Genomic DNA, 1,040,608 nt, shown 5'->3' with positions numbered 1-1,040,608 from the left:
CTCTATCTATCCCCCTCATCATCTTATAAACCTCTATCAAGTCTCCTCTCAACCTCCTCCGCTCCAAAGAGAAAAGCCCAAGTTCCCTTAACCTTTCCTCATAAGACCTACCCTCCAAACCAGGCAGCATCCTGGTAAAACCCCTCTGCACTCTTTCCAGTTTCTCCACATCCTTCTTGTAGTGAGGTGACCAGAACTGCACACAATGTTCCAAATGTGGTCTCACCAAGGTCCTGTACAGTTGCAGCATAACCCCACGGCTCTTAAACTCAAACCCCCTGTTAATGAACGCCAACACACTATAGGCCTTCTTCACGGCTCTATCCACTTGAGTGGCAACCTTCAGAGATCTATGGATATGAACACCAAGATCTCTCTGTTCCTCCACATTCTTCAGAACCCTACCTTTGACCCTGTAATCCACATTTAAATTTGTCCTACCAAAATGAATCACCTCGCATTTGTCAGGGTTAAACTCCATTTGCCATTGTTCAGCCCAGCTCTGCATCCTATCTATATCTCTTTGCAGCCTACAACAGCCCTCCACCTCATCCACTACTCCACCAATCTTGGTGTCATCAGCAAATTTACTGATCCACCCTTCAGCCCCCTCCTCTAAGTCATTTATAAAAATTACAAATAGCAGAGGACCAAGCACTGATCCCTGTGGCACTCCACTGGTAACCGGTTTCCAGTCCGAAAATTTTCCATCCACCACCACCCTCTGTCTTCTGTTAGATAGCCAGTTACCTATCCAATCGGCCAAACTTCCCTCTATCCCACACATCCTTACTTTCTTCATAAACCGACCGTGGGGGACTTTATCAAACGCCTTACTAAAATCCATGTATATGACATCAACTGCACTACCTTCATCTACACACTTAGTTACCTCCTCAAAAAATTCTATCAAATTTGTGAGGCAAGACTTGCCCTTCACAAATCCGTGCTGACTATCCCGGATTAAGCTGCATCTTTCTAAATGGTCGTAAATCCTATCCCTAAGGACCTTTTCCATCAACTTACCGACCACCGAAGTAAGGCTAACTGGCCTATAATTACCAGGGTCATTTCTATTCACTTTCTTAAACAGAGGAACCACATTCGCCACTCTCTAGTCCTCTGGCACCACCCCCGTGGACAGTGAGGACGCAAAGATCAATGCCAAAGGCTCTGCAATCTCATCCCTTGCCTCCCAAAGAATCCTAGGATATATTTCATCAGGCCCAGGGGACTTACCAACATTCCCCTCTTCCACCCCCGCCCCCCACCCCGGTCCTAAGGCCAGGCATTGCCGCCTCCCACCCCAGTCCTAAGGCCAGGCATTGCCCTCTCTCCCCGTTGCTAAGGCCAAACATTCCCCTCTCCCCCCGTTGCTAAGGCCAGGCATTCCACTCTCCCACCCACCTACCCCATTGCCAAAGCCATACATTCTCCTTTCAACGCCCCCCGCCAATTGCTAAGGCCAAAGATTCCCTTCCCCTCCTGTTGTTAAGGGAAGACAATCCCCTCTCCCCCCGTTGCAAAGGCCAAACATTCCCCTCTCCCCCGTTGCTAAGGCCAGGCATTCCCCTCTCCCTCCCACCCACCCCATTGCCAAAGCCATACATCCTCCTTTCAACGCCCCCCGCCAATTGCTAAGGCCAAACATTCCCTTCTCCGCCTGTTGTTAAGGGAAGATAATCCCCTCTTCCCCCGTTGCTAAGGCCAAACATTCCCCTCTCCGCCTGTTGCTAAGGGCAGACAATCCCTCTCCCCCTGCTAAGGGCGGACATTCCCCTCTCGCCTCCCCGTTGCGAAGGGCAGACATTCCCCTCTTCCCTGTTGCTAAGGGCAGACATTCCCCTCTTCCCCGTTGCTAAGGGCAGACATTCCCCGCTCCCCCTCCCTGTTGCTCAGGCCAGACACTCCCCTCTCCCTCCCGTTGCTAGAGGCAGACATTCCCCTCTCCCCCCAACCCCCCTATTGCTAAGGCCAGAAATTCCACTCTTCCCCGTTGCTAAGGGCAGACATTCCCCTCTCCCCCCGTTGCTAAGGGCAGACATTCCCCTCTCCCCCCGTTGCTAAGGGCAGACATTCCCCTCTCCCTCCATTGCGAAGGGCAGAAATTCCCCTCTACCCCCGTTGCTAAGGGCAGACATTCCCCTCTCCCCCCGTTGCTAAGGGCAGACATTCCGCTCTCCGCCCATTGCTAAGGCCAAACATTACCCTCTCCCCCGTTGCTAAGGCCAAACATTCCCCTCTCCCCCCCGTTGCTAAGGCCAAACATTCCCTTCTCCACCCATTGCTAAGGCCAAACATTCCCCTCTCCCCCCGTTGCGAAGAGCAGACAATCCCCTCTCCCCCCGTTGCTAAGGACAGACATTCCCCCTCCCCCCGTTGCTAAGGGCAGACATTCCGCTCTCCGCCCATTGCTAAGGCCAAACATTCCCCTCTCCCCCCATTGCTAAGGCCAAACATTCCCCTCTCCCCCCATTGCTAAGGCCAAACATTCCCCTCTCCCCCCGTTGCGAAGAGCAGACATTCCCCTCTCCCCCCGTTGCTAAGGACAGACATTCCCCTCTCCCCCCCCCCCCCCCAATTGCTAAGGGCAGACATTCCCCTCTCCCCCCACCCCCATTGTTGCTAAGGCCAGAAATTCCCCTCGCCCCCTGTTGCTAAGGCCAGACAATCCCCTCTTCCCCCGTTGCTCAGGCCAAACATTCCCCTCTCCCCCCATTGCTAAGGCCAAAAATTCCCCTCTCCCCCCGTTGCTAAGGTCAAACATTCCCCTCTCCCCCCCGTTGCTAAGGGCAGACATTCCCCTCTCCCCCCACCCCCATTGTTGCTAAGGCCAGAAATTCCCCTCGCCCCCTGTTGCTAAGGCCAGACAATCCCCTCTCCCCTCGTTGCTCAGGCCAAACATTCCCCTCTCCCCCCATTGCTAAGGCCAAACATTCCCCTCTCCCCCCGTTGCTAAGGTCAAACATTCCCCTCTCCCCCCCCCGTTGCTAAGGCCAAACATTCCCCTCTCCCCCCTGTTGCTAAGGGCAGACATTCCCCTCTCCCCCCATTGCTAAGGCCAAACATTCCCCTCTCCCCCCGTTGCTAAGGCCAAACATTCCCCTCTCCCCCCGTTGCTAAGGTCAAACATTCCCCTCTCCCCCCCCATTGCTAAGGCCAAACATTCCCCTCTCCCCCCTGTTGCTAAGGCCAGACATTGCCCTCTCCCCCCGATGCTAAGGCCAGACATTCCCTTCTCCCCCCGTTGCTAAGGGCAGACATTCCCCTCTTCCCCTGTTGCTGAGAGCAGACATTCCCCTCTCCCCCCCATTGCTAAGAGCAGACATTCCCCTCTCCCCCCCGTTGCTAAGGTCAGACATTCCCCTCTCCCCCATTGCTAAGGGCAGACATTCCCTTCTCCAACTGTTGCTAAGAGCACACCTTCCCCTCTCCCTCCCGTTGCTAAGGGCAGACATTCCCCTCTCATCCCGTTGCTAAGGACAGACATTCCACTGTCCCCCCGCTGCAAAGGCCAGACATTCCCCTCTCCCCTCGTTGCACGGGCCTGACTTTCCCCTCTCCCCCCGTTGTTAAGGCCAAACATTCCCCTCTTCCCCCTTTGCTGAGGGCAGACATATCCCTCTCCCTCCATTGCTAAGGGCAGACATTCCCCTCCCTCCCCATTGCTAAGGCCAGACATTCCCCTCTCCCCCCGTTGCTAAGGCCAGACATTCCCCTCTCCCCCCGTTGCTAAGTGCAGACATTCCTCTCTCCCCCCGTTGCTAAGGGCAGACATTCCCCTCTCCCCCCGTTGCTAAGGGCAGACATTCCCCTCTCCCCCCGTTGCTAAGTGCAGACATTCCTCTCTCCCCCCGTTGCTAAGGGCAGACATTCCATCTCCCCCCGTTGCTAAGGCCAGACCTTTCCCTCTCCCCCCGTTGCTGAGGCCAGACATTCCCCTCTCCCCCCGTTGCTAAGGGCAGACGTTCCCCTCCCCCCCGTTGCTAAGGCCAGATGTTCCCCTCCCCCCATTGCTAAGTCCAGACATTCCTCTCTTGTCCGTTGCTAAGGTCAGACATTCTGCCTCCTCCCGTTGCTAAGGGCAGACATTCCCCTCTCCCCCGTTGCTAAGGGCAGACATTCCCCCCTTCCCCGTCGCTAAGGGCAGACATTCCCCTCTCCCACCGTTGCTAAGAGCAAACATTCCCCTCTCCCCCCTGTTGCTAAGGGCAGACATTCCCCTCTCCCCCCCCGTTGCTAAGGTCAGACATTCCCCTCTCCCCTGTTGCTAAGGGCAGACATTCCCCTCTCCAACTGTTGCTAAGAGCACACCTTCCCCTCTCCCTCCCGTTGCTAAGGGCAGACATTCCCCTCTCCCCCCGTTGGTAAGGGCAGACATTCCCCTCTCCCCCCCATTGCTAAGGGCAGACATTCCCCTCTCCCCCCGTTGCTAAGGGCAGACATTCCCCTCTCCCCCCGTTGGTAAGGGCAGACATTCCCCTCTCCCCCCCATTGCTAAGGGCAGACATTCCCCTCTCCCGCACCCGTTGCTAAGCGCACGTCCTCCCCTCCCCCCCCCCCCATCTCCCAAAACCCCCCCCCGCCGCCAGGGTGCTACGGTCGTACCTGGCTCCATCCCCCCCAGTTGCTCAGGGCAGTCATTCCCCTGTTGCCCGCAGTGGTGGAGACTCGTCACCCATGTGGCTGATGAACAGTTTTGCTGCAGTGTTTGGATGGTGTTTCACTGCTTTAAATCCAGCTGTGTTTGAGATGGAGGTTATTCAGGGAACAGTGTCCTTTGGTGTGAAGAGTTTTAATGATAACAATACTGCTGGACAGCATTACAGTGGAAACAGGAATAATGAGACTAATTCCACAGTCACACACGCGCGCACACGGACACCCACACACACGGACACGCACGTACACATGCACACGCGCACACATGCACAAGTGTACACATGCACACGCATATACACAGACACGCACATACAGACACCGACATGCGCACACATACGCGCACACACGGACACGCACACACAGCACTCTGAATATTTTAAAGAGGATGAATGTAATATATTTCTATTAATATAATAAAAGGAGTGAACAATCTGCTAGAACTCAGGTGTGATTATTTTCCTGTGCCCACAGCACAGAGGTGTTTCAGTGTGTCGGACCCAGTCAGATTGCTGTGTGTGAGACATTCACTATGTAGTGTTTAGCTGGATGCTGATGTATTTTGGATGCTGTATAATGCAGCCTCTAGCTGTGGTTTAATGTACTTTCCCCCACAGTGTGTGGTGTGGGCTGTTTGGGGCTGTTTCTATCGACAGGATTTCCTGACCCTCCCCGTGGCAGGTCTCCAGCGGCAGGGCTGGTGAGCTGCGCAAAATGCCGCACACTTCAGCGGGGCTGGAAGATTCTGCCAACAGCCAATCACAAGGTTCCTCCAACGTGGGAAAACTCACTGCAGGGGATCGGAAAATCCCGGCCTATGGGGATAATCTTGAGCCCACACTCGCCATCTCTGGGAATGACGGCGAAGGCTCCAGATCCGGATCTCACCGACATGATCAGGGTTTTGGATCTTACTCTCCCTTCGCTGGCCAGGTCAACAGGTTCACACCCAAAATGGAGACGATGGTTGAGGGAAGAGGGGGGTAAGGGGCTGCTGCTCGGGGGAAGATGGTCAGGGGAATGAGGAAGGGGCCGATAATTGGGAGAAGAGGGGAAGATGATCAGGGGAATGGGAGAAAGGACTGATGCTCGGCGGGAGGGGGCCGATGTTCGGGGGGAGAGGCTGATGTTCAGGGGGGAGGGACTGATGCTCGGGGGGGGGGGAAGGGAGGAGAAGCACTGACTCCGATCAAGGGTGTGGATGGGTTGCCCCTGAGACCCCCATGGTGGGCTGGGGTGTGGGGGGGGAGGTTTGCTCAGGTTCTGACTGGTGCATGCTTTAAAGATGGTGCCCCAATCACGAACAGCCGGAGGGAAACACTCCAGTTTTCTCGCCAGTAACAACACTGCCATTATTGGTAAGACTGGCCCCGATGTCTATTTCTATGCAGCGTTGACTGATCTTCAGAAGTAGCGCTGTTGTTCTGCTCTGCTCCGTTAACCTGCTGACACAGTAAGAGTCTTAACAACACCAGGTTAAAGTCCAACATTTGGTAGCAAATGCCATTAGCTTTCGGAGCGCTGCTCCTTTGTCAGGTGGATATCTAGATCTCTTATCCAGATCAGTAAACCCTTATTGTGTTTAACCCAGTCCAACACCGACATCTCCACAACCTGCTGACAGTCAGTTGGAGAAGGAGAAGAACAGGAATCAACCTTTTCTCAGTTTGAGGCTGGTCAGATATCCGGAGTTCGCTGGGACACATTTTCTTTAAATATCCCAGTGTCCCAAAAATATCCTCAAAATTGGATAACCTGTAACCTGGGAACAGGACTGTGGCAAAACAATAGTAATAATGCAGCCTCAGTGTAAACTGAGGATGGAGCAGGGCCCTCGGGGGGAGGGGTGGGGTGGGGGGGGACATCCTGGGAATGACTGGCAGCTGATCCCAGCTGTCTGAGCTTGTGTTCCAGGAGATCCCACAAGATCTATCTGGATCCACTCTCCTGCTCTGGTGTTGCAAGTGACTCCTACAGAGGAAGTGCAGCAGGTAAAAGCACTCTGAGAGGGAGCTGGAGAGAAGCAGTTTAGACCGCCCTGGAGTGAGACACAATGACCCCTCAATATGGAACTCGGGCACTGGGAGATGGCCCTCGTGTCCCAGATTTGACCTTTGAAAATCCCAATTTAATATTCAATTGATTTATAAAGTGAATCATTCCAAGTGTATATCTTCTACTCACTTACTCAACTGCCAGTGTCAATAAACGTCTTTTTATAACCTTAACCTTAGTTAATACAATTCACAATTCTCAGGCAGTAAATTTTATTTATTCAGCTGTTACAAAGCTCAGTCTGAACCTCTGTCATTTCCGAGCTTTTTCAGGGTGAGTTTCACAGCGGCCAGTGTGTGGGCGTGAGGCAGAATTAATTAAATCCAAACTACCGTCAACAAATTAAAACATTTTAAATCACTGCAGGGGGTTTTGTTCTGACTCACAGGAGAGGCGATTATGTAGGAAACTCACCTCGGGGAACATGACTGTCAGCTCATGTGATTAAACCTGTAACTGAGGAACAGCAAACAGGACGATCATTGTGTTCTTTCAATAGCCCTCCCTCCCACCAGGATCAGCCTTTGCTGCCAAGCTCGAAACTGCGCTCCACATGTCATCATTATTCATCTCCAGAATAAGGTGACCACACATCCTTGTTTTCAGGATGAGATACTGTGTACCTGACAAAAAATATCCACAGAGTAGTCCCAGTTCCAAAAGACTTAACTTTACATAGAAACTAGAAACAGGAGGAGGCCATTCGGCCCTTCATGCCTGCACCATTCATCTTGATCATGGCTGATCATCAAATTCAATATCCTGATTCTCCCCTTCCTCCCCTATTCCTTGATTCCTTTAGCCCCAGGAGCTATATCTAATTCCTTCTTGAAATCAGAAAACGTTTTTGTCTCAAATACTTTCTGTGGGAGTGAATTCCACACATTCACCTCCCTCTGGGTGAAGAAATTTCTCCTCACCTCAGTTCTAAAAGGTTTATTCCTTATCCTCGAACTATGACCCTTAGTTCTGGACTCCCCCACCATCGGGAACATTCTTTCTGAATCTACCCTGTCTAACCCTGTTAGAATTTTATAAGTTTCTATGAGATCCCCTCTCACTCTTCTAAACTCCACTGAATATAATCCTAACCAACTTAGTCTCTCCTCATATGATAGATCTGCCATTCCAGGAATCAGCCTGGTAAACCTTCGCTGTACTCCCTTTATAGCAAGGACATCCTTCCTCAGATAAGGACACCATTTTTCATGTTGGATGCATAAGTGATGATCATCACAGAGTATGAAGTGTGGGTCACCTTGATTAAGGCTAAATGTCTAAATAATAATTAAGCACATTATTATAACACGGATGGAACAGAATTATTGCTGTTGCCCATAGCCTCAATGATAACTGCCTTATGACATAGAAAACACACGTTTTGGTGAAAAGTGAAATTACGTGGTCAAAAAAAGCATAATTCCTGATTTAACAACCAGCTCCAAGAGAATGTTCCAGATTTGCGACCAATTTGTACGATTGTTCAATATTCCTGTCAGAATTTTCCATTTCTAACAGTCACATGATCTACAAAAGGACGGTACGACTAAACACCAGACTGTTGTCACAGAACAATTGTCAAAGTTCTGTTACTGATATTTTTCTCATAAAGTTGAACCGATGCAGATTAAGTTTTGTGGTGGTTCAGGAAAGCCGACATTCCTGAGCGATGATTCTAATGTGTTTGAATGTGTTCCAATATTGTGATGAAGCAACCGCAGTAAGATATACACATTCACTTTGTGTTTTTAGTGTATTGTAAATAGTGTATTTAGTGCAGCTGTTAAAAATATAAGCTGCAAAAAAATTATTCACACCCTATCCTGCACAATTTCCAATCTCTGTCCTCTCACTCTGTCTGTCAATGAGTTCAGGAAATATGGTCACCCTATCATTCAAATCACAAACCAGGATCCTTGAGAGACAGAATAAATTTAACATTGAACTAGTATGAGATGCCAGGGCTGTCTCAACTCAGACATCACTGCAACAAACTCTCCCCCTTATTACTCGCCTCAGGTTAAGGTCTGGGGCTGTAGGAGACACAGTAAGAAGTTTAACAACACCAGGTTAAAGTCCAACAGGTTTATTTGGTAGCAAAAGCCACTAGCTTTCGGAGCGCTGCTCCTTCGTCAGGTGAGTGGGAATTCTGTTCACAAACAGGGCACAAAGACACAAACTCAATTTACAGAATAATGGTTGGAATGCGAATACTTACAGCTAATCAAGTCTTAAAGGTACAAACAATGGGAGTGGAGAGAGCATCAAGACAGGTCATAAAGATGTGTATTGTCTCCAGACAGGACAGCCAGTGAAATTCTGCAAGTCCAGGCAAGCTGTGGGGATTACAGATAGTGTGACATGAACCCAATATCCCGGTTGAGGCCGTCCTCGTGTGTGCAGAACTTGGCTATCAGTCTCTGCTCAGCGACTCTGCGCTGTCGTGTGTCGTGAGTTGTGAAGGCCGCCTTGGAGAACGCTTACCCGAATATCAGAGGCCGAATGCCCGTGACCGCTGAAGTGCTCCCCAACAGGAAGAGAACAGTCTTGCCTGGCGATTGTCGAGCGGTGTTCATTCATCCGTTGTCGCAGCGTCTGCATGGTTTCCCCAATGTACCATGCCTCGGGACATCCTTTCCTGCAGCGTATCAGGTAGATAACGTTGGCCGAGAGACATCCTACGCTGTAGGAGACATGCAGAGAGTGTCAATCTTACCCACTAACAGTCAACCATGGATCAGTATTAGACACAACAATATGTGTGGTGAGGATGCTCCATATTCTCAGGCAGATCACCTGACCACAACTGGTGCTGGAAGCAGAATCTAGAATTATTTAGAGAGAGGGTGTGGGGAGTGTGGGACAATGGACTGAATTTCACACCTGGGACTGACTGGCGTGGCCTGTTTTACAAACATAAAAAGGCTCAATTCTGACCTCAGCAACATTCACAAACAGACAGAATGAGGGAGATTCTCCCATCCCGCGAGCCAGGAAATTCCCGTGTCGGCCGATTCACGGGATTCGCGCGTGTGTCCCCGCCCGATAGCGTCTCCCAACCCAAATGTTTTGGCGCCGACGGAACCACGCTGAAAATCAGCGTAATGAACATTTGCATGTGTTTACATACCTTAGCATCTGATTAGCGAGTCCGAGATAATACCCTCCACCCTTAACATAGAACATAGAACATAGAAAGCCACAGCACAAATAGGCCCTTCGGCCCACAAGTTGCGCTGATCATATCCCTACCTCTAGGCCTATCTATAGCCCTCAATCCCATTAAATCCCATGTACTCATCCAGAAGTCTCTTAAAAGACCCCAACGAGTTTGCCTCCACCACCACCGACGTCAGCCGATTCCACTCACCCACCACCCTCTGAGTGAAAAACTTACCCCTGACATCTCCTCTGTACCTACCCCCCAGCACCTTAAACCTGTGTCCTCTCGTAGCAACCATTTCAGCCCTTGGAAATAGCCTCCGAGAGTCTACCCTATCCAGACCTCTCAACATCTTGTAAACCTCTATCAGGTCACCTCTCATCCTTCGTCTCTCCAGGGAGAAGAGACCAAGCTCCCTCAACCTATCCTCATAAGGCATGCCCCCCAATCCAGGCAACATCCTTGTAAATCTCCTCTGCACCCTTTCAATGGCTTCAACATCTTTCCTGTAATGAGGTGACCAGAACTGCGCGCAGTACTCCAAGTGGGGTCTAACCAGGGTCCTATAAAGCTGCAGCATTATCTCCCGATTCCTAAACTCAATCCCTCGATTAATGAAGGCCAGTACGCCGTACGCCTTCTTGACCGCATCCTCCACCTGCGAGGCCGATTTAAGAGTCCTATGGACCCGGACCCCAAGGTCCTTCTGATCCTCTACACTGCTAAGAATGGTACCTTGTTAGCATCTCCCACCTCTCTGGTGTGATGTCCCTCTGGCGCAGTTTACACTCGGTATATAAAAGTCGGGAGTTGGTGTAGCAGCATTGAACAGGAGGAAGGAAGTAAGTTTGATGGAGCTGCAGCCCCTGGAGTGCTGGGGAGGTTGGAGGCAGAGACTTGAGTTTTGCTGCTGTCTGTGTGGAGTTCCTTGGAGATCTTCAGGTTCTGTGCCCTGGCCCTGTGGGGTGGGCTGGGGCCCTTAACGGAGTGCTGGCCAGACTGCTCTCTGCAGCCACTGGACTGTTCCTCTGGGGTGGGGTCCTTAACGGAGTGCTGGCCAGGCTGCTCTCTGCAACCACTGGACTGTTCCTCTGGGGTGGGGTCCTTAACGGAGTGCTGGCCAGGCTGCTCTCTGCAACCACTGGACTGTTCCTCTGGGGTGGGGTCCTTAACGGAGTGCTGGCCAGGCTGCTCTCTGCAACCACTGGACTGTTCCTCTGGGGTGGGGTCCTTAACGGAGTGCTGGCCAGGCTGCTCTCTGCAACCACTGGACTGTTCCTTTGTTCTGTCTGTAGGGTGTGGTGAGGGACTGGACTGAGTGCTGGAGTTTTAGGGAGGGGTGGGGGGGAGAGGAGTGCACCATGTGCTGCTTGACGGCTAATCAGTTCAAGCAGCTGGTGCTCCAAGCAGGGGTGCTCAAGTTAACATAGACACTCATACTGCATGTACTCTGCAGTGAATGGGAACCCCCCTGCTCCGTGTCCCTGACCTGCAACACATGTCTGCAAGGGAATGCTGTAGTTGCACTCCTGGCAATGGATCAAGTGGTTGTAATGGCCATGCCTGCATACCAACCTGCATACTCTCCCTGCCAGCCGTGTTCATGGTGCCAATGGCAGGCAACCTAATCAGGTGACGAAAGGCAACTCAGATTGTGTTATGTTGCCAGCATCCACACGAGGGGGTACTGGACCCAGTGAGGGATTGGGAGGGGAGGTGGTGCTGGGGTAGATTCAAGCAATGACAGGAATCAATCAATCTTTCTCTCTCTAACCCCCACTGTGCATTATGGATCTGGGACTGATTGATTTAGAGCTGGCATTCATGGTGGCGGCTGAGGAGGCGGAGGCGGCTCAGGAGGTGGAGGGCGTGGGGAGGCCAGTGACAGGCCCTCAGGAAGGAGAGGAGGGGACTGGCACTGGAGGCCAGGAGGTGGAGGGCTTGGGAAGGCCAGTGACAGGCCCTCAGGAAGGAGGGGAGGGGACTGACACTGGAGGCCAGGAGGTGGAGGGTGTGGGGAGGCCACCACAGGAGCAGCCAGTGACAGGCCCTCAGGAAGGAGGGGAGGGGACTGACACTGAAGGCCAGGAGGTGGGATTGGCACTTCGATTATTTTTGGGAGAATTCCAGCCAATGGGTGGGACTTTACAGCCTCACTTGTCCTAAAACCATAAAGTGCCACCCCGAGGTGAACGGACCCTCCCATGGTCCGCCCCTCACCCGCTCCGATTCCCATGGTGGGCGCGACGGTAAAATTTATCCCAATGACTGGAGGAAAGTTTTATCTTGATAATTATTTACAATTAGCTTATAGTTTTGTTATGATATTCGGCAACCCTCTATGGCTTAATGCTGAATTCTGGGACATTAGCTCATCACATGACTTGGCCTTAGCCTGACACTCTCAGTTGATACGGGAGATAAAAACCATGTAGCCCTTAAGCCAGTGAAGCAAGATGTCAAGATTGAACAATTTCTGGTGTGGGAACATCCATCTCTCTCGCAACTAAAACACAGCTCTGTTCCCGAAATTCAAAAACCTATTGTGCAAAGAAAAGCATTCAGCCGTGACAATCAACTATGCAGTTTAACTCACGATATTTAAAGGAAGTCATAGAATCCCTACAGTGCAGAAGGAGGCCATTTGGCCCATTGAGCCTGCAAGGGCAACAATCCCCCCAGGCTCTATTGCTGAAATCCCATGTATTTACCCTGCTAATCCCCCTGACACTAAGGGTTAATTTAGCGCAGCCCATCCACCTAACGCGCACATCTTTAGACCGTGGGAGGAAACCGGAGCACCCGGAGGAAACCCACACAGACACAGGGAGAATGTGCAAACTCCACACAGACAGTGACCCAAGCCGGGAAATGAACCCGGGACCCTGGCGCGGTGAGGCAGCAGTGCTAATCACTGTGCTACCGTGCCGACTCTTTATTTCATAGTGTGTACACAGTATGTACCCGTGTTAATATCTGTAAGTTGAATGTGTTGTGTTATATTCAGCATACCAATCACTTCCAAGCACTGGTTTTAGTTTGACTTCATGTAACTTTGTAAGCTTGGGAAACCATTCTGTATTTTTAATTGATTTCTACCAAACACTGACAGATACAGCAGAAACACATAGTGGCAGAGCAATTGTCTCAGTAAACAGCTGTTTTAATGAAATTTTACATCAGTTACACATCTGGACTAATGAACCCGTGTTCCCAGACATTTTCTCAAGTAAAAACTGACATCAACATCATTCTGATTTATATTCTAAACATTACACTATATTATTACTTTGAAAACTTCTTCATTCGTTTTAAAGTTATAAACAACTTTACCAATCTCTCCTTTGTTTTATGAGTAAAGTTTATTTATTAGTGTCACAAGTAAGCTTACATTAACACTGCAATGAAGTTACTGTGAAAACAGTACCTATACTAGGACCTACTCGCCACACTCCGGCGCCTGTTCGGGTACACTGAGGGAGAATTTAGCATGGCCAATGCACCCTAACCAGCACACCTTTCAGACGTGACTAAATTAACCCTTAGTGTCAGGGGGATTACGTCTTAAAGACAGTAAAGTTAAAGTTTATTTATTAGTCATAAGTAAGGTTTACATTAACACTGCAATGAAGTTACTGTGGAAATCCCCTAGTTGTCACACTCCAGTTCGGGTACACTGAGGGTTAATTTAGCATGGCCAATGCACCTAACCAACACATCTTTCAGACTGTGGGAAGAAACTGGAGCACCCGGAGGAAACCCACGCAGACATGGAGAGAACGCGTAGACTCCGCACAGACAGTGACCCGAGCCGGGATTCGAACCCGGGTCCCTGACGCTGTGAGGCAGCAGTGTTAACCACTGTGCCACCGTGCCACCCCTGGTGCTACACTGGGGGAATGGCACTGATTGGATTGCTCTACACAGGAACGGGCCAAATGGCCTCATTAAATGTGTTCTATGATTCTATAAGTTAAAATTTCATAGAATCATCGAATCCCTACAGTGCAGGGGAGGCCATTCAGCCCATTGAGTCGGCACCGACCGCAATCCCACCCAGGCCCTATTCCCGTAACCCCACATATTTACCTTAGCTAATCCTCCTGACACTAGGGTCAATTTAGCATGGCCAAGCCACCTAAGCCGCACATCTTTGGACTGTGGGAGGAAACTGAAGCACCCGGAGGAAACCCATGCAGACACGGGGAGAATGTGCAAACTCCACACAGCCAGGAATTGAACCCGGGATCCTGGCGCTGTGAGGCAGCAGTGTTAACCACTGTGCCACCATGCCGCCCATGGTTTAATTGAATGGAGGAAAAGGATTCGAGAGGATATTCCCAACTTTCTTTCTTTGTCGGAATTCCATATCCTCTGCTCTGGAAAAGCAAGGTAGAGAGTAAGCAGCATTCCCTGCTTGCGCTCCCTGCCCAGGGGAACTTGCATCTCAACAATGTCAGCATCAAGTCTGGCCATGAAGCCTCTCCACGCTGAATAGCTGGTCAATTCTTTCTTGCTTTATATGTGAAGGTCAGCAGCTTGTGCGGGGAACCGGAAGGCTGTTGCCACCAGGGGACCTGTGTCTCATAAACAGTCAGTCAGCCCCTTTGGTCAGAGAGAGGGGAAAGTTCCCCACATTGGCCAGAACTTGATGAGCCAAATGGCCACCTTCTGCACTGTCGGGACTCTATGATTCTATGAACTCCAGGCCTCCAGGGGAAGGTCACACAATGTCCTTTAAATGTCAGTTTGTGATGTGGCTGAGATTTTGCAATCTGACCGCAGGAAAATGGGAAGTGTTTCTCATTAAAGCAATGGTGTAAGCTGAGAGCACATTGGGTTGCAGAGAGTTTCACAAGAGGTCAGCACAATGCATTTGAGATTGAGATGGTATTTAACTGCTTGGTTCCCATAACCACATACCTCACTCGAGAGCCTTTTTGTTGATGTTCTGACTGGCATCATTCATCCCATTCAGAGTTAACCTCAACGCTTTGTTATTACATCCTTTACAGAAGTGAGTTAGAAAGATAGAAGAGCCATGATGCAGAGAGACCGCTCAGTCCATTGTGCCCCGACCAGCCCGTTCCACTGAGATTAGATTTATTATTGTCACAGGATACAGTGAAAAGTATTGTTTCTTGTGCGCTATACAGACAAAGCATACCGTTCATAGAGAAGGAAAGGAGAGAGTGCAGAATGTAGTGTTACAGTCATAGCTGGGGTGTAGAGAAAGATCAACTTAATGCAAGGAAGTCCATTCAAAAGTCTGATGTCAGCAGGGAAGAAGCTGTTCTTGAGTCGGTTGGTACATGACCTCAGACTTTTGTATCTTTTTCTCGAAGGAAGATGATGGAAGAGAGAATGTCTGGGGTGCGTGGGATCCTTAATTATGCTGGCTGCTTTTCCGAGGCAACGAGGCAACAGTGTAGACAGAGTCAATGGATGGGAGGCTGGTTTGCGTGATGGATTGGGCTACATTCTCGACCTTTTGTAGTTCCTTGCGGTCTTGGGCAGAGCAGGAGCCAAACCAAGCTGACTCCTGCTCTGATACAACCAGAAAGAATGCTTTGTATAGTGCATCTGTAAAAATTGGTGAGAGTTGTAGTGGACATGCCAAATTTCCTTAGCCTCCTGAGAAAGTCGGGGCAATTGGTGGGCTTTCTTAACTATAGCGTCGACATGGGGGGACCAGGACAGGTCGTTGGTGATCTGGATACCAAGAAACTTTAAGCTCACGCTCATTTCCACTTCGTCACCGTTGATGTAGACAGGGGCATGTTCTCCACTATGCTTCCTGAAGTCAATAAATATCTCCTTCATTTTACTGATATTGAGGGAGAGATTATTGTTGCCGCACCAGTTCACCAGATTCTCTATCTCTTTCCTGTACTCCGTCTCGTCATTGTTTGAGATCTGGCCCATTATGATGGTGTCATCAGCAAACTTGAAAATCGAATTGTAGGGGAATTTGGCCACACAGTCACAGGTGTATAAGGAGTATAGTAGGGGGCTGAGAACACAGCCTTGTGGGGCACCGGTGTTGAGGATGATCATGGAGGAGGTGTTGTTGCCGATCCTTACTGATTGCAGTCTATGGGTTAGGAAGTTCAGGATCCAGTTGCAGAGGGAGGTGCCGAGGTCCAGGACAGAGATTGACACATGAATGGGACCAAATGGCAGTGCATTCGCTGTCCTCATAGAATGTTACAGCGCAGAAGAGACCCCTCAGCCCATCGAGTCTGCACCGACACATTAGAAACACCTGAACTCCCACCTAATCCCATTTACCAGTACTTGGCCCATAGCCCTGAATGTTATGATGTGCCAAGTACTCATCCAGGTACTTTTTAAAGGATGTGAGGCATCCCGCCTCCACCACCCTCCCAGGCAGCGCATTCCAGACCGTCACCACCCTCTGGGTAAAAGGTTTTTCTCACATCTCCCAAACCTCCTGCCCCTCACCCTGAACCTATATCCCCTCGTAACTGACCCTTCAACTAAGGGGACACTTCCTGCTCAACTCATTTTTTAAGCATCTCTCTTGTTCTCTTATTGCAGTTAGCTGTCTCCCAATTTAGGTGTTTTACTTTAGATTGTACACTGCTTTTATTCCATTGCTAATCTAAACCTTATGACACAATGATCACTCTGAGTCAACTTTCCCCACACTCACTCGATTCACTCAGTCCACCTCAGCATCCGATCCGACAACGTCTCCTTCCTGGTTGGACTGTTAACCCTGAGTAACTTTGCATAACAAAATATATCAAATACTGTGGATGCTGGAAATCTGAAATAAAAACCTGAGAATGCTGGAAATACGCAGCAGGTCTGGCAGCATCTGTGGAGAGAGGAACAGAGTTAACGTTTCAAATTGTGACCTTCCATCAAATATATCAATGTCAGTTTTTGAAATTTTAACAGCTCTTTAGGGGTGAGACTTCCAGGTTTCCACCACACTTTGAGAGAAGACTTTTTCCCTGGCATCATCTTTGAACACTGTTGTTCTCATTTTAAGGTCATGCCCCTTGTTCTGGACACGCCCACAAGAAGGAGAGTGGCTTGTATCTGTTCGGTACACTCTATGGGGCCAGGACTTCTGGAAGAGCAATTGCCGCAATGTGGAGATCAGGAGGTCAGGAAGTTAGATCAGCTGAACCCACAGTGCCAGTCTGGTGAAGGGTCATGTTGCAATGAAGGGTGATTTGACTATGTCAGCATAGGAAATGTGGAAAGAACAGCGAGAACACAAGAACAAGGTCACGTGACACTAAAAATAGCAAGAAGATCAGAGGCCCCTTTGCAACAGCAGGGGAAATTACAATTTTAAACTAAATGGAGGGCACTCAGTCAACAACTATTTAAAAGAGAATTGCCTCATTTTAATCCGCAAATTGGGATCAAATCTTCCTCTTTCATCATTTTTAATATCACAAAACTCTTAGCTAACAGCTGGGTCCAGGTCAGGGGGTACGAAAGTAAAGCAAAGGGGTACCTGTTTACAAGTTTATTGTGTAGTGTTTATTGTGTAGTGGAGTGGCCCATTAAGGCGGTTGATACACAAGAGTCATGTGATCAGCGAGGACTCTGTGGAAGGTAGTCAAGAAGGCATACGGCATGCTTGCTTCATCGGGCGGGGCATTGAGTTTAAAAATTGGCAAGTCATGTTGCAGCTTTATAGAACCTTAGTTAGGCCGCTCTTGGAATATAGTGTTCAATTCTGGTCACCACACTACCAGAAGGATGTGGAGGCTTTGGAGAGGGTACAGAAAAGATTTACCAGGATGTTGCCTAATATGGAGGGCATTAGCTATGAGGAGAGGTTGGAGAAACTTGGTTTGTTCTCACTGGAATGACAGAGGTTGAGGGGCGACCTGATAGAAGTCTACAAGATTATGAGGGGCATGGACTGAGTGGATAGTCAGAAGCTTTTGCCCAGGGTGCAAGAGCCAATTACTAGGGGGCACAGGTTTAAGGTGTGAGGGGCAAGGTTTAAAGGAGATGTAACGAGGCAGATTTTTTATACAGAGGGTGGTGGGTGCCTGGAACTCTTTGCCGGGGGAGGTAGTGGAAGCGGATGCAATCGTGACTTTTAAGGGGCGTCTTGACAAATACATGAATGAGATGGGAATGGAGGGATATGGTCCCCGGAAGGGTAGGGGTTTTAGTTCAGATGGGCAGCATGGTCGGTGCAGGCTTGGAGGGCCGAAGGGCCTGTTCCTGTGCTGTAATTTTCTTTGTTCTTTGGATCATCCCGGTAGGAAGCAGAGCCAATGAGCAGGAGGCCGTGCACCACAGGTTGAGGGGGTGCAGGCAGTTGGAGGCAGGGAGTCGGACAGAGCAGTCGCACTGTATTCTAGTCTGACCTTGTTGTATAAATGTTATTCTTCTTTCGGCAATAAAACCTTTTCTTGTTTAAGGCCATATCAAGTCGCCCATGATTTATTACATTGGTGAAGAGGCAAAACGTCAAAGTCACTGGGCATCGCAGTGTCAGAGAGGGAGGAGACTGAGTGTCAGGAGTAATAAGAAGTAAGGTACATTCATTTAGCAATGCCTATGATAGGAAAGATCGAGCCTTTTGACCCCGAGGTAGATGACTGGGGGCAATACAGTAAACGGCAGAACCCTTAAGAGTATTGATAGGCAAAGGGACCTGGGTGTACAGGTATACAGGTCGCTGAAAGTGGCATTGCAATAGAGAAGGTAGTCAAGAAGGCATACGGCATACTTGCCTTCATCGGCCGGGGTATTGAGTTTAAAAATTGGCAAGTCATGTTGCAGCTTTATAAAACCTTAGTGAGACCACACTTGGAATATAGTGTTCAATTCTGGTCGCCACACTACCAGAAGGATATGGAGGCTTTGGAGAGGGTACAGAAAAGATTTACCAGGATGTTGCCTGGTATGGAGGGCATTAGCTATGAGGAGAGGTTGGAGAAACTCGGTTTGTTCTCACTGGAGCGACGGAGGTTGAGGGGCGACCTGATAGAAGTCTACAAGATTATGAGGGGCATGGACAGAGTGGATAGTCAGAAGCTTTTTCCCAGGGTGGAAGAGTCAATTACTAGGGGGCACAGGTTTAAGGTGCGAGGGGCAAGGTTTAAAGGAGATGTACGGAGCAGAGTTTTTACACAGAGAGTAGTGGGTGCCTGGAACTTGTTGCCGGGGGAGGTAGTGGAAGCGGATACGGTAGTGACTTTTAAGGGGCGTCTTGACAAGTACATGAATGAGATGGGAATAGAGGGATATGGTCCCCGGAAGGGTAGGGGGTTTTAAGTCAGGCAGCATGGTCAGTGCAGGCTTGGAGGGCCGAAGGGCCTGTTCCTGTGCTGTAATTTTCTTTGTCCTTTGTTCAATACGGAGTGAATATATATGTAGTGAATAAAGCAGCCACTGAAGGTTATCTTGTGAACACCCTGCGGCCCACAGGCTTTACAGTTTAGCATTGTCAGAGATTCCGGACATGAAGGGTGAATTTTCCCATTCGGCCCGCCACGGGAATCGGAGCGGGCGGGGGGGCGGATCATGGAAAGGTCCGTTGACCTCGGGCAGGATTTTCTGGTTTCGGGGTGACCGTGGCTGGAAAATCCCACCCTGTTGACCAGATTGTGGAAGTGGGGGGAATGTGGGACAGAGCAGCCGATAGTTGTGGTGACTGAGGAACCAGGAGCTGCCGGAGAGACACTCGATCCTGGATTAATCAGTCTGCCCTTTTCACCAGTCCAGCCTGTCCGTTTACATTCAGACCAGCCTGCTAGCAAACTGAGCCAGGGCCCAGAAGTCAAATTAAATCTTTGATGAGTTTTCCAGTGGTTCTTCCTGACACCCTATTTACAGAGGAACCAGTTGTTTATCTGGCTAACTCTTTCTTTCTCGTGAGGAGTATTTCCGATTGTAGGGGGAAGGAGTGCTTTCGTGTGGCCCATTAAAGGGGGCAGTTTCTAAGGGCCATGTGATCGGTGAGGACCCAATGGATCGTTCCTGCAGGAAGCAGAGCCAATGAGCAGGAGGGGGTGGCCCACATGTTGAGGAGGACTCGCAGTCAAAGCCAGGGAGTTGGACAGAGCAGTCACATCGTAATCGAGATTCATCTTGTTTTATATACATTATTCTTCTTTCGGTAATAAAGCCTTTTATTGTTTAAAGCCACATCAAGTTGCCCTCAATCTTTAACATAGAAATATAGACAATAGGAGCAGGAAGAGGCCATTTGGCCCTTCAAGCCTGCTCTGCCATTCATTATGATCACGGCTGATCATCCAACTCAGTAATCTGTTCCCACTTTCCCCCCTATATTTTGTTTATTCATTCATCGGACATGGGCATCGCTGGCTGCCCAGCATTTTGTTGCCCATCCCTAGTTGCCCTGGAGAAGGTGGTGGTGAGCTGCCTTCTTGAATCGCTGCAGTCCATGTGCTGTGGGTTGACCCACAATGCAGTTAGGGAGGGAATTCCAGGATTTTGATCCAGCGACTGTGAAGGAACGGTGATATATTTCCAAGTCAGGACGGTGAGTGGCTCGGAGGGGAACTTGCAGGTGATGCTGTTCCCAGGTATCTGCTGCTCTTGTCCTTCTAGATGGAAATGACCATGGGTTTGGAAGGTGCTGTCTAAGGATCTTTGGTGAATTGCTGCAGTGCATCTTGTAGATGGTACACACTGCTGCTACTGAGCGTCGGTGGTGGAGGGAGTGGAGATTTGTAGATGTGATACCAATATACGTTGATCCTGTTTGCCCCAAGCCTCCATCTGACTCCCTCTTGAAAACATACTGCGATCAGTGATTGGTCATGCTAAATTGACCCTGATTGTCAGAGGGATTAGCAGGGTAAATACATGGAGTTACGGCCATAGGGCCTGGATTGTTGGCTGTGCAGGTTCAAGGAGCTAAATGGCCTCCTTCTGCACTGGAATTTTATAAGAATGATTCTAAGTGCCCAGCTGGTGTGAAAATGGGAGCGTTGCAGATCCCTTATTTGGGTGAGTTTTTACACCCAATCTTGTGCACTTGGGGTGTGAAAAATGGGCGAGACCATTTCTAGCTGCTGCAGGCAGTGGGCGGGGCTTAATTCACCGGCCAGCAGCAGAGGGAGCTATTGCGCTTGTACAGACCCCTGATGCTGCACATGTGCAATAGCAACAGCAGAGGTTTGACACAGAGAGAGAGACAGAGAGCGAGCTGTCAGGCCCCTGCTGTGCAGCAAGCCTCACCAAACTCCCTCCCACTGCAATTGTGGGGCCCGCGGCTGATCGCGAGTCCACTGCATCCGGAAATGTAGCCCCCGCCACCTCCCCGCTGCCCAGACTGATTGTGCCCGTCTCCGCCACCCCCCGCCCCCCTCACCCCACCGATTGCAGGCAGAGTGGCAGCGGGCCCCCCCTCCCTTCCCAATCGGGCTGTCCCTTCAGGCCCCACCCTCCAGGCCACACCCCCATTGGCTCCACCTCTCCAGGCCGCGCTCCCACTGGCTCCACCCCAATAGGCCACGCCCCCACTGGCTCCACCCCAATAGGCCACGCCCCCACTGGCTCCACCCCAATAGGCCACGCCCCCACTGGCTCCACCCCAATAGGCCACGCCCCCACTGGCTCCACCCCAATAGGCCATGCCTCCACTGGCTCCACCCCAATAGGCCATGCCTCCACTGGCTCCACCCAAATAGGCCATGCCTCCACTGGCTCCACCCAAATAGGCCACGCCCCCACTGGCTCCACCCCAATAGGCCACACGCCCTGCTACCAGGCTGGCACTGACAGGCTGACAAACTGCCCAAAGTGCACCCCCCCTTGCCTTCACCCTCCCTGAGCGGGGGCCTCAATGGCCTCCGCTTCCAGCAGTAAGAGCGACCCGCCATTCCCCATTCATGGAGAGCAGGAGTTTTCCTCATTGGAGAGAACCTCTCCCGGTGAGGCCATAAAGGCAGGCTATTGAGCGCCGGGCTCAGTAAAGACATGGGAATGGTGATTTAAATACATTTAAATATATTATTCAGCCTCTCGCTGGAAATGGGTGAGAGACTGGTCGCGCCAGAAATCAGCTCCCGTAAGATCACCAGAGGTGAGAAATCGGGCGCAATCCTGCTTTCTCAGCTCTCGTTCGATTTTACCAGCTTGATGGGCGGGGCGAACCGGTAAAATTCCAACTACAATGTTTTGGCCTAAACTACATTCTGTGGTAGTGAATTCCACACATTCACCACCCTCTGGGTGAAGAAATTTCTCCTCACCTCAGTCCTAAATAAGTCGACCCTGTATTCTTAGACTGAACTCCCCACCATTGGGAATATCCTCCCTGCATCTACCCTGTCGAGTCCTGTTAGAATTTTATAAGTCTCTGAGATCCCCCCTCATTCGTCTGAACTCCAGTGAAAACAATCCTAACCTAGTCAATCACTCCTCGTACATCAGTCCCACCATCCCCGGAATCAGCCTGGCAAACCTTCGCTGCACTCCCTTGACAGCAAGAACGTCCTTCCTCAGAAAAGGAGACCAAAACTGCACACAATACTCTAGGTGTGGCCTCACCAAGGCCCTGTATAATTGCAACAACACATCCCTGCTCCTGTACTCGAAACGTCTCGCAATGAAGGCCAACTTACCTTCTATACCGCCTGCTGCACCTGTATGCTTACCTTCAGTGACTGATGCACAAGGACACCCAGGTCCCACTGCACACTCCCCTCTCCCAATTTACAGCCATTCAGATAATAATCTGCTTTCCCGTTCTTGCTTCCAAAGTGAATAACCTCACACTTCTCCAAGTTATCCTGCATCTGCCATTGATTAGCCCACTCACCCAACCTGTCCAGATCATTCTGAAGAATCTCTGCATCCTCGTCACAGTTCGCCCTCCCACGCAGCTTTATGTCATCTGCAAATTCATAGAAACCCTACAGTACAGAAAGAGGCCATTCAGCCCATCGAGTCTGCACCAACCACAATCCCACCCAGGCCCTACCCCCTATATCCCTACATATTTTACCTGCTAATCTACACATCCCAGCACACAAAGGGACAATTTTAGCATGGCCAAACAACCTAACCCGCACATCTTTGGAGATATTACATTTTGTTCCCTCATCCAAATCATTGTGAATAGCTGGGGTCCCAGCACCGATCCCTGTGGCACCCTATGAGTTACTGTCTGCCAATTTGAAAAGCACCCATTAATTCCTACTCTTTGTTCCTTGTCTGCCAACCAGTTTTCTATCATCTCAATACCCTTCCCCCAATTCCATGTGCTTTAATTTTACACACTAATCGCTTATGTGGGACTTTGTCAAAAGCCTTCGGAAAGTCCAAATAAACTATCACCACTGGTTCCCCCTCATCAACTCTACTAGTTACATCCTCAAAGAATTCCAGTAGATTTCTCAAGCATGATTTCCCTTTCTTAAATCCATGCTGACCCTGTCCAATTCTACCATTGTTTTCCAAATGCTCTGCTATGAAATATTTTATAATTGATTCCAGAATTTTCCCCACTACTTTTGTAAATCCATGCTGACTCTGTCTGATCCTGCCACTCTTTTCCAAGTGTTTTGAGATTAAATCTTTTATAATGGATTCTAGAATGTTCCCCACTACCGACATCAGGCTGACTGGTCTATAATTCCCTGTTTTTTCTCTACCTCCTTTTTTAAATAGTGGGGTTACATTAGCTACCCTCCAATCTGTAGGAACTGTTCCAGAGTCTATAGAATCTTGGAAGATGGCCACCAATGCATCCACTATTTCTCGGGCCACTTCCTTAAGTACTCTGGGATGTAGATTATCAGTCCCTGGAGATTTATCCGCCTTCAATCCCATCAGTTTCCCCAACACCATTTCTCTACAAATACTGATCTCCTTCAGTTCCTCCTTCTCACTAAACTCTGTGTTCCCCAACATTCCTGGTATTTTATTTGTGTCCTCCTTTGTGAAGACAAAACTAAAGTATGTATTCAGTTGGTCGGCCATTTCCTTGTTCCCCATTATAAATTTCTCTGTTTACCCTTGTTCTCTATTTCCTACCACCAGAAGGACGTGGAGGCTTTGGAGAGAGTACAGAGAAGGTTTACCAGGATGTTGCCTGGTATGGAAGGGCTTAGTTATGAGGAGAGATTGGGTAAACTGGGGTTGTTCTCCCTGGAAAGACGGAGGATGAGGGGTGACCTAATAGAGGTGTATGAAATTATGAAAGGCACAGATAGGGTGAACGGTGGGAAGCTTTTTCCCAGGTCGGTGGTGACGTTCACAAGGGGTCATAGGTTCAAGGTGAGGGGGGGAGGTTTAACACGGATATCAGAAGGACGTATTTTACACAGAGGGTGGTGGGGGCCTGGAATGCACTGCCAGGCAAGGTGATTGAGGCGGACACACTGGGAACGTTTAAGACTTATCTAGACAGCCATATGAACGGAGTGGGAATGGAGGGATACAAAAGAATGGTCTAGTTTGGACCAGGGAGCGGCGCAGGCTTGGAGGGCCGAAGAGCCTGTTCCTGTGCTGTATTGTTCTTTGTTGTTCTTTGTTCCTCTTCTTAATCAATCCTTTGCTGAATTCTAAACTGCTCCCAACCCTCAGGTCTGATGTTTTTTGCTGGCCCATTTGTATGCCTCTCCCTTGGAACGAGTCATTCCTGATTTCCTTGTAAGCCACAGTTTGGCCACCTTTCCCATTTTATTTTTGCACCAGATAGGAATAAATAATGTTGCGGTTCACCCAAGTGCATTGCCAAAACTGTGTGCATAAGAATAGTGACCCAGAATTTGCTGTGAAAGCGACTGCTACACAAATATCAAACATGCCGACCACTCTATCGCCCGCCCACACTCTGGCAAATCAGACCACAAGGCTGTGCTCCTACTCCCGGCTTACAACAAAAACTGAAGTGGGAGAATCCATCAAAAAGAGTCGTGCAATGTTGGTCTGAGGAATCGGATGATCTACGGGGATGCTTGGAGTCAGTGGACTGGTCAGTATTTAAAAACTCTGCGACCAGCCTGAACGAGTACGCCACCACTGTAACTGACTTCATTAGTAAGTGTGCAGAAGACTGTGTGCCAAAGAAGCAAATCCGTGTCCCTCTCAACCGGGAACCATGGATGAACAGGGATAGCCACTGCTTGCTGAAGTCCAGGTCTGAGGTGTTCAAGTCAGGTGACACTGACCTATACAAGAAAGCCAGATACGATCTAAGGAGATCCATCAAAGATGCCAAAAGACAGTATCAGACCAAGCGAGAGTCCCAGGCTGGCCACACCGACCCCCGCCGACTATGGCAAGGTCTGCAAGACATAACAGGCTACAAGATGAAGGCATGTAAAATCGCTGGCTCCAACGCACCCCTCCCTGATGAGCTCAATACATGCTATGCCCGTTTTGAGCAAGAGGTCAGCGAGAGCATGCCGGCCACCCTGGAAGCCCTGGATGAACCTGTATCTGGGGTCGCCATTGCAGGTGTCAGAGCAGCTTTCTTGAAGGTCAACCCATGGAAAGCGACTGGCCCGGATGGGGTACCCGGACGAGCACTCAGATCCTGCACGGATCAGCTGGTGGAGGTATTCACAGACATCTTCAATCTCTCTTTACAACAATCTGAAGTCCCTATCTGCTTCAAGAAGACGACCATCATCCCGGTACCTAAGAAAAACCCAGCAGCGTGCCTTAATGACTATCGGCCGGTGGCTCTGACATCCATCATTATGAAGTGCTTCGAAAGGCTGGTCATGGCACGAATCAATTCCAGCCTCCCAGACTTTTCACAAGGACAGGCAGGAAGTTTATACGAGATGGAATAAGTGTGATAGTAAGAAACGATCTCGGATTGGAAGATGTAGAATCCGTATGTGTGGAGGTAAGAAATAATAAGGGGAAGAAGGATCGGGGTGGGAGCAATATAGAGGCCCTCCAACAGTAGCTATACTACAGGATAGAGAGAGTGAGGGCTCTGTGAGTGAGGGATGGAGGGAGGGCTCTGTGAGTGAGGGATGGAGGGAGGGCTCTGTGAGTGAAGGATGGAGGGAGGGCTCTGTGAGTGAGGGATGGAGGGAGGGCTCTGTGAGTGAGGGATGAAGGGAGGGCTCTGTGAATGAGGATGGAGGGAGGGCTCTGAGTGAGGGATGGAGGGAGGGCTCCGTGAGTGAGGGATGGAGGGAGGGCTCTGTGAGTGAGGGATGGAGGGAGGGCTCTGTGAGTGAGGGATGGAGGGAGGGCTCTGTGAGTGAGGGAGGGACCGACAGAGGGAGGGAGGGAGGGCTCAATCTATGTGTGCTGACTGTCTCCCTGTGAGGCAGTGGGGATTACTCTGAGTGAGGGGGGGCTCTCTCTCTCTGTGTGAGGGGTGCTCTCTCTCTCTGAGTGAGGGGGGCTCTCTCTCTCTCTGAGTGAGGGGGGCTCTCTCTCTCTCTCTCTGTGTGAGGGGGGGCTCTCTCTCTCTCTCTCTGTGTGAGGTGGTGGGGATTACTCTCTGAGTGAGGGGGGCTCTCTCTCTCTCTCTGTGTGAGGCAGTGGGGATTACTTTCTGAGTGAGAGGGTGATGCACTATCAATCAAGCAAAGACTAGTTTGTATGCAAGAACAAATAGGCTTTTATTCGCAAAAGACTTGGAGCACACCCATGCTGATGAACTGGTCCGGCGACTGAGGCAGGGGGGTGGGGAGCAGTCACCTTTATACCTGGACCGGGGGGGGGAGGAGTCCCAGGCAGGGCCGGCAGGGGCATGCCCAGGCATGTCACACGCACACAGGCAATAAGCTTAACAGTGGTTTACCACATTCACGCTCTGCTTTTAAAAAAGAGTCCGGCGGGGGTGAGGTGGGTGGAACGATATTTACAGAATTACAAATTTAGTCTCTCTGGAGGCTTGATCTGCCGTAGTGCCGGTTGTGGTGTTGGTTCCGGTGGCCGCGGTGTTGGTTCAGGCACCAGGCCGTAGTCGCTTGAGTCGTCTGTAGTCCCTTCCGATTGTCGGGTGCGTGGTGGCGGCTCCTGGGGCTCAGGCGTGCTGTATACGGGGGTTGGGGGTGTGGGTTGTCGTGGTCCCTGGGGCACCTGCGGTTGCCAGGTCTCGAATGGAGACCATGTCTCCCGCCTGTTGGGGTACGGCACATAGGCGTATTGGGGGTTGGCATGGAGGAGCTGGACCCTTTCGACCAGGGGGTCCGACTTATGGGTCCTCACGTGCTTCCGGAGCAGGACAGGGCCTGGGGATGTCAGCCACGACGGTAGTGAGGTCCCCGAGGAGGACTTCCTGGGGAAAACAAACATCCTTTCATGAGGGGTAGCATTGGTAGCTGTGCAAAGAAGTGATCTAATCGAGTGTAGTGCATCAGGGAGGACCTCTTGCCAGCGAGTGACTGGAAGACCTTTAGACCTCACAGCTAGTAAAACGGCCTTCCAGACTGTTGCGTTCTCCCTCTCTACCTGTCCGTTCCCCCTGGGGTTGTAGTTGGTGCATTTTGGAAGAAATAATGTAGGGAGGAGTTATACAATAAATGGCAGAGTCATCAGGAGTATAGAAACACAGAGGGACCTAGGTGCGCAAGTCCACAAATCCTTGAAGGTGGCAACACAGGTGGAGAAGGTGGTAAAGAAGGCATATGGTATGCTTGCCTTTATAGGATGGGGTATAGAGTATAAAAGCTGGAGTCTGATGATGCAGCTGTATAGAACGCTGGTTCGACCACATTTGGAGTACTGCGTCCAGTTCTGGTCGCCGCACTACCAGAAGGACGTGGAGGCTTTAGAGAGAGTGCAGAGAAGGTTAACCAGGATGTTGCCTGGTATGGAGGGTCTTAGCTATGAGGAGAGATTGGGTAAATTGGGGTTGTTCTCCCTGGAAAGACGGAGAATGAGGGGAGATCTAATAGGGGTGTACAAGATTATGAAGGGGATAGATAGGGTGAACGGTGGGAAGCTTTTTCCCAGATCAGAAGTGACGTTCACGAGGAGTCACGGGCTCAAGGTGAGAGGGGCGAAGTATAACTCAGGTATTAGAGGGATGTTTTTTACACAGAGGGTGGTGGGGGCCTGGAATGCGCTGCCCAAGTAGGGTGGTGGAGGCAGGCACGCTGACATCGTTTAAGACTTACCTGGATAGTCACATGAGCAGCCTGGGAATGGAGGGATACAAACGATTGGTCTCGTTGGACCAAGGTGCGGCATAGGCTTGGAGGGCCGAAGGGCCTGTTTCCTGTGCTGTACTGTTCTTTGTTCTTTGTTTGTTTGTGGTCCTACTCGAGGCTATGCCTTTGGAGAGCAGGTACTGTCGCAGCTCATCACTCATAAAGGAGGATCCCCGGTCGCTATGGATATAGCTCGGGAAACCGAACAGGGTGAAGAGGCTGTGCAGGGCCCTGACGACCGTGGCCGAGGTCATATCCGGGCAGGGAATAGCGAAGGGGAAACGTGAATATTCGTCAATGACGTTGAGGAAGTATATGTTGCGGTCAGAAGAGGGGAGGGGGCCTTTGAAGTCGACGCTTAGGCGTTCGAAAGGGCGGGTGGCCTTTATGAGGTGTGCTCTGTCTGGCCGATAGGAGTGCGGCTTGCACTCTGCGCAGACCTGGCAGTATCTGCTTATAGACCTGACTTTTTCAATGGAGTAGGGCAGGTTACGGACTTTAATGAAGTGAAAAGTCCTGGTGACCCCCAGGTGGCAGAGGTCGTTGTGCAGAGTCTGCAATTGGTCTATTTGTGCGCTGGCACATATTCCCCGGGACAGGGCGTCTGGGGGCTCATTGAGCTTCCCGGGCCGGTATAAGATGTCGTAATTGTAGGTGGAAAGCTCGATTCTCCATCTCAATATTTTATCATTTTTGATCTTGCCCCGCTGCGTGTTGTTAAATATGAATGCAACTGACCGTTGGTCCGTGAGTAGGGTGAATCTTTTACCAGCTAAGTAGTGGCGCCAGTGCCATACAGCTTCCACTATGGCTTGGGCCTCCTTCTCAACAGAGGAGTGTCGAATTTCAGGGCCTTGGAGGGTTCGTGAGAAGAAGGCCACGGGTCTGCCCGCCTGGTTAAGGGTGGCGGCTAGGGCGAAGTCAGACGCATCGCTCTCCACCTGGAACGGGATGGATTCGTCTACAGCGTGCATCGTGGCCTTCGCGATGTCTGCTTTGATGTGGTTGAAGGCCAGGCGGGCCTCTGCCGTCAGGGGAAAAGAGGTGGATTTGATGAGCGGACGGGCTTTATCCGCATAATTGGGGACCCACTGTGCATAGTACGAGAAGAAGCCCAGGCATCTCCTCAGTGCTTTGAGGCTGGTGGGGAGGGGAAGTTCCAGGAGGGGACGCATGCGGTCGGGATCGGGACCGATGACCCCGTTTTCCACAACACAACCAAGGATGGCGAGGCGGCGTGTGCGGAATACGCACTTCTCATTATAGGTCAGATTTAGGAGTGTGGCGGTGTGGAGGAATTTCTGGAGGTTGGTGTCGTGGTCCTGCTGATCATGGCCGCAGATGGTGACGTTATCCAGATACGGGAAGGTGGCCCACAGCCCGTTCTGGTCCACCATTCGGTCCATCTCACGCTGGAAAACCGAGACCCTGTTGGTGACGCCGAAGGGGACCCTAAGGAAGTGATAGAGGCGGCCATCTGCCTCGAAGGCAGTATATTGGCGGTCTTCCGGGCGGATAGGGAGCTGGTGGTATGCAGATTTTAAGTCAATGGTGGAGAACATCCGATATTGCGCAATCTGATTAACCATGTCAGATATGCGGGGAAGGGGGTACGCGTCCAGCTGCGTGTAACGGTTAATGGTCTGACTGTAGTCAATGACCATGCGATGTTTCTCCCCAGTCTTAACAACTACTACTTGGGCTCTCCAGGGGCTGGTACTGGCCTCGATGATCCCCTCCCCTCGGAGCCTGGACCTGATAAAAGCTCTGTCTCCAGCACTGTACCGTCTGCTCTTGGTGGCGATGGGCTTGCAGTCAGGGGTGAGATTGTCAAACAGTGAGGGAGGGGCGACTTTAAGGGTCGAGAGGCTGCAGGTGGTGTGTGGTGGGCAATCTAAGAACTGCTGATTGCAAACAGAGAGCGGGGGGGAAAGGCCCATTATACTCCATGGTGATGCTCTTAAGGTGATGCAGGAAATCTAGCCCCAGGAGTACGGCAGCGCAGAGTTGTGGCAGCACGAGGAGCCTGAAGTTTTGTACACTGTGCCCCGTACAGTCAGGGTCGCCACGCAGTACCCGAGGACATCCACCGAGTGGGACTTTGAAGCCATGGAGATCGTTGGCTTCACTGGCAGTACTGAAAGGACGTAGCGACTCACTGTGTTAGGGTGAATAAAGCTCTCCGTACTCCCACAGTCAAATAAACAGTTTGTAGTGCGACCGTTTACCTCGGTGTCCATCATGGACCTGGCGAGTTGGTGAGGCCTCGATTGGTCCAGCGTAACTGAAGCCACCGTTGGATTTTGCGACGTGGCTGATGGCCTCCAAGATGGCGGCCCGCACGGCTGACACGCGGCTGAAGGCATCCAAGATGGCGGCCCGCACGCGGCTACCGGCGCCCAAGATGGCAGCCCCCCCCGGGTCGCATGCGGCGCTACTGGGCTTGGAGGTCGACTTCACCCTGCATACCTTCGCGTAATGGCCCTTCTTTCCACACCCGGAGCAGATCGCATCCTTCGCCGGGCAGCGTTGTCGGGGGTGCTTCCCCAGGCCGCAGAAGTAGCACTTCAGGCCTCCAGAGACTGCCGCAACGGTCGGGTCATTGGTGGGACGTGGTGTGGTGTAGGCCTGCGGCCCTCCCGAGTACAGAAGTGGCGGCGACCGCGGTGTCCACGATGCGCCCCCATGGTCGGGGGTGGAGGCCTCGAGATTACGGAAGGCCACCCCTCACGAATCGGCAAGTGCCACAGTCTTTTGTAGGTTGAGCCCACCCTGTTCCAGCAGTCATTGTCAGATATAGTTTGACCTGATACCCGTGACATAGGCATCTCCAATTAAGTCCTCAGTGTTTTGGGCGGCTGTTACAGCCTTGCAGTTGCAGGCCCTGCCAACTGCTCGCAACGCATGCAGGAATTGATCACCCGATTCTCCTGGCTGTTGTCAGCGAGTAGCCAGAAAATGTCTGGCGTAGATTACATTAGTCTGTTTGTTGTACTGGCCTTTTAAAAGTTCGATCGCATCCTCGTATGTTTCAGCATCTCTAATCATCGAGAATACTTGATCGCTTACCCGGGTGTGGAGCACGTGGAGCTTGTCGGTTTCGGTCTGGACGACGGAGGCGGAGGCGGTGAGGAAAGTTTTGAAACATCGCAGCCAGTGATCGAAGCTGTTAGAGGTTCCTACAGCTTGAGGATCCAATTCAAATCTATCGGGTTTTAGTATCTGCTCCATCCCAAAACTTTTTGCGAATAAAATTGATGCACTATCAATCAAGCAAAGAATAGTTTGTATGCAAGAACAAATAGGCTTTTATTCGCAAAAGACTTGGAGCACACCCATGCTGATGAACTGGTCCGGCGACTGAGGCAGGGGGGTGGGGAGCAGTCACCTTTATACCTGGGCCAAAGTGGGAGGAATCACAGGCAGGGCCGGCAGGGGTGTGTCCAGGCATGTCACACACACACACAGGCAATAAGCCGAACAGTGGTTTACCACAGGAGGAGGGCTCTCTCTCTCTCTGTGTGAGGCGGTGAGGATTACTCTCAGTGAGGGGGGGCTCTCTCTCTCTCTGTGTGAGGCGGTGAGGATTACTCTCAGTGAGGGGGGGCTCTCTCTCTCTCTGTGTGAGGCGGTGAGGATTACTCTCAGTGAGGGGGGTCTCTCTCTCTCTCTCTCTGTGTGAGGCGGTGGGGATTACTCTCTCAGTGAGGGAGGGCTCTCTCTCTCTCTCTCTCTGTGTGAGGCGGTGGGGATTACTCTCTCAGTGAGGGAGGGCTCTCTCTCTCTCTCTGTGAGGCGGTGGGGATTACTCTCTCAGTGAGGGGGGCTCTCTCTCTCTCTCTCTGTGTGAGGCGGTGAAGATTACTCTCTCAGTGAGGGGGGGCTCTCTCTCTCTCTCTCTCTGTGTGAGGCGGTGGGGATTACTCTCTCAGTGAGGGAGGGCTCTCTCTCTCTCTCTCTCTGTGAGGCGGTGGGGATTACTCTCTCAGTGAGGGGGGCTCTCTCTCTCTCTCTCTGTGTGAGGCGGTGAAGATTACTCTCTCAGTGAGGGGGGGGCTCTCTCTCTCTCTGTGTGAGGCGGTGAGGATTACTCTCAGTGAGGGGGGGCTCTCTCTCTCTCTGTGTGAGGCGGTGGGGATTACTCTCTCAGTGAGGGGGGGCTCTCTCTCTCTCTCTGTGAGGCAGTGGGGATTACTCTCTCAGTGAGGGAGGGCTCTCTCTCTCTCTCTGTGAGGCGGTGGGGATTACTCTCTCAGTGAGGGGGGCTCTCTCTCTCTCTCTCTGTGTGAGGCGGTGAGGATTACTCTCTCAGTGAGGGGGGGGCTCTCTCTCTGTGTGAGGCAGTGGGGATTACTCTCAGTGAGGGGGGGCTCTCTCTCTCTCTGTGTGAGGCAGTGAGGATTACTCTCTCAGTGAGGGGGGGGGCTCTCTCTCTGTGTGAGGCGGTGGGGATTACTCTCTCAGTGAGGGGGGGGCTCTCTCTCTCTCTGTGTGAGGCAGTGGGGATTACTCTCAGTGAGGGGGGGCTCTCTCTCTCTCTGTGTGAGGCAGTGAGGATTACTCTCTCAGTGAGGGGGGGGCTCTCTCTCTGTGTGAGGCGGTGGGGATTACTCTCTCAGTGAGGGGGGGGCTCTCTCTCTCTCTGTGTGAAGCAGTGGGGATTACTCTCTCAGTGAGGGGGGGGCTCCCTCTCTCTCTCTGTGTGAGGCGGTGGGGATTACTCTCTGAGTGAGGGGGGGGCTCTCCCTCTCTCTGTGTGAGGCAGTGGGGATTACTCTCTCAGTGAGGGGGTCTCTCTCTCTCTCTCTCTGTGTGAGGCAGGTGGGATTACTTTCTCAGTGAGGGGGGGCACTCACTCACTCTCTCTGTGTGAGGCAGTGGGGATTACTCTCTCAGTGAGGGGGGTCTCTCTCTCTCTCTCTCTCTGTGTGAGGCTGGTGGGATTACTTTCTCAGTGAGGGGGGTCTCTCTCTCTCTCTGTGTGAGGCAGTGGGGATTACTCTCAGTGAGGGGGGGCTCTCTCTCTCTCTCTGTGTGAGGCGGTGAGGATTACATCCTCAGTGAGGGGGGGGCTCCCTCTCTCTCTGTGTGAGGCAGTGGGGATTACTCTCTCAGTGAGGGGGGGGGCTCTTTCTCTCTCTCTCTGTGAGGCAGTGAGGGTTACTCTCAGTGAGGGAGGGGCTCTCTCTCTCTCTGTGAGGCAGTGGGGGTTACTCTCAGTTAGGGGGGGCTCTCTCTCTCTCTCTGTGAGGCAGTGGGGATTATTCTCAGTGAGGGGGGGCTCTCTCTGTGTGAGGCAGTGGGGATTACTCTCTCAGTGAGGGGGGGCTCTCTCTCTCTGTGTGAGGCAGTGGGGATTACTCTGTGTGAGGGGAGGCTCTCTCTCTCTCAGTGTGAGGCAGTGAGGGTTACTCTCAGTGAGGGGGGGCTCTCTCTCTCTCTCTGTGAGGCAGTGGGGATTACTCTCAGTGAGGGGGGCTCTCTCTGTGTGAGGCAGTGGGGATTACTCTCAGTGAGGGGGGGGCTCTCTCTCTCTGTGTGAGGCAGTGGGGATTACTCTCTCAGTGAGGGGGGGCTCTCTCTCTCTGTGTGAGGCAGTGGGGATTACTCTCTCAGTGAGGGGGGGCTCTCTCTCTCTCTCTGTGTGAGGCGGTGAGGATTACTCTCAGTGAGGGGGGGCTCTCTCTCACTCTCTCTGTGTGAGGCGGTGAGGATTACTCTCAGTGAGGGGGGGCTCTCTCTCTGTGTGAGGCGGTGGGGATTACTCTCTCAGTGAGGGGGGCTCTCTCTCTCTCTCTGTGCGAGGCAGTGGGGATTACTCTCAGTGAGGGGGGGCTCTCTCTCTGTGTGAGGCAGTGAGGATTACTCTCTCAGTGAGGGGGGGGCTCTCTCTCTCTCTGTGTGAGGCAGTGGGGATTACTCTCAGTGAGGGGGGGCTCTCTCTCTGTGTGAGGCAGTGGGGATTACTCTCTCAGTGAGGGGGGGCTCTCTCTCTGTGTGAGGCATTGGGCATTACTCTCTCAGTGAGGGGGGGCTCTCTCTCTGTGTGAGGCAGTGAGGATTACTCTCTCAGTGAGGGGGGCTCTCTCTCTCTCTGTGTGAGGCAGTGAGGATTACTCTCTCAGTGAGGGGGGCTCTCTCACTCTCTCTGAGTGAGGCAGTGAGGATTACTCTCTCAGTGAGGGGGGGCTCTCTCTCTCTGTGTGAGGCGGTGGGGATTACTCTGTGTGAGGGGGGGCTCTCTCTCTCTCTCTGTGTGAGCCAGTGAGGATTACTCTCAGTGAGGGGGGGCTCTCTCTCTCTCTCTGTGTGAGGCAGGTGGGACTACTTTCTCTGTGAGGGGGGGCTCTCTCTCACTCTCTCTGTGTGAGGCAGTGGGGATTACTCTCTCAGTGAGGGGGGGCTGTCTCTCTGTGTGAGGCATTGGGGATTACTCTCTCAGTGAGGGGGGCTCTCTCTCTCTCTGTGTGAGGCAGTGAGGATTACTCTCTCAGTGAGGGGGGGCTCTCTCTCTCTCTCTGTGTGAGGCAGTGGTGATTACTCTCTCAGTGAGGGGGGGCTCTCTCTCTCTGTGTGAGGCGGTGGGGATTACTCTGTGTGAGGGGGGGCTCTCTCTCTCTCTCTGTGTGAGGCAGTGAGGATTACTCTCAGTGAGGGGGGGCTCTCTCTCTCTCTCTGTGTGAGGCAGGTGGGACTACTTTCTCTGTGAGGGGGGGCTCTCTCTCACTCTCTCTGTGTGAGGCAGTGGGGATTACTCTCAGTGAGGGGGGGCTCTCTCTCTCTGTGTGAGGCAGTGGGGATTACTCTCTCAGTGAGGGGGGCTCTCTCTCTCTCTCTGTGTGAGGCGGTGAGGATTACTCTCAGTGAGGGGGGGCTCTCTCTCACTCTCTCTGTGTGAGGCGGTGAGGATTACTCTCAGTGAGGGGGGGCTCTCTCTCTGTGTGAGGCGGTGGGGATTACTCTCTCAGTGAGGGGGGCTCTCTCTCTCTCTCTGTGCGAGGCAGTGGGGATTACTCTCAGTGAGGGGGGGCTCTCTCTCTGTGTGAGGCAGTGAGGATTACTCTCTCAGTGAGGGGGGGGCTCTCTCTCTCTCTGTGTGAGGCAGTGAGGATTACTCTCTCAGTGAGGGGGGGCTCTCTCTCTGTGTGAGGCATTGGGGATTACTCTCTCAGTGAGGGGGGGCTCTCTCTCTGTGTGAGGCAGTGAGGATTACTCTCTCAGTGAGGGGGGCTCTCTCTCTCTGTGTGAGGCAGTGAGGATTACTCTCTCAGTGAGGGGGGGCTCTCTCTCTCTCTCTGTGTGAGGCAGTGGTGATTACTCTCTCAGTGAGGGGGGGCTCTCTCTCTCTGTGTGAGGCGGTGGGGATTACTCTGTGTGAGGGGGGGCTCTCTCTCTCTCTCTGTGTGAGGCGGTGAGGATTACTCTCAGTGAGGGGGGGCTCTCTCTCTCTCTCTGTGTGAGGCAGGTGGGACTACTTTCTCTGTGAGGGGGGGCTCTCTCTCTCTGTGTGAGGCAGTGAGGATTACTCTCTCAGTGAGGGGGGGCTCTCTCTCTCTCTCTGTGTGAGGCAGTGGTGATTACTCTCTCAGTGAGGGGGGGCTCTCTCTCTCTGTGTGAGGCGGTGGGGATTACTCTGTGTGAGGGGGGGCTCTCTCTCTCTCTCTGTGTGAGGCGGTGAGGATTACTCTCAGTGAGGGGGGGCTCTCTCTCTCTCTCTGTGTGAGGCAGGTGGGACTACTTTCTCTGTGAGGGGGGGCTCTCTCTCACTCTCTCTGTGTGAGGCAGTGGGGATTACTCTCTCAGTGAGGGGGGGCTCTCTCTCTCTGTGTGAGGCGGTGAGGATTACTCTCAGTGAGGGGGGTCTCTCTCTCTGTGTGAGGCAGTGGGGATTACTCTCTCAGTGAGGGGGGTCTCTCTCTCTCTCTGTGTGAGGCGGTGAGGATTACTCTCAGTGAGGGGGGGCTCTCTCTCTCTCTCTCTGTGTGAGGCGGTGAGGATTACTTCCTCAGTGAGGGGGGGCTCCCTCTCTCTCTGTGTGAGGCAGTGGGGATTACTCTCTCAGTGAGGGGGGGGCTCTCTCTCTCTCTCTCTGTGTGAGGCAGTGAGGGTTACTCTCAGTGAGGGAGGGGCTCTCTCTCTCTCTGTGAGGCAGTGGGGGTTACTCTCAGTTAGGGGGGGCTCTCTCTCTCTCTGTGTGAGGCAGTGGGGATTACTCTCAGTGAGGGGGGGCTCTCTCTCTCTGTGAGGCAGTGGGGATTACTCTCAGTGAGGGGGGGCTCTCTCTCTCTCTCTGTGAGGCAGTGGGGATTACTCTCTCAGTGAGGGGGGGCTCTCTCTCTCTCTGTGTGAGGCAGTGAGGGTTACTCTCAGTGAGGGAGGGCTCTCTCTCTGTGTGAGGCAGTGGGGATTACTTTCAGTGAGGGGGGGCTCTCTCTCTCTCTCTGTGAGGCTGTGGGGATTACTCTCAGTGAGGGGGGGCTCTCTCTGTCTCTGTGAGGCAGTGGGGATTACTCTCTCAGTGAGGGGGGCTCTCTCTCTCTCTCTCTGTGTGAGGCGGTGTGGATTACTCTCAGTGAGGGGGGGCTCTCTCTCACTCTCTCTGTGTGAGGCGGTGAGGATTACTCTCAGTGAGGGGGGGCTCTCTCTCTGTGTGAGGCGGTGGGGATTACTCTCTGTGGTGAACCATCGTTGGTTCACCACTGGGGTTTGTTACCATGTTACTGTTGGGCTAGGGTGTTATTACTGTGGGGGTTGTACTATGTTGTTGGGTTAGGGTGTTTACCTGTTATGAGAGTTATCGTGGCACATTCCAGTGGGGTCCCGCCTCCGGTGGCAGGGTATAAGACCCCCTGCTCCGGCAGGACCCCTTCTGTCTGAACTGGTGTATTCGTGTTAGTAGTTCCCTTGTTACTTTATTAAAGCCTTCAATACCGAAGCCTTGATTCCATGTGCTTATTGACGCGCATCAATTTAATAAAGTAAACAGAAAACTCACAACTGTGCAACAAGAAGAAAAAAAAAACAGAGAGTATGGAACAGATCCTAAAACCGGATCGTCTGACACTGGACCCACGTGCGGTCGGTGCAGCTAACACATTCGACCATTGGTGGAAGTGCTTTGAGGACTACCTGGCAGCCTCGGTAGCTATCACTACGGACAGTGATAGACTCCAGGTCCTCCACGCGAGGGTAAGCGACACGATTTACCTAGCCATTCGTGTAGCTCCCACTTACCAGGGTGCCGTCGAGCTCCTAAAGAATAGGTACATTATGCCACCCAACGAGATACATGCTCGTTACCTCCTCGCTACACGACGTCGGCAGTCGGGCGAAACCATAGAGGATTATGCCAATGAGCTCCTGCAGCTTGCCAGGGGTTGCGACTGTAAGGACGTCTCCGCCGAGCAGTATATGTACGACCTCGCCCGAGACGCGTTCGTAGCAGGGGTAGGGTCCTCGTACATCAGGCTTAAATTGCTAGAAAAGGGGAAACTCAACTTGACCCAGGCAATGGGGATGGCCGTGAGGTTGGAGGCGGCATCGAAGAGCTTGGCGCTGTACCCCGAGGACCACGTGCAGTCAACGTGGTTGGAGCAAGCTCTGCTCCCTCCTCGCCCCGCGAACCCGCGCTCCCAGACCGATTCGACGACGGCGGCAGCTCCAGGTGGCCAGCGATGCTATTTTTGTGGAGGGGCCAAGCATCCACGGCAACAGTGTCCAGCAAGAACGGCAATCTGCAGCCAGTGCGGTAAAAAAGGCCACTACGGCAAAGTCTGCAGGTCCAAACCTAAAAACGGCAGTGCAGCTTGTAACCCTCCAGAACGGAGACCATCTCTTTCGGCGTCGCAGTACCCACGAGGTCCGACCACGTGCGATCTCAGGACGGCGCCATCGTGGCAGACAGAGGAGGAGGAAGACCACCAGGAGTCGCTGCGCTTGGCGCCCTCGCCCACGTGCGATCCATGGGGGCGGCCATCATGGTCCACGACAACTAGGAGCGACCAGCAGGGGTCCTCAGCATCCACATCGGCAGCATGCAGCAGCGACCAGCAGGGGTCCTCAGCATCCACATCGGCAGCATGCAGTGACGCCCAGGGGCCAACGGTGGCGTCGATCTCTCTGGATCAGACCAGGCATTACAGAATGGAACATTCTATGATGGAGGTAAAGGTTAGTGGCAGAACTGTGAATTGTCTGTTTGACAGTGGGAGCACCGAAAGTTTCATACACCCTGAAACTGCTAAAAAGGTGTGGACTCCGGGTTCTCCCTGCCAAACAGACAATTTCCATGGCATCACAGTCCCGGTCTGTACCGATCCAAGGACGATGTATGGTAACTCTTGAGGTACAGGGCACAGTTTACGAGCAATACAGGCTCCTTGTGCTACCTCACCTTTGCGCGCCAATTCTCCTCGGACTAAACTTTATGGTCCACATGAAGAGTGTGATCCTACAGTACGGTGGGCCACTCCCTTCACTGGCAGTAGGGAATCAGTCGCAGCCTCCAAATTGCCCAAAGCGCCCCGCGTGCAATTTATCCACCCTGAAGATCACGACACCATCCCTTTTTAAAAATCTGGTACCTGGCTGCAAGCCCTTCGCTACTAAAAGTAGGCGTTACAGCGCTGAGGACCGGATCTTTATTAGATCTGAGGTTCAGCGGCTCCTCAAGGAAGGGATCATACAGGCCAGTGCTAGTCCGTGGAGAGCGCAGGTCGTGGTAGTCAAAAGCGGGAACAAACCTCGGATGGTCATCGACTATAGTCAGACCATTAATAGATACACGCAGCTGGATGCGTATCCTCTCCCGCGCATTTCTGATATGGTCAATCAGATTGCGCAGTACCGAGTGTTTTCTACCATAGACCTTAAGTCCGCCTACCATCAACTCCCCATCCGCCCAGAGGACCGACAATATACGGCTTTTGAGGCGGATGGTCGTCTATACCAATTCCTCAGGGTTCCATTTGGTGTCACCAATGGGGTCTCGGTCTTCCAGCGTGCTATGGACCGAATGGTGGACCAGAACGGGTTGCGGGCTACCTTCCCGTACCTGGATAACGTCACCATCTGCGGCCATGACCAGCAGGACCACGACACGAATCTCCAACACTTTCTGCGCACTGCATCTCGCCTGAATCTGACCTATAACAGGGAGAAGTGCGTATTCCGTACGCGTAGGTTAGCCATCCTCGGATACGTGGTGGAAAACGGGGTTATTGGCCCTGATCCAGACCGTATGCGCCCACTCACTGAACTTCCCTTGCCCGCTAGCACGAAGGCACTGAGGAGATGCCTCGGGTTCTTTTCATATTATGCACAGTGGGTCCCCAACTACGCGGACAAAGCTCGTCCGTTCATTAAGTCCACGACCTTCCCACTTACGCCGGAGGCCCAATTGGCCTTCAAGGTTTTGAAGAGCGACATCTCGAAAGCCACGATGCACGCGGTGGATGAATCCATCCCTTTCCAGGTGGAGAGTGATGCATCTGACTTCGCCCTAGCCGCCACACTAAACCAGACAGGCAGGCCCGTCGCGTTCTTTTCCCGCACCCTTCAAGGCCCAGAAATTCGGCACTCAGCGGTGGAAAAGGAGGCTCAGGCCATTGTGGAGGCAGTCAGACACTGGCGCCATTACCTGGCAGGTAAGCGGTTCACCCTGATCACGGATCAACGATCCGTGGCGTTTATGTTCAGTAACACGCAGAGGGGCAAGATCAAGAATGATAAGATCTTGCGGTGGAGAATTGAGCTCTCCACCTATAATTACGATATTATGTATCGTCCAGGGAAGCTCAATGAGCCCTCGGATGCCCTCTCGCGCGGAACATGCGCCATCATGCAGGAGGACCGCTTGAAGGCTCTCCACAATGATCTGTGTCATCCTGGAGTCACCAGACTCTACCACTTCATCAAAGCCCGCAACCTGCCCTACTCGGTGGAGGATGTCAGGTCAGTAACTAGAAGCTGTCGGATTTGCGCAGAATGCAAACCACACTTTTATCGACCAGACCGGGCACAATTGGTCAAGGCCACTCGCCCTTTTGAGAGGCTGAGTGTGGATTTTAAGGGCCCCCTTCCCTCAACGGACCGGAATGTCTATTTTCTCAATATAATAGACGAGTATTCCCGGTTTCCGTTTGTTTTCCCCTGTGCGGACACGTCAACTGCCACCGTCATCAAGGTTTTCAGTGAACTTTTTACCCTGTTCGGGTACCCCTGCTACATTCATAGTGACAGGGGCTCGTCGTTCATGAGCAACGACTTGAGGCAATTCCTGCTCTCATTCGGGATTGCCTCTAGTAGAACCACGAGCTACAACCCTAGGGGTAACGGACAGGTGGAAAGGGAGAATGCTACAGTCTGGAAGGCTGTCCTACTGGCACTGAAATCCAGGGGCCTTCCAGTCTCCCGTTGGCAGGAGGTCCTTCCAAATGCGCTCCATGCTATCCGCTCCCTCCTGTGTACGGCAACCAATGCTACTCCCCACGAGAGGATGTTCTCATTCCCTCGGAAGTCGTCCTCGGGGACCTCATTGCCAGCCTGGTTGACGTACCCAGGACCCGTCCTTCTGCGGCGCCATGTGAGGGCTCGCAAGTCCGACCCCTTGGTCGAACCGGTCCAACTCCTCCACGCCAACCCTCAGTATGCCTATGTGGCATATCCTGATGGGCGAGAGGACACTGTCTCCATTAGAGACCTGGCGCCCGCAGGGGACGTAGCAACTCCTGTCGCTCCTATTCCCCCAGTCACAAATCCACTACTCCTCATTACTTCCCCAGACGTGGCACGGTCAGCACCGGGACCAGTGCATAACACTTTTACTCCCATGTACAGCTTGCCTGAGACTCGGAGATCGGCGCCACCATCATCATCACCACCACCACTACCACCAAACGTTCCAGGATCCCCTGCACCACCGCCTCACCAGGGCCGGCCGGCCCGGGAGTCCTTGAGGGGACAGCCAGACGTTACTTTAAGAGCGCCACCACAAGCACCTGCTCCGTTTTCGCAACCGGTGTTGAAGAGATCGGCACCTGCTCCGGTTTCGCAACCGGTGTTGAGGAGATCGCAGCGTCGGTGCGGTCCTCCAGACCGTCTGGACTTGTGAATCCTGTGACTTTTCTGTTATTGTCTGTTATATGACCTGTTTTTCGTCCACCCCGCCACCTTTTGTTCTTAAAGGAGGGGTGAATGTGGTGAACCATCGTTGGTTCACCACTGGGGTTTGTTACCATGTTACTGTTGGGCTAGGGTGTTATTACTGTGGGGGTTGTACTATGTTGTTGGGTTAGGGTGTTTACCTGTTATGAGAGTTATCGTGGCACATTCCAGTGGGGTCCCGCCTCCGGTGGCAGGGTATAAGACCCCCTGCTCCGGCAGGACCCCTTCAGTCTGAACTGGTGTATTCGTGTTAGTAGTCCCCTTGTTACTTTATTAAAGCCTTCAATACCGAAGCCTTGATTCCATGTGCTTACTGACGCGCATCAATCTCTCAGTGAGGGGGGCTCTCTCTCTGTGTGAGGCGGTGGGAATTACTCTCTCAGTGAGGGGGGGCTCTCTCTCTCTCTGTGTGAGGCGGTGAGGATTACTCTCTCAGTGAGGGGGGCTCTCTCTCTCTGTGCGAGGCAGTGGGGATTACTCTCAGTGAGGGGGGGCTCTCTCTCTCTGTGTGAGGCAGTGGGGATTACTCTCAGTGAGGGGGGGCTCTCTCTCTGTGTGAGGCAGTGGGGATTACTCTCTCAGTGAGGGGGGCTCTCTCTCTCTCTCTCTGTGAGGCAGTGGGGATTACTCTCAGTGAGGGGGGGCTTTCTCTCTCTCTCTGTAAGGCAGTGGGGATTACTCTCTCAGTGAGGGGGGGCTCTCTCTGTGTGAGGCAGTGGAGATTACTCTCAGTGAGGGGGGGCTCTCTCTCTGTGTGAGGCAGTGGGGATTACTCTCTCAGTGAGGGGGGGCTCTCTCTCTCTCTCTCTGTGAGGCAGTGGGGATTACTCTCTCAGTGAGGGGGGGCTCTCTCTCTGTGTGAGGCAGTGAGGATTACTCCCTCAGTGAGGGGGGCTCTCTCTCTCTCTCTCTCTGTGAGGCAGTGGGGATTACTCTCTCAGTGAGGGGGGGCTCTCTCTCTGTGTGAGGCAGTGAGGATTACTCCCTCAGTGAGGGGGGCTCTCTCTCTCTCTCTGTGAGGCAGTGAGGATAACTCTCTCAGTGAGGGGGGCTCTCTCTCTCTGTGTGAGGCAGTGAGGATTACTCTCTCAGTGAGGGGGGGCTCTCTCTCTCTCTGTGTTAGGCATTGGGGATTACTCTCTCAGTGAGGGGGGGCTCCCTCTCTCTGTGAGGCAGTGAGGATTACTCTCAGTGAGGGGGGGCTCTCTCTCTCTCTCTGTGTGAGGCAGTGGGGATTACTCTCAGTGAGGGGGGGCTCTCTCTCTCTGTGTGAGGCGGTGGGGATTACTCTCTCAGTGAGGGGGGGCTCTCTCTCTCTCTCTCTCTGTGAGGCAGTCGGGATTACTCTCAGTGAGGGGGGGCTCTCTCTCACTCTCTCTGTGTGAGGCGGTGGGGATTACTCTGTGTGAGGGGGGGCTCTCTCTCTCTGTGTGAGGCGGTGGGGATTACTCTGTGTGAGGCGAGGCTCTCTCTCTCTGTGTGAGGCAGTAGGGATTACTCTGTGTGAGGGGGGCTCTCTCTCTCTCTCTCTGAGTGAGGCAGTGGGGATTACTCTCAGTGAGGGGGGGCTCTCTCTCTCTCTCTGTGTGAGGCAGGTGGGATTACTTTCTCTGTGAGGGGGGGCTCTCTCTCACTCTCTCTGTGTGAGGCAGTGGGGATTACTCTCTCAGTGAGGGGGGCCTCTCTCTCTCTCTGTGTGAGGCGGTGAGGATTACTCTCAGTGAGGGGGGGCTCTCTCTCTCTCTGTGTGAGGCGGTGAGGATTACTCTCAGTGAGGGGGGGCTCTCTCTCTCTCTCTGTGTGAGGCGGTGAGGATTACTTCATCAGTGAGGGGGGGCTCCCTCTCTCTCTGTGTGAGGCAGTGGGGATTACTCTCTCAGTGAGGGGGGGGGCTCTCTCTCTCTCTCTGTGAGGCAGTGGGGATTACTCTCTCAGTGAGGGGGGGGGCTCTCTCTCTCTCTCTGTGTGAGGCAGTGAGGGTTACTCTCAGTGAGGGAGGGGCTCTCTCTCTCTCTGTGAGGCAGTGGGGATTACTCTCAGTGAGGGGGGGCTCTCTCTCTCTCTCTGTGAGGCAGTGGGGATTACTCTCAGTGAGGGGGGGCTCTCTCTCTCTCTGTGTGAGGCAGTGAGGGTTACTCTCAGTGAGGGGGGGCTCTCTCTCTCTCTCTGTGAGGCTGTGGGGATTACTCTCAGTGAGGGGGGGCTCTCTCTCACTCTCTCTGTGTGAGGCGGTGAGGATTACTCTCAGTGAGGGGGGGCTCTCTCTCTGAGTGAGGCAGTGGGGATTACTCTCAGTGAGGGGGGGCTCTCTCTCTCTCTCTGTGTGAGGCAGGTGGGATTACTTTCTCTGTGAGGGGGGGCTCTCTCTCACTCTCTCTGTGTGAGGCAGTGGGGATTACTCTCTCAGTGAGGGGGGCCTCTCTCTCTCTCTGTGTGAGGCGGTGAGGATTACTCTCAGTGAGGGGGGGCTCTCTCTCTCTCTGTGTGAGGCGGTGAGGATTACTCTCAGTGAGGGGGGGCTCTCTCTCTCTCTCTGTGTGAGGCGGTGAGGATTACTTCATCAGTGAGGGGGGGCTCCCTCTCTCTCTGTGTGAGGCAGTGGGGATTACTCTCTCAGTGAGGGGGGGGGCTCTCTCTCTCTCTCTGTGAGGCAGTGGGGATTACTCTCTCAGTGAGGGGGGGGCTCTCTCTCTCTCTCTGTGTGAGGCAGTGAGGGTTACTCTCAGTGAGGGAGGGGCTCTCTCTCTCTCTGTGAGGCAGTGGGGATTACTCTCAGTGAGGGGGGGCTCTCTCTCTCTCTCTGTGAGGCAGTGGGGATTACTCTCAGTGAGGGGGGGCTCTCTCTCTCTCTGTGTGAGGCAGTGAGGGTTACTCTCAGTGAGGGGGGGCTCTCTCTCTCTCTCTGTGAGGCTGTGGGGATTACTCTCAGTGAGGGGGGGCTCTCTCTCTCTCTCTGTGAGGCAGTGGGGATTACTCTCAGTGAGGGGGGGCTCTCTCTGTCTCAGTGAGGCGGTGAGGATTACTCTCAGTGAGGGGGGGCTCTCTCTCACTCTCTCTGTGTGAGGCGGTGAGGATTACTCTCAGTGAGGGGGGGCTCTCTCTCTGTGTGAGGCGGTGGGGATTACTCTCTCAGTGAGGGGGGGCTCTCTCTCTCTCTCTGTGTGAGGCGGTGGGGATTACTCTCTCAGTGAGTGGGGCTCTCTCTCTGTGTGAGGCGGTGGGGATTACTCTCTCAGTGAGGGGGGGCTCTCTCTCTCTCTGTGCGAGGCAGTGGGGATTACTCTCAGTGAGGGGGGGCTCTCTCTCTCTGTGTGAGGCAGTGGGGATTACTCTCAGTGAGGGGGGGCTCTCTCTCTGTGTGAGGCAGTGGGGATTACTCTCTCAGTGAGGGGGGCTCTCTCTCTCTCTCTCTGTGAGGCAGTGGGTATTACTCTCAGTGAGGGGGGGTTTTCTCGCTCTCTCTGTAAGGCAGTGGGGATTACTCTCTCAGTGAGGGGGGGCTCTCTCTCTCTGTGTGAGGCAGTGGAGATTACTCTCAGTGAGGGGGGGCTCTCTCTCTGTGTGAGGCAGTGGGGATTACTCTCTCAGTGAGGGGGGCCTCTCTCTCTCTCTCTCTGTGAGGCAGTGGGGATTACTCTCTCAGTGAGGGGGGTCTCTCTCTCTCTCTCTCTCTGTGTGAGGCAGTGAGGATTACTCTCTCAGTGAGGGGGGTCTCTCTCTCTCTCTGTGTGAGGCAGTGAGGATTACTCTCTCAGTGAGGGGGGGCTCTCTCTCTGTGTGAGGCATTGGGGATTACTCTCTCAGTGAGGGGGGGCTCCCTCTCTCTCTGTGAGGCAGTGAGGATTACTCTCAGTGAGGGGGGGCTCTCTCTCTCTCTCTCTCTGTGTGAGGCAGTGGGGATTAGTCTCAGTGAGGGGGGGCTCTCTCTCTGTGTGAGGCAGTGGGGATTACTCTCAGTGAGGGGGGGCTCTCTCTCTCTCTGTGTGAGGCGGTGGGGATTACTCTCTCAGTGAGGGGGGGCTCTCTCTCTCTGTGTGAGGCAGTGGGGATTACTCTCTCAGTGAGGGGGGGCTCTCTCTCTCTCTGTGTGTGAGGCGGTGAGGATTACTCTCTCAGTGAGGGGGGGCTCTCTCTCTCTCTCTCTCTGTGAGGCAGTCGGGATTACTCTCAGTGAGGGGGGGCTCTCTCTCACTCTGTGTGAGGCGGTGGGGATTACTCTGTGTGAGGGGGGGCTCTCTCTCTCTCTCTCTCTGAGTGAGGCAGTGGGGATTACTCTGTGTGAGGGGGGGCTCTCTCTCTCTCTCTGAGTGAGGCAGTGGGGATTACTCTCTCAGTGAGGGGGCGCTCTCTCTCTCTCTCTGTGTGAGGCGGTGAGGATTACTCTCTCAGTGAGGGGGGGCTCTCTCTCTCTGTGTGAGGCGGTGAGGATTACTCTCTCAGTGAGGGGGGGGCTCTCTCTCACTCTCTCTGTGTGAGGCGGTGGGGATTACTCTGTGTGAGGGGGGGCTCTCTCTCTCTCCCTCTCTGTGAGGCGGTGGGGATTACTCTCTCAGTGAGGGTGGGCTCGCTCTCTCTCTCTGAGTGAGGCAGTGGGGATTACCCTGTGTGAGGGGGGCTCTCTCTCTCTGTGAGGCAGTGAGGATTACTCTCTCAGTGAGGGGGGGCTCTCTCTCTCTGTGTGCGAGGCAGTGGGCATTACTCTCTCAGTGAGGGGGCGCTCTCTCTCTCTCTGTGTGAGGCAGTGGGGATTACTCTCTCAGTGAGGGAGGGCTCTCTCTCTCTGTGTGAGGCAGTGGGGATTACTCTCTCAGTGAGGGAGGGCTCTCTCTCTCTGTGTGAGGCAGTGGGGATTACTCTCTCAGTGAGGGAGGGCTCTCTCTCTCTGTGTGAGGCAGTGAGGATTACTCTCTCAGTGAGGGGGGCTCTCTCTCTCTGTGTGAGGCAGTGGGGATTACTCTCTCAGTGAGGGGGGGCTCTCTCTCTCTGTGTGAGGCAGTGGGGATTACTCTCTCAGTGAGGGGGGGCTCTCTCTCTCTCTATGTGTGAGGCAGTGGGGATTACTGTCAGTGAGGGGGGGCTCTCTCTCACTCTCTCTGTGTGAGGCGGTGGGGATTACTCTGTGTGAGGGGGGGCTCTCTCTCTCTCTGTGAGGCGGTGGGGATTACTCTCTCAGTGAGGGTGGGCTCGCTCTCTCTGTGTGAGGCAGTGGGGATTACTCTGTGTGAAGGGGGGCTCTCTCTCTCTCTCTGTGAGGCAGTGGGGATTACTCTCTCAGTGAGGGGGGGCTCTCTCTCTGTGTGAGGCAGTGGGGATTACTCTGTGTGAGGGGGGCTCTCTCTCTCTCTATGTGAGGCAGTGGGGATTACTCTGTGTGAGGGGGGGCTCTCTCTCTGAGTGAGGCAGTGGGGATTACTCTGTGAGGGGGGGCTCTCTCTCTGAGTGAGGCAGTGGGGATTACTCTCTCAGTGAGGGGGGGCTCTCTCTCTCTGTGTGAGGCAGTGGGGATTACTCTCTCAGTGAGGGGGGGCTCTCTCTCTCTCTGTGTGAGACAGTGGGGATTACTCTGTGTGAGGGGCTCTCTCTCTCTCTGTGTGAGGCAGTGGGGATTACTCTGTGTGAGGGGGGGCTCTCTCTCTGTGTGAGGCAGTGGGGATTACTCTGTGTGAGGGGGGGCTCTCTCTCTGTGTGAGGCAGTGGGGATTACTCTGTGTGAGGGGGGGCTCTCTCTCTCTGTGTGAGGCAGTGGGGATTACTCTGTGTGAGGGGGGGCTCTCTCTCTGTCTGTCTGTGTGAGGCAGTGGGGATTACTCTGTGTGGGGGGGGCTCTCTCTCTCTCTGAGTGAGGCAGTGGGGATTACTCTGTGTGGGGGGGGGCTCTCTCTCTCTCTGAGTGAGGCAGTGGGGATTACTCTGTGTGAGGGGGGGCTCTCTCTCTCTCTCTCTGTGTGAGGCAGTGGGGATTACTCTGAGTGAGGGGGGGCTCTCTCTCTGTGTGAGGCAGTGGGGATTACTCTGTGTGAGGGGGGGCTCTCTCTCTCTGAGTGAGGCAGTGGGGATTACTCTGTGTGAGGGGGGGCTCTCTCTCTGTGTGAGGCAGTGGGGATTACTCTGTGTGAGGGGGGGCTCTCTCTCTCTCTGTGTGAGGCAGTGGGGATTACTCTGTGTGAGGGGGGGCTCTCTCTCTCTCTGAGTGAGGCAGTGGGGATTACTCTGTGTGAGGGGGGGCTCTCTCTCTCTCTGAGTGAGGCAGTGGGGATTACTCTGTGTGAGGGGGGGCTCTCTCTCTCTCTGTCTGAGTGAGGCAGTGGGGATTACTCTGTGTGAGGGCTCTCACTCCCTCTCTCTCTGAGTGAGGGGGGGCTCTCTCTCTCTCTGTGTGAGGCAGTGGGGATTACTCTGTGTGGGGGGGGGCTCTCTCTCTCTGTGTGAGGCAGTGGGGATTACTCTGTGTGAGGGGGGCTCTCTCTCTCTGAGTGAGGCAGTGGGGATTACTCTGTGTGAGGGGGGCTCTCTCTCTCTGTGTGAGGCAGTGGGGATTACTCTGTGTGAGGGGGGGCTCTCTCTCTCTCTCTGTCTGAGTGAGGCAGTGGGGATAACTCTGTGTGAGGGGGGGCTCTCTCCCTCTGAGTGAGGCAGTGGGGATTACTCTGTGTGAGGGGGCTCTCTCTCTCTGTCTGAGTGAGGCAGTGGGGATTACTCTGTGTGAGGGCTCTCACTCCCTCTCTGTCTGAGTGAGGCAGTGGGGATTCCTCTGTGTGAGGGGGCTCTCTCTCTCTGTCTGAGTGAGGCAGTGGGGATTACTCTGTGTGAGGGCTCTCACTCCCTCTCTGTCTGAGTGAGGCAGTGGGGATTACTCTGTGTGAGGGGGCTCTCTCTCTCTGTCTGAGTGAGGCAGTGGGGATTACTCTGTGTGAGGGCTCTCACTCCCTCTCTGTCTGAGTGAGGCAGTGGGGATTCCTCTGTGTGAGGGCTCTCACTCCCTCTCTGTCTGAGTGAGGCAGTGGGGATTACTCTGTGTGAGGGCTCTCACTCCCTCTTTGTCTGAGTGAGGCAGTGGGGATTACTCTGTGTGAGGGGGGGCTCTCTCTCTGTTTGAGGCAGTGGGGATTACTCTGTGTGAGGGGGGGCTCTCTCTCTCTCTGTCTGAGTGAGGCAGTGGGGATTACTCTGTGTGAGGGGGGGCTCTTTCTCTCTCTGAGTGAGCAGTGGGGATTACTCTGTGTGAGGGGGGGCTCTCTCTCTCTCTGTCTGAGTGAGGCAGTGGGGATTACTCTGTGTGAGGGGGGGCTCTCTCTCTCTCTGAGTGAGGCAGTGGGGATTACTCTGTGTGAGGGGGGGCTCTCTCTCTCTCTGTCTGTGTGAGGCAGTGGGGATTACTCTGTGTGAGGGGGGGCTCTCTCTCTGTGTGAGGCAGTGGGGATTACTCTGTGTGAGGGGGGGCTCTCTCTCTCTCTGAGTGAGGCAGTGGGGATTACTCTGTGTGAGGGGGGGCTCTCTCTCTCTCTGTCTGTGTGAGGCAGTGGGGATTACTCTGTGTGAGGGGGGGCTCTCTCTCTCTCTGTCTGTGTGAGGCAGTGGGGATTACTCTGTGTGAGGGGGGGCTCTCTCTCTGAGTGAGGCAGTGGGGATTACTCTGTGTGAGGGGGGGCTCTCTCTATCTCTCTCTGAGTGAGGCAGTGGGGATTACTCTGTGTGAGGGCTCTCACTCCCTCTCTCTCTGAGTGAGGGCGGGCTCCCTCTCTCGGGGTGATTTTATTCTCGGTGAAGGATCTATCGGGGAGTGACTCTCGGAGTTGTTTTAGTCTCGGCACTCGGACAGATTCAGGTCAGTAAATGTCTTGTTTTTATTTCAACTCTCCATGGTTTTCACTCTTTACAACTGTCCACTTTCCCGGATCTCGGTGCGGAATTCCCAGGAAACATTCCCCGGTCACGCCGCTCCAGACCCGGAGTCAATCCCGCTCCAGACCCGGAGTCAATCCCGCTCCAGACCCGGAATCAATCCCGCTCCAGACCCGGAGTCAATCCCGCGCCAGACCCGGAATCAATCCCGCTCCAGACCCGGAGTCAATCCCGCTCCAGACCCGGAGTCAATCCCGCTCCAGGCCCGGAGTCAATCCCGCTCCAGATCCGGAATCCATCCCGCTCCAGACCCGGAGTCAACCCCGCTCCAGACCCGGAGTCAATCCCGCTCCAGATCCGGAATCCATCCCGCTCCAGACCCGGAGTCAACCCCGCTCCAGACCCGGAGTCAACCCCGCTCCAGACCCGGAGTCAATTCCGCTCCAGACCCGGAGTCAACCCCGCTCCAGACCCGGAGTCAACCCCGCTCCAGACCCGGAGTCAATTCCGCTCCAGACCCGGAATCAATCCCGCTCCAGACCCGGAGCCAATACCGCTCCAGATCCGGAGTCAATCCCGCACACTCCCCCTTACACTGGGATTCACACCGATATCACACTCGCCCTTACACTGGGATTCACACCGATATCACACTCTCCCTTACACTGGGATTCACACCGATATCACACTCCCCCTTACACTGGGATTCACACCGATATCACACTCTCCCTTACACTGGGATTCACACCAATATCACACTCTCCCTTACACTGGGATTCACACCAATATCACACTCCCCCTTACACTGGGATTCACAGTGATATCACACTCTCCCTGACACTGGGATTCACACCGGTATCACACTCCCCCTTACACTGGGATTCACACCAATATCACACTCTCCCTTACACTGGGATTTACACCGATATCACACTCTCTCTTACACTGGAATTCACACCGATATCACACTCTCCCTTACACTGGGATTCACACCGATATCACGCTCCCACTTACACTGGGATTCACACCGATATCACACTCTTCCTTACACTGGGATTCACATCGATATCACGCTCCCCCTTACACTGGGATTCACACCGATATCACACTCTCCCTTACACTGGGATTCACACCGATATCACACTCCCCCTTACACTGGGATTCACAGTGATATCACACTCTCCCTGACACTGGGATTCACACCGGTATCACACTCCCCCTTACACTGGGATTCACACCAATATCACACTCTCCCTTACACTGGGATTTACACCGATATCACACTCTCTCTTACACTGGAATTCACACCGATATCACACTCTCCCTTACACTGGGATTCACACCGATATCACGCTCCCACTTACACTGGGATTCACACCGATATCACACTCTTCCTTACACTGGGATTCACACCGATATCACGCTCCCCCTTACACTGGGATTCACACCGATATCACACTCTCCCTTACACTGGGATTCACACCGATATCACACTCTCCCTGACACTGGGATTCACACCGATATCACACTCTCCCTTACACTGGGATTCACACCGATATCACACTCCCCCTTACACTGGGATTCCCACCGATATCACACTCTCCCTTACACTGGGATTCACACCGATATCACACTCTCCCTTACACTGGGATTCACACCGATATCACACTCTCCCTTACACTGGGATTCACACCAATATCACACTCCCCCTTACACTGGGATTCACAGTGATATCACACTCTCCCTTACACTGGGATTCACACCAATATCACACTCCCCCTTACACTGGGATTCACACCGATATCACGCTCCCCCTTACACTGGGATTCACACCGATATCACACTCTCCCTTACACTGGGATTCACACCGATATCACGCTCCCCCTTACACTGGGATTCACACCGATATCACACTCTCCCTTACACTGGGATTCACACCAATATCACACTCCCCCTTACACTGGGATTCACAGTGATATCACACTCTCCCTGACACTGGGATTCACACCGGTATCACACTCCCCCTTACACTGGGATTCACACCAATATCACACTCTCCCTTACACTGGGATTTACACCGATATCACACTCTCTCTTACACTGGAATTCACACCGATATCACACTCTCCCTTACACTGGGATTCACACCGATATCACGCTCCCACTTACACTGGGATTCACACCGATATCACACTCTTCCTTACACTGGGATTCACACCGATATCACGCTCCCCCTTACACTGGGATTCACACCGATATCACACTCTCCCTTACACTGGGATTCACACCGATATCACACTCTCCCTGACACTGGGATTCACACCGATATCACACTCTCCCTTACACTGGGATTCACACCGATATCACACTCCCCCTTACACTGGGATTCCCACCGATATCACACTCTCCCTTACACTGGGATTCACACCGATATCACACTCTCCCTTACACTGGGATTCACACCGATATCACACTCTCTCTTACACTGGGATTCACACCAATATCACACTCCCCCTTACACTGGGATTCACAGTGATATCACACTCTCCCTTACACTGGGATTCACACCAATATCACACTCCCCCTTACACTGGGATTCACACCGATATCACGCTCCCCCTTACACTGGGATTCACACCGATATCACACTCTCCCTTACACTGGGATTCACACCGATATCACGCTCCCCCTTACACTGGGATTCACACCGATATCACACTCTCCCTTACACTGGGATTCACACCGATATCACACTCTCCCTTACACTGGGATTCACACCAATATCACACTCTCCCTTACACTGGGATTCACACCGATATCACACTCCCCCTTACGCTGGGATTTACACCAATATCACACTCTCCCTTACACCGGTATTCACAACGATATCACACTCTCCCTTACACTGGGATTCACACCGATATCACACTCCCCCTTACGCTGGGATTCAGACCGATATCACACTCCCCCTTACACTGGGATTCACACCGATATCACACTCTCCCTTACACTGGGAGTCACACCGATATAACACCCTCCCTTACACTGGGATTCACACCGATATCACACTCTCCCTTACACTGGGATTCACACCGATATCACGCTCCCCCTTACACTGGGATTCACACCGATATCACGCTCTCCCTTACACTGGGATTCACACCAATATCACACTCTCCCTTACACTGGGATTCACACCGATATCACACTCTCCCTTACACTGATTCACACTGATATCACACTCTCCCTTACACTGGGATTCACACCGGTATCACACTCCCCCTTACACTGGGATTCACACCGATATCACACTCTCCCTTACACTGGAATTCACAGTGATATCACACTCTCCCTTACACTGGCATTCACAGTGATATCACACTCTCCCTTACACTGGGATTCACACCGGTATCACACTCCCCCTTACACTGGGATTCACACCAATATCACACTCTCCCTTAGACTGGGATTCACACCGATATCACGCTCCCCCTTACACTGGGATTCACACCGATATCACACTCTCCCTTACACTGGGATTCACACCGATAACACGCTCCCCCTGACACTGGGATTCACACCGATATCACACTCTCCCTTACACTGGGATTCACACCGATATCACACTCTCCCTTACACTGGGATTCACACCGATATCACACTCTCCCTTACACTGGGATTCACACCGATATCACACTCTCCCTTACACTGGGATTCACACCGATATCACACTCCCCCTTACGCTGGGATTTACACCAATATCACACTCTCCCTTACACCGGTATTCACAACGATATCACACTCTCCCTTACACTGGGATTCACACCGATATCACACTCCCCCTTACGCTGGGATTCACACCGATATCACACTCTCCCTTACGCTGGGATTCACACCGATATCACGCCCTCCCTCACACTGGGATTCACACCGATATCACGCTCTCCCTTACACTGGGATTCACACTGATATCACACTCTCCCTTACACTGGGATTCACACCGATATCGCACTCTCCCTTACACTGGGATTCACACCGATATCACACTCCCCCTTACACTGGGATTCACACTGATATCACACTCTCCCTTACCCTGGGATTCGCACCGATATCACGCTCCCCCTTACACTGGGATTCACACCGATATCACACTCTCCCTTACACTGGGATTCACACCGATATCACACTCTCCCTTACACTGGGATTCACACCGATATCACGCTCTCCCTTACACTGGGATTCACACCAATATCACACTCTCCCTTACACTGGGATTCACACCGATATCACGCTATCCCGTACACTGGGAGTCACACCGATATCACGCTCTCCCTTACACTGGGAGTCACACCGATATCACACTCCCCCTTACACTGGGATCCTCACCGATATCACACTCCCCCTTACACTGGGATTCACACCGATATCACACTCCCCCTTACACTGGGATTCACAGTGATATCACACTCTCCCTTACACTGGGATTCACACCGATATCACGCTCTCCCTTACACTGGGATTCACACCGATATCACACTCTCCCTTACACTGGGATTCACACCGATATCACACTCTCCCTTACACTGGGATTCACACCGATATCACATTCCCCCTTACACTGGGATTCACACCGATATCACACTCTCCCTTACACTGGGATTCACAGTGATATCACACTCCCCCTTACACTGGGATTCACACCGATATCACACTCTCCCTTACTCTGGGATTCACACCGATATCACACTCCCCCTTGCACTGGGATTCACACCGATATCACACTCTCCCTGACACTGGGATTCACACCGATATCACGCTCCCCCTTACACTGGGATTCACACCGATATCACGCTCTCCCTTACACTGGGATTCACACCAATATCACACTCTCCCTTACACTGGGATTCACACCGATATCACACTCTCCCTTACACTGGGATTCACACCGATATCACACTCTCCCTTACACTGGGATTCACACCGGTATCACACTCCCCCTTACACTGGAATTCACAGTGATATCACACTCTCCCTTACACTGGGATTCACAGTGATATCACACTCTCCCTTACACTGGGATTCACACCGGTATCACACTCCCCCTTACACTGGGATTCACACCAATATCACACTCTCCCTTACACTGGGATTCACACCGATATCACACTCTCCCTTACACTGGAATTCACACCGATATCACACTCTCCCTTACACTGGGATTCACACCGATGTCACGCTCCCCCTTACACTGGGATTCACACTGATATCACACTCTCCCTTACCCTGGGATTCACACCGATATCACGCTCCCCCTTACACTGGGATTCACACCGATATCACACTCTCCCTTACACTGGGATTCACACCGATATCACACTCTCCCTTACACTGGGATTCACACCGATATCACGCTCTCCCTTACACTGGGATTCACACCAATATCACACTCTCCCTTACACTGGGATTCACACCGATATCACGCTATCCCGTGCACTGGGAGTCACACCGATATCACGCTCTCCCTTACACTGGGAGTCACACCGATATCACACTCCCCCTTACACTGGGATCCTCACCGATATCACACTCCCCCTTACACTGGGATTCACACCGATATCACACTCCCCCTTACACTGGGATTCACAGTGATATCACACTCTCCCTTACACTGGGATTCACACCGATATCACGCTCTCCCTTACACTGGGATTCACACCGATATCACACTCTCCCTTACACTGGGATTCACACCGATATCACACTCTCCCTTACACTGGGATTCACACCGATATCACATTCCCCCTTACACTGGGATTCACACCGATATCACACTCTCCCTTACACTGGGATTCACAGTGATATCACACTCCCCCTTACACTGGGATTCACACCGGTATCACACTCCCCCTTACACTGGGATTCACACCAATATCACACTCTCCCTTACACTGGGATTCACACCGATATCACACTCTCCCTTACACTGGAATTCACACCGATATCACACTCTCCCTTACACTGGGATTCACACCGATATCACGCTCCCCCTTACACTGGGATTCACACCGATATCACACTCTCCCTTACACTGGGATTCACACCGATATCACGCTCCCCCTTACACTGAGATTCACACCGATATCACACTCTCCCTTACACCGGTATTCACACCGATATCACACTCTCCCTTACACTGGGATTCACACCGATATCACACTCCCCCTTACGTTGGGATTCACACCGATATCACACTCTCCCTTACACTGGGATTCACACCGATATCACGCCCTCCCTCACACTGGGATTCACACCGATATCACGCTCTCCCTTACACTGGGATTCACACCGATATCACACTCTCCCTTACACTGGGATTCACACCGATATCACACTCTCCCTTACACTGGGATTCACACCGATATCACACTCTCCCTTACACTGGAATTCACACCGATATCACACTCTCCCTTACACTGGGATTCACACCGATATCACGCTCCCCCTTACACTGGGATTCACACCGATATCACACTCTCCCTTACACTGGGATTCACACCGATATCACGCTCCCCCTTACACTGAGATTCACACCGATATCACACTCTCCCTTACACTGGAATTCACACCGATATCACACTCTCCCTTACACTGGGATTCACACCGATATCACACTCCCCCTTACGCTGGGAATCACACCAATATCACACTCTCCCTTACACCGGTATTCACACCGATATCACACTCTCCCTTACACTGGGATTCACACCGATATCACACTCCCCCTTATGTTGGGATTCACACCGATATCACACTCTCCCTTACACTGGGATTCACACCGATATCACGCCCTCCCTCACACTGGGATTCACACCGATATCACGCTCTCCCTTACACTGGGATTCACACCGATATCACACTCTCCCTTACACTGGGATTCACACCGATATCACACTCTCCCTTCCACTGGGATTCTCACCGATATCACACTCTCCCTTACCCTGGGATTCACACCGATATCACGCTCCCCCTTACACTGGGATTCACACCGATATCACACTCTCCCTTACACTGGGATTCACACCGATATCACACTCTCCCTTACACTGGGATTCACACCGATATCACGCTCTCCCTTACACTGGGATTCACACCGATATCACACTCTCCCTTACACTGGGATTCACACCGATATCACGCTCTCCCTTACACTGGGATTCACACCGATATCACGCTCTCCCTTACACTGGGAGTCACACCGATATCACACTCCCCCTTACACTGGGATTCACACCGGTATCACACTCCCCCTTACACTGGGATCCTCACCGATATCACACTCCCCCTTACACTGGGATTCACACCGATATCACACTCCCCCTTACGCTGGGATTCACACCGATATCACACTCTCCCTTACACTGGGATTCATAGTGATATCACACTCTCCCTTACACTGGGATTCACACCGATATCACACTCTCCCTGACACTGTGATTCACACCGATATCACACTCTCCCTTACGCTGGGATTCACACCGATATCACACTCTCCCTTACACTGGGATTCACACCGATATCACACTCCCCCTGATGTTGGGATTCACACCGATATCACACTCTCCCTTACACTGGGATTCACACCGATATCACGCCCTCCCTCACACTGGGATTCACACCGATATCACGCTCTCCCTTACACTGGGATTCACACTGATATCACACTCTCCCTTACACTGGGATTCACACCGATATCACACTCTCCCTTACACTGGGATTCACACCGATATCACACTCTCCCTTACCCTGGGATTCACACCGATATCACGCTCCCCCTTAAACTGGGATTCACACCGATATCACACTCTCCCTTACACTGGGATTCACACCGATATCACACTCTCCCTTACACTGGGATTCACACCGATATCACGCTCTCCCTTACACTGGGATTCACACCAATATCACACTCTCCCTTACACTGGGATTCACACCGATATCACGCTCTCCCTTACACAGGGATTCACACCGATATCACGTTCTCCCTTACACTGGGAGTCACACCGATATCACGCTCCCCCTTACACTGGGATTCACACCGGTATCACACTCCCCCTTACACTGGGATCCTCACCGATATCACACTCCCCCTTACACTGGGATTCACACCGATATCACACTCCCCCTTACGCTGGGATTCACACCGATATCGCACTCTCCCTTACACTGGGATTCATAGTGATATCACACTCTCCCTTACACTGGGATTCACACCGATATCACACTCTCCCTGACACTGTGATTCACACCGATATCACACTCTCCCTTACGCTGGGATTCACACCGATATCACACTCTCCCTTACACTGGGATTCACACCGATATCACACTCACCCTTACACTGAGATTCACACCGATATCACGCTCCCCCTTAATACTGGGATTCACACCGATATCACACTCTCCCTTACACTGGGATTCACACCGATATCACACTCCCCCTTACACTGGGATTCACACCGATACCACACTCTTCCTTACACTGGGTTTCACACCGATATCACACTCTCCCTTACACTGGGATTCACACCGATATCACACTCCCCCTTACGCTGGGATTCACACCAATATCACACTCTCCCTTACACCGGTATTCACACCGATATCACACTCTCCCTTACACTGGGATTCACACCGATATCACACTCCCCCTTACGTTGGGATTCACACCGATATCACACTCTCCCTTACGTTGGGATTCACACCGATATCACACTCTCCCTTACACTGGGATTCACACCGATATCACGCCCTCCCTCACACTGGGATTCACACCGATATCACGCTCTCCCTTACACTGGGATTCACACCGATATCACACTCTCCCTTACACTGGGTTTCACACCGATATCACACTCTCCCTTACACTGGGATTCACACCGATATCACACTCCCCCTTACACTGGGATCCACACCGATATCACACTCTCCCTTACCCTGGGATTCACACCGATATCACGCTCCCCCTTACACTGGGATTCACACCGATATCACACTCTCCCTTACACTGGGATTCACACCGATATCACACTCTCCCTTACACTGGGATTCACACCGATATCACGCTCTCCCTTACACTGGGATTCACACCAATATCACACTCTCCCTTACACTGGGATTCACACCGATATCACGCTCTCCCTTACACTGGGATTCACACCGATATCACGCTCTCCCTTACACTGGGAGTCACAACGATATCACACTCCCCCTTACACTGGGATTCACACCGGTATCACACTCCCCCTTACACTGGGATCCTCACCGATATCACACTCCCCCTTACACTGGGATTCACACCGATATCACACTCCCCCTTACGCTGGGATTCACACCGATATCACACTCTCCCTTACACTGGGATACATCGTGATATCACACTCTCCCTTACACTGGGATTCACACCGATATCACACTCTCCCTGACACTGTGATTCACACCGATATCACACTCTCCCTTACGCTGGGATTCACACCGATATCACACTCTCCCTTACACTGGGATTCACACCGATATCACACTCACCCTTACACTGAGATTCACACCGATATCACGCTCCCCCTTAATACTGGGATTCACACCGATATCACACTCTCCCTTACACTGGGATTCACAGTGATATCACACTCTCCCTTACACTGGGATTCACACCGATATCACACTCTCCCTTACACTGGGATTCACACCGATATCACACTCTCCCTTACACTGGGATTCACACCGATATCACGCTCCCCCTTACACTGGGATTCACACCGATATCACGCTCTCCCTTACACTGGGATTCACACCGATATCACGCTCCCCCTTACACTGAGATTCCCACCGATATCACACTCTCCCTTACACTGGGATTCACACCGATATCACACTCTCCCTTACGCTGGGATTCACACCAATATCACACTCTCCCTTACACCGGTATTCACACCGATATCACACTCTCCCTTACACTGGGATTCACACCGATATCACACTCTCCCTTACACTGGGATTCACACCGATATCACACTCTCCCTTACACTGGGATTCACACCGATATCACGCCCTCCCTCACACTGGGATTCACACCGATATCACGCTCTCCCTTACACTGGGATTCACACCGATATCACACTCTCCCTTACACTGGGATTCACACCGATATCACACTCTCCCTTACACTGGGATTCACACCGATATCACACTCTCCCTTACCCTGGGATTCACACCGATATCACGCTCCCCCTTACACTGGGATTCACACCGATATCACACTCTCCCTTACACTGGGATTCACACCGATATCACACTCTCCCTTACACTGGGATTCACACCGATATCACGCTCTCCCTTACACTGGGATTCACACCAATATCACACTCTCCCTTACACTGGGATTCACACCGATATCACGCTCTCCCTTACACTGGGATTCACACCGATATCACGCTCTCCCTTACACTGGGAGTCACACCGATATCACGCTCCCCCTTACACTGGGATTCACACCGGTATCACACTCCCCCTTACACTGGGATCCTCACCGATATCACACTCCCCCTTACACTGGGATTCACACCGATATCACACTCCCCCTTACGCTGGGATTCACACCGATATCACACTCTCCCTTACACTGGGATTCACACCGATATCACACTCTCCCTTACACTGGGATTCATAGTGATATCACACTCTCCCTTACACTGGGATTCACACTGATATCACACTCTCCCTGACACTGTGATTCACACCGATATCACACTCTCCCTTACACTGGGATTCACACCGATATCACACTCTCCCTTACACTGGGATTCACACCGATATCACACTCACCCTTACACTGAGATTCACACCGATATCACGCTCCCCCTTAATACTGGGATTCACACCGATATCACGCTCCCCCTTAATACTGGGATTCACACCGATATCACACTCTCCCTTACACTGGGATTCACACCGATATCACACTCCCCCTTACACTGGGATTCACACCGATACCACACTCTTCCTTACACTGGGTTTCACACCGATATCACACTCCCCCTTACGCTGGGATTCACACCGATATCACACTCCCCCTTACGCTGGGATTCACACCAATATCACACTCTCCCTTACACCGGTATTCACACCGATATCACACTCTCCCTTACACTGGGATTCACACCGATATCACACTCCCCCTTACGTTGGGATTCACACCGATATCACACTCTCCCTTACACTGGGATTCACACCGATATCACGCCCTCCCTCACACTGGGATTCACACCGATATCACGCTCTCCCTTACACTGGGATTCACACCGATATCACACTCTCCCTTACACTGGGTTTCACACCGATATCACACTCTCCCTTACACTGGGATTCACACCGATATCACACTCCCCCTTACACTGGGATCCACACCGATATCACACTCTCCCTTACCCTGGGATTCACACCGATATCACGCTCCCCCTTACACTGGGATTCACACCGATATCACACTCTCCCTTACACTGGGATTCACAACGATATCACACTCTCCCTTACACTGGGATTCACACCGATATCACGCTCTCCCTTACACTGGGATTCACACCAATATCACACTCTCCCTTACACTGGGATTCACACCGATATCACGCTCTCCCTTACACTGGGATTCACACCGATATCACGCTCTCCCTTACACTGGGAGTCACAACGATATCACACTCCCCCTTACACTGGGATTCACACCGGTATCACACTCCCCCTTACACTGGGATCCTCACCGATATCACACTCCCCCTTACACTGGGATTCACACCGATATCACACTCCCCCTTACGCTGGGATTCACACCGATATCACACTCTCCCTTACACTGGGATTCATAGTGATATCACACTCTCCCTTACACTGGGATTCACACCGATATCACACTCTCCCTGACACTGTGATTCACACCGATATCACACTCTCCCTTACGCTGGGATTCACACCGATATCACACTCTCCCTTACACTGGTATTCACACCGATATCACACTCACCCTTACACTGAGATTCACACCGATATCACGCTCCCCCTTAATACTGGGATTCACACCGATATCACACTCTCCCTTACACTGGGATTCACAGTGATATCACACTCTCCCTTACACTGGGATTCACACCGATATCACACTCTCCCTTACACTGGGATTCACACCGATATCACACTCTCCCTTACACTGGGATTCACACCGATATCACACTCGCCCTTACACTGGGATTCACACCGATATCACACTCTCCCTTACACTGGGATTCACACCGATATCACACTCTCCCTTACACTGGGATTCACACTGATATCACACTCCCCCTTACACTATGATTCACACCGATATCACGCTCCCCCTTACACTGGGATTCACAGTGATATCACACTCTCCCTTACACTGGGATTCACACCGATATCACGCTCTCCCTTACACTGGGATTCACACCGATATCACACTCTCCCTTACACTGGGATTCACACCGATATCGCACTCTCCCTTACACTGGGATTCACACTGATATCACACTCCCCCTTACACTGGGATTCACACCGATATCACACTCTCCCTCACACTGGGATTCACAGTGATATCACACTCTCCCTTACACTGGGATTCACACCGATATCACGCTCCCCCTTACACTGGGATTCACACCGATATCACGCTCCCCCTTACACTGGGATTCACACCGATATTACACTCTCCCTTACCCTGGGATTCACACCGATATCACGCTCCCCCTTACACTGGGATTCACACCGATATCACACTCTCCCTTACACTGGGATTCACACCGATATCACACTCTCCCTTACACTGGGATTCACACCGATATCACGCTCTCCCTTACAGTGGGATTCACACCAATATCACACTCTCCCTTACACTGGGATTCACACCGATATCACGCTCTCCCTTACACTGGGATTCACACCGATATCACGCTCTCCCTTACACTGGGAGTCACAACGATATCACACTCCCCCTTACACTGGGATTCACACCGGTACCACACTCCCCCTTACACTGGGATCCTCACCGATATCACACTCCCCCTTACACTGGGATTCACACCGATATCACACTCCCCCTTACGCTGGGATTCACACCGATATCACACTCTCCCTTACACTGGGATTCATAGTGATATCACACTCTCCCTTACACTGGGATTCACACCGATATCACACTCTCCCTGACACTGTGATTCACACCGATATCACACTCTCCCTTACGCTGGGATTCACACCGATATCACACTCTCCCTTACACTGGGATTCACACCGATATCACACTCACCCTTACACTGAGATTCACACCGATATCACGCTCCCCCTTAATACTGGGATTCACACCGATATCACACTCTCCCTTACACTGGGATTCACAGTGATATCACACTCTCCCTTACACTGGGATTCACACCGATATCACACTCTCCCTTACACTGGGATTCACACCGATATCACACTCTCCCTTACACTGGGATTAACACCGATATCACACTCGCCCTTACACTGGGATTCACACCGATATCACACTCTCCCTTACACTGGGATTCACACCGATATCACACTCTCCCTTACACTGGGATTCACACTGATATCACACTCCCCCTTACACTGTGATTCACACCGATATCACGCTCCCCCTCACACTGGGATTCACAGTGATATCACACTCTCCCTTACACTGGGATTCACACCGATATCACGCTCTCCCTTACACTGGGATTCACACCGATATCACACTCTCCCTTACACTGGGATTCACACCGATATCGCACTCTCCCTTACACTGGGATTCACACTGATATCACACTCCCCCTTACACTGGGATTCACACCGATATCACACTCTCCCTTACACTGGGATTCACAGTGATATCACACTCTCCCTTACACTGGGATTCACACCGATATCACGCTCCCCCTTACACTGGGATTCACACCGATATCACGCTCCCCCTTACACTGGGATTCACACCGATATCACACTCCCCCTTACACTGGGATTCACACGGATATCACACTCTCCCTTACACTGGGATTCACACCGCTATCACACTCCCCCTTACACTGGGATTCACACCGATATCACACTCTCCCTTACACTGGGATTCACACCGATATCACGCTCCCCCTTACACTGGGATTCACACCGATATCACGCACTCCCTTACACTGTTATTCACACCAAGATCACACTCTCCCTTACACTGGGATTCACACCGATATCACACTCTCCCTTACACTGTGATTCACACCGGTATCACACTCTCCCTTACACTGGGATTCACACCGATATCACACACCCCCTTACACTGGGATTCACACCGATATCACACTCTCCCTTACCCTGGGATTCACACCGATATCACGCTCCCCCTTACACTGGGATTCACACCGGTATCACACTCCCCCTTACACTGGGATTCACACCGATATCACACTCTCCCTTACACTGAAATTCACAGTGATATCACACTCTCCCTTACACTGGGATTCACAGTGATATCACACTCTCCCTTACACTGGGATTCACACCGTTATCACACTCCCCCTTACACTGGGGTTCACACCAATATCACACTCTCCCTTACACTGGGATTCACACCGATATCACACTCTCCCTTACACTGGGATTCACACCGATATCACACTCTCCCTTACACTGGGATTCACAGTGATATCACACTCTCCCTTACACTGGGATTCACACCGATATCACGCTCCCCCTTACACTGGGATTCACACCGATATCACGCTCCCCCTTACACTGGGATTCACACCGATATCACACTCCCCCTTACACTGGGATTCACACGGATATCACACTCTCCCTTACTCTGGGATTCACACTGATATCACACTCCCCCTTACACTGGGATTCACACCGATATCACACTCTCCCTTACACTGGGATTCACACCGATATCACGCTCCCCCTTACACTGGGATTCACACCGATATCACACTCTCCCTTACACTGGGATTCACACCGATATCACACTCTCCCTTACACTGGGATTCACACCGATATCACGCTCTCCCTTACACTGGGATTCACACCAATATCACACTCTCCCTTACACTGGGATTCACACCGATATCACGCTCTCCCTTACACTGGGATTCACACCGATATCACGCTCTCCCTTACACTGGGAGTCACAACGATATCACACTCCCCCTTACACTGGGATTCACACCGGTATCACACTCCCCCTTACACTGGGATCCTCACCGATATCACACTCCCCCTTACACTGGGATTCACACCGATATCACACTCCCCCTTACGCTGGGATTCACACCGATATCACACTCTCCCTTACACTGGGATACATCGTGATATCACACTCTCCCTTACACTGGGATTCACACCGATATCACACTCTCCCTGACACTGTGATTCACACCGATATCACACTCTCCCTTACGCTGGGATTCACACCGATATCACACTCTCCCTTACACTGGGATTCACACCGATATCACACTCACCCTTACACTGAGATTCACACCGATATCACGCTCCCCCTTAATACTGGGATTCACACCGATATCACACTCTCCCTTACACTGGGATTCACAGTGATATCACACTCTCCCTTACACTGGGATTCACACCGATATCACACTCTCCCTTACACTGGGATTCACACCGATATCACACTCTCCCTTACACTGGGATTCACACCGATATCACGCTCCCCCTTACACTGGGATTCACACCGATATCACGCTCTCCCTTACACTGGGATTCACACCGATATCACGCTCCCCCTTACACTGAGATTCCCACCGATATCACACTCTCCCTTACACTGGGATTCACACCGATATCACACTCTCCCTTACGCTGGGATTCACACCAATATCACACTCTCCCTTACACCGGTATTCACACCGATATCACACTCTCCCTTACACTGGGATTCACACCGATATCACACTCCCCCTGATGTTGGGATTCACACCGATATCACACTCTCCCTTACACTGGGATTCACACCGATATCACGCCCTCCCTCACACTGGGATTCACACCGATATCACGCTCTCCCTTACACTGGGATTCACACCGATATCACACTCTCCCTTACACTGGGATTCACACCGATATCACACTCTCCCTGACACTGGGATTCACACCGATATCACACTCTCCCTTACCCTGGGATTCACACCGATATCACGCTCCCCCTTACACTGGGATTCACACCGATATCACACTCTCCCTTACACTGGGATTCACACCGATATCACACTCGCCCTTACACTGGGATTCACACCGATATCACACTCTCCCTTACACTGGGATTCACACCGATATCACACTCTCCCTTACACTGGGATTCACACTGATATCACACTCCCCCTTACACTATGATTCACACCGATATCACGCTCCCCCTTACACTGGGATTCACAGTGATATCACACTCTCCCTTACACTGGGATTCACACCGATATCACGCTCTCCCTTACACTGGGATTCACACCGATATCACACTCTCCCTTACACTGGGATTCACACCGATATCGCACTCTCCCTTACACTGGGATTCACACTGATATCACACTCCCCCTTACACTGGGATTCACACCGATATCACACTCTCCCTCACACTGGGATTCACAGTGATATCACACTCTCCCTTACACTGGGATTCACACCGATATCACGCTCCCCCTTACACTGGGATTCACACCGATATCACGCTCCCCCTTACACTGGGATTCACACCGATATTACACTCTCCCTTACCCTGGGATTCACACCGATATCACGCTCCCCCTTACACTGGGATTCACACCGATATCACACTCTCCCTTACACTGGGATTCACACCGATATCACACTCTCCCTTACACTGGGATTCACACCGATATCACGCTCTCCCTTACAGTGGGATTCACACCAATATCACACTCTCCCTTACACTGGGATTCACACCGATATCACGCTCTCCCTTACACTGGGATTCACACCGATATCACGCTCTCCCTTACACTGGGAGTCACAACGATATCACACTCCCCCTTACACTGGGATTCACACCGGTATCACACTCCCCCTTACACTGGGATCCTCACCGATATCACACTCCCCCTTACACTGGGATTCACACCGATATCACACTCCCCCTTACGCTGGGATTCACACCGATATCACACTCTCCCTTACACTGGGATTCATAGTGATATCACACTCTCCCTTACACTGGGATTCACACCGATATCACACTCTCCCTGACACTGTGATTCACACCGATATCACACTCTCCCTTACGCTGGGATTCACACCGATATCACACTCTCCCTTACACTGGGATTCACACCGATATCACACTCACCCTTACACTGAGATTCACACCGATATCACGCTCCCCCTTAATACTGGGATTCACACCGATATCACACTCTCCCTTACACTGGGATTCACAGTGATATCACACTCTCCCTTACACTGGGATTCACACCGATATCACACTCTCCCTTACACTGGGATTCACACCGATATCACACTCTCCCTTACACTGGGATTAACACCGATATCACACTCGCCCTTACACTGGGATTCACACCGATATCACACTCTCCCTTACACTGGGATTCACACCGATATCACACTCTCCCTTACACTGGGATTCACACTGATATCACACTCCCCCTTACACTGTGATTCACACCGATATCACGCTCCCCCTCACACTGGGATTCACAGTGATATCACACTCTCCCTTACACTGGGATTCACACCGATATCACGCTCTCCCTTACACTGGGATTCACACCGATATCACACTCTCCCTTACACTGGGATTCACACCGATATCGCACTCTCCCTTACACTGGGATTCACACTGATATCACACTCCCCCTTACACTGGGATTCACACCGATATCACACTCTCCCTTACACTGGGATTCACAGTGATATCACACTCTCCCTTACACTGGGATTCACACCGATATCACGCTCCCCCTTACACTGGGATTCACACCGATATCACGCTCCCCCTTACACTGGGATTCACACCGATATCACACTCCCCCTTACACTGGGATTCACACGGATATCACACTCTCCCTTACACTGGGATTCACACCGCTATCACACTCCCCCTTACACTGGGATTCACACCGATATCACACTCTCCCTTACACTGGGATTCACACCGATATCACGCTCCCCCTTACACTGGGATTCACACCGATATCACGCACTCCCTTACACTGTTATTCACACCAAGATCACACTCTCCCTTACACTGGGATTCACACCGATATCACACTCTCCCTTACACTGTGATTCACACCGGTATCACACTCTCCCTTACACTGGGATTCACACCGATATCACACACCCCCTTACACTGGGATTCACACCGATATCACACTCTCCCTTACCCTGGGATTCACACCGATATCACGCTCCCCCTTACACTGGGATTCACACCGGTATCACACTCCCCCTTACACTGGGATTCACACCGATATCACACTCTCCCTTACACTGAAATTCACAGTGATATCACACTCTCCCTTACACTGGGATTCACAGTGATATCACACTCTCCCTTACACTGGGATTCACACCGTTATCACACTCCCCCTTACACTGGGGTTCACACCAATATCACACTCTCCCTTACACTGGGATTCACACCGATATCACACTCTCCCTTACACTGGGATTCACACCGATATCACACTCTCCCTTACACTGGGATTCACAGTGATATCACACTCTCCCTTACACTGGGATTCACACCGATATCACGCTCCCCCTTACACTGGGATTCACACCGATATCACGCTCCCCCTTACACTGGGATTCACACCGATATCACACTCCCCCTTACACTGGGATTCACACGGATATCACACTCTCCCTTACTCTGGGATTCACACTGATATCACACTCCCCCTTACACTGGGATTCACACCGATATCACACTCTCCCTTACACTGGGATTCACACCGATATCACGCTCCCCCTTACACTGGGATTCACACCGATATCACACTCTCCCTTACACTGGGATTCACACCGATATCACACTCTCCCTTACACTGGGATTCACACCGATATCACGCTCTCCCTTACACTGGGATTCACACCAATATCACACTCTCCCTTACACTGGGATTCACACCGATATCACGCTCTCCCTTACACTGGGATTCACACCGATATCACGCTCTCCCTTACACTGGGAGTCACAACGATATCACACTCCCCCTTACACTGGGATTCACACCGGTATCACACTCCCCCTTACACTGGGATCCTCACCGATATCACACTCCCCCTTACACTGGGATTCACACCGATATCACACTCCCCCTTACGCTGGGATTCACACCGATATCACACTCTCCCTTACACTGGGATACATCGTGATATCACACTCTCCCTTACACTGGGATTCACACCGATATCACACTCTCCCTGACACTGTGATTCACACCGATATCACACTCTCCCTTACGCTGGGATTCACACCGATATCACACTCTCCCTTACACTGGGATTCACACCGATATCACACTCACCCTTACACTGAGATTCACACCGATATCACGCTCCCCCTTAATACTGGGATTCACACCGATATCACACTCTCCCTTACACTGGGATTCACAGTGATATCACACTCTCCCTTACACTGGGATTCACACCGATATCACACTCTCCCTTACACTGGGATTCACACCGATATCACACTCTCCCTTACACTGGGATTCACACCGATATCACGCTCCCCCTTACACTGGGATTCACACCGATATCACGCTCTCCCTTACACTGGGATTCACACCGATATCACGCTCCCCCTTACACTGAGATTCCCACCGATATCACACTCTCCCTTACACTGGGATTCACACCGATATCACACTCTCCCTTACGCTGGGATTCACACCAATATCACACTCTCCCTTACACCGGTATTCACACCGATATCACACTCTCCCTTACACTGGGATTCACACCGATATCACACTCCCCCTGATGTTGGGATTCACACCGATATCACACTCTCCCTTACACTGGGATTCACACCGATATCACGCCCTCCCTCACACTGGGATTCACACCGATATCACGCTCTCCCTTACACTGGGATTCACACCGATATCACACTCTCCCTTACACTGGGATTCACACCGATATCACACTCTCCCTGACACTGGGATTCACACCGATATCACACTCTCCCTGACACTGGGATTCACACCGATATCACGCTCCCCCTTACACTGGGATTCACACCGATATCACACTCTCCCTTACACTGGGATTCACACCGATATCACACTCTCCCTTACACTGGGATTCACACCGATATCACGCTCTCCCTGACACTGGGATTCACACCAATATCACACTCTCCCTTACACTGGGATTCACACCGATATCACGCTCTCCCTTACACTGGGATTCACACCGATATCACGCTCTCCCTTACACTGGGAGTCACACCGATATCACGCTCCCCCTTACACTGGGATTCACACCGGTATCACACTCCCCCTTACACTGGGATCCTCACCGATATCACACTCCCCCTTACACTGGGATTCACACCGATATCACACTCCCCCTTACGCTGGGATTCACACCGATATCACACTCTCCCTTACACTGGGATTCACACCGATATCACACTCTCCCTTACACTGGGATTCATAGTGATATCACACTCTCCCTTACACTGGGATTCACACTGATATCACACTCTCCCTGACACTGTGATTCACACCGATATCACACTCTCCCTTACGCTGGGATTCACACCGATATCACACTCTCCCTTACACTGGGATTCACACCGATATCACACTCACCCTTACACTGAGATTCACACCGATATCACGCTCCCCCTTAATACTGGGATTCACACCGATATCACACTCTCCCTTACACTGGGATTCACACCGATATCACACTCCCCCTTACACTGGGATTCACACCGATACCACACTCTTCCTTACACTGGGTTTCACACCGATATCACACTCTCCCTTACACTGGGATTCACACCGATATCACACTCCCCCTTACGCTGGGATTCACACCAATATCACACTCTCCCTTACACCGCTATTCACACCGATATCACACTCTCCCTTACACTGGGATTCACACCGATATCACACTCCCCCTTACGTTGGGATTCACACCGATATCACACTCTCCCTTACACTGGGATTCACACCGATATCACGCCCTCCCTCACACTGGGATTCACACCGATATCACGCTCTCCCTTACACTGGGATTCACACCGATATCACACTCTCCCTTACACTGGGTTTCACACCGATATCACACTCTCCCTTACACTGGGATTCACACCGATATCACACTCCCCCTTACACTGGGATCCACACCGATATCACACTCTCCCTTACCCTGGGATTCACACCGATATCACGCTCCCCCTTACACTGGGATTCACACCGATATCACACTCTCCCTTACACTGGGATTCACAACGATATCACACTCTCCCTTACACTGGGATTCACACCGATATCACGCTCTCCCTTACACTGGGATTCACACCAATATCACACTCTCCCTTACACTGGGATTCACACCGATATCACGCTCTCCCTTACACTGGGATTCACACCGATATCACGCTCTCCCTTACACTGGGAGTCACAACGATATCACACTCCCCCTTACACTGGGATTCACACCGGTATCACACTCCCCCTTACACTGGGATCCTCACCGATATCACACTCCCCCTTACACTGGGATTCACACCGATATCACACTCCCCCTTACGCTGGGATTCACACCGATATCACACTCTCCCTTACACTGGGATTCATAGTGATATCACACTCTCCCTTACACTGGGATTCACACCGATATCACACTCTCCCTGACACTGTGATTCACACCGATATCACACTCTCCCTTACGCTGGGATTCACACCGATATCACACTCTCCCTTACACTGGTATTCACACCGATATCACACTCACCCTTACACTGAGATTCACACCGATATCACGCTCCCCCTTAATACTGGGATTCACACCGATATCACACTCTCCCTTACACTGGGATTCACAGTGATATCACACTCTCCCTTACACTGGGATTCACACCGATATCACACTCTCCCTTACACTGGGATTCACACCGATATCACACTCTCCCTTACACTGGGATTCACACCGATATCACACTCGCCCTTACACTGGGATTCACACCGATATCACACTCTCCCTTACACTGGGATTCACACCGATATCACACTCTCCCTTACACTGGGATTCACACTGATATCACACTCCCCCTTACACTATGATTCACACCGATATCACGCTCCCCCTTACACTGGGATTCACAGTGATATCACACTCTCCCTTACACTGGGATTCACACCGATATCACGCTCTCCCTTACACTGGGATTCACACCGATATCACACTCTCCCTTACACTGGGATTCACACCGATATCGCACTCTCCCTTACACTGGGATTCACACTGATATCACACTCCCCCTTACACTGGGATTCACACCGATATCACACTCTCCCTCACACTGGGATTCACAGTGATATCACACTCTCCCTTACACTGGGATTCACACCGATATCACGCTCCCCCTTACACTGGGATTCACACCGATATCACGCTCCCCCTTACACTGGGATTCACACCGATATTACACTCTCCCTTACCCTGGGATTCACACCGATATCACGCTCCCCCTTACACTGGGATTCACACCGATATCACACTCACCCTTACACTGGGATTCACACCGATATCACACTCTCCCTTACACTGGGATTCACACCGATATCACGCTCTCCCTTACAGTGGGATTCACACCAATATCACACTCTCCCTTACACTGGGATTCACACCGATATCACGCTCTCCCTTACACTGGGATTCACACCGATATCACGCTCTCCCTTACACTGGGAGTCACAACGATATCACACTCCCCCTTACACTGGGATTCACACCGGTATCACACTCCCCCTTACACTGGGATCCTCACCGATATCACACTCCCCCTTACACTGGGATTCACACCGATATCACACTCCCCCTTACGCTGGGATTCACACCGATATCACACTCTCCCTTACACTGGGATTCATAGTGATATCACACTCTCCCTTACACTGGGATTCACACCGATATCACACTCTCCCTGACACTGTGATTCACACCGATATCACACTCTCCCTTACGCTGGGATTCACACCGATATCACACTCTCCCTTACACTGGGATTCACACCGATATCACACTCACCCTTACACTGAGATTCACACCGATATCACGCTCCCCCTTAATACTGGGATTCACACCGATATCACACTCTCCCTTACACTGGGATTCACAGTGATATCACACTCTCCCTTACACTGGGATTCACACCGATATCACACTCTCCCTTACACTGGGATTCACACCGATATCACACTCTCCCTTACACTGGGATTAACACCGATATCACACTCGCCCTTACACTGGGATTCACACCGATATCACACTCTCCCTTACACTGGGATTCACACCGATATCACACTCTCCCTTACACTGGGATTCACACTGATATCACACTCCCCCTTACACTGTGATTCACACCGATATCACGCTCCCCCTCACACTGGGATTCACAGTGATATCACACTCTCCCTTACACTGGGATTCACACCGATATCACGCTCTCCCTTACACTGGGATTCACACCGATATCACACTCTCCCTTACACTGGGATTCACACCGATATCGCACTCTCCCTTACACTGGGATTCACACTGATATCACACTCCCCCTTACACTGGGATTCACACCGATATCACACTCTCCCTTACACTGGGATTCACAGTGATATCACACTCTCCCTTACACTGGGATTCACACCGATATCACGCTCCCCCTTACACTGGGATTCACACCGATATCACGCTCCCCCTTACACTGGGATTCACACCGATATCACACTCCCCCTTACACTGGGATTCACACGGATATCACACTCTCCCTTACACTGGGATTCACACCGCTATCACACTCCCCCTTACACTGGGATTCACACCGATATCACACTCTCCCTTACACTGGGATTCACACCGATATCACGCTCCCCCTTACACTGGGATTCACACCGATATCACGCACTCCCTTACACTGTTATTCACACCAAGATCACACTCTCCCTTACACTGGGATTCACACCGATATCACACTCTCCCTTACACTGTGATTCACACCGGTATCACACTCTCCCTTACACTGGGATTCACACCGATATCACACACCCCCTTACACTGGGATTCACACCGATATCACACTCTCCCTTACCCTGGGATTCACACCGATATCACGCTCCCCCTTACACTGGGATTCACACCGGTATCACACTCCCCCTTACACTGGGATTCACACCGATATCACACTCTCCCTTACACTGGGATTCACACCGATATCACGCTCCCCCTTACACTGGGATTCACAGTGATATCACACTCTCCCTTACACTGGGATTCACACCGTTATCACACTCCCCCTTACACTGGGGTTCACACCAATATCACACTCTCCCTTACACTGGGATTCACACCGATATCACACTCTCCCTTACACTGGGATTCACACCGATATCACACTCTCCCTTACACTGGGATTCACAGTGATATCACACTCTCCCTTACACTGGGATTCACACCGATATCACGCTCCCCCTTACACTGGGATTCACACCGATATCACGCTCCCCCTTACACTGGGATTCACACCGATATCACACTCCCCCTTACACTGGGATTCACACGGATATCACACTCTCCCTTACTCTGGGATTCACACTGATATCACACTCCCCCTTACACTGGGATTCACACCGATATCACACTCTCCCTTACACTGGGATTCACACCGATATCACGCTCCCCCTTACACTGGGATTCACACCGATATCACGCACTCCCTTACACTGTTATTCACACCAATATCACACTCTCCCTTACACTGGGATTCACACCGATATCACACTCTCCCTTACACTGTGATTCACAGTGATATCACACTCTCCCTTACACTGGGATTCACACCGGTATAACACTCTCCCTTACACTGGGATTCACACCGATATCACACTCCCCCTTACACTGGGATTCACACCGATATCACACTCTCCCTTACCCTGGGATTCACACCGATATCACGCTCCCCCTTACACTGGGATTCACACCGGTATCACACTCCCCCTTACACTGGGATTCACACCGATATCACACTCTCCCTTACACTGAAATTCACAGTGATATCACACTCTCCCTTACACTGGTATTCACAGTGATATCACACTCTCCCTTACACTGGGATTCACACCGTTATCACACTCCCCCTTACACTGGGATTCACACCAATATCACACTCTCCCTTACACTGGGATTCACACCGATATCACACTCTCCCTTACACTGGGATTCACACCGATATCACGCTCCCCCTTACACTGGGATTCACACCGATATCACACTCTCCCTTACACTGGGATTCACACCGATATCACGCTCCGCCTTACACTGGGATTCACACAGATATCACACTCTCCCTTACACTGGGATTCACACCGATATCACACTCTCCCTTACACTGGGATTCACACCGATATCACACTCTCCCTTACACTGGGATTCACACCGATATCACACTCCTCCTTACGCTGGGATTCACACCAATATCACGCTCCCCCTTACACTGGGATTCACACCGATATCACACTCTCCCTTACACTGGGATTCACACAGATATCACACTCTCCCTTACACCGGTATTCACACCGATATCACACTCTCCCTTACACTGGGATTCACACCGATATCACACTCCCCCTTACGTTGGGATTCACACCGATATCACACTCTCCCTTACACTGGGATTCACACCGATATCACGCCCTCCCTCACACTGGGATTCACACCGATATCACGCTCTCCCTTACACTGGGATTCACACTGATATCACACTCCCCTTACACTGGGATTCACACCGATATCACACTCTCCCTTACCCTGGGATTCACACCGATATCACACTCGCCCTTACACTGGGATTCACACCGATATCACACTCTCCCTTACCCTGGGATTCACATCGATATCACGCTCCCCCTTACACTGGGATTCACACCGATATCACACTCTCCCTTACACTGGGATTCACACCGATATCACGCTCCGCCTTACACTGGGAATCACACAGATATCACACTCTCCCTTACACTGGGATTCACACCGATATCACACTCTCCCTTACACTGGGATTCACACCGATATCACACTCTCCCTTACACTGGGATTCACACCGATATCACACTCCTCCTTACGCTGGGATTCACACCAATATCACACTCTCCCTTACACCGGTATTTACACCGATATCACACTCTCCCTTACACTGGGATTCACACCGATATCACACTCCCCCTTACGTTGGGATTCACACCGATATCACACTCTCCCTTACACTGGGATTCACACCGATATCACGCCCTCCCTCACACTGGGATTCACACCGATATCACGCTCTCCCTTACACTGGGATTCACACCGATATCACACTCTCCCTTACACTGGGTTTCACACCGATATCACACTCTCCCTTACACTGGGATTCACACCGATATCACACTCGCCCTTACACTGGGATTCACACCGATATCACACTCTCCCTTACCCTGGGATTCACACCGATATCACGCTCCCCCTTACACTGGGATTCACACCGATATCACACTCTCCCTTACACTGGGATTCACACCGATATCACACTCTCCCTTACACTGGGATTCACACCGATATCACGCTCTCCCTTACACTGGGATTCACACCAATATCACACTCTCCCTTACACTGGGATTCACACCGATATCACGCTCTCCCTTACACTGGGATTCACACCGATATCACGCTCTCCCTTACACTGGGAGTCACACCGATATCACACTCCCCCTTACACTGGGATTCACACCGGTATCACACTCCCCCTTACACTGGGGTCCTCACCGATATCACACTCCCCCTTACACTGGGATTCACACCGATATCACACTCCCCCTTACGCTGGGATTCACACCGATATCACACTCTCCCTTACACTGGGATTCACACTGATATCACACTCCCCCTTACACTGTGATTCACACCGATATCACGCACTCCCTTACACTGTTATTCACACCGATATCACACTCTCCCTTACACTGGGATTCACACCGATATCACACTCACCCTTACACTGAGATTCACACCGATATCACGCTCCCCCTTAATACTGGGATTCACACCGATATCACACTCTCCCTTACACTGGGATTCACACCGATATCACACTCTCCCTTACACTGGGATTCACACCGATATCACACTCTCCCTTACACTGGGATTCACACCGATATCACACTCGCCCTTACACTGGGATTCACACCGATATCACACTCTCCCTTACACTGGGATTCACACCGATATCACACTCTCCCTTACACTGGGATTCACACTGATATCACACTCCCCCTTACACTGTGATTCACACCGATATCACGCACTCCCTTACACTGTTATTCACACCAATATCACACTCTCCCTTACACTGGAATTCACACCGATATCACACTCTCCCTTACACTGGGATTCACACCGATATCACACTCCCCCTTACACTGGGATTCACACCGATATCACACTCTCCCTTACCCTGGGATTCACACCGATATCACGCTCCTCCTTACACTGGGATTCACACCGGTATCACGCTCCCCCTTACACTGGGATTCACACCGATATCACACTCTCCCTTACACTGAAATTCACAGTGATATCACACTCTCACTTACACTGGGATTCACAGTGATATCACACTCTCCCTTACACTGGGATTCACACCGGTATCACACTCCCCCTTACACTGGGATTCACACCAATATCACACTCTCCCTTACACTGGGATTCACACCGATATCACACTCTCCCTTACACTGGAATTCACACCGATATCACACTCTCCCTTACACTGGGATTCACACCGATATCACGCTCCCCCTTACACTGGGATTCACACCGATATCACACTCTCCCTTACACTGGGATTCACACCGATATCACGCTCCCCCTTACACTGGGATTCACACAGATATCACACTCTCCCTTACACTGGGATTCACACCAATATCACACTCTCCCTTACACTGGAATTCACACCGATATCACACTCTCCCTTACACTGGGATTCACACCGATATCACACTCTCCCTTACACTGGGATTCACACCGATATCACACTCTCCCTTACACTGGGATTCACACCGATATCACACTCTCCCTTACACTGGGATTCACACCGATATCACGCTCTCCCTTACACTGGGATTCACACCAATATCACACTCTCCCTTACACTGGGATTCACACCGATATCACGCTCTCCCTTACACTGTGATTCACACCGATATCACGCACTCCCTTACACTGTTATTCACACCAATATCACACTCTCCCTTACACTGGGATTCACACCGATATCACACTCACCCTTACACTGAGATTCACACCGATATCACGCTCCCCCTTAATACTGGGATTCACACCGATATCACACTCTCCCTCACACTGGGATTCACAGTGATATCACACTCTCCCTTACACTGTTATTCACACCGATATCACACTCTCCCTTACACTGTGATTCACACCGATATCACACTCTCCCTTACACTGTGATTCACAGTGATATCACACTCTCCCTTACACTGGGATTCACACCGATATCACACTCCCCCTTACACTGGGATTCACACCGATATCACACTCTCCCTTACACTGGGATTCACACTGATATCACACTCCCCCTTACACTGTGATTCACACCGATATCACGCTCCCCCTTACACTGGGATTCACAGTGATATCACACTCTCCCTTTCACTGGGATTCACACCGATATCACGCTCTCCCTTACACTGGGATTCACACCGATATCACGCTCCCCCTTACACTGGGATTCACACCGATATCACGCACTCCCTTACACTGTTATTCACACCGATATCACACTCTCCCTTACACTGTGATTCACACCGATATCACACTCTCCCTTACACTGTGATTCACAGTGATATCACACTCTCCCTTACACTGGGATTCTCACCGGTATCACACTCTCCCTTACACTGTGATTCACACCGATATCACACTCCCCCTTACACTGGGATTCACACCGATATCACACTCTACCTTACCCTGGGATTCACACCGATATCACACTCTCCCTTACACTGGGATTCACACCGATATCACCCTCCCCCTTACACTGGGATTCACACCGATATCACACTCCCCCTTACACTGGGATTCACACCGATATCACACTCTCCCTTACACTGGGATTCACACTGATATCACACTCCCCCTTACACTGTGATTCACACCGATATCACGCTCCCCCTTACACTGGGATTCACAGTGATATCACACTCTCCCTTTCACTGGGATTCACACCGATATCACGCTCCCCCTTACACTGGGATTCACACCGATATCACACTCTCCCTTACACTGGGATTCACACCGATATCACGCTCCCCCTTACACTGGGATTCACACCAATATCACGCACTCCCTTACACTGTTATTCACACCGATATCACACTCTCCCTTACACTGTGATTCACACCGATATCACACTCTCCCTTACACTGTGATTCACAGTGATATCACACTCTCCCTTACACTGGGATTCTCACCGGTATCACACTCTCCCTTACACTGTGATTCACACCGATATCACCCTCCCCCTTACACTGGGATTCACACCGATATCACACTCTACCTTACCCTGGGATTCACACCGATATCACGCTCCCCCTTACACTGGGATTCACACCGGTATCACACTCCCCGTAACACTGGGATTCACACCGATATCACACTCTCCCTTACACTGAAATTCAGAGTGATATCACACTCTCCATTACACTGGGATTCACAGTGATATCACACTCTCCCTTACACTGGGATTCACACCGGTATCACACTCCTCCTTACGCTGGGATTCACACCAATATCACACTCTCCCTTACACCGGTATTCACACCGATATCACACTCTCCCTTACACTGGTATTCACACCGATATCACACTCCCCCTTACGTTGGGATTCACAACGATATCACACTCTCCCTTACACTGGGATTCACACCGATATCACGCCCTCCCACACACTGGGATTCACACCGATATCACGCTCTCCCTTACACTGGGAGTCACACTGATATCACACTCCCCCTTACACTGGGATTCACACCGATATCACACTCTCCCTTACCCTGGGATTCACACCGATATCACGCTCCCCCTTACACTGGGATTCACACCGATATCACACTCTCCCTTACACTGGGATTCACACCGATATCACACTCTCCCTTACACTGGGATTCACACCGATATCACGCTCCCCCTTACACTGGGATTCACACCAATATCACACTCTTCCTTACACTGGGATTCACACCGATATCACGCTCTCCCTTACACTGGGATTCACACCGATATCACGCTCTCCCTTACACTGGGAGTCACACCGATATCACACTCCCCCTTACACTGGGATTCACACCGGTATCACACTCCCCCTTACACTGGGATCCTCACCGATATCACACTCCCCCTTACACTGGGATTCACACCGATATCACACTCCCCCTTACGCTGGGATTCACACCGATATCACACTCTCCCTTACACTGGGATTCATAGTGATATCACACTCTCCCTTACACTGGGATTCACACCGATATCACACTCTCCCTTACACTGGGATTCACACTGATATCACACTCCCCCTTACACTGTGATTCACACCGATATCACGCTCCCCCTTACACTGGGATTCACAGTGATATCACACTCTCCCTTTCACTGGGATTCACACCGATATCACGCTCTCCCTTACACTGGGATTCACACCGATATCACACTCTCCCTTACACTGGGATTCACACCGATATCACGCTCCCCCTTACACTGGGATTCACACCGATATCACGCACTCCCTTACACTGCTATTCACACCGGTATCACACTCTCCCTTACACTGTGATTCACACCGATATCACACTCCCCCTTACACTGGGATTCACACCGATATCACACTCTACCTTACCCTGGGATTCACACCGATATCACGCTCCCCCTTACACTGGGATTCACACCGGTATCACACTCCCCGTAACACTGGGATTCACACCGATATCACACTCTCCCTTACACTGAAATTCACAGTGATATCACACTCTCCATTACACTGGGATTCACAGTGATATCACACTCTCCCTTACACTGGGATTCACACCGATATCACGCTCCCCCTTACACTGGGATTCACACCGATATCACGCACTCCCTTACACTGTTATTCACACCAATATCACACTCTCCCTTACACTGGGATTCACACCGATATCACACTCTCCCTTACACTGTGATTCACAGTGATATCACACTCTCCCTTACACTGGGATTCACACCGGTATAACACTCTCCCTTACACTGGGATTCACACTGATATCACACTCCCCCTTACACTGGGATTCACACCGATATCACACTCTCCCTTACCCTGGGATTCACACCGATATCACGCTCCCCCTTACACTGGGATTCACACCGGTATCACACTCCCCCTTACACTGGGATTCACACCGATATCACACTCTCCCTTACACTGAAATTCACAGTGATATCACACTCTCCCTTACACTGGTATTCACAGTGATATCACACTCTCCCTTACACTGGGATTCACACCGTTATCACACTCCCCCTTACACTGGGATTCACACCAATATCACACTCTCCCTTACACTGGGATTCACACCGATATCACACTCTCCCTTACACTGGGATTCACACCGATATCACGCTCCCCCTTACACTGGGATTCACACCGATATCACACTCTCCCTTACACTGGGATTCACACCGATATCACGCTCCGCCTTACACTGGGATTCACACAGATATCACACTCTCCCTTACACTGGGATTCACACCGATATCACACTCTCCCTTACACTGGGATTCACACCGATATCACACTCTCCCTTACACTGGGATTCACACCGATATCACACTCCTCCTTACGCTGGGATTCACACCAATATCACGCTCCCCCTTACACTGGGATTCACACCGATATCACACTCTCCCTTACACTGGGATTCACACCGATATCACGCTCCGCCTTACACTGGGATTCACACAGATATCACACTCTCCCTTACACCGGTATTCACACCGATATCACACTCTCCCTTACACTGGGATTCACACCGATATCACACTCCCCCTTACGTTGGGATTCACACCGATATCACACTCTCCCTTACACTGGGATTCACACCGATATCACGCCCTCCCTCACACTGGGATTCACACCGATATCACGCTCTCCCTTACACTGGGATTCACACTGATATCACACTCCCCTTACACTGGGATTCACACCGATATCACACTCTCCCTTACCCTGGGATTCACACCGATATCACACTCGCCCTTACACTGGGATTCACACCGATATCACACTCTCCCTTACCCTGGGATTCACATCGATATCACGCTCCCCCTTACACTGGGATTCACACCGATATCACACTCTCCCTTACACTGGGATTCACACCGATATCACGCTCCGCCTTACACTGGGAATCACACAGATATCACACTCTCCCTTACACTGGGATTCACACCGATATCACACTCTCCCTTACACTGGGATTCACACCGATATCACACTCTCCCTTACACTGGGATTCACACCGATATCACACTCCTCCTTACGCTGGGATTCACACCAATATCACACTCTCCCTTACACCGGTATTTACACCGATATCACACTCTCCCTTACACTGGGATTCACACCGATATCACACTCCCCCTTACGTTGGGATTCACACCGATATCACACTCTCCCTTACACTGGGATTCACACCGATATCACGCCCTCCCTCACACTGGGATTCACACCGATATCACGCTCTCCCTTACACTGGGATTCACACCGATATCACACTCTCCCTTACACTGGGTTTCACACCGATATCACACTCTCCCTTACACTGGGATTCACACCGATATCACACTCGCCCTTACACTGGGATTCACACCGATATCACACTCTCCCTTACCCTGGGATTCACACCGATATCACGCTCCCCCTTACACTGGGATTCACACCGATATCACACTCTCCCTTACACTGGGATTCACACCGATATCACACTCTCCCTTACACTGGGATTCACACCGATATCACGCTCTCCCTTACACTGGGATTCACACCAATATCACACTCTCCCTTACACTGGGATTCACACCGATATCACGCTCTCGCTTACACTGGGATTCACACCGATATCACGCTCTCCCTTACACTGGGAGTCACACCGATATCACACTCCCCCTTACACTGGGATTCACACCGGTATCACACTCCCCCTTACACTGGGGTCCTCACCGATATCACACTCCCCCTTACACTGGGATTCACACCGATATCACACTCCCCCTTACGCTGGGATTCACACCGATATCACACTCTCCCTTACACTGGGATTCATAGTGATATCACACTCTCCCTTACACTGGGATTCACACCGATATCACACTCTCCCTGACACTGTGATTCACACCGATATCACACTCTCCCTTACGCTGGGATTCACACCGATATCACACTCTCCCTTACACTGGGATTCACACCGATATCACACTCACCCTTACACTGAGATTCACACCGATACCACGCTCCCCCTTAATACTGGGATTCACACCGATATCACACTCTCCCTCACACTGGGATTCACAGTGATATCACACTCTCCCTTACACTGGGATTCACACCGATATCACACTCTCCCTTACACTGGGATTCACACCGATATCACACTCTCCCTTACACTGGGATTCACACCGATATCACACTCTCCCTTACACTGGGATTCACACCGATATCACACTCGCCCTTACACTGGGATTCACACCGATATCACACTCTCCCTTACACTGGGATTCACACCGATATCACACTCTCCCTTACACTGGGATTCACACTGATATCACACTCCCCCTTACACTGTGATTCACACCGATATCACGCACTCCCTTACACTGTTATTCACACCAATATCACACTCTCCCTTACACTGGAATTCACACCGATATCACACTCTCCCTTACACTGGGATTCACACCGATATCACACTCCCCCTTACACTGGGATTCACACCGATATCACACTCTCCCTTACCCTGGGATTCACACCGATATCACGCTCCTCCTTACACTGGGATTCACACCGGTATCACGCTCCCCCTTACACTGGGATTCACACCGATATCACGCTCTCCCTTACACTGGGAGTCACACCGATATCACACTCCCCCTTACACTGGGATTCACACCGGTATCACACTCCCCCTTACACTGGGATCCTCACCGATATCACACTCCCCCTTACACTGGGATTCACACCGATATCACACTCCCCCTTACGCTGGGATTCACACCGATATCACACTCTCCCTTACACTGGGATTCACACCGATATCACACTCTCCCTTACACTGGGATTCACACCGATATCACCCTCCCCCTTACACTGGGATTCACACCGATATCACACTCCCCCTTACACTGGGATTCACACCGATATCACACTCTCCCTTACACTGGGATTCACACTGATATCACACTCCCCCTTACACTGTGATTCACACCGATATCACGCTCCCCCTTACACTGGGATTCACAGTGATATCACACTCTCCCTTTCACTGGGATTCACACCGATATCACGCTCTCCCTTACACTGGGATTCACACCGATATCACGCTCCCCCTTACACTGGGATTCACACCGATATCACGCACTCCCTTACACTGTTATTCACACCGATATCACACTCTCCCTTACACTGTGATTCACACCGATATCACACTCTCCCTTACACTGTGATTCACAGTGATATCACACTCTCCCTTACACTGGGATTCACACCGATATCACACTCCCCCTTACACTGGGATTCACACCGATATCACACTCTCCCTTACACTGGGATTCACACTGATATCACACTCCCCCTTACACTGTGATTCACACCGATATCACGCTCCCCCTTACACTGGGATTCACAGTGATATCACACTCTCCCTTTCACTGGGATTCACACCGATATCACGCTCTCCCTTACACTGGGATTCACACCGATATCACGCTCCCCCTTACACTGGGATTCACACCGATATCACGCACTCCCTTACACTGTTATTCACACCGATATCACACTCTCCCTTACACTGTGATTCACACCGATATCACACTCTCCCTTACACTGTGATTCACAGTGATATCACACTCTCCCTTACACTGGGATTCTCACCGGTATCACACTCTCCCTTACACTGTGATTCACACCGATATCACACTCCCCCTTACACTGGGATTCACACCGATATCACACTCTACCTTACCCTGGGATTCACACCGATATCACACTCTCCCTTACACTGGGATTCACACCGATATCACCCTCCCCCTTACACTGGGATTCACACCGATATCACACTCCCCCTTACACTGGGATTCACACCGATATCACACTCTCCCTTACACTGGGATTCACACTGATATCACACTCCCCCTTACACTGTGATTCACACCGATATCACGCTCCCCCTTACACTGGGATTCACAGTGATATCACACTCTCCCTTTCACTGGGATTCACACCGATATCACGCTCCCCCTTACACTGGGATTCACACCGATATCACACTCTCCCTTACACTGGGATTCACACCGATATCACGCTCCCCCTTACACTGGGATTCACACCGATATCACGCACTCCCTTACACTGTTATTCACACCGATATCACACTCTCCCTTACACTGTGATTCACACCGATATCACACTCTCCCTTACACTGTGATTCACAGTGATATCACACTCTCCCTTACACTGGGATTCTCACCGGTATCACACTCTCCCTTACACTGTGATTCACACCGATACCACCCTCCCCCTTACACTGGGATTCACACCGATATCACACTCTACCTTACCCTGGGATTCACACCGATATCACGCTCCCCCTTCCACTGGGATTCACACCGGTATCACACTCCCCGTAACACTGGGATTCACACCGATATCACACTCTCCCTTACACTGAATTTCAGAGTGATATCACACTCTCCATTACACTGGGATTCACAGTGATATCACACTCTCCCTTACACTGGGATTCACACCGGTATCACACTCCTCCTTACGCTGGGATTCACACCAATATCACACTCTCCCTTACACCGGTATTCACACCGATATCACACTCTCCCTTACACTGGTATTCACACCGATATCACACTCCCCCTTACGTTGGGATTCACAACGATATCACACTCTCCCTTACACTGGGATTCACACCGATATCACGCCCTCCCACACACTGGGATTCACACCGATATCACGCTCTCCCTTACACTGGGATTCACACTGATATCACACTCCCCCTTACACTGGGATTCACACCGATATCACACTCTCCCTTACCCTGGGATTCACACCGATATCACGCTCCCCCTTACACTGGGATTCACACCGATATCACACTCTCCCTTACACTGGGATTCACACCGATATCACACTCTCCCTTACACTGGGATTCACACCGATATCACGCTCCCCCTTACACTGGGATTCACACCAATATCACACTCTTCCTTACACTGGGATTCACACCGATATCACGCTCTCCCTTACACTGGGATTCACACCGATATCACGCTCTCCCTTACACTGGGAGTCACACCGATATCACACTCCCCCTTACACTGGGATTCACACCGGTATCACACTCCCCCTTACACTGGGATCCTCACCGATATCACACTCCCCCTTACACTGGGATTCACACCGATATCACACTCCCCCTTACGCTGGGATTCACACCGATATCACACTCTCCCTTACACTGGGATTCATAGTGATATCACACTCTCCCTTACACTGGGATTCACACCGATATCACACTCTCCCTTACACTGGGATTCACACTGATATCACACTCCCCCTTACACTGTGATTCACACCGATATCACGCTCCCCCTTACACTGGGATTCACAGTGATATCACACTCTCCCTTTCACTGGGATTCACACCGATATCACGCTCTCCTTTACACTGGGATTCACACCGATATCACACTCTCCCTTACACTGGGATTCACACCGATATCACGCTCCCCCTTACACTGGGATTCACACCCGATATCACGCACTCCCTTACACTGTTATTCACACCGGTATCACACTCTCCCTTACACTGTGATTCACACCGATATCACACTCCCCCTTACACTGGGATTCACACCGATATCACACTCTACCTTACCCTGGGATTCACACCGATATCACGCTCCCCCTTACACTGGGATTCACACCGGTATCACACTCCCCGTAACACTGGGATTCACACCGATATCACACTCTCCCTTACACTGAAATTCACAGTGATATCACACTCTCCATTACACTGGGATTCACAGTGATATCACACTCTCCCTTACACTGGGATTCACACCGGTATCACACTCCCCCTTACACTGGGATTCACACCAATATCACACTCTCCCTTACACTGGGATTCACACCGATATCACACTCTCCCTTACACTGGAATTCACACCGATATCACACTCTCCCTTACACTGGGATTCACACCGGTATCACACTCCCCCTTACACTGGGGTCCTCACCGATATCACACTCCCCCTTACACTGGGATTCACACCGATATCACACTCCCCCTTACGCTGGGATTCACACCGATATCACACTCTCCCTTACACTGGGATTCATAGTGATATCACACTCTCCCTTACACTGGGATTCACACCGATATCACACTCTCCCTGACACTGTGATTCACACCGATATCACACTCTCCCTTACGCTGGGATTCACACTGATATCACACTCTCCCTTACACTGGGATTCACACCGATACCACACTCACCCTTACACTGAGATTCACACCGATATCACGCTCCCCCTTAATACTGGGATTCACACCGATATCACACTCTCCCTTACACTGGGATTCACAGTGATATCACACTCTCCCTTACACTGGGATTCACACCGATATCACACTCTCCCTTACACTGGGATTCACAGTGATATCACACTCTCCCTTACACTGGGATTCACACCGATATCACACTCTCCCTTACACTGGGATTCACACCGATATCACACTCGCCCTTACACTGGGATTCACACCGATATCACACTCTCCCTTACACTGGGATTCACACCGATATCACACTCTCCCTTACACTGGGATTCACACTGATATCACACTCCCCCTTACACTGTGATTCACACCGATATCACGCTCCCCCTTACACTGGGATTCACAGTGATACCACACTCTCCCTTACACTGGGATTCACACCGATATCACGCTCTCCCTTACACTGGGATTCACACCGATATCACACTCTCCCTTACACTGGGATTCACACCGATATCGCACTCTCCCTTACACTGGGATTCACACTGATATCACACTCCCCCTTACACTGGGATTCACACCGATATCACACCCTCCCTTACACTGGGATTCACAGTGATATCACACTCTCCCTTACAGTGGGATTCACACCGATATCACGCTCCCCCTTACACTGGGATTCACACCGATATCACGCTCCCCCTTACACTGGGATTCACACCGATATCACGCACTCCCTTACACTGTTATTCACACCAATATCACACTCTCCCTTACACTGGGATTCACACCGATATCACACTCTCCCTTACACTGGGATTCACACCGATATCACGCTCCCCCTTACACTGGGATTCACACCGATATCACACTCTCCCTTACACTGGGATTCACACCGATATCACGCTCCCCCTTACACTGGGATTCACACAGATATCACACTCTCCCTTACACTGGGATTCACACCGATATCACACTCTTCCTTACACTGGGATTCACACCGATATCACACTCTCCCTTACACTGGGATTCACACCGATATCACACTCCTCCTTACGCTGGGATTCACACCAATATCACACTCTCCCTTACACCGGTATTCACACCGATATCACACTCTCCCTTACACTGGGATTCACACCGATATCACACTCCCCCTTATGTTGGGATTCACACCGATATCACACTCTCCCTTACACTGGGATTCACACCGATATCACGCCTTCCCTCACACTGGGATTCACACCGATATCACGCTCTCCCTTACACTGGAATTCACACTGATACCACGCTCTCCCTTACACTGGGATTCACACTGATATCACACTCCCCCTTACACTGGGATTCACACCGATATCACACTCTCCCTTACACTGGGATTCACACCGATATCACGCTCCCCCTTACACTGGGATTCACACCGATATCACACTCTCCCTTACACTGGGATTCACACCGATATCACGCTCTCCCTTACACTGGGATTCACACCAATATCACACTCTCCCTTACACTGGGATTCACACCGATATCACGCTCTCCCTTACACAGGGATTCACACCGATATCACGCTCTCCCTTACACTGGGAGTCACACCGATATCACACTCCCCCTTACACTGGGATTCACACCGGTATCACACTCCCCCTAACACTGGGATCCTCACCGATATCACACTCCCCCTTACACTGGGATTCACACCGATATCACACTCCCCCTTACGCTGGGATTCACACCGATATCACACTCTCCCTTACACTGGGATTCACACTGATATCACACTCCCCCTTACACTGTGATTCACACCGATATCACGCTCCCCCTTACACTGGGATTCACAGTGATATCACACTCTCCCTTACACTGGGATTCACACCGATATCACGCTCTCCCTTACACTGGGATTCACACCGATATCACACTCTCCCTTACACTGGGATTCACACCGATATCACGCTCCCCCTTACACTGGGATTCACACCGATATCACGCACTCCCTTACACTGTTATTCACACCGATATCACACTCTCCCTTACACTGGGATTCACACCGATATCACACTCTCCCTTACACTGTGATTCACAGTGATATCACACTCTCCCTTACACTGGGATTCACACCGGCATCACACTCTCCCTTACACTGTGATTCAGACCGATATCACACTCCCCCTTCCACTGGGATTCACACCGATATTACACTCTACCTTACCCTGGGATTCACACCGATATCACGCTCCCCCTTACACTGGGATTCACACCGGTATCACACTCCCCGTAACACTGGGATTCACACCGATATCACACTCTCCCTTTCACTGAAATTCACAGTGATATCACACTCTCCATTACACTGGGATTCACAGTGATATCACACTTTCCCTTACACTGGGATTCACACCGGTATCACACTCCCCCTTACACTGGGATTCACACCAATATCACACTCTCCCTGACACTGGGATTCACACCGATATCACACTCTCCCTTACACTGGAATTCACACCGATATCACACTCTCCCTTACACTGGGATTCACACCGATATCACACTCTCCCTTACACTGGGATTCACACCGATATCACACTCCTCCTTACGCTGGGATTCACACCAATATCACACTCTCCCTTACACCGGTATTCACACCGATATCACACTCTCCCTTACACTGGTATTCACACCGATATCACACTCCCCCTTACGTTGGGATTCACACCGATATCACACTCTCCCTTACACTGGGATTCACACCGATATCACACTCTCCCTTACACTGGGATTCACACCGATATCACGCCTTCCCTCACACTGGGATTCACACCGATATCACGCTCTCCCTTACACTGGGATTCACACTGATACCACGCTCTCCCTTACACTGGGATTCACACTGATATCACACTCCCCCTTACACTGGGATTCACACCGATATCACACTCTCCCTTACACTGGGATTCACACCGATATCACGCTCCCCCTTACACTGGGATTCACACCGATATCACACTCTCCCTTACACTGGGATTCACACCGATATCACGCTCTCCCTTACACTGGGATTCACACCGATATCACGCCTTCCCTCACACTGGGATTCACACCGATATCACGCTCTCCCTTACACTGGGATTCACACTGATACCACGCTCTCCCTTACACTGGGATTCACACAGATATCACACTCTCCCTTACACTGGGATTCACACCGATATCACACTCTCCCTTACACTGGGATTCACACCGATATCACACTCTCCCTTACACTGGGATTCACACCGATATCACACTCCTCCTAACGCTGGGATTCACACCAATATCACACTCTCCCTTACACCGGTATTCACACCGATATCACACTCTCCCTTACACTGGTATTCACACCGATGTCACACTCCCCCTTACGTTGGGATTCACACCGATATCACACTCTCCCTTACACTGGGATTCACACCGATATCACACTCTCCCTTACACTGGGATTCACACCGATATCACGCCTTCCCTCACACTGGGATTCACACCGATATCACGCTCTCCCTTACACTGGGATTCACACTGATACCACGCTCTCCCTTACACTGGGATTCACACTGATATCACACTCCCCCTTAAACTGGGATTCACACCGATATCACACTCTCCCTTACACTGGGATTCACACCGATATCACGCTCCCCCTTACACTGGGATTCAAACCGATATCACACTCTCCCTTACACTGGGATTCACACCGATATCACGCTCTCCCTTACACTGGGATTCACACCAATATCACACTCTCCCTTACACTGGTATTCACACCGATATCACGCTCTCCCTTACACTGGGATTCACACCGATATCACGCTCTCCCTTACACTGGGAGTCACACCGATATCACACTCCCCCTTACACTGGGATTCACACCGGTATCACACTCCCCCTTACACTGGGATCCTCACCGATATCACACTCCCCCTTACACTGGGATTCACACCGATATCACACTCCCCCTTACGCTGGGATTCACACCGATATCACACTCTCCCTTACACTGGGATTCACACCGATATCACACTCTCCCTTACACTGGGATTCACACTGATATCACACTCCCCCTTACACTGTGATTCACACCGATATCACGCTCCCCCTTACACTGGGATTCACAGTGATATCACACTCTCCCTTACACTGGGATTCACACCGATATCACGCTCTCCCTTACACTGGGATTCACACCGATATCACACTCTCCCTTACACTGGGATTCACACCGATATCACGCTCCCCCTTACACTGGGATTCACACCGATATCACGCACTCCCTTACACTGTTATTCACACCGATATCACACTCTCCCTTACACTGGGATTCACACCGATATCACACTCTCCCTTACACTGTGATTCACAGTGATATCACACTCTCCCTTACACTGGGATTCACACCGGTATCACACTCTCCCTTACACTGTGATTCACACCGATATCACACTCCCCCTTACACTGGGATTCACACCGATATCACACTCTACCTTACCCTGGGATTCACACCGATATCACGCTCTCCCTTACACCGGTATTCACACCGATATCACACTCTCCCTTACACCGGTATTCACACCGATATCACACTCTCCCTTACACTGGGATTCACACCGATATCACACTCCCCCTTATGTTGGGATTCACACCGATATCACACTCTCCCTTACACTGGGATTCACACCGATATCACGCCTTCCCTCACACTGGTATTCACACCGATATCACGCCCTCCCTTACACTGGAATTCACACTGATACCACGCTCTCCCTTACACTGGGATTCACACTGATATCACACTCCCCCTTACACTGGGATTCACACCGATATCACACTCTCCCTTACACTGGGATTCACACCGATATCACGCTCCCCCTTACACTGGGATTCACACCGATATCACACTCTCCCTTACACTGGGATTCACACCGATATCACGCTCTCCCTTACACTGGGATTCACACCAATATCACACTCTCCCTTACACTGGGATTCACACCGATATCACGCTCTCCCTTACACTGGGATTCACACCGATATCACGCTCTCCCTTACACTGGGAGTCACACCGATATCACACTCCCCCTTACACTGGGATTCACACCGGTATCACACTCCCCCTTACACTGGGATCCTCACCGATATCACACTCCCCCTTACACTGGGATTCACACCGATATCACACTCCCCCTTACGCTGGGATTCACACCGATATCACACTCTCCCTTACACTGGGATTCACACCGATATCACACTCTCCCTTACACTGGGATTCACACCGATATCACACTCCCCCTTACACTGTGATTCACACCGATATCACGCTCCCCCTTACACTGGGATTCACAGTGATATCACACTCTCCCTTACACTGGGATTCACATCGATATCACGCTCTCCCTTACACTGGGATTCACACCGATATCACACTCTCCCTTACACTGGGATTCACACCGATATCACGCTCCCCCTTACACTGGGATTCACACCGATATCACGCACTCCCTTACACTGTTATTCACACCGATATCACACTCTCCCTTACACTGGGATTCACACCGATATCACACTCTCCCTTACACTGTGATTCACAGTGATATCACACTCTCCCTTACACTGGGATTCACACCGGTATCACACTCTCCCTTACACTGTGATTCACACCGATATCACACTCCCCCTTACACTGGGATTCACACCGATATCACACTCTACCTTACCCTGGGATTCACACCGATATCACGCTCCCCCTTACACTGGGATTCACACCGGTATCACACTCCCCGTCACACTGGGATTCACACCGATATCACACTCTCCCTTTCACTGAAATTCACAGTGATATCACACTCTCCATTACACTGGGATTCACAGTGATATCACACTTTCCCTTACACTGGGATTCACACCGGTATCACACTCCCCCTTACACTGGGATTCACACCAATATCACACTCTCCCTTACACTGGGATTCACACCGATATCACACTCTCCCTTACACTGGAATTCACACCGATATCACACTCTCTCTTACACTGGGATTCACACCGATATCACGCTCCCCCTTACACTGGGATTCACACCGATATCACACTCTCCCTTACACTGGGATTCACACCGATATCACGCTCCCCCTTACACTGGGATTCACACAGATATCACACTCTCCCTTACACTGGGATTCACACCGATATCACACTCTCCCTTACACTGGGATTCACACCGATATCACACTCTCCCTTACACTGGGATTCACACCGATATCACACTCCTCCTTACGCTGGGATTCACACCAATATCACACTCTCCCTTACACCGGTATTCACACCGATATCACACTCTCCCTTACACTGGTATTCACACCGATATCACACTCCCCCTTATGTTGGGATTCACACCGATATCACACTCTCCCTTACACTGGGATTCACACCGATATCACACTCTCCCTTACACTGGGATTCACACCGATATCACGCCTTCCCTCACACTGGGATTCACACCGATATCACGCTCTCCCTTACACTGGGATTCACACTGATACCACGCTCTCCCTTACACTGGGATTCACACTGATATCACACTCCCCCTTACACTGGGATTCACACCGATATCACACTCTCCCTTACACTGGGATTCACACCGATATCACGCTCCCCCTTACACTGGGATTCACACCGATATCACACTCTCCCTTACACTGGGATTCACACCGATATCACGCTCTCCCTTACACTGGGATTCACACCGATATCACGCCTTCCCTCACACTGGGATTCACACCGATATCACGCTCTCCCTTACACTGGGATTCACACTGATACCACGCTCTCCCTTACACTGGGATTCACACAGATATCACACTCTCCCTTACACTGGGATTCACACCGATATCACACTGTCCCTTACACTGGGATTCACACCGATATCACACTCTCCCTTACACTGGGATTCACACCGATATCACACTCCTCCTTACGCTGGGTTTCACACCAATATCACACTCTCCCTTACACCGGTATTCACACCGATATCACACTCTCCCTTACACTGGGATTCACACCGATATCACGCTCTCCCTTACACTGGAATTCACACTGATACCACGCTCTCCCTTACACTGGGATTCACACTGATATCACACTCCCCCTTACACTGGGATTCACACCGATATCACACTCTCCCTTACACTGGGATTCACACCGATATCACGCTCCCCCTTACACTGGGATTCACACCGATATCACACCCTCCCTTACACTGTGATTCACAGCGATATCACGCTCTCCCTTACACTGGGATTCACACCAATATCACACTCTCCCTTACACTGGGATTCACACCGATATCACGCTCTCCCTTACACTGGGATTCACACCGATATCACGCTCTCCCTTACACTGGGAGTCACACCGATATCACACTCCCCCTTACACTGGGATTCACACCGGTATCACACTCCCCCTTACACTGGGATCCTCACCGATATCACACTCCCCCTTACACTGGGATTCACACCGATATCACACTCCCCCTTACGCTGGGATTCACACCGATATCACACTCTCCCTTACACTGGGATTCACACCGATATCACACTCTCCCTTACACTGGGATTCACACCGATATCACACTCCCCCTTACACTGTGATTCACACCGATATCACGCTCCCCCTTACACTGGGATTCACAGTGATATCACACTCTCCCTTACACTGGGATTCACACCGATATCACGCTCTCCCTTACACTGGGATTCACACCGATATCACACTCTCCCTTACACTGTGATTCACAGTGATATCACACTCTCGCTTACACTGGGATTCACACCGGTATCACACTCTCCCTTACACTGTGATTCACACCGATATCACACTCCCCCTTACACTGGGATTCACACCGATATCACACTCTACCTTACCCTGGGATTCACACCGATATCACGCTCCCCCTTACACTGGGATTCACACCGGTATCACACTCCCCGTAACACTGGGATTCACACCGATATCACACTCTCCCTTTCACTGAAATTCACAGTGATATCACACTCTCCATTACACTGGGATTCACAGTGATATCACACTTTCCCTTACACTGGGATTCACACCGGTATCACACTCCCCCTTACACTGGGATTCACACCAATATCACACTCTCCCTTACACTGGGATTCACACCGATATCACACTCTCCCTTACACTGGAATTCACACCGATATCACACTCTCTCTTACACTGGGATTCACACCGATATCACGCTCCCCCTTACACTGGGATTCACACCGATATCACACTCTCCCTTACACTGGGATTCACACCGATATCACGCTCCCCCTTACACTGGGATTCACACAGATATCACACTCTCCCTTACACTGGGATTCACACCGATATCACACTCTCCCTTACACTGGGATTCACACCGATATCACACTCTCCCTTACACTGGGATTCACACCGATATCACACTCCTCCTTACGCTGGGATTCACACCAATATCACACTCTCCCTTACACCGGTATTCACACCGATATCACACTCTCCCTTACACTGGTATTCACACCGATATCACACTCCCCCTTATGTTGGGATTCACACCGATATCACACTCTCCCTTACACTGGGATTCACACCGATATCACACTCTCCCTTACACTGGGATTCACACCGATATCACGCCTTCCCTCACACTGGGATTCACACCGATATCACGCTCTCCCTTACACTGGGATTCACACTGATACCACGCTCTCCCTTACACTGGGATTCACACTGATATCACACTCCCCCTTACACTGGGATTCACACCGATATCACACTCTCCCTTACACTGGGATTCACACCGATATCACGCTCCCCCTTACACTGGGATTCACACCGATATCACACTCTCCCTTACACTGGGATTCACACCGATATCACGCTCTCCCTTACACTGGGATTCACACCGATATCACGCCTTCCCTCACACTGGGATTCACACCGATATCACGCTCTCCCTTACACTGGGATTCACACTGATACCACGCTCTCCCTTACACTGGGATTCACACAGATATCACACTCTCCCTTACACTGGGATTCACACCGATATCACACTCTCCCTTACACTGGGATTCACACCGATATCACACTCTCCCTTACACTGGGATTCACACCGATATCACACTCCTCCTTACGCTGGGATTCACACCAATATCACACTCTCCCTTACACCGGTATTCACACCGATATCACACTCTCCCTTACACTGGGATTCACACCGATATCACACTCTCCCTTACACTGGGATTCACACCGATATCACGCCTTCCCTCACACTGGGATTCACACCGATATCACGCTCTCCCTTACACTGGGATTCACACTGATACCACGCTCTCCCTTACACTGGGATTCACACTGATATCACACTCCCCCTTAAACTGGGATTCACACCGATATCACACTCTCCCTTACACTGGGATTCACACCGATATCACGCTCCCCCTTACACTGGGATTCACACCGATATCACACTCTCCCTTACACTGGGATTCACACCGATATCACGCTCTCCCTTACACTGGGATTCACACCAATATCACACTCTCCCTTACACTGGGATTCACACCGATATCACGCTCTCCCTTACACTGGGATTCACACCGATATCACGCTCTCCCTTACACTGGGAGTCACACCGATATCACACTCCCCCTTACACTGGGATTCACACCGGTATCACACTCCCCCTTACACTGGGATCCTCACCGATATCACACTCCCCCTTACACTGGGATTCACACCGATATCACACTCTCCCTTACACTGTGATTCACACCGATATCACACTCCCCCTTACACTGGGATTCACACCGATATCACACTCTACCTTACCCTGGGATTCACACCGATATCACGCTCCCCCTTACACTGGGATTCACACCGGTATCACACTCCCCGTAACACTGGGATTCACACCGATATCACACTCTCCCTTTCACTGAAATTCACAGTGATATCACACTCTCCATTACACTGGGATTCACAGTGATATCACACTTTCCCTTACACTGGGATTCACACCGGTATCACACTCCCCCTTACACTGGGATTCACACCAATATCACACTCTCCCTTACACTGGGATTCACACCGATATCACACTCTCCCTTACACTGGAATTCACACCGATATCACACTCTCTCTTACACTGGGATTCACACCGATATCACGCTCCCCCTTACACTGGGATTCACACCGATATCACACTCTCCCTTACACTGGGATTCACACCGATATCACGCTCCCCCTTACACTGGGATTCACACAGATATCACACTCTCCCTTACACTGGGATTCACACCGATATCACACTCTCCCTTACACTGGGATTCACACCGATATCACACTCTCCCTTACACTGGGATTCACACCGATATCACACTCCTCCTTACGCTGGGATTCACACCAATATCACACTCTCCCTTACACCGGTATTCACACCGATATCACACTCTCCCTTACACTGGTATTCACACCGATATCACACTCCCCCTTATGTTGGGATTCACACCGATATCACACTCTCCCTTACACTGGGATTCACACCGATATCACACTCTCCCTTACACTGGGATTCACACCGATATCACGCCTTCCCTCACACTGGGATTCACACCGATATCACGCTCTCCCTTACACTGGGATTCACACTGATACCACGCTCTCCCTTACACTGGGATTCACACTGATATCACACTCCCCCTTACACTGGGATTCACACCGATATCACACTCTCCCTTACACTGGGATTCACACCGATATCACGCTCCCCCTTACACTGGGATTCACACCGATATCACACTCTCCCTTACACTGGGATTCACACCGATATCACGCTCTCCCTTACACTGGGATTCACACCGATATCACGCCTTCCCTCACACTGGGATTCACACCGATATCACGCTCTCCCTTACACTGGGATTCACACTGATACCACGCTCTCCCTTACACTGGGATTCACACAGATATCACACTCTCCCTTACACTGGGATTCACACCGATATCACACTCTCCCTTACACTGGGATTCACACCGATATCACACTCTCCCTTACACTGGGATTCACACCGATATCACACTCCTCCTTACGCTGGGATTCACACCAATATCACACTCTCCCTTACACCGGTATTCACACCGATATCACACTCTCCCTTACACTGGGATTCACACCGATATCACACTCTCCCTTACACTGGGATTCACACCGATATCACGCCTTCCCTCACACTGGGATTCACACCGATATCACGCTCTCCCTTACACTGGGATTCACACTGATACCACGCTCTCCCTTACACTGGGATTCACACTGATATCACACTCCCCCTTAAACTGGGATTCACACCGATATCACACTCTCCCTTACACTGGGATTCACACCGATATCACGCTCCCCCTTACACTGGGATTCACACCGATATCACACTCTCCCTTACATTGGGATTCACACCGATATCACGCTCTCCCTTACACTGGGATTCACACCAATATCACACTCTCCCTTACACTGGGATTCACACCGATATCACGCTCTCCCTTACACTGGGATTCACACCGATATCACGCTCTCCCTTACACTGGGAGTCACACCGATATCACACTCCCCCTTACACTGGGATTCACACCGGTATCACACTCCCCCTTACACTGGGATCCTCACCGATATCACACTCCCCCTTACACTGGGATTCACACCGATATCACACTCCCCCTTACGCTGGGATTCACACCGATATCACACTCTCCCTTACACTGGGATTCACACCGATATCACACTCTCCCTTACACTGGGATTCACACTGATATCACACTCCCCCTTACACTGTGATTCACACCGATATCACGCTCCCCCTTACACTGGGATTCACAGTGATATCACACTCTCCCTTACACTGGGATTCACACCGATATCACGCTCTCCCTTACACTGGGATTCACACCGATATCACACTCTCCCTTACACTGGGATTCACACCGATATCACGCTCCCCCTTACACTGGGATTCACACCGATATCACGCACTCCCTTACACTGTTATTCACACCGATATCACACTCTCCCTTACACTGGGATTCACACCGATATCACACTCTCCCTTACACTGTGATTCACAGTGATATCACACTCTCCCTTACACTGGGATTCACACCGGTATCACACTCTCCCTTACACTGTCATTCACACCGATATCACACTCCCCCTTACACTGGGATTCACACCGATATCACACTCTACCTTACCCTGGGATTCACACCGATATCACGCTCTCCCTTACACCGGTATTCACACCGATATCACACTCTCCCTTACACCGGTATTCACACCGATATCACACTCTCCCTTACACTGGGATTCACACCGATATCACACTCCCCCTTATGTTGGGATTCACACCGATATCACACTCTCCCTTACACTGGGATTCACACCGATATCACGCCTTCCCTCACACTGGGATTCACACCGATATCACGCTCTCCCTTACACTGGAATTCACACTGATACCACGCTCTCCCTTACACTGGGATTCACACTGATATCACACTCCCCCTTACACTGGGATTCACACCGATATCACACTCTCCCTTACACTGGGATTCACACCGATATCACGCTCCCCCTTACACTGGGATTCACACCGATATCACACTCTCCCTTACACTGGGATTCACACCGATATCACGCTCTCCCTTACACTGGGATTCACACCAATATCACACTCTCCCTTACACTGGGATTCACACCGATATCACGCTCTCCCTTACACTGGGATTCACACCGATATCACGCTCTCCCTTACACTGGGAGTCACACCGATATCACACTCCCCCTTACACTGGGATTCACACCGGTATCACACTCCCCCTTACACTGGGATCCTCACCGATATCACACTCCCCCTTACACTGGGATTCACACCGATATCACACTCCCCCTTACGCTGGGATTCACACCGATATCACACTCTCCCTTACACTGGGATTCACACCGATATCACACTCTCCCTTACACTGGGATTCACACCGATATCACACTCCCCCTTACACTGTGATTCACACCGATATCACGCTCCCCCTTACACTGGGATTCACAGTGATATCACACTCTCCCTTACACTGGGATTCACACCGATATCACGCTCTCCCTTACACTGGGATTCACACCGATATCACACTCTCCATTACACTGGGATTCACACCGATATCACGCTCCCCCTTACACTGGGATTCACACCGATATCACGCACTCCCTTACACTGTTATTCACACCGATATCACACTCTCCCTTACACTGGGATTCACACCGATATCACACTCTCCCTTACACTGTGATTCACAGTGATATCACACTCTCCCTTACACTGGAATTCACACCGGTATCACACTCTCCCTTACACTGTGATTCACACCGATATCACACTCCCCCTTCCACTGGGATTCACACCGATATCACACTCTACCTTACCCTGGGATTCACACCGATATCACGCTCCCCCTTACACTGGGATTCACACCGGTATCACACTCTCCCTTACACTGGGATTCACACCGATATCACACTCTCCCTTACACTGGGATTCACACCGATATCACACTCCCCCTTACACTGGGATTCACACCGGTATCACACTCCCCGTAACACTGGGATTCACACCGATATCACACTCTCCCTTACACTGGTACTCACACCGATATCACGCTCCCCCTTACACTGGGATTCACACCGGTATCACACTCCCCGTAACACTGGGATTCACACCGATATCACACTCTCCCTTTCACTGAAATTCACAGTGATATCACACTCTCCATTACACTGGGATTCACAGTGATATCACACTTTCCCTTACACTGGGATTCACACCGGTATCACACTCCCCCTTACACTGGGATTCACACCAATATCACACTCTCCCTTGCACTGGGATTCACACCGATATCACACTCTCCCTTACACTGGAATTCACACCGATATCACACTCTCTCTTACACTGGGATTCACACCGATATCACGCTCCCCCTTACACTGGGATTCACACCGATATCACACTCTCCCTTACACTGGGATTCACACCGATATCACTCTCCCCCTTACACTGGGATTCACACAGATATCACACTCTCCCTTACACTGGGATTCACACCGATATCACACTCTCCCTTCCACTGGGATTCACACCGATATCACACTCTCCCTTACACTGGGATTCACACCGATATCACACTCCTCCTTACGCTGGGATTCACACCAATATCACACTCTCCCTTACACCGGTATTCACACCGATATCACACTCTCCCTTACACTGGTATTCACACCGATATCACACTCCCCCTTACGTTGGGATTCACACCGATATCACACTCTCCCTTACACTGGGATTCACACCGATATCACACTCTCCCTTACACTGGGATTCACACCGATATCACGCCTTCCCTCACACTGGGATTCACACCGATATCACGCTCTCCCTTACACTGGGATTCACACTGATACCACGCTCTCCCTTACACTGGGATTCACACTGATATCACACTCCCCCTTACACTGGGATTCACACCGATATCACACTCTCCCTTACACTGGGATTCACACCGATATCACGCTCCCCCTTACACTGGGATTCACACCGATATCACACTCTCCCTTACACTGGGATTCACACCGATATCACGCTCTCCCTTACACTGGGATTCACACCGATATCACGCCTTCCCTCACACTGGGATTCACACCGATATCACGCTCTCCCTTACACTGGGATTCACACTGATACCACGCTCTCCCTTACACTGGGATTCACACAGATATCACACTCTCCCTTACACTGGGATTCACACCGATATCACACTCTCCCTTACACTGGGATTCACACCGATATCACACTCTCCCTTACACTGGGATTCACACCGATATCACACTCCTCCTTACGCTGGGATTCACACCAATATCACACTCTCCCTTACACCGGTATTCACACCGATATCACACTCTCCCTTACACTGGTATTCACACCGATATCACACTCCCCCTTACGTTGGGATTCACACCGATATCACACTCTCCCTTACACTGGGATTCACACCGATATCACACTCTCCCTTACACTGGGATTCACACCGATATCACGCCTTCCCTCACACTGGGATTCACACCGATATCACGCTCCCCCTTACACTGGGATTCACACTGATACCACGCTCTCCCTTACACTGGGATTCACACTGATATCACACTCCCCCTTAAACTGGGATTCACACTGATATCACACTCTCCCTTACACTGGGATTCACACCGATATCACGCTCCCCCTTACACTGGGATTCACACCGATATCACACTCTCCCTTACACTGGGATTCACACCGATATCACGCTCTCCCTTACACTGGGATTCACACCGATATCACACTCTCCCTTACACTGGGATTCACACCGATATCACGCTCTCCCTTACACTGGGATTCACACCGATATCACGCTCTCCCTTACACTGGGAGTCACACCGATATCACACTCCCCCTTACACTGGGATTCACACCGGTATCACACTCCCCCTTACGCTGGGATCCTCACCGATATCACACTCCCCCTTACACTGGGATTCACACCGATATCACACTCCCCCTTACGCTGGGATTCACACCGATATCACACTCTCCCTTACACTGGGATTCACACCGATATCACACTCTCCCTTACACTGGGATTCACACTGATATCACACTCCCCCTTACACTGTGATTCACACCGATATCACGCTCCCCCTTACACTGGGATTCACAGTGATATCACACTCTCCCTTACACTGGGATTCACACCGATATCACGCTCTCCCTTACACTGGGATTCACACCGATATCACACTCTCCCTTACACTGGGATTCACACCGATATCACGCTCCCCCTTACACTGGGATTCACAACGATATCACGCACTCCCTTACACTGTTATTCACACCGATATCACACTCTCCCTTACACTGGGATTCACACCGATATCACACTCTCCCTTACACTGTGATTCACAGTGATATCACACTCTCCCTTACACTGGGATTCACACCGGTATCCCACTCTCCCTTACACTGTGATTCACACCGATATCACACTCCCCCTTACACTGGGATTCACACCGATATCACACTCTACCTTACCCTGGGATTCACACCGATATCACGCTCCCCCTTACACTGGGATTCACACCGGTATCACACTCCCCGTAACACTGGGATTCACACCGATATCACACTCTCCCTTACACTGAAATTCACAGTGATATCACACTCTCCATTACACTGGGATTCACAGTGATATCACACTTTCCCTTACACTGGGATTCACACCGGTATCACACTCCCCCTTACACTGGGATTCACACCAATATCACACTCTCCCTTACACTGGGATTCACACCGATATCACACTCTCCCTTACACTGGAATTCACACCGATATCACACTCTCCCTTACACTGGGATTCACACCGATATCACGCTCCCCCTTACACTGGGATTCACACCGATATCACACTCTCCCTTACACTGGGATTCACACCGATATCACGCTCCCCCTTACACTGGGATTCACACAGATATCACACTCTCCCTTACACTGGGATTCACACCGATATCACACTCTCCCTTACACTGGGATTCACACCGATATCACACTCTCCCTTACACTGGGATTCACACCGATATCACACTCCTCCTTACGCTGGGATTCACACCAATATCACACTCTCCCTTACACCGGTATTCACACCGATATCACACTCTCCCTTACACTGGTATTCACACCGATATCACACTCCCCCTTACGTTGGGATTCACACCGATATCACACTCTCCCTTACACTGGGATTCACACCGATATCACGCCCTCCCTCACACTGGGATTCACACCGATATCACGCTCTCCCTTACACTGGAATTCACACCGATATCACGCTCTCCCTTACACTGGAATTCACACTGATATCACACTCCCCCTTACACTGGGATTCACACCGATATCACACTCTCCCTTACCCTGGGATTCACACCGATATCACGCTCCCCCTTACACTGGGATTCACACCGATATCACACTCTCCCTTACACTGGGATTCACACCGATATCACACTCTCCCTTACACTGGGATTCACACCGATATCACGCTCCCCCTTACATTGGGATTCACACCAATATCACACTCTTCCTTACACTGGGATTCACACCGATATCACGCTCTCCCTTACACTGGGATTCACACCGATATCACGCTCTCCCTTACACTGGGAGTCACACCGATATCACACTCCCCCTTACACTGGGATTCACACCGGTATCACACTCCCCCTTACACTGGGATCCTCACCGATATCACACTCCCCCTTACACTGGGATTCACACCGATATCACACTCCCCCTTACGCTGGGATTCACACCGATATCACACTCTCCCTTACACTGGGATTCATAGTGATATCACACTCTCCCTTACACTGGGATTCACACCGATATCACACTCTCCCTGACACTGTGATTCACACCGATATCACACTCTCCCTTACGCTGGGATTCACACCAATATCACACTCTCCCTTACACTGATATTCACACCGATATCACGCTCCCCCTTAATACTGTGATTCACACCGATATCACACTCGCCCTTACACTGGGATTCACACCGATATCACACTCTCCCTTACACTGGGATTCACACCGATATCACACTCTCCCTTACACTGGGATTCACATCGATATCACGCTCCCCCTTACACTGGGATTCACACCGATATCACGCTCCCCCTTACACTGGGATTCACAGTGATATCACACTCTCCCTTACACTGGGATTCACACCGATATCACACTCCCCCTTACACTGGGATTCACACCGATATCACACTCTCCCTTACACTGGGATTCACAGTGATATCACACTCTCCCTTACACTGGGATTCACACCGATATCACCCTCCCCCTTACACTGGGATTCACACCGATATCACATTCCCCCTTACACTGGGATTCACACCGATATCACACTCTCCCTTACACTGGGATTCACACTGATATCACACTCCCCCTTACACTGTGATTCACACCGATATCACGCTCCCCCTTACACTGGGATTCACAGTGATATCACACTCTCCCTTACACTGGGATTCACACCGATATCACGCTCTCCCTTACACTGGGATTCACACCGATATCACACTCTCCCTTACACTGGGATTCACACCGATATCACGCTCCCCCTTACACTGGGATTCACACCGATATCACGCACTCCCTTACACTGTTATTCACACCGATATCACACTCTCCCTTACACTGGGATTCACACCGATATCACACTCTCCCTTACACTGTGATTCACAGTGATATCACACTCTCCCTTACACTGGGATTCACACCGGTATCACACTCTCCCTTACACTGTGATTCACACCGATATCACACTCCCCCTTACACCGGTATTCACACCGATATCACACTCTCCCTTACACTGGTATTCACACCGATATCACACTCCCCCTTACGTTGGGATTCACACCGATATCACACTCTCCCTTACACTGGGATTCACACCGATATCACGCTCCCCCTTACACTGGGATTCACACCGGTATCACACTCCCCGTAACACTGGTATTCACACCGATATCACACTCTCCCTTACACTGAAATTCACAGTGATATCACACTCTCCATTACACTGGGATTCACAGTGATATCACACTCTCCCTTACACTGGGATTCACACCGGTATCACACTCCCCCTTACACTGGGATTCACACCAATATCACACTCTCCCTTAAACTGGGATTCACACCGATATCACACTCTCCCTTACACTGGAATTCACACCGATATCACACTCTCCCTTACACTGGGATTCACACCGATATCACGCTCCCCCTTACACTGGGATTCACACCGATATCACACTCTCCCTTACACTGGGATTCACACCGATATCACGCTCCCCCTTACACTGGGATTCACACCGATATCACGCTCCCCCTTACACTGGGATTCACACCGATATCACACTCTCCCTTACACTGGGATTCACACCGATATCACGCTCCCCCTTACACTGGGATTCACACAGATATCACACTCTCCCTTACACTGGGATTCACACCGATATCACACTCTCCCTTACACTGGGATTCACACCGATATCACACTCTCCCTTACACTGGGATTCACACCGATATCACACTCCTCCTTACGCTGGGATTCACACCAATATCACACTCTCCCTTACACCGGTATTCACACCGATATCACACTCTCCCTTACACTGGTATTCACACCGATATCACACTCCCCCTTACGTTGGGATTCACACCGATATCACACTCTCCCTTACACTGGGATTCACACCGATATCACACTCTCCCTTACACTGGGATTCACACCGATATCACGCCTTCCCTCACACTGGGATTCACACCGATATCACGCTCTCCCTTACACTGGGATTCACACTGATACCACGCTCTCCCTTACACTGGGATTCACACTGATATCACACTCCCCCTTACACTGGGATTCACACCGATATCACACTCTCCCTTACACTGGGATTCACACCGATATCACGCTCCCCCTTACACTGGGATTCACACCGATATCACACTCTCCCTTACACTGGGATTCACACCGATATCACGCTCTCCCTTACACTGGGATTCACACCGATATCACGCCTTCCCTCACACTGGGATTCACACCGATATCACGCTCTCCCTTACACTGGGATTCACACTGATACCACGCTCTCCCTTACACTGGGATTCACACAGATATCACACTCTCCCTTACACTGGGATTCACACCGATATCACACTCTCCCTTACACTGGGATTCACACCGATATCACACTCTCCCTTACACTGGGATTCACACCGATATCACACTCCTCCTTACGCTGGGATTCACACCAATATCACACTCTCCCTTACACCGGTATTCACACCGATATCACACTCTCCCTTACACTGGTATTCACACCGATATCACACTCCCCCTTACGTTGGGATTCACACCGATATCACACTCTCCCTTACACTGGGATTCACACCGATATCACACTCTCCCTTACACTGGGATTCACACCGATATCACGCCTTCCCCCACACTGGGATTCACACCGATATCACGCTCTCCCTTACACTGGGATTCACACTGATACCACGCTCTCCCTTACACTGGGATTCACACTGATATCACACTCCCCCTTAAACTGGGATTCACACCGATATCACACTCTCCCTTACACTGGGATTCACACCGATATCACGCTCCCCCTTACACTGGGATTCACACCGATATCACACTCTCCCTTACACTGGGATTCACACCGATATCACGCTCTCCCTTACACTGGGATTCACACCAATATCACACTCTCCCTTACACTGGGATTCACACCGATATCACGCTCTCCCTTACACTGGGATTCACACCGATATCACGCTCTCCCTTACACTGGGAGTCACACCGATATCACACTCCCCCTTACACTGGGATTCACACCGGTATCACACTCCCCCTTACACTGGGATCCACACCGATATCACACTCCCCCTTACACTGGGATTCACACCGATATCACACTCCCCCTTACGCTGGGATTCACACCGATATCACACTCTCCCTTACACTGGGATTCACAGCGATATCACACTCTCCCTTACACTGGGATTCACACTGATATCACACTCCCCCTTACACTGTGATTCACACCGATATCACGCTCCCCCTTACACTGGGATTCACAGTGATATCACACTCTCCCTTACACTGGGATTCACACCGATATCACGCTCTCCCTTACACTGGGATTCACACCGATATCACACTCTCCCTTACACTGGGATTCACACCGATATCACGCTACCCCTTACACTGGGATTCACACCGATATCACGCACTCCCTTACACTGTTATTCACACCGATATCACACTCTCCCTTACACTGGGATTCACACCGATATCACACTCTCCCTTACACTGTGATTCACAGTGATATCACACTCTCCCTTACACTGGGATTCACACCGGTATCACACTCTCCCTTACACTGTGATTCACACCGATATCACACTCCCCCTTACACTGGGATTCACACCGATATCACACTCTACCTTACCCTGGGATTCACACCGATATCACGCTCCCCCTTACACTGGGATTCACACCGGTATCACACTCCCCGTAACACTGGGATTCACACCGATATCACACTCTCCCTTACACTGAAATTCACAGTGATATCACACTCTCCATTACACTGGGATTCACAGTGATATCACACTTTCCCTTACACTGGGATTCACACCGGTATCACACTCCCCCTTACACTGGGATTCACACCAATATCACACTCTCCCTTACACTGGGATTCACACCGATATCACACTCTCCCTTACACTGGAATTCACACCGATATCACATTCCCCCTTACACTGGGATTCACACCGATATCACACTCTCCCTTACACTGGGATTCACACTGATATCACACTCCCCCTTACACTGTGATTCACACCGATATCACGCTCCCCCTTACACTGGGATTCACAGTGATATCACACTCTCCCTTACACTGGGATTCACACCGATATCACGCTCTCCCTTACACTGGGATTCACACCGATATCACACTCTCCCTTACACTGGGATTCACACCGATATCACGCTCCCCCTTACACTGGGATTCACACCGATATCACGCACTCCCTTACACTGTTATTCACACCGATATCACACTCTCCCTTACACTGGGATTCACACCGATATCACACTCTCCCTTACACTGTGATTCACAGTGATATCACACTCTCCCTTACACTGGGATTCACACCGGTATCACACTCTCCCTTACACTGTGATTCACACCGATATCACACTCCCCCTTACACCGGTATTCACACCGATATCACACTCTCCCTTACACTGGTATTCACACCGATATCACACTCCCCCTTACGTTGGGATTCACACCGATATCACACTCTACATTACCCTGGGATTCACACCGATATCACGCTCCCCCTTACACTGGGATTCACACCGGTATCACACTCCCCGTAACACTGGTATTCACACCGATATCACACTCTCCCTTACACTGAAATTCACAGTGATATCACACTCTCCATTACACTGGGATTCACAGTGATATCACACTCTCCCTTACACTGGGATTCACACCGGTATCACACTCCCCCTTACACTGGGATTCACACCAATATCACACTCTCCCTTAAACTGGGATTCACACCGATATCACACTCTCCCTTACACTGGAATTCACACCGATATCACACTCTCCCTTACACTGGGATTCACACCGATATCACGCTCCCCCTTACACTGGGATTCACACCGATATCACACTCTCCCTTACACTGGGATTCACACCGATATCACGCTCCCCCTTACACTGGGATTCACACCGATATCACGCTCCCCCTTACACTGGGATTCACACCGATATCACACTCTCCCTTACACTGGGATTCACACCGATATCACGCTCCCCCTTACACTGGGATTCACACAGATATCACGCTCTCCCTTACACTGGGATTCACACCGATATCACACTCTCCCTTACACTGGGATTCACACCGATATCACACTCTCCCTTACACTGGGATTCACACCGATATCACACTCCTCCTTACGCTGGGATTCACACCAATATCACACTCTCCCTTACACCGGTATTCACACCGATATCACACTCTCCCTTACACTGGTATTCACACTGATATCACACTCCCCCTTACGTTGGGATTCACACCGATATCACACTCTCCCTTACACTGGGATTCACACCGATATCACACTCTCCCTTACACTGGGATTCACACCGATATCACGCCTTCCCTCACACTGGGATTCACACCGATATCACGCTCTCCCTTACACTGGGATTCACACTGATACCACGCTCTCCCTTACACTGGGATTCACACTGATATCACACTCCCCCTTACACTGGGATTCACACCGATATCACACTCTCCCTTACACTGGGATTCACACCGATATCACGCTCCCCCTTACACTGGGATTCACACCGATATCACACTCTCCCTTACACTGGGATTCACACCGATATCACGCTCTCCCTTACACTGGGATTCACACCGATATCACGCCTTCCCTCACACTGGGATTCACACCGATATCACGCTCTCCCTTACACTGGGATTCACACTGATACCACGCTCTCCCTTACACTGGGATTCACACAGATATCACACTCTCCCTTACACTGGGATTCACACCGATATCACACTCTCCCTTACACTGGGATTCACACCGATATCACACTCTCCCTTACACTGGGATTCACACCGATATCACACTCCTCCTTACGCTGGGATTCACACCAATATCACACTCTCCCTTACACCGGTATTCACACCGATATCACACTCTCCCTTACACTGGTATTCACACCGATATCACACTCCCCCTTACGTTGGGATTCACACCGATATCACACTCTCCCTTACACTGGGATTCACACCGATATCACACTCTCCCTTACACTGGGATTCACACCGATATCACGCCTTCCCCCACACTGGGATTCACACCGATATCACGCTCTCCCTTACACTGGGATTCACACTGATACCACGCTCTCCCTTACACTGGGATTCACACTGATATCACACTCCCCCTTAAACTGGGATTCACACCGATATCACACTCTCCCTTACACTGGGATTCACACCGATATCACGCTCCCCCTTACACTGGGATTCACACCGATATCACACTCTCCCTTACACTGGGATTCACACCGATATCACGCTCTCCCTTACACTGGGATTCACACCAATATCACACTCTCCCTTACACTGGGATTCACACCGATATCACGCTCTCCCTTACACTGGGATTCACACCGATATCACGCTCTCCCTTACACTGGGAGTCACACCGATATCACACTCCCCCTTACACTGGGATTCACACCGGTATCACACTCCCCCTTACACTGGGATCCACACCGATATCACACTCCCCCTTACACTGGGATTCACACCGATATCACACTCCCCCTTACGCTGGGATTCACACCGATATCACACTCTCCCTTACACTGGGATTCACAGCGATATCACACTCTCCCTTACACTGGGATTCACACTGATATCACACTCCCCCTTACACTGTGATTCACACCGATATCACGCTCCCCCTTACACTGGGATTCACAGTGATATCACACTCTCCCTTACACTGGGATTCACACCGATATCACGCTCTCCCTTACACTGGGATTCACACCGATATCACACTCTCCCTTACACTGGGATTCACACCGATATCACGCTCCCCCTTACACTGGGATTCACACCGATATCACGCACTCCCTTACACTGTTATTCACACCGATATCACACTCTCCCTTACACTGGGATTCACACCGATATCACACTCTCCCTTACACTGTGATTCACAGTGATATCACACTCTCCCTTACACTGGGATTCACACCGGTATCACACTCTCCCTTACACTGTGATTCACACCGATATCACACTCCCCCTTACACTGGGATTCACACCGATATCACACTCTACCTTACCCTGGGATTCACACCGATATCACGCTCCCCCTTACACTGGGATTCACACCGGTATCACACTCCCCGTAACACTGGGATTCACACCGATATCACACTCTCCCTTACACTGAAATTCACAGTGATATCACACTCTCCATTACACTGGGATTCACAGTGATATCACACTTTCCCTTACACTGGGATTCACACCGGTATCACACTCCCCCTTACACTGGGATTCACACCAATATCACACTCTCCCTTACACTGGGATTCACACCGATATCACACTCTCCCTTACACTGGAATTCACACCGATATCACATTCCCCCTTACACTGGGATTCACACCGATATCACACTCTCCCTTACACTGGGATTCACACTGATATCACACTCCCCCTTACACTGTGATTCACACCGATATCACGCTCCCCCTTACACTGGGATTCACAGTGATATCACACTCTCCCTTACACTGGGATTCACACCGATATCACGCTCTCCCTTACACTGGGATTCACACCGATATCACACTCTCCCTTACACTGGGATTCACACCGATATCACGCTCCCCCTTACACTGGGATTCACACCAATATCACGCACTCCCTTACACTGTTATTCACACCGATATCACACTCTCCCTTACACTGGGATTCACACCGATATCACACTCTCCCTTACACTGTGATTCACAGTGATATCACACTCTCCCTTACACTGGGATTCACACCGGTATCACACTCTCCCTTACACTGTGATTCACACCGATATCACACTCCCCCTTACACCGGTATTCACACCGATATCACACTCTCCCTTACACTGGTATTCACACCGATATCACACTCCCCCTTACGTTGGGATTCACACCGATATCACACTCTACATTACCCTGGGATTCACACCGATATCACGCTCCCCCTTACACTGGGATTCACACCGGTATCACACTCCCCGTAACACTGGTATTCACACCGATATCACACTCTCCCTTACACTGAAATTCACAGTGATATCACACTCTCCATTACACTGGGATTCACAGTGATATCACACTCTCCCTTACACTGGGATTCACACCGGTATCACACTCCCCCTTACACTGGGATTCACACCAATATCACACTCTCCCTTAAACTGGGATTCACACCGATATCACACTCTCCCTTACACTGGAATTCACACCGATATCACACTCTCCCTTACACTGGGATTCACACCGATATCACGCTCCCCCTTACACTGGGATTCACACCGATATCACACTCTCCCTTACACTGGGATTCACACCGATATCACGCTCCCCCTTACACTGGGATTCACACCGATATCACGCTCCCCCTTACACTGGGATTCACACCGATATCACACTCTCCCTTACACTGGGATTCACACCGATATCACGCTCCCCCTTACACTGGGATTCACACAGATATCACACTCTCCCTTACACTGGGATTCACACCGATATCACACTCTCCCTTACACTGGGATTCACACCGATATCACACTCTCCCTTACACTGGTATTCACACCGATATCACACTCCCCCTTACGTTGGGATTCACACCGATATCACACTCTCCCTTACACTGGGATTCACACCGATATCACACTCTCCCTTACACTGGGATTCACACCGATATCACGCCTTCCCTCACACTGGGATTCACACCGATATCACGCTCTCCCTTACACTGGGATTCACACTGATACCACGCTCTCCCTTACACTGGGATTCACACTGATATCACACTCCCCCTTACACTGGGATTCACACCGATATCACACTCTCCCTTACACTGGGATTCACACCGATATCACGCTCCCCCTTACACTGGGATTCACACCGATATCACACTCTCCCTTACACTGGGATTCACACCGATATCACGCTCTCCCTTACACTGGGATTCACACCGATATCACGCCTTCCCTCACACTGGGATTCACACCGATATCACGCTCTCCCTTACACTGGGATTCACACTGATACCACGCTCTCCCTTACACTGGGATTCACACAGATATCACACTCTCCCTTACACTGGGATTCACACCGATATCACACTCTCCCTTACACTGGGATTCACACCGATATCACACTCTCCCTTACACTGGGATTCACACCGATATCACACTCCTCCTTACGCTGGGATTCACACCAATATCACACTCTCCCTTACACCGGTATTCACACCGATATCACACTCTCCCTTACACTGGTATTCACACCGATATCACACTCCCCCTTACGTTGGGATTCACACCGATATCACACTCTCCCTTACACTGGGATTCACACCGATATCACACTCTCCCTTACACTGGGATTCACACCGATATCACGCCTTCCCCCACACTGGGATTCACACCGATATCACGCTCTCCCTTACACTGGGATTCACACTGATACCACGCTCTCCCTTACACTGGGATTCACACTGATATCACACTCCCCCTTAAACTGGGATTCACACCGATATCACACTCTCCCTTACACTGGGATTCACACCGATATCACGCTCCCCCTTACACTGGGATTCACACCGATATCACACTCTCCCTTACACTGGGATTCACACCGATATCACGCTCTCCCTTACACTGGGATTCACACCAATATCACACTCTCCCTTACACTGGGATTCACACCGATATCACGCTCTCCCTTACACTGGGATTCACACCGATATCACGCTCTCCCTTACACTGGGAGTCACACCGATATCACACTCCCCCTTACACTGGGATTCACACCGGTATCACACTCCCCCTTACACTGGGATCCTCACCGATATCACACTCCCCCTTACACTGGGATTCACACCGATATCACGCTCCCCCTTACACTGGGATTCACACCGATATCACGCACTCCCTTACACTGTTATTCACACCGATATCACACTCTCCCTTACACTGGAATTCACACCGATATCACACTCTCCCTTACACTGTGATTCACAGTGATATCACACTCTCCCTTACACTGGGATTCACACCGGTATCACACTCTCCCTTACACTGTGATTCACACCGATATCACACTCCCCCTTACACTGGGATTCACACCGATATCACACTCTACCTTACCCTGGGATTCACACCGATATCACGCTCCCCCTTACACTGGGATTCACACCGGTATCACACTCCCCGTAACACTGGGATTCACACCGATATCACACTCTCCCTTACACTGAAATTCACAGTGATATCACACTCTCCATTACACTGGGATTCACAGTGATATCACACTTTCCCTTACACTGGGATTCACACCGGTATCACACTCCCCCTTACACTGGGATTCACACCAATATCACACTCTCCCTTACACTGGGATTCACACCGATATCACACTCTCCCTTACACTGGAATTCACACCGATATCACATTCCCCCTTACACTGGGATTCACACCGATATCACACTCTCCCTTACACTGGGATTCACACTGATATCACACTCCCCCTTACACTGTGATTCACACCGATATCACGCTCCCCCTTACACTGGGATTCACAGTGATATCACACTCTCCCTTACACTGGGATTCACACCGATATCACGCTCTCCCTTACACTGGGATTCACACCGATATCACACTCTCCCTTACACTGGGATTCACACCGATATCACGCTCCCCCTTACACTGGGATTCACACCAATATCACGCACTCCCTTACACTGTTATTCACACCGATATCACACTCTCCCTTACACTGGGATTCACACCGATATCACACTCTCCCTTACACTGTGATTCACAGTGATATCACACTCTCCCTTACACTGGGATTCACACCGGTATCACACTCTCCCTTACACTGTGATTCACACCGATATCACACTCCCCCTTACACCGGTATTCACACCGATATCACACTCTCCCTTACACTGGTATTCACACCGATATCACACTCCCCCTTACGTTGGGATTCACACCGATATCACACTCTACATTACCCTGGGATTCACACCGATATCACGCTCCCCCTTACACTGGGATTCACACCGGTATCACACTCCCCGTAACACTGGTATTCACACCGATATCACACTCTCCCTTACACTGAAATTCACAGTGATATCACACTCTCCATTACACTGGGATTCACAGTGATATCACACTCTCCCTTACACTGGGATTCACACCGGTATCACACTCCCCCTTACACTGGGATTCACACCAATATCACACTCTCCCTTAAACTGGGATTCACACCGATATCACACTCTCCCTTACACTGGAATTCACACCGATATCACACTCTCCCTTACACTGGGATTCACACCGATATCACGCTCCCCCTTACACTGGGATTCACACCGATATCACACTCTCCCTTACACTGGTATTCACACCGATATCACGCTCCCCCTTACACTGGGATTCACACCGATATCACACTCTCCCTTACACTGGGATTCACACCGATATCACACTCTCCCTTACACTGGGATTCACACCGATATCACGCCTTCCCTCACACTGGGATTCACACCGATATCACGCTCTCCCTTACACTGGGATTCACACTGATACCACGCTCTCCCTTACACTGGGATTCACACTGATATCACACTCCCCCTTACACTGGGATTCACACCGATATCACACTCTCCCTTACACTGGGATTCACACCGATATCACGCTCCCCCTTACACTGGGATTCACACCGATATCACACTCTCCCTTACACTGGGATTCACACCGATATCACGCTCTCCCTTACACTGGGATTCACACCGATATCACGCCTTCCCTCACACTGGGATTCACACCGATATCACGCTCTCCCTTACACTGGGATTCACACTGATACCACGCTCTCCCTTACACTGGGATTCACACAGATATCACACTCTCCCTTACACTGGGATTCACACCGATATCACACTCTCCCTTACACTGGGATTCACACCGATATCACACTCTCCCTTACACTGGGATTCACACCGATATCACACTCCTCCTTACGCTGGGATTCACACCAATATCACACTCTCCCTTACACCGGTATTCACACCGATATCACACTCTCCCTTACACTGGTATTCACACCGATATCACACTCCCCCTTACGTTGGGATTCACACCGATATCACACTCTCCCTTACACTGGGATTCACACCGATATCACACTCTCCCTTACACTGGGATTCACACCGATATCACGCCTTCCCCCACACTGGGATTCACACCGATATCACGCTCTCCCTTACACTGGGATTCACACTGATACCACGCTCTCCCTTACACTGGGATTCACACTGATATCACACTCCCCCTTAAACTGGGATTCACACCGATATCACACTCTCCCTTACACTGGGATTCACACCGATATCACGCTCCCCCTTACACTGGGATTCACACCGATATCACACTCTCCCTTACACTGGGATTCACACCGATATCACGCTCTCCCTTACACTGGGATTCACACCAATATCACACTCTCCCTTACACTGGGATTCACACCGATATCACGCTCTCCCTTACACTGGGATTCACACCGATATCACGCTCTCCCTTACACTGGGAGTCACACCGATATCACACTCCCCCTTACACTGGGATTCACACCGGTATCACACTCCCCCTTACACTGGGATCCTCACCGATATCACACTCCCCCTTACACTGGGATTCACACCGATATCACACTCCCCCTTACGCTGGGATTCACACCGATATCACACTCTCCCTTACACTGGGATTCACACCGATATCACACTCTCCCTTACACTGGGATTCACACTGATATCACACTCCCCCTTACACTGTGATTCACACCGATATCACGCTCCCCCTTACACTGGGATTCACAGTGATATCACACTCTCCCTTACACTGGGATTCACACCGATATCACGCTCTCCCTTACACTGGGATTCACACCGATATCACACTCTCCCTTACACTGGGATTCACACCGATATCACGCTCCCCCTTACACTGGGATTCACACCGATATCACGCACTCCCTTACACTGTTATTCACACCGATATCACACTCTCCCTTACACTGGGATTCACACCGATATCACACTCTCCCTTACACTGTGATTCACAGTGATATCACACTCTCCCTTACACTGGGATTCACACCGGTATCACACTCTCCCTTACACTGTGATTCACACCGATATCACACTCCCCCTTACACTGGGATTCACACCGATATCACACTCTACCTTACCCTGGGATTCACACCGATATCACGCTCCCCCTTACACTGGGATTCACACCGGTATCACACTCCCCGTAACACTGGGATTCACACCGATATCACACTCTCCCTTACACTGAAATTCACAGTGATATCACACTCTCCATTACACTGGGATTCACAGTGATATCACACTTTCCCTTACACTGGGATTCACACCGGTATCACACTCCCCCTTACACTGGGATTCACACCAATATCACACTCTCCCTTACACTGGGATTCACACCGCTATCACACTCTCCCTTACACTGGAATTCACACCGATATCACACTCTCCCTTACACTGGGATTCACACCGATATCACGCTCCCCCTTACACTGGGATTCACACCGATATCACACTCTCCCTTACACTGGGATTCACACCGATATCACGCTCCTCCTTACACTGGGATTCACACAGATATCACACTCTCCCTTACACTGGGATTCACACCGATATCACACTCTCCCTTACACTGGGATTCACACCGATATCACACTCTCCCTTACACTGGGATTCACACCGATATCACACTCCTCCTTACGCTGGGATTCACACCAATATCACACTCTCCCTTACACCGGTATTCACACCGATATCACACTCTCCCTTACACTGGTATTCACACCGATATCACACTCCCCCTTACGTTGGGATTCACACCGATATCACACTCTCCCTTACACTGGGATTCACACCGATATCACGCCCTCCCTCACACTGGGATTCACACCGATATCACGCTCTCCCTTACACTGGAATTCACACCGATATCACGCTCTCCCTTACACTGGAATTCACACTGATATCACACTCCCCCTTACACTGGGATTCACACCGATATCACACTCTCCCTTACCCTGGGATTCACACCGATATCACGCTCCCCCTTACACTGGGATTCACACCGATATCACACTCTCCCTTACACTGGGATTCACACCGATATCACACTCTCCCTTACACTGGGATTCACACCGATATCACGCTCCCCCTTACATTGGGATTCACACCAATATCACACTCTTCCTTACACTGGGATTCACACCGATATCACGCTCTCCCTTACACTGGGATTCACACCGATATCACGCTCTCCCTTACACTGGCAGTCACACCGATATCACACTCCCCCTTACACTGGGATTCACACCGGTATCACACTCCCCCTTACACTGGGATCCTCACCGATATCACACTCCCCCTTACACTGGGATTCACACCGATATCACACTCCCCCTTACGCTGGGATTCACACCGATATCACACTCTCCCTTACACTGGGATTCATAGTGATATCACACTCTCCCTTACACTGGGATTCACACCGATATCACACTCTCCCTGACACTGTGATTCACACCGATATCACACTCTCCCTTACGCTGGGATTCACACCAATATCACACTCTCCCTTACACTGAGATTCACACCGATATCACGCTCCCCCTTAATACTGTGATTCACACCGATATCACACTCGCCCTTCCACTGGGATTCACACCGATATCACACTCTCCCTTACACTGGGATTCACACCGATATCACACTCTCCCTTACACTGGGATTCACATCGATATCACGCTCCCCCTTACACTGGGATTCACACCGATATCACGCTCCCCCTTACACTGGGATTCACAGTGATATCACACTCTCCCTTACACTGGGATTCACACCGATATCACACTCCCCCTTACACTGGGATTCACACCGATATCACACTCTCCCTTACACTGGGATTCACAGTGATATCACACTCTCCCTTACACTGGGATTCACACCGATATCACGCTCCCCCTTACACTGGGATTCACACCGATATCACATTCCCCCTTACACTGGGATTCACACCGATATCACACTCTCCCTTACACTGGGATTCACACTGATATCACACTCCCCCTTACACTGTGATTCACACCGATATCACGCTCCCCCTTACACTGGGATTCACAGTGATATCACACTCTCCCTTACACTGGGATTCACACCGATATCACGCTCTCCCTTACACTGGGATTCACACCGATATCACACTCTCCCTTACACTGGGATTCACACCGATATCACGCTCCCCCTTACACTGGGATTCACACCGATATCACGCACTCCCTTACACTGTTATTCACACCGATATCACACTCTCCCTTACACTGGGATTCACACCGATATCACACTCTCCCTTACACTGTGATTCACAGTGATATCACACTCTCCCTTACACTGGGATTCACACCGGTATCACACTCTCCCTTACACTGTGATTCACACCGATATCACACTCCCCCTTACACCGGTATTCACACCGATATCACACTCTCCCTTACACTGGTATTCACACCGATATCACACTCCCCCTTACGTTGGGATTCACACCGATATCACACTCTACCTTACCCTGGGATTCACACCGATATCACGCTCCCCCTTACACTGGGATTCACACCGGTATCACACTCCCCGTAACACAGGTATTCACACCGATATCACACTCTCCCTTACACTGAAATTCACAGTGATATCACACTCTCCATTACACTGGGATTCACAGTGATATCACACTCTCCCTTACACTGGGATTCACACCGGTATCACACTCCCCCTTACACTGGGATTCACACCAATATCACACTCTCCCTTAAACTGGGATTCACACCGATATCACACTCTCCCTTACACTGGAATTCACACCGATATCACACTCTCCCTTACACTGGGATTCACACCGATATCACGCTCCCCCTTACACTGGGATTCACACCGATATCACACTCTCCCTTACACTGGGATTCACACCGATATCACGCTCCCCCTTACACTGGGATTCACACAGATATCACACTCTCCCTTACACTGGGATTCACACCGATATCACACTCTCCCTTACACTGGGATTCACACCGATATCACACTCTCCCTTACACTGGGATTCACACCGATATCACACTCCTCCTTACGCTGGGATTCACACCAATATCACACTCTCCCTTACACCGGTATTCACACCGATATCACACTCTCCCTTACACTGGTATTCACACCGATATCACACTCCCCCTTACGTTGGGATTCACACCGATATCACACTCTCCCTTACACTGGGATTCACACCGATATCACGCCCTCCCTCACACTGGGATTCACACCGATATCACGCTATCCCTTACACTGGGATTCACACTGATATCACACTCCCCCTTACACTGGGATTCACACCGATATCACACTCTCCCTTACCCTGGGATTCACACCGATATCACGCTCCCCCTTACACTGGGATTCACACCGATATCACACTCTCCCTTACACTGGGATTCACACCGATATCACACTCTCCCTTACACTGGGATTCACACCGATATCACGCTCCCCCTTACACTGGGATTCACACCAATATCACACTCTTCCTTACACTGGGATTCACACCGATATCACGCTCTCCCTTACACTGGGATTCACACCGATATCACGCTCTCCCTTACACTGGGAGTCACACTGATATCACACTCCCCCTTACACTGGGATTCACACCGGTATCACACTCCCCCTTACACTGGGATCCTCACCGATATCACACTCCCCCTTACACTGGGATTCACACCGATATCACACTCCCCCTTATGCTGGGATTCACACCGATATCACACTCTCCCTTACACTGGGATTCATAGTGATATCACACTCTCCCTTACACTGGGATTCACACCGATATCACACTCTCCCTGACACTGTCATTCACACCGATATCACACTCTCCCTTACGCTGGGATTCACACCGATATCACACTCTCCCTTACACTGAGATTCACACCGATATCACGCTCCCCCTTAATACTGTGATTCACACCGATATCACACTCGCCCTTACACTGGGATTCACACCGATATCACACTCTCCCTTACACTGGGATTCACACCGATATCACACTCTCCCTTACACTGGGATTCACATCGATATCACGCTCCCCCTTACACTGGGATTCACACCGATATCACGCTCCCCCTTACACTGGGATTCACAGTGATATCACACTCTCCCTTACACTGGGATTCACACCGATATCACACTCCCCCTTACACTGGGATTCACACCGATATCACACTCTCCCTTACACTGGGATTCACAGTGATATCACACTCTCCCTTACACTGGGATTCACACCGATATCACCCTCCCCCTTACACTGGGATTCACACCGATATCACACTCCCCCTTACACTGGGATTCACACCGATATCACACTCTCCCTTACTCTGGGATTCACACCGATATCACACTCCCCCTTACACTGGGATTCACACCGATATCACACTCCCCCTTACACTGGGATTCACACCAATATCACACTCTCCCTTACACTGGGATTCACACCGATATCACACTCTCCCTTACACTGGGATTCACACCGATATCACACTCGCCCTTACACTGGGATTCACACCGATATCACACTCGCCCTTACACTGGGATTCACACCGATATCACACTCTCCCTTACACTGGGATTCACACCGATATCACACTCTCCCTTACACTGGGATTCACACCGATATCACACTCTCCCTTACACTGGGATCCTCACCGATATCACACTCTCCCTTACACTGGGATTCACAGTGATATCACACTCTCCCTTACACTGGGATTCACAGTGATATCACACTCCCCCTTACGCTGGAATTCACACCGATATCACACTCTCCCTTACTCTGGCATTCACACCGATATCACACTCTCCCTTACTCTGGGATTCACACCGATATCACACTCTCCCTTACACTGGGATTCACACCGATATCACACTCTCCCTTACTCTGGGATTCACACCGATATCACACTCTCCCTTACACTGGGATCCTCACCGATATCACACTCTCCCTTACACTGGCATTCACACCGATATCACACTCTCCCTTACACTGGGATTCACACCGATATCACACTCTCCCTTACACTGGGATTCACAGTGATATCACACTCTCCCTTACACTGGGATTCACACCGGTATCCCACTCTCCCTTACACTGGGATTCACACCGATATCACACTCTCCCTTACACTGGGATTCACACCGATATCACACTCTCCCTTACACTGGGATTCACAGTGATATCACACTCTCCCTTACACTGGTATTCACAGTGATATCACACTCTCCCTTACACTGGGATTCACAGTGATATCACACTCCCCCTTACGCTGGAATTCACACCGATATCACACTCTCCCTTACTCTGGCATTCACACCGATATCACACTCTCCCTTACTCTGGGATTCACACCGATATCACACTCTCCCTTACACTGGGATTCACACTGATATCACACTCTCCCTTACTCTGGGATTCACACCGATATCACACTCTCCCTTACTCTGGGATTCACACCCGTATCCACACTCGGGTTCGTTCTATGTAAGACTGCCCTGTACTTCTTCCACTAATAATATATATTTCTTTAAGGGGCCAAATCTGTACTCAGTATTCTAACGGTTGCCTCTTTAGGGCCTTGTACAATTACAGCAACATCAATAAAGAGTTTATAAAAGTTAATTTATTAGTCACAAGGAGGCTTAAGACTGCAATGAAGTTACTGTGAAAATCCCCTAGTCGCCACCCTCCAGTGCCTGTTTGGGTACACCGAGGGAGAATTTAGCATGGCCAATGCACCTAACCAAGGTGCATTGTGGGAGCCTGTGGGAGGAAAGTGGAGCATCTGGAGGAAACCCACGCAGACACGGAGAGAACGTGCAGACGCCGCACAGGCAGTGACCCAAGCCGGGAATCGAACCCGCGTCCCTAATGCTGTGAGGCAGCAGTGCTAACCACTGTGCCACAATGATGATGCAATAATCCACAATAAGTTCAAGAATGGTAACAGCCTTGTTCACACATGAATGGAAATACTGGTGGGAGGTCTGGACTTCCAAAAGGCATTTGATGAAGTCCCTTGTACGAGATAATTAGCTAAGGTTGAAGTTCATAGAATTGTCCTGGTTTGGAGATGAACTGAGTGGCTGGAAACACCAAGTATGGATAATGGGGGCAGATATTCTAATTTGCAGGATCTGACTCATAGGGGCCTGTAAGGTTCTGTTTTTTCAACAATTTACTGCATTCATTATGATGTACATGAAACCAGCTGTCCAAATTTGCCAATGACATAAAATAGGCACAGTAAGAAGTCTCACAACACCAGGTTAAAGTCCAACAGGTTTGTTTGGAACCACGAGCTTTCGGAGCACTGCCCCTTCATCAGGTGAGCGCTCTGACCCGAGGAAGGAGCAGCGCTCTGAAAGCTCGTGATTCCAAATAAACCTGTTGGACTTTAACCTGATGTTGTGAGACTTCTTACTGTGTCCACCCCAGTCCAACGCCGGCATCTCCACATCATAAAATAGACAGTAAGCATAAAATAGACAGTAAGCATTGTAAAATTAGAGGGAATGTTGACAGATTGAGTGACTACACAACATTCTGACGAATGGACTTCCATTTCGGTAAGTGTGAAGTCAGCAACATGGGGAACCTGTAAAGGATTAAACAAAGGGAGTTTCTAAATCTGGAAAGCCATAAACAGTGGAGGCCTAACCAGACCTGTGGTCCCATTGTACAGATCATTAAACTGTCATGAACAAGTACAGGAAATAATTATAAATGGGGGCAGGAGTCGACCGATGGCCCTTTGAACCTGCTCCACCATTCAGTAAGATCTTGGCTTCAACACCTGCCAATCCCCATTGTCGTTCATTCCCTGAGAGATGGAAGTTGAATTTTCCCGTCCCGCCCATCATGGGAATTGTAGCAGGCAGGACAGAAAATTTGGCGGATCGTGCAAAGGTCTGTCGACCTCGGGCGGGGATTTGTGGTCTTGGGGCAAGCGCGACCGGAAAATCCTGCCCCAAAAATCTGTCTGAGCCCCAAATACATTCAACCATCAAACATCCCCAACCCTCTGGGTGGAGAATTTCAATCATTCACAACGTTTTGAGTGAAGTAATTTGTCCTCACTTCACTCCGCCTATCCTGAGAATGTGCTCCCGTGTTCTAGATTCTCCAACAAGCAGAGACAATCATTCAGGTCGACCCACTCAGACCCTTCAGAGTTTTGTATGTTTCACTGAGATCGCCTCTCGTTCTTCTGAACTCCAGAGAAACAGTTTTTATCCCCACAGTGAATTGTGATCTGGAATGCCTAAAAGGTTGGCAGACGCAGATTTAATAATAACTTCCAAAAGGGAATTGAATAAATACTTAAAAGGGAAAAAAATCAGAAGGTCGAGCACAGAGCAAAGCAATGGGACTGACTGGATAATTCAAAGAGTTGGACAGCTTATATCTATGTTGTACCATTCTATGACCTGGATAAGAAACATCACTAAGAGGACATTTTGAGTGGTCTGTCCTAAACTCAATCGGATACGAAGATGATTTCTTGAGCAGACACTAATTAATAATTCACTTTTTCTCTTTAATAGGACATCATGCTGTTATACCTGTCTCTGTGTCTTCTTGGAGCCTTCACTGCAGCTCAGGAACCTAATCCCAAAACATGCTCCAAGTATCAGAACTCCATGAGCTGCTATAACCTTGCTGAGATCCCACCGGTTCCCGTAGACATTGTCCACCTCAACTTAATTAGCAACAGCATCAAGGTCATTGAAGAGATGTCATTTTCTTGGCTGGATCAGCTACGAATCCTCTCAGTTGGGTTGCAGAGGGCACCACCAATGCGTGTTGGAGCAAGAGCATTTCGAAATTTACCGAATCTGACATCTCTGGACCTGGGAGGAAACAAAAAGTTAGAACTGGACCTGGAGGCATTTTCGGGGCTGGGGAAGCTGCAGGTCTTGTACCTGGATTATAATGGTCTGAATGACTCCATTCTACAACAGGGTTATTTCAGACATTTAGTCTCACTGCACACCCTCATGCTTGAAGGAAACAAGATAGAATATATCAGGCCAGATCCAACATTCTACAACCTCCGGGCGCTGGCAAATGTTAATTTTAAAGCAAATCGGATTCGCCAGATTTGTGAGGGGGATCTGTACAATGTTCGACAGAAGGTCTTCAAAACATTGGATATCTCCTCAAACAGATACTTGTACAATGACAAAAGCTTTGACTGGGAGCAATGTGGCAACCCTTTCCAGGGAATAATGCTGTACACCTTGGATATTTCAAGTTCTGACCTCGACGTTCAAAAACTGGAGAAGATGTTTTTAGCCATGAGAGGAACACTTATTATCCAACTAAAGATGCAGTTCCTGCCCATTGGCCGATCATTTGGTTTTAACAATATAATGGATCCTAACAATCGGACCTTTTCTGGTCTCAGTGACAGTTCTGTGCTGATTCTGGACATGAGCCATGGGTTCATCTTCACTCTTGAAGCTAATGTGTTTTCACACTTGGTTTCCTTGCACACTCTAATATTATCTTTGAACAAGATCAATCAGATTGAAAATAATGCATTCTTTGGCCTTCGATCCCTCCTGCAGTTAAATCTTTCATCCAATCTTTTAGGGGAGATCTACTCATCCACCTTTGAAGGTCTGAGGGACGTCTCATTAATTGATCTGCAGCATAACCATATTGGGGCAATTCAATCAAACTCATTCCATGGACTAAATCAACTGCAGACATTGAACCTTCGAGACAACTCGCTCTCCTTTATTCCTAGTTTCCACGACCTTCCACAATTGGTTTATTTCTTAATGGGTCACAACAGATTGAAGACAGTTTATGGCCTGGAGGCAGTTTCCATGAGCACCTTTCTCGATTTCTCAAACAATGCCTTTACCAACCTCAACGTTTTCTACAAGATCATGCAGCTCTCTCCTGTGAAGTACCTTTTGTTGAACGAGAACAGTGTGTCGATGTGCACTCCTGCTCTTACTGACACCATTCCCAAAGACAACCAGTTAATCCATCTGCAACTCTCAAGCAACTTCCTCCAGTTGATGTGGGCACAGAAACAGTGCTTGGAGGTGTTCCACAATCTGGCGAATCTAACTGTCCTTCTCCTTGATCAGAACTATCTCACTGAGCTGCCACAAGATGTTTTTAAAGGTTTGGATTCTCTCCAGCGACTCAACTTATCATCTAACTCTTTGTCCCAGCTCAGCCTCGGCCTGTTTCCCAGCACTCTCAAAATTCTCGACCTGTCTAAAAACCGTCTCCTGTCACCCGACCCGGTTGTCTTCAGTTTTGTGAGTCATCTGGACTTGAGGCAAAACCAGTACATCTGTGACTGTAGTTTCAGGGGCTTTTTGGAATGGCTCAATGGCACTGAGGTGAAGTTGGTGGAACCGTTATCAGAGATGTACTGCGTATTTCCAGAGAAGTTGCAAGGGATACCTCTTCTTTATCTGAATGCTGAAGGGTGTGAGGAAGATATGAATTTAGAACCAGTACAATTTGCTCTCTTTGTTGTCTTCACCACAGCCTTACTGATTTTTATCTCTTCTGTTCTTCTGTACAATAAAGGCAGGGGCTTGCTTTTCATCTGGTACAAAAGAACCAAAGACAACATTCTGAATGGGCGGAAAGTTGATGTGGAAGGAAAAGACTACAGGTTTGATGCGTACCTGTGCTTCAGCTGTGAGGACATCGAGTGGGTGAAGGATTCACTTCTGGAGAACCTGGACTCCCAGTTCAAGGAGACAAACAGGTTTCAGCTGTGCTTTGAAGGTCGTGATTTCCTTCCCGGAGAGGATCACATCACAAACATACGCGATGCCATCTGGTGCAGCAAGTTGACGGTGTGTGTTGTAACCAGGCACTTCCTGAAGGACGGCTGGTGCATCGAAGCTTTCAATATTGCCCAGAGTCGCCTCTTCCACGAAATGAAAGATGTGGTGGTGATGCTGGTTGTTGGCAGGATCCTGGAATTACAGCTGAAGAAGTACCAGCCCATCAGGGCGTACATCCAGAGCAGGCAGTATATTCGCTGGCCTGAGGATCCTCAGGACCACCAGTGGATCTTGGGTAAACTGGCAGACCGGATTTTAGAGAAACCCAAAGAGACAAATCCAAAGCGGGAGAAGGTGAGGCATTTCCCCCGACTCAGTCTCTTCAATCGGAAGAAAGCAAACAATGAGATTGGGTTGCAAAGGGTGGCGACAGTTGCAAGATAAGAATTCCAGGTCATTGTTTGCAGCAGATACAACATCCGCTCCAGGCCAACTGCAAGACTAAATTCTCCTTCCACAAGGTGCTTTGTATATCACCAATAGGTGGCCTGTTACATAACTACCTCAAAACTGACAATGTCGCTCACTGATCCTGTCGCTATTCCAAGGATTGCTTCCTGGATTGTGCAGCTTTGAACCTACTAACTCCCCCTTCCGGTTTTATTCCTCCAGGTTCCCTCCAGACCCTCCCCTCACTGAAAACCTCCCACCCTGTTCTCGTGTGTTGTGACTTCAGTGAGACACAGGTCAGGTAACCTCCTTTCAACATCTCTGAATTATTCAATTCTGAATCCCCACCCCCTACAGAGATGGGAGAAGAGCATGTTTCTGATTGACTCCTGTGTGTTTTTATCTTCACCCCCCCCCCCCCCCCCCCCCCCGCCTGGGAACGTTGTTCTCACTGGAAAGAAGGGGGATGAGGGGTCTCCCACTCCCACTGAGTGCAGTGCTAGCTGAGCTAGATTGGACTAGCTGATTCCATTGTTAGAAACACAGGCGGAATCCCTCAGAGCCCCGGCTCCATTCCACTTCATCAGTGGAGACTTTGAACAAAGAACAATACAGCACAGGAACAGGCCCTTCGGCCCTCCAAGCCCGCGCTGCTCCCTGGTCCAAACTAGACCATTCTTTTGTATCCCTCCATTCCCACTCCGTTCATGTGGCTATCTAGATAAGTCTTAAACGTTCCCAATGTGTCCGCCTCCGCCACCTTGCCTGGCAGCGCATTCCAGGCCCCCACCACCCTCTGTGTAAAATACGTCCTTCTAATATCCGTGTTAAACCTCCCCCCCTCTCACCTTGAACCTATGACCCCTCGTGAACGTCACCACCGATCTGGGAAAAAGCTTCCCACCATTCACCCTATCTATGCCTTTCATAATTTTATACACCTCTATTAGGTCACCCCTCATCCTCCGTCTTTCCAGTGAGAACAACCCCAGTTTACCCAATCTCTCCTCATAACTAAGCCCTCCTGGGGTTATGCTGCAACTGTACAGGACCTTGGTGAGACCACATTTGGAATATTGTGTACAGTTCTGGTCACCTCACTATAAGAAGGATGTGGAAGCGCTGGAAAGAGTGCAGAGGAGATTTACCAGGATGCTGCCTGGTTTGGAGGGTAGGTCTTATGAGGAAAGGTTGAGGGAGCTAGGGCTGTTCTCTCTGGAGCGGAGGAGGCTGAGGGGAAACTTAATAGAGGTTTATAAAATGATGAAGAGGATAGATAGAGTGAACGTTCAAAGACTATTTCCTCGGATGGATGGAGCTATTACAAGGGGGCATAACTATAGGGTTCATGGTGGGAGATATAGGAAGGATATCAGAGGTAGGTTCTTTACGCAGAGAATGGTTGGGGTGTGGAATGGACGGCCTGCAGTGATAGTGGAGTCGGACACTTTAGGAACATTTAAGCAGTTATTGGATAGGCACATGGAGCACACCAGGATGATAGGGAGTGGGATAGCTTGATCTTGGTTTCAGATAAAGCTCGGCACAACATCGTGGGCCGAAGGGCCTGTTCTGTGCTGTACTGTTCTATGTTCTATGTTTTTCCCTACCACTGACGTGAGACTCACTGGTCTATAGTTCCCTGGTTTATCTCTACAACCCTTCTTAAATAGCAGAACCACATGAGCTGTTCTCCAGTCCTCTGGCACCACCCCAGTGGCCAGAAAGGAATTGAAAATTTGGGTCAGAGCCCCCTGTAATCTCCTCCCTTGCCTCCCACTGTAACACTACATTCTGCACTCTCTTCTTTCCTGCTCTATGAATGGTATGCTTTGTCTGTATCGTACACAAGAAACAATACTTTTCACTGTATACCAACACGTGACAAAATTAAATCACAGCAACCTAGGGCACAATTCATCTGGACCTGGAGATTTATCCACTTTTAAACCTGCAAACTCCTCCAATACCTTGTCCTTCACTCTGTCAATTTGCTCAAGAACCTCTCAGTCTCCCTGAATTCCATACCATTGTCCTCATTCTCCCGGGTGAAGCATCCATTGAACACCCGACCAGTGTCCTCTGCCTCCACCCACAGATCTCCCCCCTTGGTCCTTAATGGACCCCACTTTTTACCCGGTTATCCTCTTCCCATTGATATACTTATAGAATATCTTAGGATTTTCCCTACTTTTATCAGCTAGAGCTTTCTCGTATCCCCTCTTTGCATTCCTAATTGTTTTCTTAAGCTCCACCCTGCACTTTTTATACCTCACTAATGTCTCCACTGATTTGCTCCCTTTGTACTTTTTAAAAGCCTTTCTTTTCCCTTTCATGGTATCCTTCGTTGCCCAGAATTAGGTCCAGCACAGCTCCTTCTCTTGTTGGACTGCCTGTAATTTCCTTTGCTCAAATGAAACCACCTCCTGTTTTTCAACTCCTTCTTTATATTGTCATCTCCTTATACCAAAGAACAAAGAACAATACAGCACAGGAACAGGCCCTTCGGCCCTCCAAGCCTGCGCCACTCATGTGCCCACGAGACCATTCTTTTGTATCCCTCTATTCCCAGTCTGTTCATGTGGCTATCTAGATAAGTCTTAAACGATCCCAGTGTGTCCGCCTCAATCACCTTGTCCGGCAGTGCATTCCAGGCCCCCACCACCCTCTGTGTAAAATACGTCCCCCTGACATCTGTGTTGAACCTTGCCCCCCTCACCTTGAACCCATGACCCCTTGTGTTCGTCACCTCCGACCTGAGAAAAAGCTTCCCACTGTTCACCCTATCTATGCCCTTCATAATTTTATACACCTCTATTAGGTCGCCCCTCATCCTCTGTCTTTCCAGGGAGAACAACCCCAGTTTACCCAATCTCTCCTCATAGCCAAGAACCTCCATACCAGGCAATATCCTGGTAAACCTTCTCTGTATTCTCTCCAAAGCCTCCACGTCCTTCTGGTAGTGTGGCGACCAGAACTGGACGCAGTATTCCAAATGTGGCCTAACCAACGTTCTATACAGCTGCAACATCATATGCCAACTTTTATATTCTATGCCCCGTCCAATACAGGCAAGCACGCCATATGCCTTCTTCACCACCCTCTCCACCTGTGCTGCCACCTTTAAGGATCTGTGGACTTGTACACCAGGTCCCTCTGTGTGTCTATACTCCTGATGGTTCTGCCATTTATTGTATAGCTCCCCCTTACATTAGATCTACCGAAATGCATCACTTCGCATTTCTCTGGATTAAATTCCAACTGCCATTTTTCCGCCCAATGTTCCAGCCTATTTATATCCTGCAGTATTCTCTGACAATGTTCATCACTATCCGCAACTCCAGCAATCTTCGTGTTGTCCGCAAACTTACTGATCACACCAGCTACATCTTCTCTAAATCATTTATATATATCACAAACAGCAGAGGTCCCAGTACAGAGCCCTGTGGAACACCACTAGTCACAGACCTCCAACCGGAAAAAGACCCCTCCACTGCTACCCTCTGTCTTCTATGGCTAAGCCAGTTCTCCACCCATCTAGCTAGCTCACCTTTTATCCCGTGAGATTTAACCTTTTGCACCAGCCTGCCATGAGGGACCTTGTCAAGCGCTTTACTAAAATCCATATAGACGACATCCACAGCCCTTCCCTCGTCAATCGTTTTTGTCACCCCCTCAAAAAACTCAACCAAATTTGTGAGGCATGACCTCCCTCGTACAAAACCATGCTGTCTATCGCTAATGAGATTATTCAGTTCTAAATGCGCATATATCCTATCTCTAAGAATCTTCTCCAACAACTTCCCTACCATGGACGTCAAGCTCACCGGCCTATAATTGTCCGGGTTATCCTTGCTACCCTTCTTAAATAACGGGACCACATTTGCTATCCTCCAATCCTCTGGGACCTCACCTGTGTCCAGTGAAGAGACAAAGATTTCTGTTAGAGGCTCAGCAATTGCATCTCTTGCCTCCCTGAGCAGTCTAGGATAGATGCCATCCGGCCCTGGGGATTTGTCTGACCTAATGTTTCCTAAAAAACCTAACACTTCCTCCCTTGTAATTGAGATTTTTTCTAATGGGTCAACACATCTCTCTGAGACAATACCAGTCAACATGTCCCTCTCCTTTGTAAATACTGATGCAAAGTATTCGTTTAGGATCTCACTTACTTCCTTTGGTTCTAAGCATAATTCCCCTCCTTTGTCCCTGAGAGGTCCGATTCTTTCCCTAACAACCCTCTTGTTCCTAACGTATGTATAAAATGCCTTGGGATTCTCCTTAATCCTGTCTGCCAAGGACATTTCGTGACCCCTTTTTGCCCCTCTACGTCCCTGTTTGAGTTCTTTTCTACTTTCTCTGTATTCCTCCACTGCTCCATCTGTTTTTAGCTGCCTGGACCTCATGTATGCCTCTTTTTTCTTTTTGATTAGACCCACAATTTCACTAGTTATCCACGGGTTCTCGAATCCTACCCTTCCTCTTTACGGGCACATGCCTGTCCTGCAGTCCTATCAACTGCTCCTTAAAAGACTCCCACATGCCAGATGTGGATTTACCCTTGAACAGCCTCTCCCAATCAACAGCCACCAAATCCTGCCTAATCCGGCTGTAGTTAGCCTTCCCCCAATTCAGCACCTTACCCATAGGACAACACTCATCTTTTTCCATCACTGTCCTAAAGTTTACAGAATTGTGGTCACTATTTGCCACATGTTCCCCTACTGCAACTTTGATGACCTGACCGGGCTCATTCCCCAGTACTAGGTTCAGTATAGCCCCCTCTCTAGCTGGACTGTCAACATATTGTTCCAAAGAACCTTCCTGTGCGCATTTTATAAATTCTTCCCCGTCCAGGCCCCCAGCCCTAAGCGATTTCCAGTCTATACAAGGGAAATTAAAGTCTCCCACTACAACAACCCTATTTTTCTGCACCTGTCCAGAATCTCCTTACATATCCGTTCCTCAACTTCCCGTGGGCTGTTGGGAGGCCTGTAGTATACCCCCAGCATAGTGACTGCGCCCTTCCTGTTTCTGAGCTCCACCCACAGTGACACGTTACCTGACCCTTCCATATTGTCCACCCTCTGTACCGCTGTAATATGCTCCCTAACCAGCATTGCTACTCCCCCACCTCTCCTTGCCCCTCCTCTGTCTCACCTAAAACACTTATACCCCGGAATATTCAGCTGCCAGTCCTGTCCTTTTAACCAAGTCTCCGTCACTGCAACCACATCCAAGTTCCGCGCAAGCATTAAGGCTCTAAGCTCGTCTGTCTTGCCCGTGACGCTCCTTGCATTGAAGCAGATGCACTCCAGACCTCCAGGCCCAGTGAGGTCATCCTCCCCCAGAATGCTCTTCCTGTTAGATAGCCTTGTCTTGGCCCCAACCTCATCCCCAGCCTCTATGCTTATTGACCTATTGTTCTGATCCCCACCCCCCTGCCACATTAGTTTAAACCCACCCGAACCACACTAGCAAAACTCCCAGCTAGGATATTCGTACCCCTCCAGTTTAGGTGCAACCCATCCTTCTTGTACAGGTGCCATCCTCTCTTGAAGACTTCGCAGTGATCGACGAATTTGAAACCCTCCCTCCTGCACCAGTCCTTTAGCCACCCGTTCAGCTGTGCAGTCTCCCTGTTCTTAGCCTCACTAGCTTGTGGTACTGGGAGTAGTCCAGAGATCGCTACCCTAGAGGCCCTGCTTTTTAGCCTACTACCCAACTCCCTGAATTGCTTTCACAGGACCTCCCTGCTCTTTCTGCCTACGTCATTTGCACCAATGTGGACAATGATGTCTGTCTGGTTGCCTGTCTTTTTTAGGATGCATCCTACCCGCTCAGAGACATCCAGGACCCCGGCACCAGGGAGGCAGACTACCATCCTGGAGTCTCGTTCACGCCCACAGAACCGCCTGCCTGTGCCTCTAACCATTTCATCCCCCACTACTATTGCTCTCCTGGTTCCCCTCTTTCCCTTCTGAGCCACAGAGCCCGATTCCATGCCAGTGACCTGGTCATCGTGGCTTACCCCTGGAGGGTCATCCCCCCCCCCCCCCCCACAGTATCCAAAATGGTATACTTATTTTGGAGGGGGACAACCACAGGGGATACCATCACGGACTGCTCTCTCCCCTCCTCTCTCCTGTCTGTCACCCATCCCTTACTGTTACGGAGGACAGCCATCGGGGTACTCTCTGGTACGTGACCTTTACCCTTCCTAACCATGACCCACGTGCCTTCCTCCCGTGGCCCTGGTGTGACGACCTGCCTGTAACTTCTATCTATTAACTTCTCATTTTCCCTGACTAGACTAAGGTCATCGAGCCGCAGTTCCAGTTCCCTAACGCGGTCTCTCAGGAGCTGCGGTTCGACGCACCTGGCGCAGAGATGGACTTCCGGGACTATGGACTACCAGATGGAATTCTCAAGAATCTTTGCATCTTATCTATTGCCTCAACATCTTCCATGTCATGTGAAGCCTAAAAGACTCCAACTATGTTCTTACTATGGTTCAATGCAGATTCTTTGCTCTGCATCAATTTTCTGTTTTATAAGTCTCGCTATAATGAGCCAAGTTAATTGTTCTCATTTGAAACTTGTTTCAACAGATGGTTATTGTATTGTTGTGTGTCGGAGCCAAGCTCCTGAGAGACTGAGGAGGATCCCGTTTCCCCGCCACTATCTCCCTTTGGCTGCTTTCCCCATTGCGCACATTCCATCCCTCTGGATGGACACAGCGAGGAGATAACTCTGAGGGATGATACCTCATCACTGCTTGTAGGGGTGTGCTTCCCCCAATCCCTGTCCCTCCATCGCTTTAACTTTCAATAGGATTTAAAACAGCTCTTACCATTGGCTAAAGTTTTAATGTAACCTATTCCAGAACTCTCAACTTGATGAAGCAGCCTTGTATGTGGTACCTTGTCTTCTTAATAGACATAAAGACAGCAACCACCACATACCCCTCGTCATCCTCCTCAGTTCTTTCCTCAAACACATTCAGTTAGATTAGTCGAGCTAAATCTGTCTTTTACAAATCCAGCTGGCTCTACTTAATGAACTCAAACCTCTCCAAGTGCCTGCAGATTATATTTTCCCAGATTATTGATTTCAAAACCTTACTCACCACTGATGTTAGACTAACTGGCCTGCAATTGCTCGGGCCGTCCCTATATCCTTTAATAAGGGTGTTATATTTGCCACTCTCCAATCCTCTGGCACAGGCTTGTCCACCATATGGTCCATTGTCCAAACCTCTCCTTCCAGTCTGCAGACCATCTTCACTGGGTCAAAATCCTGGAACTCCCCCCACCCACTCCAACAGCCCCGTGGGTGTATCTACATCACATGGACTGGAGTGTTTCAAGAAGACAACTCACCACCATCTTCTCAAAGGAAATTAGGGATGGGCAATAGAATCATAGAATCCCTACAGTGCAGAAAGAGGCCATTCGGCCCATCGAGTCTGCACCAACAACAATCCCACCCAGGCCCTATCCCTGTCACCCCACATATTTACCCTGCTAATCCCAATCAACCTATCCTGCACATCTTTGGACTGTGGGAGGAAACTGGAGCACCCGAAGGAAACCCATGCAGACACGGGGAGAATGTGCAAACTCCACACAGACAGTGACCCAAGCCAGGAATCGAACTTGGGTCCCTGGCGCTGTGAGGCAGCAGTGCTAACCACTGTGCCACCGTGCTGCCCAATAAATGATGGCCTGGCCAGCGACGCCCAGATCCCAGGAAAGGATAAACATGGCTGTTGATGAATACAACTCAAACTGAAATGATGAGTAGGAAGTGAGAAATTCCTACAGAACAGACACAGAGTTGAAATACTGAGAGATTACCGATCTGTAAATGCAGATGCTTGTAACTATGTGACGTTTATCTTTTTTGTATTGACTACTTAAAGTGAAATTTACTTTTTTATTTGTGATATCATTCACATGAGAATTAATGTCCAAATGATGCTGATTTTAGTTGTTTGTTAAAGTAACCGTTTTAATAAACATTGTCCAGCAGTTTCCCTTTCTTTGGAATTCCTTTATAAAGTTATCCGTCCCCATGGCGATTAGAGCAGATTTCAGAATGGACAGCAGAGTTTTGGCTGGCCTCACATTTCCAGAATGTGGGAAAGCAGCAGCCCAGAGGAACAGAAGCATGAATGAGGGTTTCAGCGACGGGGGTGAAGTTGACCGATGTTACGGAGCTGGAAATGGGTGGGCGTTGTGATGGCAGATACCGGGCTGGGAGCTCACCTCAGGATCAGATGTGACACCAAGATTGAAAACAGACTGGCTCAACCTCAGACCTTTGTCAAGGAGAGGGATGGAGTTGGCAGCTTGGAAATGGAGTTTGGAGTGTGGATTGAAAACAATGGCTTCAGTCTTCCCAATATACAACTGAAGAAATTAATCTACACATCTCGGGACACTAAGGGGAAATTTAGCATAACCAATCCACCAACCTCAGTGGTTGGTAAGTTGATGGAGAGGATCCTGAGAGACAGGATTTATGATCATCTAGAGAAGTTTAGTATGATCAAAAGTAGTCAGCACGGCTTTGTCAGGGGCAGGTCGTGCCTTACGAGCCTGGTTGAGTTCTTTGAAAATGTGACCAAGCACATTGACGAAGGAAGAGCGGTGGATGTGGTCTATATGGACTTCAGCAAAGCGTTCGATAAGGTCCCCCATGCAAGACTTCTTGAGAAAGTGAGAGGGCATGGGATCCAAGGGGCTGTTGCCTTGTGGATCCAGAACTGGCTTGCCTGCAGAAGGCAGAGAGTGGCTGTGGAGGGGTCTTTCTCTGCATGGAGGTCAGTGACCAGTGGAGTGCCCCAGGGATCTGTTCTGGGACCCTTGCTGTTTGTCATTTTCATAAATGACCTGGATGAGGAAGTGGAGGGATGGGTTGGTAAGTTTGCTGACGACACCAAGGTAGGTGGTGTTGTGGATAGTTTGGAGGGATGTCAGAAGTTGCAGCGAGACATAGATAGAATGCAAGACTGGGCGGAGAAGTGGCAGATGGACTTCAACCCGGATAAGTGTGTAGTGATCCATTTTGGCAGATCCAATGGGATGGAGCAGCAGTATAAAATGAAGGGTACCATTCTTAGCAGTGTAGAGGATCAGAAGGACCTTGGGGTCCGGGTCCATAGGACTCTTAAATCGGCCTCGCAGGTGGAGGATGCGGTCAAGAAGGCGTATGGCGTACTAGCCTTCATTAATCGAGGGATTGAGTTTAGGAGTCGGGAGATAATGCTGCAGCTTTATAGGACCCTGGTTAGACCCCACTTGGAGTACTGCGCGCAGTTCTGGTCACCTCATTACAGGAAAGATGTTGAAGCCATTGAAAGGGTGCAGAGGAGATTTACAAGGATGTTGCCTGGATTGGGGGGCATGCCTTATGAGGATAGGTTGAGGGAGCTTGGTCTCTTCTCCCTGGAGAGACGAAGGATGAGAGGTGACCTGATAGAGGTTTACAAGATGTTGAGGGGTCTGGATAGGGTGGACTCTCAGAGGCTATTTCCAAGGGCTGAAATGGTTGCTACGAGAGGACACAGGTTTAAGGTGCTGGGGGGTAGGTACAGGGGGGATGTCAGGGGTAAGTTTTTCACTCAGAGGGTGGTGGGTGAGTGGAATCGGCTGACGTCGGTGGTGGTGGAGGCAAACTCGTTGGGGTCTTTTAAGAGACTTCTGGATGAGTACATGGGATTTAATGGGATTGAGGGCTATAGATAGGCCTAGAGGTGGGGATGTGATCGGCGCAACTTGTGGGCCGAAGGGCCTGTTTGTGCTGTGGCTTTCTATGTTCTATAACCTGCATGTCTTTGGACACTGAGGGAGAATTTAGCATGGCCAATCCACCTAACCAGCATGTCTTTCGGACTCTGGGAGGAAACCGGAGCACCCGGAGGAAACCCACACAGACATGGGAAGAACGTGCAGACTCCGCACATTCACCTGAGACTGGAATCGAACCCGGATCCTTGGCGCTGTGAGGCAGCAATGCTAACCACCGTGTCATCTATTTGCGCGTGAAAAGTAATATTGTGTTTTTGGATGATGTTGTCATGGGGCAGGATTTGGAGGAGAAACATTTGGGGACCAAGGAGGAATCCCTGGGGAATCTCAGAGGTAATGGTACAGGAGCAGGAAGAGAAGCCATTGCGAGCATTTCTTTGACTATAACTCGATTAGAATGGAACAACGTGAGAGCAGAACAACTCAACTGGACAACAGTGGAGAAGAAATGGTTTTAAATTTCTTCATAGGATGTGGGCATCATCTTTCCCCCACCCCCAGGACAGGCTGTGGTGCTGCATCATCTTTCCCCCACCCCCAGGACAGGCTGTTGTGCTGCATCATCTTTCCCCCACCCCCAGGACAGGCTGTTGTGCTGCATCATCTTTCCCCCACCCCCAGGACAGGCTGTTGTGCTGCACCGTGATGGATTTGTGATAAAGCATGGAGGTCTGGACAGGGTAGAGCGGGACAAACTGTTCCCATTGGTGGGAGGATTGAGAATGGGGTTTAGGCTGAGTGCTAAATTCTCTGTTCCTGCTGGCAGTGTGAGTGGGATTGGAGAATTCTGGTCATTATGAAATTCCAGTTAGATGATGTCAAAGAACAAAGAACAGTACAGCACAGGAAACAGGCCCTTCGGCCCTCCAAGCCTGTGCCACTCCTTGGTCCAACTAGACCAATCGTTTGTATCCCTCCATTCCCAGGCTGCTCATGTGACTATCCAGGTAAGTCTTAAACGATGTCAGCGTGCCTGCCTCCACCACCCTACTTGGCAGCGCATTCCAGGCCCCCACCACCCTCTGTGTAAAAAACATCCCTCTAATATCTGAGTTATACTTCGCCCCTCTCACCTTGAGCCCGTGACCCCTCGTGATCGTCACCTCCGACCTGGGAAAAAGCTTCCCACTGTTCACCCTATCTATACCCTTCATAATCTTGTATACCTCTATTAGATCTCCCCTCATTCTCCGTCTTTCCAGGGAGAACAACTCCAGTTTACCCAATCTCTCCTCATAGCTAAGACCCTCCATACCAGGCAACATCCTGGTAAACCTTCTCTGCACTCTCTCTAACGCCTCCACGTCCTTCTGGTAGTGCGGCGACCAGAACTGGACGCAGTACTCCAAATGTGGCCTAACCAGCGTTCTATACAGCTGCATCATCAGACTCCAGCTTTTATACTCTATACCCCATCCTATAAAGGCAAGCATACCATATGCCTTCTTCACCACCTTCTCCACCTGTGTTGCCACCTTCAAGGATTTGTGGACTTGCACACCTAGGTCCCTCTGTGTTTCTATACTCCTGATGACTCTGCCATTTATTGTATAACTCCTCCCTACATTATTTCTTGCAAAATGCATCACTTCGCATTTATCCGGATTAAACTCCATCTGCCACCTCTCCGCCCAATTTTCCAGCCTATCTATATCCTGCTGTATTGCCCAACAATGTTCATCGCTATCCGCGAGTCCAGCCATCTTCGTGTCATCCGCAAACTTGCTGATTACACCAGTTACACCTTCTTCCAAATCATTTATATATATCACAAATAGCAGAGGCCCCAGCACAGAGCCCTGCGGAACACCACTGGTCACAGACCTCCAGCCGGAAAAAGACCCTTCGACCACTACCCTCTGTCTCCTATGGCCAAGCCAGTTCTCCACCCATCTAGCCACTTCTCCTTGTATCCCATGAGCCTTAACCTTCTTAACCAACCTGCCATGTGGGACTTTGTCAAATGCCTTACTGAAATCCATATAGACGACATCCACGGCCCTTTCTTCATCAACCGTTTTTGTCACTTCCTCAAAAAGGCACGACCTCCCTCTTACAAAACCATGCTGTCTGTCACTAATGAGATTGTTCCATTCTAAATGCACATACATCCTGTCTCTAAGAATCCTCTCCAACAACTTCCCTACCACGGACGTCAAGCACACCGACCTATAATTTCCTGGGTTATCCCTGCTACCCTTCTGAAACAATGGAACCACATTCGCTATCCTCCAATCCTCAGGGACCTCACCCGTGTCCAAAGAAGCGACAAAGATTTCCGTCAGAGGCCCAGCAATTTCATCTCTCGTCTCCCTGAGCAGTCGAGGATAGATGCCATCAGGCCCTGGGGCTTTGTCAGTTTTAATGTTCCCTAAAAAACCTAACACTTCCTCTCTTGTAATGGAGATTTTCTCTAACGGGTCAACACATCTCTCTGAGACAATACCAGTCAACATGTCCCTCTCCTTTGTGAATACCGATGCAAAGTATTCGTTTAGGATCTCACCTACTCCCTTTGGTTCTCAGCATAATTCCCCTCCTTTTTCCCGGAGAGGTCCGATTCTTTCTCTAACAACCCTCTTGTTCCTAATGTATGTATAAAATGCCTTAGGATTCTCCTTAATCCTGTCTGCCAAGGACATTTTGTGACCCTTTTTGCCCTTCTAACTCCCTGTTTGAGTTCTTTTCTACTTTCTCTGTATTCCTCCAATGCTCCATCTGTTTTAGCTGCCTGGACCGTATGTATGCCTCTTTTTTCTTTTTGATTAGACCCACAATTTCACTAGTTATCCACGGCTCTCGAATCCTACCTTTCCTATCCTTCCTCTTTACAGGCACATGCCTGTCCTGCAGTCCTATCAACTGCTCCTTAAAAGACTCCCACATGCCAGATGTGGATTTACCCTTGAACAGCCTCTCCCAATCAACAGCCACCAAATCCTGCCTAATCCGGCTGTAGTTAGCCTTCCCCCAATTCAGCACCTTACCCATAGGACAACACTCATCTTTTTCCATCACTGTCCTAAAGTTTACAGAATTGTGGTACTATTTGCCACATGTTCCCCCACTGAAACTTTGATGACCTGACCAGGCTCATTTCCCAGTACTAGGTCCAGTATAGCCCCCTCTCTAATTGGACTGTCAACATATTATTCCAAAGAACATAAGAACATAAGAAATAGGAGCAGGAGTAGGCCATCTAGCCCCTTGAGCCTGCCCGACCATTCAATAAGATCATGGCTGATCTGAAGTGAATCAGTTCCATTTACCCGCCTGCTCCCCATATCCCTTAATTCCCTTACCGATCAGGAATCCATCTATCCGTGACTTAACCATATTCAACGAGGAAGCCTCCACCACTTCAGTGGGCAGAGAATTCCAGAGATTCACCACCCTCTGAGAGAAGATGTTCCTCTTCAACTCTGTCCTAAACTGACCCCCCTTTATTTTGAGGCTGTGCCCTCTAGTTCTGGTTTCCTTTCTAAGTGGAAAGAACCTTCCTGTACGCATTTTATAAATTCTTCCCCGTCCAGGCCCCCAGCCCTAAGCGATTTCCAGTCTATACAAGGGAAATTAAAGTCTCCCACTACAACAACCCTACTTTTTCTGCACCTGTCCAGAATCTCCTTACATATCCGTTCCTCAACTTCCCGTGGGCTGTTGGGAGGCCTGTAGTATACCCCCAGCATAGTGACTGCGCCCTTCCTGTTTCTGAGCTGCACCCACAGTGACACGTTACCTGACCCTTCCATATTGTCCACCCTCTGTACCGCTGTAATATGCTCCCTAACCAGCATTGCTACTCCCCCACCTCTCCTCGCCCCTCCTCTGTCTCACCTAAAACACTTATACCCCGGAATATTCAGCTGCCAGTCCTGTCCTTCTTTCAACCAAGTCTCTGTCACTGCAACCACATCCAAGTTCCGCGCAAGCATTAAGGCTCTAAGCTCGTCTGTCTTGCCAGTGACGCTCCTTGCATTGAAGCAGATGCACTCCAGACCTCCAGGCCCACTGAGGTCATCCTCCCCCAGAATGCTCTTCCTCTTAGATATATCCATCAGTACCTTAAAGCTTACTGAATTGTGGTCACTGTTCCAGAACTGCTCCCCGACTGAAACATCGACCACCTGGCCGGGTTCATTCCCCAATAACAGGTACAGTACGGCCCCTTCCCTACTTGGACTATCTACATAATGTTTCAGGAAGCCCTCCTGGATGCTCCTTACAAACTCTATCCCATCCACGCCCCTAGCACTAAGTGAGTCCCAGTCAATATAGGGGAAATTAAAATCTCGCACCACAACAACCCTGTTACTTTTACACTTTGCCAAAATCTACCCACATATCTGTTCCTCTATCTCCTGCTGGCTGTTGGGTGGCCTATAGTAAACCCCCAACATTGTGACTACACCCTTCCTATTCCTGAGCTCTACCCATATTGCCTCGCTGTATGAGCCCTCCGAGGTGTCCTCCTGCAGTACAGCTGTGATATTCTCCTTATGATGTGGAGATGCCGGCGTTGGACTGGGGTAAACACAGTAAGGAGTTTAACAACACCAGGTTAAAGTCCAACAGGTTTATTTGGTAGCAAAAGCCACACAGGCTTTCCAACCATTATTCATTTACATGAATAATGGTTGGAATGCGAATACTTACAGCTAATCAAGTCTTTAAGAAACACGTTGTTTTGTGAAATTTGGTCAATGGGACGGTGTGGGAGGAGGTGCTTTTTCCCTTTTTGTTTTGTTTCTTCTTGCTTTGTAATTGTTAATCTGCAGGGAGAGATCCAGAGAGCATCCTGAGAAGGTAAGTGATATAAAGATCTATCTTGGGTATCTGCAGTGATGAGTGAAGGTAAGAGTTTAATAAATTTTTCTTAAATAATTTAATTTGTACATTATTCTGTAAATTGAGTCTGTGTCTTTATATGCCCTGTTTGTGAACAGAATTCCCACTCACCTGACGAAGGGGCTTGGAGCTCCGAAAGCTTGTGCGGCTTTTGCTACCAAATAAACTTGTTGGACTTTAACTTGGTGTTGTTAAACTTCTTACTATATTCTCCTTAACCAGTAGTGCAACTCCCCACCCCTTTTACATCCCCCTCTATCCCACCTGAAACATTGCATCCTGGAACATTAAGCTGCCAATCCTGTCCTTCCCTCAAACAAGTCTCTGCAATGGCGGCAACAACATAGTTCCTAGTTCTAATCCAAGCTCTAGGTTCGTCTGCCTTACCTGTTACACTTCTCGCATTGAAACAGATGCACTTCAGTCCACCAGACCCTCTCTGATTAGCAATCCCACCCTGCCTGCTGTTTCTCTGAGTCTTACTGGCCCTACTCTCTGGTTCCCCTTCAGTTGATTCACCTTTGCTTTGGTTCCCACCCCCCTGCCAAACTAGTTAAATCCTCCCGTGTGACACGAGCAAACCTCCCAGCCAGAATATTTATGCCCCTCCAGTTTATTTGCAACCCGTCCTTCTTGTACAGGTCCCATCTGCCCCAGAAGAGACCCCAATGGTCCAGATATCTGAAACCCTCCCTCCTACACCAGCTGTTTAGCCACGTGTTGAGCTGCACTATCTTCCTATTCCTAGCCTCACTGGCACGTGGCACAGGGAGTAATCCTGAGATTACAACCCTCGAGGTCCTGCTTTTTAACTTTCTGCCTAACTCCCTAAACTGCTGCTGCAGGATCTCATCACTCCTCCTGCCTATGTCGTTAGTACCAATATGTACCACGACCTCTGGCTGTTCACCCTCTCCCTTCAGAATGCTTTCTGTACGTCCAGAGACATCTTGGACCCTGGCGCCAGGGAGGCAACATACCATCCTGGAGTCTCTCTCACGTCCACAGAAACGTCTATCTGTACCCCTAACTATAGAGTCCCCTATAACTATTGCTCTAGTGCTCTTTGTCCCTCCCTGCTTAACAACAGAACCAGCCGTGGTGCCACTGCTCTGGCTGCTGCTGCTCTTATCCCTTGATAAGTCATCCCCCCCAACAGTATCCAAAATGGTATACTTGTTAAAGAGGGGGAACGACCACAGGGGATTCCTGCACCGACTGCCTGCCCTTTCTAGCAGTCACCCATCTATCTGCCTGCACCTTGGGTGTGGTCACATCTCTAAAACTCCTTTCTATGACGTTTTCCGCCATATTCATGTTCCTAAGTGCATCCAGCTGCTGCTCCAACCTATCCATGCGGTCTGTGAGGAGCTGCATTTGGCTCCATGTCCTGCAGATGTAGTCACCCGAGACGCTGGAAGCATCACAGATCTCCCAAGTGCAGCACTTAACCCCACTGACCAACATTTCTATCACCAATTAAATTATTTAAGAAAAATTTATTAAACTCTTACCTTCACTCATCACTGCAGATACCCAAGATAGATCTTTATATCACTTACCTTCTCAGGATGCTCTCTGGATCTCTCCCTGCAGATTAACAATTACAAAGCAAGAAGAAAGAAAACAAAACAAAAAGGGAAAAAGCACCTCCTCCCACTCTGTCCCATTGACCAAATTTCAATCCCACTCTGGCTGCCTCACTCACGCTCTCTCCTAGTTCAGGTGCATGAAACTCACTCAATCTGATTTCCCAATGATGTCCTCCTGGGTGGCCTCCCAGTCCCATCACCTTTGGGGAACTTTGATTCCCGCCAGACCAACACAGGCCCCCCTTTCCCCACTGCAGGAAATTTAAAATTCCTATCCACTAGCTCTGATGGCCAGAGAGCCCAGCACAACACTAATCCTTGGTGAATGAAGCCCAATCCATCACGCAAGCCAGCCTCCCATCCATTGACTCTGTCGACACTTCCCGCTGCCTCGGCAAAGCAGCCAGCATAACCAAGGACCTCAGGTACCCCGGACATTCTCTCTTCCACCTTCTTCCTTCGGGAAAAAGATACAAAAGTCTGAGGTCACATACCAACCGACTCAAGAACAGCTTCTTCCCTGCTGCTGTCAGACTTTTGAATGGACTTAACTTGCATTAAGTTGATCTTTCTCTACACCCTAGCTATGACTGTAACACTATATTCTGCACTCTCTCATTTCCTTCTCTATGAACGGTATGTTTTGTCTGTACAGCGCACAAGAAACAATACTTTTCACTGTATGTTCATACATGTGACAATAATAAATCAAATCAAAATCAAATCAAATCCCCCTCTTACCTGTGTCATGCTGCACCCTCCTCACCCCTCCCAATCCCAGCCCCACCTTTAGGTTCTGCTTTACTTCCCTGCTCCTCTCAGTGACTTAATCAACACTCGGGTAAAGTGCTGGCAACATGTTCATGTGATTATGTTGTATAAATGTTGTGCTGCAATGCTGCAGACTCCTTTGGGCTTGCTGTTCACTGTATTGAACATCCTGATCGATTCTGCCACCATCACTAAACAAGACCTGCAGACACTGCTGCTCCAATGCCATCTCGAGGGAGCTGCACTGTCATATTGTGACCACCAGATGGAGGCAACGGACCACGGTCACTTCCAGCTCCTGCTCCACAGGCACCAGAGAATCATTGAACTCAGAGGCCACTCAGCCCATCGAGCTGCTGCTGGCTCTTTGGAAGATCGATCCAATCAGTGCCACCCTCACCATCATTCCCGATAACCGTACCATTCCTTTCCCCAAGAGTATTTTTTGAATTTCTTCTGGAAGTTACGAGTGAATCAGTTTCCAGCAACATGTTTCCAGATCATTCCTTACCGACAATCTCATCATCTCCAAGCTCATTCATAGCCTTAAACCTGGTGCTAGTTATCGGCCCGACTGCCAGAGGAACGTTTCTCCTCAACAAATCCCTCATAATTTACTACATCTCTATTAAATACAGACTTGCGAATTAGGAGCAGGAGGAGGCCACTCGGTCCTTTCAACTTGCTGTACCGTTCAGTAAGATCACGGCTGATCTGATTGTAACCTCTTGCCCGCCCCCCGGTAACCTTTCACCCCCTTGTTTATCAAGAACTTACTGATCATACCACCCTCATTCACATCTAGATCATTAATGTACACTACAAACAGCAAGGGACCCAGCACTGATTCCTGCAGTACACCACTGGCTTCCAGTCACTAAAACAACATTCAACCATCACCCTCTGCCTCTTGCTATGAAACCAATTTAAGATCCAATTTGCCAAATTGCCTTGGATCCCACGGACTCTTACCTTCTAGTTCAGTCTCCCAGGTGGGTCCTTGTCAAAAGCCTTACTGAAGTCCATGCAGACGGCCTAGTGGAATTATCGCGCGATTATTAATCCAGAAACTCAGCTAATGTCCTGGGGGCCTGGGTTCGAATCCCGGCACGGCAACTGGTGGAATTTGAATTCAATAAAAAATATCTGGAATTAAGAATCTACTGATGACCATGATTGTCAGAAAAACCCATCTGATTCACTAATATCCCTTAGGGAAGGAAATCTGCCGTCCTTACCTGGTCTGGCCTACCTGTGACGCCAGAGCCACAGCAATGTGGTTGACTCTAAATACCCTCCAAGGGCAACTAGGGATGGGCAATAAATGCTGGCCAGCCAGAGACGCCCATGTCCCACAAATGAATTAAAAGAAATGCAGACTGCATCAACTACACTCCCCTCATCTACACACCGAGTCACCTCCTATTCCAAAGACTCACTACCCTCAGGGAAAACAATTCTCTGCACTAGTTTTAAAAGGGCGATCTCTGATTTTAAACAGTTCTAGATTCTCCCAAAAGAGGAAATACCCTCTCCGAATGCACCCTCTCAAGACCCCTCAGGATATAATGGTGGCGACTCTCCCAGCATGCTGTGCTGCTCTACAGGCACAACGGGCTGGGAGATGTCAGCAGAGGCCCTTTAACGGATTCCCTGCTGGGTGCCACGGTCTCCCCGCGTCTCTGGCACCTGGATTTCCAGCATTGTCAGCTCCGTGCTGATTTGAATATCGAAATTCTGATTTAAATATCAGTAGGAAGCTCGGGACTGAAGTCTCCTGGCTCGCTAGCCTCACCGCCCGCCCCCCCCCCCCCCCTCGCCAAGAGTGGTTCACTCCAGCGGGGTTTACAACAGCTCCCCACTAACAGGGAGGCCCCCCAGGAGGTCAGGGAGTATCAGCCTGGCCCCTTGACACTATGTGGAGATGCTGGCATTGGACTGGGGTAAACACAGTAAGAAGTCTCACAACACCAGGTTAAAGTCCAAAAGGTTTGTTTGGTAGCAAAAGCCACTCCCTTTCGGAGCTCTGCTCCTTCATCAGGTGAACGGGAGTTCTGTTCACAAACAGGGCATATAAAGACACAAACTCAATTTACAAAATAATGGTTGGAATGCGAGTCTTTACAGGTAATCAAGTCTTAAAGTACAGACAATGTGAGTGGAGAGAGGGTTAAGCACAGGTTAAAGAGATGTGTTTTGTCTCCAGCCAGGACAGTTAGTGAGATTTTGCAAGCCCAGGCAAGTCATGGGGGTTACAGATAGTGTGACAGGATGCTACGACAACGGATGAATGAACACCACTCGACAATCACCAGGCAAGAGTGTTCTCTTCCTATTGGGGAACACTTCAGCGGTCACGGGCATTCGGCCTCTGATATTCGGGTAAGCGTTCTCCAAGACGGCCTTCACGACACACGATAACACAGAGTCGCTGAGCAGAGACTGATAGCCAAGTTCCGCACACATGAGGACGGCCTCAACCGGGATCTTGGGTTCATGTCACACTATCTGTAACCCCCACGACTTGCCTGGGCTTGCAAAATCTCACTAACTGTCCTGTCTGGAGACAATGCACATCTCTTTAACCTGTGCTTAACCCTCTCTCCACTCACATTGTCTGTACCTTTAAGACTTGATTATCTGTAAAGACTCGCATTCCAACCATTATTTTGTAAATTGAGTTTGTGTCTTTATATGCCCTGTTTGTGAACAGAACTCCCACTTACCTGACGAAGGAGCAGCGCTCCGAAAGCTAGTGGCTTCCCCTTGACACTGCCCAAGGGGCAAAGTGGCAATGCCCAAGGTGCACCTTGACATTTCGCAATGGTCACAAGCCAGTGCCAATGGGGAGGGTCCAAAGGGGCCGGAGCATAAGAGGGGCCTCTGGGGGCAATTGGTGGAGGTGGGGTCCCGCACTTGGGATCGATGGCAGAGGGACGGAAGGGGCTGTTTGAGGCTGGCCACTGGGATGAGAAGGGTTGCTGGGATGGTCGGAGCTGCGGGGGACAGGGGGGAGATGCAGGTCAGACTGCCAGGGGAGGTTTGCGGTGAGGGTCGGAGTGGGTCCGGGGACATCCGGAGGCTAGTGATTGGGGACTGGGAGGGTCACGGGGCTGGCCAGCGATCGAGCAATGCGGGGCTACTGCTCTGACAGATTGGCACAGATCGCAATGGTCCACTCAGCGCTATGCTTCTGGCCTCTGGTGGGAATAGGTACCGGCCTGTGATTTTCAGGGTGAATCTGCAGTGCACAGAATGAGGGAGATTCATTTTCAATATTCCGCTAAAAAAAACAGTGGGAGTTACTCCAGTTTTTACACGAATTTGGCACTGAGAGTTTTCCTGGGAGAATCCCGGCCAGGGTGTGTCAATCAAGTCGCCTCTTATTCTTCTAAATACCAGCAGATAAAAGTCTAGCCTGTCAATCTTTCCTCTTCCGATAACATACCCATTCTTACTATTAATCTTGTAAACCTTCTCTGAGCTGCTTCCAACGCATTTACATCCCATCAAACCCCTGGGACCTCCTTCCTAACAGCACTGTGGGTGTACCTACACCATATGGACTGGTTCAAGAAGAAGGCTTACGACCACCTTCTCAAGGGAAATTGGTAAAGGGCACTAAATACTGGCTTAGTGATACCCACATAGTGTGAATAAATAACAAAATCTGACCAAACTATTAATCACCCCTCCTAATACCTCAGTCCCAGAATTGTTAGGGCATGGAAGGAGGCCATTCAGCCCATTATGTCTGCCCTGTCTCTCCAAATGAGCATTATGACTTGATACCATTCCCCTGTTTACAGCACAGAAGGAGGCTATTCAGCCCATCATGTCCACTCCAGTCAATAAAGATCTGACTGCGCTAATTCTATTTTCTTGGCCCATAGTCCTGAAGGTTATGGCGGTGCAAGTAAATATCTAAATATATCTTAAATGCTACGAGAGTTTCTGATTCAACCGCCCTTTCAGACAGTGAATTCCAGAATCCCACCGCCCTCTGGATGAAAAAGTTTCTCCTCAACTCCCCTCTTAGCCTCTTATCTTAAATCAATACCCCCTGGTTACTGATCCAGTCAGACCCAGCCTATCCCATCTTTCCTCACACTCAGACCCTCCAGTCCAGGCAACATCCTGGTAAACCTCCTCAACACTCTCTGCAATCACATCCTCCGTAATGTGGTGACCAGCTATGGCCTAACCAGTGTTTTATACACTTCCAGCATGACCTCGCTGCTCTTGTATTCTATGTCTCGACTAATAAAGGCAAGTATTCCATGTGCCTTCTTAACCTCCTCATCTACCTGACCTGCCCTTTCAGCAATGTGTGGATATTCGCTCCAAGGTCACTCTGATCTTCAGTACTACCCAGCGTCCTAACATTCATCGTGTAATTCTTCACCTTGTTTGTTCTCTCTAAGTGTATTATCCCACACTTCTCCTGACCAGTCCATTGGTATCTTCCTGCAGTCCATGGCTGTCCTCCTCACTATTTACCACCCTACCAATTTTTCTGCCATCTGGAAACTTGATCATACCCCTTACATTTAAGTCCAAATCATTAATGAACACCACAAATAGCAAGGGCCCCTGTACTGGGCCCTGTGAAACCCCACTGGAAACAGGTTTCCTGTCACAGAAACATCAATCTACCATCACCCTCTGCTTTCCGCCTCTCAACCAATTTTGGATCCAATGTGCCCCTTTGCCATGGATCCCATGGACCCTCACTTTCTTGAGGAGAAACCAGTTTGCTATGAGGGGTCTTATTAAAAGCCTTGTTCGTCCATATAAACCACATCAACTACATTACTCTCACCATTTTGGAGATAGTGGCCATAATTCAGTTAGATTTAGGATAGTTATGGAAAGGGATAAGGATGCACCAGGAATAAAAGTTCATAACTGAGGAAAGGCAAATTTTACTAAGATAAGATACGATTTGGCCCAAGTGGATTGGCAGCAGCTATTCGCTGATAAAACTGTGTCAGAGCAGCGGGAGGCCACCAAGGAGACAGTGAGAGTGCAGAACAGATATGTTCCCATAAAGACAAAGGGTCGGACAAAGACCACCGAACGAACCCTGGATGTCAAGGGACACAAAGGCTTGGAAGAAGGAAAAGTGAGAAGTTTAAGGCAGATACAGAAGGCTGAATCCAGCAGAGTCCCCAGAGGAGTATAAAAAGTGCAGGAGGGAACTGAAGGAACTGAGGAAAGCTAAGAGAGAGTGCTTGAAACCGCTTTGGTGGGTAGAATAATGGAAAACCCAAAGGGGTTTTTTTAAACATTTAAAGAGCAAGAGAATAATTAGGGAAAGGAAGGGCCAGTTGGGGACCATATAGGTAATATGGTGTATAAACCTGGGAGACATGGGTAAAATCCTCAATTAAGTGTGGGATAATACACTTAGAGAGAGCTAACAGAGGATACAGTAGTATATCAGAGGATACAGCAGGATATAGATCGGTTGGAGACTTGGGCAGAGAGATGGCAGATGGAGTTTAATCCGGACAAATGTGAGGTAATGCATTTTGGAAGGTCTAATACAAATAGGAAATATACAGTAAATGGCAGAACCCTTAAGAGCATTGATAGGCAAAGGGATCTGGGTGTACAGGTACACAGGTCACTGAAAGTAGCAATGCAGGTGGAGAAGGCATGCGGCATGCTTGCCTTCATCGACCGGAGCATTGAGTTCAAAAATTGGCAAGTCATGTTGCAGCTTTATAGAACCTTAGTTAGGCCGCACTTGGAATATAGTGTTCAATTCTGGGCGCCACACTACCAGAAGGATGTGGAGGCTTTGGAGAGGGTACAGAAAAGATTTACCAGGATGTTGCCTGGTATGGAGGGCATTAGCTATGAGGAGAGGTTGGAGAAACTTGGTTTGTTCTCACTGGAGCGACAGAGGTTGAGGGGTGACCTAATAGAAGTCTACAAGATTATGAGAGGCATGGACAGAGTGGATAGTCAGAAGCTTTTTCCCAGGGTGGAAGAGTCAATTACTTGGGGGCATAAGTTTAAGGTGCAAGGGGCAAGGTTTAAAGGGCAGCATGGGAACATAGTGGTTAGCACTGCTGCTTCACAGCTCCAGGGACCTGGGTTCGATTCCCGGCTTGGGTCACTGCCTGTGTGGAGTTTGCACATTCTCCTCGTGTCTGCGTGGGTTTCCTCCAGGTGCTCCGGTTTCCTCCCACAGTTCAAAGATGTGGGAGGAATATTGTGATTTTTATTAATGACTTAGAGGAGGGGGCTGAAGGGTGGATCAGTAAATTTGCTGATGACACCAAGATTGGTGGAGTAGTGGATGAGGTGGAGGGCTGTTGTAGGCTGCAAAGAGACATAGATAGGATGCAAAGCTGGGCTGAAAAATGGCAAATGGAGTTTAACCCTGATAAATGTGAGGTGATTCATTTTGGTAGGACTAATTTAAATGTGGATTACAGGGTCAAAGGTAGGGTTCTGAAGACTGTGGAGGAACAGAGAGATCTTGGGGTCCATATCCACAGATCTCTAAAGGTTGCCACTCAAGTGGATAGAGCTGTGAAGAAGGCCTATAGTATGTCAGCTTTTATTAACAGGGGGTTGGAGTTTAAGAGCCGTGGGGTTATGCTGCAACTGTACAGGACCTTGGTGAGACCACATTTGGAATATTGTGTGCAGTTCTGGTCACCTCACTATAAGAAGGATGTGGAAGCGCTGGAAAGAGTGCAGAGGAGATTTACCAGGATGCTGCCTGGTTTGGAGGGTAGGTCTTATGAGGAAAGGTTGAGGGAGCTAGGGCTGTTCTCTCTGGAGCGGAGGAGGCTGAGGGGAGACTTAATAGAGGTTTATAAAATGATGAAGGGGATAGATAGAGTGAACGTTCAAAGACTATTTCCTCGGGTGGATGGAGCTATTACAAGGGGGCATAACTATAGGGTTCGTGGTGGGAGATATAGGAAGGATATCAGAGGTAGGTTCTTTACGCAGAGAGTGGTTGGGGTGTGGAATGGACTGCCTGCAATGATAGTGGAGTCAGACACTTTAGGAACATTTAAGCGGTTATTGGATAGGCACATGGAGCGCACCAGGATGATGGGGAGTGGGATAGCTTGATCTTGGTTTCAGATAAAGCTCGGCACAACATCGTGGGCCGAAGGGCCTGTTCTGTGCTGTACTGTTCTATGTTCTATGTGCGGGTTAGGTTGATTGGCTATGCTAAAATTGCCCCTTAGTGTCCTGAGATGCGTAGGTTAGAGGGATTAGTGGGTAAATATGTAGGGATATGGGGGTAGGGCCTGGGTGGGATTGTGGTCAGTGCAGACTCGATGGGCCAGACGGCCTCTTTCTGCACTGTAGGGTTTCTATGGAGATGTACGAGGCAGATGTTTTACACAGAGTTGTGGGTGCCAGGAACTCGCTGCTGGGGGAGGTAGTGGAAGCAGATATGATAGTGACTTTTAAGGGGCGTCTTGACAAATACATGAATAGGGTGCGAATAGAGGGATATCGCCCCCGGAAGGGTAGGGGGTTTTAGTTAAGTCGGGCAGCATGGTCGGTGCAGGCTTGGAGGGCCAAAGGGCCTGTTCCTGTCCTGTAATGTTCTTTGTTCTTTTCTTTATTCTAATACTTGGTGTCAGTCTTCACAATGGAAAAGGACAACATATATCAGGGTGGAGGACTGTGACATATTAGAGGATATTAACATAGAGAGAGAGGAGGTACTAGCAAGCTTAACAGCCTTAAAAGTGGATAAATCTGTAGGCCTGGATGAGATGTACCCCAGGCTGTTGAGGGAGGAAAGGGAGGAGACAGGAAGACGGAGTTGGCAGAAAGCAGAGGGTGATGGTCGAGGGTGTTTTTCTGACTGGAGAACTGTGTCCAGTGGAGCTCCAATGGATCAGTGTTGGGGTCCTGTTGTTTGCGGTTTATATAAATGATTTATACTTGAACGTAGGAGGGCTGATCAGTAGGTTCATGGACGATACAAAAATTAGTAGGGAGGTAAATAGTGAGGGGGATAACCTTAGATTATAGGAGGCTGTAGACAGGCTGATCAGTGGCAAATGGAATTCAATCTGGATAAGTGTGTGGTGATGCACTTGGGCAGGACAAACAAGGTACGGGAATACATGATGAATGGCAGGATCCTGGGAAGCACTGAAGATCAGAGGGACCTTGGTGTGTATGTACACCTCAGTTATGGGCCTCAATTATTCAGATTAGTATCAGAGAGTAATAGAGCTATACAGCGCAGAAAAGGCCCTTCAGCCCATTGAGTCTGCACCAACAATATCTACTAGAGTCGCGCTAATCCCATTTTCCTGCGCTTGTCCCATATCCTTCAATGTTATCATGTTTCAAGTGCTCATCCAAATATTTTTTAAAGGTTGTAAGGTTTTCAGCATCCACAACCTTCCCATAAATATTATTTATTAATGACTTGGATAACAGCATAGAAAGCCATATATCCAAATTTGCTGATGACACAAAGTTAGGCGGCGTTATAGACAGTGTAGATGATAACATCAAATCACAAAGGGATATTGAGAGATGAGGTGAATGGGCAAAATTGTGGCGGATGGATTTCAATGTAATCTCGTGTGAGTTATCCATTTTGGAGAAAGAAAGGGCAGATCAGAGTACTTTCTGGATGGTATGAAGTTAAAATAGACTTGAGGTTTAGGTGCTAAGATCACGAATGTCACAAACTGGTAGGTGCAGAAAATAATCAAAAAGGCGACTGGAATTCTGGCCTTTATATCCAGAGGACTGGTGTATAAGGATGCAGATGTTATACTGCAGCTATACAAAGCCCTGGTTAGACGCCACTTGGGAGTCACTGTAAGCAGATCTGGGCACCACACCTTAGGAAATATATATTAGGGGCAGCACTGTGGCGCAGTGGTTAGCACTGCTGCCTCACAGCACCAGGGACCCGGGTTCGATTCCCGGCTCGAGTCACTGCCTCCCCGTGTGTTTCCTCCAGGTGCTCCGGTTTCCTCCCACAGTCCAAAGATGTGCTGGTTAGGTGCATTGGCTATGCTAAATTCTCCCTCAGTGTATCCGAACAGGCGCCGGAGTGTGGCGACTGGGGGATTTTCACAGTAACTTCATTGCAGTGTTAATTCGGGCGGGAATTTCTGGTCTCGCCCGAGTAAACCGTAAAATCCTGCCCATGGTGTTAAGCCACAGGTCAACCACGATCTCAATAAATGGTGGAACACACTCAAAGGGCTGAATGGCCTACTCCTGTTCCTTTGTTCCTTCACCGCTTCCTTAAGGTAGCAGTGATGTGGAGATGTCAGCGTTGGACTGGGGAGGTCACAGTAAGAAGTCTCACAACACCAGGTTAAAGTCCAACAGGTTTATTTGGTATCACGAGCTTTTGGAGTGCTGCTCCTTCATCAGGTGAGTGAAGAGTTGAGATCACAAACGGCGTAAAAAGAGTGACTCAATTACAAGACGATGGTTGGAATGCGAGTCTTTACACAGAATCTGCTCAGATGAGGAGGATCGCAACAGACACCCACAGACTCGGAAAGACGCCTTCGTAAGAACAGGATATGGCGCTCGACTCATCGATCGCCACAGCAAAAAACCGCACAGACCTCCTCAGAAAACAAAACATGGGACACGGCGGACAGAGTACCCTTCGTTGTCCAGTACTTCCCCGGAGCGGAGAAGCTACGACATCTTCTCTGGAGCCTTCAACATGTCATCGATGAAGATGAACATCTCGCCAAGGCCATCCCCACACCCCCACTTCTTGCCTTCAAACAACCGCGCAACCTCAAACAGACCATTGTAGGCAGCAAACTACCCAGCCTCCAGAACAGTGACCACGACACCACACAACCCTGCCACAGCAACCTCTGCAAGACGTGCCGGATCATCGACACGGATTCCGTCATCTCACGTGAGAACACCATCCACCAGGTAGACGGTACCTACTCTTGCGACTCGGCCAACGTTGTCTCCCTGATACGTTGCAGGAAAGGATGTCCCGAGGCATGGTACATTGGGGAAACCATGCAGACCCTGCGACAACGGATGAATGAACACCGCTCGACAATCACCAGGCAGGAGTGGTCCTTTCCTGTTGGGGGACACTTCAGCAGTTAAGGGCATTCGGCCTCTGATATTCGGGTAAGCGTTCTCCAAGATGGCCTTCACGACACACGACAGCGCAGAATCGCTGCGCAGAAACTGATAGCCAAGTTCCGCACACATGAGGATGGCCTCAACCGGGATCTTGGGTTCATGTCACACAATCTGTAACCCCCACAACTTGCCTGGGCTTGCAAAATCTCACTAACTGTCCCGGTTGGAGACAATACACATCTCTCTAACCTGTGCTTAACCCTCTCTCCACTCACACTGTCTGTACCTTTAAGACTTGATTACCTGTTAAGACTCGCATTCCAACCATTATCTGTCCTATCCAATAGAAACTGTTATCTGCTGTGACTCTCTGTAGCAGCCAACCAGTGCCGCTCAGAATGCAGATGAATACACTTCATCATTCCTCAACAAACATCTCCCACCTTCAGTCACCAAGTAGATCAGTCACAATAACTAGTGATAACAATGACAACGTCTAGTAAACACCATAAGCTTTCGGAGCGCTGCCCCTTCGTCAGATGGAGTGGATATCTGTTCTCCAACAGTGCACAGAGACACAGAAATCAAGTTACAGAATACTAATTAGAATGCAAATCTCTACAGCCAGCCAGGTCTTAAAGGTACACATAATGTGGGTGGAGGGAACATTAAACACAGGTTAAAGAGATGTGTATTGTCTCCAGACAGAACAGCTAGTAAGATTCTGCAAGATCAGGGGGAAAGCTGTGGGGGTTACTGTTCCCAGGAGCAGGCTGAGGTTAATTTTGGGTTTAAAATTGGAGGTTTTTTTCAAAACCGGAAGTCAGGCCAGCAGTGGCCAGGGGAAGTTTTTGGAGGGTTTAAAAGCGCACCAAAGTATACAGCGGGCAGCATCTTAGCGGGCAGCAGAGTGAGTGGGAAGTTGAGTGAGCTGTCAGGGCTTTGGCTCACAGGGCTTGGACGAGCAGGGGTGAGTTTTTGTTTCCTTACACTCTTATTAACTTTTCACTGTCTTACTTGACATAAAGTGTCCAGTATGAGTGTGAAACCAATGTGTTGTTCCCAGTGTAGGATGTGGGAGGTCCTGGAGGCATCTGGCCTCCCAGACATCCACATCTGTGAGGGGTGTGTCGAGCTGCGGTTCCTGAGAGACCGTGTTAGGGAGCTGGAACTGCAGCTCGAGGATCTTAGGCTGATGAGGGAGAATGAGGAGGTGATAGACAAGAGCTATCATCAGGTGGTCACACCAGGGCCACGGGAGGAGGCCAAGTGGGTGACGGCCAGGAAGGGTAAGGCTAGGGTGGTTAAGAGCACCCCGGTGGATTTGCCCCTGCACAACAAGTACTCCTGCTTGAGTACTGCTGGGGGGGGACAGCCCGCCTGGGGGAAGCAGCAGTGGCCGTGTCTCCGCAGTGGAGTCCAGCCCTGTAACTCAGAGGGCTAAGGAAAAGAGGAGGAAGGCGGTATTAATCGGGGACTCGATGGTGAAGGGGACAGACAGGCGTTTCTGCGGAGGTAGGCGGGATTCTCGCATGGTGGTCTGCCTCCCTGGGGCCGGGATCCAGGATGTCGCTAGTCGCGTCCCGGAAATCCTGAGGTGGGAGGGAGAGGAGCCTGAGGTAGCGGTACATATTGGTACCGCTGATGTGGAAGGGAGAAGGGGTCATGAAAAGGGAGTACAGGGAATTAGGGAGACAGCTGAGAAAGAGGAAAGCAAAGGTAGTAATAGAATAGACAGTATTACAGTTGATAAGGAGGATGTGCAGGATATTCTGGAGGGTCTGAAAATAGATAAATCCCCTGGTCCGGATGGGATTTATCCAAGGATTCTCTGGGAGGCAAGAGAAGTGATTGCAGAGCCTCTGGCTCTGATCTTCAGGTCGTCGTTGGCCTCTGGTATAGTACCAGAAGATTGGAGGTTAGCGAATGTTGTCCCATTGTTTAAGAAGGGGAACAGAGACTTCCCCGGGAATTATAGACCGGTGAGTCTCACTTCTGTTGTCGGCAAGATGTTGGAAAAAATTATAAGGGATAGGATTTATAGTTATTTGGAGAGTAATGAATTGATAGGTGATAGTCAGCATGGTTTTGTGGCAGGTAGGTCGTGCCTTACTAACCTTATTGAGTTTTTTGAGAAAGTGACCAAGGAGGTGGATGGGGGCAAGGCAGTGGACGTGGTATATATGGATTTTAGTAAGGCGTTTGATAAGGTTCACCATGGTAGGCTTCTGCAGAAAATGCAGATGTATGGGATTGGGGGTGATCTAGGAAATTGGATCAGGAATTGGCTAGCGGATAGGAAAAAGAGGGTGGTGGTTGATAGTAAATATTCATCATGGAGTGCGGTTACAAGTGGTGTACCTCAGGGATCTGTTTTGGGGCCACTGCTGTTTGTAATATTTATTAATGATCTGGATGAGGGTATAGTTGGGTGGATTAGCAAATTTGCTGATGACACCAAAGTCGGTGGTGTGGTAGACAGTGAGGAAGGGTGTCGTAGTTTGCAGGAAGACTTAGACAGGTTGCAAAGTTGGGCCGAGAGGTGGCGGATGGAGTTTAATGCGGAGAAGTGTGAGGTAATTCACTTTGGTAGGAATAACAGATGTGTTGAGTATAGGGCTAACAGGAGGACTTTGAATAGTGTGGAGGAGCAGAGGGATCTAGGTGTATGTGTGCATAGATCCCTGAAAGTTGGGAATCAAGTAGATAAGGTTGTTAAGAAGGCATATGGTGTCTTGGCGTTTATTGGTAGGGGGATTGAATTTAGGAGTCGTAGCGTTATGTTGCAACTGTACACAACTCTGGTGCGGCCGCACTTGGAGTACTGTGTGCAGTTCTGGTCCCCACATTACAGGAAGGATGTGGAGGCTTTGGAGAGGGTGCAGAGGAGGTTTACCAGGATGTTGCCTGGTATGGAGGGGAGATCCTATGAGGAGAGGCTGAGGGATTTGGGATTGTTTTCGCTGGAAAGGCGGCGGCTAAGAGGGGATCTTATTGAAACATATAAGATGATCAGAGGTTTAGATAGGGTGGATAGTGATAGCCTTTTTCCTCTGATGGAGAAATCCAGCACGAGGGGGCATGGCTTTAAATTGAGGGGGGGTAGTTATAGAACCGATGTCAGGGGTAGGTTCTTTACCCAGAGGGTGGTGAGGGATTGGAATGCCCTGCCAGCATCAGTAGTAAATGCGCCTAGTTTGGGGGCGTTTAAGAGATCCGTAGATAGGTTCATGGACGAAAAGAAATTGGTTTAGGTTGGAGGGTCACAGTTTTTTTTTTTGTTTTTTTATTTATTTATTTATTTATTTATTTTTTATTTTTTTTTAAACTGGTTGGTGCAACATCGTGGGCCGAAGGGCCTGTTCTGCGCTGTAATGTTCTATGTTCTATGTAATCTCAGGATTACTGCCTGTGCCACGGGAAGGTGAGGGCAGAAATGGAGTGAGGTGGAGGATGAATGTGTGGCTGAGGGACTGGTGCAGGGGGCAGGGATTCAGGTTCCTGGACCATTGGGACCTCTTTAGGGGCAGGGGTGATCTGTATACAAAAAACGGGTGGAACTTGAATCACACGGGGACCAATATCCTGGCCGGTAGGTTGGCTAAGGCTACTGGGGAGAATTTAAACTAGATAGGTTGGGGGGAGGGGAGCTAGAAGAGTTGACTAGGATCAAGGAACTAATTGATGGGGGGGAGGATGCAGGGGTAAGGGGAATTACAAAATTAATGGTAGAGGAGAGGGTGCAAGTGAATGAAGGCGGTAATTTAGATAAGCTCTTTGTGATTTTAGCTCTTTGTGATTTTTATTAATGACTTAGAGGAGGGGGCTGAAGGGTGGATCAGTAAATTTGCTGATGACACCAAGATTGGTGGAGTAGTGGATGAGGTGGAGGGCTGTTGTAGGCTGCAAAGAGACATAGATAGGATGCAAAGCTGGGCTGAAAAATGGCAAATGGAGTTTAACCCTGATAAATGTGAGGTGATTCATTTTGGTAGGACTAATTTAAATGTGGATTACAGGGTCAAAGGTAGGGTTCTGAAGACTGTGGAGGAACAGAGAGATCTTGGGGTCCATATCCACAGATCTCTAAAGGTTGCCACTCAAGTGGATAGAGCTGTGAAGAAGGCATATAGTGTGTTAGCCTTTATTAACAGGGGGTTGGAGTTTAAGAGCCGTGGGGTTATGCTGCAACTGTACAGGACCTTGGTGAGACCGCATTTGGAATATTGCGTGCAGTTCTGGTCACCTCACTATAAGAAGGATGTGGAAGCGCTGGAAAGAGTGCAGAGGAGATTTACCAGGATGCTGCCTGGTTTGGAGTGTCGGTCTTATGAGGAAAGGTTGAGGGAGCTGGGGCTGTTCTCTCTGGAGCGGAGGAGATTGAGGGGAGACTTAATAGAGGTTTATAAAATGATGAAGGGGATAGATCGAGTGAACGTTCAAAGACTATTTCCTCGGGTGGATGGAGCTATTACAAGGGGGCATAACTATAGGGTTCATGGTGGGAGATATAGGAAGGATATCAGAGGTAGGTTCTTCACGCAGAGAGTGGTTGGGGTGTGGAATGGACTGCCTGCAGTGATAGTGGAGTCAGACACTTTAGAAACATTTAAGCGGTTATTGGATAGGCACATGGAGCACACCAGGATGGTAGGGAGTGGGATAGCTTGATCTTGGTTTCAGATGAAGGTCGGCACAACATCGTGGGCCGAAGGGCCTGTTCTGTGCTGTAATGTTCTATGTTCTATGTTCTATAAGGGAGTAGAGGGAGACGGTGTTCGCGACTCATCAAAGCGGGTTCAGATAAAAGCTGGAATAAGGACACTTTGCCTGAATGCACGAAGCATTCGGAACAAGGTGAATGAGTTGATGGTGCAAATCAGCACAAGTGGGTACGATCTAGTGGCCATTACAGAAACGTGGCTGAAAGGTGACCAGGACTGGGAGATGAATATCCAGGGGTATCAGGCGTTTAGGAAGAATAGACAGGAAGGAAAAGGTGGTGGGGTCGCGCTATTAATAAGAGATAATATCAGGGTAGTACTGAGGGATGACATAGGCTCTGAGGAACAAAACGTGGAATCGTTATGGGTAGAGATGAGGAATAGTAGAGGGAGAAAGACACTAGTAGGTGTGGTATATAGGCCCCCGAATAATAATGTTGAGGTAGGGAGGGCTATAAACAAGCATAGAACATAGAACATAGAACATAGAACATTACAGCGCAGAACAGGCCCTTCGGCCCACGATGTTGCACCGACCAGTTAAAAAAAAAACTGTGACCCTCCAACCTAAACCAATTTCTTTTCGTCCATGAACCTATCTACGGATCTCTTAAACGCCCCCAAACTAGGCGCATTTACTACTGATGCTGGCAGGGCATTCCAATCCCTCACCACCCTCTGGGTAAAGAACCTACCCCTGACATCGGTTCTATAACTACCCCCCCTCAATTTAAAGCCATGCCCCCTCGTGCTGGATTTCTCCATCAGAGGAAAAAGGCTATCACTATCCACCCTATCTAAACCTCTAATCATCTTATATGTTTCAATAAGATCCCCTCTTAGCCGCCGCCTTTCCAGCGAAAACAATCCCAAATCCCTCAGCCTCTCCTCATAGGATCTCCCCTCCATACCAGGCAACATCCTGGTAAACCTCCTCTGCACCCTCTCCAAAGCCTCCACATCCTTCCTGTAATGTGGGGACCAGAACTGCACACAGTACTCCAAGTGCGGCCGCACCAGAGTTGTGTACAGTTGCAACATAACGCTACGACTCCTAAATTCAATCCCCCTACCAATAAACGCCAAGACACCATATGCCTTCTTAACAACCTTATCTACTTGATTCCCAACTTTCAGGGATCTATGCACACATACACCTAGATCCCTCTGCTCCTCCACACTATTCAAAGTCCTCCCGTTAGCCCTATACTCAACACATCTGTTATTCCTACCAAAGTGAATTACCTCACACTTCTCCGCATTAAACTCCATCCGCCACCTCTCGGCCCAACTTTGCAACCTGTCTAAGTCTTCCTGCAAACTACGACACTCTTCCTCACTGTCTACCACACCACCGACTTTGGTGTCATCAGCAAATTTGCTAATCCACCCAACTATACCCTCATCCAGATCATTAATAAATATTACAAACAGCAGTGGCCCCAAAACAGATCCCTGAGGTACACCACTTGTAACCGCACTCCATGATGAATATTTACTATCAACCACCACCCTCTGTTTCCTATCCGCTAGCCAATTCCTGATCCAATTTCCTAGATCACCCCCAATCCCATACATCTGCATTTTCTGCAGAAGCCTACCATGGTGAACCTTATCAAACGCCTTACTAAAATCCATATATACCACGTCCACTGCCTTGCCCCCATCCACCTCCTTGGTCACTTTCTCAAAAAACTCAATAAGGTTAGTAAGGCACGACCTACCTGCCACAAAACCATGCTGACTATCACCTATCAATTCATTACTCTCCAAATAACTATAAATCCTATCCCTTATAATTTTTTCCAACATCTTGCCGACAACAGAAGTGAGACTCACCGGTCTATAATTCCCGGGGAAGTCTCTGTTCCCCTTCTTAAACAATGGGACAACATTCGCTAACCTCCAATCTTCTGGTACTAAGCAGATAAGGGATGCGTGTAAAAACGGAACGGCAATAATCATGGGGGACTTCAACATGCACATTGACTGGCAGACTCAAGTCGGTAAGGGTGGAATGGAGGAAGAGTTCTTAGAATGCTGTCGGGATAGTTTCCTTGAACAGCATGTTACGGAACCGACGAGGGAACGAGCTATTTTGGATCTGGTATTGTGTAACGAGGTAGGTAGAATTAAGGATCTTATTGTGAAGGACCCTCTTGGGTCTAGTGACCACAATATGGTCGAATTTCTGATTCAGATGGAAGAGGAGAAAGTTTGGTCTCAAACCAGTGTCCTCTGTTTGAACAGAGGGAAATATGATAGGATGAGGGATGAATTGGCTAAGGTAGACTGGGAGAGCAGGCTGGCAGGTAGGATAGCTGAGGAACAGTGGAGGATTTTTAAGGAGATCCTTTTCAGTTCTCAGCAAAAATATATTCCAGCAAAAAACAAGGATTGTAAGAAAAGGGAGAACCAGCCGTGGATAACGAAGGAAATAAAGGAGAGTATTAAAATAAAAACAGCTGCGTACAGAGTGGCCAAAAATAGTGGAGAAACAAGTGATTGGGAAAAATTTAAGAAACAACAAAGAGAGACTAAGAAAGCGATAAAGAAAGGAAGGATAGACTATGAAGCTAGGCTAGCAATTAATATAAAAAATGATAGTAAAAGTTTTTATAAATATATAAAAAGGAATAGAGTGGCTAGAGTGAATGTTGGACCCTTGGAGGACGAGAGGGGGGAGTTAATAGTGGGAAATGAGGATATGGCTGAGTCTTTAAATAAGTTTTTTGTGTCGGTCTTCACGGTGGAGGACACAAATAGTTTGCCAAATATTAACGATAGAGGGTTGGCAGCAGGAGAAATACTTAATACAATTAATGTTAACAGAGAGGCAGTGCTGGGTAGACTAATGGGACTGAAGGTGGACAAGTCCCCGGGTCCGGATGGAATGCATCCCAGGGTATTGAAAGAAATGTCAGAGGTAATAGTGGATGCGTTAGTGATTATTTATCAAAACTCGTTGCATTCTGGGGTAGTGCCGGTTGATTGGAAAACGGCTAATGTTACGCCGCTGTTTAAAAAAGGAAGGAGACAAAAGGCGGGTAACTATAGGCCGGTCAGCTTAACGTCTGTAGTAGGGAAAATGCTGGAATCCATTATTAAGGAGGAGATAGCAGGGCATCTGGATAGAAATGGTTCGATCAATCAGACGCAGCATGGATTCATGAGGGGAAAGTCGTGCTTGACGAACATGTTGGATTTTTATGAAGATGTGACTATGGCGGTTGATGGAGGAGAACCGGTGGATGCGGTGTTTTTGGATTTCCAAAAGGCGTTTGATAAGGTGCCCCATAAAAGGCTGCTGAAGAAGATTAGGGCACACGGAGTTGGGGGTAGTGTGTTAAAGTGGATTGGGGACTGGCTATCCGACAGGAAGCAAAGAGTCGGAATAAATGGGTGTTTTTCCGGTTGGAGGAAGGTAACTAGTGGCGTGCCGCAGGGATCGGTACTCGGGCCGCAACTGTTTACCATTTATATAGATGATCTGGAGGAGGGGACGGAGTGTAGGGTAACGAAGTTTGCAGACGACACAAAGATAAGTGGAAAAGTGAATCGTGTGGAGGACGGAGAAGATCTGCAGAGAGATTTGGACAGGCTGAGTGAGTGGGCGAGGATATGGCAAATGGAGTATAACGTTGATAAATGCGAGGTTATACACTTTGGAGGAAATAATAACAAATGGGATTACTATCTCAATGGAAACAAATTAAAACATGCTACCGTGCAAAGGGACCTGGGGGTCCTTGTGCATGAGACGCAAAAGCCCAGTCTGCAGGTACAACAGGTGATCAAGAAGGCAAATGGGATGTTGGCCTATATTGCGAGGGGGATAGAATATAAAAGCAGGGATGTCTTGATGCACCTGTACAGGGCATTGGTGAGGCCGCAGCTGGAATACTGTGTGCAGTATTGGTCCCCTTATATGAGGAAGGATATATTGGCATTGGAGGGAGTGCAGAGAAGGTTCACCAGGTTGATACCGGAGATGAGGGGTTTGGATTATGAGGAGAGGCTGAGGAGATTGGGTTTGTACTCGTTGGAGTTTAGAAGGATGAGGGGGGATCTTATGGAGACTTATAAGATAATGCGGGGGCTGGATAGGGTGGAGGCGGAGAGATTCTTTCCACTTAGTAAGGAAGTTAAAACTAGAGGACACAGCCTCAAAATAAAGGGGGGTCGGTTTAAGACAGAGTTGAGGAGGAACGTCTTCTCCCAGAGGGTGGTGAATCTCTGGAATTCTCTGCCCACTGAGGTGGTGGAGGCTACCTCGCTGAATATGTTTAAAGCGCGGATGGATGGATTCCTGAGCGGTAAGGGAATTAAGGGTTATGGGGATCAGGCGGGTAAGTGGTACTGATCCACGTCAGATCAGCCATGATCTTATTGAATGGCGGGGCAGGCTCGAGGGGCTAGATGGCCTACTCCTGCTCCTATTTCTTATGTTCTTATGTACTTATGTTCTTAATGTGACATAAACCCAACATCCCGGTTTAGGCCGTCCTCATGTGTGCGGAACTTGGCTATCAGTTTCTGCTCAGCGACTCTGCGCTGTCGTGTGTCGTGAAGGCCGCCTTGGAGAACGCTTACCTGAAGATCCAAGGCTGAATGCCTGTGACTGCTGAAGTGCTCCCCCACAGGAAGAGAACAGTCTTGCCTGGCGATTGTCGAGCGGTGTTCATTCATCCGTTGTCGTAGCGTCTGCATGGTTTCCCCAATGTACCATGCCTCGGGACATCCTTTCCTGCAGCGTATCAGGTAGACAACGTTGGCCGAGTTGCAAGAGTATGTACCGTGTACCTGGTAGATGGTGTTCACACGTGAGATCATAGAAATCATAGATGATGGCATCCGTGTCAATGATCCGGCACGTCTTGCAGAGGTTGCTGTGGCAGGGTTGTGTGGTGTCATGGTCACTGTTCTCCTGAAGGCTGGGTAGTTTGCTGCGGACAATGGTCTGTTTGAGGTTGCGTGGTTGTTTGAAGGCAAGAAGTGGGGGTGTGGGGATGGCCTTGGCGAGATGTTCGTCTTCATCAATGACATGTTGAAGGCTCCGGAGGAGATGCCGTAGCTTCTCCGCTCCGGGGAAGTACTGGACGACGAAGGGGACTCTGTCCACCGTGTCCCGTGTTTGTCTTCTGAGGAGGTCGGTGCGGTTTTTCGCTGTGGCGCGTCAGAACTGTTGTTCTCCAACAGTGCACAGAGACACAGAAATCAAGTTACAGAATACTAATTAGAATGCAAATCTCTACAGCCAGCCAGGTCTTAAAGGTACAGATAATGTGGGTGCCATTGAGTCAGAGGTTTACAGCATAGAGACAGGCCCTTCGGCCCAACTTGTCCATGACACCCTTTTATTTAATAAACTAGTTCCAATTGCCCACATTTGGCCCATATCCCTCTAAACCCATCGTACCCATGTAACTGTCTAAATGCTTTTTAAAAGACAAAATTGTACCCACCTCTGCTACTACCTCTGGCAGCTTGTTCCAGACACTCACCACCCTCTGTGTGAAAAAATTGCACAGATACTTTTGTATCTCTCCCCTCTCACCTGAAACCTATGCCCTCTAGTTTTAAATTCACCTCCCTTTGGGAAAAGATATTGACTATCTAGCTAATCTATGCCCCTCATTATTTTATAGACCTCTATAAGATCACTCCTCAGCCTCCTACGCTCCAGAGAAAAAAGTCCCAGTCTATCCAGCCTCTCCTTATAACTCAAACCATCAAGTCCCGGTAGCATCCTAGTAAATCTTTTCTGCACTCTTTCTAGTTTAATAATATCCTTTCAATGATAGGGTGACCAGAACTGTACACAGTATCCCAAGTGTGGCCTTACCAATGTCTTGTACAACTTCAACGAGACGTCCCAACTCCTGTATTCAATGTTCTGACCAATGAAACCAAGCATGCTGAATGCCTTCTTCACCACTCTGTACACATGGGACTCCACTTTCAAGGAGATATGAACCTGTATCCCTAGATCTCTTTGCTCTGTAACTCTCCCAAACGCCCTACCATTAACTGAGTAAGTCCTGCCCTGGTTCAATCTACCAAAATGTATCACCTCGCATTTATCTAAATTAAACTCCATCTGCCATTCATCAGCCCACTGGCCCAATTGATCAAGTTCCCAATGCAATCCAAGATAACCTTCTTCACTGTCCACTATGCCAATACTCTTGGTGTCATAGAATAGATTTGCATAGAAACCCTACAGTACAGAAAGAGGCCATTCGGCCCATCGAGTCTGCACCGACCACAATCCCACCCAGGCCCTACCCCCATATCCCTACATATTTTACCCGCTAATCCCTCTAATCTATGCATCCCAGGACACTAAGGGGCAATTTTAGCATGGCCAATCAACCTAACCCGCACATCTTTGGACCGGAGCACCCGGAGGAAACCCACGTAGACACGAGGAGAATGTGCAAACTCCACACAGACAGTGACCCAAGCCGGGAATCGAACCCAGGTCCCTGGAGCTGTGAAGCAGCAGTGCTAACCACTGTGCTACCGTGCCGCCCTACCGTCATCTGCAAACTTACTAACCATGCCTCCTACGTTCCCATCTAAACGATTAATATAAATGAAAAATAACAGTGGACCCAGCACTGATCCCTGAGGCACATCGCTGGTCACAGGTCTCCAGTTTGAAAAACAATCCTCGACAACCACCCTCTGGCTTCTGTCATCAAGCCAATTTTGTATCCATTTAGCTACCTCATCCTGGATCCTGTGAGTTTTAAACTTATGCAACAACCTACCATGAGGCACCTTGTCAAAGGCCTTGCTAAAGTCCATGTAGACAACATCAACTGCACTGCCCTCATCTACCTTCTTGGTTACCCCTTCAAAAAACTCAAATTTGTGAGACATGATTTTCCACTCACAAAGCCATGCTGACTGTCCCTAATCGGTCCTGTGTCTCTAAATGCCTGTAGATCCTGTCTCTCAAAATACCTTCCAACAACTTACCCACCACAGATGTGAGGCTCACTGGCCTGTAGTTCCCAGGCTTTTCCCTGCAGCCCTTTTTAAACAAAGGCACAACATTTGCCACCCTCCAATCTTCAGGCACCTCACCTGTGACTATCGATGATTCAAATATCTCTGCGAGGGGACCAGCAATTTCCTCCCTAGCCTCCCACAATGTCCTGGGTGCATTTCATCAGGTCCCGGGGATTTATCTACTTTGATGAGCTTTAGATTTCCAGCATCTCCTTCTCTGTAATATGTACGCTCCTCAAGACATCACTATTTATTTCCCCAAGTTCCCTAACATCCATGCTTTTCTCAGCAGTAAATACTGATGAGAAATATTCATTTAGGATCTCACCCATCTCTTGTGGATCCGCACATAGGTGACCCTTGTTGATCCTTAAGAGGCCCTACTCTCTCCCGAGTTACTCTTTTGGCCTTTAGGTATTTGTAGAAGTTCTTTGGATTCTCCTTTGCCTTATCTGCCAGAACAATCTCATGTCCCCTTTTTGCCCTCCTGATTTCTCTCTTAACTCTACTCCTGCACCCCCTATAGTCTTCAAGATATTCACTTGATCCCAGCTGCCTATGCATGTCATGTGCCTCTTTCTTCTTCTTGACCAGGGACTCAGTATCCCGAGTCATCCAGGGTTCCCTACTTCTACCAGCCTTGCCTTTCACTCTAAGAGGAATGTGTTTACCCTGAACCCTACCAATGACACCCACACCCCCTGGAAAAAACAACCTGATCAATGACACCCACACCACCCAGGTGTGGGTGTCATTGGTAGGGTACTTTCCCCGGGGGTATAGGTGTCATTGATAGGGTATTTTGCCCAGGGGGTGTCATTGGTAGGGTTTTTCCCCGGGGGGGGGGGGCGGTGGGGTTTTTCCCGGGTGGGGGTATGGGTGTCATTGGTAGGGTTTTTCCTGGGGGTGTGTGTGGGTGTTAATGGGAGGGTTTTCCCCGGGGGGCGGGGGGGATTGTGGGAGTCATTGGCAGGTTTATCCCGGGGTGGTGTGGGTGCCATTGGTTAGGTTTATCCCGGGGTGGTGTGGGTGCCATTGGTTAGGTTTATCCCGGGGTGGTGTGGGTGCCATTGGCAGGTTTATCCCGGGGTGGTGTGGGTGCCATTGGCAGGTTTATCCCGGGGTGGTGTGGGTGCCATTGGCAGGTTTATCCCGGGGTGGTGTGGGTGCCATTGGCAGGTTTATCCCGGGGTGGTGTGGGTGCCATTGGCAGGTTTATCCCGCGGTGGTGTGGGTGCCATTGGCAGGTTTATCCCGGGGTGGTGTGGGTGCCATTGGCAGGTTTATCCCGGGGTGGTGTGGGTGCCATTGGCAGGTTTATCCCGCGGTGGTGTGGGTGCCATTGGCAGGTTTATCCCGGGGTGGTGTGGGTGCCATTGGTTAGGTTTATCCCGGGGTGGGGTGTCAGATCAGAATTCATTTCCCATTCCGAATCGCTCGTACTTTGAGCAGCTTGTTCGTTAAGAATCAACCATTTTGGGTCAATGTTTAGATGGAGACAGATTTCCTTCTATCGAGGACATTAAATGAGCTTTTACAAGAATCAACAATGGATTCTTGTTCAGTATTATTGAGAATAGTTTTTAATTCCAGATGTTATGAATTGATTTTAAATTCTACTTGCTGCTATGGTGGGATTTGAACCCGTGTCCCCAGATTACGAGCCTGGGCCTCTGAATTCCTGGACAATAGCAGCAGCCCCATCCCTGTCACACATTCACCTGGGGAGGGAGGGAGGGAGATGTTTGTTGAGGAATTTATCTGCATTCTGATTGGCTGCTACAGAGTCAGAGCAGCGAGGCTGGTTACCGGGTAACCGTTTCTATTGGACAGCTGAGAAAATAGACAGCGGTGAAGGCACCCCCCCCACCCCACACACCCACCCCCCCCCAACACACACCCCACTCCCCCACCCACCCCCCCACCCCACACCCACCCCCCCACACACCACCCCCCCCACACACACCCCACCCCCCCCCACCCCACACACCCACCCCCCCACACACACACACCACCCCCCCCCCCCCGAGAGAGATAGGGTGCGAGTGTCCACCCCCCCCCCCCCAACAGAGTGTGAGTGTGTCCGTACTTTATCATCTCAGTCAGACAGCAGACTGTCTGGTATACCAGCGGTGGGTCGATTCTGTCTGGTATACCAGTGATGGGTCGATTCTGTCCGGTATACCAGCGGTGGGTCGATTCTGTCCGGTATACCAGTGATGGGTCGATTCTGTCCGGTATACCAGCGGTGGGTCGATTCTGTCCGGTATACCAGCGGTGGGTCGATTCTGTCCGGTATACCAGCGGTGGGTCGATTCTGTCCGGTATACCAGTGATGGGTCGATTCTGTCCGGTATACCAGCGGTGGGTCGATTCTGTCCGGTACACCACCGGTGGGTCGATTCTGTCCGGTATACCAGTGATGGGTCGATTCTGTCCGGTATACCAGTGATGGGTCGATTCTGTCCGGTATACCAGTGATGGGTCGATTCTGTCCGGTATACCAGCGGTGGGTCGATTCTGTCTGGTATACCAGCGGTGGGTCGATTCTGTCCGGTATACCAGTGATGGGTCGATTCTGTCTGGTATACCAGCGGTGGGTCGATTCTGTCCGGTATACCAGCGGTGGGTCGATTCTGTCCCGTATACCAGTGATGGGTCGATTCTGTCCGGTATACCAGCGGTGGGTCGATTCTGTCCGGTACACCAGCGGTGGGTCGATTCTGTCCGGTATACCAGCGGTGGGTCGATTCTGTCCGGTATACCAGCGGTGGGTCGATTCTGTCCGGTATACCAGTGATGGGTCGATTCTGTCCGGTATACCAGCGGTGGGTCGATTCTGTCCGGTACACCACCGGTGGGTCGATTCTGTCCGGTATACCAGTGATGGGTCGATTCTGTCCGGTATACCAGTGATGGGTCGATTCTGTCCGGTATACCAGTGATGGGTCGATTCTGTCCGGTATACCAGCGGTGGGTCGATTCTGTCTGGTATACCAGCGGTGGGTCGATTCTGTCCGGTATACCAGTGATGGGTCGATTCTGTCTGGTATACCAGCGGTGGGTCGATTCTGTCCGGTATACCAGCGGTGGGTCGATTCTGTCCCGTATACCAGTGATGGGTCGATTCTGTCCGGTATACCAGCGGTGGGTCGATTCTGTCCGGTACACCAGCGGTGGGTCGATTCTGTCCGGTATACCAGCGGTGGGTCGATTCTGTCCGGTATACCAGCGGTGGGTCGATTCTGTCCGGTATACCAGCGGTGGGTCGATTCTGTCCGGTATACCAGTGATGGGTCGATTCTGTCCGGTATACCAGCGGTGGGTCGATTCTGTCCGGTATACCAGTGATGGGTCGATTCTGTCCGGTATACCAGCGGTGGGTCGATTCTGTCCGGTATACCAGCGGTGGGTCGATTCTGTCCGGTATACCAGCGGTGGGTCGATTCTGTCCGGTATACCAGCGGTGGGTCGATTCTGTCCGGTATACCAGCGGTGGGTCGATTCTGTCTGGTATACCAGTGGTGGGTCGATTCTGGGGGGTGTGTTTGTGGAGGGTGGTCATACACCTTTCCACATGGAATTTCAGAGCAGGAGTAGCACAGCCCTGGAACCACGTTCCTCCACACCTAGTGCAATACTGGAATGTGGGGGAAAAAGGATGGATGGACAGAGTATTTCATTGAAGCAAAGACTCCCAAGCTGGTGGGGACATATTCTAACCTTTACCAACTCCAGCAAAAATCCTAATTCCCACTCCAAATACTGATCCAAACTCTTACATCGCACAGACCGAGAGGTAGAATGAAAGCAGGACGTCGGTGTGACAAGGCAGGGTGGAGAAGAGAAAGGGGAGAGAACTTGAAGAGTGACAGTAAATTAATAAACAGGATACTGAAAGTTAGCAATTAAAAAGAGCTTTCCAGTTTTGTCGTATCAAACTGGTAATCACCTTCATTTTCATTGTGACAATAATTGTAAAACACCCAATGTGTTGGAATTAATACCTGGCTTCCCTTGATAACACATACACAACAGGTAGGAATATTTCGTTTAATAGCTGTAGTAACTTTTTTTAAATAGCAGAAAGCATACATTAAGAATGCAAGTATTAAATTATTCTCCCGGTACTTAACCCGGGTCAAAAAGAATAAAATAAAAAGGGAAAATAGACACGATCTGAACGGGCTCATCGACTGAAGGTTTCAAATTCACCATCGTCACTAATTGCTCCCAACACGAGTACAAAAACCTGTGTGTAAAAACATGATATGGTCACAGTTACATCTGATGCCGGAACTGATGGTCCAGAGTGGCGGGGAGAGGGTAGGGGAGCACGGGAGACATTGCTGACCCAATGGATAATGGCGCACAATATCCTGAAAGCTTGGATGGGAACTGACCCACCCGGGGGTCCAGAGATTCATGCCAGGGTCAAAAATTTCTAATGACATCCGAATCAATAAACTAGATTCAGTGAGCAGTAATTAAGTGAGAAGTGGTTAAGACAGGATGGAATTGGGCTAAAAGATGGTTGCATGGTTCTGAAAACCACTTGTCTTGGATGGTAGAGGTACCGTATTGTCATCACCGATGGCAGGAGGCGCTGGATTGCCAATACATTTAAACAGTAAATGTGGGTGCTGCCGAGAATGGGGTGCCCCTTGTTATTGCACTTTCCAACACGCTGTCAGCAACATTGTCCTGGGAGAGCGACCCCTCTTCAGGGCATCGCTTGGCCAGAAACCCTACCAAAGGAGAGTCGTCGACAACAGCTTCTATTCCAAACCAACAGGGCAGGAGAGGTCAGCATGGAGTGACAGACTAGACTGGAGCAGCAGAGTGTGCCTGGGCACAACTCTAATCCCCATTCTCTGCATCAGCATTATGGAAGACAAGTAATGGAGGCTGGGGCAAAGACTGAGTGTCTCATCCCTGCGTCTGCTCTTTGCAGCCAAATCAAGTGGCAATTGATAGGCTTTGAAAGCTCCTCCTTTGGGGCAGGGTTGGGCCCGGGCTGGTGTGGCTGAGGAAAGGAATTGGGAGATATCTTCTATTTTAGATTTAAGCTTTAGTCCACCATTGTATTTTTATGTCAGCAGAATCATGGAGCTGGGATAAAAAATAGGGCAAAGATTCCAACAGAACTTGCTTTAATACTGAGCTGTAAGAATAAAGATCAGCTTCTGTTCCAGCCTCGGTTGTTGCTGAATTAGCTGGATAAGGGAAGAGGAGGTGTTTGAGATGCTGCAGCTGATGTCAGCATCCTGAGGTCAGGGAGGAGGAACTTTAACTCGTATTTCTGCTGTCAGTGGCTATCCAGTAACTCCTGCGGCAAAGTGGGAAGGTGCGGAGCGGCTCGTGTGAAGACCTGATCAGATTCATTGTAACGTTTATCTCCCCACCTCATAGACTAACAGCCTGCTAACACTGGCACAATGCAGGGAGTAGCCTCACAGCCTGCAGAACGGTGCCCAAAGATAATGTGCTGGGGAAGATACGGGGAAACATAACTGGAGAAAGAAACAAAGAAATCCCTTTTAAAAGGGAATTACCATGGCACCATCTCTGACTTACACATTTCCTTAACTGCATCTTATTTCAGTTTTTATTGTTGGACATCGCTCCCCTCAGTTCTTGTCCCTCTCCCTTCCCACCCACCTCTTTGAAAAGGCATTGAAACATGTGCCTTCATCTTGAGTTAAAGCACCCTCGCAGTGTTCTCCCCGCTGCACACACAGGGCTCACTGATTAGTTCGGAATGCCTTGTCCAGACAGCAGGCACACTGGCTTCATTCAGCCTTTGGAAGAACGGAGTCGATACAATTGCACTTTGTTATCGCCGGGGTTCGGTCGCTGAGTCGTGACGTGAGGCAGCGAATGGAAGTGAGGGTGCACCATCCCTGAGTGCGGGAATCCTGTCCGCGTCAGTCCCAGTCGTGAGGGTCCCTTTACCAGGAGCACTGGGCCCCATTACAACTTGGCCCACTTTGAGAACGTTGATCTATGGCGAACTGTTGCTTGCGCTCTCTGTCCGTGACATCCATGTTGGCTCTTGTATTAAGACCCCTTTGGTTTTAGCATGTGCTGTCCTGAGGAGTTGCCATTATTAACACAGGGACAGAAAGGGAGAGTACAGGGTTGGTGCCTACAGCTGTCCAGAGAAGGTGCTGCTGTCTGAAGGGTCCTAGGTTGCTCCTACTTCCAAGCCCCTTGTCCCCACTGGACAGTGGGAGCTGTGAGATTTTTTGGCTTTTAAACCTCTGGTGGGGCTGAAAGATAGGTAGAAGTTTCCAGCTGGAGAACTTTTCAGTACCCGCTTCTCTGTATGAAGCATGGCGGCAGGAACGGTGATGGGGGAGGGGGTGTTGTGGTGGAGGTGGCACACGGCACTTGGGCATGTGCACAACATTCCGGGCAGTCCAGCGGTGGCATTAAGTTGCCCCTGAAGAGCTGGGTGCCAAGGAAATGGGATGATAAACCACGCACAGTCCGCTGACTACAGAGTCTCCGGGTCACCCCAGTTGGGAGCTTTAATGTGGGTTGGCATGAACCCGGGCGGTGACACTCTCCAGCGAGTGAGGGATGCTGTTCAGCCGTGTGCTGATCTGGACAAACCGGATCTGAGGCAGCGGTGGCTTGGCTTGCGTCGGTAGGTTGGTTGCTCCACGGCTGGGTCTGGTAGGGCGGTAGGCGGGTATGCGGGTTCCATTGAACAGCCGGGGATCAGTGCCCAGCACTTGGCCATCACCAGAGGCATCTGGCCTCTTCCCAGCAGCCTCGTCGCCCTGACTGGCAGCCAGAGGCTCCAGCTCGTAATGCTCATGCTCCATCTCCAGCCGCTCTCCCTCAGCAAGCGGATGCTGCTTGTGGACACGGCAAGCTCTCTTGCCCTCCTTCCGACCGTGGCCAGCATGGGGAGGGGGTGGCTGAGGCACGCCATGGCACTGCAACCTTTTGGGAAGGGGGATCTGGCCACAGGTGCCCTGCGGACCCAGGCAGCGACACATACACTGGAAGAAGAAAGTGGCAAAGCCCCAGCTGATACACATGATGAGCATCATGAAGGTCCCGAGCTGAGTGTAGGCCAAGACAGTGGAGGGCATCATCATGGCGCCAGCCACAAAGGTGGTTAGGGCAGCCATGGCAATGGCAGACCCCATCCTGCTTAGGGAGAAGACCACCTTGCCCTCGCGGTCCGTCTCTGGTGCCAGACGGTAGGCTACACCATAATGAACGGCAAAGTCAACGGCCAATCCCACAGCCACGGAGATGGTGACGGACTCCAGAACATTCAGCTCCCAGCCCAACAGGACCAGTGAGCCCACCGTGACAAAGATGGTGCCGGTGATGGAGACAATGGCGTACAGGCTAATCACCACATTGCGGGTGGTTAGTAACATGACACTAAAGGCCACGGCAACCGAGAGTCCCATGGCCACCAGGGTGCCATCGGAGAGGCTGTCCTGAAGGTCGAAGAACTCCAGGCCGCTGATGAACCAGCCATTGCTGAGGCCAGCCGGAGCAGCTTTCAGTTCTTCCATGATCCAGGCATCCACCTCTTTGTAGAAACGATTCATCTTCTCATAGGCCAGTGTGAAGAGGTAGGTACTCTGAAATTCCAGCACCACAGCCCGGATGGTATCATTGATGTCAAAGCGGGGCCCTGGGGTCTTGCTGTCTAAGTGGTAGCCTGTACTGCGCTCCAGCTCCATGATGGCACGCTTGATGCACAGCTCAAAAACTTCTTGCTTGTAGGGGAAAGTGGACTGGCTGCAGCACGGATACAGGGTGGCTTCCTCGCAGTCCTGATTCTCCATCCACTGCCGGAAAGTTTCCACAAAACAGCTGGTAAAGTCCTGCTCGTCTGTCTGGTGGAAGAAGGTCTGGTTCCTTAGCCTCTGGCAGAAGCGCAGGAGCCACAGCTGGGAGGTGGGGCTGGCCACGTCAAAGGAAGCGTCGAGCCGCAGCCGGCCCTTGTTATGGGGATTGAGTGGGTCACCAGCATCCACAGGTGCGACGCCCCACACCAGCGTGATGGGCATGTGCAGCTCCTCACCATGGTGTACCCGCTCAAAGACAAAAAGCCGGCGGAACTCCGCATCGTAACGCTCAAAGGGGTGTGAGGAGCGAAACACCTGGAACTCGGAGAGCTCCAGTGACGGCAACTTCATCTTGGGGTCAACGCAGACAATGTAAGCGCCACCAATGGTCAGGGCCAGGAACCAGCACAGCCAGATGTAGCGGAACTTGATAACAATGCAAGGTAGCACCTTCTCAAAGAATATCCGGGACGTCTCGGACGCAGCCAGCAGGAGGCTCTGTAACTTACGGCACAGCCGCGCTGGCCAGCTGTCGTGGTAGCTCGGCCGCCCAGGCTTCTCACCGCACTGGAAAAAATGCAGCAGGTATCGTTCATGCAAGACCACCACTGCCGGGAGCCAGGTCACCATTAAAATGTAGTTGACCAGGATGGCAGTGCCAGCATAAACACCAAAGCACCGGATAGCGGTGATGTTGCTGACATAGTTGGCATAGAAGGCAGCTGCGGTGGTAAAGCTGGTGACAAACATGGAGAGAGCCGCATGGTGCAGGGTGACACTCACTGTTTCGGCTAACTCAGCCTGGGGCTTGTCAAATTTAGTGTGGTTCCAGACATCACACAGCACAAAGGCATCATCGGCCCCGATCCCCACCAAAATAATTAGCGCCGTGAGGTTCATGAAGGGGAAAAACTTGAAGCCAAAAACAATCCTGTAGAGGAAGTAGGAGACGATCAAGGAGCTGATGATAGCGAACATGGTCATCAAGGTGATGAACATGGATCTAGTGTACATGCACATTATCAACAAAACAATTGCAATGGCAATGGCAGGATACACGGTATCCATCAGAAGATAGTCCTGGAACAAGTTGTGCTTGATCCCAAACTCTATTCCTGCAATGGTGGTCACACCATCTGAACAGTTCCAGTTCTCAAAGTTGTCCAAATAAATGTCCATCATGCTCTTCCCTTTCTCTGTGGGGATGAACAGCATGCTGTACTTTAATGCTGGAATCACGTAGTCCAAGGTCTGGGGACTCAAGAAGTCTTTGTCCACCAAGTAATGGAGGATTTGGTAGACGGCGTTATATTTCGTGCACTTGCGGGGCACGGAAGTGCACTTGAGCTGGTCTTTGCGACGGGTGGTCATGTCCCAGCAGTCGGGCCCCAGGGTCCCGTTGTGGTAATATTTAACACAGGAACGGAGAAGTTTTAGCGTGTGTGCCACATCTCGCTCAGTGATCTTCTGGCAGGAGGAGCGGTTGTTGAGGATGGCGATGTAGTTGCCCAGCGTCCAGCTGGGGCAACAGGAGGCAGCTGACGTTCTCTGGCAAAGATCCCCAAACTGAAAGTGTGAACGGATCTGCAAAGAAAAACAAATCATTCGCACCAGTTTTAAACATTTCCGTATATAAACTGGGTTTCAAAAGTTACAACAGATGTTTAATGAATTGAGTAATTACCAAACTCAAGATTTATTTTTAAGTCTGTAGTATTCCTCAAAGAGAGGGCGGAGGAGATTTTTATTGCCTGGAAGGATGGTGGAAACACATTTAAACAACTTTAAAAATGGAATTGGATAAGTGTTGAAAGGTTTGCAGATCCATCAGAAAGGAACAGATTTGGGGTGGTTAGTTGCTGGGGTTTCTAACTAATTGGAGCTCTTTCAAAGAGTTGGAATGATGGCCACGTAGCTTAATCTGTGCTGTATTCTCTCTATTGCCTCAACAACCTTCCTGTAGTGTAGTCACGGCATAATCTAAACTATGGGCTTGGAATGGTTTAGACTCCCAGTGTCATATTCTATACATCTTATCTTAAACCCTGTGTTCTACCAGCTTTTTCATGGCTTTGACCACTTGAGCTGCTGCTCTCCAAGTCTTGTGAACATAAACCCCCCAAATACTCAGCTTTTCCACTACAACCACCATTTAATGTCCAATTGGAGGGAGGAGGAAACTGGAGGGCGCAAGTCAAGAGGAATTTAAAAAAGGCAAACCTCTAAAAATCATTCCAGTTCTACCGTGAAGACTGTTAAAGCAGATGCTATAAATGGGTTCAAGAGTCCAGAGTAGGAAAGGGAATGAGGGATATGAGGAGAAGGTGGGTTGGTGAGGCTAAAAACAAAAGCTAACAACCGCCCATGCTGCTCACAAAAAACAGACATGCTTCTTTGTCCTTCCTCGATGCTAGAGTTTGAGGAAACAAAGTGGAAAATCAATACTTGTGATATAATGATGTCAGTCTGTACATACCCTGGTGTTGTCAAGATTGCACATTGATTTAATTGATTCTGTTTGCCACAAGTTCTCCCCATCCGCTGAGGCAAATACCACTCGAGAATAGCGATCACCTACAGGGCAAGAAGATAATCAGTTTGTGAAGACCTTCAGCACGCAATCCCCCCATTGTTTACCAAGTTAAGGGTGAGGGAATCACATTATTGAACTACAAACAGAGAGGCTGGGTGTGAGAAAAGGGTGAGGTAATGTCATGGTTACATTACTGGACTAGAAATCCAGAGGCCTGAACACAAATTCAAATCCCTTCTTGGTAAGTAAATGATATTAAATGATATGCACACGTTCTCCCCAAATTCGGTGAATGGGATTATTCTGTGCTTTTGAGAAAATAGCTAAACAGCTACAAGGCATTTGGACCCCACTCTTACTGACTAAACTTGTGGGTAGAGTTCGGGAAATCGATGCACCTTTGGCAGGGGAAAGATCTGGGGACTGTGAAATAGTAAAGGAAACTATTTTGGATGCTCAGGAGCTGGTACCAGAGGCTTACAGGCAAACATTTCGAGCTCACATTGAATTCAAAAGGGTTAAACAAAGTCATTTTGATAGGTCGGTGCAAGCATTAAAATAGAAGAAAGATCCGATGCCCTGAGAGCGATAATTCTGTTGGAAGCCAGCAAGAGAGAGAGTGAGATCGGAAACTCCAAGGAGGCTTCGCTTCAAAATAAAACAGAATCTACTGGAAGGGTGAACAAAATGAAAAAGGTTCGATATTTTCACTGCAATAAATTGGGTCACACAAGGTCACCGTGCTGGAGGTTAAATTATTGTCCAGTCGGGGTTGTCTATCTTAAACAAGGAAAGATGAATGTTGACCCTGGAGAAGAAGCCTGTCAGGTTGCTAGACAAAGAGAAAGAGCGGACACTTGTACAGGGGCCAGCAAATGGCCTAAGTGTTTAAACATTTTGTGTGCACAGATACAATATTTCAATGTGGACAGAACAGAATGGGAAAAGACATTAAAATCTTATGAGATACAGGCCTGAGTCAATCTCTGAGGTTGTGGGATGAAGATATTTGTTGTCCAGAAGGGATCATGAAGAAAAAGATTCAGCATTCACAGTGAAATCAGAGAAATCCCTTTAGTTAAAAATAAACTTAAAGAGTAGCTTGAAGACAGGGGATGTAATGGCGTGCGTTGTCAAAACCGTTCTCATTGCAGGCGTTCAATTCACTCCAGGGAATGATTTAACAGGATCACAGATGGTAGTGATGCCTATTGTAGTCAAACAGCTGATAGAGAATCCAGCCACAGAGAAATTGCAAACAGATCATCCTGGGGTATTTCCAGATTGCGTAGAGATACGATCACAGGATCCTCAGCTAAGACAAAGGAGGGAGGAGTTGCAAGTCCAGGAGGAGGCCAGTGAGAGCTGCTTATCTGATACCAGTTTTAGAAGCTAAATGAGACTGAGACAGATGCAGATATATATGAGAACCTATTCTCACTGATAAGTGGGAACATGTTGAACAAGCTGTAAAAGGTATAGTTGGTGATGCACAATGCGTGCCTGTAAATCAAAGCTTTAAGCTCCAGTTCTATCCTTCACTGTCTGGCTCTCTGAGTTGTGATGTGGAGATGCCGGCATTGGACTGGGGTGAGCGCAGTAAGAAGACTCACCACACCAGGTTTATTTATTTCATTTTTTAAATACTTTTCCAATTCAATCAAAGCAAATCCAATTCAGAGTCTCAACAAGTTGAGACATTTCCGATCCAGGCTGACAAGACAGGGCGAGCGACCATTTACCCTGTCCTGGGCCCGATCTACATGAGCCAAGCTGATTGGAGGAGGGGGAGGTTTCCTCCCCCAAAGCTTGATCTCATTTGCATCTTAGCCAAAAGGCCGAGATGCCGCTTTTAAAAAATTGCTACATTATTTGGTAGCACAAGCTTTCGGAATGTCGCTCCTTCTTCAGGTGAGTGAAGAATTGTGTTCACAAACATAGGTACAGACTCAATTTACAAGATAATGGTTGGAATGCAAGTCTTTACAGGTAATCAAGTCTTTACAGGTACAGATAATGTAAGTGGAGAGAGGGTTAAGCACAGGTTAAAGAGATGTATATTGTCTCCAGCCAGGACAGTTAGTGAGATTTTGCAAGCTCAGGCAAGTTGTGGGGATTACAGATTGTGTGACATGAACCCAAGATCCCAGTTGAGGCCGTCCTCGTGTGTGCGGAACTTGGCTATCAGTTTTGCTCGGTGATTCTGCGTTGTCATGTGTGAAGGCCGCCTTGGAGAACGCTTGCAAAATCTCACTAACTGTCCTGGCTGGAGACAATACACATCTCTTTAACCTGTGCTTAACCCTCTCTCCACTCACATTGTCTGTACCTTTAAGACTTGATTACCTGTAAAGACTTGCATTCCAACCATTATCTTGTAAATTGAGTCTGTACCTATGTTTGTGAACACAATTCTTCACTCACCTGATGAAGGAGTGACACTCCGAAAGCTTGTGCTACCAAATAAACCTGTTGGACTTGAACCTGGTGTTGTGAGACTTCTTTGCTTTGTAACATGTTGCTGACTCTCAACAGATTTCTGGTAACTCTAGGAATGGGAAAATGCTTTGAGGAGCTAAACCTTCGAGTAGAAGGGCTGAGTATATTGGAATTAATGATTGTGGGGAAAGAATCCTATTCCAGTTCAGTGTGTGAGATCTCTCATGAAATTGGCATGTACGTGGATGGTGAGAGAGGGAGCTTTCTGGGTCTGGTGTGGTAAAGTTCTCCACGGTAAAATAATCTGGCAATATCATCTCAGGATTAGCCACTTGGTGTTTTATGCCCTGGGTTGCCAAGGCCACTGGCACTTTACATTCTTTCATTTGTCACATATTGTGTGTGCAAGTAGCATAAGGAGACAAAACTGGAAGGATGAAGAATAGAGTACATAGCGAGTGATTACAAGATTGTAATATTTCCTTTCCTGTATACATTTTCATTGTAAGAAGTCTCACAACACCAGGTTAAAGTCCAACAGGTTTATTTGGTAGCAAATACCATAAGCTTTCGGAGCAGAGCTCCTTCGTCAGATGGAGTGGATATCTGTTCTCAAACAGGGCACAGACACAGAAATCAAATTACAGAATACTGATTAGAATGCAAATCTCTACAGCCAGCCAGGTCTTAAATGTACAGACAATGTGGGTGGAGGGAGCATTCAACACAGATTAAAGAGATGTGTATTGTCTCCAGACAGAACAGCTTGTGAAATTCTGCAAGTCTAGGAGGCAAGCTGTGGGGGTTACTGATAATGTGACATAAATCCAACATCCCGGTTTAGGCCGTCCTCATGTGTGCGGAACTTGGCTACATTTTCATTGTCAGAGCACATGTATGATTTCACCGCTTGATGGTCACCCCGACATTTCCTGCTGTTTTTTCTGACCTTGATCAGTTAGCTGTCCCAGGACAGGAGCCAGTGATTTAGAAATATTTGGCAATCTACTGAAAGGTCCCAATACTTAGTCTCCATTTGGCTTCAGGATGCGTCAATTCAGACAGAGCTCATCTCGGGAGCAGCAGAGTTAGAAAGGACAGGTCAAGTTAAACACAGCTGCCAATTTCAGCACTCAACAACACAACTAGGCTCCAGACCCCAAGACAGACATGAATAATGTTGCTGACAATTGCTCCGGCATTTAAACAAAGTTAAGTGATTCTTTAGAACACAACACTTACTTGGAACATCACAGAAGAAGCTGTCCTTGTGGAAATTCCATTCTGCTTGCCGCTTGTCTCTCTCGTAGGGATCATCTGACCACCTATCCTCTCGGTGACTTGTGTGAAATTAGAAAGCAGATATAAAATGAAGAACAATTGGTGCAGATAAACAAGAGGAGCTTGATATATATCTCTCCACTCTTTCATTTTATAACTGTACAAGAATGCACCTCTGTCAGAGCAGGCCAACATATCAGGTTTCGATCTTTATGCAAGTCCAGAAATTACTGCAGGTGATCTTAGAAGATGAATGCTCATCACACGCAAATGACATTAACCGACAGCCACTGGCGATGATAGCCCTGTTATGAGTGGATTAATGTCCCCATAAGTGTATTTGCTAATATCTCTAATGTCAATTTGTAGCTGAGCACATTATATCCATGTATAAGTAACTATTTAACCATAAATAGTAATAAAGGGCAGAGAAGGGCAAGAGTTCCGAGAGTGTGTTCAGGAGAATTGTCTACAGCAGTATGTTTCCAGTCCAATGAGGAGGAAGGCACTGGTAGACATGAACATGGACATCCAGGAGGCATTTGATAAAGAGGCACACAATACATTGTGGGCAAAATTCAAGCGGATGGAAGGGACAGTGGCAACATGGAAACAAAACTGATTGAGTGACAGGGAACAGTAGTGGTTAGTGGTTGTTTTTGGTAATGGAGGGAGATTTATAGTGGGGTTTCCCAGGAGTCAGTGCTGGGACCCCTGCTCTTCCTGAAATATATTCATGAGCTAGAGATTGGTGTACAGGGCACAATTTCAAAATTTGCAGATGATACAAAACTTGGAAATATAGTGAACTGTGCGGAACGTTAAAAGGAAATAGACAGGCTGGTGGAATGGGTGGACAATTTAATGCCGAGAAGTGTGAAGTAATTCATTTTGACAAAATGATTGCGGAGGCACAATATAAAGGGTATAAAGAGGGTGCAGGAGCAGAGGAACTGCTGTATGTGTGCTTAAATCATTGACGGTGACAGGACGGTGACAGGACAAATTGAGAGAATGGTTAATAAAGCGCAAAGTATCCTTTATCATTCACAGCATAAAGTATTAAAGCAAGGAAGTTACGTTAAACTTGTATAAAAGACTGGTGGGGCCTCAGCTGGAGTATTGTGTCCAGTTCAGGGCACCTCACCTTTGGAAAGATGTGAAGATGTCAGAGAGTGTAGAAAAGATTCACAAGAATGGTTCCAGGGGTGAGGAACTCAGTTAAATAGATAGATTGGGGAAACTGGAAACATTTTCCTTGGAGAAGGTTGAGAGGAAATTTGATCGGGGTATTCAAAATCATGAAGGGTGGGCACAGAGTATGTTCCCATTGGTGGAAGGATTGAGAACCAGAGGATACAGATTTAAGGTGATTAGAAAACAGAAGCAATGGCGATGAGAAAGCAATGAGGCAAAATATTTTCACCAAGCGAGTGGTGAGGATCTGGAGTGCAGTGCCTGAAATGAAAGACAGACTCAATCGCTGCATTCAAGAGGCAATTGGATTATAATCTGAAAAGGAAGAAGGTACAAGGCTCTGGGGAGAAAGCTGGGGAAGGACACAAATGAATTACTCCTTTAGAGGACAAGTACAGACATGACAGACAAAACGGTCTCCTCCTGTGTTGAAACCAAAGCGAAATTGGAGTTTTTCTGAGGAGATATCAGAGGGGGTGGATGAGGGTAATGCTGATAAATGTGGTGTACCCGGATTTCAGAAGGCATTCGATACAGTTCCACACGACAGACTAGTGAGAAAGGTTATAGCTCACAAAATAAAAGGGACAGTAACAATGTGGATACAAAATTGGCTGCATAACAGGAAGCAGAAAGTAAATGGATATGTTTTCAGGCTGGAGGAAGGTTTGTAGTAGTTATTCCCAGGGGTCTGTATTGGGACCCTTGCTTCTGGATCTAGATCTTGGTGTGCAGGGGACAATTTCAAAACTTAATAATGCATATAGTGTTCTTGGCTTTATTAATAAGAGCACAGAGTAGAAGTTAGATGCCAGTTAGTACATTAGTTAAACCTCAGCTGGAGTACTGAGTACAGTCTGAGTGCCACATTATAGGAAGGATGGGAATGCATTGAAGAGAGTGCAGAAGAGGTTTACAAGAATGGTTCCAGGAATGGGAAACTTCAGTTATGTGGATAGATTGGAGAGGCTGGGACTGTTCTCCCTGGAGAGAAGGCGGCTAAGAGAAGATTTGACAGATGATCAAAATCATGAGGGGGCTGACAGAGTAGACAGGGAGAAACTATTCTTGCTCGGAAAAGGATCAAGGAAAGGACACAGATTAAAGGTGATTTGCAAAAGAAGCAAATGTAATGAAGAAAAAACTTTTTCACACAGCGAGCGGTTGGGGTCTCTGATAAAGGCAAATTACTGTGGATGCTGGAATCTGCAACAGATTTTCCAGCATTTTCTGTTTTGGTTCGGGTCTGGAATGCACTGCCTGGAAGTGTGGTGGAGGCAGGTCCAATTGAGGCATTCAAGAGGGCGTTAGATGATGACTTGAATAGAAACAATGTGCAGGGATACAGGGAAAAGGCAGGGAATGGCTCTAAGTCACAATGCTTATTTGAAGAGCCAGTGCAGACAAGATGGGCCGAATGGCCTCCTTCTAAAACGTATTCTCTGATATCTCTATACCGTACTTACTGAGTGATATAACTCACCTCTTGGCTTGTTCCTCCGCATATTTGAAAGGATAGTTTGCAAGTGTTGCTTGATACCCTGTGTTTTTCACCATGTTATTCCAGGTGACTAGTCTCTGACCAATTGCTGTTCCTCTGGGTTCAAATCCCTGCAAAGATTTCATGCAGAAAGTCATCTTACTGACAGGAATCTTGCCACCCCTCTGGTAAACAGTACAAACCGCTGCGCCACTCTCACACCAACAACGTTTCATTTATTTCTTCAAACCTCCGCTTTGTACTTATTCCTGCCACTGGCAACACGCTGCCGGCAATGTGGGTCTCAGCCGCTGGGGACATGGTCCCGGCCGCCAGGAACGTGGTCCCGGCCGCCAGCAACATGGTTGCTGCTGCCGGGAACGTGTTTCCTGCTGCCGGGAACGTGGTTCCTGCTGCCGGGAACGTGGTTCCTGCTGCCGGGAACGTGGTTCCTGCTGCCGGGAACGTGGTTCCTGCTGCTGGGGGACCATGGTTCCGACTGGGAATATGTGGCCGCTGGGGCCCTCTGCTTGTTTTATCCATGTGATGGAGGAGGAACATGGGATTAGAAGTATAGCTTGGGAAAGGATGACACCAAGATGGATGGGCTGGATGGTTTAATTTGTATGACTGCGCGAGAGGCTTCAAAGAGGGCATGAGGCAGACTGGTCAACCACAAACAACACAACCAGCAAACCATATTCAGTTCTCAGTGTCCAGATACACATGGCACCTTTCAGCAGGGGCCATATGACTCTGCCAATCCCTCCTACACCCACCCCCATCACTGTCATCACTTCCTCCAGCTCTTCATCCAACTGAGGGACTCCTGCTGTCTAAGGTCAGCTGGCTGAGCAGAGACCTGGAATAAATCTGGGAAGTCGCTGCTTTGTGTGGCGAGTACTGCACTGAATCATCAAGGAAACCTCTTCACACAATAACCTTGTGCCAGATAAATAGCTGTACCATAGAGGTCTGAGGACATTCAGTTAGCTGTTTGCAATGCATAGGACTGACACAAGTCTAATTTCTATGGTATAAATGCAAAATAGTGTGGATGCTGGAATCTGAAACAGAAAATGCCGGAAAATCTCGGCAGGTCTGTTGTAGGTAAAAAGCCTCTGACACTATTAGTGGATAAAAGTGCAGGTTTATTTTCACAATTGTCGGAGACGTGAGGTTCCTAACATTGGACCCCCAATCGTCTCATCAAATATGAGTTAAGAACAGAGTTTTATACCTCTCGGTATACAGATTCCCACTGTATGAGCAATCTCCAAGGCCGCGATCGTTCATCATTGCCTTGAAACAATATCACAGGTTTTGCACAAACAAGTTAATCTGATATACATTCAGGAGTCAGCGGTTTTCCCTTATCTGGTCCGAATGTAAGAAACAATGAATTCTAACCAAAACAATGAATTCTACAGCACTTCTCATACAAGCTCTAAATATCACAGAGGTCACTTTGACACTGAGTTTTGAAGTTTATTAACCCATTCCCAACTTCAAGGTCTGACAGCACCTGTGGGGAGAGAATAGAGCCAACGTTTCGAGTTTAGATGACCCTTCGTCAGACCCTTCTTTGTGGGACCTTGTCAAACAAATCTAATTCTTCCTGTTGCATCCTTCCCAGTCTCCTGTAGGTGGCGAACTATCCCATCAACTAGAAAGAATGGGCTAACCAAATGTTCCAGTGAATTATCACCTGTCTCACAGGAACCTCATCAATGTCCCCAGCAAAACCCTTCTTACTGCTTGTTAGAGTCAACTGAACAGATAAGGACCCCATTACATATTTGAAACATCACAAGACTGTTCACATACATAATCTCCATTAGTCAGTTCTCAGCTCTTTAAAATTATAGAATCATTTAACACAGGTGGCCATTCACCCCATCATGCTGAACTGGCTCTCTGAAAGCTATCCAATTAATCCCATTCACTGCTTTTTCCCCAAAGTCCCACATGTATTTATCCAATTCCCTTTTGAATCCTATTGAATCCGTTTCCACCTTTCAGACAGAGGATTTCACGTCAGAACAACTCACTATCTATAAACAAAAACAGAACATGCTGGAAAATCTCAGCAGGTCTGACAGCGTCTGTGGAGAGAGAATAGAGCCAACTTTTTGAGTCTGGATGACCCCGAGTCAGAGCTAAGAGCTCACCTATCCATCCAGCCAGCCCACCCCGAATCCCATGTGATTTTAGTTTTTGTACAGTCTGCCATGTGGGACCTTGTCAAATGCCTTACTAAAGTCCATATAAACTACATCCACAGCCGTCTCCTCATCAATTATCTTTGTGCATGGGATGCCAATCAAGTGGGATGCTTTGTCCTGGGTGTTAAGCTTCTTCTGTTGGAGTCGCACCCATCCAGGCAACGAGAGGAAAATTCCATCACACTCTTGACTTGTGCCTGATAGATTGTGGATATTCACACACAGTAAGTTTGCATCCAGTGCAATGACATGCTATGCCTGCAAATAAATAAGGTGCCCACTCTGTGCACAGCAACCCGGGTTCAATTCCCGGCTTGGGTCACTGTCTGTGTGGAGTTTGCACATTCTCCTCGTATCTGCTGTGTTTCCTCCGGGTGCTCCGGTTTCCTCCCACAGTCCAAAGATGTGCGGGTTAGGTTGATTGGCCATGCTGAAATTGCCCCTTAGTGTCAGGGGTACTAGCTAGGATAAATGCATGGGGTTATGGGGATAGGGCCTGGGTGGGATTGTTGTTGGTGCAGTCTCGATGGACCAAATGGCCTCCTCCTGCACTGTAGGGATTCTATGATTCTAACCTCCCACAAAGCTGCGAAACTAGTTTGTGACAGTGTCAGACAAGGGGAATGCTAGGCAGGTCACTGTGAGAATGACCTGCTCTTCTGTAGGTTCTGCTGTGAAATGTTGAGTGTTCTCTGTTTTACCCACAGTTGAAAGTAGGAGTGTTGAAACACCCCTTCCAGTGAAGTGTCAGGAATGACGTGAACAAGGAGAACTGTGGACAGCAACTGGCACAGCAGAATATAAACTTCACTGTTTATCCAGCTGTGATCCTACTTGCCATTAGTGTCATTAGCTGTTGCTAAATACATCACAGTACAATCTAGCTACTGGAACTTGAGATGGAGTTTTAATGGTTGAATACTGAGCTGCAGGTCACCTCATTCATGTCCACTGGTGATTGTGATTTGATTCTGACTAATCTGCCTAACAACTATTTAGAAATTAAATTGTGTCTGCTCGTTCTATCACCTTTATTTCTTGCTTTCCCAACAACATACGCTTTCAGAAGCAGTCCATGGATAGTGGCAGCCATAGCTGATAATTTCCTCCCTGCTCCTGGGTTGCCGGGGACTCCCATGATCTCATGAATGAGCTTCCAATCACATATCTGCCATCACTGAGACCACTACCTCCACCTAGAGGTTACAAAGCTACACTACAGGGAACAAGGTCACACTGACTCCGTCAGAGAAAAGGGTAAATCACTCACCAGCAGTGGGTCAGAGAAGTCTGGAAGGTCTGGTACCAGGATCCCGACCAGTGCACATATTACTATTAGCACCGTGCATAGCCCCAGGACCACCACTGGCCAGTCAGCAATGAGAGCTGCGTAGCTGTGAGGAGGAGATAAAACTGTCACATCACACAAAATTTACAAGATGGCATCTTTATTTCTTGAACTAAAACAGCACACAAATCTAAATGTGTAGAGCGGACTTCTCGGCAGCTTTACTCCACGAGGGAACCCCCCCACACACATTTTTTTAAAAAAGCACCATCAACTGAGATTGAAGTACTAGTTTCAAAGACTTGTAGTCCTCCAGGATTTGATCAAGTGGTATTTCTCTACATGCAAATATTGTTATGAATATCTGGTTCATGTTCATATTTTAGGGATAATGTTTGGTCCTGGGAAGCTTAAAACGTAAATGTAGAAAATAGGATAAATAGAACTAAAACAGCTTGGAGTCTTTTGCACTTAAAAGGCTGGGGCCATGTTGACTTAAGGGTTAACAGAAAGTTAAGAGCCATAAAACAGCAAGTGGCTTTAGCTGGGGCATTGGAGATGTGATGCCCACATTGCTTGCAAAAATTTGCAGTCCAAAGAATTGTTTTGTTTTGGGAGTTAGAGCTAAATTAGTTTAAAAACGTTCTGTGAACCCTGAAAAACTGCATTATCATGGAGATGGCTGGTGCTTAAGAAGATTCTCTGGTTTCAATTTAGCAGAGTGCTCTGGAGTAGTAGAAATGGATGCTGCTGTTGGCAGGCTCCAAGCACTTGGGGTTCAAAGAAGCCCCGGGAACCAGTGGTTCAGCTGTTGTTGCATTTTGGACCTCGTGTGGTTTGCAGCTCAGAGAAGTCCTGGGGAGCTGAGAAGGTGGCAGAAGGTTGCTGGTTCTGCGCTGGAAGTAGTTAAGTCTCAGGAAAGTCTTCAGCTTCTATTTATAGCTTGGTGGAGGCGGGAGACTGGAGTTTGGAAAAACCCTGGGGCAGTACCAGCTTATTGAAGCTACTGGACTGTGAAAACGTTGGAAGTGTGCCAGTAATTAGAAGCAGAAGTGCAGTTTTGTGAATCCTGTGGAAAGCAGTCACAGGAAAAGAGATTGAAACATCAGGAGGTGAGCAGTCGTTGAGACAGACCAGGTCAACGTGACTTTTAAGATAATTCACAGGCTAAATGTTTGAAAGTGAGGAACTGAAATCCGTTGTGAGGGAGAGTTTTAAGGAGACTTTGTGATTCACAGGAGACACTGGGTGGGTTGCTGAGAAATCTGTGGGGTTGGTCTTGGTCACATTTGCATTTATTGTGCAGTGTGGTGTGTTTGCAGTTTGCCTGTTAATTCATATTTACCTCATGTTAATTCAGAATATTAGAGTATATGATATTGTAAATGGTTCAGACTTTGTAAAGTCTGTTTGTTCAAAACCATGGAATCTTGTGGCTTCATTTTTGCAATGGGTAACTGGTATTTCAAACACTGTCTAAAATTGCTGGTTCCTAACTGGATGGTAACAACTGCAGCAATGAAGTTAGAAAATGTCATTGAAGAGGAATAGAGAAATAATCTAGCTGTGAACAGGAATGGAACTGACTGAGATAGATGGGGATATGGGCATGATGACAGGTGCTACTGGGAGAAGCAGGGAGTTGAGGTGGGACAACACTTGATTTGTTATTGTCACATGCATTAGTATACAGTGAAAAGTATTGTTTCTTGCACGCTATACAAAGCATACCGTTCATAGAGGAGGAAATGAGAGAATACAGAATGTAGTGTTACAGTCATAGCTAGGGTGTAAAGAAAGATCAACCTAATGCAAGGCAAGTCCATTCAGAAGTCTGATGGCAGCAGGGAAGAAGCTGCTCTTGAGTCGGTTGGGACGTGACCTCAGACTTTTGTAGCTTTTTTCGGCGGAAGAGGGTGGAAGAGAGAATGTCCGGGGTACGTTGGGTCCTTGATTATGCTGGCTACTTTTCCGAGTCGATGGATGGGAGGCTGGTTTGAGTGATGGATTGGAATACATTCACCCTTTGTAGTTTCTTGCTGTCTTGGGCAGAGCAAGAGTCATACCAAGCTGTGATACAACCAGAAAGGATGGTTTCTATGGTGCATCTGTAAAAGTTGGAGAGAGTCGTAGTGGACATACTGCAGTTGAGTCTGCTCCAACATTCCATAAGATCACGGCGGATCTGACTGTAGCCTTAACTCCAGTTTCCCAATGCCCCCACCCCCCTCACCCATAACACTGACTCCCTTGTTGGTCAAAAATCTGGAGTTCTGAAATAAAAAGTGTTAGAAACACTCATGGTCTGCAGCAGTTTATAAAGGAGGCTCACCACCACCTTCTCAAGGGCAAATAGGTATGGGCAATAAATGCTGGCCTTGCCAGCGATGCCAACAGCCCGTGAAAGAATAAAAATAGACGGTGACATAGTGATAATGTTGATTGACTAGTAACCCCGAGGCCCAGGTGTCAGTAAGTAAGTAATCTATTTTTGTATTCCTGGGTATTAGAAAGAAGGTCTAGCTGTAAGTAAGTTTAATTTTGTACTCATGTGTAGTTAACTCATGATAAACAAGGGTTCCTGCATGTCTATGGATTTTAGTTTCATTTCAAACTGTGCCTGCATTAACAGGTTTACCACATGAAAACAAAAATGGATAAATGAAAGACTAAGCTGTTACTTAGCAACCAGGGGCCACCTTTTATTATAAAGAACATTTGAGTTAAGTTTTAAGCTGGATCTAGGAGGGGCTGGACAGGACCAGGAGCTGCAAAAAGCAGTCTTCCCAAAGGAACAGAAATCCAGAAACCAGGGAGTTGGGACAAAAAGTATGTCACGGGAAGACAGTTAAGTTGAAAGAAAAAGGAACAAGAAAAATTCAAGTAAAACACAGAGAAAGTTCGCTGAGCTAAAGAAATAGCTCAAGAAACAGGTTTAAAGTAAGCTAGATAAGAAGCCAAACACCTGAGGTAAATCAAAAGGTTGGTGATATCTTAATACAACCTGTGAAGCAGTGGTTGCGTTGCCGTGGCTGGGTCCCTGAGAGATTGTGTGGAAGCTGCAATGTATGTGGCAACCCAGGGCAGAGGAATACTAAAAGGAGAGGCTGAAATCCTGAAAGTGAATTCTTAGTGAAGGTATCCGAGAGAGAGCATTGTTTGGGAGAAGATTCTAAGGCATGATTTTCCAAGTGGAGTGAGACCAGTTTGTTCACTGTGTGACAAGCATCTAGGGGGATTTGATGATAAATCCACAGTTGGTTTCAGAGAGTGTTATGTCTGACCACAGTTGGCCTGTTGGTTTATAGGGACTGTGTACTTACCGAGAACAATAATGAGATATATTTTGTAACTTGTGTTATCCTTAAAAATCTGTAAACCTGTGAAGGTGTCGGTGAGGTGAAGGAGTATTTTATTATAGCCAATCTTTTCTGTTTTATTTTATTTTTTAAAAGCTGTGACTCTGTTCATCCCCGTACCTGAACACAATATCAAAGTTACCGTCATCTGGGGCCTGACTGTCCAGTTGTAAAATCAGCTGGGACACAGATTCTGGGGAGATGGATGCAAATCTCACTATGACAGCGAGTGGAATGTCAATTTAATGAATAAAAACCTGGAATGGAAAGTTGGTCTTTGATGGTGACCATGAAACTATCATCGATGTTGCAAAAATACATCTGATTCACTAATATTCTTCAGGGAAGGAAATCAGCAGTTCTTATCTGGTCTGTTCTACATGTGACTCCAGACCCACAGCAATGTGGCTGCCTCTTAAATGTTCTCTGGGAAGGTCCAGCAAACCACTCACTTGAGTAATCAGGGATGGGCAACAAATGCTGGACTTGCCAGCGATGCTCACATCCCTTGTAAGAATAATGTTTTTAAACACCTGGAACCTCTCCAGGGCCTGCCAACCTTAACCCAGCAAACTTCCTACTTACTTTGGTGCCTGGTTTCAATGACAATCGCCATTGGGGACTGCCAGTAGTCTCAACAGTGGCCGCTGCTCATGCTTGGCCCTGCTGGGACCATAGAGCTGCTGACCATCCAATTGGCCAACAGTTCTTTGAGGTGGGCTATCCTGTCTGAGGGGCAGAGAGCCCAATTCCACCCTATTAATGGCCAATCGATGTTAGAATGAGAGCAGGGAGCTCTTCTTCCTCTGGGTGGACTTTGCACTGACTTTATTGCTGGTGGGAGATTGGGGGGGTGACGAAGACACTTATAAAATCCAGCCCAAAAGCTCTACTTGCCAAAATAGACCGCCATAGACAATTAAAAAGGTAAGAAACAAAAAACATAGAAAAAGCATACAAATATACAAAAATTGGCACAGATCCTTCCTGCAAGATTACTGCACCATTTCCCACCCATTTGTTTTCAGAAGTTGAAACTCCTTTCTCTCCAGCTCGATCACTATTCCTGTCTTGCTCCTCAATCTTGCTGGGACTTGGTCTTTCAAGCAAGCTATGCAGAAGCTTGGCAGAGGTACAACTCTGAGCTCTAGATCCTGCTGAGGATGGAATTTCCTTTCAGAAAACACTTAGCTCTGTTCAGTGTCTGTGGCACCCACTCAAGGGAAAAAGAGAAGTTGACAGTCCTATATTTAGAGTTCTTCACAACGTGAACTTCCTACAATATGTTAGCAGACTGAACAAGCTCAGACCACTGACTTCAGCATCACAGCATTTCACACAAAGAAATGCAGGACAATCAAACCAAACAGCTCCTTCCAAATCAACTGTGAGGTCAATAAGTGTTGAGGGTTAAGGTATATGGAGAGGGGCAGGGAAGTGGGATATTAAAATATCAGTCTAATAGGCTTAACAGATCAAATGGCTTGTTGCTGATCCTATAACTCTCACTAGTCCATCTGGTGAAGGCAGCAAAAAGCTGAACTATACTGAACATACAGACTCAATTAACCCTGTCCTGTCTGTGCTGAATTAACCAATCGCACCCAAGGATGGTTTTTGGAGCTGGGGAATGAATTGGCTAGGGTGCCCACTGTGGTTACTGTTGGTGCAAGTGACGTCAGTACTGTTGGCAAGGTCACATTTATTGTCCATCTCTAATTGTCCTCAAGAAGGTGCTGGTGTTCAGTTGCCTTTTTCAATGTGGGTCTGGAACCATAAATAGGCTAGTGTAAGAAAGGATATCAGACTACCTTCCCTAAAAAACATGACTAAACCAGGTAGGTATTTATGATGATCTGGTAGTTTCATGGCCACCATCACTGAGACAAGTGTTTTAATTCCAGATTTGTTTCATTTAGACAGTCCTTGGACCTTACACACAACTGGTCCTAAATACCAGGTTATAAGTCAAAACATCATGGGGGTGATTCTCCCAGCCTGCTAATCCCCTGGCACTGCCCAAGGGGCAAAGTGGCAATGCCCAAAGGAAGAACCTTGGCACTGCCCACTAGGCATCGGGCAGTGCCAAGGGGGCAGGGCCCACTGCAACACTGCACTTGAGCTTGGTGACAAGGGGAGGGAGGTAAGCAATCAGCAATGGACATCCGTTTGGGGGAGGGGGGGCTGCAGGAGGGACATAGGGGAAGAGATCGGGACTGCCGGGGGGTGGGGGCATACACGTCCAGGAGGCCAGCGATCGGGTGGTGGAGGTGTGGTCACACGGCAAGTGATGCGGGGGTCAGGGGTCTGGCCGGCGATCGAGCGAGCCAGCAATCAGGAGGCCAGCAGTGCAGGGCCATTGCATATGCTCCAATCTCAGCGCATGCACAGTGGCCCGCTCAGTGCTATGCTGCCAACCTCTCCAGCGGGAATAGGCTCTGCCCACTGAATTTTATCGGGATTCAGGCTAGGCACTCTGTGGTGCGCTGAGTGATGCGCGATTGATTCACACGGGAGGCTAGAACGTACCCGGGAATAAAGGCTTTTATTCACTACAAATAGGAGCACATTACTCAACAATATTATCCCAGACTAAAGACTACTCGCAAGTAGCAGTGACCTTTATACTCCTGTAAGAAGGCGGAGTCCTGGGTGGAGCCGAACGGAGTGTACCACATAAACAGTAATAACAGGTGGAACACCCAACAACCCTAACCCCAACAGCAACAAGAGTAACATATATACAAGTACCCATAGTGGTAACCATCTATGGTTCACCACATTCACCCCTCCTTTAAAAAACAAAGACAGGTGGGGTAAAAAAACAATAAGAACTGTCCACATGTTCACAAGTTCAGCTGAACCGGAGGTCCGCACCGTCTCTGCGACCTCCGCAATACCGGCTCCAGTGCCGGTTCTGGTGACCGTGGTGACGACCCTCTCTCCGAGGTGGTGTCCACAGACTCCTCCAGTTCCTCTCCCGACCGCCGACCTCGAGATGGCGACAATCCCCTGGACTCAGGCAAGCTGCACACGGGAGTAAGAGGATCAAGTTGAGGTCTCAATGCTGCCCGCACCGTGTCAGGAGGGGAGAGAATGGGCAAAGGAATCCTAACCAGGGGTGCGGGAGTGACGGGGGTTTCCAGGTCCCCTGCAGGTGCCAGATCTCTGATAGAGACCGTGTCCTCTCGCCCGTCAGGATATGCCACATAGGCATATTGAAGGTTGGCGTGGAGGAGATGGACCTGTTCAACCAAAGGGTCGGACTTGCGGGCCCTGACATGCTGCCGCAGGAGAACAGGTCCTGAGTACGTCAACCAAGTCGGCAGTGAGGTCCCAGAGGAAGACTTCCTAGGGAAGACAAACATCCGCTCATGTGGGGTAGTGTTGGTTGCCATACACAGGAGGGACCGGATCGAATGGAGTGCATCAGGAAGTACCTCTTGCCAACGGGTGACTGGAAGACCCCTAGACCGTAGCGCTAGTAAAACAGCCTTCCAGACTGTAGCGTTTTCTCTTTCGACCTGTCCGTTTCCCCTGGGGTTGTAACTTGTAGTCCTACTTGAGGCAATTCGCTTAGAGAGCAGGTATTGCCTCAAGTCGTCGCTCATAAACGACGAACCCCTATCACTGTGAATATAACTGGGGTAGCCGAACAGGGTGAAAAGACTCCGCAGGGCCTTGATGACCGTGGCAGAGGACATGTCAGAACAGAGGATGGCAAAGGGGAATCGGGAGTATTCGTCAACAACGTTGAGGAAATACACATTCCGATCCGTTGAAGGGAGGGGCCCCTTGAAGTCGACACTCAGTCGTTCAAAAGGGCGAGTGGCTTTAATGAGATGTGCCCCGTCAGGCCGGTAGAAGTGTGGCTTGCACTCCGCACAGACCTGGCAGCTTCGAGTTATCGACCTGACATCCTCTATGGAATAGGGCAGATTCCGAGCCTTTACAAAATGGAAGAGCCGAGTGATCCCCGGATGGCAGAGATCATTGTGGAGGGCCTGTAGCCGGTCCTCCTGCACACTGGCACATGTTCCACGCGACAGGGCATCTGGGGACTCATTGAGCTTCCCCGGACGGTACATGATATCATAGTTGTAGGTGGAGAGTTCGATTCTCCACCTCAAGATTTTATCATTCTTAATTTTGCCCTTTAACGTGTTGTTGAACATAAAGGCCACGGACCTTTGGTCCGTGAGCAGGGTAAACCGTTTGCCAGCCAAATAATGGCGCCAATGCCGTACGGCCTCCACAATGGCCTGAGCCTCTTTCTCCACAGATGAGTGCCGAATTTCAGGGCCTTGGAGGGTGCGAGAGAAAAAGGCGACGGGCCTGCCCGCCTGGTTAAGTGTAACGGCCAGGGCGAAATCAGATGCATCACTCTCCACCTGAAAGGGGATGGACTCATCGACAGCGTGCATCGTGGCTTTCACGATGTCGGCTTTTATCCTTTCAAAGGCTAGGCGAGCCTCTGCTGTCAGGGGAAAAGAGGTAGATTTTATGAGCGGACGGGCTTTGTCCGCGTAATTGGGGATCCACTGTGCATAGTACGAGAAGAAGCCTAAGCATCTTCTCAGTGCTTTGATGCTAGTGGGTAGGGGAAGTTCAAGGAGGGGACGCATACGGTCTGGATCGGGGCCAATGACCCCGTTTTCCACCACGTATCCGAGGATTGCTAGGCGGTGCTTGCTGAATACGCACTTCTCCTTGTTATAGGTCAGGTTCAGGAGAGCCGCAGTGCGTAAAAACTTCTGGAGGTTGGCGTCGTGGTCCTGCTGGTCATGGCCGCAGATAGTGACGTTGTCCAGGTACGGGAAGGTAGCCCGTAGCCCGTTTTGGTCCACCATTCGGTCCATCTCACGCTGGAAGACTGAGACCCCATTAGTGACACCGAAAGGGACTCTTAAAAAGTGGTAGAGATGGCCATCCGCCTCAAAGGCCGTGTATTTGCGGTCCTCTGGGCGAATGGGGAGCTGGTGGTAGGCTGACTTCAAGTCGATGGTGGAGAACACCCGGTACTGCGCAATCTGGTTGACCATGTCAGATATGCGCGGGAGAGGATACGCGTCCAGCTGCATGTACCTATTAATGGTCCGACTGTAGTCTATGACCATCCAGGGCTTGTCTCCAGTGTTGACCACCATGACTTGTGCTCTCCATGGGCTAGTGCTAGGTTGAATGACCCCTTCCCTGAGGAGCCGCTGAACCTCAGATCTAATAAAGATCCGATCCTCAGCACTGTAACGCCTGCTTTTAGTCGCGATGGGCTTGCAGCCTGGCACGAGATTTTCGAATAGGGAAGGCAGGGTAATGTTGAGTGTTGAGAGGCTGCATGTGGAGCGCGCTGGACAATTTGGAGGCTGCTGTTCTCCCACTGAAAGTGGAGGGAGTGGCCCATCGTACTGCAGGGTCACACTCCTCAGGTGGACCATAAAGTCTAGCCCCAGGAGTACCGGAGCGCAAAGGTGCGGTAGCACGAGGAGCCTGAAGTTCTCGTAGACTGTGTCCCGCACCGTTAGAGTTACCACACAGCTCCCGAGAACGTGGACAGATCGGGACCTCGACACCATGGAGATTGTCTGCCCGACAGTTTGCACATGGAGAGCGCACCGTTTCACTGTATCCGGATGGATGAAACTCTCCGTGCTCCCGCTGTCAAACAGGCAATGCTCCAGGCGCCCGTTTACCTCTATGTCCATCATGGACTTGTCGAGTCTGTGAGGCTTGGCCTGGTCCAAGATGATTGACGCCACTGTTGGATCCCGAGCGTAACTGCAGGCAGTTGAAATAGCCGACGACGACGACCCCTGCTGGTCTCCTGCGACCGATGTCAACCAAAGTGGCTGTGCCCATGAATCGCACGGATGTTGAAAATGGCGGCACCCGCAGGTCGCACGTGGCTGGTGTCGTCGTCATAGGAAATGGCGGCGCCCGTGGATGGCATGCGGCTGAAGACATCGACGAGGCCAGAGACGAGGAGATGGATCCTGGAGAGTCGCTTGCAGCACTGCTGGGCCTGGAAGGGGTCTTCGCTCGGCACACCTTAGCATAGTGCCTTTTCTTTCCACAGGCGGAGCAAAACACCGCCCTGGCCGGACATCTTTGGCGAGGATGCTTCGCCAATCCGCAGAAGTAGCACTGTGGGCCTCCAGGAGCTGCCGCAGCCGTCAGGTCCGAAGTTGGAAGCATCATCGCGCAGTTCCGAGGAGTCGCCGAGTACAGCTGAGGCGGCGGCTGTGCTTGCCACGCTGTTCCCACGTGGTCGGTGGGTAGGCTTCGAGATTTCTGGAGACTGTCTCCAGTGCGTCGGCCAATTCTACCGTCTTAGCCAGGTCCAGGTTACCCTGCTCTAGCAGCCGCAGGCGGATATAGGAAGAGCCGATTCCAGTCACGAACGCGTCCCGAATGAGGTCGTTGGTGCATTGAGTAGCCGACACCGTCTTACAGTTGCAGGCTCTGGCTAGCTGTTGAAGTTCGCGCAGGTACTGTCCCGTAGTTTCGCCAGGCTGCCGCCTTCGAGTGGCTAATAGGTGACGAGCATGAATTTCGTTCGGCTGTTTATTATACAGCCCCTTGAGCAAGTCAATAGCGTCTTTATAATTTTGGGAATCGCGAATTGTTGCATACACAGTGTCGCTCACCCTGGCGTGGAGGACCCGCAATCTGTCGGCGTCGGACTGGACTGCTGCCGAGGCCTCTACGTAACCCTCGAAGCACTTTAACCAATGGTCGAAAGTGTTCGATGCCCCAGCGGCACGCGGATCCAAGGTTAGGTGATCGGGCTTTAGCATCTGCTCCATTTTCTTTGAACAAAATTTTCAGCAATTGTAGTGAATAAAATTGATGCGCGATTGATTCACACGGGAGGCTAGAACGTACCCGGGAATAAAGGCTTTTATTCACTACAAATAGGAGCACACTACTCAACAATATTATCCCAGACTAAAGACTACTAGGAAGTAGCAGTGACCTTTATACTCCTGTAAGAAGGCGGAGTCCTGGGCAGAGCCGAACGGAGTGTACCACATAAACAGTAATAACAGGTGGAACACCCAACAACCCTAACCCCAATAGCAACGAGAGTAACATATATACAAGTACCCATAGTGGTAACCATCTATGGTTCACCACACTGAGTGTGGGAGATTCATTTTGAAAATCCCACTGAAAAATCCAGCAGGATTTACTCTGGAGTCATAGAGGTTTACAGCATGGAAACAGGCCCTTCGGTCCAACTTGTCCATGCTTAGAATTATTTTTGGGAGAATGCTACCCCATAAGTCGGAACTGATTTTCCAACAGAACGAGTGGTATAAATGGGGGATTGGTTTCTGAACCAAGGCTGAGAATCACTCATGGGATACCCGCTGGTGTTAAATGCTCTCAACTCTTACCCTGTCGAGTCGCTAATGCCCCTGTTGGTGTCTGCACTCCTTTGCACAAGTTATTCGGTTAGTGTGAGGGAGATAATGAAACCGTCAATCGTTGTCAGTCATCTGTTTAACTTTGAACTTCTGCAAGTCTCAATCAATCAATCGAAAAGGTAGAGTCAAAATGGAGTGTCAATTTATAAACATTACAAGCTGCATTGGTCGTAACTCGATGTCAAAGTTCAGGACTGCCTGAAATTGTATTCAACTTCCCCTAGTATCTGTGGTGGGGTTTGAACTCACGTTTTGGGATTATTAATCCAGTAACACAAGCACTGCTAATTTACTCCTGTCCCTATCCAGCAACCTGGAGATATGGGCGCAGATATCAGGTAGAAACAGATGGGACTTGGCTGAAAATAAAGGCTTCTTTTGATTGGAGGCCTACAAAGTAAAAGTTGACCTCATGCTGTTTGAGAAACTCTTTCCCCTCACATTATACAAGTTCTCAAATGTACAAGAATGCTATTACACTTCAAGATCCAGCTATCTGTGCACAATCCAGATTCAAAAGCAGAGGAAAGGATAGTGTAATATGACAGTCCTGCTCTGGCTATCTTTCATATTCTTCCTATGGAATCACAGATCATTTACTGGAGGAGTATCTGCGGCATTGGGTAGCACACAAACCCCAAATTCTCCCAACACCCATTAAACCACGCACTCAACAAAAACAAAATACTACAACACTGGGAATCGGAAATAAAAACCGGGAATGCTCAAAATACTCAGCAAGTCAGACAGCAGCTGTGGAGAGAAATAAAGTTAACATTTCAGGTTGATGACCTTTCAACCTTCCAGTTCAGAAAAAAGGTAATTGGCTGAAATATTAACTATTTCTCTCTCTGCAGATGCTGCCTGACCTGCGGTATACTTTAAACGTTTCCTGGTTAAAGAGAATTTATATTTTGGGACTGCAGCTTTAAAGTTAAGGTACATTAAGGGGGTCATGTGACCTGCTCTGCAGTCTGCCTGACAGTAAGCTTGGGTGGCAGAGATCAAAGGAGAGCTAGATTGTCTCACTGAGAAGAAGGTGCAAGATATTCATGCCAACAGGAGCAGTCTCTGAGTTTACCATGAGTAGACCCTGAGTCTCAGAAAAGTGTTGTAGGTGTTGGGTTAGAAACAAGGAAAGTTGGCAAATTGGATCCAGAATTAGTTGAGTGGCAGGAAGCAGTGGGTGATGATCATGGTGTGTTTTTCTGACTGGAAGACTGTGTCCAGTGGGCTCCCTCAGGGATCAGTGTTGGGGCCCTTGCTATTTGTGGTTTATATAAATGATTTAGACTTTTTTGTAGGAGGGTTGATCAGGAAGTTCGCGGATGATATGAAAATTGGTGGTGTGGTAAGTAGTGAGGAGGAAAGCCTTACATTACAGGAGGATATTGATGGGCTGGTCAGATGGCCTGATCAGTAGCAAATGGAATTCAATCTGGATAAGTGTGTGGTGATGCACTTGGGCAGGACAAACAAGGCAAGGGAATACGTGATGCAGGACACTGGGGTGCAGCAAGGATCAGAGGGACCTTGGTGTGCATGTACACTGGTTCCTTAAGGTCGCAGGACAGATGGATAAATTGGTTAAGGAGGCTTATGGTGTACTTGCCATTATTAGCCGATGCATAGAGGTTATGCTGGCACTGTTGGTTAGGTCACAGGACAGAGGTGATGGCACTGGAAAGGGTGTAGAGGAGATTTACCAGGAAGTTGCCTGGGTTGTAAAGTTTTAATAATGAAGAGAAATTAGATAGACTGGGATTGATTCCTTGGGGCAGAAGGGACTGAAGGGGAGGAGAGACATGATTGAGATGTATAAAATTATGAGGGGCACAGATAGAATAGACAGGAAGAAACTTTTCCCTGTAGTGGAGGGATCAATGACTAGAGGGAATAGACTTATGGTAAGGGGCAGGAGGTTTAGAGGGGATATGAGGAAAAGCTTTTTCACCCAGAGGGTAGTGAGAGTCTGGAACTCTACCTGAAAGGGTGGTGGAGGCAGGAGCCTCACAACAATTAAGAAATATTTAGATGTACACTTGCGATGTCAAGACTTACAAGGCTAGGGGCCAAGTGTTGGAGAATGGGATTAGAATAGTTAGGTGGTTGATTTTGACTGGCGCAGATGCTATGGGCCAAAGGGTGTTTTCTGTGCCGTTGACCCCTATGATTAAAGGAGTTGGGATCAAAGATAGATAATCAGTATTTCTACCTAGATACAAGACTGATGTGTTTCACACTGCCATGGGGAAGAGGAAATCATATTTGAGATTAGGTTACGGGCTTCCCTATGAGCATCGCAGACAGAAAACAGTTGGGCTTGGGGTGGCCTGCAGCCATCTGAGAAGCAGAGAGAAAGACTCAGAGGCAGCCAGTTCTGCACCTGAAGCATAGAAAATACTCACTCCACTGTTCACCACACAGAGAGCTGATGAGAGCTTGCACTCAGACTGAGGTGACCACGTTCATGAGGATTTAAAGGGGGCTGGAAGATTCACCTAGCTTGAGCTAGTGTGAAGGAAGTTGCAGTCTAACCCTTGCAATAAAAGTCAGTCTCGGATTTGACATTACCCAGCTGGGAAAGTAATAAAGGAAGAAAATCCATTGGAGGCTGCAGGCAACTGTGGACTGTTTGCTATAAAGACAGTCATTCTGCAGAGAGTACAACATGTGGTAAGCATCAAGGAGAAATATATCTTTTTCTAATTTAAAATATAAATTGACTACAAAAAGAAAATACCAATTTTAGTCATTTATTACAATAAAAGTTTTCAAATGTAAATCTTGTCGATCATTCTTTCAGCTAATAACTGAGAGTTTGAATCTTTTTTTAAAGTTATCGGTCTCTGCTGAGTTCATAATAATACCACCAGTTAAGCAGACCCAAGACACTGCTCCACAATACGCTCGGGGTCTCAGATTGTAACTGGCTGGGAGCCCCGTTATGTTTGGGGTCTGGTACAAGGCACCTTTGGCAGAAATGCTAATTCTTTAAGTTACTCACCTTCGAGGAAATCGGAAGGGCCTTGGAGGTCTGAAAGAAAAGCACAGAAATAAGTAATGTTAAACCCAAATACTAAAATGTGCTCACTATTTAAAAAAAACACATCTCCCCACTTCTTTTCTCCATTCTTTCATGGGATGGTGGTTATTGGGGTCACAGCCAGTATTTGTTGTCCATCCCTAGTTGTCCTTGAGCTGAGTAGTTTGCCAGGGCAGTTAAGAGTGAAGCACATTGCTGTGGCTCTGGAGTCACATAGACCAGGTAAGGCTGACAGATTTCCTTTCCGAAAAGACATTAAAGCACCAGACAGGTTTTTACACAATCCATAATAGTTGTCATGGTCACCAACTTTATATTCAAGATTCATTTAAATTTAAATTCCATCAGATGCCGTGGTGGGATTACCAAAGCATTAGCCTGGGTCTCTGGATTACTAGTCCAGTGACATTACCACAAGATGACATCTCCCTTCAACTTCCCTGCCCTCCCCATGTTTTACCCAGGTAGAGAGGCTAGACCAACAATTTACACCCAGGCCCTCTGAAAGTTACCATTAGATGATGGTTGACAGTAATCCAATGGGAACTCTCTCTAATCTCCCTCCCTTCTTGTGGGAAGGTTCATGTGACATCTTCCCTTCTGTAATAGTACTTAACATTTGTGACTGCCAGATTGGCAATACAGTACTGGATAACCACAAATCAGATCTCTATTGCTCAAAACCAGTGTTCCAATATTACAACAACAACTTGCATTTATATAGCACATTTAACATAGTAACTGGTATCTTACCACCGCTCATGCCGGCAGCATTTTGCCATCCTGCCACAGTGAACGAAGATTTGGCTGGCCGCCAAATTCTCCGACCTCGTTGCAGTGGGAGCGTGGCATGAGAAGCAGGTTAGATCACGCCCAATGATCCTAAGGCAATTCCACAGAAGCAGTTATCAGACAGAAGTTGACACTGAGTCAAAGAGGTTGAAATTGAGGAGGTTTGTAAAGGAGGAGAGAGACTGATAGGTTCTGGGAGGGAGTTCCAGAACCAAATGGTAAAATGAAGGAAGCAAAGGTGAACAGGAAAGCATTATTGTCACACTGTCTGGTGGCTCTACGGACCAGGAGGCTCATCCCTGGTCTGTGTTGAATAGTTGCTCTGAGTTAGTTAGGGCTGAGAAAGGGGCTCCACATTGTTTGGATAAAGAGAGAAAGGGCAGATATAGATCTGATCAGGAGCATTGCGTCAAATAAGGAGAGGCTGGATAGACTGGGACTTTTTTCTCTGGAGCATAGGAGGCTGAGGGGTGACCTTATAGAGGTCTATAAAATAATGAAGGAAGATAGTCAATATCTTTTCCCAAAGGTAGGGGAGTCTAAAACTAGAGGGCATAGGTTTAAGGTGAGAGGGGAGAGATACAAAAGTGTCCAGAGGGGCAATTTCTTCACACACAGGGTGGTGAGGTAGTAGTAGAGGCGGGTACAATTTTGTCTTTTAAAAAGCATTTAGATAGTTACATGGATAAGATGGGTATAGAGGGAGATGGGCCAAATGCGGGCAATTGGGATTAGCTTAGGGGTTTAAAAAAAAAGGGCGGCATGGACAAGTTGGGCCGAAGGGCCTGTTTCCATGCTGTAAACCTCCATGACTCTAAATGAGAACAACGCACTGAAGGAAGCTCCTTGCCCTAAAATGTTAACTTTGTTTCTCTCTCCACAGATGCTGTTAGCCCTGCTGAGTGTTTCCAGCATTTTCCATTTTCATTTTGGATTGCAGGGATGTGCAGTTGGGGAAGTTAAAGTGTTCAGATTGAAGTTTCATAGTTTGGAAGTTAAATTGTGCGGAAGTTAAAGTGTTCAAATTAAAATGTCATGCTTTCTCTGTGCAGCAGTGGAAAATGTTTATCAGCTTACTGACCTTCAAAAGGAGCCAGTCTCTGCTATTTTGTGTAGGCCCATAACATTTTCCTTTTTCGGCCTTCACCAGAGGGTGAGCAAGACCAGATTTTTTCCATAACAAATACCAAAGGCAAGAAATGGGGATGTGCTATGCAAATAAAGGATTAGCAGAAGTCAATTTTTCATCGAATGAGAAAAGACGAAAAACGGGGATTTAATTGGCAAATGTGTGTGTGAATGAAAGATGTGAAAAATCTCTTGTTCCTGATTTGCTGTAATTGACTATAACGGCTGAGCTGTTTCTCTGTAATGTCAGAACTGCTCCAGCCATCCCAATTATTTGTGCGCAAGTAATTAAAGACCTTGCATTGGATGCATGGTGTCCAGCGCTGTTTGTGTTAAGTGTCGACCGAGTGTGCCTTAAGATTGCTGTTACCCAATGATCTCTGACACAGTATTTTGCTTGTATCGCAGTGGGAATGGGCTTGTTTTAGCAGAGAAACCTGGCAGTAACTGGAGAAAAAGTTTGGTATTTTTGGCCCCCCTCAGTAGGGTTACAGTTGCAGTTTGGGAATAGTGTAATTTACCATCTGTTTTTAGAAGCAGCAATAATTGTTAAATAAATTTCCAAGAGTCCCCAAATCCCCTGGTGTATGCTGTAACCTATGTTGAGACAATCTTTATCTCAGCTGTACAAACAGAGTGAATCAGCTGTTGATCGAGTCCCAGCTTGTCTAACAGGGAGACTGCTGCCTTTACCTTCCCAGTTTAAAAACCTGAGCGGCTGCAGATTTTACCCACTGCTGCTCACTACTGCAGCACTGAAACTTGAAGCAGACCTACTGGTGGCTGGCTGGCTCCACTGCCTTAAAGAGTGTGTGTGGACTGGCAGAAATATACTAAACCTGTAAACGTTTGCATATGAATGCTGCGTGATGTATTACAAGGGTGAGGCCAACTGGTACACTGCACTTGGAACTTGGAACTGAGCCCTATACTTGTGCAATGGAGATTAAAACAGACATTCCAATTTCCACTCTCATTTCCCACTTCCCACGAAACATAGAATCAGAGAATCCCTACAGTGCAGGAGGAGGCCATTTGGCCCATCGAGTCTGCACCGACCACAATCGCACCCAGCCCCTATCCCCGTAACCCCATGGAATTACCCTGCTAATCCCCTTAACCTACACATCTTGGGACACTAAGGGGCAATTTAGCATGGCCAATCAACCTAACCCTCACATCTTTGGAGCATGGGAGGAAACCAGAACACCTGGAGGAAACCTACGCAGGCAAGGGGAGAACATGTAAACTCTACATAGACAGTCACCCGAGGCCGGAATTGAACCAGGGTCCCTGGCGCTGTGGGGCAGCAGTGCTAACCACTGTGCCGCCCCATGTCCTCCTGCTACAGCTTCATACTGGATCCACAGGCAGCCCTCGAGGTATATTGTGTTCGTATGTAGCTATTCCACTATGTAAGGAGACCCCCAATTCTTATTCTCTCTCTCCATGGCCAGAGTCACTGAATAGCCGTCAGGGCCTGGAATTCAGGTTCCTTTTCGTTTACAGAATCCAGGAGTGTTGCAGCATCCAAAAGCAGCCAACTCTCAATCATACTAGTACTATTTTCCCCTGTTCTCTCTTTCCTCCACTCCACCTGCAGCCAGGAAGCTCACCCTTACAACCCTTTACAACAATTGAAGATGGTTTCATGGCCACCGTTATTGAGGCTAGCTTCATATTCCAGATTTATTAATGACATTTTTAAAATTCCACCAGCTGCTGTGGGATTTGAACTCATTTCCCCAGGGCACAGCCTGGGCCTCTGGATTACTAGTTCAGTGACATTACCGATATGCCATTGGCTCCCCATTTCTTCTCCATCTTCCTGTCTTTTCCCTTCTCTGCAGAATTGGAAGGGGTATACCTGCATTCTGGGTCAGACAGCAAGCTCTAGGAGCTGCCCAGACTGAAAGTGAAGACACAAGTACAGCACCCTCTGATCAGAGAACCCCTCTACACGGTGATAGTACTCACCAGAAACCCAGCCACAAAGACTTCAGGGGTTGTCGCTCCGATGCCTGTAACTTGTTCTCCCTCATTGTTGGCGTCTAGAGAACTCTGGCTGTGGGACACGCTGTTTGCCCTCGAGCACAACATTCCACTGGAAATGGGTACCAAATTCTACTACCTGGGGACCGTTCTGACAGATACACACACAGGGACAGCAACTACCACCTTTGGCTGACTCATGAAAAAACAGGCTTTGGACAAAGGTGCTGGCTTCTGAGGCCTGTTTTCTTGGCACCATGCTGCAGGGTTGCGAAACATGGATAACTTACAGCTACTAAGAAAGGAAATGCAACAATTTCCATCTTCACACCTTCTCATTGAAAAACAAAATCATGCGTACAAAAGTTCTTTCAAAAAGCAAATCTTCTGTGCCCGCTAGCACTCATTAAGCAGAGGCAACTTTGCTAGCTCAGGCATGTCTGCAGAATGGAGGACAGATGCATTCCTCAGCATATGTTGTATGGGGAGGTAGCTGGAGCGAGAAGACCAGTCAGATGCCTAAAGCTCTGGTTTAAGGGTGCTTGCAAGTGCGACACACAGGCCCTAAATATTGATTTCCACACAGGGGAGACACTAGCCAACACCGGGGAGACACTAGCCAACACCAGAGAGACATCGCGGCATTATCTGTGGCATGTGTCACCATGACAATCGCTGCCTACAGCAGCTTGGCAACACCCACAATACGTGATAAACATCTCATATTTTGCACTTGTGGCAGAACTTGCCTCTTACAAGTTAGATTCTTCAACCATCAGAAATGAACCGTGTGAAATGATCCCATCACCAGTGGATTTGCTGCATGTTTATCATCTTAAGGTGGCACAGTGGCACAGTGGTTAGCACTACTGCCTCACAGCGCCAGGGACATGGGTTCAATTCCAGCCTTGGGTACTGTCTGTGTGGAGTTTGCACGTTCTCCCCGTGTCTGCGTGGGTTTCCTCCGGGTGCTCCGGTTTCCTCCCATAGTCCAAAGATGTGCAGGTTAGGTGGATTGGCCATGTTAAATTGCCTCTTAGTGTCACAAGATGTGTAGGTTAGGGGGATTAACAGAGTAAATATGTGAGGTGATGGGGATAAGTCCTGAGTAAGATGCTCTGTTGAAGAGTCAGTGCAGACTTGATGGGCTGAATGGTCTCCTTCTACACTTCAGGGTTCCTACGATTGGTGTAGATGGAAGGATGCTGCCCAACAGTCCAGATATGATCTAACCAGGTCCAACAAAACGTCCTCTCTTTTATATTCTAGCTCTCGATTCCATTGTCTTTTGCATTACTTTTTGCACCATGACTATATTTTATTGGGTTGTGTGCAGGGATCTCTGAATCTCTGGACCTGTAAAGTTAGTAAGGTGCCCAGTCCAGGAGTTCAGAGAAACAATTGTGTAACAACTGTTATGAAAGCTGTACAGGGAGCTGACTCCCTCTCTGAGGCTAACTCCACATACGCCACTGCCTGCTATCCACAAGATTCTGCTTTAGGCATTACCTTAGAATTAGAGCTAGGCTATTCAGGAGTGTCGTCAGGAAGCATCATACAAAGGGTAGTGTAAATTGGAACTCACTCCCCACCTAAAGGCTGGAATCAACTGAAAACGCCAAAATAATATGAATCGATTTTTGTTAGGTCAGAGTACTAAGGGTTACAGCTGGAGTTAAGATACAGATCAGTGAGGGATTCTGTGTGTGTGTCACTGTTTGTTTCAGTCCATGCAAGACTTCATTTTAAGATATTTCTGCCGATGCACAGAGTTAAATGCCAGTGTGTAAGGGTTAACTAACTCTGCTAAGCTGACCAATTGCGGCTAGCTTGACTACATGTAGAATCAGAAGGCATGCTGGGTTAGCTAAAAATTGACTGCATTCCTGAAGGGTACACAATGCAGGTGAACAATGAATTTCTCATAACAACAGCTGCAAGGGTTGTTTTTCTAGACAGAGACAGCATGTGAAAAACACTTAAAATAACAAGGTAAGGGTTGAAATATATTTTGATTTTAGAGTGTTCAAGTTCAGCTTAGTTCTCAGATACCGTTCATCTCAGTACATGTTTTTTTTCCAGGGTCTGGATTAGAAGCCAGTCTCTAAGTTCGCTTTCTTTTTGCTTCTGTCATGTTAATTTTTTTAAGTTCTGTTCCATAAAAGAAAACCATTTTAAAACTCATACCAGTGCAGTCCCCTCGGTCTCTTCAAACAAATGAATGGACCCAACAATCAGCTATGATCTAACTGAATGGCAGAACAAGCTTGAGGAATTCTGAGTTAAGCAGGCAGTGACCATTAAGACAGAGCAGGGACTGGCACTCGGTTCCTGTGTCAAGGAAGTGGGCAAGTGGTGGTAGTTAACAAAGTGAACATGATCACAACAAGCTAGTCCTCACTGCTGACTATCTGGCTGGGAGTAAGTTGTGCGTCTCCACACTCAGCTGCAGAGTTATACAGTCAACAAGGACCAAAGGGATTCAAACAGAAAGGAGGAGGTGGAAGCTTCATCAAACAAAGATGCCATAAAACTACAAGCCACCCAGAAATAGGGGCTTCATTAAAATAGAAAAAATGCTGTAATTGAGAACAGATGGAGCTGTGAATAAAGAAAGATCGCAAAGGGACGAGACCACAATTGACACATCCATTTAAATCTTCAATATAACTTTTATTATTCCAATTATTCACACTGCCTGTGGGATCTTGCTGCACATAAATTGACTGCTGCATTTCCGACACTGCAATAATGTCTGCATTTCAAAGTATAATACTATACTGGCTGTACTGGCTCTATATAAATCCTTTCTTTTTGTATAACGACTATACCTAATGAGATGGAACACAGGCATAGACGAGGGATGGTGGAAGGTGTAAAGCTCTCAACTTCAGGCTTATTTCTGATACTTGCTATCTGATGCAGTAAGAAGTCTCACAACACCAGGTTAAAGTCCAACAGGTTTATTTGGTAGCACGAGCTTTCGGAGTGTTCCTCCTTCCTCAGGTGAGTCACCTGATGAAGGAGCAGCACTCCGAAAGCTCATGCTACCTGGTGTTGTGAGACTTCTGACTGTGTCCACTCCAGTCCAATGCCGGCATCTCCACATCATTGCTATCAGATGGTAGCAGTGGCTCACTTATAGCATCTTTATTACTGCTCAAGCAAGGTAGCGGTTGAATCTGGGGTCTTCCTCAGCAGAACAATTTGTGGATGTATTTATCATTGGTTTAATATACAGCAGCAATGCAATGGAGAAGCTAGTTAGAAAACTGGCTATGGGGCTTAGTAAATCTGGAGAGTTTGCTTGAAGGGTGCCTGAGACCACGTACCGAGGCTTGAGCATTAGACGGAACTCAAGATAGAAGCAACAGGAGAACCATAGAGGTTTATAGGACACAAGAACATTCAGCCCATCCTGTTTATGCTAACCCTTCAGAGGGAGTCAGGGCAATGGAGGCTGTGCTTAAGAGTTGTGCATTCAATACAAAAGGGGAAGTTGAGCCATCCTCTTTAGCCGGAGGCTGAAGATATTTCAAAGTGCCTTGCTGCCAATTTAAGTATTTTTGAAGTGTAATCACTGTTGTAATCTAGGAAATGTGCTTTCAATTTGTGTACAGGAAGATCCCACTATTGGCAATATGCTATATTTGAAAGGCAGACTCCGAATCTGGGCCTCCAGAACACACAGCAAGTCAGTAAATTATTTTTAAAAACAGAACAGGACGTTTTCGCCAGGGTACTCCCCATTAGCAGACCATAACTGGAGATTATAGGATTATGTTAAAGTTTTCTGCCTTGACCCCAGAAGCCTGTGCAAGTCACGCCAAGCCCTGCAGTCTGTGCAGATCTTAACATTAACCAAAAACAAGGACAGATTTATTTTCTGACAGACAAACACAGTTGTGTCCAGCACAATTAGTGCAATTTAAATGGTCTGAGAAGGAAGGTGGACTACATAAGTATAGCTATCAAATCTCCTCAGGCACTTTCACCCCGTCCTGGGGTTTATGTTTCAAAACATACCTTACGAATACTGTGAAATATGGCAGTGACTTCAAAGCGGCTGTTTAATTGATGGAGCTATCTGAGCTATGCAATAATGAGCAAGTGAATCACAGTGATTGATTGTTTCAGACAAGTGGGTGAATGCCGCCAGGAAGAGCAGGTACAGCTGCTGCCTCACTCGCACAGCTGTCTCAGCATGTGCCAGTTTTAACCACTGCGCCAAACACATCAAGGGATAGGCACATCCACTCTCCACCTCTCCGAGACAACGACATGGAGAGCAATGGACCTTAATAAGGCCATGGGATACTGCACTTTCTCCATGTCCCTCAGAAGACACATTGTTCTACTGAGGTGTGGATCTCAATTCTTATTGGGGAGGGGAGAGAAGAGGGCAGTGGGAGTGGCTGTAGGGAGGTAGAAAACAAACCTAACAAAGATATCAGAGTTGCTTCAAGGCATTGGTCTCAGTTTCGAGAAACTCCTGTACATTGTGAAACACGGGGTTCCAGAGAGTTCATGTTAAGACATGCCCAGATACACTCTGTAAACACTCACACATTCTCAGAGACCCCCTGTAAATAAATACAGGCACACGTCCAGGCGCCACTGTAAATCCTGACCCACTCCCAGATACGCACTGTAAATACTGACCCACTCCCGGACACCCACTGTAAATACTGACCCACTCCCGGATACCCACTGTAAATCCTGACCCACTCCCGGATACCCACTGTAAATACTGACCCACTCCCGGATACCCACTGTAAATACTGACCCACTCCCGGATACCCACTGTAAATCCTGACCCACTCCCGGATACCCACTGTAAATACTGACACACTCCCGGATACCCACTGTAAATCCTGACCCACTCCCGGACACCCACTGTAAATACTGACCCATTCCCAGATACACACTGTAAATACTGACCCACTCCCGGACACCCACTGTAAATACTGACCCACTCCCGGAGACCCACTGTAAATACTGACCCACTCCCAGAAACCCGCTGTAAATACTGACCCACTCTTGGACACCCACTGTAAATACTGACCCACTCCCGGACACCCACTGTAAATACTGACTCACTCCCGGAGACCCCCGGAAAAAAATACAGACACACGTCCAGGCGCCACTGTACATACTGACCCACTCCCGGACACCCACTGTAAATACTGACCCATTCCCAGATACGCACTGTAAATACTGACCCACTCCCGGACACCCACTGTAAATACTGACCCACTCCCGGACACCCACTGTAAATACTGACCCATTCCCAGATACGCACTGTAAATACTGACCCACTCCCGGACACCCACTGTAAATACTGACCCACTCCCGGACACCCACTGTAAATACTGACCCACTCCCAGATACCCACTGTAAATACTGACCCACTCCCAGATACCCACTGTAAATACTGACCCACTCCCGGACACCCACTGTAATTACTGACCCACTCCCAGATACCCACTGTAAATACTGACCCACTCCCGGACACCCACTGTAAATACTGACCCACTCCCAGATACCCACTGTAAATACTGACCCACTCCCAGATACCCACTGTAAATACTGACCCACTCCCAGATACCCACTGTAAATACTGACCCACTCCCGGACACCCACTGTAAATACTGACCCACTCCCAGATACCCGCTGTAAATACTGACCCACTCCCAGATACCCGCTGTAAATACTGACCCACTCCCGGATACCCGCTGTAAATACTGACCCACTGCCGGATACCCACTGTAAATACTGACCCACTCCCGGACACCCACTGTAAATACTGACCCACTCCCAGATACCCACTGTAAATACTGACCCACTCCCGGACACCCACTGTAAATACTGACCCACTCCCAGATACCCACTGTAAATACTGACCCACTCCCGGACACCCACTGTAAATACTGACCCACTCCCAGATACCCACTGTAAATACTGACCCACTCCCGGACACCCACTGTAAATACTGACCCACTCCCGGACACCCACTGTAAATACTGACCCACTCCCGGATACCCACTGTAAATACTGACCCACTCCCAGATACCCACTGTAAATACTGACCCACTCCCGGACACCCACTGTAAATACTGACCCACTCCCGGACACCCACTGTAAATACTGACCCACTCCCGGACACCCACTGTAAATACTGACCCACTCCCGGACACCCACTGTAAATACTGACCCACTCCCGGACACCCACTGTAAATACTGACCCACTCCCGGACACCCACTGTAAATACTGACCCACTCCCGGACACCCACTGTAAATACTGACCCACTCCCGGACACCCACTGTAAATACTGACCCATTCCCGGACACCCACTGTAAATACTGACCCACTCCCGGACACCCACTGTAAATCCTGACCCACTCCCGGATACCTACTGTAAATACTGACCCACTCCCGGACACCCACTGTAAATCCTGACCCACTCCCGGATACCTACTGTAAATACTGATCCACTCCCGGACACCCACTGTAAATACTGACCCATTCCTGGATACCCACTGTAAATACTGACCCACTCCCGGGATACCCACTGTAAATACTGACCCACTCCCGGACACCCACTGTAAATACTGACCCATTCCCGGATACCCACTGTAAATCCGGACCCATTCCTGGATACCCACTGTAAATACTGACCCACTCCCGGACACCCACTGTAAATACTGACCCGCTCCCGGACACCCACTGTAAATACTGACCCACTCCCGGTCACCCACTGTAAATCCTGACCCATTCCTGGATACCCACTGTAAATACTGACCCACTCCCGGACACCCACTGTAAATACTGACCCACTCCCGGACACCCACTGTAAATACTGACCCACTCCCGGACACCCACTGTAAATACTGACCCACTCCCGGATACACACTGTAAATACTGACCCACTCCCGGATACCCACTGTAAATCCTGACCCACTCCCGGACACCCACTGTAAATACTGACCCATTCCCGGATACCCACTGTAAATCCTGACCCATTCCCGGATACCCACTGTAAATGCTGACCCATTCCCGGATACCCACTGTAAATCCTGACCCATTCCCGGATACCCACTGTAAATCCTGACCCACTCCCGGATACCCACTGTAAATCCTGACCCACTCCCGGACACCCACTGTAAATACTGACCCATTCCCGGACACCCACTGTAAATCCTGACCCACTCCCGGAGACCCACTGTAAATACTGATCCAGTCCCGGATACCCACTGTAAATACTGACCCACTCCCGGATACCCACTGTAAATACTGACCCACTCCCGGATACCCACGGTAAATACTGACCCACTCCTGGAGTCTCTCAGGAAGTGGTCAGATGTCATGTTGGTCAAGAAATCGGTTTGTATAAAACACGAGCAAGAGAAACATTATCCGTACTTAACTTTGTGAATCCACTTCCTCTTCTATTCTGTCATGGTGAATGAGAAGACTAGCTTTTTCAATGCCTCTTGTGATTTCTTCCCAGAACACGGTGCAGAAGGAGGCCATTCAGCCTATCGGCCCCATGCTGGCTCTTTAAAGAGCTACTCTCTTAGCCTTAGGCACCTACTCTTTCCCCAAAGTTCAGAAATCTTCCCTTTTCAAGTATTTATCCACTACCTGTTTGAATCTTATTTTTAAATCTGCTTCTGTTGCCCTTTCAGGCAGTGCATTCCAGATCATAACTTGCTATGTTTTAAAACAAACTCCCTCACCTCCCATCTGTCATTTCTGACAATTATATTAATGGTAATAAGGCAACAACCTGAAATGGACTCATCACCGCTGCGATCATGACCAATCCTCTGTTGGACTCGGGACTTAAGTCACTGTTGGACAAAGGTGGAAGATCTGCCTCATCAGGCATCTCCTCCAGAGCCTTCAACATGTCATTGATGAAGACGAACATCTCGCCAAGGCCATCCCCACACCCCCACTTCTTGCCTTCAAACAACCGCACAACCTCAAACAGACCATTGTCCGCAGCAAACTACCCAGCCTTCAGGAGAACAGTGACCAAGACACCACACAACCCTGCCACAGCAACCTCTGCAAGACGTGCCGGATCATCGACACAGATGCCATCATCTCACGTGAGAACACCATCCACCAGGTACACGGTACATACTCTTGCAACTCTGCCAACGTTGTCTACCTGATACGCTGCAAGAAAGGATGTCCCGAGGCATGGTACATTGGGGAAACTATGCAGACGCTGCGACAACGGATGAATGAACACCGCTCGACAATCACCAGGCAAGACTGTTCTCTTCCTGTTGGGGAGCACTTCAGCGGTCACGGGCATTCGGCCTCTGATATTCGGGTAAGCGTTCTCCAAGGCGGCCTTCGCGACACACGACAGCGCAGAGTCGCTGAGCAGAAACTGATAGCCAAGTTCCGCACACACAAGGACGGCCTCAACCGGGATACTGGGTTTATGTCACACTATTTGTAACTCCCACAGTTGCGTGGACCTGCAGAGTTTCACTGGCTGTCTTGTCTGGAGACAATACACATCTTTTTAGCCTGTCTTGATGCTCTCTCCACTCCCATTGTTTTGTTTCTTAAAGACTGGATTAGTTGTAAGTATTCGCATTCCAACCATTATTCATGTAAATTGAGTCTGTGTCTTTATAAGTTCTGTTTGTGAACAGAATTCCCACTCACCTGAAGAAGGGGCTTAGAGCCTCGAAAGCTTGTGTGGCTTTTGCTACCAAATAAACCTGTTGGACTTTAACCTGGTGTTGTTAAACTTCTTACTGTGTTTACCCCAGTCCAACGCCGGCATCTCCACATCATCAGGGATCCCCAGCAATCCATGAATAATGCCTGTGAATGAGGTATGAGATAGCTGGTGGCCATGAAACTGCACCCCAGGGAACAAGGTTGGCAAGCACAAAAGAAGAACCTCTTGCAAGAGAAAAATGATGTGGGCAAAAATAAATAGTTCAGCATTACCCTGTCTAAAACTGATTGATTACAAATCTATAAAGCATAGGACAAGGTCTTTGTTTGAATTCCAATGTATAATGTTGTTATGCATGTGCACAATGTATAAAGTTTGAGGCCAGTTCCTACTCAATTTCTCAGAGCTGAGACCACCCTGGTCAATTTAAAATCATTGTGGAAGGTTCGATCAAAGCTGCAAAGTGGTAAAGGGAACAGCAGAAAATCAATGCTACCTTTAATATTCACATACCATAGATTGTGATGTATAAGTCAAACCTGGAAGTCTTGAGAAATCCTTCCAAAAACAGGACTTACACACCAAGTATAAAATGTTAATCACCGGTGTTGGAGTGGGTGATTGCCATTTTGAAGTGTGATTTTTAAAAAATCGGTAATTCAAATTACATCAACGTGACATGTTTTATTGAATGAAGTAATTCTACAAGAATATGTTTAACCACAAATCAAAATGCCTTAAAAACTGTCAAAATCATTGTCCTCGGCATCTGATGCGAAGAGTTAATCAAATTCATTCATAACAAAACCACACAAACCATCAAACAAGATATGCATATTTCCACAGAAGGTACACATCCAAAGGTTGAACGAGGGATGTTAGACCCCCTGATATAACTGCAATTTGGGTATTATTTCACAGAAGAAATCATAGAAATCATAGAAACCCTACAGTGCAGAAGGAGGCCATTCGGCCCATCGAGTCTGCACCGACCACAATCCCACCCAGGCCCTATCCCCAGATATTTACCCGCTAATCCCTCTAACCTACGCATCCCAGGACTCTAAGGGGCAATTTTTAACCTGGCCAATCAACCTAACCCGCACATCTTTGGACTGTGGGAGGAAACCAGAGCACCCGGAGGAAACCCACGCAGACATGAGGAGAATGTGCAAACTCCACACAGACAGTGACCCGAGCCGGGAATCGAACCCGGGACCCTGGAGCTGTGAAGCAGCAGCACTAACCACTGTGCTACCGTGCTTCTTGATCTGTATATGGGATCTGAACATGACTCACCCCAATAAGTCCTTTGCATAGGCACCTATTCTATATGTTATCAATCCACACCTTCACTCCATCCTCGTCCATCCAACCATGGGCATGTATAATGATTCCTGTAGGAACTTGATTTTTGCTATGGTTTTACATTAGAAAATTACCACAAGTTTTAATTGTGTTTTGTTAGCCATGCAGGCTAATACCAATGCAAATCCTGTCTTCTCAAGTCCTCTGGTTTTCATTAGAACTGCTTTTGAAACTTTTAACTCCGCAGTTTGGATGTTGGGCAGATTGGAATTTCTGTGTTGCCAATGTGACGATGTTTTTGCTGCTGTCTAAGGATGAATTATTGGGAACCGGTCATTTTGATGTTGACGGCTTTTGGTAATTTCTGAGTGATCTTGGCCTTCTGATCTAACAGTAAACATTTTCCTTCCATAAAGCAGCTACACGAGTGTTGCTCTGAAATCTTTACTGAGCTCGGGGTTTGATTTGGCCCATTTAAGTGCACGTGTATATACGCATTGTATTTCTGGTGACAATGTAGATATTCTGACTATTTTCAAGGGCCGGTTCCGAGACATGCTTTTCTACTTGCTGGTCCCTATTCTCATGGTCTTGGACATCTTCTCCAGGACGGATTTCTTATTCCTCTTCAGCTTTTCACTGAATTCCGTTGCAACAGCACGGAACCACAAAATCAGGATGGTGCAGAAAGAAGCCGATTATCTGACCCTGCACTGACTCTCTGAATGCAAACTCATCTTGTACCATTCCCCCCACCTACTGCCCGTAACCCTGCACATTCTTCTTTTTCAGATAACAGTTTAGTTCCCTTTTAAATGCTTCATTTGAACCTGTCGCCACCACAATCTCAGGCAGTGCATTCCAAATCCTTACCACCTGCTGTGTAAAAACGCTTCCCCCATATCATATTTGACAAGTTATCAAACTTTACAATCTTTAGCTTGAAACCAGCTTTCTACTTCACATGGTTTTAGACCCATTTTGGTTTGTCATTCGCCACATGCAGGCTGCGGGGTCAGCATCTTAAACTCCTGTACATCTTCTTGCCAATATGCACCATAGAAAGCATTCTTCCTGGTTGTATCACAGCTTGGTATGGCTCCTGCTCCATGGCTAATAGAGCTAACCCTACACATCTTAGGACCCTGGGAGGAAATCGGAGTATCTGGAGGAAATCCATGCAGACATGGGGAGAACGAGCCCCAAACTTAGCACAAATCAGGAGAATAGCTCATATTGATGCTACGTCACATTCACCGCTGCTTTCCTCTTCCACAGTGATATCGGGCAAGGATAGGATTGAGCCTGTTTGCAATGAGCTTTTTAATGCCTATTGTCTAACCTCACACGTGAACGATGGACACTTTATAGAATCATGCAGTACGGAATGAGACTATTTGGTCCATCATGCCTGTACTGGTACTTTGGAAAGATACAGGAGCCAAACTGAACAACAATTAACCAGTATTTTTAGAGAGGAGGGGAGAACAAAACCAAACGTGTACTTTGTGTCATTCTGTAGGAGCTTTGTTTCAATTCAACAATTATTCAAATCAAATGAATGGACTATTTTCAGCTTTATAAGAACTTTATCCACAGAGTCATTTAGAACTTAAGGGATGGTTGATACACAAATGGAAAACTTGTAAAAATGTACGGTGTACAAACTGCACAAAATGTTAATCTAATAAAAAGAGGTCACTGCTACACTAACACTAGATGTCAACACAACAAGGTGCTGGAGGAGCAGGAATACCTGACTTTAGTAACTACACTAAAAGGGAAAAAACCCAGGACTCCGACTGCAAAACGAACTTTTGGCCATACCCAGTGGTTACAGTGACTAGATTTTCTGGCATTAGAGCACCTTATACATTATTCATGACATGTTAAAAAGCATACTTGACCTCAGCGTTATAAACATATACAAAGCACAAAAACGAGGAAGCTATGCTGAATAATTATAAGTCACTGGTTAGGCTCCAGCTGCAGTAGTGTGTCCAATTCTGGGCACCACACTTTAGGGAGGAAAACCTTGTATGGGGTGCAAAGATTATTAATATGATACCAAGAATGAAGGACTCCAGTTATGCAGAGAGACTGGTGAAGCTGGAGTTGTTCTCCATTGAGAAGGAAAGGTTAAAGGGCGATTTAACAGAAGTGTCCAAAATCATGAGGGGTTTTAATAAAATAAATGGGGAGACGTTGTTTCTAGTGGCAGCAGAGTCAGCAAGCAGAGTCCACAGATTTATGTTAATTGGTAAAAGAGCCAGAGGGGGATAATGAAAATTTTGTGTATACACAGTAAGATGTTATCAGTAGCAGACGACTTTCAAAAGGGGGATAAATACTTGAAGGGGAAAATTGCCAAGCTCTGGGGAAAAAGCAGTTGGATAAAGAGCTGGCACAGAAATGATGGACTGAGTGACCTCGAGTGCTGCGTGGCTCTATGACGATACAATATAATATTCTATCCTTATAAAAGACCAAATCCTCTGATTAAACATGAGCAATGTAATGAAAATCTATTGAAACGTATAAAGTGTATTAAATGTGCTGTCCATCACTGCACTAACCTCTCCATCTGGACTTCTTCAACCCTGACAGTGGACTACAAATGATTAGATACAAGTAACCGAACGTTTGCCAGCTTCATAATCCTTGGATTGGCTAGAGTTGGAGATTAGGTGCAATCCCCCAGATTCCAAGCTCCTACACGGCATTCGGGTGTCCTGAGCTAACTGCAACTGGCAGATTAAAAACATCATCTCCTTCTTGACCCGATGACTCATCTTCTAATCACGAATACTAATCCTGATTTATTACATCTTCTGTGCTTTTCATCCTTTCTGGCATTTTGTTCTCAGGGCCTCTGCCTTTTCCCTAGGTTCCTTAAGAAAGAAAATCAGACATTGCTGACCAGTTTATCATCCGGAGCTCTCTCCAAGTTTTCAACAGTTGTGCTTAAGCCACTTTCAGTGCTGTATTAATGCTGGTTCAGCATTAAATTATGCCAGATTTCCTAGTAGGCCCCAGTTCAAAACTATCAAGGCCTTATATTTATGAAAACTAGCACAGTGGGGAAACTAACTCTGATTGCTGTTATTCCTGGAAGATGGTCACTCACTTCCAAGCATCCCATTTAGTCAATCAGATGTTTACAACTATTAAGCAAGTGGTCAAAGAAAGTGCATAATTTACAATATTTTTAATGCGAGGTGAATCTGACTGCCCGTGATGTAAAGATTTGACTGAGTGTGACATCAAGGAGCACAAGCAAAACTGAACTCAATGGGAACTGGGGGAAACTCTCCATTGGTTAGAGTCACACCACAGAAAGGAAGATGGTTGTGCTTGTGGGGGGAGGCCATGGGCTAGTGGTATTAACGCTAGACTATGAATCAGAAACTCAGCTAATGTTCTGGGGACTCGGGTTCGAATCCTGTCACGGAGATGGCGGAATTTGAATGCAGTAAAATAAATTTGGAATTAAGAATCTACTGATGACCATGAAACCATTGTCGTTTGTCAGAAAAATCCATCTGGTTCACTAATGTCCTATAGGAAGAAAATCTGCCGTCCTTACCTGGTCTGGCCTACATGCGACTCCAGAGCCACAGCAATGTGGTTGACTCCCAACTAGGGATGGGCAATAAATACTGACCAGCCGGGGATGCCCATATGCCACGAATGGATAAAAAAAGATATTGACTTTCATGATCAAGCATGATCATAATAATGACGGAGCAGGTTCGAAGGGCTGAATGGCCTACTCCTGTTTCTATTTTCTATGTATGTTTCTATTGTTGTTGACCCATCATCTCAGTCCCAGGACATCACTGCAGGACTTCCTCTGATTAGTTTCCTAGGCCCAACCACCTGCAAATGCTTCTTCAACAATGTTCCCTCCATCATAAGATCAGAATAGGGGTTGTCCACTGGTGATTAAACAACGTTCACTATCATTCACAACTCTAGACACTATAGTCATATGCAGCAAGTTCTGGACATGTTCAGGCTTGGGCTGATAAGTGGCCAGTATCACTGAAGCTATAAAATCTGAAGAGATTGAATTAAACTATGAATGTTCTCCCTGGAAAGACAGAAGCTGAGGGATGACCTGATAGAAGTTAATAAAATTATGAGAGGTATCGATAGGGTGAACAGTTGGAAGCTTTTTCCCAGGGCAGAAATGACTATTATAAGGGGGCACAATTTCAAGATAAGGGGGGAAAGGTTCAGTGAAGATGTGCGGGGGAAGCTTTTTTACAGAGAGTGGGGGTGGCCTGGAATGCACTGCCAAGTGAGATGGTTGAGGCAGTTATGTTAGCCACATTTAAGACTTATCTCAATAGGCATATGAACAAACAGGGAATAAAGGATATAAGCAGTTGGCTTAGATAGGTAAATGTGATCGGTGCAGGCTTGAAGGGCCAAAAGGCCTGTTCCTGTGCTGGACTGTTCTTTGTTTTGTAATGACATTACTATCACTGAATCATCATCTTTGCGGGTATGAATAATCAGAAAGGCCTGTGGCCTTTGCATTATCCAGTGCATTCACTTGTTTCTCGATATCACATGGAGTCAATCAGATTGGCTGAAGACTGGCATCTGTGATGTTGGAGAAGGCCTAGATGGGACACCCACTTGCCACTTTTGGCTGAATATGGCTTTGCGAATGCTTCAGCCTTATCATTTGCACTGATATGCTGGGCTCCTCCATCATTGAGGATATTTGTGGAGCCTCCTCCTGTTGTTGTTTAATTATCCACCACTATTCACGATTCGAAGTGACGGGACTACAGAGCTTAGATTATGGGATTGCTTAGCTCTGTCTATTACTTGCTGCTTATGTTATTTGACACACAAGTAATCGTGTGTTGTAGCTTCACCAGGTTGACATCTCATTTTTAGGTATGGCTGGTGGTGTTGCTCATGGCATACCCAATAAAACTCATCACTGAGACAGGGTTAATCCCCTGGCTCTGTGGTAATGGTAGAGTGGGGGATATGCCAGGCCATGAGGTTGCAGATTGTGGTCGAGTACAATGCTGCTGCTGCTGATGTGCCTCATGGATAGTTTAGAGTAGCTAGATCAGTTTGAAATCTATCCCATTCAGCATGGTGGCTGTGCCACATAACATACTGGAGGGTATTCTCAATGTGAAGATGGGGCTTTGTCACCACAAGTACTGTGCTGTGGTCACTCATATCAATAAAGTCATGAACAGATGCATCTGTGACAGGTAGATTGGAGAGGACACGATCAATTAGGTTTCTCCCCTCTTCTTGGTTCTTTCACCACTTGCCGCAGTCCCAGTCTAGCAGCTGTGTTCCTTAGGACCTGGCCAACTCGGTCAGTATTGGTGTTACCGAGTCACTCTCACAGAATCATACCTTACAGATAATGTCCCAAACACCACCATCACCATCACTGGATATATCCTGCCCCACAGACAGGACAAACTCAACAGAGCTGACAGCACAGTGGTATTCAATTGGGAGGGTAGTAATGTTTTTAGCGTGGAGAGCTGTAGCGGCTGGGTCGTTAAGTATGTTTGAGGCTGAGATAGAGAGATTTTTCATTAGAAAGGGAATCAAGGGTTATGGGGATATGACAAGAAAGTGGAGTTGAGGATTGTATCAGATTGGTCATGATCTCATTGAATGGCAGAGCAGACTCAATGGACACTGAAGTCCCCCATCGAGAGTACATTCTGTCCCTATGACAACCTCAGTGCTTCTTCCAAGTGATGTTCAGTATGGAGGAGTACTGATTCATCAGCTGAGAGGAGACAGTACAAGGTCACCAGCAAGAGGTTTCCTTTCCCTTGTTTGATCTGATGCCAGGAGACTTCATGGAACTCGAAATTGGTGTTGAGAACTCCTCGGGTATCTCCCTCCCTTAAGACCAGAAGACGCAAGAGCAGAAGTAGGCCATTCTTGGTTATGGCGTGCCAAGTACTCATTCAGGTACTTTTTAAAGGATGTGAGGCATCCCGCCTCCACCACCCTCCCAGGCAGTGTATTCCAGACCGTCACCACCGTCTGAGTAAAAACATTATTCCTCAAATCCCCCCAAACCTCCCACTCCTCACTTTTAACTCATGTCCCCTTATATCTGACCCAATTAAAGACAACAGCTGCTCCCTATCCACACCCCTCATAATCTTGAATATCTCAATCAGGTCGCCCCTCAGTCTTCTCTGCTCCAGAGGAAACAACCCAAGCCTATCTAACCTCTCTTCATAACTTAAATGTTCCATCCCAGGCAACATCCTGGTGAATCTCCTCTGCACCCCCTCCATTGCGTTCACCTCCTTCCTATAATGTGGTGACCAGAACTGCACACAGTACTCCAGCTGTGGCCTCACCAAAGTTCTATACAACTCCATCGTGACCTCTCTGTTTTTGTAATCTATATCCTGATTGATAAAGGTGAGTGTGCCATATGCCTGTTTCACCACCCTATTTACCTGCCTTTCTACCTTCAGAGATCTATGGACAAACATGCCAAGGTCCCTTTGTTCTTCGGAACTTCCCAGTGTCAGACCTGTCATCGTATACTTCCTTGTCAAATTATTCCTTCCAAAGTGCATCACCTCACACTTTTCAGGGTTAAATTCCATCTGCCACTTATCCGCCTGTTTGACCATCTTGTCTATATCTTCCTGTAACCCAAGAAAGTCAACCTCACTGTTAACCACCCGGCCAATCTTTGTGTCATCGGCAAACTTACTGATCCTACCCCCCACATAGTCATCTATGTCATTTATATAAATGACGAACAATAGGGGGCCCAGCACGGATCCCTGTGGTACGCCACTGGTCAATGGCCTCCACTCACTAAAGCAGCCATCTGTCATCGCCCTCTGTCTCCAACCACAAAGCCAATTGTGAATCCACCTCATCAGATCACCCTGTGTCCCATGTGCATTATCCTTCTTAATAAGTCTCCCATGTGGGACTTTGTCAAAGGCTTTGCTGAAATCGATGTAAACTACATCAATTGCACTACCCTCATCCACACACTTGGTTACATGCTCAAAAAATTCAATCAAATTTGTTAGGCATGACCTCCCTCTGACAAAACCATGCTGACAATCCCTGATCAAATATTGCCGCTCCAAATGGAGATAGATTCTCTCCTTCAGAATCTTCTCCAGTAGTTTCCCAACCACAGACCTGAGACTCACTGGTTTGTAGTTCCCTGGCTTGTCTCTACAACCTTCCTTAAATAGTGGGACCACGTTAGCTGTTTTCCAGTCCTGTGGCATCTCCCCAGTGACCAGGGAGTTAAAAACTTGGGTCAGAGCCCCTACAATTTCCTCCCTCGCCTCCCACAACAGCCTGGGACACAATTCATCCGGACCTGGAGATTTGTCCACTTTTAAGCTCACCAATACCTCCAACACCCTGTCACTCCCTATGATAATTTTCTCTAGAGCCTCACAGTCTCTCCCCCCGAGTTCCATAACTACCTCCTCATTCTCATGCACTAGCAAATCACTGAATTTGTTTTGAACTTGCTTGAGGGCGTTCAATTTAAAGGAGGAGGGGGGAATGTTATATATTTGTATTTATTCCTATTGGTTCACTGGAGTTCTGCCGCATGCACCGGAAATTATGTAATAGACCTAGTGTGAGAAACAGAGAGAGAAGCAGCAGCCATGAAGAGATTGCACACCATTAATAAAGCTCGGTTCATTTCTAACAAAAGTCTGGGTGGCACGGCGGCCCAGTGGTTCACACTGCTGCCTCACAGCACCAGGGACCCGAGTTCAATCCCTGGCTTGGATCACTGTCTGTGTGGTGTTTGCACGTTCTTCCCGTGTCTGCGTGGGTTTCCTCCGGCTGCTCCAGTTTCCTCCCACAGTCTGAGAGACGTGCTGGTTAGGTGCATTGACCCGAACAGGCGCCGGAATGTGGCGAATAGGGGAATTTCATTGCAGTATTAATGTAAGCCTTACTTGTGAATAATAAATGACTTTTTTTTACTTATCACAGCCCCAACACACAGCAGAAACCTCAGAATAAGGTTACCCAAGTGGCTTCCTAATGAGATTTTGCATTGCAGCTTAATTTTGGAAAATGCTCAAACAGTACAAACTGTTGCAGAAGCTTCCAGGGGAAGCATGAAAAGGAGAATGCTGGAAATGTACACCTTCAGTTTGCTTCTTGGTGTGCAATGATGCATAAATCAGAATTATTCTACTCAGAGGCAGGATATTCCAGCCTCCCAGCCCCATGTTTCTCAGCGGTGGGAGGTGGCACACTGTTCACTGGTGGCGGCATTTTCTGGTCCTGCGCTGTCAGTGGGTTTTCCCCATGCCGCTGCAAGACACACGGGAGGGGGCGATGCTGCCAGTGGGACCAGACCCGCCGGCATGCACGGCTAAATAATTCCCATCAGGGTTTCACCTTTTCCTTTAAGATACTGACTGTACATCTTCAAGAATTTTCTGTAGACCTTAACCAAACTGTTCAGTTGTATTTTTTTTCTTAAAATGTAAAACTTTCAAAGGTTTCAATTGCATTGATTCCTGGGGCCCTGCAGTGTGTGGATGGAAAGGGATATTGTAGAATAGTGGTTATGTCCCCAGAACACTAATATTGAGGCCTATACTAATGATGGAGACTGGAGGCATGTGCTCAAATCCCACCAGGGCACTATCAACATCCTGGGGGTTTACTAATGACCAGAACTGAACCAGCCATACAAATACTGTGCCACAAGAGCAGGTCAGAGGCTGGAAATTCTGCAGTGAGTAACTCATCTCTTGATTCCCCAAAGCCTGTAAGGCATAAATCAGGAGTGTGATGGAATACTCGCCACTTGTCTGAATGAGTGCAGCTCCAACAACTCTCAAGAAGCTTGACACCATCCAGAACAAAGCAGCCGCTTGATTAACACCCCGTCCATCACCTTAAACATTCACTCCCTCCGACACTGGCGCACAGTGGCAGCAGTGTGCATCATGCGCTGCACAACTCACCAAGGCGTCTTCGACAACACCTTCTAAATCCACAACCTCTACCACTTAGAAGGGTAAAGGCAGCAAATACATGGGAAAATAACCGCCTTCAAGTTCCAGTCCATTCACACAATGAATCACGAAATTCTTACAGCATAGAAGGAAGCTTTCAGGCCGAGTGTATCTGCATCGGCTCTGAGTGAATATTGACATTTTCCTGCCTTTTCCAGATAACCCAGCACATTGTTTCTTTTCAAATAAACACTACATTCTGCACTCTCTCGTTTCCTTCTCTATGAACGGTATGTTTTGTCGGTATAGTGCACAAGAAACAATACTTTTCACTGTATGTTAATACATGTGACAATAATAAATCAAATCAAATCAAAATCGGATTCCAATTCTGACTTGGAAATATATCGCTGTTCCTTCACCGTCACTGGGTCAATCCTGGAATTCCCTTCCTAACAGCGCTGTGGGTGTACCTGCATCTCATGGGCTGCAGCGTTTCAAGAAGGCAGCTCACCATCACCGGCTTATTACAATAAATCCAATAAAGGATTTGGGAAAGGTTTATTGATGCCGAGAGTAGAATGTGGAATTTGTTAGCATGTGAAGTGGTTGAGGTGAACAACATAACTGTATTAAATTGGACTGAATAAGTAGATGAAGGAGAAAGGACTAGAAGGATATTCTGATTGGGTTAGGTGAGAAGTGGTGAGAGGAAGCTCGGATGGAATATAGAGCAGCTGGGCTGAATGGCCTGTTCCAATAATATTACAGTTTCACCTTTAGTATCTTCTCTCTGCAAAGTGTCAATGATTTCTGCATCTGTAGCAAGGTATTTAGCCACTGGCAAGTGGGAAAGAGTGGAAGCTTGTCTCTATCTCCCTCCTTCCTTCTATTTGGACGTCTCAGCAAGGCTACATTTGGAAACACTTCAAAATCATTTCAAGGTTGAACAAAGTATTGAAAAACTGGGTTGATGTAGTTGTGGTGGGAGGGTTAAAAGGTCAGAGTATTTTCCTTTTACCTTGGAGTCGAGAATTTGTGGAATGTGGTAATTAGAGGTTGCTATGGGAGTCGGAGGCATAGATAACAAAAAGCCACAGGTTGGAATGTTCCACCACAGGGATGCCTTTTGGGGAGGCAGTTAAAGGCTCCTTTAGAAGTGGCAAAGGATGTGAGCACGACAAACAGATGTGGGATAAAGTGCAAAGGAAGAGTTGTTAGGGGCAAGGTTACTTCAATTACTGTCAACTTGTTTTAGTTTCTGGTAGAAATTCATCTTGATGTGTCATGGCTGGAATCATTAGAAAAGCAACTTCTCAGACTGAACCTCTTGTAAAATTCTGAAAAGTAATAGAAACATCTCTCTCCCAAAATACAGCTACTTGATTCAGTCATTACAATATAAATCATCATCAATCCACTGTTCCTGACAGGAAAAAGTATTTGCAAGTATGTGCCGAGTTTGCTGATTTGAACTGGGGCGGTAGTTGTGGCAGCGATAATTAGTATCAATGCCTCATTCGAGGCAGTGGAGGCAAAAACCATATGAACAGCAGAGATGCCGCTTCTGCCTGCCATCCAGTGACCTGGCTGTGATTATTCTATGATCTCTCAGTTTGCATGAGGTAAGGATAAGGTGCAAGATTTCTCTGGTCAGATAAGTCACTCACACACTGGTTTCACTCCTGTATGGACAATCACAGAGAGAGGTATCAGAGGAAGGCAGGCCAGTGTGCAGCCACCAACCAATTGGTCATCAGGAGAATATCAGAATAAAAAGACCAGTCAGACTAACCAGTCCTCTTCTCAATTCATTTAGGGGCAGCACTGGCTGGCCAGCATTTCTCGTCCAACCCTAACTTCCCTTGAGAAGTTGCTGGAGACCTGCCTTCCTGAACCTTTGCAGTCCATGTGATGAAGGTATACCCACCGTGCTGTTAGGGAGGGAGTTCCAATCCAATCCAATTAGGGTGGGTGGGTGGATGGAGTGGGGATAGAGTGGGGTGTGTGTGGGGATGGGGTCGGTGTGTATGGGTGGGGTGTGTGTGGATGGGGTATGGGGAGGGCGTGGGGGTGTATGGGTGGGGTGGGGTGTATGGGTGGGGTGGGGTGTATGGGTGGGGTGGAGTGTAGGGGTGGGGTGGAGTGTAGGGGTGGGGTGGAGTGTAGGGGTGGGGTGGAGTGTAGGGGTGGGGTGGAGTGTAGGGGTGGGGTGGAGTGTAGGGGTGGGGTGGAGTGTATGGGTGGGGTGGAGTGTAGGGGTGGGGTGGAGTGTAGGGGTGGGGTGGAGTGTAGGGGTGGGGTGGAGTGTAGGGGTGGGGTGGAGTGTAGGGGTGGGGTGGAGTGTAGGGGTGGGGTGGAGTGTAGGGGTGGGGTGGAGTGTAGGGGTGGGGTGGAGTGTAGGGGTGGGGTGGAGTGTAGGGGTGGGGTGGAGTGTAGGGGTGGGGTGGAGTGTAGGGGTGGGGTGGAGTGTAGGGGTGGGGTGGGTGTGTATGTGTGAGGTGTGGGGGTGGGTGGAGGATAGGGGTGGGTGTGTACGGATGGGGTGTGTGTGGGTGAGTTGAGTGGGGTGTGTGTGGGTGAGTGGAATGAGAATGGGGTGGGTGAGTATCGGTGGGTGTGTGTATGGATGGGTGTGGCCAAAAAAAGGCCAAAAAAAACCCCCAAAAGAGTCAACTGTGGCTAACAAGAAAATTAAAGGCAAATTACTGCGGCTGCTGGAATCTGAAACAAAAACAGAAAATGCTGGAAAATCTCAGCAGGTCTGACAGCATCTGTGGAGAGAGAATAGAGCCAACGTTTGAAATGTTGGTTCTATTCTCTCTCCACACATGCTGTCGGACCTGCTGAAAGAAAATTAAGGATTGTATAAGATTAAAGGAAAAGGCCTATAATGTTGGCAGAAATAGTGGCAAACCTGAGGATCGGGAACATTTTAGAATGTAGTAAAAGAGGACCAAATAACTGATAAAGAAGGGGGCAATAGAATATAAATGTTAACTAGCAAAGCATATAAAAACAGATTGTAAAAGCTTCTCTTACTGCATAAAAGAAAATGTTTGGCTATGAAAAATGTGATCCCATTCCAGGCAGAGTTAAGAGATTTTATAATGGGAAACAGAGAAATAGCAAAGAAGTTAAATGATTATTTCGTATTGGTCTTCACTAAGGAAGAGGCACAAAATCTCCCAAATTAGAGATCCAATGGACTAGGGAGAATGAGGAATTGAAGGAAATCAGCATTAGTAAGAAGGTTGTATTGGAGGAATTAATGAGACTGATAAGTCCCCAGGATCTGATATTCTACACCCAGAGTGCTGAAAGAGGTTGCTATAGAGAAAGTGGATGCATTGGTGATCATCTTCCCAAGTTCTATAGATTCTGGAATGGTTTCTGCAGATTGGAAAGTAGCAAATGTTACCCCACTATTTAAGAAAGGAAGGAGAAAGAAAAGGAACGACAGATCTGTTAGCCTGACATTGGTATGGAAAATGCTAACAATCTATTGTAAAGGATGTAACAAATAGACACTTGGGATAATAATGATCTGATTAGGTATAGTCAACACGGATTTAAGAATGGGAAATAATGTTTGACAAACCTGTTGAAGTTTGTTCTGAACAGAATTGATAATGGAGAGTTGGTGGATGTAGGTGGATTTTCAGAAGGCTTTTGATAAAGTCTCCCACAGTACGCTAGTTACCAGGCAGAAAACAAACGGGTCATTTTCACATTGGGGTATTGGAGGAATCAGTACTTGGGTCCCAGTTGTTCACAATATATATATCAATGATTTGGGTATGAAGATCACATGTAGTATTTCCAAGTTCATGGGTAACACAAAGCCTGGTGGGAATGTGTTGTGACGGCGATGCAAAGCTTCAGGAGGACTTGGACAGACAGTGAGTGAGTAAGAACATGGCAGCTGGAATATAGTGTGGAAAAATGTGAGTTTATCCGCTTTGGTAGAAGGAACTGGTGTGCAGAAAATTCCTTAAATGGTAAGAGATTAGAACGTGTAGATGTACAAAGGAACCTGGCTGTTCTCGCAATAAGTCACTGAAGGCTAACATGCAGTTGCAGCAAGCTATTAGGAAGGCCAATTAAATATTAGCCTTTATCACAAGAGGATTTGAGTACAGGAGTAGCAAAGCCTTGTTTCAATTGTATAGAACCTTGTTTGGACTGAAACTGGAGTCATGTGAGCAGTTTTTGTCCCCTACAGTGTAAAAAGGGGCCACCTGGCTCACCGTGTTTTGGTACACCCATAGTGCAGATAAGGAGGCACAGTTTTAACCCAGCGACAGTGAAGGAACGATATATTTCCAATTCAGCTGAGTGATTGGAGGGGAACTTGCAGGTGGTGGTGATGATGTTCTCCCCTGCTGCGCTTATCCTTCTAGATGGCAGCAGTCGTGGGTTTGGAAGGTGCTGTCTAAGGAGACTTGATGAATTGCTGCAGTGTATCTTGCAGATGGTGCATACAGCTGGACTGTTCATGGGTGGTGGAGGGAGTGGATGTTTGTGGACAGGGTACCAATCGAGTGGATTTCTTTGTCTGGATGATGTCAGTCTTCCTGAGTGTTGTTGAAGCTGCACTCATCCAGGCAAAGGGAGAATATTTCATCACACTCCTGACTTGTGCCTTGCAGAAGGTGGACAGGGTTTAGGGTGTTAGGAGATGAGTTACTCACCACAGGATTCCTAGCCTCTGTTCTGCTCTTATAGGCACAATATTTAGACGCTGGTCCAATTCAGTTCCTAGTCAATGCTAACCCCCAGGATGTTGATAGTGGGGGATTCAGCGATGATAATGCCATTGAATGCCAATGATCTCACAGGATCCAGGGTGAGGGATCTAAATGGATACAAAATTGGCTTCTTGACAGAAGCCAGAGGCCTGTGACCAGCGGTGTGCCTCAGGGATCAGTGCTGGGTCCACTGTTATTTGTCATTTATATTAATGATTTGGATGAGAATATAAGAGGCATCGTTAGTAAGTTTGCAGATGACACTAAGATTGGTGGCATAGTGGACAGTGAAGAAAGTTATCTCCAATTGCAACGGGATCTTGATCAATTGGGCCAGTGGGCTGATGAATGGCAGATGGAGTTTAATTTAGACAAATGCAAGGTGATGCATTTTGGTAGACTGAACCAGGGCAGGACTTACTCAGTTAATGGTAGGGCGTTGGGGAGAGTTGCAGAACAAAGAGATCTAGGGGTACATGTCCATAGCTCCTTGAAAGTGGAGTCACAGGTGGACAGATGGTGAAGAAGGCATTCGGCATACCTGGTTTCATCGGTCAGAACATTGAATACAGGAGTTGGAATGTCTTGTTGAAGTTGTACAAGACATTGGTAAGGCCACACTTGGAATACTGTGTACAGTTCTGGTCACCCTATCATTGAAAGGATATTATTAAACTAGAAAGATTGCAGAAAAGATTTACTAGGATGCTACCAGAACATGATGGATTGAGTTATAAGGAGAGGCTGGATAGACTGGGACTTTTTTCTCTGGAGCGTAGGAGGTTGAGGGGTGGACTTATAGAGGTCTATAAAATAATGAGGGGCACAGATCAGCGAGATAGTCAATATCTTTTCCCAAAGGTAGGGGAGTCTAAAACCAGAGGGTATAGGTTTAAGGTGAGAGGGGAGAGATACAAAAGTGTCCAGAGGGGCAATTTTTTCACACAGAGGGTGGTGAGTGTCTGGAACAAGCTGCCAGAGGTAGTAGTAGAGGTGGGTACAATTTTGTCTTTTAAAAAGCTTTTAGATAGTTACATGGGTAAGATGGATATAGAGGGATATGGGCCAAATGTGGGCAACTGGGATTAGAACATAGAAAAAATACACCACAAACAGGCCCTTCGGCCCACAAGTTGCGCCGGTCGTGTCCCTACCTACCTAGGCTTATATATAGGCTTACCTATAACCCTCAATCCTATTAAGTTCCATGTACTCATCCAGAAGTCTCTTAAAAGACCCTATCGAGTTTGCCTCCACCACCACTGACGACAGTAGATTCCACTCACCCACCACCCTCTGAGTGAAAAAACTTATCCCTGACACCTCCTCTGTACCTACTCCCCAGCACCTTAAACCTGTGTCCTCTCGAAGCAGCTATTTCAGCCCTGGGAAAAAGCCTCCGAGAGTCCACCCGATCTATACCTCTCAACATCTTGTACACCTCTATCAGGTCACCTCTCATCCTTCGTCTCTCCAAGGAGAAAAGACCGAGCTCCCTCAGCCTATCCTCATAAGGCATGCCAACCAATCCAGGCAACATCCTTGTAAATCTTCTCTGCACCCTTTTAATCATTTCCACATCCCTCCTGTAATGAGGCGACCAGAACTGAGCACAGATTAGCTTAGGGGTTTTTTAAAAAAAGGGCAGCATGGACAAGTTGGGCCGAAGGGCCTGTTTCCATGCTGTAAACCTCTATGACTCTGAGTGATGGTTAGATTCTCTCTTGTTGGAGATGGTCATTGCCTGGCACTTGTATGGTGCAAATATTACTTGCCACTTGTCAGCTGAAGCTTGAATATTGTCCAGGTCTTGTTGCTTTTGGACATGAACAGTTTCAGTTTCTGAAGAGTCGTGAATGGTGCTGAACATTGTGCAATCATCAGCGAACATCCCCACTTCTGACCTTATGATGGAACAAAGGTCTTGCTATCATGTGGGGTGAATCAAAAGGGCTGAAGACTCGCATCTGTGATGCTGGGGAACTCCGAAGGAGGCTGAGACGTATCATCCACTTGGCATTTCTGGCTGAAGATGATTGCAAATGCTTCAGCCTTATCTTTTACTGATGAGCTGGGCTCCTCCATCATTGAGAATGGGGATATTTGTGGCGGTTCCTCCTCCAGTGAGTTTTTAACTGCCCATCATCAAAGGATATACTTGTCATGACTCCTGAAATCTGTCCATGGTGGCTTCTGAATATTTTAGCAAGGGGGTGTAAGGAGAAAAGGTAGTGACTAGGTTGGTAGAGTTGGCATTTAATTGGCATGGAGTGATAGAGGCCATGGGGGTGAGTGAGGGGCACAGACGGGCATGGAAAGTGAGTATGAGGGGTAAGGGCCAGAGTGCCTGAAATTTAAGGCAAAAACGGGGCAAAGACCCAGAGAACCAAAGCATGCCTTTTAAACAGCTCACTTGGCACTCAGCATCGATTCCAAACACAGGCTGCAGCAGTTCACCATCACCTTCTCAAAGGCAACAAGGACTGGGCAATAAATTCTGGTCTTCGCAGTGAAGTCTACATCCCCTGAAAGAATAAAAACAAAAGGCCCTTGTGACAGCCTCTGATCAGTGTCAGGGGTGGTGGGCCTGACTCCATCCTGCATCCGCACCCTCTCCTCCCACAGCAAAAATTGCATCAAATGGGACACTTTATTCCGAGGCGGGTTTGTCAAGGATTGAAATTTCGGCAATTTACATCACCCGCCTTGGGAGTGAAAATGTGGCTCATTGTCTGTGCCAGCTAGCTGACCTCATGCCAATACATGTTGGAGATGAGAAAATATTTCCAGAGGGACTTCAACTGGCAACTAATGATACCTGCTGAAAAGTGTATGTGTACACAGCAAGGGGAAAAGCAGTGATCTGTATCGTCAGTTGATGGTCACAGGAAGAATGACCCATTTGCAAGGGGGTCAGAGACTGTGCACAGGCGGAAGCCATGGCTTGTGAAAGGCTGCTTTTGCTTCACTGACCGTAAAAACACCCAGAAAAGTCACTGCACAGAACTAAAAGGCAGAACTTACAAACAGTTTCATTTTAATTTCTGTTTTCCATCTGACTGAAATAAATGTCAGCGGGAAAAAAATTATCTCCTTGAAGGAGAAAGAGAGACAAAAATAGCTGATACTGTCATTTTCCCAATTTTATTTACTGTTATGCTGACAATTTCTTTTTATAAAACACAGGCAATATAAATTTAAGTAACTGCAGCAGTGAATACTGCAAGACAATACAGATGAATCTACCGCATTTACTAACCTGACATCACCATAATCTGAGATCACTGCAGCAGCACTCCAAGGTGCTGTATTGCTGCTTTAAAGGATGTATCTTGTGTTGTGGGTGTCGCTGGCAAGGCCAGCATGTATTCTCCATCCATAATTGCCCTTGAATAGATGATGGTGAGCTGCCTTCTCGAACAATTGCAGTCCATGGTGGTGTAACTATACCCACAGTGCTGTTAGGGAGGGAACACCAGGGTTTTTATTTTTTCAGGGGATGTAGACTTCACTGTGAAGACCTGAATTTATTGCCCACCCCTAGTTGCCTTTGAATAGGTGATAGTGAACCACCTTCTTGAACCGCGGTGAAGGAATGGCGATATAGTCTAAGTCAGGATGGTGTGTGACTAAAATGATCGAAAGCATAAGTTTCGAGGTGTCCAGATCACCAACAACCTGTCCTGGCCCCTCCATGCCGACGCTATAGTTAAGAAAGCCTACCAATGCCACTAATTTCTGAGGACTAAGGAAATTTGGCATGTCAGCTACAACTCTCACCAACTTCTACAGATGCACCATAGAAAGCATTCTTTCTGGTTATATCACAGCTTGATATGACTCCTGCTCTGCCCAAGGCCGCAATAAGCTACAAAGGGTTGTGAACGAAGCCCAGTCCATCACTCAAACCAGCCTCTCGTCCATTTACTCTGTCTACACTTCCCACTGCCTCGACAAAACAGCCAGCATAATTAAGGACCCCACGCAACCTGGACATATTCTCTTCCGCTTTCTTCCATCGGGAAAAAAGTACAAAAGTCTGAGGATACATACCTTTGTTCCCAGGAGCAGGCTGAGGGTAAGAGAGTGGGTTTTCTGACTCTAATTAATTATTTATTTTTTCAGTTAATTTTGGGTTTAAAATCGGAGGTTTTTTTCAAAACCGGAAGTCAGGCCAGGAGTGGCCAGGGGAAGTTTTTGGAGGGTTTAAAAGTGCACCAAAGTATACAGCGGGCAGCATCGTAGCGGGCAGCATAGTGAGTGGGAAGTTGAGTGAGCTGTCAGGGCTTTGGCTCACAGGGCTTGGACGAGCAGGGGTGAGTTTTTGTTTCCTTACACTCTTATTAACTTTTCACTGTCTTACTTGACATAAAGTGTCCAGTATGAGTGTGAAACCAATGTGTTGTTCCCAGTGTAGGATGTGGGAGGTCCTGGAGGCATCTGGCCTCCCGGACATCCACATCTGTGAGGGGTGTGTCGAGCTGCGGTTCCTGAGAGACCGTGTTAGGGAGCTGGAACTACAACTCGAGGATCTTAGGCTGATGAGGGAGAATGAGGAGGTGATAGACAAGAGCTATCATCAGGTGGTCACACCAGGGCCACGGGAAGAGGCCAAGTGGGTGACGGCCAGGAAGGGTAAGGCTAGGATGGTTGAGAGCACCCCGGTGGATCTGCCCCTGCACAACAAGTACTCCTGCTTGAGTACTGCTGGGGGGGACAGCCCGCCTGGGGGAAGCAGCAGTGGCCGTGTCTCCGCAGTGGAGTCCAGCCCTGTAACTCAGAGGGCTAAGGAAAAGAGGAGGAAGGCGGTATTAATCGGGGACTCGATGGTGAAGGGGACAGACAGGCGTTTCTGCGGAGGTAGGCGGGATTCTCGCATGGTGGTCTGCCTCCCTGGGGCCGGGATCCAGGATGTCGCTAGTCGCGTCCCGGAAATCCTGAGGTGGGAGGGAGAGGAGCCTGAGGTAGCGGTACATATTGGTACCGCTGATGTGGGTAGGAAGGGAGAAGGGGTCATGAAAAGGGAGTACAGGGAATTAGGGAGACAGCTGAGAAAGAGGAAAGCAAAGGTAGTAATCTCAGGATTACTGCCTGTGCCACGGGAAGGTGAGGGCAGGAATGGAGTGAGGTGGAGGATGAATGTGTGGCTGAGGGACTGGTGCAGGGGGCAGGGATTCAGGTTCCTGGACCATTGGGACCTCTTTAGGGGCAGGGGTGATCTGTATACAAAAAACGGGTGAAACTTGAATCACACGGGGACCAATATCCTGGCCGTTAGGTTGGCTAAGGCTACTGGGGAGAATTTAAACTAGATAGGTTGGGGGGAGGGGAGCTAGAAGAGTTGACTAGGATCAAGGAACTAATTGATGGGGGGGAGGATGCAGGGGTAAGGGGAATTACAAAATTAATGGTAGAGGAGAGGGTGCAAGTGAATGAAGGCGGTAATTTAGATAAGGGAGTAGAGGGAGACGGTGTTCGCGACTCATCAAAGCGGGTCCAGATAAAAGCTGGAATAAGGACACTTTGCCTGAATGCACGAAGCATTCGGAACAAGGTGAATGAGTTGATGGTGCAAATCAGCACAAGTGGGTACGATCTAGTGGCCATTACAGAAACGTGGCTGAAAGGTGACCAGGACTGGGAGATGAATATCCAGGGGTATCAGGCGTTTAGGAAGAATAGACAGGAAGGAAAAGGTGGTGGGGTCGCGCTATTAATAAGAGATAATATCAGGGTAGTACTGAGAGATGACATAGGCTCTGAGGAACAAAACGTGGAATCGTTATGGGTAGAGATGAGGAATAGTAGAGGGAGAAAGACACTAGTAGGTGTGGTATATAGGCCCCCAAATAATAATGTTGAGGTAGGGAGGGCTGTAAACAAGCAGATAAGGGATGCGTGTAAAAACGGAACGGCAATAATCATGGGGGACTTCAACATGCACATTGACTGGCAGACTCAAGTCGGTAAGGGTGGAATGGAGGAAGAGTTCTTAGAATGCTGTCGGGATAGTTTCCTTGAACAGCATGTTACGGAACCGACGAGGGAACGAGCTATTTTGGATCTGGTATTGTGTAACGAGGTAGGTAGAATTAAGGATCTTATTGTGAAGGACCCTCTTGGGTCTAGTGACCACAATATGGTCGAATTTCTGATTCAGATGGAAGAGGAGAAAGTTTGGTCCCAAACCAGTGTCCTCTGTTTGAACAGAGGGAAATATGATAGGATGAGGGATGAATTGGCTAAGGTAGACTGGGAGAGCAGGCTGGCAGGTAGGATAGCTGAGGAACAGTGGAGGATTTTTAAGGAGATCCTTTTCAGTTCTCAGCAAAAGTATATTCCAGCAAAAAACAAGGATTGTAAGAAAAGGGAGAACCAGCCGTGGATAACGAAGGAAATAAAGGAGAGTATTAAAATAAAAACAGCCGCGTACAGAGTGGCCAAAAATAGTGGAGAAACAAGTGATTGGGAAAAATTTAAGAGACAACAAAGAGAGACTAAGAAAGCGATAAAGAAAGGAAGGATAGACTATGAAGCTAGGCTAGCAATTAATATAAAAAATGATAGTAAAAGTTTTTATAAATATATAAAAAGGAATAGAGTGGCTAGAGTGAATGTTGGACCCTTGGAGGACGAGAGGGGGGAGTTAATAGTGGGAAATGAGGATATGGCTGAGTCTTTAAATACGTTTTTTGTGTCGGTCTTCACGGTGGAGGACACAAATAGTTTGCCAAATATTAACGATAGAGGGTTGGCAGCAGGAGAAATACTTAATACGATTAACGTTACCAGAGAGGCAGTGCTGGGTAGACTAATGGGACTGAAGGTGGACAAGTCCCCGGGTCCGGATGGAATGCATCCCAGGGTATTGAAAGAAATGTCAGAGGTAATAGTGGATGCGTTAGTGATTATTTATCAAAACTCGTTGCATTCTGGGGTAGTGCCGGTTGATTGGAAAACGGCTAATGCTACGCCGCTGTTTAAAAAAAGGAGACAAAAGGCGGGTAACTATAGGCCGGTCAGCTTAACGTCTGTAGTAGGGAAAATGCTGGAATCCATTATTAAAGAGGAGATAGCAGGGCATCTGGATAGAAATGGTTCGATCAATCAGACGCAGCATGGATTCATGAGGGGAAAGTCGTGCTTGACGAACATGTTGGATTTTTATGAAGATGTGACTCGGGCAGTTGATGGAGGAGAACCGGTGGATGCGGTGTTTTTGGATTTCCAAAAGGCGTTTGATAAGGTGCCCCATAAAAGGCTGCTGAAGAAGATTAGGGCACACGGAGTTGGGGGTAGTGTGTTAAAGTGGATTGGGGACTGGCTATCCGACAGGAAGCAAAGAGTCGGAATAAATGGGTGTTTTTCCGGTTGGAGGAAGGTAACTAGTGGCGTGCCGCAGGGATCGGTACTCGGGCCGCAACTGTTTACCATTTATATAGATGATCTGGAGGAGGGGACGGAGTGTAGGGTAACGAAGTTTGCAGACGACACAAAGATAAGTGGAAAAGTGAATCGTGTGGAGGACGGAGAAGATCTGCAGAGAGATTTGGACAGGCTGAGTGAGTGGGCGAGGATATGGCAAATGGAGTATAACGTTGATAAATGCGAGGTTATACACTTTGGAGGAAATAATAACAAATGGGATTACTATCTCAATGGAAACAAATTAAAACATGCTACCGTGCAAAGGGACGTGGGGGTCCTTGTGCATGAGACGCAAAAGCCCAGTCTGCAGGTACAACAGGTGATCAAGAAGGCAAATGGGATGTTGGCCTATATTGCGAGGGGGATAGAATATAAAAGCAGGGATGTCTTGATGCACCTGTACAGGGCATTGGTGAGGCCGCAGCTGGAATACTGTGTGCAGTATTGGTCCCCTTATATGAGGAAGGATATATTGGCATTGGAGGGAGTGCAGAGAAGGTTCACCAGGTTGATACCGGAGATGAGGGGTTTGGATTATGAGGAGAGGCTGAGGAGATTGGGTTTGTACTCGTTGGAGTTTAGAAGGATGAGGGGGGATCTTATGGAGACTTATAAGATAATGCGGGGGCTGGATAGGGTGGAGGCGGAGAGATTCTTTCCACTTAGTAAGGAAGTTAAAACTAGAGGACACAGCCTCAAAATAAAGGGGGGTCGGTTTAAGACAGAGTTGAGGAGGAACTTCTTCTCCCAGAGGGTGGTGAATCTCTGGAATTCTCTGCCCACTGAGGTGGTGGAGGCTACCTCGCTGAATATGTTTAAAGCGCGGATGGATGGATTCCTGAGCGGTAAGGGAATTAAGGGTTATGGGGATCAGGCGGGTAAGTGGTACTGATCCACGTCAGATCAGCCATGATCTTATTGAATGGCGGGGCAGGCTCGAGGGGCTAGATGGCCTACTCCTGCTCCTATTTCTTATGTTCTTATGTTCTTATACCAACTGACTCAAGAACAACTTCTTCCCTGCTGCCATCAGACTTTTGAATAGACCTACCTCACATAAAGTTGATCTTTCACTACACCCTAGCTATAACTGTAACACTACATTCTGCACTCTCTCCTTTCCTTCCCTATGAACGGTATGCTTTGTCTGTATAGCACGTAAGAAACAATACTTTTCACTGTATACTAATACATGTGACAATAATAAATCAAACCAAAGACTTGGAGGGGAATTTTCAGTGGTGGTGTTCTAATGTGTCTGCTGCCCTTGTTCTTCTAATTGGCAGAGGTTGCGGTTTGAATTCTTCATTAAGATGGAGAGTGACACAGTTAATTTGAGACTCGGGTCCTGAACGTGAGGAAAGCTAACTTTGATGGAATGAGCCGTACATTAGCTAGGATAAGATGGCAAAGGATACTTAAGGGGTTGAAAGAGGATAGGCAATGGTAGACATTCAAAGAACACGTGAATGAACTTCAACAACTGGACATCCCTGTCTGGCGTAAGAATAAAACGGGGAAGGTGGCTCAACCATGGCTAACAAGGGAAATCAGGGACAGTGTCAAAGCCAAAGAGGAGGCATTTAAATTGAATAGAAAAAGCAGCAAATTTGAGGACTGGGAGAAATTTAAAATCCAGCAGAGGAGGACAAAGGGTTTAATTCTGAAGCAGAAATTAGAATACGAGAGTAGGCTTGCGGAAAACATAAAAACTGACTGCAAGATCCTCTATAGATGTGTGAAGAGAAAAAGACTGGTGAAGACAAATGTCTTACAGTTAGAAGGAGGTGAATTCATAATGGGCAACAAAGAGATGGCAGACCAGCCGAACAAATGATCTGGATCTGTCTTCACTAAGGAGGACACAAATAACCTTCCAGAAATACGAGGGGACAGAGGGTCTAGCATGAAGGAGGAACTGAAGGAAATCCTTATTAGTCAGGCAATTGTATTGAGGGAATTGCTGGGATTAAAACCCAATAAGTCCCCAGGACCTGATGCTCTGCATCTCAGAGTACTCGAGGGAATGGCCCTAGAAATAGTGGATGCACTGGTGATCATTTTCCAGCATTCTATAGACTCTGGGAGAGTTCCAGTGGATTGAAGGGTAGTTAACGTAATCCCACTTTTTAAAAAAGAAGGGAGAGAGAAAATGGGGAATTGTAGACCGGTTAGCCTGACATCGGAGGTGGGGAAAATGCTGGAGTCAATTATTAAGGGTATAATAACTGAGCATTTGGAAAGTGATGACAGGATTGGTCCAAGTCAGCATGGATTCACTAAAGGAAACTCGTGCTTGACAAATCATCTGGAATATTTTGAGAATGTGACCAGTAGAGTGGACAGGGGTGAATCAGTGGATGTTGCGTATCTGGACTTTCAAAAGGCCTTTGACAAGGTCCCACACAAAATTATAGCTCATAGTATTGGGGGTAATGTATTGATGTGGATAGAGAACTGGTTGGCAGACAGAAAGCAGAGAGTGGGAATAAATGGGTCCTTTTTAGAGTGGCAGGCAGTGACTAGTGAGGTACCACAGTATTCGATACTGGGACCCCAGCTATTCACAATATACATTAATGATCTGGATGAAGGAATTGAATGCAATATCTCCAAATTTACAGACAACACTAAGCTGGGTGGCAGTGTGTGCTGTGAGGAGGATGCTAAGAGGCTGCAGGGTGACTTGAACAGGCTGGCTGAGTGGGCAAATGCAATATAATTTGGTTAAATGTGAGGTTATCCATTTTGGTGGCAAAAAGAAGGAAGATTATTGTCTGAATGGTGGCAGTTTAGGAAAAGGGGAAGTGCAACGTGACCTGGGTGTCATGGTGGAACAGTCACTGAAGGTCGGCATTCAGGTACAGCAGGCGGTGAGGAAAGCTAATGGAATGCTGGCTTTCATAGCAAGAGGATTTGAGTATAGGAGTAAGAATGTCTTGCTGCAGTTATACAGGGCCTTGGTGAGGCCACACTTTGTAGAATATTGTGTGTAGTTTTGGTCTCCTAGTCTGAGGAAGAACATTCTTGCCATTGAGAGAGTCCAAATCCTGATGGGGCTAGACAGGCTAGATGTGGGAAGAATGTTCCTGATGTTGGGGAAGTGCAGAACTTTGGGTCATAGGATAAGGGGTAAGCCATTCAGGACTGAAATGAGGAAGAATTTCTTCACTCAGAGTTGTGAACCTGTGGAATTCTCTATGACAGAAAGCTGTTGGGGCCAGTTCGTTAAATATGTTCAAGAGGGAGCTGGACGTGGCCCTTGTGGCTAATGGGATCAAGGGGTATGGAGAGAAAGAGGGATATTGAAAGTGCGTGATCATATTGAATGGTGGTGCAGACGCGAAGGGCCGAATGGCCTACTCCTGCACCTATTTTCTATGTTTCTATGGAAGGTTTAAGGAATTTGGTGATTTGCAATAGAGCATCTTGTGGATGGTTGAGGAAGTCTCTGTTCAGCTGTGATGTTTTCACAATTACCTATCTGCTCACACTCACCATGGGAACTGCACAAAAGGAACAAAAGAGTTGTCAGGGAGAAAATCGGACCTCTCAGGGACAAAGGAGGGGAATTATGCTTAGAACCCAAGGGAATAGGGGAGATCCTAAATGAATACTTTGCATCGGTATTCACGAAGGAGAGGGGCGTGTTAACCGGGAGTGTCTCGGAGGGAGGTGTTGACCCGTTAGAGAAAATCTCCATTACAAGAGAGGAAGTGTTAGGTTTTTTAGGGAACATTAAAACTGACAAAGCCCCAGGGCCTGATGGCATCTATCCTCGACTGCTCAGGGAGACGAGAGATGAAATTGCTGGGCCTCTGACGGAAATCTTTGTCGCTTCTTTGGACACGGGTGAGGTCCCTGAGGATTGGAGGATAGCGAATGTGGTCCCGTTGTTTAAGAAGGGTAGCAGGGATAACCCAGGAACTTATAGGCCAGTGAGCTTGACGTCCGTGGTAGGGAAGTTGTTGGAGAGGATTCTTAGAGACAGGATGTATGTGCATTTAGAACGGAACAATCTCATTAGTGACAGACAGCATGGTTTTGTAAGAGGGAGATCGTGCCTTACAAATTTGGTGGAGTTTTTTGAGGAAGTGACAAAAACGGTTGATGAGGAAAGGGCCGTGGATGTCGTCTATCTGGATTTCAGTAAGGCATTTGACAAAGTCCCACATGGCAGGTTGGTTAAGAAGGTTAAGGCTCATGGGATACAGGGGGAAGTGGCTAGATGGGTGGAGAACTGGCTTGGCCATAGGAGACAGAGGGTAGTGGTCGAAGGGTCTTTTTCCGGCTGGAGGTCTGTGACCAGTGGTGTTCCGCAGGGCTCTGTACTGGGACCTCTGCTATTTGTGATATATATAAATGATTTGGAATAAGGTGTAACTGGTGTAATCAGCAAGTTTGCGGATGACACGAAGATGGCTGGAATTGCGGATAGCGAAGAGCATTGTCGGGCAATACAGCAGGATATAGATAGGCTGGAAAATTGGGCGGAGAGGTGGCAGATGGAGTTTAATCCGGATAAATGCGAAGTAATGCATTTTGGAAGAAATAATGTAGGGAGGAGTTATACAATAAATGGCAGAGTCATCAGGAGTATAGAAACACAGAGGGACCTAGGTGTGCAAGTCCACAAATCCTTGAAGGTGGCAACATAGGTGGAGAAGGTGGTGAAGAAGGCATATGGTATGCTTGCCTTTATAGGACGGGGTATAGAGTATAAAAGCTGGAGTCTGATGATGCAGCTGTATAGAACGCTGGTTAGGCCACATTTGGAGTACTGCGTCCAGTTCTGGTCGCCGCACTACCAGAAGGACGTGGAGGCGTTAGAGAGAGTGCAGAGAAGGTTTACCAGGATGTTGCCTGGTATGGAGGGTCTTAGCTATGAGGAGAGATTGGGTAGACTGGGGTTGTTCTCCTTGGAAAGACGGAGAATGAGGGGAGATCTAATAGAGGTATACAAGATTATGAAGGGTATAGATAGGGTGAACAGTGGGAAGCTTTTTCCCAGGTCGGAGGTGACGATCACGAGGGGTCACGGGCTCAAGCTGAGAGGGGCGAAGTATAACTCCGATATCAGAGGGACGTTTTTTACACAGAGGGTGGTGGGGGCCTGGAATGCGCTGCCAAGTAGGGTGGTGGAGGCAGGCACGCTGACATCGTTTAAGACTTACCTGGATAGTCACATGAGCAGCCTGGGAATGGAGGGATCCAAACGATTAGTCTAGTTGGACCAAGGAGCGGCACAGGCTTGGAGGGCCGAAGGGCCTGTTTCCTGTGCTGTACTGTTCTTTGTTCTTTGCAGCAGGGTAGAGAAAGCAGTCTGGTGTCAATGGAATTGTTAGCGAGTGAGTATTGGGATTTTGGAAAGGAGGGAGAGAAATCACAAGTGCCTTAATAAGTTCAGGTGAGGAATGTCATCAACAGTCAGGCTCAGATAGTGAGTAAAGCTGTCAGGAAAGCGTTCCTCTGAAATGGCTAACACTTCATTATTCTTATCACTCATACACCTCTTCCTTTAAACTAGTGTGGCAGGGGAATGAGATCCCAGGGGAGGATCAGATAGGTCCTATGCCAAATGAGGGCAGTTGGGACTAGCTTAATGATAAAAACTGGGCTGCATAGACAAGTTGGGCCGAAGGGCCTATTTCCATGCTGTAAAGCTCTATGACTCAAGGTCAGATTCAGATCAGGAAAATGGAGGTAGAACATGAGCTAGTGGCATAGAAGATGTAGTGACAGACTTGGAATTACAGGAGCAAAATGATCTGCGGCAAATGTAAGTTTAAAAAGAAACTGCAATGAATAAGTTGTTTTTAAATAATCGCATCCTTGTGGATGGCAGGTTGGCAGAAGGAAAAGAGTAGAGAATTTTTCTGGTATTAATTTCTGCAGAAACAATATTCTGATACATTGACAGCCTATCCCACACCCAGTTCAAAGCGAGGTCTAATCTTTGGGCACTTGGGATTTGACTTCCAATATTTGTTTATCTGCCCCTTCCAACATCAGTCAAAGTTTACACCACTGTTCTCCATACGTGGTAGCACATAGGTACACAAGGGAGGGAGGAATAGAAGGATAGGAAAGGATTAGATAGGGTAGGGGGAGAGGGCATTTGTGCAAAGTGGGAAGTCTTTCCTCTTGCTGGCATGCTGCTCCATGACAGCCAACATCTCCAGCTCCCATTAAATGACTGATCACCTCTTGGACTGCACGCCCACTGACATTTAAAAAGGTTCCCTCCTTACGGAATGTTCACCCCACTTTCAAATCCCTGTCATCATCCCTCACTTCAAACGACAGTGTCTTTGCAAAAGCTGCTGTGCAATTCCACTAATTCCTCTAAAGTCTTGCAGTCATTTCCCAAATCCTTACAAATTTCTCCCGCTCCTCCCTGTACGAAACTCCTCAATTATGTTTCCATCCCACCCACATCATCAGCTTAACCCTAACCAAATCACAAATGACACTTTCAGGTATCAACTTCACTAAGAAAGATGATCTTTTGCTGCATTTCCTCCATTACAACAGTAACCACACTTCGGTATATAACTTAATTGGCTGTAAATTCTTTGGAATATCCTTAGATTATGAAAGGCACTCGAGCAATTTCTCCCTTAAAGATTAGCAAGATTGAAGTCATCTTCAGCCTTTTTTGGAAACTTTGTAAGCTTTCCAGTGGCTTTGTCTCCATCCTCACCCACCGTCTCCGGCACCCTCATGACCACGTTTCCCAATATTCATTGCCTTTTTTTGTTCTTTGGAATGTTTTTCTGTGCCAAAGGTGTGAAATAAAATGCAAATTGTTGTTACTGTTGTGCTACACGGACGACAAAACGTTCTCATCGGGCAAAACCTGTCCAAAATATGAGGGGTATGGACAGGGTGGAGAGGAAGTAGCTGTTCCCCTTGGTTGAAGGGGCAATAACGAGAGGGCATCGTTTTAAGGTGAAGGCAGGAGATTCAGAGGGGATCTGAGGCAAATATCTTTTCACCCAGAGGGTGGTCGGAGTCTGGAATGCACTGCCTGGCAGCAGGAATCCTCGCAACCTTTAAAAAGTATGTGGATGAGCACTTGAAATGTTCTAATATTCAAGGCTACGGGCCAAGTTCTGGAAAATGGAATTAGTGTGGATTTGTTCGGCGGAGGCTCGATTGGCTGAAGAGTCTCTTCTGTACTGTATGACTCTAATTAGATTTTTGCCTTTTCCTTCACATTTTGGAAAAAACCATGCATTGTATTGACAATCTGACAGTCCTTTATTCTTGCCATTTCAAGCTTGCTCCATATCATGAACACTTCAAGAGAAAGCAGCTGCTTTACTACATTAGTACTCGCTGTACTCTCGGGATATCTATTGATGTTGCTGAGACCACACACTACATCGAGATGGATCTACATTGAATTCACTATTTGCCTGGATGCTGACCAATGGTTAATACCTTAATCACAAGGTCAGCTTACTGCAGCCAAGAAGACTGAAGGTGCTGATTCTCTAACAGCTGCTACTAAACACAGGGATGCCAATAGAAGAATAAGAATCAATGAGAAGCAAAGGGAAGAATGTTACATTCAAAAAAAGCTCAACTTTTGGAAAAGTTGTTTGATTACAGGATATTCCCTCTACAATTTGGAAAGAAAACATGGGAGGCCCTTCAGGGGACGCAGCCACCCTGCTCAGCTACAATTCTGAATGTTTCACAGTCTGAGGGAGCAGCAGTGGCATGGGAACTGTGATCCACAGGAAATGATTCAATACTTTTTTTTGGGTGTAATCTCCTTTAGGTCTTCAAGTATAGCTTTGTGTCCTGGATATCAATGGGGCAAACAACAGTGAGAAAGACTGTACGCTGAGCTCTCTATGTCAGATCTGTGAGATCTGGTAATGTGTAACGAGGCAGGTAGAATTAAGGATGTTCTTGTGAAGGACCCTCTTGGGTCAAGTGATCACAATATGGTCGAATTTCTGATACAAATGGAAGAGGAGAAAGTAGGGTCCCATACCAGTGTCCTCTGTTTGAACAGAGGGAAGTACGATAGGATGAGGGCTGAATTGGCTAAGGTGGACTGGAAGAGCAGACTGGTAGGAAGGACAGCTGAGGAACAGTGGAGGATTTTTAAGGAGATCCTTTTCAGTACTCAGCAACAATATATTCCGGTGATAAAGAAGGGCTGTAAGAAAAGGGATAACCAGCCGTGGATAACAAAGGAAATTAAGGAGAGTATTAAATTAAAGACCGATGCGTACAGAGTGGCCAAAAATAGTGGAGAATCGGAAGATTGGGAAAACTTTAAGAGACAACAAAGAACGACTAAGAAAGCGATAAAGAAAGGAAAGATAGGTTATGAAGCTAGGCTAGCCCTAAATATAAAAAATGAAAGTAAAAGCTTTTACAAATATATAAAAAGGAATAGAGTGGCAAGAGTGAATGTTGGACCCTTGGAGGACGAGAGGGGGGATTTAATAGTGGGAAATGAGGAAATGGCTGAAACTTTAAATAATTTTTTGTGTCGGTCTTCACGGTGGAAGACACAAATAGTTTACCGAAAATTAACGATCGAGTGTTGGTAGGAGGAGAGGTACTCAATACAATTAATGTTACCAGGGAGGCAGTGCTTGGTAGACTAATGGGACTGAAGGTGGACAAGTCCCCGGGCCTGGATGGAATGCATCCCAGGGTACTGAAAGAAATGTCAGAGGTAATAGTGGATGCGTTAGTAGTTATTTATCAAAATTCGTTGGATTCTGGGGTAGTGCCAGCGGATTGGAAAATGGCTAATGTTACGCCGCTGTTTAAAAAAGGAAATAGACAAAAGGCGGGTAACTGTAGGCCGGTTAGCTTAACGTCTGTAGTTGGGAAAATGCTGGAATCCATCATTAAAGAAGGAATAGCAAGCCATCTGGATAAGAATGGTTCAATTAAGCAGACGCAGCATGGATTCATGAGGGGAAAGTCGTGCTTGACGAACTTGTTGGATTTTTACGAAGATGTGACTAGTGCGGTTGACGGAGGGGAACCGGTGTTTTTGGATTTCCAAAAGGCGTTTGATAAGGTGCCTCACAAAAGGTTGCTGAAGATGATTGGGTCACACGGAGTTGGGGGTAGGGTGTTAGCATGGATTGGGGATTGGCTATCCAACAGGAAGCAGAGAGTCGGAATAAATAGGTGCTTTTCTGGTTGGCGGATGGTAACTAGTGGCGTGCCGCAGGGATCGGTACTGGGGCCTCAACTATTTACCATTTATATAGACGATCTGGAGGAGGGGACTGAGTGTAGGGTAACAAAGTTTGCAGACAGCACAAAGATAAGTGGAAAAGTGAATCGTGTGGAGGGCGTAGAAGGTCTGCAGAGAGATTTGGACAGGCTGAGTGAGTGGGCGAGAATCTGGCAGATGGAGTATAACATTAACAAATGCGAGGTTATTCACTTTGGAAGAAATAATAGCAAATTGGATTATTATCTAAATGGAAAGAAATTACAACATGCTACTGTGCAGAGGGACCTGGGGGTCCTTGTGCATGAGACGCAAAAACCCAGTCTGCAGGTGCAACAGGTGATCAAGAAGGCAAATGGGATGTTGGCCTATATCGCAAGGGGGATAGAATATAAAAGCAGAAATGTCTTGCTGCATCTGTACAGGGCATTGGTGAGGCCGCAGCTGGAATACTGTGTGCAGTATTGGTCCCCTTATTTGCGGAAAGATATATTGGCCTTGGAGGGAGTGCAGAGAAGGTTCACCAGGTTGATACCAGAGATGAGGGGTGTTGATTATGAGGAGAGACTGAGCAGATTGGGTTTGTACTCGTTGGAATTTAGAAGGCTGAGGGGGGATCTTATAGAGACCTATAAGATAATGAAGGGGCTGGATAGGGTAGAGGTGGAGAGATTCTTTCCACTTAGAAAGGAAACTAGAACTAGAGGGCACAGCCTCAAAATAAAGGGGGGTCAGTTTAGGACAGAGTTGAGGAGGAACGTCTTCTCTCAGAGGGTGATGAATCTCTGGAATTCTCTGCCCACTGAAGTGGTGGAGGCTACCTCGTTGAATATGTTTAAATCACGGATAGATGGATTCCTGATCGGTAAGGGAATTAGAGGTTATAGGGATCAGGCGGGTAAGTGGAACTGATCCACTTCAGATCAGCCATGATCTTATTGAATGGCGGGGCAGGCTCGAGGGGCTAGATCGCCTACTCCTGCTCCTATTTCTTATGTTCTTATGTCAGCGATGATACTGCATTTTAAAATGACAAAAGGAATATCATTTTCTCCCAAAGAAAGGAGGAGTAATGCTTTGGGTCAACAAGTACTCCACCTCCCTAAAGGCAAATTACTGCAGATGCTGGAATCTGAAACAAAAACAAAATGCTGGAAAATCACAGCAGTTCTGACAGCATCTGTGGGGAAAGAATCGAGCCAATGCTTCAAGTCAGGATGACCTTTCGTCAGAGCTACTTACTTACATACCTACATACTTCTGTTGCCATTTACTGCAGGATATCTTAAGATGAAAGGGTGTTCATGAACTATCTTCAACTGTTCTCCCCTATATTCGTTCTACATCAATCATTTTATATATGGTGTGAAACACTTTTCCAATTCCTGACTCCTTCCCCCTCCCCAAATGCGATAGTTAAAATATAAACATATAAAATATAAAATATATCCACAGCTCAAAGCATCCATGGAGAAAAATAGAGAGTGGGATATTCTGGTGGTGTCCAGTCCAAACCTGGAAATTCCCATTTGAGATCAGTGAACCTTTAAATGGTCTGCTAAATTTTCTGCCCGTGACAATTCCCGCAGTGGACAGGACCAGAAATATTGCACAGAATTAACGTTGAGTCTCTGCCTCTTCTTCAGAGGTATAAAGGCTCTCAGACATTATTCAATGGAGTTAGAGTGTACAGGCCCAGAAATAGACCTCCCCAGTGAGGGTGGGGAGATGAGATCTGAATCCAACTCCTCTATATTTTAACACCCTGCACAATAATAAGCGATTTAGTGTTTCAATGGGACAGATCTGTGCCAGAATTCTACCTCTATTGATCTCCTTTCCAGTCAGAATGTTTTCCTTAAACAAATTGTAATCAGTGTTAATTGCTTAATGGATCTAATGGGCTGTTTTATAATAATGAAAAATCAAGTGGCAATATCTATCGCTAAAGCCAGCCACTTTCCAGATGTACCATTGAAATAAAACTCATTCCACTATTCTGCTGTGAGACAAACTCAGAAAATACTGACACAACACAGCAGCTGAGACAGTATCTGGTGGGTAGAACAAATAGAAGGATCTGCAACAAAAACATTAACTTAACTGTTTTCCACACAGACGCTGTCCTTTTCCTCTTTCACAGGATGTGGGCAAGGCTAGTATTTGTTGCTCATCCCTAGCTGTCCTAGGGAAGGAACTAGTAACTTATCTGCTGTGTATTTCCAGCATGTTTTGGTTTTGTTTCGAGAATTCTAACATAAGAACTGTTTTTTTTTCCCTTTCTGTTCCAGCGTTACTTTGATGCGGACTGTCCGATTTCACCCCAGTTTTCAGTGCACTATCTGTCTTCACCTGTTCTTGCCTCTGTCCTGATGAGTGCAAGATGAAAAGCTTTGACAACATGGCTGGAGTTTTACCACCCCGCGCACCATGGGAATTGGAGCGGGTGAGGGGCAGGCCCTGGGAAGGTCCGTTGACCTCAGGAAGGATTTTACGGTTTCGAGACGAGTGAAATCGTAAAATCCCGCCCCATATCAAGACTGAATATTTGAGTGTCATAGAGGTTTACAGCTTGGAAACAGGCCCTTCAGCCCAACTTGTCCACAATTGCCCGCATTTGGCCCATACTCCTCTATACCCATCTTATCTATATAACTGTCTAAAATTGTACCCGCCTCTACTACTGCCTCTGGCAGCTTGTTGCAGACACTCACCACTGTGTGTGAGAAAAAATTGCCCCTCTGGGCCCTTTTGTATCTCTCCCCTCTCACCTTAAAAGTGAAGGAGAAATAGCACATTGCTATTTAAATATGTGGTTTGTTAAGATAATGAAAGTAAAGAAAAACGTTTTATCATTTTTGACGCAAGAGACCCCCTATCCACCAGCTCATCATTTCTTTCACCTGTCCTTCTAAAATCTGAACCCAGGGCCTCATGGGCCCGTTCAGCTATTGGTGATAACAATCGGAGGCATCTACCTGGCTGTGCGGAAAATTGCTCAGTTATGTCCCTTAACAAGAAACAGGACAAATCCAACCTGGCCAATTACTGCCCCATCAATCTATTCTCGATCATCAGTAAAGTGATTGAAGTGGTTATCGACAGTGCTATCAAGCGGCACTTAGTCAGTAATAACCTGCTCAGTGACACTCAGTTTGTGTTCCGCCATGTGGTCACTCAGCTCCTGCCCTCCTGCTTTAGTTTAAACACGGACAAAAGAGCTGAATTCCAGAGATGAGGTGAGAATGACTGTCCTTAACATCAAGGCATCATTCGACCGAGTGTGGCATCCAGGAGCCCTAGCGAAACTGTAATCAATGGGTATCAGGGGGCAATCTCTCCGCTGCTTGGAGACATAACTAGCACAAAAGAAGATACAGTAAGAAGTCTCACAACACCAGGTTAAAGTCCAACAGGTTTATTCGGTAGCACGAGCTTTTGGAGCACTGCACCTTCATCACCTGATGAAGGGGCAGCGCTCCGAAAGCTCGTGCTGCCAAATACACCTGTTGGACTTTAACCTGGTGTTGTGAGACTTTTTACTGTGCCCACCCCAGTCCAACGCCGGCATCTCCACAAAAGAAGATGGTTGTGGTGGGTGGAGGTTAATCATCTCAACTCCAGGACATCGCTGCAGGAGTTCCTCAGAATAGTGTCCAAGGCCCACCAATCTTCAGCTGCTTCATCAATGACCATTCTTCCATCAGGAGGTCAGAAGTGGGGGTGTTCGCTGATGATTGCACAATGTTCAGCACCATTGGCGACTCCTCAGAGATTGAAGCAGTCCATGTCCAAATGCAGCAAGACCTGGACAATGTCCAGGCTTGCACTGACAAGTGGCAAGTAACATTCTAGCCACGCAAGTGCCAGGCAATGACCAAGTCCAACAACAGATGGCATAACCAACGCCCTTGACATCTAATGGCATTACGCCACGATCAGCATTCTGGGAGTTACCAGCCATAGATTAGCCATATAAATACTGTGGCTACGAGAGCAGGTCAAAGGTGAGAAATCCTGCGGTGAGTAACTCACTTCCCGACTCCCCAAAGCCTGTCCACCACCTACTAGGCACAAGTCCATAGTGTAATGGAATACTTTCCGCTTGCCTGGATGAGTGCAGCTCCAACAACACTCAAGACGACCGACACCACGCAGGACAAAGCAGCCCGCTTGATTGTTACCCCTTCCACAAACATTCAATCCCTCCACCACAGACGAACAGTGGCAACCGTGTTTACCATTTACAAAATGCACTCACACAGGTTCCGTGGGCAGCATCTTCCAAACCCAGGACCACTTGGAGGTTCCCCTCCAAGTCACTGACCATCCTGACTTGGAAATATATTGCTGTTCCCTCACTGCCACTGGGTTAAAATACTGGAAATCCCTATCTCACTAACTGTGAGGGTACCCACACCTCAGGGACTGCAGCGGTTCAGGAAGACAGCTCACCACCACCTTCTGAAGGGCAACTAGGAATGGGCAATAAATACTGTCTTAGTCAGAAACGCCCACATCCCGTAAAATAACTTTTGAAAAGTTTTCATTGGTTTTTCACAATGACTTTTCCCACGACACTTTGAGATAAAGTTAGGCTGATCATTCCTTCCCGTTCTTCTATTTTTAATATTCATTCATTTATGGGACATGGGCGTCGCTGGCTGACCAGCATTTATTGCCCATCCCTAGTTGCCGGAGGGCAGTTTAGAGTCAACCACTTTGCTGTGGCTCTGGAGTCACATGTAGGCCAGGCCAGGTAAAGACGGCAGATTTCCTTCCCTAAAGGACATCAGTGAACCAGATGGGCTTTTCCGACAATCGGCAATGGATTCATGGTCATCAGTAGATTCTTAATTCCAGATATTCTTTATTGAAATCAAATTCCACCAGCTGCCATGGCGAGATTCGAACCCGGGTCTCCAGAACATTAGCTGAGTTTCTGGATTAACAGTCGAGCGATAATACCACTAGGCCATCGCCTCCCCGACAAGGGTGTCCACTTCCTCATGTTCAGTGATGCTTGGAACAAAATGAACAACTCACCAGCTTGATTGGTTTTTGCTTGCATGCAGGGAGTGAGACCCGGGGGTGGGGGGTGGAGAAGAGACGTGGGTGGGGGGGGGGTCGTGGGACGGCGGGGGGGTCGAGAGACGGGATGGACTGAGATGGAGGGTGTCGAGAGACAAACAAACAAAGAACAATACAGCACAGGAACAGGCCCTTTGGCCCTCCAAGCCCGTGCCGCTCCCTGGTCCAAACTAGACCATTCTTTTGTATCCCTCCATTCCCACTCCGTTCATATGGCTATCTAGATAAGTCTTAAACGTCCCCAGTGTGTCCGCCTCCACCACCTTGCCTGGCAGCGCATTCCAAGCCCCCACCACCCTCTGTGTAAAATACGTCCTTCTGATATCTGTGTTAAACCTCCCCCCCCTTCACCTTGAACCTATGACCCCTCGTGAACGTCACCACCGACCTGGGGAAAAGCTTCCCACCGTTCACCCTATCTATGCCTTTCATAATTTTATACACCTCTATTAGGTCACCCCTCATCCTCCATCTTTCCAGTGAGAACAACTCCAGTTTACCCAATCTCTTCTCATAACTAAGCCCTTCCATACCAGGCAACATCCTGGTAAACCTCCTCTGCACTCTCTCTAAAGCCGCCACGTCCTTCTGGTAGTGTGGCGACCAGAACTGGGCACAGTATTCCAAATGCGGCCGAACCAACGTTCTATACAACTGCAACATCAGACCCCAACTTTTATACTCTATGCCCCGTGGGGGGGGGGGGTTGTCGAGAGACGGGGGGGTTGTCGAGAGACGGGGGGGTTGTCGAGAGACGGGGGGTGGTTGTCGAGAGACGGGGGGTTGTCGAGAGACGGGAGGGGGGGTGTCGCGAGACGGGAGGGGGGGTGTCACGAGACGGGGGGGTTGTCGAGAGACGGTGGGGTTGTCGAGAGACGGGGGGGGGGGTTGTCGAGAGACGGGGGGGGGGGGTGTCCAGAGATGGGGGGGGTTGTCGCGAGACGGGGGGGTTGTCGAGAGACGGGGGGGTTGTCGTGAGACGGGGGGGGGGGGTGGTCACGAGACGGGGGGGTTGTCGCGAGACGGGGGGGTTGTCGCGAGACGGGGGGGGTGTCGAGTGACGGGGTGGGGGTGTCAAGTGACGGGGGGGGTGTTGAGTGACGGGAGGGGGGTGTTGAGTGACGGGGGGGAGGGTGTTGAGTGATGGGGGGGTGTTGAGTGACGGGGGGGGTGTTGAGTGACGGGGGGGGTGTTGAGTGACGGGAGGGGGGTGTTGAGTGACGGGGGGGTGGGGGGGGGTGTTGAGTGACGGGAGGGGGGTGTTGAGTGACGGGGGGGGTGTTGAGTGATGGGAGGGGGGTGTTGAGTGACGGGAGGGGGGTGTTGAGTGACGGGAGGGGGGTGTTGAGTGACGGGGGGGTGGGGTGTCGAGAGACGGGGGTGGGGTGTCGAGAGACGGGGGTGGGGTGTCGAGAGACGGGGGAATGTCTAGAGACGGGGGGGGGGGTGTCGAGAAATGGGGTAGACTGAGATGGAGGGGGTTGAGAGATGGGTGGCGGGTGGGAGTTGTGTGACAGGGTGGACTGTGAGACGGAGTTGGGGGGATTGGGAAGGAAATGAGTGACGGGAGGTGGGGTTAAGAGACGGAGGCAAGAGACAGGGACAGGGGAGGAGTTGAGAGACTGGATGGACTGAGAGATGGGGTGGGGAGGGGGAAGGGGGATCTTGTCCAGTGTCTCTGGATTACTAATCCAGTGACAATCCCACTCCACCACCCCCTCCCCACTTGGTTTGTGAATCAGCTACAAATACAATAAAGTTTGCAGATCCTGAATACAGATTCAGACACTCTGGGAGACAATCATCCTCACTAGCAAGGGATAGCCAAGAATTAATACTATTCCCAACCAGAATGGAGGTTATTCACTAAATCCCCATTTTACACACAATTTATATTAATTATCCTCCACTCACTGCATTTTGCTGGGAAAACTTCCCTGCTTTATCAGGAGATGTTACCGTGGTTTTTGTCATGAGTTCCGTTTGTTATCATTCAGTGGATTCATTCCAAATAGACTGGAGTTGCTGAGTAAATAAGCTGTTTGCCAAAGTGTGCCGTTAAAATAAAATGTTTGCTGTGTAAAGTGACTATATTTGTTGTAAGTCCTGCCTTAACTCACCTGTAACACATTGGCTGACAATATGGTGTGGGTGCTTAGCATGCCAGGTGGGGTGAGCGCAGTGCTTCAGTGTCCGGTATTTTGTCCTGCCATCTGATCTTCCAAACCTTCCGAAAGCAGCTCAAGTGAAAGCGATCGAGTTTCTTTGACACTGGTACACAGTCTCGTCTGCGTACAGCAGAGTGGGCAAGACTACTGTCCTATAGATTTCCACTCTGGTAGGCACATTTACTCCTCTCTGTTCCCAGAACCACGTGACAGAAGAGCTACAGAAAGGCTTCTGATTAAGATGGCATGGCCAACTTCATCAACTCTGTGGTGTAGGTGAGGAGGATAAGCAGGCATTAACTATCGTATTCACAAAGGGTTGTGATCACTAATTTATCTGGGCCATTTCAGTGCTATGAGAAGTGTAAAAGCGGCACAGGAGGAATTTGAATAGGGTGCTTTAGGTGAGACGGACAATTGAGCAAAAATACATTGAAGGACTTTAGAGAAGAAAAGGGAATTGGAAATTTGCTTGGAATTGGTAAGAATGTGTTTTTCAGAAGTAGAGCAATAATGATGGTTTGGAAGGGAAGTAGAAAACAATGACGAAGCAGAGAAAACCACAGACAATGTGAGCTCGCAGGGAGAAAGGTTCAATTCCAACAAGACAGGAGAAAATCGGAGGATGGGATGGAATAAAAATAAACACTGGGTGTTTGCCTATTTGTAAAAATATTTCCCAGTTACCTGCTGATGACAGATCAATTTGAACTCGCTTCCCACACTGCATTAAGGATTACAAGGTATCATCTGTTTAAATAAGATTTGTCATGTGTGGCACCATGATGAAGCATGAAGTTAAATTTAAAACACTTTAGTGCAGTTTGTAATTATCCTGTGGATTGTTTATGCATTCTCAATGCACAGGATTTATCGACTGTCACTATTACCTCTCACTTTTATAGTCTAGGTCTATCACCCTTGGGACTGAGCTAGTGATAATAAATCTTTACGCCAACTCTGCAGCGCTGTGAACCTGTAATACTTGAGAAAGCTGAAGTGATTTCATCAACTGTCAACCCCTACAATTAATGTTGCATTCACTTAACAAGTCTTGGCAGTAGTTGCTCCCTATTGCCCCTAACCATCTCTTTATCAGAAACCTTCTGCAGCTTATGTCATAATTTACCAACACATCAGTGCACTTCACCACCGCCACTTATTTTTAATATAGTTGTCACATAATGATGCAGCACAGAAGACAACCATTCAGTCCAAGGTGTCTTGGAATGAGCGATTCAATTAGACACACTCTCTTGCTCTTTTCACCGGTAATTAGCCCTGTACTTTTATGCCTCCTTCATGCATTTATTTAAGTCCCTTTAGAAACTTATTATTGAATCTGCTTCCAGCACCCTTTCAGGCAGCGCATTCAAAACCATAACTAGATGTGTAATTCTAATAAATCAAAACAAAAATAAGTCACAGGTTCCCGTGTGGTTTAGTTATGCAATATGTTTGGTTGTGGCACAAAGCCACACAGAAAACCAAGAAGGCTCCAAGTTTGATTGCCTGGATTAATTGATTTCAGCTGTGGTACAATAATTGGTCTCAACATCCCTGAAGTAGCGTGGAGAACTGATGAAGCATGGGTGAAACGGAATGCAATGCAAAGATCCCTCTAATCGAGTGACACGGCCATGGGCCATCTGCGACCCATTTCCTCTTAACCCTTGGCCAAGATGCCGCTCTCCATTTATGGCATGTCTGACAGCAGAAGTTAGCCAAACTGAGCTTCTGCCTGCTCTTCCTTGCTCTGTAACAAAGTAAAGCAAAGGAATGCTACACGGAAGCAGGATTATGGCAGCTGTTGCAAGGAATCTCAACAAACAGCTTAATATAACAACTGGTCCTTTTTTTCCTGTGGCTAAGTGCCTGGCCTCCGGTTGACAACTGGCTACAGTGACCTGGCTGAAAGATATGATCATCATGTGGGAAATTGCAGATAGGAATCTACTGGCCATCATCCTTTCATTCCTCAGAAGACTTGATCAGGCTTCTAATTGCATTGTCAATATTATTGCAAGTTTGTGCCAACTTTATAGACAGCTGTGAACTGTGGGCCTAAAATCACTTGGAATTGCGAACTCACTGTGCAGAGGTCTCCAGCGTTATCCTCCTCAGGCTTTCCACAGCATGGTTGACCTCTCTGTTCTTTTTCAATGTTTCTCCTCAGCAAGCTTCAGCAAGGCCTGCCCTTGCAGAGTTCCATTCACACCTATCTGTAGGATTCTGCAACTGGACAGCAAACACTGCCCGATCCTGAGTGTGCTAACAATTACATTAACAACCAATTTAAGAGCGTGAAATTACACTTTCTAAAAGCTATGGATATTGATATTCAGAAACTTGCCCTCTGCAAACAAGAGGAATATGTCCAGACATTGCACCTTTTATAAATAAACAAAAGTGTGGTTGCCCCGTGCATTCGCTGTGGAAGTGTCTTGACCAATCAGAACTAATATGCCAACCAATCAGCACCCCTTTCCTCCTGCAGTATAAATGGTTGTTTCCTTTGAAATGTAGACAGAGTGGTTCACTCCAAATGTTAACTGTGCAGCTTGATCTCTGGCACCATTATTTGAATGTATGGCCAACTCAAGTTGGATTGAGAGTTGTGGTTTTAACCTCTCTAATGCGGGCTTAAAAAGAGTTCAAGAAAATTAGCAATCAACTTCTGAAGAAAAGTTTGGAATTCAAAACATCATCCCCATTGTGCACCAATTGGCAAGCGTGCCAGCAGTTAAGGTTGTGGGTGGCACGGTGGCACAGTGGTTAGCACTGCCACCTCACAGCACCAGGGACCCAGGTTCGATTCCCGGCTTGGGTCACTGTCTGTGTGGACTCTGCACGTTCTCCCCGTGTCTGCGTGGGTTTCCTCCGGGTCTCTGGTTTCCTCCCACAGTCTGAAAGACTTGCTGGTTAGGTTGATTGGCCATGCTAAATTCTCCCTCAGTGTACCTGAACAGGCACCGGAGTGTGGCGACTAGGGGATTTTCACAGTAACTTCATTGCGGTGTTAATGTAAGCCTTACTTGTGACATTAATAGATAAGCTTTATAAACTTTAAACTTGTTATTTTGGATGGGAAGATATGAAATAGTTCTAGGCCACATCAAATCTTTCTTTATTCCTTTCACAGGATGTGGGTGTTGGTGGCTAGGCCGGTACTTACTGCCCATCCCCAATTGCCATTGAGAAGGTAGTGGTGAGCTGCCTACGCCAACTGCTGCGCCCATGTGCTCTAGGTACACCTACAGTGCTGTTAGGAACAGTTCCAAGATTTTGACCTAATGACAGTAACCTGTATTACACCTACCTGATGTGAATTCGGAAAACAAAACTTGAACTACATCAGTTTCGCACCAGGCCCATGCGGTTGAACTAAGGAAAGCAGTCATCTCCCGATGCCATCTCGAAAATTTGACAGAATTTAAATTGGATTAGTATAAAGAGCCAGAACCTAATCATTAATGACATCGAATGGGGGATGTAAAGCTCACAACATCATGGATGGGGTGAAAGCAAAGGTGAGTGAAAACATGGAAACACATTCTGTTCAGTTCAACTTGACGCATAGTGAAGATCATCTCCAGCTACTGTTCAAGTGAAAGTTTAAACCATGTCAAAATCACCAGTTTTTGCTTCGAGATGCTCAAATCCTGGAATTCCCTCCCTAACTGCATTGTGGGTCAACCCACAGCACATGGACTGCAGCGATTCAAGAAGGCAGCTCGCCACCACCTTCTCCAGGGCAACTAGGGATGGGCAACAAATGCTGGCCAGCCAGCAATGCCCATGTCCCACATTTGAATGAATAATAAAAAAACTGATGCACTCCTCTGATTATCTTTTCACAAGTAATTAGTTTTCCAAATATTAATTCATGAATGCAATGCTCAACAACTTAAAGAAACATGTAAGCTTCTGTTTTATTCTTTCATGGAATGAAGGCCAACAATTCGTGAAGGGTAAGTCTTGCCTCACAAATTTGATTGAATTCTTTGAGGAGGTAACTAAGTGTGTAGATGAAGATAGAGCAGTTGATGTCATATACATGGATTTTAGTAAGGCGTTTGATAAGGTTCCCCATCGTCGGCTCTTGAAGAAAGTAAGGAGGTGTGGGATCGAGGGAAATTTGGCCGATTGAATAAGTAACTGGCTATCTCATTGAAAACAGAGGGTGGTGGTGGATGGAAAATTTTCACACTGGAGACCAGTTACCAGTGGTGTACCACAGGGATCAGTGCTGGGTCCTCTGCTATTTGTGATTTTTATCAATGACTTGGAGGAGGGGGCTGAAGGGTGGGTCAGTAAATTTGCTGATGACACCAAGATTGGTGGAGCAGTGGATGAGGTGAAGGGCTGTTGTAGGCTGCAAAGAGACATTGATAGAATGCATAGCTGGGCTGAAAAATGGCAGATGGAGTTTAACCCTGATAAGTGTGAGGTGATTCATTTTGGTAGGACAAATTTGAATGCAGACTACAGGGTCAACGGCAGGGTTCTGAGGAATGTGGAGGAACAGAGAGATCTTGGGGTTCATATCCACAGATCTCTGAAGGTTGCCACTCAAGTGGATAGAGCCGTGAAGAAGTGTGTTAGCGTTTATTAACAGGGGGTTTGAGTTTAAGAGCCGTGGGGTTATGCTGCAACTGTACAGGACCTTGGTGAGACCACATTTGGAATATTGTGTGCAGTTCTGGTCACCTCACTATAAGAAGGACGTGGAAGCATTGGAAAGAGTGCAAAGGAGATTTACCAGGATGCTGCCTGGTTTGGAGGGTAGGTCTTATGAGGAAAGGTTGAGGGAGCTGGGGCTTTTCTCTTTGGAGCAGAGGAGGGTGAGAGGCGACTTAATAGAGCTTTATAAGATGATGAAGGGGATAGATAGAGTGGACGTTCAGAGACTATTTCCTCGGGTGGATGTAGCTGTTACTAGGGGGCATAACTATAAGGTTCATGGTGGGAGGTATAGGAGGGATGTCCGAGGTAGGTTCTTTACTCAGAGAGTGGTTGGGGTGTGGAATGGACTGCCTGCTGTGATAGTGGAGTCAGACACTTTAGGAACATTTAAGCGGTTATTGGATAGGCACATGGAGCACACCAGGATGATAGGGAGTGGAATAGCTTGATCTTGGTTTCAGACAAAGCTCAGCACAACATCGAGGGCCGAAGGGCCTGTACTGTGCTGTACTGTTCTATGTTCTAATTGGTGCCCATTCCTAAATGTCCTTGAGAAGATGATGGTGAACCACCTTCCTAAACCACTGCAGTCCATATTTCATAGAATCCCTATAATACAGGAGACCATTCGGCCCTTCGAGGCTGCACCAACAACAATCCCACCCAGGCCCCATCCACATAACTACATATTTACCCCCCTAAACCCTCTAACCCACACATCCAGTGACACTAACGGGCAATTTAGCACAGCCAATCAACCTAACCCGCACATCTTTGGACCTACAGCGCTGTTATGGAGAGAATTCCAGGATTTTAACTGATTTTTCAGCAGTGAAGGAATGGTGCTACAGTTGAAAGTCAGAATGGTGTGTGGCTTGGAGGGCTTGCAGATGGTGGTTTTGCCATGCATCTGCTGCCCTTGTCCCTCCAGTTGGCAGGGATCATTGGTTGGAAGGTGCTATTTAGAGAGACTTGGTGAGTTGCCGATGAATCAGAGTAGAGGAAATCAAAAGGAACTTTTCTTAAAATAATTAATTATAAAAGCCATGTGTAATTCTGATCCTATAATGTATGTACCCTACTTCTGGGAAGCTCCATATAAAAAGTTCTGGCTTGCAAATAGTTACAGTAAGAATTCTCACAACACCAGGTTAAAGTCCAACAGGTTTATTTGGTAGCAAAAGCCACTAGCTTTTGGAGCGCTGCTCCTTCGTCAGGTAAGTGGGAGTTCTGTTCACAAACAGGGCATATAAAGACAAACTCAATTTACAAAACAATGGTTGGAATGTGAGTCTTTTCAGGTAATCAAGTCTTAAAGGTACAGACAATGTGAGTGGAGAGAGGCTGAAGCACCTTAAAGGTACAGACAAGGTACACAGGCAGAAAGGTCCCAAGTTTAATTCCCAGCTCTGTGCCGTTCAACTCACCTCACTGCAGTAAAATTGCAATTAGGCAAGGTGAGGAGGGACCCACTCTTGGTCACCCCCCCCACCAGAAAATGTATTAGGATGGTATTGTGCTCAACCCTGATACATTTTGCTATCTAATAGTCTGATGCTAACTGCTCGCGATCAAAGATAACAATTTGTCATTCTGGGAAGGTACTGGAAGGCACTCCACAAAGAGGAGTGGACAAAATGCCGAGGAATTGGATTTAAGAGTATAGCAACCAATCTTAAAACATCCACCAACTATCCTCCTTCAAACTGAATAAAATTTATATTCTTGACACGAGATTACACTATCAGTCTGGTAACAATATGATGCAACCATGGTTTGGTACCAGAATGAAGATTGGATATCACTAATATTGATTGGCAATACAGTACAACAAAACCATCCTCCTTCCCTGAACACAAGAATAATTCTCAATGGATATACAACTGAAAGCGGGCTGTATCACCAGTCAAGAGAGTAAATTATTAACTCATTGAAACAGGAACCACTTTCACCGCCACAAATACAGGGGCAGCTGTACTTAAACATACATCTCAGCCTTTCAGAGACAGTTACTGAGGTGAGGGATTAGGGCATGGGAATTGCATGTTCAAACACGGTTTAGTCTTGACGGCCACAACATCAGTGTGGAAAGGTCAAGAGATCGTGGCTTAATAGCAGAGCACTTCATGCCACTTGGCAACTGGTGTGAATTTCAGAGGCTATTAGTGCAGGGCAGTAATGACTCTTCCAGAACTTGTACTGATGGATCAGGTCCCCTGTTACTGGGGACAGATGGACTGAAACAAAAATGTATTTTGTGTCCTAACTTTCAGCTGGCAGTGTTGAGGGGTTGAGACATGTTCATACAAACAATGGTTTGATTAAAAGCAGGACATTTGCTGAGCTATGTTTTCAGAAACATTTTTTACAAATTCACCAATTTCCTGCCCCTTGTGCTTGGGACACTGACTTTTTGTGGTACTGATCAGAGGCACTGGCAGCCTCTGCTTGTCCCACGTCTGAGTGATAGGGGTCCACTGGTAGTATTAACAGTGAACCGAATTCAGTCCTTATCCATTACAGCTGTCGGCAGTGGGTACCAGTGAGTGAGCAGGAGCTGGAATACCAGCGGATTCTCCCGACGGTGCTCCCACCACCACCTCCCACCACCCCTCCTCCCCTAACATGGCGACTGTAGCATTCTTTCTGGTGCCTGAGCACAGGTTAATGTTAAACTGGGGACCTTCAGTTCTGTAAAGCTCAGATCTGTGCCAGCTGTCACTTTTCACCATTAAGTCAGTGGTAATATGGGAGACCTGCTGTTACCTTTCCAGCACAATGTTATGCACAAGCTTGTTTGTTGAGTGGACTGGGTCAAGCATGTTAATCCTTACAAAGTTTCCTGCTTTCAATAATATTTTTCTCTAAGCAGTTGCTGGGTGGAGGCCAGAAGCTTCCTACATGGGCATTGCACTTAGGCAGAGCATTCATTGCACTAGTAAAGGTCAGTCAGAAACAAATTTGTTGGCACCACCTGAAAAGGGCCATCGGGAAGGATGATGAGCAATATTTAAAAAAGCATCAGCAGGTACAGAAGAAAATTGGTGAACGTTTGTCATTTGGTTTGGCGTTTGGAATGGATGGGATCAAATGAGCTCAGGTGTCTTCTTCATCAGGTTTTGCCTGAGTTTAATTGGTCGGCTCCACCAGCTGCACGTAATTGCTTAAAAACAACCATATTTGATATCCCAGAATGCACTGGATGTTGACTGAATGAATTTCACTTTGATCAGAGTTAGTAAACCATTCCAAATATCGAAGAAATGTTAATGTCCATTTAAGGTTAAAATATTCACCAAGGCCCCTGTGCAGCGTGTTTCCCATTAGCGGGGAATCATTAAACTCCATTATGACCAGAATACAGAAACAGGGACTCTCTGTGCATACATTTTCTGGATTACAAATCTAATTCGCAGGCTCTTTTCAACTCCCTCTCTCTAAGTTTACTATGTTACACAACATTTACTTTCATAATTACTTCATGGGATGTGGGTGTTGCTGGTTAGGCCAGCATTTGTTGCCCATCCCTAACTGTCCTTGAGAGGATAGTGGTGAGCCACATTCTTGAACTGCTGCCGTCCATGTGGTGAAGGTACACCCATAGTTAAGAATGGATTCCAGGATTTTGACCCAGTGGTCGAAAAGAAGGATGTAGAAAAACAAATCTGCAGGGAAAATATATTATATAGATGGAAACATTATGGAGCAGTTATAATGGGGGACTTTAATTACTCAAATGTAGGCAGGGTGAGAGAGAGTGTAAAGGGGTGGAGGGGGCAAGATTGTGTTTAGGAATTTTTTTTTTTACAGCAGGATGAACAAGAAAGGATGTAATGCTGGACCTTGGTCTTGGAAATGAGGCAGGCCAAGTAGATCAAGGGGGGAATTTTCCCGTCCCACCCGCCACGGGAATTGTAACGGGCGGAGGGCGGACTGTGCAAAGGTCCGTTGACTCGGACAGAATTTTCTGGTTTTGGGGCGAGTGCAGCTGGAAAATCCCACCTCAAGTGTGAGCGAGGGAATATTTTGAAGACAGTGATTTTTTTTGAGATAGTGATCATTGTATTGTAAGGGTTAGGATGATGATAGAAAAGGAAATAGACAATCCAGAATACAGATAATTAATTGTGGAGGAACCAATTTCAATGGGGCAAGAGCGGAGTTGGGCCGGATAGACTGAAGAGAAACGTTGGCAGGAAAAACTGTAGCTGAACAATGGGATATCTTCAAAAACCTGGGTTGGGCATTGTCAAGGTATATTTTCTCAAAGGCAAAGGTGGGGCAGACCAATCCAGAGCTCCCTTGATGAAAAAAGAGTTGGAAATTAAGATAGTGAAGCAAAAGTGTGCTTCTGACAAATGTCAGGAAGAAAGATACAGTTGAGAACCAAGAGGAATACAGAATGTTTAGAAGGGACGTGAAAAAGCGCATTAGAGAAACAAAGAGGGATTATAAGAAAAGGCTGGCAGCCAACATAAAGGAGAATCCCAAAGTCTCCCTCAGCATATAAAGAGTAAAAGATTGGTAAAAGGAGTAGAGCCAATTCGGAACTTGAGAGGGAATTTAGACATGGAAGCAGGGCGCATGGCTGAAGTATTAAATGGATACGCTGCATCTGTCTCTACCAAGGAAGTAGATGTACCCAGGCCATAGAGGAGGAAAGCTCTGTTACTAGTGGGGTTCAAAATTTATAAGGAGGAGATGTCAGATAAATTGTTGGCAACTTAAAGTCAACAACGCACTGGGACTGGATGAGATGCATCCAAGGATATTGAAGAAAATGAGAGTGGAAATTGCAGGGGCACTGGCCATAATCTTTCTGTCTTGCCTAGACTCAGAGGAGGTGCCAGACGACTGGAGAATTGCAAACAGTACATCCTTGTTCAAAAAAGGTTGCAAGGCTAAGCCCAGCAATTACAGACCAGTCAGTTTAACTTCAGTGGTGGGGAAACTTCTAGAAACAATTATTCAGGATAGTAGTCACATGGAAAAACGTGGGTTGACTAGGGAGAACCAGTATGGGTTTTTTAAAGGAGAAATCACATATAATTAGCTTGCTGGAGTTTTTTGAAGAGGTAACAAGAGGGTCAATGAGGGTAATGTTGTTGATGTGGTGTACATGGACTTCCAAAAGGGAATTGGATTCAGTGCCACACAGTAGACTTGCAAGAAAAGTTAGACATCATGGAATAAAAGGGACAGTAGCAAAATATACACAAAATTGTAAAGTAATAGAAAAAAAAGAGTCATGGTCAATTGACTTTTTTGAGCTGCAGTGGGGCTTCCCAGGGCCGGTATTGGGACACTTGCTTTTCAGTATATTGCCCTCAATCCATGTGCTCTAATTTTGTTTACGAACCCTCTTGTGTGGGACCTTAGTGAAAGCCATCTGAAAATCCAAATACACCATATTCACTAGTTCACCCTTCTCTATTCTGCTCGTAACATTGTCACAAATCTCCAACAAGTTTGTCAAATATGATTTCTCTTTCAGAAATCCATGTTGACTTTGCCCACTCATACCATTATTTTCTAAGTGTCTAGTTATCATATCCTTTATAATAGTTTCTAGTAACTTGCCTCGTACTGATGTCGGGCTAACAGTTTGCAGCTATCCGTTTTCTTACATTTGCTCCGCTCCAATTTGCAGGAACCGTACAGAAATAGAGAATCTGTAGAATTTTGGAAGATGACCAACAAGGCATCCACCACCTTCACTGCCACCTTTTCCAAAACTCTGCATTGTAAATCATCAAATCCAGGGAATTTACCAACTTTCAGTCCCGTTCATTTCTCCAGTACTACTTTTTTTTAAACCAATACTAATTTCTTCCAGTTCCTAATTCTCACCAGTCCCCTGGTTCTGCAGTACTTCTAGGAGGTATTTTGTATCTTCCTCCTCGAAGACAGACACAAAGAGCAGAATATTATGGTCCCTTCCGCTGGTGGGATCTTCCGGTCCCACTGAAATCAATGGACTTTTGAATTGTTTGCCGCATTTTCCAGCCCCATCCCTGCCACAAATTCCACCCAGAGTATTTAGTTTCTCTCCCATTTCCTTATTCCCCGTTATAAATTCTCCATCTCTGCCTGTAACGGGGCCACATTTTTCTTTGGTAATCTTTTCTCTTTTAATGTACCAAACAAGTTTTTAGAGTTGTTTTTATGGCTTCTCACTAGTTTATTTTCACATTATGCTTTCTCTTTTGTCAGTTTCTTGGTTCTCCTTTGCTGAATTCTAAAACACTCCCAACCAATAGGCCTACCATTATTTTTGGCAACTTTATAAGTCTCTTTCTTTGATCTAATACAATATTTAACTTCTCTTATTAGCTTTGGTTGGATCACTTTCCTGTTGTGTTTTTGTGTCTCAAAGGAATGTAAATTTGTTGCAAACCATGTATTAATTCGTTAAATGTTAGCCATTGCCCATCTATCATCAAACCTTTTAATGCAGTTTCCCAATCCACCACAGCCATCTAATCCCTTGTACCTTCATACTTTCCTTTGTTTAGATTTAGAACCAGAATTTCAGATTGAAAAGTTACACACCAAATTAAACACCCCATTCAGGCCTGAAAAATATCCAGTCAGGCGCACGGTGGCACAGTGCTCAAAGGGCCAGGGACGCGAGTTTAATTCCGGCCTTGGGTGACTGTGTGGAGTTTGCATGTTCTCCCCGCATCTACATGGATTTCTTCCAGGTGCTCCGGCTTCTCCACAGTCTAAATATATGCAGGCTAATGATCAATGCGTAGGGCTACGGGGATGAGGTGGGAGTGAGACTGGGTGGGATGCTCTTTCGGAGGGCCAGTGCAGACTCGATAAACCAAATGGCCTTCTTCTGCACTGCAGGGATTCTATTGATTTCTCTATGGATTGTACCAGTCTACGTGGCCGGCGCAGACATGATGGGCTGAATGGCCTCTTTCTGTGCTGTAACTTTTCTCTGGTTTAAAGCTACCCTGGAAGGGCAAGGCAAAGATTTTGAGCAAAATGTGAAGCTAACATTTCACGTTGCTCCTGTGTCGTAGCAACGTGAGTTGTAATTTCTACTAACAGGAACTGCCGTCAAGCCAAAAAGACCTTCTGCCTCCCACACAAATGTGGTTTATGAGTTTCTGAGCCAGTGCAATGCCAAGCACATAGGCCATATATCCCAACAACTGGCAGATCATCCCTTTGGCTGTTTGCAATAAGCAGGGTACTGATTGTACTCAACAGCCTATGCTTGCAAAACTCAGGATATAGTGTCCAACGTTAGATGTGATTCAGTGATTAGACAGCAGTTGTCAAACAGTCCCAAGTGTTCCCAAGAACTACACTAACAACCAATTTAATACGTCAACTGAGTTTGCAATGTGGGTTACGTGTATTTTTCTAGAAGCTACATATATTTACACACAGGGATCTGTCCATTGCAGGGAAAAGGAACACGGTCAGGCACTGTAATTCTTTTGAATTAAACAAAAGTGTGGCAGACAATATTTTCCTGGTGCATTCTCCACGGCGAGCAAAGTCTCGACCAATCCAAGCTGACTGGCAACAATCAACATCCTGTTCTCATGTAGCGCAAATTCTCCCTCAATGTCAACAAAACGAAGGAGATTGTCATCGACTCCAGGAAGTGTAGTGGAGGGCATGCCCCTGTCTACAGCAATGGGCATGAAGTTGAAATGGACGAGAGCTTCAAGCTTCTATGTGCCCAGATCACCAACAACCTGACATAGTCCCCCCCATGCCGACACTATAGTTAAGAAAGCCCACCAACGTCTCTAGTTTCTCAGGAGACTAAGAAAATTTGGTATGTCAGCTACGACTCTCACCAACTTTTACAGATGCACCATAGAAAGCATTCTTTCTGGTTGTATCACAGCTTGGTATGGCTCCTGCTCTGCCCAAGACCGCAAGGAACTACAAAGGGTTGTGAGCGAAGCCCAGTCCATCACTCAAACCAGCTTCCCATCCACTGACTCTGTCTACACTTTCCACTGCCTCAGAAAAGCAGCCAGCATAATTAAGGATCCCACGCACCCGGGACATTCTCTCTTCCACCTTCTTCCGTCGGGAAAAAGATAGAAAAGTCTGAGGTCATATACCAACCGACTCAAGATCAGCTTCTTCTCTGCTGCCGTCAGACTTTTGAATGGACCTACCTCACACTAAGTCTACACCCTAGCTATGTCTGTAACACTACATTCTGCACTCTCTCCTTACCTTCCCTATGAACGGTATGCTTTGTCTATATAGCATGCAAGGAAAAATGCTTTTCACTGTATGCTAATACATGTGGCAATAATAAATCAAATCAAATGTTATTTCTTTTGAAATTCAGTGCTCTTGCATCTATCCTGATGAGCGCAAGATGAAAAGTTTCAAGGGCATGTATGTTTTTTCAGCAATACTCAAGTTCTGTACTATCAAATCACATTTTAAAAGGAAATACATATAAGTGAAGAGTTATGCGTGGAACCACAGGAAGTGGGTGAAATCCTTCATGAGTACTTTGTATCAGTATTCACCTAGGAGAAGGACATGACGGATGTTGAGTTCAGGGATAGGCGTGGGAATGCTCTTGAGAAAGTCAGTCTATCAAAGAAGGAAGTGTTGAGTATCCTAAATTGCATTAAGGTAGACAAGTCCCCGGGGCTGGATAGGATCTATCCCAGGTTACTGTGAGAGGCAAGGGGAGAAATAGGTGGGGCCTTAACAGATATCTTCACATCCTCTTTGACCACAGATGAGGTTCCAGCGGATTGGAGAATAGCCAATGTTGTTCCCTTGTTCAAGAAAGGCAGCAGGGATAATCCAGCAAATTATGGGCCAGTGAGCTTGACATCGGTGTTGGGAAAGCTTCTGGAGAAGATACTAAGGGACAGGATATATGCACATTTGGAGGAAAATGGACTAGTTAGTGACAGGCAGCATGGTTTTGTACAGGGAAGGACATGTCACACCAACATAATTGAGTTTATTGAACAGATGACAAAGATACATGTTCATAGCTCCTCGAAAGTGGAGTCACAGGTGGACAGAGTGGTGAAGAAGGCATTCAGCATGCTTGGTTTCATCGGTCAGAACATTGAATACAGGAGTTGGGACGTCTTGTTGAAGTTGTACAAGACATTGGTAAGGCCACACTTGGAGTACTGTGTGCAATTCTGGTCACCCTATTATAGAAAGGATGTTATTAAATTAGAAAGAGTGCAGAAAAGGTTTACTAGGATGCTTCCGGGACTTGATGGATTGAGTTATAAGGAGAGGCTGAATAGACTGGGACTTTTTTCTCTGGAGTGTAGGAGGCTGAGGGGTGACCTTATAGAGTTCTATAAAATAATGAGGGGCACAGACAAGGTAGATAGTCAATATCTTTTCCCAAAGGTAGGGGAGTCTAAAACTAGAGGGCATAGGTTTAAGGTGAGAGGGGAGAGATACAAAAGTGTCCAGAGGGACAATTTTTTAACACAGAGGGTGGTGAGTGTCTGGAACAAGCTGCCAGAGGTAGTAGTAGAGGCGGGTGCAATTTTATCTTTTAAAAAGCATTTAGATAGTTAAATGGGTATAGAGGGATATGGGCGAAATGCGGGCAATTGGGATTAGTTTAGGGGTTTAAAAAAAAAAAGGGCGGCATGGACAAGTTGGGCCGAAGGGCCTGTTTCCATGCTGTGACCCTCTATGACTCTATGACTCTATAATTGATGAAGGAAGGGCTGCGGATGTAGTTTATATATGGACCTTAGTAAGGCAAGGTCCCACATGGCAGACTGGTACAAAAACTAAAATCACATGGGAGTCAGGGTGGGCTGGCTGGATGGATACAGAGTAACGGTGGAAAGGTGTTTTTCAGAATGGAGATCTGTAGCTAGTGGTGTTCCACAGGGATCAGTGCTGGGACCTCTGTTGTTTGTAGTATATATAAATGATCTGGAAAATGTGGGTGGTCTGATTAATAAGTTTGCGGATGACACGAAGATTGGCGGAATTGCTAATAGCACCGAGGATTGTCAGAGGATACAACAGGATATAGGTAGATTGGAGACTTGGGCACAGAAATGGCAGATGGAGTTTAATTCGGACAAATGCGAGGTGATGAATTTTGGAGGATCAAACTTAGGTATGATTATACTGTAAATGGCAGAACTCTTAGGAACATTAACACACAGAGGGATCTGGATATGCAGATCCACAGTTCTCTAAAAGTGGCAACACAGGTGGCCAAGGTGATTAAGAAGGCATACGGCATGCTTGCCTTTATTAGCCGGGGCACAGAGTACAGGAGTTGGGAAATCATGTTGCAGCTTTATAAAACCTCGGTTAGACCGTATTTGACATATTCTGTAAAGTTCTGGTCACTATACTCTCTGAAGGACGTGGAAGCTTTGGAGAGAGTGCAAAGAAGGTTCACCAGGATGTTGTCTGGTCTCGAGGGGGTTGGCTTTGAGGAGAGGTTGAATAAACTAGGATTATTTTCACTGGAAAGATGGAGGCTGAGGGGAGAACTGATAGAGGTCTACAAAATTATGAGAGGCATAGACAGGGTGGATAGTCAGAGGTTTATTCCAAGGTGGAAGCGTCAATTACAAGAGGGCACAGGTTCTAGGTGAGAGGGGAAAGTTTAAGGGAGATGTGTGAGGGAAGTTTTTCACACAGAGTGGTGAGTGCCTGGAATGCGCTGCCAGAGGAGGTGGTAGAAGCAGGCACATTAGCAACTTTTAAGAGGCATCTGGATGGGCACATGGTAGCACAGTGGTTAGCACTGCTGCTTCACAGCTCCAGAGACCGATTCCCGGCTTGGGTCACTGTCCGTGTGGAGTTTGCACATTCTCCTCATGTCTGCGTGGGTTTCCTCCGGGTGCTCCGGTTTCCTCCCACAATCCAAAGATGTGCGGGTTAGGTTGATTGGCCATGCTTAAATTGCCCCTTAGTGCCCTGAGATGTGTAGGTTAGAGGGATTAGTGGGTAAAATATGTAGGGGTATGGGGTAGGGCCTGGGTGGGATTGTGGTCGGTGCAGACGCAATGGGCCGAATGGCCTCTTTCTGTGCTGTAGGGTTTCTATGATTCTATGATGAATAGGGAGGAAATAGAAGGATATGGACCGAGTAAGGGCAGAAGGTTCTTTTTTTCAAGTTGGACATCATGATCGGCACAGGCTTGGAGAGCCAAAGCGCCTGTTCCTGTGCTGTACTTTTCTTTGTTCTGAGAGTCTTTGGATTATTTACACAGGTGAGCAGGACAAAGGTGTTTTATTTCCAAATGCCTTTCATCACCTCAGATAACCCCAAAGTACTTTACAACCAATTTTTTATTTTTATTTTGTTTATATCCAATTCAATCCAATCAAAGTCCAATTCAAAGTCTCAACAAGTGAGACATTCCCGATCCAAGCTGACAAGACAGGCTGTCCGCTTCCTGCCTTGGGCTTGATCTACATGATCCAAGCTGATTGGAGCAGGCATTGCACCTCCTCCCAGGCTTGATCTTACTTGCATCTTAGCCAAAAGGCCTGGATGCTGCTTTAAAAAATTGCTTCAAATGAAGCCTCACTGTAACCTCATGACTTCAACCAATGCAGGACAGTAAAACTACACTCGATCGTAGCCAAAAGGCCCAGAAGCGCTTTACAACCAATGAAATACTTTGAAGCATGGTCATGATTGTAGTGTAGGAAATATGACAACTGAGTTGCGCACGAGAGCCAGTTCTCACAAACATTAACACGCTGTTGACCAATAATCTCCTTTTACTGAAGTTGGTTCAGGGATAGTTATTGGTCAGGACACTTAGAAGAAGTTACCTGCTCATCTTCGAAACAGTGCAATGATGTATTTTCTGACAGGATATACAGGGCCTTGGGTTTAATGTCTTTTAGAGAAAACAGGAATTGAAGTGTCTGGATAGACTTTCTCAGACAAGGCTCAGATGTTAGAACAGTCCTTTATATGGTTATTCTACTGAGCAGGTGGACCAAAGAACAAAGAACAAAGAACAGTACAGCACAGGAAACAGGCCCTTCGGCCCTCCAAGCCTGTGCCGCTCCTTGGTCCAACTAGACCAATTATTTGTATCCCTCCATTCCCAGGCTGCTCATGTGACTATCCAGGTAAGTCTTAAACGATGTCAGCGTGCCTGCCTCCACCACGCTACTTGGCAGCGCATTCCAGGCCCCCACCACCCTCTGTGTAAAAAACGTCCCTCTGATGTCTGAGTTATACTTCGCCCCTCTATAGTCTGTAGTCTATATGGTGAAGGTACATCCACAGTGCTTTCTGGGAAGGGGGTTCCAGGATCTTGACCCAGTGACAAGTCAGGATGGTGTGGGGTTTGGAGGGGAACTTGCAGGTGGTGGTGTTCCTAAATGTCTGCTGCCCTTGTTCTCGTATGTAGTACAGGTTGTAGATTTGCAAGTTGCTGTCAAAGGAAACTGGCAAATTGCTGTAGTGCATTTTGTGTATGGTACACATTGCTGCCACCATGCACTGTTGGTGGAGGGAGTGGATGTTTAAGCTGCTGGATGGGCTACTGATCAGTCGGCTGCTTTATACTGGAGGGTGTTGAACTTTTCAAGAGTTGTTGGAGCTACACTCATCCAGGCAACTGAAGAGTATTCCATCACACCCCTGGCAGATCCCTCGTAGATAATGGATAGGCTTGAAGAGTCAGGAAATGAATTACTCACCACAGAATTCCCAGCCTCTGACCTGCTCTTGAAACTCATAATATTTAGGCAGGTGTAGTTAGGTTTTTGGTGAATAGTACAGGGAAGAAAAAGAATCTGGTGAAATGGGGCAGCAACAATAATCTCTCCCTCAATGTCAGTAAAACAAAGGAGATTATCATCAACTCCAGGAAGTATTGTGGAGGACGTGCCCCTGTCTACATCAAAGGGCATGAAATGGAAATGGTCGAGAGCTTCAAGTTTCACCAACAACCTGTCCTGGTCCCTCCATGCCGACACTATAGTTAAGATAGTTAATATAGGGGCATGGTTAGTAAGTTTGCAGATGACACCAAGATTGGTGGCATAGTGGACAGTGAAGAAAGTTATCTCCAATTGCAATGGGATCTTGATCAATTGGACCAGTGGGCTGACGAATGGCAGATGGAGTTTAATTTAGACAAATGCAAGGTGATGCATTTTGGTCGATTGAACCAGGGCAGGACTTATTCAGTTAATGGTAGGGTGTTGGAGAGAGTTACAGAACAAAGAGATCTAGGGGTACATGTTCATAGCTCCTTGAAAGTGGAGTCACAGGTAGACAGAGTGGTGAAGAAGGCATTCGGCATGCTTGGTTTCATCGGTCAGAACATTGAAAACAGGAGTTGGGATGTCTTGTTGAAGTTGTACAGGACATTGGTAAGGCCACACTTGGAATACTGAGAGAAATTCTGGTCACCCCTATTATAGAAAGGATATTATTAAACTAGAAAGAGTGCTGAAAAGACTTACTAGGATGCTACCGGGACTTGATGGATTGAGTTATAAGGAGAGGCTGAATAGACTGGGACTTTTTTCTCTGGAGCGTAGGAGGCTGAGGGGTGACCTTATAGAGGTCTATAAAATAATGAGGGGCATAGACAAGGTAGATAGTCAATATCTTTTCCCAAAGGTAAGGGAATCTAAAACTAGAGGGCATAGGTTTAAGGTGAGAGGGGAGAGATACAAAAGTGTCCAGAGGGGCAATTTATTTCACATAGAGGGTGGCGAGTGTCTGGAACAAGCTGCCAGAGGTAGTAGTAGAGGCGAGTACAATTTTATCTTTTAAAAAGTATTTAGATAGTTACATGGGTACGATGGGTATAGAGGGATATGGGCCAAATGCGGGCAATTGGGATTAGCTTAGGGGTTTAAAAAAAAAGGGCGGCATGGACAAGTTGGGCCGAAGGGCCTGTTTCCATGCTGTAAACCTCTATGACTCTAAAGCCCACCAACGTCTCTACTTTCTCAGAAGACTAAGGAAATTTGGCATGTCAGCCTCGACTCTCACCAGCTTTTACAGATGCACCATAGAAAGCATTCTTTCTGGTTGTATCACAGCTTGGTCTGGCTCCTGCTCTGACCACGAGCACAAGAAACTACAAAGGGTTGTGAGCGAAGCCCAGTCCATCTCACAAACCAGCCTCCCATCCATTGACTCTGTCTGCACTCCCTGCTGCCTCGAAAAAGCAGCCAGCATAATTAAGGATCCCACGCACCCAGATCATTCTCTCTTCCACCTTCTTCCATCGGGAAAAAGATACCAAAGTTTGAGGTCATATACAAACCGACTGAAGAACAACTTCTTCCCTGCTGCCATCAGACTTTTGAGTGGACCTATCTTGTGTATTAGGCTGATCTTTCTCTGCACCCTAGTTATGACACTACATTCTGCACTCTCTCCTTTCCTTCTCTATGAACGGTATGTTTTGTCTGTCTAGCACAAGAAACAATACTTTTCACCATACACTAATACATGTGACAATAATAAATCAAATCAAATAAACACTAGGATAAAGATGGTTTTGGGGGATTTAGCAATGGGAGAAGGTAGGAAAATGGGGATGAGGAGCATATCAGCCATGATCGAATGGTGGAGCAGACGCGATGGGCCAAATGGCCTAATTCTGCTCCTATATCTTATGAACTTCCTTCCTGTTGGGGAACACTTCAGCAGTCAAAGTCATTCAACCTCCGATCTTCGGGTAAGCGTTCTCCAAGGCGGCCTTCAAGACATACGACAACACAGAATCGCCGAGCAGAAACTGATAGCCAAGTTCCGCACACATGAGGACAACCTCAACCGGGATCTTGGGTTCATGTCACACCACGTGTAACCCCCACCACTTGGCCTGGGCTTGCAAAATCCTACTAACTGTCCTGGCTTGAGACAATTCACACCTCTTTAACCTGTGATTATCCCTCTCTCCACTCGCATTATCTGTACCTGTAGAGACTTGATTACCTGCTAAGACTCACATTCCAACCATTATCTTCCAATTGTGCCTTTATCTATATATGCCGTGTTTGTGGACCCAACTTTCCACTCACCTGATGAAGGAGCAGCATTCCGAAAGCTTGCGCTACCAAATAAACCTGTTGGACTTCATATTTATTAACTTATGAGGAATGGTAATGCCATGGAATGTCAGGCACAGGATGGTTAGATTCTTTATTGTTGGAGATGCTCGTTGCCTGATACCTGAGAGGTACAAGCATTAATTGCCACTTATCAGCCCAACCCTGGATATCATTCAGGTTTTGCTGCATGTGAGCATGGAGCATGCTTCAGTTTCCGAGTTGCAAATTCAACTGAACACTGCATCAGTAAACATTCCCACTTCTGACCTTGTGTTGAAGGGAAGATTCCTGACACAGCTGAAGATGGTTGGACCTCGGGCATTATCCTGAAGAACTCCTGCAGTAATGTCCTGGGACTGAGCTGATTGGCCTCCAACAATCACAACCAAATTCCTTTGTGTCAAGCATGGCTCCAACCAGTTCAGGGTCTGTTTCATGATTCCCATTGACTCCAGCTTTGCTCAGCTCCTTGGTGACACATTCAGTCAAACGCTGCCTTGATGTTAAGGGCAGTCACTCTCACCTCACCTTGGGACTTCAGCTCTTCTGTATATGTTAGGACCAAGGCTTTAATGAGGGCAGGAGCTGGGTGGTTTTAGAGAAACCCAAACTGAGCAAATTATTGTTGAGTTAGCGCTGTTTGATATAAGCACAGTGTCGACAATGCTAAGAGATGATGATTCTTTTTTGACAAAAGTTCCGAGTCGTGCTGGCATTTGGACAGATTAACCCTCTCCCTCCCAAAAATAATCACTGATTGCATTACCAATTGGACAATGATGGAAAGTTCAAACATTTCAGCAAGAGTGGAATGTCTCCTCCGAATATTCGAAAAGAAAATGCTCTCCCAGGTTCACTGATGAGATCAATTACCCACTGAATAGCTGTCGCAAGCAAAGCTTGCTCTGTACCACAGGAAGGAAGATTCCATGACTTTTCTCAGATTCCTGCAACAGTTCCATGTAAAATACTGCACACTGTTGTGAACAGCCCTGCTGTCTCACTGTCAATTTACAAGGACACTGTGAGAAACTTTGCAGGTATACGCTTAACAATCGCCAAGGCAATCAGGCCATCACAAGAAGTTGAGGAAGTTTGATGTCCCAGAGAGAGTAAAATGCTGCCAGAGAAGAATCCACGTTTACTAAGATATCCTTTTGTTCGATCACAATTAGAATCAAAGGGGACACATGCACTCTTTCTCTTATCCCATTCCCTTTAACAATTATGATTAAATTTGCCCCCATCACACTCTCAGGCTCTGTATTTCAGATCCTAGCCAATCACTATATAAAAAAGGTTTCCTCCCATTTGGCAGTAGTTTCTTTTGCTAATCACTCTGGTTCTCAGCCTTCCTCCAGCTGAGAACAGTTTCTCTCCATTTACTCTGTCCAGACCCCTCATGATTTTGAACATCTCTAACAAATCTCCTCTCAAGCTTCTCTATTCGAAGGAGAACAGCTTCTCTAACCTATCCATGTAACAAGCCCCTCATCCCTGGAGCTATTCTCCTGAATCTTTTTTGCACCCTCTCTTAAACCTTCACATTCTTGAACAGAATAATTAGTTGCGACTGAATTAGTGGCATATAAAAGTTTGCCATAACTTACTGCTTTGTATTATATGCTACTCTGTATAAAGTCAAGAAAGTGCAATTTCTTTTAAACGACTTTCTCAACTTGCCCTATCACTTGCAATGGTTTGTGCATCTATCGCCAGGTCTCTCTGTTCCTTGATCCCATTAGGATTAGAATCCTTTATTTTCTCTTGCCTCTCATTGCTTTTCCTACCAAAATATATCACTTCACACTTCCCAGCAGAAAATATCTGTCACATGTCCACACATTCCACCAGCCTATTTCCTCTTGAATTCTAACACTATGGGGCGGCACGGTAGCACAGTGGTTAGCACTGCTGCTTCACAGCTCCAGGGACCTGGGTTCGATTCCCGGCTCGGGTCACTGTCTGTGTGGAGTTTGCACATTCTCCTCGTGTCTGCGTGGGTTTCCTCCGGGTGCTCCGGTTTCCTCCCACAGTCCAAAGATGTGCGGATTAGGTTTATTGGCCATGCTAAATTGCCCCTTAGTGTCCCGGGATGTGTAGGTTAGAGGGATTAGCGGGTAAATATGTAGGGATATGGGGATAGGGCCTGGGTGGGATCGTGGTCGGTGCAGACTTGATGGGCCGAATGGCCTCTTTCTGCACTGTAGGGTTTCTATGATTCTATTCCCTCACAGTTCACAATACTTCCAAGCTTGTATCTGAAAATTTTGAAATTGTGCTGCATACACCCAAGCCTCGGTTATCAGTGTAAAGAAAAGCAGCAATTCTAGTACTCACACCTGGGGAAAACCACTGAACACCTTCCTAAGATCAAAGCAAATTACTACGGATGCTGTAATCTGAAAAACAGAAAATGCTGGAGAAACACAGCAGGTCTGACAGCATCTGTGGAGAGACAATAGAGTCAACTTTTCAGAGCTGACGAAGGGTCATCGAGACTCGAAATGTTGGCTCTATTCTCTCTCCACTGAATATCTTCCTCTAGTCTACTGTTTCTGGTCACTCAGCCAACCTCAGTCTATGCTGCCACTTTCCCTTTTATTCCATGGTCTTCCACTTTTCCGGTTATGTGACACTTTGCCAAAAGCCTTCTGGAAATCCATGGACAGCACATCATCCACATTATACTCATCAATCTCCTTGTTATTTTCAAAAAGTTTATTTATTAGTGTCACAAGTAGGCTTACATTCAAGCTGCAATGAAGATACTGTGAAAATCCCCTAGTTGCCACATTCCAGCGCCTGTTCGGGTGCACTGAGGGAGAATTTAGCATGGCCAACGCACCTAACCAGCACGTCTTTTGGACTGTGGGAGGAAACTGGAGCACCCGGAGGAAATCCACCAAACACAGGGAGAACGTGCAGACTCCACACAATGACCCAAGCTGGGAATCGAACCCATGCTCCTGTAGCTGTGAGGCAGCAGTGCTAACCACTGTGCCACCATTCTGCCCACAGTGGCTTCCTCAAGTTAGTTAAATCCAATTATCTTTAACAAGCTCATGCTAGCTTTTCTTAATTAATCCACACTGTTGGTGTCTGTTAAATTAATCCCTGATTACCAGAGGTTTAACTGACTAGCCTGTAGCTGCTAGATTTATCCTTACATTATTTTTTGAACATGAGTGTAACATTTGCAATTCTGCAGACAAATGGCACTAAGGAGGATTGGAAGCTTATAGCCAGTACTAACTTTCTCACCTCCCTAACCAGTTCAGATGATAACAGCTGGACTGTTGTTTTAGTTGTGATCATAAAGATGATCAACGGCAAGATCCTCTAGTCCCTCTGGCTCATTGTGAAGATCGGTATTCATTTACTTGTTCAGTTATGGGAAATTAAAGCATGTGTTGCAATTCTTTAGCAGCCTGCAGGAAAGCCTACAGAGAACAACCTGGAGTTTGCATCAGGATTAAGCATGTCAGTGACCTTAAATGGGAGGTGTTGTAAAGAAGGCACTGCTTGCTAATAGAACCACAGAACCCTATGGTGCAGAAAGAGGCTATTCAGCCCATCGAGTCTGTACCGACACTCCGAAAGAGCACCCCATCCTCCACCCTATCGCTGCCCTATCTCCCTAACCCCGTGCATTTACCATGGCTAATCCATCTAACCTACACACCTTTGGAGACCAATGGGGAATTTAGCATGGCCAATCCACCTAACCTGCACAACTTTGGAGACCAATGGGGAATTTAGCATGGCCAATCCACCTAACCTGCACAACTTTGGACTGTGGGAGGAAACCAGAGCACCTGGAGGAAACCCAAGCAGACACGGGGAGAATGTGCAAACTCCACACAGACAGTCATCTGAGGCCAGTATTGAGCCTGGGTCTGTGAAGCAATAGTTCTGTACCACGTCCCTACAAATGTTGAATTGCATAATATTGGCAAATGACCTGTTACCAATGTTCTAATAATGTGCAGAACAGCACGTTATTGGAAAATTGGAAACAGGCCATTTAGCATGGCATTAAGAGTCCAGTTGTGGCTGTATCAATGTGGGGAGCAGCTGAACTGATGGCAAGTACGTTCCTGAAAGAAGGGGAGAAACATGCAAGGAAGAAAAGTCATCAGGCAGCTGTTTTCATAGAATCATTGAATCCTACAGTGCAGAAGGAGGCCATTTGGTCTATCCAGTCTGCACCGACCACAATTCCATCCAGGCCCTATCCTCATTACCCCATGCATTTACCCCAGCTAGTCCCCCTGACACTGAGGGGCAGTTTACCATGGCCAATCCACCTAACCCGCACATATTTGGACTGTGACGGGAAACTGGAGCACCCGGAGGAAACCCATGCAGACTCGGGGAGAACGTGCAGACTTCACACAGACAGTGACCCAAGTGGAAATCGAACCCGGGTCCCTGGCACTGTGAGGCAGCAGTGTTAACCACTATGCCACCGTGCCACCCCAAACTTTTAATTCCAAATTTTCTCTTTCATAGAACTCAAATTTCATCATCTGCCAGGGCAGGATTTGAACCAGATCCCCTGTGTTTTACCCGGGTCTTGGACGGGTTCATGGATGAGAGGGGTGTGGAGGGATATGGTCCAAGTGCAGGTCAGTGGGACTAGACATAAAATGGTTCGGCACAGACAAGAAGGGCCAAAAGGCCTGTTTCTGAGCTGTAATTTTCTATGGTTCTATAGGTCTCTGGATTATTAGTCCAGCAACAATGCCACTACGCCACCACCATTTTAGTGATCGAGGGATGGGAACATGCAACTTGTCCACATGACTGCAAATAGTTCATAGTTTTGGAATCAAGAGACAAATATTGAAACGTAATGCTGTCATTGAGCTTATTTTGTCTATTTTTTTAGTTCATTTTGGGAGGTGGGCATCGCTGGCTAGACCAGCATTTATTACTCATCTCTAGTTGCCCTTCAGAATGTGGTGGTGAGCTGCCTTATTGAACCGCTGCAGTCCCCCGAGGTGTAGGTACACCCACAGTGCTGTTAGGGAGGGAGTTCCAGAATTTGACCCAGTGGCAGTCAAGGAACGATGATATATTTTCAAGTCAGGATGGTGAGTGAATTGGAGGGAAACCTCCAAGTGGTGGTGTTCCCAGGTTTGGAAGGTGCTGTCTAACGAACCTTGGTGAGTTCTTGCAGTGCATCTTGTGGATGGTACACATTGCTGCCACTGTTTGTTGGCAGTTGAAAGAATGAATGTTTGTGAAGGGGTAGCAATCAAGCTGGCTGCTTTATCCTGGATGTCAAACTTCGTGAATGTTGTTGGAGCTGTACTCATCCAGGCAAGTGGAGAGTATTCCATCACACTCCTGACCTGTATCTGGTAGATGGTGGACAGGCTTTGGGGAATCAGGAGGAGAGTTACTCACCGCAGGGTTCCTAGCCTTTGACCTGCTCTGGTAGCCACAGTATTTATATGGCTGGTCCAGTTCAGTTTCTGGTCAATGCTAATGTTGATAGTGGGGGATTCAGTGATGTTAATGCTATTGAATGTCAAGAGGTGATGGTTAGATCCTCTTTTGCTGGACATAGTCATTGTCTGGCACCCGTGTGGCATGAATGTTACTTGCCACTTATAACCCCAAGCCTGGATATTGTCCAGGTCTTGCTGCATTTGGACATGGACTGCTTCAGTATCTGAGGAGTTGCGAATGGTGCTGAACGTTGTGCAATCATCAGCGGACATACCCATTTCTGACCTAATGATGGAAGGATGGTTATTGATGCAGCAGTTGAAGATGGTTGGGCCTAGGACGTTACCCTGAGGGACTCCTGCAGAAATGTCCTGGAGCTGAGATGATTGATCCCCAACCACCATAACCATCTTCTTTTGTGTCAGGTATGATGCCAACCATTGGAGAGTTTTCCCCAATTCCCATTGACTCCAGTTTTGCTAGGGCTCCTTGATGCCATATTCGGTTAAATGTTGCCTGAGTGTCAAGGGCAGTCACTCTCACCTCACCTCTGGCATTCAGCACTTTTTCCGTGTTTGAACCAAGGCTGTAATGAGGACAGGAGTTGAGTGACTCTGGCAGAACCCAAACAGGGCGTCACTGAGCAAGTTTTTGCTGAGTAATAGCCATGTTGATAGCGCTATTGATGACTACTTCAATCGCTTTACTGATGATCGAGAGCAGACTGATGGGGCAGTTGGGTTGGATTTGTCCTGTTTCTTGTCTACAGACTTTTAATTCCAGATATTTTGTGTTTTAAAAATTCCACAACCTGCTGTGATGAGATTCAGATCCAATACCCTGGGTCTCTGGATTCCTAGTCAAGCGACAATACCCCTGTGCCACTCCCTACCCAGTGTACCTGTACAGAGGCCATTACAGGTCATTGACATGCAATACGTTTCGTATGAGGGCCAGTTGGTTCAGTTGGCTAGATGGTTAGCATTTGCCCAGAATAACGCTGAGATAATGGGTTCGATTCCCACTCTGGCTGAGGTAGACTTGGGATGGGATGGACCTCCTCATCCTGAAGGCAACAGCAAACCACCAGTGACAAAAAACTGCCATGAGAAATGGCTCAGGATGAAGCATCAGCAGACAACGAGCCAAGGATCTGATTTTGGGCAGGAGACACTAAAGGACTAAATGTTTCATATTCAATGCTCTTAATTCATCAGTTCAAATTACTCCCACTTCCTGTATGTTTAACGACTTATACCATATCCTTGTGTTATACACCTCCAAATAAGCTTTCCAAATACAGCACAAATATGAAAGAATCACAATTAACTTGCATTTGGGTGAATGTTTTACAAAAGACAAAAAAAAATCAAATCACACCACACTGCAAATGCGTATACTGAGCCCCACATAGCTGCTCTCTGAAGTACCTCTTTCAAATAAAGAGAGCTTACCATTGGAAAAATACACCCTGGACCTAGTCAGAGCTCACAGATTATTTTCATTCATAGAATCTCTATAGTACAGATGGAGGCCATTCAGCCCATCGAGTCTGCACTGACAACAATCCCACCCTATCCCTGTAACTCCACATATTTACCCTGCTAATCCCCCCGAAACTAGGGTCAATTTCCCATGGCCAATCAACCGAACCAGCACATCTTTCAGACTGTGGGAGGAATCCGGAGCACCCGGAGGAAACCCACCCGCAGACACGGGGAGAACATGCAGACTCCGCACAGACAGTGACCCAAGCTGGGAATCAAACCCGGGTCCCTGGCACTGTGAGGCCGTCCCAAAACTAAATCTTCATTTCATTCCAACCCCACAGTCGTCGTATTTGGGAGAACCAACAGGAATACGTTCATTGATTATACATGTGAAAGTTTGCCTTGGTGGAGCGTACCTGATGTTGCGGACGTGTTGCTGTTGCACAGGTTGATGCTGGAAATGGTCAGGCCATCGATGATGCAGACAGAGGGGAGCGTGATCGATGAGAGATGAGGCAGGCTGGAGGCAGCAGCTGGCTGGATGGATGGGGGAAGTGTTTTGGCACACAGATGTCGGGTACTCGGAGCAAGCTTGCAGACAGGAGGAAGTCAATGGAGAGGTGATGGTGGTATTTCCCAAAGAATGGCAATCTGGTTGGTTACCATGACAACACAAGGGATGATGGTATGGACAATGGTGGCAACATTGTGGCAGCATTGGCGCAGGTCTTTGGTTACTTATTGTGCTGTCTGGAAAGAGGGAGGAAGGCTTAACAGTGCCATTTGACAGCGTACCACTGTTCTGACTCACTTTTGCCCTTGAGGTCTCCTTGGCTGACAGCTGCTGGGAGAGGTGGTCTCCATCGCAGGCTGCAGGGACGCTGTTACTGTTAGCATTTGATGGGACACTGCCATTGCTCTGAACCATGAAATCACCATTCCTGTTGCTCATAGCCATGCTCCTGTTTCACCAGCCTCTTCACATCCGTCACACGCCTGAAAATCAAACACAATGAAAACAAGATGTCAAAAATACTGTCAGTTAAAAAGACATCAAGAAAACCTCAGGATCTATCAAAATTCACCCCCACCTCCTCCCTCCCGCCCCATCTGTCAGTAAGATAGAAGGAACATCGCAAATTACCACCTAGAAAATCCTGAAGTAGCAACAGTCGCTCAGACTTGGATTATCTCAATGAACAGAACATGTGAGCAAAGAAGTGAATTCATTCATCCTCATGACATTGCTCAAAGACAAGTGAATAAAAATTGGGAGAACAGAGCCATATTTATCCTTCAGTTTTGTGACAGATAGAAGATTTTGTGCGGGATTCTTCGGTCGCGTTCGCCTCAAAACCGGAGAATCCCGCCCCGAGGTCAATGGACCTTTACATGGTGCGTCCCCCGCTCGCTACAATTCCCGTGGCGGGCAGGACGGGAGAATTCCGGCCTTTATCCCTATGAAAATGCTAAAATTCAATGAGAAAACCTAAAGATCAGCAGAGACAGATATCCCAGCTGGTGTCAACACTATCCAAGTCAGGTCCCAGAGTGAAACCTGGCTTGATAGATACTAACTTTTATTTTTTTGGGGGCTATTTGGTATTTGTGGCTGGGGATATCTGGGTAGGGTGGGATTATCCTCAAGATGGTTATGTTCACATCTAGCTTTAGAATTAGGGAAGGGGTTGGGATGCAGCCTTTCATTTGGGGAAGGCCGATGTTTGGGACTTTTCTCTATTTCCTTCCTTTTCTCCTTTTTCTTTATCTAGTTGCTCTTTAAGTAGAAATTGTCAGTCTGTCATTTGTCTCAACTCAGTTGCCTCAATTTGGTCAATTAGTAATTTTCTTTTTTGTGGAATGACACCTAAGAATGTTTTATGTCTAAAGTTTCTACAAATTCTGTTTGTTGCAATGTAAAAGGGCTGGATTACTGCAATGTATTTCTCACCTGTAGAAGTTAAAGACAGATACTGTTCTTCTTCAAGAGATCCATTTGGCCCTTCAGATCGCTTTAGACTCTGGAGAGGGTGGCTGGGGTAGATCTTTCACCCCAAATTTCACTCTAAATAATGGCATGGTGCAATTCTGATTCATAAAAATATCCCAGTTGTCACAACAGATCCTAATGGCGGCTATGTGATTGTAGTCTATTTAGTAAAGAAATAATTCTGGCCAATGTGTGCGCTTCCAATTGAATGATGTTCAGTTCTTTGCCAATTTTTTCCTTCTCTTTGTCTAACTTGCACAATCATCATCTGATTCTGGGTTGGGACTTCAATTGTGTTTTAAATCCTTCTCTTGATTGCTTCAAAACTGGTTCATGCTCTTTTCCTGGATCGCCTTCTGCTATTAATTCCTTTCTAGAAGTCCACAAGATGTACAGATTAGGTTGATTGGCCATGCTAAAATTGCCCTTAGTGTCGTGAGATGCGTAGGTTAGATGGGTTAGTGGGTAAATGTGTAGGGATATGGGGGTAGGGATATGGGGGTAGGGCCTGGGTGGGATTGTGGGCGGTGCAGACTCGATGGGCCGACTGGCCTCTTTCTGTACTGGAGGGATTCTATGATTCCACAAGGTTACAGATTGATGCTTAGCATTTTCTCTTCCCGACTGCAAAAGATTTTTCTTTTTTTCTCTCCAGTTCATCATTCGAAGTCAAGAGTAGATTTTTAAAAAATCGTGGATAGTAAGCTTCTTTCTCTTTTAGATTCTAGTGAATATCAGAGGATTGTTATATTTGATCATGTCCCCCTGCCGATAAAACTATGCTTTCCTGAAAGTGTGCCCTCTCAATGCATGTGGCATTTTAATCCTGTTCTTCTCGCTCATAAAGAATTTATTAAATTAAACCCCTCACAGGTTGCTCTTAGACACCAGTGCAACCCCTGGTATAACTGTATCCACTATTTGTGATGCATTTAAGGCTTATATCCGTGGCCAAATCATTTCATACACTGCAGCACTCAAAAATTGCCCATCAGAATTAGCTGACATTATCTTCTAAATTGACCCGCGCTGCGTTTCTGCTCCAACTCCTGAGTTTTAGGAAAACTCAGTTTACAGACAGAATTTGATCTTTTATCCACAAAATCTTTGATGAAATCAAGACAACAGTATTACGAGCATGGTGAAAAAGCCAGAAAAATTCTCTCTCACAAACTTCACAAGTTAATGACCTGTAATTTGATCAGTGAATCTGGTACTTCCACACTACATCCCAAGCGTATAAATGATCAATTTAAAACTGTCTATTCTACACTGTATTCCTCGGAGGCTGCAGACAATTCTAGTTTTTTTTTTACAAGCTTGATATTCCAATCTTGAGTCCTGTTAATAGGTCCGTGTTAGATAATCCCCTCTCAACTCTAGCAATAGATCAAACCATCAAGGCACTACAAAGTTGTAATGTTCCAGGAGCTGATGATTTTTCTGTTGACTTTAATTACTCTCTTCCATCTTCTTCCATTGGGAAAAGATCACGTACCAACCGACTCAAGAACAGCTTCTTCCCTACTGCCATCAGACTTTTGAAAGGACCTCTCTCATATATTAAGTTGACCTTTCTCTCTATCTATGACTGTAACACTATATTCTGCACCCTCTTCTTTCCTTCTCCCCTATGTACTCTATGAACGGTATGCTTTGTATCCCAATACAAATGACAATAATAAATCAAATCAAATTTTAAAAATGCTCCTTCTATTGATATCCCCTGCTCAGTTTAGTCTTCTCAGAATCACTTTCTCATGGTAATCTTTCTTTTATTTTGAATCAGGCAAACATGTGGTTACTGCTGAAAAAGGTTAAGGACCCCTTTGAGAGCAGCAGTTCTTTCTCTGCTAAGCACAGATTAGAAGATACCAGCCAAAGCTCTTGCCCTCCATTTGGAGCCTATTTTGCCAATTATCGGCTCTCTCGATCAATCGGACTTTATTAAGTATCGACAGTCATTCTGCAACTTGAGGTGCCCATTTAATATTATTTACTCCACGATTCTTTCTCCTCTTCCAGAAGTTATAATTTCCTGGTAAAGGATTCGACCATTCACCGATAGAAGACCATGGAGACTTCTTTAAGCCTTCTGTAACCAACATCCACCCAACATTGTGCAGCAATGGGATAAAAACCCAAAACGCAGAGAGAAACAGAACTGCTGGAAGACTGATAAAAATTCAACAAAGCATTTTGACTTGAAAAGAAGCTCTAAAGAAGTAGAGACGCAGAGGGATAATCACCGGAATACACTCTAGAGAATGGCCTGGAACATGAAGGCATAAATTCAAATTTCCATACTGCTGCCGAAGACGCCATTAAATCTCCTTTGGAAGTCCAGTTTCAGACAGCAGAGTTGACACAACCTGCAAGGGTGTGCTAAATCTTTAAAATTCCAGGTTACAGCAAGTCCTGAGGATGCCTTTAAGTACTGCAATGTCAGAAGTGCCATTTGGAAGAACCTCATTGCTAAAACCCACTCCCCAAGTCAGAGCCTTCACATCCAAATTCATCGAAAAGAGAAGAAATTAATTAATTAATTCAGGAATGTTGTGACAGCACAGCAACAAACAAGCAGAAGCTTCAATTCAACTGACTCAACAGTGAACAAAATAAGTTAGCGGGCAGCTGATCAACGCAGCCATTGTTTATTTTTCTTTCCCCAAGAAGAGCATCATCGCCATTTTGCAGAGACAGCCGAAACTGGCAAACACACAAAATCCCTTTGTTGCTGAGTAAACACTGACACCATCTTGAAATCCAGACAAAGCTCTAGAGAAATCTTCTTTTAAATAAAGGTAGAGCCAAAAAATCTGCAAGGATTTCACACCACCTTCATGGCAGATGGCCTCTGATTCACCCACCATCAGCTGAGCACTTCAATCAGCAGGCTGCTACATTTGAAAGCCACCCCAGTGCTCCCCAGCCACTTCTTCCAGAGGTCTAAGATAGGGAATAGCTGCTAAGAAGACTGTACCAAGATTCTCTGAGACCTCCCTTGGCAGATGCTGGATGCCATGGAGCAATGCCAAGATGTTCTGTACCCACACATAGCAAAGTCATCAATCCCACGAGAGGCAGTGCCAGCACTAGTAACATGCCACATTTATGAGCCCACTTCAAACACAATGACAGGGGAATATGAAATCCAGCCCATAGTATTTACCAAAATAACTTCTCTATTTCTGTAGATTAACAGTTTCCATTTTCAGATGGATTTCCAGTGCTAAAACAACAGCTGGAATATGGGGTTTGCTGTGTTTCTTGAAGTTACACTGGATTATCCCTGCTTGATGAGGAAGTGGAAGGATGGGTTGGCAAGTTTGCTGATGACACAAAGGTTGGTGGTGTTGTGGATAGTGTAGAGGAATGCCAGCAGTTGCAACGAGACATAGATAAGATGCAAGACTGGGCGGAGAAGTGGTAGATGGACTTCAACCCAGATAAGTGGGTGGTGGTTCATTTTGGCAGGTCGAATAGGATGAAAGAATATAATATTAAGGGTAAGAAGCTTGGCAGTGTGGAAGATCAGAAGGATCTTGGGGTCCGGGTTCATAGGACGCTCAAAGCAACGTCGCAGGTAGAGGCTGTGGTTAAGAAGGCATATGGAATACTGGCCTTCATCAATAGAGGAATTGAGTTTAGAAATTGGGAGATAATGCTGCAGCTGTATAGGACCCTGGTCAGACCTCACCTAGAGTACTGTGCCCAGTTCTGGTCGCCTCATTACAGAAAGGATGTGGAAGCCATAGAAAGGGTGCAGAGGAGATTTACAAGAATGTTGCCTGGATTAGGTGGCATGCCTTATGAGGATAGGTTGAGAGAACTAGGTCTTTTCTCCTTGGAGAAGCGAAGGATGAGAGGTGACCTGATAGAGGTGTATAAGATGTTGAGAGGCATTGATAGAGTGGATTCTCAGAGGCTTTTACCCAGGGCTGAAATGGTTGCCACAAGAGGTCACAGGTTTAGGGTGCTGGGGAGTAGGCACAGAGGAGATGTTAGGGGTAAGTTTTTCACTCAGAGGGTGGTGGGTGCGTGGAATCGGCTGCCAGTAGTGTTGGTGGAGGTGGATTCGATGGGGTCTTTTAAGAGACTTTTGGATAAGTTCATGGAAGTTAGTAAGATAGAGGGTTATAGGTAAGTCTAGTAGGTAGGGACATGTTTGGCGCAACTTGTGGGCCGAAGGGCCTGTTTGTGCTGTAGCTTTTCTATGTTCTATGTAGGATGGGCTATTTATTCAAAGTTTTAGAAAAATGTGTTTTTGGTCCAGTTTTATCTCATCAATTAAAATGTTATATTCATCACCTGTAGCTTCAACCTGTACGAATTCTTCATGCTCTGCTCATTTCCCCCTCTACAGAGGCATTTTTACCTCCATTTTCACAGTAACCTAATTGCAGTGTTAATGTAAGCCTACTTGTGACACTAACAAATAAACTTAAACTTCTGTTTGATATTGCTGTTGAACAATGCTTGTGTCCCTTCGACACAGTAAGGATGTAATTGGAATTAACGGGTGGTTTATGTGATAAGGGCCGGGATTCTCTGGCTTCCCAGCCACGTATTTCTCATCAGCGGGAGGTGGCACATCGTTTGCTAGCAGCAGGATTCTCTGGTCCGCCGACATCACCCCACCCTGGCAGGAAACCCGCGAGCGGTGTTGCGCTGCCGGTGGGATCGGAGAATCCTGCCGGCGTGAAAGGCCAGAGAATTCCGGCCAAGGTCTCTCTTTATGCCGATGATCTTCTGTTACACAATCTGACCCTTTTGTATCAATACCAATTGTTCATGCTTAAATTTGGTAAATTTGCAGGCTACAAGCTAAAGTTTGTTTTATTCCAATTAATTTCTGCATTAGGCCTGTCTTTTGACTTATTCTCCTTTAGATAGGCTTCTGATAATTTGACTTACTTGGGAATATCTATGACATGAGATTGCAACAACCTTTTTAAATATAACTCCAAATCTTTGTTCAAAGACTTCAAGTAAGACTTTGCTGATTGGTGAGTGCTGTCTCTATAGCTTGCTGTTCATATTAATTCTGTCAAAATGAAATTTTACCTAAACTTCTAAATTTATTTCAGGCTATTCCTATTTTTATTAAAAATCTCTTGACCAATTGATTTCCTCTTTTATTTGAATTAATATGCATAAAATCTTACTGGAAAGACAAATCTTCAAGGTCTTGCTTTGCCAAATGTTTTGAATTATCGGTCTGCCAATATTCATAGGCTTACTTAGGCTTCATTCATTTTCAGGTAATGACGACCCAGAACATTACTCTTGCCTCCCTCATCACATTCACAGTTACCAGCTTGTGTGAATCGCTGTACACAAAATAGTATTGTGCTGCACTCCCTTAAAACATGGTCCCAATTCAGAATCCACTTTGAAGAGAACAGATTGAAGTCTGTTCTTTTCTCTCTTCCTATCCATTCTAATCCATATTTCCATCTTCTCTAGTTGATTCAGCCTTCCCCCTTTGGTCCAGATTTGGTTTGAAATCTTTGAAAGATCTTTTCTCTGAGGGTATGTTTGCTTCCTTTGATTATCTAGTAAGGGAGCATGGTGATTCCAAATCTCTCTTTCAGGTTCTTACAGACTTGCAGTTTAGCCAGTAAACATTTTGCTTCCTTTCCGTCTCTATCTCCTGACAGTCCCTTTGACCTTTGTTTAGGTGTTAATCCCATTTTAAAGGGCCCTCTTTCACACATTTATAATATTATTCACAAACTCTTTGGTTAACGTTAAGGGAGAGCGGTGGGACCTAAATAATAAGCTTTCTGGCAGTCTATGGCAATTGATTCATTTCAGATTGTATTCTTCATTACTGTGTATTAGACATGATCTGCTTCAAGTTAATGTTCTTCATTGACTCTACCTTTCTAGAGCTAGACTTGCCAGGATGTACTCTGGATCCTGCCGATGTGAGATGTCATTTGGTTCCTGCAATGCTTTCATATATTTTGGCCATGTCCAAGGCTGGCCACTTTCTGTTCCTTGTGTTCTTAATTTTTTCATGCACGTGTGTCATATCTATTGATATTGTCATGTTTTTGGGGTAATCCCTGATGAGATAGCTGTAGATCACTGTAAGATGCCATGGTTCAATGTCTGAACATCAACTTATCTTATTCAATTGGAAGTCTGCAGCTCCACCCTCCCACTTCCAATGGGTCAAGCAGATGATGTTTCTTAAACTTGAAAAGATTAAATATACATTTTCGGATTAGTTTTAAACATTGGTTCAGTCTGGCCACATTTTATTCATTATTTAGACAATCTTTTTCTTCTACAAGTTGAATAATTCTATCTATTCCTCTTCTTTTTCACCCCCTTTTCTTCTAACATTTTCTTTGCCTGTATTTTAAGATGTATCTTATTGTAAAAGCCAATAAATAAAGTTTGATAAAAAAAGTTAAAGTACAGAAAGAGGCCATTCAGCCCATTGTGTCTGCACCAGCTGAAAAAACACTAACAGCCCATTCTAATCCCACCTTCCAGCACCCGGTCCATAGCCTTGCAGGTTATAGCACATCAAGTGTAGATCCAGGTACCATTTTATTGAGTCGAGGGTTTCTGCCTCAATGTGGACAGTAAACTCCAAACACCTACCACTCTCCGGGTAAAATGCTTTTCCTAATATCCCCTCATCCTTCTACAAAACATCTTCAATCTGTCCCCTGGTAACTGACTCTCTGCTTGGGGAAACAAGTCTTTTCTATCTACTCTATCCAACTCCCTCATAACTTTGTGCACCTCAATTACATCACCCCTCATCCTCCACTGTTTTAAGGAAAACAACCCTATCCTATCCAATCTCTCCTCAAAGCTATAATTTTCCAGCCCTGTCAACATTCTTGCAGACCTCTTCTGCACTCTCTTCAGAGTAATTAAGTCCTTCCTGTAATGTGGTGACCAGAACTGTACACAAAACTTCAGCTGTGACCTAATCAACATTTTATGCAATCCCAGCTTTATATCCCTGTTTTTGTACAGTATTCTATACCTCATGAAATAAAGGAAAGCATTCCATAGGCTTTTTTAAAAATCACCTCACCCACCTACCCTGCCACCTTCAGGGACCTGTAAAGAGATACACTGCAAGGCCTCTCACTTCCTCAATCCCTCTCAATAGCCTCCCAGTTATTGAGTATTGCCTTGCTTTGTTTGCCCTCCCAACTTTCCAGGTTGAATGCAATTTGCCATTTTTCCATCCATTCAACCAAACCATTGATATCATTCTGGAGTCCACAGCTATCCTCTTCACGATCACCTACATGGCCAATTTTTGTGTCAGCTGCAATTCTGCTTGCTTGGAGATTTCGCCACATGTCCTGTCTCCAACTGTCTCACCCAGTAAAATTCACCTTTTGTTTCATCCATTTTCCAAGAACTAATCAATGAAAGTGATCAAAGAATGTGAAAATATTATTTCAAACCCCCATGATTTTTCTCAAGTTGCTTCTGGCAGTGTCCAAGAGATTAATCTTTAATATCCGGCCAATTCAGGCTAATCCTGGAGGGTTGTCAATGCTAAATGCATTGCAAGTGGTGAAAATAATAATGAGACACTGGCTCCAAATACAGTTTCTCACAAGCGCCACAGCACTTCTAGGAAGGATTAATATATCACCAAACTGAAAGAAATGAGCCGATAAAGGCGGCTGAGGGACTTCACTGGTGCATTCTAGGAAAGGTCGGACCAGCAACATCTACCAAGAAGTGGGAAGCGGAAGATCTGGTGTCAAGGAGCGGTAAGCCCCAAACACTACATCAGTGTTTCCCTCCTTCCCTCCTCCTCTAACCAAAAAAAAGGCCACTGTGAGAAGGTAAAACTGAAGGTAAGAGTTTTATAAATTTTCTTAAAATAATTTAATTGGTGCTCGAAATGTCAGTCAGTGGGGTTAAGTGTTGCGCTTGTGAGATGCGGGAGATCCGTGACGCTTCCAGCGTCTCGGACGACTATGTCTGCAGGAAGTGCACCCAATTGCAGCTCCTTACAGAACGCATGGATAGGTTGGAGCAGCAGTTGGATGCACTTAGGAGCATGAAGGTGGTGGAAAGTGTCACAGATAGGAGCTTTAGAGACGTGGTCACACCCAAGGTGCAGGCAGATAGATGGGTGACCGCTAGAAGGGGCAGGCAGGCAGGCAGTGCAGGAATCTCCTATGGTCGTTCCCCCTCTCTAACAGCTATACCATTTTGGATACGGTTGGGGAGGATGGCCTATCAGGGGATAAAAGCAGCAGCAGCCAGAGCAGTGGCACCACAGCTGGTTCTGTTGTTAAGCAGGGAAGGACAAAGAGGACTAGAGCAATAGTGATAGGGGACTCTATAGTTAAGGGTGCAGATAGCGTTTCTGTGGGATGTGAAAGAGACTCCAGGATGGTATGTTGCCTCCCTGGTCTAGGATGTCTCTGAACGGACAGAAAGCATTCTGAAGGGAGAGGGTGAACAGCCAGAGGTCGTGGTACATATTGGTACTAACGACATAGGCAGGAAGAGTGATGAGGTCCTGCAGCAGCAGTTTAGGGAGTTAGCAGAAAGTTAAAAAGCAGGACCTCTAGAGTTGTAATCTCAGGATTACTCCCTGTGCCACGTGCCAGTGAGGCTAGGAATAGGAAGATAGTGCAGCTCAACATGTGGCTAAACAGCTGGTGTACGAGGGAGGGTTTCAGATCTCTGGACCATTGGGGTCTCTTCCGGGGCAGATGGGACCTGTACAAGAAGGACGGGTTGCATCTAAACTGGAAGGGCATAAATATTTTGGCTGGAAGGTTTGCTAGTGTCACACGGGAGGATTTAAACTAGTTTGGCAGGGGGGTGGGAACCAAAGCAAAGGTGAATTAACTGAAGGGGAACCAGAGAGTAGGGCCAGTAAGACTCAGAGAAACAGCAGGCAGGGTGGGATTGCTAATCAAAGAGGGTCTGGTGGACTGAAGTGCATTTGTTTCAATGCGAGAAGTGTAACAGGTAAAGCAGATGAACCTAGAGCTTGGATTAGTACTGGGAACTATGATGGTGTTGTTATTACAGAGACTTGGTTAAGGGAAGGACAGGATTGGCAGCTTAACAATCCAGGGTACAGATGTTTCAGGTGGGATAGAGGGGAATGTAAAAGGGGTGGGGAGTTGCACTACTGGTTAAAGGAGAATATCACAGCTGTATTGCGGGAGGACACCGCGGAGGGCTCATATAGCAAGGCAATATGGGTAAAGCTCAGGAATAGGGAGGGTGTAGTCACAATGTTGGGGTTTACTATAGGCCTCCCAACTGCCAGTGGGAGATTGAGGAACAGATATGTAGGCAAATTTTGGCAAGGTGTAAAAGTAACAGGGTTGTTGTGGTGGGAGATTTTAACTTCCCAGATATTGACTGGGACTCACTTAGTGAATGGGGCAGAGTTTGTAAGGAACATCCAGGAGGGCTTCTTGAAACAGTATGTAGATAGTCCAAATAGGGAAGGGGCCATGGACCTAGTATTGGGGAATGGGCCCGGCCAGGTGGTCAACGTTTCAGTAGGGGAGCAGTTCGGGAACAGTGACCACAATTCAGTAAGCTTTAAGGTACTTACTGATGGATAAAGATAAGTGTAGTCCTCAAGTTAAGGTGCTAAATTGGGGGAAGGCTAATTACAACAATATTAGGCAGGAACTGACGAATGTAGATTGGGGGCAGATGTTTGAAGGAAAATCCACATCTGGCATGTGGGAGGCTTTCAAGTGTAAGTTGATAGGGATTCAGGAACAGCACATTCCTGAAAGGATAAAGGATAAGTATGGCTAGTTTGGGAATCTTAGATAATGAGAGATATTGTGAGCCGAGTCAAAGAGAAAAAGGAAGCATTTGTCAAAGCTAGGAGGCTGGGAACACACGAAGCAAGTGTGGAATACAAGGAAAGTAGAAAGAAATTTGAGTAAGGAGTAAGGAGGGCTAAAAGGGATCACAAAAAAACCTTGGCCAGCAGGATTAAGGAAAATCCCAAGGCTTTTTATACATATATAAAGAGCAAGCGGATAGCCAGGGAGAGGGTTGGCCCACTCAAGACCAGGGGAGGGAATCTATGCGTGGAGCCAGAGGAAACGGGCGAGGTATTAAATGAGTACCGTTGCGTCGGTATTCACCAAAGAGAAGGACTTGGTGGATGATGAGTCTGGGAAAGGGTGTGTAGATAGTTTCAGTCATGTTGAGATTAAAAAGGAGGTGGTATCGGGGTTCTTGAGAAACATTAAGGTAGACAAGTCCCCAGGGCCTGATGGGATATACCCCAGAATACTGAGAGGTAAGAGAGCAAATTGCTGGGGCCTTGAGAGAAATCTTTGTATCCTCACTGGCTACAGGGGAGGTCATGATGTGGAGATGCCGGCGTTGGACTGGGGTAAACACAGTAAGAAGTCTAACAACACCAGGTTAAAGTCCAACAGATTTATTTGGTAGCAAAAGCCACGAGCTTTCGGAGCAGGCTGTCCCTTCGTCAGGTGGGTGGGAGTTCCCACCCACCTGACGAAGGGACAGCCTGTTCCGAACGCTCGTGGCTTTTGCTACCAAATAAACCTGTTGGACTTTAACCTGGTGTTGTTAGACTTCTTACAGGGGACGTCCCAGAGGATTGGATAATAGCCAATGTTGTTCCTTTGTTTAAGAAGGGTAGCAAGAATAATCCAGGTAATTACATATGAACTTTACATCAGTGGCAGGGAAATTATTGGAGAGGATTCTTCGAGACAGGATTTATTTCCACTTGGAAATAAGTGGACGTATTAGTGAGAGGCAACGTGGTTTTGTGAAGGAGGTCGTGTCTCACTAACTTGATCGAGTTTTTTGAGGAAGTGACGAAGATGATTGATGAGGGTAGGGCAGTGGATGTTGTCTACATGGACTTCAGTAAGGCCTTGGACAAGATCCCTCATGGCAGACTGGTACAGAAGGTGAAGTCGCATGGGATCAGAGGTGAGCTGGCAAGGTGGATACAAAGCTGGCTTGGTCAAAGAACAGTAAGAAGTTTAACAACACCAGGTTAAAGTCCAACAGGTTTATTTGGTAGCAAAAGCCACACAAGCTTTCGAGGCTCTAAGCCCCTTCTTCAGGTGAGTGGGAATTCTGTTCACAAACAGAACTTATAAAGACACAGACTCAATTTACATGAATAATGGTTGGAATGCGAATACTTACAACTAATCAAGTCTTTAAGAAACAAAACAATGGGAGTGGAGAGAGCATCAAGACAGGCTAAAAAGATGTGTATTGTCTCCAGACAAGACAGCCAGTGAAACTCTGCAGGTCCACGCAACTGTGGGAGTTACAAATAGTGTGACATGAACCCAATATCCCGGTTGAGGCCGTCCTTGTGTGTGCGGAACTTGGCTATCAGTTTCTGCTCAGCGACTCTGCGCTGTCGTGTGTCGCGAAGGCCGCCTTGGAGAACGCTTACCCGAATATCAGAGGCCGAATGCCCGTGACCGCTGAAGTGCTCCCCAACAGGAAGAGAACAGTCTTGCCTGGTGATTGACGAGCGGTGTTCATTCATTCGTTGTCGCAGCGTCTGCATAGTTTCCCCAATGTACCATGCCTCGGGACATCCTTTCTTGCAGCGTATCAGGTAGACAACGTTGGCCGAGTTGCAACACACGACAGCGCAGAGTCGCTGAGCAGAAACTGATAGCCAAGTTCCGCACACACAAGGACGGCCTCAACCGGGATATTGGGTTCATGTCACACTATTTGTAACTCCCACAGTTGCGTGGACCTGCAGAGTTTCACTGGCTGTCTTGTCTGGAGACAATACACATCTTTTTAGCCTGTCTTGATGCTCTCTCCACTCCCATTGTTTTGTTTCTTAAAGACTTGATTAGTTGTAAGTATTCGCATTCCAACCATTATTCATGTAAATTGAGTCTGTGTCTTTATAAGTTCTGTTTGTGAACAGAATTCCCACTCACCTGAAGAAGGGGCTTAGAGCCTCGAAAGCTTGTGTGGCTTTTGCTACCAAATAAACCTGTTGGACTTTAACCTGGTGTTGTTAAACTTCTTACTGTGTTTACCCCAGTCCAACGCCGGCATCTCCACATCTTGGTCAAAGAAGACAGAGGGTAGCAGTGGAAGGGTGCATTTCTGAATGGAGGGCTGTGACAAGTGGCGTTCCTCAGGGATCAGCGCTGAGTTCTCACTGGAACGACGGAGGTTGAGGGGTGACCTGATAGAAGTCTACAAGATTATGAGGGGCATGGACAGAGTGGATAGTCAGAAGCTTTTTCCCAGGTGGAAGAGTCAATTACTAGGGGGCACAGGTTTAAGGTGTGAGGGGCCAGGTTTAAAGGAGATGTACAAGGCAGATTTTGTTTACACAGAGGGTGGTGTGTGCCTGGAACTCGTTGTCGGGAGAGGTAGTGGAAGCGGATACGGTAGTGACTTTTAAGGGGCGTCTTGACAAATACATGAATAGGATGGGAATAGAGGGATATGGTCCCCGGAAGGGTAGGGGGTTTTAGTTAAGTCGGGCAGCATGGTTGGTGCAGGCTTGGAGGGCTGAAGGGCCTGTTCCTGTGCTGTAATTTTCTTTGTTCTCTTTGTTTTGACGTTTGTGTAATATTAATCACAACAGTAGTCAATGAAAGTTTAAGCACATAAATCACGGAGCACTGAGGCACACAGAGTATAGAATGAAAGTGTATCGGATAGAAGTTACTAACAGGTGGGAGGGCCATTGACTCTTCACTTAAGGGCTGCATACAAAGCAAAAAACTATACTAACCAAGAGTCATCTCTCATCTGCCCCAAGAGTGATATCTAATTTCTTCTTGAAATCCCATCACTGACAAAAGTTTCAGTGGGCAACACGGTGACACAGTGGTCAGCACTGCTGCCTCACAGCGCCAGGGACCCTGGTTCAATTCCAGCCTCGGGTCACTGTCTGTGTGGAGTTTGCAATCCCCATATACTGCACTCCCTCCATAGCAAGGACACCAAAACGGCACACAATACTCCAGGTGTGGTCTCACCAAAGCCCCGTGTCTGCGTGGGTTTCCTCTGGGTGCTCCAATTTCCTCCCACACTCCAAAGATGTGCAGATAAGGTGGATTGGCCATGTTAAATTGCCCCTTAGTATCAGGGGGATTAGCAGGATAAATATGTGGGGTTACGGGGATAGGGCCTCAGTGAGATTGTTGTCGGCGCAGGTTCGATGGGTCAAACGGCCTCCTTCTGCACTATAGGGACTCTATGATCTGACACCTAAAATAGATTACCTGCCATATATCAAATATGGGATCTTGCTGTGTGCAAATTAACTGTCACATTTGCCTGCAAACAAAGATCACAGTTCCTCAATGTGGTGCTCTGATTCGTGAAAGGCATTAACTAAATTCAAAATTATTATTGAAGCAATTAAAGGAAATGAAAACAGAAAATGCTAGAAATACTCAGCAGGTGAAAATATTCCAGTTCCAACATCTTCAGTTTTTATTTCAGATTTCCAGCATCAGTATTATTTGGTTCTTGTTGAAATGAAAGAAGCCCAGTCACAGCTTTCAACACAATTGCCTTTATTTGTTTGAATTTTAGCGCTGTTTAAACCACCTCATTACACAGAGAGAATAAAAGCATCATAGCTGAAAAGGTCCAAGACCATCAGAAGCAGCGACACAAATCCCTTCAAGCTTTTGACTCTGCATCTTTCTATGGAATTAAATGGACGCTTTAATAGATGAAAGACAAACAATCAGCAAATACAGAAATGATCAAACAACAGTCTCCACCTGCTTCTTCATTGAATTTAAACATACAAAAGCTATGCAAGGCTGTATTTGGCACGATACCGTGTGCATCCCGAGATTAAGCAGGATCCAGAAGACTGGAACTTGGGGCTAGAGTAAGGATAACTGGTTTTTTGTTGCTCTGACCCATTTTCATTACTGGGAGTGCAGACTCAGCAGCTGCCAGGTGTTAACTCAGTACACAAACTTCAGTCACTGGCTTCCAAGATGCCAGCTCTGATTGGTTAGGCTGGAGAATCACTGGCTCCACATCAGAAAGAAATGAGATTCCATAAAGTATTTCCCCCTCGAAAGGAGATCTTAAACAGAGCAGGTTATGCTGCTCAGTTCAGATTCTATAGCATCCACAACTGTGACAAAGCTGTTGACTTTTCAGACCTTGCGTTTACCTCCAGCATTTTCGGTTTTATATTCAAATGTTTCTATATAACTGCTCAGTAAAGATGGATCTGATGTTCTTTTGCTGCATCATTGAAACTAGAAGCAGGAGTAGGCCATTCAACTCTTTGAGCCTGCTCCGCCATTCATTGTGATCACGGATGATCATCAAATTTAATATCCTGATCCCCCTTCCTCCCCATATCCCTTGATCCCTTTAGCCCCAAGAGCTTTATCTAATTTCTTCTTGAAGTCACACAACATTTTGGCCTCAACTACTTTCTGTGGTAGTGAATTCCACACATTCACCATCCTCTGGGTGAAGAAATATCTTCTCACCTCAGCTCTAAAAGGTTTACCCCTTATCTTCAAACTATGACCCCTGGTTCTGGACTCCCCCACCATTGGGAACATTCTTTCTGAATCTACCCTATCAGAATTCTATAAGTTTCTATGAGATCTGTTCTCTTCTAAACTCCAGTGAATATATTCTAACCGATTTTGTCTCTCCTCATCTGACAGACCTACCATCCCAGGAATCAGCCTGGTAAACCCTCGCTGTACTCCCTCTATAGTAAGGACATCCTTCCTCAGATAAGGACACCAAAATTGCACACAATACTCCAGGTGTGGCCTCACCAACGCCCGATACAATTGCAGCAAAACATCCCTATCCCTATACTCAAATTCTCTCGCTATGAAGGTCAACATACCATTTGCTTTCTTTACTGCCTGCTGTACCTGAGCGCTTACTTTCAGCAACTGATGCATGAGGACACCAAAGTCTTGTTGAGTGTCCACCTCTCTCGATTTACACCCATTCAAGTAACAATTTGTTTTCCTATTATTGCTGCCAAAGTGGATGTCACATTTATCCACATTATACTGCATCTGTCGTGCACATGCCCACACATTCAGCCTGTCCAAATGATGCTGAAGCATCTCTGCATCCTCCTCATAGCTCACCCTCCCACCCAACTTTGTGTCATCTGCAAATTTGGAGATAATACATTTAGTTCCTTCTTCCAAACCATTAACAGTTACATCCTCAGAGAATTCCAAAAGATTCATCAAGCATGATTTCCCCTTTGTAAATCCATGCTGATTTGGTCTGATTCGACCACTGCCTTCCAAATGCCAAGTCATGAAATCCCTGACCATGGACTCCAGCAACTTCCACAGTACCGACATTCGACTCACTGGTCTATAGTTCAGTTTTAGCCATCCATTTTTGAATAGCGGGCTTACATTATCAGAATACACTTCTTACAGATGAAAAGGTTTTTTACCTCTGATAATTACCCATCCCTGATATTGCAAACAGGGAAACTGAGACCAAGTGCAGACCTTGGGTGAAGGAGGAATAGAGGGCAGAGGATAATTGCACCATAATGGTACACGGATATAAAGAAAGAATCTGCATTTATGTAGTGCCACTCACAGAGTTAGGACATCCCAAATTATTTTACAGCAATGAAGTATTAGGTCATTGTTGTGATGTAGGAAACACAGCCACAATTTGCATACAGCAAGCTTCGACAAATAGTGATGACAACTTCTTGTCAGTGGCCAAAAGAGAAAACGCTGGAAAATCTCAGCAGGTTTGGCAGCTTTGACAAAGGGTTGTCTGGACTTGAAACGTCAGCTTTCTTCTCTCCTTACAGATGCTTACAGATGGGCGGCACGGTAGCACAGTGGTTAGCACTGCTGCTTCACAGCTCCAGGGACCTGGGTTCAATTCCTGGCTTGGGTCACGTCTGTATGGAGTTTGCACAGTAAGGAGTCTAACAACACCAGATTAAAGTCCAACAGGTTTATTTGGTAGCAAAAGCCACTAGCTTTCGGAGCGCTGCTCCTTCGTCAGGTGAGTGGGAGTTCTGTTCACAAACAGGGCATATAAAGACACAAACTCAATTTACAGAATAATGATTGGAATGCGAGTCTTTACTGCTAATCAAGTCTTAAAGGTATAGACAATGAGTGGAGAGAGCATTAATTAGCACAGGTTAAAGAGATGTGTATTGTCTCCAGACAGGACAGCCAGTGAGACTTTGCAAGTCCAGGCAAGTTGTGGGAGTTACAGATAGTGTGACATGAACCGAAGATCCTGGTTGAGGCCGTCCTCATGTGTGCGGAACCTGGCTATCAGTCTCTGCTCAGCGACTCTGCGCTGTCGTGTGTTGTCATTGTCTACCCGATACGCTGCAGGAAAGGATGTCCCGAGGCATGGTACATTGGGGAAACCATGCAGACGCTACGACAACGGATGAATGAACACCGCTCGACAATCACCAGGTAAGACTGTTCTCTTCCTGTTGGGGAGCACTTCAGCAGTCACGGGCATTCGGCCTCTGATACTTGGGTAAGCATTCTCCAAGACGGCCTTCACAACACACGACAGCGCAGAGTCATGAGTTTTTCACTCAGAGGGTGGTGGGTGCGTGGAATCGGCTGCCGGTAGTGGCGGTGGAGGTGGATTTGATAGGGTCTTTTAAGAGACTTTTGGATAAGTTCATGGAAGTTAGTAAGATAGAGGGTTATAGGTCAGCCTATTAGGTAGGGACATGTTTGGCGCAACTTGTGGGCCGAAGGGCCTGTTTGTGCTGTAGCTTTTCTATGTTCTATGTTCTAAATAGGTGCAGGAGTAGGCCATTAGACCATCGAGCCTGCTCTGTCATTCATGTCTTATCTGATTGTGGCCTTAACTCCACTTTTCTGCCTGTCCCCATAACCCTGGACTCCCTTGTCAATCAGAAACCTGTCAAAAACTCAACACTTCTGATGGAACTCAAATGTCCGACAACCCAGGGTCACCCGGGAAGTATCAGATGTCATGTTAGGCAGAGGATTGACTTGGTTTCTATAAAACATGAGGAAGAGAAACATCATCTGTACTTAACTTTGTGATCCTACTTCCTCCCTTCAACCTGTCGAGGCATATGAGAAGGCTGGCTTTTTTAATGCCTGTTGTAACCGTTCTTGTCAGAACCAAGGAAGGAGACCATTCAGTACATCATTCCAACACTTGTTCTGTGAAATCATAATCCTATTTGTGCTAGGCCTGTGCTCTTTTCCCATAGCTCTGCAAATTTTCCTCTTCATGTATTTATCCGTTTGATCCTTTTTGAATCTTATTTTTAAATCTATTTCCTCTGCCCTTTTAGGCAGTGAATTCCAGACGATGTTTCTTCTGAATTCCCTATTGGATTTCTGGCAGCCACATCTCTAATGGCTATCAATGGATATCACCATCTGTTTATATATATATATTCACCATCTGTTTGTGAATTCTACATGTATTTAAATAAAGAGTTTTTAATTCTCTCTTGTTACCATCTTGCCCCACTCTGACCTTAATAGCTGATGCACTCTTACTTTGCCTGTCCCTTTTTATCATACTCTGGTTATCATTACCCACCCTGTCCTTTCCATTATAATTTTTCAAACCTTGCCTCACCTGAATTCTCCCTCGCACACCAGCTATTAAGTTTGAAGCATTAAAAAAGCAAACAGAGTGAATACTTGCGTGGGAATAGCAGTTGTGTGCATCATCTGCAGACCAGACAATTCATCTTCATCTCCAGCTTCCTCACTCAGTTCCCAATTACAAGATTCTATAAAGTTTCTTATCAGTAGTAAGAGCTGATCCAGAGACATTATCTGAGACGCTGCACCCTCCCAAGTTAAAGCTGGTCTGTTGGTGCATTCAAATTAAATTTGCAATTTGGCACTTCAGGCTGAACATGGTCACAAATACTTTAGACTTGTTAGTTGCACTGATATGTTGGGCTTCCTGTCATTGACGATGACGATGTTTTTGGAGCCTCCTCCTTCAGTGAGTTAAGAACAAAGAACAATACAGCACAGGAACAGGCCCTTCGGCCCTCCAAGCCTGCGCCGCTCATGTGCCCAACTAGACCATTCTTTTGTATCCCTCTATTCCCAGTCTGTTCATGTGGCGATCTAGATAAGTCTTAAACGATCCCAGCATGTCCGCCTCAATCACCTTGCTTGTAAAATACATCCCCCTGACATCTGTGTTGAACCCGTGGCCCCTTGTGTTTGTCACCTCTGACCTGGGAAAAAGCTGCCCACTGTTCACCCTATCTATGCCCTTCATAATTTTATACACCTCTATTAGGTCGCCCCTCATCCTCTGTCTTTCCAGGGAGAACAACCCCTGTTTACCCAATCTCTCCTCATGGCTAAGACTCTCCATACCAGGCAACATCCTGGTAAACCTTCTCTGTATTCTCTCCAAAGCCTCCACGTCCTTCTGGTAGTGTGGCAACCAGAACTTGACGCCGTATTCCAAATGCGGCCTAACCATCGTTCTATACAGCTGCAACATCATATGCCAACTTTTATATTCTATGTCCCGTCCAATAAAGGCAAGCATGCCATATGCCGCCTTCACCACCCTCTCCACCTGTGCTGCCACCTTTAAGGATCTGTGGACTTGTACACCCAGCTCCCTCTGTGTGTCTATACTCCTGATGGTTCTGCCATTTATTGTATAGCTCCCCCTTGCATTAGATCTACCGAAATGCATCACTTCGCATTTATCTAGATTAAATTCCATCTGCCATTTCTCCGCCCAATGTTCCAGCCTTGTTGTTTAATTGTCCACCACCATTCACGACTGGATGTGGCAGCAGAGTTTTAATCTGATCTGTTAGTTGTGGGATCGCTTAGCTCTGTCTATCACATGCTGCTTCCAATGTTTGATATCCCGTGTTGTAGCTTCACCAGTTTGACACCTCATTCTTTACGTATGCCTGGTGCTGCTCCTGGCACATCCTCCTGCACTCTCCATTGAATCAGGGATGATCCCTGGTTTGATGATTGGTAAGTAATGGTTGAATGAGGGATATGCATTTATGTAGCGCCCTGGGTCCAGCGTTGGAGTCTAAAAGAATGAGAACATGCTCTCTTTTTTAAGACACTGGCTGCCGTAACGCAGTTGAGTTTAAAGGTCCCATTAAAAGGAACACAGGCCAGGGAGAATGTAAGCATCTAAGCTCAGTGGATGGTTGGAGCAAGGGGTGGGTGGATATCAGGAGGAGGTGGTGGGGCAGGGTAGTCAGACATTGGGAGAGAACAGTGGTGTTTGGGGGACGGAATTTGGACATGGGAGAGGAAAGGCAGGGGGACAGTGATGGGGTCGAAAATCGGGAGGGGGGCAGTGGGGGAGTGGTCAGACATCAGGAGGGGGAGGTGGTAAGGGGCCAGACAATGGAAGGGGTGGTGGTGGTGGGGGTCGGACATCGGAGGGGGCAGTGGTTTAGGGGGTGTACCTTGCAGGGACCGGTCCGGGTGTTCTCCTGAAGTTTGAAGTGCTTTTCTTTCTTCTAACTTTTTCAAAGTAACTATTAGCATAACACTGGCAGAACCATTAGCAATTTTAAATCGCTTTGTTAGAATAGAATAGAATAGAAACCCTACAGTGCGGAAGGAGGCCATTCGGCCCATCGAGTCTGCACCGACCACAATCCCACCCAAGCCCTACCCCCACATATTTACTTGCTAATCCCTCTAACCTACGCATCTCAGGACTCTAAGGGGCAATTTTTTTTTTAACCTGGCCAATCAACCTAACCCGCACATCTTTGGACTGTTGGTAGTTGAACCATCAGGAGTATAGACAACCAATCATCTGTTGGTAGTTCCCAACTCAGTACAGGAGGCATTAATACCGCTGGACATTTGCTGTGTAAACTGTAGCTGTAACTTCTGTCGGGGTTTCCCCTGAACTTCATTGGGCTACTTTCAAATCCAATGCTGGGGAGCCAGGAACTTAGTGGCCGAGTTTCAATGCACAATACTATGATGTGTATTCACCGTGGGTGCAAAATCATTTGGACCCAACAGAAATCGGAAGTACTGCCACTGACAAGAATAAAAGCAAATTATTGCAGATGCTGGAATCTGAAACCAAAAGTGAAAACGCTGGAAAATCTCAGCAGGTCTGGCAGCATAGAATCATAGAAACCCTACAGTGCAGAAAGAGGCCATCTGGCCCATCGAGTCTGCACCGACCACAATCCCACCCAGGCCCTACCCCCTTATCCCTATATATTTACCCGCTAATCCCTCTAACCTACGCATCTCAGGACACTAAGGGGCAATTTTAGCACGGCCAATCAACCTAACCCGCACATCTTTGGACTGTGGGAGGAAACTGGAGCACCCGGAGGAAACCCACACAGACACGAGGAGAATGCGCAACACCGTTCGCGGGTTTCCTGTCAGGGTGGGGTGATGTCGGCGGACCAGAGAATCCTGCTGCTAGCAAACAATGTGCCACCTCCCGCTGATGAGAAATACGTGGCTGGGAAGCCAGAGAATCCCGGCCCTTATCACATAAACCACCCGTTAATTCCAATTACATCCTTACTAGGTCGAAGGGACACGAGCATTGTTCAACAGCAATATCAAACAGAAGTTTAAGTTTATTTGTTAGTGTCACAAGTAGGCTTACATTAACACTGCAATTAGGTTACTGTGAAAATGGAGGTAAAAATGCCTCTGTAGAGGGGGAAATGAGCAGAGCATGAAGAATTCGTACAGGTTGAAGCTACAGGTGATGAATATAACATTTTAATTCATGAGATAAAACTGGACCAAAAACACATTTTTCTAAAACTTTGAATAAATAGCCCATCCTACATAGAACATAGAAAAGCTACAGCACAAACAGGCCCTTCGGCCCACAAGTTGCGCCAAACATGTCCCTACCTACTAGACTTACCTATAACCCTCGATCTTACTAACTTCCATGAACTTATCCAAAAGTCTCTTAAAAGACCCCATCGAATCCACCTCCACCAACACTACCGGCAGCCGATTCCACGCACCCACCACCCTCTGAGTGAAAAACGTACCCCTAACATCTCCTCTGTGCCTACTCCCCAGCACCCTAAACCTGTGACCTCTTGTGGCAACCATTTCAGCCCTGGGTAAAAGCCTCTGAGAATCCACTCTATCAATGCCTCTCAACATCTTATACACCTCTATCAGGTCACCTCTCATCCTTCGCTTCTCCAAGAAGAAAAGACCTAGCTCTCTCAACCTATCCTCATAAGGCATGCCACCTAATCCAGGCAACATTCTTGTAAATCTCCTCTGCACCCTTTCTATGGCTTCCACATCCTTTCTGCAATGAGGCGACCAGAACTGGGCACAGTACTCCAGGTGGGGTCTGACCAGGGTCCTATACAGCTGCAGCATTATCTCCCGATTTCTAAACTCAATTCCTCTATTGATGAAGGCCAGTATTCCATATGCCTTCTTAACCACAGCCTCTACCTGCGACGCTGCTTTGAGCGTCCTATGAACCCGGACCCCAAGATCCTTCTGATCTTCCACACTGCCAAGCGTCTTACCCTTAATATTATATCCTTTCATCCTATTCGACCTGCCAAAATGAACCACCACACACTTATTTGGGTTGAAGTCCATCTGCCACTTCTCTGCCCAGTCTTGCATCTTATCTATGTCTCGTTGCAACTGCTGGCATCCCTCTACACTATCCACAACACCACCAACCTTTGTGTCATCAGCAAACTTGCCAACCCATCCCTCCACTTCCTCATCCAGGTCATTTATAAAAATCACAAAGAGCAAGGGTCCCAGAACAGATCCCTCGGCACTCCACTGGTGTCCAACCTCCATGCTGAAAAAGACCCATCTACAACTACTCTTTGCCTTCTGTAGGCAAGCTAGTTCTGAATCCACAAGGCAATGTCCCCTTGTATCCCATGCCCCTTCACTTTCTCAGTAAGCCTTGCATGGGGCACCTTATCAAACGCCTTGCTGAAATCCATATAAACTACATCTACTGCTCTTCCCTCGTCTATGTGTCTAGTTACATCTTCAAAAAATTCAATTAGGCTTGTAAGGCATGATCTGCCTTGGACAAAGCCGTGCTGGCTATTTCTGATCGTACTATTCCTCTCCAGATGTTCATAAATCCTGCCTCTCAGGATCTTCTCCATCAACTTACCAACCACTGAGGTTAGATTCACTGGTCTATAATTTCCCGGGCTATCTCTTCTCCCTTTCTTGAATAACGGAACCACATCCGCAATCCTCCAATCCTCCGGAACCTCTCCCGTCTCCATTGATGACGCAAAGATCATCGCCAGAGGCTCAGTAATCTCTTCCCTCGCCTCCCACAGTAACCTGGGGTACAACCCATCCAGTCCCGGCGATTTATCGAACTTGATGCTTTTCAAAAGCTCCAACACATCCTCTTCCTAATGTCCATATGCTCAATCTTCTCAGTCCACTGCAAGTCAGCACTGCAACTACCAAGATCCTTTTCCACCGTGAATACTGAAGTAAAGTATTCATTGAGTACCTCTGCTATTTCTACTGGTTCTATACAGACTTTCCCACCGTCACATTTGATAGGTCCTACTCCTTCACATCTTATCTTCTTGCTCTTAACATACTTGTAGAATGCCTTGGGGTTTTCCTTTATCCTGTCTGCCAAGGACTTCTCATGACCCCTTCTTGCTCTTCTAATTTCCCTCTTAAGTTCCTTCCTACTAGTCGTATACTCTTCTAGATTTCTAACATTATCTAGCTCCCTGAACCTTTTGTAGGCTTTTCTTTTCTTCTTGACTAAATTCGTTACAGCTTTCATGCACCATGGTTCCTGTAACCTACCATAACTCCCCTGTCTCATTGGAATGTTGCTGTGCAGAGCTCCAGACAAATTTTCCTTGAAAATTTGCCACATTTCTTCTATACATTTCCCTGAGAAAACCTCCTTCCAATTTATGCCTCTAATTTCCTGCCTAATAGCCTCATAATTGCTCTTACTCCAAATAAACACTTTCCTAGCTTGACTGATCCTATCTCTCTCCAATGCTAATGTAAAGGAGATAAAGTTATGATCACTATCCCCAAAATGCTCTCCAACTGAGAGATCTGACACCTGCCCAGGTTCATTCCCCAATACCAAATCAAGTATAGCCTCTCCTCTTGTAGGCTTATCCACATACTGTGTCAGGAAGCCCTCCTGAACACACCTAACAAACTCCTCCCCATCTAAACCCCTTACCCTAGGGATATTCCAATCGATATTTGGGAAATTAAAATCTCCCATCACGACCACTCTGTTATAATCACATCTCTCCAGGATCTGCTTCCCAATCTGCTCCTCAACATCCCTGTTACTATTGGGCGGCCTATAGAAAACACCCAGTAAAGTTATTGACCCCTTCCTGTTGCGAACCTCCACCCACAGAGATTCCGTAGACAATCCCTCTGTGGCATCCATCTTTTCTACAGCCGTGACACTATCCCTGATCAACAGTGCCACTCCCTCACCTCTTTTGCCTCCTTCCCTGTCCCTCCTAAAACATCTGAAACCCGGCACTTGAAGTATCCAGTCCTGTCCCTGAGATAACCAAGTCTCTGTAATGGCCACCGCATCACACTTCCAAGTCGTGATCCACGCTCTAAGCTCATCCATTTTGTTCACTACACTCCTTGTGTTAGAATAAACACATCTCAACCCTTCGGTCTGAGCGCTCCCCTTCTCCATCACCTGCGTATCCTCCCTCTCACACTGTCTACAAGCCCCTTTTATTTTTAAGCTAACCTCCTCTCTCCCAGTCACCTCATTTTGATTCCCAGCCCCGAACCATTCTAGCTCCCTGAACCTTTTGTAGGCTTTTCTTTTCTTCTTGACTAAATTCGTTACAGCTTTCATGCACCATGGTTCCTGTAACCTACCATAACTCCCCTGTCTCATTGGAATGTTGCTGTGCAGAGCTCCAGACAAATAGCTTAAACACAGGTTTAAGGTGCTGGGGGGTAGGTACAGAGGAGATGTCAGGGGTAAGTTTTTCACTCAGAGGGTGGTGGGTGAGTGGAATCGGCTGACGTCGGTGGTGGTGGAGGCAAACTCGTTGGGGTCTTTTAAGAGACTTCTGGATGAGTACATGGGATTTAATGGGATTGAGGGCTATAGATAGGCCTAGAGGTGGGGATGTGATCGGCGCAACCTGTGGGCCGAAGGGCCTGTTTGTGCTGTGGCTTTCTATGTTCTATGTTCTATGTACTCCCCAGTAGCCTTAGCAAATCTTCCTGCCAGGATATTGGTCCTCCTGGGATTTAAGTGAAACCCGTCCTTTTTGTACAGGTCACATCTGCCCCTAAAGAGGTCCCAATGATCCAGGAACCTGAATCCCTGACCCCTGCTCCAATCCCTCAGCCACGCATTTATCCTCCACCTTATTCCGTTCCTTCCCTCACTGTCTCGTGGCACAGGCAGCAATCCCGAGATTACTACCTTTGCGTTCCTTCTTCTTAACTCCCTACCTAACTTCCTATATTCTCTTTTCACAACCCCTTCCCCTTTCCTGCCTATGTCAGTGGTACCAGTATGCACCACGACCTCTGGCTCCTCTCCCTCCCACTTCAGGATTTCTTGGATACGGTCAGAAACATCCCTGATCCCGGCACCAGGGAGGCAAACCACCATCCGGGTTTCTCGACTTCCTCCACAAAAACGCCTGTCTGACCCCCTCACTGTAGAGTCCCCGATCACCACTGCCTTCCTCCTCCTTTCCTTACCCTTCTGTGCTACAAGGCCGGACCCCACACCGGAGGCACGACCACTGCTGCTTCCACCAGGTGGGCTGTCCACCCCAACAGTACTCAAACAAGAGTACTTATTTTTAAGGGGCACAACCACTGGGGTACTCTCTACCACCTGACTTTTCCCTTTCTGTGACTGTGACCCACTTGCCTGCTTCTTGTGGCCCCGGTGTGACCACCTGCCTATAACTCCTATCTATCACCTCCTCGTTTCCCCTGACCAGACGAATGTCCTCGAGCTGCAGCTCCAGTTCCCTAACTCGGTCCCTTAGGAGCCGCAGCTCGACGCACCCAGCGCAGATTTGCACTTCTGGGAGGCTCGGAGACTCCACGACCTCCCACATCCGGCACTGAGAACAGTAAACTGGCTTCACATTCATAATGCCCCTTTTCCTCAGATTCTACAGACTTAAAAGTTGAAAAACAAAAAAAAAATGTTTTTTTCTCTTTAAACCTGCCCTCCCTCGCCCATTTCCTCCAAAGCCCGTTGAGCCAAAGCCCTTCAGCTCTCACTCTGCTACCTGCTCACTCCGCTGCCCGCTACAACGCTGCCCGCTGAATAGTGCGGCCTGCCTTTTAAAACCTCGCGCGCTAAATGACCCCGTCCCAGGTCACCCCACAGCCTACTTCCGCTTTTACCGTTAAAAATAATAAACTTTTAAAAAACAAAACCCCCGCTAAAAATCAGATACAGCAAGTAAAACTCTTACCAGTAAAAATCATTTCTTATGATCAGATGATCTTTACCCAAGAGTAATAAGAATGTGGAATTCTCCACCCAGGACTGGTTGAAGTGAATTGTAAAGGTGCATTTAAAGAGAAGCTGGATATGTATTTGAGGCAGAAGGAAGCAGACGTTACAATGGTGGATTTAGAAGAGGAAAATGCGAGGAGGTTCCAATGGAGCACAAACACCAGCACGAACTGGTTGGGCCAAATGGCCTGTTTCTGTGCTGTCATCCTATGCAATCCTCTGTAAAACTGTTTCCATCAAGACACATCACTGACTACCATGCTTTTCTTTTTGATGCAATGTGTAAAAACCTTAGTTATTACACAGAATTTACAACACAAAAAAAGAGGGTATTCACCCTAGTCTGTGTTTGTTCTTCTCCTCCACATGCAGTCACCTTAATCTCATTTGCCTGCTCTTTTTCAATATAACTTTTATTCCCCACACTCCTTCATTATTTTCTATAATATGCCTGACCCCCAGCCCCATCCCCCCCTCCCAATCTTTCTCAACATGGTTAAAATACCAGTGCAAGTAGATGGACTTAGGATACAAATCAGCCATGATGTAATTGAATAGTGGACCAGGTTCCAGGCTTGGAATGATTATTCCTCTATTCCCTTGCACAACTGAACCAGCTCTTAAAAAGAAAAGCTAACCTATCTTCCTCTGGCGTGCGGCCAGCTTTATCATGTTTTATTTCAGATTTTCACTACTCAACAGATTTTCTTTTAATCCTGGTGCAGTATTTGGCTGCAAGGCACAGTTTCTATATTTGTTGCCAGTCCAAGCAGAAAGCTGCCCACACACTGCACATTTGCAGGGGAATTCACTTGCTTTTCTGCACTGCACATTGCAATTTTCAACAACATCCTCCAGCTATGATGAAACTGAGCAATTTCAAAGCCTTCTGCTCAATTACAGACCAGCCTGCGACGGGGATACCTGCTGTTGGAATTCCAAGTACATACAGTCATTAGAGGTTTACAGCATGGAAACAGGCCCTTCGGCCCAACTTGTCTGCGTCACCCAGTTTTTACCATTAAGCTAGTCCCAATTGTCCACATTTGGCCCGTATCGCTCTATACCAATCTTACCCATGTAAATATCTAAATGCTTTTTAAAAGACAAAATTGTAACCACCTCTACTACTACCTCTGGCAGCTTGTTCCAGACACTCACCACCCTGTGTGTGAAAAAATTGCCCCTCTGGACACTTTTGTATCTCTCCCCTCTCACCTTAAACCTATGCCCTCTAGTTTTAGACTCCCCTACCTTTGGGAAAAGATATTGACTATCTCGCTGATCTGTGCCCCTCATTATTTTATAGACCTCGACAAGATCACTCCTAAGATTTCTAAGCTCCAGAAAAAAAAGTCCCAGGCTATCCAGCCTCTCCTTATAACTCAAACCATCAAGTCCGGGTAGCATCCTAGTAAATCTTTTCTGCACTCTTTCTAGTTTAATAATATCCTTTCTATAATAGGGTGACCAGAACTATACACAGTATTCCAAGTGTGGCCTTACCAATGTCTTGTACAACTTCAACAAGACGTCCCAACTCCTGTATTCAATGTTCTGACCAATGAAACCAAGCATGCCGAATGCCTTCTTCACCACTCTGTCCACCTGTGACTCCACTTTCAAGGAGATATGAACCTGTACACCTCGATCTCTTCGTTCTAAAACTCTCCCCAACGCCCTACCATTAACTGTTTAAGTCCTGTCCTGGTTCAATCTACCAAAATGCATCACCTCACATTTATCCAAATTAAACTTCATCTGCCATTCGTCAACCCACTGGCCCAATTGATCAAGATCCCGTTGTAATCCTAGATAACCTTCTTCACTGTCCACTATGCCACCAGTCTTGGTGTCATCTGCAAACTTACTAACCATGCCTTCTAAATTCTCATCCAAATCATTAATATAAATAACAAATAAAGTGGGCCCAGCACTGATCCCTGAGGCACACCGCTGGGCACAGGCCTCCAGTTTGAAAAACAACTCTCTACAACCTGTCAAGAAGCCAATTTTGTATCCATTTAGATACCTCACCCTGGATCCCGTGAGATTTAACCTTCTGCAACAATCTACCATGTGGTACCCTGTCAAAGGCCTTGCTAAAGTCCCTGTAGACAACGTTGACTGTACTGTCCTTATCTACCATCTTGTTTATTCCTTCAAAAAATCAAATTTGAGAGAGATATGATTTTTCACTCAAAGTCATGCTGACTGTCCCTAATCAGTCCTTGCCTCTCTAAATGCCTGTAGATCGCATCTCAGAATATCTACCAACAACTTACCCACTACAGACGTTAGGCTCGCTGGCCTGTAGTTCCCAGGATTTTCCCTGCAGCCCTTCTTAAACAAAGGTACAACATTTGCCACCCTCCAATCTTCAGGCTGTTGATGATTCAAATATCTCTGCTAGGGGACCCGCAATTTCCTCCCCAGCCTTCCACAACGTTCAGAGATACACTTCATCAGGTCCCGGGTATGTATCAACTTTAAGACTTCCAGCATCACCTTCTCTGTAATAGAATCATGGAATCATAAAATCTCAGTGCAGAAGGAGACCATTCGGCCCATCATGCCTGCACGGACCACAATCCCACCCAGGCCCTATCCCCGTAACCCCGTGCATTTATCCTTGCTAGTCCCCGACACTAAGGGGTAATTTAGCATGGCCAATTCACCTAACACACACACCTTTGGACCATGGGAGGAAGCCGGAGCACCCGGAGGAAACCCACACAGACAAAAGGAGAATGTGCAAACTCCACACAGACAGTGATCCGAGGCTGGAATCAAACCCAGGTCCCTGGCGCAATGAGGCAGCAATGCCACTGTGCTACCGTGCCGCCCATACATACACTCTTCAAGACATCACTATTTATTTCCCCAAGTTCCCTAACATCCATGCCTTTCTCAACAGTAAATACTGATGAGAAATATTCATTTAGGATCTCACCCATCTGGTATAGACACGCCCACAGAGCTGGTAGGAAGGGTATAGACACACCCACAGGGCTGGTAGGAAGGGTATAGATAGACCATCTGGTATAGTCACACCCACAGAGCTGGTAGGAAGGGTATAGACACACCCACAGGGCTGGTAGGAAGGGTATAGACACACCCACAGGGCTGGTAGGAAGGGTATAGATACACCCACAGAGCTGGTAGGAAGGGTATAGATACACCCACAGAGCTGGTAGGAAGGGTATAGACACACCCACAGAGCTGGTAGGAAGGGTATAGATACACCCACAGAGCTGGTAGGAAGGGTATAGACACACCCACTGAGCTGGTAGGAAGGGTATAGACACACCCACAGAGCTGGTAGGAAGGGTATAGACACACCCACAGAGCTGGTAGGAAGGGTATAGACACACCCACAGAGCTGGTAGGAAGGGCGGCCTTCACGACAGTGCAGAGTCGCTGAGCAGAAACTGACAGCCAAGTTCCGCACACATGAGGACGGCCTAAACCGGGATGTTGGATTTATGTCACATTATCAGTAACCCCCACAGCTTGCCTCCTCGACTTGCAGAATTTCACTAGCTGTTCTGTCTGGAGACAATACACATCTCTTTAACCTGTGTTTAATGCTCCCTCCACCCACATTGTCTGTACATTTAAGACCTGGCTGGCTGTAGAGATTTGCATTCTAATCAGTATTCTGTAATTTGATTTCTGTGTCTGTTTGCACTGTTTGAGAACAGATATCCACTCCATCTGACGAAGGAGCTGTGCTCCGAAAGCTTATGGTATTTGCTACCAAATAAACCTGTTGGACTTTAACCTGGTGTTGTGAGACTTCTTACTGTCTCCACATCATAGATAGACCCACAGGGCTGGTAGGAAGGGTATAGATACACCCACAGAGCTGGTAGGAGGGGTATAGACACACCCACAGAGCTGGTAGGAAGGGTATAGACACACCCACAGAGCTGGTAGGAAGGGTATAGACACACCCACAGAGCTGGTAGGGAGGGTATAGACACACCCACAGAGCTGGTAGGAAGGGTATAGACACACCCACAGAGCTGGTAGGAAGGGTATAGACACACCCACAGGGCTGGTAGGAAGGGTATAGACACATCCACAGAGCTGGTAGGGAGGGTATAGACACACCCACAGAGCTGGTAGGAAGGGTATAGACACACCCACAGAGCTGGTAGGAAGGGTATAGACACACCCACAGAGCTGGTAGGAAGGGGGTCCCAGCATTTTGTACCAGCAAAAATGAAAATCTGTTTCTGAACATCTTTAATCTGCTTCCTTTAGCTGAAGAATGTAAAATGGAATGGGAACAATACTGAGCATTAGCACCTCACTGGCAGGAGCACCAGAAACTAGACTGCCAAGGACAACAGCTGAGAGGCAGGTGACAGACTGTCTCCTCACTTGTTTAGGAAGAGGATACACGGCAATACTGTGGACAAGCGTCAATCTCCAATGACAAAAATAAATGACTTAAAGATTATTTATTGTCACAAGTAAGGCTTACATTAACACTGCAATGAAGTTACTGTGGAAATCTCCTAGTTGCCACACTCCGGCACCTGTTCGGGTACACTGAGGGAGAATTTAGCATGGCCAATGCAGCTAACCAGCATGTCTTTTGGACTGTGGGAGGAAACCGGAGCACCCGGGAGGAAACCCACGCTGACACGGAGAGAGCGTGCAAACTCCACACCGACAATGAACCAAGCTGGGAATCGAACCCGGCTCCCTGACACCGTGAGGGAGCAGTGCTAACCACTGTGCCACTGGAATTCTATCATCAGTCCTCTTCAGGCTGGGAACTGGAAGAGAGAGAATGGACAAAAGAAAATTAAAAGGAATGAAAACAGAAAATAGATAGAAAGTGAGGTAAGTGCATTTTAGAAGTAGATGGAGTTTCGGTACAGTAAATATGGAAACACCTTCCACTGGCAGAAGGGATGGTAGGCAGTGGACACAGATTCAAGATAACTGGCAACAGAAGAGAGCGGAGGAGATTTTTTTTTAATGCAGGAGATTGTTATAATCTGGAAAGTTCTGCTTGAAGGATAGAAGCTGATTCAATAATAAATTTCAAAAGGGAATTGGAGATATCCTTGAAAAAGGAAAAGAAATGTACACGGCTATGAGGAAAGCACAGGGAATGGAACTGATTGGATAGCTTTCTCAAGGGGCTGATGCAGGTTCGGTGGACCAACTGGCCTCCTTCCGCACAGTTAGATTCTATGGTTCAATGTACTGTGTGGATGGAGTGTGAAGGAGACCTCTCTGTGAGAAGAGAGAGTAAATAAGCTTTGAAGACAGGGGGTGAGATGACAGGATACGTGGGGAGATGGGAATAGTCAGCAAAGTTGTTAAGACCATTGCTGGAATGTACAATCTCTGGCTTTGCTGAGAAAGAGAAAAATGGCTGCTTCAGGACCAATGGATTAATGCAAAGAAGCCGTGTATCCCTAAGGAGAACTACAGGTAGCTTTTAAAAATGCCTTCAGTGTTACTGCTTACAAGAGAACAAATGCCTTCCATATTGTTCCATTAAGATGAACCACCGTACCTGTGAATGTTTACCCATTGCCCTGCCAAGCGAGATCTGCCATTGCACACTTCCTCCCACTCTCCGAGAGCTATCCTGATGACATCATAAGGAAGCCAAGACCAACTCGTACCTTTCACCTGCAGCACTTTATCTAAATAATTCACTTATCTGACATTGTGCAACAAACTTACAATGTTTAATAGCTTCTGAATGCGAAAGGAAAACTGAAGTGTCAGGTAAGTCGTAACATTTCAAGTACCTGAGTTAAGCAACAATGTGTAAATTGTTCTTTCCCACAACCTAATTTCTTCTTTATTTCCAGCAAGTTACCATGTTATCCAAGTTAGAGCCTCTCCAGCAGGAGTTAACTGGAGCAGGATTTAACTGGAGCAGGATTTAACTGGAGCACAAAGCAATGGAACTTCCCCTCACTCCCAAAATTTGTTCTTTGGATGTGAGTGACGCCGAGTAAAGCTACTTTTATTTCCTGTGCTTAACTCCCCTTAAGATAGTGACAGTAGGCCACTCACTCACTTGTTCTTGTACTGGCCACACAACACACCGTCTCACTCACTGAACTACGCTGCAGCCTCACCATGAGGAATCTGTCTGCTTACCAGCTCTTTACCTGAGCACTTTCTCAGCCTGTGCCTTCAAATCTTTTCTGTGCAATCACCATGCTGTGATTTTAACAGTCCCCAAGACTGCGGTTTCGTTGCAATCTGACCAAAACTTTGAGGATGTCTCATGCCATGCAGCATGACCTAAGGCTGTGCACCATGTTATATTTGTGGTTAATCTTAGTGCCACACTGAATGCCCACCACTGATCATCATGTTGTGTTTTTCTAAAGATAAGAACATAAGAAATAGGAGCAGGAGTAGGCCATCTCGCCCCTCGAGCCTGCCCCGCCATTCAATAAGATCATGGCTGATCTGAAGTGGATCAGTTCCACTTACCCGCCTGATCCCTATAACCCCTAATTCCCTTACCGATAAGAACATTACCGATAAGATACCAAAGGAATGGTTATAAACATGTTGTGGTACACTTATTTACACTCTGCACCCGAGAACATATGTACACAGAAAGAAAGCTTGAAGACAGAGATATGCTGTGTGTGTTAGTTTCTGCTCACAGACCAAGGTGGAACTAAGACTGGATCACATGACTTCCCCTCTTGTGGTGGCATACTGCTATCCATTGAAGAACACATTGCAACACATGCCCGTTTGATGTCGAGTAAATGACACAGACTTGGGATCCAGGACATAATTTCAAAGTTTGCAGATGACTCAGGACTCAAATGAGGTAAACAATAAGCAGGATAGTAAACTTCAAGAGGATATAGTCAGAATGGTAAAATAGGCAGACACATGGCAGATGAAATTTCAAGTACAGAAGTGTGAAGTGATAACAGTTTGAGGGAAGGACGAAGAGAGGCGATACGTACTCATTTAAAAAAATTTAATTCATGGGATGAGTGTTGCTGGCTGGCCAGCATTTATTGCCTGACCCCAATTGCCCTCGAGGGGGCAGTTAAGAGTCAACCACATTGCTGTAGATCTGCAGTCATATGTAGGCCAGACCAGGTAAGGACAGCAGGTTTCCTTCCCTAAAGGACATTAGTGAACCAGATGGGTTTTGATGACAATCAACAATGGCTTCATGGTCATCATTAGACTGTTAATTCCAGAACTGCCTCCTTCTGCACTGTAGGGATGCTATGGATTCTATATTTATTTGATTTGATTTATTATTGTCACGTGTATTGGTAAACAGTACTCGTATTGTTTCTTGCGTGCTATACAGACACAGCATAGCGTGCACAATGTTTTGGCATTCTGTGGTAGTGAATTCCACACATTCATCACCCTCTGGGTGAAGAAATCTCTCCTCACTTCAGTCCTAAAACGTTTACCCATTATTCTCGAACTATGACCCCTAGTTCTGGATTCCCCCACCATTGGGAACATTCTTTCTGAATCTACCCTGTCTAACCCTGTTACAATTTTATAAGTTTCAATGAGTTCCCCTCTCATTCTTCTAAACTCCAGTGAATATAATCCTAACCAACTTAGTCTCTCCTCATATGACAGACCTGCCATCCCAGGAATCAGCCTGGTAAACCTTCGCTGTACTCCCTCCATAGCAAGGACATCCTTCCTCAGATAAGGACACCAAAACTGCACACAATACTCCAGGTGTGGCCTCATCAACATCCTATACTATTGCAGTAAAACAACCCTATTCCTGTACTCAAATCCTCTCACTATGAAGGCCAACATACCATTTGCCTTCTTTACTGCCTGCTGTACCTGCATGCTTACTTTCAGCGACTGATGCACAAGGGTAACAAGGTCTCTCTCAGAGTATCCACGTCTCTCAATTTACACTCATTCAAGTCATAATCTGCCTTCCTATTATTGCTACTGAAGTGGAAAACCTCACATTTATCCACATTATCCTGCATCTGCCACGCAGATGCCCACACACTCAACCTGTCTAAATCACACTGAAGTATCTCTGCATCCCACTCACAACTCACCCCACCACCCAACTTTGTATCATCTGCAACTTTGGAAATAATATGTTTAGTTCCCTCTTCCAAATCATCAATATATAATTGGGGTCCGAGCACAGATCGCTGTGGTACATCACAAGTCACTGACTGCCTACCAGAAAAAAGACCCATTTATGTCAACCCTTTGCTTCCTATCTGGTAACCAGCTTTCCATCCATCTCAAGACATTACCTGCAATCCCATGTGCTTTAACTTTAGATTGTAGTCTGTTATGTGACACCTTGTCGAAAGCCTTCTGAAAGTCTAAATAAACCACATCCACTGGTTCTCCTCGGTCAACTCTATTAGTTACATCCTCGAACAATTCCAGTAGATTCGTCAAGCATCATTTCCCTTCTGCAAATACATGCTGCCTTTGTCTGCCTTCCAAATGCTAGTGGTATAAGTGATGGATGCCAAGGAAGGGTGGCAGATGCGGGGGGGGGGGGTGACAGATGCAAGGGGGGGGGTGACAGATGCAAGGGGGGGGGTGACAGATGCAAGGGGGGGGGGTGACAGATGCAAGGGGGGGGGTGACAGATGCAAGGGGGGGTGACAGATGCAAGGGAGGGTGACAGATGCAAGGGGGGGTGACAGATGCAAGGGGGGGTGACAGATGCAAGGGGGGGTGACAGATGCAAGGGGGGGTGACAGATGCAAGGGGGGGTGACAGATGCAAGGGGGGGTGACAGATGCAAGGGGGGGTGACAGATGCAAGGGGGGGTGACAGATGCAAGGGGGGGTGACAGATGCAAGGGGGGGTGACGGATGCAAGGGGGGGTGACGGATGCAAGGGGGGGTGACGGATGCAAGGGGGGGTGACGGATGCAAGGGGGGGTGACGGATGCAAGGGGGGCTGACGGATGCAAGGGGGGGTGACGGATGCAAGGGGGGGTGACGGATGCAAGGGGGGGTGACGGATGCAAGGGGGGGTGACGGATGCAAGGGGGGGTGACGGATGCAAGGGGGGGTGACGGATGCAAGGGGGGGTGACGGATGCAAGGGGGGGTGACGGATGCAAGGGGGGGTGACGGATGCAAGGGGGGGTGACAGATGCAAGGGGGGGTGACAGATGCAAGGGGGGGTGACAGATGCAAGGGGGGGTGACAGATGCAAGGGGGGGTGACAGATGCAAGGGGGGGTGACAGATGCAAGGGGGGGTGACAGATGCAAGGGGGGGTGACAGATGCAAGGGGGGGTGACAGATGCAAGGGGGGGGTGACAGATGCAAGGGGGGGGTGACAGATGCAAGGGGGGGGGTGACAGATGCAAGGGGGGGGGTGACAGATGCAAGGGGGGGGTGACAGATGCAAGGGGGGGTGACAGATGCAAGGGGGGGTGACAGATGCAAGGGGGGGTGACAGATGCAAGGGGGGGTGACAGATGCAAGGGGGGGTGACAGATGCAAGGGGGGGTGACAGATGCAAGGGGGGGTGACAGATGCAAGGGGGGGTGACAGATGCAAGGGGGGGTGACAGATGCAAGGGGGGGTGACAGATGCAAGGGGGGGTGACAGATGCAAGGGGGGGTGACAGATGCAAGGGGGGGTGACAGATGCAAGGGGGGGTGACAGATGCAAGGGGGGGTGACAGATGCAAGGGGGGGTGACAGATGCAAGGGGGGGTGACAGATGCAAGGGGGGGTGACAGATGCAAGGGGGGGTGACAGATGCAAGGGGGGGTGACAGATGCAAGGGGGGGTGACAGATGCAAGGGGGGGTGACAGATGCAAGGGGGGGTGACAGATGCAAGGGGGGGTGACAGATGCAAGGGGGGGTGACAGATGCAAGGGGGGGTGACGGATGCAAGGGGGGGTGACGGATGCAAGGGGGGGTGACGGATGCAAGGGGGGGTGACGGATGCAAGGGGGGGTGACGGATGCAAGGGGGGGTGACGGATGCAAGGGGGGGTGACGGATGCAAGGGGGGGTGACGGATGCAAGGGGGGGTGACGGATGCAAGGGGGGGTGACGGATGCAAGGGGGGGTGACGGATGCAAGGGGGGGTGACGGATGCAAGGGGGGGTGACGGATGCAAGGGGGGGTGACGGATGCAAGGGGGGGTGACGGATGCAAGGGGGGGTGACGGATGCAAGGGGGGGTGACAGATGCAAGGGGGGGTGACAGATGCAAGGGGGGGTGACAGATGCAAGGGGGGGTGACAGATGCAAGGGGGGGTGACAGATGCAAGGGGGGGTGACAGATGCAAGGGGGGGTGACAGATGCAAGGGGGGTGACAGATGCAAGGGGGGGTGACAGATGCAAGGGGGGGTGACAGATGCAAGGGGGGGTGACAGATGCAAGGGGGGGTGACAGATGCAAGGGGGGGTGACAGATGCAAAGGGGGGGTGACAGATGCAAGGGGGGGTGACAGATGCAAGGGGGGGTGACAGATGCAAGGGGGGGTGACAGATGCAAGGGGGGGTGACAGATGCAAGGGGGGTGACAGATGCAAGGGGGGGTGACAGATGCAAGGGGGGGTGACAGATGCAAGGGGGGGTGACAGATGCAAGGGGGGGTGACAGATGCAAGGGGGGGTGACAGATGCAAGGGGGGGTGACAGATGCAAGGGGGGGGTGACAGATGCAAGGGGAGGGTGACAGATGCAAGGGGGGGTGACAGATGCAAGGCGGGGGTGACAGATGCAAGGCGGGGGTGACAGATGCAAGGCGGGGGTGACAGATGCAAGGGGGGGGTGACAGATGCAAGGTGGGGGTGACAGATGCAAGGGGGAGTGACATATGCAGGGGGGTGGGGATGGACGCAAGGGGGGGGTGACAGATGCAAGGGGGGAGTGACAGATGCAAGGGGGGGGGACGATGGATACACGGGGGGGGGACGGAGGAAAAGAGTGTTGGATGCAGTAGACATGGCGGGGGGGGGGGCGGTGGGGGGTGGAGACGGATGCAAGGGTTGCTTAGTGCAAAGAAATGAGAGGGATAGCTGGCTGTGTGATGAGCCTGAACGTCTGCTTACCAAAACACCTTAGTTCCTGTATTAACTATCTGTACGACCGGATCCATTCCAGTCCGCGTACGACCGGATCCATTCCAGTCCGCGTACGACCGGATCCATTCCATTCTGCGTCAGTCCGGATCTATTCCAGTCCGCGTCAGTCCGGATCCATTCAGTCCGCATCAGTCCGGATCCATTCCAGTCCGCGTCAGTCCGGATCTATTCCAGTCCGCATCAGTCCGGATCCATTCCAGTCCGCATCAGTCCGGATCCATTCCAGTCCGCATCAGTCCGGATCCATTCCAGTCCACGTCAGTCCGGATCTATTCCAGTCCGCGTCAGTCCGGATCCATTCCAGTCCGCGTACGACCGGATCCATTCCAGTCCATATATGACTGGATACATTTTATTCTGAGTGCAACTGGATCCATTCTATTCTGAGATGACTGGATCCATTCTATTCTAAGTCGGACCAGCGATATCTACTCAGAAGTGGGAAGTGGAAGATCTGATGTCAAGGAGTGGTAAGCCCGAAACACTACATTAGTGTTTCCCTCCCTCTCTCCTCCTCTAACCAAAAAAAAAGGCCACTGTGAGAAGGTAAATGTGAAGGTAAGAGTTTTATACTTTTTCTTAAATAATTTAATTGGTGCTCGAAATGTCGGTCAGTGGGGTTAAGTGTTGCACTTGTGAGATGTGGGGGAATCCGGGACGCTTCCAGCGTCTCGGACGACTATGTCTGCAGGAAGTGCACCCAATTGCAGCTCCTTACAGAACGCATGGATAGGTTGGAGCAGCAGTTGGATGCACTTAGGAGCATGAAGGTGGCGGAAAGTGTCACAGATAGGAGCTTTAGAGACGTCACACCCAAGGTGCAGGCAGATAGATGGGTGACTGCCAGAAGGGGCAGGCAGTCGGTGCAGGAATCCCCTGTGGTCATCCCTCTCTTTAACAAGTATACCATTTTGGATACTGTTGGAGGAATGGCCTATCAGGTGATAACAGTAACAGCAGCAGCAGCCACAGTGGCACCATGGCTGGCTCTGTTGTTAAGCAGGGAGGGACAAAGAGCAATAGTTATAGGGGGCTCTATAGTTAGGGGTGCAGATAGGCGCTCCTGTGGATGTGAAAGAGACTCCAGGATGGTATGTTGCCTCCCTGGTGCCAGGGTCCAGGATGTCTCTGGACGTACAGAAAGCATTCTGAAGGGAGGCCAGAGGTCGTGGTAAATATTGGTACAAACGACATAGGCAGGAAGAGTGATGAGGTCCTGCAGCAGCAGTTTAGGGAGTTAGGTAGAAAGTTAAAAAGCAGGACCTCTCGGGTTGTAATCTCAGGATTACTCCTGTGCCACGTGCCAGTGAGGCTAGGAATAGGAAGATAGTGCAGCTCAACACGAGGCTAAACAGCTGGTGTCGGAGGGAGGGTTTCACATAGAACATAGAACATAGAACATAGAAAGCCACAGCACAAACAGGCCCTTCGGCCCACAGGTTGCGCCGATCACATCCCCACCTCTAGGCCTATCTATAGCCCTCAATCCCATTAAATCCCATGTACTCATCCAGAAGTCTCTTAAAAGACCCCAACGAGTTTGCCTCCACCACCACCGACGTCAGCCGATTCCACTCACCCACCACCCTCTGAGTGAAAAACTTACCCCTGACATCTCCTCTGTACCTACCCCCCAGCACCTTAAACCTGTGTCCTCTCGTAGCAACCATTTCAGCCCTTGGAAATAGCCTCTGAGAGTCTACCCTATCCAGACCTCTCAACATCTTGTAAACCTCTATCAGGTCACCTCTCATCCTTCGTCTCTCCAGGGAGAAGAGACCAAGCTCCCTCAACCTATCCTCATAAGGCATGCCCCCCAATCCAGGCAACATCCTTGTAAATCTCCTCTGCACCCTTTCAATAGCTTCAACATCTTTCCTGTAATGAGGTGACCAGAACTGCGCGCAGTACTCCAAGTGGGGTCTAACCAGGGTCCTATAAAGCTGCAGCATTATCTCCCGACTCCTAAACTCAATCCCTCGATTAATGAAGGCCAGTACGCCATACGCCTTCTTGACCGCATCCTCCACCTGCGAGGCCGATTTAAGAGTCCTATGGACCCGGACCCCAAGGTCCTATGGACCATTGGGGTCTTCCAGGGCAGGTGGGACCTGTACAAAGAGGACAGGTTGCACCTGAACTGGAAGGGCATAAATATTCTGGCCGGGAGGTTTGCTAGTGTCACACGGGAGGATTTAAACTAGTTTGGCAGGGGGGTGGGAACCAAAGCAAAGGTGAATTAGCCGAAGGGGAACCAGAGAGTAGGGCCAGTAAGACTCAGAGAAACAGCAGGCAGGGTGGGGTTGCAAATCAGAGAGGGTCTGGTGGACTGAAGTGCATTTGTTTCAAAGTGAGAAGTGTAACAGGTAAGGCAGACGAACCTAGAGCTTGGATTAGAACTAGGAACTATGTTGTTGCCGCCATTGCAGAGACTTGGTGAAGGGAGGGACAGGATTTGCAGCTTAACATCCCAGGATACAGATGTTTCAGGCGTGATAGAGGGGGATGTAAAAGGGGTGGGGGAGTTGCACTACTGGTTAAGGAGAATATGATGTGGAGATGCCAAATCTATGTGCTGCCAAATAAACCTGTTCACATTTAACCTGGTATTGTGAAACTTACTAAGGAGAATATCACAGCTGTACCGCGGGAGGACACCTCGGAGGGCTCATACAGCGAGGCAATATGGGTAGAGCTCAGGAATAGGCAGGGTGTAGTCACAGTGTTGGGGGTTTACTATAGGCCACCCAACTGCCAGGGGGCGATAGAGGAACAGATATGTGGGCAGATTTTGGCAAAGTGTAAAAATAACAGGGTTGTTGTGGTGGGAGATTTTAACTTCCCCTATATTGACTGGGACTCAATAGGGTCTTTTAAGAGACTCTTGGATGAGTACATGGAGTGTAATAGGATGGAGGGTTATAGGTAGGTCCAGAAGGTAGGGATGTGTTCGGCACAACTTGTGGGCCGAAGGGCCTGTTTTGTGCTGTAGTTTTTCTATGTTTCTAAATGGGCGAGGTATTAAAGAGTACTTTGCGTCAGTATTCACTAAAGAGAAGGACTTGGTGGATGATGTGCCTGGCAAAAGGTGTGTAGATAGTTTGAGTCATATTGCGATCAAAAAAGTGGTGGTATCGGGGTTCTTGAGAAACATTAAGGTAGACAAGTCCCCAGGGCCTGATGGGATATACCCCAGAATACTGAGAGAGGCAAGGGAGGAAATTGCTGGGGCCTTGAGAGAAATCTTTGTATCCTCACTGGCTCCAGGGGAGGTAAACACAGTACGTGTTTTAACAACACCAGGTTAAAGTCCAATAGGTTTATTTGGTAGCAAATGCCATTAGCTTTCGGAGCGCTGCCCCTTCGTCAGATGGAGTGGATATCTGGTCACAAACAAGGATTTGTTTGTCAGCAGATATCCACTCCATCTGACGAAGAAGCAGGGCTCCGAAAGCGAATGGCATTTGCTACCAATTAAACTGTTGGACTTTAACCTGTTGTTGTTAAAACTGTTACTGTGTTTACCCCAGTCCAACGCCGGCATCTCCACATCATGACTACAGGGGAGGTCCCAGAGGATTGGAGAATAGCCAATATTGTTCCTTTGTTTAAAAATGGTGGCAAGAATAATCCAGGTAATTACAGGCCGGTGAGCCTTACATCAGTGGTAGGGAAATTATTGGAGAAGATTCTTCGAGACAGGATTTATTCTCACTTGGAAATAAGTGGACGTATTAGTGAGAGGCAACATGGTTTTGTGAAGGGGAGGTCGTGTCTCACTAACTTGATCGAGTTTTTCGAGGAAGTGACGAAGCTGATTGATGAGGGTAGGGCAGTGGATGTTGTCTACATGGACTTCAGTAAGGCCTTTGACAAGGTCCCTCATGGCAGACTGGTGCAGAAGGTGAAGTCGCATGGGATCAGAGGTGAGCTGGCAAGGTGGATACAAACCTGACTCGGTCAAAGAAGACAGAGGGTAGCAGTGGAAGGGTGTGTTTCTGAATGGAGGGCTGTGACAATTGGCGTTCCTCGGGGATCAGTTCTGGGACCTTTGCTGTTTGTAATATATATAAATGATTTGGAGGAAAATGTAACTGGTTTGATTACTAAGTTTGCGGACGACACAAAGGTTGTTGGATTTGCGGATAGCGATGAGGAACATCAGAGGATACAGCAGGATATAGATCGGTTGGAGACTCGGGCGGAGAGATGGCAGATAGAGTTTAATCCTGACAAATGTGAGGTAATGCATTTTGGAAGGTCTAATAAAGATAGGAAATATACAATAAATGGCAGAACCCTTAAGAGTATTGATAGGCAAAGGAATCGGGTGTACAGGTACACAGGTCACTGAAAGTGGCAATGCAGGTGGAGAAGGTTAGTCAAAAAGGCATATGGCATGCTTGCCTTCGTCGGCCGGGGCATTGAGTTTAACAATTGGCAGGTCATGTTGCAGCTTTATAGAACCTTAGTTAGGCCGCACTTGGAATATAGTGTTCAATTCTGGTCGCCACACTAACAGAAGGATGTGAAGGCTTTGGAGAGGGTGCAGAAAAGATTTACCAGGATGTTGCCTGGTATGGAGGGCATTAGCTATGAGGAGAGGTTGGAGAAACTTGGTTTGTTCTCACTGATGCGACGGAGGTTGAGGGGAGACCTGACAGAAGTCTACAAGATTATGAGGGGCATGGACAGAGTGGATAGTGAGAAGCTTTTTCCCCAGGGTAGAAGAGTCAATTACTAGGGGGCACAGGTTTAAGGTGTGAGGGGCAAGGTTTAAAGGAGGGATGAGGCAGATTTTTTACACAGAGAGTCGTGGGTGCCTGGAACTCGTTGCCAGGGGAGGTAGTGGAAGCGGATACAGTAGTGGCTTCTAAGGGGCGTCTTGACAAGTACATGAATAGGATGGGAATAGAGGGATATGGTCCCCGGAAGGGTAGGGGGTTTTAGTTCAGTCGGGCAGCATGGTCAGTGCAGGCTTGGAGGGCTGAAGGGCCTGTTCCTGTGCTGTAATTGTCTTTATTCCGAGCACGGGGGGATCCGCTCTATTCCGAGCACGGGGGGATCCGCTCTATTCCGAGCACGGGGGGATCCGCTCTATTCCGAGCACGGGGGGATCCGCTCTATTCCGAGCACGGGGGGATCCGCTCTATTCCGAGCACGGGGGGATCCGCTCTATTCCGAGCACGGGGGGATCCGCTCTATTCCGAGCACGGGGGGATCCGCTCTATTCCGAGCACGGGGGGATCCGCTCTATTCCGAGCACGGGGGGATCCGCTCTATTCCGAGCACGGGGGGATCCGCTCTATTCCGAGCACGGGGGGATCCGCTCTATTCCGAGCACGGGGGGATCCGCTCTATTCCGAGCACGGGGGGATCCGCTCTATTCCGAGCACGGGGGGGATCCGCTCTATTCCGAGCACGGGGGGGATCCGCTCTATTCCGAGCACGGGGGGGATCCGCTCTATTCCGAGCACGGGGAGGATCCGCTCTATTCCGAGCACGGGGGGATCCGCTCTATTCCGAGCACGGGGGGATCCGCTCTATTCCGAGCACGGGGGGATCCGCTCTATTCCGAGCACGGGGGGATCCGCTCTATTCAGAGCACGGGGGGATCCGCTCTATTCAGAGCACGGGGGGGGATCCGCTCTATTCAGAGCACGGGGGGGATCCGCTCTATTCAGAGCACGGGGGGGATCCGCTCTATTCAGAGCACGGGGGGGATCCGCTCTATTCAGAGCACGGGGGGATCCGCTCTATTCCGAGCACGGGGGGGGTCCGCTCTATTCCGAGCACAGGGGGGATCCGCTCTATTCCGAGCACGGGGGGGATCCGTTCTATTCCGAGCACAGGGGGGATCCGCTCTATTCCGAGCACGGGGGGGATCCGCTCTATTCCGAGCACGGGGGGATCCGCTCTATTCCGAGCACGGGGGGATCCGCTCTATTCCGAGCACGGGGGGATCCGCTCTATTCCGAGCACGGGGGGATCCGCTCTATTCCGAGCACGGGGGGGATCCGCTCTATTCCGAGCACGGGGGGGATCCGCTCTATTCCGAGCACGGGGGGGATCCGCTCTATTCCGAGCACGGGGGGGATCCGCTCTATTCCGAGCACGGGGAGGATCCGCTCTATTCCGAGCACGGGGGGGATCCGCTCTATTCCGAGCACGGGGGGGATCCGCTCTATTCCGAGCACGGGGGGGATCCGCTCTATTCCGAGCACGGGGGGGATCCGCTCTATTCCGAGCACGGGGAGGATCCGCTCTATTCCGAGCACGGGGGGATCCGCTCTATTCCGAGCACGGGGGGATCCGCTCTATTCCGAGCACGGGGGGATCCGCTCTATTCCGAGCACGGGGGGATCCGCTCTATTCAGAGCACGGGGGGATCCGCTCTATTCAGAGCACGGGGGGGGGATCCGCTCTATTCAGAGCACGGGGGGGGATCCGCTCTATTCAGAGCACGGGGGGGATCCGCTCTATTCAGAGCACGGGGGGGATCCGCTCTATTCAGAGCACGGGGGGATCCGCTCTATTCCGAGCACGGGGGGGGGTCCGCTCTATTCCGAGCACAGGGGGGATCCGCTCTATTCCGAGCACGGGGGGGATCCGTTCTATTCCGAGCACGGGGGGGATCCGTTCTATTCCGAGCACAGGGGGGATCCGCTCTATTCCGAGCACGGGGGGGATCCGCTCTATTCCGAGCACGGGGGGATCCGCTCTATTCCGAGCACGGGGGGATCCGCTCTATTCCGAGCACGGGGGGATCCGCTCTATTCCGAGCACGGGGGGATCCGCTCTATTCCGAGCACGGGGGGGATCCGCTCTATTCCGAGCACGGGGGGGATCCGCTCTATTCCGAGCACGGGGGGGATCCGCTCTATTCTGAGCACGGGGGGGATCCGCTCTATTCCGAGCACGGGGAGGATCCGCTCTATTCCGAGCACGGGGGGGATCCGCTCTATTCCGAGCACGGGGGGGATCCGCTCTATTCCGAGCACGGGGGGGATCCGCTCTATTCCGAGCACGGGGAGGATCCGCTCTATTCCGAGCACGGGGAGGATCCGCTCTATTCCGAGCACGGGGGGATCCGCTCTATTCCGAGCACGGGGGGATCCGCTCTATTCCGAGCACGGGGGGATCCGCTCTATTCCGAGCACGGGGGGGATCCGCTCTATTCCGAGCACGGGGGGATCCGCTCTATTCCGAGCACGGGGGGATCCGCTCTATTCAGAGCACGGGGGGGATCCGCTCTATTCTGAGCACGGGGGGGATCCGCTCTATTCAGAGCACGGGGGGATCCGCTCTATTCAGAGCACGGGGGGGGGATCCGCTCTATTCAGAGCACGGGGGGGATCCGCTCTATTCAGAGCACGGGGGGATCCGCTCTATTCAGAGCACGGGGGGATCCGCTCTATTCCGAGCACGGGGGGATCCGCTCTATTCCGAGCACAGGGGGGATCCGCTCTATTCCGAGCACGGGGGGGATCCGTTCTATTCCGAGCACAGGGGGGATCCGCTCTATTCCGAGCACGGGGGGGATCCGCTCTATTCCAAGCACAGGGGGGATCCGCTCTATTCCGAGCACGGGGGGGGGTTCCGCTCTATTCCGAGCACGGGGGGGGGGGGGGGGCGTCCGCTCTATTCCGAGCACGGGGGGGGGGGGGGGGTTCCGCTCTATTCCGAGCACGGGGGGGGGGGGATCCGCTCTATTCCGAGCACGGGGGGGGGGGGGGATCCGCTCTATTCCGAGCACGGGGGGATCCGCTCTATTCAGAGCGCGGGGGGATCCGCTCTATTCTCAGTACGACTGGATGCGTTGTATTCTGAGTACTTCACTTCCCACCCACACAGATGAGGAGTTTGCACTGTTTTCTGCTGGAATTCACAGCTGATTTTGGCTGCCTGGAGCTGCTTTCTTACTCAGACGCTCTTGCATCAAGGTCCCAGTTGATTCCAAGATTCACTCTGCTTCATCTGGAGAAGCATTGTTTTTTTGTAGTGTCCAATTCCAAGAGGTAACCTATTCTAAAGGGAAGGTGTATATTGATGTGATGGTCCAGCTGCATCATTCTTATGAGGGTAAACAGCTATCAAGAGATATTAAAAATTCTATCATATCAATGAAAGTGGCATAGAAAGTTTCCAAAAACAGTTGTAAGCTTGAGGATTGGGAGCATTTTAAAATTCAGCAAAGAGAATCAAGAAATTGATACAAAAAGAGAAAATAGAATATGAAGTCCAACTAGCGAAAAAGACTAAAATCTTCTATAGATACGCAAAAAGGAAAAGGCTACTGAAGACAAATGTGAGCCCAATACAGGCAGAGAAAGGAGAATTCCGAATGGCTAATAAGACAATGGCAGAGGAATAAAACAAATATTTTGTGTCTCTTTATGGAGCGGGATACAAAAAAATCTCCCTGAAATACTGGGGAGCCAAGGAACTCGTGAGATTGAGGAGCTGAAAGAAATCTCTATCAGTAAAAATAGTGCTGGAGAAATTTAGAACATAGAAACACTACAGCACAAACAGGCCCTTCGGCCCACAAGGTACGCCGGTCATGTCCCTACCTACCTAGGCCTATATATAGGCTTACCTATAACCCTCAATCCTATTAAGTCCCATGTAATCATCCAGAAGTCTCTTAAAAGACCCTATCGAGTTTGCCTCCACCACCACTGACGGCAGCCAATTCCACTCACCCACCACCCTCTGAGTGAAAAACTTCCCCCTAACACTTCCCCTGTACCTACTCCCCAGCACCTTAAACCTGTGTCCTCTCGTAGCAGCCATTTCCACCCTGGGAAAAAGCCTCCGAGAATCCACCCGATCTATACCTCTCAACATCTTATATACCTCTATTAGGTCTCCTCTCATCCTTCGTCTCTCCAAGGAGAAAAGACCGAGCTCCCTCAACCTATCCTCATAAGGCATGCCACCCAATCCAGGCAACATCCTTGTAAATCGCCTCTGCACCCTTTCAATCATTTCAACATCCTTCCTGTAATGAAGCGACCAGAACTGAGCACAGTACTCCAAGTGGGGTCTGACGAGGGTCTTATAAAGCTGCATCATTGTCTCCCAACTCCTAAACTCAATCCCTCGACTGATGAAGGCCAGCACACCATACGCCTTCTTAACCACCTCCTCTACCTGCGGGGCCGATTTAAGAGTCCTATGGACCCGGACCCCAAGGTCCTTCTGATCCTCTACACTGCTAAGAGTCTTACCCTTGATATTATACTCCTTCATCCCATTTGACCTGCCAAAATGTACCACTACACATTTATCCGGGTTGAAGTCCATCTGCCACTTCTCCGCCCAGCCTTGCATTCTATGTCACGCTGCAGCTTCTGACATCCCTCCAATGGGCTGAAAGTTAATAAATCCCCTGGACCTGATGATCAGAGTGTTAACAGAGGTGGCTGCAGAGATAGTGGATGCATTGGTGATCATCTTTCAAAATTCCATAGATTCTGTGGATTAGAGTGTGGCAAATGTCACCCCACTATTTAAGAAGAGGGGGAGGGAGAAAACCAGGAACTACAGTTAGCCTGACATCAGCAGCAGGGAAAATGCTGGAATCTATTCTAAAGGATGTGATAACTGAGCACTTAGAAAATAACAGTGAGATTGGGCAGATTTATGGGTAGGAAAACAAGTTCGACAAATTTGTTAGATCGTTTGAGGACATTACTAGCAGAATAGATATGGGAGAACCAGTGGATGTGACATATTTGGATTTTCGGAAGGCATTTGATAAGGTTCCACACAGGAGATTAGTGAGCAAAATTCGAGCAATGGGATTGGGGCAAAAATACTGGCTGGATTGAAGATTGGTTACTGGACAGAAACAGAGTAGGGTTAAACAGATCATTCTCAGGTGGACAAGCTGTGACTAGTGAGATACCACAAGGATCAGTTCTTGGGGCCCTGACTAATCACAATCTATATCAATGATTTAGTTGTAATGTGATTTTTCCAAGTTTTCTGATGACACAAAACTTGGTGGGAATATGAGTTGTGAGGGAGATGCAAAGAGGCTTCATGGAGATTTAGACAGACTGAGTGAGTGGGCAAGAAGATGGCAAATGGAATAGAGTGTGGCAAATGTGAAGTTATCCACTTTGATCGGAAAAGCAGAAAATTTCTTAAATGGGGAGAGTCAGGGAAATGTTGATGACCTGGGTGTCCTTGTTCATTAGTCACTGAAAGCTAACATGCAGATGCAACAAATAATTAGGAAGGCAAATGGTACATTAGCCTTGGTTGAGAGGGGATTTGAGTATAGGAATAAGCAAGTCTTGCTGCAGTTGCAGATGTGAGACTACACCTGGAATAGGAGTGCAGTTTTGGTCTCCTTCTCTCAAGAAGGATATACTGGTAATAAAGGGAATGAAACAAAGATTCAGCAAACTAATCCCTGGGATGGCGAGAATGCCCTATGAGGAAAGATTAAAGAGAGACTGGGCCCATAATCTCTGGAGTTTAGGAGAATGAGAAGTGATCTCACTGAACTGTACAAAATCTTTCAAGGGCTTGGCAAGGTTGATGCAGGATGGATGTTTCCCTGGGTCACCTAATCCAGTCTAGAACCAGGGGCACACGCTCAGAGAAAGGTGCAGACCATTTCGGACTGAGATGAGGAAGAATTTCTTCATTCAGAGGGTGGTGAATTTTGGAATTCTGTACTTCAGAAGGCTATGGCGGCTCACTGAGTATTTTCAAAGCAGTGGTCGATAGATTTCTAGACACCAGTGGCATCAAGGGATACAGGAATAGTGCGGGAAGATGGTATTGAGGTAAATCAGCATGATCTAGTTAAATGACGGAACATGCTCAAGGGGCCGAATGGCCTACTGCTGCTTCTCTGTTCCTCGCACAAAAAGAACCAGCAGGACAGTGTGACACACACAAGTGTAAAAATGTGCAGACATGCAGTGTGAGCAAGGTGCAGATAAACAGCGAGATAATCGTGCAGAAGGAGTGCTGTTCGGAGAGACTGACAGTCAAAGGGGCAGATATCATGTCAAAAAGATCCGAGGCACAGAAAGAACTGGGGATGAAAAGAGATGTGTAATAAAAGCAAACTCAGTCAAAACAAAAGAGAGGCAAATCTGCTCAACGCACAAATATACATCATACCCAAACATTATACTTAATAAAGCAAACCCCATTCCCCACCCCAACCATGGACACTCTTCTAAACCAACTGCAATCCTGGCAGCTGCCCTCCTGTGTTCCAACCTTGAAACTTCACAGATCCACTGAAACCTTGGGACGTTATTCTGAGGCTTTCTTAGGGCTACTGAGCCAACAATGAAACGAAACCTCGCACTGCAAGAACACATTTTTATCAAAAAGGTGACATAACTGAAAGGAAACTGTACCAATGCTCATGGGTGTCAGAACCTCTGACACTTCACAAGGCAATGCTTACTGAATGGCAGTAAGTTCTATCAGATTTTTAAAAATATAAAGCATCAACTCAGCAGCTATAAAGTTTGTTTGTCAAACAGGGACAAAAATCGTATTGCCGTGTATGCTTTTTACTGCATCACACACACTCAGCTGAAGCCCAAACTGACACAAGTTTGCTGATTTAACACATAGGAATAGGGAGATTACAGATCATACATCATCACAGAACAGAAAAACTCTTCCCAAATAAGACAAAAAAATGACTGCCAAACAATCCTGGGAAATGGCTCCCCTCAATTAAGAGTTTTTTTACAGGATTTTTTTACTGCCCAGCCTAAGGGGAGAGAAATACGATCCATAGCACTGGAATTATTCTCCCCGATGTTCGCTACAGCATGCAAAGCTGCTGGTGTAGGTACTGTTTGGTTTCACAGACACAGACACTCAGAGCAGTCACTTACTATTTCCTGTGCACCACATTAGGCAACCCAAAATTACCTTACAATCTCCTCCTCGATTCAGCAAAACCCTCTTCTCACTCCCAGCTGATGCCAGTTTCACAAAGCCCTGTGGTGTACACAGTACAGTAACAATGCAGTACAGTTCCACATCGCAGGACAGTTCCACATCGCAGTACAGTTCCACATCAGGAATGTGCCGCACATAAAAATGACTGCTGCTGACCTGGTAACACAAGGCAGCTGAAATCTCAGTGACAGGCATGTGCTGATCGCTTCAGGGTTGGACAGGTTATGTATGGGGCTGTAACTTTTAAAGTTAGGCAACTCCTCCTGTAAATGACAGCGGAGTTCTGTTTGCAGCTTCAAATTCAAGAGCTGAGGCTAATGTGGACAGCTGCCTCCGTGTGTCATGTAGCTGCCACGCGGAGGGGGAAAAGCCAGCATGGGATGTGGGGGCCAGGAGGAAGAGATCAAACAAACTGGGGGAGAGCTTATGCACAAAGCAGAGAGAAAAGGTGGAGCAAAGGGGAAGTGAAAGAAAGGGAAAAGGCCGGGAGGAGAGGGGGGGGGGGGGGGGGGGGGGGGGGGGGGGGAGGAGGAGGAGCAGGGAGCAAGGAAGCTGAGGCCAAAGGGGTAGCCAGGGGCAGGGCGGAGCGGGGGCAGGGAGGGAGATGTTAAGTGGAGAGGGATTTTAAAAAAGGAAGAATGTATAGAGATGAAAGAGAAAGACACAGAGGTAAAGAGGGAAGATTGGTGAAGGAAGTATGAAACACTTTCTAATCTCCTGCGACAAATGGCCTCAGCCCCAGAAGTGGCATCAGTGTGGCTAAATGGCCGACTTCTGCCCCTTGGAGCCAGTTCCTACGGTACACTGGGAAGAGAGTTGGAGCAAAGAGTGTGCCAGAGTTTCAATACAATCAGTGTATTATTTCCATTCAAGGGGGATTCCAAGATACAATCCACATTTGCTAATTTAATGTCCGCACAGACAAATTTGAACCAATGTACCGCCATGTGCTAATAAGGTAAGCACTAAAGTGCTCAGCGAGCACCAGAACGTCTTTTGTCTGTAAAGGACCCTGGGCTACTAAAAACCTACAAACACAACGGAGTTAAAGCAATGCTTAAAACTATAGCAAACTTCCTCAATCTGCATAAAAAGATATTGGGGATTAAATTGGGTCTCTCACTCTGTATGTAGCATCCTCATTAGATGGGGGTTGGTAATCATGGCTCAAGCCACAAGTTCACCATGGGGCAATGTGAGGAGGTAAGCTCCAAGAACGTCCTCAACCAGTAATGAGGATTGAACCTAAACTGTTGGTGCTACTCTACACTATAATCGAGCTAACCAACTGATCTGTCAGACTCCTTTAGTCCCTGAAAGCAGGTGAGGGAATCATGAAGCACAATTAACCACGGTGACTGAAATGTGGGCAGCACGCCAACTTCATGCTGCCTGCGTATTAGAATAATTGCAGCATGCAGTCAGCACAAATAGCCTTGTTCATTTATTGCACACATCAGTAAAGGCCCAAAATGATCATTTTCTAACACCAGTTAAAGGGGATAAACTGCTATCTATTTCTCACAGTAAGTCCTCACTTAAAGTGCTGGTTGCTTTCTTCAAAATCAGCTTCTTTGTCTCATGTCCATGTCATCTTTGTCAATCTCTCCCTAACTCTGACTTCTCACAGACTTTCCATTCTGCCCCACCCTCCTCACCAAGTACATAATTCATCACATTCCTATCCCTTTTCAGTTCTGTAGAAGGGTCATATGGTCTCACAAATGTTTCTTTCTCCACAGATGCTGGCAGGCCTTCTCTCTTCAGATGTTGTCTTTCTGGAGATGTGGCATCGTTGGCAAGGTCAGTATTTGTTGCCCATCCCTAAATGTACTTGAGAAGGTGGTGAAGCGCCACCTCCATGAACCTTAGAGTAGGGGGAAAATAATTGAGCACCTGCCATAACAGTCCCTGCAAACCTTGATAACTGAAAAGAACTATCAAAAGCACCAAGGGCTTAGAAAATAGTAACAGCAAAAAGAAAATCAACCAGCAACTGACCTGTAAGTAACTAGTCATCATGTTAAATAGCATCGTGATGGTGGCTGGCCAGGGTTTGGGGGTTGGAGCCTGTCTTTATTGATTTATTATTGTCACATGTATTAATATACAGTGAAAAGTATTGTTTCTTGCGCGCTACACAGACAAAGCATATTGTTCATAGAGAAGGAAAGAAAAGAGTGCAGAATGTAGTGTTACAGTCATAGTTAGGGTGTAGAGAAAGATCAGTTTGATATCAGGTAGGTCCATGTAATGTGAAGTGATAGCAGGGGAGAAGCTGTTTTTGAGTCTGTTGGTACGTGTTCTCAGACTTTGGTATATTTTTCCCCGACGGAAGAAGGTGAAAGAGTGAAAGTCCGGGGTGCATGGGGTCCTTAATTATGTTGGCTGCTTTTCTGAGGCAGCGGGAAGTGTAAAGTTAAAAGTTTATTTATCAGTCACAAGGGGCGGCACGGTAGCACAGTGGTTAGCACTGCTGCTTCACAGCTCCAGGGACCTGGGTTCGAATCCCGGCTCGGGTCACTGTCTGTGTGGAGTTTGCATATTCTCCTCGTGTCTGCATGGGTTTCCTCCGGGTGCTCCAGTTTCCTCCCACAGTCCAAAGATGTGCGGGCTAGGCTGATTGACAATTCTAAATTGTCCTTTAGTGTCCTGGGATGCATAGGTTAGAGGGGTTAGTGGGTAAATATGTAGGGATATGTGGATAGGGCCTGGGTGGGATTGTGGTCGGTGCAGACTCGATGGGCCAAATGGCCTCTTTCTGCACTGTAGGATTTTATGATTCTAAGGCTTACATTAACACTGCAATGAAGTTACTGTGAAAATCCCCTAGTCGCCACACTTCAGTGCTTGTTCGGGTCAATGCACCTAACCAGTGCAGGAGCCATACCAAGATGTGATGCTATGCCTGGGATGTTGGCAGGGACCATATGTATCCAGTGCCATAAGCCGTTTCTTGCTATCATCTGGAGAGAATCAAATTAGCTGTTAGCTGTGATGCTGTGGAAATGTAAGGACACTGGAAGATTAGTTCTGGCATGGCCAGGGAAAGGATTCACTGAAGTGAGTGTGCGACTGGACATTGGTTCAAGATTTCTCAGAAGTTTGAGGGAAAGGGCCTTTAATAGTCACTGGAAATTACAATTCAATGAAAAAGGGAAAAACAAGGAGGTGGGGAGTAATATTAGACTGGTTCTTATACAGAGAGTGTCCTGTAACTGCCAATGTGTTAAATTTTAAAAATGGATGTATTTTCAATGGTTCAGGGCATTAGTTGTCATCTTAGTAATGTTTAGTTGATGTTTTAGTTTGTTTATTACAGTAAAAGTCTTAAAACATGAAATCTTGTTGTATGGTCCTTTGAGTTGATCAGTGGGAATTCAAATATTTTAAGAGTTACTGGTCTCTACAGCAATTGTATCTTCACACACCCCTTATTGATCTCCTGGCTTGTTGGTAATGGTTGTGAAGGATATGTTGAGCCTTCAGATTATAGATTGTGGTTGAATAAAATTGTGGTAATACCCAAGGCTGAGTGTTATCCAGATCTTGCTACAACAACTACATCATTACTTGAGAAAAGATATATTGGCACTGGAGGGGGTGCAGAGGAGATTCACTAGGTTGATTCCGGAGTTGAGATGGTTGGCTTATGAGGAGAGACTGAGTAGACTGGGACTATACTCATTGGAATTCAGAACAATGAGGGGAGATATTATAGAAACAGATAAGATTATGAAGGAAATAGGCAAGATAGAAGAAGGGAGGCTGTTTCCACTGGCGGGTGAAACTAGAACTAGGGGGCATAGCCTCAAAATAAGGGGGAGCAGATTTAGGACTGCGTTGAGGAGGAACTTTTTCACACAAAGGGTTGTGAATCTGTGGAATTCCCTGCTCAGTGAAGCAGTTGAATGTTTTTAAGGCAAAGATAGATAAATTTTTGAACAGTAAAGGAATTAAGGGTTAGGGTGAGCGGGCGGGTAAGTGGAACTGAGTCCATGAAAAGATCGGCCATGATCTTATTGAATGGCAGAGCAGGCTCGAGGGGTCAGATGGCCTATTCCTGCTCCTAGTTCTTATGTCCTTATGTATCATTATCTGAGCAGACACTTCACTTGTGCATTTCAATTCTAAAGAATAAAGCCATCCAAAGCAATGCTGTTCGTAAGCAAAATAAACCCGCACATTATCCTCCTTTCCAACTATAGAAACTGTAAAAACTCCATGCATTCAGTCGGTCTGACACATAGTTATTTGTAGCATTTTGGGTTACTATTTTCCAAAAGCTTTATGTCCTTGGGTCACAAGGGCTGACTCGTGACAGACACACAGCAATGGTCAGGTGAAGTCAGCTACACGCAAATCCATGCTTTCCGGGCCAAAAAATACAAGTGTTGGAACTCAGAATATTTTACACAAAGTGACAGTGTCTAATGAGGACCAATCCTGTGGCTGGGATTATCTTGTGTCAACAAGCCATTTTACTCATTTGAAACGCGGGAGGAAACAAAATAATTTCCAGATCTCCATCAGCTGCACGGTGACATCTGTGTTTTAGGATTGTCAAAAATAGGCTTAATCTACATTTTGAAATTTAACTGGTTAATTATTAGATTCCAACAAGTTGAACAGAAGGAAAATCAGAATTTAGTAACATCATCAGAGTTCCACTGAGCCACTTGGCAAACTGTCGAGTCATGGATCAAAGACACACTAATTGGACACTAACCTATACAAGTTGGACAGCCTATCAATTTTAAAGGGGCTGATATCGAACAAATCTTCTGTCAACAGATGCAGCAGGCACACTTAATGAACACCATCATGCTAAGATATGAGGTTGAATTAGTATTAGTCACCCCTCTTTCACATCCCCCATCCTCCCCTCCCTCACTTATGGCCTGGCTCCCTTGGCGATTATGGGTGCATTACCGGCACTGCTCTCACCGGCTACTTTCTGGTTGGGCTTCTTCAACCAGTGGGCTGAACCCTCGTCAATTACATTAAATTCTGCTGAGTATCTGGGAAAGCCTGCAGAGCTCTGAAGAGTCATACGGGCTCGAAACGTTAGCTGTTTCCTTCTCCACAAATGCTGCCAGACCTGCTGAGCTTTTCCAGCATTTTCTGTTTTTATATGCACATTTTAATTGATTGGATAAACAAAGACATGTATTTCTGTAGCATTTAGGATACTCCAAAGCATTTTACCACTAATTAAATACAGTTTTTTAAAAACTGGTCACTATTGTACGATAGGAAGCTTGGCAACCAAATTGCAAACAGCGAGATCCCACAAAACAACAGTAAAATAATAACCAGGTAATCTATCATTAGGTATTGGTTGAGAGATAAATATTGACCAGGGAAAATATGCTTCTGCTCTGCTTTGAAATAGTGACATGGGAAGCTTTCTCATCCTCAGAGAGCAGCTGGAACTCAATTTAACATCCCATCTGAAAGATAACACTCCCTCAGGACTGAGCTGGAGGATCAGCCTGGATTACACGCTCATGTGTCATGAGGGTGGGATTTGTATCCACAACCTTCTCACTCAGGGGCAAGAGTTAGCCATTGAGCCATGGCTGATATAGAAGCAAAACTGCTGACTGAAAATCTTAAAAGCTGCAAACACAGAGTCCCTCCACCAATAAAGAGGATAGATAGATTACCACTTCAGGTACAGATCTATTCTGTTCAATTGATTTATTGTCACATGTATTAACATAGTGAAAAGTATTGTTTCTTGCACGCTGTACAAACAAAATATATTGTTCATAGAGAAGGAAACGAGAGAGTGCAGAATGTAGTGTTACAGTCATAGCCAGGGTGTAGAGAAAGATCAACTTAATGCAAGGTAAATCCATTCAAAAGTCTGATGGAAGCAGGGAAGAAGTTGTTTTCGAGTCGGTTGGTACGTGACCTCAGACTTTTGTATCTTTTTCCCGAAGGAAGAACGTGGAAGAGAGAATGTCCGGGGTGCGTGGGGTTCTTATTTATGCTGGCTGCTTTGCCAAAGCAGCGGAATGTGTAGACAGAGTCAATGGATGGGAGGCTGGTTTGAGTGATGGATTGGGCTACATTCGTAACCTTATGTAGTTCCTTGCCGTCTTGGGCAGAGCAGAAGCCATACCAAGCTGTGATACAACCAGAAAGAATGCGTTCTATGGTGCATCTGTAAAAGTTGGTGAGAGTCATAGCTGACATCTCAAATTTCCTTCGTCTTCTGAGAAAGTAGAGGCATTCATGGATTTACACCTGAAATTTTAACCTACCCTTTGTTTTGTCAGACACCAATAGATCCAGCTGTGTAGTTTATTTCAATTCATTGAATAGCTTGATCATCAGGGTTCAGTAATTGTAAAATGATTCTGTCTGATCTTCAGCAGGGTCTAATAAGGGAACTGGTTGGAATTCACAAGCAAAAGTGTGAGGGAATTAAGAGCTTGGAGTAGATCCCAAAAAATATATATTGGCTGCAGGGACCGGAGGCGAAATGTATGCTCATCTTAAAACATTTCCCTTTAAAATATCACAGCAAAGACATTTTCGATAAATTGAGAAACTTAGATGAAGGACCAAGGCCAATAGCCCTCAACAAAGTAAAAATCAGTTAACAGAAGAGCTGCTGAATGAATGAAATGATCAGGTGATGTCCAGCTTGGAGCTTAAACAACTGCAGATTGCAAGAAAAATAAAAGCTGAAAACAAAAGAGGCAATTCCGGGTCTGCTATTGAACGAAAGGAGAGTAGTCAGCTGCCATGATTACAAAATGAGGAGGATGGGTGTGTGGGATGGCTAAGTTTCCAACGTCGATGGTAGTCATGATGTGGAGATGCCGGCGTTGGACTGGGGTAAACACAGTAAGAAGTTTAACAACACCAGGTTAAAGTCCAACAGGTTTATTTGGTAGCAAAAGCCACACAAGCTTTCGGAACAGGCTGTCCCTTCATCAGGTGGATGGGAGTTCTGATCACAAACAGGGCACAAAGACACAAACTCAATTTACATGAATAATGATTGGAATGTGAGCCTTTACAGCTAATCAAGTCTTAAAGGTACAGACAATGCGAGTGGAGAGAGCATTAAGAACAGGTTAAAGAGATGTGTATTGTCTCCAGACAGGACAGCTAGTGAGATTATGCACATCCAGGCAGGTTGTGGGGGTTACAGATAGTGTGACATGAACCCAATATCCTGGTTGAGGCCGTCCTCATGTCTGCGGAACCTGGCTATCAGTCTCTGCTCAGCGACTCTGCGCTGTCGTGTGTCGTGAAGGCCGCCTTGGAGAACACTTACCTGGAGATCAGAGGCTGAATGCCCGTGACCGCTGAAGTGCTCCCCAACAGGAAGAGAACAGTCTTGCCTGCTGATTGTCGAGCGGTGTTCATTCATCCGTTGTCGTAGCGTCTGCATGGTTTCCCCAATGTACCATGCCTCGGGACATCCTTTCCTGCAGCGTAACAGGTGGACAACATTGGCCAAGTTGCAAGAGTATGTACCGTGTACCTGGTGGATGGTGTTCTCACGTGAGATGATGGCATCCGTGTCGATGATCCGGCACGTCTTGCAGAGGTTGCTGTGGCAGGGTTGTGTGGTGTCGTGGTCACTGTTCTCCTGAAGGCGGAGTACCCTTCATCGTCCAGTACTTCCCCGGAGTGGAGAAGCTACGACATCTCCTCCGGAGCCTTCAACATGTCATTGTTGAAGACGAACATCTCGCCAAGGCCATCCCCACACCCCCACTTCTTGCCTTCAAACAACCGCACAACCTCAAACAGACCATTGTCCGCAGCAAACTACCCAGCCTTCAGGAGAACAGTGACCACGGCACCATATAACCTGAGGTCAGCTGCATTGAGATCCAGAAGCCCCACCGTCCTCTGGCACTGACACTTGTGGATTCCCACTAGTGCCCTGCACCATGGAGCTTATGCCTCACACATGGAGGTGTGACCCGAACCATGTCGCGGACCTAGGGGCACATCCTGCAGCAAGGTTGGCACTGCCAATGCCAGTCTAGCATTGTTGGCCTTGCTGCGCTGAATTAACAGCACCATCTCCTCAGACCAAACGTGGGACTCCTCCAATCGGCCTTGCGCTCCAAGGAGGGATACTGTCAACCCTTTCTGATGTTCGTGACTCTGCCTTTGCAACTCCAGCAGCTCTGGACTGATCAGACTCAGGGGCACGTCACCGGCCTGGGGCTCAGCAGATTCCTGGGCTCTGGCATCCCTCGAGTGCCAGCTCTCTGCCTGCTGTGGATCGCCAGCTGGGTGGTGTTTACCAGTAAGAGCGCCAGAAGCCTGCCCATTAGGTATTCCCACCGAGGTGTGTGTGCGCGCGCTGGCAGAGCAGTAGCAGCTGTGACGCCTCCTTGATGCTCATCTCGGAGATGCCTCCCTCAGAGCTGCTCGTGTCTCTGGTCTCCAGAGGGGGGTGAGGATAGTCCGAATTGGTTGACTGATTGTCCTCAAGCGAAGCGGGAGGGCATTAGCGTATCACAAGGAAGGCTGATGGGAGATAGTTAACTCGGGTGAGGCTTGCATCACGGCTGCACGTATTGAGGTTTCTCACTTTTGTCTCTTGCCCCCACCTTGCCCTCTGCACTGGTGCGGACCTGCCCCTCGCCAGCCAGCAGCACGGTGGCACATTGGTTGGCACCGATGCCTCAGCACCAGGGACGAGGGTTCGATTCCCGGTCTGGGCCACTGTCTGCACTGTGCAGAGTCTGCACATTCTCCCCATGTTTGCGTGGGCTTGCTCCCACGGTCTGAAAGACGTGCTGGTTAGCTGCGTTGGCCATGCTAAATTCTTCCTCAGTGTACCCGAACAGGCGCCGGAGTGCGGCGACTAGGGGATTTTCACAATAAATTAATCGCAGTGTTAACTGCAGCCTACTTGTGACTAATAAATAAACTTAAAACTTTAGCTCAAGGTCTCTCTCCTCAAAGGACATGCGGCTTCTCAGCTCAGTCTTTTAGTGAGACAGATAAGATATTGTAGGCGGGAGTTCTACTGGGTCAGATGGTGATGAAGAACGGCTTGTGTGGGTGATGAGTGGGAGTGGGGATATGAGGAACAGATTTTCTTCCGGAGGGGACCATGTGGAGTGGGGGCATGACAAGTGTTGGGATGTGGTGAGGTGGCTGGAAGTGAGATCAGTGTGGAGGTGTGAGGGGTGTGTGAAGGGGTGCAGTGGGAGACATGAGGAGCAGACTTACCCTGGCTGCATGAAGAAAGTCATTCATCTTCTTTCGGCACTGTAACCCCGTCCTCCCATGGAGCAAGCTGGCACTCACTGCCCCAGCCACATCCTCCCAGACAGAGGTGGTGACCTTGCTAGCTGGACGTCTGTGTAATTGTGGATAGAGGAGTCACACCAGTTTGGTGAGGGCTCTCTCTGTGAAACCTGGTGCTGTCTTCCTGGCAGCCATCTCCCGATTGGACATGTGAAACTGCTGTGGAGGTGTTTAAAAGGAGCGCCCCACTGATTACAGAGATTCATCTTTCCCACGGCGAGTCAATCAGAAGCATGAGCGCCGCACGAAACATGTGGATAAATCTTTTTGTTAAAGAGGCTGAATATACGTCGACTTTTCCCACTGTTGGGATTCTTCCCGATTTTCTCGCCAGGACCAACATGTTGAAAAAAATATCAGAAAATTCCACCCAAGAAAGGAATAGAAGGATATGACGATAGGATGAGATGAAGTAGTGGTGGGAGAGGCTTGTGTGGAGCATAAACCTTGACAGGACCAGTTGGGCAGAATGGCCTGTTTCTGTGCTGCAAAATGCATGTATCGGTGTTTACAATAGTTAGAGTATGAAGATGGCAATGGCAGCAAACAACACCGAGGTGACACAGTATGTTAAAGGTAATTTCAATCCTCCTAGAATGTCCTTTCGCGGGTGGCACAGTGGTTAGCACTGCTGTCTCACAGCACCAAGGACCCGGGTTTGATTCCCGGCTTGGGTCACTGTCTGTGTGGAGTCTGCACGTTCTCCCCGTGTCTACGTGGGTTTCTTCCGGGTGCTCCGGTTTCTTCCCACAGTCTGAAAGATGTGTTGGTCCAAAGATGTGCAGGTTAGGTTGATTGGCCATGCTAAATTGACCCTAGTGTCAGGGAGATTAGCAGGGCAAATATGTGGGGTTATGGGGATAGGGCCTTGATGGGATTGTGGTCAGTGCAGACTCGATGGGCCAAATGACCTCCTTCTACATTGTAGGGATTCTATGATTCACGTCATTGCAGAAGAGCAATGGAGGCAAAAGCTTTCCCACAAGAAGTGAAAATCAGAAGGAACATCTGCTGGGTTGTTCTCCTGCAAATTCTACCAGATGCCCCAAGGGCGGCAGTCTAACTTCCACCAGAATCAAACAGGTGACAGAGCCTGGGGATGGAATCTTTTCAACCCCGTGGAGGCAATGTTTGAAGCTTGGGGGCCAGTAAAGTTAGAAGTTGTGTGTCAGGTATTCCGTGCGCATTTGCCTGAAGTGGGTGCAAAATGGTGGGTAGCCAATTAAGGACCCACTTGGAGCTGAGTTGCAGATGATGCTAAAATTTTCCCAGCATCGGATCAACATCCTGCTGAGGCAGGAGGCCAGTAGCAGCTTGGAGGCAGCCTCCCAGTGCCAGCCAGTGCCTCCTCTCACTCACTCTATCATTGTACTGAATGAATGCAGGCGCTGCAGACTAGGCCATGACCATTCTCCTGCAGGCAGCTACTCTCCATGCTGACCTTTCTTACATTAAATCTTGACCAGGTTTCCAAGAAACAATCCCAAAACCTAAAATTTTTCAAAGGGTGGAAGATTCTGCCCTGTCATTCCCTTTGTGCTACCATGTAAAACAAACCACTAACAGAGAAACTTTTCAATTATTGTAGTTCATGTTAAATTGCAGATGCTATTCTGGCAAAAATAAGTCCAAGACTAAACTGCAATTGTCGAAAGGAGCAGAAAGAATCAGAAGCTGTTTACATGTGTTCTACTGATAATTTTTTTGCTGATGTTACAGTTGCCACATTGGCAGCAAACAACAGACTGAATGAGCACAGCTAAAATTAGAATTATTCCAATGTATACTGAAGAGTGAAGCAAGCAGGTATCAAAATTGGACAAAAGCAAAAACTGCAAATGTCAGAAATCTGACATAAAATAGCAATGTCTAGCAGATGTGTTGGCTTCTGAAAAGAGAAAAGGAAGTGAAGTCTAAGCAATTTAAAAAAACATCCTGCAGGTTGGGGAAAGTTGGAACATTAAGATTTGTCTGAACACATCCAATATTCTTTACGTTTGTGTCAATCACTTCAGGTTAAGCATACAAAATAAAAGTCTCCGGTGGTGTACCAAGGGTTCATGATACACAGGTGAGAAATTCTTTGGTAAAGTGTGCTTAACTGTTTCCAATCATTTCTGCCAATGAAAACACTTTAGCTCCCTTTGAACATCAACAGTGTAAAAGCTGCTCAGTTACCCTGGCTTTCGGTACTGAGGAGACATCTAAAATCTAGTTATGAATTATTATAAGTCAAAACATTTATCAAGAGTCGCTTCCCTTTCAAGTGCAGACACCTTCACATTAAATATCACCAAATCTCCCATTTCAACGCTCACAATAAGCAGAAGAATGCACCGTTTGATACACAGGAACATTATACCAGATAAAGTAGAATGCAAATATATACCCCTTCAAGGCTGGAAATCATTAGTGCTCTGCCTTCCTGAAACAAATACTTACTGGTGAGTTGAGGATAAATTCATGGATAGCAAAAGACGCACCTATGAAATAGCATTGTCTCACCCACAAGGCACAAGTCAAGACTGCAATGGAATACTCCCCACCTTCCTGGGTGAGTGCAGCTCCAACAACACTAAAAAAGCTCAATAACATCCAGGGTAAAGCAGCCCACTTGATTATTACCTCATCCACCAACCAACCCAAACAATCATTTCCTCCACCATCAGATACTATTCACCAGCCTATGCCTACTTGGAGTCTATCACTACGCTCATAGTGGACAACACTTTCCAAGTTTTGTGTCATCTGAATTTTTTGAAGTTTTGCCCTGCACAATAATTGAAGTCAAGATCATTAAAAGAGGTCAAATAAAGTATTGGTCCCATTTGCAGTCCCTGGATAACCCCACTGTCTACCTACCTCCAGTCCAAAAAACAACCATTCACCACTTCTCTCTATTTCTTGTCACTCAATCAATTTTATATCCATGCTGCCACTTTTTAAAAAAATTCATTCATGGGACATGGTCGCTGGCTGCCAGCATTTATTGTCCATCCCTAGTTTCCCTCGAGAAGGTGGTGGTGAGCTGCCTTCTTGAATCACTGCAGTCCATGTTCTGTGGGTTGACCCACAATGCCATGAGGGAGGGAATTCCAGGATTTTGACCCAGCGACTGCAAAGGAACGATGATATATTTCCAAGTCAGGATGGTGAGTGGTTGGGGGGGGGGGGGGGGGGGGGGGAGGTGAACTTGCAGATGATGGTGTTCCCATTTATCTGCTGCCCTTGTCCTTCTAGATGAAAGTGGTTGTGGTTTTGGAAGGTGCTGTTGAAGGATCTTTGGTGAATTGCTGCAGTGCATCTTGTAGATAGTAGCAGCAGTGTGTACTGAGTGTCGGTGGTGGAGGGATTGAATGTTTCTAGATGGGTGCCAATCAAGTGGGCTGCTTTGTCCTGGATGGTGTCAAGCTTCTTGAGTGTTGTTGGAGCTGCACCCATCCAGGCAAGTGGGGAGTATTCCATCACACTCCTGACTTGTGCCTTGTAGATAGTGGAAAGGCTCTGGGGAGTCAGGAGATGAGTTACTTGCCACAGCATTCCGAGCCTCTGACCTGGTCTTGTAGCCACTGTGTTTATGTGGCAAGTCCAGTTGAGTTTCTGGTCAATGGTAACCCCAAAAATATTGACAGTGGGGGATTCAGTGATGGTTACACCATTGAATGTCAAGGGGTGGTGGTTAAATCTTGTTGCATTTGAACATGGACTGCTTCAGTATCTGAGGAGTCGCAAATGGTACTTTTATTCCATGAGCTTTAACTTTGTTAATAAAGCCTGTTATGTGGCACTTTATCAAAGACCTTTTGGACATCCATTTACACCACATTAACTGCATTACCTCCAACCCTTCTGTTAGCTCATCAAAAAATTCAATCAAACTAATTGAATATGAGCTGCCCATAACAAATTATATGCTGGCTTTTCTTATTTACTCCACATTTGTCCAAGTGACATTTAACCATGTTCCAGGTTATTTGAAAGCTTTCCCATCACTGAGGTTAAACTCATTGGCCTGTAGTTGTTGGGTTTTTTCCTGTCCCCCTTTTCGAACCAGGTTGAGACATTTGCAATGTTCCAGTTGTCTAAGGCCACCCTGTATCTCAGGTGGATTGGGAGATAATGGCCTGTATCTCAGCAACTGTCACCTTTACTTCCCTCTATATTTTGATGTATCTCATCTGGTCCCAAGGCTCAGCAACCTCAAGCGCAGCCAGCCTTTCTAATACCTCGATCAATGTTTTGTCTATCCAGTGTCTCAACTACCTCCTCCTTCATTATAATTTTGGCTGCATCTTTTCTCTTGGTAAAGACAGATGCAAGATACTCATTTAGTACATCAGCCATTCCCTCTGTCTCCAGGTAGAAATCCCACTCCTGGCTTATCTTAGTTCCAATCACATTATTTTTCCTGAATTATTTTTGACAAGATTGATCGGAGATAACAGCCTCAAAATATGTTGGGATTAAAACGAACTAACAAGGTGGGTTACATTGTTAGTGATCTACATTGGACAAAAAAAATCAAGTGAATTTTCCACCCGAAAACAAATGATCGTTTCTTTCACCCACTGCAGGTGCATCGATTTGCAACCAGCCATTTATTTTGCAATCTTAAGTGGAAATAATAGATACTGCACATGCATTTAACTCTGGGCTTGACTTAAATATAAAGGAATGAATAGATTATGTGGACCATGATCTGAAAATCATCTGATTCATTAACAGTTTGCATCCAATTTATATTCAAAACCTGACAAAATTAAACACACACAAACAAACAAAATTCAGTTTTTCTTTTGACAAAAAGATTGTTTCACAATTTTTAGCTAAACAAAAGTAAGCGGTGTATATTGAATATTGTCTTGTTTGAAATAGAATCATTGAATAATACAGCCATTTGGCCTATCACATCAATGCTGACCCTTTGAAAGAAATTACTCTCACTTCCTGCTTTTCTTGCAGCCTGCAATTTCTTTCCCTTCAAACATTTATCCAATTTCTTTTGAAAAATGATTAAGTCTGTTTCTCCTACTCTTTCAGGCCGTGTATTGCAGATCAGAACAACTTACTGTACTGTTAAAAACATCTCCCCTCACCTCCCTTCTAGCTCTTTTGCCACTTACAATGAGACCACAAGACATAGGAGCAGAATTAGGCCACTTGGCCCATCGAGTCTGCTCTGCCATTCAATCATGGCTGATATTCTCCTGCCTTTTCCCCATAACCCCAAGCCCCTTATTAATCAAGAACCGATCTCTCTCTGTCTTAAAGACACTCAATGACCTGACCTCCACAGCCCTCTGCGGCAAAGAGTTCCACAGATTCACCACTCTCTGGCTGAAATTCCTCCTCATCTCTGTTTTAAAGGATCATCCCTTTAGCCTGAGGTTGTGCCCTCTGGTTCTAGTTTTTCCGAATAGTGGAAACATCCTCTCCACGTCCACTCAATCCAGGCCTCTCAGTATCCTGTAAGTTTCAATAAGGTCCCCCCTCATCCTTCTAAACTCCCAACGAGTACAGACCCAGAGTCTTCAACTGTTCCTCATACAACAAACTCTTCATTCCAGGGATCATTCTTATGAACCTCCTCTGGACCCTTTCCAAGGCCAGCACTTCCTTCCTTAGTATCTTAAAACTGTCTCCTCTTGTTAATGTGTCAGCCATGGTTCAGTTGGTAGCACTCTTAACTCTGAGTTAAAAGGTATAAGATTCAATTTCCACTCCAAGAATAAGTACAAAAATTAAGACCGACGCACCAGTGCAGTACTGAGTGAGTGCTGCACAGTTGAAGGCGCCGTTCGATGAGATGTTATAACGGAGGCCGCATCTGTTCTATCAGGTGGATATAAAATGTCCACTATTTCAAAGCAGAGTAGTTCTATTCGGTGTTGAGACCAATATTTATCTCTCGTCTAAAATCACAAAACAGATTATCTGTTTATTATTGCATTGTTGTCTGTGGGAGCTTGCAATGCACAAATTGGCGGCCTTGTTTCTGACACTGCAAAAGGAATTTGAAGGTTGCGCAGTGATCTTGTCACTGGACCGAGTGATCCAGAGGCCAAAGCTACTGCTCTGCGGATATGGTTCAAATCCTACTGGTGAAATTTAAAATTCATTGAATTTAATAGATTCAATGATTAAATTAGGAATTGAAAGTTAGTTTCAGTATGGTGACCGTGAAACTATCATTGATTGTTGTACAATCCATCTTGTTCACGCATGCCCTTTATAGGGAAGGAAATCTGCCATCCTTACCTGACCGGACCTATATATGATTCCAGAAACAGAAACATGGTCGACTCTTAACTACCCTCTGAAATGGCCCAGTAAATCACTCAGTTGTACCAAGATACGACAGAAAAGTTGAACCAGAGATATTGGTTCAAGAAAGGAACTCACCCACACCTTCACAAGGGCAATTCAGGAGGGGCAACAAGTGCTGGCCATAAAATAATTTTTAAAATGTCTATAAAAAGTGCTTGTCCTGCAGTCATGAAAGATTAATATACAAATGAAAGTCTTTTGCTTTTTTAAAAAAATGATCCTGCTGCCAGTTTTTCCTTATTTCCTCTATAATTTTAAATGTTCCAATCAGCTCTCCTCTAAACATTTTCCCAAAGGAAAATAACCACAGTTTCTCCAGATAGCTCTCCTTTATCCTGGGACCATTCCAATAAATCTTTTATGCACCCTGCTGTCAGGCCTTAAAGTCTTTCCTGAAGTGTGGTGCCCAGAGTTGAACATAGTACTGAGCACTCCAGCTCGGACCTAATCAGTACTCGATAAAAGTAATCTGGGTTTTTTTGTTTTACCTCCTGTTGCGCTGCCATTGAAGATACTCAATATAAGTTTCACTTTAATAAATATTCTGAAATTCATTCCACACACTTTCTTCAGATCATTTTGGAAAAAAGGGCCAAAGAAATACTGCCAGTCCAAATATGTGTGGGTTAGTTGGACTGGCCATGCTAAACTGCCCCTCAGTGTCAGGGGGACTAGCTAGGGTAAATGCATGGGGTTATGGGGATAAGGCCTGGGTGGGATCGTGATCGGTGCAGACTTGATGGGCCGAATGGGCTCCTTCTGCACTGTAGGATTTAACGTTTCCAACTGAGAATAAATATTCCCCCAGCTGGGCTGACATCCTGGGCAGCAAGAACTTAGCCACTCTGAAGGATTAACATAAAACTTCAGTTTTGTCGCAAGTGTTCATTGACTTTAATCAGTATTAAATGGTTCTATCCACTTATATTGATGAAAGAATGGTTGTCAGTACTTAGAGCAAACACAGCAGCAACTTTCATTTCCACAGTGCCTTTAACAGAGTGAAGCATTCCAAGGCACTTACTTCACTGGTATATTGTCCAACAAATTTCAATACTGAGCCACAAAGGAGACACAAGAGAAATTACTAAAAGCTTGGTCAAAGTAGGCATTTAGGAGTGTCTGAGAAGAGGAGGAAAGAGAGATACAGAGAGAAGAGAGTCAGGAGGGATTTAAGGAAGGAATTTGAGAGTTTGGAACTTAAGACAGCTGAAAGGCAAGATTGGAGGAACTGAGTGAGTTTGGATGGCTGTGAGGCTGGAGGAAGTCAGGGAGATTGGGAGAGATGTGAAAACAAGCATGACAATTTTTAAATCAGAACATAAACCAATGTTGGTGCTGAGGTGATGGGTGAACAGGACATAAACAGTTTAGAATACAGGAGCAGGGCAAGATGAATCCACCTATAAATCCACCTAGAAAAGGGGAATTTCACAGTGACTTCATTGCAATGTTAATGTAAGCCTTACTTGTGACTAATAACTAAACTATAAAACGTTACTTTATAGTGGAAGACAAAGCATTGATTCACTTGAGCATTCGGCTCAATTTCACAAGTGCAGAAGCAGAGCTGGTGATCTTCAGCTTCACACGTGGACTTTCACTCCAGCAAATATAACTGTCACTGCATGGGCTATCCTTGAAGCAACTCACCCACTCATCTCCAAACTCCGTGGCCTAGGGCTCAGCTCCTCCCTTTGCAACTGGATCCTAGGCTTCCTAACTCACAGACCGCAATCAGTAAGGATAGGCAACAACATCTTCTCCACGATCATTCTCAACACCAGCAAGGCTGTGTTCTCAGCCCCCTACTATACTCCTTATACACCTTTGTGGAGCCAAATTCCCCTCCAACTCCATTTTCAAGTTTGCTGCTAACATCACCGTAGTGGGTCGGATCTCAAACAATGATGAGACAGAGTACAGGAATGAGATAGAGAATCTGGTGAACTGGTGCGGCAACAATAATCTCTCCCTCAATGTCAGCAAAATGAAGGAGATTGTCATCGACTTCAGGAAGCGTAATGGAGAACATGCCCCTGTCTACATCAACGGGGATGAAGTGGAAATTGTCAAGAGCTTCAAGTTTTTAGGTATCCAGATCACCAACAACCTGTCCTGGTCCCCCCCTTGCCGACACTATAGTTAAGAAAGCCCACCAATGCCTCTAATTTCTCAAAACATTAAGGAAATTTGGCATGTCAGCTATGACTCTCACTAACTTTTATAGATGCACCACAGAAAGCATTCTTTTTGGTTGTATCATGGCTTGGTATGGCTCCTGCTCTGCCCAAGACCGCAAGAAATCACAAAAGATCGTGAACAAAGCCCAGTCCATTGCACAAACCAGCCTCCATCATCCTAGAATCCACCTATACTTCCCGTTGCCTCGGAAAAGCAGCCAGCATGATTAAGGATCCCATGCACCCCAGACATACTTTTTTCCATCTTCTTCCGTCGGGAAAAAGATACAAAAGTCTGAGGTCACGTACCAATTGACTCAAGAACAGCTTCTTCCCTGCTGCTGTCAGACTTTTGAATGGACCTACCTCGCACTAAGTTGATCGAGGACTAGCTATGACTGTAACATTACATTCTGCACTCTCTCCTTTTCTTCTCTATGAACGGTATGCTTTGTCTGTATAGCGCACAAGAAACAATACTTTTCACTGTATACTAATACATGTGACAATAATAAATCAAATTAAATCAAAAAATCAAAACCAATCTGGCCTTGAAATTCTTTCTCATCAATATCCAACAAATAGATAAAAGCCTCAAGGAAGATTTTGCACAAGGAGATCAATCAAAAGGGAACTCCTTCAGATCACTAGCTTTCAATAGGTTTAGAAGCCACCGCAATAGAGACTCTCCCACTGCATTAGGTAGAAGTTTTTTTCTCTCCAGAAAGTCACAATGGAGATTTTAAAGTCCAGATGGTTTTGTTTAGATAAAATTCAAGGTGAGCCACATGTTTTCACAATCCTTACCCTGTAAACTCTCATGGTCAACTACAGAATCAGACAATAAGTATATAAAGAAACAGCTACAATTGTCCGATAATGCAAGACTCCATCGGTTCACTGATAATAATGATCAGTGGTTTGTAAGCAATTTATAAAGTTGGAATACAATCTTTTGTTAAAATGAAGGACAAAAACAGAGCAGGTCTGCCATCTTTCAGGGGGATGTGTTAAATTGAGAAATTGTATCAGTTACCAATTGCACCGGTAAGGGGAGGCAGTGGCGTAGTGGTATTGTCACTGGACTCGTAATCCAGAGACCCAGAGAAAGATCTGGGCACCCCGAGTCAAATCCTGCAGATGGTGACATTGGAATTCAGTAAAAATCTGGGATTCAAAGTCTAATGATGACCATGACACCATTGTCCATTGTCATAAAAACCCATCCTTTAGGGGAGGGAAATCTGCCGCTCTTACCTGGTCTGTCCTACATGACTTCAGACCCACAACAATGTGGTTGACTCTCTCTGGAATGGAGGGCAGTTAGGGACGAGCAATAAATGCTGGCCCAGCCAGCAATGCTCACGTCCCATAAAATGAATTGTAAAAAATTACCATTAATTGTATCAACATATTATCAGATTAAATCTCCTAAGAATGCTTTGATAGCCATCACTATTTTTATGTTTAAGACTGCCAAAAGGACATTCCTGTCTCCCTGAGGGAGACAGCTTTACAAGGTTTCAGCACACGTTTGGACATTGAAAGAAGCAACACTACTCTAATGAAACGACTCAAATGTCAAAAGACCTTTTTTACAAGACTATTAACTCTCTCGGTCAAAAGGCAGATTTTTAACACTAACTTTTTAGTTCATTCCCTCCTTTTCTTTGTTCTATTCTTAAACTTGAATTTTGCTTCCATTCCCTAACCAGTCTTATTGCATCCATCATTCCTTGGTCTTTTCCTGTTCCCTCACCTCTGTAACTTACCTTCTCTGTCCTCTTAGCTGACATGTAATATTTTGGAGGTAGGGACAAGGCTTAAAATTAGGATTTTACTGACAAAAGAACAGGACAGAAATAAGAGACAGGAACAATTATCTTGCTTTTGCAATCCCAATTAACTGACTAACAGCTCTGGCAAACAGACCGTGGCTCCTGCAATCTGGAAGTTGTACTGTTTCTGTGATTTGTCTGAAGAGGGGTGTGCATAATGAAGAGTAACAGTTTCCTATTTGCAGAATTGTCTCCTGGATTAAACATACACTATTCTGCCAAATCTACCTCAGAATGATGGATCTTAAACTAAACAATAAACTTATAGACCACAAAAAAATCATATTGATGTACAATTAAATAGAAGTATGAAGCAAAGAAGTTTGACAAATGTTGAGCTGTATCTCAGCTGACAGCACTCACCTTGGGGTCAACAGATTGCAAGTTCAAAACCCAGCCCAAAGCTTGGAGCATGTAATCATAGAAACTAGAAGCTGGAGTAGGCCATTCGGCCCTTCGAGCCTGCTCCGCCATTCATTTTGATCATGACTGATCATTGAATTCAATATCCTAATAGAGTCATAGAGGTTTACAGCATGGAAACAGGCCCTTCGGCCCAACTTGTCTATGCTGCCTTTTTTTTAAAACCCCGAAGCTAATCCCAACTGCCTGCATTTGGCCCATATCCCTCTATACCCATCGTACCCATGTAACTATCTAAATGCTTTTTAAAAGATAAAATTGTACCCGCCTCTACTACTACCTCTGGCAGTTTGTTCCAGACACTCACCACCCTGTGAGTGAACAAATTGCCCCTCTGGACACTTTAGTATCTCTCACCTTAAACCTATGCCCTCCAGTTTTAGACTCCCCTACCTCTGGGAAAAGATATTGACTATCTACCTTGTCTATGCCCCTCATTATTTTATAGACCTCTATAAGGTCACCCCTCAGCCTCCTACGCTCCAGAGAAAAAAGTCCCAGTCTATTCAGCCTCTCCTTATAACTCAATCCATCAAGTCCTGGTAGCATCCTAGTAAGTCTTTTCTGCACTTTTTCTAGTTTAATAATATCCTTTCTATAATAGGGTGACCAGAATTTCTCACAGTATTCCAAGTGTGGCCTTACCAATGTCTTGTACAACTTCAACAAGACATTCCAACTCCTGTATTCAATGAAACCAAGCATGCCGAATGCCTTCTTCACCACTCTGTCCACCTGTGACTCCACTTTCAAGGAGCTATGAACATGTACCCCTAGATCTCTTTGTTCTGTAACTCTCCCCAACACCCTTCCATTAACTGAGTAAGTCCTGCCCTGGTTCAATCTACCAAAATGCATCACCTCGCATTTGTCTAAATTAAACTCCGTCTGCCATTCGTCAGCCCACTGGCCCAATTGATCAAGATCCCGTTGCAATTGGAGATAACCTTCTTCACTGTCCACTGTGCCACCAATCTTGGTGTCATCTGCAAACTTACTAACCATGCCCCCTATATTCTCATCCAAATCATTAATATAAATGACAAATAACAGTAGGCCCAGCACTGATCCCTGAGGCACACCGCTGGTCACAGGCCTCCAGTTTGAAAAACAACTCTCTACAACCACCCTCTGGCTTCTGTCCATCCTTCCCCCCCATATCCCTTGATTTCTTTAGCCCCAAGAACTTTATCTAATTTCTTCTTGAAATCAGAAAACGTTTTGGCCTCAACTACATTCGGTTGTAGTGAATTCCACACATTCACCACTCTCTGGGTGAAGAAATTTCTCCTCACCTCAGTTCTAAAAGGTTTACTCCTTATCCTCAAGCTATAACCCCTAGTTCTGGACTCCACTGGAAACATTCTTTCTGAATCTGCCCTGTCTAACCCTATTAGAATTTTATAAGTTTCTATGAGATCCGCTCTCAATCTTCTAAACTCCAGTGAATATAATCCTAACCAATTTAGTCTCTACTCATCTGACAGACCTGCCATCCCAGGAATCAGCTTGGTAAACCTTCGCTATATTCCCTCTATAGCAAGGACACCCTTCCTCAGATGAGGACACCAAAATTGCACACAATACTCCAGGTGTGGTCTCACCAACACCCTATACAATTGCAGCAAAACATCCCGATCCCTATACTCAAATCCTCTTGATATGAAGGCCAACATACCATTTGCTTTCTTTACTGCCTGCGTACCTGCCCGCTTACTTTCAGCGACTGATGCACGAGGATACCAAAGTCTCTGAGTATCCACCTCTCTCAATTTACACCCATTCAAGTAATAATCAGTCTTCCTTTTACTGCTACCAAAGTGCATAACCTCACACCACAGTTAAGTTATTTGTAGATCCTCAGGCCACTCCTCACTTCTTCAAGCCCGTGATACTGCCTTACACCATGAAAGGCAAAATAGAGAATAAGTTGAAGGGCTGCAGAGGCTTGGAATCATTGAGCCCATTCAGTTCTCACGTTGGGAAGCTCCAATTGTTCCTGTTGTTAAAAGTGATGGAAACATTCTTTCTGAATCTGCTCTGTCTATGCGGAGATTACAAACTCACCATCAATCGGGCCTCCAAGCTGGATGCTTATCCGTTGCTGCAGGTGGAAGATCTGTTTGCAACTCTTGCAGGAGGTAAGACGTTCTCCAAGCTCGATATGGGTCCACCTGTCACAATCAAGGGATTGTTCAAATATAACCGTCTAGTTTGCAGGGTGTCCTCCAGTCCAGCAACTTTTCAAGAATAATGTAGCAGTTTACCTGGATGACATTCTGATCACAGGGAAAACTGAGGCTGAGGAGCACCTCAGCAACCGGGTTCAAATATTAAAAAGATTTTCAGAGGCAGGTGCACCTGAAGCATCTTCCAGGCACAGAGTGTGGAATACTTGGGTCACAAAATAACAATGCAGGCTCTGTCCCTGCGGAAGAGCTCAGTTGGCCGGCCAACTGGTTCATGACGCAGAGTAATGCCAACAGCGTAGGTTCAATTCCCATACCAGCTGAGGTTATTCATGAAGGCCCCACTTTCTCAACCTTGCCTCAAGTGTGGTGATCCTAAGGTTAAATCACCACCAGTCAGCTCTCCTCCTCAAGGGAGAGAGCAGCCTATGGTCATCTGGCACTATGGTGACTTTACCTATAATATTGGGTACAGGGCAGGGAAGGACAATGCAAATGAGAATGCACTGTTATAGGGGATGATGAATTGAGACCACACACAAAGCAGAAAGATGAGCTGAGTGTGCAGGATGGTTGCATTCTTTAGAGTGATTGTCCTACCCCCTGATCATTCACAACTTGTGGATGAAGTTCATGGGGCTCACCCGGGTGTCTCCTGAATGAAAAGGTTAATCAGGTTGTGCGTTTTGTGGTCTAACATGGATCAGGACTTGGAAAATAAGGTGAAATCCTGTTCTGTGGGTCAGATCAACCAAAGGATGGTGCCATCAGCACCACCACATCAGTGGGAGTGGCCTGACCATCTCTGGTCCAGGCTTCATGTGGACCTTGCAGGGCTTTTTATGGGTCATATGTTTCGAGTCATTGTGGACACACATTCTAAGTGGTTGGAAGCACACATCATGAGAAACATCACAGCTCTATCCATTAGGATAGAGAAGCTGCGTCAGGTTTTTGCATCTCAAGGCTTACTCATGGATTCTCAGATAAGGGTACAATGTTTCCAGGTGATTTGTTCCAAAAGCTCCTGCAGAGAAGTGGCGCACTGCTCCTTTTCACCCAGCTTCAATTGTTTTAGCAGAGTGAGCTACACAGACAACTGGAGGCAGGACTGAAGAGAATGACAGACAGGATCCTGGGAACCAAGCTTCCAGTTTCATACTGGAAGGAGACAAGAAAAGCAGAAGGAGAGACATGACCACCATGCCAGAGAGAGACATTTCAATCCAAATGACAGTGTTGATGTTAGTAATATCGGCAGTAACCAACATCGGCTGTCTGGAGTCATTCTCAACCAAAGTGGTCTGGTATCTTTAGTGATGAAAGCTAACTAATGGAAGAGGCAGCTGCAGAAACCAGGAGAACATTTGTTTGCGCCAAGACTCTGAAACAACCATCTTTCCAGACCACATGGCAGAAGGAGCTGCTGCTGTGGACCCGACAGGAGATAATTCCTGATGTACAGGGGCATCCAGTGGACCCTGCTCCAGGAGAGGGTGAGATATTCACAAACACCCAACCTACTCCTGTGCGCACAATCCCAGTTCCACTGAAACAAGCCTCACCAGTGTGTACACAATCACCAGTGGTACTGCACACATTGCAGCGTAGTCACAAAGCTCCTGAAAGACTGATGTATAGGTGAGACATGAGTGACATTGTTTCTTTCCTTAAGGGGGGGGTGGGGGGAATTGAAATTAAGTTGGGGGGGGGGGGGAGAAGTGTTATAGGGTGTTATTTATAGTGGGTACTATAAGTATCTTCCTATTTGAATATGTATACTAATGTCTTTAGTAAATCTGAACATGCACGAGTGACAGGCTTATTATTGTAGCCACAAGGAACCTGGGCGTAGCTGCTGCCAGATTCTGTGCTCATGCTGGACTGTTTATTTTGTATTTTTGTAAGTAAAGAAGATTCAGCATCAAAATACATTTGTCTGCCTTTGTCAAATTACCACAATGGCCGATGGACTAAAAAGTGGGGAAGTTATAGTTCACTTTAGTCACAAGAATGGAAAAGCAGGATATATGTTTTAAAAGGCATGAAACTTGGAAAACTTCAGAGAGATTTGGGTGTCCTTGTACGAGGAACACAAAAGGTTAGCATGCAGGTACAGCAAGCAATTAGGATAGCAAATGGAATAAAAACAAAAATGCTGGAAAATCTCAGTAGGTCTGACAGCATCTGTGAAGAGAGAATAGAGCCAATGTTTCGCGTCTAGATGACCCTTTGTCAGAGCTGAGAGGAGAGTCAGCAGTGATTTATAGCAGGGAGGGGTGCTGGAATTGGACAAAGGGAATATAATTGGCACAGGGTGAAAGAGACAAATGGAAATTCTGTCGGAGGGAAGAATTCTCCCTCCACAGATGCTGTCAGACCTGCTGGGATTTTCCAGCATTTTTCTGTTTTTGTTTCGGATTCCAGCATCCGCAGTATTTTGCATTTATCATAGCAAATGGAATGTTGTCCTTATTGCAAAAGGATGGGTGTACAAGAATAAAGACTTGCTCAATTGTACAGGGTTTTGATGAGACCACACCTGGAATACTGTGATCAATTTTGATCTCCATATTTAAAGGAATGATATACATTCATTGAAGGCAGTACAGCACAGGTCCCTGGGATGAGAAGGTTGTACTACAATGAGAAGTTGAGTAAATTGGGCCTATACTCTTTATGGGCAGCACAGTGGTTAGCACTGCTGCTTCACAGCACCAGGGACTTGGGTTCGATTCCCGGCTTGGGTCACTGTCTGTGTGGAGTCTGCACACCGTGTCTGCGTGGGTTTCCTCCTACAGTCCAAAATGACATGCTGGTTAGGTGCATTGACCCAAACAGATGCTGGAGTGTGGTGACTAGGGAAATTTCACAGTAACTTCATTGCAGTGTTAATGTAAGCCTTACTTGTGACACAAATAAATAAATTTTAAACTTTTTATGAAAGAAGAATGAGAGATGATCTCATTGAAATATTCAAGATTATGAAAGGGCTTGGTAGGGCAGATACTGAGATAATGTTTGCACTGGTATGATGATGGCAGTCAATTGATATATATTGTTTTTTATGTTTAAGGGGAATGTTTAAAATTTCAGCTACAGTTAGTCGGTATGTCTGGGAGACCAGAATAATTATTTGCAACCTTGCAAATGGTAATGTTAAGTAGGGTTAATGGACTTTTGTTTACTTAAATTCCCCTTGGATTTCGGTTTAGAGTGATGGACAGATTCATGTGATGATATGGTTTATGTGCAGAGAAAAAGGCAGCTGAAGTCTGGTTGAAGTTAAGGAGGATTTTGCAGGCTTCTGGAACTCGATCTCTTAAAGTTTCAAGACTGTCCACTCATTATAGAAAGTATATTTATGGTTGCTAACTGTATTTAAAGTGGTATTTCAGTCTGTAAGAGGAATGTTGCTTATTTGGAACTGAACAGTGATAAGTTAGACACTGAAGTTTCCTTTTCATTGGTGGCACAGTGGTTAGCATCGCTGCCTCTCAGCGCCAGGGACCAACGTTCAATTCCGGCCTTGGGTGACTGTTTGTGTGCAGTTTGCCCATTCTCCCCATGTCTGCGTGGGTTTCCTCCCACAGTCCAAAGATGTGTGGGTTAGGTTGATTGGCCATGCTAAATTGCCCCTTAGTGTCAGGGGGACTAGCTAGGATAAATATGTGGGGTTACAGGGATAGGGCCTGAGTGGGATTGTGTCGGTGCAGGCTCGATGGGCTGAATGACCTTTTCTGCATGGTAAGGATTCTATGATTATTAAATATTGTTCTACTATTAATAGTTAAGCTGTTTCATTTGTTAGTTATATTTAAACTATGTTATTAAATAAAGTTTGTCTCACTATAAGAGATCCCTACTTTGTCACTGGAATCATTCCAGAAGGAAGTATCCTTTCCTCACATTTATGCCAAAATTGAAAAATTCCTGTGTCTGTCTAGGCAGGCTTTATAATGGGTTCTGGTCCGGGTCCCAAAACTGGCCAAGTATTGTAGAACACAAAGCAGCCAGAATGATCAAGGACCCCACGCACCCCGTACATTCTCTCTTCCACCTTCTTCCGTCAAGAAAAGGATACAAAAGTCTGAGGTCACGTCCCAACCGACTCAAGAACAGCTTCTTCTCTGCTGCAATCAGACTTTTGAATGGACCTATCTCATATTAAGTTGATCTTTCTCTATACCCTAGCTACGACTGTAACACTACATTCAGCACTCTCTCCTTTCCTTCTCTATGAATGGTATGCTTTGTCTGTATAGCGCACAAGAAACAATGTTTTTCACTGTACACTACGCGTGACAATAATAAATCAAATCAAAAACACAGGGGCACTGTCTCAGGATAAGAGGCTAATCATTTGGATTGAGATAGGAGAAATGTCTTCACTCAAAGGGTTACAAAGTTTAGGAATTCTCTACTACATAGACAGATTTTTGGTGTCTCAGTGAATCAAGGGATACGGGTAGAAGGTTGGAAAGTGGAGTTGAAGAACAATATCAGCCTTAATTGGATTGAGAAGAGGCGCAGACTCGATAGGTTATATAGTCTTCTTCTGCTCCTATGGGCAGCACGGTGGCACAGTGGTTAGCACTGCTGCCTCACAGTGCCAGGGACCTGGGTTTCCCCATGACGGCGTGGGTTTCCTCCCACAGTCCAAAAGATATGCACTAGCCCTGGTAATTGCGCAGAGATGTGGGGATAGGGCAGAAGGAAAGACCTGGGTGGGCTGCTCTTTTGGGGAGGTGGTGCAGGCTTGATGGGTCGAATGACCTCTTTCTGCACTGTATGGATTCTATGTTTCCATATCTTATGTTGTTACGATGCTACTTAACCTGCTAAATATTTCCAGTATTTTTACTTTAAATTCTTATCCTCGTGCTCAAACTCCTCTATTGCCATCTGTACTTTCCTTCTGCCCTAATGGCAGTAACATGGGAAAGACATTGCAGGTTCCTTGAACTGCTAAGTTATCTAATGGATCACCACCTGTAATTATTTGTCTGCATCCTCAAATAAATTCTATAACAAACAGAACTCTGCATTCCTCCAACTCTAGCACTTACGTGCCCTCCCCTCTCACTGAGACAGTGTTCCAATGTAAACTGCGCTATATAAATCCAAATTGTTGTTGTGTTTGTTAGACAGTGGAAAGATTGTCGGCGTGTGTTCTCAATCCTAATCACTATCCAATGACTCGTGCTGGACCTGTGTATGTATATTGGACAAGGACAAAGTTAGTCTTGGCTGTGATCTAGATTCCTCAGTACAGACACAATGTAGCACAGGGTCTTTACACATGTCTTGGACATCCTTGCTCCAAACTGTGCCTCCAAAATGCTGGCTTTTTACACAGCCGCAGGAATCAAATAAAAACACTGCTGCCTGATCTCTGCCCTCTTCAGATTATACGAATACTTCTTGGGATTTTCCGTTCCTTTCCATCACATATCCACTGACAAAATACAATTTATACAGCAGAATAAATCCCAAAGCAAGAAGCATGGTACTCACTAACTTTTTACTGAAAGCAGACCCCATACAACAAACTGCATCACCGGCTAACAGAATGCATGTCTATGAAACTACGGAGTGCTGATGCAGCTTGTGTTACTGCAGGTTAGACGTTTCCCCACAGAAAGGGACAGAAAATAACAATGAGGTGACCCTTATGGCTTTCTAATTGAAGGGGTCCCATCTGATTACTCTATGGATGCTGGGATGGCCATGCTACCGAACAACATTGCCTCATCTTTGACTGTTGAAAAACAGTGTAGAAGGAACAATGTGCAATCGCAGCTCACACCCTGGTGGGTCGTGAGAGGGACACAAGCTGCAAGTGTGTTTGATGGATGTGCTAATACTGAGAAAATGTGCTTCAAGACAGTTTTTTTATTATTCCCTGTAATATAACTCAAACATAGTCCATGAGTCTAAGGATTTTTCATGCACACATACAAAAAAATATCACAACACAAACAGCAGAGACCAGGCTGCAAAAGACTTTTTAGCATCAGCTACCAGCTCATCATCCGGTAAAATAGACCGGGAAATCTCGGCCTTTTTAAACACCAAAATAAAGAAAAACAAGTTTTGTACATTATAATCTTAAATTTGACTGTCCCAAATAACTAAATCTACCAGTTAGGTTATCCAGCCGGAGGGCTGTGTTTGCCTGGGAAGAGGGAGGTGTTCCACACCACAGTCCCACGCAGCTTCTTCCCACTTACCTAACCTCTCTCAGATTAAGAAATACTACCACATAATGGTTATCCTTTCAATTAGCAACATCAGTTCAAGGTTTGAATTTCACTTCCTCTTGCCAAGAAAAGACTTTCTTTACACTTTTCAATATTTGCCTTTAGGCTCTGTTTTAGTAATCCCCATTTTTCTAACTACAGGGTAAAATCCTTCAGTTGTGAAAACACTCTCGGTCATGTTTCTCTCTGGGGCCTGGGAACAGTTCAACATGCAAAACAACCCATCAGCGATATTTATTTATGGGCGAGAAGGAATCAATACAATAGCTCCATTTAGCATTAAGGAAATTAGATCAATAAGTTTTTTTTTCACTGCTCACACTGACTTGCCATAGCGAAGAGCTAAAATTCTAGCATGACATGCCCTTACTATCATGACATCTCGATTAGAAAGCTGTATTTCGTTCCCTTGATAGGAAAATGCACTATCGGGAGTGAGTCGAGTGACAGAGTTATAAAAACTCGAAAAGGTCTCAAGATTGACAAGAGACCTATAATGAATGAGCTAATTCTCAGCAGCAAGGGTACAAAGAGACTGGGGAAAAAAGGGCATTGGTTGAGAAAGTCACTTCTGATCAGCAACAGCTGCTCCAAAGCATGAACATGGAATCGGGGAGCAGAGAAGGAAGCCATTCAAACCTGAGCTAGTTCTTTGAAAGAGCAATTCGCTTAGTCCATCTCCCTCCTGCATCTGTGAATTTTGGGCAAGGGTAAAACATGGCTTCGCTATAATGGTCTGAGTGTTAAACTGCTAAACGCTCACTTCCAAGACTCTCAGTTTTAGAATGGTCACTTGTAAGATTGCTGAGATGCCTGTATAGATTGGCACCTTCAGGAGGAGATGGGAGAAAACTTTATGTCCATGACTCAAGTCTTAAAACTTCCTTTAAAAAAAGTTCAATGGCCAACTGGCAGAGTTTCCGCATGTCAATGGTCTAGAGAATAATATGTATGATACAACCATTCAACATTGGTTATATTGTTCTAACCCTTTTAACAGCCCCCTCCCCCATGTAAAGAAAGCATTTAGCGAAATCAGTTCTTGTTCATTTCAGTTCCTTCTTCTTCCACTCTGCAACTTCCCTTCTCTTTCTCACAGCTTTTATAAAACTTTCTCGAAACCCTCTCGTCCCACCAAGCTTTCAGTCACCTCCCCTCTCACAGCACAGATTTGTATCTGTTGCTGTTTTATTCCTTTGAGCTTGTTTTGCAAAAATATACTTTATTCTTAAAATATCTGAAAGAACATTACAAACATTTCAAAACGACCACCACACGAAGTGCAGTAATATTCAGGTTCTCTGCAGATACCATGTTGCACTGTGGGGTGCTGCAGTGCAGTCAGAGACATTAGACATTTCAAAATTGTTATTAAAAATGGTACAAAGGTATTTGAATCGTCTACATAGATCTCGCACGCTCCACCTATACCGCTCTCTCTCGCTCTGTCTCCTCTTTCACATTTGCTTTCTTTCTTTTCACTTACTCCCTTTGCTTTAGTTTTTCTCTTGGTCACCTCCAGACTCTGGTTAGCTGTATTAGCTGTGCTAAATTCTCCCTCAGTGTACTCGAACAGGTGCCGGATTGTGGCGACTGGGTGATTTTCACAGTAACTTCATTGCAGTGTGAATGCAAGCCTACTTCTGACTAATAAATAAACTTTACTTTAATTCTCCTCTAGGTTTCAGAATGTGTGAAACTACTGTAGACATAGATTTGAAATCTGTCACATATCAAGCACAACGTTACTTCCAAAGCTATAATCGGAATGCTGTTGCTGTGTTTGTACATTTGGACACTACAGATGGAATTAGCCATTATTTTTTCAATGTGTTGGTTCCGGTGAGGAAACCGGAAAGTTCCAGCACCAACAGCAGGAAAACTCACCAAGCATTGAGCATCTTTAACAAAAGCTTTTTTTTCACATTATTCACGCGGCGCTCATGGCGGGAAAGATGAATCTCTGTAATCAGTGGGGTGCTCCTTTTAAACACCTCCACAGAGGTTTCACATGTCCAATCAGGGGATGGCTCCAGGAAGACAGCACCAGGTTTCACAGAGAGCCCTCACCAAACTGGTGTGACTCCTCTATCCACAATTACACAGACGTCCAGTTAGCAAGGTCACCACCTTGTTTAAACTAATTTGTCAGGGGAGTGGGAAAAGGAGTTGTAGTCCGGAAGTCAGTGTTGAGGGTGGTGAGGTACTGGGGAAGGTATCAAGGTCAAGCGTGGTACCGGTAGACAGGAAGGTGGGTTGAAGTGTGTCTACTTCAATGCAAGGAGCATCCGGAACAAAGTAGCTGAATTTGGGGCGTGGATTGGTACTTGGGACTACGATGTTGTGGCCATTACGGAGACGTGGGTAGAACAAGGACAGGAATGGTTGTTGGACGTTCCGGGGTATAGATGTTTCAGTAAGTGTAGGGAATCTGGTAAAAGAGGTGGAGGAGTGGAATTGTTAATCAAGGATAGTCTAACGGCTGCGGAAAGGCACTTCGAGGGGGATATGCACACTGAGGTAATATGGGCTGAAGTTAGAAATAGGAAAGAGGCGGTCACGTTGTTAGGAGTTTACTATAGGCCCCCAAATAGTAATAGAGATGTGGAGGAAGAAATTGCTAAGCAGATTATGGATATGTGTGGGGGTCACAGGGTAGTTGTCATGGGGGACTTTAACTTTCCAAATATTGATTGGAACCTTTATAGGTCGAATAGTTCGGATGGGGCAGTTTTTGTGCAGTGTGTGCAGGAGGGTTTCCTGACACAATATGAGGATAGGCCGAAAAGAGGTGAGGCCACATTGGATTTGGTACTGGGAAATGAACCGGGCCAAGTGTTAGATTTGGTTGTGGGACAGCACTTTGGAGATAGTGACCACAATTCGGTGTCTTTTGTTATTGCAATGGAGAGGGATAGGGCTGTACGGCAGGGCAAGGTTTACAATTGGGGGAGAGGTAATTATGATGCGATTAAGCAAGAATTAGGGGGCATAAGATGGGAACAGAAACTATCAGGGAAAGGCACTAATGAAAAGTGGAACTTTTTCAAGGAACAAATACTGGGTGTCCTTGATAGGTATGTCCCTGTCAGGCAGGGAGGAAATGGCCGAGTGAGGGAACCATGGTTCACGAAAGAGGTGGAATGTCTTGTGAAAAGGAAGAGGGAAGCTTATGTAGGGATGAGGAAACAAGGTTCAGATGGCTCGATTGAGGGTTACAAGTTAGCAAGGAATGAGCTGAAAAAGGGGCTTAGGAGAGCTAGGAGGGGACATGAGAAGTCCTTGACGGGTCGGATCAAGGAAAACCCCAAGGCTTTTTACTCTTATGTGAGGAATAAAAGAATGACCAGGGTGAGGTTAGGGCCGGTCAAGGACAGTAGTGGGAACTTGTGTATGGAGTCAGTAGAGATAGGCGAGGTGATGAATGAATACTTTTCTTCACTGTTCACCAAGGAGAGGGGCCATGTTTTTGAGGAAGAGAAGGTGTTACAGGCTAATAGGCTGGAGGAAATAGTTGTTCGGAGGGAGGATGTCCTGGCAGTTTTGAATAAACTGAAGGTCGATAAGTCCCCTGGGCCAGATGAAATATATCCTAGGATTCTGAGAGAGGCAAGGGATGAGATTGCAGAGCCTTTGGCTTTGATCTTTGGGTCCTCACTGTCCACAGGAATGGCGCCAGAGGACTGGAGAATGGCGAATGTTGTTCCTCTGTTTAAGAAAGGGAATAGAAATGACCCTGGTAATTATAGACCGGTTAGTCTTACTTCGGTGGTTGGTAAATTGATGGAAAAGGTCCTTAGGGATGGGATTTACGACCATTTAGAAAGATGCGGATTAATCCGGGATAGTCAGCACGGATTTGTGAAGGGCAAGTCGTACCTCACAAATTTGATTGAATTTTTTGAGGAGGTAACTAAGTGTGTTGATGAAGGTAGGGCAGTTGATGTCATATACATGGATTTTAGTAAGGCGTTTGATAAGGTCCCCCATGGTTGGCTTATGATGAAAGTAAGGAGCGTGTGGGATAGAGGGAAAGTTGGCCGATTGGATAGGTAACTGGCTATCTGATCGAAGACAGAGGGTGGTGGTGGATGGAAAATTTTCAGACTGGAGGCAGGTTGCTAGCGGAGTGCCACAGGGATCTGTGCTTGGTCCTCTGCTCTTTGTGATTTTTATTAATGACTTAGAGGAGGGGGCTGAAGGGTGGATCAGTAAATTTGCTGATGACACCAAGATTGGTGGAGTAGTGGATGAGGTGGAGGGCTGTTGTAGACTGCAAAGAGACATAGATAGGATGCAAAGCTGGGCTGAAAAATGGCAAATGGAGTTTAACCCTGATAAATGTGAGGTGATTCATTTTGGTAGGACTAATTTAAATGTGGATTACAGGCTCAAAGGTAGGGTTCTGAAGACTGTGGAGGAACAGAGAGATCTTGGGGTCCATATCCACAGATCTCTAAAGGTTGCCACTCAAGTGGATAGAGCTGTGAAGAAGTGTGTTAGCTTTTATTAACAGGGGGTTGGAGTTTAAGAGCCGTGGGGTTATGCTGCAACTGTACAGGACCTTGGTGAGACCACATTTGGAATATTGTGTGCAGTTCTGGTCACCTCACTATAAGAAGGATGTGGAAGCGCTGGAAAGAGTGCAGAGGAGATTTACCAGGATGCTGCCTGGTTTGGAGGGTAGGTCTTATGAGGAAAGGTTGAGGGAGCTAGGGCTGTTCTCTCTGGAGCGGAAGAGGCTGAGGGGAGACTTAATAGAGGTTTATAAAATGATGAAGGGGATAGATAGAGTGAACGCTCAAAGACTATTTCCTCGGGTGGATGGAGCTATTACAAGGGGGCATAACTATAGGGTTCGTGGTGGGAGATATAGGAAGGATATCAGAGGTAGGTTCTTTACGCAGAGAGTGGTTGGGGTGTGGAATGGACTGCCTGCAGTGATCGTGGAGTCAGACACTTTAGGAACATTTAAGCGGTTATTGGATAGGCACATGGAGCACACCAGGATGATAGGGAGTGGGATAGCTTGATCTTGGTTTCAGATAAAGCTCGGCACAACATCGTGGGCCGAAGGGCCGGTTCTGTGCTATACTGTTCTATGTTCTATGTCCCTCTGTCTGGGAGGATGTGGCTGGGGCAGTGAGTGCCAGCTTGCTCCATGGGAGGACGGGGCTACAGTGCCGAAAGAAGATGAATGACTTTCTTCATGCAGCCAGGGTAAGTCTGCTCCTCATGTCTCCCACTGCACCCCTTCACACACCCCTCACACCTCCACACTGATCTCACTTCCAGCCACCTCACCACATCCCAACACTTCTCATGCCCCCACTCCACATGGTCCCCTCCGGAAGAAAATCTGTTCCTCACATCCCCACTCCCACTCATCACCCACACAAGCCGTTCTTCATCACCATCTGACCTGCTAGGATCACCACCTACCGTCTCCCCATCTGTCTCATTGCAGCACAACCAGTGTGATTGGGCACAGCCTGCCGGAGTCATGCCTGAACTGAGAAGCTTAACACCCTTCGAGGAGAGAGCCCTTGAGCTGACTGGTGAGGAACAGGACAGCACCGGTGCAGAGGGGGAAGTGCGGGCAAGAGACAAAAGTGGGAACTCTGAACACGTAGCCACGGTGCAAGCCTCGTGTGAGACCCAACCAGCTCCGGGGGAGACATCCCGGAGACGAGCAGTGAGGAGATGTCACAGTTATCACCCGCTCTGCCAGCGCACATGCTTGCACTGTGGGAACACCTAGTACACAGGCTTCTGGGTCACTCACTGGTAAGCACCTCACAGCTGAAGATTCATAGCCGACAGAGTCTGGAGGAACATCACACCCTACTATTGAATGGTCAGCCATGGCGGGGTAACTAACTGTCAGAGAGGGCGGCTGGGATCGCGGTGCTGCCTAACTTTAAGATCAGGCCACTGGGTGGACTGTGCACAAGATTTCAAAGATCTGAATGATGGCCCCGGAAACCAGGGACACGGATCAACATAATTCAGTTGATTACCAGCCTTGAACACACTGACTGGAGGAATCGAGCTACATTACAGGGACGAAGGAGGAGAGAATCAGGTAGAGAAGAGTGCACACACAGTGTGAGCATTTGAAATATTTGAAAGCTTTGCATTTAAGATTCTTAAAGCACTTCCTGACTGGATAGAGCAGAAATCTCCCACTTCAATGTTCTTTACTCAAACTGCCCACATTCTGCAGACTGCTGGGGAAAGGACACTCACAAACCTTCTGGCTCGCTACAGCTAGGAAAAGGAGGCTAGAACCAAATTGTTTGACAAACCTCTCAGCTGGAAATGTTCCCAATCATCCGAACAAAATTAAGTGAAGGAACTCAGCACGAATGTTATGGAGGAAGAGAAGGAACTCAGCACGAATGTTATGGAGGAAGAGAAGGAACTCAGCACGAATGTTATGGAGGAAGAGAAGGAACTCAGCACGAATGTTATGGAGGAAGAGAAGGAACTCAGCACGAATGTTATGGAGGAAGAGAACCATAGCATCGTACAGCACAGCAGGCCATTCAGCCCATGATGCTGATGTCCACTTTTTGAAAGAGCTATCCAATTTAGCTCCACACCTGTTCTTTTCCCATAGCCCTGTCATTTTTCCTCTTCAGGTATTTAGCTAATTCCCTTTTGAAAGTTATTATATCTGCTTCTGCCTCTCAACCAGGTCATAACAGAAGACAGTCATCAACTAAACTTGCTAACTAGATACTCCCCAAAGGCTTTGATTGAAATCCCCTGCAACAGTTGCTGGTGTTCAGTTTTTTCTCAAAGTTCTCACAGGCGCTATATTGACTACAGTGAACCCTGAGGGAGAACAAATAAAGCACTGGATCGCAATGTGTACAGCAAGTAGGGTGCTTGATTATAAGTGCCACAAATAATGATGGCTGAATTCAAATACTGGAATGATTAACCCATTTTAACAGTGTGGACAACATTTCAGTTCAAGTGTACTGCGTTGCTGAACAAGCACTGGAATTGTAACTTCAAATAACCTTTTATAAAAACAAATCAAAGGTCAGAAAATTTCACCGAGTGACTGAGATTAAAGCCAGTTATTTTCTTCTGCTCGTGGAGCCCTCAAAGGAAGTACCAAATTCCCCTGAATTTCTCCCTCTGCCTCCCATCCTTCATCAGTTCCCTGCTGTCCAGCTGCATCATGTTGCAGCTTTCAGCTATTTCTGCTAAGCAGCTAGTCTACACCAAAGGTGGATTTTACTGTTGGATCCACACGGGCCCAAGTTACAATTCAGTGATTGTTTTCAGTGAATGGAAATTGAGGAGTGATTTATTTAAAAAGATAGAATGTTATATTTGCTGTAGGCTGTGTAACACTTACTCTTATGCACACTTCCGAGAAAGAAAGGTGCTCCAAACAGCTCATTCCTTCACTTCATCAATACAGAAATTGTTGAATATTTTATGCCCCAGAAACTCTTTAAACATATTCAGCAGCACAGTGCTCAGGAAGACAGGAGAGGTGTAGCCAACATCAGGACAAGTCATACAGTCACTGATTCATTATGGCACATGGCTCATCAAGTCAGTCCATACCAGGGCAATCCAAACAGTTCTTTCCCCATCTCTATCGATGTATACCTACAACTTTATTTTCCTGAAACGTCCACCCATTTTCTTATGAAATCATTATCATCTCCATTTCCACTGCCCTTGTAAGCAGCGACTTCTCGCTCATTACCACTTGCTGAGTGAAAAAGTTCTTCCTCACATCCTCCACCTGGCACCTCTTGCCCAAAACCCTAAATTTATGCCCTCTTTTTGCCTACCTTATTGAAACCTGTCATAATCTTGCACACTTTCAATCAAATCTCCCCTCAACTTCCTTTACTCCAAAAAGTACAACTTCATTTCTCCAAACTAACCTTGTGGCTAACATCCATCATCCCTGGAACCATTATAAAGAGTCAGCATAACTTCCCTGCTTTTGTACTCAATGGCTCTTTTTATGAAGCCCAAGGTCCCATATTAACTAGCTACTCTCCCAATGCGGCCTGCTACCTTCACGGGCAGCACAGCAGCACAGTGGTTAGCACTGCTGCTTCACAGCTCCAGGGACCTGGGTTCGATTCCCGGCTTGGGTCACTGTCTGTGTGGAGTTTGCACATTCTCCTCGTGTCTGCGTGGGTTTCCTCCCACAGTCCAAAGATGTGCGGGTTAGGTTGATTGGCCAAGGTTAAAAATTGCCCCTTAGAGTCCTGAGATGCGGAGGATAGAGGGATTAGCGGGTAAATATGTGGAGGTAGGGCCTGGGTGGGATTGTGGTCGGTGCAGACTCGATGGGCCGACTGGCCTCCTTCTGCACTGTAGGATTTCTATGATTTCTATCTATGCACATAAACCCCTCTCCAGATCGCTCTGTCCCTGGACAAGCTTTACAATTGTGCCATTAAGTCTATATTGCTTCTCCCCATTCCTTCTGCCAAAACGTATCACCTCACACTTCTCTGTATTAAATTCCATGCCACTTCTCTGCCCATTTTGGCAGCCGATGACCTGTAGCTGTCAATTTGCCTTATCCTCACTGTTCGAACAAAGAACAGTACAACACAGGAACAGGCCCTTCGGCCCACCAAGTCTGCGCCAATATCTGTATTCTTTTGTGGGTGGCATGGTGGCACAGTGGTTAGCACTGCTGCCTCACAGCGCCAGGGTCCGAGGTTCAATTCTGGTCTTGGGTCACTGTCTGTGTGGAGTTTGCACATTCTCCCCGTGGGTGCGAGTTAGGCGGATTGGCCATGCTAAATTGACCCTAGTGTCAGGGAAATTAGCAGGGTAAATGCGTGGGTTTCCGGGAATAGGGCTTGGGTGGGATTGTGGTCAGTAGAGACTCGATGGGCTGAATGGCCTCCTTCTGTGCTGTAGGGATTCTATGATGCAGATACCTCTCTAATCTAATATTTTCTTGCCTCTACGTGGTCAACATATTCCCTGCCTATTCACGTACCTATCCAGATGCCTCTTGAACACTGTTATAGAATCTGCTTCCATCACCTCCTGCGGCAGCGCGTTCCAGGCATTCACCGCCCTCTGTGAAAAACTTGTCCCTTACATCTCTTTTCAACTTGCCCCTTCTCACTTTCAATCTATGCCCCAGAGTAATTGACCCTTTGACCCTGGGAAAAAGACTCTGACTGTCCACTCTATCCAAGTCAGTCATAATCTTGTAAACCTCTATCAGGTCCCCCCTCATCCTCCGACGCTCCAATCTAAACAATCCAAGTTTGTTCAACCTTTCTTCATCGTCCATATCCTCCAAACCAGGCAACATCCTGGTAAATCTCTTCTGCACCCTTTCCAATGCATCAATATCCTTCCGGTAGTGCAGCGACCAGAATTATACACAATACTCCCAAATCCGGCCTAATCAAAGTCTTATACAGCTGCAACATGATTTTCCAATTCCTATACTCAACGCCCCAACCGATGAAGGCCAGCATGCCATACGCCTTCTTGACCACCTGAGTTACCACCTTCAGGGAACTGTGGATCTGCACACCTATATCCCTCTGAATGCTAATATTACTAAGGGCTCTACTATTTACTGTACACTGTAAACATTTACCGTTTGCCACATCCCCACAAGTTTGGTACCATCAGTAATGTTGGGCAACATAACTGTCCATCATTGTCCGATCTGAAAAATAGTCACAAGTACTTGAAGCTGAGACTGAGAGAGGGGAAGCTACAGAAAGAACAACTCTGGTTAGGAATTTATAATGTGAAAAATTTGTTTCTGAGATGGGTATGCTATACCGGGTCAACACAAGAACTCACCTGATGAAAGAGTGGCGCTCTGAAAGCTCGTGCTACCAAATAAACCTGTTGGACTTTAACCTGGTGTTGTGAGACTATTTTTACTGTGACAACACAAGATGAGTCAGTGCTATGAAGAGCTAAGAACAATGTCGAGAACAGGAATGTTAAGTTAATGGGGATGTCCATCAATTCGATATAAAATGGAAAATCTCGAATAGTTGATTTGAGATTGAGTAGAGAGATTGAGTAGATTGGGCCTGTACTCATTGGAGTTTAGAAGGTTGAGGGGAGATCTTCTAAAGACATATAAGATCATGAAGGGGCTAGACAGGGTAGAAGCAGCGAGGTTATTTCCACTTACAATGGAAACAAGAGCTAGGGGGCATAGCCTCAAAATACGGGGGAGTCAATTTAGAACAGAGTTGAGGAGGAGCTTCTTCTCCCAGAGGGTAGTGAATCTTTGGAATTCTCTGCCCAATGAAGCAGTAGAGACTACCTCGTTAAATGTGTTTAAGTCACAGATAGATAGATTTTTAACCATTAAGGGAATTAAGGGTTATGGGGAGCGGGCAGGTAAGTGGAACTGAACCCACTATCAGATCAGCCATGATCTTATTGAATGGCGGAGCAGGCTTGAGGGGCTAGATGGCCTACTCCTGCTCCTATTTCTTATGTTCTTATGTTGAGAGTGAGTTTAGAATGTGATGCACCATTATTTCAAGACTCAAACGCGCAAGAGAAACCATAGGAAGCAGTGCTAACCTTGAGCTGAGATTTGTAAATGACCCAGACAATGTACTGAATGTTCTAATCTAATGAGTCATTGTATCCCTGGGGACCAGGGAGTACAGAATGAGCAAGTTTGTCATGAAATGGCTTCAAATTAAGCCCAGGAGCAAGGTTTAGAATCTGAAAATGGCCACGTTCAAAGCAAAATCACAAAAAACAGATTGGAGGAAGACAAAAAACAAGATCAGCAGCGCAGACTTCAAGCCTGACACTAAATAGATCAATAAAAAATGTAGTAAGAGGAAAAATCACCTCAACAAATCCTGCAGGCAGAAAGGAGAAGCAGCTCGCTGGAATGAACAAGGATCACACAAAATCAGTCATAAAGGTAACCACGGGGGCAAAGAAAGATGTCGAAAATGGAAACCACACAACAGCAACAACTTGCCTTTATAAAGCACTTTTAGCATTTTAAAATGTTCCAAGGCACTTCACAGGAGTGTTATTGGGTAAACATTTGGACACTGAAGCACCTCGAGGGATATTAGAGCAGATGACCAAAAGCTTGGTCAAAGGGGTGGGTTTTAAGAAGCTATACCTCAATACCAAGAGGATTATCAGAGAAAAGCTGAGGACATTGAAAGATGCAGATGGACTTGAGTACAAGATAGTAAAATTCTTCCTCCAAACATTAAAAACACGCCCTCTTCAAACAAAAGACTACCATGGACTTCCATACAAATGAGATGGAAGCCTTAGACAAAGTGAAATCGCCTAAAGCAAGTAAATGCCTAGGACTAGATGGTATTTATTCCAAAGTGTTGAGAGAAACTAGCAAGGAGATTTGAGGGGCCCGGACAGTTATTAGTGAGCGAGTGATCCCAGCTGAGTTACAACTGGACAAGTCAGACACTAAGATGAACCCCAGCTCAACCTTTTTTTGTTTAGAGACGTGGATGAAGGATTGCCAATTAACTTTTAACAAAATTATAAACATTTATTAAACAAGGTGAGCAATAATACACCACTCCTTCACCCCAGCTTAATCTTTATAGGTAGATAGATTTATAAGGATAATAGAAGTTATAATTTATCTTGTACTCTCATGTTTTCAGCAAGTACAGTCTATTTAAACCAACAGGCAAAATTTGGTCAGACACACCACATTCTGATTCTACGGGCGGGATTTTCCAGCCCTTCAAGGCTGATTTTGATCATGGCTGATTATCAAATTCAATGTCCTGATTCCCCTTTCCCCATATCCCTTGATCCCTTTAGCCTGAAGAGCTATGTCTAATTTCTTCTTGAAATCAGATAAGACCATAAGACCATAAGACATAGGAGCGGAAGTAAGGCCATTCGGCCCATCGAGTCCACTCCACCATTCAATCATGGTTGATTTCAACTCCATTTACCCGCTCTCTCCCCATAGCCCTTAATTCCTCGAGAAATCAAGAATTTATCAATTTCTGTCTTGAAGACGCTCAACGTCTCGGCCTCCACAGCCCTCTGTGGCAATGAATTCCACAGACCCACCACTCTCTGGCTGAAGAAATTTCTCCTCATCTCTGTTCTAAAGTGACTCCCTTTTATTCTAAGGCTGTGCCCCCGCGTCCTAGTCTCCCCTGTTAATGGAAACAACTTCCCTACGTCCATCCTATCTAAGCCGTTCATTATCTTGTAAGTTTCTATCAGATCTCCCCTCAACCTCCTAAACTCCAATGAATATAATCCCACGATCCTCAGACGTTCATCGTATGTCAGGCCTACCATTCCTGGGATCATCCGTGTGAATCTCCGCTGGACCCGCTCCAGTGCCAGTATGTCCTTCCTGAGGTGTGGGGCCCAAAATTGCTCACAGTACTCCAAATGGGGCCTAACCAGTGCTTTATAAAGCCTCAGAAGTACATCCCTGCTTTTGTATTCCAAGCCTCTTGAGATAAATGACAACATTACATTTGCTTTCTTAATTACGGACTCAACCTGCAAGTTTACCTTTAGAGAATCCTGGACTAGGACTCCCAAGTCCCTTTGCACTTTAGCATTATGAATTTTGTCACCGTTTAGAAAATAGTCCATGCCTCTATTCTTTTTTCCAAAGTGTACGACCTCGCACTTGCCCACGTTGAATTTCATCAGCCACTTCTTGGACCACTCTCCTAAACTGTCTAAATCTTTCTGCAGCCTCCCCACCTCCTCAATACTACCTGCCCCTCCACCTATCTTTGTATCATCGGCAAACTTGGCCAGAATGCTCCCAGTCCCGTCATCTAGATCGTTAATATATATGTTTTGTGGTAGTGAATTCCACACATTCACCACCATCTGGATGAAGAAACTTCTCCTCACCTCAGTTCTAAAAGATTTACCCCTTATCCTCAAACTATGACCCCTAGTTCTGGACTCCCCCACCTTTGGGAACATTCTATAGGAATCTATCCTCTCATGCAGATGCCCACACACTCAGCCTGTCCATATCACGCTGAAGCATCTCTGCATCCTCCTCACAGCTCCCCCTCCCACCCAACTTTGTATCATCTACAAATTTGGAGATAATACATTCAATTCCCTCTTCCAAATCATTAATATATAATGTGAACATTTGGGGTCCTAGCACAGATCCCTGCGGTACCTCACCAGTCACTGACTACCAATCAGAAAAAGACCCATTTATGCCAACGCTTTGCTTCCAATCTGCTGACCAGCTTTCTATCCATCTCAAGACATTACCTGAAATCCCATGTGCTTTAACTTTACATTGTAGTCTGTTATGTGAGATCTTGTGGAAAGCCTTCTGAAAGTCTAAATAAGCCACATCCACTGGTTCGCCTCGGTCAACTCTACTAGTTATGTCCTCAAAAAATTCCAATAGATCTGTCAAGCATGATTTCTCTTTTGTAAATCCATGCTGACTTTGTCTGATTACCCCACGGCCTTCCAAATGCTGAGTTAAGGAATCCTTGATAATAGACTCTAGCAACTCCCCAGTACCGACGTTAGGCTCACTGGTCTCACTGGCTTTCTCTCTACCTCCCTTTTTGAATAGTGGGCTTACATTAGTTACCCTCCAGTCTGTAGGAACTATTCCAGAGTCCAAAGAATTTTGGAAAATAACCACCAATGGGTTTACTATTTCTCGGGGTCACTTCCTTAAATACTCTGGGAAGAAGATTATCAGGATGTGGAGATTTATCCACCTTCAATTTCCCCAAAAACATTTCTCCACTAATACAGATTTCCTTCAGCTCCTCACTAAAATATGTAATCACCTGGAATTCTCTATGGCAATAGCTCTACCAATCAGAATCGACTTCCCAACCAATTTCTTCTCATACAATATAAATTGTTGTTTTCCCCTTATTTTTCCTGATGCATGCAAGGTGAAAAGTTCATGGAATATAGGCTTTGCTGGCTAGACCAGCATTTATTGCCCATCCCTCATTACTCTTGAACTAAGTGCCATTCAGAAGGCATTTTAAGAGTCAACCACATTGCTATGGATCTGTAGTCATTTGTAAGCAAGAATGGCAGGTTTGTTTCCCTGAACAACATTAGTGAACCAGATGGCTCTTTACAGCAATCGGCAATGGTCTCATAGTCTTCATTTGACTTTTAATTCCAGATTTTTATTGAATTCAAATTTCACCATTTGCCATAGGTCCTGGGTCTCTAGATTGGTAGTCCAGCAACAATACCACTATACCATTGCCTCCCCATCAACATGTCTCTTCTTTTTACAGTAATATTGAAGTTCTGTACTACCAAACAACTATTAATAATAAATGATATTAAAAAAATAAGGAATTTTATTTGAAACCAAACCGTGGTATTAGGATAGCGGATACAGGCTGAGACGAGTAAAAGCAAATACCAAATTTCGGAGCCAGGAGGTCATACTGCAACTGTACAAAACTCTGGTGCGGCCACACTTGCAGTATTGCGCACAGTTCTGGTCGCCGCATTATAGGAAGGATGTGGAAGTGTTGGAAAGGGTGCAGAGGAGATTTACCAGGATGTTGCCTGGTATGGTGGGAAGATTGTATGAGGAAAGGCTGAGGGACTTGAGGTTGTTTTCGTTAGAGAGAAGAAGGTTAAGAGGTGACTTAATAGAGGCATACAAGATGATCAGAGGATTAGATAGGGTGGATAGTGAGAGCCTTTTTCCTCGGATGGTGATGGCTAGCACGAGGGGACATAGCTTTAAATTGAGGGGTGAGAGATATAGGACAGATGTCAGAGGTAGGTTCTTTACTCAGAGAGTAGTAAGGGCAAGGAATGTCCAGCCTGCAGCAGTAGTGGACTCGTCAACATTAAGAGCATTCAAATGGTTATTGGATAAACATATGGATGTTATTGGAATAGTGTAGATTAGAGGGGCTTTAGATTGGTTTCACTGGTCGGCGCAACATCGAGGGCCGAAGGGCCTGTACTGCACTGTAATGTTCTATGTTCTATGTCTATGTCCTAAACAGAAATATTAGTAGGCTCCATTTTAGAGAGCAATCAATACTTGGAACAGGCTTCCAAGCAGAATGAACAGATGTAAGGTACACCAGTGGTGGAAACACTGGGTAGTTCTAAATGGACATTTTCGAATGGAAATGGCTTTTCTCATTCTTTTGTATTTTATGAGCATTTCTAGTTTACTGATAGCTCGTTTGAAAACTAGGCAAAAAGAACATTTCAAAGATACAAAAAGCTGATAATGTAATGTGTGCATATGTGGTTGTCAGGGTGTGAAAGGATCAGGTTCAACTGTTGTGCACAGATCAGCACCCTATGGACCTTCAACGTCAAGATTTAAACACAAAGAAGGGCCAAGAGAGAAAGATACCAGTGATTATCAGTGACTCGGGACCTGTACCCCATCATGAATCAGTCTGCAAAGGAAGGCAGGAGAAATGGGGATATGATGGAGAAAAATAGAAAGGTTCCTAAATGGACTCTCTCGAAAATGCTTTTTTTTACATCCTAGAGGAGGAATCCAAACTGCTCTTCCTGCACTCGGGTGCAATTACTGCCCAACTGGTTTGCTAAACGTTAACTTAATTTTACAATGTATGCTCCAGGCACAAAATTAAACACACCAAGTACCAAAAATAAATATCCTGCAAATTCTGAACAAACAGTTTAGATTTACATAGATCATAGAATCCTACAGTGCAGAAAGAGGCCATTCGGCCCATCAAGTCTGCACCAACCACAATCCTACCCAACCCCTATCCCTACATATTTACCCACTAATCCCTCTAACCTATGCATCCCAGGACACTAAGGGGCAATTTAGAATGGCCAATCAACCTAGCCCGCACATCTTTGGACATGGTCCAGAACTAAGGGATTAGAACTTTCAGGCCAATCCGAACAGACTGGGCTTCTTTTCTCCAGGAAGACTGAGGAAGGAGCTGATACTGATTTTAAAGTTATAAAGGAGTTTGATCGGACAGAGAGAGAGATGTTTCCACTTGTAGGGGACACTAAAATAAGGGGTCACAAATATAAGGTAGTCACTAATCAATCCAATAGTGAATTCAGGAGAAATTCCTCACTCAGAGTGGTTAGAATGTGGAATGTGCTACCATATGAAGTAAGGTGGTGGGAGGAAGTTAGATGGAAGGTGGTGGGAGGAGGTTCATCTGGAGCAGACGGTTGCTGGGCCAAATGACCTCTTTCTATTTTATCAATTCCATGCAATTCCACATGTTTCAGATTGAATGGAACGATAGTGGGCAGAATTCTCCCATTTTCAGGCTAAGTGCTCAGGGCTGCAGGAAAACAGGGATGTTTCCCAATGGCACTAGCAGCATTTGTCAGGTAGGATTCACCCATCTGACAGATACAAATGAGGCCATCTCGTGAAACCCGTCAACTAGCCCCACTGTCCAGAGATCGGGGCGCCTTCAATCTCTGCCCTCAGAGACCTGCCCCCCCAACCTTACCCTGACCAGGGTAGCACCATCGACCCCTCACCAAAGAGGGGCATCCTCCCCCTCCCACACTCAATGAGTCACCCCTATCCCACATGCATGCATGTGGGTGACCCGACCAGCCCCCTTGTCATGCCCTCCCCACACAGCTCAGCCCCCCTCCCACTCAGACTCCTCACTCTCAATGAATGGGTTTGCATAATTAATCAGGTTGCTGCTCGCAATGGGCAGGAACTCGATCAGGGCCGGCAGGGTGGGCTGGGTAAATCCCGATTGCTTTGACACCATTGGGAAATCCAATTTTGTGACTGATGCCACATTCAGCGGGGCATCGGGATTCCTGCCAATTATCTGATGAGGCTGGAGGATCCTGCCCAGTGTGTTTAGGGCCCCAGGCAGATAAATACCAGGCTAAATTGTAGTGGGTGAAAGTCCGGATGTTAAAAGTTTAGTTTATTTATTAGTCACAAGTAGGCTTACATTAACACTGTAATGAAGTTACTGTGAAAATCACCCAGTCGCCACACTCCGGCACCTGTTCGGTACCCGGGGGGGGGGGGGGGAATTTACCATGGCCAATGCACCTATCCAGCACATCTTTGGACTGTGGGAGGAAACCGGAGCACCCAGAAGGAACCCACGCAGACACGGGGAGGATGTGCAGACTCCACAGAGACAGTGACCCACACCGGGAATCGAACCCGGGTCCCTGGCGCTGTGAGGCAGCAGTGCTAACCACTGTGCCGCCCCTCCAAAGATGTCCTGGTGATTGAGAGTTGGGGCAGGCTTGATCACATTATCCAGTGCCCATCCATTTTTATATATTTAAACTGTTAATTCAGAAGTAATAGCTTTAAATTCCAGGTGTTCTGGAGTGGAGTAGCTGTGCCAAACATGGTTACAGAATTTAATGCAAACAATCCACCTTTAAGGCAGGCAGTTGGTGGAACTCACAACAGAGGTTTGAATCCAGAACTGGTCATCACTCACAGAGGAATATTGAAGCTTTGCAACACCTTTAACTTATGAATAGAACCAAAGGTGTTCATGTCACGGAAAATGGGCATTCAGTTCACACGGGATGAGCAACTTCAGTTAATGGGAGTGACTCAAAAATCTGGTAATGTTCTCCTTAACAGCAGGGAAAATTTAAAGAAAACATTTATAGCATAGTTATAATGGCATAGAAGGCAAACAGGCGATCCAGTCAGTGCCAGAACTGCCATGGTATTCAAAAGCATGAAGGCTTTTGAAAGAGTAAAGAAGCATAAAGTATTGCCATTGGCAGATGGATCAGTAATCAGAGGGCACAGATTTAAGATAATTAGAATCATAGAATCCCGACATGCAGAAGGAGGCCATTCAGCCCATCGAGCCTGCACTGGTAACAATTCCACCCAGGCCCTATCCCTGCACCCCCATATATTTACCCTGCTAATCCCCCTGACACCAAGGGGCAATTTAGCATGGCCAATCAACCTAACCCACACATCTTTGGAGGGGTGGCGTAGTGGCAAGCACTGCTGCCTCACAGCGCCAATGACACGGGCTCGATTCACTGTCTGTGTGGAGTTTGCACATTCGCCCCGTGTCTGTATGGGTTTCCTCCCACAGTCCGAAAGACATGCTGGTTAGGTGCATTGGCTACATTCTCCCTCAGTGTACCCGAACAGGCGCCAGAGTGTGGTGACTAGCCAGTTTTCACAGTAACTTCATTGCAATGTTAATGTAAGCCTACTTGTGACACTAATAAATAAACCAATAAATAATTAGTAAAAGAACCAGAGGTGAGATGAGAGGATTTTTTAATGCAACAAACCTGAAATCATGGTGGAAACAGATTAAATAATAACTTCCAAAATGGAATTGGATAAATAATTGCAGGGGAAGATTTAGTAGAGAACTAACATTGGGAAAGGGCTAACTAAATAGCTCGTTGAAAGAACTGACAGACATAATGGGCTGAATGCTCAGGATTTCTGCACCTGAGGCGGGTAACAGGATTCAGGAAATTTCCCGGTTAACCACATCCTCCTTGAGAAAAAGATCCCCATAAATAGCTGTATCTTGGTTGGGGGGGCGGGGGGTGCGCCATCGAGGTCAGCCACAGGAGCTGACAACCGCCAAGACTAGCTGTTTAAAAGGCCCACCTTGGCTCTCTGGGATGTTGTCCTAGTTGCTTGCTCGTATTTTATGACCGCCAGCCCTCACCTCCCTGCCCACATCACATACTCCATCCATGCCAACTCATGCCCCCCACCCAATCCCATGTGCTCCTATATCCCAATGCCAACTTAATGACAATTCATGCCAATTTATCCACCACCTTCTGCCCTTACAGCCTCCATATCAACTCATCCCACTACTATCATGGCAGAGCTAAGGAGCCATATTGAGATGGAATGAAATAAAGTTCTAAATATTTATTATAAATAAAATACTAATATAATACGTTAAATATGTTAAAAAATGCAATGTTAAAAAAATCCCATTCATGAAAACCCATTCAAGTTTTAAAATCCCCTCAGATATTGAATCCTTTAAAATAAAAGAGATTTTGATTTATAGCACCATGTCAAAAACAGCTAATCATTAAAGAAGATCAGTGAACTGTCAATCAAACTATGCACCGAGGACCCCCCACCCCAAACTGGGATAATTATGGGCTGTGGAAATCAGTCAAACGTTGATCATGAAATAACGGTAGTAGGGAAATGTCAACAAACAGCTATTGTAACCGCTGGAGCAGTTTTTAACCTCTCACTGACATAGGGAGTCTTTCTTTCATAATTTTAAAAGGACTGGGGATTTAAATAACTTCAGAGCTCTATACATCTTCTCTGCCCTTCAACAGAATATATGTGTAATCTAAAAATCCGTAACTCCCACAATGCAGGTTAAGGTCCTTGCGACAACATAAATGGGGTCTGAACCAAGTCTTGAGTTCACATGGCCCAACTGAGTTCAGGAGAATCATGTGAGAATCATGTCCCATCCCTACTCCTGTAGCGGCAAAATTCTGGGGCAGGATTTTGTGGCCTTGCTTGTCCCAAAACTGTAAAATCCCACCCGAGGTCAACGGACCTTTCCATGATCCATCCTTTCCCAGTTAAGATTCCTGTGGTGGACGGGGCATAAAATTCAAGCCTTGATGTCAGAAATGGGCAAGGGCTTCCAAATCAAGGTCCGCAGAGTTTCCACCACATCTGAAAAGTCTGGGCCTAAGTCCTTGCTCGAGCAATCCAAAAACTGATCTAGTTATAAAAGAACAAAAAACAAAGAAAATTACAGCACAGGAACAGGCCCTTCGGCCCTCCAAGCCTGCACTGACCATGCTGCCCGACTGAACTAAAACCCCTACCCTTCTGGGGACCATATCCCTCTATTCCCATCCTATTCATGTATTTGTCCAGACGCCCCTTAAAACTCACTATCGTATCTGCTTCCACTACCTCCCCAGGCACCCACCACCCTCTGTGTAAAACATCTGCCTCGTACATCTCCTTTAAACCTTGCCCCTTAAAACTATGCCCCCGAGTAATTGACTCTTCCACCCTGGGAAAAAGCTGCTGGCTATCCACTCTGTCCATGCCTCACATAATCTTGTAGACTTCTATCAGGTCGCTCCTCAACCTCCGTCGCTCCAGTGAGAACAAACCAAGTTTCTCCAACCTCTCCTCATAGCTAATGCCCTCCGCAGCAAGCAACATCCTGGTAAATCTTTTCTGTACCCTCTCCAAAGCCCCCACATCCTTCTGGAAGTGTGGCGACCAGAATTGAACACTATATTCCAAGTGCAGCCTAACTAAGGTTCTATAAAGCTGCAACATGACTTGCCAATTTTTAAACTCAATGCCCCAGCCGATGAAGGCAAGCATGCCATATGCCTTCCAGACTACCTTCTCCACCTGTGTTGCCACTTTCAGTGACCTGTGTACCTGTACACCCAGATCCCTCTGTCTATCAATACTCTTAAGGGTTCCTATCTGTATTAGACCTTCCAAAATGCATTACACCACATTTGTCCAGATTAAACTCTACCTGCCATCTCTCCGCTCAAGTCTCCAACCGATCTATATCTTCATGTATCCTCTGATGGTCCTCATCGCTATCCGCAAATTCACCAACCAGTTACATTTTCCTTCAAATCATTTATATATATTACAAACAGCAAAGGTCCCAGCACTGATCCCTGAGGAATGCCACTTGTCACAGCCCGTCATTCAGAAACGTGCCCTTCCACTGCTATCCTCTGTCTTCTATGATCGACATGATGTGGAGATGCCGGCGTTGGACTGGGGTAAACACAGTAAGAAGTTTCACAACACCAGGTTAAAGTCCAACAGGTTTACTTGGTAGCAAAAACCACTAGCTTTCGGAGCGCTGCTCCTTCATCAGGTAAGTGGGAGTTCTGTTCACAAACAGGGCATATAAAGACACAAACTCAATTTACAAAATAATGGGAACAAAATAATCTTTACATTATTTTGTAAATTGAGTTTGTGTCTTTATATGCCCTGTTTGTGAACAGAACTCCCACTCACCTGACGAAGGAGCAGCGCTCCGAAAATTAGTGGCTTTTGCTACCAAATAAACCTGTTGGACTTTAACCTGGTGTTGTGAGACTTCTTTCTATGATCGAGCCAGTTCTGTATCCACTGTGCCAGCTCACTCCCGATCCCATACGACTTCACCTTCTGCACCAGTCTGCCATGAGGGACCTTGTCAAAGGCCTTACTGAAGTCCATGTAAACAACATCCACTGTCCTACCCTCATCAATCATCTTCGTCACTTCCTTGAAAAACTCGATCAAGTTAGTGAGACATGACCTCCCCTTCACAAAACCATGTTGCCTCTCACTAATATGTTCTCTTATTTCCAAGTGGGAGTAAATCCTGTCTCGAAGAATCCTCTCCAATAATTTCCCTACCACTGATGTAAGGCTCACCGGCCTGTAATTACCTGGATTATTCTTGCTACCCTTCTTAAACAAAAGGAACAACATTGGCTATTCTCCAATCCTCTGGGACCTCCCCTGTAGCCAGTGAGGATACAAAGATTTCTCTCAAGGCCCCAGCAATTTCCTCCCTTGTCTCTCTCAGTATTCTGGGGTATATCCCATCAGGCCCCTGGGAACTTGTCTACCTTAATGTTTCTCAAGAACCCCAATACCTCCTCTTTTTTGATCTCAACATGACTCAAACTATCTGTACACCCTTTCCCAGACTCATCATCCACCAAGTCCTTCTCTTTGGTGAATACTGACGCAAAGTACTCATTTAATACCTCGCCCATTTCCTCTGGCTCCATGCATAGATTCCCTCCCTTGTCCTCGAGTGGGCCAACCCTCTCCCTGGCTACCCTCTTGCTCTTTATATATGTATAAAAAGCCTTGGGATTTTCCTTAATCCTGCTGGCCAATGATTTTTCGTGACCCCTTTTAGCCCTCCTTACTCCTTGCTTAAGTTTCTTTCTACTTTGTGTATTCCACACTTGCTTCTGGTGTTCCCAGCCCCTAGCCTTGACAGATGCTTCCTTTTTCTCTTTGACTTGACTCACAATATCTCTCGTTAACCAAGGTTCCCAAAACTTGCCATACTTATCCTTCATCCTTACAGGAATGTGCCGGTCCTGAATCCCTATCAACTTACACCTGAAAGCCTCCCACATGCCAGATGTTGATTTGCCCTGAAACATCTGCCCCCAATCTACATTCTTCAGCCTTTGCCTAATATTGTTGTAATTAGCCTTCCCCCAAGGAACTCAGCTTCTCAAGTCCCGGCAACATCCTTGTGAACCTTCTCTGCACATGTTTCAACCTTATTTACATCCTTCCTGTAACTAGGTGACCAAAACTGTACACAATACTCCAAATTCGGCCTCACCAATGTCTTATATAACCTTACCATAACACTCCAACTTTTATACTCAATACTCTGATTTATAAAGGCCAATGTACCAAAGGCACTCTTTACGACCCTATCCACCTGTGACGTCACTTTTAGGGAACTCTGTACCTGTATTCCCAGATCCCTCTGTTCAACTGCACTCTTCAGAGTCCTACCATTTACCCTGTACGTTCTTCTTTGGTTTGTCCTTCCAAAGTGCAATATCTCACACTTGTCTGCGTTAAATTCCACTTGCCATTTTTCTAGTTGGTCCAAATCCCTCTGCAAGCTTTGAAAACCTTCCTCACTGTCCACTACACCTCCAATCTTTGTATCATCAGTAAATTTGCTGATCCAATTTACCACATTATCATCCAGATCATTGATATAGATGACAAACAACAATGGACCCAACACCGATCCCTGCGGCACACCACTAGTCACAGGCCTCCACTCAGAGAAGCAATCCTCCACAACCACTCTCTGGCTTCTTCCATTGAGCCAGTGTCTAATCCAATTTACTACCTCCCCATGTATACCCAGCGAGTGAACCTTCCTAACTAACCTCCCATGAGGGACCTTGTCAAAGGCCTTGCTGAAATCCAGGTAGACAACATCCACCGCCTTCCCTTCATCCACTTTCCTGGTAACCTCCTCGAAAAACTCTAATAGATTGATCAGACATGACCTACCACGCACAAAGCCATGTTGACTCTCCCTAATAAGTCCCTGTCTATCCAAATATTTGTAGATCCTATCCCTTATCACACCTTCCAATAACTTGCCCACCACCATCGTCAAACTTACTGGCCTATAATTTCCCGGATTTCTTTTGGAACCTTTTTTAAACAACGGAACAACATGAGCCACCCTCCAATCATCCGGCACCTCCCCCGTGAATACTGACATTTTAAATATATCTGCCAGGGCCCCTGCAAGTTCAACACGAGCTTCCCTCAAGGTCCGTGGGAAAACCCTGTCCGGTCCTGGGGATTTATCCACTCTGATTTGCCTCAAGACAGCGAGCACCTCCTCCCCTTTAATCTGTAAAGGTTCCATGGCCTCCCTACCCGTTTGCCCTATTTCCGCAGACTCCATGCCCGTTTCCTCAGTAAATACGGATGCAAAAAAACCATTTAGTATCTCCCCCAGCTCTTTTGGTTCCATACACTGTCTACCACTCTGGTCTTCAAGAGGACCAATTTTATCCCTCACTATCCTTTTGCTCCTAACATACATATAGAAGCTCTTTGGATTTTCCTTCACTCTGTCTGCCAAAGCAACCTCATGTCTTCTTTTAGCCCTCCTGATTTCCCTCTTAAGTAGCTTCTTGCACTTTTTATACTCCTCGAGCATCTGATCTGTTCCTTGCTGCCTGTACATTTCATACAACTCTCTCTTCCTCTTAATCAGTGTTACAATCTCCCTCGAGAACCAAGGTTCCTTATTCCTATTTACTTTGCCTTTAATCCTGACAGGAACATACAAACTCTGCACTCTCAAAATTTCTCCTTTGAAGGCCTCCCACTTTCCATTTACATCCTTACCAGAGAACAGCCTGTGCCAATCCACACTTCCCAGATCCCTTCTCATTTCATCAAATTTGGCCTTTTTCCAGTTCAGAACTTCAACCCGAGGACCAGATCTATCCTTATCCATGATCAGGTTGAAACTAATGGCATTATGATCACTTGATCCAAAGTGTTCCCTCACACTCACATCCATCACCTGCCCTAACTCATTTCCCAATAGGAGATCCAATATCGCATCCTCTCTAGTTGGCACCTCTATATACTGATGTAGAAAATTCTCCTGAACACATTTTACAAACTCTACCCCATCTAAACCTTTAACAGTATGCGAGTCCCAATCTATATGTGGAAAATTAAAATCCACTACTATCACAACTTTGTGTTTCTTGCAGTTGTCAGCTATCTCTCTGCTGATTTGCTCCTCCAATTCTCGCTGACTATTGGGTGGTCTATAATACAACCCCATTAAGGTGGTCATACCTTTCCTGTTTCTCAGCTCCACCCATAGGGCCTCTGTAGACAACCTCCCTAATCTATCCTACCCGAGTACCGCTGTAACATTTTCCCTGACCAACAATGCCACCCCCCCACCTTTTATCCCTCTGCCTCTATCCTGCCTGAAACATTGGAACCCTGGAACATTGAGCTGCCAGTCCTGCCCCTCCTGTAGCCAAGTTTCACTAATGGCTATAATGTCATATTTCCATGTGTCTATCCACGCCTTCAGCTCATCTGCCTTCCCCACAATACTCCTGGCATTGAAATAGACACACCTCAAAAGATTATTTCCACCACACTCAACTCTTCCATTTGTGATTTTGCTTGAACTAACCTGTCTTTTTACCCCTGCTCCACTATCTGCACTGGCACTCTGGTTCCCATCCCCCTGCAAATCTAGTTTAAACGCTCCCCAATAACACTAGCAAATCTCCCACTGTTCCCAAGCTGCTCCCCTACTGAAACGTCGACCACTTGGTCGGGCTCATTCCCCAATTCCAGGTCCAGTACGACCCCCTCCCTAGTTGGACTATCTACACACTGTTTCAAGAAGCCCTCCTGGATGCTCCTTACAAACTATGTCCCATCCACACCCCTAGCACTAAGTGAGTCCCAGTCAATATAGGGGAAGTTAAAATCTCCCACCACAACAACCCTGTTACTTTTACACCTTGCCAAAATCTGCCCACATATCTCTTCCTCTATTGCTCGCTGGCTGTTGGGCGGCCTATAGTAAACCCCAACATTGTGACCCTGCCTAATCCTGAGCTCTACCCATATTGACTCGCTGTATGAGCCCTCCGAGGTGTCCTCCTGCAGTACAGCTGTAATATTCTCCCTAACCAGTAGTGCAACTCCCCCACCCCTTTTACATCCCCCTTCCCCCATCCCGCCTAAAACATGTGTATTCTGGAATGTTAAGCTGCCAATCTCGTCCTTCCCTTAACCAAGTCTCTGTCATGGCAACATCATAGTTCCAACTACTAATCCAAGCTCTAAATTCATCTGCCTTGCCTGTTACACTTCTTGCATTGAAACAAATGCACTTCAGTCCACCAGACCCTCTTTGATTAGCAACCACACCCAGCCTGCACTTCCTCGGAGTCTTATTGGCCCTACTCTCTGGTTCCCCTTCAGTTAATTCACCTTTTTGCTTTGGTTCCCACCCCCCTGCCAAACGAATCTAAATCCTCCCGTGTGACACTAGCAAACCTCCCGGCCAGGATATTTATGACCTTCCAGTCTAGATGCAACCCGTCCTTCTTGTACAGGTCCCACTGGCCCTGGAAGAGACCCCAATGGTCCAGATATCTGAAACCCTCCCTCCTACACCAGCTGTTTAGCCACGCGTTGAGCTGCACTATCTTCCTATTCCTAGCCTCACTGGCACGTGGCACAGGGAATAATCCTGAGATTACAACCCGAGAGGTCCTGCTTTTTAACTGTTCTGCTGCTGCAGAACCTCATCACTCTTCCTGCCTTAGTACCAAAATGTACCACGACCTTTGGCTTTTCACTCTCTCCCTTCAGAATGCTCGACACCACTCCTTGACACCAGATCTTCTGCTTCCCACTTCTTCGTAGATGTTGCTGGGCTGACCTCTCCCAGAATGCACCAGTGAAGTTCCTCAGCAGCCTCTACCGGATGTTCTGGTTTTATCTCCTTCTACTTCAATTGTCTATCTGCTCTTCCTTTAAAAAGATGCAACAGTTTCCTGCAAGTAGTCCCAATGAAAATCACTACACACTTCAAAAATGGAAGTGCATTAACCAAATGAATCCCAATACAGCTCCCATATAGGAACTTCTGCATAAAAGTAAAGCAAGTGATTGCTTTGGCTCTTCGTTAGCACTACCCTAAGGATGCCCAAGAATCTCAATTATTGGCAACACTTGCTATGGACAATGTGCATAGTCTCCATTGGAAGGCCATTGCCATCATCTTCACTTAGGGAACATCAATACATTATCACTGCTTTTGTACCCCTAAAGCCTCCATAATTTACTCAGAACTTTCTCTGAGATTTCCCTGCAATGCAATGCTGACTTCAATACCCTCCCCAACCATTTTTTAACAAATTTTAGAACCTTACTGGCTATTCAGTACATCCAGGCATTGAAAGAGCTATCTGATTAAACCTGTTCCACTTCTTTCCCTTTGTCTTCCTGGAAATTTTTCACCCTTTAAGTATTTATCCAATCTGTAATGCAGTGCATCCAGTGTCTGTCCTCAACGGCCTTCAATTTTATTGCATTCGTTCACGGGATATGGACCTTTGTTGTGGACATTTATTGCTCATCCCTAACGTCCTCAGGTATAGAGACACCTGTAAGGAAGAGAGTTCTATGATTTTGACCTAGTGACAGTGAAAGAATAGTGATATATTTCCAAGGCAGGATGACATGTGGCTTGGAGGTGAACCTCCTCCAGGTGGTTGTATTCCCCTGCATCTGCTGCTCTTGTCCTTCTAGAGGGTAGATGTCATGCGTTTGGAAGATACAGTCCTGGCAGGCTTGTTTAGTTGCTGTTGTGCATCTTGTAAATGGTAAACATGGCTGCCAGTGTGTGTCGGTGATGAAGGGAGTGAATACTGAAGATGGTAGATGGGTGCCAATCACGCGGGCTGCTTTGTCCTGGATAATGTTGGGCTTCTCAAGTGTTGTTGGAGCTGAACTCTTCCAGACATGTGGAGAGTATTCCATTGCACTCCTGATATGTGCCTTGTAGATGGTGGACAGGTTTTGGGGTGGCAGTAGGCGAGTTACTTATCGCAGAATTCCTAGCCTTTGACCTGCTCATATAGCCACAGTATTTATATGACGAGTCCAGTTCAGTCTCTGGCCAATGGTCAATTTCACGCTGATGTGCCATTAGCCAGTTGTTAATGGAATGGGAGTGGGAAATACGTACAATGGAGAACAGTGTGTTGGGCCCCTCTTTTCAATCAGTGATTCGCACTGGCCCCTGCGCTGCTAATGCACATTCTGATCCCAAATCACAAACCAACCGAGCAGTACATCCACTGGTCAATGACTAAACATATCACAAGAATCTGATCTCAGCTAGAGTAGTGCCTCAGTGCTATTGCAGCTCACAAAAGCTGAAAATCAACCAGGACTTTCACACTGTCCCACATCCAGTGAGCCCTGCACTTGCAATAGTAGGATGAAGGAGTCAAGTGTAACTGTGATGCCCTCTGCAGCTGAATGACTTGCTGATGCTCATTGTTAAGGTTTACTCCTGAAGACTGTAAAACCATACTCTAAGAACAAGCAGGAGAGGAAAACACATTTTGAAACGATAGCTGCTTTAAATGCTTCAAGACCAATGGAATTGGGCTTTATATATTTATTAATCAGTTAACACATTGAATTTGATGTTGAAAAGAGTCGAGAGTGAGAGCCATTTCTTTTGTTACAAAGTATCAGGCATAAAATTTTATAGTGAATACTCACTGCAGGAATAAATATCTGCCTTTAGCAACTAACTACTGGATATGGTGCAACACATGTTGGCACACTGCTGGCCACAAATCAAATCAAAGCAATAAAAGGGCTAAAATATGGTTGCAGATCAGCAGCAGTGGGAAAGAAAGCTGAGCTTGAACAGGAAAAGCTAAAGACCCTTTCCAACATTCTCTCAAATAGAAAGCCAATAGAGAAACCAATAGAGAATGACAAAATAAAAGGGAATCTGAAAACTTGCAACTTGAGCTTCTTTCTTATTTAAATTTTTATTCTGAAAATTCAGAATAAAAAATTCAGAATTCAGTGAAACTTTTAAAGCAAATACATATTGATTCATCTACACAAATTGTATAGTGCCCTTCCAAAGATTCCCATATCATCGAGGCATGCCACTTAAAAGAAAATAAGTAATGAATTTACACAACATTATCACTTTATGCTCTGATATAATTCCATTTAACTCACATTTACATTTTAAATTCTATTCAACCTTCATATGTTAAACATAGCAAATCTCAATTGCGTAAAAAGCAAGTTTCAAAATCACAAGCTGTGTACAGTTCCACTTACTGTAGCGTCTTGGGGTTGTACGACAAGGAGTTAAACAGTGGTGCCGAGTTTCCTAGGGTATCTTTCAACCCAGTTTAAATCCCACGGACCCGTTTTTTTTTTTTACAGCTTTGAACTCTGCACACACCCGTGTTCTTATAAACAGAATTGGTCTGCACTTTAACAAACACAGCCCACAGCTTGGAGGCTGACAAACCAGAGCTGCAGTACATTGCCCGAGACCCACCACCCAGTAGAGTAGCTCCCGGCTTACAAGCTTGCATTGCACGGACGATAACTGGCTCCCTGCCACTGGTCCCATCCCATTTACTTCTATTTACATCCCTTTACTGGGAGCTGACAAACCTCTGGCGCGATGAAAGAAATGTTTCTGGCACTTTCAATAAATTAGAAGAATTTGATTTACTTTGCTCTCCTCCAAAGTATATGTGTGAAAGCAAGCAATGTTCAAATAAAAGAAAATGAAGGAAATGTTCATTGTCACTTCAAAAAGAGATAAATTTGCTTTGAGAAATAGCCTCGAGGTTTCAAGCCTGAATATAAAGCTAAATGGCCAGGAAGCTGAGCTTTCACCAACTCGCATCTTCAGCGCGATCACCCTGGAAATCAAGCAATCATCAGGCTTTTGAAAACCTCAACACCATTATCTAGCACATCAGCGCACAAGCTTTTTCTGCGGCTGCCTCTTTACTTGGGAGTTGGGCCTCAATGCCACATCTTCAAAACAAAAATAAAACCAACCCTGACAGAAAAATATCTGCAAATTCACAGCTATACTCAAAATCCTGAAAACAATCATCGTAACCAGTCTGGTGGCACAGTGGTTAGCACTGCTGCCTCACAGCACCAGGGACCTGGGTTCAATTTCCGGCCCTGTGTGGAATCTGCACATTCTCCCCATGTCTGCGTGGGTTTCCTCCGGGTGCTCCGGTTTCCTCCCACAGTCCAAAGATAAGCTGGTTAGGAGCATTGGCCATGATAAATTCTCCCTCAGTGTACCCGAACAGACGCCGGATTGTGGCGACTAGGGGATTTTCACAGCAATGTCATTGCAGTGTTAATATAAGCCTACTTGTGACTAAGAAATAAACTTTACTTTAACGGAAAGTCTGCAATCTCTAAATGTTTCCATCGTCACTTCAATAGAAGATTCCAAGTGAAGGAAAGGGGAGGTGAGGGAGTGGTTAAATGAGTGAGGTGAGTGAGCAAGTCAGGTGAGCGAGTAAAAGAGAAAGTGGGGGTGGGGTCGGTGGGGCGACACTCGCCAAGTGACCCCAACCAGCTTTCATTTCCTCCTCTGCCTCCCTTTGTGATCGTCCTGTTAAATATTTACCCTTCCCAGATTACTAAAATAGGATGAAATGAGGTTCTTTGTCAGTGGGGCCATTTGCACAAGTCTGGGACCAAGTAAAATTCTCCTGCCTTCACTGGATGAAGACTGCAGCCAGGATCTACAACAGGACAGAACGCCTTCTCAGCCTTCTGGGAAACAACAAACTTCTCCAGGAGGAAAACAATTCTGTTTTCCTCAACCATTCAGCTTCTCTGCTGGAAAACTGCAGCTTAATGCTGTTATTTTTCATCAGGGAGGGATAGGACAGGGGGAAATAAGAGGATAGAATTAGGTCAACTTTTACAGATAGATTTCTTTGTACAAAATTGCTGAAATTACACTTGGGTGCTCCATTCAGCTGATTTGATAAAGAGACAGTCCAGATCATATTGCAGTTACCCAGATAGATCATTTTATGCAACACCTGTTTGCTCTTCTGCATTCAGATATAATAGTTCCTTAAGCTCTTCACACACAGCGCTAATACCTTGTTTACACAGCAGCTGCTGGATCCTTCCTTTGGCTTTGCTGTGAATTGCAATGCAATGTGCAAACATGTAGCACACCATCACTCCTGCTTGATTGTGGGAACTGAACTCAGTCAAACTGAGCTGCATACAAAAAGGAATACATTCATACTTACAGCCCACCCACCCACCTCCCCACTCCCTAAACAACTAATATACTGTTCAGATAGATAGCATTAATCTTTACCCTGCAAACATACATATCCTTTAAAGTCATGTTAAAGAGAGGAAATAAATAAATATTTTATCTTAAAAGATATAAAAGCCAAGCTTACTGGATGACTCAGTAGGTAAATGCACCACCACCTCTTGGGTAATACTCAGCCCTGTAGACCAAGATCATCCTACCTTCCTTCATTAACCTGTGCTGAACCAGCTATTTAAATTCTAAACTGGTACAGTGATGGAGAAGCAACAGCTGGAACATAGAAACCGAGAAGTTCCCTTATCACATTTGGTTAACAATTTTAATTGCTCGCACATCCATTGTTGTTTATGAAAGAGATCCAAACTTCTACCATTCTTCCGATGTAGAATTCTTTCCTAATTTCACTCCTGAAAGGTCTGGCTCTGATCTTTATATCCTCTAGTCCTAGGATCCTCAATCGGCAGAATTCGTTTTTCTTTATCAACCGTGTCAGATTCATTTCATATCTTGAAAATGTCAATCAAACAACTATTTAACCTTCTAAATTCCAGGGAGTACAACTCTAGTTTGTGTAATCTCTCCTCTTAATTTAATCCTTGGGGTTCAAATATCATTCTGATAAATCTACACTGAATTCCCTCCAATATACAATAAATCGTGGGTGTATAAGTCGCTGTGGCATATAAGACAATCCCATTTTTATAGCCCCAAAAATCATGTCTTTGCATAAACTCCGTGTGTAGGTTGACATCTTTTTCAGCCACAACATGCCAATTCCATTAGCAGTCAGCCTCAATCGTTCTTCTCACAAGAGGAGGTACCAGCTTTTTACTTCCTGGCACCTTGTAACTGGGAGTAAGGGGTCTGACAGGCAATCTGGCCTGTGCTTGGAAGGAGCTCAAGAGTTTAAGGCAAGCCCACTCTTTGCATCAAGAGCAGATAACATTTCAAAATGGCAACCAATCACACCCACTCAGATGCACCAGGATTGGTCAGGAGGCGATGACAATTTACTTTTACCTGAGTCGGAGCACCCGACACCATTCAGATTATTCTCTGGAATATCTGTGGAACATACTCAGCTCAAGCTACCTCTTTCTATGGATCCCACTTCCACCAGTATTGACCATTTTCTCTGAACCCCTCCCTTTACTCTCAGTAATGATCTTAAATTGATCACCAGCCAATGGAACTAGATTTTCATCAACACACTAACATTGAACACTTCTCTCATATCTCCTCTTAGTTCTACTAAAAGCTGCTGCAATTTCCTGTTTTCAAGTGAGAGAGACGTACTGCTTGGAAAAATGTTGCTGAACATGTGGGATCTGACCTACTGTTAAGACTGCTTGGAGTAGTTAGGGTGAATGGCTGTGGAAATGGAATCCTTTGTATGTTTTAAAAAGGTGAATTAACATTTGAAAAAGTAAAAAAACAGAAAAGGTAGAAGGAATGGTGAGAGAACAGGAGTATGGATAGCTCAGGATGGGCTGACTGAACTCGTGTTCGAAAATGTTATACTTTTAGAAGTGCTTTTAAAGGTCTTAAGCTGACAGAAAAGATAAAGAAACTAAACAGACAGTGAATGGAAGAAAATGTAAAACTGCGTTGGCTGCAGATTTAATTCTCCAGTGTGAACAGAGTTCCAGCAGCAGGTTCGTATTTTGGTTAGCATTTCCTGATGAATTAGTTGAAGTTTGGGAAGCATAATACATCTCCCTGCCACAACGAGAGCCCGATTCCAAACAAGCTCCGTCAGGATTGTGATGGAATACTCACCACTTGCCTGCAAGGCAACAGCTGCGATACTCAGGAAGCACAACATCATCTGTATAACAAAACACTGTTTGATCGGCACCCATGTCCACCCCCTCCATCACTGACATCTTGTGGCTGCTGTATGTTCTGTCTACAGATGCACTAAACCAACTCGGTAAAGTTATTTTAACAATACCTCCCTCCTACAACCTACATCTGCAGGAAATACAAAAACAGCAATGTCGTTGGCAACACCGTCACCTCCAAGTCACACATTGGCCTGATGTCAATATTATGGAAGCCTCTACTTAACACTGTGACGGGAGAACCATCACTACAAGCACTTCAAGTAGAATGCCCACCGTCGCTTTCCCAAAGTACCAAGGAATGGGAATAATTGTAGCCTTGCCAACATGATACATTTGCAAAGAATGGAAATATACTAATCTTCTTGTGCAACTCATTTGAAAGTTTTCTGACACTCTAGTGTACACAGGAAGCAGCAGCAACTCCACAGAAAGCAAATTAACACATTATCCCTGTTTTAAAGTTAATTTATTATTCACAAGTAGGCTTACATTACCACTACAATGAAGTTACTGTGAAAATCCCCGAGTTGCCACACTCCGGCGCCTGTTCGGGTACACTGAGGGAGAATTTAGCACGGCCAATGCAGTTAACCAGCACGTCTTTCAGACTGAGGGAGGAAACCGGAGCACCCGGAGGAAACCCACGCAGACACGGGGGAGAATGTGCAGACTCCACACAGACAGTGACCCAAGCCAGGAATTGAACCCGGGTCCCTGGCGCTGTGAGGCAGCAGTGCTAACCACTGTGCCTGTACCTGGAAACAGGAATTTAATATTTCTCTCAAGATCATCTACTTTTAATGCTATGTCAATGCATCAACTTATTTTATATTACTAATCCCATCAACCTCAACTCAAAATTTTAGAAGCATAATTTTAAGTAGAAATAAAAATAAAACATTTGGTTCAAAAAGTGCTGATCAGGGAGTGGAACAGTGATATCAGGCTGAGGTTATAAAACCAGTCACACTGCAGGACAGGGAGATGAGTGAGAAGTTTTATCAGGTTTGATATCCTGGGAAGGAAGGAGTTAAGACTTGGATATTATCTCAACGCAGCAAGGATGTAGTGAAGAGAAAGAGCATGTACAGGCTGGTTATTTGCAGTATAACAACAATTACTCACTGCTATGTTTGTATTCTCTTGAACGTAGAAGATGGTGAGGTGATTTAATTAAGATTTTTTTAAATTACAAAGGGATTCAATAAGGTAGATACAGGGAAATTATTTCCTCTAATGGGAGAAAACCAGAAAGAGGCCATAGCCTTAAAATATATACTGCACAGTGAAATCAAGGTGCATTCTTTCCACACAAGGAGTCGTGGAAATCTGGAGCGTTCCCCCCTGTGAATACTCGGTCAATTTGAATTTAAGAATGAAATTAATAATATTTTTGTTGGGAAAGGACGTTTAGCATATGAAGCACATAAATAGAATGGATATAAATCAACCGTATAAATGTACATTATGAAGGCTGTAGAAACCATGATCTAATGGGATGGCAGAACAGGCTCCGGAATGTTAATAACCCCATTCTGAAAACAAATGCAATTCCAACTGTCAAAAGGGAATTGGAAAAATTCCTGCAAGGGAATTCTTTCAGGGAATTGGGATGAAAGTGGATGCTGAAACTAATCAGATCGTTGTTTGAAAGGTCGATGCAGGTTTGAACGACAAATGGTGTCCTGCTGTATTGCATGATTCTATGCTGCTCGTATTACACAGCTCCTCTGGGGAGACCTGCTTAGTCATATAGCAGCTGCATGGAGACTACATTACAAACTGGTGGCTGACATAAACTAAAGCAAGTTCCACTAGCAACATAAAGATGATACGAGTGAAACAAGTGGCGTTTGTTCCCCCGTAAACTATAGCCTCAAAGATTCTCTTCATAATTGATATTTGTTGAAACAGGTTAACATCATGTTTTCAAGTATGCACACGATTCGACCTGCACAATAGTGTTAGTACAGAGTCCGTACAGTGCAGAAGGAGGCTACGCAGCCCATCGAGCTTGCACCGACTCTCCAAAACAGCATCCTACCCAGACTCTCCCTTCCAACCCATCGCTATAACCTCACGCATTTACCTTGGTAATCTACCTAGCCTACACATCTTTCGAGTGTGGGAGGAAACTGGACCACCCAGGAAACTCACGCAGACACGGAAACGTGCAAACTCCACACAGTCACCCAAGGGTGGAGATGAATCTGGGTTCCTCCCTGGCACTGTGAGGCAGCAGGGCTAACCAATGTGCCACCATAAAATCAGATTACGTGACTTCTCAATGGCAGCTCAAGTTTGGAGGTTGACATTGTATAGCAAAAAGAACCTTGTTTTCAAATCACTCCATGGCTTAGCCGCCTTGTATCTCGGCACCCTCCAACAGAATCACACAATCATAGAGTGCAGAAGAGGCCATTCAGCCCATTGAGTCTGCACCAACATGTGAGAACTACCTAATCAATTCTATTCATCAACACTTGGTCCATTGTCTTGAATGTTATGATGTGCCAAGTGCTCATCCGGATACTTTTTAAAGGATGTGAGGCAACCTACCTCTACCACCCTCCCAGGCAGCGCATTCCAGCCCCTCACCTTGAACCTATGGCCCCTCGTGACTGAGCCTTCAACTAAGGGGAACAGCTGCTCCTTCCTTATCCACTCTCTCAATGTCCCTCAATCTTGAACACCTCCATCAGGTCGCCCCTCAGCCTTCTCTGCTCCAACAAAAACAATCCAAGCCTATCCGACCTCTCTTCATAACTTAAATGTTCCATCCCAGGCAACACCCTGGTGAATCTCCTCTGCACCCCTTCCACTGCAATCACATCCTTTTGATAATGTGGCGACCACACCTGCACACAGTACTCTCGCTGTGGCCTCACCAAAGTTCTATAAAACCTCAACATGACTTCCCTTCTTTTGTATGCCTTTTTCACCACCGCACTAACATGCCCTTCCGCCTTCAGAGATCTATGGTCAAACACGCCAAGATCCCTTTGTTCCACAGAACTTCTTAGAGACCTACCATTCATTGAATACTTCCTTGTCATCCTATTCCTTCCAAAGTGTATCACCTCACACATTTCAGGGTTAAATTCCATCTACCACTTATCTGCCCATTTGACCATCACTACAACACTAAGTTGCAGTTGGGACAAACTCAGGATGAATGACATATGTAGCTTAGTGCATGAGATCACTGCTGCTGCTAAAGCCTAATATTATTATATTCGCATCATTTCTGGACGTATTTGCCAATGAATCATGCTTGTATTTGCTGCTATGGGACTGAGTACAAAACAGCAGCCTAGAGACCACAAGTATTGTTAAAAACAAAAGCTGCTGATAGTTAATGAACACAATCAAAACTACAAACCACATGCTCCTTGCATTACTTTACAATATCTGTGTAGCTCCAGCAGTTAAGAATGGGAATTTTGCTATTGTCTGTTGAATAGTTTGACAGACATCAACAAATCTTTTTACATAAAGCCTGATAAAATCACTCCGAGCTAAAGTCATGAAGTTAGGATGACTAACTTCCTGTGAAAAATAGTTAAACAATGGCTCCTAAAAACACTTTAATTGCAGTTATTCACAACCACGGATAGGTTTCCTGTTGCCAAGTGTTATATATTTAACCGGTTGCATGATCGATGTAAGAGTTCATCAGATGATTTGATGATGATGTCATTAGGGTACTGCATAAGCTGCTGTTTTAGTTTAATTTTCTACTCTGTACAGGCAGAAGCTCCAGGAATAAATCTGTTGCTGTCAGTTTGAATGCGTGTGTGTTAAAACACATACTTTCTTTGTATTTTAAACGGAACCCCTAACATAGTTTGGAAATTATAAAAAGAAAGTTTCCGCCAAGTCAGGATTTTGTTTCATCGAGGACATCTCGAAAAGATCCTAAGCAGAAAAATAAACATTGCGGTTCCTCACACTTTGAATATTAGAAGGTTGGGAAGAAGCAACAACAGGATTAAAGATTGAAGTGCCAGTGCCGGGAAGAAAAGTAAGAAAGAAACTCTTTATGCGGTTTTAAAAGAGGGGGCTTTCTCTGATCAGAGAAGGGTGAGATTCCAGACAGTGTCTGGGATATTTAAAAAGGGGATGCTTTGGTGTATGGCTGGTGTTGTTTAAAAAAAGATACATCAAGTCAATGGTCTCCAGGGTGAAAAGGAGAGTACTAGGAAAACAGTAAACTCAAAAAAAAATTAAATCTCAAGTTGCTAGTACCTGCAAGAAACACAGTAGGTCAAATAGAATCCATGGGTCCTCTCAATAACGAAAATGAATCATGGAGTTTCTACGTAAACCATTTTCAGTACTTTGTACAAACGAATAAAATTGCAAACAAGCTACACGTATCAGCTTTTCTCAGTACAAGAGGAAGTAAAACCTTCAATTTGCTCCTGTGCGTGGTACATCCAGCAAAACCAGGAAACAAAACACAAGATAACTTGACAAAGATCCTTGAAGAGCAGTACTCTCCAAAGCCATTGATCATTGAATGATTCAGGTGCTACCAAAGAAATCAAGCGGAAGGCAAAAGCAGTTTGTGGCAACCTTAAAAAGACTGGCACAACATTGTGAGTTTGGTGAGTCCTTAGAAGATGCTCTCTGAGATCGTCTAATTTGCGATCTCCAAAATGAGGCTATCCAAAGAGCATTGCTTACTGAATGTGCTTTGACTTTAAAGACAGCAGGGGAAATGGCAGTGTCAATGGAACTGGCTGCTCAAGAGGCTTCACAATTTGGTGCAGGAATGAAAATCCACAAGTTTGGAACTACCCATAAGAAGTCAAAATAGCAACAAGCATATCACAGATGTGCCAAAATAGGACAGTCAGTGAGTAAATATTGGAGCAAGGACAGTCAATGCAAGAAATGTGGCAAAATGGGTCACACTGTAAAATCTTGTTGGGCTAGACCAGCTTCCCTCGAGAAGAATATTCAGAGCAAGAATCTGGGTACCTTCAAGAAGAACAAGTTGCATTCTACAAAAAGAATTTACAACATGGAAGAAAAGAATTATGATTGTGAAGAAGAGAATGTCCAAAAATATGAAGAAGAGCTTCAACTGAAAGTCTGATCCATACAGGGTGAAATCACATAGATTCTGAGTGATGCCCAAGGCCTAAAACCAGCTGATGTGATTTTAAGGACACACATGAAAGAGATTGTGCTGTTAAAGGTTACATCATTGTCCGCTCAACTCTATGTTGACAAACAGCAGAGTTTCCTCACCGTGTGGCTCGTGGTAATTTTCCAGCTCTATTTGGGAAATCATGGTTAGAGAAGATAAAGTTTAACTAGAGTGCAGTCAACAGATTGGACGATGTCAAAACAGATCTGTAGCAACTTCAGGATAAATGCAAAAGTTTTTTTGGAAGAGACACTTGGCTCAATGAACGGAGGTCAACTGAAACTCAAGATAAAGCCTAATAGTCAACCAAAAAGTCTCAAAGCAAAAGTGGTGCTGAATGCAATTCGTCCCAAAGTCGAAGAAGGATTAGTACAACTTGTTAACATTATTGTGTTACAGTCGGTTACAAAGAATGACTGGGCTACCCCCATCGTATTCGTCATGAAACCAGATGATTCAGTTTGTGTTAATTTTAAAACAATCATAAATCCAGTGTTGATCAATATCCACTTCCTTTAATTAAAGATTTGTTTGCTGGGTTATTAGGAGGGCAGAAATTCAGCAAGATTGGCCTTTCACAAACACCGTTACAGATGAATATAGCTATTGAATCTCAACGATTGCTTACCACTGTTACTCATAAAGATCTTTTTTGTCATAAATGATTGCCCCATTCCGAAGATTGATAGATCAGATTTGAAGGGGTCTCTCTGGTGTACAATGTTACCTGGATGATGTTCCAATTATTAGGTCCAGTGAACAAGAGCACGTGAAGAATTTAGAAGAAACATGGCACGTCTTCAAGCACATAGTCCACGTATCAAGAAAGAAAACTATGACTTTTTCCAGACGTCAGTCCAGTATTTCAATCACATTATTGATAGTAAAGGCCTACATAAAGCACCTAAAAAGATGAACGATATTTTAGAAGCATCACGCACAATTGAGGTCCTTTCTAAAATTAGTAAATTATTATGGTTAAATTTGTTCCTAACTTAGCTATGTTATTGATGCCATTGCATAATTCAGTGCGTGTGAAACAGTCATGGGACTGGACAACAGAATGGGAGAATGTCAAAGATTATTTACAGAATCTGAAGTACTGATTCCTTTTAATCGGAAGCTACCATTGCTGTTGTATCTGACGCTTCACCTCATGGAACAGGGGCAGTGGTTTCACATTATGCCTTCGGGAGAACGACCAAAAGCTTTTGTTTCTTGTACTTGGCCTCGTGCTGAATCCGGCTGTACTCAGCTGGAAAAAGCAGCGACGAGTAAACTTTTCGGCATATGAAAATTTTATTGTTATTTATATGGTCGTCATTTTACATTACTGACTGATCATTGGCCCTTAACCACTATTTTGGGGCTGTATAAAGGCATACTGTCGTTAGCTGCTAGCCGATTGCAAAGATCATCACTGATCTCATCTGCACACTCCTACAATCATAGAAATCATAGAAACCCTACAAAAGAGGCCATTCGGCCCATCGAATCTGCACCGACCACAATCCCACCCAGGCCCTATCCCCATATCCCTACATATTTACCCACTAATCCCTCTAACCTACACATCTCAGGACACTAAGGGAAATTTTTAGTCTGGCCAATCAACCTAACCCGCACATCTTCGGACTGTGGGAGGAAACCGGAGCACCCGGAGGAAACCCACGCAGACACGAGGAGAATGTGCAAACTCCACACAGACAGTGACCCGAGTCAGGAATCGAACCCAGATCCCTGGAGTTGTGAAGCAGCAGTGCTAACCACTGTGCTATCATGCCACCCCAATATACAATATACAATATAAAGTATCATCAATCAGAATGCCATGCTACTGCTGATGCTTTATCAAGTTTACCGTTACCTATTGAACAGATGCCACCAACTAGTTTAATTAATATTCTTTATTTTTCAGAGACATACCAGAAATTATCCTGTGATGGGAAAGGTGGTGGATTTGGTATTGAAAGGAACGTTAGCTGGGACGCAATGTTCCATCCTGACTTGAAACAATGAATGGGGTTCTCCCAAAAACATTCTAAGTGCTGAATTTGTGTATAAACTGGAGTAAATCCCGCTGTTTTTTTCAGTGGGATTTTCAAAATGAATCTCCCACACACTGTGCACTGCTTAGTGCCCTAAAAATCAGTGGGCGGAGCCTATTCCCGCTGGAGAGACCAGCAGTGTAGTGCTGAGCAGGACATTGCTCATGCACCGATCTGTCGTCGCAGAGATCGGCGTATGCGCAGTAGCCCCGCACTGCTGGCCAGCTCGATGTCCAGCCCCGACGGCTGGCCTCCCTCCCTCTATCACCACCGAGTGCAGAGTGGCAGCACAACCCCCCACCTCCACTGATCTCCCCCCACAGAGGCTCCCGATCCCATTAGGTCCCACCTCCTGGACACTGCCCAATGCCTGGTGGGCAGTACCAATGTGCCCCCTGGGCATTGCCACTTGGCAGTACCAGACTGGCCCCCGGCACTGCCCAAGAGGCACCCCCCTTTACCCCCAACCTCCTGGGCACCTCCATGGCCTCCCTTCACTCCAACAGGGTCGGGTCGCTAGCTCCTGGCAAGTGAGGGGCTATTGTAAACCCCACTGGAGGGAAACACTCCTGGCGGGGTGGGGAGCAGGCACTAGCGGGCCTGGAGATTTCAGTCCCGGGTCCGCTAATGCTATGCTAATATCCATTAGCATAATTTATACACCTCTGCGCCAATTCCTGGCATGGAACTGACGCTGCCGGAAATCCAGCGGCCAGAGCCTCGCAGAGGCCATGGCGCCCAGCGGGAAGCCCACTACACAGCCTCAGCTCGAGTCTCCTGGCCCACTGTGCTTATGTGTTAAGAAAGCTTGAATTGACCATCCAAGGTGGGTGTCTAGTTTGGTGAATCCAAGTGATCATTCCTCCTGGTCTCTGTGGAAGATTTCTTGGCAGCTACGTGAAGGACATCCTGGTTTGGTCCAGATGAAAGAATTAGCATGTTGTTGTTTTTGGTTGGTTCTGGATGCCCAGATTGAAGAAAAACTGTAACACTGTCAATCCTGTGCACAAATAAGAAACACACCACGGCTGTTCCTTTTCACCCTTGGGCGTTGTCTAAAATGCCATGACAATGATTACATGTAGATTTTGCTGGTCCATGTGAGCGTCACATATTCTTAGTCATAATTGATGCACACTAAAAGAGGCCACAAGTTATGAGATCCAGTGTAACTGAATTTTTTTTTACCATATTTGATAAACCGGAGATTGTTAGTGATAATGTCTCTCAGTATACTGCACAAGAGTTTGAGGATTATCTCCAAGTAAATGATATTCACAATATAAAATTATCATCCAACCACCTATGGATAAGCTGAAAGATTTGTACAAACCTTGAAACATTCTTTAAAAGCTTCAAGAGAGCAAGGTTTGTTATCACAACGTGAGATTAGCTTTTTGGCATCTTATAGAAACACTACTCAAAGTTCACTTGCATTAGTACTCTTAAAGAGAAAATTGAGAACCATGTTTGATTTGCTATTACCTCCAGAAACTTCCAATAGCAGAGCATCAACACCAATCTCAAGTTGCTCGAAGAGAGTTGAGGGCAAAGCAAAGCTCATTTCAACAAGGAGATTGAGTGTTAGTGTGTCATCATGCTGTGAGTGAGAAATGGGTACTCGCCACAGTCTTAGCAAAAACAGCTCCAATTTCTTACACGGTTCAAACTGAAAATGAGCTACTTTGGCGACACCACGCTGACCAATTGTTGTCATCTCAAAATGATTTCTCAGAATCATCTCCAGAATGACCAACTTCTTTAGTCCCTAGTGTTGTGAATATCACTACCGAAGACTTAGTTGAATCTGAGTTGCCAGATGATTGTGTCTTTGCTACTGAACCATGTGAGAATGATGCAGAATTAGTTCCAAGAGAAGAAGTATCGACTGAAGTTCAAAATCATACTTCTAGGGTCGGCAACCAAATTCCAGAACGTCATATACAACCAAAGAAGAATAGACGTCCTCCTGATCAGCTTTCTTATTGACTGGGCATAATGATTAATGATGCATAGTATGGTGTCTAGAGTATTACTGATCTTATGTATAATATTGTAACAATTTGTTTGTCATGACCAGAGAGGTAAGGGGCAGGAAAGTTATATATTTAACTGGTTGCATGATAGTTTTAAGAACTGATCACATGATTTGATGGTGATGTCATTAGGGTGTTGCACAGGTTCCCCAAATCCTATCCACCATCTACAAGGCACAAGTCAGGAATGTACTGAAGTATGAGTGCAGATCTAACAACACTCAAGAAGTTCAACACCATCTAGCAGCCCGCTTGATTGCTACCCCTTGACAACAGTTGCAGCCATGCGTACCATCTACAAGGTGCACTGCAAGAACTCACCAAGGTGCATTAGGCAGCACCTTCCAAACCCACGACCATTACCATCTAGAAGGACAAGAGCAGCAGATACCTGGAATTACCACTATCTGGAGGTTTACCTCCAAGTCACTCACCATCCTGACTTGGAAATACATTGTCATTCCTTCACTGTCACTGGGTCAATAGTACTGTAGATACACCTACATCTCAGAGACTGAAACGCTTCAAGAAGACAGCTCACCACCACCTTTTCAAGGGCAACTACGTATGGGCAATAAATGCTGGCCTCGCCAGCGGTGCCTACATCCCATAAATAAAAAAATTCTGGCAATGTAGGTTTTATGGTTAATAGCAGAAAATAACTAACTTAGTACAGAAAGATTTAATAAGAATATAAGAACACAAGAACTCTGAGCAGGAGAAGGATATGTTCAGCACAACTTGTGGGGCCGAAGGGCCTGTTTTGTGCTGTAGTTTTCTATGTTTCTATGTTAAGGCCATCTGGTCCCCCGAGCCTGCTCCGCCATTCAATATCATGGCTGATCTTTTCGTGGACTCAACTCCACTTACTCGCCCGCTCACCATAACCCTTAATTCCTTTACTGTTCAAAAATTTATTTATCCTTGCCTTAAAAACATTCAATGAGGTAGCCTCAACTGCTTCACTGGGCAGGGAATTCCACAGATTCACAACCCTTTGTGTGAAGAAGTTTCTCCTCAACTCAGTCCTAAATCTGCTTCCCCTTATTTTGAGGCCATGCCCCCTAGTTCTAGTTTCACCTGCCAGTGGAAACAACTTCCCTGCTTCTTATCTTATCTATTCCCTTCATAATCTTATATGTTTCTATAAGCTCTCCCCTCATTCTTCTGAATTCCAATGAGTATAGCCTCAGTCTACTCAGTCTCTCCTCATAAGCCAACCCTCTCAGCTCCGGAATCAACCTAGTGAATCTCCTCTGCACCTCCTCCAGTGCCAGTATATCCTTTCTCAAGTAAAAAGACCAAAACTGTACACAGTACTCCAGGTGTGGCCTCACCAGTACCTTATACAGCTGCAACATAATCTCGCTGTTTTTAAACTCCATCCCTCTAGCAATGAAGGACAAAATTCCATTTGCCTTCTTAATCACCTGCTGCACCTGCAAACCAACTCCTTGAGATTCCTGCACAAGGGCACCCAGGTCCCTCTGCACAGCAGCATGCTGCAATTTTTTACCATTTAAATAATAGTCCATTTTGCGGTTATTCCTACCAAAATGGGTGACCTCACATTTACCAACATCGTACTCCATCTGCCAGACCCTCACCCACTCACTTAGATTATCTATGTCCCTTTGCAGACTTTCAGCATCCTCTGCACACTTTGCTCTTCCACCCATCTTAGTGTCATCTGCGAATTTTGACACACTACACTTGGTCCCCAACTCCAAATCATCTATGCAAAACAATTGCGGTCCTAACACTGACCTGAGGCACACCACTAGTCACTGATCGCCAACCAGAAAAACATCCATTTACGCTCACTCTTTGCTTTCTGTTAGTTAACCAATCCTCTATCCATGCTAATACATTACCTGTAACACTGTGCACCTTTATCTTATGTAGCAGTCTTTGGTGCGGCATCTTGTCAAATGCCTTCTGGAAATTTAAGTAAGAGTGAGTAGGAAGCATCATGTGTTAACTAGTTGACGGGGTAAAGCATGTGTCTAAAACATCATTTTGTAGAATAAGTAGCCTGGACAAGAAAATAAGTTGTAACACACTGTGCTCCTGTAGAACTTTAGATGAGAATCTCATGACATGACGTTAAATGGTGTAAAATAGTTAACTGGAGTCACTACCAACTATAATGGTAAACTACTGATCATAGAAACCATGAAAAAGAGTTTAGGCAGACCTCCTAGTGCAGTTGTGAGGAAATGTTGGACTGTCAAAGATGCCGGCTTTTGAATGGATTGTGAGCTAAAGTTCCATCCGCCCTCTCATGGGGATATAAATATCCATTGTTACTAATCTCAAAGAACAACATGGGAGTTTCATCCTGGGCAATATTCATCCATCGGCAAAACTAATGATCTGATCATTTTCTAATTGCTGTTTATGAGATCTTGATGTGAAAGAGAGTTTACTCATTGCTGCTCCATGCACATTCTACTCATTTACAGTATGAGAAACACAAATGCATTTACCTGTCTAGGGTTCTACAGGACAATGTTCCGAGCAGACAGGGAGGAGTTGGTAGGTTAAAGGAACCGTGGTGCACGAAAGCTGTGCGGGACCTAGTCGAGAAGAAAAGGAAAGCGTACAAAAGGTTCAGAGAGCTTGGCGAAGATAGGGATCTAGGAAGGGACTAAAGAAGGAAATTAGGAGAGCCAGAAAGGGTCACGAGAAGGCCTTGGCAAGTACAATTAAGGGAAACCCTAAGGCATTCTATAAATATGTGAAGAGTAAAAGGATGAGACGTGAAGGAATAGGGCCTATAAAAGGTGAAGGCGGGAAAATCTGTACGGAACCAGTAGAAATGGCAGAGGTGCTTAATGAGTATTTTGCCTCGGTTTTCACAGAGGAGAAGGACATGGTGGATGTACTGCGGGCTTGCGGTGGACTGAAAGGATTGAGTATGTGGACTTTAAGAAAGAGGTTGTGCTGGAATCTTTGAATGGCATCAAGATAGATAAGTCGCCGGGTCCGGGTGGGATGTACCCCAGGTTACTGTGGGAGGCGAGGGAAGAGATTGCAGAGCCTCTGGCAATGATCTTTGCGTCGTCGATGGAGACGGGAGAGGTGCCGGAGGATTGGAGGATTGTGGATGTGGTTCCTATTTTCAAGAAAGGGAATAGGGATAGCCCAGGAAATTACCGACCGGTGAGTCTAACCTCAGTGGTTGGTAAACTGATGGAGAAGATCCTGAGGGACAGGATTTATGAGCATTTAGAGAGGTTTAGTATGCTCAAGAATACTCAGCATGGCTTTGTCAAAGGCAGATCGTGCCTTACGAGCCTGTTGGAGTTCTTCGAAAATGTGACTAAACACATTGACGAAGGGAAAGCGGTAGATGTGGTTTATATGGATTTTAGCAAGGCGTTCGATAAGGTCCCCCATGCAAGGCTTCTAGAAAAAGTGAGAGGGCATGGGATCCAAGGGGCTGCTGCCCTGTGGATCCAGAACTGGCTTGCCCAAAGGATGTGGAGATGCCGGCGTTGGACTGGGGTAAACACAGTAAGAAGTTTAACAACACCAGGTTAAAGTCCAACAGGTTTATTTGGTAGCAAAAGCCACACAAGCTTTCGAGGCTCTAAGCCCCTTCTTCAGGTGAGTGGGAATTCTGTTCACAAACAGAACTTATAAAGACACAGACTCAATTTACATGAATAATGGTTGGAATGCGAATACTTACAACTAATAGTTTAGTTGTAAGTATTCGCATTCCAACCATTATTCATGTAAATTGAGTCTGTGTCTTTATAAGTTCTGTTTGTGAACAGAATTCCCACTCACCTGAAGAAGGGGCTTAGAGCCTCGAAAGCTTGTGTGGCTTTTGCTACCAAATAAACCTGTTGGACTTTAACCTGGTGTTGTTAAACTTCTTACTGTGTTTGCCCAAAGGAGGCAGAGAGTGTGTATAGATGGGTCTTTTTCTAATTGGAGGTCGGTCACCAGTGGTGTGCCCCAGGGATCTGTTCTGGGACCCTTGCTGTTTGTCATTTTCATAAATGACCTGGATGAGGAAGTGGAGGGATGGGTTGGTAAGTTTGCCGACGGCACGAAGGTTGGTGGGGTTGTGAATAGTCTGGAGGGATGTCAGAAGTTACAGAGGGACATAGATAGGATGCAAGACTGGGCGGACAAGTGGCAGATGGACTTCAACGCAGATAAATGCGTAGTGGTCCATTTTGGCAGGTCAAATGGGATGAAGGAGTACAATATAAAGGGAAAGACTCTTAGTACGGTAGAGGATCAGAAGGACCTTGGGGTCCAGGTCCATAGGACTCTAAAATCGGCCCCGCAGATGGAGGAGGTGGTTAAGAAGGCGTATGGTGTGCTGGCCTTTATCAATCGAGGGATTGAGTTTAGGAGTCCGGGGATAATGATGCAGCTATATAAGACCCTCGTCAGACCCCACTTGGAGTACTGTGCTCAGTTCTGGTCGCCTCATTACAGGAAGGATGTGGAAAAGATTGAAAGGGTGCAGAGGAGATTTACAAGGATGTTGCCTGGATTAAGTGGCATGCCTTATGACGATAGGCTGAGGGAGCTTGGTCTTTTCTCCTTGGAGAGACGTAGGATGAGAGGAGACCTAATAGAGCTATATAAGATGTTGAGAGGCATAGATCGGGTGGACTCTCACAGGCTTTTTCCCAGGGTGGAAATGGCTGCTACGAGATGGACACAGGGTTAAGGTGCTGGGGGGGTAGGTACAAGGGAAATGTTAGGGGGAAGTTTTTCACACAGAGGGTGGTGGGCGAGTGTAATCGGCTGCCGTCAGTGGTGGTGGAGGCAAACTCAATAGGGTCTTTTAAGAGACTCCTGGATGAGTACATGGGACTTAATAGGATGGAGGGTCATAGGCAGGCCTAAAAGGTAGGGATATGCTCGGCACAACTTGTGGGGCCGAAGGGCCTGTTTTGTGCTGTAGTTTTCTATGTTTCTATGTTTCTATTTACAACATGGGCTTTGCTACATGCAAATTAGCAGCCGGGTCTCCCGACATTACAACAGCGACAATACCTCAAAAAGTGTAGCCCTGGCCATTTGGGGTTCTCTCAAATGATAAAAGGTGCTATACAAATACAAACTCATTCTTTTGTTTAATTGTCCACATTTCAAAACTGGGCAAAAGAAGTTTGGACCAAAGAGGACAGCACATGGTGCTCTGGTTACATCACATCCTGTTCTGAGGGGGTGAGGGGTGTAACTTATGAGGAGAGATTAAACAGATTGGGTCTGTACTCATTGGAGTTTAGAAGGATGAGGGGTGATCTTATAGAGACATATAAGATAATGAAGGGGCTGGATAGGGTAGAGGTGGAGAGATTCTTTGCACTTAGAAGGGAAACCAGAACTAGAGGGCACAGCCTCAAAATAAGGGGGGGCCGGTTCAGAACAGAGTTGAGGGGGAACTTCTTCTCTCAGAGGGTAGTGAATCTCTGGAATTCTCTGCCCATTGAAGTGGTGGAGGCTTCCTCGTTGAATATGTTTAAATCACGGGTAGATAGTTTTCTGATCGATAAGGGAATTAGGGGATATGGGGAGCAGGCGGGTAAGTGGAACTGATTCGCTTCAGATCAGCCATGATCTTGTTGAATGGCGGGGCAGGCTCGAAGGGCCAGATGGCCTACTCCTGCTCCTATTTCTTATGTTCTTATGTTCTGGTTACAGCACATCCTGCAACCAAAAACAGGTTAAGGATCAAAGGATGGTCAGAGTCTCCACAGGGTAGGAGAGAGAGAGTATAATGGTGAGACTCCACTGCAATACCGAGACCTTACATGTTTGAATTCTAGCAACACAAAAGTTTATTTTAGTTAATCATAGAATTAGAAGAACTTGCAACACAGAAGGAAGCCATTTCATTCTGGTGTTGGCTCTTTGAAAGAATAGTCATGTTTTGTTCCATACCCCCACGCTATCTATAAACATTCAAAATTACCAGCATTTTTAGGACAAACTGCCTTTTAGGCTAGCTTGCTGAGAAAGTTGAAATGTAGTACACGTTTCACTGTCTACGACAGTAAGGCATTCCAGCACCTATCCCAGTCTGAAATATTCTCATTAACATGATACTTGAGATGAAGTGGCCGAATGAAATAGCTGAACTCAAAGCTATGTACAAGTTTCTGTACTTGTACATATGGCCTGATATGAAAAACAATCAATGGAACCAGCTTCCCCCATTTTATTTTCAGCTAGAGTGTGCATACTCCCAGTGAACATGTTGGAACTGAAGTCATGAGAGTTAGCTCAAGGCTTTCAATGGTCCGCCCAGCAGACTGGTTCCACAGAAAGAGTGAGGGTGCATATGACTTGTGCTTTTATTATTAGAGTTGAGCACAAAATTCAAGGCTAACTCTCCAATGCAGTATTATGGGAATGATGTACTGATGGAGGTGCCGTTATTCAGATAAGATGTTCAACCAAAACCCCATATGCTTGCTCAGGTGTTTGTAAAAGATCTCATATCACTATATCGAAGAAGAGCAGGGGAGTAACTCCATGACCTGGCCTTTACTAACTCTTAATCAACACAGGGAGACGGTAACGTAGTGGTAACGTCAAGTCTACTAGTAATTCAGAGGCCCAGACTAATTCTCTGGGTTCAAATCCCACCACAGCAGCTAGCATTGAAAACTAGCCTCAGTAATGGTGACCATGAATTTATCATTGCTTGTCCTTATTTGCTCAGGTCTACATGTGACGCCACACCCACAGCAATGTAGTTGATTCTTAACTTCCCTCTGAAATGGCTGAGCAAGCCACTCATTTAAAGGATGGTGGGAAACTAATGCTGACCTTGCCAGTGACACCCACACCCCATGAAAGAATAAATTTAAAAATCACTGATTTTCTAGTGAGATTATCTAGCCATTATTACATTGCTGCTAATAGGTGCTTGCTGTATGCAAACTAGTTGCTATTACAACAGTGTCTATAGCATGCAAATATTTATTTATTTTCTTTCTTGACACTAAGACAAGATAGAAAACAGAATACCTGCTAAACCTTTCGTTCTTACTAAAATTGCAACACTAGACACTTGGGTTAATTGATTAATAAAATTAGCCTGAGTGGCTACAGTGACTGGGTAAAACAAGATTAGAAATTTAGTGGGAAAGCACTTAAGCAGAGCCAATTATTCCCTCCAGAGAGTTGTCATGTTGCCAGGAGAATGTCATGTTATCAACCACAAGAAGCAAAAACTGTGGTGTAAAATCCAGAGCATAGTTAAAAGGCAAAAGAGGAACATACTCTGTACATCAGCCCAAGACCATGATTGTGAATCCTTCAAATGAGATCTTAAACAGAGGTCTGCAGTCTGCCTACTTATTTGGACAGTGAATATCCCTTGGCAATATTTCAAAGCCCAGAAGGGAATTCTCTTGGTCACCTGGCCAACATTCCTCTCTCTTTTAAAAAAGAAAAACAAAAATAGATTAACTGGTCTTTCATCTCATTGCGGCTTGTGGGAATAATTGTGGATTTTATCTATGCAATCAGCTCTGCATTTCAAGTGCTTTGAAATGTTTCTGATGGTGTATAAAAAGTAAGCCTTTCTTTCATTTTCCAAGCAGTCTCCTCCATACATTTTTTCACAATCTTGATTTGCTGCTGACGTACAGGGTATGCTACTCGGTTGCCTTCTAACTATCCCCTGGACTTTACATAATAGTCTTTGCTTCTGTTGGTTGATGACTGGGTAAAACAAGATTAGAAATTTAGTGAGAAAGTACTTAAGCAGAGCCAATTATTCCCTCGATGGAGAGTGGGGGCCAGGGCAGACAAATCAGGAAGAAAGATTCTAAAGCATCAAAAAGCATCAGTTAAATTAGCAACATGATCATGTTCAAAATATAGGAGAAGGAAAATAGATTTAATGTTAGCAAATGCTATATTAACTCTCCAATCTGCTGTAAAGTACTTCAATCTTTTCTGCTGTATTAAATTATATTACATGATGACATCTCTACAATAGTACACATATATTCTGATTTAATAAAGCGCTCTGGCTACTCCTGAAAAGCTGACTAGTTGTTATAGTACATTAAGCAATTGTCCTGTATATCAAACCACGGAATTAATACATATAGAGAGGCAGGATAATGGATGCCTGGGAGGAGAGATACAAGGATGTAATTCAAATCTAGCAATTCTGATGTTAGAAATCCCAAAGCAGAGGCTGTGGATGATGGATATTTACAGAACCCCATTACAGGTTAACTTAAAGAAGCATCTAACAACATATGGAGTTTGAGATGTCTCTTGCCTCTGACTCAAGGTTCAAGTCCCACCAGACTCTTGGAACACAATATCTAGAAATCTAAGACTGTAATATTCAGGTCTTGCCTGTCTAAATTCTATCAACACATCAGTTTATTTCAGTTAATCTCTGAATTATAGGAACTTGCCGTACAGAAGGAGGCCATTTGGCCCACCTTGCCTGTGATAGCTCTTTCTAAGAGAGTTTGCTCCACGCCTACCTCTCAGCTTTCTGTCAGTAGATCTGCAAGTTCCTCAACCTCATGTACCTGTACATATTCCCTGATGGGGATGGGGAGATTATCAATGCTATCATCTTCCAAATTTTTCAGATAGAATGTGCAGATACCAGTAAAAAGAAATTCTCATTTGCCCTTCAGACCTTTGCTATAGTAAATCTATAACCTCTGGTTATTTATCTAGCTGGTTTATTTGGTAGCACAAGCTTTCGGAGTGTTGCTCCTTCCTTAGGTGAGTGAAGAGTTGTGTTCACAAACAGGGCATACACAGACACAGACTCAATTTACAAGATAATGGTTGGAATGCGAGTCTTTACAGGTACAGACAATGTGAGCAGAGAGAGGGTTAAGCACAGGTTAAAGAGATGTGTATTGTCTCCAGCCAGGACAGTTAGTGAGATTTTGCAAGCCCAGGCAAGCTATGGGGATTACAGATAGTGTGACATGAACCCAAGATCCCGGTTGAGGCCGTCCTCATGTGTGCGGAACTTGGCTATCAGTCTCTGCTCAGCGACTCTGCGTTGTCGTGTGTTGTGAAGGCCGCCTTGGAGAACGCTTACCCGAAGATCAGAGGCCGAATGCCCGTGACTGCTGAAGTGTTGAGACTTCTTACTGTGCTTACCCCAGTCCAACGCCGGCATCTCCACATCATATTTATTTACTTCCCAGAGGAGACCTCTTAAATTCTCTTTTCTGAAGAGAACAGTCCTAATTTTCCAACTTTTCCTTGTAACTGAAGTGTCTTATCCTTGGCAACATCTGGTAAACTACCTCCATACTCCATGGCCTTCACAGTTTTCCTGAAAGATGATGCCCAGCTTTGTCCACAAGACTGCAGTTGAGGCCTAACCAGTGACTAAACTGCTAGCATGATTTATTTCCTTTTGTATACTGTGCATCTATCTGCCCCATCATTAACGATTTGTGTATACAGACAGCAAGGTTTCTCTGCTCATCTATACTTTTCAAAACTGTCTTCATAGAATCCCCACAGTACAGAAAGAGGCCATTCAGCCCATCGAGCTGCATCAACTCTCCGAAAGAGCATCCCAACCAGGCCCTCCTCTCTCCCTTATCCCCATAACCTCGTGCATTTACCATGGCTAATCCACCTAACCTACACATCTTTGGACTGTGGGAGGAAGCTGGAGCACCTGGAGGAAACTCACACAGACAAGGGGGAAATATGCAAACTCCACACAGACAGTTACCTGAGGCCAGAAAGCTTGTGTGGCTTTTGCTACCAAATAAACCTGTTGGACTTTAACAAAGAACAAACAAAGAACAAAGAACAATACAGCACAGGAACAGGCCCTTCGGCCCTCCAAGCCCGCGCCGCTCCCCAGTCCAGGATTGAATCCTGAATCCAGGATCCCCACCCAATTTTCCAGCCTATCTACATACCAATATCCTATCCACCGAGCTGTCCCTCACAGCTACGATGCTTTGTTCATTACAACCTATTAACTTACCCCCACCCCCCCATTCCAGACCATGTGATCTCCAGGGAGAGGCGAAAACCCAGAGTGAAAAACCCCAGGGCCAATATGGGGAAAAAAAAATCTGGGAAATTCCTCTCCGACCCCCTGAGGCGATCGAAACGAGTCCAGGAGATCACAATGGCCCCGATCGGAAAATGCTTCCCAACCCTAGTCATTTCCACTTCCACGAACACCATATGAATCCCCTGCCCCCGAGACAGGTTCCCAACTATCCGCAGTATCACTCTGTACTGGCACCAGCAAGATGATCGTAGAATGAAGCCTTGAAACGAGAAACCAGGAACAATTAGCCCGCGCCGCTCCCTGGTCCAAACTAGATCACTCTTTTGTATCCCTCCATTCCCACTCCGTTCATATAGCTGTCTAGATAAGTCTTAAACGTTCCCAGTGTGTCCGCCTCCACCACCTTGCCCGGCAACACATTCCAGGCCCCCACGACCCTCTGTGTGAAATATGTCCTTCTGATATCTGTGTTAAACCTCCCCCCCTTCACCTTGAACCTATGACCCCTCGTGAACGTCACCACCGACCCGGGGAAAAGCTTCCCACCGTTCACCCTATCTATGCCTTTCATAATTTTATACACCTCTATTAAATCTCCCCTCATCCTCCGTCTTTCCAAGGAGAACAACCCCAGTTTCCCCAATCTCTCCTCATAACCAAGCCCCTCCATACCAGGCAACATCCTGGTAAACCTCCTCTGTACTCTCTCCAAAGCCTCCACGTCCTTCTGGTAGTGTGGCGACCAGAACTGGACGCAGTATTCCAAATGCGGCCGAACCAACGTTCTATACATCTGCAACATCAGACCCCAACTTTTATACTCTATGCCCCGTCCTATAAAGGCAAGCATGCCATATGCCTTCTTCACCACCTTCTCCACCTGTGACGTCACCTTCAAAGATCTGTGGACTTGCACACCCAGGTCCCTCTGCGTCTCTACACCCTTTATGGTTCTTCCATTTATCGTGTAGCTCCTCCCTACATTATTCCCACCAAAATGCATCACTTCGCATTTATCAGGATTGAACTCCATCTGCCATTTCCTTGCCCAAATTTCCAGCCTATCTATATCCTTCTGTAGCCTCTGACAATGTTCCTCACTATCTGCAAGTCCTGCCAGTTTTGTGTCGTCCGCAAACTTACTGATCACCCCAGTTACTCCTTCTTCCAGATCATTTATATAAATCACAAACAGCAGAGGTCCCAATACAGAGCCCTGCGGTACACCACTAGTCACAGGCCTCCAGCCGGAAAAAGACCCTTCCACTACCACCCTCTGTCTTCTATGACCAAGCCAATTCTCCACCCATCTAGCCACCTCCCCCTTTATCCCATGGGATCCAACCTTTTTCACTAGCCTACCATGAGGGACTTTGTCAAACGCTTTACTAAAGTCCATATAGACAACATCCACGGCCCTTCCTTCGTCAACCATTTTGGTCACTTCTTCAAAAAACACCACCAGGTTCGTGAGGCATGACCTCCCTCTCACAAAACCATGTTGACTATCGTTAATGAGTTTATTCCTTTCTATGTTGTTGGTGTTGTTAAACTTCTTACTGCCAGAATCAAACCCAGGTCCCTGGTGCTGTGCGGCAGCAGTGCTGACCCTTCAATGTCTTTCCATACTAATCGTCTCAAAGTGCATCACTTCACACCTTAGCTATTCTCCTGCATATTTTACCATCTTATTCACGTCATCCTGAATTCAACAACTACCTTCATCACTATCTATCACACTGATTGTCAATTTTCAATTGCAAATCTTATAACGCTGTTTCCCACACCTAAATCTAGGTGGTTTATAAAAAGCAAAAAAAAGGGCCCAAAACTGACCCTTGAGTAACACCACTGCAAACCACTCCCAAGTCTGAAAACCATCCATCCACCATCATTTTCCATTTCCCGTCAGCAAACCAACTCCATATCCACACCAATGCTTTCCTCAAACTTCCATCTTCTTAACAAGTTTCCTGTAGGGTAATCTTTGAATGCTTTCTGAAGCCGATATAAACAACATGTATTGCATAGACATTGTTGTATAGTCACTGCTGTAATGTAGGAAACCCCAGGAAACAACATTCGCTCAGCAAATCCCCACAATGTGCTGATTAAGGGGTATATATTGGCCAGGGCGCAAGGGATAGCTCCACTGCTCTTCCTCCATCTTTTTTTCATTCTTTCATGGCTGGGCCAGCATTTATGGCCCATCCTAACTGACCCCAGAGTAACTTGCTCAGAGTAACATCTCAAAGGGCATTTAAGAGTCAACCACATTCCTGTATGTAAGCCAGTCCAATTAAGGACAGCAGATGGCCCTGAATGACATTAATGAACCAGATGGGTTTGCATCATTTGATCAGCTTCACTCACCCCTTCCACAAAAGGAGAGGGGGATTGAAACTGGGGAGAACTCTCAAATCCCATTTTCAGGTTAACTTCCTGTTCTTCCTGGAGTCTGGCCTTATGTATTACTGAGGTGACCACAACACAGAACAAAGAGCCTTAAATGTGAATTCGAACATAATCCTATAAAACATCCAAGTTTCCCATAAACAAAATCATGTTTACCTGACTGAAACAATCTGCAGCCCTCGCGGATTCACAGTTTCAAGAGAACTTAAAAAACAGCTATTATTTCACATGAAGCACTCCTTGCCAACTTGTAATATGACCGAACCAACAGATGTACAACATTAAAACAGCACAGGACATACCAAAAGCAGTATTCATTTGTCACACGGCTTAACTGGTCAGACTCTATAATCCATTCCCATCGTCCCACAACAGGCATTTTCTTTACTCAGAAAAGCTGCCGTCACAGCATAACAAATTAAATCAGATCTCAAATAAAAATCTGCTTTTTTGATGACTACAACTGTTCCAACAACAAAGAGAATGACACCATCTAAATTGGGATCTTTGTTAATGAAAAATCATTTCTTTTAAATTGAGTACTTTGAGTGAATAAATGAAGGGAAAAGAGACACCCCACATTAGCAAAGTGAAATTCTGCAGCAAAATGCGTTTCAAAATCTGAAAGTAAAACTGTTGATTCAGCACTTTTGATTCAACTCACAGAATGATTTCAGAGCTATGAATACAATTCAGTCTTACATAATAGACTCACTTCACAAATCAATATGATTGTTTGGGGCAGGAGTGGGACCAAAAGTAGCTGAAATGCTAACATATCACTTGGAAAAGTAGGCCCCTTGGGCAAGTATGTGCACTGAAATTAATGACTTCAACCAAATATGTAGATGTCAAATCTTTTTTTTACCTCTTCCGTTGTCTCACTCTTTCCAGCACTGGATGGTGCTCCTTGATTCTCCACCCAAATTCCTTAATAAAATTGACTCGTGGCTAAAATTGCTGACATGGTGTTTTCTTGACTATTGAGCTGTCAAAGGAACAGAGAAAGGAGAGTGAGTGCATTGTTTGCAATTAATATTCACTTCCCCCCATGTCTCCGTTGATAAAGCCAGTAAGAAGGTGAACTAAACACAGTAAGAAAGTTAAAGATTTGATTAACTAATCTCAGTCGGGGTAGCCACAGAAAGACTAGCTTAAACACTGCTAGTCATGCAAGGGAAGTCAGCCATCCATCCACTGGTGCTGGTTAAAACTAGGCATCACTTATAAACAAGTTGCATTTATATAGCTTCTTTAATGTAATGAAATATTCCAAAGTACTTCACAGGAACATCATAAAACAAGAATGACTGAGCCACATATTAGGTCACAGGACAAAAAGCTTGGTCAAAGCGGAAGATTTTAAGGAGTGTTTTAAAGGAGGAAAGGGGTAGAGAGGCAGAGAGCAACAGGGGGGTGAGTTCAAGAGCCTGGGACCAAGCAACTGGAGGCATGTTATCAATGATAGAACAATAATGATCGAGAATGCACAAAAAACCAGAATTGGAGAATACGATACTTCAGATGATTGTGGAACCTCGGGTGATGTGCTGGGTTCCAATTCCACTACAGAGGATGGTGAAATTTGACTTCACTAATAATCTGAAATTAAAAGTCTAATGATGACCATGAAATTTATCTGGTTTACTAATGCCCTTTAGGGAAGGAAATCTGCCATTCTTACCTGGAGATCTTTTACTCTGAGATTTTAGTTACAAAGTAGTCTGGAAGCTCCTCACATTTGTTATTGGAGGTGAAGGTGGAGAGGATGGCAGAGAAGAGGGGTTATGTAGATGGCTTACAGCAGAGAAAAGAAGCCAAGCGTTACTTTGTATTCCAGGATGATCGTGGAATAGTGAACAGCTTAGAACAGGAGACCAAGACCCGATAGTATTTTACACAGACCAGTAAAACCTGGCAGTCAATATTTCAACCAGTCCTCTGCCACAGCCTTTCAAATCTACGTCCCTTGGACTTAAGATGAGGGCTGTACCTGGGGAATGGCTGAGGTGAGAATGATTTTTATTGGAGACTAGGACATCAAAGGTGGAGTGAGATTACGGTTGAGTAAATCATTAGCTGCAGAAACATTTTAGCCAAATGGAGGGGCGAAGGCGAGAAAGTTGGGATTCTGAGATTACAGTTATAAGTGAATTGGATGGTAGCTTTTTCAAGTGATGGACACAAAAGGAAGTCAGGTTGGGCCATTTGGTCAGAACAAACAAGTAGCAGACATCAGAAAATTCTGCTACTTTGAATCTACAGTTCAGCACATGCATTGGAAAGGCAGCCACCAATTCGGCTGATTAACAAATTTCCTATATATACACAAGACCTGCATCCTCAGCATATAGCTGTATGCCATCAAAACCTGGATAACTTGCATCTGACAAGAAAGAGGACTCAATAACTTCCATCTCCAGTATCTTTGCTGCATTTTCAGCACCACACAGAAGGACAAAGTCACCATTAAAGCAGTCCTCTTTCAGACATGCCAAGCATACTCGCACTAATCAAGCAAAGGTGGCTTCACTTGCTTAGCCACATGCACTGGATGGAAGGTGGCCGCATCCCCAAGGAAATGCCTAGAGACCAGCATAGTGCCCAAAGCTTCATTTCAAAGATGCTGTCAAAAACAACACAAAACCTGTCAAAATCAATCACAAGTGGGAAACTGCAGCTGACGTTACAAATGGCGATACCAGCTGTTGGCAGGAATTCATCACAATGATATGTGGCTTCAGACACTCCAAGGGACAACTTCATATATGAGATTGTGGCAGAATTTGCCTTTCCAGAATCAGCCTGTTCAGCCAGCAAAAGAAATGCGGCAGATAATCTCATCCGACCTCATCAATGAGGCTGCAATTGCATCATCTCTCACAGGTGGAAGGATGTCATCAGTGTTGGGGTGAGGAAGAGGGATGGGGATGATACAAGGAAGTGAACAGAGAGGGCTTATCTGTATTGTAATTTGAGGATTAGCAAGACTTTGTGCAGTAGCAGTGGGTTGGTCACGGATATGAGTTGGGGAGACAAAGACTTAGGGAAGATAACTCAGACAGGAGAGAACATGCTGAGTTGAGACGGAGGAATCAGAGAATCAGGAGTAATTTGGTGCAGAGGCTGAAGGAGGAAAACAGTGAACATAACTCGGCGAGAACATTTGTATTGTATTTGAGAGACCGGTAGAGAATGGTGACTTTAAAAGACAAATTGATGGGTGAAGAACTGTCACAGAGTAATGAGGATAGATTGGAGAGGTTGGGACTGTTTTCCTTGGAGAGAAGAAGGCTAAGAGGAGATTTGATAGAAATGTTCAAAATCATGAGAGGCTGGACAAAGTAGACAAGGAGAAACTGTTCTTACTATCCTTATACTCCAAAGCCCTTGTAATAAAAACCATCATGCCATGTGGCAGAATAATCCTGACATACAAGTTCAAATTCCACCACCACAGCTGGGATAAATTTGTTTAATATGCAAATGTGGAATTAAATGCATCAATCATGGTGACCATACGGTCTTATAATCCCATCCTGGTTTGTTAATCTGCCATTTTTCCCGTCTACATGACTTTAGATCGTCAGCAATCTTGGTGGTTCTTTACTGCTCTCCAAAATGGCCTATCAATCCATTGTAAAGAGCCACCTCATTGCCACCTTTCCAGGGGCAAAATGAAGGAAATACAAGATCCTGGAAGAAAGTTATAAAGTAAAGTTTATTAGTCACAAGTAAGGCTTACATTAACACTGCAATTAAGTTACTGTGAAATTCCCCTAGTCGCCACATTCCAGCGCCTGTTTGGGTCAATGCACCTAACCAGCACGTCTTTTAGAATGCGGGAGAAAACCGGAGCACCCGGAGGAAACCCATGCAGACACGGGGAGAACGTGCAGACTCCACACAGACAGTGATCCAAGCCGGGAATCGAACCCAGGTTCCTGGCGCTGTGCCGCAGCAGTGCTAACCAATGTGTCACTGTTGTGGAAAAAATGAGAACTAGAGATCACTACTTAAAAGTAACAGGTTTCCCATTTAAGATAGAGATGAGGAGAATTTTATTCTTTGAGGACCATTAGTCTTCGCAATTCTCTTCCTCAAAAGGCAGAATCCACAGAATTCCTTCAGTGCAGGAGGCGGCTATCTGGCCCGTTGAGTCTGCACCCACTCTAATCCAGGCCCACACCCTATCCCTGCAACACCACGCATTTACCATGGCTAATTAACCTAACCTGCACATTTTGGACCGTGGGAGGAAACTGGAGCACTCGGAAGAAACGTACGCAGACACGGGGAGACTCCGCACAGTGACCCAAGGCTGGAATCAAACCCAGGTCCCTGGCGCTGTGAGGCAGCAGTGTTACCCTACGTAGAAGCAGAGCCTTTAGATATCAAGGCAGAGCCAGACATATTCTTAATTACCAAGGGGGTGAAAGGTTATCGGGGGGGGGGGGGGGGGCACGGGGAGAGGTAGGCAGACATGTAGAGTTGAGTTTACAAGTAGATCAGCCATGATCTTCTGGAATCGCAGGGAAGGCTTGAGGGGCTGAGTAGCCTATTTCTGTTCCTCTGCCATAATTACTGGCAGAGTGCTTCGTCTGAAACATCTTTTTAATTTAAATATCAATGCCTATTGTAAGCAACTCCCAGGAGCTTGGGATGGAAAATGATTCTCTTCATAGATTAACTTGTTCTATATTTAGTTTGGATTATTAAGACTCTACACTCGTTACTGCCCTGCTGTGTAAGCACACTGCAGAATGATATATCGAACTGGGATTCTAGCTGCTGCTACAGGACATTGGGCATTTTTTCTTAATCCCTTCAGCAGCCAAACGCAGACAGGCAAATAAATTATACTAATTGTACATCACAGAATACGTTTCTGTAGAAGCAGGATCTGAAATATCGTGTTTTTCTTTTAAAATCTTTTAAATAATGTATCACCTGTTCAAATGAAGGTGGACAATCAGAGAAACGATAGTGCCATCTGCCTTGTTAGTGTGACAGCTATGGGTCAGTCGGTGAATGTACGCATAAAGGAAAGCAGCTTCGGCAGGTTCTTATATTCTAGATGGTCATTGATGAAACTCTATGTGAGCTACAATCTTTAAGTGGGAGACGAGGGCAGAAGGTTCGAAGGAAAATTATAGGAGAAACAAACTCTGTGACTTGGTCAGAATCAAGATTTACCTCAACAACCCTGAACCAAGTACAACAGCTGCCTTCAAGTGGCCATCTTCCTTTCTTTAGGTGGACCTATATTAACAAATTCCCCAAAATATTCTCTCTCAGTTTACCCACATAGACCCTCAGAAATTGTTCACTTCTCCCTTGCCAATTTTGCAGATATCAAAGAACCTGATTGAAGATATGTTCCAGTGGTGTATTAGCACCACTCAGAACTACAACAAACCCTATCTCAGTGAAGACTGGGGTCAAACAAGGCTACATCTTTGTACAAACTTTCCTCCATTTTTCTCATTGTCCTACAGCACTTCACCTCCAGAAAATTACCCACAGGCACAGAGGTCATCTCCAGAAAGTTATCCACAGACAGAGGTCAGTGAGAGTGTGCCCTCCACCCTGGAAGAACCTGTACCTGGGATCACCATTGCAGGTGTCAGAGCAGCTTTCTTGAAGGTCAACCCACGGAAAGCAACTGGCCCGAATGGGGTACCAGGACGTGCACTCAGATCCTGCGCGGATCAGTTGGTTGGGGTATTCACAGACATATTCAACTTCTCTTTAAAACAATCTGAGGTCCCTATCTGCATCAAGAAGATGACCATCATCCCGGTACCCAAGAAAAACCAAGCAGCGTCCTTTAATGACTATCGGCTGGTAGCTCTGACATCCATCATTATGAAGAGCCTCGAAAGGTTAGTCATGGCACAAATCAATTCCAGCCTCCCGGACGACCTGGATCCACTACAGTTTGCCTCCCGCCGCAACTGCAGACGCCATTTCCCTGGCCCTGTCCTCAACCCTGGAACACCTAGCTAACAAGGACACCTATGTCAGACGCCTATTTACTGGCTACAGCTCAGCCTTCAACACTATTATTCGTATTATTATACGAAACTCATCTCCAAACTCTGTGGCTTGGGCCTCGGCATCTCCCTCTGCGACTGGATCCTGAACTTCCTAACTCTCAGACCACAATCAGTAAGGATAGAACAAAGGACAAAGAAAATTACAGCACAGGAACAGGCCCTTCAGCCCTCCAAGCCTGCACTGACCATGCTGCCCGACTGAACTAAAACCCCCTGCTCTTCCGGGGACCATATCCCTCTATTCCCATCCTATTCATGTATTTATCAAGACGCCCCTTAAAAGCCACTACCATATCCGCTTCCACTACCTCCCCTGGCAACGAGTTCCAGGCACCCACCACCCTCTGTGTAAAGAAAATCTGCCTCGTACATCTCCTTTAAACCTTGCCCCTCGCACCTTAAACCTGTGCCCCCTAGTAATTGACTCTTCCACCCTGGGAAAAAGCTTGACTATCTACTCTGTCCATGCCTCTCATAATCTTGTAGACTTCTATCAGGTCGCCCCTCAACCTCCGTCGTTCCTGTGAGAACAAACCAAGTTTCTCCAACCTCTCCTCATAGCTAATGCCCTCCATACCAGGCAACATCCTGGTAAATCTTTTCTGTACCCTCTCCAAAGCCTCCACATCCTTCTGTTAGTGTGGCGACCAGAATTGAACACTATATTCCAAGTGCGGCCTAACTAACGTTCTATAGAGCTGCAACATGACTTGCCAATTTTTAAACTCAATGCCCTGGCCAATGAAGGCAAGCATGCCGTATGCCTTCTTGACTACCTTCTCCACCTGCATTGCCACTTTCAGTGACCTGTGTACCTGTACACCCAGATCCCTTTGCCTATCAATACTCTTAAGGGTTCTGCCATTTACTGTATATTTCCTATCTGTATTAGACCTAAAAAAAATGCATTACCTCTCATTTGTCCGGATTAAACTCTATCTGCCATCTCTCTGCCCAAGTCTCCAACTGATCAAAATCCTGCTGTATCCTCTGATGGTCCTCATCGCTATCCGCAAATCCACCAACCTTTGTGTCGTCCGCAAACTTACTAATCAAACCAGTTACATTTTCCTCCCAAATCATTTATATATATATTACAAACAGCAAAGGTCCCAGCACTGATCCCTGAGAAACACCACTTGTCACAGCCCTCCATTCAGAAATGCACCCTTCCACTGCTACCCTCTGTCTTCTTTGACTGATGTGGAGATGCCGGCGTTGGACTGGGGTAAACACAGTAAGAAGTTTAACAACACCAGGTTAAAGTCCAACAGGTTTATTTGGTAGCAAAAGCCACACAAGCTTTCGAGGCTCTGAGCCCCTTCTTCAGGTGAGTGGGAATTCTGTTCACAAACAGAACTTATAAGACACAGACTCAATTTACATGAATAATGGTTGGAATAGACTGGATTAGTTGTAAGTATTCGCATTCCAACCATTATTCATGTAAATTGAGTCTGTGTCTTATAAGTTCTGTTTGTGAACAGAATTCCCACTCACCTGAAGAAGGGGCTCAGAGCCTCGAAAGCTTGTGTGGCTTTTGCTACCAAATAAACCTGTTGGACTTTAACCTGGTGTTGTTAAACTTCTTTCTTTGACTGAGCCAGTTTTGTATCCACCTTGTCAGCTCACCTCTGATCCCATGCGACTTCACCTTCTGCGCCAGTCTGCCATGAGGGACCTTGTCAAAGGCCTTACTGAAGTCCATGTAGACAACATCCACTACCCTAACCTCATCCATCATCTTCATAATTTCCTCAAAAAACTCGATCAGATTCGTGAGACACGACCTCCCCTTCACAAAACCATGTTGCCTCTCACTAATACGTCCACTTATTTCCAAGTGGGAATAAATCCTGTCTCGAAGAATCCTCTCCAATAATTTCCCTACCACTGATGTAAGAGTCACCCGCCTGTAATTACCTGGATTATTCTTGCTACCCTTCTGCAACAAAGGAACAACATTGGTTATTCTCCAATCCTCTGGGACCTCCCCTGTAAAGTGAAGATGCCGGCATTGGACTGGGGTAAGCACAGTAAGAAGTCTCACAACACCAGGTTAAAGTCCAACAGGTTTATTTGGTAGTACAAGCCACAAAAAGCTTGTGCTACCAAATAAACCTGTTGTACCTTCCCTGTAGCCAGTGAGAATACAAAGATTTTTCTCAAGGCCCCAGCAATTCCTCCCTTGCCTCTCTCAGTATTCTGGGGTATATCCCATAGGCAACAACACTCCTGCACGATCATCCTCAATACCGGTGCCCCACAAAGCTGTGTTCTCAGCCCCCTACTATACTCCTAATACACCTATGACTGTGCGGCCAAATTCCACTCCAATTCGATTTTCAAGTTTGCTAATGACACCACCGTAGTGGGTCGGATCCCAAACAATGACAAGACAGAGTACAAGAATGAGATAGAGAACCTGGTGAACTGGTGCAGCAACAATAATCTCTCCCTCAATGTCAACAAAATGAAGGAGATTGTCATCAACTTCAGGAAGCGTAAAGGAGAACATGCCCCTGTCTACATCAATGGAGATGAAGTAGAAAGGATCGAGAGCTTCAGGTGTTTAGGTGTCCAGATCACCAACAACCTGTCCTGATCCCCCCATGCTGGCACTATAGTTAGAAAGCCCACCAATGCCTCTACTTTCTCAGAAGACTAAGGAAATTTGGCATGTCAGCTACGACTCTCACCAACTTTTACAGATGCACCATAGAAAGCATTCTTTCTGGTCGTATCACAGCTTGGTATGGCTCCTGCTCTGCCCAAGACCACAAGGAACTACAAAAGATCGTGAATGTAGCCCAATCCATCACGCAAACCAGCCTCCCATCCATTGACACTGTCTACATTTCCCACTGCTTCGGCAAAGCTGCCAGCATAATTAAGGACCCCACGCACCCCGGACATTCTCTCTTCCAGCTTCTTCCGTCGGGAAGATACAGAAGTCTGAGGTCATGTACCAACCGACTCAAGAACAGCTTCTTCCCTGCTGCCATCAGACTTTTGAATGGACTTACCTTGCATTAAGTTAATCTTTCTCTACACCCTAGCTATGACTGTAACACTACAATCTGTACTCTCTCCTTTCCTTCTTATGGACAGTATGTTTTGTCCGTGTAGCGCGCAAGAAACAATACTTTTCACTATGTGAATACACATGACAATAATAAATCAAATCAAATCGGAGGTCACCTGCAGAAAATTACCCACAGACACAGAGCCCATCGACAGAACACATTGGAAACTGTTCAGCTGCCTTCACTCCAAAACTAAAATCATTCTTACCTCAGTCATCAAATTTCAGTATGCAGACGGTGCTTGTGTGCACTCACTCAGACTGAGCTCTAGGTCATTGTTGATTCCTTCTCCGAAACATTCAGGAAAACGGGCCTTTCACCAAACAACCAGAAAACTAAGGTCCTCTTAAAACCAGCTCCCACATCACACTAACAGCCCCTGGTGAGATCCTGGGAAAAGTAGGTTATTTTCCATGCCTTGGAAGCCTCCTCTCGACAAAAGAACATAAGAACACAAGAACTAGGCGCAGGTGTAGGCTATTTGGCCCCTCGAGCCTGCTCCACCATTCAATAAGATCATGGCTGATCTTTTCGTGGACTCAGCTCCACTTACCCGCCCGCTCACCATAACCCTCAATTCCTTTACTGTTCAAAAATGTATCTATCCTTGCCTTAAAAACATTCAATGAGGTAGCCTCAACTGCTTCTCTGGGCAGGGAATTCCACAGATTCACAACCCTTTGGGTGAAGAAGTTCCTCCCCAACTCAGTCCTATGTCTGTTCCCCCCTTATTTTGAGGCCATGCCCACTAGTTCTCGTTTCACCCGCCAGTGGAAACAACCTCTCTGCTTCTACCTTATCTATTCCCTTCATAATCTTATATGTTTGTATAAGATCCTCCCTCACTCTTCTAAATTCCAATGAGTATAGTCCAAGTTTACTCAATCTCTCCTCTTAGGCCAAAGATGTGCGGGTTAGGTTGATTGGCCATGCTAAAAATTGCCCTTAGTGTCCTGAGATGCGTAGGTTGGAGGGATTAGTGGGTAAATATGTAGGGATATGGGGGTAGGGCCTGGGTGGGATTGTGGTCGATGCAGACTCGATGGGCCGAATGGCCTCTTTCTGTACTGTAGGGTTTCTATGATGATTCTATGATAGGCCAACCCTCTCAACTCCGGAATCCACCTCATGAATCTCCTCTGCACCTCCTCCAATTCCAGTACATCCTTTCCCAAGTAAGGAGACCAAAAATGTACACAGTATTCCAGCTGTAGCAGATATAGAAGATGAAGATTCAGCATTCTGCTCAATCTTCATTCAGCCAACTGAAGAACAGTGTATTTGAGGAGCAGAATCTCAAACCTGAGAGTACTACCATGGCTTACCAGGTAGCAGTGATCCCCACGCTACTATATATATAATTGCATTAGAAGCAGTTCAGAGAAGGTTCACTTTACTGATTCTGGAACAAGGGGGTTATCCTTTAGACAAGGTTCGATAGGTTGGGCCTGTATCCATTGGAGTTTAGAAGATTTGAGGTGTGATCTGATTGAAACGCAAGATTCTGAAGGAGCTTGACAGGGTGAACGCTGAAAGGGACTAGATGCTGGGAGAGACTAGAACTAGGGGACAGAGTTTAAAAATAAGGGGTCAGCCATTTAAAACAGAAATGAGGAGATTTATTTTCCTCTCAGAGGGCTGTCTGCGGAACTCTCTTCCTCAGAGAGTGATGAAGTCAGGGCCATCCAATATTTTTCAGGCTGAATTAAATGGATTTTTGATTAACCAGGGAGTCAAAGGCTATAGGGATAGAGAGGAAAGCGGAATAGAGGCCACAATTAGATCAAACACAATCTTACTGATGACAGAGCAGACTCAAAGGACTGAATGGCAAACTTCTGCTCCTAATTCTATGTTCATATGCTTCAGAGACTTGAAAGTAATGGACAAGGACCACCAGGGGTTCCTTTGCAAGTCCATTCAAATACAGTGGCAAGAAATGTGATCCAACAACAGTGTCCTCTCCCAAGACATGTCTAGATAAGGTGAACAGTTGGAAGCTTTTTCCCAGGGCAGAAATTACAATTACAATGGCGCACAAGTTCAAGATAAGGGGGGGGAAGGTTCAGTAAAGACGTGCGGGGGAAGTTTTTTTTTTTACACAGAGAGTGGTGGGTCCTGGAATGCATTGCCAAGTGAGGTGGTTGAGGCAGATACATTAGTGACGTTTAAGACTTATCTGGATAGACATGTGAACAGGTGGGGAATAGAGGGATACAGGCTGTTGATCTAGATAGGACAACGTGATCGGCGCAGGCTTGGTGGGCCGAAGGGCCTGTTCCTGTGCTGTACTGTTCTTTGTATGCCGACTATTGAGTCACTAATCACTCAAAACCAGCTACGAGCGGTACTCCAGAAGCAACTGCTCTATTCGGAACTTGGTGATGTCAGGAGACTCCTAGGAGGATGGCAGAATTGCTTTAGGGATATCCTCATAGGATATGGTTCAGGATGCCATTTCTAACACCCAACAATCAAGCCGATGCCATTAATGGGTTGCTGAAGGGGCAGAATCGATCCTGGGTCTGAATATTGAAAGTGAAGTATTGGAATGACCCACCAAGTGTGCCCGGAATACCACACATCAGAACAGAATTGGAAGAAAGTTGGGAATAAGAGAGTACTTTAGTTGAAAACTCACAAAGGCACTCAACAAACTGGAAATAACTGTGGAATAAAGGAACATGGGCTGCTCGATTTCTGAAATGAGAGAGAAACCTAGACGGTTCAGGTATGTGCACAAAAAGATGACAGATGGAGCATGATGGAGGGAAGTGGGAAGTTATTCACTTTGGTCGCAAGGATAAAAAAAACAGAATTTTTTTTTAGAAAGGTAAGAAACTTGTAAGTGTTGATGTTCAAAGAGACTTGGCAGGTGCAGCAAGCATTTAGGAGGGCAAATGGCATGTTGGCTTTTATTGCAGGGGGACCGGAGTACAAGGATAAAGTCTTGCTGCAGTTGTACAGGGTTTTGGTGAAATTGTATCGTTTGTACTGTGTGCAGTTTTGGTCTCCACATTTAAGAAAGGATATACTTGGAGGCACTACCGCTAAATTGGCCCCGAAGATGAGAGGGTTGTCCTGTTATGTGGAACTAAGTAAACAGGGCTGATATCCACTGGAGTTTAGAAGAATGAGGGCAATCTCATTGGAACCTACAAAATTTTGAAAGGGCTCTAAATTTGTTGGTCTGGGAATCTAAAACGCAAGCACAGTTTCAGGATAAGGGGTCAATCATTTAGGGTTGAGATGAGGAGAAGTTCCTTCACACGAAGAGTTGTGAATCTTTAGAATTCTTTACCCCAGAGGGTTGTGGATGCTTCATCATTGAATACACTTGAGGCTGATTTTTGGTATCTCAAGGAATTAAGGGATATGGGGAACTGGTGGGAAAATGGGTTGCAACCCAAGATGAGCCATGATCGTACTGAAAAGTGGAGCAGGCTGAGTGATCTACTCCTGCTCCTTTTTCATATGTTCGTGGACAGCTCTGCTGCTGTCACCTCTGAACAACAATTTAAAATTTATTTCTTAATCACAAGTAGGCTTACATTAACACTGCAATGAAGTTACTGTGAAAATCCCCTAGTCACCACACTCCAGAGCGTGTTCAGGTACACTGAGGGAGAATTTAGCATGGCTAATGCATCTAATCAGCACGTCTTTCAGACAGTGGGCGGAAACCGGAGCACCCAGAGGAAACCCACGAAGACAAAGGGAGAATGTGCAAACTCCATACAGATAGTGACCCAAGCCGGAATCGAACCCAGATCCTTGGCATTGTGAGGCAGCAGTGCTAACCACTGTGCCACCGTGCCGTCCTTACATGTATGTCGAGCAGGCAACAAAACCACACAGGTACTCTTGCCAATTTTCCTACGGCCTAAAGATGGTTTTACCAGCCACTGGCCTTTATGAGCATTGTACATTGAGAGCCAGTGGCTGTCACATGACAGCAAGTATGGACATTTTACTGTACCATGCTGTAAAAGATCATTCATTTTATAATCCAACTAGTCAGTAACTTACGAATTATTCAGCCTGAACCAACTGGCACACATTTCTACAATAGAAACAGAAAATGCTGGAATAACTGGGGAACTCTGGCAGTATCCATGCAAAGAGAAACAGTTAATGTTGAGTCTCATAGGATTCTTCAGAAGTTATGATGACAAGTCATTATTACATGTGAAATATTAACTCTATTTCTTTCTCCGCAGATGCTGCCAGCCCAAAGTTTTTCCCAGCATTTTCTGTTTTATTTCACATTTCCAGCATCTGCAGTATTTTGCTTTTAGACTTTCTACAAACGTGGGTGGGTGACTTGGTGATACATTTTAACTGCAATGACTGTATATTGGTCAAAAGGACGTGCGTAAGTGCAGTCGAGAGTAATTCTAACTCACACTCAGCTACCACATTCACCAATTCCCCACAAAGGGGATCAGGAACCCTTTGTGGAAGGTTTATTCCAGCATGTCTGTTATTTCATGTTACGATGTGGAGATGCCAGCGTTGGACTGGGGTAAACACAGGAAGAAGTCTCACAACGCCAGGTTGTCTCACAGCCACTGCTGTTGTGAGACTTCTTACTGTTTCATGTTACCACAGACCTCAAATTGATTCTCTTTTTTAAAGAAATCAACAACGGCTAATGTGCTTTATGGCAGGTGCTTGTTCTTTCACACAACTTACGCCAAGATCGTGACACAAGAGTTAAATAAATTTCTTTCTCAGCCATTAAGTGTTGATCATTCCTATTGAAAGCTATGCATGCATTTCAAAAGAGCAGCATTCATTATGCTTATCGAAGGAATAATGCTGAGCTTCCCTGTAAAAGCTGCGCAGAAAAGATGAGTGCACTCAAAACAAACTCAATACTGTAACTTCAATGGATGCCTTTTGCCTGCTTGGCATAATGCGTCAAGAATGTTTGGGTAGTGTTCAGGGCAATTTGCCCGAGTACTAACCAGCATCTGTGTCTCAAGATTAATGAATCTGGATACAAGAGAGCTTTAATAAGGTGATGTCAACATTCTCCTAGTGCTCCACTCTGCAGAAACCTATTACTCACTGCTCGCAAGTTTGAACAAATAGTGAGAGTCATTACAATAATCAACAACTTTCCAAAAACATTGACTCATTTCCCAACAACTGAAGACAGTAAAATGGACAAGTGAGGGTAACAATCAGATATCAACCATCTCTGGACAATCCTTAGATTGAATAACCTTCACTTAGGGACCTAGATGAAGGCTTTGAGCATTTAGATCTCCCAAAAGGTAGCAAAAATGCTCACCCAGCCACAATATAACCTAAACAGTCAACATTCAGGAGCAGCTGAGACAACTGGCATCAATGCATCTCCAGAGAAGTGAGGTCGTTGTTGTGTGGCACAGAGCTGCCCCCGCTGGGTTGCTGCCCACCCTCCCTCCCCAGATATGAACCCCTGATACTACAGGCCAGTGGTGGCAGCATGTGGCAGACTGGGCTCAGCTTTTGTAGCACTCACGTAGAGCGCAGGACTGAGAGAAGGCTCTCGCTGAGGAATCCTTGCAATATAAACCGGCACGCACCGATCTGGATGTTTGGCACAAAATGGCTTCTAAATATGGCATGCAGTTCAGACAGATGGTAGGGAAGTGCCTCCTGACTTCCATACCTGGGTGGCCATTGTAGCGAGCTCCATAGAGCTCGTGCAGAACTGTGCTAACACCCACCAAGCTGTCTTGACTGGGGCAGCAGCTGCCAGGTGCTTGTGACAGTTAGTGGGGTCTGGGATTGGATGTCCACGGTTTCCAGGCGAAAGGTGGCAGGGTGGAGGCTGCGACATGAGTGGGATTTCATCTTGACCTCTGGAACCCCTCGGGGATCTTTCAGCAGGTAGGAGAATGCTCACCAAATGGCCCTAACCCTGCGGCGATCTCCAACCTGAGGACCCCTGGCCTGGGCCAACCCTTCCCAAGCCCCTAGACTTCCCCCCCCCACCCCCAATGGCAGCGGCTGAGCCACCCTCTGCACCCTGGAGGTCGGCTCACAGCAGTATTCACCTCTTGCCGCCCTAATAACTGCTGCATCTAAACCACACTAAAGGAGCAGTAGTGATTCACGCCGGTGTGACATCACGCCGGACAGGTGGATGCACTCCAGGAGGGAGGTGTGTCACGTGCCGAAGTCGCTAATGAGATTAAAATGGAGTCAATCTCATGCTCAGCCTTGCGCCCTTTCTGGGTGAGAAAGGGCAGGAAACGGTTCGCGCCATTGAAAATGGGGCCAGAAGAATTGCAAACCGTTCGCCCTGGGCACAAACCGGATTTTTAGGCTCACATGCTGCTCTCCAGCTTCGCCGCCATCCAATCATGGTGCGACAAGGTCAGAGAATCCACCCCTGTGATTATAACAGATTCAATATTGGATTCCATAGCAGTTCAAGTCATAACAAATTTGTGCCCTCTGCACCCTATGGCGGCATGGCGGCACAGTGGTTAGCACTGTTGTCTCACAGCGCCAGGGTTCGATTCCCAGCTTGGGTCATTGTCTGTGTGGAGTCTGCACGTTCTCCCTGTGTCTGCGTGGGTTTCCTCCGGGTGCTCCAGTTTCTTCCCACAGTCCAAAAATGTGCTGGTTAGGTGCATCGGCTGAGGGGTGATCTTATAGAGGTCTATAAAATAATGAGGGGCACAGATCAGCTAGATAGTCAATATCCTTTCCCAAAGGTAGGGGAGTCTAAAACTAGATGGCACAGGTTTAAGGTGAGAGGGGAGATACACAAAAGTGTCCAGAGGGGCAATTTTTTCACACAGAGGGTGGTGAGCGTCTGGAACAAGCTGCCAGAGGTAGTAGTAGAAGCGGGTACAATTTTGTCTTTTAAAAAGCATTTAGACAGTTACATGGGTACGATGGGTATAGCGGGATATGGGCCAAATGTGGGCAATTGGGATTAGCTTAGGGGTTTAAAAAGAGGGCGGCATAGACAAGTTGGGCCGAAGGGCCCGTTTCCATGCTGTAAACCTCTATGACTCTATTGGCCATGCTAAATTCTCCCTCAGTGTGCCCAAACAGGCGCTGGAGTGTGGTGACTAAGGGATGTTCACAGTAACTTCATTGCAGTGTTAATGTAAGCCTACTTGTGACACTAATAAATAAACTTTAAAACTTTACTTATTGTAAGTACTTCTTTTCACATGTCACATATTGGCCAATTAGATTTTGTAGAAAACCTGAATTGCAGAATGTGATCCCAAAATAGAAATTTACTGTAATAAAAACTTAGCTCATTTCATCCTGAACTGTGGTCTTGGATATTGGTCTTTATTTTTCCGTTGCCAGTTCTTATGATGCTGTTAGCCAGCTTTTTAGCTGGAGTGCTGCATGTACATGTTATTCATTTAGCATCAACTCCAAACAACATGCCCCAGACTGAGCAACAGACACACCATTGTACCCCATGAAGCAATATTGAATCAAGGAAGATCCCTTCTTTCAATTAGCTGTGCCTAATTCAGAAACCTTCTCCAGCTGTACATTCCCAGTGAATATCTTTCAGACACCAGGTTATTCCTCATTTTCTGCTCCACAATTCTCTCTCAATTCCAATGTCCTTTCCTTCTCTCCTTAAATGCATCCATTCCATCAGTCCACTTCTGACAATTAAAAGCCTCTCTCTTCAGTTAGGACATTCACATATCACCCTCAACCTATTAATGTCCCCTTCCTGCTCACAGTCATGGTTTACTCAAACATGAAGTCGTTTAAGATATCTTGATGCGGCCTATAGGAAGTTTAAATATTTTCCATTTGTTGGGTTGTATGCTAAAATGTGTTATAAACAGGAGCAGGAGGAAGGAATGAGTTATTTGGTATCTGCTATTGAGTCTGCATGCTTCACAGATAACGAAAAAGAAGTTAAACAGGAATCATAGTCAAGAATCTACAGGATAGTATTCTTACATAACAGAAAATATATTCCAAAAAATTAAAACATTCAGACTGCCAAATTTGACTCCTCCACCTAGGATTGAAATCGGTGTGCACTGTCTGAATATCCATTTTCAGTCTAAACTAGTCACTAGTTACAATGAATGTGATCAAACATCACTTCTAAAATTAGCTCAAATCAATTCACATCAAGAGTTTTCGTCAATATTCCATCTCCTATGCTACAGTTCTATTCAATGCTGCAAAGAACCATTTCCTTATTTGGCACCATGAGCAAGAGAAAACTTGCTGCCTGTGCAGTTATAACTCTGCTTCTGATAGCAAGGAACCTAGATAGTAGACCAAAACTCACATTACTACCCATCAATCCCACCAAACCATCCCCCCTCCCACTGCCAGCCCCCAAGCTTATCCACAACATAATTAATGTTGTTGTACTGGTTAACTCAAAAGTCTTCTATCCTGACAGCAAAGTAGTTAATCAGCCCTTGGGCACCCGACTGCTAAATGAAGTCCAGGACTGATGCAGAAATCCTAAGCCAAGTGCCCAGGGCATGAACAGACGTTTTACATTAGGCAGCAATAAATACATTATATTGGCTTGTCACTGCAGGTATCTGAAGCAGAATATTCATTGAATCATAGAATCCCTACAATGCAGAAGGAGGCCATTTCACTCGTGTCACTATTTATCTTTGTGTCACTAGTAATTTTTCCATCACCTTTCCAGATTTTATATACATTTAAATGGAAATGCCATCACCCTCATTGAAAGGTACCAAAAGTGTACACACTACCATGCCAGCCTCCATTCAGTATTTCACCCAAGCTGTATGCAAGCTACACGTGAGCCTAATGTTACGAATGCTAGATTTTATATAATAAAAAAAATGCTAGAAAAACTCACAGCTCCTGTGGAGAGAGAAACAGAGTTAATGTTTCAAGTCTGTATGGTTCTTCTTCTTGACACTTCTTGAGATTTAATAAGACAGTTTGAAACAGTCTATTTTAGTTCAAGGTAAAGCAGAATGTCTTGGAGAGGATGGTGTGAAGTTGTACTGAGCTCGGTCTGCCATGAGGTCCATTTGATCTGGTTGCCATAGGGACAAGGAGGCCCAGGTCAAGCCCTATTAAAAGTCAGGTGCAAGCTTTAGCGCCTGAACACAACAGAGAAGCAGCTGCTACATGCAGACTATTAAGGGCACAGCTGATGGTAAATGTCCAGTAGTTCAAATCCCAGAAGGGAAGCTTGAAATAATTATCCTCAACTGTATTTGCAATTTGTATAGTATGAGGACAGGAAATTCTGCCCCCGACACTTTGTGATGATTTTAATAAAGTAGATGTGTGTTAAGAAATGGAAGAAACGATAAAAGAAACTAGAAGTCCACTTAACAATCACTACTTTAAACAGTTCCATACAAGCTTAACTTTACTTTCCGAGCTAATGCTCCATAATTTGGTTCACAACACTAGCTGTTCACGTCCCGCTGCAGCTGCAAGTGAGGGTGGAAAATTTGGTGCTCAGCCAAATCTCCGTTCATTGCAGTGGGACCAGAAAGTACCACGGGCATGAGCGGTCGGAAGATCCCAGCCGAGATCAATAAAAAAAATCCAGTAACTTTTGCCACACAGGCCTTTTACATCTCTTGGGGTCACTTCGGAAATAAACCAACAGTTTGCTTTTCAGATCAGGCTTCCTTCACACACTCTGCTTGCTGGGAGTTCCTGTAAAGACTCGCATCCCAACCATTATCTTGTAAATTGAGTTTGTGTCTATATATGCCCTGTTTGTGAACACAACTCCCACTCACCTGATGAAGGGGCAGTGCTCCGAAAGCTTGTGCTACCGAATAAACCTGTTGGACTTTAATCTGGTGCTGTGAGACTTCTTACTGTGCTGGAAGTTCAACAGCTATTCCTGCTGAGATCTAAAAGAAAACAGCCCCTTTGCATAAGTTTCAGTTTCTTCTTAAATATGTTTTTCCCTTTGGTCTCTCTCTTATCTATCCCAATTTCTTTAGAATTGGATTTAATTAACTTCATCTCTATTTTAACTTTTAGAGTTTAAAAGAAAAGTAAACTTTCCACATGACATCTTTCTTGCACACTCTGCATCTCTTCCATCAAATCCTGAACAAGTTATTCAAATCTGTTCACATTCTGTACCCAGTGTTACTAAATTGCCTTAAGTAAACATCTGTGTGCAATATTGCTAGTCTCATTAATGTATCAAATGCACTAGTTAAGATTCACGGCCACTGTGTCCAGCCTTAATTATCTTACTCACATATTTCCACAGTTTTAAATATATAACCAGCAGAATATATTCCAATTTCTTGGATTTCCCTCATAGGTTTTCATGACAAGGCATGCAGACAGTATCAATCCAGAGTCAATCCAAGAGAACACACAACAGGTGCTACTATGCCAGGCAGATGGATTGCTTTTGGGTTAATCATCAAGTGGTGTACTGGTGAGGACAGAATCCCTGTTCAAAGCTTGTAACAGAGAGTTGAATAGTAAGAATTCACCAGAGGGTGCCTTGCTGCTACAAGAGCATTCCAAGTTTGTTTCAAAGGACACCTGAAGATCCATCCTGGCTGGCAGGCAGGCAGGGAGAGCCTGTTGGATTGCTACGAAACACTTAAGGCTGAAATACAAGGCTACCTGTCTTTTGAGAATGTGCCGTAACATAAACATGGCACGGGGTTTTCAGTTGTGTAAGAAGTTAATGGGGATATCTTTCCCGTGGTTTAATACATTAGTTGCCTACCAAGTCATGTTTGGTCAATGCTGATTTTAGTGTATGTTACAGCAGAAGTCTCAAAATATGGAATCTTGTCTTGTGATCCTTTGCATTGGTCACAAGGAAATTCAGTCAAAGTATATTTATTAGTCACAAGTAAGGCTTATATTAACACTGCAATGAAATTACTGTGAAAATCCCTCAGTCACCACACTCCGGCACCTGTTCGGGTACATTGGGGAGAATTTAGCATGGTCAATGCACCTAACCAGCACATCTTTCGGACCTTGGGAGGAAACCGGAGCACCCGGAGGAAACCCATGCAGACACGGGGAGTACATGCAGTCTCCTCACAGACAGTGACCCAAGCCAGGAATCGAACCCGGGTCCCTGGCGTTGTGAGGCAGCAGTGCTAACCACTGTGCCACACTGCTGCCCTGGCACTGTGAGGCAGCAGTGCTAACCACTGTGCCACCATACTGCCCTCATGGCTCTTTATTGAAGCTCTCGATCTCTACGGGGATTGTAACACCAGAGAACTGTTCAAATAAGGATGGCGAATGACATCGCATGATATTTACAAATGCCCAGTATCCAGATGTGGTCACTGACTCACAATTATAAACGGAAACTCTGGTCAATTCTAGTCAATTCTTCCTTGCCTTTAGCAAGCTGAGACTGATTGGAGTCACCCTACCACCAACCTGACTGAAGTGAGTTCGTTCATCATAGACTTGGGACCATGACTAAGTGCTACCATGTTTGTATAGCTTCAGAACAGCATCAATTCACGCATCAGTTAATAGCATTTCTTTCAGGTGTCAGCCCAACTAAGTTGGCAGTACTCTCAACTTCTTTAATCTACTAACAGATGAATAGCCACAGGCTACATTTATAAAAATGGAAACCTTTCCATAATTCTTGAAAATAACTTCAGTGTATTAATTCAACATTAATTTAATACATACTTCAACCCTGATTAGATATGTGTGAAAAGCCTTGCTTGCTGACATTGCAGTCAATGCCTCTAATCCTCAGATCTCTGCTAAATGGCCTGATCACATTCATGTTACTTGTAGATTTAACCTCCTCCGAATGTGATCAGCGATTTTCTCTTCCTCAGAAATCAGCATTTTTTACTACCTCTGGGGCTTTTTATGCCAAACTGGAGTACTCGGACTGCATATTACACTGTACCCACCAGCGAGATGTTTACAAGGTATTGCACCAAAATTTTCCCTAAGCAAATAGAACATAGAACATTACAGCGCAGAACAGGCCCTTCGGCCCACGATGTTGCACCGACCAGTTAAAAAAAAAACTGTGACCCTCCAACCTAAACCAATTTCTTTTCGTCCATGAACCTATCTACGGATCTCTTAAACGCCCCCAAACTAGGCGCATTTACTACTGATGCTGGCAGGGCATTCCAATCCCTCACCACCCTCTGGGTAAAGAACCTACCCCTGACATCGGTTCTATAACTACCCCCCCTCAATTTAAAGCCATGCCCCCTCGTGCTGGATTTCTCCATCAGAGGAAAAAGGCTATCACTATCCACCCTATCTAAACCTCTAATCATCTTATATGTTTCAATAAGATCCCCTCTTAGCCGCCGCCTTTCCAGCGAAAACAATCCCAAATCCCTCAGCCTCTCCTCATAGGATCTCCCCTCCATACCAGGCAACATCCTGGTAAACCTCCTCTGCACCCTCTCCAAAGCCTCCACATCCTTCCTGTAATGTGGGGACCAGAACTGCACACAGTACTCCAAGTGCGGCCGCACCAGAGTTGTGTACAGTTGCAACATAACGCTACGACTCCTAAATTCAATCCCCCTACCAATAAACGCCAAGACACCATATGCCTTCTTAACAACCTTATCTACTTGATTCCCAACTTTCAGGGATCTATGCACACATACACCTAGATCCCTCTGCTCCTCCACACTATTCAAAGTCCTCCCGTTAGCCCTATACTCAACACATCTGTTATTCCTACCAAAGTGAATTACCTCACACTTCTCCGCATTAAACTCCATCCGCCACCTCTCGGCCCAACTTTGCAACCTGTCTAAGTCTTCCTGCAAACTACGACACCCTTCCTCACTGTCTACCACACCACCGACTTTGGTGTCATCAGCAAATTTGCTAATCCACCCAACTATACCCTCATCCAGATCATTAATAAATATTACAAACAGCAGTGGCCCCAAAACAGATCCCTGAGGTACACCACTTGTAACCGCACTCCATGATGAATATTTACTATCAACCACCACCCTCTGTTTCCTATCCGCTAGCCAATTCCTGATCCAATTTCCTAGATCACCCCCAATCCCATACATCTGCATTTTCTGCAGAAGCCTACCATGGTGAACCTTATCAAACGCCTTACTAAAATCCATATATACCACGTCCACTGCCTTGCCCCCATCCACCTCCTTGGTCACTTTCTCAAAAAACTCAATAAGGTTAGTAAGGCACGACCTACCTGCCACAAAACCATGCTGACTATCACCTATCAATTCATTACTCTCCAAATAACTATAAATCCTATCCCTTATAATTTTTTCCAACATCTTGCCGACAACAGAAGTGAGACTCACCGGTCTATAATTCCCGGGGAAGTCTCTGTTCCCCTTCTTAAACAATGGGACAACATTCGCTAACCTCCAATCTTCTGGTACTATACCAGAGGCCAACGACGACCTGAAGATCAGAGCCAGAGGCTCTGCAATCACTTCTCTTGCCTCCCAGAGAATCCTTGGATAAATCCCATCCGGACCAGGGGATTTATCTATTTTCAGACCCTCCAGAATATCCTGCACATCCTCCTTATCAACTGTAATACTGTCTATTCTACTCCCTTGCAACCCAGTGTCCTCCTCAGCTATATTCATGTCCCCTTGCGTGAACACCGAAGAGAAATATTGGTTCAATGCTTCACCAATCTCCTCCGGTTCCACACATAACTTCCCTCTGCCATCTATAACTGGCCCTAAACTTGCCCTAACCAACCTTCTGTTCTTGACATACCTATAGAACGCCTTAGGATTCTCTTTAACCCTATCCGCCAAAGTCTTCTCATGTCCCCTTTTAGCCCTTCTAAGCTCGCTCTTCAACTCCCTCTTAGCCAATCTAAAGCTTTCTAGTGCACTACCCGAGTGCTCACGTCTCATCCGAAATGCCCTGACTCTCCTCGGAAAGAAACAATAGATTAATTCCCCCTTGTTACTGTGCAGAGTGTGGGGTGTCATCTAACATCCAAAACTGTTTTCCCTGGCTTTATCCAACTTTCAGGAAATTCTGTAATAACTGATTGATTAAATCAATACTATCACATGACAGGAATCACTGTGACATTTTTATTTCCACTATATAACCGCTTGCTGAAATGCTATTAACTTGATCACATTAAGTACTGTAGACTTACTTTTCTCCCTCTGGCTACAGTGGTTCTGTTTCTAATTATTGCCCAATTCTATTGTTAGAGTAATGGAATCTGTAGTATAATGGATTATATGGATTAAGTCCCACAGAGGGTTAATCGTAATAGTCTATAATGCCATAGAAAGAACTGACATACACTCATGCAATCTAAGAGAAAGCAGCATGGAAAGGAGTGAGCGCAAGGCAATGTTCTCAAAACTGTAAATCTATTACAAAAAAGTTATGAGTGCAAGCAGCTAGCAGTCTTTGGGAGTTACTGAAACTACTTCAACCCAACAACACACAAATATAGAATCAGAAGGCAATTACAGATGAGGAAGGCCAATTAGTTCACCTTAGTTCATCCATCCAGAAAGACGTACAGACCCTCCATTATGGAATCCAAGAAGGTTATGCTAATAGGATTAGATGAAGGCAGGGTAACAGGCAGCTTGTCTGGAGACAGCCAAGGCTCTCAGTTGACAGCACTCTTGACTGAGTCAAGTGATTATGAGTTCACATTCCACTCCAGAATCAAGGCTGACATTTCAGTGCAGTGTTGAGGAAGTGCTGCATTGTTAGAGGTTCAGTCTTTTGGATGTTAAACCTAGGACATGTTTGGCCGCTCAAGTGCATGTAACAGAACCTATGACACAATTTGAAAAAGAGCAAGGGTCTTATCCCCAGTATCCTGGCCAATATTTATCCTTCAATCAACATCACAAGTACAGATTATCTGGTCATAATTTGATTGCTGTTTACAGGAGCTTGCTGTGTGAACACTGGCTGCCAATTTTTCATATTAAAACCGTGAAAACACTTAAAAAGTACATCATTGGCTCTACAATTCTTCGAGACATCCAGTGCTACATAAATGCAGGTCTTTGCCTTCTTTTTCACAAATACCAGCACAGACCAGCTGAGCTGAATGGCCCATGACAGTATCATGCATTCTTATTTCCTTACATTTGTAGGATTTCCACATATATCGTAAAGAGCATTCTGGTAGGTTGGACTTTAATCTGGTGTTGTTAAACTTCTTAATCAGTCATAGAGTCAAAGAGGTTTACAGCATGGAACAGGCCCTTCAGCCCAACTTGTCCATACCGCCCTCTTTTTTGAACCACTAAGCTAGTCCCAATTGCCCGCATTTGGCCCATATCCCTCTATAGTTACCCATGTAACTATCTAAACGTTTTTTAAAAGACCAAATCGTACCCGCCTCTACTGCTACCTCTGGCAGCTTGTTCCAGACACTCGCCACCCTGTGTGTGAAAAAATTGCCCCTCTGGAAACTTTTGTATCTCTCCCCTCTCACCTTTAACCTATGCCCCCTAGTTTTAGACTCCCCTACCTTTGGGAAAAGATATTGACTATCTAGCTGATCTATGCTCCTCATTATTTTATAGACCTCTATAAGATCACCCCTAAAGTTCCTACACTGCAGGGAAAAAAGTCCCAGTCTATCCAGCCTCTCCTTATAACTCAAACCATCAAGTCCCGGTAGCATCCTTGTAGATTTGCATTCTTTCTAGTTTAATAATATCCTTTCTTAACTTTATACCTGAGATATATAAAACTTCTTCTCTAAACAGACACTGTCTCTCACACAAAGTCACAGTGATCAGAAATAAATACAATATATAAGAAAACGAAATTTCTATCTACCTTTTGTCATCAAACCCTAAGAATTAAGTTTTCCTAACGCAAAAGCAAAACACTGCTAGAAATTCTGAAATAAAACAGAAAATACTGGAAATGTTCAACAGGTCAGGCAGCATCTTTGGAGCGAGAAACTGAGTGAATATTTCAGCTCTGTGACCTTTTTTCAGTTCTGCTGAAATGCTATCAACCCAACGGATTGACTCTGTTTTTCTCTCCACAGATGCTGCATTTCCAGCATTTCCTGTTTTTAATTTTAGAATCAGTTTACCTGCTTTGTTACAGGGTTGGCAGTGATAAAGTCAGTGGTTCTGTGATATTACACTCCTGGTCACGACTGCCACTGTTACGATTTCCTTTAAAAAGGGAAATTCTACTGAAAGTCAATCAAGCGCCCACAGCTGAGATAATCCACTTCAGCTAACAAAACTGTGTTTGAAGGAAGTTTCTGAGTTGGCTGTGCAAGGAAGTTGGTTTCAAATCACCTCAAATACAGCAATAGAGGCAAGTTAAGGAGCTTGCCAGATGCAGGTTTTAAGTGCACCAATTTTAATGTGCCTAATACAGAAAGGCCACATTTTGATAGCTGCAGGTAGGTTGCTAAAATTGATTCTCCTGTGACATTCCCCACAACAAGGCAGGGAAAGAAGAAACACAAAAATATACATGTGGGGAAATAAGGGGTTTAAAAATAGGGATGGCACAGTCAGTCAGACCAATAATGTACCCTGCATCAAACAGAAACACAAACAGTTATAGCACAGGAAACCATTCAGTCCTTTGTGTTGGTGCCAGCCATAGATCAGCTAACCAACTAATGCCATTTCCAGCATTTGGTCTGTAGATGTCTAGATTGCAGTACTTTAATCCAAGACTCTGTATGCTCTCTCTCAGGCAAATGTACAAGACCCCATGACACTACTTCAAAGAGAAGTGGGGGAGTTGTGGCGAGAGTAAAAACAAAATTATCCGCACATCCCACGGGTTCATCCTCCCAACTGTTCTGTTCAGCCTGTATCTGGGATTAAGAAGTTATTCATGCCACAGTGCTTTACCAATGCCAAATGGAAGTGTTTAAACTACAATCTGCTATGTGAGGAGTCTCATTTCCCTCTCTCACTATTACCTAAATTGGTGCCATATTTTGCCTTTATTGTTTTGCCGTGTCTGCAGGCTGATCCTGCAATTCAAGCAAAAAACTATTCAAACAAACTCTTTGCTAAATGTTATGCCACTGCTGAACTCCAGCAGCAACGGGATTTTGTTTTTGAAATTTTTCTCATGGTTTTATCAAGAAACAAACCATAAAAGCCAGAACATCTGGCAAAACCTGCAAAAATGAGATTAGTGAGATTTGGGACAGCTGCACAGATAAAGCATGATGTCAATCCCTTTAGGACAGAGGAACCAAAACTTTTAACACAACTTCCAAAAAGTGATTGCTCACAATTAGAAAGAGGCCAAGCAGCCACACCCCGAGATCTTGTCTTCCCGAGGCCCCCACTTTCTTGTTTTGATGAATTACATATCCCTTTAATACCCAATGTTTACAATCCTCAGACTTCTCTCAACTACTTGCAGTATTTGAAAATCTCCTTTCAGTACTCCCAATGTTTGGATATTACATAGGATGGGAGTCAGCCACTTAACCTTTCAAACCAATTTTGTTATTCAATGAGATCATGGTTGACTGAAACCCAATTCTATCTTTTCCATCTTTGCCTATATTTCTTAACACATTTTCTTAACAGAAGTCTGAATCTCAGATCTGAAATTAACAACTGATCTCGCACCAATTATTGTTTGCGGAAGACAGTTCCAAACTTCGACCACTCTTTGCACGTCAAGGGGCTTCCTAACTTCACTCCTGAAAGAACTGGCTCTCTCATGTTTACACTGTGCTCGACCAGCAGAAATAATTTCTCAATACGCTGTTCCCTTTAGTATCTTTAAAACTTCAACAAATTACTCTTAACATTCTAAATTTCAGGGAATGCAACCTCAGCTTGTGTGATCTTCTCTTGCTAATTTAACCTTAGAGTGCAGGCATTCACTCTAAAGCCAAATAAAGTATCCTTATATTTTATAAGTATGATATTTTTAAAGTATCCTTATCAAAGTTTAGTGCCCAGAACTGCTCACCAGGTGCCGTCTAAGTTGAGTTTTTAAAAATATCTGTAGCACAATATCGACCCCTTTTATCCTAAATCTCTAGCTATAAAGATAAAGATAAAGCAGCCCATTAGTCTTTCATATATCTATCATGACATTTCAGTGATCCATGTACACGGACGCCAAGTGGCATTGCAGCTCCATTGTTTCATCATTTCAAAAATATCCTATTCTATCCTTTTTGGATCCAAAGTGGATGAACTCAGGGGAGGCAATGGCCAAGTGATATTAACGCTAGACTATTAATCCAGAAACTCAGCTAATGCTCTGGGGAGCCGGGTTCGAATCTCGCCACGACAGATGATGGAATTTTAATTCAATAAAAAATATCTGGAATTAAGAAGCTACTGATGACCATGAAACCATTGCCGATATTCAGAAAAACCCATCTGGTTCACTAATGTCCTTTAGGGAAGAACATTAGTGCCGTCCTTACCTGGTCTGGCCTACATGTGACTCCAGAGCCACGGCAACGTGGTTGACTTTCAACTGCCCCTCGGGGAACTCGGGTGGGGCAATAAATGCTGGCCCAGCCAGTGACACTCATGTCACATGAATGAGCAAAAAAAACCTCACATTTGCCCACATTGATATTTATTTGACACAGGTTTTCTCCATTCACTTAAATTTACTAATATCTCTTTGTAATTTCATGCTGTTATCTACACTACTTATAATTCCACCTGTGTAATTGGCAAATTTGGATTTATAACTGAATAGTTGAAGTCCCTATAAAGAGCATTGAAAAACAGCACTAATCACATTCTGCCAATTAGAGATTCTGCCATCATTCCAACTTCTCTGTCTCCTCCCAGTCAGCCAATTTTCTAACCAGGTCAATAATTTGTCTTCAATTCCATGAGCTACAACTGTAGCCAACAGGCTCTTAAAAAGTGTTTTATCAAAACTTCTGGATGTCCTTATAAATAACATTCATTCATGTTCCCCCATATCCTTGTTGTCACCTCTTCAACAAAAGCAGATTGGTCAAGTCTGACCGTTCCTTTACAAATCCATGCTGACTCTTCCTAACCAGATGAACATTTTCACAGTGTTCAATCTCTTTGTCGTTAATTATTTACTCTAATAGTTTCCCAAAACAGGCAATAGGCTAACTGGTCTATAATCTACTGGTTTCCCCTCACCTTTTTTAAATAGTGGCTTGACATACACAATTTTCTAATCCGAAGGAACAGTTCCTGAATTGAAAGCACCTCTGGCCTGTTATAGTTGGTACACACAGTAAGAAGTCTCACAACCCCAGGTTAAAGTCCAACAGGTTTATTTGGTAGCAAAAGCCATTAGCTTTCGGAGCGCTGCTCCTTGGTTAGGTAAGTGGGAGTTCTGTTCACAAACGGGGCATATAAAGACAAACTCAATTTACAAAATAATGGTTGGAATGAGAGTCTTTACAGGTAATCAAGTCTTGAAGGTACAGACAATGTGAGTGGAGAGAGGGTTAAGCACAGGTTAAAGAGATGTGTATTGTCTCCAGACAGGACAGTTAGTGAGATTTTGCAAGCCCAGGCAAGTCGTGGGGGTTACAGATAATGTGACATGAACCCAAGATCCTGGTTGAGGCCGTCCTCATGTGTGCGGAACTTGGCTATCAGTCTCTGTGTAATTGCTGAGCAGAGACTGATAGCCAAGTTCCGCACACATGAGGACAGCCTCAACCAGGATCTTGGGTTCATGTCACATTATCTGTAACCCCCACGACTTGCCTGGGCTTGCAAAATCTCACCAACTGTCCTGTCTGGAGACAATACACATCTCTTTAACCTGTGCTTAACCCTCTCTCCACTCACATTGTCTGTACCTTTAAGACTTGATTACCTGTAAAGACTCTCATTCCAACCATTATTTTGTAAATTGAGTTTGTCTTTATATGCCCTGTTTGTGAACAGAACTCCCGTTCACCTGATGAAGGAGCAGCGCTCCGAAAGCTAGTGGCTTTTGCTACCAAATAAACCTGTTGGACTTTAACCTGGTGTTGCGAGACTTCTTACTGTGTTTACCCCAGTCCAATGCCGGCATCTCCACATCCTGTTATAGTTGGGGCATCTGCAATGTTCTCGCCTTCCTCCTGAGAAGGAAACCATTTGGGTCCTGGGGATTTGTCACTCTAAGTGCCATTATTTTCCTTGTCCCTGATTCAATATTAGTTTCTTTGGGAGGCGCAGCATGCTGGGCTTTTCTTCTACTCTTAAATACTGACGCAATTCAAGCACTCAGGTCCTGCTAGAATCAGCTGGTTGGGATATTCGCAGACATCTTCATCCTCTCTTTACAACAATCTGAGGTCCCTATTTGCTTCAAGAAGATGACCATCATCCCGGTACCCAAGAAAAACCAAGCAGCGCACCTTAATGACTATCGTCCAGTGGCTCTGACATCCATTATTACGAAGTGCTTTGAAAGGTCAGTCATGGCACAAATCAATTCCAGCCTCCCAGACTGCCTGGATCCACTACAGTTGGCCTATCACCGCAACAGGTCCACAGCAGATGCCATCTCCTTGGCCCTACACTCAACCCTGGAACACCTAGATAACAAAGACACCGATGTCAGACTCCTATTTATTGACTATAGTTCAGCCGACAACATTATTCCTACAAAACTCATCTCCAAACTCCATGGCCTGGGGTTCAATTCCTCCCTCTGCGACTGGATCCTAGACTTCCTAACCAACAGACTGCAATCAGTAAGGATAGGCAACAACACCTCCTCCATGATCATCTTCAACATCGGTGCCCCACAAGGCTATGCCCTCAGCCCCCTATTAATATACTCCTTATGCACCTACGACTGTGGGGCCAAATTCCCCTCCAACTCGATTTTCAAGTTTGCTAATGACACCACCGTTGTGGGTTGGATCTCAAACAATGACGAGACAGAGTACAGGAATGAGAGAGAGAATCTGGTGAACTGATGTGACAACAATAATCTCTCCCTCAATGTCAACAAAACGAAGGACATAGTCATCAACTTCAGGAAGCACAGTGAAGGCCTGCCCGTCTACATCAATGGGGGCGAAGTAGAAAGGGTCGAAAGCATCAAGTTTTTAGGTGTCCAGATCACCAACAACCTGTCCTGGTTCCTCCATGCCGACGCTATAGTTAAGAAAGCCCACCAACACCTCTACTTTCTCAGAAGACTAAGGAAATTTGGCATGTCCGCTACGACTCTCACCAACTTTTACAGATGCACCATAGAAAGCATTCTTTCTGGTTGTATCACAGCTTGGTATGGCTCCTGCTCTGCCCAAGACTGCAAGAAACTACAAAAGGTCGTGAATGAAGCTCAGTCCATCACTCAAACCAGCCTCCCATCCATTGACTCTGTCTATACTTCCCGCAACTTCGGAAAAGCAGCCAGCATAATTGAAGGCCCCATGCATCCCCGACATTCTCTCTTCCACCTTCTTCCGTCGGGAAAAAGATACAAAAGTCTGAGGTCACGTACCAACCAACTCAAGAACAGCTTCTTCCCTGCTGCCTTCAGACTTTTGCATGGACCTACCTCGCATCAACTTGATCTTTCTCTACACCCTAGCACTACATTCCGCACTCTCTCCTTTCTTTCTCTATGTACGTAATGCTTTGTCTGTATAGCACGCAAGGAACAATACTTTTCACTGTATACCAATACAAAATAAATCAAGTCAAATCAGCATTTCAACATGTGTATTTCCATGTTTTTATTGATAGTGGTCCAGATTCTTGACCTTGCCCACAGCCAGGATTTTCCAGTCCCACTGCAGCAAATGGAGAGCTGGCTGAGCACCAAATTGTCTGTTTTTGCTGGGAACGACAGCAGGATGTGAACGGCTGGAGAGTTCCGGCCAATATCCTTTAGCAGTTTGAAGGGGTTTATGTTACTTCTGACTACCCCGCTTTTCCGAATAAAACATTAAACATTGGTGTTCTTGCTCTCCTTCCAGTCATCTGCCTTTCCGGCTGTCCCCTGATTAGTGGATGACATCTACACGTGGTCTTGAGTTTCTGCCATGGGTCTTCCATGTAATTGAACAAGTCGGGTCTTGACCCGTGATCTTAAGGCACATGAGGCTGGATGTCCCATGAGGCAGTGGAATCTGGACTGTAGTATTTACTTCCTTTCCTTCCCAGACACCACTCTGCTTCATTAAAGGTGTTGGGACTCAAAACATGATGCCACTTTATGGACAACTTGTCATCATTCTGGACAATTGGTCGCAAGTTCCTTCCAGTCATTAATGTCAATGTTGCCATGCTTCAAGGAGAGCCTCAGAGGGTCTTTGAAGCACTTTCTTTATCCCCCCCTGGAATGCTGGCCTTGAGAAAATGGGATCTGGCAGGGGAAGACCATTTTCAGCCATCTGACACCATCCAGTCCATCAAAGTTGATTTTGCAGGGGTTTTGCCCAAATGCTTGTGGAAAGACACCAGCATTTGTCTGACGGTCCTCCCACTAAATCTCGTACTTGCAGCAGAAACACTGCTGTGAAATTGCTCAAGGGCTGTGATTTTGATACACAATCTTGGTCTCACTGCAGTACAGAACCATAGTGACAAGTGCCCTGTACACTAGGATTTTCATTGACTATCAAACACTCACTGCTGTATTTGTGGAAGACCAAGCTTATAAAGCTAATCTGGTGTTGGATCTCCTCATTAATGGTGGCCGCCAAGATACAGGAAGTGCTCAACATATTCCAGAGATTTTCCTTCAACATGTATGGGAGCTGGAATATTTGGGTGACCAGTGTGGGTTCATAGAGGAGTTTTGTTTTGGCAATATTCAGGGATGAAATTGCTGGATGTAGAATTGAAGATAGAGAGTAACTTGCAAATCTGACGCAGAGCGAGCAATGGAGCAAACTGTGGATCTATGATTAGTGTATGTCTATGAGGCCAGTTTAGTTTTAGCACGGAGGTGGCTGAAGTTAAAGAGTTATCCATCTAGATGGTATTTAATACTGACAACAGAGGGCAGCTGATCTTTGGTAGAGTGAACAGCCACTGTCAAGTCAATTGTAATAGCAGAGAGGCCGTAGACTAAAACTCTGAAAATTAGTGGCCAAAATCAAAAAGGTCTGAAAATTATTTATTATGAGGAATCATGTAATTATCAGACTTTTTTATCATGCAAGTACTTCCAAACCATTCAAATGGGTGGAATTATTAGACTTCCAGTGGGTAAAAATATTAAGTCTTTTCCTTTGTTTACTTTCTATTACCATCAAGATTATAGACCAATGCTGTTGTCATCCATCCCCAAGACAAACTCCAGCAACTAATTTCATCCCTCTCTGAGGTTGAAACCAGATTGTTCTGATCCGAAGATAATCTTCCAACCACATATCTGCGTACGCAGAAAGATCACTGATCTTTACCCATGTAACATTACCCATCTCCATCCTGCTGCTGAATCCCTCATCCTTGTCTTTGTTACCTCCACACTCGACGATTATAATGCACTCCCAGCTGGTCTCCAACATTCTTTCCTTTGCAATTTGAGGTCATCCAAAACTCTGCTGTACTTATCCTTAATCACCAAGCCCTGTTCACCTACTGCCTTTGGCCCCTGGTTAAGCAATGCCTCCATTTTAAAATTTGCATTCTTGTTTTCCAATTCCTCCATAGCCTTGCCCCTCCCCATCTCAAGAAAATTCACCAGCTCCACAATCCTCCAAGATATCTGTGCTCCTTAAATTCCTGCCTCTTGAGCATCCCGGATTTTAATCGCTCCACTATTTATTTTACTCTTTCATGTGGTGTCAGTGTTCCTGGATAGACCAGCATCTTGATTGGCCTTGGGAAGGTGGTGCGAGGCTTCTTGAACCGCTGCAGTCCATGTAGTGTAGTTGCATCCAATGTCGTTGAGGAGGGAGTTCCAGGATTGTGATCCAGTGACAAAAATGAAGGAATGGCGATATAATTCCAAGTCAGTTTGGTGAGTGAATCACAGAAACCCTACAGTGCAGGAGGAGGCCATTCAGCCCATCGAGTCCTCACCAACCACAATCCCACCCTGTCCCTATCCCCATAGCCCCACTTACTGACCCTGCTAGTCAATCAACCTAACTCTCACATGTTTGGACTGTGGGAGGAAACTAAAGCACCCATAGGAAACCCTCGCAGACACGGGGAGAACGTGCAAACTCCACACAGATAGTGACCCGAGCCGGAATCGAACCCGGGTCCCTGGCGCTGTGAGGCAGCAGTGCTAACCACTGTGTCACTGGGAATCGAACCCGGGTCCCTGGCGCTGTGAGGCAGCAGTGCTAACCACTGTGTCACTGGGAATCGAACCCGGGTCCCTGGCGCTGTGAGGCAGCAGTGCTAACCACTGTGTCACCATGCCGTCCATGGCTTGGAGGGGTGGCCATGCCTTCAGCTGCCGAAGCCCTAAACTCTGGAATTCCCTCCCAAAACCTGTCTGCCTCTTGAGTTCACTTTCCTCTAAGACATTCATTTAAACCTACATCATTAACCAAGCTTTTGGTCATCTGACCTAATACCTTTTTCTATGTCTCAGTATTTACTTTAATTTCATAATGTTCCTGTGAAGTACCTTGGGACATTTTATTACATTAAAGCCCCTTTAAAATACAAATTACTGTTTATGTACAGAAGAATTTTGAATCACTGTAATTGATTTCTCCAAACAAATGGTGGCAGCCATAATCTGCAAACTAATTCAAGCTCCGTTTCTCAAATTCATATTTGGGCCTCATTGTGCAAGGTTTGCTAAAACTAAATTACAAATCGAACACACTCCATCTTCAATCAATGTTTGTGTTAATTTTCAATGATGCAGTTCCACTTTCCTTACTAATCAATAAAGCAAAGCAGCTTTAGGGGATAGAGAAATGAGGGTAGCAATAGAAGAAAAGGACTATTATCCGGTGCTTTATAACCAAGAAAACATGTTTGATACATAAAAGTTCAGCAAAACTGTCCCCCACTGCTAATCGCACGCCATTGGACTGATACAGAGAGGTCTCTGGGTCAAGGGTAAACAACAGTTTGAAAGAGAAACAAAAATAGAAAATGCTGGAAAATCTCAGCAGGTCTGAGATGAGTCGGAGCTGACAAAGGGTCATCCAGACTCGAAACATTGGCTCTATTCTCTCCCCACCGATGCTGTCAGATGTGCTGAGATTTTCCAGCATTTTCTGTTCTTGTTTGAGATTCCAGCATCCGCAGTATTTGGCTTTTACCTTAGTTTGAAGGAGAGCTCCTGCCAGGCGCTGTCTCAAAAGAATCTGGGGTTATTGGGGAGAGTAAAAAACATTTGCTCTGGGCAGGCTGGAAAACAGGTGCCATTAGCAGAGCGAAAATGAGAAATAAAAGCTGTACAGGACTGGACGTCAGGTGCAAGAAAGATGTTCCCGAGGGTGGGGGAGTCCAGAATAAGGAGTCATGGTTTGAGGATATGAGGTATACCATTTAGGACTGAGATGAGGAGAAATTTCTTCACCCAGATAGTGGTGAGCCTGTGGCATTCTCTATCACAGAAAACAGTTGAGGCCAAAACATTGTATGTTTTCAAGAAGGAGTTAGATATAGTTTTTGGGACTAAAGAGATCAAAAGTGGGGAGAAAGTGGGAACAGATTACTGAGTTGGATGATCAACCATGATCATAATGAATGGCAGAGCAGGCCTGAAGGGCCAAATGGCCTCCTCCTGCTCTCTCTGTGTTTTCCTCACCATCTGAAGCCTCAAACACTTCTTCCAGGCGAAGAAACAATTTATGTGTAGACCAAATGCAGAACAGCTCCAATCTGTCTGCAAACACGACCCCGAGTTTCTTATGGCCTGTCATTTTAGTTCCCAACTTGCTCGCACACTGACATCTCTGTCCTTGGCCAGTTGCACTGCTCCAAATAAAGCTCAAAGTAAACTTGAGGAACAACACCTCATCTTGTGATTTACAGCCTCTCGGGCTCAACACGGAGGTCAAACATTTCAGGCTGTAAAATTTGATCGCCCCCATTTTGTTTCCTTTTCTTTGCATGTTTCAGCTTCTCTTTTTTTTTGTTTTCAGACAGCTCAAGGCACATCTTCTGTTTCTTTTACTGCTCGATCACCATTCCCTTTAAAACTAACCTGTTTATCATTCAATCTCTCCTGCCTTCCACTCTATCACAGACCTTCCTTATCCCGCCCACCCCTTACTCAAATCCTATTACATTCCAAACCTTTCCCAGTTCTGATGAAAGGTCATCAACCTGAAACATTGACTCTATTTTTCTCTCCACAGGTGCTGCCTGACCTGCTGAGTATGTCCAGCATTTTTCTTTTTATTTAAGATTTCCAGCGTCTGCAGTATTCTGTTTTTTGGAAGAGTTATTGCTGTTCTTGATATTGTTCTTTGATTTGTCTGGCAACAAAGATCATGATGTGGAGATGCCGGCGTTGGACTGGGGTAAACACAGTAAGAAGTTTAACAACACCAGGTTAAAGTCCAACAGGTTTATTTGGTAGCAAAAGCCACACAAGCTTTCGGAGCTCTTAGCCCCTTCTTCAGGTGAGTGGGAATTCTGTTCACAAACAGAGCTTATAAAGACACAGACTCAATTTACATGAATAATGGTTGGAATGCAAATACTTACAACTTAAAGACTTGATTAGTTGTAAGTATTTGCATTCCAACCATTATTCATGTAAATTGAGTCTGTGTCTTTATAAGCTCTGTTTGTGAACAGAATTCCCACTCACCTGAAGAAGGGGCTAAGAGCTCCGAAAGCTTGTGTGGCTTTTGCTACCAAATAAACCTGTTGGACTTTAAACTGGTGTTGTTAAACTTCTTACTGAACAAAGATCATGTCACGGTTCCTCTGGATGGTTTGAAGCCACACTTTGTTTCTGGATCTTCCTCCCTCCTTCCAGTACATACAGTATTTAGAAGTCACATCTCCCTCCAGCACACATGTACTTAGATGTCAGGTCTCCCTCCAGTATCACCAAGCTATACTATAGCTTGCCATGTTTAACTGCTTAAATGCAGCAAAGCAGAAAATCTCCTGGTTCGCCTGAAGCAAACATGCCTTCATTAGAATCTGCAACTGACTAGGGAGTAGACAGCAAACATCATGTGCTAAGTGAAAATTCTTTTAATTTTGTCATGAAAATAAATAATGTTCAGGAAAACCTTTAAAGTCAGAAATAATTTATCCCAAGATGAAAGAAATTGTATCTATCCAAAAAAGGTTCTCCCATTTAATAAAACATCTTCAGGATGTGTTGGATTCCATTTTAGGCTCCAGCGCACACACTCAATTTGAGACATCTGCTTTGCATTTCATTCACACCTGCAATGTGACAATCTCACCAACCTGAAGAAAAGTTAAGCAGCATTTGGAGATAAGGCTGCCCTTCAAGCCTCTCTGCCTACCTCCAGTTCACTGCGTCACGTGCAGGTGAGAAGGGCTGCAAGGAAAGTCCCTAATTGCTAGAAACCCGAGTAGTCTATAATTACTGCCTAGCTCCAAGATACAAAATACATGCTCCTTAATCAAAACCAGCTTGAAATATGATCAACTAAACTGCTTACTGTGAACCTTTTAAGATAAAGTCTAGTTATAAAAGTTTACAAAGGGTGAGGGGGGAGCGTGTGGAACAAGTTTCAAAATCCATCGACAATCATTTTTTGTCCCATTAGTCAAATCCTACACAGCTGGTTCCCATCAGAACTAACTGAAAACACCAGTGCTGTTCCATCTGGTGTGTAAAATGTTATGTTAAAGTGTCGCATATCCAGCTGTAAAATAACTCAATAAACCCTTCTCCAACTCGATACTTGTCCGCCCACTACCATTCATTCAGATTTTCCTTGCAGCAACACATCAAAGGCTTTCACATTAACCGATGGAGCCAGCGTGGTTAAGCAGAAAGTAGCCTAGAATCTCCATTTGGTGTAACGTCAAAATCCTTTACCAGCAGACATCAAAATAAAACCAACTGAAATAACTAGTCTGCAAAGGTTGTAAGAATATCACCTCCAAGTCGTACACACTCTTACCTGGATATATATTGCCATTCCTTCATCACTGATCAACAGCTTGGCGTTCCCCACTTAACTCCACTGGGGGAAGGGGAGGATTATCAGCACAAGCAGTTCACAAGGAAGGCCACCATTATCATCTCAGAGCAGTTTAGATAGCATTGCCCGCAGTTCCAAGAGCTAGTCTGTCTTGCATGACCAAGGGATGAGGGTGGGGTGGGGGATGGATGTGGAAAAGACAGGGCTAACCAGTCCAGGCTGACAGATGAAAGGTTATACTTCTCGAAAGTTGTGTTCACACACTCTCTCCAAATCGTTTGCCTGGTTGCTACATATATACATGCAAGATGAGTGTTCTCCTGTCTTTGTATGCAAGCATAGAGATATGTACCATACTCACGTACGCAGGAGCAATAAACAAGATTTTAATATGGAATCCAACGACTTTAACATCTTCAAAAGGTAAGTCATAGCCTTTACTTTCAAGATAATTACAGATTTGGAAAACCGTTCATCCAAGGAGATCCTAAACATGTGATTATCTGCTCTGATACATTCTAATGTTGGGCTATGTGTGGGAAGATATTAAAGTTTTAGAGAGGCTACAATGCAGTTTTGCTGGGATGCTGCCTGGATGAGGAAATGCAAATACAAAGTGGAGACTTTTTTATTACAACGTGGCAGGTTTCTCTAGTTGGGTCTAGAATACAGGAAGGCAAGTGAAACTTCTCAACACAACGTTGGGAGATTGTGATTATCATTCCCTGGGATCGTGATTGAGGTAAAAACAATATGGACATTCAAGATTGGATTGGGTAGGTCAATGAAGGAAAGTGGTAGAGTTGGAGTATGGCTTATTAGATGTTAAAGACAAAATTATGGAGTATAAATGTTGCAGACTGTTTGGACCAGTTTTAAATTGCAACTTCAATGCATTTTATATAGTTCAATCACCCTTTTTAATTATTTTATGGAAACATAGAAAACAGGTGCAGGAGTAGGCCATTCGGCCCTTCGAACCTGCACTAGCATTCATTATGATCATGTACTTTCAGTATCCCACTCCTGCTTACTCTCCATACCCCTCGATCCCTCGAGTCACAAGGGCCACGTCCAGCTCCCTCTTGAACATATTTAACAAACTGACCCCAACAGCTTTCTGTGGTAAAGAACTCCACAGGTTCACAACTCTCCAAGTGAAGAAGTTCTTCCTCATCTCAGTCCTGAATGGCTTATCCCTTATTCTTAGACTGTGACCCCTAGTTCTGCATTTCCCCAACATCGGGAACATTCTTCCTGTATCTAACCTGTCCAGTCCCATCAGGATTTTATATGTTTCTATGAGGTCCCCTCTCATTCTTCTAGATTCCAGTGAGTACAAGCCCAGTCGATCCAGTCTCTCTTCATATGTCAGTCCTGCCATTCCAGGATTCAGTCTGGTGAACCTTCGCTGAACTCCCTCAATAGCAAGAATATCCTTCCTCAGACTAGGAGACCAAAACTACACACAATATTCTACAAGGTGTAACCTCACCAAGGCCCTGTATAACTGCAGCAAGACATCCTTACTCCTATACTCAAATCCTCTTGCTATGAAAGCCAGCATGCCATTAGCTTTCCTCACCGCCTGCTGTACCTGAATGCCAACCTTCAGTGACTGTTCCACAATAACACCCAGGTCATGCTGCACTTCCTCATTTCCTAAACTGCCACCAGACAATAATCTTCCTTCCTGTTTTTGCCACCAAAGTGGATAACCTCATATTCATCCACATTATATTGTATTTGCAAAGTATTTGCCCACTCAGCCAGTCTGTCCAAGTCACCCTGCAGCCTCTTAGCATCCTCCTCACAGCACACACTGCCACCCAGCTTCGTGTCGTCTGCAAATTTGGAGATATTGCATTCAATTCCTTCATCCAAATCATGAATGTATATTGTGAATAGCTGGGGTCCCAGCAGTGAACCCTGGTACCCCAATAGTCACTGCCTGCCTCTCTGAAAAGGACCTGTTTATTCCCACTCGCTGCTTCCTGTCTGCCAACAAGTTCTCTATCCACATCAATACATTACTTCCAATACCATGAGTTTTAATTTTGCTCATTGATCTTGTGTGGGGGACCTGGTCAAAAGCCTTTTGAAAGTCCAGATACACAACACCCACTGGTTCACCCCTGTCCACTCTAATGGTCACATCCTCAAAATATTCCCCGTTTTCTCTCTCCTTCCTTTTTTAAAAAAGTGGGGTTACATTAGCTACCCTCCAATCCACTGGAACTCTTCCAGAGTCTATAGAATGCTGGAAAATGATCACCAACGCATCCACTATTTCTAGGGCCACTTCCTTGAGTACTCTGGAATGCAGAGCATCAGGTGCTGGGATCTTAATCCCATCAATTTAACCAGTACAATTGCCTGACTAATAAGGATTTCCTTCAGTTCCTCCTTCATGCTAGACCCTCTCTCCCCTCATATTTCTGGAAGGTTATTTGTTTCCTCCTTAGTGAAGACAGATCCAGATCATTTGTTCGACTGGTCTGCCATCTCTTTGTTGCCCATTATGAATTCACCTCATTTTAACTGCAAGACATTTGTCTTCACCAGTCTTTTTCTCTTCACACATCTATAGAGGCTTTTGCAGTCAGTTTTTATGTTTTCTGCAAGCTTACTCTCATATTCTATTTTCCCCTTCCAAATTAAACCCTTTGTCCTCCTCTGGATTTTAAATTTCTCCCTGTCCTCAGGTTTGCTGCTTTTTCTAATCAATTTAAATGCCTCCTCTTTGGCTTTAACACTATCCCTGATTTCCCTTGTTAGCCATGGTTGAGCCACCTTCCCCGTTTGACTCTTAACGCCAGACAGGGATGTCCAGTTGTTCAAGTTCATCCACGTGTTCTTTAAATGTCTGCCATTGCCTACCCACTTTCAACTCCTTAAGTATCGTTTGTCAGCTTATTCTAGCTAATGCATGTCTCATTCCATCAAAGTTAACTTTCCTCAAGTTGAGGACCCTCGTCTCAGATTTTTCACTCTCCATCTTAATGAAGAATTCCACCACACTATGATCACTCTTCCCCAAAGCACCTTGCACCACAAGGTTGCTAATTAATCTTCTCTCATTATACAATACCCAGTCTAGGATAGCCTGCTCTCTAGTTTGTTCCTCGACACATTGGTCGAGAAAACCATCCCTTATATAGCCCAGGAAATCCTCCTCCATCGCATTGCTACCAGTTTGGTGAGCCCAAACAACATGCAGATTGAAATCATACATAATAGCTGCTGTACACATCTCTAATTTCCTGCTTGATGCCATTCCCAACCTCACTACTGTGGTCTGTACACAACTCCCACTAGCGTCTTTTGTCCTTTGGAATATGGGCATCACTCGCAAGGCCAGCATTTGTTGTCCATTCCAATTGTCCTTGAACTATGGTTTGCTAATTACTGCCAATTCAGACAGCAGTTAAGATTCAACCACATTGCTGTGGAATCACATATAGGCCATGTAAGGATGACAGATTTCTACTCAGTGCTCCACCAACTAATTTCAGCATCCATGTCTCCAAATCCTTCCACAGCCTTGAGTGCACTCCATCACATTTTCTGTACAACACGGAAAACCTTCTAAGAGCCTATGTTCCAGTATTCATTCCTGTGGTTCTGATTCCCTGCTCACTTCCGCACTCTACTTCCACCAAAGGACAATCTGTCCGTCATGCCCTACTCTCTACAATTCTGCTCCAAAAAGCATCAACTGTGTCGCATATTTTTCTCATCTGCAAAAGCCATTTTAAAGTTTCGCTGTTTCAACTGCACCCTCCTCTCACTTCCCCCTTGAATTTCTTGGCTTGTTGTTTCATATCCCTTCTCCTCTCTCCCACTTGGAGATGGTCTTTAGCTGAAAACCACTGTCTGCGGTGAAAAATAAATATGCTTTCACAGTATGTTTCTGGGAAAGGATTTCAAGCCAGAAAAGAAAGGTTAAAAGAAAAGAAGTTTGAGAACAAGGGAAGGAATTCCAGATTATAGCACGCTGGTCATTGAAGCTTCTTCCGACAACCATGGAATGAAGGAAGATGGGAATACACAAAAGGTTGTTCAGGATAGCAGAGTGTTTAGGAGGTTGCAGAAGAAGAACGAGGGGAGGCCAGAAAGAGATTTAACAACAGGAACTGGGGAGCACTGAGACATTGGAATCTTTATGTAGAAGCCAAAGATATAGATTTCCTTCAAAACATGTATAATGGAAGCTCTGCCTTTCAAAATAGCACTGTGGATAAAAATAGTGGGGCATTAGCACTCGTAAATATACAGTAGGAACAATTCTTGTGCAATTAATCAGAGTGAAGAGTATTTGATCATGATGTGTAAATATTAGAATTTCTCTAATGGACCCTCAAGTTCTCTTCAATCCATGCCAAAGTATTCTTTGAGAGTCAGCCTGCCGAGTATCTTGTTGCACAGCAACTTCAATCAACGTCTGGCAAACACAAGAAACAACTAATCCACTAGACGGACCCCTGCAATTGTCACATCTACAGAACCACAAGCTCCAGGTTGTTTCACAATGCCACAAGGTGCTGCTTAAATAGCATTGCAATGCTAATTCTTAAAATGACTGAGAATTGCAACCCCCAGGATGTTGTTAGTGAGGATTCAGCAATGGTAATGCCGTCGAATGTCAAGAGATGATGGTTAGATTCTCTCTTGTTGAAGATGATCAATGCCTAGCAGTTGTGTGGGGCGTATGTTACTTGCCACTTGTCAGCCCAAGCCTGGATATTGTCCAGGTCTTGTTGCATTTGGACAGTGACTCAGTATCTGAGGAGACTCAATGCACAATGTTCAGCACCAATCGCAAACATTCCCATTTCTGACCTTATGATGGAGGGAAAGTCATGAATGAAGCAGCTGAAATGATTGATATAATGATCTTCCTTTGTGCCAGGTATGACTCTAACCAGCGGAGAGTTTTTCTCCTCATTCCCATTGACTCTAGTTTTGCTAGGGCTCCTTGATGCCACACTCGGTCAAATACTGCCTTGATTTCATGGGCAGTGACTCTCACCTCAAGTTTTTGTCCATGCTTGGACCAAGGCTGTATTGAGGTCAGGAGCTGAGTCCTAGGTGGAACCCAAACTGAGTGTCTATGAGCAGGTTATTGATGAGTAAGTGCCGCTTGATAGCGCTGTCAACCAACTCCTTCCATCATTCTGCGAATGAACAAGAGATAGTTGATGGGGCGATCACTGACTGAGTTGGATTTGTCCTGCTTTATGTGGGCAAGACATAGCTGAATTTTACATTTTGCCGGGGAGATGCCAGTGTTGTAGCTGTACTGAAATAGCTTGGCTAGGGGAGCAGCAAGTTCTGGAACACAAGCCTTTTGTACTATTGCTGGAATATTGTCAGGGCCCACAGTCTTTGCAGTATCCTGTGCCTTCAGCCATTTCTTGAGATCACATGGAGTGATTCGAACTGGCTGGAGACTGGTATCTGTGATGCTGGGAACCACTGGAGGAGCCGGAGATCGATCATCCCTCGGCACTTCTGGCTGAAGATTGCTGTGAATGCTTCAGCCTTATCTTTTGCACTGATGTGCTGGGCTCCTCCATCATTGAGGATGGAGATCTTTGCAGAGCCTCTGACTCCAGTTTGTTGTTTAATTTGTCCATCATCATTAATGACTGGATGTGGCAGGACTGCAGAGCTTAGGTCTGATCTGTTGGTTGAGAGATCACTTTGCTCTATCGCACCCTGCTTTCACTGTATAGTAAGCAAGTAGTCTTGTGTCACAAGGTTGACATCTCATGTTTAGGTATGCCTGGTGCTGCTCCTGGCATGCCCTCCTACATCCTCCATTGAATGAGGATCAATTTCCTTGGCTTGATGGCAATAGTAGAGTTGAGGATATACAAATGAGCAGGTGGTTTCCTGGCTCATGTTTGACCTGAGACTTAATGGGACCCAGAGTTGATGTTTTGGACTCCTAGGGTAACTCCATCCCCACTATATAGCTCTGCTGGGTCTGTCTTGCTGGTGGGATAGGACATACCCAGGAATGGTGATGGCTGGGGTGTTACCTGTAAGGTATGATTCTGTAAAAATGACTATGTCAGGCTGTTGCTCGACTAGTCTGTGAGACACCTCTCCCAATTTTGGCACAAGCCCCCAGATGTTAGTGAGGAGGAGTTTGTAGGGTCAACAGGGCTGGGTCCTCCAGTACCTAGGTCAATGCCAGGTTGTCAGTTTGGTTTCATTCCTTTCAGACTTTGATACAGTTTGATGTCAACAAAATGAAGGAGATTGTCATCAACTTCAGGAAGCATAGTGGAGAACATGCCCCTGTCTACATCAATGGGGACGATGTAGAAATGGTCGAGAGCTTCAAGTGTTTAGGTGTCGAGATCACCAATAACCTGTCCTGCTCCCCCCATGCTGACACTATAGTTAAGAAAGCCCACCAACACCTCTACTTTGTCAGAAGACTAAGGAAATTTGGCATGTCAGCTACGACTCTCACCAACTTTTACAGATGCACCATAGAAAGCATTCTTTCTGGTTGTATCACAGTTTGGTATGGCTTCTGCTCTGCCCAAGACTGCAAGAAACTACAAAAGGTCATGAATGTAGCCCAATCCATTACGCAAACCAGCCTCCCATCCATTGACTCTGTCTACACTTCCCGCTGCCTCGGCAAAGCAGCCAGCATAATTAAGGACCCCACGTACCCCGGACATTCTCTCTTCCACCTTCTTCCGTTGGGAAAAAGATACAAAAGTCTGAGGTCACGTGGCAACCAAATCAAGAACAGCTTCTTCCCTGCTGCCATCAGATTTTTGAATGAACCGACCTTGCATGAAGTTGATCACCCTAGCTATGACTGTAACACTACATTCTGCATTCTCTCATTTCCTTCTCTATGAATGGTATGCCTTGTCTGTATTGCGTGCAAGAAACAATACTTTTCACTGTATGTTAATACATGTGACAATAATAAATCAAATCAAAATCAAACAACTGAGTGGTTTGCTCGGCCGTGTCATTGCATTTAAGAGACAACCACATTGCTGTGGATCTGGAATCACGTGCAAGTCAGACCAGCTAAAGATAACACATTTCCTGTCAAGGACATGAGTCAACCAGATGCATTTTTACAACAACCAATAACTGAGACAAGCGTTTAATTCCAGATTTCTTTATTGAATTTAAACTCCGCCAGCTGCCGTGATAGGAATGAACCCGTGTCCCCAGAGCATTAGTCTGGGCCTCTGGATTACTCATCTAGTAACATTATCATTACACCCACCACCTCCCCATAATCAATGGATTACTTCCGTCACATGGGCATTGTTATTAAGTAGGCAAAGGTGGCAGCCAGCTTGTGCAAAACAATGTGTCTGACTGAAAATGAATGAAAGTTTAATTAGCTGTTCTTTAGTGATGGCTGTTGAAGTAGGGACTGAGGAAACGCCCTTGGAATCATGCCAATTTTATCACCTGAATTGGCAGACAATGCCGAGGTTCAGTCTCTCCTGACAATGCACCACTCCCTCCCCACTACTAGAGTGTCAGCTTGGATTGTGTCCTGGAGCAACCTGAACCTACAACTTGTTAACTCATCTTGGCTCAGTTCATGCCTTTGACAGTTGGGAACATTCAGAGGAATTTCTGTGAATACTTTCCGTTCCTGTAGTATTCTAAATTAAGAATGCTGTCCAAGAACCTTTACCCTCTGATTTGGAAGGTTAAGATGTGGAGATGCCGGCGTTGGACTGGGGTAAACACAGTAAGAAGTCTGACAACACCAGATTAAAGTCCAACAGGTTTATTTGGTAGCAAACGCCACTGGCTTTCGGAGCACAGCTCCTTCGTCAGGTGAGTGGGAGTTCTGTTCACAAACAGGGCATATAAAGACACAAACTCAATTTACAGAATAATGATTGGAATGCGTGTCTTTACAGCTAATCAAGTCTTAAAGGTACAGACAACGTGAGTGGAGATTAATGTTCTCTCCACTCACATTGTCTGTACCTTTAAGACTTGATTAGCTGTAAAGACACACATTCCAATCATTATTCTGTAAATTGAGTTTGTGTCTTTATGTGTCCTGTTTGTGAACAGAACTCCCACTCACCTGACGAAGGAGCAGTGCTCCGAAAGCTAGTGGTGTTTGCTACCAAATAAATCTGTTGGACTTCAACCTGGTGTTGTGAGACTTCCTACTGCGTCCAGTACTTACCCAGAGCGGAGAAGCTACGACATCTCCTCCGGAGCCTTCAACATGTCATTGATGAAGACGAACAACTCGCCAAGGCCATCCCCACACCACCACTTCTTGCCTTCAAACAACCGCACAACCTCAAACAGACCATTGTCCGCAGCAAACTACCCAGCCTTCAGGAGAACAGTGACCACGACACCACAGAACCCTGCCACAGCAGCCTCTGCAAGACGTGCCGGATCATCAACACGGATGCCATCATCTCACGTGAGAACACCATCCAGCAGGTACACAGTACATACTCTTGCAACTCGGCCAATGTTGTCTACCTGATACGCTGCAGGAAAGGATGTCCCGAGGCATGGTACATTGGGGAAACCATGCAGACGCTACGGCAACGGATGAACACCGCTTGATAATCACCAGGCAAGACTGTTCTCTTCCTGTTGGGGAACACTTCAGCGGTCACACGACAGCGCAGAGTCGCTGAGCAGAGACTGATTGCCAAGTTCCGCACACATGAGGACGGCCTCAACCGGGATCTTGGGTTCATGTCACACTATCTGTAACCCCCACGACTTGCCTGGACTTGCAAAATCTCACTAACTGTCCTGTCTGGAGACAATACACACCTCTTTAACCTGTGCTTAATGCTCCCTCCACTCACATTGTCTGTACCTTGAAGACTCATTATTCTGTAAATTGAGTTTGTGTCTTTATGTGTCCTGTTTGTGAACAGATCTCCCATTCACCTGATGAAGGAGCAGCGCTCCGAAAGCTTGTGGCTTTTGCTACCAAATAAACCTGTTGGACTTTAATCTGGTGTCGTCAGACTTCTTACTGTTGGAAGGTTAATGCAGAGAGAAACAATGCTTCCAAAATGTCTTCTCCATCTGTGCACAGAGGAATCCAATGACATAGGACATAGAATATAGAACTTTACAGCGCAGTACAGGGCCTTCGGCCCTCGATGTTGCGCCGACCTGTGAAACCAACATCAAGCCCATCTAACCTACACTATTCCAATATCATCCATATGTTTATCCAATGACCATTTAAATGCTCTTAATGGTGGCGAGTCCACTACTGCTGCAGGCAGGGCATTCCACACCCTTACTACTCTGAGTGAAGAACCTACCTCTGACATCTGTCCTATATCTCTCACCCCTCAATTTAAAGCTATGTCCCCTCGTGCTAGCTGTCACCATCCGAGGAAAAAGGCTTTCACTATCCACCCTATCTAATCCTCTGATCATCTTGTATGCCTCTATTAAGTCACCTCTTAACCGTCTTCTCTCTAACGAAAACAGCCTCAAGTCCCTCAGCCTTTCCTCATAAGACCTTCCCACCATACCAGGCAACATCCTAGTAAATCTCCTCTGCACCCTTTCCAATGCTTCCACACCCATCCTATAATGTGGCGACCAGAACTGTACGCAATACTCCAAGTGCGGCCGCACCAGAGTTTTGTACAGTTGCAGCATGACCTCATGGCTCTGAAACCCAATCCCTCGATGTACGCCTTCTTAACAACCCCATCAACCTGGGTGCCAACTTTCAGCGATCTATGCACATGGACACCCAGATCCCTCTGTTCATCCACACTACCAAGTATCTTACCATTAGCCCAGTACTCTGTATTACTGTTACTCCTTCCAAAGTGAATCACCTCACACTTTTCCGCATTGAACTCCATTTGCCACCTCTCAGCCCAGCACTGCAGCTTATCTATGTCCCTCTGTAACCTGCAACAACCTTCCGCACTGTCCACAACTCCACCGACTTTAGTGTCATCCGCAAATTTACTAACCCATCCTTTTACGCCCTCATCCAGGTCATTTATAAAAATGACAAACAGCAGCGGCCCCAAAACAGATCCTTGCAGTACACCACTAGTAACTGAACTCCAGGATGAACATTTCCCATCAACCACCATCCTCTGTCTTCTTACAGCTAGCCAATTCCTGATCCAAACCACTAAATCACCCTCAATCCCATGCCTCCGTATCTTCTGCAATAGCTTACCATGGGGAACCTTATCAAATGCTTTACTGAAATCCATATACACCACATCAACTGCTTTACCCTCATCCACCTCTTTGGTCACCTTCTCAAAGAACTCAATAAGGTTTGAGAGGCACGACCTACCCTTCACAAAACCGTGTTGACTATCCCTAATCAAATTATTCCTTTCTAGATGATTATAAATCCTATCTCTTGTAATCCTTTCCAAAACTTTGCCCACAACAGAAGTAAGGCTCACTGGTCTATAATTACCAGGGTTGTCTCTACTCCCCTTCTTGAAGGGGACAACATTTGCTATCCTCCAGTCTTCTGGCACTATTCCTGTAGACAATGACGACATAAAGATCAAAGCCAAAGGCTCTGCAATCTCCTCCCTAGCCTCCCAGAGAATCCTAGGATAAATCCCATCCGGCCCAGGGGACTTATCTATTTTCACACTTTGCAGAATTGCTAACACCTCCTCCTTATTAACCTCAATCCCATCTAGTCCAATAGCCTGTATCTCAGTATTCTCCTCGACAACATTGTCTTTTTCCTGCGTGAATACTGATGAAAAATATTCATTTAGCGCCTCTCCTATCTCTTCAGGCTCCACGCACAACTTCCCACTACTGTCCTTGACTGACCCTGATCCTACCCTAGTCATTCTTTTACCCCTGACATACCTATAGAAAGCTTTAGGGTTTTCCTTGATCCTACCTGCCAAAGACTTCTCATGTCCCCTCCTGGCTCTTAACTCTCTCTTTGGGTCCTTCCTGGCTAACTTGTAACTCTCAAGCGCCCCAACTGAGCCTTCACGTCTCATCTTTACATAAGTCTCCCTCTTCCTCTTCACAAGAGATTCAACTTCCTTAGTAAACCACGGTTCCCTCACTCGGCCACTTCCTCCCTGCCTGACAGGTACATACTTATCAAGGACACCCAGTAGCTGTTCCTTGAACAAGCTCCACATTTCAATTGTGCCCATCCCCTGCAGTTTCCTTCCCCAACCTATGCATCCTAAATCTCGCCTAATCGCATCATAATTTCCTTTCCCCCAGCTATAACTCTTGCCCTTCGGTATATACCTATTCCTTTCCATCGCTAAAGTAAACGTAACCGAATTGTGGTCACTATCACCAAAGTGCTCCCCTACCTCCAAATCTAACACCTGGTCTGGTTCATTACCCAGTACCAAATCCAATGTGGCCTCGCCTCTTGTTGGCCTATCTACATACTGTGTCAGGAAACCCTCCTGCACACATTGGACAAAAACTGACCCATCTAAAGTACTCAAACTTTTGCTTTTCCAGTCAATATTTGCAAAGTTAAAGTCCCTCATAACAACTACCCTGTTACTTTTGCTCCTATCAGAATCATCTTTGCAATCCTTTCCTCTACATCTCTGGAACTTTTCGGAGGCCTATAGAAAACTCCCAACAGGGTGACCTCTCCTTTCCTGTTTCTAACCTCAGCTCATACTACCTCAGTAGACAAGTCCTCATCAAACGTCCTTTCTGCCACCGTAATACTGTCCTTGACTAACAATGCCACACCTCCACCTCTTTTACCACCTGCCCTACACTTACTGAAACATCTAAACCCCGGAACCTGCAACAACCATTCCTGTCCCTGCTCTATCCATGTCTCCAAGATGGCCACAACATCGAAGTCCCAGGTACCAACCCATGCTGCAAGTTCACCCACCTTATTCCGGATGCTCCTGGCGTTGAAGTATACACACTTCAAACCACCTTCCTGTCTGCCAGTACACTCCTGCGACACTGAAACCTTATCCATGACCTCACTACTCTCAACCTCCTGTACACTGGATCTACAATTCAGGTTCCCATCCCCCTGCTGAATTAGTTTAAACCCTCCCGAAGAGCATTAGCAAATTTCCCCCCCAGGATATTGGTACCCCTCTGGTTCACATGTAGACCATCCCGTTTGTAGAGGTCCCACCTACCCCAGAATGAGCCCCAATTGTCCAGGTATCTGAATCCCTCCCTCCTGCACCATCCCTGTAGCCACGTGTTCAACTGCTCTCTCTCCCTATTCCTCTCCTCACTATCACGTGGCACGGGTAACAAACCAGAGATAACACTCTGCTTGTTCCAGCCCTAAGCTTCCACCCTAACTCCCTGAATTTCTGCCTTACATCCCCATCCCTTTTCCTACCTATGTCTTGGGTGCCTATGTGAACCATGACTTGGGGCTGGTCCCCCTCCCCCTTAAGGATCCTGAAAACACGATCTGAGTCATCACGGACCCTGGCCCTGGGAGGAAACACACCAGCCGCGAGTCCCTCTCGTTCCCACAGAATCTCCTATCTATCCCTTTAACCATGGAGTCCCCAATAACTAATGTTCTACTCCTCTCCCCCCTTCCCTTCTCAGCAACAAGGACAGACTCTGTGCCAGAGACCTGTACCCCATGGCTTACCCCTGTTGAGTCGTCCCCCCGCAACAGTATCCCAACGACAAGCGCCAAAACCCTCAGAACATATCCATTACAAAGCTGTCTGAAACTGGCCTAAAAGCAGAAAATGGTTACTATTTTCCTTTTTAATGCAAAACATTTTGGTACTCAAAGTGAGACCCTAACAAGCAGCAAATCTCTCCCCTGTGGAACATGGTTCAGAAAGCACACAACAGCTGCCCTCAGTCCTTCCACTGATACTTTTGCAACATTTCTAGTTCATCTCCTGAATATGGAGGTGCCATTGCCGTGAATTATCCGGACATTAAGAAATCTCACTACCTTCACGAATGAACAGCTGCCAAATTTCATAAACACCAACTGAAGAGAGCACTATGTTGTCTCCCCTGCCAACCCAGTCCCAGCAGACTGCCTGCGGATCACTGCAGTTTCAGTACCTCTCGCTCAAATTAAAGTTGAAAAATATTTTATTTGCCGAGTCCCTGACAATGTTTCTGTCATACACACCTGCCTGTTCACAATTCTGAGCACTAAGCAAATACTTCTATAACTGGGGGGAGGGAGAGAGAGAGCGGAGAGAGAGAGCGAGAGAGGAAAGGTAGACTGAACTGCTAATTTTCTATGTCAATGTTTCACTGCTTTAAGTCAGAGATCGAGAGCTGAAATAAGGGATGATGGGGTGCAAATGGTTTGTGAGTGACTAATGAGGAATCCTGCTCCCAGTCTCTGCCCCATGTGAAAGCTGTGATGCCCCCACAGTTTCCCAGCCTGTGAATATCCTCTGGCCAATACACTCAGGTTCACAGTGAAGGGGGAGGCCGCAACTCCAGGAAAGAAAAATGGAAAAATAGAATAATGAGTGAATATATTTTCCCCCAAGTTGGCTAACACACCTTATACTTGTTCTCTTGTAAAGTTGTACGTTGCACAGATTTCAAGAAAGACTCTTTTCCAGGCCTGTACCCATTATCTTATTGAATCAACCAAAGCATCCATTCAAAAACTGGCTCCCCATGGATAGAAACATATAAAGTCGGAGCAGGAGTAGGCCAGAAGAGCTTGCTCTGTCATTCAATATCATGGCAGATCCTTGTCTCAATACCACATTCGCCACTCTCCAGTCCTCTGGCACCATCCTCGCTGTCCACGGGGATGGTGCCAGAGGACTGGAGAGTGGCAAATGTTGTTCCTCTGTTTAAGAAAGGGAATAGAAATGACCCTGGTAATTATAGACCGGTTAGTCTGACTTTGGTGGTTGGTAAATTGATGGAAAAGGTCCTTAGGGATGGGATTTACGACCATTTAGAAAGATGCGGATTAATCCGGGATAGTCAGCACGGATTTGTGAAGGGCAAATCGTGCCTCACAAATTTGATAGAATTTTTTGAGGAGGTAACTAGGTGTGTTGATGAAGGTAGGGCGGTTGATGTCATATACATGGATTTTAGTAAGGCGTTTGATAAGGTCCCCCATGGTCGGCTTATGATGAAAGTAAGGAGGTGTGGGATAGAGGGAAAGTTGGCCGATTGGATAGGTAACTGGCTGTCTGATCGAAGACAGAGGGTGGTGGTGGATGGAAAATTTTCGGACTGGAGGCAGGTTGCTAGCGGAGTGCCGCAGGGATCGGTGCTTGGTCCTCTGCTCTTTGTGATTTTTATTAATGACTTAGAGGAGGGGGCTGAAGGGTGGATCAGTAAATTTGCTGATGACACCAAGATTGGTGGAGTAGTGGATGAGGTGGAGGGCTGTTGTAGGCTGCAAAGAGACATAGATAGGATGCAAAGCTGGACTGAAAAATGGCAAATGGAGTTTAACCCTGATAAATGTGAGGTGATTCATTTTGGTAGGACTAATTTAAATGTGGATTACAGGGTCAAAGGTAGGGTTCTGAAGACTGTGGAGGAACAGAGAGATCTTGGGGTCCATATCCACAGATCTCTAAAGGTTGCCACTCAAGTGGATAGAGCTGTGAAGAAGGCATATAGTGTGTTAGCTTTTATTAACAGGAGGTTGGAGTTTAAGAGCCGTGGGGTTATGCTGCAACTGTACAGGACCTTGGTGAGACCGCATTTGGAATATTGCGTGCAGTTCTGGTCACCTCACTATAAGAAGGATGTGGAAGCGCTGGAAAGAGTGCAGAGGAGATTTACCAGGATGCTGCCTGGTTTGGAGTGTCGGTCTTATGAGGAAAGGTTGAGGGAGCTGGGGCTGTTCTCTCTGGAGCGGAGGAGATTGAGGGGAGACTTAATAGAGGTTTATAAAATGGTGAAGGGGATAGATCGAGTGAACGTTCAAAGACTATTTCCTCGGGTGGATGGAGCTATTACGAGGGGGCATAACTATAGGGTTCATGGTGGGAGATATAGGAAGGATATCAGAGGTAGGTTCTTCACGCAGAGAGTGGTTGGGGTGTGGAATGGACTGCCTGCAGTGATAGTGGAGTCAGACACTTTAGGAACATTTAAGCCGTTATTGGATAGGCACATGGAGCACACCAGGATGGTAGGGAGTGGGATAGCTTGATCTTGGTTTCAGATGAAGGTCGGCACAACATCGTGGGCCGAAGGGCCTGTTCTGTGCTGTACTGTTCTATGTTCTATGTTCTATTCTCCCCATACCCCTTGATGCTGTTAGAATCTAAAAAATTATTTATATCTTTCTTGAATCCATTCAGTGACTTGGTCTCCACAGCTCACGTCTACATCAATGGTGATGAAGTGGAAATGGTCGAAAGCTTCAAGTTTCTAGGTGTCCAGATCACCAATGACCTGTCTTGGTCCTTGCACACTGTTAGAATTTTACACATTTCAATCAGATCTCCTCGTTATTCTAAACTCTAGTGAATACAGGCCCAGTTGAACCAATCTCTCCTCATAGCACAGTCCCACCAACCCTCCCACCAGCCTAGTGAATTTCTGCCACACTCCCTCTTTGGCAAGTATACCCTTTCTTAGGTAGGGAGGCCAAAACTGAACACAGTACTCCAGGCATGGTCTCACCAAGGCCCTGTATAACTGCAATAATTCATCCCTACTTCGGAACTCAAATCCTCTTGCAATGAAGGCCAACAGACAATTTGCCTTCCTAATTACTTGCTACATCTGCATTTCCACTTTCATTGACTGGTGTACAAGGACACCCATAAGACCAAAAGACATCGGAGCAGAATTAGGCCATTCGGCCCATCGAGCCCGCTCCACCATTCAATCATGGCTAATTCTTTTCTCATCCCCATTCTCCTGCCTTTTTCCCATAACCCCTGATCCACTTATTAATCAAGAACCTATCTATCTCGGTCTTAAAGACACTCAATGATCTGGCCTCCACGGCCTTCTGCGGCAAAGAGTTCCACAGATTCATCACTCTTTGGCTGAAGAAATTCCTCCTCATTTCTGTTTTAAAGGATCATCCCTTTAGTCTAAGTTGTGCCCTCTGGTTCTAGTTTTTCCTACTAGTGGAAACATCCTCTCTACTTCCACTCTATCCAGGCCTCGCAATATCCTGCAAGCTTCAATAAGATCCCGCCTCATCCTTCTAAACTCCAACAAGTACAGACCCAGAGTCCTCAACTGTTCCTCAGGACGATAAGCTCTTCATTCCAGGGATCATTCTTGTGAACCTCCTCTGGACCCTTTCCAAGGCCAGCACATCCTTCCTTAGATATGGGGCCTAAAACGGCTCACAATACTCCAAATGGTGTCTGACCAGAGCCTTATACAGCCTCAGAAGTACATCCCTGCTCTTGTATTAGAACATAGAACAGTACAGCACAGAACAGGCCCTTCGGCCCACGATGTTGTGCCGAGCTTTATCTGAAACCAAGATCAAGCTATCCCACTCCCTATCATCCTGGTGTGCTCCATGTGCCTATCCAATAATCGCTTAAATGTTCCTAAAGTGTCTGACTCCACTATCACTGCAGGCAGTCCATTCCACACCCCAACCACTCTCTGCGTAAAGAACCTACCTCTGATATCCTTCCTATATCTCCCACCATGAACCCTATAGTTATGCCCCCTTGTAATAGCTCCATCCACCCGAGGAAATAGTCTTTGAACGTTCACTCTATCTATCCCCTTCATCATTTTATAAACCTCTATTAAGTCTCCCCTCAGCCTCCTCCGCTCCAGAGAGAACAGCCCTAGCTCCCTCAACCTTTCCTCATAAGACCGACACTCCAAACCAGGCAGCAATCTGGTAAATCTCCTCTGCACTCTTTCCAGCGCTTCCACATCCTTCTTATAGTGAGGTGACCAGAACTGCACACAATATTCCAAATGTGGTCTCACCAAGGTCCTGTACAGTTGCAGCATAACCCCACGGCTCTTAAACTCCAACCCCCTGTTAATAAAAGCTAACACGCTATAGGCCTTCTTCACAGCTCTATCCACTTGTGTGGCAACCTTTAGAGATCTGTGGATATGGACCGGTAGCACAGTGGTTAGCACTGCTACTTCACAGCTCCAGGGACCTGGGTTCGATTCCCGGCTTGGGTCACTGTCTGTGTGGAGTTTGCACATTCTCCTCGTGTCTGCGTGGGTTTCCTCCGGGTGCTCCGGTTTCCTCCCACCGTCCAAAGATGTGCGGGTTAGGTTGATTGGCCATGCGCAAAATTGCCCCTTAGTGTCCTGAGATGCGTAGGTTAGAGGGATTAGTGGGTAAAATATGTAGGGATATGGGGGTCGGGCCTGGGTGGGATTGTGGTCGGTGCAGACTCGATGGGCTGAATGGCCTCTTTCTGTACTGTAGGGTTTCTATGATTTCTATGATTTCTATGATTTGGACCCCAAGATCTCTCTGTTCCTCCACAGTCTTCAGAACCCTACCTTTGACCCTGTAATCCACATTTAAATTAGTCCTACCAAAATGAATCACCTCACATTTGTCAGGGTTAAACTCCATCTGCCATTTTTCAGCCCAGCTTTGCATCCTATCTATGTTTCTTTGCAGTTTACAACAGCCCTCCACCTCATCAACTACTCCACCAATCTTGGTGTCATCAGCAAATTTACTGATCCACCCTTCAGCCCCCTCCTCCAAGTCATTAATAAAAATCACAAAGAGCAGAGGACCAAGCACTGAGCCCTGTGGCACTCCACTAGCAATCTGCCTCCAGTCCGAAAATCTTCCATCCACCACCACCCTCTGTCTTCAATCTGATAGCCAGTTACCTATCCAATCAACCCCTCGTGACATGAATGCTAACACTGCATTTGTCTTCCTAACTGCCGACTGAACCTGCACATTCATTTTAAGAGAACCTTGAACAATAACTCCCAAGTCCCTTTGTGTTTCTGATTTCCGAAGCACTTTCCCATTTAGAAAATAGTCTATGCCTCCATTCCTCCTTCCAAAGTGCATAACCTCACACTTTTCACATTGTATTCCATCTGCCACTTCTTTGCCCACTCTCCTAACCTGTCCAAGTCCTTCTGCAGCCCCCCCACTTCCTCAATACTACCTGTCCCTCTACATATCTTTGTATCATCTGCAAACTTAGCAACAGTGCCTTCAGTTCCTTCCTCCAAATCGTTAAGGTATATTGTGAAAAGTTGTGGTCCCAACACTGACCCCTGAGGCACACCACTAGTCACCGACTGCCATCCTGACAAAGACCCCTTTATCCCCACTCTCTGCCTTCTGCCAGTCAACCAATCCTCTATTGACGCCAGGGTTTTACCCTTAACACCACGGGCTCTTAACTTATTTAACAGTCTCCTATGGAACCTTGTCAAAGGCCTTCTGGAAATCTAAATAAATCACATCTAACATCTAACTTCCTTGTTACCTCCTCAAAGAACTCTAACAGATTTGTCAGACATGACCTCCCCTTGGCAAAGCCGTGCTGACTCAGTCCTACTTTATCATGCACTTCCAAGTACTCTGCGATCTCATCTTTAATAATGGACTCTCAAATCATGTCAATGAGTGAAGTCAGGCTAACCGGCCTATAATTTCCCATCCGCTGCCTCCCTCCTTTCTTCAGGGGGAGGCTCATTTAGAACTGAGAATCTACACTCGGGGGGGGGGGGGCGGCGGCGGCAGGGGGATGGCGAGAGGTTTTGGAGGTAACACTAGGGCTGTGGACCTAGACTGCTGAAGTGATGTAAGACGGATGGAATGTGGGATATTCATGAGCTGGAGGAACACAGAAGTTTCAAATTGTTATCGGGCTGGAGCATGTTTGAGATAGGGAGGGAGGGCTGAGGGCATACTGGAGATAGGGAGGGAGGGCTGAGGGCATACTGGAGATAGGGAGGGAGGGCTGAGGGCATACTGGAGATAGGGAGGGAGGGCTGAAGGCATACTGGAGATAGGGAGGGAGGGCTGAAGGCATACTGGAGATAGGGAGGGAGGGCTGAGGGCATACTGGAGATAGGGAGGGAGGGCTGAGGGCATACTGGAGATAGGGAGGGAGGGCTGAGGGCATACTGGAGATAGGGAGGGAGGGCTGAGGGCATACTGGAGATAGGGAGGGAGGGCTGAGGGCATACTGGAGATAGGGAGGGAGGGCTGAGGGCATACTGGAGATAGGGAGGTGAGAGGCCGTGGGTGGATTAGATCACAAAGATTCATACAATCCCGACAGTGCAGAAGGAGGCCATTCAGCCCATTGGGTCTGCACCGACCACAAATCCACCCAGGCCCTATCCCCATAACCCCACATACTTACTCTGCTAATGTCCTGACACTAAGGGTCAATTGATCATGGACAATCCACCTAACCCGCACATCTTTGGAGTGAGAGAGGAAACCGGAGCACCCGGAGCAAACCCACGCAGGCACAGGGATGAGATGTTAAATTTTGTGTGGTGAGGGGGTAGTGATGGCTATGAGCCAATGCAGGTCAGTAAGCAGAGTAAGAAGTTTAACAACACCAAGTTAAAGTCCAACAGGTTTATTTGGCAGCAAAAGCCACAAGCTTTCGGAGCCTTAAGCTCCTTCTTCCGGTAAGTGGGAATTCTGTTCACAAACAGGGCACATAAAGACACAAACTCAATTTACAGAATAATGGTTGGAATGTGAATACGTACAGCTAATCAAGTCTTAAAGGTACAAACAATGTAAGTGGAGAGAGCATTAAGACAGTTAAAGAGATGTGTATTGTCTCCAGACAGGACAGCCAGTGAGACTCTGCCAGTCCAGGCAAGCTGTGGGGATTACAGATAGTGTGACATGAACCTAATATCCCGGTTGATGCCGTCCTCATGTGCAGAACTTGGCTATCGGTTTCTGCTCAGCGACTCTGCGCCATCGTGTCGTGTTTCATCGACACAGATGCCATCATCTCCCGTGAGAACACCATCCACCAGGTACACGGTACATACTCTTGCAACTCGGCCAACGTTGTCTACCTGATACGCTGCAGGAAAGGATGTCCCGAGGCATGGTACATTGGGGAAACCATGCAGACACCACGACAACGGATGAATGAACACCGCTCGACAATCACCAGGCAAGACTGTTCTCTTCCTGTGGGGGAGCACTTCAGCGGTCACGGGCATTCGGCCTCTGATATTCGGGTAAGCGTTCTCCAAGGCGGCCTTCACGACACACGACGGCGCAGAGTCGCTGAGCAGAAACTGATAGCCAAGTTCCGCACACATGAGGACGGCCTCAACCGGGATATTGGGTTCATGTCACACTATCTGTAATCCCCACAGCTTGCCTGGACTTGCAGAAACTCACTGGCTGTCCCGTCTGGAGACAATACACATCTCTCTAGCCTGACTTGATGCTCTCTCCACTCACATTGTCTGTACCTTAAAGACTTGATTATCTGCAAGTATTTGCATTCCAACGATTATTCTGTAAATTGAGTTTGTGTCTTTATATGCCCTGTTTGTGAACAGAATTCCCACTCACCTGAAGAAGGAGCTTAAGGCTCCGAAAGCTAGTTGATTTTGCTACCAAATAAACCTGTTGGACTTTAACCTGGTGTTGTTAAAATTCTTACTGTATTTACCCCAGTCCAACGCCGGCATCTCCACATCAGGTCAGTAAGCAGAGCAGAGACGGGAGATTTTGGCTCAGTGTAGTACTCGCATCTTTGAATCCATACAGGTGCAGCATTCCTAGCTGAAATAACTTCCCAAACAAAACACACTAAATATAAAAATCCAATATACAAATTAAATTCTTGTTAAAAATTACAATGCCCACCTCAGTGCACAGATTGAGCAGCTTCCATCTAGTGGCAGAGGTTAGACAGTGCAGTCAGCAGCTGAAGTTCTGACTCCCAGCACTGAGCAGGTTCTGCCACTAGATGGAGCACAGATTCAGTGTGGGTTCAGGAAGAGGGGTAGAAGTTAAAAACCATTGAAGAGCAGACCCAAACTCTCAGGCAGAAACAGAGGCTGTGTAGGTCCATTCAAAAGTCTGATGGCAGCAGGGAAGAAGCTGTTCTCGAGTCGGTTGGTACGTGACCTCAGACTTTTGTACTTTTTCCCGACGGAAGATGATGGAAGAGAGAATGTCCGGGGTGCGTGGGGTCCTTAATTATGCTGGCTGCTTTTGCGAGGCAGCGGGAAGTGTAGACAGAGTCAATGGTTGGGAGGCTGGTTTGCGTGATGGATTGGGCTACATTCACGACCTTTTGTAGTTCCTTGTGGTCTTGGACAGAGCAGGAGCCACACCAAGCTGTGATACAACCAGAACGAATGCTTTCTATGGTACATCTGTAAAAGTTGGTGAGAGTCATAGCTGACATGCCAAATTTCCTTAGTCTTAGAACATAGAACAGTACAGCACAGAACAGGCCCTTCGGCCCACGATGTTGTGCCGAGCTTTACCTGAAACCAAGATCAAGCTATCCCACTCCCTATCATCCTGGTGTGCTCCATGTGCCTATCCAATAACCGCTTAAAAATGTTCCTAAAGTGTCTGACTCCACTATCACTGCAGGCAGTCCATTCCACACCCCAACCACTCTCTGCGTAAAGAACCTACCTCTGATATCCTTCCTATATCTCCCACCACGAACCCTATAGTTATGCCTCCTTGTAATAGCTCCATCCACCCGAGGAAATAGTCTTTGAACGTTCACTCTATCTATCCCCTTCATCATTTTATAAACCTCTATCAAGTCTCCCCTCAGCCTCCTCCGCTCCAGAGAGAACAGCCCTAGCTCCCTCAACCTTTCCTCATAAGACCTACCCTCCAAACCAGGCAGCATCCTGTTAAATCTCCTCTGCACTCTTTCCAGCGCTTCCACATCCTTCTTATAGTGAGGTGACAAGAACTGCACACAATACGCCAAATGTGGTCTCACCAAGGTCCTGTACAGTTGCAGCATAACCCCACGGCTCTTAAACTCCAACCCCCTGTTAATAAAAGCTAACACACTATAGGCCTTCTTCACAGCGCTATCCACTTGAGTGGCAACCTTTAGAGATCTGTGGATAGTGGATAGAGATCTGAGAAAGTAGAGGCGTTGGTGGGCTTTCTTAACTATAGTGTCGGCGTCGGGGGACCAGGACAGGTTGTTGGTGATCTGGATATCTAAAGACTTGAAGCTCTCGACCATTTCTACTTCGTTCCCATTGATGTAGACAGGGACATGTTCTCCTTTACGCTTCCTGAAGTCGATGACAATCTCCTTCATTTTGTTGACATTGAGGGAGAGATTATTGTTGCCGCACTAGTTCACCAGATTCTCTATCTCATTCCTGTACTCTGTCTCATCATTGTTTGAGATCCGACCCACTATGGTGGTGTCGTCAGCAAACTTGAAAATCGAGTTGGAGGAGAATTTGGCCACCTGGTCATAGGTGTATAGGAATATAATAGGGGCTGAGAACACAGCCTTGTGGGGCACCGGTTTTGAGGATGATTGTGGAGGAGGTGTTGTTGCCTATCCTTACTGATTGTGGTCTATGAGTTAGGAAGTTCAGGATCCAATCGCAGAGGGAGGTGCCGACTCCCAGGCCACAGAGTTTGGAAATGAGTCCAAAGATGTGCAGGTTAGGTCGATTGGCCATGCTAAAATTGCCCCTTAGTGTCCTGAGATGTGTAGGTTAGAGGGATTAACGGGTAAAATATGTAGGGATATGGGGGTAGGGCCTGGGTGGGATTGTGGTCGGTGCAGACTCGATGGGCCAAATGGCCTCCTTCTGCACTGTAGGGTTTCTATGAGTTTGTGGGAATAGCTGAGTATTGAAGGCTGAGCTGTAGTCAATGAATAGGAATCTGACATAGGTGTCCTGGTTATCTAGGTGTTCCAGGGTTGAGCGCAGGGCTAGGGAGATGGAGTCTGCTGTGGACCTGTTGCAGCGGTAGGCAAACTGTAGTGGACCCAGGTAGTCCGGGAGGCTGGAATTGATTCGTGCCATGACCAGCCTTTCGAAGCACTTCATAATGATGGATGTCAGAGCCACCAACCAATAGTCATTGAGACACGCTGCTGGGTTTTTCTTAGGTACCAGGATGATGGTTGTCTTCTTGAAACAGATAGGGACCTCAGATTGTTGTAAAGAGAGATTGAAGATGTCTGTGAATACTCCCGCCAGCTGATCCGTGCAGGATCTGAGTGCTCGTCCGGGTACCCCATCCGGGCCAGTCACTTTCCCTGGGTTGACCTTCGAGAAAGCTGCTCTGACACCTGCAATGGCGACCCCAGATACAGGTTCATCCAGGGCTTCCAGGGTGAAGCGCGTGCTCTCGCTGACCTCTTGCTCAAAATGGGCAGAGAATGTGTTGAGCTCATCAGGGAGGGGTGCGTTGGAGTTGGCAATTTTACATGCCTTCATCTTGTAGCCTGTTACATCTTGCAGACCTTGCCATAGTCGGCGGGGGTCGGTGTGGCCAGCCTGGGACTCTAGCTTGGTCTGATACTGTCTTTTGGCATCTTTGATGGATCTCCTTAGATCGTATCTGGCTTTCTTGTGTAGATCGGTGTCACCTGACTTGAACGCCTCAGACCTGGACTTCAGCAAGCAGTGGCTATCCCTGTTCATCCATGGTTTCCGGTTGGGGAACACGTGGATTTGCTTCTTTGGCACAGTCTTCTACACACTTACTAATGAAGTCAGTTACAGTGGTGGCGTACTCGTTCAGGCTGGTCGCAGAGTTTTTAAATACTGACCAGTCCACTGACTCCAAGCATCCCCGTAGATCATCCGATTCCTCAGACCAACATTGCACGACTCTCCTTGATGGATTCTCCCACTTCAGTTTTTGCTTGTAAGCAGGGAGCAGGAGCACAGCCTTGTGGTCTGATTTGCCAAAGTGGGGGTGGACGATAGAGCGGTCGGAATGTTTGATATTTGTGTAGCAGTGTCTAGGATGTTTGGGCCTCTGGTGGAGCAGGAGACGTGTTGGTGGTAATTTGGTAGTACGCTCTTGAGCTTGGCCTGATTGAAGTCCCCGGCCACGATGAACAAGGCCTCGGGATGTTTCGTCTCAAGGCTATTCGCAGTAGTGTATATTTCGTCCTCAGCAATCTTCACGTCCACATGGGGTGGGATGTAAACTGACGTCAGGATAATGGGGGTGAACTCCCGCGGAAGGTAGTAGGGGCGGCATTTTAACGTCAGGTATTCTAGGTCTGGGGAACAGAAACTCGCCAGTGTTGCTACATCTGGACACCACGAGGTGTTGGTTAGGAAGCGGGAGGAAGAGCTGTGGAAAAGGTCATGTGAGCAGACAGGCCACAGAAGAGGAAATCTGTGGAAAATGCCAGTAAAGTGAAGCTGGCAACATTGATACAGATATACCAACACCAATTTATTAACGGTGGGCAAATGAAACAACATTAAGCAAGGGTTTACTGGAAGAACTGCTCAACCTCAAAAGTGATTCACTCCAAGATTTTCAGAGGATAAGCTGCAGAAATTTAAGTTACTCTTCCTTAATTTAATTAATCGTACATATTTTGAGCCATCCTCGAGCAATTGGGAGCCACTGCGATTCACATGTCACTTTCTCTACCTGAAACGGAACTGTATCGTAGTCTCTGGTAACAAAATATAAAATGCTAACACAGTCTGTTTTAAATCACGGCACACACAGCTGGTTTCGATTGGATGTAAATGGGATGCCTGCCATGGTATGCACACCATCAAAGACAAGATCTAGGGCAGCCTTTCAAAAATTCCTCAACCGGGTTTCAACAACAGAGATCTCTACAAGGAGACAAAGGCTTTAGTCTGCAGCGCTGTTGTTGTCACCAGTCTTTTATATGGCAGAGAGACTTGGGTCACTCACTGACCAAAGGTACCTCTGAGCACGGGAGAGTTTCACCCAGTTGACTCCACAGATAATTTAAAGTGGGAAGTTAGATGAACAAACTGCAACATTGCCACCGGAGTCGATTCCTCCAGCATCACAACGCCTATCCTGTGAAATCAGCTCCACTGTTCCAGATCCTGCATTTATATGACTAATAATCACTTCTCAAGCAGATCCTCCGCTCACGAGTTAAGGATGGCTCCCAATCTCAAGGAAGACAGAGAAAATTTGTTCATGACAGTCTGAAAGCCTAATCGAAAAAGGACAAATTAACATTCGTGCATGGAGGGAACTTGTCGCAAATTGTAGCACCTGGCAGCACATCAGCCAACAAGCTGGCACCCAATCAGACACTGATCACAAACTCTGCTGCAGGGATGTGACAGAAGCAGGTGAGGAGGAGCCCGACTTGGGAATCTACACCCTCCTCAGGGTAACTCTTGACCTATGCCCAAACTGTGCCTTCAAATTTAGACTGCTGACTCACCACAGAACACACATCATCAAGTCTGGAAGACTTGCTGAGGGTGTGATGACAATAATCTTTAAATCTGAAAAGTAGAGGCCCCATCTTCACGTGCCATGGGGCAAGATGAGACTTTTCTCTGCAGTTAATGTTCACATTGCAATGCTCATTACTGGTAGTTTGCACAATTGCAGTGCACACTGCCACACAACAGTTTATAATTCCACAAAGCCTCCAAAGGTCGGCACTAAGGGTAGCAAAGATGTGAAGAAATGAATCAGTGATACCAGAAATTGGCACTGTGTATTAAAAACACACACTTGTGCAAATATTAAAAGTAAGTAGCATAGATGCAAGCTGGGCAGATGGGCAGCAGAGTGACACAGTAGTTAACACTGCTGCCTCACAGGGTTTCGATTCCCAGCTTGGGTCACTGTCTGTGCGGAGTCTGCACGTTCTCCCCGTGTCTACATGGGTTTCCTCCCAAGAAGGTTTCATAACAAGAGGAGTGGTTGGAAAGGAGGGAGCGCGAGAAAGACACGAGAGCGCAGCTCTGCAGCCATTAACTTGGTGAACAGATAGGTGATTGGTTCGTGAGTTCTACGGTTTTAAATAGGACATGGAGATATAAACATGATCTTAAAATTAGGAAAGTGTACATATAGGTATAGGACTAAATCACTTAATGTAGCTAGAAATAATCGTTTACTCATATTTCAAAGCTTGAAAGGCAGCAGAGATGGCAGGACAGGTGATGTGTTGCAGCTGTGCCGTGTGGGCACTTGTGACCCCAGTGTGGCTCCTGTCAGTGTGGCCACCACTTCCATCGGGAAAAAGATACCAAAGTCTGAGGTCACGTGCCAACCGACTCTAGAGCAGCTTCTCCCCTACTGCCATCAGACTTTTGAATGGACTGACCTTATATTAAGTTGATCTTTCTCTAGCTATGACTGTAACATAAGAACTGGGAGCAGGAGTAGGCCATCTGGACCCTCGAGCCTGCTCCACCATTCAATAAGGTCATGGCTGATCTTTTCATGGACCCAGTTCCACTTACCTGCCCGTTCATCATAACCCTTAATTCCTTTTGCTGTTCAAAACTTTATCTATCTTTGCCTTAAAAACAATGAGGTAGCCTCAACTGCTTCACTGGGCAGGGAATTCCACAAATTCACAACCCTTTGGGTGAAGAAGTTCTTTCACAACTCAGTCCTAAATCTGCTTCCCCTTATTTTGAGGCAATGCCCGCTAGTTCTAGTTTCACCTGCCAGTGGAAACAACTTCCCTGCTTCGATCTTATCTATTCCCTTCATAATTTTATATGTTTCTCTAAGATTCCCCCCTCATTCTTCTGAATTCCAATGAGTATAGCCCCAGTCTTTCCTCATGAGCAAACCCTCTCAACTCCGGAATCAACCTAGTGAATCTCCTCTGCACCCCCTCCAGTGCCAGTTTATCCTTTCTCAAGTAAGGAGACCAAAACTGTACACAGTACTCCAGGTGTGGCCTCACCAGCACCTTATACAGCTGCAACATAACCTCGCTGTTTTTAAATTCCATCCCTCTAGCAATGAAGGACAAAATTCCATTTGCCTTCTTAATTACCTGCTGCACCTGCAAACCAATTTTTGCGATTCATGCACAAGGACACCCAGGTCCCTCTGCACAGCAGCATGCTGCAATTTTTTACCATTTAAATAATAGTCCATTTTGCTGTTATTCCTACCAAAATGGATGACTTCACATTTACCAACATTGTACTCCATCTGCCAGACCCTTGCCCACTCACTTAAACTTATCTATATCCCTTTGCAGACTTTCAGTATCCTCTGCACATTTTGCTCTGCCACTCATCTTAGTGTCATCTGCGAATTTTGACACACTACACTTGGTCCCCAACTCCAAATCATCGACATAAATCGTAAACAATTGCGGTCCCAACACTGATCCCTGAGACACACCACTAGTCACTGATCGCCAACCAGAAAAACACCCATTTACCCCTACTCTTTGCTTTCTGTTAGTTAACCAATCCTCTATCCATGCTAATACATTACCCGTAACACTGTGCACCTTTATCTTATGTAGCAGTCTTTGGTGCGGCAACTTGTCAAATGCCTTCTGGAAATCCCGATACACCACATCCACAGGTTCCCCATTGTCCACTGCACATGTAATGTTCTCAAAGAATGCCACCAAATTAGTCAAACATGACCCTGCCCTTCATGAACCCAAGCTGCGTCTTCCTAATTGGACAATTTATATCCAGATGTCTCGGTATTTCTTCCTTGATGATAGATTCAAGCATCTTCCCCACTACAGAAGTTAAGCTAACCGGCCTATAGATACCGGCCTTTTGTCTACCTCCTTTTTCAAACAGTAACCCCCGAGGTGTTGATCGTGGATGATGATGCCACTGAATGTCAAAGGGACATTCCTTGTTGGAGATGGTCATAGCCTGACACTTGTGTGCCATGATTGTTACTTCTCACTTAATTTGCCCACGCCTTGATATTGTTCATGTTTTGTTGAGTATGGACGCTGACTACTTCAGTATCTGAGGAAAAGTGGAGTCACAGGTGGACGGAGTGGTGAAGAAGGCATTCAGCATGCTTGGTTTCATCGGTCAGAACATTGAATACAGGAGTTGGGAAGTCTTGTTGAAGTTGTACAAGACATTGGTACGACCACACTTGGAATACTGCGTGCAATTCTGGTCACCCTATTATAGAAAGGATATTATTAAACTAGAAAGAGTGCAGAAAAGATTTACTAGGATGCTACCGGGACTTGATGGATTGAGTTATAAGAAGAGGCTGAATAGACTGGGACTTTTTTCTCTGGAGCGTCGGAGGCTGAGGGGTGACCTTGTCGAGGTCTATAAAATAATGAGGGGCACAGATCAGCTAGATAGTCAATATCTTTTCCCAGAGGTAGGGAAGTCTAAAACTAGAGGGCATAGGTTTAAGGTGAGAGGGGAGATACACAAAAGTGTCCAGAGGGGCAATTTTTTCACACAGAGGGTGGTGAGTATCTGGAACAAGCTGCTAGGAGGTAGCAGGAGAGGCGGGTACAATTTTGTCTTTTAAAAAGCATTTAGCTAGTTACATGGGTACGATGGGTATAGAGGGAGATGGGCCAAATGCGGGCAATTGGGATTAACTTAGGGATTTTTTTAAAAAAGGGCGGCATGGACAAGTTGGGCCGAAGGGCCTGTTTCCATGCTGTAAACCTCTATGACTCTACAGTGCAATCATCAAGTTATTATACAAAAGAGAGCTCATGGGGTCAGAGGTGATATATTAACATGGTAAAGGACTCGCACACAAATAGGAGTCAGGTTGTTGGTCATGTTCAGCTGTAACTAGTGGAGTGTTACAGTGCTCAATGCTGTGTGATGAGACTGTAACTTTAACAAATATAGGAATATCATGTTTGGGTGTGTTTTGAATGCAGATGTTTTGCAGGGTGCCAATTTGTCCAACAAATCTTTAAATTGATAGCTGGGAGCACAGGATAAGTACTGAGATTAGACCTAGAGTGTTTATTTTGAGCTAAGCTAATGAATGTGTGTTTACTTGTGTCGCCCCTGGTGGTTTCAGAGTGAATTGTTGATTGACAGGGACAGAATCATGTGCTTAATGGGAGGAGCTCATCTTGCAGGGAAAACACTGTTTCTCTTTCATTTAATGTGTAGTTCTTAAAGAAGCAAGACGTGTATCTCTCTCCCTCCCTAAAGGTTGTCTGGAAGTTCCAAAATTGGCAACCTAAGTACAAGCAGGTGGGCCTGTGTTTTCCTGACTAATTTTAACGAGGGGGTTTAAGTCTATAAGAGGAAATTGCTTGAATTGGAATTCATAGGGATAGGTGAGCAGTTAAAGATTGCATCTTGTCATGTTTAAGTACTATTCAATTGTCAAATGTTAAGCTAATTCATTTGTTATAGTTAAACTGTGTTGTTAATTAAAATTTGTTTTGATAAAAGCTCCCTAGTTGTCAGTAGGATCGTGCCTGGAGTGAAACACGTGAGACTCGATTAGTTCACATCAGGTTTCAGAGACATTTTGAACTGTTTCAAATAATGAAGTGCACGACAGAGGAAGGCAAAAGATCATCAATTTGCACACAAGATCTCACTCGCAACCAAGATGTGAATGCCAGTTGTCCATGATGTTGGCTGAGAGAAGAACAATGGCCAGGAGCGCACCAAGGGAAGTCGCTGCTCTACTTCGAATCTTATACCACTTGATCTTTTACCTGTTGGATCTGAAAGCACCCCTGCAAATACAGCACACTCAGGGCATTGTCATGTCAGCCTAGATTTTGAGCACAAGCATGTGCTTGTGTCTAACCCTTCTGACTCAGAATTAAGAGCACATGCTGAATATTCACAGAGAAAAACAGAAAAAATCAAAAGCCTGGCAATTGACCTTGAATAACATCTGGACAGCTGATTATTAAAGTGTATGATCTTGCTAAACTCTGCATACTGCAGCATCTTTGTGGCTGCAGAGACGGTATCAGTATTGGCAGTTCGCTAACCGTAGTAGAACTGCAGGTCTGTATACACCTCAGCCAGCAAACTCTCAGAAGGAAAACAGAACAAACACAGGTAACTAATGTTTCACAAATAAATAAATCTGCTAACACACCGCTTGCTGTCATATTAGCAGCTCTGATTATTAATAACCCATGTATCTTTGAAAGGAAAACAAACATGTAAGAGCTGTACAAAAGGTGACAGATGAATCAGTACTGATCCCTTATATGGATCATCTTTCAAAAGAGAGGCGTTACACTCTTGACCCTAATAAGCCGTTGTGCCAAGTGATTTATGTGGAGGTTTGCAACAGACACTGAAGTCTGTGCTGTGTATCTATTCATTGTTTAGGAGCTCAGGAGTGCCAGAAAATCATTCCAGAACTGGGCTTTTGTCCACTTGATTTCCACTCCATTGTGATAGATGATGGATGAAGTCACCTGAATAATTACGGCAAACAGTAGCAACACCTCCAAACAGACCTCCCAGACATACAGAACGAGAGATAAGCTTGTTAGGAAAACATAAAACAGAGTCAGCCACCTGCAGTTGACCTGCCCCAGACAAAATAATCCCATTTGAACAGAATCAGAAGGCTCAAGTTTCCCAGTCAGACCTCGTTCACATTATGGAGTAGTCTTGGGAACTAGACTTGGATTTGGAGGAAGTCTGGACTAAAAAATGAGCCACAGGAGGCATAGAACCATTCTCGCTCACATCTCTCTCTCGGATTGGTCTATCCCCACTTGTTTTTCGAATGTGAGCAAGGGCAGCATTTATTTCCCTTGAGCTGCTTCTTGAATCACTATAATCCATCTGATGCAGGTACACCAACATTGCTGTTAGGGAGAGTGTTCTGGAATTTTGATCCAGTGACAGTGAAGGAACGACGATATCATTCAGTGTCAAGATGCAAGTTCTCCTCTGAGCTGCACTGTAAGTGCTGAGACAAAAGTTTATCAAATGATAATATAGCAGGCTGGGATTTTTTTTAAGAAGATTTGCACTTGCTATAACAAGGTTAGCATTAATCCGTCTCACCAATTCACTTGCCTCGAGTGCCACAAGTCGTAACATCCAGTATTCATAGTGTCTCTGCAATTCTGAACAGACTCATTTGGCAGGAGGACCATGCTCACATAGCGCTAGGGAAGCTTTCCCACCCTTTGCAATGGCGCACACTTGCCAGAGAATTTGACCCAACTGGATGCAAGTTCAACGCCCTCAATAGCATGTTGCTGCTGTTCAAAACAAGCAGATGGAGGAGAGTCCTTTAGCTTGTCCTTCACTTTCCAAGTGTGTCAGAGATATCTAGGGTCACTTTACTGCTACTGCAACAGAGTCTGTCTTCCCAGTCTTTTTAAATTTCTGCCCTCCGAGGTCTCTGCAAATCTTGTTTATACAATTGGAATGGGAAACCAAATGGGACTTCTCAACACTGGTCAAACTCAACTAGCCAAGACATCACCTTGTTCATCAGCTTGCAGGGCTATGGGGAAACAACATGGAGAGAAGCGAACTGGCAGGCATGATGGGTCAAATGGCCTCCTTCGGAACTGCATAATTCTATGTTCTTCCCGATACTGGATCTAGCTACACTTTGGCTAAGAAGGTTCTAAACAACCTTAATTCAATTATCAGTCATTTATATTCATTGTTCAACCATGACAAAGAAAACAGGAATGACTGAGAGGAGTTACTGAGACTCACTCAGTAATTATCCGAGTGCCAAATACACCACCAATCAATACTCTGCAATGACAAGTGCTAGAGCTTCAAAGTGCTGTACTTCACTATCAAAGGACCATAAAGTCTAATCTATATGTTTAGATCTTAGCCTTAATTTGGCCAGAATTCAATGACAGTCAGTAGCATGTATTCATGTTTGATTTTAGCAGTATGTTTTTTTCCCCCAGAGACCCATGGTAAAACAAATGCATTCTCCAATAGAGAGACTGAGCTGGAAGCCATATAGATTTCCATGTGAATTTCTGAGCAAATAGGTGGAATCTTACTTCAATATCTCATCCAAAAGATGGCTACTGCATACTGCACCCTACAACCTACTTTCTGAAAAGGGCAAGAGTACAGCAACAAGTGATATTTATTTCGACGCAAATCACTAATTGCCAGAAATCTGAAAAGAAAACAGCAAATAGTGTAAGTATTCAGAAGGTCCGGCAGCCTATGTGGAGAGTGCACCAGAGTTAACATTCCAGGCTGATGACCTTCTATCTGACCAAAGCTTAACTCTGTTTCTCTTTCCACAGGTTCTGCCAGGCCTGCTGAATACTTCACGGCTGTTAATTTTTATTCTATTTGTGTAATATCTTTAACAAGGTAAAATGTTCAAAAGGTGCTTCACAGGAGTGTTATCAAACAAACTTTGTTATCAAGGCATAAAGGAGATATTTAACAGGTCAGAGGTAGGTTTTAAGAAGTATTTTAAGAGGAGGGGAGGAGGGCCATTCCAGAGTCTAAGGTCCTAAGCAGCTGAAGGTGCAACCGCCAATATTGGAATGATGGAAACCAAGGATGAATCAGAACTGCAGGGGCAGAAATCAGTAACAGGGCTCTTCTGTTAAAGTGGAAAATTACCCCTTATTCTCGAGAAAACTTCTTCGGCACACTTTGTAGTTACTGATACACAATCCCGGTCTCGCTGCAGTGCGGGAGTACTGATACACAATCCCGGTCTCGCTGCAGTGCGGGAGTACTGATACACAATCCCGGTCTCGCTGCAGTGCGGGAGTACTGATACACAATCCCGGTCTCGCTGCAGTGCGGGAGTACTGATACACAGTCCCGGTCTCGCTGCAGTGCGGGAGTACTGATACACAGTCGCGGTCTCGCTGCAGTGCGGGAGTACTGATACACAGTCCCGGTCTCGCTGCAGTGCGGGAGTACTATACACAGTCCCGGTCTCGCTGCAGTGCGGGAGTACTGATACACAATCCCGGTCTCGCTGCAGTGCGGGAGTACTGATACACAGTCGCGGTCTCGCTGCAGTGCGGGAGTACTGATACACAGTCCCGGTCTCGCTGCAGTGCGGGAGTACTGATACACAATCCCGGTCTCGCTGCAGTGCGGGAGTACTGATACACAGTCGCGGTCTCGCTGCAGTGCGGGAGTACTGATACACAATCCCGGTCTCGCTGCAGTGCGGGAGTACTATACACAGTCCCGGTCTCGCTGCAGTGCGGGAGTACTGATACACAATCCCGGTCTCGCTGCAGTGCGGGAGTACTGATACACAGTCGCGGTCTCGCTGCAGTGCGGGAGTACTGATACACAGTCCCGGTCTCGCTGCAGTGCGGGAGTACTATACACAGTCCCGGTCTCGCTGCAGTGCGGGAGTACTGATACACAATCCCGGTCTCGCTGCAGTGCGGGAGTACTGATACACAGTCGCGGTCTCGCTGCAGTGCGGGAGTACTATACACAGTCCCGGTCTCGCTGCAGTGCGGGAGTACTGATACACAATCCCGGTCTCGCTGCAGTGCGGGAGTACTGATACACAGTCGCGGTCTCGCTGCAGTGCGGGAGTACTGATACACAATCCCGGTCTCGCTGCAGTGTGGGAGTACTGATACACAGTCGCGGTCTCGCTGCAGTGTGGGAGTACTGATACACAGTCCCGGTCTCGCTGCAGTGCGGGAGTACTGATACACAGTCCCGGTCTCGCTGCAGTGCGGGAGTACTGATACACAGTCGCGGTCTCGCTGCAGTGCGGGAGTACTGATACACAGTCCCGGTCTCGCTGCAGTGTGGGAGTACTGATACACAATCCCGGTCTCGCTGCAGTGTGGGAGTACTGATACACAGTCCCGGTCTCGCTGCAGTGCGGGAGTACTGATACACAGTCCCGGTCTCGCTGCAGTGCGGGAGTACTGATACACAATCCCGGTCTCGCTGCAGTGCGGGAGTACTGATACACAGTCCCGGTCTCGCTGCAGTGTGGGAGTACTGATACACAGTCCCGGTCTCGCTGCAGTGTGGGAGTACTGATACACAGTCGCGGTCTCGCTGCAGTGCGGGAGTACTGATACACAATCCCGGTCTCGCTGCAGTGTGGGAGTACTGATACACAATCCCGGTCTCGCTGCAGTGCGGGAGTACTGATACACAGTCCCGGTCTCGCTGCAGTGTGGGAGTACTGATACACAATCCCGGTCTCGCTGCAATGTGGGAGTACTGATACACAGTCCCGGTCTCGCTGCAGTGTGGGAGTACTGATACACAGTCCCGGTCTCGCTGCAGTGTGGGAGTACTGATACACAGTCCCGGTCTCGCTGCAGTGTGGGAGTACTGATACACAATCCCGGTCTCGCTGCAGTGTGGGAGTACTGATACACAGTCCCGGTCTCGCTGCAGTGCGGGAGTACTGATACACAGTCCCGGTCTCGCTGCAGTGCGGGAGTATGGAGACAACACCTGCTCTGCATAATAAGACTTTTGTTGACTTACGGTGATCTTTGATGACAAATACCAAATGTCAATCTGTAGAACCAGCCAAAGACTGCCACATCAGTTTACTCTCAACTATCAGCAATCTGACCAAAGTGGCCATTACTGAGAAATAACCTGCTCACTAAAGTTCCGTTTGGTTCCAGCAGCGCCACTCCTGACTTCCTTGGTCTAAACATGGACAAATGAAGTGAATTCCAGAGACAATGTGAGAATTCACTGCCGTTGACACTTGACCAAGTGCAGCTTCAAGCTGCCCGCGCAGAGTTGAAGTCAATGGGAAATGTGGGTGGAAGAGTGTGGGAGCACGGGAAGCTCTTCACCGCTTAGAATCATACCCATCACAAAGGAAGATAATTCTGGCTGTTGGAGGACAATCATCTCCCACTCAGTGATGGAATACACGCCACTTGTCTAGACGAGTGCAGCTCCAATAAAGAAGCTTGACACCAACTAGGGCAATGCAGACTGTTGATTAAAAGCAAATTACTGCGGCTGCTGGAATCTGAAACCAAAAGAGAAAATGCTGGAAAATCTCAGCAAGTCTGGGTCATCTGGACTTGAAACGTCAGCTCTTTTCTCTCCTTACAGATGCTGCCAGACTGTTGATTGGTACCCTGCCACCTCCTTAAACAGTGGCAGCAGTATATACCATCTCCAGGATGCACTACGCCAACTTTCCTTTGACAGCATTTCCAAGCCCTTGGTCTCTACCACCTGGAGGAATAGACCAGCTGAAAATTCCCCTCCAATCCACACACCATCCTGACTTGAAACTTCATTGCCATCTCTTCACTCTCACTGGGTCAAAATCCTGAAATTCCCTCCATAAGAGCTGTGGGTACACCAACATCAAATAGATGCAGCAGTTCAAGAAAAGGTGGCTCACTAAAACCTGCCCAAGGGCAATAGGGATAGACAATAAATACTTGTCTTGCCAGCAACATTCATATCCCAAGGACTAAAAAAGAAAAGACAGGGGACTGCGACACTTTTCATAGAAATCATAGAAACCCTACAGTGCAGAAGGAGGCCATTCGGCCCATCGAGTCTGCACCGACCACAATCCCACCCAGGCCCTACCCCCACATATTTACCCACTAATCCCTCTAACCTACGCACCTCAAGACTCTAAGGGGCAATTTTTTTTAACCTGGCCAATCAACCTAACCCGCACATCTTTGGACTGTGGGAGGAAACCGGAGCACCCGGAGGAAACCCACGCAGACACGAGGAGAATGTGCAAACTTTTGTTTGTAGTTTGGAACTTGAATATTACTGAAATATTACTGTTGCCAAGGCATTTTGTGTTTGGCCTGATGTGTGGAACACAAGCATGCCAAATTTCAAACAATCGCAATAACTGATTATCACCTGTCACCTTGACGAATCAGCATCAAAATGTAGTATAAATTGTGAAATTTGGCATTCTTGTGTTTGTCCTGATGAGAACAAGGCAAAAAGCTTCTGCAACGTCCCTCTTTGCAACAATATTCAAGTTATACTTGGTTGAGGATTGAGGTGGGGAATGTGAGTGAGAAATAGTGGTTGAAACTGACACCACTGTGTATGTCAGAAGCAGTTCTAGGTAATGGACTGGATGCAAGCAGGTAAAGCTCAGTTACCCCCCCCCCCCCCACCCCCCCCCCCCCACCACCACCCCCCACCACCACCCCCCACCACCACCACCACCACCACCAATGTTAACCTAAAGTAGCTGAGCTGGTTGATGGATTAAAAAAAACAGAGGCATGTAGATACTTGCTCAAACCTAGTTGGGGAATATTTATGCAATAATAGGAGCAAATTGTTTTTGTAACTGTGTGTGTGCGAGATTTTGTTTTAAAACATACACAACTTAAAGTAAGGGACATTGATATAATAATACACAAAATAAAAACTGCAAATCATTCAGTGGCTCACAACATTGCAAGAGGTGAAGGAAAACAGTTGGCAAATCTTGATTCACCCAACCAAGTAGAACCTAAAATCCTCCCATTGCACCACTTGACTATTTCTTAACAGATCCAATGTTTTAACTCCCAATACTCTTGCTGGGACTCTATTGCTTTATAATTCTGAATGAAAAACCCCTTCTGAATATCAGTCATAAATTTATCATTTACTTGTTTGAACCAGTATCTCCTACTTTTGCAATTTAATTTCAAGTAACGTTGTGAGCTAACCTTTTTTGAAGTTGTGTCAATTATCATGCCCTCTCTCATCTTTATGAGCTATTCAACATTTTTCATGGAGTACACTAGTTAATGTTTTCCATCCCATGTATTGTACTTTACACTTACCAAATTTCAACTTCATCCACCACTGTTCGGTCCACTCACATTTTATCCATGTCATCCTGTGATTTCTGAACTGTCTCCACATATTTCATTCCCCTTACTAGTTTTGCGCCATTTGCACAATTTTTCTGAAGCCACACCATCGACATAACTTAGAAGCCAGTGTGGTCCCAACACCAAGCCCTCAGTCACCCTATTCAGTTTCCCCCTTGTGCTGATGTGCCTCTTTCAATAAGTACATGTTGCTTTCCTACGAGAGTCATTTTTAAAAATCCATTCTGAAGCTTTAAGCAAGATTCTCCAACCTTATGTTTAACTAGTAAATTCAGTTCAGAGTCTTGCAAACAAACAGGAATTTCTTGTCGCTGCATCTACAAGGGGCACATAAGCCAGACAGATACTCTACAAAACTGGAATAAGGAAAGTGGTTTAAAAAAGGAACAGCAGTAGAGGGGTAGATTTTTTTTTTAAAAATGGACCTTCAACACTTGTAAGAAATGTACAACACACCAAAGAGGGGGACCCCTCATTCTAAGGGAAGCAAAAGGCATTACATTTTTTAAATGACTCCCAAGAAAAATAACGTTGGTTGCTGTGGAGGCAGGATTATTTTGCAAGCATATCTACAATGCTAGTACAGATTATATAGTGATGGCTTCACGCCTCACTCGATCGTGCCTTATGACATGTTCATTAATTTTCACCTTTCAGTAACCGAGTATTTAAATGCTTTGGCATTTGTTTTTAAAAGTAATGTTGCAAGTTGGCATTAATGGAGCAGCTTATAGGAAGATCATTACAGTTATCAGCATAAAATGGATGGTAAAGAATATTTCACAGCAAAGTGCACTTAACACACTCACAGAATGCATAGCAAAATAGAAACATAAATTTACAGCATCGGAGGCCACCATTTGGCCCATCATGCCTGTGCCAGCTGATAGAGAACTATCCAGACTAATGCTAAGTGGGGAAATCATTATGCAATTCAAAACAAGGCTGAAGGTTTGTTTTTCAATAACTTTATTGGAACCTTTTAGACAGACGATCTCAGGCTAAGGTTAAAAAAAAATCAGAATCATACAGTGCAGTGGGTAGCCATCCAGCCCATCATGCCTGTACTTGCTCTTTGAATGATTTTTAAATAAACCCACATCTGCTCTAGCCCCAAAGTCCTGAAACTTTTCCTCCTTCCAACAGCTTGGCTTTATTCCTAAGCAGGACAAAAACAGAATTGTTTTCAAATATCATTTTAAAATAATTGCTGTGTACCGAGACTTCCTCCTCAACTCACGTTATTACAAGTACTTTTGAAATAACATTTTTCTGAAAAAAGCTAACAAAGCAGGTGCAGGTTTAGACAGATCACGCTCGGGGGACTGCTGCTGAGGGCAATGTACAGAAGATGGTCGCCAATGATCCATTAGACGGACGGATTTTCCTTCCATTTCCCTTCTTTTGCTCAGTAAGTACTAACTCTATGGAAGACCTATTTACCTCTCATGTGAGTTGAAAGCAGATGAACCCCCCCAATTTCTCAGCAGTTAATTCCAGCGAGTTGTATAGAAAGGGAAGGCCCCAGGTTTGAACCACAGGCTCTGCTGCGTTGGCTGATCTCCAGCTTTTTCAAAATTTGTTAATGGGATGTGGGTGTCGTTGGCTAGGCCAGCATTTATTGCCCATCCCTAATTGCCCTCGAGAAGATGGTGATCTGAATGTCATTAAGGAACTTGTATGGTCATATAAAACCTGGAGCTACAGAATCAGCTCGGGTCCCTGTCCTCAATCACTTTTCACCATCTCCTGTTCACCTTCCTTAAATAGCAGGAAGAAAATTGCACAGAGTACTCCAAGTGTGGTCTCACCAAAATCCTGTACAGCTTTAGCAAGTCTCCTACCAACATGAATAACCTTCCACTTCCCTGTAGTTTCTTCATCTGCCACTTGTTGTCCACTAACTTAATCTGGCTATATCGCTTTACAACCTTTGTGTCCTCCTCACAGTTTACATTTCTATTTGTATCATCAGCAAACGTAGGTACATGATTCGCAGTCCCTTTATACATAGAACATAGAACAGTACAGCACAGAACAGGCCCTTCGGCCCACGATGTTGTGCCGAGCTTTATCTGAAACCAAGATCAAGCTATCCCACTCCCTATCATCCTGGTGTGCTCCATCTGCCTATCCAATAACCGCTTAAATGTTCCTAAAGTGTCTGACTCCACTATCACTGCAGGCAGTCCATTCCACACCCCAACCACTCTCTGCGTAAAGAACCTACCTCTGATATCCTTCCTGTATCTCCCACCACGAACCCTATAGTTATGCCCCCTTGTAATAGCTCCATCCACCCGAGGAAATAGTCTTTGAACGTTCACTCTATCTATCCCCTTCATCATTTTATAAACCTCAATTAAGTCTCCCCTCAGCCTCCTCCGCTCCAGAGAGAACAGCCCTAGCTCCCTCAACCTTTCCTCATAAGACCTACCCTCCAAACCAGGCAGCATCCTGGTAAATCTCCTTTGCACTCTTTCCAAGTCAGTAATATAGAGTGTAAATAACTGAGGCCCCAGCACTGACCCTTGCAACACTCCACGAGTTATAGCTTGCCAATTCGAAAATGCCCCATTTATCTCTACTGTTTCCTGTCCATTAACCAACTGTCCACCAAAATACCCCCAGCTCCGTGAGCCTTCTTTATCTTACATACAGTATTAATCTTTTGATGTGGCACCTTATTAAATACAATTAGTTTTAATTACAGATCTGTAACCATAAGGCTTCCAATCCTGGTACTACATAGTTCTAAATGCTTTCTCCAAATGCAGAGTTTGGCAGCTAAAGTTTATCGCTATACTGTTGGATATTTCTTCACAGTTCAACTAAACATAGAACTAACCGTTCACATAGTCACGGTTACACTTCACCAAGCCCTTACTGAAAGTAATCTACAGTATAATTATATGAAAAATGTGAAACGATTTGCCCCAGTTTTAGAAACCTGGCAGTTTCAACTGTGACTGATTTTCCATAATATCGCAGTGGAAAACAGACAGCAAACATTAGCCTTCCTGCTCATGAGGAATTCTGTGATTTCCTGTTATTTGCCTGCTGCAGATTCCATATTTATATCACATGTACCCATTCTACTGAAGGCATGCCACAGAACACACATTCTAGTTGATTCAAGTTGTGTTCATAGATGCTATAAAATCCCATATTCAACCTATGTTGACAAATCCATTTACAGTAAATCAGGATTAAAACCAATTTCTTCTCAGCAATTTTGTGCCAGGTGTACAGTCCATTGACTTGTCAACGGTAAACTGGTGGAATGCAGGGTTATGGCACAATAATATGCTTTTACAACTGTCTGCATATAACACTTTTAACACAGTAAATATGCCATTTTACTTAAAAGAGGGGAGAACTGGACGGAGTAGTAAACAAGAGAGGGATTAGGTGCAGCTGCACATAGGCTTTCAAAAGTAGTGCAGACAGGGGAAGTGGAGAAAGATACACAGAATTAACAAAGTGCTGCGTGCGAGTTAGGATGCAGAACTGGGGAAGATTGCAGTGAGACGAGACAAAGCTTTGGAGGGATTCACAGATCAGGTAGATGATTCCGAATCAATATGGTAATACTAGCAGTAGTGATGGGAGACCCGGGATCCATTAGTGAAGCAAGAGGTGAGGAGTGGGCAAGAATTAGTATGAGAAAGTATGTGTGTGACAAAGCTCTGAACGTATTGGAATTGATGCAAGGCTTAGAAGGCCAAAATGACAGGATGTTTGAACCCCTACTACCTGTATTATTGCACTAGTAATTCAAAGGCCGGTATCACCACTATCAAGTCTCAAGTATTGCCGAAAAAAATACATTTTGTTGAAGCTTTTTATCTTGCACTCATCAGGACAATTCATAAGAATACCAATTTAAGGGAAAACAACAAATTTAGATTGTATGAAAAGAATGTGATGATTGGTTGGCAAGTGGACTCTGATTGATAAGAGGCATTGTCACCGAGAATCCCACTACTAAGTCAGCTGCAGTAGGAAGTTATTCTATGCGAATGGTGTGATAATATCCTATTTATACTTAACAATTACAGAATCACAGAACAACACAATACATCATCTTTGAAAGAGCTATTCAATTAGTTCCACCCCCTTGCTCTTTCCCCATAGCCTGATCATTTCTTCCCACTTCAAGTATATATCCAAATCACTTTAAAAAGTTATAATGTGGAGATGCCGGCGTTGGACTGAGGTAGGCACAGTAAGAAGTCTCACAACACCAGGTTAAAGTCCAACAGGTTTATTTGGTAGCACGAGCTTTCGGAGCGCTGACCCTTCATCAGGTGATGAAGGGGCAGCGCTCCGAAAGCTCATGCTACCAAATAAACCTGTTGGACTTCAACCTGGTGTGAGACTTCTTACATTAAAGTGATTATTGATTTTTCCCCTTATATTACCACATAATCTTTTGCTAATTACCTTAAATCTGTGACCAGCGGTTATCAGCAACTGGAACCAGTTGCTTCTTATATACATTTTTATATCTCAGTCAAATCTCCCCTTACACGTCCTGCATTGAGAACTGCAGCCACCAATAGAACATTACAGCGCAGTACAGGCCCTTCGGCCCTCGATGTTGCGCCGACCAGTGGTACCAATCTAAAGCCCCTCTAATCTATCAATGGTGGGGCAATGAAAATCAGGGACACACAAGAAGCCGGAATTAAAGGAGCGCAGAGATCTCAGAAGCATGAGGGTGGAGGAGGTTAGATAAATAATACATTGTGAATGGTGGGGCCATGAGACATTTAAAAGCAAGGGTCGGAACTTTAAAACTGAGTGTTGCAGGACAGCCAACGTAGGTCAGCGAACACAGCAAGCAACCAAAGTGAATTTAACTAACTCAGTTCAAAATGAAATCTTCAAATCTGCATATTTTAGCACTGGGAGGCCAAATGGTGGAATTTGAATTCAACATTAAAAAAATCTGGAATTAAGAATGTACTGATGACCACAAAGCCATTGTCAATAAAACCCATCTGGTTCACTAGAATCATAGAATCCCTACAGTGCCGAAAGAGGCCATTCGGCCCACTGAGTCTGCACCAACCACAATCCTCCTCCCAGGGCCCATCTCTGTAACCCCATGTATTTACCCTGCTAGTCTGTCCGACACTTAAGGGGCAATTTAAGATGGTCAATCCGCCTAACTCGCATATCTTTGGACTGTGGGAGGAAACTGGAGCAACATGGGGAAACCCATGCAGGCATGGGGAGAACTTGCAGACTCCGCACAGACAGTGACCCAAGCTGGTAATTGAACCCGGATCCCTGGCTCTGTGAGGCAGCAGTGCTAAGCACTGTGCCACCGTGCCACTAATGTCCATTAAGGAAGGAAATCTGCCGTCCTTACCTGGTTTGGTCTACATGTGACTCTAGAGCCACAACAATGTGGTTGACTCTCAATTGCCCTCGGGCAAGTATGGATGGGGAATAAATGCTGGTCAGTCAGCATCACGTATGCCCCACGAATGAATAAAGAAAAAAGTTAGCTTGACATTTCGAGTGTGGTTTAGATTAACACCCACAGCACAGGTTTTGATCCCCATTCCATCTGAAGTAGCATCAGGATCAGTCTCCTCTCATTACCAATAGAAAGGATGACACGTATATAGCAGTAGTCTGGCGAATAATCACCAAAGATGTGCCTTCAGACAGAGAACTTGTGATGATGATGCTGCCTTGGTGATACTGCCAATATGTTGTTTACATAGAACATAGAACAGTACAGCACAGAACAGGCCCTTCGGCCCACGATGTAGTGCCGACCTTCATCTGAAACCAAGATCAAGCTATCCCACTCCCTACCATCCTGGTGTGCTCCATGTGCCTATCCAATAACCGCTTAAATGTTCCTAAAGTGTCTGACTCCACTATCACTGCAGGCAGTCCATTCCACACCCCAACCACTCTCTGCGTGAAGAACCTACCTCTGATATCCTTCCTATATCTCCCACCATGAACCCTATAGTTATGCCCCCTTGTAATAGCTCCATCCACCCGAGGAAATAGTCTTTGAACGTTCACTCGATCTATCCCCTTCATCATTTTATAAACCTCTATTAAGTCTCCCCTCAATCTCCTCCGCTCCAGAGAGAACAGCCCCAGCTCCCTCAACCTTTCCTCATAAGACCGACACTCCAAACCAGGCAGCATCCTGGTAAATCTCCTCTGCACTCTCTCCAGCGCTTCCACATCCTTCTTATAGTGAGGTGACCAGAACTGCACGCAATATTCCAAATGCGGTCTCACCAAGGTCCTGTACAGTTGCAGCATAACCCCACGGCTCTTAAACTCCAACCCCCTGTTAATAAAAGCTAACACACTATATGCCTTCTTCACAGCTCTATCCACTTGAGTGGCAACCTTTAGAGATCTGTGGATATGGACCCCAAGATCTCTCTGTTCCTCCACAGTCTTCAGAACCCTACCTTTGACCCTGTAATCCACATTTAAATTTGTCCTACCAAAATGAATCACCTCACATTTCTCAGGGTTAAACTCCATTTGCCATTTTTCAGCCCAGCTTTGCATCCTACCTATGTCTCTTTGCAGCCTACAACACCCCTCCACCTCATCCACTACTCCACCAATCTTGGTGTCATCAGCAAATTTACTGATCCACCCTTCAGCCCCCTCCTCTAAGTCATTAATAAAAATCACAAAGAGCAGAGGACCAAGCACCGATCCCTGCGGCACTCCGCTAGCAACCTGCCTCCAGTCCGAAAATTTTCCATCCACCACCACCCTCTGTCTTCGATCAGACAGCCAGTTACCTATCCAATCGGCCAACTTTCCCTCTATCCCACACCTCCTTACTTTCATCATAAGCCGACCATGGGGGACCTTATCAAAGGCCTTACTAAAATCCATGTATATGACATCAACCGCCCTACCTTCATCAACACACCTAGTTACCTCCTCAAAAAATTCTATCAAATTTGTGAGGCACGATTTGCCCTTCACAAATCCGTGCTGACTATCCCGGATTAATCCGCATCTTTCTAAATGGTCGTAAATCCCATCCCTAAGGACCTTTTCCATCAATTTACCAACCACCGAAGTCAGACTAACCGGTCTATAATTACCAGGGTCATTTCTATTCCCTTTCTTAAACAGAGGAAATATGATCTGTATTTCAGATGAGCTGTTAAATCAAAGCCCTATGTATCCCCTCAAATCGATGTAAAAGATGCTACAACTGTCCTGGCTAATATTTATTCCTTAGTCTACATCACAAAAAACAGAGTATCTGGTTATGATCACACTGTGGGAACTTTCTGTATGGGAATTGGCTGCCGAGTTATCTACATTACAACAGAGCACCTCAGGAGTGTTCCAATGGCTATAAAGCACTTTGAAAGGTCCAGTGATCATTATACTATATAAGTAATGTGTGTCTTTTTCGAGGTGAAGTTGACAACCTAACACTAGACAAAATTTACAGCATATATTTTAAATACAAGTAAACCATTGGATTTTGGCAGTGTATTTTTCAAAGAATTATAAAGTTGTTGTTGATTGTGCAAGACATTAGGGCAATGGACCTGAAGCTCTGCACTATTACATATGAAGCCTCCAACCTAAAGGTAACCCATAGATATCCAACTGTCATAGACAGGCAAAGAACTGAGTTTAACAACATGAGCACACAAACCACAGGTTACAAAATTAACTTCTGTTGCGACGAAACTCTTTGTAACAGACTTTGCTAGAAAATGTTTTGCTGGGTAAACAACTTCAGCTCACATCCATATCTTAGAGAAAAATAAGTTTAACGTATTCAAAGCTCAGGATTTTAATGTACGTCTAAATTAGGGTCAGTCGCACTAAATAAAACGAAAGGAAGGGATTCAGGATTTTAAAACTATGCCCTATACGCCACTCACTACAAATCAGCTACTGCAACAAACCTGTTCTGATGCTCATTTCCTTGTATTATAATTCAGGTCAGAAACTCCAAAGTGTTTTATGAAGGCCGCCTGGATCATAGGTTTTGCACTTTGAATTTGGCTAGGATGAGCATGAGATATTTCACTTCAGGTACGATTCAAATGGCGCACTAGGGAGCTTTAATCAAACAAAGTTATTTAAGAATACAGCTAACATGTATAGAAAGAAAATTAACAATAACTTTTACCAACCGCAAACAAGAATAAAAACCACCATGATATTATATGACCCTTGATGAATATAGGAAGTGTCCCAACGAAACAAACATCCCATAAACAGAACCCTTTCCACAGATTTATCACAAACTATAAATGCTCACATGATGCTGGACTCAAATCCTTTGGTTGAATGCTGCAGTTCTTTTGAGCACAGACAGACAGGCTTGGAGTCAGAACAACTTCCCAAAACACCAGGGAGACTCTAGTCAAGCCAATCACCAACAGCAGATTTTCGATTCCAGGAAGGCCAGGAACCTTGTTTCCAGCTAACAGCAGAATTTCCAAAACCAGGGAGAGGGAGAAACACTGCTTTCCAGCTTGATGTCCACCCGCTTCTAAACTAAAACTGCTGCCAGCAACCAAATTAAAAGTGAAACCAGGGTAAATATGTGGGGTTATGGGAATAGAACCTGGGTAGGATTATGGTCGGTGCAGACTCAATGGGCTGAATGGCCTCCTTCTGCACTGTAGGGATTCTATGATTCTAAGTTACAGAGCAGCCTCACTTATTTTTTTAAAGTCACAGTTTTGATGCTGTCTTCAAGTTTCACTATATTTATAATAGTGAACTGGTAACTCAATTGAGAGGATAACTTATTTCTGAAATGGGAATTAGACAGCAATTTGAATAAAACATTATATATTCAAAATTAAGAGCTTGAAAGGATTACTTCAGGAATAGAGCCTGTAGCACACCGTGTGTCATGAATTCATATTAACAGTACACAGCTCATATTCAAACAACTCACCACTACAATCTGTGTATTTCTCAGGTTGGGTATGGAAGCAGCACAAATCTCTGAGCCCTTCGCCCCCCAGCCTTGCTCCTCCCTGATATTCACTGACAGCAATAAGCAGCTGGTTATGAGAACATAAAGCACAGACAGGTAAAAGCCCATTGAGCATATTCCTTGCATGGGCCCTGGACAACTTATTCCAGAAGAATGAAAGACTTGCATTTATTTGCCACATTTTGCAATCCATCCCAAATTACTTTAGATCTAATCAAGTCCTTTCTTAAAAAAAGTTTAGCATGTAAGAAATGAATCATGGGCCTTAGCACACAGATTTCAACTCCTAAGGGAAGATTTCTGTAAAGTTTACCCAATCTCTGAAAAATAAATCATACAATAGTGTATTTCAGGACATCTGACCTTATAACTCACACTATTTGCACATGGTTCAGTGCCAAGGAGGAACCATCATGTGCTAAAGAAAATGTTGGGAAATACACAGTAGGTGAAGACAGCATCTATGGAGAGAGAAAAACAAGAGTTTACATTTCAGGGCAAGAACTGAAATGTGAACGCTGTTTCTCCCTCCACAAACATTGCCTGACCTTCTAAATATTTTCTGCATTTATTTCAGATTTCCAGCTTTTGCCGTATTATCACATCCTACTTAGCACTCAGATCATCTCTCTCTGCAATTAGCTTTATTATCTGCAATCCTGTCTCGAATATTCATCAAGACGCTCCTTTGAAGGTAGGGTATCAAAAATTGTGGTCTCAGCTAAGATCTACACAAAATTAAACTAACTAGTTTTTAGCCTATAAATCTTTTGTGGTACAACAGGAATAATATTGTTATTAATAGCTTGACATTTACTGAATATTTTAGGTGAATGCCAAATAATCACACTCAAAACCATTTCCCACCATGTATAGGCAAAAAAATGATTTGTCACAAGCAACAAAGACAAAAGTGCCAACGTGAAATATTTTTTAACCATATGCCCACAATGAATGGGTTCTTTCAGGGCTTTAATGTCTCTTCTTCTTGTCAGCACCATTTAGTACTGAACATATTCCTACATCCAGCCCAAGTACAACGGGCTGAATGGTTTCCTCTGTGCTGCAAGATCCTTTGATTCACAAATAAAGTTTATTTATTTAAAGTTTATTTATTAATGTCATAAGTAGTCTTACATTAACACTGTAATGAAGTTGCTGTGAAAATCCCCGAATCGCCTGTTTGGGTACACTGAGGGAGAATTTAGCATGGCCAATTCACCTAACTTGCACGGTAGCACAGTGGTTAGCACTGCTGCTTTACAGCTCCAGGGTCCCGGGTTCGATTCCCGGCTCAGGTCACTGTCTGTGTGGAGTTTGCACATTCTCCCCGTGTCTGCGTGGGTTTCCTCCGGGTGCTCCGGTTTCCTCCCACAGTCCAAAGATGTGCGGGTTAGGTTGATTGGCCAGGTTAAAATTACCCCTGAGATGCGTAGGTTAGAGAGATTAGCGGGTAAAATATGTGGGGGTAGGGCCTGGGTGGGATTGTGGTCGGTGCAGACTCGATGGGCCGAATGGCCTCCTTCTGCACTGTAGGGTTTCTATGATTTCTATGATTTCTTTGGACTGTGGGAGGAAACCGGAGCACCCGGAGGAAACCCACGCAGACACGGGGGGAATGTGCAGACTCCACACAGACAGTGACCCAAGCTGGGAATCGAACCCGGGTCCCTGGTGCTGTGAGGCAGCAGTGCCAACCACTGTGCCGCCCCCCGTAAATAGTGTTAATGTTAGAGATCCTATGAGTCTAGTGTTAATCATTCCCCACTTCCTCCCACTTCCAGTTTTATACCATGCTCAGTCTCACATTCCATCTGAGAACAAACTGAAACTTTGTTCACCAAGGCAAATGAGCTGGGAGGTGAGTCAGTGATGGAACCAGTACCATTTATGGTCACATGTTCAGCTGCTTATCCTGCTATGCTACCCTGGAGCACATTACCATGAAGCAATATGCTACCCTTCTCTACCCTGCCACTTTAACTAATTCTCAGTCAAAAATCCTAAAAAGACTTACAGTTTCGTGAAGACGAGGTTTATTTTGGTTCAAGCACAAAGTGATCAAATGAGCAAATATCCCCCAGATGTTCCATTTGCATTGACGAGACCAGAACACCTTCAGCAATCTGAAAGGAGACAAGAGAATATTGATTACATCAGCACAGTATGGGAAGTATGTGCTGCAGCAGATTAACAGAAACCATGGAAGCTGGAAGTTGGTGGGTCAGTCACACCATGAAAAAAAATCTGAACAAAGAAAATTACAACACAGGAACAGGCCCTTTGGCCCTCCAAGGCGTCACCGACCATGCTGCCTGTCTGAACTAAAACCCCCTACCCTTCCGGGGACCATATCCCTCTATTCCCAGTCTATTCATGCTAATGTTTTAGCAGCCATTCTTCACCAGAAAGATGTAGTAGTATATCAAAGTACACACTGATCACAAGCACCAGTTTCCCACATGGTGAAGCATGAATCTGTCATGGACAAGACATGAAAAGCTAAGCCCCACAATCAGCAAATGCTCCAGATTGCTTATGGAAATTCCTGTGTCAAATTATTAGTGGAAATCTCAGAACAGATCCCTACCCAGCCTTTCAAATGGGGTTAGTGTAATGAACAGGTAACAAATAGGCAAGTAAAAAAGAAAACACAATATTGGGGGGATTAGAGCTGCACAACACTGGCACAGTTACTTAGTGGGAAAAAGATGAGCATGATTTCACACACTGGGGAGAGCAAGCAGCTGACAAAGAGAAAGCTCAGCATTATTATACAGCATCCAGCTGTGTGGTTACAATCTAATAATCCATCATGTACTTGGGATCTTCCAGAAAAAAAGTCACGTATGCTTCAATAAATTGCAGTCTGCAGGCTGGCTGTTGAACAGTTAGCTCCCCAATGGTTCGGTAGATAGATGCAACCATCTGGCATGATTATGAACCACCTAGACCTGATCTGTCCGAAGTTAGCTCATCTCAGCCTTGCAGGAGTTTGGGTGGGAGTATCTGCTAATGCAGGGGGTGAGGTGAGAATAGGGCTGGTCTCCACTCTTATATTAATAATGAAGAAAGTCAGCCTACAGGTGACAAATGAAATAGTGCTGTAAATCAATTGTGACACACCAACTTGTTTTCTTCCCCAGAAGGTATTTAACCTCTACTGGTCATTAGGAACTTGTGGCAAAAATCATGAGCGAGAAACTACATTGCACCCTTCAGTGGTGAATTCAAGGCCTCACAGAACCATATCATTTCTTAAGGAATGCTTGGCAAGTTTTTGGGGTGAACTGGTGTTGGAGGCCAATTCTATTACTTTTTCAGCCAGTGTCAGCAGATGATACAAGACCAACTACATTGCTGATTACAGAATAAAGCTCTTTCTGCATTGCTCAATCACAGACCATGGGGCGAGTCTCCCATCCCGACGTGCTCATTTTTAGTGCATCGGGCCGGGAGAATTGTGTGTGGACTGATTCGCAGAATTTGCGCGTGCGTTCCCAATGCGCGCGCATCTCCGAGAGCCAGGTATCCGGCGTGGTCAGACCACGCTGGAAACCAGCGGGACCAGCAGGTAAGTCATTTTAATCTTTTCTTAATGCAATTTAAATGTTATTATCGGGCCCGGGACTGAATTCTCCAGGCCCAATAGCATCTCCTACCCCGCCAGTACAATTTCACTCTGGCGGGGTTTAGAGTAGCTCCCTACTTTCAGGGAACTAGCAGGAGACCCCGCTAAAGTGAAGGAGGGCAATTGGGGCCCCCCCAGAGCGTTGGCGGCAGGGAGGTGGTGCCCCCTGGGCATAGCACCCTGGCAGTGCCAGCCTGTGCCCCCTGACACTGCCCAAGGGACAAAGTGCCCATACCCAGGGGGCCAGAATTTTTAGCCTTCGACCTGTTCTGGTAGCCACACTACTTATATGGCTAGTCCAGTTCAGCTTCTGGTCAATAGTAACCTCCCAGGATGTGGGGAATTCAGCGATGGTAATGCCATTGAATGTCAAGGGACAATGGTTAGATCTTCTCTTGTTAGAGATGGTCATTGCCTGGCACTTGTGTGGCGCAAATGTTACTTGCCACTTGTCAGCGCACACCTGGATATTGTCCAGGTCTTGCTGCATTTGAACATGGACTGCTTCATTATCTGAAGAGTCGCGAATGGTGCTGAATATTGGGCAGTCATCAGCAAACATCCCCACTTCCGACCAGGTTTCACATGGAGCGAACTGAATTGGCTTAAGACTGGCCTTCGTGGCAGGGGACCTCTGGAGGAGGTTAAGATGAATCATTCACTTGGTAGTTCTGGCTGAAGATGGTTGCAAGTGCTTCAGCCTTATCTTTTGCACTGATGTGCAGGGCTCTCCATCATTAAAGATGGGAATATTTGTCAAACCTCCTCCTCCAGTTGCTTAATTGTCCACCAACATTCATGACTGGATACGACAGGACTGTAAAGCTTTGACCTGACCCGCTGGTTGTGGGATTCTTTAGCTTTCTATATTTAGCTTCCATTGTTTAGTTTGTGTTGTGGCTTCACTAGGTTGCTATCTCATTTACAGGTGCTACTCCAAACATGCGAGGCCATGAGATTATATTGTAGTCGAAAATAGTTCTGCTGCTGATGGCTCAAAGCCCCTATTGGAAGTGCAGTTCGGAGTTGATAGATCTGTTCTGAATCTATCCTAATTAGCGTGGTGGTAGTGCTATACAATACAATAGAGCATATTCTCAGTGTGAAAACAGGACTTTGTTTCCACAGGGGCTCTTCTTTCAATGTTGTCTGTCATGCACATATGCATCTGTGACAGGTAGACTGATGACGACAAGGTCTAGTAGGTTTTTCTCTCTTGTTGGTTCCCCCACTGCACACCCAAGCTAGCAACTGTGTCCTTCAGGTCCTGACTAACTCGGTCAGTAATGGGGCTACCAGCCTACTCTTTGTAATGGACATTAAAATCCTACACTGAGAGGACATTCTGTGATCTTGTAACCCTCAGCACTTCTTCCAGGTGAGGTTGACCACGTAGGAATAAAGGCTCATCGGCAGAGGGAGGGTATTTGGTGGTAATCCTCGCCCATGTTTGACCTGACTTCATGGGGTCTGGAGTCAATGTTGAGGACTCCCAGAGTAACTCTCTCCAAACTGTATACCACTCTACTGCCACTCAGAGGTGGTGATGGTGGTGTCTGGAACATTGTACGGTATGACACAACAAGTTTGACTATGTTAGGCTGTTGCTCAACTTGCCTGTGGGAAGCTCTCCCAATTTTGGCACAAGCACCTAGATTTTGCAAGGAGGACTTAGAAGGTTTGCTGGCTGTGCCATTGTAGGTTCCTGTGCTTAGGTCAGTCCCAAACGATCCAGTTTGTTTCATTTGACTTTCCTGTAATGGTTTGGTACAACAGAGTGGCTTGTTAGATTTTGCAGAGGGGAGTTGAGAGTCAACCACATTGCTGTGTGCCTTGAGTCATATGTAGGTCAGATCGAGTAAGGATCGCAGATTTCCTTTCCTGACGGACAGTAGTGAACCAGATGAGTTTTTAATAACAATTAATAATATTTCTGTGGTCTAGTTAAGGACACTAGCTTTCAATTAATTTAACTGAATTTACTAATGAATTGAATTTTAAATTCCACCAGCTGTTTTGGCGAGATTTACACTTGAGCGTTAGCCTGGGCCTGGCCTCTGGTATATGACTCCAATGCCAACTGTGGCAAACTCTGTGGACTGGAGCTCAGCTCCTCCCTCTGCGGCTGGATCCTGAACTTCCTAACCCACAGACCACAATCAGTAAGGATAGGCAACAACACCTCCTCCACAATCATCCTCAACACCGGTGCCCCACAAGGCTGTGCTCTCAGCCCCCGACTATACACTTTATACACCTATGACTGTGCGGACAAATTCCCCTCCAATTCGATTTGCAAGTTTGCTGACAACACCACCATAGTGGGTCGGATTTCAACCAATGACGAGACAGAGTATAGGAATGAGATAGAGAATCTGGTCAACTGGTGCGACAACAATAATCTCTCCCTCAATGTCAACAAAACGAAGGAGTTGTCATTGACTTCAGGAAGGGTAAAGGAGAACATGCCCCTGTCTACATCAATGGAGAAAATAGAAATGGTCGGGAGCTTCAGGTTTTTGGGTGTTCAGATCACCAACAACCTGTCCTTGACCCCCCCATGCTGACACTATAGTTAAGAAAGCCCACCAACGCCTCTACTTTCTCAGAAGACTAAGGAAATTTGGCATGTCAGCTACGACTCTCACCAGCTTTTACAGATGCACCATAGAAAACATTCTTTCTGGTTGTATCACAGCTTGGATTGGCTCCTGCTCTGCCCAAGACCGCAAAAAACCAAAGGGCTGTGAATGAAGCCCAGTCCATCACACAAACCAGCCTCCCATCCATTGACTCTGTCTACACTTCCTGCTGCCTCAGAAAAGCAGCCAGCATAATTAAGGACCTCATGCACCCCGCACATTCTCTCTTCCACCTTCTTCCGTCAGGGAAAAAATACAAAAGTCTGAGGACACATACCAACCGATTCAAGAACAACCTTCTTCCCTGCTGCCATCAGACTTTTGAATGGACCTACCTCGAACATTGTTGATCTTTCTCTACACCCTAGCTATGACTGTAACACGACATTCTGCACTCTCTCTTTTCCTTCTCTATGAACGGTATGTTTTGTCTGTATAGCACGCAAGAAACAACACTTTTCACTGTATACTAATACATGTGACAATAATAAATCAAATCAAATCCATTTCCCTTGAGATTCAGACCTCTCACGGGAGCAACACCCACAAAAATATGTGTACAGCTCAGCTGAATTTGTTACACTGATGTATATCTGCATGTGCAGGCACATTTATTTTTATCCTATTTTCTTTGAAGTCGAGTTCAAACATCGTGGCAGTTCAAGGAAAAGGCCCACAACTAAGTTCTCAGGGCAAATAGGAATGAGCAATAAAACACAGCCTTGCCAACATTCCTAACATCTTAAGAAAATGGGTGATAAAAATTACGAATAGTGTGTTCAATTACTCTGGACGCTTGTAAATAGTACATCAGTAATCAACTGTCCTGTGGAGTACTCGAGTTGCCTCCTCCCTGTCTTGATGGGGTTGCCATATCTGTTCAATTCAAAATACAGAAATCTTGAGTATAATAATTTATCCAAATTGAGATTAACAAATAAATTTGCAACAATTCACAACAGTGAAATCCTGTCCGTGATTTATCCGTGGTTCAGTGAGTAACGACAAACTACAGGAGCAGTGAGCAGTAGGTCTGAACAGCAGCTTGAGTGGAGTTAGCAGAGAGGATGCTCTAATTGGCTTCCGTTGCTCCTGCTGCACTTTGTTTCCTTTCCAAAGTGTATGATCTATTACTGCTGTGTGTTAGATTCTGGAAACTGGTTCCAGAGTGGGATTGGCAAAAGACTGGGACTTTGTTATGGACCTGTAACAGAGATCACACATAAAAAGCCAGGAAGTTCCTTGTTTTTCTCCTCTCCTCAATAAGCTGAGGTATGGTTCCTTGGCAGATCACCAAGTGGTTAATTTCTATGTGAGCTGAAATAGTGAATAGTAGCAGCATTTGAGCCAAGCCTGGTCAAATACTCATTCATTATCCATTTGCTAGCAGGGGTCACTAGATAGTGATGGTTAGGAACAGGGTCCATGCCTGGATTTTTCTTCCTCTTTCCCCCCCTCACCTCAAGCCCAGGACCACAAAAGCCAAACACTTCACCCTCATAATAAGGAAAAGTAAACAACCTACGGAAAAATAAATATGTTCCTCAATTTAGCTGAACACTCAAACACAGCATAAAAGAGCTCAGAAATGAGTGACCAGGTAAAGATGAACAGTTTGCACCAACCCGTAGTACTGTCATATACAATGTAAACACAATAACATGACTATGCTTCTCAAACTCTAATTTAAAATGTTTTTTTCTTTTTAATGTGTTTTTGGCACCAATCAACCCCTCCAGCTTGCCTTGCATCTGCTTCCTGTTCACCCAATTTCTGTGCCAAAGTTACAGCACCAAAACTGTACTCAGTCACAACATACTCATACTTATTTTCTTTTTTCCTTAATTAGAGCATTTTCTTCATTGGCCAGCAATTGAGAATTCTATTGAAAGCTTTACAACAACAACAACAACAAAAAAAGCACTAAAAGGGATTCACAATTCCAACTGGAACCAAAACAAAGTAAGACTACATCAGTAAGAGTACAGCAAGTACTTTCAAAGGAACAAACCTCATAGCACACACAAACACCACAAGGTAATAGGATGCAAGGAAGTCCGTGCTTACAAGTGCCTACATAGTGAATATGCATTTTGCCCAGTGGTGTCATACTTCTCTTCCATTGACTGATTAAAGGTGGTCAAATCTAGCCATCGTTTCCCAACATGTTGTGAGACACTGCTAGCTTGATGCTACTTCCATGAGCAGACAAGTGCTGTTTGTTGGCACCAGCTAACAGTGGATTGTAGTCATGAATTACTGCAAGTTTTTAATGGTTCCCAACTGCAGAGTGCACATTCTGGTGGTTTGGATGACAATACATTAAGAGCCAAGATCAACAGCACGGGACATCACAGATGAAGAGGATAGGAGAAGTAAAATGGGATAAATCAGTGGTTAGGTTTGTCAAACTTGGGTTTTACGGATCGTCAGTGGGAGGGGAGGATTCAGTGGTTGTGGTCCATGTAGGAATCTAAGACATAGGCAGGACGAGAAAGGCAGTTTTGCATAGTCAGTATGAGGAGCTGGACTCCAAATTAAGGAGCAGAACCTCAGAGGGAATAATTTCTGGATTGTTACCTGAGCCACATACAAATTGGCATAGGATAAAGTGGATAACCTCACGATATGTTGGCCTTCATACGGAGAGGATTTCAGTATAGGGATGGGGATGTTTTGCTACAATTGTACAGAGCATTGGTGAGGCCACACCTGGAGTATTGTGCACAGTTTTGGTGTCCTTGTCTGAAGAAGGATGTCCTTGCTATAGAGGGAGTACAGCGAGGGTTTACCAGACTGATTCGTAGGATGGCAGGTCAGTCATGTGAGGAGTGACTAAGTCAGTTCGGATTATATTCATTGGAGTTCAGAAGAGTGAGAGGTGAGAAAGTAGAATATAAATAAAGTGCTAACTCAGAAAATATGGGTCAGCATGGCTTGACAGGGGTTAGAGGATAGCATGACTCGAATAAAATGAAGCCATACAAAAGATGGAACGCTCTAGGAAATAAAAAGCTACAACCACATAAGTAATTTGATTATGGGTGTAATTGTATTCTGGCAAAGACCTATTGGGTAAACAAGGTAGGAAATCTATTGTATTGAGGAATGTGATTAGATGTGTACAGAACTGAATATACTCGTATGATTAGATCTGTACAAAAGATGGCTGATGTGATTAGATCTCTACAGACTTGAATATACTCATATCATCTGTATAAAAGACAGCTGTAACAGAACAACTTTGAGAAGATCCTTCTGATCACTCCCAATGGCCATTGTAAGCGCAAAATAAAGTAATATTGTGTGGATTTGCCATGATGTAGGTTGTTTTTTTAAAAAATTCTTTAAAACAGAGGGGATCTCATAGAAACTTATAAAATTCTAACAGGGTTAGAGAGTGTAGATTCAAAAAGAATGTTCCCAATAGTGGTGGAGTCCAGAACTAGGGGTCATAGTTTGAGGATAAAGGATAAACCTTTTAGAACTGAGGTGAGAAGAAATTTCTTCACCCAGAGGGTGGTGAATGTGTGGAATTCACTATCACAGAAAGTAGTTGAGGCCAAAACATTGTGTGATTTCAAGGAGGAATTAGATATCGCTCTTGCGGCTAAAGGAATCAAGGGATATGGGGGGGGAAGGGGCATCAGGATATTAAATTTGATAATCAGCCAGGGTCAAAATGAATGGTGGAACAGGCTCGAGGGGCCGAATGGCCTACTCCTGCTTCTAGCTTCTATGTGTCTATAATCAAATTAGGGAAATTAACCCTTGGCTCAAAGACAGGTGTGGGAGAAGTGGGTTCTGGTTCATGGGGCACTGGCACTAGCACTGGGGAAAGGACCATTGGGATGACCTACACCTGAACTGTGCTGGGACAGATGTTCTAGCTAGCTATGTAACTCGGGAAGTAGAATGAGTTTTAAATTAAATAGTCGGGACAAGGGATCAAGTTTGGGAAGATGTGGTATTCCAAAGAGTAGAGACAAGGAGAGGAAGATACTAATATAAGAAATGATATACAGACTGACAGGAAGGGACAAAGAGCACGAGTCTAAGAGTAAATCAGCAGGTAAAGCTTGATGCTACAAAAATAATTAAAGGACAAAAGTGAAGACTCTGTATTTAAACACATTCAAAACTATAATAACTCCTGGAGTCGGCTGTGAAGGAACAGTGCTTTTATTGCACAAATGAAAATAAAAAATAACCCCAAGCCTGTTGTGAACACAACAGGTCCCAACCGGGACTAAAAGGTTAATGAACCAACTCAAGGTCTTGCTTTGTACAGGGTTCGGTATACGAGATCCACCTGGCTAGATCATTACCAATCCCCAGGGATTCAACAAGGCCAACTGGGTGGTCAATGAATGATTCCCCGTGCAGATCATGGGGGTTATCACAGAAAAAAACCCAGATGATATGAAAGTGCAAACAGAAATTAATAAAGTACGGTATAACTACTACAGAGACACGGCTACAGGTTGACATAGACTGAATATTGAGGGGATGTGACACTTGAGATGACAGTAATTTTCGAATAGGCTGAGGGGTGGTTCTGTTAATTAATGGCAAAAGTTTATTTATTAGTCACCAGTAGACATACACTCACACTGCAACAAAGTTACTGTGAAAATCCCCTAGTCGCCACACTCCGCACCTGTTCGGGTACACCGAGGGAGAATTTAGCATGGCCAATGCACCTAACTTGCACAGCTTTGGACTGTGGGAGGAAACCGGAGCAACCGGAGGAAACCCACACAGACACATGGAGAATGTGCAAACTTCACACAGACAGTGACACAAGCCGGGAATCGAACCCAGGTCTCTGGCACTATGAGGCAGCAGTGCTAACCACTGTGCCACCGTGGTGGTGTTGGCACATTAGAAAGGGATGACCTAAGTTCAGGAAACCAGGAAGTAGAAGCAGTTTGAGTTGAGGTTAGAAATGATAAACGCAAGTCACTTGTGGGAGTGGTATACAGGCCCCTTAATTGTAACTACACTATAGACCAGAACCACAGAATTCCTACAGTGCAGAAAGAGCCTACTTCGCACCAACCCTCCGAAAGAACATTTCACCCAGGACCGCCCCTCCGCCCCATTCCCACACATTCACCATAGCCAATCCACCAGACCTACACATCTCTGTACACTAAGGGGCAATATAGCACGGCCAATCAACCTAACCTGCACATCCTTGGACAGTGGGACAAAACTGGAGTACCTGGAGGAAACCCATGCAGACATGGGGAGAACATGCAAGCAAACAAACAGCCACCCAAGGCCAGAATCGAATCCGGGTCCCTGGTGATGTGAGGCAGCAGTGCTAACCACTGCCATCAGAATATAAAGGAGATAATAGAAGCTTGTCAGAAAGGTACAGCAATAATTATGGGGGAGTTTCATCTACACATAGATTGGAAAAATCAGATTTGCAAAGATAGTGTAGATGAGCAGGTCATTGAATGTTTTTGGGATAGTTTCTTAGGACAGCAGATTCTGGAACAAACCAGAAGGCAGGCTACACTAGACCTAGTATTATGCAATGAGATTGATTATTAATTAATCCTCAGTGCAAGCACCCAGAGGGAGAAGCCATCATAATATGATTGACTTTTACAGGCAGTTTGAGGGAGAGAAAAGTACATCCAAGACTTGTATTTTAAATGTAAATGAGAGCAATTAGAAGACATGAAAGCAGAGCTAGCTGGAGTAAATTGGCTAATCAGCTTCAGGGGCAGATCAATAGAGGTTTAGTGGTAAACATTTAGAGGAACATTTCAGAATAAACAGAATACTACAGTGCAGAAGAAGCTCTTCGGCCCATCAAATGTGCATCAACGCATGAAAGGCCCTGACCTGCCTACCTACTCCCACTTGCTAGCACTTGGCCTGTAGCCTTGAATGTTATGGCGTGTCAAGTACTCATCCAGGTACTTATTAAAGGATGAGAAATTCCAATGAGAAAGAAAAATCCCAAAGGAAGGGCTCAAAGTTAAAGTTAAAGACAGTACTAAATTTAAAAAGGTATATGATTTAAGGTACTGACGGATAAAGATAAGTGTAGTCCTCAAGTGATGGTGCTAAATTGGGGGAAGGCTAATTACAACAATATTAGGCAGGAACTGAAGAATGTAGATTGGAGGCAGATGTTTGAGGGCAAATCAACATCTGGCATGCGGGAGGCTTTCAAGTGTAAGTTGATAAGGATTCAGGACAGGCACATTCCTGTAAGGATGAAGGATAAGTATGGCAAGTTTTGGGAACCTTGGTTAACGAGAGATATTGTGAGCCTAGTCAAAGAGAAAAAGGAAGCATTTGTCTAAGCTAGGAGGCTGGGAATACATGAAGCAAGTGTGGTATACAAGGAAAGCAGAAAGAAACTTAAGCAAGGAGTAAGGAGGGCTAAAAGGGGTCACGGAAAGTCATTGGTGAGCAGGATTAAGGAAAATTCCAAGACTTTTATACATATATAAAGAGCAAGAGGGTAGCCAGGGAAAAGGGTTGGTCCACTCAAGGACAGTGGAGGGGATCTATGCGTGGAGTCAGGAGGAAATGGACAAGGTATTAAATGAGTACTTTGCATCAATATTCACCAAAGAGAAGGACTTGGTGGATGAGGAGTCTGGGAAAGGGTGTGTAGATAGTTTGAGTCATGTTGAGATCGAAAATAAGGAGGTATTGGGGTTCTTGAGAAACATTAAGATAGATAAGTCCCCAGGGCCTGATGGGATATATCCCAGAATACTGAAAGAGGCAAGGGAGAAAATTGCTGAGGCCCTGAGGGAAATCTTTGTATCCTTTCAAAAAGGGATGGAGCCAGAAAACAGGAAACCACTAGCCAGTTAGCCACACATCTGCCATAGGTAAAATTGGAGAAGCCTTTATTAAAGATGTTACAGCAGGGCACTTAAGGCAAAGGCAATCGGGCAAAACATGGTTTTGTGGAGTGGCACAGTGGTTAGCACTTCTGCAGCACAATGCCAGAGATCCGGGTTCAATTCCTGCCTCGGTTAACTGTGGAGTTTGCACATTCCCCCTATATCTGTGCGGGATTCCTCCCAATTCAAAGAGTGCAGGGTAAGCGAATTGGCTATGCTAAATTAACCCTGTAAATACTTGGGATGATGTGGAGATGCCGGCGTTGGACTGGGGTAAGCACAGTAAGAAGTCTCACAACACCAGGTTAAAGTCCAACAGGTTTATTTGGTAGCAAATACCATAAGCTTTCGGAGCAATGCTCCTTCGTCAGATGGAGTGGTCAATACTTGGGATTACAGAGATGGGGGCCTGGGTGGGATTGTTATCCGTGCAGGCTTGATGCGTCGAATGGCCTCCTTCTGCACTGTAGCAATTCTATGATTCCATAAATCATGTTTAATCAATTTATTAGGGTTCTTAGAAGTCACATGTGCTGTGGACGAAGGGGAACTGGTAATTGGATTTCTATAAACTGCAATTAGATTTCCAGAGGCATTTATAAGATGCAACAGCAAAGGATATTGCAGAAAATAAATGCACATGGTGCAGGGGGTAACACATTGGCATGAATTGAAGATCGGCTAGCTAACAGGAAACAAAATTGGCATAACTGGGTCTTTTTCAGGTTGGCAAGATGTGACGAGTAGTATGCCACAGGGGCCTCAACCTTTTACAATTTATATCAATGACTTGGATGAAGGTATAGTTGCTAAATTTGCTGTCAACACAAAGATAGCAACTGGATCCTAGACTTCCTAGCCCACAGACCGCAATTAGTAAGAACGGGCAACAACACCTCCTCCACAATCATCCTCAAAGCCGGTGCCCCATAAGGCTGTGTCCTCAGCCCCCTACTATACTATACTCAGAATCAGAGAGTCATAGAGGTTTACAGCACGGAAACAAGTCCTTCAGCCCAACTTGTCCATGCCGCCCTTTTTTTAAACCCCTAAGCTAGTCCCAATCGCTCGCGTTTGGCCCATATCCTTCTATACCCATCGTACCCATGTAACTATCTAAATGCTTTTTAAAAGACAAAATTGTACCCGCCTTTACTACTACCTCTGGCAGCTTCTTCCAGACACTCACCACCCTCTGTGTGAAAGAATTGCCCCTCTGGACACTTTTGTATCTCTCCCCTCTCACCTTAAACCTATGCCCTCCAGTTTTAGACTCCCCTACCTTCGGGAAAAGATATTGACTATCTACCTTGTCTGTGACCCTCATTACTTTATAGACCTCTATAAGGTCACTCCTAAGCCTCCTACGCTCCAGATAAAAAAGTTCCAGTCTATCCAGCCTCTCCTTATAACTCAATCCATCAAATCTCGGTAGCATCCTAGTAAATCTTTTCTGCACTCTTTCTAGTTTAATAATATCCTTTCTATAATAGAGTGACCAGAACTGTACACAGTATTCCAAGTGTGGCCTTACCAACGTCTTGCACAACTTCAACAAGACGTCCCAACTCCTGTATTCAATGTTCCGACCAATGAAACCAAGTATGTCGAATGCCTTCTTCACCCCTCTGTCCACTTGTGGCTCCATTTTCAAGGAGCTATGAACCTGTACCCATAGATCTCGTTGTTCTGTAACTGTCCCCAACACCCTACCATTAACTGAGTAAGTCCTACCCTGGTTCAATCTACCAAAATGCATCACTTTGCATTTATCTAATTAAACTCCATCTGCCAATCATCAGCCCACTGGCCCAATTGATCAAGATCCCGTTGCAATCCTAGATAACCTTCTTCACTGTCCACTATGCCACCAATCTTGGTGTCATCTGCAAACTTACTAACCATGCCTACTAAATTCTCATCCAAATCATTAATATAAATGACAAATAACAGTGGACCCAGCACCAATCCCTGAGGCACCACTGGTCACAGGCCTCCAGTTTGAAAAACAACCCTCTACAACCACCTTCTGACTTCTGTCATCAAGCCAATTTTGTATCCATTTGGCTACCTCACCCTGGATCCCGTGTCACTGCTCTACTGCTCTCACCTGGACGCTTGCCTTCACACGAAGATGGAGGATGTCTTCCGGAGGTCCACCTTCTGCTAGCAGTGACTGTGCCAATGCAAATCTTACCTGAAACAGCCAATCAACATCGCTGCTCTGATGCCCTCACCTGGACGCTTGCCTTCACACGAAGATGGAGGATATCTTCCGGAGGTCCACGTTCTGGTAGCAGTGACTGTGCCAATGCAAATCTTACCTGAAACAGCCAATCAGCGTTGCCGCTCTGCTGCCCTCACCTGGATACTCCTTATGCACTTATGACTGTGGCCAGATTCCGCTCCACCTCCATTTTCAAGTTTGTTAATGACACCACCATAGTGGGTCAGATCTCAAAAAATGACGCGACAGAGTACAAGAAAGAGATAGAGAATCTGGTGAACTGACACGGTGACAATAATCTCTCCCTAAATGTCAGTAAAATGAAGGAGATAGTCATTGACTTCAGAAAGTGTAGTGGAGGGCATGCCCCTGTCAACGGGGATGACGTGGAAATGGCCACGAGCTTCATGTTTTTAGGTGTCCAGATCACAAACAACCTTTCCTGGTCCCTCCACGCCGACGTTATAGTTGAGAAAGCCCACCAAAGCCTCTACTTTCTCAGGGGACTAAAGAAATTTTGCATATGCGTTATGATTCTCACCAACTTTTATAGATGCACCATAGAAAGCATTCTTTCTGGTTGTATCACAGCTTGGTGTATCACAGCTTGGTGTATCACAGCTTGGTGTATCACAGCTTGGTGTATCACAGCTTGGTGTATCACAGCTTGGTGTATCACAGCTTGGTATGGCTCCTGCTCGTCCAAGACCGCAAATAAACCACAAAGAGTCATGAATGAAGCCCAGTCCATTACGCAAGCCAGTCTCCCATCCATTGACTCCATCTACACTTCCTACTGCTTCAGAAAAGAGCCAGCATAATCAAGGACCCCACGCACCACACTTTGTGAAACACCACTAAAGTTGTTCCAGTAAAAGACGCAAAAAAGATTTGCTCTGAGGAATTGACAAGGTACGGTGCTTCAATTAAGTCACTGCAAACTGTGAATAGAGAGCAGTGGCATACACCAAAGTACATAGAAAAGTTAATAGCAGCATCCACCCTAAGGCCATATTGGGAACAGTTAATGTATTACTTTCTTAATAACAAAATAAATCTTGAAAGTAGAAGCTATCATTCTTTACATATATTGTAACTGGTTTTTCCCTTTTCTACAACAAACATAATGCACACTATGTCAAAAATGTGAAACAATCACATTGTACAAAGATGGGAAGATAAAGTAATGCAGACACTGTATAATCACTCATCGTTATCATTTAGAGTGCTAAATCAAACAAAAAAGTGTACCAGCAAAAACAAAGCAAGTGCCTGGTTGCTCCGAGAAGAAACATACACAGGAGAGTATACATTTAGGTGCTGCTTTATGGCATAATTTATAAGACAACTATGCCGCAGTACCTAGCTCCTCTTCTGTTTTACACCTCTTCAAGAGCTCCAGAACCAGCTGCCAAATTGTTATTAATGCTGTAGTGGATCCCTTCCATGTACATTGTATATATATTAATTCCATTAGCCATAAATTGTTTCTGTCTTCCATAATTTTTGCTACCCAAATGATAAACTAAACTGAACGGGAGTGACTTACTGTATCAGAGCACCGCAATACTGTGACCTCAGGGTCAGGGGGAAAATCCCACTCATATACATCAAAATACCACTGGAACATACTTGACCAAAATCCGTAACACTTTGGACACATCCAAAAAAGATGCACGAGGGTGCCTTTGTCAGATTTACATTTAATACATACAGGGGAGGCTGTATGATAGATTCTATGTAACATTGTTTTCGAATGGTGAAGTCTGTGCATTACTTTATATTGAATTAGTTGGAGTTTGGCATTTATGGAGCAGGTATGTATTCTTCTCAGGCCTCCCACCACACCTTAACTGAGATCTACAATCTCACACTGGAGAAAAGCAAATTACTGCAGACGCTGGAATCTGAAACCAAAAGAGAAAATGCTGGAAAATCTCAGCATCTTTGACAAAGGGACATCTGGACTCGAAATGTCAGCTCTTTTCTCGCCTTACAGATGCTGCCAGACCTGCTGAGATTTTCCAGCATTTTCTCTTTTGGTTTACAATCTCACATCCTCACTCCATATATTTGAGGAAGTTAGTGGAATCGTTCACTTAATTAGAAAATAGTACAAACTGAGAAATTAATTTCTTGGACTCAGGTGGGCCCAGTAGAAGTCTATATATTTCTAATTCCTGTGTGGGAGCCTTGAACTATGTTTTTACGCACATAATTTCTTATTTGCAAATATCGGAAAAATGTGTTGAAGGTAAATCAAACTTTTCTTTAATTGTTCAAATAAGTCATCTCTGGTACGCTACCGGTGCCACGTGATAGCGAGTTGAGGAACAGGGAGAGAGTGCACTTAAACATGTGGTTGCAGGGATGGTGCAGGAGGGAGGGTTTCAGATACGTGGATAATTGGAACACGTTCTGGGGAAGGTGGGACCTCTACAAACAGGACGGGGTGCACCTGAACCAGAGGGGCACCAATATCCTGGGAGGGAAATTTGCTACGGCTCTTCAGGGGGATTTAAACTAATTTGTCAGGGGAGTGGGAAAAGGAGTTGTAGTCCGGAAGTCAGTGTTGAGGGTGGTGAGATATTGGGGAAGGTATCAAGGTCAAGGGTGGGTACCGGTAGACAGGAAGATGGGTTGAAGTGTGTCTACTTCAATGCAAGGAGCATCCGGAACAAGGTGGATGAACTTGGGGCGTGGATTGCTACTTGGGACTACGATGTTGTGGCCATTACGGAGACGTGGGTAGAACAAGGACAGGAATGGTTGTTGGACGTTCCGGGGTATAGATGTTTCAGTAAGTGTAGGGAAGCTGGTAAAAGAGGTGGAGGAGTAGCATTGTTAATCAAGGATAGTTTAACGGCTGCGGAAAAGCACTTTGAGGGGGATATGCACACTGAGCTAATATGGGCTGCAGTTAGAAACAGGAAAGGAGCGGTCACGTTGCTAGGAGTTTACTATAGGCCCCCAAATAGTAATAGAGATGTGGAGGAAGAAATTGCAAAGCAGATTATGGATACGTGTGGGGGTCACAGGGTAGTTGTCATGGGGGACTTTAACTTTCCAAATATTGATTGGAACCTTTGTAGGTCGAATAGTTTGGATGGGGCACTTTTTGTGCAGTGTATGCAGGAGGGTTTCCTGACACAATATGTGGATAGGCCGACAAGGGGTGAGGCCACATTGGATTTGGTACTGGGAAATGAACCGGGCCAAGTGTTAGATTTGGTTGTGGGAGAGAACTTTGGAGATAGTGACCACAATTCGGTGTCTTTTGTTATTGCAATGGAGAGGGATAGGGGCGGACGGCAGGGCAAGGCTTACAATTGGGGGAGAGGTAATTATGATGCGATTAGGCAAGAATTAGGGGGCATAAGATGGGAACAGAAACTGTCAGGGAAAGGCACTGATGAAAAGTGGAACTTTTTCAAGGAACAAATACTGGGTGTCCTTGATAGGTATGTCCCTGTCAGGCAGGGAGGAAATGGCCGAGTGAGGGAAGCATGGTTCACAAAAGAGGTGGAATGTCTTGTGAAAAGGAAGAGGGAAGCTTATGTAGGGATGAGGAAACAAGGTTCAGATGGCTCGATTGAGGGTTACAAGTTAGCAAGGAATGAGCTGAAAAAGGGGCTGAGGAGAGCTAGGAGGGGACATGAGAAGTCCTTGGCGGGTCGGATCAAGGAAAACCCCAAGGCTTTTTACTCTTATGTGAGGAATAAAAGAATGACCAGGGTGAGGTTAGGGCCGGTCAAGGACAGAGGTGGGAACTTGTGTATGGAATCAGTAGAGATAGGCGAGGTGATGAATGAATACTTTTCTTCAGTGTTCACCAAGGAGAGGGGCCATGTTTTTCAGGAAGAGAAGGTGTTACAGGCTAATAGGCTGGAGGAAATAGATGTTTGGAGGGAGGATGTATTGGCAGTTTTGAATAAACTGAAGGTCGATAAGTCCCCTGGGCCTGATGAAATGTATCCTAGGATTCTTTGGGAGGCGAGGGATGAGATTGCAGAGCCTTTGGCTTTGATCTTTGGGTCCTCGCTGTCCACGGGGATGGTGCCAGAGGACTGGAGAGTGGCGAATGTTGTTCCTCTGTTTAAGAAAGGGAATAGAAATGACCCTGGTAATTATAGACCGGTTAGTCTGACTTCGGTGGTTGGTAAATTGATGGAAAAGGTCCTTAGGGATGGGATTTACGACCATTTAGAAAGATGCGGATTAATCCGGGATAGTCAGCACGGATTTGTGAAGGGCAAATCGTGCCTCACAAATTTGATAGAATTTTTTGAGGAGGTAACTAGGTGTGTTGATGAAGGTAGGGTGGTTGATGTCATATACATGGATTTTAGTAAGGCCTTTGATAAGGTCCCCCATGGTCGGCTTATGATGAAAGTAAGGAGGTGTGGGATAGAGGGAAAGTTGGCCGATTGGATAGGTAACTGGCTATCTGATCGAAGACAGAGGGTGGTGGTGGATGGAAAATTTTCGGACTGGAGGCAGGTTGCTAGCGGAGTGCCGCAGGGATCGGTGCTTGGTCCTCTGCTCTTTGTGATTTTTATTAATGACTTAGAGGAGGGGGCTGAAGGGTGGATCAGTAAATTTGCTGATGACACCAAGATTGGTGGAGTAGTGGATGAGGTGGAGGGCTGTTGTAGGCTGCAAAGAGACATAGATAGGATGCAAAGCTGGGCTGAAAAATGGCAAATGGAGTTTAACCCTGATAAATGTGAGGTGATTCATTTTGGTAGGACAAATTTAAATGTGGATTACAGGGTCAAAGGTAGGGTTCTGAAGACTGTGGAGGAACAGAGAGATCTTGGGGTCCATATCCACAGATCTCTAAAGGTTGCCACTCAAGTGGATAGAGCTGTGAAGAAGGCATATAGTGTGTTAGCTTTTATTAACAGGGGGTTGGAGTTTAAGAGCCGTGGGGTTATGCTGCAACTGTACAGGACCTTGGTGAGACCGCATTTGGAATATTGCGTGCAGTTCTGGTCACCTCACTATAAGAAGGATGTGGAAGCGCTGGAAAGAGTGCAGAGGAGATTTACCAGGATGCTGCCTGGTTTGGAGTGTCGGTCTTATGAGGAAAGGTTGAGGGAGCTGGGGCTGTTCTCTCTGGAGCGGAGGAGATTGAGGGGAGACTTAATAGAGGTTTATAAAATGATGAAGGGGATAGATCGAGTGAACGTTCAAAGACTATTTCCTCGGGTGGATGGAGCTTTTACAAGGGGGCATAACTATAGGGTTCATGGTGGGAGATATAGGAAGGATATCAGAGGTAGGTTCTTCACGCAGAGAGTGGTTGGGGTGTGGAATGGACTGCCTGCAGTGATAGTGGAGTCAGACACTTTAGGAACATTTAAGCGGTTATTGGATAGGCACATGGAGCACACCAGGATGATAGGGAGTGGGATAGCTTGATCTTGGTTTCAGATGAAGGTCGGCACAACATCGTGGGCCGAAGGGCCTGTTCTGTGCTGTAATGTTCTATGTTCTATGTTCTATAAGACAAAGTGACTATATATGTATAAGTTTCTGGGTGCAACTATTCCTTTGTGTCTCCAAATTGTAAACCACATCTGATTGGGATAGGAGGAAATTATGATTAAAACATGTCGGGCTATGAATGGAGGTATCTGATAAGTTACAGTAAATTTTTATCTGTTTCCATGTATCAAGAACTTTCTAATACAAAGTTATCTGCTGTACATTAGGCGATTTTGCAATGGGAAATGAAAGTGCTGGAAGGGAGGTACTAGTGCTGACACTTGTTTCAATAGCACGCTATGATGGAATCTCTGTCGGAGGAGTGTCGCCTGGAAAACCATCCTGCCAATCCTTGCACTTTCATCTTCTTTGAAAGAAAAGCACCATTGTTAAGTTAATCTTCATTGCTACGGTGTTGCACAGTGCCAAGTAGTACAAATAGAAGTCAGGTCATTGTTATGAAGTATGGATCAACTTCAGTCAATGGGTGTTATTCAAAGGGATCACAGACTTATTACTTCAATGCAATAAAACATCAAAATCTTGCCAAATTTAGGAAGCAAGTCCAAACTAAATTATTTTTAAAAATCTCCTATCCTTAAAAAAGCAAAAGAAACATATAACTATCCCTGATTTGGGTAAAGTTTAAAGTCTGATGGCAGCAGGGAAGAAGCTGTTCTTGAGCCGGTTGGTACGTGACCTCAGACTTTTGTATCTTTTTCCCAAAGGAAGAAGGTGGAAGAGAGAATGTCCGGGGTGCGTGGGGTCCTTGATTAAGCTGGCTGCTTTTCCGAGGCAGTGGGAAGTGTCGACACTGTCGATGGATGGGAGGCTGGTTTGAGTGATGGACTGGGCTTCGTTCACGACCCTTTGTGGCTTCTGAGGTCTTGGTCAGAGCAGGAGCCGCATTAAGCTGTGATACATCGAGAAAGGATGCTTTCTATGGTGCATTTGTAAAGGTTGTCAGAGTCATAGTGGACATGCTGAATTTCCTTAGCCTCCTGAGAAAGTGGAGGCATTGGTGGGCTTTCTTAACTGCAGTGTTGGCATGGAGGGACCAGGACAGGTTGTTGTTGGTGATCTGGACACCTATGAACTTAAAGCTCACGACCATTTCCACTTGATCTTCATTGATGTAGACAGGGACACGTTCTCCACCACGCTTCCTGAAGTCAATGACTATCTCCATCATTTTGTTAACATTGAAGGGGAGATGGTCATCGCACCAATTCACCAGATTCTTTATCGCTTTCCGATATTCTGTCTCATTATTGTTTGAGATCCAACCCACTATGGTGGTGTCTTCAGCAAACTTGAAAATTGAGTTGGAGGGGAATTTGGCCACACAGTCATAGGTGTATAAAGAGTATAGTAAAGGGGCTGAAGACACAGCCTTGCGGGGCACCAGTGTTGAGGATAATCGTGGAGGAGGTATTATTGCCTATCCTTACTTATTGCAGTCTATAGGTTAAGAAGTCTAGGAGCCAGTCGCAGAGGGAGGAGCCAGGCCCTAGGCCATGGAGTTTGGAGACGAGTTTTGCAGGAACAATGATGCTGAAAGCTGAGCTGTAGTCAATAGCTAGGAGTCTGACATAAGTCAGTGACATAAAGGATATTATTACAAACTAGAAAGAGTGAAGAAAAGATTTACTAGGATGCTACTGGGACTTGATGGTTTGAGTTACAAGGAGAGGCTGGATAGACTGGGACTTTTTTCCCTGGAGCATGGGAGGCTTCGGGGTGATCTTATAGAGGTCCATAAAACAATGAGGGGAACAGATAAAGTAGATGGTCAACATATTTTCCCAAAGGTAAGGGAGTCTAAAACTAGAGGGCATAGGTTTAAGGTGAGAGGGGAGAGATACAAAAGTGTCCAGAGGGGCAATTCTTTCACACAGAGAGTGGTGAGTGTCTGGAACAAGCTGCCAGAGGTAGTAGTAGAGGTGGGTACAATTTTGTCTTTTAAAAAGCATTTAGACAGTTACATGAGTAAGATGGGTTTAGAGGGATATGGGACAAATGCGGGCAATTGGAACTAGCTTAGTGGTAAAAATGGGTGGCATGGACAAGTTGGGCCAAAAGCCTGTTTCCATGCTGTAAACCTCTGAGTCCAAGTGTCTTTGTTATCCAGGTGTTTCAGAGTTGAGTATGGGGCCAGGGAGATGGCATCTGCTGTGGACATGTTGCAGCGATAGGTGAACGGTAGTGGATCCAGAACCATGCCTGAATAAACTTCAACAAAGTGCAGGGCTGGGAGAAAATCACTGCAATCCAGTTGATCACATTAGAATGTTAAAATATCCTGCTCCTAGCCTATACTTATTTATTTAATTGACTTTATTAAAATAAATGATAGAAGTATAAATTATTCAGTTCCCCTTCGAAATTGCTGGCACTGTCCCTTCTATTTCACCATTCCCCTGGACAGTGTGATCCATGATCCTGGCTGATCTTCCACATCCTACCCTCCATAAATTTGAGATCATTCTAAACTCTACTGCCAGTGTCTTAACTCATAGCAAGTCCCATTCCTCTGCTCACTAACTTACACTGGCTCCAGGTCAAGCAACATCTTAAAATTCTCACTCTGGTTTTCAAATCCCTCCCTATCGCCACAATCTCCGCCAGTCCCACAACTCTCAAGAGATATTTGCACTTCTGATTCTGGCCTCATTTGCATTCCCCATCATAAGCCACCATTGGTGTCCATACTTTCAGCTGCATAGGTCCCAACTTCTGGAATTCCCTCCCTACACCTCTCCTCCCCTGTCTACCTTACTTTCCTCCTTTAAGACCCTCTTCAGAACCTACTTCTTCGCCCAAAGCTTTGGTCAGCTGACCCATATCTTTTGCACGGCTCAGTGTCATACTTGGTTTTATAATGCTCCTGTGAAGTGCCTTGAGACATTTCATTACATTAAAGGCTGTAGATAAATATAAGTTGTTGATGTGTGTGTGTAGTAGCTTTAAACTACCTTGTTCACCTTCCCTTTTCATCACACCAGCACTGGTTACAGAGTCTAACTATGTCAAACAATTTATTACAGTCTCTGTATCACAAACGTTTGAAGTTTGTAAGGCACCCTCCCAAGCCTTCTCTTCTCCAGTCCTTTATGGTGTATTGAATCTTTTCTCATCTCCATGCATCAACTTTTGTGCATCAGTTTATAGTCTCGGCAAAACTGTCCTCAAAGTAATTACTGCCATCAAAGTAAACAATAAATTACTTGAGTAGCTAACAAACACACAGTTGCACTGTTTGCATTGAAGCATTTATTATTAAAGCCAGACAGCACAACTCTGATTAAAGCCAGGCCTCAGCAAGTTGAGAAATGGAAGTACAAACTGTCAAGAGTTGGGAAGGTTTTAAGGGGCCTTCCTCTCCAAACCTTTAAGACAGCACATACCATTCTGCTTGTTTTGTAGACATGTTGCACACACACCAAGGCGTATGATGTGTGTGCGTGACATTACTCAAAGACTGAAAAACAACCTCTGCATTTAAAGAGAAACAGTGCATGTTCTAGATTCCTGTGTTCTGGATAAGCTGCTCTAATTGATCAGTGAGTGCAGACCGCAGTGGGCTTTTAGGCAGCAGCAAAACACCATTTTCAGGGGAGCAAAAATAGAACAGGTCCAAAAAATATATACATTTGAAATTGTTTTAAAGGATACATTCAATGGTTTAGATGTTTTCAAAAATCTAAACAGTATATGAAATTTAATAAATAAGTTATTTTAAGGAAAGCCATTGAAGCAAATGGAGCAACTGTTGGTGTGTGCTGCAATTTCCAACTCTTTATTTAATGTGACAAAATCATCAAAGTCACAACATGTGGAAGAGAAACAGAAGAATGAGGAAAAGTGAGCGAATGGACAGTCAAAGAGGCTTTTTGTAAAGCTGCAGTTGAAATTAACACCGTAAAGTCATTTCGGAAATGGGTTCCAAAAAGTAGGATTTAAGATAGCTGGAAATTCCACAACTAAGTGAAAGGCGCCTTGCGCCTGAAACAGAGTCAAAGGAGCACAGGCTTGGCTTGACATGTTTCTGTACGCTGCCTGAGTGGAACAAGACCAGGCAATGTTGCAGCAACATCTACAAAGAAGATGGGATGTTCAATTTATTGTGTTACCAACGGACAAAATGAACATTGATGTGATGAATTCAGATGTCAGAGTTTTAGATTAGTTGGAGTTTCTATAGGACTGAGTTTGAAAGGCTAACATGGTGGTGTTTCAAAATCAAACCTCGAGGTAACAGAGGCACAGGCAGGCAACACTGGAAATACAGTAGCACTTCAAGATCTTAATGATGGATAGAATATGGCAAGAAAGGGTGGCACACTGGTTAGCACTGCTGCTTCACAGTGCCAGAGACCCGGGTTCAATTCCGGCGTTGGGTCACTGGCTGTTTGCACATTCTCCCCTTGTCTGCGTGGGTTTCCTCCAGGTGCTCCAGTTTCCTCCCACACTCCAAAGATGTGCTGGTTAGGTGGATTGGCCATGGTAAATTGCCCCTTAGTGTCAGGGGATTAGAAGGGTAAATACATGGGGATAGGGCCTGGGCAGTGGGATTGTGGTCAGTGCAGACTCGATGGGCCGAATGGCCTTCTTCTGCACTGTAGGGATTCTATGAACCCAGGAAAGACAAAAGAATGAAAAAAGTGCAGTCAAGTAAAAAGGGATCGGTCAAGAGGAAAAAAGAGGAAGAGCGAAAAGCACACGCACAACTTTTTCTCTCATTCTAATAGGATTTGTTTGCTTTTAAAATTCAACCTTAACAAAAAGGCAGCGTCACTGAGGGTGAGGAAAGTGTATTGATTACACACTAGTACCTTTTATGTGATCTATGAACTTCAGAATCCATTAAGCTGACAGAGAACGAGAGATTGAGCAGTGGGGAGTAGTGAGGGACTGGGGGAGGGGTGAGAAACAAAACCAGCATGTTTGATAGAAACAAACTGACTCAAAAAGACATATTTATATCGGCATCTCAAAATGCTTTACAACCGATAAATAATTAATGTTGTAATGTAGGAATGACACAGAAAGGGAAATGTAAATTATTTCATTCAAATTTTTTGTTTAAACTTTAACTCTGACAGGAAACAAAGGCACTGAGGAAATTATAATGCCAGGACATAAAAGAAGAAATAAATGAGAATAAAAGGTGAACAGTGCAACCAAGTTCAAAAGGATGGGTCAAGAGGAAAGTAAACTTTGAGCCCATTCTAATAGGATTTGCTCGCTTTTAAAATTCAACTTACGTCACCGCGGCATTCTCTGGCCGCAGGTACCCCAAGACCAGAAATTCCTTCCCGAGCTCGCCAAGCTTTCTGTCTTACCCGCTACAATTACTGCAGCGGGCAAGACGGGGAGAATTTCAGACAAAGTCTTTTAAAGGGAAACCTGAAGAAAAAAGTTGAAAGGAGACAGAAAAGAAAAGTGGAAGAGGAGAAACAGCAACACAAAAGGTATCAGAGAAGAATGACCAAATGAGTACAATTGAAGATTACTGGTACAGTTAGTCCCCACTTTAAATTGTTGCATTTAATGTCTTTCCACTTTAACATCAGGTTCATAATGAAGCCAATATATGCACTGGTCGTCGCAACTTCTGAATCAACGTTGTTCTATACAGGGCTTTATGTAGCATTCTGAACTGATCAACACTATCTTGCGGAGAATGTCAGAGAGGTATTCGAATATATGTGAGGCATCAGCAGGTTTGTACAATACAATGCTGCAAGAAGAAATGCTACAGCCACTGTATTTTTTTCCAGGGATGAAGTTGAAACTTGCACTGCAATTCCTTACTCTGTCATCCCCTTTTTTGGAGCCCCAGGTTTGGCTGCTGTGCATCGAGTGACTTGTTACTGTGTTTACCCCAGTCCAACGCCGGCATCTCCACATCGTGCATTGAGTGAGGCAGAGAAGCCTTTAAAAATTGGAGAGAGGGGCATTTGCTGCAAGTTGCACAGTTGTCCTTGGCTCAGGGACTTCTTTCAGCAAAAAAATTACAAGGCCTTTAGGAAGAGGAAGCCAGCAGGTCCTGACTTTGCAATCTTCCGATTCAATTTAGAGCCCTAAATTGTTCAACTTTGCAGTGAGTGAAGTAAAGAAGCCATTTTAAAATAATTTGAGATTGTTTCAAACATTGATTTAGTGTTTTAATCCCTTGGAATCACTTTTAAAACAAACATCCAAATAATGATTGTAGTGTCTGGTGCTACTAAAAAAAAACACATTAAAAACAAGATTAGGGTTTCAAAATGTTTTGAGGCTGCTGCAGGTTGTTTGGACTATCACCTACAATGATGAGGCTAACAAATCAAACAAAGTGCGCAGTGTTACATCTTTCAGAACAAAATCAGACTAGAAGTAACAACCAGAAAAAGACCCATTTATCCTAACTTTCAGCTGGTGAGCCAGTCCTCTAAGCTAATAAATTACCCCAACCCCACGTGATCTTATCTTGTGTATTAACCTAGTGTGACACCTTCTCAAATGCCTTCCTGAAGTCCAGATATACGACATCTACAGGATCCCCATTATCTACTTGGCTTGTTACATCTTCGAAGAACGATAACAAATTAGTTGAACATGAGTTACCCTTCATAAAACCATGCTGACTCTAATGGATTGCAGTCTGACTTTCCAAATGTCCTGTTATTACTTCCTTACTAATGGAATCTAACAATTTCCCAACAACAGATGTTAAATTAACAGGTTTAGAGTTTCCTACTTTCTGCCTCCCTCCCTTTTTGAATATGATAACCAATGGATCCATTATCTCCACTGCCACTTCCTTCAAGACCCGAGGATGTAGGTTATCAGGGCCAGGGAACTTGTCTGCATTCAATCCCAATAGTTTGCTCAGCAGTTTTTCCTTATTGTTGATGGTTGGTCTAAGTTCCTTCTTTTCTATTAACTTCTGTATTACCTGTTACTAATGGGATTGTAGTGGTGTCCTCCACCGTGAAAACTGAGGCAAACGCTGATTTAGTGTCTCCGCAATTTCTGTATTCCCCACTATTAACTCCCCACTTTCATCCTCCAAAGGTCCAACATTCACTCTAGCTACTCTCTTCCCTTTTATAATTGTTTAATAAGCTTTTGTTAACCTTTTCTTATATTTTGTACTAGTTTTCTTTCATAATTTACCTTTGCTTTTTTAATTACTTTTCAGTAACCCTTTATTGATCTTTAAAAGTTTCCCATCTTCCAGTTTGCCATTTGCCTTTGCAATATGCTATGCCTTAACTTTTGTCTTTGTGTTATCATTAACTTCCTTGCTTCGTCATGGATATTTTCCCCCCTCTTGCAATCTTTCTTCCTCTCTAGAATATATTTTAGTTGGAAGGAATTGAATATCTCCTTAAACATCTGCCACTGCTCATCAACTATCCTAGCTTTTACCCTTCCTGCTCAGTCCACCCTGGCAATATCTGTCCTCATGCCTATGTAATTACCTTTGTTTAACTCCAGAACACAAGGGTGGGAATCCAGTTTCTCACCTTCAAACTGAATTTGAAATTCCAGCATGTTATGATAACTCTTCTCCAGAGGATCCTTAACTATGAGATCATTAATTAATCCCTCCTCATTACACAACGTCAAATCCAGAATAGCCTGCTCCCTGGCTTTGGCAAAGGGTCACCTGGACTCGAAACATCAGCTCTTTTCTCTCCTTACTGATGCTGCCAGACCTGCTGAGATTTTCCAGCATTTTCTCTTTTGATTTCACCTAACCCGCACATCGATGGACTGTGGGAGGAAACTGGAGCACCCGGAGGAAATCCACACAGACATGGGGAGAATGTGCAAACTCCACACAGACAGTGACCCAAGCCGGGAATTGAACCCAGGTCCCTGAAGCTGAGAGACAGCAGTGTTAACCAATGTGCCACCTTTCGAAAATCCCACCTTGGAATTCTCCCACAAGTCGCTCCAACATGATAGGCTCAATAAAGGTTCATCTTGCTGGGTTTCAATCCCATCTCCTGAGATTTTATTCCCCTGGATTGCTGAATGTACACTCAACACCAACCCACAATAACAATTTCAGCTCTTCGGCTGTGCTAAGCAGAACACTACTGCTCCAAAGGACCTCAATGGTCCACAGCACAGAGCCAACAATCTTTGATCTTCAGCGTCTCTGCTGAGGTCCATTTGATTACCAGAGTTTTTCTTCAGCTATCCTCTATTAAAGACTACTCCCCACAGCCTTTGGCTTACTTGGAACCTTTTTTCTCTGCTCCTCCCTTTTTAAACTTACTGGGGCCTTTTCCTGTCCTGCTCTGGGATTCTTCTTTTGGGACCTGTCCCCTCACTCCCTTTGCGGTCTTTCCTCATCCCCTTCTCTCTCGTTTCCTGCCTCAGACACTTGCTGGTCATGACAGGCTAACATCTAGTTGCCTCCCTAGGTTTTTGCACATTTTTCTTTGCGCACAATGCTGCTGAGCTAGTCCTCAGCCCAAGGAATTTAAAGATGCAACTCGGTGCGTGTGCAGCCCACTCTCAGTCTACTCATGCGTGGACACTTAAACTGTCGGAACTTTATGTTCCCAACCTTTGCTCCGAATGAGTGGTTAAGTTTGGCTTTCATAACAAGCTGCAGCAGGAGATTTCAAGTTTAAGTCCATAGTGGAGACACCAAGGGCTTTGAAGAAAGAAGAGAACTCTGCGTGTCATTTGACATTTAATTTTAAAAAGCCTGGTGATAGGAGCACCCTTTATTGCTTATGCCATCCCTGTCTGGAGGGCATATCACACCAAAGAAAATATCGCCTTCAAGCTATTGCTCCTCTTAGACAATTCCCCAGGTCATCTTATCGACTTGTCCATAAACTTGAAAGCGATTTTCTTGCTACCCAAAGCTACTTCATTACTACAGTCCGTGGATCAGGGAGCAATTCAAGGCCTACTATCTACATCATAGCTTCTCCCAGCTCATCGAGGCAACAGATGGTGATAATGTTTGATTTGATTTATTGTCACATGTATTAACATAATGAAATGCATTGTTTCTTGCGTGCTATACAGACAAAACATATTGTTCATAGAGAAGGAAAGGAGAGAGTGCAGAATGTAGTGTTAGTCATAGCTAGGATGTGGAGAAAGATCAACTTAATGCAATGTAGGTCCATTCAAAAGTCTGACAGCAGCAGGGAAGAAGCTGTTCGAGTCGGTTGGTACGTGATCTCAAATTTTTGTATCTTTTTCATAGAGTTGGAAACGTATTCCCAATTGACAAGGAGACACCGGCTAGTGACCACAAGTAAACTCCACCAGATTCACCAGGAACAATGTGTGCCGAGACATGCCTGCATCCACCGTTACTGCCTTCAAGGGTGGCCATTGCTTGGCTTGAAAAACAAGAAACACTTTATGGTCACAGATGATCTCCTGGTCTATAATGAACAGCCGATCATCCCAGTTTCCCTTTGGTCAGTGATCCTTGAAATAAAATACACCAGGGCCACCCGGGCATCACTTGGGCCCAATCTGCTGTTTACTGGCCAGGACAATTGAGGGCACCATAGCAAACAGGCAGGACTAACGAGAGTCCCTCATCCCCATACAGTTACCTACCAGGCCACGGGAGAGGCTGGGCATCAACCCAATTGTCTTCAACAGCAAACAGTTCCTTATAATGGCGGATTACTTTTCCAGATGGGGTGAGGGGAAGCAACTACAAAGCGGAAGTAATGAAAGCGCTGAAAGAGATGTTCACAAGCCACAACATCCTGGATGAGATTGTGTCTGATAATAACCCACAGTTTTCAAATGGGTACTTAATGCACTTTGCCACCACATCTGGCTTCCATCACTATACCAGTTTCCTGAGATACCCACAGTCAAATTGACAGGCCGAAAAAACCTCCCAACAAAAAAAAAAAGTCCTTTCCCACAGCACTACTAATCTACAAGTCTACTCCATCAGAATGCGGCCTGGCCCCGTCCAAACTCTGCACATAATTTCCAATCCTGCCGAAAAATCTCATCCCAGGTTTGATAACCAAGAATTGCCAGGACAGCCAAGCAAGGAGTCGTCCTACAGGCACTCTTCCAAGAGTGCTCCTGCCTGTACCACAAAAGGTACCACACCAGACACTTGCCACAACAAAGATGACAAGGTGTGGATTAAAGACCAAGTCAGAGGATACGATCATCAGGAAGGATGATGATTAATTTCAGTCCTACCTGGCTATCATCCCAGAATGTACAGTCAGGAGAAGGAGGAGGAGTCTCCTTCTCATCCTGAGACATATTACAGTGAATGGACATCGAGGAAAATACCTGAATGACAGAACAACTTCCAATCAGCAGAGTTCCAACAAGCGTGAATACTCCTTCGATAGTAGCACAAACATGATATGGAAAAGGTTGGAAGGCCTCCAGGCCACCTGAACCAATAAACTCAGACGGGAAGGGGGAAGATTGGGTAGTAATTTTTTTAAATTCAATCATGGGACATGGGTGTTACTGATTGGCCAGCATTTTTTGCCCATTCCTAGTTGCCCTTGAAAGTTGGTGGTGAGCTGCCTTCCTGAAATGCTGCAGTCCACATGCTGTGGGTTGACCCGCAGTAATACTAAATACATGGCATAAACTAAAATAACTTGAAATACATTGAACAAAACCTTAGAGAGGTGTAGTATAAAGGTTACATATTGGGTTAATATGGTACTTGGTGATGCAAAAGAAACATGATCAGTCTATTGTTGGACATCGCTGTATACACAAGCAGAGAGGAGCTACTACATTGAATCATATACATATGTATGTAGTTACTGTATTTAACACAAATAGTTAACCTACTCAAGACTACATAGACTTAAGACCACCAAATGGTGTCCAACATCCTACAACAGAATATATGAGGCCAGCTCAACATCATACAGAATCAACGTATAAATTAGGAGGAGGACACTCTGCCCCTCGAGCCTGTTTGTGGTTGATCAATTGTGGTGTAACCTCAATCCCACATTCCTGCCTACCCCAATAACCTTTCATCCCTTGTTAGTCAGGCATCTATGTAGCTCTTCCTTAAAAGTATTCAAAGACTCTGCTTTCACTGCCTTTTGAGGAAGAGTCCCAAAGCCTCACGACCCTCCGAAAGAAAACATTCCTCCTCATCCCTGTCTTAAAGGACTGACCTCTTGGTCAAGATTCTCTGATTGGAGGACACATCCTCTCCACATCCACCCTGTCAATGCCCCTCAAGATCTTACGGTTTTGAGAAAGTCACCTTACTCCTTTAAGCTGTACCCCAAATGAGATCAACAAATTTCATTCTCCACAGCATCCATCCAGAGGGAAACACAACAGTCCACTTCCACAGGTCTGACCAAGAGATAACTTTATGCAGCCTCTAAATTCACATTTTACCAACAGTATCGAGACCATCATGAGCATCACCACGCAGTAAAAATGTACCAGTATTTCATAAAATACTTACATGGATCTAAATGCAAAGACTACTGAAAAATCTCAAAGAATGCTTAGAAGGACAGCAGTGATCAAAGATGGCATTCAAAATGCAGCCAGAGGGATAGGTACAAGGTAATGCATTCAAATGTAAAATGCAGCCAGGGGGATAGGTACAAGGTAATGCATTCAAATGTAAAATGCAGTCAGAGGGATAGGTACAAGGTAATTCACTTTAATGTAAAATGCAGCCAGAGGGATAGAAACATAGAAAACTACAGCACAAAACAGGCCCTTCGGCCCCACAAGTTGTGCCGAACATATCCCTACCTTTTAGGCCTCCCTATAACCCTCCATCCTATTAAGTCCCATGTACTCATCCAGGAGTCTCTTAAAAGACCCTATTGAGTTTGCCTCCACCACCACTGACGGCAGCCGATTACACTCGCCCACCACCCTCTGTGTGAAAAACTTCCCCCTAACATTTCTCCTGTACCTACCCCCCAGCACCTTAAACCTGTGTCCTCTCGTAGCAGCCATTTCAGCCCTGGGAAAAAGCCTCTGAGAGTCCACCCGATCTATGCCTCTCAACATCTTGTATACCTCTATTAGGTCTCCTCTCATCCTACGTCTCTCCAAGGAGAAAAGACCAAGCTCCCTCAGCCTATCCTCATAAGGCATGCCACTCAATCCAGGCAACATCCTTGTAAATCTCCTCTGCACCCTTTCTATCTTTTCCACATCCCTCCTGTAATGAGGCGACCAGAACTGAGCACAGTACTCCAAGTGGGGTCTGACGAGGGTCTTATATAGCTGCATCATTATCCCCGGACTCCTAAACTTAATCCCTCGATTGATAAAGGCCAGCACAGCATACGCCTTCATAACCACCTCCTCCACCTGCGGGGCCGATTTTAGAGTCCTATGGACCCGGACCCCAAGGTCCTTCTGATCCTCTACCGTGCTAAGAGTCTTTCCCTTTATATTGTTCTCCTTCATCCCATTTAGAACATAGAACAGTACAGCACAGAACAGGCCCTTCGGCCCACGATGTTGTGCCGACCTTCATCTGAAACCAAGATCAAGCTATCCCACTCCCTATCATCCTGGTGTGCTCCATGTGCCTATCCAATAACCGCTTAAATGTTCCTAAAGTGTCTGACTCCACTATCACTGCAGGCAGTCCATTCCACACCCCAACCACTCTCTGCGTAAAGAACTTACCTCTGATATCCTTCCTGTATCTCCCACCACGAACCCTATAGTTATGCCCCCTTGTAATAGCTCCATCCACCCGAGGAAATAGTCTTCGAACGTTCACTCTATCTATCCCCTTCATCATTTTATAAACCTCTATTAAGTCTCCCCTCAACCTCCTCCGCTCCAGAGAGAACAGCCCCAGCTCCCTCAACCTTTCCTCATAAGACCTACCCTCCAAACCAGGCAGCATCCTGGTAAATCTCCTCTGCACTCTTTCCAGCGCTTCCACATCCTTCTTATAGTGAGCTGACCAGAACTGCACACAATATTCCAAATGTGGTCTCACCAAGGTCCTGTACAGTTGCAGCATAACCCCACGGCTCTTAAACTCCAACCCCCTGTTAATAAAAGCTAACACACTATAGGCCTTCTTCACAGCTCTATCCATTTGAGTGGCAACCTTTAGAGATCTGTGGATATGAACCAGAAGATCTCTCTGTTCCTCCACAGTCTTCAGAACCCTACCTTTGACCCTGTAATCCACATTTAAATTAGTCCTACCAAAATGAATCACCTCACATTTATCAAGGTTAAACTCCATTTGCCATTTTTCAGCCCAGCTTTGCATCCTACCTATGTCTCTTTGCAGCCTACAACACCCCTCCACCTCATCCACTACTCCACCAATCTTGGTGTCATCAGCAAATTTACTGATCCACCCTTCAGCCCCCTCCTCTAAGTCATTAATAAAAATCACAAAGAGCAGAGGACCAAGCACTGATCCCTGCGGCACTCCGCTAGCAACCTGCCTCCAATCCAAAAATTTTCCATCGACCACCACCCTCTGTCTTCGATCAGATACAGTAAGAAGTTTAACAACACCAGGTTAAAGTCCAACAGGTTTATTTGGTAGCAAAAGCCACACAAGCTTTCGAAGCTCTAAGCCCCTTCTTCAGGTGAGTGGGAATTCTGTTCACAAACAGAGTTTATAAAGACACAGACTACCTTCGATCAGATAGCCAGTTACCTATCCAATCGGCCAACTTTCCCTCTATCCCACACCTCCTCACTTTCATCATAAGCCGACCATGGGGGACCTTATCAAACGCCTTACTAAAATCCATGTATATGACATCAACTGCCCTACCTTCATCAACACACTTAGTTACCTCCTCAAAAAATTCTATCAAATTTGTGAGGCACGACTTGCCCTTCACGAATCCGTGCTGACTATCACGGATTAATCCGCATCTTTCTAAATGGTCGTAAATCCCATCTCTAAGGACCTTTTCCATCAATTTACCAACCACCGAAGTAAGACTAACCGGTCTATAATTACCAGGGTCATTTCTATTCCCTTTCTTAAACAGAGGAACAACATTCGCCATTCTCCAGTCTTCTGGCACCATTCCCGTGGACAGCGAGGACCCAAAGATCAAAGCCAAAGGCTCTGCAATCTCATCCCTTGCCTCCCAAAGAATCCTAGGATACATTTCATCAGGCCCAGGGGACTTATCGACCTTCAGTTTATTCAAAACTGCCAGGACATCCTCCCTCCGAACATCTATTTCCTCCAGCCTATTAGCCTGTAACACCTTCTCTTCCTCAAAAACATGGCCCCTCTCCTTGGTGAACACTGAAGAAAAGTATTTGACCTGCCAAAATGGACCACGACGCATTTATCTGGGTTGAAGTCCATCTGCCACTTCTCCGCCCAGTCTTGCATCCTATCTATGTCCCTCTGTAACTTCTAACATTCCTCCAAACTATCCACAACACCACCAACCTTCGTGTCGTCGGCAAACTTACCAACCCATCCCTCCACTTCCTCATCCAGGTCATTTATGAAAATGACAAACAGCAAGGGTCCCAGAACAGATCCCTGGGGCACACCACTGGCGATCGACCTCCAATTAGAAAAAGACCCATCTATACACACTCTCTGCCTCCTTTGGGCAAGCCAGCTCTGGATCCACAGGGCAGCAGCCCCTTGGATCCCATGCCCTCTCACTTTCTCGCGAAGCCTTGCATGGGGGACCTTATCAAACGCCTTGCTAAAATCCACATAAACCACATCTACCGCTTTCCCTTCGTCAATGTGTTTAGTCACATTTTCGAAGAACTCCAGCAGGCTCGTAAGGCACGATCTGCCTTTGAGAAAGCCATGCTGAGTATTCTTGAGCATACCAAACCTCTCCAAATGCTCATAAATCCTGTCCCTCAGGATCTTCTCCATCAGCTTACCAACCACTGAGGTTAGACTCACCGGTCGGTAATATCCTGGGCTATCCCTATTCCCCTTCTTGAAAATAGGAACCACATCCGCAATCCTCCAATCCTCCGGCACCTCTCCCGTCTCCATCGACGACGCAAAGATCATCGCCAGAGGCTCTGCAATCTCTTCCCTCGTCTCCCACAGTATCCTGGGGTACATCCCATCCGGACCCGGCGGTCCGGATGGGATGTACCCCAGTCAGAGGGATAGGTACAAGGTAATGCATTCTAATGTAAAATGCAGTCAGAGGGATAGGTACAAGGTAATGCATTCTAATGTAAAATGCAGTCAGAGGGATAGGTAAGGTAATGCATTCTAATGTAAAATGCAGCCAGGGGGATAGGTACAAGGTAATGCATTCTAATGTAAAATGCAGCCGGGGGATAGGTACAAGGTAATGCATTCTAATGTAAAATGCAGCCAGGGGGATAGGTACAAGGTAATGCATTTTAAAGGACTGAATAGCCATTGTCTGATTTTGTCTTGAAAGGGAAATCATGAGATTTTGGGATTCTAAAATAAAAACAGAAAATGATGGAAATGCACAACAGCTTGTTTAAAATCTGAAATAGAAAGACCAATTAAACTTTCAAGGAGCGAGTTTTCATCAGGTTGACACAGTGGCTAGCACTGCTGCCGCACAGTGCCAGGAACCAGGGTTCTTGGGTCACTGTATGTACGGAGTCTGCACGTTCTCCCCGTGTCTGTGTGGGTTTCCTACGGGTGCTCTGCTTTCCTCCCACAGTCCGAAAGACGTGCTGGTTAGGTGCATTGACCATGTTAAATTCTCCCTCAGTGTACCCAAACAGGTGCCAGAGTGTGGCGACTGGGGGATTTTCACAGTAACTTCATTGCAGTGTTAATGTAAGACTATTTGTGACACTAATGCAGTGGTTCCCCAACTTTTTTCACTGGGCTGCACTTTCGGAATAAAAATTTGCTCGCGCCACACCGAATTTTTTATTCATAAGAAATACATTCAGAAACAAAAAAAAACAACTCCTAGCAGTGCTTGATTCATAACATAGAACACAACTACTTTATAATATCATGGGACATCCAGAAAGTATAAAACTACATAAAAACATCTATCCATTATTAAATGTTTATTTGATTGTCCTTGAATCTTCCCGTCACACTTGCCATCCTCTCTCGCCGCATCAGTGTGGTGCGCCGCACCCTTTGGGAACCACTGCACAAATGAATAAACTTTAAACACAGAGCTGCCTACATGTAATCAAGGTATTGTTATTTCTGACTCAGGATTTAAAAAAACAAACGGCAACTACGACATTTCACACTGTACTGCACGGCTATGATTTCCCACAGCAAGTAGATGCAGTATTGCTTTCTGCCTTGCTTCTCTGTCCTCTTCTAGCTATTTTTGCTCCAGATGATAAAGAAAATTAATAACAGTGGATCCAAACAAACTATACATCATGAGAAAAAGAATTAAATGTTACAGTGCTCATTAAAAACTAGAAAGCAGGGAAGTCAATTAGAATTTTCCTTCCTAAATAATACAAAAAAAAGTATTGGAGAACCTGGGAAAAAGTCAGACCTGGCCTGTGGATTCAAGGAGGTAATCAAACATGTTCCTTCGGAAAAGAGATTGATGACAGGGTGGAGCTGATCCATCAAAATGCATTGGACATTCCAAAAATTTCTTAACTTATAAAATAGGAAAGAAAATTCTGTGCAAGGAAAGCCAAAGCCTTGGTCACACCCTCGGGGGTTGAGTGCATGGTATAGACTGAGCATGAAGCTTCTGATTAAAAGAACACCCACACAATCAATCTATACTTCTTTCAGGAGACTCGCTTTCTAAAAAAAAAAATTCCGCAAACACTTAGAAAATGCAATATCAGGAACTTTGGCAGGCTGATTAACACAGCAAAATTTGAAAGCAGCAAAGCAGTCAGAATATCCGAGTTATAATTACAACGCAGGACTGACGTCAGCACCAAATCAATTATTGGCAAATTTATCCAGAGTCCCATTTCTTCAATACAGCTTTTAACTCTGATGGTCAGGAGCACTATTTATTTTCAGTTTGTGAAGAACAATGACATACTCGGCAAAAAATACCAGTTTATCCTTTTAAAAAAAGAACAAAATCATATTTGAAAAATACGACAGTCATTTTCTCCTCTCCAAAAAAATGCTGGCCCCTCCAATACTTATTGAAGTGGCAATTTCTGCCTAAAGGAATCTCAATGGAATAAGTAAGCCCTACAACTTTACAGGGAAGGTGGGACGACAACAAAAAGATGTCAAGCTCAAATCCAAACTCTCTCAACAGTTAGCATATTAATTCCAGTGTGCTGGAAGGAATGGTGGCACATTGCATAAAAGGCCAAGGTACCTAAATTTTAAATCTGTAATCTGGATTAAGTGCATACACTTGAATCCAGTAACACAATTTTACCATCAGAATGTTACCACCATGATTTCTATGAACTATATATAAAGACGCAAACTGCATAACAGCTGGAAAGAGAGAAGCAGCTGGATGGCAGAATGGATTAGATGTTCAGCTTTCACTTCAGGAATATGGATTCAAATCCAACCCAAGGCTGGAAGGAATAAATCACCTGCTGCTTTCTTGTTCGGGTGTCAGATCAGAAACCCCAAGCTATATTATAAAGCTGGACTCGATCCCAACAATTTTCCTATTTTGGCATTAATCTGAGAAGCAGCTGTTTCATGATTCCGCTGACAAACCAGAGAGCTTTTATCAGAACAAACTTTATTTATCAACATAGTTTAACTATAACAGATGAATTAGCTTAACTTTTAACAATTGTACAATACTTAAACATGACAAGATACAATTCTTAATTGCTAACATATCACTGAGTTCTAATCAAGCAAAATTTCCCTTATAAACTTAAACTCTTTATAATTAGTAAGCAAAACACAAACATACGTATTAGGTCAACAGTCCTGGAGCTTTCAGAACACCTCTGGAGAGATACCCGTTTCTTCTGGCACGTCCTGACAGCAACTGCTCTTGGTTTTAAAAATACAAATGAAACTGGGCTTTCCTGCAAGCTTAGCGCCTTCCATTAATCACATGACTCTGCCCAATCAATCTAATCAAACACTCACACGACTCTGCATACCTAGTCTAAAATCCCAGGAGAACCTAAATAAACAAAAGGTCCATTAACTCCACAAAGTAACACATTCCTAGCTGAAATAAGTTATTAGCCTGCATCCTTAGCATCGGCTGCATATTTACCAGACAAACTGACTCCTTTAATAAAACACTGCCTCTTAAAGCAACCCTGCATTACACATAAAATATATTAAAATAGCACAGTTATCAACACATCTGACTTTAATACACATTTGTTAAATATGTTTAGGTAGAATCAACCCACCCAGATAGGCCTAATGAGGTTGGCACAAGTGCGAAAATACCACATTGATCAACCTATGAGGTTGGGACTGAAACACTGGTAGGTGATGTTATGCAACAACAAATTATTATATCGTTATGATCCCATGCTGATGTTACTACTGGATAAGTCAGATTCCAGCATGAAACTGGTTTGATAGATCCTAACTTTGTTTAGAAACATGAAGGGCGGCTACTGAACAGAGTCACAGGAATCCATTGATGAACTTTTAACAAAAGATTAAAACATTACACACAGCTTCGTCGTCCCAATGTTTACAGATATACACAGATTTGCAAAGAGGTTGCAGCTAAGATAATAGATCATAGAATCCCTACAATACAGAAGGATGCCAATCGGCCCATCGAGTCTGTACCGTCTACAACCCCACGCACTTACCCTGCTAATCCCTCTGACACTAGGGTCAATTTAGCATGGCCAATCAACCTAACCCACATATCTTTGGACTGTGGGAGGAAACCGGAGCACCCGGAGGAAACCCACGCCGGCAATGGGAGAATGTGCAAACTCCACACAGACAGTGACCCCCATGTCGGAATTGAACCTGATACCCTGGCAGCAGTGCGAACCACTGCCACCGTGCATGGATTTTAATTTTCCAAAATACACAATTCTGGGTTGAAAATTAGCAAATGTAACTCCTCCATTCAATACGGGAGGGAGACAGAAACCAGGAAAGATGAAAACTATATATAGAATATGAATATTTCCTGCAACATTTAAATCTTTTTTACAGTTAAGCTGAACATTCATTTTTGCTGCAGAATTCTACCACCCTCCAAGTTTGTTGTTCATCATAAATCAAGACAGAGAATTGAATCGGGTTGACTTTCCAGATTACATTTTTATTTATTCACTCAGGGGATGTGATTATCCAGGAACCACACAGTTCTTTATAATAGGATTGGCATTTACCTGCTATATGTGAAACAAACTTCAGCAGGGGAGGCTGTAGTATGGTGGTATTGTCATTGGACTAGCAATGCAGAGCCCTGGGTTCAAATCTTACCAAAGGAGATGGGGAAATTTGATTTGATGTTCAAGCTGCACTGAGTGCTGCTTGACTTAATGAGAATACTTTGGAGTTGGGTGAAAACAGGCAATTAGGTGAAACAGGGAGAAGGTAAAGCTGAAAGGCTGGGTGCAGAGCCGAGTAATGGCAAGAGCAGAGCTTCACAAATACCGCGAGAGAGACAGAGAGAGAGGGAACTGATTTGGTGAGTAGTGGGTAAGGTTGAGTAATTGTTACATGACTATTGCTTGTAGTTGGTAAGATCACAATTGGGAGCTGACCTGTAAGGAAGCAGCAGGAGGGAGCAGAGCATTCCGAACAATGAATATTTTTCATCTGTATTCACTGAGGTGAAATGCATTGTAACGGGAGATTTCAGTTGGGATGGTGAAGTTCTGGAGCATGTTAAGATTAATAAGAGAGAGGTATTAAATGTTTTAGCAGGCATAAATCCCCAGGGCTATTATGTATGCCCTTGTGGACTAAGGGGCATAGAGAATCAAAAGGTAGGCTTCAATATTTCAATACTGGGAGCTTTTTATTGAAGGTGTGCACTCATTCACAGTCAGGCCTCAGACTGTCCACAGGGTCCCACACTGGTGGAGCTAATAGCCCGGGATAATCTGACCCACAACCTAAACCCCGGCATATACACATACTTCACAAGAGCTTGACGAGATGTTTCTCAGGCTGCTATGGAAGGCAAGGAAGGTGATTGCTGGGGCCCTGGTGGAGATATTTAAATCTTCGCTGGTCACAGGTGAAGTGCCAGATGACTGGAGGACAGCTAAATGTGGTATCTTTATTCAAGAAGGGCAACAAAGATAAACCAGGTAATTACAGGCCAGTTAGTCTAACGGCAGTGGTAGGGAAATTATTGGAAAAATTCAGAGGGCCAGCATTAATCAACATTTGGAAAGGCAGATTGATCAGGGATAGTCAGCGTGGATTTGTTGGTGGGAGATCCTATCTAATTTAATTGAGTTTTTTGAAAAGGTAACTAAATACATTGATGAGGGTAGTGCATTTGATGTGGTTTTAATGGAATTCAGTAAAGACTTTGACAAGGCCACACATGGAAGGCTGGTCCAATAGGTTAGAGACCATGGGATCCAAGACAATGGCAAATTGGATCCAAAATTGACTTGTTAATAAGAGGCAAAGGGTGATGGTGGAGGGCTGTTTTTGTGATTGAAAGCTTATGACCAGTGATGTGCAACAAGGATCAGTGTTGGGAAACCTTGTTATATACATTCACAACTTGGATGTGAATGTAGAAGGTACAATAAGTAAGTGTGCAGATGACACGAAAATTGGTGGTGTTGTTGATAGTGAGGAGGATAATCTTGGGCTACAGATTGATATCGATCAGCTGCTAAATTGGGCAAAGCAATGGCAGATGGAATTTAATCCTGATGTGCGAGGTCGAATAAGGGCAAGATGTACACAATGAACGGTAATTCCCTCAGGAGTATTGAGGAACAAATGAACCTCGGTGTACAGGTCCATAGATCACTGAAGGTGGCAGCACAGATAGATAGTGTGGTGAAGAAGGTATATGGAATGCTTGCCTTTATTAACCAGGGCATAGAATATAGGAGCAGGGAGGTCTTGGTGTAACTTTATAAAACATTGGTTAAGCATCAGATGGAGTATTGTATGTAGTTCTGGTCACCACACTATCGGAAGGACGTGATTGCACTGGAGAGGGTGCAAAGGAGATTCCCCAAGGTGTTGCCTGGAATGGAAAGTTTTTTATTTATTTAATTAATCTCACAAGTAGACGCACATTAACACTGCAATGAAGTTACTGTGAAAATCCCCTAGTTGCCACACTGCAGCACCTGTTCAGGTACACTGAGGAAGAATTTAGCATTGCCAATGCACGCGGCTTAGAGGAAAAATGTTTCACCCAGAGGGTGGTGGAAACATGGAACATATTGGCCAAGAGGGTGGAGGAGGCAGGTACATCCGCAACATTTAATCTGGACAAGCACTTGAATCACCACAGCATAGTCAGCTATGGACCAAATATTGGTGAATAGGACAGTGGCACAGTGGTTAACACAGCTGCCTCAGAACGCCAGGTACAAGGATTTGATTCCCAGCTTAGGTCACTGTCTGTGTGGAATCTGCACGTTCTCCCCATGTCTACATGGGTTTCCTCTGGGTGCTCCGGTTTCCTCCCACAGTCCGAAAGACGTGCTGGTTAGGTTGATTGGCCATGCTAAATTCTCCCTCGGCATACCCGAACAGGCACTGGAGTGTGGCGACTAGGGGATTTTCACAGTAACTTGTACCCCTAAGAAATAAACTTTAGAATAGATTGGTATTTGATGGTTGGCATAGACATGGTGGGCCATAGGGCCTGTTTCTGAGTTGTATGACTCGAGGAGCTGCAACTGCGATTTGCTTACTTTGCTGTTAAGTGAAACTGTTATTCATGCACTGAGTGACAGCATGTAATACAAAATGTACTGTAACAATTGGCACTGCTCATTTTCCTTTTTTTCATATTTATTCTGCAATATTCCTCAACCCAATCCATCTTCAGTTTACCAGGTAAGTGAGTGAGTTAGAAAAAGGCATCTATATACTCGACCCCTGCTGCTCTTTAATCTGGTACTTGACAATAGCAAGTCTCTGCCCACCCCCTGATTTTGACCCACTTATTTTCCCCATCTTCATTGTTTCAGTCCAATTATAAATTCATTTATCAATTTGGCCAATGTCAAAATTCTCCCAATCTCAAATTTCTAATCCCCAACAACTTAAAAAAAAAATCACAGAAACCTGGTTTCTTTACGAGGGTGTGAGAAAAGTAGCAAGAATAAAGAGGAATACTGCATACTACAGGAAAAAGCATGCCAACACTGCTCAGAACTGTTTCCTCAGCAATACAGTGGTATTTTTAGCTTTCCACTTTAAATACTAAATCGTCACTGGAGACAATTTACGGCAGACTTGAGTATTAATTACATAGGTGGAAGTCCTTATCTGATTTGAAAGATAAATCATTAGCTGAAGAAAAAAATATAACCTTAAAAATCACTTTGCAAGATCGTTGTGATTGTTGGTATGTACTGGACATGGTGGGTGACAAATGTTCGACTCTCAACGTGGCAGAAATCCCTAAACCTTTCTCCAGCTGCATTCAGATCTCGAGCCTCTCATTTTAAAAAAAATTACAAGACCCTGTCATTTTAATTTTCTTCTCCTCCCACTTGCCAACAAATAAGGAAAAGTACAAAGTAGCATTTGGACAGCAACATGGTTGGTCAGCAGTTAGAATCCAGGTTAGGGAGAGGAAAAGATCCTTACTGACCACAGCACGTGGACTGCAGCGATTCAAGACGGCAGCTCAACACCACCTTCTCAAGGGCAACTAGGGATGGGCAATAAATGCTGGCCTGATCAGTGACGCCGATGTCCCGTTAATGTATAAAAAGAGCTTGCATTTAGAAAACAACATTCATGTAAAAAATCCCAAGATGCTTCACAGGAACTTTATCAGACAATATTTCACCCAGAGCCATACAAGGAAATATTAGGGCAGGTGACCAAAACCTTGGTCAAAGAAATAAGTTTTAAGGGTGGCACAGTGGCTAGCATTGCTGCCTCACAGCACTAGGACCTGGGTTCAATTCCGACCTTGAGTGATAGTGTATACTCCACACATTCTCCCTGTGTCTGCGAGGGTTTCCTCCGGCTACTCATTTCCTCCCACAGTCCAAAGATGTGCAGGTTAGGTGGATTGATCTGGACACCTAAAAACTTGAAGCTCTCAACCATTTTCAATCAGTCCCCATTGATGTAGTCGGGGCATGCCCTCCGCTGTGCTTCCTGAAGTTGATGACTATGTCCTTCATTTTGTTGACATTGAGAGAGAGATTATTGTTGTCACACCAGTTCACCAGATTCTCTCTTTCCTGTACTCCATCTTGTCATTGTTTGAGATCCGACCCACAAAGGTGGTGTCATCAAACTTGAAAATTGAGTTGGAGGGGAATTTAGCCATACAGTCAGAGGTGTATAAGGAGTACAGTAAGGGGCTGAGGACACAGCCTTGCGGAGCACCAATGTTGAGGATGATAGTGAAGGAGGTGTTGTTGCCTATCCTTGCCGACTGCAGTCTCTGGGCTAGGAAGTCTAAGAACTAGTTGCAGAGGAAGGAGCCGAGCCCCAGGCCACGAAGTTTGAAAATGGGTCTCACAGGAGTAATGATGTTGAAGAGTGAGCTGTAGTCAATAAATAGGTGTCTTTGTTATCTAGGTGTTCCAGGGTTGAGTGCAGGGCCAGGGAGATGGCGTTTGCAGTGGACCTGTTGCGGCAATAGGTGAACTGTGATGGATCCAGGCAGTTTGGAAGTCTGGAACTGATTTGTGCCATGACTAACCTTCTGAAGTACTTCATAATGATGGATGTCAGAGCCACCAGATGATAGTCATTAAGGCACACCGCCTGGCATTTCTTTGGTACCAGGGATGATGGTCGTCTTCTTGAAGCAGGTAGGGACCTCAGATTGGTGTAAGGAGGTTGAAGATGTCTGCAAATATCCCCAGAGGATCTGAGTGCTCGTCTAGGTACCACATCTGGGCCAGTTGCTTTCCGTGGATTGACTTTTGAGAAGGCTGCTCTGACATCGCAATGGTGACTTCGGATACAGGTTCAGCTGAGGCTTCCGGGATGGAGGACGTGCTCTCGCTGACCTCTTGTTCAAAACGGGCATAGAATGGCACGGTGGCACAGTGGTTAGTAGGTTCAATTCCAGCATCGGTCACTGTTTGTGTGGAGTTTGCACTTTCTCCCCATGTCTGCGTGTGTTTCTTCCGGGTGCTCCTGTTTCCTCCCATGGTTCAAAGATGTGTGGGTTAGGTTGATTGGCCATGCTAAAGTGACCCTAGTGTCAGGGGGATTAGCATGTGAAACGTGTGGAGTTATGGTCAGGACAGACTCGATGGGCCGAGTTGATTGATTCTATGATTCAATGCATTGAGCTCATTGGGGAGGGGTGCATTGGAGCTGGCGATTTTACTTGCCTCCAACTTGTAGCCTGTTATGTCTTGCAGACCTTGCCATCGTTGACGGGAGTCCACGTGGCTAGCCTGGGATTCTAACTTGGTCCGGTACTGTCTTTTGGCATCTTTGATGGATCTCTGTAGATCATGTCTGGCTTTCTTGTTCTTGTTCCTAAAGGGAGTTTCTTTCAGAGAACCGATCCTAGTTAAAACCAGGAGCCTGCCCATATTGAACACTTAGCACAATCCAGCAACACAAATGTGAGCACTCTCCAAATTTAATTTCTTCAATCTTTTACACAGTCTGTTGAAGTCCATGGTGTTTTCTTCCATGGAATGACCATCCATCTTTTGAAATTTATCAAGTCTAACTAAGCCTTATATGCATCCAAGAGATCACCTTTCTGGTATAGTTCATCCATGAAACCCTAAATTCTTCACCAACTGATAGGCATCAAGCACACAAAATATTTTGCTTCTGATTTTATGTTTGTCCAGAAGCGACAATGCCAGGGCCATATCTCGTTTTTTTCCTTGGTAGCGGCATAACCTTCAATACCCACTTCATTCTTCCACTGACTATAAGGTTCAGACTCTGAGAACATACCCTGACAATTTATATTTGCTGTCAGCCATGAAGCTACTCAGATTATAATCTTCTGCCTACTTTTTTTCTGTTTCTAACCTTCACCTTTAGGCAATCATTCTCTGTTACCATGTTTACCTCCAGATAGCCAGTTAGTGAAATTGGAATCCAGAAGCCAATCTTCATTGAGTTTTAGATTTATTCACAGAGAAACATTACAAGTATATAGTTCCAAACTCTACTACCACTCCAGTGTCAGTAAGTGCCTCTTTATAAGTGCTCAAGATGTCTTCTAATCAATGCTCTCCACCAGTAAATACTTATTATTTTATGCAATTAACAATTTAGAATATGTGGAAAATTGTCGAGGTATGTTCTGTCCTCGAGAAGCAAGACTAATTCAATCCTGCAAACCAACCTCGCAATCACCAAAGTGATTGAGGTGCTGTCGAACAGCACGGAGTCAGCCATGACCTGCTCACAGATGCTTGGTTCAGGTTCCTCCAGAACCACTTGGCTCCAGGTCCCAATGTAGCATTGTCTAAATATGAACAAAAGAGCTGAATTCCAGCTGAGGGGAGTGTAACTACCCTCAGCATCGAGGCAGCATTTGACCAAATATGGCAGCAAGGAGCCCACTATGGGAATCAAGGGGAATATTTTCCACTGACTCAAGTAAAATCTAATGCAAGGGAAGAGTTTTGGTGGCAATCATCTCAGCCATAGGTTATTGTTGTAAGAGCTCCTCTAGAGAGATCAACCATCTTCAGCTACTTCATCACTGATTTCTGTTCCAACAGAACGTCAGAAGTGGGGATGTTCACTGATCATTTCAGTGATCAGCGATATTTACATCCCCGGTGATATGGACACATGGGAATCCCAACATCGGCAAGTTCCCCTCCAAGCTACACACTATCCAACTTGGAACAATATCACCATTCCTTGGGGAAAAAATCCTGAAACTTCTTCCCTAACAGCACTATGGGTGCACCTACACCACATCTGATGGTTCAAAAAGGCAGCTCACCACCAACTTCCGGAGCAATTGGGGATGAACAATAAATTCTGGCCTTGCCAGCGATGCTCACATTCCATGAGCAAATCAAAAAGGCTTTCACTTTGATAGATAGCACTATAGTGGTTGATGAGCCAATTGCAATGGCAGAAAGGTACAGGTCATTATTATCATGATAAACATATAAGATTTGACCCCATGCAAATGATTACCAAGGGAAAATGTAAATAAGGAAAAAGTGACCACAGGTAGAGCCTTGAGTTATATTTACACAGAACAGGCGCCAATTTTAAGAGTTGTGTCAACTGAACTGGTTTATGGATAACTGAAACTAAAGTTGTCCCACCGAGGGTTGGTAGTAGTTTTGGACTAAGTTCAGTTAATTAGATGCTGAGTGAGGAGGGAGATTAGGGCACTATAGGTGGATCGCATAGAGAAATCAAGCATGTGAATGAAGGCTTGAACATACAGGGCAGAGGAAGAGGAGAGGTGTTCAAGATGGCCAGGGCTGTTAACCTGACCAACAATTTAGTTTTACCTTCTAATGGATGTAAATTCACAAAGGAAGAGAATGCAACATTTGATATAGTAACCTTACAGCCACATTCTGTCTTGTGAGTTCAAGCCATTCCTTTGAAAAGCAGAGCAAGTTTGAAAAGTGGAATCAAAGTTAGTCACCATCTGTGGGGTTTATAAGAAGCAGGCTAACTTTCAGCGGTTGTCCCTTTTCCGCGTTTGCAGGTTCAGGCCATGCAAGAACACAGGGGGCAATGATATCAGCGCGATTGCAGGCCAAGTATAAACATATGGTGATTCACGCTTGCTCAACACAGGGAGCAATGAAATTTCTACAATGACAGACAAGGACAGCATTATTGGTTCCCGTGAACAGTGACTGGACCTGACATACAGCATCATGTTACTATGTTACATCATAACTATATTCATCATGTCAGGAGCGCTTTTGTAACCTCCCCACCAGAGTATTCTTTCTTTGCTTCTGTGGGAACAAAGCATCAAAGGATCTCCACAACCTGATTCTTTATAGCATAGTTGTACCGTACCTGGGAGCTTTAAAGGGCATCCTAATAGTAGAACTAACAGACAGAAGTGCAGCCATAAATTGGAATTTGTTGTTTACATTTAAAACCACAGATACCATGGATGAATCGAAACCAGACAACTTACAGTTCACAGCTATTATTAGCTTACTAAATGTCCCTTTTGCTTTGTGGTAAGGTTGGGATTTGGTTGTGGTGGAAATAGCCAATCAAAAACTCTGTTTACCACAAAACATGCCCCACTTAGGGTTTCTAAGAACTTCAGATGAAAACAATTTACAGTGCTTTCTTTTTACTGTTCATTACATATTCAGTGACCAGACTCAATGTGTAAATTTCAATCTCCCCTTCACTAGATTTCCAGCTTCAACCAGGACTCCAAAGGCCAGGTAAACTAAAGAGGTGAAAAGAAGATTGGAATGTGTAATTTAGTATAACTGGGAAGTACATCGCAATAACCTTCATTTATAGGATGTCTTTAATATAAAAAAGATTACACAGAACAGGCATCACTGAAGCAGCCCATCTGGCACATCCAGTCTGAGCCAGTGTTTATGCTACTGCTGCTCTTCTTCAACTAACCTGATCAGCATAACCTTCTACAATTAAACTTCTTTACCCAGAGAGAAGCGAGAAGGTGCAATCTGCTACCACAAAGACTGATTGAGGTGAACAGCATAGGTATCTTGAAGAGGAATCTAGATAAATACAGAAGGAGGACGGAGTAAAAAACAAAATAGGAAAGGGAAAAGAAATGTTAAAAATTAAATGTTAAAATGTTAAAAATGCCCACCTTAAGGCTTTGTACCTGAATGCTTGAAGCATTCAAACAAAATGGATGAATTAGTTGCACAGACAGATGTAAAGGGATATGATATAGTTGGCATTACGTAGACATGGCTCCAAGGTGAGCAAGGATGGGAACCAAACAAAGAACAAAGAACAATACAGCACAGGAACAGGCCCTTCGGCCCTCCAAACCCGTGCCGCTCCCTGGTCCAAACTAGACCATTCTTTTGTATCCCTCCGTTCCCACTCCGTTCATATGGCTGTCTAGATAAGTCTTAAACGTTCCCAGTGTGTCCGCCTCCACCACCTTGCCTGGCAGCACATTCCAGGCCCCCACCACCCTCTGTGTAAAATATGTCCTTCTGATATCTGTGTTAAACCTCCCCCCACTCACCTTGAACCTATGACCCCTCGTGAACGTCACCACCGACCTGGGGAAAAGCTTCCCACCGTTCACCCTATCTATGCCTTTCATGATTTTATACACCTCTATTAAGTCTCCCCTCATCCTCCGTCTTTCCAGGGAGAACAACCCCAGTTTACCCAATCTCTCCTCATAACTAAGCCCCTCCATACCAGGCAACATCCTGGTAAACCTCCTCTGCACTCTCTCCAAAGCCTCCACGTCCTTCTGGTAGTGTGGCGACCAGAACTGGACGCAGTATTCCAAATGCGGCCGAACCAACGTTCTATACATCTGCAACATCAGACCCCAACTTTAATACTCTGTGCCCCGTCCTATAAAGGCAAGCATGCCATATGTCTTCTTCACCACCTTCTCCGCCTGTGACGTCACCTTCAAGGATCTGTGGACTTGCACACACAGGTCCCTCTGCGTATCTACACCCTTTATGGTTCTGCCATTTATCGTATAGCTCCTCCCTACATTATTTCTACCAAAATGCATCACTTCGCATTTATCTGGATTGAACTCCATCTGCCATTTCTTTGCCCAAATTTCCAGCCTATCTATATCCTTCTGTAGCCTCTGACAATGCTCCTCACTATCTGCAAGTCCTGCCAATTTTGTGTCGTCCGCAAACTTACTGATCACCCCAGTTACACCTTCTTCCAGATCGTTTATATAAATCACAAACAGCAGAGGTCCCAATACAGAGCCCTGCGGAACACCACTAGTCACAGGCATCCAGCCGGAAAAAGACCCTTCCACTACCACCCTCTGTCTTCTGTGACCAAGCCAGTTCTCCACCCATCTAGCCACCTCTCCCTTTATCCCATGAGATCCTACCTTTTTCACCAGCCTACCATGAGGGACTTTGTCAATCGCTTTACTAAAGTCCATATAGACGACATCCACGGCCCTTCCCTCGTCAACCATTCTGGCCACTTCTTCAAAAAACACCACCAGGTTAGGGAGGCATGACCTCCCTCTCACAAAACCATGCTGACTATCGTTAAGGAGTTTATTCCTTTCTAAATGCGCATACATCCTATCTCTAAGAATCCTCTCCAACAACTTCCCCACCACGGACGTCAAGCTCACCGGCCTATAATTTCCCAGGTTATCCTTCCTACCCTTCTTAAATAACGGGACCACATTAGCTATCCTCCAATCCTCTGCGACCTCACCTGCGTCCAGTGACGAGACAAAGATTTGCGTCAGAGGCCCAGCGATTTCATCTCTCGTCTCCCCGAGCAGCCTTGGATAGATTCCATCAGGCCCTGGGGGTTTGTCAGTCTTTATATTCTCTAACAAACCTAACACTTCCTCCCTTGTAATGGAGATTTTCTCCAACGGTTCAACACTCCCCTCTGAGACACTCCCAGTCAACACATCCCTCTCCTTTGGGAATACCGACGCAAAGTATTCATTTAGGATCCCCCCTACTTCTTTGGGCTCCAAGCATAATTCCCCACTTTTGTCCCTGAGAGGTCCGATTTTTTCCCTGACAATCCTTTTGTTCCTAACGTATGAATAAAATGCCTTGGGATTCTCCTTAATCCTGTCTGCCAAGGACATTTTGTGGCCCCTTTTTGCCCTTCTATTCCCCGTTTGAGTTCTTTCCTACTTTCTTTGTACTCCTCCAGAGCTCCCTCCGTTTTTAGCTGCCTGGACCTAACATACGCATTTCTTTTCTTTTTGACCAATCCCTCAATTTCCCTGGTTATCCACGGTTCTCGAATCCTACCCTTCCTATCCTTGTTTTTTACAGGCACATGCCTGTCCTGCAGCCCTAACAACTGTTCCTTAAAAGACTCCCACATGCCAGATGTGGATTTACCCTCAAACAGCCTCTCCCAATCAACAGCTGCCAATTTCTGCCTAATCCCACTAAAGTTAGCCTTCCCCCAATCCAACACCTTACCCTTGGGACACCACTCATCCTTTTCCATCACTATCCTAAAGCTAACAGAATTGTGGTCACTCTTTGCCACATGTTCCCCTACCGAAACTTTGAAGACCTGACCGGGCTCATTCCCCAGTACTAGGTCCAGTATAGCCCCCTCTCTAGTCGGGCTATCTACATCTTGTTCCAAAGAACCTTCCTGTACGCATTTTACAAATTCCTCCCCATTCAGACTCCCAGCCCTACGCGATTTCCAGTCTATACCAGGGAAATTGAAGTCTCCCACTACAACAACCCTATTTTTCCTGCACCTATCCATTATCTCCTGACATATCCGTTCTTCCACTTCCCTTGGGCTGTTGGGGGGCCTGTAGTATACCTCCAACATAGTGACTGCACCCTTCCTGTTTCTGAGCTCCACCCACAGTGACTCGTTACACAACCCCTCTGAATTGTCCTCCCTCTGCACCGTTGAAATATGCTCTCCAACTAATACTGCTACTCCCCCACCTCTTTTGGCCCCTCCTCTGTCTCGCCTAAAACATTTGTACCCCGGAATATTCAGCTGCCAGTCCTGAGGGCTATTCAGTGTTTAGGAAGAACAGGCGGAAATGAAAAGGTGATGGAGTTGCATTGTTGATTAAAGGTGATATTGATACGATATTAAGGAGAGATATTAGCAGAGAGGATGTGGAATCTGTATGGGTCGAGTTACGAACAAGGGGCAATAAACATTAGCGGGGGTGATATACAGACCACCAAACTGTAGTGGTAATGTTGGAAAAAGCATTAGACAAGAAATCAGAGATGCATGTGTTAAAGGAACATCTGTGATTATGGACGACTTTAATCTGCATATAGATTGCGAGAGTCAAATTAGTCACAGTGCAATAGAGGAGGAATTTCTGGAGTGCATACGGGATGGTTTTCTGGAGCAATGTGTTGAGGAACCAACAAGGGAGCAGGCCATCTTGGACTGGATATTGTGCAATGAGAAAGGATTAGTTGGCAATCTAGTTGTGAGAGAACCCTTGGGGACGAGTGATCATAATATGGTAGAATATGATGGATAGTGATGTAATTGATTCTGAGACCAGGGCCCTGAATCTCAATAAAGGTAACTATGATGGTATGAGGCATGAATTGGCCATGATGGACTGGGAAATATGACTGAAAGGGAAGACAGTGGACAGGCAATGGTAGGCATTTATTTAACATAGAAACATAGAAGACAGGAGCAGGAGGAGGCCATTTGGCCCTTCGAGCCTGCTCCGCCATTAATTACGATCATGGCTGATCATCCAACTCCATAGCCTAATCCTGCTTTTTCCCCCATAACCTTTGATCCCATTCACCCTAACACTTGAATACATTTAATGTTTTGGCATCAACTACTTCCTGTGGTAATGAATTCCACAGGCTCACCACTCTTTGGGTGAAGAAATGTCTCCTCACCTCCGTCCTAAATAGTCTACCCTGAATCCTCAGGTATGACCCCCTGGTTCTGGACTCCCCCACCATCGGGAACATTCTTCCTGCACCTACCCTTTCTAGTCCTGTTAGAATTTTATAAGTCTCTATGAGATCCCCCCATATTCATCTGAACTCCAGCGAAAACAATCCTAACCTCGTCAATCTCTCCTCATACATCAGTCACGCCCTCCCTGTAATCTGCCTGATAAACCTTTGCTGCATTCCCTTGAGAGCAAGAACATCCTTCCTCAGAAAAGGGGACCAAAACTGCACGCAATACTCCAGGTGTGGCCTCACCGAGGCCCTGTATAATTGCAACAACAGATCCCTGCTCCTGTACTCGAAACCTCTCGCAATGAAGGCCAACATGCCATTTGCCTTCTTCACCACCTGCTGCACCTGTATGCTTACCTTCAGTGACTGAACGAATAGGTGGACTCCAGAAGTTGTTTATTCCTGTTTGGTGTAAGAGTGGTAAGAGTATGAAAGTAAGCTAGTGGGGAACATAAAAACTGACTGTAGACGTTTCTATAGATATGTAAAGAGAAAAAGATTGACAAAAACGAATATAGGCCCCTTATAGTCGGAAACTGGAGAATTCATAACGGGGAATAAAGAAATGGCTGAGGAATTAAATTTGTACTTTGCTTCAGTCTTCACAAAGGAAGACAAGAATAATGTACCAGAAGTGCTGAGAGAAACATGTTTTAGTGACTATGCTGGGGGTATACTACAGGCCTCCCAACAGTCCACGGGAAGTTGAGGAACGGATATGCAAGGAGATTCTGGACAGGTGCAGAAAAAATAGGGTTGTTGTAGTGGGAGACTTTAATTTCCTTTATATAGACTGGAAATCCCTTAGGGTTGGGAGGAATTTGTAAAATGTGTCCAGGAAGGTTCTTTGGAACAATATGTTGATAGTCCAACTAGAGAGGGGGCTATACTGGACCTAGTACTGGGGAATGAGCCCGGTCAGGTCATCAAAGTTTCAGTGGGGGCACATGTGGCGAACAGTGACCACAATTCTGTAAACTTTCGGATAGTCATGGAAAAGGATGAGTGTTGTCCTATGGGTAAGGTGTTGAATTGGGGGAAGGCTAACTACACCCGGATTAGGCAGGATTTGGTGGCTGTTGATTGGGAAAGGCTGTTCGAGGGTAAATCCACATCTGGCATGTGGGAGTCTTTTAAGGAGCAGTTGATAGGAGTGCAGGACAGGCATGTGCCTGTAAAAAGGAAGGACAGGAAAGGTAGGATTCGAGAGCCATGGATAACCAGAGAAATTGTGGGTCTAATCAAAAAGAAAAAAGAGGCATACATAAGGTCCAGGCAGCTAAAACAGATGAAGCACTGGAGGAATACAGAGAAAGTAGAAAAGAACTCAAACAGGGAGTTAGAAGGGCAAAAAGGGGTCACGAAATGTCCTTGGCAGACAGGATTAAGGAGAATCCCAGGGCATTTTATACATACGTTAGGAACAAGAGGGTTGTCAGAGAAAGAGTCAGACCTCTCAAGAACAAAGGAGGGGAATTATGCTGAGAACCCAAGGAAGTAGGTGAGATCCTAAATGAATACTTTGCATCAGTATTCACAAAGGAGAGGGACACGTTGATTGGTAGTGTCTCAGAGGGATGTGTAGACCAGTTAGAACAAATTTCAATTACAAGGGAGGAAGTGTTAGAACATAGAACAGTACAGCACAGTACAGGCCCTTCGGCCCTCGATGTTGTGCTGAGCTTTGTCCAAAACCAAGATCAAGCTATCCTACTCCCGATCATTCTGGTGTGCTCCATGTGCCTATCCAATAACCGCTTGAAAGTTCCTAAAGTGTCTGACTCCACTATCACAGCAGGCAGTCCATTCCACACCCCAACCACTCTCTGAGTAAAGAACCTACCTCGGACATCCCTCCTATATCTCCCATCATGAACCTTATAGTTATGCCCCCTACTAACAGCTACATTCACCCGAGGAAATAGTCTCTGAACGTCCACTCTATCTATCCCCTTCATCATCTTATAAAGCTCTATTAAGTCGCCTCTCATCCTCCTCCGCTCTAAAGAGAAAAGCCCTAGCTCCCTCAATCTTTCCTCATAAGACCTACCCTCCAAACCAGGCAGCATCCTGGTAAATCTCCTCTGCACTCTCTCCAATGTTTCCACGTCCTTCTTATAGTGAGGTGACCAAGTGTTAGGTGTTTTAGGAAGCATTAAGGTAGACAAATCCCCAGAGCCAGATGGCATCTGTCCTAGATTACTGAGAGAGACAAGAGATGAAATTGCTGGGCCTCTAACAGAAATCTTTGTTTCTTCATTGGACACAGGCGAGGTCCCAGAGGATAGCAAATGTGGTCCCGTTATTTAAGAAGCGTAACAAGGATAACCCGGATAATTATAGGCCAGTGAGCTTGACGTCAGTGGTAGGGAAATTTTTGGAGAAGATTCTTAGAGATAGGATCTATACACATTTAGAACTGAATAATCTCATTAGCAATAGACAACATGGTTTTGTATGAGGGAGGTCATGCCTCACAAATTAGGTTGAGTTTTTGGAGCAAGTGACAAAAATCATTGACGAGCGAAGGGCCTTGGATGTCATCTACATGGATTTTAGTAAAGCATTTGACAAGGTCCATCATGGCAGGCTGGTGCAAAAGGTTAAATCTCACGGGATCAAAGGTGAACTAGCTAGATGGGTACAGAACTGATTTGGCCATAGAAGACAGAGGGTAGCAGTGGAGGGGTCTTTTTCTGATTGGAGGTCTGTGACTAGTGGTGTTCCGCAGGGCTATGTGCTGGGACCTCTGCCGTTTGTGACATATATAAATGATTTGGAAGATGTACCTGGTCTGATTAGCAAGTTTGTGGACGACACAAAGATTGCTGGAGTTGCGGATAGTGATGAACATTGTCAGAATACAGCAGGATATAGACAGGCTGGAACATTGGGTGGAGAAATGGCAGATGGAATTTAATCCAGATAAATGCGAAGTAATGCATTTTGGTAGAACTAATGCAGGGGGGAGCTATACAATAAATAGCTGAACCATCTGGAGTATAGAAACACAGAAGGATCTAGGTATGCAAGTCCACAGATCCTTAAAGGTGGCAGCGCACGTGGAAAAGGTGGTGAAGAAGGCATATGGCATGCTTGCCTTTATTGGACGGGGCATAGAGTATAAAAGTTGGCATATGATGTTGCAGTTAAATAGAACATTGGTTAGGCCACATTTGGAATACTGCGTCCAGTTCTGGTCGCCACACTACCAGAAGGACATGGAGGCTTTGGAGAGAGTGCAGAAAAGGTTTACCAGGATGTTGCCTGGTATGGAGGGTATTAGCTATGAGGAGAGATTGGGTAAACTAGGGTTGTTCTCCCTGGAAAGACGGAGGTTGAGGGGCGACCTAATCGAAGTTTATAAAATTATGAAGGGCATAGATAGGGTGAACAGTTGGAAGCTTTTTCCCAGGTCAGAAATGACAAACACAAGGGGTCACAAGTTCAAGGTAAGGGGGGCAAGGTTCAATACAGATATGCGGGGGACGTATTTTACAAAGAGGGTGGTGGGGGCCTGGAATGCACTACCAAGCAAGGTGGTTGAGGCAGACACGCTGGGATCATTTAAGACTTATCTCGATAGCCACATGTACAGACTGGGAATAGAGGGATACAAACGGATGGTCTAGTTAGGAACACATGATCGGTGCAGGCTTGGAGGGCCGAAGGGCCTGTTCCTGTGCTGTATTGTTCTTTGAAGGAAATCAGCATTATTAGAGAAATGGTTTTGGGGAAATTGATGGGATTGAGGTGGATAAATCCCCAGTCCTAATAATCTTCATCCCAGAGTATTTAAAGAAGTGGCCCTGGAAATAGTAGATCCATTGGTGGTTATTTCCCAAAATTATTTGAACTCTGGACTGGTTCCTACAGATTGGAGGGTAACTAATATAAGCCCGCTATTCAAAAAGGGAGGGAGAGAGAAAACAGGGAACTATAGACCAGTGAGCCTAATGTCGGTATTGGGGAAGTTGCTAGAGTCTATTATAAAAGGATTTCATAACTCGGCATTTGGACGGCAGTGGTATCATCAGCCAAAGTCAGCAAGGATTTACAAAAGGGAAATCATGCTTGACGAATCTAATAAGATTGTTTGAGGACGCAACTAGTAGAGTTGACCAAAGAGAACCAGTGGATGTGGTTTATTTAGACTTTGAGAAAGCTTTTGACAAGGTCTCACATAACAGACTACGATGTAAAGTTAAAGCACATGGGATTACAGGTAATGTCTTGAGATGGATAGAAAGCTGGTTAGCAGATCAGAAGCAAAGAGTTGGCATACATGCGCCTTTTTCTGATTGGCAGTCAGTGACTCATGGGATCCACAGGGATCTGTGCTAGGACCCCAACTGTTCACACTATTAATGATTTGGAAGTGGGAACTGAAGGTATTATCTCCAAATTTGTAGATGATACAAAGTTGGGTGGGAGGATGAGCAGAGATGCTTCAGTGTGATTTGGACAGGCTGAGTGTGTGGGCATGCGCACAGCAGATGCAGTATAACATGGATAAATGAGAGATTATCCACCTTGGAAGCAATAATAGGACGACAGATTATTATTTGAATTGATATAAATTGAAAGAGGTGAATACTCAACGAGACTTTGGAGTCCTCGTGCATCAGCCACTGAAAGTAAGCACGCAGGTACAGCAGGCAGTAAAAAAAGGCAAATGGTATGTTGGCCTTCATAGTGAGAGGATTTGAGTATAGGGCTAGGGATGTTTTGCTGCAATTGTGTAGGGCGTTGGTGAGGCCACACCTGGAGTATTGTGTGCAGTTTTGGTGTCCTTATCTGAGGAAGGATGTCCTTGCTATAGGGGGAGTGCAGCGAGGGTTTACCAGGCTGATTCCTGGAATGGCAGGTCTGTCATATGAGGAGAGACAAAGTTGGTTAGGATTATATTCACTGGAGTTTAGAAGAGTCCGAGGGGATCGCATAGAAACTTATAAAATTCTAACAGGGTTAGACAGGGTAGATTCATAGAATCATAGAAAAATCACAGAAACCCTACAGTACAGAAAGAGGCCATTCAGCCTATCGAGTCTGCACCGACAATAATCCCACCCCAGGCCCTATCCCACAACCCCATTTACCCCGCTAATCCCTCTAACCTACACATCCCGGGACACTAAGGGGCAATTTAGCGTGGCCAATGCATCTGACCCGCACATCTTTGGACTGTGGGAGGAAACCAGAGCATCCAGAGGAAACCCACGCAGATACGGGGAGAACGTGCAAACTCCACACAGACATTGACCCAAGCCGGGAATCAAACCCAGGCCCCTGGAGCTGTGAGGCAGCAGTGCTAACCACTGTGCCACCCATAGACATTCAGAAAGAATGTTCACAATGGTGGGGGAGTTCAGAACTAGGGGTCATAGTTTGACGATAAGGGGTAAACCTTCTAGAACTGAGGCGAGGACAAATTTCTTCACCCAGAGGGTGGTGAATAAGTGGAATTCACTGCCACAGAAAGTAGCTGAGTCCAAAACATCGCCTGATTTCAAGAAGAAATTAGTTATAGCTTTTGATTTGATTTGTCACATGTATTAATATACATGTGAAGATGTCAGCATTGGACTGGGGTGGGTACAGTAAGAAGTCTCACAACACCAGGTTAAAGTCCAACAGCTTTATTTGGTATCACGAGCTTTCGAAGCGCTGCTCTTCATCCGGAGAGTGGAGAGTTGGGTTCATGTTTGTGAACCCAACTCACGACTCATTTAATGAAGGAGCAGTGCTCCGAAAGCTCGTGATACCAAGTAAACCTGTTGGACTTTAACCTGGTGTTGTGAGGCTTCTTACTGTATGAGTATACAGTGAAAAGTATTGTTTCTTGCACACTATACAGACAAAGCATACCGTTCCCAGAGAAGAAAAGCAGAGTGCAGAATGTAGTATTACAGTCATAGCGAGGGTGTAGAAAAAGATCAACTTAATGCAAGGTAGGTCCATTCAAAAGTCTGATGGCAGCAGGGAAGAAGCTGTTCTTGAGTCGGTTGGTACGTGACCTCAGACTTTTGTATCTTTCTCCCGAAGGAAGGCGGCGGAAGAGAGAACAAAGAACAAACAAAGAACAAAGAACAATACAGCACAGGAACAGGCCCTTCGGCCCTCCAAGCCCGCGCCGCTTCCTGGTCCAAACTAGACCATTCTTTTGTACCCCTCCATTCCCACTTAGTTCATGTGGCTATCTAGATAAGTCTTAAACGTTCCCAGTGTGTCCGCCTCCACCACCTTGCCCGGCAGCGCATTCCAGGCCCCCACCACCCTCTGTGTAAAATACGTCCTTCTGATATCTGTGTTAAACCTCCCCCGCCTCACCTTGAACCTATGACCCCTCGTGAACGTCACCACCGACCTGGGAAAAAGCTTCCCACCGTTCACCCTATCTATGCCTTTCATAATTTTATACACCTCTATTAGGTCACCCCTCATCCTCCGTCTTTCCAGTGAGAACAACCCCAGTTTACCCAATCTCTCCTCATAACTAAGCCCCTCCATACCAGGCAACATCCTGGTAAACCTCCTCTGTACTCTCTCTAAAGCCACCACGTCCTTCCGGTAGTGTGGCGACCAGAACTGGGCGCAGTTTTCCAAATGCGGCCGAACCAACGTTCTATACAACCACAACATCAGAACCCAACTTTTATACTCTATGCCCCGTCCTATAAAGGCAAGCATGCCATATGCCTTATTCACTACCTTCTCCACCTGTGACGTCACCTTCAAGGGTCTGTGGACTTGCACACCCAGATCCCTCTGCGTATCTACACCCTTTATGGTTCTGCCATTTATCGTATAGCTCCCCCCTACGTTAGTTCTACCAAAATGCATCACTTCGCATTTATCTGGATTGAACTCCATCTGCCATTTCTTTGCCCAAATTTCCAGCCTATCTATATCCTTCTGTAGCCTCTGACAATGTTCCTCACTATCTGCAAGTCCAGCCATTTTTGTGTCGTCCGCAAACTTACTGATCACCCCAGTTACACCTTCTTCCAGATCGTTTATATAAATCACAAACAGCAGAGGTCCCAATACAGAGCCCTGCGGAACACCACTAGTCACAGGCACCCAGCCGGAAAAAGACCCTTCCACTACCACCCTCTGTCTTCTGTGACCAAGCCAGTTCTCCACCCATCTAGCCACCTCCCCCTTTATCCCATGAGATCCAACCTTTTGCACCAACCTACCATGAGGGACTTTATCAAACGCCTTACTAAAGTCCATATAGACGACATCCACGGCCCTTCCCTCGTCAATCATTCTAGTCACTTCTTCAAAAAACTCCACCAGGTTAGTGAGGCATGACCTCCCTCTCACAAAACCATGCTGACTATCGTTAATGAGTTTATTCCTTTCTAAATGCGCATACATCCTATCTCTAAGAATCCTCTCCAACAACTTCCCTACCACGGACGTCAAGCTCACCGACCTATAATTTCCCAGGTTATCCTTCCTACCCTTCTTAAATAACGGGACCACATTAGCTATCCTCCAATCCTCTGGGACCTCACCTGTGTCCAGTGACGAGACAAAGATTTGCGTCAGAGGCCCAGCGATTTCATCTCTCGTCTCCCCGAGCAGCCTTGGATAGATTCCATCAGGTCCTGGGGATTTGTCAGTCTTTATATTCCCTAAAAAACCTAACACTTCCTCCCTTTTAATGGAGATTTTCTCTAACGGGTCAACACTCCCCTCCGAGACACTCCCAGTCAACACATCCCTCTCCTTTGTGAATACCGACGCAAAGTATTCATTTAGGATCTCCCCTACTTCTTTGGGGTCTAAGCATAATTCCCCACTTTTGTCCCCGAGAGGTCCGATTTTTTCCTGACAACCCTTTTGTTCCTAACGTATGAATAAAATGCCTTGGGATTCTCCTTAATCCTGTCTGCCAAGGACATTTTGTGACCCTTTTTTGGCCTTCTAATTCCTCGTTTGAGTTCTTTCCCACTTTCTTTGTATTCCTCCAGAGCTCCCTCCGTTTTTAGCTGCCTGGACCTAACGTACGCCTCTCTTTTCTTTTTGACCAATCCCTCAATTTCCCTGGTTATCCATGGTTCTCGAATCCTACCCTTCCTATCCTTGTTTTTTACAGGCACATGCCTGTCCTGCAGCCCTAACAACTGTTCCTTAAAAGACTCCCACATGCCAGATGTGGATTTACCCTCAAACAGCCTCTCCCAATCAACAGCTGCCAATTTCTGCCTAATCCTACTAAAGTTAGCCTTCCCCCAATCCAACACCTTACCCTTGGGACACCACTCATCCTTTTCCATCACTATCCTAAAGCTAACAGAATTGTGGTCACTATTTGCCACATGTTCCCCTACCGAAACTTTGAAGACCTGACCGGGCTCATTCCCCAGTACTAGGTCCAGTATAGCCCCCTCTCTAGTCGGGCTATCTACATCTTGTTCCAAAGAACCTTCCTGTACGCATTTTACAAATTCCTCCCCATTCAGACTCCCAGCCCTACGCGATTTCCAGTCTATACCAGGGAAATTGAAGTCTCCCACTACAACAACCCTATTTTTCCTGCACCTATCCATTATCTCCTGACATATCCGTTCTTCCACTTCCCTTGGGCTGTTGGGGGGCCTGTAGTATACCTCCAACATAGTGACTGCACCCTTCCTGTTTCTGAGCTCCACCCACAGTGACTCGTTACACGACCCCTCTGAATTTTCCTCCCTCTGCACCGCTGGAATATGCTCTCTAACTAATACTGCTACTCCCCCACCTCTTTTGGCCCCTCCTCTGTCTCGCCTAAAACACTTGTACCCCGGAATATTCAGTTGCCAGTCCTGTCCCTCTTTCAACCAAGTCTCTGTCACCGCAACCACATCCAAATTCCTCGTAAGCATTAAGGCCCTAAGTTCGTCTGTCTTACCTGCTACGCTCCTTGCATTGAAGTAGACGCACTCCAGACCTCCAGGCCCAGTGAGGTCATCCTCCCCCAGAGTACTCTTCTTCTTTGCCAGCCTTGTCCTGGCCCCAAGCTCGTCCCCAGCCTCTACATTTGTAGATATAATTTTTTGATCCCCACCCCCCAGCCATATTAGTTTAAACCCACCCGAACTGCACTAGCAAAACTCCCAGCCAGGATATTCGTGCCCTTCCAATTTAGTTGTGACCCGTCCTTCTTGTACATGTGCCCTCCTCTCTTGAAAACTTCCCAGTGATCCAGGAATATGAAGCCCTCCCTCCTGGACCAGTCCTTTAGCCAAGCGTTCAATTGTACTATCTCCCTATTCCTAGCCTCACTGGCCCTGGGGATTGGGAGCAGTCATGATGTGGAGATGCCGGCGTTGGACTGGGGTAAACACAGTAAGAAGTTTAACAACACCAGGTTAAAGTCCAACAGGTTTATTTGGTAGCAAAAGCCACACCTTTGGGAGCAGCCCAGAGATTGCCACCCTGGAGGTCCTACTTTTTAGCCTATTTCCCAACTCCCTGAATTGCTCTCGTAGGATCCCCCTGCTCTTCCTATCTACGTCATTTGCACCAATGTGTACAATGACATCCGTTTCTTTATCCTCCCTTTTTAATAGAATGTCCAGGGTGCGTGGGGTCCTTAACTATTCTGGCTGCTATAAGGGATCAAGGGATATGGCAGGGATATGATACTGAATTCGATGATCAGCCTTGATCAAAATGAATGGTGGAGCAGGTTTGAAGGACCAAATGGCCTACTGTTGTTCTAGTTTCCATGAGAAAAGAACAGAACGAGATACTAATAGAGTGAGATGAAGGGTGGTGAAGGGTGGTGTCACAGAGCAATTGGACTAAATGGTTAATTTCTGTGTTGTAAATTCTTTATAAGCTGCACACAGCAGTACCGTACAACCGTAGGTTCTTTCGGTTCACAGCCTCCCAAGCGTGCCCTTTTTGCAATCTTGTGGAGTCCGTGAGGTGGGCCGAGAGGTGGCGGATGGAGTTTAATGAGGAGAAGTGTGAGGTAATTCACTTTGGTAGGAATAACAGATGTGTTGAGTATAGGGCTAACGGGAGGACTTTGAATAGTGTGGAGGAGCAGAGGGATCTAGGTGTATGTGTGCATAGATCCCTGAAAGTTGGGAATCAAGTAGATAAGGTTGTTAAGAAGGCATATGGTGTCTTGGCGTTTATTGGTAGGGGGATTGAATTTAGGAGTCGTAGCGTTATGTTGCAACTGTACACAACTCTGGTGCGGCCGCACTTGGAGTACTGTGTGCAGTTCTGGTCCCCACATTACAGGAAGGATGTGGAGGCTTTGGAGAGGGTGCAGAGGAGGTTTACCAGGATGTTGCCTGGTATGGAGGGGAGATCCTATGAGGAGAGGCTGAGGGATTTGGGATTGTTTTCGCTGGAAAGGCGGCGGCTAAGAGGGGATCTTATTGAAACATATAAGATGATTAGAGGTTTAGATAGGGTGGATAGTGATAGCCTTTTTCCTCTGATGGAGAAATCCAGCACGAGGGGGCATGGCTTTAAATTGAGGGGGGGTAGTTATAGAACCGATGTCAGGGGTAGGTTCTTTACCCAGAGGGTGGTGAGGGATTGGAATGCCCTGCCAGCATCAGTAGTAAATGCGCCTAGTTTGGGGGCGTTTAAGAGATCCGTAGATAGGTTCATGGACGAAAAGAAATTGGTTTAGGTTGGAGGGTCACAGTTTTTGTTTTTTTTTAACTGGTCGGTGCAACATCGTGGGCCGAAGGGCCTGTTCTGCGCTGTAATGTTCTATGTTCTATGTTCTATGTGAACCATGTCTACGTTCAATGTTATAGGTTGCACACCCTTTTCAGTTTTCTTAAAAATCTTTTTTTAATGTTTTGTTTGCACTTCAGTCCCACGCTCCTGATCTACGGGCACCTGGTGCAGAGAGGGGCGGGTCGGGAGGGCGACTTCCTCGTGAACCTGCTCCTGGACCTAGCAAGGCGAGCTATCAATAGGTCCAGGCAGCGGGCGATTGACGGGGTTGTCCACCCTGACTGTCTGCCCCTCTGCCACGGCTATGTTCGCGGCCAGGTGTCCCTGGAGAGGGAGCATGCAGTGTCCGGGGGCACAGTTGACGCCTTCCGTACCCACTGGGCACCGCCAGGGCTGGGGTGTATTATCGACCCCGATAATCACATTTTGATTTGATGTTTAAAGTTTCCTTTGTGCTTTGCTTTTTGGTTCCTTTCTTTTGGGGAGCTGCCCTTTTTAAGTTGTTCCTCAGTTAATTTGATTTTGTATAATTAGTTGGTACTCAAAAAGAAGTACCAAGACATTTTACAGATAAACTTAAAGAAAGCAGGTGCTGAGCCTGAAAGAGAGAAGTTAGATGAGGCAACTGAAAGCTTGAATAAAATAGTAGTTTTAAGGCCATGAATGGCAAATAACTGGGGTTCAAATGCTGAAATTCATTAATTATGGTTGTATATCCCTGTAGTCAAATTTCACTTGCTTGAATTGAAACTTAGAACGTTTTCTCAAATATTTTTGGAGCATGAAGTGTTTCCTTTAACTACATGAGGACATTAAGTTGTTACGACTCAAATGAAATAAATTGTTACAGGTTAGGAAACATCAAAAAACACTCCTGGAAAATGCAGTAGCTGTTCACATTTTAACAAGATAAAAGATGGACAAATTTTAGCCGCCAGATCAGGGAATCCTCTGGCAATGTTCAATATCGGGAAGCACAGAGCTCCGACTGCAGTCATATGCATCATTATGTATTCTCTCTGGCTGGCTCCAAGCAGCCTGGCCAAACAATAATAAACCACTTGGGGTGGAACTTCCCACACTCTCAGCTTGTTTACTCTAAGTAAATAAATAGTAAGATAATATTTCCGACCCACTGAATTACTTTAAAAAAAATTCAGTCCAGAATTCTTCAGACCCAAAACTATCACTGTCACCAAAACAGAGAATTGAAAATATCCAGTCTACCGTCTTTGTCCCCCGCAAAATAAATCACAGTGCTATTTGTCATGCAGGATAAACAAGACTTTCTATAATTTGCTTTTAAACTACTTTTTTCTTAAAATAGTTTAAAATGAGAGTTGATCATTTGTCACATACCAAATCTTAAGAACTTAAACACACGTTTTCTATTCAAATCGTATAATTTAACTATCAACCTACAGAGACTTCTACAGACAGAAGTTCTAAAAATAGAATTTTTTCTAGACTTCCATTTTTTTTTCCTGGGTACTTGAAAGTGTTTTCTGACTGCTTCCTGCCACAGGGTGAATGAAAAGTTAAGTCCTAAGCTAACTAACTGCAATGATGAATTAAAGATGTCAAAATTCAAAAGTGCGTAAGAATTTTTGATGCTCGATCAATGCTTGGTTTATCAGAAGACATTTAAAACACCCACTGCAAATAACATTCCAAGAATGCATCTATTTTTTAAACCTCAGCTTGAAGGAATATGGCAGTAGTACAGTGAGTTGAAGGCTGGTCTCTCACCTCTGAAACATGGCTTTGATCCCAGTTTAAAAAGATGGATAATCTTACTCTCCGTATAAGGATCTTGCACATGATGGTTTTGAGCAGTCTGAACCTCTGCCCATCATACAAAATTGTATATTAAGCTGATCTTTTTCTTCACCGTATCCGTAACACTATATTCTGCACTCTATCCTTTCCTTCTCCTCTCAATGAACGGTATGTTTTGTCTATATAGCAGGCATGAAACAATACTTTTCACTGTATCCCAATACACATGACAATAATAAATCAAATCAAAAACTGACTGTGAAGCACAACAGGATGGTTTGTGTGGGAAATGGAAATGTGATGTTAATTCCATAAGAGATCCTGATATTTGGGACTCAGTAACCAGAATCTTAATTCTTCAGCCAACCATGTTGAATGCTAAATGCTAACATTTATTTCCAAAATGAGACAAGTTCAATTTTCAAGCATAAACTTCTCCAAGTGTGGTTTGGAGGAGTAGGCTGGATAGGTTAATGGTTTTCTCCTGTCCTAAACAAGGTTACATTATTATAACAGACAAATAAAATCAATGTAATCGGGCAAGGTGAATCTTTTCTTAGCATTAGTAATCAAATTATATATTTACAATCAGTTCATAATCACAAAAATGCATCCATTCAGACAGACATTCTTCAAATAACATCATGGATGTAGCGAAATAATTCTCTGCAAAAATCAATGTGCTATAAATTGCATTGCACGAATTAGAAATTATATTTACATTTAGTACAGTGAAGACCTGACAATTTACTTCGTTGCTTACAACGATGGTTTCTCATGGCATATTTGGAGAATAGTTCAGTTAAACTTGGGACTCTTTCACAGAAACAAATCTGTGCTCCGTTCATACTTTAAAAAGTATAACACAAATGCACTTGCATTTTAAAACGTTAGAAGTATTTAAACTTGATGCCACTTGGTCCTCACTAATTCTGAAGTGCTCATATTTACACACACAACACAACAGCCGCTAGCTGATTGCACGGCCGGATAGTTTGTTATGGGGCAGATCTTTTTTTAAAACCTCAATCTTAACTCCTTTAATTCAAGGCCTGGTTAGAAATTCATACAAATCAGTAACTAGGTGTATTTTTAAATAAATAAATCCCACTAAGCCCCCCCCCCCTCCCCTCGAACTTTTGACGCCTCTTTCCTGTGGGTCATGTAGAAAAGTTATTGCCCAGCCACCAGAACTCGGCGTGTTTCTCAGAGACATACCTGAGGAGGGAATGGTCGATCACTTTCTGGGCTCTCTCACACACACATACTTTCTCCAAGTATCCCTTCTTCTTCTTCAATCTGTGAGTGTATGTTCCCCCCGGGTCAGCAAAGCTACAGCAGCAACTCAAACACAAGCTGGCGTCCTGCTTCAGGCGCAGTTCCCCCGGTTCACGCCAGCCGCCGCCACTACCAACGGCGCAGGACAACGGCGACCAACACGACGCCGGCAGCGACCTGCCTCCGTGTTGACGTCTCGCTAAATCGCCTTCAACCAAACTCGCTGGCGCGGAACGCTGAGGAGGAGGCGGGCCCTTTCTCACTGATTGACAGTCTGACTGACCATTGGTGGAAGCTGCTGGGGCAAGCGCCTCTTTATGATTGGTCTACGACATGATTGACAGCGTCCGCTGAGAGGTCCCTTCCTCGCCTCCATCAAGTGAGCTCCTCACAGCCCGCCGCTTGCTCTTTGATTGACGGCCGCGTACACCAATGGTAAGCAGGATCAGCCCTCCCCGCCCCCCGCCCGGACTGACTACTTTTGACCAATTCCAGTCTGGATATGCAGAAAACGCGACTCAACCTATCTTGACTTTTCAAAACCCAACCTGATGAAAAGGAGGCGGAACTCTGAAGTGAGTGACGGCACAATGGACCAATCGGACGGAGAGGACGCGAAGTAAACTAGCCAATGCGGGCGTGAGAACGGGGAGCTGGAACCCGCCCCCTCACCCCCCGTGCCCCTGACAGCGCGCGAGCCAGCGGAGAGACCGTTAGAGACACAAACTTCAAACTGAAGGCCGTTACTGTTATTCGGTGTGTTTCCTCGAGCAACTTCTCATTCAGCAGCGAGACGATCTGACCCTTGCCGGAGCAGTGGCTGCCTGAGAAAGCTGAGGTGACAGCCCTGCCCCCCGCCCCGCGGCTGCATAAATAAATGATAAATACTGGGAAGGGGAGAGTGAGGGGAGGGAAAGGCCCCGGGGATTGATGGCGGACAGAGACCCCCGCGGGCAGTTTGGCAAGCCGGTTAGAGTGCTGTGCTGCAGCAAGGCTGGGCCGCCGCTCTCTGGTACCGGGACGAGGTGGCCGAGTGGTTAAGGCGATGGACTGCTAATCCATTGTGCTCTGCACGCGTGGGTTCGAATCCCATCCTCGTCGGTCTTTATATTTACTCTCACATGCCTTTTCTTTCGGGTTTTGATGCTCCCAATAAATTGCCTTCGTTGTTAACTTTAATGCATTCCAGTGGGCTTGGTGAAAGTGAGATTTGATTTTGATTTGTTATCGTACATGTCTTCGAGGGCCGAAGGGACTGTTTCCTGTGCTGTACTGTATTGTTTCTTGCATGTTATAAAGACAAAGCATACCGTTCATAGAGAAGGAAGCAAGAGAGTGCAGAATGTAGTGTTACCGTCATAGCTAGGGTGTAGAGAAAGATCAACTTAATGCAAGGTAAATCCATTCAAAAGTCTGACAGCAGCAGGTAAGAAGCTGTTCTTGAGTCGGTTGGTACATGACCTCAGACTTTTGTATCTTTTTCCCCGACAGAAGAAGGTGGAAGAGAGAATGTCCGGGGTGCTTGGGGTCCTTGATTATACAGGCTGCTTTCCCGAGGCAGCGGGATGTGTAGACAGAGTCAATGGATGGGAGGCTGGCTTGAGTGATCGTTCACAACCCTTAAAGTTTAATTATTACTGTCACAAGTAGGCTTACATTAACACTGCAATGAAGTTACTGTGAAAATTCCCTAGTCACACACTCCAGCACCTGTTCAGGCACATTAAGGGAGAATTCAGCATGGCCAGTGCACCTAACCAGAGAACGTGCAAACTCCACATAGACAGTGATCCAACCTGGAATCAAATGTGGGTCCCTGGTGCTGTGAGGCAGCAATGCTAACCACTGTGCCACCATGCCACCCTATTTCTTGCGGCCTTGGTCAGAGCAGGAGCCATACCAAGCTGTGATACATCCAGAAAGGATGTCGTAATGGACATGCCGAATTTCCTTAGCCTCCTGAGAAAGTTGAGGCGTTGGTGGGCTTTCTTAACTATAGCGTCAGCATGGAGGGACCAAGACAGGTTGTTGGTGATCTGGACACCAAAACCTTGAAGCTCTCGACCATTTCCCCTTCATCCCAGTTGATGTATGTCCGGGGTGCTTGGAGTCCTTGATTATGCAGCTACTTTTCCAAGGCCAAACAAAAATCTCTGCTACTGTGAAGTTGTACATCCAACAGTGTTTTTTTTTAAGAGTGAGAAAATGCATCCGTTTCCTTTTTGGCTCGAAGAGCATGCAATCTGTGGAACAGCAGAAATCGGAAATTTGGAAGCTAGGTCAGTTTGGCACATTTGAAACCCACTTTAATTGGCACATGCTAAAAATCATAGAATCCCTATAGTGCAGAAGGAGGCCTTTCAGCCCATCGAGTCTGCACCGACTCTCCTAAAGAACGTCTTACCCAGGTCCACCCCATCCCATAACCCAAGCATTTACCCCGCTGATCCCCCTAACCTACACTAAGGAACAATTTAGTATGGCCAATCCACCTCACCTGCACATCCTTGGAGGAATCCCATGCAGACACAGAGAGAACTTGCAAACTCTACACACAATCACCCAAGGCCGAAATTGAACCCAGGTCCCTGGTGCTGTGAGGCAGCAGTGCTAACTACTGTGCCACCATGTCGCCCACATTAAGTAGCATACTGCAAAACAGCAGAAAAGTGCCTGCAAATTTGACATCACCAATTTTACAACAAGCACTGACTCAAATTCCATCTTTTAAACACGAGATCCCAGCTGGAAGGGGCGAGGAAGGCAATTTCACTTGTTCTTCTTGAAAGAACGGACAAAACTTACTTTCCCGTTACATTACCCAACCTATTTTTGGCCTGCATGGCCCTATCCAGAAATCCACTTCATGTATTGATCACGTGTGAAAAGTAGTTTTCATCTTGCTTTTCACCAGTTTGCACCCATCACATTGCCATGGTTTAATTGATCTGGATTTATCGTTTCTGTCATTTAATATTTTACATATTACTACACTGTCATCTCTCAATCATCTGCTTTCAAGAATGAAAATCTCAGAAAAGGTTGCTGGCCTGTAGGTAATCCAAACTGAGTATACAGCAATCTTGCACATCAGTTTCTGTCCTTGCAACATTGTTGTCAATATTGCAGAGTAGCCAGTGAATTCACCTGTCACCTTATTCATTCTTCCTCTCCTAAAATCTGTCTACTATTGGGTAATAAATCATCTTATTAAACAACTCACATTTTATAGTGACTTTTCAGCTAGTAAAATGTCCCAAGGCACTTCACGGGAGTTTCAACAAACAAACAAAATCTGACACCAAACTATATTGGAGCAGGTGACCAAAGGTTTAGTCATGGATAGGTTATAAGGATCAGTTTATACGAGGAAAGAGGTGGAAGGGTTTAGAAAGGGAATTACAGACCTTAGGGTCTAGGCTGCTGAAGGCATAGGTGCCAGTGCTGGAGCAATGCAAATCGGGGTGCCCATGAGGCCAGAATTGGAAGAGAGCAGAGATAAAAATACATACAAAAATGCATAATCATAGCCTAATTGTGTCATTAACATACCAAAATTGAAAATGATCTATAGTTTAAGATCTAGGAAAGAATTTCAGATATTTTCAATAAAATTGCATACACAGATTGAATTCAATGTGACTCAACTAAATCACTGTTGGTAAGCTATTCAATCCATTTAAGGCATTTTGTTAAATCAATCTTGGTAAAATATGCACAAGTACACTTTCTCGTTGCAGTTATTGGACAGTGATTAAGTCGCAGGAACCTTGGCTGATGTTTTTTTCCATACCTCTAGCTCAGGGCAGTGAGGAAGTAGCACACCTACCATTGCTCCAGCTAAAATAAGCTAACTCAACCGAGAGAGGGAATCGAATCTGCGTCCTGTCCTGTGCCTCCCTCCATCCAAACTTTCCTCCATGGTTTGTTTGGCTCAGTTAACATTGGGCAGTGTGCTTGATGGAGCTCTGAATATTACTTGCCTGCACATCAGTTTGATTTTAATTTTGTTAAAGGCTTGTGCTTAATGGAAAAGGAATCTGGCAATGAGTCAAATATTTATAGAATATTTCTGTTTTAATTTTGCAGTGATCAAATCTGTTTTTATTGCAATTATTACTAAAACACTTCAATTTATTACTCTAAAGTAATTTTCTTTTGGCATATCCCTGATAATTAACAATTTAATTTGTTGTGATCACCATCCTTTTATCTAAATTCACTTTTGTTACTCGTGCTAATTTATATAGGCTGCAACATAAAAGCTTGCTTTTCAATTATAAGGCTCTGCATCAAAGTAGTCCAGTCTAATATAATTCCACCTAATGAGTGGATTTCACTGAAAAGTGGTGTGCACGTTAAAAAGGTTCTGCTGTCCATGTCTATATTTGTTATATTGCTGCGGCTTACCCAATCAGATATAGCCTGTTCTGATATATAGGCACATGCAGCCTGATGTGACATGGGGCAACCCAACTAGTTCATCATTACCATTCAGGAAACCAAGACTGCTTTCCCTGCCCAGTCTGACTTCACATGAAATAAAGACTGAAAAAGCTGGAAATACGTAGCAGGTCTGACAGCATCTGCAGAGAGAGAAACAGAATTAATGTTTCAGGTCAATGACTTTTCATCCAAACTGGGAGAAGTTGGAAATCATAGAAACCCTACAGTGCAGAAGGAGGCCATTCGGCCCATCGAGTCTGCACCGACCACAATCCCACCCAGGCCCTACCCCCACATATTTACACACTAATCCCTCTAACCTACGCATCTCAGGACTCTAAGGGGCAATTTTTAACCTGGCCAATCAACCTAACCCGCACATCTTTGGACTGTGGGAGGAAACTGGAGCACCCGGAGGAAACCCACGCAGACACGAGGAGAATGTGCAAACTCCACACAGACAGTGACCCGAGCCGGGAATCGAACCCGGGACCCTGGAGCTGTGAAGCAGCAGTGCTAACCACTGTGCTACCGAAATGTAATAGCTTTTAATCAGATGAAATATGGAAAGCGCGCAAAAGAACAAAAGGGAAAGTGTGATAGGGTGGAAGACAGGAGAGATTAAATGACAAAAAGGTTAGTTGTGCATAATCAAAGGGAGTGGTGATGAGGCAAAAAATAACCACGTGATGTGTCTAGGGCGGGTGTGAATGGGAGACTAATGAATATCTGGTGCCCAAAAACAGAAAAAAACAAGGATAAGAATAAAACATCCAAATAAAAGGAAACAAAATGGGATAGAGAAACAGTCCAAACTTGTTAAACACCCTAGTCCCATGTCTTGTGGTTCCTAGAACTTCAAAATAATCACTTTCAGACACAAATACTGGAAGTTTTCATAGTGTATTTTTCCCAATCTCACCATGTACACAGACTGTAGTGTAATAGTGAGTGATGTAACATCCTGGATACTGATGTATACATGCTCATAACAATATAGTTTATAATTAAACCAAACTTTTTAACCTCGTTTTCATTTCTCAAATGAAATTCACAGTATTGCTTGGATGCTAAGTGTTGTGCCTCTATCTCGTGAATTTGGTATTCTTCACTCTCAGTGATGAGTGGCACATTATACTGGCGATGTGCATGTGTTGCTCCTGGTGTTGTAGCAGTTGTTTCACTTGTTAATGATGTTGCTGCCTTTTCTGATTACCTTTTCTGCTTTACCAGCTCTGGTGCGGGTCGAATATAGATTCTGTTTCTTCTGATTTCATTCTCAATGATATAAGACTTTGGAGTCTCTGTCTCACTAGCAGCTTTTGCAGGGTTCCAGATTTTAAGGATTGGATCCTGTACGTGTACAGTTTGTCCTTTCAACAACTCAGGCAAGGAATTTGCTGTTTGATGAAGTATTGACTTCCCTCTACCTGTGCATCAGTGAGTTGTTGTCTTACTTCCTCCTCTACATTTTACGGATCTTGCTAGCAAAATTCTCTTATACTTTCTGCCATTCAGTAGCTCTGATGCAATTTCATGTCAACCACGAGAGGTGTAGTTCAGAGTACCAATAAGTCAAGACTTGGGTATTTCTTTGTCTCTCAGCATTTCATAAGAGTTAGAAACATAGAAACTAGAAGCAGGAATAGGCCATTCAATCCTTTGAGCCTGCTCCACCATTCATTTTGATCGTGGCTGATCATCGAATTCAATATCCTGATTCCCCTTCCTCCTCTATCCCTTGATCCCTTTAGCCACAACAGCTGTATCTAATTTCTTCTTGAAATCAGACAGTATTTTGGCCTCAACTACATTCTGTGGTAGTGAATTCCACACATTCACCACCCTCTAGGTGAAGAAAATTCTCCTCACCACAGCTCTAAAAGGTTTACCCCTCATCCTCAAACTATGACCCCTAGTTCTGGACTCCCCCACCATTGGGAACATTCTTTCTGAATCTATCCTGTCTAACTCTGTTAGAATTTTGTAAGTTTCTATGAGATTCCTTCTCACTCTTCTGAACTCCAGTGAATATAATCCTAACCAACTTAGTCTCTCCTCATATGACAGACCTGCTATCCCAGGAATCAGCCTGGTAAACCTTCGCTGTACTCCCTCTATGACAAGCACATCCTTCCTCAGATAAGGACACCAAAACTGCACACAATACTCCAGGTGTGGCCTCACCAACACCCTATACAATTGCAGCAAAACATCCCTACCCTTATACTCAAATCCTCTCGCTGTCAAGGCCAACATAGCATTTGCCTTCTTTAATACCTGCTGTACCTGCACGCTTACTTTCAGCGACTGATACACAAAGACTCCAAGGTCTTGTTGAGTATCCACCTCTCTCAATTTACACCTGTCAAGTAATAATGTCTTCCTATTATTGCTACCAAAGTGGATAACCTCACATTTATCCACCTTATACTGCATCTGCCATACATAGGCCCACACACTCAGCCTGTCCAAATGACGCTGAAGCATCTCTGCATCCTCCTCACAGCTCACCCTCCCACCCAACTTATTATCATCTGCAAGTTCGGAGATAATACATTCAGTTCTCTCTTCCAAATCATTAATATATAATGTGAATAGTTGGGGTCCTAGCACAGATCCCTGCGGAATCCCACTAGTCACTAGTTATATCCTCAAAAAATTTCATTAGATTCGTCAAGCATGTTTCCCTTTTGTAGATCCATGCCGACTTTGTCTGATTATACCACTGCCTTCCAAATGCCGAGTTATGAAATCCTTGACAATAGACTCTAGCAACTTCCCCAGTACCGACGTTAGGCTCACTGGTCTATAGTTCTCTGTTTTCTCTCTACCTCCTTTTTTGAATAGCAAGCTTACATTAGCTACCCTCCAATCTGTAGGAACTATTCCAGAGTCCAAAGAATTTTGGAAAATAACCACCAATGAACAAAGAACAGTACAGTACAGGAAACAGGCCGTTCGGCCCTCCAAGCCTGTGCAGCTCATTGGTCCAACTAGACCATTCGTTTGTATCCCTCCATTCCCAGACTGCTCATGTGACTATCCAGGTAAGTCTTAAACGATGCCAGCGTGTCTGCCTCCACCACCTTACTTGGCAGCGCATTCCAGGCCCCCACCACTCTCTGTGTAAAAAACGTCCCTCTAATATCTGAGTTATACCTCGCCCCTCTCACCTTGAGCCCGTGACCCCTCGTCATTATGGATCTACTATTTTCAGGGCCGCTTCCTTAAGTACTCTGGTTTTCTTGACCGTCTGTATTCAAGTGTCAGATCAAGCCCAAGATGGGATATAATGCCTTATCTTGTCAGCTTGGATATTGTTTGTCACTCCTGTGGAGACCATGGGGGCGACTCGCCTTACCATTGTGCCTCCTGGCTGATGGGAGGGGCAAGCCGTTAAGAGCACGAGAGTGCCGAGAAATCTGGTTTGCGCCCGATTTCTATGATTTCTATGATCTATGATATCAGTGATCCACAGGTAGGGACAGAGTGTTACATAGCGAAATATGCTGACGGCACGAAAATAGGTGGGAAAACAGGCTGTGATGAGGAGATAAAAAGTTTACAAATGGATATTGACAGGCGAGGGGGATGGGCCAGAATCTGGCTGATGGAGTTTAATGTGGATAAATGCAAGTTTATCCATTTTGGCCGAAAAGTAAAAGGACAAATTACTATTTAAATCGGAAACAGATTCAAAAGGCGTCTGTGCAGAGGGATCTGGGTGTCCTTGTGCATGAGTCTCAGAAAGTGAGTATGCAGGTGCAGAATGTTATAAGGAAGGCAAATGGAATCTTGGCATTTATTGCAAAGGGTCTGGAGTATAAAAGTAGAGAAGTGTTGTTACAATTGTATAAGGTATTGGTGAGACCACACTTGGAATATTGTGTTCAGTTTCGGTCACCTCCTTTGAGGGAGGATCTGGTGGCACTGGAGGCGGTTCAGAAGAGGTTCACTAGATTGATTCCAGATTTGAAGAGGCTGTTGTATGAGGAACGGTTGAGTAGCTTGGGCTTGTACTCGCTGGAGTACAGAAGAATGAGGGGGGGATTTGATAGAGGTATATAAGATATTCAGCGGGATTGATAAAGTAAATGTTAACCAAATGTTTCCCCTTCTAGAATAGTCTAGGACAAGAGGTCATAGTTGTAGAATGATGTCTGGGTTTTGCTCAATGCAGGGATTACTGCTTCATGATATGAAGAACTGCAAATGTGGGAAAACCACCGGGAAACACACTCTTGCTCACCTTTTGTTGAAGGGAAGGTCATTGATGAAGCAACTTAAGATGGTTGGTCCGAGGACACTACCCTCAGAAGCTCCTGCAGTGCTGTCTTGGGACAGAGATGATTGACCTCCGACTGTCAGAACTATAATAATTTAGTTGCTCAGAACTTGGGTATTAATGTCAGGATTATTTAGCAAACATCGAATCACAGAATCACATCTAATGTTGAACACTGAGCTTTGCAAAGATAGGATGGTTGGGTAGTCTGCACCTTGCCCGTTGCAGACAGCAGAAGAGACATGTTTGATTTGATCCGTCAGTCTTTAAGACATATGGCCTACATACCAACATCACACTGACACTGAAATTCATATGCCACATTACTCATTTGTGTGATAGGCAGAACATCTTTTTGGCTTGATTACAGCATCCTGTTAGTGGTGAATACCATTTGTATTGCTACTGAATGGTGGCACCATGAAACAGCTAGCTTCACCTTTGCTCAAATTTTGACACACCTTGCCCTTCCAGGGTGAACTGAGGTAGAATGGGCAATTTTCAGGGCTGAAAGTGACATGATCAGTTCAGAATGATCTGAACAGAGTAGCCATTATCTCACAGGATGTCTTTGCTGCTCCCTATTGAGGCATTAGGCTTGCACAGTAAGTAAATGGCTCAGGCCCTATTTATAAGGTTGCCAATAAGGCCAATCTTATAGCGTGTGGAACTGTAACAATCCCAATGCATATATTAACCAGTAAAGATTGGCTTGTGGTAGACCTTGGTCGAGAACCCCCTGAGATTTCTCAAATAATACATCAACGAAAAAGTGTTCAAACAACAGAGAACAATCCAGCACAGGAACAGGCCTTCCGGCCCACCAAGCCTGCGCCAGTACATGGTTTCTATCCCTCTGTTCACCTCCCATTCATGTGTCTATCAAGAACGTTGCTAATGTGTCTGCTTCCATCACCTCCACTGGCAGTGCATTCCATACACCCAGCACCCTCTGTGTGAAAAGCTTTTCCTGCATGTCTCCCCTAAACTTATCACCTCTCATCTTAAGCCTGTGCCCTCTTGTCGGTGACCCTTCCACCCTGGAAAAAAGCCTCTGATTATTCATTTGACTGCTCGATTTCAAAGGTGAATTTGAACACAGGATGGAGCATAATCAGAGTGAGATAAGACATCTAAGGAAATTATTGCATGCAGCTGCAGATTTAAGTATATCAAGTCTATCATCCACATATCGGACAATCCACTTTGGTTCAAATGTGATGGAAGTCTTACACAAACTGAAATCACATAAAGCAAGTAAATGCCTACGATTAGACAGTATTTATTCCAGTGTTGAGAGAAAATAACAAGGAGATTTGTGAGACCCTGACAGTTATTAGTGAGTGAGTCAATGAACATTAGGGAGATTGGTAACAGGCTAATAAAGTTCCCATATTCAAAAGAAGTGACAAAATAAATACAAGTAACAACCACTCACAGTGTCTTCAAATCTGTACAAAATAATGGAATTTATCAGATGCAAACTTGAACCACCCAGTACACAGCATTCACCATAGTTTTAGATGGAGAAGGTCCTACCTAACCAACCTTCGTCATTCCTGTAAAGAAGTCAACAATCCCAGTCTTCTGTGGAAAACCCAACCAAGTTGCATATTTCAGACTTTAGAAATACAGTTGACAAAGTTCCTTTAAAAGATTAACAATTAAACTCAAAGCTGGGGATTCAGAGCAAAACTTGTGTTTGGATAAGTAATGGAAATGGAAAACTGCATACTGTTTATAGATACAAGTGGAAAACTCCAGAGCTCACTGCTGCGTGATGCTAGATATGTAGGCATACATCTTAAAAACTGGCAGAGAGCATCAATCAGCATGTCCCAGCCTCTGTTCACAATGGGCAAGATACAGAGTGTACCCAACCAGTCTGTGCTTGCAAAACTCTGGACACAGTGTTCAACATTAGATGTGATTCCGCAATTGGACAACATTTGCTAAATAATCCTCAGTGCACTAAGAATTACGCTGACAATCAATTTAGAACCGTCAGACGGGGTCGCAATGTGGCACATTTACGTTTACTGGAATCTACATATATTAATACACAGAGCCTTGTTCTTTGCAAATACACAGGTACACACATTGCGCCTGTTCCAGCTAAACAAAACAAGTGAAATCCATTTTCTGGTTCATTCTACAGGGCATTGCCTTGACTAATCAGAGTCCAGCTCCCTGCTTTAAATTTCAAACAATGCTTGGAAGTTAACTGTCAGTCGCCACAACTTGTGCATTTTCTATGGCAACACGTCTACCAATCAGATTCCACTTGCCAACCAGTATACACTCTCTTCTTAAATGGACCTACCTGATATTAAGTTGATCTTTCTCTACATCCTAGCTATGACTGTAACACTACATTCTGCACCATCTCTTTTCCTTCTCCCCATGTATTCTATGAACACTATGCTTTGTAAAGCGTACAAGAAACAATACTTTTCACTGTACACTAATACACATGACAATAAAAAATCAAATCAAATCATTTGGTATTCTTGAAATTGCCCTGATGAGTGCAAAAAAAGTCTATTTTATCAGAACTATCATCTTTTGTGCTAGGTATGACTCCAGTCAGTGTAGAGAATGCTCCCTGATTTCCGTTAACTTCAGTTTTTCTTGGGCTGCTTAGCCACACTCGGTCAAATGCTGCCTTGATGTTTAGGGCAGTAACTCTTACATCGCCACTCAAATTCAGCTCTTTTGACCATGTTTGGACCAAGACTGTAATGAGGTCTGGGGCTGAGCTGTCCTGGCAAGACCCAAACTGAGCATCAATGAGAGGGTTATTGGTGAGTAAATGCTGCTTGATAGCACTGTCAACAACTTCTTCCATCACATTGCTGATTCTCAGGAGCAGACTGATGGGGCAATAATTTATCACATTGGATTTGTCCTGGTTTTTGTGAACATGACACACCGGGGTAATTTTATACATTATCAGATAGACAACAGTGTTGTAGCTATACTGGAATAGTTTGGCTAGAGGCATGGCAACTTCTGGAACACAAGTCTTTAACACGACAGCTAGGATGTTGTTGGTGCCTTTGCAGTATTCAGAGTTTTCAGCTGTTTCTTAATATCAAATGGAGTGAATTGAATTGGCAAATGATTGGCAATTACGATGTTGGGAACTCAAGTGGAGTGGAGACAAATCGTCCACTTGGCACTTCAGGATATTCAAGGAGCCTTTCCCACTATTCGATATTTAACTGTTCAGAGTATTGACAACTGGATGCGGCAGTGCCTACTGCTTTGATCTGATGCACTTGTTGATTAATTAGCTCTGTCTACAGCATGCTACCTCTGCTGTTTAGCGCATTCAAGTGGCCCCCTAGCTCCAACCTCTTTTTCCTCTCCAAAGCTTTGAAACCTGTTATAACTCATGCTCATCTTTCCAGTAAGTCCATGTTAGAATCGCTCCTGTTGGATTGCTGTCCCACATTACTGAATCTAAGTTCTAAATGACAGTTCCAATGACTGTGATCATTGTGCATAATCCCTCCTCATCATTGCCAGCCTATCCAAAGACATTGGATAGACAGCCACAACAACTTCCTCCAACACCTCTCCATTGCACAGCTCAGACAAATTGCTGCTGCTTGGTTCCACTCTTACCTATTCAATTATAGCCAGAGCATCTCCAACAATACTATTTCCACCTCAGCACCATCACAGGAACAAACCCTTCGGCCCACGATGTTGTGCCGAACATGACGCCAAATTAAACTAATCCCTTCTGCCTGCCTTTGGTCCATATCCCTCTATTCCTTGCATATGTGTTTATCTAAAAGCCCCTTAAACACCCCTATCGTATCTGCCTCCACTACCAACTCTGGCAGCACATTCCAGACACCTACCACTCTAAAAAACCTGCCCTTCAGATCTCCTTTGAACTTTCCCCCTCTCATTTTAAGTGCATGCCCCCTAGTATTAGACATTTCAACTCTGGGACAAAGGCCAGGATTCTTCCAAAACATTTCTTACGTACCCAATTCACAGGAAAACTGGAGTAAATCATGCTTTTCTTTCAGTGGGAGTTCACACTAGAATCTCCCACATTCTGTACAATGCAGAGGCCACCAACGTGATGTCATTAGATTTTATGGGGCGGGGCCTCTGCAGTGACCCTGAACTGTCAGCCTCCCTCTTTGCTGGCCAGCCCGGGACCACCACAGTGCTGCCCCCCGCCCCCCTCCCCAACCTCCCCACGGCCCGATCTCCCAGACCACCTGATCTCCAGCACCTCTCCCCCCACCCCAGCAGTGACAATCCCCACCCCCCTCCCCGATCGCTGGCCTCCCCACTGTCCTGACCGGATCCCAATGCAGAATGGCAGTGGGAAGCCTGAAGAATTCAGTCCCAGGCCCGCTAATAGCATTTAATTGTATGTTAAATACTATTTAAGTGCTAGCCCCGTCTCCCAGCCAATTTCCGGCACCACACAGACGCCGCCAGAAATCCGGGTCTGGGAGACCCAGCGCAGTGTGAACGCCCATGGGAACCCCACAAATCAGCCAACATGCGATTCTCCCAGTCTGCTGCGCTAAAAAATTAGTGCAGCGGAATGGGAGAATCACCCCCAAAGACTCTGGCTGTCATCCCTATCTATGCCTCTCAATTTTATAGACTTCGATCAGGTCTCCCCTCAGCCTCCGCCACTCCAGAGAAAACAACCCTAAGTTCCTCCAGCCTCTCCTTACAGCTCATACCCTCTAATCCAGACAGCGCCCTGGTAAACCTCTTCTGCATCCTCATCCAAGTCATTTATATGTATCACAGCCAGCTGAAGTCCCAGTATGGATCCCTGCGGAACGCCACTAGTCATGGATCTCCAGCCAGAAAAACATTCTTCCACCACTACTCTCTGACTTTGATGGGCAAGCCAATTCTGAATCCAAGTGGCCAAGACACTGTGGATCCCATGCATCTTAATCTTCTGGATGAGCCTACCATGAGGTTGAAAGTCTTACTAACACCCATGTAGACAACATCCACTGCTCTACCCTCATCGATCACCTTCATCACCTCCTCAAAAAAAATCAATCAAGTTAGTAAAACAGGACCTACCCTGCACAAAGCCTTGCTGACTTTCCCTAATTAGACTATGCTTTAACAAATGCACATAAATCCTATCCCCAAGAATCTTCTCCAATAGCTTCCCAACCACTGATGTGAGACTCACTGGTTTATAATTTCCTGGATTATCCCTTTTTCTTTTCTTGAACAGAGGAACAACATTAGCTACTCACCAGTCCTCCAGGACCTCTCCAGTAGCTAGCAAGGATATAAAGGCCTTTGTCAGGGCCCCAATAATCTCCTGTCTTGCCTCTCTCAATAACCTGGGGTAGATCCCATTGGGCCTTGTGGACTTATCCACCTTAATGTTCTTCAAGAGACCCAACACCACTTCTTTCTTGATCTCAAAATGCCCTAGCATCTTAGCATACTCCACAGTAATCTCACAATTCTCCATGTCCTTTTCCTTGGTGAATACCGACGCTAAGTACTCATTTAGGATCTCACCCACATCCTCTTGCCTCCAAGCGCAATTACCTTCCAAGTCATCCAAGAATCTATCCTTGTTCCCCTGTCTCTTTAGTTATATTTTGCCCTTTGTACCATCAACTCAAGACATTGAGTTAGTCTCCATATGTACATTAATTGACCTCCAGCTCTGCCTCTCCGCCTCCCATCAATTCCTCCAATGCCTCTGTCAGTCTAGTCAGACCTCATGCCCAACGTTTACTGATGATGAGCCACAGTTTTCTCCATGGATGAAATCACCATCTTTGTCCGTCCTATTCACTTCATCCTCTTGCCACTGATTCTATTCCCATACGTAACCATTTTTCTCAGGTATACCAAAAGTATTGTGAAATAAGTCTTCAGAGGCCAGTGTCCCTTCACCAGATTCCCTTTTATTTACAAACTCTATTACAGTTCGTAGAGTGCTTCAGATTAACAGTCTAAATCCAAAGTGCTAGGAGACCTGACACTCCCCAGTTGTATGTACAGAAAAGATTCCCTGATTGGGCAGGCAATACCTCAGTCAGGGATTTCATATTCCAAGAGGCCAACCTCAATGGTCTTGTTGAAGTCATTATATTTTGTTTACAGGTTGAAGTACAATTTGACCTTATATCCCCTCCATCACAAAGACTTCCTGCTTTGACCACCATGATGCAGCCTACATTTGCCCCTGCCTCAGGCAATCTACCGCCGAAACCTTTACCCTTGCTTTTGTCATCTCCAGACTTCATATCCCAATGCTCTCTTGGCTGGTGTCTCATTGCCCACGAAACAATAAATTTCAACTCATCCAAAACTAATACCTCTATCCTATCCCAAGTCCAGCTCAGCTAGCACCCTTTTCCTTGCTGATCTATATTAGCTCCCAAACTTTAACTGACTACAATGTAAAATTCTTACGCTTATTATTCTCGTGGTTATATCCTTTCATGTCTATGCACTTCCATCACCTTCCATCTCTCTTCCTATTTTGCATTTCCCCATTTAGCCTATGATTGGTGGCCATGCTTTTGAGGCCCCTTGCTCTGAAATGCCAAAATCTCACTAACTCCCAATGACAAAGCCATTGGAGCACTTTTAGCCAATGAAGCATTGTTCTAAGTATTACAAAATAGGAAACACTACTGCCAGTTTACGCAAAGCAAGCTCCCACAAACAGAAATGTGATAATAACCCGATAATCTGTTTTTGTGAAGTTGGTTGAGAAATAAATATTGGCCAGGACACCAGTCATGGGATTTTTTACATTCACCTGAGAGGGCAGATCAGGACTCAGTTTAACATCTCATTCTAAAGATGTTACTATCTCCTTATGTGTCTTTTTTTGGTTGGTACCTCTCCTGTGAAGCACTTTGTGACATTTATAAATGCATGTTCTTGTTCTTTAGTTTGCATCCTTTGAAAATTAAGGCATGGGCGTTTTGAAGATTATGAAAACTTTTGACAGAATTGATTGAGGCAAATTGTTCACAGTTACTATAAGACCATAAGATGTAGGAGCAGCAGTAGGCATTAGGCCCATCAGGTCTGCTCTGCCATTCAATGAGATCATGACTGATCTGATATGATAATCGTTAACTCCACTTTCCCACCTTATCTCCATAACCCTTGATTCCCTTACTGATTAAAAATTTACCTCAGCCTTGAACATACCTAACAACCCAGCCCTCTGTGTTAAAGATGTTCCATGATTCACATCCCTCAGAGAGAAGAAATTCCTCCTCATCCCTATCTTAGATGGATGACTTTTCAATAAGGTCACCTTTCATTCTTCTAAACTCCAATGGGTACAAGCCCAACCTACTCAACCTCTCATAAGAAAATCCCTCCATACCAAGGATCAACCTAGTGAACCCAGTAATTCGTTCCTCAGATAAAGGGACCAAAACTGTCACAGTATTACAAGTGTGTTCTAACTAGTGCCATGTATAGTTTTAGCAAGACTTCACTATTTTTATTCTCCATTCCCTTTGAAATAAAGGCCAATATTCCATTTGCCTTCCCTATTACCTGCTGAACTTGAATGCTAGCTTTTTGTGATTTATGCACAAGGGCCCTAAATCCTTTTGTGCTACAGCTTTCTGCAGTCTTTCTCCACTTAAATAAATTCAGCTCCCTTTTTCTTCCTATCAAAGTGTATAACTTCGTATTTTCCTACATTACACTCCATGTGTCAAGTTTTTGTCCACTCACTTAACCTGTCTATATCCCTCTGTAGACTATGTCATCCACAGCACTTGCCATCCCATCTATTTGTGCCAAAATAGTACATTCACTTCCCTTGTCCAAGTCACTAATATATATTGTAAATAATTGTTGCCACAGCACTGATCCCTGTCGCACTCCATTGGTTACAGGCTGCCATCCTGAAAATGTCCCACTTACCCCGAATCTCCATCTACTTTTAATCAGCCAATCCTCTATACATGCTAACATACCCACAACACCATGGGCTCTTATTAAGTACCTTTTTTGTGCGGTATCTTGAATATTTTTTGGAAATCCAAGTATATTACATCTACTGGTTCCCCTATGTCTACCCTGCATGGTACCACCTCAGAGAATTCTAATAAATTTGGCAGGCATGATTTGTAATTTGCCAGGTGGAAGATTAAAGTTTCACCACCTAAAATTACAAAATTAACAATAAGGAGATAAATTGGGTGAAATCTTTTCATCTAGTGGACAAAATAATTCACAGGAAATTGGAAATACAATTACAGGACAATTCAATACATCCCTGAAATGGAAGGGATTGCAGGGTGGAGGGAGAAAGGGAAGTTGATCTTCAAAATGGGCATGGGCTTCAAGGGTTCATTTGGCTAGTCTTGTTCCTAAAATATCTTAATGCATCCCAGTGAAGTGAAAAAGAATTGTTGTGCGTGGAGAGCTGTTGATCAATCAATCAATCATGCTTGCCTCAAATTAAGTCATAGGGGGTGATCTTACTGGCTTGTCACACCAGGTTTGCTCTTAGATTCTCACCTCTCCTGATCTTAACGGGCCTTAACGGTCAGCCTCGCACTCAGGAAGGGTATGACACTGATTTAATTATTTAATTCTTTTTAAAAAATACTTAGTGAGTCCCGGACATAATTGTCCGGCCTCACTTGTTTTAACAGCCTCGCCGGTGGAGATCCTCACAATCAAGGATCACGCTTGGTCCCCAACAACAGGACCAGACAGGGTGGGCTTGCCGGTGGGACCGGAGGCCATTGAGGCCCTCCGGGTGGTATGGGGCAGTGCCAGCCTAGCACTGCCAGCCTGAGACCCTAGTACTGCCAATCTGGCACTGCCCACCAGGGATCAGCTGGGACGGGGATCGACAATAGGGTGGGGAGGAGGGGGGGGGGGGCGATCTGCCAAAGCAGGTATCAGTGTGGCAATCATCCGGTGGTGGGGGGGTGATGTATTAGGGCAATGTCCAGGTGGGGTGGAGGGGGTGGGGAGGCCAGCGATCAGGGAGGCGAGGGGGTGATAGCCAGAGGGGTAGGGGGGCTGATGGATAGAACTTAGAACAGTACAGCACAGAACAGGCCCTTCGGCCCACGATGTTGTGCCGAGCTTTATCTGAAACCAAGATCAAGCTATCCCACTCCCTATCATCCTGGTGTGCTCCATGTGCCTATCCAATAACTGCTTAAATGTTCCTAAAGTGTCTGACTCCACTATCACTGCAGGCAGTCCTCCACACCCCAACCACTCTCTGAGTAAAGAGCCTACCTCGGACATCCTTTCTATATCTCCCACCATGAACCCTGTAGTTATGCCCCCTTGCAATAGCTCCATCCACCCGAGGAAATAGTCTTTGAATGTTCACTCTATCCATCCCCTTCATTATTTTATAAACCTCTATTAAGTCGCCCCTCAATCTCCTCCGCTCCAGAGAGAACAGCCCTAGCTCCCTCAACCTTTCCTCATAAGACCTACCCTCCAAACCAGGCAGCATCCTGGTAAATCTCCTTTGCACTCTTTCCAGCGCTTCTACATCCTTCTTATAGCGAGCTGACCAGAACTGCACACAATATTCCAAATGTGGTCTCACCAAGGTCCTGTACAGTTGCAGCATAACCCCACGGCTCTTAAATTCCAACCCCCTGTTAATAAAAGCTAACACACTATAGGTCTTCTTCACAGCTCTATCCACTTGAGTGGCAACCTTCAGAGATCTGTGGATATGGACCCCAAGATCTCTCTGTTCCTCCACAGTCTTCAGAACCCTACCTTTGACCCTGTAATCTACATTTAAATTTGTCCTACCAAAATGAATCTCCTCACATTTACCAGGGTTAAACTCCATCTGCCATTTTTCAGCCCAGCTTTGCATCCTATCTATGTCTCTTTGCAGTTTACAACAGCCCTCCACCTCATCCACTACTCCACCAATCTTGGTGTCATCAGCAAATTTACTGATCCACCCTTCAGCCCCCTCCTCTAAGTCATTAATAAAAATCACAAATAGCAGAGGACCAAGCATTGAGCCCTGTGGCACTCCGTTAGCAACCTGCCTCCAGTCCGAAAATTTTCCATCCACCACCACCCTCTGTCTTCGATCAGATAGCCAGTTACCTATCCAATCGGCCAACTTTCCCTCTATCCCACACCTCCTTACTTTCGTCATAAGCTGACCATGGGGGACCTTATCAAACGCCTTACTAAAATCCATGTATATGACATCAACTGCCCTACCTTCATCAACACACTTAGTTACCTCCTCAAAAAATTCTATCAAATTTGTGAGGCACGACTTGCCCTTCACGAATCCGTGCTGACTATCCCGGATTAATCTGCATCTTTCTAAATGGTCGTAACTCCCATCCCTAAAGACCTTTCCCATCAACTTACCAACCACCAAAGTAAGACTAACCGGCCTTTAATTACCAGGATCATTTCTATTCCCTTTCTTAAACAGAGGAACAACATTCGCCACTCTCCAGTCCTCTGGCACCATCCCCGTGGACAGTGAGGACCCAAAGATCAAAGCCAAAGGTTCTGCAATCTCATCCCTTGCCTCCCAAAGAATCCTAGGATATATTTCATCAGGCCCAGGGGACTTATCGACCTTCAGTTTATTCAAAACTGCTAGTACATCCTCCCTCCGAACATCTACTTCCTCCAGCCTATTAGCCTGTAACACCTTCTCTTCCTCAAAAACATGGCCCCTCTCCTTGGTGAACACTGAAGAAAAGTATTCATTCATCACCTCTCTTATCTCTACTGACTCCATACACAAGTTCCCACTACTGTCCTTGACCGGCCCTAACCTCACCCTGGTCATTCTTTTATTCCTCACATAAGAGTAAAAAGCCTTGGGGTTTTCCTTGATCCGACCCGCCAAGGACTTCTCATGCCCCCTCCTAGCTCTCCTAAGCCCCTTTTTCAGCTCATTCCTTGCTAACTTGTAACCCTCAATCGAGCCATCTGAACCTTGTTTCCTCATCCCTACATAAGCTTCCCTCTTCCTTTTCACAAGACATTCCACCTCTTTCGTGAACCATGGTTCCCTCACTCGGCCATTTCCTCCCTGCCTGACAGGGACATACCTATCAAGGACACCCAGTATTTGTTCCTTGAAAAAATTCCACTTTTCATTAGTTCCTTTCCCTGACAGTTTCTGTTCCCATCTTATGCCCCCTAATTCTTGCCTAATCGCATCATAATTACCTCTCCCCCAATTATAAACCTTGCCCTGCCGTACGGCCCTATCCCTCTCCATTGCAATAACAAAAGACACCGAACTGTGGTCACTATCTCCAAAGTGCTGTTCCACAACCAAATCTAACACTTGGCCCGGTTCATTTCCCAGTACCAAATCCAATGTGGCCCCACCTCTTGTCGGCCTGTTGCACAGAACACAGAGATTTGCGCATGCACAAAGCGCTCCCTGGTGTGAGCAGCTAGCTTTCTGGCGAGAATAGACTCCATCCACTCCCTCTACTGGCATGAATCATACTTTGCCCTTTTTTGCACTTAATGCCATAAGATCATGTTTGAAAGCCTGCTGAGAAAATGGGCGCGATCCTCTCCCATTTTCACGCTCATTCAGCACTTTTTCTGGTAAGATTGTCCCCATAGAACATAGAACATTACAGCGCAGTACAGGCCCTTCGGCCCTCGATGTTGCGCCGACCTGTGAAACCAATCTAAAGCCCATTTAACCTACACTATTCCAATATCATCCATATGTTTATCCAATGACCATTTAAATGCCCTTAATGTTGGCGAGTCCACTACTGTTGCAGGCAGGGTATTCTACGTCCTTACTACTCTCTGAGTAAAGAACCTACCTCTGACATCTGTCCTATATCTATCACCCCTCAATTTAAAGCTATGTCCCCTCGTGCTAGCCATCACCATCCGAGGAAAAAGGCTCTCACTGTCCACCCTATCTAATCCTCTGATCATCTTATATGCCTTTATTAAGTCACCTCTTAACCTTCTTCTAACGAAAACAGCCTCAAGTCCCTCAGCCTTTCCTCATAAGACCTTCCCACCATACCAAGCAACATCCTGGTAAATCTCCTCTGCACCCTTTCCAATGCTTCCGCATCCTTCCTATAATGCGGCGACCAGAACTGTACACAATACTCCAAGAGCGGCTGCACCAGAGTTTTGTACAGCTGCAACATGACCTCATGGCTCCGAAACCCAATCCCTCTACCCATAAAAGCTAACACACCATACGCCTTCTTAACAACCCTATCAACCTGGGTGCCAACTTTCAGGGATCTATGCACATGGACACCGAGATCCCTCTGCTCATCCACACTACCAAGTATCTTACCATTAGCCCAGTACTCTGTATTCCTGTTACTCCTTCCAAAGTGAATCACCTCACACTTTTCCGCATTAAACTTCTTTTGCCACCTCTCAGCCCAGCTCTGCAGCTTATCTATGTCCCTCTGTAACCTGCAACATCCTTCTGCACCGTCCACAACACCACTGACTTTAGTGTCATCTGCAAATTTACTAACGCATCCTTCTACACCCACATCCAGGTCATTTATAAAAATGACAAACAGCAGTGGCCCCAAAACAGATCCTTGCGGTACACCACTAGTAACTGAACTCCAGGATGAACATTTCCCATCAACCACCACCCTCTGTCTTCTTACAGCTAGCCAATTTCTGATCCAAACCGCTAAATCACCCTCAATCCCATGCCTCCATATCTTCTGCAATAGCTTACCGTGGGGAACCTTCTCAAACGCTTTACTGAAATCCATATACACCACATCAACTGCTTTACCCTTATCCACCTCTTTGGTCACCTTCTCAAAGAACTCAATAAGGTTTGTGAGGCACGCCCTACCCTTCACAAAACCAAGTAGGCGAGCGAGTGTACTCGCCTTTGTGCGGATTAACTGCCACAAAGATTCGGGAAGGCGTGTTTATTTCAAGCTGGAGATATGGTATGGCTCATGTCCAACTTCGAAAAGCTTGACCATCAGTTAACCTGGCGTACAGGTCTTCAGTCTGCAGCATGGGGCATCTGCGAAGTTTAGAAACCCTATTGACCATAAACTTATAGTTTCCACAATGTCAGACTGATTTATCCAGCTTAAAGACAAGAATAACAGGTACGGACGACTCTGCGAATTGTTTGGGTCTTATTATGCCCAGCTTTTCTAGGCATTACACTTACAACTCTACTTTTCCCCAGTGGGAAGTATGGAACTGGTGACTCTCTAAAATACATAGTAGCATCAGGGTTGACATAGATCTTAGCTTTGGCTCCCCTTATTTTTCCAAGCCCTTCCTAGAAAATTTCAGAGTACTTATCAATGACTTTGTACAGTCCCCCATCACCCAGCTAAAGCTCTCCCGCCAGTTCATTCTGATATGTTGGACCCAATCTTTCCCCATAAAGCTAATCCTTGTTCCCGTACAATAGTGAATGAAAGTCGAGCTGACTGCCTGCCACCTGTAAGTCACCGGGGTCACTGTGGTGCCATTTATCTGCAATAGTTCCCCCTAGCCTTTGTGCTTTCTAAGTTCAGGAGCTGAATACCAGCCCAGAGGCGATCATAAGTCTGTTCCCCGATAACGGAGACCGCAGCACCTGTATCCACTTCCAGTTTTAATGGGTGGTCATTTACTAACAACTCCTCCATTATGGGGGCAACCTTCATCATGGAAATGTGATTTAGTTGCATTGCCTCGTAGTGGGCAAGGTACAGCCCAGTACTAGCCTTGGCCTTTTTTCAAAATAGCACACATTTTGACTGTCCCTATATCTTTGCCTCAGTTGTGGTCTTCAGCAGCACTTGCAATAGTCTTCCACAACCTTCTGGACTATGCTTCTGAGGAGTCTGAAGGCTACCCCTGCCCTTCCTTGACTGCCTGGTGCTGCGACTTAAAATCCTTTAAGTGGTGGAGCCCGTGATGTTTTACCGATCCCATTGCTCTCAGTTGAGGGATGGACATTGCATGGGAGGACACTGCTGTTTGATGTCCCCTGTAGCTTCTTTCTCTGCATTCTCCAGTGACAGAGCTATCTCAAAGGCATTCTTTAGATCCAAATTATAGGTTTATGAGCTGTCATGTTGTTAATTCCACATACCAATCTGTCTCGCAACAAGTTGTTCAGGGGTAGACCAAATTCACAGTGCACTGCCACTTGTCATAATTTGGTCAGAAATTCGGTGACATGTTCCCCGAGGGTTCGTCCTGCTGTGTTAAAGCGGTAATGCTGGAGTATTATGGAGCATTATGGAGTACTATTTTCCATAGGCTGGGAAATTCCTCATGTTTCCAGTTTTCCTGTAGAACTTTGCCTGAAGTACATGAGAAAGAAACCCCAGTGATGTTCCAGTGGTACAATGGGATTAATTCAGAGGAATTTTGCAGTGATCATTTATTTTCCTTTTATTTTAGGTCATGGTAAGATCACATCCTTTCAAATACTTGTTTGGATATGCCAGTCCCAAGATAGCCACCTTGTTCATCCTAGCAATCCTAATGCTGATGGGATTGGACTACTTGAACATCCGACAGCTTCGCCAAGTGTATGAGAAGCACCTCCGAATCTACCACCACATTAATCTGAAAGACCTGGAGAAGATTCAGGAGCCCAGGAAAGTAACTTGTTCAACATGTCCCAACTACTGGCTCTATGCACCTCATGTAGGTTCAAGTAATGATAGACTTCATCATATTTTACAATACGTGGTAAATTATAATGAGTAATTTATAGAATCATCGAATGGTCACAGCGCAGGAGGAGGCCATTCTAGCTGTTATTTCTATTCATATCGTGCCACTTCGCTGCCTTTTCTCTGCAGCTTGCATTTGTTTCTTTTTCAGATAATGATCCAATTCCTTTTTGAAAGTCTCAATTGAACCAGCCTCAACCACAATCTCAAGCTGTGCATTTCAGATCCTAACCGTGTGAAAACATTTTTCCTCATGTCAGCATAGCTTCTTTTGCTAATGACCTTAAACCTGATTCTCAATCCTTCCACTAATGGGGACTGTTTCTCTCTATCTACTCTGCCCATACCACAGATGATTTTGAATACGTCCATCAATCTTTTTGATTTGATTTATTATTATTGTCACATATATTAGTATATAGTGAAAAGCATTGTTTCTTGCATGCCATACAGACAAAGCATACAAAATGTAGAGAAGGAAAAGAGAGAGTGCAGAAAGTAGTGTTATAGTCATAGCTAGGGTGTAGAGAAAGATCAAATTAATGCGAGGTCCATTCAAAAGTCTGATAGCAGCAGGGAAGAAGCTGCTCTTGAGTTGGTTGGAATGCGACCTCAGACCTTTCTCTTTTTCCCGACGGAAGAAGGTGGAAGAGAGTATGTCTGGGGTGCATGGGGTCCTTGATTATGCTGGCTGCTTTTCCGAGGCAGAGGGAAGTATAGACAGAGTCAATGAATGGAAGGCTGGTTTGTGTGATTGGGCTTCGTTCACAACTCTTTGTAGTTCCTTGCGGTCTTGGACAGAGCAGAAGCCATACCAAGCTGTGATACAACCAGAAAGAATGCTTTCTATGGTGCATCTGTAAAAGTTGGTGAGAGTCATAGCTGACATGCCAAATTTCCTTAGCTTCCTAGAAACATAGAAAAACTACAGCACAAACAGGCCCTTCGGCCCACAAGTTGTGCCGAACACATCCCTACCTTCTAGACCTACCTATAACCCTCCATCCTATTACGCTCCATGTACTCATCCAGGAGTCTCTTAAAAGACCCTATTGAGTTCGCCTCCACCACCACTGACGGCAGCCGATTCCACTCGCCCACCACCCTCTGTGTGAAAAACTTACCCCTAACATCTCCCCTGTACCTACCCCCCAGCACCCTAAACCTGTGTCCTCTCGTAGCAGACATTTCCACCCTGGGAAAAAGCCTCTGAGAGTCCACCCGATCTATGCCTCCTGAGAAATCTTTTCCTCCCCAAGGAGAACAATCCCAACTTATCCAATCTTTCTACGTAACTGAAGTTCCTCATGTCTGGAACCATCTTTATGAATCTTTTCTGCACCCTGTCCAATGCCTTCACATCCCTCCTAAGGTGTGGTGCCCAGAACTGGAACAGTACTCCAGTTGAGTCTGAACCAATGTTTTATGTAGGTTTTCCTAAGTTCCTTTCTATTGTACTCTATGCTCTATTGATAAAGTTCAGGATACCGTACACTTTATTAACTGCTCTCAACCTATCCTGGCACCTTCTATGATTTATGCACATATACACCCAGGACACTCTGCTCCCGCACCCCTTTTAGAATTATGCTCTTTATTTAAAATTGTCTCTTTGCATTCCATCCTACCTAAATGAATCACTTCACACTTAACACGCCAGGAATGCCCCTCCCACATTATTTAGCAGGCTGTGCTTTCTTGCATTTTTCCTCACTCCCATCCTCCACATCATGCATCTGTCTGGAAATCCAGGGACAATAATCAAGAGGACAGAGCATTGAACGTTGGTGGTTTGAGGTAGAATTTTGGCTACTCCACGGGAGACATGGATTTTCATTCCAGGCCAAAGCATTAAAGTATTTCAAATAAAAAATTACATTACATAAATTACACAAAAGTACAAATAAAAATATTTTTATGGTGATATCTTACTGTTGCAGCCTTGATAAACTTCTTGCCTCTGAGTCAGATATTTGTGGATTCCTCTCCAGAATCCAGAATTCCAGCATTAATTTATTCACAGCAATACAATTCCCAGATGGTCTCCTTATGAAGGTTTGACTGAACTCCAAGACTCACTGACTCATTAGCTTAACAATGCTCTATTTACCATGACTGAAGTGTAGTGTTAGCTTTCATTGACAGCTTTTTGATGTTATAATAAGCTATTCTTTCTTTAATCTCTTTTTCCAATGTCTGTAGATTTATTTGGACAAGATTAAGAAATGTGAAGTGGGGTAAAGCTTCTGTTATTGAAACTATCAATGACAGTATCTGATTAGCACATTTATAGGGTTGGATTCTCCCAAAAAAGTGTTGAATTCCTGTAAAAACTGGAGTAAATCCTGCTGGTTTTTTCAGCAGGATTTTCAAAATGAACACTAAAATCTAGGCTGACATGTATGAAGTACTGAAGGAGTGCAACACTGTTCAAAAAAGAGTAGGAGACGTGTCCCTGGTGTCCTTGATAATATTTGTTCCTCAAATAATATAATTAAAAGACAGAAAATGCTGACAATACTCAGTAGATCAGGTAGCATCTGTGAAGAGAGAAATAGTTCAGATTTTCAGCATCCTCAGTAGTTTGTCGTAAATGATCTGAACAGTAAGGAGCAGATTGTGAGAAGAATGGCGAGGTTATCTAATAGGCTGGATCTGACTAGTAGTATTCCACAAAGAGTTTTAGAACCTCAGTTGATCACCGTCCTTATTAATGACTTAGCTGGTGGGAATGGGAAGCCACAGATTAAAAATTGCCAATGACATACGGATAGGCAGCATTATAAACACTGTAGATGGAAGCATAACATTCCAAAGAGATATTAATAGAGAGACATGCTATTGAAGTTTTTCATCTTAAACCTATCAGGACAGATGCAAGATTGTCAAATTTAATGGAGCAACAATTTATACTACACGAAAACAGGTTCTGTTGGTTGGCAATCCAACAGGTTGACGTGTTGCCATCAAGAATGCACCAGGAAACTCAACCATGTTTTTGTTTTAATTCAAAAAAGTGCAATATCTGGACATATTGCTTTTGTCTGCAGAAAACAAGTCCCTGTGTATAAATATTTGTAGCCTAACAAGCATACATGAGCCACATTGCGAGCTGACTGATGATCTTAAATTGGCTGTTAATGTAAAGAAGTTGTGAATTGGTACCAAGCTTAGGCTTTAACAGTCTGTAGGAGGAAGGGAGGATTAAGGACCTCCATATTTTCGAGACCCAAGAAAAGAATGAGTTAGGGTGAGAAATTGTACAATGTCTTGATACCAAGGATGCCAGGATGAGTAAGAAGTTACAGGTGGTACATTTCAGAGGTACCCATACTGGGAGTCAAGTCCCCATCTGGGGAGGGGCGTGGGGTGCCAAGGTTAACGTGGGCTGGTGTCCTCCTAACAGATACTGCCTGTGAAAGGTTATTTTCTCTATTGGCTGTGCTGTGGCACTGCCCTCAAATCTCAGATTGATTCTTTATCCTGCTCTTTCCAAAACTCAGGCATCCCCTGCAAATACCTCTCGCTCAAGGGAATTTTCAATAGTTCTCAACCTAATAATGTTTCTTTCAGTCAAAAAGTTATTTGTCTTGTACAGTTACAGTGACAAAGTATTGTTTGTCTTGTACAGCCAGTGTGATGAACCCCAAAGTATTGGCATTGCCAACCTGGCAGTGCTAACCTGGCAGTGCCAACCCGGCAATGCCAACCTGTGCCAGGGGCAGTGCCAGGGCACTGTCCGGCCATGCCCTATCCCCCAGAGGCTATATTCACCTTTTACGCCCCTGGGGAGATCCCCACGACAGCTTCACATTTGGGTGAACCTGTCATAAACCTCCCCAATGTCAGGTGACGCTGGTGAGGTTTGAAAATACAGCAAGCTTTTAGGGGGTACAATATCTACTTCTTAAAGTTACTTTCAAAAAGACCACAGTGGGTAGAGTCAGTTTCTTGAAACTTAGCTATATGATATCTTTACTGGAGCTAGGAAGGAAGAATAGAGGAAAGTTCAGAGGAGCAATTGATTACTATAGGGAATTCCCCTACATCCTGATGTAATTCAGTGTTATAAAACAAGTGTTTGTTAGTCCCCATTGTCACTGTGCCATATAAATTGTGTATCCTGAACAGGCCGACTCGGGCTACCTGGAACATGTGGTGAAAGTATTTGAAAAGATTGGATACATGCGTGGTGACAGGGATTCCAAATGGGATGTCCTTTGGTCATACAACTATCCCTTTGTCAAACTTCAATCAATTCTGGAAAATCTTGCATCCCATCAGAAGGTAAGACAGGGGGTTCTGAAACTACTTGCAGTATTCAACTATAATTACTTTTAATTATCTTAAGACTTAAGATGGAATTTTCTGATCTCCTGCTGCCAGCAAGAATGGAAAATTTGGTGCTCAGCCAAAACTCCACTCATTAAAGCAGGACCAGAGAATTCCAGCCATGGACAAGATCGGAGAATTCCAGCATTAATTTATTCACAGCAATACAATTCCCAGATGGTCTCCTTATGAACTCCAAGACTCACTGACTCATTAGCTTAACAATGCTCTATTTACCATGACTGAAGTGTAGTGTTAGCTTTCATTGACAGCTTTTTGATGTTATAATAAACTATTCTTTCTTTAATCTCTTTTTCCAATGTCTGTAGATTTATTTGGACAAGATTAAGAAATGTGAAGTGGGGTAAAGCTTCTGTTATTGAAACTATCAATGACAGTATCTGATTAGCACATTTATAGGGTGAGATTCTCCCAAAAAAGTGTTGAATTCCTGTAAAAACTGGAGTAAATCCTGCTGGTTTTTTCAGCAGGATTTTCAAAATGAATCTCCCACACTCTGAGTATCACAGAGGGCCTCAGGAAGATTCATACTGAAAATCCGGGGGCTGGGGCCTATTCTCGCTGGGGAGGCCGACAGCATAGCACTGAGCGCCGACCCCCCAGTCGCTGGTCAGCTCGATCGCTGGTCAGTCCCGTGACCCTGCAACGCTGCAGCTCCGATCCCCCCCACCCCCAATCAGACCTCTCTGGGCCAGCTCCCCCCCACGACTCCCCCTATCCCCCTGCAGCCCCTACCCCCACCCCACACCCCAATGGCCAGCCTCGATTGCTGGCCTCCTTCCCTCTGTCACTGCCAAGTGCAGAGTGACAGCAGGATTCCCCATCCCCACCGATCGTCCCCGAGGCTCCGTCCCCATTTGGCCCCATTCCCTCTGGCCCCGCCCCCTTGACACTGTCCAAGGTGCCCCCAGGCATGCCACTTTGTCCCTTGGGCAGTGCCGGGGGTCCAGCTGGCACCGCCAAGCTGGCAATGCCCACGGGCACCCCGTTACCCCTGACCATCGGGGACCTCCACGACTCCCCTTCACTCCAGCGGGGTATGGCCGCCAGCTCCCCGTTCATGGGGAACAGTTATAAACCCCGCTGGAGTGAAGCACTCCTGGCGGGGAGGGAGAGGCAAGGGGCCCAGAGACTTCAGTCCTGGGCCCGCTAATTACATGTTAATGAGCATTTGAATAATTCATACAGCTCCGCGCCAGAAGTCCAGAGGCCGGATACACGTGGAGGCTGTGGCGCCCAGTGGGGAACCCGCTAAATGACCTTCGCTTGACTCTCCTGGCCCGCTGCGCTGTCCCCCATAAAGTTTGTAAGAGCAGCGGTTTTTTCAAAGCAAATTTTTGAATGGGATTTTTTCATGGTTATTTCAAGACTTACTGTTGGGATGACCACATCAAATTTTAATTGCTCAGCAGACCAAATCACGGAGGGAAACTTGTTTACAGACCATATCCTTTTTTCGTATTATAAAAATGAGAAGAAAAGTACTGATCCAAGCAGCAAGTAGTCCAGTAACACTTTTGGGATTTAAAATTAAAAGTAAAAGGTTTCTTAACAAGAAGAAAAGAAAATTTAAGCACACAAGATTGCAATTATACAGTTAAAATTAAACCTACAAAATATACCCTCCAAAAGACTCTACTTCGTCAGACCCACAAGTAAACATCTTCATGTCACCACTCCCTTATAGATATTTAATTCTCAAAATCCAGTAATATTACCCCAAGACAAAGCTGCAGTTGCTTTAATAGGGTATACCACATGACCTCTCAATTTATTTCCACTCTGCTGTAGATATCCAAGAAACCTTCAGAAACAAGGCTGTTTTTTGCAGCCCGAGCTTTTCTGGCTTGACTGGATGGCTGATTTAAACTGCAACTTCTCCCAGTCCAGAGCTGTTCCGAGGAGATCTTCCTGACACAGACAACACATAAGCTCTCCGCAGTAGCCTAAAATATCCTCTTCCCCTTTTCGTCTTGGTTCCATTGTTCTCACACTTGTTTGAAACTCAAATCATTCCAAGTATAAAATCCTTCATGTTTCTATTTTGTCTGCTTTCGGGTCAATAAAACAATGTATCCTTTTCTTTTTATCCATGGAACTCCTACAAGATGCAAAATATTTCTTGTCACATCTGAGGTCCCTTTGATATTCAAATAACCTCTCAACTTATCTAAAAATGCAAATGTTAGATCCAATCTATTTACTTAGACCTTAAACCCACCATAATATCTCATTACAAGTGTACAAACCTCACACCTCTATCCTTTCATGTCTTAAACCTCCCAAACAACCTTTCTCTAACAATCTTTCCCCATCTTAATTAAATCATTTACACATACCCACAGCCTTCTTCACAGAATAGCACAATATTCCCCAAAAACATTCAAAAAATAGGATCCATTCTCACATAATTGTTGTTCTATGGCCCATTGGTTCTGCACATAATGCATTTGGAATGAGTGGGCATGGAAGGGACATGGAGGAGATATGAGGGGCACGGGAGTAGGTGGGAGGTGTGAGGGGTATGGACTAGGGGACCTGACAGTATTTAATACAACTGGAAATAAATGCCAGAGAACCAAGGGATCTTTCTGACCAGCCTGTGCCAGCACTTGCCCACCCCCATGGCCACATCTGAACTGTTTCCAGGGTTGGCGGACCCATCTCAATTTGATTCTGCCTCCCCACTTACATTAAGACAGGTCAGCTGAGTCAGGAAATTTTCCAACTCAATCTCATTAGTGAAAATTAAAACCTAATTGCTATAAAGTGACTGGAAAGTTTGCATGTGTGAATTGTTTTGTGTGACTCATTCTGTCCAAGCTCAAACACGTTAAGATTGATCATTTGGGTAAGGTACAGGAAGAGCAACCAACCCCATTAAGTTGCCCCCCCCCCCCGGCTTCAGTTGAAGACAGATGGGGTAGGTGAAGAAACATTAAACCCTTATGTCAACTCTTATGGGGTCTCTATACTGCTCTATGAAAGCAGGTTTCACTCACTATTGTTTTACATTTCCTTTGAATCAGGTGAACCATTTTCCTGGATTGGGCCATATCACAAATAAAGGTAGTCTTGTGGCATCCAACTTCAGCTACATCCCAAAAGCTTTTCGCATGCCAGAGCAGAAGGAAGAATTTCTTATGGAGGTGAGAAAACAGAATCATTAAGAGTGCGTTTTAGTGCTTTTCAAATGCCAGCTAATGCTTTAAGATTTAATGGATAAATAATTATTTGTTCACTTTAGTAAGGTTTTCCGACTAACGATAGTGTTTTGGATTTGTCTTAGTTGTCTTTGAGAGTTGGAGAGGAAATTTCCAAATTTTTCCCTAAAATTTGCAGCACTGCTTTACCCCCTTATGGAAATTAGTGTTCCTGATGAGTAGAGATGGCATCTTCTAACAAATTGATTGGTCTTTTATCATCCTTCTTTATATTTGGCTATTGTTCTTATGATTGTTAAGAAACTATTTCTGGCAATACAGTTCATTGGAATAACAATATGGGATTGATGGAGTGATGAATTGAGCCATTTTGCTGCTGCCACCTTTGGCAATCAGTTTTACCTTGGGGCTGCTTTGCTGCGGACCAGATAGATGGAGGAGAAAGTGAACAGTGAGTTTCTCTTTATGGCATTTGAGCTATAAAAAGAGGTTGGATAGACTTGGATTGCTTTCTTTTGAGCAGAGAAGGCTGAAGGGGGACATGATTGAGGTGTATAAGGTTATGAGGGGCATGGACAGGGTGAGTAGGGAGCAGCTGTCCCCCTTGGTTGAGGGGTCAATCATGAGGGGCATCGTTTTAGAGTAAGGGGCAGGAGATTCAGAGGGGATTTGAGAAAAATAATTTCACTCAGAGGATGGTGGGAATCTGGAATGCAATGCCTGATGAGGTGCCAGTGGAGGCCGGAAACCTTACAATCTTTAAAAAGTATTTGGATGAGCACTTGAGACGTCATAACATTCAGGGATATGGGACGTGTGGTGGAAAATGGGATGAGTGTGATTTTAGTTATTGTCAGTTCAGACTTGATGGACAGAAGGGCCTTTTCTGCACTGAATGACTCTATGGCTCTATGGATTAATCAAGGGCAGTCAGCACAGTTAAGGGAAGGTCATGTCTGACTAACTTTATTGATTTTTTTAAACAAGTAACAAGGAGAATTGATGAGGTTAATGTATTTGATGTAGTCTATATGGATTTTAGTACGGCTTTGATAAGATAAAGATAAAAGTATTTTCCTGCTGGCTGAGTGGTTGAATCACCATTCAGTGTGGTACTGAGTTGTACAGACCAAGAAAGCCCTTGATTTACTCAAAAGTGTTTGGTGCTAACAGTGGTTGCAGTGGGACAGCACTGGCCTGGGTCAAAGTAGATGACATCAGGCAGGGTTATTACTCTTCTCCACTCTTGGTGACCCTTACTAAAAAGGGTAGTGTTTACTGTGGGCAGAATTAGATTTCCACGGTTGAATTGAACAGCAAGAATCAGTGTCTTCAAGCAAGGAGAAGATGATATTAGATTGCAAGAAAAAGTTGAGAACTATGATCAAATGTAGTTTTCATTAATGTTGTAGTAAAGGTCATGTAAGAATAAGAGCTCATCATTGTGTTCACTGTGGAAGACCAGAAAAGGATTAGTTTGATATTGTTTATATATTATGCACAATGAGCCAACAGAAAAAGTTATTCAATGAAAAATGTATCCTAAATGTGGGGTTTACATATAATGATGTTTCATTGAAAATCTCATCCAACACATAGACCAAGAAGCACACAGACAAGCTTTGGGTGGAGAAAAGCAATCTTCACAGAGGAATCAGAATAATACCTCTGCAGGGTAAGTGCATGTGTCATAATATCTGCACCTCTCCCTATCTCTGTATCTCTTTCTATAAATTCAAGAAAGAACTTACCTAGCACCATTCAAGTCCTCATAATCCTCTGAAGTTATTCACAGCCAAAAAATTTACTTTGAAAGTACAGTCATTCTTGTTATGTAGGGAAACAGAATAGCCAATATGTGAGCAGCAACATTCCACAAACAACAATGAGACATTGGCTTTAGTGACAGAAGCAGAGAAAATAATAGCAGGAGTAGGTCATTTGACCCTTCGAACCTGCTCCACCATTCTGTATGGTCATGGTTGATCCGTCATACTCCCGCGTTCCGGCCTTGGGTAACAATGGGCGGGATCTTACAGCTGCGCTCGCCCCAAAACCAGATAATCCCGCCTGAGGTCAACGGACCTTTCCATGGTCCGCTCCTCGCCCGCTACGATTCCCGTAGCGGGTGGAATGTAAAATTCACCCCGATGTGTCTCCCATGTCTGCGTGGGTCTCCTCCATGTGCTCCAGTTTCCTCCCACACTTCAAAGATGTGCGAGTTAGATTAATTGACTATGCTCAATTGCCCCTTTGTGTCAGGGAGATTAGCAGTAAATATAGGGGCTACAGGGATAGGGCCTGGATGGGATTGTTGACAATGCAGGCTTGATGGGCCAAATGGCCTCTTTCTGCGCTGTAGGGATTCTATGAGTTTCAACCCTCCCTAACAGTACTAGCAAATACCCCGGCAAGGATATTGGTCCCGATCCTGCTGGGATGCAACCTGTCCAGCTTTTATAGGTCCTATCCTCTGCAGAATCAGTCCCTATTCCTCAAGAATCTAAATCCCTCCCTCCAGCACACATTCATCTGGCCTATTTAGCAAAATATAATTCCTGGTTCTTCCTATGTCATTCGTGGACCACAGGATCCTCCTTCTCCCACTCCAAGTTCCGCCCAAACCACAAGGAGATATCCTTAACCCTGGCACTGATCAGGCAGCACAACCATCAGAGCGCCTGATCATGGCTGCAGAGAACCACTAGCCCCCTCACCATACTGCCTCCTATTACAACCACATTCCTTCAGTGCCCTCACTTGGATTTCATCCTTCACCATGGTGCCATGACCCATCCACTCATCCACATTGCAATCCTTCTGCTCATCCACACAGGTAGCAAGCACCTCATTAACAAAGGCACTGAGGTTCCTCTATCACTACATGTTGGTTACCTGCCTAACTCACTGTCACAAACCCCTATCACTGACCATTGACTTATCTACTGGGTGTGACTGCCTCCTGGAACAAAGTGTCCAGGTAACTCTTCCCCCTCGCTGATGCCTTACAATGTCTGAAACTCAGACTCCAGCTCATCAACTCTGAGCCAACGTTGCCTAAACGGCAGACACTTCCTGAAGATATGGCTGTCCAGGAATGCAGTGCATTCCACAGATTCCCACATGCTGCAATCATGGTACATCAGCAGCCCTACCTTTTCTGTCTCACCTTATTTATTTAATTAGTCAATAATAATAATTTACACAGATAAAATAATTGAAAGTTGCACTCAACTAGCTTGAAGACAAGGAAGAAAATCTCACCAAAGTTAAAAAGTTTATTTTATTGTCACAAGTAGGCTTACATTAACACTGCAATGAAGTTACTGTGAAAATCCCCTAGCTGCCACACACCACCACCTGTTTGGGTACACTGAGGGAGAATTTAGCATGGCCAGTGCACCTAACCAGTACGTCTTTTGGACTGTAGGAGGGAACTGGAGCACCCGGAGGAAACCCACACAGACACGGGGAGAACATGCAAACTCCACACAGATAGTGTGGGAATCGAATTTGGGTCCCTGGAGCTGTGAGGCAGCAGTGCTAACCACTGTGCCACCGTGTAGCCAACTACTGGAGCCTGAAAATAAGTTTAAAAAAAGGAACACATCTTTGTACACAGAATTCCCACTTAAACCAAATTCCCAACTACACACTCTGTCTGCACCTCCCTTCTCTGTGAATCTCTTAAATCTGTCTGCTTACACAGAGTTTCAGATGAGTCCATAAGACCATAAGATATAGGAGCAGAACTAGGCCATTTGGCCCATTGAGTCTGCTCCGCCATTCAATCATGGCTGATTTGATTTTCATCCCCATTCTCCTGCCTTTTCCCCATAACCCCTGACCCCCTTATTGATCAAGAACCTATCTATCTCTGTCTTAAAGACACTCAATGACCTGGCCTCCACAGCCCTCTGTGGCAATGAGTTCCACAGATTCACCACCCTTTGGTTGAAGAAATTCCTCCTCGCCTCAGTTTTAAAGGAGCGTCCCTTCACTCTGAGGTTGTACCCTTGAGTTCGAGTCTCTCCCACTAGTGGAAACATCCTCTCCACGTCCATTCTATCTAGGCCTCTCTAGTCACTCTCTAGTTTAACTTCCTGCTCCAGTAGTTAACGGCTATTGAACCAACTAATTATGGCTGACCTTGTTTAACAAGGCAATTGAAGTCACTTAACGTTTGAAAGCTCTATGTCAGAACCTAACTCTTCATGTAAATTTAAACTTGAGAAAAAGACTTACCAGAACTTACCACCTCAACCAAATTCCTCCCAAATACACAGTCTACGTCTCACTCCAGTACCATCTTTTTTCCTTGCATCCTTTATTAATAGTAATATTCACGGCTCAGTGGTTGTACTGGGCTCAATATTGGTACTAGTTTCAATGGCAGTGAATCGGAATGTTGTGGGTTCAAATCTTACCCTGTAATCTAAATTGACACTTTGCTGAAGTATGAGATAGTAAGAGATCTCCTGGCACCACTAAAACACATTATCTAACCATTTATCTCATTGCTGGGACCTTGTTATGCTCTTCGATTGCAGTAGTTACTGGACTTCAACATTATTAATTGGCTGTCACATGCTTCTGGACATTAAAAAACACAATATAAATGCAAACTCTTAGAAACTGCATTCTAATGGATTTAACACTACCTGTTCTATTTGCCCTCATTAGAAGGGAATCTGTATTATCTCTATTTTTCTTTATCTATGTATTTCTGCTTATTTTGATCTGTCCATATTCCTTCTTATGCTCTTAGAATCAGTGGTTATAGCAGAGAAAGAGGCTCATTGGGCGGAATTTTACAAGATTTTTTTTCAAGTGTCCAGCTAGTGTGAAAACGGGAGAGTTCCTGATCCATTTTTTGGGCAGTTTTCACACTCAATCTTATGCACTCTGTCTTTGAAAATATGGGCTAGATCATTCTAGCCACGAGAGGCAGTGGGCGGGGCTTAATTCATCAGACAGCCAGCCACTCTAATCGGAACCACAAACTGCGCATGAGCAGAAAAAGCTAAGAAGAAAAGTTGCTCTCCTGACAGAACATCCCTGGACCAGATACAGCCTCCCCCTCCTCCCCACAGACATCAGAGACTCCCCCACAACATTACTGACCCCCTTCCCTCACCACTCATCCTCCACCCCAGATTCCCTTGCATATAGCCCCCTCATCACCCCACTGGCCCTGATAGCTGACTGACATGACCCTCTCTCTCCCCTGCCCCCGATCATCACAGAGGCACAAATCTCACCCCAACCCCCTCCATCAGCACACTTGCAAGTGCTGACTTGGCTTCCCCTCCATGGTTACAAGGCAAACTTCATTAAACTCGCTGGAATGCTCTAACGGGCGCATGACTCGCCCAAACTGCCTGCAGCTGATCTGCCCTAACAAGGGAGAGCTCCATAAAACAGGTAGGCAGTGCAGGAAGAAATGCCTCCAGGCAGACAGCTCCCCGATTTTCTGATGCTGATCTGGCCAGATTGCTGGAGGCGGTGGAAGCAAGGCGGGACACCCTCTTCCCTCCAGCAGGACGCCATCCCAGAGGAAGGGATGGAAATGCGGTCTGGGAGATGGGGACAGCATGCGTTAGTGCCAGGGCACTGATCGGGAGAACTGCTGGGCCTGGTCCAGGTCAAATTTAATATACTTGCCAGCCCAGGCATACAGGGCATCCGTGACCTCCTTCACACACTTGTGGATGGATGATTGGGAAATGCCACAAAGATCTCCACTGACGGTCTGGAAGGACCCAGTGGCGTAAACGATGAAGGCAGCCATCACTTTCACAGCCACCGGGAGTGGGTGCCCCCCCCCCACCATGCCCTGAGGTGCCAGATCCTGCAATAAATGGCACAGATGTCGCAGTGTCTCCTTTCAGAGCCATCGGCGGCATGCAGAGTCCGACAGTTGCTCAAAGAACACTTGTCATGCTGAACTGCCGGGGTCTCCGCTCCTTCCTTCTCCTGCCCTCCCCCTCGGGGCGAATAGCGACCACATCCTGCCTCCAGCGACTGTCTCCCTCTCCTCCTGCGAGTAGTAAGGCCTGGGCCTCCCCTGTCCGCAATTCTTCCTCCTGTTCCTCCTCCTCAGCTCCAGCAGCAACCAAAAGAATAGCAAGATCAATCGGTTGCATTACAAAGGCCATCTCGTCAATCTGAAGAGGAGGGGGGCAGTTGGGGAAGGGGAGAGACGGATGGAGAGGTTAAAGAACTGTTCGCCCCCAACCCAGCAACACACACTCCCCATACCCTCCCACAGACCCCAGCAACACACATTCCCCATACCTCCCCCACAGATCCCTAACAACACACACTCTCCATACTCCCCCCCCACAGACCTCCAACAACACATGCTCCCCATATCCCCCACAGACCCGCAACAACACACACAGTTCTCACACTTCCTCCACAGACCCCCAGCAATACACACTCCCCAAACCCCGCCACAGACCCCCAGCAACACATAATCCCCATATCTCCCCTGCTGGATGCCTGTGACTAGTGGTGTGATGTGGAGATGCCGGCGTTGGACTGGGGTAAGCACAGTAAGAAGTCTCACAACACCAGGTTAAAGTCCAACAGGTTTATTTGGTAGCAAATACCATAAGCTTTCGGAGCACTGCTCCTTCGTCAGATGGAGTGGATATCTGCTCTCAAACAGTGCACAGACACAGAAATCAAATTACAGAATACTAATTAGAATGCGAATCTCTACAACCAGCCAGGTCTTAAAGGTACAGACAATGTGGGTGGAGGGAGCATTCAACACAGGTTAAAGAGATGTGTATTGTCTGCTCCCTCCACCCACATTGTCTGTACCTTTAAGACCTGGCTGGTTGTAGAGATTCGCATTCTAATTAGTATTCTGTAACTTGATTTCTGTGTCTGTGCACTGTTTGAGAGCAGATATCCACTCCATCTGACGAAGGAGCAGTGCTCCGAAAGCTTATGGTATTTGCTACCAAATAAACCTGTTGGACTTTAACCTGGTGTTGTGAGACTTCTTACTAGTGGTGTTCCGCAGGGCTCTGTATTGGGACCTCTGTTGTTTGTGATTTATATAAACGATGTGGAAGAAGGTGTAACTCGGGTGATCAGTAAGTTTGCACGCGACACGAAAATGGCTGGACTTGCAGATAGTGAGGAACATTGTCAGAGGCTACAGAAGGATATAGATAGGCTGGAAATTTGGGCAAAGAAATGGCAGATGGAGTTCAATCCAGATAAATGCAAAGTGATGCGTTTTGGTAGAACTAACGTTGGGGGGAGCTATACGATAAATGGCAGAACCATAAAGGGTGTAGATACGCAGAGGGACCTGGGTGTGCAAGTCCACAGATCCTGGAAGGTGACGTCACAGGTGGAGAAGGTAGTGAAGAAGGCACATGGCATGCTTGCCTTTATAGGACGGGGCATAGAGTATAAAAGTTAGGGTCTGATGTTGCAGTTGTATAGAATGTTGGTTCGGCCGCATTTGGAATACTGTGCCCAGTTCTGGTTGCCACACTACCAGAAGGACGTGGAGGCTTTAGAGAGAGTGCAGAGGAGGTTTACCAGGATGTTGCCTGGTATGGAAGGGCTTAGTTATGAGGAGAGATTGGGTAAACTGGGGTTGTTCTCACTGGAAAGACGGAGGATGAGGGGTGACCTAATAGAAGTGTATAAAATTATGAAAGGCATAGATAGGGTGAACGGTGGGAAGCTTTTCCCCAGGCCGGTGGTGACGTTCACCAGGGGTCATAGGTTCAAGGTGAGTGGGGGGAGATTTAACACGGATATCAGAAGGACGTATTTTACACAGAGGGTGGTGGGGGCCTGGAATGCGCTGCCGGACAAGGTGGTGGAGGCGGACACACTGGGAACGTTTAAGACTTATCTAGATAGCCACATGAACGGAGTGGGAATGGAGGGATACAGAAGAATGGTCTAGTTTGGACCAGGGAGGGGTGCGGGCTTGGAGGGCCGAAGGGCCTGTTCCTGTGCTGTTTTGTTCTTTGTTCTTTGCAACCCCCCCAGAATGGCAACACAGCTCCCCCCCACTTACAAACACAGACCCAGAATCCATGGGTACTGGCCCCAGACAGTCCTGAGTCTGCAGCAGTGCCACTTCAAAGAGTTTCCAGCCCATCCACAACCGGCAACATTGCTTGCTGCTGCCAACACTAGGACCCAGGGTCAGCGCTAAGACCCAAGGTCAGTGCTCTGACCTGGGTCCGTGCTGAGAGTTCGAAGTCACACCCCATGTACAATAATAGTCCCCCACACACTCGCAGGCCCTCCTGACTCGAAACGCAACATGGCTGCCACAAAACAACCCCGAGCAGCACAGAGCAGTTTGAAAGTTGAGACTTACCTCCTCGCTCACCCTCACTGCTCCAGCGCTTGAATCCGACTTTTATACTTGAGGTGTTTTCCTCACCGGTTCCAGCTGCGGCGCTTGAGGCAGATGAGTTGGGACAATTGGGAATGAATGTCGCTAATTACATTGTGATGAATGCAAAAAAATACAAATTGACGTTTCGCCCATTTTGGACGAGGTCCCAACCGTGCTGATTATTTTTCTTGATAAAATGGGAATAGGCTCGAAAACGGGCGCCCTTCCCGCAAGTCGCATCACACCCAATTTTACGACTTTCCCGCCACAAAACAGGTGTGATGAGGTTGTAAAATTCCACCTAATGGCCAGAATTTGACCGGCATGCCTGCCCCGATTCCAGGGTGGGTAGGCTGGCAGGGTGGCATTCTCCATTGGCCTTGGGTGGGATCTTACGAGCCTCGGGCAGACGTGCTGGTAAAATTCCACCCAATGTGTCTGAGTCGGTTCTTTTAAAGACCCCCCACCCTCTGCCCCATCCTCTTCCCATAGCACTGCAAATCTTTTCTCTTTGAGTTGCTTTTCCAAATCCCTTTTCAAAACCACAATTGAATCTGCCACCACCACACTCTCAGACAGTGTATTCCAGATCCTAAACTATGGCAGTGTAATAAAAGGTTTTTCCTTATGCCGCCACCATTTGTTTTTTGTCAAATAACCGTACATTACAGTCCTCTGGTTCTCAACCTTTTTTGCCAAATGGGAACAATTTCCCCCTCTCTCCAGCTGCTGCTGTCAGACATTTGAATGGACTTACCTCGCATTAAGTTGATCTTTCTCTACACCCTAGCTATGACTGTAACACTACATTCTGCACTCTCTCCTTTCCTTCTCTATGAATGGTATGTTTTGTCTGTACAGCGCGCAAGAAACAATACTTTTCACTGTATGTTAATAATGACAATAATAAATCAAATCAAATACCTCTATTAAATCTTGTCTCAACCTTCTCTTCTCTAAGGAGAACAACCCCAGCTTCTCCAGCCTATTTATATAACTGAAGTCCTTCATCCCTGGAAATATTCTCATAAATCATTTCTGGCTTTATGTAAGTACAGAATCATTCAGTCCCCAGAAGGAAGTTATTTGGTCTGGTTTCTTTGTAAGAGCTATCTAAGTAGTACCACTTCCCTACCCTTTCCCCATTGTTCTACAAGTTTTCTTTTTCAAGTATTTATCCAATTCCTTCTGAATGTTCCTACTGAATGTGCTCTCACAACCCAACCAGGCAGAGCATTCCAGATTGTAAAAACTCACATGGAAAAAAAAGTTCTCCTAATCTCCCCCTTAGCCTTTTTGCCAATTAAATCGGTGTCCTCTGGATAGAGATCCTCCTACCAATAGAAAAAGATTCTCCATATAAACCCTTCATCCACTTAAGTGTTTCTGTCTATCATACACTTCCTCTCTCTATCTCTATTGTAAGTGGGTCAATTTAAAAGTACTGTTGCATTTCTATAGTTGACCGAAAATAGTGCCATCTAATGATAAGCATTTTCTTGTTAATTGGTTAGAGTTGGAACTGAGCTCTCGAGGAACTTTCTTGCAAGAGTTTATCACCCATCCACTACTCATCGATGGAAGGCAAGAGCATTTTAGTAATACTGTTACATTATTGTTATATTTTAATATTCATAATGTAATGAATCACCATCACATTGTCACAGCATTGTCTTTTACTTGCTCGTGCCAAGTTCCATCACCTCTGTGTCCAATGGCCTACTTTATCTGTCAGTCAAACATAACCTTGATTTTCAAATTCTGATCCTTATTTTCATATCCTTCCATCGCCTTGTACCTCCATATCTCTGTAATCGCTTCCAGCCTCACAACTGTGAGGTGATTCATTTTGGTAGGACTAATTTAAATGTGGATTACAGGGTCAAAGGTAGGGTTCTGAAGACTGTGGAGGAACAGAGAGATCTTGGGGTTCATATCCACAGATCTCTAAAGGTTGCCACTCAAGTGGATAGAGCTGTGAAGAAGGCCTATAGTGTGTTAGCTTTTATTAACAGGGGGTTGAAGTTTAAGAGCCGTGGGGTTATGCTGCAACTGTACAGGACCTTGGTGAGACCACATTTGGAGTATTGTGTGCAGTTCTGGTCACCTCACTATAGGAAGGATGTGGAAGCGCTGGAAAGAGTACAGAGGAGATTTACCAGGATGCTGCCTGGTTTGGAGGGTAGGTCTTATGAGGAAAGGTTGCGGGAGCTAGGGCTGTTCTCTCTGGAGCGGAGGAGGCTGAGGGGAGACTTAATAGAGGTTTCTAAAATGATGAAGGGGATAGATAGAGTGAACGTTCAAAGACTATTTCCTCGGGTGGATGGAGCTATTACAAGGGGGCATAACTATAGGGTTCGTGGTGGGAGATACAGGAAGGATATCAGAGGTAGGTTCTTTATGCAGAGAGTGGTTGGGGTGTGGAATGGACTGCCTGCAGTGATAGTGGAGTCAGACACTTTAGGAACATTTAAGCGGTTATTGGATAGGCACATGGAGCACACCAGGATGATAGGGAGTGGGATAGCTTGATCTTGGTTTCAGATAAAGCTCGGCACAACATCGTGGGCCGAAGGGCCTGTTCTGTGCTGTACTGTTCTATGTTCTAACCCTCTGTGATATCTGCACTTCTTTAATTTTGGCCTCTTGTGCATCCCTTACTTTGAATTGCCCCACAATTAGTGGCTGCACCTTCAGCTGCCAGTGTCCTAAGCTCTGGAATTCCCTTTCTAAATTTCTCTTCCCTACTTTCCTTCGTAACGCCACTTCTCAAAATCTACTTCTGTGTCTAATATTTCGGCCATCTGCCCTAAATTGTCATATGTGGCTTCCTGCCATTTTGCTTCATAATGGTCTTGTGAAGGACCTTAGAGCATTTAATTGTGGTAAAGATTACATAATTACAAATTATTGTTGTTTTGCAATTTTGAGGGTGGTGAGTGTCTGGAACAAGCTGCCAGAGGTAGCAGTAGAGGCGGGTACAATTTTGTCTATTAAAAAGTGTTTAGACAGTTACATGGGTAAGATGGGTATAGAGGGCCAAACTTGGGCAATTGGGACTAGCTTAGTGGTTAAAGACAAAGGGGCAGCATGGACAAGTTGGGCCGAAGGGCCTGTTTCCATGCTGCAAACCTCTATAACTCTATAAATTATATAATTCATAGGAGAAATGCCATTTGCAACAGAATAATATAAAATACTAAAGATAGCTTTAAACCTCATTGATAGCATCCAAATTCTATGAGCAAGTAAATCCAGAAATCACATAGTACAAACTCTGTGAGCTCAGTAGCTTTTCAGTTTCTCTGATTTTCTTTCAGGGTGTTGACTTGCATTTGGATAGTTCCACCAACACCAAGTACCCACTTATATCTCACCCAATTGACATTTCTGTACCCAGCTGATTTGTCTATTGGGAACAAATTGCTTGAGTCCAATCCTGACCTCACCTCACACAGACAACTTCAGTATGTTCCAGCAGGTTTAAAGGGGTAAAAATGAATAACTCCACGGATAGAAGCTGTCTGTCTGTATAAGGGTCCTAAGCAAGATGACTTGAAAAGAATATCCCAGACTATTTCAGTGAGACACTATGACAATAGTTTAAGGTGTTTAGGATGACAGTAATGGTGCCTATGGTTAATTAATCAGTTAATAGCTTAGGCCATCTTTGTGTGGGCCAAATGAACTGAGATGTAATTACCCAGACAACTCAATTGTTCAGAGCTGATACACTTCTCCTAATAAGATGCTTTGGATAACTTTTGGTTGTTAAGTGCTTACATATTGTTTGAGCAATACAAAATACTAATTTAAAAATTGAACACAGGCAAATATTATATTTTTGTAATAAAGTGGAATAGAAAAGATTACAATTACATGTTAAACCACAACTGTACGTCAAAAGGACATTGGTAAAAATTAGGAATAGGCAGGTTTAGGATTGTTATCAGGAAGCCTTTCTTCACAGAGAGACAGAGACTAATGCTTGGAATAGTCTTCCTGATAAGACACTGTAGGTAAAACCACTGGCATCACTTGAGAGGCACTTAGGCATGTGGGTGTGGTTAGCACTGCTGCCTCACAGCATCAGGGACCCGGGTTCGATTCCTTGAGTCACTGTCTGTATGGAGCTTGCATATTCTCTCCGTATCTGCGTGGGTTCCTCCAGGTGCTCCAGTTTCCCCCTACAGTCCAAAGGTGTGCAGGGTAGGTTGATTGACCATGCTAAATTGCCCCTTAGTGTCAGGGAGATTAGCAAGGTAAACCCGTGGGGTTATGGGGATAGGGCCTGGGTGGGATTGATTGTTGTTGGTGCAGGCTTGATGAGCTAAATGGCTTCTTTCTGCACTGTAGGGTTTCTATGTTTCTGAATGGAATTGAGTGTTTCTGTAGAAGGTTGAGTCAGTTGAAAAGCTCCCTTTCATCTATGACATCCTCACAATTTCATTTCACTGCATGAGTCGCTGGATGATCATCAATGGGAATGATTGCTGCTTTCCTCCCTCCCAAGCCCAAAGCGCTGAAGGCAGTTGTAATAGCATTACTGCTACCTCAGACTGAGAACTCCACCAGCCAGTATGTTTACCCACCAGGCTGTGACAAGAGCTTCAAATTGTCATGCCACAGACTGATAATTGTGGGTGAACTGGAATTTGTTGCAATTCAATTTGGGCAAAGCAAAATCAGTTAACTCTGCATGGACAAGGAATTAAATATTCAACCATCCTAATTACCTGTGTCTCAGCAATGCACTCAATCAAGCGTTTACTCACTAAGCTATTGTGGCCACTTCTAAATAATTTTAACAAGCTATAATCTATTGTTGATGCAATACTGACTTATGCATGTGTACTACAGTAAGACCTGTGTATAATTATCAACTTCACATTATCACAACAGCCTTTCTTCACACAGGAAATTTGATATTGGTGTTTACACCATATTGACTTCCATCAAGCCCCTGCGGGTCTATATTTACGAAGAAGAAGTGATCTTAAGGTAACTGACAGAATGATTCTTCCCTGCAATGCATATATCAGTCAAACAAAATGAGGGAATTATGATTCTTAACAACCCTCTGGCTCCATTTCAGGGCTAGTGGTTAGAAAGTCTTGATGACCTGAGGGTAGATGGTTCAGTTGGTAAATATTAGAATGGGATGGTTCATTTTTTCTTGCCCTTGTTTAGTAGTTTCTGGGTCAGTTGGTTATTCTTAAAGAACAGCTGTAGGCTTTTCAGACCCTTGAGCCTGCTTTGCCATTTGATGAGACCATGGCTGATCTGATCGTAACCTTAAAATCTACAAACCACCTAGCCCCAATAACCTATCCTTTGCTTACCAAGGATCTATCCATCTATGCCTTAAAAATATTCAAAGATTCTGCTGGAATTGCCTTTTCAGGAAGAGAATTCCAAAAACTCGTGAGCCATTTGCCTCGTCTCCATTTTAAATGGGCGACCCTTTACTTTTAAATGGTGACTCATAGTTCGAGATCTCCCACGAGAGGAAACATCCTCTCCACTTCCATCCTGTCAAAACCCTACAGGATCTTGTATGTTTCAATCAAGTCGCTGCTTACTCTTCTCATATGATAACCTGCTCATTTAAGCCCTTCGTCTGGTAAACCTTCTCTGAACTACTTCCAACTCATTTACATCCTTCCTTAACTAAGGTGACCAATGCTGTACACTGTCCTCCAGATGTGCTCTATATAAAAGAAGAAAAAACTCCCTATTTTTGAGCACATGATCTAGCCTGACACAATAGTGGGGCACTCAAGTTGCTCGCACCATTGGAGGTGTTGTCTATCCTTTCGATAGGATGTCAAATCAAATTGTTGGGCTATCAACGGGGATATCAAGCAGAAAGGATCGAGAGCTTCAGGTTTTTAGGTGTCCAGATCACCAACAACCTGTCCTGGTCGCTCCATGCCAACAATATAGTTAAGAAAGCCCACCAACGCCTCTACTTTCTCAGAAGACTAAGGAAATTTGGCATGTCAGCTACGACTCTCACCAACTTTTACAGATGCACCATAGAAAGCATTCTTTCTGGTTGTATCACAGCTTGGTATGGCTCCTGCTCTACCCAAGACCGCAAGGAACTACAAAAGGTCGTGAATGTAGCCCAATCCATCACGCAAACCAGCCTCCCATCCATTGACTCTGTCTACATTTCCCGCTACCTCGGAAAAGCAGCCAACATAATTAAGGACCCCACGCACCCTGGACATTCTCTCTTCCACCTTCTTCCTTTGGGAAAAAGATACAAAAGTCTGAGGTCACGTACCAATCGATTGAAGAACAGCTTCTTCCCTGCTGCTGTCAGACTTTTGAATGGACTTACCTTGTATTAAGTTGAGCTTTCTCTACACCCTAGCTATGGCTGTAACACTACATTCTGCACTCTCCCGTTTCCTTCTCTATGAACTGTATGGTTTGTATAGCACACAAGAAACAATACTTTTCACTGTATGTTAATACATGTGACAATAATAAATCAAATCAAATAGTTCCCAACCCATTCTGATGGTAAATATTCTGTGATATCTACTTTAGCAGAATCATGCTGATTTTTCAATCATGTTAGAAACTCAATCAAAGTTTTATAAGTACAATTCCTACTGCGCATGTTATCCATGTTTACCCTGGTTATTTTCGGCAAATTGTGCTAACATTTGTCAATTGTTGTTGGCGTCAATTACAAAGTGCCACTTAAGACCGAATAAATGCATGTACTGTTCAAGCAGTACCTCAGCTGCTCTCACCTTTCATGGTTAGTTCTTCAAGAATGACATCATATAAAGATGCACATGTGGAACATTGGCTATGCTGATCAGATCATTGTTTCCTGTGTATTGCACAAACTCACAAATAGGCCAAAGACTGCCCCTTTTGGACCTGAAAAATCCAATCTCCAATTGTTGTGGAAAGATAAAGGGTGGTATTTTACCATTTTTTTGTCTAAGTGCTGGGCAAACTTGAAACTAGAAACGTTTCAGCTCCGTCTTTTGGGTGTGTTTTTAGACACCCCCCATGCGCATTCTGGCTGCAAAATTCTGAGCAAGCCTATTGCTCGCTGCAGAAGCCAGAGGGTGGGGCTTAACGCACCCAAAACCCTGCAGAGGGAGGTAGTGTGCATGTGCAGGCCTCTGATGCTGCACATGCACATTAGCAGTAGCAGGGGTCTGAGAGACAAAGAGAGAGCTGTCAGGCCACTGCCACTGCAGGCAGCCTGAAGCAGCTCCCCTCCCCCTGCAATCGCAGGGGCCCGTGGCCGTAGGTGCAATCCCCTCCGACCCCCCCATCACCCAGACTGATCGCAGACCCCCTCCCTCCCCCACTGATCGCTGCAGAGTGGCAGTGGGCTCCCTCCCCCCACTGCCACCCCCTCCAGTGCCCCCCATTAGGCCCCTCCCCCCCCCCAGGCACCTTCTCCCATTGGCCCTGCCCCCTGGAATAAATACTGCCCTGTAGACATTGCCCAGATGCCAGGGTGGCACTGCCGGTCTGGCACTGCCCAAGGGGCAGCCCCCTTGCCCTCGACCTCCCCGGGGGGGCCTCAGTGTCCTTCGTTTCCACCGGTGAAGCCAAGTCGACTGCTCCCTGTTCATGGAGAGCATGTCTAATGCTTGCCGGCGAGAACCTTTACCGGCGAGGTCATGAAGAGGGGTGAGCCCGGACGATTGAGCGCCCGGCTTGTTAATGACATTGAAATGCTTATTTAAATAAATTTCAATAAATTAACCTGCCTCTCACCCATTTCCAGCGAGAGGCTGACCGCGCCAGAAATCCTATTGTTGTAAAATTGTCGAGGGAAGAAATTGCTAAGGCCTTGGCCAAAATCTTCGTAGCCTCTTTAGCCATGGGCGAGGTACCAGAGGATTGGAGAGTAGGTAACATTGTTCCTCTGTTTAAGGAGGGCAGAAAAGACAATCCGGGAAATTACAGGCGTGTGAGCCTTCCATCAGTGCTGGGGAAATTATTGGAGAAGGTTCTTAGGGACAGGATGTACTCACATCTGGAAGAGAATCGGCTTATTAGCGATAGGCAGCATGGTCTTGTGAAGGGGAGGTCATGTCTCACAAACTTGATTGAGTTCTTTGAAGAAGTGACAAGAAAAATTGACCACGGAAGGGAGTGCATGTTGTATACATGGGCTTTAGTAAAGCCTTCGATAAGGTTCCTCATGGCAAGCAGCTACAGAAGGTGAAGTCATATGGGATCTGAGATGAGCTGGTAAGATGGATACTAAACTGGCTGGGGCACAGAAAGCAGAGAGTAGCAGTAGGATAGGGTACTTTTCTCACTGGAGATCTGTGACAAACAGTGTTCCACAAGGATCATTGCTGGGATCTCTGTTATTTGTAATATATATAAATGATTTGGAGGAAAATGTAGGTGGTCTGATTAGTAAATTTGCAGATGATACAAAAATTGGAGGATTAGCTGATAGTGAGGAGGATTGTCAGAAGATACAGCAGAATATAAATCAGCTGGAGACCTGGGCCAAAAGATGGCAGGTGGAATTTAACCCGGACAAATGTGAGATGATGTGATTTGGAAGGTCTACTGCAGAAGGAAAATATACAGTAAATGGTAGAGCCCTTAGAAATATTAGCATAAAGAGGGATCTAGGCGTGCAGATCAACATTTCCCTGAAGATGGCAACTCAGGTGGACAAGGTGGTCAAGAAAGCGTACGGCATGCTGGCCTTCATTGGCCGGGGCGTTGAGTATAGGAATTGGAAAATCATGTTGCAGCTGTATAGGACTTTGGTTAGGCCGCATTTGGAGTATTGTGTACAATTCTGGTCGCCACACTGCCAGAAGGATGTTGATGCATTGGAAAGGGTGCAGAAGAGATTTACCAGGATGTTGCCAGGTTTGGAGGATATGGACTATGAAGAAAGAATCACAGAATACTACAGTGCAGGAGAGGCCCTGCGGCCCATCGAGTTGCGTGCTCAAAAAATTCAATCAAATTTGTTAGGCATGGCCTCCCACTGACAAAACCATGCTGACAATCCCTGATCAAACCTTGTCTCTCCAAATGGAGATAGATTCTTTCCTTCAGAATCTTCTCCAGTAGTTTCCCAACCACAGACATGAGCCTCACTGGTCTGTAGGTCTCTACAACCTTTCTTAAATAGTGGGAACACATTAGCTGTTCTCCAGACCTCTGGCACCTCCCCAGTGGCAAGGGAGGAATTAAAAATTTGGGCCAGAGCTCCTGCAATTTCCTCCCTCGCCTCCCACAACAGCCTGGGACACAATTCATCCGGACCTGGAGATTTGTCCACTTTTAAGCCTACCAATACCTCCAATACCTTGTCACTAACTATGATAATTTTCTCTAGAGCCTCACAGTCCCTCCTCCGAGTTCCATAACTACCTCCTCATTCTCATGGGTGAAGACAGATGTGAAATATTCGTTTAACCAATGTCCTCTGCCTCCACCCACAGATTTCCCCCTTGGTCCCTAATAGACCCTACTCTTTCCCTGGTTATCCTTTTCCCATTGATATACTTTCAGAATATCTCAGGATGTTCCCTACTTTTACCAGCCAGAACTTTCTCATATCCCCTCTTTGCTCTTCTAATTGATTTCAAGGGTACTAGAAGGAACACCACTAATGCCTCCGCAGACTTACTCCCCTTATACTTGTTAAAAGCCTCTCTTTTATTTCTCATTGTGTCCTGAATGTCTCTTGTAATCCATAGTTCTCTGGGTTTGCTACACCTTCCTATTACCCTAGAGGGAACATGTTGGGCCTGCATTTCATCTTTCACACTGCTCTTCTGTAGTTTTCCCCACAAGTAACTCGTTCCAGTCTATCTCGGCCAGATCCTGCATAAATTTGTAAAAATCTACTCTCCCTCAATCCAAAACCTTTTTCTGCAACTTGTCAATTTCTTTGTCCATAACACATTTGAATTGAATCACGTTGTGGTTGCTGTCACCAAATGCTCCCCCACCTGACTTCATTCCTCAGAATTAAGTCCAGCACAGCTCCTTCCCTTGTTGGATGCTCTATATATTGACCTAAGAAGTTTTCCTGTTTACATTTGAGGAACTCTACTCCATCTAAGCCTTGAACATGATGGCTATCCCAATTAATATTGGGAAAGCTGAAATCACCGAATATAATACCCTCTTATTATTTTTACACCCCTCTGCGAATTGTGCATGTATTTGCTCTTCAATTTCCCGCTGACTTTCTGGGAGTCTATAATAAACACGTAGCAACATAGCTGTCCCTTTTTTATTCCTAAGTTCTACACACAAATCTTCGTTTGATGCCCCCTCCAAGATATTATCTCTCCTTACTGCAGTAACTGCCTCCTTAACTAATAATGCAATGCCCCCTCCTCTTTTACCCCCCTCTGTCTCGTCTGAAGATTCTATATCCTGGGACATTGAGCTGCCAATCCTGCCCCTCATTCAACCACAACTCTGTGGTGGCTATTGTATCATAATTACATGTGTCAATCCTCGCCCTTAACTCATCCGTTTTACCTTTAATACTCATGGCATTAAATTAGAGGCCCTCCAGCCTTGTCTTACTCCCTTGAAATTTGCTACCGCTGTATTCCTTCTGACCTGATTGCTTTTCTATGTTATACTGGTTGGATAAACTTGGATTGTTTTCATTAGAGCGTCGGACGATGAGGGGGAATTGATAGAGGTTTACAAGATTATGACAGGCTTGGATAGAGTGGATAGTCAGAGTCCTTTTCCTAGGGTGGAAGAGTCAATTACTCGGAAGCATAAGTTGAAAGTGAGAGGGGGAAAGTTTAAAAGAGATGTAAGGGGCAAGTTTTTCACATAAAGAGTGGTCAATCCCTAGAACGTGCTGCCGGAGGAGGTGGTGGAAGCAGATTCTATAACAACATTCAAGAGGCATCTGGATAGATACAGAATGGTTCCCCACACCCCCACTTCTTGCCTTCAAACAACCGCACAACCTCAAACAGACCATTGTCCGCAGCAAACTACCCAGCCTTCAGGAGAACAGTGATCATGACACCACACAACCCTGCCACAGCAACCTCTGCAAGACGTGGCGGATCATCGACACAGATGCCATCATCTCACGTGAGAACACCATCCACCAGGTACACGGTACATACACTTGCAACTCGGCCAACGTTGTCTACCTGATACGCTGCAGGAAAGGATGTCCTGAGGCATGGTACATTGGGGAGACCATGCAGATGCTACGACAACAGATGAATGAACACCGCTCGACAATCACCAGGCAAGACTATTCTCTTCCTGTTGGGGAACACTTCAGCGGTCACGGGCATTCGGCCTCTGAACTTCGGGTAAGCGTTCTCCAAGGCGGCCTTCACGACACACGACAGCGCAGAGTCGCTGAGCAGAGACTGATAGCCAAGTCCCGCACGCATGAGGACGGCCTCAACCGGGATCTTGGGTTCATGTCACACTATCTGTAACCCCCACGACTTGCCTGGGCTTGCAAAATCTCACTAACTGTCCTGTCTGGAGACAATACACACCTCTTTAACCTGTGCTTAACCCTCTCTCCACTCACATTATCTGTACCTTTCAGACTTTGATTACCTGTAAAGACTCGCATTCCAACCATTATCTTGTAAATTGAGTTTGTGTCTTTATATGCCCTGTTTGTGAACAGAACTTCCAGTTACCTGATGAAGGGGCAGCGCTCCGAAAGCTAGTGGCTTGTACTACCAAATAAACCTGTTGGACTGTAACCTGGTGTTGTGAGACTTCTTACTGTGTTTACCCCAGTCCAACGCCAGCATCTCCACATCATAGATACAGAATGGGCAGGGAATAGAAGGATATGGATCACATAGGGGCAAGGAAATATTAGATTAGAGAGGCATCTCTGTCGGCACAGACTTGGTGGGCTGAAGAACCTGTTCCTGTGCTGTACTGTTCTTTGTTCTTAATACAACAGCTAGTGCTGTAAAAGCTCCTAGGCCCAACCATCTGCAGCTGCTTCATTAATGACCTTCCTTCCATCATAAGGACAGAAGTGGGGACGTTCGCTAATGATTGCACAATGTTCAGCACCAGTCATGACTCCTCAGAAACTGAAACAATCCATGTCCAAAAGCAGCAAGACCTGGACAGTATCCAGGCTTGGGCTGACAAGTGGCAAGTAACATTCATGCTACATAATGCCAGGCAATGACCATCTCCAACAAAAGAGAATCTACCCATTGCCCCTTGTTGTTCAATGGCATTACCATCGCTGAATCCTCAGTTATCAACGTCCTGGGTAGCTACCATTGTCCAGAAACTGAACTGGACTAACCAAAGAAATACTGCGGCTACAAAAGTGGGTCAGAGGTTTGGTATTCTGCAGCGAGTAACTCACCTCCTCACTTCCCAAAGCCTGTCCACAATCTACAAGGCACAAGTCAGGAGTGTGGTAGAATCCAGTCCACTTGTTTGGGTGAGTGCAGCTCCAACAACACTGAAGACCCTTGAAACCACCTAGGCTAAAGCAGCCCGCTTGATTGGTACCACATCCACAAACATTCAGTCCCTCCACCACCGACGCACAGTGGCATAGTGCGTACAATCTACAAGATTCACTGCAAGAACTCACTAAGGTTCCTTTGGCAGCACCTTCGAAACCCACAACTGCTGCCATCTCAAAGGACAAGGGCAGCAGACACTGGGAAACAGGGAAGTTCCCCTCCAAGCTACTCACCATCCAGACTTGAAAATATATCACTGTTCCTTCATTGTCACTGGGTCAAAATTCTGGAACACCCTCCCTAACAGCATAGTGGATATACCAACACCATTGAGATTGCAGCAGTTCAAGAAGGTAGCTCATTACCACGTTCTCAGGGGCAATTAGGGATGGGCAATAAATGCTGGTTACAATCACCATAGAGATTGTTAAAACTAAAAGATACTTTCTAAAACATATGAATGATGAAATCAGATATTTGCAACATCTCCCCTTGAAACAAACTGAAAATGCAACCCCCTCATTATGCGTGTTCATTTATACTGTTTAGAATATTACAATTTACAAGATGCTGTGCATCATCACAACTGGCTTACCACATATAATACACATAATAATTCCCCATTTTCCAAAAATCAGTCCAGTTTTACAGTAGATTATTTTAATCATTAAAATTCAATGCACTGTGTTCATGTCAGTCTTATGGTACAGGACTGATCAAATCCCTCTAGTGAGAGCAGTTCTCTACTGCAGGCAAAAGTGGAGCTTTCATATTTAATTTCTTAACCCCTTTTTTCTGAATGCGTTCACTTGTGACGCGGTACAGCTTCATGGTTGCTAACAGTTATTTGATATCTCATCATAGAAGACATTCGTCATGTGTGTGACTTGACAGTGATTGATCAACAATAAGGTTTACGGATCTTTCAGCTGAGCCTGACGCTGTCATCAGCTGACATCCCACATCGAGAATATTTTGATCAATAAAAGAAATGTGTGGGTAGAGTTTCAGCTTTGGATGCAATGAAGAAATTCAAGCTTCCATTAAAAGATTATTAGCATAATCAAAAAGGAAGTTCTTCCAAAGAGAACATCTTTCAAGGGCTATCCAAGGTAGCAGTGTACTTAGATGACATCTTGGTCACGGTGGCTCCAGAACAGGAACACACCTGGCCAACCTAGAAGAGGTCTTGCAGAGATTTTCCACGGCAGGAGTTCGCTTGAAGAGAGAGAAATACATTTTCCAGGTGGCCAGAGCAACCTATTTAGGCTACTGAGTAGATGGCAAGGTATTAAATCCAGTAGAGGATAAAGTAAAGGCCATCAAGGAAAACCATGGAGTTAAAATTCTTCCAGGGGTTAGTCAATTATTACAGAAAATTTGTCCCAAGTTTGGCTTCCATGTCAGCTACCCTTCGGTAGCGAAGGTACAGACTCAGAGATGGAGGCTGAAGAAATGCGTCTCCAGGCTGCAGCAGAACCTGAGGAGGAACCTGCATCAGTAACCCTGCGACACTCCATCCGAAAGAGAAGGTCCCTTCTTTGGTTTACACCACCTGACCCAGCCCCGCTTTCAACGGACCTCTGCCTGAGCACCAAGCAACAGAAAGCATCTCCTTACAGCTTGGAGAGGACCTAAGGGGGAAGGGTTGTTATGATGATCACGAAGGCCATGGGGGATCATCAACAGATCTACCCACGGGCTTTGTGGAGTATGAGCTGCCTTACTGAGCGAGCGGGAGGCTCGCCAGATGGAAAGCAGCTAGTGGGGTTTTAAGCCTGTAACTTTACCCGGAGGTAGGTCCCAAGGTGAAGACTTCCTGACTGTAAGCACAGGAGCGGCCTGTTCCTTTGATGCACAATAAAGGATGTTGGTGACGTGTTGGCATTTGGCTGAATTACTACAGGGGCAAACTCACTTTTGCTTAAATTTTTTTTGCACCCATACAGCCAATTCCACTGGATTGTACTAATATATTGAAAAGAAAGTATGCCCATGCATTGATTTCCAATGAAATGGAGGCTACAGCATCACAAATTCCTCGCTTATGTGTTGCTGAGAACAAGAATTGTAATAGATCTGTAGCGCTCCCAAGTGTAATCTTTTGGCAATGCAACTTTTATATGGGCAAGAGCCTCTTCCAATAGACAGATAGTGTATATAGTTTATTTATTAATCACAAGTAGGCTTACATTAATGCTGCAATGAGGTTACTGTGAAAATCCCCTATTTGCCACACTCCAGCGCCTGTTTGAGGGAGAATTTAGCATGACCAATGCACCTAACCAGCACGCCTTTCAGACTGTGGGAGGAAACCAGAGCACCCAGAGGAAACCCACGCAGACACGGGGAGAACGTGCAGACTCTGCACAGACAGTGACCCAAGCTGGGAATCGAACCCGGGTCCCTTGATCTGCGCAGCAGTAATAACCACTATGCCACGGTGCTATCCTATTGGTATGGTATTGGATTGGTATGATATGGAAATATCATGCAGATGATCTTAGGTTACAATGAAGTTCACTTCAGCATCTTATGCCCAACTTGTTATTTATTGTACTTTTATAACCAGTGTACTTCCAGTAGTCTGGGTGATTATGGTTATGTATCATTGTACAATGAAGAGCAGAATTGTCACAGGTTTGATGCCTTGTCTGTGCTGAGTCTACTGCTCTTTGTTAGGGGTGATTGACTGACTTTGTAGCAGGAATACAAAAGCTTGGGTATTTTCCAATAGAAGATATTAGGGTTCTTTTATTTTTTTTCACAGATAGTGGTTGGATCTTTTTGTATGTCAAGGTGAGGAATGTCTGTCATGAGGAATGGAACATTTTGTTTCCCTATTCCAGCATTCTCAGTTTGAGTCAAACATAGGACGAGGCTGACTCTTTTTTACCCTACTAAGTTGCCCCACTCCCCAAGTTCAGAATGTCACCCAATCAGCCAGTTAGATCTACTTACACTTTCTGCATTTGTTATCTTTCTGACAATTATCAGTGACAGATTTTGCTGAATTTGGATTGTATTGATCCCTGCATTAGAAATAAGACAGTGAACCTGCCTTCTCTTTGCAGATACTGAAAGGTCTGTGTATTTTTCCTCCTTTTGTCTCATTTTAGTTTGTTTGGCTGCAACGTGCATGTTGTAGATAAAAGGTTAGTGTGTATGTGCTAAGGGTGAGATGTTGGGCAGCATCTGGGGATCCTTTGGAGCCCAAAGCAGTTTTAATTGAAACGAGATCATTTTCTCCTTGAGCAAGTATCTCAAATTCTGGCCAATCTCTGATTTGTATTTTTGCTTTTTCTAAGGTTTTGCAGCCAAGAATATTACCCCTTTGATCCGACCAATGTGAAAAAGTATGTGGTAGCAGATGATTATATCCCGACCTGGCAGGTGAATGTTTTACACACAGCACAAGTGTAGAGTGCATTACGGTTTTAATCTTCCTGCAGGCAGTTGGGAAGCCGAAAGGGGAAAGTAAATCTTGTTCTAATTTACTTCGTTAAATGCAGCACTCATATTTCCAAGAACTCACTTGACTCCAAAATTTGAGAGAATGATCTGGATTGGCACTGCAGTACGAAACTGCATTGTTGATGTTGTTAAACCAAGTCACTCTTCACCAGCTCTAATTGTCCAAGTGGCTATTGAAGACTCCATGACATTATTTATTTGGATAACTCCATGGTAGTGCTCTCATCTCTAAGTCAGCGGGCTGTGAGTAGACCTGGCCACAGCCATGTAGCCGCACTACAGAGTCAATAATCTAGGCCGATCAGTGTTGTACTGAGAAAATACTGCACTATCAGATCATCGTTTGGATAATAAACTGAGGTTCCTCCTGTCCTCTCAGGTGGATATCTCGTGGCACTCTTTGAAGAAGAGTGGGGAATGGGGTAGTGTAGTGGTCCGGACATGTCCTGGCCAATATTTAGTCCTCAGTCAACATTGCTAAAACAGGTTATCTAGTTGCTCATTGCAGTTTGTAGGACCTTGATGTGTATAAATTGGCTACAATATTTTCCCATGTACATCAAGTACTTTATTGACTGTAAAGTGTTTTGGAACATTCTAAGATTGTGGTAGGTATATATAATTGCAAGTTCTTCTTTCCCTTATTTGAAGGATGCTTTCTTGGTGTCCTGGCCAACATTCTTCTCTCAATCAACTGCACCAGAAAATGATTGAACTGACAGCATTGCAAAGAAAAAATAGATAAATATTCAAAATAGACAAGGATACAGGGGAGAACAGGGGGCTTAAGCTTGGATTATTTTGCAAGGATCTGGCATGGATACAGTGGGGCCAAAAGGTCCCTTTTTGTTCCCTCTTTGTTGTGCTCTGTGCAACACTTCCCAACTGTATCGAGCAGTCAGCAGGTGGAGGAATCTGGGTGCAAGCCTATACAGTTCATGAGTTTAAACTAATATGCCAGGAGGATGGGAACCTATGTAAGGAGTCCGAGAAGGAGGGAGCAAGGACAAAATGTGGAAAGAAGGTTCCAACTACATCAAAAATCAGGAAAAAAGTTAAAAGGAAGGAGAACTCAGGAGGTGTTATTAATGGAAGTGTTAGAATTCAAAAAGAAGGTACAAAAACTAGCATAAGGGCACTTTATCTGAATGCTCATAGCATTCGAAACAAGGTAAATGAGTTGACAGCACAAATCATTGCGAACGAGTATGATTTGGTGGCCATTACAGAGACATGGTTGCAGGATGGTCACGACTGGGAATTGAATATCCAGGGGTATCAAACTATTCAGAGGGACTGACAGGAAGGTAAGGGAGGTGGTGTAGCTCTGATATTTAAGGATGATATCAGGGCAATAGTGAGAGATGATATAGGTTCTATGGAAAAAAAGGTTGAATCCATTTGGGTGGAAATTAGAAATAGTAAGGAGAAAAAGTCACTGATAGGCGTAGTCTATAGGCCACCAAATAATGACATCACGATGGGGCGAGAAATAAACAAAGAAATAACTGATGCATGTAAAAATGGTACAGCAATTATCATGGGGGATTTTAATCTCCATATCAATTGGTCAAACCAAGTCGGTAAAGGCAGCCTTAAGGAGGAGTTCATAGAATGTATCCGCGATAGCTTCCTTGAACAGTATGTAATGGAACCGACAAGGGAGAAGCTATCCTAGATCTGGTCTTGTGTAATGAGACAGGAATAATTAATGATCTTGCAGTTAGGGATCCTCTTGGAAGAAGCGATCACAGCATGGGTTGAATTTAAAATATAGATGGAGTATGAGAAGGTAAAATCTAATACTAGTGTCTTGTGCTTAAACAAAGGAGACTATAAAGGGATGAGGGAGGAGGTGGCTAAGGTAGACTGGGAACAAAAACTTTATGGTGGGACAATTGAGGAACAGTGGAGGACTTTCAAAGCGATCTTTCACAGTGCTCAGCAAAAGTGTATACCAGTGATAAGGAAGGACTGTAGAAAAAGAGATAATCAGCCATGGATATCTCGGGAAATAAAGGAGGGAATCAAATTGAAAGAAAATGCATACAAAGTGGCAAAGATTTGTGGGAACCGAGAGGATTGGGAAATCTTTAAAGGTCAGCAGAAAGCCACGAAAAAAGCTATAAAGAAAGGTAAGATGGATTATGAGAGGAAACTAGCTCAGAATATAAAAACAGATAGCAAAGGTTTCTAAAAATATATAAAACAAAAAAGAGTGGCGAAAGTAAATATTGGTCCTTTAGAGGACGAGAAGGGGGATGTAATAACTGGAAATGAGAAAATGGCTGAGGCATTGAACAGGTATTTTGTGTAGGTCTTCACAGTGGAAGACACAAATAACATGCCAAAAATTGATGACAGGAAGGCTGTGGCAGATGAGAGCCAAGAAACTATCATTATCACGAAAGAGGTAGTGTTGGGCAAGTTAATGGGGCTAAAGGTAGACAAGTCTCCTGGTCCTGATGGAATGTATCCGAGGATACTAAAAGAGATGGTGGGAGAAATAGCAAATACACTAGTGGTAATTTACCAAAATTCGCTGGACTCTGGGGTGGTTCGCGCAGATTGGAAAACAGCAGATGTGACACCACTGTTTAAAAAAGGAGGTAGACAAAAGGCAGGTAACTATAGGCCGGTTAGCTTAACTTCTGTAGGAGGGAAAATGCTTGAATCTATCATCAAGGAAGAAATAGCGAGACATCTGGATATAAATTGTCCCATTGGTAAGACGCAGCATGGGTTCATGAAGGGCAGGGTCATGTTTGACTAATTTGGTGGAATTCTTTGAGAACATTACATGTGCAGTGGACAATGGGGAACCTGTGGATGTGGTGTGTCTGGATTTCCAGAAGGCATTTGACAAGGTGCCGCACCAAAGACTGCTACATAAATTAAAGGTGCACAGTGTTACGGGTAATGTATTAGAACACAGAATCCCTAGAATCCCTACAGTGCAGAAGGAGGCCACTCAGCCCGTCAAGTCTGCTCCGACCACAATCCCACCCAGGCCCTACTACCATAACCCCACTTATTTACCTGCTAATCTCCCTGACACTAGGGTCAACTTAGCCTGGCCAACCCACCTAACCCACACATCTTTGGACTGTGGGAGGAAACCAGAGCACCCGGAGGAAACCCACGCAGACACGGGGAGAACGTGCAAACTCCACACAGACAGTGACCCGAGGCCGGAATTGAACCTGGATCCCTGGCACTGTGAGGCAGCAGTGCTAACCACTGTGCCACCGTGCCGCCCCATGGATAGAGGATTGGTTAACTAACAGAAAGCAAAGAGTGGGGGTAAATGGGTGTTTTTCTGGTTGGCGATCAGTGACTAGTGGTGTGCCTCAGGGATCAGTGTTGGGACCGCAATTGTTTACGATTTACATAGATAATTTGGAATTGGGGACCAAGTGTAGTGTGTCAAAATTCACAGATGACACTAAGATGAGTGGAAGTGCAAAGTGTGCAGAGGACACTGAAAGTCTGCAAAGGGATATAGATAGTCTAAGTGAGTGGGCGAGGGTCTGGCAGACAGAGTACAATGTTGGTAAATGTGAGATTATCCATTTTGGTAGGAATAACAGCAAAATGGACTATTATTTAAATGGTAAAATAATGCAGCATGCTGCTGTGCAGAGGGACCTGGGTGTCCTTGTGCAGGAATCTCAAGGAATTGGCTTGCAGGTGCAGCAGGTAATTAAGAAGGCAAATGGAATTTTGTGCTTCGTTGCAAGAGGGACGAAGTTTAAAAACAGCGAGATTATGTTGCAGCTGTATAAGGTGCTGGTGAGGCCACGCCTGGAGTACTGTGTACGGTTTTAGTCTCCTTACTTGAGAAAGGATATACTGGCACTGGAGGGGGTGCAGAGGAGGTTCACTAGGTTGATTCCAGAGTTGAGAGGGTTGGCTTATGAGGAGAGACTGAGTAGACTGGGGCTATACTCATTGGAATTCAGAAGAATGAGGGGAGATCTTATAGAAACACATAAGATTATGAAGGGAATAGATAAGATAGAAGCAGGGAAGCTGTTTCCACAGGCTGGTGAAACTAGAACTAGGGGGCATAGCCTCAAAATAAGGGGAGGCAGATTTAGGACTGAGTTGAGGAGGAACTTCTTCACACAAAGGGTTGTAAATCTGTGGAATTCCCTGTCCAGTGAAGCAGTTGAGGCTACTTCATTGAATGTTTTTAAGGCAAGGATAGATAAACTTTTGAACAGTAAAGAAATTAAGGGTTATGGTGAGCGGGCGGGTAAGTGGAGCTGAGTCCACAAAAAGATCAGCCATGATCTTATTGAATGGCGGAGCAGGCTCGAGGGGCCAGATGGCCTACTCCTGCTCCTAGTTTTATGTCCTCGTTCTTATGAGCTTTTTTTTCAAGCAGAACAAGAATAATTTAATTGTTCAGTGTGGGTTCTTCCTGGAGAAAATTAATGTGTAACCAGACAAACCATTTATTAAATCAAAATGCTCTGTAATCATTTAATGTTTGTCAGGTGACAACACCTTAGTGAGACTTTATCTTTATTCAGATGCCATCATTACAGACTGCTTACAACCACATGAAGTACAGCCACAAACAATCATTGAACTTCTATCTCCAGACACATGGTGAGTGCTTTACTGGATGATGCTATTCATTGGGTTAGCTGCTGGCACACTGGCCTGAATCAATCAGAAGATAACCAAAATAAGGTTAGCCTGGCTACAATTTCTTAGATTATTTCTTCCCCCCTTTTTTGGACTGGAATGAATGATTTGCCACTTCTGCTTCTTTGGTACAATTCGCGTTTCTAAACATTTTTGGTGATAACCCCCAGAGCAAAAAGGGAACATGTTTATGGGAGCAGTATATTCATTCTTCAACATAATATCCCCCATGTATTATGATGAATCTGCTCCCGCACCCTCCATCAACCAGCCCCTTAGTATACATATCTGACTAAATTGTGCACTTACAGCGGTTACATTTATTTTTAATTTCTACCTCAGTAACTGGAGTAACTTGTTTTTATTGCTCAAAGATAGCAATGTAGCCTTAGTAAGTTAGTCATAGGTTGAACTCCTATTCTGTCGCTTTGTCTGTCAGATGAGACATTAAACTGAGGTCCTCCTTGTGCACAGAACAGTTTTTAAAGAAGAAGAGGGAGATCTTGCTGAGCCAAAATTCATCCCTCAGTCAATCCCATCCAAACAGTTTGGCAGTCCATTTCTCACTTACTGTTTGGAAAGTAGCTGCGTATTCATCTGTAAAAGAACTGACGAGGTTTCAAAAGCAAGTCTTTTGCTGCAAAGCACTTTGGAGTAATCTGAGGCTTTTAAAGGAAAATCAAAAGATAATTGTAATTCTAATTCTATCTTGTTAACAACCAAAACCTATTCCTGCAGTATGTGGAGGTGCTTTCTTCAAATAGACAGAAGGTAGCAATTCTTTTTAATGGTATGAAACCTGGAGAAAGTATTTAACTTAACAATTTATGTAACTATTATCTATACTTACCAGTGCATCGTTGGTGGAAAAATTGCTAATTTCTCATTCAGTTGCATTTCTACCATCATTTATATCAGGCCATCATCCTGAGAAGCTCTGGTTCCAGATAAAGAATGCTATCCAGGAACTTTTCCTAATGAAAGAATTAGAGCTAATAAAGTATGGTGCCAACTATAAATCTACAAGGTATGTGCAATCATCAGACTAATCTACTTTATGTATAAGGTGTAGCTGATCAGAGCAATACAGGGCACTTTCCGGCATTAACCTGGCTCACTTCAACATTTGAATGCAATCAGAAATAGTCTTATGTTCCAATCTCAAACCCTCCACTATCTAGATGGACAAGAGAAATAGGTATCTGGGAGCACCTTCACCTCCAAATTCCTGTCTGAATTCGCATCTTTCATACATCATACACACTGGAACTCTCTACCTAACTCCATCATGAGAGCACCCATGTGTGCTGCAGCATTTCAAGGCAGCTCACCACATTCTCAAGGGCAATTTTATATGATCAATAAATGCTGGGCTTGCCAGCATCACCCACATACCAAGAATGAATTGAAAGTAATATTTTTTCTCAAATCTATCCGCTTTCATCTCCTTTTACCTTGAAGGCAATGATACATAATGGGATTATTTTCACAGATGCCAACATCCTTCTGTTACCTCACCCTAACTATTTGACCGGGGACACTTATCATGATCAAGCCTGATTTCATCCTCACCCATATTCAGACACTTGTACTTTCTGGATGGGACTCAACAGCAGATTGATGTTTTCTTCTAGATATTGTGTTACATCTGCACCTATCCAGACAAGAAGAAAGTATTCATTACACTCTGGACTTGAGCTGTAGGTTATGGAGAAGCTTAAAAAGCTCAGGAGATTGTTATAATCCAGGTCAGACACTTCAAGGTATTTTATGAAGTCAGCCTAGACCATACGTTTTGCACTTTGAATTTGGCTAGGGTAAGCGTAAGATGTTTCACTCCAGATATGATTCAAATAACCCAGTAGGGAGCTTGTATCAAACAAACTTTATTTAAGAATACAGTTAACACATAAAAAAATTACCAATAATTTTTACCAATTACAAACAAGAAAAAAACCAACCATGATATTGTATAAACCTTAACAACTGAATGCACTCTTCCAACACAACACACTTCCTTGCAAACATAACAAAGAACAATACAGCACAGGAACAGGCCCTTCGGCCCTCCAAGCCCGCGCCGCTCCCTGGTCCAAACTAGACCATTCTTTTGTATCCCTCCATTCCCACTCCGTTCATATGGCTGTCGAGATAAGTCTTAAACGTTCCCAGTGTGTCCGCCTCCACCACCTTGCCTGGCAGCGCATTCCAGGCCCCCACCACCCTCTGTATAAAATATGTCCTTCTGATATCTGTGTTAAACCTCCCCCCACTCACCTTGAACCTATGACCCCTCGTGAACGTCACCACCGACCTGGGGAAAAGCTTCCCACCGTTCACCCTATCTATGCCTTTCATAATTTTATACACCTCTATTAAGTCTCCCCTCATCCTCCGTCTTTCCAGGGAGAACAACCCCAGTTTACCCAATCTCTCCTCATAACTAAGCCCCTCCATACCAGGTAACATCCTGGTAAACCTCCTCTGTACTCTCTCCAAAGCCTCCACGTCCTTCTGGTAGTGTGGCGACCAGAACTGGACGCAGTATTCCAGATGCGGCCGAACCAACGTTCTATACATCTGCAACATCAGACCCCAACTTTTATACTTTATGCCCCGTCCTATAAAGGCAAGCATACCATATGCCTTCTTCACCGCCTTCTCCACCTGTCACTTTCAAGGATCTGTGGACTTGCACACCCAGGTCCCTCTGCGTATCTACACCCTTTATGGTTCTGCCATTTATCATATAGCTCCTCCCTACATTATTTCTACCAAAATGCATCACTTCGCATTTATCAGGATTGAACTCCATCTGCCATTTCTTTGCCCAAATTTCCAGCCTATCTATATCCTTCTGTAGCTTCTGACAATGCTCCTCACTATCTGCAAGTCCTGCCAATTTTGTGTCGTCCGCAAACTTACTGATCACCCCAGTTACACCTTCTTCCAGATCATTTATATAAATCACAAACAGCAGAGGTCTCAATACAGAGCCCTGCGGAACACCACTAGTCACAGGCCTCCAGCCGGAAAAAGACCCTTCCACTACCACCCTCTGTCTTCTGTGACCAAGCCAGTTCTCCACCCATCTAGCCACCTCCCCCTTTATCCCATGAGATCCAACCTTTTTCACCAGCCTACCATGAGGGACTTTGTCAAACGCTTTACTAAAGTCCATATAGACGACATCCACGGCCCTTCCCTCGTCAACCATTTTGGTCACTTCTTCAAAAAACTCCACCAGGTTAGTGAGGCATGACCTCCCTCTCACAAAACCATGCTGACTATCGTTAATGAGTTTATTCCTTTCTAAATGCGCATACATCCTATCTCTAAGAATCTTCTCCAACAACTTCCCCACCACGGACGTCAAGCTCACCGGTCTGTAATTACCCGGGTTATCCTTCCTACCCTTCTTAAATAACGGGACCACATTAGCTATCCTCCAATCCTCTGGGACCTCACCTGCGTCCAGTGACGAGACAAAGATTTGCGTCAGAGGCCCAGCGATTTCATCTCTCGTCTCCCTGAGCAGCCTTGGATAGATTCCATCAGGCCCTGGGGAATTGTCAGTCTTTAACTTCTCTAACAAACCTAACACTTCCTCCTTTGTAATGGAGATTTTCTCCAACGGTTCAACACTCCCCTCCGAGACACTCCCAGTCAACACATCCCTCTCCTTTGTGAATACCGACGCAAAGTATTCATTTAGGATCTCCCCTACTTCTTTGGGCTCCAAGCATAATTCCCCACTTTTGTCCCTGAGAGGTCCGATTTTTTCCCTGACAACCCTTTTGTTCCTAACGTATGAATAAAATGCCTTGGGATTCTCCTTAATTCTGTCTGCCAAGAACATTTCATGACCCCTTTTTGCTCTTCTAATTCCCCATTTGAGTTCTTTCCTACTTTCTTCGTACTCCTCCAGAGCTCCCTCCGTTTTTAGCTGCCTGGACCTACCATACGCCTCTCTTTTCTTTTTGACCAGTCCCTCAATTTCCCTGGTTATCCACGGTTCTCGAATCCTACCCTTCCTATCCTTCTTTTTTACAGGCACATGCCTGTCCTGTAGCCCTAACAACTGTTCCTTAAAAGACTCCCACATGCCAGATGTGGATTTACCCTCAAACAGCCTCTCCCAATCAAGAGCTGCCAATTTCTGCCTAATCCCACTAAAGTTAGCCTTCCCCCAATCCAACACCTTACCCTTGGGACACCACTCATCCTTTTCCATCACTATCCTAAAGCTAACAGAATTGTGGTCACTATTTGCCACATGTTCCCCTACCGAAACTTTGAAGACCTGACCGGGCTCATTCCCCAGTACGAGGTCCAGTATAGCCCCCTCTCTAGTCGGGCAGTCTACATATTGTTCCAACGAACCCTCCTGTACACATTTTACAAATTCCTCCCCATTGAGACTCCCAGCCTTACGCGATTTCCAGTCTATACCAGGGAAATTGAAGTCTCCCACAACAACAACCCTATTTTTCCTGCACCTATCCAGTATCTCCTGACATATCCGTTCTTCCACTTCCCTTGGGCTGTTGGGGGGCCTGTAGTACACCCCCAGCATAGTGACTGCGCCCTTCCTGTTTCTAAGCTCCACCCAGAGTGACTCGTTACACGACCCCTCTGAATTGTCCTCCCTCTGCACCGCTGTAATATGCTCTCCAACTAATACTGCTACTCCCCCACCTCTTTTGGCCCCTCCTCTGTCTCGCCTAAAACACTTGTACCCCGGAATATTCAGCTGCCAGTCCTGTCCCTCTTTCAACCAAATCTCTGTCACCGCAACCACATCCAAATTCCTCGTAAGCATTAAGGCCTTAAGTTCATCTGTCTTACCTGCTACGCTCCTTGCATTGAAGTATAAGCACTCCAGACCTCCAGACCCAGTGAGGTCATCCTCCCCCAGAGTGCTCTTCTTCTTTGCCAGCCTTGTCCCAGCCCCAAGCTCGTCCCCAGCCTCTACACTTGTAGACCTAATATTTTGATCCCCTCCCCCCTGCCATACTAGTTTAAACCCCCCCGAACTGCACTAGCAAAACTCCCAGCCAGGATATTCGTGCCCTTCCAACTTAGTTGTGACCCGTCCTTCTTGTACAGGTGCCATCCTCTCCTGAAAACTTCCCATTGATCTAGGTAAATGAAGCCCTCCCTCCTGGACCAGTCCTTTAGCCAAGCATTCAATTGTACTAACTCCCTATTCTTAGCCTCACTGGCACGAGGCATTGGGAGCAGCCCAGACATGGCCACCCTGTAGGCCCTACTTTTTAGCCTATTTCCCAACTCCCTGAATTGCTCTCGTAGGATCCCCCTGCTCTTCCTATCTACGTCATTTGCACCAATGTGTACAATGACATCCGTTTCTTTATCTTCCCCTTTTAAGATGCCTCCTATCCGCTCGGAGACATCCATGACCCCAGCACCAGGTAGGCAGACTACCATCCTGGAGTCCCGTTCGCACCCACAGAATCACCTGTCCGTGCCTCTAACCGACGCATCCTCCACCACTATTGCTCTCCTAACCCCTCTCTTTCCTTTCCGGGCCACAGAGCCTGACTGTGTGCCAGTGACCTGGTCACTGTGGCTTACCCCTGGAGAGTCATCCTCCCCCACACTATTCAAAACAATACACCCATCCCAGGTTTAGCACAGAAAATAAGAACTCTCACGTGGTTTTGCAGCTCTGCAACTCCTGTTGTGAATTAATCCTTTGATGAGAGAATTGAAACTCTGACTCCCCAGCCCTGTAACCTCCAGCAGACCTCGAGGTAGAGATAGAGCCACTGCTGGTCTCTAGCTTCTAGCAGCAAACCACTTCAAGAGACAGAGGCAATCCTTGTCTCTAGTTACGAACCATCCAGCCACCAAGAACTAAATTTCCGATACCAGTAAAAATACATTTCTTAAAGGCACAGTAGCATCACAAGATGAACTGCTTGTCACCTATGTTCTGTTTCACTCTTGTAACTATGGTATTGCTATGACTTATCCATTTACGTTTCTGGTCAAAAGTGACCCCCACCCCCCTGAAGATTTTGATAGACTCAGGAGGATGGTGACATTGAAGATCAAGTCCTGTTACTGTAGGCTGAAACTGGCTGCTCCATCATAGTAAGAGTTTAACAACACCAGGTTAAAGTCCAACAGGTTTATTTGGTAGCAAATACCATTACCAATACCAATTATCACAGGGGCTGTGAATGGATCAGAAAACTGTAGAAATGTCTTACAAACTGCCTCACCTCTGATCCAACTTCATTCCTTTTGACCTTAACAGACAAAAGGGTCAGTCAGGATTTTCTGTTCCTGAAATTATTCACAGTAACTTCATTGCAGTGTTGTTAATGTAAGTCTACTTGTGACATTAGTGAATAAACTTAAACTTATTGCCTGAAGTCAGCGGACATTTGGCTGGTGTGCAACATGGATGGGACCGGAAAATCTGTCCCAAGATCATTGATGAAACAATTGTTTAATCCAAGGACACTTATCTGCAGAACGCCTGCATTATTAGCCTGGGGTGACAACAATCGCCTTCTTATTGATTTTGGTGGTGGGAAGGGAAGTGGGTGGGGAAGGGGGAAGTGGTGGATAATTCCTTACATTTAATTCCTATTATCTGATTAGGTAATTAAACAGGTGGTTCCTGTTTTCTGGTGTGTTAGAAGGAGGAATTGGTTCTGTAATCAAATTGACTGCAAGGATTGGTTCTGATGATCTAATTGATGGGGAGGTTGGTGCACCTTATCTATTGACATGGAGGTTGTTTCATCTTGACTGAGGGTGGCTTCAATTATCCAATTGACGGAAGATGGTCCCCATTATCTAGATTCTTAATTAATTAAAATTTCTCCATCTGCCATAAAAGTTTATTTATTAGTCACAAGTATGGCTTACAGTCCACTGCAATGAAGTGACTGTGAGGGATTTGAACCCAGGTCCCTAGAGCATTATGCCTGATGACTGATCCAGTGATATTACACAACACCATCGCCTCCTATCATCTAATTGACATGAGAATAATTCCCATTATTGAATTGACAGGAAGATATGATCTGATAGATGAGATGGTTGTTTTCTATTGATTGATGGGAAGAAAGTTGCTATTTATCATTCCTTTCTTTATTTTTTTGGCAGGAATTTCTTTGAACTTGTTCGCTTTGACTTTGTTGTCGATGAAGATGTTAAAGTTTATCTAATGGAGGTATGCTGCTGTTGCACTGAATTAAACGTTGTCCTTTTTTTTGAAGCAGAATTTCCTATCACGCCAGCTGTGATTGACTCTTGTTTAGGTACATTATTGGAGCCAGAGATCCTTCTCCATTTGTGAGCGTGGATGTTGAGTGTTGGATGGTTTTATTAACCCTGGAAGGTATTAGTTTTAAGCCCAATCCTATCCTCAACTAAAGTGCACACACTTTAACCTTCCAGCTACTGAATAACAATCAACAATGGATCTTTGAAACATCGATGTAGGTCATCATTGAAATCTGTTCCATCATTCACTGAGATCATGACTGTTCTGTGACCAACTTCCAGATATTCACATTTGTTTCTGATCATTTGATGCCTTTTGAAAACAAAAATCTATTAAACACAGATTTAATTCTTTTCTACTATCAATTATGGTTTCCAGAAGTTAGTTCCAAACCTCTATCACCTTTGGTGTTTACAAATCTTTCCTAATTTTATTCCTGTAAAGTCTAGCTCTAATTATTAGACTGTGCCTTCCAGTCCTAGAGGCCAGCATCAGTTGAAATAGTTTCTTTCTATCCTTTGATTGCATAAAATTCAGCATCATTCACTACTCCTCAGAAACCACCCATGTCCTTATGCAGGAAGACCTGGAAAACTTTCAGCCTTTGGCGGATAAAGGACAAGTGACATTCGCTGACAACTGCCAGGCAATGACCATCTCCACCCAGAGAGAATCTAGCTATCTCCACTTGACATTCAATGGCAATAATATCACTGAATCCCCCCGACGATCAACATCCTGGGAATCATCATTGATTAGAAACTGAACTGGACCAATCAAATGAATACTGTTGCTACAAGAGCAGGTCGGGGGTTGTGAATTGTGCAGCAAATAACTTATCTCCTGACTCCCCAAAGCTCAAGGCACAAGTCAGGACTGTGATAGAATACTCTCCCCTTGCTGGATGAGTGCAGCTCCAACATCACTCAAGAAGCTTGACACCACCCCCCAGGGCAGAGTAGCCTGCTTGTTCGGTACCCCATCCATTCAATCCCTCTACTATCGACACACAGTAGCAGCAGTGTGTGCTATATACAAGATACACTATAGCATCTCATTAAGGTACCTTCCACCTCACCTTCCAAACCCACAAACTCTACCACCTAGAAGGACAAGGGCAGCAGCTGCATGGTAACACACCAACTTCAAGACCTCATCCAAGTCACGCACCATCCTGACTTGAAATGTATTGCCATTCCTCCACTGATGCGGAGTCAAAACCTTGCACCTCCCTTCTTAATGGTACTCTGAGTGGACCTACATCAATGGACTGCAGGGTTCAAGAGACCATCACTTTCTTGAGTGCAATTAGGGATGGACAACAAATACTGTTCTTGCCAGCAACACCCACATTGCATGAAATAATTTTTAAAAACCTATCTTGGGTGGGGAAGGGGGGGTCACGTGATGTAATTACGGGAGCAGTTGCATTTTCACAAGCTCTGGTGCTACTCATCTTTTAATGCTTTTTTATCCTGATGAACAGCTCATAATTATTTGATTCCGATGTGTCTAATCTGTGCTATGGTGATCGGGAACCGAGTTATGTCAAGAAAATCCTTGTTTGATTGAGGCAGTGGGGCCCAGTTCGCAGTGGCAGGTTTGCTGAGCGGGCCTACACTTCAGCGGTGCCATGGGCACCGTGGGCACCGTGGTGGGGAATGGTTCCTCCAGAAGATGTGAAACCACAAACTGTCAATCAGGGTTAGACGGACCACATTGCGGTCAGGATCAATGAGGCACTTAAGATGCAGTCAACGGTGAAGGAAAATTAAATAAACACAGATGGCTGGAGGGTGATAGAAATCCCTTGATCTGATAGCTGAATCTTTTACGAGGTTGAACTTGTTACAGATCAAAGGCTTCAAGTGCTATGGAATGGGTTTAATGATATCTGTTTGCTGGGAAGCCTCAACACCTTCAAATCAAAGCTGTGTGCAGATATTGGGGGCTGAGTGCACAGCTGGACAGACTGGATTCCCCTCTGCCTCCCCCAGGTGAACTTGACATCTCCTCTCTGTCAGAGAACTTCAAAGGGGCCTGCTCTCTCACCTGCAGCTTCTGATAGGGCTGCCTGAAATCACCATGCCAGGGCTGATTTTCAGATCTACAGGGCTGGAAGGGACAGTTCAGCCATAACAACCCCATCCCATCAGAGAGTGGTGAAGTCAACCCCTTGCTTCCAGCCTGGGCATACCCAACCCCCAGGTTCCTTGAGGGACCCTTCCTCTGCAGCCTCGAAGCAGAAAAGGGGAAAATGGCCACTGAACTTACCTCCTCGATCCCCTTCAGGGCCCAAGGCACCAGGCCAGGGTGCAAGGACACAGTGCACTGTTGGCACTGCCAAGGTGCTTAACCTGAAGAGAGGGAGAGTCGGGGGTTTCTGAGGGGGCAGATAGAGCTGTGTGGGTGGCCTGAGGGTAAAAGGGGGCTGTCAAGTTCGGGTCAGGTCATCCTCATGCCTGGGTGGTATGTGGGTGGGGTAACCCGTGATTTGAATGGTGGGGTGAGGGTTGCGGGGGGTGGGGGGGGAGGGTGTTGGATACCCCTCTTTTCTGCGTAGTATTGGAGCAGGTGTTTATCCAGTTGTCCATGGGTGAATTCTATTTACATATGAACAAAAAGAACAGGAATAGGCCATTCAGCCCCTTGAGCTTGCTCAACCATTTAATAAGATGGCTAATCTGATGGTAACCTTCAATAAGCCAATGCCCCCTTGGTTATCAAGAACCTATTTCCTTCTGCCTTAAAAACATTCAACAACTCTTATTCCACTCACCACTTTTTCAGGAAGAGAATTCCAAACCTCTGTGAAAAAATTTCATCTCATTTCCATTTTAAATGGAAGACCCCTTTTTTTAAACTTCCTACTTCCATAAATCTTTGCAGCTGCCTGATCCCTTCATTGAGTGCGATCTTCCCAGCTCACTGCCCCGGTTGATCAGCATGGTGAACCGGGAAGATAGCCTGAGAGGCCAAAAACCCAATTTGCACCTGGTGGGAGGAGATTTCCTGGTTCACTCGGAGATCAGGGCACCCTGCACAATGGTGCCTAAGCACTCTGAAGCTGACTACCCCGGTATTCCTAGGCTACACTCCCCCTGCCGACACAAAGCTCCCAGCTATCAGAAAACTGACAGTGCCGGAAGATTGCAGTGCCAAACCCGCCCAAAAGACCAGGATGGAACACTCCCATTTTCACACTGTTATGAAAGCAGATCTTTTGGGGAGAAAATTCTGCCCATAGTCTTTCCAGCTGCTAGGAATATTGAACAAAGAAACAAAGAGCAAAGCACAGGAACAGGCCCTTCGGCCCTCCAAGCCTACACAGACCATGCTGCCTGACTTAACTAAAACCCCCTACCCTTCCGGGGACCATATCCCTCTATTCCCATCTCATTCATGTACTTGTCAAGACGCCCCTTAAAAGTCACTACTGTATCCGTTTCCACTACCTCCCCCGGCAACGAATTCCAGGCACCCACCACTCTGTGTAAAAAACCTGCCTCGTACATCTCTTTTAAAACTTGCCCCTCACACCTTAAACCTGTGCCCCCTAGTAATTGACTCTTCCACCCTGGGAAAAAACTTCTGACTATTCACTCTGTCCATGCCTCTCATAATCTTGTAGACTTCTATCAGGTCTCCCCTCAACCTCCGTCACTCCAGTGAGAACAAACCAAGTTTCTCCAACCTCTCCTCATAGCTAATGCCCTCCATACCAGGCAACATCCTGGTAAATCTTTTCTGTACCCTCTCCAAAGCCTCCACATCCTTCTGGTAGTGTGGCGACCAGAATTGAGCACTATATTTCAAGTGCGGCCTAACTAAGGTTCTATAAAGCTGCAACATGACTTGCCAATTTTTAAACTCAATATCCCGGCCGATGAAGTCAAGCATGTCGTATGCCTTCTTGACTACCTTTTCCACCTGCATTGCCACTTTCAGTGACCTGTGTACCTGTACACCCAGATCCCTTTGCCTATCAATACTCCAAAGGGTTCTGCCATTTACTGTATAGTTCCTATCTGTATTAGACCTTCCAAAATGCATTACCTCACATTTGTCCGGATTAAACTCCATCTGCCATCTAGCCGCCCAAGCATCCGTGCTGGGGCGGCACGGTAACACAGTGGTTAGCACTGCTGCTTCACAGCTCCAGGGACCTGGGTTCGATTCCCAGCTTGGGTCACTGTCTGTGTGGAGTTTGCACATTCTCCTCGTGTCTGCGTGGGTTTCCTCCGGGTGCTCTGGTTTCCTCCCACAGTCCAAAGATGTGCGGGTTAGGTTAATTGGCTATGCTAAATTGCCCCTTAGTGTCCCGGGATGCGTAGGTTAGAAGGATTAGTGGGTAAAAGATATGGGGATAGGGCCGAGGTGGGATTGTGGTCGGTGCAGACTTGATGGGCCAAATAGAACATAGAACATTACAGCGCAGTACAGGCCCTTCGGCCCTCGATGTTGCGCCGACCAGTGAAACCAATCTAAAGCCCATCTAACCTACACTATTCCAATATCATCCATATTTTTATCCAATAACCATTTGAATGCTCTTAATGTTGACGAGTCTACTACTGCTGCAGGCAGGGCATTCCACGCCCTTACTACTCTCTGAGTAAAGAACCTACCTCTAACATCTGTCCTATATATCTCACTCCTCAATTTAAAGCTATGTCCCCTAGTGTTAGCCATCACCATCCGAGGAAAAAGGCTCTCACTAGCCACCCTATCTAATCCTCTGATCATCTTGCATGCCTCTATTAAGTCACCTCTTAACCTTCTTCTCTCTAACGAAAACAACCTCAAGCCCCTCAGCCTTTCCTCATACGATTTTCCCACCATACCAGGCAACATCCTAGTAAATCTCCTCTGCACCCTTTCCAACACTTCACATCCTTCCTATAATGCGGCGACCAGAACTGTACGCAATACCCCAAGTGCGGCCACACCAGAGTTTTGTACAGTTGCAACATGACCTCCTGGCTCCGAAACTCAATCCCTCTACCAATAAAAGCTAACCCACCGTACGCCTTCTTAACAACTCTATCAACCTGGGTGCCAACTTTCAGGGATCTATGCACATGGACACCCAGATCCCTCTGTTCATCCACACTACCAAGTAGCTTACCATTCGCCCAGTACTCTGTATTCCTGTTACTCCTTCCAAAGTGAATCACCTCACACTTTTCCGCATTAAACTCCATTTGCCACCTCTCAGCCCAGCTCTGCAGCTTATCTATGTCCCTCTGTAACCTGCCACTTCCCTCCGCACTGTCTACAACTCCATCGACTTTAGTGTCATCCGCAAATTTACTAACCCAACCTTCTACGCCCTCATCCAGGTCATTAATAAAAATGACAAACAGCAGTGGCCCTAAAACAGATCCTTGCGGTACACCACTAGTAACTGAACTCCAGGATGAATATTTCCCATCAACCACCACCCTCTGTTTTCTTACAGCTGGCCAATTCCTGATCCAAACCACTAAATCACCCTCAATCCCATGTGTCCGTATTTTCTGCAAAAGCCTACCATGGGGAACCTTATCACATGCTTTGCTGAAATCCATATACACCACATCAACCGCTTTACCCTCATCCACCTCTTTGGTCACCTTCTCAAAGAACTCAATAAGGTTTGTGAGGCACGACCTACCCTTCACAAAACCGTGCTGACTATCCCTAATCAAATTATTCCTTTCTAGGTGATTATAAATCCTATCTCTTATAATCCTTTCCAATACTTTGCCCACAACAGAAGTAAGGCTCACCGGTCTATAATTACCAGGGTTGTCCCTACCCCCCTTTTTGAACAAGGGGACAACATTTGCTATCTCCAGTCTTCTGGCACTGTTCCAGTAGACAATCTCGACCCAAAGATCAAAGCCGAAGGCTCTGCAATCTCCTCTCTAGCCTCCCAGAGAATCCTAGGATAAATCCCATCCGGCCCAGGGGACTTATCTATTTTTACCCTTTCCAGAATTGCTAACACCTCCTCCTTATGAACATCATTCCCATCCAGTCCAACAGCCTGCATCTCAGTACTCCCCTCGACACTGTCCCTCTCCAGTGTAAATACTGACAAAAAATATTCATTTAGTGCCTCTCCTATCTCTTCAGACTCCACGCACAACTTGCCACTCCTGCCCTTGACTGGCCCTAATCTTACCCTAGTCATTCTTTTATTCCTGACATACCTATAGAAAGCTTTCGGGTTTTCCTTGATCCTACCTGCCAAAGACTTCTCATGTCCCCTCCTGGCTCTTCTTAACTCTCTCTTTAGGTCCTTCCTGGCTAACTTGTAACTCTCAAGCTCCCTAACCGAGCCTTCACGTCTCATCTTAACATAAGTCTCCTTCTTCCTCTTCACAAGAGATTCAACCTCCTTAGTAAACCACGGTTCCCTCACACGTCTGCTTCCTCCCTGCCTGACAGGTACATATTTATCAAGGACGCGTAGCAGCTGTTCCTTGAACAAGTTCCACATTTCAATTGTGCCCATCCCCTGCAGTTTCCTTCCCCAACCTATGCCAGCTAAATCTCGCCTAATCACAATTTCCTTTCCCGTAGCTATAACTCTTGCCCTTTGGTATATACCTATCCTTTTCCATAGCTAAGGTAAATGTAATCGAATTGTGGTCACTGTCACCAAAGTGCTCACCTACCTCCAAATCTAACACCTGGCCTGGTTCATTACCCAGTACCAAATCCAATGTGGCCTCGCCTCTTGTTGGTCTATCTACATACTGCGTCAGGAAGCCTTCCTGCACACATTGGACAAAAACTGACCCCTCCAAAGTACTCAAACTATAGCTTTTCCAGTCAATATTTGTAAAGTTAAAGTCCCCCAGTACAACTACCCTGTTACTTTCGCTCCTATCCAGAATCATCTTTGCAATCTTTTCCTCTACATCTCTGGAACTTTTCGGAGGTCTATAAAAAACTCCCAACAGGGTGACCTCCTTTTCTGTTTCTAACCTCAGCCCAAACTACCTCAGTAGACGAGTCCTCATCAAATGTCCTTTCTGCCACCGTAATACTGTCCTTGACAAACAATGCCACACCTCCCCCTCTTTTACCACCTTCCCTGCACTTACTGAAACATCTAAACCCCGAAACCTGCAACAAACATTCCTGTCCCTGCTCTATCCATGTCTCCGAGATGGCCACAACATCGAAATCCCAGGTACCAACCCATGCTGCAAGCTCACCCACCTTATTCCAGATGCTCCTGGCATTGAAGTACATAAGAACATAAGAACATAAGAAATAGGAGCAGGAGTAGGCCATCTAGCCCCTCGAGCCTGCCCCGCCATTCAATAAGATTATGGCTGATCTGACGTGGATCAGTACCACTTACCTGCCTGATCCCCATAACCCTTAATTCCCTTACCGATCAGGAATCCATCCATCCGTGCTTTAATCATATTCAGCGAGGTAGCCTCCACCACCTCAGTGGGCAGAGAATTCCAGAGATTCACCACCCTCTGGGAGAAGAAGTTCCTCCTCAACTCTGTCTTAAACCGACCCCCCTTTATTTTGAGGCTGTGTCCTCTAGTTTTAACTTCCTTACTAAGTGGAAAGAATCTCTCCGCCTCCACCCTATCCAGCCCCTGCATTATCTTATAAGTCTCCATAAGATCCCCCCTCATCCTTCTAAACTCCAACGAGTACAAACCCAATCTCCTCAGCCTCTCCTCATAATCCAAACCCCTCATCTCCGGTATCAACCTGGTGAACCTTCTCTGCACTCCCTCCAATGCCAATATATCCTTCCTCATATAAGGGGACCAATACTGCACACAGTATTCCAGCTGCGGCCTCACCAATGCCCTGTACAGGTGCATCAAGACATCCCTGCTTTTATATTCTATCCCCCTCGCGATATAGGCCAACATCCCATTTGCCTTCTTGATCACCTGTTGTACTGCAGACTGGGCTTTTGCGTCTCATGCACAAGGACCCCCAGGTCCCTTTGCACGGTAGCATGTTTTAATTTGTTTCCATTGAGATAGTAATCCCATTTGTTATTATTTCCTCCAAAGTGTATAACCTCGCATTTATCAACGTTATACTCCATTTGCCATATCCTCGCCCACTCACTCAGCCTGTCCAAATCTCTCTGCAGATCTTCTCCGTCCTCCACACGATTCACTTTTCCACTTATCTTTGTGTCGTCTGCAAACTTCGTTACCCTACACTCCGTCCCCTCCTCCAGATCATCTATATAAATGGTAAACAGTTGCGGCCCGAGTACCGATCCCTGCGGCACGCCACTAGTTACCTTCCTCCAACCAGAAAAACACCCATTTATTCCGACTCTTTGCTTCCTGTCGGATAGCCAGTCCCCAATCCACTTTAACACACTACCCCCAACTCCGTGTGCCCTAATCTTCTTCAGCAGCCTTATACACACTTGTAACCACCTTCCTGCCTGCCAGTACACTCCTGCGACCCTGAGTGGCCTCTTTCTGCACTGTAGGCTTTCTATGATCTATATCCTGCTGTATCCTCTGATGGTCCTCATCGCAATCCGCAAATCCACCAACCTTTGTGTCGTCCGCAAACTTACTAATCAATCCAGTTACATTTTCCTCCAAATCATTTATATATATTACAAACAGCAAAGGTCCCAGCACTGATCCCTGAGGAACACCACTTGTCTCAGCCCTCCATTCAGAAACGCACCCTTCCACTGCTACCTTCTGTCTTCTTTGACTGAGCCAGTTTTGTATTGGTGCTGCTATTTCTACATTAACTGCTTTGTTTTACAGGTTCCCAAACAGGTATAAGCACCTTAACATCTCTGCACTCCTCCTCATCCTTTATCATTCTCTTTCTGGTAGATACTTTACAGGTATTTTTTGACAATAATTTATAAGTATCAGTTGTTGATATCAACTGGTGCCAAATGCCACCTGATAGAATGTGTGCATGTGTTTTGGCACACATTGTGAGCATGCATGTACTCACCAGACTTGGTTGTGATATTTGGGAGAATCATAAAGTGATGCCCGTTTTGGTGGAAGAATGCATTTGTAACCATGAAATTGTACATCAGGAGAAGCCAGTGCCTTCAGCAAAGGAAATAAAAATATTGGGTGGGGAAATAGAACCAGATGCATTTTGCACTGTTGATAGCATAGAACGTATGTGACCAGAGTACTCATGATGGTTTAACTGGAAAACATTACGATTTATCTTTCACATTGAATGAATTTTTGTAAGCAGGTGATTGCTAACTGGTTTGGTATTCATTGTTTCATCGCAGGTGAACATGTCGCCTAACCTATCATCAGAACACTTGCCTCCCAACAGGAACATCTATCAACAGGTCAGTCAGTAAAGATTGGGAAGTCGAATGATTCTGTTACGTATATCAGGGGGTTGGATTAATAGGAGACAGGCACAATATCCTGGGTTTGAATTCAGCCCAGAAAGTCTCCTCTGTCTCTGACAGTGTACAGTTTCTGTATGAAGTGCATTTTGGGTCTTGTTGGCTCAGTTCTAGTAAGAAGTCTCACAACACCAGGTTAAAGTCCAACAGGTTTATTTGGTAGCCCAAGCTTTCGGAGCGCTGCCCCTTCATCAGGTGAGTGGAGAGTTGGGTTCACAAACAGGGCATATATAGACACAGACTCAATTACAAGATAATGGTTGGAATGCAAGTCTTAGCAGGTGCAGACAATGTGAGTGGAGAGAGGGTTAAACACAGGTTAAAGAGGTGTGAATTGTGTCAAGCTAGGACAGTTAGTGAGATTTTGGAAGCCCAGGCAAGTCATGGGGGTTATAGATAGTGTGACATGAACCCAAGATCCAGATTGAGGCCATCCTAATGCATGCGGAACTTGGCTATCAGTTTCTGCTTGGCGATTCTGTGTTGTCATGTGTCTTGGAGAATGTTTACCCGAAGATCAGAGGCTGAATGCCCTTGACTGCTGAAGTATTCCCCGACAGAAAGGGAACACTCCTGCCTGGTGATTGTCAAGCGGTGTCCATTCATCCATTGTCCATGCCTCGGGACATCCTTTCCTGTACATCGGCGAGACCATGCAGACGCTATGACAGCAGATGAACGACACCGCTCGACAATCACCAGGCAGGAGTGTTCCCTTCCTGTCGGGGAACACTTCAGCAGTCAAAGGCATTCAGCCTCTGATCTTCGGGTAAGCATTCTCCAAGGCGGCTTTCAAGCCACACGACAACACAGAATCGCCAAGCAGAAACTGATAGCCAAATTCCGCACACATGAGGACAACCTCAACCGGGATCTTGGGTTCATGTCACACTACCTGTAACCTCCACGACTTGACTGGGCTTGCAAAATCTCACTAACTGTTCTGGCTGGAGACAATTCACGCCTCTTTATAATGTGTTTAACCCTCTCTCCTCTCACATTGTCTGCACCTGTAAAGACTTGATTACCTGTTAAGATTCCAACCATTATCTTGTAATTGAGTGTGTCTCTATATATGCCATATTTGTGAACCCAACTCTCCACTCACCTGATGAAGGGGCAGCGCTCCGAAAGCTCGTGCTACCAAATAAACCTGTTGGACTTTAACCTGGTGTTGTGAGACTTCTTACTGTGCCGGCCCCAGTCCAAGGCCGGCATCTCCACATCATTGATCCAGTTCCTATAGGGTACAATTCCACAATGCAAAACTACCTGTAATTGACAGAAAAGGAGGCAACAGAATCACCCAAGGAAACCACAAGAACACTGTTATAGACAATGTTATCTTTGTGCAGCATTGTCAGTATGTTGGCCACTAGCCACGTTTGGCTAATTGGAAATGTGGCTAAATGCATTTTTGATTAATAAATAAAATATGAGTGATCAATACTTCCATTGCTCTTGTTCTCACGGCACAGACATGTGTACTTTAACCCTTCTGTGAATTTATTAGTAAAAATGGTAAGACGAAGGTCGGAATTTTCTGGCTCTGCTCCCAGCAGTGGAGGCAGCTCGACATTGGCCGTCAGTGGGATCTCCCAGTCCTGTTGAAGTCAATGGCCATTTGCCTGTGGCAGCTGGGAAACCCACCAGCAGAAAGAGCCAGAAGATCTCACCTGCAGAGTGCATGTTTTAATTGTTGTACATGGTTTACTCCTTGGTTACTGCTAATTGGTTATCTGCAAAATGTTGTGGAATATGGGTACAATCATGGAAACTTCTACAACATTGAACTGATTTAATGACCCCTCCTTCAACCGCTCCACCTGCAGCTCCCCCCCCACCCACCTCCCAGACCACCTTTGATGTTCCCGTAGTAGGGTATGCAAGGGGACCAGTAAGGAAGCCAAATTGGGAAAATATTTCCCATGATAATTCACTCGCCCCAGGAAGGATTTCAATTCCATGGGGTTCCTTAGAGTTGGCATCTCCTTAATACCTCTCACCTTGTCCTCCACTGGATGTAGGCCTTTGCATCTACCCGATAGCCTAAATAGGCCATGGCACTTGCTTGGGAGACACATTTTCCCTTTTCATGTGTCCTCCAACCTCCAAGAATTGCTGTAAGATCTCTTCCAGGTTTGCTAGGTGTTCACATTCCAATGTTCCTGTGACCAAGGTGGACGAGACCCGAAGGGCAGGTGACTGGACTCATATCGGCCTTTGTGCATATGTAATAATTGTTACATGCTTCTGGGAAAGCTTGTCTAATTCAAGTTGGAGATACGTATGGCCCATGTCTAACTTAGAAAATGCAGAGCCACCAGTTAACCTGATGTATAGGTCTTCAATCCATGGCATGCAGTACCTGTCAAGTTTAGAAACTTTATTGACAGTAAGCTTATCCGGCTAAAGGACAGGAACAACAGTGCAGCCCACTGCGAATTGTGTGGGTCTTATTATGCCCAGCTTTTCCAGGCTTTCCAGATTCTACTTTTTCCAAGAGGGAGTATGGAACTGGTCTCACTCTAAAGTACTTAGGCATAGCATTCGGGGTCAATGAAGATCTTAGCTTTGGCTCCCCTTATTTTTTCAAGCCTTTCCTAAGTAACTTCGGGGTACTTAATGATGACTTCTTATAGTCTCCCCATGCCCAGCCTGAAGATCTCCAGCCAGTTCAGTCTGATGTGTGGGAGCCAATCTCTCCCCATGAGGCTAAGTCCTTGTCACCGTACAATGATGAGTGGGAGTCGAGTTGACTGCTGCCTCTAAGTCACTATGTCACCATGGTGGCCTTTATCTGTAATGGCTCCCCTGTGTAGGTTCCTGTCCTTTGTGTCTTCTAAACTCAGGCGCTGAATACCAGTCTAGAGGCAATCATCTGTCTGCTCGTTGATAACAGAGATCGCAGCCCCGCATACACTTTCATTTTTAATGGGTGGTTATTTACTAACAATGCCACCATTATGGGGGCAACCTTTGTCGTTGAGATGTGATTTATTGTATTGTTCCTGATAATGGGCATGCCGACATGCTATAGTCTGGTACTGGCCTTGGCCTTTTTTTCGAAACAGCACGTGTTTTGACCGTCCATATATTTTTGCCTTCGTTGTGGTCTTCTGCAGCACTTGAAATAGTACAGTCTGGCAACTACAACCTTCTGGAACAGGCTTGCTAGAAGTCAGAAGGTTGTCCTTGCATTTCCTTGACTGCTAGGTGATGTGACTTGGGCTCCGCCATTGTAAGGGATTCTGTGATATCTTGCTGATACCATCACTCTCAGTTGAGCGATGGACATTGCATGAGGCCCCTCCCCCAAAACCATCTGACATCCCCTGTAGTTCCTGAGCCCCTTTCATTGTATCCCCCAATGATAGAACTATCCCAATGGCCTTCTTTAGATCCAAATTGAGCTCTGCCAATAATTGTTTTGGAACTGTCACATTGATAATTTCACAGACCAGTCTATTTCATAACATTCAGGACAAAGAATAAAGAAAAGTACAGCACAGGAACAGGCCCTTCGGCCCTCCAGGCTTGCGCCGATCATGATGCCTGCCTAACCTAAAATCGTATGCGTTTACGGAGTCCATATCCTTCCATTCCCATCCTAATCATGTATTCGTCTAGTTGCCCCTTAAATGCCACTATCGTACCTGCTCCCAGCACCTTTCCAGGCAGCATGTTCCAGACATTCACCACCATCTGTGTAAAAAACTACATCTCCTCTGAACTTTTCCCCATGCACCTTAAACCTATGCCCCCTAGTACTTGACTTTTCTATCCTAGGAAAGAGCATCTGACTATCTTCTCTGTCCATGTCACTCATAATCTTGTAAACCTCTCTCAGGTCACCCCTCAATCTCCATCGTTCCATTGAGAACAAACCGAGTTTCTCCAACCCCTCCTCATAGCTAATATCCTCCAGACCAGGCAACACCCTGGTAAATCTCTTCTGTACCCTCTTCAAAGCATCCACATCCTTCTGGTAGTGTGACGACTAGAATTGTACACAATATTCTAAATGAGGCCGAACTAAGATTCTGTACAGCTGCAGCATGACCCGCCAATTTTTATACTCAATGCCCTGACCGACGAAGGCAAGCATTCTATATGCTTTCTTAACTATCCTATCCACCTGTGTTGCCACTTTGTGATCGGTGGACATGTACGCCCAGATCTCTCTGCCTGTCAATACTCCTAAGGGTTCTACCATTTACTGTATAATTCCTACATGCATTGGACCTTCCAAAATGCATTACCTCACACTTATCCGGATTAAACTCCATCTGCCATTTCTCTGCCCAAGTCTCTAACCAGTCTATATCTTGCTGTATCAGGAATGGCCTGAATTTACAGTGCTGTGTCAATTTTAATAGCCTGGTCAGAAATTTGGTGACAGATTCCCCAGGGGCTCGCTGAGTTAATTGGTATCATTGGAATATTATGGAAGGTTTCGGGTCATAAGAGCCTTTAACCAAGTCCACCAATTCAATAAAGATTTTGGGTCAGGGACCTCTGGGTAGGTCAGACTTTTAATTACACTAAAGGTTGGGATCCCGCATGCTGTCAACAGGATCACTTTCTGCTTCTGCCCTCCCCTCAATATCGTTAGCCCAAAAAAGAACACATGCGCTCTGTGCATTGGACCCAGTCTTCCTTGCTTGCATCGTAGGCTTCAAGTTTACCAAAAATAAGTATTTTTCTTACCAGAGGATTACTCGTCTCAATGGTAAATATTAGAACATAGAAAAACTACAGCACAAAACAGGCCCTTCGGCCCCACAAGTTGTGCCGAACATATCCCTACCTTTTAGGCCTACCTATAACCCTCCATCCTATTAAGTCCCATGTACTCATCCAGGAGTCTCTTAAAAGACCCTACTGAGTTTGCCTCCACCACCACTGACGGCAGCCGATTTCACTCGCCCACCACCCTCTGTGTGAAAAACCTTCCCCTAACATTTCCCCTGTACCTACCCCCCAGCACCTTAAACCTGTGTCCTCTTGTAGCAGCCATTTCCACCCTGGGAAAAAGCCTGTGAGAGTCTACCCGATCTATGCCTCTCAACATCTTATATACCTCTATTAGGTCTCCTCTCATCTTACGTCTCTCCAAGGAGAAAAGACCGAGCTCCCTCAGCCTATCCTCATAAGGCATGCCACTCAATCCAGGCAACAGCCTTGTAAATCGCCTCTGCACCCTTTCAATCTTTTCCACATCCTTCCTGTAATGAGGCGACCAGAACTGAGCACAGTACTCCAAGTGGGGTCTGACAAGGATCTTATATAGCTGCATCATTATCCCCGGACTCCTAAACTCAATCCCTCGATTGATAAAGGCCAGCACACCATACGCCTTCATAACCACCTCCTCCACCTGCGGGGCCAATTTTAGAGTCCTATGGACCCGGACCCCAAGGTCCTTCTGATCCTCTACCGTACTAAGAGTCTTTCCCTTTATATTGTACTCCTTCATCCCATTTGACCTGCCAAAATGGACCACTACGCATTTATCGGGGTTGAAGTTCATCTGCCACTTGTCCGCCCAGTCTTGCATCCTATCTATGTCCCTCTGTAACTTCTGACATCCCTCCAGACTATCCACAATCCCACCAACCTTCGTGTCGTCGGCAAACTTACCAACCCATCCCTCCACTTCCTCATCCAGGTCATTTATGAAAATGACAAACAGCAAGGGTCCCAGAACAGATCCCTGGGGCACACCACTGGTGACCGATCTCCATTTAGAAAAAGACCCATCTATACACACTCTCTGCCTCCTTTGGGCAAGCCAGTTCTGGATCCACAGGGCAGCAGCCCCTTGGATCCCATGCCCTCTCACTTTTTCTAGAGGCCTTGCATGGGGGACCTTATCGAACGCCTTGCTAAAATCCATATAAACCACATCTACCGCTTTCCCTTTGTCACTATGTTTAGTCACATTTTCGAAGAACTCTACCAGGCTCGTAAGGCACGATCTGCCTTTGACAAAACCATGCTGAGTATTCTTGAGCATACTAAATGCTCATAAATCTTGTCCCTCAGGATCTTCTCCATCAGCTTACCAACCACTGAGGTTAGACTCACAGGTCGGTAATTTCCTGGACTATCCCTATTCCCCTTCTTGAAAATAGGAACCACATCCACAATCCTCCAATCCTCCGGCACCTCTCCCATCTCCATCGATGTCGCAAAGATCATCGCCAGAGGCTCTGCAATCTCTTCCCTCGTCTCCCACAATAACCTGGGGTACATCCCATCCGGACCCGGCGACTTATCTATCTTGATGCCATTCAAAGATTCCAGCACAACCTCTTTCTTAAAGTCCACATACTCAATCTTTTCAGTCCACCGCAAGCCCGCAGTATGTCCACCCAGGTCCTTCTCCTCTATGAAAACCGAGGCAAAATACTCATTAAGTACTTCTGCCGTTTCTACTGGTTCCGTACAGATTTTCCCGCCTTCACCTTTTATAGGCCCTATTCCTTCACGTCTCATCCTTTTACTCTTCACATATTTATAGAACGCCTTGGGTTTTCCTTAATTCTACTTGCCAAGGCCTTCTCGTGACCCCTCCTGGCTCTCCTAATTTCCTTCTTTAGTCCCTTCCTACAAGCCGTATACTCATCTAGATCTCTATCTTCGCCAAGCTGTCTGAACCTTGAGGGAAGAAGAAAACTTGATTTACTCCTCATTGCCAATGTAATAATCTCGCCGAGGCCAGTCTTCCGTCAATATCCTTTATTTACAATATGCTTAAGATACCACTCCTGCGGCTGAAGTGTGCAGGTCATGCCCCAGAATCCTTCGATTGCCAACCTGAGTGGAGCCAGCTGGTTTTAAACTACCCCCTGCTCCTTCCCTATTGGGCAAGCCTCCACTCACTTAATAAAGGAGCTCGTACTCTATGAGGTCCGGGGAGATCTATTGAAGATCTCCTGTGGCCAATATAATGTCCCATTAATTCAATTTCTTCCCCACCCATTTTTGAGCCACACATTTACCTCTTTAATCTTATTGACCCTATGCCAATTAGCTTGCTTAACAAGGACAAGGGCGCAGTCTCCCACTCTTGAATCCCATTCTTGAATCCCACTCTTTGCCTCACTCATAGTCATAGCTTCCTGTCCTTGACCACTGGCCGAATTAAAGCTGGTTAATCTAAGGACTGTCTCCTGAAACATAGCATCCAGATAATTCTCCCCCTCCCTGATGTGTTGCAATGTGCGAAGCTCAAACTCCAACTCATCAACTCTGCACTGGAATTCCTCGGGCAACCAGCACTTGCGACAGAAGTGTTTAATAGGAACGACAACGGGTCCACCAGCGCCCACATCATGCAGCTACAACACATCGCCTGGCCCTGCATCTCAATTCTTTTTCATTAGATTTTAGTTTTTTCTTTAAATTTCCGACTGATCTTAAGTTTTAAACCTGTAAAATATTTCTCCGATTTACCTTAAATCTGAAACAACTTAGAATAGGTAATTTCATTTAGCAGTTGCTGAACAACCAGTGAATTTATGGTTTTCCTGTGATGTCAGGCTTTGTTTCATTTCACTCATTATGGTGAGCCTCGCTCCCACAACTCGCTTCCCCTCGCCACCCTCCACCTGCCCCGCTGTTCTAACTCACTCCTCCACCTCTCCCCGTCCTGTTCCTCACTCTGAAGCTGCTCTCTCTCCGCCCCCGCCTCCCCCGCTGTTTTAACTCACTCCTCCACCTCTCCCTGTGCTGTTTCTCACTCTGAAGCTTGATGCACTATCAATTACGACACAAAGACTCCAGTGAGTGAGGGAAACTAATAGGCTTTTATTCACAGAGAACAGGAGCACACCCTTGTAGCTGACCTGGTCTAGACTGAGGCGAGGAGGAGGGACCATCACCTTTATACGCCACTCTGGGTGGAAAGGAAGGAGTCTCAGATGGAAAGGGAGGAGTCTCGGGCCAAGTGCAGCATGGATGTGTCCAGGCATATACATGTAGTAACAATGGTTCACCACATTCACCCCTCCTTAAAAAAAAGAGTCCGGCGGGTTGGGTGGAACCATATGTACAGGGGTATGAGGATATATATATACATAACAGTCACAAGCTGTGGTAAGGAGTCGTCCCTTCACAGGTTCAGCCTGTCGGGCGGCTTGACCAGTCATTGTGACCGCCAGTACCAGTTGAGGTGTTGCTTCCGATGGCAGGGTGGAACTGCTTGAATCCGCCGTCATCCCTTCTGGTCAGGTCCTGCGTGGTGACTCCGGGGGCTCAGGCGAGCTGCGTACAAGGGGCAAAGATGTAAGCGGACCTGGTGCTACCTGAACAGAGGGGTTTAGGGATGTGGGGTGGGGGGTCATAGTGGGCTCCGGGGCACCTGCAGGCGCCAGGTCCCGGATAGAGACTGTGTCCTCCCGCCCATCGTGGTATGCCACATAGGCATATTGGGGGTTGGCGTGGAGGAGCTGGACTTTTTCAACCAGGGGATCCGACTTATGGGGTCGTACATGCCTCCGGAGCAGAACGGGGCCTGGGTACACCAGCCACGACGGTATTGCGATTCCCGAGGAGGACTTCCTCGGGAAAGCAAACATCCGCTCATGGGGGTGGCATTGGTGGCCGTACACAGGAGGGACCGAATTGAATGCAGTGCATCGGGGAGGACTTCTTGCCAGCGGGAGACTGGAAGGCCTTTAGACCGTAGCGCTAGTAAAACGGCCTTCCAGACTGTCACGTTCTCCTTCTCTACCTGCCTGTTACCCCTGGGGTTGTAGCTGGTAGTCCTACTCGAGGCTATGCCCTTAGAGAGCAGGTACTGACGCAGCTCATCGCTCATGAATGAGGATCCCCGGTCGCTGTGGATGTAGTTAGGGTAACCGAACAGGGTAAAGAGGCCGTGCAGGGCCTTGACGACCGTGGTTGAGGTCATGTCCGAGCAGGGGATGGCAAAGGGGAATCGGGAGTACTCATCTATAACGTTGAGGAAATAGATGTTGCGGTCAGAAGAAGGAAGGGGCCCTTTGAAATCGACGCTGAGGCGTTCAAAGGGGCAGGTGGCTTTTATGAGGTGTGCCTGGTCCGGCCGATAGAAGTGCGGCTTACATTCTGCGCAGACCGGACAGTGTCTGGTTATAGACCGGACGTCCTCAGAACAGGGCAGGTTACGGACCTTAATAAAATGGTAGAGCCTGGTGACCCCCGGGTGACAGAGGTCATTGTGGAGAGTCTGTAGTCGGTTCACCTGCGCGCTGGCACATGTTCCGCGAGATAGGGCGTCCGGGGGCTCATTGAGCTTCCCGGGCCGGTATAAGATATCATAACTGTAGGTGGAGAGCTCAATCCTCCACCTCAGTATCTTATCGTTCTTAATCTTGCCCCTCTGCGCGTTGTTGAACATGAAAGCCACTGAACGTTGGTCCGTGAGCAAGGTGAACCGTCGGCCAGCTAGGTAGTGGCGCCAGTGTCGCACTGCTACGACGATGGCCTGAGTCTCCTTCTCGACCGAGGAGTGTCGAATTTCCGAGCCCTGAAGGGTTCGTGAGAAGAACGCTACGGGTCTGCCCGCCTGGTTGAGGGTGGCGGCCAGGGCGAACTCAGACGCACCACTCTCCACCTGAAAAGGGATTGACTCGTCCACAGCGTGCATCGTGGCCTTTGCGATGTCTGCTTTGATGCGGTTGAAGGCCGAGCGGGCCTCTCCTGACAGGGGAAAAAGGGTGGATTTGATAAGCGGACAGGCCTTATCCGCGTAATTAGGGACCCACTGGGCGTAGTATGAGAAGAAGCCCAGGCATCTCCTCAGTGCTTTAAGAGTGGTGGGGAGGAGAAGTTCTATGAGGGGGCGCATGCGGTCGGGATCGGGGCCGATGACCCCGTTTTCCACCACATATCCCAGGATGGCGAGGCGGTGAGTGCGGAAAACACACTTCTCCTTATTATAGGTCAGATTCAGGAGAGCGGCCGTACGGAGGAATTTATTAAGGTTGGCGTCGTGGTCCTGCTGATCATGGCTACAGATGGTGACGTTATCCAGGTATGGGAAGGTGGCCCGCAGCCCGTTCTGGTCCACCATTCGGTCCATTTCGCACTGGAAGACCAAGACCCCATTGGTGACGCCGAATGGAACCCTAAGAAAGTGGTAGAAGTGGCCATCCATCTCAAAAGCCGTATATTTGCGGTCCTCCGGGCGGATGGGGAGTTGGTGGTAGGCCGATTTGAGGTCGATCGTGGAGAACACCCGGTATTGCGCAATCTGATTGACCATGTCGGCTATGTGCGGAAGGGGATACGCATCCAGCTGCGTGTACTGGTTGATGGTCTGACTGTAATCGATGACCATCCAGTGTTTCTCCCCAGTTTTGACCACTACCACCTGCGCTCTCCAGGGGCTGGTGCTCACCTCAAGGATCCCTTCCTTCAGGAGCCGCTGGACCTCGGACCTAATGAAGGTCCTGTCCCCCGCACTGTACCGCCTGCTCTTGGTGGCAATGGGCTTACACTCGGGGGTGAGGTGTTCGAATAGCGGTGGAGGGGTGACTTGGAGGGTTGAAAGGCCACAGGTGGTGCGCGGTGGGTAATCTAGGAACTGTTGGTTGCAGACGGAGATCGGGGAAAGAGGCCCGTTGTACTGTAACGTGACACTCTTAAGATGGGTCATGAAATCGAGCCCTAAGAGTACGGGAGCACAGAGGTGTGGGAGCACCAGGAGCTTAAAATTTGCGTACTCGGTCCCCCGAACCGTAACGGTCACCACACAGTACCCGAGGACATCCACGGAGCGGGACTTTGAGGCCAAGGAAATGGTTTGTTTGACTGGCCGCACCGAAAGGGCGTAGCGGCGCACAGTATCGGGGTGGATGAAGCTCTCTGTACTCCCGCTGTCAAACAAACAATTTCCCACGCGGCTGTTTACCTGTATGTCCATCATGGACCTGGCAAGCTGATGTGGACGAGACTGGTCCAGCTGGATCGCTGCCATTATGGATCCCGGAGAATCATCAGTCGGCGTCCAAAATGGCGGCTCCCTTGCCTTGCATGCGGCCGACGGCGTCCAAGATGGCGGCCCCCTTGACTCCCACGCGGCCAATGTCGTCCGAAATGGCGGCTCCCCGGGCTCACACGTGGTCGCTGGTGTCCAACATGGCGGCTCCCTTGAGTCACACGCAGCTGATGGCGTTCGGGTTTTCTGTTCCCTCGGGTCGCACGCTGCGCTATTTGGTTTCGAGGCTGACTTCACCCTGCAGACTTTCGCGTAGTGGCCTTTCTTTCCGCACCCTGAGCAGAACACCTCCCTTGCCGGGCAGCATTGTCGGGGGTGCTTCGCTAGGCCGCAAAAATAACACTTTGGGGCTGCCACGGCCGCAGCAGTCGAGTCGTTGGTGGGGCGCTGTGTGGCATAAGTCTGAGGCCCTCCTAGGTACTGGGATGATAGTGGCCGTGAGGCCCACGATGTTGCGTGATCGGGCGCGTACGCCTCGAGGTTACGGGATGCCACTTCTAGGGATTCCGTGAGTGTCACAGTTTTTGGAAGATCTAGCCCACCTTGTTCTAGCAGGCGCTGCCGAATATAGTTGGATGCGATGCCCGTAACATAGGCATCACGGATTAAGTCCTCTGTATACTGCGCAGCGGATACAGCCCTGCAGTTACAGGCCCTGCCGAGCGCACGTAGTTCGCGAAGAAACTGTGCGTTTGATTCTCCCGGCCGCTGTTTACGGGTAGCTAGCAGATGCCTGGTGTAGACTTCGTTTGTCTGTTGGCTGTATTGGCTCTTTAGGAGCGCTAGCGCATCTGCGTACATTTCTGCGTCACAGATGGTGGCAAAAACTGTGTCGCTTACCCGGGCGTTGAGCACGTGCAGTTTGTCTGCATTGGACCGGACGGCCGTGGAGGCTCCGAGGAAGGCTTCGAAGCACTTCAGCCAGTGATTAAAGCTGTTGGCGGCCCCTGGCGCTTGCGGATCCAGGTTTAAGGCATCGGGCTTTAGAAGTTGCTCCATTCCGTTTTTTTTTCCTCTGTGAATAAAATTGATGCACTATCAATTACGACACGAAGACTCCAGTGAGTGAGGGAAACTAATAGGCTTTTATTCACAGAGAACAGGAGCACACCCTTGGAGCTGACCTGGTCTAGACTGAGGCGAGGAGGAGGGACCATCACCTTTATACCCCACTCTGGGTGGAAAGGGAGGAGTCTCATGTGGAAAGGGAGGAGTCTTGGGCCAGGTGCAGCATGGGTGTGTCCAGGCATATACATGTAGTAACAATGGTTCACTACAAAACTGCTCTCTCTCCCCCCGCTGTTTTAACTTGTTTCTCCACCTCTCCCCATGCTGTTTCTCACTCTGAAGCTGCTCTCTCTTCCCCCGCTGTTTTTACTTGTTTCTCCACCTCTCCCCGTGCTGTTTCTCACTCTGAAGCTGCTCTCTCTTCCCCTGCTGTTTTAACTCACTCCTCCTCCTCTCCCCGTGCTGTTTCTCACTCTGAAGCTGCTCTCTCTTCCCCCGCTGTTTTAACTTGTTTCTCCACCTCTCCCCGTGTTGTTTCTCACTCTGAAGCTGCTCTCTCTCCCCCCGCTGTTTTAACTCACTCCTCCACCTCTCCCCGTGCTGTTTCTGACTCTGAAGCTGCTCTCTCTTCCCCCGCTGTTTTAACTCGCTTCTCCACCTCTCCCCGTGTTGTTTCTCACTCTGAAGCTGCTCTCTCTTCCCCCGCTATTTTAACTCGCTTCTCCACCTCTCCCCGTGCTGTTTCTCACTCTGAAGCTGCTCTCTCTTCCCCCGCTATTTTAACTCGCTTCTCCACCTCTCCCCGTGCTGTTTCTCTAATCTTTCTTTAACTCCCTGTTTTCCTTATGTTAATTAATCGGTGCTAATTTGCTCGTGTTTCAGATTGTAATCCAAAGATTATTATCTTTGAGGTTCTGCTTTTCAATTTAGTCCTTAGTTTTTCATTTTTCCATTGCAGATTCCCTTTCCTTGCCCTATGTACGGTGTTGGTTCCCGCAACTCTATTTTTATTGTTTTGTGTTGGGGCTGCCTTTAAACCCAGATCTTAAACCCTAATTTGAGCCCACACCACCAGCGTGACGCCATGAAATCTGCGTGTTTTATTTTTGTTCAGCTATGAGCTAAACGATACAGTGAAGAACAGTGTCTTTAATGCCATTTCTCCCACCCGCTGCACTGCTCTGCCAAAAAATGCGATAATTCTTCCCCTTGGTTGGGTATATGAAGAACTGAGGAACATTAATTCCCAAGGCTCTTGGACTGTTTGTGGGCTTTCGTAGTTTGTAACTTCTACCCGTGGAGCATCAGAAAGTAAAGGTACAGTGAAAGGAAAGAGCAGTGGTAGTAATAATTTAGCTACATGTAGAAAGTTAGTTCCCCACTGGGCTTTGCTGATAAAGGTAATGGAGCTATACAGACCAGGAGGTCCCAGCTGAGAGCAGATTTATATCAGGAGCTGGAAAATTTAATTCTTGTGAAAGTCCTGTTCATTTTTCTTTACAGGTCGTGTTCAATACTCTAAGCCTCGTGGGTGTTGCCAAGAAGATTGTGAAGAATGAAGAAAACAGGTAAAGGAGCTGGAACTCAATGCACAATGGTTACTGAAGGACAAGGGATGAGGGTGGGCAGGGACCACAGCTAAAAACAACAGCTTCTTCCCTTCAAAATTGACGCCTCCAGTTTCTGACTTGCATATACGGTGGTATTTATTTGAGGTGATGGGGTCTCACCTGCCTGCTGGAGAGAGTGCGGTCGGCAGTAAGCATTGGCTAACAGCAGATCTATCTTCTTCCTGATACCAGGCACTGAGTGGAACGGTGCCATTACATTGGAGGTTAGTAAATCTTACAGTAAATCTTTCAAGAAAGGTGGGAGGGAGAAAACAATGAACTATAGGCAGTTAGCTTAACATCAGTTATTGGGAAATGCTGGAATCTATTATTAAGGATGTAAATAATAGGGTAGATAAAGGGGAACCAGTAGATGTGAGGCAGAATTTTCCTTTTCTCTTCTAAGTGCTGGACCAGGTGAGAAAAGTGTAGCGCAGATCACCGACTGCACTGTCGGCTTTCCTCACCATCTTGAGGAAGATGGTTAGTAGAAAAATAACCTGGAGGTGTAACCCATGCTGTTATACTCGCAGGTGAGGCCTGAAAAAGCCAGCAACGTCAAGTTTCCAGAGCTCAGGGCACCCTTTAAAAGTGTGTGGGCAATGCCAGAGGGCAGTGTCAGGGCAGTCCTGGGGGCAATGCCCAGGCAGTGCCAGAGGGCAATGCCAGGGTACTGCCCAAGCACTTCCCTTTCTCCCCGGAGACTATACTTTTCTGTGCACTCCCGGCGGGTTTCCTTCATCTGGTTCCTGTTTTTAAAAACCTATTGTTAACCGTGCTGACATGATGTCACGGTGGTGAGGAGGGAGATCCCAATGTAGTGGGACGTACAGCAGGGAAGCCCTATAATTATTTGTTAATGTATTCAAATTAGATTCCCAACCTTCCTGGGCAAATGTGGGCACAAAGTCCTGCCTGTCATATACCTGGATTCCAAAAATTCGATAAGGTGCCACAGTAAAGGATAATCAGCAAAATAATGGCTCATGGAGTTGGGGCTAATATATTGGTCAATGGATAGAAAACAGAGAGTTGGCATAAATGGGGCTTTTCCAAGTCAGCAAGTGAATAGTGGAGCCCCAGCTATTTACAATCTATTTTAATAATTTAGAAACAGAGATTAATGTATCAAGGTTTGCTGATGATAGCAAGCTCGGTGGGAAGATAAGCTGTAGGGAGGATACAGTGAGGCTGGAAAGAGATATAAGCAGGTTAAGTGAGTGGACAACAAGGTGGCAAATCCATTTTAATGTAGGGAAGTGTGAAGTTATTCACCTTGGTTGTAAGAATAGAAAAGCAAAATATTTTTATAATCTTGTAAGTGTTCATGTTCAAAGAGACTCGGTGTGCTTGTACAAGGAACACAGAAAGTTAGCATGTAAGTGCAGCAAGCAATTGGGAAGGCAAGTGGCATATTGGCTTTTATTGCAACGGGATTGGAGAACAAGGCCGGAATCTTACCAGCGTTCCCAGGATTTTCCCATCCTGCCATAGTGAACAGAGATTTGGCTGGCCACCAAATTCTCCAACTTTGCTGCAGCGGGAGCATGGCATGAACAGCAGGTACGATCACACCCCAAGAATATAGAAGTCTTGTTACAATTGTAAAGAGTTTTTGTGAGACCACATCTGGAGCACTGAGTGCAGCTTTGGTCTCCACATTTACGAGTGATACACTTGCATTGGAGGCAGTACCGCAAAGATTCATTAGATTGGTTCCTGAGATGAGGGGGTTGTCCTGTGATGAAAGGCTAGGGTATATTGGGTTTATAAAGGAATTGGTGTTGGAGATAGTGGATCCATTGATTACAATATGCCGGGGCGGCACGGTAGCACAGTGGTTAGCACTGCTGCTTCACAGCACCAGGGACTCGGGTTCGATTCCCCACTTGGGTCACTGTCAGTGTGGAGTTTGCAAGTTTTTCCTGTGTCTGCGTGGGTTTCCTCCGGGTGCTCTGGTTTCCTCCCACATTCTGAAAGACGTGCTGGTTAGATGCATTGACCCGAACAGGCACCGGATTGTGGCGACGAGGGGTATTTCACAGTAACTTCATTACAGTGTTAATGTAAGCCTTACTTGTGATTAATAAATTAACTACTTACTTACTTACAATATTCCAATAATCCCTGGATGTAGGAAAAGTTCCAGTGGATTGGAAAAATGCTGATATAATGCCCTTATTCAAAAAGGGAGGGATGCAAACTGTAGGAAACTATAGACCAGTTAATTTAACCTGTCATCAGGAAATTGTTAGAATCCAGGATATTTGGAAAGTCAAAATGCAATCCATCAGAGTTAGCATGGTTTTACGCAGGGTAAATCATGTTTGACTAATTTTTTTTGAGTTTTACGAAGATGTAACAAGCAAGGTGATCCTGTAGATAGATGTAGGGGACAATTTTCCAGCCTCGCCACACCTGGAGCAGATTGCCCCGATCCCAGAAAATAGGGTGCAGGCCTAAAAATCGGTTCCGCACCTGGCACCAAACGTTTTGCAATCATCCCAGTCCCTTTCTATTGCACGAATCGGTCTTACCCAGACAGGGTGCAAAGCTGATTAGCATGAGATTGACTGGATTTCAATCTCATTAGCAAGATTAGCACGCGATCATCCTCCACCCCTCCCTTTCACCCCGGAATGTTCCCATCTCTCTGGCAGGACATCACGTAGGCGTGAATCACTACTGGTCCCTTGAACTATGGTTCAGGCGCCACAATTGCAAGGGTGAGCGTGGAGGCGAGTACCGCTTAGCACCAACCTCCAGGGTGTAAGAGTACGGGTCAGCCGCTGCCATGGTGCAGGATGGGGTTGGGACCTTCAAGGATGCAGAGGCTCGAAGGGGAGGGGATGGAAAAGAGCAAAACTAGAGACAACTAAGATAAGATAGTCACCAAGAAATCAAATGGGAAATTCAGAATAATCTTCTTCAGCCAGAGAGTGTGGAAATCATTACCACAGGGGATAGCTGGAACAAATAGTGCAAATGCATTTAAGGGGAAGCTAGATATGAGGGAGAAGGGAATAAAGAGTTATGCTGATTTAGTAAGATGTAGAAGGATGGGAAGAGGCCACCCACAAACAAAGAGAACTTTTTTCTGGCATTAACAAATAATGTCAATCGCCTTTATTTTTCACAGATTTAATGAGGCCAGTGAAATGCTTGTTAATGAGAGGGACATCCAGATCTATCCTGCTCACTGCATTGAGAATTGCACCTCCTGTGATATAAAGGTACTGAAATGGCTTCCTGGCAGTTTGAGTGTGGTATAATAGCAACACTTTGTACAAGTTTCTAGTGGTGAGATACAGCTGTGTTTCACTCAGTGTCTCCCACTGGTTCAGCGGAGGCCAGTAAGTCATGATAGAGAATTCTCAGTCAACAGCAGTGTTTTGGAACTCTTTCATGCAGAATCTCCATGATTTTTTTCACAAAAATATACTTTATTCATCTGAATAATTCAATCTGAAAGACACATTACAAAATATTTCAAATTTTTATATCAGTAAAGTGTAGTGATATTCACATTTTCTCCAGAGATCAAGATACACATTGAGGTTCAGTTCAGTTACATATATTTCAATATTTTCATTATAGAGAGTAAAATTCTTTATAAACTATATACATCGGTCATGTTGCACTCTGAGGTACTTCAATACATTTGTATAAAATTAGGACTAATCACACAGTCTGTGGGGTTTTACCCAGTTACCAGCCCCTCGGTGTACATTGGCTGAAAGGCCTCCTTAGACAGCGACCTTCCCTACTGCGGCTCTGCAGCAGCTGCCCCAAGCTTGAGTGTGTCCCTCAACACGTAGTCCTGGACCTTGGAATATGCCAGTCTGCAACACTCAGTCAGGGACAATTCTTTGTACTGAAAGACCAACATGTTTCAGGCAGACCAAAGGGTGTTTTTCACCAAGTTGATGATCCTGCTGCAGCAGCTGGCATTTATCTCCCTGGGAACAGCCTGTAGAACACAGAGAGCTGCGTCACGGAGCTCCTCAACAAATACCACTGCATCTTCCTCCAGACCTTCTGCACAGTGTCACAGTGGTTAGCACTGCTGCTTCACAGCACCAAGGACCCGGTTCGATTCCCAGCTTGGGTCACTGTCTGTGTGGAGTTTGCACGTCTCCCGTGTCTGCATGGGTTCCCGTAGTGGCTCCGGTTTCCTCCCACAGTCAAAAAGAAAATGTGATGGTTAGGTGCATTGGCCGTGCTAAATTCTCCCTCAGTGTACGAAGCATGGCGACCAGGGGATTTTCACAGTAACTTCATTGCAGTGTTAATGTAAGTCTACTTGTAACTAATAAATAAACTTTAAACCTTTTTTGCAAAGACACATTCCACAAGGAGGTGGACAACCATCTCTTCCCCTCTGAATCTCCATAACAGATGTTTTGCAAGTGTGTTTGTGTTAGGTGTAGGGTATGGAAGGGTCACTCTAGGTGGAGTGATATGTTTTATTGTAAAGTTTTTATCGTGGAAATCAACTAGGGGAAAATGTAATTGGATTCCTTTCTCAGAGCAGACATTGACTTCAGGTCATGTTACCCTGGGTAACAGCACTGGTTACTGTGGAGATAGGGCTAGCCACTATGCCAGAGTTGGTGCCTGATAGTAGGTCCTGATGAGCTTTTCCTTGTCCTTAGACTGTACAGGGAGAGACGATTGGCTTCCACAACTAGCTGCTGGCAGAAGGAAGACATTTCCTATCGCAATTTGGATAGTGTTCTAACTCAGTTTTCTTATCTTCCATTGAAGACATGCAAACTATGTGGACATTGTCTCTCGGCCAGGCTGAAGCCTGTCCTGGAAGAAGCTTTCCTGGAGCATGTGAATCGAGGAAACACCAGACGGGTGGTTCCTCAGCCGATGGTAATGATCTTGCTGTAATAGATAAAAAAATAGGTGTAATAGATAAATTCAGTTGGGAGTAGAATGAGGGAGAAAGAACCACAGAAACATACAGAAAAAGGGCCAAAGCACTTACTGTCAAGGGTGAAGATGCCACTTGCTTAAAAGAGGATTTTACAAAATATTAAAACAAATGGCTTTGCTCCAAACAAATCAAATGGCCAATCTGAACAGTGGCACCCCAATCTTAGACAGGTTTACAGCAAAATGGGTGACCTATTTAACTTAAAAAGTCATCGTAGCCCTCAGCCATTGAAGTTTCAATAGCAATTGAAACAGCACTCCCCTTAACTGAGCTGAGCCACGGGGAAAGAGCTGGGGAGTGGGACTAATCAGATAGCTCTTTCTGAGAGCTGGTGCAAATATGATGGGTCAAGTGGCCTCCTTCTGTCTGATTCTAATCAAGTAGCAGAGTGGCTGCAAACTTATCTTTAAATTCACATTTCAGTATACCCTGCAGTCTAGACAATTCATAGCATCCATGATTGCACATTAGAACAAAGAACAGTACAGCACAGGAATAGCCCCTTCGGCCCACCAAGCCTGCACCGATCACATTATCCTATCTAGACCAACCACTTGTATCCCTCTATTCCCCGCATGTTCATGTGTCTATCCCGATAAGTCTTAAATGTTGCTACATGTCTGTCTCAACCACCTCACTTAGCAGTGCATTCCAGACCCCCCATCACCTATCTTTCCCCGCACATCTTTACTGAATCTTTCCCCCCTTACCTTGAACTTGTGCCCCCTTGTATACACATTAGTATGAACCACTAGGAGGAACTCCTAAAAGCAGCATGTCAAGTATCCACAATTTAGACAAGTTACTAACAAGTTGGGTGATGAGGCGCTGAGTGCCAGATTTGCACATTGATGCCCAAATTCCTATTGGCATCCCCTGTATTGAAGGAGAGTCCTGATACTTGGAGGCCTTGATAACACAGAAGACTGAGAGATCTTCCCTCCTACCTCTGAGACCTCAATTTGAATATAACCTGGACTAATCTAATAGTAGAAGATCACCAAAAACCCCTCATTTTCTCTGTCTATCTGGAGTTGTACTGAAGTTCTGATGGCTGAGTGGGAGAGCTGCCCCCTTGCAGGGGAATTTTCTACCATGTCAAAATTAAAATTGAATTGGGTTTGAACTCTGTATCTTATCAATGTAAGCCTATGACACAAAAATGCCTGTATTAAATTACAAATGAGTCCCTCTCATTTAAGGAATACCTATTGATGATTATTACAGATGATTGGAGTTGACACAAACTGTCAGAGTAAAGGGAGCTTCTCTCTCCATTTAACCCATGCTAATACTTGGTGAATGTGCTTGTTTCCCATCTTGTCTATCAGTTTGTTATCTTGATGCTAAAAATAATACAAACATAGAATATATGCATGTATTAAATATATTAAGACATACAGGTAGATAATATATGTGTGTATATATATTTATATGTGTATATATATATAGATAGCCTAGCTAACATATTGAAGGAGGGGGGGGGGGCATGCAGAGAGGAGTGCTATCCTCACACATTAAGAAAAGTTCACCCATGCACTGATAATCTTACAGGGTCAACAAGACATGCAACAATATCAGCCTTTGGAAGACAGCGGGCTAACAGAAGCCAATCAACTGATGGCGTGGTGGTTCCGAGGGAAGTGTCTGCAGGATGCAGCCTGGTGCATTTGACAAAAAATCTCGGGAAAGTTAGGTAATTCAAGAACTGGAAGCCTATTGTTCTGATACGAGCTGTGACTCCCCTGCTCAAGGCCCAGGATATATGGCTCTGTCAAAATGTGGTGATAGAAATAGATTTTTCCAAGCAATACTGCTCACAAGCCCAATTACAAACTCAACAACATCAGCTGTGCCATCTTATTCCGATAGAACTTGCAGGAGTTTGTTTCGGAGACCTAATATTGTGCTACCTTTTATGCGGGAGATTTCTCTTTATTAAATACAGCTCAGCAAATACAAAGAATTCACGGAGTCAGTAATTCTGGCTGAAGATGTACTTTTATTGCGCAGGCCCGGTCCATGTGTGGGAGAATAATTTGGAACAGCTCAAATTATTCTAAGTTGCATTGTTATCAGCAAAATTATAATTTTCCAAAAACCATTTGCCCGCCCCTTTTACTCATCCTAGCCAGACAAGCCAATAATTTTAGTATGAGTCATTTATCTTGGCTAATAACATTCTACCTTCTGGCAACATGAGAATTCATTGGTTCATAGAATCCAAAAGCTCCCGCACACTGCCTCTTAGCAACCCCAATTACGTAGGTCGTAGAGTTCAAGAGTTCCTTTCCAACTGTCTGCTGAGCAATTCCTTATCCTTATTCTATTCATTCGGCTGTCTGGGAAACTTGTACTTTCTAAAGCCCACGTTGATAAGAAAATTCATAGTAGCTGTATTATTTTCAAGGAATGTGGCTCTTCTTGCTCAGTTATATCCCATCATGCTTAGAGCAGTCTGTAATTGGCCAAGATGTACAGAATAATATATTTTTCAAAAATACGTTTAAATTCTTTAACAGTGGTTATATGTGTTTCTATGCAAAGTGTACCTTTCTTTGTTCTTTGCTAACTTCAGCCACTTTGTACTTTTATTATACTATATTCATTCTAAATTAGTTTATCTTAATCTATTAGTCTTTTAGTTCCAGGTTATCCTAAATCCCTCTAACAGAGCTGCAAGTGCCCCATATTGGTGTGACCTTACCCAGAGTTGAAGATATACAGCCGCTCCATACCCATGCCATCCTACTCTAGAATCTGGTCTCTTAATCCTAGGGTTGTAGAGGTACACCTCTTTGGTGCCATTCTGCTCCGGGACTGAAAAGATACAACTATTACCTTACTGGTGCTGTCTATCCAAGGACTGCAGGAATTGTAGTGGGTGGGACAACAATTTGACGGACCAATGAAAGGTCCATTGACTTTGATTAGGTAATTCCAATCCATAAAACAGCATGGAGTGTGTTATTTGCTTGAAAACAATCAATGAATGCATACTTTAAATTAAGCAACTTTGAATCAAAAAATATTAACTGTATAACTTGACCAGCTTTAGTAAATGCATCTGTGGCGTTAGTGTACATTTAAGAATTTTTTAAAAATCATGTTCTCTGCAGCTGTAAGCTGTTTTGATTTCATTGTTGCTGAGCCGTCTGCTCGAAGTCCTTTTTATTGCTCCTTCAGTGGTTTAAATGGGGTTTTTTTGTTTATAAAGCAGACAATGCTTTAGAAATTTAAGGAAAGAACCTAGTCAAACGTTTATAGAATTTGAAAGGATCAAACAGAGTAACTGTGATAGGTGGATAAGGGCTTTGAAATAGACCAGATGTATGAAGCTCTGAGAGAAACGATTATTTTGGAGGAGTTTAAAAATTCACTTCCTGATGTAGTGAGAACTCATGTGGAAGAGCAGAAGGTTAAAACTGCAAGATTAGCAGCAGAGATAGCAGATGATTATGAATTAGTTCATAAATCAAGATGTGGAGATGCTGGCATTGGACTGGGGTGGGCACAGGAAGAAGCCTCACAATACCAGGTTAAAGTCCAACAGGTTTATTTGGAATCACGCGCTTTCGGAGCGCTGCTCACCTGAGGAAGGGGCAGCGCTCCGAAAACTCATGATTCCAAATAAACCTGTTGGACTTAAACCTGGTGTTGTGAGACTTCTTACTGTTCATAAATCAAGGTTTGGTTTCCGACATCAGTTTCAGCCTGTGAGGGATATAAACTGGGGAAAAGAGAAATCCTCAGGTGGGAAAGGTAAAGGAGATTTTGTGTGGAGATAATAAAGACAGTGTATCTCAGGTTAAAAAGGAAGTACAGGAGGGTGGAAGAGAAATGAAAAGATGTTCAGATGTTTTGTACTGTAATAAATTAGGCCATGCAAAGTCACAGTATTGGCAGTTTAAGAAAAGCACTGGGAAGCCTGACGTGGTAAAACAGAATAAGCCAGTGGTTTGTTAAAGTGGTAAGGGAAAGTCCAATCGAAGTGAAGGAGGTGCAACAGAAGGTACAGCCTGATAAGGAGTTGATTGATGAGAAGATGCCAGATCTCTTTAAAGAATTTACTTGTGTGGGTAAAGTTTACTCATGTGTACCAGGAGGAGTAGGTAAAGAAGGTAAAATTTTAAGAGATTCGGGAGCAAGTCAATCTTTGATAGTAAGAGATGAGCAGTTATGTAGTTTGGAAGGAGCATTGCCAGAAAAGGTGGTAATGTGTGGAATTCAAGGTGAAAAGAGTAGTGTTCTATTATACAAGAGTCCAGTGAAGAGTGGTGAAGTGGTAGTAGGAGTAATAGAGAAATTATCTTGTCCAGGAATACAGTTTATCTTGGGTAACAATATAGCTGGATCACAGGTGAGAGTGATGCCTATGTGGTTGAAAAGCCAGTGGAGATGTTGAAAGATGCATATCCTGCAATTTTTCCTGATTGTGTAATAACAAGGTTACAAAATCACAGATTAAGACAAGAGGAGAAATCAAAGAATGAAGATAAGAAAGTTGAAGTTCAATTATCAGAAACGATTTTTCATCAGATGATTGCAAAAGAACAAGAACAGGTGGAGGATGAGGTGGATATTTTTAGTTCGGGAAGGTTGGCAGAGTTACAACAGAAAGATATAGAAATAAAACAGTTGTATCAGAAAGCATACACGGAAGAGGAATCTGAGTGTATTCCGGAATATTAAAGAATTTCGAAAGGCTTTTTTTGCACAGAGGGTGATGGATGCCTGGAACTCGCTACTGGGGGGGGGTAGTGGAAGCTGATACAATAGTGATTTTTAAGGGACGTCTTGACAAATATATGAATACGATGGGAATAGAAGGATATGGTCCCCTGAAGGGTCAGGGGTTTCAGTTCAGTCGGGCAGCATGGTCGGTGCAGGCTTGGAGGATCAAAGGGCCTGTTCCTGTGCTGGAATTTTCGTTGCTCTTTGCACTAAAAATTGAGCGAATTAACTTTTGATAAGAATCACAAACTGCCTTAATTATATTACAGAAGGTACTGTCTGCACAGAAGCACATATAACCAGTTAAAAGATTTAAATATGTGTTTTCGATTTTAAAATGTATTTCAGATGTATTTTATGATTTGTACACTTTGGCCAAAATGCAGGCTGCCCCGAGGCATAATGGGATGTAAGCTGAGTCGACAGGCCACATTCTTTTAGAACAATACCGTCACAGAGCACAGTTCTCCTCAGTTATAAGTCATGGAAAGTACGAGATCTCAAGTCTAAGGATGTAAAGGATCATTCATTTTCACTGATAAAGATCCCTGTCCAGACAGTGAGAAATTGGACTTTTGAGCCCCGCAACCTATGTAATAGAAGTTGCAATGAGATGACCGGAAATGCACCTTTGAACTCTATGATTAGCATTATGGAAGTTGCTAGGAGACAAGAAGGTAGGAGTTTCCGGATTTTACTTAATTCCCAGGGTGTCAGAGGAAGGATGCAATGGGCTAAAGTATATGACTTCATAGAGTCATGGAGTCATAGAAGTTTACAGCATGGAAACAGGCCCTTCGGCCGAACTTGTCCAAGCCACCCTTTTTTTTAAAACCCCTAAACTAATCCCAATTGCCCGCATTTGGCCCATATCCCTCTATACCCATTGTAACCATGTAACTATCTAAATGCTTTTTAAAAGATAAAATTGTACCTGCCTCTACTACTACCTCTGGCAGCTTGTTCCAGCCACTCACCACCCTCTGTGTGAAAAAATTGCCCCTCTGGACACTTTTGTATCTCTCCCCTCTCACCTTAAACCTATGCCCTCTGGTTTTAGACTCCCCTACCTCTGGGAAATGATATTGACTATCTACCTTGTCTATGCCCCTCATTATTTTATAAACCTCTATAAGGTCACCCCTCAGCCTCCTATGCTCCAGAGAAAAAAGTCCCAGTCTATTCAGCCTCTCCTTATACCTCAATCCATCAAGTCCTGGTAGCATCCTAGTAAATCTTTTCTGCACTCTTTCTAGTTTAATAATATCCTTTCTATAATAGGGTGACCAGAATTGCACACAGTATTCCAAGTGTGGTCTTACCAATGTCTTGTACAACTTCAACAAGACGTCCCAACCCCTGTATTCAGTGTTCTGACCGATGAAACCAAGCATGCCGAATGCCTTCTTCTCCACTCTGTCCACCTGTGACTCCACTTTCAAGGAGCTATGAACATGTACCCCTAGATCTCTTTGTTCTGTAACTCTCCCCAACGCCCTACCATTAACTGAGTAAGTCCTGCCCTGGTTCAATCTACCAAAATACATCACCTCGCATTTGTCTAAATTTAAACTCCATCTGCCATTCGTCAGCCCACTGGCCCAATTGATCAAGATCCCGTTGCAATTGGAGATAACTTTCTTCACTGTCCACTATGCCACCAATCTTGGTGTCATCTGCAAACTTACTAACCATGCCCCCTATATTCTCATCCAAATCATTAATATAAATGATAAATAACAGTGGGCTCAGCACTGATCCCTGAGGCACACCGCTGGTCACAGGCCTCCAGTTTGAAAAACAACTCTCTACAACCTGTCAAGAAGCCAATTTTGTATCCATTTAGATACCTCACCCTGGATCCCGTGAGATTTAACTTTATGCAACAACCTACCATGCGGTACCTTCTCAAAGGCCTTGCTAAAGTCCATGTAGACAACATCAACTGCACTGCCCTCATCTACCTTCTTGGTTACCCCTTCAAAAAACTCAATTAAATTTGTGAGACATGATTTTCCACTCACAAAGCCATGCTGACCCTCCCTAATCAGTCCTTGCATCTCTAAATGCCTGTAGATCCTGTCTCTCAAAATACCTTCCAACAATTTATATAGTATAGTAACAATGATTGACCTGTACTAATGGTGATTGGTTAATACCCGACAGGGATGAACCAGACGGCGGGAAAAGCGAACTTGGAAAATCTATAATAACATTGACAAATGTAATGTAACCTCAGAGAGGCATCGGACTGTCTGATCCCTCCTCCCATTGTACGTTGGTCAATGATCCAGGTGGGCTTCTTATAACACTTTTGGAGTTACTGACTGAATTATAATATATCTGACACATTAACTGGAGGGCAGTTTGTCCCACATGATTCTTCATTCTGTGCTAGAATTGACTTATTTTCAGCTCTTAATGTCGGATATATTTTAAAATGATCTCAATTTACAGAAACATTCTGAGTCTCTACACAAATATAAATGACTCGAAATCTTGCATTATCTTTCTTCATTGTACTGTTGTTAAACCATGGCTCTCATGGATGTGATATGGACTATGGAGAAACAATCACGTAAATGGTTCTTGGTGAGAGTAAGGACATGAGGCAAGGTTGGAGTTGGGCACTACTACAGTGTTATGTTTGACTCCAAGATAAGCTTCTGACTACATATCTGCACCATCACCTCAGACTTACTATTTCCACCACTGTGGCACCAACCCTGCCTCAGCTCACTGCTACTGGAACTTTCATCAATGCGTTTTTGACGTCCAGCATCGGCCCCATTGAGAGGCTTTGTCAGGAAGTTACAGAGGTGAAGTTGAGGCATTGGACAGGGCACACAAACTTCCAAACGACTCAACTATCCAACCCTTCAATCATCACCTGCATTTGGTTGAGTCTGCAGATCGCACATTGAACTTAGAACCCATTGAACGGAATTGGACTGCCAAAGGAGAGAGAAGACTTTAGCCCCTAGTTTTCTGATCCCTCTATGGCCTCACTTCTCTCAATCTATGTAATCTCCTCAAGCCCCACAACTCTAAGATATCTGTGTTCCTCTAATTCTGGCCTCTTGAGCATCCTCAATTTTAATAACTTCTCCATCGGCCAGGCCTTCAGATGTGAAGGCCCTAACCTCTGGAATTTCCTCGCTAAACTTCTCTGCCCCTCTCTCGTTCTTTTCTCCTTTAGTATGTTACTTAAAAAGCTATGTCTTTGATTGAGCTTTTAGTCATCCACCCTCCTTAGGTGACAGTGTCAATATTGCTTTAAACCGCTCCTGTGAAGTGCCTTGGGCGTTTGTATTACATTAAAGATGCTATATGAAGAGATGTTGTTGATTCTTATCATTCAAGTTGCAGATAACCATATGAATCAGTGTCCAGGTTTTTCTTGATGAAGGACTCTGACGAAGGGTCATCCAGACTCAAAACTTTGGCCCTATTCTCTCTCCACGGATGCTGTTAGACCTGCTGAGATTTTCCAGCATTTTCTGGTTTTGTTTCAGATTCCAGCATCCGCAGTAATTTGCTTTTATCCAGGGTTTTCTTGGTAGAAAGAACAATGGGAAGCTTCTCAAGGCTCCAGAGGTATTTGATTTGATTTATTATTGTCACATGTATTCGCATACAGTGAAAAGTATTGTTTCTCGTGCGTTATTAGAGGTAACTGGCTATCTGATCGAAGACAGAGGGTGGTGATGGATGGAAAATTTTCGGACTGGAGGCAGGTTGCTAGTGGAGTGCCACAGGGATCAGTGCTTGGTCCTCTGCTCTTTGTGATTTTTATTAATGACTTAGAGGAGGGGGCTGAAGGGTGGATCAGTACATTTGCTGATGACACCAAGATTGGTGGAGTAGTGGATGAGGTGGAGGGTTGTTGTAGGCTGCAAAGAGACATAGATAGGATGCAAAGCTGGGCTGAAAAATGGCAAATGGAGTTTAACCCTGATAAATGTGAGGTGATTCATTTTGGTAGGTCTAATTTAAATGTGGATTACAGGGTCAAAGGTAGGGTTCTGAAGACTGTGGAGGAACAGAGAGATCTTGGGGTCCATATCCACAGGTCTCTAAAGGTTGCCACTCAAGTGGATAGAGCGGTGAAGAAGGCCTATAGTGTGTTAGCTTTTATTAACAGGGGGTTGGAGTTTAAGAGCCGTGGGGTTATGCTGCAACTGTACAGGACCTTGGTGAGACCACATTTGGAATATTGTGTGCAGTTCTGGTCACCTCACTATAAGAAGGATGTGGAAGCGCTGGAAAGAGTGCAGAGGAGATTTACCAGGATGCTGCCTGGTTTGGAGGGTAGGTCTTATGAGGAAAGGTTGAGGGAGCTAGGGCTGTTCTCTCTGGAACGGAAGAGGCTGAGGGGAGACTTAATAGAGGTTTCTAAAATGATGAAGGGGATAGATAGAGTGAACGTTCAAAGACTATTTCCTCGGGTGGATGGAGCTATTACAAGGGGGCATAACTATAGGGTTCATGGTGGGAGATATACGAAGGATATCAGAGGTAGATTCTTTACGCAGAGAGTGGTTGGGGTGTGGAATGGACTGCCTGCAGTGATAGTGGAGTCAGACACTTTAGGAACATTTAAGCGGTTATTGGATAGGCACATGGAGCACACCAGGATGATAGGGAGTGGGATAGCTTGATCTTGGTTTCAGATAAAACTCGGCACAACATTGTGGGCCGAAGGGCCTGTTCTGTGCTGTACTGTTCTATGTTCTATGTTATACAAAGCATACCGTTCATCGAGAAGGGAACGAGAGAGTGCAGAATGTAGTGTTACAGTCATAGCTAGGGTGTAGAGAAAGATCAACTTAATACAAGGTAAATCCGTTCAAAAGTCTGACGGCAGCAGGGAAGAAGCTGTTCTTGAGTCGGTTGGTACATGACCTCAGACTTCTGTATCTTTTTTCCGATGGAAGAAGGTTGAAGAGACCAGGATGTGTGGGGTCCTTAATTATGCTGGCTGCTTTGCTGAGGCAGCGGAAGTGTAGAAAGTGTCAATGGATGGGAGGCTGGTTTGTGTGATGGATTGGGCTCCACCTTTTGTAATTCCTTGCAGTCTTGGGCAGAGCAGGAGCCATACCAAGCAGTGATGCAACCAGAAAGAATGTTTTCTATGGTGCATCTGTAAAAGTTGGTTAGAGTCGTAGCTGATATGCCAAATTTCCTTAGTCTTCTGAGAAAGTAGAGGCATTGGTGGGCTTTCTTAACGATAGTGTTGGCATGGGGAGACCAGGACAGGTTGTTGGTGATCTGGACACCTAAAAACTTGAAGCTCTCGACCCTTTCTACTTCATCCCTGTTGATGTAGACAGGGGCATGTTCTCCTCTATGCTTCCTGAAGCCGATGACAATCTCCTTTGTTTTGTTGACATTGAGGGAGAAATTATTGTTGACGCACTAGTTCACCAGATTCTCTATCTCATTCTTGTACTCTGTCTCGTCATTTTTTCAGATCTGTCCCACTACGGTGGTGTCATCAGCAAACCTGAAAATCGAATTGGAGGGGAATTTGGCCACACAGTCATGAGTGTATAAGGAGTATAGTAGGGGGCTGAGAACACAGTCTTGTGGGACACCACTGTTGAGGATGATCGTGAGGAAGTGTTGTTGCCTATCCTTACTGATTGTGGTCTGTGAGTTAGGAAGTTCAGGATCCAGTTGCAGAGGGAGGAGCCGAGGCCCAGGCCACGGAGCTTGGAGATGAGTTTCGTAGGAATAATGGTGTTGAAGGCTGAGCTATAGTCAATAAATAGGAGTCTGATATAGGTGTCCTTGTTATCTAGGTTCCAGGGTTGAGTGCAGACTTCGGCTGTGGACCGGTTGCAGCGGTAGGCAAATTGTAGTGGATCCAGGCAGTCCAGGAGGCTGAAATTGATTCGTGCCATGACTAACCTTTTGAAGCACTTCATGATGATAGATGTCAATTATTTAACTGATCACTTTTCAGAAGGACTCTTGTGCCTAAGCTCCTTGGACTTAGATTGGCAGGAGGAGGTTGTGTCTGCCTTCCATATCAGGCAAACTGAAAATCCTATCTGCAGCGAATGTTTGGGCTTAGGTTTCCAATTAGGTCAGGCACTCAGTTGATCAAAAACAGAACGATATAGCTGCCAGGGTATCCTGAGTTATATCTCAAAAGATTAGCTAGATAACTGGTTTGCAAGTTCACACATTCTTTCAGGAGGTGACTGAAAAATGCAAAGTGCAGCTGAGCTCTGCAGACTAGCAAAACCCCAAGTTCAATCTTTGCACTTATCTCAGCTGCTTAATGGATGGTCATTATGTTGTGTTTTTATAGTGATATAAAGGTACCCAACACTCATGAGGGATTGGGTAAACACATTCATTTATTTCAACTAGGCATATAAGAACATATATACATGGAAAGAAAGCTTGAAGACATCAGCAGCAGAGCTTTGTGTGCCGTTTTCTGCTCACAGACCAAAGTGAAACTAAGACTAAATCACTCAAGTGATGGCTTGCTGCTATCCCTTAAAGGTATATTTCAACACATTACAGCTAACAATCTTCAGTAGCCCTAGACTGGAGAGGAGAGCAAAGAATGTCAGATAGAGTTCCCACTCATGATCTACATCTAATGACTGTACATGTGTGTGTGAACAGCAAGTGAGGACAGGGTCAGCTGTGATGCCCTCGATGGTCTAACAGCTTGCTAATGCTGTTAGGCTCAGACATGTAGAATGGCTATGAGGCATAGGTGGATGGTTGGCAGCTATGGGACAATAATCTGCTGTATCAGCACGCTAAATGGAAGAAGAGGGGGACTGGTGAGAAGCTTTCAATCTCAGTGTATGCCATCACCTTCAAACAAACTGTTACTGAGTCTGTTCAGGAAAAATGAATGACTGGATCATTAGTTGCTGTCCACCTTTATCTGGTCAGTAATTTCATCATTGTCTTCCAAAGCTTCATTGTCATAGGATACTGTGTGCTTTCTGTCAACTCCTGATCGTTCCACCATGTTTAAAGTCCCATATTGAGAATTTTGAATGGGGAGATGCTGTTTCTCATGCATCTGTACTTCCTGCATGACTGTCATTTCCTCACCATCTTCGTACCCTTCCTAGAAATAAACAGCAGCAACATTTTCATCTTTAAACTTTTCAAAATAACTGCATTACTTTTCTTGTTAATTTTCCATCACTCTCACCTGCATCTGTCCTCTCCTCCTCCCCCCCACGTCCTCTACTTCCTCCCCCTCCTGTCCTCTACTCCTTCCCTTCCCTGTCCTCCTCCCTCCCTCCCATGTCCTCTACTCCCTCCCCTGTCCTCCCTCCAGTCCCTGTCTCTACCCCCTCCCGTCCCTGTCTCTACTCCATCTCTCCCCTGTCTCTACTCCTTCCCTCCTCTGTCCTCTACTCCCTCCTTTCCCTGTCCTCCTCCCCTCCTCCCTCCTTTCCCTATTGCCTCCCCTGCCATGTCCTCCTTTCTCCTCTCCTCCATCTCTTTGAAATGATTTATTGTGTCACTTCTCATCCTTGTTTTGCAATTCCATGAAGCACCTTAGGAAGTTTTATTGCATTAAGGGTGCTATATAAATATAAGTTGCTGTTTAAAACAGTCTACAGATATTCTAATGATAATTGTACATTGTTTAGTGTTAACTGGTCTGTTGAACATCTATTAATGATTGTGTATGATTACTGATGTTAACCAGATTGCAGTCTTGTGGCATGGTGGATAGCATCCCAGCCTCTGAGCAAGAAACTTCTGGTTTGAGTCCCATCATATATAATAGTGTCTAATAAACTGCCTTGAATCTTTTATGCCAATACTGAAATACAATTAGCAATTTGTTATTGGTAAATCATCTCAAACATTTTATCCAAATACTGATCTACAGTTATTAATAAGTTATTGGTAAATCATCTCAAACATTTGACACCAACATAGGAAATGGAAGAGGCAATTTAGCCTTTCAAATCTGTTCCAGGATTTGATGCCCGAACAGGTTGAGTATCAATGCTATAACACATGTCAATGGCAGGCGGTATGTACAGAGAGATTCCTGGTCACCCTTGTGATGGAAAGGAAGTTGGAGCCCCTCTCATCACAGTGCATAGCTCCAGATGTGCATGTACAAATGCATGTTGCCACAGCAACTTGGATTTCCTGATTAAACTGCAATGTGCCACCACTACTGGTGTTAAATGGCCTATTATTAATCACCTACTCATTATATACTGTATTATTAATTGTATAAATCATTTGAGACAGTTTATCAACTATCTATTGATAATTGTGTTAATATGAAATAGTTTGTTGATGATCTCTTGATAACTGCCCATCAGAATTTCGTGTGAAATATTTGAGGCAGTCCATCATGAACATAATAATTCCACCTTGTTTAACTAATGATATGCAATAAAACACATCACAAATCTGGTAATTATAGTAAAAATATTTAGGTGACCTGGTCTTGAACACTGTAGTATTCATCTATTGCATACTGGTACTTTGCTGATGTCAGTCCAAACAGGTTGGCCAGTTTCCCTCCAAGAAAGTCACAGGCTAGGAGAAAAGAAATGATAAAATGTTACAGCAATGCAATTACCGTGTCACTTAAAACAAAACGTAGCAAAGGAAGCTTGCAGATTCAATCACTAGTTTGTGCTGAATAAACTAGGTCTCCTTTGCTGTGGTACAAAGAGTACAGCGATTGATGTTACAATTACACTGACACTCAACTCCCAACTACCTCGATAGGAACTTAGGAATTAGGAGCAGAAGTAGACAAATTCAGCCCTTCGTGCCTGCTCCACCATTCAATCAGATCATAGCTGATCTCTCCCTGGTCTCAAATCCACTTCCCCTCCTGCTCCCCATATCTCCTCATCCCTTTCCTATTAGAAATATATCTATCTCGTTGAAACTATTCAATGATTCAGACTCCACCGTGCTATAGAACATAGAACAGTACAGCACAGAACAGGCCCTTCGGCCCACGATGTTGTGCCGAGCTTTATCTGAAACCAAGATCAAGCTATCCCACTCCCTATCATCCTGGTGTGCTCCATCTGCCTATCCAATAACCGCTTCAATGTTCCTAAAGTGTCTGACTCCACTATCACTGCAGGCAGTTCATTCCACATCCCAACCACTCTCTGCATAAAGAACCTACCTCTGATATCCTTCCTATATCTCCCACCACGAACCCTATAGTTATGCCCCCTTGTAATAGCTCCATCCACCCGAGGAAATAGTCTTTGAACGTTCACTCTATCTATCTCCTTCATCATTTTATAAACCTCTATTAAGTCTCCCCTCAGCCTCCTCCACTCCAGAGAGAACAGCCCTAGTTCCCTCAACCTTTCCTCATAAGACCTACCCTCCAAACCAGGCAGCATCCTGGTAAATCTCCTCTGCACTCTCTCCAATGCTCCCACATCCTTCTTATAGTGAGGTGACCAGAACTGCACACAATATTCCAAATGTGGTCTCACCAAGGTCCTGTACAGTTGCAGCATAACCCCACGGCTCTTAAACTCCAACCCCCTGTTAATAAAAGCTAACACACTATAGGCCTTCTTCACCGCTCTATCCACTTGAGTGGCAACCTTTAGAGACCTGTGGATATGGACCCCAAGATCTCTCTGTTCCTCCACAGTCTTCAGAACCCTACCTTTGACCCTGTAATCCACATTTAAATTAGACCTACCAAAATGAATCACCTCACATTTATCAGGGTTAAACTCCATTTGCCATTTTTCAGCCCAGCTTTGCATCCTATCTATGTCTCTTTGCAGCCTACAACAGCCCTCCACCTCATCCACTACTCCACCAATCTTGGGGCAGCGAGTTCCACAAATTCACCACCCTCTGCAAAAAGTAGTTCATCTCACTTTTGAATCTACCACCTCTTAACCTATACCTGTGACCTCGTGTTCGAGATTGCCCCATAAGAGGAAACATTCAGAAGGGTGATTCTCCCAGCAAGCAGCACAGTGGGCCGGGCACTCAAACGGAGGCCATTTAACAGACTCCCCACTGAGCAACGTGGCCTCTGCGAGCCTTCAGACGCCAGATTTCCAAGGCCATCAGCCCCACGCCAGTAATCGGCACAAAACTGAATAAATTATTCTAATCGCGATTTACATCTAATTAGTGGGCCCAGGACTGAAGTCTCTGGGCCCCCTTGAGCTCGGTGGGGGTGGGGGTCCCACTGCCACTCTGCACTCGAGCTTGGTGACAGAGGGAGGGAGGCCAGCGATTGGGGTGGGAGGGTGGGGCCTCAGCCTGCCGGGGGTTGGGGGGAGGATCAGGACTGTGGGGGGGGGGGGGGGGGCGGGGGGTAGAGATCGAAATGGGCCGAGGGGGTCAAGACTAACAGATCAGCAAGTGCGCAGTGGCCCGCTCAGTACTATGCTGCAAACTTCTCCAGCGTGAATAGGTTCCACCCACATATCTTTAGCATGATTCACACTCGGGGTCTCTGTGATGCACAGAGTGTGGGAGATTAATTTTGAAAAAACCAACAGGAATTACTCCAGTCTTTACATGAGTTCGATACTTGGAATTTTTTTGGGAGAATTCCACCCTTGGTCTACATTTGCTTTATCAATCCTTTTTCAAATTTTATATACCTCAATCAGATCCCCTGACATCCTTCTAAACTCCAGCGAGTACAAGCCCAAACTGTTTAATCTCTCCTCAACAGTCAACCCTTTCATCCCCGGAATCAATCTGGTGAACCTCCTCTGAACTGCCTCCAATGCCACCAAATCCTTTCTCCAATAAGGAGACCAAAACTAGAACAATACTCCAGATGTGGTCTCACCAACACCCTATACAATTGCAACAACAGTTCTCTACTTTTATACTCCAGTCATAGAAATCATAGAAACCCTACAGTGCAGAAGGAGGCCATTCGGCCCATCGAGTCTGCACCGACCACAATCCCACCCAGGCCCTACCCCCACATATTTACCCGCTAATCCCTCTAACCTACACATCCCAGGACTCTAAGGGGCAATTTTTAACCTGGCCAATCAACCTAACCCGCACATCTTTGGACTGTGGGAGGAAACCGGAGCACCCAGAGGAAACCCACGCAGACACGAGGAGAATGTGCAAACTCCACACAGACAGTGACCCGAGCCGGGAATCGAACCCGGGACCCTGGAGCTGTGAAGCAGCAGTGCTAACCACTGTGCTACCGTGCCGCCCATGCTAAAGTCCTTTTGCAATAAATGCCAACATCCCATTTGCCATTTTTATTACATGCTTAAAACATCTTAAAACATCAACCACTCATTCTCTTTCCAAAGGAAACCCATTCATTCCATTTATCTCTTAAAGCATCCATCGCTCAGTCCATAACGAAACCACTCAACATTCAATTCAAGGTCTCTTGTTGCTATGTGCTACTCACTGGATAATGATGTCCTGGCAAATTTCATCATCCAAAACAGCAGGAAATGGTTCCAGGGAAGTGCGGTCTGCAAGACAATCAGTAGATGAACAAGTTACTTTCTTAAAACATTCAACCAATGAGTATTCAGGTGTATGTAGCTGCACTTTTCTTCTGTGATGCCGACTCATCAAGAAATGCATTGACATTCATGTTTCCCTTCCGAGTAAGTAATTGGAATGGGAAAGCTAGTCTTAGTAATGGTGACCATGAAACTATCGTTCATTGCTGTAAAAAGAAATCTGGTTCACTAATGTCCTTGAGGGAAGGAAATCTGCTGTCCTTACCCAGTCTGGCCTACAGGTGACTCCAGATCCACAGCAACGTGGTTGATTCTCAACTGCCTCCTGAGATGGCTCAGAAAGACACTCAGTTCCAGGATAATTAGAGAAGAGTAACAAATGCTGACTTTGCCAACAATGCTCCATTAAATAATAAAAAAAACTATGAGGTGATCCTGGACAGTGAGCTATGAGCTATCTGACACACTGCAGGGAATCCCTGACCAAATGTCCATTGTCCTTCTCTTCCTGGTTCCATTGATCTTTTGAAATATATTTTGGATTACATTTCCCATTTTTTCATTTGCCTATCTCCTTCATCATCCCATGAAGAAGAGGGTGGGCATATGGGAAGCTGGTGGTGAATACAGGCAATGGGGTGGTGAAGGTTCGGGCAGCTAATTGTGGGGTAGGCTGGGGAAACTGGCAGTTAATGAGGCACATGAGTTGCTGGGTGTAGGACAGCCAGTGGGTGAGGGAGTGCATGGGTAATGAGGGGCATGATGGGGTGAATGGGAGCGTATAGGAAGTTGGTGAAGGAGGTGTGAGAAGCTGGTGAAGGTGAATGAGATGCTGATTGAGGTGTATGGGCAGCTAGTGGGGTGTATGGGAAACTGGTGTGATGTATGGAAATATGGCTGAGAGGGATTGGAATCTGGTGGGGAGCTATGGGTATCTGGTTAGGAGGTGTATGGGAAGCGGGTGAATGAAGTCATATTGGATGCTGGTGTTATGTTTGGCTGGTTGGGAGGCAGATTGGAAGATGGTGGAGTGGTATGGGAAGCTGGTGGGAGCAAGAGTGGGAAGCTGGTGGGAGGGTTATGGGCAACTGGTGGCCTATTAGTAATGGGTGGGAATCTGGTAGGGATATGGGAGACAGATAGGGCAGCTAGTGTACAAAGGGCATGTGCACAATCCACTGCTCTAATTAAAAGTTGTTTAATTCAGTTATTGGATAATTGTTATTTTTGCTTCAGGAAATTGCTGAATTATTGGACACATGGAATCAGAAATAAAAGCAGAAACTGCTGGAAAAACGGAAGTTCTGAAGAAGAGTCATATTGGCCTGAAAACACTAATTCCATTTCTCCTTTCACAGGCATTGCTGAGTTTCTCCAGCATTTTCTGTTTTTACTTCAGATTTCCAGCATCCACAGTACTCTGCTTTGATTGATGTATTCAGATTGCTGTTGGAGCACTTACAGGATTGACTGTCTCTAATACTTTCTGCTCTTCTTCGAACTCCTCTTCAGTGCTGTATTCCTCCATGGTTTCTCCACTTGAAAAGTGAATGAGTCTCCTGGGCTCTTGTTTTCCTGCCTCCATGTCTTCAGGTTCAGCTGCCTCTGTCTTGAAGTGTAATTCAAGTGGAGATTAGATCAGTTTGCCCTGAATTCATTCTGAAGTCCCATAGTGCTGAGCGATGGAACAACAGGACACAACCTGACAGCTTTTGAGAATCTCCAGAAAGCCCCACACACATCTTCGACTCAACACCAGGCACAGACCTGGATCATCCGCAGTCCAAAGCTGTGCAGGTTAGGTTAACTGGCCATGGTAAATTGCCCCTTAGTGTCCAAAAGATATGTAGGTTAGGGGTATTAGCAGAGAAATCTGCGGGGTTACGAGGTGGGATGGGTCTGGGCAAGATGCTCTGTCGGAGAGTTGGTGCAGACTCAATGGGCCGAATGGCCTCTTTCTGCACTGTAGGGATTCTATGATCTATGATTAATCCTGTTCGAATTTTATAAGTCACATCCTGTTTTGTGAGAGCAATGACATCCAATGTGGACATTTTAGAACATTAGTATCACAGACCCAACAAAACTTCCTGCAGTTTTTAAATTGCTTTTGACGGAACGATTTACTTTCTCCACTCCAATTCTTTCAGCAGTCTGTGGGAATAATTTCGTACACAAGACCCCAGTTTTGTTATGAATTAAAGATTAATTTGAGTTTCTTAACAGTCGGAGCACTAGGACCGGCAAGTCAGACACTAAAAGGATGCAACAGGGTAATTAATTCTGTTCTTTTTTGTATTATTGATAAAGTTGTTGTGTGAAGGTTTATGTTGTTGCCCTTTTTTGAATAATGTAGGCCATGGGGACTTTGTAATGGGAAACATAGAAACTAGAAGCAGGAGTAGGCCATTCGGCTCCTCGAGCCTGCTCCACCATTCATTTTGATCATGGCTGATCATCAAATTCAATGTCCTGATCCCCCCTTCCCTCCATATCTCTTGATCCCGTTAGTCCCAAGAGCTATATCTAATTTCTTCTTGAAATCAGACATTTTGGCCTCAACTACATTCTATGGTACTGAATTCCACACATTCACCACTCTCTGGGTGAGGACATTTCTCCTCGCCTCAGTTCTAAAAGGTGTGCCCCTTATCTTCAAACTATGACCCCTAGTTCTGGACTTCCCCACCATTGAGAACATTCTTTCTGAATCTATCCTGTCGAACCCTGTTAGAATTTTATCAGTTTCCATGAGATCCCCTCACTCTTCTAAACTCCAGTGAATATAATCCTAACCAATTTAGTTTCTTCTCATACAACAGACCTGCTATCCCAGGAATCAGCCTGGTAAACCTTCGCCTGCACTCCCTCTATAGAAAGGGCATCCTTCCTCAGATAAGGACACCAAAACTGCACACAATACTCCAGATGGGGCCTCATCAATGCCCTACACAATTGCAGTAAAACATCCCTATCCCAATACTCAAATCCTCTCGCTGTGAAGGCCAACAGACCATTTGCCTTCTTTACTGTCTGCTGTACCTGTGCGCTTACTTTCAGCGACTGATGCACGAGGACTCCAAGGTCTCGTTGAGTATCAATCTCTCTCTCTCAATTTACACCCATTCAAGTAATAATCTGTCTTCCTATTATTGCTACCAAAGTGGATAACCTCACATTTATCCACATTATACTGCATCTGCCGTGCAGATGCCACACCCTCATCCTGTCCAAATCACGCTGAAGCATCTCTGCCTCCTCCTCACAGCTCACCCTCCCACCCAACTTTGTATCATCTGCAAATTTGGAGATAATGCATTCAGTTTCCTCTTCTAAATCATTAATATATAATGTGAACAGTGGGATCCTAGCACAGATCCCTGCGAATCCCACTAGTCACTGACTGCCAATCAGAAAAAGACTCATTTATGCCAATTCTTCGCTTCTTATCTGCTAACCAGCTTTCTATCCCTCTCAAGACATTACCTGAAATCCCATGTGCTTTAACTTTACATCGTAGTCTGTTATGTGAGACCTTGTCGAAAGCCTTCTCAAAGTCTAAATAAACCACATCCACTGGTTCTCCTCGGTCAACTCAAACCAGCCTCCCATTCATTGACTCTATCTACACTACCCGCTGTCTTGGCAAAGCAGCCAGCATGATTAAGGACCACACAACCCCAGACATTCTCTCTTCCACCTCCTTCCATCGGGACAAAAATACAAAGGTCTGAGGTCATGTACCAACCAACACAAGAACAGCTTCTTCCCTGCTGCCATCAGACTTTTGAACTGGCCTACCTTGCATTAAATTGGTCTTTCTCTACACCCGAGCTATGACTGTAACACTACATTCTGCATTCTCTCATTTCCTTCTCTATGAACAGTATGCTTGGTCGGTATAGTGCGCAAGAAACAATACTTTTCACTGCATACTAATACATGGGACAATAGTAAATCAAATCAAATTTTAAAAAATCAAAATCAACTCTACTAGTTATGACCTCAAAGAATTCCAATAGATTCATCAAGCATAATTTCCCTTTTGTAAATCCATGCTGACTGTCTGATTATACCACTGCCTTCCAAATGCTGAGTTCCCTGTTTTCTCTCTACCTCCCTTTGAATAGCGGGCTTACATTAGCTACCCTTCAATCTGTAGGAACTATTCCAGACTCGAAAGAATTTTGGAAAGTAAGCACCAATGGATCTACTATTTGCAGAGCCATTTCCTTAAGTACTCTGGGATGAAGATTATCAGGACTGGAGATTTATCTACCTTCAATCTCATCAATTTCCCCAAAACCATTTCTCTACTAATGCTGATTTCCTTCAGCTCGTCACTAAAACATGTTTCTCTCAGCACTTCTGGTACATTATTCATGTCTTCCTTTGTGTAGACTGAAGCAAAGTATAAATTTAATTCATCAGCCATTTTTTATTCTCTGTTTTTTATTCTCTGTGAGGCTAGGGAGGAGATTGCAGAGCCTTTGGCTTTGATCTTTGTGTCGTCATTGTCTACAGGAACAGTGCCAGAAGACTGGAGGATAGCAAATGTTGTCCCCTTGTTCAAGAAGGGGAGTAGGGACAATCCTGGTAATTATAGACCGGTGAGCCTTACTTCTGTTGTGGGCAAAGTATTGGAAAGGATTATAAGAGATAGGATTTATAATCACCTGGAAAGGAATAATTTGATTAGGGATAGTCAGCACAGTTTTGTGAAGGGTAGGTCGTGCCTCACAAACCTTATTGAGTTCTTTGAGAAGGTGACCAAAGAGGTGGATGAGGGTAAAGTGGTTGATGTGGTGTATATGGATTTCAGCAAAGCATTTGATAAGGTTCCCCATGGTCAGCTTTTGCAGAAAATACGGACACATGGGATTGAGGGTGATTTAGTGGTTTGGATCAGGAATTGGCTAGCTGTAAGAAAACAGAGGGTGGTGGTTGATGGGAAATATTCATCCTGGAGTTCAGTTACTGGTGGTGTACCGCAAGGATCTGTTTTGGGGCCATTGCTGTTTGTCATTTTTATTAATGACCTGGATGAGGGCATAGAAGGATGGATTAGTAAATTTGCGGATGACACTAAAGTCGGTGGAGTTGTGGACAGTGCGGAGGGAAGTGGCAGGTTACAGAGGGACATAGATAAGCTGCAGAGCTGGGCTGAGAGGTGGCAAATGGAGTTAAATGCTGAAAAGTGCGAGATGATTCACTTTGGAAGGAGTAACAGGAATACAGAGTACTGGGCTAATGGTAAGATACTTGGTAGTGTGGATGAACAGAGGGATCTGGGTGTCCATGTGCATAGATCCCTGAAAGTTGGCACCCAGGTTGATAGAGTTGTTAAGAAGGCGTACGGTGTGTTAGCTTTTATTGGTAGAGGGATTGAGTTTCGGAGCCAGGAGGTCATGCTGCAACTGTACAAAACTCTGGTGCGGCCGCATTTGGAGTATTGCGTACAGTTCTGGTCGCCGTATTATAGGAAAAATGTGGAAGTATTGGAAAGGGTGCAGAGGAGATTTACCAGGATGTTGCCTGATATGAAAATCGTATGAGGAAAGGCTGAGGGGCTTGAGGTTGTTTTCGTTAGAGAGAAGAAGGTTAAGAGGTGACTTAATAGAGGCATACAAGATGATCAGAGGATTAGATAGGGTGGATAGTGAGAGCCTTTTTCCTCGGATGGTGTTGGCTCGCACGAGGGGACATAGCTTTAAATTGAGGGGTGAGAGATATAGGGCAGATGTTAGAGGTAGGTTCTTTACTCAGAGAGTAGTAAGGGCATGGAATGCCTTACTGCAGCAGTAGTGGACTCCTCAACATTAAGAGCATTCAAATGGTTATTGGATAAACGTATGGATGATATTGGAATAGTGTAGATTAGAGGGGCTTTAGATTGGTTCCACTGGTTGGCGCAACATCGAGGGCCGAAGGGCCTGTACTGCACTGTAATGTTCTATGTTATGAATTCTCCTGTTTCTGACTATCAGGAGCCTATATTCGTTTTTGTTGATCATTTTCTCTTTACATACCTATAGAAACTTTTACAATCAGTTTTTATGTTCCCCACTAGCTTACTTTCATACTCTTTTTCTACTTTTAATCAATCCCTTGGTCCTTCTTTGCTGCAGTGGAGTATGAAGTGGATGTACTGTCAGAGAATGATGAGGCCATGTTGGCATAGGAAGTTTCTTTCAAATGAAGCGAAGCCTCGCTTTGCAATCCTTCTTACTTCATCCAATTGCCATAGTGCATATCGTTCCCCTCCTTGTCCAAAGATGTGCGGGTTAGGTTGATTGGCCATGCTAAAATTGCTCCTTAGTGTCCTGAGATGCGTAGATTAGAGGGATTAGTGGGTAAAATATGTAGGGATATGGGGGTAGGGCCTGGGTGGGATTGTGGTCGGTGCAGACTCGATGGGCTAAATGGCCTCTTTCTGCACTGTACGGTTTCTATGATTCTCTATGATTCATCCTCCTCCGGTGACCAGCGGATCCCAGGATACATTGGCTAGGCTCTCATTATTATAAAGCTGTGGAAGATGTAGCACAGGACTTCAAACATGGAGACCCTCTGGGACATGTACTGGAGAGGTCCCCGTGGCCTAAATAGAGAAACTATTGCTTGAGATACTCAATGGCTAACTCCAGGGTATTGTGTGTGGATCTCAGGCTCTCAGTGAAAGCCCCCGACCTTGTATGGTGGGATGGCTGAGAGAAGGGGAGGACTTATGACCCATGTTTAGAGGGCAGTATACCTTGTCACTGAGCAGCCATCCTTTAATCTCTCTTAGAGACGAAGATGGTGGGAATTGCTGACTCTCACAGGCTAAAAGCTGCGAGGATAGTGGACATTCACTAACATGAATTTATTGGTGTGGTCACCTTGACTGAGGGTAACCCTTGTCAGTATTCTTCTCTATTCACATGGGGGTGCCCTGCACCATCAGGAAGTCTAGTACCCTCCTCAGAGAGAAGATGATGGAGTCCCCTTTCTTCCTGGGCATCTCTGTCACTTCCCGGATAGTCCTGCAGATGGTAAATTATGACATGTTGCTAATGTTGCCAGCTACTGATTGAAGGAACAAGTTACAAATGAGAAAATAGCGACGGTGATCTTACTGGCACTGGGAAGATCATCCTCACCCTGGCCTGAGGCTCCAGCTCTTCCAGAAGAAAGGAGGAAAACCTTAATGAATTGAAGCCTCTACTCCTGTCTCATCCAAGATGGGATTGTTGCTTCTCAAATATCCTCTTGGAATAGGACTCTCTAAGGAGAGGCCTCCTTCCTTGTAGAGTTTCCCTCTCTGCCTCCTCTGCATTCTCTGCTCATTTGGAGAGCGAATGACAGGGCAACTAATGCCCCAAAAAAACACGGCAGTCAGCGGGAACAGTCAAACCCCTCCAGCAACTCACCACAGTGCACCACCAACTCTATCTGAGCACATATAAGCCAAAAACACGACAGCAATGGGCTGAGTGGCCCTTTAATTACTCCCAGAAGAGGGCCCAGCTCATAGCGTCATAGAGGTTTACAGCATGGAAACAGGCCCTTCGGCCCAACTTGTCCATGCCGCCCTTTTTTTTAAACCCCTAAGCTAATCCCAATTGCCCACATTTGGCCCATATCTCTCTATACCCATCGTACCCATGTAACTAAATGCTTTTTAAAATTGTACCCGCCTCTACTACTACCTCTGGCAGCTTGTTCCAGACACTCACCACCCTCTGTGTGAAAAAATTGCCCCTCTGGACACTTTTGTATCTCTCCCCTCTCACCTTAAACCTATGCCCTCTACAAAGAACAAACAAAGAACAATACAGCACAGGAACAGGCCCTTCGGCCCTCCAAGCCCGCGCCGCTCCCCAGTCCAGGATTGAATCCAGGATCCCCGCCCAATTTTCCAGCCTATCTACATACCAATATCCTATCCACCGAGCTGTCCCTCACAGCTACGATGCTTTGTTCATTACAACCTATTAACTCACCCCCACCCCCCCATTCCAGACCATGTGATCTCCAGGGAGAGGCGAAAACCCAGAGTGAAAAACCCCAGGGCCAATATGGGAAAAAAAATCTGGGAAATTCCTCTCCGACCCCCTGAGGCGATCGAAACGAGTCCAGGAGATCACAATGGCCCCGATCGGAAAGTGCTTCCCAACCCTAGTCATTTCCACTTCCACGAACACCATATGAATTCCCTGCCCCCGAGACAGGTTCCCAACTATCCGCAGTCTCGCTCTGTACTGGCACCAGCAAGATGATCATAGAATGAAGCCTTGAAACGAGAAACAAGGAACAATTAGCCCGCGCCGCTCCCTGGTCCAAACTAGACCACTCTTTTGTATCCCTCCATTCCCACTCCGTTCATATAGCTGTCTAGATAAGTCTTAAACGTTCCCAGTGTGTCCGCCTCCACCACCTTGCCCGGCAACACATTCCAGGCCCCCACGACCCTCTGTGTGAAATATGTCCTTCTGATATCTGTGTTAAACCTCCCCCCCTTCACCTTGAACCTATGACCCCTCGTGAACGTCACCACCGACCCGGGGAAAAGCTTCCCACCGTTCACCCTATCTATGCCTTTCATAATTTTATACACCTCTATTAAGTCTCCCCTCATCCTCCATCTTTCCAAGGAGAACAACCCCAGTTTCCCCAATCTCTCCTCATAACCAAGCCCCTCCATACCAGGCAACATCCTGGTAAACCTCCTCTGTACTCTCTCCAGAGCCTCCACGTCCTTCTGGTAGTGTGGCGACCAGAACTGGACGCAGTATTCCAAATGCGGCCGAACCAACGTTCTATACATCTGCAACATCAGACCCCAACTCTTATACTCTATGCCCCGTCCTATAAAGGCAAGCATGCCATATGCCTTCTTCACCACCTTCTCCACCTGTGACGTCACCTTCAAAGATCTGTGGACTTGCACACCCAGGTCCCTCTGCGTCTCTACACCCTTTATGGTTCTTCCATTTATCGTGTAGCTCCTCCCTACATTATTCCCACCAAAATGCATCACTTCGCATTTATCAGGATTGAACTCCATCTGCCATTTCCTTGCCCAAATTTCCAGCCTATCTATATCCTTCTGTAGCCTCTGACAATGTTCCTCACTATCTGCAAGTCCTGCCAGTTTTGTGTCGTCCGCAAACTTACTGATCACCCCAGTTACTCCTTCTTCCAGATCATTTATATAAATCACAAACAGCAGAGGTCCCAATACAGAGCCCTGCGGTACACCACTAGTCACAGGCCTCCAGCCGGAAAAAGACCCTTCCACTACCACCCTCTGTCTTCTATGACCAAGCCAGTTCTCCACCCATCTAGCCACCTCCCCCTTTATCCCATGGGATCCAACCTTTTTCACTAGCCTACCATGAGGGACTTTGTCTCTAGTTTTAGACTCCCCTACCTTTGGGAAAAGATAATGACTAGCTATCTGACCTGTGCCCCTCATTATTTTATAGACCTCTATAAGATCACCCCTCAGCCTCCTACGCTCCAGACCTCTCTTTATAACTCAATTCATCAAGTCCTGGTAGCATCCTAGTAAATCTTTTCTGCACTCTTTCTAGTTTAATAATATTTTTTCTGCGTTAGGATGACCAGAATTGCACAGTGTTCCAAGTGTAGCCTTACCAATGTCTTGTACAACTTCAACAAGACATTCCAACTCCTGTATTCAATGTTCTGACTGATGAAACCAAGCATGCCGAAAGCCTTCTTCACCACTCTGTGACTCCACTTTCAAGGAGATATGAACATGTACCCCTAGATCTCTTTGTTCTGTAACTCTCCCCAACGCCCTACCATTAACTGAGTAAGTCCTGCCGTGGTTCAATCTACCAAAATGCATCACCTCGCATTTGTCTAAATTAAACTCCATCTGCCATTCATCAGCCCACTGGCCCAATTGATTAAGATCCCGTTGCAATTGGAGATCACTTTCTTCACTGTCCACTATGCCACCAATCTTGGTGTCATCTGCAAACTTATTAACCATGCCCCCTATATTCTCATCCAAATCATTAATATAAATGACAAATAATTTGGAGAGGGTACAGAAAAGATTTACCAGGATGTTGCCTGGTATGGAGGGCATTAGCTATGAGGAGAGGTTGGAGAAACGTGCTTTGTTCTCACTGGAGCGACGGAGGTTGAGGGGAGACCTGATAGAAGTCTACAAGATTATGAGAGGCATGGACAGAGTGGCTAGTCAGAAGCTTTTTCCCAGGGTGCAAGCGTCAATTTCTAGGGGGCATAGGTTTAAGGTTCGAGGGGCAAGTTTTAAAAGATGTCTGAGGCAGATTTTTTACACAGAGAGTGGTGGGTGCCTGGAACTCGTTGCCGGGGGAGGTAGTGGAAGCGGATACAGTAGTGACTTTTAAGGGGCGTCTTGACAAGTACATGAATGAGATGGGAATAGAGGGATATGGTCCCCGGAAGCGTAGGGGGTTTTAGTTAAGTCAGGCAGCATGGTTGGTGCAGGCTTGGAGGGCTGAAGGGCCTGTTCCTGTGCTGTAATTTTCTTTGTTCTTTGTTCTTTATAACAGTGGGCCCAGCACTGATCCCTGAGGCACACCGCTGGTCATGATGTGGAGATGCCGGCATTGGACTGGGGTAAACACAGTAAGAAGTCTAACAACACCAGGTTAAAGTCCAACCGGTTTATTTGGTAGCAAAAGCCGCTGGTCACAGGCCTCCAGTTTGAAAAACAACTCTCTACAACCACCCTCTGGCTTCTGTCAAGCCAATTTTGTATCCATTTAGAGACCTCACCCTGGATCCTGTGAGATTTAACTTTATGCAACAAACTACCATGCGGTACCTTGTCAAAGGCCTTGCTAAAGTCCAACAGTCCAAAGATGTGCGGGTTAGATTGATTGGCCATGCTAAAATTGCCCCTTAATGTCCTGGGATGCGTAGGTTAGAGGGATTAGTGGGTAAAATATGTAGGGATATGGGGGTAGGGCCTGGGTGGGATTGTGGTCGGTGCAGACTCGATGGTCTGAATGGCCTCTTTCTGTGCTGTAGGGATTCTAAGATGTAGAGAACATCAACTGCACTGCCCTCATCTACCTTCTTGGTTACCCCTTCAAAATACTCAAATTTGTAAGACATGATTTTCCACTCACAAAGCCATGCTGACTGTCCCTAATCAGTCCTTGCGTCTCTAAATGCCTGTAAATCTTGTCTCTCAAAATACCTTCCAACAACTTACTCAACACAGATGTGAGGCTCACTGGCCTGTAGTTCCCAGGCTTTTCCCTGCAGCCCTTTTTAAACAAAGGCACAACATTTGCCACTCTCCAATCTTCAGGCACCTCACCCGTGACTATCGATGATTCAAATATCTCGGCTAGGGGACCCGCAATTTCCTCCCTAGCCTCCCACAACTGGGATACACTTCATCAGGTCCCGGGGATTTATCTACCTTGATGCGCTTTAAGACTTCCAGCACTTCATTCTCTGTAATATGTACACTCCTCAAGACATCACTATTTACTTCCCCAACTTCCCTAACATCCATGCTTTTCTCAACAGTAAATACTGATGAGAAATATTCATTTAGGATCTCACCCATCTCTTGTGGATCCGCACACAGATGACCTTGTTTATCCTTAAGAGGCCCTACTCTCTCCTTTCTGTTGATTTTACTACTGCTGTGCTGCTCCAGTTCATTGACGTCTCTGACTTCAACCTCTTTGGGCACACACAGCAGACACACTTGTTCCAACAGCACCTCCTGCCCCTCACAGCTGTAGGTGTGTCTGTGTAGTCCCACTTTTCACAACCTGAGTGTAGATAGCTTGGGATGAAGACAGCTTTGGTCAAATATCCTTTCAACAATTACTATCTAGGCCCATACACAAGGAATGGCCATTCGAGTGAAATGTCAGAGGGTATCAGACTGGAACCTGCAGGAAAGGTTAAAGAAATTCAAGCGACGTTTCCTCATGGGTTCCTTCACTGTGGGCAGGTTGCGACTTGGTTAAGGGAGGCAGACTGACTCCATCATTGCACAATGATCATAAACTAGGATGGTTTTCCCAATGGAATGTTGTGGTGCGTTTCTAACTCAGAGATTGAGAAGGCTCAGGATGCGATTCACTGGTCTCAGTCGAGTTGCCCTTAGCCAGGACATTGTGAGGAAAGGAAGCTGTATCAGCTGCTGATTGCTATGATATTTACTGCAAATTGCACATGTGTGCTTGAGTGTGTGGACAGGTGTTCCTGCTCAGCTGAAAGGGCCTTCACGTTCAAATCACTAGCTGACACATACTGTCCAGACCAGGCCCACAGTAAACAGGAGCATTTTGGTAAGGATGACAAACACTGACTGCCCCTCAACAGACAAGAAAAACACTGGGGGGTGAAAGAAAAAAAATAGCAAAAACTGCAGTCCACTTCAAACCTGAATCTCTCTATCCCTGCTTCCATTAGAAATTTACCTTAATGTGCAGTCACTGAGGCACTAATATATCCTGGAACTATGCCTAACTTCCATTCATGGCAGCGTTACATAGTTAGAGCACAAAGATGGACAAAGGTCTCATTACCTGAAACTATCGACAATTCTCAAGGAATCCAGAGGCGAAACAGTTAACACCATAGAGGTGACACATTGACTCAGAAGTTCTGTTGTTTACCCTAAAGGAGGGACTTCAAACACAGATACACAGAGTGTACTTTGTAGAGGTTCTCTGCCTGTTATTCACAGCTTGCTTTTTTTCAATCTATCCAATGCGATGGCAGGGTAATAAAGACACAACTCACAACCGAACCCTATAGGAATGGGCAGCACCAACCCGAGCCCTATAGAAATGCGATGCACTGACCTTAAGCCTATTGTAATAGATTGCACTGACCCTATAGGAATGGGCAGCACTGAACCTCCAGCTGACCTGCCGCCTCCAGCTCGCTCCCCCCCGCCCCCCCCCCAGACCCCACTCTTACCTGTTTGAGTCTCTCTCCGCCTGGCTCCATTCCCTGGGCCCAAACAGGAATAAAGCTCCAGAGGCAGAAAGATCCAAACCAGGCAGCGAAGGAAGGAGGAAGCAGATTGAAGGTGGGAATAAAGGAACCGGATTCGTGCGCCTGCGGTGCTGAGAGCAGGTTTACAAACTCCTACTCCTGCTGTGTGGGTTTATCCTCCTATTTGATCGGTTCCACTAGCCTCAGTGCCTCTGGCGGGGGTGGGTGTACAGTACACAGGACAGCTACTCCAGAGAAGGTGCTGCAGAAACTGGAGCAGCTTTGTACAGGTCAGGAAGGTGCCGAAACTCACAGGCTCGTCTCAACTCAGACAGATACATTAGCAATCCCAAGAAAAATCAATTTTAAACAAAGAATGAGTTCTGTAAAATTAGAACTTTTCCCCTCTGGGTCTGGGTGTACAGTGGGTCACCACACACTGCCCTTTCCCACTCTCGCCCTCGGTGGTGCAGTGGTTCACACACTGTCCTTTCCCACTCTGGGAAAAGGTCGTACAGTGTGCCCACACTGTCCTTCCCCCTCTGGGATTGGGTATACAGTGAGTCACACACTGTCCTTTCCCCCTCTGGGACTGGGTGGTACAGTGAGTCACACACTGTCCTTTCCCCCTGTGGGAAAAGGTCATGCAGTGTGTCCACACTGTCCTTCCCCCTCTGGGATTGGGTATACAGTGAGTCACACACTGTCCTTCCCCCTCTGGGATTGGGTATACAGTGAATCACACACTGTCCTTTCCCCCTGTGGGAAAAGGTCATGCAGTGTGTCCACACTGTCCTTCCCCCTCTGGGATTGGGTATACAGTGAGTCACACACTGTCCTTTCCCCCTCTGGGACTGGGTGGTACAGTGAGTCACACACTGTCCTTTCCCCCTGTGGGAAAAGGTCATGCAGTGTGTCCACACTGTCCTTCCCCCTCTGGGATTGGGTATACAGTGAGTCACACACTGTCCTTTCCCCCTGTGGGAAAAGGTCATGCAGTGTGCCCACACTGTCCTTCCCCCTCTGGGATTGGGTATACAGTGAGTCACACACTGTCCTTTCCCCCTCTGGGACTGGGTGGTACAGTGAGTCACACACTGTCCTTTCCCCCTCTGAGACTGGGTGTTACAATGGGTCGCACACTATCCTTTCCCCCTCTGGGACTGTGGGGTACAGTGGGTCACACACTGTCCTTTCCCCCTCTGGGATTGGGTGGTGTAGTGGGTCACACACTGTCCTTTCCCCCTCTGGGACTGGGTAGTACAGTGAGTCACGCACTGTCCTTTTCCCCTCTGGGACTGGGTAGTACAGTGGGACACACACTGACCTTTCCCCCTCTGGGACTGGGTGCACAGTGAGTCACACACTGCCCTTTCCCCCTCTGGGACTGTGTGTACCGTGATTCACACACTGTCCTTTCCCCCTCTGAGACTGGGTGTATATTGAGTCACACACTGTCGTTTCCCCCTCTGGGACTGTGTGGTACAGTATGTCACGCACTGTTCTTTCCCCCTCTGGGACTGTGGGGTACAGTGGGTCACGCACTGTTCTTTCCCCCTCTGGGACTGGGTGGTACAGTAGGTCACACACTGTCCTTTCCCCCTCTGGGACTGGGTGGTACAGTATGTCACGCACTGTCCTTCCCCCCTCTGGGACTGGGTGGTACAGTATGTCACGCACTGTCCTTCCCCCCTCTGGGACTGGGTGGTACAGTAGGTCACACACTGTCCTTTCCCCCTCTGGGACTGTGGGGTACAGTGGGTCACGCACTGTTCTTTCCCCCTCTGGGACTGGGTGGTACAGTATGTCACGCACTGTCCTTCCCCCCTCTGGGACTGGGTGGTACAGTATGTCACGCACTGTCCTTCCCCCCTCTAGGACTGGGTGGTACAGTAGGTCACACACTGTCCTTCCCCCCTCTGGGACTGTGTGTACCGTGATTCACACACTGTCCTTTCCCCCTCTGAGACTGGGTGTATATTGAGTCACACACTGCCCTTTCCCCCTCTGGGACTGTGTGTACCGTGATTCACACACTGTCCTTTCCCCCTCTGAGACTGGGTGTATATTGAGTCACACACTGTCGTTTCCCCCTCTGGGACTGTGTGGTACAGTATGTCACGCACTGTCCTTTCCCCCTCTGGGACTGGGTGGTGCAGTGGGTAACACACTGTCCTTTCCCCCTCTAGGACTGTGTGCTCCAGTGGGTTACACGCTGTCCGTTCCCCCTCCGGGTCTGGGTGGTACAGTGATTCACACACTGTCCTTTTCTCCCAGGGACTGGGTGGTACAGTGGGTCACGCACTGAACTTTCATTCTCTGGGACTGGGTGTACAGTGTGTCACACACTGTCCTTTCCCCCTCTGGGACTGGACGGTACACATGGGTCACACACTGTCCTTTCCCCCTCTGGGACTGGCTGATACAGTGGTTCACACAGTGTCCTTTCCCCCTCTGGGACTGGGTGTACAGTGATTCACACACTGTCCTTTCCCCCCTGGAACTGGGTGGTACAGTGTGTCACACACTGTCCATTCCCGCTATGGGACAGGGAGATACAAGTGGGTCACATACTTTCCTTTACCAGTCTGGGACTGGGTGATACAGTAAATCACACACTGTCCTTCCCCCCTCTGGGACTGGGTGATACAGTAAATCACACACTGTCCTTTTCCCCTCTGGGACTGGGTAGTACAGTGGGTCACACACTGTCCTTGCCCCCTCTGGGACTGGGTGGTACAGTGGGTCACACACTGCCCTTTCCCCCTCTGGGACTGGGTGGTACAGTGGGTCACACACTGTCCTTTCCCCCTCTGGGAACAGGTCGTACAGTGTGCCCACACTGTCCTTCCCCCTCTCGGATTGGGGATACAGTGAGTCACACACTGTCCTTTCCCCCTCTGGGACTGGGTGGTACAGTGGGTCACACACTGTCCTTCCCCCTCTGGGACTGGGTGGTACAGTGGGTCACACACTGTCCTTTCCCCCTCTGGGACTGGGTGTACATTGTGTCACACACTGTCATTTCCCCCTCTGGGACTGTGTGGTACAGTGAGTCTGGGACTGTGTGGTACAGTGGGTCACACACTGTCCTTTCCCCCTCTGGGTCTGGGTGGTACAGTGGGTCACACACTGTCCTTTCCCCTCTGGGACTGGGTGGTACAGTGGGTCACACACTGTCCTTTCCCCTCTGGGACTGGGTGCTGCAGTGTGTCACACACTGTCCTTTCTCCCTCTGGGACTGGGTGTACAGTGGGTCACACAGTGTCCTTTCCCCCTCTGGGGCTGGGTGTACAGTGGGTCACACACTGTCCTTTCCTCCCTGGGACTGAGTGGTACAGTGGGTCACACAGTGTCCTTTCCCCCTCTGGGGCTGGGTGTACAGTGGGTCACACACTGTCCTTTCCTCCCTGGAACTGGGTGGTACAGTATGTCACGTACTGTCCGTTCCCCCTATGGGACTGGGTGATACAAGTGGGTCCATACTTTCCTTTCCCCCTCTGGAACTGGGTGATAAAGTAAGTCACACACTGTCCTTTTCCACTCTGGGACTGTGCGGTACAGTGGGTCACACATTGTCCTTTCCCCCTCTGGGACTGGATGGTACAGTGGGTCACACACTGTCCTTTCCCCCTCTGGGACTGGGTGTACAGTGAGTCACACACTGTCCTTTCCCCCTCTGGGACTGGGTGGTACAGTGTGTCACACACTGTCCTTTCCCCCTCTGGGACTGGGTCATACAGTATGCCCACACTGTCCTTCCCCCTCTCGGATTGGGTATACAGTGAGTCACACACTGTCCTTTTCCCCTCTGGGACTGGGTAGGACAGTGGGTCACACACTGTCCTTTCCCCCTCTGGGACTGGGTGGTACAATGGGTCACACACTGTCCTTTCCCCCTCTGGGACTGGGTGATACAGTGAGTCACACACTGTCCCTTCCCCCTCTGGGACTGGGTGTACAGTGATTCACACACTGTCCTTTCACCCTCTGGGACTGGGTGGCACGGTGGGTCACACACTGTCCTTTCCCCCTCTGGGACTGGGTGTACAGTGGGTCACACACTGTCCTTTCCTTCCTGGGACTGGGTAGTACAGTGGGCCACACACTGTCCTTTCCCCCTCTGGGACTGGGTGTACAGTGGGTCACACACTGTACTTTCCTCCCTGGGACTGGGTGGAACAGTGGGTCATACACTGTCCTTCCCCCTCTGGCACTGGGTGTGCAGTGTGTAACACTGTCCTTTCCCCCTTGGGACTGGGTGGTACAGTGGGTCACACACTGTCCTTTCCCCTCCGGGAGCTCTTACACCTGATACATTGATGGATTGATTTTTCACTTTGGCAGCGGAAATGGAAATTTGAAATTAATCTGGAGCAAGTTCAAATTAGCCCCGACTGGTCAAGAGCTCTCAGAAAGTCCCTTCATTACTCCAATGAGCAATGTAATCAGTGGTAAAATCTGAGAAACATCAACATTTGTTTAAAATTTTCAGATAAAAGCCAGCAAAAGCAGCTTTATTATCTCCCCCCTCGGTTGTTATAGAGTTTTGGCAGATAACAGTGGACCCAGCACTGATCCCTGAGGCACACCGCTGGTCACAGGTCTCCAGCTTGAAAAACAACTCTCTACAACCACCCTCTGGCTTCTGTCAAGAAGCCAATTTTGTATCCATTTAGATACCTCACCCTGGATCCCGTGAGATTTAACTTTATGCAACAAACTACCATGCGGTACCTTGTCAAAGGCCTTGCTAAAGTCCATGTAGACAACATCAACTGCATTGCCGTCATCTACCTTCTTGGTTACCCCTTCAAAAAACTCAATCAAATTTGTGAGACATGATTTTCCACTCACAAAGCCATGCTGACTGTCCCTAATCAGTCCTTGCATCTCTAAATGCCTGTAGATCCTGTTTCTCAAAATACCTTCCAACAATTTACCCACCACAGATGTGAGGCTCACTGGCCTGTAGTTCCCAGGCTTTTCCCTGCAGCCCTTTTTAAACAAAGGCACAACATTTGCCACTCTCCAATCTTCAGGCACCTCACCCGTGACTATCGATGATTCAAATACCTCGGCTAAGGGACCCACAATTTCCTCCCTAGCCTCCCACAACGTCCTGGGATACACCTCATCAGGTCCCGCAGATTTATCTACCTTGATGCGCTTTAAGACTTCCAGCACCTCTTTCTCTGTAATATGTACGCTCCTCAAGACATCAATATTTATTTCCCCAAGTTCCCTAACATCCATGCTTTTCTCAACAGTAAATACTGATGAGAAATATTCATTTAGGATCTCACCGATCTCTTGTGGATCCGCACATAGATGACCTTGTTGATCCTTAAGAGGCCCTACTCTCTCCCTTGTTACTCTTTTGCCCTTTATGTATTTGTAGAAGCTCTTTGGATTCTCCTTTGCCTTATCTGCCAAAACAGTTTTGTGTCCCCTTTTTGCCCTCCTGATTTCTCTCTCAATTCTACTCCTATACCCCCTATACTCTTCAAGGGATTCACTTGATCCCAGCTGCCTATGCACGCCATGTGCCTCTTTCTTCTTCTTGACCAGGGCCTCAATATCCCGAGTCATCCAGGGTTCCTGACTTCTGCCAGTGGTCTACCACTTCTAACTTCAGCATCTATTTTAAATACGAAATTGATTCCCACATGGGACTTCCCCTGCATTCCACACCCACACTAAGTACTCCTCCACAGAATTCCCACTCTGACCCCCTGACTTGATACCCCTCAATCCGAAACAGTTCAACTCCCCCCACCACCACCCCCCCCCCCCACCCGCCAGACCTAACCCCCAACCCAACTCAGCCCAATACTATCTGACTCCCCTCTGTCCAAACCCCAGACTCTTTCACAACGATGCTGTGATCTCTGTGCTGCCTTCTGTTTGGTGGGAGAGAGGAGTGTTTGGTGGTTACAGTAACAAGGGTAAGGGAGCGACTTTAATTATTTATTTTTTTCGCAGGGTTGTAGTCATTTAAAAGTTTACGTTTAAACCGAAAGTAGACCGGGCGCGGGGTCATGTGGGCGGACATTTTGTAGTTTTTAAAAAGCGTGCGAAGTATAAAAGGGAGGCCGCAGTATACAGCGGCAGCGTCGGGAGCGGGCAGTGGAGTGAGTGGGAAGCAGAGTGTGAATTGTAAGGGTTTTGGTCACAGGGCTTAGGCGGAAAGGGCAAGCAAGGGTGAGTTTCAAATCTTAGTTATTTAATTCTTAACTTTTCTCTGTGTGCCTTGTAAAAAAGGGTCAAATATGAGTGTGAGGCCAGTTTGTTGTTCTGGGTGTATGAGGTGGGAGGTCCTGGAGACTCCTAGCCTCCCGGACACCCATATCGGCGCCAGGTGCATTGAGTTGCAGCACCTACAGGACCGGGTAATTGAGCTGGAGCTGGAGCTCGATGACCTTCGTCTGATGAGGGAGATTGAGCAGACAATTGATACCAGTTACAGAAACATGGTTACACCAGGGCCACGGGAGTCAGACAAGTGGGTAACAGCCAGGAAGGGGAAAGCTCGGGTGACAGAGAGCACCCCAGTGGATGTGCCCCTACACAACAAGTACTCCTGCCTGAGTACTGCTGGGGGGGACAGCCCGCCTGGGGGAAGCAGTAGTGGCCGTGTCTCCGGAGTGGAGTCCGGCCCTGTAACTCAGAAGGCTAAGGAAAAGCGGAGGACGGCAGTGTTGATCGGGGACTCAACAGTAAGGGGGTCGGACAGATGTTTTTGCGGAGGCAGGTGGGAGTCTCGGATGGTGGTCTGCCTCCCTGGGGCCGGGATCCAGGTTGTCGCTGGGCGAGTCCCAGAAATCCTGATGTGGGAGGGAGAAGAGACCGAGGTAGCGGTACATATTGGTACCGCTGATGTGGGTAGGAAGGGGGAAGGGGCCATGAAAAGAGAGTATAGGGAATTAGGAAGACAGCTGAGAAGAAGGAAAGCAAGGGTAGTAATCTCAGGATTGCTGCCTGTGCCACAGGAAGGTGAGGACAGAAATGGAGTGAGGTGGAGGATGAATGTGTGGCTGAGGGACTGGTGCAGGGGGCAGGGATTCAGGTTCCTCGACCATTGGGACCTCTTATGGGGCAGGTGTGACCTGTACACAAAAAATGGGTGGCACTTGAATCCCAGGGGGACCAATGTCCTGGCGGGAATTGGCGTGGATTGACACATGGAAATATGACATTATAGCCATTAGTGAAACTTGGCTACAGGAGTGGCAGGACTGGCAGCTCAATGTTCCAGGGTTCTAATGTTTCAGGCAGGATAGAGGCAGAGAGATAAAAGGTGGGGGGGTGGTGGCATTGTTGGTCAGGGAAAATGTTACAGCGGTACTCAGGCAGGATAGATTAGGGAGCTTGTCTACAGAGGCCCTATGGGTGGAGCTGAAAAACAGGAAAGGTATGACCACATTAATGGGGTTGTATTATAGACCACCCAATAGTCAGCGAGAATTGGAGGAGCAAATCAGCGGAGAGATAGCTGACAACTGCAAGAAACACAAAGTTGTGATAGTAGGGGATTTTAATTTTTCACATATAGATTGGGACTTGCATACTGTTAAAGGTTTAGACGGGGTAGAGTTTGTAAAATGTGTTCAGGAGAATTTTCTACATCAGTATATAGAGGTGCCAACTAGAGAGGATGTGATATTGGATCTCCTATTGGGAAATGAGTTAGGGCAGGTGATGGATGTGAGTGTGAGGGAACACTTTGGATCCAGTGATCATAATGCCATTAGTTTCAACCTGATCGTGGATAAGGATAGATCTGGTCCTCGGGTTGAAGTTCTGAACTGGAAAAAGGCTAAATTTGATGAAATGAGAAGGGATCTGGGAAGTGTGGATTGGCACAGGCTGTTCTCTGGTAAGGATGTAAATGGAAAGTGGGAGGCCTTCAAAGGAGAAATTTTGAGAGTGCAGAGTTTGTATGTTCCTGTCAGGATTAAAGGCAAAGTAAATAGGAATAAGGAACCTTGGTTCTTGAGGGAGATTGTAACACTGATTAAGAGGAAGAGAGAGTTGTATGAAATGTACAGGCAGCAAGGAACAGATCAGATGCTCGAGGAGTATAAAAAGTGCAAGAAGCTACTTAAGAGGGAAATCAGGAGGGCTAAAAGAAGACATGAGGTTGCTTTGGCAGACAGAGTGAAGGAAAATCCAAAGAGCTTCTATAGGTATGTTAGGAGCAAAAGGATAGTGAGGGATAAAATTAGTCCTCTTGAAGACCAGAGTGGTAGACTGTGTATGGAACCAAAAGAGATGGGGGAGATACTAAATGGTTTTTTTGCATCCGTATTTACTGAGGAAACGGGCATGGAGTCTACGGAAATAGGGCAAACAAGTAGCGAGGTCATGGAACCTTTACAGATTAAAGGGGAGGAGGTGCTCGCTGTCTTGAGGCAAATCAGAGTGGATAAATCCCCAGGACCGGACAGGGTATTCCCACGGACCTTGAGGGAAGCTAGTGTTGAACTTGCAGGGGCCCTGGCAGACATATTTAAAATGTCAGTATTCACGGGGGAGGTGCCGGATGATTGGAGGGTGGCTCATGTTGCTCCGTTGTTTAAAAAAGGTTCCAAAAGAAATCCGGGAAATTATAGGCCAGTAAGTTTGACGTCGGTGGTGGGAAGTTATTGGAAGGTGTGATAAGGGATAGGATCTACAAATATTTGGATAGACAGGGACTTATTAGGGAGAGTCAACATGGCTTTGTGCGTGGTAGGTCATGTTTGACCAATCTATTAGAGTTTTTCGAGGAGGTTACCAGGAAAGTGGATGAAGGGAAGGCGGTGGATGTTGTCTACCTGGATTTCAGCAAGGCCTTTGACAAGGTCCCTCATGGGAGGTTAGTTAGGAAGGTTCAGTCGCTCGGTATACATGGGGAGATAGTAAATTGGATTAGACACTGGCTCAATGGAAGAACACAGTAAGAAGTCTCACAACACCAGGTTAAAGTCCAACAGGTTTATTTGGTAGCAAATACCATAAGCTTTCGGAGCACTGCCCCTTCGTCAGATGGAGTGGAAATGTGCTCATCTTCTTGGAGATCCTCTCCACTTGGAGCCGGCAGTTTGCCAGCTGCCGGCTGCCGGCTCCAAGTGGAGAGGATCTCCAAGAAGATGAGCACATTTCCACTCCATCTGACGAAGGGGCAGTGCTCCGAAAGCTTATGGTATTTGCTACCAAATAAACCTGTTGGACTTTAACCTGGTGTTGTGAGACTTCTTTCAATGGAAGAAGCCAGAGAGTGGTTGTGGAGGATTGTTTCTCTGAGTGGAGGCCTGTGACTAGTGGTGTGCCACAGGGATCAGTGTTGGGGCCATTGTTGTTTGTCATCTATATCAATGATCTGGATGATAATGTGGTAAATTGGATCAGCAAGTTTGCTGATGATACAAAGATTGGAGGTGTAGTGGACAGTGAGGAAGGTTTTCAAAGTTTGCAGAGGGATTTGGACCAACTAGAAAAATGGGCTGAAAAATGGCAAATGGAATTTAACGCAGACAAGTGTGAGATATTGCACATTGGAAGGACAAACCAAAGTAGAACGTACAGGGTAAATTGTAGGACTCTGAAGAGTGCAGTTGAACAGAAGGATCTGGGAATACAGGTACAGAATTCCCTAAAAGTGACGTCACAGGTGGATAGGGTCGTAAAGAGTGCCTTTGGTACATTGGCCTTTATAAATCGGAGTATCGAGTATAAAAGTTGGAGTGTTATGGTAAGGTTATATAAGGCATTGGTGATGCCGAATTTGGAGTATTGTGTACAGTTTTGGTCACCTAGTTACAGGAAGGATGTAAATAAGATTGAAAGAGTGCAGAGAAGGTTCACAAGGATGTTGCCGGGACTTGAGAAGCTGAGTTACAGAGAGAGATTGAATAGGTTGGGACTTTATTCCCTGGAGCGAAGAAGATTGAGGGGAGATTTGATAGAGGTGTATAAGATTTTGATGGGTATAGATAGAGTGAATGCAAGCAGGCTTTTTCCGCTGAGGCTAGGGGAGAAAAAACCAGAGGGCATGGGTCAAGGGTGAAAGGAGAAAAGTTTAAAGGGAATATTAGCGGGGGCTTCTTCACGCAGAGAGTGGTGGGAGTGTGGAATGAGCTGCCGGATAAAGTGGTAAACATTTAAGAAAAACTTGGACGGGTTCATGGATGAGAGGGGTGTGGAGGGATATGGTCCAAGTGCAGATCAGTGGGACTAGGCATAAAATGGTTCGGCACAGACAAGAAGGGCCAAAAGGCCTGTTTCTGAGCTGTAATTTTCTATGGTTCTATGGTTCTATGGGAAGGTTGGCTAAGGCTACTGGGGAGAATTTAAACTAGATAGGTTGGGGGGAGGGGATCGAGACGAGGTGACTGGGAGCGAGGAAGTTAGCTCGCAAACAGAGAAGGGTTATAGACAGTGCAAGAGGGAGGAGGTTAATAACATTTCAACAATTCGGGTCCAGATAAAAGCTGGAATAAGGACCCTTTGTCTGAATGCACGAAGCATTCGGAACAAAGTAAATGAGTTGATGGCACAAATCAGCACAAATGGGTATGATCTAGTGGCCATTACAGAAACGTGGTTACGGGGTGACCAGGACTGGGAAATGAATATCCAGGGGTACCAGGCATTTAGGAAGGATAGACAGGATGGAAAAGGTGGTGGGGTAGCTCTGTTAATAAAGGATAATATCAGGGTAGTAGTGAGGGACGACATAGGCTCTAAGGAGCAAAACGTGGAATCGTTATGGGTGGAGATAAGGAATAGTAGGGGGAGAAAGACACTAGTAGGCATGGTCTATAGGCCCCCAAATAATAATGTTGAGGTGGGGAGGGCTATAAACAAACAAATAATGAATGCATGCAAAAACAGAACGGCAATAATCATGGGGGATTTTAACCTGCATATTGATTGGCTGACTCAAGTTGGACGTGGTGGGATGGAGGAAGAGTTCTTAGAATGCTGTCGGGATAGTTTCCTTGAACAGTATGTTACAGAACCTACGAGGGAACGAGTTATTTTAGATCTGGTAATGTGTAACGAGACAGGTAGAATTAAGGATCTTCTTGTGAAGAACCCTCGAGGGTCGAGTGATCACAATCTGGTCGAATTTCTGGTGCAGATGGAGGGGGAGAAAGTAGGGTCCCAAACCAATGTCCTCTGCTTGAACAGAGGGGAGTACGATAGGATGAGGGCTGAATTGGCTAGGGTGGACTGGGAGAGCAGACTGGTAGGTAGGACAGCTGAGGAACAGTGGAGGATTTTTAAGGAGATCTTTTTCAGTACTCAGCAAAAATATATTCCGGTGATAAAGAAGGACTGTAAGAAAAGGGATAGCCAGCCATGGATAACGAAGGAAATAAAAGAGAGTATTAAATTAAAAACCGATGCGTACAGAGTGGCCAAAAATAGTGGAGACTTAGAAGATTGGGAAAGCTTTAAAAAACAACAAAGAATGACTAAGAAAGCGATAAAGAAAGGAAAGATAGATTATGAAACTAAACTAGCTCTAAACATAAAAAATAATAGTAAAAGTTTTTACAAATATATAAAAAGGAATAGAGTGGTTCGAGTGAATGTTGGACCCTTGGAGGACGAGAGGGGGGATTTAATAGTGGAAAACGAGGAAATGGCTGAGACTTTAAATAGATTTTTTGTGTCGGTCTTCACGGTGGAAGACACAAATAGTTTACCGAATGTTAACGATCAAGTGTTGATAGGAGGAGAGGTACTCAATACAAGTGTTGTTACTAGAGAGGCAGTGCTTGGTAGACTAATGGGATTGAAGGTGGACAAGTCCCCGGGCCCAGATGGAATGCATCCCAGGGTACTGAAAGAAATGTCAGAGGTAATAGCGGATGCGTTAATAGTTATTTATCAAAATTCACTGGACTCTGGGGTAGTGTCAGCTGATTGGAAAACGGCTACTGTTACGCCGCTGTTTAAAAAAGGAAGTAGACCAAAGGCGGGTAACTACAGGCCGGTTAGCTTAACGTCTGTAGTTGGGAAAATGCTGGAATCCATCATTAAAGAAGAAATAGCGGGCCATCTGGATAAGAATGGTTCGATTAAGCAGACGCAGCATGGATTCATGAGGGGAAAGTCGTGTTTGACGAACTTGCTGGATTTTTATGAAGATGTGACGAGTGCAGTTGACGGAGGGGAACCGGTAGATGTGGTGTTTTTAGATTTCCAAAAGGCATTCGATAAGGTGCCTCACAAAAGGTTGCTGCAGAAGATTGGGGCACACGGAGTTGGGGGTAGGGTGTTAGCGTGGATTGGGGATTGGCTATCCACCAGGAAGCAGAGAGTTGGAATAAATGGGTGCTTTTCTGGTTGGCAGATGGTGACTAGTGGCGTGTCGCAGGGATCGGTACTGGGGCCTCAACTGTTTACTATTTACATAGATGATCTAGAGGAGGGGACTGAGTGTAGGGTAACAAAGTTTGCTGACGACACGAAGATAAGTGGGAAAGTGAATTGCGTGGAGGAAGCGGAAGGTCTGCAGAGAGATTTGAATAGGCTGAGTGAGTGGGCGAGGATCTGGCAGATGGAGTATAACGTTGGCAAATGCAAGGTTATTCACTTTGGAAGAAATAATAGCAAATTGGCTTATTATTTAAATGGAAAAAAATTACAACATGCTACTGTGCAGAGGGACCTGGGGGTCCTTGTGCATGAGTCGCAAAAACTCAGTCTGCAAGTACAACAGGTGATCAAGAAGGCAAATGGGATGTTGGCATTTATCGCGAGGGGGATAGAATATAAAAGCAGAGAAGTCTTGCTGCATCTGTACAAGGCATTGGTGAGGCCGCAGCTGGAATACTGTGTGCAGTTTTGGTCCCCTTACTTGCGAAAGGATATATTGGCCTTGGAGGGAGTGCAGAGAAGGTTCACCAGGTTGATACCGGAGGAGGGGTGTAGATTATGAGGAGAGATTGAGCAGATTAGGTTTGTACTTGTTGGAGTTTAGAAGGCTGAGGGGTGATCTTATAGGGGCATATAAGATAATGAAGGGGCTGGATAGGGTAGAAGTGGAGAGATTCTTTCCACTTAGAAAGGAAACCAGAACTAGAGGGCACAGCCTCAAAATAAAGGGGGGTCAGTTTAGGACAGAGTTGAGGAGGAACTTCTTCTCTCAGAGGGTGGTGAATCTCTGGAATTCTCTGCCCACTGAAGTGGTGGAGGCTACCTCGTTGAATATGGTTAAGTCATGTACAGTTGCAGCCGTGGGGTTATGCTGCAACTGTACAGGACCTTGGTGAGACCACATTTGGAATATTGTGTGCAGTTCTGGTCACCTCACTATAAGAAGGATGTGGAAGCGCTGGAAAGAGTGCAGAGGAGATTTACCAGGATGCTGCCTGGTTTGGAGGGTAGGTCATATGAGGAAAGGTTGAGGGAGCTAGGGCTGTTCTCTCTGGAGCGGAGGAGTCTGAGGGGAGACTTAATAGAGGTTTATAAAATGATGAAGGGGATAGATAGAGTGAACGTTCAAAGACTATTTCCTCGGGTGGATGGAGCTATTACAAGGGGGCATAACTATAGGGTTCGTGGTGGGAGATACAGGACGGATATCAGAGGTAGGTTCTTTATGCAGAGAGTGGTTGGGGTGTGGAATGGACTGCCTGCAGTGATAGTGGAGTCGGACACTTTAGAAACATTTAAGCGGTTATTGGATAGGCACATGGAGCACACCAGGATGATAGGGAGTGGGATAGCTTGATCTTGGTTTCAGATAAAGCTCGGCACAACATCGTGGGCCGAAGGGCCTGTTCTGTGCTGTACTGTTCTATGTTCTATGTTCTATGGATTTCTGATAGGTAGGGGAATTAAGGGTTATGGGGAGCAGGCGGGTAAGTGGAACTGATTCACTTCAGATCAGCCATGATCTTATTGAATGGCGGGGCAGGCTCGAGGGGCTAGATGGCCTACTCCTGCTCCTAGTTCTTATGTTCATCTGGCCTGACTCTGCATGGTCGGGTGAGATATAGAACATAGAACAATACAGCACAGAACAGGCCCTTCGGCCACGATGTTGTGCCGAGCTTTATCTGAAACCAAGATCAAGCTATCCCACTCCCTATCATCCTGGTGTGCTCCATGTGCCTATCCAATAACCGCTTAAATGTTCCTAAAGTGTCTGACTCCACTATCACTGCAGGCAGTCCATTCCACACCCCCAACCACTCTCTGCGTAAAGAACCTATCTCTGATATCCTTCCTATATCTCCCACCATGAACCCTATAGTTATGCCCCCTTGTAATAGCTCCATCCACCCGAGGAAATAGTCTTTGAACGTTCACTCTATCTATCCCCTTCATCATTTTATAAACCTCTATTAAGTCTCCCCTCAGCCTCCTCCGCTCCAGAGTGAACAGCCCTAGCTCCCTCAACCTTTCCTCATAAGACCTACCCTCCAAACCAGGCAGCATCCTGGTAAATCTCCTCTGCACTCTTTCCAGCACTTCCACATCCTTCTTATAGTGAGCTGACCAGAACTGCACACAATATTCCAAATGTGATCTCACCAAGGTCCTGTACAGTTGCAGCATAACCCCACGGCTCTTAAACTCCAACCCCCTGTTAATAAAAGCTAACACACTATAGGCCTTCTTCACAGCTCTATCCACTTGAGTGGCAACCTTTAGAGATCTGTGGATATGGACCCCAAGATCTCTCTGTTCCTCCACAGTCTTCAGAACCCTACCTTTGACCCTGTAATCCACATTTAAATTAGTCCTACCAAAATGAATCACCTCACATTTATCAGGGTTAAACTCCATTTGCCATTTTTCAGCCCAGCTCTGCATCCTATCTATGTCTCTTTGCAGCCTACAACAGCCCTCCACCTCATCCACTACTCCACCAATCTTGGTGTCATCAACAAATTTACTGATCCACCCTTCAGCCCCCTCCTCTAAGTCATTAATAAAAATCACAAAGAGCAGAGGACCAAGCACTGATCCCTGTGGCACTCCGCTAGCAACCTGCCTCCAATCCGAAAATTTTCCATCCACCACCACCCTCTGTCTTCGATCAGATAGCCAGTTACCTATCCAATCGGCCAACTTTCCCTCTATCCCACACCTCCTTACTTTCATCATAAGCCGACCATGGGGGACCTTATCAAACGCCTTACTAAAATCCATGTATATGACATCAACTGCCCTACCTTCATCAACACACTTAGTTACCTCCTCAAAAAATTCTATCAAATTTGTGAGGCACGACTTGCCCTTCACGAATCCGTGCTGACTATCCCGGGTTAATCCACATCTTTCTAAATGGTCGTAAATCCCATCCCTAAGGACCTTTTCCATCAATTTACCAACCACCAAAGTAAGACTAACCGGCCTTTAATTACCAGGATCATTTCTATTCCCTTTCTTAAACAGAGGAACAACATTCGCCACTCTCCAGTCCTCTGGCACCATCCCCGTGGACAGTGAGGACCCAAAGATCAAAGCCAAAGGCTCTGCAATCTCATCCCTTGCCTCCCAAAGAATCCTGGGATACATTTCATCAGGCCCAGGAGACTTATCGACCTTCAGTTTATTCAAAACTGCCAGTACATCCTCCCTCCGAACATCTATTTCCTCCAGCCTATTAGCCTGTAACACCTTCTCTTCCTCAAAAACATGGCCCCTCTCCTTGGTGAACACTGAAGAAAAGTATTCATTCATCACCTCGCCTATCTCTACTGACTCCATACACAAGTTCCCACTACTGTCCTTGACCGGCCCGAACCTCACCCTGGTCATTCTTTTATGAGACAAGCTTTAACAAAATTTGGCAGAGTCAAGGGTGTGCGGATTGCCATTCCAAGGAAGTTATGACCCATGATATAGTATATTTACAGATTTCCAAGGATATTCAAGACTCAAATTGCTAAGATTTTTTGGATATTAAGGAAATTAAAGGATATGGGTATAGGACACGAAAGTAGTTCGTTTCACAGGATGCAGGGGGTCGCTGGCTGGGCCAGCATTCATTGCCCATCCTAATTGCCCTCAAGGTGGTGTTGGTGAGCCACCTTCTTGAACTGCTGCAATCCATGTGGTGTAGGTATATCCACAGTGCTGTTAGGATGGGACTTCATAGATTTTGACCCAGTGACACTGAAGGAACAGTGATATATTTCTAAGTCAAAATGGTGAGTGTCTTGGAGGTGAACTTGTAGATGGTCATGTTCCCACACATTTACATCCTTGCCCTTGAATGTCATAACAGTCTGAGGTTTACAGCATGGAAACAGGCCCTTCGGCCCAATTTGTCCATGCTGCCCTTTTTTTAACCCTTAAGCTAGTCCCAATTGCCTGCATTTGTCCCATATCCCTCTATACCCATCTTACCCATGTAACTGTCTAAATGCTTTTTAAAAGACAAAATTGTACCCGCCTCTACTACTACCTCTGGCAGCTTGTTCCAGACACTCACCACCCTCTGTGAAAAAATTGCACCCCTGGACACTTTTGTATCTCTCCCCTCTCACCTTAAACCTATGCCCTCTTGTTTTAGACTCCCCTACCTTTGGGAAAATATATTGACTATCTAGCTGAACTATGCCCCTCATTATTTTATAGACCTCTATAAGATCACTCCTCAGCCTTCTACGCTCCAGAGAAAAAAGTCTGTCTATCCAGCCTCTCTTTATAACTCAAACCATCAAGTCCTGGTAGCATCCGAGTAAATCTTTTCTGCACTCATTTTACTTTAATAATATCCTTTCTATAATAGGGTGACCAGAACTTACACAATATTCCAAGTGTGGCCTTACCAATGCCTTGTACAACTTCAACAAGACGTCCCAACTCCTGTATTCAATGTTCTGACCAATGAAACCAAGCATGCTGAATGCCTTCTTCACCACTCTGTCCACCTGTGACTCCACTTTCGAGGAGCTATGAACCTGTACTCCTAGATCTCTTTGGTCTACAACTCTCTCCAACGCCCTACCATTAACTGAGTAAGTCCTTCCCTGGTTCAATCTACCAAAATGCATCACCTCGCATTTGTCTAAATTAAACACCATCTGCCATTTGTCAGCCCACTGGCTCAATTGATCAAGGTCCTGTTGCAATCCTAGATAACCTTCTTCGCTGTCCACGATGCCACCAATCTTGGTGTTTCCTGCAAACTTACTAACCATGCCTACTAAATTCTCATCTAAATCATTAATATAAATAACAAATAACAGTGGACCCAGCACCGATCCCAGAGACACACCACTGGTCACAGGCCTCCAGTTTGAAAAACAACCCTCTACAACCACCCTCTGTCTTCTGTCATCAAGCCAATTTTGTAACCATTTGGCTACCTCACCCTGGATCCCATGAGATTTAACCTTATGCAACAAACTACCTGGCGGTACCTGGTCAAAGGCCTTGCTAAGGTCCATGTAGACAACATCAACTGCACTGCCCTCATCTACCTTCTTGGTTACCTCTTCAAAAAATTTGAGACATGATTTTCCACTCACAAAGCTATGCTGACTGTCCCTAATCAGTTTTTGGGGAGATGGTCAAATTCTTTCATGTCGCAGGTGGTCATTGCCTGGTGCTTGCATGGTAAGAATGCTTTTTGTTATTTATCAGCTCTAGTCTGAATGTTATCCAGGTCTCGCTGTATATGCAGGACAAGAACAGTTTCAGAGAGAAGTCAACATATACACAATAGGCTACAAAAGAAAATTAACATCACTTGGGACATTTCGCTCACTCACTTCGGAACACATCAAAAATGCAAAGTTTTAAGCAACCCAAATTTGTTGTGCACACATGTTCGATAATCCTTTTAAAGCCTTTTTTTCCCTTCTTCCTTGATCCACAATTTCCTGCTTTTTTTCCCCCCAGGACAGCTCCCTGTGTAACCTCTCCTTTAGGGCTCACTTGGAATGGGTACAGTTCCTGATATGGGGATGAGTAATGTGCGGAGATGACCCCCTGGCCCAGCATTCCAGGACAGGATGTTGATATTCCAATTTCTCATTGGACTAGCCCAAATTACAGGGTCAGTTGGATAATCTATCCTCCCTTCCATCTTGCTTCTTCACTCAGCCAGCATCAACTCTGCCTCCATATTGCAAAGGGAAGGCAACAACTATAGGCATCCTCCAGTAACGTAGCGAGATGGACATTTTTTCACATGGCGTACAATCACAGCCCAGTCAGGTACAGTCTTCACCAGACAGCCAAAAACTCATCCTTTCCCTGGCAGCCAGTGGGGAGCAAACAGGAGGAGGAGGAAACCTGGCTGATTTTAATAGGTCGCTGATGCTGAAGGAGAACTGTGGCACCCAGCTGTTGTGGTGTCTGAATTTAAGATATTAATGTATGGACCAGGGATTGAACCTGCATAGATTGAACATGCAAATAATTCATTTGACCCAACTAGCCCTTGCTGGAATTTAGCCTCCACATCAGCCCGATACCCAGCTATATTGTTCTGTCTGTTCGTGGGGAACAGTAACTCCTCACAATCAGTCTGTTCAGGTGAGGGATGGGGAAGAGAAACAATTCCAAAGTTAACTGTTCGACACCCTGTTTAAATGGTAGCAGTGTGATCTTTATTTTTTTCCAAAGCAACATATATCAGTTACATAATCTTCAAACTGTTAAAGGATTACAAAATAAACCAGCATTTTAACACCAGGCACAGGAAATTTCAGTCACTGATGGTCAATTCTATGTAAATCTCTCCTTTCACTCAGAATTAAGTGATTATTTACAGACCTCCAATTTGAGTTAACATTTTGAAACAATCTGAAATTTGTGGTTTGTCCCAAGTGTAAGTGTTCAGGAAGCAGGTTAAATAGTTAGTGCTGTATAGGTGCAGTCCTTCATCTTCACCAACCAGCTGCGAGTGAGCTAACCCAGTATTCAAAAGGCAAAATAGAAAATAACCTGAAGTCTAGGACCACCCACAGCCCGAGAACATTCCCCCCCCACCCCCCCCCCCCCTCCACCCCCACCCCAGGACCACCCACGGCCTAGGAACTGTCAGTTTGAAGTTTATTTATTAGTGTCGCAAGTTGGCTTACATTAACACTGCAATGAAGCTACTGTGAAAATCCCCCAGTCGCCACACTCCGGCGCCTGTTCGGGTACACTGAGGGAGAATTTAACATGGCCAATGCACCTAACCGGCACATCTTTTGGACTGTGGGAGGAAACTGGAGCACCCGGAGGAAACCCACGCGGACACAGGGAGAATGTGCAGACTCCGCACAGACAGTGACCCAAGCCAGGAATCAAACCTGGGACCCTGGTGCTGTGAGACAGCAGTGCTAACCACTGTGCCACCCATCCCACAGTGCCACCCGAGAACATCCCCTTTCTGGGACCACCCACAGTCTGTGAAACACCCTCCCCAGATCACAGAGTCTGAGCATGTCCCTCTCTGAAATCACCCACAGCCTGAAAAGCAGCCCTGGGAGATCCACTGTCCAAGCCTCCTGCCTGGGATCAGCCAGAGCTAGAGATTACCATCCCTCGCATTAACCACAGCCTAAACACCACCACCAACCCATCCCCGCCCAAAGCTATAATGTTTATGTATATTTATATGTGTCTATATATTCATATAACTATTTACATTTTCTTAGTTATTCCTTTGAAAGACAGGAGAATCACTGACAGATACTGGGACAAATGTTTAATACGTGTTGTCAATTGGAAAGGTACTTGAGGAAAAGACCCTGAATCATTTCAGTGAAAATGGATGTGCTGAGTTAGGAGTGAGACAGGAGCAATGAAGTGGAGGGGCTGAACATCTTTCCTTATTCTCTTCACATGTTGTTTCCTGGCCATCTTTGGGAAAACACAGTAAGAAGTTTAACAACACCAGGTTAAAGTCCATGGTTGGACTTTAACCTGGTGTTGTTAAACTTCTTACTGTGTTTACCCCAGTCCAACGCCGGCATCTCCACATCTTTGGGAAGACATGATTCATGAACAGGAAATAAAAAGCAGCTTTGATTGAGCTGTAAGAACAGAATTATATGTTTAGGCCAGATTGGTGATTCAGAATACAAATTCCTGGCTCTCCTCCCCAAATTGACAGCTGTAACTCTGCCCATCACTGGCCATGGTCAATATACCCACTGTAGAGGATAAATTAATGGATAGAAACTGGCGATGGGGACTGAAGAGAATAAATTAACCCCTCCCAACCACAGATTCTGGAGAACAAAGCTTGGAGTGCTGGATATAAATTTAGATTTTAGAATTAAACAATTGAGAATGTTTATCGAGTCTTGCAGTTAGGAGTTTAATGCCAGTATTGATTGAAGTACTATTACAATGGGGTTGAGAGACAGATTCTAATCTATATCAGCTACTTGGCATTACTTTTTTACGCTCTCGTGAGATGATATAGTGACCCAGGCCATTCTTGATCGGATCAGTAACTCCCTCCCGTCTTTGTCATGGACAACGATCGGGGCTTGAGTCAGAGAGCCACAATAACGGTTTGTTCTTTACTTGTGACTTGGTGTCCCTGGTTTAACTTTACTTAAAAGTGGAGTCATGGTTTGTGGGGTAAATGAGGTTGTTTTGGGGGCAGGGGGAATCAGGATGTCATGTTTCAGTTCTTGGCCACGTGAACTAAGAGACCAGCCATGCAGGTTACGTAGAGAAGGAAGCATGGTCCAACAGTCAGGTAATCTCTGCTGACTGTCTCTAAGAAATGGAGCAGCCTGTGTCTTTCTGGGGCTTCAGGTCTGGCTCCTTCACAGGCTTCACCTCCTCTTCCTTTTTATCCTTGGCCTAAAAATTGAAGATCAAAATGCATTAATAATCATGTTCTGTAAAAGCTGGCGCCCCACACAGTCCAGGATTACAACAGGAGCTGGTCCCTAATGGACAGAGTCCAGGATTAGAACAGGAGCTGGTCCCTTGCCCACTCACTTGGTCTATCTATACCCCCCTGCAGACTTTCAGTGTCCTCTGCATACTTTGCTCTGCCATTCATCTTAGTGTCATCTGCGAACTTTGACACTACACTTGGTCCCCAACTCCAAATCATCTGTGCAAATTCTAAACAATTGCGGTGCCAACACTGATCCCTGAGGCTAGTCGCCATTAGTCACTGATCATCAACCAGAAAAACACCCATTTACCCCCTCTCTTTTCTTTCTGTTAGTTAACCAATCCTCTATCCATGCTAATACATTACCCATAACACCGTGCACCTTTATCTTATGCAGCAGTCTTTTGTGCGGCACCTTGTCAAATGTCTTCTGGAAATCCAGGTACACCATATCCACTGGTTCCCTGTTGTCCACTACACTCGTAATGCCTTCAAAGAATTCCACTAAATTAGTTGAACATGACCTGCCTTTCATGAACCCATGCTGTGTCTTCCCAATTGGACAATTTCTAACCAGATGTCTCATTATTTCTTCCTTGATGAAGGTTCAAGCATTTTCTCCACTACAGAAGTTGAACTTTCCTCCTCTTTCCTTAAGTGCATGCCCCCTAGTATTAGACATTGGGAACTCTGGGGGAAAAGATTCTGACTGTCAACCCTATCCATACCTCTCATAATTTTATAGACTTCTGTCAGGTTTCCCCTCCGCCTCTGCTGCTCCAGAGAAAACAACCCTAGTGTGTCCAGCCTCTCCTTATAGCTCATCCAGGCAGCATCCTGGTAAACCTCTTCTGCACCCTCTCCAAGACCTCCACATCCTTCCTGCAATCCAATAATATCCATTATGAATCTCCCCAGGATTACCACAATTTCTTGGTTGATAAACAGCCCGTAATGGTGACCATGTTGAATTTGTCCTGCAGTTTACATATCTTGAACCTCCTTTCTGAAACACGTAATCTAGGTAACTTTTTAAGTAACTCGATAACCCTGTAATCTGGCAACCAGAATTGAACGCAATACTCTTAAGTGCGGCCTAACCAAAGTTTTACAAAGCTGCAATATGGCAGCCTGACTCTTGTACTCAATGCCCCAACCAATAAAGGCAAGCATGCCATATGCCTTCTTTACCACTCTAATTACCGGTGTGGCCACTTTCAGGGAGCTATGGACTTGAACCCCAAGATCCTGCTGTTGTTCAAGGTCAAATGTGGACTTGCCCGATATCAGCTGCTCCCAATTAACTCTCCCTAGCTCCTGCTAATATTGTCATAATTTGCCCTACCCAATTTAGTACCTTCCCTATCCGAAGGAAGGGCCGTGGATGTTGTCTATATGGACTTTAGTAAAGCGTTTGACAAAGTCCCTCATGGTAGGCTAGTGAAAAAGGTTGGATCCCATGGGATAAAGGGGGAGGTGGCTAGATGGGTGGAGAACTGGCTTGGTCATAGAAGACAGAGAGTGGTAGTGGAAGGGTCTCTTTCCGGCTGGAGGCCTGTGACTAGTGGTGTACCGCAGGGCTCTGTATTGGGACCTCTGCTGTTTGTGATTTATATAAATGATCTGGAAGAAGGAGTAACTGGGGTGATCAGTAAGTTTGCGGACGACACAAAACTGGCAGGACTTGCAGATAGTGAGGAACATTGTCAGAGGCTACAGAAGGATATAGATAGGCTGGAAATTTGGGCAAGGAAATGGCAGATGGAGTTCAATCCTGAAAAATGCGAAGTGATGCATTTTGGTGGGAATAATGTAAGGAGGAGCTACACGATAAATGGAAGAACCATAAAGGGTGTAGAGACGCAGAGGGACCTGGGTGTGCAAGTCCACAGATCTTTGAAGGTGACGTCACAGGTGGAGAAGGTGGTGAAGAAGGCATATGGCATGCTTGCCTTTATAGGACGGGGCATAGAGTATAAAAGTTGGGGTCTGATGTTGCAGATGTATAGAACGTTGGTTCGGCTGCATTTGGAATACTGCGTCCAGTTCTGGTCGCCACACTACCAGAAGGACGTGGAGGCTTTGGAGAGAGTACAGAGGAGGTTTACCAGGATGTTGCCTGGTATGGAGGGGCTTGGTTATGAGGAGAGATTGGGGAAACTGGGGTTGTTCTCCTTGGAAAGACGGAGGATGAGGGGAGACTTAATAGAGGTGTATAAAATTATGAAAGGCATAGATAGGGTGAACGGTGGGAAGCTTTTCCCCGGGTCGGTGGTGACGTTCACGAGGGGTCATAGGTTCAAGGTGAGTGGGGGGAGGTTTAACACAGATATCAGAAGGACATATTTCACACAGAGGGTCGTGGGGGCCTGGAATGTGTTGCCGGGCAAGGTGGTGGAGGCGGACACACTGGGAACGTTTAAGACTTATCTAGACAGCTATATGAACGGAGTGGGAATGGAGGGATACAAAAGAGTGGTCTAGTTTGGACCAGGGAGCGGCGCGGGCTAATTGTTCCTTGTTTCTCGTGGAAGTGGAAATGACTAGGGTTGGGAAGCATTTTCCGATCAGGGCCATTGTGATCTCCTGGACTCGTTTCGATCGCCTCAGGGGGTCGGAGAGGAATTTCCCAGATTTTTTCTTCCCCATATTGGCCCTGGGGTTTTTCACTCTGGGTTTTCGCCTCTCCCTGGAGATCACATGGTCTGGAATGGGGGGGTGGGGGTGAGTTAATAGGTTGTAATGAACAAAGCATCGTAGCTGTGGGGGACAGCTCGGTGGATAGGATATTGGTATGTAGATAGGCTGGAAAATTGGGCGGGGATCCTGGATTCAGGATTCAATCCTGGACCGGGGAGCGACGCGGGCTTGGAGGGCCGAAGGGCCTGTTCCTGTGCTGTATTGTTCTTTGTTCTTATTCATAGCTATTTTAAAACTTGGGTTGTGATCACGGTTTCCAAAATTCGGTTGAAAGGTCAGTCACCTGGGCAGGCTCATTTGCCAATATAAAGTCCAGTATGGCCCCTCCTCTCGTCGGACTATCACATTCTCTTTCAAGAAACCCTCTTGGATACACATATCAAATTCTGCCCCAACTAAGCCTTTTTCTCCAAGGAAGTCCCAGTCAATATTGGAGAAGTTAAAGTTATCCACTATGACAACCAGTTATGGTTATACACAAGAACATTCAACACATTCTCCTCGATTACAACATTGACTACACTTTAAAAGCATTCATTTGGCTATCCTGAAGTAGTGAAAGGCACTACAGAAAAGTCCAGGGTTCGGATTGATCTATTGACTCCATCTACACTTCCCGCTGCTTCAGAAAAGTAGCCAGCATAATCAAGGATCCCACGCACCCTGGACATTCTCTCTTCCAAAAGTCTGAGGTCACATATCAACCGAGTCAAGAACAGCTTCTTCCCTACTGCCATCAGACTTTTGAATGGACCGACCTTGCATTAAGTTAATCTTTCTCTACACCCTAGCTATGACCGTAACACTACATTCTGCACTCTCTCCTTTCCTTCTCTATGCATGTTATGCTTTTTCTGTATAACGTGCAAGAAACAATACTTTTCAGTGTATACTCATACGTGTGACAATAATAAATCAAATCAGGATCCTAGGCCTTGCTGGTATTCCTGCCCTCTGGTACCCTCAGGTCAGCAGTTATCACTGGCTGAGGTCAGCTAATTAATGACAGAGCGAGGGTCATTCCTGGGGCCTTCATGCTCGCTACAGCTCAGCTACTCACTGTATGAACTCACCCAGTCAACTGAGTGAAAGGGCCACACATGTTAACAGATCTCTCTTCCTACCTTGTCATCCTTGGGGGTTCTGGTAATATCGAATGCATTGTATACTTCCTGGGTCCACTGAGTGCTGAGTGCCGGAAGCTCAAATGACTGCGGCTCCACCAAACCGTAGTTCGCCTTCAGTTCCAGCTGTGGAGTCTCTGGAGGAACTTTCTGGAAATAGCTTGAAAGAGAAACAATAGATGATAATAAAAATGACTCTTTCTTGGTTGCCTCTGTCTGTCATACAAACAGCATTCCTTGTTATTCATGGGAAATCCAAGAAAGCTCCTCTTGTTTTAATTTGTCATGGTTAGACAACTCTCTAAACAGCTACTTTCAGCGATAAAGTTCCCATTTCCCAGGCTTCCTGTAGCTCAACAGGAACACGTGAAACAGAGGCTAAAATCTGAGTAACAGACCAGCCAGCCAAGCAGATTGAAGAGCTATCTTCATGCAGCTCCCAGAGGGCTAGTTCATCCCCTCTCTCACTCTTATATGGGTAAGTTAGTGAAATGCAGGGTTTCCCAAACTTTCCCAGCTCTGGAATCCCTAGTGACCTTCCAAGAACAACAGGAACTCCAAACACTTTCAATGTCGACATTCCCTTTTTTTCAGGAAAAAAGTGCAAACATAGATATTAAATGTGAACACGTCTTTTCTAGCTATATCTATGCATATATTAAAGAAGAGGCACAAAGTCACTAATACATTCACTCACTACATGGCCCCCTCACTAACCCCAGGCCAAACCACCATCCCATGGTCCTTTAACATTAACTCCTGGACCACAACTATTTACCATCTTGTCGATCGACAAGCAGGGGCAGAGTAACATAGCAAAATTTGCTGATGACACAAAAATAGGAGGGAAAGCAGGAATGAAAGAGAGATTTAAAAGTTTACAAATGGATATTGACAGGCTAGGGGGATGGGCCAGAACCTGGCAGATGGAGTTTAATGTGGATAAATGCAAGGTTTCCATTTTGGCCGGAAAAATAAAAGGGCAAATTACTATTTAAATTGGAAACAGATTCAAAAGGCGTCTGTGCAGAGGGATCTGGGTGTCCTTGTGCATGAGTCTCAGAAAGTGGGTATGCAGGTGCAGAATGTTATAAGGAAGGCAAATGGAATCTTGACATTTATTGCAAAGGGTCTGGAGTATAAAAGTAGAGAAGTGTTGTTACAATTGTATAAGGTATTGGTGAGACCACACTTGGAATATTGTGTTCAGTTTCGGTCACCTCCTTTGAGGGAGGATCTGGTGGCACTGGAGACGGTTCAGAAGAGGTTCACTAGATTGATTCCAGATTTGAAGAGGCTGTTGTATGAGGAACGGTTGAGTAGCTTGGGCTTGTACTCGCTGGAGTACAGAAGAATGAGGGGGGGATTTGATAGAGGTAAAAAAAATACTCAACAGGATTGATAAAGTAAATGTTAACCAAATGTTCCCCCTTCTAGAATAGTCTAGGACAAGAGGTTAGTTGGGGGGGGAGGGAGTGGAGTTCAAGACAGAGATGAGGAGAAGCTACTTCTCAGAGGGCTGTGAATCTATGGAATTCACTGCCCCGGAATGCAGTGGATACAGAATCAATAGATTCAAGAAAAGGTAGATAAATATTTGATCAAAAACAGGATAAAGGGCTGTGTGGGAAAAGGCAGGGGAGTGAAGTTAGGATGAGATGGAGATCAGCCATGATCAGACAGAATGGCGGAGTGGGCTCAAAGGGCTAAATTGCCTACTCTCACTCCTAATTCCTTTGTTCCATTGCAGTGAGACCCGCTCACTCGCTCCAAGGCCCCATCAGCCGCCTCTTCTTGGCATGATCTTCACTGTTGCCTGTGGGCTTTTCTGCCCAGCAGCAGCAAGATCGAAGAAATCAAATGGGTGAATCAGAGCAAGGCCTCTCAGATCATCCTCCAACAGGCCTTGTTCTGACTGCCCTATTTGTTTTCTCCAATAATTCTTTTTAAACTTTGCGTGTTGGAACTGGCGTTTGCTAGTCATGTGGCTGCCACTAGTTGCATGGACCCCCTGGGGTCCACGAACCCCTGTTTGGGAACCCCCGGTGTAATGGTTACGTTGTTGTCCACAGCTGATCAATGTGACAATTTGAGATCAGTTTACAGAAATAGTAGTAAAAGCGATTGTGAAGATTAGAAACCCAACTAATGTTCAGTGATATTCTTTAGGGACAGGAGCCTGCCATCCTTATGTGACTCCTGTTCAGCGCTCACGTGGTGACCCCTTAACTACTCTCCAAGTGATGCAGCAAGACACTCAGTTGTATCATACCTGAGCAACCAATAATGAATTATATTCATTGGCTAGGCCACATTTAAAAATAAACTCACATAAACCCATTCTCTCGCTGGCACTTTTCCAAGGTGTTTCTGATGTACGTTCCCAACTTCCTAAAGAACAAGTGCTCAGATGGCTTGGCTGTAGATCCTGCTCCCTTTGTTTGACCATATTCCTTGCACAGAGCCTCTGCCTTGGAATAATCTGCAGGAATGGAAGAGAAAAGGATGTTAGAGGAAACTCTCCTGATAACCCTACCTATGAATCAGGTCAACAGAATTTGGGATAAGCTTTAGAGCACAAAGATAATTCCAGAGCCCATCTTGAATTAGCCCCCACAGACCAGATGACACACACACAATCAAACCAAATCAATTCCATCAAACAGGCACACATCATAAGCAAGTATGAGGGACGTTTTCCCAGCTGGGAGAGTTGGCCTGAATATGACTGTTCAATTAGCCTCGGTTGGTTCCAGTCTGGAGTGCCTATGGAGTTAACAATGGCTCCTTCTTTATACTCACATTTCTCTGCTTCTTGTAGTGATCGGATGGCTTCCCCACATTTGTCACTGGCCAGTAGGGTCTGGCCATGGTAACAGTATGCCTGAGAAGAATAAATACACAATACTGACTTCGAGACGAAATCCACTGCTGTAACATCACTTCAAAAAGATCAAAATGTTTTATCTCGGGAGGGACCAAACCCTTTTGAGAGGCTGCTCTCTGCACTGATTAATGTGACTACCCTGCCTGCTATTCCATCACTGCCACACAGCTCTCCTCTCCCCAAGTACATCAGGCTACCACAAGCAAACCTCCTACAAGATCCCTTAGTTGGTCAATCCTACGTGAAGAGCATTAGAGCAGAGGACTCTCACTGTATGTACTCTGCATCAATAAAACAGCAGGCTCTCACTCTATAATCTCCCATTCTCTACCCGAGAATACCACGTACAGCTCAGTAACACGGAATTAACTATTTGAAACAAGGAGATTTGTCAGGTACACAAGTCCAAAAAGAAGTGGTAAAGAAACAGCAGGCAATAGGGAAGGGGCACCAGAAATGTTTTAAGTTTATTAGCGTCACAAGTAGGCTTACATTAACACTGCAACAAAGTTACTGTGAAAATGCCCCAGTCACCACACTCCGGCGCCCGTTTGGATACACTGGGGGAGAATTTAGCATGGCCAATGCGCCTAACCAACATGTCCTTTGGACTTGCGAAAGGAAACTAGAGCACCCGGTGGAAACGCGGGGAGAATATGCAAATTCCACACAGTTACCCAAGCTGGGAATCGAACCTGGGTCCCTGGTACTGTGAGGCAGCAGTGCTAACCACTGTCACACTGCTGCCCGATGGAGACCACCAGCTCCTTGATTTGATTGGTTGTCACATGTATTAGCATACAGTGAAAAGTATTGTTTCTTGAGCACTATACAGACATAGAACATAGAACAGTACAGCACAGAACAGGCCCTTTGGCCCACGATGTTGTGCCGAGCTTTATCTGAAACCAAGATCAAGCTATCCCACTCCCTATCATCCTGGTGTGCTCCATGTGCCTATCCAATAACCGCTTAAATGTTCCTAAAGTGTCTGACTCCACTATCACTGCAGGCAGTCCATTCCACACCCCAACCACTCTCTGCGTAAAGAACTTACCTCTGATATCCTTCCTATATCTCCCACCACGAACCCTATAGTTATGCCCCCTTGTAATAGCTCCATCCACCCGAGGAAATAGTCTTTGAACGTATGGAGTCAGTAGAGATAGGCGAGGTGATGAATGAATACTTTTCTTCAGTGTTCACCAAGGAGAGGGGCCATGTTTTTGAGGAAGAGAAGGTGTTACAGGCTAATAGGCTGGAGGAAATAGATGTTCGGAGGGAGGATGTCTTGGCAGTTTTGAATAAACTGAAGGTCGATAAGTCCCCTGGGCCTGATGAAATGTATCCTAGGATTCTTTGGGAGGCAAGGGATGAGATTGCAGAGCCTTTGGCGTTGATCTTTGGGTCCTCGCTGTCCACGGGGATGGTGCCAGAGGACTGGAGAATGGCGAATGTTGTTCCTCTGTTTAAGAAAGGGAATAGAAATGACCCTGGTAATTATAGACCGGTTAGTCTTACTTCGGTGGTTGGTAAATTGATGGAAAGGGTCCTTAGGGATGGGATTTACGACCATTTAGAAAGATGCGGATTAATCCGAGATAGTCAGCACGGATTCGTGAAGGGCAAGTCGTGCCTCACAAATTTGATAGAATTTTTTGAGGAGGTAACTAAGTGTGTTGATGAAGGTAGGGCAGTTGATGTCATATACATGGATTTTAGTAAGGCGTTTGATAAGGTCCCCCATGGTCGGCTTATGATGAAAGTGAGGAGGTGTGGGATAGAGGGAAAGTTGGCCGATTGGATAGGCAACTGGCTGTCTGACCGAAGACAGAGGGTGGTGGTCGATGGAAAATTTTCATCATTTTATAAACCTCTATTAAGTCTCCCCTCAGCCTCCTCCGCTCCAGAGAGAACAGCCCTAGCTCCCTCAACCTTTCCTCATAAGACCTACCCTCCAAACCAGGCAGCATCCTGGTAAATCTCCTCTGCACTCTTTCCAGCACTTCCACATCCTTCTTATAGTGAGCTGACCAGAACTGCACACAATATTCCAAATGTGGTCTCACCAAGGTCCTGTACAGTTGCAGCATAACCCCACGGCTCTTAAACTCCAACCCCCTGTTAATAAAAGCTAACACACTATAGGTCTTCTTCACAGCTCTATCCACTTGAGTGGCAACCTTTAGAGATCTGTGGATATGGGCCCCAAGATCTCTCTGTTCCTCCACAGTCTTCAGAACCCTACCTTTGACCCTGTAATCCACATTTAAATTAGTCCTACCAAAATGAATCACCTCACATTTATCAGGGTTAAACTCCATTTGCCATTTTTCAGCCCAGCTTTGCATCCTATCTATGTCTCTTTGCAGCCTACAACAGCCCTCCACCTCATCCACTACTCCACCAATCTTGGTGTCATCAGCAAATGTACTGATCCACCCTTCAGCCCCCTCCTCTAAGTCATTAATAAAAATCACAAAGAGCAGAGGACCAAGCACTGATCCCTGTGGCACTCCGCTAGCAACCTGCCTCCAATCCGAAAATTTTCCATCCACCACCACCCTCTGTCTTCGATCAGACAGCCAGTTACCTATCCAATCGGCCAACTTTCCCTCTATCCCACACCTCCTCACTTTCATCATAAGCCGACCATGGGGGACCTTATCAAACGCCTTACTAAAATCCATGTATATGACATCAACTGCCCTACCTTCATCAACACACTTAGTTACCTCCTCAAAAAATTCAATCAAATTTGTGAGGCACGACTTGCCCTTCACGAATCCGTGCTGACTATCCCGGATTAATCCGCATCTTTCTAAATGGTCGTAAATCCCATCCCTAAGGACCCATCCCTAAGGACCTTTTCCATAGCATACCGTTCATAGAGAAGGAAAGGAGAGAGTGTAGAACATAGTGTTACAGTCATATCTAGGGTGTAGAGAAAGATCAACTTAATGCAAGGTAAGTCCATTCAAAAATCTGATGGCAGCAGGGAAGAAGCTGTTCTTGAGTCAGTTGGTACATGAACCCAAACACCATATGCAGCAGTTGAGGCCCTGAAATAGAACCCCCTCCAAGAAAGTGCCACTTTGATCAGACCATCAGGTCCAATTCCACATTCCAGGAATTAATGTGTGGCCACTGAACACTACAACATCATTATCTTCTGCTTGAATTTGCAGGTTTAACACTTACATAAGCCAGGTAGAAGGAGTTTTTGAGCTGTAAATACTTCCTCCATTTTCCTGTGTAGGCTGGATCCAAGGTGGTAAGTGTGTGATCTGAAGAAAGATGATCAGATGTAAGCCACCATCTTCAAACAAGCTCAGTGAAAGCCCTACCCATTTCCGAGGGCTCAGCAAGTTTAACCAGTGAGTGGCAGAGACTATGAATGTGCCAGATTCAATCTTCAATCTGTACCGAATGAGCTGACCTCAGTGGGATTACAGCAAGCGCACTATAAAAATCCTTAACACCCCAGAACACAGAAGGAAGAGTTAGCCAAGCGTCACACTACAGGCATACAATAGGGAGGCAGTGGCGCAGTGATATGGTGACTGGACTAGTAATCCAGAGACCTGGGGTAATGTTCTGGGGACGCAGGTACGAATCTCACCACGGCGGATGGTGAAATTTGAATTTAGTAAAAATCTGGAATTAAAAGTTGTAATTGTCATAAAGACCATTCCTTTAAGGAAGGAAATCTGCTGTCCTCACCTGACTCCAGATCCACAGCAATGTGATTAACTCCTAACTGCCCTCTGAAATGACCTGGCAAGCCACTCAATTCAAGGGTAATTAGGGATGGGCAATAAATGCTGGCCCAGCCATTTATCAGCCAGTGACGCCCACATCCCCAGAACAAATAAAAGAACAGATGACTAAACTCATCTGTGGTACATCAAGGGCTCGCTGCGTCAGCGCCAATTGTATCAGTTTCCATGTCAACACTACAATGAAATGAACAAAAATCTATCCAACACGGTCTTATATTTCTTCATTTAAAAATCCCATGCAAAATACACCACCAGACAATGGGTGGAATTCTCCCAAAAAAGTGTTGAATTTGCGATAAAACTGGAGTAATTCACACTTTGTTTTAGTGGGAGTTCAAACAAGAATTTCCCACACACTGTGCACTGCAGAGGCTACCAGCGTGAATACCATTAGATTTCAGGGGGTGGGGCCTATTCAGTAAAGTTTATTTATTAGTGTTACAAGTAGGCTTACATTAACACTGCAATGAAGTTACTGTGAAAATCCCCTAGTGGCCACACTCCGGCGCCTGTTCGGGTACACTGAGGGAGAATTTATCATTGCCAATGCACCTGACCAGCACGTCTTTCAGGCTGTTGGAGGAAACAGGAGCACCCGGAGGAAATCCACGCAGATACGGGGAAAACTCCATACAGACAGTGACCCAAGCCAGGAATCGAACCCACGTCCCTGGCACTGTGACGCAGCAGTGCTAACCACAGGCTGAAATCCTGCGCATGCGCAGCGGCCCCGGACTGTCAGCCTTCCGAGCTGGCGATCGAGCTGGCCAGCCCGGGTTCCCTGCAGTGCTGCCTTGCCACAACCCATGGCCCAATTACAGCGCCCCTGACCATTCCCAGGCCAGCCCCGACTCCCCCCCCCCTCCCCAACATCCAGCATTCTCCCCCCTCCCCCCAAAGTGCCAATCGTCCTCACCCCCCAGCAATGCAGACAGTCCCACAGTGCAGACACGCCCCCATCGCTGACCTCCCTCCAGCCCCCATCGATCCCAATGGTAGATTGGCAGCGGGACCCCCCACCCCCACTGATCGCCGCCAAGGCCTTGCCCCCATATGCCCTATGCCCCCTGGGCAGTGTCAAGATGCATCCTGGGCATTGGCACTTTGCCCCTGGGCAGTGCCAGGGGCACAGGATGGCATTGCCAGGGTGCCCATTCACTGGGGGCACCTCCCCCACCCCCCCTGCTCGACTCCCCGAGGGGCCGCCGATTGTCCCCCCCCCTTCACTCCAGTGGCATTGGGGCGCTAATTCATAGAGTCATAGAGGTTTACAGCATGGAAACAGGTCCTTTGACCCCACTTGTCCATGCCGCCCCTTTTTCAAACCCCTAAGCTTGTCCCAATTGTCCGCGTTTGGCCCATATCCCTCTATACCCATCTTACCCATGTAACTGTCTAAATGTTTTTTAAAAGACAAAATTGTACCCGCCTCTACTACTACCTCTGGCAGCTTGTCTCACCACCCTCTGTGAAAAAATTGCTCCTCTGGACCCTTTTGTATCTCTCCCCTCTCGCCTTAAACCTATGCCCTCTAGTTTTAGACTCCCCTATCTTTGGGAAAAGATATTGACTATCTAGCTGATCTATGCCCCTCATTATTTGATAGACCTCTATAAGATCACCCCTCAGCCTCCTGCGCTCCAGAGAAAAAAGTCCCAGTCTATCCAGCCTCTCCTTATAACTCAATCCATCAAGCCCTAGTAGCATCCTAGTACATCTTTTCTGCACTCTTTCTAGTTTAATAATATCCTTTCTATAATAGGGTGACCAGAACTGTACACAGTATTCCAAGTATGGCCTTACCAATGTCTTTTACAACTTCATCAAGACGTCCCAACTCCCGTATTTAATTCAGTTCCCCAAAAGTGGGGAGCTACTGTAATCCCCGTTGGAGTGAAACACTCTGGAAGGGTAGGAGAGGCTAGCGGGCCCGGAGAATTCAATCCTAAACCCGCTAATAGCATTTAAATGATATTTAAAATATTTAAACACCAGCCCCGCTTCCCTGCCGATTTCTGGCATGGAGCAGACTGCGCCGGAAAACCAGCGCTGGGGAACGCGAACGCTTGCATGAATCCTGCATAACACCCCCCGTGCAATTCTCCCAGCTGATGGGAGAATCACAGCCAATATTTTAATCCAGGATTTATTTTGTAAAATTGAATAATAAAAGTTCACTTTGACACTGTATGGATATTGTACGATATTCCTCCATGAGGAGTTATTTCATAGCATGTGACCACATGTACCCACAGCCAGCAGGAGCTGCCGTACAGCGATTAACAACCCTGCCTGACCTCTTCCCGCTCCAGCCAATTGCATCCACCCCTCACTGCTCTTATTGATATTCGCTGGTTCAGCGCAGGCCCGTGGTGCTACCAGGAACTTTGCAAACACTCATTTATTGGATAAACTTACTCGGATATCAAAGGAAGCTGTCAATTCATTTGACCACAAGGCCTTCTGAGGAGTTTTCCTTGGAATTAAAAGGAATTGTTGGGCAAATTAACCTAGTTTACCACGATTGCACAAGTGGCTACCAGACTTCTCCAATGGGAATTTGGGCAAGTAAGAAAATGAGTGTATGAGCCAGGGTACAAATAAGAATCAAGTCCAACAGGTTTATTTGGAATCACGAGTTTTCGGAGCGCTGCTCCTTCATCAGGTGAGTGGAGGAGCAGCGCTCAAAAGGGTTGTGATTCCAGATAAACCTGTTGGACTTTAACCTGGTGTTGTGAGACTTCTTACTGTGCCCATCCCAGTCCAATGCCGGCATCTCCACATCATGAGAGAGCACATCGAGAAAGTGCAACTTACCAGCCTTCTGATAGAAATTGGCGGTTTCATAGGCCAAAGCTGCAATCAGACCAGAGTTATGCTTCAATTCAATGGCTCTTGCGATGGTCACTTCAATGAAAGACAAATGAAGAGTCACTTTCTTGTGCAATAATGTTATTTGTCCTTCATCCTTTTAAAGCTCTATCACTTTAATAAAAGCAAAATACGGTAGATGCTGGAATCTGAAACAAAAACAGAGAATGCTGGGAAAACCCATCAAGAGTGTTGATCTGCAATAGATGACTTATCTATAGAGCCATCGCTCCATGCAGAATGCCTGCTTCCTGCACTTACCCATGGGTGAGAGAACTGGAATTCACTGGCAAGAAATCAAATGTTCAAAGTACCATGTTACCTGGAATGCTAACAACTCAGAGCTCTAACACAATGCAGCAGACGGACAAAAAGAATATGGTGCCTCAATGAGAACATTTTATTTTAAATACATTTTCAGGATGTGGATGTCTCTGGCAAGAATGCCATGTTTACCCATCCCCAGTTGCTCTTGCGATGAAGCTGCAGAATTGCAGTCATTTCGTACCACTTGCTGAGTCAGCACCGATCGTAGAGTCACAGAGGCCAGAGCCAGGTAAGCACAGCAGGGTTCTTGCTCTGCAGGATGTTAGTGAACCAGACAGGTTTTTGTGGTAATTAGACAGCTGCATGGTCAATTTTGTTACCTATTTCCATACTTCCTTTTAAAAATAAACTGAACTTAAATTACTTTGGTGAGATGTGAACTGATGCTTTCTGGGTTATTATTGCTCCATAACCCAACAACAGCCTTGAATTGCTAAGCACAGATTTATACTGAAGAAGTCTCAGTTATAGAGAAAGAATTGAAAGCACTGAAAAACACTGCCATCCAATCATACCTTCTTGAGCTTCAGCCTGACACTGAACGATGTAAGTGTCTAGAACCCGTGATTCAAGGTCCTTTCCTTTCTCAGGTGCTGTCACAAGTCTGCTTATTTCACCTTCCTTAGCAGATTAAAATTAAATTGAGTTAATCCCAACATCAGTTTGTGCATAATGAGATAAAATGAACAAATTAACAGTCGCTAAATCAATCGTCTTCTGACCAGATATATAGAACCAGCAAGTTACAGACCGATAAGCTTAAAGAACAAAAGAAAGAACAAAGAAAATTACAGCACAGGAACAGGCCCTTCGGCCCTCCGAGCCTGCACCAACCATGCTGCCTGACTTAACTAAAACCCCCTACGCTTCCGGGGACCATATCCCTCTATTCCCATCTCATTCATGTACTTGTCAAGACGCCCCTTAAAAGTCACTACCGTATCCGCTTCCACTACCTCCCCCGGCAACGAGTTCCAGGCACCCACCACCCTCTGTGTAAAAAATCTGCCTCGTACATCTCTTTTAAAACTTGCCCCTCGAACCTTAAACCTATGCCCCCTAGTAATTGACTCTTCCATCCTGGGAAAAAGCTTCTGACTATCCACTCTGTCCATGCCTCTTATAATCTTGTAGACTTCTATCAGGTCTCCCCTCAACCTCCGTCGCTCCAGTGAGAACAAACCAAGTTCCTTCAACCTCGCCTCATAGCTAATGCCCTCCATACCAGGCAACATCCTGGTAAATCTTTTCTGTACCCTCTCCAAAGCCTCCACATCCTTCTGGTAGTGTGGCGACCAGAATTGAACACTATATTCCAAGTGCGGCCTCACTAAGGTTCTGTAAAGCATCAACATGACTTGCCAATTTTTAAACTCAATACCCCGGCCGATGAAGGCAAGCATGCCGTATGCCTTTTTGACTACCTTCTCCACCTGCATCGCCACTGTCAGTGACCTGTGTACCTGTACACCCAGATCCCTTTGCCTATCAATACTCTTAAGGGTTCTGCCATTTACTGTATATTTCCTATCTGTATTAGACCTTCCAAAATGCATTACCTCACATTTGTCCGGAAAACATTGGTAGTGGGGTAAATTCTCAAATCCATTATCAAGGAGTTTATAGCAGAGCATTTAGAAAACAGTGGCAGGATCAGTCAGCATGGAGTTATGAAGGGAAAATCATGCTTGACAAATCTGTTGGAATTTTTGAAGATGTAACTCGTAGAGTTGACAAGGGGGAGCCAGTCGATGTGGTATATTTGGACTTTCAGAAAGCATTTGACAAAGTCCCGCATAAGAGATTATCGTGCAAGATTAAAGCAAATAGGATTGGAGGAAGTGTATTAACGAGAACAAAGAACAATACAGCACAGGAACAGGCCCTTCAGCCCTCCAAGCCCGTGCCGCTCCCTGGTCCAAACTAGACCATTCTTTTGTATCCCTCCATTCCCACTCCGTTCATATGGCTATCTAGATAAGTCTTAAACATTCCCAGTGTGTCCGCCTCCACCACCTTGCCTGGCAGCGCATTCCAGGCCCCCACTACCCTCTGTGTAAAATATGTCCTTCTGATATCTGTGTTAAACCTCCCCCCCTTCACCTTGAACCTATGACCCCTCGTGAACGTCACCACCGACCTGGGGAAAAGCTTCCCACCGTTCACCCTATCTATGCCTTTCATAATTTTATACACCTCTATTAAGTCTCCCCTCATCCTCCGTCTTTCCAGGGAGAACAACCCCAGTTTACCCAATCTCTCCTCATAACTCAGCCCCTCCATACCAGGCAACATCCTGATAAACCTCCTCTGTACTCTCTCCAAAGCCTCTACGTCCTTCTGGTAGTGTGGCAACCAGAACTGGACGCAGTATTCCAAATGCGGCCGAACCAACGTTCTATACAACTGCAACATCAGACCCCAACTTTTATACTCTATGCCCTGTCCTATAAAGGCAAGCATGCCATATGCCTTCTTCACCACCTTCTCCACCTGTGACGTCACTTTCAAGGATCTGTGGACTTGCACACCCAGGTCCCTCTGCGTATCTACACCCTTTATGGTTCTGCCATTTATCGTATAGCTCCTCCCTACATTATTTCTACCAAAATGCATCACTTCGCATTTATCAGGATTGAACTCCATCTGCCATTTCTTTGCCCAAATTTCCAGCCTATCTATATCCTTCTGTAGCTTCTGACAATGCTCCTCACTATCTGCAAGTCCTGCCAATTTTGTGTCGTCCGCAAACTTACTGATCACCCCAGTTACACCTTCTTCCAGATCGTTTATATAAATCACAAACAGATGATAGAAAAGATTGAGATGATAGAAAACTGGTTGGCAAAGAGGAAACAAAGAGTAGGAATTAATGGATGCTTTTCAAATTGACAGGCAGTAACTAGTGGGGCGCCACAGGAATCAGTACTGGGACCCCAGCTATTCATAATATATATTAATGATTTGGATGAGGGAACAAAATATAACATCTCAAAGTTTACAGATGATACCAAATTGTGTGGGAGGGTGAACTGTGACGAGGAGCAGAGATCCTTCAGAATGATCTGGACAGGTTGGGTGAGTGGACAAATCAATGGCAGATGCAGTATAATTTGGATAAATGTGAGGTTATTCACTTTGGAATAAAAAATAAGAAGGTAGATTACTACCTAAATGGCTGTAAATTGGGAGAGGGGAGCGTGCAGCGGGACCTGGGTGTCCTTGTGCACCAGTCACTGAAGGTAAGCATACAAGTGCAGCAGGCGGTACTGAAGGCAAATGGTATGTTGGCCTTCATTGCGAGAGGTTTCAAGTATAGGAGCAGGGATGTGTTGTTGCAATTATACAGGGCCTTGGTGAGGCCACACCTAGCGTATTGTGTGCAGTTTTGGTCTCCTTTTCTGAGGAAGGATGTTCTTGCTGTCAAGGGAGTGCAGCGAAGGTTTACCAGGCTAATTCCGGGGATGGCAGGACTGATGTAGGAGGAGAGATTGACTAGGTTAGGATTGTTTTCACTGGAGTTCAGACGGATCTCAGAGACTTATAAAGTTCTAACTGGACGAGACAGGGTAGATGCAGGGAGGATGTTCCTGATGGTGGGGGAGTTCAGAACCAGGGGTTACAGTCTGAGGATTCAGGGTAGACCATTTAGGATGGAGGCGAGGAGACATTTCTTCACCCAAAGAATGGTGAGCCTGTGGAATTTATTACCACAGGAAGAAGTTGATGCCAAAACATTGAACGTACTCAAGAGGTGGCTAGATTTGGAACTTGCAGCGAATGGGATCACAGGTGATGGGGCAAAAGGAGGATTAGGCTATTGAGTTAGCCATGATCGTAATGAATGGCGGAGCAAGCTCGAAGGGCCAAATGGCCTCCTCTTATCTTCTATGTCTATGTTTCCATGTGGAGCACCTTCCAAACAGCAGGCCGATAAGCCAATGCCAGAGGACACAGACAGGCACAGGAACACAATTATATCCAAATAAAGACATCAAAATCAATTCTCATCAACTGGCAAAATGGTGCCAAATTGCAAGACTATTATTGGAGATTTTCCCTGTAGACTCGTTGGATAATTGTAATTATACAGGGCCTTGGTGAGGCCACACCTAGCGTATTGTGTGCAGTTTTGGTCTCCTTTTCTGAGGAAGGATGTTCTTGCTCTCAAGGGAGTGCAGCGAAGGTTTACCAGGCTAATTCCGGGGATGGCAGGACTGATGTAGGAGGAGAGATTGACTAGGTTAGCATTGTTTTCACTGGAGTTCAGACGGATCTCAGAGATTTATAAAGTTCTAACTGGACTAGACAGGGTAGATGCAGTTAGAACTTTATAAGTCTCTGAGATCCGTCTGAACTCCAGTGAAAACAATCCTAACCTAGTCAATCTCTCCTCCTACATCAGTCCCGCCATCCCCAGAATCAGCCTGGTAAACCTTCGCTGCACTCCCTTGAGAGCAAGAACATCCTTCCTCAGAAAAGGAGACCAAAACTGCACACAATACTCTAGGTGTGGCCTCACCAAGGCCCTGTATAATTACAACAACACATCCCTGCTCCTATACTTGAAACCTCTCGCAATGGAGGCCAACATACCATTTGCCTTCAGTACCGCCTGCTGCACCTGTATGCTTACCTTAAGTGACTGGTGCACAAGGACACCCAGGTCCCGCTGCACACTCCCCTCTCCCAATTTACAGCCATTCAGGTAGTAATCTACCTTCTTATTTTTTATTCCAAAGTGAATTGTGATTAAGACATAAATAGCAGGAAGTGCTCAGTTCAATGAGCTGAGGAGAATGAAATTGGCCAGGATGCTCCTCTAGGTTGGGGCAAAATTAGCCAGTACCCAGAAACCAACACTTGGGGAGGAGGGAAAAAGTAAATTCATTGCGCAATCCAGGAACAGCAAGCACAATCTTTTCTGCGCCCTCTCTAATGCCTACACATTTTTCCTGAAGTGCAGCACCCAGAACTGGATGCAAAAAGCCAGTGAGGCCAAACACTTGTCTTACACAAGTTTAACATAACATCCTTGCTCTTGTAGTTTATGCCCCTGGCTTTACACTTTTTAAACTGCTCTCTCAACCTGCCCTGCCACCTTCAGTGACATATGCACATAAAAAGCCCGGTCTCTGCTCCTGCACCATTTTAGAATTGTACCCTTTCATTTATATTGTCTCTCCACATTCTTCAGACCAAAATGAATCACTTTACATTTCTCCGTATTGAACTTCCCGTCACTTGTCCACACATTCCACCAGGTCCTTTTGAAGTTCTACACTATCCTCCTCACAGATTACGATGCTTCCAAGTTTCATGTCATTGTAAATTTTGAAGTTGTACCCTGTACACCAAGGTCTGGGTTATTAACATTTATCAGGAAGAGCAAAGGCATCAATGCTGTTAAATCCAATAGTCATACAATGATGGAGTCTGAAGCCTGCACCTCAAGGTAGGGAGAATGGAGTAGGATGGGATGGGATATCTTCCCCTGTGCCATGCACCATCCTTACATAAGGGAGCAGTCTACACCCACAACTTCATTACGGCTAAATCACAGAAAAGGATAATTGGCAATCAGTCAGGAAAGGGAAAGAAAGAATGAGAAAGCCAGATTGGTTACCTTGATATGTTTGAAGATTCCAGCTGCGGTCCTCAAGCTTCTGTGTACATCTTTTGCTTCATCCACTGTTATACTAAAAATATATACATCAACACTAATACAGACTACTCCAGGCCAGAAAAATGAGAATGGTTGATATTAAATTACGTGTTTACTTACTCTTCCTTTCCGGCTAGTCTGGAAGCATATTTTGTGTGCCACAAAGCTATATTAAACTCCATGGAGACCAGATCAAAGATTGCATCCTGTTGGGCACTATAAGAGCAAAAGTGAAATATTCTAAGAAATCTTTGTTTGATTAAAGGGATGAGAAATCTGTATCAATCTACCTTGATGTACAACCTATCGAGGAGGCTGCTCTATACAGGCTGACAGAACAAAGAGGTGCCCTTTTGCATCTCTTTTAACTGTGAAGAATATCCATGGTAATATGCATCGTAATTACACTTAGTAGGCCAGAGGGAATTTAGGTGCAAGTTGTTAAGTTACCACTGGGATTTGAAAACAAGACAGATAGGGAAAAACAGTTTCTGGGGCTAAATCAGCAAACATGTGCAAATAGCTACACAAAACCTAATAACATTGCAAATAAGACCTCAACAGTATCCAACTGCACAATGTTGGAATGACATTGGGGCTTTACAGAGGGTGCAGTGCAGGTTCAATGGGGCATCATCCAGTACCAGGAAATACAAAATAGGGAGAAAGAAAGAAATGGCTCTTTTATAAAGATTGTTTGTAGATCAGACAGAAGTGTTTTAAATTATGAAAGGATGAGACCGTATGGTTAGAAACAGACTTGGTGTTGCCAAGGAGCAGCATGTAATTACAGAAGGTGCACAGAGGTCAAGAATCGATTCTTGGGAAACTTGATAGGGTTTCTCAGTAGACAAGCATTAGACCAAGAAAACAATCCAAGTTGTTTAATGGTGGCATTAAAAAAAATGGATCCCAAGACAAAGGAGGAAAGGTTAGGAGGGATAATCAAAGAGGCAAGTTGTAAGGAGTAGAGGGACAGATGGTTAAGGGAATGAACAACAGGTTATACTGTAAGACCCTTTGGTCACGTCACTGTAGTATTATGGGGGCCATCTGCAGGAATTGCTGTAAATAAGGAAATGGGAGGGAGGAAGGGACTGAGAAAAATTACAATTGCCAGGTTTGGGGGATTGAGCAAATGGTTGGAACTATGAACTGAAAAACCCCCGGTCCCAGATGGACTTCATCCTAGGGTGTTGAAAGAAATGGCTAGGGAGACTTGATGCATTGGTTTTCATTTTCCAAAATTCCCGAGATAGGGCAGCACAGTGGTTAGCATTGCTGCCTCACAGCACCAGGGACCCAGGTTCAATTCTGGCCTTGGGTCACTGTCTGTTGGAGTTTGCGCATTCTCCCAGTGTCTGCGTAGGTTTCCTCCGGGTGCTCCAGTTTCCTCCCACAGTCCAAAGATGTGCAAGTTAGGTTGATTGTCCATGATAAATTGCCCCTTAGTGTCACAGGTTATGGGGATAGGGCCTGGATGGGATTGTCATTGGTTCAGACTCAATGGGCCAAATGGCCTGCTTCTGCACTGTAGGGATTTTATTCGAGGACTACTGCGTGCCGGGGGGGTGGGGGGTGTGTGGAGAACAGACACGATCATGCATCTGGGGGCCAGGATAACGGGGATGGGATGATTGTGTGTTAATTTATTCATTTAGGGTGTAAGTATTAAAATTTCACTTCATAGCTCACCACACCACTACCTTTTTAGCAGGAAGTTCACAGAATCACACAATTCTTATGACACAGAAAGAGGCCATTTGGCCCATCAGGTCTGCATCTGCTCTCCAAATGGGCATCATGACAGTGCCATTCCCCTGCACGCCTGCACATTCATTGTTTCTATTCAAATAATCGTCTAATGTCCTCCTAAATACCTCGATTGAACCTGCCTCCATCACAGTGCATTCCACACCCAAACCATTCACAATGTGAAAAAGCTTTTCTTCACATCACATTCTTTGTTGAAATAGCTGTTCCCAAAATCTTCCTGAATGCTTGTCTGATTTAAGCTAATATCCCCATGTCCTTTTTTAAAATTCATTTGTGGGACATCAGCATCGCTGACTGGCCAGCATTTATTGCCCATCCCTAGTTCCCCTTGACAAGGTGGTGGTGAGGGCCTTCTTGAATGCACGTGCTGTGGGTTGACCCACAATGCCGTTAGTTAGTGATAAATGCTTCACTCTTATCTACCCAATAAATTTCTTTTGAACTATAAATTGCAATCAAAACACTGGTATTTCTGGGGACACAAGCCTCGAATTTATGTAATTTTCCTCAGTCTAACTCTGCGAATGGTCTACTGAATCTGCACTGCACTCCTTCAGAGAAGAGCTGCAGTATCCAAACTCGAGATAGAGCTCCAGATGTGATCTAACCAGAGATAAAAACAAAGCTCTGGAAATACTCGACAGGTCTGACAGCACCTGCAGAGAAAGAAACTGAGCTAACATTGAGTCAAATATTCAACTCTAAATGTTAACTCTGTTTCTCTTTCCACAGATGCTGTCAGACTGCTGAGCATTTCCAGAGATTTCTGTTCTATTTCAGATTTCCAGCATCTGCAGTATTTTTATATTGGTGATCCAAGCAGAGCTTTGCATCATGTAAAAACCTTGCTCCCCTTTACATTGTTGTCTTCCAGTTATAAAAAAATCTTATTGAATGCCTTCTGGAAGTCCAAATAAGCTACATCCTGTTAAGATCCAATTGGGACCAAGAACATTTTGTTTAAAGTAGATAAAATTTGATATTCCGGGTACCTACTAAGAGAACAAAGCCACACGATTCCACAGGATTAAACAAACAAAATAACTATACAAAGGCTATCTCATTGAATGTTTTTAAGGCAAGGATGGATAAATTTTTGAACAGTAAAGGAATTAAGGGCTATGGTGAGTGGGCGGGTAAGTGGAGCTGAGTCCACAAAAAGATCAGCCATGATCTTATTGAATGGCAGAGCAGGCCCGAGGGGCCAGATGGCCTACTCCTGCTCCTATTTCTTACATTCTTAAAGTCAGCAAAGTAAAGCAATCTACAATATCCATCTTATACTTTAACATTCAGAATTAACATGAGATAAATAAAAATTAATAGTCAAACATCATTTTGTACCATAAATGGCAGATGCAGCCAAGACAGTTTGCACAGATTTCTCAGCAATCCACCCAGACGTCAGTGACAACGGAGAGTCACAAAATCACGTTAATACTTGGTTTCCCGAATGATGGATTTCCTCAAAAGCTGCAGACTTGGACTGCCTCAACAACTGCTCACCTCCCAATGGTTCAATCTCTTCTCCAAGGACTACATTCCATCAGATTCACAAAGCTAAACTCCTGCCTCTAATTACTGGCACAATTCCAACTCTTTTGCAGACCACTAACTTCACAAAGTTGGCAATGCCCCTGGTTTTCTCTGAATTACAGCCTCCCAGCTGTACCAAGCTATAAATGGTTCCCAGAGCATCCCTGAGCCCTAACTGCCTGGCATGGCACCAGTGACCTTTCACCACCTTCTGAGCTCCCTAGGACATCTGAGCTCGAACTGCCTGGAGCCTAACAGTTCCCCATGCTTCTCTGGGAGTTGTGAACCACACAAGGTCCAAACTTCAACCATCAGCCCTCCCCCAGCAAACATCAGAAATAAACCAGAATCAGAGAACCTTCTTAAGATCCACCCAATACCATTACAACGCAGTCTGTCAAACTTTCAAACTAATTTAGATCTAGCTCCCAAAATAAAACATTTCTCTGGACTGCACTTTTTTGCCAGAAGTGCAGACATCTCCAGCTAAGTAAGTCCACCTGCTGTTTTATGATCTTACCTTTCTAACTATTCACCCCTATCATGTGCATTAGGCTCCAAGCTGCTTTATTTGCATTTATTCTATTTTCTACTGTTACACTTTAATCTTCCCAGAACTAAAAACACCCTCTAAATTATTAACTATGAACTATAAACTAGATAACCCATCCCAATCCATAAGCATTCCCCAGTCTACTCCATTAATTACTTCCTCAAAAAATTCAATTACGTCATTCAGCATGCTCTCATCTTTACAAATCCATGTTGACTCTGTCTAATCTGCTCAAATATTTACAAGCGTTGATTCATGCAACCCTTATTTATAGATTCCAATAATTAGAACCTGCTGATCGAAACGGTGTACAGTATTCCAGCAACCTTTTAGTGAACCCTACTTCCCACTTCACAACCCTTATCTACAACTGCCTGGTCCCATCATTGGTTTACTTCAGCTGCTAGGGATTGTTGATTATTAAATACTTCTACACCAATAGCAGACAATGCTTGGTTTCAAAGGTTACCAAGCAGGTTAAAAAAGACTCCTTAATGTTTGGACTGCCCTCCCTATTCTTTATCTTTCCCCTTCTGGTAGACACTTAACTACTATTATTCCAATAGCAATGTATAAACATATGTTCGCTCCCTCTAATCAGCTCAAATTTCTCTCCAAGTGTTCAGTCATTCTCTCCTTAATTATAGATTCCAACAACTTTCTTGCACAAGATGTTAAACTAATTTCTATAATTTTCAGCTTTCTCTCTCACCCTTAAATAATTGAACCCAAAATCTGCAAAACAGGTTTTAAAAGGAGCCAACTGAAACCGATTTGAAAACAAGCACACACTGACGTGCATTAGAACTTGACTTTTTTCACTTCCTCATGCTCTAAGTTGGGGCAACAGCCACTCTGCAGACATGAATGGGGAAAAGAGAGTTACAGGTAAGGCCAAATGATACCAAGTAAGGCAGCGTGGAGGTTAAGTGGGCTAGAACCTTATACATAATTACATTCAGGAGGGAAAATTTGGAAGCACAAACTAGAAACATGGGGCTTGAGTTTGTAGAAGAGCCATATAGCTGTGAAAATGCCTTCAGAAATTGTTTTCTATCAGGCATGGTGTAGTATGCATTGACCTGTGTCATCTAATGAGCCAGTCAAATCAAATCATAATGTCAATAGAGGAGAGTGTCGATACACAATCTTCAAGAGGGAAACACAGATTTTAAAAAGCTATCAGTATTTCTTGCATGACAACACCCATTCTGGTTTTAGACCGCAGAATAGCAAAGAATATCTGGACGTCTGGACAGTTTACCCTGCAAAAACCAAAGAAAAGCAGTTTCCACTGCAGCACCTTTCAATGAAGTCATAGCCTATAGTCTTTTTTATTCACTCGCAGGATGAACAATGCTCGTAAGATTGCATTTATTGCCCATCCCTAACTCTCCATGAGAAGGTGTTGGTGAGCCACCATCTTGAATACAACTGAGGGGCTTGCTGGGCTATTTTGGAAGGTAATTAACAGTTAACCACATTGTTATGGGCCTGGGATCACAAAGAAGCCATGATGTGGAGATGCCGGCGTTGGACTGAGGTAAGCACAATAAGAAGTCTCACAACACCAGGTTAAAGTCCAACAGGTTTATTTGGTAGTACAAGCTTTCGGAGTGTTGCTCCTTCTTCAGGTGAGTGAAGAGTTGTGTTCACAAACACGGCATACATAGACACAGACTCAATTTACAAGATAATGGTTGGAATGCGAGTCTTTACAGGTAATCAAGTCTTTACAGGTAATCAAGTCTTTACAGGTACAGACAATGAGAGTGGAGAGAGGGTTAAGTACAGGTAAAGAGGTGTGTATTGTCTCCAGCCAGGACAGTTAGTGAGATTTTGCAAGCCCAGGTAAGTCATGGGGGTTACAGATAGTGTGACATGAACACTGTCTGTACCTGTAAAGACTTGATTACCTGTAAAGACTCGCATTCCAACCATTATCTTGTAAATTGAGTTTGTGTCTATATATGCCCTGTTTGTGAACACAACTCTTCACTCACCTGAAGGAGCAACACTCCGAAAGCTTGTGCTACCAAATAAACATGTTGGAATTTAACCTGGTGTTGTGAGACATCTTACTGTCACAAAGAAGCCAGACTCGTTAAGGATGGCAGATTCCTTAGTTATAAACTGCTGGCGCTCTCAAGGAGGACTGAACTCTCCCCTTTCCTCATTCTAAATTTTTATATTTCAGCACTGACTATTAGTTGATATACAGAAGTTTACTAGAGGAGAAGCTGCATGTGGCATATCCACAGTTTTTCAAATTACCAGTTAAAATAAATATAAACAGAGTAAAGTCAGTGTTTTATTTTTTCATGGCTGTAAGTATCACTAGCCAGGCCATCATTTGTTGTCCATCCCTAATTTCTCCATCGATCAGATGATGCAATTATAACTGAGCCGTGGTTTGGGTTGATTGTGGTCACTAATTATGGTGAGATAAACAGAAAGCAACCTGTCTCACTTTTGTATACCTCCAGACAGCAGAAAGAGGGGTCAGTTCTGATACAGTGTAAAAGTTTTACAGGATCCTAGAATGTGATACAAAAATAAAAGTGATTTAACTTAGTCTTCTTTGAAAATGGTTGAACCTCTTCTTTTGATCAGTAAGTTTATGGCTCATGAATCAACATGCTCATTTGTATGCAGTTATTGTTGTGTTTGCCTCATTTCCATGGAATGTTAATCTGCTGACAATTTGCATTGTAAAAAGCCTCAGCCATAAAAGTCACTATTAGAACATTCAGTTTTTTTTTAAAAGACGCACACACACACACACACACACATTCCCATTGTTTAACCCAGAGCAGAATTTGCAAGTCCTGCATGAGTCCTCAATATAGTTTGTGTTAAGTAGCTGTACGGAGTTTAAATTCTGGCCATGGCTCTTCTCTGCAACAGTGACCTGCTTTTCTATGAATAGTGTTATTATTAAAGCTACTGTAGTCATGAAGTGTGTTGCATGGAGAATGGGTTACTCCACCGTAACTCAAGAGTACTAATATTCCCCTCCCCACCCAGAGACCCAGTCCTTCCTTCCTACAGTTGAGGATTTGCATCTGGATGGATTCCTAGCAGAACTGTTATCACCATATAAGAAAGGTCTTGGGTATTAGGTGGTGCGCTGTATGATCACTGCATTCTCCTGAAACTAGTTTGGTTCACTTTCAGAAATTTCCAAGAATTCTTTTCTCTTCAAATAGGTCGAGTTTTTTAAAATGTGTTTTCTCTTTCCCAGGCAATTCCATGGCTGCTGGTGGATACAGGAAGGAGGGCAAAGTCAATATGAGGCAAACTGAGTGAACCAGTTGTTCTTTATTGGTCTGATCATTCTGATATGTTTGTACTCCTGAAGGTACCTACTCAGTCAGGGATGTAGTGGCTGTTCTTCCTGTGTGGTACTGGTTTTATTAATAAAATATCATAGAAATCATAGAAACCCTACAGTGTGGAAAGAGGCCATTCGGCCCATCGAGTCTACACCGACCACAATCCCACCCAGGCCCTACCCTCATATCCCTACATATTTACCCGCTAATCCCTCTAACCTACGCATCTCAAGACACTAAGGGGCAATTTTAGCACAGCCAATCAACCTAACCCGCACATCTTTGGACTGTGGAAGGAAACCGGAGCACCCGGAGGAAACCCACGCAGACACGAGGAGAATGTGCAAACTCCACACAGACAGTGACCCAAGCCGGGAATCGAACCCAGGTCCCTGGAGCTGTGAAGCAGCAGTGCTAACCACTGTGCTACCGTGCCGCCCATATCCTAGCAGAACAGATTCTATGGGACTTGGCTTCATTTCTCATTTTCAAGTGTCAACTCAGTTCAATTAATAATTTTCCAGAACACCCCACTCAAGAACTTGAACACTTCACTGCAGTACTGAGGGAGTACTACATTGCCAGGGGTGTTAGTCTTCCAATGATATGTTAAACTGATGTCCTGTCTGTATATTCAGATGGACACAAGTGATCTCATGGCACTGCTCAAAGAACAGCAGAGAGATAGAACCATAGAAAATTACAGCTCAGAAACAGGCCTTTTGGCCCTTCTTGTCTGCGCCGAACCATTTTATGCCTAGTCCCACTGACCTGCACTTGGACCATATCCCTCCACACCCCTCTCATCCATGAACCCGTCCAAGTTTTTCTTAAATGTTAAAAGTGACCCCGCATTTACCACTTTATCCGGCAGCTCATTCCACACTCCCACCACTCTCTGCGTGAAGAAGCCCCCGCTAATATTCCCTTTAAACTTTTCTCCTTTCACCCTTAACCCATGCCCTCTGGTTTTTTTCTCCCCTAGCCTCAGCGGAAAAAGCCTGCTTGCATTCACTCTATCTATACCCATCAAAATCTTATACACCTCTATCAAATCTCCCCTCAATCTTCTACGCTCCAGGGAATAAAGTCCCAACCTATTCAATCTCTCTCTGTAACTCAGCTTCTCAAGTCCCGGCAACATCCTTGTGAACCTTCTCTGCACTCTTTCAATCTTATTTACATCCTTCCTGTAACTAGGTGACCAAAACTGTACACAATACTCCAAATTCGGCCTCACCAATGCCTTATATAACCTTACCATAACACTCCAACTTTTATACTCGATACTCCGATTTATAAAGGCCAATGTACCAAAGGCACTCTTTACGACCCTATCCACCTGTGACGTCACTTTTAGGGAATTCTGTACCTGTATTCCCAGATCCCTCTGTTCAACTGAACTCTTCAGAGTCCTACCATTTACCCTGTACGTTCTTCTTTGGTTTGTCCTTCCAATGTGCAATATCTCACACTTGTCTGCGTTAAATTCCATTTGCCATTTTTCAGCCCATTTTTCTAGTTGGTCCAAATCCCTCTGCAAGCTTTGAAAACCTTCCTCACTGTCCACTACACCTCCAATCTTTGTATCATCAGCAAACTTGCTGATCCAATTTACCACATTATCATCCAGACCATTGATATAGATGACAAACAACAATGGATCCAACACCGATCCCTGCGGCACACCACTAGTCACAGGCCTCCACTCAGAGAAGCAATCCTCCACAACCACTCTCTGGCTTCTTCCATTGAGCCAGTGTCTTATCCAATTTACTACCTCCCCATGTATACCTAGCGACTGAACCTTCCTAACTAACCTCCCATGAGGGACCTTGTCAAAGGCCTTGCTGAAATCCAGGTAGACAACATCCACCGCCTTCCCTTCATCCACTTTCCTGGTAACCTCCTCGAAAAACTCTAATAGATTGGTCAAACATGACCTACCACGCACAAAGCCATGTTGACTCTCCCTAATAAGTCCCTGTCTATCCAAATATTTGTAGATCCTATCCCTTATCACACCTTCCAATAACTTCCCACCACCGACGTCAAACTTACTGGCCGATAATTTCCCGGATTTCTTTTGGAACCTTTTTTAAACAACGGAACAACATGAGCCACCCTCCAATCATCCGGCACCTCCCCCGTGAATACTGACATTTTAAATATGTCTGCCAGGGCCCCTGCAAGTTCAACACTAGCTTCCCTCAAGGTCCGTGGGAATACCCTGTCCGGTCCTGGGGATTTATCCACTCTGATTTGCCTCAAGACAGCGAGCACCTCCTCCCCTTTAATCTGTAAAGGTTCCATGGCCTCCCTACCAGTTTGCCCTATTTCCGTAGACTCCATGCCCGTTTCCTCAGTAAATACGGATGCAAAAAAACCATTTAGTATCTCCCCCATCTCTTTTGGTCCCATCCACAGTCTACCACTCTGGTCTTCAAGAGGACCAATTTTATCCCTCACTATCCTTTTGCTCCTAATATACCTATAGAAGCTCTTTGGATTTTCCTTCACTCCGTCTGCCAAAGCAACCTCATGTCTTCTTTTAGCCCTCCTGATTTCCCTCTTAAGTAGCTTCTTGCACTTTTTATACTCCTCGAGCATCTGATCTGTTCCTTGCTGCCTGTACATTTCATACAACTCTCTCTTCCTCTTAATCAGTGTTACAATCTCCCTCGAGAACCAAGGTTCCTTATTCCTATTTACTTTGCCTTTAATCCTGACAGGAACATACAAACTCTGCACTCTCAAAATTTCTCCTTTGAAGGCCTCCCACTTTCCATTTACATCCTTACCAGAGAACAGCCTGTGCCAATCCACACTTCCCAGATCCCTTCTCATTTCATCAAATTTGGCCTTTTTCTAGTTCAGAACTTCAACCCGAGGACCAGATCTATCCTTATCCACGATCAGGTTGAAACTAATGGCATTATGATCACTGGATCCAAAGTGTTCCCTCACACTCACATCCATCACCTGCCCTAACTCATTTCCCAATAGGAGATCCAATATCGCATCCTCTCTCGTTGGCACCTCTATATGCTGATGTCGAAAATTCTCCTGAACACATTTTACAAACTCTACCCTGTCTAAACCTTTAACAGTATGCGAGTCCCAATCTATATGTGGAAAATTAAAATCCCCTACTATCACAACTTTGTGTTTCTTGCAGTTGTCAGCTATCTCTCCGCTGATTTGCTCCTCCAATTCTCGCTGACTATTGGGTGGTCTATAATACAAGCCCATTAATGTGGTCATACCTTTCCTGTTTCTCAGTTCCACCCATAGGGCCTCTGTAGACAAGCTCCCTAATCTATCCTGCCTGAGTACCGCTGTAACATTTTCCCTGACCAACAATGCCACCCCCCCCACCTTTTATCCCTCTGCCTCTATCCCGCCTGAAACATTGGAACCCTGGAACATTGAGCTGCCAGTCCTGCCCCTCCTGTAGCCAAGTTTCACTAATGGCTATAATGTCATATTTCCACGTGTCTATCCACGCCTTCAGCTCATCTGCCTTCCCCACAATACTCCTGGCATTGAAATAGACACACCTCAAAAAATTATTTCCACCACACTCTACCCTTCCATTTGTGATTTTGCTTGAACTAACCTGTCTTTTTACCCCGCTCCACTATCTGCTCTGGCACTCTGGTTCCCACCCCCCTGCAAATCTAGTTTAAACGCTCCCCAATAACACTAGCAAATCTCCCTGCAAGTATATTGGTCCCCTTGTAGTTTAGGTGTAACCCGTCTCTCTTGTACAGGTCCCACCTGCCCCAAAAGAGGTCCCAATGATCCAAGAATTGGAAACCCTGCCCCCTGCACCAGTTCCTCAGCCACGTGTTTATCCGCCCAAGCATCCTACTCCTGCCCTCACTGGCATGTGGCTCAGGTAGCAATCCTGAGATTACTACCCTCGGGGTCCTGCTTTTTAACTTCCTTCCAAGCTCTTTGTACTCACTCTTTAGGACCTCCTCACTCTTCCTTCCCACGTCATTGGTACCGACGTGTACCACGACATCTGGCTGATCACCTTCCCACTTTAGAACACTGTGCACACGATCAGAGACATCGCTGACCTTGGCACCTGGGAGGCAACAAACCATGCGGGAGTCTCTGTCCCGACCACAGAACCTCCGGTCTGTACCTCTGACCATCGAGTCCCCTATCACTACTGCTCTCCTCTTCTTCATCCCACCCTTTTGCGCTGTAGAACCAGACACAGTATCAGAGTTCCGCCTGTTGCAGCTTGTCCCAGGTAAAGCATCTCCCACAACAGTATCCAATTCAGTATACCTGTTGTGGAGGGGTATGGCCACAGGGGAACCCTGCTCTGCCTGTCCTTTCACACTGCCATTTCCTCTCCTTACAGTAACCCAATTTCCTGTGCTCTGCTGCTTAGGTGTAACTATCTCCCTAAAGCTACTGTCTATATACTTCTCATTCTCCCGAATTAGATGGAGGTCATCAAGCTCCTTCTCTAGTTCCCTAACACGCTTTGCTAGCAGCTGTAACTGAATGCATCTTTTGCAGGTGCTGTCGTCAGGGATACCGGAGGTCTCCCTGATCTCCCACATCCTGCAAGAGGCACATTCCAACATCTTGCCTGGCATATTTTTTTTTACTCTGGGGAAATACAGGAATAAACTTTCTGAAAAAGAAAAAAACCTACTCTCGCCTCTGCCTGTTCTCGCCGAAGCCCGTTTTGAGCCAAAGCCCTTCAGCTCTCACTCCGCCCCCTGCTCACTCTGCTGCCCGCTAACGATGCTGCCCGCTCAAAGGTGCGGCCTACTTTTAAACCCTCCAAAGCCTTCCCAGGCTGCTGCTGGGCCTACTTCCTGTTTTGAAAAAAAACCTCCGATTTTTTTCACAAATTTAACTGAAATATAAATAAATAAATTAGTGCACAAACAAGCTCCCTTACCCTCAGCCTGCTCCTGTGGAACAATGAGATCTCCCAGTGTCCTGACCAACATTCATCACTCAACAAACAGATTAACTGGCTATTTATTTATTGACTGCTTATGGAACCTTGCTGTGCTTAAAGTAGTTAGCATGTTTATCTGCTGCACTTTACAGTGATTCACTGAGTATACTTTGGTTAGATTTAAGCAATTTGACGCACCTTCTCCTTGTCTTTCAACATTGGATGAATAACAGTCTGCAGAGCGGTTGCTAACTTTGCTTCCTTCTAGCTCTTTCTCTCTTGCTCCCATTTTTAGTCCCAGCTCCCACCGACATCCCCTCTGGGGTGCAGTTACTGCTCCCTGGTTGTGTTTCGAAATCTTGTTATTTCTCCTACCTGTTTCCTTTATTCGCTCTCTCAGGTTCTCTTTCGGATGCAGTCATGTTGCTCTCTCCCTCCTAGGTAGACCTTCCTCCTGTGACTTCCTTTCCCTCCACCTTCCCAATTATTGCTCCTGCTCTTTTCCTCTCTCTTTTTGACTTTAGTGCTGATAAGTGAACGAGGAGTTAAAATTTCCAGCAACCAGAACGGAACAATCTCATTAGTGACAGACAGCATGGTTTTGTAAGAGGGAGGTCGTGCCTTACAAATTTGGTGGAGTTTTTTGAGGACGTGACAAAAACGGTTGATGAAGGAAGGGCCGTGGATGTCGTCTATATGGATTTCAGTAAGGCATTTGACAAAGTCCCACATGGCAGGTTGGTTAAGAAGGTTAAGGCTCATGGGATACAAGGAGAAGTGGCGAGATGGGTGGAGAACTGGCTTGGCCATAGGAGACAGAGGGTAGTGGTCGAAGGGTCTTTTTCCGGCTGGAGGTCTGTGACCAGTGGTGTTCCGCAGGGCTCTGTACTGGGGCCTCTGCTATTTGTGATATATATAAATGATTTGGAAGATGGTGTAACCAGCAAGTTTGCGGATGACACGAAGATGGCTGGACTTGCGGATAGCGAAGAGCATTGTCGGGCAATACAGCAGGATATAGATAGGCTGGAAAATTGGGCGGAGAGGTGGCAGATGGAGTTTAATCCGGATAAATGCGAAGTGATGCATTTTGCAAGAAATAATGTAGGGAGGAGTCATACAATAAATGGCAGAGTCATCAGGAGTATAGAAACACAGAGGGACCTAGGTGTGCAAGTCCACAAATCCTTGAAGGTGGCAACACAGGTGGAGAAGGTGGTGAAGAAGGCATATGGTATGCTTGCCTTTATAGGACGGGGTATAGAGTATAAAAGCTGGAGTCTGATGATGCAGCTGTATAGAACGCTGGTTAGGCCACATTTGGAGTACTGCGTCCAGTTCTGGTCACCGCACTACCAGAAGGACGTGGAGGTGTTAGAGAGAGTGCAGAGAAGGTTTACCAGGATGTTGCCTGGTATGGAGGGTCTTAGCTATGAGGAGAGATTGGGTAAACTGGGGTTGTTCTCCCTGGAAAGACGGAGAATGAGGGGAGATCTAATAGAGGTGTACAAGATTATGAAGGGTATAGATAGGGTGAACAGTGGGAAGCTTTTTCCCAGGTCGGAGGTGACGGTCACGAGGGGTCACGGGCTCAAGGTGAAAGGGGCGAAGTATAACTCAGATATCAGAGGGACGTTTTTTACACAGAGGGTGGTGGGGGCCTGGAATGCACTGCCAAGTAGGGTGGTGGAGGCAGGCACGCTGACATCGTTTAAGACTTACCTGGATAGTCACATGAGCAGCCTGGGAATGGAGGGATACAAACGATTGGTCTAGTTGGACCAATGAGCGGCACAGGCTTGGAGGGCTGAAGGGCCTGTTTCCTGTGCTGTACTGTTCTTTGTTCTTTGTAACCAAATTACTGTTTTTTTTTAAAAAAGAGACTGAACACAGGTGTGGGATTCAGCGTACGAGCCTACTGTAAACAGGTACCATGTTCTTTACAGATGCGTATTATTTGCAGGGCAACAGTGCATGTAATTCAGGACATTCAAGTGAGATCACGACAGGCAAGTGTTAGTTGAAACTAGATCTTAGCTCCAAAAACAGCCCAGCATGCTTATCCAATAGCTGGATGACAGAGAGCCAGAAAGGTTGCGGGTTTGTTCCCCAGTCTGTCCCACGCGCTAACTGATTTCAGGGATAGTATAACAGCTCTTGGGCGAGGAAGGAAAATCTAACCAGTGTTTCTGATCTTGGGGTGCGCAAGTTGACAGGATCAGGTTTAACTAATCCGTGATGTCAGCTGTGGCTCAGTGTTAAGAGTCAGACAGCATGCTCACCCGTGTCCAAAGGTTCACATCCCAATCCAGACACCTGAGCACATAATCCAGGATGCGACTTCAGTACAGTACTGAAGGAGTGTTACAGTGCCAAAGTGCCATTTTTCACGTGAGTTTAAATTGAGGTACTGTGTGCCCTCTGAAATTTGATTTTATTTTTTCATAGGATGAGCTTTGTCCTTGAGAAGATGCTTGTGAACTGCCTTCTTGAATAGAATGTCTGGTTTACAAGGTTATTTCAGAGAACAGTTCAGAGTCAATTGTACGGGGCCTTGGTGAGACTGCATCTGGAGTAGAGTGTACAGTTTTGGTCCTTTTACTTAAGAATATAATTAAAAGAAGTTCAGAGAAGATCCCATCAACTCATTCCTGGGTTAGAACAAAGAAAAAATACAGCACAAACAGGCCCTTCGGCCCACAAGTTGTGCCGGTCATGTCCCTACCTATCTAGGCTTATATATAGGCTTACCTATAACCCTCAATCCTATTAGGTTCCATGTACTCATCCAGAAGTCTCTTAAAAGACCCTATCGAGTTTGCCTCCACCACCACTGACGGCAGCCGATTCCACTGACCCACCACCCTCTGTGTGAAAAACTTACCCCTGACATCTCCTCTGTACCTACTCCCCAGCACCTTAAACCTGTGTCCTCTTGTAGCAGCCATTTCAGCCCTGGGAAAAAGCCTCCGAGAATCCACCCGATCTATACCTCTCAACATCTTGTACACCTCTATCAGGTCACCTCTCATCCTTCGTCTCTCCAAGGAGAAAAGACTGAGCTCCCTCAGCCTATCCTCATAAGGCATGCCAACCAATCCAGGCAACATCCTTGTAAATCTTCTCTGCACCCTTTCAATCATTTCCACATCCCTCCTGTAATGAGGCGACCAGAACTGAGCACAGTACTCCAAGTGGGGTCTGACGAGGGTCTTATATAGCTGCATCATTATCCCCCGACTCCTAAACTCAATCCCTTGATTGATGAAGGCCAGCACACCATACGCCTTCTTAACCACCTCCTCTACCTGTGAAGCCGATTTAAGAGTCCTATGGACCCGGACCCCAAGGTCCTTCTGATCCTCTACACTGCTAAGAGTCTTACCCCTGATATTATACTCCTTCATCCCATTCGACCTGCCAAAATGGACCACTACACATTTATCCGGGTTGAAGTCCATCTGCCACTTCTTCGCCCAGTCTTGCATCCTATCTATGTCACGCTGCAGTTTCTGACATCCCTCCAACCTATCCACAACACCACCAACCTTCGTGTCGTCGGCAAACTTACCAACCCATCCCTCCACTTCCTCATCCAGGTCATTTATGAAAATGACAAACAGCAAGGGTCCCAGAACAGATCCCTGGGGCACTCCACTGGTGACTGACCTCCATTCAGAAAAAGACCCATCTACAACCACTCTCTGCCTTCTGCAGGCAAGCCAGTTCTGAATCCATAAGGCAACAGCCCCTTGGATCCCATGCCCTCTCACTTTCTCGAGAAGTCTTGCATGGGGACCTTATCGAACGCCTTGCTGAAGTCCATGTAAACCACATCTACCGCTTTTCCTTCGTCAATGTGTTTTGTCACATTTTCAAAGAACTCCACCAGGCTCGTAAGGCACAATTTGCCTTTGACAAAGCCGTGCTGACTACTTTTGAGCATACTAAACTTCTCTAAATGTTCATAAATCCTTTCCCTCTGGATCTTCTCCATCAACTTACCAACCACTGAGGTTACATTCACTGGTCGGTAATTTCCTGGGCTATCCCTATTCCCTTTCTTGAAAATAGGAACCACATCCGCAATCCTCCACTACCTCTCCCGTCTCCATCGACGACGCAAAGATCATCGCCAGAGGCTCTGCAATCTCTTCCCTCGCCTCCCACAGTAACCTGGGGTACATCCCATCCGGTCCCGGCGACTTATCTATCTTGATGCTATTCAAAATTTCCAACACATCCTCTTTCTTAATGTCCACATTAGGATCAAGGACTTATGGAGAAATTCTGGACAGGCTGGGCCTGTATCTGTTGGTGTTTAAAAGAATGAGAGATGATCTTAGTGAAACACACAAGATCCAGACAGGACTTGACAGGGTGGATGCAGAGAGTTTATTTCCACTTATGGGAGAGACTAGAACCGGGGACACAGAGGTCTTGTGTTCAAGACAGAGATGAGGAGCAATTTCTTCTCTCAAGAGGGTCATCAGGCTATGGAAATCTCTTCCCCAGAGAGCAGTGGAGATTGAATCATTGAATATATTCAATATATTTGACAGATTCTTAATTGACAAGGGAGTCAAACGTTACAGAGGGCAAACAGGCAGGCAGAGGCCACAGTCAGGTCAGCCATGATCTTATCAAATTGTGGAGCAGGCTTGAGGGGCTAAATGGCCTATTCCTGCACCTAATTCATATGTTCACTTATAAACACATTATTGTGGGCCACAAGTCATAGGTAGGCCAGACCAGGGAACAATGGCAGATTGCCTACCCGAAAGCACATTAGTGCACCAGATCGGTTTCTACAACAATCTTTTAGTTTCATAGTCATTACTAGCAGTGGTTAGCATTGCTGCCTCACAGCCAGAGACCCGGGTTCGATTCCCAGCTTGGGTTACTGTCTGTGTGGTGTCCGCACGTTCTCCCTGTGTCTGTGTGGGTTTCCTCAGGGTGCTCCGGATTCCTCCACAGTTGTGCTGGTTAGATGCATTGGCCATGCTAAATTCTCCCTCAGTGTATCCGAACAGGCACCAGAGTGTGGCAACTTCATTGCAGTGTTCATGTAAACGTCATTGCAGTGTTCATGTAAACCTACTTGTGACACTAATAAATAAACTTTAAACTTTATTCTGAGACAAATTATTTGCTCCAGATTTAATTAACTGAATTTAAATTTCCCACCTGCTGTGGTGGGATTTGAACTTGTGTGTGTGGATCATTCATCGGGTCTCTGGATTACCAGGCCAGTTACATAACCACTATGGTCCCAGACGCAGTATGAACCAGGTGGGCATAAAAGATCTGTTATATACTTAAGTAGTTATATACTTAAGAATCATCGCCAGAAGTACCAACTAGTCCCTAGTGTTGTGAATACTTAGATGAGTTGTCTGATGATTGTGTCTTTGCTACTATATCACATGAGAATGATGCAAAATTAGTTCCAAGAGAAGAAATGTCTACTGAAGCTCCAAATCATACTTCTCGGGTCAAAGACAGTAAATTCCAGAACGTTGTAAACAACCAAAGAGGAATGGAGGTCCTCTTGATCAACTTTCATATTGACAGTGCATAATGATGCATAGTACCGTATCTAGAGTATTACTGATCCTGTGTATAACATTTTAGTCATTTGTTGTCATGACCACAGAAGTAAAAAGGGAGGGATGTTATCTCTTTAAGTACTTGCATGATTGTTTTGAGAGCAGGTTCATAGAATCATAGAAGGTTACATGATTTGATGGTGAGTCACTGGGGTGTTTAGTTTCAGTTTCTACTCTGTACAGGCAAGAGCTCCTAGAATAAATCTGTTATTAGTTTGAATCGACATGTGCAAACCACATCTTTTTGTTTAAAACCCACAACCCCTGACATAGTGCCATGGGATCTTGTAACATCCTAACTATCTGAAAAACTGGAGAGTCCGTCTCCTTTCTAAACAGCATTGTTAAAATAGATTTCCTGGTCAGAAATTAATACATCAAAATAATTGCTGTTTATGTAGCATCTGACAGTCTGGACATTGGCTGACATGTTTCTAACATTATACTATCATTGGTCATAAAGCACTCTGGAATGTCCTGTGGTCTGAAAGGTACCATATAAATGCGAGTATTTCTTTTTTCAAGTAATCGATGATGAACCTTCAACCATTAATGGCCTGCCGGCATTTAATGTCAAAGGCTCACACTTAAATACTAATCACTTGAGCACTAGAGGTAAGATGCACCTATAGCACTGCACCCTAACAAGAAGTCAACACCTTCAGTTGAAGCAAAGAGGGATAAAATTGGCTAATGGATAAACAGTTAATTACTAAGCCTACACCATAATAAAAAGATAAATCACTGAATTTCATCATCTCTAAAGCAACACGAAACATAGACTTAAGAGGCCCACCTTGCAATATTTCCCTGTAAAGTGTCAGTCCATTTGAAGTTCTGGATGAAACGCAGTTTATTTTCTTGTGTTGTCTCATCCAGGGATGATATAAAACCTTGGGAAAGTGAAAGGTTAGAAAGAGAAATGAGAGGAAAGCATGATATATTAATATTGTTTCTCCCATTTTATGTTATGTTACACAAGAATTTCTGACTTGTTTATTGAGGAACTCAATAAAGTTCTTTGCATGGGGGGCAGTTAGTAAGGTAGGAGTTTGCTCTTGGTCAGTCAGCTCAGGCAGCAGTGATTTAATTGGGCTTCAGTTGGAGCAACACCTGAAAGTAAGGGTGGTGGGGAGGTAGTGAAGAAGTACAATATGTTTCTTTTGTCCATTTGGTTATGGAGGGCGAAGATTACCTTTTGAATTGCTTCAAGCAAAGTCTGCATTTTGTGTGTTCTCGTGGAGAACCTACAGAATTCCTAAAGGAAAAATTTCCCACTTTGCTGAACTCCCTCCAAATCTTTAGCCGATACACAAAGGCTGTATTTAACTGGCCTAATAGAACGATGCAATTGGAGTTTCTGATCAATTCACTGGCTGGTTACCAAGGAACTTTTGGTGTTTAACTCTGCTAACACAGAGCTTGTTCAGAAGGCAGTGTGAAGAACTTGGGAATCAAGCTAACAAGGAGACATAACGTCTGGAAGAAGAGAACAAAGGACTGATTCCACGTGTCAACAAAACCCTGGCCAGGTTTTAATTGCAAGTGGGAATCAACTTTAAGTAAAGTAACAGATAGTGAGTATTTGGTTTATGCATTGCAAGTATTTACTGTTTAAGTAGCTACAGAATAAAAGAAACTGTGTATAAGGATTTAAAGTTAACTTTGTGTCTTTAACAGAGGTTAAAGCACACAGGTTTGTATAACACCGTGCTCTTCTTCAGACAGCACCATAGGATCTTTTACATTCAGTTGAATATGCAGAAAAAGCCTCATTCGAAAATGGCACCTCCAACATAGCAGCATTCCTTTAATACTACAGTGATGCATTGGCCTGGATTGTGCTTGTCCCCAGGAGTGGGATTCAAACCGATGGCCTCATTCAGTGGAAAGGCTGTTCTAACACTCAGCCCAGGTTGCCTCTCTAATTGATTAAAATAAACATTCCAGCTCTCCCATGACAAAATGTAGCATAAGTAACGTCACCAACCGCGTAACAGAGCTTTGGCATTTTCTTTAGTTATATTTGTGTATACAGGAGGTTGAGAGTAGTGAGGTCATGGATGAGGTTTCAGAGTCGCAGGAGTGTACTGGCAGGCAGGAAGGCGGTTTGAAGTGTGTATACTTCAACACCAGGAGCATCCAGAATAAGGTGGGTGAGCTTGCAGCATGGGTTGGTACCTGGGATTTCGATGTTGTGGCCATCTCGGAGACACGGATAGAGCAGGGACAGGAATGGTTGTTGCAGGTTCCGGGGTTTAGTTGTTTCAGTAAGTGTAGGGAAGGTGGTAAAAGAGGGGGAGGTGTGGCATTGTTAGTCAAGGACAGTATCACGGTGGCAGAAAGGACATTTGATGAGGACTCGTCTACTGAGGTAGTTTGGGCTGAGGTTAGAAACAGGAAAGGAGAGGTCACCCTGTTGGGAGTTTTTTATAAACCTCCGAAAAGTTCCAGAGATGTAGAGGAAAAGATTGCAAAGATGATTCTGGATAGGAGCGAAAGTAACAGGGTAGTTGTACTGGGGGACTTTAACTTTACAAATATTGACTGGAAAAGCTATAGTTCGAGTACTTCAGAGGGGTCGGTTTTTGTCCAATGTGTGCAGGAAGGCTTCCTGATGTAGATAGACCAACAAGAGGCGAGGCGAGGCCACATTGGATTTGGTACTGGGTAATGAACCAGGCCAGGTGTTAGATTTGGAGGTAAGTGAGCACTTTGGTGACAGTGACCACAATTCGATTACGTTTACCTTAGCAATGGAAAAGGATAGGTATATACCAAAGGGCAAGAGTTATAGCTACGGGAAAGGAAATTATGATGCGATTAGGCGAGATTTAGCTGGCATAGGTTGGGGAAGGAAACTGCAGGGGATGGGCACAATTGTAATGTGGAACTTCTTCAAGGAACAGCTACTACGCGTCCTTGATAAATATGTACCTGTCAGGCAGGGAGGAAGCAGACGTGTGAGGGACCCGTGGTTTACTAAGGAGGTTGAATCTCTTGTGAAGAGGAAGAAGGAGACTTATGTTAAGATGAGACGTGAAGGCTCAGTTAGGGCACTTGAGAGTTACAAGTTAGCCAGGAAGGACCTAAAGAAAGAGTTAAGAAGAGCCAGGAGGGGACATGAGAAGTCTTTGGCAGGTAAGATCAAGGAAAACCCTAAAGCTTTCTATAGGTATGTCAGGAGTAAAAGAATGACTAGGGTAGGTTAGGGCCAGTCAAGGACAGTAGTGGGAAGTTGTGCGTGGAGTCTGAAGAGATAGGAGAGGCACTAAATGAATATTTTTTGTTGGTATTCACACTGGAGAGGGACAGTGTTGTCGAGGGGAGTACGGAGATGCAGGCTGTTGGACTGGATGGGATTGAGGTTCATAAGGAGGAGGTGTTAGCAATTCTGGAAAGGGTAAAAATAGATAAGTCCCCTGGGCTGGATGGGATTTATCCTAGGATTCTCTGGGAGGGTAGGGAGGAGATTGCAGAGCCTTTGGCTTTGATCTTTGTGTCGTCATTGTCTACAGGAAGAGTGCCAGAAGACTGGAGGATAGCAAATGTTGTCCCCTTGTTCAAGAAGGGGAGTAGAGACAACCCTGGTAATGATAGACCGGTGAGCCTTACTTCTGTTGTGGGCAAAGTATTGGAAAGGATTATAAGAGATAGGATTTATAATCACCTAGAAAGGAATAATTTGATTAAGGATAGTCAGCACGGTTTTGTGAAGAGTAGGTCGTGCCTCACAAACCTTTTTGAGTTCTTTGAGAAGGTGACCAAAGAGGTGGATGAGGGTAAAGCGGTTGGTGTGGTGTATATGGATTTCAGCAAAGCGTTTGATAAGGTTCCCCATGGTAAGCTTTTGCAGAAAATACGGACACATGGGATTGAGGGCGATTTAGTGGTTTGGATCAGGAATTGGCTAGCTGTAAGAAAACAGAGGCTGGTGGTTGATGGGAAATATTCATCCTGGAGTTCAGTTACTAGTGGTGTACTGCAAGGATCTGTTTTGGGGCCACTGCTGTTTGTCATTTTTATTAATGACCTGGATGAGGGCGTGGAAGGGTGGATTAGTAAATTTGCGGATGACACTAAAGTCGGTGGAGTTGTAGACAGTGCGGAGGGAAGTGACAGGTTACAGAGGGACATAGATAAGCTGCAGAGCTGGGCTGAGAGGTGGCAAATGGAGTTTAATGCGGAAAAGTGTGAGGTGATTCACTTTGGAAGGAGTAACAGGAATACAGAGTACTGGGCTAATGGCAAGATACTTGGTAGTGTGGATGAACAGAGGGATCTGGGTGTCCATGTGCATAGATCCCTGAAAGTTGGCACCCAGGTTGATAGGGTTGTTAAGAAGGCGTACGGTGTGTTAGCTTTTATTGGTAGAGGGATTGAGTTTCGGAGCCAGGAGGTCATGCTGCAACTGTACAAAACTCTGGTGCGGCCGCATTTGGAGTATTGCGTACAGTTCTGGTTGCCGTATTATAGGAAAGATGTGGAAGTGTTGGAAAGGGTGCAGAGGAGATTTACTAGGATGTTGCCTGGTCTGGTGGGAAAATCGTATGAGGAAAGGCTGAGGGGCTTGAGGTTGTTTTCGTTAGAGAGAAGGTGGTTAAGAGGTGACTTAATAGAGGCATACAAGATGATCAGAGGATTAGATAGGGTGGATAGCGAGAGCCTTTTTCCTCGGATGGTGATGGCTAGCGCGAGGGGACATTGCTTTAAATTGAGGGGTGAGATATGTAGGACAGATGTTAGAGGTAGGTTCTTTACTCAGAGAGTAGTAAGGGCATGGAATGCCCTGCCTGCAGCAGTAGTGGACTCGTCAACATTAAGAGCATTCAAATGGTTATTGGATAAACATATGGATGATATTGGAATAGTGTAGGTTAGATGGGCTTTAGATTGGTTCCACTGGTCGGCGCAACATCGCGGGCCGAAGGGCCTGTACTGCGCTGGAATGTTCTATGTTCTATTTCTACCTTGTAAAAGAGAAAAATAAGCATCCGCTGCATTTTTCATCATGTCCAAGTTACAATTCAAATCTGTAAATAACTCCAGAAGTTTCAGCCTTGCGCTTCTCAAGTCACTGAAAGACAAAAAAAAATTACCATTTGTGTGATAACCAACCGAGTAGCAAAGTGAAATATTACTGAACGGTACACTGCATGGTATAAATTTAAAACATTACCCTAAATTACTAGCTCTGGACCCCACCATCCTTGCAAACGACTATGTCCTTGACCTAAAACATTAACTCTGTTTCTCTGTCCACAGATGCTGCCTGACCAGGAAGTTTTCCAGCAGTTTGTTTTTCTTTAATTCAGATTTCCAGAAGTAAAAGAGATTTTGAGAATGATATGACTCTTCTTTGGAACCAAAGAGAGTTGAGATGAAGACCTCTTTCTGATCTGAAACATTAACTTTGTTTCTCTCTCCACAGATGCTGACAGACCTGGTGAGTTTTTCCAGCAGTTTCAGTTTTTATTTCATTCAACTGAGGCCACACCTGCTTTCTCAATCGGATCCAAAAGATCTAATGGTACGATTTTGAAGAAAAGCAGGGGTCATCAACAGTACTATCAAGCAGCACTTACTCTGCAATAACCTGCTCGGTTTGGATTCTCAAACTTAAAGACACTCAATGACCTGGCCTCCACAGCCTTCTGCGGCAAAGAGTTCCACAGACTCACCACTCTCTGGCTGAAGAAATTCTCCTCATCTCTGTTTTAAAGGATCGTCCCTTTAGCCTGAGGTTGTGCCCTCTGGTTCTAGTTTTTCCTCCTAGTGGAAACATCCTCTCCACATCCACTCTATCCAGGCCTCGCAGTATCCTGTAAGTTTCAATGAGATCCCCCCCCCCCATCCTTCTAAACTCCGAGTACAGACCCAGAGTCCTCAACCGTTCCACGTATGACAAGCTCTTCATTCCAGGGATCATTCTTGTGAACCTCCTCTGGACCCTTTCCAAGGCCGGCACATCTTTCCTTAGATATGGGACCCAAAACTGCTCACAATACTCCAAATGGGGTTTTTCTTTCATTCATTTGTGGGACATGGGCATTGCTGGCTGGCCAGTATTCATTGCCCATCTCTATTTGCCCTTGAGAAAGTAATAAAGAGAAAGTAGAAAGAGAAAGCTGTATTCTTGAAATGCTGCAGTCCACATGCTGTGGGTTGACCCACAATATTGTTAAGGAGGGAATTCCAGGATTTTGACCCAGCGACTGCAAAGGAACGGCGATATATTTCCAAGTCAGGACAGTGAGTGGCTTGGATGGGAACTTGAGTAAGAGCAGTAGATACATGGGTGGTGTTCCCATGTATTTGCTGCCCCTGTCCTTCTAGATGGAAACTGTCGTGGGTTTGGAAGGCGCTGCCTAAGGATCTTTGGTGAATTGCTGCAGTGCATTTTGTAGAAAATAGACACTGCTGCTACTCAGTGTCGGTGGTGGAGGGAATGGATGTGGGGCCAATCAAGCAGGCTGCTTTGTCCTGGATGGTGTCAAGCTTCTTGTGTTGTTGGAGCTGCACCTATCCAGGCAAGTGGGGAGTATTCCATCACACTCCTGACTTGTGCCTTGTAGATGGTGCACAGGCTTTGGGGAATCAGGTGGTGAGTTACTTGCCACAGTATTCCTTGGCTTTGACCTGCTCTTGTAGCCACTGTTTGGCAAGTCCAGTTGCGTTTCTGGTTAATGGTAACCCAAGGGATGTTGACAGTGGGGGAATTCAGTGATGGTATCACCACTGATTTGATTTATTGTCACATGTGTTAGTATACAGTGAAAAGTATTGTTTCTTGCGCACTATACAGACGAAGTTTGACAAAGTCCCTCATGGTAGGCTAGTGAAAAAGGTTGGATCTCATGGGATAAAGGGGGAGGTGGCTAGATGGGTGGAGAACTGGCTTGGTCATAGAAAGAAGTTTAACAACACCAGGTTAAAGTCCAACAGGTTTATTTGGTAGCAAAAGCCACACAAGCTTTCGAGGCTCTGAGCCCCTTCTTCAGGTGAGTGGGAATTCTGTTCACAAACAGAACTTATAAGACACAGACTCAATTTACATGAATAATGGTTGGAATGCGAATACTTACAACTAATCCAGTCTTTAAGAAACAAAACAATGGGAGTGGAGAGAGCATCAAGACAGGCTAAAAAGATGTGTATTGTCTCCAGACAAGACAGCCAGTGAAACTCTGCAGGTCCACGCAACTGTGGGAGTTACAAATAGTGTGACATAAATTCTGATTCTAGGATCGCATGATAAAGACTCAGGAGGAAAAAAGCAGAAATATTTATGTGAAATAGTGTGACATAAACCCAATATCCCGGTTGAGGCCGTCCTTGTGTGTGCGGAACCTGGCTATCAGTTTCTGCTCCGCGACTCTGCGCTGTCGTGTGTCGCGAAGGCCGCCTTGGAGAACGCTTACCCGAATATCAGAGGCCGAATGCCCGTGACCGCTGAAGTGCTCCCCAACAGGAAGAGAACAGTCTTGCCTGGTGATTGTCGAGCGGTGTTCATTCATCCGTTGTCGCAGCGTCTGCATAGTTTCCCCAATGTACCATGCCTCGGGACATCCTTTCTTGCAGCGTATCAGGTAGACAACGTTGGCCGAGTTGCAAGAGTATGTACCGTGTACCTGGTGGATGGTGTTCTCACGTGAGATGTTGTTCTCACGTTTATGTCACACTATTTCACATAAATATTTCTGCTTTTTTCCTCCTGAGTCTTTATCATGCGATCCTAGAATCAGAATTTATGTCACACTATTTGTAACTCCCACAGTTGCGTGGACCTGCAGAGTTTCACTGGCTGTCTTGTCTGGAGACAATACACATCTTTTTAGCCTGTCTTGATGCTCTCTCCACTCCCATTGTTTTGTTTCTTAAAGACTGGATTAGTTGTAAGTATTCGCATTCCAACCATTATTCATGTAAATTGAGTCTGTGTCTTATAAGTTCTGTTTGTGAACAGAATTCCCACTCACCTGAAGAAGGGGCTCAGAGCCTCGAAAGCTTGTGTGGCTTTTGCTACCAAATAAACCTGTTGGACTTTAACCTGGTGTTGTTAAACTTCTTACTGTGTTTACCCCAGTCCAACGCCGGCATCTCCACATCTTGGTCATAGAAGACAGAGGGTGGTAGTGGAAGGGTCTTTTTCCGGCTGGAGGCCTGTGACTAGTGGTATTCCGCAGGGCTCTGTATTGGGACCTCTGCTGTTTGTGATTTATATAAATGATCTGGAAGAAGGAGTAACTGGGGTGATCAGTAAGTTTGCGGACGACACAAAACTGGCAGGACTTGCAGATAGTGAGGAACATTGTCAGAGGCTACAGAAGGATATAGATAGGCTGGAAATTTGCGCAAGGAAATGGCAGATGGAGTTCAATCCTGATAAATGCGAAGTGATGCATTTTGGTGGGAATAATGTAGGGAGGAGCTACACGATAAATGGAAGAACCATAAAGGGTGTAGAGACGCAGAGGGACCTGGGTGTGCAAGTCCACAGATCTTTGAAGGTGACGTCACAGGTGGAGAAGGTGGTGAAGAAGGCATATGGCATGCTTGCCTTTATAGGACGGGGCATAGAGTATAAGAGTTGGGGTCTGATGTTGCAGATGTATAGAACGTTGGTTCGGCCGCATTTGGAATACTGCGTCCAGTTCTGGTCGCCACACTACCAGAAGGATGTGGAGGCTTTGGAGAGAGTACAGAGGAGGTTTACCAGGATGTTGCCTAGTATGGAGGGGCTTGGTTATGAGGAGAGATTGGGGAAACTGGGGTTGTTCTCCTTGGAAAGGCGGAGGATGAGGGGAGACTTAATAGAGGTGTATAAAATTATGAAAGGCATAGATAGGGTGAACGGTGGGAAGCTTTTCCCCGGGTCGGTGGTGACGTTCATGAGGGGTCATAGGTTCAAGGTGAAGGGGGGGAGGTTTAACACAGATATCAGAAGGACATATTTTACACAGAGGGTCGTGGGGGCCTGGAATGTGTTGCTGGGCAAGGTGGTGGAGGCGGACACACTGGGAACGTTTAAGACTTATCTAGACAGCTATATGAACGGAGTGGGAATGGAGGGATACAAAAGAGTGGTCTAGTTTGGACCAGGGAGCGGCGCGGGCAAATTGTTCCTTGTTTCTCGTTTCAAGGCTTCATTATATGATCATCTTGCTGGTGCCAGTACAGAGCGAGACTGCGGATAGTTGGGAACCTGTCTCGGGGGCAGGGAATTCATATGGTGTTCGTGGAAGTGGAAATGACTAGGGTTGGGAAGCATTTTCCGATCAGGGCCAGTGTGATCTCCTGGACTCGTTTCGATCGCCTCAGGGGGTCGGAGAGGAATTTCCCAGATTTTTTCTTCCCCATATTGGCCCTGGGGTTTTCGCATCTCCCTGGAGATCACATGGTCTGGAATGGGGGGGTGGGGGTGAGTTAATAGGTTGTGATGAACAAAGCATCGTAGCTGTGAGGGACAGCTCGGTGGATAGGATATTGGTATGTAGATAGGCTGGAAAATTGGGCGGGGATCCTGGATTCAGGATTCAATCCTGGACCGGGGAGCGGCGTGGGCTTGGAGGGCCGAAGGGCCTGTTCCTGTGCTGTATTGTTCTTTGTTCTTTGAAGCATACCGTTCAGAGTGAAGGAAAGGAGAGAGTACAGGATGTAGTGATAGTCATAGCTAGGGTGTAGAGAAAGATCAACTTAATGCGAGGTATGGCAGCAGGTAAGAAGCTGTTCGAGTTGGTTGGTACGCATCCTCAGACTTTGCCACCTTCTTCCGTCAGGAAAAAGTTACAAAAAAAAAGAGTATGTCCGGAGTGCGTGGGGTCCTAAGTTATGCTAGCAGCTTTTCCGAGACAGTGGGAAGTGTAGATAGTGTCAATGGATAGGAGGCTAGTTTGCGTGATGGACTGGGCGTTGTTCACAACCCTTTGTAGTTTCTTGCAGTCTTGGATAGAGCAGGAGCCAATCCAAACTGTGATACAACCAGAAAGAATGCTTTCTATGGTGCATCTGTAAAAGTTGGAGTGAGTCGTAGTGGACATACCAAATTTCCTTCATCTTTTGAGAAAGTAGAGGCATTAGTGGGCTTTCTTAACTATAGTGTCAGCATGGGGGGACCAGGACAGGTCGTCGGTGATCTGGACACCTAAAAACTTGAAGCTCTCGACCCTTTCTACTTTGTCCCCAGTGACGTAGGCAGGGGCATGTCCTCCAATATGCTTCCTGAAGTCGATGCCTATCTCCTTTGTTTTATTGACATTGAGGGAGAGATTATTGTTGTCACACCAGTTCGGATTCTCTCTTTCCTGTACTCCATCTCGTCATTGTTTGAGATCCAACCCACTACAGTGATGTCATCAGCAAACTTGAAAATCGAGTTGGAGGGGAATTTGGTCACAGTCATAGGTGTACAAGATGGTATAATAGGGGGCTGAGGACACAGCCTTGTGGGACACTGGTGTTGAGGATGATCGTGGAGGAGGTGTCGTTCAGAAGCTGTGGTTACATTGCCTCTTACTGGTGATGGTCATTACCTGGCATTTGTGTGGCATGAATGTTACTTGCCACTTGTCAGGCCAAGCCTGGATGTTGTCCAGATCTTGTTGTATTTGAACATTGACTGATGATTGCTACCCTTTCCACAAACATTCATCCCTCCACAACTGACACTCAGTAACAGCCATATGTACTATTTGCAAGATACACTGCAGGAACTCACCAAGGTTCCTTAGACAGCACCTTACAAACCAATGACCACTATTCACTAGAAAGACAATGGCAGCAGATACCTGGGAACACCACCATCTCGAGGTTCCCCTCCAAGTCACTCACCAACCAGACTTGGAAATATATCGCCGTACCTTCATTGTCACTGGGTGAAAATCCTGGCACCCCCTCTCTAACAGCACTGTGAGTGTACCTACATCTTGGGAAACACAGCAGTTCGAAAAGGCAGCTCACCACCACCTTCAAAAAGGCAATTAAGGATGGGCAATATATGCTGATCTTGCCAGCAAAAGCCCACATCGGCAGTGGTTAGCACTGGTGCCTCAGTGCCTGGGACCCTGGTTTGATTCCGGCCTTGGGTGACTGTGTGAAGTTTGCACGTTCTCCCAGCGTCTGCATGGATTTTCTCTGGGTGCTCCAGTTTCCTCCCACTGTCCAAAGATGTGCAGATTAGGTTGATTGGCAATGCTAAATTGTCCCTTAGTGTCCGAAGATATGTCGGTTGGGTGGATTAGCCATGCAAATGCACAGGGTTATGGGGATAGGGCAGAAGTATGGACCTGGGTAAATGCTCTTTTGAAGAATCAGTGCAGACTGGATGGGCTGAATGGCCTCTTTCTGCACCATAGGAATTCCATTGTTCGAAATTAACTTTTAAAAAAATTCTACATAACAATGGCTGCTCTTCAAAAGTCCTTTATTGGCTGTGAAACAACATGAGACTGTGAAAAGAATTATATAAATGCAAGTCTTTCTTTTCTTTTATGGTTAAGAAGAGCAACCGATGCAAATTGACACCAGAGGTGGATTTAAAAAGTTTGAGAACTATGCAGTCCCAAAAGACTCTCCGCCCTATGAACATCATTAATTAAACAATGATTTTGTACTTGTTCACCTGTAGGCAGAGATAACACTTGGGACCATGCTGAATCGATTCTCAGCAGCAGTACTTTAAGAAACATGACAGAATAACCACTGCTCACCAGATTGGTCAAACTGTTACTCCACTTAAGGTGGCACCATCAAGACACTTATTGTAGTTGCAGAAGGTACTGTACACAATGCAATGCATCAACTTGCCACACAGCTCATTCCCAGCCCTATTAGAGATCAAGGGTAGCAAAGTCTTGGGGATACGCCTTCATTTCCAGTCACATGATCCTGACTTGCACATATATCGCCATTCCTTTATCATTATCGAGCGAGACTCTGTAATCCACTCCCCAACTCCTTCACCAAAAGGCTGAAGCAGCTCAAGAAAGCAACCAACCACCACTAGCTCAGGACTAATGGGGACAGACAATAAACGTGGGCTTGCCAGCACTGTCCTTATTCAAAAATGATCAAAACTTTCCTGTTACTTCCCATTAGAAACTATAACTGTCCCTTTTCACAACACCGTTTCACCCTCTTTCTGCAGCTAAGCTTACAAAGCATCATAATGCAACAGTTTAGCTAGTTTACAATCCCAAGATAACTTTGTAATTCTTGAGACGTGAGCATCATTGGCAAGGCTCACATTTATTGCCAATCTCTTGTCCTTTTAAAAAGGTGGCGCCTTGCAATCACCGGTCACTGCTACCAGACGTGCAAGTGTATTTCCCTACTCCAAGAAATTGTCTAAAGAGGGGGTGAACAAACTCAAATAAAAAATTGTTTTTCCATTTCTATGTAATGTTGCACACTTAAGTTTGAGTTGAGCTAACATTTGAAATAAAAAATGTTATCTATGATTTAAAGAATCTGAACTTTGGCACTGGAATATTTATCACTTCAAAAGTAACCTGCAAGAAAAAAATATAGCTTATTAGATGACTGCAACCAATATTCAGTTATAAAACACTCAATAAAAAAAATCACAACTTCCTTCATCAATCCCTTTTTTACTGACAAATTTGACACCACAATTTGGAATGAATATAGCAGGAGGGGGAGGCCATTCAGCTGTCATGTCTGTGCCAGCCCACCCCCTCCCCCTGCAAAGGAACAATGCGCCTCATGCTAACCTTCTGCCATTTCCCCATAACCTTGCAATTTGATTTTCTTTTCAGATGATCCAGTTCCCTTTTGAAAGCCTCAATTGACCCTGCTTCCACCACACACTCAGTGTATTCCAGATCCTCACTGCATGGTCAGAGAGGCATCAGTGAATATTCAAATGTTACCTTGATCAGCTATGATCAAGATGAATGACAGAACAGGCTCGAAGGGCAGAATGGCCTACTTCTGCTTCTAGTTTTTATGTAACTCAGATTTCATAAGTGTGCAACATTACATTGAAATGGAAGAACAAATTGTAATCAATGTTCAGTTTATTCAAACCAACAGTAGCATTCTCTTTACCAATATTCTCCTTTCTGGATTGTTGCAATGAAATGAAGCTTAAAATTTTGAATCTCAACAAAGTTGTAATCATTTGTTTAAGACTGGATTCCATATTTAAAACTCAAATTATGTAGAAAGTTGGGATTGTTCCCCTTGGAAAGAACAAGTGGAGATGATGATTTAATACTGGTATTCAAACCCATGAAAAGTCTGCACAAGTCTTCCATTGGTGGAAGGGTAGAGAGCAAATAAGCAATGGTGACAGGAGGAAAAGCTTGACCAGGCGGTGCGGATCTGAGTGGTCGAAGCAGGGTCAATTGAGGCTTTCTGAAGGGAATTGGATCATCTGAAAAGAACAAATTACAGGGTCATGGGGAAGAGACGTTAGGTGTATTGTTCCTTTACGGGGGCTAGCACAACTGAATGGCCTTCTTCTGCTATATTCATTCCAAATTATTGTGGTGTCAAATCCGTCAGCAAACAAGAAATTGGTGAAAGAAGTTGTGATATTTTTAATTCTGAGAGTGTTTAATAACTGAATTGCACCTTAGCTGGTCCTCTCTGGTGAGGAGGGGGAACTGAGGCAGGTCGACAAGACTTTGTTTTGGGGGGGGGGGGGGAAGGTCAGTGGAAAGATTTATAGTTATAGATTTAAAGGGCCTGGCTTGATTTTTTTTTAAACCTTACTTGCAGATCTTGGCCGCGGCGTTGTTTGTGGCAACTCCGTAGAAATTGAAAGAAACCGGGGCCGTCGCTTTCAACGGGTTTCGATTAAACCAGTGCGTCATGGTGGGTTATACCGACTCGGTGAAGGAAGAAAGCAGCCGCCTTTAATAAAGGGGGAGGGGAGGGGAGGGGGGGGGGGGGGAAGTCCGCCAGCTGACAGCACCGATCCCCGCCTCCTCACAGCACCGACACCCCTCCCCACCGCGCTCTGACAACAGCCGCAGCTGCGCACTGACGTCAACCGTACCACGCCGTTCTCTCCAACGTCACATCCTATTGGCAGCCCAATGTTGCGTGCACGCCAGATTGCTTTAAATTATTTTGTTTTTCTATTTCATTCCCCCGATTATTTATCCGGAGCCTTTCAACGTTGCTTCTGTTTCACAAAAAAGTAAAAGCGTTAATCCTGATGTGCCCCCCCCATCCATCACGCCCCTCCTTCAGCTTGGGATAACGTCATCTGGACAGGCGACATTCTGACTGGTCGGCGGGCCAGGCGCGGGCTGCTCTTCACTTGTTTACGGTTACCTCACCTCAACCGTCGCGCCACGCGCCCCCTCAACCCATCTTGAAATGTGGAGCTCGTGGGGAGGGGCAGGGTCCGGAGACATGAGTGATGGCCCATTCAGCCAATTAGATCAACGCAAAGGCAGCCGTGCCGGCTGAAGACCCAATCAGGATGGAGAGATGCGAGGAGGGGGGGCGGGGAAAGTGGCGGGGGTTTATCCGCTAGCAGGTTAGGTTTCGCGCCTTTCCCCCGCCCCCACCCTCTCCCTCCTTCTTTGGCTCGAACTCCACACACAGCTCAGATGGGCTTGGTCAGTAGCTGGGTTTGGTACTGGTTGGAGGCTGTGACTTGAGTCAGAATGTTGCGTGAGGAATAGTTTGTAAACCAAGCTCAAATGTTGACTTGATATCATTTGGAACGATAGTATATCTTAAAAAAACACTTTTTGGGGGGAAAAATGACTGATATTAATAAAACAATACAAAAATGGCACGCAAGTTTCAAAAAGGGTACAGACTTCGATTCCTGGGGACAGTTAGTGGAAGCTATCGACGAGTACCAAATGTGAGTTACTATTAATCCTGTTAAACATTAATTGTTTGAACTGTTACCGATCAAACTTTAAAAATAAATCTTTCAGCGAAGGTCTACGTAGGAACTTTTAAAGAAAAATACTGAAAATAACACCAGTCTTTAGGTTTAAAATGCCAGAGCCTTGTTCAGTTCATTCTGCATCCACACCCTCTTTTGTTATGGGTGGAGACAGGAGGATATGTTGATGCTTGCTCTGTTTTGAACGAGAATGCTTGCATTTTTTGTTTGCATTGGAGTTTGAATTAGCTGATCATTGCAACTGGACAAAATGGGGAATTAATAGTTTCGTATGTTCCATAAATATACATGTTATAAATATATATTGGGTTTTGTATCTGGTCATTGGCAAATACACATATCCCTGTGTTATGTTAGATGAATGGTATCAGGATGGTACATGCATCATAGGAGTCTTTTTCTAGCCCCTCCCCTTGTGTTAACCTGCACTCTGGTTGGGGTGGTTTGGGATAAATTGTTCACTTTTTTAAAAACTTCCTTGTGTCAAAGATTCTGGTCACTATTCTGACATTGTGCCCTCACCCTGCCCCTGACTGCACAGTTTATTGAACTTGTTTGGTAAATCTGGACATAAAACTGCTAGTCTACTCATTTGTATTAGATAGTCCTTTTAAAATGTATTACATGCATGAATGTGTGCATTGTCATCTCTGGAGATCTCAAGCAGCAAAAGCTGTTTGAATCAAGAAAAAAATACCATAGATTTAGGGCATAACTGGGGTTTTAAATGAATACTTTGCACCTGTCTTTACCAAAGAACAAGATGTTGCACAGGTCATGATGAAAGAGCAGGTAGTTTAGACACAAGAGGATAGGTTGATAAAACACCAGGACCAGATAAGAGGCATTCAATGATGTGGAGGGAAGTGACAATTGAGGAGGCACTGGTCATAATTCTCCAGTCTTCCTTACACTTGGGGTGGTGCAAGAGGACAGCCTTGTTTAAAAGAGTGCAAAAACAAGGCAGCAGCTACAGGCCAGTCACTTTAATTAAATGTGTGTTAACAAAGGAAGACCAGCATAGATTTGTTAAAGGCAAATTGTGTATTAAAAATTTGCTGGAGTTTTTGATGAGGCAACACAGGGTTGGTGCTGGGTTTGTCCTGACTTAATCTGAGTTTGTTTATTTGGTTTGACCTAAAAAGAGGGCAGCAGCCACCAAGGTGCAGTGGGGAAAGGCCACAGTGTAAGGCCTTTCAGACAAGGTACATTGAGGGGCTGGTAGCCAGGTAAAACTTCTTGGACTGTGTGCTTAATCCTAATTCTATGCAAATGTATCGAAGCACCTCAGAGTGCAACATGACTGATGAAATATATGTAATGTTCTCATTGCTAAACTGAAGCACTTTCGAGTGCTCTCTGATCTCTGGAGAAAATGTACATTCCACTTTACTGTTATAAAAAAATTGAAATGTTTCATAATGTGTATTTCAGTTTTTATATAAGGTATAATTTTGTTAAAAAAAAACAGTGGATAAAGGTGATGCTGTTGATGTATATATGGACATGCAAAAGGCATTTGATAAGATGCCACACAAGACTATGAGCAAAGTTTTATACCTCAGAATAAAAGGGGCAATAGTGATGTAGATTTCAAACTGGCTGAGTGACAAGATAGTGCATAGTGGTTAATGGGTGTTTCACAGACTGGAGGAAGGTTTGTAATGGCATTCCCCAGGGGTCAGTGTTAGCACCCTATCTCTTCCTGATATTACCTAGACATTGTGTAAAGGACACAAATTCTGAATTTGTGTATGATAAAAAACTTAGGATTAGGTACAGTGGGAAGGATCGTGTTGAACTCCGAAAAGACAGGTTGGTGGGATAGGCTGTCGAGGGACAGATGAAATTTAATGCAGACACGTATGAAGGGATACAGAGAGGCAATATAAAATAAAGGGTACAACTCTAAAGGGAGTGTAGGAGCAGAGGAACCTTTGTGTACAGGTACATCAATTGTTAATGGCAGGACCGGTTGAGAGAGCAGTGAATTATGGCTACAGCTTTGTTGCTGGGACAGAGAGTACAAAAGCAGCAAGGTCAAAATCCTGGAACTCCCTTACAGCAATGTGGGTGTTCCTACAGCACATGGACTGTAGTGGTTCAAGAAGGCACTTCGCTAATCTCTTCTCGAGGACAATTGGGGATGGGCCATAAATGCTGGCCTAGCTTGTTAAGCCTGCTTCCTTTGAATACAATAAACTTGTATAAAATATGGATTTGGCCTCAACTGGAGTATTGTATCCAGTTCTAGGCACCACACTTTTAGGAAAGATGTGGAGGTATTTGAGAGAGTGCAGAAAAAAATTCATAATAATGGTTTCAACAATGAGGAATTTCAGTTACATGGGTAGATTGGAGAAGTTGAGAATGTTTTCCTTGGAGAAAACATAGAAACATAGAAGATAGGAGGAAGCCACATGGCCCTTTGAGCCTGCTCTGCCATTCATCACGATCATGGCTGATCATCCAACTCAATAGCCTAATCCTGCTTTTTTTCCTTAACCTTTGATCCCGTTCGCCCCAAGTGCTATATCCAGCCGCCTCTTGAATATATTCAATGTTTTGGCATCAACTACTTCCTGTGGTAATGAATTCCACAGGCTCACCACTCTTTGGGTGAAGAAATGTCTCCTCATCTCCGTCCTAAATGGTCTACCCTGAATCCTCAGACTGTGACCCCTGGTTCTGGACTCCCCCACCATCGGGAATATCCTCCCTGCATCTACCCTGTCTAGTCCTGTTAGAATTTTGTCATTATGAGATCCCCCCCTCATTTGTCTGAACTCCAGCGAAAACAATCCTAACCTAATCATTCTCTCCTCATACATCAGTCCCGCCATCCCTGGAATCAGTCTGGTAAACCTTTGCTGCGCTCCCTCGAGAGCAAGAACATCCTTCCTCGGAAAAGGAGACCAAACTGCACACCAAGGCCCTGTAAAATTGCCACAACACATCCCTGCTCCTGTACTCGAAACCTCTCGCAGTGAAGGCCAACATGCCATTTGCCGCCTTTACCACCTGCTGCACCTGCATGCTTACTTTCAGTGACTGGTGCACAAGGGCACCCAGGTCCTGCTGCACGCTCCCCTTTCCCAATTTACAGTCATTCAGGTAGTAATCTGCCACCTTGATTTTGCTTCCAAAGTGAATAACCTCACATTTATCCCAATTATACTGCATCTGCCATTGATTAGCCCACTCACCCAACCTGTCCAGATCATTTTGAAGGATCTCTGCATCTTCATCACAGTTCACCCTCCCACACCACTTGGTATCATCTACAAACTTTGAGATGTTACATTTTGTTCCCTCATCCAATTCATTAATATATATTGTGAATAGCTGGGTCCCAGCACCGATCCCTATGGTACTCCACTAGCCTGCCAATTTGAAAAGCACCCATTAATTCCTACTCTTTGTTTCCTCTCTGCCAACCAATTTTCTATCCATCTCAATATACTTCCTCCAATCCCATGCGCTTTAATCTTGCACGATAATCTCTTATGCGGGACTTTGTCAAACACTTTCTGAAAGTCCAAATATACCACATCTACTGGTTCCCCCTTGTCAACTCTACTAGCTGCATCTTCAAAGAATTCCAACAGATTTGTGAAGCATGATTTCCCCGTCATAAATCCATGTTGACTCTGTCTGATCCTGCCACTGCTTTCTAAATGCTCTGCTATAAAGTCCTTGATAATGGATTCGAGAATTTTCCCCACTACCAATGTTAAGCTTACTGGTCTATAATTCCCTGTTTTCCCTCTACCTCCCTTTTTGAATTTTGGAGTGACATTAGCTACCCTAGTAGCTACCCTCAAAAGTAGGTTGAGAGGAGATTTGTTAGAGATGTTCAAAATCATGGCGCTAAGGTTTTGGAGAGAGTAGAAACTGGTAAAAACTGTTCCCCCTCGTGTCCAGATGGAGAAACAGAGGGCAGAGATTTAAGATGATTGACGAAAGAAGCAATGGCAGCATGAGGAAAAGCTTTTTTTATACAAAGATCTGGACTGCACTGCCTGGGTGTGATGGAGATATGTTTGATCGAAGCATTTAAGAGGGAATTGGATTATTATCAGAAAAGGAAGAAAGTGCAAGATTATAAGATGAGGCCTGGGAATGGCAAAAGGTAAATTGTTCCTTTGGTGAGACAGTGCAGAATGACGGGCTGAAAGGCCTCCTGTGTTGTCACTTGTTATGTGATTGTGATGATTTATGGGCATTCCTCCCATTTTTCCTTCTATGTGAAAGAAAAATTGATAGTTGAAAAGATGTGTTTTATTCCATCCTTGAATTTTTAGTGATGTTTGTGTTGGGTTTCATTTCAGTGGTGAGAAAGGGAATTGTAATGATATTGCCATGCTTTTACATAGATTGGATTCAAGGCATTCATGTCAAAAGAGTAGCAGTTGTTCCTTGTTGTGGCCAGTGCCTTTCTTCATAACGTGTGTCTGTATTGGCTGGTCTGTAAGGTGTTTTCCTCAAAACAGGAAACGGGTGTGTAACTTCTTTTGCAGGAAACCAGTCTTAGTGGCCTATTCCTGGAAATGTCCTCTTGAAGATCCTCCCTGCATCTTTTTCCTAAACGTGTCCCAAAAAAGATGAGATTTTTTAATAGGGCTTGTGATTAAAAATTGTGGAAACCAGAGGGAGAGGGAACATGTTATGCAGTTTGCAGATTTTTTATTGTTACTTTTTTCATTTTGCCACATCTTTTGGGTTCCTTACTCTTGAATGTGAATGTTGCAATTCTGTCTTGTCCAGGTAATCATTATTCACACAGGTCCTGATTGAGAAAGTAAGTGCTATTTGAACTGTCAGTGGAGAAAGAGCAACTGCCTGTGACACTCAAGGCAGCATTTGACTGACTGCGGCATCAAGGAGCCCTAACAAAACTGAAGCCAATGGGAATCAGGGTTGGGGACTCTCCGTTGGTTGGAATGTTACCTAGCACAAAGGAAGGTGATTGGTTGTTGGAGCTGAGTTAGCGCAATTCCTGGAAATTGCTGCAGGGATTCCTCAGACTCGTGTCAAGGCACAACCATCTTTAGCTGCTTCATCAATGACCACCTTTCCACCATAGGGTCAGAAGTGGAGATGGCCGATCCAACATTCCTCACGTCCACTTTCCTGCCCTTTCCCTGTAACCCTTGATTCCCTTACTGATCAAAAATCTATCGATCTCAGCCTTAAATATGCCCCAAAACTCTGCCCCCACAGCTCTCTGTGGTAAGGAGTTCCAAAGACTCTCCACCCTCCGAGAAGAAATTCCTCCTCGCCTGTCTTAAATTAGCGCCCTTTATTCCGAGACTATGCCCTCTGGTCCTAGACTCTCCCATGAGGGATCATCCTCTTAGTATTTGCCATGACAAACCTCTTAAGAATCTTATTTATTTCAATGAGATCACCTCTCATTCTTCTAGATTCCAATGAGTAGAGTCCCAGCCTGTTTAATCTTTCCTCCATATAAAGCTCATCCTAGTGAATCTTCTCTGAGCTGCCTCCAATGAAATAATATCTTTACTTAAATAAGGGAGCCAGAACTGCTCACAGCACTCCAGATGTTAGGTTAGACAAAGGAGGATGTCAGTGGATGTTATCTACTTGGATTTCCAGAAGGCCTTTGACAAGGCTGCTGAGTAAGATGGTGTTAGAGATAAGGTGCTAGCATGGATAGAGGATTGGTTAACTGGTATAAGGCAGAGTGTGGAGATAAAAGGGTTCTTTTCAGGATGACAGCTGGTGACGAGTGGGACCACAACTTTTCACTTTATACATCAATGATCTAAATGAAGGAACTGAGGGCATTGTGGCTAAGTTTGCAGATGATACAAAAATACGCAGAGGGACAAGTAGTATTGAGGAGGCTGCAGAAGGATTTGGAGAGGTTTGGAGAGTGGGCAAATAAGTGGCAGATGGAATATAAAGTGGGAAAGTGAGGTTATGGTAGGAAAAGTAGAGGCATAGACTATTTTCTAAACGGGGAGAGAAATCAGAAGCGCCAAAGGTCATGGAAGTCCGAGTTCAGGATTATCTTTAGATGAACTTGCAGGTTGAGTTGGCAGTTAGGCAAATGCAATGTTAGCATTCATTTCGAGAGGACTAGAATACAAAAGCAGTACTGCTGAGGCTTTGTAAGGCTCTGATGAGACCATATTTGGTATATTGCGAGCATTTTTGGGGCCCCGTATCTGGAGAGGATCCAGAGGAGGTTCACAAGAATGATCCTGGGAATGGAAAGCTTGTAAGGAGTCTAACAACACCAGGTTAAAGTCCAACGGGTTTATTTGGTAGCAAACGCCACTAGCTTTCGGAGCGCTGCTCCTTCATCAGATGGAGTGGAAATCTGCTCTCAAACAGGGCACAGAGACACAAAATCAAGTTACAGAATACTGATGAGAATGCGAATCTCTACAGCCAACCAGGTCTTAAAGATACAGACAATGTGAGTGGAGGGAGCATTAAACACAGGTTAAAGAGATGTGTATTGTCTCCAGACAGGACAGCCAGTGAGATTCTGCAAGTCCAGCAGGCAAGCTGTGGGGGTTACTGATAGTATGACATAAACCCAACATCCCGGTTTAGGCCGTCCTCATGTGTGCGGAACTTGGCTATCAATTTCTGCTCAGCAACTCTGCGCTGTCGTGTGTCGTGAAGGCCACCTTGGAGAACGCTTACCCGAAGATCAGAGGCTGAATGCTCATGACCGCTGAAGTGCTCCCCCACAGGAAGAGAACAGTCTTGCCTGGTGATTGTCGAGCGGTGTTCATTCATCCATTGTCGTAGCGTCTGCATGGTTTCCCCAATGTATCATGCCTCGGGACATCCTTTCCTGCAGCGTATCAGGTAGACAACTTTGGCCGAGTTGCAAGAGTGTGTACCGTGTACCTGGTGTTCTCACGTGAGATGATGGCATCTGTGTCGATGATCCGGCACGTCTTGCAGAGGTTGCTGTGGCAGGGTTGTGTGGTGTCGTGGTCACTGTTCTCCTGAAGGCTGGGTAGTTTGAAGGCAAGAAGTGGAGATGGTCTTGGCGAGATGTTCGTCTTCATCAATGACATGTTGAAGGCTCCGGAGGAGATGCCGTAGCTTCTCCGCTCCGGGGAAGTACTGGACGACGAAGGGTACTCTGTCCACCGTGTCCCGTGTTTGTCTTAGGAGGTCGGTGCAGTTTTTCGCTGTGGCGCGTCGGAACTGTTGATCGATGAGTCGAGCGCCATATCCTGTTCTTATGAGGGCATCTTTCAGCGTCTGGAGGTGTCTGTTGCGATCCTCCTCATCCGAGCAGATCCTGTGTATACGGAGGGCTTGTCCGTAGGGGATGGCTTCTTTAACGTGTTTAGGGTGGAAACTGGAGAAGTGGAGCTTCGTGAGGTTTTCCGTGGGCTTGCGGTACAGTGAGGTGCTGAGGTGACCATCCTTAATGGAGATGCGTGTGTTCAAGAATGCAACCGATTCCAGAGAGTAGTCCATGGTGAGTCTGATGGTGGGATGGAACTTGTTGATGTCATCATATAGTTGTTTCAGTGATTGTTCGCCATGAGTCCAAAGGAAGAAAATGTCATCGATGTATCTAGTGTATAGCATCGGTTGAAGGTCATGTACGGTGAAGAAGTCTTGTTCGAACCTGTGCATGAAGATGTTGGCGTATTGAGGTGCGAATGTGGTCCCCATGGCTGTTCCGTGTGTCTGGATGAAGAACTGGTTGTTGAAGGTGAAGACATTGTGGTCCAGGATGAAGCGATGAGTTGTAAAATTGCATCTGGAAACTGGCAGTTGTCGGCGTTCTCAGCACCGACAACTGCCAGTTTCCAGATGCAATTTTACAACTCATCGTTTCATCCTGGACCACAATGTCTTCACCTTCAACAACCAGTTCTTCATCCAGACACACGGAACAGCCATGGGGACCAAATCCACACCTCAATACGCCAACATCTTCATGCACAGGTTCGAACAAGACTTCTTCACCGTACATGACCTTCAACCAATGCTATACACTAGATACATCGATGACATTTTCTTCCTTTGGACTCATGGCGAACAATCACTGAAACAACTATATGATGACATCAACAAGTTCCATCCCACCATCAGACACACCATGGACTACTCTCCGGAATCGGTTGCATTCTTGGACACACGCATCTCCATTAAGGACGGTCACCTCAGCACCTCACTGTATCGCAAGCCCACGGAAAACCTCACGATGCCCCACTTCTCCAGTTTCCACATTAAAGAAGCCATCCGCTATGGACAAGCCCTCCGTATACACAAGATCTGCTCAGATGAGGAGGATCGCAACAGACACCTCCAGACGCTGAAAGATGCCCTCATAAGAACAGGATATGGCGCTCGACTCATTGATCGACAGTTCCGTCGCGCCACAGCGAAAAACCGCACCGACCTCCTCAGAGAAGACAAACACGGGACACGGTGGACAGAGTACCCTTCGTCATCCAATACTTCCCTGGAGCGGAGAAGCTACGGCATCTCCTCCAGAGCCTTCAACATGTCATTGATGAAGACGAACATATCGCCAAGGCCATCCCCACAGCCCCACTTCTTGCCTTCAAACAACCGCACAACCTCTAACAGACCATTGTCCGCAGCAAACTACCCAGCCTTCAGGAGAACAGTGACCACGACACCACACAACCCTGCCACAGCAACCTCTGCAAGACGTGCCGGATCATCGACACGGATGCCATCATCTCACGTGAGAACACCATCTACCAGATACATGGTACCTACTCTTGCAACTCGGCCAACGTTGTCTACCTGATATGCTGCAGGAAAGGATGTCCCGAGGCATGGTACATTGGGGAAACCATGCAGACGCTACGACAATGGATGAATGAACACCGCTCGACAATCACCAGGCAAGACTGTTCTCTTCCTGTGGGGGAGCACTTCAGCGGTCACGGGCATTCAGCCTCTGATCTTCGGGTAAGCATTCTCCAAGGCGGCCTTCACGACACACGACAGCGCAGAGTTGCTGAGCAGAAACTGATAGCCAAGTTCCGCACACATGAGGACGGTCTGAACCGGGATGTTGGGTTTAAGTCACACTATCAGTAACCCCCACAGCTTGCCTGCTGGACTTGCAGAATCTCACTGGCTGTCCTGTCTGGAGACAATACACATCTCTTTAACCTGTGTTTAATGCTCCCTCCACTCACATTGTCTGTATCTTTAAGACCTGGTTGGCTGTAGAGATTCGCATTCTAATCAGTATTCTGTAACTTGATTTTGTGTCTCTGTGCCCTGTTTGAGAGCAGATTTCCACTCCATCTGACGAAGGAGCAGCGCTCCGAAAGCTAGTGGCGTTTGCTACCAAATAAACCTGTTGGACTTTAACCTGGTGTTGTTAGACTCCTTACTGTGTTTACCCCAGTCCAACGCCGGCATTTCCACATAATGAAAAGCTTGACATATTAGTAGCATTTGAGGAAAATAGATCTGTACTCGAAGGAGTTTAGAAGGATGAAGCAGGAGAAACAAGTATCTGAGGGCACAGCCTCCGAGTAAGAGCTGAGAGCTGGAGGGTGGTTAAATGTATGCAATTCATTGCCACAGAAGGCAGTGGAGGCCAGGTCATTGAATATATTTAAGATAAGTTCGTGATTGGTAAGGGGATCAAAGGTTACAGGAAAAGGCAGGGGGAATGGGGTTGGGAAACGTATCAGGCATGATTGAATGGCGGAGCAGACTTGATGGGCCAAATGACCTAATTCTGCTCCTATATCTTACGGTCGTAATGTGGTCTTACCAGTGCCTCATGCAGTTGCAGCAAGACTTCCCTACTCTTATACTCCAACCCCCTTGACATAAAGACCAACATTCCATTCGCGTTCCTGATTACCTGCTGCACCTGTCCACAGAATCCCTATAGTTCAGATGGAGGTTATTTGGCCCATCGAGCCTGCACTGACAACAATCCCACCCAGGCCCTATTCCCCATGTATTTGCCCTGCTTAGTCCCTTGACACTAAGGGGCAATTTAGCATGGCCGATCAACCTTTCCTGCATGTCTTTCAGACTGTGGGAGGAAATCAGAGTACCCGGAGGAAATCCACGCAGACACAGGGAGAACATGCAAACTCCACACAGACAGTGACCTGAGACTGGAATTGAACGTGGGTCCCTGGCACTGTGAAGCAGCAGTGCTAATTGCGATACCATCGTGCTGCCCTGTACCTGTGTGCTAGTTTTCTGCGTTCCATGGAAAGTAGCCCCAAGTCCCTTTGTTGCAGCTTTCTGCAGTTTTTCTCCATTTAAATAATACTGTTATTTTGTTCTCCCAAAATAAACAACTTCACATGTTCCCACATTATACTCCATATGCCAACATTTTGCCCACTTAACGTATCAATATTTCTTCGTAAACTGTATCCCTCTCTTAACTTGCTTTTTGATTTGATTTATTATTGTCACATGTATTAACATAGTGAAAAGTATTGTTTCTTGCACGCTATACAGACAAAGCATACCCTTCATAGAGAAGGAAACGAGAGAGTGCAGAATGTAGTGTTACAGTCATAGCTAGGGTGTAGAGAAAGATCAACTCATGCAAGTTAAGTCCATTCAAAAGTCTGACAGCAGCAGGGAAGAAGCTGTTCTTGAGTCAGTTGGTATGTGACCTCAGACTTTTGTATCTTTTTCCCGAAGGAAGAAGGGAGAAGAGAGAATGTCCGGGTTGCGTGGGGTCCTTAATTGTGCTGGCTGCTTTGCCGAGCCAGAGGGAAGTGTCGTAGACAGAGTCAATGGATGAGAGGCTGGTTTGCGTGATGGATTGAGCTACATTCACAACCTTTTGTAGTTCCTTGCGGGTCTTGGGCAGAGTAGGAGCCATACCAAGCTGTGATACAACCAGAAAGAATGTTTGTATGGTGCATCTGTAAAAGTTGGTGAGAGTTGTAGCTGACATGCCAAATTTCCTTGGTCTTCTGAGAAAGTAGAGGCGTTGGTGGGCTTTCTTAACTATAGTGTCGGCATGGGGGGACCAGGACAGGTTGTTGGTGATCTGGACACCTAAAAAATTGAAGCTCTCGACCCTTCCCACCTATTTTTGCGTTGTCTGCAAATTTGGCTACCGTACATTTGCTTCCTTCCTCCATGTCATTGATATATATTGTAAATAGTCCCAGCGCCGATCCCTGTGGAATGCCACTGGTTGGTTGCATGTCACCAACCTGAAAAAGAACCCCTTATCCCTACTGACTGTTCCTGCCCATTAGCCAATTCTTTATCCTTGACAATGTACTACCTTCAGCACCACGTTTTCTTACCTTATGACTTAACCTTTTCTGAGGTACCTTGTCAAATGCCTTCTGGATGTCCAAATACAACATATCTACTAGTTCCCCTCTATCCATTCTGGTTGAGACTTATCTTGAAAAACTCTTAATAAATTAGTCAGACATGATTTCCCTTTCATGAAAATGTGCTGCAATTATTTCCTTAATAATTGATTCCAACAATAGATGTTAGGGGTAATCAGCCTATAGTTACCTGCTTTATAGCTCCCTTTTTGAATAAGAGTGTCATATTGGCAGTTTTCCAATGGTCTGCTACTTCTCCAGAATCCAAGAATTTTTGGAAAATTACAACCAGTACATCCACTGTCTCTGTAGCTACTTCTTTTAGGATCCTAGGATGCAAGCCATCAGGGCAAGGGGACATATCTGCCTTTAGCCCCATTAGTGTGTCTAATACTACAAAGGGTTGTGAATGTAGCCCAGTCCATCACACAAACCAGCCTCCCATCCATTGACTCCATATACACTTCCTGTTGCCTCGGAAAAGCAGCCAACATAATCAAGGATCCCACGCACCCCAGACATACTCTCTTCCACCACCTTCCATCGGGGAAAAAGATACAAAAGTCTGAGATCGTGTACCAACCGACTCGAGCAGCTTCTTCCCTGCTGCCATCAGACTTTTGAATGGCCCTACCATATATTAAGCTGATCTTTCTCTACACCCTAGTTATGACTCTAACACTATATTCTGCACCCTCACCTCTCTATGAACGCTATGTTTTGTCTGTATAGCGTGCTGTACCCCAATACATGTGACAATAAATCAAATCAAAAACTTCTCTAGTCTTCGGCTCTAATGAAGGGTCACCCAGACTCTCAACGTTAACTCTTTTCTCTCTCCACACATGCTGTCAGACCGGCTGAGATTTCCCAGCTGTCGGAGCGTTTTGGGAGACCAGGTACAAAGGACTCATGGAGACAGTAATTCTCGTTGAAGATGTACTTTATTGCCCAGGCCTGGTCCATGCACGTGGAAGAACAATTTGTGGCAGCCCAAACTATTCTAAATTGCATTGTTGTCAGTATTAAAATTATACACTTTTCAAACATCATTTGGCTGTCTCTTTTGCTCATCCTAACCAGTGGTGAGCCAATCATTTTAGTATGAATCATTTACCTTGGCCAGTAACATTCTACTCTCTGGCAGTGCGAGAATACATAGGTCCGTAGACTTCAAAAGTTCTATTCCCTCTGTCTACTTAGCAACCCTTATCGGGAAAATTGTATTGCTCTATTCATTCTGCTGTCTGGGAAGCTTGTACTGTCTGAAGCCCACACTCATAAGAGAGTTCTTTTTGCTTCACTCAGTAGCTGTATTGTTTTTTGTGGAATGTGATTCTTCTCGCTCAACTGTATCCCATCATGCCCTAGTGTAGCCAAAGTGTATGTTTTTAATAAGAATATAATGTTTTCAAAAATACATGTTTAAATTCTCTAACAATGGTTATATGTGTTTCTATGCAAACTGTACCTCTATCTCCAGGTGTTTTGTAATTTTTCTATACTATTTTCACAAATTAGCCTATCTTGATCTATTAGTCTTTTTAATCCCAGGTTATCCTAAAGCCCTCTACATATCCCCTCTTTTGGCCCTTGGCCAGCCCAAGATTAGGCCACTAAATGGATGTTTTTAAGTAAATATTCTTGGGTTTCGAAGGGTTATTTGGCATTCGGGATCATTTTTTTCTCCACACGAACTGTCATTATTGTTGCTGCACCCTGTGTAGACTTGACGACTTGTGCACAGCAGCATTTGAGTAGGTACACAACTACAAAGAATGCTAGGATCACAAAAAAGAACACAATCCCTTGTATGATTGATGTTCCCAGCCTGAAGCCCAACCTCAGAGTGAAGGGTTGCCTGCTTTGAGTTTCTCAACCTCTTTTTTTTAAAATATGACTAGCTAGATCGGTAATTGACTGAATTATCAGGTATGTATGTACAACACTCTGATCCACATGTTCTACCCACCACTAGCTGCCAGGATAAAGTCTAGTGCCATTTGATGCTGAAGTATCACGGTGCACATAGCAACCATCTCATCATTGATTTCAGTAAGGGCGTAGACTGTATCTTTGACAATTTTTTTCAAAATTGAGATTAGATTACCGTCGTCTTGTGCCAACTTCCCGATCCCAAACCAAGGGAGCCTGATGCCAAAGTAGCATTCTGTTAGCATGATAGCATGTCAATGCCTCATCAAAGAAGAAAGTTGAGTAGAATGATAAATATATGGGACTACATATCCAAGGTAACATGATCCCTTCCACCTGATAGGGAGCCCCACAAATCCAATATGTACCATTGAGAGTTGGGTAGGTGTTGCCTTCCTTGAAGCACTGAGAGACATTACAAGATTGATCATCACTGGATGGACTCATGCACAGCTGGCTGCTCTGGTTTACAGTGTTATAACATTCACTTGTGCTTAAGTTATTCCCAGGGCCTTCCTTATTCTCAATACAATATATCCCCTTTGGGTTTTGGTACCATTTGTTTCAGGGTGAAACTGGGAGCTGGGTTTGATATGTTAAAGAAAGGTGCATTCCTCTTCATGTGACCTGGCCTACCTGCACAGGATGTACTGCTGTGGAATTTCATCCTGTCATAAATACTAAGGTATCCTGGTATCCAATGTCCACATATTCAATTCAGACCATGACAGGGGCAGCGGACACAAAGGTATTCCCCCCTCAACATGTGTAGGGACATGCGAGCAAACCCAACACCTGGATTGGTTGGACGTTCTAGCACATGTATATGCCATGTACAGGTAAGTGTTGAGATGCAGATCCTGAAGGGAACGATAGATGACTTCAGGTGCTGGTTTCATCTGAGCTAAAATTAGTAAACTCAACATCAAAGGAATAGAAACACATGTAATCAACTATTGACAATCTCCAAAGCTCTTCTATATCCCTCGCTAGTGGCCCAGTATTAGGTAAGTAAATGTTTAATTACACTTTCGCGTAGCAACCCCGTTATATTCAGAACCAAGGCAGGACTTGCTCAGTTAATGGTAGGGCGTTGGGGAGAGTTACAGAACAAAGAGATCTAGGGGTACATGTTCATAGCTCCTTGAAAGTGGAGTCACAGGTGGACAGAGTGGTGAAGAAGGCATTCGGCATGCTTTGTTTCATCGGTCAGACATTGAATACAGGAGTTGGAATGTCTTGTTGAAGTTGTACAAGACATTGGTAAGGCCACACTTGGAATACTGTGTGCAATTCTGGTCACCCTATTATAGAAAGGATATTATTAAACTAGAAAGAGTGCAGAAAAGATTTACTAGGATGCTACCGGGACTTGATGGATTGAGTTATAAGAAGAGGCTGGATAGACTGGGACTTTTTTCTCTGGAGCGCAGGAGGCTGAGGGGTGATCTTGTCGAGGTCTATAAAATAATGAGGGGCACAGATCAGCTAGATAGTCAATATCTTATCCCAAAGGTAGGGGAGTCTAAAACTAGAGGGCATAGGTTTAAGGTGAGAGGGGAGAGATACAAAAGTGTCCAGAGGGGCAATTTTTTCAGAGGGTAGTGAGTGTCTAGAACAAGCTGCCAGAGGTAGTTGTAGAGGCGGGTACAATTTTGTCTTTTAAAAAGCATTTAGATAGTTACATGTGTACGATGGATCTAGAGGGATATGGGCCAAATGCGGGCAATTGGGATTAAGTTAGGGTTTTTTTTAAAAAAGGGGGGGGGGAGCATGGATAAGTTGGGCTGAAGGGCCTGTTTCCATGCTGTAAACCTGTATGACTCTAGTTTCATGCCAATTATCTGATGTGATCCAGATGATCCATTCACTTTGGTCCTATTTGGGGAAGTACCAGATGTACAGCCCTTGTGGCTGTAGTATCCTGTAGCTACAAACAAAAATGCCTTTCAGCCGTAAATTAGTATCACGTTAATCGTGCCATTTTTATTTCTGTGTCCCATGACTTGGGCTACTTTAGTGGCCCATTTACAAATCCAAATTATTTACACTTTCATTTTAATTTTACTCTTTTTTTTTTATAGGTATGATGTGTTTAATTCTGCCCCAATTGTTTTGAAATGAGTTTATAGACTGTGTCTGAGCCTTGATCATTTAACGGTGCTGTTTGACTCTACTGGCCCCATTGCCATGTTGTTTGTCAGGCAATGTGCATGTCTGAGACCTGTTCTTAAATGTATAATTTCAAGCCCTTCCAAACTATTAGATGGATCCAATTTGGACTGATTTCCTACATAGTACACGTCACATGTAACCCATCTGCACATAGAGTATCTCAACCTCATGCTAACACCTTGACCCTCAGGTGATCTTATCAAAAGATTTTGAAGTCTTTGCCAATCTAACCACGTATGGTCCAGATGCCTCTGATGGCGGTCAAATTCTGCTCTCTTAAAAACATAGACAAGGACACAGATTTCGCCAAGAAAAAGCTATCAGTTTACTAGCCCGTTTATACTTTCCTTTCACTAGAATATACATTACTGCCATGTCAAAATATTCCAATTAATTGAATTAATTAATCCCAATTCCCTTTTGCTGTTTAAATTCCAGTCTCTATCTTCTCAATTACTTCTATTCAGTTTGCTTCATAACATCTTTGAAACAGAAATCAAACTTTTCCATTTGATTCCTGACAGTAATCTATTTTGATTGCTTGTTCTTTGTTCTTAAATAGCATCATTTTTAAAGTAGCTTGCTAACTGCACATTTTCCTATGTCAGAATTGTCCCAAATTCAAAAAAGTGTTATGGGCTTTCAAATGTCCATTAGTGTACATCTTTCTTCTGTTTTTAAAAAATCTTTGTTCCTACGTCCATAGCTACCACTTAAACTGTATTTTTATTATTATTTTTCTCCTCTTAGAATCCTTTTATATGTCTCTCTATCACCGTTATTGTTCTCATTATCCATAAAATGAATCCCACTTTTAATTCTGTCCTATTCTTTTCCACTATCAGCTCTCCTATAACGTCTTTTCTATTTCCCAGTTCGCTTCCCAATATCTCATCTCGCATCTCATTTGTAGATCACATACCTGTTCCTTTCCATCAATGTTCATCTATCCCACTGGGTTATTTCTCTTGTCCCTAATTAGAATAATCTGTTTAGCGGTAGGAGCAGGCTTTCCCATCGAGCCCACCTTGCATCTGATACAGTTTTCAACCTTCCTATATTCAAAATTTGCAATCGGGTGTGTTCGGAATTACTTCTCCCAATCTTGTGATTAGTTCACTAACTTTGAACACCCACACCACACAGTCTAACTAAAATGCTGTTGGGTCACTATGGCAGTGTAATAATTCCCATCATTGTCGGACAGCCCTAAGATCGTTGTTGTTGCTAAAAGTTGTTCAATATGCAGTCTTGCATATCGCTTCTCGGCCTTTTGGCTAAGATCAAGTGTGATTATAGAACATTACAGCGCAGTACAAACCCTTCGGCCCTCGATGTTGCGCCGACCAGTGCGGATGATGCACTTGGTTGAGGTCATTGGGTTGCATTTAAGCTTCATTTTCATATGAAGCAATTTTTAAAAGCAGCATCTCGGCCTTTTGGCTAAGATGCAAATGAGGTCAAGCTTTGGAGGAGGAAACCTCCGCCTACTCCAATCAGCTTGGCTCATGTAGATCAGGCCCAAGACAGGGTAAAGGGTTGCATACCCTATCTTGTCAGCTTGGATCGGAAATGTCTCAACTTGTTGAGACTGAATTGGACTTGATTTGATTGAATTGGAAAAGTATAAAAAAATATGCAGTCTAGCACTCCCTTGTCCATTCTGTCTTTTGTGACTCCTCACTCGATGCCCTCCCCCCCTTTTACTAGATTTTGATTCCGGCTGATAATTTCTGTCATATTAAAAATCTACAAATAAATCCTCGAATGTCATGAAGCTACTGCAAATCTTTCTTTATTTGTAGTTACCAGCAAAATAGAAACACACTGATCCGCCCTGCTTGGGACGGAATTGATTAATTCTCTGCTGGTTTTAGAAGGGATGGAATAAAGTTCTCAAATGGACGTCATTATGTCATCACTCTTTTAAAAAAAAATCTAGCAAGCATTTGAAATCCGGAACTAATTCCTTTCTCAGAATCTAATTCTAAAATTATCTTTTCGTTGCCAATTGTATCAGGAATGTACCGTTGAACAAGAAGCTTTGATCAAAAATCAATCCAAAACAAGATTTATCGTTTCAAATGTCCCAAATTTTAATTAACCAAATTAAGACTATCATATTCGTACACTTGTTCCACATCCCTCCAGCCTACACTTCAAATTTGCGCGTTTTAATTGTTTCCATAAATCTGCCATTATAAACTAACACAGGCACGAGTTTGAGCGATTTAAAATCAAATCAATTGTTTGCTGAAATAGTTAACTTTCCTACAGACACCAAGCGGAACTTAATATGCAATATAAGAAAGCCACAGTTCATAAATTTTAAACAAGTCACTTTCCACTTCCAGCTTCTTAAAGGTGATAGAGCTTGAAATCTGTGTCAAATTAAAAAATAAAAATAAAATTCATAATCTCCAATATATATATAAATTCTCAATTGCCAAATTAGGAACAGAAGATGGTAAAAACTCGTGTAAAAACACGAGACAAAACAAATATGCTGCTACAATTTCTTCAGAGTAAGACGAAGGAAAGGGCGCGTGGCTTCCTCCAAGCTTTAAATCTTTTCCTATCACAGCTTGAACCCAAGATTATCCAGAGTTCAAATTGGTTATTTTCAAACTCAAATTTATATAATTTGAATTTAAAATTTCAATTTACTTTGAACACAATCTGTGGAAAGTAACTTCCCACACATATATATGCATAGATATCCAATTTTTTTATTGAGAAAAACCGTGGCCATCGATTATACTCATGTTGAGGAATTTCTAAAACCTATCTTATTTCAGTTTACACTTTAATCCAATCCAATTCCCATTTGATTCTAAACTCTCTCTCAACCCCACTATTGTAAAATCTCAATTGGGGGAAAAAATTAAAGCTTTAAAGCAAGCAACATAACAAAAACATCCACACAAGTACTTTATTAAACACATACACAACGGAAATGGAAGCTTTCAGTCATTCATTCCACAGCATCTTCCTTTCATTGATCTCAACATTCTAAACTGGAATGAAAATATAACATTCAAAGAAAATAAGGAAAATTGATTAAGACAGTAGCCTTCATTCTTCTAAACTCTAATCAAATTCCAAAAAGGAGTACATTTAAGAACTTTTAAATTTTAAAAGATTGAGCACTTTTTAGTCTCTTTGAAGTTAAACCAAAGTGTGAAAAGTATGGCATTTACTGCCTGCAATAAATACTCTACAAAAACAAACAATGGCTTTGACAGCTCTTGTCCTTGATTGGCAACAGCAATCGCCTCCCGAAATACAAAATTTACTCAAACTAGCAGCTCAACTTCAGGTTTTCTTTTTTGCATTTTGCCAATTAATTCATAATATTTCAATAGTCTCCCACAATTCTGTAACACACACTACATGCTACCCCCTGAGCAAAGGGCCCCTTTCAAGTTCTTTGTGAGGTTAGTGAGGATTTGAGCTCCTGCTCCTTACTATGCATGGTCTGTTTTCAATCTGTCCCAGCTACTTAGTTTTTTGCTCGGCTTTGGGAGATTTCAAGTCATTTTTTAAAACCATTTTCTTTATTAATTTTCTGTACTTGTGTTAAACTGCCTCCGCGGGCCCCCCAAGAGGTTCCCTGTCTCTGTACCGGCTGACATCAGTATATTGCATGGCTCTCACCCTCTAGTGTCCTGCAGCCATGCAGCTTTATTTTTCATTTGCTCTGCCACTTGGAGACATACGCAGATCTGCCTCTATTCCCTCCGTATTCTGCGCATCCTTAGACGGGTTGCACGGCTTTTTAGTTCTGCTACTCGAGTTTTAAAAGTCTGTCTTTGCTCCCCTGTGTTAGTGCATACCCCTATCCCCTAATCTTCCCTTCACGCAGCCTTTTAGTTCTGCTACTCAGGGCAGTGCAAAAGTCCATATTTGCACCACCCCCCGCCCCCCATTATCACAACTTCATTCGTGAAATACTGTTTTCCGTAGTGGGGCAGCACAGCGGTTAGCACTGCTGTTTCACAGCTCCAGGGACCTGGGTTTGATTCCCGTCTTGGGTCACTGTCTGTGTGGAGTCTGCACGTTCTCCTTGTGTCTGCGTGAGTTTCCTCCGGGTGCTCTGGTTTCCTCCCACAGTCCAAAGATGTGCGGGTTAGGTTGATTGGCCATGCTAAAAACTGCCCTTAGTGTCCTGAGATGCGTAGGTTAGAGGGATTAGTGGGTAAATATGTAGGGATATGGGGGTAGGGCCTGGGTGGGATTGTGGTCGGTGCAGACACGATGGGCCAAATGGCCTCTTTCTGTACTGGAGGGTTTCTATGGTTCTAGCTCCCTTATTCCTGTTCAGGTTGCTCAATTTATGGCTCTCACAGCCTGACACGTAACTCCTCTAACTACTGGGTGGTAAATAAAACCATACTCACCCAAAATAGGAGGTATGTCTTGCTGCCAGAATCTGGTGAACGACCCTGCTCGCAGTGCCAATTCTGTCGAAGCTTTTAGGGAGACCAAGTTCAAAGGACTCACGCAGACAGTCATTCTGGTTGAAGATGTACTTTATTGCCCAGGCCTGGTCCACGCATGTAGAGGAACAATTTGGGGCAGCCCAAACTATTTTATTGCATTATCATCAAAATTATACACTTTGCAAAAATAATCTGCCTGCCTCTTTTGCTCATCCTAGCCGGCGGTGAGCCAATCATTTTAGTATGAATCATTTACCTTGTCCAATAACATTCTACTCTCTGGCAGCATGAGAATACATAGGTCCGTAGAGTCCGAAAGTTCTTGCCCAATGTCTCCAAGCAACCCCAATACGTAGGTCCATAGACTTCAAAAGTTCTATTCCCTCTGTCTACTTAGCAACCCCTTATCAGGAAAATTGTATTGCTTTATTCATTCTACTGTCTGGGACTCTTGTACTGTCTGAAGCCCACACTGATAAGTCATTTTTGCTTCAGTCAGTAGCTATATTGTTTTTCAAGGAATGTGATTCTTTTCGCTCAGCTGTATCCTTTCATGCCCTAGAGTGTCATTAGCCAAGGTGTATGCTTTTAATACAGAATATAATGTTTTCAAAAATACATGTTTAAATTCTCTAACTGTGGTTATATATGTCTTTCTATGCAAACTGTATCTTTAACTCCACGTACTTTGCACTTTTTCTATACTATATTCACGCTGAATTAGCCTTGCTTGATCTATTAGTCTTTTCAATCCCAGGTTATCCTAAACCCCTCTAACATCAGCATTTTCTATTTCTATTTCTCTGGTGATAGTGATGGTACTTAATTCCACTCCCATATTCTTTAGTATTAATAGAATGTTCAAAGTATCTTCCACCATAAAAACTGATGCAACATATCTGTTTAACTCCTCTGCCATTCCTTCGTTCCCATAACTATCTCCCCAGATTCACTTTCAAAGGGGCCTACGTTCACTTTGACCTCTCTCTTCCTTTTTATATATTTAAAGAAGCTTTTATTGTCAGTTTTTATATTTCTCACTAGTTTACTTTACCCTCTCTTTATTATCTTTGTAGTCCTCCTTTGGATTCTGAATTTACCCCAGTCAATCACTGACTTTGCCTCCTTATATGCTTCTTCTTTCAACTTAATGCTCTCCACTTCCTTGGTTAGCCATGGTTGGTTTATCCCACTTTGAGATTCTTCTTTACTGGGGATATATTTTTGGTGAGACCTATTCCTGTAACCCCGTGCACTTAGTATGCATAAACCACCTAAACTACAATTCTTTAGACTGTGGAAGGAAACTGCAGCACCCGGAGGAAACTCCTACAGACATGGGGAGAATGTGCAAATACCACACAGTCAGCTGAACTGAAACAGAATCGAACGTGGGTCCCTGGTGCTCAAAGCATTAGTGCTAACCAGTCACTGTGTTACTGACACACACACACACACACACACACACACACACACACACAAACATACATAGAAAATAGAAGCAGGAGTAGGTCATTCGGCCATTCTAGTCTGCTCCGCCATTCATTCTGATCATTAAATTCAATACCTGATTCCACCTTTTCCCTTGATCCCTTTAGTACCAATTTCTCCTTGTAATCATACAGCGTTTTGGTCTTTCTGTGATAGGGAATTCCACAGATTCACCACCCTCTGGGTGAAGAAATTTCTCCTCGCCTCAGTCCTAAAAGGTTTACCCCTTATCCTCAAGCTATGACCCCTGGTTCTGGACTCCCCCACCATCGGGAACAATCTTTCTGAATCTACCCTGTATAATACTAGAATGTAGAACAGTACAGCACAGGAGCCGGCCCTTCAGGAAGGAAAAGGTATTGGAGGTGTTGGCAGGATTTAAGGTGGACAAATCAGATCTGGATGAATTGTGTTCCAGGCTGCTGTGGGAGGCAAGGGAGGAGATTGCAAGGATTCTAACTCAAATGTTTAATTCCTCTCTAGTCATGGCGGTGGTGCCAGAGGACTGGAGAGCAGCTAATGTGGTTCCGCTATTTAAGAAGGGTTGTAGAGATAAACCAGGCAACTACTGACCAGTGAGTTTCATGTCAGTGGTAGGGAAAGTATTGAAGAAACTTCTGAAGGAGAGTATCCATCTCCACTTGTAGAGGCAAGGCTTTATCAGGGATGGTCAGCATGGCTTCATCACAAGAAGGTCATGCCTAACAAATTTGATTGAATTTTTTGGGGGGGTGACCAGATGTATAGATGAGGGTAGTTTAGTTGATGTAATTTATATTGGTTTTAGCAAAGCCTTTGACAAGGTCCCTCATGGGAGATTTCTAAAGAAGGCAAATGCACATGGGGTACAAGGTAATTTAATAAAGATTCAAAATGGCTCGGTTGTAGGAGACAGAGGGTGATGACAGAAAGCTACTTGAGTGATTGGAAGCCAGTATCCAGTGGCATAACACACTGATCTGTGCTGGGTCCCCTCTTCATCATTTAAATGAACGACATAGATGACTGTGGGCGGTAGGATAGGTAAGTTTGTAGATGACACAAAGCAGGTGGTTAACAGATTCATTGTCTTGGACTACAAGAAGATAAAGATGGGATGGTCAAATGGGCAGGTAAGTGGAAAATGGAATTTAACCCAGAAAAGTGCGAGGTGGTACACTTTGGAAGGAGTAATTCGACAAGGAAGTATTCAATGAATGGCATGACACTAGGACGTTCTGTGGAACAAAGGGATTAGAACATAGAACATAGAACAGTACAGCACAGAACAGGCCCTTCGGCCCACGATGTTGTGCCGACCTTCATCGCATGTTTGTCCGTAGATCTCTGAAGGCGGAAGGGCATGTCAGTAGGGTGGTGAAAAAGGCATATGGAACACTTGCCTTTATCAGTGAAGGCAAAGATTACAAAAGCAGGGAAGTTGTGTTGAAGTTGTACAGAACTTTGGTGATGCCACAAGGAGAGTGGGAGAGGCAACTTGCCTTACATCCTTTGAAAAGTACCTGGGTGAGCACGTGGCACATCGTAACATTCAAGACTATGGACCAAGCGCTGATGAATGGGATTAGGTGAGAGGTCAGGTGCTTCTCGCGTGTTAGTGCAGACTCGATGGGCAGAAGGGCCTCTTCTGCTCGATTCTATAATTCTTCCAATACATTCGTGAATAAATGCACAGCTGGTTTGTTGAGGGCAACAACTTGTCACAGGTTTAGTCTTGCAGCTGTATCCTTTAGGACTCGGCCAGTTCACTCAGCAGTGGTGCTACTGAGCCACTCTTGGTGATGGATGTTGATATCCTTCGCTCAGAGTACATTATGTGACCGTGCCACCCTCCGTGCTTCTTCCGTTCTTCCAAGTGATTCATCAGCTGTGGCATGGCAGGGAGAGGTGGGGGTTTCTGTCAGTGGGATACCAGGGATGGTGATGTCAGCAACATCATCTGCAAGGTATGATTCTGAGTATGACTGTCAGACTGTTGCTTTACTAGTCTGTGGGATAGTTCTTCCAATTTTGGCACAGGCCCTGAGGTTTTAGTAAGGAGGACTTTGCAGGGTTGATAGGGCTGGGTTTGCTGTTGTCATTTCCATTGCCTAGACTAATGTCTTTTAAACTTTGTAGCTGTTTGACACAACTGAGTGACTCGCTAGACCATTTCAGAGGGCAGTTAAGAGTCACCCATATTACTGTGGGTCTGGCATCACATGTAGGCCAGACCGGGTAAGGACTGCTAATTTCCTTCCCTCAAGGATATTGGTGGACCAGATGGGTTTTTACCACAATTGACAGTGATTTCCATGGTCACCATTACTGAGATTAGCTTTTTAAACTGCAGATAGTTATTTATTGAATTTTAAATGCGATAGCTGCCAGGGTGGGATTAGCCTCTGGATTACTAGTCCAGTGACATTACCACCATGTTACCATCTCCCTATTGCAATCCATGTGGTGAAAGTCCTCCCACAGTGCTGTTGGGCAGGACCTCCAGGACTTTGATCCAGAAATGATAAAGAAATGTTGCAAATGTTACTGAAAACCTTACAATCATCAGAGTGAATCTCCATTCTTGACTTTATGGAAAGAAGGTCATTGATGAAGATAGTAGGGTCTCAGGCACTGCCATGTCCTGTGGCTAAGCTGATTGTCTATCAAAGTGTTAAGTGGTGTAATAATTTCTGGCTTCACTGTGATCCTTGGTGTAAAATTATACTAATTCTTAAGGTAAGTAAGTATGTGTATGTTTTATGAAAATAGGAGCATTAATATAGAATATAGAGTAGTCAGTTCTTTTACAGAGACCAATTTGCACAATTCAATGAACCGGCATTTTGCCAATGTTGGTTGATAAACTCCTTTCTGTCTTTTGAATCTTTAATACCTACCTGAACAGGTGGACAACATAATTTAATATTTCATCTACCAAATAGCACTCAACTAATGCCGAACTCCCCTTCTCTGTGATTAGGTGCTAAATTGGTGACCATGGAAACCACTAAGTGGCACAGTGATTAGGTACTAAATTGCTGGATTTGGTATTTGAACCCACTACTATCTGAGTGAGAATGGAGAAGCCTACCAACTGAGCCAAGCTGACATTTAATCAGACTTTGCTCTGTACTCTTATTGCATACTACTTATAGGAACAGGAATAGGTTGTTTTAGCCCCACAAAGCATTGAGTGAAATCATGGCTGGTCTGTGACCTAACTCCATACACCTGCCTTTGCCCAAAATCCATTAATACCTTTAACTAACAAAAGTCTGTCCATCTGAAATTTTAAAGTAACAATTGATCTAGCATCAATTGCCATTTATGCAAGAGAATTACAAATTTTTACTACCCAAATGTTTCCTAATTTCACCCCTGCTTTTTATTAAACCATTCTCCCTCATCCTCGACACCCCAACTAGCAAAAATATTTTCTCCAATCAGCCCTATCAGTTCCCCCTGATATCTTGAAAGCTTTGATCAAATCACCTCTTCACCTTCTAAATTCCAGGAAATACAATCCTAGTTTGTTTAACCGTACCAAAATGTATTACACAAATGTTCATTTTTGTTCAAGATGGCATCCCAATCTCTTGATAAAATTACCGAGAATGCAGAACATAAAATAAGATTATACAGTTTAGTAATGACTTCTTAGAATAGAATACATGTATACAGTATATGAAATGCTTGTATTTTCTCCAATAAGAAACTTGAGGGTTTTATCCATAGTTTGTTGCACAGTAACATACTAAAATTTTAAAATGCAACTTTGTAAAAATTGTATTTACACAGACTAGCCAGGCATTTGCAGAAGGAAGTGCAGTCAACAGCCAACTCTTCTGAATTCTCAGAAGACCAAAAGGTAAGTGAAATGTTAGTGTTCTATGTCCTATGTGCGTTCTGATTTAGGTGATCATTACGAGAGATCCAAAGGTGCCTGCCAGCAAAGGGGGGAGTTGGAACTCCCCACTGATTGGAGTCATACCTAGCACAAGATGATGTGGTTATTGGAGGCCAATCATCTCCGTTCTAGGACATGTTTACTATTACCTATCCACTGTCATCCCTTTAAGTAACATTTCCCAGTCCAACATAGCCACTTGCACCAGCGTGGTTTCTTTATTTAGATTCAGGACCCTAGTCTCAATCAACTATGTCATTCTCTGTCCAGTTAACGAATTGTCATATTATTGTTGCTCACCCTCAACGGACCTTGCACAACTAAATTGCCAATTATTCCTTTCCCATTACACAATACCCAGTCTTGGATGACCTGTTCTGTATGTGGTTCCTCAACATATTGGTCCAGAAAACCACCCCGTACACACACCAGGAGTTTTTCAGGGTAGTGTTCCTAGTGTTCTGCTGTTTCACCAGTTACCTTGCACATATTACATTACCTTCATGTTAAGGCCACGAACAGGGATGGTTGCAAAGTGTTTACCATTCATAACTCTTCAGGTAATGAAATAATCTGTGCTCACATACAGCAAGTCCTGGACAACATTCAAGCTTGGGCTAAGAGCTGGCAAGTAGCATTCACAGCAAATAAGTTCAAGGTTTGACCTCCTTCCAAGAGAGAACTTGACTATCTCCCTCTTTGACATGCAATGGTTTTACCATCAATGAACAACAACACCCACCCTGCCAACCTGGAAACTCGGGGCCATAAATATGATATGGCCACTTATAAGTCCAATAGGGATTTCAGGAGAAACTTGTCCAATGTGAAAAGAATATAGAACTCACTACCCAAAGGAGTAGTTGAGGTCAGTAGCCCAGATATATTGATGGTGAAGCTAGATTTTGTTTTTTGGTTTTATTGTCCATCCCTAATTGCCTTTGGTGTTCTTAAGCTCATGAGAAATAAATAAAGATAATGCTTAGTGCTACATGAAGAAGGGTGGGAAGAGCCCTGACGAAGGGTCATCTAGACTCTAAATGTTGGCTCTATTCTCTCTCCAGAGATGCTGTCAGACCTGCTGAGACTTTCCAGCATTTTCTGTTTTTGTTTCAGATTCCAGCATCCGCAGTATTTTGCTTTTACCTGGGAAGAAGAGGCTTTTGTGAAGCATAAATACCAGCATGGACTGGTTGGATGGTTGACTTGTTTCTCTGCTGTATATTTTATGAAAAACCAGCACTGGACAAGTGTGATGGACTAAATGGTTGCACCATTTTTTTATTTACTCTTTCACAGGGTGTTGTCATCAGTGGCTAGGCCAGCATTTATTGCCATCCTTAATTGTCCTGCGTGATTTGAACTGCTACAGTTCATGTGGTGTTGGTACACCCACAGTGCTGTTTGGAAGGGAGGTCCAGGATTTTGACCCAGCGACAGTGCAGGAATGGCAAATGAAGATGGTGTGGCTTGGAGAGCGATTTGAAGGTGGTGGTGTTCCCATGTGTCCATCCAGATGGTGGAAGTCAAGGCATTGGAAGGCACCTTGCATTGTAATTGGAAATTTTCCCCTCTGATAGATTTAGATGAGGAAAGATGGAAAGAGGCTTGAGTTAAGATGAAACACTATGTAGACAGTCTCTGTGCTGTATATTCAATGTAATTGATATAAAATGGAAGACATGGGCATTCCAGTTACATGAGCTGGATAGTTGTGATTGTGTGTGGAGATTCTTTAGATGAAAAATAAAACTTTTGGCCATCTTTGTCAGAAGCAGCAGGTTATTGTGAACTGGAAAGCCCATTATCTATGTCTGCCAAGGTGTGAAGATAGAAGTATTTTAAGTCCAGATCCAGCACAGTATAATGTCAGGAGTTGAAATCCAAGAGGGTATGTCTGGTAATTTAAACTGCTTCCATTCCCACCCTAACACATGAATGATGTTGGTGCAAGCAGAGTTGAAGCATTAAAGTTGCACTGAATTCCAGACAGGCGGATTAAAGAAATGCTGGCTATAGAATAGATGGCTTAACAACAGTCACAGCAGCCATGGAAAATGGCTGAATAGACATTGAGTGTCCAAGCTCTGTCACAACCTTGGTCTCAAATGCTCTCTTCATCCTTCAGAAACATGGGAACACCACCACCTGCAAGTTCCCCTCGAAGCCATTCACCGTCCTGACTTGGAAATATCGCCATTCCTTCGCAGTCACTGGGTCAAAATCCTGGAATTCCCTCCCTACTGACATTGTGGATCAACCCACAGCACATGGACTGCAGCGATTCAAGAAGGCAGCTCGCCACCACCTTCTCCAGGGCAACTAGGGATGGGCAACAAATGCTGGCCAGCCAATGACACCCATATCCCACGAATGAATTAAAAATGATGAACTGTTAAACCGACCCATGTTTGCCAGTTGTGGTGATTTGAGTAGTGACTTGAAAGTCCCTTTTTACTATTCAAAGCACAGGGGGTTCTTGCCATGTCAAGTTAACGTTCCACTACCAATCAATATTCTGGAAGAGCTTAATTAGTTATTAATTTCAATGCTATTTGTGGGCTCTTGTGGTGCATTTCCAAATAAGTTGTTTGTAGTTCAGCTAAGGCTTCTAAAAATTTATATAAATATCATTTCTGTAGCAAGTCTCTGGTATAATAAACATATTGTCCTTGCTCTTGTAAATGTCCTGTCTCCTGTCCAAAAGATCATACAATACTTTTCCCTTTTTCACAGAGAACACTTGGCAAAATAGCGACATGCCTTGAATTACGAAGTTCAGCTTTGCAGGTATGACTAATTGGACAACATTGTAAATATTCATTCTCATTGAATTTATGTGATGTTCAGATTTCTGGCAGCAGTAGAAATTCTGTGGGATATTTCAGTCATGAGTTTGTTCAAATGAGTGAAATTATGATGGATTAGTATTCTTTTGCACACAATACAAGAAACAGAAGTAGACCATATAGCCCATTAGGTCTGCGCCACCATTCAGTACGATCATGATTGATCTTGAACTTCAACTCAATTTTCCTGCCCGCTCCCCAGTTCCTTAATTTCCTGAGAGTGTTATATGAATCTGTCTATTGCAGCCTTAAATATATTCAATGATAAAACATCCACAACCCTCTGGAGTAGAGATGCACAGCTCTTTGCATGAAGAAATTTCTCCTAATCTCAATCCTAAATGATTGGGCCCTGACCAGCAGAAATGATCTCTCTGTCTACTTACCATAATCAAGCTCCTTCAGAAGTTTATAGTTTTCAATGAGATTGCCTCTCGTTCTTCTCAACTCATCCATGGACCAATTTAGTGAATATTCATGTAACCCTTCCAATGTGAGTATATCCTTCCTAAATGTGGCGACTGAACTGCACACAATATTCCAGATGGGGTCTCACCAAAACCTTGTACAATTGTAACGAGACTTATTTATTCTTGCACTTCAATTCCATCCAACATGCCGCTTGCCTTCTTATTTAATTGCTGCGCCTGTTCACTAACTTTCTGCATTCCTTGTACGAGCATACACTCCAAAGATACATGGGTTAGGTGGATTGGCCATGCTAAATTGCCCCTTAGTGTCAGGGAAACTAGCTAGGGTAAATGCCTGGGGTTATGAGGATAGGGCCTGGATGTGATTGTGGTTGGTGCAGACTCGATGGGCTGAATAGCCCCCTTCTGCACTGTAGGGATCTATGGATTCTATACTCAAATCTCCTTGACCCTCAAAGTTTCTCACCTTTTAAAAACGATTATGCTTTTTTATTCTTGCGACCAAAGTGAATAACTTCACACTTCCCTACATTATACTCCAATTGCCATCTTGTTGCCTGCTCACTTAACCTGTCTGTATCTCTTTTCATCCTTAAATTTGATACATTATTCTGCCTAATCATCCGAGTAATTAATGTAGAATGTAAAAAGCTGAGGCCCCAGCACTGATCCTTGTGACACTCCACCATTCACTGCCCTGCCAACTTGCAAAGTCCTGTTTATGGCCACTCGTTCCTTCCTAGCCATTGACCAACCCTCTATCCATGCTAAATTGTTACCCAACTCCATGAGCTCTTATCTTATTAACTTTTTGTATGGCAACTTATGAATGTCTATTGGAAATTCAGGTATACTACATTGTCCTTTATCTATCCTACTAGTTTTATCCTCAAAAGAATTCTAATAAACTTGTCAAACAGATTTCCCTTCTTTAAAACCATGTTGACTTGTTTGAATCATATGATGCATTGTTAAGAATTCCTTAATAATAGATTCCAGCATGTTCCCATTAACTGATGTGACGATACTGAGCCTTTAAGAAATGTATTTTAATTATGTTTCTCTGCAGGATGTTTTGTCAGCATTTGTCAGCTGTCTGAGCAAGTGTCTTTTATTGTAACTGAGGCCATATAATTGATGTCATGTTGATTATAATTTGAACTAATGCAGCATTCTGTGGTTTTAATGGTCCCTTGGGATTGCTGAGTAGAGCTTAATTTGGGAGTTATTACATTTCCTTTGTAACGAGCTCCAATGATTTCTTGTTCAATGCTCTGTATAATGGTATAACTACTGTTTGGGGGCATATAAATTACTCCCACCAGTGTTTTCTGACTCTTGCTATTCCTAATTTCCACCCATACTGATTCTACTCATGACCTCCTGAGGCCAGATTCTTTATTACTCATGTCCTAAGTTATCCTTCACTATCAGGGCTACCCCTCCTACTTTGCCATTTAGTCTGTCCTTCAGAGATGTAATGAACTCTGGAATAATTATTTCCCAACCTCGATCCCCTTGTAACCATGTTTCTGGAATGGTGATTAAATCTAAATAATTTACTTATTTTTATGCCACTAGTTCATGTATCTTGTTGCAGTTGCTTTGAACATTCAGATAAAGAACCTTGAATTTCATGTTTTTCTTTTTGCTTCTACTCTGTACAATGACCTTGGGGGCAATTCTCCAACCTTGCTGCGCCTGGCACAGATTGCAATGATCCTGGAGAAAAGCGTGCAGGCTACAAAATCTGTTTCACAGCCAGCGCCAAGCAGTTTACCCCTTTCCAATCGTGTGAACGCAATTGCACTCAGTGCAAGGCCGATTTGCAGGAAATTGACTGAATTGTGATCCCATTAATGAGTTTGGCATGGAGTTGTTCCCCCCCCTCCTAGAATGCTTCCACCTCTTCGAGAGGTCACTATGGCACAAATCACTACTGGTCTCTGCAATGGTGCGGTGGCCACATCGAAGGGCTCAGAGACCATGGAAAGCCCTGGGTGGCTCAGAGGGGCAATTTCTTCACACACAGGGTGGTGAGTGTCTGGCACAAACTGCCAAAGGTAGTAGTAGAGGCGGGTACAATTTTGTCTTTTTAAAAGCATTTTGATAGCTACATGGGTAAGATGTGTATAGAGGGATATGGGCCAAATGCAGGCAATTGGGATTAGCTTAGGGGTTTTAAAAAACAAAGGGCGGCATGGACAAGTTGGGTCGAAGGGCCTGTTTCCATGCTGCAAACGTCGATGAATATAAGAACATAAGAAATAGGAGCAGGAGTAGGCCATCTGGCCCCTCGAGCCTGCCCCGCCATTCAATAAGATCATGGCTGATCTGATAGTGGCTTAGTTCCACTTACCCGCCCGCTCCCCATAACCCTTAATTCCCTTATTGATCAAAAATCTATCTACCTGTGACTTAAACATATTTAACAAGGTAGCCTCCACTGCTTCAATGGGCAGAGAATTCCAGAGATTCACTACCCTCTGAGAGAAGTTCCTCCTCAACTCTGTTCTAAACTGACTCCCCCTTATTTTGAGGCTGTATCCTCGAGTTCTTGTTTCCTTTCTAAGTGGAAAGAATCTCTATGACTCTATGACTTGAATTAACTTGATCATTCTAAACATCCTAACTGTATTCTATCACATTCTGCACTCTCTCATTTCCTTCTCCATGAGTGGTATGCTTTGTATAGCGCGCACGAAACAATATTTTTCACTATAAGCTAATACATGTTGACAATAATAAATCAAATTAAAAATCAAAAACATGGTGTAATTTCCACTGCCTAGGTCGATGTCAAATGGTTTTAATTTATTTTCTGTATTGGATGGATGCAACTGAGTAGCTTGCTAAGGCATTAAGAGGGCTGTTAAAAACCTACCACGATGCTTTGAATCAGGAGTCACAAATGCTAGATCTGATTAGGATATATAGAAAATAGAAGCAGGAGTAGGCCATTTGGCCCTTTGAGCCTGCTCCACCATTCATTATGATCATGGCTGATCATCAAATTCAATACCCTGACCCATATCCCTTGATTTTCCCCCCGATACAAAGAACAAAGAAAATTACAGCACAGGAACAGGCCCTTCGGCCCTCCAAGCCTGCACCGACCATGCTGCCCAACTGAACTAAAACCCCATACCCTTCCGGGGATCATATCCCTCTATTCCCATCCTATTCATGTACTTGTCAAGACGCCCCTTAAAAGTCACTACAGTATCTGCTTCCACTACCTCCCCCGGCAACAAGTTCCAGGCACCCACTACTCTCTCTGTAAAAAAATCTGCCTTGTACATCTCCTTTAAACCTTGCCCCTCGCACCTTAAACCTGTGCCCCCTAGTAATCCTGGGAAAAAGCTTCTGACTATCCACTCTGTCCATGCCTCTCATAATCTTGTAGACTTCTATCAGTCTCAACCTCAACCTCCATCGCTCCAGTGAGAACAAACTAAGTTTCTCCAACCTCTCCTCATAGCGAATGCCCTCCATACCAGGCAACATCCTGGTAATTATTTTCTGTATCCTCTCCAAAGCCTCCACATCCTTCTGGTAGTGTGGCGACCAGAATTGAACACTATATTCCAAGTGTAGCCTAATTAAGGTTTTATAAAGCTGCAACGTGACTTGCCAATTTTTAAACTCAATACCTCGGCTGATGAAGGCAAGCATGCCATATGCCTTCTTGACTACCTTCTCCACCTGCAATGCCACTTTCAGTGACCTGTGTACCTGTACACCCAGATCCCTTTGCTTATCAATACTCTTAAGGGTTCTGCCATTTACTGTATATTTCCTATCTGTATTAGACCTTCAAAATGCACTCCCTCACATTTGTCTGGATTAAACTCCATCTGCCATCTCTCCGCCCAAGTCCCCAACTGATCTATATCCTGCTGTATCCTCTGATGGTCCTTGTCGCTATCTGCAAATCCACCAACCTTTGTGTCATCCGCAAACTTATTAATCAATCCAGTTATATTTATATATTGCAAACAGCAAAGATCCCAGCACTGATCCCTGAGGAACGCCACTTGTCACAGCCCTCCATTCAGAAACGCACCCTTCCACTGCTACCCTCTGTCTTCTTTGACTGAGTAAGACGTCTCACAACACCAAGTTAAAGTCCAACAGGTTTATTTGGTAGCAAACACCATTTTAGGGTGAGCATTTGACCGAGCCAGTTCTGTATCCAGCTCATTTCTGATCCCATGCAACTTCACCTTCTGCACCAGTCTGCCATGGGGGACCTTGTCAAAGGCCTTACTGAAGTCCAAGTAGACAACATCCACTACCCTATCCTTCTCAATCATCTTTGTCACTTGCGCGAAAAACATGATCACGTTCTTTGAATACGTTGAATATGTTTAAATCACGGATAGATGGATTCCTGATCGGTAAGGGAATTAGGGGTTATAGGAATCAGGCGGGTAAGTGGAACTGATCCACTTCAGATCAGCCATGTTCTTATTGAATGGCGGGGCAGGCTCGAGGGGCTAGATGGCCTGCTCCTGCTCCTATTTCTTATGTTCTTATGTTCTTTGAGACACGAACTCCCCTTCACAAAACCATGTTGCCTATCACTAATACGTCCACTTATTTCCAAGTGGGAATAAATCCTGTCTTGAAGAATCCTCTCCAATAATTTCCCTACCACTGATGTAAGGCTCACTGGCCTGTAATTATCTGGATTATTCTTGCTACCCTTCTTAAGGAACAACGTTGGCTATTCTCCAATCCTCTGGGACCTCCCCTGTAAGAAGTCTCACAACACCAGGTTAAAGTCCAACAGGTTTATTTGGTAGCAAAAGCCACTAGCTTTCGGAGCGATGCTCCTTCGTCGGGTAAGTGCGAGTTCTGTTCACAAACAGGGCATATAAAGACACAAACTCAATTTACAAAATAATGGTTGGAATGCAAGCCTTTACAGGTAATCAAGTCTTAAAGGTACAGACAATGTGAGTGGAGAGAGGGTTAAGCACAGGTTAAAGAGATGTGTATTGTCTCCAGCCAGGACAGTTAGTGAGATTTTGCAAGCCCAGGCACGTCGTGGGGGTTACAGATAGTGTGACATGAACCCAAGATCCCAGTTGAGGCCGTCCTCGTGTGCGGAACTTGCTATCAGTCTCTGCTCAGCGACTCTGCGTTGTCGTGTGTCGTGATGGCCGCCTTGGAGAATGCTTACCCGAAGATCAGAGGCCGAATGCCCGTGACCGCTGAAGTGTTCCCCAACAGGAAGAGAACACTCTTGCCTGGTGATTGTTGAGCGGTGTTCATTCATCCGTTGTCGTAGAGTCTGCATGATCTCCCCAAACCAAGTTGAGTTGACGGGTGTGTTCTTTGATCGGATCTGCGGGTAACTGTCTGTAGTGTTCCTCGTTGTTCAGTTGTCAGAAACCAAGATAGAGTCCATATTCTCAACTTGCGCTCAGGATGCAGACCAGCTGCGAAACTCTGCCAAGCAGACGAGACAAAGGAACTACGCCATCTACATGCACACCAAGAACAGGAAACTTGAGAAACTCGGCATCACCACCAGCAGCAACCAAGCCTCCCCCGTTACCACAGTAGAAAACAGTACCACTTCAGGGAAGTCCATTGTCAACTTGACGGACTACACACTTCAACCAGATGAAATCGAAGTTCTCAGCCGAGGGCTCAATTTCTGCCCCATCTCGCAGCAGACAGAGGAATTCATCAGGCGAATGAGGCTGCGGGAGTTCTTCCACAAACCCCAAGAGGCCAACAGCAAACACAATGAGGCAGCCAACGAACCGGAACAGCCGACAGAGAGATCCGCAGTGCAGCAACCGAAGAGGAAAGAGTCGAATTGGACTCCTCCAGAAGGCCGCTGCCCTCGACTTGACATGTATGCCCAAGCCGTCAGGAGGTGTGTCAACTCCAGATTCATCAGCCACACTCGCAAGAAACCCCGAACATCACCCAAGCACAACGCAACGCCATCCGCGCTCTCGAGACCAACCGCAACATTGTCATCAAACCAGCAGACAAAGGAGGGGCCATTGTCATACTAAACAGAATGGATGACTGCAAAGAAGTGTACCAACAACTGAACAACGAAGGACACTACACAGTTACCCGCAGATCCGACCAAAGAACACACCTGTCAACTCAACAGACTGATCAAGACCTTTGATCCTTTTGAGAGCACCCTCCGAGCTTTCATCCCACCTACTCCCCGCGTTGGAGATCTCTACTGCCTCCCGAAGATACACAAGTGTATAGCATCGGTTGAAGGTCCTGTGCAGTGAAGAAGTCTTGTTCGAATCTGTGCATGAAGATGTTGGCATACTGAGGTGCAAATTTGGTCCCCATGGCTGTTCCGTGTGTCTGGAATAAGAACTGGTTGTTGAAGGTGAAGACAACCCGGCCGTCCCATCGTATCGGGCAATGGGACCCTGTGTGAGAACCTCTCTGGCTACGTCGAGGGCATCCTGAAACCCATTGTACAAAGAACCCCCAGCTTTTGTCGCGACACGACGGACTTCCTACAGAAACTGAGCACACATGGAGCAGTTGAACCAGAAGCACTTCTCGTCACAATGGATGTCTCGGCACTCTACACCAGCATCCCCCACGATGATGGCATTGCTGCAACTGCCTCAGTGCTCAATGCCGACAACTGTCAGTCTCCAGATGCAATTTTACAACTCATCCGCTTCATCCTGGACCACAATGTCTTCACCTTCAACAACCAGTTCTTATTCCAGACACACGGAACAGCCATGGGGACCAAATTTGCACCTCAATATGCCAACATCTTCATGCACAGGTTCGAACAAGAATTCTTCACCGCACAGGACCTTCAACCGATGCTATACACTAGATACATCGATGACATTTTCTTCCTTTGGACTCATGGTGAACAATCACTGAAACAACTATATGATGACATCAACAAGTTCCATCCCACCATCAGACTCACCATGGACTACTCTCCGGAATCGGTTGCATTCTTGGAAAAGTGCATCTCCATCAAGGACGGTCACCTCAGCACCTCACTGTACCGCAAGCCCACGGATAACCTCACGATGCTCCACTTCTCCAGCTTCCACCCTAAACACGTTAAAGAAGCCATCCCCTACGGACAAGCCCTCCGTATACACAGGATCTGCTCGGATGAGGAGGATCACAACAGACACCTCCATACGCTGAAAGATGCCCTCATAAGAACAGGATATGGTGCTCGACTCATCGATCGACAGTTCCGATGCGCCACAGTGAAAAACCGCACCGACCTCCTCAGAGGAGAAACACTGGTCACAGCGGACGGAGTACCCTTCGTCGTCCAGTACTTCCCCGGAGCGGAGGAGCTACGACATCTCCTCCGGAGCCTTCAACATGTCATTGATGAAGACGAACATATTGCCAAGGCCATCCCCACACCACCACTTCTTGCCTTCAAACAACCGCACAACCTCAAACAGACCATTGTCCGCAGCAAACTACCCAGCCTTCAGGAGAACAGTGACCACGACACCACACAACCCTGCCACAGTAACCTCTGCAAGACGTGCCGGATCATCGACACGGATGCCATCGTCTCACGTGAGAACACTATCCACCAGGTACACGGTACATACTCTTGCAACTCAGCCAACGTTGTCTACCTGATACGCTGCAGGAAAGGATGTCCCGGGGCATGGTACATTGGGGAGACCATGCAGACGCTATGACAACGGATGAATGAACACCGCTCGACAATCACCAGGCAAGAATTGTTGGGGAATACATCAGCAGTCTCAGGCATTCGGCCTCTGATCTTCGGGTAAGCGTTCTCCAAGGCGGCCATCACGACACACGACAGCGCAGAGTTGCTGAGCAGAGACTGACAGCCAAGTTCCGCACACATGAGGACGGCCTCAACCGGGATCTTGGGTTCATGTCACACTATCTGTAACCCCCACGACGTGCCTAGGCTTGCAAAATCTCACTAACTGTCCTGGCTGGAGACAATACACATTTGTTTGACCTGTGCTTAACCCTCTCTCCACTCACATTGTCTGTACCTTTAAGACTTGATTACCTGTAAAGACTCGCATTCCAACCATTATTTTGTAAATTGAGTTTGTGTCTTTATATGCCCTGTTTGTGAACAGAACTCCCACTTACCTGATGAATGGCAGCGCTCCGAAAGCTAGTAGCTTTTGCTACCAAATAAACCTGTTGGACTTTAACCTGGTGTTGTTAAACTTCTTACTGTGTTTACCCCAGTCCAACGCCGGCATCTCCACATCATGACCTCTCCTGTAGCCAGTGAGGATACAAAGATTTCTCAAGGCCCCAGCAATTTCCTCCCTTGCCTCTCTCAGTATTCTGGGGTATATCCCATCAGGCCCTGGGGACTTGTCTACCTTAATGTTTCTCAAGAACCCCAATACTACCTCCTTTTTGATCTCAACATGACTCAAACTATCTACACATCCTTTCCCAGACTCATCATCCACCAAGTCCTTCTCTTTGGTGAATACTGACGCAAAGTACTCATTTAATACCTCGCCCATTTCCTCTGACTCCACGCATAGATTCCCTCCCATGTCCTTGTGTGGGCCAACCCTCTCCATGGCTACCCTTTGCTCTTTATATATGTATAAAAAGCCTTGGGATTTTCCTTAATCCTGCTGGCCAATGCTTTTTCATGACCCCTTTTAGCCCTTCTTACTCCTTGCTTCAGTTTCTTTCTACTTTCCTTGTATTCCACACTTGCTTCGTGTGTTCCCAGCCTCCTAGCTTTGACAGATGCTTCCTTTTTCTCTTTGACTAGGCTCACAATATCTCTCAGTATCCAAGGTTCCCAAAACTTGCCATACTTATCCTTCATCCTTCCAGGAATGTGCCGGTCCTGAATCCCTATCAACTTACACTTGAAAGCCTCCCACATGCCAGATGTTGATTTGCCCTCAAACATCTGCCCCCAATCTACATTCTTCAGTTCCAGCCTAATATTGTTGTAATTAGCCTTCCCCCAATTTAGCATCTTAACTTGAGGACTATACTTATCTTTATCCATCAGTAGCTTAAAGCTTACTGAATTGTGGTCACTGTTCCCGAACTGCTCCCCTACTGAAACATCGACCACCTGGCCGGGCTCATTCCCCAATAGCAGGTACAGTATGGCCCCTTCCCTAGTTGGACTACATACTGTTTCAGGAAGCCCTCCTGGATGCTCCTTACAAACTCTGCCCCATCCACGCCCCTAGCACTAAGTGAGTCCCAGTCAATATAGGGGAAATTTTAAAAATCTCCCACCACAACAACCCTGTTACTTTTACACCTTGCCAAAATCTGCCTACATATCTGTTCCTCAATCTCCTGCTGACAGTTGGGTTGGCTATAGTAAACCCTAACATTGTGATTACACCTTTCCTATTCCTGAGCTCTCCCCATATTGCCTCATTGTATGAGCCCTCTGAGCTGTCCTCTTGGAGTACAGCTGTGATACTCTCCTTAACCAGTAGTGCAACTCCCCACCCCTTTTACATCCCCCTCTATGCCACCTGAAACATCTGTACCCTGGAATGTTAAGCTGCCAATCCGGTCCTTCCCTTAACCAAGTCTCTGTAATGGCAACAACATCGTAGTTTCTAGTACTGATCCCAAGCTCCAAGTTCATCTGCCTTACCTGTTACACTTCCCACATTGAAACAAATGCACTTCAGTCCACCAGACCCCCTCTGATTAGCAATCCTACCCTGCCTGCTGTTTCTCTGAGTCTTACTAGCCCTACTCTCTGGTTCCCCTTCAGCTAATTCACCTTTGCTTTGGTTCCCACCCCCCTGCCAAACTAGTTTAAATCCTCCAGTGTGACACTAGCAAACCTCCCAGCCAGAATATTTGTGCCCTTCCAGTTTAGATGCAACCCATCTTTCTTGTACAGGTCCCATCTGCCCTGGGGAAGAGACCCCAATGATCCAGATATCTGAAACCCTCCCTCGTACACCAGCTGTTTAGCCACGTGTTGAGCTGCACTGTGCTCAATTCTGGTCGCCTCATTACAGGAAAGATGTGGAAAAGATTGAAAGGGTGCAGAGGAGATTTACAGGGATGTTGCCTGGATTGAGTGACATGCCTTATGAGGATAGGCTGAGGGAGCTCAGTCTTTTCTCCTTGGAGCGACGTAGGATGAGAGGAGACCTAATAGAGGTGTATAAGATGTTGAGAGGCATAGATCGGGTGGACTCTGAGACTTTTTCCCAGGGTGGAAATGTCTGCTACGAGAGGACACAGGTTTAAGGTGCTGGGGGGTAGGTACAGGGGAGATGTTAGGGGTAAGTTTTTCACACAGAGGGTGGTGGGCGAGTGGAATGGGCTACCGTCAGTGGTGGTGGAGGCAAACTCAATAGGGTCTTTTAAGAAACTCCTGGATGAGTACATGGGACTTAATAGGATGGAGGGTTATAGGTAGGCCTAAAAGGTAGGGATATGTTCGGCACAACTTGTGGGGCCGAAGGGCCTGTTTTGTGCTGTAGTTTTCTATGTTTCTATCTTCCTATTCCGAGCCTCACTGGCACGTGGCACAGGGAGTAATCCTGAGATTACAACCCTCGAGGTCCTGCTTTTTAACTTTCTGCTAACTCCCTAAACTGCTGCTGCAGGACCTCATCACTCTTCCTGCCTATGTCGTTTGCACCAATATGTACCACGACCTCTGGCTGTTCACCCTCTCCCTTCAGAATGCTTTCTGTCCGTTCAGAGACATCCTGGACCCTGGCACCAAGGAGGCAACATACCATCCTGGAGTCTCTTTCATGTCCACAGAAACGCCTATCTGTAACCCTAACTGTAGAGTCCCCTATCGCTATTGCTCTAGTGCTCTTTGTCCCTCCCTGCTTAACAACAGAACCAGCCATGGTATCACTGCTTTGGCTGCTGCAGCTGGTATTCCCTGATAGCCCATCTTCCCCAACAGTATCCAAAACGGTATACTTGTTAGAGAGGGGGATGACCACAGGAGATTCCTGTACTGCCTGCCTGACCCTTCTGGTGGTCACCCATCTATCTGCCTGCACCTTGGGTGTGACCACGTCTCTAAAGCTCCTATCTATGACACTTTCCGCCACCTTCGTGCTCCTAAGTGCATCCAACTGCTGCTCCAACCTATTCATGCGTTCTGTAAGGAGCTGCAATTGGGTGCACTTCCTGCAGACATCGTCGTCCGAGACGCTGGAAGCGTCCTGGATTCCCCCCACATCTCACAAGTGCAACACTTAACCCCACTGACCAACATTTCGAGCACCAATTAAATTATTTGAAAAAAATTATAAAACTCTTACCTTCACATTTATCTTCTCACAGTGACCTCTTTTTTTTGGTTAGAGGAGGAGGGACGGAGGGAAGCACTAATGTAGTGTTTGGGGCTTCCCACTCCGAGACACCAGATCTTCCACTTCCCACTTGGTAAATGTTGCTGGTCTGACTTCTCCCAGAATGCACCAGTGAAGTCCCTTAGCCGCTTCTACCTTGATCCCTTCAGCCCCAAGAGCTTGTATCTAATTCCTCCTTGAAATCACTCAAGTTTTGGTTTCAACTATTTTCTGTGGTAGTGAATTCAATGGATTCACTACTCTCTGGGTGAAGAAATTTCTCCTCATCTCAGTCCTAAAAGGTTTACCCCTTATCCTCAAACTATAATGCCTAGTTCTGGACTCCCCCCACCATTGGGAACATTCTTTCTGTATCTACACTGCCTAATCCTGTTAGAATTTTATAAGTTTCTATGAGATCCCCTCTCACTCTTTTAAATTCCAATGAATATAAGCCCTAACTGACTAATCTTTCCTCATTTGAGAGTCCTGCCATTCTAGGAATCAGTTCCCTCATCCAAATCATTAATAATGTGAACAATTGGCATGCTAGCACTGGCCGCCATCATCAAAAGGCCCATTTGTGCCAAGTCTTTGCTTCCTGTCTACTAAACCGCTTTCTATCCATCTCAACACACTATCCACAATCCCATGCGCTTCAACTTTACATAGTAATCTGCTATATGAGACCTTGTCAAAAGCCTTCTGTAAATAAACTATATCCACTGATTCTCCCTGGTCAACTCCTGTAGTTACAGGATGGCAGCTTCCCTTCTCTAAAGGACATGACCGAATCAGACAAGTTTTTACAACAATCCGGTTGTTTTGTGATCATTGTTACTGACACTAGCTTTTAATTCCAAACTTATTCATTAATTGAATTTAAATTTACCCCAGCAACCAGGGTGGGGATTGAACCCATGGCTTCAGAGCATTAGTCTGGGCCTCAAGATTAGCCTTTTGATTTCTCATTCAATAACATTGCTACTGTTCGATTCCTGGTTGAAATGCTTTACAGACAATAATTTGCCAATTATTTTGAATCTGTGCCCTCTAGTTCTTAATGCTACATGCATGCATCTAGCGTGCATTTAAAAAATAGTACCTTGGCTGAGGCATTGAAGGACTCTAGAATCTATGGAATCCGACCATAGCAATATGTCTGTGCATTCCAGAAAGGAACAGAGATATGGGGAAATGATATCAATGAATCAATACCTAACAATCTTTCAAAGATTCTTTTAGCGTTCATGATTGAGTCAGTGTGCTAACCATCAGTATTCAGTGTTGTGATTTCTAGTGCACTTATGGACAGATACATTATTTCCCAGTGTTTGAGTAGTCTGCTGTATTCAATGTTTAGAAGTGACCGGAAGATTGGATGTGATTTCCTTTGTGCCATTCAAATGAACCTTTGTTTTTCTTGCGCTGTCTCACACATTTTGCTTTCTTGTGCATTTGCACCTTCATGCTTACGCCTGATAGTAAAGGGATTATCTTTGCTCTACAGGATGATCCTGCAGTTGTGATTTTAGCAGAAGAAACACAAGGTCTAGATTGGCTTGATTTGACCAACAAGATTTTGAAGTAAGCCTGTGGTTGAGTAACTTTGCTGCAGAATTATCAAGACAAGATAGACTATCTGAATCCTTTTTCAGTAATAGCTGCAGGTATCCATTAGTGGAGATGCTGGCGTTGGACTGGGGTAAGCACAGTAAGAAGTCTCACAACACCAGGTTAAAGTCCAACAGGTTTATTTGGTAGCACAAGCCACTAGCTTTCAGAGCGCTGCTCCTTCATCAGGTGAGTGGGAGTTCTGTTCACAAACAGGGCATATAAAGACACAAACTCAATTTACAAAATAATGGTTGGAATGCGAGTCTTTACAGGTAATCAAGTCTTACCTGTGCTTAACCCTCTCTCCGCTCACATTGTCTGTACCTTTAAGACTTGATTACCTGTAAAGACTTGCATTCCAACTATTATTTTGTAAATTGAGTTTGTGTCTTTATATGCCCTGTTTGTGAACAGAACTCCCACTCACCTGATGAAGGAGCAGCGCTCCGAAAGCTTGTGGCTTGTGCTACCAAATAAACCTGTTGGACTTTAACCTGGTGTTGTGAGACTTCCTACGGTATCCATTAGTACAGTGCTGTTGGAAGTGTTGTCTTATAGATGAGACATTAAACTGAGGCCCAGACAGCATCTTCCGGTGGATGCAAAAGATTCCATGGCCGTATTTCAAAGAAGAGTAAAGGAATTCTGTGTCCTTGCCAATATTTATCTTCGAGCAACACAACTAGACACTTTATCTGATTATTTATCTTATCATTGTTTATTTGATTCATGCTCTGTGCAAATAGACTACCACATGTCATTGCGACAGTGACCAAACTTCAAAAATACTGACTTGACTGTGAAATGCTTTGGGACATCCTGAGGTTGTGAAAGCTGCTTGTATCAAAAGAAGTTTTCTTTCTTCTAGTTATCACGTAAATTAGATGATTTATGACCAGAATTGACAGTTCCTTTTTTATTTTTAAATTTTATATAGACAACGCAGACTCAGGAAGAATTCAAATTGGAAGATCTAAAGACATTAGAGCCAAGTAAGTATTCCTTGTACCATAAGTAATTGTAAAGGAACTTGTGTCATCCTGCAACTAATAGGAATCAAACTACCTCTATGACCTTCTGACATCTATAGTTAATTTATTATATAATGACACAGACTGTATGTATCTGCAAGTGATCTAGCCCAAGTAAATCCTCAAAGATCTTATCTGGCGATTGCCAGTGTGTATTCCAATTAGAAGAAGCGATTTAACAGGATCATTTTGGATATATTTGATTTGATCATATGGACTTGTCTGGCTGTTTATCCTCCCTCACCCCACCACAAAGCTCTTCGCTTCTCTAACTTTGATCCTCTCCCCTGCCAGCCATGCTGTGTGTCACCAAGGCCCCTCATTTTGGAATTCTTCCCAAAGCCCTTCTGCTTCTCCACCTTCCCAAAAGGTTTTTAGTCAGGATTTTTGGTCCCCTCTCAGTATCGCTGGCTGAACATCAATTTTTTAATTCCTATATCTCTGTCAAATGCTTCAGAATGATTTTCTATATTAATGGCACAAATGGCATTCAGCTTCACTTTGATGGTTCATGGGTCTAAGTTCAACTGAAGAGGGCATTCATTCCTTTCAGAGAAGCAAGTGGTTTTTACTCTACATTCTTCTTCTCATCATAGCATCTACTTGCCTTTGAAATGACTCTGGTCCCCAATCTCTTACCAGAGACCATTTTAGATGTTGACCTCCCTGTCCACCTCTCCTGAACTTGCCTTTTCTCAGTTCATATCCTCACTCAAAAGATATGGTTCAACTTGAAATCAGCTCTAGATTAAACTTCCCTATTCCACTCAGCTTGTATAATTCTATAGGCTACTTTCTCATTAACCTTTAAAGAATGAAATATAACCTTCTGACCTTTCCTCATCGCCCAATCAAATAATGGATGCTGCATTTAGCTCCAGCAGCTCTGGACTTGGGAGTGGTTGGTGTTCAATGTTACCCACTGGAAGATATGGGTAAGTGGATGTTGGATGAGTTCAAGGCTGAACTGTAACTGATTTGCTCTATCCAATTGGTAAAAAAGATGCCTTGGGATCTTTAACTTTATCTGAGAGGGCAGACTAGACCTTGGTTTAATAATTGTCTGAAAGATAATACTTCCTACATTGCAGCACTCCATCAGTACTGCACTGAAGTTCCAGCTTGGATTGCATGCCCAAGGGTTTGGAATGGGATTCGAACCCATAACATTCTGACTCGGAAGCAAGAGTGTCACCACTGAGCCAAGGCTGACACCACCTGAAACAACGTACCAATCATCCCTGCCTCTTCTGAGGATCAGACTCTTTCTTGCAATACTTTGGGTTTCTCCTTGCGATGCCTCATTGCTAATAACATCACCCTGGAATCTATTATCAAATGAGAGTTGCCAGGAGTTCAGGAGTAGATTGCCTGCTTAGCCAGGCATTAGTCTGAATAACTGGAGAGAAGGAGGAGAAAGCTAAACTTAAAAAAGGACGGGGAGGAAATCTGTGGAATCTTTCCTATAATTAGCTTTCCTACAACTTTCTCTGACTACTGAGTGATGTCCCCGATTTCAGATTTTAATTGAAAAGGTCCTCCATGTTTTTGCTCACATAATGAGAGTCAATAAACAGTGCTGACCAACCATATCCTTTCAGATGAGCTTGTTGTGTGTGCAAAAGCGTGGGAGACTGTGACAGGAAACAAAATAACAGGGTAACAGAAATTACACCATACTGATCGAACCATTGGCATTTATATTTCTACATCAGCCCCTTCAATACAATTCGAGGGCTGGCTGTAAAATCCCAGTCTGAAAGATCCTTAAAAATAATTACAGGGACTGCAGATTAAATCCCTGTAATTACAATTCTGCTTTTAATAGTAGACTTTGGTTTTTTTTTCTTTTTTCTTTACAGTTATAAAGAACATTCTTTCTTATAACAAAGATTTTCCTTTTGATGTTCAACCTGTCCCTATAAGGTAAATCATTTAATTTGGATACTTTTCCATTTAAATTATTTCTTTAAAAATACACAAACCATCTTAATAATAGTTGCTTCTATTCTGTTTTTTTGGGCATGCAATTTTCCAGCAGAATATCAGGATTTGTTCGTGCTTCTTCATGCAACAGGGCTCGAGCTTGCTTTTCGTCTGCTTTTTAATACATTTTCTGCTGTGTCGGCTGATTTCCATTCTCTTTCCGTGAATAACTGAGATTGTTCTTCATTTTGCTTCATGGCTGAGTGAATCCTAATTGTACAGTGTAAGGAACCTAGGTTTATCTAATCACTTAGTTTGTGATATTGAATTGCTGTCCCCAATTTAATGTTGTTTGTTGAAGTCAACTAGCCATAGATTCTAAACAGAAGATTACAATCATCTTTTCTTCACCCCAACCCCTTTTTCTCATAGCAACATAACACTGTAAAGTTCTGTATTGTTGATGAAAATAAAGACTCTTTCCAAATTTGCTGCATCATGTTTCTCCGGCTGTATGTTTGAATGATTTGTTTTTATTTAATTTTTTTTATCTTATTAGTGTCACAAGTAGGCTTATATAAGCACTGCAATGACGTTACTGTGAAACTGAGTACACTGAGGGAGAATTTAGCAATGCACCTAACCAGCTCGTCTTTCGGACTGTGGGAGGAACCCGGAGGAAATCCACGCAGACACGGGGTCCCCGGTGCTGTGAGGCAACAGTGCACAGAGGATACTATTCTATCTTGCCCCCCTCTGTAAAGACAGATTTCTGTGTGGAGTATGCTTCCATAGATGTTTAATGCCATCTGGTGCTTTAAGAGACTGATTCGTGTGTGAACCTTAAACTGTTCAATTGTGGTCTGCATCACAGCCAAGCTCAGTAATGTCCATGCAAGCATACTTTTCAGCTGGGGCTCCTGGATGGCTAATGGGAGCAAGGAAATGTAGGTGATTTTCCCCTCTGCATGCAGACTAGAGGCATTGAGGTTAATTTGAATATCATTACTATCATGAGGGATCAGCTAACTCAGGATTGAACCTGTCACCCTCTGGCTTGTATTGCTCATTAGGTAAATCCATTGAGTGATGGGAGGGGAGTAATGTTTTTGCATCAATCAGCTTCAGTAACCCAAGTTTAAACAAAGAATCTCACGGTCACCAGCAGCAGTTGTCTCCCACAGAAAGTGTGACTTGGTGCTAGATGGAGAGAGGTTGAATAGCCAATGTTATTCCATCGTTTCTTGCCTAGGGAGTTATTTAATTTTCAGCCTTGACTCAGGCACATGCATAACTAAAAGGAATTTACCATCTGCTCAATCCCACATTTTACATTTAGCATTAATACCTCGCAGTGTTTAAGTTAATTTTGCATTGTAGATGTGAGAGGATAGAAAGCATCACAAGTTTTGTTCTTGTGTGGCAGGAAAATCTTGGCACCTGGAGAAGAGGAGAACTTGGAGTTTGAGGAAGAGGAGGAGGGTGGAGCTGGAGTGGGGTCACCTGATCTTTTCACCACCAGAGTTCCAGGTTGGTTTTCCTGATGGTACTTCCTGTACTTGAAGGGTTATCGCTAAAGACAAAATGATTCATTCTGCAGTGAGTATGTCACACTGCACATTAACCTTGTGTACTGTTGAAATTAATGTCCTTTTGAGGAGAGAGAAGCATTCACAATTATCATAAAATTCCATTTGATTCTCCTCATTTATCTCTCTCATTCACCACCTCACACAAATAGGATTTATCATCTTTGTAGCAGGGGACTATCACTGACAGCCCTTATGCTGTTATTTTAGTTAAGTGATTTCTTGGTGTTGTAATGTTTCATTCTGAACCCTCTGTTCATTCTTCCATCCAAAAACACAGGGTGGTATTTTTCACATTGAGTTCTGGTAAGTGAAGTAATAATTTGGTTGTTGCAGCATTTCAGTGTATTACGGCCGTGATCATGATAGTACACTCCTGTCCTCCCAGACCACGCTCAGTACTAGAGGCACGGAGAACCTTGTTTACAGAGATTCTTCAGAGGTTTTTCATTCCTTGGCCACGTAGGAAAGTCGCAGTGCAAGTTAAAGTGCCCATTCCTCTAGAGGGAGACAGAGGCCCGTTTGCCAGCATTTGCTGTGTCCCGAGTAAGGTTCAGACTGGTGCTGTTTCCTACTAAACACTAGCTCATACAATTTTAGTTTTTTCATTAGAAAATTTCAACAAGTACAACTAATTTCAATCATGTGGTTTGTGTGTTGAGACAAGCAGCTAGTTCTCTCTGCCTTAAAGCAAAATGATAGATCCATAAATGGTGCACATGTCTGGAAATGGGTGAAGCAGTTCGTGATTCTGTCTGCGTTTGTCCCTTTTGCTGTCAAACAGTTCTTTCCCTTTGTCCATTTATCTGTATCTCTCTTGGTTCCTGTCTTTTAATTGCTCTCTCCCTTTCTCTACATCTCTTAGCCACTCTAATTGCCTGTACAAACAAATGGTTCTATTCAAACCAGCCTACTTTGACAGACTTGGGTTTGTGAGATTCTCACTCCTAATGTATATTATCCTAGTTGGATGAGACTCTAATGCTTCGACTTTGCTCCACTCGGGAACATTCCTTAATTACAATTTTTTAAAAAAGATTTGTGAACCTTTGAATTCCCCTTTCACAGAGACCATTTGATTGCTTCTTTGAGATGGCCAGTTAACTGCTGTGGACTTGTATTCACTAATAACTAAATTGAGATTTTAAATATGGCCTAAGTACAGCCTTTCATTATATCAGACCATATCCATCACCTAATTTCAAATATCAATGTACCACCCAGTCGCAGAGAGGAAAGGATAGTGTGTGTCCCACTGCACCACCCAGTCCCAGAGAAACAGGAGCGCTGTGTGTGTGTGTCCCACTGCACCACCCAGTCCCAGAGAAACAGGAGCGCTGTGTGTGTGTCCCACTGTACCACCCAGTCCCAGAGAAACATGAGCTGTGTGTGTGTGTCCCACTGTACCACCCAGTCCCAGAGAAACATGAGCAGAGTGTGTGTGTCCCACTGCACCACCCAGTCCCAGAGAAACACGAGCAGTGCGTGTGTGTCCCACTGTACCACCCAGTCCCAGAGAAACATGAGCAGTGTGTGTGTGTCCCACTGTACCACCCAGTCCCAGAGAAACATGAGCAGTTTGTGTGTGTCCCACTGTACCACCCAGTCCCAGAGAAACATGAGCTGTGTGTGTGTGTCCCACTGCACCACCCAGCCCCAGAGGGACATGAGCAGTTTGTGTGTGTCCCACTGTACCACCCAGACCCAGAGAAACATGAGCAGTTTGTGTGTGTCCCAACTGTACCACCCAGTCCAAAGCTAGGACTTTGTGTCATTCCTTCAACTGAGATGATCGGCAGTGGACTGTTATTCTACTGCACCCTGTGATGATGGATTCCTTATTTTTCCTCATCTACCTTCTTCCTGTGAGGTACAATGCCCACTGACTGAAGAAAATCCAAGATCAAGAAGTGAAAGTATGTGAAAAGAGTGGAAATCTGCATCCCGTCCATCGCATGTGGATGTTAACTTCCCTCTCCGTTTCTCTGCCCATTGCCAATTATGATGTGGAGATACCGGCGTTGGACTCGGGTAAACACAGTAAGAAGTTTCACAACACCAGGTTAAAGTCCAACAGGTTTATTTGGTAGCAAAAGCCACTAGCTTTCGGAGCGCTGCCCCTTTGTCAGGTGAGTGGGAGTTCTGTTCACAAACAGAGCATACAGAGACACAAACTCAATTTACAAAATAATGATTGGAATGATAACAGGACTGTCTGGAGACAATACACATTTCTTTAACCTGTGCTTAACCCTCTCTCCACTCACATTGTCTGTACCTTTAAGACTTGATTACCTGTAAAGACTCGCATTCCAATCATTATTTTGTAAATTGAGTTTGTGTCTTTGTGCCCTGTTTGTGATCAGAACTCCCACTCACCTGACGAAGGGGCAGCGCTCCGAAAGCTAGTGGCTTTTGCTACCAAATAAACCTTTGGACTTTAACCTGGTGTTGTGAAACTCCTTACTGTCATTGCCAATTATCCATTATCCTCGTGTTACTTGCTGCATATATTGGAATTGGCGGTTGTGTTCATCTAATACATTAACATGTGATCCTGTCTTTCATCTGCATGGTTTGCTCATGTCAACTCAACGATTTCTGATCTGCATGTGCTGCGATTTAACCTCAGGAGCTGTCGAAGGTAACACCTCTGCTTTGGATACCTGATTGTGTTTGACTCTTTCTACTGTCAACTTTTTCATCACTTTTAATCCTGAGCCTTGCCTTTTAATTTTTGTTTTTAATTGGAAATCCACCACCAACAATGTCTATTTTTGCCTCTACGATGACCTGACACCGACCCAACTCACTTAATATGCTATTGGAACCCACTTGGTGCTTTTATCATCACCAGATTTAACTATTCCAAAGCCAACCCTCCACCCTTCATATTCTTCAGCTGACCCAAACCTTTGATGCCTGTCTCCTAACTCGCTAAGTCCTATTCACCCCGTTGCTTTGCTGACCGACACTAGCTTCCAGTCCAGCAATTCCTTCGTTTTTAAGATTCTCGTTTTGTTTTCAAATCCTTCCATGGTGGCACTCCCTTTCTTTTAATCTCCTATAGGCCCAGAACTTTCCAAGATATCTGTGCTCATCTAATTCTTACCCTCTTTAATCGTTACTTTGGTGGCTATGCCTTTAGTTGCCAATACCCTAAACTCTGGAAAATCTTCCATCTCCTCCTCCTCCTCTGGTTTTAACGAAGGCTTGGTGAGCTGCAGGTGCAGCTGGCCCCTTGAGCATATAATCATATGGCAATAACCGAGATTTGGCTCAAAAGGACAAGACGATTTCCTAAATATTTGTGAATACAAGATGTTAAGGAAAGATAGGGAAGGAAAGAAAGGAGAATAACAATATTGATCAAGGATAATACTGTTGGGAGGGAAAGGATGTCCTAAAGGATCACGGACAGAATTTATTTGATGAAGAGTTAAGAAGCAATCGAGGAATCATTATACTACGGGGGATATTCTATAGGCCACAAACTAGTAAGACTGAAATAGAGGAACAGATTTGCAGTGAAATTACAGGAGCAGTGCAAGAATTAGAGTGGTTATAATGGGGGACTTTTTGTCTTAATTTGAACCGGGATGTTCAGGAGAACTTTCTGCATCAGTATGTTTGTAATTCCACTAGGAAGGAGGCAATGCGGGATCTGGATCTGGGGAATGAGGTAGGTCAGCTGGGTCAAGTGTCCGTTAGGGAACACTCAGGGAAAAGTAATCAAAGTATTAGAAGGTTTAGGTTAACTGTAATGTTGTTCCCAATGTAGGATGTGGGAGGTCCTGGAGGCTCCTAGCCTCCCGGAGGACCATATCTGTGCTGGGTGTGTTGAGCTGCGGTTCCTAAGGGACCATGTTAGGGAACTGGAATTGCAGCTCGAGGACCTTCGCCGGGTTAGGGATAGTGAGGAGGTCATTGACAGGAGCTATCGGCAGGTGGTCACACCGGGACCACGGGAGGAGGGTAACTGGGTAACAGTGAGGAAGGAGAAAGCTCGGGTGATGGTGAGCACCCCGGTGGATGTGCCCCTTAATAATAAGTACTCCTGTCTGAGTACTACTGGGGTGGACAGCCCACCTGGGGGAAGCAGCGGTGGCAGTGTCTCTGGAGCTGAGCCTGGCCCAGTAGTGCAAAGGGGTAAGGAAAGGAGGGTAGTGCTAATTGGGGACTCTACGGTGAGAGGGTCAGATAGGCGTTTTTGCGGACACAGACGGGACTCTCGGATGGTGGTTTGCCTCCCTGGTGCAGGGGTCCGGGATGTCTCTGGTCGAGTCCCAGAAATCCTGAAGGGGGAGGGAGAGGAGCCCAAGGTCGTGATGCATATAGGTACTGCTGACATCGGTAGGAAGAGGGAAGGGGTCATGAAAAGAGAATATAGGGAGTTGGGTAGACAGCTGAGAAAGAGGAATGCAAAGGTAGTAATCTCGGGATTGCTGCCTGTGCCGCGGGAGAGTGAGAACAGGAATCGGTGGAGAATTAATGCGTGGCTGAGGGACTGGAGCAAGGGACAAGGATTTGGGTACTTGGATCATTGGGACCTCTTTAGGGGCAGGTGTGACCTGTTTAAAAAAGACGGGTGGCACTTGAATCCCAGGGGACCAATATCCTGGCGGGAAGGTTGGCTAAGGCTACTGGTGAGACTTTAAACTAGAAAGGTTGGGGGGAGGGAATCGAAATGAGGGGACTGAGAGCGAGGAGGTTAGCTCGCAAATAGATAAGGAATGTAGACAGGGTAAGAGGGAGGTTAGACGAGTGAGGGAGAAGGGAAGTGCTCAGGCTGAAGGTCTGAGATGTGTCTATTTTAATGCCAGGAGTGTAGTGAATAAAGTGGATGAGCTTGGAGCGTGGATTGCTGCTTCGAATTGTGATGTGGTGGCCATTACGGAGACTTGGATGTCTCAGGGACAGGACTGGGTGCTTCAGGTGCCGGGTTTTAGATGTTTCAGGAAGGACAGGGAGGGAGGCAAGAGAGGGGGGGGGAGTGGCACTGTTGATCAGGGATAGTGTCACGGCTGTAGAGAAGGTGGACGCCGTGGAGGGACTGACTACGGAATCTCTGTGGGCGGAGGTTAGGAACAGGAAGGGGTCGGTAACTTTGCTGGGTGTTTTCTATAGGCCGCCCAATAGTAACAGAGATGTTGAGGAGCAGATGGGGAAACAGATCCTGGAGAGATGTGGGAATAACAGAGTTGTCGTGATGGGAGATTTTAATTTCCCAAACATAGATTGGAATATCCCTAGGGCTAGGGGTTTGGATGGAGAGGAGTTTGTTAGGTGTGTCCAGGAGAGTTTCCTGACACAGTATGTGGATAAGCCTACTAGAGGAGAGGCTGTTCTTGATCTGGTGCTGGCTAATGAACCTGGACAGGTGGAGGATCTCTCGGTGGGTGAGCATCTTGGGGATAGCGATCATAATTCTATCTCCTTCACGATAGCATTGGAAAGAGATAGGGTCAGGCAGGCTAGGAAAGTGTTTCTCTGGAGTAAAGGGAAATACAGTGTCATCAGGGAGGAAATTAGACGGGTAAATTGGAAGGAGGCATTCTTGGGGAAAAGTACCGAAGGAAAGTGGAGGATTTTCAAGGAATGTTTGTCTGGAGCTCTGCATGACAACGTTCCGATGAGACAGGGGGGTGTTGGTAGGGTACGGGAACCGTGGTGCACGAAGGTTGTGATGAACCTGGTAAATAAGAAAAGAGAGGCGTACAGAAGGTTCAGAGAGCTAGGAGGTGTTAAGGATTTAGAGGAGTATACGCGATGTAGGAAGGAGCTTAAGAAGGAAATTAGGAGAGCGAGAAGGGGTCATGAGAAGACCTTGGCGGGTAAGATTAAGGAGAATCCCAAGGCTTTCTACAAATATGTCAAGAGTAAAAGGATGAGATGTGAAGGCATAGGACCCTTAAAAGGTGAAGGGGGAAAAGTTTGTGCGGAACCGTTAGAAATGGCGGAGCTGCTTAATGAATACTTTACCTCGGTATTCACGGTGGAAAGGGATCTGGGTGGTTGTACTGCTGGATTGCGGAGGACAGAAAGGATCGAGCATGTGGACATAAAGAAAGAGGATGTGTTGGAACTATTGAATGGCATCAAGGTTGGTAAGTCGCCGGGACCGGATGGGATGTACCCCAGGTTACTGTGGGAGGCGAGGGAGGAGATTGCGGAGCCTTTGGCGATGATCTTTGCATCGTCGATGGAGACGGGAGAGGTTCCGGAGGATTGGAGGATTGCGGATGTGGTCCCTATATTCAAGAAAGGGAACAGGGACAGCCCGGGAAATTACCGACCGGTGAGTCTAACCTCAGTGGTTGGTAAGTTGATGGAGAGGATCCTGAGAGACAGGATTTATGATCATCTAGAGAAGTTTAGTATGATCAAAAGTAGTCAGCACGGCTTTGTCAGGGGCAGGTCGTGCCTTACGAGCCTGGTTGAGTTCTTTGAAAATGTGACCAAGCACATTGACGAAGGAAGAGCGGTGGATGTGGCCTATATGGACTTCAGCAAAGCGTTCGATAAGGTCCCCCATGCAAGACTTCTTGAGAAAGTGAGAGGACATGGGATCCAAGGGGCTGTTGCCTTGTGGATCCAGAACTGGCTTGCCTGCAGAAGGCAGAGAGTGGCTGTGGAGGGGTCTTTCTCTGCATGGAGGTCAGTGACCAGTGGAGTGCCCCAGGGATCTGTTCTGGGACCCTTGCTGTTTGTCATTTTCATAAATGACCTGGATGAGGAAGTGGAGGGATGGGTTGGTAAGTTTGCTGACGACACCAAGGTAGGTGGTGTTGTGGATAGTTTGGAGGGATGTCAGAAGTTGCAGCGAGACATAGATAGAATGCAAGACTGGGCGGAGAAGTGGCAGATGGACTTCAACCCGGATAAGTGTGTAGTGATCCATTTTGGCAGATCCAATGGGATGGAGCAGCAGTATAAAATGAAGGGTACCATTCTTAGCAGTGTAGAGGATCAGAAGGACCTTGGGGTCCGGGTCCATAGGACTCTTAAATCGGCCTCGCAGGTGGAGGATGCGGTCAAGAAGGCGTATGGCGTACTAGCCTTCATTAATCGAGGGATTGAGTTTAGGAGTCGGGAGATAATGCTGCAGCTTTATAGGACCCTGGTTAGACCCCACTTGGAGTACTGCGCGCAGTTCTGGTCACCTCATTACAGGAAAGATGTTGAAGCCATTGAAAGGGTGCAGAGGAGATTTACAAGGATGTTGCCTGGATTGGGGGGCATGCCTTATGAGGATAGGTTGAGGGAGCTTGGTCTCTTCTCCCTGGAGAGACGAAGGATGAGAGGTGACCTGATAGAGGTTTACAAGATGTTGAGGGGTCTGGATAGGGTGGACTCTCAGAGGCTATTTCCAAGGGCTGAAATGGTTGCTACGAGAGGACACAGGTTTAAGGTGCTGGGGGGTAGGTACAGGGGGGATGTCAGGGGTAAGTTTTTCACTCAGAGGGTGGTGGGTGAGTGGAATCGGCTGACGTCGGTGGTGGTGGAGGCAAACTCGTTGGGGTCTTTTAAGAGACTTCTGGATGAGTACATGGGATTTAATGGGATTGAGGGCTATAGATAGGCCTAGAGGTGGGGATGTGATCGGCGCAACTTGTGGGCCGAAGGGCCTGTTTGTGCTGTGACTTTCTATGTTCTATGTTCTATGTAAGAAAGGAGCAATCGAGTAAAAGATTGGGGAGTGCCAATTTGGGGGAGATGGTGACATAGTGGTATTGTCACTGGACTAGTAAACCAGGACCCAGGGTAATTCTGAGGACCTGGCTTTGAATCCCACCATGGCAGATAGTTAAATTTGAATTCAGTTTTAAAGAATGGAGTTAAAAGTCTATGGTGACTATAAAATGATTGTCAATTAAACCCATCTCGTTCATTCATGTCCTTTATGGAAAGAAATCTGCCATCTTTACCTGATCTGACCGACATGTGACTCCAGAACCACAGCAATGTGATTGAGTCTTAAAAATGATTAGCAAGCCACTCTGTTCAAGGGCAATTAGGGATGGGCAACAAATACTGGCCCAGCCAGTGATACCCACATCCCAGGAATGATTAGGCGCAGCATGGGTTCATGAAGGGCAGGGTCATGTTTGACTAATTTGCTGGAATTCTTTGAGAACATTACATGTGCAGTGGACAATGGGGAACCTGTGGATGTGCTGTATCTGGATTTCCAGAAGGCATTTGACAAGATGCCGCACCAAAGACTGCTACATAAGATTACAGTGTTACAGGTAATGTATAGAGGATTGGTTAACTAACAGAAAACAAAGAGTGGGGGTAAATGGGTGTTTTTCTGGTTGGCGATCAGTGATTAGTGGTGTGCCTCAGGGATCAGTGTTGGGGCCACAATTGTTTACGATTTACATAGATGATTTGAAGTTGGGGACCAAGTGTAGTGTGTCAAAATTCGCAGATTACACTAAGATGGGTGGAAGAGCAAAGTGTGCAGAGGATGCTGAAAGTCTGCAATGGGATATAGATCATCTAAGTGAGTGGGCGAGGGTCTGGCAGATGGAGTACAATGTTGGTAAATGTGAGGTCATCCATTTTGGTAGGAATAACAGCAAAATGGACTATTATTTAAATGGTAAAAAATTGCAGAATGCTGCTGTGCGGAGGGACCTGGGTGTCCTTGTGCAGGAATCTCAAGGAGTTGGTTTGCAGGTGCAGCAGGTAATTAAGAAGGCAAATGGAATTTTGTCCTTCATTGCGAGAGGGATGGAGTTTAAAAACAGCAAGATTATGTTGCAGCTGTATAAGGTGCTGGTGAGGCCACACCTGGAGTACTGTGTACAGTTTTGGTCTCACTTGAGAAAGGATATACTGGCACTGGAGGGGGTGAAGAGGAGATTCACTAGGTTGATTCCGGAGCTGAGAGGGTTGGCTTATGAGGAGAGACTGAGTAGACTGGGGCTATACTCATTGGAATTCAGAAGAATGAGGGGAGATCTTATAGAAACATATAAGATTATGAAGGGAATAGATAAGACAGAAGCAGGGAAGTTGTTTCCACTGGTGGGTGAAACTAGAACTAGGGGGCATAGCCTCAAAATAAGGGGAAGCAGATTTAGGACTGAGTTGAGGAGGAACTTCTTCACACAAAGGGTTGTGAATCTGTGGAATTCCCTGCCCAGTGAAGCAGTTGAGGCTACCTCATTAAATGTTTTTAAGGCAAGGATAGATAAATTTTTGAACAGTAAAGGAATTAAGGGTTATGGTGAGCGGGCGGGTAAGTGGAGCTGAGTCCACAAAAAGATCAGCCATGATCTTATTGAATGGTGGAGCAGGCTCGAGGGGCCAGATGGCCTACTCCTGCTCCTAGTTCTTATGTTCTTATTAGGAAAAGAAATAGAACTAGTCCACAGGTAAATTGGAATCAAAGATTGGCAGTCAATACTGCAACGGAACATTAGGCTGCCTTTAATAAGGAGATGGTTTTGGAACAGTTAAGGTACATTACCATGAAGAAGAGCAGTGGAACAGACGCATCCAGTGCAGAGACAAGGTGTGTATGATAGAGGTCAAGCGGATAGCACATGAGAGAACCAGGCTGAATAAGTTCAGAAGGGAAGTGGGAAAAGAAGTGAGGAGCCAAGAGAAGAGACTAGCAGCCAACTTTTAAAAAATCCGAAAGTCGTCTTTAAGTATACAAAAATAGAAGATGGGTGGTGAATGAGGGCTGGAGCCAATGAGGGACCAAAAAGGGGATTCACACATGGAGGATGCAGAGGGCATGATTGTGATATAAAATTAGTATTTTGCATTTGACTTTGGCAGCATTATCTTCCTTGGCAATGTTATAATGAAAGAGGAGATCATTGAGGCATTGGATGGGCTAAAAATCAAGAAATGAGGTATTAGAAGGCTAATTGTATTTAAAAGTTGATGTCACAAGGATCAGATCAGGCGCAGTAAGGATACTGAGGGAGGTAAAGGTTGATGAGGCACTGGTCATAAACCCAGCAGCTACTGAGCATTCAGTTTAATCTCACTAGTGGGAATGCTTTAGAAGAATAATTCGAGACAAAATTAACAGCCACTTGGACAACTGTGGAGTAATTAAAGGAAGACAGCATGGATTTGTTAAAGAACGCTCATGTTTAATTATTTATTTGAGCTTCTTGATGAAGTAACAGAATGTTGATGTGGTGTACAGGGATTTGATGAAGGGCCACACAAGAAGCTTCTCAACAAAGTTGAGGCCGGTGGAATAAAGTAGATAGAAGCAGCAGTGGAAAATTGTCTGTGTGACAGGAAGCAAAGATTCTGCTGCCTCTATCTATACTCCGTTTGAGATACTCCATCTCAAATGGAGTATAATATTCAATAAGGGAAGGCTGATGGGGATTTAATGGAGGAAGTGTTCAAGATCATAGGTTTAGACAGGGTAGATAGTGGAGTGAGACTAGCTGAGTTGCTCTGAGAGCTAGCATGCACACTACAGGCCAAATGGCCTCCTTCCATGCAGTAACTATTTGATGATTCAGATGCACCTTTAAAGCCACCTCTTTGATGTTCTTTCTTGGACTGGGGGGGTGGGGGGGGGGGGGGGGGGGGGGGGGGGGATGTAGAGTGGGACTCCCCAGCGCATGGTATTAGAACCATTGCTTTTCTCCACCTACATTAATGGATGTACAAGGCATGATTTCAAAACTTGGAATTGTAGTGAGCTGTGATGAAGACAGGTTCTGAGAGGACATGAGCAGGTTGGTGGAATGGGTGGACAGGTGGCAGATGAAATTTAATGCAGAGAAGTATGAAGTGATTCATTTTGGTAGGAAGAATGAGAAGTAACATTAAAGGAACATTATAGAAACAGAAAGACTTGGAGAGGTGGCAGGGTCTTTGTGCACAAATTATTGGAAAAGGAAGGGCAGATTGTGAAAGTGGTTAATAGGACATATTAGATTTTTGGATTTTATAAAAATAGAGTACAAAATATGAGGTTGTTGTGAACCTTTTTAAACCACTGGTCCAATCTCAAATGGAGTATAGTATTCAATAAGGGAAGGCTGATGGGGATTTAATGGAGGAAGTGTTCAAGATCATGGGTTTGGACAGGGTAGATAGTGGAGTGAGACGAGCTGAGTTGCTCTGAGAGCTAGCATGCACACTACAGGCCAAATGGCCTCCTTCCATGCAGTAACTATTTGATGATTAAGATACACCTTTGATGAAGCCGTTAGTTGGTCATCTCGAATATCTCCTTTGCCTTGGTATCAAGTTTTGTTTTTAAACACTCCTGTGAAACACTTGGGAAACTTTACTACTTTAAAATACTGTGAAAATGCAAACTCTCATTGTTAGTCTTCCATTAAAAACCTGCAAGTTTTCCTCATCTCGTTTAATCATAATGAGTTCCACCATAGTTTAGCATGGCCATAAAAAAGCAAACTAAACACTTTTTCTAGAGGAATAGAATTGAAAGGGAGGGAAGCTATTCTACCGGATACTTTAAAAGATGTTTCCCATAATCTGTGTGCAATACATTTGTGTGTGTATTTTTTTGTTTCTGGAGTGAGAAATTCAACTTAAGAAAACGGCAGCAAAGCTGTTTCACTTTTTAAAAAAACAGTATAGTTTATTTCACTCTCTTGCTCTGGAAGTTACTTTCCAAAAAATGTAAGTTGCTAACACACACACACACACACACACAAAGATTAGTTACAAATGAGAGGATGATACTTATAAAACTTGGATCAGTTTAGTCCATATTTGATGCATGCCTAATATTTTTGTAGTCGAGGTGTTGTCTTGTCTGAAGTGTAGATTTTGTAGGATTATCTCTGTAGCTGCAATGACTTCTGCTGTTGTGTTGTCAAAGGTTGTTTTAACACTAGAGCTTAGTAGATGAAATCCAGTTTACAGGGAAGAGAGGTTATTTTCCTCTGTTTCTGCAGGCTTGGCACCTTCAAACTGCCTACTAACACCAGAGGCCATGGCTGCTTCTAGAAGCCTCTTTCTGTCTCTCCCTGAGTTGACGCTTCTTCAAGATGGTTGTCTGTGGATCTGTCAGCTTCCTGTCCTTCCCAGTGCTTTTTATAGGTATGCTGAGGCAGCCTCTGTTATCAGGTGACCTGTCCAAAATACCTAGTCACCTTCCAAATAAGGTATAGACAAATTCAATGACCCTTCGAACCTGTACTTCTTAGCTTTGTCCAAGGCACAATTTCCACTCTTACAATGAGGCATCAACTAAATTTTATTATTAGAGAATGCAATAGTTGTAGGGGATCCAATTGTAGGGGGGATAAGACAGCCGTTTCTGTGGCCACAAATGAGACTCCAGGATGGTATGTTGCCTCCCTGGTGCTCGGGTCAAGGATGTCTCGGAGCGGCTGCAGGACATTCTGAAGGGGGAGGGTGAACAGCCAGTGGTCCTAGTACACTTTGGTACAAATGACAAAGGTTAAAAAAAGGGGTGAGGTTCTAAAAGCAGAATATAGGGAGCTAGGAAACAAGCTGAAAAGTCGGACTTCAAAGGTAGTGATCTCAGGATTACTACCAAGGCCATGTGCTCGTCAGAGCAGAAACAGCAGGATACAGAGGATGAATATGTGGCTGAAAAGATGGTGCGAGGTGGAGGGTTTCAGATTCCTGGGGCATTGAGACCGGTTCTGGGGGAGGTGGGACCGAGTCAGATAAGGACCGAGTAAAAAATAGTAGGAACGGGACAAACATTAGAAGGATCACCTTCAGGTTTTGTACCTGAATGCTCGGAGCATTCAAACAAAATGGATGAATTAGTTGCACAGACAGATGTAAAGGGGTTTGATATAGTTGGCATTACAGAGACATGGCTCCAAGGTGACCAAGGATGGGAACTAAACATTGAAGGCTATTCAGTGTTTCGGAAGGACAGACAGAAAGGAAAAGGTGGTGGAGTTGCATTATTGATTAAAGATATTGATACGATATTGAGGAAAGATATTAGCATAGAGGATGTGGAATCTGTATGGGTTGAGTTTAAAAAACAAGGATCAAAAAACCTAGTGTTTCTGAAGTGTGATTGTTCATTGCAATGCACTCTGCATCATTTTTAGATCTTAAGTCTGATGCACCAGTTGGGCAAGGTAAAGGTTGAGGTCTTAGTTTTGGATAGGTTATCAGTAAGTTGGTATTGTATCAATATTTGGTTATTATATGTCACAAATATATTTGGTAAATACTGTAATCATTCAGCATATCTGAAAACAGGATGCAGTATCAAGCAAACCTCCTCCCATCCCACCCTAACAACCCCAGGTCTATTTCTGACTCCTTGTGTCCAGCTGTGTACTGTTTAAAATTAATGAGGAAGAGATCATAAAGTTTTAGAATTCTAAATCTAGTGCTGATTAGCGATCTATAAGAAAGCATTATAAATCAGAAACAAAAACATTTTCTGACTGTATTTCAGATTCCCAGCATCTGCAGGATTTTATTTTTATCTGTAAATAGGAAATTTGGACACGGTTTCTTTCCTGAAATCAGTCTGCTTCACTGTATGTCAGTTCATTGAGCTTTATGCAAGTCTGGGATTTGTCACCAGCTGAATCCTGGCAGCTTGCTCCTGCAGGAGGGAAATGCCCACCAGCCTTTTGTCTACCTCCTTTTTTAAATGGTGGCGTCACATTTGCTGTTTTCCAATCTGCAGGAACTGCCCCAGAATCCAGCGAATTTTGGTAAATTCCGACTAGTCCATTTGCTATTTCCTCTGCTATCTCTTTTAGTACAGTAAGAAGTCTCACAACACCAGGTTAAAGTCCAACAGGTTTATTTGGTAGCAAATACCATAAGCTTTCGGAGCACAGCTCCTTCGTCAGATGGAGTGGTTATCTGTTCTCAAACAGTGCAAACAGACACAGAAATCAAATTACAGAATACTGATTAGAATGCAAATCTCTACAGCCAGCCAGGTCTTAAATGTACAGACAATGTGGGTGGAGGGAGCATTCAACACAGGTTAAAGAGATGTGTATTGTCTCCAGACAGAACAGCTGGTGAAATTCTGCAAGCCCAGGAGGCAAGCTGTGGGGGTTACTGATAATGTGACATAAATCCAACATCCCGGTTTAGGCCGTCCTCATCTGTGCGGAACTTGGCTATCAGTTTCTGCTCAGCGACTCTGCGCTGTCGTGTGTCGTGAAGGCCGCCTTGGAGAACGCTTACCTGAAGATCCAAGGCTGAATGCCCGTGACTGCTGAAGTGCTCCCCCACAGGAAGACAACAGTCTTGCCTGGTGATTGTCGAGCGGTGTTCATTCATCCGTTGTCGTAGTGTCTGCATGGTTTCCCCAATGTACCATGCCTCGGGACATCCTTTCTTGCAGCGTATCAGGTAGACAACGTTGGCCGAGTTGCAAGAGTAGGTACCGTGTACCTGGTAGATGGTGTTCTCACGTGAGATGATGGCATCCGTGTCGATGATCCGGCATGTCTTGCAGAGGTTGCTGTGGCAGGGTTGTGTGGTGTCGTGGTCACTGTTCTCCTGAAGGCTGGGTAGTTTGCTGCGGACAATGGTCTGTTTGAGGTTGCGTGGTTGTTTGAAGGCAAGAAGTGGGGGTGTGGGGATGGCCTTGGCGAGATGTTCGTCTTCATCAATGACATGTTGAAGGCTCCGGAGGAGATGCCGTAGCTTCTCCGCTCCGGGGAAGTACTGGACGACGAAGGGTACTCTGTCCACCGTGTCCTGTGTTTGTCTTCTGAGGAGGTCGGTGCGGCTTTTCGCTGTGGCGCGTCGGAACTGTTGATCGATGAGTCGAGCACCATATCCTGTTCTTATGAGGGCATCTTTCAGCGTCTGGAGGTGTCTGTTGCGATCCTCCTCATCCGAGCAGATCCTGTGTATTCGGAGGGCTTGTCCGTGCGGGATGGCTTCTTTTACGTGTTTAGGGTGGAAGCTGGAGAAGTGGAGCATCGTGAGGTTATCCGTGGGCTTGCGGTACAGTGAGGTGCTGAGGTGACCGTCCTTAATGGAGATGCGTCCTTAATGGAGAGGCCGCTGCCCTCGACTTGACATGTATGCCCAAGCCATCAGGAGGTGCGTCAACACCAAATTCATCAGCCGCACTCACAAGACAGCACCGAACATCACCCAAGCACAACGCAACGCCATCCACACACTCAAGACCAACCGCAACATTGTCATCAAACCAGCAGACATAGGAGGGGCCATCGTCATACTGAACAGAACGGATTACTGCAAAGAAGTAGTGTGAAAGGACAGGCAGAGCAGGGTTCCCCTGTGGCCATACCCCTCCACAACAGGTATACTGAATTGGATACTGTTGTGGGAGATGCTTTACCTGGGACAAGCTGCAACAGCCGGAACTCTGATACTGCGTCTGGTTCTACAGCGCAAAAGGGTGGGATGAAGAAGAGGAGAGCAGTAGTGATAGGGGACTCGATGGTCAGAGGTACGGACCGGAGGTTCTGTGGTCGGGATAGAGACTCCCGCATGGTTTGTTGCCTCCCAGGTGCCAAGGTCAGCGATGTCTCTGATCACGTGCACAGCGTTCTAAAGTGGGAAGGTGATCAGCCAGATGTCGTGGTACACGTCGGTACCAATGACGTGGGAAGGAAGAGTGAGGAGGTCCTAAAGAGTGAGTACAAAGAGCTTGGAAGGAAGTTTAAAAAGCAGGACCCCGAGGGTAGTAATCTCAGGATTGCTACCTGAGCCACATGCCAGTGAGGGCAGGAGTAGGATGCTTGGGCGGATAAACACGTGGCTGAGGAACTGGTGCAGGGGGCAGGGTTTCCAATTCTTGGATCATTGGGACCTCTTTTGGGGCAGGTGGGACCTGTACAAGAGAGACGGGTTACACCTAAACTACAAGGGGACCAATATACTTGCAGGGAGATTTGCTAGTGTTACTGGGGAGCGTTTAAACTAGATTTGCAGGGGGATGGGAACCAGAGTGCCAGAGCAGATAGTGGAGCAGGGGTAAAAAGACAGGTTAGTTCAAGCAAAATCACAAATGGAAGGGTAGAGTGTGGTGGAAATAATTTTTTGAGGTGTGTCTATTTCAATGCCAGGAGTATTGTGGGGAAGGCAGATGAGCTGAAGGCGTGGATAGACACGTGGAAATATGACATTATAGCCATTAGTGAAACTTGGCTACAGGAGTGGCAGGACTGGCAGCTCAATGTTCCAGGGTTCCAATGTTTCAGGCGGGATAGAGGCAGAGGGATAAAAGGTGGGGGGGTGGCATTGTTGGTCAGGGAAAATGTTACAGCGGTACTCAGGCAGGATAGATTAGGGAGGTTGTCTACAGAGGCCCTATGGGTGGAGCTGAGAAACAGGAAAGGTATGACCACATTAATGGGCTTGTATTATAGACCACCCAATAGTCAGCGAGAATTGGAGGAGCAAATCAGCGGAGAGATAGCTGACAACTGCAAGAAACACAAAGTTGTGATCGTAGGGGATTTTAATTTTCCACATATAGATTGGGACTCGCATACTGTTAAAGGTTTAGACGGGGTAGAGTTTGTAAAATGTGTTCAGGAGAATTTTCTACACCAGTATATAGAGGTGCCAACTAGAGAGGATGCGATTTTGGATCTCCTATTGGGAAATGAGTTAGGGCAGTGATGGATGTGAGTGTGAGGGAACACTTTGGATCCAGTGATCATAATGCCATTAGTTTCAACCTGATCATGGATAAGGATAGATCTGGTCCTCGGGTTGAAGTTCTGAACTGGAAAAAGGCCAAATTTGATGAAATGAGAAGGGATCTGGGAAGTGTGGATTGGCACAGGCTGTTCTCTGGTCAGGATGTAAATGGAAAGTGGGAGGCCTTCAAAGGAGAAATTTTGAGAGTGCAGAGTTTGTATGTTCCTGTCAGGATTAAAGGCAAAGTAAATAGGAATAAGGAACCTTGGTTCTCGAGGGAGATTGTAACACTGATTAAGAGGAAGAGAGAGTTGTATGAAATGTACAGGCAGCAAGGAACAGATCAGATGCTCGAGGAGTATAAAAAGTGCAAGAAGCTACTTAAGAGGGAAATCAGGAGGGCTAAAAGAAGACATGAGGTTGCTTTGGCAGACAGAGTGAAGGAAAATCCAAAGAGCTTCTATAGGTATGTTAGGAGCAAAAGGATAGTGAGAGATAAAATTGGTCCTCTTGAAGACCAGAGTGGTAGACTGTGTTTGGAACCAAAAGAGATGGGGGAGATACTAAATGGTTTTTTTGCATCCGTATTTACTGAGGAAACGGGCATGGAGTCTACGGAAATAGGGCAAACTGGTAGGGAGGCCATGGAACCTTTACAGATTAAAGGGGAGGAGGTGCTCGCTGTCTTGAGGCAAATCAGAGTGGATAAATCCCCAGGACCGGACAGGGTATTCCCACGGACCTTGAGGGAAGCTAGTGTTGAACTTGCAGGGGCCCTGGCAGACATATTTAAAATGTCAGTATTCACGGGGGAGGTGCCGGATGATTGGAGGGTGGCTCATGTTGTTCCGTTGTTTAAAAAAGGTTCCAAAAGAAATCCGGGAAATTATCGGCCAGTAACTTTGACGTCGGTGGTGGGAAGTTATTGGAAGGTGTGATACGGGATAGGATCTACAAATATTTGGATAGACAGGGACTTATTAGGGAGAGTCAACATGGCTTTGTGCGTGGTAGGTCATGTTTGACCAATCTATTAGAGTTTTTCGAGGAGGTTACCAGGAAAGTGGATGAAGGGAAGGTGGTGGATGTTGTCTACCTGGATTTCAGCAAGGCCTTTGACAAGGTGCCTCATGGGAGGTTAGTGAGGAAGGTTCAGTCGCTCGGTATACATGGGGAGGTAGTAAATTGGATAAGACACTGGCTCAATGGAAGAAGCCAGAGAGTGGGTGTGGAGGATTGCTTCTCTGAGTGGAGGCCTGTGACGAGTGGTGTGCCGCAGGGATCGGTGTTGGGTCCATTGTTGTTTGTCATCTATATCAATGATCTGGATGATAATGTGGTAAATTGGATCAGCAAGTTTGCTGATGATACAAAGATTGGAGGTGTAGTGGACAGTGAGGAAGGTTTTCAAAGCTTGCAGAGGGATTTGGGCCAACTAGAAAAATGGGCTGATAAATGGCAAATGGAATTTAACGCAGACAAGTGTGAGATATTGCACTTTGGAAGGACAAATCAAAGTAGAACGTACAGGGTAAATGGTAGGACTCTGAAGAGTGCAGTTGAACAGAGGGATCTGGGAATACAAGTACAGAATTCCCTAAAAGTGACGTCACAGGTGGATAGGGTCGTAAAGAGTGCCTTTGGTACATTGGCCTTTATAAATCGGAGTATCGAGTATAAAAGTTGGAGTGTTATGGTAAGGTTATACAAGGCATTGGTGAGGCCGAATTTGGAGTATTGTGTACAGTTTTGGTCACCTAGTTACAGGAAGGATGTAAATAAGATTGAAAGAGTGCAGAGAAGGTTCACAAGGATGTTACGGGACTTGAGAAGCTGAGTTACAGAGAGAGATTGAATAGGTTGGGACTTTATTCCCTGGAGCATAGAAGATTGAGGGGAGATTTGATAGAGGTGTATAAGATTTTGATGGGTATAGATAGAGTGAATGCAAGCAGGCTTTTTCCGCTGAGGCTAGGGGAGAAAAAAACCAGAGGGCATGGGTTAAGGGTGAAAGGAGAAAAGTTTAAAGGGAATATTAGGGGGGGGCTTCTTCACGCAGAGAGTGGTGGGAGTGTGGAATGAGCTGCCGGATAAAGTGGTAAATGCGGGGTCACTTTTAACATTTAAGAAAAACTTGGACGGGTTCATGGATGAGAGGGGTGTGGAGGGATATGGTCCAAGTGCAGGTCAGTGGGACTAGGCAAAAAATGGTTCGGCACAGACAAGAAGGGCCAAAAGGCCTGTTTCTGAGCTGTAATTTTCTATGGTTCTAAGCGCACCGACAACTGAACAACGAGGAACACGACAGACATTTACCCACAGATCCGACCAAAGAACACACCCGTCAACTCAACACTCTGATCCAAACCTTTGATCCGGACCTTCAGAGCACCCTCCGTGCTCTCATCCCACGTACTCCCCGTATTGTAGATCTCTACTGCCTCCCAAAAATACACAAGGCAAACACACCCGGCCGTCCCATCGTTTCAGGAAACTGAACCCTGTGCGAGAAACTCTCCGGCTAGGTCGAGGGCATCTTGAAACCCATTGTACCAAGAACCCCCAGCTTTTGTCGCGACACTACGGACTTCCTACAGAAACTCAACACACATGGAGCAGTTGAACCAGAAACACTCCTCGTCACAATGGATGTCTCGGCACTTTACACCAGCATCCCCCACGATGATGGCATTGCTGCAATGGCCTCAGTACTCAATGCCGTCAACTGCCAGTTTCCAGATGCAATTTTACAACTCATCCGCTTCATCATGGACCACAATATCTTCACCTTCAACAACCAGTTCTTCATCCAGACACACGGAACAGCCATGGGGACAAAATTCGCACCTCAATATGCCAACATCTTCATGCACAGGTTCGAACAAGACTTCTTCACCGCACAGGACCTTCAATGGATGCTATACACTTGATACATCGATGACATTTTCTTCCTTTGGAGTCATGGTGAACAATCACTGAAACAACTATATGATGACATCAACAAGTTCCATCCCACCATCAGACCCACCATGGACTACTCTCCGGAATCGGTTGCATTCTTGGACACACGCATCTCCATTAAGGACGGTCACCTCTGCACCTCACTGTACCGCAAGCCCACGGATAACCTCATGATGCTCCACTTCTCCAGCTTCCACCCTAAACACGTAAAAGAAGCCATCCCCTACGGACAAGCCCTCCAAATACACAGGATCTGCTTGGATGAGGAGGATCGCAACAGACACCTCCAGACGTTGAAAGATGCCCTCATAAGAACAGGATATGGCGCTCGACTCATCGATCAACAGTTCTGACGCGCCACAGCGAAAAACCGCACCGACCTCCTCAGAAGACAAACACGGGACACGGTGGACAGAGTACCCTTCGTCGTCCAGTACTTCCCCAGAGCGGAGAAGCTACGGCATCTCCTCCGGAGCCTTCAACATGTCATTGATGAAGATGAACATCTCGCCAAGGCCATCCCCACACCCCCACTTCTTGCCTTCAAACAACCACGCAACCTCAAACAGACCATTGTCCGCAGCAAACTGCCCAGCCTTCAGGAGAACAGTGACCACGACACCACACAACCCTGCCACAGCAACCTCTGCAAGACGTGCCGGATCATCGACACGGATGCCATCATCTCATGTGAGAACACCATCTACCAGGTACACGGTACCTACTCTTGCAACTCGGCCAACGTTGTCTACCTGATACGCTGCAAGAAAGGATGTCCCGAGGCATGGTACATTGGGGAAACCATGCAGACGCTACGACAACGGATGAATGAACACCGCTCGACAATCACCAGGCAAGACTGTTGTCTTCCTGTGGGGGAGCACTTCAGCAGTCACGGGCATTCAGCCTTGGATCTTCAGGTAAGTGTTCTCCAAGGCGGCCTTCACGACACACGACAGTGCAGAGTCGCTGAGCAGAAACTGATAGCCAAGTTCCGCACACATGAGGACGGCCTAAACCGGGATGTTGGATTTATGTCACATTATCAGTAACCCCCACAGCTTGCCTCTTGGGCTTGCAGAATTTCACCAGCTATTCTGTCTGGAGACAATACACATCTCTTTAATCTGTGTTGAATGCTCCCTCCACCCACATTGTCTGTACATTTAAGACCTGGCTGGCTGTAGAGATTTGCATTCTAATCAGTATTCTGTAATTTGATTTCTGTGTCTGTTTGCACTGTTTGAGAACAGATAACCACTCCATCTGACGAAGGAGCTGTGCTCCGAAAGCTTATGGTATTTGCTACCAAATAAACCTGTTGGACTTTAACCTGGTGTTGTGAGACTTCTTACTGTGCTTACCCCAGTCCAACGCCGGCATCTCCACATCATCTCTTTTCGTACCCTGGGGTGCATTCCATCAGGGCCAGGAGAAATGACTTTAGCCCCATTAGCTTACCTAACACTGCTTCTTTAGTGATCTTGATCATTTCTAGGTCCTCACCTGCCATAGCCGCCTTGTCATCTGTTTTCAGCCTGTTATTTGTGTCTTCCACTGTGAAGACTGACACAAAATACCTGTTCAATGCATCGGCCATATCCTCATTTCCCATTATTAAATCTGCCCTTCTCATCCTCAAAAGGATCAATGTTTACTTTTGCCACTCGTTTTCTTTTTATATATTTGTAGAAACATTTGCAATCTGTTTTTATACTCTGAGCTAGTTTACCCTCACAATCCATCTTACTTTTCTTTATAGCTTTGTTTGTGGCTTTCTGCTGACCTTTAAAGATTTCCCAATCCTCTAATTTCTCACTAATCTTTGCCACTTTGTATGCATTTTCTTTCAATTTGATTCCCGCCTTTATTTCCTGAGATATCCATGGCTGTTTATCCTCTTTCCTACAGTCCGTCCTTATCACTGTGAAACTACCACTGCTGACATGGGCACCTATGTACTTGTGTCATTGTTTTTTTTACCATGGACATTTTCAGAGCTGTCAGAAATGTTAAAAATGAATTTTGGGATATTAATGAGGACACATCTCACCACTCCCACTGAGCCAGAACGATGTATAGAGTATAAGAGTTGGGGTCTGATGTTGCAGATGTATAGAACGTTGGTTCGGCCGCATCTGGAATACTGCGTCCAGTTCTGGTCGCCACACTACCAGAAGGACGTGGAGGCTTTGGAGAGAGTGCAGAGGAGGTTTACCAGGATGTTGCCTGGTATGGAGGGGCTTGGTTATGAGGAGAGATTGGGGAAACTGGGTTTGTTCTCCTTGGAAAGACGGAGGATGAGGGGAGACTTAATAGAGGTGTATAAAATTATGAAAGGCATAGATAGGGTGAACGGTGGGAAGCTTTTCCCCGGGTCGGTGGTGACGTTCACGAGGGGTCATAGGTTCAAGGTGAAGGGGGGGAGGTTTAACACAGATATCAGAAGGACATATTTTACACAGAGGGTCGTGGGGGCCTGGAATGGGTTGCCGGGCAAGGTGATGGAGGCGGACACACTGGGAACGTTTAAGACTTATCTAGACAGCTATATGAACGGAGTGGGAATGGAGGGATACAAAAGAGTGGTCTAGTTTGGACCAGGGAGCGGCGCGGGCTAATTGTTCTTTGTTTCTCGTTTCAAGGCTTCATTCTATGATCATCTTGCTGGTGCCAGTACAGAGCGAGACTGCGGATAGTTGGGAACCTGTCTCGGGGGCAGGGAATTCATATGGTGTTCGTGGAAGTGGAAATGAATAGGGTTGGGAAGCATTTTCCGATCAGGGCCAGTGTGATCTCCTGGACTCGTTTCGATCGCCTCAGGGGGTCGGAGAGGAATTTCCCAGATTTTCTTTTCCCCATATTGGCCCTGGGGTTTTCACTCTGGGTTTTCGCCTCTCCCTGGAGATCACATGGTCTGGAATGGGGGGGTAGGGGTGAGTTAATAGGTTGTGATGAACAAAGCATCATAGCTGTGAGGGACAGCTCGGGGATAGGATATTAGGATGTAGATAGGCTGGAAAATTGGGCGGGGATCCTGGATTCAGGATTCAATCCTGGACCGGGGAGCGGCATGGGCTTCGAGGGCCGAAGGGCCTGTTCCTGTGCTGTATTGTTCTTTGTTCTTTGATGTGATCCATCCCTTCACCGGGGTCCATCAGTCAGCAGTACCAAAGGACAGCTGCAATCCTGGATATGCTGTTTGTTATATGAATTGTTTAAATGATGCTCTGTCTATTTGTTCCAGTGGTTTATTGGGTTTTAAAGATTCCATGGCACATTGTGAAGAGTGGGGGGTTCTCCCTGTACCTTGGTCAATCTTCCTCTTTTAACCATCACCATTATAAAAACAAATTAACTGGCCATTTATCCCATTTGCTGTTTGTGGGATGTTATTGTGGACAGATTTGCTGCAGGTGACAACATTTTGACAAGTAATTTATTGGCTGTTGTGAGCTGCTTGATATGGTACAACACAAATGCAGGGTTTTTTGTATGTTAAGCCCTTGAGGGCAGATTAGTGATGCAGCTCAAGGCAGCTGTCAATACGGAACTGGTCAGTAGTGAGCATGGTATAATAACAATCCTGTCCCCAGATTGCTTTATGCATCTTGTAGCAGCAAAATCATGATTGAGAACTTAAAGCTTTATGGCATTGTTGGTATGTGACACTAATAAATAAACTTTAAACATTTGTAATTATCCAGCTTTCTGGCACAACCCGAACCTAAGAATGGGAAATTATCCATTGCATCCGTAATTTTCATTCTCACTTCCCTCTGTATCCTTGGATGCATCCCATCCGGTGCTGGTGCCTTATCCCAAGTAGTCAGCCAATCCAATACCTCATCCTTATCCGCTTTAAACCCATCAGAATTCTTAATTACCACCATTTCCACCATCACCTGTGCAGCCTCTTGCTCCTTGTTAAAGACAGATGCAAAGTATTCATTTAATACCTCAGCCATGTCTCCATGCGTAAATCCCCTTTTTGGTCCGTCCATATGCATGGAAAGAGAACTTTTGTGAAACTTGGAGGTTGGGGGAGAAAACAGAAAGCGAGTTGGCTGCAGTGTCCCCCATGTTGAATAGTCTACTCGACACTATCTAAATTGTGTTTAAAGGATCACTGCCGGGCCCTTGGAACTGTACTTTAAAGCCTTAATGATGGGAGAATGCCACTCAATGGATTTTCAAGAAAATCGGCATGCATATAGTATCTCTCAGCCTCGGCATCGAAAAACGCTTCACAGTCAAGAAGCATTGTCACTGTTGCAATGTACGCAAAAGCAGCTGCCAAAATGTGCAGAAGGTTGCCACAAATAACTGAGAGAAATGGCTAGGTAATCTGTTTTCTGGTATTTGCTCGGGGCTAATGTGAGCCAGGACACACACAAATATCTTTGCTTTGAGTAACGCCATGGGATCTTTCATATTCATTTGAGAAAGCAGATGGGGTTTCAATTTCATGGCTCGTTAGAAAGACACAAATTATTGCTTTGTTCAGAATCAGTAATGTTACACTGGCCAACTGTGCCCTAATGCTAAAATAAATAACTATAGAATGATGTGCTTTTGAATGTTTGTCTTCAGGTACTCTACTACCACGGCTGCCATCAGAACCAGGCATGGCACTGCTCACTATTAAAATAGAAAAGATTGGTCTCAAGGATGCGGGACAGTGTATCGATCCCTATGTCACAGTCAGTGTAAAAGGTAATGCAATAGGATTTTTAAATGAATTTGGTGTCCCAAGTAGTTCTGTTTACTTATAATTGACAGATAATGTAATATCTATAATCATACAGATGCCAATGGGGTAGATCTAACCCCTGTACAAGATACCCCCATTGCTACAAGGAAAGAAGATATGTACATACACTTTGCTGTTGATGTGGAAATCCAAAAACACATAGAAAAACTGCCAAAAGGTGAGTCTCCTCACAGCGCCAGGGACCTGGGTTTAATTCCAGCCTTGGGTCACTGTCTGCGTGGGTTTCCTCCCACAGACCAAAGATGTGTGGGTTAGGTTGATTGGCCATGCTAAATTGCCCCTAGTGTCGGGAGGTTAACGGGGTGGATATGTGGGGTTATGGGGCCTGGGTGGGATTATGGCTGGTGCAGACTTAATGGGCCGAATGGCCTCCTCCTGCACTGTAGAGATTCTATGATTTCTTAATTTCCTTCCTTGGTGAAGATCCAATAGTAGAGCACCGTACTGGAGAATATCCTGACATCCACCAAAACATGTTTAGTCCACAGCCCACAATGTAGTAATTTAGATTAGATTGTATGGGTTCACCAATGTGTATGGAATATATTAATTTAATCTGGAATAATATATTCATTTGAGTTCATACATTTTACAGAATCCCAAATATTTCTAAATGTGGGAGAGCCATGCATCTTGGAAGTCAAATTGCTGTTTACTTAAATCTCCACACTAGAAACTGGGTGTGAACCAATACAGTCCCGTTTCGGGGAAATGTTCATTTCATTAGGCTAGGTGGATCCAAAGCCAAGTCTCAGAAGTGAAAGGCCATGGCCTCACCAGCTATATTGTCGTGACTGCCATCCCTCCCTTTTTAACTAGTCAATATTTTAGCACTAGAACATTCAAAAGGTGTAGATAATATTGATCTTAATACTTATAGCATTCAGTAATGTGGCTGTGATATTTGTCAGATATAGTTTTTAACACTCTTAGATCAGGAAATATGTCATGCTTTTCATTAACAGGTGCTGCTATTTTCTTTGAATTCAAACATTACAAACCTAAAAAGAGATTTACGAGCACAAAATGTTTTGCTTTTATGGAAATGGATGAAATCAAAGCTGGACAGATAGTTATAGAACTGTGAGTATTGGAACATTTGTTTTTCAAGATTCAACGTTTCTCTTTTATTCTGTCCACCTATTCACCCTCTCAAATGTTGGTAGCCTGTACCTATGTAATGTCTGTTTTGTGAACTATTCCAATACTCTCCTGGCCAAACTATCTCTTGCAAAACGTCTTATTACCCACCACAAATCTACACGAATTATTCAAGGATGTAACTTCAAGGTTATAGAGTTGATGAGGGGGAGCCAGTGGATGTAGTTTATTTGGATTTTCAGAAGGCCTTTGACAAAGTCCTTTAGAAGAGATTGGCGTGTAAAATTAAAGCGCATGAGTTTGGCAGAGCATATTGAGATGGATAGAAAATTGGTTGACAAACAGGAAAGTGGCAGGCAGTGACTAGTGGGCGTCCGCAATGATTAGTGTTGGGACCCCAGCTATTAGAACCATAGAAAATTACAGCTCAGAAACAGGCCTTTTGGCCCTTCTTGTCTGTGCCGAACCATTTTTTGCCTAGTCCCACTGACCTGCACTTGGACCATATCCCTCCACACCCCTCGCATCCGTGAACCCGTCCAAGTTTTTCTTAAATGTTAAAAGTGACCCTGCATTTTTCACTTTATCCAGCAGCTCATTCCACACTCCCACCACTCTGCGTGAAGAAGCCCCCCCCCTAATATTCCCTTTAAACTTTTCTCCTTTCACCCTTAACCCATGCCCTCTGGTTTTTTTCTCCCCTAGCCTCAGTGGAAAAAGCCTACTTGCATTCACTCTATCTATACCCATCAAAATCTTATACACCTCTATCAAATCTCACCTCATTCTTCTACGCTCCAGGGAATAAAGTCCCAACCTATTCAATCTCTCTCTGTAACTCAGCTTCTCAAGTCCCAGCAACATCCTTGTGAACCTTCTCTGAACTCTTTAAACCTTATTTACATCCTTCCTGTAACTAGGTGACCAAAACTGTACACAATACTCTAAATTCGGCCTCACCAATGCCTTATATATAACCTTAGCATGACACTCCAACTTTTATACTTGATATTCCGATTTATAAAGGCCAGTGTACCAAAGGCACTCTTTACAACCCTATCCACCTGTGACGTCACTTTTAGGGAATTCTGTACCTGTATTCCCAGATCCCTCTGTTCAACTGCACTCTTCAGAGTCCTACCATTTACCCTGTACGTTCTACTTTGGTTTGTCCTTCCAAGGTGCAATATCTCACACTTGTCTGCGTTAAATTCCATTTGCCATTTTTCTAGTTGGTCCAAATCCTTCTGCAAGCTTTGAAAACCTTCCTCACTGTCCACTACACCTCCAATCTTTGTATCATCAGCAAATGTGCTGATCCAATTTACCACGTTATCATCCAGATCATTGATATAGATGACAAACAACAATGGACCCAACACCGATCCCTGTGGCACACCACTAGTCACAGGCCTCCACTCAGAGAAGCAATCCTCCACAACCACCCTCTGGCTTCTTCCATTGAAAGACAGTAAGAAGTTTAACAACACCAGGTTAAAGTCCAACAGGTTTATTTGGTAGCAAAAGCCACACAAGCTTTCGGAGCTCCAAGCCCCTTCTTCAGGTGAGTGGGAATTCTGTTCACAAACAGGGCATATAAAGACACAAACTCAATTTACATGAATAATGGTTGAAATGCGAATACTTACAACTAATCAAGTCTTTAAGAAACAAAACAACGTGAGTGGAGAGAGCATCAAGACAGGCTAAAAAGATGTGTATTGTCTCCAGACAAGACAGCTAGTGAAACTCTGCAGGTCCAGGCAACTGTGGGGGTTACAAATAGTGTGACATGAACCCAATATCCCGGTTGAGGCCGTCCTCGTGTGTGCGGAACTTGGCTATCAGTTTCTGCTCAGCGACTCTGCGCCGTCGTGTGTCGCGAAGGCCGCCTTGGAGAACGCTTACCCGAATATCAGAGGCCGAATGCCCTTGACCGCTGAAGTGCTCCCCAACAGGAAGAGAACAGTCTTGCCTGGTGATTGTCGAGCGGTGTTCATTCATCCGTTGTCGCAGCGTCTGCATGGTTTCCCCAATGTATCATGCCCCGGGACATCCTTTCCTGCAGCGTATCAGGTAGACAACGTTGGCCGAGTTGCAAGAGTATGTACCGTGTACCTGGTGGATGGTGTTCTCACGTGAGATGATGGCATCTGTGTCGATGATCCGCCACGTCTTGCAGAGTTTGCTGTGGCAGGGTTGTGTGGTGTCGTGGTCACTGTTCTCCTGAAGGCTGGGTAGCTTGCTGCGGACAATGGTCTGTTTGAGGTTGTGCGGTTGTTTGAAGGCAAGTGGGGATGGCCTTGGCAATATGTTCGTCTTCATCAATGACATGTTGAAGGCTCCGGAAGAGATGCCGTAGCTTCTCCGCTCCGGGGAAGTACTGGACGACGAAGGGTACTCTGTCCACTGTGTCCCGTGTTTGTCTTCTGAGGAGGTCGGTGCAGTTTTTCGCTGTGGCGCGTCAGAACTGTTGATCAATGAGTCGAGCGCTATATCCTGTTCTTATGAGGGCATCTTTCAGCGTCTGGAGGTGTCTGTCGCGATCCTCCTCATCCGAGCAGATCCTGTGTATACGGAGGGCTTGTCCGTAGGGGATGGCTTCTTTAATGTGTTTAGGGTGGAAGCTGGAGAAGTGGAGCATCGTGAGGTTATCCGTGGGCTTGCGGTACAGTGAGGTGCTGAGGTGACCGTCCTTGATGGAGATGCATGTGTCCAAGAATGCAACCGATTCCGGAGAGTAGTCTATGGTGAGTCTGATGGTGGGATGGAACTCGTTGATGTCATCATAGAGTTGTTTCAGTGATTGTTCACCATGAGTCCAAAGGAAGAAAATGTCATAGAACATAGAACAGTACAGCACAGAACAGGCCCTTCGGCCCATGATGTTGTGCCGAGCTTTATCTGAAACCAAGATCAAGCTATCCCACTCCCTATCATCCTGGTGTGCTCCATGTGCCTATCCAATAACCGCTTAAATGTTTCTAAAGTGTCTGACTCCACTATCACTGCAGGCAGTCCATTCCGCACCCCAACCACTCTCTGCGTAAAGAACCTACCTCTGATATCCGTCCTGTATCTCCCACCACGAACCCTATAGTTATGCCCCCTTGTAATAGCTCCATCCACCCGAGGAAATAGTCTTTGAACGTTCACTCTATCTATCCCCTTCATCATTTTATACACCTCTATTAAGTCTCCCCTCAGCCTCCTCCGCTCCAGAGAGAACAGCCCTAGCTCCCTCAACCTTTCCTCATATGACCTACCCTCCAAACCAGGCAGCATCCTGGTAAATCTCCTCTGCACTCTTTCCAGCGCTTCCACATCCTTCTTATAGTGAGGTGACCAGAACTGCACACAATATTCCAAATGTGGTCTCACCAAGGTCCTGTACAGTTGCAGCATAACCCCACGGCTCTTAAACTCCAACCCCCTGTTAATAAAAGCTAACACACTATAGGCCTTCTTCACAGCTCTATCCACTTGACTGGCAACCTTTAGAGATCTGTGGATATGGACCCCAAGATCTCTCTGTTCCTCCACAGTCTTCAGAACCCTACCTTTGACCCTGTAATCCACATTTAAATTAGTCCTACCAAAATGAATCACCTCACATTTATCAGGGTTAAACTCCATTTGCCATTTTTCAGCCCAGCTTTGCATCCTATCTATGTCTCTTTGCAGCCTACAACAGCCCTCCACCTCATCCACTACTCCACCAATCTTGGTGTCATCAGCAAATTTACTGATCCACCCTTCAGCCCCCTCCTCTAAGTCATTAATAAAAATCACAAAGAGCAGAGGACCAAGCACTGATCCCTGCGGCACACCGCTAGCAACCTGCCTCCAATCCGAAAATTTTCCATCGACCACCACCCTCTGTCTTCGGTCAGACAGCCAGTTACCTATCCAATCGGCCAACTTTCCCTCTATCCCACACCTCCTCGATGTCATCGATGTATCTAGTGTATAGCATCGGTTGAAGGTCCCGTGCGGTGAAGAAGTCTTGTTCGAACCTGTGCATGAAGATGTTGGCATATTGAGGTGCGAATTGGGTCCCCATGGCTGTTCCGTGTGTCTGGATGAAGAACTGGTTGTTGAAGGTGAAGATATTGCGGTCCAGGATGAAGCGGATGAGATGTAAAATTGCATCTGGAAACTGGCAGTTGTTGGCGCTATCGTCATGGGGGATGCTGGTGTAGAGTGCCGAGACATCCATTGTGACGAGGAGCGCTCCTGGTTCAACTGCTCCATGTGTGCCGAGTTTCTGTAGGAAGTCCGTCGTGTCGCGACAAAAGCTGGGGGTTCTTTGTACAATGGGTTTCAGGATGCCCTCGACATAGCCGGAGAGGTTCTCGCACAGGGTCCCATTGCCCGATACAATGGGACGGTCGGGTGTGTTTGCCTTGTGTATCTTCGGGAGGCAGTAGAGATCGACAACGCGGGGAATGCGTGGGATGAGAGCACGGAGGGTGCTCTGAAGGTCCGGATCAAAGGTCTTAATCAGAGTGTTGAGTTGACGGGTGTGTTCTTTGGTCGGATCTGCAGGTAACTGTCTGTAGTGTTCCTCGTTGTTTAGTTGTCGGTACACTTCTTTGCAGTAATCCGTTCTGTTCAGTATGACGATGGCCCCTCCTTTGTCTGCTGGTTTGATGACAATGTTGCGGTTGGTCTTGAGAGCGTGGATGGCGTTACGTTGTGCTTGGGTGATGTTCGGGGCTGTCTTGTGAGTGCAGCTGATGAATTTGGTGTTGACGCACCTCCTGACGGCTTGGGCATACATGTCAAGTCGAGGGCAGCGGCCTTCCGGAGGAGTGTTCTTCCATTGAGCCAGTGTCTAATCCAATTTACTACTTCTCCATGTATACCCAGCGACTGAACCTTCCTCACTAACCTCCCATGAGGCACCTTGTCAAAGGCCTTGCTGAAATCCAGGTAGACAACATCCACCGCCTTCCTTTCATCCACTTTCCTGGTAACCTCCTCGAAAAACTCTAATTGATTGGTCAAACATGACCTACCACGCACAAAGCCATGTTGACTTTCCCTAATAAGTCCCTGTCTATCCAAATCTTTGTAGATCCTATCCCTTATCACACCTTCCAATAACTTGCCCACCACCAACGTCAAACTTACTGGCCTATAATTTCCCGGATTTCTTTTGGAACCTTTTTTAAACAACGGAACATGAGCCACCCTCCAATCATCCGGCACCTCCCCCGTGAATACTGACATTTTAAATATGTCTGACAGGGCCACTGCAAGTTCAACACTAGCTTCCCTCAAGGTCCGTGGGAATACCCTGTCCGGTCCTGGGGATTTATCCACTCTGATTTGCCTCAAGACACCAAGCATCTCCTCCCCTTTAATCTGTAAAGGTTCCATGGCCTCCCTACCTGTTTGCCTTATTTCCGTAGACTCCATGCCCGTTTCCTCAGTAAATACGGATGCAAAAAAACCATTTAATATCTCCCCCATCTCTTTTGGTTCCATACACAGTCTACCACTCTGGTCTTCAAGAGGACCAATTTTATCCCTCACTATCCTTTTGCTCCTAACATACCTATAGAAGCTCTTTGGATCATCCTTCACTCTGTCTGCCAAAGCAACCTCATGTCTTCTTTTAGCCCTCCTGATTTCCCTCTTAAGTAGCTTCTTGCACTTTTTATACTACTCGAGCATCTGATCTGTTCCTTGCTGCCTGTACATTTAATACAACTCTCTCTTCCTCTTAAATCAGTGTTACAATCTCCCTCGAGAACCAAGGCTCCTTATTCCTATTTGCTTTGCCTTTAATCCTGACAGGAACATACAAACTCTGCATTCTCAAAATTTCTCCTTTGAAGGCCTCCCACTTTCCATTTACTTCCTTACCAGAGAACAGCCTGTGCCAATCCACACTTCCCAGATCCCTTCTCATTTCATCAAATTTGACCTTTTTCCATTTCAGTACTTCAACCCGAGGACCAGATCTATCCTTATCCACGATCAGGTTGAAACTAATGGCATTATGATCACTGGATCCAAAGTGTTCCCTCACACTCACATCCATCACCTGCCCTAACTCATTTCCCAATAGGAGATCCAATATCGCATCCTCTCTAGTTGGCACCTCTATATACTGATGCAGAAAATTCTCCTGAACACATTTTACAAACTCTACTCCGTCTAAACCTTTAACAGTATGCAAGTCCCAATCTATATGTGGAAAATTAAAATCCCCTACTATCACAACTTTGTGTTTCTTGCAGTTGTCAGCTATCTCTCTGCTGATTTGCTCCTCCAATTCTCGCTGACTATTGGGTGGTCTATAATACTATCCTTAAGATAGTGGTGTTTGCTACCAAATAAACCTGTTGGACTTTAACCTGGTGTTGTTAGACTCCTTGCTCCTTTGCACATCCCAGATTTAAATTGCTCCAGCATTGCTGACCTTTTCTTCAGCTGCCTAGGCCATGTCTAGATCTTCCTCAACCTGCAAAGTTTATTTATTAGTGTCACAGTAGGCTTAATTAGCACTGCAATTAAGTTGCTGTGAAAATCCCCTAGTCGCCAAATTCCGGCGCCTGTTCGGCTACAGAGGGAGAACTTAGTATAGCCAAGGCACCTAACCAGCACATCTTTCGGACTGTGGGAGGAAACCCACCCGAACATGCAGACTCCATACAGGCAGTGACCCAAGCCGGGAATCAAACCCAGGTCCCTGGCGCTGTGAGGCAGCAGTGCTAATCACTGTGCCGCCCCATACATGTTTTTCAAAACCTTAACCTCGCTCCTTAACAAGCTTTTGGTCATTATCCTAATATATTATATGGCCCAGCGTCAAATTCTGTTAGGTAATGTTTTACTATGGAAGGGTGCCATATAAATGTTTAATGCCCTTTCGTTGTCATAATGGAGAGCGATGCAAGTTGGTATATCCATCTTGTTTTCTGCCTATCAAGTATTCCGTTCTATCTAGCTGTCTGAATATGGACAATATAAAGGGTACAACTCTAAAGGGGCTGCCAGAGAAGAGGGACTGGGTGAATAAGTGCATGTGTCATTAAAGGTGGCTGGACAGATTTGGTTAATAAAGCGTACGGTATCCTCGGCTTTATTTATAGAAGCAGAGTATAAGAACAAAGAGATTGTTTAACTTGTACAGGGTGCTGGTTTGGCATCCGCTGGGTATTGTGTCTCGTCTAGGTACCGCACTTTAGGAAAGATGTGGGATTAGACATTGCAGAAAAGATTCAAGTGAGTGGTTCCAGGAATGAGGAACTGCAGTTATGAAAAATTAGAGAAGTGATGATTGAGAAATATTCCAAATAATGAGGGGTCTGGGCAGAGTAGATGGGAAGAAACTTCTCACTTACAACAGGATCAACAACAAGATGGTATAGATTTAAAGTAATTGGTAAAAGAAACAAGTGATGTGGGGAAAATATTTTTCATGCAACAAGGTGTTGAGGTCTGGATTGCACTGTTTTGTGGTGGGAGCAGGTTCAATGGAAGCATTCAAAAGAATTGTTATCTGAAAAGGAAGAATGTGCAAGGTTACTGGGAGAATGGCACTAAGTTAATTGGTCATTTGTAGACCCTGGGAATTTTCACTAACTTCATTGCAGTGTTAACGCAAGTCTACTTGTGACACTAATAAATAAACTTCATAGAGATGGGCTGAATGGCCGCCTGCGCTGTAATGATTTTGTGACATGCTACAACCATTCCCCCCTCCCCCAAAAAGGCACTAATATCACCTGTAAACACTGAGTTCCACATGTACACCAGTAACAGCCAGCTCTATCACCATCACTGCCAGCTCCTTGGAACCCTTCACTATGCAATTTGTCTCACTGATTACGAAGAACAGCACAGGAATAGGCCCTTCAGCCCTCCAAGGCTACACCGATCCCAACCACTTATATCCCTCTCTTCCCCATTTGTTCATATGCCTATCAAGATAAGTCTTAAATGTGGCTAATGTAACTGCTACCTCACTTGGCAGTGCATTCCAGGCCCCCACCATTGTTTAAAAAAACTTCCCCCACACATCTCTACTGAACCTTCCGCCCCCCCCCCCCTCCTTACCTTGAACCTGTGCCCCCTTGTCATTGTCATTTATTCCTTGGGGAAAAAGCTTCCAACTGTTCACCCTATCCATACCTCTCAATTTTATAAACTTCTATCAGGTCACCCCTCAGCCTCCGTCTTTCCAGGGAGAACAATCCCAGTTTATTCAATCTCTCCTCATAGCTAATACCCTCCATACCAGGCAACATCCTAGTAAACCTTTTCTGCATTCTCCAAAGTCTCTGTCCTTCTGGTACTGTGGTGACCAGAATTGGACGCAGTATTCCAAATGTGGCTTAACCAATGTTTTATACGCTCAGCCCTGTCCAATGAAGGCAAGTATGTCATGTGCTTTCTTCATCACCTTTTCCACCTGTGCTGCCACTTTTAAGGATCTGTGGACCTGCACAGATCTCTGTGTGTTTATGCTCCTGATTGTTCTGCCATTTATTTTATAGCTCCCACCTGAATTGGATCTACCGAAATACATCACCTCACATTTGTCTGGATTAAATTCCATCTGCCATTTCTCCATCAATTTTCCAGCCTATCCATATGCTACTGTATTCTCTGACAATCTTAGTATCATTCCCAAACTTACTAATCAGATCAGCTACGTTTTCTTCCAAGTCATTTATTACAAACAGCAGAGGTCCCAGCACTGATCCCTGCGGAATATCACTAGTTACAGACCTCCAGCAGAAAAACACCCTTCCACCGCTACCCTCTGTCTTCTATGGCCAGTTATCTAGCTAGTTCACACCCGATCCCATGAGATCTAATCTTCCGCACCAGCCTACCATGAGGGACCTTGTCAAAAGCTTTACTAAAGTTCATGTAGACATTCACTGCCCTTTCCTTGTCAATCATTCTTGTCACCTCCTCAAAAAACTCAATTAGTGAGATATGACCTCCCACATGCAAAACCATTCCGTTCCAAATGTGCATAGATCCTACTCCTAAGAATCTTCTCCAATAGTTTGATTGTCTGAAATCCAGCATTAGATGAGCAGAAATTTCATACTGGGAAGACTGAAGCTAGTGTCTTTGGTCTCTACTACAAACCTTTCCATGTTTACCATTTCCATCCTGCTAACTGCATTGACCCGTGAGAAGATTCTGACCACCATCAACAACACTGCATTCTGTAACATCACTTGACTGCAACCCTGCTTCACCTCATCTGCTGCTGAAACTTTCATCCATACACTAAGTTAGTTCTAAATTTAACTCTTACGGGCCACTGGCCAGCCTCCCATCTTCCACCCTGCATAAAAACTGGTTCTCATCTAACACCATGCCCCCACCAATAAATATTCATACTAATGCAATGAAACATCCCACGGTGCTTCATAGCAAAACAAAATGACACTGAGCCACAGGAAGAGATATTAGTCAGATAACCAAAAACTGGTTAAAAAATTGGGTCAAGGAGGAAAACAAGGTGGGGTTAAAGGGATGGTATTCCAAAGATTTGGGTTTCGGTAACTGAAGGTGGAGCAATTAAAATCCAAAACTTTGCTGCTCTTTTCTTAACATTCTGAATTTTCTTCATCCATTACCCATTTGCTTACAGAACTTTACTATCTCTCTCTCCATCAATTTTATCCGTGTCTCCAATTCTTGTGCAAACATTACAATTACTGCACCATTCTCTCAGCTGTCTTTGCCTTAAAGTGCTGGATTTTGTTCCCCAAATCCCCTTCCTTTAAGATGCTGCTTAAAACCTACCCCCTTTGGTCAAGCATTTGATAGCTCATTCTGTGATTGTCATCCTTATCTCTATTCCCAGTATAACAGCACAAAGGTGATTTTTAAAGGGATGTTATTTTCTCTCACCTGTCTTAGATACAAAAAGCCAACAGACTTCAAGAGAAAAAAATTGCATTTGCTGACCAAGAAACCACTGTATCTCCACCTCCATCAAACATTGCACAAAGAGTGATCTGCTATATGCATTGTGGTAAATGTGTATGTGTACAACAAAACTAGCACTGTGTAGCACGTTTATGATCCAGTACTTGCAATAAGAACACAGCATCATTGTTCAATGTCCCATGAAGACATCTCAAGTCCCCAAGCTGCTGCAAATCAGGAAACTATTTCATGCTGATTAACATTACCATTTTATAATTGATTAATCCTGGAACAGTGGCAGAATTATTCAGTGTACTGAAGAATGAAAAATACCTACACTACCTGTGATAGCTAATACAGTACTTGTTAACTTATTTAAACCGAAGGAACTGCTGAAATTACCTTGGTTATGCTGGTTTAAGGCAGTAGCTTTTTAGTTAACTAATACAGTAAAAGTGAGTGCACAAAGGGAGGGTTCCTGATGTACAGGTGAGTGGGAATGTTGTGTAATGGTACTTTCAACAAAGATCTTTCTGGCTGTTTGGAGCAAAAGGCACACAGATGCTTAGCTAGAAATGTATTTGAAGTACCAGAGTGTGGTGTGTTGGCCCAAAGCCGTTTCTAAAAAATGTATTCTATTCAATGTCTAATCATTGCACTACAACAGCATGTTAGCATCCTGTTTAATAACCATGTGGAGTTTATAATAAAGATTCATGTATAGAGGGGGAGGGGGAAGTTAAGAAAAACACTGCTTAGATTCATACTGTGCTAATCTGTGTGGTCAGTAGCCATCACATGTAAATCACTGGCAAAGAAAATGGGACAAGAACAGCACTGAGTAATGTTCATTGACAACCCAGTAATTTTAATCTTTATTAATAAATTTTCTCAATAGTAAAATAAGTTACATCTGGCCTTAATTGCGTATTCCTGTTTTGTCTTTCTAAATAGAAATCAAACTAAAACAGGTGCTGCAGGAGACAAATGGATGGGTTCATTGAAATATGTATTGCCATGACTATCAATCAGGCAGCTCACTGATCAGTTGTTATTTCCACAGGAAAAGATTTTTCCCCCAACCATTTAAAATAAAAAGGCCTCAAAACACTGGTCACATTAGCAGATTTATACCACTACACAAGAGACATAGGCACCCTAATATTGCACAATTAACTCCTTTGATTGGCAGAGTGGCTATCTTGTGACAAACCGATTCCAAGTGAAGTTTTCAAAGCTGTGACCAGCAGTTACACAATTAATTGAGAATCTGCTCCACAAATCCATTTCCAAAATTGGAGCATCCAGAAGTCCAAGGGGTTTTCCAGCTGAAGAATTTATAAACTGATGACGACTGACTTTGACCCTGTCATCTCAGGGTGAAAGCTACTGCTGATGCAGGGTGATGGGATTCTCCATAAGCATTACATTTTAAACGTCCTAATCAAATTGTTGCTAGTGAAATTCTCCCTAATTTCTGGGCAATGAAAACAGAAGAACTGAGGCCCATGGAATACTTTGACATACATTAAAAGTACAACTGCCTGAGATGAGTGATCAGTCAAGTTGAAAGCCTGGCCTCAGAGTGCCTTTAAAATCACAAGCGGTTGTCTGGTTCTGGTGGATGTGAGCCAGGTGGCAGTGTCGGACCAGGAGGAAGGGTCCGTGGCCCATGAGGAAACTCCCTGGCACCAGGTGGGAAGTCTCTCAGAACATGAGGTGGTGGTAAGGGCCCAGCAAGAAAAGGTCTGTGACCTGGCGGAGGAAATGGGCCTGGAGGGAAGAATGGGACTGGAGGGTAGTCTCGAAGAGCTGGAACACGCACTGCAAAATACAAGAACAATCAGGACTCAGATTAGCAGAATCTAACAAAGTGAGTTAAAAATACTCTTTAAAAACCACCTCAATTTAAACACACTAGCAGGTGTTTAGAATAAGTTACTCCTACCTAAATGATTTTGTGCAAGTGGGACTGGTCCATAGGTGCCTCTGGCTGCTGGAGGAGGCCCATGTCGGGGTCCCAGGGAAGTTATTCCACCCATTGGTGAATTCATAATAGGTGTTCCAGGAAAAGATGGTGCAGCCTGAAGAGCATTAGCATTCACCTGTAGTAGAAAGAGGAGAAAAGATTTTAATCACAATATTCGCAAGACTAATTTCTTCAGCCACTTAGAAACTTTCAGCAGCAAATACGAGAGAGCATTAGGATCTGTACTCAAGATTTTATTCAGTTAAGGAGCAGTTAGAGCTGTGTAAATATAAGCTTTTACAAACCACAAAACATAACCCTTTTAAAATAGTTAGTTGATTTGATAGTTCTAAAACAGGAAGTGGTGACTGAAGCACAAAGAGCTTTCACTTCTTCAAATTCAGATTGAACAGAGTTCAAATTAGTTTGCTTTAAATTTGCATATCATTACTGAGCACACACTGCTTTTACCATCAACATAGGTGTGCAATTAAAAACTCTAAAGGTGCACAGATTCAATCTCCTGGTACTCACTGTCTTTGTATGTTCAGAGGAGGGCGGTTTAGAGAAAGATACTGACTCTTCAGGCTTATCAACAATGTTTTGCTTTAGAGAAAAATAAATTAATAGTAAATAAGGTGAGGGGTACAATAGTAGCAAACCAGTTAAATGTGAAGCTCAACTAACTGGATTACTCCGCTGTATTGAACTTGGTCCTAATCAGATACTGTCACTGGTATTTTATAACAGGAATTGCCAAATACTGATCAGGATTTTTTCCTTCCCAAGAGTGTTGATCCAAAATGTAGAGCAGCCACTCCGATCCAAGATAAAAATTGGCCAAATTTGACAAATCCAACGTTTGAATCCAGAAATTCTTGTTGTGCACATCTAACCATGTACTTAGCATCTTCAAAATGGACACTTGAAATCAGAAGGTTTCATTTTTGTGTGGGTTTCCTCCCACAGTCCTAAAGACATGCTGGTTAGGTGCATTGACCATGCTAAATTCTCCCTCAATGTATCCGAACAGGTGCCAGAGTGTGGCGACTAGGGGATTTTCACAGTAACTTCATTGCAGTGTTAATGTAAGCCTACTTATGACAAATAACCTTTACTTTTGCTCTTATTTTGCCAAAACAAAGTATGACACCAAGTCATACAGATGATTAGGTAACAAAGATTTGTCAACCAGGAAGGTTTTAATGCGTCTCCGGGGGGGGGGGTGAGGTGCAGAAAGATTTCCAGAGTTTGGGGCCAAGGCATCTGAAGGCACACCCACCAATGGTGCAGCAATTCACTGAGGATGCAAAAGAGGTCAGAATTAGGCTGGAGGAGATTACAGAGATAGGGAGGGATGTGGGGCTGGAGGAGATTACAGAGATAGGGAGGGATGTGGGGCTGGAGGAGATTACAGAGATAGGGAGGGATGTGGGGATGGAGGAGATTACAGGGATAGGGAGGGATGTGAGGCTGGAGCAGATTACAGAGATAGAGAGGGGAAGGTTATGTGTGGGGAGTTGAAAACAAGGATGAAAATTTTGAAATCAGGATGTTGCTGCCCATATCCCTCCCTATCTCTGTAATCTCCTCCAGCCCCACATCCCTCCCTATCTCTGTAATCTCCTCCAGCCTGAGGTATCTGCACTCTAATTCTGGCCTCTTTTGCAAACACAGGGATGATTGAGAATGGGATTTGCTGCAAGTTAAGACACAGGCAGCAGAGTTCTCAGGGAGACCAGCAAGGGAGGTACTGGAACCGTCAGTGGTAATAAAGGTACATAATGTTTGTTGTGCAGCAAATGAACTAAGAAGGGCAAAGTTACAGAGGTAGAAAAAGGTGGGCCTAGAGATGGCGCAAATCAGATCAGAAACTAATCTCAGGAACAAATGTAAAGTTGTGAATAGACTGGATACAGGGTGATCTGATAAGGTGGATTCATAATTGGCTTTGTGGTAGGATGGAGCCGGTTGTCGATATGCGCGATCTTCTTGGAGATCCTCTCCACTTGGAGCCGGATGCTCCACTTCTCCAGCTTCCACCCTAAACACGTTAAAGAAGCCATCCCCTACGGACAAGCCCTCCGAATACACAGGATCTGCTCGGATGAGGAGGATCGCAACAGACACCTCCAGACACTGAAAGATGCGCTCATAAGAACAGGATATGGCGCTCGACTCATCGATCAACAGTTCCGACGCGCCACAGCGAAAAACCGCACCGACCTCCTCAGAAGACAAACACGGGACACGGTGGACAGAGTACCCTTCGTCGTCCAGTACTTCCCCGGAGCGGAGAAGCTACGGCATCTCCTCCGGAGCCTTCAACATGTCATTGATGAAGACGAACATCTTGCCAAGGCCATCCCCACACCCCCACTTCTTGCCTTCAAACAACCACGCAACCTCAAACAGACCATTGTCCGCAGCAAACTACCCAGCCTTCAGGAGAACAGTGACCACGACACCACACAACCCTGCCACAGCAACCTCTGCAAGACGTGCCGGATCATCGACACGGATGCCATCATCTCACATGAGAACACCATCTACCAGGTACACGGTACCTACTCTTGCAACTCGGCCAACGTTGTCTACCTGATACGCTGCAGGAAAGGATGTCCCGAGGCATGGTACATTGGGGAAACCATGCAGACGCTACGACAACGGATGAATGAACACCACTCGACAATCACCAGGCAAGACTGTTCTCTTCCTGTGGGGGAGCACTTCAGTAGTCACGGGCATTCAGCCTTGGAACTTCAGGTAAGCATTCTCCAAGGCAGCCTTCACAACACACGACAGCGCAGAGTCGCTGAGCAGAAACTGATAGCCAAATTCCGCACACATGAGGATGGCCTAAACCAGAATGTTGGGTTTATGTCACATTATCAGTAACCCCCACAGCTTGCCTCCTGGACTTGCAGAATCTTACTAGCTGTTCTGTCTGGAGACAATACACATCTCTTTAACCTGTGTTTAATGTTCCCTCCACCCACATTGTCTGTACATTTAAGACCTGGCTGGTTGTAGGATTCGCATTCTAATCAGTATTCTGCAACTTGATTCTGTCTGTTTGCACTGTTTGAGAGCAGATTTCCACTCCATCTGACGAAGGAGCAGTGCTCCGAAAGCTTATGGTATTTGTTACCAAATAAACCTGTTGGACTTTAACCTGGTGTTGTGAGACTTCTTAGTGGTAGGAGACAGAGGGTGATGACAGATGGCTTTAGTGACGAGGCCAGTGACCAGTGGCATACACAGGGATCCGTGCTGGGCCCCCTATTGTTCATCATTTATATAAATGACATAGATGACTATGTGGGGGGGGGTAGGATCAGAAGTTTGCCGATGACACAAAGATTGGCCAGGTGGTTAAGTGAGGTCGAGTGTCTTGGGTTACAGGAAGATACAGACAAGATGGTCAAACGGGCAGATAAGTAGATCAAATTTAACCCCGAGAAGTGTGAGGTGATGCACTTTGGAAGGAGTAATTTGACAAGGAAGTATACGGTGAAAGGTCTGACACTGGGAAGTTCCAAAGAACAAAGGGATCTTGACGTGTTTGTCCAGAGATCTCTGAAGGCGGAAAGGCAGGTTAATAGGGTGGTGAAAAAGGTATATGGCACACTCACCTTTATCAATCAGGGTATAGATTACAAAAGCAGAGAGGTCACATTGGAGTTGTATAGAACTTTGGTGAGGCTACAGCTAGAGTATTGTGTTCTGGTCGCCACATTATAGAAAGGACGTGAACGCACTGGAGGGGGAGCAGAGGAGATTCACCAGCATGTTGCCTGGGATGGAACATTTAAGTTGTAAAGAGAGGTTGGATAGGCTTGGGTTGTTTTCTCTGGAGCAGAGAAGACTGAGGGGCAACCTGATTGAGGGGTTCAAGATTATGAGGTGCATGGACAGGGTGGATAGGGAGCAGCTGTTCCCCTTAGTTGAAGGGTTAGCTGCAAGGGGACACAAGTTAAAAGTGAGAGGTGGGAGGTTTAGGAGGGATTTGAGGAAAAACCTTTTTTACCCAGAGGGTGGTGATGGTCTGGAATGCACTGCCTGGAAGGGTGGTGGAGGCGGGATGCCTCACATCCTTTAAAAAGTATCTGGATGAGTAGTTGGCATGCCATAATATTCAAGGCTATGGACTCAGTGCTGATGTGGATGACCCAAAAATACGTGGGAAAGCAAGTGGTGAGGATGACAATCTACAGAGGGATTTGCTCAGGTTAAGTAAGTGGCCAAAAAGTTGGCAGATGGAATATAAATGTCAGAAAATGTGAAATTATATTCTTTGGCGGAAGAATAAAAAAGCTGAATATTATTTAAAATCATAGAATCCTACAGTGCAGAAGGAGGCCATTCAGCCCATTGAGTCTGCACCGACAACAATCCCACTCAGGCCTTATCCCCATAACCTCATACATTCACTCTAGCTAGTCCCCCTGACACTAAGGGGCAATTTAGCATGGCCAATCCACCTAACTGCGCATCTTTGGAATGTGGGAGGAAACAGGAGCACCCGGAGAAAATCACGCAGACACAGGGAGAACGTGCCCCATACAGACAGTGACCCAAGCCAGGAATCAGACCGTGACCCAAGCCAGGAATCAGACCCGGGTCCCTAGCACTGTAAGACAGCAGTGCTAACCACTGTGCCACCATGCTGCCCTGAAATGGAGAAAGACTGCAGAAAGCTGCAGTAGAGATTTGAGAGTCCTCATGCATAAATCGTAAAAAGCTAGCACATAAGTTCAGTAGGTCATGGAGAGGGCAAATAGAATGTCTTTATTTCAAAGGGAATTTAGTATAAAAATAGGGAAGTCCTGTTAAAACTAGACAAGGCACTAATTAGGCCATACCCTGAATAATGTTAACAGTTTTGGTCCCCTTATCGGAGGAAAGATATAGAGGCATTGGAGACAGTCCAGAGAAGGCTCACTAGGTTGATCCCAGATATGGAGGAATTTTCTTATACAAAGAACAGTACAGCACAGGAAATAGGCCCTTCGGCCCTCTAAGCCTGTGCCGCTCATTGGTCCAACTAGACCATTTGTTTGTATCCCTCCATTCCCAGAATGCCCACGTGACTATCCAGGTAAGTCTTAATCGATGCCAGCGTATCTGCCTCCACCACCTTACTTGGCAGCGCATTCCAGGCCCCCACCACTGTGTAAAAAACGTCCCTCTGATATCTGAGTTATACCTTGAGCCTGTGACCCCTCGTGATCGTCACCTCCGACCTGGGAAAAAGCTTCCCACTGTTCACCCTATCTATACCCTTCATAATTTTGTACACCTCTATTAGGTCTCCCCTCATTCTCCATCTTTCCAGGGAGAACAAGCCCAGTTTACCCAATCCTCATAGCTAAGACCCTCCATACCAGGCAACATCCTGGTAAACCTTCTCTGCACTCTCTCTAAAGCCTCCACCTCCTTCTGGTAGTGCGGTGACCAGAACTGGACGCAGTATTCCAAATGTGGCCCAACCAGTGTTCTATACAGCTGCAACATCAGACTCCAGCTTTTATACTCTATACCCCATCCTATAAAGGCAAGTATACCATATGCCTTCCTCTCCACCTGTGCTGCCACCTTCAAGGATTTGTGGACTTGCACACCTAGGTCCCTCTGTGTTTCTATACTCTTGATGGCTCTGCCATTTATTGTATAACTCCCCCCTACATTAGTTCTTCCAAAATGCATCACTTCGCATTTATCTGGATTAAATTCCATCTGCCATTTCTCCGCCCAATTTTCCAGCCTATCTATATCCTGCTGTTTTGTCCGACAATGTTCATCGCTATCCGCAAGTCCAGCCACCTTCGTGTCATCCGCAAACTTGCTGATAACACCAGTTACACCTTCTTCCAAATCATTTATATATATCACAAATAGCAGAGGTCCCAGTACAGAGCCCTGCAGAACACCACTGGTCACAGACCTCCAGCCGGAAAAAGACGCTTCGACTGTTACCCTCTGTCTCCTGTGGCCAAGCCAGTTTTCTACCCATCTAGCCACCTCTCTTTGTATCCCACGAGCCTTAACTTTCTTAACCAACCTGCCATGAGGGACTTTGTCAAACGCCTTACTGAAATCCATATAGACGACATCCACGGCCCTTCCTTCGTCAACCGTTTTTGTCACTTCCTCAAAAAACTCCACCAAATTTGTACGGCACGACCTCCCTCTTACAAAACCATGCTGTCTGTCACTAATGAGATTGTTCAGTTCTAAATGCGCATACATCCTGTCTCTAAGAATCCTCTCCAACAACTTCCCTACCACGGACGTCAAGCTCTTTGGCCTATAATTACCCGGGTTATCCTTGCTACCCTTCTTAAATAACGGTACCACATTCGCTATCCTCCAATCCTCAGGGACCTCACCTGTGTCCAATGAAGAGACAAAGATTTCCGTCAGAGGCCCAGCAATTACATCTCTTGTCTCCCTGAGCAGTCTAGGATAGATGCCATCAGGCCCTGGGGATTTGTCAGTTTTAATGTTACCTCAAAAACCTAACACTTCCTCCCTTGTAATGGAGATTCTCTCTAACGGGTCAACACCTCCCTCTGAGACACTCCCAGTCAACAAGTCTCTCTCCTTTGTGAATACCGATGCAAAGTATTCATTTAGGATCTCCCCTATTCCCTTGGGTTCTAAGCATAATTCCCCTCCTTTGTCCCTGAGAGGTCCGACTTTTTCCCAGACAACTCTTTTGTTCCTGACGTATGAATAAAATGCCTTAGGATTCTCCTTAATCCTGTCTGCCAAGAACATTTCGTGACCTCTTTTTACCCTTCTAACTCCCCGTTTGAGTTCTTTCCTACTCTCTCTGTATTCCTCCAGAGCGCCATCTGTTTTCATGAGGAAAGGTTGAGTAGTTTAGCATGGTACAGTAGCACAGTGGTTGGGCGGCACGGTAGCACAGTGGTTAGCACTGCTGCTTCACAGCTCCAGGGACCTGGGTTCGATTCCCGGCTTGGGTCAATGTCTGTTTGGAGTTTGCACATTCTCCTCGTGTCTGTGGGGGTTTCTTCCCACAGTCCAAAGATGTGCGCGTTAGGTTGATTGGCCATGCTAAAATTGCCCCTTAGTGTACTGAGATGTGTAGGTTCGAGGGATTAGTGGGTAAATATGTAGGGATATGGGAGTAGGGCCTGGGTGGGATTGTGGTCGGTGCAGACTCGATGGGCCAAATGGCCTCTTTCTGCACTGTAGGGTTTCTATGATAATTTAGGCCTGTACTCATTGGAGTTAAGTAGTATGAGAGGCAACATAGATGAACCATAGAAAGCATTCTTTCTGGTTGTATCATAGCTTGGTATGGCTCCTGCTCTGTCCAAGACTGCAAGAAACTACTAAGGGTTGTGAACGAAGTCCAGTCCACTCAAATCAGCCTCCCACCCACTGTCTACACTTCCTACTGCCTCAAAAGCAGCCAGATAATTAAGGACCCCACACACCCTGGACATACTCTCTTCCACCTCCTTCCGTCAGAAAAATGTTCAAAGGTCTGGGGCCACATACCAACTGACTCAAGAACAGCTTCTTCCCTGCTGCCATCAGACTTTTGAATGGATTTACCTTGCATTAAGTTGATCTTTCTCTACACCCTAGCTATGACTGTAACACTACATTCTGCACTCTCTCATTTCCTTCCCTATGAACAGTATATTTTGTCTGTATAGCGCGCAAGAGACAATACTTTTCACTGTATACTAATACATGTGACAATCAAATCAAAACCTTATTAAGACATATATTCTCCGGGGGCTCGATAAGGTAGGTGCTGATGGCTTGCTTCCCCTTATGGAGAGTCAGACCGGGGACAGAATTTCAGAGTAAGGGGTCACCCATTTAAGACAGAGATGAGGAGGAATTTCTTCTGTCAGAGGGTAGTGAAGCTGTGTAATTATTTGCCGCAGAGAGCTGTGGAGGTTGGGTCGTTAGGTATGTTCAAGGCTAAGATAAGACGGATTTTTAATCAGTACGGAAATCGAGGATAAAGCAGTAAAATGGAGTTGAGGATCATATCAGATCAGTCATGATCTTATTGAATGAAGCAGGCTCAATAGACCAAATGGCCTACTCCTGCTACTATGTCTAATGGCTCCTTGATGCCGCACTCAGGCAAATGCTGCTTTGATATTAAAGGCAGTCAATTTCACCTCACCTCTTGAATACAGCTTTTTTGTCAGTGTTTGGGTAAGGTTGGTATAGAGTGATATGGGCCAAACACAGGCAATTGGGACTAGCTTAATGGCAAAAATTGGATGGCATGGACAATTTGAGCCGAAGGGCCTGTTTCCATGCTGAAAACCTCTGACTCTAAAGCTCTAATGATGTCAGGCGCTAAGTGACCCTGGTGGATCCCAAACAGAGAATCAGTAAGCAGATTATTGCTGAGTAAGTGCCCTTAATAACACCTCTTTTCATTTTGCTGATGATCAAGCACAAGCTGATGGGACAGTAATTAGTGGAGTTGGATTTGGATTTGTCTTGCTTTTTGTGGACAAGACATATCTGGGCAATTTGCCACATAGTTGGGTACATGCCAGTGTTGTAGCTGTACTGGAACAGCTTGGCTAGGGACACAGCTAGTTCTGGAGCTCAAGCCTTCAATACTATTGCTGGAATTTTATCAGGGCTCGTACCCTTTGCAGTATCCAGTGCCTTCAGCCTTTTCTTGATGTCACGTGGAGCCAATCAAATTGGCTGAAGACTGGCATCAGAGATTCTGGAGATCTCAGCAGGAGAGATGAATCATCCACTCGACACATCAGGCTGAGGATTGTTGCAAATGCTTCAGTCTTATATTTTGCTTGACTCTTCTATCATTGAGGACAGGGATATTTGTAGAGCATCCTCCAGCGAGTTGTTTAATTATCCACCACCATTCACAACTGGGTATAGCAGGACTGAAGAGCTTAGATCTGGTCTGCTGGTTGTGGGATCGTGTATCACATGCTACATCTGCTATTTGGCACACTAGTCCTGTGTTGCAGCCTCACCAAGTTGGCACCTCATTTTTAGGCATGTCTGGTGCTGCTCCTGGCTAGCCCACTTGCATTCATCATTCGACAATAATATTTCCTTCAAAATCAGTAAAACATCGACTTCTGAAGTTGTATTGGAGAACATGCCCCTATCTACATCAATGGTGGTGAAGTGGAAATGGTCGAGAGCTTCATGTTTCCAGCATGAAGATCAGCAACAACCTGTCCTGGTTCCTCCACACTGATGCTGTAGTTAAGAAAGCCCACCAACTTTTTCAGGAGGCTAAGGAAATTCGCCATGTCCACTACGACTCTCACCCATTTTTACAGATGCACCACAGCTTGGTATGGCTCCTGTTCTGACCAAGACCACAAGAAACTACAAAGAACTGTGAACGTAGCCCAATCCATCACGCAAACCAGGCTCCCATCCATCAACTCTGTCTACACTTCCCACTTCCTCGGAAAAGCAGCCAGCAAAATCAAGGACCCCATGCACCCCGGACATTCTCTCTTCCACCTTCTTCCATTGGGAAAAAAATACAAAAGTCTGAGAACACATTCCACAGACTCAAGAATAGCTTCTTCCCTGCTCCCATCAGACTTTTGAATGGACCTACTGTATATTAAGCTGATCTTTCTCTACGATCTAGCTGTAACTGCAACACTATATTCTGTACTCTCTCCAAGTACGGTATGCTTTGTATAGCGTGCAAAAAACAATATTTTTCACTTCATCCTAATGTGACGATAATAAATCAAATTTGAGCTCCTCAAATTTGTTGCAGACGAGGGCTGTAGGGGCTTAAGAAGATGATCTGCAGTATAGAAAAGCCTGCTGTTTTCTTCGCATTCCAAGAGGATTCTGGAACAGTAAGCATTTTAGGGAGATGAAAGCAGGGCCAAATAGTATTAAAGGATCCAGCTACATATAGCGGTGGATAGCTAAACCAGTAGCTCACCACCTTCTAAAGTCCATGTCCCTTAAGAGAGCGCAGAAAACGACAATTTCAACAATTTATGATCAAGTAAGCAAATCTTACCAATGTAGTCTCTGTCAAATTTGGTGAAGATGTCCTTGGGCCACTTGCCAGTTGTGCTGGTCCACCTGGGCCCATTTCTATTGAAGGAGATGAAATATATTATAAAATCCCCAGGTTAAGGGTATATTCAGTACAGGTGTTCAAATTCATGGTTTTTATCAAGTGGATGGCAGGTCAGTCAGGAGATTGAAGGATAATTGGTAAAGATGAGATTAGAATAATTGGTTTCACAGTTCATTTGCAATGCAACTTTCAAAGGGAAATTGGATACAAATACTTGGAGAAATTTGCAGGGCTCTGGGGAAACAACAGGTGTTGGGAGCAATTGAGCACTTCTTTCAAATAGCTGGAACAGGCACAATGGGTTGAATGGCCTACAGTGTGATCCTATGATATTTTAATTTAAATTAAATATTTAAGGTAAAGATACTGACTCAAATTTCTGGACAAATTCAAAATAAATTGCGTTTCTCAAAGATATTAATAAATTCTGCCCTCAAGTGACAGTTAAGGACTCAGCTAAATATGCCTGTAATTCACACGGTACGGTTTGTTGCAGATCCACCTTCGTGGAGCCAAGATCCGTCTGGCTGAGGTGTTTTGGCAATATTCTCCAACCCAAAACTTCCCATTTGCACCCTTCCAAGTGCTGCCAAAGTTAGAAGGTCACAGGTTGCAAGCACACTGCAAGACCTAGACCAATATTATAGTTTAGTACTGGGGTGTGCTTTGTTTGGTGGAGACATTAAACCAAGATTGTAACAGTCTGCTCAGGTGGAAGGAAGTAAAAAGCAGTTCTTTTCAAAGCAAAATTTCTTGGTGCCCTGTCCAGCAATTATTCCCTCACAAAATGATGATATCTGGTCATTCAAAAATCAGAAACTATTACATTAAGCAAGAATCTGTAAAAACACAAGTTATGACATTTTGGGTGTGGAATCTCCCTTGGGAGGTGAAAGGACAAGAGATAAAGCAGTACAGTTAGGAAGAGGGTGTTTTTATTGGTTTCGTCTGATCTGTGTACTTCCAGCATTTTGTATTTCAGCTTCCCATTTTATATTTTTCAATATTAGTGTCAGTAGTGGCTGAGGGTAAGAGTGATTTTTTTTACCTTACTTTTTAGTGGAGTTTTTTTTCCAGTTAAACGGGAAACCGGAAGTAGGCCGCAGGGCGGCCTGGGGAGGTTTTTTTTTGCCCAATAAATTTGAGCGGGGAGGTAACCCAAGACTACATGGGTAGAGTCCCCCACCCTCCCCTCCTCTAACCTAAAAAAAAAGACTCGGAGTGAGAGCAGGTAAGCTATTTTTTCTCTCTCTTTCGTTTCTTAGTAAGGGAAGTTAGCAGGGCTGGCAGTGCAATGTTCCTCCTGTGGGATGTTTGAGGTGAGGGACACCAGGGGGCACAGAGTCTGTCCTTGTTGCTGAGAAGGGAAGGGGGGAGAAAACAAGAACATAAGAAATAGGAGCAGGAGTAGGCCATCTAGCCCCTCGAGCCTGCCCCGCCATTCAATAAGATCATGGCTGATCTGAAGCGAATCAGTTCCACTTACCCGCCTGCTCCCCATATCCCTTAATTCCCTTATCGTTCAGAAATCTATCTACCTGTGATTTAAACATATTCAACAAGGTAGCCTCCACCACTTCAATGGGCAGAGAATTCCAGAGATTCACTACCCTCTGAGAGAAGAAGTTCCCCCTCAACTCTGTTCTGACCGGCCCCCACTTATTTTGAGGCTGTGCCCTCTAGTTCTGGTTTCCCTTCTAAGTGGAAAGAATCTCTCCACCTCTACCCTATCCAGCCCCTTCATTATCTTATATGTCTCTATAAGATCACCCCTCAGCCTTCGAAACTCCAACGAGTACAGACCCAATCTGTTCAATCTCTCCTCATAAGCTACATCCCTCATCTCCGGTATCAACCTGGTGAACCTTCTCTGCACTGCCTCCAAGGCCAATATATCCTTTCGCAAATAAGGGGACCAAAACTGCACACAGTACTCCAGTTGTGGCCTCACCCAGTGCCTTGTATAGTTGCAGCAAGACCTCCCTGTTTTATATTCTATCCCCCTCGCCATAAAGGCCAACATTCCATTCGCCTTCTTGATCACCTGCTGCACCTGCAGACTGAGTTTTGGCGATTCGTGCACAAGGACTCCCAGGTCCCTCTGCACAGTCGCACGATGTAATTTTTCTCCATTTAAATAATATTCCAATTTACTATTATTTCTTCCAAAGTGGATAACCTCACATTTGCCAATGTTATATTCCATCTGCCAGATCCTCGCCCACTCGCTCAGCCTATCCAAATCTCTCTGCAGACTTTCCGCGTCCTCCACGCAATTCGCTTTCCCACTCATCTTCGTGTCATCAGCAAACTTTGATACCCTACACTCAGTCCCCTCCTCCAGATCATCTATGTAAATGGTAAACAGTTGAGGCCCCAGTACCGATCCCTGCGACACACCATTGGTCACCAACCGCCAACCAGAAAAGCACCCATTTATTCCAACTCTCTGCTTCCTGTTAGATAGCCAATCCCCAATCCACGCCAACACCTTACCCCTAACTCCGTGTACCCCAATCTTCTGCAGCAACCTTTTGTGAGGCACCTTATCGAATGCCTTCTGGAAATCTAAAAACACCACATCCACCGGTTCCCCTCCGTCAACCGCACTAGTCACATCTTCATAAAAATCCAGTAAATTAGTCAAACACGACTTTCCCTTCATGAATCCATGCTACGTCTACTTGATCGAACCATTCTTATCCAGGTGCTCTGCTATTTCCTCTTTAATGATGGACTCCAGCATCTTCCCAACTACAGACGTTAAGCTAACTGGTCTGTAGTTACCCGCCTTTTGTCTACTTCCTTTTTTAAACAGCGGCGTAACAGTAGCTGTTTTCCAATCAGCCGGCACTACCCCAGATTCCAGTGAATTTTGATAAATAACTACTAACGCATCTGCTATTACCTCAGCCATTTATTTCAGTACCCTGGGATGCATTCCATCCGGGCCCGGGGACTTGTCTACCTTCAGTCCCATTAGTCTACCAAGCACTACCTCTTTAGTAACAGTAATTGTATTAAGGACCTCACCTCCCACCAACTCTCGATCTCTAATATTCGGTAAACTATTTGTGTCTTCCACCTTGAAGACCGACACAAAGAACTTATTTAAAGTCTCAGCCATTTCCTCGTTTTCCACTATTAAATCCCCCCTCTCGTCCTCCAAGGGTCCAACATTCACTCAAGCCACTCTATTCCTTTTTATATATTTGTAAAAACTTTTACTATCATTTTTTATATTTTGAGCTAGTTTAGTTTCTTAATCACTTTCTTAGTCGTTCTTTGTTGTTTTTTAAAGCTTTCCCAATCCACTAATTCTCCACTATTTTTGGCCACTCTGTACGCATCTGTTTTTATTTTAATACTCTCTTATTTCCTTCGTTACCCACGTCTGGTTATCCCTTTTCTTACAGTCCTTCTTTATCACTGGAATATATTTTTGCTGAGTACTTAAAGAAATCTCCTTAGAAATCCTTCACTGTTCCTCAGCTGTCCTACCTACCAGTCTGCTCGCCCAGAGGAGTAGAGCATTAGTTATTGGGGACTCCATAGTTAGGGGGACAGATAGAAGATTCTGTGGGAACGAGAGGGACTCGCGGCTGGTGTGTTGCCTCCCAGGGCCAGGGTCCGTGATGACTCGGATCGTGTTTTCGGGATCCTTAAGGGGGAGGGGGACCAGCCCCAAGTCGTGGTTCACATAGGCACCCAAGACATAGGTAGGAAAAGGGATGGGGATGTAAGGCAGAAATTCAGGGAGTTAGGGTGGAAGCTTAGGGCTGGAACAAACAGAGTTGTTATCTCTGGTTTGTTACCCGTGCCACGTGATAGTGAGGAGAGAAATAGGGAGAGAGAGCAGTTGAACACGTGGCTACAGGGATGGTGCAGGAGGGAGGGATTCAGATACTTGGACAATTGGGGCTCATTCTGGGGTAGGTGGAACCTCTACAAAACGGGATCGTCTACACCTGAACCAAATTTGCTAATGCTCTTCAGGAGGGTTTAAACTAATTCAGCAGGTGGATGGGAACCTGAATTGTAGATCCAGTGTACAGGAGGTTGAGAGCAGTGAGGTCATGGATAAGGTTTCAGTGTCGCAGGAGTGTACTGGCAGGCAGGAAGGTGGTTTGAAGTGTGTATACTTCAATGCCAGGAGCATCCGGAATAAGGTGGGTGAACTTGCAGCATGGGTTGGTACCTGGGACTTCGATGTTGTGGCCATCTCGGAGGCATGGATAGAGCAGGGACAGGAATGGTTGTTGCAGGTTCCGGGGTTTAGATGTTTCAGTAAGAGCAGGGAAGGTGGTAAAAGAGGGGGAGGTGTGGCATTGTTAGTCAAGGACAGTATTAGAGTGGCAGAAAGTACGTTTGACGAGGACTCGTCTACTGAGGTAGTATGGGCTGAGGTTAGAAACAGGAAAGGAGAGGTCACCCTGTTGGGAGTTTTCTATAGGCCTCCGAAAAGTTCCAGAGATGTAGAGGAAAGGATTGCAAAGATGATTCTGGATAGGAGCGAAAGTAACAGGGTAGTTGTACTGGGGGACTTTAACTTTGCAAACATTGACTGGAAAAGCAAAAGTTCGAGTACTTTAGATGGGTCAGTTTTTGTCCAATGTGTGCAGGAAGGCTTCCTGACACAGTATGTAGATAGGCCAACGAGAGGCGAGGCCACATTGGATTTGGTACTGGGTAATGAACCAGACCAGGTGTTAGATTTGGAGGTAGGGGAGCACTTTGGTGATAGTGACCACAATTCGGTTACGTTTACTTTAGCGATGGAAAGGAATAGGTATATACCGAAGGGCAAGAGTTATAGCTGGGGAAAGGAAATTATGATGCGATTAGGAGAGATTTAGGATGCATAGGTTGGGGAAGGAAACTGCAGGAGATGGACACAATTGAAATGTGGAGTTTGTTCAAGGAACAGCAACTGGGTGTCCTTGATAAGTATGAACCTGTCAGGCAGGGAGGAAATGGTCGAGTGAGGGAACCATGGTTTACTAAGGAAGTTGAATCTCTTGTGAAGAGGAAGAAGGAGACTTATGTAAAGATGAGACGTGAAGGCTCAGTTAGGGCACTTGAGAGTTACAAGTTAGCCAGGAAGGACCTAGAGAGAGAGTTAAGAGCCAGGAGGGGACATGAGAAGTCTTTGGCAGGTAGGATCAAGGAAAACCCTAAAGCTTTCTATAGGTATGTCAGGAATACAAGAATGACTAGGGTAAGATTAGGGCCAGTCAAGGACAGTAGTGGGAAGTTGTACGTGGAGCCTGAAGAGATAGGAGAGGCGCTAAATGAATATTTTTCGTCAGTATTCACGCAGGAAAAAGATAATGTTGTCGAGGAGAATACTGAGATACAGGCTATTGGACTAGATGGGATTGAGGTTAATAAGCAGGAGGTGTTAGCAATTCTGGAAAGTGTGAAAATAGATAAGTCTCCTGGACCGGATGGGATTTGTCCCAGGATTCTCTGGGAGGCTAGGGAGGAGATTGCAGAGCCTTTGGCTTTGATCTTTATGTCGTCATTGTCTACAGGAATAGTGCCAGAAGACTGGAGGATAGCAAATGTTGTCCCCTTGTTCAAGAAAGGGGAGTAGAGACAACCCTGGTAATTATAGACCAGTGAGCCTTCTGTTGTGGGCAAAGTTTTGGAAAGGATTATAAGAGATAGGATTTATAATCATCGAGAAAGAATAATTTGATTAGGGATAGTCAGCATGGTTTTGTGAAGGGTAGGTCGTGCCTCACAAACCTTATTGAGTTCTTTGAGAAGGTGACCAAAGAGGTGGATGAAGGTAAAGCAGTTGATGTGGTGTATATGGATTTCAGTAAAGCGTTTGATAAGGTTCCCCACGGTAAGCTATTGCAGAAGATACGGAGGCATAAGATTGAGTATGATTTAGCGGTTTGGATCAGGAATTGGCTAGCTGTAAGAAGACAGAGGGTGGTGGTTGATGGGAAATGTTCATCTTGGAGTTTAGTTACTAGTGGTGTACCGCAAGGATCTGTTTTGGGGCCACTGCTGTTTGTCATTTTTATAAATGACCTGGATGAGGGCGTAGAAGGATGGGTTAGTAAATTTGCGGATGACACTAAAGTCGGTGGAGTTGTGGACAGTGCGGAAGGTTGTTGCAGGTTACAGAGGGACATAGATAAGCTGCAGTGCTGGGCTGAGAGGTGGCAAATGGAGTTCAATGTGAAAAAGTGTGAGGTGATTCACTTTGGAAGGAGTAACAGGATTACAGAGTACTGGGCTAATGGTAAGATACTTGGTAGTGTGGATGAACAGAGAGATCTCGGTGCCCATGTGCATAGATCCCTGAAAGTTGGCACCCAGGTTGATAGGGTTGTTAAAAAGGCGTAGGGAGTGTTAGCTTTTATTGGTAGAGGGATTGAGTTTCGGAGCCAGGAGGTCATGTTGCAGCTGTACAAAACTCTGATGAGGCCGCACTTGGAGTATTGCGTACAGTTCGGGTCACCGCATTACAGGAAGGATGTGGATGCATTGGAAAGGGTGCAGAGGAGATTTACCAGGATGTTGCCTGGTATGGTGGGAAGGTCTTATGAGGAAAGGCTGAGGGGCTTGAGGTTGTTTTCGTTAGAGAGAAGAAGGTTAAGAGGTGACTTAATAGAGGCATACAAGATGATCAGAGGATTAGATAGGGTGGATAGTGAGAGCCTTTTTCCTCGAATGGTGATAGCTAGCATGAGGGGACATAGCTTTAAATTGAGCGGTGATCGATACAGGACAGATGTCAGAGGTAGGTTCTTTACTCAGAGAGTAGTAAGGGCGTGGAATGCCCTTCCTGCAGCAGTAGTGGACTCGTCAACATTAAGAGCATTCAAATGGTCATTGGATAAACATATGGATGATATTGGAATAGTGTAGGTTAGATGGGCTTTAGATTGGTTCCACTGGTCGGCGCAACATCGAGGGCCGAAGGGCCTGTACTGCGCTGTAATGTTCTATATAGAAACTAGTAGCCAGATCCACTTAAATAACTGACTGCACATCAAAGTTAATCACTGGCTGCTAGGTCAAATGGGGATGTGAACAGCGTTGTGCTTTGTTTTCTCCTTGCCTGCATTGATTTGAGCTTGCACAGAGCCTACAGGCATCAGTGATTGGTAGATAGTTCAGCAAAATGGCTGATCTTTTTGAGAGAAAAGTGTGCAATTCCATTGTGACGCACCATGACCTCTTCACCTAACATCCATGTGGTATCCAGTTTCAATATCTAGCATGGAGATTTCCACAACATTTGTCCCATGCCATTTGTGGTCAGATGATTCAGCATAAGGCAGGCACTGAAACTGACCAGGTTTGAATGGCTAAACATCACTGAAAATAGTGCTCAAAATTGCAACATGGAGTGAAAGTTCGGATGGCTTGAGAATTCATACTTTCTATACTAGTGTGCTTAATGGGGGAACATGCATGACCACTCATCTGATTACTCTGATATCTTGTCAGACTTTTCCATGGACCTAGATTTACAAGATTGAGAATGACACATTGCATTTAAACAAAAGATGGCTTCTTTGGAAATCATGAATATTGTTGCAAATATTTAGTTCACCATTTATATATTTTGGAATATATCTTTTAATTTTAGAATATGACTTGTAGTTTTAAGAATTAAAGTTTTAACTGGGTCCTAATTTAAAATTGGTAAACACTTGGTCTGGAATTTTCTGGTTGTTCACGCCAGCGGGATCTTCTGAACCTGTCAATGGCACATCCCCGCCATGGGTTTCCCAGCGGCAAGGGTGCATTCAACGGTAAACCCATTGACAATGCTGGCCAATGGCAGGCTGCCTCTGCCACTGCAAAACACGTGCGGGTTGTGCAGAAAACCATGCCCTCGATGTGAATGCAATGTCATCAAGCCGGGAGGTTATTACACTTACAAGATCAGAATAGAAGTGATAGAGCGATTTAATAGCAAGTGGAGAAAATTTAAACAATGCAGAATCTAACTGAAAACAAGTGAAATGGAAACAAAAGAGAGAAACTGACCTTCCCAGTTTCTAAGGAAACAAAACAGAACCTGAGGCTTGTTTGAGACTGCGTAAAGAGGTGCAAAGGCACCCAATTAGTTGCAATTTGGACCATGTCTGTTTGCGGCTAAGAGATAGCCAAAGCAAATGATGGTTAGCTAGTCCTATGCTGTAAGCAGAGCAAAAAATCTGACTTCATCTTTCACCATGTAGAATGCGGGTAAGGCTCAATTTTAGTTTGAATTTTGTGAGGGAACAGAAACCGAAAGGTTGTCTACTTTAAAACTAATGGAAGAATCCGCATTGATTCCCCAGAGTCTTGTGGTAAAGAGCGTAATAAGCAATTAGCTTGGAAGTATGAAAAAGTAACAAGAACAGGGGGCTAAAGCATCCCCAGTTTAAAGGTGTTAAATACAAATTTTACCTCTGAGAATAGCTGGAGCCAAGAAGAATTAAAAGTTGTAGTTTCTCAAGGACTATGACACATGTATGGTTATATCTTAACGATTAAGAGAATTCTGGGGGGAGGAAAGTAGTAAACAATCGGCCTGGCATATGTGGATCTGTATTATGTAAACTTTGTTTAGTTTAATTTGGTCTATATACAATGACGTGTCTTTTTAAAAAGAAAGCGAAATCTTGTGGTGCAGTTAAAATTAGGTGAGTGTAACATAATGCATTCATTAATGGAACCAATCCCAAGCCATGTCTTAATTATGTTAACATTTGAATATTTACCTGCTCGATTAGGTGGGAGCCCACGAATTTCACCTGGACCAGAGATTCTTCCGGATATTACACCTGATTCTGAAGGTGGTCTCCGTGGTCCAGAAAAGCCATCCACTGGACCTGACAGAGCAACATTAAATAGGAGTTAGTCACAGAACATAAGAAATAGGAGTGGGCAGCCCCCTTGAGCCTGCTCTACCATTCAATATGATCGAACTTCTACTTCAACTCCACTTTCCTGCCCAATCCCATATTCCTCAATCGTTTTTTTTTAAATAAAAGCATTTCCACAGGACATGGGTGTCACTGGTTAGGCCAGCATTTTTATTACCCATCCCTAATTGCTCAAGGGGTTTCTGGCGAGTCACCTTCTTGAACCGCTGTAGTCCATGTAGTGTAGGTATACACATAGTGCTATTAGGAAGGAAGTTCCAGGATTTTGACCCATCAATATTTAAAGAATTGTATTCAGAGTTCCAAGTCAGCATGGTGTGTGGCTTAAATCATAGAATCCCTACAGTGCAGGAGGAGGCTATTTGGCCCATTGAGTCTGCACCAACTCTGACGGAACATCTTGCCCATGCCCTCTCCCCATAGAGGGGTGTAGCTTATGAGGAGAGATTAAACAGATTGGGTCTGCACTCTTTGGAGTTTAGAAGGATGAGGGGTGATCTTATAGAGACATATAAGATAATGAAGGGGCTGGATAGGGTAGAGGTGGAGAGATTCTTTCCACTTAGAATGGAAACCAGAACTAGAGGGCACAGCCTCAAAATAAGGGGGGGCCGGTTCAGAACAGAGTTGAGGGGGAACTTCTTCTCTCAGAGGGTAGTGAATCTCTGGAATTCTCTGCCCATTGAAGTGGTGGAGGCTACCTCGTTGAATATGTTTAAATCACAGGTAGATCGTTTTCTGATCGATAAGGGAATTAGGGGATATGGGGAGCAGGCGGGTAAGTGGAACTGATTCGCTTCAGATCAGCCATGATCTTGTTGAATGGCGGGGCAGGCTCGAAGGGCTAGATGGCCTACTCCTGCTCCTATTTCTTATGTTCTTATGTTCTTAACCCCCACACATTTACCATTGTTGATCCATCCAACCCGTTTTTTTTTAAACAGTGGCCAATTCACCTAACCTGCACATCTTTGCATTGTGGGAGGAAACCGGAGCACCCAGAGGGAACCCACACAGACACGGGGAGAACATGCAGACTCCACACAGGCACCCAAGGCCAGAATTGAACCCAAGTTCAAAACACTAAGGCAGCTGTGCTACTAAATAGGAACTTTCAGCTGATGGTGTTCCCATACACCTGCTCCCCTTCTCCTTCACGCTGGTAGACGTTGCAGGTTTGGAAGGAGCCTTGTTAAGTTGCTGCAGTGCATCTTGCAGATGACACAAACTGCTGCTATTGTGTGATGGTGGTGGAAGCAGTGAATGGTGAAGGTGATGGATGGTATGCCAATCAAGTGGGCAGATTTGCCCTGTATTGAGTTGAGCTTCTCAAGTGTTGTTAGAGCTGCACCCATCCAGGCAGGGACAGTATTCCATCACACTTCTGACTTGAACAAGATTTGGGACATCAGGAGACAAGCTTCTGACCCACTGTTAGAACATAGAACATAGAACATTACAGCGCAGAACAGGCCCTTCGGCCCACGATGTTGCACCGACCAGTTAAAAAAAAAAACTGTGACCCTCCAACCTAAACCAATTTCTTTTCGTCCATGAACCTATCTACGGATCTCTTAAACGCCCCCAAACTAGGCGCATTTACTACTGATGCTGGCAGGGCATTCCAATCCCTCACCACCCTCTGGGTAAAGAACCTACCCCTGACATCGGTTCTATAACTACCCCCCCTCAATTTAAAGCCATGCCCCCTCGTGCTGGATTTCTCCATCAGAGGAAAAAGGCTATCACTATCCACCCTATCTAAACCTCTAATCATCTTATATGTTTCAATAAGATCCCCTCTTAGCCGCCGCCTTTCCAGCGAAAACAATCCCAAATCCCTCAGCCTCTCCTCATAGGATCTCCCCTCCATACCAGGCAACATCCTGGTAAACCTCCTCTGCACCCTCTCCAAAGCCTCCACATCCTTGTGGCCACAGTACCTGCACGACTGGGCCAGTTCAGCCAGTACCTGCACGACTGGGCCAGTTCAGCCAGTACCTGCACGACTGGGCCAGTTCAGCCAGTACCTGCACGACTGGGCCAGTTCAGCCAGTACCTGCACGACTGGGCCAGTTCAGCCAGTACCTGCACGACTGGGCCAGTTCAGCCAGTACCTGCACGACTGGGCCAGTTCAGCCAGTACCTGCACGACTGGGCCAGTTCAGCCAGTACCTGCACGACTGGGCCAGTTCAGCCAGTACCTGCACGACTGGGCCAGTTCAGCCAGTACCTGCACGACTGGGCCAGTTCAGCCAGTACCTGCACGACTGGGCCAGTTCAGCCAGTACCTGCACGACTGGGCCAGTTCAGCCAGTACCTGCACGACTGGGCCAGTTCAGCTTCTGGACAATGGTAAACCCCAGGATGCTTATAGTAGGATATTCAGCAATGGTAATGCCGTTGAATGGCATGGGGCGATGATCTCGTGAAGGAGATGGTCACTGAAGTGCCAAGCACGAATGTTACTTGCCACATATGGACATTAATTTTTTCAGTATCTGAGGAGCTATGAATAGTGCCTAAATTTTAAACAACCAGCCCTTTATCTTGTTGCTATGTCCCCTTGTTTGAGACTCTCCCACAAGTGAAAACATCTCACCATCTACCCGTCAAGCCTACGCAGGAGCTTATATGTTTGAATAAGGTCACCCCTCACTCTTCTAAACGCCAAGGAATATAGACCCAAACTATTTAGTCTTGCTTGATAGAACAAACCTTCTTATCCCAGGAATTAGCCTGGTGAATCTCCTTTGTTCTGCTTCCAATGTTACTGTATCTTTTTCTTAGATAAGGGGACCAAAACTGCATGCAATATTCCAGACAAGGCCTCACCAACACCCTGCACAATTACAACAAAGCCTCCCTACTTTTAAACTCCAACCCCTTTGCAACAAAGGCCAAAATGCCATTTGCCTTCTTAACTACTTGTTGGACCTGTCCGCTAGCTTTTTGTGATTCATGCACCTGAACACCTAGGTCTCTCTGTAGTTCACTCACCTGCAGTCTCTCTCCATTTAGATAATAATCTGCCTTTTGATTCCTCCTACTGAAGTGCATGACCTCATACTTTCCCACATTAAACTCAATTTACCAGGTTTTTGCCCAGTTACCCAATCTATCCATATCCCATTGCAGAATCACAGTATCCTCATCACCACCTGCCTTTGTATCATCAGCATTCTGTTCCTTCCTCCAGGTCATTAATGTAAATTGTGAACAATTGCGGGCCAAAAACTAATCCCTGCGGCACTCCACTAGTCACATTTTTCCAGTCTGAGAAGGATCCATTTATTCCGACTCCCGTTTTCTATCTGACAGCCAATTTTCAATCCATGCTAACACACTGCCTCCAATTCCATGGGTTTTCATTTTATGCACCAGCTTCTTATGTGACACCTTGTCAAATTACTTTTAGAAATCTAAATACACTACATCGATAGGTTCCCCTCTATATATTCTGTTTCATCCTCAAAGAGTTCGAGCAAATTTGTCAAACATTTACCTTTGATAAAATCATGTTGACTAGGTTTGATTATATTCAGCTTTCCTAAATGATTAGCTATTTCTTCTGATTATTGACTCAGCATCTTGCCAACAATAGATGTTAAACTAACCCCATATTGGCCCTGGGGTTTTCACTCTGGGTTTTCGCCTCTCCCTGGAGATCACATGGTCTGGAATGGGGGGGTGGGGGTGAGTTAATAGGTTGTGATGAAGAAAGCATCGTAGCTGTGAGGGACAGCTCGGTGGATAGGATATTGGTATGTAGATAGGCTGGAAAATTGGGCGGGGATCCTGGATTCAGGATTCAATCCTGGACCGGGGAGCGGCGCGGGCTTGGAGGGCCGAAGGGCCTGTTCCTGTGCTGTATTGTTCTTTGTGGTCTATAATTCCCTGCCTTTTGCCTTTCTCCCTTTTTGAACAAGGGCATCACATTGGCTGTTTTCCAATCTTCTGGTGCCCTCCCAGAATTTAGCGAGTTACGAAAAATTTCAACCAAAGGATCTACTATCTCAGCAGCCATTAAAGCCCGAGCATGCAGTTCATCGGCTCCTGGTGACTTCCCACCTTTAGCCCCTTGAATTTCTCTAATACATTAATCCCTATCACAAGGGATAGTGTAAGTTCTACCATGTTATTTGAAATCATTCCACCTGACAATTTAGGGATATCTGCAATGGCTTCCACAGTGAAGACTGATGCAAAGAATGTATTTAGCATATCCACCATTTCTTTGTTTGCTGTTATCAATTCATTCACTTTGTTCAGTGGGCCTTAGCCACCTGCTTTCTATTTATATATCCATACTCTTAGTTTGTTTTATGCTCCATGCAAGGTTTCTCTCAAAATTAATTTTCTCCCTTCTTGTAAGCTTTTTAGTTGCTGCTGGATCCTAAAAGCTTCCCAGTTCTCTGGTTAACCACTATCCCTTGCCACTTTGCACATGTTTTGTCTGTATAAGCACACAAGAAACAATACTTTTCACTGTATACCAATACATGCGACAATGTATGGGCAATGGGCAGCACGGTAGCTAGCACTGCTGCCTCAGTGCCAGGGACCCGGGTTCGATTCCTGGCTTGGGTCACTGTCTGTGTGGAGTTTGCACGTTCTCCCTGTGTCTGCGTGAGTTTCCTCCAGGTGCTCCGGTTTCCTCCCACAGTCCGAAAGACGTGCTGGTTAGGTGCATTAGCCATGCTAAATTCTCCCTCAGTGTACCCGAGGCGCCGGAGTGTGGCGACTAAGGGATTTTCACAGTGGCTTCATTGCAGTGTTAATAGAAGCCTACTTGTGACTAATAAATAAACTAAAAACTTTTCCCATTTGGCCTGTTCTTTTGAAGGTTGTGTGCAAATGCTTCAAGCATTCAATCAAGTACATTCAGCTTTGATTTTTTACAGTAGTTTATAACTCTGGATTTGCTCTGTGTGGTATATTCTTGTTTACATTTCCTGCCCCAGCCTGTCACACTATGACAATCAAGTTCCCCCTCACAATGCTATGCCACTGCTCCCTCATATACCCGATTTAAACTTTCTGTTCCTGGAACTCTCCCTCCCTCAGTTAAGGCTCTTGTACAAGTCCTTGTTGTAATATAATGTTCATGTGATCTGTCCCTACCTGTAGTTTTTTGTTGATGCACAAACTGATCACTAACCTGCATTCCTCCCTTTAACTTGGACTTCCCAATTTTCCAAGCAATTCAAACCTCACCCCCACTCTTTAGTTTAAAGCCCTCCATACTTCCCTAGTTATAAAGTCCACGAGTACACTGGTCCCTACATGGTTCAATGAAGGCCATCCCAAGGGTGTAGCCCCCACTTTCCCCAGTACTGATGCCAATGTCCCACGAACTGACACCCACTTCTCCCACACTAGTCTTTGAGCCACGCATTCATCTCTCTAATTTTACGTATTCTTTGTCAATTTGCACGTGGCTCAGATAATCATCCAGAGATTATAACCTTGGAGGTTCTGTTCTTTAATATAGTGTCTAACTCATCTAAACTGCCTACGAACCTCCTTCCTCGTTCTACCTATGTTGTTGGTGCCTACATGGGCCACGACCACTGGATCCGCCACCCCCATCTGTCTCCAATCCAGAGCAGACGTCCTGGCACCGGGTAGGCAACACAGCCTTCAAGACGCTCGATCCTGGCTATCCCGACTATACTATCCCTAACTTCTCTTCTGTCCTGCCACTTGAACAGCTCCCCTGAACCATAGTGTCGTGGTCAGTATGCTCATGCTTCCTGCAGTCCGCTCTCTCTCATCCACTTTTTGTTAAAGAGTAAAGTTTATTTATTAGTCACAAGTAGTCTTACATTAACACTGCTGTGAAAATCCCCTAGTCGCCACATTCCGGCACCTGTTAGGTACACGGAGGGAGAATTTGGATGGCCAATGGACCTAACCAGCACACCTTTGGACCTTTTGTTACCTAAAGAGTGGCGAGAATGTGGAACCCTTTTATCACAGCGAGTAGTTGCAACAAACAATGCAGATACATCTAAGGGGAAGTCTGTAGGCAAGCATTATAGGCAAGGAAGAAAATAATAGATGGTTACCATGGAGATTCAGGAGGTTGGGCTGAACTGCCTGGTTCCATGCAATCCTCTGAATTTACTCATCACATTTATTAGTCTCTCAACTTTTAGTATTCTGCTTTTCCATTCTTTCTACCCATGTGGATAATTTTGCACTTCCACACATTGTACTCTATATCTACCACCTTCTTGTACAATCCCAACCTGCCTGTATCCCTTTGCAACTTTAAGTCCTCCTCAGTTACTTTCTTACCTAGCTTTCTATCACCAGTATTGATGCAGATGTGTAAATTCTTGCAGCACTTTAGTTACACCTTGCAATTATGAAAATAACCCCTTTAATAATAATCAGATTAATCTGTGATGTAGTGAAGCAGCAAAGAAGAGTGAAAGAACAGGAGAAGCTCATTTCTGTAACATTACCTGGCCGCCTATCCCACTGTGGTGGGGGTGATCCTTGATCAGAAGATGGTCCCAGTCGATCTGGGCCAGGACCGATCCACTCACGGGGAGCAAGAGCACCTGGAGGAACTCTCATACCTGCAAGTTAAAATTTGACCAGAAGCCAGTTATTAACAGTTGATACGCATTTACAAATTGAGAACCTGTGCAAGTACAAATACGTTTCCTGCCTACCTCCATCACCCCGATCGCGTGGGAAGCCACGGCCTGCATTCACAGAGGGAGGTCGTATAGGGAGCTCCATCATCAATGGTGGTGAAGGTGCTCCACCACTCACAGGAGACGGCCCATAGGAGTCATCACGAGACAGCGGACCTGGAACACACAAGGGAGTAGGGATGAGAAGGATAAGGCTTGTGATTTCAGCAGATGCTATCTTTTGCTGAAGGCCGCTGGAATACAAGCCTGATCAGAAATCTGTTTGGTTTCATTTTGAAATAGGTTCTACGGATTAACATTTTTAATGAATTTATAGTTTATCAGAGGGCTGTGTTTATTTCTGCCGACTATAGGAGCATTTTGTGCACCTTTTAAACTTCACTGCTGCTCCTGCTGCTGACTGGAAAGGCATCAGGAACAATTGCACGTGTGCCAGCAGCTGAACTGGAGGCCAAATGCAGATGTGTAACTGTTAGCTGCCCAGTCAGCAGCAGGAGTTCGAGCGGACTAAATGTTGTATTGGCCAAACTTCTTTCCCTCTACAATTCAATATGTAAATCAGGTGATTATCTTGTATTTTCTTCAATAGAGGAAAATATTTATAAACTATAGGTGTAGAAACTCTTTAATCCAACAAGTCGGTAATAGAAACAAAGGGATATTTGCACTGGACATGGGGTGGAGGGCAGGTGGTGTCTGGAGCAGGGTGAACTGTGCATTGTTCAACATCGGTAGACAGGAAGGTGGGTTGAAGCGTGTCAACTTCAATGCAAGGAGCATCCGGAACAAGGTAGATGAACTTGGGGCGTGGATTGGTACTTGGGACTACGATGTTGTGGCCATTACGGAGACGTGGGTAGAACAAGGACAGGAATGGTTGTTGGACGTTCCGGGGTATAGATGTTTCAGTAAGTGTAGGGAAGCTGGTAAAAGAGGTGGAGGAGTGGCATTGTTAATCAAGGATAGTCTAACGGCTGCGGAAAGGCACTTCGAGGGGGATCTGCACACTGAGGTAATATGGGCCGAGGTTAGAAATAGGAAAGGAGCGGTCACGTTGTTAGGAGTTTACTATAGGCCCCCAAATAGTAATAGAGATGTGGAGGAAGAAATTGCTAAGCAGATTATGGATATGTGTGGGGGTCACAGGGTAGTTGTCACGGGGGACTTTAACTTTACAAATATTGATTGGAACCTTTGTAGGGCAAATAGTTCGGATGGGGCAGTTTTTGTGCAGTGTGTGCAGGAGGGTTTCCTGACACAATATGTGGATAGGCCGACAAGAGGTGAGGCCACATTGGATTTGGTACTGGGAAATGAACCGGGCCAAGTGTTAGATTTGGTTGTGGGAGAGCACTTTGGAGATAGTGACCACAATTCGGTGTCTTTTGTTATTGCAATGGAGAGGGATAGGGCCGTACGGCAGGGCAAGGTTTACAATTGGGGGAGAGGTAATTATGATGCGATTAGGCAAGAATTAGGGGGCATAAGTTGGGAACAGAAACTGTCAGGGAAAGGCACGAATGAAAAGTGGAACTTTTTCAAGGAACAAATACTGGGTGTCCTTGATAGGTATGTCCCTGTCAGGCAGGGAGGAAATGGCCGAGTGAGGGAACCATGGTTCACGAAAGAGGTGGAATGTCTTGTGAAAAGGAAGAGGGAAGTTTACGTAGGGATGAGGAAACAAGGTTCAGATGGCTCGATTGAGGGTTACAAGTTAGCAAGGAATGAGCTGAAAAAGGGGCTTAGGAGAGCTAGGAGGGGACATGAGAAGTCCTTGGCGGGTCGGATCAAGGAAAACCCCAAGGCTTTGTACTCTTATGTGAGGAATAAAAGAATGACCAGGGTGAGGTTAGGGCCGGTCAAGGACAGTAGTGGGAACTTGTGTATGGAGTCAGTAGAGATAGGCGAGGTGATGAATGAATACTTTTCTTCAGTGCTCACCAAGGAGAGGGGCCATGTTTTTGAGGAAGAGAAGGTGTTACAGGCTAATAGGCTGGAGGAAATAGATGTTCGGAGGGAGGATGTCCTGGCAGTTTTGAATAAACTGAAGGTCGATAAGTCCCCTGGGCCTGATGAAATATATCCTAGGATTCTTTGGGAGGCAAGGGATGAGATTGCAGAGCCTTTGATCTTTGGGTCCTCGCTGTCCACGGGGATGGTGCCAGAGGACTGGAGAATAGCGAATGTTGTTCCTCTGTTTAAGAAAGGGAATAGAAATGACCCTGGTAATTATAGACCGGTTAGTCTTACTTCGGTGGTTGGTAAATTGATGGAAAAGGTCCTGAGGGATGGGATTTACGACCATTTAGAAAGATGCGGATTAATCCGGGATAGTCAGCACGGATTCGTGAAGGGCAAGTCGTGCCTCACAAATTTGATAGAATTTTTTGAGGAGGTAACTAAGTGTGTTGATGAAGGTAGGGCAGTTGACGTCATATACATGGATTTTAGTAAGGCGTTTGATAAGGTCCCCCATGGTCGGCTTATGATGAAAGTGAGGAGGTGTGGGATAGAGGGAAAGTTGGCCGATTGGATAGGTAACTGGCTATCTGATCGAAGACCAGAGGGTGGTGGTGGATGGAAAATTTTCGGATTGGAGGCAGGTTGCTAGCGGAGTGCCACAGGGATCAGTGCTTGGTCCTCTGCTATTTGTGATTTTTATTAATGACTTAGAGGAGGGGGCTGAAGGGTGGATCAGTAAATTTGCTGATGACACTAAGATTGGTGGAGTAGTGGATGAGGTGGAGGGCTGTTGTAGGCTGCAAAGAGACATAGATAGGATGCAAAGCTGGGCTGAAAAATGGCAAATGGAGTTTAACCCTGATAAATGTGAGGTGATTCATTTTGGTAGGAGTAATTTAAATGTGGATTACAGGGTCAAAGGTAGGGTTCTGAAGACTGTGGAGGAACAGAGAGATCTTGGGGTCCATATCCACAGATCTCTAAAGGTTGCCACTCAAGTGGATAGAGCTGTGAAGAAGGCCTATAGTGTTAGCTTTTATTAACAGGGAGTTGGAGTTTAAGAGCAGTGGGGTTATGCTGCAACTGTACAGGACCTTGGTGAGACCACATTTGGAATATTGTGTGCAGTTCTGGTCACCTCACTATAAGAAGGATGTGGAAGCACTGGAAAGAGTGCAGAGGAGATTTACCAGGATGCTGCCTGGTTTGGAGGGTAGGTGTTATGAGGAAAGGTTGAGGGAGCTAGGGCTGTTCTCTCTGGAGCGGAGGAGGCTGAGGGGAGACTTAATAGAGGTTTATAAAATGATGAAGGGGATAGATAGAGTGAACGTTCAAAGACTATTTCCTCAGGTGGATGGAGCTATTACAAGGGGGCATAACTATAGGGTTCATGGTGGGAGATATAGGAAGGATATCAGAGGTAGGTTCTTTACGCAGAGAGTGGTTGGGGTGTGGAATGGACTGCCTGCAGTGATAGTGGAGTCAGACACTTTAGGAACATTTAAGCGGTTATTGGATAGGCACATGGAGCACACCAGGATGATAGGGAGTGGGATAGCTTGATCTTGGTTTCAGATAAACTCGGCACAACATCATGGGCCGAAGGGCCTGTTCTGTGCTGTACTGTTCTATGTTCTATCATAGAATCCTACAGTGCAGAAGGAGGCCATTCGGCCCAGTGAGCCTGCACTGACAATCCCACCCTATTGTCGTACACCACAGCTGACCTGTGATCCACACTCTGATCCTTAGATGGCCAGGCAAATTGGGGAATGATAATGCAATTAAACATCATGGGGGGATGGTTGGATTCTTTTGTTGGAGATGGTCATTGCCTGGCACTTGTGTGGCATAAATGTTAATCACTTCAGTCCAGGCCTGGATATTGTCCAAGTCTTGCTGCATTTGGACATGGACTGCCTCAGTATCTTGAGGAGTCACGAACGGTGCTGAACATTGTACAATTATCTGCAAACAGCCCCACTTCTGACGTTAAGACAGAGGGAAGGTCACTGATGAAACAGTTGAAGATGGTTGGGCCTAGGACACTCCCCGAGGAACTCCTGCAGAAATGTCCTGGAGCTGAGATGATTGACCTCCAACCACCACAACCATCTTCCTTTGTGGCAGGTATGACTCCCAATCAGTGAAGGGTTTTCCTCCTGAATCCCACTTACTCCAGTTTTGCTCGGGCTTCTTGAACCACACTCACTCAATTGCTGCCTTGGTATCAAGGGCAGTCAATGTCACCACATTTCAAGTTCAGCTCTTTTGTCCATGTTTGCACTCAGGCTGTAATGTGGTGATGAGCTGAGTGGCACTGGCAGAACCCAAACTGTTGAGGGCTGGTGCAGACATGATGGGCCAAATGGCCTCCTCCTGCACTGTAACAATTCTGTGAACTGAAAGAGCAACTGGTCAAATGTAATCTTTGTATCCCAGAAATGTACATGAGTAAATATACAACTCCTTACCTCTGCGTGCTACTCCAAGGGGTGGGGGGGCTCCTGGAGGGCCCTGAAAATCAGGTCTACCTGGTGTTGGCTTAATTATTGAAGGCCTTTGAACCTGGGAGAGTTTCTGGTTCAACTCAATCATCCTGCATGGTTAAAATGAAAACATTTATTTCCATTACACTTTTTAATTTTAGGAGCAAGCATATCTCATTCAATCCCTTGATCTATCTGAATGGTAGATGGCTCCATTTACCTGTCTTTGATGCACTTTATCAAAGTCTATTGATACAGTTAGCCAACAAAAAGCTATCCATTTTAGTACCCACAGTCTCTGGGAGAGCGGATTCCAGATTTGCATAATCTTTTACGTGATACCTTTTTCTATACTGATATTTTTCTATCTTCCATCCAGACTTCACACCTGAATAACCTACTTCTAATGCCTCTGTTCTGGATCGTCTCAGAGGAAAGTTTTCCTGTATTGAATCCCTTAATTTTAAATAGCTCCATGAAATCACCATCTAAATTCAAGGGAATGCAAGCCAAGTTTATGCATCCTGTTATCACAATTTAAACCTTTAAACCAGTGTCACATAAATCTGTGTTGTACACCCCTCCATATGCAGAGTTTTCCTTGGATGTGGTGGCTAGACGCAGTACTCCAAATGGAGTCTGATGGACCATAGCATCATTTTTTCACAATTTAGAATCACAGAACTACGAGCTCAATTTTGAATTCCAAACTTCTTGTACCTTAACCTATTGCTTTTTGATGCTCAAATCCAGTTGCTTCTCCAGATCCTAGTCTCTCACCATTAACTAAAATATTCTCATTTGTCTTTCTGATCTGAAGTGAACGACCTCTTATTTTTCCACATTGAAATCGACTATAGTTTTGTCCCATTCTATGCTCAATTTACTATGTTTCTGATGAAAACTTGGATGCACATCTCTGCTTTTTCTTTCAAGCTGTTGAAAGCTGACATGCCACATTTCAAAAATCCCTACTCTCAGGTTCTTAATTCTCAACCAATCATCAATCAAAATTGCGACCAACTTCTGCTAATAATCTCTTGTAATATTAAATGCCTTTGGAAGTCATGTAGACAATATCCATAGATGTTCACCTATTCATCTTGCTAGTGGTCTCATTCAACCAGATAAGACAGACATGTCCTATCCTGCACAAATCCATGCTGAGATGCAAATGAAGCACTGGAGATAAAACTGCAAATAATATCACTTACTTTTGCCTCAAATTTGCGGTCTCCCTCTTTTCTTCAGTAAGCGTTCTTTCAGCTGAACGTGCACTTAGCTGTTGGAGAACCAGAAATCTTAAATTTTAAAAACTTTTGACCAAATATCAGCAGTTTTTCCAATTATATAAGAGAAACTGCCTGTGTAAAATTGTAATCCGACAACCACAGCCTCTTTCCCAAGGTGACTCAGTGGAAACTCCATTTCATCTCATTCAGCCTTTAAGACTGTAATGCAAAGCAAACTAAGTTTTTTATTTAATTACAAATAATATTAAATCAAAGCACCAAGATAAAAAATAAGGGTCAATGCATGACTAAAATAACAACTAAATGATGTCTGCAGGATTCTGGCAATGCTCACCGAATCCTACCAAGGGCAGGGTCTCAGGTGTTCGACTGAAGTTTGTTGGGTGAGTGCTAGAATTTTTCTCCAACATTTTGGAAAGTTTAAGACTTCTAAGTGGAAGGTAAAGACAGGTAAATTATCTTATTTTCCTACCAACACCTAACATCCATTACTAGATTATTTTCTCACTCCCATTTTACGTTTGAACCAAAATAGAGCACAATGTGAATAGTGTGTTTGTAAAGAAGGAAGGGGGTCCAAACACGGACAATTGGGGACTAGCTTAATGGTAAAAACTGGGCAGCATGGACAAGTTGGGCAAAAGGGCCTGTTTCCATGCTGTAAACCTCAGACTCGATAACTCTTAAAAGAATATGGTGAGAGTGATAATTCAGAGCAAGGGGGAAAGGAGTGCTTCTTTTTAGTTAAATGAATTTGTTTAAAATAAACAAATAAAATTGTTACATAATGCATGAATTAAATATTTATGAGATTAAATAGAAATGACAGTGCAGATGCTGTTGCAGCTGCAGCCTGTGGGAGTCTGTGCAGAACGCAGTGATCCCAGGTGACCCTATCTGCAACTTGAGGAACTTCAGTTCAGAATTGTTGAGCTGGAATCCGGGATGCATCCAGGGAGGGTGAATAGTTACCGGAACTTTGACCCAGGAGGCAGTCAAATCTCTTAGGTTAGGTAGTAAGTAGTTCTATAAACAAGGTTCTGTATTAAACACTACATCGCTGCCTTTGTATTCAATTCCCTGGAAACCTCAGTACTTTGTTAATGCACTTTATGGTCTTATTATACTGTTGCTATTTCTAACAAATTATGTCTCAATATTCCCAGATCTCTTTGTTCCTCCCCCCCACTTGGTTTCTTACCTGCCAAAATAACTCATACTTTGCTAAATTGAATTTTGTTCATCACTAATCTGCTCACTTTCAAAGAACAAAGAACAATACAGCACAGGAACAGGCCCTTCGGCCCTCCAAGCCCGTGCCGCTCCCTGGTCCAAACTAGACCATTCTTTTGTATCCCTCCATTCCCACTCCGTTCATATGGCTGTCTAGATAAGTCTTAAACGTTCCCAGTGTGTCTGCCTCCACCACCTTGCCTGGCAGCGCATTCCAGGCCCCCACCACCATCTGTGTAAAATATGTCCTTCTGATATCTGTGTTAAACCTCTCCCCCTTCACCTTGAACCTATGACCCCTCGTGAACGTCACCACCGACCTGGGGAAAAGCTTCCCACCGTTCACCCTATCTATGCCTTTCATAATTTTATACACCTCTATTAAGTCTCCCCTCATCCTCCGTCTTTCCAGGGAGAACAACCCCAGTTTACCCAATCTCTCCTCATAACTAAGCCCCTCCATACCAGGCAACATCCTGGTAAACCTCCCCCGTACTCTCTCCAAAGCCTCCACGTCCTTCTGGTAGTGTGGCGACCAGAACTGGACGTAGTATTCCAAATGCGGCCGAACCAACGTTCTATACATCTGCAACATCAGACCCCAACTTTTATACTCTATGCCCCGTCCTATAAAGGCAAGCATGCCATATGCCTTCTTCACCACCTTCACCTGTGACGTCACCTTCAAGGATCTGTGGACTTGCACACCCAGGTCCCTCTGCGTATCTACACCCTTTATGGTTCTGCCATTTATCGTACAGCTCCTCCCTACATTATTTCTACCAAAATGCATCACTTCGCATTTATCAGGATTGAACTCCATCTGCCATTTCTTTGCCCAAATTTCCAGCCTATCTATATCCTTCTGTAGCTTCTGACAATGCTCCTCACTATCTGCAAGTCCTGCCAATTTTGTGTCGTCCGCAAACTTACTGATCACCCCAGTTACACCTTCTTCCAGATCGTTTATATAAATCACAAACAGCAGAGGTCCCAATACAGAGCCCTGCGGAACACCACTAGTCACAGGCCTCCAGCCGGAAAAAGACCCTTCCACTACCACCCTCTGTCTTCTGTGACCAAGCCAGTTCTCCACCCATCTAGCCACCTCCCCCTTTATCCCATGAGATCCAACCTTTTTCACCAGCCTACCATGAGGGACTTTGTCAAACGCTTTACTAAAGTCCATATAGACGACATCCACAGCCCTTCCCTCGTCAACCATTCTGGTCACTTCTTCAAAAAACTCCACCAGGTTAGTGAGGCATGACCTCCCTCTCACAAAACCATGCTGACTATCGTTAATGAGTTTATTCCTTTCTAAATGCGCATACATCCTATCTTTAAGAATCTTCTCCAACAACTTCCCCACCACGGACATCAAGCTCACCGGCCTATAATTACCCGGGTTATCCTTCCTACCCTTCTTAAATAACGGGACCACATTAGCTATCCTCCAATCCTCTGTGACCTCACCTGCGTCCAGTGACGAGACAAAGATTTGCGTCAGAGGCCCAGCGATTTCATCTCTCGTCTCCCTGAGCAGCCTTGGATAGATTCCATCAGGCCCTGGGGAATTGTCAGTCTTTATATTCTCTAACAAACCTAACACTTCCTCCCTTGTAATGGAGATTTTCTCCAATGGTTCAACACTCCCCTCCGAGACACTCCCAGTCAACACATCCCTCTCCTTTGTGAATACCGACGCAAAGTATTCATTTGGATCGCCCCTACTTCTTTGGGCTCCAAGCATAATTCCACACTTTTGTCTCCGAGAGGTCCGATTTTTTCCCTGACAACCCTTTTGTTCCTAACGTATGAATAAAATGCCTTGGGATTCTCCTTAATCCTGTCTGCCAAGGACATTTCGTGACCCCTTTTTGCCCTTCTAATTCCCCGTTTGAGTTCTTTCCTACTTTCTTTGTACTCCTCCAGAGCTCCCTCCGTTTTTAGCTGCCTGGACCTAACATACGCCTCTCTTTTCTTTTTGACCAGTCCCTCAATTTCCCTGGTTATCCACAGTTCTCGAATCCTACCCTTCCTATCCTTTTTTACAGGCACATGCCTGTCCTGTAGCCCTAACAACTGTTCCTTAAAAAACTCCCACATGCCAGATGTGGATTTACCCTCAAACAGCCTCTCCCAATCAACAGCTGCCAATTTCTGCCTAATCCCACTAAAGTTAGCCTTCCCCCAATCCAACACCTTACCCTTGGGACACCACTCATCCTTTTCCATCACTATCCTAAAGCTAAACAGAATTGTGGTCACTATTTGCCACATGTTCCCCTACCGAAACTTTGAAGACCTGACCGGGCTCATTCCCCAGTACTAGGTCCAGTATAGTCCCCTCTCTAGTCGGGCTATCTACATATTGTTCCAAAGAACCCTCCTGTACGCATTTTACAAATTCCTCCCCATTCAGACTCCCAGCTCTCAGCGATTTCCAGTCTATACCAGGGAAATTGAAGTCTCCCACTACAACAACCCTATTTTTCCTGCACCTATCCAGTATCTCCTGACATATCCGTTCTTCCACTTCCCTTGGGCTGTTGGGGGGCCTGTAGTATACCCCCAACATAGTGACTGCGCCCTCCCTGTTTCTAAGCTCCACCCAGAGTGACTCGGTACACGACCCCTCTGAATTGTCCTCCCTCTGCACCGCTGTAATATGCTCTCCAACTAATACTGCTACTCCCCCACCTCTTTTGGCCCCTCCTCTGTCTCGCCTAAAACACTTGTACCCTGGAATATTCAGCTGCCAGTCCTGTCCCTCTTTCAACCAAGTCTCTGTCACGACAACCACATCCAAATTCCTCGTGAGCATTAAGGCCCTAAGTTCGTCTGTCTTACCTGCTACGCTCCTTGCATTGAAGTATAAGCACTCCAGACCTCCAGGCCCAGTGAGGTCATCCTCCCCCAGAGTGCTCTTCTTCTTTGCCAGCCTTGTCCCAGCCCCAAGCTCGTCCCCAGCCTCTACACTTGTAGACCTAATATTTTGATCCCCACCCATTTCCAAGCATGTTTATGTCTCATGTCTGTATACTGTACAGTCCTCCACTCCACAAAACCACTCAACTTGATAGATAGCAACTGAAAATTTCTACGCCATAAAACTAATTCCCAAGACTCAATCACTAATTAACAGTGGTCCCAGTACTCCGGGAACACCACTGTCAGCCACTCAAATCTTGAATAATCCCTACCATCTATTTTCTAGCAGGAAGTGGGAACAGCCCAGCCCAAAATCATGGTCCTTGCTGGAACCAATGATACAGGCGAAGGTCTCGCAACAGGTGCTTAAAGTCAGGCATTAAATGGAAATAAAAGACCTCAAGGATAATAATTCTCAGACTGCTTCCCGAGCAACATGCTGGAGAGAGCAAGGAGAAAGATTAGGTCAATTTACGGTTGTAGAAGGGAGGATTTACATTCGCACATTCATAAATTCTGCTGCAAGGGAAGGCAAAAAGTTGGACTGAAATGGACGGATATCCATGCAGACAGAGTAAACTGAGTAGAGGAATCATTCAAACCAGTTCACTGAGAGTCTAGGTCAGAAACTAGAGGGGAAAAAATGACCAAACTCAGAATAAAGCAGAAGGCTTAGCTGAAATAAAAAGAAAATATTGCCAGCAGAAAGGAAAAGAGGTTATGAGGCATCGAGGGACAAAAACATTCCCGGCAGGGGGGGCGGGGGGGGGGGGAAAGAAAAAATTAAATGGGGGAACAGATCAACATTCTTAAAAGGTTGGGAGTCAAGTTTGAGTGGCATCTTTATGAATGATAAACATTGAGGAACATAAAAGGGTAGTGGGGAAGTTAAAAGAAAAGTTTAAGAACTGGATCATGGAAAGGCTAGCAGATTGTATAAATGGAAAGAGTAAGGCCTTCATCAGGGTATAAAAAGCTGAAACAAATAATTCCCAGAAACTGTAAATACAAAGTCTAAAAAATTAGAAACACAAATGTCCAATTGCTTTTATGAATAGGGACTTAAAATACAAGATCCAAGATAAATCTATATGATTGAATGAATAGACAATATATTATGTACAGAATAAGGCTGTAGAGAGCATACAATGTAGGTTCATCAGGATGATGCCAAGGACGGGATCTGCAGTTTTGAAGAGATTCATGGAACACCCTGGTTTTCACTGGAGCAAAGAAAGTTTAGGGAATTTAATTGAATTTTTTAGATAGCAAAGTTTTGATGAAGTAGGGAAACATTATTTCCTCTGGCTGAGATACAACAATGAGGAAACAAAGTTGAATGTTTTACCACATATAATGTTTGACCAGAAGGATATAGATAGATAGGCTGGAAATTTGGGCAAAGAAATGGCAGATGGAGTTCAATCCTGATAAATGCGAAGTGATGCATTTTGGTAGAAATAATGTAGGGAGGAGCTATACGATAAATGGCAGAACCATAAAGGGTGTAGATACGCAGAGGGACCTGGGTGTGCAAGTCCACAGATCCTTGAAGGTGACGTCACAGGTGGAGAAGGTGGTGAAGAAGGCATATGGCATGCTTGCCTTTATAGGACGGGGCATAGAGTATAAAAGTTGGGGTCTGATGTTGCAGATGTATAGAACGTTGGTTCGGCCGCATTTGGAATACTGCGTCCAGTTCTGGTCGCCACACTACCAGAAGGACGTGGAGGCTTTGGAGAGTGTACAGAGGAGGTTTACCAGGATGTTGCCTGGTATGGAGGGGCTTAGTTATGAGGAGAGATTGGGTAAACTAGGGTTGTTCTCCCTGGAAAGACGGAGGATGAGGGGAGACTTAATAGAGGTGTATAAAATTATGAAAGGCATAGATAGGGTGAACGGTGGGAAGCTTTTCCCCAGGTCGGGAATATTAATCTAAAACTACAGATTCTTTTATTAAAGGCAATGTCTGTGCTTCATTTCTTCCTTGATGTTTATAGAACAGAAAGATGCCATTTGGTCCATCATGTCAGTGCTGTTTTTTTGCTTGGAATATTTTAACCTATTACCCTAATCCCCGTTCACGAGGGGTCATAGGTTCAAGGTGAAGGGGGGGAGGGGGGGGGAGGTTTAACACAGATATCAGAAGGACATATTTTACACAGAGGGTGGTGGGGGCCTGGAATGCGCTGCCAGGCAAGGTGGTGGAGGCGGACACACTGGGAACGTTTAAGACTTATCTAGATAGCCATATGAACGGAGTGGGAATGGAGGGATACAAAAGAATGGTCTAGTTTGGACCAGGGAGCGGCACGGGCTTGGGGGGCCGAAGGGCCTGTTCCTGTGCTGTATTGTTCTTTGTTCACGAGTGAGGAGGAGTTAAGAGGAATTTATTTCCACAGATGGTTGCTGGAACATGAAATTCTTTGCCACAATTACTTGATGCCAAGACCATTTCATCTTATCAGGATAAATAAATAAATATTTAACGCACAGCAACATACAAGGTCACAGCAGAAAAGATTAGGGTAATAGGTTAAAATATTCCAAGCAAAAAAACAGCACTGACATGATGGACCAAATGGCATCTTTCTGTTCTATGAACATCAAGGAAGAAATGAAGCACAGACATTGCCTTTAATAAAAGAATTAAAATTTGGGGGTGGAACGACAGAGTAAAATTTATTAGACATAGCACATAGGTCATTAGAAAGCACAATGCCTTCTTAGCCCACAATTATATGCTATCCAAGCAGAAGAACATCTCTTCAACCAAGCTGCTATTGCAGATTAATCATCCCTTTTGTAATCAAAAAGCAAAGGAAATATTAATCTAAAACAACAGATTAAATCTGTACACAATGGTTCTGATCTGGGGCAACAATTCAAACATCCAAACTCACCCAGTTTTCATGAGCCTTCTTCTCATGTGTGGCAATCTACAAAATAAATGAAGAAAATACTTGTTTGACACTGCAGTAACTGTAAATAAGTTAATCTATGAAATTACTGTGAAAGTAGACGAGAGGACACTATATTCGTAGAAATAAATGAAAAGAAGGCCTCAGAAAGACTGCTCAGTCCTTCAAAACTCACTATTAGAGGATGAAACACATTTGCAAGTAATGCTAACTCGAAGGGAGGGAAAAACAAAGATGAAACCAAAAACCAGTAGACAATTTCAGGAAAACCTCTGGGAAATTCCCAAACCAACATACTCCCCAGTTTCCTCAGAAATATTAAAGATTTGTCAGATACAATTTGCCTTTCTTAAATCCATGCTGGCTGCTCTTCATTTTTTGGACAAAACCAATTCTCCCCATTTTTTGATTCCAAGAAATTGGCCCATTACCAAAAAACAAGGCAGACTATTATAGTTATCCAGTTTCTCTTTCTCTTTGCACAGATTTGCTACAGTGACAAATAGATTTGAAGATGTTTAGATTGAGGTCAGAGCCTTTGCTCTTCCGCCTCTAATTTTCCCCACATTCTAGGATGAATAACACCAAGGCCCCAGTATATTCCCCATTTGGAGATCCTGCAGATTTTTGCTCTACTTCCACATTTATGTATATATGCTCTATTTAACTGATGCACTTTCACCTTCCATTTCCACTACCATACTGTGAACAAAGGCAACACTATCTTTTGACATTTTCATTATCAAATCAAACTCCATAACATTTCTTTTTCACCCTGAATTGAATCCAACTTAATTATTTTTTACTCAAGGCATTTATTAAATCTTTACCATTTCTCTTTATAGCGAAGGAAATCTGCTATCCTTAACTTGTCTAGCCTACATGTGACTCCAAAGCCACGAACATGTGGTTGGCTCTTAACTGCCCTCTGCAGTGGCCTAGCAAGCCTCTCAGTTGTATCAAACCACTACAAAGTCGGAAAAAAAGGAATAAATCCAGGTGGACCTCACAGATTTGGAGCCAGGAGTCGCCAGCTGCAGGTTAGAAAATGAAATGCAACATTTGCCCTACTTCTGTTCTATGAACATCAAGGAAGAAATGAAGCACAGACATTGCCTTTAATAAAAGAATTAAAATTTGGGGGTGGAAGTTTGTGATTTATATAAATGATCTGGAAGAAGGAGTAACTGGGGTGATCAGTAAGTTTGCGGACGACACAAAACTGGCAGGACTTGCAGATAGTGAGGAACATTGTCAGAGGCTACAGAAGGATATAGATAGGCTGGAAATTTGGGCAAGGAAATGGCAGATGGAGTTCAATCCTGATAAATGCGAAGTGATGCATTTTGGTGGGAATAATGTAGGGAGGAGCTACACGATAAATGGAAGAACCATAAAGGGTGTAGAGACGCAGAGGGACCTGGGTGTGCAAGTCCACAGATCTTTGAAGGTGACGTCACAGGTGGAGAAGGTGGTGAAGAAGGCATATGGCATGCTTGCCTTTATAGGACGGGGCATAGAATATAAAAGTTGGGGTCTGATGTTGCAGATGTATAGAACGTTGGTTCGGCCGCATTTGGAATACTGCGTCCAGTTCTGGTCGCCACACTACCAGAAGGACGTGGAGGCTTTGGAGAGAGTACAGAGGAGGTTTACCAGGATGTTGCCTGGTATGGAGGGGCTTGGTTATGAGGAGAGATTGGGGAAACTGGGGTTGTTCTCCTTGGAAAGACGGAGGATGAGGGGAGACTTAATAGAGGTGTATAAAATTATGAAAGGCATAGATAGGGTGAACGGTGGGAAGCTTTTCCCCGGGTCGGTGGTGACGTTCACGAGGGGTCATAGGTTCAAGGTGAAGGGGGGGAGGTTTAACACAGATATCAGAAGGACATATTTCACACAGAGGGTCGTGGGGGCCTGGAATGTGTTGCCGGGCAAGGTGGTGGAGGCGGACACACTGGGAACGTTTAAGACTTATCTAGACAGCTATATGAACGGAGTGGGAATGGAGGGATACAAAAGAGTGATCTAGTTTGGACCAGGGAGCGGCGCGGGCTAATTGTTCCTGGTTTCTCGTTTCAAGGCTTCATTCTACGATCATCTTGCTGGTGCCAGTACAGAGTGAGACTGCGGATAGTTGGGAACCTGTCTCGGGGGCAGGGGATTCATATGGTGTTCGTGGGAGTGGAAATGACTAGGGTTGGGAAGCATTTTCCGATCGGGGCCATTGTGATCTCCTGGACTCGTTTCGATCGCCTCAGGGGGTCGGAGAGGAATTTCCCAGATTTTTTTTTCCCCATATTGGCCCTGGGGTTTTTCACTCTGGGTTTTCGCCTCTCCCTGGAGATCACATGGTCTGGAATGGGGGGGTGGGGGTAAGTTAATAGGTTGTAATGAACAAAGCATCGTAGCTGTGAGGGACAGCTCGGTGGATAGGATATTGGTATGTAGATAGGCTGGAAAATTGGGTGGGGATCCTGGATTCAGGATTCAATCCTGGACCGGGGAGCGGCGCGGGCTTGGAGGGCCGAAGGGCCTGTTCCTGTGCTGTATTGTTCTTTGTTCTTTGTTGTTCCCAATTCCTCTAAGACTCAAGGCTATCACTGAGCATTACAGAACCATTAGACATCCTTTCCAGTTACCTGATTTTTGAATGATCTTTCAGTCTTATGCAGCTCTTCTTCCATTTCCCGAATTCTTTGTCTATTAAGACAGAAAGGAAAACCATTAGCAAAGCAAAGGAATTCTTCCAGCTTACAGAGGACCATGGCTTAAAAAATGCATCAGAAAAAAACTACGTTGGTTTTGGAGGCGTATGAAAAGCTATAAGACAGAGCATGGCTGTTTTCAAAACATGCTGAAAGATAAGCGAATATCATCCATCACATTAGGAAGATAAGGTTGCACCAACAGATCACACAATTGGAATACTATGTCGAATTTTGGACATGAATGTACAAAAGCACAATTAGACTCCAAGAGATGGAAGAGACACAGTCCATGAGACAAGAACTTTATACAGCATTTGTGATGCATTGAGATGGCCAAGATCCTTCACAGGATTCTTATCAAACAAATTCGACACCAAGCCACAGAAGGAGACATTGGGGAAGAGAACCAAAAGCTTGGTCAGAGATGCGGGTTTTAAGAAGCTCTTAAAAGGAGCAGAGGCACAAGAGGTGGAGCGGTTTGGGAAGGAATTTATGTTTACAGTCTTGGCAGCTGGAGGCATGGTTACCAATGGTGGAATGATTAAAGCCAGTGATGAGTAAAATACCAGAGTTGGAAAATCAGAGAGCTAGGGGCTGAGGAACTGAAGGAGGTTACAGGTAGTGAATAGTGAGGTCATGAAGGGATTTGTAAACAAATGAGCCGCTGACCAATAAGGAGTCAATCTCAGTCATCGAACACAGGGGTCATTGGCGAATGAGATTTGGTGCGAGGTATGACATAGACAGCAGAGTTTTTGATTACTTCAAGGTGAACAGGTGGAAGGCCTGTCAGAGCCGATTCTAGGTGCCAAAGATCTGAAATGAGGAAAGGTTGGAGATGACTCAAGAGTAGAGTTCAGAGTATACAAGATTGTGAAGGTCCAAAAAAACTGGTGAATCAGTGCTCCATTCCAAGCTAAACCAAAAGAGCACCACCAGGATTCAAACTGATGACAGAGTCAAAGAGTGTTTCTCTTTCACATGGAACAACCCACATGTAGTGGTGGCAAAAACCTTGGAATAATTTCAGAGACAAGGCAAATTGCACTGGATGAGAGCTAAAGGGAACAGTTAGTTACATCTGGATGGATGAAATAGAATGAATCAAATGGTGTGCTGACCTTGCAATCCTCCTCCCACCATGCACAAATTACAACTGGGATTTGGGCAGCTTCAAAAACAGATTATGGAAGATGAATTTTCTGTTAAATTCGAGCTGACTTCAAACTGTCTCCTGAATTGAGCTTCACCAAACTGAGCTCCAAATTTTATTCAGCTGAAAAGAACAAAAAAGCACTAGAGGCTTCAAAGTGATTTAGAGAAGTTGAGTGGGAAAATACATGGCAGATGCAATATAACTTGGATAAATGTGAAGTTATCCACTTTGGACAGAGAAACAGAATGGCAGAATATTATTTAAATTGTGATGAATTGGGAAACATTCAGAACTTGGATTATAATTGTAAGCATTTCAAACCCAGTTAAATCCCATATTGCTTTGGTTTTACTATTCTGAGTTAATGAAATAAACTTGTTTATAACGTAATCTGACATTCAAGTGTTATTTGTTCACTGATCAGTATCAGAAGTGATTTCTTGTTAGGTCAACTTTCAACCCATAGAGTTGCTTGTGGAAGTTTCCCAGTATCAGGGCATTAGCAAGTATTTAGAATATATCCAACATGTAAAATTATTAAGGAAGAGAGCCAGCAGCCCACTGTGTCCAGCCATATGGTAAAGACGGTGGCCTCTTCCCGAGTGCACCGCAGAATCTTGCTGGCCAGCAAAAAGGTGCTGTCAGCTGCCTAAAACGCTGTGCCGTGGATCAACTCGTGGATGAACCAGGCGGTGTGGAACCCTGGTCAGTGGTGGTTTACTGGTACAGGCGGCAGGCACCAGGGCCTCAGACTCTTTTGGCTGGCAGCAATGGAGAAAGCCTGCCAGCTCCAGAGCAAAGATGAAGAAGCCAGGAGGAGGCGGCCAGAGGAAGGGAGTCAGTAGTGGGTGAAAAGTACCAAAGTGACTGGAGGCTGGACAAGTGACTCCTGAAAGAGGGCAATCATCTGGTGCCAGGTAGCGATCTGGCTGCCGGGCAGGAGGGACTGAAAAAACAAAAAGTGGGGTTTTAAACCTAAATTTAGCTGCAGTGTGTGCATTGTCCAGACCCCTCTGCATCTCAGAGCCATGCAATCTCCCATCATTTAGGTGACGTACTTTTTTATTCTTTCCTGCCTAAACAAATAATTTCACATTTTGCCACGGTATATTTCATTTAGCAGATCTTTCCCTACCCATGTAACCTATCAATATCCACTTGCAGCCATTTTATGTCCTCTTCCACAACATACCTATCAGCCTCATCAGCAAATTTAGCAACCATACCTTGGAAACTCTAGAAACAGAGCAGATGTAGGTCATTCAGCCCTTTGAGCCTGCTCCGTCATTCAACATGATCATGGCTGATCCTCTTTCTTTATCCTGACGCTTTCCTTCTTGCTATTTACCACACCAAATTTCCGTGTCATCTGCAAACTTACTGATGAAACCTCCACATTCATATCTGGATTATTAATGTATACTCCAAACAGCAAGGGACCCAGCACCGGTCGTTGCAGTACACAAACTGGACACAGGCTTCCAGTCACAAAAACAACCTTCAATCATCATCCTTTGCCTCCTGCCGCTAAGCCAATTTTAGATCAGATTTGCTCTGGATCCCATGGGCTCTTACCTTCTTGATTAGTCTTTCATGAGGGACCTTGTCAAAACCCTTACTGAAGTCTGTATCGACTACATCAACTGTACTTTCCTCATCTACATATATAGTCACCTCAAAAAATTCAATCAGATTTGTTAAACATGATCTCCCCGTGACAAAGCCATGCTGACTATCCTTGATTAATCCTTGCCTCTCCAAGTGGACATTAATTTGGTCCCTCAGTATTTTTTTCCAATAATTTCCCTACCACTCAAGTTAGACTCACTTGCCTGTAATAACCTGGTTCTTCCCTACTTAAATGATGAGACTACATTCGCAGCCCTCTGCATCGCTCCTATGGCCAGAGAGGATTTGAACATCAGCGCCAGGGCTCCTGAAATCTCCTCCCTGGGCTCAGACAGCAGCCTCGGATACATCTTACTGAATGGCAGACTTGAGGAGCATACGCCTGCTCCTAATTCGTTATGTTCACAATGGGAATTGGCTGTGTTTAAAATAGCTATTACGTTTCTCATATTACATCATATTACTCTTGAAGATGTATTTAATTGGCTGCGAGCACTTAGCGATGTTCTACAAACAGGAATGGTTTTAGATAGTTAAAAGCAAAATACTGCAGATGCTGGAATTTGAAACAAAAACAGAAAATGCTGGAAAATCTCAGGTCTGACAGCATCTGTGGGGAGAGAAAAGAGCTGATGTTTTGAGTCTAGATGACCAGCTTTGACAAAGGGTCATCGAGACTTGAAACATTGGCTCTATTTTCTCCCCACAGATGCTGTCAGACCTGCGGAGATTTTCCAGCATTTTCTGTTTGTGATGGTATTGGATTGTGTTGTGAAATGCCCCCAAGCTGTGAAGAGTGATTTTTACAAATGAATAGAAGCCATTGAACTACTCACTTGTACATCTTTACTTCTTCGACAGCCTGGAGCGCTTTTTCATCAGCCGCAGACAGTTTCAGTTCCTTCTCTTGACGCTGACACTCTTCTTGGGTCAGCTTCCTATAAAGGGGAAAAGTAAAACAGACAAACCAGTAAACTTAGGGTGCAACCGGATACAAAGTGGGCAGTAGTTCATCACTGATTCTAACTGGTTTCCAACACATTTCATTTTGAGAGAATAATCAGTCGTGTCTATCAACAAGTCACCTACCTCCTCAGAACTAATAACAGAAAGCACATCTGCCAGATTCACAAAAAAATCATTACAGTCAGACCTCCATGTTCTTCCTACCAAAATGAATCACCTCACATTTCTCTTCATTGAACTTCATCTGCCACTTGTCCACCTATTTCACTAATAGTCTATGTCCTTTTGAAGTTCTAAACTCCTCACAATCTACAAAGTTTCCAAGTTTCATATGATCTACAAATTTTAAAATTGTGCCCTACACATCAAAGTCATGAATATACATCAGGGAAAGCAAGGATGTCAACACTGACCCCAGGGGAACTCTACCACAAACCTTCATCTAGCCTGAAAAACAACCATTAACCAAATTTCCTATCACAGTCAGTTTTGTACCCCTATTGTTACTTTAACTTTTATTCCATGCTAGAACTTTGCTCAAAGGTCTGTTGTGGCACTGTATCAAATGTTTTTGGAAGTATATGTACTCTACATCAATAGGATTGCTCTCATCAGCCCTCTTTTGTTACCTCTTCAAAAGCTCCAGCAAGTCAGTTAAACACAATTTTCCCAAGCTAACTTTCCTTAATTAACCTGCATTTTTTCTATGTGACTATTCATTTTGGCCCAAATTATTGTTCCGAGAAGTTTGACCCCCACCGGAGTCAAACTGACTGGTCTGTAGTTGCTGACCTCATCTTTACACTCGTTTCTGAATAAGACTAACATAACAGTTCTGCCATTCAACCACCCGATAGGTAAGCCTTCACAAACTTTTATTCCTTGGTGATTGTAGATGGTGATTTAGAATGCTAAATGTAGCACAGAAGGTAGCCATTCAGCAGGGTGGATACTAGCTCTTCAATTTCAGTGAACACACCTAATCCCATCCCCTTGCATCCTTTTATATCCTCCCCTTTTTAAACACTTATCCAGTTCCCCATTTGAATTATATTCGGATATATCAAACATTCAAATAGCCTGGTATGAAAACATTCCTCACTTTCCCCTCATTCTTCTCATGTTACTCCAAGGTCCTATTAATGACTCTCAGACTTACTTCTGCAAGGCCATCTCCTTCTGGTGGTAGAGCTCAGTCAAGATCTCCAGCTTCTGCTGCATAGTTTTAAATTCATTCTCAAGCCTTGACTTCTCCGTTTCAGTGGCTACAAAGTTGTGTTCGAGTTGCTTAATTTGCTCTGGGCAAGGAAGGTAAAATGAAAGTGACAAGTTAGTGCCATCCTTCTCTTTCATCCTCCCTACCTTTGCACAGAATTAAGTTTTTAGCAAGGCCAGACTGGAGCCAAGCTCCAATGGTCAAGACAGTCTTTTTTTAAAACATGTACTGAGTCGCTGTGGGTGGAACTCAAACAGGAAGGGTGCAGTCACTATGCTGGGGGTGTACTACAGACCACCCAACAGCCCACGGGAAGTGGAGGAAAGGATATGTCAGGAGATTCTGGATAGGTGCAGAAAAAATAGGGTTGTTGTAGTGGGGGACTTTAATTTCCCTGGCACAGACTGGAAAGTGCTTAGAGCTGGGAGTCCGGACAGGGAGGAATTTGTAAAATGCGTACTGGAAGGTTTCATTTTCTATGATTTCTATGGAAGGTTTTTTGGAACAGTATGTAGATAGCCCGACTAGAAAGGGGGCTATACTGTACCTAGTTCTGGGAAATGAGCCCGGTCAGGTCGTCAAAGTTTCGGTAGGGGAACATGTGGCAAATAGTGACCACAACTCTGTTAACTTTAGGATAGTAATGGACAAGGATGAGTGCTGTCCTACGGGCAGGGTGCTAAATTGGGGGAAGGCTAACTATAGCCGGATTAGGCAGGAATTGGTGGATGTTGATTGGGAGAGGATGTTCGAGGGTAAGTCTGCGTCTGGCATGTGGGAGTCTTTTAAGGAACTATTGATAAGGCTGCAGGATAGGCATGTGCCTGTAAAAAGGAAAGATAGGAAAGGTAGGATTCGAGAGCCGTGGATAACCAGGGAAATTGAGGATCTGATTAAAATGAAAAGGGAGGCGTACGTTAAGTCCAGGCAACAGAAAACAGATGGAGCTCTGGAGGAATACAGAGAGAGTAGGAAAGAACTTAAACGGGGAGTTGGAAGGGCAAAAAGAGGTCACGAGATGTTCTTGGCAGGCAGGATTAAGGAGAATCCTAAGGCATTCTATTCATAGGAACAAAAGAGTTGTCAGGGAGAAAATCGGATCTCTCAAGGACAAAGGAGGGGAATTATGCTTAGAACCCAAGGGAATAGGGGAGATCCTAAATGAATACTTTGCATCGGTATTCACGAAGGAGAGGGGCGTGTTAACCGTGAGTGTCTCGGAGGGAGGTGTTGACCCGTTAGAGAAAATCTCCATTACAAGAGAGGAAGTGTTAGGTTTTTTAGGGAACATTAAAACTGACAAAGCCCCAGGGCCTGATAGCATCTATCCTCGACTGCTCAGGGAGACGAGAGATGAAATTGCTGGGCCTCTGACGGAAATCTTTGTCGCTTCTTTGGACACGGGTGAGGTCCCTGAGGATTGGAGGATAGCGAATGTGGTCCCGTTGTTTAAGAAGGGTAGCAGGGATAACCCAGGAAATTATAGGCCGGTGAGCTTGACATCCGTGGTAGGGAAGTTGTTGGAGAGGATTCTTAGAGACAGGATGTATGTGCATTTAGAACGGAACAATCTCATTAGTGACAGACAGCATGGTTTTGTAAGAGGGAGGTCGTGCCTTACAAATTTGGTGGAGTTTTTTGAGGAAGTGACAAAAACGGTTGATGAAGAAAGGGCCGTGGATGTCGTCTATATGGATTTCAGTAAGGCATTTGACAAAGTCCCACATGGCAGGTTGGTTAAGAAGGTTAAGGCTCATGGGATACAAGGAGAAGTGGCTAGATGGGTGGAGAACTGGCTTGGCCATAGAAGACAGAGGGTAGTGGTCGAAGGGTCTTTTTCTGGCTGGAGGTCTGTGACCAGTGGTGTTCCGCAGGGCTCTGTACTGGGACCTCTGCTATTTGTGATATATATAAATGATTTGGAAGAAGGTGTAACTGGTGTAATCAGCAAGTTTGCAGATGACACAAAGATGGCTGGACTTGCGGATAGCGAAGAGCATTGTCGGGCAATACAGCAGGATATAGATAGGCTGGAAAATTGGGTGGAGAGGTGGCAGATGGAGTTTAATCCGGATAAATGCGAAGTGATGCATTTTGGAAGAAATAATGTAGGGAGGAGTTATACAATAAATGGCAGAGTCATCAGGAGTATAGAAACACAGAGGGACCTAGGTGTGCAAGTCCACAAATCCTTGAAGGTGGCAACACAGGTGGAGAAGGTGGTGAAGAAGGCATATGGTATGCTTGCCTTTATAGGACGGGGTATAGAGTATAAAAGCTGGAGTCTGATGATGCAGCTGTATAGAACGCTGGTTAGGCCACATTTGGAGTACTGCGTCCAGTTCTGGTCGCCGCACTACCAGAAGGACGTGGAGGCATTGGAGAGAGTGCAAAGAAGGTTTACCAGGATGTTGCCTGGTATGGAGGGTCTTAGCTATGAGGAGAGATCGGGTAAACTGGGGTTGTTCTCCCTGGAAAGACGGAGAATGAGGGGAGATCTAATAGAGGTGTACAAGATTATGAAGGGGATAGATAGGGTGAACGGTGGGAAGCTTTTTCCCAGATCAGAAGTGACGTTCACGAGGGGTCACGGGCTCAAGGTGAGAGGGGCGAAGTATAACTCAGATATTAGAGGGATTTTTTTTACACAGAGGGTGGTGGGGGCCTGGAATACGCTGCCAAGTAGGGTGGTGGAGGCAGGCACGCTGACATCGTTTAAGACTTACCTGGATAGTCACATGAGCAGCCTGGGAATGGAGGGATACAAACGATTGGTCTAGTTGGACCAAGGAGCGGCACAGGCTTGGAGGGCCGAAGGGCCTGTTTCCTGTGCTGTACTGTTCTTTGTTCTTGTTCATTCCCCCTGATTTCCAATTGGCTTGGGGTGTTAAATTTTGTTTTTCCTCCACTTGTAGATTACATGTTAGGAATGAGGATGTTTCTTTTGTGCATATTGTAATGGTTCAGGTCAGAAACTCCAAAGTGTTCTCTGGAGCCCGTCTGGATCATAAGTTTTGCATCTTAAATTTGTCCAGGATAAGCTTGAGATGTTTCACTTCAGGTATGATTCAAGTCGCCCACTAGGGAGCTTTTATCAAACAAAGTTTATTTAAGAATATAGTTTACATGTATAGTAAGAAAATTAGCAAGAACTTTTATCAATTACAAACAATGATAATGATATTCTTAAAGATATCTCCAATGTTCCAATCAACCCAATCCCACAGACAAAAAACCCTTTTCATAGGTTTAACACAGCACAGACTAATGCTCACGTAATGGTGGAAATTGAGTCCTTTGGTTGGAGAATTGAAAATTCTGAGTCTTTTTACACTCAGAATAGGTTGAAGTCAGAACGGCTTCCCAGACATCAGGGACTTTAGGCAAACTACTAGCAGCAGGAAGGCAAAACCTTGCTTTAAGATCACCAGCAGAATTTCCAAATAAAATAGGGAGAGAGACTTCTGTTCAGCTTGCTATCTCTGTTAAAACCCAATTGCTGCCCAGAACTGAAAATGAAAACTGAAACTCAGTGAAAAACCTGCCCAAAAACACATGACAGTCCTAACAATGCGGGATCATAAAACTAATCCCAGAGTAAACACAAACAACCCCCACTTAAGCCACTTAAGTAGCAATAAAAGGACTTAATGTAGTCAGCCCGGCAACATAATGACATCAGCTAAGGCTACGAGCTGAGAAACACTGACAGAAAGCTGCAGAGAAAATGATTTTAAAAAATCTCTTAAAGGTAAACTAATGTCACAATATTGTGATACACAATATATCATAATTATATGGACCAGGAGTTTTAAGCTGTCCATCGTTATTCATATGTACATACGTAGAATGAGTTGCCAGTTTAATCCAAGGATTTATGCTGGCCTGTTTTATAACTGACAACTGAGTGATTAGACAGGCATAGCTTAAATTAGGGTCATTGCAGTTTGCTGATCACATTGTTTCATCAACATCACTACTGTGATAGTTGGGCTAGTGTAATCAGTCTATTGGTCTCCTTTCAATTGCTAACCACAGGCTAGTTACTTTTATGCTGTTAGGTGCGTACCCATACTCATTTGGAAATGACAACAGTTCCACTGATTTACAATGTTCACAGAAAATTGAATGGTGGAAATGTGCTGGTGGGCAGTGGATAGCACTGCTGTCTCACAGCGCCAGGGACCCTGGCTTGGGTCACTGTCTGTGCGGAATCTGCATGTTCTCCCCGTGTCTGTGTGGTTTTCTCCAGGTGCTCCGGTTTCCTCACACAGTCTGAAAGATGTGCTGGTTTGGTGCATTGACCGTGCTAAATTCTCCTTCAGTGTACCCGAACAGGCGCCGGAGTGTGGCGACTAGGGGATTTTCACAGTAACTTCATTGTGGTGTTAAGCCTACTTGTGACACTAATAAATAAACTTGAAAATCATTCCCCAAAGTACTGGTTTAAAAATCAGCCTTGAAATTATAGAACAGTTTCACTCAACTAGGGAGCTCTCCCTCCATCAGTATCGAACCCCAAGACAAGAAAGCAAAAACAAAGACATAGGAAAAAAATGGCTCTGCCAACAGCTCGGTAGCTCCACATGGTATGCACAGAACAGAAAGATCCCAGATTTGAACCTGATTGTGTGCTGAATAAGTCTCTCAGCTGAGGTGGCAGCAGAGAGGTTAGCTTCAGCACCCTGATAAGGAAAAAAATATTATGCAAATTCAAGATTTATTTTCATTGTTTGCAGGTCAAACTGTCACACTCATTTACACAAAAACACAATCTTACCCTCCAGTTCATGCCGAGCTTTGATTTCATCCGTCAGTTTGGCTTGGAAATGGTCTTTTTCTTCTTCAATGATTTTCAAAGTGGTTTGTACCTTAAGAGGAAGATCAAAGAGAGAATGACACCCCATACACCCAACAAAAATATCACCATTCTAACCAAACACACACTGGACTCCTCTGCAACTCACCCTTGAAACATCCATCATTTGCTGAATCTTCATTTTTATCTTTTTGCTTTTATCTAAGGAAGAAATAGTTTAAATAGTAAAACTGAAGTGGCTTAAAATATTGCAAAAAATTGTTCATATAACTCATATCTCAAACTTCTCACTGCACCTTGCATGTAATAAATTATTTTGAAGTGCATAAAGTTATAGTGGTTTCACGGACTCCAAGGGCCAGCCAACGCCTCGAGGAACGGATGCGCAAGAGAGGTTGTGTGATGGTAGATTTTGTTTTAATACAAGTATCCACCTTTAAAACACATTCTTGTTCCAGCACAATTTGTAAATGAGGGACATGCCCAAATAGAGCTGCCAACATTTTCATTACAGCATGATAACTGCGCATGTTCAATATTTAAAACCAAACCGCTCCTGACCTCCTCCGATTCTCCCGTTTGCTGCTTCCCCTAACCCTCCCGCTCACCATTTCCCTCCTCCGATTCTCCCGTTTGCTGCTTCCCCTAACCCTCCCGCTCACCATTTCCCTCCTCCGATTCTCCCGTTTGCTGCTTCATCCTATCCTCTCGCTTGCTGCCACTGTTCTACTTCCACCCATACAATGCAACATCCTGAGACTTCCACACCCTCTGACTCGCAGCTTCCTCTTCTGAACCCTTGCTGCTTTCCACACTTGCTGGATGACTTGTTTAACTCTCCCAGGCTGTTGTAAAAATTGGGCACCACTGAGCTAAGTGATGCAATATCGTTTGATGTCTGAAACAGTTGGGTGACACTGGTTGACAGAAATCACTGATCAGTCAAACTCTCAGTCCTTCTTCCCAATGGATCTTTGAATGTCCTTCTGACCATCAGAACAGACCCAGGACATCTCAGCCTAAAAGGCTGGTTGGAAGGAGTATTCAACATTCCCTCAGGACTGCACTGCTGCATCAGCCTAGACTCTGGAACGTGGCTTGAAGTCACAACCTTTTGACTGAAAGGCAATCTTGCTTCTGACAGAGTCAAACTGACACTTGCCAAAGATTTTCTACCAAAAAGCTGATTTGTCAGTTCTGTTTTCAGATATCAAGATTCTGTAACATATTACCTGAAATTTGATGTTTTAAAATATATTAGCAAATTTTCTAGTCAGTTGTTACATATAAGGCATGGCTGTACTATCTTACTCTACAGAGTTAAATAGAGGCCAGAGCCTCAACATCTACATGTCCGCTGTGCAGAGGGAGCTTTTCCTTGGGTCTTTGTTTTATTTCCAATCAATTTAAATCTGCGCCCTCTACTTCTCCACCCTTCCACCAATGGGAACAACTGCTCCTTATCTGCTCTCCCAGATGATTTTGAACGTATCAAATCTCCTCTGAACTTGCTCTTCACCAAGGAGATCAGCCAAAGTTCTCCAAATCTGCCCAAATTAAAATCCTCGATTCTCGGAACCATTCTTGTAAATCTTTTCTGCACCCTCTCCAATGCCTTCACATCTTCCTGAAGAGTGCTGCCTGGAACTGAACACAATACTACAAATAAGGCTGAACCACTGTTTTACAAAAGGTTAATCATAACTTCCTTGCTTTTGTTTTCTGTTCCCCTATTTATTATTCCAAGGGTCCAGAATGCTGTATTTACCACTTTCTCAATCTGCCCGCCACCTTCAATGGTTTGTGCACATTTGTCCCCGGGTCCCTCTGCTTCTGCACTTCATTTAGAATTGTGTTTTATGTTATATCACCTCTCCTCGTTTTTCCCACCAAAATGTATCACTACGGATTCAGCTGCCCATTCTCCATTCTAACCTAAACCGTCTCTAAGTGTTCCCTACTGACACTTGATCTGCCTCACTCACTAGATTCAGAGCCAGCAATGCCTCCTTTGTCACTGGGCTGTAATGTACTGAGAAAATTCTCCTGAATACATTCAGAAGTTCTGCCTCTTACACTATTACTATCCCAGTTTGGGGAAATGAGGAAGAGTTGGCTTGCTCAAACCTCTGATTTTGAAATCTGGAATTCGCACCACATCCTTTACCAGTACACTGAGTAAAAACAGATCACACAGTATTAATAGTGATCACTGGTTTTACCTGGCAGCTCTCCATTAGCCACTTCACCGTCCACTTCTTTATCCCACCCACCATCTTCAACATCAGACTCTGTGTCAAGCTGCCTAAGCTGCATCACGCAGTCTGTCAATACCTGAATGTTGGAAAAGAATGAGAAAGGTTGTATCACCAGGATAAGACAATGGCAATATGGGTGCAGGTTCAAATTCCTAAACAGTGGGTTAAAAACTCACTTTTCATCTTTTGGATCAAAGTTCAGACCAATAGGAAACAAGATGCTGTCTTTTGGTGTTAGAGATCCTACGTGAAATGTCTTTCAAAATTAAGTTCATTTATTATTGTCGCAAGGCAGCTTACATTAACATTGCAATGAAGTTACTGTGAAATCCCCCTCGTCGCCACACTCTGGCATCTGTTCAGGTAAACCTAAGCAGCACATCTTTCAGATGTGTTACAAATATTTACAGCACAGAAATAGTCCGTTCAGCCCAGATGGATTGTATTTATGCTCCACACACAGGTAATGGATAGAGTCATTGTGCAGCAGTGGGGAAAGGGGAAGGTAACTCTGCTAAGTTTCAGTTGCAACACATTGCTAGAAGAGGGGGGTCAGTATTTTGCACCTAACCTGATCAAAACAGATATTGGGCACCCAAAATGATTGGATATTTTCCTTTCATCAACACCATCTTCATAAACCAGAAAATTTATCAGTTTAAAAAAGTAATTGAGTACCAATCTTTTTTGGACAATCAAGATTTGAAGAGAAAAAAGAAACGAAAACCTCTGATAATGCCGGCATTATTAAATACTTCTGATTTATAAAAGCTACTGGAAGAAAATTCAACAAGAACTGGTTGTACACATCAAGAGGGGGAGGGGCCCGCGAGCACTAGAGGAGGGGGGGTGGGGGGGCGGAAGGGCCAGTGAGCGCAAGCGTTGGGGGGGGGGGGCAGGGACTGGCGGGGGAGGAGGGAGCGGCGACGGGGGCCACAAGCGTGAGGGAGGAGGGGGCGACGACAGGGGCCGCAAGCGCGAGGGTGCGACGATGGGGGCCGTGAGCGCGAGGGAGCGACAACGGGGGCCGTGAGCGGGAGGGAGGGGGCGACGACGGGGGCCGCGAGCGGGAGGGAGGGGGCGACGACGGGGGCCGCGAGCGGGAGGGAGGGGGAAGCGGAGGGGCCCACGAACACGAGAAAGGAGGCGGTGCGGGGGCCACAAGTGAGAGGGACGAAAGAACATTCCGATGCTTTCATTTGAACACATGAAACTGTGCATCAAAGTCATGATTTATTGCAGACTTTGAGACTCAGCTTTTTTTGCAGGACCTCAATAGTGCAAAACTTCACTCTCCACAAATTCAATCTTTCCTATTAGAATCTGAAATTTTAATATTCAAGCTTGTGCCAGCTCATGCATTGCACTCTTTGGTGCACTAACTCAATTTCTCCATTCAGTAAAAACTGAAGATGACATGCAATGATACAGTGAACGCATGAGAAAAGCCCAGTTATATCTGCTTACACATACCTCAATTTCATTATCCTTGTAAGCCAGCATTTCCTCCAGGTCTCTCTGAGCTTTCTGACAGAGTCTGATCTGGTCATTAAGCTCACTGTGTCGCTCACTCCAGCCTTCCGCCTCTTGCAGAAGCTGCAAAACCACAAAACAAACCCTCTGTGAATGACCCACAAATATTCAAGATGGGTCCTGCATTCAGATCCAGCAAAGTATATTCACCTGACTTTTACTCTGCTTAAGCATGGCATTTTCTTCTTGCATAGACTGGATGTCCCCTAGCAATTTTTCTTCATTTGTTTTGGCATCAGAAAGGACTTCCTGTAACTACAAGAAATACAAATCTTCATTAAGTTATGGCCATCTCCACCTCAGATTCATTGCAAACTCATCAGTTTCCCTTCTCCTCAAAGACTGATCTGCACGCCTTAAAGAGAAATCCACAATGGTCTTCCTCTAAAGATTCTAACACCCCTGCTATTTATTTCCTATCAGATGATGAGCTCTGGCTCCAGTCCAGGACTTCATCAGGCTGACAATTCAGTACTGAAGCACTACTGCACGGTACGGTAGCACAGTGGTTAGCACTGCTGCTTCACAGCTCGAGGGTCCCGGGTTCGATTCCCGGCTCGGGTCACTGTCTGTGTGGAGTTTGCACATTCTCCTCGTGTCTGCGTGGGTTTCCTCCGGGTGCTCCGGTTTCCTCCCACATCCAAAGATGTGCAGGTTAGGTTGATTGGCCAGGTTAAAAATTGCCCCTTAGAATTCTGGGATGCGTAGATTAGTGGGTAAATATGTGGGGGTAGGGCCTGGGTGGGATTGTGGTCGGTGCAGACTCGATGGGCCGAATGGCCTCCTTCTGCACTGTAGGGTTTCTATTTCTATGAAATGAAAGGCTAAATTTGGGTCTCTTCTTCCTGTTCTGGTGGACATAAAAAGATCCTGTAGCACTTTTTAAAACAGCAATATTAGCAAATGGAGACCAACCAATCATACATCTGATTGCGGTTTCTATGAATTTGGCATGTGCAAGCTGGCTGCATTACTGAATGAGTCCATGCTGATCTCTGTGGGGGAATCAATCTGCTCCATTTCCTTGTTTTATCCCCATAGCCCTTCATCAAGTACATGTCCCATTTTCTTTTGAAATCGTTCATTGTCTCTGTTTCCACCACCCTCATAAGCAGCGAGTTCTAGGTCATTGCCACTCACTGTGTAAATAAGTCATCCTCACATTTTCCTGAATCACTTGCCCAAAATCTTAAATCTGTGTCTCTATTTCCTGTACCGTCAACTCACTGGAACAGCTTTTGTATACCTCATCTAAACAGCTGTACTCTTGTATACTTCTGCTCCAAGGAGAACGAGTAGGTGAACTCCAGAAGTTGTTTATTCCTGTTTGGCGCAAGAGTGGTCAGGGAATTGTGGCCAAACCATGGCTTACAAGGGAAATTAGATAGTAACAGATTCAAGGAAGATGCTTACAAACTGGCAAGAAAATAGGCCTGAGGATTGGAGCAGCTTAAAATTCAGCAAAGGAGGACCAAGGGATTGATTAAGGGAAAAAGAGTGTATGACAGGAAGCTAGCGGAGAATGTAAAAACTGACTGTTAAAGTTTCTATAGATATGTAAAGAGAAAATGATTGACAAAAATAAATGTAGGCCCCTTAGTCAGAAACAGGAGAATTCATAACGGGGAATAAAGATATGGCTGAGGAATTAAATTTGTACTTTGCTTCAGTCTTCACAAAGGAAGACATGAATAATGTAGCAGAAGTGCTGAGAGAAACATGTTTCAGTGAGGAGCTGAAGGAAATCAGCATTAGTAGAGAAATGATTTTGGGGAAATTGATGGGATTGAAGGTGAATAAATCTCTAGGTCCTGATAAACTTCATCCCAGAGTACTTAAGGAAGTGGCCCTGGAAATCGTAGATCCATTGGCGGTTATTTTCCAAAATTCTTTTCACTCTGGACTGGTTCCTACAGATTGGAGGGTAACTAATGTAAGCCCACTATTCAAAAAAGCAGGTATAGAGAAAACAGGGAACTATAGACCAGTGAGCCTAACATCGGTACTGGGGAAGTTGCTCGAGTCTATTATCAAGGATTTCATAACTTGGCATTTGGAAGACAGTGGTATAATCAGACAAGTCCGCATGGATTTACAAAAGGGAAATCATGCTTGACAAATATATTGGAATTTTTTTGAGGACGTAACTAGTAGAGTTGACCGAGGAGAACCAGTTGATGTGGTTTATTTAGACTTTCAGAAGGCTTTCCACAAGGTCTCACATAACAGACTACTGTGCAAAGTTAAAGCTCATGGGATTGCAGGTAATGTCTTGAGAGGGATAGAAAGCTGGCTAGCAGATAGGAAGCAAAGAGTTGGCATAAATGGGTCTTCTTCGGATTGGCAGTCAGTGACGAGTGGGGTTCCACAGGGATCTGTGCTAGGACGGCACTGTTCACATTATATATTCATGATTTGGAAGAGGGAACTGAATGTATTATCTCCAACTTTGTAGATGATACAAAGTTGGGTGGGAGGATGAGCTGTGAAGAGGATGCAGAGATGCTTCATTGTGATTTGGACAGGCTGAGTGTGTGGGCATGTGCACAGCAGATGCAGTATAAGATGGATAAATGTGAGGTTATCCACTTTGGTAGCAATATTAGGAAGACAGATTATTACTTGAATGGGTGTAAATTGAGAGAGGTGGATACTCAACAAGACCTTGGCGTCCTTGTGTATCAGTCGCTGAAAGTAAGCGCGCAGGTACAGCAGGCAGTAAAGGCAGCAAATCATATGTTGGCCTTCATAGCAAGAGGATTTGAGTATAGGAATCAGAATGTTTTTCTACAACTGTACAGGGTGTTGGTGAGGCCACACTTGGAGAATTATACGCAGTTTTGGTGTCCTTATCTGAGGAAAGATGTTCTTGCTATAAAGGGAGTACAGCGAAGATTTACCAGCTGATAGGTCTGTCATATCAGGGGAGACTAAGTCAGTTAGGATTATACTGACTGACGTTTAGAAGAGTGAGGGGGGATCTGGCATCTTGGGCTTTATTAATAGAGGCATTTGAGTACAAGAGGAAGGAGGTCATGTTGAACTTGAGCAAGAAATTTTAGGCCTCATCTGGAGTTGTACATCCACTTCTGGTGTCATACTTGAGGAAGGATGTGACGACAGTCGACAGAGTACAAAGTAGATTCAGAAGAATGATTCCAGGGAGAAAGAAAACTGCAGCTATGAGGATGCAATGGAGGGATTGGGATCGTTTTCCTTGGGGAAAAGAAGGTTGAGAGGAAATTTGTTAGAGGTAGTCAAGATCCTGAGGAATATTGTGATGATACTGTGCCTTTAAAAAAATGTATCATGTTTCTTATAAGCAGTTATGTTTAAATTTCAGCTCTGTTTAACATGGTGCCAATTTGTCTGAGCAACAGGCACTTCAAATGTTGAGAATGCAAGAAAATGACTGATTTTAGCCAATGGTGTGTTTGTCTAAACAGAGTTAATGCATTTGTGTTTACTTCGGTTTCCCTTGGGATTTCAGAGTAGGGTTTTGATGAAGTTGATTGACAAGAGACAGAGTAATGTGCTAATGGGAGGAATGGAGCTTGTACAGAATATACACAGTTTCTCTTGTTCTGGCAGATGTCTTCCTGTCTCTCTCTCTTTGGGGCTGTTAGACGACAGGTGTCTCTATCTCTCTCCAGAGGTGTTCAAAAAGCTCTCGGACTGTTAACAAGTACAAGCACATAAGCCTATGTTGTTTGCTAACTGATTTTGAAGAGGGGTTCAAGTCTGTAAGAGGAAGATTAGGAACTGTATCTTCTCGTGTTGAAGTATTGTTCAATTGGTAAACGTTAAGCTAATTTATTTATTACAGTTAAACTGTACTGTTAAATAAAATTTGTTTTGATAAAAGTTTCCTAGTGTGTCAACAGAATCACACCTGGAGTGAAACACTTTATCCTCACTAATACCAAAACAGCAAATAGATGGAGTCTAGTCTATCTTCATAATATACCTTGGGGTTTCTGATCTCGTATCCTAATAATATGGACAAGATAAATATTCAGAAACCATCTCCAGTCAAGAAAGCAAGAAGAACTAGAGGACACATTCAAAATAATTGGCAAAAGAACTAAAGTAATGTGAGAAAAAGAAATTTCACCCACAGGGTGGTTGGAATTTGAAACGAACTTTGAGGGGATGGTAGAGAGAGATTTGATCGTGGTATTCAAAAACAAATTAGATTGCTATCTGAAAAGAATGTGCAAGGTTACGGGGATAAGGCGTGGAACTGGGTAGAATGCTTTTTTAGAGAGCCAGTACAGACTCAATGGGCTGAATAGCTTCCTTTTTCACTGCGCAAATTTGGTGATTCTGTGAACATTCTCTGTGCGCTTGACTTTACCCTATTTAGCACTGGTGTAACATTCTATGCACACATTACACTGCTGTAATATTTACTGTACAATGGCAATACTCCACATTACAAGCTGACCTCATTGTACGAGAAGTGTGGGTGCATGTGTGTGTGGAGGGGGGGGGGGGTGAGTGAATGCATGCGCACTAGTGAGGTTGGGGCGGGGGGGGGGGGGGGTGCTGTGAGCGTACATATTGCCGATGGGTGTGTGCAGGCACGCAAGTGTGTGCATACACCTATGAGAGTTTTTAAAAATCCATCTGTGGAACATGGGTGTCACTGGCTGGCCAGCATTAATTGCCGTACCTATTTGCCTTTATTCAGAGGGCAGTTGAGAGTCAACCACATTGCTGTGGCTCTGGAGTCACATGTAGGCCAGACCAGGAAAGGACGGCAGACTTCCTTCCCTGAAGGACATTAGTGAATTAGATGTTTTTTCCCAACAATCGACGACGGTTTCGTGGTCATCAGTAGATTCTTAATTCCAGGTGGAACCCTGGCCCCCAGAACATTAGCTGAGTTTCTGGATTAATAATCTAGTGATAATACCACTCTGCCATCGCCTTTCAAAGTGAGAGAGATTGTGTGCGTGTGCGCACGCATGCGCGAGAGGGATGAGTTTGTGTGCACGCATGTGAAAGGGTCTGCATACGGGTGTGTAGGGGCACACATACACATGTTTGAGAGGGGCAAGTGTCTGCACGCACACATGCATGTCTGAAATGAGAATCCAGTTGCCCAGTAGTACTCCCAGGTTTAAATGAATAAGCCATTAAAAATGGCAAAGGTAAGACTTGGAATTTATCGAACAACAGAACAATCATAATAAATGTATACATAAGGCACATAATTTCAAAATTTAAAAGATGATTCTATGTTTGTACCTATTACACAATAATCATCATTTTTTGTGTTTTAATTCTTCAATATAATATTTCTTAGGGGTTCTATCAGTACTCTTGGGACGTCAAATGGGTTCCACGGCTGGAAAGGTTTGGGAAACCCTGTTCTATACAATGACAATACTCCACATTACACTGCTGTAACATTGACTGTACACATTTATTCAATTATATTTCATCAAGATTGCCTTACCCGGGAGTGTTCTGCTGAATGAGTTGAAATAATATTTTGTAACTTTTTCACAGATTTCTGAGTATCGGCAATCTGGGTTTTAAAACAAAGAGAATAAAATTAATATCAAGTCAACAATAGATAAGAACCTGTGCACTGGGTTATGACCTTGGACAAGACCCTGAAACTTTTGGTAAGATCTGGTTCATAGAATGCCGTAAAAAGTTTAACAACACCAGGTTAAAGTCCAACAGGTTTATTTGGTAGCAAAAGCCACACAAGCTTTCGGAGCTGCAAGCCCCTTCTTCAGGTGAGTGGGAATTCTGTTCACAAACAGAGCATATAAAGACACAAACTCAATTTACATGAATAATGGTTGGAATGCGAATACTTACAACTAATCAAGTCTTTAAAGAAACAAAACAACATGAGCGGAGAGAGCATCAAGACAGGCTAAAAAGATGTGTATTGTCTCCAGACAAGACAGCCAGTGAAACTCTGTGGGGGTTACAAATAGTGGGACATGAACCCAATATCCCGGTTGAGGTCGTCCTCGTGTGTGCGGAACTTGGCTATCAGTTTCTGCTCAGCGACTCTGCGCCGTCGTGTGTCGCGAAGGCTGCCTTGGAGAACGCTTACCCGAATATCAGAGGCCGAATGCCCGTGACCGCTGAAGTGCTCCCCAACAGGAAGAGAACAGTCTTGCCTGGTGATTGTCGAGCGGTGTTCATTCATCCGTTGTCGCAGCGTCTGCATAGTTTCCCCAATGTACCATGCCTCGGGACATCATAGAATGCCTACAGTGCAGGAGGCCATTCGGCCCTGAAGTCTGCACCAACTCTGACAGAGTATCTTACCCAGGCCCTCTTCCTCTGCCCCATCCCCATAACCCCATGTATTTTCCCCGTTAATCCATCTAACCTACACATCGTTGAACACTAAGCAGCAATTTAGCATGGCCAATCCACCTAACCTGCACATCTTTGAACTGTGGGAGAAAATTGGAGTGCCTGGAAGAAACCCACGTAGAACAGGGAGAATGCGCAGACTCCACACAGACAGTGATCCAAGGCTGGAATCGAACCCAGGTTCCTGTGAGGCAGCAGTGATAACCACACTGCCACTGTGCCACCAAATAGGGATCAATAATGTCTGAACTGGACAAAGTCTGAAATTCAAAACATTTGCTAAGAGTATAAAGCTACTAGATTCCACGGGTTTTGAACAAACAAAAATAAACTTTACTTCACAAGGTCAGAAAGATAAAACAATTTCTAATATCTATTTTCGACTCTTCAGGGCTAATAGGAGGTTCAAATTAATTAACAGCTAAACTGGGGCTGACCACACCACACACGTGATCAAGGCAGAGGTAACTGTGCAAGAGCAGGAAGAGCGGCCATTGCAAGTGATTCTCTGGCTACAATTAGAAAAAGAAGAATGGAACCAAGTGACAGCTGGGCAACAGTGAAATGCGTTGTTATTGTTCCATTCTCTACATAATCAACACTAGGGTAATAAACAGATGCATCTCTTTCCAAAGATGTTCAGTCCTTCCTTACCAGAGTCTGCTGCTTAGCTGTCTCCTTCTTCTCTTTTTCTAACGATGCCTGAAGATTTTTCACACGCGTCTCCAAATGAAGGTTCACCTGTTCAAGCTCCTTGCAGGCCTCCTTTAGGAACAGATCATTTGTATAATTTGAATATAAAATTTCAGCCAACTATTTATATACACACTGGTACGCAATACTCTCTCACCTTAATTTCTGCAGTTTCATCAGACATAGTTGATTTCACATTCTGGGCTTCATTAATGGTGGTCTTGGCTTCTTCCAGCTAAGGAGGTCAGGTATGATGAGGAGGGAGAAAGAAGAGAAAGTACATTTCAAACATACTGCAGTAACAATAATTAATAATTACCACGATGTAGCCCAAGCCCATTCTAGACTGATAATTTCTATCACAGCCCTGGACAGGATACAAGTAGTTGCTGGTCAGCTTTCTCTCCTACCTCCAGCTTCAGATCTCTCTTCCTCTGCTGTTTGTCATTTTTAATAATGACCTGGATGAGGGCGTGGAAGGATGGATTAGTAAATTTGCGGATGATACTAAAGTCGGTGGAGTTGTAGACAGTGCGGAGGGAAGTGGCAGGTTACAGAGGGACATAGATAAGCTGCAGAGCTGGGCTCAGAGGTGGCAAATGGAGTTTAATGCGGAAAAGTGTGAGGTGGTTCACTTTGGAAGGAGTAACAGGAATACAGAGTACTGGGCTAATGGTAAGATACTTGGTAGTGTGGATGAACAGAGGGATCTGGGTATCCATGTGCATAGATCCCTGAAAGTTGGCACCCAGGTTGATAGGGTTGTTAAGAAGGCGTACGGTGTAGAACCATAGAAAATTACAGCTCAGAAACAGGCCTTTTGGCCCTTCTTGTCTGTGCCGAACCATTTTTTGCCTAGTCCCACTGACCTGCACTTGGACCATATCCCTCCACACCCCTCTCATCCATGAACCCATCCAAGTTTTTCTTAAATGTTCAAAGTGTCAATAGAGGCATTTACCACTTTATCCGGTAGCGCATTCCACACTCCCACCACTCTCTGCGTGAAGAAGCCCCCCCTAATATTCCCTTTAAACTTTTCTCCTTTCACCCTTAACCCATGCCCTCTGGTTTTTTTCTCCCCTAGCCTCAGCAGAAAAAGCCTGCTTGCATTCACTCTATCTATACCCATCAAAATCTTATACACCTCTATCAAATCTCCCCTCAATCTTCTACGCTCCAGGGAATAAAGTCCCTACCTATTCAATCTCTCTCTGTAACTCAGCTTCTCAAGTCCCGGCAACATCCTTGTGAACCTTCTCTGCACTCTTTCAACCTTATTTACATCCTTCCTGTAACTAGGTGACCAAAACTGTACACAATACTCCAAATTCGGCCTCACCAATGCCTTATATAACCTTACCATAACACTCCAACTTTTATACTCGATACTCCGATTCATAAAGGCCAATGTACCAAAGGCACTCTTTACGACCCTATCCACCTGTGACGTCACTTTTAGGGAATTCTGTACCTGTATTCCCAGATCCCTCTGTTCAACTGCACTCTTCAGAGTCCTACCATTTACTCTGTACGTTCTTCTTCGGTTTGTCCTTCCAATGTGCAATATCTCACACTTGTCCGCGTTAAATTCCATTTGCCATTTTTTAGCCCATTTTTCTAGTTGGTCCAAATCCCTCTGCAAGCTTTGAAAACCTTCCTCACTGTCCACTACATCGCCAATCTTTGTATCATCAGCAAACTTGCTGATCCAATTTACCACATTATCATCCAGATCATTGGAATAGATGACAAACAATACAAAAAATAGTCTGTTAGCTTTTATTGGTAGAGGGATTGAGTTTCGGAGCCAAGAGGTCATGCTGCAACTGTACAAAACTCTGGTGCGGCCGCATTTGGAGTATTGCGTACAGTTCTGGTCGCCGTATTACAGGAAAAATGTGAAAGTATTGGAAAGGGTGCAGAGGAGATTTACCAGGATGTTGCCTGGTATGGTGGGAAAATCGAATGAGGAAAGGCTGAGGGGCTTGAGGTTGTTTTCGTTAGAGAGAAGGTCAAGAGGTGACTTAATAGAGGCATACAAGATGATCAGAGGATTAGATAGGGTGGATAGTGAGAGCCTTTTTCCTCGGATGGTGATGGCTAGCACAAGGGGACATAGCTTTAAATTGAGGGGTGAGAGATATAGGACAGATGTCAGAGGTAGGTTCTTTACTCAGAGAGTAGTAAGGGCGTGGAATGCCCTGCCTGCAGCAGTAGTGGACTCCTCAACATTAAGAGCATTCAAATGGTTATTGGATAAACATATGGATGATATTGGAATAGTGTAGATTAGAGGGGCTTTAGGTTGGTTCCACTGGTCGGCGCAACATCGAGGGCCAAAGGGCCTGTACTGCGCTGTAGTGTTCTATGTTCTATCAAAAACTTACTAATTTTTACTTAAATGTCAATGCTTTTTTGAACATTTCTCTCATTCCTCTTATGTTCCAAGTACAGAATCCTTTTGTTCTCTTTCCATCCTCAGTTGTTGAAATCAAACTCCATTGCAAATTCTCAATCTAGAACATTCCTTTCCAGAGCTTCAAGCTATGGAAGTTTATATCTCTCTCCTCAATATTTCAGTTTCTAAAAATGCTGGGCATCAGCTAACTGCCATTTATCTCCTCCCCTCCTGAATACAATATTGATACTCTGCTCTGTGGGCTTTGGCTCTTCACTTTGATTCTTCAACATGGAATGGCAACAAATCACAATTATTACAGCAGGGTTTTCCAACCACATGGTATGTATCAAAGACTTCTTGTCCCAGTGAAGGAAGAAAATAATAGCTTTGGGAAGGTGGTCTCCTGAATCCCCTGGGTAGACAAACGGAGAATGCTGGTGATCTGATCAAGCACTTTTGGATCAGAACACTCCGTAAACAGTCACCCAGGACAAATGTACAGCTCAGGTTATGTATTCATGAAAGACAAACTTCCAAATTCTCTCCTTGTAAATGATTCCTTCAAATATTTTGCCTTGGGAGGACGATTCGTTTTCCATTTTCCTTCCACTGACCTCACCAAACTGTTTACCTGCATTCTAAAAATAAAGGAAGCTCTCCAGACATTTTAGGCTTCACTGACTCTGGATGAGTAAACAAGAGGGAAGAGGTCTGTATGAGCTACGTGCAGTTTGTTTTCAATGGAAGCCTCCCGATACATCAAGCATAACAATTTTCCCCATCATAAACTTCAACAACACTCAGCAGCAAATATTAGATTTGTACCTTCTTTTCATAAGTGGAAATTTTCTCCAAAACCTCAGTCTTCTCCTGAATAAGCTGTTTGATTTTCTCAGATAGCTGTTTCTCAGTCACTGGGGACAGGTAAAGATTTCAACATAGGCAATTTTAAATATTTTCAATATTATAACCAATTTAGATTGAAATAATCTGTACAGCAACATGTTACATGTTGAATCATGACACAAAGGCTCTTCTGCAAAACTGAATGATCCTTCTCCATGTTGGTATAGTGGATGAAAGCATTATCCAATGCTGTACTGAGTCACAAAGACCAAGCCCAACTATTTTCAACCAGTTGAGAAGTTTCAATTGATTTCATGACATTGCTTCATGAAGGAAACAGTTAAATTTTACATTCTGACCTCTGCTGGAATGTACCCATTGTAGTGCACTGTGGGTAACCACAGATGGTTCACTTGCAACACCTTACACAGATGAATAATTGCTCACCATGATAAATGTCAACGCGGACAAGATAACGGAGGTGTTGACGGAATCCCAGGAGCATCAGATTAATTACAGCAACCAGGGTTGATCAATTACGGATCAGTAGCTAAACTTTAGGGTTTACTTGGCCCAAATGACTCAGTTGCAGATTATTTTATGGGAGAGAAGACACCAAGCTATATTTTTTGGAAATAAAAAATCTTGTGCGACTCATTGGAAAAGGTCATTTTAAAATGTCCTCTGTGTATGAGGTAGATGTTGGAAACTTACTTTGATATCTTCTGCTCTTCACCTGAAAACAAAGTGAAAGGCAATTACAACAGTGAACCACTCTGACAACAGAAACAAGGCTGTAACAAGGTACCACAGCCTTGCTCATTCAGCCATGCAAAATCTGGAGACTATACTACAGGTAGAACCTCGCCTCATTGGCTGCTTTATTCTTGCTCAATTGCAAACAAACTCCACCACTGCTCCAACCACAATCCCGCAAAACACCACACGTGATTTGAACCTACAGCATAAATTACCACCGATGAGCCCAAAATACACACTTTACTGCTTAGGAGCCTGCACCTGATAACCAATCTTTATTATCGGTGCTGAAGGCGGCAATTCGAATTTATGAAAAAGTAAATCAATCTTACTTACTGAAAGGCAAGTTCTCCATAAAAAGACAACAAAAGTAACGATTCCTAGAGCAGCAGTTATCAAGATGGGCTCCCAGGGAACCCCATGGAAATCAGGACCTGGTCTCATTTCTTCAGGCAAGGAGAATACAAGCTAGGAATGAAAAGAACATTGTTAGGAGGGATTACTTACAAAAGGATTAGTTCAAATTGTCTGCTTCTTTCCCCTCAGTTACAAAAAAACCTTTAGGTGATTTCCTACATTAAAGATGCCACATAATGATGATACTATTAATGATTGCTTCAGCTAGAATTATAAAATTAGAATTTCAGCCCAGTACTGGAACACAAGAGGTAAGAATTGAGAAACCATGCTGGAATACTGCTTGGTGCAATGAGGTCAAGAGAGGTTGACAGCAGAAGCATTTCCTGCAAGGAATGAGCCAATTAACATTGCAGGAATCAAATTTGGTATCGCTTAAAATAAATGTTGTCAAATGGTGAATCAGCAAGTACAAAATAAGTTGCGCTGTCACTATATGAAACAGGCGTAAATTAAATTCGCCCACGTAAGTAGAATCAATTCACAGCATAGCACTTGATTTCTGATAATGAAATCACTAATTCATTTAGTGTTGAACAGAATTTTCTCCTGTCTACATGGCAAATTTATTAACCTTATAATTCTCACTCTATCACAGATAATGTCCATCCCAAATAGCCCAGGAACTATGCAGAGATAAAGCATCAGGTTTGTGCGGGTATGGAAGGCACTGGAAATTCACACATCAGACTTGCAGATGTGCAGGGATGGATGCCTTCACAATAAATTCACTTAACACGGAAGTGACAGACACTCAAAAATTAGTTTTTCAAGCAAGCAATGAGGCGGTAAAGCCAGGAATTTTACCAGAGCCATTGCTGAAGATTTCTTGCAAAATCCTAGGATGCTACTTCAGCAAAAAGAACTGAAACTCCTAAAATGCTATCCACACCAATTCAGTAATGTGTCCCTTGCAAACAGGAACTTGTCCCTGCACAGCACATAACTGACTTCCCTTAAAATACACTTCTTACAAATTGTCTTGCATAACAATGGACTGTGTGCACTTGTGTTTGTGGGGGGAGTAACGATATAAAAGTTTGGGACTTCAATGTGCTGTCACAGTACAAAAGGATATATACTGGAGGAAGAATTTGCAGAACATTGACCAGGGGAGCAGGACAAATGGGTTAGCTCTTCCAAAGAGCCAGGATAGGCTCTTTGTACTGTGCAACTCTCTATGGTATTGTTGTTTTTATTTGCTACCAAATAAACCTGTTGGACTTTAACCTGGTGTTGTTAAAACTGTTACTGTGTTTACCCCAGTCCAACACCGGCATCTCCACATCACAACTCTCTAGTGACAGACCTTAAATGAACTACAAGCATCTTTTTCCAGATCTGGAACAAAAGTCTGAGATCAAAGTCTGCATTTTTCACTGGAAAATGAATGGAAATCAGAATGTAACCACCCTCAAACACAAAGGATCCTGGGAATCCCAGAATCTCATGCTACTAAAACCCAGGCACCACTGCAATTGCAAAACAGGATGTGAGCTTGATGTTAACACCAACATAGTTAAAATCAAATTAACACTGGATGGATTCACATGTCCTGTGAATACAAATCTAAAACCAGAGGCAACAGCTTTCCCAGGAATTAATAAAGTCTAATGTAGCGATCCCACATTAAAACCGGAAGACTGTGTGCCCATAGCATGTTAACTCCAGACACCACTAAACAAGAACTAAATGCTGGTACACACAGACACACATACACAGAATTATGTTCAATACAAACAGCTTATTTAATGGAGCTATTGTATAGGACACACAGAGAAAACCCAAGATGCAGATTGTTTGCATTTAAAATGAACAGGATCTAAACCAAGCAAACTCTACCATTCTGCCAGCTGGCTTACTGACAGACCAACCAATCATGAATATGGCTGAACTAAATATAGAATAATGTTATCTCGCAGCAGGTTACAAACTTAAGATCTAGATCTACAGGCTCAGGGGACATTTGCAAACCAGGAAATAAAAACCCAGTCCAATTTTAAAACAACATAATATTTAGACGCATTACTGTTACATAATATAAAGCATTCAATCCTGTAGAGATAGCCAGACCATGGAAGAATGGCAGGTTTCCTCCCCTAAAGGACATGCGTGAACTCGATGGGCTTTTGTAACTGGTTCACCTCTATTGCCTCTATTTTTGAAGATGGAGGTCAAATTTGGCTTCAAAGTGGAAAGTTAAGCTACAAAGTCCCACTCCACCCTAACTACTTAGATTTGTAAACTCAGTTTATTAACTCACCTTAATCTCAAGCATTAGATGCTCAAATTTAAGACTCAGGCCAAAATTCATGATATTGCGGTGGGGGGAAACAAATAGGGGTCTTATTGTGGGTCCTGACGTCTTCTAAATTAACACGAATCTATTTACATTTTGCAACTCACCCATAAGCATATTGTTACCATGTCCTACTCAACATAGGCTTTTGCTACCAAATAAACTGTTGGACTTTAACCTGTTGTGAGACTTCTTACTGTGTCTACTCAACATAGGACAGTGCCATTCCACTACACTGTTCTTCTACCTCAAAGCCTGATCACAAGACACCAGACATCAAATCAGTCTAATAGGAAAACAAAACTAGCCTGCAATTATACAGGGCACAAGCATGCATGAACTGGTGGGATACATAAACATAATACAAATTCATTCTGAATATAGTGCCTACTTGGAGCAGCGTATAAATGTGATGTATATATTTCTTGTGCATACATATGTGCAGGCATAATAAAAATCTACACTTGAATCTATCGCTAACCTACACTGGTACCCAGTTAAGCAACAGTTTGATTTTAAATTTCTCATCCTTGTTTCCAAAGCCCTTCCTAATCTCGCCCTCTTTAGCTCTGTAATCTCTTCCAGCTCTACAATCCTCACATATCTGTACTTCTCCAATTATAGCCTCTTGAGCAGCCTGATTAAATCACTCCACAAATGGCAGCTGTGCCTTCAACATCCAAGGCCCAAAGTGGCAGAATTTCCATCTCAAACCTCTCCTCTTTCCTGCTTTAACAAGCTCCTTAGACCTTCTCTCTTTGACCAAGACTATGGCTCAGTATCAAAATTATTTTTTAATAACACACCTTGAAGTGTTTTGGGATTTTTATTTAAAAAAGTATACAAATACAAGTTGTACATGTTTATACTGGGTACATATACCAACATAACATTGGGACCTACAATGAGGAAGATGCACACATACTTCCAGTTTAGGTCTTTTGACAGCATTGAGGAAGCCAATGTTCCTACTCTAACTCAGTCAGTGAATCCAACTGTACCATTGCTGACTGTGGCCAGTTAACTCAGCACAGACAATGGTCACCCTGGTCTGCACAGCTCAGTGATAAATGAAGCTCAATTCAGTCACTTTGATAAACTAAAAAAACTTTTTTTTCTAAATCAATCAGCACTGTAGAGCTGATAAATGCAGTCAAGTGTAGGATGATAAAGATCAAACACTCTGTCTGTCTCTCCACAAATGCTGCCAGACCTTTGGAGTATTTCTAACATATTTCTGTTTTTATTTCAGATTTTCAGCATCCACAACAGTATTTTGCTTTTGGATAACAGCTATTCGATTAAAAATTCTCTCTCAACCTGTATTTGAAAGGGGAAATCTCAATATGACAATTTATACTAGAGATTAGAGCTGAATGTGACCGTCAGCCAACTGGTCACTTGAATGATGAGAGGTTATGAATTAACTATAGCACTGGTTTAAATTTATACTCTTTTAACTGCAAAGTTTGGTGCCAGGTGACAGAGCATTTAAAAATGCAGTTCAACCTCCTGAAGTAACCATGGCAGCAAGATTTAAATTAGAATTGATTTCTGAACAGGATTTTTTTAAATGCCAATTCAGGTTGTGATGCAAAGTCCTAGATTACTAGGCCAGCAACATAACTTCTATATATCCATTTTGCTGAAGCATGATCAATTTACACAAGCAGCTTCCATCATAATGGCACAGATATTTCTGGGAATGTAGAACTTGGGAGCAATAGGCCATTTGGCTCTTTGAGCCTGCTCCACCTTTTAACAAGATCATGGGTCTGATCGTGGTCTCAACTCCCCCCCCCCCCCCCAAAAACCTGCGACTCCCTTGTCTATCAAGAATCTAACTCAGCCTTGAATATAGAAACATAGGACTTAAATATACAATTATCGACAGAATAACTCACTTTAAATGAAAATGAGGTTTGAATCAAGTCTGACCTTAATATTTCTCGCCATCTAAGCCTACTTCACCTGAAGACTACACTTGCCCTCAACTCTGTATATCACAGGAGATCAACATTACCACAATTATAAAATTCACTAACAAACTCCACTCATACATGGCTATACTCATACATTTATAAAAGCTCTCAGATCAAGAAAGCAATCTGGATCACTTTTTTCTGGATTAGAAACCTGTCAACCCTACCTAGCCTGGGCTAGACACCTTTCGAACACCACACTACATAGCTGACATTTGATGCCCTCCAAAGACACCAAGTTAGTCAATTACAAAACAATTGTGACTCAAGATCCACCACTTTCAGAGTAACTAGGCATTAGCAATAAATGTATCTCACCAATTTCATCCACAACCAAAATATTACGTCAAAAATGAAACAAATGACATTCTGACACACGTGCTTACACACATTTATAAAGTGTTAAAGTTGTACATAACACCTCATCAGAAAAACTGACACTAAGCCAGAAGAGGAGAAATTAGGAAAGGTGGTCAAATGTTCGGTTAAAGAGTAAGTTTTAAAGAGGTTCTTCAAGACAGAGGGGTTTAGGGAAGTAATTCCTGATCTTAGGTCCTTGAGAGCTAATGAACAGCTGCCAATGAATGCAGGCGATGTTCAAGAGGGCAGAGTTAGAGGAACACAAAGTTCTCAGAGGGTTGTAGGAGGTCAAAGATAACAAATTGATGAGCTGCTGAATCAGCAGCAGCTAATTTAAGTGTATCTATAAAGCTAGGCTATTTCAGAGTAGATCATAGTCAACCAAATTGCTGTGGATCTGGAATCACACATGGGCCAGAGGGGATCAACGGCTTTCGTTCTTTAAAGGACATTAGTGAGGCAGATGGAGTTTTTCTCAAGGCAACCTGGTCGTTTCATGGTCATTGTTACTACTCCAGTATCTAACAAACGAACTGCATTTGAATTTCCCAGCTGCTATGGTGGGATTTGAACTCTCGATCAGTAGTCCCCTCTGGATCACGAGCCCAAGAACATAAGGACTGTGCTACATATTTCTGAAGGTGGTCACACACCCTTGTACAAGTCAGAGACAGGTGGCCTGGACCTCTGGAGCCTCAGCTAAGAGGGGATTCACATTAACACACACTGACCTGGCCGATCCAGCCCAGCACCGCCGAGTAAGCCAGCGCAGCGGCTCCGGCCGGAGGGGGTTGCTGCTGGCCGGGCGGCGACTCCGGCTCCATGGCGGACTGGGGTGGGGAGGGCGTGAATAAACTTTGTCCGATATTTAAGATGGACAGGTGGAGGTTGGGAGGAGAAGCTATGGCGATGACAGGTGGCCTGTAAGTGGGCCCAGGCCGGTGTCAGAGCCTCGGCCCCATAGTGACGGACAACCCGGGCCCAGGACGGACGCTGCCGGCGCCGAACAACCGCCGCTTAAAACACGTCAACACAGGAGCGCGCGCACCGGCGCCGGACAGGAAACGGCGGCAGCGGCTCCCAAAGGGCCACTTACTGCTCCTCCTCCGACAGCGCCACCATCTCTGGAGGACCAGCCTTCGCTACTTGTGTTCCTCTTCCTCCGACAGCGCCACTATCTCTGGAGGACCAGCCTTCGCTACTTGTGTTCCTCTTCCTCCGACAGCGCCACTATCTCTGGAGGACCAGCCTTCGCTACTTGTGTTCCTCTTCCTCCGACAGCGCCACTATCTCTGGAGGACCAGCCTTCGCTACTTGTGTTCCTCTTCCTCCGACAGCGCCACTATCTCTGGAGGACCAGCCTTCGCTACTCGTGTTCCTCTTCCTCCGACAGCGCCACTATCTCTGGAGGACCAGCCTTCGCTACTTGTGTTCCTCTTCCTCCGACAGCGCCACTATCTCTGGAGGACCAGCCTTCGCTACTTGTGTTCCTCTTCCTCCGACAGCGCCACTATCTCTGGAGGACCAGCCTTCGCTACTTGTGTTCCTCTTCCTCCGACAGCGCCACTATCTCTGGAGGACCAGCCTTCGCTACTTGTGTTCCTCTTCCTCCGACAGCGCCACTATCTCTGGAGGACCAGCCTTCGCTACTTGTGTTCCTCTTCCTCCGACAGCGCCACTATCTCTGGAGGACCAGCCTTCGCTACTTGTGTTCCTCTTCCTCCGACAGCGCCACTATCTCTGGAGGACCAGCCTTCGCTACTCGTGTTCCTCTTCCTCCGACAGCGCCACTATCTCTGGAGGACCAGCCTTCGCTACTTGTGTTCCTCTTCCTCCGACAGCGCCACTATCTCTGGAGGACCAGCCTTCGCTACTTGTGTTCCTCTTCCTCCGACAGCGCCACTATCTCTGGAGGACCAGCCTTCGCTACTTGTGTTCCTCTTCCTCCGACAGCGCCACTATCTCTGGAGGACCAGCCTTCGCTACTTGTGTTCCTCTTCCTCCGACAGCGCCACTATCTCTGGAGGACCAGCCTTCACTTCTGTCTCCCCGTCCATGTGCTATCCAAACACCCCCTCCCCCCACGAGCAACCTAATGATTCAAATAGAAAGCAAACTCTGCAGATGTCTGAAAATCTGAAACTAAAGACTCAGTAAATCAGAAAACATCTGTGGAAAGAGAAACAGTTAAGCTTCGAGTGAAATGTCACCCATCATCTCTTTCCATAGAGCCTGCCTGACTTGTTGAATATTTCCAGTGTGTTTTTCTGACTGATTCAAGATATATTAAAATTATTTTCACCTTGCAGAAAGTTTCACTCTCATCCTTCAGTTTATTCTGCTCTTAAAAGCCAGCTCATGCTGGGTGGGCTTCACTGCCTAATCCTCCCACTGAAATTCCTTCCATTCTTCACCAACACGGTGTCCCGTAAGTTATTCAACCACAGACTGCATCGCACACAACTGCAACCATGACCTTATCTGACATTAATAACCTTGTAAGAAGTTTAACAACACCTTTCCATGGAAGGGTCAATGGACAGCAATCCAGAGTGGCAATTCTAGTTGATTTTAATACTCTCTTAATTCCTGTGTTTACAATCGTTGCCCCACTGCACTCACAGCTGAAATCAACTTTGCACCATCTTTATCACACTGGATGGTAACTGTGCCCAAAACCACCAATAGTTTCACCTTAAGGTATGTTAGGAGCAAAAGGATAGTGAGAGATAAAATTGGTCCTCTTGAAGACCAGAGTGGTAGACTGTGTATGGAACCAAAAGAGATGGGGGAGATATTAAATGGTTTTTTTGCATCCGTATTTACTGAGGAAACGGGCATGGCGTCTACGGAAATAGGGCAAACAGGTAGGGAGGTCATGGAACCTTTACAGATTAAAGGGGAGGAGGTGCTTGCTGTCTTGAGGCAAATCAGAGTGGATAAATCCCCAGGACCGGACAGGGTATTCCCACGGACCTCGAGGGAAGCTAGTGTTGAACTTGCAGGGGCCCTGGCAGACATATTTAAAATGTCAGTATTCACGGGGGAGGTGCCGGATGATTGGAGGGTGGCTCATGTTGTTCCGTTGTTTAAAAAAGGTTCCAAAAGAAATCCAGGAAATTATAGGCCGGTAAGTCTGACGTCGGTGGTGGGCAAGTTATTGGAAGGTGTGATAAGGGATAGGGTCTACAAATATTTGGATAGACAGGGACTTATTAGGGAGAGTCAACATGGCTTTGTGCGTGGTAGGTCATGTTTGACCAATCTATTAGAGTTTTTCGAGGAGGTTACCAGGAAAGTGGATGAAAGGAAGGCGGTGGATGTCGTCTACCTGGATTTCAGCAAGGCCTTTGACAAGGTCCCTCATGGGAGGTTAGTGAGGAAGGTTCAGTCGCTGGGTATACATGGGGTGGTAGTAAATTGGATTAGACACTGGCTCAATGGAAGAAGCCAGAGAATGGTTGTGGAGGATTGCTTCTCTGAGTGGAGGCCTGTGACTAGTGGTGTGCCGCAGGGATCGGTGTTGGGTCCATTGTTGTTTGTCATCTATATCAATGATCTGGATGATAATGTGGTAAATTGGATCAGCAAGTTTGCTGATGATACAAAGATTGGAGGTGTAGTGGACAGTGAGGAAGGTTTTCAAAGCTTGCAGAGGGATTTGGACCAACTAGAAAAATGGGCTGAAAAATGACAAATGGAATTTGACGCGGACAAGTGTGAGATATTGCACATTGGAAGGACAAACCAAAGTAGAACGTACAGGGTAAATGGTAGGACTCTGAAGAGTGCAGTAGAACAGAGGGATCTGGGAATACAGGTACAGAATTCCCTAAAAGTGACGTCACAGGTGGATAGGGTCGTAAAGAGTGCCTTTGGTACATAGGCCTTTATAAATCGGAGTATCGAGTATAAAAGTTGGAGTGTTACGGTAAGGTTATATAAGGCATTGGTGAGGCCAAATTTGGAGTATTGTGTACAGTTTTGGTCACCTAGTTACAGGAAGGATGTAAATAAGGTTGAAAGAGTGCAGAGAAGGTTCACAAGGATGTTGCCGGGACTTGAGAAGCTGAGTTACAGAGAGAGATTGAATAGGTAGGGACTTTATTCCCTGGAGCGTAGAAGATTGAGGGGAGATTTGATAGAGGTGTATAAGATTTTGATGGGTATAGATAGAGTGAATGCAAGCAGGCTTTTTCCGCTGAAGCTAGGGGAGAAAAAAACCAGAGGGCATGGGTTAAAGGTGAAAGGAGAAAAGTTTAAAGGGAATATTAGGGGGGGCTTCTTCACGCAGAGAGTGGTGGGAGTGTGGAATGAGCTGCCGGATAAAGTGGTAAATGCGGGGTCACTTTTAACATTTAAGAAAAACTTGGACGGGTTCACGGATGAGAGGGGTGTGGAGGGATATGGTCCAAGTGCAGGTCAGTGGGACTAGGCAAAAAATGGTTCGGCACAGACAAGGGCCAAAAGGCCTGTTTCTGAGCTGTAATTTTCTATGGTTCTAAAGAGATCTAGGGGTACAGGTTCATAGCTCCTTGAAATTGGAGTCATAGGTGGACAGAGTGGTGAAGAAGGCATTTGGCATGCTTGGTTTCATTGGTCAGAACATTGAATACAGGAGTTGGGACGTCTTGTTGAAGTTGTACAAGACATTGGTATGGCCACACTTGGAATACTGTGTACAGTTTTGGTCATTCTATTATAGAAAGAATATTATTCAACTAGAAAGAGTGCAGAAAAGATTTACTAGGATGCTACCGGGACTTGATGGTTTGAGTTACAAGGAAAGGCTGGATAGACAGGGACTTTTTCCTCTGGAGCGTAGGAGGCTTCGGGATGATCATATAGAGGTCTATAAAATCTTGAGGGACGTAGATCAGCTAGATAGTCAATATCTTTTCCCAAAGATAGGGGAGTCTAAAACTGGAGGGCATAGGTTTAAGGTGAGAGGGGAGAGATACAAAAAGGTCCAGAGGGACAATTTCTTCACACAGAGGGTGGTGAGTGTCTGGAACAAGCTACAAGTTGGGCCGAAGGGCCTGTTTCCATGCTGTAAACCTATATGACTCTTAACTGAAAAGGCTACAATCTTCCAATAGATTCCTTCATTATTATTTTACTTTCATTTTCTCTGGAATGGCACAGTGCAGCCACCAAGTGGCAGGTCACAAAATGACACCACAATGGTCCACCAAGTCAGAATGCCACATCATCGGAAGGTGCATGGGTACCTTCCTGCATGCGGGGGGGGGGGGAGGGGGGAGAGGGGAGGGGGGGCGGGGGGGGGAGGGGGGGGGGGGCGGGGGGGGGGAGGGGGGGGGCGGGGGGGGGCGGGGCGGGGAGGGGGGGGGGCGGGGGGGGCGGGGCGGGGCGGGGGGGGGCGGGGCGGGGGGGGCGGGGCGGGGGGGTAGAAGTCAGGAGGAAATGCTGCTTGCCTGCATTAACAGAAGTATGGCAAGTCAATACACATACTCAAATATTAAGAACAACCAACTTGATCTAAGGACAGGTGACAGAAGTGTTAGTGAGGGATCACTTGCGATCAATGACCATAATTCCATTAGTTTTAAGATAGCTATAGAGAATGATAGGTCTGGCCCAAAAAGTTAAAATTCTAAACTGGGGCAAGGCTAATTTTGACGGTATCAGGCAGGAACTTTCAAAAGTTAATTGGGGGAGTCTGTTGGCAGGCAAAGGGATGTCTGGTAATTGGGAGGCTTTCAGAAGTGTGTTAAACAGGGTCCAGGGCACATTCCTCTTACAGTGAAGGGCAAGGCTGGTAGAAGTAGGGAACCCTGGATGGCTCAGGATATTGAGGCCCAGTCAAGAAGGAGGAGGAGGCACATGACATGCATAGGCAGCTGGGATCAAGTGAATCCCTTGAAGAGTATAGAGGGTGTAGAAGTAGAGTTAAGAGAGAAACCAGGAGAGCAAAATGGGACACAAGATTGCTTTTGCAGATAAAGCAAAGGAGAATCAAAAGAGCTTCTACAAATGCATAAAGAGCAAAAGGGTAACTAGGAAGAGAGTAAGGCCTCTTAAGGATCAAAAAGGTCATCTATGTGCAGATCCACAAGAGATGGGTGAGATCCTAAATGAATATTTCTCATCAGCATTTACTGTTGAGAAAAGCATGGATGTTAGGGAATTTGGGGAAATAAATAGTGATGTCTTGAGGAGTGTACATATTACAGAGGTGGTGGTGCTAGAAGTCTTAAAGCGCATCAAGGTAGATAAATCCCTGGGACCTGACGAAGTGTATCCCAGGACATTGTTGAAGACTAGGAAGGAAATTGCGGGTCCCCTAACAGAGGTATTTGAATCACCAACAGCCACAGGTGAGGTGCCTGAAGATTGGAGGATGGCAAATGCTGTGCCTTTGTTTAAGAAGGGCTGCAGGGAAAAGCCTGGGAACTACAGGCTGGTGAGCCTAACATCTGTAGTGGGTAAATTGTTCGAAGGTATTTTGAGAGACAGGATCGACAGGCATTTGGAGAGGCGAGGACTGATTAGGGACAGTCAGCATGGCTTGGTGAGTGGAACATGTCTCACAAATTTGACTGAGTTCTTTGAAGGGGTAACCAAGAAGGTAGATGAGGGCAGTGTAGTTGATGTTGTCTACATGGACTTTAGCAAGGCCTTTGAGAAGGTACCGCATGGTAGGTTGTTGCATAAGGTTAAATCTCACGGGATCCAGGGTGAGGTATCTAAATGGATACAAAATTGGCTTGATGACAGAAGACAGAGGGTCGTTGAAGAGGGTTGTTTTTCAAACTGGAGGCTTGTGACCAGCGGTGTGCCTCAGGGATCAGTGCTGGGTCCATTGTTATTTGTCATTTATATTAATGATTTGGATGAGAATTTAGGAAGCATGGTTAGTAAGTTTGCAGTTGACACCAAGATTGGTGGCATAGTGGACAGTGAAGAAGATTATTTAGAATTGCAACGGGATCTTGATCAATTGGGCCATTGGGCTGATGAATGGCAGATGGAGTTTAATTTAGATAAATGAGAGGTGATGCATTTTGGTAGATCGAACCAGGGCAGGACTTAATTAATGATACGACGTTGGGGAGAGTTACAGAACGAAGAGATCTAGGGGTACATGTTCATCGCTCATTGAAAGTGGAGTCACAGGTGGACAGAGTGGTGAAGAAGGCATTCAGTATGCTTGGTTTCATTGGTCAGAACATTGAATACAGGAGTTGGGACATCTTGTTGAAGTTGTACAAAACATTGGTATGGCCACATTTGGAATACTATGTACAGTTCTGGTCACCCTATTATAGAAGAGATATTATTAAACCAAAAAAAGAGTGCAGAAAAGATTTACTCGGATGCTACCAGGACTTGATGGTTTGAGTTATAAGGAGAGACTAGACAGACTGGGATTTTTTTCTCTGGAGTGTAGGAGGCTGAGGGGTGATCTTATAGAGGTCTACAAAATAATGAGGGGCACAGATCAGCTAGATAGTCAATATCTTTTCCCAAAGGTAGGGGAGTCTAAAACTAGTGGGCATGGGTTTAAACTGAGAGGACAGAGACACAAAAGTGTTCAGAGGGGCAATTTTTCCACACAGAGGGTAGTGAATCATAGAAACCCTACAGTGCAGAAGGAAGCCATTCGGCCCATCGAGTCTGCATCGACCACAATTCCACCCAGGCCCTACCCCCATATCCCTACATATTTTACCCGTTAATCCCTCTAACCTACAAATCTCAGGACACTAAGGGGCAATTTTAGCATGGCCAATCGACCTAACCTGCACATCTTTGGACTGTGGGAGGAAACCGGAGCATCCGGAGGAAACCCACGCAGACACGAGGAGAATGTCTGGAACAAGCTGCCAGAGGTAGTGGTAGAGACAGGTACAATTTTGTCTTTTAAAAAGCGTTTAGGCAGTTACATGGGTAAGATAAGTAGAGGGATATGGACCAAACACAGGCAATTGGGACTAGCTTAGTCGTTAAAAAAGGGGGCGGCATGGACAAGTTGGGCTGAAGGGCCTGATTTCATTCTGTAAACCTCTATGACTAAAAGTGACTGGCGCCCATGGAACCACAGGACCTCAGGAGGAGAGAAAGTTGATTGGAGAAAATAATAAAATAACTTACATACTCCAAGAGTGACTGAGCGACAGGCCACACATTGTCCTTGATCAGCAGGACAGCAGCTTCCAGCACTGTGACAATCCATGGCAGGAACAGGCCTTGCTCCTGCTGCTGACCTTTATCCATGATCACATTGTTGTCCGGGGTGGAAGAGGTCTCTGGAGTTCCAACCAGAATGCAAACAGTAAAAGTATTAACTTAGCATGATTCCAGTCAAAGACACATCCCAATAATGGAACACAAGAACAGGAGGCGGCCATTCAGCCCCCTTGAAACTGTTCTGCTATTCAATTGTTGATATATGACCTAAATCCATCCATGCTCTATGACTCTAAGCTCAGTTTCTCCAGTCTGTCTATATAGCTGTAATCCCCTATCCATGGAACCATCCTCAATTAATTTCTTCTGTACTTTCTCTAAAGTTTCATGTCCTTCCAAAATGTGATGGCAAGAATATAATACTCTAATTGGGGATGAAGTAGTTTTTGATATAGGTTTAACGCAATTAGTGTGCTTCCATTTGTAAAGCCCCAGTATTCCATTTTTAAATCTGTCCCTGCATAAACACCCCACCCACTGTTTTTGTACCCCATTTAAAATTGTATCCTTTAGCTTACATTCTCTCTCATTTTCCTACCAAGGCGCATTACCTCACACTTTTCTGTATTGAGTTTCATCTGCCGTGAGTTGGCACATTCCAGCATTAAATTTTAAATTTAAAAAATTATAGAGTAAAGAAATGGAAAGTACGGAGGGCTTCTGCTGAAGCTGGCTGGAGGGGACAGTCATTACATTCTCCTGAAGTCTATTACTAACTTTCTGAATGTTCACACTTCCAAGTTTAATCCAGATAAATGCGAAGTGATGCATTTCGGTAGATCGAATGTAAGGGAGAGCTATACAATAAATGGGAGAACCATCAGGAGTATAGACACACACAGGGACCTGGGTGTACAAGTCCACAGATCCTTAAAGGTGGCAGCACAGGTGGAGAGGGTGTCAAGAAGGCATATGGCATGCTTGCCTTTATTGGACAGGGCATAGAATATAAAAGTTGGCATATAATGATGCAGCTGTATAGAACGTTGGTTAGGCCACATTTGGAATACTGCGTCCAGTTCTGGTGGCCGCACTACCAGAAGGACGTGGAGGCTTTAGAGAGAGTACAGAGAAGGTTTACCAGGATGTTGCCTGGTATGGAGGGTCTTAACTATGAGGAGAGATTGGGTAAACTGGGGTTGTTCTCCCTGGAAAGACGGACGATGAGGGGCGACCTAATAGAGGTGTATAAAATTATGAAGGGCATAGATAGGGTGAACAGTGGGAAGCTTTTTCCCAGGTCGGAGGTGACGAACACAAGGGGTCACGGGTTCAAGGTGAGGGGGGGAAAGGTTCAACACAGATGTCAGGGGGGCGTATTTTACACAGAGGGTGGTGGGGGCCTGGAATGCACTGCCAAGCAAGGTGATTGAGGCGGACACGCTGGGATCGTTTAAGACTTATCTAGATAGCCACATGAACAGACTGGGAATAGAGGGATACAAACGAATGGTCTCGTTGGGCACATGAGCGACGCAGGCTTGGAGGGCCGAAGGGCCTGTTCCTGTGCTGTATTGTTCTTTGTTCATGTCATCTGCAAATTTTGAAATTCCACCCTGTACCTCAAGTTCAAGACATTAACATATATCAAAAACAGCAGTGATCCTTATCAAAAACACTGGGGAACTACCTCCGTCCAGTGAAAAAAACAGCCATTCACAACAGCTCCTTAATTCCTATTCCTAAGCCAACTTGCTATCTATCCTACTAGAGTCACTTGGTAGATTCAAATTTTGCTAACGTTCCTAACATATGTTACTTTATCAAAAGGCTTTGGAAGTCCATGTAGGTAATAACTTTTGTGATGATACTGTGCTGTTAATATATGTTATGTTTAAGGGGGGATTGCTTTAAGATGCAGTGTTTTGTTACAAGCAGTCAGTTTGGAAGGAATACAGCAGATGTTAGAACGCAGGAAAATTGCTCATTTTAGCCATGCAAGTGTTTATTTGCAGAGGCCTAATGAGCTTTTGTTTACCAAAGGAGGGGACCCTTGGCTTTGGAGCTTTGACAAAGGGTCATCTTGACTTGAAATGTCAGCTCTTTTCTCTCCTTATAGATGCTGCCAGACCTGCTGAGATTTTCCAGCATTTTCTCTTTTGGTAAGAGGACCCTTGGCGTGTTTTTGTGATTAAAGTAATGGAAGACGAGTTAGCTATATAGGCTCATATAATCATGTGATATTAGAAACAGGAGGAGTTAGGCTTGTAGCTGTGGAAAATAGCGGAGTTCAATTTGAGAGGGCTGTTTAAAGATAGAAGCCCACAAGTAGCTCTCTCTACAAAATCTCTCTGCAAGCTCCAAAGCTGTTAACAAAGGTTAAAGCAAGTATGCCTGAATTTGCTAACCATTTTTGAAGTGGGGTTTAAGTCTCTAAGAGAAATATTGCTCAATTGGAACTGAATAGTAACAAATTAGAAGTGTGAAGAGTTGTTGCTTTTCAGGTTTAAAGGTTGTCAATGGTTAAAAGTTAAACTGTTACATTTTGTTAGAGTTTACTTGAACTGGTTATGAATAAAACTTTTTTGTTAAAATATCCCTAATTTGTCAGTGGAATTACTTCTGGAGTAAAGCATCCTTTCCTCACATTAATGCCAAAATAGAAAAAATTATTGGGGTCTCGTCTGGCTTTATATATACCATGGGATCATATGGCACCCTAACACTTTTGATTTGGAGACGCAGAGCCAGACTACGATCCCAAAACCTCTTTGGTTCTGTGGATTCCTCGGGAAATAACTGTATACATTCACTTGCTCCAATGAAAGTCATGTTGGAAGCGGGGGTGATCCTCACAGCAACATTGGAGGGGTGAAGGGAACATGCTGTGGTGACAGAGAAATATCCTTACTCAACTCAGAGCAGTGGATTTGCTGGGATGACAAGTGAGATGAACCTGATGTTTTTTCACTCTTTCACAGGATGTGGGCATTGCTGGCAAGGCCAGTGTTTGTTGTCCATTCCTATTTGCCCTTGAAGGTAGTGGTGAGCCACCTTCTCAAACCGTTTGGTGTAGGTACTCCCACAGTGTTATCCAAAAGGGAGTTCCAAGGTTTTGACCCAGCGACAGTGAAAGAATGGCAGTGATATAGTTCCAAGTTAGGATGGTGGGTGACTTGGAGGGGAATTTGCAGGTGGTGGTGTTCCCATGTGTCTGCTGCCATAGTTTTTCTAGATGGTAGTGGTCGTGGGTTTGGAAGCTGTTGCTGCAAAAGCCTTGGTGAGTTCCTGCAGTTCATCTTCTGTAGATAGTACACACTGCTGCCATTAGTGGTGTAGGGAATGAATGTTTGCAGATGGGGTGCCAATCAAACAGACTGCTTTGCCCTGGATTTTATCTAGCTTCTTGAGTATTATTGGAACTGCACTCCAATAATGGAGGGCTGAGTAAGATGCTCTTTTGGAGAGTCAGTGCAGGCTTGATGGGTCGAATGACCTCCTTCTGAACTGTAGGGATCCTATGATAAACTAGGCTCACTCTTTGGTGGAGTGTTGAAGGATTGCTTCAGTGTAGGAAGCTGCCCTTGTTTGAATCTGGCATTGAACAGAGACCCCATCCACCTGTTCTGATAAAGACTAAAGATCCCATGGCACTATTTCACGAAGAACAGGGATTTCTCCCAGAATCCCAATGAGAATTCCTGCAGAAACCAACACCATTTAGATTAGCTGGCTATTTGTCCCATTTGCTGTTAGTAGAATTGTATGTGTAAAATGGCTGCCTATTTTGTCAGTATAACAAATATCGATAGCATTTTCAAATACTTCATTTCTGGTAAAACACTTTGGAATATTTCTGAGAGAGGATAAAATCTAACTATAAACACCAGGACCGGGATTTTAAACTCACTCGTAAAATCCCACCAGAGGCCAATGGAGAGCTGGTAAAATTCCAGCCCAGATGTTTTTTCCATCCGCTCCTCCCGTTTAAAAATAAGTTTTTTTTCATTAAAACCTCAGTGAAGAGCAAAGCGATGGGATGAATGGGAATCAAATTAAAATGGAGCAGAGATGAGATCACTCCAAGTTTGGGTTTAAAAGGATCCATTTTTTTAGGTTTTTAGGGAAGGACGACAGATTTCCTCATATCCTTTTGGGAAGGAAATCTGCTGTCCTTACCTGCTCTGGCCGACATGTGACTCCAGAGCCACAGCAATGTGGTTGACCCTTAACTGCCCTCAGGCAACTAAGGATGGGCAATAAATGCTGTAAGGAGTCTAACAACACCAGGTTAAAGTCCAACAGGTTTATTTGGTAGCAAACGCCACTAGCTTTCGGAGCGCTGCTCCTTCGTCAGGGGAGTGGGAGATCTGCTCATAAACAGCAAACAGGGCATATAAAGACACAAACTCAATTTACAGAATAATGAATAATGATTGGAATGAGAGTCTTTACAGCTAATCAAGTCTTAAAGGTACAGACAATGTGAGTGGAGAGAGCATTAGCACAGGTTAAAGAGATGTGTATTATCTCCAGACAGGACAGCCAGTGAGACTTTGCAAGTCCAAGCAAGTTGTGGGAGTTACTGATAGTGTGACATGAACCCAAGATCCCAGTTTAGGCCGTCCTCATGTGTGCGGAACTTGGCTATCAGTTTCTGCTCAGCGACTCTGCGCTGTCGTGTATTGTGAAGGCCGCCTTGGAGAATGCTTACCCGAATATCAGAGGCCGAATGCCCGTGACCGCTGAAGTGCTCCCCAACAGGAAGAGAACAGTCTTGCCTGGTGATTGTCGAGCGGTGTTCATTCATCTGTTGTCGTAGCGTCTGCATGGTTTCCCCAATGTACTGTGCCTCGGGACATCCTTTCCTGCAGCGTATCAGGTAGACAATGTTGGCCGAGTTGCAAGAGTAGGTACCACGTACCTGGTGGATGGTGTTCTCACGTGAGATTATGGCATCCGTGTCGATGATCCGGCACGTCTTGCAGAGGTTGCTGTGGCAGGGTTGTGTGGTGTCGTGGTCACTGTTCTCCTGAAGGCTGGGTAGTTTGCTGCGGACAATGGTCTATTTGAAGTTCTGCGGTTGTTTGAAGGCAAGAAGTGGGGGTGTGGGGATGGCCTTGACGAGATGTCCGTCTTCATCAATGACATGTTGAAGGCTCCGGAAGAGATGTCGTAGCTTCTCCGCTCCGGGGAAGTACTGGACGACGAAGGGTACTCTGTCCACCGTGTCCCGTGTTTGTCTTCTGAGGAGGTCGGTGCGGTTTTTCGCTGTGGCACGTCGGAACTGTCGATCGATGAGTCGAGCGCCATATCCTATTCTTATGAGGGCATCTTTCAGCGTATGGAGGTGTCTGTTGCGATCCTCCTCATCCGAGCAGATCCTGTGTATACGTAGGGGATGGCTTCTTTAACGTGTTTAGGGTGGAAGCTGGAGAAGTGGAGTATCACAACAGACATCTCCATACGCTGAAAGATGCCCTCAAGAACAGGATATGGCACTCGACTCATTGATCGACAGTTCCGACGCGCCACAGCGAAAAACCGCACCGTCCTCCTCAGAAGACAAACACAGGACACGGTGGACAGAGTACCCTTCATCGTCCAGTACTTCCCCGGAGCGGAGAAGCTACGGCATCTCCTCCGGAGCCTTCAACATGTCATTGATGAAGACGAACATCTCGCCAAGGCCATCCCCACACCCTGACTTCTTGCCTTCAAACAACCGCACAACCTCAAACAGACCATTGTCCGCAGCAAACTACCCAGCCTTCAGGAGAACAGTGACCACGACACCACACAACCCTGCCACAGCAACCGCTGCAAGACGTGCCGGATCATCGACACGGATGCCATCATCTCACGTGAGAACATCATCCACCTGGTACACGGTACATACTCTTGCAACTCGGCCAACGTTGTCTACCTGATACGCTGCAGGAAAGGATGTCCCAAGGCATGGTACATTGGGGAAACCATACAGACGCTACGACAACGGATGAATGAACACCGCTCAACAATCACCAGGCAAGACTGTTTTCTTCCTGTTGGGAAGCACTTCAGCGGTCACGGGTATTCGGCCTCTGATATTCGGGTAAGCGTTCTCCAAGGCGGCCTTCACAACACACGACAGCGCAGAGTCGCTGAGCAGAGACTGATAGCCAAGTTCCGCACACGAGGACGGCCTCAACCGGAATCGTGGGTTCATGTCACACTATCTGTAACCCCCACGACTTGCCTGGACTTGCAAAGTCTCACTGGCTGTCCTGTCTGGAGACAATACACACCTCTTTAACCTGTGCGAATGCTCTCTCCACTCACATTGTCTGTACCTTTAAGACTTGATTAGTTGTAAAGACTCGCATTCCAATCATTATTCATTATTCTGTAAATTGAGTTTGTGTCTTTATATGCCCTGTTTGTTGTTTATGAGCAGATCTCCCACTCACCTGACGAAGCTACCAAATAAACCTGTTGGACTTTAACCTGGTGTTGTTAGACTCCTTACTGTGTTTACCTCAGTCCAACGCCGGCATCTCCACATCAATAAATGCTGGCCAGCCAGTGATGCCCATGTTACACGATTGAATAAGAAATAATAATTTCCTGTCCTAAAGGACATCAGTGAACCAGATGGGTTTTTACAACAATGGTTTCATGATCATCATTGGACTTTTAATTCCAGATTTCACCAGCTGCCGTGGTGGGATTCAAACCCCAGAGCATTACCCTCCGCCACTGCTTCCCCGACACAACTCCAAGATTTGAGACTCTAGGAAATAACAAGTTTGAACAATGAATTCAGCTGATCTAAGTTAGAGGATTTTTCTACACTTTATAAACTGCTACTTCAAGACTTGGCTCCATGCAATCAGCAGTTACTTTTCACTCACCTATTTCCACCTCCGAATGGGCCCATTTATCACCTCCTGCTGCTGGAATTTCTGTCTCCTGTTGCTTTCCTTTCAATGAGCTTTCCATTGCAGTGTGTTTTCCATCAGACTCTGCCACGTTCTCTGTAAAAGTCACAACAGAAGGTTCCTTCTGTGCTTCCTCTACTTGCTCACTGGTGTTCAGGATATGCAGTTCCCTCCAAGCCTTCTCTTCTTTCAACCTCCCTCCAACATTTGGGGAGGGTGCTTTTTTCTCGTGCTCTCTGAGGCTGCCACTCACCAGAGTAGGAGTTGCTTTCTGAATCTCTTCTACCCTTCCTGTGATATTTGCAGTTGGTGTTCCTGTATCCTCCCCATTCCCCTTCATTTCATCCCATGTTCGTTTTGAATGTCCTTCAATCTCAGTAAAATTTGAGGAAGGTAGTTCTATTGTTGCTTCCTCTTTCTCTTTACCTATTGCGATCTCTGAAATGGGATGGTCTTTCCCAGTCTCTTTGACAATGTCTGGAAAACCTGGTCCTCTCGCTATTTCTTCACCCTCCTCCTCCTTTCGCTTTTGAAATGCCACACTTTCTGCAAGGTATCCAGATTGTGTCTTTCCCTGTGGCTCTTGGCCTCCACCTTCCTCCTGCTTGCTCTCTGAATGTCGTGTGTCCTTGGTGAAGATTGAAGACGGCAATCCTCTCGTTGATTGATCATTCATCTTCTCTCCTCCTTGTTCTTCAGTAGCATCTTTCTTTTGTTCTTCCTGTTTGCTGCGGTCCAATGATTCTACAGAATAAAATTGGCAAAGTTGTAACTTTTCTTTAAATTAACCAGTAAAACTTTTTCAATCCTAAGAAAACCATATCGTTCAATCAACATTAGCTACCTTCATTACCTTACAAAATGACCGTTTCTAACTAGAAAGGCTGCCAAAGAACCACTGGAAGCATCTCACGGCCAAACTCAATGTTTCACCAATGCACAATTCACCAAAAGTGGGAATTCTACTGTTTCATCCCCACATTCTAGCTTTTAATCTATTTCAATCTCAAATTAAATTCTTACATCTATGTCATTGCAAAAATCACACTAGGTTTCTTCTGTGGCTCCACTCCACTCTTGCAGGTGTTCAGGGTACATCTTCGAAGTGGCCTTCTAGAAACTTGATTTCCCTCAACAACTGAAAACCTAAATTCACTCAGGACTGATAACGGTGTAGGCTCATTTCACACGTCCCTCACACTCAATGATCAATCTCATGTTTGCTGTCCAATTCTCTCACCTCTCGCCGTCATCCTTTCTTGTTTTTTTTATGTTAATGATACTGCTGTCAATGCTCTTTCATTTTTCAATCATGCTGCTTGTATGCTCCAAATTTACACAATACACACTATTTTACCTTGTGTTGGACTCAAGAGTACTTGCTGTGTCTAATACCCTCCCAGGACATCGATATAGAATCCTACAGTGCAGAAAGAGGCCATTCGGCCCATCGAGTCTGCACCAACCACAATCCCTCCCAGACCCTATCCACATATCCCTACATATTTACCCACTACCCCTCTAACCTATGCATCCCGGGACACTAAGGGGCAATTGAGAATGGCCAATCAACCTAGCCCGCACATCTTTGGACTGTGGGAGGAAACCGGAGCACCCGGAGGAAACCCACGCAGACATGGGGAGAATGTGCAAACTCCACACAGACAGCGACCCGAGCCAGGATTCGAACCCAGGTCCCTGGAGCTGTGAAGCAGCAGTGCTAACCACTGTGCTACCGTGCCGCCCATAAATATCAAAACTGTACAAGTCTAACTTGCTAAGAGTTTCTTTCCCTACAATCTACAGGAATAAGCAAACAACTTGTATTTTTAATATTGCCCCTTCAATGCAGTAAAACATTCCAAGGCATTTCACAGGAGTGATAACAAACGAAACACCCAACCTTACGTTAGGGCAAATGACTGAAAGCTTGGTTAATGAGGTATGATTTAAAAGGGTCTTAAAGGAGTAGTGAAGAGAGGTTCAAGCAGCCAATACAAGAGTATAGGATCTAGACAGCTGATGGCACATGAGCCAATGATACGGCGATTAAAATCGGGGATGCTCAAGAGGCCAGAACTGGAGTTGTGCACATCTCTCAAGGATTGTGGACCTGGAGATTATAGGGAAAGGGAGTGGCAAAGTCATGGAGATGTTAAAAAAGGGGAAATCAAGGTGGCTTGTAGCTAAAAAGTAATGTCAGCGAACACAAGGATAATGGAAGATTCACGCCACTCAAGTACCAGACAATGACCATCTCAAATGAGAGAGAATCTAACTATCTTCCCTTCACATTCAACAGCATTACCATAGCTGAATCTCTCATTATTAACATTGACCAGAAACTGAACTGGACCAGCCATTTAATACTGTGGGGCTACAAGAGCAGGTCAGAGCCTAAGAATCCTGCAGCAAGGTACTCACCTCCGAACTCCCCTAAGCTTGTCCACCATCTACAAGGCACAAGTCAGGAGTCTAATGGAATCCTCTGCACTCACCTGAATGAATGTGGCTCCAACAACAATCAAGAAGCTCAACATTGTCCAGGACAAAGAAACCCACTTGATTGGAAGCCCTTCCATCACCTTCCAACATCCACCACCAACGCACAGAAGCAGCTGTGTGCCATCTACAAGATATACTGCAGCAATTCACCAATACTCCAACTTCCAAAACTGCAACCTTAGCCAAGATGTACAAGGGCAGCATATGAACAAGAACACCACCTGCAAGTTCCCCTCCAAGTCACAAACTATCCTGACTTGAAACCAGATCCACTTGTCACTGGATCAAAATCCTAGAACTCCCTTCCCAACAGCACGATGGGTGTACCTACATCAGATGGGTTTCAATGGTTCATGAAGTGGCTCACCATCAATTTCGAAGGATGTTAGGGATGGGCAACATGGTTTTGCCAGCAACACACACATCCCATGCAAGAATGAAAGGATGGGACTTGATACAACTTAGTACAAAAGTGGAGTCTGATGACCTACAGTTTACCTACAGATTGGAGGCTGGACAGGAGTGCATTGGAGTAGTCAAGTCAATAAGTGACAACGACATGGATGAGTGTTTTAGCAGCATAAGAGCTGAGGCAGGTACAGAAACAAAAATTGGCGATCTTCATGTTAACATGAATATGGGGTCAGAGATGACAATAAGGTTGCAAACATTCTGGTTCATCTTTAGACAATTGCCAGGGAGAAGTTTAAATTTATTTATTAGTGTCACAAGTAGACTTACATTAACACTGCAGTGAAATTACTGTGAAAATTCCCTAGTCGCCACACTCTGGCGCTAGTTCGGGTACACAGAGAGAATTTAGCATGCAAATATACTTGGAAATATATCACCATTCCTTCACGGTCACTGCACCTAACCAACACGTCTTTCGGACTGTGGAAGGAAACCAGAGCAGCCGGAGGAAACCCATGCAGACATGGGGAGAATGTGCAAACTCCACACAGTGACCCAAGCCGGGAATTGAACCCGGGCCTCTGGCGCTGTGAGGCAGCAGTACTAACCACTGTATCAGAGAAGGATGGAGTTAATGGCTAGAAAGCAAATTAGTTAGAAGAAATTCTGCTCATCCATAGACTTTTAAGGCCACCAAGTTGGTGTAAATTCTGAAGGGTCTTGACAGGCAAATGCTGAGATGATGTTTCCTCTTGTGGAAGAATCTAGAACTAGGAGGCACAGTTTAGGGTATCCTAGTTGAGACACTGAAGAAATTTCTTCTGTCAGAGGGTCATTAGTCTTTGGCCTTCTCTTTCCCAGAGAGCAGTGGAGGCTAGTTCATTGATTCATAAGGGAGTCAAGAGTTTAGGGAAGAAGCTACCTTCTTGAACCTCTGCAGTCCATGTGGGTGTCGGTACATCCACAGTGCTGTTAGGAAGCGAGTTCCAAGATTTTGACCCAGTGACTGTGAAGGAATGGTGATATATTTCCAAGTCAGGACGGGTGTGGGGCTTGACGGGGAACTTGCATGTGATGGTGTTCCCATGTATTTGCTACCCTTGTCCATTATTGTGGTGGAGATCGCAAGTTTGGAAGGTGCTGTCAAAGAAGCCTTAGTGATTTGCAGTACACACAGCTACTGTGCGTCGGTGGTGGAGAGATTGAATGTTAAGCTGATGGATGGCAATCAAGCAAAATTCTTTGTCCTGGATGGTTCAGTATGAGTACACTACTGGCATTGGGGAGGGAGTGTCTTTTCATTACATTTCAATATGTGTATGTAGATGTTACTGTATAAAACGAAAAAGGAAATTAGCATGCTGAATCAGTTTGCTTTCTTAATTCTTTCATGGGTGTCGTTGGCAAGCCCAGCATTTGTTGCCCATTCCTAATTGTCCTTAAACTGAGTGGCTTGTGGGTCATTTCAGAGGGCAGTTAAGAGTCAACTACACTGTTGTGAGTTTGGAGTCACATGTGGGCCAGACCGGGCAAAGCCAGCAGATTTCCTCCCGAAAGGACATGAGTGAACCAGATGGGTTATGAACACATTCATGAGATTAGTTTTATAATTCAGATTTATTGACTGAACTTAAATTCCACCAACTGCTGTGGTGGGATTTGAACCCATGTTCCCAGGGAGTTAGCTTGAACCTCTGGATGACTAATCCAGTGACACGACAACTGTGCTATCAACTTCCCCACCTAATGCCGTAGATGAATGTGCAGGTTCTGTGTAGCAAGACCTACTTGGTCTTGAAGGAGGAGGAAATCATCAGAGGAAGACCATGGATTTATCCAATCAGCAAAAGACGGGATGTTTTAAACTTTGGCCCCAATAGGTACTGGACAGGGAAGGTCAGGGTTGCCCACTCCAAGGCCAATTCAGTAACATTTTCACCCATAAGTTCTGGGTTCAAGCAAGACATGGGATTTGAGTTTTTTAATCCAGATTAGCACTCCAGTACAGTATTCAGGGACTGTTCCATTGAGAGATGCACTATCCTGCATTGAGGTAGTGGTCAGAGAACTGGTAAATCAAAAACAGACACATCATCTCAAGGTACTACTTTGCATTTTCAAGTGGCTGATAATAAGGCCAAGGAGTAGGAATTCTCAGCTTGGATGTAACAAGCAACAGAGAGAACCTGAAGTAAAGAAAATAACTTAAAGTCACAATCATCAATCAGCAAGTTGAGATGTGGGGAAGTATGAGCTCATATAACTCAGGTTCGAGAGGGACAAACAGGAATATTTTCCCCAGTGTGAGGGACTGGAAACTATGGAGTAACAAAGGGATTTGGGTGTTCATGCCCACAAATCACTAAAAGCCAATGGACAAATACAAAAAAAAATCAAAAAGCCTAATGGAATATTTGATTTTCTCTAATTTCTAAAATTAAGTAAATTATACTTAATATACAAAGTCTTGGTAAAATCCCAATTACTGCATTCAAGGTTTGGACAGCACATCTCAGGGAGTGTATATTGGTGTTGGGTGGATGGGAGGTGATGGGGAGGTGGCACAGCACAGATTCTTGAGAATGATATTGTTAAATTACAAGGACAGAATTAGTGCCATGCCATTCAGGTACGAAATCAGGAAGCATTTTTCCACACAAAAGGGCAGTGGAAATGTGGAACTGACTCCCACAAGAGGCTGTGATTTGGTAAATATAAATTTTAGGGGAGTACAAAAGAAAAAAAGAGAAGTAGAGATACACCCCAACAAAAATTAGTTTTAAGCTCTTACCACGAGGTAAATGTTTGCTTTCTGGCCTTATTTTCATTCCAGGAGTGAGTGCATTATTTTCCTTGCTGAATGAGTACTCTTCCCTTAATTGAAACACAAGTTCCTGGAGATCATTCAACAGCATTGTTTCTTCATCGTGTTCTGGTGAATTTTCCTCAGTCTTCCAGTGGTTTTCCTTAGGTCTTTTGTCCAAAATACTCTCCACCATATTGAGAATCTTCGTCTCATACTCCTCCAATATATAGTCCAGAGTATAGTCAATATCCTCCTCGTTGGTTCCGGATGACTTGCCAAGGCTCAGTTCCTCTTTCAAATCATGAAGCACAGCTTCTAGATTTAGAACTTGCCGCGAATCAAGGTATCTATGCAAGCGTTCAATGCTCTTTTTATCCAGGTAGCTTTTCAAAATAGTAAGTTGTTCCTCCTCCTCGCTGTACTTTCGACTTGGAAACATTTTCCTTTTGTCCTCTGATCGAATATCTTTTCTTTGATGGGCAGGTTCTTCAGCATCATTTTCTTCAACTTCAGACAGGTTTGATGTATTTTCAATACTTGAGTATGTATCGGACAATCCGTTCTCTTCAGTTTTGTGACCCTTGCCCTCGTTGAATTTGTCCATATCCTTCTGTGGCACCTCAGAGAGGTATTTCAGATGCTGAGCTTGGTCTTCATTAACTATGTCCAGAGCATTATTATGTACAGGCTTGAGGGAGGGTTGTTCTGATTCTCTTTGGCTTACAGACTTATTTGACTGTTCTTGAACATTCTCAGCAAGTTCGTTGTGTTTTTCAACTTCATGGTCTATTTTTACAGGCATTTCCTTTTGCCTATTAGTATTTTCCCCTCGATCTTCTAAATCCTTTAGTTCCATTGTATTTCTTTCCTCTTTTAAGTTCCCATCTTCAACGTTTAAATCTTGATCATCTAAAGCTTCTTCTTGATCATCATCAGTGGCATTAGAATCACTGTTCTGTGCCAGTTTGGCCTCCGCGGCATTTTCATCCTCTAATAACTCTTCTGGCTGATCAGCGTCAATCTCTTCCAGAATGTTCTCATCATTCATTTCTTCCTGTAATTGATCTGAATGATCATCCCCAGTTTGTTCCAAATTACTATCCAAAGATGGACCTATGTCTCTCTGGTTATTCTTTGCCAAATCATATTCTTTAGGTCCTTTGTACTCTTTATTTACCATTTTATGGCCCTCTACTTTTTCATCAATTGCACTGAAGCTTGTAAGATCTTCCTTGCCTTCATCTACACCTTGTGACTGCTTGGTATGGGGGTCCGCTATAGAAAATTGTTCATGTATGTCTGCTCGAGTTTTGTTTTGCGATCCTAATCCCTCACTTTCAGCATCTAAGATTTCAGCAGATACATTTCTGGACCATTTTGTCTCGGAGTCAAACATTTTTTCTATTTCAGTTTCTTGTTCTAACTGATTAACTATTTGTGAACTTTGATTTGTCCCACTTCCTGAATTATCTTCAGTCCTAGGATGCTTTGGAGCTTGCAGTTCAATTTTTCTGCCTTGATCATCTATTTCTGGCACTTTTAAGAATTCATCTTTGTCAACTTCCTCATTAAAAGTTGGGCTATTTGTTTTCAATTCACTCTCTTTTTCTAGCCCAGGAATTTGATGTGTTGCTTTGGATTGAATGCCTTGATCTGCCTCTATCCCTTCATTTCCTATAGAGGATATTTCTAAATTTGTATCAGTTTTGGAGATCCCAACAATTGTATCTTCAACTTTGTAATCTTCTTTCGTTATGCCAGATCTCTCATCCATAGCATCATTTTCTACTGCTTCACCAACTGTATTCACAAGTTTATCTTCAACCTCTTTTTCTGACATATTTAACAAATATATTCTATCTTTTTCCCCTGAATCTTCAACGCTTGCATCCCTCACGTCTTCTTGAATGTCTTCAGAATCAGAACCGTAAGCGTCTGTAACCTTTGATGTTGTTTCACTTCCGGTTACTACTGCATAAAAAGTGTCACCAAGAGTTGTCCACAATCCTCCCTTTTGACTGTTTTCATCTTCTGAAGTTCCTGCTTGGAGTTTCTCCTCATCTCCAATATTGGCAAATTCCTCAGCTATCCTATCCAATGATTGCTCCTTTTCTGGGTCGACAGAAGTCACTGGAATATTAACATCCTGAGCAGTAATTTTAGTGTTGGTCTCACTGGATTGTACAGCTTGGTCTTGACCAACATCCTCATCTTGGACATTGTCTTCTTCTGGAAGTTCTAGCTGCTGCTGCAATTTAGTGTCAGAGTATGTGAGCAGAGGTACTTTCCCTGGTGACTCAAGTGATTCTTCTTTCTGCGGCTCAGAATCAAACACAGGATCTTCATCGAATGCGGTTACTTTGCTCGTCACGTCATCATCTACCACCGTCACGTCTATTGTTGACCCAAATGTGGTGTCTAATTTTGAAGACTCCGCAAGTTCAAAAACGTCTTTCCGTTTATCTTCTTGAGTTTCCTGTTCCACTCTATCCAGTAGCTCAGCTTCACCCTGAGAAAATCTAGTGTCTTTGGTGTCTTCACTAAGCTCCTCATGTTCTGTGTCTTTTGGAGGTGAGGTTTGGAACCCCTGAGGTTCCAAATGTGCGCTCACTTTAACGTGGCTACTACCATCCTCTTCTGTTGGATGCTCTTCCAAAGAGGAAACATTTTCACCCACATTAGCAGGTTTTTCTTCAGATTCTCCATCTTCAACATGAAGAATTTGTTCACCATTTATTATACTATCTACAATTTCATCTCTTTTCTCTTCAATCAATGATGGAGAGTCACTGACTTTCCCGTCTACAAACTCAGCTGCCTCTTTATCATCTCTTGCTTTATTTTCAGGCACTTTGGGAGTTGTTTTAAACTCAGTTTCTGGAATTTCCTGCCCAGTATCTTCATCTCTCTTCTCCCTCACGCTTTCTTCTGTTCTGATATGTGATTCAGTCTTGCCTTTGTTGAACTCCGTTTCTCCGTTTGTTCGTACCAAGCGATCAAGGTCTACATAATCAAATTCATCAGGTCCTCCATCAAAACAAACAAAATCTGTTTCCTGGAAAGCAGGAGAAAAGCAGAGTTTGAAGTAAACACAGGCCAATGCAAAATTTCACACAGCAAATTGCACTTTTTCCCTTCTATTCAATTCCCCCCCCCCGTGACAACACTACAAATTATGGGGAGATGGTAGCACAGTAGTAACATCACAGGACTTGTAACCCAGAGGCCCAGGCTAATAATCTGCAGACACTTCAAATCCCACCATGGAACTGGTGGAATTTATATTCAATTAATAATTCTGCATTATAAAGCAAGTCTCAGTACCATGGTGACCTTGACAACTGTCACTGATTATCATAAGAATGCATTTGGTTCGCTAATATCCTTGAGGAAAGGAAATCTGCCATCCTTTCCCAGTCTGGCCTACATGTGATTCCAGACAACTGCCCTCTGCACTCAGTTCAAGGGCAATTAAGGATGGGCAACAAATGATGGCCTTGTCAGCGACACCCACCAAGAACAAAAAAAAGATTTTCATTAACCTAATCAAGAATACAAATGAAGCATCAGGATGTAGTTAAAGATGCAGGTTTGCTCACCTCACTCTGCTAAGTTTTTGATTTGAACTACATTGTTGTTTGGGCAACAATTGTATTTTGCTGGGCCTTTTAAGTTACAAAAAATTCTCAGTGTTGGAACATCAGACACAAGGAGGAAGAATTAACAGTTTGATCAATGAAGCAGGTTTTAAAAAGGGTTCTCACTGGCTAAGCTTACGTTATGAAGAGTGACTACATGGGCGATGGACAAGAAAGTATCAAAGGACATTATCCCAGAAAGGGGCAACAACTTCAAAAGCAATGGGGGAGGTTGTCTTATAAGGAAAGGCTAAGCAAGTTAAGTGTACGCTCTTTGGAGTTTAGAAGAATGAGAGGTTAACTTATTGAAACACATAAGATTTGAGGGGGCTTAACAAGGTCAGTGCTGAGAGGATGTTTTCTCTTGTGGGAAATCAAGAATGAGGGGGCACAGATTAAAATTAAGGGGTCTTCCAGTTAAGATGGAGATGAGGAAGAATTACTTCTCTACTTGCCTCCTCCTGTTCCCATCTCTTATAATCTTATATGATCTTATGAAATTGGTGGAGGAGGGAAAAACAAGTCAAAGAATCAAATTGTGATCAAAAATAATTATCTGGTAGCCTTAGCAGTACAAAACACCAGTGGTGTTTGCTTTTAGAGTAATGATATGTGAGTAAGATATGGAGAATCTCTGTAAAGATTGGCAAACTCCGAGGAACATTCACAGCAAGTGCAAAAACTAGCACATTCATGGAGGCCCCACCCCACAAATACCAGCATACTGGAATCGTAACAGTGGTAACATTGCTGGACTAGTCATTGAGACCCACACAAATGCACTGGAGCCATGAGCTTAAATCTTACCTTGGCAGCAGGCAGGATTTAAAATTCAATTACAGTAATTAATAAATCTGGAATAAAATGCTGGTCTCTTTAATAATGATTATGAAACTACTAGACTATCATAAAAACCGATCTGGTTCATTCGTGACCTTCAGGAAAGGATATTTGCCACCTTTACCCATTCTGGCCCAAATGTGACTCTTGAACCACAGCAGCATGAGCAACTCTTATCTGTACCCTGAAATGATGCACCACACCACTCAGTTACATCAAACTGCTACAGGCTAAAACACTATGGATTATAACTACACCACATGGACAGCAGCAGTTCAAGAATTGCCCTTCATCAACACCTTCTGAAGGGCAATTAGGGATAGGCAGGCAAGAAATGCTGACCTTGGCAGTGATGCTCACACCCCAAGAACATTGTTTTTTAAAAACTGCCGGAGACAACTCCCGCAAAAATAGACACACTGGCAGACCACCCTCACCAAACACGCTTTTGGCCAACACACCTCAAGTACTGGCACATTCCTTGGGGCACACATGAGGATTTCCCTGTAAGTACTGACAAACTCCCAGAAGCCTCGCTTCTAAATGACACAGTTAGCTTCACAAAGAAATGCTATGAAACCACTGCAGAAATTATGATCTATTAGTCTAGTAATTAGTATTAGGGGCGGCACGGTAGCACAGTGGTTAGCACTGCTGCTTCACAGCGCCAGGGCTCCAGGTTCGATTCCCAGCTTGGGTCACTGTGTGGGGTTTGTACATTCTCCCCGTGTCTGCATGGGTTTCCTCCGGGTGCTCCGGTTTCCTCCCACAGTCCGAAAGACGTGCTGGTTAGGTGCATTGACCCGGACAGACGCCGGAGTGTGGCGACTAGGGGAATTTCACAGTAACTTCATTGCAGTGTTAATGTAAGCCTTACTTGTGACTAATAAATAAACTTCATTCAGTGACAAAAGAAATGAGCCAATAACTCAACAGAGACAGAAAAACACTGATCTGGTCACTTGGGGGACATCCTGGGATAGCTCGGAAGAACCAAGCTTGAAACCTACGTTTAGATGATTGATTGTACTATTAGACAATGTTGGTCCTTTTATATTATGTACACATACAAATGCAAAATAATTCCTCAATGTCAGTAAAACAAGGAGATAGTCTTCAACTTCAGAACGTGGAGGACATGCCCCTATCTACATCAACGGGGATGAAGTGGAAATGGTCGAGAGCTTCAGGTTTCTATGTGTCCAGATCACCAACAACCTGTCCTGGTCGCTCCATACCAATGCTATGGTTAAGAAAGCCCACCAATGCTTCTACTTTCTCAGGAGGCTAAGGAAATTTGGTATGTCCGCTACCACTTTCACCAACTTTTACAGATACACCATAGAAAGCATTATATCTGGCTGTATCACAGCTTGGTATGGCTCCTGCTCTGTCCAAGACCAAAAAAAACTACAAAGGGTCATGAACAAAGCCCAGTCTATCACACAAACCAGCCTCCCATCCATTGACTCTGTCTACACTTCCCACTGCCTCGGAAAAGTAGCCAGCATAATTAAGGACCCCATGTACCCCGGACATACTTTCTTCCACCTTCTTCCGTTGGAAAAAGAAACAAAAGTCTGAGGTCACATACCAACTGACTCGAGGACAGCTTCTTCCCTGCTGCTATCAGACTATTGAATGGATCTACCTCATATTAAGTTGATCTTTCTCTGCACCCTAGCTATGACTGTAACACTACATTCTGCACCCTCTCCTTTCCTTCTCTGGTATGCTTTGTATGTATAGAACACAAAACCAATACTTTTCACTGTATACAAATACATGTGACAATAATAAACCATATACAAAAAACCTACCTCCGCAGGCAATTCCACCTCGTCAGTTGAATATATTAGATTTATTTCAATAAGGTCTTTGGGGAAATATCCAAACTGACTCCCTACCTGTGAGAGAAAGAATTTAAAGATTAAGGAATGTTGCACATATGAAGGAGGTAAATAGGTTATCTGATTAACATAAAGAGGGGCAGCATCTTTAGGACAGGAGGACAAAACTGGGATCCAAGAGCAGGTCTTCCTTCCAATACAGGAATTAAAGAAACAAATGCAAAAACAAATCCAAACAAAGCACCCCACCCGCCACACCAGTGTCAAGTTTTTTTGTAAACTTTAATTAACAGAGACTCGCTTCTAAGAATCAGACAAAATCCTTACTCTGGGTTTTCTCACTAATTAGCAAAAACTAATTTAAATGATTTGACTGATTGAGCACTTCAATTTCATTGTTCTACTGAATTTTAAACTGAAGATTTTTTTATTCCTGCTTCTGACAAGCTGCGTGTTTCAAGTAGCTGAGAGATGATATGATTGGACATTGTGATTTGGGTCTTCATTGACCAAATTGTAAAAGGATAAATTTGAGGGGAAATCTAGCAGAGCATGAAAACAAATAGGAAAACAAATTCGGAGTAAATGATAAATTTTTTAGCTGAAATCGTGAAGGTCGAAATATGGGTTGATCAGAGTTAAAATAGCCAAGTACCAAGTTCACTCTGTTTTCCTCACTTTAGTCAATGCTCGCATGGAAAATGCTGATGAGCTGATAGGACACCAGAGTGTGGGAAGTCAGAGATCTTGACAGACTGAGCTGGTTTGGCCAGGCAGATGGAGAAGTGACATCTTTCATAATTTGGCTGTACAAATGATTGCGAGGTAACGACTGGGTTAAATTGGGTCTCCCTAGGCTTTGCCGTGTAAAGAAAATACAAGACGGGATTCCCCGAGCAGTGACTAGAGAGATAACACATATTGTATCAGCTGATTTAGTGACACTGGAACATAGCAGTGCTTGAGTAGTTACGGCAAGACCCCATTTCTATACCCAGGTCTAATGGTAATGCACTTCAATGTTATGGCTCATACATTAGCCTGTGTCCAGTCCTACTTACACTGAATAAAATATAACCACCGTCACAGTGGGTTATCACTTCAACTAATTTTAAAACTGCAAAGTGAAAATGTTAAAGAATTAATTGACTCTGATACCATAAATGTGAGCATCATCTTGCTGTGTGATGGTACAATACAGTGTAGTGTCCTCAAAACTTCACAAAGTAAACATATCTGCCACTCAAAGATAAGCACATTCCCTTATCACTCTGCTGGTTAATATGTAGAGATAGCATGGGCAATAAACTATCTTAAACTGTGCCAACATTCCACCTATCTGAGGTACTCTCAATTTATTGACTGTTCAAAGCGCCTGTGAGCATTTACTGTCCCAGATTAGATTGTACATTCAGCTGATTGTAATTCATCCTAAATAAATACCCAGTCACATGGGTGGTGCTATCCAGGACCCTTCACTGGATGTAGATTCAGAATGAGAAGTTTCTCTTCAGAATCAGAAGAGAGAACCAGTGCAGCAAAAGTTGTTTACAAACCATTCCCCACCCATCCCAATTACTGGGTGATAAGGCAGGGTGTAGCTGAGGCACTCTGGTCAAGTTACATAATTTCAGCACTTGAAATGCCACAACAGTCCTCTGGACCCCTAGGTTAGGAGGGAAGAATAAAAGTCTATCTTTAAAAAAGGTAACTCAAGAGTTCCTGCTCCTAATCACTACCCAGTGACGCCCTGCCGGGAGTATGTGGGAGTGTGAGATGAAGGTGGGATTTAGCTTGCTTTGATCAATGGCTGATTGCAGAGGAATGTCTCCTGACAAGAAGCAGAGAAGAGAAGCACAGGTTAGAAATGGAAACAGGACTGCATAATCCAGGAACGTCACAGTCACTGATGCCTGCAGTCTTTTCAGTATACAACTGAAAATTATTGGAATCAAGTATGGCAGCTGCAAGGACAGTGGTGAGGTCCTACCCGGCAACGGTGCAGCAGCGCTGAGGGTCCGCTTGGCAGCAGCAGTGAGGGTCCGCTTGGCAGCAGTGGGGACAACGGTAAGGTCCCACCCATGGCGGCAAGGGCAGCAGCGCTGAGGGTCCGCTTGGCTGCAGCAGTGAGGGTCCGCTTGGCAGCAGCAGTGAGGGTCCGCTTGGCAGCAGCAGTGAGGGTCCGCTTGGCAGCAGCAGTGAGGGTCCGCTTGGCAGCAGCAGTGAGGGTCCGCTTGGCAGCAGCAGTGAGGGTCCGCTTGGCAGCAGCAGTGAGGGTCCGCTTGGCAGCAGCAGTGAGGGTCCGCTTGGCAGCAGCAGTGAGGGTCCGCTTGGCAGCAGCAGTGAGGGTCCGCTTGGCAGCAGCAGTGAGGGTCCGCTTGGCAGCAGCAGTGAGGGTCCGCTTGGCAGCAGCAGTGAGGGTCCGCTTGGCAGCAGCAGTGAGGGTCCGCTTGGCAGCAGCAGTGAGGGTCCGCTTGGCAGCAGCAGTGAGGGTCCGCTTGGCAGCAGCAGTGAGGGTCCGCTTGGCAGCAGCAGTGAGGGTCCGCTTGGCAGCAGCAGTGAGGGTCCGCTTGGCAGCAGCAGTGAGGGTCCGCTTGGCAGCAGTAGGGACAACGGTAAAGTCCCACCTGTGGCGGCAAGGGCTCACCTGGCGAGGATCTATCCGGCAGAGGCAAGGGCCCGCCTGGTGGAGGCGAGGGCAATGGGAGGGCCCACACGGTAACATTGTGATAAAAATCAGGTCTGTATTGTAAACAGTGTATGCAGAAACAAAAGCACGTCATTCCTCATGAAAGTGTCAGTGGGACATAAGAATTTCACAACTCAACATTTCCTGCTTTTCTTTCAGGATTGATTGTGCTCATTTTTTTCCTTCCCTTCTCTCTCCCAATAGCAGGTACTTCAGAGTACAGCAAGAAGCTGGTTAAACAAGTACAGAAATTATAGTTCCTGTCTGCTGCCTCCCAACAAGGATATAACACTATGTCCACGTGGAGGTATTTACACCACAGGCTGTGATTGGTGTTGAACCAGTCATTCATCAGAACACTCCATGCTTCTTTCCAATCAGCATTGTGATTATCAATGTCCTGATTAGACAACAATGCCATTATCATTGCATCCTGCAACTTCCAGGATGTTCAGAAGTGAAGCAGGTGGATTTAGCAATTCCTATGTTAACACCTGCTCAACGTGCAGACAATGCTTCAATTTATTTTAGATTAAAGACTGCCACATCTAATAACACAAAACATCCTCACTCATATCTCCTCGGTATTGTGTTCGACTAGAGCCTGAACTCTCAAATTCCTGATTCAGAGTGAGTTCACAGTGAGCGCCAATTATTCAATAACAATTTGATTTGACTTCTGAAAAATCCAAGCCCATTTAAAAGGAATACTGGAGTAATATACATGCAAATAAAATGCTACTCACACTTCCAGCCCAAAGATCGTTCCTTTCTCCTGCTAATTTATAATAAACATAAATTGTTTCACCCTTTTTAAATTTTAGAAAGCGGCAGTCGGGACCTGTGAAATCCTGCACAGCTTTACCTCGACACATCAGCACTGAAAGATACAAGACATCAAAAAAACAGTTAGCACTGTCATCCCACACACAGGCACATCCAGTCCCCTACCCTCACACATTTCCCCCCCACACACCGAGGCGCAGTAATCTCCCCCATCCACTTACCGAGGCGCAGCCATCTCCCCCCTCCACTCAGCAAGGCGCACCCCCCTCCACTCACTGAGGCGCATCTCCCCCACTCCACTCACCGAGGCGCGCCATCCCTAACAGACGGTCTCTTTCCAGTCATCTGTTATGTTTATATTTCATTGCTGCATCAACATTTCTAAATTACTTCATCATTTTTAAATACAATGCTATATCAGTTCATTATCCATCACCAGTGCTGCTGTGTCATTAGAGATGGAACAAATCAAAAAGGAACAAATTAGGAATTAGGGTGAGCAGAAAGGGTAATTTAGGGTGCAGACAAAGAGGAAATTGCCCCCAGTTATGGATAAATGCAACCTACAATGTGAAACTGGTCCATTCTAATCAGGAAACCTCCCAACTTGATCTAGGCCAAAAGAAAAATGGCAAATGGAATTCAATGTGCTGTGGTACTTTTCAGTCTTTATAAAAGAAAATAAAGACTTGCTTTTCTACAGCACCTTTCACAACCTCACGATATCCCAAAATATTTTATGTCCAATTAAATATTTTTTAAAGAGTACCCATTTTATAAAACACTGATGATAGGCAGAGTTTCCAAGCAAGAGATATGGATGTTCTGCTGCATCTTGACATAAATTCTATCAGCACTTTAAAGTTAACGTTTATTTATTAGTCACAAGTAAGGCTTACATTAACACTGCAATGAAATTACTGTGAAATTCCCCTTTTAGTAAGACCAGAACCAGAGTTGTGTTTGCAGTTTTGGATTGCACACAATAGGGGAGATATTGAGCCAATAGAAAGGTTACAGCATAGATGCTGCTATCTGGGTATGAGGAAATCTGAATACAAAAAAGCAGAGAGTCAGAATAAATGGGTCTTTCTTGGGTTGACAAGATGTAAGTAGTGGAGTGCTGCAGGGTTCAGTCCTCAGGCCTCAACTATTTACAATCTATATTAATGACTTGGATACAGGGATAGTAGGTTCCATAGTCAAATTTGCAGGTGACACTAAAATAGGTGGGATAATAAGTTGCAAAAATGAAATAAATTTACAAGTGGATAGGTTAAGTTAATGGGGTAAAATTTGGCAGATGGAGTTTAACATGGACAAGCGTGAGGTTATCTATTTTGGTAGGAAAACCGGAAAGGCAACTTATTAGCGAAATGGAGAGAAACCTGTGTTTTGTTGCAGAGGGATCAGGGTGTCCTCGTGCATGAATCGTAGAAAACTAGTATGCAGGTACAGAAGATAGTAAGGAAAGCAAATGGAATCTTGGCATTTATTGCTAAAGGAATGAAATATAAAAGTAGAGTTGCTGCGACCGTACAAAGCATTAGTGAGATGTCACTTGGTCCCTTACTTGAGGGATGTGGTTGCATTGAATTATGGAATCATAGAATGCAGAAGTGGGCCTTTGGCCCATCGAGTCTGCACCAACACTCAAGTAACACCTGTCTTGAATGTTATGATGTGGCATGTGCTCATCCAGGTACTTTTTAAAGGATGTGAGGCATCCCGCCTCCACCACCCTCCCAGGCAGTGCATTCCAGACCGTCACCACCCTCTGGATAAAAGATTTTTTCTCACATCCTCCCCTAAACCTCCCACCCCTCACCTTGAACCTATGTCCCCCTTCAATCAAGGGGAACAGCTGCTCCTTATCCACTTTGTCCATGCCCCTCATAATCTTGTACATCTCAATCATGTCGCCCCTCAGTCTTCTCTGCTCCAATAAAAACAACCCAAGCCTATCCTCTCTTCAAAACTTAAATGTTCCATCCCAGGCAGCATCCCGGTGAATCTCCTCTGCAGCCCCTCCAGTGCAATCACATCCTTCCGATAATGTGGCGACCAGAACACAGTACTAGAAAGATCAGCAATAATTTTGGAGTTAGGGCCGAGATTGGCATCAAATTTAGAACTAACAAACACATATATGGTAGGAAGCCAAGATCACCAATATAATCTTAAAGCTGCTAAAATAAAAATCTACTGTTGAACTAAACATTAAGGGCAATAGAAATAACAAACTGGTCCCCCAAACAGCAATCTTCTAGATTGTACCACAATCAGAGAACACAATATTTTGTTATTTTATATATAAACACAATTACTCTGCAACAAAATGTAATCACATCAATTTAGTTCATCAAGGGGACCAAGAAAACTTAACTTTCCCCACAACAGATTTCTATTGTGGAGAAATTCTGTGTAGGAATTTAACTAAAACAGGTAGAAAAGAGGACAAGTGGCGGATAGTTCACTCTGCAGGAAAAGTCCCTTCCCCCATGCTAAAGGATGAAGGGGATGGACATTTGCTTATTTTGCCCCTCTCCCGAAGTCAACAGTCTTATAAAACAAGCCTGCATTTCGAATTGTGCACATCCCATTGAGAATAATCTGACTCCAGTGCATCTTTGCAAGAAAATTACAACCAGAAGTGGGAGAGGTCTGAATTCAGAAACAACTGACAAAGAGGGAATAAAAGTTTACTGTGCGTGGAACAGATTACCACACCCCTCATATTCCAATTAATGATAAATAAATGTTCCCAAATTTGGCTCCTTGATGTTGCTCAAAGCTTCCCACACATTAGAAGAAAGAAATTGTTACAATAAAATTCAAAGTAAAGAACAGATTATTTACTGAGCTGCCAACTGGTCACCAATTGCACATAATTGAATCTTTTCCCTCTGCCTCCCATCATCAGTCAGGCTTCTTTATTTGCACTTCACAAAAAATCATGTTTAACGAGCTCAATGAGTACTTACTGCTACATTCTTCATCCAGACATCGTTTGAAGTTAGAGAAGAGTTTTTGCTGGTCTATTTTACAGCTGATTGCTGTTATCAGTAACACTAACACACATATTTGCTTCAGCAATGCAGCCATGTTGAGAGACAGAAGCTGGTGGCGCAGGCGCACTGGCCAGGGCGACACGTCAGCAGCCCAGCCGGGCTGGGGGCGCGAGAGACGCAGCGTTACTGGGGGCGGGGGCAACGTTACTGGGGCAACCGGGAGGAGGGCAGCGTTACCGGGACAATTAGGTGGGTGGTGGGTTGGGGGGGGAAATGGTGGGTTGAGGCAGAGGAGTGGTTCATGGCAGTACTGAGATGGGTTTAGACGGATGGCTAAGAGGAAAGCTGGCAGGGCTTTGAGGGGATGAAGGATGGAGTTGGTGGGTGTGAGGAGGATGGCAGTGCGGGGGTTAAAGGGACTTCAGGAGGATGGCAGTGCGGGGGTTAAAGGGACATCAGGAGGATGGCAGTGCGGGGGTTAAAGGGACTTCAGGAGGATGGCAGCGCAGTGGTTAAAGGGACTTCAGGAGGATGGCAGTGTGGGGGTTAAAGGGACTTCAGGAGGATGGTAATGTGGGGATTAAAGGGACTTCAGGAGGATGGCAGCGCAGTGGTTAAAGGGACTGCAGGAGGATGGTAGTGCGAGGGTTAAAGGGACTGCAGGAGGATGGCAGTACAGGGGTTAAAGGGACTGCAGGAGGATGGCAGTACAGGGGTTAAAGGGACTGCAGGAGGATGGCAGTGCTGTGGTTAAAGGGACTGCAGGAGGATGGTAGTGTGGGGGTTAATGGGAGTTCAGGGGGATGGCAATACGAGGGTTAAAGGGACTTCAGGAGGATGGCAGTGCGGGGGTTAAAGGGACTTCAGGAGGATGGCAGTGCGAGGGTTAATGGGAGTTCAGGGGGATGGCAGTACGAGGGTTAAAGGAACTTCAGGAGGATAACTATGTTGGGTTAAAGGGACTTCAGGGGGATGGCAGTACGAGGGTTAAAGGGACTTCAGGAGGATAACTATGTTGGGTTAAAGGGACTTCAGGGGGATGGCAGTGCGGGGGTTAAAGGGACTTCAGGGGGATGGCAGTGTGGGGGTTCAAGGCTAGTGGAGGGTTTTAACAGCTACCGAGGTACAGAGTTTGAATGCCTGGGGGAGAATTGGGTGAAGGTCATTGTGTGGGTTGGTTTGGATGATGAGGTTGAGAGTGTTGGTGGGATTGGGGAGTGTGAAGGGACAGTGAATTTAGGCTGCACTGTGTGCTGAGCGAAGAGGTGGGCCCAGAGATTTACCTCTTTTCCTCTTCTGGCTTTTTTGTTTTGCCAATTTACTGCTCAATAGTTTTTGAACATATTTCAACACAATACAAATCATGCCCATCATCTTAATTAATCAGCTGTATAAACTCCAATCATAGTAATTCATTGTAAATTGAAAACCAAGAAACTGCAGTTGCTGGAAATGTGAAAACATCAACTGTGTCTGAAAATATGAACTTCTCTGTTCTCACGACTGATGCTGCTTGACTGGCTAAGTGTTTCCAGCATATTTTGTTTGGTGTATTTCACTAAGTAACTGGTTACATAGTGCATTATACTGCATTAAGCTCATGCCCTGATTAATCAATGTTGGTCTCTACAATGCTTCTACTGTAAATAATGGAGAAACTCAGGAAAAATCATAAAGTTGTAGATGAAGGAGGCATTTGAACCATATTGATCCACCTATTCATACATTCCAATACTCTGCAAAATTGGAAAACAGAAAGTAGGGGAACTCTTCTGTTGAACACCACTTGGAAGAAGCACCGAGAGTAGCAAGTACCTTCTTCCATCTGGAAAAAGATATAAAAGTCTGAGGTCATGTACTAACCAACTCAACAACAGTTTCTTCCCTGCTGCCATTAGACTTTTCAATGGACTTACCTCGTACTTAGTTGATCTTTCTCTACACCCTGTGACTGTAACCCTACATTCTGCACCCTCTCCTTTCCTTCTCTATGAGCAGTATGCTTTGTCTGTATAGCATGCAAGAAAGTACTTTTCACTGTATACTCATACATGTGACAATAATAAATCAAAACAAATCAAAGACACAGAAAGTACTCAATGTCCATCACCAAGAGCAGCTTTATAGCATGACAACTGACCAAGCTGTCTAAGTCCTGAAGGTCATAGTTCTCAGACTGTGCTTTCAACCAGTGGTGAGGGAGTCAATATGAAGGAAAAGCCTACTTGACCTTTTCCTATCGACCTGTCACAGATGCATTTATCAATGTCAGTGTTGATAGGAGTGATCACTACATAGTCCCTTTGCAACAAAAGTTCTCTCTTGACACAGGGGACAACTCTGCCCCCACCTCCAAATTGCCCCTATATTGTTACATGTAACATGTGAAACACATGTGCACTAACACCAGAATAGATTCAGAACAGATCTAACAGCTCAAAGCTGAACACCTGCAAGTTACTGTGGGCCATCAGTTGCAGCAGAATTATATTCCACCATGAAATACAATTCTGCTGCAACTGATGGCCCACAGTAACAATCTGTTACCTCATGGCCTGGTATATTCCTCTGGCATGACTTTTAAGCCAAGGAACAAACCCTGATTTAATGAGTATAGAAGAACCTGCCAAATGCAGCAGCAGGCATACCTAAAAATGAAGTGCCAATCTGCATGACAACATTCTTGTTATAAAGCAGAAGCAGTGTACTTCAGACAGAGTAATGTGAAGCCAACGGATCGATGTTCTGCAGTCCTACTATTTCTAGTTGTGAATGGATTTACACTAAGAGGCTCCATTAAGATTTCTCTACTCATTGATGACAGAGCCCACCACATAAGAGTAAAAGAATTTCCAAATATCTTCAACCAGAAGTGATGAGTGGATGTCTGCAGTTAGCAGTAACAGGAAAAGTACTGTGTAGGTAAGTAGAGTAAGTTTCTTCCAGTCTTAGGCTGGGTAAGCATATGTACTGAAAGTGTTTAGCAGAGGTAATGACATAGTAGTCTTGTCACTTGACTAGTAATCTGGAGACCCAGGGTAATGCTCTGGGGACCGAGTTCGGAATCCCACCATGGCAGATGATGAAATTTGAATTCAATTAAAATCTGGAACCAAGAGTCTAATGATTACCATGATACCATTTTCCATTGTCGTAAAAACCCATTTGATTCACTAAAGCTCTTGAGTGAACGAAATCTGCCATTCTTACCTGGTCTGGGCTACATGTGACACAGCAATGTGGTTGAGTTTTAAGTGCCTTGCAGGCCCTATTGAAAGACAATTAGGTATCTCTTTTAAGGTACCAACGTAATAAACTAACTCAAACTAACTTAGGGACAAAGTAAAAGGGGCAGCTCCCCAAACGAAAGGGGGAACAGCCTGAACCAAAAATCAAAGCAGAAAGGAAACTTGAAACATCAAATTAAAATGTGATAATCGGGGTCGATAATACACCCCAGCCCCTGCGGTGCCCAGCGGGCATGGAAGAAAGGTAATTAAACAGTAAAAGAGAAAGAAATATTCCCGTTAACAGCAAAAGAGGAACAAAGGCAATTGGATATGGGCAATAAATGCTGACCTAGCCATAAATGTTTTTTTTTAAAAAGCAGTATAGTTAATTAGCTAACTATTTTAATCTGATTTCTGTAGCTACAGTTCAGTTTTGTATAAATTCAGGAGACTTTAGTGCAGCCATGCAAAATAGTGGAGCTTGGAACTGAGTGCATGCTGGTGAGAGGATGAAGGTGTTTGCTTTTTCTAACTTTTTCCCCCTGTAGGAATTAGTTCTTACTCTACTACAGGGAAAGAAGCTATTTTTTGATGAGTATCTGGTAAGTGGTTAAAGTCTATTCAATCCTAGAGTACAGGAATTGGTTAATGGGGTTAATATATAAACAAAGAAAATAAATAAGTGAATAAAATAATTAAGTGGTGATTAAAACACCTTAAGGATGTCAGGATATGTCAGGATATGTGTGAGTTCCAGGATGCCAGTGTGATCCACGGCAGACATGTGTTTGCAGCTCAGAGTTGCTGAGCTGCAGACACTGCGAGTCATGAGGAAGGGGGAGTGTTACCTGGATGTTTTGTACCAGGAGGCAGTCACACCCCTGACCTTCCCAAAGGTCAACCCACAGAAAGAGACTGGCCCGGATGGGGTACCCGGCCGAGCACTCAGATCCTGTGTGGACCAGCTGGAGGGGGTATTCGCAGACATCTTCAACCTCTCTTTACAACAGGTCCCTATCTGCTTCATAAAGACAACCATCATTCCGGTACCAAAGAAAAGCCAAGCAGCGCGCCTTAATGACTATTGTCTGGTGGCTCTGACATCCTTCATTATGAAGTGGTTTGAAAGGTTAGTCATGGCACGAATCAATTCCAGCCTCCCGGACTACCTGGATCCACTACAGTTCACCTACTGCTACAACAGGTCCATAGCAGACGCCATTTCCCTGGCCCCGCATTTAACCCTGGAACACCTAGATAACAAAGACACCTATTTACTGACTATAGCTCAGCCTTCAACACTATTATTCCTAAGAAATTCATGTCAAGACTCCGTGGCCTGGGGCTTAGCTCCTCCCTCTGTGACTGAATCCTGAACTTCCTAACTCTCAAACCGCAATCAGTAAGGATAGGCAACAAAGTTCAAGTTCAAGTTTTATTTATTAGTCACAAGTAAGGCTTGCACTGCAATGAAGTTACTGTGAAATTCCCCTAGTCGCCCCACTCCAGTGCCTGTACGGGTCAATGTACCTGACCAGCACGTCTTTCAGAATGTGGGAGGAAACCGAAGCACCCGGAGGAAACCCACGCAGACACGGGGAGAACATGCAAACTCCACACAGCCCAAGCCAGGAATCGAACCCGGGACCCTGGCGCTGTGAAGCAGCAGTGCTGACCACTCTGCTACCTTGCCGCCTCTCCACGATCGTTCTCAACACCAGTGCCCCACAAGGCTGTGTTCTCAGCCCCCGACTATACTCCTTATACATCTATGACTGTGTGGCCAAATTCCCTTGCAACTCAATTTTCACGTTTGCTGACGACACCACAGTAGTGGGTCGGATCTCAAACAATGTGGAGATGGAGCACAGGAATGAGATGGAGACTCTCTCTCCCTCTGTCAACAGAACAAAGGAGATCGTCATCAACTTCAGGAAGCTAAAGTTGTGGTGAACATGCCCTTGTTGACATCAATCGGGACGAAGGAGAAATGATCGAGAGCTTCAAGATCACCAACAACCTGTCCTGGTCTCTCTCTCTCTCTCTCTGCCCACCCCCATGCCGACACTATAGTTAAGAAAGCCCACCAATGCCTCTACTTTCTCAGAAGACTAAGGAAATTTGGCATGTCAGCTATGACTCTCACCAACTTTTACAGATGCACCATAGAAAGCATTCTTTCTGGTTGTATCACAGCTTGGTATGGCTCCTGCTCTGCCCAAGACTGCAAGGAGCTACAAAGAGTCGTGAATGAAGCCCAGTCCATTGAGCAAAGCAGCCTCCAATCCATTGACTCTGTCTACACTTCCCGTTGCCTCGGAAAAGTAGCCAGCATAATCAAGGATCCCATGCATCCTGCACATACTCTCTTCCATCAGGAAAAAGATACAAAAGTCTGAGGTCACGTGCCAACTGACTCGAGAACAGCTTCTTCCCTGCTGCCATCAGGCTTCTGAATGGACCTACCTCGCATTAAGTTGATCTTTCTCTACACCCTAGCTATGGCTGTAACACTACATTCTGCACTCTCTCGTTTCCTTCTCTATGAACGGTATGCTTTACCTGTATAGCGCACAAGAAACAATACTTTTCACTGTATACTAATACATGTGACAAATCAAAAAGTCTTCTGACAGAGTACAAAATGCTTTCACAGTCTTCCCTCCCCTCACACCTTACTTTGCATTCTGTAATAAACAATGTTCCTTTCCAATCAGGCTTCCTGAGTCATTCCAGCACTGGTGGCACTGATTCACAGTGAGATGGGAGTGTCTACTCCACGGGCAAGGTTTAGTAACCTTCAGAAGGGAATCGGATACTGAAAGAAAACTGCAGGGAAATGGGGAAAAGGAGGGGAAGTGAGACTAAAGGGATTGCCTTTGAAAAGACTGCTGCAGACCTGATGGGCTGAGTGGCCTCTATGTGCTGTACTCTCCTATGATTGTATTCAAGACAATCGTGGCCAATTAGAGGTAAGAGAAAACATACAATTTTTTTAAAAAGCATAGATCCTGATCAATGGCAAAGCGCAGGAAAGGGTGGCAAACAGATAATAAGAACTATTTTTTAAAAAGTATGAAAAACTTGCAAGGATAAGAAGGCGTATGGTGTGCTGGCCTTTATCAATCAAGGGATTGAGTTTAGGAGTCCGGGGATAATGATGCAGCTATATAAGACCCTCGTCAGACCCCACTTGGAGTACTGTGCTCAGTTCTGGTCGCCTCATTACAGGAAGGATGTGAAAAAGATTGAAAGGGTGCAGAGGAGATTTACAAGGATGGTGCCTGGATTGAGTGGCATGCCTTATGAGGATAGGCTGAGGGAGCTCGGTCTTTTCTCCTTGGAGAGACGTAGGATGAGAGGAGACCTAATAGAGGTATATAAGATGTTGAGAGGCATAGATCAGGTGGACTCTCAGAGGCTTTTTCCCAGGGTGGAAATGGCTGCTACAAGAGGACACAGGTTTAAGGTGCTGGGGTGTAGGTACAGGGGAAATGTTAGGGGGAGGTTTTTCACTCAGAGGGTGGTGGGTGAGTGGAATCGGCTGCTGTCAGTGGTGGTGGAGGCAAACTCAATAGGGTCTTTTAAGGGACTCCTGGATGAGTACATGGGACTTAATAGGATCGAGGGTTATAGGTAGGCCTAAAAGGTAGGGATATATTCAGCATAACTTGTGGGGCCGAAGGGCCTGTTTTGTGCTGTAGTTTTTCTGTGTTTCTATGTTTCTATAATGAAAATGAACATGTATAAAATATTTACTATTTAGAAAAGAGGGTGGTCCCTTTGAAATCTGACTACAGTAACATTGGGTGGAATTCTGCCACCCCACCCTCAGCAGGTTTTGTGATGAATGGGAACAGGAAATTTCGCGGCCGGCAAAATGTTGGAAACCCACCAAATGTAAAAACAGTTTAGAACAATCATAGAATCTGCAGTGCAGAAGGAGGCCATTTGGCCCATCATGTCTGCACCGATCACAATCCCACCCAGGTCCTATCTCCACAACCCCATGCATTTACCTTAGCTAGTCCCCCTGACACTGAGGAGCAACTTAGCATGGCCAATCTGTCTAACCTGCATATCTTTGGACTGTGGGATGAAATTGGAGCACCAGGAGGAAACCCACACAGACACGGAGAATGTGCAAACTCCACACAGACAGTGGCCCAAACCAGGGATCGAACCCGAGTCCCTGGCGCTGTGATGCAGCAGTGCTGACCACTGTGCGGCCCATTGCAATTGTCCCAATGGCGGGTTGGTTATGCCGCTGCCTAGTGACATGAACATCATTTACATTTAATAACATCTCATGAATGCTCATTAAAACAGCTGCTTGCATGAATTTCATCACACCTTCCAATCCTGCATCATACCAACAGGAAATTATGTCAGTGGCAAACCCATTTGAAAATGGGTAGCATGCATATATCAGACCTGAGTTCACTTGTGACTTTGAGGTGAGTACAAGATATATAGCCTGTCTGCCTTGGCGCTGATCTTGCTGTGATGAACACTGCACTGCTGGGTTAGTTTGCTCTTGCTCTTTGCCAACGTTTTTGAGAAGGGCATAACTGTGTTTGGGTACTCATGCAGCCTCCACTGACAAACACAAGGGGAGCTATGGGGAGCTATGGGGAGGGATGGCTGTGCAAGCCTTTTGTACTAAGAAAATCAGGTACAAGCAACTTGTCTGCAAAGTTGGACATGGCCTTGTGGGACACCGGTGTTGAGGATAATTATGGAGGAGGTGCCATTGCCTATCCTTACTGATTGCAGCCTGTGTGTTAGGAAGTCTAGTCACAGGCCACGGAGATTGAAGATGATTTTGTTGGGATAATGGTGTTGAAGGCTGAGCTGTAGTCAATAAATAGGAGTCTGACATAAGTGTCCTTGTTATCCAGGTGTTCCAGGGTTGAATGCAGGGGGCCAGGGAGATGGCGTCTGCTGTGGACCTGTTGCAGTGATAGGTGAACTGTAGTGGATCCAGGGGCAATCTGGGAGACCAGATTTGATTCGTTCCATGACTAACCTTTCAAAGCACTTCTTAATGATGGATGCCAGAGCCACCGGACGATAGTCATTATTGCATGGTGCCTGGCACTTTTCTTCAGTACTGGGATGATGGTTGTCTTGAAGTAGATAAGGACCTAGGATTGGTTTAAGGAGAGGTTAAAGATGTCTGTGAATACCCCTGCCAGCTGGTCTGTGCGGTACCCCATCCAGGCCAGTCGCTTTCTGTGAGTTAAATTTCAAAAAGACCAATCTGACTTCTGTGATGGTGACCTTGGATACCGGTTCGGCCAAGACTTCCAGGGTGGATGATGTCCTCTCGTTGACCTCGTGTTCAAACTGACATAAAATGGGGAGGGGTGCATTGCTGTTGGCAATTCTACACGCCTTCACCTTGTAGCTTGTAATGTTGTGTAGACCTTGCCATAGTCGGCGGGGGTCTGTGTGGCTAGCCTGGGACTCTAGCTTGGTCCAGTACTGTCTATTAGCATCTTTGGTCCTCCATAGATCGTACTTGGATTTCTTGTATAGGTCAGGGTCACCGACTTGAACGGCTCAGACCTGGACTTCAGTAAGTCGTGGATAACCCTGTTCATCCATTGTTTTCAGTTGGGAAACACACAGATTTGCTTCTTTGGCACAGTCTTCTACACAGTTACTAATGAAATCAGTTACTGTAGTGGCGCACTCATTCAGGTTGGTCACTGAGTTCTTAAATGGTGACCAGTCCACTGACTTGAAGCAGTGCCGTAGGAGATAATGCAATTCCTCACCAACATTGCATGACTTTCTTCATCTGATGTGTGTAAAAAAATTTAATCATGATTATTTCTCATGGTACTGGAGTACCTGTAATACTTTCTTGCAAGGATAGGCAGCTAAGAGCATCTGCAATCGCTGTGTGTGTTTCAGGTTGGTGCTTGAAAATATACTGGAATGCATGAAGTCTCCTGGCATCAGATCAAACAGGGGCAAGGAAACCTCCTGCTGATTATCTCATACTGTCCCCGCTCAGCTAATGAATCAATACTCCTCCATGTTGAACACCACTTGGAAGCACTGTGTGTGGCAAGAATGTACTCTGGCTGGGGGATTTCAATGTCCGACTGACTCGGTAACACCAATACTGACCGAGCTGGCCAGGTCCTAAAGGACATAGCTGCTAGACTGGGACTGCAGCAGGTGGTGAGGGAACCAACAAGAGGGTAAAGTTTATTTATTAGTGTCACAAGTAGGCTTACATTAACACTGCAATGAAGTTACTGTGAAAATCCCTGAGTCGCCACACTCTGGCGCCTGTTCGGGTACACTGAGGGAGACTTTAGCACGGCCAATGCACCTAACCAGCACGTCTTTCAGGCTGTGGGAGGAAACCGGAGCACCCAAAGCCTGGGTTCGATTCCCAGCTTGGGTCACTTATTAGGAGACATAAGTTCAAATCCCACCGAAGGTGCAGAAAGTAAACTAAATGGATCTGGAATTTTTTTTAAAAGTGTCAGTAATGGTGACCGTGCAATGACTGGATTGTCAGATGAGCTCCTCTTGTTCCTGATTTCAGAGACAGACTATAAAATGGCCTCAGAAGCAAAGGGGGCACAAAATGGAGGAAACTGGGTTTTGAAGTGTACCAGGTTGCAGTTCCCTCCCCTTCCACTAAGGGGAGCACCGAGCCCTGTTTCAACAGTACAGCAGGTTTATGCTGTCAGGACGCATACATAGCCCCTTGAGCCTGTTCCAGCATCCTGTGTTCATGCCTGATCTATGACCTAACTCTACATACCCACTTTCCCTGATATCCCCAGTAGGGAGCTGTCAAACAAAGATTGAAAATTAACAACTGGTCGAGCACCAGTTGCCATTGTGGTAGAAGTTTGGAACTCTTCCACCACTTTTTCCCTAATATAAATCTGACTCTAATTTTTACCGTATTTCCTCTTGATTTTCACAGTAACTTCATTGCAGTGTTAATATAAGTAAAGTTTATTTATTAGTCACAAGTAAGGCTTACATTAACACTGCAATGAAGTTACTGTGAAATTCCCCTAGTCACCACAGTCCGACACACCTGTTCGGGTTAATGCACCCTAACCAGCACGTCTTTCAGACTGTGGGAGGAAACCGGAGCACCCGGAGGAAACCCACGCAGACACGGGGAGAACGTGCAAACCCCACACAGACAGTGACCCAAGCCAGGAATCGAACCCAGGTCTCTGGCGCTGTGAGGCAGCAGTGCTAACCACTGTGCCACCATGCTGCCCCTAATTTAAGCCTACTTGTGACACAACAAACTTTAATCCAACCAATTAACCTAGATTCTCTCGATATCTGCTCTATAAGATCCCTTTAATATTTTGGAAACTTTTTAAAAATCACCTTTAACCATCTAAATTCTATCTGTAATCTCACCTAATGTGAACCTCAATGTTCAACCAATCTCTTATTGTTTTCCTCTGATATTACACTTTAATTTCTTTCAGAATGCAAACGTCTGCTTAGAAGCATTGCACTGGACCAGAGTGGATCGGACTGGACTGGACCGGATTGAATAACTCTTCCTCCATGTCTTCCTGACTACCTCCAGATCCATTTTTCACCCTCACTGGCTGCCTCCAGGTACACTGTTCACCCTCATTTCTAATTGCTTTTCATTTTCAAAAATATACTTTGTTCATAAGATGTCTGAAAGTACATTACAAACATTTCAAATTGGCCATTTAGTGCATAAGTGATGGTTGTAGGTTACAGGAAAATACAGATGGGTTGGTCAGATGGACAGAGCAATGGCAGGTGGTATTTAACTCTAAGTGCGAGGTGATACACTTCGGAAGAAGAAACAAGATGAGGGAGTACTAAATGAATGGCAGGACACTTGGTAGCTCAAAGGAATTGTTCACAGATTCCTAAAGTTGGCAGAGCACGCGAATAGGATAGTTAAGGCATATGGGACACCTGATTTCATCAGTGGTATAGAGTATAAAAGCACAAGCCAGCAGTGTGACGGAATACTCTCCTCTTGCACGGATGAATGTAGATCTAACAACACTCAAGAAGCTTGTAGTCTACCTACACCTCAGGGACTCCTCCTGTTGATGGCAGCAGCTCGGCACCTTCCCAAGAGTACTAGGAATGGGTCATAAATGCTGGTCAGGCCAGCGACGCCCATATCCCATGAATGAATGAAAACAAACCACCCTTGAACTGAATGTGTAATTCAGTTATGTTATAATCACTGCTTTCATGGGATGTGGGTGTCGCTGGCTGGGCCAGAATTTATTGCCCTTGAACTGAGTGGCTAGCTAGGCCATTTCAGAGGACTTTGCTGTGGGTCTGGAGTCACATGCAGGCCAGACCAGATAAGGATAGTAGATTTCCTTCCCTAAAAGGACATTAGTGAACCAGATTGTGAACAATCACTAATAGTCATCATTAAACTTCAGGATTATCAGTCCAGCAACAATACCACTATAGCAGCAGCTCTCCCTGCTTAGGGCCCCTTTACTGAGAGTTCATTTATTAATCTTGTCTTATTGCACGTTACCATATCTAGAATAGCTTGCTCCCTGGTTGGCCCAAGCACATGCTATTCTAAGAAATTGTCCCAAAAACACTTATGAACACATCGTCCACACTATCTTTGCCTATCTGATTCACCCAATCTATATATAGAATTAAATCACCCATAAACATCACTCTATCTTTCTCACATGCCCCCATTATTTCTTCTTGATTACTCTGTCCGACAGAATGGTTACTGTTAAGGGCCTATAAGCAATTCCCACAAGTGATATCCTATTTTTACTATTTCTTATCTCTCTATAGTACTAATCGCATCCTTAATTAACAGATCTACCGCTCCACCTTTCCCTCGCTTCCTATTGTACCAAAATGTCACATACTCTTGAATATTCAGGTCTCAGCCTTTGTCATCTTGCAGCCGTGTCTCTGTAATGGCTTTCAGATCATATATATTTATTTCCATCAGAGTTGTCCATTCATCTGATACAGAGCCTTTAATTCTGTCTTTTTACCATTTTTGCAATCATAGAAATCATAGAAACCCTACAGTACAGAAAGAGGCCATTCGGCCCATCGAGTCTGCACCGACCACAATCCCACCCAGGCCCTAGCCCCATATCCCTACATATTTACCCACTAATCCCTCTAACCTACACATCTCAGGACACTAAGGGCAATTTAGAATGGCCAATCAACCTAACCCGCACATCTCTGGCCTTACCTGCCAGTGTATGCTTACGTATGGATGCTCTCTCCCTACCATGCACTGATGATTATTTCCCTTATAACTACCTTGTTCGCTTGCCTTCTCTCTTTAATTGATCACATCCCCTCACATTTGATGCCTTTCCCTCAGTATTTCATTTAAAGCCCTCTTTACCGCCCTAGTTATACAACTTGCCAGAACACTGGAATTAAATCTGGAATAAAAGACTAGTATCAGTGATGGTAACATGACTGACCACTAGATTGCTGTTTAAAAAACTAATAGGGAAGAAATCTCAGCTTCTTTGCCAGAGTCTAGCCAAAATGTGACTTCAGATCCACAGCAATGTGGTTGACACTTAACTGCCCTCAAAAATGGCCTAACAAGGCACTCCTTTGTGAGGAAGGCAAGTAAGAGATAAGTAATACACCATGGCCTTGTCAGCAGCACTACATTCAATAAATAAACAAAAATGGGAGATCATTTTAGACCCCCACCCTTCTCAAACTGACCCAGCTACATCCACACCATGCATTCCAGCAACATCCACAATCCTACCTTGTAGCAGAAACCCAACATCTGGGCATCCACTCCCAGACAATGTACTCTCTAGGGCAGAGGAGACCGTCCCAACGGTACAGCTCCCACCTTCCCCAGTACTGGTGTCAGCGTCCCATGAATCAAAACCCATTTCTCCCACACCAGGTTTCGAGGCACAAATTCATCCCTATAATCTTTCTTCTGCCATATCAATTTATTCGTAGTCATGGAGGACAGCACAGAAGAGGCCCTTCAGACAATCGAGTCTGCACTGCCAATAACTGCCACTAAAGTCATTTTTTTGCCCCATATTCCTAAACGTTATGATATTTCAAGTGCTCATCCAAATATTTTTTTAACGGTTGTAAGGTTTCTGGATTCCATTACCACCCCAGGCAGTACATTCCAGATTCGCACCACCTTCTGAGTGAAATTTATTTTCTCAAATTTCCTCTGAATCTCTTCCCCTAAAACTATGTCACCTCCTGATTGATCCCCAAACAGCTGCCTGCTTCTCACCCCTGTTCATACCCATCATAACCTTATACACTTCAATCATGCCCCCCTCCCCTCCGCCCACCCGCCCGCCTGGTGCTCGACAATCACCAGGCAAGACTGTTCTCTTCCTGTTGGGGAACACTTCAGCGGTCACGGGCATTCAGCCTCTGATCTTCGGGTAAGCGTTCTCCAAGGCGGCCTTCACAACACACGACAGTGCAGAGTCGCTGAGCAGAAACTGATAGCCAAGTTCCGCGCACATGAGGACGGCCTCAACCGGTATCTTGGGTTCATGTCACACTATCTGTAACCCTCACGACTTGCCTGGGCTTGCAAAATCTCACGAACTGTCCTGTCTGGAGACGATACACATCTCTTTAACCTGTGCTTAAGCCTCTCTCCACTCACATTGTCTGTGCCTTTAAGACTTGATTATCTGTAAAGACTCACATTCCAATCATTATTCTGTAAATTGAGTTTGTGTCTTTATATGCCCTGTTTGTGAACAGAACTCCCACTCACCTGATGAAGGAGCAGCGCTCCAAAAGCTAGTGGATTTCGCTGCCAAATAAACCTGTTAGACTTTACCCTGGTGTTGTGAGACTTCTTACAGGGGAGGTCCCAGAAGATTGGAGAATAGCCAACGTTGTTCCTTTGTTTAAGAAGTGAGCAAGAAAGTAAAGGCAGTGTCAGTAATCCTAGTACCAGACAGATCAGGCAAAACCAGAGCAGAGAGCAAGGAAAGTCCAGTTTAAATTGCATTTATTTCAATGCAATTTATAGCATTTATTTCAATGCAAGAGGCCTGACAGGCAAGGCTGATGAACTCGGGGCATGGATGGGATGTGGGACTGGGATATTATAGCAATTACTGAAACATGGCTAAGGGAGGGACAGGATGGCAGCTCAATGTGCCAGGGTACAGATGCTATAGGAAAGATAGAACAGGAAGTAAGAGAGGAGTGCACTTTTGATTAGGGAAAACATCATGGCAATATTGAGAGGGGATATATCCAAGGGTTCACAGCCTTGACCTCCTGTTGGGAAATAAGGAAGGGCAGGTGACAGAAGTGTTAGTGAGGGATCATTTTGGGACCAGTGACCATAATTCCATTCGTTTTAAGACATCTATTAGTTACCTCCTGCCTCTGAACCACAAAACTGCCTCATTCTCCTTTTTTTCATTAAGTATCATATCCACATTTTCTGCCTCCCCACACAAGTTACCTTTGAGGTCTTTAACTCTCTTAGTCGTTATTCTCTAACATTTTATCACATTTAGAAAGAATCTCTGGGCACTCCTAAATTTTACTTGCCAATATATTTTAATGCCCTCTCTTTGCTTTCCATATTTCCTTTTTAATTTCACCGCTCCACTTTCCATACTGCTCTTGGCTTTCTGCAGCATTGAGTTCTTGGCATCTGACAGGCTTTCATTTTTTGCCTTATCTGACATTGTTTGTTCTTTGACATCCAGAGTTTAGATTTGCGAGTCCCAGCTTTTTTCATCGTGGGAACTGTTACAACTGGGATGGGAGTAGTGCATAATTTATGTAGCTCCACCACTCTGCAGGTCACACCATTCGTTTAAAAATTTAATTCACTCACAAATTGCCAGTCATTTACCTTCTGGCTTTAGACACAGAATAAAAGAAATGTAACCAGGCTTCTTCCAATAAACTCAGCATAAATTATTTATTATAAAATAAACGTTTTTTTAAAAAACAAGTTGCAAGAACTAGTTAGCACACAATTGTACGCTGGGGCGGCACGGTAGCACAGTGGTTAGCACTGCTGCTTCACAGCTCCAGGGATCTGGGTTCGATTCCCAGCTTGGGTCACTGTCTGTGTGGAGTTTGCACATTCTCCTTGTGTCTGCGTGGGTTTCCTCCGGGTGCTCCGGTTTCCTCCCACAGTCCAAAGATGTGCGGGTTAGGTTAATTGGCCATGCTAAAAATTGCCCTTAGTGTCCTGAGATGCATAAGTTAGAGGGATTAGTTGGGTAAATATGTAGGGATATGGGAGTAGGGCCTGGGTGGGATTGTGGTCGGTGCAGACTCAATGGGCCGAACGGCCTCTTTCTGTACTGTAGGGTTTCTATGATCTTTCTATGATCTTTCTATGGAAATAGCTGTGGAGAATGATTGATTGATTGGTCTGGCCCAAAAGTTAAAAATCTAAATTGGGCAAGGCCAATTTTGATGGTAGCAGGCAGGAACTTTAAAAGTTAATTGGGGTAGTTTGTGGGAAGGCAAAGGGATGTCTGATAAATAAGAACATAAGAACATAAGAAATAGGAGCAGGAGTAGGCCATCTAGCCCCTCGAGCCTGCCCCGCCATTCAATAAGATCATGGCTGATCTGACGTGGATCAGTACCACTTACCCGCCTGATCCCCATAACCCTTAATTCCCTTACCGATCAGGAATCCATCCATCCGCGCTTTAAACATATTCAGCGAGGTAGCCTCCACCACCTCAGTGGGCAGAGAATTCCAGAGATTCACCACCCTCTGGGAGAAGAAGTTCCTCCTCAACTCTGTCTTAAACCGACCCCCCTTTATTTTGAGGCTGTGTCCTCTAGTTTTAACTTCCTTACTAAGTGGAAAGAATCTCTCTGCCTCCACCCTATCCAGCCCCCGCATTATCTTATAAGTCTCCATAAGATCCCCCCTCATCCTTCTAAACTCCAACGAGTACAAACCCAATCTCCTCAGCCTCTCCTCATAATCCAAACCCCTCATCTCCGGTATCAACCTGGTGAACCTTCTCTGCACTCCCTCCAATGCCAATATATCCTTCCTCATATAAGGGGACCAATACTGCACACAGTATTCCAGCTGCGGCCTCACCAATGCCCTGTACAGGTGCATCAAGACATCCCTGCTTTTATATTCTATCCCCCTCGCAATATAGGCCAACATCCCATTTGCCTTCTTGATCACCTGTTGTACCTGCAGACTGGGCTTTTGCGTCTCATGCACAAGGACCCCCAGGTCCCTTTGCACGGTAGCATGTTTTAATTTGTTTCCATTGAGATAGTAATCCCATTTGTTATTATTTCCTCCAAAGTGTATAACCTCGCATTTCTCAACGTTATACTCCATTTGCCATATCCTCGCCCACTCACTCAGCCTGTCCAAATCTCTCTGCAGATCTTCTCCGTCCTCCACACGATTCACTTTTCCACTTATCTTTGTGTCGTCTGCAAACTTCGTTACCCTACACTCCGTCCCCTCCTCCAGATCATCTATATAAATGGTAAACAGTTGCGGCCCGAGTACCGATCCCTGCGGCACGCCACTAGTTACCTTCCTCCAACCGGAAAAACACCCATTTATTCCGACTCTTTGCTTCCTGTCGGATAGCCAGTCCCCAATCCACTTTAACACACTACCCCCAACTCCGTGTGCCCTAATCTTCTTCAGCAGCCTTTTATGGGGCACCTTATCAAACACCTTTTGGAAATCCAAAAACACCGCATCCACCGGTTCTCCTCCATCAACCGCCCTAGTCACATCTTCATAAAAATCCAACATGTTCGTCAAGCACGACTTTCCCCTCATGAATCCATGCTGCGTCTGATTGATCGAACCATTTCTATCCAGATGCCCTGCTATCTCCTCTTTAATAATGGATTCCAGCATTTTCCCTACTACAGACGTTAAGCTGACCGGCCTATAGTTACCCGCCTTTTGTCTCCTTCCTTTTTTAAACAGCGGCGTAACATTAGCCGTTTTCCAATCAACCGGCACTACCCCAGAATGCAACGAGTTTTGATAAATAATCACTAACGCATCCACTATTACCTCTGACATTTCTTTCAATACCCTGGGATGCATTCCATCCGGACCCGGGGACTTGTCCACCTTCAGTCCCATTAGTCTACCCAGCACTGCCTCTCTGGTAACATTAATTGTATTAAGTATTTCTCCTGCTGCCAACCCTCTATCGTTAATATTTGGCAAACTATTTGTGTCCTCCACCGTGAAGACCGACACAAAAAACTTATTTAAAGACTCAGCCATATCCTCATTTCCCACTATTAACTCCCCCCTCTCGTCCTCCAAGGGTCCAACATTCACTCTAGCCACTCTATTCCTTTTTATATATTTATAAAAACTTTTACTATCATTTTTTATATTAATTGCTAGCCTAGCTTCATAGTCTATCCTTCCTTTCTTTATCGCTTTCTTAGTCTCTCTTTGTTGTTTCTTAAATTTTTCCCAATCACTTGTTTCTCCACTATTTTTGGCCACTCTGTACGCAGCTGTTTTTATTTTAATACTCTCTTTTATTTCCTTCGTTATCCACGGCTGGTTCTCCCTTTTCTTACAATCCTTGTTTTTTGCTGGAATATATTTTTGCTGAGAACTGAAAAGGATCTCCTTAAAAATCCTCCACTGTTCCTCAGCTATCCTACCTGCCAGCCTGCTCTCCCAGTCTACCTTAGCCAATTCATCCCTCATCCTATCATATTTCCCTCTGTTCAAACAGAGGACACTGGTTTGGGACCAAACTTTCTCCTCTTCCATCTGAATCAGAAATTCGACCATATTGTGGTCACTAGACCCAAGAGGGTCCTTCACAATAAGATCCTTAATTCTACCTACCTCGTTACACAATACCAGATCCAAAATAGCTCGTTCCCTCGTCGGTTCCGTAACATGCTGTTCAAGGAAACTATCCCGACAGCATTCTAAGAACTCTTCCTCCATTCCACCCTTACCGACTTGAGTCTGCCAGTCAATGTGCATGTTGAAGTCCCCCATGATTATTGCCGTTCCGTTTTTACACGCATCCCTTATCTGCTTGTTTACAGCCCTCCCTACCTCAACATTATTATTTGGGGGCCTATATACCACACCTACTAGTGTCTTTCTCCCTCTACTATTCCTCATCTCTACCCATAATGATTCCACGTTTTGTTCCTCAGAGCCTATGTCATCCCTCAGTACTACCCTGATATTATCTCTTATTAATAGCGCGACCCCACCACCTTTTCCTTCCTGTCTATTCTTCCTAAACGCCTGATACCCCTGGATATTCATCTCCCAGTCCTGGTCACCTTTCAGCCACGTTTCTGTAATGGCCACTAGATCGTACCCACTTGTGCTGATTTGCACCATCAACTCATTTACCTTGTTCCGAATGCTTCGTGCATTCAGGCAAAGTGTCCTTATTCCAGCTTTTATCTGGACCCGCTTTGATGAGTCGCGAACACCCTCTCCCTCTACTCCCTTATCTAAATTACCGCCTTCATTCACTTGCACCCTCTCCTCTACCATTAATTTTGTAATTCCCCTTACCCCTGCATCCTCCCCCCCATCAATTAGTTCCTTGATCCTAGTCAACTCTTCTAGCTCCCCTCCCCCCAACCTATCTAGTTTAAATTCTCCCCAGTAGCCTTAGCCAACCTACCGGCCAGGATATTGGTCCCTGTGTGATTCAAGTTCCACCCGTTTTTTGTATACAGATCAAATGGGAGGCTTTCAAAAGTGTGTTAACCAGGGTTCAGGGTAAGCACATTCCTCTTAGAGTGAAAGGTAAGGCTGGTAGAAGTAGGGAACCATGGATGACTCGGGATACTGAGGCCCTGGTCAAGAAGAAGGAGGCGGCACATGACATGCATAAGCAGCTGAGATCAAGTGAATCTCTTGAAGAGTATAGGGGGTGTAGAAGTAGAGTTAAGAGAGAAATCAGGAGGACAAAAAGGGGGCACGAGATTGTTTTGGCAGATAAGGCAAAGGAGAATCAAAAGAGCTTCTACAAATACATAAAGGCCAAAAGAGTAACAAGGGAGAGAGACGGGCCTCTTAAGGATCAACAAGGTCACCTATGTGCGGATCCACAAGAGATGGGTGAGATCCTAAATGAATATTTCTCATCAATATTTACTGTTCAGAAAAGCATGGATGTTAGGGAAGTTGGGGAAATAGTGATGTCTTGAGGAGTGTACATATTATAGAGGAGGTGGTGCTGGAAGTCTTAAAGCGCTTCAAGGTAGATAAATCCCCGGGACCTGATGAAGTATATCCCAGGACATTGTGGGAGGCTAGGGAGGAAATTGCGAGTTCCATGGCAGAGATATTTGAATCATCGATAGTCACGGGTGAGGTGTCTGAAGATTGGAGAGTGGCAAATGTTGTGCCTTTGTTTAAAAAGGGCTGCAGGGAAAAGTCTGGTTACTACAGGCCGGTGAGCCTCACGTCTGTGGTGGGTGTGCTGTTGGAAGGTATTTTGAGAGACAGGATCTACAGGCATTTAGAGACGCAAGGACTGATTAGGGACAGTCAGCATGGCTTTGTGAGTGGAAAATCATGTCTCTCAAATTTGATTGAGTTGTTTGAAGGGGTAACCAAGAAGGTAGATGAGGGCAGTGCAGTTGATGTTGTCTAAATGGACTTTAGCAAGGCCTTTGACAAGGTACCGAACGGTAGGTTGTTGCATAAAGTTAAATCTCACGGGATCCAGAGTGAGGTAGCTAAATGGATACAAAATTGGCTTGATGACAGAAGACAGAGGGTGGTTGTAGAAGGTTGTTTTTCAAATTGGAGACCTGTGACCAGCGGTGTGCCTCAGGGATCAGTGCTGGGTCCACTGTTATTTGTCATTTATATTAATGATTTGGATGAGAATATAGGAGGCATGGTTAGTAAGTTTGCAGATGACATCAAGATTGGTGGCATAGTGGACAGTGAAGAAGGTTATCTCGGATTGCAACGGGATCTTGATCAATTGGGCCAGTGGGCTGACGAATGGCAGATGGAGTTTAATTTAGACAAATGCGAGGTGATGCATTTTGGTAGATTGAACCAGTGCAGGACTTACTCAGTTAATGGTAGGGCGTTGGGGAGAGTTACAGAACAAAGCGATCTAGGGGTACATGTTCATAGCTCCTTGAAAGTGGAGTCACAGGTGGACAGGGTGGTGAAGAAGGCATTCAGCACGCTTTGTTTTATTGGTCAGAACATTGAATACAGGGGTTGGGACGCCTTGTTGAAGTTGTACAAGACATTGGTAAGGCCACTCTTGGAATACTGTTTACAGTTCTGGTCACCCTATTATGGAAAGGATATTTTTAAACTAGAAAGAGTGCAGAAGAGATTTACTAGGATGCTACCGGGACTTGATGGTTTGAGTTATAAGGAGCGGCTGGATAGACTGGGACTTTTTTCTCTGGAGCATAGAAGGCTGAGGGGTGATCTTATAGAGGTCTATAAAATAATGAGGGGCTAGATAGTCAATATTTTTTCCCAAATGTAGGGGAGTCTAAAACTAGAGGGCATAGGTTTAAGATGAGAGGGGAGAGACACAAGAATGTCCAGAGGGGCAATTTTTTCACAGGGTGGTGAGTGTCTGGAACAAGCTGCCAGAGGTAGTAGTAGAGGCGGGTACAATTTTGTCTTTTAAAAAGCATTTAGACAGTTACATGGGTAAGATGGGTGCAGAGATATATGGGCCAAATGCAGGCAATTGGGATGAGCTTAGGGGTTTAAAAAAAAGGGCTGCATGAACAAGTTGGGTCGAAGGGCATGTTTCCATGCTGTAAACGTCTATGACTCTATGATTCTAAGAATAATTCAGGTAATTATGGGCCGATGAGCCTTACTTCAGTGGTAGGAAAATCATTGGAGATGATTCTTCGAGTCAGGATTTACTCCCACTTGGACATAGTTGGACGTATTAGCAAGAGGCAACATGGTTTTGTGAAGGGGAGGTCGTGTCTCACGAACTTGATCAAGTTTTTCGAGGAAGTGACAAAGGTGATTGATGAGGGTAGGGCAGTGGATGTTGTCTACATGGACTTCAGGAAGGCCTCTGACAAGGTCCCTCATGGCAGACTGGTGAAGAAGGTGAAGTCAAATGGGATCAGAAGTGAACTGGCAAGGTAGATACAGAACTGGCTCGGTCATAGAAGACAGAGGGTAGCAGTGGAAGGGTGCTTTTCTGAATGGAGGGCTGTGACAAGTGGTGTTCCTCCGGGATCAGTGCTGGGACTTTTGCTGTTTGTAATATATATAAATGATTTGGAGGAAAATGTAACTGGTTTGATTAGTAAGTTTGTGGGCAACACAAAGGTTGATGAAATTGCAGACAGTGATGAGGACCATCAGAGGATACAGCAGGATATAGATCGGTTGGAGGCTTGGGCGGAGAGATGGCAGATGGAGTTTAATCTGGAGAAATGTGAATTAATGCTTTTTGTAAGGTTTAATACAGAGAGGAAATATACAGTAAATGGCAGAACCCATAAGAGTATTGATAGGCAGAGGGATCTGGGTGTACAGGTATACATGTCACTGAAAATGGCAACGCAGGTGGTCAAGAAGGTATAGAAGGCTTGTCTTCATCGGCCGGGGCACTGAGTTTAAAAATTGGCAAGTCATGTTGCAGCTTTATGGAACCTTAGTTAGAACACACTTGGAATATAGTGTTCAATTCTGGTTGCCACACTACCAGAAGGACGTGGAGGCTTTGGAGAGGGTACAGAAAAGATTTACCAGGATGTTACCTGGTATGGCTATTGCAGAAAATACGGAGGCATGGGATTGAGGGTGATTTAGCGGTTTGGATCAGAAATTGGCTAGCTGTAAGAAAACAGAGGGTAGTGGTTGATGGGAAATGTTCATCCTGGAGTTCAGTTTCTAGTGGTGTACCGCAAGGATCTGTTTTGGGGCCACTGCTGTTTGTCATTTTTATAAATGACCTGGATGAGGGTGTAGAAGGATGGGTTAGTAAATTTGCAGATGACACTAAAGTCGGTGGAGTTGTGGACAGTGCGGAAGGATGTTGCAGGTTACAGAGGGACATAGATAAGCTGCAGAGCTGGGCTGAGAGGTGGCAAATGGAGTTTAATGCGGAAAAGTGAGAGGTGATTCACTTTGGAAGGAGTAACAAGAATACAGAGTACTGGGCTAATGGTAAGGTACTTGGTAGTGTGGATGAGCAGAGAGATCTCGGTGTCCAAATGCATAGATCCCTGAAAGTTGGCACCCAGGTTGATAGGGTTGTTAAGAAGGTGTGCGGAGTGTGAGCTTTTATTGATAGAGGGATTGAGTTTCGGAGCCATGATGTCATGTTGCAGCTGTACAAAACTCTGGTGCGGCCACACTTGGAGTATTGCGTACAGTTCTGGTCGCCGCATTATAGGAAGAATGTGGAAGCATTGGAAAGGGTGCAGAGGAGATTTACCAGGATGTTGCCTGGTATGGTGGGAAGGTCTTATGAGGAAAAGCTGAGTGACTTGAGGCTGTTTTCGTCAGAGAGAAGGTTAAGAGGTGACTTAATAGAGGCATATAAGATGATCAGAGGATTAGATAGGGTGGATAGTGAGAGCCTTTTTCCTCGGATGGTGATGGCTAGCACGAGGGGACATAGCTTTAAATTGAGGGGTGATAGATATAGGACAGATGTCAGAGGTAGGTTCTTCACTCAGAGAGTAGTAAGGACGTGGAATGCTCTGCCTGCAACAGTAGTGGACTCGCCAACATTAAGGGCATTTAAATGGTCATTGGATAAACATATGGATGATATTGGAATCGTGTAGGTTAGAGGGGCTTTAGATTGGTTTCACAAGTCGGCGCAACATTGAGGGCCGAGGGGCCTGTACTGCGCTGTAATGTTCTATGGAGGACATTAGCTATGAGGAGTGGTTGGAGAAACTTGTTCGTTCTCACTAGAATGACGGAGGTTGAGGGGCGACCTGATAGAAGTCCACAAGATTGAGGGGCATGGACAGAGTGGATAGTCAGAAGCTTTTTCCCAGGGTGGAAGAGTCAATTACTAGGGGGCATCGGTTTAATGTGCGAGGGACAAGGTTTAAAGGAGATGTACGGGGCACGTTTTTTACGTACAAAGAACAAAGAGCAGTACAGCACAGGAAACAGGCCCTTCGGCCCTCCAAGCCTGTGCCGCTCATTGGTCCAACTAAACCATTCATTTGTATCCCTCCATTCCCAGACTGCTCATGTGGCTATCCAGGTAAGTCTTAAACAATGCGAGAGTGTCTGCCTCCACCAACCTACTTGGCAGCGCATTCCAGGCCCCCACCCCTCTGTGTAAAAAAAAACGTCCCTCTGATATCTGAGTTATACCTCACCCCTCTCACCTTGAGCCCGTGACCCCTCGTGATCGTCACCTCCGACCTGGGAAAAAGCTTCCCACTGTTCACCCTATCTATACCCTTCATAATTTTGTACACCTCTATTAGGTCTCCCCTCATTCTCCGTCTTTCCAGGGAGAACAAGCCCAGTTTACCCAATCTCTCCTCATAGCTAAGACCCTCCATACCAGGCAACATCCTGGTAAACCTTCTCTGCACTCTCTCTAGCGCCTCCACGTCCTTCTGGTAGTGCGGCGACCAGAACTGGACGCAGTACTCCAAATGTGGCCTAACCAGCGTTCTATACAGCTGCATCATCAGACTCCAGCTTTTATACTCTATACCCCGTCCTATAACCACCAAAAACGTTCCCAGGCCTCTCCTGGGCCTATTTCCGGTTTCGGGAAAAACCTCAGATTTTAAACCCAAAAATCACCTCAGCCTGCTCCTGTGGAACAACGTAGAGGGGGCAGGTGCCTGGAACTCGCTGCCGGGGGAGGTAATGGAAACAGATACGATAGTGACTTTTTAGAGGCGTCTTGACAAGTACATGAAAGGGCCTCCAAGACATTGTAGCAGGAGATTTCAGTTGGGATGGTGAAGTTCTAGAGCATGTTAAGATTAATAAGGAGGTATTAGCATTCCCTTCATAAAACCATGCTGACAATGATGGACTGAGCTTTGTCTTTCCAAATGCTCAGTCATCTCCTCAATGATTGATTCCAGCAACTTCCCCACCACAAGAAGTCAAGCAACTGGCCTATAGTTTCCTACTTTTTGCCTCTCTCCCTTTTTGAATAGGGGCGTCACATTAGCGTGTTTCCAATCCAACGGGACCTTACCAGAATCCAAGGAATTTTGAACTATCACAACCAATGCACCCATTATGGGGTGGCACAGTGGTTAGCACTGCTGCTTCACAGCTCCAGGGACCTGGGTTCGATTCCCGGCTCAGGTCACTGTCTGTGCAGAGTTTGCACATTCTCCCCGTGTCTGCGTGTGTTTCCCCCGGGTGCTCCGGTTTCCTCCCACAGTCCAAAGATATGCGGGTTAGGTTGATTGGCCAAGCTAAATTGCCCCTTAGTGTCCCGGGATGCGTAGATTAGAGGGATTAGTGGATAAATATGAGGGTTAGAGGGATTAGCAGGTAAAATATGTAGGGATACGGGGATAGGCCTGGGGTGGGATTATTGTCGGTGCAGACTCGATGGGCCGAATGGCCTCTTTCTTTACTGTAGGGTTTCTATGGTTTCTATCTCTGCAGCCACCACCTTTAGTACCTTAGGGTGCAAACCATCAGGTCCTGGAGATTTATCTGTCCTTAATCCATTAGTTTATTCAATACCTTCTCCCAAGTGATGGTTACTGCACCAAGTTCCTCAGTTTTTGGAAAATCTTAATTATTCTCTCGGGTGAAGACAGATGTGAAATATTGGTTTAGTGCCTCCACCATCTCTTCCCCATGAATACCTCACCAGTATTGTCCTCTGAAGTGCTAGTGAGGCCAGGAACAGGGAGATTCTACAATTGAATTTACTTTAGCTGTTCTCTTCCTCTTTATATACTTGTAGAAGCTTTCGGTAATTGTGTTTACGTTTTCTGCTAGTTTCCTTTCGGAGTTCATCTAAGCTCTTTTGATTCTATTTTTAGTAGCCTTGAAAGTTCTCCCAATCCTCCAGTTTGCTACTAGCTTTTGCAGTTTGGTATGCCCTAGTTTTTGCCTTTATGTCCTCTTTGACTTCCTTGTCTAGCTATGGAATGTTTATCTTCCTTTTGCAATTCCTCGTCCTCTCAGGAATACATGATGCGGAGATGCCGGTGTTGGACTGGGTTAGGCACAGTAAGTAGTCTCACAACACCAGGTTAAAGCCCAACAGGTTTATTTGGTAACACAAGCTTGCGGAGTGTTGCCCCTTCATCAGGTGAGTTCATTCACTTGATGAAGGGGCAACGCTCCGAAAGCTTGTGTTACCAAATAAACCTATTGGACTTTAACCTGGTGTTGTGAGACTCCTTATTGTCTCAGGAATATACATTAATTGAGAGGTATTCAACATCTCCCTGAACATCCGCCATTGTTCCTCAACTGTCTTGCCCTCAATTATTTGTGCCCAGTTTACCTGGGCCAACTCTTTCCTCAGGCCTGTATAATTATCTCTTCCCATTGCTAAAACTCTAGTATGGCACTCTGTCTTCTCTCACTCAATCTGAATCTGAAATTCTAGCATGTTGTGATCACTCTTTCCAAGAGGATCTTAAACAACAAGACTATTTATCAACCCTTCTTCATTACATAACACTAAATCTAAAATAGCCTGCGCCATGGTTGGTTCCATAACATATTGCTCTAAGAAACAATCCCTCAGATACTCTATGAAATCTCCCTCGAGGTTACCTTTGCCAATTTGATTAATCCAGTCAATATGCATGTTAAAATTGATTTGATTTATTATTGTCACATGTATTAACATACAGTGAAAAGTAGTTTCTTGCGCGCTATATAGACAAAGCATACCGTACTTAGAGAAGGAAACGAGAGAGTGCAGAATGTAGTGTTACAGTCATAGCTAGGGTGTAGAGAAGGATCAACTTAATGCGAGGTAGGTCCATTCAAAAGTCTGACAGCAGCAGGGAAGAAGCTGTTCTTGAGTTGGTGATACGTGACCTCAGACTTTGGTATCTTTTTCACAACAGAAGAAGGTGGAAGAGAGAATGTCTGGGTGTGGACACTGGTGATTACCAAAAAAAAGCCACATTTCCAAATTTGCCAATGATAAAAAGTAAGTGGAATAAACATAACAGATGTGAATAGATTAAGTGAATACTTCATGGGCATATGATAGATGGATGTAAATAGAACAAAGAAAATTACAGCACAGGAACAAGCCCTTCGGCCCTCCAAGCCTGCACCGACCATGCTGCCCGACTTAACTAAAACCCCCTACCCTTCCGAGGACCATATCCCTCTATTCCCATCCTATTCATGTACTTGTCAAGACGCTCCTTAAAAGTCACTAGCGTATCCGCTTCCACTACCTCCCCCGGCAACGAGTTCCAGGCACCCACTACTCTCTTTGTTAAAAAAAAAAATGTGCCCCGTACATCTCCTTTTAAACCTTGCCCCTCGCACCTTAAACCTATGCCCCCTAGTAATTGACTCTTCCACCCTGGGAAAAAGCTTCTCACTATCCACTCTATCCATGCCTCTCATAATCTTGTAGACTTCTATCAGGTCTCCCCTCAACCTCCGTCGCTCCAGTGAGAACAAACCAAGTTTCTCCAACCTCTCCTCATAGCTAATGCCCTCCATACCAGGCAACATCCTGTTAATCTTTTCTGTACCCTCTCCAAAGGCTCCACATCCTTCTGGTAGTGTGGCGACCAGAATTGAACACTGATGCCCTATCAATCAAGCAAAGACTAGTTTGTATGCAAAAACAAATAGGCTTTTATTAGCAAAAGACTTGGAGCACACCCATGCCGATGAACTGGTCCAGAGACTGAGGCAGGGGGTGGGGAGCAGTCACCTTTATACCTGGACCGGGGGGGGAGAAGTCCCGGGCAGGGCCGGCAGGGGCATGCCCAGGCATGTCACACGCACACAGGCAATAAGCTAATCAGTGGTTTACCACATTCACCCCCTGTTTTTAAAAAAGAGGCCGGCGGGGGTGAGGTGGGTGGAACGATATTTACAGAATTACAAATTTACAAATTTAGTCTCTCTGGGGGCTTTATCTGCCGCTGCGACCACCGTAGTGCCGGTTGTGGTGTCGGTTCCGGTGGCCGCGGTGTTGGTTCAGGCACCAGGTTGTAGTCCTTCGAGTCGTCTGTAGTCCCTTCCAATTGTCGAGTGCGTGGTGGCGGCTCCTGGGGCTCAGGCGTGCTGTATACGAGGGTTGGGGGTTGTGGGTCGTAGTGGTCCCTGGGGCACCTGCGGGTGCCAGGTCTCAAATAGAGACCGTGTCCTCCCGCCCGGTGGGGTACGCCACATAGGTGTATTGGGGGTTGGCATGGAGGAGTTGGACCCTTTCGACCAGGTGGTCCAACTTATGGGTCCTCACGTACTTCCGGAGCAGGATAGGGGCTGGGGATGTCAGCCATGACGGTAGTGAGGTCCCCGAGGAGGACTTTCTGGGGAAAACAAACATTCTTTCATGAGGGGTAGCATTGGTAGCTGTGCAAAGGAGTGATCTAATCGAGTGTAGTGCATCAGGGAGGACCTCTTGCCAGCGAGTGACTGGAAGACCTTTAGATCTCAGAGCTAGTAAAACGGCCTTCCAGACTGTCGCATTCTCCCTCTCTGCCTGTCCGTTCCCCCTGGGGTTGTAGCTGGTGGTCCGACTCGAGGCTATGCCTTTGGAGAGCAGGTACTATCGCAGCTCATCACCCATAAAGGAGGATCCCCAGTCACTATGGATATAGCTAGGGAAACACTTTGGGCCTCCAGAGACTGCCGCAGCGGTCGGGTCATTGGTGGCTCGTGGCGTGGCATAGGCCTGCGGCCCTCCCGAGTACAGAGGTGGCGGTGACCGCGGTGTCTACGATGCGCCCCCAGGGTCGGGGATGTAGGCCTCGATTACGGAAGGCCACCTCTAACGAATCGGCAAGCGCCACAGTCTTTTGTAGGTCCAGCCCACCCTGTTCCAGCAGTCATTGTTGGATATAGTTTGACTTGATACCCGTGACATAGGCATCTCTGATTAAGTCCTCAGTGTTTTGGGCGGCTGTTACGGCCTTGCAGTTGCAGGCCCTGCCAAGTGCTCGCAACGCACGCAGGAATTGATCGCCCGATTCTCCTGGCTGTTGTCTGCGAGTAGCCAGAAGATGTCTGGCATAGATTTCATTAGTAAGAAGTTTAACAACACCAGGTTAAAGTCCAACAGGTTTATTTGGTAGCAAAAGCCACACAAGCTTTCAGAGCTCCAAGCCCCTTCTTCACCTGAAGAAGGGGCTTGGAGCTCCGAAAGCTTGTGTGGCTTTCGCTACCAAATAAACCTGTTGGACTTTAACCTGGTGTTGTTAAACTTCTTACTGTGTTTACCCCAGTCCAACGCCGGCATCTCCGCATCATAGATTTCATTAGACAGTTTGTTGTACTGGCCTTTTAAAAGTTCGATCGCATCCTTGTAAGTTTCAGCGTCTCTAATCATCGAGAATACGTGATCGCTTACCCGGGTGTGGAGCACGTGTAGCTTGTCAGTTTCGGTCCGGACGACGGAGGCGGAGAGGAAAGTTTTGAAACAGCGCAGCCAGTGATCGAAGCTGTTAGAGGCTCCTACAGCTTGAGGATCCAATTCAAGTTTATCGGGTTTTAGAATCTGCTGCATCCCAAAACTTTTGCTAATAAAATTGATGCACTATCAATCAAGCAAAGACTAGTTTGTATGCAAGAACAAATAGGCTTTTATTCGCAAAAGACTTGGAGCACACCCATGTCGATGAACTGGTCCAGAGACTGAGGCAGGGGGTGGGGAGCAGTTACCTTTATACCTGGACCGGGGGGGGAGGAGTCCTGGGCAGGGCCGGCAGGGGTGTGTCCAGGCATGTCACACACACAGGCAATAAGCTAATCAGTGGTTTACCACAAACACTTTATTCCAAGTGCGGCCTAACTAAGGTTCTATAAAGCTGCAACATGACTTGCCAATTTTTAAACTCAATGCCCTGGCTGACGAAGGCAAGCATGCCGTATGCCTTGACTACCTTCTCCACCTGCATTGCCACTTTGTGACCTGTGTATCTGTACACCCAGATCCCTTTGCCTATCAATACTCCTAAGGGTTCTGCCATTTACTGTATATTTCCTATCTGTATTAGACCTTCCAAAATGCATTACCTCACATTTGTCCGGACTAAACTCCACCTGCCATCTCTCAACCCAAGTTTCCAACTATATCCTGCTGTATCCTCTGATGGTCCTCATCACTATCCGCAAATCCACCAACCTTTGTGTCGTCTGCAAACTTACTAATCAATCCAGTTATGTTTTCCTCCAAATCATTTATATATATTACAAACAGCAAAGGTCCCAGCACTGATCCCTGACGAACACCACTTATCACAGCTTTCCATTCAGAAACACACACTTCCAGTGCTACCCTCTGTCTTCTTTGACCGAGCCAGTTTTGTATCCACCTTGCCAGCTCACCTCTGATCCCATGCGACTTCACCTTCTGTACCAGTCTGCCATGAGGGACCTTGTCAAAGGCCTTACTGAAGTCCAGGTGGACAACATCCACTGCCCTACCCTCATCAATCATCTTCGTCACTGTGGTAAACCACTGGTATCTGTTGTGGTTAACCACTGTTAGTATCTATTATTACCTGTATATGTGGCACATCCCTGATGGCTCCGCCCAAGACTCCTCCCCCCTGGTCCGGGTATAAAGGCGATGGCTCCTCACCTAGCCTTTAGTACGGACCAGATCTCCGACAGGGATGGCTCCAAGTTCTTGTTAATAAAAGCCTATTTGTTCTTGCATACAACTAGTCTTTGCTTGATTGATGGTGCATCAATTTTATTAACAAGATTTTTAAAATGGAGCAGATGTTAAAACCCCACAGACTGAATCTGGATCCTCAAACTGTAGGAGCGTCAAACACGTTTGATCACTGGCTGAAATGCTTCGAAGACGACATCGACGCCTCCACTGCTGTCCGTACGGATGCCGACAAACTACGAGTGCTCCACGGCCGGGTAAGCGACGTAGTATATTCTACGATTCGGGACGCAGAAAATTACAAGGACGGTCTCGAACTTTTAAAGGGCCAGTATAACAAACAGCCTAATGAAGTCTACGCGAGACATCTCCTAGCTACGCGCAGACGGCAGCCAGGAGAATCGGTTGACCAATTCCTGCGCGCGTTGCGACTGTTTGCTCGGAACTGCAAGACTGTGACTGCCACCCAATACACAGAGGACTTAATCAGGGATGCCTTTGTCACGGGCATCGGGACGACCTATATCCGACAACGGCTACTGGAACAGGGTGCGCTGGACTTAAAGAAAACTGTGGAACTGGCCGAATCCTTCGAGGTGACCTCCCAATATCCCGAGGCCTACTCATCTGACCACGTGGGCGCATTGTGGACACCGCAACCGTCGCTACCCCTCTACTTGGGAGGGCCACAGACCAACGCCGCGCCACGTCTCACCGGTGATCTGACCGCTGCAGCAGCCTCTGGAGGCCCGAAGTGCTACTTCTGCGGCCTGGGTAAGCACCCCTGACAACGCTGCCCGGCGAGGGAGTTGTTCTGCTCCGCGTGTGGGAAGAAGGGACACTATGCCAAAGTCTGCTGTAAGTCCACCTCCAAATCCACGAGCGCCGCGTGCGACCCGCGGGGGCTGCCATCTTGGATGACCCCGGCTGCGTGCGACCCGCGGGGGCCGCCATCTTGGACGACGTCATCAGCCGCCGGTGACCCGCGGGGACCGCCATTTTGGACGACTTCGGCCGCGAGCGACCAGCAGGGGCCTCCAGCTCCGATCTCATCAGCCGCCTATGGCTATCTGCAAGATTCAACGGTGGCGTCGGTTACCCTGGACCAGTCCAAGCCTCACCAACTCGCCAAGTCCATGATGGACATCGAGGTAAACGGGCACAGGGAGCATTGTTTGTTTGACAGCGGGAGTACGGAGAGCTTCATTCACCCTGATAAGGTGCGTTGATACGCCCTTTCCGTGCGGCCCGTCAAGCAAACTATCTCCATGGAATCGCAGTCCTGCTCTGTAAATGTCCTCGGGTGCTGCATGGTGACCCTGAAGGTGCGGGGCACAGTATACGATAACTTCAGACTCCTCGTGCTGCCACATCTCTGCGCTGCTGTACTCCTGGGGCTAGATTTCATGACCCATCTGAAGAGTGTCACTCTACAGTATAATGGGCCTTTTCCCCCACTCTCTGTCTGCAATCAGCGGCGCCTGAATTGCCCACCGCGCACCACCTGCAGTCTCTCGACCCTTAAAATCGCCCCTCCCTCCTTGTTTGCAAATCTCACTCCTGACTGCAAGCCCATCGCCACCAAGAGCAGGCGGCATAGTGCTGGAGACAGGGCCTTTATCAGGTCCGAAGTCCAGCGGCTCCTCAAGGAAGGGATCATCCAGGCCAGTACCAGCCCCTGGAGAGCACAAGTGGTAGTCGTTAAGACTGGGGAGAAACACAGAGTGGTCATTGACTACAGTCAGACCATTAATCGATACACGCAGCTGGACGCGTACCCTCTTCCCCGCATATCTGACATGGTCAATCAGATTGCACAATATCGGGTGTTCTCCACCATTGACTTGAAGTCAGCGTACCACCAGCTCCCAATCCGCCCGGAGGACCGCCAATATACGGCGTTTGAGGCGGATGGTCGCCTTTACCACTTCCTTGGGGTCCCTTTTGGCATCACCAATGGGGTCTCGGTTTTCCAGCACGAAATGGACCGAATGGTAGACCAGAACGGGCTGCGGGCCACTTCCCGTATCTGGATAACGTCACCATCTGCGGCCATGACCAGCAGGACCACGATGCCAACCTCCACAGATTCCTGCACACAGCTAGCCTCCTTAACCTGACCTACAATAAGGAGAAGTGTGTGTTCCGTACACACCGCCTCGCCATCCTCGGGTACGTAGTGGAGAATGGGGTCATTAGCCCCGATCCCAACCGTATGCGACCCCTCCTGGAACTTCCCCTCCCCACCAGTCTCAAAGCACTGAGAAGATGCCTGGGTTTCTTCTCGTACTATGCACAGTGGGTCTCCAACTATGCGGATAAAGCCCGTCCGCTCATAAAATCCACCTCTTTTCCCCTGACGGCAGAGGCCCGTCTGGCCTTCGACCGCATCAAAGCTGACATCACGAAGGCCACGGTGCACGCTATAGACGAATCCATCCCGTTCCAAGTGGAGAGCGATGCGTCTGACTTCACCCTCGCCGCCACCCTTAACCAGGCGGGCAGACCCGTGGCCTTCTTTTCACGAACCCTCCAAGGCCCCGAAACTCGACACTCCTCTGTCGAAAAGAGGCCCAAGCCATAGTGGAAGCTGTACAGCACTGGCGCCACTATTTAGCTGGTAAACGGTTCACCCTACTCACAGACCAACGATCCGTTGCCTTCATGTTCAACAATATGCAGCGGGCAAGATCAAGAACGATAAGATATTGCAGTGGAGGATCGAACTCTCCACCTACAATTACGATATCTTGTATCGGCCCGGGAGGCTCAATGAGCCACCTGACGCCCTGTCCCGTGGAACATGCGCCAGTGCGCAGGTGGACCGGTTACAGGCTCTCCACAACGACCTCTGTCACCCGGGGGTCACCAGGTTTTTTTCACTTCATTAGAGCCCGTAACCTGCCCTACTCCGCTGAGGATGTCAGGTCTATAACTCGAAATTGCCAGGTCTGCGCGGAATGCAAGCCACACTTCTACCGACCAGACAGGGCACACCTCATAAAAGCCACCCGCCCCTTCGAACGCCTAAACATTGACTTCAAAGGCCCCCTCCCCTCATCTGATCGCAACATATATTTCCTCAATGTCATTGACGAGTATTCACGTTTCCTCTTCGCGATTCCCTGCCCAGATATAGAAATCATCATCATAGAAACCCTACAGTGCAGAAGGAGGCCATTCGGCCCATCGAGTCTGCACCGACCACAATCCCACCCAGGCCCTACCCCCACATATTTACCCGCTAATCCCTCTAACCTACGCATCCCAGGACTCGAAGGGGCAATTTTTAACCTGGCCAATCAACCTAACCCGCACATCTTTGGACTGTGGGAGGAAACCGGAGCACCCGGAGGAAACCCACGCAGACACGAGGAGAATGTGCAAACTCCACACAGACAGTGACCCGAGCCGGGAATCGAACCCGGGACCTTGGAGCTGTGAAGCAGAAGTGCTAACCACTGTGCTACCGTGCCGCCCTATGTCCTCGGCCACGGTCATCAGGGCCCTGCGCAGCCTCCTCACCCAGCTATATCCATAGCGACCGGGGATCCTCCTTCATGAGTGATGAACTGCGACGGTACCTGCTCTCCAAAGGTATAGTCTCGAGTAGGACTACTAGCTACAACCCCTGGGGAAACGGACAGGTGGAGAGAGAGAACGCAACAGTCTGGAAGACTGTTTTACTAGCGCTACGGTCTAAAGGCCTTCCGGTCACCCGCTGGCAAGAGGTCCTACCAGAGGCACTACACTCCATTAGGTCCCTCCTGTGCACGGCAATCAATGCCACTCCCCACGAACGGATGTTCGTGTTCCCCAGGAAGTCTTTCTCAGGAACTTCACTACCGTCGTGGCTTCGGAAGCATGCCAGGACCCGTAAGTCTGACCCCCTGGTCGAAAGGGTTCAACTCCTCCACGCCAACCCCCAGTATGCCTCTGTGGTGTACTCCGATGGGCGGGAGGACACGGTATCTATCCATGAGCTAGCACCCGCAGGTGACTCTGGGACCACTATGGCCCCCAACCCCTCACCCCCAATCCCCAACTTTGTCCCTACCACATCAGAACCACTATTCACTCCTCTCACCCCCCCGTATACAGCTCGCCTGAGCCCCAGGAGTCGTCACCACGCACTCGACAATCGGACGAGACTACGGATGACAACAACGTCCTGGCGCTTGAAACAACACCGCGACCTGAACCTACATCGGAACCGGCACTACGGCGGTCGCAGCGGCAGAGCAAGCCTCCAGATAGATGGACTCTTTTTTTAAACAGGGGGTGAATGTGGTAAACCACTGTTATCTGTTGTGGTTAACCACTGTTAGTTAGTATCTGTTATTACCTGTTATGTGGCACATCCCTGTCGGCTCCGCCCAAGACTCCTCCCCCCTGGTCCGGGTATAAAGGCGATGGCTCCTCCCCCTAGCCTTTAGTACGGACCAGATCTCCGACAGGGATGGCTCCAAGTTCTTGTTAATAAAAGCCTATTTGTCTTGCGTACAACTAGTCTTTGCTTGATTGAGGGTGCATCAGTCACTTCCTCGAAAAACTTGATCAAGTTCGTGAGACACGACCTCCCCTTCACAAAACCATGTTGCCTCTCACTTATTTCCAAGTGGGAATAAATCCTGTCTCGAAGAATCCTCTCCAATAATTTCCCTACCACTGATGTAAGGCTCACCGGCCTGTAATTACCTGGATTATTCTTGCTACCCTTAAACAAAGGAACAACATTGGCTATTCGCCAATCCTCTGGGACCTCCCCTGTAACCAGTGAGGATACAAAGATTTCTCTCAAGGCCCCAGCAATTTCCTCTGTTGCCCCTCTCAGTATTCTGGGGTGTATCTCATCAGGCCCTGGGGACTTGTCTACCTTAATGTTTCTCAAGAATCCCAATACCACCTCCTTTTTGATCTCAACATGACTCAAACTATCTACACATCCTTTCCCAGACTCATCATCCACTAAGTCCTTCTCTTTGGTGAATACTGACGCTAACTCATTTAATACCTCGCCCATTTCCTCTAGTTCCATGCAAATGTCAGCAAATATGAGGTCATTATGCTGCTTGTTTAAATTTCAGATGTATTTCTCCTGTATCTGCAGAAATTGTTGTGAATTTAGATTGATTTTTGTCAAAAGCTATAAAGCTGGCCTGTAAAATGGCCTCAGAATCAAGTGAGCACAAAATGGAGGAAACTGGGTCTCAAAGTGAGCTGGGTTGCATTTCCCTTTACTCCCACTAAGGGGAGCAGACAGCACTGCTTCAAAGTGAGGCAGCTTTAAACAGTCAGCCTGCACGTCCACTGCTGCTGCTCAGCCAGTTCTGCAGAAATTGCTGGGCTTCAGGGGCATGCACTCAATCAACAATTCTCACTCTCTCCCCCACTCTCAGTCTCTCTCTCTCTGAGCCCCTATCCTCCAGTTTCTCTCTCTCAGCCCCTATCCCCCAGTTCCTCCCTCTTTCTCTCTCTCTGAGCCCCTATCCCCCAGTCTCTCTCTCTCTGAGCCCCTATCCCCCAGTCTCTCTCTCTCAGCCCCTATCCTCCAGTCTCTCTCTCTCAGCCCCTATCTCCCAGTCTCTCTCTCTCAGCCCCTATCCCCCAGTTCCTCCCTCTTTCTCTCTCTCTGAGCCCCTATCCCCCAGTCTCTCTCTCTCAGCCCCTATCCCCCAGTCTCTCTCTCTCAGCCCCTATCTCCCAGTCTCTCTCTCTCTCAGCCCCTATCCCCCAGTTCCTCCCTCTTTCTCTCTCTCTCTGAGCCCCTATCCCCCAGTCTCTCTCTCTCTCAGCCCCTCTCTCCCAGTCTCTCTCTCTCTGAGCCCCTATCCCCCAGTTTCTCTCTCTCAGCCCCTATCCCCCAGTTCCTCCCTCTTTCTCTCTCTCTCTCTGAGCCCCTATCCCCCAGTCTCTCTCTCTCAGCCCCTATCCCCCAGTCCCTCCCTCTTTCTCTCTCTCAGCCCCTATCCCCCAGTCTCTCTCTCTCTCTAAGCCCCTATCCCCCAGTTCCTCCCTCTTTCTCTCTCTCTCTCTGAGCCCCTATCTCCCAGTCTCTCTCTCTCTCAGCCCCTATCTCCCAGTCTCTCTCTCAGCCCCTATCCCCCAGTCCCTCCCTCTTTCTCTCTCTCTCTCTCAGCCCCTATCCCCCAGTCTCTCTCTCTCTCTCTCTAAGCCCCTATCTCCCAGTCTCTCGCTCTCTCAGCCCCTATCCCCAGTCTCTCTCTCTCTCTCTGAGCCCCTATCTCCCAGTCTCTCGCTCTCTCAGCCCCTATCCCCCAGTCCCTCCCTCTTTCTCTCTCTCTCTCTGAGCCCCTATCCCCCAGTCCCTCCCTCTTTCTCTCTCTCTCTCTGAGCCCCTATCCCCCAGTCTCTCTCTCTCTCAGCCCCTATCCCCCACTCTCTCTCTCTCTCTCAGCCCCTATCCCCCAGTCCCTCCCTCTTTTTCTCTCTCTCTCTGAGCCCCTATCCCCCAGTCTTTCTCTCAGCCCCTATCTCCCAGTCTCTCTCTCAGCCCCTATCCCCCAGTCCCTCCCTCTTTCTCTCTCTCTCTAAGCCCCTATCTCCCAGTCTCTCTCTCTCTCAGCCCCTATCCCCCAGTCCCTCCCTCTTTCTCTCTCTCTCTCTCAGCCCCTATCCCCCAGTCTATCTCTCTCTGAGCCCCTATCCCCCGTCTCTCTCTCAGCCCCTATCTCCCAGTCTCTCTCTCTCAGCCCCTATCCCCCAGTCCCTCCCTCTTTCTCTCTCTCTCTCTGAGCCCCTATCTCCCAGTCTCTCTCTCTCTCTCAGCCCCTATCCCCCAGTCTCTCTCTCTCTCTCTCTCTGAGCCCCTATCCCCCAGTCTTTCTCTAAGCCCCTATCTCCCAGTCTCTCTCTCTCTCTCTCTGAGCCCCTATCTCCCAGTCTCTCTCTCTCTCTCTCAGCCCCTATCCCCCAGTCTCTCTCTCTCTCTCTCTCTGAGCCCCTATCCCCCAGTCTTTCTCTAAGCCCCTATCTCCCAGTCTCTCTCTCTCTGAGCCCCTATCCCCCAGTTTCTCTCTCTGAGCCCCTATCCCCCAGTCTCTCTCTAAGCCCCTATCTCCCAGTCTCTCTCAGCCCCTATCCCCCAGTCTCACTCTCTGGAGCAAATACGTAAGGAGATTACAAATAGCTCCAAGAAAAATAGGGTGGTAATAGTCGGGGACTTTAACTTTCCCAACATTGACTGGGACAGCCATAGCATTAGGGGCTTGGATGGAGAGGAATTTGTGCGTGTATTCAGTAGGAATTTCTCATTCGGTATGTGGATGGCTCGACTAGAGAGAGGGCAAAGCTTGACTTCCTCTTGGGAAATAAGGAAGGGTAGGTGACAGAAGTGTAGTGAGGGCTCATTTTGGGACCAGTGATCATAATTCCTTTCATTTTAAGATAGCTATCAGGAATGATAGATCTGGCCCAAAAGTTAAAATCCTAAATTGAGGCAAAGCCAATTTTGATGGTATTAGACAGGAACTTTCAAAAGATGATTTGGAGAGTCTGTTGATAAGCCAAGGGACAGCTGGTAAGTGGGAGGCTTTCAAACGTGTGTTAACTTGGGTTCAGGGTTAGGGCAAGGCTGGTAGAAGTAGGGAACCCTGAATGCCTTGATATATTGAGGCCCTGGTCAAGAAGGAGACGCATGACATGCATAGGCAACTGGGATCAAGTGGATCCCTTAGAGTACAGTGGGTGCAGGAGTAGAATTGAGAGAAAAATTAGGAGGGCAAAAAGGGGACACGAGATTGCACACAGTATTCCAAGTATGGCCTTACCAATGTCTTGTACAACTTCAACAAGACGTCCCAACTCCTGTATTCAATGTTCTGACCGATGAAACCAAGCATGCCGAATGCCTTCTTCATCACTCTGTCCACCTGTGACTCCACTTTCAAGAAGCTATGAACATGTACCCCTAGATCTTTGTTCTGTAACTCTCTCCAACGCCCTACCATTAACTGAGTAAGTCCTGCCCTGGTTCAATCTACCAAAATGCATCACCTCGCATTTGTCTAATTTAAACTCCATCTGCCATTCGTCAGCCCACTGGCCCAATTGATCAAGATCCCGCTGCAATTGGAGATAACCTTCTTCACTGTCCACTATGCCACCAATCTTGGTGTCACCTGCAAATTTACCATACCCCCTATAATCTCATCCAAATCATTAATATAAATGACAAATAACAGTGGGCCCAGCACTGATCCCTGAGGCACACCGCTGGTCACAGGCCTCCAGTTTGAAAAACAACTCTCTGCAACCACCCAGAAGCCAATTTTGTATCCATTTAGATACCTCACCCTGGATCCCGTGAGATTTAACCTTATGCAACAACCTACCATGCGGTATCTTGTCAAAGGCCTTGCTAAAGTCCATGTAGACAACATCAACTGCATAGATGTTAGGGAACTTGGGGAAATAAATAGTGATGTCTTGAGGAGTGTACATATAACAGAGAAGGAGGTGCTGGAAGTCTTGAAGTGCATCACGATAGATAAATCCCTGGGACCTGATGAAGTGTATCCCAGGATGTTGTGGGAGGCTAGGGAGGAAATTGCTGGTCCCCTAGCAGAGAAATTTGAATCATCGACAGCCACAGGTGAGGTACCTGAAGATTGGAGGGTGGCAAATGTTATGCCTTTGTTTAAGAAAGGCTGCAGGGAAAAGCCTGGGAACTACAGGCCGGTGAGCCTCACACCTGTAGTGGGTAAGTTGTTCGAAGGTATTCTGAGAGACAGGATCTACCGGAATTTAGAGAGGCAAGGACTGATTTAGGGATGGTCAGCATAGCTTTGTGAATGGAACATGTCTCTCAAATTTGATTGAGTTTTTTGAAGGAGTAACCAAGAAGGTAGATGAGGGCAGTGCAGTTGATGTTGTCTACGTGGACTTTAGCAAGGCCTTTGACAAGGTACCACATGGTAGGTTGTTGAATAAGGTATCTCATGGGATCCAGGGTGAGGTAGCTAAATGGATACAAAACTGGCTTGATGACAGAAGACAAAGGGTGGTTGTAGAGGGTGGTTTTTCAAACTGGAGGCCTGTGACCAGCGGTGTGCCTCAGGGATCGGTGCTGGGGCCACTGTTATTTGTCATTGATAATGATTTGGATGAAAATTTAGGAGGCATGTTTAGTAAGTTTGCAGATGACACCAAGATTGGTGGCATAGTGAACAGTGACGAAGGTTATCTCGGATTGCAATGGGATCTTGATCAATTGAGCCAGTGGACTGATGAATGGCAGATGGAGTTTAATTTGGATAAATGTGAGGTGATGCATTTTGATAGATCGAACCAGGGCAGGACTTCCTCAGTTAATGATAGGGCGTTGGACAGAGTTGTAGAACAAAGATCTAGGAGTACAGATTCATAGCTCCTTGGAAGTGGAGTCAAAGGTGGACAGGGTGGTGAAGAAGGCATTCGGCATGCTTGGTTTCATTGATCAGAACATTGAACACAGGAGTTGGGACGTCTTGTTGAAGTAAGGCCACGCTTGGAATACTGTGCACAGTTCTGGTCACCCTATTATAGAAAGGATATTATTAAACTAGAAAGAGTGCAGAAAAGATTTACTAGGATGTTACTGGAACTTGATGGTTTGAGTTATCAGAAGAGGCTGCATAGACTGGGACTTTATTCCCTGGAGCATAGGAGACTTGGGGATGATCTTTGAGGTCTATAAAATGATGAGGGGCATAGATCAGCTAGATAGTCAATATCTTTTCCCAAAGGTAGGGGAGTCTAAAACTAGAGGGCATAAGTTTAAGGTGAGAGGGGAGAGATAAAAAAGGGTCCAGAGGGGCAACTTTTTCAGAGGGTGGTGAGTGTGTGGAACGAGTTGCCAGAGGTAGTAGTAGAGGCCAGTACAATTTTGTCTTTTAAAAAGCATTTAGACAGTTACATGGCTAAGATGGGTATGGAGGGATGTGGGCCAAATGTGGACAATTGGGAATGCCTTAATGGTTTTTTAAAAAAAAGGGCGGCATGGACAAGTTGGGACGAAAGGCCTGTTTCTAAACCTCTATGGCTCTCTGAGCCCCTATCCATCAGTCTCCTCCTCTCTCAGCCCCTGTCCCCTCAGTTGCAGAGAGCTCACTCTGTACCTCAGTTACAGCCAGCGGAAGAAAAATGGTTTTTTATCTATTTTCCTCTGTATTGTGATTTTTAGAGACTGTATTTTATAAAGGCTTTTGGTAAGCAAAGAGTTAACTGCTGGCATGTGAATATAACTTCATTGATGAGGTTAGGCATTAGGGATAGCAGGAATTGAACCATTTATAGAAACAAAGGGTGCTATGTTTGAACAATTCAGTAAGGCTGGACGGAAAGGAAAACAGATGGAGTTTGTCGAGCATTTGAATTAGGAGCAGGAATAGGCCACTGAGTTCGTCAAGCCAGCTCCACCATTGAATAAGATCATGGCCGATCTGATTCTAACATCAAGTGCACATTCCCGCCTACCCCTATATCTTTTCATCCCTTTCCTTATCAAGAAATTTGTCTGCTAACTGTGTAGACAAATTGTAAAATACAGAAAGACAGATAAATAGTTACTCTGTCTGCATATTTCTGATGGCAACTGTTACCAACGGTTTATCAAAGAAAAGCTTGGACAGTAAATTGTCTACATGCAGTAGACTTCAATGTGCTCCACGATGTGTGTGTCGATTCTCCATTGGTGTCAGGGTGAAGGGACTGTCGATCATATGATTGTGTTATGAATGGTGCAACTCAATTGCTTTTACAAAATATGGCAAGGGGCAGAGTATTAGATTGGATGACTGACAGAAAGCGCATCCAGCAAAGGGATCTGGGTGTCTATGTTCATGAATTGCAGAATGTTATTATGCACATAGAACATAGAACATAGAAAAGCTACAGCACAAACAGGCCCTTTGGCCCACAAGTTGCGCCAAACATGTCCCGACCTACTAGGCTGACCTATAACCCGCTATCTTACTAACTTCCATGAACTTATCCAAAAGTCTCTTAAAAGACCCTATCGAATCTGCCTTCACCATCACTACGGGCAGTCGATTCCACGCACCCACCACCCTCTGAGTGAAAAACTTACCCCTAACATCTCCTCTATACCTACTCCCCAGCACCCTAAACCTGTGACCTCTTGTGGCAACCATTTCAGCCCTGGGTAAAAGCCTCTGAGAATCCACTCTATCAATACTCCTCAACATCTTATACACCTCTATCAGGTCACCTCTCATCCTTCGCTTCTCCAAGGAGAAAAGACCTAGCTCTCTCAACCTATCCTCATAAGGCATGCCACCTAATCCAGGCAACATCCTTGTAAATCTCCTCTGCACCCTTTCTATGGCTTCCACATCCCTTCTGTAATGAGGCGACCAGAACTGGGCACAGTACTCCAGGTGGGGTCTGACCAGGGTCCTATACAGCTGCAGCATTATCTCCCGATTTCTAAACTCAATTCCCCTATTGATGAAGGCCAGTATTCCATACGCCATCTTAACCACAGCCTCTACCTGCGACGCTGCTTTGAGCGTCCTATGAACCCGGACTCCAAGATCCTTCTGATCTTCCACACTGCCAAGCGTCTTACCCTTAATATTATGTTCTTTCATCCTATTCGACCTGCCAAAATGAACCACCGCCCACTTATCTGGGTTGAAGTCCATCTGCCACTTCTCCGCCCAGTCTTGCATCTATGTCTCGTTGCAACTGCTGACATCCCTCTACACTATCCACAACACCACCAACCTTTGTGTCATCAGCAAACTTGCCAACCCATCCTTCCACTTCCTCATCCAGGTCATTTATAAAAATCACAAAGAGCAAGGGTCCCAGAACAGATCCCTGGGGCACTCCACTGGTGACCAACCTCCATGCTGAAAAAGACCCATCTACAACCACTCTTTGCCTTCTGTGGGCAAGCCAGTTCTGAATCCACAAGGCAATGACCCCTTGTATCCCATGCCCCTTCACTTTCTCAATAAGCCTTGCATGGGGCACCTTATCAAACGCCTTGCTAAAATCCATATGAACTACATCTACCGCTCTTCCCTCGTCTATGTGTCTAGTTACATCTTCAAAAAATTCAATTAGGCTCGTAAGGCATGATCTGCCTTGGACAAAGCCGTGCTGGCTATTTCTGATCGTACTATTCCTCTCCAGATGTTCATAAATCCTGCCTCTCAGGATCTTCTCCATCAACTTACCAACCACTGAGGTTAGACTCACTTCTTGCTCTTCTAATTTCCCTCTTAAGTTCCTTCCTACTCGTCGTATACTCTTCTAAATTTCTAACATTACCTAGCTCCCTGAACCTTTTGTTGGCTTTTCTTTTCTTCTATAATTTCCCGGGCTATCTCGTCTCCCTTCCTTGAATAACGGAACCACATCCGCAATCCTCCAGAACCTCTCCCGTCTCCATTGATGACGCAAAGATCATCGCCAGAGGCTCAGCAATCTCTTCCCTCGCCTCCCACAGTAACCTGGGGTACATCCCATCCGGTCCCGGCGATTTATCTAACTTGATGCTTTTCAAAAGCTCCAACACATCCTCTTCCTAATGTCCACATGCTCAATCTTCTCAGTCCACTGCAAGTCTGCACTGCAACTACCAAGATCCTTTCCACCGTGAATACTGAAGTAAAGTATTCATTGAGTACCTCTGCTATTTCTACCGGTTCTATACAGACTTTCCCACCGTCACATTTGATAGGTCCTACTCCTTCACATCTTATCTTCTTAGAATCATAGAAGCCCTACAGTGCAGAAGGAGGCCATTCGGCCCATCGAGTCTGCACCGACCACAATCCCACCCAGACCCTACCCCCATATCCCTACATATTTACCCGCTAATCCCTCAAACCTACACATCTCAGGAGCCTAAGGGGCAATTTTCAGCAAGACCAATCAACCTAACCCGCACATCTTTGGACTGTGGGAGGAAACCGGAGCACCCGGAGGAAACCCACGCAGACACGAGGAGAATGTGCAAACTCCACACAGACAGTGACCCAAGCCGGGAATCGAACCCAGGTCCCTGGAGCTGTGAAGCAGCAGTGCTAACCACTGTGCTACCGTGTCGCCCATACTCTTAACATACTTGTAGAATGCCTTGGGGTTTTCCTTTATCCTGTCTGCCAAGGCCTTCTCATGACCCCTTCTTGCTCTTCTAATTTCCCTCTTAAGTTCCTTCCTACTAGTCGTATACTCTTCTAGATTTCTAACATTACCTCGCTCCCTGAACCTTTTGTCGGCTTTTCTTTTCTTCTTGACTAAATTCGTTACAGCTTTCGTGCACCATGGTTCCTGTAACCTACCATAACTCCCCTGTCTCACTGGAATGTTGCTGTGCAGAGCTCCAGACAAATTTTCCTTGAAAATTTGCCACATTTCTTCTATACATTTCCCTGATAAAACCTCCTTCCAATTTATGCCTCTAATTTCCTGCCTAATAGAACATAGAACATAGAACATAGAAAGCCACAGCACAAACAGGCCCTTCGGCCCACAAGTTGCGCCGATCACATCCCCACCTCTAGGCCTATCTATAGCCCTCAATCCCATTAAATCCCATGTACTCATCCAGAAGTCTCTTAAAAGACCCCAACGAGTTTGCCTCCACCACCACCGACGTCAGCCGATTCCACTCACCCACCACCCTCTGAGTGAAAAACTTACCCCTGACATCCCCCCTGTACCTACCCCCCAGCACCTTAAACCTGTGTCCTCTCGTAGCAACCATTTCAGCCCTTGGAAATAGCCTCTGAGAGTCCACCCTATCCAGACCCCTCAACATCTTGTAAACCTCTATCAGGTCACCTCTCATCCTTCGTCTCTCCAGGGAGAAGAGACCAAGCTCCCTCAACCTATCCTCATAAGGCATGCCCCCCAATCCAGGCAACATCCTTGTAAATCTCCTCTGCACCCTTTCAATGGCTTCAACATCTTTCCTGTAATGAGGTGACCAGAACTGCGCGCAGTACTCCAAGTGGGGTCTAACCAGGGTCCTATAAAGCTGCAGCATTATCTCCCGACTCCTAAACTCAATCCCTCGATTAATGAAGGCTAGTACGCCATACGCCTTCTTGACCGCATCCTCCACCTGCGAGGCCGATTTAAGAGTCCTATGGACCCGGACCCCAAGGTCCTTCTGATCCTCTACACTGCTAAGAATGGTACCCTTCATTTTATACTGCTGCTCCATCCCATTGGATCTGCCAAAATGGATCACCACACACTTATCCGGGTTGAAGTCCATCTGCCACTTCTCCGCCCAGTCTTGCATTCTATCTATGTCTCGCTGCAACTTCTGACATCCCTCCAAACTATCCACAACACCACCTACCTTGGTGTCGTCAGCAAACTTACCAACCCATCCCTCCACTTCCTCATCCAGGTCATTTATGAAAATGACAAACAGCAAGGGTCCCAGAACAGATCCCTGGGGCACTCCACTGGTCACTGACCTCCATGCAGAGAAAGACCCCTCCACAGCCACTCTCTGCCTTCTGCAGGCAAGCCAGTTCTGGATCCACAAGGCAACAGCCCCTTGGATCCCATGCCCTCTCACTTTCTCAAGAAGTCTTGCATGGGGGACCTTATCGAACGCTTTGCTGAAGTCCATATAGACCACATCCACCGCTCTTCCTTCGTCAATGTGCTTGGTCACATTTTCAAAGAACTCAACCAGGCTCGTAAGGCACGACCTGCCCCTGACAAAGCCGTGCTGACTACTTTTGATCATACTAAACTTCTCTAGATGATCATAAATCCTGTCTCTCAGGATCCTCTCCATCAACTTACCAACCACTGAGGTTAGACTCACCGGTCGGTAATTTCCCGGGCTGTCCCTGTTCCCTTTCTTGAATATAGGGACCACATCCGCAATCCTCCAATCCTCCGGAACCTCTCCCGTCTCCATCGACGATGCAAAGATCATCGCCAAAGGCTCCGCAATCTCCTCCCTCGCCTCCCACAGTAACCTGGGGTACATCCCATCCGGTCCCGGCGACTTACCAACCTTGATGCCATTCAATAGTTCCAACACATCCTCTTTCTTTATGTCCACATGCTCGATCCTTTCTGTCCTCCGCAATCCAGCAGTACAACCACCCAGATCCCTTTCCACCGTGAATACCGAGGTAAAGTATTCATTAAGCAGCTCCGCCATTTCTAACGGTTCCGCACAAACTTTTCCCCCTTCACCTTTTAAGGGTCCTATGCCGTCACATCTCATCCTTTTACTCTTGACATATTTGTAGAAAGCCTTGGGATTCTCCTTAATCTTACCCGCCAAGGTCTTCTCATGACCCCTTCTCGCTCTCCTAATTTCCTTCTTAAGCTCCTTCCTACATCGCGTATACTCCTCTAAATCCTTAACACCTCCTAGCTCTCTGAACCTTCTGTACGCCTCTCTTTTCTTATTCACCAGGTTCATCACAACCTTCGTGCACCACGGTTCCCGTACCCTACCAACACCCCCCTGTCTCATCGGAACGTTGTCATGCAGAGCTCCAGACAAACATTCCTTGAAAATCCTCCACTTTCCTTCGGTACTTTTCCCCAAGAATGCCTCCTTCCAATTTACCCGTCTAATTTCCTCCCTGATGACACTGTATTTCCCTTTACTCCAGAGAAACACTTTCCTAGCCTGCCTGACCCTATCTCTTTCCAATGCTATCGTGAAGGAGATAGAATTATGATCGCTATCCCCAAGATGCTCACCCACCGAGAGATCCTCCACCTGTCCAGGTTCATTAGCCAGCACCAGATCAAGAACAGCCTCTCCTCTAGTAGGCTTATCCACATACTGTGTCAGGAAACTCTCCTGGACACACCTAACAAACTCCTCTCCATCCAAACCCCTAGCCCTAGGGATATTCCAATCTATGTTTGGGAAATTAAAATCTCCCATCACGACAACTCTGTTATTCCTACATCTCTCCAGGATCTGTTTCCCCATCTGCTCCTCAACATCTCTGTTACTATTGGGCGGCCTATAGAAAACACCCAGCAAAGTTACCGACCCCTTCCTGTTCCTAACCTCCACCCACAGAGATTCCGTAGTCAGTCCCTCCACGGCGTCCACCTTCTCTACAGCCTCATAATAGCCTCATAATTGCTCTTACTCCAAATAAACACTTTCCTAGCTTGACTGATCCTATCTCTCTCCAATGCTAATGTAAAGGAGATAGAGTTATGATCACTATCCCCAAAATGCTCTCCCACTGAGAGATCTGACACCTGCCCAGGTTCATTCCCTAATACCAAATCAAGTACAGCCTCTCCTCTTGTAGGCTTATCCACATACTGTGTCAGGAAGCCCTCCTGAACACACCAAACAAACTCCTCCCCATCTAAACCCCTTACCCTAGGGATATTCCAATCGATATTTGGGAAATTAAAATCTCCCATCACGACCACTCTGTTATTATCACATCTCTCCAGGATCTGCTTCCCAATCTGCTCCTCCACATCCCTGTTACTATTGGGCGGCCTATAGAAAACACCCAGTAAAGTTATTGACCCCTTCCTGTTGCGAACCTCCACCCACAGAGATTCCGTAGATAATCCCTCTGTAGCATCCATCTTTTCTACAGCCATGACACTATCCCTGATCAACAGTGCCACTCCCCCCCCCTCTTTTGCCTCCTTCCCTGTCCCTCCTGAAACATCTGCTTCCACCAGGTGGGCTGTCCACTCCAACAGTACTCAAACAAGAGTACTTATTTTTAAGGGGCACAACCACTGGCGTACTCTCTACCACCTGACTTTTCCCTTTCCTGCCTGCTTCTTGTGGCCCCGGTGTGACCACCAGCCTATAACTTGCAGCATGTAATAAAAAAGGCAAATGGATATTGGTATTTATTGCAAAAGGACTGCAGGATATAAGCAGAGAAGTGTTGTTGCAATTGTCAGAGGTGTTCGTGAGACCACATCTGGAGTATTGTGTCCAGTTTTGTGTCCCCTTATTTGAGGAAGGATGTGGTGGCATCGGAGGCAGTTCAGAGGAAGTTCACCAGCTTGATTCTAGAGGTGAAGGGATTGACGTATGAGGAGAGATTGAACAGTTTGAGCTTGTACTTGTTGGACTTTAAAAGGATGGAGGTATATAAAATTTTAAAAATAATTGATAAAGTAAATGTAGACCAAATGTTTCCTGTTATGAGGCAATCTATACAGGTCACAGGTATATTTGATTTGATTTATTATTGTCACATGTATTTACAGTGAAAAATATTGTTTCTTGCGTGCTATACAGACAAAGCATACTGTTCATAGAGAAGGAAACAAGAGAGTGCAGACTGTAGTGTTACAGTCATAGCTAGGGTGTAGAGAAAGATCAACTTAATGCAAGGTAAGTCCATTCAAAAGTCTGACAGCAGCAGGGAAGAAGCTGTTCTTGAGTCGGTTGGTTTGTGACCTCAGACTTTTGTATCTTTTGCCTGACCGAAGAAGGTGAGAGAATGACCGGGGTGCGTGGTGTCCTTAATTATGCTGGCTGCTTTGCTGAGGCAGCGGGAAGTGTAGATAGAATCAATGGATGGGAGACTGGTTTGCGTGATGGATTGGGCTACATTCACGACCTTTTGTAGTTCCTTGTGGTCTTGAGTAGAGCAGGAGCCAAACCAAGCTGTGATACAACCAGAAAGAATGCTTTCTATGGTGCATCTGTAAAAGTTGGTGAGAATTGTAGCTTACATGCCAAATTTCCTTAGTCTTCTGAGAAAGTAGAGGCGTTGGTGGGCTTTCTTAAGTATAGTGTCGGCATGGGGGGGATAAGGACAGGTTGTTGGTGATCTGGACACCTAAAAACCTGAAGCTCTTGACCCTTTCTACTCCATCCCTGCTGATGTAGACAGGGGCATGTTCTCCTCTACGCTTCCTGAAGTAAATGACAATCTCCTTTGTTTTGTTTACATTGAGGGAGAGATTATTGTTGCTGCACCAGTTCACCAGATTCTCTATCTCATTCCTATACTCTGTCTCATCATTGTTTGAGATCTGTCCCACTACGGTGGTGTCGTCAGCAAACTTGAAAATCGAATTGGAGGGGAATTTGGCCACACAGTCATAGGTGTACAAGGGGTATAGTAGGGGACTGAGGGCATAGCCTTGTGGGGCACCGGTGTTGAGGATGATCATGGAGGAGGCGTTGTTGCCTATCCTTACTGATTGGGGCCTGTGAGTTCGGAAGTTCAGGATCCAGTCGCAGAGGGAGGAGCCGAGGCCCAGACTACGGAGTTTGGAGATGAGTTTCATGGGAATGATGGTGTTGAAGGCTGAGCTATAGTCAATAAATAGGAGTCTGACATAGGTGTCCTTGTTATCTGTTCCAGGGTTGCGTGCAGGGCCAGGGAGATGGTGTCTGCTGTGGACCTGTTGCAGCAGTAGGCAAACTGTAGTGGATACAGGTAGTCCAGGAGGCTGGAATTGATTTGTGCCATGACTAACCTTTTGAAGCACTTCATAATGATGGATGTCAGAGCCACCGGCTGATAGTCATTAAGGCACATTGCTTGGTTTTTCTTAGGTATGGGGATGATGGTCATCTTCTTGAAGCAGATCGGGACCTCAGATTGTTGTAAAGAGGGGTTGGAGATGTCTGCGAATATTCCCGCCAGCTGATAAATCAAAGTTACTGTGAAAATCCCCAGTCGCCACACTCCAGCGCCTGTTCGGGTACACTGAGGGAGAATTTAGCATGGCCAATGCACCTAACCAGCACATCTTTTGGACTGTGGGAAGAAACTCACACAGAAACAGCGAGAACGTGCAGACTCTGCACAGGCAGTGACCCAAGCAGGGAATCAAACCTGGACCCCTGGTGCGGTGAGGCAGCAGTCCTAACCACTGTGCCACCATGCCACCCATTGCCCATACACTGACACATGTGAAAAATATTGTTTGTTGTGTGCTATACAGACAAAACATAGTGTTCATAGAGTACATAGGGGAGAAGCTGGCCACAAGAATGAAGTCAGGCTTGTTCACTGACCATGGACCCCATGAATAAGATTAAATACATTTAATACGCCGTGAATATTTCATAACGAGTTGTAGAAAATGCTCAATCATGCTATATTAATAGGACTATCATCAACTTCAAATGGTTAAAAACAAAATAACTATTTACACTTTGGACTCCGAGAGAGCACACATCTCTCATAGTCAATGTTGGGTGCAGTCACACACTCATTTCGCTTGCCCTTGCTTTATGTCTACCAAATCAGTCATACTAGTAGGAAACAATCTACACGGCCAGAAATCAGTGGAATGTGACAACCCTGCACCTGTGAAGGGGACGACTTTTATGCTTAATATCACGGACATTTTTACACGTTTATATCAAATTTATGTTGCCCACTAATGAGTGAGGGAAATGTTGTCAGCAGCTCACAGCAATGCGATGACTCGTGGAGAGGGTCCTTGCACCCCCTAATCACTTCAGACAGTCTTAATCACTTTAGACTCAAGGCAGGGAAAACATAGACAATAGCTCAACTGATTAGATTATGCAAGAAGTTCAAATCACAAAGGGAACCCTCCAGAAAGAGATCAGCCCAGGGGAAATAGGATCACTTCATCATTAGCCACAGATCAATTCCACCTATCTATAATGGCTTTTCAATACTTCGCTATTGTGTCACTGCTTTGTGTTATTTGTTTTAGTCGGTACTGATCACATAACTTGTAGTGAATGACAATAACCCACGTGGGTCCCATTCATGCTGTCAGCAACTGCTTGAATGAGCCCATTCCCATACGTTTGGCGCGAAGTAAATTGTAAAGCGCACAGTGGCCAGAGGAAGCAGTTGGCTCGCAGCTGTCTTCCCCCAGGCCTGTGGTTTTTGTATTTTGGACAGGGAATAACGTTTGTGTTGCCTTTTTGTACTGTACTCATGTCTGCTTGTCTTTTATGCTGGTCGGAAGCAAGAAACTTCCCCTTACAACCTGGTAACAGTCAACAAAATATCTCATGGGCCCCATGGCCACCACTGATCTAAATGAATGATGAAACAGGTTTAAGGGGCTGAATGGCCTGCAATGTAAGCCTACTGTGACACTAATAAATAAACTTGCCTGTTCCTAATGTTCGTTCCCTGATACTGTAAACTGAGTAAGAAGTTTAACAACACCAGGTTAAAGTCCAACAGGTTTATTTGGTAGCAAAAGCCACACAAGCTTTCGGAGCTGCAAGCCCCTTCTTCAGGTGAGTGGGAATTCTGTTCACAAACAGAGCATATAAAGACACAAACTCAATTTACATGAATAATGGTTGGAATGCGAATACTTACAACTAATCAAGTTGTAAGTATTAGTTGTAAGTATTCGCATTCCAACCATTATTCATGTACACCAGCAGCTAAAAACGGAGGGAGCTCTGGAGGAGTACAAAGAAAGTAGGAAAGTACTCAAACGGGGAATTAGAAGAGCAAAAAGGGGTCACGAAATGTTCTTGGCAGACAGGATTAAGGAGAATCCCAAGGCATTTTATTCATACGTTAGGAACAAAAGGGTTGTTAGGGAAAAAATCGGACCTCTCAGGGACAAAAGTGGGGACTTATGCTTGGAGCCCAAAGAAGTAGGGGAGATCCTAAATGAATACTTTGCGTCGGTATTCACAAAGGAGAGGGATGTGTTGACTGGGAGTGTCTCGGAGGGGAGTGTTGAATCGTTGGAGAAAATCTCCATTACAAAGGAGGAAGTGTTAGGTTTGTTAGAGAATATAAAGACTGACAAATCCCCAGGGCCTGATGGAATCTATCCAAGGCTGCTCAGGGAGACGAGAGGTGAAATCGTTGGGCCTCTGACGCAAATCTTTGTCTCATCACTGGACACAGGTGAGGTCCCAGAGGATTGGAGGATAGCTAATGTGGTCCCGTTATTTAAGAAGGGTAGGAAAGATAACCCGGGTAATTATAGGCCGGTGAGCTTGACGTCCGTGGTGGGGAAGTTGTTGGAGAAGATTCTTAGAGATAGGATGTATGCGCATTTAGAAAGGAATAAACTCATTAATGATAGTCAGCATGGTTTTGTGAGAGGGAGGTCATGCCTCACTAACCTGGTGGTGTTTTTTGAAGAAGTGACCAGAATGGTTGACGAAGGAAGGGCCGTGGATGTTGTCTATATGGACTTTAGTAAAGCGTTTGACAAAGTCCCTCATGGTAGGCTAGTGAAAAAGGTTGGATCTCATGGGATAAAGGGGGAGGTGGCTAGATGGGTGGAGAACTGGCTTGGTCATAGAAGACAGAGGGTGGTAGTGGAAGGGTCTTTTTCCGGCTGGAGGCCTGTGACTAGTGGTGTTCCGCAGGGCTCTGTATTGGGACCTCTGCTGTTTGTGATTTATATAAATGATCTGGAAGAAGGAGTAACTGGGGTGATCAGTAAGTTTGCGGACGACACAAAACTGGCAGGACTTGCAGATAGTGAGGAAAATTGTCAAAGGCTACAGAAGGATATAGATAGGCTGGAAACTTGGGCAAAGAAATGGCAGATGGAGTTCAATCCTGATAAATGCGAAGTGATGCATTTTGGTGGGAATAATGTAGGGAGGAGCTACACGATAAATGGAAGAACCATAAAGGGTGTAGAGACGCAGAGGGACCTGGGTGTGCAAGTCCACAGATCTTTGAAGGTGACGTCACAGGTGGAGAAGAAGGCATATGGCATGCTTGCCTTTATAGGACGGGGCATAGAGTATAAAAGTTGGGGTCTGATGTTGCAGATGTATAGAACGTTGGTTCGGCCGCATTTGGAATACTGCGTCCAGTTCTGGTCGCCACACTACCAGAAGGACGTGGAGGCTTTGGAGAGAGTACAGAGAAGGTTTACCAGGATGTTGCCTGGTATGGAGGGGCTTGGTTATGAGGAGAGATTGGGGAAACTGGGGTTGTTCTCCTTGGAAAGACGGAGGATGAGGGGAGACTTAATAGAGGTGTATAAAATTATGAAAGGCATAGATAGGGTGAACGGTGGGAAGCTTTTCCCTGGGTCGGTGGTGACGTTCACGAGGGGTCATAGGTTCAAGGTGAAGGGGGGGAGGTTTAACACAGATATCAGAAGGACATATTTTACACAGAGGGTCGTGGGGGCCTGGAATGTGTTGCCGGGCAAGGTGGTGGAGGCGGACACACTGGGAACGTTTAAGACTTATCTAGACAGCTATATGGACGGAGTGGGAATGGAGGGATACAAAAGAGTGGTCTAGTTTGGACCAGGGAGCGGCGCGGGCTAATTGTTCTTTGTTTCTCGTTTCAAGGCTTCATTCTATGATCATCTTGCTGGGGCCAGTACAGAGCGAGACTGCGGATAGTTGGGAACCTGTCTCGTGGACAGGGAATTCAGATGGTGTTCGTAAAGCAGAAGTGGAAATGAATAGGGTTGGGAAGCATTTTCTGATCAGGGCCAGTGTGATCTCCTGGACTCGTTTCGATCGCCACAGGGGGTCGGAGAGGAATTTCCAGATTTTTTTTCCCCCATATTGGCCCTGGGGTTTTCACTCTGGGTTTTTGCCTCTCCCTGGAGATCACATGGTCTGGAATGGGGGGGTGGGGGTGAGGTAATAGTTGTGATGAACAAAGCATCGTAGCTGTGAGGGATAGCTCGGTGGATAGGATATTAGAATGTAGATAGGCTGGAAAATTGGGCGGGGATCCTGGATTCAGGATTCAATCCTGGACCGGGGAGCGGCGCGGGCTTGGAGGGCCGAAGGGCCTGTTCCTGTGCTGTATTGTTCTTTGTTCTTTGTAAATTGAGTTTGTGTCTTTATAAGCTCTGTTTGTGAACAGAATTCCCACTCACCTGAAGAAGGGGCTTGCAGCTCCGAAAGCTTGTGTGGCTTTTGCTACCAAATAAACCTGTTGGACTTTAACCTGGTGTTGTTAAACTTCTTACTGTGTTTACCCCAGTCCAACGCCGGCATCTCCACATCATGACTGTAAACTGACCCAGCTGATTTTAGTCTTGGGCTGAAAGGCAGAGCTCGATGCCCCAAGGGTAAAGAGAGGGGTTTCCTGTTCCTGATCATATCCATGAATGAGAATTCCTCCCACAGGTTCAGATACAATGAAAGGACATGGAGGCTGCTGGTGTCTGACAAGTCTCACAAGTCCTCACTCACCTGATGAAGGAGCTTGAGACTCTGAAAGCTAATGCTGCCAATGTAGATCGGGCCCAGGACAGGGTGGTTTGGTCGCTTGCCCTGTCTTGTCAGCCTGGATCGGAAATGTCTCAACTTGTTGAGACTCGGAATTGGATTTGATTTGATTGAATTGGAAAAGTATAAAAAAATAATAAATCTGTTGGACTTTAACCTGCTGTTGTGAGACTTCTTACGGTGTCTGAGGGGGACAAACCCAGCATCTGTTTACAATTCAGGAGTGGGAAGAGAGAACTGAGGGGAAAATAAACACAAACACAGAATTGCAAAATATAAGCAGGACAAAGTCATACTGGGGGATTTTTACAGTAACTTAATTGCAGCGTTAATGTAAGCCTACTTGTGACACTAATAAATAAACTTTAAACTAGATTTCAGCAGTTCTGTTATGCCTCAAATCTGGGTGACCAGATATAGTAGAACCTTCATGTAATCGCTCTCCTCCTAACCTTCGCATGCAGTGCCCCCTCCCCCACCATTCCCATGTCAATCGCAGCAGCACTCCCTTCCACACTGAATTCTTTCCCGCCTTGTAATATTAACTTGCTCTCCTCCTGTTGCTAGCTTCAGTCAGACTGGGACGGAAGCTATCTGGACACAGACCTCAGAGAAAGAGAGAATGAAAGATTACTGTCTGACTTTATCCAGGCAGGTTCGTTGAGTGCTAGGCAAGCAAGAAAAAGGCTCATTCTAGGATTCAGGTGTTCCTGGCTCAGTAAAGTATTCCTGCCATTGAATTGGGGGAGGAGAAGGGAATGCGCTTTGAATTCCCTCCGGGGAAGGGGGAAGGGCTGTATGAAGAAAAAGCTACTGTCGGCTATAGATGTTCAAGCTGCAAACTCAGTAAAGCTTTTGTCCACAAAATTGCGGGTAACCAGATGGGGAAAAGAATACGGGTCTTGTCTCATAAACATAGTGTGTAAAAGAGACTGCTTTCTTTTTGTTGTGGGAGATTTGCATAAATTATTAGGTTCTTCATTCCTGATACTGCAACACGTACAGAAAGTGTTGGGTTTCAGAGTCCCTCAGGTCTCACTCTGATTTAAGCTTCTCACAAATCTTGCTGAAAATATCTCCTTTTACATTCATCACAGAAAATAAAATCGCTACATTATGCATTACTGAAAGCGCCTTGATCTCTCCAAGGTAAAAGGAAGAGGTTAGTGTATAAGTGCACAGTTCAAAGTTGCAGATTCAGGAGTATCTGGGCGCTGGATAAAACATACAATAAGAAGTCTCACAACACCAGGTTAAAGTCCAACAGGTTTACTTGGTAGCAAAAGCCACTAGCTTTCGGAGCGCTGCTCCTTCGTCAGGTAAGTGGGAGTTCTGTCCACAAACAGGGCATATAAAGACACAAACTCAATTTACAAGATAATGGTTGGAATGCGAGTCTTTACAGATAATCAAGTCTTAAAGGTACAGACAATGTGAGTGGAGAGACCGTTGAGCACAGGTTAAAGAGGTGTGTATTGTCTCCAGTCAGGACAGTTAGTGAGATTTTGTAAGCCCAGGCAAGTCGTGGGGGTTACAGATAGTGTGACATGAACCCAAGATCCCGGTTGAGGCCGTCCTCATGTGCAGAACTTGGCTATCAGTCTCTGCTCAGCGACTCTGTTGGGGTGTCATAACAGTGTTGGGGAACACTTCAGTGGTCACGGGCATTCGGCCTCTGATCTTTGGGTAAGCATTCTCCAAGGCGGCCTTCATGAAAAACAGCGCAGAGTCGCTGAGCAGAGACTGATAGCCAAGTTCCGCAAACATGAGGACGGCCTCAACCGGGATCTTGGGTTCATGTCACACTATCTGTAACCCCCACGACTTGCCTGGGCTTGCAAAATCTCACTAACTGTCCTGGCTGGAGACAATACACACCTCTCTAACCTGTGCTTAACCCTCTCTCTCCACTCACATTCTCTGTATCTTTAAGACTTGATTACCTGTAAAGACTCGCATTCCAACCATTATTTTGTAAATTGAGTTTGTGTCTTTATATGCCCTGTTTGTGAACAGAACTCCCACTCACCTGACGAAGGAGCAGTGCTCCGAAACCTAGTGGCTTTTGCTATCAAATGAACCTGTTGGACTTTAACTTGGTGTTGTGAGACTTCTTACTGTGTTTACCCCAGTCCAACGCCGGCATCTCCACATTAAAACATACAACACAGGAACAGGTCATTTGTCTTGTTTGCTCTTGTGCTGGTGTTTAAATGCCAGAGACTTCTGCCAATCCTCTTCATTTTACCCCATCAGCACATCCTTCATTCATGTACTTATCTATCTTTTTTAATGCATGCTTTTTGCCTCAAGACTTATGTTAACAAGTTCCACATTCTAACCAATTTCTGGAAATACTCATCAGCATCTGTGGAGAGAAACAGAGTTAACATTTCAGATCGAAGACATTTAATCGGAACCGAAGAAAGATGGAAATGTAAAACAAAAACGGAAAAACTCAATTCGAAACGTTGGCTCTATTCTCTCTCCACAGATGCTGTCAGACCTGCTGAGATTTTCCAGCTTTTTCTGTTTTTGTTTCAGATTCCAGCATCCGCAGGATTTTGTTTTTATGGAAATGTAAAAGTTTTTGAGCCAGTAGAGGGGGTGAGAGAATAGAAAGAACAAAACAAAGCTCTGTGTAGGGTGGAGGGCAGAATAGATTAAATAACAAAAGATCTTATAATACAACAGCTCGAGTGGCAATGGGTAGAGCACAGAAACAAAAGCTGTGTCCAAGTGAGGCGTGAATGTCTGTGTGGCAACCATCTGAACGCAACATGAAGGAAAAATTTCAGATTTCTAGTATTCTGGGCTGTTGTCCTCGACTTTGGCTTTGACTGGATTTATTTAGAATTTTTCATTGCAGATATAAAACCACCAAATTCGCTCTCCCCCGAAGGTGCTCCCCACTGCCACACCCCCTCTCCCAACTCATCTTTGGAAGCTCTGGTTCCTGTCTGGCTGATGTTGAAAGATTCATCAAAGTTGGAGATAGAGGACAGGAAGAAATTGAGCATTTTGTCTGCCCTGAGGAAGCTGTCGGGCTGAGGGAGGGGGGGGGGGGAACGGTGTCGGGCTGAGGGAGGGGGGGGAGGGGGAACGGTGTCGGGCTGAGGGAGGGGGGGAACGGTGTCGGGCTGAGGGAGGGGAACGGTGTCGGGCTGAGGGGAGGGGGAATGGTGTCGGGCTGAGGGAGGGGGGGAACAGTGTCGGGCTGAGGGAGGGGGGGAACGGTGTCGGGCTGAGGGGGGGGGAACGGTGTCGGGGCTGAGAGAGGGGGGGGGGAACGGTGTCGGGGCTGAGGGAGGGGGGGGGAACGGTGTCGGGGCTGAGGGAGGGGGGGGGAACGGTGTCGGGCTGAGGGAGGGGGGGGAACGGTGTCGGGCTGAGGGAGGGGGGGGAATGGTGTCGGGCTGAGGGAGGGGAACAGTGTCAGGCTGAGGGGAGGGGGAACGGTGTCGGGCTGAGGGAGGGGGGGGGATGGTGTCGGGCTGAGGGAGAGGGGGGAATGGTGTCGGGCTGAGGGAGGGGAACGGTGTCGGGCTGAGGGGAGGGGGGGGAACGGTGTCGGGCTGAGGGAGGGGGGGGACGGTGTCGGGCTGAGGGGAGGGGGGGAACGGTGTCGGGCTGAGGGAGGGGAACGGTGTCGGGCTGAGGGAGGGGAACGGTGTCGGGCTGAGGGGAGGGGGAACGGTGTCGGGCTGAGGGAGAGGGGGAATGGTGTCGGGCTGAGGGAGGGGAACGGTGTCGGGCTGAGGGGAGGGGGAACGGTGTCGGGCTGAGGGAGGGGGGGAACAGTGTCGGGCTGAGGGAGGGGGGGGAACGGTGTCGGGCTGAGGGGGGGGGGAACGGTGTCGGGGCTGAGGGAGGGGGGGGAACGGTGTCGGGGCTGAGGGAGGGGGGGGGGGGAACGGTGTCGGGGCTGAGGGAGGGGAGGGGGAACGGTGTCGGGCTGAGGGAGGGGGGGGAACGGTGTCGGGCTGAGGGAGGGGGGGGAACGGTGTCGGGCTGAGGGAGGGGAACAGTGTCAGGCTGAGGGGAGGGGGAACGGTGTCGGGCTGAGGGAGGGGGGGGGATGGTGTCGGGCTGAGGGAGAGGGGGGAATGGTGTCGGGCTGAGGGAGGGGAACGGTGTCGGGCTGAGGGGAGGGGGGGGAACGGTGTCGGGCTGAGGGAGGGGGGGGGGACGGTGTCGGGCTGAGGGGAGGGGGGGAACGGTGTCGGGCTGAGGGAGGGGAACGGTGTCGGGCTGAGGGAGGGGAACGGTGTCGGGCTGAGGGGAGGGGGAACGGTGTCGGGCTGAGGGAGGGGGGGAACAGTGTCGGGCTGAGGGAGGGGGGGGAACGGTGTCGGGCTGAGGGGGGGGGGGGAACGGTGTCGGGGCTGAGGGGGGGGGGGGGGAACGGTGTCGGGGCTGAGGGAGGGGGGGGGGAACGGTGTCGGGCTGAGGGAGGGGGGGGGGAACGGTGTCGGGCTGAGGGAGGGGGGGAACGGTGTCGGGCTGAGGGAGGGGGGGGAACGGTGTCGGGCTGAGGGAGGGGAACAGTGTCAGGCTGAGGGGAGGGGGAACGGTGTCAGGCTGAGGGAGGGGGGGGGATGGTGTCGGGCTGAGGGGGGGGGGGGGAACGGTGTCGGGCTGGGGGAGGAACGGTGTCAGGCTGAGGGAGGGGGGGAACGGTGTCAGGCTGAGGGGGGGGGGGATGGTGTCGGGCTGAGGGAGGGGGGGGGAACGGTGTCGGGCTGGGGGAGGGGGGGGAACGGTGTCAGGCTGAGGGAGAGGGGGGAATGGTGTCGGGCTGAGGGAGGGGAACGGTGTCGGGCTGAGGGGAGGGGGGGGAACGGTGTCGGGCTGAGGGAGGGGGGGGAACGGTGTCGGGCTGAGGGAGAGGGGGGAACGGTGTCGGGCTGAGGGAGGGGGGGGAACGGTGTCGGGCTGAGGGAGGGGACGGTGTCGGGCTGAGGGAGAGGGGGGAACGGTGTCGGGCTGAGGGAGGGGAACGGTGTCGGGCTGAGGGGAGGGGGGGGAAAACGGTGCCGGGCTGAGGGAGAGGGGGGGTGGGGGGACGGTGTCGGGGCTGAGGGCGGGGGGACGGTGTCGGGGTTGAGGGCGGGGGGGGGGAACGGTGTCGGGGCTGAGGCGGGGGGAATGGTGTCGGGCTGAGGGCGGCAGGGTGACGGTGACGGGACGGGGACGGTGTCGGGGCTGAGGGCGGGGACGGTGTCGGGGCTGAGGGCGGCGGGGGGACGGTGTCGGGCTGAGGGCGGGGGGGACGGTGTCGGGCTGAGGGCGGGGGGCGGACAGTGTTGGGTTGTGAACACTGTTGGGGTGAGTGGAGGGTGAACAGTGTTGGGGGGTGAACACTGTTGGGGTGAGGGGGGTGGTGAAGTGTCGGGGGTGAGGGGGGGGGGAAACAGTATCGGGGTAAGGAGTGCGGATGGTCATTGTCAGTTGTGAGGCTATGAAGTTTCGGATGTTTACTGCTTAACACAATCTTAAAGCCACTCAGTTTGGCCTGTTAATTTGATTTAGAAGGTGCCAGCACGGGATATTTGATAACTGGAGATATTGAGAATTGCATTTTCTGCTGTGAAACAGCTGGAAATAGCAAAATTAACATGTCTTTTAACATTTGAACACTTTCTTCCCAGAATACAGCAGCGAATGGTGTAAAGGTGAGTCTGCTCGGCCTTTCCTGCAGCTGTGTTCAGACCTGCCTAGTTTTCTATGATGGAAGCTTCAGGGAGCAACCAGCTTCTGCAGACTGGCCTTAAAATTGCCGTAAGAAGTCTAACAACACCAGGTTAAAGTCCAACAGGTTTATTTGGTAGCAAAAGCCACTAGCTTTCAAACTCCCACTCACCTGACGAAGGAACAGCCTGTTCCAAAAGCTAGTGGCTTTTGCTACCAAATAAACCTGTTGGACTTTAACCTGGTGTTGTTAAACTTCTTACTGTGTTTACCCCAGTCCAACGCCGGCATCTCCACATCTTAAAATTGCTGGCAGGTGTGAATATTTTCCTCTGATTAGCGTAAGTCAGAACACTGACACTAATCAGAAAATTGTTGATTTTTGAAATTTGATTTATTGTCACGTATTGGTGTATAGTGAAAAGTATTGTTTCTTGTGTGCTATACAAAGCATTCCATTCATAGAGTACATAGGGGAGAAGGAAAGGAGAGGATGGAGAATGTAGTGTTACAGTCATAGCTAGGGTGTAGAGAAAGATCAACTTAATGCAAGGTAGGTCCATTCAAAAGTCTGACAGCAGCAGGGAAGAAGCTGTTCTCGAGTCGGTTAGTACGTGATCTCAGACTTTTGTATCTTTTTCCCGAAGGAAGAAGATGGAAGAGAGAATGTCTGGGGTGCGTGGGGTCTTCGATTATACTGGCTGCTTTGCCGAGGCAGCGGGAAGTGTAGACAGAGTCAATGGGTGGGAGGCTGGTTTGTGTGATTGACTGGGCTTTGTTCACAACTCTTTGTAGTTTCTTGCAGTCTTGGGCAGAGCAGGAACCATACCAAGCTGTGATACATCCAGAAAGGATACTTTCTATGGTGTATCTGTAAAAAATTAGTGAAAGTTGTAGTGGACATGATGAACTTCCTTAGCCTCCTGAGAAAGTAGAGGTGTTGGTGGTCTTTCTTGGTGGGCGGCACGGTAGCACAGTGGTTAGCACTGCTGCTTCACAGCTCCAGGGACCCGGGTTCGATTCCCGCTTGGGTCACTGTCTGTGTGGAGTTTGCATGTTCCTCCCGTGTCTGCGTGGGTTTCCTCCGGGTGCTCCAGTTTCCTCCCACATTCTGAAAGATGTGCTGGTTAGGTGCATTGACCCGAACAGGTGCCGGACTGTGGCGGCTAGGGGAATTTCACAGTAAATTCATTGCAGTGTTAATGTAAGCCTTACTCGTGACTAATAAAGAAACTTTAAGGATAGCATCAGCGTGGAGGGACCAGTACAGGTTGTTGGTGATCTGGACACCTAGAAACATGAAGCTCTCGACCGTTTCCACTTCATCTCCATTGACGTAGACTGGGGCATATCCATGCGCTTCCTGATGTCGATGCCTCTCTCCTTCGTTTTACTGACATTGATGGAGAGATGATTGTCATCGCACCAGTTCACCAGATTCTCCCATCTCTTTCCTGTACTCCGTCTCATCATCGTTTGAGATCTGACGCACTACAGTGGTGCCATCAGCAAACTTGAAAATGGAGTTGGAGTGGAATTTGCCCACAAAGTCATCAGTGTATAAGTAGAGTAAGTGGCTGAGGACATAGCTTTGTGGGGCACCTGTGATGAGAATGATCATGGAGGAGGTGTCATTGCCTATCCTTACTAATTGCGGTCTGTGGGTTAGGAAGTTTCGCATCCAGTCACAGAGGGAGGAGCCAAGCCCTAGGCCACGGAGTTTGGAGATAAGTTTTGTCGGAATAATGGCATTGAAGACTGAGTTCTAGTCAATAAATAGGAGTCTGACATAGGTGCCTTTGTTATCCAGGTGTTCCAGGATTGAGTGCAGTGCCAGGGAGATGGCGTCTGCTGTGGATCTGTTGCAGTGATGGGTGATCTGTAATGGATCCAGGCAATATGGGAAGCCAGATTTGATCCATGCCATAACAAACTTTTTGAAGCACTGAATCATGATGGATTTCAGAGCCACTGGACAATCGTCATTAAGGCATGCTGCTTGGCTTTTTTTACATTCAGGGTTGATGGTCATCTTCTTGAAACAGGTAGGGAACACAGATTGGTGAAAGGAGAGGTTAAAGATGTCCGAGAATACCCTCGCCATCTGGTCTGCACAGGATCTGAGTGCTCATCCATGTACCCCATCAGAGCCAGTCGCTTTCTGTGGGTTGACTTTCAAGAAGGCTGATCTGACGTCTGTGATGGTGACCTCAGATACCAGTATGGACGAGGCTTGAAGGGGTGAAGGGCATGCTCTCGTTGACCTCTTGCTCAAAACAGGCAAAAAAATGCGTTAAGCTTACTGGGGAGGAATGCATTGGTGGTTCTACATGGCTTCATCTTGTAGTTGATTAGCCCATCTATTAGTTACCTCCTGCCTCTGAACCACAAAACTGCCTCATTCTCCTTTTTTTCATTAAGTATCATATCCACATTTTCTGCCTCCCCACACAAGTTACCTTTGAGGTCTTTAACTCTCTTAGTCGTTATTCTCTAACATTTTATCACATTTAGAAAGAATCTCTGGGCACTCCTTAATTTTACTTGCCAATATATTTTAATGCCCTCTCTTTGCTTTCCATATTTCCTTTTTAATTTCACCGCTCCACTTTCCATACTGCTCTTGGCTTTCTGCAGCATTGAGTTCTTGGCATCTGACAGGCTTTCATTTTTTGCCTTATCTGACATTGTTTGTTCTTTGACATCCAGAGTTTAGATTTGCGAGTCCCAGCTTTTTTCATCGTGGGAACTGTTACAACTGGGATGGGAGTCGTGCATAATTTATGTAGCTCCACCACTCTGCAGGTCACACCATTCGTTTAAAAATTTAATTCACTCACAAATTGCCAGTCATTTACCTTCTGGCTTTAGACACAGAATAAAAGAAATGTAACCAGGCTTCTTCCAATAAACTCAGCATAAATTATTTATTATAAAATAAACGTTTTTTTTAAAAACAAGTTGCAAGAACTAGTTAGCACACAATTGTACGCTGGGGCGGCACGGTAGCACTGTGGTTAGCACTGCTGCTTCACAGCTCCAGGGATCTGGGTTCGATTCCCAGCTTGGGTCACTGTCTGTGTGGAGTTTGCACATTCTCCTTGTGTCTGCGTGGGTTTCCTCCGGGTGCTCTGGTTTCCTCCCACAGTCCAAAGATGTGCGGGTTAGGTTAATTGGCCATGCTAAAAATTGCCCTTAGTGTCCTGAGATGCATAAGTTAGAGGGATTAGTTGGGTAAATATGTAGGGATATGGGAGTAGGGCCTGGGTGGGATTGTGGTCGGTGCAGACTCGATGGGCCGAACGGCCTCTTTCTGTACCGTAGGGTTTCTATGATCTTTCTATGGAAATATAACTATCTATCCCTTTTAAATATGCCATAGGATGCACACACATAAAGGATAAACAGATAGGATATCTCTGGTGATGGACTTTGGAGGATAGATGGGCTTTATTAAATAAAGGATAAAGTTCACAGGGTTTCAAAGCTGTTGATTTGGAACTCCCTCATGTGAACATGGATTGCTGGTCCCAGTAAATATGTGGAGGTTCTCATCAACAGAGTTTCAGCATGGAGAAGAATAGAGAGCTGGATCAATTTTTCTTGTTTCAGCTTTATAGTTTTCCAAATACAGATGAGAATTCTCTGGCTGCAGATTGATGACTATGATGTGGAGATGCCGGCGTTAGACTGGGGTAAGCACAGTAAGAAGTCTCACAGTAGGAAGTCTCACAACACCAGGTCAAAGTCCAACAGGTTTATTTGGCAGCACAAGCTTTTGGAGTCTCAGGATCCTTCTTCAGGTGAGTGAGGAGTTGTGTTCACAAACAGGGCATATACAAACACAAACTCAATTTACAAGATAATGGTTGGAATGCGTGTCTTTACAGGTAATCAAGTCTTAAAGGTTGATTACCTTTATGTGAGTAACAATGTGAGTGGAGAGAGGGCCAAGTACAAGTTAAAGAGGTGTTTACTGTCTCCAGCCAGGACAGTTAGTGAGATTTTGCAAGCCCAGGCAAGTCGTGGGGGTTACAGTTGGTGTGACATGAACCCAAGATCCCAATCGAGTACCCTTCGTCGTCCAGTACTTCCCCGGAGTCTTCAACATGTCATCGATAAAGATGAACATCTCACCAAGGCCATCCCTACACTCCCACTTCTTGCCTTCAAACAACCACACAACCTCAAACATTGTCCGCAGCAAACTACCCAGCCTTCAGGAGAACAGTGACCACGACACCACACAACCCTGCCACAGCAACCTCTACAAGACGTGCCGGATCAGCGACATGGATGACATCATCTCACGTGAGAACACCATCTACCAGGTACACGGTACCTACTCTTGCAACTCAGCCAACGTTGTCTACCTGATACGCTGCAGGAAAGATTGTCCCAAGGCATGGTACATTGGGAAGACCATGCAGATGCTACAACAAACGGACGAATGGACACCGCTCGACAATCACCAGGCAGGAGTGTTCCCTTCCAGTCGGGGAACACTTCAGCAATCACGGGCATTCAGTCTCTGATCTTCGAGTTCTCCAAGGCAGCCTTCGCGACACACAACGCAGAATCGCTGAGCAGAAACTGATAGCCAAGTTCCGCACGTGAGGACGGCCTCAACCGGGATCTTGGGTTACACTATCTGTAACCCCCATGACTTGCCTGGGCTTGCAAAATCTCACTAACTGTTCTGACTGGAGACAGTTCACATCTCTTTAACCTGTGCTTGGCCCTCTCTCCACTCACATTATCTGTACCTTTAAGATTTGATTACTTGTAAAGACTCGCATTCCAACCATTATCTTGTAAATTGAGTTTGTGTCTGTATATGCCTGCTTGTGAACACAACTCCTCACTCACCTGAAGGAGACTCCGAAAGCTTGTGCTACCGATTGATGACTATACGGGGAATTTCAGGCAAGACATGGAGAGAACATGGGCAACCTTCCATCTCAGCTTATTCCCCAAAACACATCGAATTCAAAGACAACAGGTCCAAAATTTAGAGTTTGTCTCTGTTGTATGATTTATTGCAAATCACTAACCTTGACCAGTCTTTCTCCATTGATTTAAGTGATTGCAGTTCAAAACTATCAAAACCTGGTAGCTCTGAATTTGCTGATAAGCTCCATCAGCAGGCAATGCAGAACAACATCGGGCTGATTTCCAATGATTAGAGCTATTTGATGCTAAACTCAATCAAAGGTTAAAAATAGACCAGGAGTAAAACTTATAAATTGGGAAAGGCCAATTTTACTAAGTTCAGATGTTATCTGCTAAAAGTGGACAGGAAGCAGCTACGTGGAGGTAAATTAGTGCAGGAGCACTCTTTTGATTTGATTTATTATTGTCACATGTATTAACATGCAGTGAAAAGTATTATTTCTTGCGCGCTATGCAGACAAAACATACCGTTCATAGAGAAGGAAACGAGAGTACAGAATGTAGTTACAGTCATAGCTAGGGTGTAGAGAAAGATCAACTTAATGCAAGGTAGGTCCTATTCAAGTCTGATAACAGCAGTGAAGAAGCTGTTCTTGAGTCGGTTGGTACGTTACCTCAGACTTTTGTATCTTTTTCCCCGACAGAAGAAGGTAGAAGAGAGAATGTCTGGGGTGCTTGGGGTCCTTAATTATGCTGGCTGCTTTGCCGAGGCAGCAGGAAGTGTAGACAGAGTCAATGGATGGGAGGCTGGTTTGGGTGATGGATTGGGCTACATTCACAACCTTTTGTAGTTCCTTGTGGTTTTGGGCAGAGAGGAGCCATACCAGGTGCAATACAACCAGAAAGAATGCTTTCTATAGTGCATCTGTAAAAGTTGGTGAGAGTCGTAGCTGGCATGCCAATTTCTCTTAGTCTTCCGAGAAAGTAGAGGCTTTCTTGGTGGGCTTAAGTATAGTGTCAGCATGGGGGGACCAGGACAGGTTGTTGGTGATCTGGACACCTAAAGATCTGAAGCTCTCGACCCTTTCTACTTCATCCCCGTTGATGTAGACAGGGACATGTTCTCCTTTACGCTTCCTGAAGTCGATGACAATCTCCTTCATTTTGATGACATTGAGGGAGAGATTATTGTTGCCGCACCAGTTCACCAGATTCTCTATCTCATTCCTGTACTCTGTCTCATCATTGTTTGAGATCCGACCCACTACTTTGATGTCATCAGCAAACTTGAAATTGAATTGGAGGGGAATTTAGCCGCAGTCATAGGTGTATAATTGGCCAGAGACCTGCTCTACAGTGCTGTGTTTCATTGCCTCTGCCTGGTGGTCAACAGTCACCCTGCTCCTCCGCTAGACAACTGCCAGCCAGTGCCTGCTCCTCGCTTGACCCTCACAGACTTACATCCCCAGGGCAAGCTCGACGACTTCCCTTCTGGCTCAGGCTACCTGCCTGGCCATCTGAGTCCTCGGTCAGGAACCTGCCTGCTTTTTAAAAAATATTTTTCAGAGATCCTTGTTACTGCTCCCTCTTCCTCCAAATCAGTGCTTAGGTCATCCCTTCACTTATTATGTAGCCTGTTGACACTTTGCATATACTGATTATACTTAACTGCTTGCATTTGTCTATTAGAACTTGTGCTTACTTGTAAAGACTTGTTATTCAGCCGGCCTACACTTCAGCCAGCCTTTGATGCTCTTGATTACCTGTTAGTGTCGGGGTATCGTCACTCCGCCTATATATTGTGTGCCTGTGCACCTCGCTCCGCTTCACCTGATGAAGGAGCAGTGCTCCGAAAGCCTGTGCTTGGGTATGATGTTTCGTTGCAAGTCTGCCTCTCATAGGACCAGACACAAATACTGTGGAGGGTTTGCAAAAAGCTCACTGTTGAAATTCACATTTTTATTTGCATTTTTTTCTTGTTTAAAACAAAACACAGCCAAAAAACTGTCATTTCACAATCATTTCACCACATAGAAAAACAACAGCACAGTTGGTTCATCTGACCCAGTGCTTCAACTTAAAAAAAGGCTGGAGAGAAAAAGAACAAAATGCAAAAAAAACGAGAAGAAGCACACATACTTGTGTAAATTATATGTGGGACAGTACTGCATGTTCTTCGGAAAACCTTGTCGAAGTAAATCTGACAATATGGAATCTGTATAGTTAAGACGGGCCCATACCTTTTGGAATGAGTCCGAATTAAATCGAGGTATACAAGTTAGAAATTCCATTCGGATACACTCCTTAATAATTTTGTGCAACTTCTGTTCGGTAAAAACAACTTGTCATTGATCCCAAAGCATAAAATATTTTTCCGTGCTGCAAAGTTTAGAATAGCATACAACCTTTTCTCACGGACATCAATTATACATTTATTTGAACGCCGCAGAATCCATCTCCAAGGATATATCAATTTTTTTCCCCAGCCCTAAGTACACCTGACTGAATCATTTTTTTATTTTGACACAGACACAGTGATTATAGTCCCGATTACAAATTAACATTTTTGGCACAGTATATAGAACCATAGAAAATTACAGCTCAGAAACAGGCCTTTTGGCCCTTCTTGTCTGTGCCGAACCATTTTTTGCCTAGTCCCACTGACCTGCACTTGGACCATATCCCTCCACACCCCTCTCATCCATGAACCCGTCCAAGTTTTTCTTAAATGTTAAAAGTTTACCACTTTATCCGGCAGCTCATTCCACACTCCCACCACTCTCTGCGTGAAGAAGCCCCCCCTAATATTCCCTTTAAACTTTTCTCCTTTCACCCTTAACCCATGCCCTCTGGTTTTTTTCTCCCCTAGCTTCAGCGGAAAAAGCCTGCTTGCATTCACTCTATCTATACCCATCAAAATCTTATACACCTCTATCAAATCTCCCCTCAATCTTCTACGCTCCAGGGAATAAAGTCCCAACCTATTCAATCTCTCTCTGTAACTCAGCTTCTCAAGTCCCGGCAACATCCTTGTGAACCTTCTCTGCACTCTTTCAATCTTATTTACATCCTTCCTGTAACTAGGTGACCAAAACTGTATACAATACTCCAAATTCGGCCTCACCAATGCCTTATATAACCTTACCATAACACTCCAACTTTTATACTCGATACTCTGATTTATAAAGGCCAATGTACCAAAGGCACTCTTTACGACCCTATCCACCTGTGACGTCACCTTTAGGGAATTCTCTGTTCAACTGCACTCTTCAGAGTCCTACCATTTACCCTGTACGTTCTACTTTGGTTTGTCCTTCCAAAGTGCAATATCTCACACTTGTCTGCGTTAAATTCCTTTTGCCATTTTTCAGCCCATTTTTCTAGTTGGTCCAAATCCCTCTGCAAGCTTTGAAAACCTTCCTCACTGTCCACTACACCTCCAATCTTTGTATCATCAGCAAACTTGCTGATCCAATTTACCACATTATCATCCAGATCATTGATATAGATGACAAACAACAATGGACCCAACACCGATCCCTGCGGCACACCACTAGTCACAGGCCTCCACTCAGAGAAGCAATCCTCCACAACCACTCTCTGGCTTCTTCCATTGAGCCAGTGTCTAATCCCATTTACTACCTCCCCATGTATCCCCAATGACTGAACCTTCCTAACTAACCTCCCATGAGGGACCTTGTCAAAGGCCTTGCTGAAATCCAGGTAGACAACATCCACCGCCTTCCCTTCATCCACTTTCCTGCTAACCTCCTCGAAAAACTCTAATTGATTGGTCAAACATGACCTACCACGCACAAAGCCATGTTGACTCTCCCTAATAAGTCCCTGTCTATCCAAATATTTGTAGATCCTATCCCTTATCACACCTTCCAATAACTTGCCCACCACCGACGTCAAACTTACTGGCCGGTAATTTCCCGGATTTCTTTTGGAACCTTTTTTAAACAACGGAACAACATGAGCCACCCTCCAATCATCCGGCACCTCCCCCGTGAATACTGACATTTTAAATATGTCTGCCAGGGCCCCTGCAAGTTCAATACTAGCTTCCCTCAAGGTCCGTGGGAATACCCTGTCCGGTCCTGGGGATTTATCCACTCTGATTTGCCTCAAGACAGCGAGCACCTCCTCCCCTTTAATCTGTAAAGGTTCCATGGCCTCCCTACCAGTTTGCCCTATTTCCGTAGACTCCATGCCCGTTTCCTCAGTAAATACGGATGCAAAAAAACCATTTAGTATCTCCCCCATCTCTTTTGGTCCCATCCACAGTCTACCACTCTGGTCTTCAAGAGGACCAATTTTATCCCTCACTATCCTTTTGCTCCTAACATACCTATAGAAGCTCTTTGGATTTTCCTTCACTCTGTCTGCCAAAGCAACCTCATGTCTTCTTTTAGCCCTCCTGATTTCCCTCTTAAGTAGCTTCTTGCACTTTTTATACTCCTCGAGCATCTGATCTGTTCCTTGCTGCCTGTACATTTCATACAACTCTCTCTTCCTCTTAATCAGTGTTACAATCTCCCTCGAGAACCAAGGTTCCTTATTCCTATTTACTTTGCCTTTAATCCTGACAGGAACATACAAACTCTGCACTCTCAAAATTTCTCCTTTGAAGGCCTCCCACTTTCCATTTACATCCTTACCAGAGAACAGCCTGTGCCAATCCACACTTCCCAGATCCCTTCTCATTTCATCAAATTTGGCCTTTTTCCAGTTCAGAACTTCAACCCGAGGACCAGATCTATCCTTATCCACGATCAGGTTGAAACTAATGGCATTATGATCACTGGATCCAAAGTGTTCCCTCACACTCACATCCATCACCTGCCCTAACTCATTTCCCAATAGGAGATCCAATATCGCATCCTCTCTAGTTGGCACCTCTATATACTGATGTAGAAAATTCTCCTGAACACATTTTACAAACTCTACCCTGTCTAAACCTTTAACAGTATGCGAGTCCCAATCTATATGTGGAAAATTAAAATCCCCTACTATCACAACTTTGTGTTTCTTGCAGTTGTCAGCTATCTCTCCGCTGATTTGCTCCTCCAATTCTCGCTGACTATATGGCAGGGTCCACCTTGTGTCTTAAACGTGGTGTAAAGAACAAAGAAAATTACAGCACAGGAACAGGCCCTTCGGCCCTCCAAGTCTGCACCGACCATGCTGCCCAACTTAACTAAAACCCCCTACCTTTTCGGGGACCATATCCCTCTATTCCCATCTCATTCATGTACTTGTCAAGACGCCCCTTAAAAGTCACTACTGTATCCGCTTCCACTACCTCCCCTGGCAACGAGTTCCAGGCATCCACCACTCTATGTAAAAGATCTGCCTCGTACATCTGTTTTAAACCTTGCCGCTCGCATCTTAAACCTATGCCCCCAGGGAAAAAGCTTCTGACTTTCCACTCTGTCCATGCCTCTCGTAATCTTGTAGACTTCTATCAGGTCTCCCCTCAACCTCCGTCGCTCCAGTGAGAACAGACCAAGTTTCTCCAACCTCTCCTCATAGCTAATGCCCTCCATACCAGGCAACATCCTGGTAAATCTTTTCTGTACCCTCTCCAAAGCCTCCACATCCTTCTGGTAGTGTGGCGACCAGAATTGAACACTATATTCCAAGTGTGGCCTAACTAAGGTTCTATAAAGCTGCAACATGACTTGCCAATTTTTAAACTCAATACCCTGGCCGATGAAGGCAAGCATGCTGTATGCCTTCCTGACTACCTTCTCCACCTGCATTGCCGCTTTCAGTGACCTGTGTACCTGTACACCCAGATTCCTTTGCCTATCAATACTCCGAAGGGTTCTGCCATTTACTGTATATTTCCTATCTGTATTAGACCTTCCAAAATGCATTACCTCACATTTGTCCGGATTAAACTCCATCTGCCATCTCTCCACCCAAGTCTCCAACTGATCTATATCCTGCTGTATCCTCTGATGCTATCCGCAAATCCACCAACCTTTGTGTCGTCCGCAAACTTACTAAACAATCCAGTTACATTTTCCTCCAAATCATTTATATATATTACAAACAGCAAAGGTCCCAGCACTGATCCCTGAGGAACGCCACTTGTCACAGCCCTCCATTCAGAAATGCACCCTTCCACTGCTACCCTCTGCCTTTTTTGACTTAGCCAGTTTTGTATCCACTTTGCCCACTCACCTCTGATCCCATGTGACTTCACCTTCTGCACCAGTCTGCCATGAGGAACCTTGTCAAAGGCCTTACTGAAGTAGACAACATCCACTGCCCTACCCTCATCAATCATCTTCGTCACTTCCTCGAAAAACCCGATTAAGTTCGTGAGACACGACCTCCCTTTCACAAAACCATGTTGCCTCTCACTAATACGTCCACTTATTTCCAAGTGGGAATAAATATGTAATATGCAAAAAATGTTGAATTTTGAGTTGAATTTCCTTCGCTCCATAACATACGGAAATGTTATTTGCATTCTCCCAAATAATGCCCCAGATCTCTTCAGCAATATTGACCGTGGGATCCCTTTACCCAAACCCACAGTACCTCTTGCATGTCCAGATTGGATCTAGCACGTGAGGAGTCATAAAACTTACCAATTAATCCCTTTGGTTCCATGAACAGTAATATTTTTTGTACAAGGAAGACGTTGGCATCAAGATGCAAAGTTGTTTTATTAAGAATAAAATCTCTTCAATTGTAAGTAGTCTTAAAAAAACATCTGGGGATGTCACATTGTTGACAGTTGCTCAAAAGATTATAAGGAAGCCTCTCTGAACAATCTTGAGTCCCCTATCAATCCACATGTCAAAACCATGGTTCATGAGACCTGGAGGGAAATTAGGGTTTCCTGGTGTAGGAGAACAGAAGTTAACATATATATACATTCCAAATCACAGACCATCATCCAAGCTCTGAGTATTAATAATTACTGGATTTTCACATTTGTCTGGTCCTGTCTTAAAACCTCGAAGAAACATTAGAATTTGTAAAGAATATTCAGTCTGGCAAGCCTCAATATCAAACTAAATCGAAGTGGGGTCCCTTCTTATCCATTCCTGTATAAATCTCAGATGAGAGGCTGGCGAGTACAGTTATATATTTAGAACCATAGAAAATTACAGCTCAGAAACAGGCCTTTTGGCCCTTCTTGTCTGTGCCGAACCATTTTATGCCTAGTCCCACTGACCTGCACTTGGACCATATCCCTCCACACCCCTCTCATCCATGAACCCGTCCAAGTTTTTCTTAAATGTTAAAAGTGACCCCGCATTTACCACTTTATCCGGCAGCTCATTCCACACTCCCACCACTCTCTGCGTGAAGAAGCCCCCCCTATTTGACACCCCCAAGGCTCCCTTTTGAACTCGGAGATTACAATTTGGCCAGTTTTAAGCAAAGTTTCTTACTGTTCCATATAAATGAGCAAAGCCCCCATGATTTCTTTCAGGACCTTGACCAAAAGTAAAATTGGTAACATCTGTACAGGGTGAAGCAACCTTGGTACTACATTCAATTTAATCAGGGCTTTCCTGTCCAGCTTTGAAATAGGTAAAGAGGTTCAATGATGTAGATCACGCTTTAAAGATTTGAGTAAAGAGATAAAATTTGCCTTGTACAACTGACAGAATGAGGGGGGTAATAATAACAGAATAAGTAAAACCAAGAGGGGACCACCTGAAGGGCAAGAGGACAGGGGCCACTCTCTAAGCCTTCCTAATGGCATAACGGACTTGGCAACATTTATTTTATAATCTGAGGAGCCAAACCAACCAATAGTGTCAATAACAGCAAGAACAGAAATTTCAGGCTCATACATACATCAGTCTACAATGTAATCTTATGCTGCTTTCCACCAAAACCAAACCAAACTCTGAAGGGTTCTGTCTAATTGCCTCAACAAAGGGTTTGATAGCAATTGCAAACAACAGGGATAGATAGTCCCCCACTGAAGACAAATTATTAAATCTATAACTGATAGTAAGAACACCTGCAAGTGGGTTCTTATAAAACCCTTGTCCATTTAATATAACCCCCACAATCTAAATTTGTCTTGCGCGTAAATAAATAGTTCCACTCCACCTGATCAAATGCTTTCTCTGCATCCACTGGAAGCAACCAAGCTGTCTATGGTCTAGTTTTTGAGAAAGCTGAATGAGATTTAATATTCTCCTGACATTGTTACATGAATTACAGCCTTTTATAAACCCAGTTTGGTCAACCTGCATAATTAAAGGACAATTTTTTCAAGACAGAATGCCAGTATTTTAGATAGCAATTTCAGATCTACATTGAAAAGTGAGACTGGTCTAGGAAGCATAATCTTCTGGACTTTTGTCTGTCTTCAAAATTAAAGAAATATGTGCTTCTCTAAGAGACTGAGGTAGCTGTCCTACTTCAAATCAATGGTTATAAGAACATAAGAAATAGGAGCAGGAGTAGGCCATCTAGCCCCTCGAGCCTGCCCCGCCATTCAATAAGATCATGGCTGATCTGAAGTGGATCAGTTCCACTTACCCGCCTGATCCCTATAACCCCTAATTCCCATATCGATCAGGAATCCATCTATCCGTGATTTAAACATATTCAATGAGGTAGCCTCCACCACTTCAGTGGGCAGAGAATTCCAGAGATTCACCACCCTCTGAGAGAAGAAGTTCCTCCTCAACTCTGTCCTAAACTGACCCCCCTTTATTTTGAGGCTGTGCCCTCTAGTTCTAGCTTCCTTTCTAAGTGGAAAGAAGCTCTCCACCTCTACCCTATCCAGCCCCTTCGTTATTGATTATATATACCAATCAAAGGTTCTAATAGCATATCTTTGAATTCCTTATAAAATTAATTTCCAAATCATCAGGTTCTGGAGCTGGACCAGATTGAACATCCCTCAATGCAGACAAAATTTCCTCTTTAGAAATGGGGGCATTTGGTATCCAGAAATTGCTGGGAGTTCAAAAAAAGAGAAAAAGTGCTTCAAATGTATTAGTTCATCTTCATACTGATTTGTTTTATATGAATCGACATAAAAACATTTAAATACCTTCTTAGTATCCTCAGTCCTAAACATGCTTTTGACCTTTTCAATGTGTTCCATTCAAAAATAAGAAAAAATATTGGATAGATCTGGAAACTGACCTGAACTATTCAGTTAAATTTGCTAATTTATTTTTTAAAACTGCCGAAATCCAAGCTGGTTTTAGAGGGGGAGCAAACCTGATTTTCAGCAAACCTGCCCACCACAAACTAAATATAACCTGTCATTAGAATTTGGAGGAATACTACGCCTTTCAACTAAAACCTTATAAGATTGCAATTTCATTTATTAGTGGCCTGTTTAAATCTAAAAATAAATGCAAATGTCTCCAATCCGCACACCACATTTTTTCCTCTTGTTCACTCGAAACCAGTGTGCCAGAAGAACTAAGACATCCCTGCATTTACATTTACACACCTGGATGGCAGTGGCCCTGCAGTTATAACCCCCAAACATGAATCACTGTTAACGAGTTTTATAATAAACATAATTTTATCTATGACTTTAACCAGGGAAACATTTGCACAAATACATGAAACAATTATTAGTGGATAGAAATGACATGAACCAATAAATGAGGAATTCACAAGTATAATACAATAAAGATGAGCCCAACATGAGTCCAAATGTAAATTGGTGGGAGGTGGTGATGTGAACTGAGCGAGGATCTGAACATGCAGGAACAGATGGACAATGTGTGAGATAACTTTGCCGAGAGAGCCGCAGTCTCTTCCTTGAGAGAGGACTCTGGATTTAACGCAGCTGATGCTGATGGTGCCTCAGGACCAGTTTGGCTACCAGCCTGGTCTTGCTGAAGGGGGCTCTCACTAGGCTGGTGATTAGTGATGCTTGCTGCTCCTTCGTCAGGTGAGTGGGAGTTCTGTTCACAAACAGGGCACATAAAGACACAAACTCAATTTACAAAATAGGGCGGCACAGTGGTTAGCACTGCTGCTTCACAGCCCCAGGGACCTGGGTTCGATTCCCGGCTTGGGTCACTGTCTATGTGGAGTTTGCACATTCTCCTCGTGTCTGCATGGGTTTCCTCCGGGTGCTCCAGTTTCCTCCCACAGTCCAAAGATGTGTGGGTTAGGCTGATTGGCTATGCTAAAATTGCCCCTTAGTGTCCTGAGATGTGTAGGTTAGAGGGATTAGCGGGTAAATATGTAGGGATATGGGGGCTAGGGCCTGGGTGGGATTGTGTTCGGTGCAGACTCGATGGGCCAAATGGCCTCCTTCTGCACTAGGGTTTCTATGATTTCTATGGTTGGAATGCAAGTCTTTACAGGTAATCAAGTCTCAAAGGTACAGACAATGTGAGTGGAGAGAGGGTTAAGCACAGGTTAAAGAGATGTGTATTGCCTCCAGACAGGACAGTTAGTGAGATTTTGTAAGCCCAGGGATGTCATGGGGGTTACAGATAGTGTGACATGAACCCAATATCCCGGTTGAGGCCGTCCTCATGTGTGCGGAACTTGGCTATCAGTCTCTGCTCAGCGACTCTGTGCTGTTGTGTGTCGTGAAGGCCGCCTTGGAGAACGCATACCCGAAGATCAGAGGTCGAATGCCCGTGACCACTGAAGTGTTCCCCAACAGGAAGAGAACACTCTTGCCTGGTGATTGTCGAGCGGTGTTCATTCATCCGCTCTTGTAGCGTCTGCATGGTCTCCCCAATCTACCATGCCTCGGGACATCCTTTCCTGCAGCGTACCAGGTAGACAATATTGGCCGAGTTGCAAGAGTATGTACCGTGTACCTGGTGGATGGTGTTCTCACGTGAGATGATCCGGCATGTCTTGCAGAGGTTGCTGTGGCAGGGTTGTGTGGTGTCGTGGTCACTGTTCCCCTGAAGGCTGGGTAGTTTGCTGCGGACAATGGTCTGTTTGAGGTTGTGCGGTTGTTTGAAAGCAAGAAGTGGGGGTGTGGGGATGGCCTTGGTGAGATGTTCGTCTTCATCAATGACATGTTGAAGGCTCCGGAGAAGATGTCGTAGCTTCTCCACTCCGGAGACTCACATTCTCTGTAACTTTGAGACTTGATTACCTGTAAAGACTCGCATTCCAACCATTATTTTGTAAATTGAGTTTGTGTCTTTATGTGCCCTGTTTGTGAATAGAACTCCCACTTACCTGACGAAGGAGCAGCGCTCCGAAAGCTAGTGGACTTTGCTACAAAATAAACCTGTTGGACTTTAACCTGGTGTTGTGAGACTTCTTACTGTGTTTACCCCAGTCCAACGCCGGCATCTCCACACCATGATTAGTGATGGAGCAGGACCGATCTGGTCACTTGGCTTCTGGATTAACTGCGGGTAAACCAGGTGGTGTGAATCCTGGGCAGCGACAGCTCACTGTTGCAGATGGCGGGCTCTGGAGCCTCGGGCTCCTTCAGGACCAACCGGCAGCACCTGGAGGGCCAGAGCTACCCAGCTGCCACCAGCCCCCCCCCACAAAGCCTGTTTGGGGTGGGGGGGGGAGGAGCCAGCAGGAACGGAGAGCAGCCATCAACCCCAGAGCCAAGATGAAGAGGAGCCTGCCTGGAAGAAGAAGCAGCCTGGAGGTGGCGGCAGTCAAATGTTGCTTTAGATAGTTTCAGAAGTCATGACCAGCTACATTTCAGCATTTGGGCACTCGTTCATACTCAGCATCATTGTGGAAAAACTCAAAGACTTTTAAATATCTTAGTCATTTCAGAGCTTATAGAGTCAGAGGTTTACATCATGGAAACAGGTCCTTTGGCCCAACTTGTCCATGCCGCCGTTTTTAACCACTAAGCTAGTCGAATTACCTGCATTTGGCCCATTTCCCTCTATACCCATCTTACGCATGTAACTGTCTAAATGTTTTTTAAAAGACAGCATCGTATCCACCTCCACTACTGCCTCTGGCAGCTCATTACACTCACCACCTTTTTAAAAAAACTTTGTATCTCTCACCTCAAAACTATGCTCTCTAGTTTTCGACTCCCCTTTGATTTGATTTGATTTATTATTGTCACATGTATTAACATACAGTGAAAAGTATTGTTTCTTGCACACTCTACAGACAAAACATACCGTGCATAGAGAAGGAGAGAATGCAGGATGTATTGATACAGCCATAGCTTGAATGTAGAGGAAGGTCAACTTAATGCAAGGTAAGTCCATTCAAAAGTCTGACAGCAGCAGGGAAGAAGCTGTTCTTGAGTCGGTTGGTACATGACCTCAGACTTTTGTATCTTTTTCCTGACGGAAGAAGGTGGAAGAGAGAATGTCTGGGGTGCGTGGGATCCTTAATTATGCTGGCTGCTTTGCCGAGGCAGTAGGAAGTGTAGACAGAATCAATGGATGGGAGGCTGGTTTGCATGATGGAGTGGACTACATTCATGACCTTTTATAGTTCCTTGCGGTCTTGGGCAGAGCAGGAGCCATACCAAGCTGTGATACAACCAGAAAGAATGCTTTCTATGGTGCATCTGTAAAAATTGGAGAGAGTCGTAGCTGACATGCCAAATTTCCTTAGTCTTCTGAGAAAGTAGAGGCATTGGTAGGGGGGGGGGAAGAGAATCCAGGACAGGTTTTTGGTGATCTGGACACCTAAAAACATGAAGTCTTGACCCTTTCTTTGTCCCTGTTGATGTAGACAGGATGTGGAGATGCCGGCGTTGGACTGGGGTAAGCACAATAAGAGTTTTAACAACACCAGGTTAAAGTCCAACAGGTTTATTTGGTCGCAAATGCCATTAGCTTTCGGAGCGCTGCTCCTTCGTCAGATGGAGTGGATATCTGCTCTCGTGTGGTTTGAGAGCAGATATCCCTCCATCTGGCATTTGCTACCAAATAAACCTGTTGGACTTTAACCTGGTGTTGTTAAAACTCTTACAATGTTGACAGGGGCATGTTCTCCTTTATGCTTCCTGAAGTCGATGACAATCTTCTTTGTTTTGTTGACATTGAGAGATTATTGCTGCACCAGTTCACCAGATTCTGTATCTCATTCCTGTATTCTGTCTCGTCATTGTTTGAGATCCAACCCACTACGGTAGTGTCATCAGCGAACTTGAAAATTGAATTGGAGGGGAATTTGGCCACACAGTCATAGGTGTATAAGGAGTATAGTAGGGGGCTGAGAACACAGCCTTTTGGGGCACCAATGTTGAGGATGATTATGGAGGAGGTGTTGTTGCCTATCCTTACTGATTGTGGTCTGTGAGTTAGGAAGTTCAGGATCCAGTAACAGAGGGAGTTGCTGAGGCCCAGGCCACGGAGTTTGGAGATATGTTTCGTGGGAATAATAGTGTTGAAGGCTTGTCAATCAAAGGATTTAGATGGTAGTTCTATATAATTTATTGATACTAATTCAGCAAAATCCATAAAGCCTTTAAAATCAGGAGAATAATTTGATGGATAATAAACATTCATCATCAAAATACTTTTCCCATGCAGTGTTCCTTTGAGAATCACATATCTTCCCCCTTTATCATTCACAGTTCTCAAGACTAAATGGCAGGTTTTTATTCATCAAAATTGCAACCTCTCAGCCACTGGTCGAAAATGAGGCAGAAGCCACTTAACTTACCCAATCCCACTTCAATTTCAGATGTTCTTTGTCATCCAAATGTATCTATTGCATCAGGGCTAGACCCGCTCTCATTTTTGAGAAAAGACAAATAGGATGGTGTATCTTCCATACATTCCACAATCAGATTTTCAGTGCAGCTACAGCCATTACTTATTCAGCAGAAAAGAACGCAAGAAATCAACAAAAAGGAAGTTGGCATTTTACTTCACATGGATTTTCCCCCTCACTCAGGAATGCACCAAAATCTGCCTCCTGCATCCCCCATTACCAAGAAGTGTCATGTATTATATCGTTTTCTAACAAATTAAACTTTTCCATATCTTTACAAGAATGCCACTTACCCATTAAAAGAACCAAAAAAACTATTTTAAACAACAGAACAAACAAACAGTTAAATCTAAGGGTTTTCTCACCGAATGTGAGGCTTTATTTGACTAAACGAATATACATTCCATATTTATAACAAGGAGGCTCTCACTTCAAGAAAAATTAAAATGTAATATAAAGAAAAAGAGAATGAGGCATCATCTCTATAATCTAACTTCGCCTTAAGATTGAAGTCACACTTCCATCTCCCTGAAGTTGCGCTACTCATATGTAACAGAGAGGAGACAGATAGTATGTACAATTTCATAGAATCCTTTCAGTGCAGAAGGAAGCCATTCGGCCCATTGAGTTTGCACCGACCACAATCTCGCTCAGGCCCCACTCCCGCAACCCCATACATTTACCCTGCTAATCCCCCTGACACTAGAGTCAATTTAGCTTAGCCAATCAACCTAACCCACACATCTTTGGAGTCCCAGCATTTCTTAAGTACAAAACACACTGCGGTGCTCAGTTACAAGGCCATCTCTGCTAGAATTCAGTACAAGTACCAAATAAAAGAATATAATAAAGGGATAGGGTCCAAGCTTTATGCTCAACTGCAAGCTGTTAATAATGTCATTCAGCTGGGGGATCTGAATTATTGCCATGGTTTCGATGAGACATCGAATGATTTTGTAGAGTTGTTGAATTCACACTCAGTACAGTTGGTTACAGTAGGGCATATTGTGCTTTAGTGCCCTTCAGATGTCTTCTAATTTCGTGGCAACCCTTGCGTCTCTGTTACAGCACTGCTCAAAAATCTTGATAGAAAGCGACCTTTGATCCATCATAGAGGAAGGTTCCACTCCGTCTTGCTCCTTCCATCACTTTCTGGCAATCTTTCTGACATTGTGGAAATGTATAATTATGGGCCAGGGTCGTTGGTTGTCCCTGGGCCTCAGAACAAGTGAGCGATGTGCTCTTTCCAGTTTAATGCACCTGACTTTCGCTTCAATGCTGAGAAAACATGATAGCTAACTCTTAAATAAATTAACTGTGATGCTCCTTAATCCAAACATTTTTCCTCTGGTCTCAGCTCTCTAAATCGTCTCAATGTTCCGATACTGTGAGCAGTTGTTTTTCGATAGACTGTAAACGGGCTTCTACCTGGGAAGTTGCGTTTTCCACAGTAAAATTTCTCCACTCAGTTTTCTTTTACCCGTATCCTGCAGTTCTATAGCACGAGCACTGATGTTTTGCACCGACTTTCTCATCAATGACTTTGATGATATTAGTCGTCATCAGTTGTAATTCCTTTGGATGTGCCGGATCAGGAGCTGACTCAGTCACCAAGGGACCACAATGAAGATCAGTTCCTCTCCAGTTGCCTTTGGTTGATATTTCTTCTCATTGGTTTTCTTAGCATTTTGCAAAATAGAATTCGAAAAAAATCCTTCAGGGACAAATATGAAGTTTTCACTCTTGATTTAACTGATTGTGTGCTGTATGAGCATAATAAGTGAAAGGATTTCTAGCAGAGTAGCACCAGAGCTCACAGGAAATGCAGCTATTCCCACATCCACATTGTGTGACTCCCACACTGTTTCATTCAAGGATTTTTCTTTGGATATAGTTACATAACATGGAGTGTATGTATGCATTCAGCCACCTCAGGGTGATCTTGTAGAAAATTCACAATTCCTCGTTCCTAACATCTTCTGAAAGTCTGAAAATGTATTTGTGTACTTGAAATGGCCAACTTCCTTCTCTGATGGCCGGAAGAGCTTTTTCCCCCCCTAAATATCACTGAAGCCTCTATTGCCAAATAGCTGAAAGCAGTCAGTACAGACTCGTGCTTTTAGAAAAATGGTCAAATATGAACATTTTCATTTTAGAACCATAGAAATGATACAGCATAGAAGGGGGCCATTTGGCCCATCTTGTCCATGCCGAACCAAAGACACCCAGGTGCCCTTTCTAATCCAGTCTTCCTGTATATGGCCCATAGCCCTGCAATGACAGCACTTCAGGTGCAGATTGTATTACTTCTTAAAATTAGTTTTTGGTCTCTGCCTCCACCACCAGTTCAGGCAGCCAATTCCAGACACCCACCTACCCTCTGCATAAACATGTTTTTCCTCATGTCTCCTCTAATCCTGCCACTTAGCTTGAATCTATGACCCCAGTTGTTGAACTCTCTGCCAAGGGAAACAGGTTCCTCCTGTCTACTTTCTTATTCCTCACAATTTAGAATCATAGATTCCCTTCAGTGCAGAAGGCCAATCAGCCCATAGAGTCTGCATCGACCACAATCCCATCCAGGCCCTATTCCCATAACCCCACATATTTACCCTGCTAAACCCACGACACTAAGGTGCAATTTAGCATGGCCAATCAACCTAACCTGCACATCTTTGGACTGTGGCAGGAAATCTGAGCACCCGGAGGAAACCCACACAGACACGGGGAGAACGTGCAAACTCCACACAGACAGTGTGACTCAAGCCAGAAATCGAACTCGGGTACCTGGCGCTGTGAGGCAGCAGTGCTAACCACTGCCTAATTTTGTATATCTCAATCATGTCATCTCTCAGCCTTCTCTGTTCCAAGAAAAGCAACCCAACCTTTCCAATCTCTCCTCATAGCTACAATTCTTCAGCCATGGCAACATCCTAGTAAATCTTCTCTTCACTCTCTCCAGAGCAATTACATTCTTCCTGTAATGTAGTGACCAGAATTGCACCAAATACTCCAGTTAGGCCTCACCAGTGTCTTAGACAGTTTCACCATTATATCTCTACTTTTGTATTCTATACCCCTGGCAATGAAGGAGAGCATTTCATATACCTTCTTTACAACCTTTCTACCTGTACTGCTACCTTTACTGACCTGTGCACTTGCACGCCCAGACCTCTCACTTCATCTCCCCTTCTCAGCATATTTCCAGTATATTCCCTTTTACCGTTTGACCTCCCTAAATGCATTACCTCGCACGTATCAAAGTTGAACTCCATCTGCCACTTTCCTGCCCACTCCACCACCCTATCTATATCATTTTGGAGCTTACAGCTATCCTCTACACTATCCACTACAAAGCCAATTTTTATGCCATCTGTAAATTTCTCAATCGTGCCTGCCACATTCAAGTCCAAAACAGTAGGGATCTGAACACAGAATCCTTTAGAACGTTACTTGAAAAAGCTTTCCATTCACAAGGGCAGCCATTGACCATTACCCTTTGTTTCCTGTTACCAAGCCAAGTTTGGATCCAATTTGCCACATTACCCTGTATCCCATGGGCTTTTAAATTTTTGACTAGTCAGCCATGTGGAACCTTGTCAAATTCCTCACTAAAATCCATGTAGAAAACATTCGCTGCACTGCCCTCATTGATCCTCCTCGTCACTTCCTCAAATAATTCAATCAAATTTGTAAGGCATGATCTTCCCTTAACAAAGCCATGCTGACTATCCCAAACTGGTCCATGTCTTTCCAAGTGACAGTTTATCCGATCTCTCAGGATTGATTCTAACAATTTGCCCACCAAAGTAAAACTAACTTGCCTGTAATTGTTAGGCAATTTCTTCATACCCTTTTTAAACAATGAAACTATATTTGCATTCCTCCAGTTCTCTGGCATCTCATCTGTGTCTAGTGAAGACTGGAAAATAATCTTCAAAGCATCTGCTATTTTCTCCCTGACCTCCTTCAACTTCCTAGGGAACAATCCATCTGGCCCGGGTGATTTTTTCACTTACAAGGATTCCAATTCTTCTAACACTTCCTCTCTCATTATGATTAGTTTATCCAATATTTGTTGTAAGCTGCTTTGTTTTAATAATGATGTGGAGATGCCGGCGTTGGACTGGGGTGAACACAGTAAGAAGTTTAACAACACCAGGTTAAAGTCCAACAGGTTTGTTTGGTAGCAAAAGCCACAAGCTTTCGGAGAGCTGCTCTTTCTTCAGGTGAGTGGGAATTCTGTTCACAAACAGGGCATATAAAGACACAAACTCAATTTACAGAATAATGGTTGGAATGCGAATACTTACAGATAATCAAGTCTTAAAGGTACAAACAATGTATTGTCTCCAGACAGGACAGCCAGTAAACTTGATGTCTGTGTCGATATGCACGATCCTGGCTCACTGGCTGTCCTGTCTGGAGACAATACACATCTCTTTAACCTGTCTTAATGCTCTCTCCACTCACATTGTTTGTACCTTTAAGACTTGATTAGCTGTAAGTATTCGCATTCCAACCATTATTCTGTAAATTGAGTTTGTATCTTTATGTGCCCTGTTTGTGAACAGAATTCCCACTCACCTGAAGAAGGAGCTTAAGGCTCCGAAAGCTTGTGGCTTTTGCTACCCAATAAACCGGTTGGGCTTTAACCTGGTGTTGTTAACTTCTTACCTCGTTTTAATAAAGCAGTGTTATACTGGAGGACTGGTCTTGGCAAGGTTACTGCACATGATGTGACATAATTATTACATCAGCATTACGTGCTTGATATTAACTCTTTTTTCAGCAGACATTAAGCTGGATGGTAAACTGGCACATACATGGATAAGACTTCAAACCCTTTTGCTTGAGATTCTCAGCATGGCCTTTAGAATGAACACAAAACACTTATCAATTGAGACTCCTTTTTCAATTGTTGCAGTTTCCTATCACAAGTTATGGATTGTGCTACAATGGATCCTTCAAGTGTTCTGCTTCAACATTTGTTGACTGCGAACTCTCTTTCCACACTAGCTTGGCCATGGCAACATGAGTAATTTGACAACAACAACAGCTTTGTGTATGCTGAATCTGCCATCCGCTCTGAAGAATACATCAATCCTATCTCTTACAGGATCAAACTCTGCAAATCTGGCCTTGCCAACCACAAGCATTCAGTCAATGAAAAGTGAACTGCTGGTTGACCTCTTTGCAATCAGTTTCCTTGAGCCTCTGCATATTCACAAACATATTAGACACTCGCTTGAATGTCACAAGCTACATCCCTCACGGGATTATGACAATGGGCTTTAGTCAGCTTTTTTTTATTCATTCGTGGGACATGGGCGTCGCTGGCTGGCCAGTATTTATTGTCCATCCCTAGTTCCCCTTGAGAAGGTGGTGGTGAGCTGCCTTCTTGTATCACTGCAGTCCGTGTTCTTTGTTGAAACTTTGGAGCGATTATTACAACTATATTATTAAGTGGCTTGCTAGGCCATTTCAGAGGGCAATTGAGAGTCAACCACATTGCTGTGGCTCTGGAGTCACATGTAGGCCAGACCAGGTAAGGACGGCAGATTTCCTTCTCTAAAGGACATTGGTGAACCAGATGACAATTGACAATGGTTTCTTAAAATGGTTTTTTTATTGAATTTATTGCGGGATTCGAACCCAAGTCCCCAGAACATTATCTGGGTTTCTGGATTAATAGTCGAACAATAATATCACTTGGCCATTGCCTTCCCTAGCACCAAGAAGGAACTCTTTACACTCCAACCTGAATTCTCAGAATTGTCTTTCACTGCAAGTGGCTTGATTGTTCGCTCAGTAAGGAGGCCAATGTCAATCTTTTTCAGAGGGAGATGATGTGCTAGATCATTATGCTAATTTTTATTAGTTTCTTTGCTCATGAAGCTTCTTCACATCTGTAGTCAAAAACCCCTTGAATGCCCTCATTGTGTAACTGGCGTCTTCAGACAAGAAGAATATCTTTGATGCATCAGTTTGATAACCTGAGAATACCTGGCTTCATGAAATGCCAACCACTTGAAGAAATGCAGCTTGGTTCTAAAAAGTGGATCTTTAATTGTCTTTGCAATGGCTTGAAATGAATTGTTGTCTGGACCTAACACTGGTGTCAAGCAAAGTCCAGTAAGAAGTCTCACAACACCAGGTTAAAGTCCAACAGGTTTATTTGGTAGCAAATACCATAAGCTTTCGGAGCGCTGCCCCTTCGTCAGATGGAGTGAAAATCTGTTCTCCAACAGTGCACAGAGACACAACATCAAGTTACAGAATACTAATTAGAATGCAAATCTCTACAGCCAGCCAGGTCTTAAAGGTACAGATAATGTGGGTGGAGGGAACATTAAACACAGGTTAAAGAGATGTGTATTGTCTCCAGACAGAACAGCTAGTAAGATTCTGCAAGATCGGGGAAAGCTGTGGGGGTTACTGATAATGTGATATAAATCTAACATCCCGGTTTAGGCTGTCCTCATGTGTGCGGAACTTGGCTATCAGTTTCTGCTCAGCGACTCTGCGCTGTCGTGTGTCGTGAAGGCCGCCTTGGAGAACGCTTACCTGAAGATCCATGGCTGAATGCCCGTGACTGCTGAAGTGCTCCCCCACAGGAAGAGAACAGTCTTGCCTGGTGATTGTCGAGCGGTGTTCATTCATCCGTTGTTGTAGCGTCTGCATGGTTTCCCCAATGTACCATGCCTCGGGACATCCTTTCCTGCAGCGTATCAGGTAGACAACGTTGGCCGAGTTGCAAGAGTATGTACCGTGTACCTGGTAGATGGTGTTCTCACGTGAGATGATGGCATCCGTGTCGATGATCCGGCACGTCTTGCAGAGGTTGCTGTGGCAGGGTTGTGTGGTGTCGTGGTCACTGTTCTCCTGAAGGCTGGGTAGTTTGCTGTGGACAATGGTCTGTTTGAGGTTGCGTGGTTGTTTGAAGGCAAGAAGTGGGGGTGTGGGGATGGCCTTGGCGAGATGTTCGTCTTCATCAATGACATGTTGAAGGCTCTGGAGGAGATGCCGTAGCTTCTCCGCTCCGGGGAAGTACTGGATGACAAAGGGTACTCTGTCCACCGTGTCCCGTGTTTGTCTTCTGAGGAGGTCGGTGCGGTTTTTCGCTGTGGCGCGTCGGAACTGTTGATCGATGAGTCGTGCGCCATATCCTGTTCTTATGAGGGCATCTTTCAGCGTCTGGAGGTGTCTGTTGCGTTCCTCCTCATCCGAGCAGATCCTGTGTATTCGGAGGGCTTGTCCGTAGGGGATGGCTTCTTTTACGTGTTTAGGGTGGAAGCTGGAGAAGTGGAGCATCATGAGGTTATCTGTGGGTTTGCGGTACAGTGAGGTGCTGAGGTGACCGTCCTTAATGGAGATGCGTGTGTCCAAGAATGCAACCGATTCCGGAGAGTAGTCCATGGTGAGTCTGATGGTGGGATGGAACTTGTTGATGTCATCATATAATTGTTTCAGTGATTGTTCACCATGAGTCCAAAGGAAGAAAATGTCATCGATGTATCTAGTGTATAGCATCGGTTGAAGGTCCTGTGCGGTGAAGAAGTCTTGTTCAAACCTGTGCATGAAGATGTTGGCATATTGAGGTGCGAATTTTGTCCCCATGGCTGTTCCGTGTGTCTGGATGAAGAACTGGTTGTTGAAGGTGAAGATATTGTGGTCCAGGATGAAGCGGATGAGTTGTAAAATTGCATCTGAAACTGGCAGTTGACGGCATTGAGTACTGAGGCCGTTGCAGCAATGCCATCCTCGTGGGGGATGCTGGTGTAGAGTGCCGAGACATCAGAAGACAAACACGGGACACGGTGGACAGAGTACCCTTCGTCGTCCAGTACTTCCCCGAAGCGGAGAAGCTACGGCATCTCCTCCAGAGCCGTCAACATGTCATTGGTGAAGACGAACATCTCGCCAAGGCCATCCCCACACCCCCACTTCTTGCCTTCAAACAACCACGCAACCTCAAACAGACCATTGTCCACGGCAAACTACCCAGCATTCAGGAGAACAGTGACCATGACAACACACAACCCTGCAACAGCAACCTCTGCAAGACGTGCCGGATCATCGACACGGATGCCATCATCTCACGTGAGAACACCATCTACCAGGTACACGGTACATACTCTTGCAACTCGGCCAACGTTGTCTACCTGATACGCTGCAGGAAAGGATGTCCCGAGGCATGGTACATTGGGGAAACCATGCAGACGCTACAACAACGGATGAATGAACACCGCTCGACAATCACCAGGCAAGACTGTTCTCTTCCTGTGGGGGAGCACTTCAGCAGTCATGGGCATTCAGCCTTGGATCTTCAGGTAAGCGTTCTCCAAGGCGGCCTTCACGACACACGACAGCGCAGAGTCGCTGAGCAGAAACTGATAGCCAAGTTCCGCACACGAGGACGGCCTAAACCGGGATGTTGGATTTATGTCACATTATCAGTAACCCCCACAGCTTTCCCCCTGATCTTGCAGAATCTTACTAGCTGTTCTGTCTGGAGACAATACACATCTCTTTAACCTGTGTTTAATGTTCCCTCCACCCACATTATCTGTACCTTTAAGACCTGGCTGGCTGTAGAGATTTGCATTCTAATTAGCATTCTGTAATTTGATGTTGTGTCTCTGTGCACCGTTGGAGAACAGATTTTCACTCCATCTGACGAAGGAGCTGTGCTCCGAAATCTTATGGTATTTGCTACCAAATAAACCTGTTGGACTTTAACCTGGTGTTGTGAGACTTCTTACTGTGCTTACCCCAGTCCAACGCCGGCATCTCCACATCATGTCAAGCAAAGTCACAGATATCATAGTGGTAGACTTCGCTGGACCTGGAACAGCTCTGATTTCAGTCTGCTTATTTCTGGAAGAGGCTCGACAGCCCTGATCCTACCGTACTGCTACGCATGTCCAAGCTGGTCGTATGCTTCACACTTTTCATGTGAGATTTGAGCACTCTTACAAGTGCTTAGACAAGTGCAGTCTTTTTACACAACACAATAAGCTGCATGTTGGTCTACTTTACATTCCCGCTCCCAAAAACTGTATTCTGCATGCCACCAACAGCCCCCCCAACCCCCCGCCATTTCTGATTGAAATAAGGCTTCCTTATTATGTTAATAATTCAAGCAATGAGACTTCAAACCCAATTAAAATGTCAATGAATCTTCAAATATGCCGTATCAAATATTCAAGCATGCAAGTGTACTCAAGTTCATCAGGTGCAACAATCCTGATCCAGCAATCGGTGCCATCGAGGCTGTAGATAGCTACATACACACAGCTGCATGCTTACATACTCAGAACTCATGAGCATGTGTTTACTGTGCATGGTGATCATTAAAATCCACTCTATATACAGCCTCTGCATTTGTTAGTCCTCCTCTACGTTGGGGAGACAAAATGCAGACTGGATTACCAATTTGCAGAATACCTTTGCTCAGTCTGCAGCCATGACCCTGATCTTCCAGTCACTTGCCATTTCCCAAGCTCACATTTCTGTTCTTGGCCTGTTACAACATTCTAGTGACCCCAGTGCAATCTGGAGCAATAGCACTTCTTCTGATTCAGCATTTCACAGCCTTCTGGGCTCAACATCAAATTCAACAGCTTCAGACCATGAACTCTGCTCCATTTCGATTCCCCCTCCACCCACTCCAAGTGCCAGTTTGTTTTTACTTCCAGAAAACACTGACACTTTCTCAACTATTAACACATTCTGCTATTTTGTTTTCAGACAGTGCAGACCTTTATTTTGCTATTAACACCTGTGAACCAAAGTTTTAGATATTAATACTATTACCACTTCCTTTGGCTTGTGACATCTTTGTCATTTCCTCTTCCCCACCTCTAACCTATCCCTGCCTTTCTATGTTGCTCCACCTGACCCCCAGCCCCCCTCATTTCAACAAACCATCACATTTCTACCTCTCTTCAGTTTCACAGTCATATTGGGCTCAAAATGTTAACTGATTTTTGCTTCACAGATGCTGCCAGACCTGCTGAGGTTTTCCAGCATTTCTGTTTTTATTTCAGTTATGTAATTGTTTGGTATTGTGCAAGATTTGCAAACATTGCACGAGACCTTATTTACACCTTGAGGAGATTCTCCAGCCTTCAATCACAATAAAAGAAATGTAATCTTAACTAAGGGTTAAATCCACCGCTAGCTACTGGATGCCATACAAGTCTAAATTGACACGGGTTGATTTTTTGCTTTTAAGTAAGAGTGGAACATTTAAGCCTTGTATAAATCAAATTCATTTCAAGAAGGATTGGAATAAAAGATGAGAAATACATGCTTAATTTCCATTTCCACATCATAGAAACATATGTGCGTCATTGCTTTGAACAAGTTCCGGCAGATTTAGATGAATTATAGCAGCATTTTTAATCTTGTTCCACACAGCCGACAGGAGAATACGAGCCCCTCTGCAATCACAAAATGCATGGTTGTCTTAAATCAAAAGGAGACATTGATGAATATTGCCTGTTTGAAGTGCAAGATAGAATCAGAGAATTTTACAGCACAGAGGGAGGCAATGGCCTAAAGACATTATCGCTAGACTATTAATCCAATAACTCAGTCAATGTTCTGGGGACCAGGGTTTGAATCCTGCCATGGCTGGAATTTGAATTCAATAAAAAAAATCAGGAATTAAGAATCTACTGATGACCATGAAACCATTGTCAAAAAAACCCATCTGGTTCACGAATGTCTTTTAGGGAAGGAAATCTACTGTCCTTACCTGGTCTGGCCAACATGTGACTCCAGACGCACAGCAATGTGGTTGACCACATTGTAAACCAGTTGCACTACGTCCAAAATTATGGTCATTTAAAGTTTGCGTGATTGTAATAACTTGAAGCAATAGTGAACTATTTAGAGATCCGCACGCAAGTTACTTTCTCGGCCAATTCCATTTTAATAATCACTCTCCCCTGTTACTTTACCTTTTTTTATATAACTCCTGCGTGTCTTGAACCAATCTGCATCATTTTCCCGGCTCACTCCCAATTATACTTTCTTCATTCTCAATTTTTTGGTGCCATTATTTCTATTCCTGCTGCTCCAATTTAATTGTCAACTCCTGTTACTCTGATTCCACTGTTCTTTGCTGTTGTTCCATCATGCCCAATTCTATTAGATTTTTTCATCCATAATTCCCCATCTTGCAGCACCGCAGGAATCGACTGATGGAATTACACAAATGTTTTGACTTACAATTTTGAACAAGCAGCAACATTCACCACAGCTTTGTGTGAAATGAGCAAAATGATGTGCGAGCATGTAACCAAACTGAGAAGATTGCATGTTTGTTATCTTTTACATACCACGTCTATGTGGCATGTCGTGTTGGCTTTGTTGTATTCGGGGTATAGTCCTTCTGCTGGTATGATGATGATGTAATTTTGGTTGTCAGTGTCTCATGCTGGACAATATATGCATGTACTTATCTTTGACCAAAGTTCAATGTACAATTGAGTGATAGCTTAAGCATGCATGGACAGCATCAAATCAGAATACCATTTTTGCACAAGTTGTTTTGTTTTGTTTTTTCTATCATTTCAAGATTTGCAGTCATATGGTGTGAAAGCATTTTTAATGCTGAAAAATTGAAATTGACTTTTCAAGGCAAAATGAAATTCAAAAACATCTCAAGACCAAGAATCAAACTGGAGGAGTTTTTAAAGCTTGTACAACCCAGACTATGGTTCCAGGAGGTCAGATCAGATTCTACAAGTATCTCAGCTTCTGATTCCCCAAAGTCTGCACACCTTCTGTAAGTCACGAGTGTGAGAGGATTCTTCCCACTTGCCAGGTAGATGCCTGTGTTGGCCAGAGATGCAGCTAGTTCTGCGGCATGAGCTTTCAGTATTGCAACTGGTTATTATTGAAGTCCACATACGGAGCATCATCGTATCCCCACAGTGCAGAATAGGCCCATCGAGTCCGCACTGACCACTAGTCCCCCTGACACTCGGAGCAATTTAGCATGGCCAATCAACCTAACCCGCACATCTTTGGACTGTGGGAGGAAACCAGAGAACCTGGAGGAAACCCACACGTGCAAACTCCACACAGTCAGTGATCCAAACCAGGAATTGAACCCGGGTCCCTGGCACTGTGAAGCAGCAGTGCTAACCACTGTGCTGCCCCAGCTCAGCTATTTCATTATGTCACATGAGTGAAGTGAACTGGCTGAAAGGAGACTTCCATAATAACGGTGATCTCAACAGGTTCCCATAGCCACACTGCAATCCAAACAACTTTCATTTATATAATGTTTTGCACATTAAAAAATCCCAAAGAAGTATACAGGATCAAAGAAAATGTTGCACAAAACCTTTTAAGGGATATTAGAGCAAATTACCAAAGTTTAGTCAAAGACACTGGACTAGATTTTTTTGCCCACAGACTTGAGGGTCAAATTTTGGAGGCCACACTTGCCAACAAGTACCTCCAAGCTCATGTCTAGTGAACAATGGCAGGAATGTTCTTGATGTTGAGGGCCAAATTAGAGAGATGGCAGCTCCAGAGTGTTGGCAGCCCTAGCGGAAGAGGCAAGCACTACTGAAAGAGGCAGGCATACCAGAAGACAAAGAACAGTACAGCACAGGAACAGACCCTTCGGCCCACCAAGTCTGTGTTGGCACAGATGCCTCTCTAATCTAATATTTTCTTGCCTCTACGTGGTCCATATCCCTCTATTCCCTGCCTCTTCATGTATCTGTCCAGATGCCTCTTGAACATTGTTATAGAATCTGCTTCCACCACCTCCTCCGGCAGTGCGTTCCAGGCATTCACCACCCTCTGTGTAAAAAACTTGCCTCTTACATCTCTTTTAAACTTTCTTCCTCTCACTTTCAAACTACGTCCCCGAGTAATTGACCCTTCAATCCTGGGAAAAAGATTCTGATAATCCACTCTATCCAAGTCTGTCATAATCTTGTAAACCTCTATCAAGTTCCCCCTCATCCTCTGACGCTCCAATGAAAACAATCCAAGTTTGTTCAACCTTTCTTCATAGTCCATTTCTCCAAAGCAGGCAACATCTTGGTAAATCTCTTCTGCACCCTTTCCAGTGTATCAATATCCTTCCAGTAGTGTGGCGACCAGAACTGTATGCAATACTCCAAATGCGGCCTAACCAAAGCTGCAACATGATTTTCCAATTCCTACACTCAAAGACCTGACCAATAAAGGCCAGCATGCCATATGCCTTCTTGACCACCTTGTCCACCTGAGTTGCCACCTTCAGGGAACTGAGGATCTGCAGCCTAGATCCCTCTGTATGCTAATATTTCGAAGGGCTCGATCAGAAATTGTATAATTTCTTTCTGCAGTAGACCTTTCAAATTGCATCACCTCACATTTGTCCGAGTTAAATTCCATCTGCCATCTTTCGGCCCAGGTCTCCAGCCGATCTATATCCTGAGAAATAGTCACATGCCTGCTAATGAGTTTTAAACAGCATCTAAATGGAGGGACAGGAGGATGAGAGCCCAAGAACACAGGGCCAATGGTGGAACAATTAAAATTGGGATAAGTATGAGTCCAGAATTGGAGATGTGTAGAGATCTTGGAGGATTGTAGGGCTGCATGACAGTATAGAGATAGGGAGAAGCGATGCCATAGAAGGATTTGAAAACAAGAATGAGAATTTTTAAATTAAGGCAGTGCTTTAACTGGGACCAATGTTAGTCAGCCAGCACAGGTATGTTGGGTGAATAGGACTTGGTGCAAGGAAGAACATGGACAGCAGAGCTTTGGATGGGCTCAAGTTCATGGAGCGTGAAGATGGGAGGTCAGCTCGGAGTTATGTCTAGAGGAATGAAGGGAGAGATGAAGGTTTCAGCAACATGAGCTGATGCAGGGGCAGATTCAAGTGATGCTTCTGAGATGGAAAAGGACAGTCTTACTGACGATGCAGTAATGTGCTCTGAAGTTCATCTCAGTTTCAAACATGACACCATGGTTCAAACAGTTAGGTTCAGCTTCTGACAGCCAGGGGAACAGATGGAGATGGTGACAGGGGTCAAAGACAATGGTTTTGGTCTTCGGGATATTTTGTTGGAGAAAATTCTTGCTCTGTATCGGATGTCAGATAAGCAGTGACACTGAAGAGGTCAAGGGAAGTGGTGCTTGAGGTAGAACGAAATGTCAGTGTGCATGTGGAATCTGAGATGTTTTAGGATGATGCCACCATGGGGCAGCATGTAGATGTGATTAGGGGATCAAGATAGCTTTCTGGGAGACACCAAAATTATTAGAGAGCTTGTGGAAATAGAATCCTTTGCAGATGATTCTCTGGTTAAGACTGTATAGATAAGATTCCTGCATTACATCAATCACCTTGCAACAATGACATTGACGTACTTTTATCTCACAGTAGCAAACTAGTTTTGCACCAAGATGATCAAAAGATTATGACTGATGTGTTAATCATTTAATATTGTAACATAAATACACACCTCATGAGGATAAGTACTTGGAAGAAATTAAGATGCATCAACAGAAGGTCACTAATCATTGGTACCTTATACAAGTGTCAATCCTCAACAGCACTGGGGGGTCAGGAAGATGAAATTCGCCAATGCTGCTGTAATATAATTAGATACAGACCGTGATCACGCTGCCACTTCTACCCAAGCAAATCACTCCTCAAAGTGTCCTCAGCCCAGACTCAACTGGACCTGTGAAGTTTAGTCCATCTGCACTGCATCCAGTTCGTTCAAAAATCGTCTGCATTTTGTCATCAATACTTTCAAGGCTTCAGACACCAACACTTCTGGGAGAAGAATTCCTGTCGATTCTACAGAAACTTTAAAGATAACAAAGCTTAGTGAACAGTAATCTTACTCCATCTTCAGCAGGTCTGACACAATTGTTTTTTTAAAAAAATGAGATTATTCCTCTCCTCCTGAAGGCACTTAGCCTTGTTGAATTTTGGCTGCTTTCTTGCACCTTGTCCAATCTTTTGCGTGATTCAGTTGTGCATGTGGGAGGAACGGCCTCCAGTCAAGATCCTTCACATCCAAACCCAACATACTAAACACCTTCTGCTAGGGGTTCACTAGATCACCCTACCTCTGACAAAGATGTTGGTCACCTGCCCCTTTATCTCTATGGCTTGGTTAAGCACTCCAGTCAAGCAGCTTGAGACATTTTACCATTTTAAAGGCATATGGTTAACAACTAATAAGTGTAGGAATTCCAGCTGACTTTTCCATTTCTTACTTAATAAGTCAAGACGAAAACCAGGTTTCCAATCTCTATTGTTAGCTTAACTTTTTTCTGACACAGGGTCTGAATGCTTCCTGTGTCAGAAAAGAGTGGCAGCCCTGTTATTTGAAAGATGTACAACAGCAGCACTCTGATCCACCTCTTGCTGACCATACTATCTGGGATGTCCAGTCACTTCCTGCAGTCCACAGACTCTCACTACCCATTGCTGAAAGCTGACACGTTGAATACCTTGTTAAACCTTATGTGCTGCCCGATTTTCTTTTGCACTGCAGGTCTTTAGTCCAGTACATTCAGCCAGGTTGTAGAAATGTATAACTCACAGATCAAATCCAGTCCCACCAATAAATGTAGCCCACACATGCAACTGAACTGACTCCCTGCAAGGTTCAGTACCTCTGGGAATGGATGAAAGATGCTCTCAAGATGGTGGTGGTGTGCGGTAGAATGAAACTTAAATTACAAAATGTCAGTAATAAAAATAATCAAACAAATCGTCTGTAGTTATCTTCACCCGCAAACTGATCAATCGATATACCCAAAAGAACATATTTTGCCAAGCTAATCTATCATAATCCACCAACAGTCTTCACTTACAGATGTAATAATCTCGAACTCTGCCAAGACGGACCAAGTTCTTCAGGTCATCATGGCGGAAAATCTCACGACTGCAAGTGTCCAAGCGAGAATTCACAACTGTTGCAAATTTTCTCCCTGAGGGAAAAGGAAGAATTGACCATCATCTCCAATCAATGCTGCATACCAGTCCAATACCGGAGACCATCTAGCTTGACTACTTCAAAATCTATCATGTGCAGATTAAGAGTGTGGCAGATGGAAAACGGCATCAATATGAAGCTGATAAAAACTGGATTTCCCTTATTCTGTCCTTTGGAGGTACACAGCTTATCCTGTGTGTAGGGAAGCTAAAGTCATCATGCTTGGCAAGACCAGGATTTCACTTCAGTGCAGAATAATACTCTGCAAAATGAACCAACTGAGCCATTGCCTGTTTGAATCTCAGACATTAGAATGAATTGACAGTACAGAAACAGACCATTCAACTCAATGTGTCTGTATGAATGCTTTTGCTCAGCACAAGACTCCGCCCATGCTAAATAAAATCAGGAAATGTCAAGGACTCAGCAGGTCTGGAAGCATCTGTGAAGACAGGAAGAGAATGAGTATTTTAGGTCTATGACCCTCCCTTCAGTTTATTATATCTTCATATCCTTC

General features: G+C 45.8%; 8 protein-coding genes, 2 long non-coding RNA genes and 1 other non-coding gene across 26 annotated transcripts in view; 5 read left to right on the top strand and 6 right to left on the bottom strand.

The window, feature by feature from the left end:
• Positions 1 to 9,291: 9,291 nt before the first annotated feature.
• On the bottom strand, positions 9,292 to 10,868 carry LOC144494061 (uncharacterized). Its single transcript, XR_013497813.1, has 3 exons — positions 10,613 to 10,868; positions 9,845 to 9,885; positions 9,292 to 9,397 (listed from the first exon to the last, which is right to left on the bottom strand). It is a non-coding gene; the product is annotated as an uncharacterized LOC144494061 (long non-coding RNA).
• A 114,745-nt stretch (positions 10,869 to 125,613) lies between these two features.
• Positions 125,614 to 136,282, top strand: tlr5b (toll-like receptor 5b). The gene is made up of 2 exons (XM_078212181.1): positions 125,614 to 128,596; positions 134,613 to 136,282. The coding sequence occupies exon 1, from the start codon at positions 125,637 to 125,639 to the stop codon at positions 128,292 to 128,294; it is 2,658 nt and encodes an 885-aa protein (XP_078068307.1). The 5' UTR covers positions 125,614 to 125,636; the 3' UTR covers positions 128,295 to 128,596; positions 134,613 to 136,282.
• A 34,916-nt stretch (positions 136,283 to 171,198) lies between these two features.
• On the bottom strand, positions 171,199 to 561,868 carry disp1 (dispatched homolog 1 (Drosophila)). 10 transcript variants are annotated; one of them, XM_078212185.1, is made up of 12 exons: positions 561,605 to 561,868; positions 543,861 to 543,976; positions 497,394 to 497,502; positions 495,752 to 495,837; positions 413,437 to 413,556; positions 279,944 to 280,523; positions 201,219 to 201,248; positions 187,408 to 187,531; positions 183,916 to 184,043; positions 181,197 to 181,294; positions 177,459 to 177,556; positions 171,199 to 176,566 (listed from the first exon to the last, which is right to left on the bottom strand). In XM_078212185.1, the coding sequence occupies exons 6-12, from the start codon at positions 280,483 to 280,485 to the stop codon at positions 173,693 to 173,695; spliced, it is 3,894 nt and encodes a 1,297-aa protein (XP_078068311.1). In that variant the 5' UTR covers positions 280,486 to 280,523; positions 413,437 to 413,556; positions 495,752 to 495,837; positions 497,394 to 497,502; positions 543,861 to 543,976; positions 561,605 to 561,868; the 3' UTR covers positions 171,199 to 173,692. The 10 variants fall into 10 exon arrangements, with proteins under 10 accessions (XP_078068311.1, XP_078068313.1, XP_078068308.1 ...); XM_078212187.1 differs by lacking the exon at positions 495,752 to 495,837 and adding an exon at positions 402,625 to 402,714; XM_078212182.1 differs by lacking the exon at positions 495,752 to 495,837.
• LOC144493371 (uncharacterized) lies at positions 318,594 to 348,427 on the top strand. Its single transcript, XR_013497735.1, has 3 exons — positions 318,594 to 318,695; positions 331,832 to 331,892; positions 347,225 to 348,427. It is a non-coding gene; the product is annotated as an uncharacterized LOC144493371 (long non-coding RNA).
• A 475-nt stretch (positions 561,869 to 562,343) lies between the features above and the next one.
• On the top strand, positions 562,344 to 658,805 carry LOC144493365 (putative tubulin polyglutamylase ttll-15). Of its 2 annotated transcripts, XM_078212174.1 has the most exons (16): positions 562,344 to 562,502; positions 584,820 to 585,068; positions 589,229 to 589,384; positions 592,480 to 592,599; positions 594,214 to 594,289; positions 602,515 to 602,584; positions 605,918 to 606,001; positions 616,788 to 616,872; positions 621,492 to 621,570; positions 622,528 to 622,636; positions 628,756 to 628,822; positions 638,148 to 638,210; positions 651,775 to 651,839; positions 655,021 to 655,114; positions 656,649 to 656,762; positions 658,381 to 658,805. In XM_078212174.1, the coding sequence occupies exons 2-16, from the start codon at positions 584,823 to 584,825 to the stop codon at positions 658,498 to 658,500; spliced, it is 1,548 nt and encodes a 515-aa protein (XP_078068300.1). In that variant the 5' UTR covers positions 562,344 to 562,502; positions 584,820 to 584,822; the 3' UTR covers positions 658,501 to 658,805. The 2 variants fall into 2 exon arrangements, with proteins under 2 accessions (XP_078068300.1, XP_078068301.1); XM_078212175.1 differs by lacking the exon at positions 656,649 to 656,762 and having other exon boundaries at positions 658,381 to 658,786.
• Positions 562,684 to 562,765, top strand: trnas-gcu (transfer RNA serine (anticodon GCU)). The gene has a single exon. It is a non-coding gene; the product is annotated as a tRNA-Ser (tRNA).
• A 9,103-nt stretch (positions 658,806 to 667,908) lies between the features above and the next one.
• On the bottom strand, positions 667,909 to 686,905 carry LOC144493356 (protein FAM177B). Of its 2 annotated transcripts, XM_078212159.1 has the most exons (6): positions 685,995 to 686,366; positions 679,916 to 680,059; positions 674,497 to 674,643; positions 672,974 to 673,040; positions 670,016 to 670,113; positions 667,909 to 668,665 (listed from the first exon to the last, which is right to left on the bottom strand). In XM_078212159.1, the coding sequence occupies exons 3-6, from the start codon at positions 674,617 to 674,619 to the stop codon at positions 668,456 to 668,458; spliced, it is 498 nt and encodes a 165-aa protein (XP_078068285.1). In that variant the 5' UTR covers positions 674,620 to 674,643; positions 679,916 to 680,059; positions 685,995 to 686,366; the 3' UTR covers positions 667,909 to 668,455. The 2 variants fall into 2 exon arrangements, with proteins under 2 accessions (XP_078068285.1, XP_078068284.1); XM_078212158.1 differs by lacking the exon at positions 679,916 to 680,059 and having other exon boundaries at positions 685,995 to 686,905.
• Positions 686,906 to 704,560: 17,655 nt separating this feature from the next.
• brox (BRO1 domain and CAAX motif containing) lies at positions 704,561 to 757,933 on the bottom strand. The gene is made up of 12 exons (XM_078212157.1): positions 757,669 to 757,933; positions 748,902 to 749,008; positions 744,728 to 744,824; positions 726,307 to 726,402; positions 726,148 to 726,220; positions 721,037 to 721,142; positions 720,141 to 720,230; positions 716,743 to 716,828; positions 713,457 to 713,538; positions 712,986 to 713,136; positions 710,655 to 710,814; positions 704,561 to 706,787 (listed from the first exon to the last, which is right to left on the bottom strand). The coding sequence occupies exons 1-12, from the start codon at positions 757,767 to 757,769 to the stop codon at positions 706,701 to 706,703; spliced, it is 1,236 nt and encodes a 411-aa protein (XP_078068283.1). The 5' UTR covers positions 757,770 to 757,933; the 3' UTR covers positions 704,561 to 706,700.
• A 547-nt stretch (positions 757,934 to 758,480) lies between these two features.
• Positions 758,481 to 841,013, top strand: aida (axin interactor, dorsalization associated). 4 transcript variants are annotated; one of them, XM_078212176.1, is made up of 11 exons: positions 758,488 to 758,779; positions 783,978 to 784,047; positions 786,823 to 786,876; positions 801,248 to 801,302; positions 803,204 to 803,267; positions 804,694 to 804,797; positions 807,489 to 807,500; positions 829,028 to 829,150; positions 829,243 to 829,365; positions 830,174 to 830,291; positions 840,213 to 841,013. In XM_078212176.1, exons 1-11 carry the CDS (start codon positions 758,673 to 758,675, stop codon positions 840,307 to 840,309), a joined length of 927 nt encoding a protein of 308 aa, XP_078068302.1. In that variant the 5' UTR covers positions 758,488 to 758,672; the 3' UTR covers positions 840,310 to 841,013. The 4 variants fall into 4 exon arrangements, with proteins under 4 accessions (XP_078068303.1, XP_078068302.1, XP_078068304.1 ...); XM_078212177.1 differs by lacking the exon at positions 807,489 to 807,500 and having other exon boundaries at positions 758,481 to 758,779; XM_078212178.1 differs by lacking the exons at positions 803,204 to 803,267; positions 807,489 to 807,500 and having other exon boundaries at positions 758,504 to 758,779; positions 804,694 to 804,813.
• A 50-nt stretch (positions 841,014 to 841,063) lies between these two features.
• Positions 841,064 to 946,982, bottom strand: LOC144493364 (transport and Golgi organization protein 1 homolog). 2 transcript variants are annotated; one of them, XM_078212173.1, is made up of 30 exons: positions 946,647 to 946,982; positions 943,623 to 943,756; positions 940,158 to 940,244; positions 933,845 to 936,914; positions 928,108 to 928,878; positions 921,179 to 921,333; positions 908,342 to 908,473; positions 907,961 to 907,982; positions 907,226 to 907,314; positions 904,154 to 904,231; positions 903,958 to 904,068; positions 902,417 to 902,488; positions 897,103 to 897,207; positions 896,893 to 897,015; positions 895,384 to 895,495; positions 893,310 to 893,362; positions 893,123 to 893,213; positions 888,286 to 888,424; positions 886,997 to 887,098; positions 883,307 to 883,367; positions 880,647 to 880,682; positions 873,538 to 873,605; positions 872,309 to 872,433; positions 867,888 to 868,028; positions 867,675 to 867,791; positions 861,037 to 861,147; positions 852,236 to 852,312; positions 842,725 to 842,796; positions 842,170 to 842,326; positions 841,064 to 842,045 (listed from the first exon to the last, which is right to left on the bottom strand). In XM_078212173.1, the coding sequence occupies exons 1-30, from the start codon at positions 946,765 to 946,767 to the stop codon at positions 841,819 to 841,821; spliced, it is 6,759 nt and encodes a 2,252-aa protein (XP_078068299.1). In that variant the 5' UTR covers positions 946,768 to 946,982; the 3' UTR covers positions 841,064 to 841,818. The 2 variants fall into 2 exon arrangements, with proteins under 2 accessions (XP_078068299.1, XP_078068298.1); XM_078212172.1 differs by lacking the exon at positions 842,725 to 842,796 and having other exon boundaries at positions 946,647 to 946,818.
• A 91,580-nt stretch (positions 946,983 to 1,038,562) lies between these two features.
• The window catches only part of polr1c (RNA polymerase I and III subunit C), a 30,635-nt gene continuing 28,589 nt past the window's right edge, over positions 1,038,563 to 1,040,608 (bottom strand). Inside the window, exons 8-9 of the mRNA XM_078212167.1 lie at positions 1,039,970 to 1,040,086; positions 1,038,563 to 1,038,950 (exon numbers count right to left, since the gene is read on the bottom strand). Coding sequence (XP_078068293.1) covers positions 1,038,832 to 1,038,950; positions 1,039,970 to 1,040,086 — 236 coding nt within the window. The 3' untranslated portion in view covers positions 1,038,563 to 1,038,831. The remainder of the gene's footprint in view (positions 1,038,951 to 1,039,969; positions 1,040,087 to 1,040,608) is intronic.

This window comes from Mustelus asterias, chromosome 5, assembly GCF_964213995.1.
Source record: "Mustelus asterias chromosome 5, sMusAst1.hap1.1, whole genome shotgun sequence".
NCBI classification, from domain to species: domain Eukaryota; kingdom Metazoa; phylum Chordata; class Chondrichthyes; order Carcharhiniformes; family Triakidae; genus Mustelus; species Mustelus asterias.
The sequence above is the reverse complement of the archived record's forward strand: the minus strand, read 5'-3'. Positions and strand labels throughout refer to the sequence as shown.

Coding starts and splice junctions, on each gene's coding strand:
- tlr5b (XM_078212181.1), top strand. CDS start 125,637: ATGCTGTTATACCTGTCTCTGTGTCTTCTTGGAGCCTTCACTGCAGCT.
- disp1 (XM_078212185.1), bottom strand. CDS start 280,485: ATGGCTATGAGCAACAGGAATGGTGATTTCATGGTTCAGAGCAATGGC. Junction 187,532..201,218: donor CCCTTCCGATTTCCTCGAAG/GTGAGTAACTTA, acceptor TCCTCCTCACAG/CTACGCAGCTCTCATTGCTG. Junction 184,044..187,407: donor ACTTCTCTGACCCACTGCTG/GTGAGTGATTTA, acceptor AAATCTTTGCAG/GGATTTGAACCCAGAGGAAC.
- LOC144493365 (XM_078212174.1), top strand. CDS start 584,823: ATGGTAAGATCACATCCTTTCAAATACTTGTTTGGATATGCCAGTCCC. Junction 622,637..628,755: donor GCCAACTATAAATCTACAAG/GTATGTGCAATC, acceptor TTTTTTTGGCAG/GAATTTCTTTGAACTTGTTC. Junction 651,840..655,020: donor GTGAAGAATGAAGAAAACAG/GTAAAGGAGCTG, acceptor TATTTTTCACAG/ATTTAATGAGGCCAGTGAAA.
- LOC144493356 (XM_078212158.1), bottom strand. CDS start 686,024: ATGGAGCCAGGCGGAGAGAGACTCAAACAG. Junction 674,644..685,994: donor GCGGAGAGAGACTCAAACAG/GTAAGAGTGGGG, acceptor TTACACTTCAAG/ACAGAGGCAGCTGAACCTGA. Junction 673,041..674,496: donor TATTAGAGACAGTCAATCCT/GTAAGTGCTCCA, acceptor ATTGTCTTGCAG/ACCGCACTTCCCTGGAACCA.
- brox (XM_078212157.1), bottom strand. CDS start 757,769: ATGACGCACTGGTTTAATCGAAACCCGTTGAAAGCGACGGCCCCGGTT. Junction 749,009..757,668: donor GCCGCGGCCAAGATCTGCAA/GTAAGGTTTAAA, acceptor TTTGTCTTTCAG/TGACTTGAGAAGCGCAAGGC. Junction 744,825..748,901: donor TTATTTTTCTCTTTTACAAG/GTAGAAATAGAA, acceptor CACTTTCCCAAG/GTTTTATATCATCCCTGGAT.
- aida (XM_078212176.1), top strand. CDS start 758,673: ATGACTGATATTAATAAAACAATACAAAAATGGCACGCAAGTTTCAAA. Junction 801,303..803,203: donor TCTAAAGACATTAGAGCCAA/GTAAGTATTCCT, acceptor TTTTCTTTACAG/TTATAAAGAACATTCTTTCT. Junction 830,292..840,212: donor GGACAGATAGTTATAGAACT/GTGAGTATTGGA, acceptor CACCTGTCTTAG/ATACAAAAAGCCAACAGACT.
- LOC144493364 (XM_078212173.1), bottom strand. CDS start 946,767: ATGGCTGCATTGCTGAAGCAAATATGTGTGTTAGTGTTACTGATAACA. Junction 895,496..896,892: donor ACAAGGATAATGAAATTGAG/GTATGTGTAAGC, acceptor TCCAACATTCAG/GTATTGACAGACTGCGTGAT. Junction 868,029..872,308: donor CCTTGGAGTAGCACGCAGAG/GTAAGGAGTTGT, acceptor TGTGTGTTCCAG/GTCCGCTGTCTCGTGATGAC.